Genomic DNA, 1,141,883 nt, shown 5'->3' on the forward strand with positions numbered 1-1,141,883 from the left:
GCTCGAACAGAGCGGCCACTTTGGACAGCAAATCTAATACGGAAAGTTGAATGTGCGGACTTAATGAAGCGGACCGGACAGGGCTAGTTTTTCTTCATCAAGCCACGGCGTGTCAAGACCCACGACATTAGCAGGCTCACTCCAATTAACAGTCGGTTGCACTTTAGCGAGAGAACCCCCGTTTTTGTGCACCGTGCGGTGGCGCAGAGTTTCTGCGAATACCTCTGTCTTGTTCGCAGAAGGGGTTCGCTTCAACAAACACATGGGCGCTCGGACATCGATCACGTGACCCGCAGCAGTTTCTCGTCTGATTCAAGCGATCCATTCAGGCCAGTGTTGTCATGCGTTTCGGCGAAAGGCTTCGATTTTTCGCAGGTTTCCTTTCTGTTGTCTCTTTTTTTTGTGCCACGCGGACAGGTTCATCGGAAGCGACGTCATTCGCCGAAGCGTTTAATCTCGAAGAAGCGTCTCATCGAGAGAATTAAAGAGGAAATGGAGCTCTGGGATTCCGCTGACTTCCATTGGGATTGAAAGGCTGCGTAGGTCTTATATCTAGAGCTATACTAGTGTTGATTGCGGCAGCTTAGTTTTTTGTAAGACGAAGGTTCCGGGAAGAGTTAATTTGGGTAACGCTATTGTTTTGGTACCCGTCCGTTCGTTCGTTTTACGTGAATGAAGGAGATTGGTTCGCCGTTGTTTGCGCTAAGACGCGCGAGCTCATTGGTGGAAGACGCGTGTGGGCGGGATGAAGAAAAGGTCGGAGGATGGTCTGACAGGGGTTTTTTTGTTCCTGGGGAATTAATCCTTTTTAGCGAAAGCAGGAAACGAAAGGTTATGGCCTCACAGTGAGAATAAATTGATTCACACCATTGTGTTTGTAGCACGGGTGGGAGTTACTGCAACGTGCCAAAGCGATTGCCTGTCGCGCTCTAAAGATTTTGCGTTGAAGTTTACTTTTTCCTGCTTGTTCTCGTGAAAAGAAAGTAGTAATATTGTGAAAAATACACCAGCTGGAAAGCTCAAATTCAGCTAAATAGTTTGTTTGTCCAAGTGAAAGTATACATAGACTCAAGCAAGCATGATGAAGGAAATCAAGACCGCACCAATAGGTGCCACTAACAACAAGGCTCGGTTGGGCCTCATCCAGATGAAGAACTGGCGGTGGGACATCACTGGTACCCGTGTATTCGTGCGAGCGACATTCCCTAGGGTACTCCAGCGGAAGATGCGCACGCGTCATGGCTTTCTGCATGTTGCTACTGAGCGCGAGCGCTCAACCTCGGCCTCAAGATAACTTCGTAGCAGACGACAGGACAGTTGGTGTCGTCTGCTATGTCTGCAGTACCCCACTGCCGATACTCTAGCGCAGTGCGTATGCTAGAAACTTCGGCCTCGTTGAGCTGCTTTTTTTTTTTCTTTTATACCTATACCGGTATGCAATAGCATTATTGGGACAGTTCCTCGGAAATTCCTGTGGTCTGCGCCGAAAGCTCAGCTCGGTCTATAGATGGCGCCACGGAAACCGTGAGTGTAGAAGCGTTTATTCAACGTGACTCCTCCCGTTGCATAACATTTCGCAAGTGAGACTGCAAAAGCAGGAGAGCGACGTCTTGCGACGGCCGTGCTTCATCGTGGCGTGGGACTGCCGACAAGAACGCAAGGATATTTCCAGAATATTCACCTCGGGAGAGGAGGTGGGGGTCTTGCGAACAAGAGCGGGGGGGGGGGGGGACGACCATATCTGCTGCTTTTATGGCGTTTTTGCCCTTTCTGTCCGGTATATACAGGGTGTCTTTTTTTTTTTTTTTTCGATACAGATTTTTCATTAAAAAACTATAAGGGCTATAGACATCCTGTTTCCACTTCTGTCATCTCTGGGCCGGCGAATGTTCTTGGCCATCTGTTGCTCAACCGTCGAATGACTAATTACCTAAAAATCGTTAATTAACTTTTAATTGTAAAATCTACGAAGTTGTCCCAATGAGAACATCTGGTCCCTTTGGTCACCTGATACCGTAGCCGTTTTCAGAACAAAAATCCGTTCGACAGATCGTCCGCAAAAAAAAAAAAAAATCTTGAAGGAACACCTTTTTTTTCTTTATTTTGTTCATTGCGCATCTCAAGAGACGCGTCTTCCTTCACTCCCAATGTGAGAGGGTGAAGGAGCACATTGCCGCCTCATGCGTCGAAGATGAGCCTTAACTTGCGGAAACAAAACAAAAACAAATGTATCGGGTGACGCTATCGGAACTGCCATTATCTTGGGTGGTTGCATTTTCTGTTTTCTTTTAATATTTTTCCAGGACGCTAGAGGCGATAGTGTGCTATTTCACCCTCTCACATTGGGGGTGAAGGAAGGACACGTCTCCGAAGATGCGCAATGAACAAAATAAAGAAAAAAATGGTGTTCCTTCACGAATTTTTTGCGGACGATATATCGAAGGGATTTTTGTTCTGAAAACGGCTACGGTATCAGGTGACCAAGGGAACCAGATGTTCTCATTGGGACATGGCGGAATAAAAGCGCTGAAAACACAAGGACGACGAAAACACTAGCGCACTAACAACATTTATTAACGCTGTGTGTCCGTCGTCCTTGTGTTTTTAGCGCTTTTATTCCGCCATGCCTTACCAACAGGCCCAGTTTGAAATTTTAAGCTCATTGGGACAACTTCGTAGATTTTACAATTAAAAGTTAATTAACGATTTTTAGGTAATTAGTCATTCGACGGTTGAGCAACAGATCGCCAAGAACGTCCGCCGGCCCAGGAGATGATAGAAGTGAAAACAGGATGTCTATAGCCCTTATAGTTTTTTAATGAAAAAATCTGTATATATAAAAAAAAAGACATCCTGTATATTTTTCCTTTTTTTGTGTGTGGGAGTCGCAATATTTTATTTTTATTTTTTCTTCCACTAGAATATTCCGTGAGGATGTCGCTCGTGTGAACAATTGTATACAATAAAACGTATACGTGTGAATGCTCGTGTGAACAGTTGTGAACACGCTATCTAACGTCCTCCGTGATGTGCGACACGTCAAAGTCTTGAATAAATACCACGAACTTTCTGGTATCCTCGCCCGCGTTCTAACCCGCAGCCTCAATGCCAATAGGCGGATACCTTAAGCGATCCCTCCTTAGCACCGCGGCGCAACTGTGGCTATGGGTGCAGAACAGGTGGAGATGGGACGGTATGGAAGGAGTAGTTAGTACGCGTCCTTCGCCCGGACGCTAGTGGTTATACCATCATGACATTGGAGTCTCAAGACGTCGTCACGTCGATGTCACGTCGACACTGGGAGGTACCCGGGTTCGAATCCCGATGCCGGCTGTGCTATCTGGGGTTTCTCCTGGGTTTGCCCCAGACGCTGTCAGATATATATCCACACAGTTCCCTTAGAAGTCGGCCCAGGACGCACATTCCCCCAGAGGGCGTCAGTCGTGACGTTGCCCATCTCTGTGAGGCGGACAACGGCGACCTCTACCATTAGCACCACCACTATACCACCTTGTTTACCCTTATGTGCACGTCGTCAAGAGCTTACGTTGATGTCCATGCAAAAGCACAATGACACAAAGACCCAGCTCGTAGCCTTCAGTATTCCTGTTGCCATTGACAACGGCTTCTCCCATGTTTCCGGTTTGCGCTGCGTGTGTTTTCCAGTTGACGTTTCGAGGGAGACATATAATACGCGCAACAATTAACTTAACCACTCTGCCATTCTTGTTAGCCTCCAATGAACGTCACGAGTTACGCCAGACTTCGCCATGTGTGGTTCCACAGATGTTATCTGGCCACCTGTGAGTTGCGTCTCACTCTGTCATTGGTTGAAAAAAGAAAAACGAGGCAAGAAAATGGAGGGTTTAGAGTATATAGCCACGTGCCGAAAAGTCGGTCTTACAAAGGAAAAAAAAAAGTGCCGGTTAATTGGCTGTAAAGTCGGGTTTATTGAAATAGCTTTTTGTGCGGAAGATAGTAGCCAAAAGGGACTAAGGTTGGTATGCATAGTTAATAGTCACGCTATCAAAAAACAAGTTTAGGCTTAGTTGTCTTGCCGGTTCTTCGAAAGAGAAGAAGGGGAAGAGAGAACTTCAAAGGGAGGGATTGTTACTTCGTATACGTAATTAGATGTTTTCGCGGAAATGCGAGACGGCAGAATTGGAGTCAGTCATTATTTAAATCCACCTTTTTAAAAATATTTAAATATAGTACTTTGCGATATAATTTGCAAAACTTCGGCGCGGAAATGAGCCGAAACAGAATATTATACGCACTTCTCGAGCGCAGAAACGACATCGCTTGGGCTTAACTTGGCAGGGAGGTGGTGGTGGTGCTTCTCAAAGAGCTTGTCGTTGTCATCACAGAGGTGGGCAAACTTCACGAACTATGCGGGAATGTGCGTCCTGGGCCGACTTCTAAGGGAACTTGTGCCGACAAAAACGAGGAAAACCCAGGAAAAAACCCCAGACAGCACCGCGATTCGAACCCGGGTACCTTCCCAGTCTCGACGTGACATGATCAGCGTGCTCACCACTGAGCCACGCGAGTCAACAGGTCAGAGTTTAGTCCAATCAACTCGAGCGCTACAAAACACGTGGCTCCTCCGACGCGAACCCCCTTTCCCTCTCTTTGAGCTCGAGAAGTGTGTGGTTTCGGTTTCAGCTCATTTGCAAAATTAGGTAAGACTAGGCAAAATTTGGCGATTTATATACCTCAAAGTACCCGCTCGTTTAAGGATATTTAAAAAAAAAAGGAGGTTGGATTTAAATAATGGCTGGCTCCAATAGACCTCTCCTCTTTGTGAACAAATGACGTCATAGTGTTTGACAGCGCCACCAGTTTGGTAGACTTGAACTACGCTCGAAGCTAGGAGCGAACAAGGTCGCGCCCGAAAGCCACGGTCTTGAGGGGATTACGATGGTCCCTGACAGGGACGCGACCTTCGGTCCTACTTTTCTTTCAATAGGAGGCAGCGAACCATTCGTGGAACCCAGACCTCCCCTTCCGATTTGTTTCGGTTTCAATCTGTTTACAAACGTCATGATGACGTTTCTATGGTAGAGGTCTATCCTGCTGTCTCCGATTTCCTCGAAAACATCTAATTAATAAGTTAATTAATGAATTTTAGGCGATTAGTCGTCCAGTCGTTACATGCTATTTCCTACACACTGTTAAAACAGAACTTCACCACATAGCACGCTCCTAACCAACCATCATACCAAATGATATCATTCAATGTCATGATTTGTTCAAAACAGGGGGGAGGCGCCTATCTGGGACAAGATAATCTGTCCCAGATAGGCGCCTCCTCTCATTTTCAACAAATCAGTGCACAGAATGATATCATTCGGAATGATGGTTGGCTAGGAGCGTGCTATGTGGTGAAGTTCTGTTTTAACAGTGCAGAATGCCCCTCTGGCCGCATAACCTTACCTGTGAAAGCCGCATCTATGTAGCTCTTATAGGTTTCTGATAAAATTTCTGTAAAGGATAGAAAAAAGCGCCCTGTATAAATGTAATGCACATTACACGAAAACGTTGTACGAAATTTACGAAGATATACCTACGCGTTTCTCTCTGTGTCGCTAACTGGCAGACGACAACGCATGTGAGGGTACTCTTGCGGACACATAACATATGCATCGCTCTCTTGCCGACAATTTCATCAGCATCGACATCATCTCCAACCTTGGCAAACTGGACTGTAGACCCTTTCATGTGACGAAACTCACGCATTCCTGCCTGTCCTGCAGTCAAACATGTCCTGCAGGCATTTATGCGTTTTTTTGCAGACACCAAGGTACTGGATCTACTGTGACCATGAACGTGATTTCTGGGGTCTCAGTATATCCGGTACTTTTTTCTTTGTTATCTTATTTACTTTCTTTCCTCTTCCAGTTGTGAGAATTGTAGCAGCCGACCTTTCTTCGCACTCTCCATTTTATTTTTTTCTGCCACCGCACTAACCCAAATAATAATTCCAAGTTCAGAACGCAGAACAGCTGAGTACGCAGCCCAGACAGTACAGCGTATATGCCACAACGGATAATTATTGCACTTGAAACTCCATTAAGTGATGGAACTGGGTTTGCATGCGCACCGAAACAGCAGCGGTAACCCTATCATCCGTAGGTAGCGGGTAGAACATTGCAACGTTTCAGGCACAACATATGCGACAAATATTACCTCCTGAAAGGTATAACTGCTCCACCATTTTTTCTGAGAGTGCAGAAGCTGAAGATGCGAAAAGCGCCCATAGCTTTCTGCTGTCACGTGAGGGTGAGGGCTCAATGTCACGTCTTTACGTATGTTGCTAACCGTGTGGAATATCCTGCTACAAAGCCACAAGATATTCCGTAGCAGACGACAGGAAAACACGCTGACGGTGTCGTCTGCGAAGCGTCGTCTGCAAAGAGCACAGTACGCCACTCCCGATATTCTCATCGTGTGAATGCTCAACATAACACGGGACGGAACCACGGCTCTGTAAGCAGTGTTTTCGCTTTCTCTTATTCCACTAGAATATTCCGTGAGGATGTCGCTCGTGTGAATACACGCTAAGAAGGAAGAATCACGCTGGTTAAGAGTTTCAACGGTCCAACGTGGATGGTGATGACCTGTTCCTATAATCGTACCCTGACGTATAGGCAGTTCTAACGGTGTCGTCCTTGCGTGCCTGCGTTCATCGAAAGGCGGCGAAACATCGGGAATTCCCCCCGTGTATATACGCATGCTGGAGTGACGCGACGCAGCCACAATCGTAGCTCAAGATCGGCAACCGCTCCCTGAATAAACAATCACGTCGCATACCTTTATCCATACCGCTCTCCGTTTTAAAATAAACATCCTGTTCACAACTCCGTGTTAGTGAGAAGAAAAATAACTTCTTTTCATCGCTTTTCCGAATCCACCTTTTTAAAAATATTTAAATATAGTACTTTGCGATATAATTTGCAAAACTTCGGTGCGGAAATGAGCCGAAACAGAATATTATACGCACTTCTCGAGCGCAGAAACGACATCGCTTGGGCTTAACTTGTAAGGAAGGTGGTGGTGGTGCTTCTCAAAGAGCTTGTCGTTGTCATCACAGAGGTGGGCAAAGTTCACGACTATGCGGGAATGTGCGTCCTGGGCCGACTTCTAAGGGAACTTGTGCCGACAAAAACGAGGAAAACCCAGGAAAAACGCCAGACAGCACCGCGATTCGAACCCGGGTACTTCCCAGTTTCGACGTGATATGATCAGCGTGCTCACGACTGAGCCACGCGAGCCAGCAGATTAGCGTTTAGTCCAACCAGCTCGAGCGCTGGGCTGGTATATTTCATCATGCTGATCTTACGTTATGGGACATGCAATAACTTATTACGTGCCAAAAATAGAACATTTATCCGTGAAGAAGAAAAAAAAAAAAGATAAATTTACACCAGATCGATTTATGAATCCATCGACGGCATCAAACTGAGGAAATCGATCGGCTAAAAATCGTCACTTCTATGTTAAAGGCACAATTTTTGCATCATCTACTCAAACTGACACCACGTGAGAAGTGTATTGGGTAGGTATTCTGCCAAGGTGCTGAACAATACACATGGAATTTGCTTCCTTTCCATGTACTGCATTTCGTTTTGGGAAAAAGCCTGCCGTTTCTCCACAAGGAACACCTTCTCTTGTATCCCTCCGTAAATACCAGTGTCAAAAATGCGTATCCAACAATATACCGTGAGTGTTAAAATGTGTTGTCAAAAGGCCTTTCTGGTGCCTATGAACAAATTGGGAGCGTATCCGCCGCCGAATGTTTTGCATGCCAGCTATTTAAAAGCGTGGAATGCTACAAGCTCGTATCGCAATTTACGATGTTCCAAAACGGTCTCACCAAAAGATGTGCAGAGTTCACGCGCTTAAAACCGGTAAATAAGACCCTTGATCGACGAGCAAACGCTTTCGAAAACGGAACCAATCGCCAATTCCGACGACTGACGTGAGGGGGCGCGGTGGTTATCTTTGGCGGAGCAGACGACAGCAAGAAGCCGTTTTTACAAAGTCTTGCAGGTTCCATAGCTAAGAAAAGTATGTTACTCTGCCTCAAAATAGAGTTCGATTCAGAGAGTTCATAACATGTTCGTTAAAAAAGCGTGGTGTTGGCTTCTTTTTTGTGCGTTTCCTCGTTTCTGCCTGTTTATCTGGCGCGCGCCTTGGATGTTTTCCCGTCTTCTGCTACGGTGAGTGACGTAATCAACTGTGTTTCAACAAGGTGTTTGCATTCCGTGTTGCAACAGTTCGTGCTTTGTGTGAATTTGGAAGTTGGTGCTGAGATACGCTGCCAGTCAACTAGAACAAATAAAAATAACGTTAAATGCAAAAGAGTACAAGCAAGAGTGTTTCACGGCATTGCAGGAATGCATACGGTGAAAACAGCTTCACAGGCAATGGGTAGGTTTTTTATCTTAATCCTCCCTGGTCACAAACGCGGTTCTGCACCGCACATTTTCCACTTCGTAGTTTTCTACAAACTTAGTCTGAAATCCGCAAGGACAAAGTACGTGCGTGCATTCTTTTCGGCGCCTTACCAAACTTTACTGCATGTGGAAGATCCACCTGGTGAAATTTTCGGAAATCATCGACTTCTTCGCACCATATGTAACTCCTCTAATTTATATTAAAAAAAAACAGCAGTCTGTCCACGCCAGATCTCACAAACAATTGTTCACGCAGTACTACACCCCGTTAAAAAAAAGAAGAAAAGGACGTGTATCAACTTGCTTATCCAGCAGGCTCCCAGAGTCCAGTTATTCAGAACAGTGCCGGATATGAAAGATAAGCTCACAAAAACGATAATTGTCTGTTTTTATTCGAACGGTAACTCCCAAGAGAGCAACCATGTATATATATATAGGATGTTTTTCTTTTGTCAGGGTTTTTCCTGTCTTCTGCATACAGGAAGACCGGATCTGGTGACGTCACACGGTGGAGAACAATATCGAGCGCACGCAGTCACGTGCACTTTTCCTGCGCTTTGAATGCACCCATTGTGCCAGCAAGGACTACAACTTGGATGCATATAGAGTTATCTACGCAGTTAATTCCTTGGGAAAAGCCCAGGCTCTCGCCTTGTAACAAAGACACCTCGTAATTTAGATTTTTTATTGATAGACACGATGAAATCCTACCGATATATGTACAGCACCTGCTTCATATATATACAACAAGGACTAGGAAAACAACATACGACTTGTTGTTGTTGTTTTTTACAGTGGAACGATTATTCACATACATAAAACACTGCATTTCATACAGCAGGCAAAACTTTCGAAGGAATGCAACTGAATTCTTCCGTACTTCAGATGACATCTCTACATGGCATAATTTGCCCTGCGATTCACGTAGATCTGCTGCACGGACACGACCAGGGTAACTGCAGAGGAAATGAATATTAACTTTTCAATGTAGTTGCGACCACGACCTCCTATATTATAACGACCACGTCATAATCAGCAACCCCTATGAGGAGCCCGTCCGCACGATCCGCTAGGGGCGCTACTCATCGGCACGCGATATCTGCGTCACGATTGGACGATAGAAATTTGAATTCTGAACGCGCGGAAGCGTATGTACGACTACCGTAGCAGACGACAGCGATATCTCCTATGAAAACGCGTAGAATGATGATAACCAACCTCAGAATGAAACGTCTGTGAAATATCCACCGCTTGTACAGAAATACTAAGGTAAGCTGAAGTACAAAGTATTGTAGGAGATGAGGAAGCAATAACTGGGACGATGAGTAGCGCAACCGCTACCTTCCAAAAATGCGGCGCTGGGAAGGGGTGCCTACGACATGGTCATTATAGTCTAGTAGGTCGTGGTTGGGACATGCGCGGGACATAGCATTATTTAAAATAGCTAGATCTACTGAACCAGCTATGGCTTAAAGGGGCACTAAAATGCAAAAGCAAGTTTACTTCAAATTACGTTACACGCTATGTTGATTTCGTGCTTGTTATCATAATTGAAAACTTTGATTCCGTTACGAAGCTACAATCAAACTTATACCGGACTCTCTTGTTTCGGCGCTAAGCAACGAACGACGCTTCAGCACGTGCGTCGGTGTTTGTAGTCTGCTGCGCGTGCCACGCGATGGAGGTGAAAAACCTAGTGCGCGTTGCGAAGCGCACCGGCGTCGCTGTCCGAAGGACATGAAGATAAATGTTGTCAATGGAACATTCGCGAGAACTGTTGTGTGTGTTGTGTTCAGTGAATTGGTATTGAAAAATGCAGCAGTGCGCATTATGCCGTGCATGTACGAAACTCTACGATAGGACCCGTTCCAAATCCATACGCGCACGATAGGTATGTGAGCGCTTCTCCTGCTGTCTGATTGGATGCCACCGATCTTGCCGCCAAAGACTGCTTGCATTTTTCTTCTAAACGGTAGCGTTGTGTGAAATAACTTTGTTGGAATTGTACTAATTGAAACACGGAATTTCATTTGAGGGCAAGTTGTTTTTGCATTTTAGTGCCCCTTTAACTATGGCCAGTGGCAGAACTTGGAGATGTGCATAAGCAACAGAACACATAGAAAAAACATGTGGCAGGCTCTTGATACACACGCCGATGTAAACTATCAACTAATATACAAAGGCTGTTAGGGTAGGTCCTTGCTGCGATAAGTGATGGAATGCAGATTGGATTGGCCTTCAGACAGATGCGACAACTATGTCAATCAACGGTTCACAACAGCCTTATGCGATTGCATGTTAGCACCGCGAACGAAAAACGGATAATTCTGTTTCGGTATTGGAACGCCACGTGATACTTACCAAGATATAGACATGCTGCAATCCAGCAGTTGTATGCCGCCTGTGTGTATTGCCTGTTCACTTCGGTGATGAACTCTCCGCGGTCTCCTTTCGCCTCGATGTTAAGATCCTCCGCGAAGGCCACACTGTGCGTGAACAGGAAGACGCCCATAATGACCTAATACACGAACAAAAGCGTACAGTGAGGCATCAATTAAACCTTGAATGGTAGTCATATGACCCGATGTCGGGCTACCAGCCAAGTGAACTACAGTGATCTGTGACAAAACAGGAGCATTTCCTCGACGAACTACGATACTTACGAGCATAACTATCCCCCACACGCTCAAAACTGAGCAACATATCGATAATTTAGGGCCACAGATACGGATCATCTTCAAAAAAGTGTTTTGCAGACTGTCACCCGCCTACTCCTCTACAGACGTGACCTGTGCTCGAGAGTGTATATCACATTCAGTATAGACACGGGCTTGCAAGCAGAAAATATCCTGTAATATTTATTATTTGTACGTGTATACGCATAAAATAATAACGACATTGCAAGCTTTTACACATTACGTAATAACTGCCACTTACTGCGGTTCGCCCTTCACGACCAGAGAGTTGTTGACTTGCAGATAGTAGTTCCGACGCTTGCCACCGCTATATCGAAGCACGCATTTTGCGGCGCCAGCTCTGCAAGTTTGGCTGAATTTGAGAAGCGTCGTCTGCATGCTCGTAGGTGTTGCAGACAAAGATATCTTTAAATTTTTGGCTAAATCGTAGGGTTTATTTTCAAAACAGACTTCTTTCATACAAGATGTTTGTCCCACTATGCGTCACAATGCGATAAAAACGCTGCACATTCGGCCTTGTGCGAAAAATTGTGACAGAATTTTTCCGCACACAGTGAGCAGCGACACCAGCAGCTGCGTAGCGTCAGCGACTACGACATTCGCATGGAGTGCTTCAGAAGCAAGCTTGCATCTGAGTTCGAGGGTATGTCGCAGACCCATTCAAGATGGTTGACAGTCTGGGTAAGCTTTCAAGTGGCTTGTTTCCAGGCCTTTTTGTCCGAATTAACCCCGTACATACAACAGTGTAATCTCTACCACGCGCTAAAGATATTCAATGGCGTAAGATTTCATCGTAAAATTAACGTTCATCACTCGGTAGGTCGTATCCTTCACCAACCGTGGTACGCCCACAACGCGATGTATACTTCGCTGTTTTTGTATCGGTAATTATAGGGAACCTCTGTCACACGTCAAATTAATGACAACATATACAACAGCAAATCAGTGTCTCACGGCTTCCAAATACATACTCCCTCTTAACGAGCGCGTGTGGTCATCGTTGTAGGTCACTCAAATATGACAGCAGTGTGTGCGTCACAAGCTGATCAGTCAGTTCCCCGGAATCGGCGCGCATGACAGCCAGGAACCGACCATGATTTTTGTGTTCACGAGATTTCCCATTCGTGCTCGTATAGTAAAGTTTGGAACTCGTGTGGCTAAAGCAATATGGCACGTTAGGTAATCTTATACTGCATCATCATCAAGTATGACACCGGGGAGTTAATTGTGCATCATGTGTTGACTTTTGCGCTGTCGTAACGAGATAATGACGCTCTTATCACTTTTTCCGTCAGTCAACACGAAAGCGAATGCGAAGAGGATCGCCAACATCGAGAACTGCTTCGGCAGTTCGGGCCAGGTACGTGTGTGAAACAAAGAAACAGGATGAATAGAAGAAAAAAAAAGTTTTGACAAAATGTTTCAAATTATCTTAGCCTCTTGCCGAGCCCGGTCGGGTGCTGGTCGGAGAAGGGGTGTTGACAAAAATGTGCCGCAAAAAGCAAAAGCCGAGACAATTTTTCCTCTTCAACGACATACTGGTGTACGGGAACATACTCATCAACAAGAAGAAAGTAAGACATTGTGTGCTTTCTTTTATCCTTGTTGCATTTTAGAAGGACAACACCTCCTCCCCACATATTATCGCGGAATACATTGCGAGATGGGAACGTTGCTACTTTGAAGTGTCGGCACGGTTTAATTGTTGCGTAACAGCGCTTAAATCTGTAGGTCATATACGAACAGAAACGGTAAAACAGGCAGTTCCCGTTACTGTTAAACATCCGTCAGGTCACAGGAGTAAGAGTTGTAACATATTGCAATTTTATAATTTTCATTTAATAATTTTAAAATTTTTTAATTTCATAATTTTCAACTTTATGCAGTACAACAAGCAACACATAATACCACTCGAACAGGTCAAGCTGGAGAACTTGGGCGATGACGGAAGTGAGTCTCTGATAAAATGATCAGTTTCTTTCATACACAGTATGGTGAATTATTTTTTTTATTTTTTTTTGCTGACTTTAGCTAACCCAGTGCTGATCCTATTTTTTCCAGCGGGCCTCAAAAATGGATGGCTCATTCGAACGCCGACAAAGTCGTTTGCCGTGTATGCCGCGACAGCCACAGAAAAGACTGAGTGGATGGCACACATTAATAAGTGTGTGGAAGATGTCCTGAGGAAAAGTAAGTTGTCTTCGGGTCGACGCATAATGTAAACACCCCCCCGAGACTAGGGAACACGAAGTCTAACTAGTCAAGACAACACTAGTCTCGGGGGTTTTACATGATACAGCAACTTCACCAGCTCGCTTGCTTCTCGGCCATCTTTTCCGTTGTCTTCAGGTTGCCGATTTACACAATGAAGGGCAATGATAGGTCATGTGCGCAACCTTGTCTGATGATCTCCAGAAATGCATACAGTAGGCACTGGAGTGCTGAATACTTAGGATTCTTCGTTTTCGGGTTAAACCCGATTTTTCACGATAGTTCTCCCCCGAACAAGTTTTCCAGAATTCGGGTAAAACTCGATATCTACCCGAAATCCTCGCGGTCCTTCAACTTGTCGTTCTAGGTATAAATCGTCGAAAAAGTGGATCATAATATCAGCAAAGAGAACTATTTGTGACAACCTATTTGTCCTCCTTTTATAATCCCCTCCTGCAGGAGTCAAAGATGAGCTCTTGTGGAGCTCGGGCAAGTGTTTGAACACCGCTATCATTCACTGCCCCAGTTCCGAGCGGAAATATAAATGTTCTTGTTTCTCGTCCCAGTGTCGCAGCAGTGGCTTGTTCCGTATGCCTTTCGTTTCACCCGAAAATCCCCCGGTGACATATCACACAGAGGTCATAGCGCCCGATTTCCTCGTGCGTAAATAGCACCCGATTTTTCCCTCCCGAATTTGAAAAATCGTAAAACTCGAAAACGAAGAACCCTATGAATACTTAGCCTGATAACAGCAAATCAGAAAGGGGGGGGGGGGCATTATGTCTCAGGAGGAAGTTGGGGGAGGGCTTTGCTCGGACTGAATCTGAAAATCTCTAGGCTTCACGAACGCAGATCGTTGTATTGTTTATTTTATTTCATTTCATTTATTTTATTTCATTCTACACAAAATATGTCACAACTGGAGACCATAGACATGGAGGAGCCAGAGGGAAAACACCCGTTACTTTCATTTTCCAGCCGGGAAATGCCAGGCCAAAGAACATGCCGCCGTGTGGGTGCCAGATGCCGAAGCAGGATTTTGTATGCACTGCCGCAAGACACAGTTCACGATGCTCAATCGCCGTGTAAGTTTTTCCAATCATCATTGGGGGTGTAAAGGTCAACTCCCCGAGAAGCTTTCTCCCATTTTGTGAAAGGCACATTTCAAAACATTGAGAATAGTACCTCCACTTTCTCAGCAAGCATACGCAGCACAAAACGTATTCACGGTTCGGCACCAGAAAATATATTTTTTATTTTTTTCTCGATGTTTTTCTTCAGCTTTCAACTTTTAGATAAAGCAGTGAAATGTTTGCATTGCATGCTTTCAGTGCTTTATCCACCCCCACCACACCCCCCCAAAAAAGAATCTGGAGGATACTGCACACGCATTTCTATTCGCGATGTATTAATATTCGCGAATCGCATTTGGGAAGTTATTCGCGAGTAGTTAATTTAATTAGTAGTATTTAGTATTTAATTCCAGATCTGTTTCCTTCCGCAGGATCAATGTCAAGCTGTGTTCGCGAGTACAATTTTTCGCGATTTTTTAGCGGTCGCGAAATTCGAGAAAAATTAATACATCGCGAATAAAAATGTGTTTGTAGTACCCCCTAAAAATTTGTGTGATTGCACAATAGATTGCACAATTTGTCAAAAGCGTATAAGTACACCCCCTTGCAGAGCCCAACGTCGCCCCCCCCCCCCCTCGCAAGGACTAAATTCTGAGTAAACCACTGCATGGCTTTCAATACATGCTCTCAACATTGCAGTACACTTTCACACTTGTGGTATGTATGAACCTAGAAATACGGGAATGAGCGTAGAAGCAAGAAGATAAAATTGAGAACACAAAATACTTTCGTGCATTTCTTGTAAGAAAAAAAAAATTAAAGGAATAGTAGACCTAAGAACACTTAATAAAATATTCAAATAGTCATTCAGGCACAAATTCATTAGTTTTTGCCATTGTGTCACAATCGCTGCAGATGTATATTTGAGCATATTAGCATATTTGATGTATCAGTATTTTCTTCCTCACTGCAGGTTCACTTATTTGAAATAAATCTTCAGCTTGATTTTAACATTTCTGTTTTCGTTAACAGTAATTGCATGCATGTCCTTGAGCTGTGAAAGAAAACCTACCTACTTTTGCTTCTTGCAGCATCACTGTAGGAAATGTGGAGCGGTTGTGTGTGGGCCATGCTCTAGCCGGAAATTCATGTTGCCTGCACAGTCCACCAAGCCACTGCGCGTCTGCCTCACGTGCTACGATGCTCTATCCCGAGCTGCCGCCCTCAACATGTCATGCCTTACTAAAGGTACGATCAGGATCAGGCTCGCCTAGTCCCTTTAGAAGCAGGGCGGAAGTAGCTTCACGGTCGACATTAAAAGAAGAAAGAAAAAAACACAGAGTTCAGGGGTGTAGCGAGGGGTGTAGCATGTTAAACATCCAGAGGGCGCTTTGATACATGATGCGAGATTTAGGTTCAAGCTTTAGTCGTGATATCCAGTGGGCTTTGTTAGCATTGACACCAAACGAGGAACTTTCTACTTTTGTAGTGTGAATTCCTGATCATCAGTTGTCGTAATTTCCACTTTGCAGTCGACATGAAAGCTGCGCAGCCCTTGGACAAACCGCTGTCCCCTGACTCTTCCGGCGACGAAGATTCGGACGACGACGAAGAAAGTAAGGCCGAAGGACTTGCGAGGGGTCTTGACGGCGTTACGCTCGACGAAAAGGTAAAAACAGAGTCTCAAAACGAGCTTGGAACTGGATTTATCTACGGTATTGACTTTGCAGCCGACTTTCTACGGTGACTTAGAAAACAGCACGGAAGAGATGAATATTCCCGAGGGCAGCTCCCTGGAAGCGAGCGAAGAACTGGATGCTGACCCCGCGTTCCTTTCTGCAAGAAATTCCGAGGTTTCCACCGAGAGCGCCGGAAAAACCAACGGTGTTACCGACCCGATGGCGGCTGGAGAGCCGCAGCCACAGCCGCAGCCAGTGGAACAGTAGCCGAGCCTCTTTAGGAAAAATATTCTGCCAGTCTTCCCTGCGCTATTATGCTGCTCGGCAGGCCCTATTTTGCGGTGGTACGGAAAGAGGCATTCTCGTATTAGGTTCTTACTGGTTTTGCATGACGTATCATAGCTCAGGTCTGTTAAGAGAAGTTGCAGAAAGCAGTCAACGCTCTGTAGAGTATGTGGCAGAGCCTTGCGTTAGATACCTCGTTGAGGAAGGGCAAAAGGAAGAAAAAAAAATCTTGCCAAGGTGGAACAGTGTGAAATCAGTATTTTTCTTTTATCTGTTACGTATGAGAGGTGGGACAATATTTAAAGACTCCCGTTGATATTAAAAATATCGAGAGTGTTATTTTTGTTCATGTTTTCCTGCATTGCAGTTCTGAGGCCAAGCTTTTAACTGCCAGTTCTAAAGAGTTCTGCTCTGCTTAGTTACGTTTTTGCGTTCTAGTTATATTGAAGCAAGGCTCAGCTCCATGCACAAGAGACGTGATTGCAAGTGTCAGCAAAACATGACAGCCAAAAAGATGGGAAGCACACACGCATAAGAAAATAACAAACAATTACGTGTAACTCAGCCCTGTCATAACGGTGGCTGACAGACTTAGTGTAGTCTGAAATGCAACGTATCCATAAAAGGTTGGAGCACCTTGTCTTCACCTTTGTGTTGTCCTATATGCAAGCGGTGAATATTAGTTTTGAGCAACATGTAGCGAAGCTGCTGTGAGGTTGAATTGCGATACTACATTGATTTTGTGCAAGTGTTTACCTTTTGTCTTGTACAGTAAGTCTTTTATGTTGTGTGCGTTTGAGAAAAAACGTTTTTTTTTAATTTTGTTTTCAGTGGCAACGCTTTGGTGATTTAGGTTATGATTTCGATAATGTTTGTGCTTGCTTGCTTGCTAGCTATTTCATGCATAAGAATCTTGGGCAGTATTCGTTTTAAAACGCAGGAAAAAGTTTTCTGCGACGTTGAACTTTCATTGGATAAGAGGTGCATTACATCACGCAGTGGACCAGATTGAAAGGACAGGTTTCATGAAGCAAAATTTGTCTTGCTTGATGAAAGTAGCATTATAAGAAGACTGAAATCTGGTCTGCATCCTTATCATTATGCTATCTTCTATGCCAGGGGTGTGAGCTGTGACACAAAATACTGTCACACTGACATGAGAACACAGCAGAGCTCCATGATGGGAATACCAACAATTTTTTTTTTTAAATGTTGACCGAGGCTTTGTTTACGGAGCAAGCACACGAGCAACACCGTAAATTGTTCAATTAAATTTTCTGATGTGTGTGACATATAACAAGATGGATGGACAGATCTTGCAACAAGAATACCGACATTTTCAGGGTGTCGGTCACTCGGGACAGGGACTCGGGACTCAGGGGGTCGGAACAGATAGAATCGTGCGACAACATTCCTACCCATTTTGACAGCAGACAGTATTTGATTGGTTCATAAAATGGAGCAAGGGCTGCTGTGTTTTGTAGTTTTTCCCCTCAAGGATGTCGTCTTAAGCGCTAATTAATTTTTTACGTCTTTTGTTATGGTGATGCTTTTTTTTGGGGGGGGGGGGCATGTTTGACTCAGAAATTCAGAATTATAGCAAGTTCAGTGCCTTAACATGTGCATCCACTGCATAGATTTAAGAAGAAGAGAAAATGGGTTTGTAGTGAAGTAGTAGGGTTTATGTGCCTTTTGTACTCCTGCAATTTGATGAGGATGGCATGACTGTAAATAGCACATCCTGTTCGTATCACTGGATATCTGTCTGGGTTTTCCTATGTACTCTGCAGCAATCCTGGCAAACGTGAAATTAAATAAACACATCGATGCAACGCTTCTGGATCCTATTTGTGAAACTATAATTTATTAACGTCAACGTTTAGTTTAAAACCTAAACTTGGGCCCACTCGGTTTCCTGGTGCTTGGATACTTGACGGACAGTATTTCTTGAGGAATTCTCAGTCCGTGTGAACTTAGAAAACAGGTGTAGCGATAAAACGTTACGGGGTACAGAGAAATCTTTCGACTCTGCGCATGATCAAACGTAGCACGGGCGTTTCTGACATCATTCCGGTCACCTGAAAGGGAAATGGTATTACATCATTCACTCGAGTCTTTCCCAATCTAAAAATTTTAAGAACTTGCACACAGTGTCGGAACACACTTCGTACACTTCAAGCAGATTTGACATGATCTTGATATCATTTGGTGTTGGTGACAGTCTCTTTTTTTTTCTTTTTCTTTTTTTTTTGGTGGGGGGGACTTTGGCCACATGCATGGAACACGTGCTTGGGGATAACGATTTTGTGTTTGGCAATGATCAAGTAAGTAAGTTCACGAGGGCACACAATCAAGACGTTGAGATGTGATGATCATACGTGGATGAGAGATGTGTGTTCTGGACCAAAATCGCAACTTACAATAAAATTCTAGTAGCGTGCTGAACACTTGCGTGTAACAGGATTCAATCTCCAAGTACAACACCACTTCGAGGAGGCGGTGGACAATGTCCATATCGTCCCTGTCGATAGCAATGCGAACAATCCCACGAATCTTCCTCTCCACGAACGGAGAAGTTGCTCTCACTCCTCGCAGGAGATTCCACGCCACAACGTGGTGGCGGCTGTTTGCGCTGGTGAACATGATGCGCCACACATTCACCAGTGGCTGGTGATGTCCCTCTTTTGCGAGGGCACTGCAATGTTCTGACAACAGCCCGATTTCTTTGTCCAGGTTTTTTACAGTCAAATAAATTGCGAGGAATGATAAGAGATTGCTGATTTTGTCTCGTTGATGGTGGTGCTCACGAAACAGTGCATCAAACTTCGTGATTGAACCTACGACATCACCAGACCGATACATAGCTTCGGCGTGGTAATGTTCAAACCCAATGTGCTGGGACCAGAAATTTGGTGCGGTCATTTTGACGAGATGGCTGATCTGAAGAACGCCTTCGGTGCTCCCTGCACGTGCCACTATCGAGATCAGTACAGTAGCTGCTTTGGGTGATAAGGTCTGACCCTTTTCGAATGATTGTGTAGCCATGGCAATGGCCTCTGAGGTATTCCCAGCCCTTGCGAGGTTCAGGACCTGAGTCTCAGTTACTTCGCATACGCGGTATCTTCGATTGTTACTGTCAGGAGGTATCGTTCCCTTGCACGGGAAAACGCCAGTAAATGGTTTTCTATCTCCTTTTTTGGACGAAGTACACGGTTGTAATTCCTTCAGGACATAGTGTGTCCGGCTCGAGGAGTACTTGCACGTATTGCACTGAGAGACAGCGTTGCGGAGTCTGTTTATTGTCATTGCGATATTTACGCGCAGCTTGAGCATGTCACTCAAACGTTGTGAAGAAGGAACATAGCCACTTTCCGCGTAGTCTTCGCAGGGTGCACGACGTATTCGCATTCAAATTATCGGTACAGCGTACTGCGTTGGTTTTTGTTTTCACACGTGATTGGCGACCGCTGTGCCCTCAATCTTTCTAGCAGACGACACGTTCTTTAAAAGTACATACTTATGCGGCAGGACGATACGTTAATTGCATTAAACTGGGGTATATATTATTTTTACATAGTACTCGCCTGTATCAAAGATTGATAGCGCTTGATATTTTTTTATTTTTATTTTTCAGTCATGTAGCACCACGTAGTTGGAAGTGAACGAACTACAAGGTAGCGATGAAGTCGTCCTCAATGATCGAGTAAACATGAAGTTGTAATACAGGAGGATTCGTTTAAAATGGACTCAATTACAGATAGCCTTATCAGTTGGGTAAGTAGATAGTGTTGGCGCAAACAGCTGGGTGATGCCAAAACGTGCGTAAGATCTGCCAGTGATAGGTACGCTTGATTTCCTGTGAACGTTTCCCAGAGGCGTCAGATGTGGGATGTTATGACACAGATCTTAGTACGGTACAGTTGACCCGCTGAAATGATTAGTCGCTAATGTTATCAACCCTGCTTGTCAACTATAAATTGACAAGGACAATTTCTGCAGCTACAAACCTTCAGCGTATCAGCTCCTCACAAGACCGTGGACCAGCTTTCCGATGGGGTGGCACTGGCTCAAGCGTTGAATGAAATGTATGGGAATTTTTCACTCTCCTTTATCTTTGCGCGTAATTTATTAACATGCATTTCAATTCCAGTGATCCTGACTATTTCAACGCGGCTTGGTTAGCCAAGGTCAAGACTGATGTCGGAAATAACTGGAGGCTCAAAGTAGGGACCTCTTATGATCAGTTGAATATTGGTCGTACATCATGTAGTAGAAAATAAGCGTCCCGACAGCCATTAGCAAATAAGACCTACGCTTGTCTTGACTCTGTATACGAGTGTAAAGTGTCCGCATTAAGACGCTATTGAATCCTGTCTTACTGTCAGTATTTGAACCCAACCCCTCACAGGTCGCAGTGTCTTTGATTATGCTCGATAACACTATAAGCAGGTGGAGCGCACAATGTTTTTACACGGAGGACGCATGTTAGGACACACAAAAGCATCATCATCATCATCATATTGCAGTTCTGTACTAAAGCATATACATATGTGGACTTCGGCTTTTTTCTTAGAATTGTCCGGACCACAGTTAGCCGCAGCTCATACTTTCATTAATGTCACGTAAAGCTTATACCTTCACTTTCATTACTCTAGGTCAGTAACTTGAAAAAGATTCTAAAGGGAATAATGGACTACTACAACGAGGTGAGATCGCGAGTACTGGTTCAGTTGGTATTGTGGACGATGACTGGGCATTCTCTCGTACCGCAGGTGCTGTTCCAACAAATCACGGAGTTTCGATTTCCGGACGTCACGGCCATCGCGGAAAGCGGTAATCGTGATGAAATGGGCCGATTACTGCAGCTGGTTTTGGGCTGTGCTGTCAACTGCCCAAGGAAACAAGGTCAATGATACTTCTTGCCCTTTCTGTACAGGCTATACATAAAAAAAAAACGTTACGCAAGCTGTGCCGTAACCTTCAAACTGTGTACCATATTGGCAAAAATAAAACATCAAAGGGGGTGTCCGCGAGGAATCTGGAATTATAAAGTTAATGTGACGTCCGCTTGGAGATGCCTTCCAAGAAGACAACACCAAAAAAGTTTCGCAAAATTTGTTCGTGTTTTTTTCATCAAACATTGAAAACATCGAATTCGAATCCAACTGGCGGCTTCCGGTTGAAACGGCCCTTCCCCGCTTTGCCTCTTCCGGTGACGTAATTGGCATTGCCAGCGAGATTCCTGATCACTGTTGCCAGAGTTCAGCCTGGAGCGCGGAACCAGCTGATGACATTCATTTTCTAATGTTTTCCTGCTGTTTAAAAACGAAATATTCTGGTCGCGTGTATTTCTGGCACCCACTATCGCGATCGCATCTTCAGTTCACGTGCGTTCTTTGTCCGGACAGCACCTTTAACCGTCGTTCCCCTTCACAGCTAATTGACTGATTGATTAACGGTTATGCAAATTGTTTCTTACTGTTCTGACTTTTCTTTTTTCAGACTACATTCAGAAGATAATGGGGCTCGAAGAGGTCGTTCAACATGTTGTCATGAAGGCAATTCAGGAGGTATAATTGAATGTCTACGTACATCCCGTTCAAAGTGCTGCTGCGGTCTAAATATTGTGCCTCGAGGATCCCACCGAATTTCTGTCATTGCAGTCCATGTGTCTCGCTACTGTACACTCATAAATTATGGTTTCTCAGTGTGAGGTGGAAAAAAGAATAAATAATATAGTAATAAAAAAATAAAAAAATAGTAAAAAGAAATAGTAATAAAAATTATGATTAATGATAAAAATAAATATATAAATATAAATATATATATATTTATATATATATATATAATAATAATAATAATTTTTTTTATTCCTTGTCGATCAAATCAAAATACAAAGCAGGCCCGCCTAAGCCGAAGGGCTTGTGTATATAAATAATATAAATAATTATAATAAAAATATAAATAATTTTATATATACAGGGTGTGTGCAGAAAAACATGACCCGCATTTAGGCACATAGCTTGTTGCCTACCTAACTAACGAACTTCCGGTGGCGCACGATGGCGCATTTATGCGTGCGAAATCTGTAGAAAAATTGTGGAAGCCATACCCAGCTTAAAAAATAAACGGAACAACGAAAACGTCGGCTTCCGTGCATCAGAATAGGGCAACATGGTGGACAACAGGGTGTATGTGAAAGGGCAACAAGGTGCACGTAGGAGAGTTATGTTCAAGTACCGCTAGGGGAGCTATCGGTGCATAAATCGAAACGATGTCCCACATGGATGCTCATCGGCAGTGCCCCTAGCGGTGCCTGCACATAACTCTCATGAGACGGAAATACACTACCATGCAGTGTCATGACCGCCCTATTCTAATGCATGGAAGCCCATGTTTTCGAGCTCTGTTTATTTTTTTACATTGAGTATGGCTTCCAGGATTTTTTCGTAGCTTTCGCACGCATAAATACGCCGTCGTGCGCCACCGGAAGTTCCTCGGCTAAGTAGACAACGAGTTACACGTAAAAATGCGGGTCATGTTTTTCTGCACACACCCTGTATATATATATATAAAAGTAAATATTAGAAATCATGAAAATATATTTTTCAGTTTTTGAGAAGTATGAGATTATGAGGTGCCCGATTACAAGACATGACCCCATCTTGTGTGTTCAACAGTGATAGCGTACATCGCTGTACTTCGCCATTTCTTCAACTGTGTTGAGCTGCGGTCATCAGCTGAAATTTCTCAATATCTCTCGTTAGCTGATAACAAAGGAGGCGCCTAACAGCTATCTTCAAACTGATAACTTCGAGATGAACGAGCAGCTGAAGAAAGTCGTCGAGGACCTTCAGGCCGTCACAGAGGCCAAGGAGCAGATCACACAGCGCTGCCACGAGTTGGACATGCAGGTTGTGCAAATTAACTGCCCCACTTTGTTCCCGTCGATGACTAAAACGCTTAATAAAATTATAGGTGACGATGTTACAAGAGGAAAAAGCCAGTTTATTACACGAAAACGGAAAGCTGCAAGAGAAGCTGTGTCACCTGGAGAACACAGAAGATCCCAGGTGACATTCATTCCTTTGTCCAGAAAGAATTTTCTGAAGAAAGTGCCGTACCATACTAAGCCGCTGTAAAACGTAATAATTATTAGGAACAGTAGAAATTAATTATAGTCGTGTTCAACTTAAGAAGGAAAAGAAATCTAGTCCGTCAACTCTCAGAATGTTACTGTGACGCAGATAGGATGGCTGGCCACAGGGACGTCTCTCCCCCTCCTCCGCCAGATAATGTAATCCGTCACACTCGCTCTACTTCCGTATTGGCTGCTAAGACTGGTCACATGACACTACGCAAGCCCTCCCTCATGGGGGCGCTGCAGTATTTCTCCTGGCGCGCAATCATCTCCTTTTCTCCAGCGGCGTATGACTAGATTTCTTTTCCTTCTTAGGTTGAACGCGAATATACTGCAAACGTATTTTTATTCACGATATTTTAATTTTCGCGAATCGTATTTGGGAAGTTAATCGCGAGTATTTAGTTTTCACGATTCCAGGTCTGTTTCCCTCAGCGGGATCAATGTCAAGCCGTGTTCACGAGTACAATTTTTTGCGATTTTTTAGCGGTCGCGAAATTCTCGAAAATTAATACATCGCGAATGAAAATACGTTTGCAGTAGTACCACTACCACTATTATTCACAGCTACAGCAACTGTTACTGTTAACTTTAACAGTTACCAGTGATGGCCAGTAGTTAACTACATGTAGTTAAACTACTAGATTGTAGTTAAAAAGTAGTTATCAACTACTTGCAGAAATGTAGTGGCAACTACTAGTTAAACTACAATTTTGAGTAGTTAACTACTGTAGTTACGTTACTGTAGGCGCCAATTACTTCCGATTTTGTCACAAGCTTTATGGCACGATTGTGCTTCCGACTTTTACCTTGAGCTACTTGTTTCAGGAAAACGGAGGTGCAGAGCAATTGTGCCGTGCATGTGTACTAAATCTTCACTTTTATCACTGCTTGTGATTCATATTTAGGTGTCCAAGAACACTATAGAGTGGGAACACTATAGATGTAGTTCAAATACATTGCAGTAGTTAAAGAAGTAGTTTTAATTACCTTCCCCAAAAAGTAGTTGAACTACTAGTTAAACTACTCCATCACGAAGTAGTTATAGTTAAACTACTGTAGAAGTAGTTAGTGGCCATCACTGAATTACTGTACTGTTAAAGTTGCTGCACCAGTACCAATCCCTTCCTCTTTTCCTCTTTCCAGCAGCTTAGCAGCAGGCAACAGGTTTCAGCCGAGCCAGCAGAAACTTGATGCCCTGCAGGCGGAAGTTTTCAAGCTAGAGACAGGTAATGAACAAGGGTCTGATCAATTTCCTGGAACCATCAACTTGAATGTTTGCAGCAAGGGACGAGTACAGGATAAAAGTGGAGCTTCAGGAAAAGGAGATCCTAAATCTGCAAGAAAAGGTAGGGACGACTCGAAACACCAGCTGTGTTTAAACTGTGCAAGGGATGATAGTACTATACAACAGCGTCATACGCCAGTTCCAAAGATATTTAGTTGCCGTAAGGTTGCTTGCTGTGGAGACAGCATCAATGCAGACTTAAATGCCTCAGAGAATCTTCAATAAAAAAGCAGAATCAGTCTCGCAAGTACCATGACAAGTACCAATACCAGCACTGTGAATACACAGTCATTTAGGAACATTATTGGAGCCTTAGGTTTTAGGGTTTAACCCGATTCTTCCCCGAATTTGCACCCCGAATCGAAGGTTCACCCCCATTAGGGTGAAACCCGATTTTTACCCGCCAAATTGCCCTCACTGAGACGTCTGTAAAAATGCACACTAACTCGTTTGGCAGAAAATGCAGTTACACCTTTTATTGTTTATACCAAACCAGTACTGTTAGTTTCAGTAACTGAGCCTAATTTCTCCCCAAATATAGCGTACTGGAAGTTTTCCCACCCGAATTCGCATGAATTTGGAGCGCATGTTTATTTACCCAATTTTTACCCCCCGAATTTAGAACAAAATATTTCCCGAAAACTTCAGGCTCTAATCATTATATCGTACTAACGGCACCCAGTGGCAATATTGCATGCCGACTTACATTGTCTGCATGACTTGAAATTGACATTGGTCTGTAACCAGTTCACTGACTGTCTGCAAGACAACTTTTTTTTCCCCCCCTTAAAAGTAGTTTCTATGAGACATGCCTCATGTAGTTCAGAATTTTTGTAAATTACACAGTTGTTAAGAACCACTAAGTCATATTCACGGAATCATCTGCGATTGCTGTGACTGCCTCCGCTGTTCCCGCAATGGTGCTACTTGTACGTATCACCCAGTGATGGCCAATAACTACTTCTACAGTAGTTTAACTATAACTACTAACTACTTTGCGATGGAGTAGTTTAACTAGTAGTTCAACTACTTTTTAGGGGACGTAGTTAAAACTACTTCTTTAACTACTGCAATGTATTTTAACTACATCTATAGTGTTCTTGGACACCTAAATATGAATCACAAGCAGCGATAAAAATTAAGATTTAGTACACATGCACGGCACAATTGCTCTGCACCTCTGTTCTCCTGAAACAAGGTAGCTCAAGGTAAAAGTCAGAAGCACAATCGCGCCGTAAAGCTTGCGACAAAATCGGAAGTAGTTGGCGCCTGCAGTAACCTAACTACTGTAGTTAACTACTCGAAATAGTAGTTTAACTAGTAGTTGCCACTACATTTCTGCAAGTAGTTGATAACTACTTTTTAACTACAATCAGGTAGTTTAACTAGTAGTTTAACTACATGTAGTTAAAACTGCTGGCCACCACTGGTATCACCTGATGTTCACTGTTTCCCTGCAGAATGAAGAGTTGCACCGAGCAGTGAACGAAGCGCAAAGTCTAAGGGACGAACTCGACGTCCTGCGGCATACATCGGACAAAGTTGTGAGTCTCTCCGTTTTGCTATCACTTGTGATGCAGACGATTGATGAATGTGACGAGAGTTTACAACTTGTCGTTGCCAGGGTCATTATGAGGCTACGATAGAAACTTACAAGAAAAAACTTGGTGAGCCGTAAATTACACTTTCGTACAGATTTGTACCGCACGATGACTTTTCTTTAATCTGTTACGATTATTTTCCAGAGGACCTGAGCGACTTGAAAAGACAAGTGAAGCTTTTAGAAGACAAAAATACAGCTTACATGCAGACGAATATTGAGCTGGAAGAGGTAACTTTTTTGAGGGCATCGGGAATTTTGCTGCTGAAACAGTATTCCTATCGCTTTTTTGTTACTTTTATTGTCGCCGTTACACGCAGGACCTGAAGAAGATGGCAGCGTTAAAGTCGCAGGTTGACTTGTACAAGAAGCAGACGCAAGAGCTGAGGCTTCAACTGTCGGACGAAACGCGTCGAGCCAATAAGGTGGACTTTGAGGCGAAACGACTTCAAGAGAAGTTAATTTCTCTGCAGACTGAAAAAGAGGTGAGGTTGAGCACCGTGTTCCTGTTGAACGATAAGCGTTTGGAACAGTGGTTTGATGATGTTGCCGTTATCTGTCCATATTTAGAGGTTGATTACGGAGAGGGACTCCTTAAAAGAAAGCTTGGAAGAACTGCGTTGCCTGCAGTTGCAAAAAGGTGCGGTTACCTTGGATTTAACACATTGTTCTTATCAGTTCTTTCCAGTCATGAGCACTGACAGTACTGTAAAATTTTTTAGTTTTATTATCTTTTATCAACGGCCTTCTGTTGATGGCGTTATTTACTCCATGTGAAGTAACGTACTTGATGTTAGTGCAAGGTAGATGCAGTGTCTCACTTCAAATCAAAAGTAAATACATCTAGTAGGCATTAAAATTCTGGTTTTATTTTCAGAGACTTCAGATTCTCAGAACACAGGGGCGATGAAAGTGATGGTTTCAGACTCGGAGATGGTGGAAACACTTTCGCCTGAAATCAAGTAAGTGAACCTAGAGAAAGATGATTGGAAGAGATCATTTAGAAGCAGCGCGATTGACGATCGATTGAACTTTGTGGCAGAGAGAAGCTCATACGCCTCCAGCACGAGAACAAGATGCTACGGTTGCAGCAAAGCTCAAGCGACGACCAACAGCTCACCCTGCTCAAGACGATGCTCGAAGATGCCGTCGCACGGCGCAACGAACTGGAAACAGAAGTCAAGTAATGGCCCGCAGTTATTCCTTCGCATAGTGTGACCCTTAGACGGGATAGGACACCATAGAAATCTTAAGGAGTATGCTAGAAGGAAACCTCCGAAACTGGGACGTCTGCGCGAGGGGAGCGCCATATTGAATCAGCTATTGTTGCCACGGCGCATGCAAACGAAGGAATCCAGTAAGCATACAGCAAACATAACGCCAAAAATGTTTTTGGAACAGTAACACACCGCCAGAACCCATGAAACCGTAAGATATATGAATACACACACATACACACACGAAGAAACAGACACGACACGGACGCCACGGAACGCCATGGGGACGCCATCTTCGCCGCTGCCGCTGCCTCAACCAGCCTTGACTACGAACCTGGATAGAGGCGGACACTGACAAAATATGTAGCGGACGGAAGCAGAGGAGCAACCGAGCAAGTGTTGCAACAGTTTTTGGAACTGTGGCTGCTTTCACGGGCTGGAAATACGCGGCGTTTCCTCGGCTGATTCAATATGGCTGCCTCCGAGCGCATACATTGAGAGAGGGAAGAGCCCCGTTCAAGTGCTTTGCTCTCCTCCGATCCTCCTCCCCAGCTTTCCTTCTAGCCTCTCTCCGTAAGATTTCTATGTAGGACACAGATGATGATGACGATGGTGCTCGGAACACTTTCCAGCCTGTTAAACCGACGGAACGTGGAACTAGAAAGCGAACTTCAGGACGTGCGCGAAAGTCACGACGCGGTGTCCAGCAGCGAGGGCTCCGAGACTCGACACAGGCTTTCCGCCGCGCAGCGTCGCTGCAAGGAGCTCGAAGCCGAGCTGCACGAGAAGGAAGCCGCCCTCGACAGCCTGGACGGACGACTGCACGAGTCAAGTGAGTCTTACAGAGATGTTCCTGCCGCCTGCTCTTAATGGGTATGACACAAGTACCCTAGGTTCCGTAACAGCATTAAACGGTATCATAAAGATTCCGTAACAGTACCTCTGTGGGTAACACAATGTGCACGAATTAATTATTACTAGGGCCTGACTTTTTCGGGTTAGCATATTTTCCAGCAAAATCTGGAGTAAATATCGGGTTATATTTTGCTTCAGTAATTCGGGTGTATAATCGGGTTGAACTGGACCTGATTCAACCAGGATCATGCATAAATCTTTGGTTTGCTCTGCATAATACACATGACACACCAGTAGATAGTCTGTGCATCTAAGATGCAGCAGGATCTCTGTTTTGACAGTTTGTATTAACATATTTAAGCATTTATAACACAGTTTCCAAAGTTGTGTGTTATGTGTGATGACCTCGGATTCCCCGTGTCTAGCAGTTTTCGGGGAAATTCCGGGTTAAACCCTGTTTTTCCTGATTTGAATCGGGAGGTAAATATCGGGCATGATCGGGTATAACCCTAAAAAGTCGGGCCCTAGTTATTACTGACCTCGGTGGCTCACTCGGCAGTGTCCCGATCCCAAGGTTGTGGGTTCAGACGTGCCTGAGGACGCCAGAAACTTGGTAGCGGGTACAAGTTGCCTCTTTCTGTACTTTCCGTTTCCCAGTCAAGGCCGTAGACAGACCACTGTGGCATCGCCCATAATCATACTTGTATCGCAACGTAAAGCCACGAATTACACATGCATGAATTGAGGATGAGTTGCAATAATTTATACCTGTTGACGGTTGCCTTCACAGTTGAGAAGCAGACGCAGCTGAGCGAGCAGCTGGACAAGAAAGCGGAAGAAAACAGAGTGATGGAAGAACGGTACCAGAAGTACCTGGAAAAAGCCAAGAACGTGTGTGCCGCCTTATTTCACAAAATATATAGCACCATTGTTCTCAAATTGCTCGTTCACGTCTCCCCTTTTTTTTTTTGCAGTCAAGATTGAGCTTTGTATTTGAAGCTCAAACTATTTGTAGTCCGAGAACTGTTTTCTCTCTGGCACGCAGGTGATCAAGACTCTGGACACGCGGAACGTGTCGCCGTCGGGTGCGGAGCTGGTCTCGCTCAAGAACCAGCTGCAGGACAAGAACAAGTTCATCGCACAACTGCAGCAGGAACTGGAGCAGACGCGGGCTCAGTGGGAAAAAGAAGAGAGGCTCATCAGCACCGCCTTTTATAACTTTGTGAGACCTCGATTGAGATGTCAGAGCGTCCTCGAAGGTGACGGTCACATGATGTGTCGTTGTGCAGGGCGCAAACATGCAGCGGAAGGCGTCCGAAGAGAGAATTGTGCAGACTGCAGGCGGCCAGTCGTTCTTGGCAAGACAGCGCCAGGCAACGACAAAACGACACAACCTCCCTGGAGTGCCGTCGAGGTAAAAGATCAAATTTTTGTTGTCAGTGTTGCCTGGACAAAAGAGATAAGTGTCAACGTTGCCGTTGAAAGCCTGCACCTGCCATGAATATCGGTGTTAGGAACTCCTTAGCTATGATTGGATATATTGATAGCGGGATATTCGCGTGAGAAACGTCTCTACGGAACATTCTACTGGAAGCAAAAGCAAAAAACATCTCGTGGGCAGAAGTTATGCCGTGTGTTATGTTTAAGGGGCCTGGCTTTTCTGCGGCTGAAAATGTCGAATTCTGGGACGAGGAATCGGAAAATCTGCAGTTTTCATCGGCAAGTGCTTGCGCTTCTAGGCTGACGGAGACAAAATCTTTATTAACTTACACGACATAGAAGTAAAGTGTCTACAAATCCAAAACACAGTTGTAGCTAAGCATCACTTCGTACTTTGTGCTGTTTTGACAGTAGCATAACAGCAGAAAAACAGTAGAATTCTTCCGTGAAATTCCAATAAAACTCCAGATTCCGCGATATATCCTAAATTTCGCAAATTTGTGCGGAAAAGTCGTGGTCTTAGGTATGCTGAGCATTCACACAGGGTGAGAATATTTGGAGTGGCATACTCCGCGCATAGCAGACGACACTGTCTGCATCTTTTCACGTCGTCTGCCATGGATTATCTTGTGGCTGTGGCACCGCAGAATATATTGCCATCGGTTAGCAGTGCATGGAAGCACGTTGGATGCTCATGCTTACGTGGCATCAGAAACCTATGATGTTCGCATCTTACGCTGGGTATTCTGGGGGATGTCATTCGTGGGAATACAAATATGGTTTGCTACAGAACGATAAACTTGCACAAAGGATGTTCCGGAGAGCTATAGGCGATAGAGAGTACTGACACAAAGTACACTTTCTCCATAATTTATCTGGTTTTAATGTGCTTTGCCTCTCATAGTCGCCAGCTAAGTTTCAATATATCGAGCAAAAATCATAACGCTATCTTTTGAGGTTCCATACCTATTTGACCATAAACACCTGTGCACTAGGCTAAAAGGGACGATGCTGTCTTTTTCTACACATGTTTAATCTGATCTGCGTTTATGTGCATTTGAAGAAACTGACGCATTCTTTTGCTGTGCATGGTGATTCATGCTGCTCTTGAGAAAGCATGCTTACTGACATGTTATCTTTTACTACTGCTTCCTACGTATCTGTCTGTCATTAGTTATCATTCTGTGTTCGTCTCTGCATTTTGAATACTTTGTGGCATTTTGCCGTGATGCTTGCACTGTTCCATACGTGCACTTATGAGTGTCTAGCCATTAGTGACCTCTGATCGAAAGGAAACACACCTTAATCAACAACAGCAAAACAACAAAATTCTAACATACCCTCGCGCACATTGTCGTTGTCTTTGCTGCTTGGAGGGCAGCGCACACAAAGTATTCGCTCCGAGATCGAACGGTGTCGGCGCGCTGCGGAGAACAGAGAACTATCGCAGTGTGGACGCGTCGTCTGCTTTTACACGTTTATTCCGCGTTCAGTGCCGCCGTAGGTGGAACCGAATAATACCGTTCCATCGCGGCACAAGTGATCTTCCGGTGAATATACGCAGGAATTACGGAAAAGAACCATCAACTCCGAACATCGGCCCGCGTGTTATCCACACTATAGAATGGTGACAGTGTCGCCCCCTATAGGTCGATCTCGCAGCGAATAGAGGGTAGAAAAAACAGGTTCTTAACGCAGCTCCTGCTTGAACATTGCACGGTGGAGCTCCTCGATCGACTTCCAAGCACGCTAGTCTGTGTTGTGTCACGGCATCTTTCTGTTCCTCGCTTCCTTCAGTGTTGCACAATTGTGAATTAATTTCTCTTTTTGTCTGTTTTAATGACATGAATGACACAGCATGCTCACTCAGTTTGTTATTTCCTTTCTTTCTTTCATTTGCAGTGAGTTTTTTGACTGAAGCGAGCCCTTAACCACGCCGTACGTTGTTACGGCCACGTTTACAGTGTTTTGGGCTTCCCGGCATGCCGCAACCAATTTGCCGCAGTTCAGCATGCAAAAACGCGAGGCGGCCACTGCAGGAGACACGTTGTCGAACAGCCATCACGACATACCGTTTCTTTTTTTTTTTTTTCTTTCATTTGACGAGGTGCTATGGTTCCTAAAAGTGTATAGTAATACGAGAGAGGGGCATCTTTTATGTTCTCATGTGTCTTTATGTGTGGTAACTAGCATTATAAGCTTTAGCACTACATTGTAGCAGACGACAGACGTTTTGTGGATATATATACTACGTGTTGGGGGTACACTACATTTTCGTAAGGTTATATCTTTTGAAATCAAATTTAAAACCTTGATGGAATGAAATACATGAGAGATTCGTGGAGCTGGTTTGTATAATTGACTACTGGTTGAACTTTGCAAAGCTTAGTGTCCATGTGTCGTATATCACCACATCAGTGCGGTACATCAATCTGGCTCTACAACAAACGTGTTACACACAGTTTCATAAGCTGGTCATGTGGTTACCTTCTTTAGTTATGAGTGTCGTTATGATAAATGAATCAAATAAATGAGTGAATAAATAAATATGAATAAAGTAAAGTGAAGAAATAAATATAAAGTGAGCAAATAAATAAATGAATAAAATCAACAAAATTATGATACATACTAGAAGGTAGAAAATTATGGGTACACCCTTTCGCAACTAGCACATCTGCAAAGTAGTAATCGCAGTAACAACCACAGAATAAAATACAGTACTGCTGCTATCGTATCATAATGGAGTCAGGACAGTAGATTCCTTAAAATTTACAAATTGTGATAGTCTTTTTTGTGGCATCTTGTGATCCAGGAAAGGTCTTAGATATTGTACAAAGTAAATTGTTCGCTACGATATGCCGGTAAAGAATATGTGCTGACGTGTAGCTACATCCTACTGTGGAGGGATTAATGCTACTCAGTAGTTAGTTCTGTGCACATATCCATGTGTTATGTACTTCTGTGCTTTCGTTTTACAATCTGAGGCATGTACAAAGGTGTGTTTGAATACGCAAAGCCCACCACTTGCAATATCAGTTACGGCCATTATGCATGTATGTTGTTTGACATAGGGCGCAATAACCCATATTTCCATCATAAGCTCATTTCATTCACACTAGCAGTTACGTGACAATCAAAGTTGGTTGATGTTGCAAGCTTATATTCACATATAATGTGGAATGTTTATTATGTATTGTTTGTGAGGTGGATGGTTGTTATTGTTCAAGTATTTAACTCCGTATGTTTATATGGAGGTTATCAAAGTTCCAAGTAATGATGTGCCTTCATTTTAATGTACTCTGCAAATATCAATCTAACGTCATGTGTTGATACTTTATGGCAAAAATGTTCATTTGCAGTTTGCACACATGCCCAATGTAGTTATAGTAAGACAGTATTTATCATCAGACGAGTGGTATCAGTTTTCCCTTTTATATTTATAGCATGAATTTGTGATGATGGGTTTTAATACGACAATACATTGTATTGTACATGGTGTATTTAAATAAACAGGGAACATACAAGGACAGTACACTGGTGTGAGATGGTGTCCCTACATTGTCCATGGAACTGAGAGCATGCTATCACGGTACTGATTTACAGTGTCTAACATTAATGTTATTGCAAAATTTATGTGACAAATTCGTCTTTTACAGGACTCGGGCAACCCGATGAAAAGGCACGACGAGGAATTTTACGCACTGTTCTTTTAGATGCTGCATTGTCATCACATGTGTATTCAAGCTTAACTAACTGCAACAGAGTTAGTTACCTTGTCATTTTCCCACACGTTATAGGAGAGCTTGTATACACCGGTGTGTGCTCTAAAAGGTCAGTCACATTTTTGCTCATGACGGACAGCTGCTTGACGGACAGACTTCGGCTGCCACACAGTGAAGGTTTTACAAACGGCAGAGAAACCTACGAACAAAATTCTTCACTCTGTGGCAGCGGAAGTGTCTGTGTGTCAAGTAGTTATAGCGTCATGAGCAAGAATGTGACTGACCTTTTAGGGCACACACCGTGTATAATTTTACTCATTCAGTACTAGTCAGTGCCAAATAATGACAATACTGTGAAGGGTTTTAATGATCTCATGACTGTACAGCGAGTGTTACTGATGATGACAACGTTAACACGTGATCACAATGTCAATCTCATTGCTGTTGAATACCGGGGTTCACTTCTCAAACCTCGGTAACACGGGAAGGATAAGGTTTCCAAATGAGGAATCTTGAGGGATAAAGTAGCCAATAGAACTCGAATGAGCATGCTGTAAGGCGGTCCTCTGGGACGTGGTTAGTGCATGTGCGTCTCCTGCGGCTGCACCTGTCTGAAGGAAGGAAGGGTTTACAGGCAACAACAATATCATCTGGATTCAGCTACACTGTGTCACTTACTGCTGCTGGTAGGCTTGTAGGACTGGAAAAAGGAAATAAAACTCGCATAAAATTTACAGCAAAAATAAACGTTTGTAACATCGACTGTTCTCGCTCTACCTCGCAGACACTTGCCCTTGCTTAAGTAGCAGTTGTTTTTTCTGCTGTAACTCTTCTAAAATCTTCCTGTTTTGCATCTCTGAAGTAAAGAAAGTTTGTAGCGTTACTAATGGACCACAAATGGACAAGCCATTGACATTATAAATAAAACAACGGGAAAACTGCATCACCTTGTCGCGCTGTCGGAGGCTGGAACGCCATTTTTAAACTTGTTTGTTTTGTCGTCTTAGAAACCATTGGAAACTGCCTCAATGTGGACATGCACGTAGCTTTCGTCTCCTATCATGCTTAGAGTCTTTTTTTTTACGAATATCGTTTCTTTATAAACTACGTAGAAGCTTGATAGTTAAATAAAATCAGCCTCGCTACAAGTAACTGTTAGTCCAATGTTCACGTCTGGCAACATTGTTTGGCGCAATATTTTTTTTTTATACAAGTTTTCAACTCGACATTTTCACATGGAATCTGAGAAAGTGAACGAAGTCATTGCGGAAAAGGCTGAACGTTTGACACGCCTGCCTTTGACGAGGGTCAAAGCGATCATGAAAATGGACCCTGAGTTGTGCATGGCCAGTCAAGAAGCCGTGTTCCTTGTAGCTAAATCAACAGTAGGTATACACAGGAGTGAGCAAGTGTTCCATGTGAATGGAGTGTCTGCTTTTATTTGAAGGAATTGTTTGTTTCTGCCTTGGCAAAAGAAGCCTATAAGTTCACTCAACAAGGAAAGAAGAAAACTATGCAGAAGAAAGACGTCGGTACGTTCTGATAATTTTTTAGCATAGCTCGTCTCGAAGCTAACATGATACCCATGCACTGTTTACAGAGTCATCTGTTGAAGCAGTTGACGCTTTTGCTTTTCTAGAAGGTTCGTGATATTGCCAATATTGCCTTGTACCATTTCCTGGTGGTCGTAAATTTAGCAAAAGGACAAGAAAAAGTAAGTGACGTTTATCTTTGCAGGAACGCTAGAATGATGCTGCCTGACCTCGGCAATGACGCCGTTTTAATCATCTGCAGTTGTACTATATTCTAAATTTTATCAATAAATGTTCATTTTTTAGACTTTCTTGTATGTCTTGTAAGTTGTTATTGTTCTAATTCCCTGCTGCCTAAATTTAAGTTTGTTCACCATCATTATGAAATTTGCAGAAATTTACTTTTCGCATTGTCGTCTGCTTCGTTATAGGGCGCCATTTCGACGAACGCTCTGCGTGAATGTTTGAGAGACTTTTATGTGTGCACTCTTCTATTAGCAAACTTAATGAAAGCTCAAGGAATGATACAACATCATGGTAGTGCTTATATTTCGGTTGTGAGGCGAAAGAATTGAGCCATTTAGGTTTTTCCATCAGCTAACGTTACAGCATGTCATATTCTGCGGGTAGTCTGCGAGTTCCAAAACGCGGTCGGTGTGCAACAGTTGCAACGACGACAACAACAACAACAGGGAGCCCAGCAGCAAGTGACACAAGCCATGAGGCTGCGGAAGATTCACCACAGGCATGTATGAAAGACAGATAGAATGGGACACGCTATAACATATGCCATGTTATAGGTAATCCTTAGCCTTGCTTGGACGCAGGGTTTCTTGGGAGCTGCTCATTATAGCAGCAGAACGTCTGAAGTAATATTGGTACCTGACCAACCAGATGTGCCACCAATGCACTCACTCCTGTTCCTTGGTGAGAACTTTTCACCCGTCCTGATAACCACTGGACTGACTCGCGGACACTTTAAATTTGCAGTACTCAACGACGTAAAGCCCACAGTAATCGTCGTAAGCGCAAGCGTGGATGAAGCGCTCACAGACTCAATCGCGGAATTTTGTGAGTGTTTTACAGTGACCCATTCCTGTGGTACCTTGGATTGTTTATCTTGTTTATTTCTTTGAACAGTGGCACCATGTGAGGAAGGTGCATCTAGTGTCCAGGATTTCAAAAGAGAAGTCGTACATGTACTACCTAACAAAGACTTCTGTAAGTTCCCTTCAACGTAACTGTTGTTTCGACTTCTAACTTGACAGCTTATTTATTTATTTATTTTAATAATAATAAATTTATTTTTCCCATACTATGTACAATTTCGAAATACAGCAGGCCCGTCTAAGCCGAAAGGCTTGTGACAATAGTTTAACAGACAACTTTAGTTGCCTTTTTCTAATATAAATAACAAAACAGTTTACTACCTCCATTATTATTAGTATACGATGCAAACAAGAACATTCGTTTACGTTTAAGTATGTATGTAACATCTACATGCATGTTTATGTACATCAACCTTTGGCATAGGGTTTGCACCTGTCCACCTGTGACTTCAAATACCCACACTTGCAATCAACGATAAAAGACCGATGCTTTGAGTTAGGCACAATTTCCAATACATTATCAGCAGTTGCAAGACTTTATCAACCTATCAGAAACCAGCGGAATCCTAAGCTATCAGTTTTATGCAAATCTCAAGAAAATATATTTTTTATTTTTAAATATTTATTGGTCGCAAAAAAAAAAAGAAAAAGTTCAACGATATTGTCGTTTCAGCCTATGAGGCCGGTCGTCACAGACTCCTCTATTTACGGCTGCCCGAAGTTCCGAAGAACCTGTCTGAGGAGACGCGTTTTGTTTACATGTCTTCTCTCGTCGACCTTAATGCCATTTCGATGGTGAGGAACGCCGCACTCTGCTGTACGTCTTTTGCGACACCTTTTTTTTTTTTTTTTTGTCTTTCGACAGGTGAGAGCAGCAGGTGGACTGCTGAACTTTCTAGACAAGTGGAATCGATCTCGCCTTCATAACATAGACGAAGATGACGCCATTGTCAAGCGAATAACGGCACGCAGTTTGTAAGTGGGGTCTCCGTAGTTGCAGAACGCACGACAGTAACATTCTTGTCTTATCTGGCGCGCCTGTTATCCTTGCTACTAGGAGCGACCGTGTCTGGATCTGTCAGACGACATTCAGGTAAATTCATCTTTCCACCAATAAATCTAAATTGGACCGGGGCAGAACGAAAATAGTGTCTCTGCTTTAATTTTCTATCAAAAACCAACACTGAATCATTAGTTTAATAAATACGAGCTTTTGCTTGGGGGACATTCATCATCGTACCTGATGAAGAGTGGTCTCCCATGCGTATTGTATTGTATTTATTGTATAAAATGTATTTATTGTATTCATTAAACTAAGGAATCTTCAGTGTTGGTTTTTTGATTGTGCTACATTTCATTTCGGACTTCAGACATCCCCTGTTTCACAGAGATTCTGTTATCTTTAATTTGTGTACTACAAAAGGTACTTATCTACAATTATCGTAGTTCACTTCTCGATCCATGCGTGTCCTGCCCTTTCAGTTCCTTGCAGATATTTAAGCAGGAATGGCATCCATCCGTGTACAAATTTGGTGTGGCTGGAAAGGAAGGGCTCAGCCTGTTTGGTAAGAAACTTTCGGGAAATTGTTCCTCAACCTTTTGCCCGTGAAGCAACTAACTAAAGCGTAAAACTTTAGGTATCTTCAATCACTGCAAGTCCAAAGTCGGTGAACGTGAGCTTCGGTACGTTGCGTTTTGTCACTACATTGCATGTTTTGCGTCGTACTCCCAGGTGCCCACAGTTGGTGTTGTGTATGAATGTGGTGTTGTACTACGGACGTACCTGTACAGGCAGCCCTCAATTTATAATTGGTAGAAATTTATCAGAAATCGTTTATAAATTGAGATTTTGAGTGAATTTAAGGGATGGAAGGTGTTATATTCAAAGGAGAAATTTATGGAACATTGTAAAAATTACATTTTTTGGAACCCTGGTACATAGTGGTTTGCCTTCAATCATCATAGAAACATGTTGGTTTGCTAGAAAAATAGTCTGTTCTTCAGAAATAGAGAGTATGTAATTGAGGAAGAAATACAAGGATAATGTCTCGTGCTATCCATAAAACCAGGGAATTGCTAAAAGCAAAGGTTTGTTAGTCGAGGGTTGAAGGTACCAGTGCTTGTTCGTCAGGAGGAGGTATAGTTCTCACTAGAGACGGGACGAATCGAGAATTTCACGAATATGAATCCGATGAAGGTTCTGCGAATCCACAAATCTTACAAATCTTTAGAACCCTTTCTTTAAAAAAAGAGTTTAAAAAGCCAAGGGAAAAAGCACTACTGAAAAGTGTTTTGAAGCAGAATTTGATATCTTTGTTTAATGAAAAACTAATTAAAAATAGTTCACTTTCAGGAGCAAACATGCCCATATACTTCTTAAATGTAATTTGTAATGTTAAATGTAATGTAACACGTTGTCCTTCGACTACAGGAAATACATAAACTCTTGAGTCTGAATTCTTTCCATGAACCTAAGAAATATTCAAAAGCAAAACCATGTTAGTTTTAAACTTGTAATGTCAGAGCTTTATGCTGTGGTTTTGGCACTCCCAGGGGCTCACCAGCCAATTATGCTTTCGGCCCTAGTTTTCACATGATCTTTATCTTTCGAGCACGCAGTTTTTTAGCGTCAGCTTTCAATACTATCAATACTTTCAATACCATCTGCTGTCCAATGACGTCAAACCTAAAGGCGAACTTCTCATTGCAGAAACATCTTTTGTCGTCCCACAACGGACCAGCAAGTGCTAGTCTCTCGCCATGATGCTATCGCCTACTTCTTGGCCCCGAGAAATCAGCCAGTGATAGAGACGTTACAGGAGTGCCTGGTCAACATCAAGGATGTGTTTGTACGTATGTTGTCTACCACCCTTGAACATCTGTACAGTCCAGTCCTCCAGACAAGGTGCTCTGAGGTCTGCATCGAGATTTGTTTAATCTCGAAGTTGCTCCAAGTCTTACCTCACGTGTCTTTCTATTTGATACTATATGTGGCTCATGAAAAAAAAAATTGAGCTGGTTCTCTTTTTCTGTGTGGGGCTTCGAGCCACAGTTTAGAAACTAAACTTTCCACTTATATTCTCAAAACAGTCCTCTGGCTTTTTCGTTTCCTGAACTTGCTAAGAGCCTCGCTTGAATGGGGTACGCACTCTCCACACTCTGTTCCACATATTTTTCTCACTAAGTATTTGTAAGTTGAGGCAAGCGACATCTTGCATATGAACACCAAATGATATCTTATTTCTGTAAGACAGGTTTCATCGAAACATTTCTGTCACATGGTTGCTCCATACCCCAAAGAACACTTGCGATCCTCAGGACGTCCTCAAAGTGTCCCATCGCGTCCTCATCCGTGATGGGATCACCGGAGGAGGTCCAGAGAATGTCATCATGGGATCTTGCTGTGATGGTCATTTACGTACGTCCTGCGATCGTCAACTGGAGGACATATACATGAGAACAACATTAGTTTAATGCTGCGTTGTGCATTTTAATGCCTGCGCCCGTGAATTAGTGTTCCGTCTTGTTTGTCATAACCAAATTCGACGGAACCTGCAGTGATGATGTATGAATTACAAAAATACTACAAACAGAAAATACGAACAAATACACGGGTACAAATAATGACTGAAAATCTTAACTTTCAGCACATACTGACCAACATGACCAAGGGAGCTACAAGTGCAGCAGAGTGGAAGACACTTCATAAGGTTATACATATTATTTTATACATATTTTAGGTTATACATATTTTGTTTTACATTGTTGCCGTCGTAATCCGAGGCACGTTTCCTCCAGCAGACTGCCGAAAGCGTTCTTGCCATCCACGGTATCTGCCAATCAAAATCTCCGCAAGCAACCGAGACTGGTGTTATCTGGAAGGTACCACGTTTATTTCTTATCCCAGCATTGGTCGATAAAAGTGTAGTACAGTCAAACTCCTTTATAACGAACTTCAGGAGACCGCGGAAAATCTTTGTTGTAAAGGTAACTTCGTTAAAACGGATGTTTCAAATGAAAAATGCCTTAGTCTTCTTTCAACTTGTTTCTGATCAAAACGCACCTCAGACATAATACCTAGAGTACACATGAAACCTTATCTCTGTTTTGACCTTTTTACCCCCTCGTTATTTCGGTATATATTAGTTCTAAAGGAATTCGTTATAAATGTCCGAAGTATTCATTGAATCCTATGGGCGCCTGACCGGGCCGCGAAAAACGTTCGTTATAACGGTCTTTTCGTTATAAAGGCGTTCGTTGTACAGGAGTTTGACTGTATTGAAGGGAAAACAGATTTCGAGTGGTGTAAGTTCTTAAAAAATACGGTACCCAAATTTTTACAGATAAGAGCCTTACCCGCAGAAGACATAGCTCGTGTCGCTGTGCTCATCAGCAGTATTGTAAGTTATGTCCCCTCTCTTTTCTTCTCTTGTTATTTTTTGCAGTCTCATTTTTTTTAAATTTTTAATTTCTCTTCCAAGGTGGACTTTGAGGCCTCTGAAGTTGAGCAACGTTTCGCTGTGAGACATGGCATCGATGAAGAGCTGGACGAGAGTAAGTTTATATCATTTTCATGATCAGGCCTCACGATCATACCTGTAAGGTAATTAATTACAAGTAACCCAATTTCTATAACTAATAGTATTCTCAGTATGTAATTCACTACTTCAATGATTACTTCCTAGTCGTATATTTCTAACTCTAACTTCTTGACTTGTGAAGAATTTCTAATGCATTTGGGGTTACTTTTGCAACTTTTTTTGCATGGGATTTGTGATTCAACTGCATCTTCACGATGTTCTCGATTTCTACTCATTCATGAACATTCATGACTATATCGTTACCACAAAGCGAGTATTTAAGAACATGTGAAAGTGGGGTCATGATCAAATAGCATGAGATGCGCAGGTGTCTCCATCTGAAGTCGAATCTGGAAAATTCTGAGATGTCACAACAACAGACATACAGAGTAACAAGGAAGTAAAGCAATGAGCAGAGCGATTCACAATGACTTCAAGGTTTTTACATAGCTCTCAACACTACATTGACAATGTGTGCCGGAAAACTGTTTCCACTCAGCAGCGGTGCTCGGAAGTATGTGTGTCGTTTAAGTACAGTCGTACTTCCCGTTTGCCCTTGAACACGGGCCCACTGCCTCCTATGTCAGGTCGTCTGCCTTTGACGTTCCAAAAAATTATTCGCAACTTATCTTCCTTTTCCACGTGTCATAGACGATTATTCATTACGACTGTTTCATGTGTTCTGTTTCATAATATTTTTCTAAATGGCCTCTTCCCGTTTGTCTTTTTTCTCTTTCTCTCTCTTTCTCGTGCAGAGATGCGCATCTATAATGGATTGCCGGACCTGCTGACTAAAGTAGCCTATGAGGAAGCCGACAGGGTTGGACTGGAAACGGACTGCCAAGTGGTGTACATACCGCAGGTTTTGTGCATCTCATTTCATCTCGGTTTTTTCACCTTCAGTTGAAAGGAACTCAAATATAGTACAGTCGACCCGCGTTTATCCGGACTTCATTTATCCGGATCCTGCGCTATCCGGACAAAAAAGCATGGGGACGGATTTCTCCCCATGTATTTCGCCCTCGTTTATCCGGACCTCAGCTTCCGGACTCGGACGAGAATTCCAGGGAACAGAAGTGACTAATACCCAACAATCGGCTTCAGTTATCCGGTCATTGTCCAGGAATGACACTTGGCCCACACCTAGTCAAGCGGGTCGAAAACCCTGGTCGTGGCCTCCTTTTTACTGACACAAAAACGGTGTTGCTGGGAAGAATTTTCTCCCTTTCCGACTTTGCACGTTACACAAACGTAATCCACTGAGCAGTCTGGTCATTTCAGACTTGAGAAGGTCCTCAACGAGGACCCGTCGCTGCAATCACAGATGACGACATCGTCAGTGTCGTCGCTTCCGATAGTGTTCAAAAAGAATCTGATGATGAAAGCGTGGATGCACCAGCTGTGACGGTAGAAAATGCGCGGGCGGCACTGAGAACAGCACTATTATTTTTTGAGCACCAGAACAATATTTCGCAAGTCAATGCCATTAGCAAAGGTTTGCAGGAACTGGATGCATGTATTAGAATGAAACAGATGACAATGGATAGTTTTCTGTGTAATGGTCAATAAAGATGTCCTTTTAGGATCACTCTGGATTTTCGTGTTTCACTTATCCGGTTCCCCCGCTATCCGGACATTTTCACAGGAAACGAAACCGTCCGGATAAACGCGGGTCGACTGTACTTAAAGGAACAGCGAAAGCACCCTGCATAACTATTTCGTTTTCTACTGTGGCACACTCTTTTGAAAGAACAATTATCGTAGCTGTCCTCTAACGTGAGAGAGGGATCTTTGATCTGCACGCTCTTCTGAAACTCTCAACTCCTTCGGGGAGCTGTAAGAGAATGAGTGAAGCTGACATAGCAAGTAGTGCCATGCCGTAGCTGACAAATCTCCAGTGGGAAACGGGATCATCGTGGCTGCTCACTACGCTGACGCTACGTCACTACGTCACACTGATCTGACTATGTCACGCCAGGAGATGGGGCCTCCAATGTCAGGCTGCACAGCTCGTGACTGGTTTTCGTAAATTCAATTAAAAAGCGAATTAAAATTTGCTTTTGAGCAGTGCTAATAGTCATTTCATCGCTCCTTTAGTGCATAAGGTCAGGTTTAAGGTTAGGTAAGTAGGTATAGCGGTTTCGGTTTTCGGTATTTAGTGAAAAGCAGCATCGATAAATGTAGACCACTACAATCTTCATGCGGTGGATGGAAATGATTTGTACACCGTTAATCTCCGGAATGAGTGCTTCAAGTCTCTGAATTAAGTAAGTAATTAATTAATTGTATTTAGTACTTATCATGTAGCACATGATAAGCAATTTGTAAGATGCAACCATGTCTGCAGCATTCTCGACTGCCTCTTACCGTTACAGTTAGAGACAAGTTACAAAATGCCTCAAAAGGGCTTAAGACAGCTTCCAAAATAGACAAAATAGCTGTTCAGAGCCTTTGGATGCCTCTGGAGGCCTCAAAAGGTTCAAGACATCTCATCGCTCCTTTAATGCATCCCTTACTATATCCAGATTGGTTACCTTGTCAACTTTCCTACTGATGACATGGTAGGACTGCACCTGCCTGATCTTCAGTTTCTAGTAGGTTACCTTTGTAGCTTTTTGTACGTGCCTTTGTCATGAGGTGATTACACGATTTTAAATCAAAATGATGTTTCTTTACAGTTTGAGAGTGATGGCAAGATGTTCTACAAGAGTCCTACTACGAGAGGTACTTCTGATTGTTTTAAATTCTTCCGAAGAGTTCTAACATTTTCGTGTTCCGACTCTATGCAGGACTCGACGCCATGTTGGGTGACACTCTGTGTGAAATTATGGGTGAGTGTGTCTCAGTCTCTTTTTTTATATTTTTAATTTGCTTAATTTATTTAATAATTTTATTTGCATAATTGCTTAATTGATTAATATAATATTAATATTGCTTAATTGCATAATTTAAATTTTAATCGCTTAATTTTTTGTACGCAATAGACAGAGAGACGGAGATCATGCAGAGCTTACAAGGCAGGGTTCTGGAAATAGCGGGGCTGCTCGTGGAAGCCGTTAGTGTGTGCGGTGAGCTAGATGCGTAAGTATCAAGTAGCATAGTAACACAGTACTAACAAGATCAGCAAACACAAACCGTTTGTTCTTGGCAGGTTATTATCATTAGTGCTCACAGCCAAGGAACACAACTACGTAAGACCAGCGATAACGTCCGAGCCAATCATCTGCATAGAAAATGGCAGGTATGAGCATTACTATCATTGCTATCTTGTCATTGCAGAATTGATTGTATTCGTATTAGAATTAATGCACAAGCTGTGCATTAAAGGGGTTGCGACACATTGTTCAAAGTTATGCCAAGTAAATGTGAAAACTGAAAAGCAATTATTTAAGCCAAGTAGAACAAAAAAAATATGTTTTTCTGTACTCTGGAGTGCAGCATGTACAATGTAATGAACCACATTTCAGCCTCTTTTAATTACATGAAGGGGATAAATATGCTATCATGCAATGCCATGGCTTCTGCGACACAAAGCAGGCGTGCTCATAAAGTCTGAGTCCATTAACTAGGCGCGAGCACCTCAATTATGCAATGAGGTACTTACACCTGCAGGTAACTTATACCTGCAGCTTAATGCTGCCGTAATGAGATGCTTATTACTTGAGTTGATTCGATCGATGAGGTACTTACATTGAGTAGATTTGATACATGAGGTACTTACACCTGCAGCTTAACGCTGCTGTAATGAGGTACTTATTTCTTGAATTGATTTGATCGATGAGGTACTTACATTGAGTACTTGCAGTGAGTACATTTGATACATGAGGTACTTACACCTGCAGCTTAATACTGCTGTAATGAGGTGCTTACACCTGCTATTGCTCTTTTGCAAAAAATAAGGCACCCACTAGTGGAAAATGCATCGACGAACTTCATACCAAACTCCTATGTGAGCGGAGGACGTTGTTCAAAGGTCAAAGTAATCACAGGCCCCAATTCGTGCGGCAAGAGCATCTACCTGAAGCAGGTCAGCAGATCCTAATTGATTAGTCGCGATATAGAAAAAAAAAAAAAATTTCTCCGCAGCACACACTTATGTGCACTTGTCGATTCTTTCTTAGGTCGCTCTCGTGGTGTACTTGGCTCACATCGGCAGCTATGTCCCTGCGAAAGCTGCGTGTGTTGGACCAGTGGATGCCATACTGAGCTGCATTCACGTGGAGGAATCTATTCTGCTCGGGCTGTCGTCATTTGCGATTCAGCTGAACCAGGTTGGTGTGTGTGCATTCGCACAAGCAACATTCTCCAGGGAATACTCTAGTGGGGGAATATTTGAGTGGAGGAATTAATGGAAAATTCAAGTAATATTTAGGGCCTGACTTTTTAGGGTTAAACCCGTATCCGCCCGATATTTACCCCCCGAACGAAATCTGTAAAATTTGTGTTTAACCCGAATCTACCCGAAAACATCCGGGTCGCGGGCACACTCGTAAGCATGCATTAAAATAAACTTTGATAACATTGCTAAACATGAGTTCCATGTTAAGACAAATTTTTATTAAACAAAAAAAAATCACCCGAATTCCTTACGACAGAATATGCCGTAACGGGATTTAACCCGAATACACCCGAATTTTCAATTTAAAAATATCACCCGATATTTACCCCCCGAATTTGGCCAAAAATAAAACCCGAAAAAGTCAGGCCCTAGTAATATTCTACCAAAACTGCTCTTGGAGTGGAAGTTCCTCCCCATCTTACATTAGGCATTCGCACGGCGCTGTAATATTAGGAGTGGCGCACTGCACACATAGCAGACGACCCTGGCGTCTGCTATGTATATGGTTAGAATAGCACAAAAAAAAACAGTGTTGAGTGCTGTCACTTATGTGGCAGCAGAGAGCCGTAACGGTTTGCGCCTCTTCCGCTGGAGTATTCTGGGGAATGTCACCTGTTAATACACATTGTGCTCTGTAGCATGCTTCGGGGTTACTTACAACTTCCTACTTCAGCATTTGTGAAGTATTCCAAGTTCATAGATACGTAACGTTTGATATAGAACGTACAATCATGTTGCAAACCTCTTTAGGGCACGAAGGTGCCAAGCTTCACAGAAACAACTGATAGAGGCACCTGTCAACAGCAGCCCTAACATATCTTTACGTGTATCTTGTAAGAAGCAGCAGCTTTCAAATCAAGAAATCTTGACTTCAGAAACAGCCGGTTTGAAGGTTTGCCAAAAAATTTGTTATGCAGCAAAAAAATACGCTTGCATCGCTGCTTCAGAATGCTTGAAATGCTTCGGAAAATCGTCACGGAAACGAGCCTGACCTGCCTAAAGTAGTGACAGAAAAGTGGTTCCTATACTCTCTACACACACTGTTAATACATATGCAGATGGCCCACGTCTTTCAAGAGAAAGGAGCCAACTCACTTGTAGTCGTCGACGAATTTGGAAAAGGAACAAGAGCGGTGAGTGCATAAATTGATCTACAGGGTGTTCAAATTGAAGCTTTCACGAGCGCTACGCAAACACAGCGATGACAGGAAACCGGATGATAACTTTACGCTGCTTGTGTGAGAAACAGGTGCTGCTAATTATGTAGCACCTGTTTCGTACTCAAGGAACAGAAAAAATGGCACCAGTTTTCTTTTGTTCGCATATTTATAAAGTGCTAGTGAAAGCTTAATTTTGAACACCCTGTATTTGTTACCAGGGGCGGATCTAGAGGTGTGGGGTCCGGATGTCCTGACCCCCTCCCAGGGGCGTATTTAAGGGTCTGTCGTGGGGGGGTCTTAAGGAAATTTCGTGCCTTGGATAGGGTTTTCACATAGGGAACACAGCCGTATGGGGGGTTGCCCCCCCCCCTTTTTACATTTGCCCCTGCCCTCTCATCACTTTCTGTCTTCGCATAGTGTTTAATTGACCCTAGACCGCTTGTCTACCATGCTGTCCGTGCCAGGACCCCCCCCCCCCCCCCTCAGAAAAATCCTGAAAAATCCGCCCCTGCTTGTTACACACGTTGCAAAATATTGTTATTTTATGGTTGGTACCCTGTTCTACCCCACTGTCAGTCACGGGGAGCGGGACTCCTAATCGGTACCATCGGAAAGTTCCTCAGTGAGCCACAATCCTGTCCACATGCTCTTTTCTCCACTCATTTCAACATGCTCCAAGATCACCTCCCCGTCTCACCACTCTTGTCTTATCAGGTCGGTATCTTTTTTTGGGAACAACAACATGATGTCCCATGAGCCCTCCTTCAAGCAATTTTTTCATACTTTTCTTCTTTTCTTTCAATGTGCAAAGCAGACATTTGAAACAGTCAAGTACAATGATGACCTGGTATACCTGTACAAGCTAAAGGATGGCATAGCGGAAAGCAGTTGTGCCAGCGTTGTCGGACGTTTGGCCAGTCTTCGTTCCGATGTCATCAGGAGACAGTTGGAGGTCAGTGTAGTAGAATAAAATACCCGCGTACTGACCGACACAGTATGCATACTTAGTATTGTCATCAGTCGTCTGTGCGTCTTAGCCCTGAGCATGGAGCTTGACAATATACTGTGTCTTAAAAGTTCACTTTTAATACTGTATGGTGCATTATTAGGGCCCTGTGCTGTCAGGTTTTATGTTTTTTGAAAATCGGCGGTAAAAATCAGGTTTTATTTCAGGATCCGTAAAATGGTAAAATCGGATATCGGGTGGAAAATAAAAAAATGAGCGCTTCTCGCATTTTAGATTGACATGAGATGCGAAACAGCCGTGCTGAATGCTTAGTTCTCTCCGGTGCCGGTATTGCATGGCGGCTGAACTGGTGCTTTGCAAAGTTTTGTTTTCGGGTTCTTTCGAGTTTTACCCTAAGTGATGATGATGATGCAAATCTGGGGGTAAAAACGAGTTTTACCGTAAAACACAGGGCCCTACGCATTATATGTGCTCATGGTAGCGTGGACTAGGACACAGAGCTGATAAGTGGCAGAATAGGCTTTTACTCGTGCAGAATAAGATAATTCGTACCGTGGTCAATATTGGTTATTGCGACTTCGTGAAAGCATATTTTAAAAAGTTTAATCTTGTAAGTGTGTTAAATCTATGTAACTATCGCTCAATATGTATGTACAAAAAATTCCCAAATTTTCTTATCTATTTACATTACAGGCAAATGATTTCCCTCGTAACGTTCGGCAAAAACAAAGATGGAAGCTTCCGCGTTTACGTAAAAATTACGGTCAACAGTCACTCTCATACAGTCTACCTTTTATCTTAAACAGATTCTTTGAACATGACATTGAAGTTGTGCCATCTCATTTTCTCGGGTTGCAGTCACCTCTGGAACTGTGATAATGTGTTTTATATGAGTGTCTATGATAACTGGGCATTGTTTCTTATTGTGCTAGTTTGAAGTCTAAACTTTGGGGATGGGAACTTGTCAAGCTGTCCTATAGCTTTTTTCATCTCCACATCCTAAGGATGAAATAAAATTGTATCGAATATTGAATCATTGTTTACAAGCAGGCAAACAGAGAGCATTGTAATTCCTAATGCCTAGATGGCTAGTTAAAGGGACTGTCACATCCGCAAGCCCATCTATGAAGCCGATACCACTATGTTCAGCAGCGGAAGACTATCTACCCAGTTCTAATTCTAATCTAAGCTACTTCTTCCGTCCGAAAGGTGCATAGATATTAAATAAACAAATTTTCAAGATCAGCGTTGCTTCCGCAGCTGCAGGAGCTCCGACGGTGTGGGGCGGCGCTCAGAGTAGGGAAGGAAAAAATCGAGCAACATTGGAATCAAGTCCTCAGGAAACTAGAACAGTTTGTCTGGATAACATTGTATAATAATGAATGTTGAAACACAGTGGGTTCTATCGGGACCTTTCCAGCCATCCATGAAAACAAAAACTCAAATCGAGTTGCTCCAGACTTTTTTTTATCTGCGAACATGAGGTAACCGTACCTATCTATCTTTTTTAGGTTTTAGAGAACATGAGGAGCAGGTCAGCATTTCTTAGGAGGAATCAGACCACCAGAGCGAACATTTCAGAAAGGTCAGTACCACTTTTACTGGTGTTCAGTGTTCTTTTTATACTATTAGAAGAAGAGAGAAAAATGAGCTACACGTATTTCTTTTAAAATGCAGCTGCAAGAGAGACACGTTGGAAATGCTTACGGAGATGGAAGATTTCACCGAGGCCTCCTGCACGACCTTCGTACAGAACGTGAGAGCCGCGTTGCTCATAAACTCACCTGCGAACGAGTGAGTTGCTCCCTGTAGTGTACTGTCTCAAACATTTCGTTTTACTAGCCTCTGAGATGTTGTGTAAAAAGCTTTTTGACGGTAAATGGATTTTGCGTCGTCGTTCTTTTTCATCCTTGTGTCTTGCACCTTCGTCGTTTATAAAAGCAAACCTACGGTAAAAACACAAGATGGAGCGAGGCACCATAAAAATTCCACTCGTTTAATTGCAGTTCAATTACAGTTCACAGCCTTTTCCTTAATGAAGCACATGAACGTAATAATGTAGTAAAATTCCCTCATTATTTACAAATACCAAAACTTAAAATCTCTTAAATTTGGGCACACATGCTTGAACAAAAAAAATATGAGTAGAATTCAATGGAGTATATACATCGCAGCGGCGATGAGAATTTACAAACTGGGAGGGGGGAAAAAAATGTAATACAATCACAGTTTCCACAGTGCTTCGTACTTTTTTTAAAATGCACACAAGTCTTTCAGGTAAGATGGATGTTTGTGTAAAGTGATGAGGCTTGCCACTTGATATATGTTTTCGTAGCAATGTATGTATAGACAAAAATACTTCTAGACACTTTGTTAGTATGAAATTAAAATCACCAGTCGGAGCACTTATCTACAATGCTGAATGATGAAACACACATCACTGCGAATCACAATGTAATTCACGTACGGTGAAGGGTTCCTCGATTAAGATTAAAAGTGGGCTGCCACTCAAAACTACACTTAAAAACCCAAAATTAAACTTCCGTCTCTGTAGACACCGCGTTAAAATATCGGGTGACGATTTACGGATGGCGCTAAAATCTCTTATCAACGGTGAGCAGTTGTTCGAGACGTCCGCGCGCGCGCGCGCCCGGACGCTTCTTGCAGCTGCCAGTCACACAGGGGGTGTATCACAGTCCGACACTGATCCGAATGTAGGCCTAGTTGTCAAACCTCATTTGAGGCAGGGCGCACTGGTCCGACACACTGGGCGCCATTCCGAACGGAGGCTTTGGTGGCGGTCCGTGATAAAAGCCCTGAAAGGCGTTGGGCGGCCGGACCGGCACTCTCGGAGAGCTCAGCCGCTGCGGCATTCCGGCCTGCGGCATGGGCAGCACGTGGTTCCGCAGGGTCCCACAGTCCGAAGGCGAAGGAGGACTTGGCGGCCGTGGCAACAACCCTTGCGGCGGCATGATGCGCATGCTTTCGCCAAACAGTCCAGCGCTGTGTGATTGATGCCGAAGATGTTGATGGTGCATGGCCCATGCCAGGTCTTGTTTGTCGCCGGTCCATGGCGGGAATGAGTTGTTCGCAGGTGGGTTTGGGAATGGCGGTTGGCGTACCCTGTACGGGCGCGGATTTTGCTGGTACTGGGGCGGCCACTGCTGGGAGTAGGAGGCTGGATAACGGGGTTTGCTCTGCTGCTGCATGTCGTGGAGGACTCGCTGAAGATGAGCCTCGGCCATGGCACATCCCGGTGGTCCGCCGGGGTAGGGCTGCGGGCCGGTGTGGTGGCTGCTGCCCATTGGGTTGGGGTTGCCTTGAAAGAGCAGAGCAAAGCGGGGATCGGGGAAGGTGGTGTTTGTTAGTCATTTTGTTAGTTCACGGGCACTACCTTGCTCGCCTAGTACATAGAGCAACTTGGTATGACGTGAGTCACTGTATACCTTGTGCGAATCCGAAAAATCCGAGTTTGCTGACCTTTGCTGTGTATGTGCGGGAGTTTTAGATTCACACACGGCAAGCAAAGCTCCCATGGCTTAAGTTTGTGTGGATTATGAGTCCCACACCCCATACCTCGTATCTATAGTCTTTTTTAACTTGTTTTGAAATGCAGTTTGAGGACGTGGATACAGTTGAGCCCGTTTATTATGACATATAGCTTGTTGCTTGACACTGCATATATGTGGGGTGAAACCTGTTCACCCCCCCCCTCCGGATTTGCATGACTGCCACTTATGGTAAAGAAATACTGACTTGGCAAAGTGCGATTCCACCAATACTGGCACTAGAGGACGAAGAGCACCCCTTTTTGTTATTTTCCATAGATCGAGAAGTTACCCGTCAAAAAGAACTCGTTAAGAGTTCAGTCACCGTGTGAAAAATGTAACTAAGTTAATAATTAAGTTCTTCAGCCTGAAATGTAAGTCGCAGTTACGGAGTTACTTTAAAAAAAAAAAAAAAAGGACTAGTTACTTCCAAGTTATTTCAGACACAAAATAGCACTACACAGGTGCAGCGCGCGTGAGCAGTTGAGTCTGACCTTGAGGTGCCTCTGTGGGCGCACAATGGTTCAGCTTCATTTCAGTGTAAGCAGTTCTTACTTCCTGAATAGAATACTGTCATTGATGGAATATCATGTTTTATGGTATAAAATGCTGTGGAAAAACCGGAGAGAAAGCAAGAAAATATGTGGACGTGAGTGAAAAGCGAATTAAAAGTAACTTAGAACTTAGCTTAACAAACTTACCCAAAAAAGAAACGAGTTCCTCTGAAAGTTACCATGGTGCAAAAGTACCGAGTTAAGTTACAAGTTACCAAAAAAAAAAAAAGGAACTTAGTTACAGTAACGATATTGCCCACTTTTGCCCAGTTTTATGGCCCCTGAAATAACACTGCCCTACGGTATAGGTCATCACAAACGTCTCAACTGCACCCGCTGTGCTACTGGAGGCCTTATAACTAAAATGAAAACAACACAGGCAAAGCAAGACGCACATGTATCTTTTTTAAGTGGCCAATTAAAACGAGGCTACACTGGATTCATAGCACAAACAAGATCATTGTACTTCTCACACACAAGACAGTGCTATGTCCGTGCTCTGTCTAAAAACAAGTGGGTTTCACACAAAAAACTCATCGCACTGCGTCAGCTCAACGACTAGTGACACGGGTACTCGGTCCCTTGGTCCGCATCAACAAAAAACACACAGAGAGGCATAGCACTCCTATGTACAGCTACTTTACAATGTTTCATGGTGCATAACAGTCCAATAATCATGCTCGAACTACATAACCTTTTCACGTCACATCACATTTTGTGAGAAATTCTGCGACAGCTGTCCTTCTGAATGGCTTTCATCTGCTGCACGAGGAGGGTCTTGTCGAGCAACCTCCTCCGCGCCATCCCCCGAGTGTCGTTGTCACTCAGCGGAGGATCTGTCCTCTCTGTAACCTGGTCGGCTCTTTCGTGTTCAGAACCGACGTTCGGCAAAGTGGAGTTAAATTTTTGCGCTGGTTTCGACCTGCCCCGGCCGCCTTTTCCTACCCTACGCGCCTGTGCTGGCAAGAAGGGAGTGCTTATCACCGAAACTCCCTGTTGCCTTGGGTGCAGGATAGTTTGAAAATTTCGTCTGGGAATTTTCCTACCATTTTCGCCGCTTAACTGGGGCGGCTCCGATTGGTGCGTAACCTTAGGTGCTTTGGTCCCTGAAGTAGTAGTTTCATTGTTTAGGACCCTGCCATTGAAACCCTGCTTCAATGTTGAGTTTATATCCGGGCTGTAATCTGGGGGTTTTGGCTCAGTCCCCTGGATTGCGTCGCGGTCATTTGAGCCCTGACGCAAGATTGGTGTCCAATTTTGATGCTGTTCATGCGCTGATAGTGACTTACTTCCACTATTTTGGCCAGTTACCGGCACCAACGGTACTTCCATTTCAGTGCCGCGCTTTTCCCACCCTTCCTGAACCGCTTCAACCGTGCCCACCTCGTTTGTACCCGCGTGAAACTGCGGCACGCATTCCTCCCCTAAATGCGGCTCGGGCTCACCCTGGCAAAAACTGTCCTCTATAGCCGACACGCTAAGATTGTCCAACGGTGACAACAAGCATTCCCCGGCAGTCTCCCCGTCTGATAAAGTCCCGTCGCGGCCAACCTCACGCGACTCCTCCGTTTTTGGCGTCGACGTCTGCTCCTTCCAACAGTCCGGATCATTTTTAGAATTGCTGGAGTTCCCCTCGCTGCCGTTGTCCAGCTCCCACGACAGGTCACCGTCTGCAGACCAGCAACTCCCCGGCGTGCCCCCGGTCGATCCCACGACATTGCTAAGATCCGCAACACTACCGTTACCGTTTTGCTCTCGGTGAGAATCTTCCGTGCCCAACTGTGGGGACGGCATGCCCTCATCGCCAGAACTTGTACCCGCTCCCGTTTTAGCATCATCAACTCTAGCCCCCGCCTGTTCAAACACATGCTGCTCCGCGAGCATTCTACCTGTCGCATCGGGATTGAGAGTTCCACTTCGGCCACACTCACTGTCTTCGTTCCTGCCCAAAATTTCGCCGCCTCCGCCGTCGTCGTCGAACTCGTCTCCGCCATGCGGAGCGGGCGGTCGTCTTCGCTTATTATCGCCGGGGAACGTCCGGCGTGGTGGGCGCTGCTGCGTCTGCTGCCGCGGGATGTAGGTCATGATGCGCTCCGCGAAGCTGCGTCGTTGGGTCTCGTCCTGGTTTGCAGCGGACGATCTCGGGCACCTCCGCTTCGGACACTCCTTCACGCGGTGCCCAATTTTTCCGCAGGCCCGACAGCCTCTGTCGTTTGGAGGGTACCCGTCTGTCAGTTGATGACGGTCGAAGAAAAATGACTGCGTAGAATAGTTTTTTTTTCTCAATTAATTCGTGACATAGGGCATTTGCGTTAAAAGTAGAGCTGTGCAAATATTGGAAATTTCAAATATGAAACAATTACCTTATGCTATTTTCGGTAAATTTTCGAATATTTTTCTAACACTACTACTACTACTGCTGATGCGAGGTATCGCTACATTACATCCAAGAGTTAGGTGAAGCCCACTTCACGTTACCACCATTATTCTTTTGGTTTGTGGCTCCATTCTGCAAGTCTGCTTCACCTCATTACACTGTTTACAATATTTTGTCACTAAAGTCTGCAACTTCTGTGAGTTCATGGTCAACACTGTACTCAGGACACTGCATGTTCCAGTAACGGCACTCTTAACTTTTAGAGGTACTATGTTCAGTAACAGACAGAAATATGTGCAGTTCAAAAAAAAAATATACAGGAAATTCACGATGTAAATATAGAAATGATGAGACGCACGCAAAGCAGGCTGCATGGAACACGTTGATTAACTCTCAACGCAGTTCATCCCACTAGTGCAGTCTACCGTACACAACACAGAGGAACCCTTCGCTCACGATATGTTACGCTGTTTGAAAAGGCTCACATGTTTGGAAGAGAATATCGTCTAGTGAGCACAGCACCACAAGGTATTTCACCACGAGGTTCTCAAAATTATTCGAATTGGGCCTTTTCTGATTATTTCAATTCGATTCGCTGTCTGAGGAAATTATTCAGACTCATTTCGCAGTGCAGGTGAAATATTCGTAAGCTATTTGCAATGGAAATTTTGCTATTCGCACAGCTCTACTTAAAAGATTCATTTAAATACTGTAAAAGTAATGGCAAATTAATTAACTAATGGCAAATCTGTCGTTTTCTTTCTTTGCCAGATTCTGAGCAATTACGTTCTCTTGATCAAAATGTCAACTACGCATGTTCTCGTGAAGTCTTTCTAGCGCCAGGAATTCGCAAGCTAGCACTTGTTTTACTTTTTTATTTTTTTGACTGACCTCAATGCAGCTGGGCAAGTCACATCTGCATCGCGAGGACCCGCATTGGCCTCCACGTCGAAGTTAACGCGGGTTAGCAGACGACGGAAGCTGAACACGAGCGACCGAGACGCCCCCGGCGTGATCCGAGCGACTAAAACCGGTAGCTTCTGGGCACTCGCGTTTTTTTCTCTCGCTAGCAATTTTTCGTGCGGTAGGCTGTGTCGCCACATTTTGACCACCCGAATTTGCCATCAGCTTGTAAAAGAACACAGAGTCTCATTAAAACAACCCTGATTTGCAGCACTTTGCACTGGGACCCACATGTTCGAAGTCACACTTAAATGAACTGAAACTTCTGCTAGTGAGACCCAACAGAAAAGTTTACTAATGCACGGCTTTACGAGCGCATGTGTAAACGTACCATGTAATCGGGGTAGGAACTTGGCAGCCTCTTCAGCGGTGTACCACACATTGCGCGACCCTTAATAAAAGCCTTCATGATGTACGTGTACACTGTGTGAAAACAACAACGTACAAAGTGAATACACCGGGACCAAAAATAACGGAGGACGAGACCAAACCTACTTTTTCGGGACACTCCCGACCCAAGGTTGTGATCCAGGTCAAAGGGGTCTGGCGAAGAATAATTTAGCTTTAGCTCCGCGCGGAAAAGATATCAGTTCGACTCACCTTCGATGGCGATGCTCTTCGACGTCCACATCTTCTGGAGCCTCGTCAACGGCTTCTTCCGCCGAATGCAGACCACGTGCTCCTTGAAGTTGAACTCCTCCGTGTAAAATCTGAGCATTCCCAGCCAGAGCTCTCCGACGGACTCGTTGTTCTGCCCGAATTCTTTCCAGACTGTTTGCTAGAAGGAACGGATTTTAGAGCGAACGGATATCCTACGTACTGAACGCTCACCAGGCTGTTCACGTCGTCGTAGAACCAGGCGTTCCAGCCATCAACCGCAACTTCCGGTTTAGCTTGCCCCTCTTCGTACAGCTAAACGAAAAAAGCGGGGATATAACTGCGTTAGCACACTGTATGGCCTTCAAGTCACTGCATGTGTACCTACCTCTTGCAAAACTGGTATCACCGGAGGTTGGCACTGCTGTAGGTAGTACAGGGTCATCAGGATGTACGCATACGACGACAGACTACCCCGAGAAGCATCTCCTATGTCGCAGACCTACAGACCAGACACATTAGTATACCGTATTTTCACGCGTATTAGCCGCACCGCAGATAAGCCGCAGGACTCGTTTCTAGATACATTTTGAAAATTTTTTTGCAGATAAGCCGCACTCGCAGATAAGGCGCGGGTAATACGACGCGACTGCTTTGTGCGCTGAACCAGTGATGCACATACAAAATCAATAGAGACTTTATCGCTATGAAAACGGGTATCATTTATTCGACAGAAAAAAGGCTAACATCAGAAATATTACAGAGCGGCTCACTAAGACATGTTCCAGAAGACATGATTCACTGTCACCCCTTTCGTTAAAGCTGCGTGGGGGGAATGTATCCGGAAGGTCAGACCACTCGAATATGGACTCGTCCCTGTTCGGTATTGTTCGTGCAATGGCAGGGCGGTCCTGTTCCAAAAAACATGACGCACTGTCTGCCCTTTCGTTTCATCCAGGGTATTGGGAAAATACCAGGGAAAGATAGTCATCAGATAAGCCGCACCCGCGCATAAGCCGCAGAGCGTCCGCGAAAACAAAAAAATCACGCATAAGCCGCGGCTAATACGCGTGAAAATACGGTACATTGAGCCTGAAGTTTTCGGGAAATATTTTTTTCTGAATTCGGGGGGTAAAAATCGGGTAAATAAACATGTGCACTAAATTCATGCGAATTCGGGCGAAAAAAACTTCCAGTATGCTAAATTCGGGGAGAAATCGGGCTCAGTTGCTCAAACTGACTGTACAGGTTCGGTACAAACGGTGATGTCACTGCATTTTTCTGCCAAACACGTAAGTTAGTGCATTCCTACAGACATCCCAGTGGGGGCAATTTGCCGGGTAAAAATCGGGTTTCACCCTAAAGAGGCAACCTTCAATTCGGGGTGCAAATTCAGGGAACACCCTAAAACTTCAGGCTCTAATTATACAGGGTGTTTTTCTTTAATCCATTGCGGATAAAAAATAAATAGAGAATAAACTGTGAGATCAGCACTGATGTGCAGGTGGGCTTACACAGCCAGGCAGACGTCGTCTGGGAAAGAGCATCGAACTATCGGGCAACTTATTACCTAATTTTAGGTAATTACCCGTCCAGCAGTTACATGCTCTTTCCCACAAGATCAACGCCTCCTCCCTCATTGCCTCCTCTCCCTCCTTCATTACATGGACGCATAAAGCCAGAATTCGTCCGCTACTGCAAATCGCCGTTCTGCAAAATTCAAGAACTCTGAAATGATTGCAGCTAACTTGGAACCTGTAGACGTGAATCTGTAGACAAAAAGTGCAACACGCTTTCCAGAAAATCAGTCTTGAGAAAGATATGGGACCGTTTTGCACTTTATTTTAAAGTTTTTCCCATTCAGTACGTGGGGACCTTCAACCACTACTTGCAGACGATGGCGGTTAGTCTCCGTGGCTACGACCGCTGGAAGCTCGTTTGTGATTGGCTACCGCCGTTAAAAACACAATCCTGATTGGTTGACTCTTTGTTGTCACGTTACGTCGACGAGTAAGCAGGCTTTCTCTACCTAGGTGGTGTATCCTGGATGCTTTATGCTTAGAGCCTGAAGTTTTCGGGAAATATTTTTTTCTAAATTCAGGGGGTAACATATGCTTTAAATTCATGCGAATTCGGGTGAACAAACTTCCAGTATTCTAAATTTGGGGAGAAATCGGACTAAGTTACTCAAACTAACTGTACTGGTTTGGTACAAACGGTGATGTAAACTGTGTTTGCTGCCAAAACAAGTTAGTGTGCATTCCTACAGACGTCTCGGTGAGGGCAATTTGCCGGGTAAAAATCGGGTCTCACCCTAAAGAGGCAATCTTCAGTTTGGGGCGCAAATTCGGGGAAGAATCGGGTTAAACCCTAAAACTTCAGGCTCTATTTGTGCTGCTTCCGTAGTCATGCTGTTAGTGACTTACTTTTGCAAAATGTTTGAACGTGTAGCCGAGAACCTTCACACGGTCGTCGATGTCGCTATACACCTTCAGTAAACGCGTGTTGTGTTGAGCCTGCCAATAAAATGTCACATTAGAACGTGGACGTTGCAACTTGCTGAAATAACTGCGCTCGGCTCTAGGACATTAGCGGGATGCTTACCAACATGTTGTACAAACTAATATCTCCTTCAAGCATGCTTGGCTTGTGGACGAATTTGACTATGGGCACCTTGGCAGTGGTTATCGCGATAATGCCTTCGAGGTCAGGGTGTGTCTGCAGCTTCTTTGCAAGTTCCACAATCATCTGTTCATGGTTGAGTTCCTGCACAGTTCCAATGTTCCCACACCATCATAATTGAGGACAACTTAGATTTAATCGTGTGAAGCTATCCCGAGTGACACAGCCTTTCTGTACCTTTCCATCTTTGCTGCTTTCGAATGTCAAACATATGTCGAGGTCGCTGCGGATGAGTCCAAAGCCGTTGCACGACGAGCCAAACAGTGACAGCTTTGCATCTGTGAAGTTGATGAGTGACCAAATTATTGGCATCCAACATTTTGCCAGTGCGTCAAGTTATTCGAACTGCATTTCGGTTTTTAATTTCTCTGATGTTTTAGACAATAATAACAATTTAGACTTTAATTTAGATGTAGACACTGATGTTTTAGACATCTTTGCCATTAATAATTCACATTTAATGTGTTTAGACATGAATAGTTACTTAGATGTACGCAATAATGTTTTAGACATTTTAGGCATTAAAAATTCACATTTAGACATTACTTAATAAAAAATTATGCACACTTCAACAGATTTTATAAAGATCAAACTGGGATATTCTCAAATTATATCTTATAATGTACATAGGTATTAATTAAATGAAGTCCACGTCTTCTTAACATGCAAACATGTCGCAAGAATATGGCACTACGACACCGTTTCATTGTATAAAAGTATTATAATAGTATTATTTGCATTACCTTTGTACAGTTCTCGAATGAAGGCTTCAAGCTCACTGAGCAGCTTCTGCCTCGTATGTTCTTCATGAGGGCGTGGTGATATCATATCTGAACATGATTTTTAAAAAAATCCACATAAATAACATTAACTCAACTTCTAAAGAATACGAGGGAGGCGGACGAAGATGAACATTAATTCACCTAGAACATCGAAGCATATGTTGTTGAGGGTAATCATGAAACTCCTTGTCATGGCTGGAAGTTCCTTCAGCCGCGGAAGTTGTTGTTCCGGGCAGTGCTGGAAAAATGTTCAACATTTGTTTTCAGGTTCCGCTCCAGAGTACATCCCACATCCAGTCTACACACAAAATATTGTCTCTCTTAGTGATGTAAACGCTATGTAACGTTAATTTCTAATTTTTGAGAAATATGACAAAGGCGCACAAAAATGTGGTCACCCTCCTAGAAACACTGGCCGTGTTGAGACAACACGCAGCTTTAATGAAAAAAAAAACTCAACAACGCAACTGAGCAAAAGTATTTTTGTAATAAAAATATTTTGTACGATTAAGCACCATGTTTGATGCAAGAGGTAGAAAGTAGAGCCCAGATAAACAAAAATATGTCAATCCGCGTAATGAAAAAAAGTTGCGCACCAATATTGTTCCATTTCCGCAGAAAAACAGGGACTATAGACCCGCGGGGCAGCAGAATCGCAAAAAGGGGGTAGTTTACTTTTCATTTACCTTTTTTTTTTAATCACTTGCTTTCGATTTAATTTGGGGCCCATGACTTGAGCCAGAACGTGCCTTCACGATTTCCTTACTGCCCTGCGCGGAGCTTCCGCGACCACGCAAGTTTCGACGCGTCCGCGACACTTTGCCTTCTTACCGACTAACATGTGACGCATTCTCGCTAAGTGCCGCTTACCTCGGATGACACTGCCGCGGCGCCAGATAACAAACCAAAGCCCAATGGACACGCGTACAGACTCAACACATATCTCCACGTCGCGCACCATGCATTTGGTGCTGCTCGCGTGACCTCGATCGTGCAGCATTATCAGTCGTGTCCCAAGCAGCATAACATGTCGGCCCAATATTGGTCCAAGATTGGACCAATATTGGGCTGGTATTGCCAATATTGTCAATATTGCCAATCATTATTGCCAACACAACAAGTTGGCCCAATATTGGACCAATATTGCGCCAACGTGTTGTGTTGCTTGGGGTAAGTGCCAGCATTATCAGTCACATCATGCATTGCTGTCGTGACTGATCGGGTTTAGCCCACGAAAATGTCAGATTGATCGAAATCCTTGCATAATTATGTAATACACAGAATATTCCGCAAAACAGACTGAAAAAAAAAACACGATTCTGAGGGGAACAGCAGGTTCCGAGAGACATGGCTTGTTCCACAAATTTGCAGAAAGCTAGGGGGCTAAAGCCATGCAATGCTGAAAATGAAATGTGGCTTACGTGTTGCAAGTGACCTTTCTTCTGACAGTAGAGGCAGACAAGAGGCGGACTCTTAAACGAGACACAAGACGAAATTCACTCACTCAACATCTCCGCCATCACCGCGGACAAATGCACGATTTTCTCACCTTCCCACCCGCGAGCACCCTCTTGTTGAACTCGTACACGAAATCCTCGGGCACCATCTTTTCCAGTTCCTCCCTCAAGTCGTCGGGAATGGGAGGTCCCGGTTTCACAAACTGGGCAGTCTTCTCCGCGTGCTCTCTCTTACTTCCGGACTTCCCGGGTTTTTTAGACTCCGGCACTTTCGGATCTTCTCCGAGATCCATGTCTGAGATCACTCTTACAACCTCGTCGAGGTTGAGGTCTGGATCCTGTTCGTCCAGGTCGGGGACTCCGGACGATGTCGAACTTGCATCGTCTTCGTCGTCGTCATCATCTTCGTCGTGCTCGTCGTTTCCTTTATTCCCAGCATTCTGGTTTGTCGTCTTCTTCCTGGAGTCGTTCTACATGCAAGGATACGTTTTTTACGATGCTTTGTTTGGCTAGCCAATAAGAAGTAAGAATGTTAGACACTTCTTCAACAGCAGAATTTATCCTGATTTCATCACTCCTATGCAGGAGCACCAAAAATTTTTTAAAAACATTTTCAAAAAATTGTTGTCGCAAAAAACAAGATAATGGCTTCATACCGACTGAATATTCACTGCACTCTTTCGCCTTCATACCCCGCCCTGCGTTGTCCCGGCGACAAGAGCAACACATCATTTTGACGTCGCGCATCATCAGCCATTTAGAATGCGGGATGCTTGTACACTAATTTTGTCGTAATATCGAGAAGTGAGGTCGATTCTAAACATATTCTCACTTGTCAAATTCAAGATAGCCAGTTCACGCCATACCAGAAACCCTCAATATTCCATTTCACGTGCGCACTATGTTTTCAGCAGGGAAGGATAACGGACATATTTTGGTTACCGTTTCTATTTTCGCTACTGCTATATTTTCGTTTCCGTTATCTGTTTCTGATACCGGTACCTCAATTTCGTTTCCGTTACTGTTTCCGGTAATGGAGGACCATCGTATGCATTTCCGTTACCATCTCCAATTTCGGTAATATACTGTTTCTGTTTCCGTTACCATTACCGTTACCCTACCCTGGTTTTCAGTGCTGTATTGCTCCGCGAGGTCACCGCGATGTTCCCGCAATGGGTTCCCTCGTGAGCTACCGCTTGTCTCAGTGGGGGTCAGTCATTACCTAGAAGAGCAAAATCTTCCCCACCTCCACCGCGCCTAGAATTCGGCGTTGCTATACCTTGGAACATGCCGACGTGACCCGGTTCCAAGGAGAAGGGAGAGGCTCACGCGGATTATGCTTAGGGCCTGACTTTTTAGGGTTAAACCCGTATCCGCCCGATATTTACCCCCCGAATGAAATCTGTAAAATTCGGGTTTAGCCCGAATCCACCCGAAAACACCCGGGTCGCGTGGCACACTCATAAGCGTGCATTAAAATAAAGTTTGATAACATTGCTAAACATTAGTTCCATGTTTAAGACAAATTTTTATTAAACAAAAAAAAAAAATCACCCGAATACACCCGAATTCCTGACGACAGAATATGCCGTAACGGGATTTAACCCGGATACACCCGAATTTTCGAATGAAAAATATCGCCCGATATTTACCCCCCCGAATTTGGCCAAAAATAAAACCCGAAAAAGTCAGGCCTTAATTATGCTCTTGCGTTAAAGACGCTTTGATATCATGAGCTACGTTCTTTCATTGAGCATAACAATTGGAGAATGCTCGTCGATCCATTTTGTGCCCCTTTTGAATCACTTTTACGTCTGCGAACAACTTCCGTACCCGTCCACTCTGCTGGCTGTCGTCGTTGTCGTCTTCGCACTCTGAATCGTCGTTGTAGAGCAGAGGTCCCGGAAGCGCGGTAAACATTGGCCCCCGCGCCAGCTGCGGGATATGAAAGTACACGGCCGAAGTCCTCAGGCAGCGTTTCAGAAAGAGGAACACCTGTTCGCTGGGGATGGAACGTGCCAGGTTCCGCTTCCTCGAGTACGGATCTGTTGAAAGAGAAAAGATTTACGATGGCAAGATCAGTCGGGAAGAAGAAACACGTCCGAGCCGTACCCTCGATACCGATGTAGCGTTTGTTCCACTTCTTCTCCGCGTGCAGGAGGGGCTTCGATCGGCGGATGCAGACGGCACGCTTGTTCAGCTTGAACTCCACGGAATAGAAGCGGAGCAGCTCGACCCAGAGTTGGCCGACGGTACGGTCGTTTTGGCACGTCCACAAGCCGTCCTTACGCTAAGGGATTTCTCTGTGTTAAGATACGGAACTTTTGAGGTATAAAACGACTCACCAGCTCGTCGGGGCTCGTATATGACTCCGTGTCGTCGTTCTTTTTCATCTGTGTGGGACAAGAAGCACAATTTAGCGCAAACAGGTATACAGCCCGCAGTGACGGTGGATGCCTATCCTGTGTATTTCACTTGTTAACTGTGCACTTTTTTGAAGAAGTAATCCCACTAGAGGGTCATCAGTACATTCAATATATTAGAGTAGAACCCCGTAATTCAGTAGAACCCCGTTATTTTAACTCCACTCTTAGTAAAAACCCGGTTGTTGTAAACGCACGCACGCGCCAGTCCCGACTGAATTATTGCACCTTCTATGGCTACTGTACTGATATAGCAAATCACAACAACTCAAGATGCCAGTTATAGTAAAAAATCTTTGGTGTGGTCGCTGCCGTAAGAGGCATGGGAGCAGGGGAAAGAGACCAAAAATGCCAAAGAAAGGCATGGAGAGAACTGTGTTTACTATTGGCGCTGTGTGTGCCATCAATGGCGCCACCGCACGTTTGTGTCACTTGTGGTGTGCGGTTTGCATGTGTTTTTTTGTCAAGAATGAAATTGTCACGAATGCGAAAAGAAATTGCGGAGGAGTTCGGCGTATCGCCAGCAACAGGCGTCACTTCCAGTTAAGAAGAGGAAGCGAATTGAAGACTCAATTGCCAGCGGCAAAAGTGGGAAACGGAAAAAGCGTTGAAACACCATAGAAACAGCGTTGCTCGGGTGGTTTCGGCAAGCGCGTGCAGCCAGTGTGCCAGTTAGTGGGCCTGTTATAAGATTTTTTAAGATGCTCCAGATATAATAAAACTCCTGATTTAGTAAATCTATGGCTTGGTCCTGAAAGGTTTACTATGAAGGGATCCTACAGAACACTCCACGGCAGAGTGATGTGATTGGCGACTTCAAAACAATTTCCTGTGAAAATACAGGACATAACTCGTTACATAATAGGACCACATGCTAGTACGACGCCTCAATGTCACTCTACGAATTTCTAAAGCAGCGAGAAAGTGTTGTCTCTACAGTGCCCGATCACTGGAACTGTGTCGTACATAAGACGACAAAAATACTATATAGCCAGACACACACCTCGTGCAAAACTGGCAGTACTGGAGGCTTGCACTGTTGCAGAAAATAGATTGTCATGATCGGATATGCATGTGGTGGCAGCGTTCCTCGGTCCTGACTGTCGAGAGCGCACACCTGAAACGAAAGGGGGTAAAAAATTACGCTCCTCTTCAAAAATTACACTCCTGTTCTCGGATGTGCCGAGGCAAGCGGCGAAATCCTTACCCGTGCCCACTGGCGGAATGCTACCCCTAACGTTTTAACTCGGGGGTCCAGAGAGGCATAGTCGGCAAGAAGTTTCGTCGTCTTTTGCGAGTTTGAGTTGTTGACACACAATTCGCACGTCAGGTTCGACCTTCTGTCAACGAACTGGATCCGCGGGACTCTGTCTTCAAACTTCTTCATCAACGTATTGCATTCCACTGCAAAATGAACAAAAAAAAAAAAAGTCTGTGAGCACTCTCAAACAACATTCCAGCGGCCCAGTACCGAGCTGGAAACTTACCGTTTTTCGACAAAGCTTCGGAGGCTGCCGTCAAGATGTCCGCGCAGTTGTCCTCTTTGCCGAAGACCAGCTCAACGTTGATGTTGCTGTCTTTCAGCCCAAACCCGCTTCGAGACGAACCATAGAGGACCAATTTCACGTCTGCACAAAAAAAATAACGTGTTTTGCTCCTGGATACCACTACGTAAAGGGATTGTTCGGAGCTGTCTGCTGAATACGAGAGTATGCGACTGTACGTTGCTTCCCCTCAATGGACCTTTTTCACAATGGCCAATGGTCCTGGTCCTTTGCGCTGCCCACGTGAATTTGTTTTACAGCGCACCGAGTGTGGTTCGCTGGAGAGCCGCTACGCTAGAATGCGTATACGAAAAAGGTCGATTGCAATCCCCCCAATAGATTTACATCTTTCTCTCCTGCACCTCCTTTGCCCATGACAGGGACACTTTTCCTTTGTGTAATAAATCGACTGCTGGTTCGGAGTCGTCATGACCCCGTGTCCCGTTAACTGTCCTCATTCTCAAGGAAATAAATCCTACGTCTATGTAATCAGCAAGTTTTGTCCCTTGGCTCGATTGCTCAGCAGAACAGAAACCGGAGGTTACTGCCAGTGATGTCACAGCAATGAAAGCACGATTATTGAAACAATCGGTATTAATTAATTAATTAAACTCAATTAGTAATTGGCTGCAAATTTCATCAAATACTTCACGCAGTGATTCAGAGTATCGTAAGAAAGCGCGCGACAGCGCATGTTTAGCTCTCGTTTGGGTCTGAATCGTCATTTTAGGTTAGGGCCTCCTTGCATGAAGATTGAGGAGGTTCCTCAGTGGTGTCCTCAGCAGTGCTCGTGCCCTGCTGGGCCCTGAAGAGTGTATGTCATTTCTTGCAACAACTAACCGGGGATAGATTCGGCTAGGAAGCTTTCCAGATCGTTGACGATCTCTTTCCTCCATTCAACATCGGCGGCGGAGAGGCTGTGCCTCGCAGCAACTTCCTCGATCAGCTCAGTAATGGCGGCTGTTTGCGCGTCGACAGGGTAGGGTAGGTTCTTTATCTCGAGCCGCATGTCTTTGACCTGAAACAGGCACAGCAGGGGAGGAGTAAATACACAATGCAGACATTGTCGTACGGAATAGCGGACCGTACCTTCTTCCTCACTGCGTGATCGTCGTGATCCATGTGCTTTTCAACGTAAAATTGGTCGTCAAGGTGCCTGTGACAGAGCTGGCAGTAGAAGCGGGCACGGGGAAATCGTGCAGACTTCTGCAACGTTGAGGGAAAAAAAATGTTTGAGTACAACCGCACAAATATATGGGCATCGAGAGACGAAAGAATCATATTCGGTTATTCAAAAGTACCAGCCACATCTACAAGTTTTCCCGGTGATTTTAATCCAAGTGCCAGCTAAATTAATTCATGCCCCATAAAGTTTGCATGGCACGTGGATTAATTTAGCTGGCACTTGGATTAATATCGCAGGGAAAACCTGTAGACCCCTCTGGCTGCGCGTCAGAAGCCTGCAGGTTCAAAATAGCCGATGTAAAAACAAAGTAATGCTGTTACTATACCTTCTTCAGCAGCTGTATATGGTGTGTCTTGAACAGCTCTATCTTCTCAGCAAACAATGCATCTAACTCCATCCCCGCACCCTCAAAACCCATTTCTCCCCCTGTGTCCTTATTTGATTCCTGCTGTCCTGCAGGAACTTAAAGAAAAAAAGGAAGTGTACTGTCAATACATGGTAAAAAATATGATTCACTAAAGTTTGCAGCAAAAAAAAAAAAAAAATGTTCACCTTGCGAAGTGTGATTGCCTTCACTGCCCTGCATACGAAGAGTGTCCAGCTGTGGCGTGCTGCTTAGAAGATCCCGTTCGAGGTCATTAAGGTACAAAACTTTCTTGTTCCTCAACAGGAACTGACTGTCCATTACAGGTTGCGCTTCTGGCGCATCACACGCTGCTGCATTGTCGTCTGTTCCGGAAGGTTGCGCGGCGCTTTCGGAGTGACGAGGAATCTTGTTTTCCCTCTCCTTCGCGTTTCGAGCACCGGTTTTTGGCTCCGCCGAACCCGCCTGCTGCTTCCTGTTCTGAGCATTTCCTTTCTTTCCGCGGCCTCCCTGCCGCTTTGCCCTGTCGGGCTGACCCGCGGGCGGGGCCTTGTTCCGGCCCCTCTCCTTTCTGCTTTCCTTCTCCTTCTGTTGTCTCGGGTCCGGCTTCTCGAGCTGTCCCCCACCGCTCGCGTCCTTCGTGTCGGAACCGGACTCCTGCTGTCCGCCTCCTTTTTTATCCCGCGTAGAATTCGTATCGCTGTTGGAATCTTTCGTCGCTTCCGTCCCCTTAGCGGGTCCAACGGAAGGCTCTCCGTTCCCAGTTTCTGCCGTGCCTTTCTTCTGGACCTTGCAATCCTCGCCCAAACTGTCCCCACCATGCTCCGTTCCAGATGGGGCTGCTGAGCTTGCAGCCCTGTTCAGCGATTCTGCTGGCAAGTTTTTTTCTGCGTTTTTCTTTCGGTCTCGTTTCCGTACCTTTTGCGGACGTGGCAGGGGCTTGAATTTTTCTTCGGAAGGCGAAGGAAGGTTTGAGCCTTCAAGTTTCAAGACTCGCGACGCAGGAACGCCGGTTTCCACGAATGACGGGCATTCTTCGGCACACAACCCCGTCCCGTCATTCGTCGCAAGCAGGAGGCGACTGATGCCGCGCTCAATCTCGAGACAGCGGTCACGTTCAGAGATTGCCGCCATCGGACACTGCGAGACAAGCAGTACGAAATTGTGGGCATGTTAACGCACGCTCGAACTACAGGTTTTCCCGGCGATTTTAATCCAAGTGCCATGCAAACTTTATGGGGCATGGATTAATTTAGCTGGCACTTTGATTAAAATCGCCTGGAAAACCTGTAGATATCATCCCATACTAGTAGACAGGTATCTGCTCCTTTAACAAACACTGTTGCAACATAAAATTGCTGGTTTACAAACCTTGTGTTAATCTTCTGGCGGTGTGCAGCATCGAAAAAGCCTCGGTTTACTTTTTGCTTCCTGCACAAAAACGGAACAACACTGTGGCATCACATTGATAAAGGTCTCCGATCATTTTGCTGTCATGCCGATGCGAGACGGACTGACGCCCACCCTATGACTTTGACATGTCAAAGTGTAAAGCTTAGTTGCCGATTTTTGATCGTTTATGAGTGCGTTACAAGTAGTGCACGGGCTTGGCGAACGCTTACAAAACTGGATCGGTTCCAAATACTATAACGGGAGGCCGACACAATCCACGCGTTAAAGATTATTGCCCTTGCCAGCGTGACATGTAGCACGTATGCAGGTTGCAAACAAACGCTCCACGTATTTTGTAAGTGTTACACTCAAGCTACATAGCAGCGTTCTTTGGACTACCGTTCGTGCAAGGTTAACATTTGAAGTGTTTCACTAACGCGCATTATCAGGGATGGAACAATCGGTTAGTTCCCGATATCACTAGGAAGAGATGAGAAATTTGGCACCGAACGTACCGATGGCAACTCGATTTACAAAGATCGCTCGCTGTATGCTACGCTTTTTTGAACAAAGAGGATGCGATATTGCGGCTTACCTGCGGGCGTTACCGTCAGTCCGATGTACCCAAATCTATCGCGATATCTACCTTTATATTTATGTTACAGATATTAATGGGAAGGGAAGTTTCACAATGCATCCGCCATGTTCCAACAATTTCAAGGTTGCTAGCCCTGATTGCGGAGCCTCGCTGTTGATTGCATGTGGTGTTAGGTGTTTATTATTGCTGACTAGGCCAGATATTGATGAAGACGCGTCTATCAATGTAGAACGAAAAATAAATGGTCTGATTATTGGTTCTACGTTCTACATTGTGCTTAGTTGAATGGTAGAAGAGAAAGAAGAACGCTTCACCTGGCTTCACGTTCACCTGCTACATGGTTCCATTTTCCAATCCAATCCAACACTAGCCATAAGCGCCAAAATCGAAACGCAGTGCTTATTCTGTGGACCAGACCACAGGATAGGAGCGGGCTTTATTCTGTGGACCAGACCACAGGATAGGAGCGGGTTTTATTCTGTGGACCAGACCACAGGATAGGTGTTTATTTTATTTTGTGGACCAGTCCATGCGGCGTCCGCCTCAAGTGTGAAAAAATGCCATGCCATACTTAATCTAACCTAACCATACCTAACCTAATTGTAGAACGTAAAAAAGGCGTTGTGGCCCTAACCTAACCTAATTTGTAGCAAAAATTCAGCACTTTTTCCTTTTCTGTGTTCTAGCCGTCGTCGCCCAAACATTCCCACACGATATCGTCCGCATTCACTGTAACGCGTAGCCAAAAAAAAAAAAAAATCACTCAAATCTTGCGCCTGAGATAAAAGGGCACGCGGAGTGAGAGAGAGAGAGAAAAAAAAAAGACGACTCCACCTGGAATCGAACCCAAACTTTCTGATTACCAGCCGGGGATGCTAACCGCTACACCACACCACTGTTGCATGACCATCACTAAGTTTGCAACCACTAATCTTGTGATTCGGTCGGACTGGTCCACAGAATAAACCGGACGCTTATCCCGTGGTCTGGTCCACAGAATAAAGTCCACCCCCGTCCTGTGGTCTGGTCCACAGAATAAAGTCCCCTCCTATCCTGTGGTCTGGTCCACAGAATAAGCACTGCGAAATCGAAACGTAGGTAGAAAAAAAAATTGGTATGGTTGTTGCTTGTTTGACACTCGTGAAACTCACAACAAAATCAGGTTGGGTTCCTGTTGGTCAACTGAGCATCTTTTAGGTCTTTTGGATCTCGGAGCTTTATTCTTCAAGCTTCCTATTCTACGCTTGAAAAACAACATCACATGAAGAATAATGTCTTGGAGATGTGGACCACTGATGTGGGCTGTAGGCACAGCAGGGGAAAGTAATCATTACTATAAGGTAATCACCAGATAGCCTGCGCCTTATCCGAGGAAATTTTCATATTTCTTCCAACGGCTTGCTTGCGCGCTTTGATAACAATTGCCCTACCTGCGAGGAACACGCTTGTGACTTTTCATTTAACGTACTCTGTCAAAAGTATTCGGACCCGAAAACATATTTTGGAGTTACGCAATTGGTCCAGAAACACAACCAGTTCTTTGAGACCCTGAAGGAGACACATAGTTTCTTATATGTCGAAATTTTACCATGCCATTTTGAAACATTCGTATTTTACTGCGTCAGCTAAATGATACTGATACCCTGAAGAGTAGTTGGAAAGATATCCTACCAAGCCTAGAGGGCACTAGCTTCGAAAAGGCCGCACCGCCTCCATGATGCAGGTCAGTTTCGTTTTTCTTTCACTGCCATATCACATTCAGAAGACTGTTCGTGGACATTAAACAGAGAGTATTCACACAGGAACATCGAATGAGCTGTGAATTCCATGCGGGGCGATACCTATACAGTCGAACCTCGTTAATATGACATTCGTTAATACGACATCCCCGCTTTATGACCCTTTTTCTCGGGTACCGTTTCCTCCCAATGGACTCCGTTTGTAACTCTTGTTCGTTAATATGACATTTCGTTTATATGACAATGGCCGGTATTCTCAGCACAGCTAGGGGTGAACACGTGTACTTTACCCTCGTTACTACGACCGTTGGCCACTGAACCGGCCGGAATGAAGAAGCAGATATGCGTCAGGTCGAGAATTGCACTATATAATGTATTTATCAGACTTTTTTTTTTTAATGTGTTATGCAGTCCTTTAAAATGCCTCATTAACGTATTCTGTTACCAGCTTACGTAAAGGGCATAGTACGACTCGTAACACGTGGTGTTCGTTGATAAGAGAATTCGCTTTATGGCCAAAATCCGCGGGAACGGCCGTGGGCATATTAATGAGTTTTCGGCTGTACGTCATGGCAGGCAAATCCGTTAGATGGCACTCCCCCGCGAGTGACGTCAGTGACGTATCACTGCAAATGAACCCAATAGTTCAGATTAAATTTTACGCAGGACCTTCCACAGCAAGCAGTCACTTAGCCCCAATATATATATACATATATAAAATTCGTAAGCCACATCGGGGCGTTCGAATTTTCCGAAGCTGCCAGCCTCCCTGCTTCGTTTTTCATTATTAGCTGCTGCGATGTCGCCTTTATAACGTTGTGTCTAATCGCTATCACTTCGCGCGCGCCCTGAGTGAATAATCTATCATCGCCGACAGCGAGAACTTGAGGAAGATGTAATTCAGACGTGATTTTTTTCCCTCTTTATTTTGCTCTTTTTGAGAAAGATGAGTTTCTATAATGACGAAGAGGAAGTCGGGTTTCGGAAACCGCGTCTGGCAGGCCGTACTTTCTCTCTCTTTATTTTTTTTTTTCTTCTTTTTTTTGTCTCCCACTTTTGTTCCACTTGCTTTGCAACTACAGAGTTGATGGGAAAGTTGAGATGACACGATGCCGCAGAAAATGTATCGCCAGCGTGCTTATGAAAGAGTATCCCTCCTCTCACTGTCTTCTGCTTCTTTTCTTGATCTCCGTTCGCCTAGCAGGAAAAGAGATGAGGTTTCAGGCAAGTGCGCTCTTCCGCATGGCCACATGTAAGCAGGTGAAGCACTCTTTACGTACTCAGCTTCCTCGCAGACGACCTTTATAACTTTGTTTCGGGATCATACACTGAACGTTGACAGGTCGTTCATGTTCACGCACTTTTTTTCTCTCTCTCTTGGTGAGGTTCAGAACGTTTCTATTTCAATAGCTAAAATGTAAAAATATTGTGTTTGGTTCTGCTTCTGAAAGTCTCATCTCGATTGGCACTTTTTTTAGCACTATTTTGGCTTCGATTAACACTTTTCTTTTGACTTCGACTCACACGCACTGCATCGCATTTTTCTTTTATGTTTTGCATTTTATGTACTGTATCATTGTCCGTTTCATTAATAAGTGTACTCATATTCAACATCCTCATTGGTCATAAGAAGAAGAGGAGCATGGGCTCTTTCCTACGAGGAACAAGAAAAAGTAGGAGAAGAAGAAAAAGAGTTCTGCGTTTCATTTTAAACGCATCTTGCATCGCGACAAATCTAAACAATCTAGAGAAAGATTGCTTCCGTTCGTGTTCGGATTGCTTCTTGCATCATCGCTGCCCTTATTCGAGGCTCCTTTTAGAGAGAGGAAAATGTATAAAAATAACAAAAAATAGCCCACACAAGAAAAAATAAAAACGGGTAGGTAATTCCAACATCCCCTCTGCGGAAAATCGAAGCGTCTGCAAATGGACTTGGGGCAGAATATCACGTCTGAATGTATGCAGAAGGATTTTTCATTCAGACCAGGGCAAAGAGTAGATTCTTTGCATGCGGGAAAAGGTCGAGGGATACTTAGACGCTGTGTTATGGCGTGGGCTTCAGCGTGCGAAAAGCAGGATGTATATAAATTTGACCATTGAAAAGATTCGCCAGGGTCTTTCTCTTCTTTTTTCTTCATTTTTTTATACGTTTATTCAACAGTATTTGAAAATGTCGGAACCTTCGTGAACAGTTTTCTCAGTTGTGAGACTAAAGTTGGACGACATGCTGCAGTCGTGGTAACTTTTGAAAGTGATTGCAAGTGTGAAAAAGGGGGCAAACAAGCGGAAATGAAGGGCGCTCGCAATCCCAGTCGCATAGCAGACGACAGTATGGCCGGGAGCAGACGACAAATGCGTGGATGAAGCGAAACGCTCGCTCGGTTAATAATCAAGAAAAGAAATAATCAATAGATGACTAAAGTAACTAGTCCATTGATATACAACACTCATCATCGTCCCCTTTTATTTCTATTTATTTATTTTTATTATTTATTATTATTGTACGTAATGCGGCCAATGGCAAGCGGAGTTCGCCGCTGCCGCTGGGCTGCTTCTGAAGCAGACGGCGTGGTTGCAGATGCTCTAAAATATGTATATGAAATCTCGTTACGAGGTGCACGAAGAGCTATAAAGGCGAACCTCGAGCTGGTGATGCGCGTGCACTTAATCGATAACTTGAATATACCGCCTCGACACGAAACATTAACTTTGAAATATTGGCGCACGTCTTCGCGTCTGCGCATGAACCTTCCATGAATTACCCAGACACATTCAGGTATAATGCGATAAAATGCCGGCGAAGGTTAAACACCGTCCAATGGAGGCCTGTATCGATCATCGCAAATTAGATTACGAGAACATACACGATGACGCTAGCCAAAATGGCTCACAAGGCGGCGGCACCCTCGTGCCCTGTCACAGTATCCTGATTGTGTTTCCTCTTTTCTTTTTTTAATTATATAAAGTGTCCTGCCTTTGGTAGTGACGGAACGGTGTCTTATTCCATGTCATGCGACTTCGTCGAATTTCAGGTTAACTTTGTTCGTATATACAGGGTGTGTGCAGAAAAACATGACCCGCATTTTTACATGTAACTCGTTGTCTACTTAGCCGAGGAACTTCCAGTGGCGCACGACGGCGCATTTATGCGTGCGAAATCTGTAGAAAAATTGTGGAAGCCATACCCAGCTTAAAAAATAACGGAACAACGAAAACGTCGGCTTCCGTGCATCAGAATAGGGCAACATGGTGGACAATAGGGTGTATGTGAAAGGGCAACGTGGTGCACGTAGGAGAGTTGTGTTCAAGTACCGCTAGGGGAGCTATCGGTGCATAAATCGAAACGATGTCCCACATGGATGCTCATCGGCAGTACCCCTAGCGGTGCCTGCACTTAACTCTCATGAGACCGAAATGCACTACCATGCACTGTCATGACCGCCCTATTCTAATGCATGGAAGCCCATGTTTTCGCGCTCTGTTTATTTTTTTACACTGAGTATGGCTTCCAGGATTTTTTTGTAGCTTTCGCACGCATAAATACGCCGTCGTGCGCCACCGGAAGTTCCTCGGCTTAGTAGACAACGAGTTACATGTAAAAATGCGGGTCATGTTTTTCTGCACACACCCTGTATACCGAGCTATACCTCGTTAACTTGCGATTAGTGAACAAAGCATATCGCTGATTCACAGTGAGGTAATTCAGTATCTGTTACTAGGTTGCGCCCACGTTGAATACGACATCTTCATACTTCTCTCTCTCTCTGTCGTTCTTTTACGTTTCAATCCAGAAAGTAAAAGATTACAACGTCACTTTATTTATTTCTTTTTTCGCGACTCCATCTTCTTATTAGGTGCTTAACAAAAGAAATAGCGAGATACGTTGTGCACATACAATGAAAAAACACACACACAAAAAACTGGCAGATGAAGAGGTTCCGTAAAGCTGCTTTACCTGTAAGAATGCTTTGTCATGCGGGAAAAGCGAGCTTTCCAGGATAGCGTGCGTTTTGATGTTCCGTTTATACAGCCTCCTTCTTCGCGGGCAAGTAAAAACGTGCCGTGAATGAAACGATCGAGGCTGAATTATGTTTTTTCCCAGCCGTCGTTTTACACGTCGAAATGGGGCTTAGCGGTGAAGGGATGAAGAACCGTGCTTTTGTTGACTGTGGCGCGCCGCTGCGCAGCGTACTTCGCGTAGCGTAGCGTTGATAGCGTCTGGTATTGTGTGTGGGTAATGATACTTTATGCATGCGCCTATGAAGTGCTCCGTAAATCCGTATCGATGTCGCACTTTCTTTTTCTTTTTTTTTTCTTCTTTTTTTGCGGTTAAAAGTAATGGAGTAATGGAGGTGGTGGGTTCGAATCCTGTCACCGGCTGTGCTGTCTGAGGTTTTCCCCGGGTTTTCCCGAAGACTTTCCAGACGAACGTCGGCACAATTCCCCCCTGAAGTCGGCCCAGGACGCACACTAATCCCCCCTGTCCCCCACTTCTTCCTGCTGTCCTCTCTCCATCTGTCCTCATCTGTACGTCGCTCGTAGCCACAGTTGCTTCGCGGCGCTAACACGCAATTTAAAAAAATCATTATAAATAAAAAATAATAAAACGGCGGAGCGAATAAATTTCTATAAATCTCGGTCGGAAGAGAAGGTTTTAGGGAATGTACAGTATAGCTTAAATCACTGATCACCGTCGTCTTTAATGGGTAGCAAAACCGATTGGCGACTAGCTTATGCATGATTTGATCGATAATTAATTCGTAGGGATATAATAATGCTTATACAACACTTTGGGAGGGCGGTACTTAGGGGTACACGCTGTAAATCTCGGGACTCCACTTTTGAAGTACACTTTAGTTGACGCTCCTCATAATTTTGTTCAAGTGATGGAGTACAGGTGCCAAAAGTACCCTCCAAGTCGGTCAAAGACTTCAATTGCTACGACTCAAACAAAATACGAGTACTAAAAACACTTTGGAAAGGCGAGGGAGTTCAAAGTACTTTGCGTCGAGTAAAATAAAATAAAAAAACATCTGAAACGTTATTTCGATCAAGTATGAAAAAAAAAAGAAAAGAAAAGAGCAACTAGCGCTGATCGGCGCATGCGCACGACATCAGGCGGAAGTAGTTAAGCCTAGTTCTCGAGGAAATCACGAAAAAGAGTTCGCTTCTGGTTTCCTTTAAAGAAGAGCCCCTGTTGTGCAAGGTATAATGAAGAAATTCTTCGATTTGTGCCGTTTTTGATCGCGTGCCTTCCGCGTACTTATTTTACTTCCAGCGCAGTGTATACCGCTTTAGAATCATGAAAGATAAACGGGACCCTTAATTGCTTCATTAGCCTTAAGGTTAAAAGGGAAACTAATTAGAAATACCGTCGCCCGGGAGCTTGCTGATGACACATATTTGCTCTCTTATTTAAAACGTCTCGCTGCCGTATCGCCACTGGCAGTCCGCGACTATACCACCGTACTGTTTTCTTTTCTTTTTTTTTTAATTTTTTTTTTCAACTTTTTGTGTGCCTTTCGAACGTGGACACCCGCCGGGCATCCGGGGCCTTCTTATCAAAGTCGGTATCCACCAACGTGAGGGGTCACGTGCGTTGCAGAACACGTACGCGGGCTCGATATACTATCCCAAGCAGCACAATGTACTGAAAGTCGAGTGCAATAGGGGTGGTCGGGTAGGTGGAAGACCTTGAACAGACTCGTGAAACTACCCAAGCAGCACAATGTACTGAAAGTCGAGTGCAACAGGGGTGGACGGTATTATTATCAATGTTCTTTAGTTTCAGGAGTTTGTTCAAGGCCTTCCGCCTACCCGTCCACCCCTATTGCACTCGACTTTCAGTACATTTTGCTGCTTGGGTAAAGAACATTGATAAGACACATACCGGCCACCCCCATTGCACTCGACTTTCAGTACATTTTGCTGCTTGGGATAACCCCAAACAGCCGAAGTACTACACTAGGGGTGGTTGGCAGATGTCTCATTCACTTCACACAGAGGTGCAAACGAAGAAGACGTCCAGTCATCTACCCGTCCACCCCGATGCACGCGTACTTTGCGTAAGGCCTCTTTCCGTTTACAAACAAAAGACGCCATTGTTGTGTGGGCAACCACACGAAGGCGACTCCCGATTGCCGTACGTTAATTGCAGATTGATTCAGGTGTTGTCGAATGGTAATTTCTGGCAAACCGTGTCACATTATTCTCATTGTCCCGGACTCTCTGTTAATTTGTTTTGCCCACACCGGCCGTGTGACGTCACCCGCGGAAACTGGTCTATACCCGGTACCTCGATAAACATAAAATATATATACAGTGAACCCTCGTTAATATGACCCCCGATAATCTGACATATGCGCGCTTTAGGACCGAAGAATACTCCTGGGGAAGAATGCAGTGAAACCTCTGCAAATCCCCTCCCCCCCGTTGCTATGACAATTCCGCGTTATGACCATGGTCATAATAACGAGGGTTCACTGTATGTAACGAGGGTTCCTGTTTGTAAACAAGTGACGTCATATAGTGTTCGACAGCGCCACCAATTTGGTAGAGTTGACCTACGTTCAAAGCTAGTGGCGAACAAGGTCGCGCCCGAAAGCCACGGTCTTGAGGGGATTACTATATGGTTTCTGAAAGGGACGTGACCTCCCTTCCGATCTGTTTCGGTTTCGGTCTGTCTGCCAACGTCATGATGACGTTTGTCGGGTAGAGGTTTATTTCCCCAATTCCAACTTCTGGTCCCCTACAGACTGCGATTAGCCCTCCTTTTAGTTTCCCGGACCCGAAATTTACTCTCCAAGGCTGCAAATAATTCCCAAGCTTCGCATAAGAGTTGATAAGAGTCGCGGTGTGGGGTAGTTGGCACATGATATCGCTAAATATATAAGCGGTGGCAATCGGAGAATGTCGAAACTGAGACAAGTGCGGTCAACACGAGTGATAAAAAGATAAAAACATTGAGACTACTGTGTTTCTTATCGTACAAGCTTTCATGCGGTGAACCGCATTATATTGTACCTGTACTGTATTGTACCTGTATGCACCTGCACCCGTATGCAGCGGCGTATATAGCCACGGGGTGGTTTGAGGGAGGGGGTCACCAGTCCAACTGCCACGGGCCGATGTGTCTTATCAATGTTTTTTAGTTTCACCAGTTCGTTCAAGGTCTTCCACCTACCCGTCCACCCCTATTGCACTCGACTTTCAGTACATTGTGCTGCTTGGGGCTATGCCACTGTATGTATGTATGTACGTTACCTGAAGTAACGAATGTATTTGATGAAATACAGTCCACTGGCATGAAAGCTTGTGTGATAACAAGCGCGGTATACTCAATCGTTTTATCTTTGTATCACAAATGTAAGCAGCTAAATAGAAAAAGAAAATGAACACGGATGGACAGGGTAGACACCACAACACAACACAAGTGCTAGCTCCGGGGATTTTCCCAGCACAAGCTACACCCCCTAAGACACCCCAAAAATCTTGCGACACCCCTCCAAATTGTCTGCCCGAAAGGGGAAAAAACAAACAAACAGGAAAGCTGCAAATATGGGTGCCACCCCCCCCCCCCCCCCCGAGGCGAAAATCCTGGAAATATCCCTGGCTAACTCTCAGCTGACGGAAATTTATTCTGAAACATTGTTCTGACCGATTCTAACCCATTAAACCTGCCAATTAGAAACAAAAAAAGGACGTTAAATTGTTAATGGTTGTGGTAACGCATGTATTCGCAAAAAGGACCAAATTTACTCCCGTTTTTTTGTTTTGTTTTTTTTTTCTTTTACGTGTTATTCCACGACCACGTAACGTGGTCACGTGTTATGGCCACGTGACTAGCATATAAAGCTTTTAAAAACGCGTTTGCCACAATGCCCAATATGCAAATGCCCAAATATATTTTTGTGTATGCTACTCCTATGCGCAAAGCCACGTGCAGGTATTAGCGCAATTCGCCGTAAAACTGTTCCTGCGCAAATGCACACAAATGCACGAGCAGGGCGTCATCTATAAGGTTATAACGCAACATTCTTCAAATTCCCATTCTTTCAATTTATTGCCCACGAACAAGCAAGAGCGCTTCATTCAACAGCGCATATTCAGCGCAGACACGGTCGATAATGGGAAACAAAATTAATACATTAAGCGCATAAACAGCGAAAATCTGAGCAAACGAGCAATAAAGAGGACAACGTTTTAAGATTATGTTCCTTATCTCATACAGACGGTCGTACCAAAAAAGAATAATAATGGCCCCTTTTTTAGTCTCCAACGTCTGCTAGTAAACGCCCTCCATTTTGAAGAACTTCAAATGCTCCCCTAATGGTCACATCAAGTTGAGGCGACCAAAAAGAGAAACAAGGATTTGTTCCGCGCCCTATGTTGCCAATGTTTGAGGTGAAAAAGCCTATAAGCTTAGCGGGATGTCACCTGTCGCCTCAAAAGCCCTTTCATGAAACCTGTCTGGGCACACTGAGTAAAATCGAAGAGAAGAAATGAAAGAGGAAGAAAAAACGAGCGGCAATTTTTAGCTGTAATGAAGGAAGATGTCCGTGACACGCCGTATCTGAGCTTATCTCCCGTCTTTTGATTAGATATGCGGTCCGTTTTGCGCATTTTTATACCGCTTGTCACGTGCACGCTGGCTTCTCTTCTCCTTTATAGCGCCTGTTTATGGCTGGCGTTTATGAAGGCGTCTGCCTATGACCGACAGGTGAAATGGTCACGTAGCTGCGTGAATATGTCCTGACGCGTTAAATATGTGCGCGGTTAGTTGATGATGAGGAGTCATGTGCGCGGGGCGCAAGTTCCAAAAGTTTGGTGAGTTGGATTCCCTTTGGCTTGCAAGTGCGCGAATAAGTTTCACGTGTCAAGGGTGGCTGGTGGTACGAGAGGCATGGGTGTAGGAAAATGTGGTCCCTGGTTGTGTGGGAGAGAAGAAAAAGAAAATGTTATTTTTGGCTCATGGCTTATCTGCAGTCACACAAGCAGTCTTCAATGATCATTGAAACCAATGACCATTGAAAATGCGTGTAGTGACACCAAGTGTGTGACGTGTCAACTTCCCAAAGAGTATTGGATTCAATGTTCCCCGACAGGTTGACACGTTACACGCTAGGTGGCGCTACACGTACTTTCAATGACGATTGGTTTCAATGATCATTGAAGACTGCCCGTGTGACTGCTCCGCTCATCCTCATCCTCCGCACGAAATAATCTGCATTCTACACAGCCAAGAAAAACACAGAATGGATCTGCCGAACGTATACCAGTCCATTATGCGTTCTCCAAACTGTTCCCGCAGGCTAGAAGCAGTCGCTCTTCGAACCGCAAGGGGGGAAGGGGGGGCGGTTATTAGTAACAGACGATCGTCTGCGACCGATTGAAGGATGCACTACCTTCCCCCGTTAGTCAATAAGGATGAACTCTGTAACCTTTCCGCGCGGGCTCCCGTACTTTATGCCGCACTCGATGAGACGATCGAAGTCCTCCGAGCTTCCCGTACTCACGCTACCTGTGCGCTTTGCTCCCTCGAAAATATATCCCTCGTGGCCCAGATTACTTCCCCACATGGCTCGTTCTGTAGCACGGAGCGAATGCCTGCCAGGCAGGAAACGGTTTGCACGGAATAACCTCCAAATATTCGTAACCTCCAAACGCCCATATACCGAGCAGGAGTTTCCGTTCATTGGGCGCTGAATTGCGGGGTTCACTGATTGTGCCGTGGTTTCTTTCTTCAGATTAGGAAGGGATTTATGGATAATAGTATTGGCGGTATTAACGGATAATAGTATTATTCCACTATGTTTCGGTAAAGGAGGAGCCAGTGCATCGTGTAGGCGAATGGGTAATGCATCGCTCCTCGACGTGTCGAGCTTGGAATGCCCCCGTTCACGAAGTGCTATAGCTTGACATTCTCTGTCTGTTCCGTAGATCATTTCACAACGAATGTACCACGACCGATTGAATTTTTTTTTTTCTCTTGAGTTTTCTTTCTTGGTGCTTCTTCTTCTTGTCCATTTTTTTATTTATTTATTTTTAAATACAAGACTGACGCTGAACGACTTTTGTCACTTCGCCTTCTTTTCGTTATTACTATTTCCTTTTGCGCGTAAGACATTATGTTCGTGTTGGTGGTTGCCAAGGTCGTGCTGAACATTGGGAGGTGCTGGGTTCGAATCCTACCTACCACCGGTTGTGCTGTCTGATGGTTTTCCCTCGGTTTTCCGAAGACTTCACAGACGAATGTCGGCCCAGCGTTCCCCAATGAAGTCGGCCCAGGACACACCCTACTAACCCCCCTGTCCCCTTCTCCTTTCTGATGTCCTCTCTCCACCTGTCCACATCTGTACGCCGCTCATAACCACAGTTGCTTCGCGGCGCAAACGTGGAATATAAAAAAACTACACGAGTGTCACAGATGCGCGTGGCGATTACTCCCTTCCCCTGGGCGCGTCAGAGTCACGTGGGTGTGATGGATGACCGGGATGACCCAGATGGTGTCATCCATCCTCTGTAGTTACTCATAGTAATGACGTCTCCATCCGGGCATTCTTTGAATTATAATGTCACCTGCTGATCGGCATATAGAGACAGCATATAACCCGGAATTCTCCATGACCGTTTGGATTTAAAACGAATTCAGAGTTCCGAAAATTAGAGTTCAACCTACGTGGAAAGCTGCGTACGTATACTAGCGGTAGCTGTTCCGGGAGGGATCCTGGCGCGGTTAGTTAGTCCATTCTAATCCCAGAAAAGCGAGTCGGACTGCAGCGCAGTGTAGTAGACGAGACGCGCTTTAGATGTGAAAAAAAAAAAAAAAAAAATTGACATTTTGGATATTGGTAATTATCGACTAAACCTTGCCGATATTTTATCGGTACATATCGTTACCCGCGAGAAGAATATCGATACTATCACTAAGAAATACCGCAATAGTTCCATTCAGAGCTCTGTTCCCGTAAATGGTGTACGGTACCAGGAGTGCACAGCCACAAGATATTCCGTAGCAGACGACAGGAAAAGACGGTGTCTTCTGCTAAGTGTCGTCTGCTAAACGCGCAGCCACTCTCGGTATTCGGCATCGTGTGATTGGTAAACACAACACAGGTCGGAACTTCGGGTCTGTGAGCCGTGTTTTCGCTTTTTCTTCCACTAGAATATTCCGTGAGGATGTCGCTCGTGTGAATACACGGATCATGGGGCAACGGAATTCCCCGTGAATGAATAGAGTGCATACTTTCGTTTTTCGCCATCGCTACACTTTTTTCGTTTCTCCACCTTTAAAGTAGCTATTTTTCCCTCTGTTCCTTTTTTTTTGTCCTTTTCTTTTTCCTCTTAAAATTGCTAATTTTTCTTTAACAGGATATCTTCCTCGGACATCTTAATTGGTGGATTAGAAGCCCTGTCTAGAGAGGAGAACTGGGTAAATATTTGAGACTCGCGCGCCCTGTGAATCTTTCAAGTGTCGCGTGCTATACAGGTATCCTCGTCTAGCTGTCCTTTCCGTATAGCGCTTCATTTATTAAGAAATACCGTCCTTCTCGGGGAAGAAGCGGACTCTATGCAGCGGAAGCGTGGTAAATAACGCATAACCTGCTTGAATTACTTGTTGCTTCGGACTATTCAGTTTGAAACGAGGAGAGGTTTCCTTCTACTATAGAATCAGTGGTAAAGCTTCACGAAGTCGAAGTTTAGATTCTATAGAAGGGGCCTCAAATTCAAATCGAGTCGTCGGCAGCATTGACCTTACACCACGTGATGGAGGGCAACACAGCAAAGAAATGGCTGTACAAAAAAGCCTGATATACGATAATAATAAAAAAAAGCAGGAGGTGTGTTCAGAATTCATTACCGAAAAGCTCCATTTCACACACCGAGCCGGCTCTTTCAAATCGGGTATACTGAAAATTTGAAAAACGATTCCAGAAGGAACGTGATTGTGATGGAGAGAAAGATACGTCGTCCCTCACAAACGATTGTGACAGCCTTCAGGAGCACTCGAATTATCTCCTGTTTACACACTCTATATGATTGGCTTTTGCCAGCAGTTTCCAGTTGGGTTGATTCCATGTCAAACGTCCCAGACATTGTGCTCGACCATCCCCGATATCTTTTAAATAAATTGTGGTTGCTTGTTCCCATGCAGATAATGCACTAACGGCTTATTTTTGACGCAATTCTTTTTTTTTTTTTTTTTTCGTGCCGTGGCTGCTTCTTGAAGATTGCGATGGGACAGGTGATTTACCTGGTGAAAAAAAACTTCTAACGAAACAGCTTTTTCGCAAATTGCAACCAAATCCCTTCTGAGGGAAGGCAAAGCACAAAACTTTCGTGCCAAGATCCGTTGATGGGTGATCGACACATTTTATCGAGAGTTTATGCCCGAGAAAACTGTAAAATTTCGATAACTTTTGAATTTTTTACGGAACTCTGCTATGTTTTTTTTTCTTTTTTTTTTTCAGGCAAATTTCAACTGTCCAGCGCTGTTGTCTAGGAGGCATACAACTTGTTAAAAATATTTTGAGGCGCGCAGACTTGGAATAATACGCAGAAGAAAAAAGATATGAATTTCGGAAATCGCTTTTTACCACATATTCAGCCGTCAATTGCACAGTGTGATGGTCCTGATAAAAATATGAGACAAATTGCGTTTGATAGTACGCCACTCGAACAGTTTCATCGAAACACTTTTTGTTGACCCAGCTGAAAAAAATCAGAGAGATGACATTATTGAGAATGGATGACTTCGGGATTGCTATACTTTGATATGACTTCTATATATTTGTATGATATTGACTTCTATGACCTCTGACTATGACTGACTATGACTTCTATATATTGTACGATATATCTACTTTAATATGACTGTTCCGTCTATATTTTTTTTAGTGTGTCACCATATTTGATTTAGTGTGAGAACTGAGATGAGCCCATTTTACTCCTCACATTAGTTACAGGATAACCTCTAATTACGGCCGAAGTCTCATTACGGCCAAAGTCTCAATACGGCCGTCTTCTTCTCCCTGTCTTCCTTCGCACCGTCTACATGTTCATGAAGTTCGTTGTTATCTATTAAATGTCTTCCTGGTTTTGAGCCTTCGTGTTTGTGTTTGTTTACGTGTTCTTGCCCATCGCTCAGGCTTGCCTATCATGGAAGATGTTTCATTACGGCCAAAAAGAAAAAAGAAGCATCCACGGTGAGGTTCCACAATATTACTATCCGTACTATCCGTACTATTTTATCTAATTTGGATAGGGGCACCAGCACGCCCGAGGCAAGGCTAAAAACAATGACTTCTGGTTTTATTCCTAATTCTTCTGTAAATTTTTAAGAGGGCAGCTTCGTTTTCTTTGGTGGTTAATGGCCCGCGGGCCACATGCGGCCACTGCGTGATTGATTGATTGATTATTTAAAAGAAAACCAGGGAGAAACCCGCGTGTTTGAGTCCCCTGTTCTATAAGATATGTTCAATTATTGGATGGTCTCTGGGATATCAAAATGTACACTGGCCATGTCACGTCGAGACCGGGAGGTACCCAGGTTCGAATCCCAGTACTTGACTGTGCTGTCTGGGATTTCTCCTGGGTTGACCCAGGCGATTTCAGACATACGTCCTCACAGTTTCCTTAGAAGTCGACCCAGGACTCCCAGAGCGTTAGTCGTGACATTGCCCACCTCTGTGAGGCCGACAACGGTGAGCCTCATTCACCATCACCACCATCACATACGTAACGGATTTGAAGTTCGACAGCGAGATCTCGCTCGGTTGATGCCTGATTTTTATTAATTGCGGGAATCGTACATATATGGATGCGAGTGGCTAAGTAAAAAATATATGAGCGGTAACTCGTAAAAATCGGGGAAGTAATAAAAAAAAACTATCACAACTAAAGGAAAAAAACTTGCACAACAACAAAAATATTGTACAACTATAGTTCTCTATAGTCATTAAACACACGTTCGTTACTTCGTCTGTTCTCGTCGTCTGCCGTTCATTAATTTGTTTACCTTTAGTCGTACCTTTGGTAGTGTATTTGGGAAAGGGAAACGGGGGTGAAATCCTCCTCCCGAAGTTTATTTTTTCTTTTTTTGGCTACGCCACTGTCTACATGCACTTGTAGACGTAAAGCTTAGACGGAAGTTTGCAGCGCAGATGGAACACTAGTAAAAAGCTACTCAGATAAGTTTAATGGGGGATTTGAATATATTATTTAAACACAATCATCGGAAGAAGTAATCTTACCAAAACGAGGACACCTGAGACTGGGAGCAACACGTGCTGTGTTCCTTCTCAGTTCCTTCTCAGTTCTCTCTTCTCGTGTTTTCCTCTTTTTACGATGTACCAGCTCACCTCAAGCCACTTTTGCCGTTGAAATAATCTTACTTCTACGTGTATGTGTGTAAAGTTTACTTCGTGGCCGTCTGGGACACTGTTTCAATAACATCCGTTTTATACTATGCATTACATTGACTTGCATTAACGATTACCTGCAATGCACTAAATTTATATACTTTATATCGACGTTACTAAAGCATAATTTCGTCTGGGATATCACATGTGCTTCAGTTTCGTTTTTTTATGTGCGTTATCACACAGGGATTCGCAGTTGGATGTCTATTTCTTTTTTCTTCTTTTTTTTGTTATACCTGTTTCCCATGGCACTTCTCGTCTAACCAATTAATTAGACAAAATGAAAAACTAATGGCGACTGGGATAGACTGGGATTAACAACATTCAGTTCATGTGTCGTATTGACGAGTTCGTATTTGTCGCATTAATATTGCCGTATTCACGAGGCATTGCGAAATCGGAGGTTGTCGCACATCGAATTAATTCGTTATACCTTGCCATGCGCCTCTGTCAGCAGCTGTATAGTGAAAGCCGTCGGGAATTAATGTACCTTCCCGTACATCTACACACAATCCGCATACGATGTGATCCAATCGATTCGTATATCCTTCCACTCCAGCGCACGCTCCATACGGAATGCACCATTACCGTCTTCCACGTGGCGCCCCCTCGATAAAATAAAATAAACGAGAAAGTAAAAGAGAATTGTAACCCTGAGGGATCTTATAATGGATGTTTCGATGTCCGCGGCCTTTACGTGGTGTATTGATGTATCGCTAATGTATAGGGAAGAAAAGACAGTGCACACGTTGTATTGACCTCCGTTCGCATTGTTGCTCGCTACATGCGACAATATAACGCGTTTTTCTCTAGCTGTGCGGCGACAGGAACTTGGACACTGTTCTTGTAGAGGAAGATATTGTTTTGCTTCGGGATAATAGTATTTTGCTGCGTTGGGTAGATATATAGATGGAGCTGCTCGGAGCGGAGTGCGTGGTGCTGTTCATTTTATAGTTTTTCGCGTCTTTTCGTTTGTGCGGAAAGTGGAGAGAGCCTTTTTCTTTTAAAAACGTTGGTCTCGTGTCAGCAATGGTATTACACTTGGCTATTATTTTAACCAGTCGACATTACAGAAAACACGTTGCAGTTGTGCTTGGAAAAGGGGGGGAAAGGGACCCAACTAGCGCTCTTTGTAGAAGCTCGTAGTGAGGGAGGGGAGAGAGAGAAGGGCAATGTAGAAACTGACTTTTTTTTTTTCTTTTTGGGTCCCCCCCCCCCCCCCCCCCAACCTACCACCACCACCACTGCGTTGATATTTACGTTCTGAGCCTGCGTTGCACTCCTTATTTTGCGATCGAACGTAGGATATACAAATAAAAACAAAGAGAGAGCAAACTGTACTCTGAAGATTTTCTTTCAACCTCCAAGGACAACGAGGAAACGAAACACGCAAAAAACAGGTAACATCTCATTGTGCTGTCCTTGGACCCGTTTTGAATCTCTGCATCCTTATTCCTCACCATATTCCGCTTATTCTGCCCAAAGGTCCCGTTCGTTCTCCTCCATTCCCGTCTTTTATTTGCGGACAAATTGCGGGGATTATTGTGCACCACAGAAAATCCGAGCCAAGCCAATCCTCATGACGAGCTCGCTACAAACAAAGCACACACAGGCAACAGTATGGTCAACGAAGATCTCCTCTGCGGAATATGTTCGTAACACGACGCTATATCAGTTAGTAACCGGAACGCAATGGCATATCTTCGAGGGTTGTTTCTTTCTTGTCTTTTTGCTCTTCTTCTGCTTCATAGACCTCTTATGCCAGAGCACGTTTCTAAGACCTGATCCAGAATTCGTTCCAGTACCTACATCCCATTGCTTGTTTCTTTTCTTTTCTTTTTTTAGTAGTTTATTGCAAGTTCGCATGTGTATATTCGCTGCTTCCATTTCGCGTTTTTGGCTTTCTCGTGTCGTCTGCTTATTTCTTCGCCTGTCGTCTGCTATATTTTTCTCCCGTCTGCTTAGTTTTTCTCTCTTTTTCTCATTGTGTCCCAGTTTCCTCTTTTTGTTATGCATGCGGAATCGAGATATGATGCAGATGTACATTTATCATGCGGGGTACGAGCCCCCCTGTGTTTGCGGAACGCGTAACTCACTGCCGCGAGCCCGCGGTCGCTGTTTGTTTGCGTGGTTGCATTCCGTGCCGCGTTCTGCTTTGCTCGCAGAAGACGTGAACAAGGGGCGTATTTATTTCAGTGTACATAGCAAATCGGGCGTGGAAGTATGTATTATATGGGGACGACGGGGGAGGTGCAGAATAACGGTATGGTTTATGTTCAGCGTTATTTTTCGTGCTTGCCTTATTCACAGCAGCTGCTGGCTTGATATTTATGTTTTCTGTCAGCACGGACACCGTGATTACATTAGTGGAAAGGTCTTTGTCATGTGATGGTTGTGTGTTGAAGGGTGATGTCTCTTTTTGAGGAAAAGGTATTTTTGTTGTGGTGCTAAATTGTATATGTGGGTGGGTTTCGCAAGCCTTTTCGACTGCGTCGGATATGTCTGTTTTGTTATACGAAGAGTTCGTTATACTTGAAGTCTTCTCCTGCGTTATAACCAAACAGACGTTTTTGTTTCTTCTTTCTTTTTGCCATTTATGTGCCGGTGAAAGTAACATTGTTCTTGATTGTCATTACAGGTGACCCTGAATGGTCAGCGTAGTAGAGAGAGATTACTGGTGCCATTTTGGCCGCGTGACGTCATCCCAAATGGGCGCCATTCCAGAAGTGCCGGTGAGTTACCTTACCTCCGTCACAATTCCACGGGTTTACAGCAGTGCTAGCTGGTTTCGGGATTACCGTGTTACCAACACAGGGAAGAGTTACTTCGTGTACAGTGCATATATAAAAGGATTAGCCTAATCCTATGGCTGACCACAGTAACCAAGCAATAGAGAGAGAGAGAGACTCGAAGAATATCAAGGTATTGTAATATCATTATATCATTATATAATAATAAGGTAAGGTAATATCAAGGTATATATCAAGGTATCAAGGTATCAAGGTTGCTTGTCTCGAACGGGAATAATTTATCATAAATGTTGAACATATATTAAGCAACGTTCCGTTCAAAGCCAAGTCGTGCAAATACGATTTTCATGGTCCACCAATGGCGCGGCCAAATGGAAACTGCATCGTGGTTGGTTACTCCAAGGTCATGCTAAAGACTAGGAGGTGCTTGGATCGAATCTCACCACCGGATGTGACGTCAGAGACTTTCTCAAGGCTTTTCCCCAGAGTCTTTTCAGACAGATGCCTTACAGCTCCTCCTGAAATCTGCCAGGGATGCATACTAACCTGCTTGCTTCTTCTTTCTGATGCCCCCTCTCTCTGTTCACGTCTATACACTGCTTAAGGCCGCAGTTGCCCGGCGGTGTTATCGCGGAAAAAAAAAAAAAAAAAGATTAGAACGACCCTCGACTTACACTCGTCTCACCGAATTTTGTACCTTTCTATGCAAAACGCAAGGTTCGTCAACAACAACCGTTAAATGATGAATGGTGAGTAGAGCCTGAAGTTTTAGGGTTTTACCCGATTCTTCCTCGAATTTGCACCCCGAATTGAAGGTTGCCTCCTTAGGGTGAAACCCGATTTTTACCCAGCAAATTGCCCTCACTGGGATGTCTGTATAGGAATGCACAACCTTACTTGTTTGGTAGAAAAATGCAGTACATCACCGTTTGTACCGAACCTGTACAGTTAGTTTGAATAACTGAGCCCGATTTCTCCCCGAATTCAGCGTACTGAAAGTTTTTTCACCCGAATTTGCGTGAATTTAGTGCACACGTTTATTTACCCGATTTTTACCCCCCGAATGTAGGAAAAAATATTTCCCGAAAACTTCAGGCTCTAATGATGAGGCAACGAGGTGTTCCCTCACTTCATTTCTCAACTATACTTGTAACTCTATCCGAAATCCCTGGTGTAGAATATCTTTACAAAGCTCTTTAAAACAGGCTCTTATAAAAAAAAAAAAAAAAAGTACGAGCAAGTTCTGCGGTATTTTTCTCTGAAGACGAGGACAACGTGTCTCTCGTTACAGTTCCCCGTCTATTCAGTATCCGTCTATCCAACAACAACAACAACAACAACGCTGTCATCCATGCAGAGGGAGTCCAGTTCTGCAACCGGAGCTTTACATAAAAACGAGGCCTGGCAAAGACACGTACGCGGATATACTTCCTTTTCGCAAAAACGCATTACTATAATCTCTCTTTTTTTTTTTTAGAAACGTAGGGAAGCGGGAGAGAGAGAAAGATAGAGAGAGAGAGAGAGTTCGTTTAAAACGAACAACTCTCCGGCTTCCGCGAAGTTTACGTTCGCGTCTGTTTCGTTACCTAACAGTAGACGACGATCAAATTGAACGGAGGAAAAAATATGCGCTCGGATATTTTATTCGCCCTGTTTTGTGAGTGAACCGCCCTTGTATGCGGAGGAAAGAAAGTTACCGGGGGCGTATACTACAAGGGGAACAGCTTCCATGATGAGGTGCGGGGGGGACCGCGCGCTTTTTTCCCTTCTAAGGAGCTACCGGTTATAACGAAGGTATTCGCGGCGCGTGGTTGCGCTTATCGAGTTTTCCTTTGTTCGTTACCGTTTATTTATGTCTTCTTTCGTTGCATATTTTTTGTTGTTATTTGTTCCGACAGTGTCTTTTTTTTATATTGTTTTGTATCTTCCCTCTTTTGTGTCGTCGGCAGTTGTACTTCTACAACATATTAAAGAGGTGTTTTATGTGGGGCGCGAGGACCAAGTAATAACGCGCCCGAGAGCGTCGGTAAGAGTCTCTTTATTGTGCGGTCGGCGAAAATGGTTTCGTCGCGTCGGTTGATGTGGAAGATGTGTAGATACCGGAATTTACTGCATACTGTAGGGGTAGGGAAACAAAACAATCGTTTCTACGGAGAAGTAATCAACTTCCGCGTGCACTCTAAGAAGAAAAAAAGGAATAAAACGAGGAGTAATTGCAGCTTCTACTCCCCATAGTCTGCAGTTACTCCCCATTTTAGTCCCGCGGCCCTGGGCACTCGCCCCCACTGCAAAGAAACCGGCCGTTTTTTTTTTTTCACCAGGGCGTAGCAAGCCGACATAGGTCTGGCTGACCTCTCCCTGCGTGGACGCCACCTCTTTATTAAACTTATATACCCCCCCCCCCATTTTAGTCCCCTAACCCGACATTTACTCCCCAGGACCGCAAATCGTCACTAAACTTCGCGCATGGTCTCCTGAATGCAACAGTCTACGGTACATATGTGCCCTTGGTCAATCTGAGCGGCATAAGGCTGTATATAACTCAGACAACGTAGCAATATTCCAACCACACAGAGTAAGAAACAGTTAAGAGCATCTTTCTCCCCAAATTGTGCCCTATGTATGGCGCAAGATTTTAAATCACGCGACATATCACGGTTGACGGTTTGCTTCAAAGTATTTTCATGCATGCATACGAATTATGTACTTGGGACTCTTACAACTGCGCGGGAAATGCAGTTTACACTCTGTGACATTCATTTACTCCCGAAAGGGACTATTTTTTGTGGCAAGGCATTTAGTCCCCAAAAGGAGTACGAGTACTCCTTTTTTCTTAGAGCGTATAGCATTCGAAAGCGTTACCCCAGTAACTTTCAATGGCTCTGCTTTTTGCTTGGCTTTTTCCTCCTTTGGTTAGTGCCCGGGTGGGGAACAGACGGCAATCGATCACGAACTTGAGCTTTCCACGAACAATACCCATACATTCAAATCTTCAACATCCAAACATCCAGCGCATCTTTGTACCTTGTACTTGCTTTGTATATATACTTACCTTGTATTGCTTGCGACACACTTCTCTGTAATCTTCAGTCGGTGGTTCGAACAGCCCGTATTGGGTTTTGTCGCGCCTTCCAAGGAGCTGTATTATAATATTGTGTCTGACGGTGGGCCGTACGCCACGGGATTGTATTTGTCAGGAGAAATAATCTCGCAGCAGCGTGGATATTTCAGGTGAGATAGACCATGAGCCGTCGAGTTGAGACAAGTATATGTCGCAAGCAGTACTTGTGTTGCAGTATTTTGAATCTTGCGGTCTTTTTGCGACGTATTGTTTAGTGAATTTCTGCGAGACCCTCGTGATTTCACTATGAATAGACAGCTAACAATACAAGCAATCCTTATACTATATCTGGCTGTCAGTATTTCTATGTCACTGATGCTCCCTAGCCATACACGCTCTTCAGCACGCACAGGCATATACTACGCTGATATTGCCCCAGGATTTCATACACCAATCGTTCAAATAGAGCTCTCACAATTCGAAATACACAAATAACCCTCTTATACGATGTACTAGTCCAACATTCATTCCTGCCTCGCAACCTTTTATTCAACGGTCGCCCACGTAACCACAACAAAACGACAAAGCGCAATTTCGAAATTCACATATAGCTACGTTTCCAACGAGTTACCAGGATGAATAGGCCCGTTGAATCGGGGATCACCCTCGTATAGTCAATATAGCCCTTTGCATGAAACCGCTGTATATATGCCGTTGTCGCCAGGAAAAATGCCCTGGGGGTATACGTATAAAATGAAGGGCTTCTTTGAAACCCCATATTGCCGGTCCGAGCTGTTTGCGAGCCTGATCTTGTTTGCAGCAGTGTATGATGACGTCCATGCTTTCATGTGAATGTGTATGCGTCGGCAGGAGAGATTATTTATAAACAGTCCCCCTGTGTATGTGCGACATGCGCGGGAAGCAGAAGAAGAAGAAGAAAAAAATGCGTTGCGTTTCTGTTTTAGTCTCTTACACGTCCGCTGTCTTCTCAACACGAGGAGTTATTCCCAGACTTCGCTTGTTTACTCGACGTAGCTTCAAATGCGTGAAACGAAATAATGACAGTGGCAGAAATAACCACGGAACGAGCGCTTCGCTGCTGACCAATGAGAATAAAAGGGAGTCAGTCGGAACGTAATCCTTTCAGACATATGTCGGCACAGTTCCCGTAGAAGTCGGCCCAGGACGCACATTCCCCCAGGGCGTCAGTCGTGACGTTGCCCACATACGTGAGGCCGACAACGGCAAGCCCTATCGCCATCACCACCACCACCACCTTTGAAATTCAAATAATTCCCCCGCCACATGGGCACGAAGAATGGCACGCTGTACTTTGTGAGTTAAAGGAGGTGGGCACTGTCCGAAAAACACTGCTACTGTTGCATGCGGAGGGACCTCAATATTCCCGGTTGCGAAATCCACGATCTCGAAATTCCCGGTCTCGAAATTCCCGTTCTCGAAACAAGGAAAATCGAGGAGAATGCTCGATTGCCTCGTAAGATCATATGCCGTGTTTAAAAACACATCACTATTTCATATCACTCGAATTTACGTTTGTTCGATGTCTGTCTAAGTCATTTTAGCGAACGAAATGCCACGTTTTAGCAGCGGTTAGGCTTAACAGGGCGGACACAACGGAACAGCATCTTGGTTAGTTTGCTAATTAGGTTAGTCCAAGTTCGGTGTTTGCATCTGCATGTCCAGGTCAGCCTAAGTTCGCCATTGGCGGTTTCCCGCGCGTGACTGCCCGTTTAGTCAGATAACATATTTACAGTAGTTTATTTTGCAACGGGGATTTCGATCACTTTATTCCGGGGTATACACCCGTATGATGAAGTCCCCGAACGAGAACGACTCTGCAAAGTTTTGTCGCATTTAGTAGACGAAAACATACTTTAAAGCCATTTCCAATAGACCTCTCCCTGTTTGTAAACAAATAACGTCATAGTGTACCGCAGCGCCACCAATTTGGTAGAGTTGAACTACGCTCGAAGCTAGGGGGCGAACAAGGGTCGCGCCCGAAAGTCACGGTCTTGAGGGGATTACGATGATCCCTGAAAGGGACGCGACCTTCGGTCCATTCGTGGAACCCAGCCCTCTCCTTCCGATTTGTTTCGGTGTCAGTCTGTCTACCAACGTCATGATGACGTTTCTCGGGTAGAGGTCTATTATGTAAAAACTCGCTGTAGCAACGTATTGTATGACGTAATGGCTAATTTCCGAACGCTAGCACAGTGTTTGTCTTCTCTCCTGTCAGTCCTCGTTGCAATGCTAGTTATGGATCCGTCAGAACCGTCTTCGCGCCTTCGCACTCGGCCACATCCAGCTATTTGGCTCCGCCGCGACCGCAATGGACCTTTTCCATATTCCCGTCGCCCCTGGCGGCGGAATGTCGAACGTCGTGCCTTTCCCCCCAATAATGGTGACGCTTTACGAACTGGCACGTACGTTGCGTGGGAAAGTAGCAAGAGAAGATTGGAAGAAGAATGCGAGAAGATTGGAAGAAGAATGCGGAAAGAGTGAAAGCGCATTGTACTCATTACCAGACCTCAAACGTCCGCGTAACCTTGAAACCGATTATCTCCCCACAATGAACATGACAGTCGCCCGCAGGTGGGTTCATGGCGATGTTTTCCGCTCAAAAATGGCGGACTCAAGGGCTGGGCATGCGCATACGCATTGTCGGAAATGGTCCATTGCCTTCATGATTGCCTTGCGGTCCGGCTGACCTTGACTGAAACCGGCTACCCCACGCCGGGCGACTGGCATTGAGGGATGACGTCATGATACACATGAAAATGGCGCTTCTTTTGCATCGGCGAAACCGAACGGTTATATACAGGGTGGGCCAGTCACATTTTCGCGTTGTGACGCTGTCTACTTGAGAGACAGTCTTCCGTCACCACACAGTAAATAATTTGTGCCAGAGAAATGTACGAAAAAAATCGTGGTTCCCACGCACTGCGTAAACAAATAAATGCGACCACGCAAACTTTCATCTTCGCGCATTTCCTATATGCGCTATACCGATGGATTGAGACGAAAGTTCGCGTGGTCGTATTTATTTTGTTGCACCAGTGCGTTATAACCACAATTTTTTCGTAGGTTTCTCTGACATTAATTCTTTACTCTGAGGCAGCGGAAGTCTGTGCGTCAACGAGGAAGGAAGTCAAGAGGGAGGGAGGACGGAGGAGGTCAAGGAAGCATTACGTCACCCACGAAAATGTGACTAACCTTTTAGAGCACCCACCCTGTATATATATATATATATATATACAGTCAACCCTCGATTTATGAACACCCTTGGTTCCTCGAAAAATCGTTCATAAATCGAGGGATTCATAAATCGAAAATTCCGTTAAATGAGTGCTATCGAGCAAATGGAACAGTATTTCCGAGTTGGTATTGTGTTTATAATGCAATACATTGTGTAATTTTGCTTCCGAGAGGAGATGTCAGCACATTCGCACTCAACTGGTCTCGGATTTCCTCTGGGTTTTTTTTTATCTTTTGGGGTTTGATGTTTATTAATCTCCGGGTGACAGCGGACACCTTATTCATGAATTGAGGTCAGGAACACTTCTGCAAAAACACATTTGTTGTTCGGATTTCGAACCGAGGGTGCAATACCTGGAAAACGTTTTGTCTGTTCAGGCGTCATTCATAAGACCACAAATAATCCATTTGAAGGTTTTTGTTGGCCTCGGAACGACCCGTTCATAAATTGAGGGCAAAAACGCTGGTCAACTCCTAGTTGGTTCCCAGAAATTCCATTCATTATTCGAATATCGAGGTTCATAAAACGAGGGAAAAATGCATGTAAAAAGTTTGGTTCCTCGTTCTAGTGTTCATAAAACGAGGGAATTCATAAATCGAAGGTTCATAAATCGAGGGTTGACTGTATTATTAGCTTGTCCATAAACAAGCTAACGCTAAGCTAAAAGCGCCGGTAATTCCCGGTATTCTGTAACAATCACAGAAACTATAGGGATGTGCCAACCGCCGGCGACACCCGTGGCGCGCCAAAGCCACAACATAAAGCTCCGATATTAGTAGGAGTTTAAAAGTAACACGGTTTTGCTTTGATTGTTTCTCAGTTTTATGGAGGGAATTCAGACTCCCGAGTTTATGTATTTCCCGTAGTCGATGAACAACACGTTAAATAAGTTACACTTTGGAAGAAGTTTATGATGGGTATATGTCTTCTCCCGAAATTTGTTTTTTTTTTAAATTATTAAACAAATATATCGAATTCTGCTTCAAAACACTTTTCAGTAGTAGAGTTTTTTTTTTCATGGCTTTTTAAAGTCTATTCGAAGAAAGGATTCGAAAGATTCGAGGTTCGTAAGATTCGTGGATTTGCAGAACATTCCTTGGATTCGGATTCGGATTTGGATTCGGATTTGGATTCGGATTGAGAGATCCTGGATTCGTCCCATCTCTAATCAGAAACCAATAGTGGCGGGCTATGAACCTTGAGTTCACGCAAACATTATACATATATACAGTGAACCCTCGTTATTATGACCATGGTCGTTCCCGAAAATTTTGGTCATAATGCGGAATTGTCATATTAACGGGGGTATCTGCAGAGGTTTCACAGCAATGTTCCCCAAGAGTATGGTCCTAAAGCGCGTATGTCAGATTATCGGGGGTCATATTAACGAGGGTTCACTGTAGACCCAGCATTAGAAAAGTTCCGCTCTCTCTCTCTGTGCAGAACTCCTTTAAGTTGCGATATCATTCGTGCTGTGCCGCACGCACTGTTTTAATGGCATTTGACTTAATGCAGTTTTCTGCCTACTGAGCTCCCCGAGTTCTATACTCATTCGCCCACGACATGCCTACTCTCGCTCCCATTGTTAGCCAGGGGCGGACCCAGACCCTCGGTTTAGGGGGCGGCGGTTTCATTGTTGAAGCGCGTAGTGGGGGAGGGGGAAATCCAATGTATAAACTGACGTTTTGGATCCGGATCCCCCTTTAAATCCGGATCCCCCGTAAAACCATTATACCTGGTGGTAGCGAAGGTCGTGCTGAAGACTATGGGAGGTGGTTGGTTCGAATCCTCCCTACTGCTGTGCTGTCTGAGGTTTTCCCTGGGTTTTCCGAAGACTTTCCAGACGAATGTCGGTACGGTTCGCCCTGAAGTCGGCCCAGGACGCATACTGACCCCCCCTGTCCCCCACTCCTTCCTGCTGTCCTCCTTCCATCTGTCTACGTCCGTACGTCGCTCATAGCCACAGTTGCTTCGTTGCTTCGCGGCGCTAACACAGACGAGTCAAAAAGAATAAAAAATAAAACCGTACTATGCTGTGATTTAATAAACTCGAGCTGTCTCAGACATCTTTTGACGAAAGAGGTCCCAATGAAGTTGTTAGAAATTTTCACCGACGATAGCAAGAGAACTTGAGGTGCCGCCGCCATATTGCTTATTTTATATTCGGCACCGTTTGGCAAGTACGTTAAACATTAACGAACCACGTTATATAATACAATATAATAATATATAAATATATATACATATATATGCTACAAAATGGAGGTTCGAACGACCAGGATGTTGTACATAGATAGGGGAAAAAAAGACACCAGAGACTGAAGTAGGGAGTGGGGGAAAGTTATTTATTAAGCTGGCATTTAAATTAAGGGTCTGGGGAAGTCTACGTTTCGGCGGAAGCTCCGCCTTCTTCGCGACTAAGACGAAAATCTATGTACAAGGTCTTTTAAAAGGTTACAAAAGTGTCGTCACAGCCGGTACAATTCCACTGACGACTGCCTCGCAGTGGAATTGTACCGGCTGTGACACTCCATAAGATTGTGACGCTCCATTCAGAAGCTCCATAACCGAAACATAATAACTACGGGACGAGAATGTTTCGTTTGTTCGCGAAGCACTTTTTGCCGGTTCCGATATTAATTCGTCCACATTTCGATATATCGAATCTAGTACTGTTATAACGTTATTGCCGCAGAATTACAAAGGAGCGCGTCAATGTGGACATAACAGAGTATATGCTGTTTTGCGAGAGTATTTTTGGGTGTGCTAATTAAGAGTTCATCAATACTTAACCTGTGCTCTCAACCAGTGATTTACGTAGAATTGGAAGGAATAGCAAGACAAGTTCAGCGGCTCAACTGTTGTCTTCTTCTTTAATTTGCGGCATTTTCGTTAATACAAAGAGAGAGACAGAGAAAAAACAAAAACAAATTAACACAACTGCATCCCAGCAGGGATGTGAGGCAATCCCAGCATTGAAATGCCATTAATAACGCTAATTTAATGCTTCGTCGCGAATGATTTCCTAATCCGTAATCTTCATTTCTTTTATTATTATTAGCTTAGAAAGAAGGTCCATTCACAAAGCTGTATCACAGCAGCAACCAATTAATATCGACTTTTCTTTTTCTTTACTGCTTCGCTTTGTACCAAGTCGACCAACTGTTTCATCCGACACGTGGCAGATGAAATTTTGTTTTCTGTGTTGTCTCCCTGTTTATACGGGATAAAGCGAGCGAATCTCAGCAACGGAGTGTTGTCATATATCTCTTGTACAAACAGCCGAATAAAAGAAGGCAGCTGATATACTTGAACTCGGTGAAGCGTCGTTGTCGCCTGCGCCAAAATGGTCTGCTTGCATACACAAACTGAAAACTCGCGAAGACGAATTGAAAATGTAATCTGCTAAGAACCTCCGGCCTCTTTCTTTCTTTTTTTGTTTCTGTTTCCTTTTTGAGCGAAGCAGCGTTTAAAGCCCAGAAATGTTGCATAAGCCGCTTCTGAAAGATGTCATCATGTACCTAGGGATAAAGACGAAGCGGATATTTCTTCTTTGTACCTACATTGTTTGGCTTGTCGCTAGCAGGCCATTTCGTTTTCCTCGTGACGTGCTAGACAAGCAGAAGTGACTTTCACAGTTTCGCAAAATTGACTTTCATTTTTAACGAGCATTTAACCATTTCTTTTGTGAATGAGGACGGGTGGGAATTTTATCATATGGCGTGTTACAATGGCGCGTTAGCATAGTGTGCAGACTGTTTATGTGCAAAGTATCCAGGAAAAGTCGTGAATTCTGCTTGCAGGCGTTCCCGTTTGACTTTTAATCACGAAAATGCATCAAGCATCTGCTCTATAGAGAGAAAGAAAAAAAGTGAAAAGCAAGCCTATATACCTAAGCAGATAGCATGATGTGCTTGGATTGCCTTTCTTCTGTTCGATTGATTATAAAAAATTGGAGCACCTAATATCTGTTCCCTCCCACTGCCACGCCGCGTTCGCTCTATCTTCTTCCTATTTTATTAAGTTTATTCTTTTTTCTTTGGTTCTTTCGCGTCAATCGATTTTTGAAGGATGAATTTGAGCGCCGAGCGTGAAGCTTAACGAAAAGGGAGCCGCACACGAGGGAGAAGCAAAGCAGACGACCATGTGCGTCTAAGCTGACCAGTTGATGAAAAAATAAAATAAAATAAAAAATAAAATAGAAATGCACACCACAAAATTCGAATCACATGACCGTTCTACAAGATGTGAGTGAAATCGTTCAAGTCGCTTCTCTGCTGCCGAATGGGACGGGCTTCTATTTTGAGGGTTTCCAGCCTTCTTCTTACACTTCTTTTTGACTTGGATTGGATTGACAGGAAGAGGAAATGACTGCATGACAATTTAGCAGAAGAAAAATTATAATGTGGGTCTGCGTGGTGAATCCTGACGTCTGGAAACTGTTTTGAGAAGGACTATTTCCGGTTTTTGGTCGATTGTTATCGTTCAGTGGTTTCGGTGGACGTCTACTTTTTTTTTTTTTTTTTTTTGTACTGTTGTGTGCATCTCTCTCTTACAACAGATAAGAAGTCGGAGCTAGCGTATCTGGATATGAATTGATAATGTTTTATTTTATTTTATTTTTATTTTTTTGCGCAAGAGAGACTATCGCTGCTGTTACCTCTTATGTTCGCTTTTCCGCGATACTTCCTTGCGATGCGGCAAAGCAGCCTTTCAAGGTTCCAGTCGTTCACATTAACTTCCTTCGGCATGATTAGGAAGGTGCAAAAACCGAGAGACACGTACAAATAGACATAAATACATCAAGATCTCCCCAGTTAGTCTTGCGCACCCTCCTTTTTATAGGTTCCTTTGGCATGTTATGGAAAATAATTGTAGTTGTTTTTAGTGAATTGTGGTTAACTATAACTGTTTTTTTTTATTGTCGTACTTCCAGCAGCCATCAAAATTAAAGCACGATCAAAAATAAACAATCGAATTAGCCTGTTATCGTAAATGTTTCCTGTCCGTTAGCAGACGACACTGCCCCGTCGTCTGCAAAGTTGGAGAAACGTGGAAACAGTTTGAAACGCATTGTGCACAGATAAACGGCTGTCCCGTAGCGTAAAAAAAGCAAATCACGAGGAAAAGGGGGTCGAGTAAACCTCGTTAGGGAGCACTTACCCAATAATCTAAAACGAGGTGTCAATTTGAAAGCCAGCACGCGAGGAAAACCCGAGGCGGCGAGAAAGAGTAGGAATAAACGATCCGCGCGGGTGATGGATTCGGTCTCCGGCAAAATGTCCTTCGAGCACGCCACGGAGCGCTGCTATTTGGCATGAGTTTCGAAAGGGTTTAAATACAACTGGGGAGAGAAACAACAGTTTCGAAACAACAGCTGCTGAATAACGAGGCTGGTGGAATGTTTTCCTTCTTTATTTTTTTTTGCACTTTGTTTCCATCCGCGTATGCGTCTCAGTGCTGTCGCAGAAAGTACGCATGTGACACCAGGCGTAGAAGTTCCATGGATTCTTTATCTTATTTCGAAAATAATTTTATTATTTGAAGTTCTGAATTCGTAGGGGTTGGCACTACGTCGGGGGCACAGGAAACTGTCAACGGCATAGAACACTACTCACTCTCTCTGGCGTGCGTACACTTTGAGCTGCTGACATTGAGCAGTCTACGACCAAATTTTGAATTTAATCAGACCAATCTAGTACCTGTAAAACTAGGTTTATGGTGCAAACATTTCATCACGTGACATGCTTATATTAGAACGGGCGGTGTTTTGTATGCGGCGTTCTCTACATCAGCACTATCAAAACACCATACGAGCATAGCACACTGAGCAGACCTCGAAATCGATTCATAAATGCATCTTGTCGCAGTTACACGTGAGCGTCTGCGGTCGAGGATTTTTGCATTAGAGCGCATTGTCGCTGCCTATAGCTCGTTCGAATCGACTTCTCGAAATTCAGAGGCACTTTTGCGAGGCTCGTCGTTCGGAGGTAGGTCGATATGGTAGGGGTGTCAGGACGGAACTGACTGAGAAAAGAAACAAATATCTACACTTGTGGGACACACGCCACATTGAAATCTGCGAACGCCTTAGCAACGATGAAACACAAAAGAGCTTCTCTAAAACGTACTTCTCGCCGGATTTCGGTCAAGTATACGCTTCCAATAATAACACACTGACACGACCTTCTTATCTGTTACCAAGTGCCTATATCTCTCATTTGCTTCTGCATTCACACTTCGGGACAGGCGACACCGTGTGTATGTACTACGTACACGGAATTGACTGTGAAGCAGGGCAACTATCGACAAACCAAATGTAACATTATATATATATATATTTTTTAAATTATATCTCGGAATTTTATTTTGTTTCTCTCATACGGACACGATAGCAACGCATCGGCCTGTTTTTGAAAGGTCCCGGGATTTTTTCGGAAATTACCAGTCGCGCCAGCACTCGATTCTGATTTCATGCTTAGTCCTTCTGATGAATTTTACTGATGTCATCATAATTATTAGATCCGCAGGACAAATAAACAACAACAAAATAAATAAATAAATACGATTAAATAAACGCTCCAAAAGCAACAAACAGCTTCGTGCGTCGTCTTCAGAAAGGCTTCGTGCGTCGTCTGCTGTTTCATTCGGAGATGGAGAAATGGGTTACAGAAACGAAGCAGAAATGAAGTTAGTGCGCGACCTTTCATAAACCGTATCAATTATGCGTTAACTTCTCCGTCTGGCAATCCGACCTCGCCATCGCAGCGAAGTAAGTATCCTTCCTTATCAGTGTCGATGAAAATCCGGCCCTTGAGCCGTCGCACTGATTCGTTTCCTTTTTCGACCGACTCCAGTGTCGACCAAATAAGAACACGCCAAGTATTACATTAGAAGAAACACAGAGACATAAAAAGAAAAAAAAAAAGAGAGCGAACGAGCTCCGAAGGACGAGCGGAAACGGACCGGGGAACCGGAAGTGGGATATGTGTAGGTGGCGCTCGCTTCGCAAGCGACAGCCGGAGCGACGGCAGGTTTGGTCTCCCGAATGTTTCGGCTTCACGTAAACGATGTTGGATTTCACCGTCTGGATCGGGATACCCCGTGAACTTTGCGCAGGTGAGGGCATTTTGAACACCCTCGGACATTTGCCGCGTCAAAACCACATATGCTCGCCCAGTGGAGCGGAAAGACTGAAAGATGCCCATCCGCGCGCGAGTGTGGGCTTTCGCGAGGCGGCCTGTCGCTGGCCTAGTACTGCATAAACAGGGCGATTTTGCACTTTCTGCGTAAGAACTCTCTACTAGAGCATTCGCGCAGTAATGTGCTGCATGTTTTATGTGTGTCTGCGAGGGATAGATGAAGCGCTCGACTGATTAGCACGCCAACGCGTTTTCTGAGCGTGGTGCTCATTACAGGAAGGAGGCTTTGATTGAGTTTGTTACAGGTGTGTACTCCCTAAAGGGCAATTAGAGTAGTATTGTTGGCGATACCGATTTTGTGGCGTTCCTGTAATCGATTCGAGCGTCGACTTTTTTGTGGTATCAGTTACTTTTGGGGAGGTGTTTGTGTTTCAGGAGGTGTGCATTCGCCTTCAAAAACATTGTTGAAAAGAGAGGAACCTCGCTGTTTGTGACATTTGTGTTCAAAATTGTTTTTTCCCCATTGTGGAGGGGCAAGTTAGAAATTGAGATTTCTGCTAAATTCTTGCACACCTTTCGATTTTTACGATCCATTCCCTCCAGTTCGTTAATTATATTCCTCATCACATTTTTTAAATCTTTTTAGTCTGGTTTAAATTTTTGACAACTTTTCTTCAGCATTCCCGTTTTTCAACAGCAGTTTTTTTTTTTTTTACAAAGATTGCGGGGAGTCTGTAGCTTGTGCATATAGGGCTTTCTATACAAATTCATACATACCATACATCTCTGTCTACCCCCACAGGTCTACGAAGTAGCGTTCAAAACGTTCACCATATGAAAAGCCAGTGTTGTTAGCTGAAAGCCTTTGGTAAATAGCAAATAATAATTACGAAGAACCATTGAGGAACCAAATGTTACCTAAGAAAAGACATGTGGTACCTTCTCTGGAATGTCAAGTACCCTTAAGCACCTCAGAGAGCACTTTGTGGTTCACCACAAAGACGTTCCAAGGGGGTACGACAAAGATCCCGGAAGCTTCCGTAATTATGCGAGAGTCGAGAGAATTTTCACTCTCGAATTTAGAAAAAAAAACAAAAAAACATTCTAATTCCCTTCTCACCATATTTCTTTATTCTTTTCCTTTTCTTTAGAGTTTTTTTATAGCAGTTTGAAGTGCGGAACATTTATGCAATGGAATGCATTACCAGTGATATGCACATAGCTAAAGTTGGAGAGCATATATGTATGTAAATTCTACACCAAAACTAATAAGATGCAAAGAAGACTTAATTCATGTTATGACGAACACATATTGAATGCCAGTCCTTTGTGCTTCACAGTTAGCATCCAAAGTTTTAATGATAGATGAAAACCTTTTTTCATCCAAAGCCTCCTTCATATGTATCATGCAGAGTGTGATATCGTACATTTGCTTTGTTGCTTTGCGCTTTTCTTTTTGGTGCGCTAATTCTCAAAACTGCGATTATCTTTACTGGAATAGTCGATGTATTGCATACAAGATCAGTGGTTGATGACAAATGATCTTAAAAGAAGCTCTAAATTTAACTAAAATAACAAGCCCTGTTTCATCCATTCAGCTTCCCCGACTTTGTGATTTCTGATGCATATCAAAAGCAGAATACTTTGAATAGACGGCAATGCTTCTGCCATTTTGCGACACATGTTTTAGGAGGTATGTTTCGGTGCATCGCAGTCGCATTCCATATCCTCGATGCTTTCGCTTAAAGCCATATTAGATATTTCGTGCATCTCTGGGCAACAGTAGTGCCACTCTAGTTTGTGTTTTATTTTTATCTATTGTCACAAAGCAGTACTTTAACAGGGCCCTTTTGCTTTTAAAGTTCGCTCGTGTTTTTCTACGTGTTTTAATACGACAGAGCGGAAATAAAAAAATGTTGTGGTATTTCACCGTGCACTGGCATGAAGAAATGGCAGGCATCATGTCGTGTGTTTTTTTTAGCCATTTTTTCATGTGTTGTATGTCAGTGTGCTCGCTCCTTTTTTTTTAGGTTTTTTGTTTTATTTCAAATAAGAAGAAAAGTAGATTGATCGTGAAGTTTCCATAATTAATTCAAGTTAGTACAGTAAGCTTATTGAATCCTTATGTATTTGCACTCTGCCATGCAATAGGGTACAATCAAGTACCCGTATACGTTTTATGGTTCACAGTCAAACTATATCCCTTAAGCCACCGTTTGCTATGAGCACCGCTTTTGCTTCATGTGGTCCTCTTACATAACACTCCCGGTGCTCTAGGAATTTCATTAAAGTGATAGCTATTCTGCCAGCGGTGTAATTATGCTGCAGAGATCAGTCAATGGGCGATCTTGAAAAACAATGTACCATCAAGATTTAATGCTGTGCAAGAAGCTGAATTATTAACATTTAATGTCTATGGTATAACGAAGGTAACGATTTCTTCCTAACACGAGCGTTCTAAAAGTACTTGATAAACAAGCAGAGCATTCAAAGTGTGACGTGCTTTCGAGCTTCTCACGCTGCAGTGTTTAAAACCGCACAGGAAACTGTTGAAAAAAAAAAAAAAAAAACTCTCTCTCCGTTTCAGCGCGTCTCTTAGCGTAGCTGTATGTCTGTACTTTCAGCATGACTGACATTGTATATTTAGCCTTCCACTTGTTTTTTATTTGTTGTTTGGGTGGTGGGAGAACCGTGACGAGCACAATTTCGCATATTATTGTCACGCTTTATCTTTTAAATGGTAGCACTTTTAAAAGGTGTACTGTTTGTCGTTCTCTGAATGCTCAAAGAGCGCAAGAACTTGACTCCGGTTTATGTGACACACTTGCGGTTTGTTGCAGACGTCATATCAGCTGTCTCGTGCTGTCTGTATACATAAATGTTTGTTGTCTTTGATGGCTCAGATGCAACGCAGCTTCTACGATTTGTTTCTATTCCTACGGTTCTTTTTTAATTGGGTGGTGGAGGGGTCACTTTTCTCTTCTCGCTTCTCTTTTGCTGCCTCAGCGACTAAAGTCATGTAACATTTCCACAACTTGCGACTAAGAGGCCCACACAACGCAAAGAACAGAAGTTGTTCTAACGGAAGTAAATACAAATAGTAGTTGCAGTTGATGTATCTTATTTAATTAGAAGCCTTCCTCGTTTTTGGACTGAACTTGCAACGACAGGCGAGTTGCCGCCCATTTAAACGCCCGCGTATCTTCGGCGTTTCTTCAGACACATCTGAAAATTGGAAATTCACATTTCAGTAAAGGTTCAATCCTGCAAAAGTACTTTCCCTTCTTTTTTTATATCTTCTCACTAAAGGTGAGAACTGCACCCTTTCTTCAACAGGTATCTTCTCACTAAAGGTGAGAAGATACCTGTTGAAGAAAGGGTGCAGTTCCACATTTTGAGAGAAGCGACTTGAATACCTATGCTTTGCTACGAGCACATTGGAGTGCAATTATGCAGTGACCCCGACCTGTGACCCCGATTCCTGCGACCCCCCGAAGTGGGACATAGCAGGTGACAGGTGCTCTCAGTCAACAGATCACTCTCTTTTTATTTTGCCTGTGCACTGTACTCTTGTTTCCTTTATTCTTGTTTTCTTTATTTCCGTTTTTTTTTTTTTTTTCACTTCACATTCTACCTGGTGCACATATCAAATACATTGACTCGAGTGTGCTCTCTTTACTGTGTATTTTGCGTGTGTGTATAGTGTATTGTGAAGGGGGTTCATTATTTCATTCCCCGCGTCCCCACCAGCAGTGGGGTAGAGTATCGCCCCCCCCCTTTCCCGGCAATGAAACTAACCCAGTCGTCATCCCATAATAAAGTTGTTGTTGTCTGTTACACATGTGGGGGGAAACACTCACCCCGAATTCTTTGCTGAGCTTCTGCATTATCGTCCATTATAAACTTAGACCATTTTGGCCTTATCGTCAGCACAGTGGTCATTGCGCATTGAACCAAGAATTTTTCGACACCCTCAACACACCACTGAAGGTCGTACCGTCACCTCACCCTAAAAAAATTGTGGTGCAGCATGTTGACGTACAGAGTTTACAGGACAAAAGTCAAAGTTGTCGATTTGAACAGATCACGACGACAAATACAGAAATAACAGGACTGTGAGGGCAAAGCCGTGTTATACAGTCCTTCTCACATGGCATAATTGTACATTGCACATTTATACAGTCCGTAGGTTATAATATGTGGGAACAGAAGACAAGAAAATAACTAGAATATAAGAATGGCACTGGAAAAGCTGGGCTACAAGAGCTAAAAATAAGTGAAATGTAGAACGCGATGATTCAAACCCATGGAAGCTGTTTTATGTTGACAACAAGAATATGCGTAGTTGTTGCTTAAACTGAAGAAATTTGTTTTTTTTTACCTTATTTGTAGTGGCAAGGAATTCCAAACTTTGGGACTAAAATAGGACATTTTCAAACTTCACAAAATTTGTTCGGGAAAAGGAAATTGTAACAGAGCTGTCCAACGGCGTTTCGAGTAATGTGTTTAAAAGTGATTAGTTGGTATTAAAAGATTAGGCAGCATACCACGATACACCTTGTAAGCTAGGAGCAAAACCTTAAACTTAACAAAAGTAAAAAATGTCTAGTAATGATAGGCCATTGAAAGGAAAGGAAACAAAAAAAAACAAAAACAAAACAAAAACAAACAAAAGGTATACACCAGTTTGAAAACATAATCAAAATCAGATGCATCTTGGGTGACGCTTCCATAGCAGCAAATATTTTAGGACTGCGACACACCTGCGACAATTCACCCTCGTTTTAATGACAGATTTTCTTCCATTCGAACGTGCCCTCTTTGGAGCCATTATGGCACATCGTTAAGAGCAGGTATTGCATCGTGTCAGTGGCAGGCGTGCACCCTTCTACGAAATGGCGAAAAAAAAAGTGCGCTTCTTTTTGTATAATGAGCAGCGTTTAAAGAAGAGCTGCGTCAGTTTAGATATGTGCCACATTAATAAGTGCAGCACGAGGGATATTTGGAACGATTTAAGAAAACACCTTGCTATTTGTGGTGGTTTAATGTGATTCCCTCGTTTGATGCGGGTTGTGTGTGACAACTGGCAGGCATGGGGAAGGAAGCCTGGAAATAAATCTATTAAAAAAAAAATGAAATTGTTCCGCTTGTTAGTTGACTGGCCATTTTGTGAATCTGGAATGGGTACATTATTGATTGGTATGACACAGTATTGATTGATACGACATTAATTGATTGATTGATTGATTTTTTTCTTTTTTACACACATTGTATACACAAATAGATAGGGTGGAGGAGACAGAGGGAAGCACTCCCTGTGTTTGGGAAATTAATGTGTTGGAGGGAAAGTGAATAATGTAGTATCATGCAGCGTAGTGTTACGGTATAGTTGGGATACCATGTATGTATACGTTGCTTGAACGTGCCATATATATCTAGGGTTTCGACTTTTTGAGAAAGCTTGGAGGGTGTTAACTGGAGTTCTAAATGTCTGGAAAGTTTGGAGTGTTTCAGAGTTTCCATTCTTTGAAACCTCAGCAAAACACGAGATTTTTCATAAATTGAAAACTCCTGCAAACTCCCCTCGAGTTTTGTCGACTGAGAACACAGAGAGAACCCTACACATGCTACACAGTGAGTGCCTTACAAGCCACACTTACGACCCATGTGTAAAATTCTCCGCAGCCCTTATTCACCGCCGATTTACATATCTCTACAGGGACATCCCAAGATGAGTCACAAAGATAACCCGGAACAGCCACAGGTGACCCCAACCCAGCCCTGCGAGGTACAGCGGAAAGCATCTCCACCAGTTCAGGCACCAGTAAAGTCCGATGCCATAGTCCATAGCAATAGTAAATGCACTGCTGTCCAGAAGCCTCAAGCCAGCAATGAGACCCCAACGAAAGCTCCTCCTCATCCGCAGCAAACGTCTGTGCCGCCGACACCTGACGCCAAACAGGTTGTCCAGCAGACACGGCCCGAGCGAAGTCAGAAATTGCTTTCCCGGTCCAGCAGCGAACAGTCGAGTCACCGGCCATGTTCTGGCCAACACAAACCATCCGCACTGGCGTCAACGAAACTGAACAAGGGCATAACGCAAAAGAATGAAGCATATCTGGTGTCGCGACAAAAATCCGAGCCTGGTTCTGCCTCTCGGCCTGCAGTTGAAAGAGAAGCAAAGCAGAGATCCCTCTCGGAATCGAGCTCGGCTGCCAAAGAATTTTCCCTTCCGCAAGTCCAGGTGACGTCTCAGAAGGAGACTGATGCATCCAAGCCATGTCAGGCGCGAGTCAGTGAACCTAGTCAAGAAACCGGTGCGTGCCAATCTTTCAGCGATGCTCCGTCGGATGCCGCGATGCAGCGCCGCGGATCGTCGGCGTCCGTACCTGAACTCCAGCTGGATTCAAAGAAGCGATCTGTTGCTCAAGAATTGGCAGATGTTGGATCAAAGCTGGAACTTTGTGTGACGAGTAGCTCGTTGAACAGTGTGGTGTGTGGCTCGTCGGACTCTGACTCCCACGAGAGCAGCAGGGGGGGCGGGGCGGACATGGGGTCCGACGGATTGCGTGTGCAGTTTGCCAGAGGAGCGGGTGACCAAAAGGATACACTGTCAACCGCGAGCAGCAGTTGTTTGTCGCTGAATCAAATGCCAAAGTCTGTGTCGTTTCATAGTGGAACTAGTCTGCCAGCTGAACGGAAGATTTGCAGTGGTGGGTGATCTTCAGATGATGTGAAACAATGCTGTCTATTGCCATGCACGGATAACGATCTTGCTCTATACTGAATGCCACAAGCACCAATTTTTCCAAAATGTTTGTTAGCACATTTAGTATTTTAAGGTCTCGTAGCAAAATTGGTGCTAAGGGTCAAGAGCTAGTAACTAATCATGATATACAAAACAACGAAGAGCAAGTTACTACATAGTTCGTACAGCATATAGCTATATAAAGCCCTTAGCATTGTGCGGTGGAAAATTAATATTTCTGCGAAGTATGTTTTACAAATACGCGGGATTCCGCGGGCAAGATAAAACGAGGAAAAAAAAAATTTTGTTGCGTTCTCCCGAGATATCTTACCGACTAGTCCGGTGCGCTTTTCCAGCTTTTCGTAACTTTTCAGTGCGCAAGGAAAATGTTTGGCACGTTGAGCAGTGCAAGTGCCAGCAGTATCAGTTGCGTCAGGCATTGCAGATTCTCTGCATGTAGCAGATGCTGCCTCCTATCAATGATGGATCAAAGGAATGACCCTTTGAAATCTCTCTAAGGTGCACTTTGGAACTGAAGCTGCAGTTTATCATGGGGACTCAGGGAACGGTAATGGTAGTGAGAACAGTAATGGCAACTGAGAGAGAAACTTCATATTGCCGAAAATTGGAGCTGGTAATAGTAACAGAAACGAACAGAAACAGAAACAAAAGTGAAAATTATTCTCTTTTACTGAATTTGGGTAATGACTGTTAGTGTTACGCGACGCCATGAATATTTTTTTTCTTTTTCGTCTGAAGACTGTTCCTTGTAATGTATGCCCTGGACCCAAATCTTCTACTCACAGATAAGAAGTGTGATTATTTTTTAAGATGGCGCGCTTCAGACATCACGCGACGGCAAATTGCATTGGTGTGCCGTGATTTCAAATAAACACTGCAATTGGCAGTGCTCACTCCTTCGTGCCAGGGCTCATGGTGAATTATGCGGAAAGTAATATATATATATCTATTTAATTTTTATTTATTTATTCGATTTTATTATTATTTATTTATTTATCACTTGCTACAAAAAAGTTGAAAATAGCGGCCCACCATGCAGTAACATCTTCTTCTTCGAGTCCGCATAACCCGTGATGTAAACATGAGCAAAGTGATACCACAGCAACAGACTGCATGACATATGGTAAGAGGGATGTACACCTACAATTTTTTTCACTTCACTTTGGCACGGCAATACTGTTTACTAATGATATTGGAATAAGGTCTGGCTACGCCAGTTTAGGGTTGCTGGATACTGGAGTTGCAGGATGAAGACATGTTTCTATAGATTTTTTTTTTTAAATCCTGGGAGACGTATGGATCTGACCGCAGCAAATTTTTGTTGTTGTTGTCCGTATGCAATGCTGGATGCGCCACTTGGGCAAAAGGAGGTGCTGACGGTGCTGAAAGGGCTGTCTACTCGCAGCTCCATAACAGCTCTTCTGTTGCCAGAAACAGCAACGGAAATCTAACAGAAACAAAATTGAAAAGCCGGTATTAGAAACAGAACACAAATGGAAACAGTAATGAAAATGTGACCATTACCGTTCCCAGCATGAGGTCTCATGCCCCCAGTCAGAACAAGTGTGTGTATACACTTATGCTTTTAGGGTCAGTAAAAGAAAAAAAAAAGGCGCTTATCTTTGTCTTTGCTAAAGAAAATAAGCGCTCGTCTTTTTGGGCTTTATGTTTTTCCCAAATTGAGGGTGGGGAGGAAGTAAAAATCTGATTTTCCCTTTGAAGCTGTAAAACTGTAAAATTGGGTGATATTGTGTGAAAGAATAGATTTTCAGGTGAAAAAAAAAGAAGTCTTGAGGTGGCAAGAGGAAGAGCTAAGTATGCGGTATTTAGTGTTCACCAGAGCGTGTATAAGTAGAGCCTGAAGTTTTCGGGAAATATTTTTTCAAAAATTCGGGGGGTAAAAATCGGGTAAATAAACATGTGCACTAAATTCGTGTGAATTCGGGTGAAAAAAACTTCCAGTATGCTAAATTCGGGGAGAAATCGGGCTCAGTTACTCAAACCAACTGTACTGGTTTGGTGCAAACTGTGATGGAACTGCGTTTACTGCCAAACAAGTAAGTCAGTGCATTCCTATAGACATCCCAGTGAGGGCAATTTGCCGGGTAAAAATCGGGTTTCACCCTAAAGAGGCAACCTTCAATTCGGGGTGCAAATTCGGGGAAGAATCAGGTAAAACCCTAAAACTTCAGGCTCTATGTATAAGTGCTGCTGTTTGCTCACTTTGAAACTCCTACACATAGCATTAGCGATTTTTTGTTTTGGGGCACACTTGGTAACTCCATGAAGTTTGCTATGCAGCGCTGTAGCTCTTCCTGCCGCTACTTTCCTTCTTTTTGTTAGTATGCCGAAGGCCTCTCGTTTTTATTTGTTGCAAAATAATATCTTCTGTATTTACTTATCAGATAAGGTTACTAAATCCATTTGAAAGAGGGTTGCTTCGTAGCTGCTTAACATTTACGATCACAAAAGAATTGGAAGTCAGCAACAGGGGGTGCAAGTGACCCCTCTTCGTATAGATTTCCAAGAAAGGGCAATATCTAATTTTTAAAAATCTCCCGCAAAGCAACTGAAGCGTTCAGGATTTATGACCAATGCTACTAAAAGACTTCGTTGTGGAATTCACCTGATTTTCTTTGCCATTCAGCTGCAATGATTGCGTGCATGTTTTGTAATAGTGTTCTGAATGCACTCTATGATGGAGACCACCGCTTAGCGTTTCTTGTAGGACCTCCATCAACCACCCTTTCTAGGTATCATGCACCTGAAATCAGTTATCCAGCCAAAAAAACTCACCCATGTGCTTCCCCAGTTGCTTCTTTCTCTAGTGGTTGCTCATTCCTTCGCTTGTCACAGATCGTAACCGAAAATCACAAGTTTGAGCAGAAGTGCACCCGCACGAAACGTGTGACTACATTAAACGTAATTAAAGGAGTAGAAAGGGCCATCCAAAAAAAATTCAGATTAAGACATCTGATGAAAGTGTGTGTATCATTATACCAAATAGCGGCAAAGGTTTTGATGTGTGCAATTTGTTTCCCGAAAAAAAAACTCATGTAAACGTAGCTCCGCGCCTTCACCCTTAACTCGCCACTCCAGCTATAACGAGGATGAGGAGGTATGATGGCACGTCACCGATGACGGCATAAGGAGACTCGTTCTGGTTCGCCAGTCAGTCGGGGTCAGCGCATTTTCCCTGGTTTACCAGTTCTCCCGGAGAATTGGGGATAGAAGGAGCGGCTGAAGCATTACCGAGCAAGCAGAAAGGCTTTATCAGAACCCCGAACAGCCGAGTAGCAGACAACATTTCTCTAGGCCAATCAGTGAGCGTTCTCCTTATAGCGTCAGCGCGAGGTTCCAGGCAGATCACAGGCTGGTACTGCTCTTCACCACCGTTGCGCACGGTCGCTTTTTGCGGCGTATTCTAAATTCAGTTTCTGCGATAATTATGACTCTGTGGTGTAAATTACTTCGCACGGTGCATCTTACTGGCAAACTTAGTTTTATAGGAAGAAAACTGGGTGTTAAAAATGACTTCTGTGCTACTTTAAGGCCTCGCGATGTTCTTATTGTTACAGCTCACGACTGTCTGCAGTTCATGATCACGGGCAGCAGTCTACTTAAAATCCGTGCCAGTTCGAGGCAGTACCGCAGGTACTTCACATTAGAAGAGGACCTCTCTGCTGTTAAGTGGGTGCCATCTTCAAAAAAGTCCAACAAGGCTAGACGTGAGTGCCAGCTTCTTTGCCCCTCTCGCAGATGACGGGGGTTCTTACTTTTGCCATCTAGACTTAATGAGTCGCACCGACGATTGCCACCCTTTTGGTAGAGCTGCAGTCGTGGAAACGAGCCGCGTAAGCAGCCACCTGTAGCCACAGGATTTGAAATACAGTAGAACCCCTTTGTAGTAAACTCTCTGGGACCATGATGAAATTTTACTAGATCAGGAGTTTTATTATATCAGGTGTGCCATTGAATGTATGGGATTCTATCGGGACCGCAGTTCTCGTTTACTATAAGCAGAGTTTTACTACAAGAGGAGTTACTATAAAGAGGTTCTACTGTAGTTTGCGCCCGAAATGTTCGTGTCATATTTGCAAGGCCAACATGAAATTTCTGTATTTGGTTGTTTTTTTATCTATTAATTAAATAGTTTTGTAACGATGATGGCTTTCGCAGATAATGAAATTGTCCCGCTACTCAACAATATGAATAACAGTATATCCGACAGCATAAAATGTCCTATTTATTTACGCATTTAAGCATCACACAGTGGAGACTCTATGTAGTTAACCGATATATAGTAAAGACGTGGATGCAGTGAAGTGAACCTGTGGTTCCATATTTTGACACCTTAACCACGAAATACTGATACAGTGAAGCGTTTTTTTAGGGGTCCAACAAACTTCTTCCAGAGCTTCTACGGCCGTCAACTTTCTTAGAGTCAGAGTCCTGCTGCTACGAAATGGCTGGCCATTAAAAGTTAATTGAGCGCATTTTATGACTCAGAATGGCAACTTTCTACTACGACCCTGGTGTTTTTTCTGTAGTATGAGCTTGTGCTTTCCGAGCTTGCAGTTTGTATGAGTAGTCCTCAGATTTATTCAGTGTCGCATTACGTGTTCCGTCGGTTTCCTGCAGTTTCAATCCGTTCGATTCGTGAAATCCGAATGGGTAAGAGCACGGATGTGCTGCGCGACAAGGAAGTTGCCGGATGCTACTCCGAGGACTGTGTCTTTTCCATCGTCTATGGCGACAACTTTGAGTCCCTGGACCTGGTTGCAACGACGCCCGACGAGGCGAACTTCTGGGTCACAGGTCTTAACATGCTCATAGCGGCCAACCGATGTAAGAATTTACGACACTTCCACGATCACCATATCTGCACAAATATTCGAAATTTTCAAATGCGGAGTCGAAGAATCGTGTATTAAACTTAAATTTGGAATCATATCAATGTTTCCTTCAAACTGAATATACTTGAATAGTTTGGAAAATTGAATGATTGAGTGATTGATTGATTGATTGATTGATTTTATTTTTATACACACAATGTATACACAAATACGTATAGGCTGGCGGAGACAGAGGGAAACACTCCTTGTTAAAGTCTCCTCCCTAATACACATATAAGGGTTAGTACAATTATGAGCATTGATACTAATAACAAAGTCTACAAAGTATTGCAACACTACTGCAAAGTACAATACACTCTAAAGGTAAAATCTACCTTAAACTTTTTAACACCTTTAAACCTTTAAAATACTGACCTTACAGTAACTACACTAACAATACAGAAGAGCAGCTGAATATTCAAATCACCGAACAGTGGCAATTAAAACACATTGGCAATAAAAAAATTTGACTTTTCTTTTAAATGATGAGCGATTTGAAAGAAAAGAAAAGAAAAGATGCACACATAAGGCTGAATATGGCACCAGAGTGAGTGCTACTTGTGTGCTACTAGTGCTAGTGCTATAAAACAAAGTGAGTGTTACTTCATGTCCTGGTTTATATATACATATCGCATGTACATGCTGTATGTTTTTATAGCTGCACATACACTGTACGTGCATGTGTATTCGATGCACATATTTGGTTCAGTTGTATAACTATCTGCTTCGTAAGCTATTGGGTTTTAAAGCAATTTGCTTCGTAATTGATTTGCTTATATCGGTAATTCTCAACTTGTGTTATTCGAGGGAACCCATCATCGTGCCACCACGACTTCGAGGAACCAGCGACGCTGCGGTAACCGTGTAGAGGTGGGGGGGGGGAACTAGTAGTCGAACGTGTAGCAAATTTTTGTTCTGTTTAACTTATTAGTCTTATGTAACTTATTAACTATAATTAATTAATATAATTAATTAATTAGTTATAATTAATTTAACTCTTCATTGTTTTGTCGCAGAATGTCGCTTGATGTTTCCTGGATTCATTCGACTGTTTCACAAAACTTTCACGCAGATAATTACGTAGTTGTTGGTGGCTACTGATGCTTGTAAATCCTAAATCTGCGTAGGCAGGAGAGTACCTCAGAAGTTTCTCCCGCATAGCTCAGACTTTCTTAGTGCTCCCTAAACGTAAGAGAAAAGCAATGGCATGGCTCGGAGAAACTGTCGAGTACAGTCGCACTGTTCGCGGAACGTCGGAACGAGGCTCGCGGAACCCCGGTTGAGAAACGCTGGGTCGTGTTACTATTAATTTCGTATCTGCCTCGGCTATGTATCTATCCGCTTTGTATTCGCTTCAGATTTAAAATGATATTCGTACAAACCTAACGATCAGTCGAAACTATCGCAAAGTCCATCGGAAGTGCGTGTTCCAACCTCTTAACACACCCTTTTCTCTGCCCCCATTTTCAGCCCCAGACAACATGGACGAACGCCAAAGAATGAGGGAAAAGTATCCTTTATCGGAAGCATTTTATTGTCCAAGGACAACGCAGGTACAATTGTCACGTCTTGCTGTGGTACGTCCTGTTGTGATGGGACACGCTGTGTTATCAAGTTTCAGTGTTTTACAGCCCCAGTAACAATAGGCACTCCCCGCTAAATAAACGCCAACGTCATGCTCACGCCCTCTTCACATGTAATTGCACACGTGTGAAACCGCTCTTTGCCCTTTACTGCAGCTGCAATACGATTAAGCGCGGCGTCCGTAGGTTTGAGAAGATAGGGCAGCCTCGTCCACGCCACCTAAATTCACAAGGCCTGCATTGTTGTCTCCTCTTCCTCCTCCGCTACGTGGACGTATAAAGTCAGAATTCGTCTGCTAAACTGCGAATCGCCGTTCTGCGAATTCAAGAACTCGCAAATGATCGTAGCTAACTTGGAGCCCGTAGACCCAAATCCGTAGACAAAAAGTGCAGCACACTTTCCAGAAAATCAGTCTTGTGGAAAGATATGGGACCCTTTATTATAAATTTATATTTTAAATAAATTATATTATATAAATAAATAAATCTAAATAAAAAAAAATTATAAGATTTTTAAAATAAATTTATATAAAACCGTTTATTTTATATTTTAAAGTTTTTCCCATTTAGTAAGCGGGGACGCGCAATCACTGCTCGCAGACGACAGTGGTTCGTCCGCGTGGCTACGACCGCTGAAAGCTCGTTCGTGATTGGCTACCACCGTTGAAAACACGATCCTGATTGGCTGACTCTTAGTTGTGACATCAGGTCGACGAGTGAGCAGCCTTTCTCTATCTGGGTGGTGCTGGCCTGGTGCTAGTGGGCAGCTGTACCGCAGCAGCTTTGATTGGAGATTAAAGGGGCACTAAAATGCGAAAACAAGTTCACTTCAAATTAATTGAATTAACTAACTAATTGATTAATTAATTAACTACATTAATTTTGTACTTAATTATTATAATTCAAAACTTTGATTCCGTTACGGAGCTACAGTCGAAATTATACAGGACTCTCTCTTGCTTCGGTGCTAAGCAGTGAACGTCGTTTCAGCTCGTGCATCCGTGTTTTTAGTCCGTGCTGCGTCATGGAGCAGTCCCGGTGAGGAACATTGCGCACGTTGCAAAGCGGACTGGCGTTGCTGTCCGAAGGACGTGAAGATGAATGTTGTCGATGGAACATTTGTGAGAACGGTTGTGGGCTCACAATTCAGTGAATCGGCATTGAAAAATGCTGCTGTGCGCACCATGCTGCACATATGCGGAACGCTATGATCGGACCCGTTCTAAATCCAGACGCCCACGATAGGTATGCTCTCGCTTCTCCCGCCGTCTCATTGGATGCCGGCAATCATTGCCTCCCGAGGATACCATTCGTTGCCGCCAAAGACTGCTCTGTTTTCGTTTCGTTTTTCTTCTAAACGGTAGCGCTGCGTGAACTAATTTTACTCGCATTACACTAATTGAAACACGGACTTCAATTCGGAGCAAGTTGTTCTTGCATTTTAGTGCCCCTATAATGGATGTCGGAGGCTTTGTGTTCCAGGTTTTCGTTGGAACGATGTAGCAACCTTGTGAAATTGCAATGGGTGCCAGCAGACGTGGCATCTTTCAGCTCTGGCTGCAAATTATGTGTGCCATTCAAGAATGAAAGTGGTCACTGAGAAAAAGAAAGAGCCAGAAGGGACCTATCATGACTTCTGTCTTGCACAACTCACGATATTGCACTTTTGCTTACAAGCGGTACAGACACCCAGGTGGCTTCAATGTCATCGTTAAGTACGCTGTCGTTCTCTCTCGTTTTCCTTGACCGATCGCTCACCAGGTGGCTTCAAGAAATGTTTGAAAGGGCGGACACGGAGCGCCGTGGACTGCTCGACGAGGTGGAGACGATAGCTCTAGTCCAGAAACTCAACAGCCAACTCAGCACGGTTCGGCTGAAGCAGAAAATAATGGTCAGCACTGTACAGTTACTCTTACTGATCATTGTATTATCGTGAAAAGCTCCGATTTCATTGCTGCAAGTTTTATTTTTATTTTTTTTTTCTCTCTCAGGAATTTGACATGGGGAAAACTGAGCAAGACAGGGGCCGTATCGACCGCTCTCAGTTCGTTAGCCTCTTTAAAGAATTAGCTACAAGGCCCGAAATTTACTTTCTAATGGTCAGGTGAGTTGCACACCAATGTTATTACAGGCAATGTTATTTGCATGTATTTTCTACGTGCAACTTCTGCATGTTTCTGTGCTGTAAACACTCTGCTGCATGGTAAGTCTCGAAGGGTAGATCCCTCATAAATAACAAAAATTAATCTGAATGTAAAGGAGCACTGAGGTGAACTCAAACCTTTCTCTTTTTTTTTTTCTTTTTTTTTTTTTTTACTGTGTCGTGTTCTGCAGTGAATAAAACTAGCAAACTAGCGAATAAAGGGCACCTACTTAACGCACCCAATGGAAGCAAAGTGTAAAGTGCGCTCTTCCAAGAACATGTATGGTCTAGGTGAAGCCAACTTGCAGAACAGCCCATGCCAACAGTGGAGTAAACAATGCTATTGACATGTTGTTTACTTTTCTTGTTCACTCGCTTACCCACTCACTGTATCCATTTTTGGACAAAATAACACATTTATGCGCTACTTTGCTTCTTTCTTTCTTCAGGTATTCTGGGAAGGACTACTTAACTGTCGAGGATTTGCAGTTCTTCCTCGAGGGGGAGCAAGAGGTAAGCCCTCAAAATGTTTGACAGAATTTTTGTACATGACAACCATTGTACATTTGTATAGGCAACATTTCAGAAAACATAAGAGATATAAAATGGATATACAGTCCAACTCCTTTATAGCGAACACCTTTTTAACGAAAATACCACTTTTTTACCAATTTTTTTGCGGTCCCGCTGGAGCCCTATATGTCCAATAATGGACATCCTTTTTAACAAAAATACCTTTACTGCAAATTTTTTTTTTTGCTGTCCCCTGAGTTTCGTTGTAAAGGGGTTTGACTGTACAACAATGTGATTAATTCCATTTATCTCGCACAGTTTGAAAATGTCACGGTGGAAGATTGCCTGGAACTAATAAAACGCTACGAGCCATCGGAAGAAGCCCGCAAAAATAGTCAGATGTTGTTAGATGGTGAGCGAGGCTTTTCTCCTGAGTTGAGAGCGCACTTTTGTGATGTGCTTGTAATCTTTTTTTTTTTTTTTTTTTTCAGGTTTCACATTGTTTTTGTTGTCAGAGGAATGCTCACTCATGGATCAATCCCACAAGGAAGTTTTCCAGAGCATGGACCAGCCCCTGGCCCACTACTTCATTTCAACTTCCCACAATACGTGAGTTCAGCTCACGGACACTTGGCACTGACATGGTTACGGGCACTTTGTCGCAACGTTTTCGCTGACACATTGTTCTAACATTCTTCCAGACACTTTGTCCAGATGTTGACACAGACATTTTATCCTGGTGTTCTTGCAGATACTGTGTCCAAACATTCCAACTGATAGTGTTATGATCACTTTGTCAGTCATTCTCCTAGCAGCCATATTTTCATAACGTTGTTACACAGATTTCATAACGATGTTACCACGGTCCCTTTGTCCTGCCTTTGATCTTCAGGACTCATTTCATAAATTAGGATGATGATAATGATGATGATGTTGACGGATTGGTACCTGATGGAATGCAGTCCACTGCATGAGAACTTGTACGATAATAAGCACAGGTACCTGTTAAAATGCGTTCCTCAGAATGAAAGCTTGTACAATAATAAACACAGTAGTTTCGGTGTTTTTATATCTCTTTATCATTCATAAATTAGGCTGAAATATTTTCAATATTCATGTAACATCGTGTTTGATGCCCGTCTTCCCTGCAGTTACCTTCTAGAAGATCAACTGAAAGGACCCTCTGGTGTTGATGGTTATGCTAAAGCTCTGACTCAAGGTTGCCGTGTCGTGAAAGGTAAGAATTAAGGTCAGGTCCGCTCCTGCTTTTCGTTTATTCTCGTTCAACAACACATTATCCTCAATACAAATGTCCATTACTCAGTGGACTGCTGGGACAGTCCTTGTGGACCTGTTGTTTATCATGGAAACACGCTGACATCCAAAGTTCGCCTGGAGGACGTCTTGGATACGATTCATGAATATGCCTTTCGGTTTTCAGAGTAAGTCGATAGTGACGGGATTTTTCATTGCAATTTTTCTTCAGTGTTGTCTTTTCTATCCATTACGTTCTTATCTAGATACCCATTAATTATGCACTTGGAGAACCATTGCTCACCCGACAGCCAGAGGACCGTGGCAGACCTACTCAACGAGAAGCTGGGGGACCTGATCTATGTTCCGCGGCGCGACGGCCCCAACATCGGCGCCCAGGCGTCACCGAGTTCACTGATGAGGAAAATTCTCATTCAGGTGAGGGTTCCTTGACTCGTGTTTGTTCAGCCTTTGAGGTGGTGCCAGAAGAACTGCCGCGTAGATGATGCTTTTACGTGCAGGGAAAAAAGTTACCAAGCACGTTCGACGGAGACGAAGCTGAGGCCTCGGAGGAGGACGACTTTGTCGACAGCAACAGCTGTTCGGCGGTTAGTAGAGCTTCTCGAAAGAGTCGCAGGGAATATAACGTTCAAACCTTTCGGAATATTTTGTAATGGACACCATTATTCGTTGAGAATATGAAAGTACAGTCGACCCTCGATTTATGAACACCCTTGGTTCCCGGAAAAATCGTTCATAAATCGAGGGATTTATAAATAGAAAATTCCGTTAAGTCAGTACTGTCGGCTGACGAAACAGTATTTGTGAGTTGGGATTGCGTTTATAATGCAATACATTGTGTAATGCTGCTTTCGACCAGGCCTTCTGCTATACACTTGGTCGTCCCTAATGTGTCCCCAGAAAACTCATTTGTTGTTCGAATTTCGAGGGGTTAAAAACCAAGGGTGCAATACCTGGAAAAAGATTTGTCCGTTCCGGCATCATTCATAAGACCACGGAATGATTCGTTTGAACGTTTCTGTTGACCTCGGAACCATCCATTCATAAATTCGGGGCAAAAACGCTGGGCAACTCCTAGTTGGTTCCCAGAAATTCCATTGATTATTCGGATATCGAGGTTCATAAAACGAGAGAAAAAGCCATGTAAAAAGTTTGGTTCCTCGTGCTCCTGTTCATAAAACGAGGGAATTCATAAATCGAAGGTTCATAAATCGAGGGTTGACTGTATTTTGTTGCTTATGTTCCAGGGTGCAGACAAAGCACCTTTTTTTCTTCTTTCGTCGATAAAACTCGAGGTTAGAAAAGGAATAAAAAAAATAGTTACAGCTTTCCTCGGTGCTTGTTGAGGCACGGTACTGTCTGTCTTGAAAAGCATCGAGGTCTCGGACGAGACACTAAAGGTTAGGGTCTGGCCCGCACAATGTTTCAGATAATCTTATCACTTTTGATTCGATAATCTTCTCGTCAGTCTGCTCCATTTGAATTGCGGACCCTTGTCAAAAGCCCCCTGCATGATTGCTCGTGGCTATCACCTTCAGGCCGGTTCCAAAAAGCTCAAGTTGTGCCGTGCTCTGTCAGATTACATCAGCCTAGCGAGGGTCCACTTCACAGACTTCGCAACTTCACAACAGTCCCGTAAGTAGTTGAATGTGCGAGACGTCTCCTCTCCGTAGATTGCATGCGCTGGACTTTATCGACAACAACGAAGACGACAGAAAAACCTAGAGACTGACAAGGAACGTCGAACTTTCAACCTTTAATGACACCAATACCGGCTAAGGGCCGGGTACCCGCTGGACTTCCTGAGGGGCCTATTGTTGAAGAAAAAAGGGGTGGCTGAGGTTGCCCCTGAAACTGCCAAGTCGGTTGTGACTATTCCTTATGTCCATGCAGTTCCCCACCAGTTAAAGAAAATTGGGGAAAAAACGCACAGGGAAAATTGGGGAAAACAGGGTTAAGGTCGTTTTCAGTGTCAGAGGCAAGTTGGCTTCGTTGCCAGTATTAGTGAGGAAAGGGCCCCTGCTTAGAGGATTGCAGTGTCATGCATAGACACAAGAAATCTCTTGCCAGGTCGGTGTGGTGTACCCAGTCCCTCCCTCCTGTAGAAAAAGGTACATAGGAGAGATGGGCCGTTGTATAAACGAGGGGCTCTGTGAGCACCACAATAAGGCGTCGAAGGCTGAGACAGATTTGCAGCTGGCTGTACACGTTGGGCAGTGCGGTTGCTCGCTAGAATACGAATCTGCCGAGCTTGTTTTCAGGTCCGCTGACCGCCATGTCGGACAGGTTGTAGAGACGTCGCAGATAGATAAGCACAGAAACTCTTGTATCAGTATATCCACGGCGATGTTATTGCAGAAGCAGAAAGCTTTCATAGATAAGGGTATGTCTTTCAAGTGAGTGGTATGGTTGGTCTCTTTCCAGTTTTCACTGGGGACCCATAATTGTAATCTGTTTTTTCTTTACTATGTTTTCTTTTTACTTAGTGGCATTAAAGGTTGAAAGTTCGACGTTCCCTGTCCGTCTCTATGTTTTCCCGTAGTCTTCACTGTTGTTGTGCACTAACCAGCCCCGTTTGTCTCTTACATTATCGACTTCACGATTGTGTTTTTTTTTTTTTTACAAATCGACAGAAGCGGAGTATGAAATCTGCAGCTTCAGCGAAACATCCGCGATGAAGTTGGGGCATGCGTTGGCAGATGAAGTGGCCACGCACACCAAACGGTTCCTGACTCACGTCTCTCCAAACGCTAGTCGCGTCGATTCGAGCAATTACAGCCCACTAGAGCTGTGGGCTTGCGGATTTCAAATGGGTACGGTCCGTTCGTGATGCACGTTTTTAAAGGCGGCGTTCCGTTCGCATTCATGTGTGTGTTCTGAATGCGCAGTTGCTCTCAATTTCCAAACGTCTGGCACCCCGATGGACCTTCACCGCGGATGGTTCCAGCAGAACGGGGGTTGCGGCTACATCCTGAAACCCTCGTGCCTTCGTCAACCGTGGGCTGTTTTCAATGCCTATCGCAGAGAGACTTTTGCCGACAATGAGCCGCTCTACCTGCGAGTAAAGGTAAAATAAGTCTAGAGCCTGAAGTTTTCGGGAAATATTTTTTTTCTAAATTCGGAGGGTAAAAATCGGGTAAATAAACGTGTGCTCTAAATTCGTGCGAATTCGGGTGGAAGGACTTCCAGTACGCTAAATTCGGGGAGAAATCGGGCTCAGTTACTCAAACTAATTGTAGCGGTTTGGTACAAACTGCGGCGTAACTGCATTTGCTGCCAAACAAGCTAAGTGTGCATCCCTGCGGACTTCTCAGTCAGGGCAATTTGCCGGGTAAATATCGGGTTTCACCCTAAAGAGGCAACCTTCAATCCGGGGTGCAAATTCGGGGAAGAATCGGGTTAAACCCTAAAACTTCAGGCTCCAAAAATAACGTGCCTCGTTTTGGCTTAGCGTGTCTGTCTCCATACTGGTGCCAGTGAAGGATCCATGTTTGTGCGTGTAAGTTTTTTGTGAATCGTACATCAGGTTGAACAACGATTATATCCAAATGCAGATCATCAGCGGACAGCAGCTTCCTCTTCCTCGCGGTGCGTCGAGCAAGGCAACGGCAATCGATCCGTACGTCACCGTACAGGTCTTCGGAATTCCGACGGATTGCGCTGAAGCGAGAACAAAAACAGTCTCGAACGAAGGTGCCAATTAGATTATCATCTTTAGATTACATTCTTTAGATTAGTCTTTAGATTAGATTTTAGATTACAGTCTTTCTGCAAGACGTGAAGCATTACTTGATGAACATGAACTGCTTCAGGTCATTCTCCAATCTTTGACGAGAGCTTTGAGTTCACGATGGCGGCTCCAGAACTGGCATTGTTGCGCTTCACGGTCCTGGATGACGAGTTCATCGGGGACGACTTCATTGGGCAGCATTCCATTCCAGTGTGTTGCCTGAAAACAGGTAATTTACGAGCTATTTCTACATGCATTAAACTGCCATTTTTTTTCGCTTTTTCTCTGTTGACAGCACATGCATGTAAGGTTCAGATCCTCAGTTCAATACGTTTTCTGAACAGCGCTTTGACTTGCTACACCAATAGGACAGGACGACTGATTAGTAAAATTGCAAGGCCAATGATTTAGACTAATTTAAAGTGAACAGAGAATATTACGTTACTTTTTATATTGCAAAAGCCCCTTTTCAGGAAATCCTTACAAAGAAGGGGAGATTTTATAAGTGCATAATTTTAAAGTGCAAACAAATTTTGACATAGAGAACCATGTGCAGGAATTTTCATTCTCCTATAATTGGGCCAGAATGCGAGCCTTGAGATTTAAAAAATAAATTGCCTCAAATATGCAGCAAATTTTCAGTTGGACATTAAAGTGCTGTGCACTTTATTTTTACGCAGGTTACAGGCACATCCAACTGCTCGGCGACACTGGAAACACGCTACAGAATTCGACACTTTTTCTGCACGTCACCATGAGCACGCGGTCGGGGGACAAGGTGAGGGTTCCCCTCTTCTCCGGACGTACTCGGTGCTTAAGAGTGTCAGATATGCCGAGGAAGTTATTAAGGAGCTCGCTAATCAGGTCGCTTATCTTATTCTTACGCAGAAGCTTAAGAGGAAGAGATCGTGGCAAGCCCGCACCCAAGCAGAAATGCGACACATCGGAATTCGACAGATAGATGAGACGTGCAAGGTAAGGTTTATAATGTGCTCTAGTCTAGCCATGTAATCTTGATAATGAAATGGAGTTGGATATGCCCACAAAGCTTTTGCGAAACTGGTTAGGCTGCACTCTAAAATTGCTGCACCCTAAAATTACTGCACCCTAACTGCACCCTAAAATTGCTGCACCCTAAAATTGCTGCACCCTAAAATTGCTGCACCCTAAAATTGCTGCACCCTAAAATTGCTGCACCCTAAAATTGCTGCACCCTAAAATTACTGCGCCCTAAAATTGATGCACCCTAAAATTGATGCACCCTAAAATTGATGCACTCTAAAATTGCTGCACCCCACTCGCATTGATTGCAAACTGTCACCTAGTTTGCGGGCAAACTCTTTGTGCGACCATTTTGAGGTTTTCACTGATGCTGCACAAAAGCTTGAACAGTATGGATGTCATTTGAAAGGGCATTTGTTATTTATATATTAATTGTTGCAAATGCTTCAGGTTATTTTTATAAATTGAATTGCACAGTGATAGGACAACATTCAGCAAAAATATTTTTCCATCTCTCCTATTAGCCTGCTCAGCCTATTAATTTATGTCGCTGTTTTGTTCACCCACCGTGCTCCTCAGACTCAAGAATATGTTTCCTTTGGATCGCATACACCAACTCACTTGCCTCCTCTTTTGACGTACGTGGCCTCGGACACTCGTAAACGTCATTTCTCGTCATAGGCGCGCTGCGGCTTGTGTAATACTACTTGTGAAGTCTCTCTTAAAGACATGCTTTGCTGCTGTGCAACCTCTTTTCTCTGACAACCTCTCAGGTGGGATCTTGGGCACTGAACGAATGCCAGCGCCTGCGTGGAGCTCTAGATCGAGCAACCCTGGAGGCCTGCGAGGAGTGTGGCCTACCCAGCGGCGCCAACCTCGCCCAGTGCCTGCGCGCCCTCGTTTTACGCCTGGCGGCCACACCAGAGGTCGTGAGCTTGCACATCACAGAAGAGAAGGGGGTGAGCACCCGCTTGCTTCTTTGTAAGGAAGAAAAAAAGTTTTAACATTTTATGATTGATCTGGAACAACACAACACATGCCTTCTGGTAATATTTTAGGAGTTTTTGCTGCTAGATATTTGCTATTTAGTTGATATTTATTCTGACTTCTACTTCACTATGTGGTAGTCTTCTAAGACGTGATGGTATTAAATTAAATGTAATGTAATTCTACTTTATGCAGATCTGCAGACAAAGGCTTAATTTTAGGATGAATTACGTACAAAAATATCTTCTAAGCTGAAACTATTCGTTTGCATAAACATGTTCTACCAATAAATTATTGTAATGTTTCTGGGATTCTCTCTGGTATCTCTGACACCTTTGTCTTTAACAAGGTTCAGTTATTTTGCCTGAACCTTGGAACCTTGTTAATTGGAACTTACTATGAACTCTCACCTGTCCACAGTTTCCTGTATTGAAAGTGCAAGGTGAACTTCCTCTAAAAGCAAGCAAGGTAGTGACAGCCTTTGAAAAGGTAAGGGAGGTACCCTGAGATAGGACAATAACTGCAGCGTTTAGTGCTTAAAGTGACAGTCTGGGGCCAAACCAAAGCTAAACAAGTGCCATCTCATGCATTTTTATGTTGCTCAGAGCCACCATGCAAAATATTTTTATTATATTTGCAGCCTATTATCTATAATCGAATTTTCTAGCCTGCAGTTCATCTTTTGTGATGTCACTTGTCAGTTGGTTCGGGTTTTTTCGTTCTGCTAAACACTGAAGCCACCAATTCGAGAAAACACTTTCTCATTACCTTTTATCATATCACTATCACTTTTATCTCAGTCCCGCGCCTTCATGGCTTCCGCCAAGGTACGATAGCTCGTGCTTACCTCACCGTAAAACCGTAACTGCACATGAACGTATGGCTCATTTTATCGGAAGAACTATGACACACTGCTGGATGAAATTTTGCGCAGGTATCTACGCTCGACTTAGAGTTGGGCCATGCTAATGGTGATCGTGTGATTGATAACTTTGCTGATAGTCGTTGCTTAGACACTAATGGTTGTTGCTGAATGTTTTTTTTTTTTTTTTTCAGGTTCTCGCAGAATGTAAGCTTGTGTCGGAAACGTCCCAGTCTGTCTTGAAGACGGTAAGTGCAGTCACGCTAATGGGCAGAGCTTTCGAGAGCAGCGCTTTAAGCATGATGCTGTGTTCTTTTTGTAGCTTAAAGATCTTTATGCAACGATGAAGACCTATGCAGAAGATCTCAACACGCTTTGTTCTGCTGCCGGGTTGAAGGGCAAGAAAGCTGAGAAGGTGTGTTTTTACGAGTTACGACCGTACAGTGAAGCCTGGCTTTGTGTGTGATGTGCCCAGTAGATATTGAACGAGATAATAGATAAGGCTCGAAGGAGTGTGTGTGCTCTCTTTGTTTGGAATGGGATTCCACATCAAAAGGTTGAAAATTAAAAAATATGGCATTGCTACTGCATTTTCTCTTTCCTTCTTTCTTTGAGAGGGGGGGGGGGGAGATTTATTGTTTATACTAATACAAAGACACCCTGGGATTGAGTAGATGGCTACAATTTGCTCAGTGTAAATGGCAGTCGTAGTGATGACGACCAGTCCGTGTTATGCTACCCTTGTACATGATGCATTAGTGCAGCTGGAGTCACTGAATAAGCTTCGCTTCAGAGTAGCGACACTGAGTTACAGAGGCGAGCAGGGGAGCCATTTTGTTTCCACCCCACCCCACACCAGCACCATCCCGTCCACGAGAGCATCCCAAGGAGGTCTAGGTGAGCTCAAGGCTGTCAAAGTATCCACCTCGGTGAGCTGTTCGTAACATTTCGGAGCGCGCTCAATAGATGGCATCGTGGGCGAGGTTACGTGACGCTAGCTGTGGAAACAAAATGGCCTCTCCTTGCCTCTCCTGCTCACCCGTGGAACTGAGTGTCGCTGCTCTGAAGCGAAGCTTATTTAGTGACTCTAGTGGAGCCACGTGCACCAGTCTGTATGATACCCTTTGCTGAGCAGTAGTTACTGTTTCAGGCTGCCGAGCATTTTATCTGGAATGCCAGTATTATCGAGGCCAGGATGGACATGGTGCAGAAAGTTGGACAGGAAAGCCTTCTCTACATGAAGCAGGTACATTTCTCAATGAATGTTGAATAGGACCAACCACCGTGTGGGTTCGTCAGTTGCATTATAGGGCCATGGGGCAACACGCCTAGAGCCCCCAGCTTTCCGCAAATATGCAATTCCACGAAATTTTGCGGAATTTGCCATGTCTCACGGAACCAGCAGTTTCCCTCAGAATCGACCATTTTTTGCGGGCTATTCGATATCTTACATTATATAACATTCTCGCCGGTAAAAACCAATCAGTCATATCGGCAATGCCTGATATCACTGATAATGTACGGAGACAAAGCACGGAGACACAGGGATTGACAGAGTTGAGTCTAGCTTTCTTTGTGCACTGAAAAGTTACGAAAGACTGGAAAACAACGCGGGTTGAGTCAGTATGGCAATCATTTTTTTTTTTTCCTTGTTTTTTCGTACCCGCGGAATCCCGCGGACTTGTAAGTCCCACTTCGCGGGAAACTAAGTTTTGCCCTGCAGAAAGGTACGACTTTAACCATCCCATCACCGGGCTCTGTTCGAGGTGCATTGAAAATGTTAAACCACCGCAGCAACACGTAAAAAAAGAATTTCGCAAAACATCAAGAGGCTTTCAATGACACTTCAAAAAAAAGAGTTTTGCAAGAAATTTACTGCCAATATGAGAGCCTTATAAAGCTACTGCATTTAATTCCATTTTTTCACAATACTCAAAGGTTCGATTGAACGTTTTCTTTTACCGACTTAATAGGTGCTGCGCCTTGGCCCAACCGCACGGAGAGTCTTCAACCGCGAGCGCGACGGCTCCTCTTGGCGTTTCGTCGCCACTCCCTCGGACCACCCGTCGTCCCACGGGGGCGGCGTCACCCTCTCCGTAGGGGGGTTGTCCCCGGCCCACCCTCCTCCTCCGCCCACCCCAACGTCTCCGGGCGACACTCGAATCCGGGGCATCCTCAAGAAGACGGGAAATGCTCCTCCTCCGCTGACGGCTCTCGACGCTGCTGAGCTGTCCAACGGGGACTCAGCCGCCCCGTCTCCATCCCCCAGGACTCGCGAGGCGTTGGCGGGAGACTTGAGTGCGACTAGCGCCCTCTAGGGCTTGCCGTCCGCAAAGTTTTAGTCGGCCGTCTAGCAAGTTGGTCGGGAGGTCGAACAGCCCCCAGCGTGGCAGGAAGAGGTATGGCCAGCGTCTGTTTTGTTTGTACATGGAACACCTTTTTGTATTTTAAGCTTTTTTGGACTGTTTGAATGGTGAAAGGCTGAGTCATTTTTATTTTGCTACACGATATATTTTGGGTTGTTTACGTCTTGTATATTGCACTATACTTTTTCCTTTGTGCAAACCTGGATTTATACTTATTGTAACGTATTTAATGTTCAAGAAACATGATGGAAGCCACCGCAGAAACTACATTTTTGTGCGCTAGGCTTCGGAGGATGATTTGTAAATTTATTAGGATTGAAAACGAGGCTCAACGTAATTTAGAAGGTCAGTTACTGTCAGCTTGTCGGCACCATTTCGCTTTCGTCGGTCAGTTATTGACTTTGTAAACATGTACGACGTCGACAGCTGTATCAGCCAACACATTACCCGCAGGTTCCGTATTCCCTGTTATTGAGTAAGAAAAATGTTTTTGCTGCATCAGTTCTATTCAGGGAAGAAATCTGCCACTATCAGCAAAGAAAATTCTCTTTCTTTTTTTATCTTATCATCCGCAGCACGTATATTTTTGTGAAACGTACGTTTACAGATGCCACTCATACTCACGATTGCCGCCAACCGACGGTGTGTCAGGCGCGAACCTTCACCTCTTCCGTGCCACTTGCACGCTTAGAGATTGCACTCGAGTGCACTTGCCAGCAGTAGGGCGCAAAAGATTGCGACTCGCTTTCCGAAGCAATTTCCAAGTCCCTCGCAGAAAACGCACCCCATTTGTAAATACGGACATAGGTGTTGTCCCAGTCTGTGCATAGCTCTTTTATATATAACTGTACATACAAAAATACATAGAGGTCGGAACGTCGTACTCCTCCTAGACAGGAACGCCATTGCCCCAGGAAGGCCGTAGAACCGTACCGAGAGTTCCACGCCTGACCACAAAGAGTATCACGAGCCCCATGACGAAGTGTAAAGTGTATGTTGTGTTTGAATGTTTCCTCTCGTTTTACTTTTCTTTTTTTTTTTTATGGCCTTTTAGCTCTCTGTACATATACCTGTGAGATGTTTTATTTCAGAATGTGTCTTAATATTCCTAGAAGTATAGTGCTCACACAAGCGAGAATGGGATGTTTATGGAGTTTTTGCTGTTATGCCCCCCCGAGTATATCCTGTTGTGGAAATAGAAGTTTTTCCAGCGTTGTTGTTATGTTTCTCCTCTGAGAGATGTTTTTCTTTTCAAATACACCGAGGTACTTGACATGACTGGACTTGTCGTTAACAGCTGTTGGCGCGCAAGAGTTCATGAGGGACTAAATGTCCTGTGCCCCTGTCAGACAGTCACCGTTAAGGCCTTAAAGGAAAAGGACACAGAACAAGGCTGTAGCAGCGTGAAGCCCTTACGGCATGCAGTGTTGCCCGACTGCAGCCGTAATTGCCTTTTCAGTGGCAGAGACGAAGAACGGGTGAAAATGTAGAAGGACATGCGGACATATAAGCTTTGCAAAAGAATGTTGTTGCATGATAATCTAAAAAAAATGACATAGAATTATAAAGTAATACGAGCCTTCTCTCAGCGGCGTGAAATATTAACCCAGCACTTTCTTTCTGCAGTCGTTTTTGCATTTGATGTCAAGAGTATCCACTAGAGGGTACATAGTAGAGTTTTGTGCTGAAGAGAGTAAATTGGTTCTGCGAACACGGTTCATTTTGCATCTCTGTTTGCCCTGGAATAGAAGTGCTTATTGCTGCTGTCTGGCATGATTTCAGTCTCTGTGTTTGTGTTGCAGCCTTTACATTTTAAAAAGCCTTAAATGTGCCCATCTGACAGGGACATAGTTCGAATGTGAGCTTGCCCACATTGGACCGCCGACTTGCTACAGCACAAAGTTCTATTATATATAGTTTTGATTTATTCCAAAAATTTTAACACTGTTACTATCAAGGGGTGCAGATAGAGCTGTGCCCTATCGATTCTCTACATGCCAATCAACAGGAACCATGCAGCCATAAGGTAGCGCACCTCATCAAAGAGAGATACCATACTATAATCATTACACCATATTGCACACCATAGATTGAGGAGATCGAAGGTCCCCGTCCAGTTCTGGCTAGCAGCTATACAAGCAATCTTGAGTACAAGCAGTCTAGTCTAATGGAAATGTGTTCGTTATACGTACAAGTCACAGGGAAAAAGAAAGGGTGACGTTCTTTTCTTGCGGGTTTGATAATACATATTGCCACGCTTCATAGTGAATGAAAGTTGAATACAATCTAAAGGATGAAAATGTACGGCTTTTCTTTTCTTTGTTCTTTTTTGTTAGTTATCTACAGCGAGTAGTTGCTCCTGCACATCCTTCAATGTTTGAGTAGCTTTCGGCAGTCAAACACAGTGCAGAGTCTGGTTTTCTGCTTTAATTTGAGTAGAACGTGAAGAAAAACAACGTGCAAGTTTCCGGCGATGCAGAATCAAAAATAACAAAGACGGTTAAGAGCATCAGCTGTTTACTATATACATTAAAAACAAGACTTTCGTGCAGTAGGCTGCACTTCTTCAGGTTTGAGGACCTGTTACAAGTGGTGAAGCATATATCAAAAAACCAAGTCACATGGTACAAGAGAAAAGGGTAAGGGTGAAGAGAACTACAAACGCGATTTTTGTTTTTCATTTTCATTTTTGTTGATATTTGTATCGCGTTTGTAGTTCTCTTCACCCTTACCCTTTTCTCTTGTACCATGTGACTTGGTTTTTTGATATATGCTTCACCACTTGTAACAGGTCCTCAAACCTGAAGAAGTGCAGCCTACTGCACGAAAGTCTTGTTTTTAATGTATATAGTAAACAGCTGATGCTCTTAACCGTCTTTGTTATTTTTAATTTGAGTAGTAAAAACCCATTGAAGCCTCGTCAAGCAACTGGGAAGAGTCTAGTTTCTGAGCTATACTGAGCTGCGGCATCCCGCTTGGCCTGCGAGCCGTTCCAAAGATGACAAGCGTTTGGTTGGACCCCTTTCTGGGACCTCGTAGAAATGTATACAGGCAGCGGCATAAAGTGTCCATACGGCCACGGGGACAGCAATAGCTCGGATAATTAGGCTCGTACTAACCATTTTATGAGGAAGTTTGAGCAGAAAATGAGTCTTCTTTCAAAGTTTCATCATTGCGAGGCACGTAAGCATTGCTGGAAGCACATGAGCAGGTCCGACGTTTACATCTAGATGCCTCATATCATACATAGAGCCTGAAGTTTTACGGTTTTACCCGATTCTTCCCCGAATTTGCACCCCGAATTGAAGGTTCACCCTTTAGGGTGAAACCCGATTTTTACCCGGCAAATTCCCTTCACTGGGATGTCTGTAGGAATGCATTAACTTACTTGTTTTGCAGCAAATGCAGTTACATCACCGTTTGTACCAAGCCATTACAGTTAGTTTGAGCAACTGAGCCCGATTTCTGCCCGAATTTAGCATACCGGGAGTTTTTTCACCCGAATTCGCATGAATTTAGTGCACACGTTTATTTACCCGATTTTTACCCCCCCAAATTTAGAAAGAAATATTTCCCGAAAACTTCAGGCTCTAAATTCATACAGCATACTTGCAGAACAAAGGGAGCTTGGAATGTTTTGAGCAACATGGACTGCACAAATGTTAAAAGCATAGATTGTTGCGCACTTTCCTAGGCTAGCGTTCAGACCAGGGGACGATCAAAGGGAGGGTCCCGACCCCGCCCCTCAGAAAAACCCTGGATCCGCCCCTGGTTCAGACTACACCACTAGCACACCACTGCTGTCTGTGATGTCATGATGATGAGGAAAGTCATAGCGAGTACTACATGACTATGCAATAGTCAGAGCTATGAAATTAGCATGTTCAAAGCGCCGACATCTTGAGAACCGTGAAAGAACGGGTTTTGCCAAGTTGTAAAGTGCTTGTAAATGTCATTAAGTTTGTAGTTCTATGGAACATCAGGTTGAAGGGTACAGCTGCATAATCAAATGTTTGAGTTCCCTTGTGGGGTAAAGTTGTAATGCTGTTACTTTTATGAAATGAATACATGCACAGTAGTTTCCTGTGCACAGTTTCTGCAATGCCGATGTTGCTGTTTATGTTATTAAGAACTCGAGTGATCTGTACACAGGTATAGTGTGCGAAGACTATATTCATTGTTTTAAAGTGAATACTGTGGGTACTAAAAGATAACAAAGAGAAGGTCCCACACTTCCAGTACCCTTTAAACAAATTAAAAAATGTTAAAATGTTAAAGATGTCTAAGGCTGTAGTGTACCCAAGTCACAAAAACATTTTTGTCTGTGTTCTGGTATAAGCGTGTTAAGCTACCTCGCTTCGGCTGGCTGGATATCGCTGCTGCAGAGGACAAAGCATGAGGTCTTCACGTGTTTTGGCTTCGGTTTCAGGTTTTTCTAAAATTTTTCATTTTTTTATCTGCGTGGGCTGAGCTGGAGAGGTTCAACATTTTTCTCGGCATCCATGTTAATAGGTACATACTTGAACTATGAGTGCGTAGGCAGAAATGTCTAATCCTAGTCAGTTTTTCTTTTTATGCTTTGTTTTTGTTGAGCTCTGTTAGCGTTTTTAAAGGATTTAGTTTTACAGGACAGAAGTGCTGCAGTGGAGAGTTGTCACAATTGATCCGTGCACAGTTTAAAAGCACAGTGTTTCAGAGTATTTGCAGTGGTGCTACAAATCGTCTTCAATGCATGATCTCGGCATGCTGCGCGTGTGTGTGTTAGTACACTCACGTCGATCCAGATGGTAAAGAATCCTTATCTGTATGTCTTTTTTGTTTTCGTTTTTTTCTTTTTCCTGTGTGTCAACCAACCTTGTGCAAGCCTAGGGTTGTAGTAATGCATGATCTGTTTCGATACTCGTGACAGGTGATCAACGTGTTTGTGCGTATCACTCCAAGTATGCAGCTTCCAGACTTTTGTTGTTTGACTTCCTCCCTGAGTGGTCAAGAGTCGTATATTGAAGTTGTTTACCAGTTGAAGAGACAGAAAAGTATAATTGCTTGAACTGTTGTTAAATAAATTGTTCTTTCATTGCAAGTATTTTTGAAATCGCATTTCAATTGGTGTGGTGGGAAAAATATTATCCCTATAAACAGCCAGAGTAAGGAAAAAAAAAAGAGCTCTGCTCCACTTGACGGCACCGTGAGGTTTTAGGATTTCTGGAGGAGCAACCTTGTGCCACGCAGCACAAGCGTTGGATTTATTAACATTTGCCCACTACTTGACTTTCTTACCGTATTTGTGTTATTGTATCTGTAATCGAAAGGGAGGGGATCGAGGTTGGTGTCATATTAGAGCCCGTGTGACATTAATGGGATTCCTAAAATAGAATAGCCGTGTATGCAGCGTGCAAAAGGCAAAGTGGCATTCATCGCCCATAAAATCGTCGTCTGCTCTGTCACCTCGCTGCAACTGTACTAGCTCTATGGCGTGCGGGATGTGCAACGAGTATTCCTATCGAGCCACTGTCGATCGCTTTACAAAGACGCACTGGTGAGTTTGTAATGGCCAATTTACTAGACGTTCCTTCGATCGTATGTATAAGAAGCAAAGGAAAAAAGCTACCCCTCCCCCGCGCTTTTTTATAGCAGACGAAGCCGTTGAAACGGACAGCGCCAGCGCCACCGCCGTTGGCGACGCCAGCGCTCCTAACGTACTCGCTGGCGTTGCTCATTCTTCCCCTCTCACTCGGCCAATTCGTATGCGTTAAAATACGCATGGCAACGCTTCCCCAAAGGCGAGTGCGGGAAATTTGCGCGTTGGATTACGCTTTGCGAAGTGCTAAATCCGCTTTTCGTGTTTTGGCGACGTAGCACCGCGGCCGAGCTGTCTTCCGATGGATTATCTCTCTCGTTTCTGCTGGTCCACAAGCCATTTCTTTGGCTGACCGCTCTCCTCGTGGAGTGGAGTGTGTGTGTTTTGGGATCTGCGCGTCTGTTGATATAACAGTGCATGTGCTTCTATGCGCGCTGTGTGTGCACAGTTGAAGAATGTCGACCAATTCGCCGAAGTTGTCACGGATGTCTCGGCCAATCAAGCCCGTGCCCACGAGGCTGCCACTTAGAGGGGGACGCCGACACACGTTGGCCAACGTTTTACGGCAAGTTTGCGTCTTTGCTTGTTGCTCGTAATCCAGTTTAGTAATTACACGTAATTGGATAATGGTAATGTGATTCCTGCAAGTCAAAGGCTACACGCGCTGCTCTAGTGAGCATGTTACGGTGTTTGAATTACGCGATGCGAAAGTAACAGACGCTTTGCTGTCAGTGTCCAGTGGTGTGATAAGAGGTCATTAGATATGTTGGTGTGAAGCGTACCCGTAGAGCTACTTTTGATCTACGAGTTTTGGAGATCTCGGGGCGTCTGCGAAGATGTTTCTTTTTTCTTGCGCACTGAAGCATTGACGTCAAATGAAATCTCATCCCGAAAAAGAGTCTCCAGTAAGCAAGCAGCTGGTGATGTTTGTGTACACGGCATCTTCCTTGTTTGCTTTTCCTGGTTTGAGTACCGCGACAAAAGGGGAAAGGACTTCTGGAAATGCGTAAAACGCAAAGGAGCGGGGAGGAAACATACTTTCTCCGTGCATCTTTTATACTTTGCCGCGTTAAACTTTCTGGTATCCCAGATTATTTTTCTCCCGGAAAAAGATTAGTGTGACATCCACCTACAAAGCGAGTGTTTCATACATCTTTCTGATCCCTGTGGCCGCCGCGAGGGGTCGCATGCAATGTTTAGCCAACTGAATAAATAGTAACAATAGTGATGGAATATCGCGTGGTGATTTATATAGTAGCCGTACGAAGAAAGGCTTGCTAAATAAAAAGCAGTGGGAGCATTCACGCTATTGTCAAATATGCGAAAGTGTCAGAGTGGAGTGAGAAGTGTGCGGATAAGCAGACGACAGTGCGCGGGCTGACAGATGAAAGCGGCAGAAGTGTTTATCGGTCAGCGTCCAGTGTCGAGATATGGTCGATAGTCGAAGTGGGACATTTGTTACGTTTGAAACTTATGATACACGAGATAACGACGCGTAACTCCTCCAATAGTTTCTCGAACTCTCGTACGTCCCACGGTTGATCATCTTAGTGACAGAGGAGCGCATCTAGTTGTCGTCTGCATTATTGCGTTCTGCAAAGTGGTGAATGCTTCAATGTGTATCGGCAAGAGAACGCGAACTCTTGCATCATGCGAAGGATATCTCTGTTCGTTACAAGGTAACGTTTACGTTTGTACAATATAAAACAGAACTGCCAGCGGATATTTTCAAAGTGCACGAAAGATAGTTGCCGCGTAGAGTTGGACGCCATTATACTCATTGGTTTCTCCAGACCCCCCCAACTCCCCTAAGGCGACACCACCTCGTGGGGGGGGGGGGGGGGGGGAGCAGAGTGATTTCTGCTTTAGACACATGTCAGCAAAGGCGCACAAAGTTGTTACAGCATAACTGAACTAATGATCTCCCACCCCAATTTGCGATTTTTCCCCCGTGCTTGCGATTCTGGATCAGCCACTACCATTACTTCCTCTGCTGTGTATTTAAGGCCTTCAACCTGGCCAAGACTGCGTCCCATAATATTTACAGTACGAGTGTTCATTACGAAAAGTGCTTCAAAGTTTTGCAAGAAACCTGCTCACGAAATACAAACTTTCAAGTCGTTCCCTAGCGGCAGAAACAGGGCTAACAGCCACAGCCTCCATCCTTTCACTGCGCGTCCGTAAGGACTATTCTCCAGACGTCGCGAACGCACAATATGCTTTTCTGCACAGGCCTACGCATCAAAAGTTACGCTGTTTGTCTTTCGTTTCGCTCGCAGTACCTACGTAAGAGAATGTTTATTTGCATAAGATGCACGCAACGAAGCAAACACAGTATACCTAATGGTCCTGCGGCCTTTGCGCTAGTGATAACAAAGAAGAAAGAAAAAAAAGCTCCCGTTGATGATACCTAATGCGAAACAGGAAAACGAACATGTTTTCCTTCATAATGACGCTTTTGCGTCTTTGTCTGCCTTAATTAGCGCTGCTGCCAGCAGTTCATCTACAAAGGTCTAAGTGCGGGAGTGTCAAACTTCGAACCACCTTGTGAGCAAAACAGATGGAGCAATGAGAGCGCACAAACCCGTAAGAGTAATTTCGGAACCCGTGCCTGGTTTTTACGGTTTCCTTCTGTCGTCTGCTTTCGGAGCGGGCGCGTGACTCCCATGTGGTTTGTGGTATAATGGGGAGAATCCAGCGCGGTAATGAACCGGTTGACTGTGATTAATGAGCAGTATCATTATGATAAGAGCGGATGCATTCAAATGACGAGGAATGATAGATGATGTAGCTAAAAGGAGTGGACGGAAGGGGCCAACGTTCTTTGTTTGGAATAGATAATTTCTCATTATTTTCACTGGAGGCGAGATTGCGAAGTGAAGGAAGGGGGCCGTGTGCAAGTAGGATTTGCGAAGTTCGCTCTCGTATGTAAGGAGTTGAAATGTTTTTGTTCTTTGGGGACTGGCGTTATGTTCCACTTGCTAATTTCAAAGAAGAATACCTAATGAAAATGTCCTCTTGGTTCGAACTTCGCAAATTAAAACTACTATAACAAGAAGCGTGCACAGTATGCACTTCTGCACCTGCTTTCTCCATATATAATTTGTGTGTTGTTGGTCAGTGTGTGCATCGAACTGCCCACGGCTACAGTATAACGTTCGGAACACGCTAGAAATAATTTCGCAATTTCGGATTGATCCGTTGTACTTTTCATTGGTTTCCTCGGCGTTTACTGAGAAAAGCAGCTGCATCGTTGTTGAAGTCCAGTGTAATGTCGGAGTTGAAAGTCGCACGAAAGCTATAGCTCTGTTGCGTGAACACAACGGCGCATCTGGCATCATTGAATTACAAGCAGCTGTGTCACCTCACATTCACGCTGTAGGGGGTGTACCGTGGAAGTGGCTTTACAGCTGATTGCATAGAGTTCCTTTCGGCCGTGGTGGCTAAAACGCCAGAGGGCTTCATCTGTTACCTCTGAAGAACGTTTTCCGCGCAAGGATGACGCGAATGCTATTCAGAACGGTCAGGTCGTCGGTCGGAACTTCAGGTCGTCGTGTCCGTTCTGCAGCATCGTCGAGAGCTGTGAGAAATCTCTGGGTAACGTGTTACATGGGCATGCGCCATTTACTCACCTTCACCCCTCACCCTTCACACTCAAGGCACGAAAGTCACTTGCGACCCTTCACTAACCTTCGAAAACTTGACGGACCTCACAAGTCCTTCACCTCTATATATTCCTTCAACCCAATAGTACCAATACCTCACTGCGGCTTTGGTACACCAGTGATACCAGCGACCTCTACACCTCATCCCATCTTGGTCCTTATACCGCACGAGTTCATCGCTGTCAGTCACCGTGTACACACTTTGCAAGGACATCAGAAACGCGACAGGTGCGGACGCTGAGCAGGGACACTGGTTGCCTGAAGACAAAGTCGTGGGTTCGAACCCCCGTGTTGTTGGGTAACGCCGTGTTCGCTTAGGAGGGATAAAAGCAGTATACCGACATGCCGAGGAGCAGGTTCCACGTCCTCCACGTCGTATGTCCAGAGGGAATCTACTCGACAGACCAGATTAGAGAGACGATATAATTCGTTCGTCTAGAAATTCACTTCCCGGACGTTGATCCAGCTTGATCAGCAAGGAACTTACACGCTGGTCAATAGAGTAAAAAGATCTGGAGGAAAGGGTAAAGGGTGTTCAGCTCATAAACACGAGTTGTATTGAATGCTCATGTCACATTATCTTTGCTTCTCTCTTTTTCTTTTTTTTTTTTCTTCCGGAATTTACTGTGGCCTCCTGCTTCGCAAACAAGCCAGCGTCGACTTTTGAGGCTGGCTTTGCTTTGGCTTTTCCAGCACGTTCAGGTCAGTTCAGCGTGTAGGTCCACACACGCCCATATAAAGAGACGATGACGAGGTGGGGCTGATGCCTGTGGAAGTCCACGTTTGAATTGCGGTTGTAGAAGGACCGCAGAGTTGCGACATTGCCGAACCAGGAGGCGATCTACATTTCGTACCTGTACCCGGAAGCGTCTCACCTGTACCCTTTCATTAATTAGTAGACACAAGACTATTATACTACTTCCTGCAGCATGTATTAAGCACGTGCCCCTCCCGTCGTAGCTAAGGGAGGGCATAGTCGTGACGTTTCGGGTCGGAGGTCTCGTTGGGCGTCGGGATCGTGCGCACGGCGGCACGTTTGTGCAGGAGGCGGCTTGGTCGCTTGCACGTGGCCCTATAAGGGCAGTTTGCGAGCACGACGTCGTTTGCGTGCAACTATGAGAGCACGTACGATAACGAAGAGAAGCTTTGGAAGAGGCTCGTGGTATATGTATAACCATGAGGGACCGTGGTATGACAGCGTTGGTGATAGCCAAGGTCGCGTGCTGGTGCTGAAGACTTAAAGGTAGTGGGTTCGAATCCTACCACCACAGTCTGTGCTGTGTGAGGTTTTTCCCCCGAGTTTCCCGAAGACTTTCCAAACGAATGTGGGCACAGTTTCCCCTTAAGTCGGCCCAGGACGCATACTAACCTCCCTGTTCCCCCTCGCCTTTCTGCTGTCCGCGTTCTCCATCTGTCCACGTCTGTATGCCACTCATAACCACAGTTGCTTCGCGGTGCTAACATGAATCAACAACAACAAAAAAAAAAAAGAAGGTATAATGCACAGTGGTCATGCGGGCGTATCTTGCCCCCTTGCCGTTCGTCGTGAACAGCAGTGCAGGAAGGAACGCATCGAGTAAAGACCTCTCTGCCCTCAAAGCTCTCTTCGCCGTTCTGGATACCGTATGACTTCGATCCTTATTGTGAAGGGGCTTATTATCTCATTCCCCGCGTCACTACCAGCAATGGGGTCATCATCTCACAATAAACACTCTTAAAAATGAGTTTCACCACATAGCATGCTCCTAGCCAACCATCATCCCGAATGACAGCGTTCTCACCCCTGATTTGTTGAAAACGGGAGGCGGAGCCTATTTTGTGACACTTATGCAGTTCATAATTGTCACAAAAATGGCGTACGCCTCCCGTTTCCAGCAAATCAGCGGAGAGAACGATGTCATTCGAGATGATGGTTGGCTAGGAGCGTGCTATGCGGTGAAGTTCTGTTTTAAGAGTGAATTTGTTGTTGTTCGAGTAAAGGACTGTTACTAGTATCGCGGACAGTCAAAACGAAACAAGCTTCTCTTTGCGTATCGTCAAAAAAAAAGAAAAAAAAAAGAAGAAGCCACTGAGGAATGAACGCTGGACATTTAAGGGTACGCTTTGGTGTGCATACAGTCGTAACCAAAAGGTTTGAGGCTGACATCATTGCAGAAAGCTTTGTAGTTTGCAAATCACCTGACCACTCTTCATGAGAGTGAATGCCAACAGCCAGTACAGAAACTAAAGTGCACTAACTCTCGTTGAAAGCAAAAAGTTATGTCTGTCTCACAACCTTGGGCCACGACTGTAGCCCCCGATTTACCGAATCCCCGCTCCACTTTCTACCGTTTCGAGCTCTATAATTTATTATCGGCACTCTATGGAATGCACACACACACGGTTTGAAATTCGCGCGCAGAAAAACACGCGCGCGCGAGGGTGAGGAAACGTGGGCGTCGTGACTTCCTTCTCTCCTATTGCAAAACTTTTGCGTCCCGCTACAAAGAATACGCGAGGAGGAGGTGTGAGAGAGGGCGCTGATACGTCACGGAAACGTCACGCGAGTCCACGAGGAGATTCTCCGGTTACGTTTTCTTTCCCCCCGGGTTTGTTGCTGAGCAGCGACCCTTGGAAATACGATGTCGATTTCGAAGGAAAGGGCTTGCAGGAGAGTTGTTTGTAGTCCAATATTTCTTTGGAGACACGTTTATTTCAACGACGTGAGAGAGCGAACTTTCTCTTTAAAGGGGCACACCGGCGACATGACCGAGCGTGTTTTTGGGCGTCCACTCTTGGTGGTATAGTCAAGGTCGTGCTCAACACTGGGAGGTGGTGGGTTCGAATCCTACCACTGTCTGACGCTTTCCCTGGGGTTTCCGACAGACTTTTCAGACGAATGTCGGTACAATTTCCCCTGAAGTCGGCCCAGGACGCACTCCTCTCTCCAGCTGTTCACGTCTGTAGGCCGTTCATAGCCACAGCGGTGCCGTTGCCTTACAGGAGGAAACCTTCTCTTCTCTTTCCTTCCTCAAGAGGGGTGAGAATGCTCCCATTGGTCTCCGCAAATGATTTCCCGCGACACAATTCCTCGATGAAAGTCACAGAAAATGTTAGCCAGCTGTAGTACTCGAACCCACATCTTCTGGATTGCCGCAATTCCTCGCGTATCCTCGCTCACTGCCGCGTCGCGTCTCTTGGAAAGAAGCGAAAGGAGACGCGGCAAATTTGCAGTTTCCTTCGCGCTTGAAGCGGGACGCAACTGAAATATCTCATTCATTTTTTGGATTGCCGCCAGGATAATGGCATTCTGCGAGGTTGACACTTTAGTACAGTTGCGTAGTCAGAGGGAGGCCCGCCTCACGGAATCGTACCTTCGGTACTGCATTTGAGAGAGGGAAAACGTGGTATATCTTCTCCTCCATGTAAAGTATCCGTAGAAACCTCTCCCGAAATATTTTGCTTCCTACGCTACTGCTTTATTGCCCCGAAACCCCTAGATGGCGCTCGGTGCTCTGAGGGTCACTGAATGTATGTACATCAGTGATGCAAAACTAGCGATAAATTGACTGTCGATAGTTTGGAAAAGCTATCGATTGTGAACTATCGATAGTTTTTACAATAATTGACTATCAACAGTATTGTTCTTTTTGTTTTTCTTTATAGCTAGATTTGGTTGGCATTATTGGTGATTTCGTTCCAGTCTCCGTTTTCGCACTTGCACAATGACAAAACGACAACAGAATCACGCGCGACGCAAGTTCGTTCCGTGTTTAGCTGTAATGTATGGATGATGCACTGCAAGCAACGAACGAAGATGCTCATCATAAAATCGTACGCACGCACTCATGAGACTGCAACGCCGCAGTCAATCCAATTCCGAGAGTGTCACGTGAACTTGCGGTGGTTTGAGGGGCTTGAGAAGCTCAGGGTCAGCGTTGGAGGGAAATCTGCTCTGAGCTGTATTGTAAAACTTGTATAGGAGCAAGGCAGATTCTTTTTCTATTTTTATCTGCTCCCCGATAGCTTTCCGATAGCCGACTATCGATAGTATACTATCAATATGGTACTATCGATAGTTTTCTTACTATTGATAGTTCGATTACACTAATGTACAGCTTGCGATATACTTGCCTGGAATCGACAGCTTGCAGGCCATCCGTCCTGGAATCTGCAGGCGTTGCAAGATTGATCGTTTCGGCTAATAAACGCGTGTACTGGGGTAGCATGCCGTACGTGTCTATTAGTTGGAAGTTGTGTCTATTACACTCACAATCTACAGGTGTCGCAATAGCACCTGTAGATTTCAGACAGGATAAACCGCAAGCTGTCGGTTCCAGACAAGTATGTCGCAAGCTGTACGTCCACTTTTGTTCCTGTTTTTACTCGCACATCGCGGCGGTGAATGTCTTGGGTGCGTATGTACGATTTGTATAAGGGTAGAAACGTAATTTGATCTTCAGTGCAACGTTTTGTTGCGTGACGTCCATATAAAAGAGTCGATAAAGGATGCAGAGGGACTGGAAAGGCGTGGGAAAGGCCAGTTTTAGCTTCTTTGAAGCTTCGTTATTTATCAGTTGCCACTGAACGACTCTGGGGCGATAGGTTCTGGGACCTGACGACGTCCCAGAGTCCTATCATGGTACAAAAGTCAGCTGAGAAAGCTCTGCACGCGCCACCCTTTGGGTGCAGTTGGACACGATACGGGAACATACGTATAACTAATAAGCCTCTACCCGAGAAACGTCATCATGACGTTGGTTGACAGACTCAAAAACCGAAACAGATCGGAAGGAGAGAGCTGGCGGGTTCCACGAATGGGCACTTGTTCGCTGCCTCCCATTTAGGGTTGCCACCAGGCCGGTATTATACCGGCACGGCCGGTTATTTGCTTCCTCTGCCGGTTGCCGGTAGAAAGGTGATACCGGCAGCCTTTTGCCGGTATTTGTGGCTCAAGACCTTTCATAAGGGCTTTTACAGGGTTTTTCCTTCAACATTCCACTACAGCTTGAATAAATCTGGAGCACAGACCAAACTCCGCAGTCACCAGTCGTTTTCTTAGTTATTCATTATTATTATTATTAATTGTTATTATTATTATCATTGTTATTCATTACGTCTTGTGTTCGGAGGGTACAAGAGCAGTGGTTGTGCAAAGCTGTTGGTGGTTGTGTCGAGCCAGCTAGAACGTTCCTCACCCACTTTCCCTTTCCCACGAGCCTTTCCTCCTTTCCCTCTATTCCACCTCCTCTCCCTCAGCCGGTATTTTTCACTCCGAAAGGTGGCAACCCTACTCCCATTGGAAGAAAAGTAGGACCGAAGGTCGCGTCCCTTTCATAGTAATCCCCTCAAGACCGTGGTTTTCGGACGCAACCTTGTTCGCCCCATAGCCTCGAGCCATAGTTCAACTCTACCAAATTGGTGGCGCTGTCAAACACTATGACGTCATTTGTTTACAAACGAGGGAGATGTCCAATGGGGAACTTGGAAACTAACATTCAAAACGGGGGTGTACAGGCAATAGTAAAATCCCAACCAGGAAGGCTAGGGGGTAACGTCACGTGACCGCGGCCGAATAGGAAACCTGGTCTCATATTCCACTGACTCCATCATGCCTCGAAAGGCTAGATGGAAGTAACTGTTCCACCAGCGGCGTTGGTGGTATTCAGGGTGTCGTGCTGAAGTCTGCGTGACTGCGAGACGTGCTGAAGACTGGGAGGTGGTGGGTTCGAATCCTAGCACCGGCTGCGCTGTCTCAGGTTTTCCTTGCGTTTTCTGAAGACTTTCCAGACGAATATTGGCACCGTTCCTCCTGAAATCGGCCCAGGACGCATACTAACCTTTCTGTCCCCCATTCCTTCCTGCTGTCCTCTCTCCATCTGTCAACATCTGTACGCCGCTCATGGCCACAGTCGCTTCGCGGCGCTAACACTGAATAGAATGCTGCACTTTATGGTGCAGCGCGAGTGTTAAAAAAAAACGAGGGTTAGTCGCGGCAAACTACACAGCTAGACGATACAAACAAAAATGAGGGGCGCAAGGAGTCAGGCCTGGCTTAGGAGCAATGGATGGGTCCTTCATTCTGAGGTGGTTTGAAACTCGGATCGAAAGCGATGTATATTGTGAATTTTGGTGAATTTTGAATTAACGGAAAGAACCGCATCGGCGCCGTGATTTATCGAGACCCCCCTTACACACCCTAACGCCCCCTAACACCCCCAAACGTTCAGTGACACCCCCCTAACTTTTTCACCCGTGTACCCCCTACAAGGGGTGCCCTTGCGATATCAGCTTTAGACGCATGTCGGTAATGATATGTTAAGCTGTAATGACGTAACTATAATAATGACCCTCCCCCCACCCAATTTTTTCCCAAAACCCCTTCGTGCTTGGGATTCTGGATAAACCACTGATGCCTACTCTATGTAAGTAGGTCAAAATACTCTAGCTTCCTCGTTTTCCCCGTTTGTGTCGTACGTCGCTTTTCCATGTGGCGCAATGCCTCTTTATTTGACGGAATCGAATGCAGACTTGCTGCTTTCTCCCATTTGCTTGCGCTTCGCCGAGAGGACAATCAAGTTTTCCTGGGCAGCTCTCGTGATATGATAAAAGAGACGGGCAAAATGAGATAGTGCGGTCATCCGTGTTTGGGTGTGGCGCGTTATCTTTACAGTAAATCACCTGCCCAGCTCGAGGCAATTTCGATCATGGCGACCCTAGTGCGTTGTACAATCTTTCACGTGGGATTTCCCTTCGTGTGACAGGCGGAAGAGATTCGCACCCATGGCCCACTAGCTCAGTTGGTTAGAGCGTCGTGCTAATAACGCGAAGGTCGTAGGTTCGATCCCTGCGTGGGCCAGAATTTTTTTTTTTTTTTTCTTTTTCGTCTTTACGATACCTCACGCCCTCCTCCGTCTGATGATTGAGGTGCGTTGGTTAAGTTCAGCACCGTTACTAGGGCCTTTTATGGCGGAGAGTTGGTGGGCTTGATTTGACCATGCACCAATAAATTTTCTCGTAGTGAGACGCCGAGAGGTTAGCTGAATTTTTAGCTACAATGTAAGTGTGGTCCCGTAAAGGTCCTGTGGTCCTGGTAAAGTGTGGTCCCTGTGGTCCTGGTGGAGCGGGCAAAGGAGGAGGACGCGTTCAGGATTTTCCGGATCACCACAGTATTGTTGTATTGTATTGTTGACTGATTAGATGAGTCACAGTGATGGCATCGCATGTGATAAGGCCACTGAGCTGTAAGTGCCACGTTGAGTCGGGTCCTCCTTCCGACGTAGTATCACGTGCTTCAGTTGCATAAGCGCGTGTTTAATTTTAGTGCCTGTCCGCACCTACTGATTTATCCATCGAGCGACCCTGTAAAACCTTTCTTCCACTTGAGAGTTCCTCGTATTACGTGGGGGGGGGGGGGGGGGTTGTGGTTCCCCCGTTGCAGTAACTGTTGTTCATCCTTTAGCCCAGCCAGGCCAAGCTCTCAGCCAGGGAAAAGTAACGGAATCTTTTTCCTTTCCGTTACCACCTCTGTTTTACTGGCCCTTATTTGCTTCTGTTTCTGTTTCGGTTTTCGGAACACCCCCAGCCCCCTTTTTGTTTTCTTTCTTTATTTTCTTTTTCTTTTTCTTCTTCTTTTTTTTTTTTTTTTTTTTTGAGACCGTGACAGAACATAATCCCTCTACGTTCTGAAGTCTATTTTGGGGGCTCCAGGGATACATGCATTGCAAGAGACAACGTTTATTCAAAATACGCATATAGGTACGTGATTTGTGTGAACAGCTAATATGAACATGGTTTCCAGGAATGTCACTCACGCTTGCAAATTCCAGGTCACCATATATGCGTATAAGAACTATGCTTCTTGTATTTACTGTATACTACTTACTTCTATGCTCCAGTTTGATAGTTCATTTTAGTTTTAGTTCTTCAGTGTATTTTAGTTTGCTTCATTGAGGTTTATTTCATAAATTTATCTACACGGTACGGTGAAGACGTGCAATAATTCGGGTCCTGCGGTACCCGAATTATTACCGTAAATTATTGCCGTTTCCGTTTCCGTTTCCGTTACCTGCTATATCTCCGGTATAATAGAGTTTCCATCTCTGTTATCGTTTGTTACCTTTCCCTGCTCTCAGCTCCGCTCGACACTGCTATCTCAGAGGAGCTGAACGAGCCACAGACCAAGGGCAACATCGAAGTAAAGTTTTACTCTGGCACATGGGCTGCCGAAAGACTTTCCAAGATAAAACCAGTTCTTTATCGACACCGTGTCCCCCTTCAAGTTTACGATGCCTGTTATCCACTATCCCACTCTTGAATGCAGAGACATACACATTACGAGCGCCACAAATTTAATGCGTGTTTGGGGCTTTAATTTCTCTGCGTGGAATCGGTAATAAAAGTAGATATCTCTGCGTGTCAACGACGCTATTGCAAAAGAAAAGTAGCGCACTCGGTAGCGGAGTTACACTTCTTGAGTTGCGCCTTCCACTGTCGCAACGTGAACACGTCAGCCTCTTCAGAAATCTGGTCTATGAGCCACTCGGCGAGGTAGCACAGCCAGAGGACGTTTGTTCTCGGTACGAACTTGGATCCCCTCTGGTTCAGGTGACTCGCGATCTTGCCGTACGTCTTATGGATCCTCCGGTCTTTCTCCTCGGCTATGTGCTCGCGGTACGACAAGAAGCTGATGTGCACTACCTGCGAGCCGATCCTCATTCTCGACAGGTGGAAGCCCTGGATCCGGATCTTGAATCCGTGACTGTCGATGCGGTGGATCCGGCCCCGTAACGTGATCTCGACCTTTGGGGATCGCGTGGCCCGTACGAGGATGCAGTCGGGCGTCAGCAGGCGGTGCTCGAACTCGAGGGCGGCTTCCGCAACTGCTAGAGCGCATGCCGTCTGGGTCAGGATGCTCTGCGCCTGGTCGGAGTCTTCGAGTTCCACAGTCGTTACCGGCTCCCAACCAGTTTGAATTTCGGAGACTAGGTAGTAGTTGAGCGTGCCGGTATCGCTGATTGGACCCTTAGAAGCGTTTCCCAGAACGTTCGGCCAGCTGTCGCGAACGCAGTACGTCCGCATGTCGAGGAAGAACGACGAAGTCCGGTTGTCGACGGTGTCCTTCAACTTGGACAGTTCTTCGGCGATCCTCAGCCTGGAAGACAGGTTTCTGACGTCGTCGTCACTCAACACCTTCTCGACTTGCAGAACGCGTTCCCCTTGGCTCCCGAGGACCCTGAAGACCTGGCAGTCGCGTCCTTCGCGCAGTTTGATGGCGTGGCAGTCTTCGTGCATGACGAAGAGGAAGTCGACGAAGTAGGATGGACGGCATCGGGTCAGGACTTCCTTCCAGACGTTCGTTGCCATGTCGATCGATACCGCAAAGCAGTCTGTCTCGGTGTGTTGAGGCAACTTGCAGGAACCCGCGAGGCGAATGGCTTTGCCGTCGTCGGTCGCATCATCCGGAGTGCTGCTCGGCCTGAACTTGGATTGAGGTGGTCTCCGAATGACTTCTGTAGAAGTGGCGTTAGACGTGGTCGTAGAGGGAACGTCGTCTCGCCAGCGTCGCGTTGTCCTCGTCATGGTACGACGAATGTACGTCGGGAGAGGAGCATTGTTAATATCGAACATTAATTGGACATCGTCGGATTCGGAGTACTGGTGGTAGTCTTCGCTGAAGCTCGGCTCTTCTTGCGGCTCTGACATCTTGTCGACGGCTGTGTCTCGTGCCGCGTCTTTTTGTTCGCCGACTGTGGTAGGTACGTTCCGTTTCGGCGAAGGTATTCGGAGCGTTTTGCGACCTCTGTCGTGTCCCGAGGACACATTGGACGTTGTCGTTGACGACGTGGGAAAACTCGTACGTGCGCCCTCTCGCGTCGACGGTCTTGAACGGCTCTCTGGATCGGAATCGAAAGCCGTGGCTGCATTGGCAGTCTCGGGTGCTGTGCTGGCGACGACGACATCCTCCTGCAAGTCCCTCGTCTTACGCCTTTCCGGGTTGTTTGGGTGCCTGGGCGATATTGCCGGTTCGGACGCCGACTGAAATACCTGGCTCTTGGGTTGTGGGCTAGAGGGCCGTGGCATCGAAGATGTCTTTTTAATTACGATCTCCCTCGAGGATTTTATGGGCCGAAGGTCAAGATCCGGATCGCGATCCTTCAGGGTTGTGTAAAGGATCCGTGACTTTCCGTGCGCCCTGTAGCGCTTGCGGATCACGATAGCGATAATGGATAGAATGAGCAGCACAAATAGGAGGGCCAGGACGGCCACGATGAGACAGATGATGGTGGATATAGCGGACCGGCGTCGTTTCTCCTCTTCGGGTTTCTGAGCCTGAGGCCTCACTTCGTCGTACGCGAAGAACGCAGGGCGTGCCTTCCGGTGTCGACTTTGTGGGAACGCCCAGTTGGTTGTGGAAGGCCGGAGACGGCGCGTGCTTCGCGGCTGGGTCGCCGTCGTGGGCTTTGTCGGAATAGGTTTTGACGTAGTCGACGTCAGGGCGTCGCTGTGATCCGAAGTTTTTGAGTCATTTTGGACCGGGTCTTGCTCCTCGCCGAGGACGATCTTAGTCTGCACGAGGGCGGTCCTCCTTCCCTTGTGGCGCTGCTTCCTTACGGCGTTCCGACGCGGCGTCCTCGATCTTCCGTTCGGAGCCTTCCTCGAAGTCGCTTGCGGAACATGGTCTAATTTTCGTACCACGTTCTGGTTGTAGGATAGACGACCACCGGTGATGTCGATCTGTAACTGTTGCCGTTCCGGCTGCGACGCTTTCAGGTGAACTTTGACGTCTCGGCGGCGCCCCATGGGCTTCGTGGACCGGTGGTCGTCGTAGATGACCAGAGGGTCATCGTCGTCGTAGTAGAGCGTGGCGTCTTCGTACTCGTCGTCCGTTCCGTCGTGTCGACAGAGGATGGGAGTTAGGATTAAGGCCACTGTCAAGATACATGATACGGCAACCGAACTCATTGCAGCACGCTCCTCTTCATCATCATCTTCTTCTTCTACAACACGCTCTACCAATGAGTCGGCGTACCGTGGTCGCGTGCGCTATGGTCCTATGGTTACATCGTGGGTTTCTTCGTTTTGTTTTTCAGTTTTTCTTGCTATGTCTGTCCGCATTATCTTAGACCTAGAGTGACGTTGTAAGGGTCCATGTCTTTGTGAGCGCAAGAATATCATGAGACTGCATGGGGTGCCGAATAATTTACACCGCAAGGTTTTCAGAGCATTTTGTGGCGCGGACCACATCACATCCGTTCACCGGCACCTTTTGTCACAGCGATGGCCGTTAACGCATGATATATGGACGTACTGACAATATTTTCTCTGTGTTTGACGCGGAAGTGAGTGCTCACTTTATCCGCGCTATATCCATCATCAGCGACATCGCGTCATGGCGGCGCCCGAGAGCGAAAACAGCGGGAGGCCGCCTTAATAATCAATCTTTCATGCATATCTATGGAGCACGGCCCGAGGTGTTGCGATGGAGAGGGCTTAAATTGAAGTCTGGCACAGTTATAATGACAGTGCGTGTGCGGCGAAGGTGGTTGTTAATAGGAGAGTGTTGCGACGGTGAAGTAACATTTTTCACAAGCGGACATGATGGATGACGTCTGGCTGGATTGATGTGCAACTTTGCGAAACGTGGTGCAGTATATACGCGCGTGCGCTGGTGAGCGAGTACGCGAGGAGGGAAAACGTGCTGACGGGATGTAAAAGGATAATGTTTGTACAGAGTTGGATTGCCTGAACGCATTTCTTGCAGTTAAGTTGTTGTCGTCCGAAATGCTTAAAATGCCACTCCGAGCTCAGAAAACAGCGTTTATTTTACATAGTTCATGAAAAGACGGTGCCTCAATGATTCTATACGCGAAATTTCAATCCTGTTTACAAACGCTGTGCATTTCTGTCATTTTTTTTTTTTATCTTCGAGGCCTCCACAAGTTTCGATGACGCAACAAGCGAGTGACGTAATCGTAAGCCCACAAATTGCGATGATGTCATATTCTGGAGAGGGCACTCGTCTCCTAGCAATGACGCTGGCGTCCGGGGAGAGTCACGTGGTGGGGGAAGTCACGTGAGGCTGATCGAAAGAGGAGAAAATGGGAGAGATGTCTTCTCCTTCCTTTGTGTTTTCTCCAAGGTCGGAGCGGTCGGGTGGTATGTCATGCCCTGGGGTAACAGGGAGAAGTCTATTATGAAGATTAATTATAGAAGTTTATTAACGGCTAATTACCGCGAGACACCACCACCTTTCAGTAGGCCCCATCGGGAATAGATAAAGATTTTCCGAAAGAAAAACAAACCGCGAATTTAATGAAATTCTGGTCAGTCTCACGCGTGACGCATCCTGTATATTTCATACGTATGCTTCTGGTCAAGAGGACTTCTATGTTTCTTCTGCGACTTGTTCCGCTCCTTTCCGTGTATGTTCCTCTCGTCGCGTTTACCAGCTATGTACCAACCGGTACATACCGGTACCGGCCATGTACTGTATATCTCATTTCACCACTGTTTTGATATTGTAGAAGTTTAAGAAAGGTTAGAAGGGAAACCGAAGCATTAATAGCTTCCGGTTGATTTGTATCGGACGCCTTCAGTCCGCTTTTTGCCCAACGTCCGACACCGCTCCATAAGCGTTGGCTGCGTCTGTTACGTGACAGGTGATCTCACGCACAGTATGAGTTGGTTGCTGCGAATATCGAGTAAAAAAAAAGACAAAAAGTGAGCTACGCGAAATAATTGCTGTCGCGCATTTCTGTGAGCACCATTTGTGTGATTCACCTTTGCTAGTGCCGTTGCAGACGAATTCATAATAGCCGGCTTGTTTACATAAAGTGCTGCCTTGTCGACGTAATTATCTGTCGAAATTATAAGCATACCTCGCTGCCAGCGTACAATGAGGAGGTAGACATTGCACCGCAGCGGAGTTAATTTGATATTTACTGAAGAAAGAAAAAAAAAACAATGAAGAAAAATGAAAAAGGTACTGATCGGGGAAGGCATGACGCTAATATAATGTGCGCTTCCAGACGAGGCAGCTTATGGAACGCCGTATATTAGCTTAATTACCAGCCTTGCGGAGCAGACGGGCGGAAAGAATTCGGTAATCAAGGCGGACGACCCGAGGGCGTCTTTCTTACTTTCTTTTTCTTTTTTTTTTTTTCACTCCCGTTTTGTGCGAACAAACAATTTTTGAATTCGGCTAGAATTTACGAAGAACCACTTCGATGCGTTTTGTACCGGAGGTGCAGCTGCGCCCGCTCCGGCGTTGTCGTCTGCTTTTCCATTGCGGTCTCCCGGAAGAAACGAAAACAAGCAACGTGCGCTACGAAAGACGACTTTCAATCCAATTTAGAATCCGCTGATGTCGCTACGTGTGCTTCTGCCCCGTGGCGTCGAAATTCACTCCGGCGAATTGTGACCGGTGACGCGCTCTGGTCGGGTGTGCGCTGGAAATTGAAGTGAAACAGAGAGAGAGAGAGAGAGAAATGTGAAACCTACAAGAAAAAAAAAAAAAAAAACGAAGAAGAAGAAAATAGAACGCGTCCGTGTGCCTCGTGGCGTTCTTTAAATATGTAAAAGAACACTGGTGGGGGTGGGGGGGATGAAGCGATCTCACGAGCAGATTGAGTCGGAAATGTTTCGCTTTGCCAGCGCTGAGGCACGTGTCGACTGGAGTCACGGAGCGGAATGGAAAGGGAGGAGGCATTAGAGGGGAAGGGGAAGTACAAGACGTACTGGAGTTGTTGTTTCTAATTTGCTAAAGTAAGACGCGGAAGCAGTCGTAATTTTTATACGTGTATAGACCTTTCCGGTCGTTCGTGTGGCAACGTTCTGACTTTACGGTTTGGTGTAGAGCTCCATTGTTGTGAATACGTTATTAAAGGAGCACTGAAATGAACCCCCCAATATATACAGGGTGTCCCAGAAAACGTGTCATTGAATTATAATAAAAAAAAACTACGCCACCTAGAATCATGCGGTCAAGAGCATTTGTTTTTATTAGGTTTTTGCCACCTCCTAATGTGAATGTCATGTACTCCAAGTTTAATTATGTAAATATTTGCGAACTCAACTCGGAAATTTGCCAAGTAAAGGTCACTTTTTTACCCCACCAATATGAAGAGCGTGCCGAATTCACTCAAATTCATGATAATTCACAGTGATATTCACGAGCTATCCCATCGGAAAAAAATAGCCGAATACCATGCTTTTCGGAGCACCCGACCATAGCGCGCCATGATTTTTTGAGCGCAATCGCTCTCAGCGCGACGAAAGGAGGTTCCGAAGCCAGCCCACAGAGTGATAGTAGAAAAAGTAACAGTTCCTAAAATTGGGAGAGGGAAAGCATTATCCCAGCGAAAGTCGGACGTGATAAGCCGTTCCTGTCTTATCTCTTTCTGCGATGTCGGGGAGGGCTGGGTTTCGAACCTCCTTTCGTCGGACTGACAAAGATTGCGCTGAAAAATACATCGTGCGCTATTCTGTGCGACCTCCGTAGAGCATGATGTTCGGCTATTTTTTCCGATGGGATAGCTCCTGAATATCCCTGTCAATTATCATTAATTTGACTAAATTAGACACGCTCTTCACATTGGTGGGGTAAAAAAGCGACATTTACTAGGCAAATTTCCGACTTAAGCTCGCGAAAATTTACATAATTGAACTTGCGTTACACGACATTCACATGAGGAGGTGGCAAAAACCCAGTAAGAACAAATGCCATTGACCGCATGACTCTAGGCGGTTTAGTTTTCTTATTATAATTCAATGACAGGTTTTCTGGGACACCCTGTATATATATGTATATATATTGACAGTGACCTACGGCGAATGACATCACCACCCGGACTTGACCTTCTGGAATATTCCCGAATCTGACTCACTGACAAACGCCTGTGGCGTGCCCGTACCGATTATGACGTCATGTAGCAAACCTATTTAAGAAATGTGTAATCAGCTACGCATCTTTTGTCCTGACGAAGACAGTGCCACTGTCGAAACGTCCACCCCTTGCCCATTTTACTTTTTAACGTCTCCCCTTGTAATAAACTAGTGTTTCTAACTTCCCTAAAATCTGTTTCCGCGTCTTTTTTTGAACTTCTGTAAAACTTCGTGGCCGTTTGATAATCTTTTTACCTCACCCTATGTATATATATATATTTCGTTTTCCGTTGAGAGCAGGTGACCTACAGCAAGACTGTTTGTTCTTGCACAGTGTTCCGCACACTGGCCGCGAATTGCGTCTTCCAAGCGCCTAAGCCCTTGCGTCGACGTATCATGGGCTCCGACACGTGACCAGCCAGCTGTTACGGTTATCTCACACCTTTCTCAACCGGGTACGGGGAGCGAAAAGCTCGCTTTCATGTAGCAAAATTACTGCCCATGAACCGTTAAACCGGTACCGAAAAAGTAACGGTTCCAATTCCTGTAAATGTCCCGACCGCAATCTGGAATGCGTCTGGCAACATTGCTCCCGGAAGGTTTCGACTTCCGCTTCCTCACCGCGGCTGCTGGCAGACCTCCAACATGGAATGAAGAGCGGAGAAGCTCCTCGTGCTGTTGCGGAGAGAGAGAGAGCGATGGACTCTGTATGATGACGTCATCTACTTTTGGAGAATCAGAATCATGGAGTTTTGAGGAGGGATCGGAACCCGAACCGAATACCGGAAGAAAGACTCTTTTCCGCGCACCTTCAAAAAGAAGAAGAAGAAAAAAAAAAAACGCTCTTGTGCAAAGAGCGGTGATGACGTATCATGGGCTCCGACACGTGACCAGTGACGTACGGCGACACAGCTCCAGCATCCTTAAGCGGCACGTGAGCTGAGAAGAAAAAAAATAAATATATAAAGGAAAAAGCACAAAGCCATTTCTACGTCAGGCGAAGATCGTGTCTGTCACCCGCGTTTGGTTTCTCTTTGGTTTGGAAATTGGCGCTGTGGCAACACACAGCAGAGCGAAAACATTTTGCATGGTTTCGAGTCACGTTAAATGACACTTCATTGCTCCTTTAAATTATTCGTGTTGCGTGCATATATACTGTAAAAGCGGTTACTGATATGTAAATTCGTGTGGAAACGGACGGAACTGGAAATCGCGGGATCAGGGGTTCATGACACCGCCGACAATAAACGGCGGTGGTGCTAGTGAAGGGGCGTTGGGCAACGTCACTCACGACTGATGCCCCGTGGAAATGTGCGTCCTGGGCCGACTTCTTAGAAGGGACAGTCAAGAAGATGTCGGTTCGAGTCCGACAGCTGGCTAACCTTTACAGTGACTCATCCTTCGAAAACTAGTGATGTTGAGGTGCCATTCAATTAAAAAAAAAAAAAAATGTTTCACAAGAACAAAGCGAACAAAGCGTTCTAATAAAGGTCAAGTACTACTCGCGCTTATATCATCGCGAAAATTCGTACTCTTACGGTGTCGAGTCTGCTTTTTGATTCTGAACAAAATGGGGGCGAGCGCGTACGCAAGCCCCCACTACCAAAAATTGCATGTCCCAGCTACCCCGATTTGGGGAAGTGGCGGGTTTCAACCAAGACGCAGTGCAATGCCTTAGCCTCCTCCCGGGGAGCCTGCCTCGATGATCACAGGCTACCCGACACCAGGTAAGTATGATTACGTTTCCGTCGCGAGGCGTCCCTATGGGAGCGCTGCCTACAAGAGGAGAGGTGTCGGCCGTAGCTACAAGGGCAGGACCATGTAGTTGCGACGCCATTAATCTAATAATTCCTGCATACGGCGATTTACCTTGTCGTAGCTCTCGTGTTTCTTATTTGAATTTGTGGATTTTCGAGAGAGTAATAACTTTAAGGGCCATTATGACTGCCTCGGTGGCACACGACTGCCCGACGTCGTCGTCTGCTGTGTGCGAATCATTCTGAATGCGGCCACCGGCTTTTGGTATGTCGTTTGACAACGTCAGATTTCTCCGTGGGGACTATTGATCGTCTAGTAAATTTGTGAAACTGATCGAGGGTTGCATAATACTACGGAGTCGTACATTACGTAGTATGTATAAAATCTCGCCCTTTCAGATTCTTGCCAAATTTACGCCATTTGCAATCCACGTGACCAAAATATTGTTCGTCTACGATGTGAATTGCGAGTATCATAAAATTAATTTCTAGTTTTGGGAAGTGCGACGTCGCGGAGTGTGCGCAATCTGGAATGCGTCTGGCAACATTGCTCCCTGAAGGTCGACTTCCGCCTCCTCACCGCGGCTGCTGGCAGACCTCCAACATGGAACGAAGAGGGGAGACGCTCTTTGTGCTGTTGCGGAGAGAGAGAGAGATGGACTCTCTATGATGACGTCATCTACTTTTGGAGAATCTGAATCATGGAGTTTTGAGGAGGGATCGGAACCGGAACTGAACCGGAAACCGGAAAAAAATATATTTTCTGACAAGCGACTATTGACTATGACTGACTATTTTCTTTGAGCGACGTTGATTTATAATACGATATAATTGTTAATTAATTAACTTCCAATAAATTTTTTAATCTGTAGTAGCAGCTGAACCGCGTTGTCATTTTTATTTTTTATTTATTTTTTCGGGTTCGCGTTTTTACGTGTTGTCACCGCCACCATGATTCGAGTACTAATCTATGGGCCTGTACGCAACATCGCGACACTGTATACCGATCGATCGACAATTATTGATCTGGTTCGATTATCTCTTTAAATATTCGAGCCTATATTAAGCGTAATGTGTGCGCAGAAAAAATGATGCCGCGCCGAGGATTTGCGAAGCTGATCGGGGACTAACGTTGACCGCCGACGCAGCCGTCAGGGCCGACGTCAATAAATTGCTCTGATTGAGAGGTCGCCACGTCCATTAGACCGTCTATCGGGAGGGCCGACCGACGCCTTTCCCTACGTTGACGACGGGGAGACGACTACATTGACGACGTCAATCAATGAAAAGGTTGTACGTTTGGGAAGATTACGTACGGACTTTATGGTGCTCGGAAACGAAAATAGTATGTTTAAAGGAAGAATTCTTACCAGTAGCCCCAGTTTCCGATCATTCGTGCTACCAGTTACAGTTTTGTATACTTAAAAAAATCGATATCGATCAATATCAATGTTGAAGTGTAACAAGTGCGTTGTGGCAACGAAATAAAAACACAAACTACAAAATATACACTGCCAACAATGATGGTTAGCGCAGTAGTGGTTACCACCATCAACGCTCAGCTGAGAGTAACTATAACGACTAACTATACGTGAATGGTAGCAGAACAGTATCGCTGAAACCCTGTTCAGACACGGTGCGAAGATATTTGGGGATATCAGAACGGCAATATTGGCGTTTCCCCGGCGAGGAACGTATATACGAGACAGAGGTGCAGATGTACGAAAATAATAGGGGAATGAGCCGCGACAATGCGCGCCGGCTTTTGATTGGCTCGCGCACGGAGCAGTTTGTTTTAATGGCCCCGGTGAATGGCTGGCAATAAATTTTAACGTGGTTCCCGGGAAACGATGATTGCATTTCAGCGTACGCTTCCTTCAACACTCGCTTCCCGAATATTAGCCGCGGAGCCCAATGAATAAATCGCTCCTCATCATTACATTTTCGCCAAATTACCGCGGTGGGTGGAGGGGTGTGTGTTTATTTCCGCGAATAACGAAGGGAGAGGTTAGCCATACATGAGCCGGCTCGCTATTTAATTAAAAAGAATGAAAACAGCAATGGGGTATAGAGAATGTGCCGATGGAACGACCGAATCGTAATCAAAATAAAGTTGTTGTACATACATCGCTCCTTACTAATTGTTTTATCAGATTGTCGTCTTCGCCCACAAAAGAAGGCCTTCTCGTTTTTCTGCCGCAAGTTTCCCAGCACGCTTATGATGGAAAATAAATGACGTTACCCAGATTGACGTCACTGCGTCAGGGATCGTTTTCGTTGGCCGTTTTTTCAATTCGTTTTTATGAACTCAATGCAGGGAGGTCACGCCCGCTCCTCCGCCATATAATGTTAATCCGTCATACTCACTCTGCTTCCATATTGGCTGTTAAGACTTGCCACGTGAGACTACGCTGCGTGGTGGCACTGCAGTGTCTCTCCTGGCGCGCTATTGCGTCTCCTTCTCTCCAACGGCGTATGTAGTTGTCAGACTAGATTTATTTCCCTTCTTAAGCTGAACAAGAGTATAATCGAGTCCAGCTGACCACCACCCCCGTCAGGGAAAGCACCTCCACTTTTTCCTTTGTCACCTAGACGGGAGTATACCAATTGAGTTCCATGGCGCGCCTCCGTATCCAGCCAAGCCATCCTATCTGCGGCGCAGTAATATTTTGAGAGCTGACGGACTAGATTTCTTGTCCTTCTTAAGTTGGACACGACTATAGTTGGGTACTTCACGATCCGACGAGACAAAAAGAAAAAGAAAAATAAGAGAGAGAGAGAGAGAGAAGTAAGTATGGGAATGTTCAACAAAAGGTAGAAAATAAGGCAACATGTAGACTCTTTCTTTCTATACCGTCCAGTATGGCCAGCAGCCAATCATCTGTTGCCGATGGCCTTTCTCGGGTCGAACATGGGCGCATAAATTTAGCTGCCGGAAGCATTATTCCGCCCATGATTACTGGCCACGTTTCCGGCGAAGGACGGCCACTGTGAATGCTCATTAATCAGCAGCACTTCAGTATCATCATTATTATTATTATTATCTCACCGGTGTCTGCATCCGTTCGCCACCATATCGGGGATCAGGACCAGCACGTCATACGCAGTGGATCACGCAAATGTGCCACTATAGACGAACGCCATTGTCGGGCGTGACAATTGTGTAAGTGAAGCGCATGTACCACTCTGATAAAAAAAAAAAGTAAATTAAAATAAATAAGTTAGGAAAGGTCTCTGTCCACTGAATAGGTTCTCGGGGTTTTGGACGCAGAATTTACTTTGGTGAATTCACCAATTTAATGATAATGATGATGATGATTTGGGTTTTCCTGGCGCACGAGCGACGAAGGCCATAATGCGCCAAGGTGACTTAATGCTGAAATGAAATGAATAAGTTAATTAAACTAACTAGCAATTAAAAATAAATTACCTGCTTTTCTTTTTCGTGTTAGCGCCGTAAAGCAATTGTGGGTATGATCCGGGCATACAGACTTGGACAGATGGAGAGAGGACAGCAGGAAGGAGGGGGAGACGGCGGGGTTAGTATATGCGTCCTGGACCGACTTCAAGGGGAACTGTGCCGACAATTCGTCTGGAAAGTCTTCGGAAAACCCAGGGAAAACCTCAGACAGCACAGCCGGTGGTAGGATTCGAACCCGCGTCACGTCCCAGTCTCGGCGTGGTAAGCGATCATGCTAACCACTATGCCGCGGGAGCTTAGAAATAAATTAACTACATTAGTTTAATTCCCTGCACCAAACCGTAGCGCCAAAACGTTACATTAAATTTAAGTGTGCGCCGCGTACACGATCGGAAAGATGAATTCTGCGTAAAAATTTAAAAAAAAAAATGAATAAAGTAAATGAGGGGGTTCTTGTCGTTGAAGAGGACCGCGATCTTTTTTTTTCTTCTTATAACTAAGTTAGGTGACTTTTAATGTAATCTAATTAATTAATTTCACAATTTTAATTATTTAATAACGAAGTGAAATGAAGTCAATTACATTAAATGTAATTAATTTGGAGACCGAACCGTAACACAAAAACGATACATGAAACTATTTTTTGTGTGTGTGTGTCGACCACATAAACGATCAGAAAGACGTGAACTCTATATGAATTCTACGTAAAAAAAAAGAAGAAAAAAAGAATGAAAGAAATGTGACCATTGGAACGACTTCGAGACGGCTTCAACGTTGGGTGGCGCTTATAGCAGTATAGGGGAGAGCGCAGGCAAGGCACCGATGTAGTCAAGTTTATGTGATTGAGACATTGGAAGCGATTAGACGAAAAGAAACGCCCGCGAAACGAGCTAATAAGCTGTTTCGACTGCGGCTCCACAAGCTGGAATCAAAATGATGTATATGCCCGTTGGAGGGGTATTAGGGGATGGGGGGTTCCGTTGAAAGTGCCACAGGCGTCGGCTTGGGCCGGAATTTTTATACAGTGAACCCTCGTTAATATGACACCCGATAATCTGACATACGCGCTTTACGACCATACTCCTGGGGAACAAGGCAGTCAAACCTCTGCAACACACACACACACACACATACATTGGATGGTAATGGGCTGGGCGATTCACCGCCGCTGAGGCGGTACACTGCCCTATTTCGCGTTGGGGGAGGATGAAGGGATGATGATGGGGCTTTCAAAGAGCCGTCGCCAGACCGGTGGAGCACAAGTACTCCGCCAGAAGACGAAGGCCCTGCGACTGGTGGGCAGCGTTCGACCACGGACCGAGGATCTTCGCTAGGTTGAACGGCCGCTTGTCGATGCGTTGCATAGAGAGTACCATTAGGGCACGCTCGTGGTGGTATTACCCGCAAGCCAGGATGACGTGGCTGAGGTCGCCGTGCACTCCACAAGTGGGGCAGAGGGAAGACGAGGTGGAGCCGAGACGATGTTGAAAGGCAGGTGTAAAGGCAACGTTGAGCCTCATGCGGTGGAAGAGAGCAGTTAATGGGCGCGGTAGTCGCGGAGGAAGGACAAACCTCTGCAAATCCCTCCCGTTAATATGACAATTCCGCATTATGACCAAAATTTTCGGGAACGAGCATGGTCATAATAACGAGAGGTCACTGTACATCGCACGACGTTCACGATAGCGGTTCCGTAAACAGAAGTCCTGTTGCGCTGTAGTCCTGCACTCCTGCGTATGGTTATCGTCTGTCGTCCATGTCGTTGCTCTGTTTTCTCGCACACTGTCAGGTGACCAACTTTGACGAATCGCGCTGAAAATGGCTGACATGGCGCGGCTGGATTTTGATTTAAGAACGCCATTTGCCCTGTCGTTTTCGTATATACGATAACGATACGAAAAATTGTGCTCTCTCCGATCGACAGTGAAACTCTTTGTTCTCATGCAATACTGGAAGGCGTCCCCTAGTATATTGAACGTGCTGCGCAACGGTCATTTATAAGTGAAAATTAATTGCTAGTAAATCATTGCGTAAACGAGTTTTTTTTATATAGGTATTGGGAGTAATTCTGACATATATTAACGTCGTTGGTGCGTGAATTGCCGCGATAGTTAGCGCGATAGTAGAAGCAATACACCGCAGTGAAATTATATTTTTCTTTCTTTGCCCCAACACTTTTTTTTCTTCTTTTAAATACGCGAGAAGCCTCCATTTGCTATCTCTCCGTGTCACTCGAACGCGGCTATAGCAGACGAAAGGTCATCATATACTGCAACTCTTGCTTTGGGCATTGATGAGGTGCGATACGGCCGAGGAAAGTTGTCAATAATGTCAAGGCTCCGTCGCTCCTATGTGACGGGCATCCAGTGACGAGGTTCACGTAATTAGGCGCTCGGCCGGATGAATATGCAAAAGACTGGAAGGACGCCCGGGGGTTCTGACGTAACACGCGCTGCACTATACGGCTTCGCCACTTGCGTAATAATGTGAAAAAAAGAAGCAATTATAATAATAGGACGCGTAATTATGTAACAGTATAGCACGCAGACGAGGAATATATATAGGCAGCAACAGTTGAATATTGGTGCAACTGTTGCGCGAACCCGTTAGCGCTTTTCGCGAAGCAAACACCGCGAGTAAACACATACTGTAGATATAGAGTCCGGAAAAAGTCGATCCGTCTCTCTTATCGCTAGGCTCGTTTATTGGGTCTGTGACGTCAAACGGAGCGTTTGTAAGCGCTTAAACGACTGGATGGAGACGTCTTTCATCGCCACAATCGCCTCCGAGCCATACTGGCAGACATATGCCCATTAAGGAGATAAACGTGAAATTTACACCGCTCGCTCTTTGTCAAGGCCGCGCTCGTATGTGTGACTGCCGAAGGCGATAATGGGTCGGCCGGGCGCTGCATCCATCTCTGCACGCCGAGCGAACCTGTTTTTAGCTGCCTGGTCCCGGAAACGGAAGGATAATACAGCGACAGTGCACTTACGTATTGCTGAGTGAGTCGCGAGAAGTGCACTCTTAAAAATGAACTTCACCGCATAGCACGCTCCTAGCCAACCATAATCTCGAGTGATACCGTTATCTGCTCGGATTTGTTGAAAACGGGAGGCGTACGCCTTTTTTTGTGACCATTATGAACTGCATAAGTGTCACAAAAAAGGCGTACGCCCCCTGTTTTCAACAAATCACGGCAGATAACGATATCATTCGAGATTATGGTTGGCTAGGAGCGTGCTATGCGGTGAAGTTCATTTTTAAGAGTGTGTTCGTTACCGGCCTCGGTCGGTGGCTCAGTTGATAGCGTGTTGTGGGTTCGAACCCAGCCGAGGACGCCGCAGCAACCTGGTGGCAGGATATACAAGTTTTGACACGTCGTCTTCCGCGAGGAACGTTGAGATTGATCTACAGACCGACCTGGTCTCTCATGATCACAATTTACTCGCGACGTATAAAGTGACCAATTGTTACAAAGATTTTTTTCAAGCTTCGATTCTGGGCACGAAAAGTGGCAGAGCCGGGTGCGCAAATTCTGGAAAGCGTATGAATTCGGGTGGAAGGTTAAAAAAGAGAGCAATGAGGTGACATATTTAACGTCGCACGAAATCCTGCCTCGTCATGTCAAGCCGTCCACCAGGAATCACCGTGCAAAATATTTCCGCTCCGTCGTGCGTTATAACTGTGCGATCGTATTTACAAAAAAAAGAAAAAAAGAAAAAGAAAAGAAAAAAACACAGTCTGAGAAAGCAGTCGCGAACGGCCGACACGATGCTCTCGTGAGGCGGAGACCGGTCCGTGCTTCGTTTCTTTGTTTTTTCTTCGCAGCGCACGCGCCGCTTGTATGTACATGCTTGAGCTGTGCCAGTGTACGTCACCGGTCACGTGAGGGGAGTAGCATACGTCACGACGTCATATTTTTCAAAGCTGTGCGGAACAGAACCGTCGCGCTGGCTCTGTAGGTCACGTACACACTCATCGTTCTTTCGCAGGAACTCATTTTATTCGTTGGAAAACACTCTGCACCGAAAAACAACGAAAAGAGTTTTGGGGGTCATCTTTAAGCAGTGATGGCCACTAACTACTTCTACAGTAGTTTAACTATAACTACAAACTACTTTGTGATTGAGTAGTTTAACTAGTAGTTCAACTACTTTTCAGGGGAGGAGCTCAAACTACATTTTCAACTACTGCAATGTATAGTTTAACTACATCTATAGCTACTTAACGTTGTCCACCAACACCAATCCCTCGTAGTGTTCTTGGACACCCAAATATGAATCACGAGGAATAATAAACTTTGGCTCAAGCCATTGCTACGATCGTCAAATACAAAGCTTGCCGCGGGATTCTTTCTGTGCCTACGCGATAAACTAAGTTGCAGAATTATTTCACAGCAAATGACGCTTCACTAGGCAAGCATTAAAAGTGCAGATTTAGTACACATGCACGACCGACAATTGCTCTGCACCTCTGTTCTCACCCAACAAGTAGGTCAAGGTAAAAGTCGGAAGCGCAATCGTGCCGTAAAGCTTGCGGCAAAATCGGAAGTAGTTGGCGCCTTCAGTAACCTAACTACTGTAGTTAACTACTTAAAATAGTAGTTTAACTACATGTAGTTAACTACTGGCCATCACTGCTCCTATTTTCTGCAACGCGAATCAACAAAACGGAAGATAAACAAAGTCACGTGAGCTCAAAATCGCGTTGTTATGACGTGTGACCAGCACAAAGATGGTGCTTTTGCCACAGGTGACTATATATGTAGTTCCAAAAATGGGAGGGGGCATATACCCTTCCAATCCGCTTCTCTTCGTCGCCGCGTATATATATACGGAAGAAGGGCCTTCCATCCAACACGCAACATCCCGTCCCGTAAAACAAAGAAACCAACGTAAATGCCACATTGCAGTACGGCGCCGAGAAAGTAAATAATAATTTTATCGAATTACTCAACCATCATAACGATTCTAAATCACTGCTGCGCTATACGAAGCCAAACGTTCCCAAGTCACGAAGCGAAGCTCGTTAGACTCGCTCCAGTGGGTCTCCGAGGAGATAATAGTGCTCGATAAGATAATGGAGGATAATAGCCGGCTGTTTTTCTCTCTGTCTGCCTTTTATTTTATTTTCTTTTTTTTAACCACGCCGGCGTATAGTTAATAATGCAGAGAGCGATGCGGTTCTATACGGGGAAGCCAGTGTGTACATTATTTAAGGAGCGAAAAAGCTTGCAACTCCGAGGAAAACGCCTTTTAGAGGGAACCTACTTACTTAGCGGTCCGTTTCGTTAGGGGAATTTATGCAGATGAGGGCTTCCGATTTCGCTGCGTTGTCTGGGGGGGTGTCGTTAGTTTGTTTTCTTCTCTATTGTTCGATATTCGGGAATCTCATTAAAATGATGCCGTAAAGGGGCCGTGTCGTGACGGCATTTGATAGAATCTCTACAGTGAACGGAACGATAAAATCGCATGTCGTGGGAATAAAGACTATAATTGAAAAAAAAAAAAAAAGAACGAGCGATAAAATCATTCTTTTCTTTCTGTTTCGGATATGAAAATTTGGTCATGGACACAATGTACTTTGACCCTTTTAAATTCATTGTTAACACCGCGGTGCATCTGTGTCTGCTAACGTTGTACATACATGCACAGATCGAGGTCGGGCAGCAAGATGAACAGGGATACTTTTTTCGAACTTTTTTTGAATTTTTTGAACTTTTTTAAAACTTTAAGAGTAGCAAGCCAAATATTGGCTGACCTCTCTCAACACTTAAAAACAACAACAACAGGGAGACATCGGAGCTTAGTATGCGTCTGGGGCCTACTTCAGTATATGTTCTTTATTCTACATTTTATTTTCCTTAAGGAGTCCCAATGGATGGAGCTTCCCTACTATTGCACTGTTTCACCCACTTGCTTGTTCGGCGTAATCGAGTCCAGTTAAATGGTTCAGTTAAAAACGAACACCGTAATCTTTCGTCATCAAATAGAGCCTTCAAAAGAGATTTTTTAGTCACGTGACTGAACTGAGAACAAAAAAAAAAAAAGTCATAAAGGGGCAAACCGCGATCATTCACACGTGACGTGGGTCCTACACCCTTCAGATATGGGAGAAAAATTGTCAATCTAGCCAATCAGAGTGTAGTACATTTGTTTTTTACTGCAGTTCGTCGTACGTTATTACACTCTTAAAAATTAACTTCACCGCATAGCACGCTGCTAGCCAACCATAATCTCGAATGATATCGTTATCTGCCCCGATTTGTCGAAAGAGGGAGGCGTACGCCTTTTTTGTGACACTTATGCTGTTCATAATTGTCACAAAAAAGGCGTACGCCTACCGTTTTCAACAAATCAGGGAAGATAACGATATCATTCGAGATGATGGTTGGCTAGGAGCGTGCTATGCGATGAAGTTTATTTCTAAGAGTGCAGATTAAAAAAAAGAAAAGGAACAAAGGGCACAAATACGCAGAGAGGATAAAAAAAATGCAGCACTCGGCATGAGCATGAAAGGCGCACGTCCCGAAAATGTCGCATTTCGGCATTTTTAGGCAAATGCGATCAATCTCAAATGATATCGTTATCTGCCCTGATTTGTTGAAAACGGGAGGCGTACGCCTTTTTTGTGACAGTTATGAACAGAATAAGTGTCACAAAAAGGGCGTACGCCTCCCGTTTTCAACAAAGCAGGGCGGGTAACGATATCATTAGAGATCATTAGAGAGTTTTAGCAGACCGTTGATAACGTGGCTTGCGTCAAACCGTATCAACCGGATCCAATCAGTGGATAAGGTTCGGAGTCTCGCGCGACTACGATTGGTTCCGATAGCAACGATAATCTTATCAACGGTATACTAAAACTCACTATTGTTGTCTCGGAGCGTGCTATGCGGTGAAGTTCATTTTTAAGAGTGTAGGATAGTATCAGCGTTATTTTACTTCACCTTATATCTCTCGAGTGTGTTTCGAGCGCTACAGAGCCCATTCCAACGGCGCAGTGCCCAAGGACGCGCCTACGCAGTTTATCTGCTATACTAAACTATATTGGAAATTTGACCTGTATCCTCGGCGATTTGCGCACCGCCCCCCTTTCATTACGTTTAATGGTTCCCTTCCTGTTCATTAGGCTCGTAAAGGTCGAACAGGTGCCCGCCATTGCTATCAAATGGGGGTTAACCGCTCCTCATTTCAACATTCGACTGGTTTCGCCGTGGTGTATTTTTAGGCTCGAGATCGACACTGTACACTCTTAAAAATGAACTTCACTGCATAGCACGCTCCTAGCAAACCGTCATCTCAAATGATATCGTTACAGGCCCTTATGTGTTGAAAGCGGGAGGCGTACGCCTTTTTTGTGACAATTATGAACAACATAAGTGTCACAAAAAGGCGTACGCCCCCCGTTTTCAACAAATAAGGGCAGATAACGGTATCGTTCGAGATGACGGTTGGCGAGAAGCGTGCTATGCGGTGAAGTTCGTTTCTAAGAGTGCACAGTATGGTAGCTTGAAAGGAACACTACCATGCTGCATAGGGTAGCGTGGGGCGGTACTTTTTCGTGTGTATGGCAACAGCCAAAAGTGAGTTTACCAAATCCCATCGACATCGATGTGACATCGATGTCGATGTCGATACCGATAACTTGTTGCAGACTCCCACGACCGGATTTCAACCCACCATAACGACGATCCAAAGCGAATGAAGATCCATCGAGAAAGAGCGTCCGCTGGTGGATCCTCTACGGATTTTTTTTTTTTTTTTCGTGAGGGTCGTTCTACTCATTTTCCCTGTGGACGTTTCTTTCGCGCGGATCTTCTTTCGTGCTTGGATCTACTTCCTCTACTATTCAGTTGACCTTAATCCCCGTTGGATCTTTCTTCCATATAATCGCGGGGCAAGCGGTGTAATAAAGCCGGCATTATCACGTCACCTTTTCGTGCTCCGCAAGCCTTCAAGACACACAGTTTCCCACGTAATGTCTTTCTTTTTCTGGCTATATGATCACGCAGTGGAAATGCAGTACGGACTCGATAATGTCAGAAGTCACGGCAGAAATGTTCCTGGTAACGTTTTAAGCAAATCCACGCTTTTAATTGCACGCGGTGCCCCAGAAGCGACAGACATTATACACTTATTTTACAGCTCAGTCGATAATTTCGACGTCCCTTCTCCCCCCCCCCCCCCCCCCCCCCTCACCTGCCAGCCAAATTTGGAGTCCAATTCACCGGGGATCGGTGAAAATTGAATTTGCTCGGCAGAGAACGGAGCTGTTTCTCCCACGGCGCGGTATATATGGACTAAGAAATCCTCTTTTGCGGGGGCGGTTCTATAAACCTTCGTTTTTTCTTCTTCTTCTTCTTCTTCTCCTTCTTAGACTGTTATCAAATAAATAAAATGTCGGATGTACGGTCGAGCTTGAAAAGCAGGAGAGAAAAATGTCGATTTTATTTGTCGTTGATTGCAGACTCTTCTACAAGTTCTCGAGAAATGTCTGCATTTCCTTGATTAAAATACGTCATTCCTACTGCGTCCTAGGTTACCCTATATTCTGAAAAAAAAAGAAGAAAAAAGAAAAACAAGAAAGACAGTTTTAGTCCTTTTGGGGATTAGATGCAGTGGTTTACCTTGTCCGTGGCGGGGGGGGGGGGGGGGGGGGGGCTCCGCATGGGGGTGTATTTACACCTTGCTGCTTTTTGCTGGGGCTTTTGACAAAATATTGAGCAGTCACACAAAATTTTAGGGGGTGTGCTTAAGATTTTGGGGGGGTTGTTGTCTGGACAAATCACTGATTAGATGCATTGCCAGAGCCATCGGCCCCTTTTGGGGGCACAGGAGTTTAACGCGGAGTTTAGGGAGCGTTTGCATCGCAGGGGGCTAAATTGCAGGGTGTCATTGCAATCTATTATGCACTATAAAAACAGAACTTCCCCGCATAGCACGCTGTGCTCCAAGCGTTGCCAAGAATGATAGGGTTATCGCTTCTGAGTCGAAGATAACAGAGGGGGGCGTACGCCTTTTTGTGACAATTTTCATATATCCAAATTGCCACAAAAAGGCATACGCCTCCCTCTCTCCTCGAATCAAAAGCGATAACCCTATCACTCGCGGCAATGGTTGGCGCACAGCGTGCTATGCGGTGAAGTTCTGTTTTTAGAGTGTGGGACTATACTTCAAAGGCAACTCGAGAGCTACACTCTTAAAAATGAACTTCACCGCATAGCCCGCTCCTAGCCAACCATCATCTCGAATGATATCGTTATCTGTCCTGATTTGTTGAAAACGGGAGGCGTACGCCTTTTTTGTGACAACTATGAACGGCATAAGTGTCACAAAAAAGGCGTACGCCTCCCGTTTTCAACAAATCAGGGCAGATAACGATATCATTCGAGATGATGGTCGGCGAGGAGCGTGCTATGCGGTGAAGTTAATTTTTAAGAGTGTATATGCAGTCACTGAGGTATATCTCCGCCAGCGGAGAATGTTTATAGTCCGCGCATTGCGAGTGAGTGAGGCATACGAGAAGATGGCGGACGCCAGGCAGACGGGAAAGCCGACTCACGCGTTTTCATAACGCGTATATGTTTGTTACGTGTTTGCTTTGAAATCGTGCAAATGAGCTCCAAGTACGTATAGTCTGGGACGAGTGTGCAAGGAACAGTTTGATGGAGCATGCGGAAGCACTACGTTGTGACTCGGAAGCGTGAGCCGTCTTTAGATTTGTGGGCGGTGTTGACATATATGACCTGTTTTAGAAGCGTGTAGAAGCTGTAATTATACTCCCCAATTTTGGCATACACACAGCCTTTAAACCCATCAAAACACTGTATAATATTTTATGTCACCCCAAAGACCCTGTGCCCCACATGGAGAATCTGGTGTGGTATACAGGTTGGAATGTGAACAATGCAGTGCCTGCTACGTACGTGAGAGAGACTGGAAGAAAGAAAGCCACGAGACTGAAAGAACATCAGCAACAGATATCAAAACCACCGGCAGTGAATCACCGCACAGAACTTGTCGAGCACGTACTAAAAACAGGTCATATTCTTTTGACTTTCACAATGCAAAGACCGTGGCACACGAGCATAGATGGGGGGTAAGAAAATTTTTGGAATCTTGGCACATTCACCGTAATGATAACGCATGTAACAGTCACAAAGGGCCACTACCTGATTGCTACAAGGTCATGACTAGGCTATAAGTAGAACTCGGATGGCGTACTGTTTCTTGTTTCATTCTGATGATGATGATGCCCGAACGGGCATCGAAACGTCATATTACATTTTGTTTCATTGTTACGTCAAGCCAGTGTGTGTAATTTTTGCTCATGATGGTCCCCTGGCTTTTGGTCTATCTTCACTCCCCAATTTACACATTCTTTTTCCTTAGAGTGTAACACGAATCCTCACTTCTGGGTATTTGAAAGAAGATGCACGGATGGAATGTATTCTGTCTGTATGGGAAGGAGACGAGTAAGCAGGTGTAGCCAACTTTAAGGCGACGTGTCCCAAGCTATATGTATGTAGCAGTAGAAGACTCAAAACAATGACACTGAAGCTTGCCAGGTTTAACATGTACTTAATATGTACAAGCTTTCGCGTGTGGGCCACGCTTCATCAGGTACAGAATGAAAATGTTATTATTTTTTTTAGTTTTATTTTGTTGTTGTTACATTTTCATTTTCCTGTTGATGCGTGGACCACCACCCGAAACCTCGTACATATTAAGTATACATGTTAAACTTGGAAAGCTTCAGTGTCATTGTTTTGAGTTTTCTACAGCCTTCTTGGACTTGGAAGTATCAATAGCGATATCGATACTTCCTTTTTTATGTAACGAAGTACGGCCACCGTTATAAAAAAAAAAAAGGAAAAAAGAAAACGTAATGGTTTCCCCAATAGTTTTGCTGAGATCTGCAACATCGAAATCTTGCTTAGGTGAGCGCTCAGCACACAGTTTTGCAAAAAAAAAAAAAAAAAAAAAAGCGGGTGATATTTGTTATGATATTTGTTATACAGCTTACACGCTCTGGTTGACTTTTCGCAGCAGCTGACGCTCAAAGTTTTCGTCTGTCCGCGCCAGGCGGACCAACTATGACCGGAAAGAACGGTTGGGGGCACTAACAATTCATCGGTATCGGTATATGGATACTGAGATCGGAAATACTTTTCCCATACGGATTTAAAAAAGTACCGCGATCCGCACTTGGATACCGACAAAAGCATGCATTACGTTAACGCCGTTACTTGTAGCGGCGTTACGTACAACACTGATATGTAGACAGGTAGCGAAGCTCCCATAAGCCCCTGCGTCCTCAGAAGGACGCCATGATCCGTTGCGCCATCAGCGGAATCCATCCGTTACGCGGACTATACTAAGATTGTAAGCAAATGACGTCAGCAGTATGAATAATAAGCGGTGCATAATTAGCCAAGGTGTGTTTGCACGCGCGCGCGCGCGCTTTGTTCGCGCTTTATTCCGAACAACCGAAACAGACATTCCAATCGAAAGCCGTTGGCTCACGAGCCTAACCAAACTTGTCCTTTTCCTGACCAAACCATACAGAGTCACCCAACAATACCAGACGAGAATGGCGAAAATAAATCGTATCAGCAACTGGTTTAATGGCACGTGGCGGATCGAAATGAACACAAATATAACAGGTATTGGCAATTTCAAGCAGGAGAAGTTGTTATTAGCCGTTTGCATTATTCCAATGCGTGGCCATAACGGGTCTACAACGAAAACGTTGTATTAGTGGAGCACAGTTTATTCCTGCTGGCACTCACACGATGTCGTGGCCGGTCTCGCCATGGTGAAAGCTCATGCGCGGGGTCTACAACATCTGTTCTATAGACCTCTCCCTGTTTGTAAACAAATGACGTCATAGTGTTCGACAGCGCCACCAATTTGGTAGAGTTGAACTATACGCTCGAAGCTATAGGGGTGAACAAGGTCGCGCACGAAAGCCACGGTCTTGAAGGGATTACGATGGTCCCTGAAAGGGGCGCGAACAAGTGCCCATTCGTGGAACCTAGCCCTCCGCTTCCGATTTGTTTCGGTTTCAGTGTGTCTACCAACGTCATGATGACGTTTCTCGGGTAGAGCTCTATTCGCCTCTCCAGCTGTCTGCTGGCCACCTAGCGGACCCCAGCGGAAGCACCCAAATGAATGATAGTAACAGCAGACGACAGGTATATTTCGCGCTGACCCGAAACTGCCGCAACTTCCCTTCGTGTGCGTTGGGGTTTCCTGGCTTACGGAACTCAAACCTCAACAGCACTTCTCAATTCCGCGCTGCAAAACTACTGCGGAGTAGAATATCCAATGTCGAGGAAGGGGAAGAGGAAAAAGATCTCGTCACAGGAGCGACGTGAACGAAGACAGTGCAGGAAACCACGCTCGAGTGATGTTATTTGAACAAGTTTTGAAGCGTACGTGTCTCGTGGAAGAAGGCATGAATCAGGGCGATTTATTCATCGGCAATCATTCTTTTCTCCGCTATCTTGAAGACGACGCGAGCGCCTCTATATATGTTGTTGGAGAGGTTGGTCCACAGCTCCGCGGTGTGAGCCTCGCTTGCTTGCGTTCTTGTTTAACAAAAAGGAAAAAGAAAAGACTACACAGTAAATTTATTTACGCCCCTATGAGTGTAAAATGAGTGTTAGATAACTCACACCCTTATGGGTGTAAATGCTACACCTCAATAATGGGTGTAACAGGGGTGTCACATGTTACACCCAAAAGAAGGGTGTTTATTGGGTGTATTGACCCCCAAAACGAAAAAAATATTTGCTCCCGAAATTCACGGAACACTAGTTCCACTGCAGCTTGCATTTGCAAGTGTGAACATCTTAACTATCTAGACTCTTAGAGCTTTTTTATTTCCGTGTTAGCGCCGCGAAGCAACTGTGGCCATGAGTGGCGTACAGGCGTGGACAAAAGGAAGGAGTGGGGAACAGGGGGGTTAGTGTGCGTCCTGGGCCGACTTGCGGGGGAACTGACATTCGTTGGGTAAGTTTTCGGAAAACCCGGACGGTGACAGGATTCGAACCCGTGCCACCGGCGTGGAAAGCGATGATCTTAACCCCTATGCCACGGAAACTGGTTTCTTAAAGTTTAGCTAGCTGTGCACTCCAAGAGCTTAGAAAGGCTTCGCTAGCTAAGCCAAGTGCTTCCGCTTTAACCAAGTCGACACTTCAACAGTAGCCTGTCTTCGACATTTGCAAGCCCAGTTGAAGGCTGCTGCTGTCGAACTTCCCTTGTTTGTTCCTAACTGTTCGTAATCTTTGTTTCCTTCTACTTTTTCTTTTCGTATATTAATTTCACAATCACTCACAGTAATTAGCCCTTTACTTACATACACATATGTATTTTAATTTCAATGTCACCCGCGCCAGTAAACCTTCCAGCCAGGGGGTCAAGCCCCTGTCACCAATTTTCAAGTTTAGTCCTGCTGAAGGCAGCGCTGACTGCCAAAACGTCGACCCCTAATTTTGACTATACAGATGTCCTACAGTTGGCAATAAGACCAGTGTATATCTGTTTCTAGTAATTCCTATAATTCCCATTTAATTTTGTTAATGCAATAAAAGTAGCAATTGTTGTTAATCCTTATACGGCTTCCCAATTCTCTCCGTTACTTATGGTCTATATCTTCTCGCATCCATCTGTATGTACCAAGTTATCCATACACACACATAAGAAGTTATAGTATATATATATTGCAAAGATTATCATAATGAAAAAGAAAACTACAGGTGCTTTGAGCATTGTGCGGCATACACCCCTGTTGCACTGACATGAGTGTTCCAAAATTTAGCATGGTGTGTAACATAAGTGTGATCGGGGTGTATAGGTACATTACACCCCTTTTACACCAACACGGGTGCTTAGTAGTTGTTGAGTGTAGTATAAGTTTAATTCGGGTGTGTCCTCATAGTACACCCTTTTCACACCGGGAAGGGCGTAAAAAAATTTACTGTGTATACTTACTACAGGGACGCACGGATCAACACGCGCACTGTGGCAGTGTGGCGCATGTGCAGGGCAGCTGGATACGTAACAGCAGGGCAGCCGGTCCATGTCTTTGTGTATGTGTTCGAGAGGGGCAACAGCTATTTTTTTCCTATATCGAAATTGCGAATAAACACGCACAAATCATGCGCATGTCGTACATTTTTTATTTTTGTTTTTGTTTACGATCGTACTGCTACTATGGTGAGCTTACTACTGCAACCAATCCCCAGGATCGCTCGCGTATCATGAAGATGACCGTGTCGATATTGACCAGGTGTTGTCGACCTGGTATGACCTGGTATTGTCGCTGGCTTTCGCTACCAGTTTATATACTTAGTACCTTGCTTTATATTTTTGAGCTTGCGTGTCCATCAATTCCGGGAATGGCAGCCATAGCAAAGTGAGCGCTGAATTTTTATGCGCATTAGTATTGTTGTCATATTCTACTTTACGTTTGATAAATTCACGACCCGCTCGTTTGGCCCGAAAGGGAATACGGGGTGCGTTTGTCGCATCCGTCATGATATATAAGGGCTCAGTGTTGTCGGACTTTCCTTTCTGTGCGCTGCCATTGCTAGCTGACTTTTATACGCGAATGCAGCAATATATCCGATGAGAGTATCGTCTTCAGCCTGGACGCAAAGCGAAAAAGGGCTCTATTCCGCGCGGCCGTATATACGGACTGTGTGTGTGTGTGTGTGTGTGTGTGTGTGTGTGTGTGTGTGTGTGTGTGTGTGCGTGTGTGCGTGTGTGTGTGTGTGTGTGTGTGTGTGTGAGAGAGAGAGAGAGAGAGAGAGAGAGAGCGCGTGCGTGCGTGCGTTACGATTTGGCCCCTCCCCGTGTTCCTCGGTGCCGTTTAATCACACTTTGTCTCACTTTCCGGAGCAGTGCGGGGAAGCCTACCGTCATGTCCGTGTTTCACGTCACTGCCGTATCACTTATAATAATAATAATAAATTTATTTTCCCATTCAAAACACTGGAGCAAAATACAGCAGTCCCGCCTACCGAAAGGCTTGTATCACTGGGCCTGCGGCAGCCAAACGACATTCACGGGAAATACAGCTCACACAATACGGAGGACCAAATCATTTCATTCACTACTCGCAATAGAACTGCTGACGTATAGTCGTTTCTTTAGCGTGAACTTTGAATCAGTCAGTAAAAAAATGTGGAGAGAGCTGGTCAAACGGACGTGGAACATAACGCAATCTTCGGCGAGATCCGTATACTTCGCGAAGGAAAAGGGGTACAATGAATGTAAAATGTTGTTTTCGCGTATAGGGCGGGTAACAACCGCTGGGAATTTAAAGCGTGACAACCAAAAAAAGTGTTTAAGGACAGTGCAATAATTAAAAAGGTTAGCAAAAGAGGGGAACTGATGATCTCGAAATAGATCACCCGTAGAATTACTGGAGTGAGCCAACGGTATCGCAGAGGAAAAGACGGCTCTCAGGTAGCCGAGAACTAGAAAACGTACTGCTTCAAAGGCTATAGCCCTAACGTCTCTTTTGGCAACCCTGCTCGGCCCGTTTTTCTTTTTTTCTTTTTTTTCTTAATGGAATAGCAAGTCGGCCTACGCCTGACTAACCTTTACTCCCTTTCTTTTTTCCATAAACATATCCCCCTCCCCCCCTTCCATCAATTCGCGTTTTATTCTCATTATGTCCTCCTGCTCGCGGTACCTCACTAGCGCGACCTCTTGGAACTAATGCCGACTAACGACCAGTTACGGCGAACGGAAAAGTAAATAACTAAAAAAAGAAGAAGAAAAAAGAAAGGAAGAAGACGGGGGGATGGCGGACCCCAAGATTTTCGTTGAAACGCATTGTGGAAGTTTGTGCGAAGTTTTATTGAATTAGGTGCACGAACGTGTGGTTATCTGCGTCGATCTCTGAATCTATATAGGGATGGAGTTTTACGGAGAGGGCGTATAATAATCGTAACGTGAAAGATGGGAAGCGCGATGCTTCCGTGACGAGACGGAAGCTGTCGGTTTCGCGCGCGGGGAGCGACCTTGAATGAAATAACGTGCTTCCGGGAACGCCGATAGCGATGAACGGGCTTCGCTTCGACTCTGAAGAAGAAGACAGTGTTTGAGTGTTTGAGGTAGAAGGATAAGAGTATACAGTCAAACTCCTTTATAGCGAACACCTTTTTAACGAAAATACCACTACAGCAAATTTTTTTTGCGGTCCCGCTGGAGCCTATAGGTCCAATAATGGACATCCTTTTTAACGAAAATACCTTTACTGCGAATTTTTTTTTTTTTTTTTTTGCTGTCCCCTGAGTTTCGTTGTAAAGGAGTGTAACTGTACTCTAATTATTTACTTACGTTGGCAATGGGGTGGCAATAGAAGCTACATATTAATGAGGCGATAAGACTGAGCTTGGGACCACAGAAAAAAAAAAAAAAAACGCAGAGAGACCGAGAGTATGGCACAGATGCAGGCGAGCTGGTGGATATAAACTCGATGATGTGCAGAGCCTGGATCTGGGTCTGAGTCCCTGAGTCAGAATGCCTCTAGTTGTGCTCAGGCTCAGGCTTTTCACATTATGGAACCACAGGTGACAGCCTCAAATCAGCAAAAAAAAAAAAGAAGGAAAAACAGTGCGTGGACGGGAGATGAACACAAAGAAGACGACAATACACTGCTACGCTGATATACCAGCGGATGGATCTTAAGCATATAATTATTGATCCTCTGTTACATGTAACTTGTATGGTTTGCGGACTGCATCACAGGCCTTGGCCTCGCAGTCCACAATGGTAGCAGATTGTTCAATGTAATTTGGAAACGATAAAGTCAACAAAGTCAATGTATACTATACACACACGACCATCCCGCTCAAGTTCTAACCCTTTTCCGATTGAGCTCGTTGTCTATGCTTGGTGCGTGTACCCAAGCTCAGGGTTTCTTTCCTCGTGGATAAGATCCAACAGCTAGCGTTGCGCGTACGCCATTTTATCTGACAAGCTACATATTAATAGTTGCCATGCACGCAGACATACGACTATAATGTTAATGATGTAGAAGATGTGTGCTACGAGAAAGATGCTATAGTTTTCAATCCGCCGGGTGGGGCTGGGGCGCAATGCCCCCCTCCCCTCTTCCCGACACAAACGTTTCAGGCTAAGGAGTAATTTGCCACCGCTTCATGCACAGAGGTCGAGCGGGGTGTCTGGGGTTCCGTGTCATTGCTAAAAATTTTACGAGATCATGTTCATTCGCGTGAAGCATGCGATTTTTCGGATATCACTCCTTGAGTGTCTCATATTAACCTCTGTGAAGTGGGGTAGGGTCCTGTGGCTACCACGGAGAAACATCCCATGTCAACATCACTTCTCCTTCATTTATTGTTGTTGTTGTTGTTGTCATCTTGAGTGTCAGTAGGGCAGATTTCTCGAAGGGGACCTGCCCCTGCCTCCCCCATTGGGAAAGTTCCGGGCGAGCTCAGGTCCCCCAAGCCCCCACGCATTCGGCTAGCGGGCCTTGCGTTGATGTATGGGTGTTTTAAACGTGTCACGACACTTTGCTACATGCGGTTCGTTACTTCATGCACGCACTAGCTCGCGTGGCGGAGTGGTTAGCGCGCTGGCCCTGCCACGTCGAGACTGGGAGGTACCCGGGTTGGAATCCCGGTGCGACTCTCCCGTCTGGGTTTTTTTTTTCTGGGTTTTCCCTCAGACGCTGTTAGACATACGTCGGCGCAATTCCCTTGGAGGTCGGCCCTGGACGCACATCCCCCCCCTCCAGAGCGTTAGTCGTGACGTTGCCCGCCTTTGCGAGCTCTTTCACCCCCCCCCCCAATACACACACATACATACATTATGCACCCATCGTCGTAATGCACCCCAGAGTATTGACGAAAAAGGAATTGTGGCTTCTAAATATCGTGGTTGGGCCATCCTACAGATTCTTGAACACACGCGCGCGTCAACATCTGACGTCAGAGAAACGAAGGCCACGGCCATTCTTATTGGTTCTCGTAAGCACGTGACCTCTCCCGCGCTACTTCACTGGCGGAGGCGGCTGCGCAGAGGCGAATGACATACGATGTTCGCGACACCTTTTTTTTTTTTTTTATGCTACGCGTCTCTTACCATCTTTGCTGTTTGTCTTGCCCAATGACAGGGCTTACATCGATGATTGTAAATGTCTTTCGCATCTATCCGACGTAACGTGTAGTAAATGTACGGCGTATAATTAACGTTTGACATCTCAGTGTCGCTCTCCATGGCACGTATAAACTAAAAAGGAGTGGAAAAAGTAAAAGTAAAATTAGCGTCTTTCGGAGACCGTTCCCCCTGCGAGATAATTCCCAGACTGGGCGCTGATGTTGCTATAGGCTGCATGAATTATGGGCGCGACCACGCGTGAATCACATAGCGCTTTCCTCTTACGCATAAAAAGCGAGAGAAAATAAGCACCGCACACGGGATAAAAAGAAACAACGTCGTCCCTTTCGTCGAATGGGCTCCGTTTTTTCTTTACACGCACACCAACATATACAGACCCGAGGGAGAAAGAGAGTTTTTGGCTGGCGAGAAAGAATATCGCGAAGGAAACAATGCTTCCGGCTCCTGATCATAAGTGCTGTTGCGCTGTGTTTCTATACGATGGCCGTTTTAGCGACGGGGGTTTGCATCAGTCCGTGGTGTCGCTTCACGATTGACCGTGTAGTATTAGGACAGTGACGGCTCACAACAGTTTTTAAGGATAGGAAAAAAGAAAAGAGTGTCAGGGGGGCTGTTCGGCTTGGTATGGTCTAAGTGTTCAATTAAGTTGTGTTAACGGCAGTGTAGTTGGCTAGATGACCGGGTGAATGGCGATTAAATTGTGGGTACTAATGGGACTTTATTTACTTTCTTTTTCTTTTTCTTTTTATCGTGAGTGCATTAATATAACTTGCGGTGACCAACTACTCATAGTCCATGGTCCAGCGTATACCCCGGTGTGGGTCTGTGTGTGGTGGGTCGGGGGGGAGGGGGGGCAGTCTGTCAAACCTAACCTGACCCAACCTAGCGACACTACCTTAATTGCAAGATGGCAACCGCCGAGTACGTTAGGCTTAGCATTGCAATGTTTCTCCTGCGTAGGAGAGCTTCAGATGGTGTTCTTCAAATGGATATGAAAAAGCTTCTAGACCACACATTTTTGTAATTCTTCTTTTTTTTTATGTTCGGTATATAGCCTTCTTTCCCTTCAATACATTATTTCGCTTTTAAACACGACGGCTGATTTTTAAAAGCCACAAGCCCGTCTATACGGAACTACACCCGAAAATGATTGTAGGCTTGCCATATATCCTTTCATGGTCCCTTTTAAGTGTGGCAGCGGAAAATCTATCATTCTCTGGAACTCGAATGCGTGAGAGCTGAAGATGACGATGACGATAATGATTCTCCCTCAGAATCTGTTTTTTTTTCTTTTTTGCTGCACTAAATTTTGAAAGAAAGAAGAAATGCTTTAGGACGTTTTCAATTTTGTCATTAGCTTGTCTTGGCGACCATTACGTATACGGTTACTTGTGCAGTGAGGCGGCTATTAGAAGATGTATCTTAATTAACTTTTTAATTAGATATGCTTTCAGGGAAATGTGAGATAGTAGGATTAGAGGCAGTCATTATTTAAAGCCACGTTAATGTTGTAAATGCTCAAAATGTTGAAACGCGAACGCGCATTGAGATCCCCATTGCCAAATCTTGTTATGCTAATGAGCCGAAACCGAAATCACGCAAATAGACCTCTCCCTGTTTGTAAACAAGTGACGTCATAGTGTTCGACAGCCCCACCAATTTGGTAGAGTTGCACTATACGCTCAAAGCCGCGCCCGAAAGCCACGGTCTTGAGGGGATTACGATGGTCTCTGAAAGTGACGCGACCTTCGGTCCTATACTTTTCTCTCAATAAGAGGCAGCGAACAAGTGCCCATTCGTGGAACCCAGCCCTCCCCTTCCGATTTGTTTCGGTTTCAGTCTGTCTATACCAACGTCATGATGACGTTTCTCGGGTAGAGATCTATTAGGAGCGCATGAGGACAAGGCTCGACCTTGGGCTCCTTGAGCTTATCTATAGCCGGCAGATCAGGGCCCACTCCTATCAGTTTCATCTCACCAAAGCATTGTGCCTCCCAGCTGAGTCGAGCTTGCTCTCGGTTTCGGCTCATTTGCATATTAGAATTTGGCAACGGCTATTTCCATGTGCGGGCGCGTTTCGTAGTCGTAAAGAAACAGAGTCACTTTAAATAGTGACCAGCGGCACGGCCGAGTGGGTTGGTGGTATAGCCAAGGTCGTGCTGAACATTGGGAGGTGCTGGGTTCGAATCCTACCATCGGCTGTGCTGTCTGAGGTTTACCTTGGGTTTTCCCCAAGACTTTCCAGACGGATGTCTGCACAGTTACCCCTGAAGTCGGCCCAGGACGCATACTAACCCCCTCTGTCCCCCACTCCTTCCATCTGTCCACGTCTGTACGCCGCGCTTATAGCCACAGTTGCTTCGCGATGCTATAATATGGAATTTAAAAAAAAAACATTTAATATTGGCTGCCTCGTCCAGTTCTGCTATCCTGAAAGCATCTAATTAAAAATTTTATGAAAACATACCTGTTAATTCGCCACCTAACTGTACAAGCAACCTTATTCCTAATGGCTAATTATACCCTCCCGCGTTAGCTAATGACAAAATTGAAAGTGTCCTAATGCGATTTTTCTTTTGAAAATTTTGTGCAGCTAAAAAAACATTAAATATTGGCTGCCTCGTCCAGTTCCGCTATCCTGAGAGCATCTAATTAAAAAGTTTATTAAGATATATTTGCTAATTCGCCATCTAACTGTACAAGCAACCTTATTCCTAATGGCTAATTATGCCCTCCCGCGTTAGCTAATGACAAAATTGAAAGTGTCCTAATGCGATGTTTCTTTTGAAAATTTGGTGCAGCTAAAAAAAACATTAAATATTGGCTGCCTCGTCCAGTTCCGCTATCCTGAGAGCATCTAATTAAAAAGTTTATCAAGATATATTTGCTAATTCGCCCTCTAACTGTATAAGCAACCTTATTCCAAATGGCTAATTATACCCTCCCGCGTTAGCTAATGACAAAATTGAAAGTGTCCTAATGCGATTTTTCGTTTGAAAATTTTGTGCCAGCTAAAGAGAAACAAACAAAAAAAGAATTGATATGCATGCATTGAAAAGGAGATGGCAACAGTGTCCAACACAGCTACTATATATGAGCCTTCCTGTTGCTGAGGCATCGCAGAGCACGTTTGACTTCAGTCGAAGATAAGCAGACTATTCCCTGTGATTACTTCTGCCGTCGTTATTTGTTTATAGTGGACGGTCCTCCCGTCTATTTCTCATTTCCTTATTTATAATTTCGTCTGTCAGGCGAAAGGGTGTCTCCTCGCTTCAGGGACTTCGTTAGCTGAAGGGACCGGCTGTTTGGAGACGCCCACTGTTTGCTTCTCGTTCCCCGTCAAAGTGACTGTCACGCGCGTGCGGTTGTCCACAGGGTGCGCCACCACCATGGACGTCGGATAGCACGGTGTCACCTTGAGGGACACCGCTGATTGGAACATACGACAGCGTCAACACAAAAGGAAAAGGCTGATGCATACACCCGTACGAGACAGGCGGGAATTGAAATGATGGAACACTCGAGTGGTTCTCGATTGCAACGATGAATTTTGTCGGCTGTATTGTTCTGTTCAGTGGATGTTGCTATTATGTAGGAAATAAGAACGGCGCATCTCTTGAGAATAGATAAAAAAAAAATGAAGAAACTCTTCCGCTTACTGGTTTATTCCTTGTTGTAGTTCGTAAACCGAGCTGCTGAACGCAGCTTATGGTTGCCCGACCGACTAGGCGGTGTGCTACTCGGTGATGATCGTGGATCCCTGGCCGACTTCATAGGGAAATGTGTCGACATTTATCTTAGAACGTCTGAGGAAAACTCACACCAGGGGCGGATTTAAGGGGGGCGGGGGGGGGGCGACCGCCCCCCCCCATAGGCTGTGTTCCCTATGTAAAAACCCTATCTCCTGGATGATGCTGTGCCGCAATGCACGAAATTTCCTTAAGACCGCCCCTCCCCCATGACAGACCCTTAAATCCGCCCCTGACACACCCACACGCACACACAAAAAGGACGGCACAGACGTATAGCCTCTTATACATATATCCATAGCCTCCTGCTGTGAGGCAAGATAGACCAAGGGAAAGGGGTGAAGAAAGGTGTTAACGCGGGTGATGGACCCGATGTCCCTGGCTATCTGCCAAACTCAAAAGTAAGATTCAGGAATACGGCATTTGGATAACACACAGACAGTTTACTAACACTCTGGTATGATACATACAATGAAAGACAGGAAAGATATACCTAGCAATTTGGGTGATGAAGGGCCGAATGAGCTAAAGCGAGGATCCAACAGACTAACGACGTATGGTGATGAACGTCGTACAATGAAAGAACTCAGAACAGCACGTGGCGCGCGCTTATAAGCATGTAGCGGCGCCACTGCTGGCTTATGACGATGACGGTGAGGCCGAATTGAACAGTTTGGCTCTCACACTGCATAGGAGGCTATGGCACATCTCGTGGTTGGATTCGAACCTGGGTCTGGTAGTGATGGTGCTAATGAAAGAGCTCGCCCTTATCGACCTCACAGAGGTGGGCAACGTCACGACTAACGCTCTGGGGAATCTGCGTCCTGGGCCGACTTCTAAGGGAACTGTGCCGACATATGGCTGGTAACGTCTGAGGAACAACATGGCCGGCTCTCGTGACTCTCGGCGGTTTGTTCTCTGGCGACCAATGAGCGCGTGGCTTTCGAATAATTCACGTGGCGGTACGTGATGCAGATATCTAACGCTCTTATCTATATACGATCTATCGCGTGTCGGCTTAACTCGTGATCGTCGATAAGCAGAACTGCGAAGGTTATGCAGTGAGATATATATCTTGCGTGCGCCAACGTTCTCTATCTTCGAAATCTTCGAAATAAATGTCATTAATAATAGAGGGATCTCACACCCCGTTACACAATTTGTAATTGATTTGCGTGATTGATTACGTCGTCGTTGATCACACTCTGTAGCAGGAGGCAGGAAGGAGTTAGTCGCTGCTTCTTTGACGTTTCCTTCATATATTTCTTGCTCGGAGCCTCGCAGTATGGCGTCGTCGCAACGCAGATGTCTCTTCCTGTATGGAAGTTGGTGATTCCGTTTCCGGTAGAAGAGGAAGTTTCCTCCTCCTCCTCCTCCTCTTCCTCTCGCCCCGTTAGAGGTGCTAGTCACTGCCAGTTACTCGAAAATAGACTACCTAGTTAGGAACTGGGCAAACAGCTCGCGTGGGCTCCATTCAAGATGCACGTGGGAAGTCTTTTTTTTTTTGCCTTTGTACTAATATAAATAATAATAAAAAGAACACTGGAGCTTGCTTTACAAGCAGGAAAGCTTGTATCCTGTAGCCGCTGTGCAGCAGCGACCACGTCGTCATCGCCTTAATTTGGCATCCAGCCACACAGCATTGTAGAGCGCAGTTGTCCCTGCTCGCTATATAGCTCTACAACCCGAATAAGCCGAGTGAAGTCTCAGTGGTGTTCTTCGTTGCTATTGCTTGAGCCGATCTGGACTATGACTGGACTTGTGGCATTCCTCGGTAATCCTTGTAGCCAGAGAGGTACCTCACGGAGCTATTTATGCTATAGTGGTTGTATTCAAACCTCGAATCGCAAACTCGAGAGTATATTGTGCTCCATGGATTAAAAAATAATACCGTTTCCGCATGTTTTTCCGGTGCACGAAGTCTGAGGCATGTGGTGGTGGAGGTGGTGGAGGGCACCCTCATGCGGACAATATCACGACTATCGCAGGGGGGGGGGGCGCTGCGTCCTGGGCCGACTTCACAGGGAACTCTGCCGACATTCGTCTTAAAGCGTCCGAGGAAAACCCAGGAAAAACACCCAGACAGGCACCTCAATTTCCTAAACAAACAAACAGCGTCGTTGTCGGTCTCACAGAGTGGGCAATGTCGTGACTAACGCTCTGGAGGAAGTGCGTCCTGGGCCGACTTCTAAGGGAACTTTGCCGACATATGTCTGTCAGCGTCTGAGGCAAACCCAGGAAGAACCTCAGACAGCACAGCCGGCACCGGGCAGGGATTCGAACCCGAGTACCTCCCAGTCTTGACGTGACATTGCCAGCTCACGCTAACCACTCAGCCACGCGAGCTGGTGTTGCCTCCCTGTCTTGGAGTGGCCTGTCGTAATGTGTCTTTTTCACAACAGCCCATGCGCATGACCTTGAGGCACCGAAGAGGGTTATCTCCGTCTTCACTAGATGGCGCAGTATGGGGACGACAGAAGTGGGGACCAGTGGGGAGGCCGCACGAGCGGCGTGAGCTCGTCGGTCCGACTCCGGACCGGCTTTGCTCCTTTTGTGCTACCCACCTGGGTTTGTTTCGGCGCGCGCCGACCGGTTCGCCGGAGAAGCGCTAGGATACGACGCGTAGTGAAGAAGGTCCATTGGACAAAAAGACTGCAGACCAATGTCAGCGAGAGGCTGCGTAGGCCAATGGAGCCTGACAGGGACTCCGCGTTTCTTTCTTCTTCATTCTTCATCGCTTTGCCTGTCTAACGGCGATTAAACGACACCCGGGAAGTGTTCGGCACAGAACGTTAATTTCCCTCTCTAGTCAATTCTCTATCGTTTAATGCATATCCATTGTTTTTTGCTCGTTGCCACAGACATTGACGTTCTCTGAATCGAATCTTATAAAGAAAAGGAGGAATTGCAGGAGGGATGATTGTCTAGAGAGAGAGAGAAAATAGATTTGGGAGAATGGTCGGCTCTAATGCTCCCGGTTCTTCGAGTTGTAGAGAGGCATCGCACAATTACATTGGATGTTTCAGTGAATGAAGACACGCTTAGGATGTGAAGGAAATTGATGACGAAGGAGGATAATGATCAGGGAATGGGGATCACAATTAGAACGTTTGAATCATGATTGCGTGGGAATGATCATTGTGTGTGCAAAGATGTGCTAATAGTATGGTTTATGCATTAACGGTGTAGAACTGTACAGCGCTGCAAGGAGGGGAGGGAAAATGAAAGGTAGAAAGAAAATTGAGCGAAAAGATTGGGAACTTAATTAAAAAAAGAAAAGAAAAAGCATTTCTGAGCAAATTTCTGGCCGTACTCGAAATCCGGTTCGAGATTATTTTTGCATTCATATCATCCAGTGTCGGTGCCACTTTCAGCGCTACACGTTACATTTTTACACCTTTTTTTCTGGTGTGGATGCCTCGTCGAATGACACACACCTTAACGGTGTAACTTTCACACCACACGGACGGGTGTTCTTCAAAATACTCTTCTAAATGCGTATTCTTCAAAAAGCGCACTTACAAACTCACAGGACATATTTTTGCAGAAAACATCATTCCAGGCGATGCATTCCGCATTTACCGTGTATTCACACGAGCGCCATTTTCCCAGAAGCGGTAGATGCGAAAAGCATCATAGCTTTCTGCTGTCACGTGAGCGCGAGCGCTCACCGTCGTGTCTTCACGTACACTGCTAACTGCGGGAAATATCCTGTAACACAGCCACAAGATATTCCGTAGCAGACGACAGGAAAACACGCTGACGGTGTCGTCTGCTTAGTGTCGTCTGCTAAATGCGCTGTACGCAACTCCCGATATGCCGCGCCGTGTGAATGCTCAACATAACACATGACGGAACTTCGGCTCTGTGAGCAGTGCTTTTTTGCTTTTTCTTCCACTAGAATATTCCGTGAGGATGTCGCTCGTGTGAATATACGGTTAAGAGACTGTTTCGGACGGGTGTTCGCAGAAATATGGCAGTCGTCGAAAAAAAAAAAAACATACCGCGTCGGGGATTTGAACCACGCCCTCTTGATTGCCGGTGAAGTACCCTACTGCTTTCCGACGACTTGCCCAGGAGCCTCACACACTCCCATGTTTTCTCTCTCTCTCTCACACACAGACACACAAACAAACGAAAAAAAAAAAAAGACAACTACGAGGTAGCGGCATCTTCTTTTCGACACTGTTATTACACCTTTCAGTTGAGCCTGCGAAATAACGAGGGTGTATATATTTACAAAGACACCCCTTTTGCACGCTGAAACGTGAAAAAAAAGTGTTCCTGCGTATTTCATTTCCTTTTCCCAATGTTTTCGCCCCTTTTTGCTTGGTTATTCTTCCTTTTTGCCTTCGCGTACACGTGTATTAACCCGCTGTACAGGCCGACATCCGGTACATATACCGGCATTCAGACGTGCAGTGGTTACGATATCTGCATGTCATCCAGGAAATCTCTCGTTCACTAACGCTCAGCTGTTGCCGGCATTTTGCCAGAGGCCGTGCGCACACCGGTCCGTCTGGTGAGTGCGCGTGCACGCGACGCGAGGGACGATTGATTTTCGCTAACAGCACCTCTGTAGTTTGTGTCCGCAGCTGTATCTGTTTTCGAAGGACCGCTCCTTCGTGGCTTACTTGCCTGGTTTGCAGCTGACAAGTCGATCTTTGCCGCGCTTCGAGAGACTTTTTGGGAGGTCGAAAGCACTCCATGAAAACGATAGCATAAAGAACGCTGTCATACCGAAGATCAGCAACGTGGTTGTTAGCTAACTGAAAGGACGATATTAGCTTATCGTGTTTTCGGAACGATTATCGCGAACACCTTCCGATCTATACTGAAGCTCACGTTCTCGATGGTTCGGCGGAGGGTGTAGCGGGAAGGAAAGAAAAATTGCGAATTTATAATATCGAGTAAAGAGAATAGGAATTAGAAAAAAAAAAAAAAACTACGACTTCAACGATATATCACATGTGCTGCGACTACATGACTAGCGATTTCACAACTTCACATAAACGTAGCTAGAGATACGTGCCTATACAGTCAAACTCCTTTACAACGAACCTCAGGGGACAGCAAAAAAAATTCGCAGTAAAGGTATTTTCGTTAAAAAGGATGTCCATTATTGGACCTATAGGCTCCAGCGGGACCGCAAAAAAAATTTGCTGTAGTGGTATTTTCGTTAAAAAGGTGTTCGCTATAAAGGAGTTTGACTGTACTAGAGTTTATAATCTACGGTGGTAGAAGGAATTATACTATGCAATCTTAAATTGACTAATTAATTAATTTACTACTACTAATTACGAGATTTACTAATTAATTAATTACTTTCTAGATATGTCCGTGTAGAAACCACAACAGGAAAGCTATGGGGGGGGGGGGTGTTCCTATATGCGTTCTGGGTTGACTTTTCGGTGAACCCTGTTGACGTCTTCGTGAGAAGTCTACTGGAAATCGCAGAGCAAACCCAGGACAGAACAACTGGCGACGGGACTCGACCCCACTACCTCGCAGTTGACGGTGTTGTCCACGGCGCCGTGCCGTCGGTACTATTAGGGAGTTTTCGGAAATCGTAAGTCAATCAGATATCAGCAACGTGACGTCCTAAACCTCTGCTTGTACTAAACTTGCCCTAAAACCCCCTAATAGGGAGCTTTAGAGAAACGTTAGCAACGTGGCGTCACCCACTCCAAAGGAAGCACACAATTGGCTTATCATGTTTTCGCAAACGTTATTGTGAAACTTCTACGCTGTCCTAAAACTCACTAATTGTTTCGTACTGTACAGTAACAACACTTCTACAAAACGTCTGCAAAATATGGTGGAAAAATGATTCCGCTCGTATCGTCAGATGATACCACAGCGAGGCATTAATTATTTTTCAGATTGCAGAATAATTATTGCGCAAGATACGTAATGCATCTGAGCACACGTCTTTCAACGCCGTGTGATTTGTAACGAAATTTTCCCGCGGTGCGCTGCTAAATTGCCCCCATAATTGACAGCTAATACGCGCGGCTCTTAATTTTTTTCCATAACTTCGTTTGTATTATTATTATTACGACAAAGAGGCATAATTAATTGGCGCCGTGGAGTAAAAATTAGACGAGGTTTTCTTTCGAAAAGCTTCGTCTTGTTTAATACTTTTTTATATCTTTATTAAAGAGCGGAACAGCACATGCAGTAAAGCCATGTGATTCCCCGGCGGCATGCCTGCTAAAACTGTATGTATATATTTTAATATAGCGCTCCCTTAGAAGAAACATAATTCCCGTGTGTAATACGATGAAAGTCAATTAAGTGAACTGATTTATATAGTTGGCTACGCGCTCAATCTGTCAAACTATATTTTGAGACTATATAGTTTGGATTCAAGGAAAATAATGCGGCAGATTTGAAGCTCACTCCGTTACCCATTCCCACGTTCTCATCTACCCTCACCGCCTGCCATTCTCTCTCATCTCATCTTGCAGCTGTGGTCACGAAGCTGTCATCGTCTGTAGCAATGCCGGTTCATCATCGGGCGTTTGATGTATAGGAACGTGATGACAGCAGCGGTTTTTATTGCAACGTTTAAGTGCCTAGATTGCGTAGAAGCTGTAATGTGCTTATGCATTTCGTCACTGAGGTATGGTACCGCAATTGTTGCGATGAATCACCTCATCAGTAGTAGTTGTTGTTATACATTTCGTGGTCTAAAACGGTTAACACAATTTAGTTTTTTTTCTTTCTCGGTACTAATGTTTTAGTTTTGCGCATGAGCGAAAGCAAAAGATTCGGCGCAGTTTTAATTCGCCTAATAGTAGCTTTCCGTTTCCGATTTTTGCTTTCGGTACGACGTTCCCTACTGTGTCACGTGACAATTTCGTTCTTCCCACATTTCCCATGAAGTCTGCCCTGGATCCTCAAACAATCCCCCTTTCTCTCACTCCGTCCTGTTATCCGTGCCTCTCTCTCAGAGTTGTACGTAACGCGTTACTTGTAATTGCGTTACTAGTAATCAATTACTTTTTCAGTAATTTTTAACGTAATCAATTAATTTTGGGAGCAAGTAATTTTCCAAGTAATCTGATTACAATTTTCGGTAATCAATTACTGAGTAATCGATTACTTTTTTAACCTTCTTTCAACAATGGCAACCCTTTTCAGCGAACAAATCTGTAATAAACGCGTGTATGTGTTTTGTATGTTGCTTTCAAATGTATTTGTAAATTTCACTTACCATATATGTTGGTGTCTCATTTTAGAATTTGCAACAAGAGCTGCATAGTTGCATTCACTGCAGGCTTGTTGGCTTTGCTATGCCCACAGGTTAAAAGTAACGGAAAAAGTAACGCGTTACATTTTTAATCGGTAACGTATTACATTTTTGATGAAGTAATTTGTAACGGTAAAGAATTACTTTTCGCGCAGTAGTAACGGTAATTGTAATCAATTACTTTTTCCGAGTAACGTGTACAACTCTGCTCTCTCTACATCCCCTGTACAGCAACCGTTGCTTCGCGACGCTTGTTGCTTGCGGCAAAAAAAAAAATCCAATTTCAGAGCCTCCGCCTAGGTAAAATGATAGGGCTTCGGCTGAGCAACCCTGGGTGAAGCTTTAATCGCTCGCTCTCTCTCTCTTCCTCTCTCTCGCTTTCTTTCTCTCACGTACGTTCTACGTGGTCTACTATTACTGGAGTTCTGGATCGACGCGGTAGGAATTAATGAAAGTGTTCTATAGTTGCTCTTCCGTTCTCAAATGATCTTCCCCCTCGACTCGCTATCGACCGGTCCTGTCTCTAATGAGTTAGGGGACAGACTAAAATAGACTGCATTTTTCTTCATTTCCTACACGTATTCAAAGTGAAAGAAATCAAGTCGAGGAGCCAAAATGGGAACTCTGATGGGAGAAGAAGGGTACATATAGAGGATTGGCAAGCGGATGTAGATAACACGCCTATTGTGTCGTTACGTCCTAAGGTGTTCGCCGCACTGTTGCCCCGGAGTTGCTAGGGTGACGAGGAGCTATGCAGGGTCTCGTCTTTTTCTTTTTTTTGCTTTCTTCTTTTATGTTTAGGCAAGTTAGGTTTTGTAACTCCGGAACCCTGAGCAGGTAATATGGTATATATAGAGACATTATCGAGGTTTTTTGCTGCTGTTGAAGCATACATGACATTCCTGTTCGGTACTATCGGTTCAGATAGTCTATATTTATGAGAGAGAAACTACTAATAAAGTTTGCCTCGTAGTACTGATGGTATTGTTGCAGGAAAATTTAGTAAGACTGCAGAACATCAATTGGTGCTGACGATTGCTGTCCGGAATATGACGGTGCTATCCAAAGTATCATCGGATAGTTAATCCGTTCGACAACAATAGGGAGTTTTAGGAAACCGTGAGCGCCCTCCGATTTCTTTTCCGCGCTATCAGCCAATCGGATAATGCTACGCTGATAGCTGATTGGTTGATAACGATACGGAAAAGGAATCTGAGACCGCTTGCGTTTTCTTAAAACTCCCTAATAACGTTAGTAGTTCTTCCGATAGTAAGTTCATTAACTTTCGCTCGATAACACTATCGGTTAGGAAACTCGAACGGTTCGCGAACGGTTTTGTCGTTGCCCAACCAGAGGATTCCGTTCTGAGTCAGTCCCCCTTCCCATTGGGTCCGCGCGATACGGTTCGCGAACGGTTTGAGCAAATTGGAAGTTTTAGCGAATCGTTTTCACTCGAACGGTTCGCAAACGGCTTTGTCCCTGCCCAACCAGGGGATTCCATTCTGAGTCAGTCCCCCTTCCCATTGGTACCGCGCGATACAGTTCGTGAACGGCGTGAACAAATTGGGAGTTTTAGTGAATCGTTTTCACTCGAACGGTTCGCGAACGTATTTGTCGCTGCCCAACCAGATGACTGCATTCTGAATCAGTCTCCCTTCCCATTGGTTCCGCGCGATACGGTTCGCGAACGGTGTGAGCAAATTGGGAGTTTTAGTGAATCGTTTTCACTCGACCGGTTCGCGAACGTATTTGTCGCTGCCTAACCAGATGATTGCATTCTGAATCAGTCTCCCTTCCCATTGGTTCCGCGCGATACGGTTCGCGAACGGTGTGAGCAAATTGGGAGTTTTAGTGAATCGTTTTCACTCGAACGGTTCGGGAACGGCTTTGTCCCTGCCCAACCAGGGGATTCCATTCTGAGTCAGTCCCACTTCCCATTGGTACCGCGCGGTACAGTTCGTGAACGGCGTGAGCAAATTGGGAGTTTTAATGAATCGTTTTCACTCGAACGGTTCGCGAACGTATTTGTCGCTGCCCAACCAGATGACTGCATTCTGAATCAGTCCCCCTTCCCATTGGTTCCGCTCGATATGGTTCGCGAACGGGGTGAGCAAATTGGGAGTTTTAGTGAATCGTTTTCACTCGACCGGTTCGCGAACGTATTTGTCGCTGCCCAACCAGATGATTGCATTCTGAATCAGTCTCCCTTTCCATTGGTTCCGCGCGATACGGTTCGCGAACGGTGTGAGCAAATTGGGAGTTTTAGTGAATCGTTTTCACTCGACCGGTTCGCGAACGTATTTGTCGCTGCCCAACCAGATGATTGCATTCTGAATCAGTCTCCCTTCCCATTGGTTCCGCGCGATACGGTTCGCGAACGGTGTGAGCAAATTGGGAGTTTTAGTGAATCGTTTTCACTCGAACGGTTCGCGAACGGCTTTGTCCCTGCCCAACCAGGGGATTCCATTCTGAGTCAGTCCCCCTTCCCATTGGTACCGCGCGATACAGTTCGTGAACGGCGTGAGCAAATTGGGAGTTTTAATGAATCGTTTTCACTCGAACGGTTCGCGAACGTATTTGTCGCTGCCCAACCAGATGACTGCATTCTGAATCAGTCCCCCTTCCCATTGGTTCCGCTCGATATGGTTCGCGAACGGGGTGAGCAAATTGGGAGTTTTAGTGAATCGTTTTCACTCGACCGGTTCGCGAACGTATTTGTCGCTGCCGAACCAGATGATTGCATTCTGAATCAGTCTCCCTTCCCATTGGTTCCGCGCAATACGGTTCGCGAACGGTGTGAGCAAATTGGGAGTTTTAGTGAATCGTTTTCACTCGAACGGTTCGCGAACGTATTTGTCGCTGCCCAACCAGATGACTGCATTCTGAATCAGTCCCCCTTCCCATTGGTTCCGCGCGATACGGTTCGCGAACGGTGTGAGCAAATTGGGAGTTTTAGTGAATCGTTTTCACTCGAACGGTTGGCGAACGTATTTGTCGCTCCCCAACCAGATGACTGCATTCTGAATCAGTCCCCCTTCCCATTGGTTCCGCAGTTTTCTCAGTTTGGGATTTTTCGACTTGGTCCCCTTATTGCGTACGGAGGTTCAATTACTGAAATAAACGATAAATTTCCATTCATTGAGAGTATTTCTCGCGTGCTGAGCGAGTTAAGAGTGTGTTATATGTCTGTGCGCCAGCAGCGCTGTTTGTAAATACGGTAAGAGAAAGTCATCCTCTCCATTCTCCGATGACCTTTCCGATACAAGGGACGACCTCCCGCTGTGTCGTTCCTTCAACGCCTGAGCGACCAGCCGTGGCTTTCCTCGTGCATGAGTTTGAAGTTTGCCGTGAGCGCGTAGTTATGATATGACGGAGTTGGCATTGTGTAGATGGGGGCTCCATGCACTGGTGGACATGCTAGACGAGACACTGTATAGGAGGCGGAAAGTGTCGTTGTGTAAGTTGAAAAATAGCGCGTGACAAAAAAAGAAAAAAGAAACGAATAAAAATGAAACGGGGCTTCTTGAAGCGAGGCAACAATGACGTCGGTGGTGATGGATGTGTCGTTACACGTGCATATCAGGACATTTGCATGGTGTTTGTCGGTACAGGGCGGTACTTGAAGGTCATTTATTTATTTTATTAATTATTATTGTTAATACTATTATTACTCTTTCAATTTACGCATTTGCAGACGCGCTTGCAGTATCTCGTAGTTTCGTATACTTGAAGTTCGTGCTGACCAATAAGCTGCTCTCTAGCGCAGACAAAAAAAAAAAAAAAATGGTGGTGGTGGTGATGGTGAAAGGGCTTGCCGTTGTCGGCCTCACGTATGTGGACAACGTCACGACTGACGCTCTGGGGAAATGTGCGTCCTGGGCCGACTTCTAGGGGAACTGTGCCGACATATGTCTGAAAGCGTCTGAGGAAAACCCAGGAAAAACCCCAGACAGCACAGCCGGCACCGGAATTCGAACCCGGGTACCTCCCAGTCGCGACGTGACATGGCCAGCGCGTCGTGACTGCACAAAAATTGCAAAAAAAAAATGCATGCATCAGCATGCGCAGTATCCAACACAATGTAGCGTTCAGCCCCGGGGACGGAGAATTTTCCCACATCATCTTCGTAGAAAGATGAAAGTCACTGAAAAGGTTAAAGGTTCTCTCATGATCATCTTCGTCGTCACCATGTAGTTGTTGTTTGAGGACTCTTTTATTACTGCCCCCAGTAGCAATAAAGCGCCAAAGACGGGGTTTTTTTTTCTTCTTCTCTTTGTGCAGAAGCCAAACAGAAGTTAGATAACACGTCGGCAGACACGAAGGTTTTAATAAACAGTGTCCTTCTCTTTTTGTGCAAAAAGGCGCCCTGTCGAGACAGGTTCTATCGAAGTGCAGAGCCGGCAAAGTGTCTTTATTGAACCTTTTCTGTATCCTGCTTCCTCTCCTAGAGTCGGATGAGGGTGCGCTCGAGACTTTCTCGTATCTTCCTTTCTCGTTACCTTCATCTTTTCTGTACCGTTTACGCGTCGCGTAGAAATAAACCGACGACGACGGTGATGGGGGATGAATGTTCTGTCGGGAACGGACTGCGTGCGTCGGAAGAGGTCGTGCGTTGAAAGCTAGCGAGATGGAAGTTGGGCTTCCTTCTCCTTCTTCGTCTTCTTCTTCTTTTTTTTTTTTTGTTACTGCTTTATAATTGAACCTCTCCATACGCAACGAGGGGATAAGTAGAAAAATGTCAAAACTTGATTTGAACATTTGTTCAGGTGGCCGTAGCAAGTATTCTGGGGTATGTCAAGTGTACAGCGTACGTGTTGTTAGCCTATATACGTCAGTGTTGTACGTAGCGCCGTTACTAGTAGCGGCGCTACCGTATCCGTCACTTTTTTCGGTAGCGGAGTAGAGATCGCGCTACTTTTTTAAAACTGGTAACGAAAGAAGTACTTCCGCTACAAATTTGCGGTAGCGCAATCTTTGAGCGCTATACCGCTACTTTCCGAGCTGGGGTTCGCGACAACACGACTTCGACCTATCATCAAACCTCCACTCTGCCTGCCTTCGATCAAGCTGCCCGATATCACAACTCATTGTGGGGAGAGCGGGCAATAAGCCGAAAGGAGGGCACAGAGGCCGTTATCTTACAAAGCGGATGTGTCATCCACGTGTTCCCTATTTGGGATGAACCTTCTTGATTGGTGCATTGTCGGAGTTGTCTGCAAACTGACGTCACTCCATTCTGGAGCCGTCCTCGCTAGCTATGAGTCATGACATTCCACATGACATTGCACCACGTGCGCTTAGGTGCTTGACAGTTGCCATTTCTTGTCCGCTGCAATGGAGGGACCATGGCCTGCTACAGTACAAAACAGTAGCGTGGTGTTCAGATGTCTACTATGCGCTTCGGTGGGAAAGCTTTATCTGTGCGTCAAAGAAGTCAACGTCCAATTTGAAAAAGCACACCATGGTATGTTTACTAACTTCTCGTTCCGGGCAATCCGAGTTCTTTTTGTGACAAAGCTGTTGAGCCTTTTATCGGTAGACTTGCTTTGTGCTTTATTTGCTTTAGAGGAAGAGAAAAAGATATGCAGGATACCGAGTAGGCTTTAGTAAATCTGTAAAAAAAAAAAAAAAAAACGGTTTTCAAAATTTTAGCCTTCAGGCAACCTACGTGTAACCTCCATTGGACGTCGATTTATTATTTTGAGATATTGTTTTATTTTATTATCTACTATTTTAAGACGTTTGAAGTACGTCATCAACGATACTGTTTGTTTCTTTCCTAAAAAGTAGCGCATGAAGTATCGCGTTACTTTTTACGGGTAACGGTAGCGGTATTCCGCTACTTTTAGGTACGTGTGACGATATCGGGATTTCGTTACTTTTTGCTCAGGTAGCGCGTATCGGTATTGCGCTACCTTATTTCGGGTAGCGGGTACAACACTGATATATGTACATCACGTGCATGTGTTATTAGCATCGTTCTAGAGTGTGTCTCAACAGAAAACAAACAGAATGTAGAATGCAAGTGACCCGGGGAAAAAGTGCACACGCCAGGAATGAAACGTGGGTGTTCTGATTTCCGGTCAGATACTTTTTTTTTTTTTTACACAACTTTTTTTTTTTTTTTCTTAAGTCTTTGCGGTCAGATATGCGACTTTGTGCTCGTTTGTGTCCTCCATATTTGTGGTTCTCGTTGTTTACGTCTCTACGGGTGCGTTTTCTTATTGAACCCGAGTAGCCAGCAGTTGGGTAACGACGTCAGAGCCTTTATCATCACGTGACTCCAGAGTAGCCACCTTTGACCGTAATTTTCGAACGGCTAGAGTTACTCTGCGCTCAAAATGGCGGACTGGCCTAACGGGCGAGACGATGTGGAAGTGCTGGCAGACACTCTGTTTAACAACTTCACGCAGATGCGTGCACTCCAGCAGATTTTGAAAATGCTCGACAGTCCAGTTCTAACCAGTCCTACGTTTCGGAAATGAACATCACCCATATTGTCTGTCAACAGGACGGTTGGTAGGTAGCAGACGACGCATCGTCATCTGCTAGCTTGTGTGTGACGTCGGAACGACGGCTACCCTTCTTCAGACCAGAGTAGAGTAGAGTTGTCACTCCCTGGCTACTCTGTCTAATTTTCGCCGCAGAGTTATGACGTCATTTCCGCTACTCTGGCTATTTTTCGCCGGCTGAGAGTAACTCGGAGTTGCCCGAGTTGAATAAGAAAACGCACCCTAGAAAAATGTAGCACTTACGACATTCTTCAGTATAACGTTGCGTGAACAGGGTTTCGGTGTAAGAAAACAAAAACAAATGAGAAAAAAAAAAAAACTCTTCACGAGTCGTGGTCGTGCTTTCAAGTTTACGCTGTAGTGTTTCGAATCCTAGGCTGTGCGCTCTGAGGTTTTCTCTGTCTTTTTCTTTCTTTTTTTTTTTTCGACGGAGTTTTCAGAGACTTATCGGAACATCTCCCCCCATGAAGTCGGCCCAACACCCGTACTAATTCCCCCCTTTGCTGTCCCCTCTCCGTCTATTCACCGCTCACAGCTACGACTGCTTCGCGGACGCTATAACGCCGCAATAAAGGAAGATTTGCAACATTCTCGTCTCACGTATTTACCACCTCGACTCCATCCTGCAACATGTCCGGCATCGGGATGGCAACATAACACACGGCGCTGCCCCCTCCCCTCTTTTTTTTTTTTTTTCTTCTTTGCTCATTCCAGCCATCGCGTGCATTCCAAATGAGCGTCAGGTGTTGCTTTTGTGAGAGCCAGGCCTCCCTGATCGTTACTGCTGCTGCTGCTGTCGCTATTACTTCAAGGCTGGGCGAAACAGAGTGAAGGCTCATTGGCGTGGGGCGGACAAGTTTCTATTTGAGCGTGGGATCGGCACCTCATGACGGATGGAAGCAGGCTGCTGGCGGATCCTGTACTTCCTGGACCCAAACAGTGGCAGGCAGATGGGAATAGCTGTACGGCCCTTGTTTGAATAGACTTGGCACAGGGTACAAACTGTGCCTGCGCTTCATATTGAAGGACGTATTTGGATTGAACTGCCGACGGGTAAAGTGCAATTCTTTGGAAGGCTTCGAGGTCTTTGGTGATGGATATAGTCCGCGAAAAGATACAGCACAGAATCTTTGCGCTGTGGGAATGAAATGATGTCTTTCTTTGTTTGTTTTTTTCTTCTTTTTTTTTTTTCGTACCTTTCTCAGGCTGTGTGCTGGGGACTAAAATGTCGTAGGCTTGTGGCTGGCCTCTCAAAGCCTCGCAACAATAACAGGTGATACGTAATAACAAAACGTAACAACGTTTGAGGTTCGAGCGCTTTCGGGCTTAAAAAGGAAAAGAAGAACTGGACAACAAGCATGGTGAAAACCTGCATCAACAGCTACTACAGTCAAACTCTTTTACAACGAAACTCAGGGGACAGCAAAACAAATTCGCAGTAAAGGTATTTTCGTTAAAAAGGATGTCCATTATTGGACCTATAGGGCTCCAGCGGGACCGCAAAAAAATTTGCTGTAGTAGTATTTTCGTTAAAAAGGTGTTCGCTATAAAGGAGTTTTACTATAACGACACCGTTGACGTGTCTGTGTCCAACGGCTTTGCACGACATGTGCGTGGGATTTTTTTCGCGAATTCCTCGAATTTCGTCGTTCATAAAGTGCTTCTCTGGCTCGGGTGTGTCTTTCTGCTGTTGTGATGCTTCAGTCGGCAGTTCGGAGGCGGTTTACCGTGGGGGAGAGGAGGCATGCTGCTGACTTTTCTACTATGTGCACGAACCCATGAGAATATAGTATGCTTAGTACGCGTTCCTAACATTTGGAAGGGTGAAAGGCAAGGGTGGATTTAACGCTTCCGTATGGGGGGGGGGGGGAGGGGGGCGGACACTCAATGTCAGGCCTGACCATACGCATAAATCATATCAGGCGGGATCACCAGCCACAGGCAAAAGGGTATAGTACTATACATTTGGTCTTCATACAAAAAACGACTTCATTACGAGCGATGTCCACGGCCAGTTTGACGAAGTTTGAAATCGATTTTTCATTTCTGTCGAGAAGATGTGGCGTTGACTTGCCAAGATTCGAAGCTCAATTCGAGGAATTGAAGTTACTTCAAATACAATTAAAGAAAAAGGACTATACTGAAGACGACAAATTTCACTGTCGCACAAACGCTGAACCAAATGTGTACAAAGTCCAGACGACATGGGTCGTGAAAAACCTTGCATTTTGATGTGGCCAGGGCGGTCTTGGTTTCATGAGGGGGAGGCGGTCCCCCTCCCCCCCTTTAATCCGCCCCCTGGTGAGAGGTTTGTCTCTCCCCGTGGACGACAGACGATGTTTGGCTATCGTTTTTTCCCGTTCCTTTCTACATCATTCCTTCTCTGATTTTGGACGCAGGGTTTTGTTCAACAACTGACCGCGATTCTTTCGTAAAAAAAAGAGAAAAAAAACAGTACCGGCGGGAGAACTTTTTTATGCGAGGGTCGAAAGGAGCCGATGAGATGTTGCGGCTCGCTGGGCGCCAGAAGACGTTTCAAGTCGAACAGCGCAGTTGTCAACTGAGTGTGCCTTGGAGGTTTCAAAGGCGCTCTCCTCGATGTCGCGTAAAGAGGGCCCTTTCAGCGCTCTAGGACGGGCGAAGATTATCGAGCGCCACGATATCGAGTTTGACACGGGCACCGCTCTTGTTTGCGTATATATGTAATGATAGCTGGGATATATTGCGTGGGACGAGTGCTTCCCGTGATGAAGGAAATGTACAAGGGTTATATTTATACGTCGTTTCTCTCCCCTATTCGCTCTCTCCTGTTATAATGTATTGCGTCGCGTATTCTGTAGAAAGCAGCTTGCTCGATGTACGTATATTTCGTACAAGTGCTCAACGCCACTCTATACACAGTCTAACCAAAAAAAAAAAGGAGTACCAGTTTAGATACAGCGTGAATATACTATATGATGTAAAAAAGAAAATGTGAAAAGAAGATGTGATAAAGTTAAAAAAAATGGGGGCGTGAGTTATATGATGGTTAGGGGTTAGTTGCAGTGTTGGGGGGTAAATTTCAGAGCCAGGGGCGTGTAAACGTGAGCGTTTTTTTTTTTCGGGGGGGAGGGGGGTAGAAGCTGTAATTGCTTCAATGTAGAGTCACTAAATAAGCTACGCTTATTAAGCGTAGCTTATTTAGTGATTCTACTTCAATGAACTCTTTTCTTCTTCTTCTTCTTCTCCTCCTTCTTCTTCTTAGGGCGTACCCTCAACACCATCTACCGTCGCCACTCCACCGTTTCATTTTTACCCCGACATTGCCGACTGGATGTAGCGTCCGTAAGCGGCTGTAACGGGATGAAATTCCACCAACGGCTATGCTGGCTGAGGTTTTCCCCGGTGTTTCTTCTTCTTCTTATTATTATTATTATTATTATTGTTATTTTTTTTACACATGTTCCCGCCAGAAATCTGGACAGTTCCTCCCGAAGTCCGTCCAGTACGCATACTACACCCCCTCTTGCTTCCTCTTAGACCTTTCTGCTGCGCGCCCCCTCTTTCCATCAGTCCACGTCTGCAAACCACTCCTAAAATTTGAGAAAAATTCCCGCATTCTGCTTCCGTCGATGACGTCATTTCCCAAAATACGCGACGAGAGAAGAAGAGTCCCTGGGCGTCCTCGGACCACGCCCGAAATAAAAATGGGTTGGCGTGCGAGTGTTCGCTCTGTCGACGTATCAACGTGGAAACGATAATCGTGGGAGGAGGAGGAGGAGGGGGGATCCATACTTGGCTGCATTGTGCGCGGCTGTGTTACAGAGGCTAGGCTCCATTTTTATTGCCTCTCATATCCGGCAGGGTGCCCGCGTGAATATATGCTTTGTCCGTCCCGCGTGTAAGCATTCTCATGTTGTAATATGTGCGTGGCTATATATGTCTGTAAATGGGGGGGGGCTCACCTTGGTGCCTTCCCCCCCTTTCGCCCTCGAGGATCGCGCAGGACATCCCACGCGTCCTTGTTTAAAGGATAACGAGACACGAAGGAATTCCGTTATTGAGGACTTGGTCCGTTCATTCACCGACACTGTTCAGATCGCTGCCCAATTTCTCAGACCAGAGTGCTGATTGGAAGGTCGAATATTGATTATCACGATCAATACGATAAATACCCACGGTGTCGGATAAGATTAGAAGCAAAAAGGCAAATGATGATTGGAATTTTTGGCGCATCGACAATGCGCGTCATAATGCACCATTTCTGCGATAGTAGATCTCCGTGGTCTTATTAATTACTGTAGTTTTCGTTGTTATATAGTTATGTTGGTGTCAGTACACTTTTAAAAATGAACTTCACCGCATAGCACGCTCCCAACCAACCATCATCGTGAATGATATCGTTATCTACCCTGATTTGTTGAAAACGGGAAGCGTACGCCTTCTCTGTGACAATTATGACTAGCATAAGTGTCACAAAAAAGGCGTACGCCTCCTGTTTTCAACAAATCAGAGCAGATAACGATATCATTAGAGGTGATGGTTGGCTAGGAGCGTGCTATGCGGTGAAGTTCATTTTTAAGAGTGTAGGGTAAAAATGAAGTACATTCGTCGAGTACTGTAACGAGCAAGACACCGGAGAGCCACACCTGAGCTGTACTCAGGCTGTTCATTCAGCAGTATGATTGTTTTTCTCCAGTCTCTCGGTAAACCTATCTGTGACTAACTGTAGCTGGGATATTGATACGCTTGCCCATGTAATACTGAGATGGGACTTTAGGACAACCTCAGCCGAAGGGAGTCGCCTTGCACCCTACCCCTTGTGGGATTCCGAGGCAGGGTCTTGGCGAGGGAGTCGCCATAGCAAATGGTGCGATGGGTGGCTTAATTGTTCCATTAATTAATACAAACTTGCGACGGGAGCTCGTATAAAGAATGGTGCCTCACCAATGAAGGATGCAACCGTTCACACAAATTGCGGAAGGTTCCGAATTTGAAGGGGTAGTTATCTCCAGTTATCTCCAGGGGCGACATCTCCAGTGGGTGATGGTGGATGTGTCTGGAACTCCTTTCCTTAGGTGATCTGGGGTAGCCGGCCCTCGTGATGAGGGCTACAATCCCCATTTTTTTCTTTCTTTCAATCAATCAATCATCAATCAAAGGGTAGTTATACACCCTGATAAATGTGCTGTAAATTCGCCCCACATTCGTTGTGCTGCGCGACAGCGGAGTGTCGAAGAAGTCAAGACCTCTCTGGAGCGACCGCCTCATTGTGCTCGGATGCGAGATGGGCATGATGTCACGGATGGGTTAGTTTCGGTATTGACGGTCTCGATATATTTCCCCCCATTTGCTGTAAAACTTGGAATCACAGTATCGTCACATCGATGCATCTATCAGGCATAAGCAGGGCCGGTGCCTACGGGGGGGTGGGGGGTGGATGCCCCCCCCTGAGTCCGCCTGAAGGGGCGCAAAAAAGACAACTTTGGGGGGAGCAAGAATACGGGGGGGGGGCGAAATTTTCCCACTTGTCCCCCCAGAGGCGAAAAGTAGACGCCTGTACTTGGCATAAGTCCGGGCGGAGTGTCCCGAACCTTTGTGAGCTGAATAACAGGGCTACAGATGGTCTATCAACTGTAAACGGGGTTCTTCGGGTTCGGGGAATACTACTATTAAGTACTTACGCCGGTTAGCGTTTGAACCGAGATCAACGGCCCCTTAACTTGAATTTAACGCTAAACTCTGTCACTGAAGTTATTGTCACTGAAGCATTCATTATGTCACCAGCTAACGTTTGTAAAAAAAAAAAAAAGTTTGAGTGTTAACTTCAAGTTTTAGCAATCCTCGATCTCGGTTTAAAGTTAACCAGCGTTGGTGAAACCGGGCCTAATTATTTTAAAACCGAAGCGAATAGCAGTGATGGCCAGTAGTTAACTACATGTAGATAAACTACCTGATTGTAGTTAAAAAGTAGTTATCAACTACTTGTAGAAATGTAGTGGCAACTACTAGTTAAACTACTATTTCGAGTAGTTAACTACAGTAGTTAGGTTACTGCAGGCGCCAACTACTTCCGATTTTGCCGCAAGCTTTACGGCACCATTGTGCTTCCGACTTTTACCTTGAGCTACTTGTTTGGTGAGAATGGAGGTGCAGAGCAATTGTGCATTGCATGTGTACTAAATCTTCACTTTTACTACTGCTTGTGACTCATATTTAGGTGTCCATGAACACTATAGAATGGGATTGGTGTTGATGGACAACGTTAAGTAGTTATAGATGTAGTTAAAGAAGTAGTTTTAACTACCTCCCCTGAAAAGTAGTTGAACTACTAGTTAAACTACTCCATCGCGAAGTAGTTAGTAGTTATGGTTAAACTACTGTAGAAGTAGTTAGTGACCATCACTGGCGAATAGGAGGAGAGTAGTTATAAAACCGAAGCGAGTACGATGCGAATAGTTGTATAACAGGACCGGATACACATGCAACGCATGTACGGATATAAACATGTTACAGCATCTCTACTGCATATATTCATACGGATCAGACTATGATAGCTCTCACTTTGTTTCATGCCCTGTGTTGTGCCGTTTTCGGTCTTACATGTGCAGCATTGGAACGGTTGGGCCGTAATCGGCTTGGAACAAACGCCGATTCGATTCGCAATTCGAATGTAGAATTCAGTATTGGATTCGGAAATGGGATCGAACAACGAATTATTGGCTTCAGTATTCGAAAAATTCTAATATTCGCGCATGCCTAATGCGCTCGAGCCCGTAATTTCGCGAATTTCACAAATTGAAAACTTAGCGAACTTTAAGGACGCGCGAATATTTTGACAAAGAATTGACAAATTAAAAAAAAGAAAAAAAAAAGAAACATACTGCATTCACAAACTTTGCTTTCACGGCATGGTTACGCTGGTTAAGTAAGGGAAGCATTTCAACTGCTTCGCAGCACACGTATATGCGCGATGTCAATTTTATTCAAATGTGATAGGCGGGCTTATCACGATCGGGCTTATCACGAAGCGAACCAATCGAGCCAAAATTTGTCACATCCAGAATTCGCGAAAGTTACTGGCCGCGAATATGTGCCCCGTGCCCGATTCTAAAAAAAAAAAAAAAATAATAATAAAAAAAACTAAAAATGAAAAAAAAAGTAATAAGACGACATTTCAAAATTAAAAGAGAGATTTTAGAGAGAGAAATTTAAACGTATTGCAGTATCTGAATAGTATTGATAACAAACTATCTTTCTCCAAGTTGTCGCACAACAACAACGACACATTCTCTGACCCGTTTCCCCCTTTCCCCCCTTTCCTTTATCTTTAATAAACATATCCCCACACACACACACACACACACGCATCCATTGCCTACTGCGCCACCGACGGCATCCCTAACTTAGTTTCTCTCCCCATTTTCGTAGTCCATCCCCCCTCCCCCCCCAAAAAAAGGCACCTCCGCCACGCATACATTAAGCGGAATGTAGGCATTTCAAAAAGGAACTGACTACATAACGCTCTTATCTCAATGTTTCCGAGTGTGTGTGTTTTTACTGGTATATAACTTTGTCTGTACAATATTGTTTAACGCTTCGAAAAATGTACCGAACACTCCCGGATTCCCTTTATTTTATTTTATCCGTTTCTTTTGCGTGGGGAGTCGCTTTATCGTATTTCGCCATATCTTACAATAGACGTCTGGAAAAGCTAGCCCATTTCAATAAAAGATGCCTTTATGGGAAGCGTCCCCTTTTAGAGATATTTCAAAAAAGCGGTCGTCTTTTCCTCCCATTTAAATGTATACGTGGGTATAAAGGATGCCACTTTATCTGCTTCCTACGCACACGCTTGCTTTATTTACGTAAGCATGACTTTTTCTGTGTTTTAATTTGTCCGGTAATGTTCTGCCGTTTGGTGTGTGCGTGTGCTGTTAGGAAGATGCTGCCAGGCTACGCACTGAATGCGGTTTTGTAAAAGCGCGCACGGGTTGCATTTGAGAGGACACGGACTCTCTTTTTTTCGCTGTTTCGTTGTGATTGCTTTTGGCGTCCACGCTGTCGTCTGTGAAGTCCGATAAGCGTCGCTTATCGGCAGTCTTGTGCCCGTTACTAAAAAAAAAGTAATTGATTACTGTCACCGTTACTTCTACGCAAAAAGTAATTGATTACCGTTACCAATTACTCGACTCCAAATGTAATTTTGTAACGAGTAGGAAGGTAACGCGTTACACGGGTCGTTACTCTGCATTCAGGCAAATTATACCCGTCTTCGTGTGCCTCAGAAAGGAAGAAAAAGAAAAAAAAAAGAAAGAAAAAGGTACAGTGGCGGAACAGATGAAATAACAGGGAAAACAAAAACGTGTAGGACAGGTAGATCTGTACGTCTACTGTATGTATCTATCGCCCGGGAAGACGTTGACAGATTGTGGAAGAACATTATGTGGACCTTCCCCATGACTCACTAAACTTCAGAAGCTTCAAGTACCACCACACTGGCGTTGTAGGAAGGGATTAGGGTGAGAGCTCGTGAAATTCCAGAACGTTATTGCAATGACATCCGCTTTCTATAGTAGAACGGCCCAACGAAGGATGACTGCAGGAGGGGCTTATCGATTACTCGAAAAATTACTAAAAAAGTAATTGATTACAAGTAACGCAATTACTGGTAACGCGTTGCGCACAAGTCTGCAAGTTATCGGTACTGGAAAGTGGATGTGAGCAAGTTTAGTAGAGTTTTAGTGGAAGATGTTCACGATAAGCGTTCCGAAAACGTTATAAGTCAATATCCCTACACCTTTGAAGTGGCTAGCATCAAGTTGCTGATCTCTGATTTGACAGCTTCCTTTACCCCATCGTTTCGTAGAGACGACTGGATGGCGTTTTTATTAGTTTGCTGCGGGCCTGTTGGCAACCAGGGACAATCACATCGACAGCGCCGTTGTCAGCCGAGTGCCTGGGAGACTTCAAAGGCACTATTGATTATAGGAGAAAAGTGGGTTCTTTGAAGCCTGCATCGGACGGGCGAAAAGTTATTGGGTGCGACGCGGTGTTTGACACGACCTTGTTTGTATAGTTACACAGGGTATAACTATAGTGCTCTGTTACGTCTCGACGGGGCGTTGCTTGTTTTGGAAGAGGTAATGTAACGTCAAGTAGCTAGAAAACGATGGTTCGTTTTCACCGCAATGCAGCTCAGCACTGCAGTGAAGCAGAGCTTTGGATTTCTGTCCGCCCAATCACGCGGTTGGTAGTAGCTAAACTCCGTCCCGTAGGACAACTATCTCCTTGATAGTATATTAAAAAAAGTTTGTAACTTTCCAGTCTTATCCAGCTGTCACGTTGTATTTTTCTTTTTTCTTTTTTTGCACGGGCGTTGTTTGCGCTCTCCTATCCACCTGTTCAAGAGTCAAGTGTTACCTGCGGCACACACGCGGCGGATGTTGTACAAAAATATTGTACGCCCTGACCGCGACATTTTTCTCTGGTTGTAGACGTTTTAAGAGCGTGTGCTCCAAATAATTATTTTTCGTGAATCTTCATTGTGTTATCTGTCCCATATCGGTATCCGCTGTTTATCCGCTTCACTGTACTCATATCTCTGCGTTATCTTCTAGTGTTTGTATTCGTTTAATGGTGGTCGCTGTTATGTACAGTTATGCTCGGTAGGCTATAATTTTGGAAAAATAGACAAAGATTAGACAAAAATAAAATAAACAAATCGACTATCTTCCTTTTAGGCCCAGAGCAAGAACAAGGGGGAGACAAGTACGAAATGAAATGTAGCACAGTAAAAAAGAAAAAAAAAACACTGAAGTTTCCTTAGCATATATAACAAATATAAGTTTTCGTGTGGGGGACCACGCCTCATCAGGTCCCATCCCAGAAAAAAGAAAAAGGAAAAACCCAGACACGGTGTTTTTCTCAAGGCCTTCTACAACTTCCCAAGTGACACCTCGGCCATTAAACCGATATTTTTAAAGGCTAGCTCATTAATTAATTAATTAGTCACAATGAAAATGCACGGGCGACTACGATACACGACTGCTGGCAACATTCGATTCACTCACGAAAAAGCGCTCCACTTTTCTTTTTTTTTTTTTATAAAACAATGTAGCGATTCTAATCTGCGATAAAATCTCAACCTTATCCATGTCCCGTGAAGCTAACAGAGACACAACTGCGTTCAGTAGAGCAGCGTCCTCGGCAACCGCAAACACCAACGATGATGGATGGGGAGTTTCATCGCCAGGGGGCGATACTCTACCCCATTGTGGGTGGCGACCCGCAAAAAACCAATTATAATGATAAGCGTACGAATGTCGGCACGGCAAACTTTTATGCGAGCCCGTGGCTAGTTACTAAGATTTCTTCTTTGATCGCATTCCCTGGAACGCGCGTTAATCCACCTCGATTAAGTAGATTACCGGGACTGACCAGGGGCGGCAGCACCGTTGATCCATTAATCGCGTCGGTGTCCAATCACGTGACAAACACTTAGGAGGGTCGCTCTCAATAAGTGGACTACCCAGGTGTTGCCGGCGAAAACTCATTACGTCGTGGACGCATCGGGGAACAGGAGGACTGCGCCTGCTGGCAGCTCGCAATTACCTTTTCGGGATCACTTTTTTTTTTTAAATTTTGTTGTAACAGTTACTTTTGTTCGCGGCCTTAAATGCATTGTTGTAGCTGTACACAGAAGCCGAGTTCGAGGTAACTCGTTACTGAAACTAAGTTCGTTTTTTTTTTTTTTTTTTTTTTTTGTGGTAACTCAAAATCGGTACTTTTGCGCCGTGGTAACTTTCAGAGGAATAGCTCGTTTCTTTTTCAGGTAACTTTGCCAAAGTAAGTCGAGCTAAGTTCCAATTTACGTTTAATTCGCTTTTTACTCACGTCCACATATTTTCTCGCTTTCTCTCCGGTTCTTTCATGGCATTTTGTGCCATAAAAAGTGATATTCAATCCATGACAGTATTCTATTGAAGAAGTAAGAACCGCTGTCATTGAAATGAGGCTGAACCATTGTGCGCCCACAGGGAGTAAGATGCAAAGCGTTCGACTTGTTGAACATAAACGAAAACGATTTAAGCGTGTTGCACTCCTCCGCAGGCAACTCAAGGGCTAACTCAACTGCTCACGATGCGCGCTGCACCTGTGTAGTGGTATTTTACGTTCGAAGTAACTTGGAAGTAACTCTTTCCTTTTTTTTTTAGTAACCTTGTAACTGCGTGTTACATTTCAGGGTGAAGAACTTCGTTATGATACATTTTTCACACGGTAACTTAACTCGTAACGAGTTCTTTTTGACGAGTAACTTCTCGATCTATGCACAGAAGCTACACGGTCTTCTTCATGACGAACACCTATAGGTGGGGAAGTTACTTTTATTTTGTAGTGCACTAGCGTTACTCACTACTTTTTCGAAAAGTAACGCGTTACGTTATTCGTTACTGTTGCGGTAGTAGGTAACGCGTTCACTAACGCCGTTACTTCTGATAAGTAATGCCGTTACTTTTGCATTACTTCACCAGTTGTCCTTATAATGTGTACCATTTTTGGTTGAGTCACATAAGTGCATTCCGCAAATCAATACAAGCAATGTTGGGCACAAACAAGGGTCACGTATGAACACAATTTCCATGTAGATTAATTGCAACGCAGAAGTAGTTGATGTTCAAAATTTTCATCGGTGAGCTTCGCCCGTTGGGCTGAGAGGACGCCTAATGACCAGTGAGTGCTCCTTGTCAAGGTTGACAGAGACGGTGACCTTTTATCTCATACAGTACAAATCCAAACAGCCAATTCCTTGGTACTTTGTTACTTGTTCAGAGGGTAGAGGCTATTTTTCTGCCGCTTTTGCCCCATTCGTCCGATAAATACCAGAGGGAGTGAAAAACAGAGGTGGTAAACAAAGGTGACACCTCAACCAGGGTAGGTCAACAACCCTTCTTTTGCGTTCTTCGTGGGTGTCGATGTGACCTTCTTGTCATTGTTGAAGATGAATAGAAAAAATCGGGAATTTTCCCGGATTCTGCAGGCACGGTCCTCGCTCAAGCTTTCAAGTTCCCGAACACGCAGTAACGCATAACGCCGCTACGCGTTAGTTGTTAAAAATGTAATGACGTTACGTTACTCATTACTTTTCTCCCAAATGTAATGCGTTACCATATTTCACTACTCGAATGTAACGCGTTACCGGTAACGCACTACTTTGTAACGCGTTACTCCCCACCACCACCACCGCCCAATACACACACACACGTTTGGCGGAATATTTTTAAAGCTGCGTGTTATCGGTCGTATGGATATCAGATGTACGCGTGCGGCAATAATAGTGTGCGAGTGTAAATTCTCTACGAATGCTGTTCCGTGTGGCCCGGAAAATTTTTGGCACACGCTAACGGCGACGTTTTATTGATTTACCTTTACGTCACCACCGCCAGAAGTTGCAACATCGCACAGATCGATGGTTTGTGGTATCCCGTGCGGAGTTCCCAAAACTAACACGGCAGACGCAAGTGATCTCGCTGTGGTAGGCTTCACCGCAGGCCTCCGTCGCCTTGCAGGCAAAGCACGCTTTACGTACCGCTTGTCGAGGTATCAAAGGGAAAGTTAGGTAGCAAGCGAGCTGGTGGTGACGATCCATGCCTTGAAAACCCGAGACGAGGTAGGGACGATAACAGACAAACACAAACACGGTCTCAAACTCAGCTGAGTTTGAGACCGTGTTTGTGTCTGTTATCGTCCCTACGTCGTCTCGGGTTTTCAAGTCAGGGATCAAATGTCGCGTGACACAACGTGGTAACGCGAGTTAAAAGTACTTAAATGAGCAAGCGATGTTAGTAGCGAATAAAGACAAAAAGAAACCCCTTTGTGAGGGAAAGGGAGCCAACTTTCACACAGGAAGTAATAGCGGAAGTCCGTTACAATAGGAAGGTTACACATAATAAAATGCAGTTCTCCGTTGCTCGTTTTCTTTTTCCTTTAACTTCCCGAAGTAGCTTTTTTTTTTTTGTTCTTTTCCGACCTCCTAGTTCCACGGCTCATTTATCTTTAACTCTTCTAAGTAACGTGGCTTCAACAATTGAGCGCAACGGACCAGCTCTCAGATTCTATTTCTCAGTTTCCTGTTTGTGACAGCTCAGCCTCAGTACGTGCCCTTCTATACCTCGATTCTTAAACCCTTTGTTGTTAAAGTGCTGCTGTTTATGATTGGATAATAACTAGATTTCCTGACCAGTTTCTCACCCGAACCCGGATTATGCATACCGTGTCGCTCGCACCTGCTTTAGACGTATATGCGCCTTTTGTTTTGTTTTTTTTTTCGCTCCGCGGTTGCGAGTGCAAGTGTTTGCGATAGACAACGTGGGAAGTGCGCTGACAGTGAGAGATGGTCTCCGCTTCGTTGAACCGTTATGTGAGCAAGACAAAGAGAGCGAGAGAGAGAGAGAGGAGGTGCACACGTGTGCGTGAAATGTGCAAGGCAACTCTTGTTGTTGTTGTGGAAGCAACGTTTATCCTTCTGTCTTCGTGGCCTGGCATTATGTTTCACCCTTTCACCTTGTTCACTCTTTCCTTGTTTGTTTACGTTAATGCACTGGTGGTAGAATTTGCCACGCGTGCACAACTATGGTGCCGCTCCAATTTTAGTTTAGAGAACGAAAGGTAGGTGACGCAACCTGTCAACGCTTTTTTTATTTTATTTTACTTTCACTTATTATAGCCACAGCATTTTCGGCATTCTTCTGACCGCGTTTCTAGCGACATTGTGTTGCTACGTCACCATGTTCTTCGTAGAAAAAAAAATCTGAGAACATCAATTTTCTTCTTGTTTTTAGGTCTAAACGTAGCCGCTTTCGTTTTATGTACGTCGATTCTCACCACATTACTCGTTCACCACACAAATAATCTACGTAAGAAAAACATTTTCTCTGTCAACAATTTCCTCACGGCTATCACCTGTGAAAAAACGTGCTATAGTCGTGTTCAACTTGAGAAGGAAAAGAAATCTAGTCCGTCATCTACATAGAGACGCGAAGCCCTGGAAAAAACCCGGACATTTTGGTGAAAAAAGAAAGTTTTTTTCGATTTTTTCCTCGTCTCCGGAAAAATTGCCCAAAATTTCCAGGCGACAAGATTCAAAAAAATGTAAATTTTCGTGCCTTCGATACGTTCCATCCCGCCAAAACAGTGCCTTGGGAGCCTCTAATCCGCAAACAACCACTAACTTGGAGCTCCGTCTGGCTGCTCCAAGCGATCGCCATCGCGTTCACGTAATGTCGGAGTTCTGGTCGGAGTGGATGGGTTGTTCCAATTACCTATCGCTGGGTAGACAGCAGTCTCATGGGATGCTCTGCTCTGCATTGTTGTTTCCATTTTTTCTCAATTGTTCAGAAAAAAAAAACACTGAAAGCAACCCGTTTTCTTTCGAGCGATTCAAAATTTCCGGAAATTTTGCATCTCTACATCTACATACGCCGTTGGAGACAAGGAGACACAACAGAGCGGCAGGAGAAATACTGCAGCGCCGCCATGGGGGAGGGCTCGCGTGGTGTCACGCGGCCAGTGTTAACAGCCAATACGGAAGCAGAGTGACTGTGACGGATTACATTATCTGGCGGAGGAAGAAGAGTGACGTCTCTGTGCCCAGCCAAGCCATCCTGTCCGCGGCGCAGTAATATTATGAGAGCTGACGGACTCGATTTCTTCTCCTTCTTAAGTTGCGCATGACTATGGTAATATCGTCAGCCCTATAGGTAACAAATTTTGTCTCGGGACACGCGTTAACGGTACCGTTAATGAGCGAGTAAGGCCCAGTGTACTTCCCCTGAGGGACAGCACACTGATATATTTTTGATGGAAGGACATTTCGTATACACTCTTAAAAATGAACTTCACCGCATAGCACGCTCCTAGCCAACCATCATCTCGAATGATATCGTTATCTCCCCTCATTTGTTGAAAACGAAAGGCGTACGCCTTTTTTGTGACAATTATGAACAGCATAAGTGTAAAAAAAAGGCGTACGCCTCCCGTTTTCAACAAATCAGGACAGATAACGATATCATTCGTGATTATGGTTGGCTAGGAGCGTGCTATGCGGTGAAGTTCATTTCTAAGAGTGTACGAATATCGTTGGCGACACAAAACCTCGGCGATTCCGACTCACAAACAATGGAACGGCGTCGTCACTGATGCCTGCGATAAAAAAAAAAAGAAAGAAAAGAAGACAAAAAAAAAGAGAGAGAGAGAGAAAGAATCGTCATGGAATAACGGCATCCCGCAGGGTATGTTTAAGAAACACCGCAGCGCCCTTTTCGTCATCGGCATTTTCGAATCGAAGAAACGTGTCGAGACAATGCAACGTGGGAAGGGACAAGTGGTACCCCTGCTGGGGCGCGCCAAAGCTGGCAATGCGCTCTGCGTGAAGATGTATCAGGCACGGCAACGCCGTCTCTCTTTCTTTCTTCGTCGAAAGAAATGTGACTCCAAACGTTCTTTCTTTATCTATCTTTTTTTTTTTCCCGTCGAAATCTCCCTTACTTTCATAGGAATAAATTTTGACATTTTGTTCTTCCTCAAGCGTTCCTTTATCTCCCGCGGTGTCCTTTTTCCTTTCGAATTTTTTTTTTATATCTTCTTGACTAAAAGACCCTTGCCGTCTAGTTTAACGGGTGCTCTCCTTGTATCGCGCTATTATATACAGTGTTTTTTGTTTTTTATCCGTTACGGATTTTATCAAAAAAAGCTGTGAGAGCAGCACTCATGCCGTGTTTGCGGGCGGGTTACACCGTCAGGCGGACGTCCTATAGGAATGAGCATGTGTCTATTAGACGACTAATTAGCTAAAATTCATCGATTAACTTATTAATTAGATGTTTTCTGGGTCAATGCGAGGTAGCAGAATTGGAGCGAGTCATTATCAAACACCCTGAGAAGCAAACGTACCTCGAGGTATAAATTGCTAAATTTCGCTACGGAAATGAGCAGGAAAGTAGAAGTACACACTTTTCGAGCGCAGAAACGACGCGACCTTTTGCCTTACCTGGGTCGGAGTGCGGTCTATCTGGCCAACAGATTAGCGCCTATACTCCAATCAGCTCCATCACTCCAAAGCACGTGGGCCTCTCTCACGTGGATTACCTATCGCTCTTTCTGCGCTCGAAATTGTGCGTGCTTCTGGTTTCGTCTCATTTGCGTAGCGAAATTTAGCAATTTATACCTCGAGTTTCGTTCGCTTCTCCGTGTGTCAAATAAGGACGATGGATTTGAATTACGACTGGCACCAATTATGCTATCTCGCATTTCCCGAGAAAGCATCTAACTAATAAGTTAATCAATGAATTCTAGCTAATTAGTCGTCCAACAACAACAACAAGTAAATCGTGACTATGGCCTGGGGTGATTCACCGCTTGAGAGCAGTACTCTACCCCATTACACGAGAAGCATGAGATGTGAAATATGAAAATGAAGTTATGTGCAAGTACAACTCTTGAACTCCCGTCCTCTGATTGCGCAACGCTACGTCACACAAAAGGAAGAAGCACATGAAAGAAGCGCCAATGGTCCTTGAGATGCAGGGGAGGACCCTACAGCGTCTGGAGCAAGCCGGTAGCCAAGAGGAACTCCAAGAACATCAGAAGACCTCGACGGTGTTGCACATGGCTCTGAAATGGGCCAAGAATTGCAGCCAGGTTGAACGTCTGTCGGCTAGCACCACTCAGCTGAGCACAGAGTTGAATTAGTCGTCCAACACTCTTAAAAATGAACTTCACCGCATAGCACGCTCCTAGCCAACCATCATCTCTAATGATATCGTCATCTGCCCTGATCTGTTGAAAACGGGGGGCGTACGCCTTTTTTGTGACAATTATGAACAGCATAAGTGTCACAGAAAAGGCGTACGCCCCCCGTTTTCAACAAATCAGGGCAAATAACGATATCATTTGAGATGATGGTTGGCTAGGAGCGTGCTATGTGGTGAAGTTCATTTTTAAGAGTGTAGTTACATGCTCTTTCCCATATGACATCCCTCAGGCCGGAAAAAATGGCATCAGTGCTCTCACAGTTTTTATAAAAAATCTGTAACCGATAAAAAATAAAATAAAAAACACCCTGTATATCGTCCTAAGGAAGCGTCCTCTCGTTAGTGGTAACCACCAGCGCGACCTTGCAGCTGGTGTGGTCCAAAATGCGGCTTCAGTGGATGCGTTTGGAATGTGTCCCAAAACGACGTGTTCGAATCCAGCCGCGCCACCAACAAATCTGCACGCCACTCACCTTCATACGTGTTATTGCTATTTACGCCTATAGAACGCCTATAAGTATTACCCCACCGACCAAGTATGCCCCGTAACAGTTCGTGCACTCTAACACGGTTCTCACTGGTCCTCTGAACCCTCAGATACCCTGCAATTTGAAGGTGTTGTTGTCAAGGTCTGAAGAATGCCGAACAACAACAACAATAAATGAAGGAGAAGTGATGACGTCACGGGATGCTCCCCCGTGGTATAGCCACAGGACCCTACCCCCACTTCAAAGAGGTTAATATGAGAGGATGAATTAATGGGGAGCGCGAGGCGAAGACAGGTCGGAGTTCTGGTTGGAGCTCTTCGGGGAGGCCAGTAGCTTGCACGAAATCAAAAAGGGAGCGAAGAGCCCGGCACTGATGCGCAGGGGAGCTCCATGGGCCAAGGACTTTGGACAAGCTGAATGGTCTATGGTCAAGGAGCTCAAGTTGGCGTCGAAGCACGCAGCAGCGTTCACACGTGTACGGGTCGCAGTCCTCGATGATGTGGTCATAAACTTGTGATTTACGTCCTAGGTGATATGACGGCTGAACCTTAAAAAGGTCCTTGAAGGACAATAGGAACAATCCGGGGTAGTTGCTAGGTTCATGATGGCGAATAGCAGCAAGAAAACAAGGACATAGGTAGAAGTATAGACCTGTAGTTGTCTTGCCTACACTCTTAAAAATGAACTTCACCGCATAGCACGCTCCTAGCCAACCATCATCACGAATGATATCGTTATCTGCCCTGATTTGTTGAAAACGGGAGGCGTACGCCTTTTTTTGTGACACTTACGCTGTTCATAATTGTGACAAAAAAGGTGTACGCCTCCCGTTTTCAACGAATCAGAGCTGATAACGATATGATTCGAGATTATGGTTGGCTGGGAGCGTGCTATGCGGTGAAGTTCATTTTTAAGAGTGTAGGCGAGACAACTGCAGGTCTACTTCTACCTGTGTCCTTGTTTTCTTGCTGCTATTCGTCATCGTGATCCTTGAAGGACCATCGAATTCCTGCTCAAAAATTTAGTTGGAACTGTGTCTGAGGGGCGCATCATTGTTACAAACGGCCCGTTGTATCTCTCGAACGCAAGTGGGTTTTTTTTAGGGTATGCAAAAGTGCATCTTCTTCGAGCGTGTCTTCCTTATATTTCCCTCACGAACCACCTGTCACGTTTTTATTGCCTTCTCCCGGAGATCCTCTTCCTCCCAAGGGGTAGATTCGGGACCAGTTGTGCCTCCGCCCTATATGGATGCCAAGCCTCGGCGATCGATACGGTTACAAGGACGGCGCCCTACCCAAAATTTCGGGGTTTTCCTTCTCTCCCTCTATCCTGTGCGCAGTGCGTGACTTCGCAGACGTGGCCGATGCTTCGGGAAAGGAATGTGCGCTCAATTTAGGGAACGGAAACTTTTTTGCTGAGGTAGAAAATAATGCGACCGTTTTTGGATAACCCGCGACGACAGCCGTGGCCTCGCTCGCATAATTAGGAATACCGCCGTTGCGGGGCGCTGCGGTGGTTCAGCTAACACTTGCCAGCGACTCAGGAAAACTTCTCACAGATTGGCTTGTCGCACAATAGGAGGACAGAGATTGGTCGAAGATATGAAGGGGCGGATGCGTTACGGAACAGATAAGATAAAATAACGTACGTGTAAGGGCCTATTACAAGACTACACCCTTAAAAATGAACTTCCCCGCATAGCATGCCCCTAGCCAACCACAATAGCGAACGATATCGTTATGAACCGCGTAAGTGTCACAAAAAAGGCGTACGCCCCCTGTTTTCAGCAAATCAGGGCTGATAACGAGATCATTTGAGATGGTGGTTGGCTAGGGGCATGCTATGCGGTGAAGTTCATTTTTAAGAGTGTAGGTAAGATAAACAAAATACAGAAGCCGACACTGAAGATTTTTGTTTAAGTTTAATTTGTACAAGCTTTCGCGTGGAGGTCCACGCTTCCTCAGGTACGTACCTGAGGAAGCGTGGACCTCCACGCGAAAGCTTGTACAAATTAAACTTAAACAAAAATCTTCAGTGTCGGCTTCTGTATTTTGTTTATGTGATCTACAGGACTTGACTCCCCTCTTCGTATACGCATAGTGTAGGTAAGGTAAAAGGGAGTGTTAGTATACCGCTAGTAATGACCATTGATAACGTGGCTTCTGAAGTACCATGACTACCGCACCCAATCAACAGATAAGATTCTGAGACATGCATGCTGCTGTTAGTTCCGGTAGGTACGGTACACTGTTAAAATAGAACTTCACCACATAGCACGCTCCTAGCCAACCACCATACCGAATGATCCCATTCTGTGTCATGATCTGTTCAAATCAGGGCGACAAGCCTAACTGGGTCCTCCCATTTTCAGCAAATAAGGACAGAGAATGGTATCATTCGGAATGACGATTGGCTAGGACCGTGCTATGTGGTGAAGTTCTATTTTAACAGAATCCCGGTGCCGGCTGTGCTGTCTGGGGTTTTTCCTGGGTTTTCCTCAGACGCTTTCAGACATATGTCGGCACAGTTCCCCTAGAAGTCGGCCCAGGACGCACATTTCCTCAGGGCGTCAGTCGTGACGTTGCCCACATACGTGAGGCCGACAACGGCAAGCCCTTTCACCATCACCACCACCACCACCACCATCTATTTTAACAGTGTAGCTTCACTCACTAAGAGAGTTTTAGCGTATCGTACGCTGTCTCCTTTGCGTACGTAAGGGATAACGTTGGTGGTTCTGCGCGATGCGGTGGATGCGCGAAGCTGTCTCTATGTCTTGAGACTCCCTGTTGTGTATGTCCCTTCGTGTTCCCTAGTCTCGGGGTTTTACATTATGCATCGTCTTTATGTCTTGCGCGTGCGCAGAAAACACCAACGCTATCCCTTACGTACGCAAAGGCGATAGCGTACGATGCACTAAAACTCACTACTCTCAGTAACGTCAACGGAAGCGATATCGTGCCTATCGCAACCAACCGCAGCATCGTGTCCCTGAGCTGGACGAAAAAAAGAAGACTGAAGAAAGAAAGAAACAACTGGCTGAAGCCGTTGTCAAAGCGTTTCGTTTTGACCGCCGTCGAAGATAGAGTGCTCTAGACGGGGGAGGGGGAGAGGAATTTATTGGCAGAAAAAAAATAAAGATAAAAGAAAGGGGAAAGGTCAGCCATGCAGCACACCGGCTTGCTACTCCCTAAAAAAAGGAAAAATATAAACAAGAGAAAAGGAAATAACAAAAAAGATAAATAAAAAATTGAAAAAGACACTCGGCTCACAGGGAGCCCAGGAGGCCCGTGTCACGCAGAAAGCGGAGCACCGCTTTTGTGACTCTCCACTGGTTAGCTCGCTGCACAGGGCCAAGGAGCGTTGCGAGGGAAACGTCTGTCCGTCCGTCCGTCCGTGCACCCAAGCTCTGAGAGGTGTTGCTCTAGAGCGATCGGTGGCCGCCAGTCGAAGATGCCATTAAAATCTCCGACAGCATGCGGCAGATACGGCACTTCGAATGCCACGTGATCAACGGAGCCATAGTGGGACGCCATCGTTTTCATGTCGGGTACGTCTCCGATAAGGAACGAAAGTGCAGCCTCAGCGTGCTACCATTGGGGTTGTTCGTTAGCCCACTGTTTACTGGCATCACCTTTTTTTTTTTTTTAATTAATTGGGGGTTTACGTCGCGAGACAACTGAGATCATGAGCGACGCCACAGCGGTCGGTCTGTGGATTGCTTTTGCCCACCTGATGGTTCTTTAACGTGCGATGAAAGCTCATCACACGGCATCTCATCCTCGCGGAAGACGGCGTGTCTAAGCAACTTGTACCCTGCCACCAAGTTGCTGGCGTCCTCGGCCGGGTTCGAACCCGCGATCTCGGGATCAGAAGGCGAACACGCTACCGACATTGGAAACTGGGGCATTTTCATTCCTTTCTGAGCAGCGGGCGGTTAAACGAGACACATAATGAGTATGCAAACAAGTCCTGGCTCCAGAGCCACACAGGGCAGGACAAAAAAAAAAAAAAAAGGACGCATCCTAAAACGAAGGATAGGGAGAACTTTTACGACGCCTCTTTGGATTAACACAGATGCACCGTCTAGACGGTATACGCTAAAATAAGCCTGCATGCTTCGTTCGAACAATGTTTCACGAGTGTTTCGTACTCAAAACGGTTTGCTCCCGTCTGACGCAAAATACAGAGGGAGCTTGATTGCTCCTGCAGCTTTGCTTCAGAAATTTGGCCTTATACTACTCGTATTTACTCCAACGACCCCACTCCAAACAAACTGCGGGACATTTACTTTTACGGCCTCGTCTGTAATAGTCCGTTTTACAGCGCGCTCATGTGAGGGAGTCTTTAATGTACTTTTTGTCTTTGTGCCGGAAGAAGGACCAACTGCCGGGACGCGGGGAAAATTTGGAAGGCGGCCGGAGTTTTGTGATGGCTCCTTAATGCGTTCCCACCAGCATCTTCTTGAGTGCTTGTCGTTAATTAGGTGGCAAGCGGTGGACCTATAGACGCTATTATGCTTCGCATCAGGAAATTATTTGTAAATGACGGACAGCTTTGAGGAAATTGCGTGCACTTAACCCTATGAAAAGACTTCCAGAGAACAGTTGAAGTATATGGCAGTCATCGGAAAAGCCAGAGAGCGGCGGATTTCGACTGTTCATGTTCCCGGGCAATTTGTGGCTTGCGTTGGGTTTGCCTGTTTGTACGTTCCAGCCTCATAACAATGACTTTCCATCATTTCCAAAGAGTTTCGGTTTTTTGTGTACCGCCATAGCGGCGGGTGAATGACCCACGACGTCATCATCCCATTTATGTGTGTGTGTGTGTGCGTGTGCAGAATTCATCGGCAAACGACGATGAGCAACTGGAGTGCGTGTGTTATAAGCGGGGTCCATCCTCTGCCTCGACGACTAGAGAGGAGAGAGAGAGAACGAGAAAGAGTACAGAAAAAGCTGGAAGAGAAATATCGGAAAGCTAGGGATTTGGAAAGAGGAAGAGCCTCCTCTCTCTCTAATCCTCTTTGAAACGGGGCAGGTATCCTAAATGGAGAACACCACAAGCGATGGTCTAGACAAAGAGTCGGACTTAATAACTCTTATAATAAGGTTATGATATGATATGACAGATCGTTCGTGGGGTGTCGCTGGTCATTGGTCTTCTAGTGGATCGGATGCGGCTGGCTTGGTCTCTGGCTTGGTTGCTGCAGTCCACGCTGCGGTAGCTGTATTTGACGGGACAGATGTCCACCGCTAAAGTTACCAGGGTTCGGCGAAGTAACGGCTACATTTGACATATCCAGTATACAATCCAAGCCGTGTTTGTGTCTCGTCTTCTATCACAGGTTGTGCTTGTATTGTTTTATTTAGTACTTCAGACAAGGTCGTGCTGAAGACTTGGAGGTGGTGGGTTCGAATCCTACCACCGGCTGTGCTATCTCAGGTTTTCCCCGGGTTTCCGGACGAATGTCGGCACAGTTCTCCCTGAAGCCGGCCCAGAGCGCATACTAACCCCCCCCCCCCCCCTGTCTTCCACTTCTTCCTGCTGTATCCTCTCCACCTGTCCATATCTGTACGACGCTCATAGCCACAGTTGCTTCGCGGCGCTAACACCGAATTAAAAAGTACTTTAGCAGATTTAGCATGATGCATCAATAATATGTACCAAGGGTTAAGAAAGACGGAGAGACAAGAAAGAGAGAAGAAAGACATTGCAGGGCGCCTCTAACTTTTTAGTCTTACTGTTTTTCTTTCTTTCTTTTTTTTTTTTCTTATCTTCAAGTGTTTTGGAGTAGCTGGCTTCCGTGTTTTGTTGGAGCCACGATATCCATATTTTTCTTTTTTTTTCAACGGAGAGCTCTACAAAAAATGCCACGCGACAACGCACCCGCGTAGTGTTTGTTCGCATTTCGCGGGCTTTTCTGTCTATAGGCAAAAGCGCGCACACAAATCGTATACGTTGTTGCAAACACCACCTCTGTCAGGTGATTATGAAGGCACTCTACAACTTTCCAGTTGACATCTCGGTCCTCAAACCAACGTTTTAAAAGTTACCACATCAGCCTTCTCTAAGTAATTAATTAGGCGCAACAAAAATATTGTGGAATATCATGCACGAATATTAACAGCAACATTTAGTGGGTTCCATTCGCGTTGAGCGGTCCGTCTTTTTTGAACGCTTGATGCATGTTCGTTAGGACACCGTGCACGCAATAAAGAGCCACGCATGTTGTGTAAGGCGCCCCGTGTGACGATCATTCGGTCGGAGAGAGCGAGTCGTCGAGGCTATAGGGAGCCTTTTAGGGGGGCGAGCTGCCGTCATCCTGGATTCCACGACCTGTCACCTGCACGCACTTCCCGTGAACAACGAAATTGGCAAAGTTCCTGCGTTCGAAGCGCTCGTTAAAGAAGCGACAGAGTGAGAAAAACAACCAACGACGGGACTGGGTAAAGGCGATTATTCCCGCCTACTGTCATCTGGAAGTGTACTGACTCGGAACACCACAACTGTGACAGCTCCGTGGATGTGCTCTGGATGGCGTTCGCATTTTCCGTCTGTTTCGTTTCCATGCATTTCGAATGAAGCGACGGTCACGTGCCCGAACACTACCAGTTCAGCATTACGCCGCGAACTGGAAGAACAAAGATTCGGCTGACCGCTTCCAATAGAGGACATTGGCTCCTTCTTCGAGGAGCGTCCGTCGTTCGATGGAATAAATGCATGAGGGAAGTCAGAATAGCAGTTGTCGGACGGTTAGATTCGATGTTGCGAACTGTATATACCACCGTTGCGAGTCTATTTTCTTTTGTGGGCAGTTTAGTGTAAGGCTATACCGGCAAACTGAGGAATGTGGCTAACCGGTTAAAATGACGGGACATCTCCGCAGCGTCTCTCTTTTCTCTGTCGATGGCCCACAAGTCGTCTTGCTTTTTGTAGGTATGCCCTTCGTGTTTCGTTGCTTTATTCCAAGTTCGCTGAAGCGGTACTTTTTTTTAACGAACCCTTTCATTGGCATTTTCTCGTCGCTGTTTTTTTTTTTTTTAGCTTCTTTTATAGGAAGGCTTCCCCAGAAAGTTTTGAACCGAAGCGACCACGCGAGAAAACGTCTCTCTCCCCCCCCCCTCACTCTCTCTCTCTCGCTTTTTTTTCTTGTAACGGAATGAGGAACACTGTACGCTACACTCTTAAAAAAAGGGTGTACTTTAACTCTTTTTTTTGCCACATATATAACACCCTTTTGGAAATTACAATTAGGCTCAAAAGGGTGTCTCCTCACTCCCTCAAGGGAGTAGCATAACACCTTCTCCCTGCCGGGGAGTAATATTACTCTCCAGTAGGGTGAAAAGGTGTTATGCTACTCCCTTGAGGGAGTGAGGAGACACCCTTTTTTGAGCGTAATTGTAATTTCCAAAAGGGTGTTATATATGTGGCAAAAAAAAGGAGTTAAAGTACACCCTTTTTTTTAAGAGTGTAGAATAACGACTATACTTTTTTATTAATGTGTTTTAGTGCATCGTATACGCTATTCGTCTTTGCGTACGCAAGGAATAGCGTGGTGGTTCTGCGCGCTGCGCGAAGCTCTATTTTATGTTTTGCGCGTGCGCAGGACCACTACGCTATATTCCTTACGTACGCAAAGACGAATAGCGTATGATGCACTAAAATTCACTATTCCATTGTAATGAACTTTAATGATTCTTCAGTGGCAGGCACCCGATTCGGGTTCAGGTGTAGAGAATGCGTTCCGTTCCACGGAAGGCGTACGTTTCCTAAAAATGAGCACGGCGGAAGGAAGTGAATTTGGGGAAGAAAAATCTCCCACTCACAATCTCCACTTCCCATATTTCCCTATTCTGTTTTATCCATTCCCAGCCGTCCCTATTTATCCTTCTTTTTTTTCCCCATTTAATATCGTAACATCTTCTATGCACGTATACAGTCGAACATATTTCACGCATCCGGCAAGTGTTTCTTTCGCGTCATTCTTAAAATTCAGATCGCGTTTCCTACCAGCTCCCTTCGGCGGAAAGACCGAATCCATACAACAACGGAAGAGACAAGAAGAAGAAGAAAAAAAAAAGAAAAACAAAGACCAATCTTTGGAAGGAAATATTGTTTGCGCTAGAACTCGAACGAAACACAAAGAACCGGAGGAGAAACTTTATTACATCTTGTAGCCGTATAACTATGCATTGAATACGGAGGGCGTTAAAGAAGTATTTTAAAATGTGTGTACACGTCGATTGTGAATTCTGCATTCTTTCACGCTAGATCAGCTCCCCCTCGAAAAGTGTCTCCGGGATTTTATGGATCTTTTTTTTTTTTTTTTTTTGTTCCAATTCGGTTGCGCGCATATTTGCGTCTGCATACGTTTCAGAATATGTCGTAATATTTTTTGTAGCAAAATTCGTCGCAACTCGAAACGAGGTTCCATGCACGCAGTAACGCTCACTGGCAGTGATTGCTCCTGTTTGCGTTCCCTTGCCGGCAACGGTGCAAATTACTGAATTTTTATCTCAGGATGGAGCCGGCTTATATGCAGCCGCGGGGTAATAACAGAGAGAACAATTTCGCTGTCCGGATAAAGGGTCAATTTAACGTTCGCTGTAGCTATATACAAGAGTGAACGCTTAGATGGGGTCCGCATGCGAATCCATCAGTGCATGGTGCCGTCTCGTATAAACATTCGCGCTTACGTTCGTTCCGGTATGCGTTTTCATGCCCCGTGGAAAATTGGCAATGAAGGTGTGTTTGTTTTTAACTTTTCTGTTCGCTCGAACCGTCCGTAAAAAGGAGCTGACGATCTGAAGTTTCGTTTTATAGAAGTACGGAAGGAGGAATGATACTCTGGAGAGGGAACACAAGTTTGAAAAGGGAATGTCTTAGGAAATATTATCATCACAGAGGTGGGAGCAGTTATTTTTCCTGCGTGTGTGTGTGTTTAATCTGCCTCGTTGGAAAACATCGTGATGTGATGTGATATAAGAAGAAGAAAAACGGGCATTTAAGTCGCGACGAAGTCATACTGGCTACCACAGACCATTTAGTCGCAGTTAGTTGGGGGGGGGGGGGGGACGAGAGACCAGTAAAGGGGGTGAGGGCGGACATCGTATATCACGTAATTCGTATACTTTGTGGAATTCAACAATCGCTGAACCGGTCAACGTGTTAGAAGCTCCGAAGAAAAGAGCATGCATTTTTAGAGCAGTTTTGTATATAGACACTGTCAAACGTTATCTGTAGATAAGGCCATGGTTTTAGTGTATCGTACGCTATCGCCCCTGCGTACGAAAGGGATGGCGTTGGTGGTTCTGCGCACGCGCAAAACGCTATCCCTTATGTGCGCATGCGTCCCTTAGCGTGTGATGAACTAAAACCCTCTATTACCATCATTTCCGTGCCTACCGCACGTGGGAGAGGGCGCTGCCCACCACCCCCTTGCAGCGTTGCGTATCAAATATACGTTAATTTCTCCAGAACGCGAGATATTTCTCAGTAGCGAGATTTGCGACACAGCTTGTTCTAGCGTGGCCCAGGTCGCGTTGAAGCCTGGGGCGTGTTATGTTCGAATCCCACCACCATCTGTGCTGTCTCAAGGCCGGTTCACACTGCTGCGTTTACGGTTGCGCTTGCGCTTACGGCGAATCGTCGCCATGGCAACAGAGCCCCGCTCTGCACAAACGCAGTATGTAAGCGGAAAGGCAGGAGTTGAGCCAACGTCAACCTTGTCAACGCAAGCCCCACATCCGTAAGCCAAGCGCCCAATAGGAGGAGAAGATAGTGCGCATGCGCACTGTATGCGCTGGAAGCACTCGGGACTTCCGTCGTAACGTAGACAACCCTTTTAGCATTCCAAGTATCTTAAATGTAAATAAATTATCCACTTTTTTTTTCTTACTTCCCGTACCGTCGTAGTCTGTTTTCCTTTTTTCATTTCAGCTACACTCTTACAAATGAACTTCACCGCATAGCACGCTCCTAGCCAACCATTATCTCGAATGATATCGTTATCTGTCCTGATTTGTTGAAAACGGGGGCGTACGCCTTTTCTGTGACAATTATGAACAGCATAAGTGTCACAGAAAAGGCGTACGCCTCCCGTTTTCAACAAATCAGGGCAGATAACGATATCATTCGAGATGATGGTTGGCTAGAAGCGTGCTATGCGGTGAAGTTCATTTTTAAGAGTGTACATACATTCGCGGTCGTCCGAACCCCATTCACCAAGTATATATATATATATATATATAATAAAAGTGAAATAATAAGACTTGGACTACAGATTACAGGAACGTTAACAAAAACTAATTTATTTAATGGGCAATTTAACACATAGATTAAAAAAAGAATGGTCGACGTTTCGACAGTGGCACTGTCTTCGTCAGGACAAAAAGGACTTTTTGTCCTGACGAAGACAGTGCCACTGTCGAAACGTCGATCATTCTTCTTTTAATCTATGTGTTAAATTGCCCAATAAACAAATTAGTTTTTGTTAACGTTCCTGTAACCTGTAGTCCAAGTCTTATTATTTCACTTTTATTCAACTTCGTAGCCGTCTGATATATTAACCTATTTGTTGTATATATATATATATATATATATATATATATATATAAGGAGGGAAAAAAATTAGCAGGAGCTCTTTGGCTGCACGTATAGCATATGTTTGTAAGTCAAACGTCGCCATGCCAGTACTGGACAGCTGTTTCGGCCTTCTTGGGCCTCATCAGCAGTACGCAGGCAGGCAACGTTTGATCGGATGGCGTCAGAAGGTTACGTGCCACGTAACCTTCTGACGCCATCCGATCAAACGTTGCCTGCCTGCGTACTGCTGATGAGGCCCAAGAAGGCCGAAACAGCTGTCCAGTACTGGCATGGCGACGTTTGACTTACAAATATATATATATATATATATATATTTAAACCGGAAAGTTTTTCACCGTAACTCCAGTCTTCGAATTACGGCGCCGAGTCCTAATACATTTCAATGCACCATATAGGTATACGTATCTGCAGCGGGTCTCATCTTTCAGACGCTTAACCTCAACCCCCATTATGTGCCCCGATAAGTCCCGCAACCCATTTGTCGGTATTGAAAAGCAGCGCCAACGGATTACACCACATCCATCATCTCACGAGACGGCCCAAGTACACGCGGAGCCTTTTTTCCTCATTGGCTATAGTATTTATACTTCGTAGAGGAACATGGATGTGGCTCTCTTCATCTTTACGCCTTTCAGCTCATTTTTTCTTCTTTTCTTTTTTCTCTTTTTGCTGTAAGCCCCCAGGAACCGAATTCGTACATCTACACCGGGTAAAGAAATATACTGGGGGAAATCTGTAAGGGGGTGCACGGAGCTGAACACAGCTGGGGTTCGCCCAGTTTTTTTACGAGGAAAATATTTCACTCGCGGTCTATGATTGAAACGAGCCGTCTTGTTGACCCGAGCGAAGTATAAGTCGGAGGTGAGATTATATTTTGATGGAACGGACGTCATCTGATGACTTGCGGCGACTAGAAATTCGGACGTACTTTCTCATTTTAGTTTTGCGTGTACCTTTCACGTCCTTAAAAAAAAAAAAGGAAATGGAACAGTGGCTCAGCGGATGCGAGGGAGATATTTGTCTGATTCACGGGACATTTCTGTATAACTTCGAACTTCGGATAAAGGGAACAAACATTTGAAGAAACTCAAACTGTCGTTACACAAAATTCTAACTCTAAAGAAGCTCGAAGAAGGAGGAACCAGAGACACGGAGGAGATTGGGACGGACACAACAATTCTCAAACACAGCAAAGATTTTATTATCAGTCATTCTAAAGAAGCTACAATTAAACTACTTGTAAAAAAACGAGTCATCCTTCTCGGGACATCAACTATCGTTTTGTCACCCTAGTCTACTACTCTCGTCTCCTACTCTCTCACCTCCTCCAGTTTACAAGGATACTTGACGTAACTGGACGGACGGACGGACGGACGGAGGTTGCAGCCTTTGTTGGGACAAGGAAGATTACACAAGTGGTTCTCAACCATTTTTGCTCCATGTACCCCTTTTGCAGTTCATCAAAGCATTGTCCCCCTCCCCCACATTAAAAAAAAATTGGATGTATTTTACTGCTTCTTCAGACTTTCTTGAAAGTATTGTTTGTGGCGAGTGATCTTACCGCTAGATGGCCCTTCCCGTACCGTGCACACCCAGGAGCCATGTATATATCGTCAAGGCGTTCTTGGCGATATACATACTACGCAGAGCGCGTGCAAGGGCCGATTGGTGGCGATTGTTACATGGTGTCATTCCCCACATGACATTCCCAAAATCCCCCCTAATGGGGGAGGGGGGGAATTCCTTACCGGTTGAGGACCCGTGGTGTACACACACACACACACAAAATCGGTTATAACAGATTCTTCGCTGCGTTTCAATCTCAAAATGATTATGGATAGGGCCTGACTTTTTCGGGTTTTATTTTTGGCCAAATTCGGGGGGTAAATATCGGGTGATATTTTTCATTAGAAAATTCGGGTGTATTCGGGTTAAATCCCGTTACGGCATATTCTGTCGTCAGGAATTCGGGTGATTTTTTTTTGTTTAATAAAAATGTGTCTTAACATGGAACTAATGTTTAGCAATGTTATCAAACTTTATTTTAATGCACGCTTATGAGTGTGCCACGCGACCCGGATGTTTTCGGATAGATTCGGGTTAAACCCGAATTTTACAGATTTTGTTCGGGGGGTAAATATCGGGCGGATACGGGTTTAACCCTAAAAAGTCAGGCCCTAATTATGGAGTGCATCAGAGATGATACGGCAGTGGACTTCGAGCCCGTGCTCCACACATAGCGCGCATCGTCGCGTCGCGTCACATTCCACATTACCCGTACCCTGCTGTCACCCCTTTTCGTACTTACGCGTACCTAATATCCATCTACTTAGCACGGTCCAAAAATCCCCGCTGTGAGCAGGGCCCGAGTTCATCCGCAACGCGTTCGCTGATTGCTGAAGCCGTTGAACTCGGCTTCCCGACGCCCGTGCGCACCAGTTAGTGCTGCTATAAGAGCTGTTAGCGTTTGCGAACACGTTGTACGCGTTGGAGCGGCTATAAGGAAACCGCGTTTGGCCTTCGTGTCTCGTTTCTGGAGTAAACGGGCCTGGTGTGTAAGGCGGAAGCCTAATGGTTTTCTCTAATCAGCAGAGGGAGAAATAGAGGGGGGTGTTGTTAATGGTGCAGCCGGAAGTCGTTTAGGCGAGTGGGTCATTTAATTTCGGAACCGTCTCCAGGGGGCTGAAACGCATGCAGCCTTGTTTTGGAGTGATATGGTGCGGAATCTAGTGGTTGCTACGCAACCGCGTAAAATTTAATCCCGCGGTTTCGTAAGAACTTCTGCGAGAGCCCGTGGATGCGGTTTTGAGAGGCGCCAGACGGTCGACTTGTTTCTGGTAGAGTAGACTCCATAAATGATGAATATACGGTGACTTTAACGGGCGCACATTATTACGATTTTTTTTTTTTTTTTTTTTTTACGGAAGGTTGCGTATTAAAGGGGTGCTGTTCCGTAAGGTGGCATATTTTCAGGCTAGACACGGGCCTGTGGATTTGTACGACGCGCTTTCTGGAAACTTCACTTCGAAGTGTCTTCAAGATGATGTGATGAGAAGCACCAGTAACCGCGGGGATCACCGTGTTTTCTGTGGCGCATGTAGTGCGGGGAATATTTCCTAACGAGCGCCATGAAGCGTACTTTTTTCCAAAAAATTTGTTTACGCAAAGTTTGTCTGTATTTAACTGTACAGTGTAGTAGATTTCGTCATAGGACCTTTTTGCTTCTGATAATAGAGTCACTAAATAAGCTATTTATTTATATTATATTTATTATTTATATTTATTATTTATTTACAGTCAACCCTCGATTTATGAACACCCTCGGTTCCCCGAGAAATCGTTCATAAATCGAGGGATTCATAAATCGAAAATTCCGTTAAGTGAGTACTATCGAGCAAATGGAACAGCATTTCCGAGTTGGGACTGTGTTTATAATGCAATATATTGTGTAATTTTGCTTTCGACCATGCCTTCTGCTGTGTCAATCTCACAAAGAACATGTGTTAGCGCATTCACACTCTGTTTATTATGCAATACTAAATTGTTTAATTTTGCTTTGGACCATGCCTTCCGCTGTGTCAATCTTGGAAAGAGGCGATGTCAGCACATTCGCACTCAACTGGTCTCGGATTTCCTCTGGGGTTTTTAACCTACCTTTATTAATCTCTGCGTGATAGCGGACACCTTGTTTATGAATTGAGGTCAGGAACACTTCTGCAAAAACCCGTTTGTTGTTCGGATTTTGAGGGGTTAAGAACCGAGGGTGCAATAGCTGGAAAACATTTTGTCTGTTCAGGCGTCATTCATAAGACCACGAATAATCCCTTTGAAGGTTTCTGTTGACCTCGGAACGACCCGTTCATAAATTGAGGGCAAAAAACAATGGGCAACTCCTAGTTGGTTCCCAGAAGTTCCATTCATTATTCGAATATCGAGGTTCATAAAACGAGGGAAAAATGCATGTAAAAAGTTTGGTTCCTCGTGCTAGTGTTCATAAAACGAGGGAATTCATAAATCGAAGGTTCATAAATCGAGGGTTGACTGTATATTATATTTATTATTTATATTATTATATTTATTATTTATATTATTATATTTATTATTTATTTATTTATAGCTGATTTAATGAATCTATCTGATACTACTTAATTCGCTTCGCAATGTGCTGTTTAACGTGGCACAAAAGCAAAAAAAAAAAAACAAAAAAGAAGAGAGAGATAGAGAAACCATTGTGGTATTTTTTGTATCGCAGTTGAGAGAATGCTTGGTGTGCAAGGATGATCGATCCATCATAACTAAGCGCCGTGTTCTCGTTAACATTTGTCCGGTTTGTACAATGTTCCGTAAGTAATATCTGTGCTTTCTTCTCTTTTCAGGTGAGTCACGTTTTCTTCCTTGGTGAGTAGTAGTACAATAATAATAATAATAAATAACAATAATTGTATCCTCGATAAGGCGCCCATAAACAACCCCAGGTTTTGGGATGAGCAATGCACATTTGAGGGAAAATATTGACATTAAACCTCAGATATATTAATATTCAAACGATATATGCATCCCAATTTGCGGAGTCAAATGGCGACAGTGTTTGTCACCCAGACCATCAGCTACCAGAGCCGTAGCAATGGTGGTGGTGGTTGGGGGGGGGGGGGGGCGGAGAGAGAGAGAGAGAGAGGCAGCCGCCCCGAGCGCCCTCTCTTGGCGAGGGCCTCTCAGGCCCTGGCAGGTTGTTTATACAGTATAAAGCGGGAATGAAGAGAATTTGAATTTACGATCTCGGCAGTGCGAATGAGCGTTTTCTTTTCTTTGTTTACAGAGCTCCTGACGGTAGTGAGAGAGAGAGATTGGGTGGGGGTGGGGGGGTGGAGCGGTTCATGTTTACCCTGCCCCGGGCGCAAACTCGCCTCGCGCGACGGCTCTGCTCAAGAAAGATGAAAGCCCCATAATGTTCGCTACATTTTCTGCAACCACTAATAGGTTACTCAAACACTTCTTGCCGCGCGTGTGTAGCGGACGCGTCGGTTGGCGTTATACGCGTACTCAACAAAAAAAAAAAAAAATGAAAAGAAAAATAGTGCGCGCGCAGAATGCAAATATCGAGGAAAACAACCGCGTGGGTGAGTCGACATGACAAAGTCTAATTAAGTGTGGTGCGCAATAATATACGTGTCATGCGCCCGCGGACAGGTGCGGTTGTTACTCGGCGAGTCAATGTTTGCGACACGCTTTCCTTTTTCGGCGGCCTCTAGATCGCAGGCGACGGCTGAAGGCACTCATGTTTGCTTCACATGCGCGCGTCTCGTCGTCTGTGTGTGTGTCTTTTGGTCGTTCCTCGGAGGACCCACAGACGCCTGCCATTCCCCGCGGGCATTTCTCGTCTCTCTCTCTCTCTGTTTGGTTCCGCTATCTGTACGAGCGGCAGTTTGCGAGCGTTGAGGCGAAGCTCTCTTGAGGGAACAGCTCGTGCTGCTGACGTCTTTTCTTCTTCTTCTTTTTCTTTTTTGTTGAAAGTGTCGCAAGTTGCCCATATTGGAGCCTTGAATGTAGCACGAGGATGTTTGTTCTTTGAAGGTCGTTATGTGTGACTAGATTATAACGATCGTTAAATGAGGTATTTGATACTGCGTAATATGTCGCAAAAAAAAAACAAAAAAACAAGAAACTCGCGTCGCATCTTCTGCATTTGCTCCTTTAATGTGCTCCATCTCACACGCCATCTGTTGTACGTGTTTGCCGCTTGATACAATCGTCCCTGTTACATCCGCCTTGCTTTGTGCGAAAGAAGTGTGCTATATATAGCCATCGCCCCCAACATCGAGCAACTGGGAAACAATCACTACATCTCCCATGATCTCCCTCCGAAGGCCTTCAATCTCGCTATAAACTATTCAAAGCAAAAACCCTTTCTCTTTTAAATTTTCCTGTTTCGCCCATTTTCTCTCCGTTAAATGTAAATTAAAAGAAGAAAACTATTTAAAAAGTGAAAAGTCAGAACAGCTCGGCTGCCACGCATCACTGCACATTTTCCCGCCGTCTGCTTCCTTACATCCCGCACTTCACCCAAATTTTCTCCTTCCCTTCCTTCTTTCCCTCTCGTACGTAGAGAGGCCCTTTTCCTGGCACGCATAAGAAAGTAAGCATATATATATACACATATACGTAGGACCCTCTCTGCTTCTGTGCAGCCCTTACAAAACGCCGACGACGACATCTTCAAGACGCGCACGTCTCTACGAAAGCGGAAGGAAGGAGTGCGGAGAGGAAAACGGGGACATGGGGGGATTCCACCCTCGAAGAAATCAATCAATCGATCGAACGCCGATCGATCACTACCGAGATGGGGGAAAACAAGCCTCCTCCTCCTTTTCCTGTTCTGCTCTTCACGCGCTCGCGCTGACTTCCCAAAGGTTGTGCGTTCGAACCCCGTCGAGGACGCCAACCACTTGGCGGCACCGTGCACGTTGCTCAGACGCGGTCGTGTGAGGCCTTGAACACGGGGTACCGTGCTGGGATTCCAGCGTACACTCGTAAAAATGAACTTCACCTCATAGCACGTTCCTAGCCAACCATCATCTCGAATGCTATCGTTATCTGCCCCGATGTGTTGAAAACGGGGGGCGTACGCCTTTTCTGTGACAATTATGAACACCATAAGTGTCACAAAAATGGCGTACGCCTCCCGTTTTCCACAAATCAGGGCAGATAACGATATCATTCAAGATGATGGTTGGCTAGGAGCGTGCTATGCGGTGAAGTTCATTTTTAAGAGTGTACGTTAAAGTACCCTCGTGTGGGTTGCATCCGGGTACTGACGGTGTCGCTCATGATTGTCCCACGGGGAAATTACGTATTGGAATTATATTCTCTCTCTCACACACACACATACACACACACATCTTTCCCCACTTCACTCTCTCCCTCCCTCACGTCAAGGTCAAGATAGCGTTCAATATTGACGAAAAAAGGACAATCGTGAAAAAGACGACAAAGCTTCCTGTTCTCCCCATTACCCTTCCTTTCTTCCCCTTTTCTTCAGCCTGTCTTTATTCTCCCCTTTTAATTGGGAATGGCGCTTCGTCCTTTGTGATCTGCCCGTGGGTCCATTTGGACTTCCTTGCTCACTTCTTCGCCTCTTCTCTTTTCTTCTTCTTCTTCTTTTTTTTTTTGTTTTGTTTCGAGTGGTGTTTTTGGTTTGGGTTTGGCAACCGGGGGATGAACGCAGTCATCCCTTCAGCTCCATACAAGATGGGTGTGCACTTCGTGCCGCGCATTTCCACCGAGCCACCGAAGAAAAGCATTTTCTTTCTGCTTACTATAGTCGCGTGCTGATGCGTCTTTGGATTCGGATGAGCTTGGCTTGGCTTGAGTTGACCGATGGGAATGGTACACAATGTTGTCTGGTGCTCCTTGCAGGCGAGTATAACGTGCACTTTCTGTCATTTTGTATTTTCTTTGTCTCCCTCGTAGGGCCTTGCTCGCTTTATTGTATATTTTGTGTTTGGTTCAAAATACCGGCCCACTTACCGAAGCCGATTCCCGGGTATCGATAGGTGAAGAGTTTTTGCGAATGTCAATCATTATTCGTGTCGATTAATTTCACTTCTTGCTCATTCGTTTTTTAAATAGCTTTTTTTGTTATTTGATTAGGCTTTTGTCCGCGTTTCTAAATACTCTTTCTTCCACTGTGTTTTTTTTTTTTTCTCAGACCCCCCGGTTGTTCAGGGGAAGCTCATCGAAAATAAAATTATTATTAATTATGAATAATTAATTAATTAAAATTATTATTGTTATTCCGTCGTCATTGACTTACCAAACGATGTGTTTTTCTCCTCATGATCTTTTACTGCCACTTAGTACCTTCGCTGCTGACACACTATAAGTGTGGGGACCTCTTGGTACTCAAGAATAAAGCGTTCGTCATGATGAAATGTGGGAGACTATCAGCTTCTCCTGTATAGTCCCTTGGTGATATAGAAGGGTAATTCCAAAATCTTCTTCGAAGCATCTGTTAAGAGTTAGAATTCTTGATGGATGATCTATGTGGTGGCTTGTGCTCAGGTAAGGAGGTCATTGGAAATTGAACGAAAATGTACTAGATCGCGTCCCCCAAAGCGTTGTGCTTTCTGATATTACGGCGGCTCATTTTTTAGCATCTCCTTTTCTTTAAATGGAAGGAGTGGGGGACAGTGGGGTTAGTATGCGTCCTCGGCCGACTTCAGTGAGAACTGTGCCGATATTCGTCTGGAGAGCCTGCCGGGAGACTCACAGTTAAAAACCTCAGACAGCACAGCCTGTGCAGGGATTCGAACCCGTTTCACGTCGCAGTCACAGCGTGGAAGGAAATCATCCTAACCACTACGCCACGCGAGCTGGTATTTATTTATTTAAAGTGTGACTTAAAAGTTTAGAAAAAAAGAAAGTTTTGTGAAGGTGATTTCTCGCCGTAATTATCAATATACGTTGGCAATCCTGTCCATTTAAACCTTTATTTCGCCTTCATGATCGGGCAGTCCCTCCAACCCCCTAGCACACTGGAAGACATCGTAAAGTTCGTCTGGAAGACGAAGGAGATTGACCGGAGACGATAATCTCGAGATCGATATCACGGCCGTAATGGTAGTGGGCTCTCGAAACTGGCGGCAGGTCAAAATAAGGGTCCTCCCTATAATATAAGTAAACAAACAGAAACGGGATGGCGAGAATAGACTGACTTTGAGCCGACCGTCCTCCGGGGCCGTATTGGATGGAGTCGTACACTTCGACCCTGTCTGTTTTTCTGTAAGCCTCGGGGGCGCGACTTTGCGGAATCGAATCCATTCGATTATCCTTTTCCCTGCCTAAAAGTCCGCATAGCGGCGGTACACTCTTAAAAATGAACTTCACCGCATAGCACGCTCCTAGCCAACCATTATCTCGAATGATATCGTTATCTGTCCTGATTTCTTGAAAACGGGGGGCGTACGCCTTTTCTGTGACAATTATGAACAGCATAAGTGTCACAGAAAAGGCGTGCGCCTCCCGTTTTCAACAAATGAGGGCAGATAACGATATCATTCGAGATGATGGTTGGCTAGAAGCGTGCTATACGGTGAAGTTCATTTTTAAGAGTGTAGTGTTCGGTTAGTGTTAAAAAAAAGAAACATAATTGCGTAGAAGATGAGGTGGAAGACCGAAACGGATGGATAACGAGAGGATAGAGAGGTAGCAAGCGAGCTGGTGGTATAGATGGATGGGTTCGGACGGATAGACGGATGGGTTCGTGGAATTACGTACTTCAAGGAGTGAGGCTATAGAGTTGTTAGGAAGAAGTGTGTTTAAGTTCAGATTGGGAAGGAGAATAAAGATTAGCTGTGTGGTGGGGGGCACTCATAGTTGCCAGGACGTTGTGATTGGCAGTGTACATTTTTGTGCCGCTTATTATGGCGCTTAACCAGCGGCATGGCCGACCGGTAGCCAAGATCGTGCTGAAGACTAGCTGGGAGGTGCTGGGTTCGAATCCTACCACCGGCTGTGCTGTCTGAGGTTTTTCCTGGGTTTTTCGAAGACTTTCCAGACGAATGTCGGCACAGTTCCCCATGAAGTCGGCCCAGGACGCATACTGACCCCCCCCCTGTCCACCCATTCCTTCCTTGCTGTCCTCTCTCCATCTGTCCACATCTGTACGCCGCTCATAGCCACAGTTGCTTCGCGGCGCTAACACGGGATAAAGAAAAAAGCGACTTATCACGTGCCGGTTATTATGTGAACCCCGTAAGGCGCTATAAAAAAAAAGAAGAAAAAGTATAAACCGTCAAATGTCATATATATGTAATGACAAAAATATGTAAACCGAAACCAATTAATTACAGCAACTAATGACCCGCGTCGGTGGCAGGTTTTTCTCCAAAAGGTGTCCGCCGAAGGTCCCAAAAAGGGGTAGTACCCATTTTAATGTCGACGGTGCCCTGCTTTAGAAGTCATGTGTTTTTACGAAACTCATTTGAATTTCTATTTAAATGATGAGTGACTCCCACTCATTCACACGCTGCGCAGCGTGTAGGTGGTACCAGACACATACTTGTAAAAAAGAAAGTTATTCGATTGGTGCACCCGTTAGTGAATAATTTAGCCCGCGGATTTAATTGAAACACCCTGTATATATATATACTTTCGATATCCCGTTTGTCTCACGGCGGAGTCTTCTCGCCTTGTCCTGTTCGCAGCACGTGCAGCTCCTCGTTGTGCTTCTCTTTGTGTATGACACTGCTCACGAGCTCTGCGCTTTCCGCTCTCAGTCTTCAGATGACGTGCGCACTTTGCATGGCCTAATGTGCCTGAATAGGGTAGCTCTCTCTAGCTAGTATTCGGCCGCCCTACAATGTTAGAACAGAACTTCACGACTTAGGCTAGGAGAGTGCTATGCGGTGGAGTTCTGTCTTGACAATGTAGCATGGCCCACAGCCGTGTATTCAGGGAGTCTGGCCATCAATGGGACCTGCCTTGCCTATACCTGAAGCTCCACCCACTTTTTGAGCTCTCTGACCAATGGCGTCTTGAAATGCGGGGCATTATCAAAAAACAGTGAGAGGCGCGCGCCTGTAATTGACAGGTCGAGCCTCTGTTTTAGGCTCTTCCCAATGGCCAGACGCCCTCTTAATACACGGCTCTGGCGTGGCCTCCTCATATAGTGAGGAGCCTGGCACAGTGGCGGCGAGCGCACAGGGACATGTTTATTTCCCTCTCCCTGCGCTACGATCGACTACCGCGCAGGCCAGCGATGGTGATGCAGGTGGAGTGATATCATGCGTGTGTGTGATATAATTATACGGCATGGTGATGTGACGTCATAGCGCGATGACGTCATTTCGTTCCTAGTATACGTTGGTATCGGCGCAATATCACTGGGCGCGGCTGTGACGCCCCCACACTGCTGTAATGGCGACCGGGTGACGTCAGGCAAGATGGCTGCTCTCCAGGAAACTGCCGTATAACCACCGTCAACGCCACATAACTCTTGTTAGCGACTGAAAAGAAAAAAAAGTACGCACGCGCAGTCACATTTGACGCTTCGGGCGGATTTACGACGCGATATTTTCGCGAACGGTGCCTTTATGTACATCATTGAGCCCACATCTTGGGGAGTCCGAGCACAAATATTGTGACTTTCCTTTGTGACGGTCGTAATGAAACTCGCGCTAATCGCCTTACGAGTAACACGAGATAATCGTGTCTAGTAAACAAATACAATGAAAGAGCGGAGAAATTGTATGGATGGGAAAAATCCCGGAATTAACGGCAGTCTACCTTGACGGATATGAAGGGACCGGGCCGTGTAGTTTGCGCCTCTGTGACCGACCATATAGGAGGCAGGGAGCAACGGCGTCCAGACGTTGGTTAATTCCTAAACAATGGCTGCAAACAATGCACTGCTTGCGTGGCAGACGAACATGCGCGGGATTTTCAACGGCTTTTCATGGAGTATTATGCGAGGTGACGGAGAGATAAGTGGTGGCGACTTCGTGCTTCGACGTGGATTTGTGTGTGTCTCGGTAGCGGAAGCTCTTCTTAGAAGTACTAGAGGAGAGGTGAAAAAAATTCAGTGGCGGTTAAGCGGTAAATGCGAGAGAAATGGGTTAGCGTTAAGCACCTTTTTCGGTCTATACTTGACTTCCGGTATCCACTTCCGGTCCAACTCGACTTCCGCTTGTTCACTTCCGGTCTAACCTGACTTCCGGTCTATAGACTTCCGGTTCGACACTTTCAATTACTATATGTAAGCCCGTTCAATTAACCTTTAATTAGCTTCCACTACCCTTTAATTACCGAAGGTAACCACAGGTTAGCTGAGGTAATCTTGAATTTCATTTAATTTCCTCTAATTACGTTTACTTGCTTTAATTACTCTCAAATTCCCTTTAAATTACGTTAATTTCCTTTAATTACATTTAATTACCTGCGATAACCTGTGGTCGTTAATTTCATTTAACCCTCTCTTAATTACATATATCTTACATTAATTAGCTTTAAACTCAACTTTCTTGCTTTACTTGCCTCTTATTCTTAATTACCTTCAACTATACGTCAATTTCATATAATTTAACTTCACTTACATTTACCCTCTTATCTCCCCTTTACATCTCCATTTATACCTCTGCCTCAGCGAGGCTTCACCATCTCATACACACACACACGCACACATACATACATACAGATTTCCCACTTTGACACTCCTAATGCTAACGCATTAAGTTTTTCCCTATGATTACGATTACGAATAGTTCACCAAATATGGTCCGAATATAGGATGTACTCCGGGAGGGCATTGTCATTGAGGACAGACCAAGGCGTCTGCCCTGTATGGCGGATAACGCTGCCACATTCGAGGTCACGTGGCTCTTCAAATCGAGACGTACACTCTAAAAACAGAACTTCGCCGCACAGCACGCTGTTTTTTAATGCGTTTTTTATAACGCGTACGCCTTTGTGTGGCAAGTTGGATATATGAAAATTGCCACAAAAAGGCGTACGCCGCCGTCTCTCTTCGAATCAGAAGCGATAACCGTATCATTCTTGGCAATGGTTGGAGCATAGCGTGCTATGCGGTGAAGTTCCGTTTTTATAGTGTACGCAATGTTACGCGTATTCTACACTCTTAAAAATGAACTTCATCGCGTAGCACGCTCCTAGCCAACCATAACCTCGAATGACATCGTTATCTGCCCTGATTTGTTGAAAACGGGGGGCGTACGCCTTTCTTGTGACAATTATGAACAGCACAAGTGTCACAAAAAAAGCATACGCCTCCCGTTTTCAACAAATCAGGGCAGATAACGATATCGTTCGAGGTTATGGTTGGCTAGGAGCGTGCTATGCGGTCAAGTTCATTTTTAAGAGTGTAATACCCTAGCTACACGGCAGACTTAATGCATTGAACGGAATGGCAGTAAATTCACCACCTAACAGGGGCGGATCCGGACCCTCTGTTTGGAGGGGGGGGGGGGCTTTTTTTGTCGGAGCGCGTGGTGGGGAAGGGGAGAGAGGGAAATCCATTGTATAAACTGACGTGTTTTTTTTGTGGGGGGGGGGGGGCGGTCGCCCTCCCCCCCAAGATCCGGCACAGCCTCCTAACCAACCATCCTCTCGAATGCCATCGTTCTCTCCCCTGAGTTGTTGAAAACAGGATTCGTACGCCTTTTCTGTTACAATTATGTCCCGCATTATTTGTCACAAAAAAAAGGCGTACGCCTCCTGTTTTCAACAAATTAGGGGAGAGAACGACGACCTTCGAGAGGATGGTTGGTTAAGAGGTGAAGTTACTGCAATTCCGTTTAATGCTCAAGTTTGCCGTGTTGCTAGGGTATGGGACCCAGGGCGGCGTGCACTATGCACACAGCGGTGATCGCTGTACTCCTATGTCGTTAGCTTCACCATGCTTTGTTTGAGTTGGTTACAACGTGTCGTATAACATGCTACAACGATCTCCGAGCGCGCCGTTTATGCACTGTGGCCGCTGTTCGACGGTAACGAATGCTCAAGGAGCGCAGGAATCTTGGCTTCAAACAAAGTGACATACCACAAAAACGTAACGAATGAATGCAGTGATAAAAAAGAAGAAAAATTCACCGCTGGGGTGCGAGCGTGCAAGGTGCCTTGAAAGAGGGGGCGCTAAAATAACTCTGTCATCCTTGGAAAAATTATTTTTGTCGATTGCACTTCTTTTCCAGTCGTTTTGGACGTGTACATATTTCGTCGCCCCCTGAAAGCTGAAAGGGCTTTATTAAAAACCTCCCCCGCGCGATCCTCGTGCCAACGTGGTGTTCCACGTTGCTTCTTCTGCGTCGCGGCGCTTCCTCAAAAGCTCCTGTCGAAATGGAAGATAGCGTTTCCCCGAGTGTTGGGGCGGAGAAGCAAAAGGGGGCTTCAGTGGACCCCGCTTGCTTCAAGGGGTTGTGACTTGGGCCCGATTAATGCCAGATAAATGTAGTTGTCTGTTATTAGAGTCGACGTGAACGCGCGTAAGAGGGCGTAATACTGTCCAAAAACAGAAGAGAAGTCGGCCCAGGACGCACATTCCCCCCGGAGCATTAGTCGTGACCTTGCCCACCTCTGTGAGGCCGAAAAACGGCGAGCTTCTCCATTAGCACCACCACCACCACCACCATCTGTTTTTAGAGTGTACACTCTTAAAAATGAACTTCACCACATAGCACGCTCCTAGCCAATTACCATCATCCCGAATGACAACGTTCTCGCCCAGATTTGTTGAAAACGGGAGGAGGAGCCTATTTTGTGCCGTGCATAATGAGCACAAAATAAGCTCCTCCTCCCGTTTTCAACAAATCAGGGGCGAGAACGTTGTCATTCGGGATGATGGTAATTGGCTAGGAGCGTGCTATGTGGTGAAGTTCATTTCTAAGAGTGTAGAAGCGTAGAAAAGCGCGGCATCGTGATTACTGAAACCGATCCGGCAGCAGGGGGATAGGTCACGTGCTTACTAAGGCCAATAGGAATGGCTTTCGCTCCTCTGACGTCAGAGCTGGACGCTGAAGTGCACTCTTAAAAATGAACTTCACCGCATAGCACGCTCTTAGCCAACCATAATCTCGCATGATGTCGTTATCTCCCCTGATTTGTTGAAAACGAGAGGCGTACGCCATTTTTGTGACACTTATGCTGCTCATAATTATCACAAAAGAGGCGTACGCCTCCCGTTTTCAACAAATCAGGACAGATAACGATATCATTCGAGATGATGGTTGGCTAGGAGCGTGCTATGAGGTGAAGTTCGTTTTTAAGAGTGCACTCTTAGAAATGAACTTCACCACATAGCACGCTCCTAGCCATCCAGAATGACAACGTTCTCGCCCCTGATTTGTTGAAAACTGGAGGAGGAGCCTATTTTGTGCTCATTATGCACGCCACAAAATAGGCTCCTCCTCCCGTTTTCAACAAATCTAGGGCGAGAACGTTGTCATTCGGGGTGATGGTTGGCTAGGAGCGTGCTGTGTGGTGAAGTTCATTTTTAAGAGTGTGTGGTTGCAAGGATTTGTATCTCCGACACGCAGAATTCTTTCTTTCTTTTTTTTTTTTTGCCTTCTCAGTCACTCTCAGAAAAACAGAACTTCACCACATAGCACATTCAAAGGCAACCATTGCACTGAATAATATCGTTATATAGCTCATGATTCGTGGAATGCGCGGGGCGTACGCCCTTTTGTGACAATTAACGTAGCTCCCATAAGTGTCATAAAAAGCCGTACGCCTGTTTTTACCAATTGGGGAGCAGAACAATGTCAATCGAAATGGTGGATGGATAAGAGCATGCTATGCCGGGTAAGTTTGCGTGCAGTTCAACGCGTGCATGAAGTAATGAACGAGTAATGAAGTGAAGTTCATTACTTCATGCACGCGTTGAACATCACGCAAAGTTCTTCTATACAAGAACTTCATATCTATAATGGTCCGGTGATAATGTGGCGGGCAGTTCAACGCGTGCACGAAGTAATGAACTGCATACATAAAAGTGCTTCAATTCCTTTAAAAGAACCGAAAAGCCACTGTTGGTTCGCTGTGTAAGGCCACGAGGGGTCGTTGCCAACATTAACAAGTGCGTCGAAACTCCTTTTGCATGGTTTCCTATGTTTGGAGTCGGATAGGACGAAATATTTCGATCAAATTCGCGACTATATTTATGGCTCAGTTTAATTGCCCGCTGGATGTTCTCCGTGACGATCAGTTGCTCCTGGCCCTTTGCTCTTTTTCGAAATTACGTGTCTCGCGATGGAAGTTTTTAATTGCTTTTCGGCGACACGAAAAACTGGGACGGGTCGCCTTAATTCCCATTACGCATTTCTTTCGACGACCGCAGTTTAATTAAAGTTACGCAACATTTCCACACATTCCACATTTTATCCCTACTTTGCACTCGAGATCTTCCTATTCATTTGCATGTTAATTTGTGGCCCCCTCCGTAATACTTTGAGAAACTGCAGAGAGTGGGTCCTATTAGCGAGCCGGGTTGCTGAGATTGCTTTAACTATTCTTGGCTCGCCACTATGCAAAGCGGAGCACTTATACTCGCCGACGAGCTGAACGAAATTTGGACCTCGCGGAGTGCCCTGTTATGAACGAAGTTTTCTCGGAAAGTCTCATCTCGCTCCCCCTTTTTCTTATGCAAAAAAAAAAAAAAAAATATTTCATTACCGTTGCTGTTGCATTGCGTCCCTTTTCCACACTTGCGAAGGAAGTACGTATACACACACTCTCTCTCACAGTGTGTTCTCTGAGTGTCTCGGTTCCCCCTGAAGTCGGCCCAGGACGCATTCTAACCCCCCTCCTGTCTACCTCTGTGTGCCGTTCATAGTCAACAGTTGCTTCGCGGCGCTAACACGAAAAAAAAAAAAGAAAAACGGGGGAAAAAAGGGAAAGTAATTTTTACTCCCGTTGGAGAATAGACGAATTGCCGCAACCATTATTCTCTTCCCGGGCTAAATCCACTGAAGTTTGTGCGAGGGCTAGGGAATGTTTGCAGTGCTGGAGAGTAAGTTTCAGGTTTCTTAGGGAATAAAACTGGGGAGAAATAGCCATCTAGGGGAGTAGAAGCCCTATAATTGCTCCCCGATTTTACTCGTTTTTGCTTAGAATGCAAATTTACAACGGGATGGATTAAGAAAAGTAGCAGATACGATGGCAGACTACTCAAGCTGGCTGATAAACGAACTCCATCATTCTTGAAGTCCGAGTCTGGGCAACACAAACAACAACAACACACACGAGACTCAAATTTTATTTTTAGTTTCACTCGCTTCTAAAGCGACTGCTCTGTCTCTACGTGCCAAACTCGTCGGGTGGTCACTACCCGTATAATAGCGGTCTTCGTTGTCCACACGTCCCCAGAGCCTGCTGGCACAGATCGCGACTGCGGCGCCACCTTCTGTTTACAAACATGTGACGTCACGAGAAGACCGCTTCGAGGTTATATTTAGCTTTGGTTGACAACTAACGGGAAAAACGCGTCGGCTGATAGTATACCCACCAGCCTGCTTTGCGCGGTGGCGTTACGTAATCAATGACGTAGGGGGGTAGGGGGCAGGAGTGACATTGGGGAGCAGGTCGTCTGTAGGCAACACCTCCTATAGGCAGTAGAAGGCCTGCGCACTGCCCAACTCACGGAGGCCTGCGTGACCTTTGCGAGCTGCTTCGAGCTTTTCGGTTGTTCGCTCTTTCATTGACGTCATAGCAGCATCCACAGCAGGCCTTCGTATGTGACGCTGTGTCACGTGGGGCGCAGTCCTGATACTATCTAGGAGGTGTTGCTATAGGGTTATGCAGCAAAGCTTGCACAGCGCCATTTGGGGCCCAAGCGGCCACGGATCCAACAGTAGGTAGTTTCATTAGCCTTTTTTCCACGGTGTTTCAAGCGGCATGGCGCCAAGGAAAGCTACAAAACCTGTAGTTAATCCACAGAAAAAGCGGCGCAGCTTGCCAAGTGCGAACAACCCGAGACCATGGATTTGAAAGTGCCGCCGTCGTCTGCTAACTATATCGCGCCTGTCATATCTTGGGGGCGCTGATGTCGCAGACGTCGCCAGTGCCGTGTATGCCAAAGGGAGTCTGGCCATTAATGGGACCTGCCTATACCTGAGGCTCCACCCACTTTTTGAGGTATCTAGCCAATCACAGGTCGAAATACTGTTGTCTATTATTACATCCATCCAGTACTTATACCCCACCCCTATTTACTGGGTGCCACCATTTTGGAATAACTCGATTGATTCGGATTGGAACGGATATCACTGGTGACAGACCAAACCAACGGATTTTGCGCCCACTTTTATCAACACCATCTGCACGGAAAGAGGCATGTTGGGAAGGCTCAGAATTGCAGAAATAGTTGCTGGCAGAAGTGATTGGCCGGGAGAGCGGCGCAACCGCTTCTTCGTAGCAGACGACTGCCGCTATGAAGTTTTAAACCACGTAATGTAAGTAGATCGAATCAAAAATGAGCAATGATGTATATATAAATAAAATGAAATTATATAATGCAAAATCCTACGTATAAGGGTCGTCCTTCTTGCTATTTTCTTGGCATCACGATCTTAACTAGGCCTGACGTTAGCGACGAAACATCCCATTTTCGCGTAAATAATAATGGCGGAGCGAAAATTGAAGCTGATTTTGCAGATGCGTAGATGAGGATATATACTCACCGTATGAAATTAAAGTAGTCTGAAATTTTTTTGTCACGAAATCTCCGCTTCGCCGTTCCAAGAACCATCCTCCATTTTGGAGAAATTTTGGTATCATGGCAGCTCCCATGGAAAACAGTAACCAATGAAATGCGCCTAAGTTTGATTGGCAGGTCGAGACTCTTTTTTTTAGGCTCCTCCTAATGGCCAGACTCCCTTGAGCATACACGGCACTGAGACGTCGCTGCTCATTCGCGCCACCTAGCTGGCCCACAGAAACAGGTCTGTACAGGTCTGTTCGATCTCTAAGAAAATGCGAAAGAGAGCGATCAAAGTGCCGTATCCTAGGATATGTGCAGCGAAAAAACCTGGTGCAGCTGCAATAGCTAGAGTTTGACGTGCAGCACGTAGAAAGCATGGCGTGCATCGGGACTTGCGGAACATGTAGCCTGGGACTTTGCGTTTCGGCTTTTGGGAGCTTGAAGTTAATAGGGACGGGTGGTAATCCCGGGGATTTTCTCTTCTGACCGCCGCCCTGTAGAAGCTCGATAACTGGCATTTCGTTCGAGGATGCGCATTCGCTCGGTGCTATCATTCCACTGACACCCGTCGTCCGTGTCCTTCACTCTGCACTCTTAAAAATGAACTTCACCGCATAGCACGCTCCTAGCCAACCATCATCTCAAATGATATCGTTATCTGCCCTGATTTGTTGAAAACGGAGAGCGTACGCCTTTTTTGTGACAATTATGAACAGCATAAGTGTCACAGAAAAGACGTACGCCCCCCGTTTTCAACAAATCAGGGCAGATAACGATATCATTTGAGATGATGTTTGGCTAGGAGCGTGCTATGTGGTGAAGTTCATTTTTAAGAGTGTGGGGGAGACTCTCAGGAAAGTGATCCTGCATTTTCCACGGTGTTTCCCGGGGCCCAATCTTCCAACTTGTCGTTGTCCCATAACGACACCAGAGGCTCTAAAGAGACCAGAGGCTCTAAATGATGTCTTATTTGTCCCCCAGGAGAAGTGGCTTACCCTTATTTACCCGGCTGTGTGACACCTGGCGGACGAGAGCAGGTTGAATCCTCGAAGAACATCGTATAGCGATGATCCTGTTTACTTAATCTTCGCTCTCTTCTATTTTATATTTGTCTCGATGAAAAGCCGTCGTCTCTGTCCCGATGAAAATACATTTCGAGTACGACGGTGGTCTCGGAGGGTGAGATATGTCTTTCGCAGCTGTCCCTTACAGACGAAGGTTTCCTTGCCAAGACGGGATGACGCCCATTTCGCACAGATATGCATTTCTTCCCTCTTGCTATTCGTAGGGTTTATCGCGACGTGTCGCGCGTCAGTGTTCATCCACGTGTGAAGTTGTCCTGCTTCCAGGGATACTATTCCTGAATTTGTTTGGAGAGAGCGTGTCAAAGTGCTCGGTAAAAGTGACACGTGGAAGAAGTGAAGCGTCTCAAAGACTCGCTGTCACTTGACGCGTCTCGATATATACACGACGTACATAGGAAACCTCTCTCTTGGTACACATTATGCGAGTTTTCTCTCTCGCAGAAACGCACGGGATTGACGCGGCCGTCGTCTGTTCTTGCGCCTTGGAGCGTTCCAGGGGGCGCGCGCGTCGAATGACGGGGGAAGTCGTCGCTACCTTTCTTTACAGGGACCTTAGTTCAATGACCATTGGTATCAATAATCATTGAAGACTGTTCTCGTGACAGGGGTATAATAAGGAATCGCTCACTTAAAAGGAGCATGGAAGTGACATTTAACGTGGCTCGAAACTCTGCTTCATCTGCGAAGCTGTCCACCAGGAGTCGCCATGCAAAATATTTTCGCTCTGCGGCGTAGAAACTGCTCAGAGCCTGTTTTCCTTGTTTTTTTTTTTCTTCTCGGCTCACGCGCCATTATACATATTTGAGCTGTGCCGTTGGACGTCACTGGTCACGTGCCGGAGCCCGTGATACGTCACGACGTCTTCTCGTTCGCCGATGCGCTCTTTGCATGTGGGGAGTTTTTTTTTTTAAAAGGCGTGCGGAACAGAGCCTTGCGCTCGTCAGCGTTCTTTCGCAGGAGCTCATTTTATTCGTTGCGGAAGACGTCGCAACGAAAAGCAAAAAAATATATTCGGGGTCACTTTTATGCTCTCTTAAAAAGTGTTATGGATTGATGGTTTTCTTTTTTTTTTTAAAGGAATATAGGCTGCGCCTAAGGAACGCGATCTTATACCATTTTGTTTGGCGAAAATCTTCATGCTGTCGGCGCCCGTAGTACAATACATAGTACGTTTTGCGGATCGCCTAATGAAAACAGAGGGGGTGCTGTCTCCGTTGGAGAAGTCCACAAGTCTTTTGGGCGTATAGTTTATATAGTTGAATTTGAATTTAACTTAATTCATTTTATTCGAACAATGAAATAAGTCATTAACAGTCACGAATTAACTGAGTTAAAAATAAAAATAATTGCATCGATTTAATTAACGTAAGCCTACACCATATCGTAAGTATATCGGGGTAATATCATATCATATATCATATTACCACACAAACCGGATGGAAAAGACGAAAATTATACGCCAAAGCCCGTTTCCTCTCGTCCCAAAGGCTTCCTCTCGTCCTGGGAAATAAAATCTTTTACGCTCAACGCCTTTGATAAATGGCCTCGCATGAAGCGTTTTGTTTTTGTTTGTTTTTTATTACACCATGGTCCGCGCGAGACAAATTTCTAGGACGCGTTCATTCGCATTCTGAACGAACGCAAGGAACACACAGACAGAACACACACAGGACGGGTGTGTTCCTTAGCGTTGATTCAGTATGTCTACTTTTAACCAACACGCTGTTTTTGTTTTCTCGTTCGCATTGCACGGTTACTTTCGTTTGCGGGCGACCTTATGTTTTGTATGCCTTTTATTTTTATTTTTATTTTCTTCGAAAGAGGAATTACACGAATTAGCCGCCCGTAAAGCTGCTCTGTTTAGTCTCGGGGGGAGCTCGTGAATACGCGTGCAATGTAACGCGGGAGTGTGTGTTTCAAGCACGGGCGGGGATTTTCGAGGCCGCGCGTTGCTCCATGAGCCGACATTTTTCCTTTTCTGCGTCATAATCCGGGCGAAAATAAACGATCCCGTTTGAGTGAGAGTGAGAAACTGCGGGAAACAGGTTCAAAGCGTCGAATTAATTCGAATTATGCAGATACACGCATAAAAATTCGCAAGGGTGAAAAAAAGGGAAATGGTTGCAAAGCTAGAACGGCAGGTTTTCGTTATGGGTTTAATAACTGTCTTCTTCCTTTCTTCTTTTTAACCCATGTGTGTCCAGTGAAATACGATCGATCCTCGTTGTAGCCTTTCGTCGTAGACAGCCCCCTTATAACACCCCTTCTTGCGCGAGTAAGAATTGATTTGAATTGAATGTTTATTTTATCAAATAATATTTGATGGGGGGAAAAAAAGAAAAAGAAAGAAGCTACAGCTAGCTTGAGGATCTTTCGAAAACAGCTCCCTAACTTTTCTCCACCTTTCAAACGGAATACGTAAACACGCGAGAAAAAAAGAAAAGAACAACAAAACAACAACAACAACAACGCTGCTATAACATTTCATAGCACGGTGACAAAATCCCTTCTTCCCTCCTGAGCGCAGCTGGTCTTCCGGAAGTGACGCGCCTGGTTTCTCGGCGAACTTCCGGTTGCGCGGAAAAGTCGGGAGTCCTTTTTGATCCCCGCGCGTATCTGAAGCAAAAAAAGGAAAAAGCAGGATACCTGAGAGGCAGGGGATGCTACCGGTTCTGCGTACGAACTTCGACCTTTTCTCGCCTTCCATACGTCAACGCTGTTTGCTCCGGTATCGGAAGCGTGCTCGATATGTTGTTGATCAGCTGCTCCCGCGTTTACGCCGACTGCCCGTTCGATTTGTCACAAGTGCAGCTCGAGGGAGACGTTACCGGATATCGAGCGTGCCGTTTATCACGGCACTCTTCTATTTGCTTTTAGGGTTTCCCCTCAATTTCTTCGCTTGGCTGCGGGTGCGGATAGTTTGTTCTCTGATTGCGCGATGCCCAAAGAGTGTGGGAATCGTACCGGGTGATACGAAAGCCTCCGATCACCTGGTACCTCGTACGAGTGAAATGTTCTGGCGGGAGAGCACGAAGCGACCCGACTAGCGGAACTCACCTCGTGTAACGTTGACCGTTAGCCGTCTGTTCACGAGAGTGGCATTCCCCAGAATAATCCAGCGGGGGGTGCTCAAGACGTCATAACTTTCTGCTGCACGTCATCGCGCGCGCGCTCAACATCATGATTTTGCGTGATCTTCTAACCGTGGGGAATATCCTGCGGATATATTCCGTAGCAGACGACAGGACCAATTAGTGTCGTCTGCTACGGACTCCCGCAACATACGCAACTACCGCTATTCCGGCGCCGTGCGAATGCTCAACACGAGTCGCGGTGTAAACTTCCGCCACGTCAGCAGTTTTTTTTCTTCTTCTTCTTCTTCTTTTGCTTCCACTAGAATATTCCTTGAGTATATCACTCGTGTGAATGCGAGGTAAAAAGATTATGCAAGCGAGCTGGTGTAAACGATGTAGGTAGTATACCCCGAAGTTTGGGGGGTTAATACAAGGGGACGAACGAACAAACATATACAAGAGAGGACAAGACACTTGACTATCTTTGCTCTTGACTCCCGGGACAAGACATGGCAGGACAAGAGTTATATGTCTCGTGTTTTACGGTCCTTTGTTCGTCCCCTTGTCTTAACCTCAAACTCATGGATACGCTGTCTAGGTCATGTTGTATGTTCCGTTATCTGAAAACACTTGAACGTCTTTGTCGCGGATACAAAGAATGCTTTTGTTGGAGTCCGCTGCGTGCTTTTCAACGAGAGAAGTTCCCTTGTCCCATGCGGAACGGTTGCCGTCTCAGTATATTTGTCGTTGAATAATTACGAAGTACACAACAGAGGGGCTACATCGTACGTTGAAACGAGTGATCCGGATAATAAAGCGGACACTACCATAATAAAGAACTATATAAAATTGCGGAGCCGTTTTGGTTGTCAAGTCCATAAATGTATTCCTCGACGAAATGTCCTCATTTTCTTTCCTTTTATTTCTTTCTTTTTCTTTTCTTTTTTTTTTTTTGTTATCCCACACCACTAAATTATTTATGTACGTTATATATTGACGCAATTCTTGTAACCTCTGAACTGCCAAGGTCTACTTTTTCATATATTATACTTAACTAAGTTTATTACATTTTCTGTATAACCTTTTATATCAATGTATAGAGCTGTTAATTCACGTTGTAACTAACACGGGGTCCTATACTCGATTGCTAGGGACCGGCGTCTGTATATTACGATTTGTACTACCTGCAAAAAAAAGTAAGAAACAAATAAACATTCAAAATAAAATAAATAATGCAATGCACTACCTCCTTCCTGTGGCCATGGATGTAAGCAAAACAGAATGATCCGCTTTGCTATAATCACACTCAATCACAACAGCGCAGCAACAATCCGTCAGGCGCGCTACGGGAGCCTTAGAGAGACATCCTGTGTGGTTGCTTCTCCTACCCGCACTGTAACAGTGCAGTGAAAGCACGCTTCACAGGAGACGCCACGGACGGATGGTCGGGCGGGGACACGCTTTGTGCGGCTTCATTCTGCATTTAGACAATTCGTGGCTTTACGTTGCGAGACGACGACGACGACGACGATGATGATGATGATGATGAGCAACGCTACAGCGACCAGTCCGTGGGTTAAATCTGCCCACCTGATGGTTCTTTAACGCGCGCTCAGATCACGACACCGCGTAATTAGGATCTCCCGTCTGCTCGTACCGCCGTACGATATGCCTACATCAGCTGTACGATGCCATCATGTTGTTCGCCTTCCCCGCCGAATTCGTGCCCGATGCTGCACTCTTAGGGGGGTGGGGGTGGAAGAGTAAATTTGAGAGCAATTACAGCTTCTACTCCCCCAGATAGTATTTGCTTCCCTATTTTTAGTCCGCCGACACTGAGATTCGTACTCCCCAGCACTGCCGACGGTCCCTAAACCTCGCATAAACGTCGGTGAATTTAGACCAGAAAGGGATAAATGGGGATGAAGGGAAAGGAATACATGACGGCGTTTACTCCCCAAAATGACCAAAAGTGCTCTCTTTTTTCCCCCTTAGAGTGTGTTGAGCAGCAAGTAATGAAACGGTGTCAAAATAAAACATTTATCCGAAGCGCGGAGGTATACTCTAACTTGGTACATTTGCTGCACGCATTACTATTGCAGACCTGCTTCCCCAGAAGTGCCCCTCACATTGGCGCTTCTTCTCGGTATAACGTACAAGAAATGCCGTCGACGAACAACATTTCGCATTCTTTCTCTCCATCGGATCGAATACAGAAGTAGAATCACTTTGTTCCCGACTTAACGCGCTCGCGCAAAGGCCCCGCGGTTCCCGCCGGAACGATATGTATTATGCAGATGGGAGCAAAGGGCTGACTTAATGAAACTCAAACGAGTGTCGTTGTCGATTGATGATACAGCCACTGTTATATTCCTTTACGTTAACGTAAACCTTTTTATTTATTTTTTTTCCGGGGAGCGATGAAACAATAATGTAGGGATAGACACGAGCCAATTACGCGCCAAGACGCAGGAAGAAGGGCGAACCGAAATCAGTTTAGGAATCCGCTATAGCGAGGTTCCGTTCCGGCATAATACGTAATACTGCCACGGCATGGTAATTGGAATCTGCTGTCTAGGAAGATACGCTATCCGTCTTACAACGTTGCTCGCATTGTGTTTGTTTGGATCGCAGATCGGGCGCTTTGGATCCGATTGGGTTTTGCCTTCGTGTTACAATGTTGTTTGCGGGCTGGCCGGCTCTCCATTCGATTGTATGTGCCTAGCTTCCGCTTGCATGTGTAGAGATAAAAACTACAATAATGGTACCGTGATGTTACGCGACACGTTGCACGTGCCGTAGGGTAGGGCTGCGGATAATTTAGACCACCTGAGGTTCTTTTGACGTGCGCCGGAAATCTCAGAAAAGAAAAAAAAAATACAACGAAATGAGAAAAGTACCTTCGGATTTAATGATAAAAAAGAAAAGAAAAAAGTGGATACAGTCAAACTCCTTTACAACGAAACTCAGGGGACAGCAAAAAAAAATTCGCAGTAAAGGTATTTTCGTTAAAAAGGATGTCTATTATTGGACCTATAGGCTCCAGCGGGACCGCAAAAAAAAATTTGCTGTAGTGGTATTTTCGTTAAAAAGGTGTTCGCTATAAAGGAGTTTGACTGTATTTTTTTTTTCAATTCAATTTTACTTTATTGCAATGCAAGTCAGAGTTACATAGGGGTGGCCAAAAAACAGCATCACGCTGTTTGACGAGGGCGCATCCCCCTTGATTCGGTGCAGCAACAGCAAGCAATATGTAGTAATTCCGATCGTCAATCTTAAGCGTGAAAAATTCTGCAATGAAACGAGAAAATGGAATAAATATGCATATATATATACATCACAGAAAATTAGACATCTTCATAAACAAAATAAGAGACATCATTAACTACTAAAACATAAACAAGATAGATTGGCTTTCCTTTACTTTCGATGTACCCAAGCGGGGCCGCCATCGCGGCTGTCCGCGGTACGTTATTTATCCCCATGGACTACATAAGTCGTTGTCCGCAAAGCTATGCAACCCAATATATTTCGATCTCACGGGGGTCATGCTTCTGTACTACCTGGTGGGGACGTACGCTCGGTTTAATAATTCAGCCCAAGTAATGAAAAATACGGATATTGCAGCTATATATTCGTATCGCGCTTATTATGGTCATGTTACATACGGGCTTCAGGAGGGCTGGAAAGTACGATCATCAGTGTAGAGTACGGGTTGCCAAAGCGCGTCATGTCCATGCAGGACCTATATACAGGGTGTTCAAAATTAAGCTTTCACTAGCACTTTATAAATGGGCGAACAAAAGAAACCTATGCTATTTTTTCTGTTCCTTGAGTAAGAAACAGGTGCTACATAATTAGGAGCACCTTACAGGAGTTTCTTACACAAGTAGCGTAAAGTTATCATCCGGTTTCCTGTCATCGCTGTGTTTGCGTAGCGCTCGTGAAAGCTTAATTTTGAACACCCTGCATAGTGTTTTCAGCAGTGCGCACCGAGAGCCGTTTATTCCTCCGGGGCCCCAAAGCGCTTGGGTGCCCCTATTCTGAAACTCCCCAATGTCCTGTATCACACGGGGATTTGAAATTGAAACTTCAATAACTTCTCATTTTTTGCTTCGCAACGCGTATTTCAAGTATATAACGAAACCCGCGCACAACGATGCCGGTGGTTCATTGCAATCTCGATCGTTATATATCTGCATCTTTCTGGGTTATCTTACAGAATGTGTAACAGCGTCTTCTGGGATGTTATTACGTTACGCATTACCGTTGCGCTTACGTTTGCCCGGGCGTTCTTCCTTTGTCGTTTTGCCATTTGTTTGATTTCGTGTTAGCGCCGCGACGCAACTGGGGCCATGACCAGAGAACAGATGTAGACGGGAGAGAGGACAGCAGGAAGGTAGTTGCGGGGATAGGGGCTCAGTATGCGTCCGGGGCCGACTTCAAGGAGGACTCGTGCCGACGGAAGGTCTGCCGGGGAAAACCCAGGGAAAACCTCAGACAGGACAGCCGGTGATAGGATTCGAACCCACAACTTCCCAACTAGTCTTCAACACGACCTTGGCTCTACCACCAACGGGTGGATGTATTTACCCACTCAGCCATGCCGCTGGCCCATTTTTGTTTACTACCCGTATAGTATATGCACGGTTTTGTGTTGAAGTGGCTCTGCTCCGCGCGCAAGTAGCGGATGGCTTTCAATACAGTCAAACTCCTTTATAACGAACTTCAGGAGACCGCAGAAAATCTTCGTTGTAAAGGTAACTTCGTTAAAATGGATGTTTCAAAGGAAAAATGCCTTAATCTTGTTTACTGGTGGAATTTCATTGCTCTGATCAAAACGCACCTCAGACATTTACCTAGAATACACATGGAACCTTATCTCTGTTTTGACCTTTTTACCCCCCTCGTTATTTCGGTACGTACGTTATAAAGGAATTCGTTTTAAATGCCCGAAGTATACATTGAATCCTATGGGCGCCTGACCAGACGGCGAAAAACTTTCGTTATAACGGTCTTTTCGTTATAAAGGCGTTCGTTGTAAAGGCATTTGACTGTAGTGAGTTTTAGTGCGCAAAGGCAATATTTTGCGATGCACTAAACCTCACTAATGTCTCGTCATTTTTCCACCTCATTATGTTCCTTCTCGCATATTTCTTAGACCTCGCTGGCTTCAACGACGCAACTCATTCACACAGACCGAGTGCCCTCATGCGTCTGCAGGTCTAGCAAAAAAAAAAAAGAAAGGAAAAAAAAAGAGAGAGAGAGAGACTTGTCCCGCGGTAAGCGGGCCCACATCTTCATATTTTTGTCCTACACCACCATCATCATCATCCGCAGGAGAATGACGATAAATCCTCGACGGTTATAACGATCGCGAGTTTTATCGAGGCAACGTGACACAACGCGCTGTTCGTAAAAGGCGTGTCCTCGTAGCGGTTCTTGGCGTTTCCCCAGTTGTTTCCATTATCGCACTTTGCGGTCTACGATACCGCCCCGTGTTGCGAAGAGACAGCAGCGGAAACGAGACAAAGAGCCAACGTGCTTCCACGTATTTCCCCTTACAACGTGGCTAAGAGTACCTCTGACAGAGACAATGTACCCGTATAACTCTTGTTCGTAATAGGGGAGCGCTTCGCCTCTGCGCACGTTGTGGACGACTACAGATAATTCATTCGAACGTCTTCAATCTAATACAAATAAGAAAGGGATTATCGTTATAGCGATCCCATTGTCGATGTTATAGCGTTATAACCATATAGATGTTGTCATTGTCGTGTTATAGCGATTATTGTTATTGCGAATACGTCTCTTATAAAAGTTCCCACACAAAAGACGGCGTGGCTTGTATTTTGACGACTCGAACGAAGACCCATTCTCAATTGAAAGGGTTCAAGAGCTATTGTGCGCCTTGGAATGGCACGTCGCAGCGAACATAAATACGTGAAACGCATAGCAGGGGTAGAGCGTTCTACATTACACTATGCGTGCTTGCGAATAGGAAAATGGCTGCGCATTCTGATGGTTGTTTGAGTACGTGTGGCATGACCCGCCCGTCTGGACGTTGTCTGGCAATAGAGGCTGGGATTTTCGATTTGTGACGCGCTGCGATGGAAAGGGATGCATGGCGGTGTCCTGCAAGTGAGCGCGACGTGCAGTCTACGTGCGTGACGTTGTTAATGTCGCTGCGGGTCATAGTGGGAGAATACCAGCCGTGCAGAGACGCGAATGAAAGCCGCGATGTTCTGTGATGAACTGTGATGTTGAACACACAATGTTGGTGGCTCAAGAAATGAGAAGCGCTGCGACGACCAGCATCGTGCATGCAGTACTACGTTCAGTTTGTAATGGGATGTCTTCAGGTAATCGCAAGGCGCATGCGCGTTTCTTCTTTCGTACCTTATCCTTCACTCACTGGTTGGGAAAAAAAAAATCTACCGTGTTGCTTTTGCGGAACGATCACTGTCGCTTATGCCGTTCCACGTTTTTACGCGAAATTTTAAGACACCTAACGGGAGCCCATGAAAGCTGATCAAGGATGAAAGATGAAAGTCACTGAAAAGGTTAGCCAGCTGTAGGATTCGAACCCACATCGTCTGGATTGCCGGTCCAGGGCTAAGCTAACACGCCTATTCAGCGACTTCCAGGGTGCGTCATCTGAAGGGACAAACCAGCCACTCTCTCTCTCACTCATCCTCCTTTCATTCTTACATTTTTGCTCACTCATATACACATTCATACGACGGGATCGACGCAGGCGGCAACTGTTGAACATGAAAGAACTGGGGGGGGGGGGGGGGGGTATATGTTTATTATAGATAAAGAAAGGGGGAAAGGGCAGACAGGCCAAGGCCGACTGAAAGGACTGGAAAGAACATGGAACAACATAGAAGGGACAAATACATACAAAGCCTACACTCTTAAAAATGAACTTCACCGCATAGCACGCTCCTAGCCAACCATAATCTAGAATGATATCGTTATCTGCCCAGATTTGTTGAAAACGGGAGGCGTACGCCTTTTTTGTGACACTTATGCTGTTCATAATTGTCACAAAAAAGGCGTACGCCTACCGTTTTCAACAAATCTGGGCAGATAACGATATCATTCTAGATTATGGTTGGCTAGGAGCGTGCTATGCGGTGAAGTTCATTTTTAAGAGTGTAGTTGAGGCTTTGTATGTGTTTGTCCCTTCTAGGTTGTTCCAGCCTCAGAACATCAGTTCTTTCATGATCAAGGATGTTCGTTTTAGCTCGCGAACTGCTCCCACGTGCGTTTCTTTTCAACCAATCCCGGACGCACCACGCGATGGTGCCACCTCCGATGAAAATCACCCTTTTGTACATCCGCCATGAAGTCATCTGCGTTTGTAACTTCGCGAAATTATGGTGCTCCGTCATTGACGTTGATGGAACCGCGCCAGCGAAACACTGCGCGACACACTTCCTCAGCCCCGGATGAAGCCGCAACTAAAACGAACCACATTCTACGTAACCTTCTAGTGTGCACAACACCCTTCCTGTTGTGCAGTCGGAGCCGACAGGTGTGTCCACAACCGTTCTTTTGTCAGCCCCAGCCCTGCCATTCTGCTCAGTAAACATAGTATATATACCAGCAGGTGTGTTTGCCGTCCTCTATCCCGGGACTCGCGGAATACGTCTACGTCGGAACAACCCGCGTTGCTCCCTAAGGGGAAGTAGATGGCGGGCGGGAAATGTTTCCACGGCGAAATCTGTAGAGCGATATTTTTGTTCCATGTCTGCATTTTATACCGTTTTTGTTTTTTGCTCGCTTCGCGTCCGCTGTGTCGCGGACAGCTGCTCAATGTTGCCATCTAGATAATGAGTTGACGATCGCTGGGGTTATAGTCCGCTAAACTTGGAAGGAAGGTCGCGAAGCTATAAACTAAGCGAAAGTATGTCTCCGGTGTTTTTCCTAACTTTAAATATACTACTATACGATACCGATAGAATATATATGTCAACAAGTAATTCACGAAAAAAAGGGAAAAAAAAAAGAAAGGAAACAATCAGTACCATCGCAAGGGGTTGTATCAGGACCATCCTGATTGCCGGTAAGGAATGCTACATTTACACCACGTTGGCATTCTCGTGAATTGGGGAGCCCCAAGTCGAAATGTAAATGTAGCATCCCTGTCCAGTAATCAGGAGAGTCCGTGTTCAACCCCTGGCGCTGACACTCATTGTTTCTTCTTCTTCTTTTTTTTTTTTTTTTTTTTGCGAATTACTCGTTGATTTTGTCCCTTATAGGCTCTCAGACGCTCTTGGAGGCTCTATGTATTGCGTTTGTCCTTAGATGGAGCTCGCCTTGGCTCGTTAGCCAATCTGTTATCAAAAGATATGTGGGTAGAGGTTCACTGTTGGAGCAGAAGCCAGCCGAAGAAGGCAATGGTTATGGGAACAACCCAGGCAAGCAGAGAGGTCTAGGAAACACCAGGATGCAGCAGGCAGAGAATTGCTCTCACTGGCGCAGAAGAGCTGATCAGTATTGGAGTGAAGCACAAAGACTTTAACAACAACAACAACATAGATGAATGGATGATGATGATGATGATGTGGGATGTTTCCCCGCGTTGAGTGCAGGACCCTACCCTATTCCAAAAAGGTTCACATGAAAGGATGACGAAGAAAGGAAATCCCTACAGTTCTTGAAGGAGGCCGATGGCACTCAGAAAGGAAAGAAAAGCGCCAAGTGCACGGCACTGGTGTCCAGGGTTACTCCATGGGCCGAGAACTTTGTAGATGTTGAATGGCCTCCGATCCAGCATTTCAAGTTGACGTTTAAAGGCCCGTCGCTCGCGTACGTACTGGCTACAGTCTTCTACAATGTGTCGGATTGAGTGCCGGGAAACCACAAGTTGTACACAGCGCCGTGTAGCTGTGGCCCATCCTATACCGGAATGCAGGGGTGAATGCAACGCTAAGTCGTAAACGACGCCCGAGAGACGTAAAGAGGCGAGGGAAACCGCCTGGCATTTCAAATAATAGAGTTGGGTCAACAGCATACAGAAGCGACCACCGGGTGATGTCATGACACCGAGGTACTTTAACAAGGTGAAAACACGGTAAAAGCGGTCTCGAAGGACATGAGGGAGACCTGGGATTATTCGTTCGCGAATTCGCTAAAATAATGAGGCCAGAAAGTTGTTGTCACAAATCCCCACTTGCTGACACTTGATGATAAGCTTCGTGTCTCCACTTGGAGACCGTCTCTATCTCTCTCAATCTTTTTTTTTTTAGCCATTCTCCCGATGGCATATACGGTACGTATGTCGCTCTAGCCCTTTCGTGCGTGTTGTTGGAATTTTCCAACGCACCTCGGTATGTGTACAGGCTATAGCGGGTGTTCTTTTTCTTCAGTCATGTAAGACACTTAGGCGCAAATGGGCTTTAAGTGCCGCTGGACATCTAAGACTCGAAAGATATCCGAATCCGGCAGAGTGTATTTGCTCGCACGTCTGTCTGCAATACAGAGTGGGCGATATGGCTTGGGATCACTGGGTTTATGCGCGTGGGGAAGAACACACTGGTGCCGCGTTGGCAGGCTTTGCGGAAGAAGAGAAAGTGTGAAGAGAGTGCGGTTGGAAATGGCTTGGATATGTACCGTCGTAAGCGGTCATGTTTTGGGCAGAGATGTTCTCGGATATTACAACGTTGAAGAAGATAGATCTAAAGATGGTAATGCTTAGTTTTCGCGAGAAATCTTATCGCTGTGACAAACAGGGCTTGAACCAGGGTCCTTCGGTCTTGAAATTGCCCTCGTCAGTGGAGAGGTAGCAAAAACAACAACGATAAACCGTTAGGAGAAATACTCGATGCTGATTTACAGAGTTTCAACATTCCTTCTGTGTATTAGAGTTGCAAAGTCGACGGATTATTTGGGAGGAAATCTGTCTTTAAGCCGACTGAAATTCAATCTGGCTGTATGTACCGGCTAAAATCGGGTTTTAACCAAGAGACGGGCGAACCCTATAATATGTAATCTGCGAGCTTCATGCTTTTATTGCTTTGATTCCCTTCAACCAACAAACTATTTATTCTCCGGAGGCGATATCGGTATTGATGATATAGACGTTTATTATAGCGAGGCTCAATTCAAATGGAAGGGCTGCAGGCGTTCTTAAGAAGAGTTTATGGAAAAAATATATTGGTGTATTTTTACATCGTATATTTTCTGCATTCAGAGAGTAGCCCCGGTTTCACTCCTCGGGGCCACCAATATTCCATCTCATCCTATAATTCACTCTTCTTCCCCGTCCTGTTTGTACGCAGTATATTGCTCGTTTATCGATCTGTGATTAAGGACACAAAACTATATGTCTTTGGGAACGTATATCTATTCCACCAAGCAAGCGGATGAAATATTCAGCCCGCGTGCATGCTCGAGGAAGCCCTTCATGCATTCCCGACCTGCGTCACGTCCCAGAGGTCTTCTAAAGGGCAAGACGTGGCTCAACTCTGGCTTCCATCTCGTGGTTCCCTGGACGATACTATCCCATGGGATATCTCTGGCAGTGATCAATAGTCTGACCAGCTGTATGCACTTCGTCTGATGGGATCTTCTGCGATGAAAACAAGTGAATGTTGTTCCCCTAGTGACTACTAGTGAGTAAGACAAGGATTGCTTCTTTGCAAGTAACAGTCGAAACTCGTTAATATGACCACCGCCGTTCCCGCGGATTTTGGTCATAAAGCAACTTGCCATGTTAACGAACAACACGTGTTACGAGTCGTAGTATGTCCTTTACGTGAGTTTCGAAAAGTAGAAAATTACCTAAGCTGGCAACAGAATACGAATAATGAGACATTTTAAAATAATGTATGGATTTAATGTACGTATGCATGGTCGCTGCTTGAATCTAACTCATATCCGCTTCTTCATTTCAGCAGTCAGCTCTGTCCGTTTGCGCTTCTTCTCAGGTCTGGTCGACGAATGTCGTTCGACTGCAGCAGGTCACTATATGACCACATGACCAAGGACACTGCTTTTTTAAGCACTTCAGACAGGGGCATCATGAGCCACCCGAAAGCGAGCCCGCGTTTTGGCCGCTCTATAGTTCAGGAGAACCACCGGCTGTTTAGCGACCAACGGTCGTAGTACGAGGGTAAAGTACACCGTGTTCGCCCCTAGTTGTGCGGAAGATACCGGACATTGTCATATAAACGAGGTGTCATATAAGTGCTACATGCGGAGGCCATTGGGAGGGAACGGTACCCGAGAAAAACGGCCATAAAACGGGGATGTCGTATTAACGAGTGTCGTATTAACGAACAAGCGCTACATGCGGAGGCCATTGGGAGGGAACGGTACCGGAGAAAAACGGTCATAAAGCGGGGATGTCGTATTAACCTGTTTCGACTGTATACGGTGCAGGGTTTAAAGGGGTCGTGTCGCTCGAAGTTATGCCACATAAATGTAAAAGACAAGACATTTACATCGATGTGAAGCTGCGTTCCAAGTTCTTTCGGCAAAGGTGGTAATAAACGCGAAAGGAATCGGCACTGCGAATTTGGAAACTCGCCAGGTCATGACGTCACGACTAGCATCTCCGCCAGTGAGGCTGCCGCGGGAGAGGTCACGTGCTTTCGAGAGCCAATAGGTATGCCCGAAGTGCTCGTTCCTCTGACGTCGTAGCTATTCAGTTTGGGTAGTTGGTTGGTTGGTGTACAATGCTCGCAACTTCCAACCAATCTCCCGTTAACGTGACCTCGCTCCGATAAGCGCCCGACTGGCGGCGAACGTCGCAATCAGTACCGGGTCTGACCCACGTTCTTTCGAGGGGTGGCAGGATGTTGGCATGCTGTCGCTTGTTGTCAACGCGTGTGGAAACAGACTCGACGAAAAACAAAATCTGGGGCAATCTTCGGGACGACCTTGCCGAGTCTGTTTGTCAAGTCTGTCTCCACACGTGTTGACAACAAGCGACAGCATGTCAACATCCTGCCACCCCTCGAAAGAACATGGGTCAGACCCGGTACTGATCGAGATGTTCGCCGCCGGTCGAGCGCTTATCAGAGCGGCGTCACGTTAGCGGGAGATTGGCTCGAATTTGCGAGCACTGGGCACATCTGAAACGAAACGCGTGTTGTATACTCGGTTTATTCCTTTCGTTCCTAATGTGTACCTCATAGCTGGAACAGGGACTGTGTTCAGGGGTCTGTGTTTTACCAACTACAACACGTAGAAAAATAATCCTCTCCTTTCCTCAATACTGAGTGCAGCAAAATCCGTGCCTGACGTAGTTAGGAGGACCCATGGCGGCCTCCGCATTGCTGGTTAATTTGACCCAGCTGCTCCTAATGGGATGCTTCACTGACTGGGTTGTAATCCGCTGGAGACGTATAGCAGATGCCGTGTGTTCGAAACCTTGTTTGGACGAAGATAATTCATAGCCACAATATATCGTAAGGTGGTGAATCCCCTGAGCCCTCTTCTGCGCTATCGCCGATCAAGCGATTGCGCACAAAAACCACAGCAGTGGTGCTTCTATAATCATCGATAACGAGTTTTTTTGCGAAAGAACCAATACTTTTCACGGAATACACTCTGTAAGTGTTCTTCCTATAGAAGTCGCAATTAGAGTTCGTTGAAGCACTCAGAAAGTGCGATGTGATCGAAGAACCCGTAGAGGACCTTCTCCAACCATTTATTTCCGAACAAATGAGAATGCTGCGAGCAAGATGGTATACTATAGAAAGAGGTAACATTTTCTTGAAAAGAAAGAAAGAAAAGAAGGTACTGAGCCAGACTTGTGCCCGTTACTCCAGAAAAGTAATTGATTACCGTTACCATTACTCTTCTAACAAAAGTAATTGATTGACGTTAGAAATTACTCTGCTCAAAATGTAATTGAGTAACGTGTATAAAAGTAACGCGTTACACAGGCCGTTACTTTCAATTCATCCCAAAATTTCCGCCCCTATGTGCTTCAAAAAAAAAAAAAAGAAAAGAAAAGAAAGAAACCCCAAGTGATTGTGACAGTTGAAATAGTGCACCAAGACTCGTGCGTGAGAAGTTGCAATAATATTTTCCCGCTTACTACAGTAGAATTGCCCAACAAAGGCTCAAGAAATTTGTCACAGAGCATTATTATTTTGAGTCAGACTTTACATCAAAAGTAATCGGTTATTCGGTAATTGATTACTCAAAATTGTAATCGAATTACTCGAAAAAGTAATTGATTACAAGTAACGTAATTACTTGTAACGCGTTACGTACAAGTAGGGTTGCCACCAGGCCGGTATTATACCGGCACGGTCGGTTATGCTCGCTCTGCCGGTTGCCGGTAGGAAGGTGATACCGGCAGCCTTTTGCCGGTTATTGTGGCTCAAGGCCTTTCATAGGGGCTTTTGCGGGATTTTCCATTCAACATTCCACTACAGCTTGAATAAATCTCGAGCACAAACCCAACTCCGCAGTCACCAGTTGTTTCCTTAGTTATTCATTATTATTATTATTACGCACAGGAACATATGTTTCCTCGTATTATCTTGAGCTCTCTCTCTCGTTTTCTGTGGGTGCTCTTCCACCCCTCACCCACTTCCCTTTCCCGCGAGCCTTTCCTCCTCTCCCTCAGTCGGTATTTTTCACTACGAAAGGTGGCAACCCTACGTACAAGTGTGGTACTGACCGAGGTAACGGAGGTACTGCATTGGCCCTGGAAGGCAACACCACCACTGCAATTAAAGTGTCACAACAGCTTTGTGATGTAACGCGTCAAGCGTGCAAACATGCCAGGATAACACGAACAGGAGTGTCGCAACTGGATCTGACGGTCATCCGTTCACTGTAATCCCCCCAGAGAGCCTGATGTTTCAATCGTCGACTGTACGCCACATAAGCCAAGAGCAAAAAGTGGATTACGGAGCCTCTCTCGGACGAGGTGTGAACGAAGCTTTAATCCCGCTCCTGCACTTCGTGCTTTTTACAACAAAAGGCACTTTGTTGGTGAATGGGCCAATATGAAGGTGGCCGGGGGAGCCATTGAATGCTGGCAATAATTCACGAGGCCTCTATCTCCGTGTTTTTTTTTCTTCTTCTTTTTTTGTGTGTTTTAAGGGTGGAATTTCGTTCCGTTCTTTGTTCTATAGATATCAGTCACTCCTGCTGGTGGTGGTCTAGTATGCTCTGGTTTCGGTATTTCGGACTTAATCCGAAAAAACGCACGTCGGAAAGATGTAAAGCAACTCGCTGTGTCCGAAAAACTCCGCGCTCTTGGGAGTTCCAGTAACCAGGAACTCAGTAAGAAAAGTTATGTCCTGATGAGTGATTGACGTTTTTTTTTTTTACTTGTTGTTGTCGAGATTGATTTCACATCACGGATTCGCAGCCCCACGCGATAAGGACGGGGTGGCTCACCTAAATCCACCGCGCGGGTGAAATCCCGTCCTTTCCTAGAGGTGCCTCGACGTCGGAGTCATTAAATAAGGGTACCCCGTTAATTATTTACGAGGCTATACTCTCTCTACATTGGAAAATGTCGAGAGCCTAGGTATCTTTTTTTTTTCCTGTGAATCATGCTTTCCCTCACCCTAGAAATGTTGAAGGGAGCACAGGTGACGTACAAATCGTCTTTTTGAAGAGGGAACGCATTGGTGCAACGCAGACAGTATAGGATGGGACACAAGCGAATGTTGCCCCGTGGCTCTGTCGAGGAGCTCAGCCGGGATTTTCGAGGTGTTAATGTCGTTAGGTGATTGTGCTATAATAGATGTCGTTGTTTCGAAGTTCTGTCACATAACATCGAGAGTCTTTGCAAGGCAGCTTCCCAGTATTTTTGTGAGCATATCATTGTACAGCCATCGCTTTTTTCACCGAATTTCGGATATTCAGTCTCATGTAAAAATAAATAAATAAACGACGAACAACTCCGAATTCTCCGAAAATAATAAACTCCGGAAAACGCTCTCCTAATATGCCGCAAAATAAACTAAAACAAAAAAACTCGGAGCCCTATACCTATATGATGTAGACGGGGAATTCCCAGCACGGATGCGAGTTCATCGGAAAGCATTTTAGTGCTATAGCGCGAGCGAAGTCTGGATGCATTTTGGTTGTTCCGTTGACTAATAGCGAATTCCACTGGTCGTTCTGGTGCACCGTAGAGCAGTGTAACACCCTCGCCACAATGAGGGGCGCTCTCCGCCAGTGCAACTACACTAATCCGCCCAGCGGAACATCCGAGAGGGTTTCAGTGCAGCGGCGCTGCCCGAAACAATCTTCAACGCCACCTATGTTGGCAGCTGTGCCGTTGACCAGGCAGGCAACATTGGTAAACCGCGAAAACCGAAACCGAGAACAGCATGGACGGCATGGACGGTGTGTATCAACTGTGCTTGGATAATGACGAAGCGCAGCGTTTGCTTTTTTCAATGTGCAGCACAAATGGTAAGTTGAAATAGCTGCATTCTCTACCTTTCGATATCTGTAGGGTTATGTAGCGTATGTTATGTAGCGATATCTGTAGCGTTATGTAGAGGAAGGGAAAAGAAAGTTTCGAAGGCGTTCAAATACGCCGATCCTCCTTCGCTACTACTACAGCTATCTCTGCTGTTGTCACTGCTTTCGGAATCCTCAACGAGACCGAAAACCACTTCCATTTCGTCCGCCATGTTCATTCGAAAGAGGAGGAGGGACCGTCCGGAAGCGGGCGCACTCCCGTGTTCCGGTCTCCACCGCCGATTTTTTCCGTGCAGGCAGAGTTGCACTGGTGTTGTACTCGCCCGGTGTAGTCGCCCCGTAACGACCAGCGGAATGCGATGCGCTTTGCATTGAAACGACCAGTGGAACACGCGCGCGCTGGCCAGTGCAGGTTTTTCTGCACTAGAACGACCAGTGGAATTCGCTATAACTTTGTCTACCTAGAGGAACTTCAACCTGCGGTGCAATATCGAAACAGGATGCTTAAAGCCTCTCGCGGAAGAGGCAAAATTGTCGGAAAGAAAAAGAATAAGGTAAAAAAAAGGAGCCAGCAAGCAGAATGCCCAAAGCCGAAAAAAAAAACAGACAAACAAAACGGGGAACAGCAGATCATCTGTATTGGCTTTGCGACGCCCTCTATTCAAGTACGAACAAAGCGGCAAGGCCTAGCACTGCCCACTGTTGCCAGCAGCCTCCGTATACTCCTGAAGCCTCGGCCCGTGGTTTGCGATATCGAACGCCCCGCCTCTATTCTTCTCCCGGCAAACAGCTGCCCAGCGCATTGATACTCCTCCAGGAAGGAGCGCCCCTCTCGTGACGTTGGATTATGACGTAACTACGATTTAGGGAACGGGGCCTTTGAGGAAAGGGAGAGGGGGGGGGGGGAACAAAACGGCGAAGAGAAAAATCTCCCAGTTTTCTTTTCGTGGCAGAACAGCATTGATTTTAACGATCTCCGCAATAAATCACGCGGTTAACGAAAAGATATGACCCGCACTGTATATAGTCTTTGAAGGGGAAAGAAATGAACACAGCGCTCTTGTTTCTCTGGCAATCCTTTGTGTGTGTGTTTTTTAATTTTATTTTCTTACCATTTCGTATGAAAGTTTACTCTGCGAGTATTTAACGACCCCGTTTCGCAGTTTTTACACGTTTAATCGTCCACACAGAAGATGCTGTAAGCGGTTGGTGATGGTGATGGTGATGTGGTGGTGTGGTGACGAACTGCGCTACAGATGCGCCATCTTTTGCAGGGGTGTTGGAAACTTATTATGGTAAACTACTTTTATGCCAAAACTTTTTTCTCTGTCGCTTTGAGACAAGCACTACCAGCGGAAACACACACACACACACATACGAAAATAATATAGAAGAAGAAAATGTTTTCATGCTACATTGCATGCACGTCATTGGGCATCAACACATGCGATGTCGTAATCTTTCCGTTTATATCATTTCTGTGGCGGGCACTTTTCTTCGACGGGAGTACGAATGGACGATACCATGGGTGGCAGGCATTGCTTTGCTAGTTTCGTCTTTCATTGGCTGTCATGCACTTAGTGGTAACGCCACCTGGTGGTAGTGGAGCTGCTTGCCCTAGTCAGCCACGCTTAGGCGGGAACTGTGCCGACATTTGTCTTAAATCCATCCATCCAAACCATCCTGACTTTGCATGTCCGGTGACCCAGGTCCGAGTCCCTGCCTTTCCTCAGACGCTTTAAGACAAATGTCGGCACAGTTCCCGCGTGAGCGTGGCTGACTACGGCAAGCAGCTCCACCACCCCCAGGTGGCGTTACTTCGAAGTGCATGACAGCCAATGAAAGACGAAGCTAGTAAGCAATGCCTGCCACCCATGGTATCGTCCATTTGTGCTCCCGTCGAAGAAAAGTGCCCGCCACAGAAATGACAACAACAACTTTATTTTTGGCTTTGGAGAGTGGGGAGGTTCATCGCCATAAGCGATACTCTACCCCATGAATATGATATGAACGTATGATATATGATATAAATGAATAAACGTATGATACATGAATGAATGAATGAAACGTGCCAGAAATGATATAAACGTATAAGATTACGATACCGCATGTGTTGATGCTCCATGACGTGCATGCAATGTAGCATGAAAACATTTTCTTCTTCTTCTTCTTCTATATTATTTTCGTGTGTGTTTGTGTGTTTCCGCTGGTAGTGCTTGTCTCAAAGCGACAGAGAAGAAAGTTTTGGCACAAGAGTAGTTTACCATAATAGGCAGACGACGTCGTCTGCTTCAGACAACTTCAATAGGCTTTCCGTGGGTACCAGTGGCTACCCATGTGGCTAGTGGCTTCGACCGCCGAAAGAGCGGTCGAGATTGGCAGCCTTTCAGTGAGTATACGTCACGTCATCACAGTCGGCACAGTTCCCTTAGAAGTCGGCCCAGGACGCACATTCCCCAGGGCGTCAGTCGTGACGTCGCCCACGTCTGTGAGGCCGACAAGGGCGAGCCCTCTCACCATCACCACCACCACCAACACCACCGGGCATGATCTATCTATAGGTAGCGCTAATAGAAGTTTTACGGTCAAAGGTCAATCTTCAAGTAAAATCAAAAGTCAAGCCCCGGATCTTTTACGTTGGAAATCGTCCGGTGGCGATTCGCTAACAGCAGACGACACAGCGAGTCAGTGACACTTCATAAATCCACTGACAAGACCACACTGACAGGCAGGCCGCTCGGTAACAACACACCGCCAACCAACTATCGTCAATCCAAGTAGGAAAAGAAAGGGGAGGAGGCTTTCGAACAGACTTCTCTTCCCTCCTTTTTCTTCCCTGTTTTCTTTTATGCATACGAGGCGTTGATTGCGACCCGGGTTATTAAGGGTTCTCTTGACTGAGAAATACGTCTTCTTTCATTCTTTTGTCTTTATTCTTTATGAGCACATTTTTCAACGTTACTTTGGTTGAAAATTGCGAAAAGATGCAGAGCGTAAAAGTAACATAGTAAACAAAAAAAGGAAAAGAAAACGGACAGAAAACGGGTTCTCTGTCCGTCCGTGTTTCTTCGCGTTTCTTACCACGATGGGTTGAAATATTCGTTTTGTAACGTATACGAAACGAATTCTGCATCTCTTTTCCTGCACGCTATACAGAAACAGCTTCCAAACTTGCAGTACACGCAAACTATAAACGAGCATTCTACTATATTGCCGCTTTTCTTCCGAGTCTCGCTTTGTTTCCCGCCTTGCAACGAAGCGCTTCCGTTAAGTGGGACCTACTGTATATTGCGCCGCTTTGGTGCTATGAATGAATGGACGGCGGCGTCGCGTGGTCTTTGCGCGTGAAATATGGGACTGGCGAAGTATTAAGCGAGGCTGTTGCTAGAAGAGAAGAGTCGTTTGTAATGGCGCCCATTTATAAAGCGTCTCTGTGCCACTGCGCCGTTTTTTTTTTCTTTTCTTTTCTCTCTTGAGTTTTTTTTTTTTTTCAAATAAGCGACACGGGAGAGGAAGAACGGTGACAGGTCCCTACCAATTTGCCACACTTTTCTCTCTCTCTCTCTTCTATTTTTCGTGCCTGAAAGAGGGAAGAGAGAGACTTATATTCCTTTCACTATTAATTTCGGACGGTGTCAGAAATGCCAAGATGCCAGCGTTTCTTTTACATTTTTATCTGTGCTTTTTTTTCTCGTATCTCTAGTTGCACCGAAGTGCGACGTGTGTCTGTGCGTAATATAGGGCATATAGGGAAATGTGTAGCTCTGTGTCTTTCTTCAATGGATGTTGCAACTGCCATCTTTACACTACTGCTGCGCCGTCATGCTGCGTACCCGCACCGTGCTGCCTTCTGTCGGCCACTATTTAAAGTATGCGTGTCACTGGGACAGAACAGTCGAGCTGCTGGTTCGAACCTCTATTGCACTGTTACCTAATTTACCCGATATTTCGTAGCTCATAGCGATGCAACAACGTGAACTTATGGAGCGTGTTATTTAAGTCCGAACGCGCATTTAGTGTACGTTATTTCAATTACGTTACGCTAATGAACTTTCTTCGCAGATTGGGTGTGAGAAGAACGTTGTCGACGCGTTCCGTATCTCTGAAGAACAACTCATAATTTGTGATGCACATGCAGCACCGCTCATACGTCCGCGTTGAAATTTAAAAATGTGTACAGTTACGTTGAATTGAAATATGGCATTAACTTTTAAGCCAGTTTATTCTAACTTGCTGAGCTAATCTTTGCATGCTGCATTTATATCGCGGCATCTGCATAGGGCAGCTCCAATTGATCCTTTCAGTCCACTTCCTACAAAAAACAAAAAAAAAAACAAAAAAAAAAAAACGAAATAATCTTTCCGGCCCGGAAAGTATACGCTTGGTTGCGCAAACAAATGAAGCCATTCCGAAGTTTGTATCCCCAATACACTGCCTCGTTTATTTTTACGATTTTTATTTTTATTTTATCCCTGTTCCGGAATCGTTTCATTCGACGGATTGGAGGCCTCCGATCCTTTGTCTCGGATTTTCTAGCGTGCTCAACCCTCCTATATTGTTTTCCCAAGTTTAAGCCTCTTTGGCAGTCTCGATTTTCGCATCAAATATACACAGCGACTTGGCTCTGGGCGTAGCGGCAGCGTTGTGTGATTTTAGTTTCGGAATCGCCAATAAGGAATTGATTACATTGGCGCGGGCTGGCTATGTCAATACGGTGGGCTTTGTGCGCCTTCTGGGTGAGTTTGGCGAAGCGCGTCTTAAAATAGAACTGGACTGTGGCTGTCGCCTTGGGCGTGTATCCCAGACGAAATTTCGAACGCATCAAATAAGCGAATCGCAAGGAACATCAGTCTATTTGAGGCTCGCCTTCGGTATTGTGTTCATTGGTGGGCTTGCGTGCTGCGTCATCTGTGTGTCTTGCAGTTCTCGCCACGTCATTGTTTAACTAAGTTAGATTTAGATAGAGAGATTTAGAGATTTAGATTTAGTTAGATTAGCAGTCTCACGTCAGTAGTAGGGTCTGACTTTTTCGGATTAAACGCATTTCCTTGATATTGCGGGGGAAAATCGGGCGCTGTTTTTAAAAATCTGTAATTCGGTGTGAACCCGGGTGCTATTGATACACTCGGGAGTTATCGGGTTATTACGCAGTACAACCTGATACGCGATTGGAAGTCGGGAAGAGATCGGGTTTAACTCGAATTGGGCCTAAGCTGATTCGGGAGGGAATAGGTGGGAGGATCCGGGTTTAACCCGGTAAAGTCTGACTTGTATGACGTGTGTATACGAGTGACATTTCCCAGTCTGTCCAAGTCAACCTCTCGTTGTTGTTTGTTTCCACATTCATCGACGCACACGTTCGTGCGAAGTGAAGTTGGCTTCGCCGCAGTGCCACAGTGCGAACGGTAGAGCACGCTTTACAGTAACAATCGGGACAAGGTGCTCTGAAATGGGAATTGATGCAGTTTTGCATTCTTTTTCTTTTTTTTCTTAGTTCTAAGCACAATGGCGAGTATTCGATTTGACGCACGTTATTATTATTTTTTGTTGCCTATTTTAATGCCGTATGTGCTGTGTACTTCTTAGCCGTGCAAACCATGCAAAAGCAAGATGAGGAATATGGATCACGCCATACCTCGATCCTTAGCTGTGAGTTGTAAGCTCGCCACTTTAATGCACGGACACCAGCCGGGTTCATTAGGCCGAGCAAACTGATCCCGAAGTTGTATATCATGGATACCATATTAGTCCCGGTCGACATGCATCATAACAACCCCTTTTTTTATGACCCCCGCGGTCTTATTATCCCGGCTTCGTCGTGGGCCCGGCATAAATACCCGACACATTACCGCCTTCTTTATGAGGGAGCAAAAGCCAGGCCGGGCTCACTCACAAACGGGTTTCCCCATTTTATTGAGATTGTTATACATTTTTATTCCTTAGCCTGCAACGCCAGGGGCCGCAGTAACCGGATATCAGCTAGTAATGTCATATCACGCGGTTCAAAACTGCTTTTATCGGGTGTGCTTCCGCGAGAAAAAGCAAATATCTTTTCATTTAAGTTTGCGCGAAAATTTACATTTTTGCGTGCCATAAACTGATACGCCGCAAAATCACGAAACATTTGTTCGTGACTTTTTTTTCCCCCTTAATGTTTCTTTAACGTGTCGAAAACTCGACACCGCCGTGAAGAAGGAGAGGAACGGAAATTGAAAGAATTCCTCCGCGTATGAGCATACACGGCGGTGCGGCTTTTACACACGATATATATAAAAAAAAGAAGAAAGTGGTTTGTCACTTCCGGAAACTCAGCCAGTTTCCTTCTTCTGCGAAGCAGCGCTGAAGCAGACGACGAACAAAATGAAAGCAGACGACAGAAGCGAAAACCTCGCAGGGTGCTCCGCCTTGCGAGCCCGTTTTTCGTCTGCGTGACCAGTGTATCAAAAAGTTTGCCGGGAGTTGTCAGTTAGAAATACCGCGAAGATAAGGCAGAAATAAATAAAGAATAAACGAGAATGACGGTGTGAGCGAGAGTGTGAAAGTAGGTGGATATAAAGTTGCGGTTCGTCGTAGGATATTGAGATTCTCGGAGCGTGTCGTCTGCTTCGTATTCCGGGTTTCCGTGCAAACAGAAAGGGGGATTGGCGAAGAAGCGCCACCGTCCGTCTGTTTTGGTCATTTCCCTGAAGTTTCCTTTGGTAGGTTTTATTTGGCTGCGGGGCAGTGGTTAATAACGTGCTGACGCGCGCGCGAGAGATGAGAAAGTTAAGTAGATAACTTTAGCTTGGATGAGGTTTAGGTTGAAGTACTGCGGGGATGAAGTCTTTCTGGAATCTGAGTTACCGCCGTGGTGAATGCGTGTGAATGCTTGATGAGTGAGTTTGAGTATGGATGGATGGATGGCGCGTGTCAGTAGGAAGTCGAGTGACGGTGAACGACGGTGACGAACACGAGTATACGTACTGGATGAATAGGATGAATGAGTGTGAATCGGTGAATGTGATGGTGAACGAATGATAATTGTGGCTAAGTGCAAGAGCGCGCAAGTCGATAGTGATTGCCAGGAGTCTCTGGTTGATAGGACGAATAATCAAAATAAACTTTGTTAAATAAGTATACATTTGAATTGATAAGCTTGTTTTCGTGGTTCACACGTATTCCTGATAAAAAATGGGAAGCAAGGGGAAAGAAAAAAAAAGGAAAAACGAAAAATGGGACACACCAACAAGACACGTGACACATATAGTCTCGGCAGGCCAGACAGCCCTCTGTTTCTTTTTATTTTATTTTTTATTTTTTCCATAAACGATATCCCCCCCCCCACACACACACACACACGTGTTCCTGGTAGTTGGCGGTGCGCTCGTTACTTCACAGCTTCCCGCGGTATCTTTGTTTTTATTTCTCTTCCTTTTTTCTGACAACTACCGCCGTCGTTCGCGCCCGAGAGTCGCTCGCGAGCTCTCGTTAAATCACCGCCTAGCGAGAAAGTGGATTATTAACGGCGCGGGATAATTTGGACAACGGCCATTTTATGTTGAAGGAAGAAGTAGAGCTTTCCACACGGCAACCTCCGAGAGGGAAACGTTAAAACGAGCAGCATTATGCGCGTTCTCGACGAAAAATTGTTATGGCTAAAAATCACGAAAAGGAAATGCAATTTCGCAACGAGCTCAGCTAGGACTTAATCCTCGAGAATTGCCATTTCGTCCAGGTGTGTCGTATATCTTTCTGTGCGGATTAAAAAAAAAAAGGGCGTATTAAATTCTCTTTAATTCGGCGAATTATCGTTGGGACCGTTTTCGCTTAAGCACCGAGGGATTAAAGCTCAGAAATGAGATTTTTTTTCTCTCTCTCTCTCGAGGAATTTTTCTTTTTGAGTGAAATGAAATGAATGCTGACGAAGGACGATAAATCTACGAATCTCGTCTGTTTATGAAGTACGGGGTTGTCTCATAAATTTTGATTATCTCGCGCGGTCGTTTCTTTCGGGTCTCTGTGACGTGAACGATAAATGGGACGACTTATCTTCGTCTTCGACGAAGTGTACAACTTTCTCGAAGGCGTCGCTCCTAGCGACGGAACGACGAACTAATGCCACATGGAATGACGGTGGAATAATGAGCCGATCCGATAGCCAATTCAGCATAGACACCAACTCTTCTTGGTTGCCGGTAAAGTGCGCTAAGCTTTACACCACGTTGGCACGCCTTTTCAATGACACGCCAATGGGACCTTTTCGGATATGGGCCCACCTTCCTCACACTCTTCCCTAGAGATTTTTTCTCTGACGCACGCACATGCACGTATACGGCAGTTTCCTGGAGAGCAGCCATCTTGCTTGACGTCACCCGGTTGCCATTACAGCAGTGTGGGAGCGTCATGGCCGCGTCCAGTTATATGCGCTGCAGCCATTACGGCAGTGTGGGGGCGTCATAGCCGCGCCCACTGATATGCGCCGCAACCAATGCCGCAGTTTCCTTGAGAGGAGCTATTTTGCCTGACGTCACCCGGTCGCCATTACAGCAGTGTGGGGGTGTCATGGCCGCGCCCACTGATATGCGCCGCAACCAATACCGCAGTTTCCTTGAGAGGAGCTATTTTGCCTGACGTCACCCGGTCGCCATTACAGCAGTGTGGGGGCGTCATAGCCGCGCCCACTGATATGCGCCGCAACCAATGCCGCAGTTTCCTTGAGAGGAGCTATTTTGCCTGACGTCACCCGGTCGCCATTACAGCAGTGTGGGGGTGTCATGGCCGCGCCCACTGATATGCGCCGCAACCAATACCGCAGTTTCCTTGAGAGGAGCTATTTTGCCTGACGTCACCCGGTCGCCATTACAGCAGTGTGGGGGTGTCATGGCCGCGCCCACTGATATGCGCCGCAACCAATGCCGCAGTTTCCTTGAGAGGAGCTATTTTGCCTGACGTCACCCGGTCGCCATTACAGCAGTGTGGGGGTGTCATGGCCGCGCCCACTGATATGCGCCGCAACCAATACCGCAGTTTCCTTGAGAGGAGCTATTTTGCCTGACGTCACCCGGTCGCCATTACAGCAGTGTGGGGGTGTCATGGCCGCGCCCACTGATATGCGCCGCAACCAATGCCGCAGTTTCCTTGAGAGGAGCTATTTTGCCTGACGTCACCCGGTCGCCATTACAGCAGTGTGGGGGCGTCATAGCCGCGCCCACTGATATGCGCCGCAACCAATGCCGCAGTTTCCTTGAGAGGAGCTATTTTGCCTGACGTCACCCGGTCGCCATTACAGCAGTGTGGGGGTGTCATGGCCGCGCCCACTGATATGCGCCGCAACCAATGCCGCAGTTTCCTTGAGAGGAGCTATTTTGCCTGACGTCACCCGGTCGCCATTACAGCAGTGTGGGGGCGTCATAGCCGCGCCCACTGATATGCGCCGCAACCAATGCCGCAGTTTCCTTGAGAGGAGCTATTTTGCCTGACGTCACCCGGTCGCCATTACAGCAGTGTGGGGGCGTCATAGCCGCGCCCACTGATATGCGCCGCAACCAATGCCGCAGTTTCCTTGAGAGGAGCTATTTTGCCTGACGTCACCCGGTCGCCATTACAGCAGTGTGGGGGCGTCATAGCCGCGCCCACTGATATGCGCCGCAACCAATGCCGCAGTTTCCTTGAGAGGAGCTATTTTGCCTGACGTCACCCGGTCGCCATTACAGCAGTGTGGGGGTGTCATGGCCGCGCCCACTGATATGCGCCGCAACCAATGCCGCAGTTTCCTTGAGAGGAGCTATTTTGCCTGACGTCACCCGGTCGCCATTACAGCAGTGTGGGGGCGTCATAGCCGCGCCCACTGATATGCGCCGCAACCAATGCCGCAGTTTCCTTGAGAGGAGCTATTTTGCCTGACGTCACCCGGTCGCCATTACAGCAGTGTGGGGGTGTCATGGCCGCGCCCACTGATATGCGCCGCAACCAATGCCGCAGTTTCCTCGAGAGGAGCTATTTTGCCTGACGTCACCCGGTCGCCATTACAGCAGTGTGGGGGTGTCATGGCCGCGCCCGGTGATATTGCGCCGAAACCAACGTATGCACACAGAACGTTGCAGACTACACTCTTAAAAATGAGTTTCACCGCATAGCACGCCTCTAGCCAACCATAATCTCGAATGATATCGTTATCTGGCCTGATTTGTTGAAAACGGGAGGTGTACGCCTTTTTTGTGACACTTACGCTGTTCATAATTGTCACAAAAAAGGCGTACGCCTCCCGTTTTCAACAAATCAGGCCAGATAACGATATCATTCGAGATGAAGGTTGGCTAGGAGCGTGCTATGCGGTGAAGTTCATTTCTAAGATGGACATCTGAAACAGAAACAGGCAACTCAAAGCCTCCAACACGGTTTTGTTCCTGATTATGCTCCAGCCTTCAGCTTGATTACTTTTACTTGGATTTTTACGAGCTCAATGTATAATCATCTGGCGTTTACCCTCTCAATAGTACGTTTTCATCATACGTACATATAAGCCTTACAGCCCGCAGAACTGACCGTCCGCCGATGAGTGCGACGTGCTGCGGTAATGACGCACACTAACGATCTAACGATAAGAACGGCGACGCTTCACGAACGGGACAAAATGGCGTTTCGCCTGGGTGTGGTCTCCTGGCGCCGTGGTCACGTTTTTGTACGAATCTGATGAAGTCGGCGAACGAAGGCAAGAGCGAGTCGAGGCTATCTTATCGTCGTCTCCACGAACTGCATGAAGAAGTCGTCTCCGAGATTGTGAAAAATGGACAGGGGCAAGCCTAACACCTAAGGGAACGCCTGACACGCTCCGGTGTGCTCGCTTTCTATTCTTGTCCTCGGACACTTTACTGGCTGCGAATCCGCAAATCGCGAAAGAATGGCAATTCGCTAAATGCATAACTTGCGTTGCTGCTCGCGTTTATTACGTTCCGAGGATTGTATTCTCCCAAAATATTGTTCCTCTAGGTGTCTGGGAATTAAAGGAGCAACAGAGGGGCCATCCAAAATATTTTCAGTGTAAGACATCTGATGGAAGTATATGCGTCAATTTGCCGAACAGCACAAGAGGTTTTGATGCATGCAGTTTTTTTTTTTTTTTTTTTTTTTGCACAGCCGCGCTCGATCACTCTTGACTCGCCCCTCGGGGTGTAACAAGGTGGAGAGGACAACCAATGACGTCATAATGTCTGCGTTGTCAGTTGAGATCAGCGCCGGTCTTTTTCTTTTTCTGCGCGAGGACTTTTTTCTTTTGTAGTCGGTAAACATGTTCACTTGGGGGGGATTAGGAATTGAAAGGGTGACCGTGGGCATGGAGGATTTCATTGGCCCGCGGGAGTTTCCGTGTGGGCAATGCTTTCCTGAACAGCTGGCTAGCAGACGATACTCTGAACCAATCGGCGAGCGCCGACGGTGTAGCGTCAGCGGGAGGTCACAAGCACGACCTACTACTATACTAGAGACCTGGACGTCCGCAATGCTCCCAGCACCGGGGTAGTAGTTCTGGCAATCGCCGCTTGGCTATGGGATTTGGCGCTAGCTCGCACTATTCGAACACGTTAACACGTGACTTGTCGAAACCGCGGCTATGTATGGTGGGCTGTGTTGACAACGACAAATCAGTATAAGAGAATAACGCGTGCTTAGCAACAGCCTGTGTATCCCTGTGTAGCAGACTAAAGAGGGTGGCAAGGATGATAGAGTGATTGTGATTCCCTCTCCCCAATAATGCTATGTGGCGCTTGCAGCGGTCACTAACGTAACTAACCCATGACCCGTCTCTCCCATAGGAGATCGCCAGCTGTCCAGGTCTCTCGTATAGAGTAGGTCGTGGTCACAAGATGCATGGTACTCCTCTCCACCACCTTTGCGCACGGTCGCTTTTTTTCGGCGTACTTTAAATTCAATTTCTGCGATAATTATGACCGTTGACCGTAATGATTAATTATTAATGATGACCGTAATTATGACCGTAATGATATCGTTATCTGCCCCGATTTGTTCAAAACGGGAGGCGTACGCCTTTTCTGTGGCACTTACGCTATTCATAATTGTCACAGAAAAGGCGTACGCCTCCCGTTTTGAACAAATCAGGGCAGATAACGATATCATTCGAGATAATGGTTGGCTAGGAGCGTGCTATGCGGTGAAGTTCATTTTTAAGAGTGTAGGGGCATCGCGGTCGCTCGTCTTCAGGTTTCGTCCTCTGCTAACCTACATGAACTTCGACGTGCTAGCCAATGCGGGCCCTCGCCACCCTTGCAGCCCGGATGTGACGGCACCGGATGTAGTTGGGCAACCCACTGCTCGGTCGTTTCGAGACCGGACAACAACAAAAAAAAGGGTTAACTGGCAAATTCCGTGCGCTTGGAAAACGCCACGCGGCCACGCGAGATTGCTTCGCTTTCGCCAAGCGAACATGACTGCTCGGGATCTGTCGAAAAAAAAAAAGAAAAGAAAAGGTACCACGAAATGACCACGTAAAATTGGCCATAAGAATATCAGACACCCCAAGCAGCATAATATGTTGGCCTAATATTGGCAATATTGGCCCAACATTGGTCCTCTGTTACTTCAACCAGTACTGCAAATATTGGGCCATAATTGACAATGTCGGCCCAGTATTGGTCCAAGATTGGACCAATGTTGAGCCAGTATTGCCAATATTGGCAATGTTGACCCAATGTTGGTCAAAGACTGGACCAATGTTGGGCCAACATGTTGTGCTGCTTGGGACCCGTCAACCAACGACGACACACGCTAGCGACGTTACAATGGAAGACTGTGCACTGTCGCTATATATGGTCACATATTGTACTGGCAAAGTGGCTGTAAAGGGGGCGGAAAGGACACATTGAACGGAGAAAACTCGATGAGCGCTTTTCCTGTAGTTGCTAGTTGGTAACCTGGGAAGGCACGCGAACGACCCACAGGCACGCACCAGACATCGTTACCTGGTCGTGGTGGTGTTCACCGGGAACAGGCCGTATGAATGGGGGTTCGTTATGAGATCGAACTTCCAAGTTCTCCATTGCGTGTACAGTAGAAATGAGGTCTGTCTCGTATGTTGTCCATTGTTCGAGATGAATAATTGCGGCGTTCCTTTTGTGGATTTTTTTATGTGCGTGAGGGCATTCGACAAAAAGGCCATTGCGTGACGCATTACAGCTGTGGGTATGGGATAACGCCGATAAAAAAAGATAAGAAGGTGGGAACAGGTGAGTCATTAGAGAGAGCTGTGGCGCTCTCTCCCGTAAGTTAGTTATCTGTCATTTGTTCTCTGGTCTGGAGGATTCCCTTATCTCCGATAACGCGTTTTTCCTTTCTTTTCTTTTCTTTTTTTTTTGTTTGCTTTTTGTAGTCAGTCTATTTTCCCAGTCTGTAAGTACTGGTGTAGCTAGGGTTGCCACCCTAGCTAAAAGTGTTCATCTGCGGCAGTCCAGGAGAAGATGAGAAATATAAGTTTGAATAGCGCAAGTAGGACACATATAGGCGAGTGGAGAGTACCCGGTACCCATTGGTACCGGCAAAGCTGCTGTGAAATCGTTCGTTGGGGAGCTTCGCTCAAAGACAGGGACTCAAGCATTCCATCGCAGCATCATTTATTTGCGACCATGTCTCACGGTACCCGAACCAAGAATGACAAAAGTAAACACCAAAAAAACAGTTCACGTGCTCCCCGCACGATCGTTGTCTTCCTCCCTTTGTAACACGTTTACAACTTCAGCCCAAAAATGTTACACGCAAAAAATGTTCTAACACACTCCCCCCCAAAATGGGCTAGCGCGCATTTTTAACCGTTGGCCAGTTCTAGCGGATACAGCAGTTGCACCGGTCTTCTTCGCAAAGTCCCATCAGGTAGGCGTACGGTGCAAGCCCTGACTTTCTCATCCCTGCCGCAGAATACGTCCACAATCCTGCACAACTTCCAGAGCGGCCGTGGTTGTTTCTCATCGTGCAAGATGACTATGTCGCCAGGTTTGAGCGCTGATGACTTGAAAACTCTCGACGAACGAGATGACTGCAGTTCGGCCAAGTATTCCTTGTGCCATCTTTTCCAAAAGTGGGCAAGACCCCTTTGTCGACTTGTCCAAATTTCGTCTAATGATAGTTTCGTTGAGGTAACTGTGGTTAACACCTGGGATTTCATTTCTTCAAGTTCTTCGGACGCAAACCGTGTCGTTGGGGGCCTTCCTGGCCACGAGCTCTCGTCGCTGACGATCCACGGTGGTCCCTTCCACCACAACTGACTCTCGATCAGTCGTTGAGCTGATATTCCTCTTGTCATTAAGTCAGCGGGATTCTCTTTGCTCGGACAGTAGTGCCAAGGATGCGAATCGCTGTTCTTTTGAATTTCGGTCACTCGGTTCCTTACGAATGGTTTCCATCTTGCTGCATCGCCCTGGATCCAATGGAGTGTGATCATACTGTCGGTCCAGAAATGCACGCCGCTAACGTCAAGCTTGAGGTTTCCGCCGATGTACTGAAATAGGCGTGATGCCACGAGGCTCGCCATCAACTCTAGACGGGGCAGCGTCAGTTGTTTTAGTGGAGCGATTCTTGACTTCGCCAGAACCAGTGTCGTCGTCGTCCTTCCTGTTAAGTCCCTTACGCACAGGTACACTACCGCGCCGTAGGCTGCGGTGCTTGCATCCGCAAAGACGTGCAGCACTCTGCTGTCGGCGACGTCACTTAAGCCATACTCGTAAAATCGCGGTACTTGTATCCGCGATAAATGTCTTAGGTCGTCGCACCAGTCAGCCCATTGGTGTCTGATGTCATCTGGTAGAATTTCATCCCATCCAAGTTTAAGTCGCCAAGTGCGTTGAAAACAGAGTTTAGCGGTTACGAGAAATGGCGAAATCAATCCCATTGGATCATACAGCCTTGCTGCTGTCTGTAGTACGAAACGTTTCGTATCTTTACGTTGCTCGGAGATCTGAATGACACTGTCAACTGCGAATGTCAGGTTGTCCTTTGCGGGATTCCAAGATAATCCAAGAACTTTCAGTACACCCGCCACTTGACCCTGTGGCATCGCTGCTGTTGCTTCCTCCTCAAACAAGTTCCTCATGGTCGGACTATTGGACGCCCATTTGTGCAACTTCATAGAAGCAGTTTGGAATATGCTCTTCGCCTCACGGTAAAGTTTCTCGGCACTTCCTTCATCTGCTGCTCCAACCAGAAGGTCGTCAACGTACAGTGACTCGCTGAGCAACGTACACGTGACGGGGTATTCGTCTTTCAGGCTCCGCAGGTGGTGTTGTAATGTAGCTGCCAGTAGAAAGGGGCTCGACGTGGTTCCAAAAGGGACCCTGGTCATTCTGTACGTTTCGATGTCTGGCAAAGGTTGATCGTGTGTCGGAGCTTCCTTCAGCCACAGAAAACGTAGTGCATCTCTGTCAGCGTCGGTGACGCCAATCTGTAAGAAGGCCTTCTCGATGTCAGCGACCATAGCCACCCGATATTTCCTGAAGTTCAGCAGTAATGCCACTAGGTCACAGTTCAAGTTGGGGCCACTTTCCAAATTGTCGTTCAGTGACTTCGCCTTGGCATCGTGTGACGAGGCATCAAATACGACCCGCAGCTTTGTCGTGCTGGCGCCTTCTCTGATTACCGCCTGATGGGGCATGTAGTACGTCCTGCCCTGCGATGATTGATGTGGGCTTGCCACCTCCGCAATACCGCTGCGTAGCTGCTGCCGTATGACGTTGTCATACTCGCTCATGAGCTGTGGGTCACGTGTAAGCTTCCTCAGGAGTTGATGAAGTCGCTTTCGGGCGACGGCCTCGTTGCTCTCCAGATCCACTTCCGTTTTCCACGGTAGGCATACTTGATAGCCATCTTCGACCTTCACCACAGTCTCCATGAACGACGTTACAACGTCGTTATCCCTCGTATCATCGTTTTCTGTCTCACGTATTCCCAGGCTGTCCAAATCCCACAACTTTGTCACGAGCTCTTCCAGTGGCCGCTCTTGCGTCACCGTCCGCAGCACTACCGTCTTGTTACAGTGTACAACATTTCCGCCTGTCGGGATGGGACCCTGAACACACCAGCCGAAGGACGTTTCGATGGCCCTCAGTCCCTTGCCGAGGTCTTCCACCTTCCCGCTGACGACTTCCCAATAATAGTCGGATCCTATGAGCACTGCGATCTCTTTGGAATCGGTCTGAATAACATTAGCTGGCTCCAGATTCTTGTCGTTCAGCTTGCTTTGTATATCTTTGTCAATCATCGGAAGAATCTGCTCGCAAATGCTGTCGGTTTCCAATGCTTCAATCTCGAAGCTCTTTTCTCCATTACGACTGCTCATTGACAATCGTACTCTCCTGAAGCTCCGTTCTGTGAGGTGGCCTCCAAACACTTCAACCGTAAGCTCCTCGGTCTCCAAATACTTGCACCCCAGTTTCTTCGCCATCCTCCTTGATATGAAGGACCGCTGGCTCCCGCCATCAAACATGATTCTGGCAAGTGTCGTGGATATTTCTCCAGCCAGCATAGCCGTCGCAGTCTGAAGGAGAACTGTAGCCCTCCTTGAATTGTCAGCAGCTGAATGTAGGCTAACGGACGTCGTTGGCGTTGCGACAGAGTCCTGATCCCCGTCAATTTCTTTCGATCCTTTTTTCGACGCGTAGCTTGGATCGCACATTGAAGCTGCATGTCGGCCTGTGCATTTCCTGCAACGCAACCTGCTCTTGCACTCCCTGGATTGATGATTAAGTTTAGTGCATCGGTAGCACCTCCGCTCAGCTCTGAGAATCTCCTTTTTCTTCGTTAACGGAATGTCAGAATCACAATTCTCCGTCTCATGCTGTTGTGACGAACAGAATGTGCAGCGTGTCTTCCCAGCCAAGTGCTGCAGTGCGGCTACTGAAGCTGTTGGCTGGCGTTTGCGGTCGTGAGAAGTCTTGTACTGTCCCTTGTCGTCGGTTTTTTGGGTAGATGTTGCCTGCTCCCGGCTTTCTACTTCAATTCTAACCAGTTGAAGTAGGTCTGACACCTTCTTCCGGTATTGCCTCACAGCAGGGTCAGAAATTCTTGCCGTTCCGGCGCTGTCTCCAGCTTGAATATCAGATGGAACTCCCACCGGGATGGATGCCATTGCCGATTTTCTGTGATATTGCAGCACAATGTCTCTCGGTAACGAGCGTAGCAGTACAGGGTACAGCAGTGAACAGTAAGAGTCTTCACTCACACCTAGGACATTCAGTCCGCGAATGTGGGCTTGGAGTCTGTCATAGAGCTTACGAAGCTCGCGTACGTCTTCGGACAATCGTACGGGACGAATATTCAAAAGTGCTTCCATGTGATCCTGAATGATGGCAGTTTCCGTCCCATAACGTTGCTGCAACAACTCTACTGCGTCCTTGTAGCATCCTGCTGACAAGTGCAGACCTGCTATAGCAGCTGCTGCCTCGCCGACTAATACCGACTTTAGGTAACTGAACTTGTCACTCTGGGTCAGATCTTCGTTCTGATGGATCAGCCGTTGAAATTGTTCCCAAAAGGCCTGCCAATTTCGCTGCTTGCCGTCGAACTTCAATAACTCCAATTTAGGGAGTTTCACCTTGACTGCCGTCGATCTCGTCGTAGAAGTGGTCTGTATTCCAGTTTGTACAGATCCATTCTTCTTGCATTTCAGTCTGGCGATGCAGGTAATCACACGGTCGTTGTATTCATATGTGCGCGTAAAATCCTCTTCGCTTTGTTCGATCTCGCTGTGTTCGATTTCAGCGTCTACGTCGTTAAGTTGCTGGTGACACGCTTGAAGCCGTTCGATCAACACATCGAGAGCGTCCAATGTGGCTTCTCCAGTCCCGCTCAGTAGACTGTTGGCTTCGGTGATGATTCGGGTCACTTGGGACCGGAGCACCTGACGTTTCTTCGGTAGATGAGACATGGCGTCCGCCGTGTTCGATTCCGTTGATTCGCTGCGTCGTTACCGTTTCAGCAGTGTTCGTCGATCAGAGTCCTTCAATACCTTCAGTCCTCGAAGATCCCGGGTTTCGGCACCAAAAAGTTATGTGAAATCGTTCGTTGGGGAGCTTCGCTCAAAGACAGGGACTCAAGCATTCCATCGCAGCATCATTTATTTGCGACCATGTCTCACGGTACCCGAACCAAGAATGACAAAAGTAAACACCAAAAAAACAGTTCACGTGCTCCCCGCACGATCGTTGTCTTCCTCCCTTTGTAACACGTTTACAACTTCAGCCCAAAAATGTTACACGCAAAAAATGTTCTAACAGCTGCATTGCAGAGCCAAGTGATTCGTGCGGACCAAGCCTAACATGCTACAGAATTGGGCACCAATCGAACGTATAAACGTTGAACATGAGAGAAAGTGATGTTCTGAGGTAGAGCCCTGGACCGGTAATCCAGAAGATGTGGGTTTCGAGCCCTACAGCTGGCTAACCTTTTCAGTGACTTTCATCTTTCATCGTATAAACGTTGATTGTCTCGAAGACGGGGCAATTTAGCTAATGGCCGCAGCCACTACATGGCTATAGTTAATGATCCACCTAACGACTGTACCTTGATCGACGTAATGGGACATGGACAGGTCACTGCTGGGGGACGCGTAACAAAAAAAAAATGATTATTTTGGATTCGCGGTCAAACATGGATACGGACAGGCTCATTGTCATGGACAGTTCTCTGTTTTGAAAGCGCCGGTACTGATCCGAGTGTCCAACATGAACAAGGCGAGTGCACGGCTGGGTGTTTTGTCCACGTCGTGGCGAATGATGCTGCTACTGCTGGGTGTTCCCTCTGCCTTTATACTAATGGAGTGACGCTGTAGTTCGATATATATGTCTTCGCCGCATTCTTTAGAGCTTGCGGCCGCAGTTCCGTCTTGAAGAGGCACTAAAATGCAAAACCAACTTGCTCTCAAATGAAAGTCCGCGTTTCAGTAGGTATAATGCGAGCAAAATTAGTTCACACAGCGCTACCGTTTGGAAGAAAAACGCAATGAAAGCAGAGCCGTCTTTGGCGGCAACGAATGGGATTCACAGGGAGGCCAAGATTGGCGGCATCCAATGAGCAGAGTTGTACGTAGCGCGTTACTAGTAATTGCGTTACTAGTAATCAATTACTTTTTTTCAGTAAATTTTAACGTAATCAATTAATTTTGTGAGCAAGTAATTTTCCAAGTAATCTGATTACAATTTTCGGTGATCAATTACTGAGTAATCGATTACTTTTTCAACCTTCTGTCAACAATGGCAACACTTTTCAGCAAGCCCGATCTTCGACTGAAGCAATGACGCAGAGGTCACTGTGACGGCCGTCTCTAGTCCTCACGTGCTCCATGCAGACCACAGTAATACGATAATTCCTTACAACCGCGACCTACTGGAGCAACAGTAACAATGGTAACAAAACGAAGCGGATGTTTCAACGGTCGTCCTCATCTGGCACAGGAGGCGAAACAATTTAAAAGTAACGGGAAAGGTAACGCGTTACATTTCTAATCGGTAACGTATTACATTTTTGATGAAGTAATTTGTAACGGTAAAGAATTACTTTTCGCGCAGTAGTAACAGTAATTGCAATCAATTACTTTTTTCGAGTAACGTGTACAACTCTGCCAATGAGACAGCAGGAGAAGCGCGCGCATAGCTATCGTGGTCTTGTAGATTTGGAACGGGTCCGATCGTAGTGTTCCGTATATGCGCGGCGTGATGCGCACTACTGCATTTTTGAATACCGATTCACTGAATTGTAGCCCACGACAGTTCTCGCGAATGTCCCACTGACAACATTTATCTTCACGTCCTTCGGACAGCGACGCCAGTGCCGCGTCGCAACGCGCACTATGTTTTTCACCGGGACTGCTCCATGGCGTGGCACGCGCAGCATGGACTAAAAACACCGATGCACGAGCTGAAACGAACGTTCACTGCTTAGCGCCGAAGCAAGAAAGAGTCCGGTATATAATTTCGATTGTAGCTCCGTAACGGAATCAAAGTTTTGAATTATGATAACAAGTACGAAATTGGCATAGCGTACAACGTATAATTTGAAGTGATTTTAGTGACTAAGTATTTTTTTTTTCAATTTTAGTGCCCCTTTAATTACCCCAAAAGAAAGATATGTCCACGGATCACCTTCCTTATTGAAAAACTACGAAGCACATTGTTAACTACCAGCGGCGTATGGCCGAGCGGGTTAATCCGTCCCGCTCTTTGGTGATAGCCAAGGTGGTGGGTTGGAATCCTACCACCGGCTCTGCTGTCTGAGCTTTTTCCTTGGTTTTTGCGAATACTTTCCAGGCGAATGTCGCACAGTTCCCCCTGAAGTCGGCCCAGGACGCATACTAATCCCCCTCTCTCCATCCGTACTCCGCTCATAGCCACAGTTGCTTCGCGGCGCTAACACGTAATTTTAAATAAAAACATTGTTAACTTTAGACCTTCGGTATAACGAATTTGATATAAAAACGATAATTCGATACGAGCGGAAATGTCACAAAAACAGTGATAGTATAGCCTCGGAAACATCGCGGGAGCCTTAAAAGAAGTATTCGAACTTTGATAATGAGCACATTAACAGCCTTATAAGTTACTTTTGGAAATGGTAAGCCGGGTTTGCCGCAAGGGCTTCGCACCAAGCGGAGACGACCTGCAGGGCACTTCAAATCACCGACCATGTTCGGAACGCGTGCGCTTCGGTCGGGACAGAGTGACAATTCGAATAAAGCGATAATTCGAAAAAAAAGAAAAAAGAAATGAAAGAGCGACTTCGTTAGAATAACGAGGGTTTACTGTGTGCTGTACTTGAACTTGAATGGTGTGTATGTCGCTGCGATATATCGAGAGCAACAACTTGCGCACATCGATGCCCCAGTGTTCACAAGAAGGGGACTGAATCGTTTGGGCCACGTGACAGCACCCGTGCGTTCGTAATACGTTATTTCTGAAACAGGCGTTCCATGCACGTGACACGTCCATTTCAAATTTCCCTCCAGCCTCGGCAAAGAGCTCCTCTCGAACGCGAGGTTACCGCCGCCTAGAAGCAGCTGAAGCAAACCTCGTTTCCCCTCCTCTCCCATTTTGTTCTCTCTCACACCCTCTCTCTCTTTCTCTCCGTCTCTCTCAATCTTGTATTAAATGAACTTCCGGCCCAGCGAACTTGACGCAAGAAATCGATACGGGAGCTGCTGCTCGGAGCAAGCGGGCACTCGATTCATCAATTGGCTTACGCGGTGTGCAAAGAAGGGAGGAAGGGACGCGGTAAATGAAGCATTGGAAGCGAATACGATTTAATTAGCGTTTAATTTAATTAGTAAGGGGGAGTTTTCCGTGTTGACTGATCGTCTGAACATGCAGTGTTGCCACTCACGAATTGTTGTCCCTGGAACACTGCTGGTGCTTCTAATCGTTTCGCGGAATATTTCGATCAAATTCGCAAACGCTTTGACGTAGGCTTTCGTTGCCAGCGCTCTTTCTACGTCTGACGTCATAGCCAGCAAACACAAAACTACGGCTACGTAATATTACAGATAAGACCGTAATACCCGGAGGTATACCTCGGCAAAACTCATTCCTGAGCATGCTCATTCATACTCACTCATGCTCAGTGTTGCGAATGAGTGAGCAAACGGAGAACTGCAGTGAGCGATAAGGAAAGTATCCGGATTACCGTGGGCGCTATAGAGATCAGACGGACAAGTACCTCTATGTGGGTCCCCTCCCACTATCGTCCTAATCATTACGATAGCCCAATAAGCAGTTCTCGATGTTCTGAACAGTTACAATGGAAGAAGAAGAACATGGGTGAAGGTGGCCTACATGGCAAAATTCACACACATGAGCATGCTCACTCATGCTCAATGTGACGAATGTATTGAGCATGCATGACTGAGCAAGCCAGGAGCTGAGCTGAAGATGAGTGATCAGAAGTAACAAGTGCAGACCTCTGCTCGAAGGCGACGGACTCAGTGTGCCCGTGGGTTTCATGTGCAGTGCACTGCGACACCATTTGCTTTCATAACCGTTAAAAGTGATGCGGTACGTTGGCTAATGGTTACGTCATGCATGCATTGTATTACACGCCAGCGTGAGATTACAAAACAGTGATTTTTTTTTGTACGTGTCGTACTTGTACTTTTTAAGTGTTAAGAGAGGTCAGTCAGTACTTGGCTTGCTACTCTTTACTTGTCTTTACTTTACTGTCGTACTTGGCGAGATATAAGCCGTCGAACATACGTGCGAGTCAAGCCCTGACGTCAGAGAAACGAGAGCTACGGCTGTTCCCGTTGGTAGTCGTGAACACGTGACCTCCCTCGCGCTGCCTCATTGAAGGAGACACCCGCAGTGACGTCAGAACCGTGTTTCGCTGTTCCTAGAGTGACTAAATAATACCCTTGTCACACGGGCAGTCTTCAAGGACCATTGAGATCAATGACCATTGAAAATGCAGGTAGCACCACCTGTCGTGTAATGTGCCAACCTGTCAGGAAACATTGGATCCAATGCTCTTTGAGAAGTTGACGCGTTACACGCCTGGTGGCGCTACGTGCATTTTCGATGGTCATTGGTTTCAATGGTCGTTGAAGACTGCCCGTGTGACAGGGTTATAATCTACGCTTCAGTGTATCGACACTGAGTCCCATGGGAGACTTGGAGCCGCCATGTTGTTTCCGTTTCCACTCCGAAAAGGATGATTTTCGGCTATTTTTTTCCCGACGGGATAGCTCCTTGGTAGCCCTGTCAAGTATCACGAATTTGAGTAAATTCGGCACGCTCTTCACACTGGTGGGGTGAAAAAGTGACCTTTACTTGGCAAATTTTCGAGTTCAGTGCGCAAAAATTTACATAATAGAACTTACGCTACATGACATTCACATCAGGAGGCGGCAAAAACATAGAAGAAACGCCCTTTACCGCATGATTCTAGGTGGCGTAGTTTTTTTTATTACAATTCGATGACACGTTTTCTCGGACACCCTGTATGTGTATAAAGAAAATATGTTTTAACGTGATCGAATATCTGATGATCTAGCAGCGTAGAGCGCTGGAAAGCCACGGAAAGTTTGTGGAAACACACGAGGAGAAGACATAGCGCGACAACGATCGATATTGCAAATAATACCAAGCCACAAGTTTCAGATGAAAGTAAGTCAAATGAAAGTTTTTGCTAACTAAGTAATGACTTAGTTACTTTCTAAAAATGTAACTAATAACGTACTTAGTTACAAAAGTAGGTAACGTGTTTCTCCAAGTTACTCGTTACTTTTTTTTCCCTCACTGTCACCAACCACGTCCGCCAGTCGTGATTTCTCCAGAGCATGGCTGCATTCCACGAGGCTGAAGCACGCGGCAAAATCCCCAGCGAAGAGAAAAGGATACCGGATTGATTGATTGATCAATACCAGAGAGCAACGCCTTTCCCATGGCTCTAGTGTCCACAGTGCTTCAGAACATTTCATGTGTTTTTTGTATTCCTCCTTTCAAAGGTTCGCTGTGCTCAGGGCGTTTACTGCTTCGTCTCTCTGTCCCTCTACTCGGGAACCCATGTCAGCCAGCTTTGAGTATATACCAGTTGCTACTGAAGTGCAATTCATCATGGATGAGCTGGAAAAAAAAAAAAAAAAGCAGGCGATGGTTTCGTATCTCTTTTGTCTGGTATGCAAATGTAACGTATAGAAGTAGCCCGTTACTTCCAAGTAACGAGAACGCGTTCCTTTTTTTGTTAGTAGCGGGTAACGTATTTAGTTACTATTTTTTTTTCGGAGGAACGAGTAAAGTATTTAGTTCCTTTTTTTTTTTTTTTTTTGAGTAACGTGTAGCTCTGGGAACACGAAGATATATTGACGACATTTCGCTCATTTTCTGGCCACTTCGAACATTGGCGGCGAGATCGACATTCGTAGCCATTGCGGCGCATGCTCCCCCCATCCCTGAATCTTGCCGCTACAAAAGCTCCCGGGAGACTATTTCGCGGCACATCCGCTATGTGGCGCCACGAACCTACGAAGCTAGTGCGCCAGAGAGTTTGGACCGTCCTATCTCCATGCCATTTCCTGGCTTCACCCGCAAGAAATGTTTGTTTCATTTTGCAAGATTATATGCCGGAAATAGCTTGTGGCCCTCTTCGACATGGAAGGCCATTTGCACCTCTCCTCCGACGCCCTCGCCCTAACTTTGCGGAAGAAAACAACTATACATATGTCGTATAGCCTGTACCACGTACTGAAGCTATGTCTGCCCAATGTGCTTCGCAGGAGCGTCGAACTGGTCCCCACGAGTTCTTTTTTTTTTCCTTCTTTTTCTGTTTCCTAAGGGCTCATAGGGACCAAGAGGCTATAGAAACCCTGTATGGATATACCGAAAAAAAATAAAGAACATGCTGCGACACGCTCTTCTATTTCCTATATTGCGTGCGAGATTATTTCTCCCACGTGCGTTTGTTTTCAACCAGTCAACTATTCACCTTGACGAGATTGCACCACTGTAGAGGATGGAAATGTCCCGGTCGTTCATTGGCAGAAATCCCGCTCACTCGAGTCGCAGGGTAGCCGACATTCCTCGTGAAGTCCAGACGCTTCCTCTTCATATATAGAAGAATGAAAGACGACGGCTTGAGAAGATAGAATAATTAAATTTCGGAAACTCCTGGGGAACTAGAGCGTGTTATACGAGATAAAGCGAATAAAAGAAGCGCTTGGGAGCTAACCTTGGCGGACGTAATATACTATAAACATCTGCACAAAAATTGTCATTTGGTTCAGTTCTTTCTTGGTCGATATATCCTGTATCCTGAAAAAAAAAAAAAGGAACCGGCTGCCTGATAGGCCTTGTGTGTGTGTGTACGCGCGGTTTAGTTTCGTAGCTGCGATACTTATTTTGCCGCGTTTTTACAACTTGCAAATAAAGCTTGAACTTCAGTAGTGTCTTGTGTGCTGTGTTTACCCGGTTTGTACAACCTCTCCTATGCGTTACCGGGAAACACGAACAGTCTGGGTTTCACTGTGATTTTTTTCCCGACATATCCTAATTATGGTACTTTTAATGGGATGTATATATATACCACATAACATCAAACTTTTCTTCTTTTTCTTTTACCAGTATCTTATCCGACTATCCTAAGCATTTCTTCTGACTGGTTCGCAAGAGAACGAGGGCAAGTCACTGCATGAGCTTCCCATGGTATACTTCCTCTCACAATATTGCAATGTCGATCTTTGAACGAGTAGCGCTTTGCGAATATCGGGATTTTTCGAATACCGGAGCGAATAGCTGTGTATTCGAATCGAAGGAATGTCTGTTTCAAGCAGAATGCGTATTCGAAAATAGCTCCGAAGCTGTACGCGCCGTCACGAAAATTCAAATTCCTCACGAGAAGATAAGCAACGAAGTGAATGCTGTTTCGTGTACGATGATCCGTGTATGTACGGTGTATCACGTACGCATATCTGTGGCAGGCTCGATTATATAACTATTTGCTTCGGTTTTGGAGTGGTTATTCGAAGAGCCGTATACTAACCAGTACGTTTCGAATGAAGCACTTTCTCGAATACGTAGTCTCTTTTCCGCATACTTCTTCTTCTTCTTCTTCTCCCCAAGAAGATGGCCGCGATCCGCAAGGGAGATTGGCCAGGGCTAATTCAGTATGATATGAGTGTGACAGTGACACTAAGGGCTAGAACCGGTTGGAGCCGGCAACGAATGAAATGAGATTATCTGCGATGACAGGATTCCATTTTCCGGTATGGGACGCACCGAACGAGAGTAATGCGCATAATGAGAGGGGCACGCTGAACCTTAGCAGTGGAAGGGTGAGGGACTGTAGGCGAAGGCGGCGGTAGGTACTACAGTCGAGAACAAAATGTTGGAGGGTTTCGTCGTGACCGCATGCAGGACACCCTGGGGAAGGTTGCACCCCACTGCGATGGAGGTAAAAGTTAAGCGGGAGGGCAAGACACCGGAGACGCGTCAGACAGACTTCTGCACGTCGAGAGTGGCAATAGCGCGGGTTCCAAGCGAAAGAGAGGTGTTCATAGCCGAGGCGGGGAGGAGGCCGAGCAAGGGATAGATAGCGTTTGTAACGGGCACGGACAACGGCAGCACCCGGCGGGAGGATAGGAAGCACGGGGCCGGACAGGGCCATCTTCGCCAGGGTGTCAGCGGCCTCGTTGAGCGGGAGCCCACAATGGCCTGGAACCCAGGTTACAATTAGGTGTGATATGTGAGAGGGGGCGAGTGAGGCCAGGACTGGGAACAACGAGCTATCGCGACGACTCGAGCGTTTAATAGCTCCTTTTCTTCCTTTTCAGTCTACTTTATTAACTGCCGTTCAAAGTAACGCAAATGGGGTTTGGCGTTGCGTTCAAAAATAGCTAGCTAGCATTCATACGCTTCGAAATTATATTTAAACTATAACCAACTACATCAACGGCAATTTAATTCGTGTGCGCCTTCCTATATCCAGTAACTATGCATAATGTTTCTTTTGTTTCTTTTCAGGTGAGTCAGTCCATCGTGGAAGAGGGGTAAGCTCTCTCTCTCTCTCTTTTATTACTGGAACAACATCATCATCAAACAGTTGCAGTAATTTTGGGTGTATAACACGCACCTGTTGATTTCAACGGGACTTTGACCGACATCACCCAGCGTGTTATACAGGAACAGGAGGTCACTGGCGGTCCTATGAAGAAATGTATCGATGTATAGCACGCACTCATAGATAACACGCACGTCCTATTTTTCCAACTTTTGTCGTGTATAACACGCGTGTTATACACCGAAAATTACGGTATACTAAGGAAATTTGACTGGAAACTGCACGCATGGAGCATAAGCGTGGACACAGGGAAAAGACGACACAACGGAACCGACTTGGTGATGTCACGGGCCCATCGAGGTTCGAATTCGCGAAAGCTCGCAGAATTCAAACTTTCATCCGGGAAATTCGAAAAAGTTCGCTGAGGTTCGACTGCATTGCGCGTGCGTGTCCATCTCTGTCCGGAATTTGGAAGCGCATGGTTTAGGATTCGAAAAACTGCCTGCCACGTATTGATGTTATGTGTGTAGTACTATGACGCTGTAAGTGTATTCAGTAAGTCAAAGTGTGCTTTGGCGAATTCGTGTGGTCATTTCATGTCAACACAGCCTAGCGCTCGGGAATTGCCCGCGCTGGATCACGTGACCGTTGTGACCCGAACAGGAGTGCCAGGACTGTAGCGGTTTTAGCCAGAGTTCGAGGTAACTCGTTACTGTAACTAAGTTCCTTTTTTTTGGTAACTTGTAACTGTAACTTGGTAACTGTTGGACATAAACGAAAACGATCTAACCGTGTTGCACTCTTCCGCAGGTAACTCAACTGCTCACGCGCGCTGCACCTGCGTAATGCTATTTTGTGTCCGAAGTAACTTGGAAGTAACTCGTTCTTTTTTCTTTTTTTTTAGTAACTCAGTAACTGCGAGTTACATTTCAGGCTGAAGAACTTCGTTATTAACTTAGTTACATTTTGCACACGGTAACTTAACTCGTAACGAGTTCTTTTTGACGGGTAACTTCTCAATATATGGGTTTAGCCGCTTGGGTCGCGCGAGGGGCATCGCGGTCGCTCGCTCGCTCGTCTTCGGGTTTCGTCGTCTGCTAACCCACGTGACCTTCGACGTGCGGGCCAATGCGGGTCCTCGCTACCCTTGCAGTGCGGATGTGACGACACCGGATGTAATTGGGCAACCGGCTGCTCGGTCGTACCGAGGCCGGGCGAAAAAAGTGCTAGCTGGCAAATTCCGGGCGCTCAGAAAGCGCCATGCGAACATGCAAGATTGCTTCACTTTGATCAAGCGAGCATGACTGCTCGGGATCTGGCAAAAAAAGTTGCCACGAAATGACCGCACGAATTCTCCATTAGTTTTCGCTATACCCAATTCTTCTGCGCGCGTGAGTACATTCTTAACCCTTGATTTCGAACTCAATTTTGTCAGTTATAAAAGCTATATCAATAGCAGTATGTCCTAAAAGGCTCCTCCCTTACCATAAATTCGAAAGTTCGTCGAACGCGAAAAGTTGGGGGGGATATCACTGGTTACGTTCTGTCTTCCTCTATGCAAAGCATAACGCAGGGCACTTTTACCTATGCCCGATATACAGCGGCAGGTGGAGTACGCGCGCCGGTATAATCACAGCGACGCATCAAAGCTCATTGAGAACGCATACATTATGTGAGAAGTGTTTTTTACAACCGTCATGTGCCACCATCGTACCCCGGTGCTTCCGACCTTGAGCCCATAATTGCGGCGATCGCCGCCCGCTATATCGGCGCCGCGCAGTCCTTAATGGCATTTTGATATCCCGTCGCTTTTCAGCAGACGACGGCTCACAATGGTTGGTGGCGCCGCGCTGCGGCGGATGCGCGAAGGAAACGGCAGTCGTTAGCACTTCTCTCTCTTGCTCTTTCGCACCTCCGCTGTTGGGATACATTTTGGGGGGAATGAAAAAGAGAGAAGCAAAGATGCGCCGAAAAAGAAAAATATACAGGTGGGAAACAGGGTTACCTTCATCACTTCGCCCGTGTGGACTCAGCATGGTTGCCGAGCGGGGATTTTTTTTTCTTTCTTTCTTTCTTTCTTCCTTTCTTTCTTTTTCTCGTAGAATGAGTGCGGGATCTATTTGAAGTTTTACTCTTTTATTGCGGGAAAGGAAATAATGTTAGAGGCGAGAACGTAGGAAGAAAAAAAAAAAAAAATGCGAGCCAGCGTTTCTGTATATTATTCCGCGCGCGCGGCTCTCTCTCTCTCTCTTTTCTCTCTCTCTCTCTTTCTGGAAAGACTGCCGCCAGCTTTCGTGTAATGTGCAGAGTTCGAAAAGGATTATGGTGTTGGAACACGATGACCTGGCTCTGGGTAATGTAATCCTGGAAACAGGGTAAATCACATGCGGTGAGATAGGTAGTTTTTATTTTGTTCCGAGCGGGGGGGGGGGGGGGTTTGTTTTTGCTTCCGAAGCAACGTGAGTGGAAACTGCGAGACACGAACTTGGGCTCGTTTCCATCCGGAATCTGGAAGAAAGACACCGTAAAGGCACCCGTTGATGGTATATTCTGCGGGAAATTAGATTTGTTGTTTTTTAGATTCCGTGTCGAAGGTACATCTCCAACAGGTAACCACAGCGGTAGACCGCGCCCACGCACAAGGAAGGGAAAGAATGGATGACTAGTAAAATATATTATTTACGAGCGTGTCGCGGTACGTTGATGGTGGCTCGTGACGTAAACGATCGTTACGTTGAAGCGTACCAGCTCTCTTTGGAGTAGCAGGCAAGGTTCATAAATGTAACCGCACCGTAATGTCATAGGAAAGCAAATGGCTGAGCCTAACATCACCGAGAGAACGAGGCTAATTGGGCTAAAACTAAAAGAAACTGAGAGATCCCTGCCGATGCTGAAAATGGGGATGTATTCGTTTTTTTTTTTTTTTTTTGCTGCTTCGTATTTAATGTGCATATACCGAACTTAATATACTGTCAGGGGTTCCTAGCCTGTTGATATAGTACTTTTCTTACGTTCATACAATAAACGTGAAGTACACGCAGTGAAGCTTTCAACTGTTTATTGACACAAGCTTTCATGCGGTCATTTACCACCTGATGAAATGCAGACCACTGCATGAAAGCTTGCGTGAATAAACAGTTGAAAGCTTTACTGCGTGTACTTCATCGTGCTTATGCGTCTTGGACGCTGGTACCCGCCCTTGGAAATACTTCTGATGCATACAATACGCAGAATGTATGCAATAATTACATAATCACATATTTTTAGTTACGTACTCGTGGTGCAAAGTACAGTTGACGTGCCTAGCGTACACTTATTCTCAAATTAGCTGTCAGCACCAAGTGTGTTGCACAAAAACAACACAAAGAGCAAGGGTTTTACGAGTTACAATGTAGCCAACATATCAATGTAGGGAAGTCTGTATCGATATTATTTCAGCCAAGTAATATTCTTTTAGTCCTGAAATGAGCAAATGTGCTAATTTACTGAATGCCATTCCAGTCGTTCAGTTCCAAAGACGAGATGATTGTAGAAGAGAAATATCCATAAGTATAGTACGAATAAAATTAATTTAATTCGTCCCTTCCGACTTCTCCAACGCCTCGGTTTTCGTGTAGTCTGTCCGCTTCCCGTAAATCTTTTCATCTGTGTCTGTCTCATAAGATATTCCACAACCCCTCGAAACGTTCCTCTTCTATATTCTTCCGCCAATCCACATTTTTTTTGCTGGACTACATCATGGAGGAAAGAAAAAGTAAGACGATTTACCTGTCGTACTAAACACTTTTACGGGTCCTTTCTCTCGTGAAAACTGCGCGTGACTGGAATGATTTTGCCTGCTCCTGGTATATATACTCACCTATGATTCTCAACAGATTTCGTCACTGTTTACTTCCTAACCGCGTTGGACCAAACGAATAATACTTTGTCTGGGAAATAATTTCATTGAGAATGAAGTCTTGCACTACACTCTAAGAAAAAAAAAAGGAGTAAAACAGGGAGTAATTGCAGGTTCTACTCCCCTAGTCTGCAATTACTCCCCATTTTAGTCCCCTAACCCGACATTTAGTCCAGACATTTACTCCCCAGGACTGCGAATTGTCACTAAACTTCGCGAATGGTCTCCTGAATGCGACAATCTCCGTAAATATGTGCCCTTGGTCAGTTTCAACGACATAAGGCTGTATAACTCAGACAACGTAGCAATTTCCCGGCCACACAGAGTAAGAAACAGTTAGCGCATCTTTCTTTGAAATTGTGCCCTAGTATGGCGCAAGATTTGATATCACTCGATATATCACGGTTGACGGTTTTCTTCAAAGTATTTTCATGCATGCGCACCAATTATGTATCTGGGACTCTTACAACAGCGCGTGAAATGCGGTCTTCACTCTGTGACATTCATTTACTCCCGTGCATTTACTCCCGAAAGGGACTATTTTTTGTGGCAAGGCAATTACTCCCCAAAAGGAGTAAAAGTACTCCCTTTTTTCTTAGAGTGTATAGGACGTGCGACAGCACAAAGCGACCCAGGTTCTGAGTCGTCGTGTGTCGCCGTTTGTGCTGTAGAGACTATCGAGTTCACATCAGCTACACTCTAAGGAAAAAAAGGAGTACTTTTACTCCTTTTGGGGAGTAATTGCATTGCCACAGAAAATAGTCCCTTTCGGGAGTAAATGCACGGGAGTAAATGAATGTCACAGAGTGAAGACCGCATTTCACGCGCTGTTGTAAGTGTCCCAGGTACATAATTGGTGCGCATGCATGAAAATACTTTGAAGCAAACCGTCAACGGTGATATATCGAGTCATATAAAATCTTGCCCCATACTAGGGCACAATTTGCGAAGAAAGATGCGCTAACTGTTTCTTACTCTGTGTGGCTGGAAAATTGCTACGTTGTCCGAGTTATACAGCCTTATGTCGTTCAGATTGACCAAGGGCACATATTTACGTAGACTTTTGCATTTAGGAGACCATTCGCGAAGTTTAGTGACAATTTGCAGTCCTGGGGAGTAAATGTCGGGACTAAATGTTGGGTTCGGGGACTAAAATGGGGAGTAATTGCAGACTAGGGGAGTAGAAGCTGCAATTACTCCCCGTTTTACTCCTTTTTTTCTTAGAGTGTAGTAGCGTGCACGGCTTATCCTTCTTCGCGTAATACTTCGTGTTTGTTGTTCTAAGCTACGCCGAAGGGTACCGGCCGTTAATTGCCGTACTTTTATCTCCTCGCGAAATGTCCTTCGTGGGACACTTGAGGTATTGTAATAAATAAATAGTTCCATCAATTCGGCAGCCAATTACGCATAATTGGTAGTTCCGCGTGGGGCGCCTCATTTACGATCCTCACAGCGCTCCGTGAAACCTACCTGCAAAGACATATTTTTCTTCGTTTCATTCTTCGCGTCTTCCTCGACTAAGTGGAACTCTCATTGTCAGTAAACCGTCATTAGCTGAACGTTTGACGTGAGCTTCTCCACTTTTCCCACCTTCCGGACGTCCACGAAATAACCTCCTCAATTGCGTGCCAGGAACGCAGGTAACGTGTGCAGTTACCTGGAAGTAAGTTAAACCTCCTTCCTGCTTCGCTTTTTACTTCTTACTTCGGTGTAACTAATTACTAGGATTCCTCGTCTAATTAGCGCTTAGGAGGCCCTCGTGGAAAGAAAAAAAAACTGACAAAGTTCACCATATATGCTCTTTTCGCTTTCTATACAACTTCGTAGCATTTTCTTTTTTTTTTTTTTTGTACTTTCCTTTTAGGTTCTTTTCTTTTTGGCGTCGCGCAGGCACGATAAACGAATCCTGTCTCATTCCCGCATGAGGACCACCCCAGAGTTAAGTGCATGAACATGTTTTGCGAGGGTAATTTTGCGGCTAATTTAATAACGCTTAAATTGACCGCTTCGCATAACCTCGTTTCCGTGAAGAGTGTATAGCGAATAGCTTTCTGTTTTAATTATTATTATTATTATTTTACGCTATATTTTGGGCCATTTGCTTTCGTTTTGCCTTCAGAACAATTATGATTATTCTGCAGTAAAAATGGCTCAATCTTTCAATCAATATGGTTCAATCAATAACACGCCATAACGGCGGAGAATGACCCATCACATCATCATCCCATTTATGTGTGTGTGTGTGTGTGTGTGTGTGTTATAACACGAGTAGTTTAAGACTTAGCTGTTTTTTGTCACGTGTAATGCTACGATGTTCGTTACCCAGAACGAGCAAGACGGAGCTATGCCGCCATAATACGCACATTTTATTACATTTTACTGGCGTTTGAACACCGACGATTTTCAGCTAAGGGGGATGACATGGAATCTTACTTGTCTTCGCAGTGCCGATTTCAAAGCCAGTACTTTTAAACTTTTATTACGACAATACCCTCATACTTCTACACTGTTATATCTACCGTAATAATAACATTGTGCAGTGTCCTAGAACAGCACAATGCGTAGCGTTCAACTGGTTGTAATGCTTTATCTGCTTATCACGCATTACTCGACTGAGCTATCAACTGGCATTAATAATGTAAAGCGCGCTCTCTCTCTCCAACATCCCTGCCTCTTTGAACTCCAATCAGCCTTGTTCCGAAGTTTCAATTTGGTTTCGTTTCTTTTTCTTTTCTTGTTCAAGCACACTGCTAATTAATCTACAACGTTATTTTTCTTTTTCGTTTTTTATTTTTATTAGTATTAGTGATCATGACACCCGCCTTATTGGCCACGACCCTGGTTTTCTTAGTTGAGAAAACCAGGGCGATATTTGTCAGGCAGAACGTACTACATCCATCATGGAGGTCTCTTGTATCACTCCAGACGGTTTGGAGAGCGCTGGTTTTCCATCAAGTAAAGGTAACCTTGTGTGTGCCGAGGTTTCAAATAGCGCCATTACTGAAAAAAAAACAGCGATCTGAAAGCCGAACCTCCGTCGAAATGAACTTGAAAGAGGTCTATCTTCAAAATATCCTGATTGAGAACGGTGCCACTGAATAGACCTCTCCCTGTGTGTAAACAAAATACGTCATAGTGTTCGACGGCGCCACCACTTTGGTAGACTTGAACTACGCTCGAAGCTGGAGGCGAACAAGGCTTGAGGGGATTACGATGGTCCCTGAAAGGGGCGCGACCTTCGGCCCTACTTTTCCCTCAGTAAGAGCACGGTCCCTCAATAGGGACCGTGGTAAGAGGCAGCGAACAACAGCCCATTCGTGGAACCCAGCCCTCCCCTTCCGATTTGTTTCGCTTTCAGTCTGTCTACCAACGTCATGATGACGTCTCTCGGGTAGAGGTCTATTGAAAGCTCAACTTTTAGGCTCACGGTAATCTTTACTCCTTTTTGCTTTATGCTTTCTTCTGCTTGACCCACTCTGCCTCTTTCCTGTTTGTTTGTTTGCTCGCTTTTTCTCTTTTTTCTGACTCAAATTGTTCCACCCACACACACGTTTTGGACTAGCCAGTCCTGACTGGGTCGGGACTAACCTCTCCATATTTTTCTTTCATATCCAATCCAATCCAATACAATCTGACGCAACGTGTTATGTGAACGTCTCTTACTGAACATACGTAACGTGAAGCCAAAATGGAGCGACACAGAATATCGAACATGAACGAGAAATGTAAGGTGATCGGTCCGGCCCTATGGAGGCTGTACAATCTAATCGTATGATGGAAACAGGAAAACGAAATGTACGTGCTCAGGGTGATTGGGCTGACCGGTCCAACTCTATTTTCATTTGCTCGAAAGGGGATCGATGTCTGCCAGGCAGGAACAGAACTATTCAGGAAGACTGCACTCAATAGATATTCCCCGGTTCGTGCTCGGAATGCGGGGCCAGCATAAAAGCCCCCTTTTGACTCGGTCCTGTTGGCCTACTTATTTGGGCGACTGCCATTCAATGGGGCACGATTTGAATTTATCGGCCTTATCGGTCCGCGTCTCTGTGGGAAAAAGAGGAGGGTGCTGTACGTTCCGAGAGTAGAGAGGTTGATAAGGGGTCGTCCCGTGTGTCATCAGGCCGAAATGACCGAGGTATCGTATTCATTATCTCCAGCTCTATTGTCCTTTGTGCTAGCTTGAGACATAGCTGCGCATAAGGGCTGCTGCAGCGAATAGGTCATTCGCAAAAGTTCCAAAAAACAGCGCGCGCCCGGGGAGGGCATGCCGGGAAATGGTGTGCAAAACGACAGCGACGGCGCATGCACCAGTGCGACGACGACGACTGTCGTTTTGCACAGCATTTCCCGGCATGCCCTGCGAGTTGCGCGCTACTCCCTGGAACTTTTGCAAATGGCCTATAGGGAGCCTACGTAAGCGACTCCGTGTACAGCGCCATTTCGAGCCCAAGCGGCCACGGATCCAACGACTGGCAGAAGAAAGTAACTAAAAAACAGAGCCTCAAGCGTTACAGCAAACACAAGCAGAAGCCAGAGACCTGCAAGGAATATAAAGGAGACAGGGCAAGTGCACTTCTCTTTCAAGCACGCACCGGATGCCTTCTAACGAACCAGAGAAGGAGTGAATTATTCGAAAACGTTGATCCTACGTGCCAGTTATGCGGAAAAGCGGCGGAAACCATACGACACATTTTAACCGAGTGCGAGAAAATCCAAGAGTATGCTCCCAAGATAAAAAAAAAAAATGGATGAGAACATGCAGTGCTTGTTCAAACAAGCTGAAACAGAAACTGAAAGCGAAGTGGAAGACCCACCATCAAACGAGCCCTTCAAGCAGATACAGAGCCGCCTAGTGCACTGGGAGAAAATCAAACACAGGCTCACGAAACCCACGAGACAACCACAGAAGTGACCTAAGTAACAAACCAACGAATTGAACTCATCGAGAACTATTTTCTTTTCTTTTTCTTTTTACACCTGTGACTCCATCCTGGAAGTCTGCCCTGTATCAAAAGGGATTAGGTGCCACTATCACTATCACTATCACTAAACAGTAGGGAGTTTCATCAGCGGGTTCTGCGTGGTGTTTCAAGCGGCGCCACCTGGCCCGCAATCCCACGATCACAATCATCTGATAAGGCGTGTGAGCTCAGCCTCGGGATACGAACTCACGTGAAGATCGACATGGCGTATCCGTGAGCTCGATCGTGCCGCATATTAGTGCACTCGCCAGATAACATCACACCTGTGGCGAGATATCGGGCAAAATAACCCAGACTCTGGTCACAACTGGGATGTTATCCGGTGAGTGCGCTATAATATGCGGCATAATCGAGCTCACGTATACGCCATGTCTACCTTTCACGTGAGTTCGTATGCCGAGGCTGAGCTCACGCCTTATCAGATTATTGTGTGAGTTCCGCGAACCGAAATGGCGAGCTATCGGGAAGAGAAGCAGCACCCCATGGCCGAGTGCATCCGCTGGTTGCTTGGAACTCCAAGGCCGTGCTGAAGACGGGAAGGTGCTGAGTTGGAATCCTACCACAAACTGCGCTATCTGTTTTCTTTTTCTTTTTTTTTTTTCTTCTTGTTTTCAGACCTACGTCGTCACAGTTCCCCCCGAAGTAGTATGGTAGAAGTAAAATTGCGTAGGAATACCCCTAGCTAAGCTTGTTCACGCTGAGGCTGGGAGGTGACGCGGGTTCGAGTCCCGCCACCGGCTGTGCTGTCTGATTCTTTTTTTTTTTCGCTGCACGGGTTTTCGGCAGACTTTCCAGACGAATGTCGGCACAGTTCCCCCAGAAGTCGGCCCAGGACGCACACTAACCCGCTATCTCCCGCTCCTGCCTGCTGTCCTCTCTCCATCTATCTACGTCTGTACGCCGCTCATAGCCACAGTTGCTTCGCGGCGCTAACACGGAATTTAAAAAAAATTATAACGAACCTTCGCGTACGTTATACTAAAACTCACTATTGTATAATCCATGCTTGTGACCTGCCCACGCTACACGACGGAATAACGAACACACACTTTCGCATCAACTAGAAACACCAGCGTCATCACACCAACGCCGAGCTCCTCGATAGCTTATTGGCTCTTCTAGTAAGAGCCACAAGTCTCGTGGACAAATTCGTATTATACAACACACGCACGGGGTAGGGTTCCGCAGCTCAAGCGAAGGAAACACCACTTGATATCATCGTGCTAATTTAATTGCTGTTGTTTTTGTTGTTGTTGTCTTCGGAACCCGCTGCTTCTAATAGCATTCAGAGGGATTTCAGGAAAAAAGATCCAAAAGGAAAGACGATCCGCAGAAGATCCGCTGGTTGATCTTCTTTCCCTACGGATCTTTTTGCCGCCCGCGTCTTCTTTCTCGTTTGAATTTTTTTTTTCCTTTGTCACGTGACCCCGTTGGACGTTCTCTGGCTATGGATCTCTTTTTGCCCTGGATACAAGAGGAGGTAGGCTCCCTTTTTTGTCCCGCCTCATCGCGTATACGCGTATAGTTACTGTAACATAGGTCTGTAACTTATAGTTACTGTAACTTACTGTTACCGTAACTTAACTCCGAGATCGAACGGTGGCGTCGCGCTGCGGAGAACGGAGAACTATGGCAGTGTGGACGTGTCGTCTGCTTTTACGCGTTTATTCCGCGTTCAGTGCCGTAGGGGGAACCGAATAGTGTCGTATACCGTCGCGGCACAAGTGATCTTCCGGCGAATGTACGCTAGAATTATGGAAAAGAACCATCAAGTCCGAACATCGGCCCACGTGTTATTCCACACTATAGAATGGTGAAAGTGTCGCCCCCTATAGGTCGATCTCGCAGCGAATAGAGGGACCGTGGTATAACTATTACGTATCTGTGTGCTGAAGCTACGAGGGAGACAGTGAAGTCACGCAGCGCCCCGTTTTTAGGTGCGCAATATCTTCCGGATGCGGAATCGGATCAACTTTATGATTTTGTTCGGTATATTCGAGAGACCGGATCCGCCAACGGCTTTTTCCGAGTGAACTTCCTGACCAAAACAAAAGAGAATTTGGTGCCTGCTGCTTAGTTTTGGTACAGATTATTGAGTAGCAGCCAGGCTGCCCAACTTGTCTGTCTCTGAGCTTGTTCTATTGGTAAACTCCGGCTCGCGGCAACGTTGCTCCACCAATCACCAATACCTGGACCCCCCCCCCCCCCCTAAAAAAAAAAGAATAAAATAAAAAAGCTAGACGATAAAGACTCTGACTGTACTTTGTTTGCATCATGCCATCGTAGGTTTAGTGGTTAAATGTACGTTTCACTCTACTGTCATCTTCTGATCGGACACAACAGATTGCCGATATTTCAGCATTTTCAAAGCGGAAGTCCAACCTGTCTCACCGTGAAATTGCTTCATATAGCGGACCTATATGTCACAGCCTAGGGGTTCTGTAAACAAACACCCCGTCATCGTGAAAAAAAAAAAAAAAGTAGTTCTAAATGAGAATAAGCGCGGGTTTCTCGCAGACCGGAAATTATTATATCGGCCTTTTTGACGACGACGACGACGACGCCTCCTGGCGGGAGCGAATCGAGTTTTCTTATCGGCCAGACGCTGGAAAGGGGCGCATGCAGGCAGAGTTGAAGGATGCGTATGAAGCTACGGTGAAGACATATTGCATACGTGAAAGGAAGAACCCTCCCATAAGTATATAAAAAGGTGCTGATGAAAAGCATACCCCCCTTATTCTGCCTGTACGCTTTGTTTCGTGGTTGCCAGCATTATTGTGCATAACGTAACTCAGTTTGGAGGAAAATTCGTCACCTGTCAAGGTATCAGCGTCAAGAGACGATGGGTAATGGACTTTTCCTTCTCTTTTTGTCCCCCTTTCTTTGTTCGAGCGAGTTGTATGCGCGGTGTCCCAACTAGCATATGCACCAAAAGTTACAGAAGAGAAGTCGTACTCTAACGCGAGTGAAACTAGCTGAATGTGGTCAGCTGCCGTATATCGGAGTCGAAAGTATTTTTCTTTTATTGTGCTAAAAAAAAATTAACTCATTAGGCAAGACTGTTTAGCTCGCTTTTACTCCGGTGTGTTACTCTCGCTCTACAACTCTCCAATTGGTACAGAATATTAGAAGTTAGCTAATTAGTCTTATTTAATTAATTAACGAAGCACGTTGCGCAACCGTTGTCTTGCGACGTACTATCGCCTATATAAGAGCCACGTATCTACGATTTTGGGAACCGTCACAATCAGCCAACTTGAACCGCGCTACGCATTTCTGTCGAATGATTTCCTTTCACTCGATCAAAACCTCGACGAATCTGTTATGAACCTTATCGGTGCTGGTGACACGCTATCGTTCCGCACGCACCCAACAACTATAATAGAATCAAAATTATCAAATTAATCTCATTTGGAGAAAAGGTCAAAGTGCCTGGACTGGCGTAACTGAATGCATTCCTGGACAACCAATCCGGTAACCGACCGTCTATACCGCATTCCCCCACCTTCTTTGTGTGTTCGGTTAATTCCCTCATTTCATCCCTTCCGCCGTCTTTTTCCTCCAATCGCTTTCTCCCTCTCTTTCTCTCTCTCTCGTCCCTTTTCACTTCCCCCTCTCTCTCTTGCTTCCGTACTCCGAGAGGCGCGCGTAGTGGTGGCTCTCCTGTCCGTATCACACTTTACTAACGCCGTTCGAACGGGCTGCATCGTCTGCTAGACTCATCGTCTGCAAACTGCAGCGGCGTGCCAGACCGTCTTGTTGTGTCTGCTATCAGTGTCGTGCATCGACGTTCGTCTGCGAAAAAAAAAAAATACGTATCATCTTCCGCTTGTGGAGTGTGGTGCAACTTGTGTGCTTCGGCGAAGCAAAAGTTTTCTTCCGTTGTCGCTTTGGTTTTCTGCGTTAATCACCAACGAGCGTGTCGTCTGTTATCATGCACTCGCAGACGACGAGGTGGCTTTGGATTTGGATTGCGTCGAAGTATTTGTCGCAGAAGACGGTGTTGGTTAACCGTGCATGTTAGCAGACACAGGTGCGTGAAACAGCTATATGGTTAGTCATGGTTGGGTGAAATTTGTTAAGCGCTCTTCCGAATGAACGTGTAGCAATTTTAAGTTACGCGAATAATATCGTATGTGTTAGTTTGTGTTTAAAGAGAAAATCATTCAGCAATCTGTGAATCATTCGTAACCTTCTACTTTGAAAGTAGTAAAATGTAACCTTGTTGGCTCACTAAAACTACAGTGAAGATACTTCTACCCAGTAGTCCAATTCTGTGTACGATGTAGTAATCGCTTGCATAAACGCAGCCCGAATGTCCGACAGTCGATGATTTCCTTAATTAGCGGAAAAGGTTGCTCACAGTCCATTACATCAATTACCTGAAGAGAGAGGATGCTGAGATCTGCAGATAAGGTATGAGATCCTCGTCATGCCAGTCCATTACGCGATTTCCGAATAAGGATTTAACGCTTCCTCTGGCACGTGGCATCTGAGCAGGTTTAATCCTCTTTATTCGGATCACTGTCGTTCCCTGGACCCACCAGCATCGAAGCCGTATAATGATTTCGGAATTGTTGATTAGATCCCGTCATTAATTCTCCTTAGGAGGCATATATAGCGACCGACGAGCTGATAGTCGCAGATTTACCGCGCGGAAATTTGCTAAACAATGTCTTTCCGCGAGCGATAGTTGTGATGCGGAGGAACCGGATACTCATAACTTGGTAGCGTGTATATAGTTAGTAGCGCCAACATACATTTCTCCTGGTAAGTCAGACTTAACGGGCTTAGTGTTCGAAAAGAACCTTGCAGAGTGCACCAGTGAATTATAAGCCCCACGGAAGAGATACGTACGTGAAATTACACTGAAAATGCCACCCAGCAACGAAAACATGAACAACAACCGAAACTAAAAAGTGTAGGTCGGACCCGTTTACAGACCGTGTCGTTTAATCTTCCACGTGCAGTCGCGGTGAAACCATTTGTCATTTGTGGGACGCCGCGGGGTCAGTGAGGCATTTTTATGGTTAACCTTCATTTGGTCGGTCAAATAGACCCTGTTTTCAAAAACTGTCAGAACCCGCGCAAGGTTTATATATATATATATATATATATATATATATATATAAACAACATCCGATGATATATCGCGGATAAAAAATGCGGGACATGGACAACCAACATCCTACAATTTTCTCATCCTAGGTAAGAGAAAAAAAAACCATATATATACATATAGTAGCCCATCCATAGCGACAAATGGCTTGCATCATCTATTTGAGTTACGATAAATGACATAATGCTGAACACTGGGAGAAACCGCCCTTGAGGCGTTAGCGGAAACTTCGAGGGTATCACCTTCGACGCTTCCATTTCAATGACCTTGAAAAACGGCACGCGGTGCGGATGTGTTCAAAGTGACGCCTGTGTACGAGCCACATCAATATAACTGGGGTACAACATGCAACCCGCTGATACATAGCGATACAACACACGCAACGGAAAATCAATATACGCGATGGGGAGTCGGAAGTAGGAATGCGTGTATTGGACTTGGCAGCCCAGGAGAAATTCGAGGACGGTTGAATAACAGATAACGTATCGACCACGGGGTGTTCCGATTGAGGGCTGCGACAGAGTTTTTTGTTCTTCTTACCGATAGTTCCGCGAAGAAGTTTAAAATGTTCTCTTTGTTCTTGTTGTGTCGTCAAAAAGGAGGTGCGCATGTGATGAGCCAGAAGAAGTTCCCGGAGACTTCTGGAGAATGCAGACCTCCAAGAACCACCACTGGCAATGCTAACAGCGACATTCAGCGTGTGGTAAAAGACATCGTGCTTCGCTGGATACGCTTCTGCAAGGAATGAACCTCAGACTGGGAACAAGGACGTTTTCTGTCCTGGTATAGTCCTTTGCCGTGCAGCCTCATGGATACTGACGCAGCGTATGAATAAGCGTCCAGCTACTACTAACGTGAAACGAGAACATAGGAAATACGCTCAAGTTGAATGATAACACCTGGTGCGATATATCAGGATAGTGATTCAGACCATGACTTATCCAGATCGCTCCTGGAGCGGACTTCGCACAACCGACGACCGTGCATCAATGTCGTGGCTAAGACCAGCACGAAACGTCCTGGTATAAGTCCTACGTAACGGCATCATGCTACAACCCGGTTTTCCCGTCGTGACGTTAGGCGACGCGTCGCCTGTACAAAAACAGAGTTTGACTGTGCCCATGTTGAATGTTCCTGATGAAGGAGGACCACCACCGGAGCGTAGACCTTCGAAACCGACGGGGTTGGCCCTGTTGACGGTGCCAGGTCAAGGAGCTCCGAGGAGAAGGCATTCCTGGATATGCGGGTGAGTGGACGGGAACATTTTTTTTTAGCGGCTTATCTCTTTCCGTTAGCCCTAGCCGCCGACGGAGATCGATACGATTAACGATTTTATTCGAGAATACACACACACACACACACACACAAATAGAGATACGATGATGAGATGGGGCTGATGCCGGCCAGCAGGCTGGGCGCTGCCCCAGTGCCACTTGTACGTGATGACTGATGAGAGATGATGATGGATATGATAAGGGGTCCGGTAATCAAAGCAGGGTGGAGAGGCCTGTTGATGACAACAAGAGAACAAGTATGTGCATGTTCCGCTATTTCGGGTGCAAGCGCTCGAGGAAATCTTTGTTCGGGTTCGAAATTTGCGTAATAATTTTTAGACTTTTTCTGCGAATCGAAATGAACGAATTTGCGGTCGTTTATCGGAGATATATGATATGCGCCTCCCAAACAAAAAGAACGTACTGTATCCGTCACAGCTCCTACACCTGTCATTGTACAGAAGTTTGCCTCTCCGCGAAACTGAGTGCACAATGTGCGGATCAGCAGTTTTGATTTGGAATGTTCACTGGTAATTTCGGGGGTGAGCAGTCAACGTTTGGATACTGGAGGAGATTGTAAATTGCACTATGTTTCGGAAAAATGGAATTTTGAAGAAAAATTCGCTGGTGTCTTATCGGAATACGTAGCTTCACTGCAAAACGCGCGTGGCGTTTAGGGTTGCCACCTTTCGTAGTGAAAAATACCGTCTGAGGGAGAGGAGGTGGAATAGAGGGAAAGGAGGACATGCTCGCGGGAAAGGAAAGTGGGTGAGGGGTGGAAAAGCACACACAGAAAACCAGAGAGAGAGAGCTCAAGACAATAGGAGGAAACGTGTTCCTGTGTGTAATAATAACAATATCAACAGTAATAATAATAATAATGAGCAACTAAGGAAACAACTGGTGACTACGCGGAGTTCGGTCTGTGGTCCAGATTTATTCGAGCTGTAGTGGAATGTTGGAGGGAAAAGCCCCGCCAATGAAAGGTTTTGAGCCGCAAATACCGGCAAAAGCCTGCCGGTATCACCTTCCTACCGGCAACCGGCAGAGCGAGCAAATAACCGGCCGTGCCGGTATAATACCGGTAGTTGCGTTTTACGAATACTGGGCGTGAATTTACCAGTTTGGATGCTATGCGCGGATCTGAAACAATTCTTTGCGTCCTATAAGCAACGGAAAAAAGTTAACCGATTGCGCAGGATGGCTGGGAATAGGTGTTCTACGAAATACAGGAATCCGCTGTATATACGTCACCGGAAAATGTTTTCCGCGTACATACACAGCTGCATTGTGTGTGCAACGCACATCTGGAAGGCAGCCTTTTTGCTGGTCCGCCTGCAATTATCTTCTATCTCTTTTCGCACCCTACATGGACGCGGTTGGTCGGCTAAGCGAACCTTTAGCAGCGCAGAGTCTTCCCGAATGCTGGAATGTACGCTGGAAGGCTAAATTATCGTCGTCTCGCGGCTATAGTGCGTGCTGCCTTGTATCTTTTCTTTTTCTTTTTTTTTTTTGCAACATCCGGGCTGCTTCAGGGTCTGGCGCATGAGGTTCGAAGACGTTCGTAAGGAAGTCACATGCGGGTGGAGAAACTGTGCCGTTTATTTGCTCCAGTTTCCTCTTTCAAGAAAGTCACCTTGAAGTTCAGTTGTTAGTTCCTGAACAAGCATGCGGGTAAAGTATGGCCTGACGTTTTAGGGTTAAACCCGTATCCGCCCGATATTTACCCCCCGAACGAAATCTGTAAAATTCGGGTTTAACCCGAATCTACCCGAAAACATTTGGGTCGCGTGGCACACTCATAAGCGTGCATTGAACTAAAGTTTTATAACATTGCTAAACATTAGTTCCATGTTAAGACAAATTTTTATTAAACAAAAAAAATCACCCGAATACACCCGAATTCCTGACGACAGAATATGCCGTAACGGGATTTAACCCGAATACACCCGAATTTTCAACTGAAAGATATCACCCGATATTTACCCCCGGAATTTGGCCAGAAATAAAACCCGAAAAAGTCAGGCCCTAAGTATAATGCGGACCCTGTGTTTACCTTTTTTTTTTGTGTGTGTGTGTCTTCCCACTTCGCTTATTCCCATTTCGCCTTAATGCTTTTTTTTATCAGATTATCTCCCTATCCCTCGCCATGTTTCCTTGCCCGGAACTCCGCGGGGTCCCATTTCGCCTAATGTATGTGTCAGGCAGTCCCATTTCGCCTAATGAGGAGTGTCACGTGAAGAAAAAAGGCGGTCCCTCATATATCCGTTGCAGCCTGTGCTCGATCATCATTGAATATCGCATTTTAAGCAAATTGCCTCCCTCACAAACACCAAAAACAGATTTCCCGTATTTAACGAGGAGGTTGTATTTTACGGTCAAAGTTTTTCACTCGCGAAGGTCTTCGTATACTATACGTAGGCGTACACCAAGTCCGAAGGAGTCGAACACACCGACCGGACAGTGGGTTGCCCAGCTATATCCGGTGTCGTCACTTCCAGATCGCGAGGGCGGCTGAGGGCCCTCATTGGCCCGTATACGTCGAAGTTCACATGGGTTAGCAGACGACGGAACGTGACGACCAGTGACCGCTAAGCCCCTGGGCGTGATCCAAGGGGCTATAAAACCCGATTCCTTAGATGAGATGCGATAAGATAAGATTAGATAAGTCGTGACACACATGAAAGGGAATCTGGGGAAAGAAGTAAGCTATAGTTCTAGCCTTAGACAAGTACTTTTGTATGTAGCCTCACATGTATTGTCTGCTGTGCGTTTTAAATACAGTCAAACTCCTTTACAACGAAACTCAGGGGACAGCAAAAAAAAAAAAAATTTGCAGTAAAGGTATTTTCGTTAAAAAGGATGTCCACTATTGGACCTATAGGGCTCCAGCGGGACCGCAAAAAAATTTGGTGTACTGGTATTTTCGTTAAAAAGGTGTTCGCTATAAAGGAGTTTGACTGTAGAACGTTTTATACTGGACGTGAGCTATAACTAACGGCTTCATTTAAAGAGCTCTAACAACGGGGATAGTTAAGCAGTTAATGTCAGAAAGTTGCCGCGAGTTCCTTCGAAAACTCGCGAACTGCACATTGACTAAGAGAAGGCTGGTGAACGTTGTCACTCATCCGGAACATATTTTAGAATTATGTTGCTTAAACAGACGTAGATGCTTTCGTGTCACGCCTTGTTAAGATTTGAACGAACATTCACTTCACTATACTCTAATGGCCACTTTGTTACCGTACGCACGCGAAATACTTGCGAGCTGCATGAGAATGCGACTTGGAACGATTGTGTTGCCGTGAAAGCGTCAGCTGCCGGCTTATATGACCGCACACGAGCACCAATGTATGTATGTGACAAGCACCTTCAATGCCAAGCGGTCTCGACCGGTCAGGTATAAGATGTAAGGTCAGGTTGTCAATGAGACTTCGCTCCGAGTGATGCCGAATGAATATAAAAGATTGTTATGTGCATCGACGTGAACCTGCGTCCCAAGTGTTACAGCAAAGGGGGTAACAGACATCACTGAAGACGTCTCCGCCAATGAGATCGCGGCGTTTAGGTCACGTGCCTTTCACTTCCAACGGGAAAACACTCGCTCCCCTGATGTCGGAGCTCGACGCGTAACGTGTGTTCGAAGGCTTATATCTCGCAAAGTACGACACCTATAAAAGTACCTAATTATATTTTTCCTCTGACGTGCAGTACGATTAGCGCAAAGTGTAATGAAGCGCATATATGTCAGTGTTACTTCTTCTTTACGTATTATGGAGTATCGGGACCCGTTACCCTCCATCCATCTATCAATCAATCAATTTATTGAGCTCCCAAAAGTCCCATATGGGCGTTCTATGGGAGGAGTGGGTTACAGGAAGTGAGGAAAAAGACAATACATAGAGAAAAAAAAAGGCAGTAAAACAGCAACAACAAATGGAAACAAAAGCAACAACAACGTTATACAAGTAGGTTACAAAAGGCATCATCATAAATGACGCGAGATTTATTAACTGAAAATAGAATTACGAAATTGAGACGGGTCAGTTATGGTAACGATGTGGGGTGGGAGGTTATTCCAATCAGTGACAGTCTTGGGGGAAAAAGGAATTTTAAAAATGATTGTTACATTTCAAGCGGGCGACTTTGAGTTCGCGGTCGATGCGAGATGATATTCTGTGAGGAGGATTGATGTCAGGAGAATGGTAGAACTTGTGAAACAGCGATAATAATACATATGCGTGTGGCCTTCCTACGGACGTGCAGTTCGGCCACGTTGATGTGCTTTTTTTTTAATAAACACATCCCCTCCATCCAAACAAGAACAAAATAGAAATAAAAATAAAGGCGAAAGAATTGATGGCACCGTTGACTGTTCCGTCTGTTTATCAACGAAGCCGCCATTGCACAACCGGGTGCTACATTTCCTCCATCATCACGTACACAGTGAAATGTGTACCCACAACGACATTGTTCGCAGAAAAGACGGCGCAGTTCCATTACTTTATCGAAGCACATGGTACATGTTCGCCGTGCGCGTTTTCCAATATAGTTGTATATGTATAGAGGTACGACATCTCATTTTTGCGCTGCACTTTCTAAGCTCCTTTGGCAGGCACCCACGTATAAGGCCGAGATACCATAGCCGTGCGCAAATATTACTCTACCCGCGGCTTTCTCAGAGCCTTTCAGAATCTATTTCTGTACTTTAAAAGTTCGATCCAAAGTATATATAGCTTGTCCCGCGGTGGGCGGGCTCACTTCTCCATAGTTTTGCTCCCATCATCATCATCATCATCATCAACAACAACTAACGGCGTGGCTCGTTGGTGGTAGCCAAGGTCGTAGTTGAAGCCTGGGAGGTAATGGGTTCGAATCCTACCACCGGCTGTACTGTCTGAGGTTTTCCCTGGGTTTTCCGAAGAATTTCTAGACCAACGTCGGCACAGTTCCCCCTGAAGTCGGCCCAGGACGCATACTAATCCCCCCTGTCCCCCTACTCCTTCCTGCTGTCCTCTCTCCATCTGTCCACATCGGTACGCCGCTCATAGCCACAGCTGCTTCGCGGCGCTAACACACAATAAAAAAATCATCATCATCATCGTCGTCATCGAAAGTTCGGTATATTGACGCGACAGGGTTAGTCAGACCGCCTTGCCGCGACCATTGAATGACAATAAGTAGGGAGTGACTTTTTCGGGTTAAATGTCGTTCTCAGATTCGGGGGGTAAAAATCGGGCGCTATTTTTAAATCTGTAATTCGGGGAGAAATCGGGCGATAATTGTGCCTTCGGGTGTTAACGGGTGTCTTTGTTTCTCCTCTTGTCTATTAAGTCCTTTCCTAATCTCTCCTTTGTTGTTGTTGTTGTTGTTGTTGTTTGTTTGTTTGTTTGCGGGATCGTGACCTTCCAGCGGTATAATCCCCGAAGGCATAGACAGTGTTGACACACATGCGTGTATACTATTGCTGGGAAAGTAAATGACCCATCCTTACATGTGTGTCACGTGGCGACCTTTGTTCTTCTTCAGTGGAAACGTCACTTGAGGATTTCAGAGTGACTGGAATTCAGGGAGAAATCGGGTTTAACCCGAATTGGTCGGAGTTCAGTTCGGGGGGGGGGGGGGGATAACCGGGCGGAATCGGGGTTTAACCCTAAAAAGTCACGCCCTAACTATAATAACTATAACTCCTAAGTCACTCCCTAAAAGAGAGGCTCGCGGTGGAAGTGGTTTGGATTCGAGACCTATACTCACTTTTGAAATGCAGTAAGGAGTCTAAAAAGGTAAAGCTACGGATCAAGTGAGACTCACCTCATCGTCATTCGTGTTGTAGATGTTGTTGTTGAGACTCAACGCGTAACGAAGGAAAAACTTTATAAAGGCGAGCACCTTACGTTTCTCGCAGTTTTCTTTATTTCGTCGTTTTTTATTTTTGGCCCGTCCTTTAAATGCTGACGTTTCTCGTGCAGGGTTGGCGCTCGCCAGCTCATTGGTCCGAATTACCTTTAACCGTTGTTCAACGTTGCTTTAAGAAGAAAGCAAACAGCAAATATTTGCCGTGTCGTACTCCCTGTCGTATAAAAGAGTACAGAGAGGCGCGCAAAGAGTTTGTTTGCGGAGGAGCCACGAAGCAAGTGGAGGTCGCTGTTCTTCTCTTTCCTCAAACAAACAAATAAAGGAGGTCGCGAAAGAGTCGATGACAGTCGGGTAGTAACTTTGCGGAAAAACGGAACGTTATAAATCCGTTTGAATGATATAAAAGCGTATGTAGCTGTTACATAATTTTGAAGGTACAAAAACATGTAATGATGCAGTCACCGCTTGAGAGAAAACTTTACCGCGACTGCCAAAGAGATGAACAGGTTCCAGTGATCGTTTTCACCTTTTTGCCGCGCAGTTACGTAGGGAAAAAAAAAAAAGAAGAAGGAAGAAAAACACTCGTATTTGCCTTTTTCAAATAGTGCGCTGCATTTGTTTGTTTGCAAGGAAAAAAAAAAGGAGGAGATTGATTAATCGATTTTTAAAAGGAAAAAAAAACGGAGATGTTAGTCTCGAGCCACTCGGGACTGGCTACTCCAGGACGCGTTATTCAGAAAAGTAAGGGAAACTACACAAATCTATACACTTTGAAACGGAATGGATGAAAACAATGCACAGAAAAAATGTACAGAACTGTGCGGTTATGACTGTGTCAAGACAGAGTGATCCTTTACGTTACACGTATGAAATCGACTGCGGGGCTGTCAATTTTGTCAATAGCTACACCTGTTTAGGGATTAACATCACGAATGATTTGACCTGGAATTCCCATATCGAAAAAATTTGTCGAAAGGCAGTGGAAAGGTTGTGGTTCTTGAAACGAAATTTAAAGCACGCTACCCCTGGTACAAAGCTAGCCGCTTACAAAACTTGTGTACGACCGATATTAGAGTATGCTTCCCCCGTACGGGACCCTTTTACTGCCACTAATATTGGTAAACTCGAAGCCATCCAAAAGAGAGCCTTGCGATTCATTTACAATCGATATAGCCCTAGCTGATCCATTACCTGTATACGCATACCTGTACGCCTGTATATGTACGAATTAGCTGGACTCGACTCATTGGTTAGAAGACGAAAGATTAATAGATTAAAATTTTTTTATGAGCTTGTCCAGGGGAAATACAAGATTAATATTGACCATTACGTTGGAAGGGCTTCACATTGTCGAACTCGATCACACCATTTGCAGTTCAGAACAGAAATTCCTAGGACAGACTCCTTTAGATACAGTTTCTTTTCACGAACCACAACTGACTGGAACTGTCTTCCTGCAGATGCAGTACATGCAACATCCGTGATTGCATTTTTAGCTGTCGTTGGTGATCAACTGTAATTACTTTCCTCAAAAGATTTTTATTTTGAGTATATCTTCTTGTTGTTTGGTGGTTATTGATGTTTTTTTTTTTGTGTGTGTGTACTGCAGTCCTCGTTTTAGTTGCTGTAAGCTTTACAATGTATGTTCCCACCCCTGCTTTGGCTGCTGACAAGCAGCTGGCAGCATTGATATATAAAATAAAAACATCACCACAATTCTTGGCACCAAAAGCAACAGTGTAGGAGAGTCCACGTGCGAAATGTCAATGCACAAAAAAACAAGAGGAGAAATTGAACTCGCCTCCCGACTTATTCTGCTACTCCTAGCATAAATTCTCACCCCCCCCCCCCCAAAAAAAAAAAAAAAACTTTTCACGTGCTCTAGTCGCAACCTTTCACAAGGTCGCTATTCAGGTGTTTGTTGGAGCCGCTTATATGTAGTTTGTTTCCAAAGCCACAAAACACCTGGCGATTGAGCTACAAAGATTAAAGTGACGAAACCACACACACATTGCACATTGTGTCTGCACGTTGGAGCTCGTGAGTCAGACATCTCTCATCAACGCTCTCACCCATCGCGGGAAATGACACCAGCGCCATCTGGCCACTTATTTTTCACCTGCAGACATCATTTCTCAACTCAATTAATTGAATTCGCTACCCGAAAGTGCACGACGCTGTATAGTCTTTGCTGGCAATCTTATTAAACGCTCCGCACCATTGGTTATCTCTGCTCAACAAGTGACTCAACAAGTGACTCAACTCTGTCACGAGTGTACGTGCATTGTCCTTCGTTAGATATCGGGTTGTGTCTGTTGGTTGCGCATATCTTATTTCGTGGCATAGGAGTCACTTTCGAGCCTCGTACGTGATGTATAGTCATCGCTATAATGAGATTATGAGTCACAGAGAGAGACATGTGCACAACTAGGGTTGCCACCTTTCGGAGTGAAAAATACCGGCTGAGGGAGAGGAGGTGGAATAGAGGGAAATGACGAAAGGCTCGTGGGAGAGGGAAAGTTGGTGAGGACCGTTGTAGCTGGCTCGACACAACCACCAACAGCTTTGCACAACCACTGCTCTTGTCCCCTCCGAACACAAGACTTAACGAATAACAATGATAATAATAATAACAATGAATAATAATAATAATAATAATAATAATGATGAATAATTAAGAAAACGATGGTGACTGCGGAGTTGGGTCTGTGCTCCAGATTTATTCAAGTAGTCGAATGTTGAAGGCAAAACCCCACAAAAGCCCCTATGAAAGGTCTTTGAGCCACAAATACCGGGGGGGGGGGGATATGTTTAATGCAAAGTAAGAAAAAAGGGAAGGGAAAGGTTAGCCACGGTGTGTGGGCTTGCTATTCCCTAATGCTTTCAAGCAAACAAAAGAAAACAGCTGGGATACAGAAAATTATCAAAAAATACAGAAGAAACAGCTCCTTCAAATACCGGCAAAAGGCTGCCGGTATCGCCTTCCTACCGGCAACCGGCAGAGAGCGCAAATAACCGGCCGTGCTGGTATAATACCGGCCTGGTGGCAACCCTATGCACAACACCTTAGGTTTCACGAAATTATTCTTATAGCGTATTAAGCGATTCGTTAATTTCTCGTTGAATTAGTTCGTTAGTTTCTCGGCGTTCGAGGCTTACGTGTCTGCGTCGTCCATATTCGTTGGCCTGCCACGGCTAATTCTCTTTCTTTGCGTCGTTTATTCTTATAACGCGCGCAGTATATTTCGAATGAGTGCGGAAAGCGAAGAGGCAGCTTCGGGATGACGTAATATTGACCGCAACCTTGGGCACCCATTTTGCCAGACTTGTCTCTGTACGCTCCGCAGCACTTTTGAAGGCTTTCGAAAGTCGTCAGATTATAGCGGCATGCATATTCAAAAGAGGCTCTTTTTTTAATGTCCCTAATGATCACACGACTTGTTGGCGCCGAAGACTGGCTGTATGTGGAAGAAGAGGAAGTAAGTTCTTGAGAAACAAAAAGAAAAAGAGGAGAGAGAGAGAGAGAAAAGGATGGTTGTTGCATAGAATAGAAGTGAAGCCGGCTTTAATTCTGTTCTTTTCTTTTTATGCATGTCTTATTTCTTAATTTCCTTTCTTTCTTTATTTATTTCTGGGATAACAAGCCGACATCCCGTTTGGCTGACCTCTCCTTCCAGGACAAAAGATGCGTTGTCCTGAGGAAGACAGTGCCACTGTCGAAACGTCCACCCCTTGCCCTTTTTACTTTTTAACGTCTCCCTATGTAATGAACTAGTGCTTGTAACTTCCCTAAAATCTGTTTCCGCGTCTTTTTTTTTAACTTCTATGTATGTATATGTATATGTTAAAGTGGTTAATATATCAGACGGCTGCAAAGTTGAATAAAAGTAAAATAATAAGACGTGGACGACAGATTACAGGAACGTTAACACAAACTAATTTATTTAATGGGTAGTTTTTAACACATAGGTTATATAATATGCTATGAAACGTTTCAAAGAACGGTCGACGTTTCGACAGTAGCACTGTCTTCGTCAGGACAAAAAGTCCTGTCCGACTGTCGAAACGTCGACCGTTCTTTTAAACGTTTCATAGCATAGTATAATCTACGTGTTAAATTACCCATTAAAGAAATTAGTTTTTGTTAACTTTCCTGTAATCTGTCGTCCACGTCTTATTATTTTACTTATATACTCATGGAACGATGCGAAAGCACCAGAGGACACGTGTTTCGCCGTGTTTTCGGCTCGTCAGCTCTGGGTAGCTGCGCATCGTTCGGGATTGGCAAACCAGGGGTCGCTCTGCGAGCGATATACACCTGGGAGGGTGACTGAGCACTCCTGAATGCCACAGTGCAAGCCAGTGAATTATAAGGATGAAAAAAAAAAAGCCATTAAAGAAACGAATAAATGACACTAGACGTGTTTGAAATTTCAAAATCGTCTACTGCCATTTACTTGTTTCTTTAATGGCTTTTTTTTTCTCCTTATATATATATATATATATATATATATATGACTATGTCACGCATTCATCACTCCAGCGTCATTTAGTGCAAACTTTCGATCACTCACATTTACATGAAGCAGTTGAAACGCATGTCTGGAAAAATGGCGCAAAAAGGCTGTAACTCACGCGAGTGACGCAGCATTTAGTAAGATAATATTTCTACGTTCGAGGTACATTACAAAAGCTTTTAAAAGTCATACGTACACCTCATTAGCAAATGGCGCCTCCTACGCCGGAGGCAGCCTTTTTCGCGAAAGTTGAAATGTTCGCTATATTATATCGAAGCCAATTTCCTTTTTGTATACGGGCAGGGCACTATGGAATACCGTGTCACATAACGCGGAGAGAAGTGTTACAAAAACGGTCTTGGGAAGTGGGAGTTTCAAGCATTGAAGGCGTGATTAACTGCGAATCTCAGGCACATCAAAAGGACTCTTTTTCAAAAGTGCTTGAGGGGGAGTTTCGGATAGTTCCAGAAGGAGATTGAATGGATTTATGTTGAGAAGAGAGTTGGCATTGAGCGATGTGAGATATCTAGGAGAGGATATATTAGGAAACGAGCGTGGCCTGCATTGGGGAGGCGTCAAAGGCGTGCTGGGGAACGAAAAAAAAAAAAAAGCATGGTGGAGAATGTAAGAAACAACGATCTGATCAGTATGAAACATGTTGCCGATAACGATAAATATTTATTACTAATTAAGTTTCACACACGTAACATGAAAAACGGTTAGGAGCAACTAATATTTATTCGAACAAGAACTTTCGTGCAAGAGACTGCACTTCTTCAGGTTCTGAAGTGCAACAACCTGAAGAAGTGCAGTCTCTTGCACGAAAGTTCTTGTTCGAATAAATATTAGTTGCTCGTAACCGTTATTCATGTTTTACGTGTGTGATTCCCTCTTCGCGGGCTCCTTGACAGTGTTTTAATTTTTTCTCCTTTTCGACGTAATTAAGTTTCGTAATAATTGGCTCCGCTGTGCGGTTGTCACCAGTGAACTTGTGGACGTGTGTGCATATCCTCAAAATGTGAAGTGCATGCAGCTAACCGGGACTCTTTAGTATACGGTAGTGCAGGGTGTTTTGACGACGTCAGACATCTCAATGTTGTTTGCAATACACCTAACCCTTGAGGTTAGAAATCGCTCTTCGATTACAGTAGACACGTTTAGTCGGAGGGTATAGATGTGGTATAAATGAAATTTTTGGACAGAAGTAGTAAGTCCTTGCTAGCGGAACAATGTAGGAGTTTTTTTCGGATTAAATGACTCTCCCAGATTCTGAAAAAGGGGAGAGGGGGAATCGGTTCCTATTTATACAATCGGGTGGCTATCGGGTCGCTTTTTTTGCTTTCTGTCCCGAGCAAGCTACCCAAAGTTAAAAGTGCACATATTGGCCAAACATGCATTCTTCGCGATTTATAGTCACTGCTACGCACGATGTAACATTAAGTGTGCTTCGCGTAGCTAATTGTTGCACTCAAATAACATTTTCTTCAGACGTGCACGCAGATTCGTGATACATAATACTACGTATACAGCATGATTAGAATTCGGGGAGAAATCTGGTTTAAGCCGAATTGTTCCGCAACTGATTCGAGAGAGAACTCTCGTGCGGAATCGGGTTTAACCCAAAAAAGTAGGGCCCTTTAAGGCACGGTTTCATCCGATGCCGATTAGCATTTGAACCGAGATCAGCGGTGCCTTAACTTGAATTTGACGCTTAACTCTACTTCACTGAAGGGAGTTATTGTCATTGAAACATGCATCACGTCACCAGCTAACGTTTGTAAAAAAAGAATTAAGTGTTAACTCTAAGTATTACTGTTCAAAGTTAACCAGTGTTGGTGAAACCGGGTCAAAATGTAGCCTAGGTAGCGGCGAACAGAATTCGAACCCTGCAGGACGATGGCTAGCGCGGTGCGACGACGATAATACCCCTGTCACACGGGCATTTCGATCCTTCTCGAATCCGATCTGCATCGAACTTCCCGAGCACGCTCGAGTTTTGACGCTGCTACACGGCCACTTTCAATGCGCATTGAATGGTTGACTTGTGCAGATGAATAAACGGGACTCATTAATTTCGCGTTTCCTATATAACAGCGATATTAGTGGTAATTTATCGTATACCGATGTAAGCATCATTTGTAAGCTTCGCGCGCATGTCCGTCTTAAGTTATGACAGTTCACCGGGGTCGAAGATGCAAATGGCGGCCGTCGAGCCGTCTTGAAATTCTCAATCCTGTTATGGGAACTGTCTTGAGTCAAGCAGGATCAATGTTCGATCCTGCTTGGAAGCGGCCGTGTAGCACCATCCGATCTGCATTGGGTTCAAGCAGGTTCGGTCGAGCAGGATCGAAAATGCCCGTGTGACAGGGGTATAAAACTTGCTCGGGCGCGTCGTTTTCGCGCGTTAAATACCATTGTGGTACGGCGATCTGTAGGTCTTTCTACGTTAAAGAAGCCTCGGGTTGCCAAAATTAATCCAAGAGCGCCGCCCACGGGGCATCGCCCGTCATCATCGTTATCTCGATGACGTTAGGCCACAAATTACTCTATGTCCTAATAGTACCGTCGACAAAAGGCAGGACAAAAATATTGCTTCCGAATGTCTCGGCGAAGAACTGATGAACGTGCAACAACACCGCAAGAAAAGAAAGCAAAACTAGGGAAGCTTCAAAAGCGAGGCCATGTGGTCATTAGACGGGGGCTACCTGTACCCGAAAAAAAAGTACCTTTAGCTTCTGCTCATCACCTTGGTACGATTATTTTGAGGCATTTTTTTTTTTTTTTTGCGCATACCGTATTATGAGGTTAGGTAATACTGCTCGAGGATGTGCTCCTCGTATAGTTTGCGGATAGATCATAACACGCTAATATGCGTCGTGGAGGATTATTTTCCTTATTGCATGTAGAATATCGCGTCATTACAGCGTAGAAGGGATTATATAGGGAGGTGTGTTGGGCCTCGCGTAATAACATCTCCCGGATAATATTACGCGCGCTGCCCAAAGAATGCGGAATGCGTCTTCTAAAAAAAAAAAAATGGAAGGCGCGGGGGGCCCCTATACCTTTCACGTGCCTTGACAACGAAGTCCTTCGAACAGGCTCTCTTCGTGTTCCGTCGTTAGTTGAACGACCACAATTAAAACCGCGCGTGCGAGTTTCTGGCAAGGCGATAGGCAAGTGTTTGCTATAGGGCTGTATAAGGGCAGGATGTGTGAAAGATAGCTCACAACACTGTGCTACGAAACAACCGGGCCTATATGAGGTTGCACAGATTGAGAAGGGAGCAGTGCACTCTAAGAAAAAAAAGGGAGTAATTTTGCTCCTTTTCGGTACTAAATGCATTGCCACAAAAATTAGTCTCTTTCGGGAGTAAATGAATGTCACAGAGTATGGACCGCATTTTACGTTGTGCTCTAAGAGTCCCGGGTACATAAGTCGTGTGCATGCACGACAATACTTTGAATCAGACCGTCAACCGTGACATATCGAGTGATATAAAATCTTGCGGCATACATAGGGCATAATTTGCGAAGAAAGAAGCGCTCTCTGTTTCTTACTCTGTGTGGGTGAGAAATTTCTAAGTCGGGTGAGTTATGCAGCCTTATGCCATGAAATTGACCAAGAGCGCACATTTATGTAGGATCTCAGTTGCCTCGCGACGTAAACACCCGATTATTATTACTATTATTACATTTATGTAGACTGTTGCATACAGAGGACCATTCACGAAGCTCAGTGGCAATTTGCAGCCTTGGGGAGTAAATGTTGGGGTTATGGGACTGAAATGGGGAGTAATTGCAGTCTAGGGGGACTAAAAGCTGCAATTACTCCCCATTTTACTCCTTCTTTTCTTAGTGTGTGGAAAGCAGGAACGTTTATTGAGGGGGGCCGTCGTGGGACGAGTTCAGGAGGGGTATACGCTATGCAAGTAGGCCCAGCGCTTCGCGCAGTCCCTCAGCTTTTCCCCTTTCCTTTCGTGCACGTTGAACGGTCTCATATTGGATCGCTCTTAAATAAGGTACCACAACCACTGCACGTGGGATCCACGTTGCTTCACCAGCTCGCGTGGCTCAGTGGTTAGCGTGCTGTCCGTGTCACCGTCGAGACTGGGAGGTACCCGGGTTCGTGTCCAGGCGTCGGCTGTGCTGTCTGTTTTTTTTTTTCCTCGGACGCTGTCAGGCTTATGTCGGCACAGTTCCCTTAGAAGTCAACCCAGGACGCAAATTCCTCCTGAGCATCAGTCGTGACGTTGCCCACCTCTGTGAGGCCGACAACGGTGAGCTCTTTCACCTTCACCACCACCAGGTTGCTTCACCTTTTTCACCGTTGTGTTGCTGCCCGTCTGTGAATGGCCCTTATGGCTACTTTCTCAGTGGACGGACCCTTTATCACGTGCTTTCTCCACCCACCCAATCTCAAAACATCTCAAAACAGGGATGGACTACAGATGTAGGTGTGACCTATGATGAGCAGTGGTGGGCATGAGGTGTTCTTCTAGAGTGTATTCGTCATTTTCATGACGCCGTCGCACTTCCTTTCCCTAACTGACTCGTGGCTAAAGCAACGCTATATATGTACTCGTGAAGAGCCACTATAAAGGAAGCGCACCTCTTGCCATTCTTGCCAAGTTTGCCTTTCGCAGGAGCAGGCCTCGCCGTGCGACGGAATACTTGTTTGAAGTATACTGCTCCCACGGGTGCCGTGAAGGTTCTCACGAGGAAGTAATTGGCTGGACGCCTATTACTTGATACGTTTGTCCTCACAATGACCCAGAAGGCGATTTTTAAAACGGCGTTCGCGCGCATAAAGGCAAATGCGTCGCGTTTAAAGTTCGTGCCTTCGTTCCCTGAAGACGTGAGTTCAGGAAACGTTGAAATATGGCAGTTTGGATTTTTTTTTTTTTTTCACCTTTCAGAGAGCTAGCCTCATAAACGGGTTATATAGGAGCACATTTTTTTACTTTCCGACAGAAACGTAAATGAAGAGGTAAGAATATCTCTGACAGCTAGTTGGGGCAATGCGAAATGGCCACCCACCGAGCAATAAAGATAAGCAAAAATATCGGGCACATATTTGCCTTTCGCGGATATAACCGGTTTCTGTTCTCCGTTAGCTTTTTTATTGTGTGACAATTCTCTCGGGGTGCAGGGTGGCTGTTTTAACGAAGACGCTGTGTTGCAACACTGATCTCTGCGCACTTTATCTCTTCCAGAGTCTTCGAAACTTCGAAAGAACGTCCGAACAAACCGTTGAAAGAAAGAAAAAAAAAATCTAGCAGTTTCAAACTGATTGTCGGTCGCTGCGAAACATGTTTATGCCTCTCTGACACGTTTTTTTTATTCAGTTATTTTACGCTGCTCCACTTCTTCGCAAGCAGCCCACCCGGGGAGCTTAGCCCTCTGTTCTTTCAAATATAATGAAGTCAGCTTGACAGGTGAAACCTCGCCGTATATAGGGTGGTTGTTCTGTGGCGCCTCTCATTGTTATGTCATATAACTGTTCCGCTTGAGTCCCTGCTGCCACGTATCACGCTTTCTTATTTGCGTGCTTCAGTTTTGTACCCATATATTGTGTTCTGCTGCTCGTTTGTCTACCTCGAGACACATGACTGTTGTCAGGTTTGTATCGGCACTAGGGTTGCCACCTTTCGGAGTGAAAAATACCGGCTGAGGGAGAGGAGGTAAAATAGAGGGAAAGGACGAAAGGCTCGTGGGAGAGGGAAAGTGGGTGAGGAACGTTGTAGCTGGCTCGACACAACCACCAACAGCTTTGCACAACCACTGCTCTTATCCCCTCTGAACACAAGACTCAATGAATAACAATGATAATAATAATCACAATGAATAATAATAATAATGAATAATTAAGAAAACAACTGGTGACTGCGGAGTTGGATCTGTGCTCCAGATTTATTCAAGCTGTAGTCGAATGTTGAAGGCAAAACCCCCATAAAAGCCCCTATGAAAGGTCTTGGGCCACAAATACCGGCAAAAGGCTGCCGGTATCACCTTTCTACCGGCAACCGGCAGAGAGCGCAAATAACCGGCCGTGCCGGTATAATACCGGCCTGGTGGCAACCCTAATCGGCACACAAGTGGAATGGACCATTGGACCAATGCATTTTAGTTGTCAGCACGTTTGGGAACAGCATGCTTCGGTGAAGCGACATGTAGACGACAACGAAAGCTCGAGTTCCCGGAAGTAATGGGACTTAAGGGGGTGCCTTTTTAGGCCATGGCGCCGTTTTTTCTTCTTTTTTTTTTCTAATTTGTGCTTCGAAAGTGGAAATAATTTACAACGCGCGCAGCGTCTTGTGGAAGAAGAGCAAAGCGATCGGTCCGTAAACGATGTAGCTTCAAAGGTACTGTAAAGTAGTGGAGCTGCAATCTCAGAAAAATTATCTATTCGATAGCCTGAGCCCTCGGTACTCAAACGTCACATTTTTTTTTTGTCCCAATTGCACTCGTTTTTTCTTTTTTTCTTTTTTGAAAATTAAAATGGAAAATTACGGGCAACACTGTGTCGAAGTAGCCACCAACGGCGCATTGCGCGTCAAGTACCGCGGTAGAACTACATTGCATGCGCATAACACTGTGTCTAAAACAAAACAAGTCGGCTACGTGTCGGCTACGTAGTCATCATGAGCAGCAAGCCAGTCGGGGAACGTAGATCACTGTTTCTCGACAAATTCGGGATTATTTCTCACCGGACGCCGTCCCTATAGCCATTTTATTTTACCGCAAGTTTTCTCGTAATTTTTTTTCTTCCATGCTAGCGCCGCGAAGCAACTGTGGCTATGAGCGGCGTACAGATGTGGACAGATGGAGAGAGGACAGCAGGAACGAGCGGGGGACAGAGGGGAGGGGGGTTAGAATGCGTCCTGGGCCGACTTCAGGGGGAACTGTGCCGACATTCGTTTGGAAAGTGTTCGGAAAACCCAGGGAAAACCTGAGACAGCGCAGCCGGTGGTAGGGTTCGAACCCACCACCTCCCAATGTTCAGCACGACCTTGGCTACCACCTCTTGCCAATTAAGAAGGTTTAGTGTTCCCTGCCACAATATTGGACCAGTGTTTCCAATATCGAGCCAATATTGGGTCAACACGTTGTGCTGCTTAGGTTGTTGTGCTGGGTTTACAACCAACGAGCTGTTATATATACTGTAAACGTATTTTTATTCGCGATGTATTAATTTTCGCGAATTGCACATTCGGTGTCATCTCGCGAGTATTTAAATTCGCGATTCCAGGGCGGCTTCCTTTCGCGGGATATAAACGTCAAGCTGTGTTCGCGAGCACAATTTTTTCGCGATTTTATTCGCGGTCGCTAAGTTAATTCGCGAAAATTAATACATCGCGAAATACGCCGCCAACGTAACCTGTCTGTCTGCTGCTTTGTTTTGGTGCGATGTTTTTTTGTGTGTGTTTGCACCGCGAATAATAAACTGTGGTCATCAGCAAGTTCACTTTGGAGCGGGTTTGGGTACCCACGCTTTTTCTTTTTTTTGAAAAATAGCGTACGCCTCCAAATGAGGTACTGGGTATGCGCAGTGATGACTGATGACCCTCAATTTCATCTTATTCTAAAATTCTCTAATATGTATATATGTATCCGTTAGAAATAGATGGGCCCCGAAACTATAGTAGTTGCTATTTCGGCAAGTACTAGAGCAAAGCCCTGCCAGTTTCTGATATTGCAGCATGTGCTTCTCGGTCGATTTTATGCGATTCAGTTCCAGACATCCGTAAAGCTTATCTTCATGACGTCATAAGTAGCTGCCACGTGGCCACCTGGCGGTAAATGTGAGAACATGTAAACTTAATCGTCCTTCGGGAAAGCACCGACCAATGCATCGATTGCGTCACCTTCCAGTATGCCCTAATTAAACGGAAACAGCGTTTTAGTTCCAAGGCAATGCGAGGACATTGAAACATAAAAATCGCACGACCACGCAATGTCCGGGACTTTCCCAAAAGACGGACATTTGCTCAAACGTGTCGAACAGCGGAGACCCTCGTTTATTCAGGATAATTACTCGCCTGTCTGTGCCCGTCCGGTAATTGAGGTCCAGTTCTGTACGGAAACCATTTCTCGGAGCTGCAAAAGGCCTTTCGGGCCTATATGCATAATTCATGTACCAATTACGAGCATTAGCAAAGTTTAGTCATCGCTAATAATCGACAAACCACGACGGGAAATTGGAACATTGATTTGATATCGTCAAGGTGCAAGGCGTTGTGTTAAGTACTTGTTCTGCCATCCATGTTTTCTTTGCGCTTACAGCTCTTCGTAGAATCATGCGCATGAGGGCGTAGGGGGGGGGGGGGGGAGCGGTGGTAAGATAGCTTTGTAGTTTCTTTTTTTTTTCTTCTTCTCACGATTCAGTTTAATTCGTTCGAATTCTCGCACGTCACATGAACAATATTGTGTTGCTCTTTGTTTCTAGTCTCTTTCTCTCTCTCTCTCTCTTTCTCTCTCTCTCTCTCTCTCTCTCTCTTTTTTTTTTTTTACCAATTACTGAGTGTTTTATAGTTTTTAATAGCGGAATGACTGTATATAGTGTGTTAGATACAGCCATCACTATTTCGTGTATACCAGCTCCCGTGGCATAGTGGTTAAGGTGATCGCTTTCCACCCGCGCCCAGACTGCGGGGTGACACGGGTTCGAATCCTGTGGCCGCCTGTGCTGTCTGGGGGTTTTCCCTGGGTTTTCCGAAGACTTTCCAGACGAATGTCGGTACAGTTCCCCTTGAAGTCGGCCAAGGACGCATACTTACCCACTCCTTCCTGCTGTCCTCTCTCCACGTCTGTACGCCGCGCATAGCCACAGTTGCTTCGCTGCGCTAACACGGAATTAAAAAAAAAAACACTATTTCGTGTGGGGAGGGTATTTTGTGCCATTGGTGCCTTGGGGGTAACGCGCGCGCTATACACCGGAAAATACGGTACTGCAGGATCACAAGACAAAGGCCATACGGGTTCGAACTCACTTCCCTCGTACACCCTCACTCTTTCATCCACAGAAGATATTGCTTTTACCGCAATCAAGTACCTGAAGCTCTCTGAGAAAGAGGGGGGGGGGGGGGGGAATCCACCCAAAAATCATCACCAGGAAACTGGAGAAAGATAAACACTAAACTTCGTCGAGAATTTCATTTCTGCGAATGCTATATCGAATTGATGGAGGCAGCCTCATCTGTTTCGTGCCCAGAGCATACATTCCGACTTACTTCTGTTTTTTTTTTTTTTTTCGTACATGCATGTTCTTCATTTTCCTCACCCGAGGTTCCAATTTTCTGCCTCCTTTCTAAAAAAAGTTTGTGATCGTATGCAGTTAAAAAAAAAAAAACTAATAATAATACAGCGAAGGAAGGGGGTACCATATTATCATATCGCAATCAACGAAGCATTGCCGCTCTAAATGAGAGTCACGACGATATGACGATAACCAACCATAATAATTCGATTCACTGACTGGTTGGTATTTGAAGGGGAAAAAAATACAGGAAACAAAACAGAACACGTCGACCTCCTTTCGCAACGCTCAATATGAAAATATGCGCGTCTCGGGTTGGGGGGGGGGGGGGGAATTGTTTATTAAGAAAAAGAAAGGAAAGGCGAAGGTCGGCTTCCTTCTCGGGTTGGGAAGTATGAACAACAAAGGGCAAGCACCAGTGCAGGTCTGCTTTACAGTGCAGTATGTCGCGAGAAAGCAGACATTACAGCATATCTCGGAGTTATCACGAACAGAACAAACAATCACAGAAGGGCAGGCATGAGGCGATAAACTTGGAAGTCATTGTATTCCCAAATGGCACAACTATATAGCCAAAGGAGAATAGTGTGTAGCATAAAAATATCTTAAAGGAACCTGTTTGAAAGGTGCGACGTTCAAGCAACAGAACAATGACAGCATCGTGACATGAAAAGGATGAACTTAACAAAAAGGACAAACGGGTTCACCAGACCGTACATTGCCACAGCTTGGCCCGGAGACGTCGTGCATACGGGCTTCTCCACATTGTATACATGCCCTATGCTCTATGATCCAGTTTCTTTAAAGACCTGGAACGAGCCGCAGAGGTAGTAGGCTGACCGCACATCCCCCTATCGTCACTGCCAACAACAACAGATAAATTAATTACTGATAACAGTTAAATTCATGATGATGAATGGGGAAATTCGCCACATGAGGTGCGGCAGTAAAAAAGTGCTCTGAACAGGTCCTGCGCGTTATACACGGAAATATTTTCCTGCAGAGTTCCTTTTCTGGTGGGTGTCGTACAAATTCTAGCCTCTTCCAGGGTGAGCTGTGAGTTTCTCACAAATCTCTTAGGGTCAGTTGACAAAGCCGGCGAAAGGGCGCTGGACTTCATAAAAATTAATTATGCTGCATAAGGATGCCATTGAGCAGTCAGTAATCCTGAATTCCTTTCAGAAGGCTGGAGTTATTGAGAAGGGACGCGAAACTAAATATACTTCAAATAAAGCGTATGCATATATTGTACACCGCCTCGGTTTATTGTGCATAGTGGTGGCAGTACAGGAGCTTGTAGCAACGTTGCGATGCGCGTTATACATTGAACCTTTTCCAAATGCGGCCCGTTGTTAGGGGTGCACGTTATACACCAGAAAATACGGGCCTTGTGGTTACGTGCTGTACAAATTTTGGTCGAAAAAATGGAAGTGAAAAGCACGTGAGTTCTAAAATAGTTAAGCATAAATAGTTATACCCGAAAGCTACGACTATAAATACGAGCCCCTTTTTCCGTAAAATAGTTCTGGGAAGGGTAACCAGTCAAATAGTAATATTGTTGGAAAATAGTTGACATCATTCGATTACACAGTGCTTCTCCAGGAGACAACACTTCTCCTTCTCTGCTGGCTATATCTTCAGTCAACTGGTCTCAGCTTCGAAACCGCAGGACGTTGCAGTTTCCAGACAGCTCTATAATCGCGACAGGAATATGTCGTAAAACTACACTGCACCGGCCACACCTGTTGCGATGCAAAGGAGAGGAACAATACATCGACAGATGTTCAAAGCAACAGGTCCGTAATGTAACAAGCGGCATATTGCTTATGGTCACGAAGCCCACGCGTCGATATTTCAACATCGTATATACCAAGATCGCGCAGTTCCTTTTCGCGCCTGTGCGGCAATTTTTATTCTCTTGCACGCACTCTCGACAAGGTTCCGATCAGATACAACAAGTGGCATATGAGCTGAAGCAACGCAGACATTATTCGCATTCACGGATGCTTGGCAATCTGACGATGTGCTGTATAATAAACAGGTCCCATATGACACGGCATTCCGCGAGTTTTGTGCATATTACGTTATCCGCGCGTCAGACATTGTTATGGTCAACGCGTCACGCGCGTGCCCGTCTTGACTTGGCTCGGCTCACGGATTGCGTGCGCTTAGTCGACAGCGGTATAGACTTCTCTGTGCGTTTCTCTTGACGTTTAGCGCGGTTCGTTAGATGTTACATCACGGTGCGTGCCTCCCATCACGATATAGGACTCCCGTTCGAAGAATCTTGTTTATATATAGTATACTGTCCGCTTGTTTTGTGGGTGCATTCGGTTCCCGTGATTGGAGGGCTTCGGTCGTTCATGGGCCAATTATGGGCTCATTGGAAAAGGCATCCGGTTACTTTTTGTGCAGTACCTTTTTCCTCGTTTCGTTGCTTTTCTGCTATTTCCTAGCTATTTATCAGGACTGAAAGAAAACACGTCGCTGTCGCGCCGTGAGAGGCGTATAATTAGATGCACTTCGGAGACGACCTTTCATTTTCTTTCTGTTTTTTTTTTTTTTTTTTTTTGTTCGAAGAATCATTAAGAGTCGAGTTGCGGGAAACGGGTGCCGAAATTAATTACACGGGACGAGGGAACGTTATTTGCAAATTGTGGCTTTCGCTGCTGCAGGCATTCTCTTTCAGGAGCGACTCATTTTCTCCAGATGGTAGTGCTGTCTTTTTTTTTTTTTCTTTTTTCTCTCTCGTTTTTTACGTCGCATCCTCTCGATGATAGAAAAGGTGAACAGTCATTTGTGTTGGGGCGACGAGTTGGGGGGGGTTCGTTTGTTTGAACGTCGTAACTTTCTTAGGTACAAATAAACGACGGCTCTAAGTGGAAGGAAACGAAAATAGAGCATTCTATTATTATTATTATTATTATTATTCCCCGTTTATACCACGAATCAACTGTGACTGTGAGTTATATTTCTTTATAGGACTTAACATGTCGCCAAATGTGCTCGGGTTACTTTATTTAAAGGTACTCTAAAATGCCCACCGCAAGTTTATTTTAAATTACGTTCACGGCGACTTGCATTTCGTAGTGGGCATTGTCGCTGAACATTTCTATTATGTTTTTTTTATGTCGTATTAGCGCTGCGAAGCAACGGTGGCTATATGAGCGGCCGGCATACAGATGTGTGGACAGATGGAGAGAAAGGCAGGGGGTTAGCTTGCGTCCTGGGCCGACTTCAGGGGAAACTATGCCGACATTCGCTACAGTTTTTTTTTTTTTTTTTTTTTTTTTCGCGTGACCTTAGCCAATGAGCGGGACCCCTTAACCTGCTCGGCCACGCTGCTGGTAAAGATTTCCTATTCAGTTACGAAGTTGCAATCGAAATCGTACCGAACTCTTTCTTCTCTCGGCGTCACCCCACGACCATCGAGGGAGGGAGCGAGGAGGTTGGGATGTGGTTGGGCTTTTATGCGCGGATATATACGTTTACTTCGCGAGGTGAGAAACAGTTCCCAGAGGGCGCTCTGCGGACTTGGTCGGGTGGAGAGGGAGGGTAGCGGGAAGAAAACGGGATACATGGAGAGGTTAGTAGAACGTCCTGGGTTGACTTCTAGGGGAAGCATATAGCAGTGCCGACATTTTGTCTGGAAAGTCTACGGGAGAAATCAATCAATCAATCAAATCTCGGGGAAATCCTGGTACAGCACAGGCGGTGGCCAGATTCGATGCTCCTAGTCTTGTGAGCACAAACTTGGAGTGACAACGAACAGGCGGACACTCCACCCAGTCGTACTCGTACATATAAGGTAACGATTGTGTTTGAAAAAGAAAGATAGATAGATAGATAGATAGATAAGTGCTTTATTTAAACATTCTATACATTGCAAATTATAAGCGGGACCGCTAGGCACGCCTGTAATGCGGTCCCCGTAAAAATTACAGTGATTACTAATGATCTGATACGCCTAGAAAAAAAACACAACACTTTTTACAAGACGATGAAAACAACAACAACAACAAAAAAAAGATCAGAAATAACTTTGCCGAGACAGTTTCAGCGTAAATACATAAACAGCAATAAGCGTTACAAGAAGGAATAAATAGAAGAAATCAATCACAGCAGATTCGACAACAGCCGTTTAAACATCTCGAAACTAGGTACTTCTCGTACCTGTGACGGAAGACTATTCCAATGCTTTCCCGCGAAGTAACAGAATAACTGTAGGCCATAATTCGTGCGGGGCTGGGGAAGCGTTACACAAAATCCACTATTTCTGAAGCAATACTGACTAGCAGCATAACTAACTGAAATTAATGATGAATTGACCATATTGTGCAAAAGTTTGTTGAAAGAAAACAATGCGTGACGAAGTTTGGAAAGATGGTCTATTAGAACTCCGAAAAGTATATGCCATCAATTCCGACTTACACTTCGATTTTGTTTTCGACGATTTCTCGCGAAGACTGTGAAAAGGTGGGAGGAGTCTGAAGTGCGTGCATTCGTTCGTATCGCACTACTGAGAAAATATTCCGTTGACCGCGTACAATATTCTAGTAACGCCGCCGCCATCCTTCTTTGGCATAACGAAGTGCCAATACTTTGCCTTTCCCACCAGCGAAGGCACGCATTCACCTGTGATCGAGCAGAATAACTCTCACCGCCCCAAGCAGCACAATGTACTGAAAGTCGAGTGCAATAGGGGTGGACGGTATGTGTCTTATCAATGTTCCTTAGTTTCAAGAGTCTGTTCAAGGTCTTCCACCTACTCGTCCACCCCTATTGCACTCGACTTTCAGTACATTGTGCCGCTCGGGGCATTGCGCGATCCTGCTTTAAAATTTATAGGCTTACTACCGTCTCTACTACAAGAAATACAGACGGTACAAAAAGAAAAAAAAAGGGGGCAGCCACAGTGAAAACAACAACAACAACAGTGTGTTGCAACCCACCCCCACAAAGAGTAAATAAAAAAAAAACCTGCTGCACGCGCGGGACATAGCGGCGGCCCAATCTCATATTTATGAGCATCCCCTAGCGGCGATATATCCACCGTCAGCCAATGAAAAGTGGTGCTCGCACGTGACGTCACTTGCAGCCAGGAATGCGCGTGAGATATTAAAAGTGTACGGGGGAGACATTTTATATGGGTAGGGGGAGAGGAGGACGTGATTCGGCAGGAAAAGGTCGGTCGGTGCATCGGCGCTCTCAGTTGAGCGGACCCAGTCGGGCGCTCTCTTAGTCTTCGCCGCGCGGTAGTTAGACGTTAAGAGTTTGTGGAGAGTTTATTATTAACGGGGCACGCTGAATAAGCTGGGGCAGTTACTGAGCAAAGTTTTTATGACACTTGTCCCGCGTAAGTTATTGAGGCGTGTCGCGGTATGACTTCTACGCGGAAGGTTCGTTTCGAGAGGGCACTCAGAAGGCAGTCGGTATATGTCAGCAAATACGAACTTTTACGTGCTCATAAACGATTTTATGGGTTCATAAACTATGACAGATACTTCGAGCAAGTCCAAGCCGCGTCTGTAAAGGTAGTTTTCCGACATGCTCCTGAGCACTGCGGCGAAGCCGTGCTCACGATTACGTTTTGTTTTCTTCTTCTTCTTCTTCGCTGTAGATGCTATTTGTATTAGGGATGGCCAGCCTTCTGCAGTTTGTTTCTTGGTTCTGTTCCATCGTGTCTCGAACGGTGAAGTTTGGAGGAATGTGACGTCATCGTTGGTCATTTCGAAGTTCGGCGAATGAGAGTGCACGAAGTGCGCGCGATAACGCTACGAGCGCGTGCCTCAAGTGGAAGGAATGTCGGTCCCACAAATGACTGCACAGCCAGTGGTATTTGTAACTCTACAAAGCGAGTGCCATGCGTCGCAAAGAATGTGCCGTCCACGAACTGGGTGAGACTCTGGAAAGGAATCAGCGTAGAAGCATTTTTTTTTAGCCTTAGCCGGGTGTTCGTATCGCCCACAGACATCATCATGAGGTCACGTGATTTCCATCACATTATTTCCTCGATATACAGCTCATACAAATGTTTCTGCGCAGCCTCTTTTAACCTGTACAACGATACAAGATGAAGTGCTTTATTTGGACATGGTAGACGTCTTCTTTCTGCATGCGGACAGGGATATAGGGAAGGCAGGGATAATCAGCTTCATCTTTTTGAACGATAATTCGGGTCGAAAAACTGTCCATTTCAGAAACCATCACATAGATAGTACAAAGCCATGCTGCAACTGGATAGTCAAAGACGGAGATGGTGTCCATTTTGTGGTTCATTTGTTTTTCGCCGTGATACTTCGTATGTACAACTCCGTATATTGTCACGAAGCGAAATGGGCCGGCGAGTCGTCGAATAAACATCAAACGGTTTATTAAACTACTTGGTAGCAAAACACAAGAGTGATAGCTCTCTAAACACAACTGAGTCCAAAGAATGAATGAAATGCTCCAGCCTGGAGCGCAGAAGCATTTAAGCGTCGCGCCGAAAAGTCTAGAAACAGCACGTGCAGCAGGCGATGTGTCTGGAAGCTTGTTTCTTCTTCTTCAGCATGCACCGGGATGAGATGTACCGTTTCGTGCCTGCCCTGGAAATTTCTCGAAGATGATTCGTGGCAATATACATATGTGTTCATCCTAAATTGCGAAAGGGCCCGATTGGCCACGAAAGGGTACAAGCAAAATTTAAACGAGCCACAGACGACAAAAAAAAAAAAAAAAAACAGGTAAAATAACAAACAGACAAACAAACAAACCTCAATATATCTTGTACTTGCATGGGTATATCTATTGAAATTAACCAGTTGCTTTACTCGTTACTTCCTTTATATAAGCCTGGTAACTGCAGGTCATTTATTCTCTCGCTTACGGATACATACACGCGTGCGTATCTAGTCTTTTCTCTCTAAGTTAGCCCACTATATCGGACACATCCCGGGAACTAGTTAACCCCATCACAACGCACACATCCGACACCTAATCAATCATTCGCTTTCACGTTACCATCCTGCCGGGAAAAGAAAGAAAAACAAAACAAAAATCAAACTCTAATTTACTCCGATGCACGCGACGGCGGCAGCCTTGAAGCACGCTAATGTCTGCCGTTGTATATATCGTCCCGTACGGGGCACATTGCCCTAATGTCAAGGCGTCGCTTGAAAGATTGACCGGCGTTTTTTTTTCCTATTGATTCGGCGAGTGGCCCTCGAGCTTGGAGCGGCAGCTGCAGAGACGCGAGCAGACCTCGGTTCGCTCTCTTATATGCAGCGCCGTGTACGGAGTCTCTATTGTGTTGCTGTGCCCTGGGAAGACGCCTTTCTTGTCTGGAAGTGTTTTGAAAAGGCTTTGTTTCGGTATACGTGGCACAACGGAGGGCCGATATGCTCAAGCTGCATTCGCGTCGGAAGAGGTAGGCTTAGTTGCAAGTAGGTTGAAAAGTAGGTGTTAGTGATTACATGGCCTCGTAGGTCAGTGGGTCGTTGCAGTTAGTCGGCAGTGCATGATATCGCCGTCGGTTTTGAGTGTCAGCTGGCATTGCGAAGGTTAATATAAAGGGCGCTTTCGAGCGGGGCTGAGAGATTCGATTGAAGCGGCGTTTTGCGTGCCTAGCGAGGATTACATGCACTGCATGGGGAAGGTCAACTCTTCTGTCTGATGTGCTTTGGCAACCTGTCAAGGCTGTTGTTCAATATCACGGCTGAGCTGCATCGGAATGAATGTGTAACAGTACAACCTTTCCCTCGATTATTAATGTTACTTCACTCGTGTCAATGCGTCAGAGGAAAGACGCTTCTGACGCATAGATCTTACGCAACCGCTGGACATAATTTGGCACAGCCTATTTTTTTTTTTTTTTTTTATTGATACTACTGGCCCAAGTAGGAGTGGTACTAGCGATACAAGAATACTCAAAACTCAATAACTACAAACGTGAAGCAACGACAATAATTCTACAGTCATAGAAGATGAGACGACGCAGTATACCTACAAATGGCAAACGAGGCGAGATTGACAGCATTTAACAATGAAGGCACAATACTGACATGTGGAAAGCAAGATAACAATGACATACACTTACGTAGCGATGCTAGACGGGCCGGAACCCTGGAAACAAAATTGATTCTATTGATTGTGCCGCACATGTTGATGTCACTCTTTGGCGCAGTTCATGCTTGTGCTTTGACGCGACGATTGCATGCATGTGATTCGCTGTCTGCGATGGAGCAGCTTCATAGTACACCTGGATGTCTCGTGTCGCAAAGTCTTGATGCACACACCCATAAAGAGACGATGATGAGATGGAGCTGTGATGCCGGCCAGCAGGCTGGGCGCTGCCCCAGTGCCATTGTAGATAGTGAAAGATGGTGACAGAGACGAGAATTCAGGTGATCAAAACGTGGAGAGGCCCGCGTTGATGACAGGAAATCGCAAGGGTGACGGAGACCTTGGTGCGTATGAACGCTGTACTGGATCAGGGGCCCAGCACCTTGCCTATGGTAAAGGGACGGTGGACGATTGCATGCATTCCGTGCCGCAAGATCTGGCTTCACAGTACAGTCAAACTCCTTTACAACGAAACTCAGGGGACAGCAAAAAAATTCGCAGTAAAGGTATTTTCGTTAAAAAGGATGTCCATTATTGGACCTACAGGGCTCCAGCGGGACCGCAAAAAATTTGCTGTAGTGGTATTTTCGTTAAAAAGGTGTTCGCTATAAAGGAGTTTGACTGTATATCAGTTTCATGTATGAAGTTCATTTAAGCGACATAATTCAATTTTGCGTCTCAAATATCGCCGGAAAAAAATGCATTACACTAAACGATGTGTCTCTTCTACTTTCGTTCAGTGGTTCTAACCCTCTCGCAATATCTCGCGACGTAAGTTCACTTTTGGGGCGAGCTTGGGTACCCACAAAAATTTAAAAAAATAGCGTGCTGTACACGCGCAGTGAAGCACCTTGACACTCTACTTTGAAGTTTTTAGAGGAGATTTGCACGAAAGGTGGGACAGCCTCTGTGTATATATAGCGACATCCTAGAGCTGCTTTCTACTATCAATTTAACATGGTTTAATGGAAAGCAATGTTAGTTCTCGTATCTTATATGATTTGAGAGAACCGTCTCACAATACTGTTCTCTATACCTACATGGACTCAACGAAGTGAAGCCATTTTGTTTCACGCAGGCACATCCATGATTCCCACCCGAAACCATGAAAACGTTCCATCCGTATACCTCGCTCTCATTAGTGCGTTCCGGAAAGAACGCTGTTTCCGTCTCATTAAAGCGAAGGCGGACGAAAAACCCGAAACCCGCTTTCGCCCAGCAAACACCGCACATTTCGTCATTTCTGAAGCGCAGTTATGAAATATTCAGCGGCGAAGACAAATTCTGTCCTCATTTCCATGTGGAGTCTTTATTCTGCAACAAAAACCAGAGATGAGAAAGCAAAAAAAAAGAAAAGAAAAAATCGTATCTGTCGGATGTGTTTCCTCTTCGGATATCTGCCTTCGTTAAAAGCGGACTCAGCCTGCGCGGTCCGCGTGCATGTAACGGAATATCGAATGTGGATGTAAATTTAATGAAGCTTTCTCTCTTTCTTTTTTTTTTTTTTTGCGTTATCTACACAAACTAAGGGAACCACCGAACACTGCCCTTATAGCACAGTCGAGAAAATGTCAGCCGTTGTAACGACCACGTTGTTGGGCTTGAATGATGGTTCGCATAATTGCGATTAGAAGAACCTTTGTGAGCCATTCTTGTCTGAAAGGACTAGACGCGAGGCCTGCTGGAATTGGGAACGGGACCGGTGGCCGCGAGATTGGGTGGGAAAATAATGCGCCGGGAATAGTGCGCGAAGCAGCAAGAGCAACAAACGGACGGACGGGACCGAATCTAATGGGACAACATGGAAGACTATGCGGACGTGGGAAGTCCCGCGTGTTCTTACAACGCTGGCAAGGAACGCTTTGGATTTTGTAACGCCTTTCCAGTGAAGTTCCTATCCATGACCGTTGACCGTACTCGCGTAAACTTTCGCACTGGCATATCGGCAACCTCTTAAAGTGCGACTCCGCAACAAAATCACCACAAAGATTGTAACACAGCAGTAACCCTTGGGGTGCCAGGGACATACAAACGAAATATCGCGTTCCCAAAGTGGGCAGATTTTATTCGAACGAATTATTACGAAGTTAGCGCTTCGCCTCTGTGAAGCCAGAGGGCGCTGAAAGCAACACTTCTGACGTCGTCCGGCATGGAAGAATGCAAGCTTGGTAGCAGACGACAACGCTGGGTGACGTCACAGTATCTTCCTCCGTGCTCCGGGCGAACCGCTGTGCGCTTTGGTTTCGGTTTGGTATTGCCACCGTCTACCAATTAATTAGTCGCACAAAATGAATGCGGATGCTGTATTCGGTATCAAGGGAGTGTTCGGTATGATGCTCACCTAATTTTTTTTCGAATCCTTGCGAAGTATCCCTTTAAGCCGAACCTTGTGGAGTGCATTGAAGCTGATGTACCTTTCAGATATGAACGCCCCAAAATTTTGTTATTCGGCGGGGCACATACGTATCTCATAGCGTAACTGCCACTAAATAATTTTAATTGATCCAATCGAAACGTAATACTTTTTGTGACGGATAGAATAGATAGGTATAAAAGAAAAATATGCAGACGTCGTTTTGTGACGGAGTTTATCGTGATCGACGCGTTTTTGTGCATGCGTTCTTGTAGCGTCACATCCCAGTTGTTATGAACTTTGCTATGAGCCGCTGATGTCATTGTGACGTCACTCTGATTCGCTATGACGTCATGTTGGAGGATGAGACTGAACGCGAAAACATAGTGGGAAAAGCGTGTGTTTATATACTTTCAAAAAAATAAACTTTAGAAACTCTATCGAGCAACATCTCCTACATACTGACACCGAGTTCTGAGCGTGAGCTGTTTCAGAAATTCAAACAGGGTTATAACGAACAGTTGGATGCGGGTCCTTGCAACGCATCTTGTACGGGTTGGGATTGAAGGTTAGGAGATCTCAGGGTATAAATAAACGGGGGGAATTAATCTGCATTCGCTCGTGCGAGAAACACGTCCGTGTAAATTGGGTTCAGGTGAGAAACGGCCCGGGTTTTTGCGACTCGATGCCGGCTCCATCCGCTGGAAGTGGGAGAACGTGCTCTTTCGAAGACATATCGCCCGCTATACATCTAGGTAGTTAAACGAGTTCTTCCGGGGAATTTTAATGAACAGCCATTCTTTGCAACAACGATTCTAGGGAAACAATTACGCGTGACGCTGTACCGAACGGAGAGCATTTACTTGGGTGTGTACGGGTCGGAGGTAAATGTTCTCAGGGTGGAACGTATTTCAATCTTCATTCGCTTGGGGTGTTTCAGGTTATAAATACGATATTTGGGGAAAGAGTCTATCGAGAAACTCGTAATGCTGGCTAGTGTTGAAACATGTAATGTTGTCTGTCATGCTGTCCAACTTGTATTTGTGAACCTCACCTCCTCATTCGTTTTTGTGTGCATTGTATTTATTCATTGTCGCGCGGATGCACTATTTAGTAGGCTAATGCTGTTAACGCCATACATAAAAATAAAGGCTTGCTTGCTTGATTGATTACTGCGTAATATAGAAGTTAGCAAGTCTCTCTAATTACTTCGAATATACATCTTTTATCGCGCTTCAGTAAATGTAAATAAATGTATGTTATCAACAATTGTATCACCCTCTCATGGTCATTTTTATGAAAAGTAAATGTAATGTAACTGAGTTAGTTTCTCTCAGTAACTGTAACTAGTTACTCGACCACGAAAGTAACTACAACTGTAACTTAGTTATTATTTTTGGCAGGCAAACTGTAATTGTAACTCAGTTACTTTTTAGAAGTAACTTACCCAAGTCTGGTAACGGTAACTTTCCGAACGAGTCGTATCTCGAAGTGGTTAATACACACGGGGCCCATTTGCGCCTCTTTCCTGTGGCCATTCATCGGACATTCATCGGAGAGAGGGAAAGAGGCGGTTGTGCCATCATGTGGGGGAAGGGAAAACTGCCGTACCGTGATGGTGGAACGGTTGGTGCGAGCGCCGTGCCCTTCTCACGCTTGGCTTGGCTCGGCTCGGCTTCGGGCGTTCAAGGTCGTAGAGGTGCATCGATTCGGAGGTGTGCGCTTCCTGCATCGATGGCTTTCATGAAAGCCGCCGGTACTATAGATAAGAGAGAAAAAATGATAAGAGTGGATAGCTCGCCCTTCGGGAATCATATTAGTATCGATAGAGAAGCGCCTATATTGACGGCCTGCGTGCGTTTTTTTTTTTTTTTAATACTCATATTAGGCCTAATTAACCTGCGTTCTGCATCTGACTCGTGACCTGACAATTGGGACTATGATGCGGGGGGGGGGGGGTATACGTTTATTTCGGAAGGGTCAGCCTGACCTAAGGTCGGCTTGCTATTCCTAAATCAAAATATATCACAAAGATGAAGTAAACGCAAATATAAGATGATGAGGGTGGCGTGATGTGTAGATGACGTGAAAGGTCAGCTCATAATAACTCGTGACTCTATGATACGGTCTAAAGGCAGGTATTCAGTTGCAGTTATGTTGTTTCCCGAGCGTACGAATATGCTGATCTACCAAGAGCGCGGAGGGCTGCATGCACTCGTTGATGGCAACGGCCAGCTTGTGGTATAAGGACTGGAATGTGATGGTTTTCGAGACGTATACTGCCGGCTGTTTTATAGTATGAGGTTCCACCTCGAGTTTCAGGCAGGTTTTTCGGAAAGTTTCCTAGGAAGTCTGCCCAGGACGCATACTAGCCCACATTTTGACGTTACGTCTTTCGGATCCTTTACGAGGCTGACACCAAGAAATTTCACTTTTTGGTGAAAGGCCAAATTATTATCTTATTAATATAAATTAATTAATAAATTAATAATAAATTAAATTATCTTACTACCGCGACTAGTTTAAGTTAATTATTGTTACGTAACTGAATTAAATAGTTAATTAATTATTTAATCAGTGACATTAAAAGTCATCAAAGTAAATTCTAAGTCCGAAACGTCGCCGACTTCTCTCCCCAATATATATAAAAAAAACATACAGAAAAAAAAAAAAAAAGAAACGGTTATTTTTCCCTGATCGCGCACCTTCAACCAAACTCTCGCTCACTCTCTAATTCTGTCTTCCTATTTGCGCGCGCACACACTCGGGAGTAAGCTCGTGCAAAAACAAAACTGAAAAAGGTCACGTTTTCCTTTTTTTTCTCTCTCTCTCTCTCTAATCCGCTTATGTGAACCTATTCACACGCTTTGAGACCCATATACCCTTTGTCGACTAAGGCTGCAAAGCTAATACTTATACTACGAAGAATTTAAAGAGAGTGAGTGAGTGAAAGGGGGAAAAAAAAAGAAGACGAAGGTGGAAAAGTAGAAAAAAAAAGTAACAGGACATCTCACGGGCTCCGTGTCGCCTCGCTCGCCTCTCTTCTAAGTGCGTTACACGCACTCGCCCGTGTGCATCCTTCTTTTTTTTTTCTTTTTTTTTTTCACTCTACAGCCCGTACACTGCAGTCTGTGCTGACGCGAAGCCACAGGAACGACAACAGCAGCCTTAAAAAAAGAGAGAGAGAGAGAGAAAGATAAAATATGGTAAGAGCACTCATCCGGAGGGAGAAGATGCCGTGAAAGTGCCCTTCTTCCCCTAAACCACTTTACGTTATGTTTTTTTTTCCAAAGCGGGGGGGTATGCATTTTAGAGTCCATCCCGTATAGGGAATCTTTTTAATGCGGCTTATTGGGGGAGGGGACCGGGGAGCAGCTATACATTTCTCTCTCGTACTTCCTCGTCAGCAGTCTGCGTTGTTGTTTTTGCGTGCGGTTGTGAAGTCTACAAGCGGGATACGGCGCTCTGTCGGGTCGCGACCGGTAAAGAACAATAGCAAATAACGGTTGCGTAAAACATTGTATTTTTTTTACCATGCCTGATGTCGGTGATACCGTCATGTGCAAAGAGCGGACACAAGTCTAAAATGTCGTCTGGCTGCACTCACGCTTCTTGGGATATTTAATATATTTATGCGCATAAGTGTCCGGTTTCCTTTGAAGTAGTATTGCTACACGTATAGCTATCTCAACGTAGCGCATGGATGCCGCAGTGGAAGCAAACAAATAAGAACGCGAAAAAAAAAAAGAAGGTGGCACTTGACGCTCCTCGCATACAGTGCTCCCATTGTTCTAGCAGATGACTGTCCACGTGACCGTCCCCATGAGACTGCATGCAGAAAGCGTAGGCCGCACGGACGTTGTTGGCAACGATTGGTTGGGCTTGCTACGTCACGATCAGGGCGCTTGCTGGCTGATGCGAGCAGAGAGAAGTGAGTGAAAGAGAAATTCGTGCGTTGCTCTTGGATTACGTGTGCGGTACTTTCAGTGTTTTTTTGTCTGTGTTATGGGACAACGCGGGTGAGGTCACTCAACGGCTTATAAGGTATCACATGCCGTTTTCTTTACGGGCATCCTAATAATAATAATATATATATATTTAAAATATAATAATATTTAAAAACTGTAACGAAGTATTCGCATAATAATTATAATATTTGTTGCAGAGCGCAACGTGGGGCAAGGCATATAATATCCCTTCCTACGTCATCTTTTAGTCATTGTTAATCATCTTTTTTTTTTGTCATCTTCGTCTTTAATCTGTCTCATCCTTCTTTCACCGTTTGTTGGTTTACCCTGTATTTCCTTTTTTCTTTTCTTTTTATTTATCTTATTCTTCTTTCATTTATTTTCTTTCTTTGCGGAATAGCAAGCCGAAGTCCCGTTGGGCTGACCTTTCCCTCGTGTTTTTTTCCCCCTTTCGTCTACTAAATATATCCCCTCCCCCCTTCCTACGATTCGTATACGTATAAGAAGGCAGCATTTCAACGTTGCCGCATTCGAGGCTGCTTTTTCCAAACGTCCCCTCTGATACTTTCATGCATTTTGCTTTTCCTTCCTTTGAGAAGCGCCGCAAAAACCCGGGTGGGGCGCTGTTCAATAAATAAGTCGTTTTATCGCTACTGCAGGGGTCGCATCCTTCGCTTCCAAACGCGTTTTATTCAATCCGAGTTTCCTTTTCATCCCGTTTCGTGCGTTTACTTGCGCTTTACAAGATCATCAGGGCGACCTCCACAGGGACCAGCATTCGGAGGTTTAGCATCAAACACACACACACATTTGACTCGTAAGGTCTGACAAGGAACACGGTAAAGCCGTCGGCTTCAAACGGCTTTCCGCTTTTTTTTTTTTTTTTTTTTCGTCCGAACGCGAAAGCTGCGGTACAAACGTAGAAAACGAAATAACGGCGAAAGTCTGAACAAGGGTGCGTGTTGCCGAAGAGATGGAGCTGCAAATAAGGTACTTGTTTCGCCGTTTGACAGGCGAGAGCGCGTAGCTATATACTCAGTTGAGACGGCTGTTTTTATTTTTCCTTTATTTCATTCCTTTACCGTGCTCATTTGTTACTTTTAGATTCCTGCGTTTTTGTTGGCTTTCGTGGCTTGGCTTTCATTCTTCGACGTTTACGTCTGCTGACCAGCTCCCGTGGCATAGTGGTTTAGGGTGGTCGCTTTCCACTCCGAGACTGGGAGGTGACATGGGGTTCGAATCCATGTCACCGGCTCTGCTGTCTGAAGTTTTTCATCTGGGTTTTCCGAAGACTTTCCCAGACGAATGTCGGCACGCAGTTCCCCCTGAAGTTGGCCCTATTACCCCTATTACCCCCTTACATACTAACACCCCCCTATCTCCCACGCCTTCCTGCTGTCCTCTCTCCATCTGTCCACATCTGTACGCCGCTCATAGGCACAGTTGCTTCGCGGCGCTAACACCGAATTAAAAAAAAAACATTTAGGTCTGCGCTCGCACACAACGAAAAAAGAAAGAAGAAACAAACAAACAAATGGGTTTCTTGTCGTGAAGAGAGACTGCTGTTAATTGCCAGTAAAGCTGGCTCCACCTCTAGCCTGCAGTGCGTTGCAGGAAAGCATCCGCTGCATGTGGCTGCAGAGCGCATCCGCTGCATGTGATGCAGCGAAAATCACGTGATCCAGAGGCAGATGATGCACTGGCAGCGTTCCGTCGCACGCTGATGGAGCTTGTGAGTTTTAGTACATAGTACGGGCTATATATCGCCTTTGCGTACGTAAGGGATAGCGGCGTGGCTGGTTTCTCTTTGTTTTGCGCGTGCGCAGAACCACCAACGCTATCCCTTACGTGCGCAAAAGCAACAGCCGCACGATGCACTAAAACTCACACTCATTATATATGCCATTCAACAACGTTAAAGGGGCACTAAAATGCAAAAACAACTTTCTCTCAAATGAAAGCCCGTGTTTCAATTCGCACAATTCAAACAAAATTAGTTCACACAACGCTACCATTTAGAAGAAAAACGCAATGAAAACGGAGCCGTCTTTGGCGGCAACGAATCGGATCCACAGGAGGCAAAGATTGGCGGTATCCAATCAGACAGCAGGAGAAGCGCGCGCATGCCTATCGTGGGCATGTGGATTTGGAACGGGTCCGATCATAGGTGTTCCGTATATGCGCAGCATGATGCGCACTGCTGCATTTTCCAATACCGATGCACTGAATTGTAGCCCATGACAGTTCTCGCGAATGTTCCACTGACAACATTTATCTTCACATCCTTCGGACAGCGACGCCAGTGCCGCGTCGCAACGCGCACTATGTTTTTCATCGGGACTGCTCCATGGCGTGGCACGCGCGTGCACGCGCAGCGCGGACTAAAAACACCGATCCACGCTCTGAAACGACGTTCTCTGCTTAGCGGGCGTTCACACGGGCCAACTTTCTGCACCAAGTCGGACCAACTTTGGAGTTGGTGGCAGTCGGCCGACATCACCGACCATGACCAACTCGAGTTGGTGGGAATCGGTCGCCGAGCGAAAACTTGAGAGAGTTGGTGGTGGTCTAACAAATCAACGCGAGGAGCATTGCCACGTGACCCTCGAAGGCGTCAAGCGATTTCGTTCCTGTCGTACTGCCTGGCATGGGTTCAAATCCTACAGGGGTACATGATAATTTTTTTTATTTTTTTGGTTGCTAGCGCCATATAAACATATCAACAGGCATTTTTTAAGATACTGGTGACCTTCTGGCGAAATAAAATGACTTCGTTTTGATTAATGACAGTTTAAAAAAAAGTCACCAGCGGTTGGACTTGAACCCATACACCCCGATTGCCGTAAGGTTGGTTGTGGGCGGAGCTAACGAGTTGGTACGTGTGAACGTACCCACCACCACCCACCACCACCCATCACCACCACCACCACGTGTGAACGTGGAGACGGTCCCGTCCTGAAGTTGGTCCACGTACGTTGCTTCGAGTTGGTCTGAGTTGGTGCTGAAAATCGGCCCGTGTGAACGCCCCCTTAGCGCCGAAGCAAGAAAGAGTTCGGTATAATGTTGATTGTAGCTTCGTAACGGAATCAAAGTTTTGAATTATGATAACAAGCACGAAATTAACATAGCGTGTAACGCAATTTGAAGTCAACTTGTTTTTTTTTTTTTTTTTTTCATTTTAGTGCTCCTTTAACATCCCTAACGGTTTCTGGCACCGGCTTCTTTCGGCTCGCCTTGGTTTTTTGCCTGGTATGTATGTAGAAAGCTGTCCCGGGTGGACTCACTAAATAGGGGTACTCTCCTTTTTTTTTTCTTTTACAAATCAATCAATCAAATAGGGGCACTGAGTAGGTGATCCCTGTTTTAGTGACTCTAGTTCCGGGCGACAAAAGGTGCAAGTATAAATTCCAGGCGAGCAGAATAAAGTTCAATGTATCGCTGCGTATACTCAACCTTGCGTATATAGGCTTGTCTTTCACACATTATGTGGTTTTCCACATTTCAAAAAAAGAAAAGAAAAAGGCTAGGAATGCAAAAGAAAACATCAAATAGCAAACTCCAAGATATACGCATGCCTGAACGATGGGCAAAGACACATAAACAAAAACACAACAAACAGGCTTGCCTATGTAGTAGTTTATCCACCAGCCATCCTGCATCTATACGCCATTCTGTCCACCTAAAGCGACAAAGCACTATATTGCGACAGGCTGTCAGCAATTTTAGGGACAGAGGAGGCTGCATTGACGGACACTTCTTTCGTAACGCTCCTTTTGCCGTTCGGCTTTATATTGACGCATGAAAATCTGAGACACATACCTCCAGGGCCGGAAGGCTTTATAAAAGGGACGGACGAAGTACATATAGGAATGGCTACAGTGCTTCAGAAGCCGAAGCAAATGTCGCCTGGGAAAAGAAAGTGTCGCTAGAAAAGAGGGGTATGCACGCTAGGCGGCGTGTACCTTCATGGGTACACCCCCACAGATCACATATGTCACCGGGAGCGTTTCTTTTGCAGAACGCGAGTCTTTCATTGTCATTCAGCTTTCTTTTGTTTCCAATGTGTGTTCTGGGCGGGTGTCTCAGGGCGTGAGGAATGTGTTGATGCGACACGACGCCGACAGACTGTGAGATATTTTTATTTCATTTTTTCTTTCGTCCGTGTACTCTGAAGCATGGTGTGTCTCCGAAGGTATGCGGCCATATGTGCACCATTGATATTATGTAGGTGCAAGGAATGGTATTCGCCATGGCGAACAAATGGTGCGCTGCCATATATCGGTTCACAGGCGATACCGTGCCAGACGAACGCAATGCACTCTGGGCAGGTCCTGGTCGCATGCCATTGCAAGCGTCACATGCACGTGACCATAAAAAATATGGCCGCGGCCATGACTGCCGGACAAACCGTCTGGAAATGAACGCAATTGCAGTTCACTGCGCGTCGTTTTGTAACGCTTCAATAACTAGCTTTGCCCAGTATATTTGCAGCGACACATGTGGGTTTGCAGGTGTGGCCTCGTATCGCTGACCAATCCCAATGATCCGATAACCACTCTGGTGGTAGTCTTACTCACTCCATACGATGCACTCACACTACGGAGGAATCAGTCACCATATCGAGGAAGAAGCACCAATGAAATGCGCTTATATGTAATCGTTTTGTGCTGGCAGGAAAATGGCGGCTAGCGCCAAAGTAGAACATAAACACGAAGTCACGTGACCTCACAATGCTGTTACCTGTGACGCATGACCAGGACCAGAAAGCGATTTTGCCAGAAGCGACGGCATGATGGTGTTTACAAAAATGGCGTGCGTATGGTAGCTCTGCGATGGCAGGTGATATAGCGATGCCGATGCCGATTTGTGCTCCACTGCGAGATCTTTAACCGGGAGCGGGGGGGGGGGGGGGTATAATATGGGACGAAGAGCAGCGGTGACCGTAATGGATGGATGTTGCAACGAAGGTGGAGTGGATATGGATGGATACATACGGAGTATATATGACGAACAAACACACCCTAAGAGATACTAATGCATCACAGTTATGAGTTGCATTTCCCTTTGATGTGCTGTTGACAGCATATTGATTCGCCATACCGTTACATACACACACGTGTCCCTGAAACTGACATTTATTTCTCAAGACGAGAGAAGATTATGACGGGATGCATCGCGTACATTACAAGCGACGGGAGCCGATTTTTATCGTGTGATGTAGAGTGTTAACCCAGGCAGCACAATATCTTGGCTGGATATCGGAAATACCGGTCATGTCCTGGAGCAATATTGGACTCGTACGGCCGACATCCAGCCGATATTGGGCCTATAGATGTTGTGCTGCGTGGCAAATAACAGAGGTCATTGGCATGCGGATGTCATTGGCAGCTGAAGCGTGCTGGCCTCTCCAACTTCCATGGTGCCTTCCACTAGAGCCCTGCACGGGCCGGGCTTGTTATTGGATGTGTGCTACGGGCCGGACCCGACCCGACCCGGGCCGACAAAAGATGCCGGCACGCCGGGCCGGGACGACAAACAATGTTTCCGAGAGTCAGGCTCGACCGGGTCACGCAGCTAATTCCACACAATGGAGGACTATAGTTCGTATCATCACGTGCATGCGTCATTCCTGCGTGCATATATTTGCAAAAACAAGCAAAGGACACTGTATTACGCGTATGATTCGACCCTCTATAACATTCTCAAAGCCACTTCACATTGCTCCTGACTCCTCGCGTATTTCACATACGCGTTTGCAAAGCTTAGTGAGATGGGTAGGGATCGGGAGAAGGAGTTCGTCGACATCCTCCACCTCCACGAAAACTTGGTAGTGTAACGATAACGCGCTTGCTCGCGTGCGTTCTGGATTTAATTTGGTCTCGTTCTGTTGTGGTGTTAAACCGACAGTTCTTGTACGTTTGTGGCGGTGTCTTCTCTTCTTATAAATTTACTTATTAATTTGATTGATAAGCTCTAGAAACGCGTACGTCACGGCTGGGAATAAGCCGGGATCTACTCGTTGAATCACAGGGCTGGGCTCTACTCACTGGGACACCCCTCCGGGCTGGGCCGGGCCACATAAAAACATGAAGGTCCGGGCGGGACCAATTTTCGATGCTCCCGGCCCTTGTCGGGCCCGGAAAAGTCGGCCCGTGCAAGGACTCTTATCTACCAGCTAGCGTGGCTCAGAGCGTGCTGGCCATGTCACGTCGAGACGGGGAGGTACCCGGGTTCAAATCCCGGTTCCGGCTGTGCTGTCTGGAGTTTTTCCTGGGTTTTCCTCAGACGCTTTCAGACATATGTAGGCACAGTTCCCTTAGAAGTCGGCCCATTACGCGCATTCCCCCACTCTCAGTCGGCCACTCTCAGTCGGGCAAATACGCCAGGACTATCGCGGGGGGGGGGGGGGAATCATGCGTCTTGGGCCGACTTCACAGGGAACTGTGCTGACTCAAAGCGTCTGAGAAAAACCCAGGGGTCACATCCCAATAGAGACAACTTTTAGAGAATCGTAAGCACCCTCCGATTCCGTCAGCACCCTCCGCCGTCAGCCAATCAGAGTCCAACCCGCTGAGTCTTAGGATGATACGTTTTTACGGGCAAACGACTCCCCAGCTAAGCGGACGGAAACGTCACAGTGACCCATTCAGTTCCTCTCATAGCTCACAGGTGCCGCCACGTCGGCGTAGTTGGAATCCTATCATGGGGGAGGCGTCCATATCACTAAAACACTTTGAAGTATCTTACTCGTGCACTTACGATTCTCTCTAAAGCTATTATTCTACTATCTTCTCTCCTGAAAATACATCTCGCTACATCTCTCCTATATACTCATCATACTTAACATCATTTCATGCTTCACAAACACATCAGCTTACAACGTTCAAGAATCAGTGGCAATTATTTCAAATTGAATTTATTTGAATTAAACGATATTAATATATACCGTTAAATAGTAATTTTGCATTAATAATTACGTAAGGTTAATAACGTACCTCTGACGCATACAGGGTGTCCCAGAAAACGTGTCATTGAATTATAATAAAAAAACTACACCACCTAGAGTCATGCGGTCAACGGCATTTGTTCTTACTGGGTTTTTGCCACCTCCTCATGTGAATGTCGTGTAACGTAAGTTTAATTATGTAAATTTTTGCGAACTGAACTCGGAAATTTGCCTAGTAAATGTCACTTTTTTACCCCACCAATGTGAAGAGCGTGTCTAATTTACTCAAATTAATGATAATTGACAGGGATATTCAGGAGCTATCCCATCGGAAAAAATAGCCGAACATCGTGCTCTACGGAGGTCGCACAGAATAGCGCACGATGAATTTTTCAGCACAATCTTTGTCAGTCCGACGAAAGGAGGTTGGAAACCCAGCCCATCCCGGCATCGCAAAAAGAGATAACGCAGGCATGGCTTATCACGTCCGACATTCGCTGGGATAATGCTTTCCCTCTCCCAATTTTAGGTACTGTTACTTTTTCTACTATCACTCTGTGGGCTGGCTTAGGAACCTCCTTTCGTCGCACTGAGAGCGATTGCGCTCGAAAAGACATCGCGCGTTATGGTCCGGTGCTCCGAAAAGCATGATATTCGGCTATTTTTTCCGATGGGATAGCTCGTGAATATCACTGTCAATTATCATGAATTGGAGTGAATTCGGCACGCTCTTCATATTGGTGGGGTAAAAAAGTGACCTTCCCTTGGCAAATTTCTGAGTTCAGTTCGCAAATATTTGCATAATTAAACTTGGGGTACATGACATTAACTTTACAAGGTGGCAAAAACCTAATAAGAACAAATGCCGTTGACCGCATGATTCTAGGTGGCGTAGTTTTTTTATTATAATTCAGTGACACGTTTTCTGGGGCACCCTGTATACGCTCACCCGTATGCGAAAATTGAACGGGGAAGTTCGCAACAAAACGCTTACCATGCTACTCGATAAATGATGAGAGAGAGAGAGAGAGAGAGAGAGAGAAAAGCTCAGTCTGATGGTCTGACGCGTCATCCATGCAATGCACTCGACAAGACCACTTGACGGCCGGGCGGTGAAGTGCAGGAGGCTGCGTAAAACAAGCAGCTGCATAAAAGCCTGGAAAGCTCCCGAAATGTGCCCGCACTGCGTCAATATGCAGGTAGATCCATCGAGGCTCGCACGCATATTAAAGGGGCAATCCCCCACCCCCGACTGAAAGGAAGATTTTGATTGGCTGCATCGTGGGAGAGGATAATCTGTGACGAAAGCTATATATAACGAGAAAAATGAACTAGCTTTTTCTGCCATGTAGATATATACGATGCTGATGCTGATTTCGTTTCGTTTCGTTTTATTACCTTAAGGGCCGTAAGGCATTAAATAAGGGGGGAGGGTTACACCAAAAGAGGGCAATTGCACAGTAACAAAGGTCACTAAGAGAACAAAAAACGAACATTCTTTCATACTTACAACCTATTTCGAGAAAGAACACAGCATACTTAATTATTTGTACGCACATGCGTAAATACATTAAAAGAGATACAGCTCCTCGCACATGTTAACAAATCGTGCTGATGAGTGATGATGAGTTAGATGATGATGAGTGATGAGTTAGTTGGCCCCTCACCTAAGTTATCATCGTTATTCATCATCACAGAGGGGGAGATATGTTTAATAGAGTGAAACAAAAAAAGAGTATCCTCATCACAGAGCATCCTCTCAAACTTAAATCGAGTCGCAGGTTGCCTTTGACCTTAGACCACATCATGGAGGGCCACACAGGAAAGAAATAACAGTCATTACCATGAAATGCCATAACATGCTATACAGTAGAACTATGTATATACACAAAAGACAGAAGTGGTGTAGTTATTGTGGAGCGTTCATATGCACCAGGGTCTCCGTCACCTTTGGGATTTCTTGTCATCAACGGGCCTCTCCACCCTGCTTTGATCACCTGAATCCTCATCTCCATCATCACCTCTCACTATCTACCGTGTTGTCGTTGGGCCGCTACAGCTACAATGTTGTTGTTGTTGTTGTTGTTGTTACAATTCATTACTTCACGGACATAAGTGGGGACATATAGGCCTGGACAAACGTTCGATACGGCTTGAAACGGCGATCAAATATTCAAAAATGGGGACCTCTGATATTGCTAGTTTTATTCCGTTGCCCAGCGCAGCGTTAGATTATCCATTATCTAATTATCTATTCGGGGAACTAAGAAACAAAACTTTCCGCGCCCGTAACGATTAACATAGTATTATCGCATTTGTAAGTTTTATGTTTAACGCCATTAATCATTAATATGGAGGCGAATAAAGGAACGCGACTGAAAAAGGGCGGAATATTCATTAATAACGGCCCGGTCTTCGCATAATTTCATTTCGTGCCATTTGTCCTTTTCTTCTTCTTCTGCTTCTTTCTTTTTTGTCGTTTTTCTTTTTTTTTTTATTGTCTTTACAACGTCCGTTTCACACTGGCTGCTACCATTTCTGATAACATGGCCGATAACATTTCTGGACCGAAAGTGTGACGATTGCCACGTAAAGAAGAAAAAATGACCGTCTCCCTCCGGCTGGTGGGCCCTGGAACGTGTATTCGGCCTTTTACGCCCCTTTGCGCGCTTTTTTATTCCTCTTTTTATTCCTCTAGCGTGACCGGGAGGAATTTTTCTCTGCCTTCTCCATTTGGGGTAAAGAGTCTTCAATCGGCCGTCACGTTGGAACGTCACGGAACCATCTTTTTGGTTCCCCCCTTTGTAGTCTCTTTTCCTCCCGTAATGATTGTGGATTTTTGGAGCGGTAGCGTGATTACGGGCTTTTCTTTCCGTTTCGTCCCCTGCTACATTTTTTCTCTCTCTCTCTTTTCTATGTGTCATCACGCTATACGCTAATTAAAGCATCCATCTTTCGATATCTCTGAGCAGCGCATTAACCAGTTTAAGACAGCAACTTTTCGTTTTTAATGTTATCTATATACCATATACTCGATCCGTTATGGATCACGAAACTGATTACGGAGAGCGTGCGACGTGTCAGAAGCGATTAAAAAAAAGCGTTAACTTTATTACTCGCGGTTGGGTACCGTTTTATCTTTGTTCGAGCCTCTGTTCTTTGTATTTATCTTCGCAGTCTTCTTTTCGGTGTGGTGGGAACTACATGACCGTGCACCAATTTTATTTCGTCAGTCTCGAGAAGACCATCCATTTATATGCATTCTTTCGTTCATTTTGTTCAATAATAACTTAGTTATTATTTTTGGCAGGCAAACTGTAATCGTAACTCAGTTACTTTTACAAGTAACTTACCCAGGACTGGTTCATTGTGAGTTCTTGAGCGTCGTGTGAATTTCGAATTGAATTTTTAAAATTAATGTTACGCGTAAATTTCTAATGTAGGACAAAGTAACCCTCGGATAATTGAACACGCGGTGATTTCTAAAAGTAAATGGAAAAATAATAATACGCTAACTGATTATGAAAGAAGAAAAAAATCGTGATTGATGAGAATGAGATGAGCAAGACGTCGTATAGATCGTAAAATTACTGCGTAGATGTAAAGAGGCTACACCAGTCTGGTATACCGTCTCGTAAATCATGTCAGAGTTCGAGAAACTTTCCTTTTCCCTCGAGGAAAAAAAAAAGAAAAAGAAAATGACAACAAAAGAAGCAGACAACGAATTAATCAATACTAACTTCCTTAACCATACGCCATTCCAGCTTCCTCTGTTCCTCAATATATAAGCGAGTTCATTTTTCACGGCGCACACATGCACGGCGCACAACATATATATCACGGTGACATCGCCATACACGACCTTTTCCTCTTTCCGACATCGCGGGGAAGAGCAGAATGAAGCCGCAATATGCCTACACATCTCATCACGCCCAGTAAACAAACACATCACGTCTCGCGGATTACATTCCATATAACAAACACAGGCCCTGTCGCAAGACACACATCAAACATGTCCCATTTCTCTCTCTCTCTTTCTTTCTTTCTTTCTTTCTTTCTTTCTCTCTCTCTCTCTCTCTCCATAAAGCTCATGTGCCGTTTCGCGCTGGCTCGGGGCTATGCGTCTTCTAATATACTGGTTCAGTTCTACAGTTCCGTGCCGGGTTTTTTGTAACGCGAATCCGTGCGCGCTCTTGCGGAGAACTCGCGTACAATAATAACACCGGATGGGCCATCCTTATCCTTTGATCATAAGGGAGCAGTATAAACCCGCGGGCATAAAGATGCTGCGTGTGTATTCCGTGCGTTGTTTGTTTAGATCGGATGTATAAGGCCGCTGTTTTGTTGATGGAGGTGAGGTTTAGGTTTTTTTTGTTCGGTGTAGAATGTCGCTTTCTCCTTCACAGATATGTTTCCTTATGTTGAAGAAAAATGCTTCGGCGTAAAAAAAGACGATATATTTTTTTAAGAGCCCGACGTAAATACATGATATGCCCGTACGTTTAAAATACGTAACTTACCTCGTACAAAATTGCAGATATTTTCAGGAAAAACAGTGTTGAAAAAAATGCGAAAATGCGAACGCAAAATAAGCATAGCGAAATCACTCTCTACTGGGGGATTTCTTTTCTTTTCTTTTTTCTTTATTGTATTTTAACGTGAGTGGCATGTTGCTCGGCAAATCGCTCTCTGCTTGCATCGATCTGCAAAGTATAGAGATACACACGACATAGTTTATATAGGCACGGGAGACGATATAGGCATGACACGCGAGCTTTTATTCAGACAGTCTCGAGCTCTTCATTCAGTGGCGTATAGTGGCGTTCAGTGGAGTATAGCTTTGGATGTCCGGACCTAGCGATCAGTGCAAACGCATATCAATGAATAAGAAGTCAACATGACTTGCGCTTTGCATAACGGACGACCGCACTATATGGATCCATAGGTATCTCCGGCCTTTTGTGTGTATAAGCGACGTAGTTTTGTTATCGGTTTTCATTCCAAGCGATGGAGGCATAGAAAGATATCCGCCTGTGGGTGGGCACGCAACAAATGGTTGAGGGTTTTAGAACGGCTCACAACGATGTCTACTGGAAAAAGCATTCATTGGAATTTCGGAAACACTTATTTTCTCGCGTGCTCGTAAAGTACGAAATTCTTATTAACATCGTTGCAGCTGGCGTTTGAAGACTTGCTAAACCACGACGTGGGCATTTCCCCCTTTTAGCCTAAAGCTAATATGCCGATCTCGGAACCGTCACTTTAGGCGATGTTGATGTGCGTTCGGACAGAGCCCCTTAATTAAAGCGACACTAGACGTAATTAAAGCGACACTTCATAACGCAACTGCCAACGCGGCATCTTCTTTAACACGACAACTACATGATGATGTCCAGTATGCTGTGGAGTGCCTCGTAGGAGGGAGGGAGGGATATGTTTAACAGAGTGAAAGAAAAAATTAGAAAAAGAAAACGGAAATGTCAGCCAGGCTATTGCCAGCTTGCTATTCCGAAAAAGAAACTGACAAAGAAACAAAAGGAAAGAAACTGAGAATAAGCAAACAGAAAGAAAGGAAAGGAAAAAATGAAAGAGGAACGGGCACGCAGTGCAGTGCAGTACAAACACGAAAGAAAGGCCCAAGAATGTCCAGTCAGAGGGCTATGTTAGGTGTACCTATAGGCAGGCATTATGGCAACACAGCATGAGAAGCAGCAGAGGCTTTTTTTAAAGCAGTTCGTTTCCAGTGTAGGCAGTCATCTGTCACGTGACAGTGTGTCTCGGCGTCGTCTTGAGATGCGCCGATAGATAAAAGCGTGCTTTTAGATACCGTGTCGATGCTGCGATTGGAACGGTTCTGATCTTGTGATGCCGGCAATGGCTGTGTCAAAAACAGCGCATAAAGAGAGCGCCAAACAAATAAATAGAGAGTTTTAGCAGGCCGTTGATAACATGGCTTGCGTTGAACCGTATCAACCGGAACCAATCAGTGGACAAAATTCTGAGTCACGCACCGCTGCGATTGGTTCCGATAAGCACGATAACCTTATCAACGGTATACTAAAACTCACTAATTAGGGAGTTTGTCGCATTTTAATCACCCATCATATATTAATATATGATGGGTGATTTTTAGGTCCAGCAGCACACTCTGGTGTTGGAAATGGTGATGGACATCGCGTATCGGACGCATTAGGGCAATAGATAATATCTGATGGCTCTGATAAATCATTGAGGACTGATAGGGCTATACTTCGAAGTATTGAGAGAGGACAGCAGGAAGGAGTGGGGGACAGGGGGGGGGGTTAGTCTGCGTCGTGGGCCGACTTCAGGAGGAACTGTGCCGGCATTCCTCTGGAAAGTCTTCGGAAAACCCAGGGAAAACCTCAGACACACAGCCGGTGACAGGAGATGTCATTACTGTAATGAATTGGTAATCTGTAATGTAATGCGTTACTTTTGACATTATGTAATTTAACTACATTTGGGCAGTAATTTCAATGACATTACTCGTTACTTTTTACAAAAGAATCGAGTGTTCAGGTTAACGGTTTTGTGGTATTGGAGAATCATTGTTTGCGGGGCCCCATCCTGCGGACAGTCTTCCTGTTGCCGTGATACATTGTGTCATCTTCGTCTCTACATCAGAGAGTTTTAAGTATCTTACGCTATTTGCCTTTGCGTACGCAAGGAATAGCGTTGATGGTTCTGTGCACACGCCCATAACATTCTCTGAGGTCTTATCTTATTTTCTATCCTCACTCTTTTGCAAAGCTTCATCCAATCAATCGTTTACAACTAATGTTTAACTCCGCCTTACAACACCATGACATCGACATTTTCGCTCCTTCTCGTGATTTTCTTACTAGTATTAGTGCCATTGTTTCTATTTAACTTCGTTTGTTTCACTGTTAACCTTGTTGGCTTTTTGTATATTTTACTGTCTTTGTTCAGGTGTATAACCTTGTGTGGTGCACCAATTGCAATTAGTAGACCCTAGTGGTTGTTTTTGGGTACCATAACAAAAATAAAGTTATTATTATTATTATAACAGAAAGAGATCTTCGCGCAGTGCGCAGAGCCACCAACGCTATCTGTTGCGTACGCTACTATGACTTAGTAATGTCATTACTTTTCCGTAGTAATTGTAATGTACTTTCATTACATATCAGTTGCAGTAATAAGTAATTTAATTAGAACTAATTTACCCAGGTATGAAAGCAATCAATGCATTCTAGTAAATCCGCACCGTCAGCAGCAAGACCGGCTATACCAATAACGACCCGCTACTGACGTCATCGGACGACGCCAGTCGCACCAGGGCACTTCTGCAGTGTAATGACCCGGTGACGTCCTCTGAGTCACACTCAGTGTAGAGCCTACCCATCGATATACCTCGGCTGACGTGAACAGCTAAGCGTTCAGCTAGCCTATAACGGGAGTGGCGCTGCTGGAACTGTCTCAAGGACGAGTGTCTTTCCCCCACTGCAGTCACTCTCTCTCTTTTTTTTTGTCTCCGCGCTGCGATTTCCCGCTAAATGATCCGTGATTGGAGGGGATGGTTGTGATTGGTTGACTGCTGAGAAAAGCGCTCGTTAATTACCTATTTTGTGCAAGTAATTAGCGTGTTGTATGAGATGCTCACTAAATGAGGAGGGTGTGGTGGTATGTCGGTTAAATGCGATGTGGAGTTAGAAGTAGGCTGGATGGAAAGCAACACACACACACACACACATGAATGACGTGGTGGGTCATTCCCAGCCGTTATGGCGGTACACCGCCCCATTGGATGGAAAGCAAGCCTTCTCATGCCATATAGAAAGTCAAGCTTAGGTGTAGTCAATGATGAGTAGTAAATTGAGTTCAGTTCAATTTTTATTTTCGTGGTGTTCATGAACAAGCCGTAGCCTTAAGTAATGGTGCACCGCACTGGTAGAACAAACACCAAGAAAAACATAACCATGCATCACAGAAAGCAGCTCGGCTGATTAGTAACGCTTTATATGGTAGCTGCTAACTAAATACAACGTCAAAATTTTCGAATACGTGATGCCAGTGCCGTGTTGACGAGATAATAATATCTGCTTCGTGTACGGCATCGATATTCTCGGTCGGGGCAGTCGTTGTAAATTTAATCTTGACATTCACTAAACGTACTGTAGTTTTACACGTACTTGTTCTCGCGACATAATTTATTCTATTGAAAAAAAAATATATATATTGTCACTTACCCGTAGCGTAATGACACTATCAGATTACGGGAAAGGAAAAAATCATTCAGGAAAAAGTCATTTCCGTCCAGCAACAACGTAGAGTAGCAGGGAAAACATAATAGTGAGGAGAATTATCTCATCCTGATTGAGTGCAATTCTGCATAATTATTCGAGGCGTCCGTCCGTTTTAATGGACTCATTCTTCCTGAAAGCCAAGCCAAGCCAAGCCAAGCGTTAGGAAGACTCCTTTCACGTTGCCACCATTATGTCATTAAATTATTGCGGCGCCTTTCATTTTCGACCATTGTTTACAGACTTGCAGGGAAAATCGCGTCGTCATTTGGGCAGTGTTTGCGCCGTCTTTTCATTCGCGTGCTATGTTTTTACTTTTGCGCAGAGAACAGTAAGCGCCGACGACAACAGCTGAATCTTGTTGTTGCTTTTTTTATATGCAATCGAATATATCGTGTAAACAGCCGATTAGGAAGGAGAATAAAAGGTTGCGTTTGGAAAGTTTTTGTTTGCGTCGTTTAAAGGAGGACGCGGAAAGTAAGAACAGCGGGAATGTGAAGAACGTGTTGTTGTTGTCGTGTGTGGAAATTGTATTAGGATAATAATAATAATAGTAGTAGTGGTAGTATTAATAGTAATAATAGTTTATCACTTTCGCGAATGGGAGGAGGGACAAAATGTCCAGGGGACTTATTATTATAAGGCTGGATATGGCGGAAGGGTTAACGATAAGCAGCGGAGGTGGGGTATTAATTTCATTTAGCAGTTTAGCAGTAGTGCGTGCTCATCTCGTTACCAAGCAGTTATACTGATAATATACAACGTAGAGATGGGATGAGCCCCAAAATTGTTCGAATCCGAATCCTTGGAAGGTTCTACGAATCCGATATCGAATCCGAATCCTTGGAAGGTTCTACGAATCCGAATCCGAATCCAAGGAAGGTTCTACGAATCCGATATCGAATCCAAGGAAGGTTCTACGAATCCGATATCGAATCCGAATCCAAGGAAGGTTCTACGAATCCGATATCGAATACGAATCCAAGGAAGGTTCTACGAATCCGATATCGAATCCGAATCCAAGCAAGGTTCTACGAATCCGATATCGAATCCGAATCCAAGGAAGGTTCTACGAATCCGAATCCGAATCCAAGGAAGGTTCTACGAATCCGAATCCAAGGAAGGTTCTACGAATCCGAATCCAAGGAAGGTTCTACGAATCCGAATCCAAGGAAGGTTCTACGAATCCGATATCGAATCCAAGGAAGGTTCTACGAATCCGATATCGAATCCGAATCCAAGGAAGGTTCTACGAATCCGAATCCAAGGAAGGTTCTACGAATCCGATATCGAATCCGAATCCAAGGAAGGTTCTACGAATCCGAATCCAAGGAAGGTTCTACGAATCCGATATCGAATCCGAATCCAAGGAAGGTTCTACGAATCCGAATCCAAGGAAGGTTCTACGAATCCGATATCGAATCCGAATCCAAGGAAGGTTCTACGAATCCGATATCGAATCCGAATCCAAGGAAGGTTCTACGAATCCGATATCGAATCCGAATCCAAGGAAGGTTCTACGAATCCGATATCGAATCCGAATCCAAGGAAGGTTCTACGAATCTTAGGAATCTCGAATCTACCGAATCCGGCTTTCTTTAAAAAAGAATTTAAGAAGCCAGGAAAAACAAAAAAAAACTCCTCTAGTGAAAAATGTTTTGAAGCCGATACCTCTGCTTAATGAAAAACAAATTAAATAATGCTTCAGTTTTAGGATAAAATATACCCATATAGTTCTTAACTTATTTAACACGTTGTTCGTCGACTATACAAGAACTGCATAAATTCGCGAGTCTGAATTACTTCCATAAAACTAAGCAACAATCAAAAGCAAAGCCAGGACACTTTTAGACTTGCAATGTAACAGTTCCTGCCTGAACTCTTTCAGTCCAGAGCAATGTAAACAAACAAACAAGGAAACGCCTGTCGGCGGACTCCAGAGGCGCCAATTAAAAAAAAAAAGAAACAAACAAACGTGGTTGGTGGGTTCGAAAGATTCGATTTGCCGTTTTGGCCAATGGGATTCGTGGATTCGGTTGGCACATCCCTAATAAAAAAGTACGTGCATGGCACAACTCGTGCAATTACACTGCGCGAAAGCTAAAGCGCAGAAGTGTGCCCGCCCCCAAGCAACCAACCTATATAGACACCAAACATAACGACCAGCCAAATAGCAATCAACAAAGCGTATGCCAACAAGCTCAGCTTGGGACAAAAGTTTACGAAACAACGGGGTGTCGCATTTCTCCATTGCCACGACACCTCAACACATGCTGAGAGACATACAGGCCACATACTGAGAGATGAATAGAATAGCTGGTCCCCCGTTTCTTATTCGATCTCTTCCTGATGGCTAGCAGGGGGTCGCAACCGGTGAAGAAATATGCCAGTGCCGTGTTCCGCGAACTTTTTTCCCAAGCTGTATACACAAACTCGTTGAGTAGTGCGTCGAAATCTAACGTGGAAATGATGATGATGATAATGATGGTGATTGCAGTTTTTATGGCGCACGAGCAACTAAGACTATATAGTGCGCCAAAGCAGTGATGTGTGTGGCAAGGCAAAACTAGCTGTTCGGTTAAAGCCAAATTATCTCAGAATTTGAGGTGTATAAACCACAGTAAAAGGAAAGTCATTAACTTATAAAACATTTTAATAGCCGATATCTCTAAAGAAGTGGAAAGTTCTCACGCAGGGTAAAAGTGGTTCATCCCCGAGCAATAGAGCAGGATGAAAAGGCACTTGATATTGATCGTGGAAAGGGCATATCCTGCCGGTGTAATGTTGTTCGGATATTGCTCTACAGTAGCGTTTTTCTTTCTACCTAGTCACTGCCCATCATCATATACAATAAGGTTGGTTCTTTTTGCCTAACGTATAGCATAATTTTCCTGATGGCCGGCGTGTTCTGGCAAAAGAAATTTTCTAATCTGCGTCACAGTGTTGCTGTGCGCGTGTTTCGAAGCGGATTTCTCCACGTTTTCAGTATTGTTCGCACGCTATCGCAGGTACAAACACCCGTCCCTTTTTGAAGGAGTTACGTGATATTATGTGGACCTATATAGCTATAGTTATAGGAAGAAGTGAGGATAATAAAAATGAGAGAGTGTGTGTCCGGTATAGTATATACGAGACAAAGTTTCTGTACGAACGAAAAATGCTTACCAGCTATAGGCGATAGGCGGCGTACCTGCATAGGAGTTTCTCCTGACTTATCTGATATACAGGGTGTCTCCGTTAAATCCCCGGGCTAAATAATTCGCGAACGGGTGCACTAATTGAAAAACTTTCTTTTTTATAAGCATCTATCCGACACCGCCTACAAGCTGGGCACCGGTTTCGGTTTACATATTTTTGTCGCGGTGAAGCGCAAAAGGACGCTCTTGGGCCACTCCCTTATCCACCAATGAATTACGTCCTTTTGTGCTTCGCCAGGACCAGCCGCGACAAAAATATGTAAATCGAAACTGCACAAAATGACCCGATTCGGTGGCAGATTTTTTTTCCCCAAAAATTGTCCACTGAAGCTCCCGATAAGGGGTAGTATAGCCTACCCATTTTTATGCCGACGGCGCCTTGCTTTAGAAGTTATGTTTTTTCGTAAAACACATTTGAATTTTTATTTAAATAAGGGGCGCCTCCCACTCATTCACACGGTGCGCAGCGGTGATATTGGACACATATTTGTTAAAACAGAAAATTCTTCGATTGGTGCACCCGTTGGCGAATTATTTAGCCCGGGGGTTTAACTGAGACACTCTGTATATATACTTTATATATGTTCGTGAGCCGATCTTGCCGTATACGTCGTCTACTCTTTATTTTTCTGCCTCGGCTCACGAAGCCCTCTACTCTATGCCTCCTTGCTCACAAAACAGGGCGTTGTGATACGCGTGCTTTCTGCGTATAGTGTTTTTCTTTGTAGTGCACGCAGGTGTTTTTGGAAAAATGTGCGCATGTATGCGTACCCACATACGCCGTCTGCATGTGGTACCTTACCAGAATACGTGCAAAGTACGCGATTTTTTTGTTTTGTTTTTTTCTTGTTTGACGCTTGTCTCGCTGGAATATGGACGGCTGAAGAAAGATTTTCAGTTCCAGGTTGCGTTTGTTTCTCTCGGTTTCTTTTTTGATTATTTTCTTAGCGCGAGAGAGGCACCCACCGAGAATATAAAACTGTTGCTGTTATCCTGAGTGGTAAAATGTATGCATGCACACGTGTCGTGGCATTTTAAAGTGAAGAGGTGGAGAGCGCTTTGACTTTTTTTTTCTTTTTTTCGCTTTTGATGAATGTATCTTTGTGTGCGTCGACAGTGGGAAAGAAAGTAATTTAGGACCGTGGTTTGTTGATGCGGAAGCCACTGGAGCGACGACAAGTACAGTAGAACAGGTATGGTGAACTAGCACAGGTTGTGCATGTTTACGAATCTCGTGCGCAATGCTGCTTCCTTGTGTGCGTTTGATTGTTTGATTGATTGATTATTTAATTGCGCGGTCATTGGCCGCCTTGAAAACCACACGCTGCGCGCTGAAGGCCTATGCCACTGTACAGAGCGATACCTCTATCACTCTTGAATTGTGGATAGTGCGGGGCGTACGCCTTTTTGAAGGCGTACGCCATCCGTTTTCAACAAATCAGGGTGGAAAACGATGTCATTCGGGATGATGCGGTTGGCTAGGAGTGTGCTATGCGGTGAAGTACATTTTTTTAAGGGCGTAGTACTAATTATTGACACGCGTGACAGTTTGTCTCATTGTATACATCAGTCGCATTGACAGGACAGTGAGTTATTGTAGGTCAACTACAATGACTCACCGGGAAGAGAAGATGATACGGACACGGCAGGGGGAGAAAATTCCGCATGACGAGGAACCGTTGTGAGAGGACGCGGCGGTGCTTTGAACGAGCAGACATGCCACGTGATTGGTATACGATAATTATTTAGAAGTCACGATGAACTAATTGGAGCAGTTCGCCACGATCTCGTGCTTCCGGTGTCTTCTACACGCAGTTGGCGCACCGCTGACGATGTTTTCCTTCTTCTTTATTTTTCTAATATTTTTGTTATTCTCCTGTCGCTTCGAACAATGGCGTCTCAAAATGTCGTCCTTGACCGCTCATACAGAAGCCACAGCACTTCAGACGACGCGATAGAGGCCACATCTTTAAGCGTACACTTCCCCTCTATCTATCTATCTATCTGTCTGTCTGTCTGCGTGCGTGCGTGCGTGCGTGTTCTGCCTTCACGCGTCTGAGCTTCCAGACAAAAGCATCCTCTACTTCCCCTGTGCGTCCCTATCCTACAAATTCCGGACTCGACCTAATCCTTATCGACCCCTTACCGATAGAAGGCACCCAAAACACAGGCGAAAAAGAGTTCTCTCTATACGTCAAGCAGGTTGCTCAGGGCCTGTCGAACTTTGGACAGGAGGCTTTGGATAATCCCACACGATTGGGCCGCAAGGCGCGGGGAAACAGAGGGAAAAAAAGAGATACCGGAAATGTTGCGAGGAGTACCAGAGGATGGAAAATAATAGCGACAAGCTCGTGGCAGAGCGTAGCCAAGGGGGTGCCACGGATTATTTCGGATTTTATTCCCCCGCTCAGCATCCAATCATTGTGGTTGTCATCGATGCACGGATTTTTTGGCCTAACCCGCAGACAGAGCCGACTTTCATCTTTCTTTTTATTCTTTATTTTTACTTTTGATATTGTGTGACTTCACCTCGAGATGTACAGAAACGATAACAGCCAAAGGTAGCGGTCGCATCCCTTGACAACAGCTTCAGATTCGCGCAGTGACCGCAATCGTCTGCTATTGGCAGACATATTGCTCAGGCAATAACTGTAGCAGACGACGTTGCAGAGTGTCGTCTGCTCGCGTCAAATAGGGCATATCTTTAGTGATGTCTCCGTATAGCAATAGTCAATAATAGTATGTACGTAGTAAAAGTAAATAGTAATATCTGAACTCTGTCGGCGACCTTTTCTCTCTTTGCATTTGGTATATACCACTGACATCTGTCACTACTGTAGCAGACGGTGTAGCTGAGCATCGTCTGCTTCTACTGTGACAGGCAGTAGTGATACCAAATTTGATGACAAAAAAAAAAAAAAAAGAAAGAAGAAGAAAAAATAAAGAAGATGAAATACACGGAAGGACGATAATGTGTCCTTTTGCAGGTACTTTTAACCTTTTTTGATATGCACTTGTGCTTTGTACCACAAGGTTCGGAAATGCGCTCACAGGCAATGTCGTCTGCCAATCCTTGACGTGCCGCGTCGCTCTAGCAGACGACACGATGCAGGCCTTGTGTGGCAGTGGTTGAAGAGGTTATAGGTCGTTACTGGTGACAGTTGTAGAAAGCGTGCAAAAAACAAATATTTATTTATTAATTAGTTTACTTGCGACATTGACGTACACTCGCGAAGTACCACATGAGGCTACAAGGTCTGTCTTATCGATATTCAGTACCGTATTGTTAGTTATCTATTGGACTAGAAACATTCTGCTAACCCAGTCACACGCACCGCGTTATCGACCGGCACGACGTTTTCAGTCTGAGCCACTCACGAGACAAAAACGCAATCAATCCAATCCACCTGCCTGCATAGCTAGAATGCGTGGGCATCACTTTGTCTTATTCCATTGTCGTACTCGTCGCCAAAGAAGCGTCTGAAAAACAATCGGGACATTCATTGTCCTGCCCGCCATCAACCCATGATGCATCGGCTCGTTTGGCTCACTAATGCAGTGCACCGAAAGCAACTTTGTTGCCGTCACGTTGTACCGAACGCCCGGTGATGTATTGGGTATGTTTTGAGTTTAACTCTATCCATTAAAACTCTGCGGGAGGTCGTATTGATTGTAAGCAGCAAGGCCATTATATACGAGGTTATGCTCGCTTCATTCAGAGTCAATATCACCAAGGAAGGCATAAAAAGAAATGAACGGGAAAATACGGGTCTGTTTTTATGGTGCATGTGAAGCTTGCGTTTCGCTAGTTCAAACCCTAGTTTTGCGTTTCTGTCAGATGCAAACCGTTAGCGAAGAAACGGTAAATACCGTCTGAGAGGCCCCATCTTAGGTCATAACAGGAGACCTGTACAGGTCATACCAGGCTACCTCATATACCACATGGAATTCATACCAGTACTCAACCCATACCGGCGATTCATACCGAGGCAACTCTCCATCTACATGAAGTGCGCAAACCACTTTTTGACTTCCTTTCTTTCCCTCGTCAATGACCAATTCCATTCGGAACAAGAGAAAAACTGATGTTCTGAGGCAGGAACAACATAGAGGGGACAGATACAAACAAAGCCTCAATACAAATACGATACAAATACAATACAAATACAATACAAATACAATACAAATACAATACAAATACAATACAAATACAATACAAATACAATACAATACAAAAACAAATTACAAATAAAAACAAAAATACAAACAAGCCTCTTTCATCTTTCATCCATTCGGAAGTTCATCCGGGGAACAGCGGGAGCTTTGATAAGGCTTGCTGAGTACCGGTGATTCTTCTTTTCTCGAACGCGCCATTCCCGCTCAGGGATTTCTTCCAAGGAACAAAGGGAGCCCTAAAAGTGTGGCGAACTAGTGCAGTGGCTCAGCAGAAAATTGGACCATAAATCATTCGGTCTAAATGGGAAGCTGGTCGCATAATCTCGGCCCATTACCTTCGCGGTCTCACTTCCGCCAGGATCTATCTATCCCATTCGAACAGCAGGACCAGTGTGATTTGGCGCGTCCTTTAGAAGATATGCCCTTAAACCACAGTACTCCTTGAACAGCGTTGGGGGTTTATGGGTGTATGCCGCGAGATTGACAACTATGTTCGTGCGAGCAGTTAGGAAAAGAGCGCTACTTAATCAATATTTGCGTAACAGCAATATTGGAAACGGGTAAGAAACGGGTGCTTTGATATCAATAGTAGTGTTTTACTAACACGCAATAAGTAACACCTCTTCACCCAGCCCTTCTGCTGGGTGATGAGGCCATCGTCCCTTTTAACAGCATTTTTAACTTCTTGAAAGACACCGGGATAGTCAATCTCGTGTAATTTTGTATAGCTATTTTATGTGTTTTTAAAGAAGTTTTTACTGGACATCCCATAGAAGTTTACTGATCACATCCCTATCATTGTTCACGCACATATTTAATTAGTCATAATTTCACCACAGTTTTGGCGCACTATGACCTTAGTTGTCTGTGCGCCATAAAAACCGGAATCATCATCATCATCATCAGCAATAAGTAACATGCATTGGGTGACTGGCAAAGCCTTTGTCAGGTTGCCCCTTAGTATATAGCTCCTAACTCTGCTGTCCTGCCATGTCGCGCATGATAAACTGAATTGAATCGAATTAATTTATATATATGATCGAAAGATACTGCCTGCCTATACAGTTGAGGGCCAAACCAGGTGAAAACGTAATCGAACTCACACGAGACAAATTTAACGAATAAAACGCATAAAGAAAAAAACATGGTCTAACAACAACTATATAGTCGTCTAAATCGAAGAGATCCAGAACAGCACTGGAGAAGGCCGCCGAAATTGGAATACCTGTCAAATTTTGAGGCAACTTGGACCACTCTCGCACAGTACGAGGAAAAAACGAAGAATGAAACGCGTGTTTTCTGCAACGAAACTAACAAATCAACTTATCGTGTTTCCGCCTTGTGTTGTGACTCTTGTTGTACTTCGATAGCCAGGGAATTTAAGGCATTAATTGAAAGCCATGAATTTAATCTCATATACGATGCTATGCAGGAAGTTTAGCGGTCTGACCTATCTACGCCGAGCCAGTGGTTGCCAGCCCTGACACATCGTATAACGATGAAATCGATGTATCTCGTCCCATACGCGTTATAAACGAATTGAATCGAAGGGAAGACAAAGTTATATTTAGGGAGTGACTTTTCCGGGTTAAACCCGATTCCGCCCGGTTATTCTCCCCCGAACTGACCTCCGACCAAAATTGGGGTGAAACCCGATTTCTCCCCCTGAATTCCAATCACTATGAAATCCTCAAGTGACGTTTCCACTGAAGACGAACAAAGGTCGCCACCTGTAACACTTGTAAGAATGGGTCACTTACGTTCCCAGCAATACACCCATGTGTGTCAACACTGTTTATGCCTTCGGGGATTACCCCTGGAAGGTTACGATCCCGCAAAAAAACAACAAAAACAAAACAAAAAAGAGAGATTAGAAAAGGACTTAATAAGACAAGAGCAGAAACAAAAACACCCGATCACACTCGAAGGCACAATTGTCGCCAGATTTCTCCCCGAATTACAGATTTAAAAATAGCGCCCGATTTTTACCCCCCGAATTAGAGAACGACATTTAACCCGAAAAAAAAATCCCTCCCTCCCTAGACTTATATTCTTTTTTCTGCATCTGATGTAATATAAATGGGAATGCTGAGCAAAAAGTTATGTTATTTGTACTCTCCGAAATAAGCCCCAGAGTATACTTGTTGCTTTCAGCTGTTTCGCGCCGTAACTGCCCCAATTATTAATACTAGTCTACTTGTTACTCTGAATGGCGCTCGTTCCCAGCGACGCCGCTTGCGAAAGGCACGTGCCCTTTTCCAACCGTTAAATATTCTACAGCAAAGTGCGTTTTCCCTTGGAGGGAGGAAAACGACGTTAGCAGCTCCGGAGGAAACATCCCCGAGGTACTCGTGCCATAACTTTGTCCGGCCGGAGAATATTAATAACTAATGCGAGTTGCACTGACGTTCTCAGCCGCGTTATTATTTATTCCCTCGTCCTTAATGTGTGCTCAGTCAGAGGGGACAGTTTTCCTATAAGCCTTGAATTAGAGATAAATCGCCTCGGTTTCGTCAAACTGTTGGTTCCCATGGTAACCAGCGGCGTCCTGTTTTCGTCTCATAGCAAAAAAAAAAAAAAAAATGAAAATACCATAAAAGTTGATTGATTGATTGATTGATTTTTAAAAGAAAAAAATTGAGATGTTAGTCTCGAGCCACTCGGGACTGGCGACTGGCTACTCCAGGACGCGTTATTAAGAAAAGAAAGGGAAAGTACACAAAATTCGACGCTTTGCAACGGAATGGAAACAGAATAAATGAAATAAAAGTTGTTGATGTTGTTTTCGGCGTTTCTTGAGCACTTATCGCTGTGGGTGTATGCTAATAATTTGTTTTTATCTCTTTACAGGTGAGTGTTCTTTCTGGACCTTCCGCGTTCAAGTTGGGGAAAGGTAAGCTTTTACGAACAACCTTTGCCTCGGCAGTACGTTGAGCTGAAGTGGTTGAAAAGTCGTGGGTTATTTTCGTGACAAAATAACCCGCGGTGTTGTGGATGTCAGTGCAGTACAGAAACGCTGGTTGATTCGAGTGTAGAGTTTCTCTAGCTGGAAGCCAGTATATGTTGAAAGAACGACTGAAAGGTTCTATATCGGTAACTTTGGTCAATAAACAACCCGAAGGGTAAACAAAACGCCAACGCAATACATAAAGGCTGGTTCCATTCGTGTATTTCCTCTTTTGGCACCCATAATGTTGAAAGAACGGTCTGAAGGTTATTTGCGGGTTATTTTGTTATTTTGGTCTCACCAAATATTGCACAAAATAATATTTACTGGTTATCTGTGCGGTAAATGAAGGCTGTTTTGGTTAGGTTATTTGCTGTCGCGAGAGGCTTGTGGTCCGTCATGATTGGCACTAGGGATTTTCCCCTTTAAATCTTGGGATCTGCTTGGCATGAATTTTTAAATACCGACTGTAGAGACCTCCAACTGTATGCAGGGTCTACACCGCCCACCTCTAACATACAGGGAAAGTATGCGAGCGTTCGCCGCGGGGGGCGCTGGACTTAAGATACTCAGTGGCGCCCCTAGCAAAGTGCAGCTCGCCTATACAGGTCGCAATGCTGTATGATTAGATTAGATTAGATTAGGGGAAAATGAGAAAAAACTTGTGCATCGTCACAAATGTATCCACTCTTACGGGCGCCAAGGAAAATGTGGTACGACCTCTGGGAAGATTTTGATAGCGTTCTGTCGTCTTTCTTGTGTTCTTTAATCAGTGGCCCGTATCCGAAAGGAAACCCTCTGTATTGATGTCTCCTTTATTCATTCGAGCGTGACCAGACTGTTATGACAGTAAAAGCGTTTTAGACATCGCAGTTGCAGCGAGACATATGAAACTGCCGTTGAGCTTTGTTTAATTCTTACTTTGCCATCTCATATGTCGTCCATTCTATTCCCTTAATGTTCAGATATCTCCAGCTGCTTTCAGCATTTGCGCTCACAGATATTCCATTGTGCCTGCATGAAAAGTGAATCCTATGGTGAAAAGTGTAGGCGGGAATTAAAAATTATCTCAGCCTTCGTGTTCCGTACTACTCGTTAGGACTCTTCTTTGAAAAGTGGGAGATGCGACAAATCATCTCCTATTTTGCTCCCTTACAAATTGCTGCCGTAAAGCTCGGCGAAGTAGAATTAGGCGTCGCTTTCAACGTTCTTTTAATTGTATTTTTTTTTCTTCTTCTCTTTTTTACAAAATGGTACTTACGCACAGCTTTCTTTCTTCTCTCTTTTTTCTTTTTTTTTTTTCTGGCGCGACTGAATGATTGTTTGACGTCACGGGCGCACGCGTCCAATAAGAGAGCACAGAGAGAAGATGAGTTTGGGAGAGAAGGAAGGCGTCAAGGCGGCGCTAGAGGCGGAATTACACGTGTGTCTAACCTCCGCCATTAGCACCAGCTGCGTAGTAACTAGTTACATCGTAATTGGAGTAGTTTATTCAAGCTGCCAAAGGAGCTTCCAGCACATTTGATATAGTTAAACGTTCTACGAAGAAGAAGAAAAATCGAGACACGACACTTGCATCCCCCCCCCCCCCCAAATGCGCTTGCATATATTTCGAATGTGCTCTAGAGTAGGTGCTCGTTACAGCTAGTGTTTTGTGGCTTTCGGAGTTTATTTTTTGGCATAGTCGTAAGGTTGTTTTCCCGAGTTTATTGTTTTCCGAGAATTTCGGAGTTTTTCGTCGTTTATTTATTTTTAACAACTGCGTTACTATTCGAAATTTGGAGAAAAAGTGACTACTGCGAAACGACATACTTAGAAAAGGAATGAGAAGATGCCCCGGAGAAAACGCTTACTTTTATGCGCCAAAACTTGCAGACGGCGACATCCGTATTACAGTCACCTGGCGCTGGAGAAATTTATTCACTGACCCCCCCGCGAGGATGGAGTGCACCCGTATTACACTTACGCACAGCGGTCTGTGACAGAAGCAGTTCTGACGTTACTCAGCGACGCAGATCTCATGCATATCCTGTGAGCTCTCAGCTTGCGAAGTCTTGTATCATCTCATTCGTCAGTGTCCCACCCTTACCTCGCCCTCATGCCTCTCCCCTCTCACTTCATGCACATTCCTCTGTTCTTCTTTCTTTTCCATTTTCTTTCTTTTTTCTTTGATCTCTCTCTCTCATCCCTCTCTCGTCTTTTGTTAGTTCATTAGTTTCTTTTCTTTTGTTTAGTTAATTTTGGTTACTTTATTTTCTACGTATATTTTTGCGGATAATAGCAAGTCGGCACACCGTCTGGCTGACCTGACGCCTTCCTTTCCCTTTCTTTTTCTCTTCGAATAAAGTTTTAGCGGCGTACATTTTTCGGATAAATCCGGATAAAAATTCGGATAAATATTCATAACGTTGCAAGAAGGAGGAGCTGCAGGCCGGTGCAGGGTCGTGTCTCGTATAGGCAGGATCGAAACCTGCATTATCTTTTCGTGTCTCAACGCGTACGATCGCGTGCAACTGAATCTTTAATACATGGCGCCTTCGACCGAGCGTACCTCTCGGTACGGCGCCCTTCTCCGCAGAATTAGTAATGGTTGAATTTTCCCCGGCTAAGTAGAGAACGCATCGTGCTTTGCTGCTCCCGACACAGTTCCCGACGACGTGACCTTGTTGCCCTGGACCGACTAGAGCCCTCGTCCATTAGATTCGAGAAAACTGCCCGGAGACTGGCTGGTTGAGGGTTGAGGCGACGACCTATATCGAAGCCCTGGTGAAATCTCTTGTGAAAACTCTTAGTGTAACTCTTATATATACGTATATATATAAAAAAGAGTAATTTTAGTCCTTTTGCGGACCAGATGCATTGCTGCAACTGCTATAGTCCCTTTCGGAAACAGATAAACGGCGGCGTATGATTGATTGATTTCTTTCTTTTTATTGTCTTACCATTTTCTTACATAATACTGGATAATACTGATAATAGGACCGCTAGGCCACCCTAATCTATGCACCTATGAAACTATTTGCAGCGCTGTTTGGTATTCCGTATGGAGGGGGGTCCCAAGCAGCGTACCAACATTAGTACAACGTTGGCCCAATATTGGCAACCAAGACTGCCGATTGGCTAATATATTGGCTCCCAATATTATACTATTGGGAGTATGGTGGCGATAGTGCGCCAAGATGCCAATCTGTGTACGATATTCAGAAAATCATGGTAATTGGCCATTATTCCCAACGTGCAGACAATATTGACATAAGCTTGGCAAAATATTGTGTACATTACATTGGCCTGGCCCATTATTGGTCCAGTTTTACTAATATCTAGCCAATATTAGGCCAAGATTCTGTGCTGCCTGAAGTGATACCCATATCTTTGCCGGACTTTTTTTTTTTTTTTGTCTTTCTGGCTAGCATTTCTTTCTTTCTTTTTTTTTTTTTTTAGTGTGGGCAGGGAGTGTTGTGAGATCTTTGGGCGGCGTTAGGGGGAGGGCATACTACGAAAATCCCTGAATATATATTGCATGCAACCGTACGTCTTTAAACCAATACGTATAGTGACTGGGCGAGCAACGTTTCTACAGTGACTTCTTCTGGATTCTTTCGGTCACACTAGAGTCACTAAATTTTTTTTCTTCTTTTTTTGGGGGGTTCCGTGTTAGCGCCGCGAAGCAACTGTGACTATGAGCGGCGTACAGACGTGGACAGATGGAGGGAGGACAGCAGGAAGGAGTGGGAGACAGAGGGGTTAGTATGCGTCCTGGGCCGACTTAAAGGGAAACTGTGCCGACATTCGTCTGGAAAGTCTTCGGAAAACCTCGGACAGCACAGCCGATGACAGGACTCGAACCCGTGTCACCTCCCAGTCTCGGCGTGGAAAGCGATCATGCTAACCACTATGCCGCGGGAGCTGGTAGTCACTACGTATCACACGTTACCGTAATAATATCGGCATTGCATGCGTAGGAAGTACCTCTAGCCCTTTTCTGTCTTCTTTCTGTCCGCATATACGCTTGCTGCGCATCCAATCATCCCAATCATCATCATCATCATCATCATAAAATAAAGTTGTCGTTGTTGTTCCTGCGCATATACGGCTCCAGTTTACTCGCGGTGCCCAATACTGAACACGAAGAAGGAAAGGTGTGCTCGTGGACGACCTCTCCCGTGTTTACTCGACTTAATTCCGCGTAAGGGCTGACGTTCATGAAGCCGCTGTACTTCCTTAGGCGCTCTCTCCCTCTCAACCCGTTTAATCATCCCTCTCCCAACAAGCAACGGCGCCCAAAACCAAGTTGTAGACGTGCACGCGGGGAGATGTGATCAAATTATCTTCCCTCCGTCGTTCGACCCGCGTGTGCAATCGTATATCAGCGGGATGCGCGCCGTGTTGTTTTTATTTCGCGCAACACATACTGTTGTCTTTTGTGTCGATGTTATCTCGTTATGTACTGCGCGCCGTGGGAAGCGGCAATTTGCTATATGAACGCGACGCACGCCTCCTCACTCTCTAACTCGGTTTGCATCGACGCCTTCCGTCTGGAGCTCCTAACAAATTCGGTTGCCACGTGTTATGACGATTTCTGCAGCAAATTTAGTTTGAGACTGTCGAACGCGACAGACAGATTTTCTGTGTACATGATAGGATGACAGAGGAGGATGATTGAAGCTGGCGTATTTTTTTTCTGAAGTTTTTAATGGCGCGTGATGGAGAGAGACCACGAAAAGATAAGGCTCGGTTGTGTTCCCTTCTTCGCGTAATGGCGAATGCATGAAGACACTCTTTTTGTGAAGAAAGATGAAAGTCACTGAAAAGGTTAGCTAGCTGTAGGGATCGAACCCACATCTTCTGGATTGCCGGTCCAGGGCTCTGTGTCTGTCCCTTCTATGTTGTTCCAGCCTCAGAACATCAGTTTATCTCTTGTTTAACTCTTTTTGTTTTGTTCTTTGTTTTGCTTTGGAGCCTCGGGAGCGAAATGTACCACAAGGTGAGAGGGTAGAAGAAAGGCTGGGAGAGAGAGAAATTGGGGAAAGGGAACGATTTTGTGAGGAGCGGTGTGACGTCGTCGCGCGTTTTTTTTTTCTTTTTTGTATTTACCTGTTTGTGAGTTGTGGTTCCTTGGGGAGCTATTTGTTTGTCGTAGTTATTGCGTATATTTATGTAGTTTAGTGTGTGGGTCATGAGTTGTGATTGGCACTGACGTACCTCGTGATACGTGCGACGTAAAGCGTGACGAGGCCTACGAGCCGCCGCGTGACGTCACGAAGTAAGAGTCAAGAGAGAGGGCTGAAGTCAGAGTACAGTGCGGAGGGGATGAACGAGTCAAGCCAGAGAACGAGAACGAGAACCCGCCCGGATGGAGACCCGGAGGGAGATCGGCAACGACGGCATCCGAATGCCTGGCATCCAGTCTTATCCGATAGGTTCGTCGCCGAAGTCGCCTTCTTCCTGCGCTCACGTCCGGGAAGCCGAAGTTGTGGCCGGGAGCACTTGGGCCCGTTTTTGCATAAAAGTTGAGTAGCCGTGTTTACATGAACGCGACAGAAGCGAATCGAATCGGCTGAAAACCGGAATGAAGTCGATGCGCCACCGTCTGCGTGGATGCGCATCGAGTTTAGCTCGAAACTAGCGCCCCACGGTGTCACATTAGCCGCGTTTAGCTTTGGTAGCGCTTAAGCGAGGAGCGAACCCTAACCTAACCCAACCCAACCCAACCTAACCCAACCCAACCTAACCTAACCTAACCTAACCCAACCTAACCTAATCTAGAGGAGCAATTTATGTGTTTATTTGAAACTCGGTAGGGTATCGTATACAGTATCACATAGGGTAACTGGGCGGATATGGTATACCTATTCGGGCGAATTTAGTCTTCTACTTTTTAAACGGGTGTTCGTTTTCACTCTGCGCTGTAACAGAGCTGAAAGTAGTCTGTCTCGGACGACACGTACAGATGAAAAATGTGGTGCCGGGACCCTCAGAGCGAAAGTTGGGGGGCGTCGGAAGCTTCCGATGCCCCTGGTGAGACTCGTATACTCAACTCTTATTCAAACGGGCCGCGGCTCACTTGTTGAGACGTCCCTCTTGGTTTCTAAATGTTATATACACTAGAGGAAACCGGAAAGACACGGAACACAGAAGAGAACATATTATGCGAGTTCTTGGTGTACGAGTGTTTCTATATTTGGAGCGTCCTTACGTCCCGAAACGGCAACCAACCGTTCCTTCTTTTCCATACTTCCTTCTCGAGCCCTATATGCAGCGCTACACCTTTTCTCTTTTCTGTGGTAGCGTGGTGTAGCAACTGGGAGTAAGAGCAGGTAGTCAGCCTCGCGTTGCACTTCTGGAATTTAAACCGCAGCGCGTGCGGGCGTGAAATGTATACGGCTTCACATATAGTGTGACATTCAACGGACGGAAACGGTATTCTGTCAGATATCCGTCAGACGTCTCCATGAAGCAGAAAATGTGTCAGGCCCGTTTCGTTTCGTTTCATTTCTTTCCTCTCTTTCTTTTTTTTAACTGTGCAGAAAAAAAAGAAATAGCGACATCAGAGGTCCCAAGCATCAAACTGACAATAGAAGTGATGTGGCTTCCCGCAGAAAATGCACACCGGTAAAGAATCACAAAGGAACGTAAAAAAAAGAAAAAAAAAAAGAAAGAAATAAGCGTCGATCGTCTTTCGTGATATTGCCTCCCGTCTTTTCTGAAACAAGATCTGGGCTTATTTTCTTCTTCATCTTTCTTTCATTCTTTTTTTCTTTTTTGTTTTGCTTTTCATCCTCATCTTTGCGCGAAACGATTTCGGGCCACTTGAGTCAGCTCATCTTCTTAAGCATCAAAAGTATCTCTGGATTTCATAAACCGAGCCACTATATACGGACCAGTTCATCTTTTTTGGGCATCAGAGTGTTTCTGGGTATCAGAAGCCGAGACACTCCAAGTAACCACAATAATAATTCGAGACGGGTGCTTAAATGCGCCCTGCTTTATCTCCCTCCGTCTGTATCTGCATATTTCGATATATGCAGTTCCGCATCTTGGTGTTCGCGCATGCGCGTCACAACGGTGCGCCTTCATAATGCAGATTTCGTGAAAATGCTGAAGTTTGCCGAGGAAACAAAGAAAAAAGAAAAATGTCGCTCGTCTGTCTTTTAGATTACGATCCGGTGTCTGTCCGTCTGTTCCGCTCTGTTTCGCCGTCTGTTTCGCATACGGAGCAATTTGCGATATTGATGTAGATTAGGATACGTCGTCGGCATCTTTTGATGTCTGTGCGCGCTTTGAAACGCTCTATACGGTTTGAAACGTCAGTCCCGTTTTATATGAGCCCAGTATAACGCGCGACGGAGCGACCGCTGAAACGGGATATTGGAGGATCGCCTGTTTTCAAATCCTCGTGTCGCGAAATTTGAGTTTCCGGTAATTAGGATAAAGTGCGCACGGGGCAGATGATTAGGATGACGAGTTGTTTGATCTGACGCGAAATATGTGTGGCCTTTTAAGAGGGCGGCCCCAGTGTGTTTTCGTCGATGTAATTGTATATACGTGCGCAAATACGCCGGTCGAATAGACGGTGCGCTTTCAAAGGACGTTTTATAGTTTGATTATGTGAGTGAGCAATATGCATTACAAATGGCATCCAGGCCGCTTTTATCGCTGGGTTTCGTGAATTTCAGTGCACGTTTCGAGAGTTATGATGTGATGCGCTCGCCGGTATATACAATTAATGAAGAAGAGACTTGGGAAGCCGTGTAAGGATTAAAAAACAATTGCTAGTTTTATTACATTTACAAAAAGGAAATTAAATGGGAAGTCTAGAAATAGGTTTATAGTAACATTTAGGGGTCGGCGTTTCGGCAGTCAGCCCTGCCTTCAACAGGAATATATGTAGGAATGTATATATATATATATATATATATATATATATATATATATATATATATATATATATATTTGTAAGTGCTCAAACGTCGCCATGCCAGCACTGGACAGCTGTTTCGGCCTTATTGGGCCATCATCAGCAGTACGCAGGCAGGCGGGAGGAATCATGTGCTACGTGACCTTCTAGTATACATGCAGGGTGTCCAAGCTAAGTGTGAACATATTTTTAAATATATATATATATATATCAGTTTTTCCGAGATGAAATCAGTTGCAATATAGGATATGCTGAAGGGCACCCCTTAGGAGGGCATTAGCAAAGTCCTAAGGCAATGTCTTAATTAACTTTCAATAATTAACTTTTTAATTATAAAAGCTACGAAGTTGTCCCATTCAGAGCATCTGTTCCTTTCGGTCACCTGATATCGTAGCCGTTTTCAGAACAAAATCCGTTCGGTAGATCGTCCGCAAAAAATTGAAGGAGGAATTGAGAAAATTGAAGGAAGTGAAGGAACACCGTTTTTTTTTTCTTTATTTTGTTCATTGCGCATCTTCGGAGACGCGTATTTCCTTCATCCCCAATGTGAGAGGGTGAAGGACCACAGTGCCGCCTCATGCGTCGAAGATGAGCTTTAACTTGCGGAAACAAAACAAAAACAAATGTATCCGGTGACTCTATCGGAACTGCCCTTGTCTTGTTTTGCATTTTCTGTTTTCTTTTAATCTTTTTCCAGGACGCAAGAGGCAATAGTGTGCTCTTTCCCCCTCTCACATTGGGGATGAAGGAAATACGCGTCACCGAAGATGCGTAACAAAAAAAAAAAAAAAAAAGAAAACGGTGTTCCTTCACGACTTTTTGGCGGACGATCTACCGAACGGATTTTTGTTTTGAAAACGGCTACGATATCAGGTGACCGAAAGGAACAGATGTTCTCATTGAGACAACTTCGTAGCTTTTATAATTAAAAAGTTAATTATTGAAAGTTAATTAAGACATTGTCTTAGGAGTTTGCTAATGCCCTCCTAAGGAGCGCCCTTCAGCATATGCTATATTGCAATTGATTTCATCTCGAAAAAAAAAAAAGTGATATATATATATTTTTAATATGCTCGCATTTAGCTGGGACACCCTGTATATGTGTGTGTGTGTGTATGAGTAACTGAGTACAGATATAAAAATTAAAGACAATTGCTAGTTTTATTACATTTACAGAAAGGAGATATATATATATATATATATATATATATACATAATGACGATGATATGGGGATGACTTCCGCACAAAAAGGAATCCTTGCTTTATGATCCTAATTCATGATTAAATAAGAAGGCGAATGAAACGATGTGGATATGTTCGTCTCAGCAAGGTTGGATCTGGCTACCCTAGTACTTGTAGATTACAAAAATACACTGACTAAAAGAAGAAGAGCACAAACTAAGGACACACACAGGCTATATGCTAGGCTTGGCTTGGCTAGCGTGCTTTTCTCGCATGGTACAAGACAAGACAGTGTTCCAAACTACGTGGGAATGTGTACGGCCTCCAGTGCGACGTCGCTGCAGGTCGTCCATCTTATGAGACGCCGCACGAAAGCCCATGGAAGGTTGTTCAATCGCCATCGGTGCTCCCTTAGCGATACGTACTTTTATGTCGTTCCAGTGTACGTCTTTGATGTATCGTTTACAAGGTCCCCTCTCTGGCATTACAGTCAAACTCCTTTATAGCGAACACCTTTTTAACGAAAATACCACTACAGCAAATTTTTTTTGCGGTCCCGCTGGAGCCCTATAGGTCCAATAATGGACATCCTTTGTAACCAAAATACCTTTACTGCAATTTTTTATTTTTTTTTTCTGTCCCCTGAGTTTCGTTGTAAAGGAGATTGACTGTATAAGTAACATTTGTCCTTCAAGCGGAGTCCTCCGATAAAGGGTTCTCGCCTCGGTGCTGAATTAATGAGGTTTTCCCTCAACTGTTTCTATTTTGACGATGAGCCCGTATTGAGGTGCCATCTGCAGCCTCGCTCATAATTTGCCGCCCCATCTGTCTCTATCGCAGTCTGTTTCTTTTCTGTTTGCTCAGTGAACGCGTTCAAGTAGCTCTCCGTTTATTTTAGTCCGTGCAACAGTAAGAACTGGAACGGAAATTGACAAGATATACTTGCTGCCGCGTGCCTTGTTATAGTATTATATTATATTATTCGGCTAGGTTATATTATATTAGATTATCCTTCATTTTATTGTAGCTGGTGGGTTGGTAAGAAGCAGCAGTGCTGCTTCGCGTATTCGCTGTGTATTTGCTTTGGCTGTGTAGCTATATAGCGAAGCGGGATAGTTCTGTATCCCCCGCAAATACAATGCACCTAGTTGTATAACCGAGCCAGATACATATGCAATACATTTACGGATATACTGACATTTATTAAAATACGTAGGCCGCACCGGCAGCACAACAGGATAAAAACATGACCGAAAATATACAGTATTTTTTTATATATAGTATATACTGACGCATGCAGTACACACACACATGATACGCGCATGAAGCAGCATTCTCCTTGTTGCACACTCTTTTGCCGGATGTAGGAATATATTCCATTCGAAGGAGACATTCCCTCGACTCGGAATTTGAATGGAATACACTATTATTCGCTCCCGTATCGAAAAAACAAAAAAAAACAAATCAGTATATTCGCGCAACCCATAGTGGTGCATAAGACCAGAGTTACCAAATGGCTTTGTATACATGCTATTGGGCGCAGTAATCATGATGATGCGTCGTATTCGGCACGCAAAACACTAATGTCGACTAAAGGAGCGGGTTTCTGCGAAGAGAGAGAGAAAAAAACACGGATTTTTATCTCTCCAGAAACGTCGATATCTGCGGTCACAGTAACCTAGTACAGACATAAATGGCAAGTTCTCGTTGATCATTATCAGTCAGTCAGCAAAGTCGTCAATAACGAGTAGAAGGTGAACACACACACACAACAACCGTCCATAAATCCGGAAAATCGCGTAAACTTGACTCTTATATACGTTCAAGAATAACTGTGGAAATACGGCAAAAAAACAGCAGTGATTTTTAACGCAAAACAGCTGAAGTGCAATATGTTTTCTTTTTTTTTTCAGTGGTATAGGTAGTGTTGAGCCGGATAGTACTAACACCACCGCGAAGCCAACGTGATATATGAGAGTACATATTCGGCTTATATACACGGTGCAATGTAGGGCAAACGGCCCTAGTAAATTGTACCTGCTCATAAACGCAGTCTAACTACAGTGTACACGCATCCAAGAATAGCGAGACAGTTATGCGGGCCAGCCACGTCCAGGGATAATTATTATGGGGCACATTCTAAGCCCATGCTACACATAATGAGGCACGCGGACACTGCACGTACGGGCCTGCGTCAACCAGTGTGGGAAAAACGAAAGAATCTTGTGTCACAATGGCGTATACTAATTCCATAACGATGCAGAACACGGAAGAAGCTCGGATAATGGTGTGAGATAACACCCAAAGCCCGCGTGCGGTGTGTGGAAATGAGTCGAGAATCGCGGAAGAACACAGATGCACTTCCATGTTACTTTGTATTTCTTTGTTTTATTGCATTTTGTGTTACTTCCGTTAAATGTGCGTGAAAATACAGTTTTATTAGAGGTGCCAACACATTCTCTGTGCTCACAACGACGCCAAGTCGGACGAACCTTATGGCGTCTAGAACGCAAACAATACAGGCTCGCGAAATTCAATTCAAATCGAATTCAAAATAAAAATTACTCGCAAAAAGTTATTCTCTCTTGTGACGTTGTTTAGGAGGTATAGCGGTTTGAGCAGAGAACAGTTGCGCGCAATATAAGTACTCAGCGGAGTGATCAGGAAGGATGTCGTCGTCGTCGTCTTTGTGGGACGACCAGACGGCCCACCACAGCTTCCTATTGGTTCTCAGAAGCACGTGACCTCTCCTAGTGCCGCCGTCCACGCAATCCGGCCGCGTAAATGGCTCCCGTGGCCTAGTGGTTGCGGCGATGGCATTGCACGCCGAGACTGGGAGTTCCCCTAGAAGTCGGCCCAGGACGCACATTTCCCCAGGGCGTCAGTCGTGACGTTGCCCACGTACGTGAGGCCGACAACGGCAAGCCCTTTCACCATCACCACCACCACCACCGACTGGGAGGTGCTGCAGTTGCTGCACCGCGGCTGTGCTGCATTGGTGTTCTTCCTGGATTTTTCTCGGACGCTTTAGGATAAACTTCGGCACACTGCCTTGTGAAGTCGGCCCAGGACGCAACCCGTGCGACAGTGGTTTAAGGTACCCGCCTAAGCGTGGCCGACTGCTGTACAAACTGTTCCCCCATCACCGGCATCGTCAGTGGCTGCAGCTTTTAGTCCCCTAGATTGCAATTACTCCCTATTTTAGTCCCCCCTCCCTGAAATTTAATCCTCATCACTGCAAATACTCCCTAAATTTCGGATGCATGCACTTATAGTCCTATAGTCCCGAAAGTGACTAATGGGTTTGGCAGTGCATCTACTCCCCCAAAAGGACAAAAATACTTTTTCCTTAGAGGGTACAGTGAAGACTACGCAATGAGCTTCCACAATTTTCCCCTTTTTGCAAGTGCTCTTACTTTGAAACTTTTAGTCGTCGTCATTGCGGTTGTTCAGCCTCAAAAGGATGATCCAACTTCGTCCTGTACGGGAGCTTACGTTGTCAGCGAAAGCTTCTTAGAAAAAAAAAAAAAAAGAAGAAGAAGCAAAAAAGTGAAGGGAAATCTTTTGATCAATCAGGGCAATCTTTGAAGTGAAGGGAACAAAGGGAAATTACTCTTTGCGCGACAATACTCCTCTACCTTAAAAAGAGTAGAGCAGAAATAAATACACAAAAGAAAAGCTACGAGTAATGATATCTCCTAATCGTGTCATTCTCCGGTTCTACATCAAAATGCTTGACGTCTCTCGATCACGCGCGCCCTCTATTGCTGCTGGCTAAAATTCGCCGACTAAGCTTTGATACGTGAACCGCGTTCCAATCTCTCACCAGAGTGCAGCGCAGCACAGAAAGAAGAAAAAGAGGAAACAATTACATCATCGAGATGATCTCTCCGGAAGCAATGGTCTGCACTGAACAGCTCCATTAACTTGTTCCGTGAACTGAGCTCACCTCTGCAGTCGAGCTCGGAATATTGAGTTGATTCCCCCGACGGGAGCTTTTCCTCCTTTTCCCCTTTCCCTCTTAAGTGGTACTCCGGACATGAGGTCAGTTACTGGGCGTCTGTAAGAAGCGTCCTGTTGACTTTGCTAAGAGTCTTTTGAGTGCTTCCTCTTTAAGATGCGGTACCGTCCAGTAATGCGGTTCAGTGTGCAAAGATTGTTGCTCTATCCCAAGGAGAACTCTCGGGTTGAGGTCGTGATGACGTCATCGATGCGTAGGTTCTCGTGGTGTTGAGCGGTGGGGGTTATGAAAAATGATTGGCAAGCGAGCAAGTGCGTGTGTGAGAGGTGTGTGCGTTGATGAGGTTCGTTTTTACATCGGGAAGGCCGCCAGCTTTTTTTCCCGGGTACTGGGCGATGAACTTTTAATCTGATATTTTGGAAGTCGTTTCCTCGTATTTCATATTATTTATTTTCAATCGTTTCCTCGTATTTCATATTATTTATTTTCAATTGTATGCGCTCGCGGAACAGTTCCCGTTGCAGCTCTTGGTGTTTTGCGATTGCTAGTACAGTCAAACTCCTTTATAGCGAACACCTTTTTAACGAAAATACCACTACAGCAAATTTTTTTTTGCGGTCCCGCTGGAGCCTATAGGTCCAATAATGGACATCCTTTTTAACGAAAATTCCTTTACTGCGAATTTTTTTTGCTGTCCCCTGAGCTTCGTTGTAAAGGAGTTTGACTGTACTGGTATAACTTGTACAGCCGATTGATGCTAGAGGTTATTTCGGTAGAGACATCTTAGCGCGGTAGTGAACCGCATATACAACATTGCACACGCTCAAACCCAACAGTGCATGAGGACGAGGCTACTCAAAATGTAGGAAGTGGGGTATACGGCGGTGGTGAATCACCCTGTTATAGCGTGTCTCTCTCGAAAGATGGCGTCTCTCTCAGAAGCAGACGGGTGTCCGTCTCCTTTCAACACAGTAGAACATCTTTATAGTAAAGCTCGTCGGACCGTGAAAGGTCGTTACTATATCAGTATCTTCACTATATCAGTAGTTGAATTTCTGTCATTATAGTGTCATTTCTATTTGTAATTATTTATTACTACATTCCAATATGGTAATGTTATCTACCTTTCCGCACACTACATATGAAAGACCAGTCCATTACATTGACTGTAGTACTCAAACCGTCGCCTTGAAACTGTCAAGCCCATGTTCTCATGCAAGCTCCAATGACTAGTAGATTGCACCTTGGATTGGATTGGATTGGATTGGAAGATTCATTCGGTGCGTAAACTTGCGAACATGTTATTTGTCTACTGCAATTGAAGCACATTGGTGCTTTATTCATTTTTTTTTTCTTTGCTGTGTCTATTTATTCGTGAATAGGCCTCTCCCTGTTTGTGAACAAATGACGTCATACTGTTAAGACAGCGCCACCAATATGGTAGAGTTGAACTACGCCGGAAGCTAGGGGTCGAACAAGGTCGCGCCCGAAAGCCACGGTCTTGAGGGGACTATACGATGGTCCCTGAAAAGGACGCGACCTTCGGTCCTACTTTTCTTTCAATAGCGGGCAGCGAACAAGTGCCCATTCGTGGAACCCAGCCTTCCCCTTCCGATTTGTTTCGGTTTCAGTCTCTCTACCAACGTCATGATGACGTTTCTCAGGTAGAGGTCTATTGCCTTTACTATAGAGAGAAAAAAAATATCTGGGTGCCTATGGCTGTTTAATTCGTGACCTCACTATATCCGTACCTTTACTATACGCATGTTTACTATATAGAGAGGTTTTACGTTGTATGTTCTACCAGAAATGTCATGTGTTACATTTAAAGAGTAGAAGATGAAGAAGAAGAAAGAAAAAAAGGTTACAGATTTGCGCATTGATGTGGATCGATATTCTTTCTATTCGCCTTTTGTCCAGGATCTGGGCTCTTTCTTGTCTGTTCGCTTAAATATTGCGTGCCCACGGTTCCCCATCTGATCCACCGTGTCTGTCCAACGGTTTCTTTTCAACGACCAATCAAAGCCTGAGCATACGGCTGTCGTCTGCGAGCGTTGCGTTCATTAAGAACGTACCTCGTCCTGGCCAAGTTGCAAAAACAGTAGGCAGCGCGCTCCCGGGGCCCATAACTTACGCCCCTTTTCTCTTTCTGCGTGTATTTATAAACGAGCAAAAACGAAGATTCCTTTCGAGCATGTATCCCCCCCACCCCTTCACCCCCACCCCCTCCCCCTTCTTTTTGAGATTTCTGATGAGCTGCCAAGAAGGCTCAAAAGGCCGGAGCCGTGATGAGTTGAAAATGCCTATTCTCCCCATCTTCTGGTATTTGTGTTCGGAGTTTTTTTTTTTTTTTTTTCTTCGTGTTATCCCTCTCCCTTTCTTCTACGTATCTTGGCGTGGAAGGGGGAAAGGGAGAGGGGTAAAAAAAAAAGCGATATGTCATAAATTTTTTTGGAGAAGCCAAAATATGTGCGACAGTTGCTAAATTCAGGCTCCTGCCTCCCCACCGTCCAAAAGTGCGAACCGTTTTTCTTGGGGATTTAGAAGAAGAAGCATACCGTGTTTTTTTTTTTTTTTTTCTTAGCTTGGTATGTGACTGTGCGCTTGTGGAATTTATTTTTCGTTCGGAGTATGATAACACATTTGTCACGTTCAAAACAGCAAACTACTTGGCAGGTTCGCTGTGGTATAGTCCACGGGTGACCTAGAGTCTCACCGAGCGCACCTGGTGTCATGCAGCAGAAACTGCCACATACTGCAGGGTCTGCAGATCAAATGCTGCACAGTCTAGATAGCGACGTTGCTGTTTGGTTTCGCTATTTGTTTTTAATTTGGGGTAAAAAAAAAAAAAGAAATTGACTCTGACACCTAATACAACTCATGTTAGAACTGTTCGATAAAACTGACACTTCTTCCAATCTACTTTCAATTATAATATAACTTCTATAGTTTTATCAGCTATTTTCTTCCCGTATCTAGTCTTATCAAGCTGTGTAACTTAACGGGAAACAATTAACTTGTTACTGAGAACGCTGTGGGTTCCACACGAAGAAAGTTGTGTACGTATACAGTCAACGTACGTCAACGTACAGTACGTATACAGTCAGTATACTCAAAAAGAAAAAGAAAAGAGGACTAATTGTAGTCCTTCGAGGGCCTAGATGCCCAGCCAACAAAGATGGACGCACTCTCTCAAAATGTGACTGCGTTACTGCAGGTTCACCGTTAATTATCGCATAAATTTTAAAATCCCAGTCCACATTACAAAACAGTTCGCGAAAGACATACAACAACCAGCCTATATGAGAAAGAAGTGTTACTATTCTTCTTCTTTTTTTTCTTCATATTTTTCTTTCTTTTCCAATCCAATCCAATCCAAGTGTTACTGAAAGGAGAGGGACAGGGAACGCACGCGAATAGCAACAATGAAACGAAAGACAAAAGCTTTTATATCAACTTTTTTTTTCTTCTTTTTCTTCTTCTTCTTCTTACCCCTCGTTTTGTTCCGGGGCTTGCTCCTGTCTTTGTTCCTTTTTTTAGTGGCAGTCAGGAGGCGGGGGGAGGGGGGGTAGAATCTCAGATGAAGCGATAATTGGGGGGCGCTGACGTTCAGAATGCGAGTGACGTGGTACACCTTGACTAGTATTTGTGCTGTTTTGTAACGTCGTTTGGAGTTTCTACTCAGAAGCAGATACGGGAAGTGATGCGTTTTCTCGTCGCTCTGAGGGACACTCCAGTCCTATATACACTTGTTAAAAGATATCCGAGTAGTATTCGCGAAGGGAACTTGGAGAAGTCATTCGTTAGGAAGGTGTAAGGGAACCTATCAGACCCGCGAGAAATTTCCTCTTCGTGATTAAGAATTATCTCGTTAAACGAAACTCATGTGTGCACTCAGATACGTGCACACCTGTGATTCGATACAATTTTGACGTGAAATGTACAGAAGTTCCGGGTCCTGGTAAGTTAGCACACTCTTAAAAATGAACTTCACCGCATAGCACGCTCCTAGCCAACCATAATCTCGAATGATATCGTTATCTGCCCTGATTTGTTGAAAACGGTAGGCGTACGCCTTTTTTTGTGACAATTATGAACAGCATAAGTGTCACAAAAAAGGTATACGCCTCCCGTTTTCAACAAATCAGGGCAGATAACGATATCATTCGAGATTATGGTTGGCTAGGAGCGTGCTATGCGGTGATGTTCATTTTTAAGAGTGCAGTCCATCTGATTGAATTGAATTGAAATTTATTTACCATGAGCTATTATGTACATGGAAGGCGGCAGGGCAAAAAGTTGCTTAAGCAACTTATCTGATGTCTATTTCTTTCCTGGAAGGTAAACCGGTTCGATTTTTTTTTTTTATTAAACGTTTCTTGCTTGCATTTACGCTCGGGATATCATACCAGTCGATCACTTTCACGCTAACATTAATCAATTTTATTATTGAATGTATTAGGTCAGCCTGATTTAGTGACACGTACCTGCCACGAATACACCCGTTTAGTGTATAACAGCGAACAAACCGGACAAATCATTGCCCAACCGCCCTGCACAGAAATCGAAAAGGTTGAGTTCCCTTTATGAAGACAAACCGCAAATGGAGAGAGAAATGAGATTCTTCCAAACCCATGTTCCCGAATGGCTTCCATCATCCATTGTATATCTTCAGTTTCTTTCTTTCTTTTTCTTTTTTTTTCCCGGAATCTCGTGCCTTCGCTCGTCGACTGTCATGTAGCATAGCCCCAAAGACTCGTCATTTCTTCGTTTTATTTCTGTTTTTCTTGCTCGCTCTTTCTCTCACACCCGACAACTTTCGTCGTCCTGCCACTTTGACGATCTCCCTACTTCTGTCGCGCGGCTGACGTAGTCGAAATTCTGTTTTTGTTTCCCCCACCTTTTGCCGTTTATATTTTTGTTTCGTTACGTCGCCGTCCCTTTTTATTTTGGTTGCTGCAATCGTGCGAGAAGAGGGAGGATGCTCTCCGCCATCTTGAAATTTAGCTTTGGAGGCGGGGAGGCCCCGTGCGGTTCGAAAATTAGACGTGTGTGTGGCGGACACGTCGTCTTCGAAGATATCTTCGGCGGCACGTAGTGTCGTCTGTTTCGTTGCCATTGCGTCGTCTGCTTCTTCGAGCCGTGTCGTCTGCTATCGCAGCGCTGCGAGTTCTGCGTCTTTGGAGTGTTCTTTTTTATACCGCGACCTCTCTCTCGCTCTCGTCGTCATGTTCTTCTGAGTCACGTGGTTGCGACGTCCGTGACGTAATTGGGATTCTTGGACTCGGATGCATAGCGAATCGTCTCTGTTCTTCTGCCTTCGTGAGTTATTTACAACTGATCTCTGTCGTCTGCTTCCTCAAGCTCCTTTACGCTGATTTTTGCCATCCGCTTCGGAACTCGATGTCGTCTGCTAGTTTTATTGAGCTCCGTCCGCCTGGTACATTTCATTCACACCCTCGCCCATTTGCTGTCATTTTTATGCATTGCTAACGCATTTCAAAAAGTGACCGATTGTTTATTAAATCAGATGAGCGCCGATACGAACTTGTGCTTATATGATACTAACGTATCGAACTTTACAACGGCCCGTGTTTGCAGTTTTGGGTTACCGCATTAATTCCATTGCTTGTCTGAGTTAACCTGTTTGTCCCTTGCCACGAGCTGCACCATCGGCATCCAATGTATTCTAACATGCGTACCCATCGTGTTTACCGTGCTAACAGAACTGAAGCACGTTGTTGACATAAGTGCTGCCTGCGGACTGTGTTGTGAAATGAATTTGCTTTTGAAATACTCATGGTTATTCCTCGCCACGTGACTTGGAAGGCGCACCCGAGAGTGAGAGAGAGAGAGAGAGAGAAAAGAGTTGTGTGGTCGTGTCAGTGACGAGAGCTGTATGTTTCGACTGCTTGAAATAACAGGGCCAGTTGAAAGGCTCTATTTAGCCTGTCGAATCAGCTTCTCTTGAAGCGTGTGAAACCATCACTCCCATCGAACAATCTGTGGAAAAATTAATACTACCGAGTGTGTGTGTGTGTGACCTGCGTTCCAATACAGCTCGTCGACCGCGTAATGTTGCCCCTGGATACAGGCATCGACGGTTTATACTAGTGCTAGGTCCTATGTCGCCTTCCCTTTCATCGGATAAATAGTGACCAAGAGGAAATATCGAAAGCCAACCCAAAGCAGTTATTGGAAGCTGGATTGCCGACGAGGTACTGCTTCTATTGGATAGCTGGAATTAACATCTCGATGCATGCAAGAGAAGCCACCAGTAGAACGCACAAAGCACGTGCAACATGAACGTTCGGAACATGAAAGACTCCGATGTCCTTCAAGGTCGTATGGAAATCAGCTGTCAGACAGGCGTCCCTGATGTTAAACTTGCTCATTGGTTCGTTCTATGCACCGTGAAGCTTCGTCGGTAATACGCAGTTCATCGCCAGTAATAAGAAGGAATTCACGGGACCTATGCTGTCACCACCCGAAAATCGACGTAATCGAAGTACCGTACTTCAGGAGCAGATGCACCTCTGCAACGCGTCTTCTTGTGTCCCAAAACATCGCACGACTCGCGGATGACTCAGTGGCAATATACGAACGTTAACAAAGCCATCCCAAGAGAAAGGGACTTAAAAGTCGAAGAGCTCTCTTGAGACTGGAGGAACCGCACTCTATAGCCATAGCAGTGTCTTCTCACGGAAAGCTGAGTTTCTTCGCGCGAATCGTCATTAAACGTGGGGGCGACGCATAAGCGAGCCTCGTCTTCTGGCGTTGCCTTCTGGAACTGGAGAGAAGGTCAGAACTTTTTTCACGCTCTGATGTGGGGGAGGCTGGAATTACCGCGTCATGCAACGCTGGGGACGCTCGCAAGCGCCGTGCTTTGGTGGCTGTTCACTCTGTGGATTTGGCGATGGTGGCTCGCACCGGGCGTCCTTTTCAGTTGGGGTCTCCTGGGTGTGTGGTTGGTGCCGGCCGTGTGGCTACTGCCTTCCGACGAATGGTGGCAAGAGTGGTGCAGTGTCACGGGTGGTCTGGAGCCTCACGGTGTCCTTGGTGTCGAGAAGGAGAGTGGTGGTAGTGGTGGTGGTGTTGAAAGCAGTGAGGTGTTCTGTGCGCGAGGCGAGAGGATTGCTGGCGCAGAGCTGGATCCAGGATTGGGCCTGTCCATGCATCATATCTCGTATCTCCGCGAGGTTTATCAGCGCCATCGAGACAACCGGTAAATCGGTTCACTGTATTTCTAGTTACCTCATGTTAACTCATGGAGCAATATGTTGTTCCTGGTTCCAACGAAAGAGTGACATTGGTTATGGATGCTATTACACCGCTTCCTATAACTTTTTCTTTTTTTTGTTAGTGGGGGCCACCCGTGCTCTGTCATTTTAGCCTCGCAATTAATTAACCTCCTCTTTCCTTTCCTCCTTTCCATTTTCTTCAATTCGCTTCGTGCGTCGAAAACGAATCCGCATTCTAATTAAACATTACTCTCCTCGAGAGAGAGAGAGAGAGAAAAAAGGAATGAAAAAAAAAAAATCGTTCGCGCATTTTCGCCTCATTTGCCAGGGAATAAATTAATTTTCTCTCGAACAAATTCCGCACACGAGAGAGAGGGTTTTTTGAGGAAAGGGATAATTAATACCTTCCATTATTCAGGGCATGAATATAGACGCATGGATTATGATGCCAAGAATCAGCCTCGTCCCGACCATGAGTTTCGCATTTCGTTTACCGGTGATTCGGTGCAGAAGTCTTCAAGCTTGCAACGTAAAGTAAAAGATAGAACACCGCTATGTGCGTGCGACCCAAAATTATTTCTCCGTGCTCCCGACCGATGGCGTAACGTACCACCGATCGATTAAAGGGGTGGTCCGGCACAGATCGGGCAATTTCGAAACCTTCACCGCAACTTTAGCCTCGAGTATTTAGAGATAAACAAGGAGAATGTAGAGGGTTACGTCAAGATCCACTTGGCGAAAGTAACAACAAAAGTATAAAACACATAAGCTTTCCTTTAATGGATACAAGCTTTCATGCAGTGGACCGCATTTCGTCAGTAGGCACCTGACGAAATGCAGTTCACTCCATGAAAGCTTGTATCCAGAGCGTCGCACCGAACTGGAACCGGAACCGAAAACTGGAATTAACCGTACTTTAGCTGGACCTGAACCGGAATTAACCGTACTTCAGCTGGAACTGCTCCGGAATTAACCGTACTTTAACTGGAACTGAACCAGGATTAACGGTACTTTAGCTAGAACTGAACCGGAATTAACCGTACTTTAGCTGGAATTGAATCGGAATTAACCGTACTTTAACTGGAACTGAACTGGAATTAACGGTACTTTAGCTAGAACTGAACCGGAATTAACCGTGCTTTAGCTGGAATTGAATCGGAATTAACCGTACTTTAACTGGAACTGAACCGGAATTAACGGTACTTTAGCGGGAACTGAACTGGAATTAACCGTACTTCCGTACTGGAATTGAATCGGAATTGGACCGTAATTACGAGCGCCATGTTGGAGCTGAACTGGAACCGAACCGATGTAACAACTTCGGTTACCGGTTCGGGATACCGGTTCGTTTCGGTTTGGTTTGTGGTGGGGGTGACATGGAGACTCGAGCGCTCTGCCTGCCTAGATTGGTGGCATGTTGCGCGGGGATGGGATCAAAGGGGTTCCTATTGGTTGAAAAACAGAAATAAATGCATAAAAGCGTAACTAAGAGATTTTGTGTCATTTTTAGTGGCTACCTATAATTTTGTAGCATATTAGCACCTCGAACCGGTACCGAACCGGTTTACAGCCTCTGAACCGGTTAATGGAACCGATATATGTGAACTCCGGAGCTGAAACGGAACCGAACCTTTATGCCCGAACCCGAAACAAACCGAAAAACGTTTCGGTTCGACGCTCTGCTTTTATCTATTTCAGATAAACATGAGTGAAAATCTCATTCGGAATAACGAAGCAGTGCGAGAAGTTTGCAGAAATATGCCATGCATACCGTAACACCAGAGCGCCACTTTCGAAACCTCACTCTCCAAAAAAGCACGGAAGGAAATTCCTTCTCTAATTCCTTTTTCCTTCATAACGTTTTACCGAATAGACCAAGAAGTGTGAGCGTCATCATCAGTGTTTATCCGTGTATTCACACGAGCGACATCCTCAGGGAATATTCTAGTGGAAGAAAAAGCGAAAACACTGCTCACAGAGCCGAAGTTTCGCCCCGTGTCAATGTTGAGCATTCACACCGTGCGGAATATCGGAAGTGGCGTACTGCGCATTTAGCAGACAACACTCAGCAGACGACACTGTCAGCGTGTTTTCCTGTCGTCTGCTACGGAATATCTTGTGGCTGTGTAGAGCGCTCGCGCTCACGTGACAGCTGAAACAGCACGTGACAGCTGACGTGCAGCAACACGTGACAGCTGACGCTGACGCGTCTGGGGGAATGCGAAAATAGATGCGCTGTGTGGACGTGCAATGATGTTTGATGCTTTGTAGCGCTGATGAAACGAGGTACTCATGTGTGTTCTGTATGATATGTCTTCTAAGAGCGTGACCTATTTCACGGTGTTCCTATCGTTCCATCGAATACTTGGACTGTTTTCTGTATCATTTTATCGTTTCTGAATGTAATTGTGTCTCGTATATCGATCGGGCTCGTATATCTCGTAAAATATATTTTTACGCACCGCTTCAGCTTATGCGTACTTTAACATCCATTACACTCTCTTCTTTTTCGTGCGGTTGTATCGTCGCTCAACTTGAAACAGCATGGCATACCTATAGCTGAACCGAAAAAAGAAGAAGAAGAAGCAAAAGAACTCTAGAGGAGCAGAAATGCAGAACGCTAAGAAACACTCTTTGCGGATATATTAAGTCTACCTTTGAACTTCTTTTTATTCAATTTTATTTTACATACCTGGTATCTATTTTGTGTGTTCGCTGTCAACGTGAAAGCGCTGAGTGGGTTTTTCCAGAGTGCTCCGAGTCAGCTCTATCGCTCTTCTTGCGGCTGATGCATTCCTCGCAGCAGAGGAGTAGTTTCGGAGCCCTCTGAAACAAGAGAAAACAAACTTTTTTTTTTTGGTGGGGGGGGGGCAGTTTTTTTTCTACTGTTGCTGCCTACGTATTACCTTGCTTTCCCAGAGTGTCTTTTTTTTCTTTCTTTTTTTTTGCGGTTGCGTTGTCTTCGAAGAACCATTTGTCAAATCGCATTTAGAGTTTTCCTAAAAGGCTCTTTTGTAACCGTTCTGTGTTGTGGTGTGGTCGAGAGGTAACAGCATTTGGAAGAACACTCGTAAAAGCCATTCAAGCGAAAATTTTAGTGGCTGTTATGGGTTTCTAAAGAAACCGATGTCAAAAGATTCACAATCTGCGCGAAAAAGATTTGAAGGAAGAAATTTTCCTTTGACAGTAATGGCCTGATGAATTGCATACATTTAAGACAATATTGCTAATGCACAGTGTTTGGAAACCGTGACGATGGGAAGATGTAGTACTTGCCTTCGACCTTAAAATATGTTTAAAAAAAAAACGTTGATCTGAAAAGGCGTTTCTTGTATGCCTTTTTAGTTGTTGAAGTGTAAAAAGTAACGAATGCTCAATGAATCGATCACTGAAACATCCAGATCCCGTCGGAGCGTGACAGGTTACGCCTGTAAATGTCACTTCCCCGCATGTTGAGTCTGTATGTGTCGGAGCCAACTTCAAAGGCGTGGATGTGTCTTACATTGTTCGCTGCCCATACGAATTTATCCGAATGCGAATTCACGGCATATTATGAACCTGATAAATGTGTCACGGACCACAACATCGTGAGGGTATCGAGGGTATGATAGAGAGACAATACGATAGATATTTCAGCATTCTTTTTATTTTTTTATTTTTTAGCTTGTGTTCCTGAAGGGTTCAATAGACGCAGGTGCCGACCAAGAGGATTATAAAGGTAATTCGGTGTTATACGTCGTGAGGGAACTATAATCAGTATCCATTAACTGATGATTGATGTGGATTAATTTTTTCCCACCGAGGTTACTATAAGGTGCGCCGTAATTTCAGCCCGCAGCACACCATATTTGCCGTCCCTCGCGCAAGAAAGCGTGTCTAAGCATACTTTGTACCCTTTGTACCCTGCCACCAAGTTGCTGGTGTCCTCGACCTGGGGATGAACATGCACTCTTAAAAATGAACTTCACTACATAGCACGCTCCTAGCCACCCATCACCCCGAATGACAACGTTCTCGCCCTAGATTTGTTGAAAACGGGAGGAGGAGCCTATTTTGTGCCATTATACACGGCACAAAATAGGCTCCTCCTCCCGTTTTCAACAAATCAGGGGCGAGAACGTTGTCATTCGGGATGGTGGTTGGCTAGGAGCGTGCTATGTGGTGAAGTTCATTTTTAAGAGTGTGGGTGATCACAAGACCGCGGGCATGCTACCAACCAAGACGCCACCGATGCCAAGATTCAGACAAGAGAAAGAAGAGAGGGAGACAAAGAAAAAGAGGCGAAGGGAAAAAGGTCAAATGAAAAAGACGGAGGCTGAGACGCTGAAATATTCAAAGTCGCTCACCGCAGTGCTCCGCGCTGCCTGAGTATTTTCACTTATTCGTTTCTCCTCCTCCTTTCCGGCTAGTTGAATAATTAACGGTGAGCAGAGTGGAATTCCTTTGTCCTCGGATATCTATTCCGTGCTCTCCGAAAGGGAATCACCCATTATCTCTCCCCTTATCCACTTCGAGAACCTTGTATCTAATCGTGTTAGCGCTAATTGGCCTCTTCCAGCCAGACGGAGGACTATAAGTGGAAGGAATAATGAAATTATACACGTAAAGAAGAAAGGGACAAATAATATTAACGTCGGATAACGTCGTGGTAACCTATTTTGCTGCTGGTTGGCGCTGATGACGCTGTATTAGGGGCATTTTGCCTGCGCTGATATGGGCGGCATGCTGCACTCTTAAAATGCATCCACTGAAGTCGGCCACGGACACGCAGTCCCCCACACTCTTAGAAATGAACTTCACCGCATAGCACGCTCCTAGCCAACCATTCTCTCGAATGATATCGTTATCTGTTCTGATTTGTTGAAAACGGGAGGCGTACGCCTTTTTTTTGGTGACAATTATGAAGAGTATAAGTGTCACAAAAAAAGGCGTACGCCTCCCGTTTTCAACAAATCAGAACAGATAACGATATCATTCGAGAGAATGGTTGGCTAGGAGTGTGCTATGCGGTGAAGTTCATTTTTAAGAGTGTGGGGGACTGCGTGTCCGTGGCCGACTTCAGTGGAAGCTGTGCTTCCTTTTTGTCTGAAAGTGACTGAAGGAAACAGACAGCGCAGTCGGTGCCGTCATTCGTGGCCGGATTCACCTCCCACACCCGACGCGGAGGTCTATTATCCTCCTGCCTACTTTGGAGGAATTTTGTGAGGGCTTGTCTAAAGTTTTGGGGGAAAGCCGCTCTCCCAGGAATAAAAGTCTTCTTCTTTTAGTTTCTCTCCTCCTCTCTTCCCCCATCTCTCTCTCTCTCTCTCTCTCTTTCTTTCTCTCTTTCGTCAATGGTATATCTCATAATTAGGGAACCGATTTTTAGACACTAACAGGTAGCGCTCTTCGTCGCATAAATCGTTCTAAATCAACCAGTCGTATCGTTTTATCTTCCGATTGGAAGGAAGGAAGTTGATCCGTAAAAAGGTGTGCGCCCCCTTTCTCAGCTTATCGGGAGACAGAGCGATATCATCCGCGATGATGATTGGCATACTGCGTGCTATGCGGTCAAGAGCGCCCCCTGCTACTGCCTATAAAAATCCGCTTTCTGGACTCATAATACAAATGTTCCGCACACTTATATTGCAATATTACGTATAACATCTCTCAACCTAACACGGCAGCACAACCGTAAAAAAAAAGAGAGAGAGAGAGAGAAAATAAACGAAATTATTCAGCAACAGGCCTAAGAGCCCATAAATATGCCGTATCCGCCTATTACCCTCTAACACCACGTCCCTTTTATATTTATTCCCAGTCTCCTTTCTTTCTTTCTTTCTTTCTTTCTTTCTTTCTTTCTTTCTTTCTTTCTTTCTTTCTTTCTTTCTTTCTTTCTTTTCCTTTCATTTCATTTCATCTTCCGGTTCATAATTTTCCGGAAATCTCGGCGGTGCCATTTGCATGTTATATGGAGAAGCACATTTCTCTTCTGCTGCCTCTCTCCCATTGACGGGCACAGTGTTATCAGACATCTTTTTATGAGCGCGTTGATTTGCATACAAATACGAAAAGGGAGCGCTGTCGTCGTCGTAGACACCACGTCGCAGCCTTTATTGATGGGCATGCTAATGGTGATTGTTATTCATTACCGCGTCTTCTTTGAAAAGGGGGGGAGCGGTAATGGATCGGCCGTGTCGAAGCCGGATCAAGCGATGCGTGTATGCAAAAGAGGAGGGATTATACCTACAGGCCATTCGCGGCTATGATAATTAAAAGGCGCTGCGTCGAGGAAGGGAGTGACTGGCCACTATATACCCTTTAATCTTTATTTTTCCTGGGATTATGTTTGCAACAGAAACGTGGTAGATAATCAGCGTGATTAGCTGTCGCGATCATTTTCTTTTGCACGTTCCAGCGTACGCTGCCATGGGTAATCTACGCATTCGTGTAATTATGCGGTATGTGATGCGCTTGCTGTTAACCTGACACACCTGATGCTTTGTCATTTAGCGGTTAAGGAAATAAGTCTATACGCGTCAGAACTAATATTGAGTATAACTCATTGGGCACAACTAACTTTGCGTACATTTGCACCATTTTTGGCATACATATGTGTACGCATTCAATATGTTAATACCGCGGTTATACTAAGCTTTTGACCTACGAATGCGCAACTCTGTCTGTTCAGGTTTACTACGCATGTTTGCTATGAATCTTTCTGCTCTTCACGGTTATGGCAGCCCGGTCTGTCAGGTGTTGTTTGAGTATTTGTTGATTCACCCGATAGGGATGGTTATTCGTGTGTGTGGTTTGTTTGCGTGTTGGTTTGCGTCATCAGTTTACGCAGCTATAGTTACAGTGTCACATGGAGAAATGCTCCTGCAAGGTGTACAGGTGTATCACGCTTTGTATGTGCATTACGCAGGTAGCATACGCAACCTATCGTATGGTCACCTTTAAAAAAAAAAAAAAAAAGGAAATATTGTAAAGTTCGCGAATCTGAAATCAGAGCCACCAACCCGTTCGATCTTTGCCGAGATCCGTATTACGAATAACCCTAACCCGTGGCGCCACCTACGGAAGACAAAAAAGTCGTCTGACGACTGCGTCCAACTCCACATGCGGGGCGCAACGAACCAGAAGCTCATGCTACGGAAGCAGACTTTCGCATGAGCGAGGACCTCGTTGAAAGAGTTCCCTCCACACAAGGGTACACAAACAATCCAGACGCGAGAGGCGTTACGAAACGTTGCGCCACTTGCGGAAAGAAGAAGAACAAACAAACAAACAAACAAACGAACGAACGAACGAAGTGCCGGAACTCTAAAAATGCGAGACGAAACGAACCGGAAGGAGAAGTGTTACTTAATAAATTGACTAAAACGCAGCCGGGGAGGCACGAAGATGGGATTACACCCGGCGCGCTGTACTAATTTACGTGCCCAGACAGTTCAGCGGGGGAAAATATCGCCATTGTTCATTCCGCTGTGAATGAACCTGAAAACTAATTGGATTGGCCAGAATAGACGCTGCCCGCCTCGGTCGGGAAAAACTGGGGAAGAGGACCCTCTTCCTTGCGAACAATGCGGGGCAGGCACTCGCGCTTGTCACTTGCATAACACTGGGCCTGATGTCATCCAGAAAATATAGGGGGAATCTAGGCTGGAATTATTGTGCTATATAATACGTATTTTTTTTTTTGCTATTACATGTCTGATTTTCTGCGAACGGTGTGTTATTGACGTCGTCGTTGGTGTAGTTCTGTATCACTTCACTCACTATACGAGTGTGCTCGAAAGAGAGAGGCATTCTGAAACTGATATCCATATCGCCGTTAGAAGAGATAAGATCAAGAGTAAGCCCGCGCGTGTGTTATGGTTTCTTTGGCATTTTTGATAACGTGGCATAGAGATAAGAGTTCTTGCAGTGTGTTGCTCCTGTATAGGAGACGATATTGACCTTGTTACGAGCATAATGAATGTGTCCGAATTTGTACGCAGCTATATATAAAAAAAAAATGCTGCAAAAAAATGGAGACGGAACAGTTATCTACAAGGGCCATTGAGTCTCACTTTTTAGGAGTGATATTGAAGTAGCAAAACCCGAACGTACCTTTTTTCCTCGAAAGTATCACGTTTGTTTCTCCTTGTGTGGAAAGTGGAGTTTATCAGTAATGAACTTTACACAGACCGTCCGAGGACACAATAACTACACCGCTCCTGTTCTTTGAGTGTATTTTATGGTATTTTAACGGTCATTTCTTCTCTGCACGGCCCTCCATGATATAGTGTCTAAGGTCAATGGGGCCCGCGGCTCGCTTGCAGTGTAAGGCCCCTAATGTAGATAATTAAACTTTAATTCGTCACTCAATCGAATCGAAGTCCGTCTAAAGAAAATAGAATTCGCGTGCCCCCAACCGTTCGTCCTCGTTTTCTGCCGTTGCTTCTCGGTTCTTTTATTGGCCGATCCTCGGCTGCACTCATTTCTGCACCAGTTTAAGGGACTGGGAGGTACCCGGGTTCGAATCCCGGTGCCGGCTGTGCTGTCTGGGGTTTTTCCTGGGTTTTCCTCAGACGCTTTCAGACATATGTCGGCACAGTTCCCTTAGAAGTCGGCCCAGGACGCACATTCCCCCAGGGCGTCAGTCGTGACCTTGCCCACATACGTGAGGCCGACAACGGCAAGCCCTATCACCACCCACCACCACCACCACCACGCACCAGTTTAAGACATATGTCGGCACAGTTCCCTTAGAAGTCTGCCCAGGACGCACATTCCCCCAGGGCGTTAGTCGTGGTGTTGCCCACCGCGCAAACACACACAACATGAAACGGGATATACAACGCACACTACATCTCCGTACATAGTGGAAGCGATACGCAGCTAATTGTATTACACCCACCACTCCAGTCTAACAAGTCTGAAGATTCCGCTAACCGATAAACAGCGTACTATGCGTCTTGTACAATGTTGTATGCCGTGCGTGCACTGCGATAGTAATTACGACGGTGGGAGAGGGGGTATACGTTATTGCTAAGTTGCTTTATATTGGACTAATACCTCTCCATATTATGAGTTCCGAGAAAATGTTGTCTCGCTCGATTTAATTCGTTTTATTCGGTGTTCGTTTAATTTCTTTCGTTCAGATCGTCATTCATTTCTTTCTTACTCTCATCGTCGTCATCATCATCATCATCATTATGCGTAGCTTATATCACTTCGTACCCATCCCATCTTTCTTAGCACACACACACACACACACAATCGCACGTACTGCACGGGACACGGCTGTCTAAAATCACAACTCCGTGGTTTTATCTCATCCCAAATCTCCAGGTGTTGCAAGACTACACTCTTAGAAATGAACTTCACCACATAGCACGCTCTTAGCCAACCATATAATCTCGAGTGATATCGTTATCTGACCTGGATTTGTTGAAAACGGGAGCCGTACGCCCTTTTTGTGACAATTATGAGCAGCATAAGTGTCACAAAAAGGCGTACGCCTCCCCCGTTTTCAACAAATCAGGGCAGATAAAACGATATCATTCGAGATTATATGGTTGGCTAAGAGCGTGCTATGCGGTGAAGTTCGTTTTTAGGACTGTAGAGCACCGCAGTGACAGCATATGAGATATAGAGTCAACTTTTCTATCGGCACAACACTTCCAAGCGCAACGGTGGTAAATATGGGACGAGGAAGTGTACTGTCAAGCGATTTTTAGGTAACCATGTCCCCCAACGGTATACGTAATTTTCCTCTTTCTTCAGCCGATAGAGCAAGGGCCATCGTCATCAATCATTTTAACACCTGTGACGCTTATCCTCCGACACCCCCTCTGCCGTCCTTCCTTCCTTCCTTCCTTAAAGATGTCTTAACTCTGTGGACCGCTCACTGATAACTCTTGACAGCTCATTAGCCGCGCCTAAAGGTCATCATCTAATAACCCACGTTGGGATATAATGGCACGCTCATGCTACGGCGTGTAGTGATCGATAGAAGAAGAAGGAAAAAAAGAAAAAGTCACTGGGCTTACGAGCTGGTTGAGCGAGTCTTCCTTGCTCTTTAGAGGTCTATTTATTCATTTTGTCCTCGTTCTTCGTCGATAAGCTTCGACTCTCACAGCGTGATATTGGGTGTTTTAAAAATATAGGATATCAAGCGCGTGGGTACTTTCTATTAAAACTCTCTACAGTTGAAATTGAAGCGAAAGTGCAGAGCGGCGTTACTTACTAATCGGGGGGGAATTCAAAATTTTCAATGCATTACGTATAGTAAATAGTAGAAGGCCCGGCGAGTGCCCATCGCTTACGGCCACGGTCGCCTCGCGGCGCTTATTCGGTATCAATCAGTCAAATGAAAATTTGGTAGCGCAGCGGTACGTAATGCCCCACTCTCACCCTCAACGCATTAACCTCATTATCCATCTCATCATTCTTTCACCGTTTGTTAGTCATCTTTTTTTTTTTTTTTGTCATCTTTGTCTTTAATCTACCTCGTCCTTCTTTCATCATTTGTTAGTTTATCCTTTATTTCCTAATTCTTTTTCTTTTTATTTATATCTTCTTTCTTAATTTTATTTATTTATTTCTTATTCCTTCCTATTTCTTTCTTTCATTCGTTTCTTTTCTTTTCTTTTTATTTATTTATTTATTATTTATTAATTTTCTTTATTTATTTATTTCTGGAATAGCAAGCCGACGTCTCGTTTGGCTGACTTTTCCCCCGTTTTTTTCTTCTTTTCGTCTAATAAATATATCCCCCCCCCCTCTCCCCCGGTACACTCTTAAAAATGAACTTCACCGCATAGCACGCGCTTAGCCAACCATAATCTCGAATGATATCGTTATCTGCCCTGGGGGCTTAATCGCTTCATCGTCGTTACGATCGTTACAAGCTAAAGAGTGGCGGGAAATTCAAAAAGGTGGGCACGTGACACATTGCGCGTGACGTGTACCACGGCCTTCACGTATCGCGCGAAGAGCGCCGTGCACGTGTTTTATCACGTGCCCACCTTTTTAAATTTCCCGCCTGCCTTTTTGAATTTCCCGCCACTCGCTAGCTTGTAACGACCGTAACGACGATGAAGCGATTAAGCCCCCTGATTTGTTGAAAACGGTAGGCGTACGCCTTTTTGTGACAATTATGAACAGCATAAGTGTCACAAAAAAGGCGTACGCCTCCCGTTTACAACAAATCAGGGCAGATAACGATATCATTCGAGATTATGGTTGGCTAAGCGCGTGCTATGCGGTGAAGTTCATTTTTAAGAGTGTACGTAATGACTTTTTTTTTTTCGCGTTCTTTCCTAATAATAACCAGCTATCATTTTAATCTCGTCTGTAGAATTCCGTCTCAGTATTGCAAGAGTGGCATATTTCTTCCTTATAATATCCTGGAGTATATATTCCTTTGACTTTATAGGAATCCAAGTTGGGAAGATTGAAAGAGTCTCTCCAATTCGAGCGCGGTATTTTTCTCTCTTTTGCTTTCATGTGGTGAAAGCAAAGTCGCGGAGCCGCACCAGCAGAAATGAAGCGGGTTATTAATACGCCCCTCCCCCCCTCTCTCTCTCTCTTTCTTTCTCTCTCTCTCTCTCGCGCGCGCGCCCGATATAAGTTACTACTAAATGAGCTCCCTCGCATCCGCTCAAATCGAAACCTCTCCCAGTCCAAAAGTAAAGTAAAAGCGAAGAAAGGACGCAGTCAAAATGTGACGAAGGAAGTTCCTCGCTAAGACGTTCAAAGGGACTCGCGATAGCAGCGAAATTATTGGATTGCTACGTTTCCCCCTACCCTCAACTCCTCAATTTTCAAATCGCGCTCCTCAATTTGTCTTCCCTTACTTTTATGCATATTATTTCTTTTCTTTCCTCAAATATCTGCAACATTATATCGAGAGGGGAAGAGGATAAGAGAGGACTTCCTCGACTAGATCGATACGTACATATTCGCGTCCGCTTTTAATGGAAACCGAAGCGACTTTCACGTAAGTAGAGCGTCTATTAACGGTGAGAAGTCGATCGTGATACTGGGTTATTTCGGGATGTTGCGAACGCACCTGTCTCTTTTGTTTGAACCTGATAAAAAAAAAGGCAAGATATATATATATTTATATAAATATATATCTTGCCTTTTTTTTTATCAGGTTATCAGGCAAAGACAGCAACGTTATAGCACGCTATCGACTGTAGATTTTAAGGGCAGGTTTTGCTTGGGTTTTGAGGGGAATTATGCCTTTATACCCCGGGGGGTATCGTTTATCTAAAGAAATAAAAAAATAGATAGAAAATAGATATGAAAATAAATAATAATAATTGTGAAAGACTGATACGAGTGGGTCATTAGTTCATTACATTATGTACGCGCATTTGATGCCAATACACTATATACAACGCGCAGGAGTATTATTCTTCCAGATGTCGTACTTGGCAAGATGCAAACCCTTCAGCTCACTTCCACGTCCAAGCTGAGACACGTCAGGGGCGCTGAAAGTATCGGTCCCTCCTATTGGCTCTCGTAAGCACGTGACCTCTCCCACGGCCGCCTCACTGGCGGAGACGCCTGCAACGACGTCACAGCGGAACAGTTTCGCGAAAAACGATCACAGCTTGAAAGCCTCTTGTCACTTTCACTCAAAACATGTAGAGGAGGTCCGACAACCTCCTAATAGTTGGAAAGACAACTCCTCATTCGACAAACAGATTAATTGATTGGTAAAAAAAAAATGGAAATGTTAGTCCCAAATTACTCGGGACTGGCTAACACCAGGACACGTTATTTAGGGCTCATTATATGTAACACAAATGAAGGGAAAGGAGGGGGAAGGGGGAAAAAAGAAGAAAGGCAAAACTATACAAATCTCTACACTTTGTGAGACAGACATGCCCACACGCGAGTGTGAAAAAACTCAATCAAGTGCGAAAAACTCAATGCACGAAAAACAAAGTGCGTCACAGAGTGTCAAAGAGGTCCGTCGAGACGACGAATTGCACAAGGGCGCGCATTGGCCGGTATGAGCTGATTTCCAGGCCAGCCCCCTCCCCAAGGACCTTTTCGGTGGAGTACATGGGCGATTGTCCAGGCGGGCCAGCGACGACACGGGGGTACGACGGTGTGCACTGTACAGGTAGAAACGCCACTATACTCCGTACCCTTCCATATACGAAACCAATTCCGTACCCATGGGTACGAAATTGGTTTCGTATTTTGGAGCGTCTTTGTTCTATCTTCCATCACGCGAGCGCTTCGAAAGCATCGCGGATTCCAACGGATAGAACGTGTCCCCTTTCTGTAATGGAAACGGGAGCGGCTTTTCGCGCAAAAGAATAGAATTCCGCAGATACGTGAAACACAAGAGAGTTTTTGATCGAGACGCTCCGTTATTTCGTTACGTTGAGAGGGCACATCATTCTTTGCCGAGAAAGGAACAAATAGAGCGAGATATGAGAGTAGAGTGAGAGAGAGCGCGTATATACGATGGCCTTCCATCGATTGTGAGCTTTCGAGGGTGTAGCTGTGTTTTGTGCTTGCTGTCTGTGTGTGTGTGCGTGAAATATGGTGCAAGTAGCCGTGTGGTGTGAACGGGGGGAAGAGATAAACGAGCACCGTTCGTGCCCCGTGCCGCGGTGTCGGCTGTGACTGCGAGTTCGAAGGCCAATGTATTATGTGTGCCACCACACACGCTGTCTTGGCCCGTGAGCCTCGTCCGTCATGTCGTGTACGTCGGGGACGCGTCGCGGTTGGTCGGCCGCGCGAGGTCACGTGACAAAGAAAGGTCGTGTCCACGGGCGTGTTTTCTGTATGAGCTCCCTCTCGTTTATTGTTATTCGACGAAAAGAATGCGACACTGGAGGTACCGAGGGGAGAGAGTGTCCGTGTATTCCACGCAGAATATTCCACACTCTTAAAAATGAACTTCACCGCATAGCACGCTCCTAGCCAACCATCACCTCTAATGATATCGTTATCTGCTCTGATTTATTGAAAACGGGAGGCGTACGCCTTTTTTGTGACACTTATGCTGTTCATAATTGTCACAGAAAAGGCGTACGCCTCCCGTTTTCAACAAATCAGGGTAGATAACGATATCATTCAAGATGATGGTTGGTTGGGAGCGTGCTATGCGGTGAAGTTCATTTTTAAGAGTGCAGTTGAAAGAGATTCGCCAAATGTCATAGCTCATGCTATGTGCGCAATTCGCCGTTCCCGGTGTTCATCATGAGACGCTGCGTAACTTGTGCCCCGTGAGCAGATTTTTTCCTTTTTGTTCCACAAGAATATTCCCCCAGGGATGTCTCTCGGGTGAATATACACGGTGCCCTACCGCAAATGAACTTGATAGACGCTGGCGCACTCAGACAAGATAAAACGCGAAGCCTCAAACGCCTGAGAATATTGAAGAGTTGAAATATTGCAGCCGCCGAAAAAGCGTGACAGCTGCTGTAATCGAACCCACCACCATTGACGCTGCCTATTACACCACTCTGGAACCTCCTCCCGCCACGGTTAATTTGTTCTCCATGTATGTTCACCAGATGTCCCGTTGCTTCTTCGTCCTGTGTGTGTGTGTGTTTGTGTAGGGAGGGAAACATGTACCTGAAAATGTGAAGTGAGCGTTAGTGTGTTGTCCTACCCGTCTCAAGGAGGCGAGTCGTGGAGAAGACGTGCCAGTCTGGCATAATCGATGGCGCACTTGACCAGCAGTCAAGAAGTGCGGTTTCGATTCTCCGCGCTGTCTGGCTTTGTCGACGACTACCTCAACTTCTAGGACTACTCGGAGAACATTGGAAGTAGAACGACTACTGGAAGAAGAAGGCGGGGATTTTCACAATAGTACCACTATAGATTGTTTTCTTCAGTGGCGTAGAGGAAGGGGCTCGATACACAATACTCCCCGGTTGATCCTGGGTACGTCCACGCACTCATCCTTGTGCATACAGGGAGATGAGAGATGAAAATACAGAATATTTGAACGTTTAATAATGCGTTCACGTATTGGGTGTCATCAGCGGTGAGGCCGCCTCACGAGATTTTAAGCAGCCCGAAAATCTGTATTCAAGTATTCTGCTTAGATAGACGTCGGTAGCTGAAAGAACTTTTGCGATCGTCACGCTGGACCCCCCCCCCCCCTCCCCAGTAGTACATAATACTGTCATAGCCACGGTGAAACGAAAAAAAAGTGAGAAATCAATAACTAAAAATCGTAGGCTGTCATGCTCGTGGCATGGTGGGGTATAGTCGTGTGTTGATGTCATGGAGTTATGAGGAGTGGGACGAGGTAAGATCCACCGATCCAATATTGCGCTTTGTTTCCATGCTCTCGTGTAGTATTTAGAGCATTACAGGGAATGGAGTCGTCAAAATACAAAAATAAAATGAAAAGTCACTCAAATTCCATCGCACAACAGGAATAGCCGTTACCCGAATTCAATACCGGACAATAATTTCCGTTTCCGTTTTTGTTTCCGGTAATGGAGGACCGTGGTATATGCGTTTCCGTTATCGTTACCATCTCCAATTTCGGTAATATACCGTTCCTGTTTCCATTACCATTACCGTTACCCTTCCCTGCTTAGATTGGCTTTGAGGGAGCGGGCCAGTGTCTGTATTGCGAGCAGTCGATGCTGTGTTGGCCAGCAGCCAAGGGTATATGCTGAACGGCTTTCTGTCTAATCTAGCGAGGCTTGTCTGCAGTTGTCAACGGCTTGTCTCCGACCTTGGCCAATAAGGTGATTATTCTAGGGTTTCCGAAGGCACTACGTTTTCTCCGTGTTTTTGTCGTTGATGACATAAAAGGTACATGCAAGTCTAAGCAGGTCTTTCACCTTGCGGGTCGATTATAGGGGGATAAGTGTAACTGACTCCAACTGTGTGCCAAGCTCGCACTTGCGTACGCTATCGGAATATGTTGCCTCTCTGCCGAACAGCTGGTTCTTGTCTCCCCATAAAATGTGGCTCTTGAGCACAACGTATCTTGTCGTGCATCGCCAGAGGAAGGCGGAATAGGAAGGCACATTGCCAGACCACGGGAGAGATGCAAACTCTGGATCGGCGGCGAATGTATTTTTATACGTGGGCAGGGCCTCTTCAGATATGAGTACGACTTTCACAAGCCCAGATTGATGAGGGCACCCAGGTCCCGATGTAATGCTCTCTCTCTACTCTTTCTATTGCGCTGTACTTGCCTCCGGAAGTACGTTTCGTATCCGAGATTGTTAAAGACAAAACGATTCAGTTATCGTAAAAAGGCGGTAGTAAAAAGAGTCGCGATACTTCGTCAAAAACTCTCACAGACAGACGTAAAATACGTGCTATTTTCATCGATGTGAACTCGTATTCGAAGTTTTACAGCAAAAGAAAAGCTGTGCTGCGAATATTGAAACTCATCCGCGCAGCGTCGCTGCAGCGTCTCCGCCAGAGGCCTCTCGAGAGAGGTCACGTGCAGTGCCGTATATTAAAAGGGGGTCTGGCCATCGGGAGGAGACACAAAAAGAGGCTCGACCTGTCAATCACAGTTTCGCTCCACTGATTGGTTTGCTTTTTATCAAGGGGGTCCACCATGACACCTCACTGCCACCCAAAATTCGTGACAAAAAATTTTCACAGACTATACTCTGAGCTTACGCTGCAAATGTACATCTTCATATATGTTTCTCCGAAATCAGTTTCAACTGATGATCACCCATCGATATTTAACCGAAAATAATACGTTTTGTCGCCGGTGTTAGGCCTAGTGAACACGGCGATCGCGGTGATCACAACGAAATCATAACAAAAAACGGCACTGTGTTGTACAATCTTATATTTAATTGCGGGATTTCATGGACATAATCATTCTTGGCGGAGGAGGAGGAGCCTATTTTGTGCCATTATGCACGGCACAAAATAGGCTCCTCCTCCCGTTTTCAACAAACCAGGGGCGAGAACGTTGTCATTCGGGGATGGTGGTTGGCTAGGAGCGAGCTATGTGGTGAAGTTCATCTTTAAGAGTGTAGCACTTGCCACGACGCATACGTGATTGTCGACACTCCACAGTCATGTCCACCGCGGCTTGGTCTCGGCTTGGAGGCTGCAGTATATAGGGACAAATAAAATAAATACGATAAAAAAAAGCTGTCCTACTGCACATGTGCACTCTAAGAAAAAAAGGTGTAATTCTCTACCTTTTGGGGTAGAAGTGTGTTGTCACAGATTCTCAACCCTTTTGGGGTAGAAAGTGAGGGGTAGAAACACTTCTACCCCTTCATTTCTACCACACTGGTGGAACAGTTCTACCCCTGAGAGTGGAGAGAATTCTACCCTGTTAGTGGCAAAATTCTGCTCCTACATGGTTGACTGTTATTCCTCTGGGGGGTCTATCTTTTCTCTCCATATGGAAGACACCTCTACCCCAAGGATGAGAAATATCTGCCCATCTTGACGCTAAATATTCAACCATTCCCGGAAGACAGTTCTACCGTGAGTAGAACTGTTCTCCCTTATTGGAAGATAATTTTTTACCCGAAATGGTAAGAATCTCTGCTATTATTCGTGCTGTGCCTACCGGTGGCATATCTCTACCCGTAATGACGGGGCATTTAGACCTTGTAGGGAAATATTTACTCCGCCTTTCATGAAGGACGTCTGCCCTTCTGAGAAGAACTTGACGTATAGTATTTGTGTGGATAAGATAGAACATGTACGTAGACAACTGTTACTGGTCACAGCATTTTATTAGCACGTCACAATTGGAATCGTACACTTGCGCTTACCAATGTGAAAGGTACATCCATTTTGAAGAAGCCTGAGCACGGAGACACGAAAGAAAACACGACACAACACAGACGACTACATTGTTGCATCCATCAGACTGCACAGCACTTGCATGGACTGTCTTGCACATAAATTCCACATGCATGCACCATAACAAGGGCATCGGGATAACTTCTGAGGGCTCGACGTTTCACGCTACTGTGTCGCTCTAGATACACACGAATCTTCGCCCGGTCTATAATATCTGGCCGGAGGAACACGTGGCAGGACGGATGATTTCAACTGAAATGTAAATGGCATTAATAGAGCATTTAAGATAAGCGATAAATAATAACGACGGTACATGTTTCACTTCTCAGAAAAATTCAGAAATATGTTTACATGTGTGATTCCTTCGAAATAGGCATGCAAAAAGAAGGCTAACCCGGCAGTCAACAAAAGCCAAGAAAAAAATAAATAAATAACACAGCGCACATCTAAAAAACCATGACTTGAGCGATGAATGCCTTCTCCCATCAAACAGTGGCTCACCGTATATTATGACTCCGTTTCTTCATTTTCGAAGTGGATCCCGTAATCACATCCTGCGGGCGCTGATAAGGTGCCGTGCTAAAGTTGTCATGGTGACCTGCGTGAATTACACAAACGCATTTGCTCATATTGCAGTTTCATAGGATGCTGAAAAAGTGTCAGACGACATGCCGGTCAACCCGAACACGCAATGCGCAAAACACATCTGATCACTGCATATAAGACGCTCGGGAAGAAAAATCTTGAATATCAAAATTACTCACCTGATTCTGTCCTAACTCCACCTTGCTTATGTTCATACCATTGCAGCTGAACCGACAACAGCTTCCACCATGCAGATGCGAATACCCGACTCGGCATAGTCATTAGGCCGCACGCATGGCCTTCGGTGCAGCAATGTCCACGTGCAAACCGACAGTCTGTCACTTTCAGCGTTCGTCTCTATACTGACCCCTTTTACACAATCAGCGATTCCGCGCAAGCGCAGACACTCTGTGTTTGGTCGCTCTGGCTAATCTCTTGAACAGTGACCTCGAAGTTGGACCAAACGCCTTTGTGCGCAGGATTAGTAACCCTCAACTATTCTCGTCGCTTGAGTGACTCCATTTACACTTCCATTAGTGACCCTGCTACGAAACACACAAAAAGAAAAAAAGAGTCACTTGAACCGTAATAGTGACAAGATTGCCACAGTGGTTCTACCGTTAGGGGGAGAGAGTTGAGCAAAAGGGCAGAAACAGCACAACTTCAACCTGCAGCCGGTAGAGGGAAAATAGGTCGGGAAGAACTGTTGCGCTTCTACCCGTTTTCAACCTTTTTTTCTTAGAGTGTGGTATATAACATCACGTCGCTCGAGGCAATAAGGAACACGCTTAGCGACACAGTCCTTAATAAGAAGGTCCCGTCGCCTTCGGTCAAGAACCTTCACATTCAAACTACCGTGGACAGTGTTTGTGTATACTCCCCTCTCTCTGTTCTCCAGTGCTGGAAACTTTCCTTGTGCCAGTGAAGGGGGTCTGCCTTCGATTGAGTCTCCTCCGTCATCGATCCCCTTCCTTTCCCTTCCCCTGTATGCGGTTGGGAAGAAGGGCTTCAGATGCAGGCGCGCCACAAGTTCTTCCTATATCACGCCAGAGTGTTTGTTATCCGCAGCAGGTTGATGGAGTGGCCAACCCGTATTATACTGCGGTCGAGAGTATATACACCATCGTTTAATTGTACACCGACGGGAGGAATGGTCGTGTGATTCGCCCTGGCACTCAGGCGGTATACCATATGTAGGATTTGGGATTGTAGAATAACAGATCTGGGATCGTATAGGTAGCCAATATTGTATCCACACTCTAAGAAAAAAAAGGAGTAAAATGGGGAGTAATTGCAGCTTCTACTCCCCTAGTCTGCAATTACTCCCCATTTTAGTCCCCTAACCCAACATTTAGTCCCGACGTTTACTCCCCAGGACTGAAAATTGTCACTAAACTTCGCGAATGGTCTCCTGAATGCAAAAGTCTACGTAAATGTGTGCGCTTGGTCAATTTGAACGACATAAGGCTGTATAACTCACACAACGTAGCAATTTTCCAGCCACACAGAGTAAGAAACAGTTAGCGCATCTTTCTTCGCAAATTGTGCCCTAGTATGGGGCAAGATTTTATATGACTCGATATATCACTGTTGACGGTTTGCTTCAAGGTATCTTCATGCATGCGCACCAATTATGTACCTGGGACTCTTACAACAGCGCGTGAAATGCGGTCTTCACTCCGTGACATTCATTTACTCCCGTGCATTTACTCCCGAAAGGGACTATTTTTTGTGGCAATGCAATTACTCCCCAAAAGGAGTAAAAGTACTCCTTTTTTCCTTAGAGTGCACTAGAACATCGGGAAATGGGCTCGTTGGTATAAATGCGCATCTTCTAAGCGTAGGAGCCACATATCTGGGAGAAACGAAGCTGGGGGCCAGTCTTGAAGCATGCTATGGCTGTTCCGCGGGTGGGTCTAGTTTGTTCGTGTTTTCGGGTCACGCGCTCGCCATGATATCATGTTCTTTCGTGTTGGACAGTGAACGTGTTGTTGCTTTCAGAGCTAGTGTGTGTGTGTGCCGGGTTTGGTTCTGTCCGTGTTCCTGTGGCTGCTATACCTGCACTCTAAAAACAGAACTTCACCGCATAGCATGCTGTGCGCCAACCATTGCCACGAATGATATGGTTATTGTTTCTGATTTGAAGAAAGGGGTGGGCGTACGCCTTTTTGTGGCAATTTGGATATATGAAAATTGCCACAAAAAGGCGTACGCCCCCCTCTCTCTTCGAATCAGAAGCGATAACCCTATCATTCTTCGCAATGGTTGGCGCACAGCGTGCTATGCGGTGAAGTTCTGTTTTTAGAGTGTGCACGACGTATTATTACGTGCACTCTTAAAAATGAACTTCACCGCGTGGCGCGCTCCTAGCCCACCATCAACGCGAGTGACATCGTTCTCTGCCCTGATTCGTTGAAAACAGGAGGCGTACGCCTTTTTGTGACACTTATGCAGAAATGTTAGTCCTTAATAGTTATTGTCACAAAAAGGCGTGCGGCCCGCGCTTTCCACGAACCAAGACTGATAGAGATATCACTTTGTACAGCAGTTGGCCTTCAGCGTGCTATGTGGCGAAGCGCTGTTTTAAGAGTGTGTAGTAACAAATAGACAAAGAGCGCCCCGGTGTGGTGAACTTTGGAAAATTCCACTGGACAATCTGGAGTGGGCGCTTGAATCCACTGCGGGGCAACACAATGGAACATGCGAATCCGCACCAGATACGCATCCGAAGTAGAATCCGCCATTAGTGCACGTTTCGACCAAATCTGTCTCGCGGAAAAATGTGAGACTGCTGCGGAGAATTTGTCTGTAACCACGAGAGGTGCTCGGTAAAGTGCCGTGAACCAGTTTGCCTCAGTCCTTGGTTCGTTAGTGATAGTGATGGTGATGTGATAAAGAAAAAAAAAAAAGGATGTGAGTCACCACGAAGTCGAACTGGCTACCCCACACTCTTAAAAATTAACTTCACCGCATAGCACGCTCCTAGCCAACCACCATCTCAAATGATATTGTTATCTGCCCCGATTTGTTGAAAACGAGAGGCGTACGCCTTTTTGTGACACTTATGCTGTTCATAATTGTCACAAAAAAGGCGTACGCCTCCCGTTTTCAACAAATTAGGGCAGATAACGATATCATTCGAGATTATGGTTGGCTAGGAGCGTGCTATGCGGTGAAGTTCATTTCTAAGAGTGCAGGAGGCTTGCTCCACACGGAGAATACAAACAGATGAACGAGTTAAAGTGATTGAGTTCAACATGTATAGTTCAAAAGTTTCGACCAAGTGAGTGTAAAATGTTGGAATCGCTGGAGGCGCACCCTTAGCGAGTCGTAGAATGTCCATAAGCCTGGTTGTACGTGTAGAAAATGTTCAAGGTGCCTCGTTTGTGACGTCACGCAATGGTCTTACGATGCTGTTTTTCTCTCTTTCACAGGTAAGTGGACTCACCTGCGTTTGTTGCCATCACCTTTGCGTGTGCTGCTCGGTAAGGTGGTGTCTTATCCTAATACTTTGGCAGAGCGATAAGGGTTCATCGGTTCATTTTACAATCTCAGTGAACTTTGAAACGCTATATCTTGTCATTATGAGAAAACAAAACGCAGGCGGTGTCGTCTGCTAAGGCATAAACGCATTTTTCGGCGTGAATGCATACTGGCCATTGTTCTGCTTCTAGTAAACTTTCCTAGATGTCAGACGCCCGCGGAAGGTCCAAAGCGATGCGCAGACCAGTCCGATTAAGTCGTTCGAGGCGCTGCCAGTTGGTAGGGGAGGGGTCAATGAAGGGAAGAGAGTCCGTAATTAATATTTGGGCAAGTTAATACGCTGCGTATCTCGCGCATCTGTTATCAAAAATGTCAGCTGCTGTATATCTGTGAATCTGTTGTAACGTGTAACTAAGTGTATGTTACACTTATTTAAGTATAATAGTTTCTCTGTTACCGTACAGTATTAATTAATTAGTGATAACGTTACGATATTAATATAATAAATGTATTAAAGGTCTATTTAAACGAGGAGAACCGGGCCTGTTGGTACGAGATCATAGTTTCAAAGCGCTACTGGAACAGGACGAAGAGAGTTGTTACGCAGCACATAGCACCTATGTGTTGTGCACCTCTCTCCGTCCTGTTCCAGTAACGCTTCAATACTGTGGCTATTTAAAAAGGCGCAGTGAGCGTCATTGTAAAAGAGCGGCGATCATGTGAAAGAAATTCATGATAATATAGCGGAATCTATGTTGTAAAATAAGCGAGTAAGGTGTCTCAACCTGCGACGAAATAAACGAGCCGTTTATATTCACGTTGCCGATTAAGTAACTAGAATGCTAGTCCCTCAAAACGAAAAGTATCGCTCATACATACTACGTGTATACTTGTCAACAATGTCTAGGGCGTCCTAGAGAACAACTTCGCAGTTATTCCTGCACGTATGACGACGTCGACGTACCTTTCGTCTGCCAAACTTTCTGTCAAATTTCCAAAACTCTTGTTTACTGTTTTCCCTGGAGTGGGGAGTCCCCGTGCAGCCTCGTCATCGAAAAAAAAAAAAAAAGAACTGTGCGAACTATATATATACACTCTTAGAAATGAAGTTCACCGCATAGCACGCTCCTAGCCAACTATCATCTCGAAAGATATGGTTATATCTGCCCTGATTTGTTGAAAACGGGAGGCGTACGCCTTTTTTGTGACAATTATGAACAGCATAAGTGTCACAAAAAAGGCATACGCCTCCCGTTTTCAACAAATCAGGACAGATAACAATATCATTCGAGATGATGGTTGGCTAGGAGCGTGCTATGCAGTGAAGTTCATTTTTAAGAGTGTACTAGGAACTATATATGCAAAAGGAACTATGAAAGAAGGAACAAAATAAGAATTTCTGAGCTACAGCCGTTTCTGTACGCATATACCGCTCGAAGACTGTCAGCCATGACGTAACTGCGACGTAGCTGCGCGAGCTCCCCCTAGGAGCGCAACGAATTCCTCGCGATATCTGCGCAACTATGGCACTGAGCGAAAACCTAACATGATGGGAATTTGGTTGCGCCCGCTGGCGGAAACTTGCAGAAGCGCAACGCCATTGTCGGCGTTGTATTGACCAGTAATTGGAATTGATCAACACGATTGACGATGTGGCATATTTATCGTCTAGATAGGCACTCCAGTTAAGAACACAAAACGTCCCTTCTTTTTTATATATGCACTCTTAAAAATGAACTTCCCCACATAGCACGCTCCTAGCCAACCATCACCCCGAATGACAACGTTCTCGCCCTAGATTTGTTGAAAACGGGAGGAGGAGCCTATTTTGTGCCGTGCATAATGGCACAAAATAGGCTCCTCCTCCCGTTTTCAACAAATCAGGGGCGAGAACGTTGTCATTCGGGATGATGGTTGGCTAGGATCGTGCTATGTGGTGAAGTTCATTTCTAAGAGTGTATATATATATTTGCGTAAAGGTTTCAGGAAGGACAGAGAGAACTGTAAGCTTGATTGGTACTCCGAACTTACTATACGAGTATGTCCGATATGCATGCAGAGATATGAAAGTGAAAATGGGTCTCGTCTCACCTTGAACACATATAGCTGTCATGCAACCGCAAAGAAAGGAGGCTTTCGAAATAGTCTCCAAAGTCCTAACGTCGTAAACATTTCTAAGTTTAGAGAACGCAACAGCTGTAGAGAATGGCTAACTGCGAAAACAGTTTATTAACTGCCCTTTAAAAGGTTCTCGCAGTGGAAGACGTCTTCTATATTTATCTCGACTACATATCAAAGCAAGAGCGCCCCCCCTACGAAAACCGTGTGACACAAGTAATAATTAGATATACAACCACGCGGGCACATACCAAGAATATCAGCTTTGTGGCCTGCATTACTTAACGTCTGCTCCCTGCGACGCACGACAAACACCAAACAAACGCAATGTCGTATTACGGTAGTCCATAAAAGTGGCCAGAAATATATGTAATGGGCTGGTAGTAAACGGAAATGGTCTGGAACACGCGGGCGACAAAACTTTTGTCGGTCGTTTTCGTTTTTTTTTTTTTCTTTTTTCTCATGCGCTCTGATATAGTATTGTAGTTTGGCCAGGGAATGTTGCTCTAGTAATCCGTTGGGGTACGCCACCTTTCCGTTTGGACGTCTCTTTATGTGTTAAGCCTTCTTTCCTTGGGTCTAATAGTCTCGCGTGTGTTACTGTGTGCCTCTTGTTTGGGATGTGTGTGTCCGTTGGGAGTAATCTTGCGCCTCTTCTGCGTTTTTCTTTTCATTTTCATTGGATGATTTCTTTTACTTGGCTCCGGATTGGTCTGTTTCCCTTTATTAGTTACTGGGTGCTGTGCGCCAGTTGGTTCGCGATATATTGTTTTCGTCCGGATGGATGAACTCGTCGTGTGTGTTGCTGAGGATTGTCACTTGATCTTTTGAGGATTTGTACCATTTTATTTTTTCTCTGAGACTCTGCTCGTCCTGGCTATTAGAAATCCAGGTGGGATTCTGGTAGGAAAATACGAGAGACAGTCTAGTAAAGGGGCTTGTTCTTTGCTGTGTGCTGCATCGCACCTACAAGTACCCAAAGGTACTTTTACTTACCGTCAAGCACCGTCAGCGTATAGTATGGTACAGTTTAACGAGAAATTAAAACGCATGATATCGAAGCTTTTTTTTAAAAAAAATCTCAAGTCACTCCTCCTCTACAACATGTTTTACTCTTTATTCTACTGTTGTGATCGATTTGTTCAGAGAAAACAATCGAGGGTAACCTACCATTAACCGGTAATTACTTAACCACTCTCAAAGATCAGATAACCCATACATAATCACTCCAAGCGTTCGTACCTTTCGTTTCCCATATTTTACGTCAGCAGACGTGCGCTTAAAACGTAGTTACCAATGACGCAATTTTCGAAATAACTTACGACGCGCACTACAATTTACTAGCCCTGACTCCTTTCCTTACTCGAAACTATCGTTTAAAGCTTTCAAAACTAGATTAAGCGTGTGTCATACACTTCACAACCTGAATGAGAGACTTCTTTGCAGAAGCAACCCATTTATTCGCGAATATAAATAGCAGACGACGGCACTCATAAGCCCGTATCGCACGTCCCTGGAGTAAAGGTCTGGTACGCGACAGTTTCAACTGGGAGAAACCTGTCAGACACACTGCCACGGAGAATTACACGAATGAATCTGATTGGATAGCGGAGATCCGAGTTTATCTCTAAGGTGTCACGGGAGAAGGAAGCTGATTATGTTTGATCGCTTTTTTGCTATTTTTTTTTTTCTTTTTTCTGTCGTCTGCATAAATCGCAGCAGCGCCATCTAAGTGCTTGTTACGAGAACGTCAGCGAAGAAATGTCGTCTGCAAGTGTGCAAGGGCGTCGGTGAGAATCTCTGTTGGATATGGCAGGAGCTCGGTGAATCGGCATGATGAGTTCCTGCCCTCCATGGCGCAATAAAGGGTATTCTGTGTGTGACTTTGTTAGATCTGACAGGGAGGTGTTTGTGCGAATGCTGCATCGAGGAAGCGATGTATTTGTGCAATGTCTCGGTGTCTGTCTGGATGGTACGGCTTGATTCGATGACAGAATATTGGCAGTCCAGATTTTCGGCGTCTGTGAAGGGTTCGCATTATATCTGAAGTAGATCGAGCAGCTTCATAGAGGGCTGTTCACCCAAAGTATTTGGTATTTTGCCTGCATAAGCAAAAATACGGGCCGGTGATTAGTACCTGATCGGCACACCAACAGTATGTACTTCCTGTACAGTGTTTCTTTACTTTTTTCATATAATTCGAAGCATCGCGGCGTTAAATACAAAAATCTGATATAAAAGGTACGACGTGCATTTCATCGGCTTATTTAAGCCACGCGATACTGTCGTCTGCTTGATTTCTTTGTGTCTGTATCACGACTCCTAGGTGGCGCAACGTAGCAACGAAACAAACGCACGGTGAAAGTCACTGAAAAGGTTAGCCAGCTGTAGGACTCGAACCCTCATCTTCTAGATTACCGGTTCAGGGCTCTACCAATTGAGCTAAGCTAACACGCCTTCTCAGCGACTTCCAGGGTGCGTCATCTGAAGGGACAAACCAGTCATTCTCTCTCTGAGAGTGCCTGGTCCAGAGAAAGAGCCCTGGACCGGTAATCCAGAAGATGTGGGTTCGAGTCTAGAGCTGGCTAACCTTTTCAGTGACTTTCATCTTTCACAGTATTAAAGTTAATAATTCGTGTCCCGCAGGACATTGTCCGGTATTTTTATTAATAGATTCAGATTGTGCTTGTTGGACAATCACCTTGTAGCTGCGGCCCCCTCCGGAAAACACATAGTGGGTCGCAAAATATGCACCGCCTGCCTTTATCGATCGTTCCAAAGCCATTTTCGTGATCTATCGAAGGAAAACGAGAAGCGGAAGAGCCCGCGTAGTCTCGGCTGTCCCCCGAGGTCAGCGCGGGAATCATTTCCGTCGTGGAATAGCGTGTTACACCAACGTTCCGTCGCATTCCGTCCCGGGTTTTGTTTCTCGTACCGAACCCATTTTACTTTCAAAGTCTGAGCACGACTCTTGAGCGAGCTCCCGCGATTTGGTATGCGCCCTGTATTCTCGAGTGACGTCCTCGGAAATTCGATAATTCCCGAGCCTTGGTGGAAAAACAGACTGCGCGGACGCCGTAATTTTAACGATGTTCGGCAGACATTTCAAACTTGCGAACGTTTATTGTGGATAGATGGGCTTACAGACATTGTTCCTTTTTTCTTGGCGTATATAGTGACTGTGAATCCCACGAGAGGTCCCAGTGCGGCAGTTCTGAAACGAAGAAAGCGCGAATATCGCACTTTCTTTATTTTGAACTGTGTATCCATACCTTTTTCTTCGTTTTCTGTTGTCACTGCATGTTTTCGCACGTCTATAGCGACATGGAGTGCCCTGCGTAAGGCCTTAAAGGTGAGCCGGATAGAAAATTTCCGTTTCTTATGTGATGTTTATGTGATCTACAGCACCTGACTCCCCTCGTCGTATACGCTTGCTAAAATTTCCTCTCGTAAAATATCAAATGTTCTGTTCTTTCCCGTCTGTGCCGTTTGCGCGAAATAGGAAATGCTAGTCTGGATTGGATTGGATCTAATATTTTCTTGTCACGTCAAAGCGCAGAATGTGTCAGAAGCACGGAAAGGTCGAGATCGTGACATTTCTGTGGGAGGATCCGGGAAGGGGCAGACGGGATATCGTCGTCCGCGTAGAAAGGGAGTCGCGCAAGTTAGCTTCACCGCATCGCTCTCGCGCGAGGCGCGGAGTAAACTTTACAGGTAGTTGTTGTGTATTGCGTGGAGCAATCTTTACAGGAGGTTATGTATTGCGTAATGCAACCTTTACAGGGAGCCGGTGTGTATTGCGCAAAGCAACCTTACCGGCGACCTATTGCGACACTGAAAGGCGTCTCCTTGAGCTGCGTGAAGCTACCTTTACAGGGGGCTGTTGATGTAGTGCGTAAAGCAGCCTTTACAAGGACTCGTAGCACTTCGGCAGCGCACCTTTACTAAATTTGAGTCCACTGCTTACGAATTACTTTTTGCGAGGGGCTCAGCCATTGTTCTGAAGACGGGGAAGATAAGCGAGATCTCCTTCAAAATGGATTTAATCTTGAGGCCAATCTCGTGTTTCGCCAAGGATTACGAGACGAGTGTCGTTAGCTGGGCTGCCCGCAAAAGCATTTGACCTACGAGGTCGGATGAGCCTCAGACTTCTTCAAGTTGCAAGAGAGATGGACCATCTTTCAATCGTCGCCGGCAGCGCTTTGTGAACACAGGGTTGATTTTGGGTCATTGGTTGCAAAATAGCTTCAAAGTATGTGCTGTGCTGAAGAATATTGAGTGGATAGACTAAGTGAGCTGCTTCGTGGTAATACTGTATAATGCGAAAAGTAAGTAATGTCATATGCGTTTTACCGTAGTGTTGTAATCAACAAGTTGATAGATGCTATTTGTCATATTATTTCTCGGTACGTTTCCTTTTAATCTTTCCGTTTCCCGGGTGTGCAGATTAGTAAGCAGGAACTAACCTGGAAAAGTAGTCGTAACACTGCAAGATTTAACGAGTGCCCCGAAGCGATAATTAAAGCGATAGCTTTGTAAGGCCAAACACCGTGTATAGTTCTTTACGTTGCTTTACATGACCACGCGACAGTGACCACACTCTTACAAAAAAAAAAAAAGGTGTACAGTCAAACTCCTTTATAGCGAACACCTGTTTAACGAAAATACCACTACAGCAAATTTTTTTTGCGGTCCCGCTGGAGCCTATAGGTCCAATAATGGACATCCTTTTTAACGAAAATTCCTTTACTGCGAATTTTTTTTGCTGTCCCCTGAGCTTCGTTGTAAAGGAGTTTGACTGTACTTTAACTTCTTTCCTTGCCACATATATAACACCCTTTTGGAGAGTACAATTACGCTCAAAAGGGTGTCTCCTCACTCCCTCAAGGGAGTAGCATAACACCATCTCCCTGCCGGTGAGTAATATTACTCTCCCGTAGGAATAAAGGTGTTATGCTGCTCCCTTGAGGGAGTGAGGAGACACCCTTTTGAGCGTAATTGTACTCTCCAAAAGGGTGTTATAGTACACCCTTTTTTTAAGAGTGCATGTCACCAAAAATTAACGCCTACAACGGCCCTATAAAGCAACCGCATTTGAACGCGTTTGGCACAATGCCCAACGATGCGGTCAATTTTTATTGTCAATTTATGCGCATAATATCGAAAGGCTTCGCTTCCGAAGTAGTATAGTAAAATATTAACCATTAGATTTGGAAACGTAAAATAGAACGGTCACAGTTGACTCTTGAAACAATAAACATGTACCCGTGCACACACCTCCACAAATTGCTATGGCTACGCGACACAGTTTACACTGAACGGAGCACAAATGCTCGAACGACTCCGTCAGCATTCTCAAATTTGTTTCAAACAGCTCGTACGTGCATGTACCAAACGGTTTCTGCGGTATGGTGTGCCGTTTCCTTGGCTCCTAAATTGTTTGGAAAGCTATTTGATACACAGCAGATGTTTGGCTCGTTCGGTGGGTGTCGCTTTTAGGATGTTTAGGATAGGGAATTGTTCGTAAACCGGTGGCCATAATGGGGACATTAGAAAATAACGATTTCTTGCTACACGACAGATTTTACTTTCTGACATTGATAGCTAGTCGCACGTGACAATGCTTTTGCGATACGAACTTTTTGTCTTTTTTTTTTTTCTAGTAAATGAGAGTACCGCGTTGCCTGAAGAAATACATGTTGATGCTGGCGAAAAAAAAAAAAAGAAGAAAAACAATAGGGAGAGGTTGAATTCGTCACACGACAAATTCGGTTACACCCATAAACATACCCCTCCACCCCCACCCCACCCCCACCAGGAAAAAAGAAAGAACCCGCCGCTTTCGTTATAAATATCGGGCAAATCCCATTCATCGGGTATCGTAGCGCCCAATATGCATCACACGATCCTCGCGATCTCACGTTCGCGCGATCCAACGCACTGCTCTGAATAAATGTCACAAGCGCGCTGACAAGGCAGCATCCCTCTTGTCAGGTGGGCAAGGACCCAGCACTTCTACGAGGTCAAAGTTTCAAAGAGTCGGTCGAGAGCAGATTTCATGGTATAGCCCTTTGAGATGTGTAGCTAGAACAGTGCACGAGAACGCGCTCAGTGTCCTCCACGGTTGCACAAAGTGTAGAGTTCGCTTCAGAAATAGCTGCAGAAAGAAGAAGAATAAAAAAAAAAGAAAACATGGAATTAAGTAATGGCTGCAGTGTTGTATACAATCGCGATGTAATATTTTCTGCATTTGTATGCATCATGGTAACAAGCTCGGCACGGAAGAATTGCTTGTCGCGCAGAGCTGACCGGATTTCATTGTTTTTGCTTAGTCGAACATATTCCACTCATAGCAGAGTTTTCCTCTTTTTTTTTTTCGTCCTAGCACCACGAAGCAACTGTAGCTGTCAGCGATATGTAAACGTGGAAAGGAGTCAGAGGAGACCAGGACCCGGGGGGTGTCAGTATGGGGGCCGCATCTTGGGGAGCTGTAGCGATATCGTCCAGAAAGTGTTCCGGAAAACTGGAGTAACTACACTCTTTAAAAAAAGGGTGTACTTTAACTCATTTTTTTGCCACATATATAACACCCTTTTGGAGAGTACAATTACGCTCAAAAGGGTGTCTCCTCACTGCCTCAAGGGAGTAGCATAACACCTCCTCCACGGTTTTCTCCCTGTCGGGGAGTAATATTACTCTCCAGTAGGGAGAAAGGTGTTATGCTACTCCCTTGAGAGAGTGAGGAGACAGGGTGCTATGTATGTGGCAAAAAAAGGAGTTAAAGTACACCCTTTCTTCAAGAGTGTACACTTCATTCCATACTGTAAAAAAAGCCTATAATAGTTACACGCTTCGGAAGTAATTTATACACGACCCTGAATGACCTTCGACAACTCTCATCGTAAGCTTCGATCCCATTTCATGCACTTTTGAAACAATCACAAGAGACGCTTTACGACGACAGTGCCATCTGCGGCGGCCCATTCGAACCGCGCTTCCCCGCTTGGCGCCCCGCCGTATCCTTATTTATATCGGCTTCCATCTTCTTCACCAACAGCTGGCGGAAAAGTAACGCCCGTGTGTTTGAAAAACGATAACAGTATCGTCTAAATAGCGAAGATAAACGCAATCTCCCAACAGATAGTCTTGCGTCTCTTTTTCTCTTCGACAGATGGAGCCAGGTTTCCGACCCTCGTCCGCTGTTTGCGAAAGCAATAAAAAAACCTGCGCATGCTGTCTCTTCGAAAAGGTCGAGTAGAGGTAGACGAGATAGGCGCGCATGGCAATGGGACAGTGTTTTGTTTCATCTTCTTTCTTTCTCTCTTTCTCTCTCTCTCTCTCGTCTTTTAGCGCATGGTCGAACGGCGTCGGCTCCACGGAGTCCAATCTTGTTAGCATTCACGCACACGTTGAAAGGATTCGTCGATTTTCCTTTGAGTTGTATTTTTTATCCAGCTATTCACTCGCTGGCTGTGTTTGCAAATTGAGTTCTACTCGAAAGTATATAGTCTGCGGTTTTGCCGCTTTGTCTTTTTTTTTTTTTTTTTAATGTAGGCTTTTTTTTCTATCTGTTGTTGGGCCTCGTTGCTTCAGTAGATTTTAAAGTCGCGCCACAGAAAAAGAATGATTTTAGCTTTCCTCTCGCTATCTTTTTGGTTTGCTTTTGTTTGTGCAGGGAGTAGAACGGTGCAAGGGCCAATTGGTCTCATCAATCTCATTGTTCAATGTCGTCCAACTGGTCGTTCTTCATTGCCTTCTAAACACAAAATACGCGGGAAAACGGTCAATGTGACGGCACAATGCAGAGTTAGTCCGCGTACAGTCGACTCTTTGCGTATTTATCCTTCGAAGTCCGCTGTCGTTTTTTTTCGTCAACCTTTTGCCTTCAACTAGGTAATGTAGGACTGATGTGTGTAAATCGGCGTCTTCAACTTCAAGCGCGGAGCTCCTGTCTACGAACAGCCAGCATTAAGCAACAGCCCTGCACAAGATTACACTTAATGTCATCATTATCATCGTCATCTGTCTGTTGTTGTTGCTAGATTAGAGAAGGCTTGCTCCCTGGAGTGCCTTCAGGAGGTGTATACGCAAGCGGTAAGTGTAAACTACTGCAATAGAAGACGTCACAGAGCGTTGTCTGGCAATAATGTCGCAGACGGCATAGCGGGGCCGTCGCCTGCTGATAGTATATAGGCAGTTTTAGACTAGCGTGCTGAAGCGCGCCTTGTGGCTGCAAAGAAATAATAACTCCTCACTGTGCATTGCGCAAAACATTGTTTGAATTCTGGCCTTCTGGGCATGAACAGCGACGACCCATTTTTTAGTGGCCCAAAGCGCTTGCGTAGCGTATTCTAAAAGTAGCAGACGACATAGCGTAACATGGTCTGCTGCAAGTGTAGCAGTCCTAGCAGACGACATCGGCGGAGCATCGTCTTCTGCTTACACTTGCACGCAACAGTGATACCACACGGGAAATCAGAGAACGGCCCGGTATTTTTATTTGACGCATTCTCAAATAAATACGTCGTGGGAGTGGTGTCGCATGTATGTGCGTACCATCTTAAAATTTACTGCATTCGTCTGCGAATAATTGCTCTAGCCTCCGTAGTTCTAGCAGACAACGCCGGAACGCAGGTTATGATGCGATAAGGAGGTCCAGGGCACACATGTGGCCTCCACCGGACTAGAGTCACTAAATAAGCTACGCTTCAGAGTCACAGGGGTGGCATCCAATGTATTGCTCCGTAGACGAAAGCGTGCTGGGCGAACGCAATGCATCCTGGACAGGTCCTGGTCGCACGTCACAGCAAACGTCAAGGCACACGTGACCTTAAAGATGGCGGCGCCCGTGATCGGCGGCCAAACCGTTTGTAAACAATGCGGTTGTTGTTTCTGGACGACGTTTTGGATGTTTTTCGATCACGGTAATTATTTTTATCCCATAATCCCGCAGTAAAACGCGCAGTTTTACACATAAAGCCTCGTATTGTTGACACCAAAGATGTGATGACGCCCGCGCGTTAAGACTTACCGAGCCGATGCGATGTACGTAAACTGAGGTGAAATAGGCTACCAAGCACCGCATAGTTTACGCTGGCAAAATATGGTCATCTCATGGTGTTATGACGGTGAAAATATGTCGGTAAGCGGCTGAACAACACGTAAACAAAGTCACATGACCCCAAAATGACGTTTCCTATGACGTGCGACCAGGACAAGATGGCAGTTTTGCCAAAAGCACCCGCTTGAGGGTAGTTACAACAATGGCGGGTTTGTGTCACCCTGTGTTCAGAGTATCGACACTGAGTTCCAAGAGCGAGCATGCGCCATTTTGTTTCCGCTCCGCGCTACCCACGCGCAGGCGCACTGCGCCCTTTAGCGCACGATGCCATCTATCGTGCGTGGGTGAAATGTTCCTTTCGTTCGCAAGCAGCAGTTGACGGCCTTGAGCTCACCGTGACATCCTCGGGACGCTCTGGTTGACAATGCATGGATTATCGCACAACAATGGGTAGATGGGTAGAAATCCAGCGAACCGGTAGAGATGTAGGAAGGGAGTTTCCTACAATCATACAGGCTTTTCTGTCCCACGGGGAGCATTATGCTAGCCGTCTTTGATCCTCAAATGGGGATGATACCGGTGTGCTGCGGAAACAAGATGGCGCTTCTACTCTCCCTCTGCCCTGAGTGTCGGTACTCTGAAGCGAAGCTTATTTAGTGACTCTATACCGGACTGGGGGAGAGGACTGCGGAGTAACGCGTATTTCCAGCTAGCCAGTGTTTTTCCACTCTTTTCTTATATACGCATTTCGGTGGCTTTTATCGCACGTGTCTTATCCGAACCGAATTACCTGCCTGCGAAAGAATCACGACAACCCTCGTGGTAAACATGCTTGCGACATATTTGCGCAAAAGATGCGTTATGTAAGCACTTCGTGTTCAACAGCCCGTGTCTGCGGAGTCTCATTTGAATGCGCTTCCGGCAGTTCGCCTATATTATGTCAGTAGCTGTGGGAAAAGCGGCACGACCGATTGGTGTATCTACGTTACACCCGTAAATTAATTAATTTTCTTTAATTAATTTTACTTTTTCATCTTTTCAGTTTTCTTTCTCCTTTCATTCATTTCATTTCCTTTGTGGGAGTAGCAGAATTCGTCAGGTGACGAATTCAATATCTTCCGTTTTTTTTTCTATAATCAAACTCGAATTAATTTTCAATTGGCGTTTTATTAATTACATAATTACATTGTCAGGGTCATCGGGGTACATCTACGTTTACTTTGATGCACTCTGTACGGCGGCTTCACCTCTTTCTCCTTTTTTTTTTAAATTATGTTCTTGTACTTAATCGTTTGATACCCATCAGGTACGCGAGCCGATCAAAACCATTCCGCAAGCCAACACGTGTCGTCTGCGAAGGCCAACCAATCAGTGAACGCAAATGCACGCCTGTCGTCTGTTGCCCAAGTTTAAAATTGAAATTTATTCCCTTCTTAACACGCCACTTCTGCTTGTTTTCTTCTTGTCGTCTGCTATACTTACTATGTGGTCATTCTCCACGACGCGTCGAGTGCGGTCGGAGAGTAGCACGTCGCGCCACCTTGCGCCATCTCCATCATTCCTACTTTGACGTCACGAGTGACGTAGTAGGGATTTTACTGACCGCTCCACGTGGACGACGAAGTTTGTAGTCGAAGCAGAAGGCGGCGTCAAGATGGCGGACGCACAGGGACGCACGGCGCATAATCAATGGGGTCGCCAACTGTCGTCCGGAATCACTAATGCGGGGCAATTTATTCGTGTAGTTGCACTTTCGTTTTCTTTTATTTTCTTTTCTGTTCTTTTCTTTCTCTTTTTTTTTTTTTTTTTGAGATTGCGTCCAGGGTTACTGTTACTCGTAGTAGGCCATCTGGTTTACGCGGCTTTCCCGGCTTTTTTTCCGTTTCTTTTTTTTTCGTCATTATTTTACGAGTTTCATAATTACCCTTTCCTTCCGCTTCCTTACCAACGCGCACAGCCTTGCCAGAAAGGTATAAAAGAAAAGAAAGAAAGAGAGAGTGAGTGAGAGAGAGAAGATCCTCGACGAGTTCTTGCCCTCTAGAGGATCGGTATTGAAAAATTCCTCGAGTACATCTGCTTGCAGATGCAAGATTTCTCTTCTTTCCGCGGCACCTGCAGTCAGAAAGTGCGAGGAGAAGAGGTTTTGTGGTCGACTGAATATTTCAGAAAGGCACGCCGAGCCAGCGGTGCAGGAAGGTGAACTATACGTATGGTGCCGCTTTGAAATATTCAATCGATGTAACGTTGCTGCCTCTCGTGAGAACCGTCATTCGACTCGAGCGAGGGAAGAACAATAGCGGCGGAGAGACGCCGACCTTTTTACGGTTAGCATCCGACGTACTATAGAACGCGAAAAGGCGGGTTGTGGCACTTTTGACGCGTGCGGTTGATTACGTCGTGCACGCGAGGGTATCCAGGGAAAAAGAATTATTTTGCCGACGGCTCGTGCTTTGCGAGATGTAAGCCCTCGAACACACGATGGGTGTCAAGCTCTGACGTCAGAGCGCTGCGGATATTCCCGGCGGAGGCACATGCAGTGATGTGTTTTGGCATTAGTGCGAACTATTTTCTGGGCGTCTTTTTTCCCCTCTCACGTAAAACTGGGAACATAAACAAAATACAGAAGCCGACACTGAAGATTTTTGTTTAAGTTTAATTTGTACAAGCTTTCGCGTGGAGGTCCACGCTTCCTCAGGTACAAAGTGAAGTGGTGACACATATAAGTATATATAGTATAGACACTGCTGTACAAAGAAAGGGAAGAGGAAAGGAGATATGGTGCCACATGTCTGTGTACAATGAATAGCTGGGCAGACGGATAAGTGACCTCTAACCGTTTAAGAACAGTAAAAGGTGTTATTGTGAACAAAAAGGCTCGCCAACCCAGTTTCGCGGAAGGGGGGTCAGGAGTATGGGAAACGAGTGGCCCAGAATGGACAAAAGGGAAGGTTACGGATTATCTAACGGAGTACCAGACGATGACTGAAAGTGGGGATTCAAGAATTGTGCACAAATAAATATAGATATATAGCTACTAAATTTACATAAGCGGATATAACGAGCCAGGACTAAGATTCAGACCATTTGGTGTGAGACACTTGAATTGCGAAATTAAGTAGGACTCTCTATTCTTACGTTTAATGTCGGTGCGGAACCCAGATTCTAGCAATATAATTTTCAAATCAGTTTCAAAATCGTGATTAGGTTGATTGAAGTGAATGGCGACAGGAGTTTGGCGGGCATTTAGGATATCAAATTTGTGGCCATAAAATCTTTTTCTCATTGTGTTGGAGGTTTCACCGATGTATTGTGAATTGCACTTGCTGCAGAATATCAAGTAACAAATATTGGGTGAATTACAGTTAATTGGGTGAATTACAGGTTAATTTTCTGCAGCAAGTGCAATTCACAATACATCGGTGAAACCTCCAACACAATGAGAAAAAGATTTTATGGCCACAAATTTGATATCCTAAATGCCCGCCAAACTCCTGTCGCCATTCACTTCAATCAACCTAATCACGTTTTTGAAACTGATTTGAAAATTATATTGCTAGAATCTGGGTTCCGCACCGACATTAAACGTAAGAATAGAGAGTCCTACTTAATTTCGCAATTCAAGTGTCTCACACCAAATGGTCTGAATCTTAGTCCTGGCTCGTTATATCCACTTATGTAAATTTAGTAGCTATATATCTATATTTATTTGTGCACAATTCTTGAATCCCCACTTTCAGTCATCGTCTGGTACTCCGTTAGATAATCCGTAACCTTCCCTTTTGTCCATTCTGGGCCACTCGTTTCCCATACTCCTGACCCCCCTTCCGCGAAACTGGGTTGGCGAGCCTTTTTGTTCACAACAACACCTTTTACTGTTCTTAAACGGTTAGAGGTCACTTATCCGTCTGCCCAGCTATTCATTGTACACAGACATGTGGCACCATATCTCCTTTCCTCTTCCCTTTCTTTGTACAGCAGTGTCTATACTATATATACTTATGTGTGTCACCACTTCACTTTGTACCTGAGGAAGCGTGGACCTCCACGCGAAAGCTTGTACAAATTAAACTTAAACAAAAATCTTCAGTGTCGGCTTCTGTATTTTGTTTATGTGATCTACAGGACTTGACTCCCCTCTTCGTATACGCATCTGTAAAACTGGGAACTGAGGTTTACATTTATACAAATAATTGTATTTATTTATTTATTTATTTAGAGTAGGTCATACGCCCCACAGGGGCATTTGCATGACGGGGTAGTGAGTTCCTACCTAGTTAGATATAATAACAATGCTACAAGTTATCGAAGCAGTTAGCGAAACACTATAGATTTAATTGATAAGAAGATATATGAATAATAAAGTGCTTGACAGTGAGAAGTTACATGACAGGGATTATGACAGAGCTACGTATTATCAACATATTTCTTGTATGTATACATATGTCTACATTTTATATTATACAGAGTGTTTGCTCTAACGCGTCCAGAAATTATATTTAAAGCGAGCGATACAAGAAAAGCAAGTGGTACTTTTCTGCTACTTCAGTAAGAAACAGGTACTGCTTCACTAGTAGCACCTGTTTCTTAGTCAAGTATATAGCTGAAAAGTAGCGCTCGTTTCTCTTTTATTACTCGCTTTAAATAAAATTTCTGGACACGTTAGAGCAAACACCCTGTATATTATATTATATTATATATGTTATCAACATCTTATTAACTACATATTTATCTACATATTTCACATTTATTTGGCATAAATTATAGTGAGATGAAGTGTCTCAAGGCCCTAATTTTTTTGCTGATATTGGCGACACTTCGGAAGCTGTTTTTTTTTCCTTTTTTTTTTTCTCTCCAGATTTAGAAATTGCTTCGTGGTACTCCAGGTTGTAATGGCGGCCGAAGGGGCTTTATAGAATATAACACGAGTTTATCTGCAGCCGTACGTGGAGCAAAGCAGTTAGGCTTATTTATTCCAGCTGTACCTCATTCAGCAATGTGAAATCCGTCATTTGAAATCGCTATCGTGTTTTCGGAACCGCTATCGTTTTTTCGCTCAGGTCCCTGTTCTGTTAACTTCTATCCGCTAAGCTACATCTGTCGTACATACACTGCAGATGCATAACCACACACTAAGAAAAAAAAAGGAGTAAAACGGGGAGTAATTGCAGCTTCTACTCCCCTAGTCTGCAATTACTCGCCATTTTAGTCCCCTAACCCAACGTTTAGTCCCGACATTTACTTCCCAGGACTGCAAATTGTCACTAAACTTCGCGAATGGTCTCCTGAGTGCAAAAGTCTACGTAAATATGTGCCCTTGGTCAATTTGAACGACATAAGGCTGTATAACTCAGACAGCGTAGCAATTTTTCAGCCACACAGAGTAAGAAACAGTGTGCGCTTCTTTCTTCGCAAATTGTGCCCTATGTATGTCGCAAGATTTTATATCACTCGATATATCACGGTTGACGGTTTGCTTCAAAGTATTTTCATGCATGCGCACCAATTATGTACCTGGGACTCTTACAACAGCGCGTGAAATGCAGTTTACACTCTGTGACATTCATTTACTCCCGAAAGGGACTATTTTTTGTGGCAAGGCATTTAGTCCCCAAAAGGAGTACAAGTACTCCTTTTTTTCTTAGAGTGTATAGCATCCGAAAGCGTTACCCCAGTAACTTTCAATGGCTCTGCTTTTTGCTTGGCTTTTTCCTCCTTTGGTTAGTGCCCGGGTGGGGAACAGACGGCAATCGATCACGAACTCTGTGACATTCATTTACTCCCGTGCATTTACTCCCGAAAGGGACTATTTTTTGTGGCAATGCAATTACTCCCCAAAAGGAGTAAAAGTACTCCTTTTTTTCTGAGAGTGCATGTGTAGACACATTCTAAGGAAAAATGAGTAAATCAGGGAGTAACCGCACCTTCTAGTCACCTACACAGTATAAAACGTTTTGCACCATTTAGTTTGTAAAATGGGTGTAACTTGCGGATAACACCGCACTTTTCTTTTCTTTTTTTCAGTTACGCCCTATACGAGGGTGGTTTATGGGTATACATTAGAAACACACCCTAAGAGCACCTTATAAAAGCACTGACTGCGGGTGTTTGAATTCCCACGATTGTTCCAGTGCATACCACGATGCACCAGTTTACCTGTGATGTCCCTCTTACACGCTATTTCCCTTCGTACCAATTTGCCGGCAGCACCTAAATACGTATCCTGTAATCACTAGCACTCTAGTTGTCGATTGTGCCAAAAGAACCCTAATCATCATCATCATCATCATCATCATCACTAGCACTCCTACCGGTCTCGGTAGCTCAGTCGGTAACGTGTTGGCTTTCTTATTTCAAGATCGTTAGTGCAATCCCGTCTGAGGACGATAGTGCTTGAGGTATAGGCAAGCATTTCCTCTAGCCCCGTGTGTCAGAGATCTCCTGTGCACGTCAAGAACCTCCCAGATGGTCGAATATATAGCGTGTCGCGTGTAAATCCAATTATTTTTAGTAACAACCGTACTGGAAGGGTGTTCTTCCGAAATAACACCCTTTTGGAAACGGTGTCCACATAAACATCCTTTTGTAGGGTGTTCGCCGTGGGAATGTTTAAAAACACCCTCAAGAGTGTAAAAAAAAACTTTACTGTGTACTATATATTGCATTTATTCCCTATTTTTGACTTCTGACCCTGAAATTTACTCGCTAGCGCCACTCCAAGTGGTCCGTAAACTTTACGGAAACTTACGTGCATTTATTCCGAGACCATATAATGGTTGTGACAATGCATCTAATATTCGAAAAGAGTAAAATTACTCCTTTTCTGTTTGTCGGAGCATCACAAAAGTCGCGCCGAAGTTCAATTTCCGGTTCCTCAATATATGTGCGGTGTCTCTTAATAAAGACAATATATACTGCAGTATACGGCTCTACCTCGCAGTCCCAAGTGAATCACGTTTAATGTACCTGCGTGGTTAAATAAATGAATTAAATTGAATTGAAATAAAAGACACGGTGCGGCAATGATGTTGTGCCCGCCCTCCAGCTGACGAATAATAACGAAAGGCGAAAGTGACGAGAAACGGTTCGCCTTCCTCTTTTCCTTTCTCCGGCGTCTTTATAGCGCAAAACCCGAGGCGGAACTAAACCCAGCTGGTAAGGATTCCAGCCGCGTCTGTCTGAGATTGTAGAATGCAGCTGGTGCCTTTAGCCGGCCCCTCTATTAAGGCTGCGGTTGGATTCGCGCTCCTAAATAATTCGGAAAAGACGACGCCCTCGCTGCATGCTTGCCTGCGGGGTGGGTCCCAGCTGGTAACTCGGGGCAAACAAAACAAAACCCCTTAAGAATTTGCTTCCAAGCCCTTCTTCCCGCCTTATACGCGACTTGTTGGGAAACGGCCGTCTCCTCTAAGCCTAAAATGTTGGAGGAGTTTGCTTAATTGCTTGTCTTGCCATGAGTGAATCTCTGTATTATAGTTACTAAAACTTATTGCGAGTCAGACTTGTACGTATCTTGAGTACGTACTCAAAATACAGTATTTTAAATACTTTTTCCGGTATTTTGGTATTCTACTCAATACTTTTTGCGGCAAGTATTTTTAATGTATTTAAAATACTTTTTTCGGTATTTGCTACTCAGTACTCAAAATACTTTCCTTCCTCGTCAAGCCATATCCAGCACGCTTCCCGCCGTGCCGAGATTTTCAGCTCACTGGAATTTAACCCCCTTTTCTTTTTTTCGGGAATTCGCGAATCTGTCATTTATCCTCTTGCACAATAGGCTGGTCCCAAGCCTGTGGCCTTGCTTGTCAGTAGCCAACTTCGTCCGAAAACCGTTCCTATTCATATTGCCAGGTGAATCACCAGGGGATTAGGTACAAGATAATCCCGGCATTTATTTCCTTGGTCATCAAAGCAATAAACACGTGCCAGAGGTTGAAAGACCCGAACCGACATACAGGAGGGATTACGAAGTTTTGGGTCAGAAGACATCAACAAAGTTTACTTGGGTTCACCAAAGTTCACCAAGCACTACTTGACACCAAGACGTTGCAAATGAAAGATATGCATGGCTGATGAAGTTTATTCCTTTCATTTGTAAGGCCACGTTCAGAATACGCGTTTCACTTACTGCTAATACTAAAGTCCTTTAAAGAGTATCTTAAATACCTCTTAGAGTATTTAGTACTCTACTCAAATTACTTTCAGTTTTGAGTATTTTGTACTCTATTTTAAATACTTTTGCGCAGTATTTTTTACAAGTCTGTTGCGAGTGGATCTGAAAGAATGCGGATCTGGATACATACGGACGGCTCGCGGAGTCACGGTTCAGGAAGCAACCAGTTATGTAATATCTTTTCTTTGCTTTAATTACAGTATACTTAAACGATCTTTTCCGATAGTTAGGCAGGCAAGCGAGCCCAGGCAAGCTCCACCTATAGGGACAACACACATAAAGAAATTACGATGCGATGGGGCTGATGCCGGCCAGCAGGCTGGGCGCTGCCCCAGTGCCAACTGTAGAAAATGAAAGATGGTGGTGGCGATGGTTCAAGTGATCAAAGCATGGTGGAGAACTCGGTTGATGACAGAAACCTCCAAAAGTGGCGGAGACCCTGATGAGCGGGACTGGATAAACACAACACTGTATTTTATACAACACTGGTATTTAACTGTATGGGTTCCCGAAATAGTGTGACTGAATTAAAGGCAAACTTGGGGTGGGATACCTTATCGGTGAGGAGAAGGCAACTGCGGCATAAGTTTTTTTGGATGATATCGCAAATGATAGGACTGGTATTTCAAAGGATCTATATCTGAGCCCTCCCACTACACGCTAAGAAAAAAAAGGAGTACTTTTACTCCTTTTGGGGAGTAATTGCATTGCCACAAAAAGTAGTCCCTTTCGGGAGTAAATGCACGGGAGTAAATGAATGTCACAGAGTGAAGACCGCATTTCACGAGCTGTTGTAAGAGACCCAGGTACATAATTGGTGCGCACGCACGAAAATACTTTGAAGCAAACCGTCAACCGTGATATATCCAGTATTATAAAATCTTCCGCCATACTAGGGCACAATTTGCCAAGAAAGATGCGCTAACTGTTTCTTACTCTGTGTGGCTGGAAAATTGCTACGTTAACTGAGTTATAGAGCCTTATGTCGTTCAAATTTACCAAGGGCACATATTTACGTAGACTGTCGCATTCAGGAGACCATTCGCGAAGTTTAGTGACAATTTGCAGTCATGGGGAGCAAATGTCGGGACTAAATGTCGGGTTAGGGGACTAAAATGGGGAGTAATTGCAGACTAGGGGAGTAGAAGCTGCAATTACTCCCCATTTTACTCCTTTTTTTTTTCTTAGAGTGTACACTACAGTGTGCAGTAAAGTTCACCGACATGACCTCTCTCCTCCTTCATGCTCTTGCAAGAAAAAAGGGATTTTACTTTCAATAATGTAACGAGTACTGAGTGGGTTTATGGAAACTATATCGGCAGTGAAATTAATCGATTTTCGTTAGGTTTTCTAGCTTTGACGCGAATGATATGCTTTCTCCCCTTTGTAACTATAATTTTATTAGTCTTATATGGTCAATGATTGTCTCTGTGATCGTGTAGTGCAATGATTGTTGTAATGTTGTGTACATTTTCATTTATTTTTTTGTTTTGTACCCCCCGCCACTCTATGCCGCAAGGCGATGTAGCGTAACGAGCATAAATAAAAAACAAAAACAAACAAAAAAAACACGTAGATGTGAAGTAAAGAGGTTGGAAAGAAGTTGCGGACTCCAAGAGCGTAAGGGACAAAGTCAACAAGTAATTCAGGAAAAAAACGCCAGAGAGTGCCAGAGCCAGGGGTTTCCAGAATTGCTTCTTGGTTTTTTATTATTTCATTTTTTTTTTCCATGGTTTGTATGGCACTACACTGTTAAAACAGAACTTCACCGCATAGCACGCTCCTACACTCTTAGAAATGATGGTGGTGGTGGTGATGTTGAAAGGGCTTGCCGTTGTCGGCCTCACGTATGTGGGCAACGTCACGACTGACGCCCTGGGGAAATGTGCGTCCTGGGCCGACTTCTAGGGGAACCTAGGGGAACTGTGCCGACATATGTCTGAAAGCGTCTGAGGAAAACCCAGGAAAAACCCCAGGCAGCACAGCCGGCACCGGGCCTCTTAGAAATGAACTTCACCACATAGCACGCTCCTAGCCAACCACCATCTCGAATGACAACGTTCTCGCCCCCGATTTGTTGAAAACCGGAGGAGGAGGCTATTTTGTGCCATTATGCACGGCACAAAATAGGCTCCTCCTCCCGTTTTCAACAAATCTAAGGCGAGAACGTTGTCATTCGGGGTGATGGTTGGATAGGAGCGTGCTATGTGGCGAAGTTCATTTTTAAGAGTGTAGCCAACCGTCATTCCGAATGATATCGTTATCTGCCCTTATTTGCTGAAAATAGGAGGAGGCGCCCACCTGGGACACATTATGCTTGTCACAGATAGGCTCCTCCCCCTGATTTGAACGAGTCATGACACAGAATGATATACGGTATGGTGGTTGGCTAGGAGCGTGTTATGTGGTGAAGTTCTGTTTTAACAGTGTACGTGGCCGCCCATGTACGTCTGAGAAGTCATACGGGACGGCCCTATGTATGCAGTCCAGAGGTCACCGCAGGTATAAAATAGCAGACCTTTCTGTTTTCGGGTTTTATGTTCTTAAAAATCGGGAGGCGAAGATCGGGTTTTATTTCAGGAGCTGTAAAATCGGTTGTAAAAGTTGTGGCATCGAATGTGTGTGTGTCCTTTCGACCGCCGTATGTGGCTGGTATACATATGCTCGTGTAAAACACTAGATGACGTACGAAGCGCTAATACACAACGCATAATATAACATACTGAAGCAACATCGACATACCCGATCCAATTCAATCCAATCGAATCCAGCAAACCGAACAGGTTCCAAGCTTCTGTTTCATTCCGAACGGGTTAACGCTCGTACGATTAAATCCCCCGTCTGATATTTCTTTCCCCTTGAGCCCACAGTATTAACCCTGGAGGAGGCAAACAAAAGCACGGCGATCGAGCTTTCTTTATCGAATCGCTCGTTTACGAACGTTTACGAGGTTGTAAAACCACCGAGTACAGTTCTGATAGTCCCGGGAGAAATAAACTATATACCTCCTATATTGGGCGACCCGCGTCATAAAACCCCCTCTACCCCTTTCACAGGCGGCGCTGGAGTTCTGTCAAGAAATCAGCGGACGTATTTCGAGCACAGACTGAAATTTATGTAGGTGTACTATAGATGATATCGGGGCTTAAATACTGGAGTGGGGCCTCTCTTCGTCGCTCCGCAGGTTTTATCTGAGCAGCAACAGTGTGGAGTTGCCCGCCTTTACGACCTCATGGCTGACTGATGACGATAACATCGGTGCTTGCTTTTTGTAGTTCTATGTATACGGAGTTGTGAGGAACTTTAGGAAGTTTTCGGCGGCATACACTCTAAGAAAAAAAAAAGGAGTAAAACGGGGAGTAATTGCATCTTCTACTCCCCTTGTCGGCAATTACTCCCCATTTTATTCCCCTAACACGACATTTAGTCTTGACATTTACTCCTCAGGACTGCAGATTGTCACTAAACTTCGCGAATGGTCTCCCGAATGCAACAGTCTACGTAAATATGTGCCCTTGGTCTATTTGAACGACATAAGGCTGTATAACCCAGCCAACGTAGCAATTTTCCAGCCACACAGAGTAAGAAACAGTTAGCGCATCTTTCTTCGCAAATTGTGCCATATGTATGGCGCAAGATTTTATGTCACTCGATATATCACGGTTGACGGTTTCCTGCAAAGTATTTTCATGCATGCACACGAATTATGTACCTGGGATACTTACAACAGCGCGTGAAATGCAGTCTCCACTCTGTGACATTCATTTACTCCCGTGCGTTTACTCCCGAAAGGGACTATTTTTTGTGCCAATGCATTTAGTCCGCAAAAGGAGTAAAAGTACTCCTTTTTTTCTTAGAGTGTATATACGATGTTGCCTTCGCAGAATTCAGTTTCCGTAGGCAGCTCAGCGGTGCAGGACTTCCAGTAAGTGTAGCAAGCCATGAACATTGGCCGACCAGCTCCCGCGTGGCTCAGTGGTTAGGGTGCTGACCATGTCGGCGTCGAGACTGGGAGGTACCCGGGTTCGAATCCCGGTGCGGGCTGTGCGGGAAGCACTGGGGTTTTCCCTGGGTTTTCCTCTCTGGCTGTATTGTATTGTGACTCTGTGGGAAGCATTGGGATTTCGGAACGATACAGACGAGGTGAACTTTAGTGCAGTGACAAATACGAAGAACCGTTCTGGTGGTTAAACTGGTGGTTTAAAAACAAATTTGGCACTGACAACACGCGAGAGGATAGTCATAGGCAAGTCTCATTCTTTTATGGTAACCGCGGACGCGGCTATCGGTTTTCAGGCTAGATGGCGCAAGCTACCGCCCGCTACAAAGGGCAAAGCCACAATAGCCACCCACACATGTAATTTTTTAATGTAAATTTTTTTGCATTAATTGTGACTTGGGTAGTCTCACAATTTCAGTGTACCGCTGTCTAGCGATCACATGACGGTGGCACGTGACATGTCACGTGGCCCCATAAAGCCATGGACGGACCTACACCGTCGGTGTCCCCAATATAAGGGTATCGTTCTAATAAATTTGTTGCGTGCGCAAGGCCCCATTTTTGCGTGTCAATTACATTGACAACACGAAGCAGTAGGCTCTTCGTCAATGAAACATTCAGGTTTTTCTTTTCTTTTACAAATCAATCAATCAATCAATCAAACATTGAGGAAAGACTCGGTTCGGTGTCGGTACTTAACCAGGAGTTAATAGTGAGTTTTTGTATAACGTACGCTGTCGCCTTTGTGTACGTATATGGGATAGCGCAATGCGCAAAGTTCTGCTTGTGTCTTGCGCACGCGCAGAACCACCAACGCTATCTCTTATGTTCGCAAAGGCGACAGGGTACGTTATACTAAAACTCATTATTGGCAGTTTTGTAGAGTTTTCCGCGCAGCGTAAATTGTTTTTTTTTTTCTTTCTTCCTTTTTTTTCTTTTTCATTTTTTTTTTTTTTTTTTTCGATTGTGCCCTGAGGACATGAAAGGTTTTCTTCATCCCTCTTCAGAACCACGCAATCTCCCCTGAAACTCTCAATATCGCCGCCGTTATAAAAAGAACGCCTTTGAAACACTTTATAGCATCCACATTCTCGGCATTCCACACCGACCGGTTTTGACGCAACGCGGAGGCTGCTACATATATTACGTAAAAAGAGCTTAAAGTCCCATCGAAATGGCAGAATCGTCGCTTCTTATACGTCACGCAGGTCACGTGAGTGGACAGGACTGCACGGGCTTTGGCAGTGGTCGTGGAAGTGACACCGTCTTATACGAAGTTGAGAGACTGAGAAAACATTCCGCGCGCACTGCAGGATGGTTATTAATGACGCTAATAAAAATACGGTAAACATGTAGGGCGGGTAATACCTAGTTCGGTGACTGGTAGTGCAAAGGAACGCCAAGGTGATCATCGTGGTGGTCTTTACGGAGTTTGTCTTTCACAGATGGAGGCGATCTGGAAGGAGATGGAATGCTGCACATATTTTCCCTCTTTCTGGTGGTTGCGTAGAATTTTAATCCGTGCTTCGTTTATGTGTTATGTTGCTGGGAATGTCCAGCTGTTGAAAATGTGGTGCGACGTCCTTTTCCCTTTTTTTTTTATTGAAGGAGCGCACTTTGGAATGTCTACCTAACAGGGGCTGTATTTCGCTTCTTTTTTTTTATGTGTGTGTGTGTGTGATTCGATTCGTGGCTTTAAGTTGATGCATATTTTTTTAAGGAAGCCCACAGGAATCGACCGCTAATATTTCCATAGTTGGACGTGGGTCAAGTGCGCGTAAGAATATCTGAGCTTGAGTCGAATTATTCTCGAGGCTGTGAAGACTTAGTGATCGCGTGGAAGCTAACCTATATAGGACAGGCTGCTGCGAAGTTTTTCCACATTGTAGTTATCTCGTGACCAGATGTGATGTGATGTGATAGAGGAAGAAGGAAAAAACAAAACAAAAACAATAATATTAACTTCTTCTGCGCAGGTTTTTACCAGAGATGCGTAACTTTCCGAAAACGTCTGGCACTCTCAGAAAAAAAAAAAAAAAGGGTGAAGCAGTTGTACCTTTTAGGAGGCAATATTTGTCGCATATGTTGTGCCTAAAAGGTTGCAAAGTTCTACCTGCTTAACTCACACTCTGCCACGAATGATAGGGTTACCACTGCTGAATCGGTGAGCGGGGGGGGGGGGGGGGGGGGCGTACGCCATTTTGTAGCAATTTGGATGTATGATAATTGCATTTACCACTCTTTTATGCCCCTTTATCGGACGCTATCATGATCTCGGTGGTATAACTATAGAAATTAAACACTTTTTCACACCCCTTTTTTTCCTTAGAGTGTGATTAAAGTACAGCTACAGTTATATGGCTCTGATCACTGGCATAGGCAGTGTGTGTCTGTGTGCGGGAGGTGGGGGGGGGGGGGAGGCTCAATCCCATCGAAGCCGTTCCTTCGGTAGTGCATTTATGAGAGAGAAAACGTGGGTGAAATCCTCTCTTCGATGTAGAGATCGCCTATAATCTCTCTTAAAATATTTTTCTCGCTACGCCATTGACCTCGAAGGTAATTAAACTGCGAGAGAAGTTAACCTACACTTTTAAAAATGAACTTCACCGCATAGCACGCTCCTAGCCAACCATAATCTCGAATGATATCGTTATATCTGCCCTGATTTGCTGAAAACGGGAGGCGTACGCCTTTTTTTGTGACACTTATGCATAATTGTCACAAAAAAAGCGTACGCCTCCCGTTTTCAACAAATCAGGGCAGATAACGATATCATTCGAGATGAAGGTTGGCTAGGAGCGTGCTATACGGTGAAGTACATTTTTAAGAGTGCAGGCTCAAATCTAACTCGGTTGTAGTTACACATTAATGCAATTGACTTACTCTGAAAATATATACTACAAGTAGGCCAGGTTTTCTTAGGCGGACCGCTCTTAACCCATGTCAGACAACAACAACAAAAAAAGACTAAAAACAAACCCGCGGAATTATTATTAATTTATTATTATTATTATTATTTATAATTATCATTAAAATTATTATTAATTTTCCTCTAAGTAATTAATTACTTTTAAAGTACTGTTATAAGTACTCTTTTTAAGTATTACTTGAAAAGTGTTACCCTTGTAAGTCTAGAATAATGGTACAGCAACTTAATAACTTACTTAAAAGCTTTGGTTTTCACCCTCGCCTGCTTTCACCCAGTTTCACCGACCTATCTGTTGATGCTTCCTTGTTTCCACGTGATCATTATTAATCAGTCCCTAATCGGTATATTGCGCCGTGAGCAGAGATTCTTGCCCAAAGCCATGAAATAGCTTAGCACTTTTGATAAGACCGTGTATACAGACGGTAATTTGCTCTGATCACGGAAACGGCTATCGACCGTATCGGCGCTCCTGGTCGGTGAATGACGTCATCTGCCGTGACCTAGAAAGCTTAACGACTTTTATGACCAGAGAGAAATCGATACTGAGAGGAGCAGACCATATCTCGCGTCTGGACAAAAAAGAATGCCTGGGTATATGACGCAGATGTTGTTTAGCATGAACACATTGTGTTGGGGCGACTCATTCTTTATCATTACCGGAAGTACTTTCTGGCCCTTTTATCCGTTTGTCTTCTCTTGTCTATCTGGGTTGGATAGTGACTACTTGGGATGGTAAAGGTAAATAAGTGTTATCTGTGCCTCCTGCCGTGATGATATGTGGAGTCAACCCATTTCGAGATTCGGATCCGGATCTCGAAATGGGTTGACTTTGTAAACATGAGCCTCAATCAGGAGTGAACTCGATCAGGGGTGTGTCGCGCTCGTAGCTGTTTTTTTTTTTTTTTTTCCTTCGTCTTTGACAGTCTTTTTTTTTTTTTTTTGGGGGGGGGGGGGGAGATGCTGAGAAAATCCCTATTCGTATGCATTTTATTTCCTGCCGAATGTGCTATTAATCCTGACATTCCAAAACATAGGCAGCCTAGCACTCATCCGTGGAAGGCTCCTGCGATTGGCTTCCAGCCTTTGCACGACGCCCCCGCTTCGAGATGTAGCGGCTCTCTCTGTCTCCCCTCAGACCCCACTTGGCCGCGCCGCACTACATTCGCACGCGCGGAGCGATTCTTGTGTGGGGGCGGGGTCAACTGTATGACTTGTGTTGTCACTGACTATAGTCGCATAATTTGCTTCGTTTTTTTTTAGAGCGAATAACCCGGTTATACCTACGAACTGCAGAACGCTACATTGCTTGCACAGTATATGGTGTTCAATATATTTGTATAAGAAGTTGCTGCACTGTAAGCGGGGGTGAGGAGCCTTGTGAAGCCTGAGTGGCTTTCTCTCTCTCTCTCTTTCTTTCTTCCACCCCAAAATGAAATTCGTATATTCAATTCAATTCAATTCGGTTGCACTTGCAGTACCTACACAGTACAGGGACACACAGGATCCATCCCCGTTGCGTCTACACCTTTATATCACCTTTCTCTGCGATGCATACGGCATCAGCAGCTTCACCGTGCTAGCACCGCACAATAATTGGTAGCAGGGGCGTAGCCAGAGGGGGATTGAACCCCCCTTCCCCCGAAATTGTGCCTTTGGTAGTGCATTGGGGAGAGGGGAATGAGGGTGAAATCCTTCTCCCCCTTGTATACTTCCCCATAGAGCCCCTCCCAAAATTCATTCCTGGGTACGCCACTGATTAGTAGCACATTCTTAAAAATGAGTTTCACCCCATAGCACGGTCCTAGCCAACCATCATCCCGAATAACAACGTTCTCGCCTCTGATTTGTTGAAAACGGGAGGAGGAGCCTATTTTGTATTTATTATGCACGTGCATAATGTACAAAATAGGCTCCTCCTCCCGTACGTAGTACGTACACTCTTAAAAATGAACTTCACCACATAGCACGCTCCTAGCCAACCACCATCCCGAATGACAACGTTCTCGTCCCTGATTTGTTGAAAACAGGAGGAGGAGCCTATCTTGTGCCGTGCATAATGGCACAAAATAGGCTCCTCCTCCCGTTTTCAACAAATCTAGCGCGAGAACGTTGTCATTCGGGGTGATGGTTGGCTAGGAGCGTGCTATGTGGTGAAGTTCATTTTTAAGAGTGTAGAGCACTGAACGGGCTCGGGCTTACCCAAAAGCCCGAGCCCGGCCCGTGGGCCGAGAAACCGGTTCGGGCCCGGGCGAGTAAGTCAAAGGAAGGCGGGGCCTGGGCCTAAGAATGCGGCCCGTGCAGTGCTCTATAGCAATACGGTGTTAACACCCCAACCTCTTCCTCGAAACTCCCAAGAATATCCATTAAGAACGGAATCTTCGTGACAATGCACTGCACATCTTTATGATAGATGATGGAATATCAGGAAGGGAAAACGGCGTCGCCCTGGCGGTGAGTGCAACAAACCCTCCTTGTGACTGCCGTTATGAAATCCAACCATTACTCACGACGCTGCGGTGCGGGGCTGATGAACTGCGGGTATTTTCAGCCTCTCAAAAAGAGGAAAATTCCTTCGATACATAGGACCCGTGCGAACCATTAACGTGCGCTTCCTCCGATATGTTTCTCTTGGGTGGCGTTCAAGCATCGGCGTTTTCTAAGCGAGTCACAGTCCGTATCTTATACTATACGGCAACGAGGAACTTTCGGCAGATTTCATGATGGCTCCATTTTGTTCGCCTTACTCCCCACATTAAAGGGGCACTAAAGTGCAAGAATTTCTCCTCGTGGAAGGAAAGGTGCCGTTACGTTGACACTAACGTAAAAGGAACGGGGTTGATCCGTAGCTGCGTCGTTCGTGTTTCATGAGCGAAAGAAAGATGCGCCTCAATGCAAGGAGGCCCGTGATTGGTCTCCTCAAACGGTTTCACGCGATGGCTGGACGATTCGTTTGCGGAGACCAATGAGAGTGCGTACCGCGTCGTCGGTTTTGTTGGGAGGGAAAAGGAAAACATCAGGTTCTTTCGCTCATAAATCCAGGGCCGTGGAATCCAATTCATTTTGTGCACTGTAAGAAAAGCAGGAGTGAAATTTGGGGAGGGGGGGGGAAGATTTATTACGGAAAAAGGAAACATCAGACAGAGGTCGGCTTGCAATTCAAAAAAAAAAAGAAAGAAAAGAAGAAGAAGAAGGAAGGAAGGAAAGCAAGAAGAATAAAACTCAAAAATTAAAAGTACCTGGGATTGTTAGAAGAGAGCGTAAAATGCAGCCCTCACTCCATGACATATTCATTTAGTCCTCCCGAAAGTGGGGATACCCTATTCGACATGACGACATGTGGCACGTTGTATAGGACGGGATATTCTGGCCACCTCACTCTTAGAAATGAACTTCACCGCATAGCACGCTCGTACCCAACCATCATCACCAATGATATCGTTATCTTCCATGATTTGTTGAAAAAGGGAGGCGTACGCCTTTTTGTGACACTTATGCTGTTCATAATTGTCACAAAAAAGGCGTACGCCTCCCGTTTTCAACAAATCATGGAAGATAACGATATCATTCGTGATGATGGTTGGGTACGAGCGTGGTATGCGGTGAAGTTCATTTTTAAGAGTGCTGGGTACGCGGATGATCCCCGACACGCTGCGCTGGAAGCAATGTTTACATCCCTCGCATCGTTCATAACAGTCCACCAGATAATGACCACTGTCTTCGCTTGGGCACATTCCAAATCGGTTTTCAAGCTGGAAGCTTCTTCTGAAGCATGTTCCCCGTTGTTCGATAAATTGCAGGCAAGTCCTTTATGACCTTGATTATCGAAAGGCTACTATAAGGTGTACGGCGTGTGGCAACATTTTCACGGAAGCGAGTCACGAGCAACAAACCAGCGTATATATACACGATACGACCACATGTTCAACGCATGTCTTTCCTGTTAATGGCCGTACTGAGCACTCTCCATTTACGACCAGATTCCGCGGCCGTACACTCTAAATCTTTTCACACCTTTAAAGGTGTAATAGCGTGCATGGCGCACGCCTTTGTAGGTGTAATTTTGGTAACATCATGATGGAGCACGGTTTCGCACAAATTTTCTTTACTCGAGTGTTGTCTGTCCTCCAAAAATTCAGTCTTGCAACATCTCAACATTGTTCAACAGTATTGTAGACACTTGCGCGTGCTCGATTATCGATAGCGATGCATATATGCATTAGCTCGTACCTACGATATCCAAGACATAATGAAAGCAAGATTTGCACTGACACTTGATCTTTAGTAATGCTTTCCGAATTTTGTAAAATATCATCCTGGAGATGCAATGTTACGCAACCAGATTGAATGTGCATAGCGCACACCTTTAAAGGTGTGAAAAAGTTTACGGTGTACTTGTACGAAAATTCCACCATACACACGGTACTATACAGTAATACCCTAGTCAGACGGCAAACTTAAGGCCGTTACCGGAACGGCCGTAACTTCACCCGTTATCCAGCCATCATTTCGAATGACATCCTTAACCCTGATTTGTTTGAAATGGGAGGCGTACATCTTTTTTGTGACAATTACCACGCAGTTCATAATTGTCACCAAAAAGGCGTACGCCTCCTGTTTTCAGCAAATTCGAGCAGAGAACGACGTTATTTAAACTATATAGTTTGGTTAAAGGTGAAGTTACGGCCGTTCCGCTAAATGCCTTAAGTTTGCCGTCTGATTTGGGTAATAATATTCCACCTGTAATACACGCATGTAGTCGCTTTGGTACCTGAAGTGGGTGCCAATTTGATCGCCGAAATTGCTCACTTAATGTAAAACCCGCGTTAAATTAGATTCAATGTTACCCCGTATGCTGTTTAGGGTATAGACGGCTTGTCATCTGTGCCTATTGCAATGGGCGCGTTAAGCAGGCTCCCGAGCGCCATAACCCGGGTTTTCAGGGGAACATACCCTTGGTGTCTCTACTTAATGGTATTTGTGAGCCTCTCCGGAAGCCGAGTGCCAGAGCCGCTGAGCGCGCGCCGCCTATCGAGCTTTCTTTTGTCGTCTGCTTTTAAATAAACATAGCAGTAGACCATAGCAGTCATCTATAATCGTATAACTATTTACCGCCGACATCCGATGATTCCGGAAACAGAAAGAGCATGGGCGGTTGCAACGTGTTCCAACGGTTGCGCCATTTCGAAAGGCAGTACACCGGAACATGCATCACGCTCCGGAACTGGCCTCGCTCTTCCCCAGCGTTCTCCGGCTCCCCGGCTCCGAAGAAGGGGTGCGCAGGGTGCACCCGGGAACGTGCACCGGAAGTCACTTTGGAGGTGTTAAGTGGTCCCCTGAAAGAGGGAATGTTCCCGGAACACGAACCTAACGCGCCCATTGTGTCTTCGACATTCTCGGGTAAACATAGACAAGCCCCCTCTGCAAGTTCCGGTGCCACGAAGACTTCCGGTCCGACTCAGGACGCTCGGAACCAGCCGCCGTGCAGAATTATAGCTTTCGCTTTCCTGATTTGTTGAAACACGGAAGGCGTACGCCTTTCTGTGGCAATTTGAATTGCCACGAAAAGGCGTACACGACCCCCATCTCTCAATCAACTGTATCAATCGACACAGTGGTTGGCGCAGCAGCGCATGTTTGCTGCGAAACCGGATGTCGTTTTGGCACCAAACCGAAAGCGGTGAAAACGGCGTGTATATATACACCCTTCAAAATGAATTTCAGCGCGTAGCACGCTCCTAGCCAACCATCATCCCGAGTGACATTGTTATTTCCCCTGATTTGTTGAAAAACGGGAGCCGTACACCTTTTTTGTGACACTAATGCAGAAATTTTAATTGTCACAAAAAGGCGTACGCCCTGCTCTTCCCACGAATCAAGACTAATAGAGATATAACTCTGTACATGTCGCTACAATGGCAGCAGTTGGCCTTCAGCGTGCTATGTGGTGAAGCTTTGTTTTAAGGGTGTACACTCTTAAAAATGAACTTTACCACATAGCACGCTCCTAGCCAACCACCATCCCGAATGACAACGTTCTCGCCCCTGATTTGTTGAAAACGGGAGGAGGAGTCTATTTTGTGCCGTGCATAATGGCACAAAATAAGCTCCTCCTCCGGTTTTCAACAAATCTAGGGCGAGAACGTTGTCATTCGGGGTGATGGTTGGCTAGGAGCGTGCTATGTGGTGAAGTTCATTTTTAAGAGTGTACCATCAGGGATAACCAAACCCTGACTACGTCACAACCCCGAAATCGACAATTCCAACGCGTACGCCAATAAATCCGAATTAAATTAATTTCCCACGCAAGTTGAATACTTTTTTTTCCTCACCATCTATAAGCTCTGACCACGTCGCAACCCCGAAACCGACCATTCCGACGGGCACGCAAATAAATTGAAATTAAATTAATTTCCTACGCAAGATAAATACGTATACTTTTCTTTTCTCCACATCTACAACGTTTGCAACTTGTGTCCCGATGTACGTGACGCATTCACTACAAATTTCGGCCGTGTAACACTCAGTGCATAGCCACGAGGGTTTCGTAACAGGAAGGTGACATGTGCAGGCTCCGGCTCGCATTTTTTGGAACGTTTCCCGACTGCGAGTGTGGATGAATTTTTCAACACGCGCTTCCCAGTATCTCTGGTGACAGCGGGGCTGCGCCGGATGCTCGACGTCGTTGTTATTGTATTTGCTATCTGAACAATGGGTATAGACAGACCGGAATAGGCCTGTTAGATTGTTGGCAGCGAAAGAGTCACTGCGGCTATGCACGGGTGCTTGTTACCACTTTAGGAGTCAAAACGCTCGAGAAAACCAAGGATTTAAGGCTCGCGTTATAGAATTGTGCTTATAGGAGCAATCTTCCAGTAACGAAGGATTTTCCGTATGGTGTGAGCCTTTATTACGAAGGTTTCAAATAATTCGGCGTACACTCTTAAAAATGAACTTCACCGCATAGCACGCTCCTAGCCAACCATCATCTCGAATGATATCGTTATCTGCCCTGATTTGTTCAAAACGGTGGGCGTACGCCTTTTTTGTGACACTTATGCTGTTCATAATTGTCACAAAAAAAGGCGTACGCCCCCAGTTTTCAACAAATCAGGTCAGATAACGATGCCATGCACTCTTAAAAATGAACTTCACTGCATAGCACGCCCCTAGCCAACCATCATCTCGAATGATATCGTTACCTGCCCTGATTTGTTCAAAACGGTGGGCGTACGCCTTTTTTGTGACACTTATGCTGTTCATAATTGTCACAAAAAAAGGCGTACGCCCCAGTTTTCAACAAATCAGGTCAGATAACGATGCCATGCACTCTTAAAAATGAACTTCACTGCATAGCACGCCCCTAGCCAACCATCATCTCGAATGATATCGTTACCTGCCCTGATTTGTTCAAAACGGTGGGCGTACGCCTTTTTTGTGACACTTATGCTGTTCATAATTGTCACAAAAAAAGGCGTACGCCCCCAGTTTTCAACAAATCAGGTCAGATAACGATGCCATGCACTCTTAAAAATGAACTTCACTGCATAGCACGCCCCTAGCCAACCATCATCTCGAATGATATCGTTACCTGCCCTGATTTGTTCAAAACGGTGGGCGTACGCCTTTTTTGTGACACTTATGCTGTTCATAATTGTCACAAAAAAAGGCGTACGCCCCCAGTTTTCAACAAATCAGGTCAGATAACGATGCCATGCACTCTTAAAAATGAACTTCACTGCATAGCACGCCCCTAGCCAACCATCATCTCGAATGATATCGTTATCTGCCCTGATTTGTTCAAAACGGTGGGTGTACGCCTTTTTGTGACACTTATGCTGTTCATAATTCTCACAAAAATGGCGGACGCCTCCCGCTTTCAACAAATCAGGGCAGATAACGATATCATTCGAGATGATGGTTGGCTAGGAGCGTGCTATGCAGTGAAGTTCATTTCTAAGAGTGTGCGAGATGATGGTCGGCTAGGAATGTGCTGTGCGGTGAAGTTCATTTCTAAGAGTGTTCTTTAAGACGGCTGCACTTCCTGTAATACACACTCTTAAAAATGAACTTCACCGCATAGCACGCTCCTAGCCAACCATTATCTCGAATGATATCGTTATCTGCCCTGATTTGTTGAAAACGGGGGGCGTACGCCATTTCTGTGACACTTATGCTGTTCATAATTGTCACAGAAAAGGCGTACGCCCCCTGTTTTCAACAAATCAGGGCAGATAACGATATCATTCGAGATAATGGTTGGCTAGGAGCGTGCTATGCGGTGAAGTTCATTTTTAAGAGTGCAGCTGCTCTTGCATAGCTGTTCGTAGCGTAAACTCTACAAAATTACTTAAAGGGTTTATTCATTGGCCGACTACCGGTTGGTTATCGGCAGACGATACAGTGTCGCCGAAATTAAATACACCAACCGAAAGATTATAACCGTATACTTCCGACTGACGTTAAATTGAGGGCAACGGTTTGAAATGCTTCATAGGCAGGCAACCATGTCTCGAAGACACACAATACTGTGACGTCACTGAGTAGATGCAGACCGCTCCAGGGCGTCCAGGGTCGTTGGATCACTTGAACACGCTCCGCTGCCCGAGCGTGGAGCGGCGAATCTCGTAATGGAAGAGGAACACGAACCTAAAACGATTGACATATCCTGCATGCTTAGCGGGAACGCCTAAACATGTTCGTTTTTCCCCCACCACGGTGATACATCTGTACCTCTGTACGCCTGGGAAATGCACATTGATTTTCCTTTCTGGCAAAATAACTCTTGAATATTCGGCAAAGGCGAGGTATCGCACCATTACTTTACGAGGAGTGATGAATGGCATCTTGCTTCGGGGAAGCGACTGCACTGGAGTAATCACCACAGAGGCAAAAAAAATAATAAAAAATACAAAAATAAATAAATAAAAGGAACGAGAGACCAAGTCCCGAGAGAGAATTCTTTGACAAGCGTTTGCTAAGTGACAAGCCCAACTCTTTGTTCATTTTATGTTATTTCATTTTCCTAAGTCTTAATCGAACGCGAGGTATGCGGGTTGGAACCCGGACTCGCGGTACGAATCGAGTAAGCACGTATGGTCCTCCGCGAGTAGCTTTAAAATGCGTAATGTCACGTGCTCAGATATGTGCGCACACTCGGGTGGGCAATTAATTAATAAAAAAAAACCGACCACTCGGGCTTCGTTTGTGGTCATTGTTGTCTCGGGGTAGTGTACCCCGAGAGTAGTCTGGGTAGTGTACCCTGACGCTGAAAGGGGTAACGAGGTGACATTTAACGTGGCTGCAAACTCTGTCTCATTCTTCGAGCTGTCCAATCAGGAGCCACCGTGCAAAACATTTTCGCTCTGTGGTGTATTATAACTCCGCAATCAAATTTACAAAAACAGTCGCAGAAAGCAGCCACGTACGGCCGACACGATGGCGTCGCGTGACGTCGCAAAGTCCCCCTGCCTTTTAATTGTTTGTTTCTCTCTTCTCAGCTTACGTCACGAGTCACGTGTCGGGGGAACAGGCTACGTCACGGCCAGGCATGGGCAGTATTTAAATACATTGTAATTAAAATACTATTTAAAATATAAATATATGTATTTATATTTTGTATTTAAATACAGACTTGAAAAATGTATTTATAATTATATTTAAATACCAATTTTCGGGTATTTATTCTTGTAAATACTTTATAAATACTCTTCAATACAGGATATACTGACTCATATCTTAAAGTTGCCCAGCATTTGACCTTTCGGGAAGAAGGGCGAGTTTGGGGCGCAATTAATGCCGGGTTTGCGCTAGCATGCGCATGTGACAAACCATTTTCGATGGCGAGTTTTTTACTGTTGTTGCGGACAACAGTCGTGACTACCCGATTACATTGTTCTACGAAGCATATTCGTCAAATTTAATACAAGCATTTGTTCATCGGCACCTGTGGAGATGCTGTTCTCCTTTGAGAATCTGATTGTACGGCCGAACAGAAGATGCCTAAAAGAAGCAGTCTTCGAGAAATTCCTAATATTAAAATCGCCATGATAATCAGTAACAAATAACAATAACAAATAAATGCTATTCTTTCTTGGCGATTTGTCCTTATGATCATAATTATTTCTGTAATTCCAGATGACATCTTCCTCACAGTATTTATGGTAGTAGTTACGTATTTAAATACCGTATTTATATTTTGTATTTAAATACTCATGTCGAAAACTATTTATGAAGAGTATTTAAATACCCCTGTCAACAAAGTATTTTGTATTTATATTTAAATACTCAAAAAATGTATTTATGCCCATCCCTGGTCACGACGTACCACCCTCTTTCCCTCATTCTCCGATGTGCTCTTTGTAAGAGTGGAGGATTTTTGGAAGAACACAGACTTCGCGCGCGATGCAGGTCACTTCCGTCCGTCGTTCTTTCGCGGGAAAGGATGAGAGAGTGAAAGGGGGGGGGGGGGTCACCTCATGGCATCGCCCTCACGCATTTGTTGTGGTCTCTTGTCTATAGTAATGCAAGCCCCCAAGTCGTACCCGAAGCACCCGAAATATAGCTATCGTATTATCTCGCAGTGCGACGAAAGACGTTTGAGAAAGTTTTAGTACTTGTCTGGCTCGCATGCATCGTCACGCAGTTGACAGCAAATAAAACTAATAAAATGCCGGTCGTAAAGGCTATCAGTTTCAATCGCGCCCATCACGTAGTTAGTGTTGCAGAATTACGATTCATCACCATTCCTTTCGTGATGACGGTCTTCTTTTCGTATGCGTCACGGAGACGCATAAATTTGCTCCTCCTGCCTGGACGAGACCGTCGTCGCTTTTCGCAGCTAGGAATGTCACACAGTTCAAACTAGAAATCTTGCACTTGTGCGCGCGGGATACCTGGGATCCTCTGCTGTGCAGTTTACCAGGTAAGACTGCATTTCTCTGACAGGGAAGATTGATATGCTTCAGTTCTGTACTCGGTCAGTTTCTGAGCATGTGTTACGACGACACGGTGGATCGAAATCAACTGTAGAGTTTCCGATATATCATATTGCCGAATCGCATTCGATCGCGAACAGCGGAAGCTGATGACGTCACGACCGATGGCTATAAAACCCAATAGACCATTTTAGAAAAGCAAGCGCCACCTGTGGTACGCAAGGGCTCATGGGAACTTAGAGCGCCTTCAAGCATTACGATAGGGCCAGAGGCGGAGGCAGAAGAAGAACAACAACATTCCCGGTGTGCGCAGCCACAGCGTCAGCCGATATGAACCATATCCGAAGCAGACGACGGAGCAGTGTCCCTCAAAGTTCCCATGCTGCCTTGCGCCACGCGCTCGATGGCGCGCGCATCTTTTTAAAATCGTCCATTATGAGTATCATTGACGGAAGATTTAATTGAACTGTTTTTTTGCGTGGTGGTTTTCGAGAGTCATGCTTAATAATAATAATGATGGTCCCGTGATGTTATACGTAAGGTTGGTCTGCCCAGGAGTGTCATGCTCATGATATCTTCTTCTTCTTTTAGTTTCGGTTTGCATTCAAACTATCATTGCAGCTACTAACGGCAATCGCAGTACGTATGATGCCGAGCGACTGGTTCAGATTTGTTTTACTTCCAAATTACTTACGTTACTTTACACTGATGTGGCTCGGAAATTGGCGTTATCGTCAACGACCTGATAATAATAGCCACTGTAGTTCCCGGACCTTCGGTTCTTCATGGCTATACGTAAGCAAAAGTAAATTTATTACTATTATTATTTCAAACTGGAATTCATCAATAGCACGTGTAAGCAATAACTTTATTTCGAGATGATGAATGGGAGTTCATCGCCAGGGGCCTCTTCACTGTCGTGTTGTGTAGTGTACAAAAAGCTTACTAGCTCCCTCTGCAGAGGGAGCTGTGTTGAGGCACCCTAGTGGTGAGTTCCGCAGAAGCTAACTTTACACATTGTCTTGCACTGAGGTACGAAATGTTATCCCGTCGTTATCTATAGTATACTGCAGAGTGCACGTATACCACATCTTTTTGTAACATATTGACGTAGTATCAATGTATTTTTTTTTTCTCTATTGAATATTGCTCACTATAGACGAGGATGTGTCAGCGTGGGTGCACGGAGAACACGCGTGACCACCTGATTCGTCCGAATATTATGATTTTAGAGGAACTTACAGTGTCGTTTGTAGATTCCAGAAAAACACTTCTCGGGCTTCTGTTTGGGCAGGGAAACTCTGAAAACTTTCCGCTTGTCGTTCGTTTACGAGCTCCTGGCCGTGATTAATTATCTCCCGGTCGATAAACAGCCGCTATGGAAGGGAAGGCATCTGGGAGTGCTTTATTTTGGGCATGAGAAAGAGGATTGCCTATTGAACAATACATTGAGGTACAGTCAGTCCCTTTGTCTTTCATTTTCGCCACCAAGCTGCCATACTTGTGTCGTCACAGTGCGGGACCATCGTCTAGGGGTGACATAAATCGGCCATCTTTGTAATTTCCCTCAAGCGGGTGCTTTTTTGCAAAACCGCCACCTTGTCCTGGTCGCACGTCATAGAAAACGTCATTTTGAGGTCACGTGACTTCGTTTTCATGTCGTTTTGCCGCTTACCGACATATTGCCGTCGTCATCACATATTGCCGTCGGCTCAATGAGTTTTAACGCACGGTCTTCGTCACATCTTTGCAAGTTGTCAACGGTGCGAGGCCTTTTGTGTGCAAAACTCCGCGTTTTTACTGCGAGAATACCAGATAAAAGTAATTACCGTGGTCGAAAGAAATCCAAAACGTCGCGCAGAAACAACAAGCGATTTGTTTACAAACGGTTTGGGCCACCGATCACGAGCGCGGCCATCTTCAAGGTCACGTGTGCCTTGACGTTTGCAGTGACGTGCGACCAGCACGCTTTCGTCTACGGAGCAATACCTTGAGTGCCACCCCTGTGTCTGCTAACTATGATGTGTCACATGCAAGGTAGAAAATGCAGACCAACCTGAACGGAGTCTTGTCCCCTATTTTGAGTACTGGACCTTTTGAACCCCTGGAATATATATATATATATACATATATAAAGCTCGTGATGCAAACGTGTACTGTTCCGTGGCTTCAAGCCACTGACGTCATGGCGTCATAAACTGCTCCCGTCAACATGTACTGCATGTAATGATGTCTGCTTATCAGTCATCACGTGTGTTGCATTAACATCCCCGTAGGCTAAACAAATGCTGCACGCGCACCCACGCATCACTTCCCCTCCTGCAACCTCCTCTCTCTCCTTCCACGTTTACGTCACTGCATCTCTCCCATCTCGTCTCCTGAAAAAAAGGGGGATTGTCGAGATTGGAGTCTATCCTCGTGGGACCAGAACCCAGAACGGACGTTGGCATATTTCATCCTATCAAGCCATGCGCGTAGCACGATTGGATGGAGAAGAATATGATTGTGACATTTCTGCATTTGTAAAGTCAGCAGCGACATCGATAAGACGCTTCAAGACTGCCGCTGGAGTTTTCTTCCACCTCCTTGGAGAATGCGTTCTGACGTCCTTTACTCGCTACTGTTACCTCCTCACCTTTTTTTTTTTTCGCTTCAACCCAAGAGAATACCAATGAAGAGAGGGCGGAGAGAAAAATTGAAGTAGACATTACGAAACAAGTGCAAAAGGAGGCCACTGAGAAAGCGAGCGAGCGACACTGACGTAGCGTGCGGGAACGTTGCCAGACGATCTTTACTGCTTTTGTATTTATATTTGTTTCTCTCTCGGGAGGCAAAAAGCGGAGTGGAGCGACCGTTTACTCTTCTTCAACCCTGAGCGCGTCTGCAGAGGCGCGCGCTGCTCACTTCTAGTAACAACGTGCGCGGAAAGAAAGTCTATTGTCGATAGCAGACGAAGCGAAGTTCGTTGTCGGTAGCAGACGACATAAAGTTCATCGTCGGCCAGCAGACGACACCACGCGGCTTGGAACGTGATTGGTTGGAGGCACGTTGCTCACGCGCCAGGCTTCGTGAAGCAAGGGCTCGCCTGAGCGATTTCGGAACATTTGTGACGTCTGCTTTTTGTTTGAGTCATTGTTTGGCTCCGAGGAGACGAGACTAAAAGAGGGAAGTGTGTGCGGAGAGAGGACGAGCTGTGTTATCTCCAAAGCGCTCGGAGTCGCTCACTATCGTCAGAAAACAACAGTGGCTTCCCACCGGTGTCTGCGTGGAAAGATCATCTGTCGTCTGCAAAGAATGATACGACGCTGATGTCGCTGTCAACGAGGATTACGCTTTCGCAAGATACTTCTTTGCCGGTGACATTTTTCTGAGCTGAAAGTATAGTGCAAGTTTCGCGAGTGCGCGCATCTTGGTGTCGTCTGTTAACTTAAAGAGGAAGAAGTGAGTGATTTTTGAGTGTCTCTGTAGAGGAAGAGATGACGACGGATCACGTAATGTATCAGCGCCATTTTCGAGAAGACGGGTCTCGAATTCGGCGAGTGGCTGTGACCAGATCGGTCAGTTTGCTCAACTACACGAGTACTGGTAGACGGATTGATTTGAGAAGAGGACGTCCCATTTCGCAGCTTGCGTGAGTTGAATCCTTTGGCTAGAGATTGTCGCGTTTGTGCACGGAGGTAGTGTGTTCGAATCCTTCCACCACTTGTGCTATCTCATCATCATCATCATCATTATCAAACCAAATACGCGAAAGTGCGAAGCATGGGGACTATTATCTGGACTATTTGCACTAGTGGGGAGTAAATTGAGTCGGGGGACTCAAATGGGGAATAATTGCAATCTAGGGAACTATAGAACATGTCATTACTCCCAATTATTTATTGGAGTGCATAGTACTAGTTTATTTATTTATACTTTATTTCAACTGTGGGGTGTCAGGAACAAAAAAGCTAAAGCTAAGAGTTAGAGCTAAAAGTTAGTAAAATATAGTGTGTTTGTTGGTTTTTTCTGTGACGATATCTCGTAAAAAGAGGCATTGCCAGAAAAATGCAATAACTCTTACGTCATTGTAACAGCACTCTGCTTCACTTTGCAACCTCCATCACAGAATGCGCTCTCTGAGCCCTGGCCTGAATTGAGTTTCTATAGATATATATAGAGTTTCTATGGAAGAAGCTATACTTTTCACTCTGTCTGTCCCTTTGTTGTCTCAATTTCATACGCGTACTATGTAAGGAGCTCGGATACCCTAGCCAGAAAGTGTAAAAAGTGTCAAAAGTTGCTCCATAGTACTTTAAAAAGTTCTTAAAAAAAAAAAAGAACAAGAGGCGTCACATATCATTCTCTTTCTCGTTGGCTTTTCAGAAACGGCTAGGCATGGCTGTGTGTGCGTTTCAAAGGAACATCTTAATCATGCGAAGACAGCCCTCGTTGCGCAAATTTGACGGTCACGCTAAACAAACTGTTTACGAAACACCCATGAAATTGCCGGCATCCGGGTTGCAAAAAAGAAGTTGAGACCCTTCTCTCTTTTCCCGCAGGTTGACTCTTGCAATGAGGCGCGTAAAAAATGGAGAATTCTGTGACGTCACCTAGTTTTGGGCTGGAAGCCAGCGAACGTTTTCGGGGGCTAGGAACGCGGTTTCGACTCGTGGTTGCAATTTGATTAAATTTTCTCGGAACGTGGCGTGTACATTTAAACGCGCACCATAAATGAAGTCTCTGTGGGGGGGCCTGTGGGATAAAAATGAAACGTTTAAATGACTTATTTCGTTATTTTTGTAACTGCCCTGTGCCTTTGACATTTTTACTTGGTATGAGGCACACTTCACTGCTGTATATTTCTGTTTTTTAAAAGTCTGATGCATATAGGAATATATATAAGGAATATATAGGAATATATATATAAGCCGCTGCTTGTTTTTCTCGGGTACTTTGAGCGCTTTAAATACCAGTTCGCACCCGCGAATGTGGAAAGGACGCTGTCACCCATCTCGTGATCCTTATCAGTTTGATGACATTAGTGCCTTCTTGTATTTGAACCTATATAGATCCCTGTGAAAGGGATTAGGCTAACATATCATTATAGCGTATCTAGAAAGTATAAGACGCAGTCTCTCGACCTTTAGGCGGTATCAGCAACAATGATTCCGCTCAGCCGCTCTTATTATGGGTGCGTTTTTTTTTTTTTATTCTACCCGGGTAACTCGGGGGGTAACCCTTACTGGGCGAAAAATCGAGGGTGACGGAAGTGACGTCATAATCTACCGGTGAAAATTCAACTCTCGTCGCTCGAGGGTTACTCTGGGTACCTACTCTCGCTGACCCAGCTCAGCAGGTGGGTAGCAGAGGGTTATGACGTCACACGACGTCAAGTGAGAGTCCCGCGTCTTTTAACTTTCGGATTCCGAGCATATTTCGGTGGCTTTAGCACGACTATTGTTTCGCTGGATGCATGGCTTTTTTCTTCCTTCGTCATCATCTTCCCCTTCGTCAAATGCGTCAAGCAGCACAAGTGCCGCAACTTCTACAATCATGTCCTCGTCAAAAACGTCGTCTGCCTCTGCCGCCGTGTTCGCTGAGACGGGCGTAACTCGTAATGGGCGAAAATTTCTAAACGGGGGGTACCTACACTCTTCAAAATGAACTTCACCGCATAGCACGCTCCTAGCCAACCATCATCTCGAATGATATCGTTATCTGCCTTGATTTGTTGAAAACGGGAGGCGTACGCCATTTTTGTGACAATTATGAACCGCATAAGTGTCACAGAAAAGGCGTACGCCTACCGCTTTGAACAAATCAGGGCACATAGCGATATCATTCGAGATAATGGTTGGCTAAGAGCGTGCTATGCGGTGAAGTTCATTTTAAGAGTGTACCCACAGGTCACGTGTCATCTCACTCGGGTTACCCGGGTAGAATAAAAAAAACGCACCCCAAATCTTACAATTCTCTTAGGTTCGCACCCTGAGTTATCTTTATGGTAGTGTACCCTCAGCTGGTTTCTTTTTCGTCTTTTCTTCTTTCTGTGTTGATAATGGTACGTGCCACCTTGCACGTCAGTGGCGAAGAGAACCGGTACGATGCATTTAACGGGAAAGATATACGTCATCCTTTCTTCTGATAGGGTTGAAGAGTAGACAGTCCCGTTGCTAAAAGGCCCGTCAAAAAAGATGGACGACAGAACGACACGACAAAGTCGCCTTAATCACACTTTGCTCACATCTCGTGCTTTTTTTCTGCGTCGTGAACATATACTACGCAGACAATGTCTCGTGTAGCTTTGACTGGGAAGGACTGTCGTAAATATGACAGCAGTAAGCCCGTACCGTGTTGTTTTCCCCGACAATACATGTTCACCGTGCCTTTCCTGCTTCGATTGTTTCTTCGTACTTTGTACGCCGGAAATAATGCACCGTCCTTGTATTATTGTCAGATCAGTTGATGCGATTAATTAATAAGAAGGATTCGTTGACTAAGAGAAAGGGATTTGCGTAGGCTTGTGAGAGAAGCTACTTTTATGTCTATAGGAGGACCCCTGTATTTGTGAGGGGGACGAACGAGACGGACATACAACACAGGACCTCATAGTCTAGTCCCGTGTTGTACGTTTGACTGTTAGTTCCCTTATCTTCACGTCAAAAAGCAGGAAGCCGTCTACGTCACGTCTATACACCAGGTCGCTTCACTCATTTTATGATAAGTGTATGTCTAAGCCATTGTGAACCAAGCGTGTGGAGTGATCGCAACTTCACTCTTAAAAATGAACTTCACCACATAGCACGCTCCTAGCCAACCACCATCCCGAATGACAGCGTTCTCGCCCCTGATTTGTTGAAAACGGGAGGAGGAGCCTATTTTGTGCCGTGCATAATGGCCACAAAATAGGCTCCTCCTCCTGTTTTCAACAAATCTAGGGCGAGAACGTTGTCATTCGGGGTGATGGTTGGCTAGGAGCGTGCTATGTGGTGAAGTTCATTTTTAAGAGTGTTGGTATTGTCATTATACAGAATCATTTCTGCATGGGGCCAGTCCGTTGCACTGTGACATTTGTAAAAATAAATAAACAAAAAAAAGTGTTTTTCGTGCTTCGCCGACGAGAAACAGGTTCCGGGGTTACGCGTGCGATAAAAAAAAAAAAGTAAAAAATCGGTGATTAGCGACAGGTCTCAAAGTGAAAAATTTCGTCGCACGTACCGATATATTTGTAGATAAGGGGAACGTGTAATGTTAAATGGGCAGTTTGTCGTGTCCTGACACGTTTATCGTGACGAACACGTGTAGTGATGGGCGTAACCTGTCATCCCTTTCTCCTCTGCCGACAGGCCATTTCTCTTCGGAAGTCTTCACGTGTACTTCGTTTGCTTTCGCTGGTATACCACATTTTCCCTAGTATAGCATGCACCATTTTTAAACTAATAGACGATTTTACTAAGATGCGCGCGCCACCAAGCGCGCGGCGCAAGGCAGCATGGGAACTTTGAGCGACACTGATCGGTCGTCTGCTTCGGTTTATGGTTTATCACGGCTGACGCTGCTGCTGCGCACACCGGGAAGGTTGTTGTTCTTCTTCTACCTCCGCCTCTGGCCGTCTTGTAATGCTCTGAGGCGCTCTAAGCTCCCATGAGCACTTGCGTGCCACAGGTGGCGCTTGCTTTTGTAAAAAGGTCTATTTCCATCGGTAAGGTGCGCAAGAAGAAGAAGAAGACATGCGTTGAGCTATATACGTGCTCTTCTTCGTAACAAACGTATCTGTCTCGCTGCAAGATAAGTATTTAAAGGGATTGAAACATTAGAATAATTTATTTTACGGAAGAACAAGCTTTCGAACGGAGTCCGACCTGATGAATGAAGGACCCCGTCCGAAAGCTTGTTCTTCAGTAAAATACATTATTTTAATGTTTCAATCTCTTTAAATACTTATCTTATTCACTTGCGAGTGCTCCCATTTTTGCCTGATAGTTTCCTTTCTTGCGGTACGATAATTTCACCTGTTTTCAGAATAACTGCGAAAAGCATTCGTGACGCTGCGTGATTGCCAGGATGATGCAGTGACATTTTTCTTTTTTTTTTTCGCCAGAACCTCCCCCCCCCCCCCCCTCCAAGCAGCACAATGTACTGAAAGTCGAGTGCAGTAGGGGTGGCCAGTATGTGTTTTATCAATGTTCTTTAGTTTCTCAAGACTGTTCAAGGCCTTCCACCTACCCGTCCACCCCTATTGCACTCGACTTTCAGTACATTGTGCTGCTTGGGCCATTTCTAGGTTAAACCAGCCAACGAGCCAATTTCGCGGAACGATACGAGGCGACTTGTTACACGTGCAGTATGCAATAGGCAATTCCTGTTACTCCGCGCTAACAAAGTTTTCACATTAAAACACGCGTATCAACGTTAAGTAAGCGCGTTTATTTTAAGCTTTCACCACTGCGCGAAAAACTGCTCTTCCCAACATTTCTTCTTTTTTTTTTCCTCACTCTCTTTTTTTTTCAGCTTTTATTCGTTCCCGCTATCTCTTTCTCTTCTGACATAGCAGCGTTTAATCTGGTCTGGAGCGGGAAGAGATTCTATTCCGAACCGGAGACCTTGAATCAATTCACGGTTTCAAATTGAGATGCGAAGAGCGGCGAACGCTGTGGCCTCCAGAGCTTTAATGGCTCCGCAAAGGCAGATAGAGGTTCTTATCGGAAATTCGTGCTTGTATAGAGCGGGAATTTTCTTCCTAAATGACGCTTTAAAATTTAATTCCGGGTGCAGCGTTGGCACCGGCTGTCGCTTGCTCACGGGGCAGCGTCACGTTTTCTGAGTTGCACCTACACGTGAAATTACAACCGCGAAATCGGTTATCGACTCGGTTGAAAATAAATGCGTACTCGTAGTCGTACAACAGCAGATCGATGTATGAAATCAAGTAAAGTCAAGCTTAGTCAATTTTCAAACACGAAATACGTAAGCACAATAACTGCGTCTAGAATGTGGGAGCAGTATCGGAAAGTATAACAGCAGATCATGCGTAGTGGTGTCCTACGTTCCCACTTGTTTCAGATAGTGTTACCTCTCTTAACCTAGTTGACACAATGCTAATAACGTCGTTTCTTATTTCCAGACATGTAGAAGATACTACAAAAAAAGTATTTGAAATACGTTACTAAATACTGAGCGCAAAATGTATTTAAAATACAGTAAAGATAGTTAGACATTAAAGTATTTACAGTAGAGAAGTAAATACTATGAAAGGTATTTAAGATACTTATAAGATACTCAAAAAATACTCAAACAGCCACAGAAGTGTCAAAATGTGCCTGCAAATTAGGCATATAGTACTTTATTTGCACGCAGAAGTAGCTGCATTTCAAAGTCCTCAACCGACAAGCGTCCTCTCTTCCTTTGAAAAACGTTTCCCGGGAGCCCAGTTTTATGTCAGAGCACACGTGGTGTTGCAAGCCAAATGATAACAGCCTGGACATCCTTTGAAACGGCCTGAAATTGTCAACTGTTGTCAGGTGCGAAAAAAAAAAAAAAAAAGAAGAGAGAAAAGAATGTCAATTTGAATATTCGACAAAAAGGAAAGAGTAATTAGAATACTGAGTACTAAATACTGAAAAAAGTATTTTAATTACAGTACAAGTACTTTTCACGAAGCGTACTCAGTAAGATACTAAGATGCCAACAAAGTATTTAAGATACAGTATTTAGAGTACGATACTCAAGATACCTCCGAGTCTGCTTATTTCACTGAGAACGCAAACGAAACACTGCTGCAGCTTAAAAGAAAAAGCACTGCATTGATGCCAAACACAGCACGATTCATGTTCTTAAGTACGCCAACTGTACAGAGGAAAATATAGGTTTACATGGAATTAAAGAGACAGAAACCAACAGCTTTTGCAGAATCTTCCATGCAAACCTGTACAATACAATGGAGGAAAGTATTAATTTCACCTCCTGTCCCTCTGTCCCTCTCTGTTTTTATATTTCTTTTGACTATTTTTCCACCCAGAAACGCGTTTTGAAGTAGCCAGTCCTGTCTGGGTCGAGACTAACATCTCCATATTTTTCTTTCATTTGCAATTCCAATCAGCTTCTCATTCGGTTTCCACTTTTCGACTCAAGTAAACGCGAGGTTTCATGCACATGTTGGCCTTTTTCTCGTTATTATTATTATTATTATTATTATTATTATTTGGCCAATATATCTTATTGCCACTTGGCGTTTGGCATTTCCAAAAACACTCGTTAGCCTACGAAAGAAGCTGGTTGCCACGCATCGTTTCAACTCTGCGTCGGCTGACGCTCTGGCTCCGTTTATTTTCAGTATCCTGCCTCTGTTTTTTTTATTTTTATTATTATCCTTTAAATACCGGACGACTGAATAAGTGGAAGTTGCAAATTACAACGTAACTGCACTGGTACTGCCAAAAATAAAATAAAAAAGAAGAAAGAAAATAACTGAAATGTTTGTGAAACGGTGACGAAGACGGTCCACGAGAGAGATCCTCGTCGCCGTCCGCCCCCAAAACCGTCCTCCATTCACCTGTCTGGCCGAGGCTATTTTCGCGGAAGTTTGGCAATGGACGTGCGACGGAGCAGATAAAATGTGAGGCCCTCTCTCTCTCTCTGGGTGGATAGAGGATATGTGCACGACTGCTTGCTGCGACAAAAATCGTTTTCACCCTTTTGAATCGGCGGCGTCATTTATCGTGGAAGGAAGACTTCCGTGTCTAAAGCGGTCTTCATTGTTAAAAGTAACCACACGCCGAGCGCGTGTCTAAGAATTTATTTATTTTTACTTATTTATTCGAGATACCCCCAAAAGGTCAAGAGACATTATTTACACGGGGGAGTGGAATTACGTACGTGATTGGGCGTACACATGCACACACCTAACATAAATAACATCAATAACTGACATTACACTATTTCAGGAAATCAGCAGCGATTCATTACTCTGTCAGTGATTAGTTTTGTTAAGCCACCTCGCCTGCGTGTTTTTTTTTTCTTTTTTTTTGCATTTTTATGTTATGTTATGATTGAAATTGCCTTGTATGTGCCTGTATCGTTTCTCCTTTAGTTTCTTGTCCCACTCCCCTCTGTAAAGCTTATGCCCTGAGGGTACCAAAATAAATAAATAAATAAAGAACACAATAAAAAGCAAGAATAGTACATGAACTTGCGCGGCAAAATGAAAGAAAAAAAAAACAACTCCAAAAACTCATCAATATGAAAATAATAGTATATGTGACATATCTAGCCTACAACAGTCTCCAAACTCACAAATATAGATTAACTTACTGTCTGTCAACCAAGTCTAATATGCGATTATAGGGAACGATGGATGATCAGTTGTGCAAGCTAATTCTGAGGGAAGAACGTTCCAGTCGAGAGATGTCCCGCAGGAGAATTATTTAGAAAGCATGTTTGTCTGACAATCGAAGCGTTTTACTTTAAATTTATGGTCAAACCGTGGGAAAATTACGGTAGCGCGAGTTATAGGGGAAATATACCAGGGGGAACGTTATGAAAGAACCTACGAAAGAGGAATGTGTTCGCAAGTGAACGCCGTTTATCGAGTTCTGGAAGCTCAAGTTCTTGTTCAATTGCGGTGACTGAAGATGAACTTGAGGGATCACTAATCAAACTTGCACAAAATACTGCGCAAAAGTATTTCAAATTGAGTACAAAACACTCAAAACTGAAAGTATTTAAGATACTCTTTAAAGTACTTTAGTATTAGCAGTAAGTGAAACGCGTATTCCGAATGTGGCCGTACAAATGAGAGGAATAAACTTCATCCGCCATGCTTAAGCACATCTTTCATTTGCAAGGTGTTGGTGTCAAGTAATGTTTGGTGAACCCAAGTAAACTTTAAAACTTCGTAATCCCTCGTGTATGTCAGCTCGGGACTTTCAACCTCTGGCGCGTGCTTATTGCTTTGGTGACCAAGGAAATAAATGCCGGATTCTCTTGTACCTAGTTCCCTGGGGATTCACCTGGCAATATGAAAAGAAACCGTTTGCTGACGAAGTTGGCTATTGACAACAAGCGTGGAACCAGCCCATTGTACAGGAGGATAAATGACAGATTCCCGGATTCCCGAAAAAAAGATAGTAAAAAAGAGGGTTAAGTTCCAGTGAGCTGAAAATCTGGACACAGCGGGAAGTGTGCTTGGTGAGGAAGGAAAGTATTTTGAGTACTGAGTAGCAAGTACCGAAAAAAAGTGTTTTAAATACGCTAAAAATAGTCGTCGCAAAAGCATTGAGTAGAGTACCAAAATACCGGAAAAAGTATTTAAAATACTGTATTTTGAGTACGCACTCAAGATACGTACAGGTCTGGCGGCTCTGTTTTGGACAGCCTCCATATAGCCGTGCATTGCATCCACGTGTAATGCAACTCTCATATATTTTCTAAATTTACTTATCAACTTATCTCATATCCTAAACACGTGCTCGACATGATGACAAAAAAAAAAAAAAAAAGAGAATAATTCTTCCAATTTTGCGAATACCATCCCGTCAGGTTGTTTTCGCCTCCTTTTCCACAGACGCTGCCAGACTAACGCCGGTACAGTTCCCCGAGAAGTCAGCCCAGGACGATCGATGCCCTCCATCAATATGTCGCTACATTGGTAGGCATAAATCGCTCAGCAATAACACGTCGGCGACCAACCATCCTGCCATTTAAAGGAGTATAAAAACCGCATTGAATTCTCGTTTCCTAACTGTCCTCGCGAAACCAATACCACCCCTGTCCAACGTCTATAGACATTATAGTAGGGAGTGACTTTTTCGGGTTAAACCCGATTGCGTCCGGTTATTCCCCCCCACCCCCCCGAACTGACCTCCGACCAGTTCGGGTTAAAACCGATTTCTCCCCGAATTCCAGTCACTATAAAATCCTCAAGTGACGTTTCCACTGAAGACGAGCAAAGGTCGCCTCGCATAACACATGTAAGAATGGGTCACTTACGTTCCCAGCAATACACCCATGTGTGTCAATGCTGTCTATGCCTTCGGGGATAACCGCTAGAAGGTCATGATCCCGAAAAAAAAAAAGAGAGAGATTAGGAAAGGACTTAATAGACAAGAGGAGAAACGTAAACATCCGATAACACCCGAAGGCACAATTATCGCCCGATTTCTCCCCGAATCAGTACAGATTTAAAAATAGCGCCCGATTTTTACCCCTCCCCCCCGAATCTCAGAAAGGCGTTTAACCCGAAAAAGTCACTCCCTAATTATAGTGTTTTCAATTATCTCATCTCATCTCCATTTCATCATATCATCGACCCATCGCAGTCAAAGCTTCCTTTTCTTGCCTTCTATATACGAAGACCTTTTTCTTCTTACATAACCACGACCTATCATTTCTTGGCAGACGCAGAGAGGTATTCATACTATATGCTTACATTCCATTAAGCGTGTGCCATGTGTTCATACGCGAGAAGGAAAAAAAAATGGAAGTCTGAGTAGTTCGCCTGGATCTCTAATGGACAACTCACGTAGACTACCAACTCGTATATTAGTACGTCTATAGGACACGAGTAACGGGGAAGCGAAAGCCACGTGTGCTGATGACGAGGCCGAGGCTTCTTGACGCGTGACTGACGTGAGTTCTTTGTCTCTTCCGCTAACACGCTAATGAAGCAAAAGCCGAAACAACGCCCTCTTCTTCCCTGCTTACTTATACCAAGGCGTATAGCTCAGGTGAAGTTAAAGGGTCTTCGCGTTCTTCGGTGAAACCTTTTTCATTATCATTTCGTGGGAGGGCCGCGAATCGGCTGTGGCTGTGAGATGTCGAAACGGCTGGAGGAACTATCACTCTAAGGGAAAAAAAAGGTGTGAAAATGTGGTAACTTCTATAGTTACCACCTATAGGTCAACGTATAGCGTCTGATAAAGGGTGTAAAAGGGAGGTAAAATCAATTATCATATAGTATCCAAAATTGCTACAAAATGGCGTACCCCCCCCCCCCCCCCCCCCCGCCCGTCGATCACCGAATCGGAAGCGGTAACCCTATCATTCGTGGCAGAGAGCACTGCTAAAACAGAACTTCACCACATAGCACGCTCCTAGCCAACCATCATTCCGAATTATATCATTCTGTATATTGTTTTGTTGAAAATGGGAGGAGGCGCCTATCTGGGACAGATTATCTTGTCCCAGATAGGCGCCTCCCCCCTGTTTTGAACAAATCAGGACACAGAATGATATCATTCGAAATGATGGTTGGTAGGAGCGTGCTATGTGGTGAAGTTCTGTTTTAACAGTGAGTGAGGTAGCAGGTGCAACTTTGCAACCGTTTAGGCACAACGTATGCGACAACTGTTACCTCCTAAAAGGTGTAACTACTCCACCCTTTCGAGGACATGGCGTCATTGCACTTCCTGGGCCGACTTCAGGGAGAACTATGTCTGTCTGCTCTGTGGAGTATGGGTGTAACCATGCCGCACTCTAAAGATAAAAACGGAGTAATTTTCGTCTCTTTGGAGACTATATGCACCCAAGTGTATGTGAAGTTTAGAGACTATGCAGTAATGGGGAGTAACTTTCAGGCTAAGGGGACTGAAAATTGCAATTGCTCCCCCGGTTTAAACCCCTTTACAGCGCGTTTAGTTCGCGTATACATACAGGGCGTTGCACGAGAGAGTTATTATTTAAAAATTATTTTAAAAAATCTACGTGAGATAAAAATGACATACCTTCTGCATGACACTTGTGATGGTTTTTTGCCACCCAAACAGGCGGTTTGCGTGGGGTGTACCTCATTAATTAGGCTAATTATCTTAATTGAACTCAAAAATTTGCCTTGTATAAGTAACGTTTTTTTTTTGCGTTAATTGGAAAGTTCGTGGCGACCACATGCTATTCCAATCGTAATTTAAAGTTTCTTCAAGTTCAACTATTCCTCAATTATTTGACACCTAGAAACTCGCTATCTTTGCAAGCGCGCTTTCCGATTTCGCAGTGCCGGGACTATCGGCACGGTCGGAAGACACTCTCACGGCGCATGGAAACAGAAGCATAACAAAAACAGAAGGAAAAAAACAAGATGGCTTGCACCGGGCGCAATCACGCACTTTGCATTCGGGAGCTTTTCTGTTCGGAGCCACACTCTAAAAACGGAACTTCACCGCATAGCACGCTGTGAGCCAACCATTGCCACGAATGATAGGGTTATCGCTTCTGATTCGAAGAGAAAGGTGGGCGTACGCCTTTTTGTGGCAGTTATCATACACTCTTAAAAATGAACTTCACCGCATAGCACGCTCCTAGCCAACCATCATCTCGAATGATATCGTTATCTGCCCTGATTTGTTGAAAATGGGAGGGTACGCCATTTTTGTGACAATTATGAACCGCATAAGTGTCACAAAAATGGCGTACGCCTACCGTTTTCAACAAATCAGGGCACATAGCGATATCATTCGAGATAATGGTTGGCTAGGAGCGTGCTATGCGGTGAAGTTCATTTTTAAGAGTGTACTTTAGGCGTGTTTAGGCGGCTGTTGTTTGGCGACGATTTTTCTGGCTGTTGTTACGTGTTTTCGGGTGTCAAATTTTTGTGTAAACATTGCGAAAGATCCTGCATTTGTGACTGAAATGGTGTGTTGTGGCCATGGGCTTTCTCATTAACGACAAAACAAAAAAGTTACCTTTCCTTGTCAAATTTTTGTGTTCAATTAAGCTAATTAGACTAACTAATGGGGTATATACACTCATAGAAAACACCTGCTCGGGTAGCAAAAGCCTTCACAGAAGAAGCCTTCGTGCAGAAGGTTTCCAATTTTTATCTGACGTAGATTTTCAAAAAATAATTACTCTCTCGTGCAACACCCTGTATATCACTTCCCGTGCATAGCGCACCGAATCTTCCTGTCTGCACAGGCAAATCCTGCGTATACTTGCGAGACGTCCCCATTGCTGTATAGTAAGGCTACGCTATGAAGCCTTTTGCGTCAGATAGCGTTTGGATCGAAGGCGGCCTTCTGAAATTGCCTTATCCAGTTAACGTGACTATACAAAAGATCAAAACTGACGCGATAAAGCCAGTTCCTGCCACATATATACCGCCTGTCGTGTCTCGTCAAGCAGAGTAGCGGAAAAGAACATTCTATACTACGCTTTCGCAATTTATTCGCCAGAATATAAGCGCGAAGAAGCTTCACAACGTGCAGAATTAGGTGTGCAGCGTAGCATGACACGTCAACGCAGTTATGTGTCAAAACGCAAGGTTGATGTATGCGGTGAACGCGAGGGTTTTGTTCCTCTTAACGTGCGGAAAATGTGAGCTTCCGGCGCATTACCTGGTACAAAATTGTACTTGTCTTTTAAATTACATATCTCAGGCAACGCTGTACATTGTTAAAACAGAACTTCACCACATAGCACGCTCATAGCCAACCATCATTCGGAATGATATCATTCTGTGTATTGATTTGTTGAAAATGGGAGGAGGCGCCTATCTGGGACAGATTATCTTGTTCCAGATAGGCGCCTCCCCCCTGTTTTGAACAAATCACGACACAAAATGATATTATTCGGAATGATGGTTGGCTAGGAGCGTGCTATGTGGTGAAGTTCTGTTTTAACAGTGTACACTCTTAAAAATGAACTTCACCGCATAGCACGTTCCTAGCCAACCATCGTCTCGAATGATATCGTTATCTGCCCTGATTTGTTGAAAACGGGGGGCGTACGCCTTTTCTGTGACAATTATGAACAGCATAAGTGTCACAAAAAGGCGTACGCCTCTCGTTTTCAACAAGTCAGGGCAGATAACGATATCATTCAAGATGATGGTTGGCTAGGAGCGTGCTATGCGGTGAAGTTCATTTTTAAGAGTGTATAGATTGTGATTTACGAAGGGACAATTGTAATTAAACGAAATCATATATGCATAGCGTGCAAGACCGCCAACGGGAAAGGCACGGTCTTGTTTGTAACAATGTTGCACACATTTTGTTCTGTACAGCTGAAATTGTTCGATTGTGTTATCGTCCACTTTTTTGAGTAGAATATTATTGTTTCTCATCTGACCCTAGACTTTTCCCTCATTGCTGGAAGTCCAATCGTGTTTAAGATTGCTAAAACGTGTCCTCCAGTACGTGAATTTTTGATCTCACAATCTTTGATGAAACCAGTTCACTGGTGGTCTGCCCACAGCTTGGAAACCCTGTTGGAACCCGGATTTACCATCAGGTAGTAAACATCGCACAATTTTACTGCGGACGACCCCTTAATTGCAGACGCTACCCTATCTCTTATCTGATAAAAACGACACATAGGAAGCCATATTCTGCGAGCGCTGTCCCCTCATTATCTTTTTTATGTGCTCTCTTACCTGTGTACCGTGGTATATTTAGGTCATATTCCTGGTATATTTACCAGCAGGAAGTTTTATTGCAGTCCGGATCCTCTGCTGAGAGAAGAACGTAAGAGGATATCCAATGAAACATTCACTAACGTTGGCCTGCGCTAACGCGTGAAAGTGCGCATTATCTATTCGTTTCGCGTGCAGGCTACTGTGATTAGTCAAATGAAAGTAAGTAACAGAACGGCCAGGATGTTGGCACCCATACAAGGATTAAGAAAATTGCTCTACGTGTTGGGGAACGATACGTTTATAGTGTATTAGTGTGCAAGCTTGAAGCGCATTTTCGCATATCAGAATTTCTCGCATACGATGTGTGTGTGTGTGTGTGTGCTTTAAAGTTTCCTATTAGCACCGCAAAACAACTGTAGCTACAATCTTTGTAAGTTATAGAGGTAATACAAACTCTGGTGTCTCGTAATATTCATTCACTTTCTCGTTCCCATCCGTCCAACGGATGTTTCACACTGACATCCTCTGACGTTCACCGCTTGCAGCGCCGCTTAACGGAGAACGGCATAATTAGCCGTCGCTGCGGTAATTAGTAAATGTGTTCCGTGTTCCTCACTTCAACGCAACGCATTACCTACTCCTGTTTCAGCCAGTGCTGACTAGAATTAATTGTGCTTTTAGTTAAACGGCAAAGCCAACAATTTGAAAAGCGACGGAGTTCTTAAACACTACCTATATAGCATTGATAGATAAAAAAACCGTAGAAATCCGGGAAGAAGTTTTCTTCAACCAGCATCGTTCACTGCGGGATAACTTCTTTCGTCGAAATCACTGTTATGCTCTATCGACTTTGTAGCAATACTAGCGATCTCATTTATTGATACGAAATTTAGGTTATCTTACAAAGCCATCTTTGGAACGGAGCTCGGATTTTCATTTATCTTTATGCGTAGGAAGTTAATCCTAATTGAAGGCCGCACATCTGTTGGGAAAGGTGTACATGATCTCGAAACATACTTTCTCTTCAGATTTTTCCTTCCTAAATTGAATTTTAAACGGGCTGTTACAAATCGTCTGCACGCGCTATCCGTATACCGAGCATTTACTGCCTGGTCTCGTCCGCGTTGCTCTTCTGCGGGGTACTCTTGCATAATCGTATGGAAGCATACGACGTTATATATTGGCTAATATCTATACTATAGCGCAATTGATTATGAGGTACGTCGCAGGTGGTTGTTTGAATATTTAGGATAACGATACGGATTGCGCTAAAGCATGCGAGCGAGAGGTATACGACCGAACAAAGACACACACACACACAAAAAGGAGAAAACGAGGATACGACCAAAAGAAGCTATCAAATGAAATGTCAGCAACGTCAGCCATAAAGGGTAGACCCCTCGAAGTCGGCCCAGGACGCATATACTAACCCCCTCCCTGTCCCCCACTCCTTCTTGCTGTTCTCTCTCAATTTATCAACATCGGATACATCGCTTATAACCACAGTTGCCAACCCGGATCAATAAAAAAGAAACAGAGTTGTGTGTTTTAGTAGATCGAATGGTATTCGTGATAACGATCCCGAAAACATGATAAGGCAATCGCTTTATCCGTTTGAAGTGGACGACAATATCAGGTTGTCGATCTTTGATTTGGCATCTTCCTTTATCGTACGCTATCCCTTACGTATGCAAAGACGATAACGTATACGATGCACTAAAGCTCACTAATAAGGCCATTTGGCTTATCTCTTTATTTTTTATTTCTAGCCGTTATCGCGACCCTTTTTTGTTTTTCCGATCTACTTAGACATCCTATTAAGGCATTATTGTATTGACTGGCGGTGCTGTGTTTACACAAGCATAATCCCTATCAATATTTGACCTGAGATAAGGAAGATGTTCTACGGGTGCTCTTGAAATAGCATCCACATTACGTTTTCTTTTTCCTTCTTTTTTTTTTCCAGCGCTGGGTGGAACTGATTTCGTTACATGTTCAAACTTTGGTACGCTCGTTATTACCGAGTAACTTTTTAATTATTACATTATCCTACGAATTATGCGGAAATTATCGCATGTACGAGTTGTCATTGAAATTGCGAATTATTCTGACACTCATCAAAACAGCACGTGCACAACTTGTGCGAGGCGCGCGCCATCAAAATAATTGCCTGCCTGCATGCATCCTTGGGCGTTGCGCCAGACTCGTTAAAATGCGGCAGCCTTATAGGGCTGTCACGTGACCATATCTCGCGATCACGTCACGTGCTCACGTACCCGGGTTCCGGCACCCTACGTATGGGACATAGTAAACGTACAATTGGACCACGGCACTTGCTGTACATATCTGCGTGCGCTTCCTTGTGTTTCTAAGGGCACCGCAGAGGGGGCGTTACAAAATTACGTTAAGGCACATTCGGCACGCGTGGAACCCGCCCTCGCAAATGGACGAAATTACGCTGAAAAACAAAGGGACGGCCTCAGGGTAATGCTTTGCTTTCGACGGCAGTGATTAAAAGAAGAAAAAAAAAAAACAGTGGAAACGATTTTCTTTTTAAAACGCAATTAGGGTTACGAAAACAAGGCGTTCTTGTCCCTCGATGCGTGGAACTGAGGTTTTTTTTTTTTTTTTTTCTCAATTCAAGCGGAACTAAGTGACAGATTTTCCCCCGATTGCGCAAAAAAGCCAAGCGGGGGAAAAAAAGACAGAAAGTGGTCCGGCGTGAAACACGTATTCATAGATGGCACAACGGTTACAATCTTGAATGCTGGAACAGCGGCAGACGAAAACAAAAATCGACATCTGAGCTCCGTGTGGACAGTTTTCGCTCAAACGGAATAAATCTTAAAAAGTGGACACTCCGTGAATGACCATTTGCTGTTGTGTGGAAAACCGAAAAATCCGGAGATGCGTTGAAGATAAACTCTTAGAAGAAAAAGAGGACAAATTTCAGTCATTTTAGGGATTAGATAGATCGCAACAACCATTAGGCCCTTCGGGACGGTTTATGCAAACCTTAGGGACTACTTCCATTGCAGGGGAATAAAACTTCATGGTCAGGGCACCCTAATATGGGGACCGAATGCAATCTGGGGGACTTTACTGGGGGACAGTGTGCTCCTTTTTTCTTAGGGTGATTTGCAGCAAATGCAACAGCTGATGTGGAATTTTTTTTCTTCTTTTTGTAGACTGCTCTGAAAATGTCGAACACAGTGTACTGAATGTATAAAAGGATGAGGTTTGTGGTGCCCTCGAGATTTGTGACCCTGAAAGTAATAATGTACTATACCATATTGTATACAGGGTGTCCCAGAAAACGTGTCATTGAATTACAATAAAAAAACTACGCCACCTAGAGTCATGCGGTCAACAGCATTTGTTCTTATTAGGTTTTTGCCACCTCCTAATGTGAATGTCATGTACTCCAAGTATAATTATGTAAATATTTGCGAACTCGGAAATTTGCCAAGTAAAGGTCACTTTTTTACCCCACCAATATGAAGAGCGTGCCGAATTCACTCAAATTCATGATAATTCACAGTGATATTCACGAGCTATCCCATCGGGAAAAATAGCCGAATATCATGCTTTTCGGAGCACCGGACCATAGTGCGCGATGACTTTTTGAGCGCAATCGCTCTCAGTGCGACGAAAGGAGGTTCCGAAGCCAGCCCCCAGAGTGATAGTAGAAAAAGTAACAGTTCCTAAAATTGGGAGAGGTAAAGCATTATCGATGAAAGATGAAAGTCACTGAAAAGGTTAACATCAGTTCTTTCATAAAGCATTATCCCAGCGAACGTCGGACGTGATAAGCCGTGCCTGTTTTATCTCTTTCTGCGATGTCGGGGAGGGCTGGGTTTCCAACCTCCTTTCGTCTGACTGACTAAGATTGCGCTGAAAAATTCATCGTGCGCTATTCTGTGCGACATCCGTAGAGCATGATGTTCGGCTATTTTTTCCGATGGGATAGCTCCTGAATATTCCTGTCAATTATCATTAATTTGATTAAATTAGACACGCTCTTCACATTGGTGGGGTAAAAGAGTGACCTTTGCTAGGCAAATTTCCGACTTAAGCTCGCAAAAATTTACATAATTAAACTTACGTTAGACGACATTCACATGTGGAGGTGGCAAAAACCCAGTAAGAACAAATGCCATTGACCGCATGACTCTAGGTGGTGTAGTTTTTTTTTTATTATAATTCAATGACACGTTTTCTGGGACACCCTGTATACTACGCCATTATGATTATAAAACGGAACAGACAGAATGGTTAGCGTAGATATCTGCCGGTAGATACCTATACCGGCTCACTTCTGCTCATGCCATATAAGGCATTGGCTATATCCTGCGAAATATATGCAGACCATAGATGGGTAGAAATCCAGCGAACCGGTAGAGATGTAGGAAGGGAGTTGCCTCAGGACAGAAGCCGCCGATATTTCGAACAGACTGTTTTTCGAACAGAGACTGACCAGAAGAAGAACAGTCTCTGTTCGAAATATCGGCGGCTTCTGTCCTGAGGCAACTCCCTTCCTATATGCAGACCATGAATGATGAATCACGCCATGGCAACCCTGGGAAAGTACTCGGAATCAAATTAGCCCTTTCGTATTGTATCGGAGCAGTGACATATCCCGTCGGGAAATTTATCTCTCAAGTGAATCAGGAATTCCTATTCGGTATCTTCATTTCCGCGTATAAGGTAGGTAGGTTTTTCTACACAAGACATGCTTATCTATATCTTGCACGGCGGAGAGGGTTTGTTACGTTGGTGTTGACCGTACTCGAAAGTTTGATATTGGCGTGGGAAACTCTAACGGATATTGTGCAAGACAAGACAGTTGTCTCTCATCTCCCGAGAGGCAGCAGATAAAGACATAATCGGTGAGCCTCTTAGTCAGATACATATGTGATGCGAAATTGGATGCGAGGATGAACTCTCCGAAACCGTTAACTCTCAACTGTAAACTATGCAGGTAGGAGTTCCACTATATTGTTCCCATGTCTTATGTACTGTGATTTCACCCGTCGACAATGTTGAAAGGTCGTTTCAGTTTTTGAAGCTAAAGTTGTATATCCGACCGCAAGTTACTTGTGGATGTCAAATGCAAAATTTCCTGTTTGCATCTAGTTTCATCCGCTCTTGGTGGTATAGCCAAGGTCATGCTGAAGACTGTGAGGTGGTGGGTTCGAATCCCACCGCCGGCTGTGCTCTCTCAGGTTTTCCCCGGGTTTTCCGAAGACTTTCCAGACGCATGTTGGCACAGTTCTCCCCTGAAGTCAGGGAAAGGTAACGGAATATTTTTCGTTTCCGTTACCATGCACCCCGTTTTACTGGCCCTTATTTGTTTCGGTTTCGGTTTCAGTTTCGGTTACCACCATTGTTGCTTTCGTTTCCGTTTCGGTACCGCCCCCGCCTCCAGCATTTTGTTTTCGTTCTTTCTTTTGTTTCCTTTTTCTTTTTTTAAAGAAAGAGCATTGAGACCGTGACAAAACTTCTACAAAACACTCTACGTTCTGAAGTCTATTTTGAGGACTCCAGGGATACATACACACATACAAGGAGACAACGTTTATTCAAAATACACATATATGTACGTGATTTCTGTGAATAGCTAATATGAACATGGTTTCCATGAATGTTACTCACGCTTAGCAACTTCCAGGTCACCATATGCGTGTAAGAACTATGCTTCTTCTATATACTGTATGCTACTTATATGCTCCAGTTTGATAGTTCATTTTAGTTTTGGGGGTGGGGGGGGGGGGGCTACTCATACTGATACAACAATTTGAACGAATTGAATTTCAACTACTAATTACTGAGAATCACGCAATAATTGCGTCGCTTTATTGAAATGAAAATGCACACTCTTAAAAATGAACTTCACCGCATAGCACGCTCCTAGCCAACCATAATCTCGAATGATATAGTTATCTGCCTTGATTTGTTGAAAACGTGAGGCGTACGCCTTTTTTGTGACACTTATGCTGTTCATAATTGTCACAGAAAAGGCGTACGCCTCCCGTTTTCAACCAATCAGGGAAGATAACGATATTATTCGCAATGATGGATGGCTAGGAGCCTGCTATGCGGTGAAGTTCATTTTTTAGAGTGCAGTTACGTAGCCCAATTAAAACAACCCTTGAAGTGTACCCGAACGCGACGACTTGTTTCCCTACAATGTACCTCATTGACTGAAATGGATTCACGTCAAAGAGCGATAAACGTGAGCAATTACCAGCAGCGCCGAATAACGTCATATAGGCGATTGAAATTGTCGAACAGTTTTCAGCAGTTATTGTATATGCACGCGTCGGTATCTCATCGCCTGCTTTCGAAAACGAATGCCATACCCAATGTCTAGCCCAGTCTTGTACGTTGTCCGAAAACGGGACTGTCTCAGAAATTATGAACCTTCCTTTTTTCGAGAGTGTAAGTCTGAGAGTACACTGTCAGAGATGAACTTCACCGCAAAGCACTCTCCTAGCCAACCACCATCTCGAATGATATCGTTATCTGTCCTGATTTGTTGAAAACGGGAGGCATACGTCTTTTTCGTGACACTTATGTTGTTCTTTATTGTCACAAAAAAAGGCGTAGGCCTCCCGTTTTCAACAAATCAGGGCAGATAACGATATCCGCATTCGAGATGATGCTTGGCTACACTCTTAGAAATGAACTTCACCACATAGCACGCTCCTAGCCAAACATCATCCCGAATGACAACGTTCTAGCCATTTTTAAGAGTGTACACTGTTAAAACAGAACTTCACCACATAGCACGCTCCTAGCCAACCATCATTCCGAAAGATAGCATTCTGTGCATTGATTTGTTGAAAATGGGAGGAGGCGCCTATCTGGGACAGATTATCTTGTCCCAGATAGGCGCCTCCCCCCTGTTTTGAACAAATCATGACACAGAATGATATCATTCGGTATGATGGTTGGCTAGGATCGTGCTATGTCGTGAAGTTCTGTTTTAACAGTGTAGGAGCGCGCTATGCGGTGAAGTTCGTTTCTAACAGTGTACGACCGGCGCGTTGGAGAATTAGTGAGGGGCCACAAGGCTAATCGTCTAACGCGCCAGCTCTACGCGTTTGAGCATATGACGGTGAAATATTTTTCCAGAGTTGGGGGGGGGGGGCGTTAAACGGGAGGGGGACACCCTTTTTTGCTCGCCTCGCATCTCTTCGTTTGCTCTGTGACGTAGTACGTGTCGGAAAACATGCTCTCTGGAGTGACTGAGCATATGTGACGTGGCTTATCGTGTTATCAGCTACCTCTTCTGTATCACAGTGGCACGTCAAGTGGAAGCGGCACTGAAGGACCTAAACATACCACACACCGTGGGAGCGATGTCTCAACTGGAGATATGAAGTTGTTGCTGCATACCGGGTGTTTCAGTGACCTCCTCGGGCTTAAATAATTCGCGGACGGGTGCACCAATCGACGAACTTTCTTTTTTTACAACTATCTGTCCGATATCACCTATACAAGCTGCGCACCGTGTGAATGAGTGGGAGGCGCTCATTATTTAAATAAAAATTCAAATGAGTTTTCTTTTTAAAAAAAAACATAACTTCTAAAGCAGGGCGCTGTCGGCATTAAAATGGGTACTACCCCTGTCGGCATTAAAATGGGTACTACCGCGCGGAAAAATTCGCCGCAACAAAATGCCTCAGGAGTAATATTTCAGCGGGCCGATATGTCCCCTTATAGCTGCGACAAAGTCTGCCTGCAGATGCGCGCGAACTGTCGCCAGGACAACCTTGCGACAAAACGTCCTACACCGCAACTTAAAAAAGGACTAAATTGGGAAGTAATTGCAGCTCCTAGTCTCTTAGTTCGTAGTTACTTCCAGCACTCAAGTATAGTCCCTAAACTTTGCATGCAGTTCCATGCAGTTAGTCCGGAAGGGACTAATGGTTCTAGCAATGCATCTAGTTTACAAGACTAAAATTTATTAAAATGTTATTAAAATTAGGCGGTGTAAAAATCTATGTGGTGTAAAATACGCACGCCCCAGAATACCGTACACTCTTAAAAATGAACTTCACATCATAGCACGGTCCTAGCCAACCATCACCTCGAATGATATCGTTATCTGCCCTGGTTTCTTGAAAATGGGAGGCGTTCGTCTTTTTGTGACAATTATGAACAGCATAAGTGTCACAAAAAAGGGCGTACGCCTCTCGTTTTCGACAAATCAGGGCAGATAACGACATCATTCAAGATGATAGTTGGCTAGGAGCGTACACTCTAAAAACAGAACTTCACCGCATAGCACGTTGTGCGCCAACCATTGCCACGAGCGACAGGGTTATCGCTTTTGATTCGACGAGAGCGGGAGGCGTACGCTTTTTGGGGGAATTACCATATAGCCAAATTGTCAACAAAAAGGCGTACGCCCCCCTCTCTCTCTCTCCTCGAATCAGAAGCGATAACCCTATCATTCGGTGCAATATGGTTGGCGCACAACGTGCTGTGCGGCGAAGCTCTGTTTTTAGAGTGTATGCTATGCGGTGAAGTTCGTTTCTGAGAGTGTACGGAAGGACCAGGAACGGTTCGAAAACATCTGCCGTTCTTTCCGAACACTTTCTGCGATAATTGGAAGCGTGCGACCTATAGGCGAGAGAACACGATACCCGTGGGGTGCTTTGGCACGCGCGTCTCAGCCTTCGTGGTCGCGTGAAAGGGGAGAGGGGTAAGGACGGGAAAGGCACCCCCCCTCGGCCATGGTGGGATCACGAAGTTCCAAAATTAAACTCGAGCAGTTCCGCCGGGCACAGCCGGAAAAGCCTTGAGGTGAAACCGCTGCTGTGCAGACGGTATGCAAGGTCCTGGGGTCTGACATAAGATAAGGGGGCCTTTATTGCGCAACCTGAGAGTTCGTTACGTTTACATACGTGTAGCGTTTACATATTGGTTGTCGACGTCAGTGCATGCGTGAACAGTCGTCTTACCCGCGCGTGCGCGAATGAATGGACGTGCTATGTATGAGACACCGGCAGAAGTAACTGATGAGAAAATCGTGACATTGTCGACCAGATCTGTCTTCTGTTCTGTTGTGTAAACGTTTAAATATCTTTTACTCGGTTGCTGCTCGTTGCTGTACATTTGTCCGCCTGTAGTTGGCAATACAATACGGCAATCTACAATATTGCAATATATACGAGGGGTGTTCAGGTCAAACCGGGACTTTTCATTTTTCGCAAAGGCGAGAAATTAGTTTAATTTTTCAACGTAATCTCCAGCTGGCACTAATGCACTTGTCCCATCGTCTCACGAGGGCTTGGATGCCAGCAGTGTAGAAATCCTTACCGGCGCGTAGCAGCCGTCGTCGCAGCTGAAGCGGCGGCCCCCAAGGAACGCCTTCAGTGGCCCGAAGAGATGGAAGTCGCCGGGGGCGAGGTCTGGACTGTAAGGGGGATGTGGCAGCAACTCCCAGCCAAGTTTCAGCAAGGTCCGTGTCGTGAGATGCGCGCTATGCGGGCGTCCATTGTCCTGTAGGAGGAGGGCTCCTTTGGTGATGAGGCCCGGCCGCTTTTGCTTCAGCGCGTTATGAACTTCTTCGGCAGTAATATGCACTATTGATGGTGGAACCAATGGGCAGAAAATGAACATGAACAACGCCAGCCTTGTCCCAGAAAACTGTGGCCATGACCTTAACCGCAGACGGAGCGCTTCGGAACTTCTTGGGAGCTGGCGAGCCCGGATGCTCCCACTGTTTTGATGCGCGTTTAGACTCCGGAGTGAAATGGTGCACCCACGTTTCATCGCACGTGATGATCCGACCAAGGAACGTCTGTCCTTCAGTGTCGAAACGGTACCTTAGCTCTTGGGAAATTTCCAGTCTTCTCAGCCGGTCAAACGCGGAGAGCTGCCTCGGGACCCAACGGGCACTAACTTTCCGAAACTGGAGGTGTTCATGAATGATAGTGTTCGACGTTCCCACAGAAAGGTCCGTCTTTCGAGCCAGTTCGAGACATGTTATCCTTCGGTCCTTGAGGATCAAGCACTCCACAAGTTGGATGTTCTCAGGAACTCTAACACTGGGCTCTGAGCCGCCCCGGCCGGGATCGTCCTGCACTGATGTACGGCCGCCTCAGGACCGTTTGCACGACTCAGACGCTTTGCTGCGGCTAAGTGTATCGTGGCCATACTGAGCCTGAAGTCTTCTGTGAATTTCAGGTGACTTTACGCCTTCATTCACGAGAAACTTCATCACAACATCGCTGTTCGATGTGCGCGCTCACCTCGTTGTCGGCCATCTTGTCCAGCACGTGTCTTCTGTTTTGCACCAACTTTGGACCACCACGTGGTGAACGCGGAGGCCTGTCACGTGTGAAAATGACGAATAAGAAGTAGTGCGAGCCATTTGTACACTCGGGAGACAGAAAGTCTCGTTTGACTGGAACACCCCTCGTATATATACCGGGTGTTTCAGTTAAATCTCCTGGCTAAATAATTCGCGAACGGGTGCACCAATGCACGAACTTTCTTTTTTACAAGTACCTGTCCAATACCGCCTACAAGCTGCACACCGTGTGAATGAGTGGGAGGCGCTCATTATTAGAATAAAAATGCAAATGAGTTTCGTAAGAAAGCGTAACTTCTAAAGCAGGGCGCTCTCGGCATTAAAATGGGTACTACCCCTTTTAGGACCTTCAGTGGACACCTTTTATAGAGAAAAATCTGCCACCGAAGCGGGTCATTTGTTGCAGTAATTAATTGGTTTCGGTTTACGTATTTTTGTCGCCGCTAGTCGCGGCAAAGCGCAAAAGGGCGTATTTCATTGGTGTAAGGACGTAATTCATTGATGGATGAAAGGTACGTCCTTTTTCGCTTTGCCGCGACCAGCCGCGACAAAAATACATAAACACCCGGTACATATTGCATACATATTATTTAGAACCGTAAGTATAGTACGATTTTTGAAACGTGATGTGGGCAAGACTTGCGCCTGTCCCATCCTACAGTTGGCAATACAACGACACATATATATTGCAGTCTGTGAGTGAGCACACACCATTGCGTGTGTTTCCACTGAGGCTCTCCTGTTGCTCTCTCAATATTCATGTATACTGGAGAACAACACCACCCGAAGCTGGATTGCTGTGCGTCAATCCAGAACTCGGGACGAGTCGCTTCGGGGGCTAGAACATAATATCCCATTCACCTTGAACATGGCGGAAAAGACGTCTGGATGACGTGTGGTGCCCACGAAGGCAAGCGCGTATGGCTTGATGGCGCTTCCGGAGCCTATAGGTCACTGAGCGTTAATTAGTGAATTAGTAACGTTAGTGAATCAGTGAATTAGTTAGTAGTGAGTTAGCGAAGCGGACTATACTTCTGTTCGCTGCCTGCTACGAGTAGAGGGGTCTCGCAGTGGCCCAGTCATTGCAGGCAAGAATTGCAGTACGTGTATAAGGGCAGACATGTACAAGATACTCAAAAATGTATTTAAGATAAGATAATAAATACAAACGCATAGCACGCCCCTAGCCAAGCATAATCTCGAGTGATATCGCTATCTGCCCTGACTTGTTGAAAACGGGAGGCGTACGCCTTTTTTGTGACAATTATGAACAGCATAAGTGTCACAAAAAAGGCGTACGCCCCCTATTTTCAATAAATCAGGGCAGATAACGATATCATTTGAGATGATGGTTGGCTAGGAGCATGCTATGCGGTGAAGCTCATTTTTAAGAGTGTAGTTACTTATGAAAGGCGATGTGGTCGAGCGTCGTCCAGTCTTCAACAAAAGGCACACGCATCGGCTTGTCCGCTACTGCTTACCTCTGTGGAAAATGGAAACCGCACGGTATGATGGTTGGCTAAGAGCGTACTATGCGGTGAAGTTCATTTTTAAGAGTGCACTGTGAAACGAGAGTGTGAAATGGCAGCAGAGGCGACGCGTCTGCTTGCCTGTCTTCCTGCGGAATAATCTTCAGATTCTCGCAGAAAGAAATCTGTTTTCGCTGTGCGGACGCGAAAACAAAAATGAACAGTGTGAAACTTTATTGTCTCGGCTTGGATTAGCTGTCGATCCGTTCACCACCTAGTAAGTTGCCAGACACGTCTCGTATCGGCACTTCGGCTGCACAAAAGGCTGTTGTTACTGCACCAATAAAACAAAATTTGCTGTAAATTTCATACGCTGCGCCGACAGGCTGAACCGGCCCTGTTGAAAACGAAGTTCCTCGAAGAAGAGACCACGCAAAACAAAACATATGGCACGTTATACCCGGATGTTCGTTAAAACGCTGGGCGCGGCGAACTCGGACTTACTACATCACGCTACGATTAAAAACTGAACACACTAAACGTCCGTATTCGATACATGTCCTTTCGAAACAGTGGCGTATCCGTATTAGCTCAGTCACAAATAAGAAAAAAAAAAGAGAAAAATATGTTATCGATCCCATGCAAATGTGCTATCGACGGCTGTCAAGATCGTTACCTGACGAAGGGCGCAAACGCTGAGCAAGCAAATGTCAGAATCTACTCCTCATCGTAACGCATTTTCGGCGGCAGGATTGATGGAACTCCTTTACACATTCCTTGCAGAGTCTGATCCATAGATCGATGAAATTTTCGGCAGCATAGCCATTAGGGTGTCAGTCGGTACTGAGAGTGAAACCTGCAGGGTTCGTATAAGATCGTCGATATGCCTAACTGAAACGGTATCTTTTTTTTTAGAAAAGCGCGCGCCACCTGTGGCGCGCAAGGGCTCACGGGAACTTAGTAGTAGAAGAAGAACAATAACATTCCCGGTGTGCGCAGCAGCAGCGTCAGCCGCGGCAAACCATAACCGAAGCAGACGACGAAGCGGTGTCCCTCAAAGTTCCCATGCTGCTTTGCGGCGCGCGCATCTTTTTAAAACCGTCTATTAGAATAAGCGCAGCATTTAATTCTGATCAATACCGGAACAATGATCCCGAGGACGCCCCAATTTTCCACCCCTATAATTGTCGTTTCAGCCTGTCCATGTCATTTCTGAATAACTATTGTGTATGGTTAGTAGAGCGCAATGTCCGTGTATTGTCATGTTAGCTCCCCCTGATCTGGCACGAAAAAAAAATAAATAAATAAAAGAAAGAGTAGCACTTCTTACCGCCAATCAAAGTGGTGTCGGTTCGATTCCTACTACAGTGAACCCTCGTTAATATGACCCCCGATAATCTGACATACGCGCTTTACGACCATACTCCTGGGGAACAATTTAGTGAAACCTCTGCAAATGCCCCCCGTTAATATGACAATTCCGCATTATGACCAAAATTTTCGGGAATGACCATGGTCATAATAACGAGGGTTCACTGTACCAGTACACGCTCACTTTCAGTCAACTGCCGTCCTCGCGAGGACAATGCATGTGGTTTATTTCACGTTCGAATATTGATTACTTTGCATTGTGTTTGTATTATTTTGAATGATTATATGTCTGTGTTAACTCCCATGTGACTGATAAGAGTACTGTTGGGATCCCGAGCTTTCGGTGCGCGGAGGAAGTTCGCGGAAAGGGAGCGGAATAATGCTTTATCGAAATGTCGCCCTCTATACGCAGTGCGCTTTATTAAATGAAGTGTGTGTGTGGGGGGGGGGGGGGGGGGAAGGGGCCGGTCTCCCGGCAAATGTTGACATGTCGCATAAACGCGGCTTGCAACGTTGTCCAAAGTCTGGCAACCCCATTCGGAACCGGAAATCGTGTCCACCGCAGACGAAGAACGCTGGTCCATATAAAGGTAACGCAAAAACGTCCCACCGGGCGGATGGACACTGACAAAGCTCTTCCGCTGTTTCCTTCCGGTCTTAGTACCTCCTTTGGCCGCGTAGCGTCGCATGAATCCAGATGCGTATCGGAAGGGTTGCCGGTGGCGGAGATGTCGCTGTTTTCCTTTGTGCAATGTTTGTCTTTGTGTCGGGGTTGGGTAATGGCCAATGGGGGTTCGACATTATGTTTCCGGATCACGCACGCTATATCTGTGGAAGGAACCGAGGGGACGATTTCCGTGCGTCTAGTACATTGTGCTCAGGAGCGGTATCCTTTGTTCTATGTGGTGAATGTCTCCGGCGTGGTATGCGTGAACAGTTGCGATTGAGGCAGGCTGAGGTTTGCTTTGTAGGCAGTAAACATTTTAAACAACTAGTGTAAGAAAAGAGGCGTGATTGGTAGTGGTGAGCGCGGTAACATTGACAGTGTCCGAATCCGCACGGTATCCGTGCGGATATTGAGTATATCCGCACATTCGGCGGTCATTGCATTTGTAAGGAAAAGATCTACGCAGGACGAAAATGTTATCTTACAAACGCTTTCCAGAAAACAATATGTACAAGAACATTTATACCATCTGCAGTTGGCCAATACAAGGCAGACACTCTAACATACCGGTAGTCTTCAATGATGATTGAAGCCAATGGCTGTTGAACCTGTAGCGTAGCGCCATCTATCGTATAACGTGTCAACGTGCCAGGCAGCATTGAATCCAGTGCTCTCTGAGAAGATGACGCGTTACACGCTTGATGGCGCTACATGTATTTTCAATGACCATTGGTTTCAATGATGATTGAAGACTGTCCGTGTGACGGGAGCATAAAAGGAACAGCAAAAGGGCCGACGCCATTTTGGATTCACCGCGTGTTCGTAATCTCGTGGCGCCACCTAGGAGACGTCGGCAGAGACAGTACTGTTCATTTACGGATAAAATTCATATCTTATCCGCGCGGATTTCCAATCTGAATATTGCCATACCAGGATATTACCGCTCCTTCTGTTGTGCTAGGTGTCAGTGCGATGTTCAGTTGCTGCGAAGATTCGATAGTCAGCACGACATCCAATGTTGCTTTTTTACTTAATTACTTTTCCTGTACCTTTTTCCGAGTAAAAACTGATATGCGCAACGTAGATGCGCCGTTATCAAAATAATAGTGATAATACCGTGTTCTTATCTTCCAATCGACGACTGCATGAATAAGTAGCTCGCGATTTTCACCCCGAATTGCGAGTCTTGAAACTATTACCCAACATTTATTTGCATTTTTTTGTGATGCGTATTTGACCCGAAAGCGTATTGTGTTTATAAGGACAAAAAAATCATGAAGAAGTTCGTCATTTTCACTTCGCAGAAAACACCTTCAGAACACTCTGTCGAGTTTTCTTTTTCCCCTTTCGTTTTTTTTTTTTTTTTTTTTTTGCGAGCGGCGTGTATGTTTGGTTTTGAATAACCTTTCGTTAAAAATCACTGTTTCTCGTGAATACAACGAAGCAATCGTGAGTTTTAATGCATCGGAAGAATTATACGAAAACGATATGATCAAAGAAGTTATCAAATCCAAGCTTAGCAGGGATGTCATTCGATCCACAGAAAGAGGGTGATTGGCTTATCATGTTTTCAGAACTGTTATCTTGAACACTTTCTGACGTAACTACAACTCCCTAATATGTGCATTTTTTTTTAAACTTTTTCTTTGCGATTTTCGGCTTGCAATCTACCGTGCGCTTTCGTGCGAGTAGCAGCGTCACGCGCAGTTCCGAGATGCGAGGAGCTTTCGCCGTCTAGTGGCCAGAGGAGAAACTAACGAAGGAGAATCTTCCTTGCACCGTCTGCAGGTGGCGGTTCTCTTCTTTGATCCCATTCACGGCAAAGCGGGCAGAATGTGACGCAATAGTGACGCACTGAATTTGGATTCTTCATTTTTGCTACCCAGCGAACAAGTCCAGTACGGAATATTTGTCTGTTTACCCTCAGCGCGCGTGCGTATTACAGAGGGGCGTGGGAGGACATTTCAGACATGTAACAAAAAATAAATAAATAAAAGGAAAAGAGCGTAGCATGACAACGAACATGACGTGGATGTTGAGGTTACAAAGCAGGTTACATATACAGGGTGTCCCAGAAAACGTGTCATTGAATTATAATAAAAAAATACGCCACCTAGAATCATGCGGTCAACAGCATTTCTTATTATTAGGTTTTTGCCACCTCCTAATGTGAATGTCGTGTACTCCAAGTTTAATTATGTAAATATTTGCGAGCTGAACTCGGAAATTTGCCAAGTAGAGGTCACTTTTTTTACCCCACCAATATGAAGAGCGTGCCGAATTCACTCAAATTCATGATAATTGACAGTGATATTCACGAGCTATCCCATCGGACAAAATAGCCGAATATCATGGTTTTCGGAGCACCAAGATGATAGCGCGCGATGACTTTTTGAGCGCAATCGCTCCCAGTGCGACGAAAGGAGGTTCCGAAGTCAGCCCCAGGAGTGATAGTAGAAAAAGTAACAGTTCCTAAAATTGGGAGAAGGAAAGCATTATCCCAGCGAAAGTCGGACGTGATAAGCCGTGCCTGTTTTATCTACTGCGGTTTCGGGGAGGGCTGGGTTTCCAACCTCCTTTCGTCGGACTGACAACGATTGCGCTGAAAAATGTATCGTGCGCTATTCTGTGCGACCTCCGTAGAGCGTGATGTTCGGCTATTTTTTCCGATGGGATAGCTCCTGAATATCCCTGTCAATTGTCATTAATTTAACTAAGTTAGACACGCTCTTCACATTGGTGGGATAAAAAAAGTGACCTTTACTAGGCAAATTTCCGACTTAAGCTCGCAAAAATTTACATAATTAAAATTACGTTACACGACCTTCATATGAGGAGGTGGCAAAAACCCAGTAAGAACAAATGCCATTGACCGCATGACTCTAGGTGGTGTAGTTTTTTTGTTATAATTCAATGACACGTTTTCTGGGACACCCTGTATGGTTGCTACACTCTTAGAAATGAACTTCGCCGCATAGCACGCTCCTAGCCAACCGTAATCTCGAATGATATCGTTATCTGTCCTGATTTGTTGACAACGGTAGTCGTACGCCTTTTCTCTGACAATTATCAGCAGCATAACTGTCACAAAAAGGCGTACGCCCCTCGTTCTCAACAAATCAGGGCAGATAACGATTTCATTCGAGATGGTGGTTGGCTAGGAGCATGCTATGCGGTGAAGTTCATTTGTAAGAGTGTAGGGTAGCGCAGCATAAAAAAATTGTTCCATATACTTTAATAGCTGAAGCCGCGTAAAACCTAGGGTGACAGGTCCACGAAGAGGGTCCTACTTTTCTCAAGCACGAGGAATAAGTGATCGAGAACAAGTTTTTCTTTCCGACCTTGATCCTGACAGGATGATACGTATAAAGGCAGAAATACCAGACTGAGAATTTGATAGTAGATTTTGTAAAATAAAGGAAGACGCAGTAAAAAAAAAAAATTTCGGCGTAAAGCAAGAGGAGGTAGTAGAAAGGATTTTTTTTTTTAAATCGACGTTACGCTCGCTCTGTGGGCTATAGTCGTGGACAATGAAACGCGCCATGTTATTTTGGATAAGTTCAGTTGAGTTGATTGGAGTACGTCGAAATGTCTTCTTGTTGCAACGACAATGGCTTTCTATATAGTTTTTTTTTTGTTTTCTGTTTTTCAGCTTCGATGTGGAAGATGGGCCGGGCGTGGGACCCGGGGGTCGAGCCCTGCTCGAAGCCTCCAGTCCTTCATCTGGGTTGGTCCTCACCAATTTCCCTCAGCGGAGGGAGTCCTTCCTCTATCGCTCCGACTCCGAGTTCGAGATGTCGCCGAAGTCCGTCTCCCGGCACTCGTCCATCGGCTCCGAGGCGTAAGTATAACACCACCTCTCGTATGACCCGACTCCCATATGAAATTAAAGGGTCAGTTAATTCATTGTTGCGAGACTAGGAAAGTAATCTGTAAAGGAAAGAGTAGAGGGAGTTGAATCGATTCACCTGTTACTCGTTTCAAGAATAAAGAAGGCGTTGTTCGGGGTACGAGGGCACGTAGCAGCGAGTGCCACCTTTAGGCAGTATCACGTACTACGTCTCCAACTGAACTTCATGCAAAATAAATTATCCGTTCCTTTTGCTAACTTACGCGCATCAACCCCAAAATTGCGGCAAATATTAATAAACATGTAATGTGAGAACGCACTTCGCGATTATAAATTTGTAGTGTTTATAAGAACCAGCAAAACTTGTTTCTCGCGGCTTAAAGCACGCAGCGTTCTCAGCTTGTGTAAGCTGTTAGTCTTACTTGAGCCAGCAAATTATACTTGCGAAGTTCCAGGTCAATTATAACTTGAACTTGTATTGACAAACTGATAACGAAGCGTAGAATTATCAGCGCGTGGCTGCTGTCAGAGGATTCTATTCCAGTATACGTGTCTAGGCCCGTCATACAAGAGACAAGACGTACACCGTAGTAGTCATCGTTAAGGAGCTGCTGTCGCTGCTCATTAGCGTGAGTCTCATAAAACACAGGGGTCCTCTAATTGCATTCGTTAAGCGCAATGGCTAAGCGCTGTCCACTTTTTCGTTCTTCTTCTTCTTCTCTATCGGAAAATAAAGAGAGAGAGAGAGAAAGAAAAAAAAAAACTGGTCGCATCAGCAAACCGGTTTCCGAGGGATGTCCTAAGTGGGGCTTCGCCTAATGCATCGCAGCCGTGCAGCGAAAGCACGCTTTACAGGAGACTGGCTCCCCCGGCTTTACCCTACTTGCTTCATATTACATTACCCTGCGTTACGTAGTAGTAAAAGCGGAGTAAATTACGGAGGCACCATAATTGGGGTAATATGATTTATCAATCGATGTGCAGGACTTTCGCTTCCCATGCAAGGAATATGTCCTTATATTAACTGCTTTATCTCTACGTATCAGAGGACTATTTTCTACATCAACACCCTCGACCGTTCAACCTGTCCATCGACACGTGTGTGTGTGCGGTCACGTATCCCCTTTTCACTTCCTCCCGGGGGACACATAGCGCTAAGTGGGGCTCAGAAAAGCGCTGCCCCTGTACGTATCCTTCGCCCACTGCGCTAGTCGCGGCGTCAACATGTTTTCGCCCGACGTGCTGTCTGTTACAGTCAGACAGGACAGTAGATTTCCTCTCTTTTTTTTTCGCGTTACTTTCATCTCTAACAAGCCGGACACATCTTTATTTTGAAACATTTCATTAAACGGAAGCGGTTTTCAAACGCGCGTTAAATATAGTCGAGAAAAAGCTTACGTTCTCTAGAAGTTGTTCCTTTCGAAAGGATGAACAATAAGAGGAGCCCTGCAGCGATTCTCGATTTGAGACAGTGTTGTGTCTTTATGTCAGTGTATGCGAACAAGCCCACCCTGTAGGATTTCAGCCTCCTTTGAATATAGTCGCTCCGTTACTCCTTGAGGGGGAGGGATTCCTTTTGAAGTTCCTTCCGCGATTCTTATTTTTTTCCCAGAGCGGCACCGTTTCAAATGTTAATGAGTTGGAAATGGCGGAGGCTGACGCGTGTACATTAATGAATATGAAATATGAATACACTCCGTGCGCGATGTTTTCGTCAGAAGAATTTTGTATGAGTTCTGTTCGGTCGGCTCTTAATTGACATCACGAACACACACGTGTTACACCGTGGGAGCTTCAAAAGTTTTTTTTTTTTTTTACTTTTTGTTCGCGCGCGGATATTATTTTACTGCGTTTCTAAATATATTTCCTTGTGGACCTGTTCATACGGACGTTTCACGAAGATACCTTATGAAGAGCGATTGTTTCAAAATGTTTTTCTCTTTACGTGTGTTTTGTAAGTACATTTTGTTTGTAGAGCAGGAATTCGCTTGTTTTTTTTTTTTCTTTTGCGGGTTGTGTGGGTAATACACACACAGTTAAATTTTAATTACTTCCTGGTGATTCGTAGCTCGCTTAAAATTCAGACTGCGCTTTACCGTAATTAAAAAAAGACTAATCGCGTAGAAATAAAATTCACAATATCACTGGAATGAAACTTTTGCCTGGTTTCATCTGTATTGTTCTCGTGTGATGTTACAGTGCACGATTGCTGTCGTGCGTCCCAGCTATAAGAAGGTAGAAACTGGTATGACAGTCTGTTAATAATAATAATAATAACAATAACAACAGCATAATTTCTTACGATGCTCACAGTCACTTCACAGATCATTTCAATTTCATTTACAACCTATGATACATTATTGAATTTTATAGCCACCAGTTTCGCATCGGTGACGTCACTCGGTAACTTCCGGTACCCGTTCCGCCAACCAATCAAATCACCGACTGGAATTCGAAACAGAACTTCCTGATTACCTTTTAGCATATTTAAAATTTTAAAAAAATCGGCCTCTGTCACCTTTATCGTAGTTCCATGCCCGTGTGACGTCCGCCATAGTTCTGCTTGCGTCACAGCGGATGCGAACATACCATTCGTTTTTCGCGTTTATCTCAAAAACCACGGCGCTCTGCTAGACGAAAGAGTTTGCGTGTGGTATCTACACGCTACCTAAAGTCGAGTACAGCTGTAATCCCGAAACCAGTGAACAGCTGCGGAACGTCCCTTTAATAAAGCCTAGCATTCGAGCAAGTATGTTGAATGAACGCTTGCGTAAACGCATACCTCTGCGCTTTACGAAACACTTCAGGACGGGGAGTTGTGTTTTCCTTTTGTTCTTAAAAAGAAAAAGAAAAATATGTATACATAGAAAGACGATAGCTGCGTGTGACACGTATAAGCTTGTGCCGGGTCCGCCTGACACTGGAGAGAGAGCGAGATTGAGACGGGGCCTTGTCGAGAAAATTGTCGCTCCACGAGCAGAATAATACATGGAGACAGGGATTAATGGATATAAAAGACGTTCCTCGGCGCTAAATGTACTTTGCGAGCAATTAAGTGACGACGACGACAGCCCCGTGCGAGGTAAGTAAGGTTAGCGACAGAAGGGTGGGACGTTTGTTCGATGGTTGCCTCGTGTCATGGGTCTCGCGGGGGCTGGACGGGAACTCATGACGTCATCACGCGTCGTGATGCCGCTGGGAGAAAGTTTGCCAATGTGAAATGACGTCTCTCTCTCTCTCTCTCTTTTAGAGTACACTGTAAACTGGAAAACACCCTTATGGGTGTAAATGGCTTGTCCTATAACTGACACCTCTTTTTACACCGTACATGGTCTGGAACACCCTTTTTAGAGGGTGTATTCCGTGTAAATCACCCCTGGAAAGGGCGCTTTTCTTTGAAAATGCCCTCTTTTGCACCCTTTAAACACCCTTCTAGGAGGGTGTAAGATCGTTAAACACCCTCCTAAAAAGGTGTATAAAGGGTGCAAAAGACGGCATTTTCAAGGAAAAGCACCCTTTCAAAGGGGGTTTTACACGGGATACACCCTCTAAAAAGGGTGTTCCAGACCATACGGTGTAAAAAGAGGAGTCAATTATAGGACAAGCGATTTACACCCATAAGGGTGTCTTTCAGTTTACAGTGTACCTCAATGTTTGTCATGAGTATTATTTTATGTGTGGGTGGTGAGGAGGTTATAGTGAGTTAGACGGACCAGTAATGCGTTGTGCTGAGTTGCACATTCTTTTTTCTTGGGTGCTTTTGCGTTTTGCAGAGTAAAGGGAGTTTTAGCGCTTGCCTCGTTGCTAGGAGACGAACGTGCGTGATGACGTCACTTTCCTTTCCGCGAAGCCGAAACTTGTGAAGGTGTTACTGCTTTTGAGTTCGTTCAGAGAGTAACTGACGAAGGCGGGGCTTCCACCGCAACGTAGACGACGCCTTATAGTTTTTCGTTTCCTATACTTCACAACTTAGCTTACATTTTAAGAAACGCTTCTTTTTCTACTTCCCCTGCTTTTGCCTTTTGTCTTCCGTTTCTCTCCACCTGTACTAGAACTTTCTAGCCGTCCGACCTGAACGTCAACTTTTCATGATACATACTATAACGCAATGAATAAGTGAGTCTAAGGTGGTGGCTACAGGTGACTAAAGGTGACTAAAAGTTAGTAGTTTTAAACATATCAAAAGCGTATAAGAACTAGAACTTGCTATAGGACTAGAATCAAGTTAGTAGAACTACAAACTAGAAACGACGTTTCAAACGAGGCTCCTTCTTCATTACCAAAGTCAAAGGAACGGGAAATATATATATAAAAATACACGTAACGACCTTTTTTTTTACGTCGTGTGACGCGTAAAAAGTCTTCGACCGTAAAGAACCGTCGGTTTCAACTGATAGTCCGTTTCCTGATAAATACGTCACGTTCTTTTTCCACAAACAATTTGACAGCTGAATCCGAAGCCACAGACGCAGCCAAATGGCAGAGCCAGAGAGTTTCAGCTTGCCGCAACACTTCCCAACAGCTTGTAATACAACGTCACTTGTCTAACCATCTCGAAAAAGAAACTGTCGCAGCTTCGATGCTATTGTCCACTTGTCTTCTATTGTATTCTTGCCTCTGATGCTTCCGCTACTTCTTCTCACGTGCTGACTTGTCTTGTCTCGTCTCGTTTTCTCTTTCTGCTGCTTTTAGGACAACGGCGGCGACACCAGCTCAGCCGTCTGTCTCTAGTTTACTGCAAAGGTACGTTGGCAGACCTTGTATTCTGTCTCTCTGTGCTTCTTTCTTTTCTTTTTTTTTTCTTTTTTTTTTACTGCATCGTTCGTTTGCTTGCTATGCCACTGCCTGCCTAGTGAGCCGTTGTTAGAGTGGCTTAGTTGTAGTTATATGGTGTCCCGGCACATTTGCATGCTAGGGGTGCGCATGCTTGAAAGAACAAGGTATATGCATGGAATGTCGATTTTGGTTCCGTATTAATATTCTAGACACATCTTCTGCGAAGTTTTTAGTGTTATGTTCGTAGTAAGAGGAAGAGTAGCTGATTTTTAAAAAAGAAATTTAGTGTTCTAAAATATTTTTATATCGTTACCTTCGTCATAGCCGAAGTTATTTATTCAGAGGGCGTGCGTTCAATCAACCTGCTTCGGGATACTACCGCCTGCTGCTGTATATAAAGGTCAAGGTCAACTTCACGTCCTGATTAAAATGCGACGCAGGTTCGGGTGGACGGCGACCCCTCATAACTCGTTGACCAGTACGAAAGAAACAAAGAAAAGCCTTCTGTAGCTGAAACTCAAACCATGTTTCCCGCCTGCAGAGGAAACCAATCCAGTCTCAGCAGGCGACACCGGCCCCTCTGCCATTGGCTAAACGCCCACACACGTGCTCTTGGCGTACAAAGATGCGTACCTATGCAAAGACGAACTCCCGGAGTACATAAGAACCACTTACAACTTATTCTTCTTTCTGTTCTTTTTTTTCTTCTTCTTCTTCTTCTTCTTTTTTTTTTTTTACGAACCCTGCGAGTCTTAGAATGGAACAGTAAGGTTACATAAACATAGCCCGAATCACTGCGATTGATTGATTAATTGATTGATTGATTTTCCGTATGTACGGCGTGGTTCGACTCCTATCCAGCGACATTGCCCGGGCTGACGTCACAACGTTGATGTTACGTTTCGATGACTGCACACATGTTTTGGCAGTTACGTTTTAGGCACATGCTTTTTTTTTTTTTTTTTTTATCACGTGGCAGAGGCAACGAGTGGTTGCACTTTGTTGGTGCAAGTGGGCTTCCGAATCATGCTGCGTGTAGAGTAAATAAGAAAAAGAAAAGAGAGAGCGAGCGAGTGAGAGAGAGAGAGAGAGAGAGGCAAAGCAAATTAGAAACAAAAGCTTGGGAGTTATGGGAAAGTTCTGACGAGACGAGCTAAGCCTCGGTAGAGTTTCTTGCTTTTTTTTTCTTTCTTTTTTTTATTATTCCAATGGATCTTCTCGAACATGAGGCGTAATTTCTGTTCCCAAAATAACCCAAATTTGGTGTTTGGAAGAAGCTAATGGACCTGGTTTCTGTTCTTTACTCTATCTACATGCCTGTGCTCGTGAATACTGGATCGCGACTGACATTAGCGAGTTTCACTAGATGCGAAGGTGTTTACGATAACGGTTCGGAAAACATTAGAGAATTTTAGTGCATCGTACGCTATCGCCTTTGCGTACGTAAGGGATAGTATGGTGGTGGTTCTGCGCAATGCGCGAAGGTCTCCCAATGTTTTGCGCTTGCGCAGAACCACCAACGCTATCCCTTACGTACCCAAAGGCGATGGCGTACGCAAGGAGTAGCTCTGTTTATATTTCGCGCGTGCGCGGGACCACCAACGCTATCCCTTACGTGCGCAAGGGTGATAGCGTACGTAAGGAAAATAGCGTTTGTGGTTCTGCGCACGCGCACCAGAACTCACTATTGGCCGCGGTTACACGATCCCGACAGAAACAGGGTGGAGTTGACTTATCGCATGCCTCCTCACGTCAAGTTCACGTGTAGAGTTCACGTAGACATGGCTATTGTAAGTTAATCGCCGTACTCTTTTTCTTGAGGTGGCAGACAACTTTGCTGATCCTTGATTTGACAGCTCCCTTTGTCGTGTCGTTTTCGCACTGGAGGCGGAGCCTGTTCTGTGCCGTGAATATAATGGCACAAAATAGGCTCCGCCTCCAGTTTTCAACAAATCAGGGGCGAGAACGTTGTCATTCGGGATGATGGTTGGCTAGGAGCGTGCTATGCGGTGAAGTTCATTTTTAAGAGTGTACAGTACACTCTAAAGACATCACTTCACCGCACAGCACGCTGTGTGCCAACTGTTGCCAAGAATGCTTGGTGTTATCGCTCCTGATTCGATGAGAGAGGGGGGGCGTACGCCTTTTTGTGGCAATTTTCATATATCCAAATTACACAAAAAAAGGCGTACGCCCCACCTCTCTCTCCGAATCAGAAGCGATAACCCTATCATTCGTGGCAGTGGTTGCCGCACAACATGCTATGCGGTGAAGTTCTGTTTTTAGAGTATACACTCTTAAAAATGAACTTCACCTCATAGCACACTCCTAGCCAACCATCATCTCGAATGATATCGTTATCTCAACTGATTTGTTCAAAACGGTAGGCGTACGCCTTTTTTGTGACACCTATGCGGTTCATAATTGTCACAAAAATGGCGTACGCCTCCCGTTTTCAGCAAATCAGGACAGATAACGATATCGTTCGAGATAATGGTTGGCTAGGAGCGGGCTATGCGGTGAAGTTTATTTCTAAGAGTATACTGACCGAATCGTTCGCGGCAAAAAAAAAAAAAAAAAAAGAAAGGAAAGAAAAGAAATGCTCTGTAACGAGCGCCAAGAAGGACACCTCCCCTCCACTGCCCTGTTTTTACGTAACACTAGCGGGCCAAATGTGTCGCGCAGGTGCGCAGAAGTGAAACCTTGAAAGCGAGAGCCGGAACACAATAAAAAAACACGTCCGAACGTGCCATTCACGTCAACACATCCGAAAGAGAAAAGCAGCGCGTCAAAGACAGACAGACGGACAACAACGGTGAGAACGGCGTCATCTCCGGAGGGACTCTGCCGTGACGTCGTTGGGTTACCCGGGATACGAGAGAAATATTCGGGCTCCCGTTGCCCTATACTGCGAGAAGCCTTCGGTAAACAACGCCATTAGGAACGTTCCGAACTCTTTGACCAGGCGGCGAAGATAACGAAATAATAATAATAATAATATCCGCGAGGGGCAATTCACTCGGTATGTACACTGCGTGTTTGTAATTCGGGTTACGTTGAGGCGAGAAAAGGGCGTGCCTTGATTGGATGACGCGCGGACACGAGCGTGACGTGATTGGCTGGAGATGAAAGAGTAGTGGAAGGATGAAATAGGGATGAGGAGACGGGGCCGGCTTGTCGTGGAGACTTTGTATCTCTGATTTTAATAGTTGGGTTACAGCAAGTTTTTGTCACCCGTTTATGTCTAATGTAATTTAAACGCCGTAAATGAGATTTCTATCTGGGTCTCATCAAATAGCGCGGTAGCGCCTTTGCACCACAGCTCATAAGCAAATAACGAGCGAAACTTAGCTTAGCTCCTTTCCGAAAGCATTGCTCTCCTCCATGATCCTGTTTGCTTTAAAAAACATCTCTTCTTCAATATGTGACCTTTGCTGATTCATTCTCAACGCCACTACGTTCTTATCATAATCACTTTTCCTTTTTTTGCTTTCAAAATGTGCATTGTACGACGAGTGATTGCCATCACGCCCCTCCGCTATCTTCTGCCCTATCCAGGGGCGTTTAATATAACGAATAATAATAATAATAATTCGTGGCTTGACGTCACGAGACAACTTGGTTTAACGTAAATGTGTAGAGAGGGAGAAAAAAAAAAACGGGTCGTACAAAGCGTACTTTCTTACAACGAAATTGCCCATTTCGTGAGATATCCAACAGCAATCCGCGTCACCTTTCTGCTGGCAGTGCCTTCCGCAAAACGTCCTCCCCTTTACCTTTTTTTTTCTTTTTTAATGAACATATCCCCACCCTAATTATCATTCCCGTTTCTCTAACGCTCACTTCTACCACGGTCCGTGCTTCTACCAACGGTTGACTCATTGATTGATTGATGCAGTGATTCACAATGACTCGACCAACGGGGATTTGCCCAACACGCCCCCCCCCCCACACACACACTCAAACCCCCAGATGAAAATCCAACGGAAATCCCTCACCCCGTTTTGTCCGCCACGACCGACTCACTCAAATACCTACCTTCACCTGTAAAGGATCCTGACATCCCTTTCCACAATCACGCGCTTCATCTATGACGTCGTCCAAAGACACCACACCTCCTCTTCCTCTTTTCTCTCTATGTTCCGTGACTTTCCTTTGTCAATCATCCATGACGTCATCGATCAAAGAACTCCTTCAGTGAAACCCGCCTGCGTCATCTCCACCGCGAGTCACGGGGGGCGAGTGGTCTAGACACGAGTTCCACTTTGACGTCACACGGCCGCGTCCCAATCTCTTTAGTGCAAACTTTGCGAAAACGAAAGGAAGGCGATTTTTAAATCGGTAAATAAAAAATTTACTAAAATGAAAACTACAAGCCCATCTCTCTGCCGGTTAATTATCTCCAGCGGAAGTGTAGCGCGTAGATGATGAAAGAGATAATTAGAAGCTCGTGTGCTTAATGAGATCGTTAAATTGGACGGCACTTTCAGCTTTCTTTCCTTCGCTGTTAGGCAGGATCGGCATTGTCCGTATGTGCTTCAAATTGCGGGGGGGGGGGGGGGGGGTTATAGCCGCTCGAGTGTTTTAAGAATATTTGTTTAGATTTCGTCTTGGAATAGGGAATGTACAGCTCTGAGTTAAAAGACGTGCTCGCGAACTCGGGCTCCTCAAAACATGTGGGGGTCACCTTGGTGTCTTGTCGCCCGGTGATGATGTCGAAATAGGGATTGGAGCACGTCTCCCGCGCATGAGCAGTTGTCCGCGTCTACCTGCCGCCCTACTCGGTTGATCCCTTATCGAACAAATTTTAGCATCAAGCCATCCGGGACGGGGTCTGAGTACCGAAATAAATATACTTTCACGCCCTTCAGGCTCAATTGAGCACGACGTTATGGCACGAACGATAAGTCACCTGTGAAGAGAAATGAAATGCTGCTCTTTGTGATAACCGCAACTCTTGTCATCGTGCATCAAAAACGAAAATCCAACGGCCTCCCGCGCTGTGCATGCATAATGAACAATCGATTTTGTAAACATAGTTCCGTAAATCTCTAAATAACGTGAAATTTGTGCGTCACGTTTGCTATAAACCAACCGTAAAATCGTCGGAGGTGTCTATCATGTTCGAAACATGGATTTGAAAGCTTTGCGCCGTATATACCATGGAGTTTCGGTTTCCGTTTCGTGCCGCCCCGCTTCGTTCCACGCCGCTCCGGGTTTTAAGTCTGACCGCTCCTCCTCTTCTCTCACACATTCGGCTGCACGCGCAAATCGCCTCAAATGCAATCTGTCTTGTGCTGCAAAGCGAGTGGCAGCAGCAGCTTGACACATTTGGTCTACCACAGTGACATCTGTACCCTTGAGTGTAACGCCCGGCATTTGTCGTCTGCGTTTGTGTGTGTTCTGCTTTCAGTGCCAGCGTCGTGGAGGTGATCTCCGTTTCGTCGTCCTATCGACAAAAAGTCAACAGTAGCTGCTCACGTCTTTGTAGACACTACTGCTTTAGTCGATTTTGAGGGATTACCGGCCTGTCGCTATTTTCGTTTATTCATTTGTTTCTTATTTTATTCTCTCCGAACGCACCTGCGTCAACGAAAGCTGAGTAAATACGGGTTTTTTTGAGGGGGGTCTCGTTGTCGGCTTCGATTCAGAATCGCCGTTCATAAGATAGCGTGGGGGGTGAGTGATACGTTGCTAAATCAGAGTTTATCGTCTCTTGTGCAGACGAGTAGCAGCGAGTAGAGTGCGAGGTCACGCTCTATCTCCTGCGGAGTTGATTGATAGCAGACGATGAGTGAGTGAGCGTTGCCAGAACTTTCGCGGCTGTCGTCTGCTTTAAAACAAGCTCATCGCGTGTGCTCCTTGGTTTGACTTCGCCCCCGGGGATTACGTTTGTGACTCGCTAGATGGCTTCCTTACTAAGCGGACTTTTAGTATAAGCAGGGCTTTTTTAAAAGGAGCTATAATCCCCGCTCGCGCTTTATCTAAGCTGTAAAACGGAACCATGGCTCGCGAGCACGGAGCTCACCTTCCACGCACGCTAAGCACCAGTGCGCTACGCATCAAGCCAAGATGTTCCTTCTGGGAGAAAATGAACGCATGGCAATCACACAAATTGCTCAGGTACGTGACAAGTGTCTGCTATGTGTCATTTAATGCGTGCGTGCTAGCACGTTGATGTCTTTGACGATGGCGCCTCGCATGCGCTTCGTTAATTTTAATTGACATTAAAATGAGTCCTAACATACGTGCATCATAATTTCAATTTACTTTTTTTTTTAAGATATATAATACCACGGTACTTAACATCGTAACTGCAAATTATTATATACAGTCCTGATGTAATTCCGAAAGGTTTCACGTGCGCTAAAATGCGTGTAAACAATATGTCCAAATTTTACCAAGTGAAATGTACAGGAAATGGTGTAAGGAACAATCTGTATTCAGTGCGGCGCCTGGGCGGGGTGAATTGGCAGGTGTTTTCGTGTACGTTTATGCATGCTTCATGGCACAGCATGAGAGAGCGAGTAAATGTGGCCTTGTTTGGCAGATGGCGTAATTGAGGAACACGTTCGCCCTGTGGCGATTGGTATGACACAAGATTTAATTGATTCGTATTCGGCAGCATCTCATTTCTTCTGATCGTGTACCAAGATTGCAGGGCCCGCTGCAGGATATTGCTCTAATTATAGAATCGTCTAGTCAGGGTACACGGGAATTGTTGTGACTTGGAAATGGCGCACGTGCCGAAGGTATGGTCACGTGATCGTCGTCAGTACCGCGAAAGGCATTCGCATATACACGGGACAAATTTTGGTGCTAGTGACGTTATGTCTCTCCGCCGTCCAAAATAATTTCGTATTTCGGGGCCTTCGAGATTGTGTCGGGATTTTGATAATGTCCATTTTTTTATCAATAAAAAAATTAATTTAAATTGCTTATGAACTGTGGATGTGTAATCACCGCTGTGATTTTTTTCTCGCGGTTCCTGCCATACCTTGTCGTGAACATAAAATATTTTCAGTCAGTCCTATAAACAAGACACAACCTCGTTATTTGTTTGGGACCCCAAGGCGTCCTGGGGTTCTCTATTTTAAAACTATACTACTAACACGTGGTTTTAGCGATCGGTCTCTTAATAGTGACCTCTAGTGCATCGTGTGTTGTCGCCCTTGCGTACGTAAAGGATAGCGTGGTGGTGGTGCTGCGCAATGCGCGGAACTCCCTTTATGTTTTGCGCATGCGCAGAACCACTGACGGGCCCGATAAGTCCGCATACAAGCACCGCTACGCAATCATTCGAACACTCCCCACGGCAATCGAACTTCACTCCCCAAACACGACACGTACGTGCGAAACACACATGAAAAGACATTCTTCGTCAACCGCGTCTTCTTATTTACTCAAAACACCCGTTTTCCATGTGATGCGGTTGCGTGTTGCGTCCTTCCTGATTAAGATCGCCTCCTCCGCCCTGTTCTTGGCGTGTAGCGAGAAGATAACCTGTCAACCCGTATGCTTCAAACGTCCGATGTATACGCAATATGTCCGGGGCAATGCGATCGCGGAGCTGTCTGCCGGCACGTAGCAGCTTCACGCGGAAGTGCAGCGCCTGATATCGTGCAGGATATGTGGCATCTGCGATACTCCCGTTGCGTTTGTAATGTAGGAGGTGATTTACGGCTGTATTCCGTATAGACACAGGTAGCAGGGTTGAAAAGTATGCGGAGAACAAGAGATAACAAAGCCGGCCATACAACGTGCGCCGTAAATTTTAAGTGAGCTGTAAGGTATAGAGTGAGACGTTAACTTTGATAAGGGGTATAGACAGCTTTTATTTTGAACCGGTATCGCTGCCGCCAGCTTGCAACTGAGCAAAATAAAGAAAAATGATATTAATACTGGTGCACACACAAGGCCTATGCAGTGCATCGAACCGGTGCTGCCCCTCGGGAGCAGAACAGGAACTGAACCTTGTATACCACTCTGATTTTAACCAATTGGATTAATGCCTCAAGCGCTACTTGTCAACTTTTCTTTCGTTATTGTTAAGCCCCTTGCCCGACACGGCAGCTACGAAGTTCCGAGGTTTGTATACAGTTAACAACGAAAAATCGAGGAGAAAGGTTTTCCTATTTTCGTCGTGTCCTTCTGAGATTATAGAATTGACTGGGGACACTCACGTCGTTGCCGCGGGTAACTCTGTTTTCTCGTCAGAAAAGTTGGAAGCTTCTAAATCAATCTGTAGGTTTCGATTTTTCGAACAAAGAAGGGATATAGTGTTGGCGCGTTCTTTTCGTTTCTTTTTTTGGTTCTTGTTTTCTTTCAAATTTTGTCTTTTTGTAGCGCTTCCATCGAAAAGTGGGCTTCCATTGAAGACGGTTCAACGTGACAACACAATTTGCCTGGCACTATATATACCGTGAACAAGTTGCGATGACATTTTGTGGTAGATGGCACGATACTACTGTGAGATATAACTTATTATGCCCGTCTTGTGATTGGGCTTCTTGCACAGATCTAGTAGCGTCACGAAACAATTATAATCACGGTCGACTCTGCAGCGAGCAACCCTACGAGCGACTGTAATGAGGTTGACTCGTGATCATAGGTCAGTTTGTTAGGTACCAGCTCCCGCGGCATAGTGGCTGTGCTGTCTGAGGTTTTCCCTGGGTTTTCCGAAGACTTTCCCAGAAGAATGTCGGCACAGTTCGCCCTGAAGTCGGCCCAGGGCGCATACTAACCCCCCCTGTCCCCCCACTCCTTCCTGCTGTCCTCTCTCCATCTGTCCACGTGTGTTCGCCGCTCATAACCACGGTTGCTTCGCGGCGCTAACGCTGAATTTTTTAAAAAAAGTTTGTTAGGTACATTAAGCATAAAAGATTCATCGAGTCCTCTAATCCTATACACGTAACGTATAGTGCAATCTGCTCTGGTAACCGCGCCTTACCCGCTGTAACTCTGCGAAGAGCATCTAACCTCGAAAAGGGTACGCAGGGTACCCATGTAGGACACAGTGGCTGTTGGGACAGCTAGTGAGTTGGAGAATATGCCGAGAGATTTTGCGGGAGACAGGCATTGTCCACTATATTGTACCCAGTGATGGCCACTAACTACTTCTACAGTAGTTTAACTATAACTACTAACTACTTCGCAATGGAGTAGTTTAACTAGTAGTACTTCTTTAACTACATCTATGACTACTTAACGTTGCCCATCAACACCAATCCCATTCTATAGTGTTCTTGGACACCTAAATATGAATCACAAGCAGTGATACAAGTGAAGATTTAGTACACATGCACGGCACAATTGCTCTGTACCTCCGTTCTCATCAAACATGTAGCTCAAAGTAAAAATCGTAAGCACAATCGTGCCGTAAAGCTTGCAGCAAAATCGGAAGTAGTTGGCGCCTGCAGTAACCCAACTACTGTAGTTAACTACTTCGAAATAGTAGTTTAACTAGTAGTTGCCACTACATTTCTGCAAGCAGTTGATAACTACTTTTTAACTACCACCGAACCACCACCACCACCACCACCACCATTATCACCGAACTCCTCATGTAAATATCTCATTGTCACACTTGTAGATAGCTTTTAACTGCCATGCTCGCTTGCTATCGTCATCCCCCTCTCTCATCCGTCATCTCTCTTATCCTGGTCAATCAATCATCGCTCATACCTGTAGATAGGTTTTAACTACCACACTCTCTCTCACATCATCTTTTCCATAATCGTCTCCGACACACTCAGCATAGTTTTGGCGCTCTATGGCCTTTGTTGCCTTTGTGCCATTAAACACATAATCAATCAATCAATCAAATCAATTTTTAACTACAATCTGGTAGTTTAACTGGTAGTTTAACTACATGTAGTTAACTACTTGCCATCACTGAATTTGTACCGCAACAAAAAATTGCGAGAGTTTTAGGCACTCTATCACTCTATTCTCACGCGCCAGAATCCATCAACCATTCTGTGCCGAGACTCGAAGTTTCCTACGCCGAACACAATTCACCAATGTAGCTGCGCGAAGAAGCCAACTCCTCTCGCGTGGGTGGAATCCTGTTCTGTGTCAAATCAAAACAAGGGCGCTGCAAAGTATCCCCAGGGAAAGAAACGTCCTATAGAAGCTCGTACGCAACAAATGTCACTAATTCAATTTGAGACTGTAATCCGAGTAAATTCCGCTTGACTTTTGTGTAAGAGACAGTAGTAGTCTTTCATTGGTTGTCCTTCGTAGCTTTATTGGGTACGCGAATTACGAAGCCCCGTGACATTTTTCTAGTCGTTAAAAATATGAGAATATAAGGTGACCAAATAGTACTATGGCGTCGGTCATATAATTATAATTTTCTGCCAGTTGTTACGATTGTTTCGCCATCACGTAGCACCCCGAGAAGGGCTTGCAGTATAAATCAATCAATCAATAAATTGCTACCTTGTTTACATACTACGGTATGCAGGCGAGGTAGTTGGTGACGATTCACACCGAGTGAACCAAGCAGCAAGCAGAACAAAGACTGGAGGAGGACGACAAGGAGCAGCTGTCCTTGTCGTCTCCTCCCATCTTCGTCCTACTTGCTGCTTGTTTCACTCGGTGTGAATTTATTTACTTAGAGAGAGAGGCAAAGAGAAAAGCCAACGCCGGAAAGCTTTATGCCGTGTAGATACTTATATGCTGTATGTGGCCGTTACGTATTGATGGCAATGACGATGGGTCCGTCGACAAGTATTGAGTACCAGGGCGAAAAGAAAGCTAGATATATATTGCACGCTTTCTGCGATGGACCGCGGTGCAAGTGCAGTATTCGGATACGGAAGATATACGATGGTGCCTTATATAGCTCTGAGAAAATATGCGGCATCAATGTCCACAAACGTTGTTCATGGCTTGAAGGGGAGGGGGGGGGGGGGGGAGAGAGTGAAAAGAAATTGATAGACGCCTATATAGGTATAGGCAGATAGGACAATATGCTATTGTCTGAGTCTGCGCTCGCTCCCAAGAAATACAAGGAGTTTTAGTAGGAAGAAAGCGCTGCACACGAAAACGTCGTGCTTCAGCCACTTCAAAGGAATCGAGCGATATTGGTTTATATTTTTGCGAACCGCCAATATCTCATTTCGGACGCAGGGAAAGTTTCATTGTGAATCGCTTTTCAATCGAAATGTGGTGTGATCTCCCCCTGCCATACGTGCGAGATCTCGGAAACTTATGTTTTTCTAAATACGTGTCTACATGAGAAATGGTGTTGCCATTGCATTTACGTGGAAAAGCAATTACTCACAATAACCACAGGCGATAATCGTAAAGCTATGAGACAGCTGGTAGACAGCTACGGGAAAAGGCACAGCCGAAAAGCAAAAAAGATGCGGACGATTGAGGTCAGGTTTATTGTCCTCGCAGTCCCACATGTGATGTTGTATTTTCATTGCCTTAATAAAATATTTTGGTTTACTTAATCGATTAATTGTGCGTATTTTTTTTTTCATTCCGCATTATCTTCGTGACGCTTGCAGAATATTTGAATGGGGCAGCTTTGCGTGAGTCAGTAATTCCGCTCATGCGCCAAACTGCTGCAAAACGATCGACTATAAGAATAGCAGATTGCAGGCAACGATTACACAGCACTACAAGAACAAGTTGCAAAATAGAACGTTCCGAGAACGTGGTGCACACTATTTTCTTGCAACAACACGAATGCGCACACATTAATTGATCGTGCGTGGTTTCGTTTCGCCGGAAAATTGGGAAATTCACACGAAGTGTTTGCAGCTCCCTGCCTGTCCCTGCTCTCACACGAACTTCCCGAGAAACGTCGTCATGACGTTGGTAGACAGACTGAAACCGAAACAAATCGGAAGGGGAGAGCTGGGTTCCACGAATGGACACGTGTTCGCTTCCTCCTCTATTGAAAGAAAAGTAGGACCGAAGTTCGCGTCCCTTTTAGGGACCATCGTAATCCCCTCAAGACCGTGGCTTTCGGGCGCCACCTTGTTCGCCACTAGCTTCGAGCGTATAGTTCAACTCTACCAAATTGGTGGCGCTCTCGAACACTATGACGTCATTTGTTTACAAGCAGGGAGAAGCCTATTGGCGCAAATGCCAGCTGGGAGGAAAATGGCAACGTTTCGGGTTACGCGAAGCCGAGCCAAGGCTTGGTAGTACTGCTACCAAAGTATTCTTAATTGACAGACTTCCTTATTGACAGCAGATGATTGGCGGCGCAGATGCTATGGCCCAGGACATAGTTCGTCCTGGGCCAACTTGACAGAGAACTGCGCCGACATTGGCCTTAAAACGTCTGAGGATCGAAAACACACACACACACAAAGTACAGGCATGCACGGCCAGTGCCGGACTCTAAGCTACGTAACCTACAGTCTGCCAGGCGTCGATAATTTGCAGTGTTCGAGTAAAATCGACATCACGCCATTCACCACGCTGTCATAGTGTGCTAGAAGAGTTTATCACAAAGGGTGTTCTTTTTTTTTTTTTTTATCCTGATCTCTTCACTGCCACATATAGTTGCTACGAGTGTCGTACTGCAGTGGGGACGAACATGTTCACCGTTTTTCCCAACGTTGCATGTCGCCAACAAATACGAACTTTGCGGAACAACACGACACTTTCTCCCCCTTTCCCTAATACCATCCTTCGTCCGTACTACGTACGAGACGATCAATTTGGACGGCAAAGAAGAACTGAGCCGTGAAACACATAAAACCTTTCTTCCCTGTCGCTATTTCGTGGAAAATAACGTGCCTTTCTGTCGGGACCCTCTTCGTCTTTCCTTTCTTCCCCAATCTTCCCGGTATTTATACCGCTTTGTCATGTAGATATGTAACCTTTTCCGGAGGAGTCCGGGCCCCTTCTGACCCGCTTTTTTCCCGCAGTAGTTGCAACAGCAAAGCACTCGCTGTCTTACTTACTCGTGTTTCCCCCTTTTCCTTTATTTTCCTCAATTTTTTTTTATTTGGTGTATCCTCTAGTATCTTGTTCTGTACGGCCGAAACCGAAATCGATTTTGGCCCAAAAGAGAAAACGGGGAGGACGAGATTATCGTCTGCGTCGAATTGTGACCTCCTTTCTCGTCGGAAGGCCTAGGGGGGTGGGGAAGAAAAATAGGGAGAAGGTTAACTGTGACGTCATGAATCTCGTGGCGAGGAGGGGAGCACCGTCACGGAGCTATGTTTTCCTGGGACAGCATTGTGGGAATGTTATTGGGAGCAAGGGCGAGGTTATCTCAAGGTTGGGTTGCGTGGAGTTTGCGAGGTTTCCGTTAGGGGAAGGAGTGAGAGAGGAGGGTGAAGAATTATGGGATGCGGCTGGCTACTGCTACAAGAAAGTTATCTAGGCGGTAGCCTGAGTTTGCTCCTTGCCCGTCAGGTATATTAAGATAAATGGCAGGCAGGGTGTGTGTGTGTAATATGTGTGCGCGGAATTCGCTATCGTCTGGAACGAAACAGAACACTTTTTATCTTATAGGTACTCCTTTCCCGGAAGCGCTCAATGTTTGTGCAAACAGGATATCAATTTTATTTTTAAATTCAGTGTTAGCGCCGCGAAGCGACTGTGGTTATGAGCGCCGTACAGACGTGGACAGATGGAGAGAGGACAGCAGGAAGGAGTGGGGGAACAGGGGGGGGGGGAGCGGGGTTAGAATGCGTGTTGGGCCGACTTCGGCGGGAAGTGTGCCGACATATGTCCGGAAAGTCTTCGGAAAACCCAGGGAAAACCTCAGACAGCACTGCCGGCGACAGGATTCGAACCCGTGTCACCTCCACGGGAGCTGGTCTAAAAAAAAAAAAAAAAAATCCAATCCCTTGGTGTCATTTCGTAAGGTACACGTGAAAAAAAAATCGATTAAATATTCTGTTTGAGACTAAAATTAACCTTTAGTTGTTAACTCGGCTAAACTGTACCTATTGCGCTTTACTTTCTTCAGATGAATTCGCATGAAATACTTTCGTAAATTACGGAGCAACTCTAGGTATTTCGGCGCCAGCCCGGGCGCCGTTCATATGCCGTCGGCAGATAAACATAGTACTTTCACCGCAAGCAGTAATCTATGGCAGCCTTATCTGTAAAAGGTCATATACAGCTCGGCTCTAACCGGGTCACGCAAAACTCCTACCTTTCCGTATCGGCCAAATGACGTTCGCGGATGTATACCGTTTTACTGTTTGTATGCGCGTGGTAATAGGAATACGTGTTGACGATAAGGCCCTGATAAACTCAAGGCGTTGCCTTTTAGGTATACCTTCCATTGTGTAAGCCCAGCGTCCTCATATTGCAACATCAGGTGATATCACGGAGAAAACATTTCTCTTTCTGTAACGTGACTGACGGCCAATACGTCATCGGCTCGTCAATATTGACAACTCGATAAGGTCCTCTCTAACAGAACGAAAGGCGTATGCATGAGAAGAAGCTTATCCTTCCTGCATGACTTCCGGATGGGGTGACGTCAGGAGTTGTGTTTGCAGCCCAGTTTCGGTATAGAATATTTCACTTTCTTTCCTTCTTCTTCTTCTTTCTTTCCTTGTTTTTCTTTTTTTTTCCTTTTTTTTAGAGACAGAGAAAGAGGAAGGCGGGAAAGTATAGACCTATGTGGTGACAGTGACTATGCGCGTTACACGATACGGAACACGCGATCGGGATTTACGCACTCACAAGCGGGTGACCAGGATCACGCAGTCACAATCCAGTAATCATGATCACACAATCAAGCGGATGTGATCTGACTAATGCCACCAACATTGGGACGCTTGGAAATAGGCGCTTAAGATCACGCTACTCACCCTCGCGTGCTTTTGAGGTGTACGTACCGAAATAAATAAAAGTAAATAAAAATAAATATTACGCGAGTCTTTGCGGAACGCGTGGCGTTCGTTAACCTTCATTTACCTGCGCAGGAGTACATACAACGTTATCGGGCTATTCTTGAATCTCTGTGCGGCAACCACGACATAATTAAGAGAAGACATCTCATTGTCGCCACAGTTAGAGATAAAACACAGAAGAAAAAAAAAAAAAGAAACGAAGCGAAAGATAACGCAGCTCTGGGAGAGTGTTTTTCCGTCACAAACATGCCCTCTTTTATATACGGATCCCGGCGAGATTATCAGCGGGCAGTAAAACTCCCCACCACACGCTGTTACTACTGCTAATAATAATAATAATAATATATATATATATATAAAAGGTGCGAGTCACGTGTGCACGTGTACAGGACAGGCGAGCTCGTTTCCAGCAGTCTTTACGAGCCGCCGGCGGCGCTCAGTCCCCTCTCGTTATTTTACAAAGCTGCTCGTAAAGTGGCAAAAACAAGATACACGCCAAGATGTCAGAAGTTCCGCGAAAGTCAAGATATAAGCGCTCGAGACGAACTATCCATTGTGAGTGCCTCGTTTGACAGCTTGTATCCAGCTGAGCTCTGAGAGTTGCACAGGTGGACGTCTATCTGCAGAGGAACGCTGCCGGACGGGCAGATTTGCGCGCTAGTTGCGATGCCGTCTAGACGTGCATACGAGTACTCCGTCATCGGTTGCGAAGGTGTAAAAGTTTCGAAAATATTGCGCGTGTCCCTGCGCATCCTGTGCAAGCATCGCAAGATCATTGCGGCCGCTTTGCGTGTCTGCTTCCGTTGCCACGCGTAAGTATGGTTTTTTCCTTTCTGGTTCATGGTTTTCCTGCGGACTTTTCGAGACGAATGTCGGCACAGTTCCCGCGAAGTCGGCCCAGGACGCACACTGTCCCCCTCTCCTCCTTGCCGTCCTCTTCGCAGTTGTTTCGCGGGGCGTAACACGTAACTAAAAATGAATCTGTGTGCAGGCGTCTACCCTGTACATAGATTTTCGTCTTAGTCCCGACGAAGGCGGAGCCTCCGCCGAAACGTAGACTTCCCCAGACCTTTAGTTTTAATGCCAGTTTAATGAATACCTTGCCCCCACTCCTTACTTCAGTCTCTGGTGTCTTTTTTTTTTTTTTTTTGCCTATGTATATACAACGACCTGGTCGTTCGAACCTCCATTTCGTAGCCTATATATATATATACATATATATTCGTATTAATTTGCAGAATTTATTCATTAAATCTGTGTTTCTATAAGGTGTTGTTGTGAGATCTTTTTCTTTTTTTTTTCTATAGATACAAAGTAAATTTCTTCGTGTTGTATAAAGAGGGCGATAAGTATATGCGGAAAGCCCTGACTTGTAATTTGTTTACAAAAATCCTCTTCTTGTCTATCCGTTTTCATCATGTGGGACAGATTTAGTGGTAGCTTCCAAGTTCACGCTGAAGACTAAAGGAGGTGGTGGGTTCGAACCCTCCCACCCTTCTGTTCTGTCTGAGTTGCTACACTGATGTCTGCACAGTCCCCCCCCCCCCCCCCCCCCCCCCCCCCCCTGAAGTCCTCCCAGGACGCATGCTGTCTCTCACTCCCGTCAACCTTGTTGGAGAAACGTGGCGGACAACAAGTATATCTCCTTGTTATGTCGAGAAACTGTAAAGAGAATAACGCGAGGCAAAAGTTTGAAATGAAGTTCCCACGCCGCGCACGGAATGCATTTTCCCGAACTAGACATATTCGCCAGGCAATTCTGGTGGTGTATGCATAATGCATCTCAGAGTTCGGGGAAATAAGATGAGATATGGTGCTCGGATAACCTTATTGGACTACCGCGGGAAAATGTCGAACGAATAACAATGAATACGAAAGAGCAGTTCTGACGTTCTCGGGGTAAATAACAGACGCGAAATGAAATTATTTATCATATCCCATCGTTCTGAGGTAATATCCACTCCGCCATTTCAAGCGTAACTCGTACCCCAAGAACAAAATGCACTTAAGAAGAAGAACGAAAAAAAGAAAAAGAAGGAGGAGGAGGAAGAAATAGCCGCGAGCTTGGAGGTTGTTAATCTGCTGACAGTTTTATAATGGATATTACAATTTTAATCCTCTGTCATGACTATCGTTTATACGGGGTGTTTCAGTTAAATCCCCGGGCTAAATAATTCGCGAACGGATGCACCAATCGAAGAACTTTCTTTCTTAGGAGTATTTGTCCGATACCACGTACAAAGCTGCGCACCGTGTGAATGAGTTGGAGGCGCTCGTTATTTAAATAAAAATTCAAATTAGTTTCGCGAAAAACGTAACTTATAAAGCAGGGCGTCGGCGGCATTAAAATGGGTACTACCCCTTTTGGGACCTTCAGTGGACACCTTTTAGGAAAAAATCTGCCACCATAGCGGGTCATTTGTTGCAGTAATTAATTGGTTTCGGTTTACATATTTTTATCGCGGCTGGTCGCGGTGAGGCGGAAAAGGACGCTCGTCCACTCCCTTATCCGCCAATGAATTACGTCCTTACACAAATCAATAACGTTTTTCTTTTTTTTCTTTTTTTTGCGCACAGGGAGCGCATGACCTTTGCTATCAGTGGCTCATCTTAGATGCAAAGCGGTTGATCTCCTACTCCAATCATATCCATCGTTCCAAAGCACGTGACCCTCTGACGTCAATGAGTGCTGCCCCCCCCCCCGCCTTCGGCTCCTGATCGGAGCGGTTTCGGTTCATTTGCATAGCAAAATTCGGCTATGGATATTTCAACGCACGTGATGCTGATCAGGAAAAAGGCAAAGAAATGGAATGGCTTTCAGCGAGGATCGTCTGACATTCTACGAAAATTACCGATTCTCGAAATCCCGTGATATGCAATTACTTAATGAATTTGAGGTAATTATAGCCATCACTGAACTGCAAAATCTGCGTCAATGCAGCTCTCGTGGCTTGATATTATAAAGAAATCTGCAAAGAATTAAGAAAAAAACACACCCTGTATATAATCATTAGGTAGCAAAACTGCGGAAAGATCACCGACAATTTCTAGTATGATGCAGAAAAAACGCGTACGAGGCTTTAGTATAAGCACGTTTCTCCATATTTATGGCAGTCCGATATATATCTGTGTGTGTGTGATTATGATAGCGGGAGAGGAATCTCGACATAGAAAGCTATAAATATGGCGGGCCAATCGATATATAGCAATGCAGGGAAGAACGCTTCTGCTGACCCTTCACATTCTGCTTGTACGCGCGTCGTATCGTTTCAAAGGGGCCGAAAGCAAAGGGATAATTGCTCTCGAATGATCTCCAAGCAGCATTGCAACACGCACAGCGAATGACTCACAATGGTATTTAATTAAGCCAGTCGATTGCAGGTTGCAGAACCGTGTATATGCACAAAACATCTGTGCGCCGTAGGAACGTGTTTCCAGCAACGAATGTTGCTGTTGTCATCACTGTCGAGCTGTTTATGATATGTACTGATTAACCGACTTCGAGGCCATCAACAGATTAAACAGACTTGCATCGCGCACGTGACTTTTATCCAGACTCGTAAAAATTACTTTTCAGAAGTAATCGAATAGCATCACAGAAAAAAAGGCCCCGTGAATGCCTTCAAAATGCGACAGTAAAACCGTGAAACAGAGTATCTTTGCCGCATGCAAAATCAACGGATCCAAAGCAACTCCGAGTGTGTTATTATAAATTATTTGCAAAACTAATTAGGTATACCGTTATATAATGCGGTAGTTGTGTTCGGAAGGCGCTGCAACTTTTTTTGTTTTTCGGGTTTGTTTGTTATAGATATAGGCCGCACGCAATGTGCTGCTATGACGTCGGTGTGCTTTTAATGCGCCTTATTGTCATACTGCTGCTGTCTTTTTACCAGCTCCGGTGGCGCTGCGGTAACGCGTGCGCTTGGAGACTGGGAGGTCCGCGGTTCGAATCCGCCGCGTGCCGGCTGTGCCGTCTGGGGTTTTTCCTGGGTTTCCCTCAGATGTGTAATAGGCGTATGCCGGCACAGTTCCCCTGAAGTCGGCCCATGGACGCAGCTATCCTCCCCCCGAGCGAATTCCGCTCGGTCTTCCACTTCACCCTTTCCTCTCCTCCTCTCCACCACCTTTCCCTTCCCGAGAAACATGCCGCCTAATCAGGCAGGCAGACCTCTCGGGTTCCTCCCAACGACACTCCTCCTCCTCCTCCTCGCTGCTGTCTTTTCAGCCTAAATCTGAATAAATTCGGATGTTGGGGCGCGATTGATAACGATTATGTGCATATACTACCCTATTTATAATTAGTATCTAATTTGATTAGTTTCATTAGCATAATAGGGGTCAGAAATTGCGCATACAAAGCGGTATACGTACTGTAAGAACGCAAGTGAGCCTTCAATACTCCGCCCGTTACCCGATATCGCTAGGTGTATATTAAATTAATACAATTAATTACCATTTTCGCGTGGATACTAATAGGCTGTATTAAGCCTAGTCAGTTGTATTCCGCGAAGCCGCCGCAATCGATTAGATGAAACGAAGAATCCCAGGAAGAAGTTATTACGTCTCGCTGCACCAAATTACTTAGTTGCGCAGTGAAGGAAAAAAAAAGGGGGTGGGGGGGTGGAAGTGGATGAGGTAACTGACGAAAGGGATTCATGGTTTCATTTGTGCTTTGTATTGATTCGTTCCCTCTGATTATTAGCCGAAGCTCAGCTGCGCGTGCTTTCGTTCCGGGTAAATAAGAGTTACTTTTATATAAAGAGAGAGAGAGAAAAAAAAAACGTAGTCCCTTTTAGAGGAGTTTCTTTTAATCATGCTGAAAAGGGAGACGCAAGACAGCAAGGTGTATACGGGGGAAAATGGGAAGAGAGAAGGGGGAGATCTCGCTGTGAGGCGGATTCAATTCGTCTGCGGGTCTCCCGTGTCGTATTGGATCCTCGCGGTTATCGAACATGTTGAGCTGGGAGAAATGTCCGACGGAATAAATGGCACGATGATGTAATCTGTTTCGGTGTCGCTAGCGTGTGCGGGCGTCGGTAAACCTTGGGACGCTTTGGGTAATGGCGTCGTTGCAATGGGCGTCCTTTTCTATAGAGCTGTTCCTCAAGGTTTGTTATTATACGGGGAGCGGGCAATATTGCGAAAACCGAGCGCCTGGTTATATCCCTTACCCCTTTTACTTATTTCGTTAATTACAACGCGTGGACGTTAAACGTAGAATTTATTAATCGGCAAACCAGTAAAAAAACTCAAGGGGGTAAGTGTAAGGTGAAATATACGCTCTTTTTTTGTGTGTGTGTCAGTCGTTTCACGAAGGACATGCATGTCTACACTGTTCTTGAGACTTCTTGTTTATAAAAAAAATAAAAAAAGAAAGTCGTGATTCAATAAAATGTGCTTACGTCGCAAAGCTGCAGAACGGGGTTGCGGAATGGGCGTCTCCCATTCCGTTCCAATTCCATTCCCAGGAATGGAGATTCGCGATAATTCCATTCATTTCAATTCCTCGGAATGAAAAGGTGTGATCAGTTCCCGCTCCCGGAATGGCTTGGCAACCAAATTCCATCCCGTTAATTCCTTCAATAAAAGAAAAGGACCAGTAACCATCCTGGCAAGTCCAGCAGTGGTACAGGAGATTGACATTATACCAAGCACGGAATAAGCACAAAGACAAGGTCATTTCACTCTTGACCGTGTGCAGGTGCGGTGCAAAGCGTGCGAGGGCAGAAACCAGCACGTTGAAACAACAACAAAAAAAAAAAAATGCCACCGGGGCATCCAGACCATTCCATTCCATTCCTATAGGACAGTTCCCGCCATTCCATTCCAAGTCCATTCCGGGCTCTGCTAAATCTGGAATGACTCCGGAATCATTCCAACTCCGCAACCCTGCTGCCGAACAACTCTCGAATTCCACAGCGAACGTTATTGTAAGCGATGCACACGTCCAGACGCTATACATATGAACCCGCGCGCTAGCTCCCTCCACTCAGACGTTGTTCAAGTTGCCCACACAGAGGCACAGAGGGCGCATGCGTCAAACTCACATGCAAAAATGATGCAAGCACGTCAGGATGGACGGTCGGTGGAATATTATCCGCCAACGTCGCACTGGTTTCGTTTTGCTCTGTCTCGCATTGCCTTTGCGTCAAGTGCACAGGATATATGCGAGTTAGCACCGACAGTCTCTTTTATTTATCTATCTCCCTCTCTCTCTTTTTATTTGCGATCTGCACTTATCGACTTCACCCATGCGTGGACGGGAAAGACAGTGGTAATGGATAGCTTCAGTAGCACGGGAGTGTGTGTGTGTGCGTGCGAATGATATTGATTGTTTCAAGCCGTACCGTGACCTTTGGTATACGTACGTGTAAGTATGGCACATGCTGTTCCGTGAAAAGTACGGGTAGTAGAAATATTGTTCCCGTCCAGCAGCAGCTATATAGGTGGACAGGTAAACACACATTCCGCATTAAACAGGTGTCCAACAACAATAAATACTACATGTACATGAATGAGGATGGGACGAGGTGATTCATCGCAACAATTGCAGTGCCATACCTGGAAACGCAATGTACCTTCGCTGTCCGACCTTACGGAATGTAACCGGAATGTACCTTTACTGAAAGAGCGAGTGCGTACAGGCATCGATCGTGCACAGATGGCGAAAGTACAGTCGGTATGCATGGACAATGTATAGGCGGACAATTGAGCAACATCTAGCCACAATGCTCTGAAAGCCCTAGTGCATATGTAGGCATCGACAGTGCGTAGGCGATGCAGACCACGGTACACAATGTACTGAGTGTGTACGAATGCGTGGGTGGGAACAGTGTATATAGGCGTGGAAAGTGAAGAGCATAGATTGAGAAGTTAGCCGGCAAAAAGAACTCGTTACAAGTTAAGTTATCGTGTGAAAAATATAACTAAGTTAATAACGAAGTTCTTCAGCCTGAAATGTAACTCGCAGTCACTGAGTTACTTAAAAAAAAGAACGAGTTACTTCCAAGTTACTTCGGACACAAAATAGCATTACGCAGGTGCATGGAACGCGCGTGAGCAGCTGAGTTAGACCTTGAGTTGCCTGCGGAGGAGTGCAACACCCTTAGATCGTTTTCGTTTATGTCCAACGATAGACCTCTTCCTGTTTGTAAGCAAATGATCTCATAGTGTTCGACAGCGCCACAAATTTGGTAGAATTCAACTACGCTCGAAGCTAGAGGTGAACAAGGTCGAGCCCGAAAGCCACGGTCTTGAGGGGATTACTCGCTCCTGATTTTCTTTTAGTGGGAGGCAGTGAACAAGTGCCCGTTCGTGGAACCCAACCCTCTCGTCCCGGTTTCAGTCTGTCTACCAATGTCACGGTGACGTTTCTCTAGTAGAGGTCTATTCGAACGCTTTGCATCTTACTCCCTGTGTGCGCACAATGGTTCGGCTTCATTTCAATGGCAGCGGTTCTGACTTCATGAATAAAATGGTGTCATCGATTGAATATCACGTTTTATGGCAACAAAATACCATCAAGGCACCGGAGAGAAAGAAGCAAGAAAATATGTGGGCGTGAGTGAAAAGCGAGTTAAAAGTAACTTGGAACTTAACTTACTTTGGCAAAGTTACCGGAAAAAGGAACGAGTTCCCCTGGAAGTTCCCACGGCGCAAAAGTACCGAGTTAAGTTACAAGTTACCAAAAAAAAAAAAAAGGAACTTAGTTACAGCAATGAGTTACCTCGAACTCTGGTGAAGAGCCAACGCTAGGTGCTTGTCCTGTTTAGGGATAACATGTTTGCTCGAAAAGTCACGGCTCGACGACGCAGTGTTATCATTTGGCACGGATTTCTTAATTCTGGCAGTGTAGCATTGTCTGCCGTGGTAAAAAAAAAAAGCTCCTAACGGAAGCGAGACACCTTATCTCGCCTGGCAACAGTGCACTGCGAAAGCTGGAACACGTGTTTCAAAGCCCATTCTCGTTGTCTGTTCATGTACCCCAGATAACACACGGTTGAGAGATCGCAGCCCACTGTAAGACCTCTAGCTTGCGGCACACAAGCAGCACAATGTACTGAAAGTCGAGTACAATAGGGGTCTTATCAATGCTTTTAGCTTCACGAGTCTGTTCATGGTCTTCCACCTACCCGTCCACCGCTATTGCACTCGACTTTCAGTACATTGTGCTGCTTGGGCATAGTTCTCTTATCAACGGTATCATTCAAAATGGCGGCGCTTATCTTATCGAAGGGTGTAATCTTTAGTCTACGTCTTGATTATACGTGAGACCAGGTGTACATTACTTCATTAATAGACGACCCTCTGTTCACAAACATGTGACTTCACGAGAAGACCGGTTCGAGGTTATATTTTGCTGTGGTGTGCAAGAAGCGGGAAAAACGCGTCGGCTGATAGGCTGATAAAGCTGATAGTGCTCACCAGCATGCTTTGCGCGGCGGCTTTACGTAAGCAATGACGTAGGGGTGCGGGTCGTCTAGCAACCAAGCGCTTCCCTTTTTCTTCCTTTTACATCCAGTGATGGAATGACACGTATAGTTATGGACTCGCCGTCAGTACATAATTTAGCCGTCACATGCGAGGGCGGGAGGGAGGAGAACTTGCAACATTGGAGCCTAATAGCGCGGAAGCTGTGACAACATTATAATATCATTACCGACTGCATAGGCGAAAATGGGTTGGCCACGAGGTGTTTTAACGCTCTCCGCAAGTGCTGTAATTCGAGACTGTATAGCGACGCACATAATTATGCCGTTCCCATGGTAACTGCTCAGGTATTAAGCGCCCTCGACAGAAAAAAAAAGAAAAAGAGATGCAAAGATGAGAATGCCACCACTGCTTGTCCGTCGCGATTCTCTTCGCCCTTGGAAACGCGAAAGTCGAGAGACTCTTACATGGACTGCATGATGGCTCGCATACGTTGTGGTGCTTTCGAGGTCTGCTTAGTATCTGGTGGTGTATACTGGGGAAGGGACACTTTCGGATAAACCCGCGACGAGTATATCGATTTCTACCCGAATCATCTCTGTTAGAAACGCTCCAGGGAACCGGGAACCCCCCCCCCCCCTCCCTCTCCCAGGACGCCATATTAACCCCTTTGGTCTCCCCCGCTTTCTGTTGTTGACCACGTCTGTACGCCACTTATGACCACGTTTGCTTCGCGGTGCTAATACTGAATAATAATATAAAAAGACTAACGCATAAGCAGCTTCGAGATATTGCTCTCGTTTCTTGCTCGGTGGACACTCAGATTCGCGTCCATGGTTTGGACGTTATTCCGACTAAGTTACAAGCTGGCCGTTGTCTTCCTTTTTTTTTTCCTTTTTTTTTTTGTGTGTGTGTGTTGTGTGTGGGAAGCCATCAAGAAACCCGTATGTACCGCTGCTACTGCATGAAAAGGGCTTCCAAGGGCTTTGAAAACGCAAGCGGCTGCGACAGAAACCGTTATTTTCTGGAAGCGCATCGTATCGATTCCCTCTCCCTCCGTTTCTACGGTGAGGTCACGGGATGGGCGTGGTGTGACGTCAGTGCGGTTTTGCGTGCGCGTCGGGGCGGTGTCACGATCACGACATTATACCTTTGCGGAGAAACCCTCCGTAAGGTTCCGCGTGACACGATTGCGTCGACACCCAAGAGGAGGTTGACAGCCACCGGACAGAAGTTATTTTGAGTTTACAAACACGTGATGTCACGAGAAGGCCGGTTCCAGGTTATATATTTTGCTGTGCTTGACAAGGGGCGGGAAAAATGTGTCGGCAGATGAAGCTGATAGTGCCCCCACCAGCAGTGCTTTGCGCGGCGGTGGTACATACAGTAAAGTACTAGTGAAAAAAAAAATAAAAATAAAAAAAAACAAGTACAATTACTTATTGTGGTAAAGAATAAGCAGGAGAAAACGGGTGCAATTCACTGGGTATGTGTTTGAGAAATGCCACAGTGAAGAGCTACGATATAATCCATGACGAAAACCCGAGACTGGGAAAAAGACGAAAAACAGACGACACAACACAAAGTCTCAAGAGAGACTTTGAGACTTTGTGTTGTGTCGTCTGTTTTTCGTCTTTTTCCCAGTCTCGGGTTTTCGTCATGGATCTTAGCCACCAGCTCGCTTGCTTTTTAACAATTTTATCTGTATCTACGATATAAGTTCTCGCATCCCACTTCAAACTTCACAACAAATAACGTTTGTGCCGTGAAATCGATTTTCTTTTGTGTGTGTCTGTGTCCTTCGCGCGAACGTCTGTGTGTGTGTTCACACGCGCGCATCATCCAAACCGTCCGCAAACATTGTCAACGCGACTATCGTCTGTTTGAAGTGATGCAAGTCCGCGTCAACCGCCCTGTTTACAGTGGGTGCCCGAGATCTACTCGGGCGATAAAATAGCCATATCGCGCCTACGACTTGTCCCCGTGCCGAGCGATTGTGTTCTTACGATACAGTACTCAGTTTCAGTGGATCGGAAGGGCGTTCGAGATAAGCGTTTTGAAAACGTGATAAGCCAATGGCGCTATTCTACTCGCGGCTGACATCACATTGCGGAGCCTGGATTTGACAGCTCCCTTTGTGGAGGCTATATCATCGTTTTGGTAGAGTGCTCTCGATCTGCTAGGACTCCTTACTCTGCGTGTGTTTATGTGTGTGTGTGTGTGGGGGGGAAGATCATTACTGAAAGTGGTGCCAGGACTGTCCCTATGGAATGCAATGTTATTGCAGACAGCTGCTGCATCCATGTTATGTTGGGAAAAGGTAGCTTTTTGTCTTCATGCTTGTGATCTAGCGCCTCCTATCGTGTGTGCCTGTGCGGGCGGCTGTTTCTTTCTTTTCTTTCTTCCTTTTTTTTTTTTTTCGAATGCAGTAGCGGATATGCATTGAGGCTGGCAGCATGCATTATTCCGGATGGAACACGACCAAGATGTCTGCAGGATGCTTGTGGTGTATGTGTGGTGACCTGCGAATGTTTTTCCTCATTTTTGAGTAGATCATTTTTTTTGTTTGTGGAGACATGCCAACAAGACAAGCGAAATAGCCTGTTTGAGGAAACTGTAGTGTTCTCCCAGAAGTTTGCTCCATATAGGAATATTTATGTGGGGGGAATGTTGTAACTTGGTGTTTAATGTACATATTAATTAATTAATTATAATATTAATATAATAATATATAATATGTGATATATAATATATACTAATTAATAATATAAATAATATTAATTAATTAATTAATTTGCAACTTTTGTCACTTTTTGTGCATTATGAGAGGTTCTGGTTTCCTCCCATCCCACTGCGGTGACCCCCCAACAGTCAAATAGTGATAAAACTGGTAGCTTTTACAGTTGTTTGTTTTATTTTGTTTTTCAGTGTGTACCTTCCCCCACTTTTTGTCGCGTCTGCATATTGTAAACTCTCTCTCTATATATTTGTATACGCAAACTTCACACCTTGTACCTGATGAAGCGTGGTCCCCCCACGCGAAAGCTTGTATATATATATATATTAAACTAAGGAAGCTCCAGCGTTGCTTCTTGTACTGTGCCATATTTCATATCGGTCTCGACTTCCCCTGTTTCACTGAGATTCTGCTATCAATACAATTGAACCTCTGTATGCAATAAAGGGATAAGTCGACTTATCTCCTTTTTACTATTTTTGCTGCAATGACATCTACATACCAGTATGCACCTGCCAATGAAAATTTACTACCTTATTGTGATTTGTTGGCCCGCTACAGCACGGTGAAAAACGGGAAATGCATGTGTGTCAATAGGACGGACAATCAGACCAGGCCCCTTTTCTCGGTTTGGGATTTTTCGACTTATCCCCTTATTGCATACACAGGTTCGATTATTGCAAAAAAAAAGCTCCAGATTATGCCTGCCTCCTGACATTCGCCCCCTTGTTTTCTCCTTCAGAAGCGTGCGTGTTTGTACTCCTCAAGTTACGCTAGGAAGAAAGTATTAAACACAGCATCTACGTACTGTATTCACTCACGCAATGCACTCTGCAGTGCACAGCACCAAGGTCAGGGGGTGTAGTATCAGAGAGAGATATATCACGAGTGCGAGGAGACATCTCACGGTGTTAAGTTTCTATTCGCCGTCTACGAACATCTGCGGGAACTACGTTCGTATTTCGGCCTCAACAAAAAGTGTTGCGGCCGGGGACGTAATGTTGATGTAACTCCGCAACGAGTACACTCCGCGGTACGTTGTGTTATGCTTACAGTTGTGCATTCTCTTCCGCAGGCATGGGGAGGACCAGATCGTCACACCCTTTGCTCAGATTTTGGCGTCGCTGAGGAGCGTCCTTCATAATATCAAGCATTTGACCAAAGATATTCCCCCCGCGTAAGTCATTTTCCGTTGATGTTTGTGACTACTGCGAGGTTGAACCTCCATTGGTTAAAAAATCTGCCAGTAACCTTCGACTTCTTGAAGATGCGTTAAACGTTGAAAAATGCTCTTTGAATCACACCAAAATAAATAAAAAGCATAGCTGTAATGCAGCGGTGGTAAAGCATGAAAGATTCATGGTGTGACGTGATTTCTTTTATCATCAGGATGAAACAAGGATCGGGATCTCCAAGCCACGGCTCCAGTGATATGACTCTGACAGGTTAGCGTCCCTTATTATGACATGTAGCAATAACCACATGCTCTTTGACTAATCATGTGCCGACGGTAGTTGCGATTTTTTATTTTATTTTTTCGTTTGCACCCCTTTGCAGAAGATGAGTACAATCAGTTGGCAGCTTCAACAGTCAAAGAGTTGGAATGGTGCTTGGAGCAGCTGGAGACTATCCAATCACACAGGTCCGTCGGAGACATGGCTTCCAGCAAGGTGAGCCGCTGTAATTTATTCACACTACTCAGCTGTCGTCAGGATGTGGTCGTTTACGGAATAACATTTTGTGAACCTCTCCTCAACTAATCTTTTTTGTCTAATTGCAGTTCAAAAGAATGCTCAACAAAGAGCTTAGCCATTTCTCCGAATCAAAGTCAGGGAGCCAGATCTCAGAATACATCTGCAACACATTTTTGGGTATGTATCATGCCCTGTGCACGCTATCAGTGTGTGCTTAATATTACGGTGCACACAGGTTCGTAAAAATGTCTACTTGCACTCCAGAACTGAAGTCCCTAAAGGTAACTGTGTGCAGCTAAAGGTGGCAAATGCTAAGCGAGCTTGCACGTGTGTTCGGCACCTATTTTTTTTTTATTTAGATACCTCAGTACGCATAGGCAGGGGGTAGTAATCGCAACGTCATTGGAAGCAAGGAAAATTTGAAACATGACATCAACCCAAGCAACATTGAACGACAATACCAGAAACAGAACCTAAAAAGCATCATAACGATATTAATTACATATAAAGATAAAGTCGCCTAAAGATAACGCCTACAAGCATCCTGAGAAAGTGCATTCCACTGGGAGATTGACCAAGGGAGAAAAGAAGTTAAGCCGTTAAGGTAACATCTTTCATACTGTGAGAAATTCATTCTGTGCGCGGGAGAAACTCGCACATACATATCGTTAGCATGTGGATTTGGAATGGGTCCGATCGTAGAGTTCCGTATACGCGCGGCACGATGCGCACTGCTGCATTTTTCAACACCGATTCACTGAATTGTAACTCACAACAGTTCTCTCGAATGTTTCACTGAAAACATTTATCTTCACGTCCTTCGGAGAGCGACGCGCACTATGTTTTTCACCGGGACTGCTCCATGGCGTGGCACACGTGTTCATTCGCAGCTTGGACTGAAAACACTGATGCACGAGCGGAAGCATCGTTCACTGCTTAGTGCCGAAGTGAGAAAAAGTCCAGTATAATTTTAATCTCAACTTCATAACGGAATCAAAGTTTCGAATTATGATAACACATACGAAATCAACATAGCGTGTAACGTAATTTGAAGTGAACATGTTTTTGCATTTTTGGTGCCCCTTTAACTATACTCTCACGCACTTCCATTGCAGACAAAGTCCAAGACCTAGACATGCAGGTGATGAGGACCTCCGACGAGGTCCCAACGTCCAAGGCGAGACACCGTCCGTCAGACGCCATGTCGCAGATCTCGGGCATACGTCGGTCCCTCTGCCACACCAACAGTCTAACGACGCTACCCAAGTATGGAGTGGAGACGCCACATGAACACCAGCTCGGTCAGGCCCTGGCAGACGTGGACAAGTGGGGCTGCAATATCTTCAAAGTGGCCGAATACTCTTGCGGAAAGCCCCTCACCGCGATAACCTACACCATCTTCAAGGTTGGCACCTCTTACCAGGAGTGTGGCGTGTGCTTTATTACATTGCCACGTTGAAAATATCGCTTATATGTTTGCCGACTACCTACAATGCCGCACCACAGACACTTTCAGAAAATCATGCTCTTACATAATGTAAAACCCCGAGACTAGGGAACACGAAAGGACACAAACACGAGGTGTCTGTGTCTGTCCCTTCGTGTTCCCTAGTCTCGGGGTTTTACATTATGCATCATCTTCACCAGCTCTCTTGCTTCCTAGCCGTTTTTTCATGCTCTTACATCTGCAGTTTTCTAGTAGGATATATTCCGAGTGGTTCGTTTTGTACGTCATTTTGTGCCACTGTGCTTCTGTTTCATAGTGCTTTCTGTTTGCGCACACGTTTCATAGCACACATCGCACATTGTATGATGCGTGTTACACATAGTTAGAGCCTGAAGTTTTCGGGAAGTATTTTTTCCTACATTCAGGGGGTAAAAATCGGGTAAATAAACGTGTGCACTAAATTCGTGCAAATTCGGGTGAAAAAACTCCCGGTATGCTAAATTCGGGGAGAAATCGGGCTCAGTTATTCAAACTAACTGTAGCGGTTTGGTACAAACGGTGGTATAACTGCATTTTTCTGCCAAACAAGTAAGTTAGTGCATTCCTACAGACATCCCAGTGAGGGCAATTTGCCGGGTAAAAATCGGGTTTCACCCTAAAGAGGCAATTCGGGGTGCAAATTCGGGGAAGAATCTCGTAAAACCCTAAAACTTCAGGCTCTACACATAGTCTGACAACGTTAGACTTCAACAGTTCCTCTGTAAATTCCAATTCATTCGCTATACCATGAAAGCTACAGTAGAAAAGGTGCATGAAGTAGCCTTTTGGAAAGCCGCTCTTATTTATAAAGCTGACCAACAAAAAACAAAGAAACGACTATGACAATATTAGTGTCGTGCGCGGCGTAACTTGCCACGAAAATTGTGCACTCTGGCAACATTGCTAAAAGTGTCTCCCTCCCTCCCTGACTTCCACTCTGAGCTTTCTTCAAACACTCTTTACGCTATTATTATGCTATTTACCACACCACTTCCCATGACACGACACAATAACATACGTGTGATATCGATGATGGAATCGCTTCTAGCAGTCTCCATTGAATTGTCCGACTCTGCCTCCTTTCAGGACAGAGACCTGTTGAAAGCGTTTGACATCTCGTCTAAGAAGTTCCTCACCTTCCTGCTCACACTAGAAGACCACTATTTAAAAGTGCCCTACCACAACAGCAGTCATGCGGCCGATGTCACGCAGTCGGTGCACATGCTTCTCCTCTCTCCGGCTTTGGATGTGAGTCAATATATCCTCCTCCCCAAGGGTGTACAGGTGACTCACGAGGCCTTTTTTTTCTCTCTGCAGTCCGTGTTCACTGACTTGGAGATCATGGCAGCCCTCTTTGCAGCAGCCATTCATGATGTTGATCATCCTGGAGTCACAAATCAGTATCTCATCAACACAAGTGAGTTCCGTGATCACTGCGTGAATCTCGATACTAATTCTTTGCTGAAAGTTTGCGAGTTTTTACGTGCGTTGCCCGACACTTCAACTTCTGTATGTGCACGAATAAATGCCAGTGTGTGTGTGTGACTCTTTAAAAAAAAGTTGCTTAAAAGGGTTGTGAGTGATGCTTTATCCCAAGTTATGATGGATAAATAGAAAAAGAGTTATTTGCATTGATGTGAACAGGGGCGGCGCAATGTCCTGAATTCGGGGGGGGACCCCAGATACCAAAACTAATGGATTCCATCCCTTATTTTCACCACCAAATCATGCCTGGGTCCCCATAAGGCAAAGGAAAAGGGTTTATGGCATTTTATTCGCATGCCTGACCTCCATGGGAATTTTGTGCCCCCTTCACAAATTCAGGGGTTCTGCAGTAACCCCTGTAACCCCCCTTCTGCCACCCCTGGATGTGAACCTGCATTCAAAGTTTTTAAGTGCAGGAACTAATAAACGCGTAAACATTCATGGCACCATGAATACCAAAAATCAGCTGCCCATGACATCACAGCAGGCTCTTCCGCGGGTGGGGCGGACGCCTGGCATGCACTGTGTATTAACACGAGCGACGTTCCCCAGAATACTCCAGTGGAAGATGCAAAAAACGTCATAGCTTTCTGTTGCTACATGACCGCGGGTGCTCAACGTAATGTATTTTCATGCTCTTGTAACCGTGGGGCTCAACCACAACATCCGAAGCAGATGACGGGCTGAATGGTGTCGTCTGCTATGTGCACCGTGCGCCACTCCCAATATTCTGGCGCCGTAAAGAAAGCTCAACCTTTGACGCGGCGGAACTTCCGTCCCATGCGAAGCTTTTCTTTTCCTTTAACCAGAATATCTCTTGGCACTCTGGGATGCAGTACGATGGCATGGTTAATCACATGGTCAAAGTGTCACATCCCATTTAACGAGTATCCCATTTAACTTATCCAGTTTATTACTGGCTGAAAACTGCAGTCTTGAATTACGTCACAGTACGTGTCACAGGTGTTGCTCATGTGTGTGATTGCAGAGCTGGCTGTTTTTTCGCTTTTGACGATTTCAAATTACGTGTCAGTTTTATTACACTGGTAGCACGTCATCTTCTTTCGCATTGACAATGCGAGCTGCGTAACATACCGTACCTCACATTACATTTCAGGTTCTGAACTGGCAATAATGTACAACGACGAATCTGTGCTTGAAAGCCATTCTCTAGCCGTGGCATTTAAGCTACTTCAGGATGAGAGCTGCAATATTTTCGAGGGTCTGACCAGAAAGCAGAGGTTGACTCTTAGGAAGATGGTCATTGATATGGTGAGTAACCGGTTGATTGTACTGCTGAAACAGTGATGACGTTAATTACTAGTAATTTACGTTTAAAAAAAAACAACTTCATCTGCAGGTTCTCGCGACAGACATGTCTAAGCACATGAGCCTGCTTGCCGATCTCAAGACGATGGTGGAAACGAAAAAGGTCGCCGGGTCTGGAGTGCTATTACTGGACAATTACACAGAGAGGATACAGGTTAGTGTGTGTTTCCTAGGAGATCCCTCTCTCTCTCTTACGAAAGAAGCGTAGTAACAGTTGAAGATTTATAGTCTCGAGCTTGACAACGTGGATTTTGCTCTTAGGTGTTGCAAAACATGATTCACTGTGCTGACTTGAGCAACCCTACCAAGCCACTCGAAGTCTACCGCAAATGGGTGGACCTGGTCATGTCCGAGTTTTTCATGCAAGGCGACAAGGAACGTGTCGAGGGACTTGACATCAGCCCTATGTGTGACAGGCACACAGCCACTGTGGAAAAGACGCAGGTACAAATATTACAGTATATTATATACCTGGGTTCAGGCCCTGTTCTGATTTTTCTAGGGTTTCCTAACATTTGATTATGCATTATATTAGAGCCCGAAGTTTTCGGGAAATATTTTTTCTAAATCGGGTAAATAAACATGTGCTCTAAATTTGTGCGGATTCGGGTGGAAAGACTTCCAGTACGCTAAATTCGGGAAGAGATCGCTGTATTACTCAAACGAACTGTACCGATTTGGTACAGACGGTGATGTAATTGCGTTTGCTGCCAAAGAAGCTAGTATGCATTCCTGCAGGTGTTTCTGTGAGGGCAGTTTGCCGGGTAAAAATTGGGTTTCGCCCTAAAGAGGCAACAACCCTCAATTCGGGGAAGAATCAAGTTAAACCATAAAATTTCAGGCTCTATGTATCATTAGACCCTTGTGTCTCTGGGTTTTATGGTTTTAGAGAATCCGGAATGGAGGGATTTTTATTTCCAGTGCTCTAAAAATAGGCTAAGATCAAACGACAGAGAGCGGAAAAGCAGAAAACCTGGTTTAACCATAAGACACGAGGCTCTGTGTATGATTGGCAGGTTCTATGTAGAGCTGAGAGCAACCACGTGTTCACAGATTCATGGGAAAATGTGGTGTTAATTTTTTGCGGTTGGATTTTACTCGTTCTCAGGTAGGGTTCATTGACTACATCGTTCACCCGCTGTGGGAAACCTGGGCGGATCTCGTCCATCCCGACGCGCAAGAAATCCTGGACCGACTGGAGGAGAACCGGGACTGGTACCAGAACATGATCCCCATAAGCCCAACGTCCAGCAACCCAGACGTCACCTCGGAGGACCGGTCCGCGACAGAGGTCTCCGAGTCCGACAGCAAAGACAAAGGGTCCGACAAAATAAAATTTCAAATCACGATAGAGGAGCCGGAAGAAGACGACGACAACTGCATCCGCGAGGAGAGTCCGACATCTTCCGACGGCTAAAGGTGCTTCCAGTGAAAAACAAAGGAAAAGAAGTTCACCTCTGTTTTGGTTTTTTTAAAGAACAGTTTTTAAAGTGATTCTTTTAAGAGACCACGGACAGTGTCGACAGATAAGTTATTGTTGGGGTGTGTGTGTGTGTGAGAGTGTGTGTATCGAACTGACGTGCCGGTCTTGCAAATGCTGGGCTGTTGGACACTCAAGAACCGTGCTGAAAGTGACACTTCGTCTACGTCGTCTAACCGGTAGATTACCGTTTAGGGAGACACGGTCAGATTGTCTGGAGTTGATCGCACTCAGCGAAGTTGGAAGTTTACCGTGGCCGAAAGATTGGAAAGTTTTGTTCCTCTTTGGACTTTAGGATTTTACGAAGCGCGACGTCCTCGGCGTGAGTGTGTGTGTTCTTTTTTTTTTTTCAATTTCCGCAGCCGAGGGCTCTCTCAGCACCGCGCGCTACGCTTTGGCGTAATGGCTGCATTTTTCTGAGCCGAAGTTTCTTGACGCGGTCGTCGTCTCGTAGTTTCGCAAGGAAAAGTTCCCGTTTTAGGTCCTCACCCCCGTGCTCTAGCCGTGTCTATGCCGCTTTTATTATTGTTGTTTCGGTTATTTTAGTTGTGGATACCCACGAGGCTAACCCACCCGTCCTTTAAGCAAAAAAAAAAAGGCCAGTGATGGCACATCTGTCTCTAGTCAGCGTCGTTGACGGCGGCCCGACCTTAGTAATCTTTCGGAGCATTTTGTGACACGCCGTGCTCTAGAGGTACTTACGAGAGGAATACTCAGAGAACGGTCATTTTCGTGGTTTAGGTGCGGGGAGGGGGATGAGGCAACTCGATCGTACAATACTACTTCGTTGATAGATGTCTGTACAGGATGAAAAACTACATATATGTATTCATTGTGGACTTGTACAGGGTTGCGAATACAACGTGCAGCTGAATTTCACATGGATCTGTCGTTATTGTAGGGGGCGCCGGTGAACTGGCGCGAGAAATGCTTATAGTGCAAAGACCTTGCTTTTTCTTTTTTTTTTAAACGTGTACAGTACAATAGATGTGAACGTTGGTCACATTTATGTTTCTGCTTAAAAAAAAGTGAACCTTCAAGAGTGTGATGGTTTAACTCACAAAGATGAAGGGGTCCCACAAAGATACGCTTGTCCTGTGTTGTTAATAGGACTAGATACTCTAGACTGTTTCGTGTACGAGACCTTACAGATCCGCAGAGTGTTGCAATGCATTTTGACGATTCCCACGTTTCGTTGCGGTATTTAAAAAAAAAAAATGTATGCGGGTATGGAGTTTTTTCCTGAGAAACAGCTTCTTGGCATAGGTGGAATGTTCTTGGTGCATTGTTTTTTTTACTAACAAAATTTAGTTGCAAAAATAAATTATGAAGTAACTAATAAACTAAAAATCGAATTTGAGGCTGCTGTTGCGCAACACCACTTATAGGATTTCTGGATACCGAGCAAAATTCCCAAGGTTTTGATCCCATTCATGGATCAACATATCATTCGAACACTGGTTACGGCAAGTTATCAAGGTGGCACCCACTTGTAAATTTTAGGCAATTAGTGTTTACAATTTGGAGGCTAATGCTATAAGGGTGACATTGTCATCACAGAAATCGTAAAAAGCGTTGCGAGGTTTACTCTCTACAGAACGTCCCTATTTTGGTCCATATTTGTTGTTTGAGGCATTTGGAATTTTATAGATGGTATACGCAGAAGAAGCACAAATAAGATTAGGGGACTATTTTGTTGCCAGCTCAATGCACAAAAAAAGGCCAAAGATGTACATACTATTAGCACATCCAGCTCTCATCAGCATGTGTTGTGCAAATGGAAACCTCGACACACTTAACGTACAAGTAATTTCTTTGTAGTATTAACGGTGTCTTCCCATCGCAGTATACCAACAGCAAAATTTTGCATGCAGAGTTATTGAAATTGTGTTACACTCTTTCCACAAGCAGTATTCTAAAAAAATGTGTTTGTTTTAGTGTTACCTGACCGTTTTTGCACAATAGTCTGATGTGTATTAACTTTTTGATGGTGTACCAAAAATAGAAAAGGCAAAAAAATAAATAAAGCAAGACATCTTCAGGTGTTTGAAAGGTACAATCACGTGTAAATATATGGAGGAATTGCCATACACAGAGTCACACGGAAACACATTCTTAATGTGCATGATATTAGTGCAACACTGCACACTCAAGCTGACATGTGTGCCTTCCTTCCCTGTTGTGTATCAAATGTTCTTCAAGCCATAACATATATGTATACTACTACACAAAGGTATATGTGTAAATAACGTGCTGCTGTCATTTTCACAGCAGTGCCTCCAGAACTGTGTCTTTCTGCATGAATATAGTTGTAAAGATATGTCAACTAGAAAAACTACTTGATGTTTCCTTCTTGATGCTTTTCCAGTTATTAAACGGCAAAGCATTACCATGTTGAAGTGTGTCTGTGTTGTTGTTTACTTTTGTCTTCAGTGTACTTGGCAGAAGTTTTTACATGCATTATAAGAGAAAACTGTTGCCAAAAATAACATAAGTAACAAAACATAACAATGGCAGTCAACTGAAAAGAAAGAAAAGAAAAAAAAACATGTTTGAGAAAGTACAATGGAAATTTCGCGAATTTCGGAAATTTTGGAATTTTCGCGGATTTTGTTCCTATCCAAGGCAACCTTACAGTACAACTGGGTGCAGAATACATCTACCAGTATTTCAGGTAAGTTCAGTCAACTCAAGCATTTTTTACCATAATTTTGGCGAAAACAAGGTGAGCAGATACCGACCGAACGATGATATGAGTTTGTCGCTGCTGAAATGAATCTGAAAGCAATATACCTTGAGTCAACCAGAGCATGTTGACTAACCTGCGATAAACATAGCCCTGTGTGTTTCAGTCCCCTCAACTTCTGATTTCGAGACCATAAAAACTGGAATCCTTTACGATGTCCTTATCGCGAATAGAGGTCTACTGTTGCACAAAGTAACGAATTTGTAACCGACATTTTCTCCCGCTTCTTTCCGTGACGGAGCAGACGACAACGGTGTAACGCAGCAAGCGTAAATAATTCAACGTGTCCCCCATTCTTTTTACGAATGCAGCTTACTTACACAATATTATTTAATAATACGAAAATAAGTTACATAATTAAATTTGGAGCTTTTCAGCAAACTGCGCAATTCGATGACGTAATTATTGTACGCGGACCTGCTGTCACATGTTTTAGCAGCCGCCATGGCGGATCTGTTTGGCGACGAAAGCGACTCTGATGCTCAAAATGAATTGAAGCTAAATGAAGACTATGCCAAAAAATATAACCAGTGGAGAGAAAAAGAAGAACTTCAGAAGTGTAAGTTGCCTGTGCGCTTTGCAGTGTACAAGCTAAGTAACTCGTCGTGACAGCACGTTTTGGTCTCACGTTGTCGGTCCTGTAGTAAAAGACAAGTACGGAGAAGACGCGATCCTGTCGTCTAGTTCTTCCGAAGAGTCAGAAGATGAAGATGCTGAGGTGAGGACACTGAAACGGAGGACAACGACTTGTTGTCAATTACCGCTGTTACTTTCATATGTTTTTACAACGTATCCAAATGTGTAACACGTGCGCTCCCCGTTGCATGGCCACGTCTCGTTAATGTTACCCAGGAACTCACTTCGGAAGTGGAGAAAAAATTCCTGGAGACGCTTAATGCTCTCAAAAGCAAAGACCCCAAGATATACAGTAAAGACATGGTTTTCTTCAAAGATACCCGTAAGTATATAGTGATCCTTCGCCGCCGGTGCAAGCCTTTCAGCAAAGGAATTTCGGACAGTGCGGATCACCAGTGAAGCGAAGACAGCTTGGACCGCTCAGACGTGCCTGATGCTACCTATTGAAAAACTGTTTTTTTGTCCTGTTCAGCGGAAGCTGTTGCAGAAGCCACCAAGAAGAAACGAGAAAAAGAAGACAAGCCCATGTACATAAAAGACTATGAGAGGAAGATCATCGTTGAAAAAGAAGGGTAGGCTGCAAATATGTTAAAGAGTTTCGGTTCTTTACGATTTTGTCTGTTTTGCAACAGTGTGCTCTCTGATGAGGATGATGACAAAGCTGGGCGCAACTACGGCACTTACGCTACGGCGGCAGAAGAGGAACAACTTAAGCAAAGGTACGGTTTTGTTGGAGGTGGACGCATTATTTGTCAGTCACGCGGTACTCTCTGTATCCTTACGTTGGGTACAGCCACACACATAGCAGTCTTGTATCATTTGTCATTCCGAAAAGGAAAAAAAAAAGTCTCTCTTCGAAGCACAGAAACATGTGTCTGTTAACCTGTGCTAAAAATGTGACTTCAACCTTACTACTTATGCTTAGGGCCTGACTTTTTCGGGTTTTATTTTTGGCCAAATTCGGGGGGTACATATCGGGTGATATTTTTCATTTGAAAATTCGGGTGTATTCGGGTTAAATCCCGTTACGGCGTATTCTGTCGTCAGGAATTCGGGTGATTTTTTTTTTTTAAGTAAAAATTTGTCTTAACATGGGAACTAATGTTTAGCAATGTTATCAAACTTTATTTTGATGCACGCTTATGAGTGTGCCACACGACCCGGATGTTTTCGGGTAGATTCGGGATAAACCCGAATTTTACAGATTTCGTTCGGGGGGTAAATATCGGGCGGATATGGGTTTAACCCTAAAAAGTCAGGCCCTACTTATGGCCTAAACTGTGAGTGCATACTTGTCGTATTAGTCCTTTTTACACTCTAAGCGTTGCAATATACATGGCCGCTTGAAATACAAACATAGGTCCCTGGGAGGTGTTGATTCCATACGTGAGATATCAAATGGGCAGTCTCTTGCGAGCTTCAGTTTTTGGGACTAATCCGCTGTGAGAGCCGATAAGACTCTTATTTTCCTTTTTCGCGTAACTTTTTAGAAGCAGATGTATGGCTTCTTAATTATGAAAGTCACATCGATGACACTTTTGTCTTTAGCGTTTGTGTTTATTTGAACTTACAGCTTCAAAGCGGCGCTGAACAGCTCAGGCCAAGAGAACGATGATGATGACGACAATCTCCTCACGACAAGACAGAAAAGCAAGAGGGAACAGGTATGACCGTCCACGTGCCGTGTTGAGACGTGTCTCAACCGTGGCATCAATGTACGTGGTTTACCTGAACCCAAAGGAGGATGTCTGGTGGCAGCAAATCGAACTGTTCAACATTCTGAAATGGAGTCTTTATTGAAAGTAACAAATCCGCATTAAGTTTTACCCGAGGTCCTCTTGACACAATTGAGGCCCTTTTTCCATCTTTGCTGGCATCAAGCCTCTGTGCTTCCGCTTCAACATTACTAAATTTTGACCACCATATCGGTCTTCTTCGAAGAAAGGAGCCAAATTGTATGTAGGTGTCTATTGTAAGGATGTTTTTTGTTACAGGAGGAGAAAGAGGAAGAATACGTCCGCTGGCTCAAGGGAGAGGTGCAACGAGTCGGGAAAGATGACGATGCTCAGAAGCTGGCATGTAACTTTTTATAAGCTTCCAAGATGAAACACTGCTTGCTGGACGCAGCTGTGTCATCACTTAATTACGCTTCTGTGCCTCTGCAGGGCTACTTGCACGACTACTGGAACTCCGGACAACTGGAGCAGTCCGAAATGTTCCTTCGTGACTTCATCTTGAATAAGAGGTACCTGGAAAAAAGCGAGAAGGCGCCTGCGCTGGACGAGGACGACCTGAGTGAGGACGAAGCTACGCTTGAGCAACAGGACAACTTTGAGCACAAGTACAACTATCGCTTTGAGGAGCCCGATCAGGAGTTTGTAAGTGATATCCGGAACTTCGGGTCCAAAAAAACTAAGCAGCTCCACGTCGTTCCATCTTCTTTGCACCAAGGAGTGCAGTGTTATGAACAAGAAAGAAAGATCAGTTGTCTCATATTGCCCGCGGCTTATCTGCGAGTTCGGCTTATCTGCCAGAAAATTTTCAAAATGTTCCTAAAAACGCGTCCTGCTGCTTATCTGCGGTGCGGCTTATACGCGTGAAATTACGGTATGAACTTGCATCCTAAAAGTGTGCTTCAGTTGTACATTACTGTCCAACAGCCCCGTGCGCTTCAATCCGCCGCTTCTCCGCAGATAAAAAAGTATCCGAGGACGCTGCAAGATTCCATGCGGCGGAAGAACGAGTCGAGGAAGGTGAAGCGGCAGGAGATACGGGAACGCAAGCTGAAGGTTAGCCCATTGTCGTGCCTTTGCGAATGTTTTTGTGTGGCATAAATAACAACATTAAATACACCATAAATACACCATTAAAGAAAACCAAAACCAATTACTGCCAATAGGAGAAACAACAGAAGCGAGAGGAAATTAACCGGTTGAAGGCCCTGAAGAGAAAAGAAATCAAAGACAAGATTGAGAAACTGAAGGAAATCACCGGAAACGACCAGCTGGGTTTCGGGGATGCAGACATCGAAGCAGACTTCAATCCTGAGGAGTATGACCGTCGGATGAATGTAAGAGCTGTCTTTAAGTTTGTTAGCCAGGGTTGTAGCCAAAGTAGCTTCAGTTATATGTGCCAGCATTGCCGTTACATTTACTGCTTACGAAGCATTGAAAGAGTGCTAAAATGCGTGGAAAAACTATTAATTTTGTACTTGCGATCATAATTGGAAACTTTGATTCCGTTATGGAGCTACAATCGAAATTATACCAGACTCTTTCTTGCTTTGGCCCTAAGCAGTGAACGGCGCCTTTCAGCCCAGGCTCTCTCTCTGGCGACAGGGCGACTCTCTGCAGTTCAAACTCCCCGTTGAGTCAGAATTGATAGGGCTGCACAGTACCAAAGGTCCTCTAAACATTTCCCACTTTTGCAGGATATTTTCAACTCCGAATATTACAGTCAAGAATGTGAAGAAGACAAACCAGAGGACCCAGATGATGAAGATCTTCAGTGTATGTTGTTGTCTGACAAGTCATTGTTTCTGACATGATGAGCCTGTATGCTGTATCTTAGGAATCTTTTCTTTTTTCTTAACAGCATTATCAAATTAACTTTTCATTCTTCTTACATGTTAGTCGAAGACTGGGATGACTGGGAGGTTGAAGATGAGAAAGAGGGCAGTGGCTCCCAAGAAGGTGGTAAAGCATCAGCGAAACGGCCTGTTACATTGAATGAAGTGAGTTGCATGATTTTATTACAGTCCCAAAAAAAAAAGTCCAAGGTTCAAACTTTGTACTTTGTATTTTTCCGGGACAGCCCTATTATATATAGGGCCCTGTGTTTCAGAGTACAGCCCTGTAAAACACGTTTGCACCCCCCGACTTGCATTATCATCACTTCGGGTAAAACCTCTAAAAACGAAAAAACTAAAGCGAGCTCTGCAACGTCCCAGTTCACTAAACACTGTACAACACATCTAATGTCAACTTGAAATGCGAGAGGCATTTAGGTTGTTTCTTTTTCTTTTTTTTTTCACACAATATCACCATATTTTACCCTTTGGATGGCTTCTGAAATAAACCTCGATTTTCGAAAGAATAAAACACAAACACACAGGGTGCTTTACACAGAATGTTTTACACAGTTTTCACAACACAGGGATGACATTGAGCTACAGTCGCCGACCGATTTTTCGGACTCGTTCGCGGAACGGCCGCGGGTCTCATAGAGATGATGTATAAGAACGTCCAAAATTTCGGACGTCGCGCAGCTCCGTCGCTCGATATTTCGGACTCTGTTTGCCCAACCCGCGAATTTCTCTCATGGGGTGACGGAAAACATTGGTATCATCTGAAATTCGTATCAAAAGAAATCAACCAGCTAGAATATGGAAGAAAAAAAAATAGGCAGTGATGATTGTTGATTTTCCATTCCTCTGAGTAGAAGGGGTCTGTCGTAGCGCTTTTGCGTCTTCGTTTTTGGCCAACGGCCCAGCACGTGCTGTCCGGTCGCGCGACAGCGCTGTAAAGCGAGCTTCACCTAAAGCACGCATCCGTTAGGTGAAGCCGACTCGCGGACTTGATGACGGCGGTGCCTCTGTCAGTGTACTTACAGTGACGAAATGTCGCTTCGGGAAATAGAAGCTGATGTTATCAGGCAGAGCTGGAAGCGCGTTAGGAAAGCATCGACAAATTTTTCCAGCCTACTAGGGCTTAGTAAAGTTTATTTTGAAGCAAAATTCGTTTTTTCGGACTGCTCGATTATTCGGACTCTTGCGCGATCCCCGCCGAGTCCGAAAAATCGGACGGCGACTGTATAATACAATGTCATCTCATGGCCGTCCATGGCAAGACTAGCTGATGCAGTGCATGTAGAGCCTTGTGTTTTGACCCCCTCCCCCCCAACTTTGCATCATGGTCGCATGGGGTGAAAATCCGGAAATGAACTTGAGAAAAGTACAAATCCACCAATACAGGTACTTAGAGAACTGTAAACACGGGGCATCCGCGACTGTCACTCATCTTCTCATCTTCTTGTGGAACGTTAAAAATTTCTTTTATTTGTTTATTTCGCCATGTGACATCACTGAATTTTTCACATTTTTATAGCTTTTCAAATGAAACCTGATTTTTGCACCCCAATTATAAAAAGAATTCCCCAAAACACAAAAGTCCAAGCGCATGTGTGACATCGTATCATCCTATTGTATATGTGTGACATCGTATCATCATCGCACATTGGTCCAGTTTCGAATAAAATAGTGCAAAACGTAAGAGTCATCCTGTGCCACGAAACATCACTTTAAATTGAGTCATGGCATGAATTTTGTGAACAAAATAAAGTTCTTGTCTTCGAGTAGATGTTTAGGCTGCTTAGTAACAGTTTTATGACTAGGTGTCGTGCAAATCTGCCTCCAAAGAACTTGCTGTTGTACTTCAGAAGGTCGGTTCGATGAGTAGAGTGATTTATATTTTTTTTTTCACCCTACACCTGTAGGCTGCGAGAAGGGTGGGCGGTGATAACTACGACGATCAAGGCCTCCAGCGGCACGGCAAGAAGTGGAAGAAGTCACACTTTGCACAGACTGTGTTGAAGAGGAAGCCATTATTCGATCCTGGTATGTTTCACTGTGTCGGACTTTCGACCGGCACCACTACACATTGGCGCGGTGATGTATACTTGTTTTATTAATTTTTTTATTTATTTTTACTGTATGTATTGTAGATGAATGCATCTTATACGTTTATTACCCTGAAGTTGCGGAGGAATAAAAATTAAAAAACCGTAGGCTACGGCGCCTCCGATTTTACGTTCGGGTGGCATTTGATTTTATTGGATCTTTCACAGTCCGATTGTCCGATAGCTATGCCAAAACAATATGCATGCAAGTTTTCTTTTACAGTTTTGCACCCGTGTATTAAACGAGGCCGCCTTGTTTTCTGCTAGTTTTGGCTCTCTGTGCTTAGGTTGTATCCGAAATGTTGAAATAAGCCGATTTCAACGTTAATCAAGTATCAGACTGACCGTCAGGATTGTCTTAACAAAACGAGTATGAAGGATAACATAAGATAACATGCTCATGAAGAAGGATGGCACATTGATCATAATTTTTATGCACTCTTTTTAGCCTCAATCTCATACGTAGCGCGGCAGTGCAGCTGTGCACACTTTGTAGCATAGGTTCTACGGCTGTGTTCCACTCCGAGTCCGCTAAAAGGCTGCCTCTAACATTGCAGCGGAGAAATCATTCGAGGAGTACTTTGACGAGTACTACAAGCTTGACTTTGAAGACATCGTTGGTGGGATGCCGACCAGGTTTCATTATCGAAAGGTGACGCCGAACGATTTTGGACTCTCCGTGGAAGAGGTACGTCTTTGTTATGGTCCATGTCTGTCCGGAAGATGGGATTCTCGTGGAGGAGAAAAAAAAACAGAAAAATTTTATTCTCGTTCGTCTTAGATCCTTTCTGCCAACGATAAGGAGTTGAACAGGTGGTGTTCTGTAAAGAGGGCGTGTCAGTACAGGTGAGCGGTTGTGTTTTTCCGCAGTTTTAACGCGGACAGTGACACGTCAAAACTTGCGTCGTCGCCAGTATGAGGATTTTAAAGCGAATTGAAAAATTTATCTCATTGCAAAATGAAAATTGAGACGTAGATCAACCTCGATTCGCAAATGCTGCGGATTCTGTTGTGTTTCACTGTCAGTTTTTTAAAGTGAGATTGCCATCCAGAGTACGGTTCAGAATTGGTGTCTTATTCTGAATTTTCAATATTTTAATTATGTGCAGTTCTTTACAGTTATACTGAGGGGGATAGCGTACTAAGTGCAGAATAGTATTTCTAAATACCCTGTCATACTGCACACATTTTATGATTAAGTCTCGTTCCGTTTGTCCTCGTGAATTTTGACTGGTGCTTACCTGATCATTCTGGAGTTAGGGCATACTGTAAAACCCTTTATTTTCGCGAATTTCAACCTGGGTCACAGTTTTGAAGGCATTTCCTTCTCACCACAGTGTTAGCCTCAACAATGGGGACCTTTCGGAATCATGCCTTCCAGTCACAACTCGCGGAATTTAGGGGCCGCGAACAAATCCCGAGTGCCCAATTCGCGAAATTTTCGGGCCGCGAAAATAAAGGGTTTTGCAGTAATCCTATGTGTATGCTTGTGAGGAACAGATTTAGGTTTTTTGTTTTGTGGCTACAGAACTGAACATGAAGAACGGCAGGATGTACAAAATTTCCGAAGGCGTGCCAAGAACGTTGCACTGAAGAGAAAGATTTTCACCAGCCTCTGTGAGCAGGAGTAAGTAAAAAGTCCCCCTCCCTGCCATGGGAACCAAGTAATTGCCGCTTGTAAATCACTCGTCGTGACAGTTTTCTTGTACATCTACAGTGAGGGTTTGTTCATTGTCGTACACTTATGTTTTCAGGAGCTGTAAAACATGGTAAAATCGGGCTATATGGGTATACGGGGTGTCCCAGCTAAACGTGAACAGATTTTAAGAATATATATATATCACTTCTTTCGAGATGTAGTCAGTTGCAGTATAGCTGAAGGACACTCCTTAAGATGGGCACCAGCAAACTCCTAAGGCAATGTCTCAATTAACTTTCAATAATTAACTTTAATTATGAAAGCTACAAAGTTGTCCCAATAAGAGCATCTGGTCCCTTTGCTCACCAGATACCATAGCCGTTTTCAAAACAAACATCCGCAAAAAATTCGTGAATTTTGTTCATTGCGCATTTTCGGAGACGCGTATTTCTTTCACCCCCCCTGTGAGAGGGTGAAAGAGCACACTGTCGCCCCTTAGGTCCTGGAAAAAGATGAAAAGAAAACAGAAAATGCAACCCAAGATAAGGGCAGTTCCGATAGCATCACCTGATACATTTGTTTTTGTTTTGTTTCCGCAAGTTAAAGCTCATCTTCGACGCATGAGGCAGCACTGCGCTCTTTCACCTTCACAAGTCTTACGCGTGCCTACATGATGTGAGAATATTTAAAAAAGTTTTTGCTCTGCTTTCCAGCGAGGCAGACGACACGGCTGCACCCGATACACTTGCGCCTTCCACAACTCCAAGTAAAGAATCTGCAGCACAGAAACGGAAGAGAAGAAGAATGAGACAGAAAAACGTAACAGAAAATATGAGCACCGGCGACCAAAAGCAGGCGGAACCTCTAGTGGTGTTAGCTGTCGAAGAAGGCAAAGTGAGAACCACAGACGAGCCAAAGACAGCTCCCAACCCTGTGACGAAGCAGACGAGGATGTCAGAAGATGTGAAACAGAACGGCACGGGCAAGAAAAAACGGAAAAGGGTGTCAAAGAAGAATTCAAACGTGCCAGTCACTGGCCCAGTTACCAAGAAGAACGTGGCAGAAGTGCTGCGGGTATCAGTCAACAGGCTCATGGCCTACGGCCTGAATCCGAAGAAAGTCCACAAGCAGATGATTTATGGCGGGAAAAAAAGACAACCTGACGAAGAAAAGCCGAAGGCAGCGCCTTCTACAACTGCGGAAGCAAAGAAACAGAAAAGAAGAAAGAAGCGCAAAAATGTAAGTGCTAGAACCAGCGACCAAAACCAGGTGGGATCTACCAAGGCAGCAGTTGTTGAAGGTGCCAATGAAAGCAAAGTGGGAGCTGCCGAGAAGCTGAAGAAACAATCTGATAAAAATCCCAACCCTCGAAAGAAGCAGAAGCTAACGTTACAGAAGAGCACAACAAAAACGGCACGTAACAGAAACTAAAAACGCTGCGAGGAGGAATTCAGATTCTTCAGTCTATACAGTGAACAGAGCCCATTCTCCAAGAACATGCAATAGCGCTGCAGGTATCGGGCAGAGCTTACAGCCTCAACGTGAAGGAAGTACACAGGCGGACTTACGGTGGACAGAAAGCAGCAGTGGTGGGACCAGTGCTGTTTTCGAGGATTTTGTGACAATAAATGAGACTTAAATTACACTGACATTGCGGAGTTGAAGAGCTGTTTCCAAGTCATTTTTGCCAAAATTAAGATAGGCGGCTAAACGATGGCCGCAGAGGTCCTGCTCTCTGCTCGGAGATGCAGAGTACACCAGTGAGGTTTGTGTTAACCGCCAAACCTCCTCCTATCTTACCCACCACCTTCCTAGGCCTAACACCTTTACCCAGTTGCTATCCCGTGAATTCGAATGGAAATAGTGTGCTATGGTGATTGGCTTTGGAATTCATCAAGGAAAATGTGCACCTTTGCTTGGTTAATTTTCGAGTGCAATTAGCAAAATTAGCTTAATTAATGCGTGAGGCAAATGCAAACGGCCTCAATCTGTGGCAGAAGTGTGTGTGTGTGTATTCCAAATAGATTTTCTGACGTAAAACCTATTTTTAGAAATTTAATTACACTTTCTCCAACCATGACAGAAATTCATAGTAAAAAACGCAGGCCCCGGAAGACATATGGTCGAGGAATTTTTTTCTGCCAATAACTTGTGCCACATATTGGTAACATTTGTATTTCATTTCAGTTGACGGAAAGTTAATTTCTTGAATTGAACTCCGAAATTTCCCAAGGCAACCTAACGTTTTCTTTGCGGAAATGGTTTCTCCGTGGTCATTTGACTCAGTATAGCACATAATCCCACTCGTGATGCAATGGCAATTGCCGAAATAAATTCGCCGAAAATGACCCCTTGGCTGCGCCTAGGGTTGCCACCAGGCCGGTATTATACCGGCACGGCCGGTTATTTGCTCGCTCTACCGGTTGCCGATAGGAAGGTGATACCGGCAGCCTTTTGCCGGCATTTGTGACTCAAGACCTTTCATATGGGCTTTTGCGGGGTTTTCCCTTCAACATTCCACTACAGCTTGAATAAATCTGGAGCATAGCCCCAACTCCGCAGTCACCAGTTCTTTCCTTAGTTATTCATTATTATTATTATTACACACAGGAACATATGTTTCCTCGTATTATCTTGAGCTCTATCTCTGTTTTCTGTGTGTGCTCTTCCACCCCTCACCCACTTCCCTTTCCCGCGAGCCTTTCCCCTTTCCCTCTATTCTACCTCCTATACCTCAGCCGGTATGTTTCACTTAGAAAGGTGGCAACCCCAGCTACGCCCTTCTGTTTCCCGATAGCTCTGATTCCCGCACTCACCGCGCGTGTTTGTTCCGCGGGTAAGGCTTGTAACCTTTTCTCCCATCGACTGGCGTGTCAATGTAACCTCCTTTCTTCGCAGCTTTGCGCTAAAACTACGAGCCGTCAGAGAAAAACAAAGGCGGAGCCAAGGGCTCATTTTCGGCGAGTTTATTTCGGCAATTGCCATTGTATTACGAGTGTGATTATGTGCTATACTGAGTAAAATGACCACGGGGTCATTAGTCATTTCTGCAAATAAAACGTTAAGTTGCCTCGGAAAATTTCGGAATTCAATTCAAGAAATTAATTTTCCGTCAATTGAAATGAAATAAAAATGTTACCGATATGTGGCAAAAGTTATTGGCAGAAAAAAAAAATCCCGTGACCGCATGTCTCTCCGGGGCCTACGTTTCTTACTACGAATTTCTATCATGGTTGGTGGACCACCCTGTAGAGCAATACACACACGCGAGAAGAGCAATACAGCACCACCTAGTCACTAGAGTTAGTAAGAACGTTCGCGAGAGCTGACGGGAAAGTAGACAATATTTGGTATGTTAGTCACGTTTGAAGGTAGCTTATTCAACTCACGGACAGTACGTTGCAACGCGTGTTGCTTGACAGAAGTTGTTGACCAGTGCAGGTCCCCATAGACATTCTTGCTGTAGCTCAGGAGGTTGACTACAAAGGTCTTCACTGTTCTGAAAAAAACAAACAAAAAAGAACAAGTTTTTGTTCCGCTGACGGAACTGATGAGCATACTAATTAATTATTCATTTTATGTCTTGCTTTGAACTTTCATTCCGGTATTTTTTATCTGACCTTGTTGTGTAAATTTTTAGGAGGAGCCTTTTCCTTCTCATGTTCCATTATTATATACAATAAGCCAAACTTCTATGGCGCACGTTCTTCGTATTAAAGGGCACTCTATAGGGAGGAAGTGCTCAGAGCTGATTGCACAAAAAAATAATTTCGCTAATAGGCGTGCACTCACTGCACAAACATGGGGACAGGAAAGACGCAATTTACGGAACAGCCCCCAAACACGCGTGGTGAGTGCGGGAATCAGAGCTATCTGATCAAAAATGAGGTCACCCGACGGCTTGTAACCCTTTCCCCCGTCGTGTGACGTGTCAATGTAACCTCCTGTCTTCCTAGCTTTGCGCTCAAACTACGAGCCGTCAAAAAAGAGGCGGAGCCAAGGACTCATTTCCACGGATTTTCGGTGAATTGATTTCGGCAATTGCCATTGCATTTCCAGTGGGATTATGTGCTATACTGAGTAAAAATGACCACGGGGAACCCATTTCCGCAAAGAAAACGTTAGGTTGCCTTGGGAAATTTCGGAGTCCAATTCAAGAAATTAACTTTCCGTCAATTGAAATGAAATGAAATAACAATGTTACCACTATGTGGCAAAAGTTATTGGCAGAAAGAAATCCCTTGACCGCATGTCTCTCCGGGGCCTACGTTTTTTTACTATGAATTTCTATCATGGTTGGTGGACGACCCTGTATGTCTATAAATGGCATCGTTTTGTTTCTAAAGGACCGCGGCCGTCAGCAGTCAGGTTTGGTCATATTTTGAACATTTCGTAGACAAGTGAAATAAATATTCTATTCATGTCTATCCAATGTGTTATTCGGGGTCGACATGCGTGGACAGAGGACAGATTCTCACCAAGTTTCCGTTTCAGGGGTGCGTTTCAGGCGTGCAAAACAGATTTCCCTTGGACAAGACCTTTACTGGTGGGGGCCCCTTTGTGGTGGGGTCCCCGGGGCAAGTGCCCCGTCTGCCCTCCCCTAAATCCGGCACTGTGGGTATCAGACAGCCGGCTCAGGCCCCATATGGCCTGAATCCGAAGAAAGACCACAAGTAGATGAGTTATGGCGGAAAGATAAAGCAACCCCATGAAGAAAAAGCAATGCGCCTTCTGCGACTGCGGACGTAAAGAAATGGAAGAGAATTAGAAGCAAGCGGGAAAGTGCAAATGCTAGAAAGAGTGACCAAAAACAGGTGGGATCTATACAAAAGCAGCAGCTGTCGAAGATGTCCATGAAGAGAATTTGAGAGCAGCCGACAAAGCTGAAGGAACAATCTCAGACAGCCGTCGGAGAAGCGCATAAGATAACGTTGCAGAACAACGCAACAGAAACTAAACAAGATGTGAAGGCAGAATTCAGAAGGAGAATTGAGATCCTTCAGTCGCTACAGTCCACCGAGCCCAATCTCCAAGAACTGCGGTACTGCAGGTATCTGGCAGAGCTTTAGTTATGGCCTCAACCCGAAGGAACTCGATCCATATAGGCAGCTTTATAGTGGAGATAGATGGAGGGAGCAGCATTGATGGGATCAGTGCTCTCTTCAAGGATTTAGTGAGTTGAAGAGCGGAGTTCCCGAACGAGCCGATGCATTCTTTGGCAAAATTCAGATAGGTGGTTGAAAGTTGGCCCCAGAGGTCCTGCTCACAGCACGAGACACGCCGGAGTACCTCAAAGAGGTCTATGTTCGCCCAAAATTACGACACAAAAAAGAAAGAGAGAGAGAATAATGGTCTGTGTAAAATCGACTTTTTCGTGTTTCGATTTCCTTTCCAGTATGGAAGCTCGTTCTGGAAATCAACTACAACTTCCTCCTTGCGTTTGAGTACATGTTGCTGTCTCGTTTGCAAGACTCGAGGAAGGAGTGGCTATAAACCTGGTAGACAGCCAGAAAGGTAGAGTTTTAATGTGACAAAAACAGAGCCCTAGAAAATTTTCTAGATGTACAGTTTTGTGAAGTGTAGTTGAAATAAACCTCCCTGTCAAGAGACCACGCTAAGGACAGTGACATGGCTGTTCTAAGCTGTGTATCACCAACACAGGCATGCCGACGAGGTGTGTGGTCAGCCCACACGTGCCAAGATGGTGCACGCCCGCAGCAGGCATGCCGGAGAGGTGAAGGACAAACGCAGGCATGCCAGAGAGACTGCTTTCAAAAAAGAAAGCAGTCATATCTCATATCTTATCACCATGTACAATCAGTCTACATGTCGCGCGACTCATTATACAGACATGCCGAAATTTCATTTGTTTGATGATACGGAGTGTATTAAAAAGTAAAAAAGTAAAAAGAAAAATCAAATCCCACGATGTGTTCCCTATCACGACCAAGCAATTACTTCCGGCTGGATCAACCGGAACCTGGATCATCGGAACCTGGAACCTGGATCACCGGTTGGATCAACGATGACCCGCCTAGAGGAGAAGTTCAATGCAACAGTACATCACCTAATGTACCGTCATTTATTGAAACTCAATGACCATATCAATTGCGGTGGACCACTAGACGACTTCAAGCTGTTATTATCCTGCACTCATTACGAGAACATAATGCTGGAAAGGGCAATTCATCGGTCAACAAGACAAAGAGGGCAAGCTTCGAAGACTATTTGAAGGGCAGCTGTGCGATATCAGATAAACAAATCTATAATTGAAAGAATGAGTATGACTGCATCAGGTACCCCAGTTCCGAAGCAGGGGTGGATTTAGGGGGGGGGGTCCGGATGTCCTGACCCCCCTCAATTCCAGACGTGAACATAGGGTTCAATGGACCAATCCCAGCATGCACCTGGCACTTGTCTCCCCCCGTCGGAAAAATCGTAGATCCGCCCCTGTTCCGAAGTGTCGTCAGACTACCCTCCTCCACACAACTGAGCGCGCGTGACCGTCTGGCTTGCCAAGGCTACAAGACCGTGCAGTCTGCCCGCCTTATACGTCACACTCTAGCAGTGGCGTTGCGGTCGACAGGGTATGGGCAGAACAGCCGCTGTTTTCAATTGGAGTGATCGCTGTTCTCATGCAAAGTGGGCATGCCGCAAAGCTGTGTATCTTTCGGATGCACATCCCGATGGAAAAAGAGTGGCGAAATCTACTTTTCATCAGTTTCCGCGCAACGCAGAACGAAGAAATCGTTTAATCGCTGCAGGTGAAACGGAAAGATTAGGCGCCATGGAAAATCGATCGAATTATGCCGGAAACATTTTCAAAACGGCAGGGTCCTATAACGAAAATCCAGTTTTGACCACGTGAAGATAATAGAAGATAGGTGTTGTAGTAAACGTAACTGTTTTGTATTCGCGCTGTAACGCAACCTCTCTGTGTGCAATTTTACGCCGTCCGTCAAGTGATCCATTAGACGTCGATTACGTGCCGTCAAGGTTCTGTTTAGTCTGAGGAGCTTAACGTTACGCGCGTGCTAAGCCTTGCCTTGCTCGTATGATGACACGTGCGCACTTGACCCGTGCCACTGTCGAGACAAACCCAGCGGGCATATGTTCGTGGCCTCACGCCAGTACGGTACCGGTAGAACTGGCTGGCAGGCGCAGAGGAGCGCGGCAGCAGAAGCGCGTCGTCGTCGTCCACGGGCCGTCACATCACGCTTCATGTGACTCGTCCGATATTCGCTGTACCGCCATAACCTTTGCTTTGACGAAGACAGCTCCGGATCCAGGAGCTCAGCGCATTTCACATTCCCTCACGAAACATGTGCATAAACGACTAACATAAATGGGTGGAGGTAGCAAAGTATATCGCACTGTTTTCGGAACCGACCCGATCGAATAGTTCCAGTGACAGTATCAGCAGTGAGCTGGCTCGGCGAAAATATTAGATAAACTATATTTGCTTGCGATTGTCGTCGGCGACATGTTTTGTGGTCGGCCTGCACCGTATATTCGACGTGTAGCTGAAAGGTGTCGTCATGTTGTACACCGTTAAAAAGCGACTTCGTCTTGTATAGCGACACTTGCATGGTTCCTTCTGGTAGTCGGATAGTCGGTAGTCATGGTTCCTAAAGTAGTCGGACATTGCGGAGGGAGACAGTCGAAAGGCGCAGGGGAACAGTTCAACACGGTCGATGTCCAGGACGGGTGTGAGAAATTACGGGCCCTGAGGGATGGGTCATGCCCGGGCCGATACAGCCAACAACACCGATACAACAAATCAGGGCCGATAACGATATCATTTCAGATAACGGTTGGCTAGGAGCGTGATATGCGGTGAAGTTCATTTTTAAGAGTGTGGGAGAACGTGCGTCCTGGGCCGGCTTCTAAGGGAACTGAAACCGTCTGTGGAAGACCCAGGAAAAACACCAGACAGCACGGCCGGCACCGGCGATTCGAACCCGAGTACCTTCCAGTGTCAATGTGACATGGCCAGGACGCTAACCACTCAGTTATCACCTCATCTGTCAATGCGGCTCGGTTGTTGAGATGTCCCTCTTCGCTGGCTCGGTTTCTAGTTATTATGAGAGTTGTATAGGGTACACGGAGCTGTTGGAGAGGCCTTGTTGGCCCGAAGCGCCCACATTTTCTTGTTATTTGAATTTTGTCGTACTAACCCTCTCTGATGCCGCAGCCAACCAAATTCTTCAGTACTTCCGTAAAGAAAAAAAAAATATGACTTGGTGCTTTAAACACGAGCGAGAAAGAAGAACTGGAGCGTTTCGCCCTCCGGGACACACAGTGCATTGGCATAAAAAGTGCTTGAGTCTGCGACACAGGGGTGACACAAACCCGCCATTGTTGTAACTACCCTCAAGCGGGTGCTTTTGGCAAAACTGCCATCTTGTCCTGGTCGCACGTCATAGAAAACGTCATTTTGAGGTCATGTGACTTTGTTTACATGTCGTTTTGTTGTCGCAGAAACAACAATCGCATTGTTTACAAAAGATTTGGCCGCCGATCACGGGCGCCGCCATCTTTAAGGTCACGTGTGCATTGACGTTTGCTGTGACGTGCGACCAGGACCTGTCCAGGATGCATTGCGTTCGCCCAGCACGCGCTTTCGTCTACGGAGCGATACACTGGATGCCACCCCTGTGGTCTGCGACTTCTTTTATTAAGTGCATTAGCTTAGTGTCGTCACCGTACCATTCGTAGTGACGTTGCAACGAAAGCCCGGCTGGCTCACAGGCATTTGCTTCCAGAACTCCAGCATGGACGTCGCCGTCTGGTAATGGCTAGTTATCTGTCGACGTCTACTGCACGGTTTAAAGGGTGAGTATTTGTGAGGGAAACCAACATGGTATACCAAACGTACGCCGGCCTTCTTTGCTACCATCCCTGTTATATAGACGTCTTCGAGCCAAAGGGGAGGTATTGTAAAACTGAGATTATACAGCAAAGGGACACAATCTCCGGTGAACATGTACGCCGATCCAACTAAGAAGTCTGGAAGAACTTCGCTCTTATACATACTGGGGGGAAGGTACCACTTGCTCAAAGGATTGCGGTGCGGCTTGGAATCTTTATCGAGAATGCCCCAAGCTGTCATAGTGAAATTTCGTAACGATGTCGTCACTTCTTCCCACAAGTCCGAGGCATTCAACATCATGTCATCGTCTATCTTGAGCACAAACTTGGCTTTGGAACAATACTCTGTTATCCAACGAACGACCATGATGGACTTAAGGGTGACGTTGTGGTACGTGTCCGCGAAGTTCCCTTGGATGATGTCCTCGTAGATGGTGTTTTCAGCTTCGATAAGTGACTGGACGGACTTGTATTTCGGAAGTCCAACAAAAAAGGCGACTTTGAAGCCCCGTTCTAGGCTCGCCTTTCCCCAGGTGGCACGGATGGCAATCCGTCGCTCAAAATGTGTAGATGCGGTAAAAACGCAAACGAGCACAAGGACTTCTCCGGGAGTTTCACACAGCTTTGGTTTGTTGATGACGAACATGTAAGGATGCGGGTTCACTACACTCGTGTTCTTCGCGCGTCCCGGAGAAGTTGAAGTCAAGCGAAGCGAATCGCTCCGGTGCGAGGCAGTCGGGTGGTGTAAAGTCCTCTGCCAGAAAACGTAAAGGGCGACACCCAAAAACAGAATCACACAGAAAAAACACTTACATCTCACACGTGTCCCATTCACGGGTTGAATCATGGCGACAAACACTACGTAGAAACTGGTTATGGTGAGCTAGAAGGAGTGGTGTGTTTGTCGAACAATCCGATACATGCGTGGAGTGCTCTCCCCTCTTTTGAAGTTTGAAGCCAAGTCATGTGACCTTCGCCTGCATGCGCTCGCCGTTCACCACGCGGATTCGCGTTGTAATTCAAGCAATTCAAATTCGGCACGTGCGCGACCATGTTAATTGTAAACGGTTTTTGACACACAAATTGCTGTTTTTCACAATGACTGTTTGTGTTCGTCTGAACAGACACTGGGTTACTTACACTTTTAGTAAATGAACTTCACCGCATCGCACGCTCCTAGCCAACCATAATATCGAATGATATCGTTATCGGCCCTGCTTTGTTGAAAACGGGAGGCGTGTGACAATTATGAACAGCATAAGTGTCATAAAAAAGGCGAACGCCTCCCGTTTTCGACAAATCTGATTTGCGCTATGATCGTTGTGGCGATTTGATTCGTCGAAAAGGGGAGGCGTTCGCCTTTTTTATGACACTTACGCTGTTCATAATTGCCACAAAAGAGGCCGCTTGCCTGCCGCTTTCAACAAATCAGGGCCGATAACGATACCGTTCGAGATTATGGTTGGATCGGAGCGTGTTATGCGGTGAAGTTCATTTTTAAGAATGTAGGCAGTAGTGACGTAACCCTCTGTGTCAGTTCAAACAAACACGAACAGTCATTGCGAAAAACAGCAATTTGTGTGTCAAAAATCTTTTACTATTAACATGGTAACGCACGCGGCGCAATTGAATTCCTTGGATTGCAACGCGACCCGCTTGGTGAACTGAACGGCTAGCGCATACCGGCGAAGGTCACACGACTTGGCTTCAAGCTTCAAAACAGGGGAGAGCACTCCACGCATGTATCGGATTGTCCAACAAACAGACCACTCTTTCTAGCTCACCATAACCAGTTTCTACGTTGTGTTTGTCGCCATGATTCAACCCGTGAATGGGACACGTGTGAGATGTAAGTGTTTTTTCTGTGTGATTCTGTTTTTGGGTGTCGCCCTCTACGTTTTCTGGCAGAGGACTTTACACCACCCGACGGCCTCGCACCGGAGCGATTCGCTTCGCTTGACTTCAACTTCTAAGGGACGCGCGAAGAACACGAGTGTAGTGAACCCGCACCCTTACACGTTCGTCATCAACAAACCAAAGCTGTGCGAAACTCCCGGAGAAGTCCTTGTGCTCGTTTGCGTTTTTACCGCATCTACACATTTTGAGCGACGAATTGCCATCCGTGCCACCTGGGGAAAGGCGAGCTTAGAACGGGGCTTCAAAGTCGCCTTTTTTGTTGGACTTCCAAAATACAAGTCCGTCCAGTCACTTATCGAAGCTGAAAACGCCATCTACGAGGACATCATCCAAGAGAACTTCGCGGACACGTACCACAACGTCACCCTTAAGGCCATCATGGTTGTTCGTTGGATGGCCGAGTATTGTTCCAAAGCCAAGTTTGTGCTCAAGATAGACGATGACATGATGTTGAATGCCTCGGACTTGTGGGAAGAAGTGACGACCTCGTTACGAAATATCACAATGACAGCTTGGGGCCTTCTCGAGCAAAACCAAAAGCCGTACCGCAATCCTTTGAGCAAGTGGTACATTTCTCCCAGTACGTATAAGAGCGAAGTTATGCCAGACTTCTTAGTTGGGCCAGCGTACATGTTCACTGGAGACTGTGTCCCTTTGCTGTATAATCTCAGTTTTACAGTACCTCCCATTTGGCTCGAAGACGTCTATATAACAGGGATGGTAGCAAAGAAGGCCGGCGTACGTTTGGTATACCACGTTGGTTTCTCTCACAAATACTCACCCTTTAAACCGTGCAGTAGACGTCGACAGATAACTAGCCATTACCAGACGGCGACGTCCATGTTGGAGTTCTGGAAGCAAATGCCTGTGAGCCAGCCGGGCTTTCGTTGCAACATCACTACGAATGGTACGGTGACGACACTAAGCTAATGCACTTAATAAAAGAAGTCGCAGACCACAGGGGTGGCATCCAGTGTATTGCTCCGTAGACGAAAGCGCGTGCTGGGCGAACGCAATGCATCCTGGACAGGTCATGGTCGCACGTCACAGCAAACGTCAATGCACACGTGACCTTAAAGATGGCGGCGCCCGTGATCGGTGGCCAAACCTTTTGTAGACAATGCGATTGTTGTTTCTGCGACAACAAAATGACATGTCAACAAAGTCGCGTGACCTCAAAATGACGTTTTCTATGACGCGCGACCAGGACAAGATGGCAGTTTTGCCAAAGGCACCCGCTTGAGGGTAGTTACAACAATGGCGGGTTTGTGTCACCCCTGTGTCGCAGACTCAAACACCGCCATTTTTATGCCAATGCACTGTGTGTCCCAGAGGGCGAAACGCTCCAGTTCTTTTTTCTCGCTCGTATTTAAAACGCAAAGTCAGATTTTTTTTCTTGACGGAAATACTGAGGAATTTGGTTGTCTGCGGCATGAGAGAGGGTTAGTACGACAAAATCCAAATGGCAAGAAAATGTGGGCGCTTCGGGCCAACAAGGCCTCTCCGATTAACAGCTCCGTGCACGCTATACAACCCTCATAATAACTAGAAACTGAGCCAGCGAAGAGGGGCACCTCAACAACTGATCCGCCATGATAGGTGAGGTAGGCCTAGTGTCACCCTAAATGTGTCATGTGCCCATCTTTGTTAATTTCCCGCCACTCGTTAGCTCGTAACGACCGTAACGACGATGAAGCGATTGATTTGTCGCTTGATTGATTTGGGGCTTGATCGCTTCATCGTCGGTACGGTCGTTACGAGCTAACGAGTGGCGGGAAATTCAAAAAGACGGGCACGTGACACATCGAGGGTGACGTATACCACGCCCATGACGTATCGCGCGAAGAGCGCGCCGTGCACGTATTTTATCACGTGCCGTTCACGACGAGTGCCCCGCCCCTCGTTAGCTCGTAACGCGTGCAAGCGATCAGATAACGATATCATTCGAGATGATGGCTGGCTAGGAGTGTGCCATGCGGTGAAGTTCATTTTTAAGATCTAGAGTCACTGAATATCTTCGCTCAGTGTATTGCATTCCTTTTTCCCCGGCGCTATGTCGACAGCCGTCTGGCAACATTGAGGGAGCCGCTCTTCCACTGGACAAAATCTGAAACTCTGCGACATTTTGTTGACACGCCAGTGGAACTGCACACTCTTAAAAGTGAACGTCACAGCACAGCACGCTCTTAGCCAACTATTATCCCTAGTGACATCGTTCTCGCCCCTGATTTGTCGAAAACAGGATGCGTACGCCATTTTTGTACCAATTATGTACTGCATAAGCGGTACAAAAAAGGCGTACGCCTCCTGTTTTCAGCAAATCAGGAGAGAGACCGATGTCATTTGGAATGACGGTTGGCTAGGAGCGTGCTATGCGGTGAAGTTCTTTCCGCCCGGGCAAAACCACATCGCACGCTGAAGACCAACTATTGTACAGAGAGGCTCGGATTGTACTCTTTCACTCTTAATTTGTGGAAGGCCTGTGGAAGGCCTTTTTGTGATAATTAACATTTCTGAACAAGTGTCATGAAAGGGCGTACGGCTCCTGTTTTCAACAAATTAGGGGAGAGTCATTCGGGATGATGATTGGCTAGCTTCATGCTATGTGGTGAAGCAACACAATGGCGGTAAGCTACTTAGACCCCCCCCCCCCCCGCCCCCATCTTATTTGTAACAGTGTATACTGCGACAAACGTATTTCACATCGTGAATAGCAGCGTATTCACCATAACAGCACGCCCGATTTTGTATAGAGGGCCTGATCCATTGTCGTCAAAGAAGACGCAAAAGCGTGGTCGAATAAAGAAGAAAGAACGAACGTCTATACACACACACGGGATCCGTCATTAACATAGCAGGCGAACCTAACGGAGCCAATGTAATACGTCACCACACGACGCCCCCTGGCGTAGAACTTGCAGTTATGCTGCATCAGTATAGCAAAAGGGAGGCGTATATGACTTTTGTTTGTACCGTGTATGCACGCATAATTGGTACAAAAAAAAAAAAAGGCAATGAAAATGACTTAATAGGGAGTTTTAGGAAATCGTAAGCACCCTCAGGTTCCGATTCCGTATCGCCGTCAATCAATCAGATATCAGCAACGTGACGTCACCCGCTCCAAAGGAATCTGGCAATTGGCTTATCATGTTTTCAGAACCGTTATCGTTCTACGTTTTCATAAAACTCTCTGTTGAGGGCTTGTCTTGTTTTTTTTCTATATATGTGCAGGGCGTGGGTTCGAAACCTGACCTTTTGGTGAGAACTCTGTGTTAGTTTTAATTGTTCGTTTAATCGTTCATTGTTCTCGTTGTTTGCGTCGTTCATCATATATGAACCCCGAAGAATCCGTTTATTGCCAATGCTGTTTATTGTTCAAACGGCAATCTCAAGCGCTCGCTGTTGAGCGGACCTTGGATAAAGCGACGTGACCAGTCAGTGACGACATGACGCAAGGGCGTTCCTTCCCCTGTCCGAGTTCTTCCGCTTTACGAAGGACGTAAATCATGACAGCGGACAGGTCTATTGTCTCCGGTTCCTCTGGAACTTTTTCGTCAAACATTTCAGTGACGATTCTCACGAATTGGTCGTCGCACCCGCTTCCGAAGTAGCCTAGAATTAGCGTTGAGGCGGTTAATGAACGGTTCGGTTCTTGTATCCAGGGTCGACATACCCGGAGCAGAAGAGAAAGCATAGTAGAAATCGGTCATTTTGGGGATTTTGGCTTGAATCTCAGTCAGCGAAGCGGTGTCCACATCGCCGTCCGTTTTGCACACCTCCGCGGGCTTCTTCTCCGGGACCTGCACGAAGTCAACACTTGGATAAACCAAGAAAGCTGCCAGGCTCTTCTCTGTGTTGCAGGAATCAAGTGTTCGTAGCCTTTATCGGTTATCGCGATGCCGATACTCGTTACCTGAGTAAAAACGATAGCGCAATACCGATATCGACGCTTCCTTTTTACGGTAACGCAGTATACCGCTACCGTTACCAAGAGAAAGTAACCCGATACTTTCGCTAAAAATACGAGGAAGTCGCATGACAGTCGCAGAATCGACGTCTCGCTTATACGTGAGCGTTCCGTCCAACTGGGAGAAGACAGTTTTGTAACAACAAGAAAAAGAACATTTATCGCGCAGGTTAGACAAGTTAGTTAGCTTTTATAGCAACAGATGGCGCTCGGAGTTTTCGCCCGTCATCCTACACTCTTAGAAATGAACTTCACCACACAGCACGCTCCTAACCAACCATCATCTTGAATGATATCGTTATCTGCCCTGATTTGCTGAAAACGGGAGGCGTACGCCATTTTTGTGACAATTATGAACAGCATAAGTGTCACAAAAAAGGCGTACGCCTCACGTTTTCAACAAATCAGGGCAGATAACGATATCACTCGAGATGATGGTTGGCTAGGAGCGTGCTATGAGGTGAAGTTCATTTTTAAGAGTGTATAGTGCGCAGTCTGGCCAGTGAGAATAAATAAAGGCGAGAAATATGACCAGTGAAGCAACGACAGGGGAACCATAAAAGTAACGGTATCGGTAACGGTAACGATATCGCGCTACCATAAATTTGTAAAGTTAAAAGATAATTTTCGGGTGTGTAGTTCCGTAGACGAGCTTGCGGCTTTTAAAAATTAGAGAGCGCGATTTAAAAGTGAAATTATGCGTGGAAGGGATAGAAGGCCATATACCGAATGCGAAAATATAAGAATTATAAAAATGTGTGGTCTAGAGCTTTTCTTATATATACGCATTTCAATAACACAGTCTGAAGGACGGCTATACCGTTACGTACTGATAGGTGAAACACGGCCTTGCTAAGCCTAACGGATTTGGAGGTTGCCATCTTTTGAAAAGTAGAGAAACGTTGGTTCATTAGGTTAGGACAGCGTACCTTAGTTAGGATAAGGTCAGGTCATGTTAGGTTGCACAGATTGGGGTATCTGGAGCAGGCCCCCTGCTCCATCCCCAGGCATGAGCTGGGCGGTACCGGCAGCAGATTTTGCCGCCTTACCTCGATCCTGAGTATAAACATGGCGGATCATATCAAAGAAAGATACTTCGTCAACTACATACGCTGTTTGAGATAAGGAGATGTAATAGCGCGCTCCAGGAGAAATACAGCAGCGCCATCTGTATAGGGGAGCGCACTTTCTGCTGCAGCGTAGTGCCATGAGCGAGTATGATGGATTACGTTATCTGGCGCAGGGAGAGAGCGTGACCTCTCTACATCCTGCCATCGTATCTGCGGCGCAGTAATATTTTGAGAGCTGACGCGCTAGATTTCCCTTCCTTCTTAAGTTGAAGACGGCTATAGATTTCCTTTTCTTCTTCGTTTGAACACGACTATAGATTTCTTTTCCTTCTTAGGTTGAACATGACTGTAGCGATAAAACTTAGGTAGTTTTTGTACGTTTCACACGGCATTCGAGTTTATTCTACGTTAATTCTATTCGTTTTTTTTTTCTCTTCCGTCTAGTAAAATCACTCAGTGTTCTTTTGTGTTTATTCTTGTTTGTTAAAAAGCCATAAGCCCCTCTACGGTACTACCTCCTAATTTTCAAATACTTCAAAAAGTATCGTGACTTCCACCGAAAAAAGTACCGAAACGGCGTTACGTACAACACTGAGCAGGATTAACAACATGTCGACACAATACCTGGAAGAAAAAAATCTTTGGTTTTCCATACAGTCCCTTGCATTGGTCACTGGCAAATGGTTGGTATATAGAGTCAAACTCCAGCACTTTGCCAGCCGCCTTCAGGGTATGTTTGTCGCAATCAGCAGAGATAATCCAGCAAAGAAAGGTGTATATATCTGCCAAGTTTTCTTCCTTTGCCACTGCAAATGGACAGCTCCGTTAAAAGTACACTCTTAAAAATGAACTTCACCGCATATTACGCTGCTAGCCAACCATCATCTCGAATTATATCGTTGTCCGCCCTGATTTGTTGAAAACGGGAGGCATACGCCTTTTCTGCGACAATTATGAACAGCATAAGTGTCACAAAAAAGGCGTACGCCTCCCGTTTTCAACAAATCAGGGCGGACAACGATATCATTCGAGATTATGGTTGGCTAGCAGCGTGCTATGCGGTGAAGTTCATTTTTAAGCGTGTACTGTAAATCAGCAGAGACGCAATATCATATAAAATTAATCTACTCAATAGACCTGAGTACTGCTACGTCACAATTTTTGTCCCGATTGCGCTCGGGTTTTCTCTTTTCTTCTTCTTCTTTTTTTTGGGGGGGAAGCGAAAAATTGAAAATTACGCGCAACACTTCGTCGAGATCGCCATCAACTGCGCATCGCCCGTCATCAAGATCGGCGGCATGCAAAACTAAGGAGCAACACAACTATGAGTGGAGATTTTCGCGGTAAACGCGAGAGAAAAGCATTAAACGACTTCTCCGGTCTAACCTGACTTCCGTTTGTTAGCTTCCCGTCTATGTATACTTGACTTCCGGTTCGACATTTTCGATTACTATACATGTCAGCCCATTTAATTAACCTTTAGCCTCTCAATTACTTTCAGTTACCCTTTTATTTACCGAAGGTAACTCCGGTTACCCGAGGTAATCTTGAATTTTATTTTTTCTATTTAATTACTCTTAATTTCCCTTCAAATGATGTTAATTACATTTAATTATGTTTAATTACCTCCGGTAACCTGCGCTTACCTTCGGTAATCTTTAATTTAATCTTTCGATTAATTACGTTACACTGTCTTTCACGTTACATTATCTTTAACCTCAACTCTCTTTAATTGCCTCTAGTTATCTTTAATTGCTCATAATTATCTCATATAATTTAACTTATCTTACATTTGCCCTTTTATCTCCACTTTACATCTCCACTTATAGCTCCTCCTCGTTTAGGCTTCGCCATCTCTCTCTCTCTCTCTCTCACACACACACACACAGCGTTTTCCACTTTGACACTCCTAATGCTAACGCATTAAAAGAAGTTGGCTAGTGCTACACCCTTAGAAATGAACTTCACCACACAGCACGCTCCTAACCAACCATCATCTTGAATGATATCGTTATCTGCCCTAATTTGTTGAAAACGGGGGGCGTACGCCTGTTTTGTGACAATTATGAACAGCATAAGTGTCACAGAAAAGGCGTACGGCTCCCGTTTTCAACAAATCAGGGCAGCTAGGTAATGATATCATTCGAGATGATGGTTGGCTAGCAGCGTGCTATGCGATGAAGTTCTGTTTTTAGAGTGATACACTTTAAAAATGAACTGGACGTTGGACGCTGTGCGCCAACCATTGCCAATGATAGGGTTATCGATTCTGATTCGAAGAGAGAGGTGGGCGTACGCCTTTTTGTGGCAATTATCATGTATCAAAATTGTCACAAAAAGGCGTACGCCCACCTCTCTCTTCGAATCAGAATCGATAACCAATAATCGATTCTTGGCAATGGTTGGAGCACAGCGTGTTATGCGGTGGAGTTCCGTTTTTAGAGTATACTACTACTAATAATAATGTTGCCGTGATGTTACAAGTACATTGTTAAAAATGAACTTCACCGTATAGCACGCTCCTAGCCAACCATCATCCCAAATGATACCGTTATCTGCCCTGATTTGTTGAAAACGGGAAGCGTACGCCTTTTTGTGACACTTATGCTCTCCATAATTGTCACAAAAAGCCGTACGCCTCCCGTTTTCAACAAATCAGGGCAGATAACGATATCATCCGAGATGGTGGTTGGCAAGGAGCGTGCTATGCGGTGAAGTTCATTTTTAAGAGTGTAAGGCTACGCGTGTGCTACCTATAGTCATCATGAACATCCAGTCAGATTATCGGGAACAGATGCGTTGCTCCGAGCCGTTTTACCGCAATTTTACCGCGAAATTCGAAATGTTTAGCGTCCCTTGTGTTTTCAATAATGACAAAGGTTTGGCGAAAAATGCTTACATTCCTGGAGTTTATCGATCACTTCGTCCGCCTCCTTAACAACATGAGCTTCGACGGCAACGTTGGACAGGGACTGGAACATCGTTTTTAACTTTTCCACCTCTTCTGTGTTGTCATTCTGCTGGTATTGGAATTTATGTAAAAAAAAAAAAAAACTGCCATCTTGGACAGTTGTTTAAGGTATGTATCGATAACTTGCCCTTAAGTTGAAGATGACGCACTTCATCTTCCCTCTAGGGTAGTAGTTATCGTCCTCTCGATCAGGAAGGACACCAAGAGCCCCCGAGTCGGTTCCGTCAGCCCACGTCTTATGGCTAGCGTCGAAAAAGACGCGTCGAAAAAGACACGTCGAAAAAAAAATGAGTTGGTTGATGTCCTTCGGGTGAACAAGAAACAATTTTACGCCTGGGGACGTCGCGGTCCCCAGGCGTTTTCAAGCTGCATCATGGCAGCTTTTTGTCTGGGACCACAGCCATCTCTTATGGAAACTAAAAAAAAAAAAAATTAGGGTCCCTCCCTTCGTTGTCAGCCATGTACGTATAGAATTCACTTTTGTGGCTCGTAATCTAATTCAAATATTTAATTTTATGAATTCGATAAATTAAAAACTACTAAAATGAATCTATCAATAGTAAATTGACGGGAAAACGTTGCACGAACCACGTACACAACAGCAACTTTACGGTTATAGTGGAATCATCGTCCTTCGGTACTTTTGGTACTTCTTGAACCTGAACCTCAGACAGCGCGGTTGTCGACGGAAAATCGGCGAAGTCAGCGGTCGTGATGTAAACCCTTGCGCGGGCGTCGCCGATGCTTGGCCTTCGGAGACCGGCGTTCTTTGTCACGAGCAAGCACATAGGTGGGGGATGGCTAAGGTTTCACGTTTAGAATATAAAACACAATACTGCATGCAGATACGTCATTTTGGTAGCAGAACCTTGCGGACACGAAAAATACAACAACAACAACATTATTGCGAGATGAAGAACGGGGAGATTCATCGCCAGGTGCGATACTCTACCCCACTGCTGCTGATGATGATGATGCGGTAAAAATACTACACGAAAACGCGAAAAATAATGCGAAATCATATTTTGCGGGATCACGGGGCGTTCAAGGGTACACTCTTAAAACTGAACTTCACCGCATAGCACGCTTCTAGCCAACCATCATCACGAATGATATGGTTATCTGTCCTGATTTGTTAAAAACTGGAGGCGTTCGCCTTTTTTGTGACACTTATGCTGTTCATAATTGCCACAAAAAAGGCGTCCGCCTCCCGTATTCAACAAATCACAGCAGATAACGGTAACATTCGAGATGGTGGTTGGCCAGGAGCGTGCTATGCGGTGAAGTTCATTTTTAAGAGTTTAGAGGGACGCAACCGTCGCGAGAATCTAGGCGTTCTGCAACTGTGACAGCTATTTTTTTTTCTTTTTTCTTTCACGAGATGAATGTTCCTGCCACTTCGTCAGTACGCAAACATGGTCGTCTGGTCCACGCCGGCGCGAGCACACTGTTATGCCGGCGACAGCTTCCGGCAGGCGCCGACTTGTCAAGCCTGGCGCGTCACTTCCGCCGTTCGCCTCAAGTCAAGTATCTGCTCACCCCGGACGTCGGTGGAACAGGTTTGCGCCTGTTGTTTTCGGAGCCGAGAAGAAAACCGTCGAAGACGTTCTTCCGTCGAGAAAGCGTCGAGGGCGCGACGTGTTTCCGCTCCACTGCGGAAACCACAGGCGGAGACCTGTTTCGCCGACGTCTAGAGTAAGCAGGTTGAGGCCAACGGCGGAAGTGACGCGTCCTGTCCTGACCATGCGGCACCTGCCGGTGGACAGACAAGGTAATGAAAGTAGCAGACGACCGAGATGGTTTGCGGAGGAACATTCTCTCCTCCCTGTTAGAAGACACCTAGATTCTTGCGACGGTTGTTTCTTTCTATCCCCGAGAGCCACAGAAAATGGGGAGTGCTGTTCTCGCATTCTTCTTCGTCGTGTTAGCGGGTTTCTGTTACCAAATAACACGCATGCAGGATTATGCAGGAAAATGGCTTAGGAGGAATGTCGACGATATACTAATTCCAGCAGAGTCTGTTCTTCTTCTGGGCGGCACACGCTGGATCGTGCTTCATATACTAAACGTGAAACCCTCACCTTTATGTTCTTGCTCTTGATAAAGAACGCCGCTAGGAGCTCCGAAGGCCAAGCAACGCCGACATCGCGCATGGAACCGTCGAGAATGGTCGTTTATGCGTGGGCTCCGTGGTTGTCCGTCGGCCCGACGTCACGACACTTATGTCGAGAAAAACGTCGTATATCCCGGCCTCGCTTTATTGTCGGACAGTATCACGCATGCGCCGCAGTTCAAAAAAAAAAAAAACCCGAACTGCGTACGCTTAAAAGCAGCCATACCTCAATTGTCAGATAAAAATTACCTGACTACCTGTCCTTACCTGTCCTTCTCGGAGGGTGGTCCTCCTGCCGGAACTGAATCTGCAACGACACATGCCAATACGTACGTTGGCTGTCAGGACGCCCTAACAACGTAATGTCTTGTAATGTAATGTAATGTAATGTAACTTTGTTGGACATCAAGTGATAAATTTCACAGTCAGTGGCCTTTGGGTTTTCCTGTGCATGACCACCTGCACACACCGTGTTAGACCGGAAAGCGGTCAGCCTTATTGCTACGTAAAAACACCATTTTCTACACCAGTGTTACTTGAAGGGTGTAAAAAGGAAGAGACGGGTGTAGACGCGTAAAAACACCATTTTTTGATACAGCACTTGGTGTAACAAACAGTGTATTTTCTCATACACCTTTTTAGCACCCTTTTTGCGGCCTTTGGTTAACTTTGTGGAATTACAAAAGGTGTATTTGCTTAAAAACGCCTTTTTTTTTACCCAGAAAGGATGTTTTTGAATGTACTGTGTGGTTTGATTCCTAATCCTTCATTGATTTTTTTTTTCATTCATTAAAGGTTCTACATTCTTTCTGTTTGGTGGTCAAGGGCCCTCGGGCCAGGTGCGTCCCGTAGGTCGCGTGTTTGAGACCCCTGGTGTAGAAGCTGCACGCGAAGGGAGGTACCCAACAGACAGCGCCAACGTGGCCGGTGAGCGAACTAAGTGTGGCAGTGCTTTGTCTCGAGAGCTTTCAGGCCACGGTGTAATACGTAGAGGCCGAGGCGGTACCGAGCAAAAGTGTCACTTATGCTTGGACGACCGTTGTACTTGGAGGGCCTGGGAACGTCAACAGAGATAAGGCTGACTCATTCCATTACATCGCGCGTCACGGAACTGCAGCAAGTGCGTGGAAATAGACATAAACCGGACTTGCCGAGAACAAAGATGTTTATGTTTATGTTGATGCTGACGAAAAAAAAAAAAAATAATAGGGAGAGATCGAATTCGTCGCACGACAAATTCGGCTACTGCCACAAACAGACCACCTCCCCCCCTCCCATAAGGCGAAAAAATAAAAAAAAAATAGAAAAGATAAACCCGCGTCTTTCGCGATAACTATCGGCCAAATGCCAAATCACGGGTTAACGTAGCCTACAATGAATCACACAGTCCTAATAGACTGACTCCTACGCGCACGTCTGAATAAACGTCACAAGGACTTCGCTGGATGCACGAAGATTACGCTTTTTTTTTTTTTTTTTCACTTCGTCATAGCTGCACCGTATGAACTCGTCGCGGATTCCATCTTTATGACTGAGATATCTCAAGGCTTTACCCTAGAACATTTTAATTTAAACCACCGACCTAGTATTTGTATTAGTTCACGAAAGTAATTATGTAGGCTCGTAAAGTCTGGGTATATACGCAGTAAATACGTAACACGGATTTAGGAAAATTTTTGCCCACTTTTCGTGATGCACCCTGTATATTGGCACGCTTGACTGATCGATTGGGGAAAAAAAATGAGAAAGTGGTACGTTCGAGTTTTAAACCCGTACTCTATATGTATATACGTGAAACCAAAGAGCACCTGCTGCAATCAATCAATCAATATACAACAATGAATAATTCTGAGTCCGAGACGGAAGTTACATGAGAGGAACTCAAGTATATTTAGTATAAGGAGAAATCGGTAGCCGAAGCTCTTTGGCTGCACGTACGTATTGCGGCAGTAGTTTAAGTTTAATCGTAAGTTTAGTTTAATCGTTAGTATAATGAATAAGTAACAGAACGAAAAACTAATTAGAACTACAAGTATTTACAACGCCTATACGCTAATAGACACTCGATACAGGAACTAAAGCATTACTTATGACGGTTTTCAGCGTAGGCTTAAAATGGAATTACTGAAATTCTTCAATCAACATCTGGGTCTGTACATGATCGTACAGACAGACTTACAAATCGGCGTCCGACGAGAAGTTTTCACGACAATATATTTAAACAACCTCACTCACTAATACACTCCTTCAAATATTCTTTCTTCCCACGTTATATGCATGATTGGAACAAATTCCCCACGTCCATATATCAAGAGCAACAACCGCCGTTCCTACTTGAGCCCCAATATAGGGGCTTATCTAGCATATGCGAATAAATAAATATATACTATCTATGTCTCAGGACTTAAAAGTTGAACGGTTGCTTATGCAAATACGAAAGAGGTTGCTGTGAAGCGTTAACAGACATTTTTTTCTCGTATAGTATATAAACTCACCTCGCTCCATGGTTACGATGTATAATGGCGCGGTATAGGAGGTATCACCTACTCGAGCAGGCCGTTATGTGCTGTTATCTCAATTTTATCAGTGAAAGCAAGTGCGTCGTTTAGCAACCCTGTTTTTTTTTATCGTGTCTGTTTTTTTACGTTCGTTTCCTCTGGTATAAAAAATAATTCAGTAACAGCTTGCCTGTCTTTGCTTTCGATTGTTTTTTTTTTCAACAGTGCGTTTCTTTTCAGGTGTCTGTATTGTTTGGCTGATTAGATGACTCACGAAAAAAGTCAGCCAATGATCTTTAACGTTTTAGCCCAGGCTTCATTTACCAATTCCCTTTATACTTTCCTGAGATGTTTGTGTCAACTGGGTACATAAGCAAGAATGGAGATGTAAGTATTATTACCAAGTATTACTATTAGTAAGTAAGTAAGTAACTAAGTAAGTAAGAGGGGGGGGGGAAGCGAGCGAGGAACAGCCCTGCATCCGGTTTGCTGCCACTACACGGGCGCCTGCTGCTCCATCATGTGGGTGGGGTAACGCTGATATAAACCAGTTAAAAGTAAAACGTTGAAAAATAAATCTCCTAATTTAATTTCCAAAATCAACTTTTAAAAATAAATCCTTTAGATACCAACGTGGTCCAAATAAACTCTAAAAAAAAAGGCGAAATCAACGCGTCGAAATCACTGATCTCTATAGTATAGGCTGGATCGCGCATAAGGTGCTCCACAGCGTGGTCACCGGCCGCCATATTGGTGGGGCCATCGCATCCTGTCGTCTGCATTTAGTTCAAGCGGTACTGCCCGTATTTTTTAAAAATATCCTTTAAATTAAAGGGCATGTCATGCCGGTTTGTTGTAGCTTTGAGTACACTTCACGCGGACAGAGAAAGAGGGATAATTTTTTCACAGGTAAGCTCTTTATTTTGAAGAAAAATCTGTTTATTCGTATCGCGTGCATCTGACAACTCCGACTTGTTTGCATTGCTACTTCGCTGGTGCCATTGCATACTAAGAAAGTATGTGTGGCTGCTCCTATAAATCTCAAGACAATGTCTTTTCTATAAACAATGCGCTTGTGCTTGCAGGTTCCCTTCACAGTCGCTCAGCTGTGCCGAAGAACCGGATGCAGAACCTACGGCAATATGCCAATTTGTTCCACTGTTCTTTTAATCTGTGAGGTACTGTTTAAGTAAATTCTACAGTTGCTCCTACAGCGTGTGTGATAAGTCATGCATGTGCATGCTCTTCGTGCACAACTCTTCGAATTTCTGTAATGAAATACGCTGGCAGCTGAACAACTGCAAACACAAAGCGCTCGTGACAATAACGTTATCTTAAGATGAGGAATGGGGAGTCTCATTGCCAGTGTCTATACTCCACCCCATTGCTGGTGGTGATGTGGTGAATAAAATAACGAGCCCCTTCAGAATAAGGATCGAGGTCTTATTGCAGCACACACACAGAGACACTCGTAGAACATAATACGATAATGGAAAAAGTCAAACGAGAACCGTACAATACCAAACCTTATAATAACGAATGAGAACCGCGGAACACCACACGAAAACCGAACAACAAACGAAAACAAACGAAAAATATAAAAGCCGAAGTACCTTACAATAACAAACAGTGTGAAACCTTTCTGAGTAAAAATAATTAATTTTATAGGTTGACATTCACCAAATTCTCCTTCATGCATATGCGCCCTGTGCACGACAGTTACGACCCCCTATTCGGAATACAGGCAGCGGAGAAGAAAAAGAAGGCAATTACCATTAAAAACTACAGGAACACGGCTGAAGCACGTTTGGAATACATCAGCACACTGATTCCTAAGAAAGATGCGTGCCAATCAGCAATGAGGAGCGTTGAAGGCGCAATAAATACTTCAAATCAAATCGCTTCCCATTGTTTCCCATTGTTAGTTCCCAATAGTTCCCATTGTTTCCTATGGGAGCAGCCGGCGTCAGTGGGCCCTCCAACATGGCGGCCGGTTGTCGCACCTCTCTCCCACGAGCCCCTCTGCTATGCGCGATCCAGCCTTTACACATAGAGATCAGTGGTCGAAATAAAGCTTTCAATATCCATCCTCTCTAGTTGGTGAACCGCCGAAGCTTTCTGCGTCCGCGCCGGAGAATAGTGCGCTATTCTCCTTTGAAATGAGCATTCATCTGAGAACCACGATTTCGCTGTGCTGGAAGTTGACTGTGTGCACATTCTCCGTGACCACGTACTTCGTATGTTTCTATTGCTACTCTTAAGAAGAACGGTAAAGCGTCAGTAAGCTAGAACCCACGTGTAGCCGTCCATGCATCCACCACTTCCACTTGGCATGACTACGTAAGCAGCATATAACACTGAGTTCGGGCAGAAAACAAGAACCTCCCCTTGTTATTTTACCAACCACCACCACCACCACAAACGGACGGACGGACGGACGGACGAAGGAAGAAAGGAACGATCGAAGGAACGAACGAACGAACGAACGAACGATCGGTCGGTCGGTCGGACGGACGGACGGACGGACGGACGGACGGACGGACACTGATCCCTTTATGCCACGAAGCTTTCCAGGTTACAGTAATAGCACTCAATTCAGGAATGCGTGTGTTATTCTCTTGTATTCATACGCGCCGTCGTATGCACTTTCAAAATGAATATTTCGATTTCCTTCAAATATTTTTGGAAGAAACATAGACAATTATCGTTAATATGTGAATAGAGAGCGTCAGTAATGTGGATTTCGTAACGGAACACCGTGTTGCGCATAAACTAACGAACGGCAGAGTTCCCCGCTAGGCCTAAGTATTATTTATTTTGACAGTGTGGATTTTAAGGGCGGGGGTTCTTGGTTTGTCTCAGTAGATGGATCTTGACTCGTGGAAGCGGCGAAAGTCCAAATGGAATGAAAAAAAAAAAAAAGAAGAAGAAGAAAAAGTCTCGCGAAACATTTATTCGGGACTCTCACTGGCAGTCGTGTGTGTCGGGGTCGTTCCTTCGCAGGTCCAGGTAGTTGGCTTCGGTGAACTGAAAATCGGTCCATGCGCTTTCACCGTGTCCTAATGATCATTTACGCGATATATATACTCACCACTTCGATGTTTGACGGCTTGAATTCCTCGCTGATGGAGATCTTTCCGATCTTATCGTAATGCCATTCTTTGACTTCATTCGGTGGCTGAATGAAGCGCACGTCCTCCACTTCCAAGAGCAGCCTCTTATGAAAGAGTTTCAGGACGATTTTGACGCTGGGAGATGGTTCGATGAGGGCCACCTTCTTGCCGTCCATGAATATCGTCGCCCTGGGGAAGAGTTCGATGTGTGTAGACTCTAAATGTGAATACACCTTATTGTGTCGCAGCAATACAAAAATACGCCTACACTCTAAATCTTTTCACACCTTTAAAGGTGTAACAACGTGCATGGCGCACGCCTTTTTAGGTGTAATTTCGGTAACATCATAATGGAGCACGGTTTCGCACAAATTTTCTTTACTCGAGTGTTGTCTGTACTTCAAAAATTCAGTCTTGCAACATCTCAACATTGTTCAACAGTATTGTAGTGCTCGATTATCGATAGCGATGCATATATGTATTAGCTCGTACCTACGATATCCAAGACATAATGAAAGCAAGATTTGCACTGACACTTGATCTTTAGTAATGCTTTCCAAATTTTGTAAAATATCATCCTGGAGATGCAATGTTACGCAACCAGGTTGAATGTTCATAGCGCACACCTTTAAAGGTGTGAAAAAGTTTACAGTGTATTTGGAGCGTTTTTCTAGTACTGTTAAGCGACACACACTCGTATAGGAGGCGATGTTCCGAAAGTCCATGTGTTGTGCCGCCAAGACGAAGCAGCGCCTTTACTTTGTCCGCGCTGCCTATACACCACTCCATGTACCCTCTCACCCTGCAAGTAACGACTGCTGACGACGTGCAGAGACGCGTTCACCGATGTGACGTACTGGGGCCTTATACGCTGGTGTATTCAGTACTTTGTAAAATCTGTGCAGCATGGTGGTTGACAGAACGGTACGTGTCACGGTAGGCTGTATCAATGACTTTTTGCTTCCCTGTCAACCAACAGAGAAACACGTAGAGTCGTCAGGGGAACATGCAGTTCCTAATAGACGATTACAGGAAGTTGCGTGCGCCCTCAAGTAAGCCGCGCGAGGCACCGTGGGAATATGTGTGGCCAAAACAACAACAACAACAATAACAACCTTTATTTTAAAATTGATGAATGGGGAGTTTCATCGCCAGGGGGAGTTTCACCACTTTTGAAGATCGTTCTGGGGTTCTCGGTACATGCGATACTTCTTGGATTACTGATTGACACTGCAGCCTGGACTTACTATATACAGACAACTCTCGATGAACGATATATATATAGTCAATTATTTGTAATCAATATCCCGCCGACCACGTGCTTCCAGACCAATGAATTCGTCACCAAAGCTGCTTATCAGGGCTGCGCGAGTACTACTCGAATTTCTTGAATACTGAAGCGAAATATTGTCTGTTCGATTCGCGTTCCGTATCGAATATGGGGTTCTATACCACGTTCGAAATTTCGAATCGAATCAATGTTCCTTCCAGTCAGAATATATTCTTATTGGAATAATTGCGAAGCTGCACACATAAGGCCGAAAGCGTCACAAGGGGAGACAAGGAGTTCCAAAACCTCTGTAGCTCAACATGTCTCATCATACTCGTACTCTAATTCTTACTTGTATCCTGTGTACATCTGAGACAAATTTTCCGACTCAAATATGGAAATTTCGCTCCAAGCAATTAAGTGGGAACACTGTATGCCAGTGGGTATAACGTCCCCGCAATTTCCCACAGGTTACCATGTATCTCCAAGGTGAGGCCATTGACCCCCCCCCCGCCCCCCCTCTCGCCCCCTTGCCCCCCGCTCCTCGATACGTCCATGGTGATATAATTGAACGTATTTCAATTTCGATTCCGACAGACTTCACGCAGGCGCAAGTCAGTAAAGGTATGTCACGATGCCCCAGCGTTCAAAATCACAGAAAGCTTATATCTGAGAGGTCCGAGAATGACCGTGTTTCAAAGTACAGGATAGCACTGAACAACTAGCTTCGTGTGTTTTCAATGTCCATCGAAGTATGAAATGCACATTTTAGCGATGGTTACAGGCATTAGTACACTCTTACAAATGCACTTCACCGCATAGCACGCTCCTAGAAACACGCACGTACGTTAAAATATCCATTCCCCCATTTTTGATATGCAAATGAGCCGAAATCGAAACTGCAGCGACCGGGAACGCAGGGAGCACAGCGCTCGTCTCACGCCAGAAGGCCACGTGACTTGGAGCTATGGAGGTGATTGGAGTAGATGCCGATCTGCTGGCTTGCTAAGTCGCTTTCCGGCCCAGACAAAGCGTCCGTCGACGTAGATGATGCGCTCTTGAGGCGCGCCGTTTTGGTTTCGGCTCATTTGCATACCAAAATTCCGCGATGCATGTTTCACGGTGCGTGCTATTTTCTGGATGTTAAAAGGCGCAATGGTTTTCAACGAGGCCTGTCTCCCATTTTGCTATTCGGATTTTGCCCAAAATTTCCTAATTAAGGAGTTAATTAACGAATTTTAGACGATTACTCATCTTGTAGTTGCTTACTATCTCGAGTATCTTCCAGAGGATGTTCTCCTGACCGTATAACTCAATTGCGAAAACGACATTTCTGCCGCTCTCGTAGTTTTTAAAAAATAACGATCGTGTAAAGGATAAAAATAAACACCCTGTATATAGACTGTTCCGATTTGCCATTTCGAACATCTGGGATTTTGAACACGTTATTTCTTGAGCTATGGAACATCGGGATAGCCCGGTATATAATTCTTTGTATCGTTTTCTGGGACGCTATTTTCAGTGACCGACGAGGTTGATTCCATAAAAAGTCGGTGAAGGGAGAAGAGAGAGAGAGAGAAAGAAAGAGAGAGAGAGAAAGAAAGAGAGAGAGAGAAAGAAAGGGAGAGAGAGAAAGAAAGAGAGAGAGAGAGAAAGAAAGAGAGAGAGAAAGAAAGAGAGAGAGAGAAAGAAAGAAAGGGAGAGAGAGAAAGAAAGAGAGAGAGAGAGAGAGAGAGAGAGAGAGAGAGAGAGAGAGAGAGAGAGAGAGAGAGAGAGAGAGAGAGAGAGAGAGAGAGAGAGAGAGAGAGAGAGAGAGAGAGAGAGAGAGAGAGAGAGAGAGAGAGAGAGAGAGAGAGAGAGAGAGAGAAAAAGGGAAGACGTACGGGGGTCCAGTAGTGTTTCCCTCGAACATGAATCTGCCGCGTAGACGGATGACGCCACCTTCTCCCAATTGCACCGTGTCTGGGAACTCGAGGGTATCGTTCTGAAAAAGGAAGACGCGCTTTTGAAAAATGGATACTCGCCCATTTTTCTCCGCCTTTACGATGAGGAAGACGCTGTGGGGCCCAACTGTGCCTTCGGTACCGTTCGGGTTGTTTTCTGGTTGAAGTTCGGTCGGCAGGTACGTGTGATGGTACTCGTAAATCGCCATGCTTCCGGAGCAAAATGTTTCGAGTACCATCGATTCCTGTAGGAAGTTCTGGTACATTCTCCCCTGGACCCCGATGCCGTCAATGTCAACCTGAAAAAGACATTGTGAGGTGAGCGCAGACCACCAGTGCCAAACTCTTCGGTTCGAGTTCGGACCATGCGACTTGAGTGCACGGGGAGTAATGAGCGTCTATAAATTGTACTTCGTACCTTTGCGTTTTTCTTGTTCGCCCGTATATAATTCCCAATCCGTGGGAAATAATACCGATTTGTCAAGCAACGGTGATCTACAGGGTTAGTCTCACAAACGTTACACATTTTGATCGCATCGTAAAAATAGAAGACTGGGTTTATCCAACACCAAACTTTGCAGACTCGTAGCCATTTGTCTGAAGTTTTGTTGGAATTTTTTGTGGGCATTATGGTCCTGTAGAAGAAAAATTAAAAATCAAGCAAGATTTCACTCCATGCATTTTCTATGGCCCATCTCACTCAAAAGCCGACATTTTCTGCTGTGTGCGCTTCATTTTCATTTCACCACACACAGGTGGCACCAGCATATGGAACAAGACTGGAACATGAGGATTGGTGCATAACGTCAGAATTAGCCTGTCAGATCGTTGTAGGCAGCGCTACCTGTGTGAATTGATGTGAACATGGAGCAGACACAAGAAAAAATGGCGGTGTTTGTGTGGGATAGGCCATTGAAAATGCATGGGGCGAGATTTTGCTTTATTTTTAATTTTCTTTCTACATGACTATAGCACTTACAAAAAATTCGAATGAAACTTCAGATAAATGGCTATCAGTCTGCAAAGTTTGGGATGGGCCAAACCTAGTCTTCTATTTTTACGGTGCGATTGAAATGTGTAACGTTTGCTAGAATAACCCTGTACGTTACCCCCGACACCCCCGACTAGGTTGCGGCTCAAGATGACTACGTAGCCGACTTCTTTCGGCTTAGACACAGTGTTATGCGCATGCAAGTAGTTTTGAAGCCGTATTGGACGAGCAATATGCACTCGGTGGGGACTTCGACAAAGACCTTCTCGTAATTCTCAATTTTAACTTTAAAAAACTATGAGCGCATTTGGGACGAATTGGGCTCGGGCTATCGAACAAATAAATCTTCTGAGATTACGTCTCTACGATTTACGGTATACCTGGAAAGAATGTGCGGCCACCAATGAACTTACCCCAAGGTGAGGCAATGCGTAGAACTGAATGACGTACGGCGTCTTTTCTTCTAGCGTTACATTGTGGTCACTTTCCATGACCGTTCGATTGAGACCTTGGACTGTTTTCAGCAACAACCTGCCGTCCTGCGTGATAATATTTCGCGTAGCTCCTAGTCCGTCCCCCACTGCATCTTTCAGGTACAGTCCGCTCCTGAAAGCCAACACAAGCAAACGTTTCTCCTACACTCTTAGCGACAGCAACGAGGTGACATTTAGCGTGGCTCAAAACCCTGCCTCGGAGAAAGCAGCCGCGAACGGCCGACACGATCCTCGCGTGACGTCGAAAAGTCCCCGCGATTTTTTTTTCTTTCTTTCTTCTCAGCTCACGGGCCGCTGTACGTCACGAGTCACGTGCCGGGGACCACGCACGTCACGACGTTCCCTCGCTCTCCCACGAGCGGAGGTTCCAGGACCAGGTCTTCTCACGAGCGGAGTTTTTTTTTTAATGGTGTGCGGAATAGGGGCCTCGTGACGGGAGGCGCACGCCTTTTTGTGACAGGTCGCGCTTCATTGGTCGTTCTGTTCTTTTCAACACTGAACGCAGACGGGCACGCTACACGGCGCTGTACGGAAGCGACCAGCGGAATTTGTAATCATATGAAAATATCATTTTTCGGAAGAAGCCGTACGCCCGGTGGTTTCTACAAATCAGGAGTGCTATGCGCATCAATTCTGCGCAATGGTTGGCCTTCAGCGTGCTATGAGGTGAAGTTCTGGTTTAGGAGTGTGCGATAGAGTGGGGCTTGTGCGGTGACGTCACGTCTGGTCACGTGACATTGGAAAACATATTGCCGCACCGGAGTCACAGCAGGAGGGTATGCGTGCAATTACGAGAGGTAGACCTTAAAAACACACGCTGCTGCCGCTGCGTTCGGCCTGCAGTAAGACGCCCGTGACGCATCTCCATGTTTTCCCATGTCACGTGGCTCCAAGGGGCTCGAAGCTCCAAGGGGGCTCGTGTGACGTCATGTGCACAAGCCCCATTCCCTCTCTCTTTTTCTTTTAATGCGTTACCATTAGCAGCGCGTTTCAAGGAAAAGTGTCAGCGTCGATTCGTGGTCAAAACGTGGAGAGGGAAGTACGCCGCGTGATAGAGGAGGAGGGCAGTGAGGAGTAAAAGAAAGTAGGTCACGGGGAGCGGAAGCGAATGTACGCGGTTTGCGTCACGGAGAGGAGCACGTCTGCGGAAGCGGTCTTGGCGGCGCGCCATATACGCGGGAGAGTCCAAACTTGCGGGTGTGGAAGGCGCGTATTGGCTGAATTCAAGTACACATTGGAGTGTAGTAAGTTCAAGTACACAAGCGGGCGAAGGAGACGGAGGAAGTGCGAAAACAGCGTTTCAACATACGCCGCCGGAGTGGAAGGAGGCTTGCGCCGCTCTTGTGGCTGTGTGGTTAGTAAGTTATAGTTAGGGGTGGATAGTGGTAGTGGGTGGGTAGGCTGAACGCTAACGCATTTCCGCAGCACAAATTACATTAATCGTCTCTCAATTTTGTTTGTGCTGGTACCGACAAAGAGGCTAATTAGCCAACTTCCTATTTACGGTACAAGAAAGTGTTGTCGTTGAAGAGAGAAAAAAAAAGTGTGCTCACATGTCGTTGTCCAGGTATTTCACAACGATGGTGAAAAGGGTAAAATTATTGAGTCCCTTGATGAGAGCTCGCATCCTATGGTGGCCGTTGAGGTGCAAAGGATTCTGCAAACGCAAAGGTCGCACACTTTGGTGACGTAGCCAGAAAATCTCTTTCTATATAGGAATTTGGTGAATGCCAACGTCCCGAATGAACCCTAATGACATTCCTAACGACAGCGTCCTCTCTTGTTATTTGATGACAACGGGGGGGGGGGGGCTTTTGTGGCAATTATAAACTGCAGAATGCCACAAAAATGGCGTACGCCCCTCCCCCCCTTCAAAGTGTCAACCGGGATGATGGTAGACTAGGAGAAGAGACATCCCGAAGAGACACCTCGTAGTAGATGCCTCATCCGATGACATGGACCTCTCCGGCGCATGGGGTTAGCGTTCGACGAGAGGGTGTTTGCTCGTTTACGTTCGAAGGGGTTCGTCGAATAAAGGATTCGAGTAGTATTTTAACCTCGAGGTGGTGTTGGAATTCTGAAGGGGTGTCGCGCACCCCTACACAGAATTCCAACAGGCGCGACACCCTATTTGCTGGTTTTCTGTTGGTTTTGTTGCATTTTGGCGGGTATTTTGTCCTTTTTGGCGGGTATGTTGTCATTTTTGGCAGGTATTTTGGTCTCTTCGACTTTTTTGGTATGGAGGGGGTGGAGGGTTTGCTGGGAAAGTCGCTGCGTCGAACCCGCTTGGCTAGCACATCCGCTCAAGCCTCTTTTCTTCGCGTTTCTATATCGTTTCTATATCCTTTCTATATCGTTTCTATATCGTTTCTATATCGTTTCTCGAAAGTGGAGACACTCACGTTGAATCTGACGTGGAAGCCTTCTTGCGCACGGGTTATGAGAAGCACTTTCATCTGCTCTTCGGTAATCTTCGTTGCTGGTACAGCGGACACGATGAAAGCGGACACCCAGACCAGAGAAAACATGGTTCTGTGCATTTAATGATACTATAAGACCCGTCTCGCAGTCGTCGATCATATATAATACGCCATTGAATGGGAGGACTCAATGGGCTTTCAGAATCGCAGTCAATACGGATCCTCCAGCTGGTGAGACAAAATGGGAACCAATTAATATGCTTCTCTATCTGAGTGGAGCCTTCTACTGACAGAACGCTAGACAAACTCTATTCGAATTCTAAACAACATCGTTATAACCCGCAGACAATTTTTCGAAAACTGCAACAAGGTGCTCCAATCAGGTGCTGAATAGGAGAGGGGGGGAGTTCAAGTGTCCTGACCCCCTTTCCCCTTAGATTATTTCGTCATCAAGTGCGATCTTTCATAATTGCCTATGCAAGTAGTCGTCTGTGACCTTGAAGACACGAGGTAACATTCTCTTTGCTGACTGACACGATATGTCAGCAATGCTGATTTCACTCATATTTGAAGACAAACAACACACTCTAAAAACAGAACTTCACCGCATAGCACGCTGTGCGCCAACCATTGCCACGAATGATACGGTTATCGCTTCTGATTCGAAGAGAGAGGTGGGCGTACGCCATTTTGTGACAATTTGGATATACGAAAATTGTCACAAAAAGGCGTACCCCCCTCTTCGAATCAAAAGCGATAACCCTATCATTCTTGGCAATGGTTGGAGCACAGCCTGCTATGCGGTGAAGTTCTGTTTTCAGAGTGTAGGCGTGTGCTCTTTTGTGACAGTTACCATATGTTCAAACCTATTTATTTATGTTTTCGGCTTCCGCTGTCTTGAAGGGAGTTAGAATCGTGCTCATTTGCTGCCCGCGTTTCAAATGCGGATAAACGGGCATTCATTCGTTCAAGAAAGAAGTCCACCTTAAAAGTTTCACTTTCTTTTCCGATCATCAATACTTTCTCTATACGACTAGAAAAGTTCATAAACCCGCAGCTTACAAGCACTCGTGTGAACAAGGAGAGGGTCATCCTATGCAAACGGGAAGGAACACGAGAAACAAAACAAAAGAGGCGAAGCACATGTCGTGCTGAGAATAGTTGCATTGTCTTCTCACGATTCTTAGCTTTCACGTCACATATAGGCGATGACCTGTCGCTGCAATCGGAGAGGTCGATACCAGTGGATATATCGGACGACATCGATGACAGACTTTTCTTCGAGCGTACGAAGACGAAACAAAAATTGATATATTTGCGGGATTTCAATGTCCGCGACGTGTTTACTAGCGAACCTCCACGGACGACGGAGATCTGGAAGAGGAAGGGGATGTTATTTTAAGAGCCCGGGTCCGAGGTCTTCCCTCTCCTTGGAAGTCTATTTTTGAGACCCCGGAGACTGGCAACGCCACACGACGAAATGGCCCCCAACAGGCAAAGTCCACAATGACATCTGAGTGGTTCATGAACTTCCTTGTGCTTCTGCTGCAACGTACTTGGTAAGCGCTTTTAACGCACATTCTTACAGCCGTGTTTGCTATACAGACATGAAGTTAGGGTCGCTTTTAAGACTGATGCCGATGCAGCAACGGAATGACAAAGAAGCGATTTGTTGGAAGGCCAATCACTTTATAAACGTCTTTGTTTCGAGTTGTTCAATGAGCATTATTGTAAAGGCACGGCGTCGAAGAAAAGAAAAATCAGTTTTACGACCTATTCCGCACCGTTCGAATAGTTGGAGCAATTACTTACTGAAAAACGCACTTTCCCGGGTCAGAGCATCATTGCGAAATAACGGCATTGCAACACAAGTACTTCAAAAAGACTGAAGACGCTGACAGACTTCATCCAGGAAGCTGTCCTACGCAATGAGTGGCTTTCGTGTTATAAACTCGCGTACGAAATACTCGTGCTGCAAACAGTGGCAGATATTGGTGATAGCGTATATGACCCGGACAAGTTTGTTTACTCGCGCTTCAGTGCGTCGTTGGTGCACGTGGACCATCTGCATTTTGTTTTCGCCGGAGTAGATGCGGTTTAGCCCTTGTTGCCATGCGGGCAACTATGGGCCAGTTCAACGTCGCAGTTTTTTTCCACAAGGTACCTAACGTCGCAAAAGTTCACTGTACTAGATGGTATAGGCCTCTGACTGCTGAGGGTCGACGAACTGGTGGCTGTCACGTGTAGTTTCGTAACCGTTGAAGCCTTTCCCCATCAAGACCGAATCGCAGATCCAGATTCGATGCGCAGATTGGCGCACAGTAGGAACTGTGTCGCATAACAATAAGCCGAACGCATTTTAACTTTTGTAATTTATGGAATACTTTGACAACTTGTATGGAACGAAACGGAAGGGTCTTGTCAGCCGACCGTAATATACGACGGTGTGCGATCCATGTTTATGCCACCGTGAAGCCGGTACCTGGTGTGGACATGTCGTTCGCTCTGACGTAGAATATCACGTCACGAATCACGTTACATCGTTGCTATCTTTTATGTAACTGACGATGCAGAAATTTCATGTAACGTTACGGTGTAGTGTAAGGTTAAATTAATGTCATTTAACTTTAAGTTAATTAATTGTAATTATAATAGAATTAAATAGATAAGTGAAGTCACGAAAGTAAAATACTACTTCCAGAATCTCGCGGCCCCATACGGAGAGGGACCCTCTAAATATCCCCCCCCCCCCCCCCGGTTTATATCAAAATCTGCGACGACCCGCTGGATGACATTTTGCATTTCACATTTGTACTATGCAACTTACGATCGGACACAATTCTCATATCAAAATCAGTCGACAGTTGTAGACTTTCGAAATGACGGCCCGGCACGAACCGAGGGGCTACCACGATATCGGAATGTACAGGGTGTTTACTCTAACGTGTCCAGAAATTATATGTAAAGAGAGCGATATAAAAGATAAGCAAGTGGTACTTTTCTGCTACTTGAGTAAGAAACAGGCACTGCTTCACTAGTAGCACCTGTGTCTTATTCAAGTAGCTGAAAAGTAGCGCTCGTTTCTCTTTTATCGCTCGCTTTAAATAAAATTCCTGGACACGTTAGAGCAAATTAACACCCTGTCAACACAACAACAACACAACACAACACAACACAACACAACACAACAACAACAACAACAACAACACACAACACAACAACAACACAGGAACACAACAGGAACTCCGAAAGAGGGTCGTCGGCGCAAAGAGAAAATGTCTTCACAGACTACTTCGACTACTTTCCAGACTACTTACTACTTACCAGACTACTTTCGATATACTCACGTTTTTTCAGAATCGTTATGCATCTGGTCATACAGAATGCGTCTGATGTTCTTCAGGTATGTTCATCCCGTCTAACGTCAGACAACGGAACCAGGATGAATGAAGACGCTGAAGACACGGAGTTGCCAGACACCGCCGAAGAGTTTTACTCGAACGACGCGGTGACCTTCTGTCCCCGCGTTCATATCTGCAAGGGTCTCGAGGAAGAGGACGAGGATCAAGGACCATGGGCCTGCCTTCCAGACATCCTTCTCGAAGACATCTACGCTATGGTTCCCATCGACGACCGCTATTCCATGTCACAGGCAAGTGTACCTTTATACCGTAATGTACAGAACTCACGTCCTGAGGGGGAAAAAAGGAATAAACCGGGAAGCATGGGGGGGGATATATATTTATTGAAAGGAAAGGTCTGCCAGACCAAGGTCGGCATGCTATTCCATTAAAAAAAATCAAAAGAAAACGAAGAATAAATAGAAAGGAAAGGACGAAGAGGAAAAGGTGAGTCTCCGTAAAAAGGAGGAAAAACAAAAACGAAAAGAAAGAAGGGAAGGAAAAAAAATAGCAACGAAGAAAGAAGAAAGAGAAGAAGAAAGAAGAAAGAGAAGAGAAAAAAATAAGAAAGAAAACGAAGGTGAGGCTCCTGGAGCGCGCAGCTCAGAGTTTAGAGGCCAGGCCAGTGCACTTCAGGAAGTGCAGTAAAGCAGTTGTGACGGCCCACTGTTGGTGCTGAGGCACAGGGCCAAGAAGTGCGGCCAGCGTGAGCTGGTTGTGCCCGAAACGTTCGAGGCAGCGGAAAAGGGTATCGCGATGGTTGGTGTACTTGGGGCAGGTCAGCAGGAAGTGTGATGTGTCCGCAACCACTTCGCAAGCATCGCAGAGGGCCGAGATCTGCCTCCCCATCATGCGCTGGACCGGTGGCGTGTATGCCAAGTTGAGGCGCAGTCGGTGGAGGAGTGTCTCTTGTGGTCTTTGGAGACGTCGTGGTGGGGAGAACTCCACCGCCGGGTCGATGGAGCGAAGGAAGTCGTTGAAACGGGCGGATTCTCGAATGAATCTCTGCGCCTCTTGGGCGGCCCAGCGGCGGATCTGGATGCGGCAAGCCGAAGGGGTGAGCGGTGTGCGCGCCGCGGCGTCGGGTTGTTCGTGTGCGCGCCTGGCCGCAGCATCTGCACGATCGTTCCCGCGGAGGCCAATGTGGCTGGGTATCCACTGCAGACATATATTGTGCCCGGAAGCAAGGGCGGTGTTGGCTAGGGACATTGCCATTGTGTGCAGGTCGTCCGTTGTTTTGGTGCAGTATGAGTCGAGTGTCTCCAGTGCCGCCTTGCTGACCGGGAAGCAATTACAACTTCTACTCCCCTAGATTGCAATTACTCCCCATTTTGCACCCCAGCACACTGGAAATAATCCCTAAATATCGCATGAACTTCTGCCACCTTAGTCAAACTAACTGTTGCGACACTGCATCTATAGTCCTCAATAGGACTAAAATACTCATTTTCTTCTTATAGGGAGTATGCTCTTAAAAATGAACTTCACCGCATAGCACGCTCCTAGCCAACCATCATCTCGAATGATATCATTATCTGCCCTGATTTGGTGAAAACGGGAGGCGTGCGCCTTTTTGTGACGCTTATGCTGCTCATAATTGTCACAAAAAATGAGTACGCCTTCAGTTTTCAGCAAATTAGGGCAGACAACGATATCATTCGAGATGATGGTTGGCTAGGAGCGTGCAATGGGATGAAGATCATTTCTAAGAGTGTACACTCTTTAAAATGAACTTCACCACATAGCACGCTCCTAGCCAACCATCACCCCGAATGACAACGTTCTCGCCTTAGATTTGTTGAAAACGGGAGGAGGAGCCTATTTTGTGCCGTGCATAATGGACACAAAATAGGCTCCTCCTCCCGTTTTCAGCAAATCAGGGGCGAGAACGTTGTCATTCGGGATGATGGTTGGCTACGAGCATGCTATGCGGTGAAGTTCATTTCTAAGAGTGTAGGATACAGTGTGTGCAAAGGTAAACGCGGAAACATTACGACTGTAACCCATTACTGGACAGCCGTGGAAACTATAATTTGAATCCTTGTAAATGTGTAGAGCAGGTTATGTGTATATGTACTATTCCGGTTCTGGTTCTTTTCACGCTGCAGGTCTGCAGGAACTGGTACCGCGTATTTTTCTCCCCTCGTGTCTGGATGACTTTCGTCTTGAACGACCGAGCACTGACGAGACGAAAGTTCAACTACTACATGGGCTACCAGTTCCACTTGGACCACTACAGAGCTCACATGTGTGTACACAAGATTGGCCGATTCATCCGCCGCCTGGTGGTTCCTCCGATGGCAAATTTTTTCAACCTGTACGAGTTCATGGTAATCATGGCATACTTCGGCGAAGCGTCCGGCAGTGCGCACAACCCTCTAGCTCATTTGCGCAGGTAAGTGGGACTGGTGTGCGGAAAGACAAGTACCGGTAGTTGATTTATTGCGACTATACTTACGCTTTTCGTACTAAAGTAAATGTAAATAATGTAACTAGGTATACGAAACAGTGATTGTGCTATATAGTGGCGCAGCATCGAGCAACGGTTCATTCTTATGGTGGGTCGGATCCAGGATTCTAGAATAGATATTCAGGACATCTATCAGGATTCGGATATAGGATTTCCATCTCAAGGAGTGATGGGATTGTGACACCAGTATCTGTTGTAATTTGATTTTTTTTTGTTCTTTTTTTCGTAGGTATTTTGGTTGTAAGATCTTTTTGGGGCGTTCGGGATCTAGGGGCTGCTGGGAGAATTCATGGTCGCAGTTGACCTGACAGTGTCTAACTGCCATAACAACTGCTGTGGGTTGAAATGCACAAACAGCTCTGTGTTTTTATGGGATGTTTGCCAAGGTAGATTTAGCCAGGTAGCGAAGACGAAAAAAAACAAAAAAACAAATCTGACCCGGCAACACTGTCGTCTCCGTGACTCGAGCGATCCTGGGTGTTGGTAGCACAGGTACTGTCGTAAACAAAAAATATTTACAATGCGCGCATGGGTCTTGTATGTACTAATAGTTTATTCATAAGTTAAGTATGGGAAAAGCTATCTGTTGCCCCACTAATACACGTATATACGAAATCATCTACCGCCTGAGTAAGTTTCCGTATCCTGCACCACTGCGCATGTGTGTGTTTGCCGCGTTTACTCTGCAGTTGGCACGAGGGAAAATTGTATAGGACGAAGATGAGCACAACCGGTACAAGGAATGTTTCTGAAGTGCATCACGAAGTCCGAACAAAATGTACATTATGTCCGGCCTAAAGGTGTTCAAGCTACGAAATATCGACGCTGTAGTTACGCTAGTAGTAACTAGTAGTACGCATGTAGTAGACGCTATGTTCTGCTCAGAGGTACAAGACAGATACACATCGGCCCAGTACGAAGTGCTAGAGACTCTGAAAGTTGGAAATATCGTTTTACACCCAGTCCCACGGAGTGGCTACAGCTTTCCCTGGAGTTTGCCCTATGTAGAATTCAAATTTTGGGGAACTTATTACGTCGTTTCTGCGATAAACGCATCTAAAAATCCGAAGCATCGCCAGAAGGTTGTTCTCCCCCCCCCCCCTATTGTGTTCCAGAATTAATCCTTCTGATGCACTTTGTACACTCTTAAAAATGAACTTCACCACATAGAACTCTCCTAGCCAACCATCATCCCGAATGACAACGTTCTCGCCCCTGATTTGTTGAAAACGGGAGGAGGAGCCTATTTTGTGCCATTATGCACGGCACAAAATAGGCTCCTCCTCCCGTTTTCAACAAATCAGGGGCGAGAACGTTGTCATTCGGGATGATGGTTGGCTAGGAGCGTGCTATGTGGTGAAGTTCATTTCTAAGAGTGTAGATGAGAAAGGGAGACGCCATTGTCTTCAGCATAATACCTCGTTTGTATACGACGTTTCTAGTTTCGAGTTCACCTTTGGCTGTATGTCTTCCGATGGCCGTCAAGGACAGGACAACGTCTTCGGTACCGGCGGCAAGCTGCTGGAATCCCTCAAGAGGTTGATGAGATGCTTTATTGGACTGCGTCACCTTTCCCTGAAGGACTTGCTTCTGGACCATAGAGAAGCAAAGTATTTACTGGACGACACTGTCGAAAACACGATGGTGACGCTGAAGACGCTGAGGCTTATCAACTGCACCAAGGAACCCTATCCTCTACTGCACGTTGGAGTATTTCTAAACTTAAATGTAAGTGGTTCAATCTATCATTCATTTCATGCTTTTTTTTTTTTGTAAAATCGATGGACAAAATTGGGTTTTATCTCAGGGCTGTGATATCGGATGAAAGAAAAGCAGACTCTCGGATGGAAAATTAGAAATAATAATAATAATAATAATAATTTTTGGCGTTTTAGATGAACACGAGATGCTCTGCGGCTGTGCTCAATGCGCTGTGTAGTGCCTGTATTGACGGCTGAACTTGCATTTTTGCGAGCGCGTTTACGGGGTTTTCGGGTATATCACTCTAAGTGACCATGATGCAAATCGGGGGCAGAAACGGGTTTTTGCAGGGTTTAACCCGAAAATACGAGACTTTTTATTTACGCTGTACAGGATCTGTACCTATCCCCTCAACATCTCGACGACGACGTGGTGAGCCTACTGGGTTCTACCAGACTCAGGAACCTGCACCTGGTTCAGACGACGCACACTGATATTGGCATACGGGTGTCTTCGAGGACATGGCGGGAATGCAAGAAGTCCAATCCACGTTTGCGGGTGCACCTCGCTGTTGAAGGTCGTATCAGAAAGGAGGTGAGAGCCCTTGAAAAGCCATGTCCCTGTCGCACAAGCATTCTTCAATGATCGTTGAAACAAATAGCCATTGAAAGTGCGCGCAGCGCCACCAAGCGTGGAGCGTGCCAACTACTCAAAGAGCAGGGGATCGAATCCTCCCTGACAGGTTTACATGCTACACACTTTGTGGCACTACGTACATTTTCGATGGCCATTCAACCAACTGCCATTGAAAATGCATGTAGCCCCACCAAGCGTGCCAACTACTCAAAGAGCACTGGATACAGTGCTCCAACATGTTTACATATGCTACACACTTGGCGGCGCTGTGTGCATTTTCAAAGGCCATTCAAACCAATTGCCATTGAAAATGCACGTAGCTCCACCAAACGTGCAGCGTGACCACTACTCAAAGAGCATTGGATCCAATGCTCCCTGACAGGTTGACATGCTACACACTTCGTAGCGCCATGTGTATTTTCAATGGCCATTCAATCAAATTTTCACTGAAAATGCACGTAGCGCCACCAAGCGTGCAGCGTGTCCACTACTCAAAGATCATTGGATCCAACGCTCCTTGGCAGGCTGACACGCGACACGCTTGGCGGCGCTACCTGCATTTTCAATGGCCAGTTTCAATGCGGTCACTGAAGACTGCCCGGGTGACAGTGGTATACACGTCCAAGTTAATTTAAGTCGATGTTTCCTCGCACAGCTAGTATGGCAAGACTGTGCACCCGTCCATTCCATCGTGTATCGTACGCCATATAACCAGGTGTGTCCAGAGTCTGCGCTGATGGCTTCCACAATCTACGCCTCCACTTTGGCCTGTTACGCTTTCCTCGGTCTGCCAAAGTTCCACATGGCCAAACGCTTCGTGGACCGGTCCGATTCTGCACTCGTAAGTGACCCACTGTTAATAGTTACCCCGCAAGACGAGTGATACCTCACTCTGAGGCGACTCATTAATCCATTTCACCGTATTACCGTCAGTAATGGAGTAGAGTATCGCCCTTGGCGATGAAACTTCCCATTCATCATCATTAAAATAAAGTTGTTGTTGTTCGTCTTTACAATAAACCTCACTGTACAGTAGAGTACATTCCCCTCTTCCCGCTAAACTGTGCCCCGTTCCCCCGCAGGTTCTGCTGTGTCGTTCGTGCCCGCGCCTCGAGACCCTCATCATAAGAGAGAGAGTGTCCACAGCCACCGTCCTCCTCCTCGCCTACTACGGTCACAATCTCAGGCAGTTCGTGGTCAGACGAAACGCCATCATGAAGAAATGTGACTGGCCTCAAAACATAGACTGGACCGACGACTTCTTCGTGTGGCTCAAGATGACCTCCCAGTCGTACGACTTGGTCTACAAGGAGGTCTCCAGAATGATGGGTGTTCAGTGGGAGCCCCTCACAGACAAACAGTTCAAGGCATTCGAATTACGCGCAGACTACTACAAGGCCAGAGACCACGACGACTACGGGGACTGATGACGTCATCTAGTGTTAAGCCCGTGTTTTGTAAAGTGATGGACTCCCAAAGACTATATAGAATTAAAGGACTATAATAAGAAATTTTAAAGAAGGGTGCTTATGTGCGCGATTGTGATACGAGACGATGTTGTGAGAGGACGGGTCAATCACGAAATGGAATATTTTCAAGTTGAACGCGACTGTTTTTTTTTTCTTCGTATATTTGTTCTGCGTTTAGGTCTGGCCGGGGCAACATCTTCACTAAGCTTCAGCTGTGTTTGCACAGAACAGCAGGAATGCTACTTGTAGGTATAATGGCTTTGATTTTGGTTCTACGACGCTGCGCGATTGTTAACAAAATATATTGGGTCATCAGCGGTTCAAAAACAGCTTACAAAATGGCATTTTTAAATTCGCGAAGAAGCGATAACACAAATCGCAAAGCATTCTTTCTTCTTGAAGGTCCGAGGAAATAATTGTTCCCTTTGGCTCCACGAACATCCCGAGCGTAGTTCAGTACAGTGGGCAACACGCAATGAAAGTCTGCCTCAAAGTTGAACCGCCAGTTGAACCGGAGCTTCTAGCTGGAACATCTCCCCAGATAGGCTTAGCCAATAGCGTGCTACGTGGGAGAATGTGCAAATTGGAGAGTATAAGCACAGATTTTAGTCTTCTACATTGCAACCACTCGTTATTATATAACCCCCTGATCCCTCAGCACACACACACACACAAAAATTGTTTCTGCGCACGCGCAAGACACAAGCAGAAGCTTTGCGCACTGCGCAGAACCACCACGGCATCCCTTACGTACGCAAAGGCGACAGCGTACGTTATATGTTCAATCGGGTTCGGGTTCAAATCAGGTTCATACGTTCAAATCGGGTTCAATGACGTACGTACCTTCAGCCACAATACTCCCCGAGACATCTGCCGTGTTCAGGAAGCAAATGTAAAAACAACGGCCTTCGACGAGAAGGAACGGATGATTCCATTTTTCTCACCATTGGTGGGGGAGGTTGGTACAGATCGAACAGACCGAGACATACGTTGCCAGCCACAATGACGGGGGCTGAAGATGATGCGGCATACCCTTGAGTTCGCGAACGGTGGACTAGTCTGGAGTGTTTTATCTGTCACTTCATCGTTCTAATCAAATGCGTTGCATGACTCCTTCTCCCAGAAAGGTAAAGAAAGGGAGAGACAAAAAGATAACGAAGAACGGTTTGGGTATGTCTTTGCAGATAAGCGGGTATGCGTGCAGATGTTGTAAGGGCCCGTGCTGAGTCTTTCCGCCAGTGCTTATGGCAACACGAGCAACAATTATATACAGGGTACGTGTTTCACCTAACGCGGTAAAAAATTGTATTTAAAAAATCTACTCGTCTGAACATTATGGGATCAACTATACTTATCTCGGGGGAGATTTCGACATTACTTCTGAGCACTTTTATCAAATTTAATTCGCGAGGAATTGAATTTTCCCAATTGATCTCCGAAATCTACCGAGTCAATCCCACGTGTTTTATATTTTATTTTTTTTACAGAAACAGAAAGCGCACGTCAGATTTACTCCATTGCATTGGAAAGTACAGTCCCTACTGCTCTGGTAATAGCTGAAAGGAAAAAAAAAAGCGAAAAACGTCGTTTCGAGGCGCGCACATTGTCGGCCGAGCCGACAATTTGGCCGACAAGGGTGGCCGGATCCATTGATTTTTGGTGAATTAAACTTTATAAAATTTTCAATACATGGGTGTCTGTGGGTGATGCAACAAAATCGCTGCTCTCTGCACGCATGCCCACGATATTTGGGCCAAAATGATTTCATTCCCTACAGTCCAGGAATTCGACAAGCTTACTGCAGTTTTGCAGATCCCCGCGAATGAAAATATTGGCTTTGTCATTTGCTATAGCATGTTCTGCGCGCTCGGGCCGATTTTTGCAGGTTTGAACTCCAATCCCGTGACACTGACATACGTGCTGGTTCATGTATCTGCAATGCCGAGTGATAGTATGCGAATACACTACTGACGTTGAAGTGGCGTTTCAATTATAGAAATGTCTGACAAGAGCGATTTGGTGAGAACAAAAGGTCGTCAGCTAAGACGATCGACATGTCTTTGTGGAGCTCATGTGAGCGCGAATTCCAGTACCCATACTTTTTCATCCCCGCTATACCTGTATCACGGTCCTTTGATACTCTCTCTGGTCACGAAACTCCGCCTGAAAGTTAGCCTAGGGACCGGAGCTGCCGCGCGGCGGCGCGCGCATAAGCAGCAGGTGGTGACGGTCGCGTCTGGCGCATCGTAGCCGTATGTTCGCGCGTGCGCTGAGCTGGCCGTTTTGGGTGGCTTTGAGCACAACAAACCCAATAATGTTGTTGTAATAAAGAGCATCAATGGACCGTGCCTATATTTCGCGAAACTTGAATTTCGCGAAAATTTCCACTTTTACGGTAGTCTGCTACAGAAAGCTCTACAGGTTTTCCCGCTCATTTTAATCCATTGGTCACTTAATTTAATCCAAACGCTACCCAGTTTAATCCAGTGGTGAACCAAATTAATCCAGACACCAACCAATTTAATCCAGGAGCTACCCAATTTAATTCAATTGTTTACTGTGTATCCAGTCATGACATGACTAAATACATACGGAATGCATTTGCATGTGTTGCTTGGATTAAGTTCGGTAGCGCTTGGATTAAATTGGTTGGTGTCTGGATTAATTTGGTTCACCACTGGATTAAATTGAGTGACCAATGGATTAAAATGAGCGGGAAAACCTGTAGTAAGAAGATACTCCTTATGAAACCTCGGAAAAATAATTTAAGAAACGCTACGAGGATAAACATCGCATATGTACAATCCATTTATACAGTACGAAGCGCGCATGCAAAAACAACAACACTTGGACATGATAAGCGTTCTAGACGTCCACAGCCATCACGACTGGAGCTTGCAGATTTCGTTGCGGATATTCTCTCTCGCCTGCACTTCGTATTTTGCACGGAAAGGCTGCGTCGCGAAGATGTTGGGAATTTGAAGGAAATATTGGAGCACCTATGGAAGGAGAAAACGGTCACACGAAAGCAGGATGTCTGTTGGGGTTTTTGAAGACAGTACCTTTAATTTGAGACTGTTGTAGGCGGGGTCAGACATGAAGCTGTATTCCTGTCTGATCTTCTCGGCATAGGCGCTGTACTCTGTGATAGACACCAACATGTACGTCAAGCAAGAAGAGGTCAAAGTTAAAGGTAAAAAACCGTACTGTTCTTTAATTGTGCACAATCTTCATTGTGATGACTCCCCTAGACTTAGCTGGCTAAGAGGAAGGAAATAGAACTTTCGCCATTGAATTCAACTGCTCTTACTTTGGGCATTTTCAACTTTTTCCCACTAATTTCATAATTTTTGAAAGCAATTTTCATCTCATACCAACACAAAGACAAAAACATACAACGTAAGACAGGGGTTTAAAATAAGAGCCACAATGGTCTGTTGGAATAGGCGACAATTTCAATGTCGTTATGGACACATAAATGAAATGGTTTTCTTTTTTATGTTAATAAAAGTAAATCTAATGTAGGGACAAAAAATCGTCATGTTCTTATAGTGTAACAGTGAAATGATCGATATATTAGTGGGCTGCGTTAGTACCTTCTAAAAAATCGGTGCCTCTTTGGCCATTGTGTAAAACGCGTCTAAATGCAGTAGCGTTATAGTATAGAGCACTCACGCGGCTATACTACGTGGTCATATGACGTCACGTGGTGGTTTGCCCTACAGCTAAAAAATGGCTGCATTTGCGCGGAATTTCCTTAATACGAACACTAGTTCGCTACACAGAAACTTCTGCAGTTACGTCATAGAACAGATACCTCGAGGGCTTCCACCGAGGGCGCTCATGTCGAAGTCCAGGAAGAAGTGTTTATCTTCATCTCCGTACACACCCTCCAGCTTGTGTTCTTCTGTGCTGTGAAGCTTCGTCAACGAAATGAGTTCCACAACCATCGACACCAAGCCCGTCTCCTTCGAAAAGAAACTGAATAAGTGAGAACGGAACTGCCCTATTCTGCTCAGGAAGTTCCTGAATTACAGTTACATAATTGATAACATAAAAATGCAGCGTTACCATCTTTCGAATTATTTCAAATATTTTCGAACACCTCGCAAGCGTACTGCTTGCGACACACTACTCTGTAGTCTTCAGCTCGTGGCGGAACGATCCCCTATCGGCGGTGTCGGGCACAGAGGACCAGTCCAAAATCGACTCCGAGGGGAAGTCGACAGGCAGTAGAGGCAGGCAGACGATGCTCAAGTACCTCTCCCGATTGGTTGATGGCGCTGGCGGGGCACAATGTCTTTACACGGTATGCACCACCTCCCCTCTTGAAACGATTTTGGTATAGCCCCTTGAGCGCGACAACACCGATAGGGGACTGTTGCGCCATGAGCTGGAGATTACAGACAAGTGTGTCGCAAGTAGTACTACAGGTTTAGTGTATAAGTGTGGTTGAAGAATCCTCTAATGACGAGAGAAAAAGACAATACAAGAACAAAGCGAAGACAAGGATGTGTTGTCCAGTTTATTTTACGTCCTTAAGCTTTTCTCACCAGAAACAGAAAGTTTATCTACCAGGATGCCCGCCTTTTCGAGTTTTATCACGGTCACTCCCTTAGCAACAGCACAGTATGCATGCAGTAAGGCGGGATCTATTTTTCTACGATGTACACTCGTTAACTTGTAAAGTATTCTTGCAAGTATTCAAGTACTCTTGCGCTCATACTTACGGTTGGAATCTCCGCCTGAACCGCAAATTCCCTGACTAGTTCAATGTTTGTTTCTTCGTTGTCAGTTGCCTTGGGATCGTACTCCAAACTGAAATAGGTAAATCATACATATGGAACAAATGCACGCGGATTACTACTACTACTACTTGTCGCGATATCGCACTACTTGTCACGACGTAGTGTGATGCGGCTACATATTGCTATATTATATTCTTATTGCAAATAAGAACACGCGCACGGGGGGAGGGGGGGGGGGGAGGGTGTACTTAACGTGCAGTTCTTAGGTTCATCGCGACTGCTCTTTTGCGCAAGAGAGTCCCGGAAAATGTCCCCCTTCTATTCGGTCGTGTCCACTAGAGTCACTAAATAGGGGTAAAGAGTATCGCATTCCTTTTCCGCGCCGGAGCCGCCGTCCGGTGTCCGCGATTGGGGCGATCGTGTCACGTGGTTTCCCTTTCCAAGAACGCGCCGTCCATGTTGAGTCCCCTCCATACAAAATCGGTTTTCCCGGTTGCGAGCTGGCTCGACTGCGCGCTGTTCTCCGACTGAAGAGGGAGAGATTGGTGTCCCATTGCTGGGCGACGCAGCTGCGCTGGATCCAAGATGGCGGTCTCGCGCTCCGGCGTGGCTCAGTGTCGCTACTCTGCTCCCTATTTAGTGACTCTAGCGTCCGCCCCTTCTTCTGTCGTCTGCATTTATAAAACGTGACAAAGAGGGCTCGCGATCGGCTGCTTGCATATCCCCTCGTTTCGCAGTGTACGGAAGTCTTAAGGTATTCGCCTTACTGCAGAAAGAAGACAGCTAGCGTGACAGCCCTGGGTTCCTTCAGGTGCCCCCTGTAGGCGCTGATCAGCTCCATCATGTTGTGCAAGTATTCCAGGTTGTAGTAGGCCCGCCATTCTTCGGCGTACTTTCTTCGTACTCGTTCCCACCATTGGTTCCTGGCGCCGTTCTCCAAGCCTTCCGTCGCGTTCATCCAGGCTTCCTTCACAGCTATTTCCTTCGTGTCACCCATTCGCATTCAGTTCTGGAACGGCAAGAGTGTTCACTCTTTCGACCTATACCTTCAACTTCACCATTCACTGCGCAATAAAAATCTCATTGAATTATCTCCAACACGGTCTGGATCTATTTTCCCGCACGTTGTTAAAAATAGTCTAAATGCCGGGAATAGTCATAGCCTACACACACACAAAAAAAAAATGTTAAAATATAAAAGGAACGTTTTCTGCGACGATATCACCGCAGTATCATGCACCTCATTGGACAAAGATTCGGTTTCGTTCTGCGTAACGAGTTGCAACAGAGTTGTCATATTACTTTCATTCCATTACGTTTTATTATTTTAGGGGGGGCAAAGGGAGAAACAATCACATTTACAAAAAAAAAAGGACAAAGAAATTAACGAAACACGAGTGTACAAGTAATAGCACCGTTTCCCACACGATTTTACAAAATTATCGTGGATATCGGTTAGGACAAAAAAATCAACAATGACTTCCAATCGCGTATGCATAAGTTACTGTTGAACATAAAAATAGTATATACGAGCAAGCTGCTGTAGACGCGAATGTTTCCGTGAGTTTGAGCGGAAAGGATAAACAGAACTCATGACCATGATTTTCGTACTACTATTTATTGATGTGATATTCACTAATGACGAGGCGAGAGACATAATCTGCAGGGGTGATGAATACGATCGAAAAAGAAAAGTTGCGGGCGAACGAAATTGAGACCGCACTGTGTAAAGTACATGTACGGTACAGCTTCAGTCAACCTTAATAATAACACTGGAAGAAATTTGGTCTTATTTCCCAGCGCGATAACAGCGCCACCATTGAGGAACTGGGAGAATTGTGAAATGATCAAAATCCTTGTGTTAAACTAACAGAATAATTTTGTTCAATTAAGATTTCGTTATAGCCCCAAGGGTTGCTGTAATCGCGTTCGGGAACGAGACCACATTTTTTCCAAGTTATTATTAAGGTTGACCGGAGCTGTACATGCGCCACTATTAACATTTCGGATGTTCCGTCTATTCTGGAACGAAGCAACGCTGTTATGCTGTTTGAACTACGTACCATACGTATATACTGAGTTCATTAACATATTTATTAACAACAAAGCGAATACTATTGGTTCGTATACGCAGATTCGACTTTTTCTAAGAAACATCTTTGCCATCTCTTCAACCCATGGATAGCCTCACGTTGTCTGTAAAGCTGCGATGTAGCTTCTTCTTCTTCTTCATCCTCGGGGAAATGGCCGTTATCCACTAAGGGCGATTGGCCAGTACGAGTGCGATGTAGCTGCTTGAAGGGTCGGAGACATCTTGTTCTTCGTCTTCGTCCAAGGAGATGATGGCCGTGAGCCACTAAGAGACATGAGTATGGCGGGCTAGAATCCTTCTAGCCCGCCATAACATGAGCGAAGATCGACGACAATCTTTCTCTTCTTCGCAGACACGCTGGCGAGTTGGCCAGTCTCTTCTTCCTCTTCTTCCACCATTAAGCACAGTGGCCACAAGCCACACAAGGCGATTGGCCAGGGTTCCGTGCCAGTCTACCAAATTTATGTCCCGGTGCCGACTGTGCTGTCTGGGGTTTTTCCTGGGTTTTCCTCAGACGCTTTCAGACATATGTCGGCACAGTTCCCTTAGAAGTCGGCCCAGGACGCACATTCCCCCAGGGCGTGAGTCGTGACGTTGCCCACATACGTGAGGCCGACAACGGCAAGCCCTATCACCACCACCAACCAACCAACCATGTCCCGGTGCCGGCTGTGCTGTCTGGGGTCTCTCCTGGGTTTTCCTCAGACGCTGTCAGACGACATATGTCGGCACAGTTCCCTTAGAAGTTGGCCCAGGACGCACATTACCCAGGGCGTCAGTCGTGACGTTGCCCACATCTGTGAGGCCGACAACGGCGAGCCCCACCACCATGTCGTTCGCGCAGCTGCTGCTTCTTCTTCTTCTTCTTCTTCAGCCACAAAGGAAATGGCAGCTTCTTTTTCATTTTCAGATTCAGTGCCCGTGAACGCTAATCAATGTCGTTCACGTGCTGAACGAACTCTGTTTCACGAGGCGAAGCAGAAGAAAAAGAAGAAGAGGCCCCGTGCATCGCCATTTCTGTTCGGAATTCCTATGGATGAACAGCATGGTATCCCACACACGAACACGAACCAGTTCTTCAAAGAGCGGTACTGCGGGATAGCACGGTGTGTGTAGAAACGTTTATAATTTACTTCTTCATCCGTAGGTATCCATGGGAAGGGTAGTCACTCGTCCGGAAAGAAGCGTGAGTACGCGCGGAGTGCCTCTTTACCACAATATAGTAATATGACGCTTTCTCTTTTCAGGAAACAAGCTCGCGAAGGGTAAGCATTAGCTGCAGGTATGACAATTGCGCGATGAATGGGCGTTTCCTTCCACAAAAACAGGACGCCAGACATTCACCATGCTTTTCCCATATGCCCTTTCTCTGTGGTGTGCCGTTATTGAAACTCAAATTGAAACTGAAAGCGCGGACGTTTTCTGTGCCCTATTCTGCCGGTAATTGCACCGAGACTCTATGCGTCAGGTCTCTATCTCGTTCGCTTCCCCTGAAAACTATGTCTAGATAGTCCAATACGACTAATCTTGAGAGAGTAGACTCTTGGTGGGCGAAAATGCCGCGGCGCGGCTCCCATGACGTCGCCCACGTGACACTAACTCCCGTTCTAAAATTCGAGGATTCAACACTAGAGGTGCTCAAGAGTCGACTCGCAGCGACTCTCCTTTCGAGGTGGGTCGCTAGAGTCGATGACGTACGATGGCTCTCATACGTCACGACTCCGACTCGCGGGTTGCGCGAGTTTAATAAACGGAGTCGTGACGTATGAGAGCCATCGTACGTCATCGACTCTAGCGACCCACCTCGAAAGGAGAGTCGCTGCGAGTCGACTCTTGAGCACCTCTAGTGTTGAATCCTCGAAGTTAGTGTCACGTGGGCGACGTCATGAGAGCCGCGCCGCGGCATTTTCGCCCACCAAGAGTCTACTCTCTCGGCTCTCGAGTTGTTCGAGTCGAATAAACGAACGCAACCTTAACGAGCACAAGAACAGACGTTTTATTTGAGACTGGAAGGTAATGCACCCGTACTGTTGCACGCAGCGAATGCAGAAGCTCCGCTTTTGGCTCCCCTCGACGAACCAGTCCCTGTGAAGGAGGTACAGCAAGCTGCTCCACCCGAACCAACCGAACCAAAGCGCAAAAAAGCGTACGCCAGCTTGTTTGTCGCGTGCGGACTGGTCCTCGTTGCCTTTGTCGTGGCAGGCTACTTCTATTGGCGCAGTCCGCGAGGGAGCCGGACCCAGGACCACTGTACAAGCAAGAGCTGCAAGCGGGCCACCGCTGACTATCAAGCCATGCTCGGCAAGAAGTACAGCCCGTGCACGGACTTCTACATGTACGCCTGCGGGGGATGGCTTGTCAAGAACGCGGAGTCCAGGGGGTACGTCGAAGACATTGCCAACGGCATCATTTCTGAAATCCACAACGCGTTCTTCAACCGAACGGAAAGCCATTCCGGAAATGACCCACTGCAAAACGGCCGCATATTTTACAAGAGTTGCTACGACTTCACTCGGTAGGTTTTTTCCAGTTTTGTTCTCTTCTATAGATGTCGTCGTCTGGTAAGTGGAGAAACCAGAAAGGGCCTTTCTTTTACGCCCGACACGTATACCTTTAACACTGACGCGCAATTGTGGGTCAACGAAGCTGCCACTCCAGACGGTGATCCAGAAGGTGCGATGCGGTCCTTCCCTTCAATTCTGCAGGTTTCTTCAGAACCTGGAAAACAGTTTTACTAATCTCCCAAAAGTTGCTTATTTCACGGACGGATCACTTCCAATGGGATCTGCATGAACAGAGGTTCAAATGCATAATTGCATGCACACAACACTGTGCATCTACGGTCACACACACAGCTGAACCATGTGAGACGGGTATGCCCGTGCTGGAATTGGTTTGTCAGATTTTCAGTAGATATAGTCTATGGGAGATGCAGCAATTAAAATGTGTTCTCTCCGCCCCCCCCCCTCCGCGATATTTGGGCCAAAATGTCATTCCCTACAGTAACGGTCGGGGAATTGATTGCAATCAACAAATTCGACAAGCGTATTGCACTTTTCCAGATCCCTGCGAATGAAAATAACGGCTTTGTCGTTTGCAAGCATGTTCTGCACACTGGAGCCGATTACATTACTTCCTTAAAAGAAAGGCAAAGCGAAGAAAATAATTTTGCGTCGGTGTAGCAAACTCTCCTCAGAAGCGAAAGTTAACTAGACCGCATGAGTACTCCTTAAGACTTAAGGCATTAAGCACTTAATGTCATTTTTCGTACCCGTGTGGCAGGGGAATAAGTAGGGCTCCGCGCTTTCCGTCTTTCCGCGTATATCTTTCGGTCTTTATTTATGTCCGTGATATCGGCGTTTTTTTCGCCGATTTTTTTAATCGCCGAATATAAATCTCAACGTAATTTCAAAAATGTGCTCAGCCGTACAGCGAAGTGGTGGTACCTAAATCGTGAAAGCGGTGCTCATTTAAGCTTATTGCAGAGATTGATCCCCCTAAGCTTTTCATGGACATTCCTTTGTGTTCGGTGTTTTTCAGTTAAAACCGAAAGTCCCTGCGTATTTTTTCGGTGTTTTTCGATTAGAACCGAAAACGAGGAACCACAGGTATAAGGTTTCAAATTTCTAGGTGCTACCTAACCTTCGAACGTATAAATCTATTTTGGATCAGTCCCACGCGGGGAATGAAATTTACTACTTGAGCTCCTCCTGAGGAGGAACCCGAGTTGTCATGTGGCTGTGGAGTACGCAGAGTCATGTAGCCATCCGCTCTTTCATCTGCAGGTCTGAAGATGGCCTTGACCACTTGGCGAAAATGGCCGCTAGCAGCCTCGAATTGGACGAAACCCAGTGGGTGGGTAGCAGTGCTCCAGCATTATTCCGCTTCGTCGTTGATCTCTCCCTTCGAAAAGGGGTCCCGACAATATTTCGGCTGGACATTCTAATGCTCAAGAAACCTAATCTTAGGGTCGTGGTCGGTCGTTCCGTGACCCTAATACTGAGTGCGAGAAGGAAGGACCTGGAGCCGGAAGATCCACGTGTGAAAGAATTCATTCTCGGTGTCCTGCCGGGATTCAACACCGACCCGTCCGAAAACGAACGCATTTTCCAGGCCCTGATGGAATTTGAGAAGAGCTTTCACCTGCAGTCGAAAAGGACAGACGTAGCGGACACTAACCTCACTTGTATGGCGGGCAACTGCCAGCTCCCGACGATTCCGGGCAAGCTCACCTCGAGAGATTGGGACACCGCCATTCAGAAGAGCCTCGGCGATGTGGCGACTGCCAAGATGAGGAGGATGCTGCCGTACCCGCGGCCCTTGGAAAATGTTACCCTGGCGTTTTTCGCCGCGGATCCGGCGATCCTCCTTCGTTACATATTTTTGCTCGCCATCACCAACTTGTTCGAACCACGGGCGGGCGACCCTCGACAAGCTTGCGCCAGCTTGACGTTGAAGCATTTCGCCGCCAGCACGACTTACCTGCTTGGCGAAAAACGCAATAAGCCGGGACTACGTAAACATTTCGCGAAATTCGTGGAAGGAGTCCGGGACACGGTGGGGCAGGCGCTGACGAACGCCACGTGGATGACGCCAGCCACCATCGACAGCGCGAGGAGATTGGTACGGGACACGAAGTTCGTCCTTCCGGACACGGCGCCCCCAGCGGTGAGCGATACGCTCGCCATGACGGACAGTTTCCTGAAGAACTACCCGTACGTGCTGCAGCGCTACAGTGAGACTCTGAACAGGCATCCCAGGCATAGACAGCCCACCTTTGGCGTGAGAAGTAGCCAGTTGTACGCCAATGTCGAAGTGAATAGTGAGAGTAACCACATTACGATCACGAATGGACTGATGTGGTATCCGTGGTTCTACGACGATGACGGCAGCGGTTCCATCAACTATGCCACGGTGGGATTTCGGGTGGCACACGCGCTGTTCACGGTCGTCGCATGGCGCGTTTTCAATACGTGGCCCAGCGAGGTATTGTACTCGGTTGTTTATGTAGTGTAGGCACGTCTAATCGGGACGTGTGGAACCCCGCGGCGTATAACTTGCAATTGCTATTCATGTCTAAACATGTGGTTACCTATTTTTGAGAATTCTTATGGCCCCTTAATTTCCAAAGTGACGAGCGATGACAACGCACCTTATCTAAGTCGTAACGTGTCACGCAACATATTGGGTGACGATCATTGTACGTGTGGCTTTTATAATGTAGATCGATCATGGAGGGTGTGTAGTAAGTTGCGGAGTTTAATTTTGTTATTTTCAAATAGGCCCCTAGGTTAGGAGTATAATGTATACGTTTAATTAATACGTTTAATAAAATGTATACGTTTGATCCGATTTTCCACCCTTATAGGCTCTAGTACTGCGACTAAATCTAATAGCTGTCACACGGCACTTTCAATGCAGGTTGAATCCGATCCGCATAGTTTCTCAAGAGCGTTCGGTGCGCGATGCTACTATATGGTCCAACTCGATGGGTATTGAAGGTTTGGCTTGTCGACAGGCGGCGCTCACAGCCCCGAGGCAGTACGCTGGGATTGACAAATATGTTCCTAAAAAGTAGAGAATAACCGCTTCCGCATTGTGCTGTTTACGAAGCCTTTACGGGGGGCGCGGTGTCGTGAGTGGTCGAGATTAAACAAACAGACCTAGACTAAGACCGTAACCGTGGTATTCTATAGGCTTGTATAGGAACATCTGCAAATTAATGTAACGTTTTTTGTTTACTGCTACAAATTCGCTGAGTTCGAGGATGCCAGTGACGGTCTTCAAGCCGTCTTGAGAATTTCAATCCCGTTTAATGGATCGGGTTAAGCAGTATCGGAGTTCGATCCTATACGCGAACGTGTCCGTGTAGCAGCGCCGGATCCGCGTTGATCTCGATGAGCATTGGCTCAATGCGGATTTTGTTTATTTGTTTATTTGTTTATTAGTGCTACACAAAATCAGGAACACACTTGAGATAAGGGACCGTGAGGGGGAAACCCTGTTAAACGGTCCCGCAAGAAAACATATTATTCAAATACATCTTATGAGGGAGAGGTAATGCAAAGGTAGTAGTCCGCACATAATGTAACAAGGAAAGTATACAAGATGATACACATCAATACATATAATATGCACAAACGGTGTACGTTGCTACAATGAAGTAATGGACATGAAGAAATGGACATGTCATTGAACTAAATAAAGATATTAATGCCGCTGTTGAAAGTGTAATTTGCAAGAGCGCTTGAAAGCGAGAAAACTAGTTGTTGACCTTAGGTTATGTAGGAGTTCATTCCACAACCTAGTTCCAAAAGAAGAAAGGGAGAAATGACCGAAATTAGAGCGAAAGGTCGAACATTGAAGTGAATGCGACACGTTCCGTAGGGAATATGGTGGAACGAAATTTTGAAAGTTAAGTTGTTGTCTGTCAAAAGACCTGTAGAAAAAGTTATGCATAAGAAGGGCAACTTTATAATCACGGAGATCGAAAATATTAAGTACAGATAAAAGAGAAAAAGCGAACGACACCGACTCCAGACGGCCGACAGAAAGGATAATTCGTAGCGCACGCTTCTGGGCAAAAAGCAGTGGGCTCAGATTAGAGTTATACGTGAGGCCGTAGACTTCAAGGCCGTAGTTGATATGGGAATGAATCAGGCCGTAGTATATAGTTAAAAGTATGTTAGTTGGGACTAGGTTCCTGAGTCCTAGGATCGAAAGTGTCTGTGTGACAGGGGTGGTAATAACTCTCTCCGATACGCGGCTTTCCAACCGGTGTGAAACATGTGATTCTCTCTCTCCACTGCAGGTGAGACCGAAGTTTGTGCAGCAGGTGGTTTGCGTGACCGAACAGTATTCGACGTTATTCGCCGGGAAGATAAGGAAAAGCGATGAAGATCTCGCAAAGGTGTCCGTCTACGCTACCGCACGTGGGGTGTCTCTGGCCCTCCAGCTCAGTTCTTTCCCAGACGAGGAGGCGAAACGGCTGTTCTTCGGTCGGTACTGTCAGCAGTACTGCACTAGCCGTTCAAGTGGAAGGAGCATTCTCAGGTCTCCCCTGAGTGCGAAGACGCTCTGCGAATTTCCCGTCCTTCTGTCACCATTGTTCGCGAAAACGTTCGCCTGTAATGTTACGCACAAGTGCATATTGACGTGATGTCAAATTCACGGTCTATAGTAAAAAAAAGTTCAATTCAAAGTTTAATACGGGTCCGGATGCGATGTGTAAGACAATCTTAATTCACCGTCACACGGAAAACTGGAATAGGCAGTTTCATAAACCGAAACTACGAGAGGTTACCCGAAATCAGGAAGAGCAGCAAAACATTTGTTTTTATACTGTCACATTTCTAGGCTTGTCTATATTCTCCAAAAAATCCGGCCGGGTCTTATCCAAGAGAGCACACTGGAAAGGATCTTTATTAAAGGGGCCGTAAACAGGCCACCAAACATTTCTGAAATAATAATAACCCGTGAAAGAACGCAGTTAGAGCGTTAGAGAAAGTTAGAGCGCGGGGCGGAGCTAAAATGCGAAAGAGTGCAGTGAATATTTCATCCGTATGCAAGCGCCTTTTGTTTTTGAGCGTTAGTAATTGCAAGGAGTTTTCACTGACTAAGTTCTAATATAACACAAAGAAATGTGCACCTTTTGTACCTGTTTACGGCCCCTTTAAATATCCGGATTTTTTTCTTTTTCCATTTTTTTTTTCAGCCCTGGTTAGATGTCGATCACGCAAAATTCCACCCAGCAGAGTTTCGGGACAATTTTGAGAAATTCCTTTTTATTAAAACACTGACATTATTGCAGCAAAAGCGCTGGATATAAAATTCAATGACACACTGGCTAATTGAAATATTTTGCGCGGTAATTATGAGCATAATGGATGGTTTTAGCGATTCTCAAGATAGCGTTGCCCCCACACGCGCAGTTTTAGAGTTCCGGTGTTGCGGTGATCTTCAGGGCAAGTTCAGCTCAAGTCACCATTTCCTCCTATCTTGCGATTCTCGTCCTTACGATCTTCGCTCAGTTTTTCTTTTTTCTTCTTCTTCTTCTTCATTCCGCTCCTTTCAACAGACATCGCTCGCTCGTAAGTTGTTAATTTTTGTGCTTTCGTACGGTTCGAGAATAAAAGGTAGGCCGAACACACTGATTGGTCCACTGCATTCTATATGCAGTCGATCTATTACTGTAATAGTCTCCCTCAATCCTATGTAGTAATTATCTAATCAATGAAGCCGGGTTATAACGGGCCTCATTCCTCTCCCGGAACATGAGTGACAGCTGGAGTGAGGAGCTCGAGAGGAGAGCTCCTTAGAAAGCAAAGAGAGCACGAAGGATTTTTTTTTTTACAGATACGAGGATTCTCTCACGTTTCTTAGGTAAGACCGGGAATTACCTGTTTTAATATCGCGCCCATTTTCAATGCCTGTCTCTGCTGTCCCTTTTCCCCTACCTTTAATCCTACTGTAAAACCTTTACTGCTCCGACTTGCACAACAATTAAAACAACACAACAGTAGACGTTTCGCCGCCTATCCAGGCAGCATCCTCAGTACAAATGGGCAAACCAAGGGGCACATCACTCACTTATCAAAGAGGGCGGCGTACACATCCGGCAGAGGGCCACGGTTTTTGTTGCACGCTGACTCCGCATGTCTGATAAACCACGATTCCAACAACTTTCGCGGGCCCCATCTTATCTCCCGTGCCAAGGTTTCCGCGTTATCAAAATCAAATACATGTTCAGTGGCCCAACAGTGATCAACCAACTCGGTTTTCAATCGCGTGGCATTCGTAGCATTGGCCACATCACTTTTATGCTCTTTCAAACGTGTTATTCGTTTCCTACCTGTCTCACCGATGTAGATCCTATCACAACCCCCGCATTGGATTTTGTACACAACACCGCTTTGTTCATGCGGTGCGGTGCGATCTTTAGGTTTTCCAAAAGTGGCGGCCAAAGTACATATCGGTTTGAAAACCGTTCTTACACCTAGTGGGCGTAAAGCCCTACGAATCGCATACGACACACCTTGAACAAAAGGGATGCACACCACAGATTTGACGTTGTCGGTCCTAGTTACCCTATCTTTGACACGTCGTCTTGTGTTGCTAAGGAAAGTACCTGGATAGCCCCGTTTCCCCAGAGAGGTAGCTATGTTAGTTAACTCCTGTAACCGTACATACTCATTAGACGACAGCGCGTCACATCGGGACAAAAGGGTACGCGCCACAGCTTGTTTGTGTTCAAATGGGTGGTGTGAATAAAAAGATAACAGACCCCCACTGTCGCAGGGTTTGCGGTAAACAGAAGTCCCAAGGAAGTCCTCTCGGTCCCGTCTCACTTACACATCCAGAAAAGGGAGTGAGCCGTCACTTTCCGTTTCACAAGTAAACTGAACAGCGGGGTGTACACTGTTCAGAGCCTGGTGGAACGCATACAAGCTACTCCTTTCCAGCACAACAAACGTATCGTCAACATACCTACAATACATCTTCACCGGAAAGAGAAATGACATCACCTCACTCTCCACATGCTCCATTACTATGTTGGCGACAGTTACCGACACTGGGCTTCCCATAGGGCAGCCCTCAACCTGATGGTACACAACACCAGCAAAGGTAAAAAACGTCTGCTTTAGACAAAATCTAAGTAAAACCATGATATCATTGACCAGTAATGACGTGCGATTTTCTAGCGTACAATCTTCTTTCAAACGTTTCTCAATGATGCTTAAAGCCACCACAACGGGAACGTTCGTAAACAACGAAACCACATCAAAGGAAACCATTAACTCGTCGTCCCTCAACTGAAGTGCACGGACACGGGAAACAAAGTCCCTAGAGTTCTTAACTGCAAACACATTATCAGCCACAAGAGGCTTTAAAAGTTCTACCAAAAATCTAGACAACCCATATGTCGGCGAACCCACAAAGGACACAATCGGTCGAAGAGGGCAATCCTCCTTGTGAATCTTGGGCAATCCGTATATTTTTGGTACAGCCCCATCTGAAGAAAATAGGCGACGGTAAAGAGTCTCATCAATCTTGCCCTCTCTTCTAAGTCTTCGCAAATGATCAACAAGCTGCCGCTCAGACTTCGCAGTAGGATCGGCAGCCATCTTCTCAAAGTGGACAGGGTCATCCAACAACTGTAGCATCTTCCTGTCATACACCTCGCGATCCAGGAGAACAGTGCCCTTCCCCTTGTCAGCTGGGAGGATCACAACCGAAGCATCAGACTTCAAATCCCTTAAGGCCGCACATTCCCCACGGGTTAAGTTCCGACGCTGTTCAGTTTACTTGTGAAACGGAAAGTGACGGCTCACTCCCTTTTCTGGATGTGTAAGTGAGACGGGACCGAGAGGACTTCCTTGGGACTTCTGTTTACCGCAAACCCTGCGACAGTGGGGGTCTGTTATCTTTTTATTCACACCACCCATTTGAACACAAACAAGCTGTGGCGCGTACCCTTTTGTCCCGATGTGACGCGCTGTCGTCTAATGAGTATGTACGGTTACAGGAGTTAACTAACATAGCTACCTCTCTGGGGAAACGGGGCTATCCAGGTACTTTCCTTAGCAACACAAGACGACGTGTCAAAGATAGGGTAACTAGGACCGACAACGTCAAATCTGTGGTGTGCATCCCTTTTGTTCAAGGTGTGTCGTATGCGATTCGTAGGGCTTTACGCCCACTAGGTGTAAGAACGGTTTTCAAACCGATATGTACTTTGGCCGCCACTTTTGGAAAACCTAAAGATCGCACCGCACCGCATGAACAAAGCGGTGTTGTGTACAAAATCCAATGCGGGGGTTGTGATAGGATCTACATCGGTGAGACAGGTAGGAAACGAATAACACGTTTGAAAGAGCATAAAAGTGATGTGGCCAATGCTACGAATGCCACGCGATTGAAAACCGAGTTGGTTGATCACTGTTGGGCCACTGAACATGTATTTGATTTTGATAACGCGGAAACCTTGGCACGGGAGATAAGATGGGGCCCGCGAAAGTTGTTGGAATCGTGGTTTATCAGACATGCGGAGTCAGCGTGCAACAAAAACCGTGGCCCTCTGCCGGATGTGTACGCCGCCCTCTTTGATAAGTGAGTGATGTGCCCCTTGGTTTGCCCATTTGTACTGAGGATGCTGCCTGGATAGGCGGCGAAACGTCTACTGTTGTGTTGTTTTAATTGTTGTGCAAGTCGGAGCAGTAAAGGTTTTACAGTATGTCTTCATCACCCGGCTTTTGGAGTATTTTCTCACCTTTAATCCTGTTACAAGCCGAAAATTACGCCAGTCGAGTCTTCCTGAATCATTCCTTCCCAGGCGTGGCACCCGCAGAATCTTCTAAACCGGCTTATAGGGAAACCACTTGTTCAGCTTGTTACGTGCATAAAAGCGCAGCTGCTGTACAGCTTCACGTGAGCAAAAAATTGGCGCTCAATCGTATGCGAGGCAGCGCAGGTGTTGTATGCTTACCTCTGTAACTGACGGAGAATGGTGTCCGTAGGGAAAGGACCTTGATCTCAAGCTACACGGTTACACGGGGTTACTATTTTCGACGCTGTTGACAGCCGTCGTCGGTGGAAGCCCACCAAGGAAGCTGGCTGAGAGCAACGACGGCTGAGGGCGCACGGGAACGTCCATATGACTCAGACCCAGAGTGGCGGCAATAAATCGATACGCACAGTTGCCAGAGCAGTGAGAGCGAACAGAAGGTGGATCTGGCGGGAAAATTTAAAACCTAAACCGCCTGTGCTGCCTGATCTTCCACAGGAATGGCTATGGCAAACTTGGACGCAGATCCCATTTCAGCCTCGCTGGTACGTTGACAGGCCCCCTCGATGCCCGAAATGAATGGACGGAACAGACAAGAAAAGTGTCAACCATATTATTTCGTATCTCTCGTATACTTGCACACTTAACATCCACACGATGTCGTATTAATCGATTGCTTATCCGCGACAGTCGTTCCCGTGGGTCCCATCCGAGCTGCCCCGTAGTTACTCGGCAAATCCTCGAAACTCCTCTGCGCCGTACTGCAGCCAGGAATCCACGTACCTCGCCGCAAAGCGCTCCGAGTAAAAGGGCGGCGATGGAAACAGCAAGCCGTCCACAAATCCAATATGGCCACCACGAGGTATGAGGACCGCCGCCACGAAGCCAGACTCCTTTATCTCGTCGAGAGGCATCGAGTCCTTGGGCACAAAGATATCGTCTCTGGCTGTCAGAAACAGCAGGGGTCGACGCACTGTCCCCAACTTTCCGTTCAGGCAGGAAGCCTTGTAGTAATCTTCCACGGACCCGAACCCGAGTAGCGGCGCCGTAAAACAGGCGTCAAACTGCTTGACGGTCTTGCACTTGGACAGCGTGTTGACATTCAGCTTGGCTTCGATGACGTCACGGTTTCGCTGGACGCAGTCCACGAGATACTTGGTCAGGTAGTGGTTGATCATAAGGTTAGGCCCCACCCTCTGCAGGTTCTCGGTGGCAGCCAGGAGGTCTGTCGGGGTCGAGATCACGAGAGCCGCGTCGATGAGGGCTTCAACGCCTGTTTGCGATAGATAGTGGGTGAGGACGACGCCTCCGAACGAATAGGCAACGCTCAGTACCGACGTTGAAGGATACTTGGTTTTGACGGCGGCGAGGACGTCGAAGATGTCGTCTGTATTGAGGCAGGAGCGCAAGCGGAGTGTCTTGAGTGGGACGCCGCCATCGCCTCGATGGTTGAGGACGACGCACCGGCATCCCAGGTCGCCAATGAGAGGGACCAAGGACTTTATGTAGTACACCTGTCAAAAAGAGAGAAATTATGATTGTGGCCCGGACTTCACTATCCGTCAGGTTTACCTGGCTGTCCGCAGTGAGGCCGGGCAAGACGAGAACAGTGGGTCTATCAGGTTGGGCGTTTTCTTCGCCGAACCAATCCAGGGCACAGACACCACCGTCAGAAAGGGTCAAGAGCTGCCGGTTGTACGCGATGTCGGGCTTTTTCTTCTGCAACAACAGGGCCACCAATGTCTGGGCGTGGCTCGTGAAGCACCAGGGAGTTGGCAGGAACCGTTCGCGGATGAAGGAACACCTCGTGAGGAGGAAGTTTCGAAAGGTCCCTTCCCCGCACACGAGACATGGTTTCTTCGAAGAGGTTACGACGTAGTAGAGGGCGAAGGCAGTTCCTACGACGGATGCGACGATGCTGTAGTGCGACATCACAACTCAACGGAAATTCTTCTTCTTCTTCTTCTAACTGCTGTGGCGCACAGCCAAAGGCAGTAGGTCACGAGCCAATGTGTCTTCTTCTTCTTCTTCAGCCACAAAAGAAATGGCCCTTAGCCACACAGGGCGATTGGCCAGGAGTATGAGAGGGGAGTATGGTTCCGGGGGGGGGGGGCGTTGTAGAGACGGTATCGCGGGCATAGAGACGGGGACGGTAGTGAGGGTGTGTCAGTGCCAACGAACCGAGTAGTTGTTCTTCATCATCTTCTAATTAAAAATGGGTGGCGCATAGCCCAGAGCATAGCCACGGAGATGGGTGCGCTTGCTTAGAGGCTGTGAGGCATGAACGAGATGACGGAATAAAGAGTTATAGACGGAATAGAGAGAGAGGATGCTATGAGCACGAAAAGGAATGGCAATGAAAGTGTTCCGCGGCGACCTGCAAGGAGGACAAACAAACAAAAAAAGGAAGAAGTGGTCAATGGTTTCCTCAAGAGCACAGTGCGGGCAGCGGGGTGAAGGAACACGACGTATACGAAAAATAAAGGAATTTAAACGAGGGATGCCGCAGCGTCAGGAGGATCTCCATCCGACGGGAGATGCGCAAAAAAAGAGGGCCAGGGCGAGCCTAGGTGAGTCATCTCAGGGCGAGAATGAAGCTCACCAGGCCGAAGACGACCTGCGGAGAAAATCAACGCGCTTAAACGTGAGGTAGAGAACTTTATAGGGGCAGAAGGAAAGACGGCAAGCTGAGCAGGTGAGAGAGCCGCCCTTGCAAGGGCGTCAGCAACCTCATGGGGAGGAAAGCCAACGTGCGCTGGCACCCAGGAAAACAAGATTTCGCGAATGAAAGGGGGACATGTATAGGAAAGGAGCCGAAACTCAAGAGACGCAGTGTTCGACCCCAACCAATGGCAGGCAGTCGGAGAAGAGATATACATGTATGAGCGCGTGATTGGGGGAAACGTGCCAGTGAGCAAAAAGAATAGCCAGGAGCCCTACAAAGTAAACCGGCATGTAATTAGGGGTGCGTATGCTTTTACGGGCCTTCAAGCGTGGGAAGAAGGTTCCGATGCCAGTCTTCTCGTCAGCAACACCGTGTCCTCCTGCGTCGTCACACTTTATGGCCTGCCACGTTCATTGGACACTTCTTTGCCTCTTCTTCGTCTCCTTGACATAGCCGCAAGGCGATTGTTGTATGGTGAGCAAGAAGCCCACCTCACCACGCAATACAAGTAGGTCAGGTAGGTCTTTCGCGCAGCCATTCAGCTTTTCCCTTTCCCCTCGTGCACGTAGAACGGTCTCATTGGATCGACGTTGTGCCACAAGTGCACGTGAAACATGTGTCGGCCCAGGGCGTCAGTCGTGACGTTGCCCACCTCTGTCAGGCCGACAACGGCGAGCCCTTTCACCGCCACCGCCATCATCATCATCATCATCTTTTCATCATCATGAGCAGAGACGTACTGTCGTAGAGTAGGGGATGTTCTTTTTCTTTTCTTCTTGTCACTTTATGTACACGTAAGGTGATATACACGTATGCCACATTCGCGTGGAACACCTTTGGTGGTACAGTCGACAGCGTGTCCGCCTGCTGATCCCATAAGGTCGCGTCTTCAAACTCAGCTGAGGACGGTGGCAACTTGGTGGTGGTGGTGTGTCGAGATTTCGGCGCACGTTAAGGTGGTCAAGGTGGCAAGGCGGGTAAAATAGATCTCTACCCGAGAAATGTCATCATGACGTTGCTAGACAGACTGAAACCGAAACAAATCGGAAGGGGAGGGATGGGTTCGACGAATGGGCACTTGTTCGCTGCCTCCTATTGAAAGAAAAGTAGGACCGAAGGTCGCGTCCATTTCAGAGACCATCGTAATCCTCTAAGACCGTGGCTTTCTGGCGCGACCTTGTTCGTCCCTATAGCTTCGAGCTACAGTCACTATGAACATGAAGCTTATAGAGTGACAGTATACTTCGAGCGTAATTCAACTCTACCAAATCGGTGGCGCTGTCGAACACTATGACGTCATTTGTCTCGTGACGTAAAGCCCCAAATTACTATTATTATCACATTTGTGTGGTTGCATGCTGCACATGCCGCAGGATTGCGGATTATCTCGACCAATTGAGCTTTTTTTCCCTTCTTTCTTTGCTGTTTCTTCGCAGCCGTAACCTCGCTGTTACGGCAATTTGCGTTTGTTAGTGTTCTTCCTTTTTCTCGGTTACGTCACTTAACGTTACGTGCAAGAGCGCAAGAAGCAGTTAAGCATCACTCGCTCTCGTGGCCTCGTGAACTTCGTTCCAGTGATCTCCTCTCGCTGGATCCAAAGCACGCTCTGTTTATTGCTCTCTCATCATTGATTTCCCAGCTCTACTAACAAGGACCTTGATTTCTGTACTGGCCGTGTTGTTCTGCAGCTGCTTGAGGAAGTATGTATACCTCTAGTCTCCGTCAAAGAGCTCTTACGTGAGGCACTTTTGCAGGTATGGAGAGCACTGTGCAGTTCTCATCCATTGTATGGCGCATGCTGTATGCCAAGCGGCTCAGACGCCACCCCATCATCGCAGTCATGGAGGTCGTCGTACCCCTCTTACCTTTCATCTTCATCGAAGACCTCAAGCAGAACGTCGACGAGTCGTCCTTCGTCAACAGCATCATCTATCCGGTCTTCACACCCGACCTGGAAGACATCGGGTTTGACGCTATCTACATGGGCCCTGACAACGATTACTGCAGATATATGAAGTCTCGGATCAATCAAGCTGTGGTGGGAACACGTAAGACGATGTTAGAAACGCTACGTGATATTGCGATGCCCCCAGCATGAAATGTCCCGAAGCAGGTGCAAAAGAGACGTACTGGTGTGCTGCCATCCAGGCAGCACAAGGGGGAAATACTCGTAGAGATACCCGACCCTGTACACAAAGCATGCACATCCTCGTGTACGCAGGCATAGCACACACATATGCAAGCCGCATACTACTAGGGCATACCCTAATCTATCTCGTCACATTGTCCTTTTTGCAGCCACTATTATTGTACCTGAAGAGTCCGATCTGGTGTCTCTGTTCATGTCCCCCAACATCTCGGACAACGCCCTAGGCCTCTTCTTCAAGGATCGACAGCACGAAGGAACCATATCCACCTACATGGACTACATGATGCTTTTTTCTTCTGGTATCTTCCATTTCCGACAAAGCATGAAGGAGAAGCCATTGTCCGGACCTTCCGTAGAGCAAGACGGTATGCACCGGAGCTCCACGGCCATCTGGACAGTTTGCATACCTCGCCCCTTTTCCGTTTGTTTCAGAGGTGAGCATGCGGGTAACAGCAGTTCAAGCCGTGGTCGAGATGGCTCACATAATGAGGTACCAGAACCAATCTCTGGGTCGCCCGAGTGAGTTCCTTCCATTGAAAGTGCGTCGACGCCAGTTCCCCTTCCCGACATACCACGAGGATGCAGACAACCTGATGTTCATGATGCCGCTGCGCCTGTACTTTTCTTTCATCTTCTCCTTTTGTGTCATCGTCGCAAGGATCGTCGAAGAACGAGCCAGTGGCATGCAGGTATCTCAACCCTTCACGTTCACGTTCAGATTGAATGTTTGGTCAACCAATGGCTGAGATCTATGCGAAAACGGCACTCGTCATTTTTTTCGTACTTCGTTTGTGTCCTCTGTCCTGTGTCCAGCATAGGCGAGGTGGGTTTGAATTTCTCATATTTCTGGGCGACACTTTTAGTCCATTGGGAGGTCCGCTCCTATCACAAAGTTACAGTACAGTATGCACAACAGCTAGCTTGATGACCCTGAAAACATCCACTAGTGGCGTTCCTACACGCATGACGGAAGTGGACCCACTTGCACGAATGCTGAGGAGATTCCTCAGTGGTGTCCACATTGGGCTGCGGTCCTCAACGCTGTAGCGCGTGCAGGAAGTGCTTCCGGAGCTGCTGAGGACGCCGATCCTGAATGGATCTCCTGAACGTTCGTGCAGGCGGGCCGGACCCTCAGGACTCGCTGTAAGGTAATCACGAGGAATTGAAGCAATCTCTCTGCGCAAAGACTTCAACCTGTGGTTCTACTGACTCCGTGTAATGTATGCGTATCAAGCACTGAAAGTAACAAACTCCATTCTGGTCAGGGACTGACGCGTCTGCTTGGCCTATCCCGTGCACGTTTCTGGGTGAGCGTGTACGTGACCAACATGTGCGTGTGGCTTTTCGCCTGCCTCCTCATCCTGACTATAATGACAAAGGTTGAAGGGTACACCGGCGTCCCTTTTCTCTTCCGGACGGAACCCTCCATTGTCTACTATGCCATGGCCCTCTTTTGCTCCGGCTACGTCCTTCTGGCCATGCTCATCGCATTGTTCTTCAAAGAAGGTATATACACGTTTGCATGTAACGTGCGGTGTCTTGCACTTGCTGTTGCGTGGTCTGCGGCTTTCAAGTATGCGTTACTATAGGCAGCATCTGGTCTTTGCCTAGCGACAGTCTCCAGCGTGACTACCCATTCCTTATCTCCTCTTCCCGTCTTCCAGCGAGTTTCGGGACATCTTTCGCCATTTCCATCTGGACGGCCACGGGTCTGATTCCGTTCCTATATTTTCACTGGGTCCGGCGTTCCGTCACCTTGTACGCCCAGATGAGCCGCCACGTGAAGTTATTCACAGCAGGAATCCCGCTACATGGTCTTTACTACATATTCAGAGTCTCCGAACTCTACGAATCTTACGGTACGCGGCTGTCCTTTCCGTTTTCCGCGCGTGACGATGCTCTTTTCTATCCTTTTTTTCAAGAGACCACCTTCGACTGGCCTAAGGTCTACACGTTCGCCCTCAGCAAAGACAATGTGAGCCCCTTCGAAATCATGATATCCATGGGGATCTGTTCCATCATTTGCGCCTTCCTTCTGTGGTACCTCGAGGTTGTTCTTCCCTGGACCAGCACAGCGCCACTCCCTCTTTATTTTCCCTTCATGGTAAGGTGACTGTGGAAAGAAGGAAGGATACTATATTATGCCCATCACGTTCACGTAGTGGAGTTACTGGGCACCACCGGAGTCCGAGCTTCAAGGTACGGGGTCTCGAGAAAGCAAGACAAGCAAGGAGAGTGAAGAATCTTCGCTAGCTGGTCACTTTGAGGAAGAGCCAAGGCACTTACTGCTGGTTCTTGAGACAAACTCCATAAGCAAGGTTTGTAGGCTGGCTTCTAGACATTTCGCGGGCTGGGGTCTGCACAATTTCGTCCTATGCCCAATAAATGAGACATTTACATCGATGCGCCGGAAGGGTGTACCGCAACTCATCCGGCTCTCACCGCGAGAGTGGTCACGTGCTTATGACTACCAATCGGAACGTCCGTAGATCGCGTTCCTCTGAGGAGCTTAACGCGTACGCGTGTTCAAAGTTCACAAGCGTCTCAACCCTTATAAGCGAACAAGAGTGCAAACGCTAGCGCTAAAAATTGTCATTCAACTGTCATCCTTACAGAAATACCACAAAAAGCTTGTCGTGAACCACGTCAGCATCCGACTGTACCAGAACCAGGTTTTCGTGCTGCTGGGACACAGTGGATCTGGGAAGACCACACTGTCGCAGATGATAGCCGGTACGCATCATTCAAACGATACACGTGCGTTTTACTTGTATAAGAACCAGGACCACTAATATATGCAGGCTTAGTCAGACCGTCCTCTGGAACTGCAGTAATCGAGGGATTTGACCTGATGACTCATTACCTGGACGCTATTTTGGACGTGAGCATCTGTCCGCAGAAGAACGTTCTCTACGATGAACTTACACTGCACGAACATCTCTACTATTTCGCTAAGGTACCCAGAGGACGACTCGTGGGACATTCTGCCAACCGTTTTGTGACGCTTTCAGATTCAAGGGTTGACACTGGATGTGCTGGTTGAACAGATTGACATTGTGGTCAAGCAACTTCGACTCGCGGATGCGCTGAAATTATACCCTAGGGCTATGAACTGTGGCTTAAAGCGCAAGTTATGCATGGCCATTGCTGTCATCGCCGAACCGAAGGTATATAGGGCAGTGTTTGGACAATATTCAGGTTATCGTGCTAGAAATAACCATCAAGTCACTTCAAGCTGCTGCCAGCAGCTTTTTGTTCAGGTTGCCCACATTGTTAAAAATGTGAACGAAAATTTAATTTAAAAAGAATTGATATCATTACAAAGGAATGTAGCTCTGGTGACTATATGTATCTATATGTAATGAGGAAAAAAGCCATTAAAGAAACAAGTAAATGACACTAGTGTTTGAAATTCCAAATTACACTGCACTGACTTCTATGGCTGCACGCAGCGAAACAGATACTCATGGAACGATGCGACAGCACCAGAGGACACCTGTTTCGCAGTGTTTGCGGCTCGTCAGCTCTGAGTAGCTGCGCACCGTTCGGAATTGGCATACCAGGGGTCGCTCAGCGCGCGATATGCACCTGGGAGGGTGACTGAGCACTCCTCAATGCCACAGTGCAAGCCAGTGAATTATAATGAGGAAAGCAAGCCATTAAAACTAATTGGTACCATGGGGTGCGCCTGTAACGTAAAACCAGCTCATCGTATTTTCCGGTTTATAACTTTCCCTCACCAAATTGGAACATGGTAAACGTGCGTCAGCGATGCTTCGCTCTGCTCTTGCGCTGCTCGTTATGTAGTATTGCAGTACACGGAGACGTTGCACCAGAAGCATACTGGATCCCCGGGTAGTCCGCACTACACCAGCAATGGGCCCCCTTACGGAAACCGATTTCAACATAGATACCTAGTGTATGCTGGTGTAATACGGTATCTAGGCTGGATCCTGTGTCACCTGTGGTGCCTTCCAGATCCTGATCCTTGACGAACCGACTGCTGGACTGGACGTCGTGACCCGCCATGAGATCTGGGAGGTGATCCAGAAGGTTCGACGAACGTGCACCATTCTCTTGACAACCGGCGACGTGGAAGAAGCAGATATGCTCGGAGACCGCATTGCGATCATAGCTGACGGCAGTATTCGTTGTTGCGGTTCGCCCGGCTTTCTCAAGACACAATTCGGTAAGTGTGAAACGCCAAGATCGAGGTTCAGCGTTTAAAGCGCCATATCGCAGGTCATGTTTCTGCCTTTTGTAGGCAGGCAGGGTCTGTGTCTTTGTTAGTAGGCAGTAGGCCTCGTAGGTAGTGAGACCTCCGGGTGGGAATGGTATGTGTAGTGGTTGGTGGCTTTATTGCGCAGGAACCGGCTACCACCTTATGATTCGGAAGCGTCCCAAGGTATGCAACGTGGATGCCATTCTCCTCGTAGCACGGGCCTACATCCCAATGGCACAAATAGCCTCCGATGCGGGTGGTATCTTACGCATTGCGCTCGGTGTCTCTACGTCCGAGTGCTTCTCGGAGATGTTCAAGGTGCTGGAACGGTTCAAGCCCAAGCTTGGAATTGGAGAGCTGTCCGTTGGCATCACAACAATGGAAGACGTTTACGTCAAGTAAGCAGTTTCATGCACGGTAGACAGACCTGCTATAGTGATCGATTTGGACAAAGCCCGGAGAGCTCTTTGCAGGAGACCATGAGACTACTCGCGCGACTCTCATTCCAGGATTGCCAGTGAACTGGCTGCACAGAGGCCTTACCAGGCGCGTGATGAGGACGATGACAGCGACAGCAACAGTATTCCAAGCATGGAAGAAGCGGACTACGAGAGCGTCAGGGAAATGTGTTCCAAGCGTGCTTTGAAGGCTTCTGTTCTCAAGCAGATTCGAGCGCTTCTCACGAAGCGTGTTCACTACATCTGCAAGCAGTGGTACATTGCCGTCATTGGAATCGTCTTGCCAGCTCTCCTATTTGCGATCGAGTTCCTGGTAGTGCCCGGGTAAGTTTGCACTGTAGTATCACTTTACCGACTCGATTCCCATTGAAACCGTCAAAGGCTATGAGCAGGCCTTGCAGGCCGTTAGCCCACTGAGTGTGACGTGGCATGCTGCTTAACTATGCTCCCCCGTACAGGCAAACTGAAAAATCGCACTCCGAAACAGAGTTTGAATACAGTCTCACCAAGTTTTTCGACAATCCGGGCGAGTGGAAGGCCATCATGTCGACGGATGACGCCATGACCCAACTCTCTCGGCGAAGCTACGTCACCCTTATCGAAGAAAAGGCGTACGACGTGCTCACCATCCGAGACATTCCCGAATACCTCGTCGAGCTGGGAAGTCAAGACTTCCGACAGTACAGCAAGTACCTGGTAGGCGGTCAGTTCTACAACAGCGCCTCGGAAGGTCTCGTCGCCATAGCATGGTACTCGGGAGAGGCATACCACACTGCACCAATCTCCATGAATCTTGTGCACACGGCTCTGCTTCGAAATGTAGGGAACGAAGCAAACACTGACATAAAGGTGAACCATACAAATATCGAGGGTGGAGTCTTCAACTAACCTATTAAAAAAATTTGCAGGTTACAGTGAGGATAGCTCAGACATCCCTACCCAGTACGAGAGGGTTTAACTTGAACACTATCTATGCAACCCGGAAGCTCTTGACCCAGGTGACCTTGTTCGGCATTTCTTTGGCCATCTTGACAACCACCTTCGGCATCTTCCCTGTCGTCGACCGCGTCACCAAGTCGAAGCACCTCCAGCTCATGACGGGGCTTTCAAGCGGGACCTACTGGTTCGCCAACTTTCTGTTCGACTTCTTCTGTTACCTATTGTCCGTTGCCGGTATGGTGATGATGTTCCAATTCATCCACCACGAGTTCGTCGAGACAATGTTCTGTAAGTCAGAAAAGTCCTTGTATATGAACGAGGTGGCCTAAAGCTTGGTTTCTTGGTTTCCAGCCGGCATTGTGACCATCTTCGCCTTGTATGGAATCTGTGCGATTCCGTTGACATACTTGTTGTCTTTCGCGACGCACTCGACTGCCATGATTGTCTGCGTCCTGATCATTTGCACCTTCTTCAGCAGTGAGGAAATTAGCGTTATGCCGATGCTGCCCCAGATAAGGCAGCACATAGCACATACTTGCTTATCCGTCGCAGGTATGATGACTGCCAGCCTGTACATTGTAGCGGAAGCTCTCAAGCGTGACACAGGCGTTCATATAGCTGACCTTGTGAAAAGACTGTCGCCGCTGATGTCCGTGAACCCTCCGTACGCCATCGTCTCGTCCTTCCTTAGCACGGCGCAACGGATGCTCCTCAAGGAACTCTGCGAATCTCACATCATCGAGGAGTACAGATACATCTGCCCACATCCAGGTCATTGTTCATTACAAAGCGAGTGAAAAACAAAGCAACCGGATCGGATCTCTGGTCAGCATGTACGCGCTCCTGTCCCGGGATTCGAGCTTGGGAATAAGGGGTTCATATCATGGTCATATCATCCCATCATGCGGTGTGATGTGGTCACAATTTAAGTGTAATGATGGGTTGTGAAGTTGATGTCAAATGATGCGTTATGATGATGTGGAGTGTTCTGACATTAGTACGGTGCGCTGTGAATAAGATTCACCATGATTAATGGATCTCTAGAAAAGTGTCGCCACATGAATGGGTTGAGCGGAGAACACAAGCATTCTGTAGACCAGTCCGTGAAGGCTGGCAAGTGATTGTCCTTTCTTGCGAGAACTCTTATTTTTCTTTATTTCACCTTAAAGGTTCAGATGTACCGTCTCAAGACGTCAAGAGCGAATTTGCCCAGTACTGTTGCGACAGATTCAACGCTGTGAACCGCACCAGGGTTCCCGAGGTACCGCTCACCTTCCAGATCACCACTTCGAAGCTTGTCTTGACCATCGAGGCCATCATCGCCTTCCTCGTCTTGGCGTACATTGACTCCAGTAGCTTTGGCCAGCTGCGAACTTTCGTCCACACCAAGGTCAGCAAGAAGAACGTCGTCAATGCCGAAATGGAAGAGGATGTTAAGAAGGAAGAATCTCGGGCCAGGAGCCTGGTTACCAGCAGGAAGTTTATCAAGGATCAGATTGGTGTGCTTGAGTTGACTAAGGTACGAAAAAGCCGGACACGTATATTACATAGCTCCTCCCGTCTTGTGTGTTGAATAGATCTCAGAGCATCAACCCCTTTCACCTGGCCTCAACCGGTGACCACGTCACGTGAGCTAATGGGTGCTAGTGGTGTGGTGCCTCTGGCGGCTTTGGCAGCAAATAAGTACGTGTAAGACTGGAAACGCGTCGATGCCGATCAAAAGGGCTCGAATGGGAGTTGCACGCTCCTGCCATGTATATTGCTGCTGGAGCATAAACTCTCCCTTTAATGAGTGCTTTGGAAGCACGTAGTTCTCACGTTCTCATATTCCCTCCAGGGTCACAAAGGACGGTACGCCGTGAACAACATCAGCTTCGTTGTGCGACAAGGGGAGATACTTGGTGTCCTCGGTGGATATGGCGCAGGCAAGACCACGATGTTCCGTTTACTAACTGCAGACGTTCCAGCGGACAAGGGCCAAGCCCTGATCAATACTCCAGGTGGCATCTATTCGCTCCGAGGGAGCATCAAGGATTGGCAGAGCAACATCGGATACTGTCCTGAACACGACGGATTCTTGCAGCAGTTAACTGCCTGGGACATGATGCTGCTCTTTGCGAGACTTCGTGGCTTACCCGAAAGCATTATCTCAGAGGTGATGTAAAAAAACTCCAAACTGTTGAAAGGCAGAAAATTTAAGCGAACTGGCCTATAGGAGAGACTAGTCTTGAGGGCTGGAACGGAGACACGGAAGAAAAATTTCTGACATAGCAGCTGTCCATTATGAACCAAACGCTTAAACCCCAAAAAAAAGCAAATCTGAAGGGAGAAATGCCGTATGAACGAGGGTTTACTCAGTTACCCCCTCGTGGCAATCTCCCAACCGTTTGCATTTGTTGCTTTCTGTACGCAAAACGGAAGTATCGCTGAAAATAGGCTGACTGCCATTACACTCCCGAAGGTGTTCCCTAAGGCGCTCATTGACAGCGATCCGTTTGGCCAACGTAACAAAAACCAAAGACCCCTTACCCCATCATAACCCTCTCCCCTTCGTTTTGGGGGATATATAAGCGCTTGGTTCATAATAAACAGTCGCTGTGTCAGAGAAATTTCTTCTCTTCCGTGTCTCCGGTTTCTTCTCTTCCATGTCTCCGGTTCCAGCCCTCAGTATGCGCTCTACTTCTGGGCTCGGAACAACAGTGCCGTTGTAACAGTAGTTATCGACTCCAAGAAAGATGAAAGCAAACTGGGGAGTAATTATAGCTGTTAGTCCCTTCGATTACAGTTACTCCCCATTTTAGTAGACCCTGAAAGTTACCCCTCAAGCACTGCAGAGAGCCCCTTTCATGCATTTAGTGGCCAGAGGAACTAGAGGTTGTGGCAATGCATCGATCAACCCGCTCCCCGTGGCAATAGTGGTTAGCATGATCGCTTACCACGCCGAGACTGGGAGGTGGCACGGGTTCGAATCCTGTCACCGACTGTGCTGACTGAGGTTTTCCCTGGGTTTTCCGACTTTCCCAGACGAATCTCTGCACAGTTCTTCCTGAAGTCTGCCCAGGACGCCTACTAACCCCCTGTCCCCTTGCTGTCCTCTCTCCATCTGTCAACGTCTGTACGCCGCTCATAGCCACAGTTGCTTCGCGGCGCCAACACTGAATAAAATCCCGAAAGTCCCGATCCCGATCCCGAAAAGGACTAAAATGAAGTGCGTTACTTTATAAAGCAGGTGGTGGTCCAATTCATTCGTATCGTTGACCTGGAGAAGATAATGTACGACCGCATCGAGACCTACAGCGGAGGCAGCCGACGGAAGTTGTCCCTAGGCCTTGCACTCATCGGCCTGCCACCCATCGTGGTCCTGGACGAACCAACAACTGGGATGGATTTCGTCTCACGCAAGAAGATATGGACCGCCTTAAAGAACCTACAGGCCTATGCTCACACGGCCGTCATCATGTCTTCGCACAGGTATATAATGCGCCTCTGTCACCCGCTGTCTCCCGTTCACCTGTTCCTTTCTATATCCAGCATCGAGGAATGCGAAGAACTGTGCAACCGTATAATGATCATGATGGACGGACAGATCCAGTGCTTGGGCAGCATTCCACACCTGAAGGCAAAGTTCACCCAGGGTTTTACGATGACCCTCAAGACCCACATGGAGTTCCGCGAGGACGAGGAATACATGAAGAAAGTACTGAAGACTGTACATGCTACATTTCCAACCAGCAAGCTGCAGGAATCTTACGAGGTATACACTGTTGCCCATGAAGGCGACAGCCTGAGCTTGGGACAGAAAACGCAGAAAAAACACGTAGGAAGCCTTGATATTCCTGCCCACAGCTCAGGCTGTTGTCTTCATAGATCTCGTCCGCCAGCCTGCCTGAGTCTGTCACGCTGTTGATGTCGTAGTTACGTGGCTTGTTCACCGAGAATATTTTTACGACGCCAATACATATTTCGTCTAGTAATATTAACCAATAGAATAGCCGCTTCTATGGTAGCTGTCGCATCATATCATTTCACACCAGCCTTCCCTGAAGGAGCAGTTACTTCATAAACTTGACTAATTGTTGTGGCAATGCGCCTAGGGGTGTGGCCCTCGGAGTGTAAATTCATTGCCTGTTTCGCAGGGCCACTTGGAATATCACTTGCCAAGCAGCAGCCTCACGTGGAGCCAAATGTTTTCCTTGCTGGAGTTCCTGCGGAAGAAGCTGAACCTGCTGGACGCGATGCTGAGAAACACCACCTTGGACCAGATCTACGTGACGCTCGCCAAGAAGGAAGTCGGTCGAAGGGTGGACTTTGACGAATACGGAGAAGATCAGGAAGACGAATGCGAGCTTTGATTTCGATATCGATAACCCAATAGCGCCAAAACGAGAAAATAAAACTATAATATAGTAGCGATGTTTGCTGCAACATCGCTGTTGCGCACTATTGGCTTGGACTGTGTCTATTAGCAAAGTGGCGGTGGTGGTCGAACAGCAACATAATATACAAACAGCGCGGGTTAAGCAAAGGCACCTTGACACGAAATGGTCACTGAAGAACCGGGTTGACGCAACGATAGATCAGCATGACGAAAGCTAGTCTGCACATAATTTGCGTAGCGGGAACTCGCGAAATTCTCTCATATCATTCGACGTTCGGATGCTACAGATGGGCGTAACACAAGAGAACGCGAGTCATGACAAAGTTAGCAAATTGTCGACGTGTCACAACACAATCGCGCGTATGAAAGCCGGATAAAAGCGCTACGAGCGCTATTAGTAGCACCTATCCTTCAGTGGAAACTCAAAATTGTTGAGCAGCGAAAAATTATACTTAGACTTCTTATTATTTCTCCTTTTATTTATTTTTTCGAGTAAAAGCTTACACAGGCTCACCTTATTGCTGAATAAAAACAGACAGACAAAATTCAAATGAAACGTGGTTACCTGCACGGCACGCAGACGACACAGATGTACGTTGTTGTCTGCTTTGCTCAGACTCAGCTCAAGGTATATCTAAACTGGTAGCGAAAACAAGCGAAAATACCAAATCAGACCCATCGGCAAGGCCACCAGCAAGAGGCGCGAGCGATCCTGGGTGTTGACAGTAGAGGTACGGTTGTAAACAGAAAAACTTTACAACATGGTCGTGGCTTGTGTGTGTACTAATAGGTTATTCATAATTTCAATGTAGAAAAAGCTTTCTGTTGCCCCGCTCGTGCACATATACGAGATCATCTACCACTCCAGTACATTTCCGTATCCTGCTCCTTTGCGCATGTGTCACAGTTGGGTCTGTTTCACGTGGTCTGTTTATCCGTGCGTCTCTGTATCCGTACCGTGTGTCCGTGCATTGTAATGCGGAGTTCGTACACTCTTTTGGTTAAACAGGAAGCGACGTTCACATCTCCGTGCTGTAAACCAAGATTAACACGAGTGAACAGATGAATACAATGATCCCATGTTGCTGGGCCTGCGAAAAAAAAGATTTCGTCATGGGGCGAGCGGCCATGATGGTGTGAGTGTTAGCAGGAACCAACTATGTACCAACGATGTCGCGTTTTGCAATGGACCTATAATGGCCACTTATTGAATAAATGCAAACGTCTAATCACTAGGTGTACGTATAGCTCTAGGTGAGAAATGGGCCTTATGTGAGCCTTCCTAATTTCTCTATGGTCATCACGATGCGTTTCTGTTTGGAGTTGTCAAAATCTGTGATAACTATGTATTTGGAATTGATATGATTCATTAAATCTGTTATGCTTTATTTTTCTGTGTTCTCGTCTGGTATTGTTGACTGGGCGCGGAAAAGGGAATACAAGGCAAGCGAAGTGGGCCGGGCCAATGTAAACGTGCATGGATAATTATGCACTACTTATTATTCAAACTAGTGACGTCGTCTCTGACGTCATTTATTTACAATCGTAGTAGTCCGCGCAACGGATGGATGGCGCTGACCGTCTCTATCATGGCGTCATTCTGAAGACACAGGGGCCTATGGGAGTTACGCTACCTGTTTAAATATACCTTGCTCAGCTGTCGTCTGCTTTGCGCCTTCTGCGCTTCCTTGCAGGGCACTCACCGTAACCACTCCACTCGTTATCATGTTTCTTTTTTGGCCGTGACTATATGAAATGTTCACGGGAATACGTGCGGTCATCTTAAACGAGCAACCTATAACATTTTTCACGTATTCGCGGGAACATTTCACGCATACACACAAAAAGAAAAAAATTTTATTCGAGGTTAGATATTCTTGTGCCTGCAAAGCCTGCCACGAGTCTTTGCACTCTTATCGCGAGGGGAGCAGATAACGGGCTCGCCCATTCCTCTCCAGCGATCAGGCAATATCGCTACACATGTCTTACACTGCCCCATGTGCATACACTCTCGACCATGCGTGTGCCCCACGCCCCCTGAGCTAACCGCTAAATGTTGGCAGATCACATGACCCTTTGCACGTCACTCCAGCAGTCTGCTGCCGGTGTTAGCCTAGACGGGCTCTTGGCGGCAGCTTCCTTATGGCAGTTAATATGATAATTTTGTCCTTATGACAGCCTTATAGCGGTCTTACCCATCGTAATAGGAGTCGATACAGGAGCAGTCGATTGAAGACAGGAGGATTTGAAAAGAAAAAGCTCTGGTGCATTATACATCGTTGCCTGGCAAATCTTGATTGCTATGGACCTAATTGCCTGCCTGTCACGATCACAGTAAGTACCGCTCCATGTTGTTTGTGCAGTAACTTTGTTATTACAGCTGTAGTTTTCGAATGCTGCACTATGTACCGACGTTTTTACAGTACAAATTCTCGAAGGCTTCGAAGACTGTCAACTCTGTTATAAGGTCTAAAATGCTTGAAAACCTTACAAAGCCAGTCTCCAGGACATATTAGCCTATCTGAAGTAAACAATGTGTTGTAGCCACTAAGAGGTTCCGTCGTTGTGCTACAGATGTCGTCGCATGCGTTTATAGGTCTAGGAAAGGGTTAACGTCCGATAACATTTCCCACTTGGAACAAGTGTTCAGCGATGCGGTCGGACCAAACGAGGAACTCCACCTGGCCCAGTTCCAGGCGATCCTGCAGTCCAGGAACGGGTTCTTCGCCGAGCGAATGTTCCACGTCTTCGATACGGATCATTCGGGTTCCATTTCACTGCAAGAGTTCATCGCCTCCGTGAGAAGGTTCGCCAGTCGGTCGCAGGATGATAAGTTGGAACTGCTCTTCACCTTGTATGATGTGGACGGTGAGTTCAGTGTGGCTTTTAAAAGTGCGGGGTAAAAAAAAGGGGGGGAGGGATAAATTGGACAGCAATTATACATTCTAGACCCGTAAATTACTCCCCATTTTAATCCTCCGATCCGGAAATTTATTCTTCCCCCAGCACTGCAAATCGTCTCTAAGCATCACGCAAGCGCCCGTGCATTTAGTGCCGAAGAGGGAAAAAATAGTTGTGGCAATGCCTCCAATCTCTCTCCTTTTTTCTTTTCTTGTTTCTTCTTCTTCTTTTCTTCTTCTTTTCTTTGCTTCTTCTCTTCTTCTTTCCTTCTCCTCTTCTTCTTCTTCTCCTCTTCTTCTTTTCTTCTTCTTCTTCTTTTCCTTTTTCATGGTATTTTCGATTGGCGGTACCAATGCTCGACGTCGGAGCGCTCCGAGCTGAAGGAAGAGAAAATATATTTTTTTTAAGTTCCGTGTTAGCGCCGCGAAGCAACTGTGGCTATGAGCGGCGTACAGATGTGGACAGATGGAGAGAGGACAGCAGGAAGAAGGAGTGGGGGACAGGGGGGTTAGTATGTGTCCTGGGCCGACTTCAGGGAGAACTGTGTCGACATTCGTCTGGAAAGTCTTCGGAAAACCCAGGGAAAACCTCAAACAGCACAGTCGGTGACAGGATTCGAACCCATGTCACCTCCCAGTCTCGGCGTGGAAAGCGATCATCTTAACCACTATGTTATGGGAGCTGGTAAAGAGAAAAGATGGAAGAAAGAAACAACTGCCGAAGAGATGCTGTCAGAGCGTTGCGTTTTGACCGCAGTCTAAGATAGACTCTTCAAAAAAGGGGTGTACTTTGACTCCTTTTTCTTTACACATATAACTCTCTCCGAGAGAGAGTAAGGGAGCAATGTTACTCCCTTGTGGGAGTGAGGACACTCCTTTTTGAGAGTAACTGTACTCTCCACAAGGGAGTGATATATGTGTCAAGAAAAAGGAGTTAAAGTACACCCTTTTTTTTTAAGAGTGTAGAGCAGTCTGTGGCTGCCAGTCAAAGATGCCATAAAGGTGTATGCATGCAATGTAGTGTGCGGTATTCTTTACATCACAGCAGTTTCAATGGGTGTAATGCGACTTTGAATGAGAGTTCCCACGGAAAAAAATATTTCATTCGCACGTGGTACTATTTAATGACGAAGTTGGTGTCCATCGGCTTTCGCTGAACGTGAAGAAGTGTCTTTCCCCATTATGCTATCATCACCATAAAAGCCTCACCCGGGCATTTCGTTATCCGATTATGAGGGACTTAAAAGGGATCAAGATGTGGATCTTTGATCAGTCTATATTCTTTTATCTTCGTCAACAAGATAGACTAGATAAGTCCCCCCCCCCCCCCCGTCGGCTGCTAAACATAAAATATCCAGGCTCGTCTTTTTTTTTTTTTTTTTTTTCATACCCTACCATTTTAATTCCCCTTCTATTGCCCCAGCCCATTTCTCATCAAAGCGTCTTCGTCGCACTTTCAAATTACAACTAAAACTCAGCCACACTGAGGCTCACAAAAAAACGCGTACTCTCTATATACAGTTCACGTGCGTATGGTTTAATCACCTTGCCTATTACCATACCATGGTACACGGAGCATCCCAATGAAGGCTTCTGAGGGACGCCCGCATGTTTTCTGTGGTGGCTAGTTGTGTGGGACTGTCCCAAAGCAAAACAGGCTACACACCTCTTCCCTATCACCCTCTTTCCCTTGCCTTTCGTGCACCGGGCCACCATTCCTCCGCAGGCCTATGGCACCTCCTCCTCAAAAACACACCCTAAACTTAGATATACATTGGAATGAAATTGTCTCTCCGTGTTGATGTTGTTACATTGACTAATCTGAACAGTTTTCGGGTTATGCGTGAAGAAATGTTGTGTTCTCTGTTCCCTCCCATATGTAATGGGGACCGTAATATAAATGAAATGAAATGAAATAACGTCCTTCTCCAAATGTATTGATATGTTTGTAGGTGATGGTCTGATTCAGATGGAGGAGCTACGTGATGTGATTCGAGCATGCATGGAGGAGAACGAACTGCACTTCAGCGATGTTCAGGTTGATGCCTTGACGCGCGTTCTGTTTGAAGATGCTGATACGGACTATACGGGATCAATTAGCTTCGACGAATTTCGAGCTCAATTGCAGAAGCGTCCGGGACTGTACGAGAACCTCACTATAAGGTTGGTATACGCGTATTCGTATTTTGCGAAGTCTATTGATCCTATATTCGTGATACTCAATCGAATTTTTTGTATATCACAGCAATGACGACTGGTGGGAGGTGCTGAATCTGTTATGTGTACGCGCTAGATAGTAATTCCAAGGATGCAGGCAATTTTTAGTAATTGATAATTTGTCTATATATTGATTGCTGATACGTTAGTGTTCTTTCACTTAGTAATTCGAAGTAATTTAGCTCAATTTAGCAATTAATGCAGACCATTATTATTATTATTATTATTTATTGCTATTATTATTGACACATTCCACAAGTCCCCGAGCTTAGGCGGGTCTGCGTACAGGGTGTATGTATGTCTACGAATGAATAAATATTATTATTATTAATTCAGACCACTTTTGCGTCTCTCATGACTTGACGTATCTCGCGCAGTGAACCGCGCAATTATCCGAATTACTTAAAAATACTTAGAAATGTATTGTATAATATGACCAGACTCATTACACTAAGTCAGGACCACGAGATCTGAACCCTGTTGTGACGTCTCCGGTTCTCATTGGATTATTCCCATTGTTTGTGTGTTTGCTTTTTTTTCTTTTTGCGCATGTATGTTCAACGCTTGTATAGCACCAGTTGCTACGCAGTGTCAACGTGAACCGTAATCGGCGATACCTTTATCCTCTACTTGCCAGCATCGAGCGCTGGATGCTACCTCCGAAGCCAGAGAAACGCAGACGCTTCGAAAGCTTCTCCTCCAGGCTATCGTGGCCGAAGAAGCTGACACGAGAGTACGTTCGGAACAATGTTGTCAGCGTCGGTTTCTGCGTCTTCTATCTGTCCCTGCACGCGGCCATCTTCGTCAGCCGCATGATATCGGAATGGCTGAAGCACGCGGACATCACCAGGGAGATCAAAGAGTTCTGGAATGAGTACAACGGGATCGAGACGCTGGCACTGGCTGGTAGCAACCTAACCCTCATAGTGATGGGGACGAGTGGTGCGGTGGAAGGCGCTGAAGTGGAATGGCGTCCGACTCCTCCGGACATGGGGCTGCACAGCGACTACGAACTGCTGGCTAGAGGATTCGGTATGGATTCTGCTGGCTTATTTCTTACGTTAGCCGCTATAGTATCGACCATAGTCGGCAAATTGTCTCATAATGCACTCCATGGACATGCTTCAGAATGATATGTCGAATGAATGACTATGGCGTGATGTGGTTGATGGCGTTTGAACTTGATGGTATGCGAGAAAGTTCCAGCACGATGTGATGTTCAATGAATTTCTTAAAAAAAACGCAGACCTACGGAATAGTATGAGCATGTTCATGCTGAAAGTGAGGTTGGTCGTTGAGCATGCTTCACTGTCATACTCCCTAGCTTGGCAGGCAAAGCACGCTTTACAGTCGCATCCAACTAGGCTACGGTTAAGTTTTCGCGCACCATCTTAGCTTGAATCCTTCCTGCAGGACAGCTCCTGAACTTCACTTGCGTGGTGACCATCTTGCCCGTCCTGCGCATGTGCACCACCTGGCTAAGGAGCCACGGTTTCAGCCGGTTCCTTCCTCTGGACCACCACATCTACTACCACAAGCTCACAGGATACTTCATCCTTTTCTATAGCATCGCGCACACCGTGGCTCACCTCCTCAACTTCGGTACGATCCACCGTGTACAAAATTCGCGGCCTTAAGTTATTCTTTCTCCTTTCCAGCGAGGCTCTCGAAAGGTGACATGTACGTGTACAGCCTGTACCTCTTCACTACGCAACATGACATCGGCTGGGTTGGCGGAACGGCTTGTATCACAGGGTGGGCTCTCCTCGCCATTCTTCTGGTCATGGTACTCTGCTCCTTGCCCTGTGTCAGGAGGAGCGGTAGGTTTGAGGTGAGTACCGACGCTGAAGGCTGTCCCGCATAGCTGATGTCTATTTGAATGTCTAGTAGGCTACCCTTGCATTGGCTGTACGATGACAAATTCGGCATCAGTCGCGAGCTCCAACAGGAAGGAGTCTGTAGCTAGGTCGGTAACTGTGGCATTTGTACTGCGGCAACGTTGCCTGCAAAGCTGCCAGAGACCTGCTAACCAGAAGCTTTCCGAGCACCCCCGTAACACCCGAAATCATTTGCCCAATGGGCTAAAAGAGCGCAGTCCATACCTCCACTGTTATCCTTGCATCGCACCGATACCGCGTAGTGTCTTACAGGTCTTCTACTATTCTCACCTGCTCTACGTGCCCTTCTGGTTCTTCCTCATTCTGCACGGTCCCAATTTCTGGAAGTGGTTCCTCGCCCCTGGCCTTGTGCTGGTATTCGAAATGCTCGTACGCGCCGGACGGTTCTTAAGCGATTACGGCCAAACAACTGTCATGAAGGGCGTAGTTCTTCCGTCAAAGGTACTGGGTACCCTGAATGGCGTAGGACGGACGGACCTACCCTAGGTCTTCTGCGCAGGTAACCCACCTGGTCCTGAAGCGGCCTCCGGACTTCTTCTATCATCCTGGAGACTACGTTTTCCTGAATATCCCGACCATTGCGAAATATGAATGGCATCCTTTTACAATCAGCAGTGCACCAGAAAAAGACGGTAAGCCGGGACTAAGTCTGAAGTTACGATAAGGATAAGTGTGAGTTTCCTGGCATAAAATGCCATTGTCTCTTATGTTTCTTCACTAAATCAAGGACTTTTAGATACCTCTTGAAACTTTCGAAGCAAAACGAGAGAGAAAAAAGAGTAACCGACAACTGACATACAGATGTTGTTGCTTCTGCATCTTTCTATCCTCTCGTTTTGTGGAGACATCAGGAATCACAGCGGAAGAATCAGCATATCCCAACGCCAGAATGACCCGATTCCCCTGCCGGATCATTCACCAGCTGGCTTGCTGACTCCTCCTAAGAACTCCGTATTAATCTCGCCGCCCTCCGTATTCAATGACGACCGCTTGTCGCTTACAGGAGTAATATGGCTGCACATCCGGTCGTACGGTGAATGGACCAACCACTTGTACCAGATGTTTGACGGGTTCCGCAAGGAAGCATCAAAGCTCGGGCCCTCGGCGCAGCTAAGAGGATCAACACTCGAGATGCAACGATTTGACCCCAGGAGTCTGGAACACATGGGCCATTGCTTTCGCGACATGGAGAGCGTGGTGCTCATGCCGCACGGAAACGCCCCGAGGGAGTCTTGCGCTTTCCTCAACGTCACAAACGAGCTCGAGACTCTCATGGAAGAAGGAGAGATAATCACACATAGGACTGGAGATTACTTGAATGTCATCATTGCCAAAGACCCACTCGTGGTAAGAAACTTTCTCTTCACTGTGTTGAAGTTGAAGTTGACGACTGGATCTTGCTGCAGGTCCGCATCGATGGACCTTATGGATCACCGTCCAGTCACATATTCCAAGCTCAGCATGCTGTCATGGTAGCAGCCGGCATTGGTGTCACGCCGTTTGCGAGTATTCTTCAAAGTATTATGTACAGGTAAGCAAAATGGATATTGGAGCGCACCTCAGGTACAGCTGGAACTGCATATCAGCAGCTTTGTTTCTCGCGCCCCCTCCTAAACCTCCTGTAGCCTACGTGAGATTTGTTTAAGTCCTTAAAGACATTCCCCAAAACAGCCGGTTGTATAGCAGTCTACGTTTAAGATTCACCGACGATTGTTCTCAGGTACTACCAGGCCAGATCGACTTGCCCAAAGTGCAGTCATTGTTGGGTCGCAAAAAAACCGCAGTCCTTCATGAAGCTTAGGAAGGTAATGTGACCTACAAATAGTCACAGAAACCCACTGAGTATAGAGTCGTTAACTTCGTGTTGTGGCAGGTGGACTTCATCTGGATCAACAGGTCCCAAGAGTCACTGGAATGGTTCGTGCGCCTCCTCAGCGAGTTGGAGATGGAGCAAGCCATGTTCGGCGATGTCCTCGAACGGTTCTTAGACATTCATATCTACATCACGTCCGCCTTGGACCGCACGGACATGAAGGCTGTCGGTCTTCAACTGGCCTTGGACCTTTTGCACGAACGGGATAAACGATGCTTCATAACGGGACTCAAGACCAGGACGCAACCAGGACGTCCCAACTGGGACCAGGTACGTTGTCCTCAGATAAAACGAGTCTGATTTTGACTAATGAAGCGTTTAAAGCCGTCTAATACCTTAGACAGTGAGGTGTTGGTACAAAGGACTGTAGTGCTTCTAGATTCCAGTTATCCGACTTGTTCTACAAGTCTACTGACAACAGTAATGGTGACGTAACCGGCACCTTTCTGCACAACGACCTAGAATGGACGTTCCATTCTGTCCCCTAATGAATATATACGTACATTCCTGACCCGCAAAAGAAGCACCAGCGAGATCTGTCTCCACAATGACGGGAACAGTAACCCACCCAAGTGTTTCCGGTCACCTGTTCCCCTAACTTCTCACGTGCCTACACTGGAGATTCTAGACGTTATACATTTTTAGCCCGTGGTCCAATGGGAGTAGTGTTTTGCTTGCAGAAGTGATCCCAAGCAGCACAATGTACTGAAAGTCGAGTGCGGTACGGGTGGACTGTATGTGTCTTATCAATGTTTAGTTTCACAGGTCTGTTCAAGGCCTTCCACCTACCCGTCCACCCCTATTGCACTCGACTTTCAGTACATTGTGCTGCTTGGGGAAGCTTCCAGATACCTGCTGTGAAGCACGTTCTGTGCTCAGTACTGTCGTATGATCTCGTGCGTTCATCCCTATCAGGTGTTATCACCGATAGTGTCGCCTGATACGGCCCCACTTCACGACTTCCCTTCTCATGCAGGTGTTTCGCGACCTAAAAGCGGAGCAGAAGGGGAAGATTACAGTCTTCTACTGCGGTCCGCCGTCGTTGGGTCAAATCTTGCATGACCACTGCAACAAGAACGATTTTTCCTTCAGGAAGGAAATCTTCTGATATCTGCCCTATTTTTCTTTTTTTTTTTTACTGCTTTGCATGCCTTTTTAATATTTCTTTACAAGGTTTTATTTGCATGCAATTGTTTTAAAGATGTCCTGTCGTGGCACGTACTGCTTATTTACAATAAAGTATCGAATGTTATGGATATTGTACGATTATCTTTCAGCGCGGGTGCATTATTTTCACAAAATAACTGGCGTGGCGGGTTGGATACAGCATTACTGGTCATTGCGAAAATATATGGGAAGCCGTGTTGTCTGACGTATTCCCAGCAGACTTTGCAGGAACGTGTCGGCGTAACTACCGCAAAGTCTGCCCAGGACGCGCAATGACCCTACTTCGTGCTGTCCTCTCCCAATTTGTCCACACACATTTGTTACACCGAATTAAGAATATAAATACATACACCTCGATCTACGTTACTTGCTCGCCAATGAACAGCTCAGCAGCGAAAGAAGTAACCAAACATCCATTCCGGAAGTCTCTGTGAAGATATCCTTTTGTTGGTCCTGGTATGCGTCCTTATAAAAGAGCCTCTGTGAAGAATACGTATTTTCGAAGCGCGGCAGGGTCTACCACAGACCATTCATTTTTCTTACCAAAGTAATGCAACATAAATGCCTGAGCTATAATACGCGAATACGCGATATTTGCAGGCAGCGGTTTGTATTATGGGTGCATGTTTCGCTACAATTATGTGAAAGAACTCTTGTTAGCAAATCGGTAAAGTAACTGGTATGCTCAAGTGGCATCGGTATTCAGGAGAAAGACGAAGATCTTCCAAGAAGAAAGTCGCTGCCTACAAGGAAGAGTGGTTTCAACAATGTACCTTTTGCTTGCAACCCATCTTGCGCTGAATACTATCGTTTTTGCTGATCTGCTCTTCGACTACCACCCGATAACGGAGGTGAATTCGTTTGTTGCTGATATAGCTCGCAAGCACTCCAACGTCGCGAAGCTTCAGACGCTTGGCCAGACGTGGAAAGGTACTTGCCCTGTGATGTTTGTGACATCAGAGGCGAGCTCGTGATACAGGGCGCGTAAATGTTTTGCAGGCCATCCTATCTGGGTAGTGAGCCTAAGCCTGAAGAGTAAGGAAGACAATTACACTCCAAACGTCTACGTCATCGCGAATATCCACGGAAATAACGTCAGTAATAAGTGCCCGCACAGTATGTATGTATTACAGACGCGATTATCACGCAGGTTGTGACGCGGGAAGTCGCCCTGCACCTCATCTCCTACATGGCGCAGAACCAGAGGAGCGACCCTGACGTTGAGTGGCTGCTAAACAACGCACGTGTCCATGTGGTGCCCGCGGTTAATATAGATGGCTCTGACGCTTCTATTCCGGGAGACTGTATGGGCCTCGTTGGAAGGTACAGATACTGTGCACTCACACGAGCAACATCCCCTCGGAACATTCTAGTGGAAGAAGGGGGAGAAACTGTTCACGGGGCAGAAGTTCCCCCGCGCGTTATGTCGAGCATTCGCACGGTGCCTGAATGTCGAGAGTGGCACAGTGCACACGTAGCAGACGACACCGTCTGCTTTTCCTGTCGTCTGCTACGGAATATCTTGTGGCTGCGCCGCACACGGTTAGCAGTGCAACAGCCCGTGTATTCGCACGAGCGACATCCCCCGGAATACTCTAGCGGACGATGCGCGAAACGTCGTAACTTTCAGCGGTCGGTCAAGTGACCGCGAGCGTTCGAAGTCACGTCTTTTCGTCCTCTCCTAACCATGGACGGCTGTCACAAGATATACCGCAGCAGACGACAGGGCCCATGGTGTCGTCTGCTATGTGTGCAGTACGCCACTTCCGATATTTCGGCTCCGTGTGAACGCTCAAAACAAAACGCGGCGAAACTTCCGCCGTATGACCAGTTCTTTACTTTTTCTTCAACCAGAATATTCCTCGGGGATGTCGCTCGTGTGGATACGCGAGTACTGGATGATTTTATGCACACATGACACGGCGTATTCTTACATTCTGAAGTGAAAACACCAACGGCATCAACTTGAACCAGAACTTCCCCGAAGTGTTCGACAGGACGACCACCAAGACGTACGAACCAGAGACAGCGTCCATCATGAGGCTCGAGCGAGCATTTCCGGGAGTTATCGCCTTGTATCTTTTCGGAGGGTTCCTCGCTGTCATGTACCCTTACGACGACGTGCCTGGATTTCGTAAGCCTTTGCTACCAACGTAGCAGGACAACAAACACTGTCGTGCGCTATAGAGCATGGAGGGATAAAGGTTCCTTTTTTTCCCCTCACAGTAACCCACTCGCCACAGGGCAGCCCTACTCCGGACGACGACGTCTTCAAGCACTTGTCTACGGTCTACGCTTCGACTCACAACACCATGCACCTATCCGAAGTCTGTCCTGGAAAGTCCTACAAGCTGAAACGCGGCATCATCAATGGAGCTAATTTTTCCAAAGTGTCCGGTAACACTCAAGGAATCGCTTCTGAGGCCCCCTGAGAGGCAGCGTTCGGTTTCTGTTACTTTTTTAGGTTCCGTGGCTGATTACAGCTACGCTTATGAAGGCGTCATGGGTCTCAACGTTTACATAGGATGTTGCAAGTACGACTCTGCCAGTACGATACAAAAGTATTTCGAAGACAATAAGACTCCAATATTGAAGACGCTACGCGAGGTTGGGCGAGGTCAGTGTGATCAGACACCTCTTGATTCATTCATGGCTCTAGTACAAAAACGTGTGATGTAACTGTTCAAGGTGTACGGGGCACGATAATGAACCGGAAATCCCATCGTCTCGCTGGAGTCTTGCTTTGCATCCACAACCGCACTAGCGGCTTTAGGACTAATGCAAACGGGGAGTTCTGGAGAATTCTTCTTCCAGGATTTTATACGTTGCTCGTAAGTGATGATGATGATGATTATACCTACCTCGCTGACGCTGTGGACGACGGATTTTCCTTCGATTTTCAGATAAGTGCCGAGGGATACTTGCCTACCTCGGTCGATTTTCAAGTGCAGAAAAAGGAGGTTACGACACTGGAAGTTAAATTGTACACAGGGTATTTCTACGAAGAGTAAACATTTCGACCCAACGTCGTAACGCGTGCATAACTTAGTCCGATAAAGTCGACCAGCATCAAACGGAACATTAGCTCCCCAACGTAATACTCCTGGCAGGAATATTTGACTGCAAAGAAATCCCCTGCAAGTCCACTCTAAATCCAAGTATCTTATCGTTACAGAGCCATGCATGAGTGATAGCAGGAGAACCTCCTCATCAGCTCGCGTGACGTTTCGGTGACGTTCTCGCCAGCATGGTCACGTGTCAGCGGTTCCTCTCCCACCTCCACCTCCTCGCGTATCCTCTGCGGCGCGACGCAAAGGAACGCCCTCTGGTCGTCACAATGACGTCATACTCGCGTCGCGCATATGTCTCTGTGCGCGGGAATTTCAAACCGCGTGGAGCCCAATTAATTATAACGCCGACAATAAATCATTCCGCTCAAGTTGGCGAAAAGTGAGACAGCCAGAAAACAGTACAACATACGAGTCAACAATGTCATATTATTTGTATCGCACTTTACAGACAATGCTGATGCAGAGATGTAAGAATGTATATAGTTACGAATATATGTGGCTATGTACACATCTTATATTAATTTCTTTCACATAATTTGCTTTTAGGGCAAACGGCGATGTCAAGCGACGGACCGTTACGCTTCTTGTGTTAGCAGCGACAAAGCTCTTTAGTTGACTAGCATACATGGGATCGGAAACGGCGGCATTTTGCATTGGTTGCCTCGCGACGCAGCCAAGACAAGCTACACCGCGCTGTTTGTCTGCGCAGAGAAAAGAATGCTCGGGACACCGTATATTACGCAGGCACAGGGTGAAGTCGGACGCTGTAGCCCTGAACCTGCGACATGCAGCAGCTGACAAACAGCTACTGGTAACGTACAGTAAACCCTCGTTACAACGAAATCGCTTTTTCGCCCTGTACACCGACCGAGTGCGAAGCGCGATCTCGAAACTACGGCGTGGTTTCACTGTTATTCGACGGAATACATGAAAAGAGCAAACGCCGGATGTTGAGAGTCTTCCGGAATTCCCTGTCTGGAAAAACGAGAAAACGTCACTCGCTAAGGACCAATGAGGGCACGACCTAGGAAGTGACGTCACGCCGCCGGAGTTTCTGCGGCTGAAGACGCAGATCTAGTAACGTACGCTTCCGGCGAGGGATGGCGACACCGTCGGGATATTGTTTTTGTTTTTTGCTTTCCTCCCGCGCTCTAAGGAAGTGGTGTAATCGGCGCCAGCGTGCGGAACATGCTAGCGAGCGACAAAGCCGTTATTTTCATACGCAGGGATCGGATAAACTGCAGCGATCAGTTCCTAGACTGTTACTGTAGGGAATGACATCATTTTGGCCCAGATACCGTGGCCGTGCGTGCCGAGAGAAGAGATTCTGTTGCATATCCCACAGCAGACTTCCGTCTATTAAAAATTTGACGAACTTTAATTCGCCAAAAATCAGTGGATCGCTTCGGGCCTTCAAAAATGTGCCATTCCCTAAACAAACTCGAGAGGAGCACACCTGTACCTGTTTTGTGTAGAAATTTAGCGAGGTTTACACGAACGCTGTGAACAAAAATTCCCCATAGACTTTCATAAGAAGCGAGTCCGCCCGCCTTAATATGTAAACGCTTTTAGGACGAAAAAAAATTGGCCGATGCCAAACATAGCGGTATTGGTTTCATGGGGGGGTTTGCGTATGCGACCATCCCCTGAAGAGACTGCCAGAGTGCTCACCGCAAAGTTTTGTTTGCTCCCTTAAATACTCCTTTCAAGGCTCACACAGCGCTTCCTTGTGCTCCGAAACCCACATTCCCATCCCGTTGTCTCGGTTATAACGAGGGTTTACTGTAGACGTTGCGTAAGAACCGGAGCGAGTCGGCGTCCTTCTCGCACCTGGTCCACACAGATGTGTCTCCCGTACATTCCTTTCCCCTGGGCACGATTTGTAACACAACAAAGCTGTACAGAGCAAAAACAACGGGGGTGGAAGTAAAAGACTGGTGCTGTACTCGTGTGTGTTTGTGTGCACGTGTATAAAACATTCTTAGTCACTTGAGCGTGGAAGTGCTGTACGGTCGTGTCTCAGTGAGTAATTGAATTGACTGGATTTCAATTCGACCGATTTTTGGTAGAGATAACACACAAGGCACGAGGATGTCACGAACGTGGCAGTGACCGAGGAAGGAGAACAGGGTCCGTCGCGTCCACTCCACTATTGCTCTGAAAACACGCTAGCTTTTCTTTAAAATGTCAGCTAAAATATCACCGTCGGTATATAGCAGACGACGGGTGCACCCGCCAGCCACCAGCGCCGTCTATGAAAATAAAGACGAGCAAAACGGAAGGTATTGTGCTCGGTCAAACCGGTTCGAGAGGATGAGTCGTGAGCTTTGACTCGCGAAGACGTAATCGGATAAGATTTCTGCATCTTACTTTTGAGGCGATAAAGAGCGATATCTTTCGGAGGGGAAGGAAGGGAGGGAGCATGCACAATGGAAGCTTCGACAGTCGTAAACTAATTACAAGAATGGAACAGATTTACGATGATAACTAAAAAAAAAAAACACACATAAAATACACTTTTCACGCTACGAGACTGACTAAAAGGCACACATACAACAGAGTGCAAAAGACCTCTGAAAGTGCAACTTCGAACACAGGAGGAACTGAAAAGTGTCTCTGTCTTCCCTCAGGGGGGAAGGGGGTTTGCCCTTCCCAAAGTGGTACGGTAAGGTACCGTTCTAGACGCTAGAATCCGCATCAAATGTTCTTCCGACGCTCAATACCTAAAGTAGTTTCGGTGTCGAGCAGAGGGCCCAAAAATCAGAGCAACCTGTCTAAGCTATGCATAACATTTGCCCCAGCTGCCTCTATAGAAAGGGAGGTCCGATAAGTTAAATGTAAAGTACAACGACCTCAGTCACGAACCCACTCATGCTAAACGAGACGTTCTCGTAAGTAAGATGGTCTTTTCGCAAAGACACAGTAATGATCATCTGTACATGACTCCTAGCTTCATCTACACGAAGCGTGGCACGCGATCTAGTGGAGACTCCGAGCCGTCGGATCGCCGGTCGCCGTCCGACATTCTGTCGTGGCTGCGGTGAGACACGCCGTTGGGTTCCTCGGCCGAGTCCACCATGGACGAAGATTCAAACTCCTGGTAGAAGGAGGACGAAGAGTTGTGGTCGTTGGCCTGGCTGTTTTCCTCCGTGCTGTACCAATGTTTTTTGAGAGAGACACTTTCACGCAGCGGAGCGTGGTGTCCCCTACAAAGTAGTAGTTTTGACCATTAGCACTGAACGGGTGATGCTTGTAATTGAAGTGGTTAAGAAAAAGAGCGACACTGTGTGTTCATGCCTGTACTCAGAGCTGAACACTTAACATATTTATATTTACAAACACTGTAACACATTACACATTAGTAGAGCCTGAAGTTTTAGGGTGTAACCCGGTTCTACCCCAAATTCGCACCCCGAATTAAAGGTTTCTTCTTTAGGGTGAAACCGAAGTTTTACACGGCAAATTGCCCTCACTGAGACGTTACATCACTATTTGTACCAATCCAGTACAGTTATGATGTAAACCCCCCCCCCCCCCCCGCCCCGCGAGACTAGGGAACACGAAGGGACAGACACAAACACGAATGTGTTCCCTAGTCTCGGGGGGGGGGGGGGGTTTACATCACGCATCATCTTCACCAGCTCGCTTGCTTCCTAGCCATTTTTTCATTGTCAGCCACAGTTAGCTTGAGTAAATGAGCCCGATTTGTCCCCGAATTTGGCATACTGGAAGTTTTTTTACACCCGAATTTGCATGAATTTAGAGCACACGTTTATTTACCCGATTTTGACCCCCTCCAAATTTAGAAAAAAAATATTTCCCGAAAACCTTTGGCTCTACACATTAGCACTTTCACTCCCTCTCCCTCTTATTCTCTCTCTCACCTTTCTGTGCTTCTTCCACCTGTTTGCCATGCACTACATAGCTTACGAATCGCTAGAACACTTACTCATCTGTCTGACGGGCAATCATACCTGTCACAGACAGTTTTTTTTTTTCATTAAAAGCGTGCGTGGAGTTTTACTTCAGGTTATTTGCATGTGTGGGTAAAGGTCTTACTTAAATCACGTTATAAAAAGCCTAAAACACACAAATCGTGAGGCCTAAAGCACCACAAAATTCCCTTGGTCAATATTCTCTGAGACTCATTAGAACGGTGAGCAGACAAAGCGGTCAAGGCAGCTAACCTGAGTGAAGAGGTGCCAGAGCCGATGAGAGTAGAAGCCGGCGCAGCATTAGACCAATGATATAGGGAGCTTCGTCCTGACCCTCCACCCATTGTAAAGGGGGATACGTAGCGTCCGACAGCTTCCCCAACGGGGTCCCTTGTATCTGTTAATGGCAAAGCCAGACGGATTTACCAAGGAGGCACACACACACACACAATCAGCATTTTCTTTTTATCACTAAAGTTTCAAAGGTACTATAAAATAACTCGATCTTGGAACAAGCAACAGAGTTTTCCATTTACCCCTGAGTAAAGCGGAAGGCAGGGACGTTGCAGCCATGGCTTCACAGCCAGAGAGTTGGGGCTCGCTCGAAGTCCGTGCTGAAGAAAGAAGCCTTGCCACCGCGGGGGACACCACCTTGGGACTGGACGTCTGTGAAGCCCGCAGTTCCTCCAAGCTGGAGCTCGTAGATGGAGCCTCGAAAAACTGTCGGCGAAGCTCCGCAACGTTGGTCGGTTTCGATCCCTGCTGGGCGTTCGCCGTCTGCTAGGAGCGACGCGTCCAATCATTACAAGGAGGCCAATGGGTAAGAAGCTGCTACAGCAATATTATGCTTCTTTGCAATCTACCTTTTGAGCAGATAGGGTGATGGAAGCAATCGAAGTGAAGTCGTCGTCGTCGTCTTGGCTCGAAGGGACTTCCATAGACCTCTCCCGTGGACTGTGGCTTCCCCCGGAGCCTCCCCTTCGGGGCGGAGGAACCGGGGGAAACTCGTGCTCCAGGTGGGAGGTGCACCCGAGGAAGCTACGCGGAGAATGTGCGTCTCGTCCCTCTGAATGTGTGTCTTCTTCGAACATTTCTGCGTGCCATTTGTCTACGAGTAATGAATGGGTGCATCTTCGACTCTTCCGTAATTGTAGACGCTACACGGGCAACGTTTCTTTGTACCGTAATCTCACGCGTACTAGTCGTGGCTTACGCGCGGTTATCTATTTTCCTCGCGAGCGCTCTGCGGCTTATCTCGCGACTGTTTTTCTCATATGCTGGTTTTAACAAACGGGCCGACAGTGTCTCTGGAACAGCACCCCGCCCTGCCAAAGCACGAACCGTGCGTAACAGGGGCACGTCCACATTCGAGTAGACTGACCTTCCTGGTGCCTTCCCTCAAGCAGTTTTAACGAAAGTGACGAAAGTGGTGACAGTGGTTCGGGTCTTCTGGAAGGCTACGGATCCGTCGATCCATGAAAAACACCCAACAAGAGCACAATCCGATCTTGGTAGAGCACTAGATGGACCACAGGGTTTATGGCCTTTCTATGGCCTCCTTTGTCGCACAAATCAGTGGCCTCGTGTTGCCCGCGGCTTACCTGGCCGAAAATTTTCGAAATGTTCCTAAAAACGGGTCCTGCGGCTTATACGCGTGAAATTACGGTAGTTGCACTACATACAGGCATCTACTCACCCGACGATCGACCGATGTCGTCCAAATTAAGCCGTTCGAGGTCGTCCGCGATACCGTGACTGACGGGAGAGCTCCCCCCCGTGAGACGTTCGTCCCAGTCGTCGCTCGTCTGACTGGCAGCCGAGACCGTACGACTCAGGGGACTGCCGCTCTTGCTGTCCAAGAGTCGTGAGGGACCTGAGTGACACGGTAACTCTCGATTAAACATAATCGAGAGGGCGTGAGAAGCGGCGTGTCGAGAAGGCAACTCACTGGTGGCGAGTCCCAGTGAACCGGATCGCCTCGACACCCCTTCCATCATGCCAGATGCGTCGTCTGTTTCAGACCCAAAGATCTGGTCGGCGTACGTGATGAGGAGCTCGATTACCCTCGTCTGATGGACGGTGTCCACGAGCGAACTCAGCGAGGCACTGCCCTCACTGAAACGGAAAAAAAAGTATTCTAACCTCATTACCTCACAAAATATAAACACATTATATATATATAGGGAGTGACTTCTTCGGGTTAAATGCCTTTCGCAGATTCAGGGGGGGGGGGGGGGGGCAAAAATCGGGCGCTATTTTTAAATCTGTAACTCGGGGAGAAATCAGGCGATGATAGTGCCTTCGGGTGTTATAAGGTGTTATCGGGCGATTTTGTTTCTCCTCTCGTCTATTAAGTCCTTTCATAATCTCTCTTTCTTTTTTTTTTTGCGGGATCGTGACCTTCCAGCGGTAATCCCCGAAGGCATGCACAGTGTTGACACACATGGGTGTATTGCTGGGAACATTAAGTGACCCATTCTCAAATGAGTTACACGTGGTGACCTTCGCTCGTCTTCAGTGGAAACGCCACTTGAGGATTTCATAGTGACTGGAATTCGGGGAGAAATCGGGTTCAACCCGAATTGGTCGGAGGTCAGTTCGGGGGGGGGGGAATAACCGGGCAGAATCGGGGTTTAACCCGAAAAAGTCACTCCCCAATTATATGCAAACATATATAACACATAAAATCGGTCTCCTAAATGCGCTTTAGTGCCCCTTGTAAGCCTCGCCGTGTGACCCGTTCTCTACTTGTTTACTTGCCTGGTGCGTAAGAGCGTGGGTCCAAAGACAATACCCAAATTGGACGCCGGCATGTTATTAAGGGCGGAATGATCGGCCACACGTCGCAGATGTTGAAGAAGGTAGGACAGGGTGCGTTGGTGCACTGAAGGCAATGCCCTCACGGCTCTCTTGAGCGCACCCAGCAGGGCACCCTCATCGCCCTCTCGGCCAGGGAGGTGTTCCTGCAATGCATCCCAACACACGCTTCAGCCTTGGGCCCATCTTTAATCTTTTCCTCACTTTTGCGATGCTGATAAAGTCGGGGTAGAGCTTGTACGTGAGCAACGGTTCAGGCAGTTGTCTTAAGTAGAGCTTCAGCACATTGGCAACAACGTTGGGATGCACATCCGCGAGGTCGACGAGGTCGGCTCCGTTCTCGAAGCACTGGCACAGCTTTTCCACCTTGGACTTGACTCCCGACACACGGTAGATACCCTGAGCAAAAATTTCCCAGGAAGCCTTCAAGAAGGGCCTCCTGTGCTGCTGCATTGGAGCTGGTAAGGTACATACTTTGACCATGTAGCCACGCCTGTCAATCTCATCGATGCACTTGCGAACGATAAAGGGCACGTCTTGGTTGGCTTCGTCCGTGTGGTCGGTTAGGTCAACGCCAAAAGTGGTCATCTTCCGCGGGAGCCTCTTGTGACCGCACTGGATAGCGAGTGTTTCTAAACACTTCTTATGTGATGACAGCCCACACTGTAAAAAGAGATTTTAGTGTTCAATGTGGCGCTCCAGTCCCCGAGAGCTGGAATAAGGTACAAGATCTCCAGGACTTTCCAAGTTACAAATTACAGTCGAGCCCGTTTATAACGATATTGATGGGAACGCGAAATACGATGGACGTATCAAAGTATCGTTATATACGTGAACTTTCACGAAATCACTGGTTGGGATCTTGTCAACGAAGTAGAAGGTCGCAGAATATGCACTTTTGTTGAGAACACAAAAGTATTTTATCTCGCTCTAGGTTGATGCAGCTTTGCGCCAAAAGCCGACATCGTCCGTCGTTGTCAATGAAAAAATAGAATACATTGCTTCTCGATTTTCACGCGCTTTACTGGCTGCCAGGATAATTCTGATTGCTATACACGAGCAAACGCTTCCATGCCGATCGTTATATCGACGTCTTGTTTATACGTACCGTAATTTCACGCGTATTAGCCGCGGCTTATGCGCGATTTTTTTTTTCTCGCGCTCGCGCTCTGCGGCTTATCCACCAGTGCGGCTTATCTGATGATTATTTTTTCCTGGTATTTTCCACATACGTCGGTTTTAACGAAAGGGCAGACAGTGTTTCTGGAACAGCAGTGCCCTGCCGATGCAGGAACAGTGCGTAACAGGAACGGGTCCCACATTCGAGTAGATTGATCTTTTTGGTGCATTCCGCAAAGCAACTTTAACGAAAGTGGTGACAGTGATTCGCGTCTTCTGGAAGATCACTCACGCATCAGTTCCACGAAAAACGCCCAACAAGGACACAAACCTCCTTTGTTGTACACTATGCCGACCCCGGGGTATGGACCGCAGGGTTTATGGTCTCGTTTGTCACACAAATCAGTCGTCCCGTATTGCCCGCGGCTTATCTGCGAGTGCGGCTTATCTGCCAGAAAATTTTCAAAACATTCCTAAAAACGCGTCCTGCGGCTTATCTGCAGTGCGGCTTATCTGCCAGAAAATTTTCAAAACATTCCTAAAAACGTGTCCTGCGGCTTATCTGCCAGAAAATTCTCAAAACATTCCTAAAAACGCGTCCTGCGGCTTATCTGCCAGAAAATTGTCGAAACATTCCTAAAAACGCGTCCTGCGGCTTATCTGCGGTGCGGCTTATACGCGTGAAATTACGGTACTTCAATCAATGAGCTCCCGGGAATCTGCAATTTGATCGCACCATCGGAGTTACCGTTATATCGAAGATCGTACAAACGGGCTCGGCTATAACCTACCTCCAAACACTCCACTCCCTGGAAGTAGACGTAGGAGTCGCATTCTCGACACCGAGACGGAGTCCGGAGTTTCCGAAAGGAATGGGTTTCGGCAGCTCGGGATAAGCACATCTTACGGCACAACCCCAATCCGCTGTCTGTTGGTAGCAACGTTAAGTCAAAAGAGTGTTGACAGCCACAAACATGTTGTCTCAAACCCACCATTGTCGTGGTCAGTGTCGAGCTCGTCTCCGGAGGACACTGTCAGCAAAGTCCGCGTGGGAATCTGTGGACTAGCGGTCGGACTGGTGTCCACGGACTTGTTGCTGGGACAGCTGCTGTCGGAGTCGCTGCCGCCTCCGGTGTGCTTCTCCTGAACATGCTCCCTCCGTTTGCCTGTGACGTGTACGTCAAAGATAGTACGTCGTGTAAGATGCTTCAAATTAATCAAATTCGTTGCATGGTCAGTGACTGAAACAGTTAGTGGGATACAGGTCATCTTGGCCCAATATTGGCTGAATATTGCCAATACTGGCTGAATATTGGCAATACTGGCTGGATATTGGCAATGCTGGCGCAGTATTGGACCAGTACTGCCAATATTTGGCCTAAAATATTATGCTGCGTGGGTAATGACGTCACGCTACTAATTCTGTAACAACAGTTAGTGGGTTGATGTTGGTGATAGTTGAAGTTGCATTAACTCACTTCTAGCATCCAGCCTGGATTCACCAGATGCATGGTTGAATGAGTCGTCGACATTCTCTGTCCCGTCATTGTACCGTCTGTCTCTCTCGGATCTGTAAATAAAGCATATGAAAAAATCCAGGATACAAGTGCAACAACCAATGTAGTTGGAACACACGAAAGGTAATATTATCAGGTGGTTTTGTACCTCGCATCGGTGGCGTAAGGCTCAAAGGTGAACAACTGGGGTCTGCCAGCCTCTTCGCGGGACAACGGGATGGGTATGCGCTTTATGTATTCCATGTATTGAGAGCCGGGTTCGTACAGACGACTGCTCTCGCACAATGTTTGAAACTGAAATATTGTTAAAGTGAAGATATTGGGATCAACGGTCATAACTGCGATAAAGTGTATGGTATGTGCTCTGTTCTGTATTCAAACGAAGAAGACAAAGGCAAGTAAGGTTACCTGCACCGGAGACGGTGCAGAGACGGTATGTTGAAGCTGGAAGTAGGCCACGGTGACCGCTTTCATGGTTTGGTCACACTGACAGATCAGTTCTCGCACCTGCTGAAGCACTTCTGCCTGTGATGGTAACGTAGTGAAAATGACACTGCATCATTTGTCACTAAAGCAAACAAGTCTGCAATATCACCTTCCAAACAGATTGGAATGAATGCAAGGACACTACACAGTCCTTCAGCAGGTTTGAACACAATTATCTAGCACAACCTATCTGCAGTTTAAGAAAATGCCTAGGCTAGAGGCTATACTAAAACAGTACTGTCTAGTTATATATACCCAAGCAGCATGGCATCTTGGCTCAATATTGGCAATACTGGCTGAATATTTGCAATACTGGCTGAATATTTGCAATACTGGCCCAATACTGGCTGAATATTGGCAATATTGAATGAATATTTACAATACTGGTCCAATATCGACTGAATATTGGCAATACTGGTCCAATATCGGCTGAATATTGGCAATACTGGACCAATATTGGCTGAATATTGGCAATACTGGCTGAATATTGGTAATACTGGCCCAATATTGTGCCAGTACTGCCAATATTTGGCCTATATATTATGCTGCATGGGTAATGATGTCACGCTACTAATTCTGCAACAAGTACCTTGACTCGCTCAAGCGCTAGTAGCCTCTCGTTGGCTTCAACCACGCAGGCCTTGTAAGTTGTCTCCGCATCTCGTGCTCGCTGAAGGGCGTCGTCTTCTAGTCTCCGCTTGCGTTCACTACGCCCCGTACCGTCGGTCCCTTCGTGGGCCTCCGCTCTCTGCGCTGATTCTTTGGCTTTGTCGTGTTCCTGTTGTCTCTGAATGTACAGCGCTCGAGCCTTGCGGACGTTAGTCTCGCACTCTTGCTGTGAAACAGTATCGGAGACCAAGTTTAGCAGAAACTCTCTGCACAAAGTGCGCCATGCATATACAACTCTTGCCCATCAATATTTTGATAAAGTTAAATTTAATTTGTTCATCGCTGGGTTTGTGAACCCATCTACCATGGAAGTGATGCACTGTGATCACCATGACCACCACATGTTTCGCTGAACTATGGGTGTCTCACTGGACACGAGGCTTCCATCCAACCACAGCTGTTAACGTGTGTACAACGCCATTTAGATGCAGAAAGCCTGGCTAATGCCTCCTTTCATTCCTTAACTCAGTCACCAGCTTAAGTTCTAATAAGAGATTACAGTTCTTGGATGAGAGTATTCACCCTGTATTGCGATCACCAGATGACCAGGTGGCCACCGGTACATATACCACTGTTGGTTGTTAGCAAAGTAGGACCCTTGCGAGACTACTTCCAACATGCTATACCTTCCAGATTGCTGGAACACTGACACTTACCATTTTCTTCAGCTCCCTCTGCCACATTTCCTTGAGCTGTTTGCGCATCTTCTCGTGCTCATTCCTCCTTGCACTCAGGGGCTGGAAGAGGTGGAATGACGCCCCAATATTATTTTCGAGACACGTGGTCACTGTCGCTGGTTTGACTGTACCTCAACAAATTTGTGATCGTGCAAGAGGGTGCAGTTTGACAAGCAGTTGTTGGCATTGTCCAGGTCCTGATCTATTGCAGTGCAGTAGATGGACTGGAACGGTAGGAAGCTCTGAAAAGGAAACGGGGACGCGCTTCCTATTAAAAGTGGCCTAATACAATTTTTATCCTATTTTCCTTTGGTGTTCATGTGAAAATAATGTGGTACTGGGTGTGGCTAGGTTGAACGTTAAACGTATTTAGAGCCTCGTGTTTTGGAGTTAAACCCACAAAAAACTCGTTTTTGCTCCCCCCCCCCTTTTTTTCTGATTTGCATTGACATCATTCCGGGTAGAATAGACATGTGCGCCGACGGTAATTTTCGGTGCGCCGACGGTAATTTTCGGTACGCCGACGGTAATTTTCGATACGCCGACGCCGTTTCCAAACCGGCGCGCCGAGGGCCCCTTCGCACCTGTTTTCGGACGCGAAAACGCGTATTGCAGACCTCTAGCAGGTCGGGTTTGCTTTTGTCTCCTTGTAACGACTTCGGGGACTATTCAAATTTAACGCCGCCAGCTTTACCACCGCCGCCGCCGCCGGTGGGCATGACGCCGCCGCCGATCAAAGTTCCATCGGCGCACAGGACTCGCCAAAAGCGCGCATGGACCGACACCAAATACTTCACGCATGATCCTTCCTCTTACCGTCCCGCATGCTGTTGTTGTTGTTTTTTTTTTGCGTTTTTAATTTTTATCCCCCCCCCCAAAAAAAAACCTACAATATCACCCAATTTTGCGCTGTGTTACAGTTTCTTAGCTGTAGTGTTTTCTTTTCTTTTTTTGCCATCTTTTGCGGATGATTTAATCGCCGACTTGGCTGCGTCGCATCGTACACACGTTCACTATGTACCGATAACGACATATTCGTGCTACAACTCAATCGGCGACCGCGTCGGATTCATTTTCGGTAAACTCTCAAACCTGGTGCGATATATTTTTATCGCGAGAAATATATCAACCGATAAGACGAATTATATTCGCCAGCCGCGTTCAAATTCAAACCGATAAGGCGCAGGTGCGATGCAGCCGCTTATAACGATCTCGCTTAAGACGATCCCGCTCGTGGTGAACTCGCTTATAACGAACCTGCTTAATACGACGTAAGCAACGAGAACTGGAGTTCGATTCCTGGCGTCAGCACCTCTTTTCCCAGGGTTGTTTGAATTCCTTAACACGAACGGCTGTCCACTCTTACGTTGTCAATTCACGCGAAACTCAGGTCCTTCGAATTGTCGGCGGACGCTGTCACAACACACGAAAGGAAACAAAAACAAGAAAATAATAATTTAGAAGCACTCTTACCTCTTCTTTCAAAACAGGCCGCATGGTTTGAGCGAGTTTCAGGAGATTCCTTGCATGCTCGGCCTCTGCGCAACGATAGCACACTTTAGTTGTAAAAACCGCACTCGACCACGGAGCTAGAGAGACAACCTGCTAACGTGCGCTGGCTTTGGCTATAGAGATGCGAGGCCTCGGAGAAAAACGAAGATATCGGAAGAAAACGGTCTATTGCCGTCTTTCTTTTTTTTTTTTTTTCCTCAGCGTCGGAAAAATTGCCCAACTTTCAATCCCGAAAATAAAAAATACAACGCTGAGGCACAATATAGTGCATAGAAGCATAATAAATGCATATGTAATGAATAAATATGCGATTGCTAGTTCTAATCAAGCCTTGCGCTGATGGTTACATTACCTAGCGAAATTGACATTGTGTAAGCAAAGCAAATAATATCTATATTCATAATTTATATTACATTATCATTTGTTTTTTAATGTTGGCTAAGAAATGAATGTCGTACAAAAGTGAAAATTTCGTGTGTTTTTTTCCCCCAATTTGTCCGAAAACATTTTTTTCAGCAGTTTAAAATTTCCGGCAATTCTGCGTGGAAATTATCTAACTCTGGCTGATGTGAAACTAAGAAAACACCGAATTACTCACCTAAATTGGCTCTTTTCTCCACGTACGTCATAACATCCTTGGCGTACTTGGACCACACTTTGGCACGCTTCAGGGACAGTTCCACACCTTCGCTTATCCTCATCAGCCTGCTGTCCACTTGTTGACCCGTCAATGCAGACGACTCTAAAGTACGACTTATTCTTTTCACATCTATGTGCATACACATAATATCAGATTCTCGACAAAACGTGCACTCACCGTACATTCGACTGAGCCCATCGGAATCCTTATCGGGCGACAGCAAGTTATCGCAACTCTGGAATATCACGGAAATCAGACACGCTCCATAATAGTGTTACGGAGCAGCAGAAATATGAAGAAACGTACCCTCGTTTTACTGACGGCATTTATGGAGGTATCCAAATCTCCCATCAAGTATTCGGACACTCTAAATAAAAACAGAGAAGTTCCAGAATGTAAACAAATGGCGGGACTGAAGTGTCGTCTGCTTAAACACGTCTGCTACATTAACGGGAAAAGCAGAAACGTAATAAGCCTCGCATATAGCCAATCGTAATGATTGGCTATGCGAGGCTTATTACGTTTCTCGTTGCGTTTAGGTGTTATTTCTCTCGCTGCGTAATGGAGCAAGAGAAATAAATAAAAAGTAATACTGATGAAAGTGATGGCACAAGTCACGGTGTCGTCTGCTTGAATCATCAGCGAACGAAAACACGAAGCACAACCATCTTTCCGCGAGGAGGTCATGCGGCGCTTCCCGAAGTGAAAAAACAAAAGATACATATAAACACACAAAAAAAAATACACACAAAAAAAGATACAAAAGAATAAAGGTCTAGACTGTCGTCTGCAAATCACCCGACGCCTCACCTGCCAACGAGACTTTTCAAGAACGCCGCTGCCGCTACAGAGTAGTGGCACGTCATCGCTCGACAACCCGTCTCATTTTCAAGTTCGACACTCACACGGGCGACGAAACATCCAACATTTTGAAGTCACGACCGTACACACACAACATGCGGTCATTCGCTTCCGGGTTTGATTATCAACACTTCCGGCTTCATCAAAACGAAGTCAGCCTCACGCGATCGACATCCGTATGGACCAGCGACCGTCACCTCGACCACACAAAGTGACACAGTTGCACGGGCCACGTATTCCTCTTTTTGGTAGAGATCGGGCGGTATTTTGCTACGTCACAAAAGAAATAAAACGGTAATCCTGCAACAACATTTCCCAGTGTCCATGCCTCGAAGCTTCACGGAAAACTCTTAACTGAAGGTACAGCACTTCAGCGAGCCAGCGAAAAGTCACAAACATCCTTATAAAGTAGCGGATGGTACGCTTCGAGGTCCGTAAGGACATAGGAAGCACTTCATGGCACTGCATCCCTCTCACGACAAATCCGCATCCAATCCGCAGGTGAAGACAACAGTACGATCTTCACAAGTCGAAGCGCGAACATCTCGTCACACGAAACAGCACAGCAGAAGACACTCAAAAACTCAGCACGTCAAAACCACTCAAAACGCAACCATGTCACAACTGCCCGACAGGCGTCAAAGACATTCCAACTCTTCCGTCGCGACACAAATGACAACACCCGCTTGCCCATCCAAAGCAAGCCGTGATGGCCATTTGTCACAACATCACTTCTAACTCGTCAAGAACCTTCAGCACGCAGACAATACAGCATCTCTTAAAAGGAGCCAAGCCTCCGGTCAAGGCGGCGACGGTCTTTTGAGTTCGCCAAGGCCAGAGTTGGACGCCTATCCAGTTACACCCCCGTCCGGGCCTGTTGACACATACCGCGAATGGAAATGTTCGCCCAAGAGTCTCTGCGATCCTCGAAGCCACTGACGTGTGACTTGGAACATGCATATTCCGGGGAAGGCTGTTACGGCTGGTGATGTGGTGGTGTACGGGTCTGGAGATCGCATCCATCCGGCCTTAGTATATTGTGTAAAATTGGCGGGCCTGATTGTCCTTAATCGCGAGACGAGATGGATTGCGTAAGGAGGGGCCCTTCTGGAATGTCGTGCTTTCATCGGGTGACGGAATGGGTTGACGCCGAAGGGAGGGGTACGATGGGCGAGGGAGTCTTTTAAGGCGGTCCATGTTGCTCGTGCTGTGGCGGCTTGTTGCTTACAACGAGACTCGTCGGAAATCAAAATTTTCTTCTTCGTTTTCTTTCTGCTTTTTCCCAGTGTTTCGTACAGTAAACGCGTAACCAGGATGCGCGAGGTGCCGTTCACTGTTCTGGCACAATGGAACTATGTACAGTCAAACTCCTTTACAACGAAACTCAGGGGACAGCAAAAAAATTCGTAGTAAAGGTATTTTTGTTTAAAAAGGATGTCCATTATTGGACCTATAGGGCTCCAGCGGGACCGCAAAAAAATTTGGTGTAGTGGTATTTTCGTTAAAAAGGTGTTCGCTATAAAGGAGTTTGACTGTATTACAAATAGTGAGAAACAAACTCGGAGTGAAAAGTTGGGCTAGCTGGCTGCCGTTATACGTACTGAACAGAGAACGGAAACACGAAAGCTTTCTGAGCTTGTCCGGCGTTGATTTCCTGAGATGGCCATGATTATGAGCGAACCCCCAGATTACTTTTGCTCACTCGAGAGCTTTTTTAGGTGCGTCGAAATCCCGGCACACTGCGCACCGCATTTTACGTCTTTCGCGGACGATGAGGTCAAAGCCGTCCCAAAGCCAGCCTACATGAAGCCCCCCTCCCAGTAGACGCTGTGTGTACAAGCAAGTAGCTCATATGCCGTTCCGAGCTCAATATTCTCGTTTTATTGTTCAACCATGCTCGGAACCTGTCGTGCGGCGCCCCCTCTCGCGAAGGCGCAAGGGGCGGCTGCCCCTCTCGCCCCCTCCCCAATCGAAACGACTCTGGAAGAAGTGTCTAATCGCGTGGTTCAAGCGACTTGCTCCAAAGCGACAAATTGCTGGTGCGTACCCGGCCAGTTCCGACCCCGCCACCTCGTGTTCACTAACCGCGGAAGGTAACGTTATCTTACTGACGTCAGCTGTGACGTCACATGTTTGTAAAGTTTTGGTCATGGTCTGTGGTTAAGCAGAACTAAAAGAAGAAACCCGACAGTGGACGACCAAGCATGGGAACGATTAGGTAAGTGTCATCGTCAATTTTCCCATAGTTTCACACTGCTCTTGGGAGTCTGCGCTGACGGCTACACTCTAAGAAGAAAAAAAAAGTAATTAAAGTCCCTTTGGGACTATAGATGCACAGAAGTTTAGGGACTGTGTGCAGTATACTTCAAGTTCAGGAGAGTAATTGCAGTCTATGGTGAACTAGAAGCTATAGTTCCTCCTCCATTTACTCTTTTTTTTTCACACACGTAACATGAAAAACGGTTAGGAGCAACTAAGATTTATTTGAACAAGAACTTTCGTGCAAGAGACTGCACTTCTTCAGGTTCAGAACCTGAAGAAGTACAGTCTCTTGCACGAACATGTTTTTGTGTTTTTCATGTTACGTGTGTGATTCCCTCTTCGCGGGCTCCTTGACAGTGTTTCTCTTTTTTTCCCCTTTTCGACGTATGTTTTTTTTTTTTTCTTAGAGTGTATAATGAACAAAAATGTAAAACTGGAATTTAAAAAAAAAATTGTTTCCATACCGACTGCTGAAAGCCAGGGCCAGCTGGTCGATCGCTTCGAAGAACTCTAGACTCTCAGACTTTTCCTCCGAGCCATAGCTGTGTCCTTTCACGTGTTGGATGAGCGTCCCTGCCGCCATGAGAAGCTCCGTCGACTGGATGGGAGGGTATTTTTCCAGGATGGAGCGCAGGATACGCAGGACTTCGCCCAAGCGCTCGTGGGCCGCCACCCGCATCGTCTCTTGTTTCTCTGCGCACCAATGGTAGAAAGAGAAAAATAAAAAGAGCGTTAAAAACTACTCTAACAACGCTAACGCTCTGCAACAAAAATGAAGTCACTTTAAAAAAATAATAATAATAATAAGCTTTATATCGAGATGATGAATGGGGGAGTTTCGTCGCCAGGGGGCGATACTCTAGCCCATTGCTGATGGTGATGTGGGGAATGAAATAATGAGCCCCTTCACAATAAGGGTCGAAGTGCTATTGTGTCCAAAAAGGTCAAAAGAGCTTTGAGGGCAGAGCGTTAGTGGGCTGCGCGAGCGGATGCTTTTCATGTAGGGCACAAAGCTAAGTCGGAACGACTGTGATCTGCTGTTCGAAAGCTTTTCTTTCTGCTCAGTTTCCGAACAAAGAAGTTTTCGGTTTGTAACCTCTTCCTTTTGTAAAACGTGAATTCCCGTTTACAGTAAAGAATAGCACGTCAGAATACAGCAGCAGCACCCAAGTCTCAAATCCGTATGTTTCCTCATGCGCATATGTAGCTGGTCGCTCTACCTAGCGGACTAAAAAAAAAAGAAGAATATACGGAACTAAACGAGCATTATTCCCGAAGTTCCAGAGCAACCCTTTCACAACCCTCTAATATGTACAGAATATAGTACATATATATATATATATACACTTGAAACACACACGCAGAGACAATATAAAAATTGGCTGCATCCTATCCTGATCCACTCCTCTCAGTGCCCTACCCCTCCCCCATTATACCTTCTCACTCTACCCTCTCCACAACTGTTACGGACGTACCTACATGGCTCTCGACGTTGGGCACTATGAAGTTATCCCTTTAATAACGTTTGAACACACTGTCCTCCCTCTCAACAACAGTGCGCCCATTTCCTCTCTCTCTCTCTCTCTCTCCCACTCTTTCTTAACATATGCCTGTACTATCCCACTAATCGACTATAGGCCCTCAGAGTGACGTCATTAATATGACGTTATAGCTCTTAGCCATCGCGGACCTAACCGCGGGTTTCCCCGCCACAACACCCTCCTCCCAAGACCACCAGAGGGAGCTGTCACCGAAACAGAAACTATACAAAACCAGACGCAGCACTGTATAAGGTACAAACGAGACAAATTAAGCCCCACCTCGCCTGCTACCAATGGATCGGCGCCGTCGGCACAAACCGCCGCAATGCCAGATTTAGAAAGCGGTCTTATCGTGTCACGTGACACCATCTTCGATATTCCTCTACAGCTCATGATGAAAGAAGCGATCGAACTTAATCACTTCCTCCACTGACAAAAAAGGAACACGATGAGGTCACATAGCGCCGCACGGCGGAACATTTCCTGCCGTTTTCGTCATACAACCTGAGATGCAATTTTTTTATTTATTTATTTATTTTATTTATTTTTCTTCTGGATGAGGAAAGGACATCACGAGGAGGAAGAGAGAAGAGGCGCTAAATTTAGAATTGAAAAAAGTAATAATAATAATAATAATAATAATGAAAGGTGTGAAAACGGGATGCAATTATGCCGGAAGGCCATTATAAAGTCGATTATAAAGTGGCGTATATATGCGCAGGCTACCTTGTGGACAGAGTGCAACTAATAAAAGCCGGGACATGAACAGACCACGGTTAGTTTTCGTTTCGCTGTAATGGTGAATAGGTACAAACAGCAACAACAACGACACTATTGTCGTGATTCCCTGGTGTTGGCCGCAATTTGTTTAGTAGAAGGAAAACAACCTCTTAAAAGAGGCCACTGACATGTCGAACAGAATTTATAGAGTACAGGGGGATCTGAAATTATTATTATCTGGGCGTGGTCTATAATTATTCAAACGGGAAACAGCTAATTAACCTGCATGCGGTATATGAAAAAGAGCGCTACTGCGACTTCAAGAGGCACGCCTGTCGTCCAACATTTGCGGTGCAACTCTTTCGATCGCAGCCACAATTCCCTTATCGAGAGGGTTGCAGCAGCCTTGTCAACGCAACGTCCTTTATGTTTCTCGATATGTGCCGGCTTCCCGAGCGATCCAGAGCCGCGGTTCCAGGATTCGAACCCGTGTCACATCCCAATTTTGGCACGGAAGGAGCTAACCACTCGGTCGCAGTTGTCAGCCACAGGAAGAAATCAAGCGCTGCGAGGAAGAGAGAGCAGCGCCACCGCCGACCCAGCGCCCTGGGAAGTGCGGTGGAGTAGCAAGCCAGCATGTTTAGGCTGACCTCTCCACAATCACGTAACCAATACGGGAGGAGTTTTTCACAATTTCGAAGGACCTTTTTCACACCTGCTTATGCGCATGCGCTGTGACCTTGTGCGGAAGATAAGGTTCAGGTTCAGGTTATCTCCGTGTTCAATAGATGGCGCTGGATGGGGACGACAGGAACGAAACGTTACGAACGAAAACTCGTGTCGCAAAATATACAGATGTCACGGGTAAAACATGCGGTATATGTGGACAAGAAGAGGAGACCGCGGAGCATGTCATATTGGCATACGAAGGTATTCGGCCGACGCATGGTGATGTGACCTTCTGGAAAGCAGTGATGGCCACTAACTACCTCTACAGTAGTTTAACTATAACTACTAACTACTTTGTGATTGAGTAGTTTAACTAGTAGTTCAACTACTTTTCAGGGGAGTAGTTAAAACTACTTTTTTAACTACTGCAATGTAGTTTAACTACATTTATAACTACTTAACGTTGTCCACCAACACCAATCCCTTGTAGTGTTCTTGGACACCTAAATATGAATCACAAGCAATAATAAACTTTGGCTCAAGCCATTGCTACGATCGTCAAATACAAAGCTTGCGGTGGGATTCTTTCTGTGCCTATACGCGATAAACTAAGTTGCAGAATTCACAGCAAATGAGGCTTCACTAGACAAGCATTAAAAGTGAAGATTTAGTACACATGCACGACACAATTGCTGTGCACCTCCGTTCTCACCAAACAAGTAGCTCAAGGTAAAAGTCGGAAGCACAATCGTGCCGTAAAGCTTGCGGCAAAATTAGAAGTAGTTGGCGCCTTCAGTAACCTAACTACTGTAGTTAACTACTTAAAATATTAGTTTAACTAGTAGTTGCCACTACATTTCTGCAAGTAGTTGATAACTACTTTTTAACTACAATCAGGTAGTTTAACTAGTAGTTTAACTACATGTAGTTAACTACTGGCCATCACTGCTGGAAAGCACGGGGTTTCCGAAACGATAGGGGCGTAGTTAACTTTAAAAGAGTACAAAATACAAAAGACCGACTAAATGATTGGCCGCATAGGAATAATGTAGTTATTTCCAATGCAAACACCGGCAGTGTGAATAGTTCTGATCATCTGAAGTAATTTCAATCTCGGTAATGTGTCAATAGACCTCTACCCGAGAAACGTCATTATGACGTTTGTAGACAGACTGAAACCGAAACAAATCGGAATGAGAAATGGCTGCGTTCCACGAATGGGCTGTTGTTCGTTGCCTTCTATTGCAAGAAAAGTAGGACCGAAGGTTGCGTCCCTTTCAGGGGCCATCGTAATCCCCCCCAAGACCGTGGCCTTGTTCGCCCCTAGCTTCCAGCGTACTTCAACTCTACCAAATTGGTGGCGCTGTCGAACACTATGACGTCATGTGTTTACAAACAGGGAGGTCTATTCTAGGCTAGGTGGTGCAAGCTGCCGCCCGTTCCAAAGGGAAAAGCCACAGTATCCATCCATCCATCCAGGAGTGGGGACCAGCGGGGACACCGGGCGAACTCGTCGGCCCCACTCCAGAACCCGTTTATGCTAACCATATGGGTTTGTTTTTGGCGCGCGCCAAGGGTGGTTCGCTGGAGAGCCACTAGGATACGATGTGAAATGTGAAAAAGGTCTATTGCTTCCAGCACACGAGTGTGGGTGGACTCACCTCACGTGGAAATCTACTCCCAATTGTTATTATTATTGTTATTATTACAATGTCAATTTTCGCATTTCGTAAGCAGTTTCGTTTTGTCGCTCCCGCTTTGGCAATAGACGACCCTCTGTTTACAAACATGTGACGTCACGAGAAGACCGGTTCGAGGTTATATTTTTCTGTGGTGGGCAAGCGGGAAAAACGCGCCGGCTGATAGACTGATAAAGCTGATACTGCCCACCAGCATGCTTTGCGCAGCTGCGTTACGTAATCAATGACGTAGGGGCTCAGGTGGCCTATAGACGACCTGCACCACTACGTCATTGATTATGTTTCACCGCTGCGCAAAGCATGCTGGTGGGCTCTATCAACCTTATCAGCCTTTTCGGCCTATCGGCCGACGCGTTTTCCCCGCTTCTTGCCCACCACAGCAAAATATAACCTCGAACCGGTCTTCTCGTTACGTCACATGTTTGTAAACAGACCCAAGCAGCACAATGTACTGAAACTCGAGTGCAATAGGGGTGGACGGTATGTCTCTTATCAATGTTCTTCAGTTTCACGAGTCTGTTCAAGGCCTTCCACCTACCCGTCCACCCCTATTGCACTCGACTTTCGGTACATTGTGCTGCTTGGGGAGGGTCGTCTATATTGTGGGCCCCATGGAATCCCCGATAATACTAATCTAGAATCGCCCTGTACGTATCGGAGACAACGTTATCACGTAATCTGGCTTCGATTATACTGTCTTGCGGGGCCTTTCGGTGGTTATCTGACACGATATGCAAAGCGGCAAATGAGGGAACCCGTAAATTAAAAAAAAAAGAAAAAAAAAGAAACCGGGCAAGTACACGTAGTTACAGTTCATTCGTGCAAAAAGAAAAATAATTAATAAACCTATCGGTATATCCTCACGTCGTCTTGTACTCGGCGGCCTTATATACTTGTATATTATACAAGTATTTCTCGCCTACGTGCGACGGTATACATAAGTTTTCAAATGCGTGACTTTGCGTGCGCTATACAATCGTCGCACAACCTTCAACTTTCCGATTAGAATATAGCCGCGCACATTTCCAAAACCAGTTGCGCACGCAAAGACGAATACGAAACAAAGACGAGAAAGTCCGAGAAAAGCAGAGGCGGCCGACGAAAAGGTGCGATCCTTTTCCTCTCGAATAAAAGAAGAAGACCTTCCGACGGCCACCGCGACGCATCGGAGGCTTTGCGGAGGCTTCACAGGTGGGAAGATCTGGGTCAAGTGCGGGGGATGATAGGCGACACAATGAAATCGTGTCTCGCGGAGAAAACGTCTGCACGCCCACACACTTTTACCTTCAATAGAAAGGATTGAGGCCCAGCTCGACACGATGGCGACAAGGTTTCCTGGGTTGAATATCTCGTGAATCCTTTAACGGATTTTGCTTGTAGGGTTTATTCATTGACGTCACCTCACCGCCATACTGTATAGGTCCCTCGAAGTTATTTACCCGCATTCGTACGCTGGTATATGCTTTGTGGAATGACTCTTACCGTCGAAAACGTGGAAATTACTTGGATATATGCTACAAATCACAGGGCGCAACAATTTCGAAACGCCAAATATATATGGCGGCCGACGGCGGAACATATGCTTGCTAGCGACAGTGGCGGTCTCCTACGAATGACGTCATGTGAATAAACCCTATTGCTTACTGTACAATGGCAGTCAGATGTCATCGGACACCGATCTCGAATATGTATCAGGAAGTGTTCTCAGCTTTTAATAACCTAAAAAAAAAACAGCAACTGCTGCGACAAAGATGGGTTTCAGGTTCGCTCCTCTCTTTACTCACATTATTAACATAATACTACAGACTGGGGTATTCCCCACAGATAAGTGTTTTGCGAAAGTTATCGTTATACACACAAGGTGGTGACCGAAACATCCTTAACAATTACAGACCTATTTCGATATTGACCACCTTTTCAAAAGGTCTTGAGAAATTTATACATCATCGGCCCTCTTCCTGTTTCAAACAAAATAGTTTGCTATATCGGATTCTCAATTTGGCTTCAGAGAACAGCGTTCAACTCAACTTGCCCTCCTTGCCCAAAAAGAATTTCTCTTCGAGAACAAAACTCATCATACTATAGGAGGATTACTCTAAAGCCTTTGACTTAATAAATGGTCGCGTGCTCCTCCGTAAACTCCAACATTACGCTGTTCGCGGCGTTCCACTAAAACTAATACGCATTTACCTTCAACGTCGCAATCAATTTGTTGACATACATGGCGATTGTTCAAACGTACTCCATAATATCGTCTGGCGTACCGCAGGGTAGCATACTAGGTCCCCTACCTTTTATTATTTATATTTATCGACATGTTCGACTTATCTAATGATATTAAGTTCATTACGTACGGTGACGACACGAGCTTATTTTTGCAAGGCGACTACCTAATTAATAAAATGAACAACTTTCTAGCCGCCCTGCACAACTGGTCCATTGTCAACTATACCTACAAAGTAATACCACAAAAATTAAAGCAATTGTTTCATTCACCAGGTAAACCTGTCACATACACCGAGCCCATTGTCCTATACGAACCAGTACAATTAACGCTGTGACAGATGTTAAGTCACTGTGTGTGTGGTTCACCCATACCATGTCCTGGGATAAGCGCGTTAGTCACATCACTAACAAAATAGCTAGTACAACCGGCATTCTAGGGCGTCTAAGAACCACCTTACCATTTAGGCAAAACTGATGGTTTATGAACACTCTGATGTACTCACATCTGGCTTATTGTCACCTTGTATGTGTAAAGTGTTACAGAGGGCATACATTTCCCGAGCGATGAGATTCTGAATGCCGTCTGGCCTTGAGTATATGATATGCGTGGTCTAGTTTCGTATTCAGAATGTACCAAGGAAGATGTCCTCAACCCTCACGAGTGTACCTACTAATGTAACGCCGCCAAGAATCCCAACAAGTATGTGCCCTGCGACATATACATGGTGCGCAGATTAATGTAACAAGTGGGAAAGTAAATGGAATATAGAAGCCTGCACCGTACATCAACTGTACAACGTACGTATAGGACATCTCTCGGCGTGTTGATGCATGGTATAGCTCCAGGAAGGTCATGCTGAAGAGTGGAAGGTGGTGGGTTCGAATCCAGCCACCGGCTGTACTGTCTTAGATCTTTTCTTTTTTTTTTTCCTGGGTTTAGCGGAGCACTTTCCAGACGGGTGTCGGCACATTTGTCCCTGAAGTCGGCCCAAGATGGATACTAACCCCCCTGTCTCCTTCTCCTTACTGCTGTGCACTCCTGCAATCTGTAACTTTCTACAGCCCGAGCGGGGGGAAAAAGTGGAAAAGAAAAGCTAGCCCATATGGATATCGCGTCCATCTTAAAAGCTTTTTTTTTTTTCTGTCACTCTTTCCTGCTCTTCTCTCGCTATTGCGTTTCGTACTCCCAAGGCTGAACCCAAGAATAACTTTATATCCTATCATGCCGCCTACTACATATCCTCGATAAATATTTTACGATTCAGATAAGAATTGAAAGGAATACGTCGCGATAAATATACGCGGAACCATCTTTGCTCGACAGATCAACGATATCCGCTTCCAGTTGCTCTATCATTCCGAAGACATACTCCCAGCAGGTATATCCCCAGGCTATACGGCAAACACGGACATATGGAGAAACCGCAGAGTGTTTTACCGGACCGCGATCTTCCGCAACCGTAATGTACGCGCCCCTGTTGCTTCAGGAGTCATCAGAAATAACCTTCTCAACAGAGTTTCCCTGTATACAGACAGGCACGACTCCGTGGCAGAGGTTCAGCGGCGGAAGGGGCACGTCATCTAAGCTTCCTCTATAAGAAGTTGTAGCTAATATGAGGCAAAAAAGGGATGCTATACGTGTTTACGTATACAAGGATGCCAGACTGTTTCGGACTTTAGAGATATACGGATTGCCGGAAGACGGTATTGAGATTCTTTTTATAGAGAGTGAGAGACGACGGCTGGAAGGAGGTAGGGGACCGCGGGGGGTCGTTGTGCGTCATGAACGGACTTCGGGTGTAGCTGTGACGATATCGGGGAAAACCTCAGGCAGCGGGCAGGTTATGTCACTCGATCCCATACCTCGGGCAAAACTCACTCATGAGCATGCTCATTCGTGTTCACTCATGTTCAATGTGGTGAATGAGTTGAGTATGTGTGAGCAAACAGAGAGCTGAGCGGGGAGTGATTGTGAGCAAACAATGAGCTGAGTTGGGAGTGATTGTGAGCAAACAATGAGCTGAGCTGGGAGTGATTGTGAGCAAACAATGAGCTGAGCTGGACATGAATGAGCAAGAGTCGACAAGCGCCGAACTCCGCCAATCCTACACCGCCTTCCAGTCGCCACACTGTGAGGCCGCAGGTCCTAAAAGGAGACACAGAAGCCGTGCGAGAACTGCAAGCCACACTAACAGGAAGCTTACGGGGTCGAATCGGTACTAAGCTGATTTTTTGCCAGTGATGAGCCGGTATTGGCCGATGCTGCTGTTATTAGCTCGAGAATTCGTTACGGAGATATTCGATGAGTTCGACCTTTCAATGTATTACCGGGTGAAAAAAAAAAAAAAAATTCCCATGATCCGTTCTGTTTCTTGGGCCGAGGCGAGACCAAGTGAAACATCCACGCTTTCGTGACATTGTGCCGATAGGTAGGGCATGACATACGGTAGGCCGTAATGTCATGTCAAAGGCCACAACAACGCACCTCCACTCCACCACCAGCAGATACACGCAGTCGTGCAGACTGCAGACAATCCAGCAGTACCGACGTTACTCTCTCTCTCTCTCCCTGTTCTTTATAGTAGTTCTTTTAGTAGTACTATAGTACTTTTAGTAGTTCTATAGTAGCACCCCTCACAGGCCAAATTATTATTCCTTCAACGAACATGCGTAAACCTAGCTCTCTCGCACGCTCGGCGTACCAATAACCGTGTGTTCACACGAGCGACATTCTTCGCAGAAGCGGAAGACGCGAAATACGTCATAGCTTTCTGAGCGCGAGCGCTTAACGTCCAGTGTTCACGTACACTGGTAACCGTGGAGAATATCCTGCGACACAGTCACAAGATATTTGTAGCAGACGACAGCAAAGACGCTGACGATGTCGTCTGCGAAGTGTCGTCTGCTAAGTGCGCAGTACGCCACTCACGATATTCCACACCGTGTGAATGCTCAACATAACACGGGACGAAACTTCGTCTCTGTGAGCAGTGGTTTTGCTTCTTCTTCCACTAGAATCTTCCGTGAGGATGTCGCTCCTGTGAATACACAGTAAGCGTACTGTCTCTTCAAACGGTGGAACACGATATGCCGTGACAAGACGCACAGTCAGTCCTCACAGTACAACCCTCACTTACCCTCAAACTTCACCGTCGAAACGCTCCCTAGCACGCCTTTTACGCCGTCACCCCAACATCACCACCACACTGGGACACGCACAGCACCACGGAACACAAAGATGGCAGCCCATCCCGTTCACAGGAAGAGAAGCTCCGCATGCACTGCCGAGACAGCTATTACCCAGTGACACAGTGCACGAGATGAGCAGACGTACTCTCACTGCATAGGTGACTGACCCACTCGTCGGAGTCCCTTTCCTCGAACGCTTCAGCTACACATTTGCCTGGCCGAGAACTTGGCTGACCGGATTGTTATCAAAGGCCGCCTTCTCACTTTCCGTTCGCGACGCCTGCTCTGCTATTCGCTCGTCTGCTACTTTTATGTCAAAGCAGACGACAGCTTCAGTTCGAGTGACCGGGAGAGGATTTCGTCTGGCTTGGCCGATTTATTGATTAATTTAAAGGTGATTTTTTTTTCGCGACGCTTAGTGACTGAATTTGAGAACCGTAATTAATAAATCGAGCAGAACGGGAAGCGATCCAAACAAAAAAAACTTTCATCTTGGTGCGTGTCGTCTGCTACCAGAAATTTTAGAAAGGCAGCGCGCGTTCTGTAATTGAGAGACAAAGGATGCTTTCCCAAGTATACCAAGTCCCTTTACGTAACGCACTGCCCAAAAACGTGAATCTAACGAGCATTTTTCTTTATATCTATTTTGAAAACAACATGACTTCCTTCACTTCGTTTAAAAACTTAATTTATTCTTCTCAATATTTGCCGAAGTGCCATTTTGGGCCATTGATAACAGAACGCAACAACAGCCTGTCTTGTTCACTTGTTTTGCTCCTTCAGCAACAACTAGGGCAGGAACGTAACCTTAATTTATTCAGCGCGTACAGAAAGCCCACCTATCGCCGTACCGTTTTACGTGTTCAGCATGAGGACACTTCATTCAGCATTTCCTCCAACCGTGGGTGTTCTGCATAGAAAAGGCACTTTCGTCTTTGCGGTCTATTTTCGACCACAATCCTTTTTATCGTCTTGGTACGCGACGGAATGTCTGTAATAGAGGGCTTATAACGCCGTAGCTGGAACCTGTTCCAGGGTATTCTCTTTAGTTTATAGGAATGATAGCAAGCTTGGTTTGGTTAGCATTATTAAAACCAATACGACGGTACGAGGAAGTCAGGCTCACGCTAATATTTGATTTTTTTCTTTATCTTTTTTTTTTAAATGCCACCGGCATCGAGAGCTAAGTTGAGAGCAGGGACACCATTTAGTGCTGTTGTTTTCGCCTTCCGCTAAAGCGATACATCAAACGAGGAAGCGAAGCGGGTCTGATACTTCGAAACGTCGACTGCAGGTTTGTGGCTTTGCGCACCGAAAGAATTATGTGAATAGGAATCTGCTGGAATAAATTACCGGCGTTCGACTTTCCTCCAGGTTTCCCGCCCCACTCAGTTATCTCTGATACATATCACGATATATATATATATGCGTGTATAAGTATAAGGCACGTGTAGGTTAATATGCATGACACACCTTCCGTGGCTTTCAGCTTTTATATCTATTGAACGTGATAGAAGTGTTCCGGCTGCCATATTTCAATCTCGTATCTATTTGGTTATTCCCATTTCTTGTGCTGTGGCGCAGCAGCGTTTGGGGGTGTCCTACATATGATGATGATGATGATGATGATTGAGGTTTTATGGCGCGCGAGCAACTAAGGCTATAGTGCGCCAAAACTGTGGTGAAAATTATGACTAGTTAAAAATCAAGCGACACAAACCACGATCTGATGTGGTAAAAAACATGTATAAGACTATAGTATATGAAAAAAAAAAAAGAACGTGTCGATTCTGCGGGACAGTGTTGCTATCACTAATTATGTAACCTCGTTTGTTATCGGATAAGAAGACACCGTTTACCAAATTACAGGCCCGTCCTAACGAATTCCCGACCATTACTATCACCATGGTTAAAACGCCACTTCTTGCATTCGCGTACGTCCTCTACATAAAAGTAATTACGAGATTCCAGAAGACCGGTACTGCCGAATGCAAAAAAAAAGGTGTTAAAAAAAAAGCACTACGGAATGCAGGAGCAGAATTCAATTTCCTTCTCCGTCCCTAATCGGTCGGCATCAGGTAAAACACTAAAGCGTACTCTCCCCTAAAAGTCAAACGGTGATGAGAGACTGTTCATATAGGTCACACACCGTGTATTCACACGAGCGACATCCTCACGGAATATTCTAGTAGAAGAAAAAGCGAAAACACTGCTCACAAAGCCGAAGTTCCGATCCCTGTTATGTTGAGCATTCACACGGTGCAGAATATGGGGGAGTGGCGTAGTGCGCGTTTAGCAGACGACACTTAGCAGACGACACCGTCAGCGTGTTTTCCTGTCGTCTGCTACGGAATATCATGTGGCTGTGTGGCAGGATATTCCCCACGGTTAGCAGAGTATACGTGAAGACGCGACGTTGAGCGCTCGTGCTCACGTGACAGCAGAAAGCTATCACGCTTTTCGCATCTTCCGCTTCTCGGGGAATGTCGCTCGTGTGAATACACGGACAAAGTCCCGCTGGAATATTCTTCCATCGCGCAACGAAATGGTATTCCGTGGATTATTTCGGTCGGAACTACTTTCATATTCACTTTCCCCCCCTCATAATAGTGGTTTGTGCTCCGACCGCTTCCATGCACGGCGAGCTCCGTGGATTACGTGGGCTACGGGACGAGAAACAGGCACCTCTTTGGAAAGTGAGGAGATCAGATTGGTACTCGGTAGGAGGCGCATATCGCGGCAATAGATCTCTAGGAGGTCGTGACAAATTACGCCGCCAGGGGCATGCGCGTCGCTGCTTTCGATGCCCAGCTCGGACTGCATTCCTCATTCTTGCCTCCTCTGATTACTGGGAGATATCATATGCAGTGCGAAGGATAAGGAAAAGAGTCCATCTCGCGTAGTTTATCTTCATCAGGCCGCCACGCTACGCGCTAATGGCAGGGATCGCTCAGAAGTACCCCCAAGAATTTCGTGGATCGCGCCTTGGAATGTGCTCGCGCTATATATACAAGCAGTACGCTGCCACCCAAGCAGCACAATGTACTGAAAGTCGAGTGCAATATATGGGGGTGGACGGGTAGGTGGAAGGCCTCGAACAGAACCGTGAAACTAAGGGACATTGATAAGAAACGTACCGTCCACCCCCATTGCACTCGACTTTCAGTACATTGTGCTGCTTGGGCAGCCAAGAAGCATACGTACGAAGTCTCTCAAGCGTTTCTTATCTCTCGGGAACCAGTTTGGTAAATGGCGAACAAACACTTATGTATCTATCACAGATGTGCAAGAACACTGACCAGCCAACCGAGACTATGGTGGACGCGGGTTCGATACCCCCGGCACCAAATGTGCTGTCTGACGTTTTCCATGGGTTTTTCGACAGACTTTCCAGAAGAATGTCGACACAGCTCGCCCTGAAGTCGGCCCAGGACGCAAACTAATCCTCCACCTGTCCCCCTCTCCTCCTTGCTGTCCCTCCCTCCATCTGTCTGCATCTGCACGCCACCCGCAGCCACAGTTGCTTCGTGGCGCTAACACGAAATTTAAAAAATAGATTCCTGAAGCAACCACGTCGATAAACTTATCAAAAAATATCCATAGCTTATCGATATATACCCAACGGTCTGCGCGTCATCACACTGTCAGCCTAACGCATCACTGCCCCTTCATCGGCAACATCTCTCCCACTGCACTTAAGAGAGGAGATGCAAAAAGATTGCTACAAAGAGTTCTCTCAATGAGGGCGACCACAGGAGGGACTGGATCCAAAGCACCCCATTGAGAAGGCGTCAAAAAGAAGCTTGTACTCGAATCAATCAGTGCACGCATATATATATAAATAAATAAATGTCTATCGATGCACGAAGAAGGACGAGCTGTTTGCATAAGAAGCTGGAGTATATCTCGAAAAAAAAAAGAGAGTAAAAGAAACGAGGCTCAATTAAATTCGCACACGCATGTCGGCCTTTTTCAAACAGCGCACACGCTAGCTATACTGCGCAAACATTGACGCTTTTCAAAGTGGAAACACGTGCGGGCTGCTTAGGCTCTAAGCGCGCGTATAGGTATGGATAGATGGAGAGAACAAGCCTGTAGGGGGTGGAGACAGGAATTAGTATGCGTCCTGGGCGGACTTCAGGGAAAACCACACAGATAGCTAGGCCAAACGAGTGGTAGGGTTCGAACCCACCACATACCGGTGTTTAACGTGACCTTGAAGTGACCACCCGGGGCGGGGGCGGGACACCCACGTAAATGGGTGCGTAAAAAAAAAAGAGAGAGAAAAAAAAACTGCTTTAAGGCAAATATTTTTTGCCCCTCCTTCCTCAATAGTAGAACATGCCACGTCCAACCTGGTCCTGCCAATGGACCTTTTGCTAGTTTTTATTTATTTACTTTTTTTTTTTTTCGTATTTCTGGAGTCAAACTTCGATCCGGCTCCGCTGCCGCAATACGTCGTGACAGCGACTACGATTTTGCAAGTTTATTAGTTATTTCTCCTGTCGACGTCACGAAACACCATTCTGCGACCACATGGATGTTACAAGGATCTATGCTCCCGTTCAACCTCCGAACGACACGAAATGTAACAGAGTGCACCCAATAGGTGGCGCCTATCGGACTCGCAGAGTTTTTGTGTCAGCGCACGATACGCTTCGTGGCGTAGAGTCTGGTAAAGTGATGCGCCTATCTATTACAGCAAATGGGAAAAAAACAAAGCTGGGCCGTTCTTATAGGTTGAACAACACGACTGTATAGACACTTCTGGCCGGAGAAGAAAACAGAGAGCGGGTGCTTACCCCGGTAGTCAGGGTGGAAGATCTTGCGCAGCCGACCGAGGGCTTCCTTGAACCCTCGGACGTCGTGCGTGAGGACCAGGATGTCTTCTCTTTCGACGACCGCGGGTGGAGGAGGGGGCGCCGTGCTGGAGGTACCTCCTGCTTCGTCGTCCCCGCTGCTGGCACTGCTGGCCACGCTGGCGCCCCCTCCGCCGAGCGCCGCGGAACTGGCTCCAGACCCACTGCGACTGTGAGGAGAGTGCTGCGGGGCGCCATCGGGACCCAAGGCGCTCCCGCTACCCGGCACACGGTCCTCAGGCTGCAGGGTCTGGAAGACACATCGCCAAAGGTACACATTATGATCCGCACCTAACGTTAAAACATCTATATATACGTCGATGGTAAGTCAACTCTTACAGGTCATGTCCGCAGACAAATCTGAAGACGTCCGCGATTGGCTTGGGCAGGAACGTGATGCCTCCTAGAGTTACTAAATAAGCTTCGCTTCAGAGTATCGACACTCATGTCTCCAAGGGAGAGCAGGAGCGCCATCTTGTTTCCGCACCACACCGGTATCTTCCCCATTTGGGGATCAAAGGCGGGTAACATAATGGCTCCCTGTGGGATAGAGAAGCGTGTACGATTGTTGTGCGATAATCCACGTATCGTCAACCAGAGCGTCCCGAGGATGTTAAGGTGAGCTCAAGGCCGTCAGCTGCTGCTTGCGGACGAAAGGAACATTTCACCCGCGCACGATAGATGGCATCGTGCGCTAAAGTGCGCCAGAGCCATTTATAGGGAGAGTTTGGCCATTCTGTGATCTTTTGCCTCCTCGTGGGTGGAGTCTATTTTGACGTCAGAGTCGTCGTTGCGCCGCCCAAAAAAGCTTGAATCCAAGCGGAATCCGCTTATCAGCCATCTGGTGCGCGCCATATTGATGCTGTCCGTCAGCTTTGTTGTCGCGATGAATGCAATCTACAGGAATAGCAGGCTTATGACCCACAGCCGCCTGTGATAAGGGGGGGGGGGGGCTTTGTTGCCAAACTGAAAGAGTTCAAGGACGAAAGGCTTTCGAAGGACAATGTACGCACGTGTCTTCCCTCCTTGCATCGTAAACAACGATCAGCATCAATATGGCGTCGGCGACCGGCTGACAACGGGACAACAATAGAGCACGGCGAGGGAGGTGGCTTAGCCGTGACGTCGCATGACGCGCTTCAACTTAGGCTCCTCCTAATGGCCAAACTCTCCCTATCAACGGCTCTGAAGTGCGCATTGCGCGTGGGTAGCGTGGCGAGGAAACAAGATGGCGCATGCTCGCTCCTGGAACTCAGTGTCGATACTCTGAAGCGTAGCTTATTTAGTGACTCTAATGCCTCCGAGTCAAAACGTCACGATGCTTCAAGGTTTAAGCTCGTACACTGATCATGTTGCGTAAACATTCGTTGAAGACGACGTACTTATTGGCGCATATGTACCACGCTTTTAAAGCAAACACGGAAATTAGTGGCGTTCACATAGTATGTATAAGTCGGCTCCCTAGCCTGGCCCACTCTCTCAGTGTTTGCGGACTATACATTATCCGCTGGCTCTGTAAATGTATAGCTGCTATGTTGTCTCGGAGTAAAGCACCGACAACAGAGAGCTATACATACACACTGCACACTTGAAGCTGTTCTTTGCAGGACTCACACAAAAGGATGTGTGCAATACTGAGCAGGACAGGGGCACTAATGGTAAAGATACCCGCGACCGATACACTAAACCTGCGTCAGCAAGCGTGAAAATGTTCGTACGATTATTCTGTTGCAAATGTAAGATCATGTGGTGCACCTTAATATAATGCTCTGCCATTTCTTTTGTGGAGACCACATACGACCAAGCCCAAGTTGCCGAGTCCCGGTTGGAGAGTAGATGACATTTACAGAACGCAGCCCATGAAGCTTTCGTGCCAGCGGCGAGGTTTGAACGCATACCTCTATGTAAGGTGACAAGAAAGCCATGTCAGAAATCCACCCGACAGGCTTCCAGAGAGGTGTACCTTCCTGTCCCTACAGCGATTGGCAAAAAATGATCTTTCTCGTCAACCACGATTATGTCAGCTAGACGCTAACCTGATATGGCCCGTAAACCAGGTGATGTACTAGAACCCTCCGCTTTGTCGTTAGCAGTACACAATGGCTGTGCATGTGTTTCCACATTCAGTTTTCAAGAGTGTGTGGACTGCTTTAACAGTAATTTTTATACGGTCTGAGCGCCAGGAAGCCACTATGCGCGGCGTACAGATGTATACAGTGGACAGCATGACAGACTAGGAAGCAGGGGGATAGTAGACGTCCTGGGCCGACTTCAGGGGGGCTGCGTCGACGTCAGTCTGGAAGGCCTGTCAGACAGCTCAGATGAAACAAGAGACAGCTCAGCCCGGGTGGAGGATTCGACCCCAGCACCCCCAGTCTTCAGCATGTCCCTCCAGGTAGCACTGAGGAGCGATGGAATATTCCAGCCGGTCGGCCATGTCGCTGGTTTTAACCTTGGAGTGTGGTTCTTTCGTGACACTGTCACAGACGAGTACCCATATATACTCCGTAACATCGCGGACGATGTTGTCTGTCCGAACCTAAGAACTGCACGAAATGTAGTCCGTCAACCCTAACAGAAGTCACTCCGCCGGACTCACTCCACCAGAAAAACGAGTTTCAAGAGACAGGAAAAAGGACGCGAAGTTCTTCTGGTGCTCTGGGAGTAATTATACTGCAGTGCCACCAGGCGGCGCTTATAGGGCTCCTATAGTTTCGATGTTGGCGTACTACTCGTCGCTGGTGCTGGTGAAATGGGTTCGCCGTTGTCGGCCTCACGTCACGACTGACGCCCTGGGGGAATGTGCGTCCTGGGCCGACTTCTAAGGGAACCGTGTGCCGACATATGTCTGAAAGCGTCTGAGGAAAACCCAGGAAAAACCCCAGGCAGCATAGCCGGCACCGGGATTCGAACCTGGGTACCTCCCAGTCTCCACATGGCATGGCTAGCACGCCATAACCCACGCGAGCTGCATGTCGCTACGTAGAGTGATTGCGGCTAACTACTGCAGCCAGTAGGAACATGCGAAGGACATCTGTGTACCGTTCCTAGGCTGACACGACTATATGCGATGTGTCGGAACACCCCCTTCCCCCCCACACACACACTCTGGATGACATTATCAAACACACATTTCCGACGCAACATGTAATAAACTGTCAATCTCCTCACCGGAAAAAACAAAAACAAAAAAGAAACTGCACTATAAAAGTACCCTTTATACACTGTACTATGAGATATAGAGAGCGTTTAGGAAACGCTGCCCTTTCGGCACAATTGCTCTAACAATTGTAAAGGAGATCATTCGTCACTGTCTATACGCGAAGTCAATGAACGGGGCTTCATGGTCCGATTGTTTGTTTGTTTGTTTGTTTGATAAGGGGTGAGGGAAGGTTAGCCATCACAGGAGAGGCTACTCGCTCTCTGCGGGGCTCTCTTTCAAAAGGCCCGTCGAAACTTCCCTCAAGAAAACGGGACGTTCGGCCATAATAGCGGTACGCCTTATTAAGTTGCCTTTAACGGAGGCTTAAACCGTCGAAAAGTCTCGAGTATTTCTCGCTTATATAATGGAGCTCCCGAAAATGAAAAAAAAAAAAATTATTATACTCAGAATGTACGTATGTCTGACCACAGGCGGACGATGCAGTGCGCCCGGATTGCCGAGTGGGTTAAGACGTCCCGCTCGCTGATGTTAGCCAAGGTCGTACTGAAGACTGGGAGGTAGTGGGTTCGAATCCTACCACCGGCTGTGTGCTGCCTGAGGCTTTTCCCCCGGGTTTTCCGGAGACACTTTTTAGACGCATGTCGGCACAGTTCCCCCTGAAGTCAGCCCAGGACGCATATACTAACCCTCCCGTGTCCCCCATTTCTTCCTTGCTGTCCTCTCTCCACCTGTCCACATCTGTACGCCGCTCATAGCCACAGTTGCTTCGCGGCGCTGACACGGAAAAAAACAACAACAACAGATAGAGCGATAGACACGTACGACGTACGCTCTGAGGAATACAATGAATAAAGTGGATTACAACTTCTAGTCCCCTATAGATTGCAATTACGTATACTTCCCATTTTTAGTCCGCCGACCGTAAATAGTTCCCCCCCCCCCTAAATAGTCCGTAATCTCCGCACAAATTTCCGTACGTTTAGCCGTCAAGGACTATAATGGAGGTGGCAGTATAATGCATAGAATTCCTAAGAAAACTACAAATGCTTTTTTTTTTTTTTTAGCGTGTACGTAGTGGAGGCCTTCGTATACTAGGCCTTGTGTATCTCATCGCATTACAGGCGGAGAGCGGGCAAATACAAGATAGCCTCACAGAGGCTGCAGTATTTGAAATAAATAAATAAATAAATAAATCGTGCGCCTTTTTGCGCATGCCACATCGTCTGTTTGTTTGTTTTTGTGATATTCCTCAAAGAGACAAGGTGAGATCAGAAATGCTAACAAATCGAGGCTCTTGGCGTATTATTTTATCAGTTATTCCTTCCACAATGTACACCACGTTACCATTTAAACTAAAGCAGCCCCAAGCAGCACAATGTACTGAAAGTCGAGTGCAACAGGGGCGGACGGGTAGGTAGAAGGCCTTGAACAGACGCGTGAAACTAACCCAAGCAGCACAATGCACTGAAAGTCGAGTGCAATAGGGGTGGACGGATAGGTGGAAGGCCTTGAACAGACGCGTGAAACTAAAGAACATTGATAAGACACATACCGTCCACCCCTATTGCACTCGACTTTCAGTACATTGTACTGGTTGGGAAAGAACATTGATAAAACACATACCGCCCACCCCTATTGCACTCGACTTTCAGTACATTGTGCTGGTTGGGAAAGAACATTGATAAAACACATACCGCCCACCCCTATTGCACTCGACTTTCAGTACATTGTGCTGGTTGGGAAAGAACATTGATAAAACACATACCGCCCACCCCTATTGCACTCGACTTTCAGTACATTGTGCTGGTTGGGAAAGAACATTGATAAAACACATACCGCCCACCCCTATTGCACTCGACTTTCAGTACATTGTGCTGGTTGGGAAAGAACATTGATAAAACACATACCGCCCACCCCTATTGCACTCGACTTTCAGTACATTGTGCTGGTTGGGAAAGAACATTGATAAAACACATACCGCCCACCCCTATTGCACTCGACTTTCAGTACATTGTGCTGCTTGGGAAAGAACATTGATAAAACACATACCGCCCACCCCTATTGCACTCGACTTTCAGTACATTGTGCTGGTTGGGAAAGAACATTGATAAAACACATACCGCCCACCCCTATTGCACTCGACTTTCAGTACATTGTGCTGGTTGGGAAAGAACATTGATAAAACACATACCGCCCACCCCTATTGCACTCGACTTTCAGTACATTGTGCTGGTTGGGAAAGAACATTGATAAAAGACATACCGCCCACCCCTACTGCACTCGACTTTCAGTACATTGTGCTGCTAGGGCTAGCCTTTCGTGTCTTTCCTAAACGCCCTCTGCCAAATCAAACGGGATTTCAACGACAGGTACTTAAAACACTCCGATCGCTATCATACACCGAAAGCATCTCCTACCTGTCTTACACGGTGAACTCCCATTTCTTCACCACCTCACTGAGCTTCCATTGACGGCACCAAACTGCACGCGCGTGCCGATACGCCGCGTACGCGCTTGGGACGTTTCGGCGCGCCCTACATTCACGGCGGAACGCGTCGTCGCCCGAAGCGCAGCCAAGTGCAGCTTGACGAGACGCGGGCGTATACACACCGTGTACCGCGCGCGCGCTCACTATTCTTCGCCGTCACCGTCAGTGAACACCCGACGAGTCCCACTTATTACAATACCGCAGAAGAGGTGTCGTTAAGCATTCGCCGAAGACGCCGACGCGAGCGTTTTGTCGCCTACGACGCTTTGAAAGTGGGTAGGGTTCGACCCGCCGTTCCAGTTTGAAATTATGCGCGCGGAAGATAAAACGCCCGCGGAATTGAAAGTGGTATTGAAAGTGGTCGCTCGAAGAGAGAGAGGGGACGTCTGCGTTGGAAGCACAGCTGTAAGCAATAGCGGTTTCATAAACGTCACATAAATCTCCATTTGAATTAATGGCGCAGTAAAGACGCACGCGCGGTGCCCCGAGGGAGAATTATATTCCGAGACGACGCGCTCGAGGACGGAGTATTCACGGGGACACTTCTGTACATCTCGGGAGATATACAGGGTGTCTCACGTAACGTGTAAAAAAAAAATATATATTTAAAAATCTATACGTCAGAAAATTAAGGGGTCAACGGTATTCACCTTCAGGGAGTTTTTTTGCCGTCGCGTCAGAAAACTTTTATGAATTTTTCGCCGTGGGAAATTTAATTTTCCAAATTAAAGTCCGGAAATTGCATAGTCAACCTAATGACAGACTTTCGACAGATTCGGGAAGTACAGGTCGGGTTTAGCCCACCACGGAAAAAAAATTCATTTCGTGGTACAAAAGTAAGGAGCGGAAAAAAAATTGGGAAAATCAGCTTTTTCTGACGCGCGTATCTCAGAAAACGCCCATTTTCCGCCGGAAAATAATAATTTTCCGACGTGTAGATTATTCAATATATATATATTTTACACGTTACGTGAGACAGCCTGTGTACTGTCCGACATTGGTGTCCAGCTTTCTTTCCCTCTTTACAGTAATGTATAGGATCACCGTAACGTATGGTACTTGCAGAGGTTCGGAATACATATCGGTGGTTCATGTTCAGATTATGCCCTATCTGGCCTATAAAGACAGGTTTCGTGGTTCAGACGGCACTCAGAAGGATCAAAATGCTCCACCAGGAAATTCCCGAGAGATTGCCGTGGGTGCATGCGTTTACTGACGCAGGACAGCGCCAAGCTATGGGAAAGAGATGCAGGAATGGATGTGAGATTACGATCAAGATCAAGCTGACTATATGGTCATGATGGCGCTCTGTGTTCACAAGTTTCAAAATTACGAGCATCGTCAAAAACAATCAAATTTCAGAGGTTAAAATTATGGGGGACAAAGGTTCGCACTGCAGCTGAAGTACAAAACTCGTCCAGGGTATGATAAACATCGTCTCTGCCCCCTGTATTTTTGTATATACATGCGTTTTCTACTCGTCAGATGTCACGCTCAGAGGAAACCGCGCTGCCTTCCGATACACCAGGGGCCTCAAACACGGGGCCCGCGATGGCCCATTCTGTGGCCCGCCGGTGCCCTTGACCACTAAAGAAAACGAAGCTACCCTCTTAAAAATTTAGTGAAGAATTGAGGAATAAAAGCAGATTTTCGGACATTGTTTTTATCCTTGCCCGGCTGCTGCCCCTGTCCATGTTAGGCAGAACATACGCGTGTGAGCACTTGTGGCTCATGAACCTCACCAGGTTACGGACACAGAAAAACGGTCTTCGCGTTCACTTTGGTAAACTGCCAAGGTGAGCAACTGTTAAGATGGGCTCATCTTAATTATCACACTAAGTCGCACTAAAGTCACACTAAATCACACATTTAGTGACACACTAAAGAAACAGAGACGGGACAGTTATGTACAGGGCCATTGAATTTTTATTTTTACAACCGAAAACAAATTTTTTTTTAAATTTTTTTTTTAATTTTTAAAGCCGGCGACCGCTGGCCCAGATAAGCCTCCGTCTGCGAGGGTGATGCTCTCCTCAGCCGCGCTTTTTTGGACTCGGCTCATTTGCGTATCAAAATTCGGATATGGATATTTTAACGCACGTGCGCGTGTTTCGGGATTTTTTTTAAATCTCTCTCTCTCTCTCTCTTAAATCTCTCAATCTGCTACTCGCTCTCAACTCTACTCTACGCTACTCAACTTTCTTCCAGAGGATGTCCACCTGGCCGCAGAACTCAACTGCGAAAACAACATCCATGCTGCTCTCATAGTTTTTTTTTTAAATAAAAATTCTGGTCAGTCTTACGTGACGCACCCTATCGGTTTCCGCGTCGGGGCATAGGGTTTCGGGTGCCTCGCGATAAGGGTGAAGTTTCTTGCGGTTCTGGCCAGACTAAGGGACGTACCGTGGACTTTGTGACGAGTTTTGGTGGATATCAGAAGGTGTTCACGATAAGGGTTCCGAAATCATGGCAGGCCAATCGCCTCCTTCCTTTGAAGTGGATGATATCACGTTATTGATCTTTCATACGACAGCTGCCTTTTGTCGTATCTTCTTCCATATAGAGAACTTCCGAATCCCGATTTAGTAAGTCTTCCTAAACGTTCGCGAGCCGCTAATTTTTGCAAAATTCGCGAATTTTAAGGGCACGCGAAATGTTCGATCAAGAATTGACACACACACATAAAAAAAAAGAAAAAAAAAAAGAAAAAAAAAAACAGGCAGCATCTTTGAGCAACGTAATGCCCTCGGGCCTTTGAGGTAATGGAAATAAATAAATAAATGTGCAAAACGCTTTTAAAAATATACGGTATAGTTTATAAGGCCATCGTTGGAGGTAAATTTTTTGAGAAACTCTTTTTGAAGTACTATTAAATTTTTTATTGAAATACCTTTGCCGTTTTGTGAAGTCGATTTTTGTTTCTTTTTGCATTGTTATTGTGGTGATTATAGACAACTTCAGCGTACGGCGAGATCTGCCGATCACGTGGGTGGGTGGTCCCTATAAAGCTATCGGTTTAAAACAAATCGCAAACTTCAGAAGGGCGCACAGGTTACTTTATCAACCCTTTTAATTACTTTGTGGCACACGTGTGCGCAACGCCGCTTTTTTTTTTTTTTTTTTTTTTTTTATCAAATGCGACACACGCGCAACCTCGGGCTAATCACGAAGCAAACCAATCCAGCTATACGAATGCTATAGCGTCCAGAGTTAGCAAAATATAGCGGCCGCGAATATATATGTGCCCTCTGTTCGAGGCTGTCCGTTAATTCGAAATTCGCACATAGAGAACGAGAGAAGTTACACTATCACTTAAGCAAGTGATAGTGTTACCTATGGCGTTACCGTCGGCAGCTTCGATCGCTGAGGGTTCCATGCAGCAGGTTGTTGCCCTTGCAAAACCCAGCTCGATAATTCGCTATTTCGATAATTCGATAATGCGCTTATCGGAGACAGTGACCGGGAAAAAACAAAGCTGCATCCCAGTAAGTCTTCATCGGGATAAGTAATTTTGTCTCTGTACTTCGTATTTTTTTCTACGTGTCGTCGCTGACGAACCCGAAAACAAACTTCCGCGTCGAGCTCTATGTGCGAGAAGCGACTGCCCTCTGTTCAACTCATTCATTAAAAAATGGAGTCGCGAAATTGATATGTTTTTGTAGGAAATCCTTCCATAGCACATATAATTTGATCATCTACTCGTGACACCTAGCACTACAAATTAGTTTGTTTGTTTTTTTTTAAAGAAAGCATCATGTCCTTGAGTTCGAAGGCAGGACCGTTCAACATCGTTGTCTTATATAGCGCTTCTTCAAATTCGAGAAAATAACGCCGTTTTTCACGTATACACCAGCTAGCTTATTGCCTCATCCTCTCTGCTAACAAATCGTTCGCTGGTACGTCGAGTGCGGGGCTCGGATTAAGACCGGCACAGAAATTTCGCTTTGGTGCTTATGCATCGCACCTCAAAGTGCCGCCGTGTGGATGTTTTTCTTTTTCTTTTTTTTTCTTTTTTACGAAATACACCCGACAACCCTCGGGCACTATACCTCAGAGACTACCACGTTACGTGACGCAAGCGCACCTGTATAATTCCGGGCAACGCGATGATGACCCCGGCGGCGTAGCTGGCCCTCCGCTGACGGCACGTCTTGCAGAGAGCTTTGGCCAAGTCCATCACGTTACGGTAAGGCAAACTGGCGCGACGACTAGTGTTTGGATTGGTCAAGGCGCGAAACGACGCCCCGTCCACCTTCTTGCGACTGCTCATCGTACCGCACCACACTGGACGACCAGCGTTCTCAACACCGAGGACCACAGCACGTCTGCCGCGTAAACAGGCATCCAATTGGCCGAACAACGACTGGAATCACTAGGGCATCACCAGGGAGGGGGCCAAGAAGATGGATATCTTGCACCCGGTCTCCAGCGAGGACTTTGTAGCGGACCAAGGATAACAGCCGTCACAAGTGGAACAGATATAACGCGGTCTCTTCCACGAAATTATTCCACACGTTCAGCACACGTTGCGTATTCCAGAGCGATGCCGCAAGAATCCAGATGTATGCAGTAGAACACTCGGTGACTGGTGTCGAACATCCATATCCAATCCGGGATTCAACTGGGGATAGACATATCCCGCTAACGCTTTAGGAACAGAGTTTGGAAGGACGACCTGTGCCTCGTCTTCTTTCTGACGTTCTGGAATTCCGCTGGAGGTCGAGCATCTGCTGTTTCGAAGGCAGCTCAGGATGTTTCGAAAGCGACAGATCATAGCAGGAAACGATATTGCTACTGCTGTGTATCTCGCCTCGTGCTCAGTTACATCCGGGATTCTTTTTTTGTCTTAGAACTTCAAGGACGCGTAAAATCAACAACGCGACGCGACTTCGCGTACGGGTTGCTCGTGAAGCCGTTCCGACGAAGATCTCGCGGTCGGCAGCCGGCCAAGTGGACCACTACGTGGCTGTTCAAAACACGACACAATCCGTCCACTTTTCGAACTGTACATCCCACGTCCAGACACTCCGCTGCCCATCCCACGTTCTGACGGCACTCCGAAACAGGTCTCCAACGGCCACTGTTTTCAAACAAACAGATACCACGCCATCCGCGTCCTCCCAGAGCGCATCGTAATCCTTCTTCACACAAACTTGATCACCGTGAACGCTCTATAGCGTCGACTCACACACCTCGAACTCACATCCTGCAAGAACAACTTCCGCGAGACTCCTTCACGTAGAACTGTATAAGCACAATCAAATCCGCCACCACAAAAAACGCGGAGCGACAAAACTCCCTCGACCAGGAACTCCTCACGGTCGGACGACGACGACAGCAACAATGGCCAGGACAGGGACGCGGATCTTCGGAGGCAGTATACGAACAGAGTATATTCCAGAGATGGTTTTTGTCTCCCGATATCGCCCACATCCAACAGGTTGCGCCGACTCCCACACCTGTGTCGGCCGCGCTGTTACCTGGCGTTACCGTCGGCCGCTTCGATCGCTGAGGTTCCATGCAGCCAGGAAGGGTATTTTGGTCCCGATCGATCGCGAGCCGAGAACGGGATCCCGGCGCCTCTTCCTCCTGTTGCGCGCTAGGATCGCCGGAATCTTTTCAACGCTTGCCTCCAATCAGCGTTTGTATATTTTTGTTTGTTTGCTGTGTATGTGTAAGAGGGTGTGGAAGGACTGTATATGGTCGGGGGTAATGAGTTTTGAGCAAAGGCCATCTCCGAGCGACGATTTTCTTCTGCCTTGTCTCTTACGAAGTGAGCGATTGATATAAAACTGGCGCGGAAGATACTCGAAGGATGTCAGTCGTTGAAATTTTATTGAACTCGCATGTGACGCTTCGAGAGGGACATCGTACGTCCTTCAGATTCGTAGAAGAGCAAACGCGTAGCTTCTTCAGCAAGGTGGCCGGCAGAGGGCGTTTGAGCGTACGCTTTCCTATATGAAACTTCCTATATGAAATCTCCATATAAATATTCGATGTTTCTCTCCCCGTTCCGCGAGCGCGCCCCACCGCGCAGTTTTCCTCCTTTCTTGTCGAACATTTTTTTTCTTTTTCTTTTTTTCTGGTTGAGAGAGAAATTAGCAAAAAAATATGTGTCAGCCCTCATTTATTTTTATTCGTCTTCCAGTTCTTTCTTTCGTTCTTGTAGGTCGTATAACCCCCGCATGGCAGATGCCGCCTATATATACTGTCTCTCTATCTCTCATATACCCGTTAAAAAAAAATAAGCTATAAAGAGCGTTCTAGTTCCACGCCCCCCATGCATGCGGCTTCCGCAAAGTGAAGCCCCAAATTTCCCGTAATACGGAGACGGTTTCGCAGTCGAAAACTTTCGTTGCGCAGCTGACGGTCCCGCGTCTAGCTGCGACCGGGTCACAGTGAGAGTTTAAAGATTGAAGGAAAAAAAAAAAAGAATAACTGATAGAGCGTTAGGATGGAACGTTTTTTCACATCAATATACAGCCCCCACACATAGGACGGATTTCCTTGGGAACCGCAACAGCTGCAATCGGGAATCGAGTTTCCCGAAAATGCTTCCCGACTTCCATAGAGGATCGTGGATCCAAATTTACTCTTTCAGTTTTGTTTTCTTTCCGATAAGTGTCGTAATTGTGTATGAGAAACATGTAAACGACAGGCTTGTATACAAGATACTCGCAGAAAGTATTTAAGTGAGGTTAATGAGTACCGAGAAAAAAAAGTTACTGAGTAGAGTACCAAATATTCAATCGTGAAAGGTATTAAGATAACTCTTAAAAGTAACGCGTTACTTTCAAGCTACTTTGACGTCACAGTTGGAATATTCGCTATCAAATAAATACGAAGAGCGTGAAGTTGAAAATGGCATTACCAAAAAAACTTTATTAGCTCGCAGGAACAACTGCTTTTCAAAATTACTATCCAGTGGCCTGCCCACGTTTTTTTTTTAATTTTTATTGACACATTACCCCTTATACAGCTCTACAGATGCTAGTGAATGCTCTATACAGAAACGACAGAATTTACTGCCGTTTTTCTCATTATCCTTGCTTTAACCTCATAAAAGGTTATTAATATTTTACGTGCCCTTTCTCGCTTCGCCTTTCGGCGCGGGTCTTCTATCCTGCCTGACAGGAGTCTCAATAGTCTACCCACATACCCTTCAGGAGAACACACTGCCTCATGCATTGCCAGCAATGGGGTAGAGTATCGCCCCCTGGCGATGAAACTCCCCATTCATCGTCTAAAATGAAGTTGTTGTTCTTGTTGTTGTTCTATGTGTCGTTGTTGACAAACCCGAAAGCAAACTTCCGCGTCAAACTCTAATGTCAGAGAAGCGACTGCCTCGGCATTCCCATTGGTTCTCGAAAGCACGTGACCACTCACTGGTGCCGATCACTGCCTTGATTTTAGAACGGAATGGGTCTCGGTGTTCGTGGTACCCGTATTCTACGCGTCTAATACCTCCGTACCAGTAAGTTGTAGAACTTGGAACAGGTTCACATCGATGCAAATAGTTGCTTGCTTCCATTGCTGAGATCGTACCATTCTAACTACCCAGGGAGACTTCCTGTCGAATTTGAAATATTCAATGTCCTCCCTCGTCCTACGAAAAGCGTGCAGTGACGTGCCGCATTATTAATTAATTCGAGCAAAATGCCAAGTCCAAAGCGCGTAGCCTTCTGTTTACTGCGGACGGGAGCTCGCGTAGCCCTGCCCACATAACGCAACCGTTAGCAGACGACAGAGCACCGGATTCTCTGGATTGCTGTCCGAGCAATCGTCTGCAACCAGAACAACACGCCGACGAGATAAGCGTCGTAAAATGACGCAGAAAATGAGCGCAAAAATAAGGACACTTCGAGCAAATCAAGGCAGCAGACGACAACGGGAGCGAGCGAGCGCGCGCGTTGCCACAATGTTGCCAGCGCGCATCTCCTACTCCGCCCGTCCGATTGATTTTCGTCCATTTCTGGCGGGACACTTCCGGACCTTCCAGAGTACGCCCTCGCTTTCATTCGGATTTCGCTCGCCAAGGTCGAGATGCGCCTTGAAAAGGAGAACGTCATTTAGAATGCAGGGCCCGGGAGATTCCATTTCCGGAACCCCTCGGTGTCTTTTTGTAAAATAGCTATCTTCTCATATTACAACTCATTGTCATGCAAACGTAGCTCTTTCGCTCGTGAATAATGCTTCGGTCCATCATGTCTGAAAAGCACTGTGAATTCTAAAGATGAGGTTTTGCGAGACTCGGTGGTTTTACCCAGAATTTCGTCCTTGCGGGAGGGGAGGGGGGGTAGAGTAGAGTGCACCTAAAGTCCCTTTTGATACAGGGCAGACTTCAGGGTGAGGGTGAGGGTGCTGGGCTCCGCAAGGGTGTGCATTTACTTGCTTTTGACAAAATATTGTGCAATCTCACAAAATTTTAGGGGGGGGGAATCCTCCAGATTTTAGGGGGTGTTGGGGAGGTGTGGATAAATTACTAGCGAGGCCTCAAACCAAATTTTAACGCCAATGATCGCGAGATTTTTACTCAATATCTCCTGCATTTTGTGCGATTTTTTTTTATACAGTATAACATCCCAGACACGCACAAATTGGCTATACGAACACAATGATATACGTGCACAATGTTCTCTGGCATGGAGCTGCATACCGTGCATACAGTACATTACAAGTGAAAAACTATTTCTTTACTTTTTTTGTTTTGTTTTGTTTCGTACCACCAAAGACGGGAACCTGCTGTATCAACGTGAGATATCTTTCCCTGCGACTACTGCAGGTGGCAGCCGAAGACAGACTGTGCATGTATCAAGATGGTCAGATTGATTGCCTGTCAGCGAGAGCTCGAAATTTCCCATGCAGTGCACAAAACAGAGGATAAAAAATGTCACAGGCACACAGCCTATGATACTTGTGATTTCAGAGTACGTGCTCGAATTATATGAGACACGGTACGGACACTAATTACGTATGTTTACATTGCGGGTTTTATTTGCATGTAAATTTACTCTATGCAAATTTGATATATTATACATATACATATATATATTTGGTATACTGAGCACAGAAGGACGACAAGAAAATGGCCCCGCGTGTTTCCATTCACAACTGGAACAGATATGTGTGAAAGGGCAACTTACATTAGTGCATGATATGTTTGTAGCACTTGCACTTTTGGCATATTTTCCCTTGATGCTCCCAAGTGTTGAATTGATTCTTCTGCCAAAGTGCTCCATGGAGCTGAGAAAAAGGTAAAAGGACACATAGCTAAGTCACATGTGCCACAATTTCACTGTTCGATATGCACTATCCATGCTCATAACAGCTGCATTTTCTGAAGATGTGACCGAAGACACCTTCACAATGAGCTTTTGTTTCTTGTTCTTAAATAGGAGTGTATGTGTAAGCTTTCGTTATCGTGCTTCTCCCTGATAATATCTTTCCAGCTCACTTCTGCTTCTGTGTTCATTAGAATAGCCCAAACACTCGCCAAAAACAACGCGCATTCAATCAGACGTATCTGACATCGTCGATACAACCTAGACGCACGTACACACAGAAGCAGAAAGATAGAGTACAAGTGTCGATACATATGCAAATAAAGCTTCACCTGTAACATCTCTGATACCCGTTTTAAGAGCTTAACGCAGATAACAGAACTTGTTTCTGCAAATGCACACCCCTAACCAATGTTGCCACAGCCGAAGGTGGATTATAGGTCACGAAACAAACCTATCTCGCTCACAAATCTGATCTCAAAGCATGTTTACAGACTCCCCATTCTGGAGACAAAGACTACATGTCGGTGCTTAGGCCAGTGTGTCTCCCGCATGTAAACATATGTCTTTATTTAGCTCCATTTTCAGCTTCTCGTAGTGTTACCAATCTTTGCATATGGTGAGGCAATGCGCGACAGGTTTAATGACTAGAGGAGGAATCGGACAGTATTTGCCTCTAAAGACACGCAGAAGACGAGCGATAAAATGATGTACAGTCGTCTGCTTTCGCCAAAATAGGCGACACCTCAAATGCATCACGCGCAGCATGCATGCATGCCTTCGCGATATGCGAAACGTAGGAAATGCAGAGGATGAACTAACCATTTTCACCGTAGCTCTAAACCAGATTCCCCATTTACACGTTCGTTTTGACGAACGAACGCTAGTAAATGCGTACTCAAACAGTTCGTCACCAGTGCTCCATACTTGTAAAAGCTAAGAAAAAAAAAAGCAAGAAACTGAGGCCTTCCTCGGGTAAACACAAATCACATTCCAGAGGAGTCAGGCGGATTACTACTCCGTTCTGAAGGACGCGCGAGCAAGTTCTTGAAGTCAGTCGGTTTGAATAGCTATGATTCACAGAAATTGTTCTTCTTTTTGCATCGCGTTTAATTGTCATTCCATTCGTGCTTCGGGAGTCCGTTCCACCATTTCCAGCTGTTGCGGAGAAAGGGTTTGCTGCTAGAGGCGCTGCGATCGGCGACCGCGGCCTATCTGCGAAAAATCTATACTGGCGTGTAACGGAGCGTGGAAATTAAAAGATCCAATATAGCTCCGTAGTCTACAAGAGGATAGAAATATCGATTGCTTGGCCCTCGCTTCTTCCCTCGCCAGGCATAAAATAGCATGGAGAGACTTTTCAATAGTTTATGATGGGTGTGTTCCTACACTTGCCTGAGCGCGCCGAGGCCTTAGCGAAACAATGTCGCGTACAGATGCACTTCCATGACCTGAGTGGTTTCAACTAAGTGGCGTTATTTTGTCAAAATCAGAAGCAAGTACAGAAGTTCGAACTTGCACGACATAATGATAGTTATTATTGTTTATTAGTTTTTGTTCTGAAGCAGCACACAACGAAAATGAAGGGGATGAAGACTTCAAATGGGGATTTAATAGGAACCTATCGAGAAAGAGAATAACCGGAAAAAATTACCGTAAAGCACACTGGATGTTTATCGACTTTGCGGGAAAAAAAAAGAAAAAAACGTCAGTCTATACATGGGATTTTTCTCTCTCTTTCCTCCCTCACGAGCTCAACAAAGAAACTGACCCCTCCCACCCCACCCCAAACCGAGGGTCTGGATCTGCCTCTGTTCCGTGGTACTATTTGCTGACAGCTATTAGCTGACACTCTGTTGCATTCCTGCTCGCCTCGCGCGTACGGCGCCTGCATACACGACCTCCTCCTGTAGAGCGCATATGCACGCACAGTAGATATGCCGGGCACGCTAGTCGCGTGCATCGTGCAACCAGTGCAGCCACGAAACAGATCTGCAAGCGGAACGGCGCGTGGCTCCACCTAGAGCCGTAAAATTGAACTGCCAAGAAGCGAGATTCAGTTTCGGTTTCACCTACATTCAAATCAAGTCAAATCAAATCAATCGTAATATTAGAAATCAAACTTTACTGCGAATTATTTTACTTTTTCTCTTATATTACATTCTCCTGTTTGCACGTTTCAGATTTTTGAGTAGCTAAATCACTCCAGTACGGACATGATACAGAAAATAACTGACTGCAATTACCATAAAATATCTTGACATACCATAAAATAAGAATATACAAACACACACACAGGAGCGGTATGGTATATTGTGAAGCTGGACGTTGTGTGCAGAAAAAAAAAAAATCTCAATTTGATACACCACGAGAGGTAAATAAGATGTATTTCCAAATGGGGTACTAAAAATATTAAAAACGATTCCAGAAAAATACCTAGTTCTTCAGAAACGATATTGAGGGGCAGTGGTGGACCGGGAGGGGGGAACCCTCACCCCCACCCCACCCCAAAGTAAGGGCATGGATCTGCTCCTGGAGAGAAACAGCTATAGCTGACATTATTGACAATTAATGGCTTCAGGTTTCTTCTAAAAATTCATTAATTCATATGCATTCATAATTGTTCAGTCTCCTTTTTAGTGCGTCATTATTTAGCCCATCTAATCCTCACATTATATAGGTACAGTGGTGGTTTTCCAAAGTGCAGACGAAGACGTTCTGCATCTCATGGACAAGGACAGCAGTAATACGCCCGGCGAGAGTAAAAGCAATGCCTGAAAATCTGGTTTTATTCCGAATTCTTCATTAAATTGTCTTAGAGGTTAGCTTTCTTCTGGTTGGTGGTCAAGGGTCCTCGCAGCATGGCCGCGTTTTTTTTTTTTTTTTCTTTTTCTTTTTTTATATATCCCTGTCTTAGAGTTTTTTCTCGCCTAGAGTTCTTTGCCTGGAGTCTATCGTGCATCAAGCACTGGAACATAGATTTTTTTTTTTTCTGCGTTCTGTTTCCTCTGATGCCTCTGGTACAGTTCTAACTCAAGGTTAAAGTGGTTAAAGTACCAACAAAACCGAAACTTCAAACAAGTCTCGTCTGGATTGACTTGGATTGTGGTAGTTAAGAAAAGTGGTCTGCATCGACCGCATCGACAGACCATGCGCTCACCGGTAAACACAAGATAAACTATGACATGCACATGCTAAAACAGCGTTAGCGTTAAATTTTTCGCTTGCAGTACAACACCTGAAGCCAGGTATGGCGTCCAAAGTACAAGGAGCTGCGTTAGCGTTCCGGAAAACGTTTACATTTCCTTCAAAAGATTTAACAAGGTGGTATCCACAACACATGTACACTGGTGAGCAAGCCTTTCCCATCAGTTCCTGTGCTCTGAACTTTGTTTTAAGACCTTTAAGCCTTTGCGCAGGTATGAAAGACATGCAGCGAAAGCTCAAGAGTGTGGATTGCATCCTGGAGTTGCACGATGCTAGAATATCCTTTTCCTCATATCTGTTCCCTGCTAGATCTGTTTTTGTTGTCCAGTTTCACATCAAGCTGTGTAATATTCTTGACTGGTTACCACGTGCCCTTTAGCGGGAGAAACCCAAACTTCAGCAGTAGGCTCACTGCAGTAAAGCCACACGTGCTGCTGCTGAATAAAATGGACATGGCACATTCAAAGTACGACGATGTTGTCATTTCGCAGTTGAAATCTGAAGGAATTTCGAATGTTTTGTACATTAAGAGCACACAGCCCCACAAGAACATTGGAAAGGTAACGCACAAAAACCACTTTTTCTTTTAATGTACATCACAGTACATCAAAAGTGCTCAAAGATTCCTTCCTTCCTTCTGCCCCTTCCCTCTATTCTTTTAAGATTGTACCTCTTGTCACAGACCTTATCAAGAAATCAGATAGGTACAACAGAAGAGAGGTAACATAATTTTTTATCGGCCTAACTTGCTCATTCCAACTGCAACTGACGTTAGTAATATTGTAGCTGCAAGATCTCGCACTACAAGGTTGAGCTTCCATATTATGTTTTTACAGGCATACGACTACAATATCATGATCATTGGCATCCCCAATGTTGGAAAATCCTCCTTGATCAATGCCCTGAGACATAAGTATCTGCAGATAAAAGGTACGATTTCGTGAATTTCCATGTGCACTTGTCTGCGCTGCTTAGTAAAGGTTCTTATGCCGAACAGGTCAAGCTACCAGAGTGGGCGCTCTGGCTGGAGTGACAAAATCTGTGCTCATGAAGATTAAGGTATGTCTGGTCTCATTCTCTAGCCTTATAAAATATCATTGCAGGGACAGCATATCTTTTAGCAAAATTTATACTTTTATTTGTGGTTTTCAGTAGTAAAATAATCTGTACAGGGGTGAATCCAGGCCCTCTGTTTGGGGGGCGTAGTGGGGGGAATGGAGAGAAGGAAATCCAATGTATAAACTGACGTTTTGTGGGGGGGTCGATCACCCCCCCACCCCCTTTGCATCCGCCACTGAATCATGACAACTATAAAAGTTAAGAGAACCATTTGTCATCCTTCAAAATTTACCCAAATCCTAATATGAAAAATATAGATTTCAATGTGAAGGAAAAAAATACTTTAAAAGGCCTAGTAGCCCTGATCAGGCAGCCTTACGAGAGGTCTCATCTTGTCGACATCCAGATCTCCGAGGACCCGTTGATCTACCTGCTGGACACTCCGGGCATCATGACTCCATCAGCACAAGATGCAGAAGTAGGGCTGAAGTTGGCGTTGTGTGGTAAGCACACAAGAGCTGACTACTCCCTGTTGTAGCAAGCACTTGATGAGCTTTCAGTGTATTTATTATGAGCTAAATGTAGTGAACTGGCTCGGCTTTTATTGTGAGCACACGCATATATGTACTGGTATCAGGTACGTAAAATACAAGGCACAAACAATAAGTGGTGGTGGGTGTGTATTGTCATAAAGTAAGAGAACTTACCTAGGCCTTTGTATTGTCACCTGTAGGATGAACTACCAACACACATGTATTGGCATAGGAGCGGATAGTTCCCTTTAACGTTTCACGCGAACTAGACTAGGACTACGTAGATCACTGCATGGTCAGATTAATATGTATTGTCACCAAGCAAAATTGTCAAAGATTAATGTATGTATTGGCATTGGACCAGAAGACCAGCCACACAGACTGTGTATTGTCATCAAGCAGGTGAACTACCACAGACTGGTGCACTGGACATTTTAGTAATAATACTACTATCTCCAGTACTTTGCCCTACAATCTGCTTCCCCACGTAGGAAACATGAACGACAATCTCGTTGGTGTTGAGCTCATGGCAGACTATCTCCTTTACTGGCTCAATAAGAATGGAAACTACAGGTAAATTTTGGAGCAACGTCTATTGTTCAGATTGACATAAATGCCACTTCACATAATTAAGTTCCTTCCCCTCTTTGCAGTTACACAGATTACCTGGGTCTTGAAGAGCCCTGCGATGACATCCGCTTGGTGCTCTACAAAACGGCTGTGGCACTGAGGGCCACACTTAAAGTTAGAACTTACGAAGGTAATGTCATATTGAAAACTGAACGCTGCTAATGTGCAGATTTCTCGACGATCATTCGCGACTGGAAATGGTCCAGTAAAAAAGAATGTCCTAGGAATAAAGTATCTCAAACCTCGATCACGACATTGAAAAGACTACAGGTTTTCCCGGCGATTTTAATCCAAGTGCCTGCTAAATTAATCCACGTGCCATGCAAACTTTATGGGGCATGGATTAATTTAGCTGGCACTTGGATTAAAATTGCCGGGAAAACCTGTAGTGACTGAACACAGTCTTTCGTGGATCTACTGTAATATTTTCAAACCCAGTTTGGGTCTGCACACGTAGTTACTTCCGTTTCGTTACTCCGCGCTTCTGAAATTCTAACGCAATATTGCAGGTCTAGCCGTGAAACCTGACCTCGACGCAGCCGCCACACATTTTGTCCTGGGGTTTCGTCAGGGCATCTTCGGCAGAGTTGTCCTCGACGTAGATAAGCTGCAGCTGACGGAGCAAAGTTGCGTGGAGAGTTGTTGAACGTACGCTACGAGGATTCTCCAAGTGTTGTACGTTTCTGTTTCGAAGGAAGCTTGTATATATGTATAGTGCACACACATTAAAAAATTGCACCCAATTCGTCATACAAGCGTTTGTCTTCCGCACGTACGCCTGTGCTGATGTCCCAATTTCTCCCTATTGGTTCCCTAATTTTGTCGACATTTTGGTGTGCCCTTTTATTCTAGGCACGTATTCAAGACCCACGTCGTTTGAGGACTTAAAAAAATCGCGTTATCAATTCAGAATGATTTATTAGACTGGCTTTCGCAGCCAATATTTACAACAAAGCACTATACAGGAAAAAAAAAATCACTAAACAACGAACTCCAGCTTCCAGAGAAGAAATAAAACACCGAAACATGCGCACTATTGCATAAAAAACCTATATATACATATTCATGTATGTATATCAGTATAGTAATGGAAACTGGGTGGGCACGGGACACCCCTGGGGAAAGGTACTTCCTAAACCGTTAAGTCGCAAACGTCGACCGTTGATCCCATCTCCGCCAACATTTCGGGGCCCTCCCGCTTTCGGTCCCAAAGAAGCAGACGCCGTTCCCCCTACGAACCTCTTATTGCCTTACGCATTGGACAAAAGCTGTCAACCAACCATGCAAGCTCTCCGTCGACGGAGACGTATTTGCCCCCCTTGCCTCACAAAAATACTGTTTCTATCGGACAGGAGAGGGGGGGCAAGAATTTTGCTATCTCCAAGCGCATGCATCCAGCCCGACCGTGCCAAAGTGTCCTCCCCGTGGACAGGACTATGTACAAGCGGTACCCGACGGGCACACCTAAAACGCCCCTAGTTTGCCCCCTACGGTACCTACGCTCGTAGCTGCGCCAGGAGGTTGTGTACCCCTTCCTGTAGTGTGTGACACGTAGAAATCGACAAAGGTCCGCAGCTGGACGCCCTCCTCTGGTCAAAGCCGTAAGAGTACGGTCGATGCCGGCTTTATTTTATTTTTTCCCCACCTTTTTTTTTTTTCGTCAAAAATTTCTTCAGCAGAGAGATATCGCTGAATGTCTGCCAGCTCCGAAATTCTACCGTGACGTCGCCACAATATTTACACGGTCGTACGAAACGAATTACTGGGGGGGGGCACGAAGTTTTGACGCTGCTTACGGTTGCTATGAAAATATCGCTACCTATTTCGCGAATAGTACGTCGAAATCTGGGTACCTCTTCTTGCGGGTGCTTATCGTGTACGCATCCGACCAACCGTTGAAGCGGCGGCTCGATATCTCGTGTAACGCAAAGGAAGACGAGGATGACGACGGGTCACTTGTTTTTTTTTTCTTTCTTTCTTTCTAAGATCTCTCAAAAGTGTGTCACAGGGGATGGCGTCCTGTCGAGGGCAGAGTTCTCAACGACAAAAATTGAGGAAAAAAAATAAAATAAAAAATAAAAAGGTCAGATGCGTTTGCAAACCCTTTACACAATGCAATGACACAGGCAGCACCCCAAGGTGGAGAGCCAATAAGAAACGTGTGGGAACAGATGGTCGGGAGAGGGAGGGGACAGCTTGTGAAACCAAGCACCCACAGCACGGTTGAGCCACCCCCCTCAACGTCCCATCCTCGGCAAGGAGGAAACCAGGGGGGGTGGCTGCTGGAAGAGTGACAGCATTAGGATTTCTTGCAGTCTTTCTTTGTTTTGTTTTTTTCAGAGTCCAGTAAAACCTACGATAGTGGGAGGGGGGGGGGGGGATAAAGAGGTGAAGCCAGAAGAGAGCGCTGCTAACACTGCCGGCCAACAACGGAAGGTGGGCCGAGTGGGCCGTCGTTTCGGGGGATGGGGCGTAGGAGGGGATCCTCAAGACTTGTGATTTGACGTGAGCCAGGTGAGCCCTTCAAAGAGTCCGTCACCCGTCGTGGCACAGGCCGGCTGCACGTACCAGTTGCGGTCGCGGATGCGCGTCAGTCCCAGCTTCTCTTGGACTTCGTGCGGCTTCATAGCTGAAAGCAGGAGGACGAACAGAGTGATGGAGGAGACCGTCGGCTAATTATTTCAAAGCCTAACTCTGGGTAGCTGATTTTAAGTTACCAGGGATTATCGATTTAACGGGAATTTGTTAGGAGGATTGTAGCGCTTCGTTTTATCGACGCGCATTGAACGTCGTTACGTCGGGACGAAAATACGTTGGTTTCAAAGAGAGGAACCTGTACTTTCACTGCATCACAGCTTACCTGTACTGTGATCAGGGTCGGCATGAGTGGAGCGGCAAGTATAAAAATGGAGACAACAATAATTTTTTGATTAACTTCAGTTCCACCACAGCTGGAAACTTTCGAGCAAAATGAGTGACAGGCGAGCGTTTGTAAAAAATTAAAAAATTGCCATCCATTTGGCAAGTGCCCATATATGCAACATTTTGAAACTCTGGTGTTAATAGGGGCCGTAAAACGGGGTAAAACTGGGCAATATCGGGTGGAAAAGCAGATTTTTGGATGGAAATAAAAAGGGCGGTGCTCCTCACATTTTACACGAACATGAGATGTGGAACATAGCATCCTCTAGTACCGGTATTGGTAGCTGGATTTGCGCTTTGCCAATTTGGTCTTCGGGGTTTTTTTGGGGGGGGTTTACCCCAAGTGACGATGATGCAAATCGGGGAGGTAAAAACGGGCCCTCAAGCACAGGGACCTATATGCAGGCTAATGGCTCTGCTACGCATTACTTTACAGAGGCATAGAGACATTATAATACCCATTACTTCAACATTCTTCTGGCCAAAGTTTGGCCACCACCACCCGTTTACAGTGTCCGTTACATGTTACATGCACCAGTAATGATGAAGAAAATGAATCGTCAGGGAGGGCTAACACTAGGGAACGCATCGAGCTTGGAATTGTTGTCCTTGTACGGTACACAATCCTGCGGCATACCATCTGGGAGGTCCTGCTTGTTGGCGAAGACCAGGATAATGGCGTCTCTCATCTCCCGGTCGTTGATTATCTTATGCAGCTCCTGGCGGGCTTCGTCGATGCGGTCCCGGTCGGCACAGTCGACCACAAAGATGAGACCCTGCGTGCCCGTGTAGTAGTGCCGCCACAGAGGACGGATCTTGTCTTGTCCTCCAACATCCTATACACGCATTAAAAAGGTCACGGATATCATTAAGTCCTGACCCGTCCCTGCCTTGTTCAACCATGGCAAATCGCTAAACTAGGTAATGTGACACTATGTGCTCTTAGCGAAACGAAACTTAACTCGAGATATCACTAATGGGCTCTAAGTTGCTTGAACGTTAGCTCCCTCTGTGTAGGGCAAAGTCAACCATGTCGTCTGCTACGATATCCGCCATTTTGTCTCCAAGGCACCTGCCACTTAGCTATGCTAGTATACTTAAGAACTATGCAATAGAACAATAAGAACTATAATATAATATATATATATATATATATGCAATAAGAACTATGCAAATAGCAGACGAGGTTTGAAGAAGTTGGTGAAAGTGGAACGCAGAATTCAGGCACAATGACTGACTGGTAGGGTCAAAGTGCCAGTTTGATGCCCTTCTGTAAAGAGTGACTCCACCACACACAGAGGGAGCTAGCGTCCGGGCAGCTTCAGAGCCGTGTCCGTGCAGTCCTACTAGGCTCTTTCAATAGCTGTCTTTGATTTGGCGAAAAGCGCAGTGTAAAGGAGTGCAAACAATGTGCATGACAGGTGCTGCCCTCGTGCAAGGTACACTGGAAGCCCAATACAGAATAGACAAGTGTAAGCCTCAGACCGTTTGTCGCAGACGTCTGTGCAGCAAAGCAACTTTATGAGCAACTGTTGTCACATTAATTGACTCCAGGAGCAAATATAGACCTATCTTAATGAAATTGATTGCCAGTATGAGATCGGAGGAGGTGCAGCATTTTTGTGCACTCTTACTGCACTCCTGCGGCACTTTTTTCCAAAGTACGAAGTCTGCACCTCCGCTGAATCGAATGCAGAAACTTGCACCGTTTCCATTATTTCACAAAGTGCAGCCTGATCAGAGACAGCTAATGTACCACACATAATGGTGCACTTGTCCGTCAAAGCACCCCACTTTGAAAACTTACCCAAACGTTGAACTTGACATTTTTGTAAGTGACCGTCTCCACATTGAAGCCTACTGTAGGAATGGTAGTAACCGACTGTCCCAACTTTAATTTGTAAAGTATAGCTGGTCTGAGTAAAGGAAATGTTTCCGAGGCAATTCAGGTTTTTCAGAGTCGAAACTACTGTGAGGAATATGCACGAGGAACCAGAAACTAAGCATAAAACGTTTTTTGCTTTATTATAATTATTTATGCAGAAATTACGAAATTGCAGATGACATTCTGTGTGACTGCAGCGCATGAAAATGTGAGTGAGAACTGTAGACACAGCAGGTCATACAGCCATGAGGAAATTTTGCCATTCGTGTTGCTCCGTACCTATGGAATTTTGAGTACAGGTTTGCCATCATCATGTGGCCCGAAAAAGTCAATAGCGGAAATATCTTTTCGTGGCACCTTTAAGCTGTGCCTCAATGTACTCACTGCATCAAATATCCTGTCGATATTTTCATTGGATAGACCACTGCAGAAGCTAGGAAACAAACAAGAGCATATCGGCTGTGGCTTCATTTGCTTTTCAGACGACAATCCTCATAAGAATCCATATAATATCCACAACGATATCCATATGATACCGTTGTGGGTCATAACACCGCATTGTCTGCCACTAGCAGGGGGGATATGGGTGTCTATTTTCAGTGTACGGTTTATTGCTTTGGCATCGTATGCACACAATTTCTGGTGTGGTGCGCTACATGGTCACCTTTCAAGATGAGGCTGAAATGATGCAAGAAACTTCCAGGGCAGCACTAAGTATTGTGTAGCCTGTTACAACCTTGAGAATTACGTGAGACAGTCGGACATTTTGCGTGCAAAAAGGATACTTGTCTTTCCAGCTGCATCAAGTCCCAGCATTAGAATCCTCATTTCCTTGTTCCCAAAAATTTTGGACAGTAGCTTCCCCATGGTGACGGCACGCTGAGGAACCACGCCCCTTCACACCTGCATATTCATGACACACATAACGTTCACAGCATCTGTGTCTACAAATGATACAAGTCAATGTCCCAAAACAAAGAGGCATATTAAGCTATTAAGCATATTGTTAATCTACATTAAGAATGACACTAACAATGCCCCTGACGTCACAACAAAAACATATCTCCACAGGCACCGATCACCAGCTCGAAAGCAAAGACTGTAGGAATGAATTTCCCCACGTTGTCATCACAGCTCGGAATAACCTCCAAGGATATTAGGACGCAGCCCACCAGAACACACACCTCCTGGATTTGCCACCTATAAATATCGAATCCTGTCACGTGTCACTTCACAGGTCTCCCACCTTGTTATTTCGGGTGATTCTAATGATTCCACACCTGTCTGCCGAGATATAATTACAAGCATCATCACAGCTCTTAGGGGACCCGTCGAGCACAAGCAACCGTCATAAACTTGCCTTGCGCAACATAATAACGCAATCTGTGTTCAGGAAAAGAAGTAGGCCAGTCCAAGGGCCTGCCCCGAAGTCGTGCCCTGAAGTCGTCAATTATTGCGGCTCACTCGAGATCAAACCTGATACACAAATCTGTGGAGTAAAATGCAGGAAGAGTCTACGTTTGATGGAAGTAACCTGGTGACCTTAAACCGAAGGTTCGGTGACTGCTTCAAACATGCAAACGCAAATTTAGCTCGCGGTTCTTATTAAAACAATGGTACAGACAGGCAATGATAGATCAGTTGAGACGCACAGCTTTGGGGTCTTGCGGTGAGATCATGATCACGTCATGTCGTTGAGACAAGCACATATTGATGGGCGGGATCCATGTGCGAACCGTGAACATCACTGCAACGAACCCGGAACGCAACGGGTTCACATGTTTTGACACGACGATTGTCCAAAATATTTTAGCAGCACGCAAAATCAGCGATCCGGAGAAACTGTAACTTCAGGGCGAGAAGAGAATTGAAGCCGGTGCGATCACTCAGATATGCATACTAAGCCTAATATTCGCGGATCTGTTGCTCGGAAAAAATTGACGGACAGTCAATTCGAACACAATGTGATAAACAGCAAGGAAGCCAGAATACTCACTCGGCTGCTAAATTTTTGTAAAAGTCAGTTGTTTAACATAAATGACACATATTAACACATTTTAAAAATCCGTACTTCAACGAACTTCTGCCATATCTCGACCTCGACCTCGTACACCAACCACGGAAAAAGAATCAACTTCCGGTTCTTGTCATTTGCTTTCCTTTTTGTGGTTTCGCGAAACTATTATTTCATTTGATACAAATTAGGATGTCTGTCGAAGTTTTGTAATCATTATGTTCCTGAAAAACTTGAAAAATAAGTTGTTTCATAAAGTGACAAACTTCTTGTTGCCCTGAATCCGAAACTGAATGAGTATCACCTGCAGAGATAAGCTAATACACAGTGACGATAACCCTTTACATTTTCTATACATTCTGCGTAATAATCTACCGGGGAATAAAATGAAAGTACCAGCGTTTCGCATACGAAAGAAGATCTCGCGTGAAACCACCAAATTTACCGGATCCGGAAACACATAGCACACGCAGGTGCAAAAAAATATAGAGAAAATGCAAGTGATCGCCTTTTCTCAACGATGTGGACCGTCCTGAAATCTATGGCGCAAAATCTAGCCACGGAAGTGCAAAAGGGAAGGGTCTGCTAGATCCCGACTTGTTCACCAAAGTCCTTCGTACAGTTGCAGCGGTTTAGCACTTGCGAAGAGGAAGTTCTCCCGTTGCAAACTAAGCCCTGCCATTCTTCAGTGGCACGTTCATGCGGCGACAGTGTCCAAATGAATCTCGGCCCGTTCACGATAAGTTTTCATTGAGTGAAATTAAAATTTCTGCGTTATTCGGCGGAGCGGTCGAGCGTACGCAATTTTTCGCTAACCAATTACAACTCACTGCGTAGAATTCATCACGATCAGTGCTGTAACCCGTTGGACACTGGTAAATAGCCACATTTCTGTCAGACTCCACTGTAAACAAAACTTCCTGCACGTGCGAAGTGACAGTTGTGAAATGGCTGTACATAACCGTTGTTGGTTGCTGGCTTGTTCTACGACGGCGTCCAGCCACGAGGCACCCTAACAAGGGCTTTCAGCGAGGGTTCGACGAATTTGAAAACAAATCAGCTCTATGACTACGGATGACAGGTGATCTAGCATAGGTGTGACTAAGGTAGTTTCGAGATGCATTCGGGCTTGAATAACTGCGTGCCACTGAACGCTAATCAGACTCTTTACGGAGACGAGGACTCTGACAGTGACGATGATGTGATTGATGTGTTGTCAGCAGATCACTGCACCGGAGAACATAGTTATACGATGCAGATGCCGTCGAGTATGGTCCAACAGGTCCGAAAAGCGGCCCAGCGAAAAGCCGTCGAAGAGTGTCCGGACTTGAGCTCGGAGCTACAGTCTGCTTATCGCCTCGTGCAGCATTTGACATCACCGGCCTGTCACAAGTACAGCGCACCATTCATAACTGCTTTCGACACAGAGCAAAAGGAATACAAAAGTTACGAAAAGGTTATCAAGACCCCAGTGTGGTTTAACAAAGGTAATTTTTATGCTGCCCGTATTTGTGATAAGAGCATGTGTTACGTGACTTTGGATAGGGATGTACTTGCATAAGTTTTCAAAATGCGTTAGTGTATCATATGTTGTTGTCATTTTAATATGCCTAATTTCAAGGTGACTTCCACAAAGTGTTACCACCATGCCAATATAGAGCGTACAGTCTCTAACTGTTCATTCAGGGCAACGTACCTGACCGTTGTTTGTTTGTTTGTAACTTGTCCGTGATTTTGTGTGTTCCAGTGACTGAAAAGCTAAAGGGCAACAGCTACATGAGCATTACGGAGGTTGTGAGAGATATCCGACTCATATTGGAGAACTGCTACAGGTTTTTCGGGCCTTCGCATTCCTTCTCCAAACGGGCTATGAAGCTCGAAACCGTTCTGGAGCAGAAATTGGCTCTTCTTCCAAGGTCAATAATTTGATGTGCTCACTGTACTGATTTTGCTGTTTCAGAATGCCGGTGCAACACATTCTAACCTTGCGTGACTTTCTTGTAAACTTCTATCGTGCAGGGAACTTCGAGAGAAGACCTCTATCGAAGCCACAACGTTAGATGGAATGGATAGCTTAACTCCAAAAGGTAATACGTTTTAAGATTTCTGGTCATTTGACAAGTGATTTGAAAAGATAACATTGAATGGTCGCAAAAAAAATGTTTAACTTCACAGAGTTTCCAAGTTGTCTTATGAAATGTAACAATCATTTCACTTCTCATATTTACTCTCTTCAAAGTAATACACTTCAGAACTTTGAAGTAACAACTTGTGTTGCGTATTGTTACCTCTCTTGACGGAGTTGCTGTTCTTAATGTCGCATCATTTTAAAAAGTGGCAACCGCGGCAATCGTGAGTTGTTACTTCTCTCCTCAAAGTTACATTTCATTAAGCATTGTCGTTTTAAATGTAACAACGTGCGTTGTAAGCGACACCGTGAAGGCAGCATACCGCTGTACATCACGCACTGCACTCTTCTAAACGGCACACTTGCTCTCAGGTCGGCGCGCACGTCTGCTAAGGCCGTCGACCGAGATGTCGGCACTCATGACGATCGTGAAGAGCGAGAACGCCGCGAGGGCCCGTGAGGAGCGCGTGAAGCAACGGGAGGAACGTCGCTTCGAAAAGGAAGTTGCGCACCAGGTCGCCTCGGATTGGGACCGGGATACTTTTCAGGAGGAGCTTCCAAAGATTGCCTCATTGTGGGATGTAAGGGCTGTCAATTTATCATTCTGTCGCGACATTTTTTTTGTTTTTTTTGTTACTGATTATGATGCTGATTGTCTGGTAACAGTTTTTTTGCTTTAGCTGTTCACATCAATGCTAGTTTTCGTTTATATTAGATCCCCTTTAGGTACTTGCTGCACACTTTATTGCCAGCCGCGGGTGCCAAAGAAAAGTCATGATTCAAGTCATGAAAAGTTACGAGATTCTTAAATGTACAAATATAAACGGACGTAGAGGTAGTAACAAATGTGGGGAATCTAGTAGGAAGTATAAATTCCCCAAAGTGTATGTGGCATGGTTCACATCCATTTGTGCAGGTTGTTTTACTGAGTGTCAGTCTATCTTTGATCCATTTGACAAGAACATAATTTCACTACCTTGAAGGCTTGATTACATACGTACAGTGTTTTTTCGCTCTCTGCGTGTCTAGACATGAAGGATGTGATTTCTGCTACATTTCACTTAGTGTTTGTAGAATATGGGTTGTGTTTTCTGTCCTTGGTGCATCCAAACTTGAATACAAAGTCTTCTTTAGAAAGCACTGGTGAAGCAACAGGTTGCTTCTTAAAAATGAGAAAGAAACAGCTTACTGGAAATGTAAGAAGCACACTGGAGTGATCCGCACGGGCCCGTGTACAGTTTCCGCAGGTCTGTCAGTTCCTGGCCCTGGCACAGGAAATCCTAAACCTTCCAGAAATGTCCATGTGTGAGGCTGAGCGCATGTTTGTCATGCCTCAGCAGAGCGTGCTCCTTTCGACAGTAATGACTTGTCTTCTGGTGAGCCCACATCACCGGTCAAGGTGAGTTCCGGCATTGCTTGCCACACCTATAGTACGTCTCACGTCGTTCTTACTCATCATCACTTTTGCTTTTTTCATTGAGCCTAATTAATTAATCAGATACGACTAATTAGCTAGCATTTTAGCTAGTATTAGTTTAAGGGCTGAGGTGACATTTGTAAAGTTGTAGAGTGCCTTTAGACATTTCAAGGCACTCTACAACGTTCCAGTTATTAATTAATTAATTAGGTACAATGAAAAATACTGGTGACTAGGATATAGGACTGCTAAAAGCATTCTATCAGTTTCGTTTGTGTAAAGTGCTCAGTGTTTTTAAGAATCATGGTGCATGTCGACTGGGACACCCTGTATAGCTGTCGTATATTCATTCTTTCGTGACCTCTCGAAGCCGTTTTCAATACTCAGTCTTGCCGTATCGCTTTTCCGTGTGTATGCTTGGGATCTACTCAGATTTATGTAGTATTTATACACAAAGCAGCTTATGGCCCCCTCAGCCATCTTGAGCTGCAAACTGTGCGCACCGTTTTACCCACATTCACTCAAGATCGCTCACATAAGACCCTCAATTTCTCACAGAGTGTCACAAAAGGGTCCGATGCCATACAGAATATGGCAGGACAGGCTCAACACTCGACTTGGGCTCTGGTACAAGACCTATCATTCCCACCCACAGCAGCCGACAAAGGTTTGCCTAGCTTCGTTTACTGTCGTCTGCAATGTGTACGATGATCTATTCTTTAAATGCAGGTGTTGGATGTTTATGGTGTGGAACCACAGTTCTTCCATGTTCTCGGTAAGTGTTTTGGAGTGTTTCAGACCGCTTCTCGTGCTTTAAATTTCCTCGGAAGCACTGACGTGCCTTTTTGTCGTTATCCTTGCAGGTGAGACCAACCCGCTTGAAGGGAAGGCATTTCATGATCTCGAAGTCGGTCAAAGAGTGTGCCTCGTCAAGGCACTCTGCGATTACAAACTGGTGAGATCTTCATAGTAAACTGTAGCATTAAAGATAACATTATGACTTTCTCAAACGCAGCTAAAGATATATCGCTCAACTCATAAAATATATTAATCGTAAGGAAGGAAGGTTTTGGACTGCCCAGTGTAGGCAAGAGATGACTTGCTTCTGAATAGAGCCTGAAGTTTTCGGGAGATCTTTTTTTTCCAAATTTGGGGGGTAAAGATTGGGTAAACAAACGTGTGCTCTAAATTCGTGCAAATTCGAGTGGAAGAACTTCCAGTATTCTAAATTGAGGGAGAAATCTGGCTCAGTTACTCAAACTAACTGTACTTGTTTGGTGCAAATGGTGATACAACTGCATTTACTGCCAAACGAGTTAGTGTGATTTCCTACAAGCGTCTCAGTGGGGGCAATTAGCCGGGTAAAAATCAGGGTTTCACCCTAAAGAGGCAACCTTGAATTCGGGGTGGAAATTCGGGGGAGAGTCGGGTTAAACCCCAACACTTCAGGCTCTACTTATGAACCTTCATGAGTCATCTGCTCTGTTTATGACTGTTGAGAGTTTGCAAATGCGGACACTACAGGTTTTCCCGGCGATTTTAATCCAAGTTCCAGCTAAATTAATCCATGCCCCATAAAGTTTGCATGGCACGTGGATTAATTTCGACGGCGCTTGGATTAAAATCACCGGGAAAACCTGTAGTGTTGCGACGCTCTAAGTGCTCTACAGTTTTGTAATAAGGAGTGACATTTGCAACAAGCTCTCTGCAATGTTTGTTTATGCAACACAGAGTTTGCCCAATGCACACACACACACACAAAAAAAACACATTTTTCTTTTCTAGCAACATCACAAGATGGTCCAAGACCACTTTGCAGATCAAGATGCAGATGGAATGAGGGAAAGGGAATTGGGGGAAGACGCAGAGGGAAACAGCTACCTCTACTTCCCATGCCTGAGCGAAAGGGACGTACGCATCTACCGCAGAGGAAAAATTGCCCCCATCACTTACTGCTTCACGCTTCCGAAGAAGGCACCACCCAAAGCTCCCAAGCAGCCCCCTCCTCTAGTGAGTCACGTTCGTGTGTTTCTAGTGTATTGCACGTATAACGTCGATAAGCCCATAGCAGTTATCGCCCTAACATCAACGGTACAAAAATTGCAGAGAAATACTAGTGCATAACGTGTGAGGAACAGAGACCATGTGACCAGATGTGTGAGCAAGAGAGCAGTAAGCTCACTCTGCCTTATAACGACTCATGAAGTAGTGAAGTCCTTGAAGTCCTGAAGTTTATGACACTTTAGCTGAAACATTTCATCTTGGTGTTTCATTAAAGGAGCATTAAAGAGCAAAAAAAAAAAATGTTCTCACGTAATAAAAGTGCAGTTACCTTGACACCAGCATAAAAGGAACAGGAATGTTTGCGTAGTTGTTTGTTTTCAACAACATGATGTTTGTTTAAAATGCTCAAATTCATCTAGCATCTATGCTGCATAAGATTAAGCAGCTGTGTACCGCAATAATCTTTTTAATGCACTGCCAAGATGCCAGCATTTGTCTACCTTTACGTTCTTCTAAAATATTTTACGTTATTATGCTGCATTATAATATGCTTCGTCGTAACTGATGGTAGGAGCAGGTCTCGATACCTATCTTCATACGGAACAGGGAACGTAGATCGCCATCTTCGGGATAACTTCGGGCCTAGTGGTCTTGCTTTTTTTTGCTGCATGACCAACGGAGCGAACGGCGAATGGAGATTGCCATCTACGAGCGAACCACGGGCAGGACGCGTAGATTCGCCTTTCACCACGTGAACGCGACCAAAGTGGGGGGGGCGGGGCACTGCGAGTCATCAACCTCCTAATGTGCCATCTGTCGCGGTCGTCCCCGATTCTATCGCGCACCCCATATTTTTGCAATAAAAGTCTGAAAAAAAGTGTGCGTTAGATTCGAGTAAATACGGTAAATTTATTTACGTTTAAGCTTCGAAATGCCTCATGAACAGGTAGGGTAGCCACCTTTCGGAGTGAAAAATACCGGCTGAGGGAGAGGAGGTGGAATAGAGGGAAAGGGGGAAAGGCTTGTGGGAAAGGGAAAGTGGGTGAGGAACGTTCTAGCTGGCTCGACACAACCACCAACAGCTTTGCACAGCCACTGCTCTTGTACCCTCCGAACACAAGATGTGATGAATAACAATGAATAATAATAATAATGAATAACTAAGAAAACGACTGGTGACTGCGGAGTTTGGTCTGTGCTCCAGATTTATTCAAGCTGTAGTGGAATGTTGAAGGAAAAACCCCTTAAAAGCCCCTATGAAAGGTCTTGAGCCACAAATACCGGCAAAAGGCTGCCGGTATCACCTTCCTGCCGGCAACCGGCAGAGGAAGCAAATAACCGGCCGTGCCGGTATAATACCGGCCTGGTGGCAACCCTATGGACAGGGTTTCCCTCATTCTGCAACTTACAATTTACAGAAAAAGGGGAAACGCAAATTACGAGGGAAGTCGGCAGCAGCGGAACCAACGCCGTCAAAAGTGAAAGCGAGGGAAGTGATGATCACACCAGCTTCATCGAAACGACCTTCGCGATTACGTCAGGCAAGTCACAAACAATCAGGAGCCTCGTTAGAAGGACCTTTCCTCCTCAACGAGAGTAATACGTTGAGTGTGTTCGCACTTCCGCTACAGGTGATCAAGCCAGTCCAGAGGCACTCCTACGACACGCCTGCCAGCCCACCAGAAGCACGGAGAGAATCCACTCCCGAACCTGAGCACGTTGAGGAAGAGGACAACAACGAAAATGCCGCGGAGGAAGATGTGCAGGAGGAGCCAGCGCCAGAGAACACGTCGACAGAAGTTCCCGAGCCATCGTTCGAGATGGTAGTGAACAGCGTGGAACAGCTGCGGGCTCTCATCGCGTCTCTCGAGAAGAAGGAAGAGGATGCCGTGGTTGCAACCAGAAGCAGGGGAAAGGTGAGGGCAGCACGCCTCGACACCGCATGAGTAGAGAGCCTTGCGATCCGCGAATCCACGGAATTTCGCGGAATTGAGCGTGTCCCGCGGAAACCTGCCCTTTCCCTCAGAATCATCCGTTTTTCGCGGAATATTCCATACCTTACAGAATTTTGTAAGGATTTCAATCGATCTGCGCCGTTTTCACGGGTTAAACCCAACCAGCCGTGACTGCTTACGAAAAAGTTACGAAAGGCGCGAAAAGCACACCAGAATGAGTCCAAGTGCGATTTTGGGAGAACACTGCACTTTTTTATATTTTTTTTTCTCTTGCCTGCGGAATCTTGCGGATTTGTAAGTCCCACTTTACGGATTAAGTAAAGTAAAGTAACCAAAGTAAATTCTCTGCCGCAGAGAGCTTTAACGGAAGGCTTTACGCATAAGTGCATTTTGTACATGCTACAAAGCAACTTGGTACCTCCTTTCAGCAGCAAGAGGAAAAACCGAGCCCTGCAGCACGTCTGCAGGAAAAGCTGGTCGGTCGTCTGCGAGCCCTGCTGTCTGAGCTGGAACCGCAGGAGGCACGTTTTCAGCAGACGGAGGCCACTGTGCGCCTCAAGTTGTACAAAGAATGGCACGCGTTTGCCAATAGGACAGAGGACCAAGAAGGCTCCCAGCATGAGGTGAATATTCTGCATCCAATGTTCTAGTACATGCGTGATATCTGTGATACTGAAAAAAGCTGCACTAGCAGAGGGGTTGGGTAGAAACCCGGCCTCCGCACCAGTAGTCGTGCGGAAACATGACCAGGAAAAATCATCTTAAAACTCCGCAGCGGGACAAACAATAAAAAAATAAAGGACAGTGATATCACTCGCTTCCGTTTTTGAATTTTCAGGATGCCTGGAATGCGTGGACGGTGCACTACAAAGACGAGGACAACGGTGTCTCCGAGGACAGCGACGAAGACAGCATGGCTGAAGACGGGTACAAGGAGGAGGCCCCGATCAGCGAATCCGCAGCGGATACACCGGAACCGGTTGAGCTGGACGAGAACAGCACGGTCCGTGTTCTTCGCAAGCGAAAGATCATCGTACCCAACGGACTTCTCGAAGCGACCGGCACGGGCGACCACCGGAACTTGGAAGTCGGTGACTTTAAAGATGAAGATGAAGAGGAAGAAGAAGAACAACAACACCCAATGGCTCCTATTAAGACTTACTCCGGTCGTACTCCTTGTTACCAGCCAAGAGAAGCCGCTGTGAAGCCAAAGGAATCCGAGCCAGAGACCTGTGCCCCACCTGCCCTGCCTGCTAATACGGCAGTACAAGAGGTAAAGGTGATCGCCCAGAGCGAGCCAGAACCTGTATTGCAGCAGGAGGCCGAAGTGCAGCTGTCGGAAAACTCTCAAACTGAGATCACGATGCAGGAAGCGACGAGCTGTGAGCCAATAGAAGCTACCGTGCAGGAAGGAGGCGCTCCGACCGACACAGCCTTGATGCCCCAGGCAGAAAAAAAGACTTATTCGCGCCAACGTTCCATGAAGATAAACGCTCTGCTGCGAGCTAGAGCCATTTCCACCGTGGCAAAAAATCAAGTGATTAAAGTGAACAGTACGTCACCGGCGAACGCCGTCCAGCGCGTGGTCAGGCACGTCTCCGGCGGACCGAAGCAGACGATCGCTCGGCTGGTCAGCTCGTCGAACGTCACCCAGGTGAAGAAACCTGACCAGGGAAAGGTGCTGCACGGTGCAAGCAGAAACGTGCACGCAGCTCCTTTGCAGAACAACAGCACCAAAATAAAGCTGGTGCCCACGATGGACGCCAAGGGCGAAAACGTGTTCCTCCGCGTTGAATACTCCAAGGCCACGACGACCCACCAGACTCCTAGAATAGCGGCTGTAAGGCCAGTGCCACCTGAAGAGCCACCCAAGAAGTTCTGCGGAACGACTCCTCTGAAATATGGCATTTCAAGTAGAGCCATGGCTTCCACAGCTGCGGAGTCCTACCTCATGAAGCGGAAGCAGGAGAACGAGTGCCCCAAGCCCGCAATTTTAAAGTCGAGGTGCAATCCGCAACAGAACGCGGGGCGGACCTTCCATCTGCCGTGGTTCAAGAAGAACGGGATTGCGGTGACGACGGCGGTTCGTGAGGTGCAGAAGTGCCACGATAAGGGGCAGAAGAAGTTTTTCAGGTCAAAGAATGTGGGCATTACGTTCAGCCAAGCTTCTCCGTGCAACCCTGCGCCGCAGAAGCTGACGCACGTTGTAATACAGCGCAGGAATGCGGGGCAGGGCCCTCACACTCAACCGCAGGACCACGTGTCTCAGTGTAGCGTTACAGATTACAAGAGTACGGCAGAACCCGACGGTAACGTGCAGCATGTCGTAGCCCAGCCGGTTCTGTCGGAGCAGTTGCAAGATTCCGCGTTGCAGGATAGCGCGGACGATGCAGCAACTGGGCAGGAAAGCACGGTGCAGAGTTTGTTCGAACAGAACGCAGTGGCGCAGCAAGACATGCTGGATCATAACGTTACGGTGCAGCAAAGCATAATCGACCAAAACCTTCTGGCGCAGCAGTGTGCCATAGACCAGGACACGTCCCTTCAGCAGAGTGTTGGAGAAAACTCGATTTTTCAGCAGGGTCTACCTCAACAAGTCGGGCCTCTTCCGCAGCAGGTGTTGTGCAGTCAGTCGGACGCATTTTTGAACCAGAATGCAGTGATGCCTTTGCAGGACTACAGTTTGAGCGGACTCAGCGACAACGTCATCATTTCGCAAAACAACGGGTCGCAAGTCATGTACATCCTTCCAGAAGCTCAGACCAACAGCATGCTCATCAACAGCATGGCTTCCGTGCAGCCGCGGCAGACGCTGCTGCATCAACAACAACCTACCATAGTCGATCCGTCGACCTTCCTCAACATCCCGCAACCGACGGAAACGCCAATGACGATATCACAGCCGAGTCCGATAGAGCAGGTGCACCAAATGCCGCAGGTAGACATGAACTCGTACGCGATGCAGTCTCCTCCAATCGCAGCAAAAGAGCATATCCTGCAGCAAGCATTGGAGTCCTGCCTCATCGGCACGGGTCCCGAAATGGGACAGGATGCCGCGATGAACGTCCTACAGCAGGTGCCTGAACCTGTACCACAGCAGCAGCAGGCTCCAGTGTTCCTCCTAACAAACGATGGACGCCTTATTCAGATCGTACACAGCAGCTGATACTGTAATGCCCCAGTGTGGCCAGGTTGGACTTTTTATTAAGCTAAAGCGAGACACTTGGGTATAACCTTGTGCACGGCAGCGTTACGAGGAACACAATGGATTTTTGTAATGAATTTTTTTTTTCTAGTGAGCTCTCTGGACTGTAGAACTCGAGCAAAGTGTGCATATTTCCTGTGTCATGCAGCACTTTGTGCGAAGAACAAATTATTTTTTTCTGCTGTTTACCTTGTACAATAACCTTTTGCTCTCCAGGCCTGGTAAAGTCGGAGAGTGGTATATTTGCTAGGACGCGCCGTACATCTGTGTACATAAAACAACACTGTTTTTTCTGGGCTGTACATGACACATAGATAGAACAAAGGAGGCACTCACCGCATTTGTAACACGAGATGCCCTTGGATTTGCAAAATAAAGAGTGAGAAAGAAAAGGAAGGCACCAGATTCTCCAGTAAAATGCACTTTTGTCTACAAAATATTCTTTATTGACAACTGATGTTGCTTGGTACACAAGAAAGTTTGAGATTCCCTTATCTCTTCTCACGGGAACAGCTTTGGCACTGACTAAGCGAGAACATACAGTCATACGGAAATGCAGAAGTCGAGAGAACATGCACTACGTACCAGTGGCATAGCCAGAGAGGGTTCTCGGGCGGTACAACCCTCTCCTCCACTTGTACTTTTGGTAGTACATTTGATGAGAGAGAGAGTGAAAACGAGGGCAAAATTCTCTCCACCCGTGTAAACTTCCCGAAACATCTTTCTGGCTACGCTTGCTGCCAGAGTTCGAGGTAACTCGTTACTGTAACTAAGTTCGTTTTTTTGGTAACTTAACTCGGTACTTTGGCGGCGTGGTAACTTCCAGAGGAACTCGTTCCTTTTTCAGGTAACTTTGCCAAAGTAAGTTAAGTTCCAAGTTACTTTTATCTCGCTTTTCACTCACGTCTACATATTTTCTTGCTTTCTCTCTGGTTCCTTCATGGCATTTTTTGCCATAAAACGTGATAATCAATCAATGACAGTATTTTATTGAGGAAGTAAGAACCGCTGCCATTGAAATGAAGCTGAACCATTGTGCGCCCACAGGGAGTAAGATGCAAAGCGTTCGAATAGAATTCTACCAGAGAAACGTCATCATGACATTGGTAGACAGACTGAAACCGAAACAGATCGGAAGGAGAGGGTTGGGTTCCACAAACGGGCACTTGTTCGCTACCTCCCACTGAAAGAGGGTAGTAGTAGAAGTAGGACCGAGGGTCGCGTCCCTTTAAGGGACCATATCGTAATCCCCTCAAGACCGTGGCTTTCGGGCGCGACCTTGTTCACCTCTAGCTTCGAGCGTAGTTCATTTCTACCAAACTTTGGCGCTGTCGAACACTATGATGTCATTTGTTTACATACAGGGAAAGGTCTATTGTTGGTCATAAACGAAAACGATCTAAGCGTGTTGCACTCCTCCGCAGGCAACTCAAGGTCTAACTCAACTGCACACGCGCGCTGCACCTGCGTAATGCTGTTTTGTGGCCTAAGTAACTTGGAAGTAACTGCGAGTTACATTTCAGGCTGAAGAACTTCGTTATTAACTTAGTTACATTTTGCACAGAGTAACTGAACTTGTAACCAGTTCTTTTTGACGGGTAACTTCTCAATCTATGCTTGCTGCTACGTCCATCTATTTACTTGCAAGCAACTTTGCGGAATGAGGATGTATTTGCAGAACCAAAGGTGACACCCAGGAAAAGCATTTTTTTTTAAATAGTGTTAACGACATCAGTTGGCACAATGATTTTGTGAAGTCACTTCAACCTGATAGTACGGTCCATTTATCCCGGACTGCTCGGTGCCGGAAATACGCTGCGCATGAGAGAAAGAAAAGGTTGGAGAAAGCAAGTGACAACGAGTCTGTTCACTCAGAAACCAGCAATAAGGGGGTATTCGCAGACGGGTCACGACAGTATTGTGAAAAAGGTGAAGCAACGTGGACTTCACGTGCAGTTATTTTGGTACCTTATTTGAGAGCAATCCAATGAGACCGTTCTACGTGCGGCGCAAGGGGAAAGGGAAAAGCCGAGGGCCTGCACGAAAGGCTGACCTACTTTCATAGCGTATTTACGGGCAAGTTAGTATCACCTCCTGCACCGTACGTGTAAAGTGACTTGACAAGAAAATGCATTCATTTGCTGAGCAAATTCTCTTTCTTTTTTTTACCCGCACTGGTTCGCCTGAGGTTTGTGCCCTATTGGTACAGGCCCAAAATTGAACCTCCGTATGCAATAAGGGGATAAGTCGACTTATCCTCTTTTTACTATTTTTGTTGCAATGACATCTACATACCAGTATGCACCTGCCAATGAAAACTTAGGACCTTATTGCGATTTGTTGGCCCGCTGCAGCATGGTAAAAAACGGGAAATGCATGTGTGTCAATGGGATGGACAATCATATCGGGCTCCTTTTCTCATTTTGGGATTTTTTTACTTATCCCCTTATTGCATACAGAGGTTCAATTGACGTACAGGTAATGCCCTTCCCACCCAAATGAGTTTCAGTTTACAGCAAACATTGATTCTCTGAATTCAACACAGGGGTGTCCTTCACATGAAAAAATGATTTACTGTACCCCCCTTTTTTTTATTAGTATATGGAGGATGACTTCAAGATGTCCTATGCTACACTCACAAATTCAAAAGCATTCTCACTTCATGCCCGAAAGGAACCAGAAATAAGAAAGTAAATTATGTTATAAATTCAAAATTTGGAATTCTGACACAGTGGACGTTGCGTGCCTCGTTTCAGTCATCCTATGTACACAGCACTATCTACAAAACGCCTAAAAATTATGCCGATGCTCTGTCAAAACACTGTACATTCATCTTTCTCACCAATGATAGTTGCATAATTTCACACACACCAAACAGTGTTTGCAGCATGTCCGACATTCACTAAATTGTAGGCAGTCTGCCTACTTATGTCATGACAGCACCGTTAACATTGATACAACCTGCACGGTATTATCTAGTGAACATCGGCAGAGACACTGATGCTTACTTGCGGATAATGAAGTCGCGGTTACCTGCGGATACATACCAGCACAGTTCTGCAATTTGCGCATAGAAATTCGGTGTCTCTGTGGGTTGAGGTTAAAGTCTATGTGTACCCACAATGCATCCGCGGTTGATGCGGCACGACTTCACAGCAGAACTAACTGTCATTTGGAACGATGTCGTTCTCTTTTTTCCGATTCATTTAGCAGTTTTGCTGTTTGCCAGTAGATATTCAGTTATGCTGCGGGTTCTGGTAAAATGCGGGTGTACCCACACAGCGTCCGTGGGTATATATACCCACATCACGCACTGCTGGTGTGGGTAAGAGTTTACTTACCCATGCTCACATCTAGCAATAATGTTCTATTTTTAACGCGCACGTTTTAAAAAATTGGCGGAGGTTACTACCGCAGACTACAAATGTGAAGTGGACTATATACAAAAAGGTAAATGAGATATGATCCAGTGTCTCATAAACAGAACGTATTCTACTAGACTCAATGAGTTCCGCTTCACGAGAATCTACTGGAGCAAGAACTTAAAGTACGACACAAAAAAATCTTCTTCGCAACCATCTGCACAGAGCGCACGGCTCGTGCCTAGGCTTATGAGCAGACATTCCAAAGGAATGTCGCATTCTAGGATGCCATTTAATAACGTCCTTCTTGCATATTAGGAGTCCTTGTGACACCTGTCCTCGTCAGATGAAGTACCCTCGACCTGCGATTCCCTATCATCCTCCACGGAGCCCCTTTCATCCGCGTCTTCATCAGAGCACGCACTGTCGTCTGTTTCTTCCGCGCATCCTTCCCATTTTGTTTCTTCGATGCGGTCCATCCTGGAGGTGAAGCTCGGGCGAAGTTGTGACGGGGACAAACCTTCCTCCAGGGCGACATTGTAGTTGTTCTCTTCCTGACTGGTGTTCCTCGACTTATGGACTCCGACCTTTGGGTGAAACACGTGTTGCGTGATGCTGACATGAGAGGGTGAGGAGGACATGGCAATACAAAAAGCCACTCCTGTCTAAGTCGGCGCACAAATTTACGCAAAATTTTTATCAGAAAAAGAATCTCTAATAGAAAAAGTGATGATACCACAGCTAGGATGTTTGGTGATACCTAAGGCCCCTGGTTTTCCGCTGCGGCAAATTCAAAATTCCGCGGCACAGACTTGCGCAAGGCGCCAACGGTTGCTTGAAACGGGAAACACCTTATTTTCTCGGATAACGCGGGGACAAAAAATATTTTATAAACTTAGACTCAAAGCACTGTTGCGGCTCAGCATTACACGATATCTTTTGTTCTCCTCCGACAGCGAATGCCGTCTGTCGCCTACAATCATTTCATAGGAAGAAGAGGAAGAGTTTATAGGAATTGACAAGTGCTTCGTCGCAATAGACACTAAATTCGGAGCAAGCACCCTCGTACCATTCTAAAACCCAATTGTATTTACTCGCATAATTTGTGCATTTTTTTTTCTCCCAAAAAAGTCGGAAAAGTTGGGGTTGCGCAAATTGCGCAAGAGAGTTCATTACGGTATTTAAATGACGCAAAATATAAAAATTTTAGTATGCCGCTCATATAGGCAGATATTCACGTTATCACTGCATTGCGCGAGCGCCAAAGAAGTACCCAAGTATTGTGGAATCACCAACGGTCGGGCGGCAAAATGCCGGCCCACTACCGCTCATATACCGGTGAAATATACGTCGAGACGCTGCCGGAAGATGTCGCTAATCACGCTTGACAACCGAAAGCACGCTATGTCCACCAACTTTGTCGTGTTGTGATGTAAGGTTTTGTCATGGCCTGTTTGTCCAGCGTTTCTTTCCGCGTTTTGTAGTTTGAGTGACGGCATCGTCCATTGCATCAGCAGGCGATCGACCAAAAGTGTGCGCAAATCAAACAGAAGCTCTGCAATACCTTCAGTAGCACTGACGACGTTACGAAAAGCAATCGCCACGGTTGCCGAGACGCGCATGCCAGATATCCGCACGCGAAAACACGCTTTTATCTGATGCTCTTTTGAGTGAGTGTGCAATACTTCTCTGACATGCTGCACGTCGTAGTAACCATACACACAGCACCAATCGCGTCCTTCGACCCAATCGCAGTTCAGCGAAATTTTGCGGAATCACGGAAAACCCGGGGCCTTAGTGATATCACAATGTAGCTATCATTCTGCATAAAAAGCACAGGGTATAACTTTATTTAAGTGCGACATTAATGCTGCGATGTTAATAATGGCGTAAGGCATTAACAATGTGCTCTGGAGATTGTACTTTCTATTTTTCCGTATGATAATCGAGAAAAACGCTCACATGCTTTCGTCGACGCAATTTTCCGTCTTTTTTGCTCGAACTTGCACCTTGCATCTTTGCATCATTTGACACCGAGAAAAGTTCTCCGTCCTACGCACGAAAGGAAACATTCCATTATTATGATCTAGACATAACTGGGGCTTTTTGACACTGGCCAATTCAAATATGTCGTTGCTCATTATATCTTTTTATATATCAAAACTTTTAAACCTTGCAGTCATTTACAATAACTTGCTCTGTTTTTTGTATCCCATTACAGACATTCTTAGCATTTTTCATCTATTACCTTGCATGGAAAATGACGGTGAAATTAGAAAACCTGATACGCACAACATGTTGTCTGCCGTAAAGTTCTGTTATTCGTTTCTCCTCTTCCAACTTGATCTGCTTCAGCTCTTGCACGACAACGCTGAGTGAGCCCACAACTTGAAGGAAAGGAAAAAAGACAGACAGAAGAAAGAGTCAAATACCTGAAAAGCGGGTGATTGTTCTTTCATATGCCGCATGATCTGCTCCATCAAATATTCTGTCTCTTCCAAACGACGTCTAAGCCTACTAATCTCAAGATCACCTGGAAAGGAAAAAAAAAAAAATTTTTTTTTTGTACACTCCATGTTGCAATATACTATAATATCACAGCGTCGTAAACATCACACGTCGGACAGCAATGTAGTGGCATTTATCGACCAGAAGAGGTCGCAAAGATAAATGTGCACGATGGTGAAGCTTTGCAAGATGAGCAAGTAGTGGTGCTTATGTTGCGTACCAAGTTGCATAAGGTACAAACACTGTCGGATGAAGCACAGTAAGAAGTGTCATCTTGAAACACCACACATTCTCAATCTTGTATGACAATTTCTAGGCAGCAGCTGAAAGTCTTACTTTAGGTGTACTAAATTATTTCCTTTAATACTACATCATTTACTTTATTTACAGTTATTCACATGATTCTTTAATAAGTTATATGTTGAATTACTTTATGTGTGGTGTAGATTCAATGAGAACGTGCTTGCTACTTTTATAACAGATCTTAAAGACCTTTTATGACGGCTACGGTGATGTTTCCAAACGTGTCTCCCAACCCATTATGAAAATGATATGAAATGATTATGAATATGATACGATTATGAAATAATATCTACAGTTTATTTACCTGGTCGTGAGCAGAATAGTTGCGAATTGGGGTAGTTGGTACATATACTGGAATAGTACGATCACCAAAACACGGACAAAGACGGTTGGGAGTGTTCTCCATTTTTCTCAGTGTTTCGCTGATCAATCATTCGCAGGAGTCATGATCCGAGATCATGATCCTGCGACCAAATACGTCACAGGAGTCATGACGTGAACCAGGGTGTTTAATACGGCTCGCCAAACGTACAAAAAGCGTGTGCACAAATGGGTGTGAGCAAACCGAAAGAAACTGTGCAGGATACGGTAACAGGCTGTACAATTAGAAAGAGGTGGAAAAAAGAGAAAGTAGCACTTACGTTCGTCTACTCCTTTGGTGATGCCCTCTGCGTGCGTGGCAAGGAGGGTGGAGCGAAAGTCAGAAGCCAAGGCACTCGTAAGTTCACAGCGATCACCGGATGCTAAGCGCTACACGCTCATACTGTCCACCACACCACCATGCTAATGCTGCCAAAGTAAATACGAAACTGCGTGCAAACAGAAAGTAACAAACAGAAAAAAAAAGTGCACTGTGCAGGGTACGTTCTCGTCAGTACATAGGGTTTATTGAAATGACGTCCCCCCAGGGGGCGACACGTAGGTTCCGACAGATCTAACCAGCCGGACTTCTATCCACATCGCATTAACTGTTCCTTTGCTGTTTCTAAGTTGCTGCACTGTGTAAACGCTATCTGTACAATATTCGTGTATTTTTTTTTTATTTCAACTTTAATAACCTCCTAAATAGCACATGGCACCGAACGAAAAAAAAAAAAAAAAAACGAAACCCAATTTCGACAGACCTACACTATGGCGGCGATTAGGAGGACGACGTCAGTCAATAAACTCTATACAGGACGACACTCTGTCCGAGGTGCAGATCACCGTAAATTCCAATGCAGATGTACGGCAAAAAATTACCGTATAAAGTTTGAACAATTAATTAATAATATACTGTGTACTTTTAGACGGTTTGATTAACCCCCAGGGCTTTGTGTTGGCTTTTACAAAAATCCAAATATTGAACATCGTTGGGCTTGTATTACCGAAGATACGATATTTATGGAGTTCACGCTGCAATATGTTCTTCTTTTATTGAGAGAAAAAAAAAAGAGAAAAGAAGTACAGGGGCGTGGTTTTTCACCTGATTAGTTTTTCTTTCTCCCCTTTTATGTATCAGTGGCATCGTCACTGTCCTTCCGTCATGTGTCGCACACACGATTCTCATCTATTCCTCTTTAGTGTCGCTGGGACAACAAAGATCGAACATCACAAAGAGGGTTTCTGCTTTCTGTTTGTTTTCTTCCAACATGTTGGGAGGAACATTGTGATGCTTATTTGCACCTACAACAATGTAAGCCACGAAACTAATTGAATGACTTATCAACAGAGCAAGATTTTCGTGGAAAGGCTTTTTTTTTTCTCGACGTGGTTTTGTATCTGGACGATGAAAAAACACTTTTGGTCTTGGTTTGGGACTGCTCACAAGGGTGCTATGGTGCATCTAAATGCATGTGTTGCATGTTGTGGCATATTTCGCACGAAAGTGCATATTTTGCCATATTTTTTATGCGAGAGCTTACTACTTCTTTTTTCAACGATAATTTTGCTGGTTTCGGCATATTTTGCCATATTTTTTTATGCGAGAGCTTACTACTCCTTTTTTCAACGATAATTTTGCTGGTTTCGGCATATTTTGCCATATTTTTTATGTGAGAGCTTACTACTTCTTTTTTCAACGATAATTTTGCTGGTTTCGGCATATTTTGCCATATTTTTTATGCGAGAGCTTACTACCGCTTTTTTCAACGATAATTTTGCTGGTTTCGGGATGGCGCGGGGGTCGTCTTTCGTAAAAATTTAGGTCTGAATCGAATATTTTCCATGTTGCGGTGCCGAACGCAAGGCCATGCCGAAACAAGCTTGAGTATGGGCAACATGAAAAACACGAACATACACATATTTTCATGTTTTTCATGTTGCCCACGCTCAGCCTTGTTACATCATGGGCTTCATCCACCGGCTAGCCTGGTTTACTCTATTTTATCGATCACAAACGCAAAGCCTTCAGCTCCATGATAAATACCTGCGGCGCAGGTATTCTTTGTTGTGTGCTGCAGAACAAAGGCGGCTTTATTTTACCGTGTTATCCCTGATAAAGTACTCACTTTTCTTACTGCACATTTTGTACATTGCTTTTGTACCAAGAACAGTGTAAAACATTGCGTATATTGAGGATTTTTACTGTATATTTGAAGATTTTCAGTGCGTAGTTGCATGCATGCTTCAGGAGTTTTTAGTGCATGTTTATCCGCGCTCTACTTATTAATCAAGTAACTAACCACATGATCCATAAAAACAAAAAAGAAAGGAGCCAACTTTGGCAATAATTTTGAGGTATAATAAACAGCTTGTAAAGCCAGTGGACCGCAACCTGGCTACGGATATAGAAGCTATATTATCCTTATCCCATTCTACTGTGTGAGCAGGCAGACGTGAACACTGTCATATGTTCTTACCCCGGCACCTGCCAATTTCTTCAAGAAGTTGCTTTGTTCCCAACGACCGGGTTTTCCGTTTCTTTGGTTCCACCACCCTGCCCAGGTCTCGGTTGGTGTTATAGATATAGTTGTCTTGTGGTGCATGTTTCTCGTAGTGGTAGTCGGGCGCCTGCGGTGCGGCTTCGTCCTCTGGCTTCTTTTTACAGACCAACTGTAAAAGTGCGGGAGCAAAGGTAATGTAGTATTCATGCTTGACGGACATAAAGAACCTATAAAATTTTAAAGAAAGTATCAACTACCTTTAGTACGGTGTAGAGGAAGAAGAGTACAATTCCAATGGTGTAAAGTGGCATGATAAAATTCATTGCGCCACCAGTCTTTGGAGCCTGCTTTGGTGGCTGCCGGACTGACGGATGAGGAAAAGGCTGAAACAATGTTTTCCCCTCTTAATTCCAGTCAAAATTCGCCACGAACCACTATGCAAGTCGTATCCACTTACGCGGCCTTCGCGCACCCGTGACTTTTCGTTGGGTCTCTCCTGGCCCATCCCCTCCTTCATGTGCATTTGTCCCGGCATTATATGTGCAGGATGAGGACCGCGATAACTGTCTACAAAAGCAGATAAAATTAGTGTGCGAAACCTGTCGCCGATGTCGTCAAACGCGCTTTACCGTCGTCGGGTCCGTAATCGGGAGATGTCATGGAAAACGCAGCTTGCATCATCGGGTAGAATATTTTTGGCCACAGAATGGTGAAACACCCGACGACTACCGCCAAGACGGCGATACTTTTGCCCATTCCAAGCTCTGTAGCTGCCATTTCGCAAACTCGTAGTCGTAGGGAAAATCACGGGGGAAATCGGGAAATCTGGGCGGGTGGCAGAATGGCGCTAGTGGCATCCGGCCAACACTAGCCAGACAACGCTAGCCAACACTAGCCAGAAGTACGTTGCGAAAAAAACAAATAAATACATAAATAAAGATTACAACAATCGCCGTAGCTGTAGCGGGAGTAGCAGACAGCTGTCACACATTTTCTACTCCTACCTGGCAGGTTCTGTGTATTTATGAGGAGCGGCAAAGAATGATGCACAAGATTATAAAGTATGGTAAGAACTGTCATTCATTTTAACGTGTTAAACTTCGATCGGTGCTCAATATGGCAATTATGCAGAGGACAGCAATTATCCCACAGCACACGTTGCAAGCACATGGGGTTCTCTTGCACAAGGGGAGCCACAGCAACACAATGCAAACGATAATGTAGTGGTAGACTGCGTTAACCAATGTGATTATCTGATCAAATGTCTGCTATAAAGGACGTATGGCTCACGCCAGTATGACTCACGCCTGGCTTCTCCGACGATTTTATTGCCATGTTTTTCCACATCAATATAACACAGGGAACACATGGTAGTCAACTAGACGTCCAGACCGGTTCTAGCCCTAGACTTTAGGGATAGTGCCCAAACTAGACGTTGACTAGACGTCTAAAAGTCTTACCATTATTTAGACGTCTAAAATTAGTGATTTACTAGACATCTTGTAGACATTTAGTAATTGACGTCTAATTGTAGACGTCTTGTAGCTGGCCTTATATATACCACATATTAGAAATCATCAATATTTTTGTTTTCTTAGCTTTTTAAGAGGTGTGAACACATTCACACATCAAATACAGTCACTATATTATAAGAGGTGGTTCTAAGCTTAGCTTTCAGGCTTACAAAACTGAAGTTCAATTGTTACAAAACATATGCAGGAAACTGAATTACTTGATGGCAGAGTTAACATAATTGTGGTGTTCAAGTTGTCCGTGAACCGGCCCTGGTGACTGAGTCTGTTCGCCTTCTGATCCCGAGATCGCTGGTTCGAACCCGGCCAAAAACAGCAGCAACTTAGTGCCAGGATATAGGTTGCTTAGACATGCCATCTACCACAAGGGACATTAAATATGGTGTGTTGTGTGGTGAGCTTTCATTGCACATTTAAGGACACTCAGGTAGGCAATCCACAGACCGACTGCTGTGGCGTTGCTCATGATCTCAGTTGTCTCGCAATGTAAACCCCAATTGTTATTCATACCCTAGTCAGACAGCATTTCAAATGTCAACTGCGAGAAATGGCCTTCGGCCTCTCAAATGATTGTTGTTCGGGGGCGCCTGCCAGACAGGCGGGAAAGGAGTGCTCCTCAACTGACTGCCCTCATCGGCTCCCTTTTTCGGTTTCGTTTTCCCTGTCTGCTGTGGAAATTTGAAGTTGGTCTGTGCGCCACAAATCAAGATGCAGAAGTCATATGCACTCCTCTAAATAGGATCTAAATATGTTTACACAGTTTCACTCCATTATCCGCATTTTATAGGTTTTCCTACATTCAGCTGCGAAGGTAGCGAGGGTACAATGGCATAACACTGTTGTCGAGATTGCTCCTTTCTGCACCTCAAATGTCGTTGGGGGCCTCCTTTCGCGTTGGTGGTCATTTCTTAGAAAGGTCCTTTGAGCTGCCGTCTGACACGGATCTGAGAGGTCATTTTTTGCAAATAAAAATTCCCCGAAGTCCTTCGAGCATGCCGTCTGACTGGGGTATAAGTCTTCCATGCTGGTATCTGTCCACAAGAGTCGTCACAAGAAATCTAAAAAATGTAGCCAAATGCAGAAAGAGAACTGGAATTAGGAGGGCCATCCAAAAATAAGTTTCCCGATAGTATTTGTTATTCAAAGAAAACACCACTAGGACAAACTGAATGGTGTAGTAGTTGGGTGTGACATCCCGGCACTGCAGATGTTGGTTAATGGAGTGCTGTTCACCTAATGTGTCAGGCATTCAAGCATGGATGTAATATTTCAGAGTACGTCTGACTATCCTAGTACTGAAGAGTTATCCTATTTTTCGTTAAAGAATAAAAGAGTGAAAGAGTACTTTAGAGAATATCCACTGGCAGTTAACACCTGTTTATACAAAACACTTTACAGGCATTGAAATGGTGTGTCCTCTATATAGGGTCGTGAAAATCTGCACAATGAACAGTACAGTGGGAGATCAGCTATAACACCACGAAACGACGTTTCTTTTCTGAAATTCCGAGAATTGTTAACGGAGACTGGTGGGTCACTGGTACTGCACTCTGATACTAATGGGAACAAATTTCCTTCAGCTTGGTCAACGAAAGTTATGCGAGATGGGGGCCACATTTGCTCAATAACGTTCGTAAAGAGCAACGAATGAATGCAGCTTGCATTTTCCTTCAATGGTATCAAGACGGTCAAGATGAATTTCTTGGAACAATTATTATTAATGAAACGTGGGTGCATTATGCAAGTGCTGAGACAAAATACCATAGGAAGCCATGATGGGTGCCCGGTGAAAGCATTCTGAAGGAGGTCAAACTCGCGTTTTCGTCTGGAAAGGCTATGCAGGCAGTGTTTTAGGACTATCGTTGTCTGCAACTTGTAGATTACCTCACATGCACAACCACAGTAAATGCAAAGATGTACTGCGAGATCCTGGGAAAGCGTCAAACTACATTGAAACAAAAACGCACAGGACTTGGAAGGGTGTAGTACAACCACGTCAACGCTGTCTGCACTCGTCTTGAAAGACTCGGGATTTGTTCCAGAAATTCATCTGGAAATTTGCCAAAGAGAGAAAAAGTACACAAGCGAGCTGGTACAACGTTGAAGTAGGAAGCATCACCTTGAGCATGAGGAGAATGAAGTATACAGGAGACACACAAACGTGAGTTTCCTTTTCGTGAGCTTCCTGTATACTTCGTTCTCCTCGTGCTCAAGGTGTTGATTCCTACTTAAATGAAAATTTGCCCAATCTGCTGTTCCATCTTCCTCTCAAAGCACCCCTCGGCAGTCACAAATTCGCGAGTGATCATGAAACACAAATTGATCAGGTGAAATGCAAAGTGAATGCCTCACTTTGTAAACAGGGCATAGCATGGCACAGACAACGTATTGAATACTTGGTATCACAGTATCAAAAATGTTCAGCTAAATAAGGTGACTATATTAGGGAGTAACGTTGAGCTCTAATCTGTACATACATTTTTTCAATGTTGTGCTATAGGTTTATTATTTTGTTCACAGCAGAGGAACTTTTGTTGGATGATCCTCATACATGAAGGAAATTCCTTATTTTCTTACTTTCCATCACACGTGTGTGGAGCAGCAAGTACAATCTGTTTGCAAATGATCATACTGAGGTAATAAAACTGGACTCTGCAACAACCTTCAGAAACTATGCATGAATGGACCACATTAACTTTGTCCAATTACATTATGACCAAATGGATAGTATGTATGCTATGTGAGTTGTATGCCCATATATTGTAACAAAAGATCAGTCAGATGAAGGCAGTCTGACTGAGGTACGTAGATAATTTAAATAATGTCCATACATATGATGATCCGAGTGTTTTTGGCTCACTGACATGCATATACACTGACAGCATCCACAACTAGAAGACATTACCAGAATCTAAGTGCTGTGAAGTAATATTTTATTTTTCTGAATGTATATCTTTTTTTCTTAACGAAAGCCCGCATTTGTTCGGGGCAATGTCTCTTGAACTAGCGTTCCTGATGGCGTTACCGTTGCTGGTAAATGTAAATTTTGTACGTTAGTGACTCCCCTGCACAATACTACGTTACACCAACTTAAAGAAATCAGCAACTAAATTATTGAATCACTGAAACGTCAATAAAAAAGTCGACGACTCCGACGAATTGTGCAGCGCAGCACTATAAACCATAGCTCCACAAACACAGAAGCACTTTGCACGTACTGTGGGCAGCAGATAGCAGATGTTTGTTTACTGCACATAACATTTTCCCACAAGCTACACAGCAGCAGTAAAATGGAATCTGACGTGACTCAGGGATTCCAGGACACTTCAAAAAATATTGAAACTGCCCATGGTATCTCTTTGAAACCGCTGAACAGGCAATGCGCTACATATTAGGCACACCTGTAGCTCAGTAGCAAAGGCACTGATAAAATGTTTGCAAAAAGAACTGCGATTTTCAACACACACATCACAAAATACGACACTCGTCGCTGCAACAACGATGGCGATGGCATGATGATGATGATGTTGGTGTCACTTCCGCTGGATTGGCATATGTGTTATTTAACATTTAACCTCCACCACCCAATTATAATGAACGCCACGGAAATTAAAGTATTACAAAAAATAAGTACTCAAAAAGCACGAGCTAAAGCAATGGCAATGACGTCTGCCCGTCTACCCAATCACCATCCACCATCCATCCATCCAACCAGTTCGAACCAGTTCAGTTTCAACGGTTGAAACATCAAACTTTCCGGACGCGCAACGGGTAGCAGTTGGGGTCTTCGCGGCTGCATTCCACTGGTTGTTATACGAAAATCTTTCGAAGTTCTAATCTCCCGCGCGTTTTGTCTTGCAATTTTTGAGCATAGCGAGAACGTACGCCGTGCTGTCCAGTGATAAAAGCTGTTGAGCGCAGCAGAGCTCGCAGAGTACTGTGGTGGACAACGTTTCTTTGTTCTCTGGCTTTCAAGTTTAAGGGGTGAGTTCACTCTTCATTAAAGTATGTGCCTGTTTCTGTATACCAAATCGCAGTAGTAGATATGCGTGGCATAATATCGGAATATCGTTTCCTCTATTTCGGCTTCGTATCACCGATTGAAGCATATTGGAAGTGTGGGTTGACCTGACTGCACTTGCATTCAAAGTAGTGATTAACGTTGTATGTTCGGCAGTACAACGTTTCATTAAGTGCCTTGGTTCGTCTTGGTGCTAAAACAAATACGGTATCACTAATTAATCATCGAGATTCACGAGTTTTCGACGACTGTTGAAGTCTTGAGTAAACGAAAGTTGACAGTTACGGTTTGCAGGGCGGACATGCCGGAACATAAATGCTGGTTAGTTCATTGTCATGTCAACCCGACTTCGGTTGTTGCATTTTTCGCTGGTAGTGAAACTACACACTGAAAATTTTGCGCAAGTACTTTTGTTTGCATATCATGGTTTCATAGCAACTGAATTTTTCTCTTTATAGGTGCTTGGACTATCTTGCATCGGTGGATATGAAAATAGTGGTAACCTACCCTACGAAACAGCTATTTGCACATAAGCTTAACAGTTCCCTGTCAGGTGAGGGGAAGCAGTTGTCTCTGACGTGTGACTGGTGTTGTCCTCCAATGTTCCTAATGTTCGATGTGCCCCCGAATCTTACTCTGGAGGGAGCCTCTTTAAATTTTTTGCAAATACAGTTGGTGGAAGACTAACTGCTTTCCATTCACACGGTTTCGAACTTTTTTTCAGATGCTGTGAAAGTCAGCAGGGAAGTGCGATGTAGAAGAAACGACTGCCAGAAGCTTGCTAAAGGACCGCACAACATGTGTGAGCAGCAGACAAAATATTCATCAAACGGTACAAAACTAGTATTTTTGTGCTTTGTCGTTTTGAGACATCCTTGGTATTGTATGGAGAACAGCGTGACTATGTCATTCCGTCTTACTTCACCCAAACAGCTATCTGGTAGTAGTGCAAGATTTGAGTTCCTAAAAGGTTTATTCACTGAAGTCACCTCAGCGCCATACTATAGGTCCCTCAATGTTTAGTCCTTGCATTTGTTCGCTGCATTATGCTTTTTAGGTGACTATTAACACCAAAAAATATGGAAATTGCTTGGATATTCTACAAATCACAGAGCAACAAGTTTTAAACACCAGATATGCGGTGAGTATAATATGGGTAACAGCTTGACTGAAATCTACAATAGGGCCGAGATCTACCAAGGCCGATGGCAGCAAATCTGCCTGCTGGCGACAGTGGCGGTCTCCTGCGGATGACGTCATGTGAATAAACTTGTATACTACTTGTACGTACTTATAATATTTGACGTGGTGATACAGCTCTTGCTTTGTATTGTCTTTTATAATATACACAGTGTTTATTTTTATCCACAGTGAGTCATTGGGGGCAGTGCTACAGCACCAACAATCACTCGTTGGAAGAAAGGAATGAGGTGGCCATCAACACCCTGCTGCCAGTTCAACACTCCTCAGTCAAAACACAAGACGCCTGCTTGGCGGCAAAGTCAATCCAGTTTTAGACAAGAGTTTTGTACCGTAGACTTCGTGTGTGGTTTACAGCGAATAAATGTTTATGCTGAGATCCGTGTTGCTATCAATTATATCATATTTCTGCATGAATGCATGCCAGGACGGTAGCAGGACTAGTCATGGTCTAAAGTAGGTCTAAAGGTGGCTAAAGTAGGGTACAGGAAATGTATAACCCTAGACCTGTCGCCTGAATGGAGGGATAAAATTGGTCTAGCTGTAGACTTCATGTCTAATACATGGTTAAGTGTCTGACCCTGTTCCAGACATCCAGGTCAAAAGAGTGTCTAAATCATGGCTAGGTACATAGACATCGGATGTCTAGGGCTAGATGGCTAGGTGGCGTAACGTTAGACGTGTTATTTGACGTCTAGTGGAGGGATACTAGACATTTGGTCTAATTGCGTAGACATTCTATAGACATTCCTTATCTCTTTTTTTAGACGTCATTTAGACGTTTACTAGCCCACCATGTGCTCCCTGGGAAGTTCTGGGTAATACATCGAAAAAGTATCGTCTATGTGCAGCTGGGCATTGTGTACCTGACTTTTAAACGATCCACATCTGTACTGCATTATATGTCAATATACATGCACATACACAACACAAACTACATTTAAAGGCAAGAGATGTAAAATTTCCGGAAATTGTGAATGACAAAAAAAAATTAAAAAATAAACGTTTGTGCATACTTTTTTATTAAAAAGTTTGCAGTTTTGGAAAAAGAAACAAAAAAGTTTGCAGGAGACACCGTGACAGTGTAAGCGAGCGTGAAAATACTATTAAAAAATTAAAACTGTTTCATAGGTTTGCACAGAGCCCCTCATGGCATGGCCCGTTCGTCGAGCTGGGCAGCGACGCAGACTATCTTACAAAAAGAACTGGAATCAATCAAGGAAGCAGGAACTTACAAGTCTGAGCGCATCATCACCACTATGCAAGGTTCTGCCATCAACGTTGAGGGACGCACGCAGAAAGTGCTCAATTTCTGCGCCAACAACTATTTGGGCTTGTCTGTAAGTGTATCCTGTTCTGTATAGGATCACTGAAAACTGGGTGCACTCTAGAAAAAGGAATGAAGCATTTTATTGCATAAATGTCACATTGTTTTAATGGACAGAGCCATCCTGCTGTGATTGAAGCTGGAAAAAGGGCCCTGGATGAGTATGGGGCTGGTCTCAGCTCTGTGCGCTTCATCTGTGGAACCCAGGTAACCCTCACTCACGTCGTATTGGAGAATGATTCTCTTGTGCACGCTATTCTGACATGTCGTACAATATATACCGGGTGTTTTTTTTTATTATTATTTGTTACAGAATTTTTATTAAAAAAACTAGAAGAGCAAAAAAAGATTCCGTTTTTGCAGTTGAGTTGTATGTTTAAAAAAACCTTGAAGGGGCACTAAAATGTAAAAACAAGTTCACTTCAAATTACATTACATGCTATGTTAATTTCGTACTTGTTATCATAATTCAAAATTTTGATTTCGTTATAGATCGAGCTACAATCGAATCGAACATGAAATGGCTTTCAATGAGGAATATCTCCCGTTCTGCTAAATCGCTTTTGCGCGAAATCCCCTAATTAAAGAGTTAGTTAATTAATTTTATGTAATTAGTGATCTTGTAGTTACATACTTTCTTCGAGAGAATGTTCGCCTGCAAAAACAGCATCTATTTGGCTCTGCGAGTTTTTTTAATAAAAATTATGTAACCAACTTAAAAAAACAAACACCCTGTATATATGATGCGGCCCTTTTACTGTGGTTCATCCACAATCACACACAGTGTTGCAAAGGGTTGTGTGGGAGGGGGAATATCGCAGTTACGTTGTTACGGCTTTACGTATTATTGCTGACGTGTGTAAGGCTGAGATAACAAAGTGGTATGTGCGCCACTGTATCAGTATATCCGTATGTACCTTATAAAAAAAAGGGAAAAAAGGTTGACAGTGGATATCCTCGTAGACTATGCTGTCACCGACTCGTCCTTTTTACTCCACAGGACATCCACAAGATACTGGAACGCAAGATCGCAAAATTTCACGGCCGAGAGGACGCCATCCTGTACGCAAGCTGCTTTGACGCCAACGCCGGAATCTTCGAGGTCCTGTTGACTCCCGAAGACGCCGTGCTCTCCGATGAACTCAACCACGCCTCAATCATAGACGGAATTCGTTTGTGTAAAGCGCAGAAGTACCGTTACAAGCACAGAGACATGGCAGGCATGCATCGGCTTTAGTACTCTCTCAGATTTGTAGTATCGTTAAAGGGGCACTAAAATGCAGAAACCAGTTCATTTCAAATTACATTACATGTTATTTCGTACTTGTTATTATAATTCAAAACTTGGATTCCGTTACGAAGCTACAATCAAAATTATATCGGACTCTTTCTTGCTCCGGCGCTAAGCAGTGAACGTCATTTCAGCTCATGCATCAGTGTTTTTAGTTCATGCCGCGCCATGGAGCAGTCCCGGTGAAAAACATAGTGCGCTCAACATACTTAAAAGCGCTAAAAGACAAGGACAGAGAAGTAGACAGGACGAGCGCTCACCGACAACTGAAAAGTTTAATGAAAACAGGGTTGCAAGAATACAGGAAAGAGGGTAAACCGGTACAAAAAGAAGCGACCTGTTCAAAGTTATCAAATACCACATTTCTCTAAAAACTTGAACTCCGTATCATGTAAGGCGAGCTAAGGTTGGCTTACGCACAATGGGCCCCAATTTCCTTATCTGGCATCTTTTTGTACCGGTTTACCTACTTTCCTATATTGTTATCCCTATATTGATAACCTATTGATTTCCTATATTGATAACCTTGTTATCATTAAACTTTTCAGTTGTCAGTGAGCGCTCGTCCTGTCTACTTCTCTGTCCTTGTCTTTTAGCGCTTTTAAGTATGTTCAACATTTACAAACTTGCCCAATTTACAACCGTATTACATAGTGAGCGTTGCGAAGTGGACTGGAGCTGCTCTCCGAAGGACGTGAAGATAAATGTTGTCGGAGGAACATTCGCGAAAACTGTTGTGGGCTACAATTCAGTGAACCGGCATTGAAAAATGCGTCAGTGCACATCATGCCGCGGATACATGGAACACTACGATCGGATCCGTTCTAAATCCACACACCCAAGATAGGTATATGCGTTCACTTCTCCTGTTGTCTGATTGGATGACACCAATCTTTGCCTCCTGGGGATGATCCCATTCGTTGCCGCCAAAGACGACTCTCTTTTCCTTGCATTTTTCTTCCAAGTGGCAGTGTTGTGTGAATTAATTTTGTTTGAATTCCACTAATTGCAACACAGACTTTCATTTGAGAGCAAGTTGTTTTTGCATTTTAGTGCCCTTTTAAGGTACCTTGCTTTGTGTCAGCAGCTGGTATCTTTGCAAGAAAAATGCGAACGCTACGATGTTTTACCTCTACTTGTACAAGTGACAAAATGCAAACATACAAAAATCAGTTGATTGAAAGACCTTTATAGTATTTATCTTTCTGTTCAACAAGTTTTACAACATAATTATGTAATATGTCTAATAAATAATATAAATACGTTTTACGAAACATATTTACGACGAGCTTCGCGTTTTGTTTCCCATTCCAAATTATGCTTTATAGAAGAGAACATCCGGTTTAAGCAATATCTTTTCTGCAAATTAGGTTTACTCTGGGAAGGTTTCAGTGAATTAACGGTTACTACAGGAAGATTTTTCCTCCAGATCTTGAAGCGAAGTTGAAAGAATCTCAGACAACTGCGAGGCAGAGACTGATTGTCACCGACGGGGTCTTCAGCATGGATGGTAACGTAGCGCCATTGGGGTAAGGTCATCTTGACTCATTTTCTCAATTGCACCACGGCACAGGAGGAACATGCCTTTTTTTTTTTTGCACAAGTGGCACACTGTAATGGCGGATGTCTCTTTCTTTTTTTCTTTTCAAGAGACATATGTGACCTGGCAGAAAAATATGACGCTATGGTGTTTGTCGATGAGTGTCACGCAACCGGTTTCTTTGGAAAGACCGGAAGGTGAGCTACAAAAAGAGGATGTGAAGCTAACATTGAAGACAACAGTAATGATCATTAGAGCCTGAAGTTTTCGGGAAATATTTTTTCCCACATTCGGTGGGTAAAAATTGGGTAAATAAACGTGTGCACTAAATTCATGCAAATTCGGGTGAAAAAACTTCCGGTACGCTAAATTCGGGTAGAAATCGGGCTCAGTTATTCAAACTAACTGTAGCGGTTTGGTACAAACGGTGATATAACTGCATTTTTCTGCCAAACAAGTAAGTTAGTGCATTCCTACAGACATCCCAGTGAGGGCAGTTTGCCGGATAAAAATCGGGTTTCACCCTAAAGAGGCAACCTTCAATTCGGGGTGTAAATTCGGGGAAGAATCTGGTAAAACCCTAAAACTTCAGGCTCTAATGATCATTCAGTCCAGAAGTCGTTCATTTCAATGACCATTGAAATGCCTGTGTGACGGCAGCATAACTTTTCTTCCATCGTTACAGGGGCACAGAAGAGTACTTTGGCATAGCAGGAAGGGTAGACATCATCAACTCTACGTTGGGAAAGGCGCTTGGCGGAGCAGCAGGTCGGTGTGTGTGCGGAAGCAATTTTGAGAAGGCGAAAGTAAATTTGGAAATCTTACAGGGGGGTACACGACGGGCAAGCGAGAGCTCGTTGACCTCCTGCGGCAGAGGTCGCGTCCCTATCTGTTCTCAAACTCTCTTCCGCCGCCCGTGGTCGAGTGTGCTTCTAAGGTAAGTGTTGTTGAGAACCTTACAGTTGAACTGTTCAAAAGTTATGCTTTCAATTTACTGTTTTGAATGGTACGAATTGAAACACAGACTTTCATTTGAGAGAAAGTTGTTTCGAGTTGTTGCTACATTTGTATATATAAGTGACAAAGAAAAAGTCTATGTCTGAAGAAACAAGGGAAAGGGTGCAGGCTAGCTGGTATAGATCCATGAAGAAGACCGAGAGACACGGACACAGAAGACGACACACGTAGGTTCTCAGAACCTGAGAACCTACGTGTGTCGTCTTCTGTGTCCGTGTCTCTCGGTCTTCTTCATGGATCTATGCCGGACTGGGCCTCTGTGCCAATCCAATCCAATCCAATCCAATCCTCCAGTTCTGAACCATGTTTCAGGTGTTTGACATGTTACTGAGCAGTTCAGAGCTCACAGAGAAAGTGGCACAGAACACAGAACGTTTCCGTTCCAAGATGAAGGCTGCCGGCTTTACGATATCCGTAAGTTTTCAGGAAACACACGAGAAGGGCAGCCTGAGCTACAAACAGGGGATTTTACTTTTAGGGGGACCAACACCCAATCAGCCCAGTGATGCTCGGAGATGCGAAACTGGCAGGCGTATTTGCTGACGAGATGCTCGGTACGATACGCGCCGTAGATCTTGTGCATGTTTGCATAGCTATAGTCAGCATGGTGGTATCTTCACCATGCAATGCATTCACCAGAGTCTGCCATGACTGTCACACACAATGAAACTTGTATTTCCTCCACAGACAAAGGAATCTATGTCATCGGCTTCAGCTACCCTGTTGTCCCAAAAGGTATCGCACAAAATATTATTTCTCTTTCCAGATTAAGAGAGAGAGTGGTCTCTGCTTTTTTTTTTACAGGCAAGGCAAGGATCAGGGTTCAGATCTCAGCTGCACACTCAACGGAGGATATCGACAGGACCGTAGATGCCTTCGTAAGCGTGGGCAAGAAGCTGAAGGTCGTCTCGTGATGGACGCTGCAAGCTTCCGTCGGACGATATTGTTCCTGAAACACATTCCACCTTGGTTGTCAGCAGTAAACATCTTTGTTATTTACATCGTGCCGTCTAAGACCTTGCTTCGTCTTGCCGAGGTTGTCCGATGCTAGTGGAACGTCCATACACGGACACCTACGTTCAAAAATGCGACGCAATTTCAACGTTACTCTACTTTACTGGGTATTTTCATGGTCGGACTAGATTCTACCAGGTTTCAATTCACACGAATCTATCTTGGTTTAGGACATGTTAACATTGTTAATAGACGTTTTGAGGAAAGCGCCTGTGGCACCCGAGGCATCATGGGAAATTTGAGCGTCAGTTTCCCCGTTTGCTGCTGCTGCTGACACATGCAGACGCTCTGCTTGCATCTCTCTGCGAAACATGATCGTTCGATTGCATCTTGTGTTAGAATTTGCCTGTTGTAATGGACACAGAAGAGGTAGAATGCTCTCAAGAGCAAGCCATGCACTCTTGGTGTCCCTTAAATACTCAAAAGGGAGCAACAGGATGCGACGTTTTTCACGAAGTACAACAGTCGCTAAACATATCACATTCCAGGTCTGTCAGGATGAAAAAAACAAACAAAACAAGCAGACCTAAGACGCCTTGCGTCGCTCACTTAGGGGCGCGGGCACTTCTCTCAAGAGGCCCAATTCCCAGTGTTACAACACCAGCGTTCCTAAGGGAACACTGCAACATGCATGTTCTTTCTACTGCTGTACGGCAGTGTGCAAGACATGTGCATATACGTGTGGCTGGTGCAAGATTGTGCACAACTTTTAGCTCCAAAATTTGCGAGTTTTTGGTTATGCCGGGCATTATCATGTAAGATAAAAGAGACAAATATGCATTTTTGCCATAGGTCACACCAGATTATGACAAGATTCCATGCAGACAGAAAAGAAAATACACAAAATCTGGCATGTTTTGAAGGAAAAAACAACCGTGGATCATCTCTTTCAACAAGCAACTTTAATCATTGTCTCTCTCTCTCTCTTTTTTTTAAATCCATGTGTAACTCTTATTTACAGAACACTAATCCCAGAATCTGGCAAGTAGTTCTTCGGGGAAACGTTCGAAGAGCTATTATTTCTAGATCTCCTATAACGTAGGCAATTGGCTATGTTACATGCACGCGTTGCATATATATATAAAACCGCGGAAAATCTCGACTAACGCCTGTTTCCCCCGCTCGGCAAGCCTGATTAGGTGTTTAAAAACTCTCCTCGGCTCTCGAAACACCGACACATACTCAAAACGACGAGATAACGCAACAAGAAAAGGAGTGGCGAGCTCACTGCCAGATTAAAAAAAGCCTCAACAGCTGCCCTCTAGAAAGACTGTCCTCGCCACAGCGTCGGTTCCTGACACCAGCACATGCACACGTACAACAACACACTCTTTGAGGGGAACTGGCCCCGAAAAATCTGTCAGTTGTGACTAGAGACGCGATTTCCGTTGAACAAAGATGCCCAACACTGCACACAATGACAAAGGGGGATGGCAGTGGAAAGATGCGTTTCTCTGCGATGCATTTGTGACCACTGTGTGTGAACGACCCTCGACGAAGAAGACGTTCCGCAACAACTGTGCAGTGCTCGGACAAGTCTTCCGACAGTTTTTTTGCGGCACGGCGCCTGCTGCGAGCTGGATTGAGGGTGGCACTCTGAAATGGCCAAAAAAACAGCACAGGTGGAGATGGGATGATGTATAGAACTGGGCGTAGGATACAGCGTTGCCAGACACGAAAGGCGGAAAGTTTCTAAAACCTTGCAGATTTCATTGCGGAGTGTGGAAAGTCCGCTTATTGTTTGCGGTCCTTGGACAACCTTGGATCTCACTGCGTGTCATAATTCTGATCTGGCACTATCAATCGTATTAGTTTGTGTACTTTGCAAGATTTTCCCAGTGTTTTTCATCTACATATATATACTGGGATGTCTACCAAACTGTAGCCTTCAAATTCCTCGACTTTTCTAGGTTTCCACCGGCTGTTTCAAGCAAAATTCCCTGACCAAAAACAAAAGGGAACTTGGTGTCTGCTCCTACGTTTTGATACAGATCACTCAGAAAACACACCATTTATTGAATAATCAAATAATATGGATTGAATCTATCGTATTCAAACAAAGAGAAAGCACATGTTTCACCTGGCCGTTTAAGAGAACCGATTTTCCATGCAGAAGAGGGGAGACTTTGTATGGTGCCTCATTTATGAGCCTTCTTTCCTTTTTTTTTTGAATGAAATGTCACTTAATATAGTGAGGCTGCCCTACTTTTCTGCTTCCAAGCTTGTCGTATTGGTGAAGTAATACTCTCGGCACCGCTGATGTGGCGTAGCCACTCAACCGCACTGATCGACATTTGCGATTCGCTGCATATCGTTATGGCACTTGTCTGCGATGTTTCCCCAGACTTCAGCTGTTTTTTGCGGCAACTTCCTCGACAATCCTTCGACTTTTCCAGTCACATCAAAATTCCCTGACAAATACCCGTTTTCCAGGTTGGTAGACACCTTGTATGTATACCTTGATGGGATACTTGTTTGTCGTACATTCCCACATTTAGTGAAATCTCCGCCAATGTTAGCAACTTTCCATGCACTCTGGCTGGCAACACGATTGCACATGCAGGACGAAAAGCTACACTTTCCACATGGAACAGGTGCGTGAGAAGAAAGAACAGAAAGTTGAACGGGCTCCACGGAAGAGGAACAGGGAAGAATGGAACGCAGGGTACAACGAGAAAGGAGAACTCTTAAAAGGAGCACTGAGGTGACACCCCCCACCAAACATTTTTTGCTTTTGGTCGTCGTACGTTCCGCCAACGGATAAAATGACCTCTTGCAGAAGAACGACGGGCACAGGCGTGAGGCCTCTGTTCCGCAAACCTTTCAAAAGGTCCTCCGCTATTGGAGTGAGTGGGGGAGGAGGAGGGTATTCCCTATTCCCCTGGCATGTAAGCCGTGACTCAGACCGGCGCAGCTCAAGCCGATACAAACAGCGCGTGAGCCAAGAAGAAAGAACCAAAAAGAAGGGCAAGGGAACTTGTGGACCGGCCGGCTGCGGCTGCTTTCACAGACTGTTTCCGTAAACTTAATTGTGGAGTCACAATACGTACGGCCCTGTGTTTTGGGTTTTTTTTCTGGGGGGGGGGGGGGGGGGGGGTAAAAATCGGGTCGTACTTCAGAAGACGTAAAAGAGGGTAAAATCGGGCGATATTGGGTGGAAAAGTAGATTTTCGTATGGAAAATAAATAAATAAAGGCGGTTCTCGCATTTTAGACGAACGGATGCGGAACTGCTGTGCTGAGTGTCCAATGCTTAGCGTTCTCCACTGCCCGTATTGGTAAGTGAATTAGCACTTTGAAAGTTCGTTTTCGGGTTTTATCCCAAGTGGTGATGATGCAAATCGCGGGGTTAAATTATTTTATTAAATTATTAAAATATTTTGTACGGAGACTCCTGACGGGACAGCTTGACGAACGAGACAGGGTTAGATGTCACCTCATTGCTGGCTTCAGAAATTGAAAAGAGAGGGAGAGAAACAGAAGAGGAGGAGAGAGCAGACATACTTTGGGCAGCTGACAGCTCCTGGGAGGATCAACGGGTTAGGAGCACGCCACCTGGCAAGGACCGCGGACATAGGAATGGCGGCTGTGTCAGGACTGTTGACAGCCGAGGAACTTTGTGCGTCCTAGCAGACCCTGCAGGGCACCCCTGGCTCTGTGGGCGTGCCGCCTGCGACCGCCCTGTGCCTGCGACTCTCCGAGTTGCTCCCGCTGCCGCAGCTCTGAAAGTGGCGTGCACAAGTGTCTACAGACCATCGTTTTAAATCCTGAGGAGCTGCTGCAAGGATGTACGGAATGGAAGCAACGGAGCAGAGGGTTTAAAATATGCTGTCGCAAACAATGGGCTCACAGGAGGGCTTGGGACAGCAAAGTTGCAGCCACAAATGGACAAAAAGTCAAAAGTCCAAAACGAAACTTGTTCCACTGCTCAAACGTGGAGTATTAGTGCAAGACGTTGGCACGAATGGACATCACTTTTTAGCCACAACTTACGGAGAAATTGGTTAATTTTTTTTCGGCGAACGAAGTTTTCCACTAAGAAATGCTTCGCGACACAATTGGGTACAGACGCGATTCCCGTCGGTCGAAAATTAGTGATGGACGGTGAAACCTGCGTACCCTCACCTTGGAGGTCGTGTTCCGTGTAATACTCCTGCGAATCGTCGTCGTCCTCACCATCCTCCCCTCCAGGTGGGGTGTACAGGTCCTGGAGGTAGGGAATCACGGTCATGGAGCGCAGGCTGTCCCTGTCGCTCCGCTGCGGAATGCCGACATGCTCCCTCAGCATTCGCGGGTGCTTCTTGCGCACCCAGCTGAAAGAGAATGGAGCAGCTAACAAAACGGCACAGATAATTGGATAAGCCCGAGACAGAGGTAGCGACCCTTTCCGGAGACTAATGCCTGCCGACTTAACATTAATATTTGCCGGACGTAATGACTCTCGCAGTTTCTATAGGGGCACAGTTGGCCAAAACATCACGTGAGTGTGTACTACATTAAATTCTCACCCCCCTGTTGCCCCCGAAAATCTCTGACAATGAACAAACTAGAAGGGGTGATGACATACCAGTGTGACCTAATAAACTGCAGGCAGAACCTCTGCTTAGGGTCCCTGTGGAGCATTCCGCGGAGGAGATCGGACAGGAGTTCGTCTACGTCTTGCGGCACCTCAAACGTCCCGCTGCCGATGTTTTCGAACAACTTGTAGATGTTGTCACCTTCGAACGGGTATTGGCCAGTTGTTATGTTGAACCTGCACAAGAGACACCTTTATCTTGTCACAGAAATGTGTTTGTTTTTTTTCTTCCTTGGCAATGAAAACACAAGCTGGTACGTCCAAGTGTGTCTGCAGACACTAGTTTTTGGTGCAATTTGTAAAGTCTTTTAACTTTGCGTTGAGGACAACGGGCACGTACAGCGTAACACCCGAAGACCAGATGTCCACTTTGAACCCCGAAAAGCTTTCCAATCCGTTGGCAATCTCCGGAGGCTGGAACGCGGGTGATCCCTGGCTCGTGTGGCAAGTGTCGTCTTTGGCAAAGCGGTCTAGGGCCTGGAGAAGAGGGAAAGTCACGTCAGTCATGTCAGTCGCATTGACATGCACCGTTCATGCGGCCGAAAGTTGAGAGCTCACCTCAGCTACTCCGAGATCGGATATCTTGAGCGTTTCACAGTTTGTGAGCAAAAGATTACCAGGCTTAATATCTTTGTGCACTATACCCATGCTGTGTAGGTACTCCAAACCATCGAGAAGTTGGCAGAAGTAACTGCAATGTAATGAGCCCGTCAGGTGCATTTCGGTTTTGCAAATGACTAGCATCAACTGAGAGGAACAAACTTTGCAACGTACCCGTGAGCTTGCCAAATAGGAAACCTTTTCGCGTCAACACTGTCTAGAAGTTCTTGCATCACACATACACAGTACTCCATCACCATGTACATCTTCTGCTTTTCCTCGTTGTACAGAACGTCTACCAGCTTAATCACGTTCTTGTGGTCTAGCTGTCGTAGAAGCTTCATTTCCCTGAAGTGAAAAACGACATTCTTCAAAACATAGCAGCTCAAGTTCGCCTATAACAGCGAGCTCTCCAGTAACGTTTGACAATTTAAAGATGGTAAAGTAAACGGTTATAAAACTCCGTCAGTTTCGAAATTATGCACATTCTGCGCACAAATTGTTGTCATTTGTTGCAATTCTCCGCAGGAAATGCTAGAAAGCGACGGTGCTCACCGCTGTACATTCTGCTCTCCGTTGGGAATTTTACGAAGCTTTCTCTTCTTGAGAATTTTGACAGCCCTCCTGGAGAGTGTCTCAGAGTCCAGAATCTCCTTGACCTTGCCGTAAGATCCCTCGCCGAGAACGTCACCCATGATGTATTTGCCGATCATTTTGGCCTTTTTCTTCTTGTTCTTGTAGATAATATCTTTAGAGTTAACCCGGATGAATACGAGCGTTCCATCGTCCTCGTTGAGCCAACCGTCGAAGGGCGCCTGGTCGTCCAATTCCTGGTAGAATGTAGGAACGTTTCCTAGTGGCCCCATATCTTGGTCCTCCGCCATGGAGTCGTAGCGAAATGCATGAGGACGCCTCCGCAACCTCAGAGAACACACTAGCCCAACCTCTTCTCTGCAATAGGCCTACCAAAACAACATCAGCCGGGCCTAGACCTTCCTTCCCCCCCTCCCCCGAGTTGCTGAGCCCCACAAGTTGAAAGAGGGTAGCTCCAGTTTTTGTCGTAGGGTTCACGAACTGCAGGACGCCATTTTGTGGACTGCGCACTGTGTGTCTTTTATTGTAAAGTGAAAAGGGCGATGCTTTTTCTAAATATTGTTAACTTGTCCAGTGAATGGCGTACGGTCTCAAGTAGGGATATTCCAGGATTGCCCTCTTGCTTTTTTTGGCCTTTCTGGCAGGCGATTTGGGGGCGTGTTATGGGAATGCGGGGGGGGGGGGGGGGGGGGTGCTGAGAAAATCCCCTGCTCAAGTCCCCCGAATCAAGAAAGAACATAACGACTTGAACGGAGGAAGATGCCTACCTCCTTTTGGGGATCACGGCCAGTATCTGTGTGGAAGAAGAAGAGGCAGCAGAAAAATAGAAAATCAGATTATTTGAAGAAGAAGAAGAAAAGGGTTATTGGTCATCAGCATCATGCCCCCGGCGGACCCACTGTCTGCGCGAATTGTTCCATCTTCAAAACACAGGAAGGGCAATGTTTACTTGACCACAGTTTGCCTTTCTTCTGTGGTTTTCGCTGCAGTTTTCTTCAGCCTCCCCACATTAGTATCCATTGGCTTCCCCGGCTGCAAACGACCCGACTGCTTCGACGTAATTGGCGAAATGGCAGCTTCTATCAATCCTTCTGTCGACCCCTGTGACAACTTCTACAATTTTGTGTGCTCTCGCTGGCGCAACTATTATCCAGAGGCAAGTTATACACTGTTTATATTGCGAGTTCAGCTACATTTGTTTGTTTGATTGATTGACCTTCACTGAATTTCTTTAAAACTACCCACAGGATGCCCACAACCTGGCGCTACTCCGCAGGCGAATTCAACGATCTTTGTTCGAGACATTGACCAACCACAAAGCCTCACCATCGATGGATGCCGTAGACATTGCATCCGCCGCTTTCCAGTCCTGTACGCACACAGCCCTGAAAGACGACGGATTTGGAACCGAAATCCTACGTCAGTTTCTTGACCGTATTGGCATTCCGTGGCCTTCCCCCCCTCGTTCCTTCAAGACGTCACTTCTGGAGTTCCTGGTCATGCTGTCACTTGAATGGAATATTCCAGTATTCTTTGACCTAGGCATCGTTCCAAACTTCAAAACCAACCGGGGGGCAATCTTGCACCTTGCCGGAAGCACGGTGCTCGAAGAATGGATAATAAATCGGTACAGCCTCGGCGGCGTCCACGGCGTCGGAGTGTACATTAAGGGACTCGCGCAGGCTCTCGGAGACCCCCGCGTCGATTATCGACCTATGGCAGAGAAGCTGGCACTGGTCGACATGGACGTCCTCGCTACGGCGTTTCAAAGCAAGGTCTCCGGCACGGGATACCCTGCGTACGTCAAGTACAGCCGTCTCCATAACCTAACAGGACCGGTCGTTCCATCGTACGAGTGGATTCGAGCCATCAACAAGCATCTTCCCGAGGCGCACCCTGTCACTCCAGAGGACTCCATCTTTGTTTCAAACGGCCGTCTCTTTTCGAGGGTCGAATCTCTCCTCTCGAAGTACGTGGCGCCGGAACGTACATCCGTTCTCCTCATGTACGTCGCCTTCCATGTTGCGCGTCAGCTGGCGCCGTACGCCTCGTTCCATCTGGCATCCCTTTCCAACGTGCGAGGGCCTACCTTCCAGAAGAAGGCTAAACAATATGAAGAATTTTTGAATAGGTGCTACTCTTCGGTCTTGGAACACCTGGGCCATGCTGTGGCGTGGCTCTTCATCGAGAAATGGGTGTCTGAAGACACTCGACGAAAGGTCGCCGGCCTCGTAGACTCCATCCGCAATGTTTCCCAGCATTCTTTCAAGGATGTTGACTGGATGGATGAACAGACGCGTAAAGGAGCAACAGATAAGATATCGACTCTCAGGGAGATAATCGGCCACCCTGAACACCTCGTGGACAGAGCCGCTGTCAACCAATTTTATCACTACATCCCGTCGCCGAGGGAGCCGTACCTGGCGATGCTGCTCGAACTCAAGCGTGCCAGAATGAACAATCTCAAAGAATCGTTCGCGGATGAGGCTCAGCTGCGCCGAGAAGACATTTCCATCTCGCTCGTTGCCGCCAATGCCTACTACGTCTCTGTCTACCACGTCGTGGTCATTCCGGCAGGCCTGATGTTCTCCCCGTTCTACGTTCGCGGAGGCCGAGATGCACTCAACTACGGCGGACTGGGCCACATCGTCGGACACGAGATCACCCACATGTTCGATCCCCAACACGGGATGCTGGATCAGACGGGACTCTTCGTAGACTGGTACTCAAATTACTCGAGAGCACGGTTCAAAGAGAAGCTCGAATGTTTAAAAGAAATCTATAATACTGCGACCGGAAATAACGAAACTCAGGTGGGCCAGAGTGCTCTGTCGGAGAACTTTGCGGACACGGTGGGGCTGCGCAAAGCATACCAGGCGTTTCAGCTGGCAAAGGGAAAGCCGTGGGAGCCGGCAACATTCTCCCTTCCGTCTGGAGCTGTTGCTCTCTTCAACAATGAACAGCTGTTCTTCCTCAGCAGCTGCTACAAGTGGTGCGGCTGGGAAGTGTACGGCGATTACAATTATGCGCCCCTGACACTGAGGTGCAATGTTCCGCTGATGAACATGCCGGAGTTCTCTGAAGCTTTTCGCTGTGCTCCAGGAAGCGCGATGAACCCCAGAAAAAAATGTGCCGCTCTGTTATAACGTGTTAGTATTTCCAGAGAGGAGGGTTTACGTACCGTAATTACGAATTAATAAATGCTATGATCCCTTGCGTCAGGAGAAGGCAAACATTTGGCACTTTCAACGGATGTGACATACAGGGTGTTTCGCCTAAAGTGGGAACCTTTGCCGCCATTTAGGAAGGCTTTGGCAAATTTTTAATTGAGGGAAATTTATTTTTGTCACTCGAACTTTGAAAATTGCCAAGCGAACCTCACTTTTTTTTAGTACAGAAATATGAATACAGTCCTGCATGAATGACCCCATACCCACCAAAAACAATGCACAGTATCACAACAGAAATAGTCGGGAAAAAAAAATTAGTAAAAATTACGCTTTAGCCCCGCCTGCTTGATTTTTGCAAAGAAGCGTGTGCCAAATGTACGTCTAGAGGAAGTGTCCTGCCTTTTGCTGCCTTCGTGATAAGACTGTTGTCACGAGCACCAAGGTCAAAGTGGGGGAATGAAGGGTAAAACAAGAGGCAGGAACACTTCCTCCTCCCTCCAGCAGGCGGGGCTAAGGCGGAAATTTAAAACATTTTTTTCAACTATTTCTGTTGCGATACTGCGCATAGTTTTTGTTGGGTCTGTGGTTATCTGTGGAGGACTATATATTTCTGTAAAAATGAAGCGAGGTTCACTTGGCAATTTTCAAAGTTCAATTGAAAAAAAATAAATTTCCCACAACTGAAAATTTTCCAAAGCCTTCCTTAATGGTGGCAAAAGTTTCCAAAAGGTAATTGCCGGAACACCCTGTATACTGTGTTGCATGCTATCTTTGCAAAGGATGACTCTGACTAAAAACACACCATTAAATGAACACATTTAACTCTGCAAAGTATAATTGATATTTTAGAACAGAATTATTGTGGAAGAAAAGGAAGCGAGATCTCATCAAACAATGGTGAGCCATCACAGTCGGCATCATCATCACACCATGCAGGAGTCACCACCCGACCCCCTGACCACAACAGTTGTTCCATCCACGGAACTGCCCAAGCCTACTCACTATATTTGCAAAGTTGTGACTGCATCAATAGTTTTGACTGTGATCTTGTTTACTTTCCCATTATTAGTCTCTGTCCTCTTCCCGAGCTGTCGAGAACCAAACTGCTTCGACATCATATCAGAAATGTCAACCTCGATTGACCCTTCCATCAATCCTTGCGACAACTTCTACAAGTACGTCTGCTCTGGGTGGCGACAAAATTATCCCACGGTAAGTAGAGTCAACGTTGTTTCAGCGCAAATTTCATAACGCGAAAATGTACATATATTTCTGGTTCCCACAGGATGTCCATAACTTGGGTCTGCTACGCAGAAGAATCCATCACTCGTTGTTCCAGACGCTGACGTATTACGAGACCGCCAATGCGTCTGATGCGGTAGATATTGCGGCAACGTACTTTCAGTCGTGCACGCGAGTTGCCCTTAAGGGTGACAAACCCGGGACCGAAACGCTCCGGCGCTTCCTGGATCACATCGGAGTTCCCTGGCCATCCGTTCGTTCCGCGTGGAGAGCCGGAGCTCTGGAACTCTTGGTGAAGCTCTCGCTCGACTGGGGCATTGCGGTAGTCTTTGATCTCTCCATCGTTCCAAACTTCAAGACGAACAAAGGCGCCATCTTGCACCTCGAAGAAAGTATGGTACTCTACGAATGGATCATCGAGAGAACGAGGCTGGGGGGATTTGAGGCCGTCGGTGCTTACATAAAAGAACTTGCCCAGATCCTGGGAGATCCCCGTGTTGACTACGCCTCGTTTGCCGAGAAGCTGGCCCTGGTAGACCTGGACATACTCTCCATGGCGCTCGAGAACAAGTTCCAGATCTCCGCAAGATCTCCGAGCTACGTCAAGTTCGGCGAACTGCATACTTTCACTGGGCCGCTCATTCAAGCGCACAGGTGGATCGTGACGATCAACAGGCACCTTCCAGAAGACCGCCCCATAAGCTCCGACGACTCCATTTTTGTCTCCGACACGAACGTGTTCACTAGGATTGAATCGCTCCTGGCTCATTATCTCATCAACGACAGAGCGTCGATCATCGTGATGTACATAGTGTTCCACGTGATACGGCAACTGGCGCCATACACGTCCCTCCGTTTGGCCTCGCTCCCCTACGCACTGACCTCTAGTGCGCACAGCAGGAGCAGACTATACCAGGTGTTCCTCTTGCAGTGCTACTCGTCCGTCACCGAGCACATGGGCCACGCCATCGCGTGGATGTTCGTCGAAAAGTGGGTCGCGGAGAAGACTCGCCTCAAGGTTGCCGGCCTGGCCGCCTCCATCCGCGACGTCACCCACCGATCTTTCGAAGACGTCGACTGGATGGATGGGGAGACTCGACAGCAGGCGCTGAGGAAGATAACGATGCTTAGGGAGATAATCGGGCTACCCGAACACCTGGTCAGCAGAGGTGCGGTGAACAGGTTCTACCGGTACGTTCCGTCCCATCGAGAACCTTTCCTCGCCACGCTCCTGGACGTCAAGAGAGCCGAAATGAACCGCCTCAAAGATGCTTTTGCCACGGAGAGAAAAATGCGCAGAGAAGACATCCCGGTCTCACTCGTCGCCGCCAACGCGTACTACGTGTCCGTGTACCACATCATTGTTATCCCGGCGGGCCTCATGTTTTCTCCGTTCTACGTTATCGGCGGAAGAGATTCCCTCAACTACGGCGGGCTCGGACACATCGTCGGACACGAGATCATGCACGTCTTCGACCCTGAACACGGACTCCTGGACGAGACTGGACTGATCGTCGACTGGTATTCGGACTACTCGAAAGCCAAGTTTCACGAAAACACTGAGTGCCTGAAGCAGATGTATAATAACGCGTCTGGCAACAACGAGACTACGCTCGGAGAGAGCGCGCTCTCGGAAAATTTTGCGGACTGCGCGGGGCTGCTTCAAGCGTACAGGACGTTCCGGGAGGCCTTGGCCAAGCCCCTCGATCCGGCCACCATGGCGCTTTCTTCGGGGACCATAAAGGTGTTCAGCGAGGAGCAGCTCTTTTTCCTCAGCAGCTGCTATAAATGGTGCGGATGGGATGGATTCAGCAGCCCCAATTATTCTCCCTTGTCTCTCAGGTGCAACGTCCCGCTCATGAACATGCCGGAGTTCTCCGAAGCGTTTCACTGTGCGCCTGGGAGCGTGATGAACCCGAGCCTCAAGTGCACCACCATATTCTGATGGACAGATTGTTACGTCAATCTCTTTGAATTTATTTTGATGTCTTACTGTACAGCAACCAATGACGATGGGTACATTTTACGCGGTGTTACGGCAATACAAAATAAATTAGAAATGGCTCGCCATAAAACGGTAATAAAAAGAGTGCACCGTACAAATTTCAGCCAAATGTAAGCTCAATGCCCGGTACCTCAGCATCCGCTTCAGCAATTCATCCTTAACCCATCACCCCACGGGGTGTCTGTCACGTCAAATGCGATTCGCACATCACGTCTCGAGATCTTGGCACAATAACACTTGCAGCAAACTCGTGCGATCAATGTCCGATAAACGTCCGATCAATGCCCGATCAATGTCCGATCAGCACGAAGGGGGCGAGCTTTCGGGCTCCAGTCTACTAGTGCATAGTTCGTCCCGCAGTTCCCACTAACTCGGTAAAAGGTCCGTAAAAAAAAAAGGGGGGAGGGGTAAGTACCGTCGCCTCCTCCTCGGCTACGGAATAAAGACCACCAGTCCACAAAACACACGTTGAGCCCATTGGGCGCCCGGCCTTCTTTAGAAACGCGTTTCCCACGCAAAAACTACAACACGTGCGCAACGTGCTCTAGAGTAGCTGCTGGTGGGAGGGCCGGGCACTTAGTCACACTCTCAATATTTCCAGACAGCTGATGTAGCAGATGGCGATCCAGTCGGGTTGCGTCGACGCCCACTGGATCTGGTTGATCTCGCCCTCGGCTGTGTAGGCCAGGATGGGATCTTCGATCGCCCTCGGCATCTGCTGGATGTCCCAGATGAGGGCCTGGTGGTCGTCCGCTGTGGGATGATGTTATTTGATCTAAATTATGTAGTAATGCCATAACGAGGGAAGATAAAAAAGGTCTACTGACCTGCAGTGCAGATGTGGCATGAAGAATGCGGTGCCCAGGCAATGCCGTTGACACAGGCGCGATGGTTGTTGAGGCGAGCAACTGGGGTGCACGGCACCCTGACGTCCAGTATGATGACCTGTCACGAGTAAGACATTTAAAGGAGTACAGAGGGCCATCCAAAAAATTTTCAGGTTAAGACGTCTGATGAAAGTATGTGCATCATTTTACCGAATAGCGCTAAAAGTTTTGATGTGTGTTCAGAACCCGGAACAACCGAGTAGCAGACGACAGAGGAGTAGAAAAACAACGTTTCTCTAGACCAATCAGCGAGCGTTCTTATAGCGTCAGCGCGATGTTCCAGGCAGATCGCAGGCTGGTACTGCTCTTCACCACCGTTGCGCACGGTCGCTTTTTGTGGCATACTTTAAATTCAATTTCCGCGATAAATTACGACTCTGTGGTGTGAATTACTTCGCATGGTGCATCTTAATGGCCTACTTAACAGTTTTATAGGAAGAAAACAGGGTGTTAAAAATGACTTCTGTGCTACTTTAAAACAAGGCTAGGTATCCAAGGCAAGACAACACTACTAGACAAGATGCCGGACAATACGCGTCCGCTGATACTTCAAATAAGCTTCCTTAGCGGTTGAGTGGGTGTGGCTAAAAAGGGACAGCAGTCCTAAATTTTATCTACTGTATACTACTGCATCTACTGTACAATACTATATTGAAGTATCTTCCTGAAATTTGTCAGCCGTTAAAAAACTTCCACGATCCCAAGCCCGACATTGAAAAGCTGCAAGCCAGGCTACCTCGCACGCATCCATGGCGAAAGTGGCCAAGTAGTTGGGATCTTGCTTGTTCCAAGCCAGTCGCAGCAGGGGCTGGTGTTGAGGGTCCTCGTAAATTATGGTGGAGTGCTCCAGGTGGCGCAAGTCGAACATCCGCACAGACCCATCTGCTCCGACGCTGGCGAACATGTCCCTGCCACCTCCAGCCCTGGAGAAAGCTATGTCGTACACTTCCTTGTCGTGGGCGATGAGCTGCGTCTTGACGTGTCCGGAGACCGATGGCGCTGGTGGACCTCCTCCGCCGTGGTGATGATGCTGGGAGGGAGCAATCGGGCCGGTGCGACCAACCACTTGCCCTGTCTGCAAGTTTACGTACATGTTGGAACAGAAATCACGCGGCGGTGGCGTTGAGCACACGGTGAATACTTTTGTAGGTTTCACCATGTGCACTTTTAATGGTATTTTGCTCCTTCACAAATTATATCACTGTGCTGTGCTGCGTTATCATGTTCATACTCATCATTAGAGCCTGAAGTTTTCGGGAAATATTTTTTCCTACATTCGGAGGTGGGGGGGGGGGGGGGGGGGGGGGGGGGGGTAAAAATCGGGTAAATAAACGTGTGCACTAAATTCGTGCGAATTCGGGTGAAAAAACTTCCAGTACGTAAAATTCGGGGAGAAATCGGGCTCAGTTATTAAAACGAACCGTAGCTGTTTGGTACAAACGGTGATGTAAGTACATTTTTCTGCCAAACAAGTAAGTTAGTGCATTCCTACAGACATCCTAGTGAGGGCAATTTGAGGGGTAAAAATCGGGTTTCACCCTAAAGTGGCAACCTTCAATTCGGGGTGCAAATTCGGGGAAGAATCGGGTAAAACCCTAAAACTTCAGGCTCTACTCATCATCCTCAAATTATTTTATCCCATTTCGATCATGGTTTCATGTGTAATGCCCGTTCCTTCTCAAATTTATTACTTCCTAAATATTCATCGATTTGAATAACCTTACTCTAACATCCCACTGTCCCGTCCTCCAATATTGTGGCACACGGTTTTTTTTTTCCTTCTTCCTCTTCTTTTTTTTTTTTCTCGATTATTACCGTTTTCTTGCTCATACTACATTTTCCCACTATCCAGTATGTGTACTTCTACAAGAACACCGTGTTTATTGCCGTTTCTGCTGCCTGCAATGCCACTTCTCCCACATAGCTGCCCAAGGGAGCAAATAGACAGATTGATTGATTGACAGATTGACTTACCTCGAGTCCCCAGATAGTGCAAGTAGTGTCGATGCTCGAGGTTCCCAGTAGGTTGGGGTCCACTTCGTTCCAATCGAACGACGTCAGCGGTGCACAGAAGTCCGAGTTCTTATTGTTATTGAGCAAACACTCGAGGCGGGTGTCGTCGCCAGCGCGCCACACACGCAGGTAGTCGCCGCTCGTTGCCAACAGGTCAGGAAAAATTCCCTTGGTGTCTGGTATCCACATAATTTTTGTCGTGGGGTACGGGTGATCGAAGGTGCTCTTCGGCAGAAACTCCGAGGTGTCTTCGTCCAGAGAGACTATTTGCACCTGTCAACAACGTAAGGATTCTTTTCGAACGTCCGTTGTCATCGTAATACCAAAGAATTAGGCATTAATCTTATCGTCTTCGGAAGTTCGAGGGCTGAAAAATGTGGGAACGGGAAAAAGTGACACCTGTGTACTAGCGAATCGTCCAATCCACGTTATTTTTGAAGTGTTCAATCAACAGTGAAGCACCTAGCTTTATGTTGCATATGTTTTTTATCCCGTGGCGGCAATGGGTAGGGTAGGTTCATGATGCCACCGCAAAATTCACAGAAAGCCTGGTGACACCGCAGATCTTGCGCTAATCTACACTGAAAGTCGAGTGCAAACCCCACCTTGTTGTTGTACTCTTCTATGAAGCTCCCAAGTGCCAGACGGAATCGGCGATCGGGCCTTACGCTCCAGTTCATACTGTACACTGTCCATGGTGCTTCGTATTTGTAAATTTCTTTTCTCTTCGGAGCACCCGCATGTACGGCCATGGCGCCGGGAAGGTGCGAAAAAATGCTGCTGGTTTTGTTGCTAAGAGGACGGTCAAAAAACGAAAAACACATGGAACACTGGAGTTCGTATGTTGTACAAATCAAGATACGTCAGCGGAACATCAATTAGCAGCAGGACACAGAGATCCAACAAAACAGCTTCACGCTGTGTACGTTCACCTACGCTTACCTGATTATGCTACAGATTTTTCGAAATGTTGTCTGCCTTCTCGCTGTGCTAGGGCACAGACAAAAGACGTGTCGCAGGTGATGCACAATACTGCATTTTGTGGCGCAAAGGGTATTAAATCATCAAATAAATACGGACTCGGACAGTAAACAAACACGAACACCAAATGTTTTGATTGCAGACGAAGCGGCTAGATATTGACCCTATCCCGTTGTGTCATTTTGCTGTATTCTTCATCCCCCTCTTCAAATTCTAAAGATCTTGAAGTTGTAACCAATAATTACAATGAAATAGAGCCACTATATTCTAGGTAAAGGTATTTTAGCGTATAAAAGAATATTAATATGTTATATTGTTTTTAAATCGGTTAAAGTGCGTACTATATTTTTAAGCGGGTGCTTAGTGACAGCGGCTATGCGGGGAGAAGTATTTATAAAATAAATGAAAAAAATGAGTATTATGAGTAATGAAATTCTTTAGTATTTTCTACGCTGAGGTTTTGTTTGTTGTTGTGTATCTAGAAAACAAAACAATACCGTGTGGTGACCAGGCGTACGCTTCTTTGGAAGGTAGGCTAGGCTGTAGGCATAATGGCGGGCATTTTGAATTTGGCATTTCATAATGCATGTATGCGACACACAAATGCGACACTGCGAAGCTTTTTCTTCAAAAGCCGTTTAATAGTAATAGTATAATCATTTCTAAGGCTTTGAGCGAGTATCAGCAAGTTCAAGTACCGAAGCCTGGACCTTTGGTGTGGCCATCATCACCCATACAACAAAGGCGTCCTCCGAGACAGAGCCTGCAGAGAGAGATATATATATATATATAGTCAAATTATTGGTTACTGCACGCGAACTTTCAAGAGCCTAGCCTTCAAAGGATACGACCACTTGCCATCTTGAAGCTGGTTCATCTGCATAAAGAAAACTTTGGAGAATCGTTTGAGAGATTCCTGCATTATAATACGCGTTGTCAGTTTCCGACTTAAAAATTATTTAACCCGTGTACTCACTTCTGTTTCTTTGGGGCAGCGCCTTCGTAGAGCGGCGTATAAATTATCTTGCGTCACAGCACCATTAGGAAACATATTTTTGAATACAGCTGAAGTACATGAAAGCACGTCAGTCTACAAAGGGTCCCAATAATACTTTCACCAGCTACCTCTGGCCTTAATTTCTCGATCGGGCATTGCCTTCCATCTATAAGCCGAGCAGAACTGAAGGAATGACATGACATCTCTGTATCCTTTTCCAGCAAGGTAATCCAGGGCATCCTTGGTTTCTGGATTAAGCTTGGGTGCCTCGTCCCAGTCTCGATTCCTTTGGGACAGTTCCAATTTGTTGTAGTCCTCCCATAGGTGTTCCACCACAGTGATGGGCACTGTTCCAAATGTTCCAAAGTTTGAGACTACACGTAACATTGTACCGAAGAAAGTGGCTGTGCATGTATCTTCTATTTATGAATGAATGGCAGTTGATGCAAAGGGATTTGAACACGATAAGTCACTACAACATGACCACCTTTCTATTGGAATGCTCAATAGCGGCCGAGAACTTTACTTACAATGAGTAAGTTGAGCATGTGTGAGGACCCAGTTGGAGTCATTGGGTGAGCAAAACTCACTGACTTCATCCTGGTCCTCGTTGTGACTGGTCAGAATCGTCCCCATGTCCTTGAACAAAAGGTATGTGTGATGTGTCATATGCGATGATTGGGTGGATGGTTATGACAATGGTCATGAGGATTACACATTAGAAGTTTCTTTTTTTAACCAATTAAAGCATTCACAATGCCCAAGGTGTTTTCCCCTTGCTCCAGAAGATCTTTATTTTCATGAGAAAAGAAGACAAATGTAGCAAAACATGATACATTTCACATTAAGTTAATCCCAAGTTATTGTACTCATGGCTTATGATGTCATAACTCGTATCCCAATGCACAAAGTCACACTCGTGAATCCTTTTATGGCAAATAATCCTTAACAAGACTTGCTGATGACACAATCCTTTTGCTTAATGATAACTTAATCTGCGTACTGCCGTAGCTGCATAATAAAAAAAAAAAAAGCACACCACAACTTTTACAATGTAGAATTCTAAAAAGTGTATAAATTATAGCTATGTACATTGTGAATAAACTGCTTAAAATGTACAAAGAATATTTAAAATACATTTAAGAAGACTCTTCTATGGAATATATATATATATATATGTACTCTATGATGCAGTATCAGCTCTCTCATTTATCTTTCACTATCAAGCTCACTCATCTCAGCTCTCCTTGTATCTTGTCCCATACAGACAGTATCCGATAATAATAAAAAAAGAGAGAGAGAGAGAAATGTACACAAGCATTTGGCAACATCTCGGAGTATATGCCCAGGCACGCTGCAAACATACCACAGCAGAAAAAGCTCTCCTGTAAATGAGCGTTTCTTACGTATACTTTGATTTCAAAACAATTGTGAAAAAGAATGCTAGCACAAAGCATCAGAATGGAAACATAACGGTATCACTGCAAACTGGTGCATACAAATCTTATCAAGGTCTGCTTGATAACATGCATACCACACATACCTGCCATTTCTAAGCTGCTATACTGTATGTATGCAATTTGGCCACCATACTTGGGCCACCAAATACTATCAAATAATGTCCCCATAAAATCATTATAGATTACTTCTGATATGGACGTACCTGCAATATCACGTGCTTATCTGCCGTTTCCGTTGTGTATTCCTTATATTTGTTTGCCGATTTGATTATCTGCATTCTCACGGAGTGCACTATAATACTGAGGCTGGAATGTTAATGTTAACCTCAAGATGTAATTTTCTACAAAAATTCCTGCCTATAGGAGACTATAAGCCTTCACTGCCTTAAATATGTATTAGGAGACCCCATACTACGAGCCTCTCTGTGTAGTCATTATAGTTCTGGCTTAAAAAGGGGCCGTGCATCACAAACATGCCAGTCATCATAATGCCAAACACTGCGCAGAAAAAAAAGGAATATTATTGATACGACAAATGCAAGATTGTCGATCGACCGAGTTCCATTGTACGCTCGAAAACACCGGGATCATCGTGAATGGAATCGTACGCGAGAAAATTCATGTTTAAAAAGGTCGCAGTGCAGTCTTTGGTGAAGGTAGTCTCGGAAATTATCCTGCGAGCTAATCTTCTTTTTTTTTTTTTTTAGTTACAGGTAGCACAACCAATGCAGCCCTTACATGGCAGGCCACGGCGTACACGATGGTGCACGTTACACTACCTAAGCAGCACAACATCTTGGCCCAATATTGGGCCGACATTGACAATATCGGTCCAGTATTGGGCCAAGGTGTTGTGCTGCTTGGGCTAACTGTCCTCGAGATTTCACGTAAAAAAAATGTCGCTGGCACAGACACGTTAAGAATGGAAGATAGCCAAGAAGTGGAATTGCACCGCAATTGCCGCAACATTGTTCCGTAGCTGCAGGACCGACCACACGTGACACAGTACAAGGTGCTCACACGGTAGACTCCAGGTTGAAATTGTCAGGCGGCGGGTAAGTTTTCTGCGGCGTGGACGTGGCGGTCGGGTTGATGTTGCGGTTCCGCGCGTCCTCGGGACCCCCGATCTGGTACGCCACAATGGAGGCGTGGTCCAATTTTCCTGGCACTAGGGCCAGTTTGGGGGCGAGGCGTTGCCTACGTGTCCGCTGGCTGATGGGAGCCCCTTCACCCTTGTACAGCTCCGGGTCTTCGAGCAGACGACGCTTGGCGACGGTCAACCTGGTGGCAAACTCCACCATACGTTCGCAGAGGTCTTCGGCGTTGCGGCAGACGCCGTCGCCCGGGTACAGGCCCTACGAAGCGTGAGGAGGAAGGAAGGAGAGAGTGAAAATCTGCTGAGGGGTCCGCAAGATTGTCACATCCTTCGAACCCCAAGGCTTGACCTGGAACTTTGCGGCTTGTGGCACCTCTACTCTAAACACATACGCACTCATATCCGGGCCCAGCGAGAGGGTGGGGTAGCCGGGGATGGTACCCCTGGGTCGTAATCACATAAAGGTCGTGTAAAGGTCATATAAAGGTCAGGAGTCGTAATCGTATAAAGAAGAAATACTTGGACTATGTTATCGAGACGTGAGGGAGCCCGGGCATGACTAGGGTTGCCACCTTTCGTATTGAAAAATACCGGCTGAGGGAGAGGAGGTGAAATAGAGGGAAAGGGAAAGGCTCGCGGGAAAGGGAAGTGGGTGAGGGGTGGAAGAGCACACACAGAAAAAAAGAGAGAGAGAGCGTGCAAGATAATACGAGGAAACATATGTTCCTGTGTGTAATAATAATAATAATGAATAACTAAGGAAAGAACTGGTGACTGCGGAGTTGGATCTACGGTCCAGATTCATTCAAGGTGTTGTGGAATGTTGAAGAGAAAACCCCGCAAAAGCCCATATGGAAGGTCTTGAGCGACAAATACCGGCAAAAGGCTGCCGGTATCACCTTCCTACCGGCAGAACAAGCAAATAACCGGCCATGCCTGTATAATGCCGGCTTGGTGGCAACCCTAGGCATGACCCATCCCAGTCCCCGTAATTTCTCTCGCCGGCCCCGCTCGTGTCCCTCGCAAACCTAACCAGTGGGAAGCCGCGCCAATGTACCACAGTTCAGTAGACGGATACCTGCTCAAGAAGGTCCTGCATGCGGAGGAGTGTCAGCGCATGCCGTTGATGGGCTTCCACAATGGGCAGGGTCAGACCGTCCATCCCCGTAGACGCCGACGCGGTGGTCGTCGCCGGCTCCTTCTTTGCGACTGCAAACTTTCCCACGACCGGATCAAAGTTGTCCGAGATGCCGTCCGACGTGAGAAACAGCACGTCGCCGGGATCGGCCAGCGTCATGGCTATGGTGAGATTTCCCAACTCCGGGTTCTGTCCGTCCACTGGACCAAGGGCTCCCAGGGCGTCGCGCATGTCGCGCATGGAGTGAATGTCGTGAGATCCTGCGGAGTCACAGAAATGATCGGTGATGATGATGATGATTTGGGGGCTCATGATCCAAGAGGGATTACTTTGGATGCATCAAACAATAGTGAAATGCTACATAACTGGAAAAATAAAAATAAAAACACTCAAGGTCTGACCATAATAGAGTTGAATAAAGGAGAGAAGTAAAGAGCTACATAACTGGAAAAATCAAAATCAAAACACTCGAGGTCTGACCATAATAGAGTTGAATAAAGGAGAGACACTACACAAAAAGCACTACAGGGCAAGTACTGGCATAACCCAGCAATCAGAGAGTTAATGCACATTCTGGATGTTTATCAGCCAGTTGTCATTTTTCTTTTTTTTTAACTTTCAGACCCACCCCCGCTCCCGCTCACGGGGCTCCAACTCTGCTCTCCCACCAACTCTAAAGAAAATTCGTGGCTACACCCCCTGCTTTTTATCTCACTGCTAGGCAAACGTGGCTGCTAATTTGTGCAGGTTCTATTCTTCTCTTTAATCCAAGTTCTCTAGTGCACTATTTGTTCGGGTCGCTACGTACCAACTAGGTGAAATGTGGTGCAAAACAGCAGGTTTTCAATATGAACATTAAAAAAAAAAAGAAAAGGAAAGGGCATGCTTGTCAGAAAATAAGCGCGACAAACCTAATGTAATCTCTCGAACGCCATCACGCTTGCTGAACAGGTAAGCCAGGCTGTCCCCCACATTGCACGTGCACACGACGTACTGCTGTGAACCATATAACTGAAATGAAGATTTAAAAAAAAAAAAAGTGTAATCAACATCATACCACTCCATCTATTTTTATTCTGAAAAGCTTCATGGCACTGCGTTGAGTGGGCCATAACACAACGCTTGACTGATTGAACCTCGACTTAGTTAAATAGACAGTGTTACAAATGACAGTCATGCACTTTTCCCCATTGTAAAAAATGTTACTACTGAGTGACATTTACTGTGCTGTGCGAACAGTAATACGGGACCGGACAATATAAAGTGCAGGCACTATCAAGTTCTACTATACAACTTTGCCATTCTTGATTCATTATAAAGGAAGAATGTTTATTATAAAACATGTAAAATCTTTTACCTGGCATGCCACAGCAGCACACAGTGTTGTGAGCATTCCTTGCTCTTGTAAGATAAGGTTGTGGGCTGCTTGAAAGGAACGCAGCAAGCACACAAACACCTCCTGCAACCGCATTCAAAAGAACGGTCAGCGATATATATAAAAAAAAAAACGTGACAAATGTAGACGATGCAACAAGAATGGCAGCCACTTACAGCGGTCGACTTCACCGACGTTCCCTGGCCGTAGATGGCCCTGTTGAGGTAATCGACGCAGCCGTGCACCGCACATCGAGCTGCCAGGCACGCCTTCTCGCCCCAGTTGACGCCGTCTGCCAGTGCCAAGATGGCGCTGTTCTCACGCACACACAGTGCAAATGAGTCTGCTATTGGCTCCCCTGGAAAGAGTAAGGTTGTTCCACTAAAGGAGGAACTGGCACACTACATTGTATAGTTGAATTGTTGTTTAGGGCTGATATGGAACATGGGCCTCTACTTTCATAGAGAGTTCTAGTGGCTTGTGTTGACTAAATTTTTGGTCGCGGTATGTCTTGAATCAGTAAGAAAATTTTACACACTTTCTTCGGGAGATATGCGACGTCTGCATGGAAGGTGACAGCTTTTAGTCAACTACTTCTACAATGTTCATTGTAAACACGCTACGCAGTATTTTACTGCAGCACACAAACCAGATATCGATCTCCTGGACCAATTTAGGTCTAACTCAGACTAAGCTTGACTTTACCATAATTGCATACTGATTTTACAACTCCACCGCACCAGAAATGGTCAGCTGCGATGTTGTTACTTTCACCCAAATGATGCATAAGTAGCAACCAACTTTGGAGCAAATTATGGATACAAAAAATAGCAGCTGATTTTCATCTGTCCTCTCTTTTACATTTATCCAGGCACAACCACTTAAGTGAGAGTACATTTCACTATACATCTTGCATAAAAAATGTAATGTAGCCGTGTCTCCGTTTGAATAAGCGAAGTGTAACATACACTTTAAGCGACACAAAATTCTACAATTCCGTTACTCTCACGAGGTTCTGCGTACCCACCAGCGTTTTCCTTTGTGACAGGATGCCTCTCGTAAAGTGTGGTCGCAATGCCGTATGCAAACTCTGCGGGACAGTTCCAATTCGTGATGCCCGCAATCTCGTCCTTGTCTGTCTGCCGACCCGAGTCTAGCGCCTCCTTGTGAGCGTCCGAGCCACGTCTGGCCGGAGTTTCAGGAGCGTTTGTTCCGTCTCTGCAAGTCCAAAATGAGTGACTAACAAGCAGGGTTGGAAACAATTTTAATTACAGACACGAAACATCAAGCATAAATCATTTTCATAATCAGTTAATCGGCAGCCAACTCGAATCCCGCAACCACAAGGAAAGCTGGAATGACTTCGTATTGTAACAATATTATCGATAGGGCCCGAAGTTGTAGGGTTTAACCCAATTCTTTCCCCGAATTGAAGGTTGCCTCCTTAAGGTGAGGCCCGGTCTTTACCCAGCAAATTGCAATCGCTGAAACGTATGCAGCAATGCACATTAGCTTATTTGGCAGTAAATGCAATTACACCACCGTTTGTAATGAACCAATGCAGTTCGTTAGAGTAATGGACCCTAATTTCTCCCCAAAATTTTGTTTACTGGAACGTTTTTTCACCTGAATTCACAAGAATTTAGAGCACTTTTTCCCCCTCCCGATTTTGGAAAATAAAATTTCCCGAAAACTTCAGGCTCTACTGTACGAGCACTTTTTCTAACATAATTCTGTATTATTTAAAGCTTCAGGCTCTACTGTACGAACACTTTTTCTGACATAATTCTGTATTATTGAAAGCTTCAGGCTCTACTGTACGAGCACTTTTTCTAACATAATTCTTTATCATTTAAAGCATTACTCCATCGTACCCATTCAATAGCTCTTGCACAGACAGACAAATGGAGCAAAAGATCACCTCAGCCCATCGTCCTCGTCGATGAAGTCGACGTCTAGCTCCGTGCAGGTAAACGCCTTCTGGGACTTGTTCACTTGGGTGAGGCCGCCTGTAGGTCCTGTGAAAGCCGCCACTAGCCGAGGCGAGAGAACGGCCAGCTGCTTTGACGGCAGTTCGTGACACGACTTTCCATGCACTATCTCGGGTTGCTGATGTGGTAAGTCTTCCCTAAGGGTGAATAATGCTCCAACGTTTACTTGCATGTCAATGTAACGCTTTGCGGGGGACAGGGGATGACTTGAACGACCATAGCAGATCTCAACTGTCACTTGAAATATACAGCAGTCCCTCGCTTCACAGTGATTGTTGCCGTCTGCACCGATTTTCTTTCTTTTCAGAAATATTTCTGCATATTTCCCGAATCACATTTGTGCAAAAATTGCTAACGAGCCGTGAAGGAACCAGGCACAGTCTTTTAAAAATTGCAGTCAAGCATCGCATCGTGTACGTTTTATCTAGGAAGGCTGCAGAAGTCAATGCACCACAGTCTTATCTTTCCTGCGTAATCGCGCGAATGCATTGTGTGCGACTCGTGAAGTTTTATTCGAAGTGACAGCATGTTCTGCTTTAAACATCTACGTGCTTCTATAAATCTTTATTCCACTTGTACGACCGTCGACAGCTCTAAATTGACCCCGACGCGTACTCAAAGCGCGAGGCTACATCCTTTTACGGCTGTTTAAAGGGGGCCGGTCACATTTCAACGCCGAGAAGCTGCGGCAGCTGTTTCTGGGACAAACCACGTTCGGAGAAAGGTCAATGGCTCCGTTCATGCGTATAATTGAGGTAGTTTTGCGCAGTTTCTCCAAACAACTGTGCCACAAATATACGCTACAGCAGTGAACCTCATTCATATACCAACACGCGCGCACACGGCAAAAAAAAGAAACAATAATTATTCGACAAAGAGCAACATCGTTGCTGACTACTTTGAAGAGAGCCACGAATGTTTATGTTAATTTTACCGCAAGCCTATGACACTCCCGTATTGTTGAGTACACGCAAGCTTTACGAGGTTACGGGGTGTAGCGCAATAGTGCTCTTCCAAAAGCGCGAAATCGTAATTTCCTGAAACCTTGCGCAACAGCTAGCTGTAGCCTTGTAATTAACATCGTAGAAACCCATACGTACCCGTTCAGGTAGCGCTGAATGAATGTGCTGGCCGTCGGCGATGTGCATTCGGGCTTTGGATCACTACTCCGTTCTGCCCCCGACGACAGCTGACGGAGGAAGTCTGCGACTTTATCCCGAAGCGTCGGCATGCCCGTCAAAGGCGATTTGCCGTTATGTGTAGCTGCTAGGTGTCATCAGCCGATGAGGGAACGGCTTCAGAAGCCTTCACGAGGAAAAGACCCACACTGTTACATCATCAGACACTGCCGCAATCGATCTCCGTCGTTGTTATTGTCATTGTAGAGCACCGTGTTGTAGAGTGAGGCCTGCTTAAATCCTATTTAAATGCTCTGGTTAGGTTGGCGTAGAGGCGCTGCTAGCAGGTGTTAAATAAAGACGGAGGTCCGATATAATGGAACGTCGCGATCTAGTGGCGCTGCCGTCGCACCTTTTAAGCTGAGGCTAAAAGGGACCTCCGTCTCCAAAATCTGAACGATAGTCTCCGACCATCCGACCGCTTGTGTGGCTTGTGCTTGTGGCGCGTGTGGTTGGAAATTGGAAATGCTCTATCGTTTCGGATGAACGCAGTGAGATTAATAGAACCAATATAGACGATGGAGGATTGCAATCCTCCGGCGTCGAGTTTGTTTATGAGGCTGTTTTCAGCCTTGTTATATGGTGTCGTGTCGTTCCTGATCGTAGTCACCAACAAGGTTGTGTTGACATCATACAGGTATGCACCGGTGTCGCGCTCCTCGCGGTTTACGAAAGTAGGCTCTTAAATGCATGAACGGCTGGGTTCGCTGCGCAACGGATCCCAGGTGTACCAAACAAGGAATCATGTTTTGTGTTTCTCTTGTGCATACTTATCGCAGGCATATAAATTCATTCCTGCAGGTTTCCTTCACCGCAAGTCCTTGCCATAGGTCAGGTGAGCGCTGTATTCACATGCACATAATCTGCTGCAGCTGGATGCGTCTCTCGTAATACTGTCAACGTACGTGTTTTTCTTGCTCCCCCGTCTCGTGTCACAGATGGTCACGGCTATCGTCGTCCTACGGGTGCTCAGATCCGTAGATATAATCAATTTCCCGAGCTTCTCTCCGGGGCTAGTAAGAAAGGTTTGTCGACAAGAGTACTACGTTGTATGGATGGGTGCTTAAATGTATTATTGCAAATCTTCAGGTATTTCCATTGCCAGTATTATATGCTGCCAACGTTGTCACCGGCTTAGGAGGAACCAAGAAACTCAGGTACGCCGGTGTCGCCGAGAATTCTCTTGAGTTCACATAAAAACTGAAGTGTTGGCAAAACGTTTCGATTTTCCTCTTCCAGCCTCCCAATGTTCACCGTCTTACGGCGTTTCTCCATCCTAATGACCATGGTGGGGGAGTATTTGTTGCTCAAGTAAGTATCTGCAAGTTAAGCAAACTAACAGGTAAAAAAGAAGATGCCTGTAAATAGCGGCTCTTGCATTCGGTTAACACAGCGTCTTACAAGGAAATGAAAAAAAAAAAGAGAGAAATTTCAATAATTCCCCGAAATTGATGGAATTCTACTGAAGAGAGCGGCAAGATGGCTCTCGTTCATCTCGGTGTCGGCCCTTTTCATTCGTGTTTTACAGTCGGAAATAAAAGCGTGCCAGCGAATAAGTGTACATAAAGCCCCGAGACATTAAAGTAGCGCAGAAGTCATTTTTAACACCCTGTTTTCTTCCTATAAAACTGTTAAGTAGGCCAGTAAGATGCACCACGCGAAGTAATTCACACCACAGCGTCATAATTATCGTGGAAATTGAATTTAAAGTACGCCGCAAAAGGCGACTGTGCGCAACGGCGGTGGAGAGCAGTACCAACCTGAGATCTGCCTGGAACCTCGCGCTGACGCTATAAGGAGAACTCTCGCTGATTGGTCTACAGAAATGTCGTCTGCTACTCCCCTGTCGTCTGCTACTCGGCCGTTCGGGGTTCTGAAAAAGCCTTTCTCCTGGCTCGGTAATGATTCGGCCGCTCCTTCTATCCCCAATTCCCCGGGAGAACTGGCAAAACTGGTTTTACGGCGGCAAAGGGACAAGGCGCTGACCCCCACTGACTGGCGAACCAGAACGAATTCTCCTTATAACATCATCGGTCACGTTAAGGGTGAAGGCGCGGACCCATGTTTATGCGAGTTTTTTTTCTGGGAAACAAATTGCACAAATCAAAACCTTTAGCGCCGTTCAGTAAAATGACACACACACTTTCATCAGACGTCTTGACCCGAAAATTTTTTGGTAGGCCCTCTGTACTCCTTTAAGCAGCCGCACAATATGTTTTGCTTACACGAGTATTTTTTCTTGTCACTTTTTCAGGGTAATTCCTTCCACAGGTGTGACACTCTCAGTCTTTGCCATGGTGGGAGGTGCGGTGGTAGCAGCATGGTGGGCACGTTTGTCTGTTTCTGTCCACATGTGTGCGTGTGAAACATGTTTTTGTGGCGTCCGGGTGTGTTATGCAGCACATGTCCGCTGTACGAGATCCACATGGGATCCAGAGCTTATTGCCAGCCTGTTTTTGCAATACGCACGTCTACGTTGAAAGTAACGCACGCATTTTGCTCTCAGCCGTGACCTAGCATTCAGCGTGGATGGCTACACGTACGTCCTGCTGAACGATTTTTTTACGGCGGCCAACATGGTTTACGTGAAGCAGAAGCTGGACACAAAGGTGAGACGGCGTGAACATACTTGGAACTTCTCAACTAAGTACGCGGTAAGAAATGTTAATCTACGGCCGAATTGGAACCCATCTTGAGGCTGAAAGCGACAATCCCGCATGGGAGCATTTGAGCTGGTGGTATAGATATGGTATAGCCAAAGAGCAGACTGAGCTTCTCCAACAATTTTACCATTTATTTGCAAATAGATTATAATCCTTAACCTAAAAACCCTCGAGACTCTGGGACAAAAAAACGACAACACAGACAAGAAAAACCTTGTCTGTGTTGTCGTTTTTTTGTCCCAGAGTCTCAAGGGTTTTTAAGTTAAGGATTATTAATCTATTTGCAAATAAATGGTAAAATTGTTGGAGAAGCTCAGTCTGCTCTTTGGCATTTCCTTTACTCTGAGGGGACCTGTGCTTCTACATGTAGTTAGTTTCAAATTCATGAAGTTGAAATTAAGAGTTGAACTTCATGGTGAAATTTCACTGTACTAGAATAGGTACCCCTCAGCCTGTTCCTATCGTAAGTGTCTTAGTCCGTAGTGATGTGCCGGAGTAGAGAGAAACGTTGCTCCCATTGAACTTACACGATAATTTCACACTATGAAACACAAATTGAATATTACCATGGTATCATCGTCTGTTTCTTTTTTTTTCTCTCTTTCTCTCTCTTCAGGCACTAGAGAAATACGGGTTGCTTTATTACAATGCCCTCTTTATGCTGGGGCCCTTGTTGTTCATCTCATGGCTCACGTCAGACTTGTACGAGGTAACTGTTCATGAACGCTTCGCTTGTTTCGGGCGTTTATTTTTACGTAACCCGCATTTGTTTCTTTAGAGCCGCCATTTTAAGCTGTGGCTCGACCCATGGTTTGTGACGTCCTTCGTTGGTTCCTGCATGATGGGCTTCGGAGTGATGTTTGCAGCCGTACTGTGTACGGCGCACAATTCCGCGCTCACCACCACGGTCGTCGGGTGCCTCAAAAACATCCTGACGACGTACCTGGGAATGTACATTGGCGGGGATTACGTATACAACCCCATCAATTTTTTGGGTCTCACAATCAGGTGAGCCGTAATTTTTTTGTAGCCCCCTTTTTGTCGCGAGTGTCCAAGTGAAAGTTGAGGTAATTTTGTTTCGAAAATTTTTTACTTTGACATCTTATGAATGCGTACTGCAAAAAATTTGAAAAGGAATGTCCACTTTCAGCTTTTAATCTCGTTGTTATTTTAACATCGGATTTGACCACGCGAGGCACAAAAATGAATCCCTATCAGATACAAGACAGGTAGCACATCCTACCATGTGGTTGTGTTTCCTAAATACTCCAACAATCATGTCATGTGTAGGGCCTGACTTTTTCGGGTTTTATTTTTGGCCAAATTCAGGGGGTAAATATCGGGTGATATTTTTCACTTGAAAATTCGGGTGTATTCGGGTTAAATCCCGTTACAGCCTATTCTGTCGTCAGGAATTCGGGTGTATTCGGGTGATTTTTTTTTTTTAAATAAAAATTTGTCTTAACATGGAACTAATGTTTAGCAATGTTATCAAACTTTATTTTAATGCACGCTTATGAGTGTGCCACGCGACCCGGATGTTTTTGGGTAGATTCGGGTTAAACCCGAATTTTACACATTTCTTTCGGGGGGTAAATATCGGGCGGATACGGGTTTAACCCTAAAAAGTCAGGCCCTAGTCATGTGGCATGAACCTTTCTTTCAATTTAGCGTGAGAATTTTGCGAAAGAAAATAAAACTTGTGAGCGCCGTTGTAGGGGCATTTTATAAAAACTGTGAGAGCCGAATGCATTACTACTCTTAGTACTCTAAGCATACTTAAACCTATAAAGAACCTGTGTTGGAGGAGGATGAAAGAAAAACCTATGTTTGCCTACTAACAACACTTGCTTGTTCCCTTTTCCTTTCACGCAGTATGGTTGGCAGTTTGGCCTACTCCTATTTCACCTTTGCTAGAGGGAAGAGCAAGCCTGTGCCATCAAATGCGTAAGTGGCTTTTCAAAATCTGATACGTACATTAGTTCTCGTGTTATGCCATTTGTTTTTAAATGCTGCGTTTGAGCAATATATTTTGTGTTCATTAAAGGGGCAATAAACAGGTATGCAAGATGCACTTTTTTGTAATGCAGTGTGATTCGTTTCCTACAGTGACGTTTAGCAAAAATTTTTGTCGCAAAAATGTAAATAATGGCTCCAAACCAACCGAATATTCACTGCACTCTTTCGCGCTCATGCCCCGCCCTGCGATGTCCTGGCGACAATAGCCACACGTCATTTTGACGTCGCGCACCATCAACCATTCAAAATGCGGGGCGCCTGTACACTGATTTTGTTTTAATATCGGGTAGTGAGGTCGATTCTAAACATATTTACACTTGTCATACCCAAGGTAGCCAGATCAAAAGGTACCAAAAGCCCACAATATTCCATTTCATGTGCGTACTATGTTTTCAGCGCTGTATTGCTCCGCGAGGTCACAGCGGTGTTCTCACAACCGGTTCTCCCCGCACGCTGCTGTTTGTGTCAACGAGGCCCATCATTGGCTAGGAGTTCGAAATCTCCCCCATCTCCAGTGACTGGAATGCAGCTTTGCTATACGTGCGAGACGTGTGACGTAGGTGCTCTCCTAGTAGGAAGGAGAGACCCACGCGGATTATGCTCTTTGAATGGCATTGTTTCGTGGTAAAGGCGCTCGCTAGAAGTAAATGAATTTCATAATTGGATATCGTGAGCCACGTTCTTTCATAGAGCATAATAACTGGAGAATATTCCTGGAGCTGTTTAGTGCCCCTTTAATGTTTTCGCAGAGGTATTCCAATACTCAAGAATTTGCAGGACTAATCCTTGCTTCGTTTGGTAGACCTTGAGCACTCAATTTTGTGAGCCATTAATTTAGGTAATTTGATTAGATAATTTTTTTAAGAATTGCAGTGTCCGAAAAGGTGCAGGCAGCCCACAAGGAAGTAGTGTGAGAGAAGAAATGTTCATTTCACTTGGCATCTTTAAGGACCAATTTTGCATTACTGCTTAACTGACGAGGAAGCGTGCATTTTGTAACGTCTGTCACAAAAATGTTTCATGTGGACAATGAAGAGGGCCATGTTTGTTGTGCCCTGGTGAAGTCTTCGTTATTATCATTATTATTTACTTTTAACTCTTGAACATGTTGCTTGAAACACCTGCTATAGCGTCTCTCATTCTTCCCACACATTGTTTTTTTTCTTATTCCCTTCAGGCCATCCAAGGTATGACAACATGGTGGAAGAAACCCACACACACAACAAAAAAATCTCTGTGGCATTTTTTTTCTCTCCTCAGACGCTAACTTCGTCTCCGTGTTTTTTAACACGGTGCAAGAGTACACGAAAGTGCTGTCTTTCCAAATGTGGACGACGTTGAGCAGTCACCATTTTTTTTTTACAAAACAATGTTTATGTTTATTGTGAGTTTATACATGATTCTCTTATTATTCTTACGCCATTTTCGTTCCAGCCGACGATCAAAATATTTTAAATAAAGTTGACAGTTGTCTACATTGGTAATGGCATACAGCAGAAGTATCTCGAGAGGAACACACAAACAGTGAACGAGTCTTCTGCAGGAATATCTTTGAGTATACAGACTAAATATTAACGTTGCTTCGTAAGTTCAAACATGTTCCATACTCTATTATCAAAACTCTATAGAAGTCACAAACATGCAAGGTGGACTGCTTAACGGAGAGAAGCTGCAGCGTTGATTGCGCATGTCTTTGGGAAGAGGGCGGAACGTGGAATTTTTCAAATACCATTACTGGCTTTGCACTGCTGATTGTGACGACATTGTATCAGTATAGTACGTAAAATTGTAACAGAAATGTTTGGAGTTAGATATCTCGCATTTATAGAGGAAGAAAATATACATTTGTGACCTGTGGTTATGCTAACTGTTTTTGTGGCTGTACACAATTAGCCCTCAGAAGGGAGGCAAGAAAGCTTTCAGAATTTTTGCTGTTGCAAATTCAACTATTGGCAGTGATATCTCGAGTAACATTCACGGTCCCATCGGGACTGCGACTGGGAACAGAACCGTAAAGGACTTTCTGTATTAGGCAGTTTACCCCGCATGTTCGCCGACCAGTAACAATGCATTAGATGTATAAATGCTCTTTGTAGCATGCTCCTTGAAAGACCTATCTGAAGGTTAAAAGATGTAGCAAAAGTTGCATCACAGGTCTAGTTATTCTCAAATGCAGTCGTTCAGAAGGGAACACACCTTTTTGTGGGATACACGGAGCAAAATTTGGCCTAGTAACAGTAGGCGTCGATTGTGATTTCATATATATATATATATGGGACGCCTTGGCCGTCCTTCGGGTTTTCTATGTGGCAATGGAGTGTTATCGGCTCGCTCTCCTCTCGTATTAATAGACAGCTGAGCGCAAAATGCGGCAAATAGCTAGCGGTATTGGAATTACAATGCATTGTGCGTGCACGCCTTGCAAAGGATGTGAAACGTGATTAGGCTTAATTGTGTCGCGGATTGTTCTTTTATGCCTCTCACCATGCCAGTCTTATGGAACTACTACGTACTGTCGTTTCATGAGGCTAGCATCTCTCCGTGAGGTTCCTCCCGCGGCTTTAGGAAGTCATCCAGACTGTACTTGCGCCTGTCCTCACCTCTATTAGAGCCAGGGAGCACCATAGGACTGGATTGACAAAGAGCATGGAGGATTAACGGCCTTCCGGCTCCTGCGACCGCGTTACAATTTCTGGAAAGCTATTTTTTGACTCGTGTAACAGCCTTATAAACAGCATCAGTCAGGATAACGTAGGGATCATGATGCAACCTAACGGGTGTAATATTGGCCTCAGTATAGCAACAGACTGTAGTAAAGAGTCAAAAGCCGAGGTGTCGGCTCTTGTACTTTGTGACGAGTAGAAAAAGAAGAGAGTCCTCTTAACGTCTCTCAGCACCATGGAGAAGGGGGAGCCTCGGTGGACGACCTGCCCTTGGGCGTCGTAATGGCCTCGAGGGCCTTCGTGGAAGACGCTGGACTGCATAGCGGAATGCCGGACTGCTGGACCGCCGCCGAGCGCCCCCCTTGTTGTTTTTCTTTTGGCAAGTTTTGTCTAAAGTACATGTGTGCATAGTGAAGTTCGTAAGCAGGCCGGACGGCTCCGGAGCATATTGCTTTCCTCCGTGTATAGGACGAGTCACAAAATACTACTCTGTGCGTTCTTTCTACAAACAACAGTACAGTACAGAAGTCCGGGCCCTGTCGGCCTTGGTCCCGCCGTTGGGGATTGGGGTTTTGACTGAAGGGGGTTTCATCATCACCTTCTAGAGTACAAAGCCCCTCGACTAAGCGTCACTTCACAGTGCCTGCCCCATAGCAGCCTGACCGCCGCTGTCGTCTGCACTCAACAGACGGTCGTAGACGATGCAAGTTAGCAGATCACTGCACACTGGTCTTGTGGGTGAGGTTTAGGCGCGAATTAGTTGTCTTCCAGGGTGACATTGGTGCAGTTTTATTGCATGCCAGGATTGCGTCTTCGTTCGTCGTCTGTGAAGTTTTTTACGGGTTTCACATCAGCTTGGCAAATTTATGTGCAGATTCTGTGTCTGTCTGTCGGAATATCTTCGGGGGCTTTCGCCAATCCACCCAGCCCAACGGACAATATTCAGTGACGTCACGCAGAGTTTGAAGAGGCATTGTAGTCTAGAGTGTGCTGGTTGACTCAGCGCTTGTTGCTCAGTAGAGCAGACCGGAGGAAGTTAACCCGACGCTCGAGGGCCTGCTTCTCGCGTAGGGTCTCCCTTAACAGGTTGAGCAGGCGTCGTTCTGTGTCTTGCCACCGTCGCACCACTTCTTCCTTGCTCATGGCGACCAGTCTGAGGTCGTCCCACGACTCGACGGGCCATCGTCTATGTCGACGCTTACGGCTGCCGGTGGACTCGGCGGCGCGACGTTTCAGCTCGTCGAGGTCGCCGAGCGAACGCGTGCGCGGCGGTGGAACGAAGCGACGGTGGGAGACATCGGGCCGCAGGTCGTCGAGGCTGGCGCTGAGGATGACGTGCGGACGTTCCTCCTCAGTCCGCGATGACTCGGCGGGCGAGTCAACGCAAATGAGAGGATCCTGGGGAGCCTGGAGTAAAGGCTCGACGCTGCTCGACTCGGGGCTGACGAGTTCCTCGACGTGGTCGGCGGGGTCGCTGGGGCCTGGGGTGTCTGGGTCTCTCTGCTGCTGAACCCTGGAAATTAAGCACTATTGTTGTAGTTATTTCGATGGGAGTAACAAACGGCAAAGATATCTTGTAGAAATTTTGTTTCGAAAGTGTCTCGGACTTACACTTTGCGTATCTCTTGAATCATCTCGAAGAACTGCGACTTGCTCTTCCTGCGGCGAGCCTCTTCCTTGATCTTCTGCAAGGGCGAAAGCATACGACGAAGACAGGAGGTGTAGATATTGTATGTAGGATTAGATATTGGCTTACCCTCTTGACGCTCTTCTGAAAGAGGCTTGCAATCTGCCCTTCACGAAGGTTGGTCATGATCTCCTTGGCTGAATGATGAGGAGAGACCAGTTCCACGGTGTTGACGAAACGGTACAACTTCTGCAGTTTTAAGTATAGACAGATGTGTTTAGGTCGAGGGAACATTTTCAACGGGAAGAGCACAATTTTTCTTGTCTGTGGATTTAATGGAGTAATCGCACCTGGCTAAAAAACATGAGGTTCGGCGATCGCCAGAAGCAGTCCTTTGGCTTTCGCCTGAGGCCCGGCAGAGCGTAGCGGAACACAAAGTGTTCCACGATGAGGATGAAGACCGCCGCGAGAAGGCCGATGAGCAGCATTATAAAAACGCCCGCCACAGCGCGCACACCCAAGGGAAGGGGCTTCTCTAGGGCACGGGCAGGATCCGTCAAGCACGGGGCCCGACCGTACCAACGACGTTGAAGTTGGTCCAGGAATCCTAGGGCGTTGTACCGCAGGAGCAGGTCCGACACGGCACGCTTGAGTGGGAAGCCGCGTTGCATACCCACGGCGTAGGCGTCGTCGAAAATGGAGTCTCCTAAGAGAGACAGAACCTTTGTAAGGACAGGTATTACCAATTGCGGTGAGCCAGTTCATTCCTGGCCACAGTATAGTCACGCTCTCAGACATTATCTGGTAAGTCATGCATTGCAAGGACAAGAGAGACAGAACAGCACAGCTGTAAGGACAGGACAGGTATTGCCAGTTACGGTGAGCCAGTTCATTCCTGGCCACAGTATATAGTCACGCTCTCAGACATTATCTGGTAAGTCATGCAAGAGCCTCGTCTCTTCCAACGCGACCCACATGCTCTAGAGGCAGTCTTGGGAAGCGTCGGAGACCAGAGTCATTCTTACCGAGCAACCTGAGTCTGCAACCAGGTTCGTTAGCTCGGAAATAGTTTAGCACGGCGGTGTCACCGATGAGAACGTCTAGAGTGCCTTCTCTGAGGGACGCCAATCCTTCGTCCAAGGAGGCGACACCGAAGCGCTGGATGTGCTCCCATAAACGCTTGTTCTCGGCGAATACGTAGCCTTCTGCGGCTGTGCCTCGTGCCGTTCCCGTGCGCTGGCTTAGGAGCTGCAATGAGAAAATGTAATCCGTACGCAGCTAAATCAGACCCATCGACGAGGTCATTTCCCCGGGTCAATTTTTGCAAGAATTCCAGAAGGTCCCTTCAAGTGACACCTGTAAGTTGTTTTCTCCACAGTAGGACACTTATGGTGACAGAGCCACCGTCTGGGAGACGAAAAAAATAAACTGCCTTCGCCATTTGGCGAGGAACTGACAAAGTGATCAGATAGCACCGTTACTGAAGAAAAGTTATGAGGTTACCTCACCTTGCGATAATTTTTGCCATTCAAACAAATCCGGCACTACAAATAGTTTGCTGCACATAGACAGACGGTAGCATAGGGAAACTCACGCTTGTATCATGAAAGTCGTGCACGTGCATCTGAAAGAAGAGCCCGGCGAAATGGGCAGCAATGTTCGCCGTATAACTGGCCAAGAAGATGACCGAGAAGCAGCCCCACAGGTTGATGAGGACTTTGTTGGGCCACGACTTTGGTGCCTTGAACGCCACCAAGTGAGAAAATAATAAAGACCACATCACCCACAACGCAGACGCGAGGCTGAAGTTCTTAGTGCGCTGACGACCCCACGGGTTCAGTCCAAACGGCGAGAACCACTCGTACAAGGCGGCTGCCACAGCTGTCGCCTTCAGGCTGAAGAAGATGGCGACCCAGAGCGGGACGCTGAAGGGCACCAGGAACGCCGACAAGGGTACGTCGTGCCTCGCCGGGTACGCCAGGCAGGAGACGCCCGAATGGAAGAACGGCACGGAGAAGTCGACCAGGCGGGACCGCTGAGAGGTCACCGAATATGCTGAGGCGGCCAGGTGGGCCGCTCCAGAGATGAGGTCTTGGGTGACACCCGTCCAGCGACCACCGCGGTCGGTGCCAAAGGTGCCGTCGGCGGCCAGGTACATGTCGAAGTCGAAGGCAAGGTCTCTTGCGAGGGCGGCCAGGAGGTCGACGGCCATACCGGCGCAGCAGCTGATGTTGTAAATGATGCCCTCGCCGACGCCGCGCCGGTAGTCGGCGAGGGCTGCTGAGATCCGTTCTGGTTCTGCCGTTCCCACCTGCATGGTACCACACAAGCTGCAGATGACGCTTCAGTTATGATTGAGAAATTGGATGTGCGCTGGTCCACGACCCTAACGGTGACGCACAAGGGCTGTGACGATTTATTTTTAGCATGGCAGGTCCTTAAAGTGGCACCATATCTCGTGCTTTCAGAATCATCCCGCATGTGTGCCATTACAATCCACGTGACTCACCCCCCCCCCCCACACACACTGTACTCTCCCAAAACATTATCTCTCTATGGGAGGAGAAAGTATCATAAAATTAATTTCTATTTGGGACAAGTATGACTCTATGGGTGGCTCAATCTGCCATTGGTGCTCGGAGGTTTCGATTTCTCACTGTTCATCATCGCTGCAGGAAGTTTTCCAACGTGCGTTGGAGAGCAGAGACGCGCTCTTACAGAGGCCATAGCTCTCGCTGACGTAACTTACTCATGGATAATCCGAAACTATGATGTTTTGCGGGTTCTTTCGAAAATTCCAACAACAACAACAAAAAGTAGTAGTCCGTAATGCCACTTTAGTGAGACCGGCGTTAGAGCCCTCCGCGAAAGAGCATGCGCTATAAAATTTATTTTGCGAAATGTTAGAAATAAAAACGGAGCTGGACCTGTAGGCATGGGACGCCTGTGAGGCAACTTCCGTTGTCAATACGAGTGGACGGCATGACAAAGGGCGGGGCGTACGCCGTCACCACACGGAACCTTTGACGTCCGCAGCCCCTTTGGGGACCGGTTTCGTCGCCACCGGGCCACTCGACGTCGTCTAGGACTGCCTTGCCGCCTCCGGTGACGTTGCCCACACGACGCCACCTCGGGTTGGTTCCTCCGGCCAGGTTGAGAATGTCGAAGACGACGGGGAACCAGGGCTCTTCAGGTACTGGTTGCTCGTGTTCCGTACCGGGACCTCGCGGAGGAGGAGGCCGGAGGGACAGGTGGTCTTCCGCCGCCGCCTTCAAGAATCTGTTCAATTGTGAACATTGTACATGAGCTGAGAATTCGTGGTAGACGCAGAATAATGAGCGATGCGTAAAGCGATGCGTAAAGCAATGCGTAAAGCAATGCGTGAGCAGAATATTCGTGAACTTTTTTTATTTCTTCCGTGTTAACGCCGTGAAGCAACTGTGGCTACGAGCGGCGTATAGACGTGGACAGATGGGGAGAGGACAGCAGGAAGGCGTGGGGGACGGAGGGGTTAGCATGCGTCCTGAGCCGACTTCGACGACATTCGTCGGTAAAGTCTGCACAGACGGTGCGGGGATCCGAACCCGCGTCACCCTCCCAGTCTTGGTGTGGAAAGCGGCCGCATTCCTGAAGTGGGTACCTTTGATAACTGCGATAGACGATTTTACAAAGATGCGCGCGCCACCAAGCGCGCGGCGCAAAGCAGCATGGGAACTTTGGGGGACACTGCTCTGTCGTCTGCTTCGGTTATGGCTTACCCCGGCTGACGCTGCTGCTACGCACACCAGGAATGTTCTGCCACAGGTGGCGCTTGCTTTTCTAAAATGGTCTATTACCTCAGTTGCACCTCAGCGTGAACACAGCACGAGTCGAAAAAGCGTGCAAGCAACTGAGCCAACCAAAGACGATTCGTTTTCATCGCCTCCTGATGCACTTCTCTCCCACGGGCACTTTTTGTGCCCTCGAACTTTGTACAGTTTTGTATTGTACATCACCGAAGAGACGGCGATAATAATACCCGCTCTGGGTTCAGCTATTCAGCCCTGCGACCCTTTCACAACGAAAAAAATAAATAAAATAAAATAAAAAAATAACAAAATCATCCGCTTTCCCGACGAATGTTATGCGTTATATCGTACTTGTTTTCGTTCTATGAGGTACTCGGAAGGTTTATTAGGAGCTGTGTTTGTTCGGCTGCACCGGATACGGGCGGACGTTAATTACCGCAGTTGTTCGGGAAATGATACGGAAACTGAGTTTCCTTCTTACCGGAAATAGCCGCGGTTGAATTAAAAGTGCGTTCCAGTATCGGAAATCGAACTGACGGGAGCATTCATGGGCACTGTGGGGAAGCGTCGATGTTTCGTAAACAAAAGCATCCGTGCAATATTCTGCGATTCTGGTTCGATATTCGTCATCCGTCGTGGGATCATGAAGATATACGCCTTGTTCTGATTATGCAAGCACCACACCTCCATTAGGTAGCAGTCGATATACTCGAAAGGAACAGATGAGGTATTCTATGACGGACTTAACTTACTTAGTCCGGCCTCTTTTCGGAATTTTCGGCGATCTTTTTATTTTCGGACGCATCGGTCAGCCGGTCTTCGTTATAGCAGCGAAAAGTATTTCCCCAACAGAGTATGTACTCGAAAGCACTTTCCGTCCACCCCTATGCACTTGAAGCTCTTTCAAAGTGCCTCCTTCTACGTATCACAACGCACCTGCCACCACAGCTATGTACTTGAAATCACCTGCAGCCATCCCTACGTATTTACTTGGAGTATGCTAACGACACCTCTGCACTTCAACTTTCAATACGATCTATGACTCCCAGGTTAGCATACCGTCTTCATAATCCACCTTAGAGGCAAGACACGAGTGTCAATGTGTCAAGCGTCGTCTCGTCGCTACCAAAGGACTGAAAGGCAGAAAATAAGTGTCGACAAGAAGAAGAAGAAAAAAAAATACATATTTTCGTTTGTTTTCTTTCACAAACATCCTTTTGTGGTTTGTGGTGCATCTATATATGTAGTCCTAAATCCGTAGCCAAAAAGTAGTTTTGTTAACTGTCGAAGTGTCGGTACTCAGTTTTACTATGTGGGTATCTTAGTGAGCAAGAGGCTCGCTAAAATTTCAGGGTACAGAGGGCCATCAAAAAAAAAAGAAAGAAAAAGAAAATCAGATTAAGACGTCTGATGAAAGTGTGTGTGTCGTTTTACCGAATAGCGCGAAAGGTTTTGATGTGTGCAATTTGTCTCCCAGAAGAAAAAAAAAATCCCATAAACATGGCTCCTCGCTTTCACCCTTAACTCGCCACTCCGGGTATAACGAGGAGGAGAAGGTATGATGCCACGCCACCGATGACGTTGCAAGGAGAACTCGTTCTGATTCGCCGGTCAGTGGGGGTCAGCGCCTTGTCCCTTTGCCGCCGTAAACCAGTTTTGCCACTTCGCCGAATCATGACCGAGCCAGGAGCAATGCTTTTTCAGAACCCCGAACAGCCGAGTAGCAGACGACAGCGGAGTAGCAGACGACAGCGGAGAAGCAGACAACATTTCTCGCAAGGAGCAATGCTTTTTCAGAACCCCGAATAGCCGAGTAGCAGACGACAGCGGTGTAGCAGACGACAGCGGAGAAGCAGACAACATTTCTCTGGACCAATCAGCGAGCGTGGTCCTTGTAGCGTCAGCGCGAGGTCCCAGACAGATCGCAGGATGGTACTGCTCTCCACCGCCGTTGTACACGGTCGCGTTTTGCGGCGTACTTTAAATTCAATTCCTGCGATAATTATGACTCTGTGGTGTGAATTACTTCGCATGGCGCATCTTACTGGGCTACCTAACAGTTTTATAGGACGAAAACAGGGTGACAGAAAATTACTTCTGTGCTACTTTAAACGAATCCTTCAGCCACGATAAATCGCAATGGCAATAAAGGAACGGATCACAAAAGCTGCGAGGGATCTCGTTTCCTCGCCGTCTCTTATAGGTCCTCCGTCCTCCGTCCGTTCCAAAATCGATGAGGCGTGTCTGTTTTTGAGGTTCGTTGCCGGAAGGTATCGCTTTTGAAGCTATGGGTCTATATACGGTCAACCTCCGTGTAAGTCTATCCGCGGCTTTAGGGTCACGTGATCGCAAGACCGTGTTTGCGGTACGCGGAAATTGCGCAACCAACCACAGCGACGATTGTAAACAATGAAAATTAAACGATTTCGCGGAACATTAAATCGCTTTAAATAAAGGTTTAATAGCGTTTCAAAAAGGTTTTCGCCGAAAGATGCAGCTTTTTTTTAATGTGTTGTTTGTGATGGTTCTTAGAATTGTCTTAAGAATAATAGACCCCATATCAAGATAGACTTTTCGTGTGCGACGCACGCGAATCGCGGCTGTGTGTGTGTTGGAACTCTCAATCTCGCTCGTCGCCATTTTTTTGTTCCCCACTCTCTTTCTCTTTTCTCCACAATATCTTCTATATAGAGAAAAAATAAATAAATGAAAGGATTAAGGAAGGAATAAATAATAAGGAAGATGACACACACACACGTTTTAGAGACCACTTCGTTGAATGACATCTTTCGTTTAGAGAAGCCGCTCGACAATCAATACTACCTCGCTTTCTTCCGTTTTTTTTTCTATTTTTTTTTCTCAAGAGGTATAATTCTCTTACCAACTTGTAGATTATTGTTTTCACGGATAGTGCCTTCCTTAATTTACCAAATCCCTGCGCCACTTTTAAGCCGGCGTGAGCGGGATAATTTTGTTATCGGCAAAATAAATCATTGGAACCCACACGATTCGCGCAGGGAGACGTCAGTGTGACGACATTGTGACGACACGAGGGCGTTTCCTTGGCGCCAAGCTTCGTCAGCAGCGTAGAGAATACGTGAGGAGGAAATGAGGGAAAGGAAACGCTGACACGTGACCATCCTGGCGTGAACGTCACGCGCGCTGATGAGGAGATTCTCCCTCTTGCTCGTCCACGTGAGTCTCAAGGTAAAATGTGCGTAACTCTGGAAATACGTCGATTTTCTTCCTCCGATACTCCTCCAGGCATGTTTACCTCAATAGACCTCTCCCTGTTTGTAAACAAATGACGTCATAGTGTTCGACAGCGCCACCAGTTTGGTAGTGTCGAACTACGGTCGAAGCTAGGGGTGGTGAATAAGGTCACGCCCGAAAGCCACGGTCTTGAGGGGATTACGATAGTGCCTGAAAGGGACGCGACCTTCGGTTCTACTTTTCTTTCAATAGGAGGCAGCGAACAAGTGGCCATTCGTGGAACCCGGCCCTCCCCTTCCGATTTGTTTCGGTTTCAGTCTGTCTACCAACGTCACGATGACGTTTCTCGGGTAGAGGTCAATTGGCACCAGTGGCATGCGCTCGTTGGTGGTAGCCAAGGTCGTGCTGTATACTGGAAGGTGCTGGGTTCGAATCCTATACCACCGGCTGTGCTGTCTGAGGTTCTCCCTGGGTTTTTCCCATCTTTGCAGACTAATGTCGGCATAGTTTCCCCCTGAAGTCTGCCCAGGACGCACACTAACCGCCTCCTGTCCCCCCACTATTTCCTGCTGTACTCTCTCCATCTGTCCTCGTCTGTACGCCGCTCATAGCCACAGTTGCTTCGCTGCGCTAACACGGAATCAAATACAGCGAACCCTCGTTATTATGACCGTGGTCGTTCCCGAAAATTTTGGTCATGATGCGGAGTTGTCATATTAACGGGGAGGGGGGTGGGATTTGCAGAGGTTTCACGGCATTGTTCCCCGAAGAGTATGGTCGTAAAGCGCGTATGTCAGATTATCGGGGGTCATATTAACGAGGGTTATTATGACCGTGGTCGTTCCCGAAAATTTTGGTCATAATGCGGAATTGTCATATTAACGGGGGGGGGGGATTTGCAGAGGTTTCACAGCATTGTTCCCCAAGAGTATGGTCGTAAAGCGCGTATGTCAGATTATCGGGGGTCATATTACCGAGGGTTATTATGACCGTGGTCGTTCCCGAAAATTTTGGTCATGATGCGGAATTGTCATATTAACGGGGGGGGATATGCAGAGGTTTCACGGCATTGTTCCCCAAAGAGTATGGTCGTAAAGCGCGTATGTCAGATTATCGGGGGGCCATATTAACGAGGGTTATTATGACCGTGGTCGTTCCCGAAAATTTTGGTCATGATGCGGAATTGTCATATTAACGGGGGGATATGCAGAGGTTTCACGGCATTGTTCCCCAAAGAGTATGGTCGTAAAGCGCGTATGTCAGATTATCAGGGGTCATATTAACGAGGGTTATTATGACCGTGGTCGTTCCCGAAAATTTTGGTCATGATGCGGAATTGTCATATTAACGGGGGGGATATGCAGAGGTTTCACGGCATTGTTCCCCGAAGAGTATGGTCGTAAAGCGCGTATGTCAGATTATCGGGGGTCATATTCACGAGGGTTCACTGTAAAAACTTCACTACAAGTCTATTGAGAGCTGACGAAATGCTTACTGAAAGAACCTCTTGGAGAAGGCCTTTCTTCGAGGTGTGGGTGGATCCCAGCAGGAAGGTTTCGATGTGTCCGTTGTAGCGTTCCTTAGTGCTACGGGCCATTCGACGGGGCCCCAGCGATGCACAGCATCTAATACGAGTCCCGCCAGCCATCGGGAGGATTCCTGGCGCTCCGTGGCACTCATTTCACGAAGCCGCAGCCGAAGAAGCCCCGGAGGTAGAAAGAACGTGCCGTCCGCCCTAATATAACGGGGGAATATCGAGGTATTAGGCGTTGGACAAGATTTCCAAGTCGGACAAGCCACAGGAAAAAAATAAATACAGTCAAACTCCTTTATAGCGAACACCGTTTTAACGAAAATACCACTACAGCAAATTTTTTTGCGGTCCCTTTGGAGCCTTATAGGTCCAATAATGGACATCCTTTTTAACGAAAATACCTTTACTGCAACTTTTTTTTTTTTTTTTTTTTTTGCTGTCCCCTGAGTTTCGTTGTAAAGGAGTTTGACTGTAAATAAAAAGGACAGGAACCGTTTTGAGGAATATATACCATTGGAATACTATTTTGTTAGGATTGATCACTTCATTGCAATCGAGGCAGTTATAATTGAATTGGGTAGTTACTGCACTCTTAAAAATGAACTTCGCCGCACAGCACGCTCCTAGCCAAGCATCACCTCGAATGATATTGTTATCTGCACCGATTTGCTGAAAACGGGAGGCGTACGCATTTTTTTGGTGACAATTATGAACAGCATAAGTGTCACAAAAAAGGCGTACGCTTCACGTTTTGAACAAATCAGGGCAGATAACGATATCATTCGAGATTATGGTTGGCTAGGTGCGTGCTATGTAGTGAAGTTCATTTCTAAGAGTGTGGAATAGAGTACTATTGGGAACTTTTATTTATTTATTTATTTGGAACCATATTGTGAAGAGGAAAGGTGCAACCGAGTAAGGCGGTAGAAAAGAGTTTAATGATAGAATGAATGAAAAAAAGAAGAAAAAAAAAACTGCGACTGCGAGGCATGCGCATGACATGTGCATCCTGCTTTGAAATCATGTTCAACTTTCTTTGAATTAGCTCTCACCCGAAAGGAATAGAGAACACTACGCAGAATACTATTTAATAAATATTTTGAAGAATACCGTTCATTGCAAAAAATACACTTGTATTGAAGTCGAACACTGCTGCAAATAACGTGGATACTGCTGCATAGAAATAAGGAGTGTTTCCTGTGCCTACAATACACACCTACTGTGCCTACAATACACAATTCAGAATTCTATTTACAATCGCCCGAGAACAATTGAACTGAGACAAAATACGGCCCTATAGGACACAATACAATTCGAAGCCACTTGCAACAACATATTATGTAAAATCCAGCTTTATCGGACTATGGTCGTGTTCAACCCAATTCCAGATTTATCAGAGTCCGGAATGGAATTGGAATTGGATTGGAATGGAATTGGAATGGAATGGCGGAAACTGTCCTGGGAATGGAATGGGAATGGAATTAGGCATTTTTTTTTTTCAGGCGGAATCGAATTGGAATGTAATGGTCTGTGTGCCACACGGTCAAGGGCGATGGTTTGGTTTAATTTTAAGGAGAAATAAAATTGAGATTCTGGCTTCACTAGTGTGAGACCCACAACTCCACATCACTTGCCAATGAAGAGGAGGAGGAAAGGAGGAGGGCGAAATAACCTTGTCTTTGTGCTTTGTCCGTGCTGGGTAATGTCAATCTCCTCTAATAGCACTGCTGTATAGCTAGTACGGTTACCGGTCCTAATTCTTTTATTGGTGGAATTAAAGGAATGGAATGGGGTTGCCAAGCCATTCCGGGAGCGGGAACTGACCATACCTTTTCATTCCGAGGAATTGAAAGGAATGGAGTTGGAATGGAATGGGTGATCCCATTCCGCAACCCTGGTAGGGAAAACGGGAGGCGTACGCCTTTGCTGTGACACTTGCGCTGTTCATAAATTGTCACAAAAAAAGGCGTACACCTCCCGTTTTGAACAAATCAGGGCAGATACAATGACATCATTCGAAATGATGGTTGGCTAGGAGCGTGCTATGCGGTGAAGTTCATTTTTAAGAGTGTAGGAGGCGTTGGTCGTACCCACCCCATGATCTCATCCAAGGAGCTCCCTTCCACCACAGCCGTCGGGGGCTCCACGATGAGCCAGGCGTGCTCGCCCCGTAGCAGACCCAACTTCGCCGCCGCCTCCAGGACTTCCACTGCACGTTGAGGGCCGCAAAATAGGACGACCACCCTGGCGGGACTGGCCAGCAGAGGTTGTCCCACGTCGTGCAACAAAGGTCTACCAGAAGGCGGGAGCGCGACCCGTACCATGGGCCGCCATGGGGTCTCGCGCGTCCTGGACACCAAGTCTTGAGCCAGGGCAGTGGACGCGGCAGACTCCTCGGCGACCAGAGCGAATTCGTACCACCGGTTGGCGGACAGAAGGGCGAATAGGGCGTCGGTCAAGTGCCGTAGTCCGGGGTCTAAGTTCAGGTACAACTCCGACGTACCGACCTCCTGCGTATTAACATGTAGTTCCATCACCAACGGTTTATCTGTGACTCCTATAGACACTTCTAAGAGATTATACCTTCTTTATGATATGATGTGATTTGTAGAAGAAAAAAAAACGGAGATGTTAGTCCCGCGCCACTGGGGACTGGCTACTCCAGGACGCGTAATTCGGAAAGGGAAAAGGAAACTACACAAATCTATACACTTTGAAACGGAATGGATGAAAACATCACCACGAAACTTGGCATCAAAAGCAACAGGGTAGGAGAGTTCACGTGCGAAATCTCAATGCAAAAAAAAAAAAAAAGACCTTCCTATGAAGAACCTACCTTCTTATACCTACCTATCTACCTACCTTCTTAAGATCTATACATCCTTCATAGCAGGCCTTAATCTAAGCTATGCCAGCTGACGCCTTACTAACCTTATAGTATGTCTTTCGTCGGTGTCCATCTTTTTGTTTTATCGTGTTTTGATTGATTGATTGATTGATTATTTATCGTGTTTTAAATTTATTGTTCATTATCATTTCTTTGCTGTAGATTGTTTGTATGGTGCACCATCAGGGAGGCCCTTTGGCCGTTCGTGGGCACCTGAAAAATACAAATAAAATAACGAAATAAAAAATAACTTTATCGTACCTATTTTTACCTTACCTATACTCTCGTCGTACATAAACACTAAGAAAAATTAGTAATTTCGGTATTTTGAGGGTCTAGATTCCTCAACCATAAGTCTCGAAATTATGGTTGCATGAAGTCTTACACAACTTTAAGGACTATTTGCTGTGTTAGGGATCAGGGGAATAAAATGGGAGTAACTACACTCGCGAGGACCAGTAGTTCCTCCCAAATCTACTCCCTTCTTTTCTTACAGCTTCATCCCAATTATCTATTAATATTATTAGTTTTGATATCTGTCCCTGTATGAACAGGCGCATGAACAGTTGATATCCCCAGATTATTTCACTCGAATAAGTCTTTTTCTTCTCTTATTCATAATAACACTATTCTAGAGCACTAAAACACTTTTCTTCCGTTATTCATAATACCAGCGTTATTTAAAGTACAGTATAAATCTATCGAGCATACATCACAAAAAACAATTGCGGGTAAGGGAAAAAAACAACGATAACGAACATTGATTTAATTTAGCGCCCGAAAGAAGCATAAAGAAAAAAGAGGAGCGGAAGTCCGCCAATTAAGCCCCCTAACGACGTTTCATCCACATTGTATGTAGTATACTCTCATTGGGACACAAAAGAGGAACAGTGCCTGAAAAGCAGCGCCCCATGCGACCGCTCTCTCAGTCAGCGCGGCTCTTAAATAACAGCCGTCAGCGCTGCCACTACATTCTCATCTCGTATAGCTGGTCATTTTCAGCCGCCATGTTGGTTAAGCGATGGAAAGAGACAGATTACAGCCTCGGACAGTGCGACTTGCCAGTGCTGCCCCCTCAGGGTAGTAATTTCCCCCCACTTCGCGTGTTCCTTAGTTGCGTCTGCGCTGAAACACCGTTTCCTTACGCAAAAGCATACACACACACACACACACACACACACACTCATGTCAGGGAAATAACGCAGACACACTTAAAGAGAAAGAAGATTCAGAAGGAGCGAGCCCCGAACATTTTACTTCCCTCTCAAAACGTCAAGACGTTCCATTGTTACTCCCTCCAGACTTTGCTTCAACTCTGACTGGCATATTTCTTTTTTTTTTCTCTTTCTTTTTTCACCTTCTGTGCTTGTCCTTTCACTCCCTTCCCCCTTTCTTTTTATCTTCTTCTTCTTCTTCTTTGCGAGGATATGCGCAACGCTACTACGACGATTTTTCGGAAGAATAACCCACCAAGAGCACACGAGCGGAAAGCCGAGAAAGCTTGGCCGGGATTGGCCTTCCACAACTTTCTTTTGTTCGACTGATTTGTTTTTTGTTTTTTTTTTTTGACGCCGTATAGCAGAACAAGGAATGACGCCATTACTTTTGATCTGCCTCTTGATTGGTTTTACTCGGCCCGTCTCTCCCCATTCGTTCTCTCCTCCTTTCCTTCCACGCGTTCCCCGATCCGATGCTCGTTTGTATCAAATGTGCGGTTGTCCTTATACTGAATGGTTTATCCAGTCATCGAGTACTTTCGCCTGGCGTTCTGCTATAACAGCTAGTCGGAGCTTTTTCTCGTTATCAATCTCAGAAAGTATTCTTCTTTTTTTTTTTTTTTTTGTACGGCATCCCACTCTTGTCATTCCAAAAATTTGTCATCCAAAAATTGTAGGTCGTGTCAAACACAGGGTTCCACATTTCTGTAAAGGTAACTTCGCCGCAATAGTAGTCTTGACGTGGCAGAGTATGATTTACAGGACGTGACCAAGCGCAGAATTCGCGTTCCGTTGAAGTACGATTCATAGAACAATTCATACAACTCAAAAATACTCACACTTACATATATATTGTTGTTATTATTATCATTTTTTACAACTGGGTATTGTAGGGAGATCAAGCGCCTTTCTCTCAAGCCCTGCTCACAACATTTCACATTCACTTTTCGAGTTTCGACATCCACTTTAATAGTAATACAAGATTGACTAACGTTGCGCAAAGCCAGAAATTGTAATTTTGATAAAATATTTAATGACACTGTATCTGAATCAATTATCGTCCCCCTTCCTCTCTATTCGAAAAAAAAAAAAAAACACGATACGGATCACACTTCATTCGGAGCCAACAAGCGCTATGCTACGTATTTTCCTAGGTCCGTTCATGCAATACCAGAAGCCAAACAAATTCCATGTAGGGTTATCGTTAATTAAAAGCAAGATATATAAAGACATTAATTGGCGAATTAATTAATTAACGTGAACGTAAACAAACTTCCATGCCGTCAACACCACCTGAAGCGGCGTATAGTAACAGCGCAGACGACACGATTCGCAGACGACACGCGAAAAGCGTGTCGTCCGCGTCTGTGGAATGCGCCGCTTCTGGAAAATTCGAGCACGGCGAGCGTGGCAGCGAACGTTCCCATTCGGACGTTCGCTCGCGCCAAATTTTCTGGGATGCAATCGCTCTGCCTATGCGATTGCCCTAGTTTTCTCGATCAATGCAGAGTTTGGCGAGGGGGGGCGGAAATGTAGCTTTTCTTCTCCGATGCGGGGGACGGGGGGGGGGGAAGGGGGCCATTCTGTTCTGCGCGTGGCTTTGGGGGTGTCGAGGAGCGCGGGCGACCGTAGACTCTCTCTAGCGGCCAAATCGATAATGCGGCACAACTGGGATTTTGCGGGACGGACCGCCGAGAGGGTTCCTGCCTCGAGGAATAGCGGCGGCAGGCGACCTCCAGAAGGACGGGACGAAGGAAGATACGGCTTCCGATGCAGGTGGTTCCGTAAGAGAGGTGCTTACAGCGTCACAAAGGAGGCTGTTTGTTGGTGGCGCTTACTCTGTAATAGGATGCGTGTGGTACAGACTCGCTTGTCGCCGTCGAATTAGACGTACGTGCAAGAAACGACGGTCTGTTTCGTGATAGTTATTGGGACGGATCTTATAAAGTTTGTGAGTGAAGTTTGTCAGTGAAAATTGTCATTGAGAAGTTTGGAACTGACGGCTGATACTTTTTAAGGTTATGAGAGATATCCTTGTCCCCATTTTTTTTTCATCAGTGATGACGTCACCTATATTTTATCACTGAAAAAACAGGTTTATTACTGAACAGAAATGACTCATGTTCATGTTAGTTTGCCTTGTAACATGACTGCCACTTCCAACATATCATCTTGTCACGTTTTGCTTTCATCAAAAGCGAGGCCCATTATTCGACACAATGATACTGCATAATGTATAAACCCCGAGACTAGGGAACACGAAGGGACAGACACAACACGAAGTCTCAAGTCGAAGTCTCAGTCAGTTTGAGACTTCGTGTTGTGTCTGTCCCTTCGTGTTCCCTAGTCTCGGGGTTTTTACATTATGCATCATCTTCACCAGCTCGCTTGCTTCCTAGCCATTTTTTCATTGACAATGATACTATTTCAGTTAATTAATTTTATCCGATTTAAATCGCCCTGTTGGACGAATGTATCAAATATTTTACATATTACCACATCAAATATATTAATGCGCAATCTCTTCCTCCTTTGTCTGCCTGATATTTGCGGTGGAGCATGGTTAAATGTACAACTATCACACCAGTTTCTTATAAATCTCCTGTTGGATCACAGCGGCGTCTGCCGATAGAAGACTGCAGAGCCCAAATCTCGTATCAACGCAGAGCCCTCCTTCTTGACCTCCATTGAGATTAGGAAAGAAGCGAATACCAGCCCGCCATACAAAGCGAAGAAGCCATGATGCAACTAGTCTTCGCCGAGAGCGGCTCGTGCACTTGGAAGGCTTCCAAGATTGCCACAATATGCTACACTACCAAGATTCCACCACTGTGTTGCAGTATAGATCGTCGAGGCGAATGCGTCAGTCACGGGGTCCTGTCTTGCTGGACGAGCTCATTATTAAATTTCTCCTCTTTTCGAGCTACTTCAAAGAAACACTGTAAAGGGAGGAAACAAAATTACCGAGAAAAATGGCGTCGTATTTTGGGTTTTATCGTTGGTTTGCTTTAGCGTGTATATAAAGCCGTTTTATTGGTTCAACAAGAGAATAGAAAGTTGCCTTGTTTTTGGCGGGGCCTCTTTCCGACGTATTAGCTGTCATATGCAGGGGCTTGCTCGCCGATGAGAAAATGTGGCGGGGATACAGCAAAAGATAGAAAGAGTTTACTGCGAAATGAATTTATTCAGTCGTCTCTGCGATGCAACAGACCGTCGTCTGCTTCGTGCTCAACGCAGACGACACGTCGAAGCAGACGACATTTCCTCGTCCATATTAGGGAGTTTTAGAATAAGGCGCGTGAGAATAGGGGACACAGAACGCAAGTGCTATAACGCTTGAAGTAATGAAGCTAAATAATGAATGCTATGTGACTAATTAATGCTAAGTTTATTAATATTATTATACTAACTAATTATTGTCAGTGTCAGGTGACTAGAATGGGGAGTTATCGCTGGGCTATACCTACAAGGTTACTTGCAGGCTATACTTTTTTCCCACTTTATCCTTTCTCTTCCCACTCTTTCTTTTTCCACGGGTTTCCGGGTAGAATTTTCAGGCAGATAGAGACACAATTCCTCTCGAAGTCGGCCCAGGACACCTACTACCCCCTCTCTCTCTTACACACACACTCATTCCTCCTGTCCACGCCTGTACCACGCACATGGCAACAGTTGCACCGCGGCGGTGCTAACAGAGAATGATACTGAGCACGGGCACACAAGATATATATATACGTATTTCGAAGGGACCCAGAAGACTTTTTTTTTTTTTTTTTTTGCGAAGCTTACAGTCCAAAACCTTGAACTGTGAGAAGATCCGTTCCTACTTCCGTGCTGTTCTATCATCACCAACACTGTCACGTCCTTAATAAAAGTTTAGGCGGACATTATTCTCTAGGCTGTGCTAGACTCCCCAATTCTCCTTCCCAGCTAATCCCGGCCAAATCCCTTTCTGCCTTCCTAATCCCCCAGCGAGCGTTCACAATTCTAAGTGCTTCTTATGTGAGTCCAGATAATCGTTTCCGTCTGACACCACACGCGCCACGGCGATGTTTCGCTATTTCGCGTGTTGCACTTTATTAATACTGATGTAAAAATCCTAAAAGCACAAAAGAGCCTGTTTGCTGATGGAATACTATGTATAGTCGAAGCAAACTGGTGTAAGAATAACTGAAACTGGAGTTCGAGAATTTTTGTGTTACTCCGCCGATATAACTTCTAAACAGCGGTGTCTGCTCAATAAATAAAAAATAGAGAATAAATAAGAATCTCTTTCTTGTCACAGATGTTTCGACGAAGCGGATGAAGCGGATGGAATACATTGAGCGCCTTGACTTCCGGCCGGTCATTGCTGCTCCCGGAAGCCGAGTTTAATTGGATTTGGCTTCGGTATTGGCTTCAGGGGCTAGACGGATTTGGCGCCTCGGAGAATGATTCGTTAGAAGTAGACGGTCCATATATGAAGTTCAAGCAAGGCTCACAAGAAAGCCAATGTGTGCCTGCACGAGGACTCGAACCTGGACCCATTGGGTTTTCCGCTCTGGTATGCTACCGTATATGCTGATTGATACGGCCTTCTCGTGATTACACTTCCTCTCAATAAGTAATTTTTAAGTAAATTTAATAAAGTAAGTTTCAGAGACCGAACTTGATTGAATTCTATCAGAGTGAAAGTCCAGTCACACAGAGACTCTTGAACGAGAACTCACGGTATGCCAAGGAATGTGAATTATCGTTCAGGTGCCTCTGTGTGACTGGTGTGAGGTTCATGGTTATCCTATTTCATGATAATACACATATGTATTGTCATCAAATAGGATAACTATGGACCGTCTGCTGAAGACTGGTGCCTTTTGGTCTAAGTAGTGCTGAGGTAGTATTCGAGAGTGATAGTGGATAATTGTTAAGGTGGCCTTCGAAGTGCCATATCTACCACACCCTACCGACGAATGAGATTGTGAGTCACGCCAAAGTCCTGTATGGTATGTACTTTGTATTGTAGGGATGCGCATAGTATATGTTAACAATGAAGGGTTTGATGGCCACGAAATCATGCAAGCGATAAATAGACGCGGAATGGGCATCAAATAGCATCAAATAAACAAGCTGCTTATGCATGTACTAGTGACGTCACGTCACCAAATGGGTGAGGGCCTTCCACGTGGCACTTTAGGAACGATCACCCATTTTGTGACGCCATAACTACAACGCTTCAAAGCGATTGTAACAGCTTCTTAATGATTTTGTACCAGTATGGGCGTTAAGTACGCTTTCCTGTCGAACAACGATGATATGCAGGCAAAGCACGCTTTACAGGCACATGTATTTGTGTCTTTTTCTTTCTTTTCTTCTTCTTTTTAGAAACATTTTGTCGAAACCTTGACAAAGAGGTAGGAGATACATGCAACTATAAAATGTCATAGTAGCACAATTAAACGCAGTAAAAAAGGACACAAGCACAAGGGAGAAGTGACAGAAAACAGAAACAGCGTGCTCTCAACTGAAGGTTTATTGTTGACACAAACAGACTTTAAATACCAATATCTCGCGACGACAATAATATGTACAAAATGTCAGCCAGTTTCTCTTTGCTATGTTTGCAGCTCCGGAACCGGTATGGTTTAAAACCAAAATCCTAACTTTAAATGAATGACATCTCTTGTTTTGTAATCGTACGAAAGAAACCTTCTCGAATATCGCGTTTAAAGAACGTCCCGTACCTGCGCGTTCACGTTTTCCCGCCTTAATGTCATTATGAAATTCTTCATTACGTGCTTCTGCGAGCGGGAAAATGTCGCAGTAACAGATTCCGCCGTGAAACTCAAGAGAATCCCGAAATATAATTTGGGCCGGTGTATGCGGATACAATTTGAAAGAAGACCGTGTAGCGTACACTTAATTTGGAAAGCAAATAGAGAAGACTCCTCCCGGGGATGTTTGTTCTGCTGCTTAAGAATAAAACAATTAATAAATAAATGTAGACGAACGAATGGTATCCTGGGTGTTATGTCAATATGACTGCGAAAAGGATTCACTTCGGGAGCGTCAAGTCAAAGTGACCGTGCAATGATTTTCGCATATTGTGATTTACCTCACATCGGAGGGCGTTTATATGTAGAACATAAGGTGTTGTAATAATGTAGGTGTTGATCCGTTTCTGTGTAACACTTGTCATTTTATAGTAAATGACAGGCAATAGAATACAGAAGAATTTGCTTCTAGAACTTTGTTGTGGTGCATTGCAGCGCAAAAAGTATGTTTTTAAGAATCTTGTCAAACACCACTCGTATTATCTTTTATCAACATCTAGTTGAGTTGTGCTTCTGCTCCCAAAACGCAGGGAAATGCATTCTTCGTATCAACATCGTTCAATCGATAGTCTGGATAAATATAAACAAAATACTGGAGTACAACAAACAGTCTGGAGTAAGATAATCACAGATTTCGGGCTAGATTAGCGAGATAGCTCTCTCACAAAATCCCAAAAATATTTCCTACCGAACGTACGTGCTATCAGATTAAGTCCCAAGGCCGTAGTTCATTCGTTTTGGCATCTCACTTCACTCCAAATTCGACACGTACTGTTATCGACACGTGACGCATAATCTACCCACATTTGAGAACGATCCACACGTCACAGAGAATAAACGTCACGTGACGTCACACTATGCATGTTGGGGAATGGTTCTCGCCTACAGAAAAGCACATTCTTTGCTCCTTCGCGGGAGGTGCGAAATACATGCGTGCCAAAGTGCATCAGGCCATGGCAAAGCCGACAAGACTCGCAGACAACGGAGAGCACGGACAACCTAAAAAAAGGCTAAGAGAAAAACAAAAGGGTGGGCAGAACTCTGCCGATCGAACGTTTTCACCGTGATAGATGATGGAAGGGGCCACGGCTGGTTTCAGTCAACAAATGGCTCCTTCGGCGAAGATTAAATCGGCCTTTTTTTGTTCTGTCGTCTGCTATCAAACAATGGATTTGCTTTATGCCGTCTGCATTGAACAAAAGAAAGAAAGAAAGCAAAAAGGAAGCAAACATAAAACTATGCGCCTCCGTGATTTCGTGAAAGTCGAATGGATGTCAGTATATTCTAGGAATGGGAATGGCGCAGGACAAGAAGTATAGTACCGAGAGTTTTGTACTGTCCGCGTTGAGTTCTACAATGACGGTGAAATCGTCTGCAAACAAGTGCGTTGAAGCATCGATAGACGCATGACAATACTTACAAAGATCCCGGGGCTCTATTCGGTTATAAGAATGGCACATGAATGTTTCAGCCATCGCTGTTGTCTGCTATGGCATTGCACTCCATGTTCATAAAAGCACGCGCTACTTAGCAGACGACAGCCCCTCGCGCCGCTTTCTGCGGGCTTGAACTATGATACAGCCGGGGTCTACGGAGCTGTGGTTGGCCGACAACAACAACAACACCAACTTTATTTCAAGATGATGAATGAGGAGTACTCTGCCCCATTGCTGGTGGTGATGGGGGGAATGTGGTTTGTCCACCAGATCGCATGTTTTCGATTAACATTATTGAAGCAATGCTGACCTTCACATTGTTGAAGACCCCGAGGTTTATCAGGTTTCAATTGAGATTCTGAGATTCGTGCTGTGCTGTCTTTTGTTTTCCTCAGACTCAGGGATTTGATTATGGATGTTTATCAGACCTCGATCTGTGAGAAACCATTGTGTGTGCATTTGAGGCGATTGTCCTCAATTTGTAAAGCCGCCACAGAATTCCACACTTCTTCGCCCTAAGGGTAATCATGGGCAGAGCGTCGGGCCAGTATCGCTTGCGATTTTTTGATTGATTTTTTTATTTTTGATTGATTTTGATTGATTTTTTTCCTAAAATGAGGGAACCGCCGCAGTGCGTTGCTACCATGTTTGCGTAGCATCGACTAAAATATGCACATCATTCTTACAAAGGAAAACGAAAAAAAAAGAGAGAGAGAGAGAGAATAAAGCAATCCAAAGTTTAAGAAAGTGCGTGCCGTCCTCTGTGCGCGCATTTACAAAGTACGCTCGCGAAGAATTTCCTCCGAAGAGATTTCGCAATCGATCATGTGGTTTCAATCCACGCCGCCTCGAGAATTTGCCTGAAAGATAAATATCCGCGAAAGTAAATGGCGGCCAGGAAGCTATAAAACAAAGCAGAAGGCATCGTCGATCATGGAGAAACACGGATAGGAAAGTTGCTCGCGACATCGCCAGAGGGCGTCAGTGACGCTGAACATTTGTTTCATAATTTCGAGCGCGTTTTGATAAGCAAGTCGTGCATCATGCTTGAAAGACTGTCAAGGATAAATTCAATATCGCATTAAGGTACCTATTTCACGAGGGACGGGTGCACGCAGAGAGATACCATAATTTTTAAGGGAAGTGGTATATTTAGTATTGCTAGAAACCATATATAAGAGTCAGCCCTCGTTAATATGACCAAGGCCGTTCCCGTGGATTTGGTCATACAGCGTATTGTGACATTAACGAGCAACAAGGATGATGCTCCAATTAAGCCCTTCATAGGGGAAACTTGTTTGGCTCTGTCTCATTTATTGAAGACGCAGCTACTGCAGGCCGATTGTTTCAATTGAATTGGAATGATTAGTTCATTTTATTTTACCAACACAATTTGTTATTTACAACCTTAATTTATTTACAATTTATCGACGAAAGAAACCCGTTAAAAGATTATATTTAGAAAAACTCTCAATATATGGCTTTCCCCTGACTCAGTTGCACGGGTGTTGGCGAGTATGTACCGCGCGAACGTCATCCTTGGGCCACTGGACTTTCGAGTCAGGAGGAAAACACGGTCTGTGGTGGACGGTCACAATAAAGGGGGAAGAATACACGTGTTCACCCCAGTTCGTTCACGAAATGTTGGTCATAGTCCGATTATCGAGTTGTCATAATAACGAGGGATCTCTACACAGGACCTCCATTGGGAGCAAATGGTGCCCCAGAAAAGTGGTCATAAAGTGAGGGTGTCATACTAACGAGTGTCATATTAACGCGTGTCGACTGTACTTCATTCAATAAGGGCAAAGACAGGTTACACCGCAAATTATCACTTTGGAAACGACCACGACCTACTAGATTATGACGACCATGTCATAGGCAACCCTTCCCAGCGCCGCATTTGGAAGCTAGCGGTGGCGCTACTCATCGGCCCGATAATTGTTTCCCCAACTAGTACAATACTTTGTACCTCAGCTTACCTTAGTATTTTTGTACAAGCGGTGGATGTCCCACGTAAGATGTCTCATTCTAAACTTGGTTATCATCATCATTCTACGCGTTTTTCATAGGAGCTGTAGCTGTCGTCTGCTACGGTAGTCGTACGTCCGCTTCTGCGCGTTCAAAATTCAAATTTCCATCGTCCAATCAAGATGTAGATCTCACGGGCCGGAGAGTAACACCCCTAGCGGATCGTGCGGACGGACTCCTCATAGGGGTTGCCGGTTGTGACATGGTCGTTATAATCTAGTAGATCGTGGAAATGACGCAAACTGTAGCAGACGACACTATAAGCGGACGAATGTCGCAACGGCGCATGCGCTCAATATCGTCTGCTGCGAAATCACCATCATTCCGATATACTTTGTTACACTCCTCTCATTCGCCATTCAATTCCCTATTTGTCTCACAAAAAAGAAAAAAAGAAGTAGGAAGAGATAGACATCTTTAATTTCGAGTCGTCGAATCGCCAGCGATCCGGCCCCGCAGTCTCGTATCTCCGCAAGCGGAAAAAGCGCAGAGCTCGGCACAGCTCGTTGTCAGTGTAGCGCATCGAAAGAGTGTCCGTGAGTGTGGCAGCCAGTCACAATCTGCCGGAGACCCCGAGTTTTGCCGACGCAGACCGCAAATCAATAAAGGCGACTTCATCCGATTTCCGATGTGTTACCTCCCTTCTCCCCATCTGCACCTCGACCCGGCGCGATTGGTTGGGCCAAAAGAGACTCAATTGCTTTGCCCGCTCTCTTTACATAAGCTTTACTCGCAGCCGCGAAAACTCGTTAACGTCAACGCGGCGCCGACGTTGCGAGACGTCGCACCTCGTCATAAACGTTAAGGGTACAGCGTTGCTCCGCAAAGGCGTCGATACGCCACGATAGGGTTGATCGGTTTTGAGGGGTCTGCCTTTCTACATCATTGCCCGACGTGAACTAAAGTTGTGCCATTTTGAAACAGTAGCAACATTTAGCACGTCGGAAGGGTGTCCTCGATAATGGTTAAGAAAAGTTGATTAGCCAATCGTGATGTCAAATCGTTTTGCTAAGGAAACAGCAAGCCGACTTATGTACGGCTAACATTTACCTTATCTTATATAGTACATATATTTATTTGTTTCCAGAATATATCTGACATCACATTACTGATCCTGAATTCGATAGCGTCATTTATCGTATCATTTTCCTACGGTGTTTCCGACCTATATCCAATTAAAACTCGCTAATATCACACTGATGCACATGACCCGATATGCGTACATAACCCTGTCTTCAAATGCATGTAATGCGAAACAGGAAGGGTAGCGGGGATTGGGGATGTGAGTGAAGATGTGTCTGAAGAAGTGTGCTTCCAACACCGTGTGTCGGAGATTTCCAGCGCACGTCAAAAGAACCCCTGGTGGCCAAAATTGTCCACAGTCCGATACGTGCAACATGTCGCTACACTATAGGCTGACACAGTTTTTGTGTTTTTGTTTTTTTTTTCAATTTTTTTTTTATTTAAAAAAAATCGTGTAATTACTCCTCCAGTTACCATATTAATTGATAATTCGCGAATTAATGTTTTGCGCACATACGTTAACGTGCGCGGAAAGCTCCGTGCACCGTAGATTTAACCCCCCTTGCGAAAGAGGGCGTGTCCATGCAACTTGCACCCTGCCACCAAATTGCGGGCGTCCTCGGCCTGGTTCGAACCCGCGACCTTGGGATTAGTGGGCGGACACTCTACCCACTGATCCACCGAAGCTTTGTCTAAAACCTGCCTGTGATCCACCGAAGCCGCTGTAAAGAATCCGATATCACCAAAAACATGCGTAAAGCGAGTTTTCTTGCAGTACATAACTGTATTGCGGCAAAGTCACCTTTACAAACTTACTTTTAAAACATTTCGTGTTAGCGCCGCGAAGCAACTGTGGCTATGAGCGGCGTACAGACTTTAGTATGTGTCCTGGGCCGACTTCAGGGGGTAACTGTGCCGACATTTGTCCGAAAAGTCTGACGGAAAACCTAGAAAAAACCTCAGACAGCACCTTCCGGCACTTTTACAGACAAAGGTTTCGTCGCGTTCTGTCGTATAACTCACAACTTGGACGAGCTCATGTTCGCTTCGGTCCTTTCGTCATTAGACAACAGAAAATCGATACAAAAAGGCGCATCAAAGTTGACCAAAATCACCACGTCCCTTTATACTCGCTAATCGTTCAGTGGAATAGCAGCAAACCATAGGCTAATGTAACTAAGGACGTTTCTACGACATGTCTTATTCGGAAATAAAAAGAAACTGACTACCAGTTAGGGCTGCATGGATAGGTGTGTAGCTGAACCGGACACAAACAGCATGCAAACGGATAAAAGGGAAAAAAAAGGAAAACAAAGGAAAAAAAAACAGACTGAGCGCTGCTTCATACAATTTATATATTTTGTATACATTATGTATACAGATTTTTGTATGAAGCAGCGCTCAGTCTTTTTTGTTTCCTTTCGTCCTGGCGTTTTTTACCTTACGAGTGCAGCTTGAAAACTATTCGAATAATAAACTGTTCCGTTTGAATGATACATCGCTTCAGTTCGAAATTCGAATACAGAATGCCTTATATTCGATTCGGAATTCGAATCGAGTATGCTATCGTTCGCTTCACTATTCGAAAAATTAGAATAGTCGCACAGCCCTGCTACCAGTGCGTGTGCCGGGTAGCTCCCATAGATATACACAGCAGCGAGTGTATGACTATTTATTTATTTATTTATTTATTGCTTACCAACGGTTGAAGCTAGCCTACACGGAGGCGCCTTCGAAGTGATACATCACACCAACACAATAAATAATACAGATAAATAAATAAAAAAGCGCTGCGCAACATTAATCACACGAACAAAAGCAAACAGCAGATCTAAAAACCCTTAAATCAGAAAAAATATCAACATCATCAGTTTGAATATCATTGTAAGAACACTGCATTCGGACAATCGGAGAGGATCTATCAGGGAAGCCGGAGTATAAAGATGCAAGGAAACCTTGTCAGCCTTGTCAGCGTAAAAACAAACATAAGACAAAAATGTGAGTGCGTCCACTGTTCCATGGACAAGCTTATCATACCCAGCTTAGATAGGATATTATTATAGGATAGGATAACTGCCAGGCCCGACTCACAAACCCGTCATATAAACAATTCTGGCAAGTTTCTTTTGTAGAGTTTCCAAATGGCCCGACGACGATTTAGATAAGCTATGTTCCAAACTACAGCAGAAAATTCCCAGTTTGCTTTGAACAGGACTATAATGCAGACAAACAAGTGCACGTATATCATTGATATCCCTTAGCGATACGAGAAACAAACCCCGGAGATCTCATACTTGCAGAGTACACATGCGAGACACGGTGATTGAACTTCGAGGCACCATCGAAAATTTTAAAATTTTTAACAAAAACTTTTTAACTCTGCGAGTTATTGGATCCAGGAGACTGAATCATGCCATGTCTCTAGAAGTACAGCCATCAAAAATTAAAAAGCGATAAAAACCCCGGTGCAGGGGACACAAAGAGACAACACAGACGAAGCACTGACTGACAAACAACTTTAATAGCAGGGACACATCTTAAATACACCAACTGCACACCCGACCCCTAGTGGCAGCCAAGGCCGTCATGCTGTAACCACAAATTATCACAAAGTTATCAAAAAGATATCACGCAAACAAGGCACCAGGTAAACGCCCCCCCCCCCCCCCCCCCCGAAACAGAATTCGCGTTAGTTATCAATGAATTGCTGGATTGTATCCGTTACCAACACGGAAGGCACGCTAATGCAACTATCTCCAGCCTGTTTTATCAACAAGGCTTCCTTTAAGATGTGTCCCTGCCATTAAAGTTGTTTGTCAGTCAGTGCTTCGTCTGTGTTGTCTCTTTGTGTCCCCTGCACCGGGGTTTTATCGCTTTTAGATCAAAAATTGACGCTCACAAGTTTTCATTTTTGCAACGCACAGAGGGGGTTTGGGACAGGCTGCCTGAGGAAGCTGTCCTCATTCAGGATTATAATGGTTTTTGTTCGTGGCTTAATAAGAATGTCCACACCTGCTAGGACCCACAACTGGGTCTGCAGTATGAATGAATAAATAAATAAATAAATACAATAAAATCACGCCAAGATCACGGATCACCTCGACTCTCTGTATAAACGAGCTATCAAGAACATAGCCAAATTGTACGATCCGTGCCTGCTTCCGCGTGAACGACATATACAATTTTAGTCTTGGACACGTTCAGGCACAATGCATGAACTTTATACAGCAGTTCTTAATTTCTGCCGCATCCTCTTGCAGTAATAAACAGTCCCCCATATATAGTCGAGACCGCTATAACGCGGGATTCCAGACAGTTTCAATAAACACAGGAAGTTAAGAAACATATATAGAGCAGTTCTTAATTTCTGCTGCATCCTCTTGCAGTAATAAAGAGTCCTCCATATAGTCGAGACCGCTATAACGCGGGATTCCAGACAGTTTCAATAAACACCAGGGTTCGGAAAAACCCGTTTTTTTTTAAAAAAAAGCCCGCCCCAGTGGGTTTTTTCGGGTTTTTCGGGTGCTGGGATTTTTTTTTTTTTCGAACTGCTGCATATGACACGCAACAGCCGTTCTCCACCTATTTTTCATGTTTCTGGAAGAAATAATTGTTTGCCGCTGTAGAATTTACGGTAAAGGAATCTCCGAAGCAGTCGTCCCTTTTCCTTCTTTTCTTTTTTTTTTTCTTCGTTTCCGTATTTCACCCGCGTGTGGGCTTTATTGGGTTTTTCAGCCCGGGTGGACCCAAAAAAACCCGGGTGGTTTTTTTTTAAACTGGGTCCATTCGGCGAACCCTGATAAACACAGGAAGTTAACAAACATATAGCTCTAAAAAAGAAGAAGAAAACAAAAAAATGGCTACATTCACTTGTGCCCCTCATTGAACCTCCGAGCCTGTCAAGATAAACTCTCGTCAGCTGATTAATGATTCGAGCATCGAGCATAAGAAGTTCCTCTTCTGGAAGGAACCCAACCTTGCAGTGCACAGGCTGAGTTGGTTCCCCTGCGGAACAGCGTAAGTCATTTGAAACAGGAAGAACAGACTTCTGGAGCAAGCCACCAATTTATCCGGTCCCCTTCTGCCCCATATCGATCCTATTTTGACTCCCTATATCCTCTCCCTCTTCTTTGTCTTCCGGAGCGGGGCCTCCACCTCCAGCAATTTCCAGCCTATAGCTTCTTGCGCCAATATTGTTAAGTGTGTCTTTAGTTTCCAACTTCAATCTCACTGGCTTCCTTCGGGATCTGCTATAGGCTGAGGACAGTCGGCTCCTAAAAAGGGCGCGCCCTCTGTCCGTCCTTTGTTGGGACTAATTTGGAGCTTTCTTACTCGATGAAGAAACCACGAACACGGTTTGTAGCGCGTACAAAGTGAAAATAAAATTGAATTTAACTCACTGTATACGCTTTCGCGAGTTTTTAAAGTCAATGTACCGGTGATAGGACCAAGAAAGCCTGACTTCACTTTGGTAATAGAACACTCAAAAACAACGAAAGGAAAGTTAGGTAGCAAGCGAGCTCGTGGTGACGTTCCATGACTTGAAAACCCGAGACGAGGTGTTTGTCTGTTATCGTACGTCCCTACCTCGTCTCGGGTTTTCAAGTCATGACTCAAAAACATTTCATTCTGTAGCTGATGAAGCGTGGTCCAACACGCGAAAGCTTCTATACGTATTAAGTACATATCAATCTTGGAAAGCTTCACTGTCGTTGTTTTGAGTGTTCTCTCCCTATATACCTACTTAACTTTGGTAACTTAAATAATAACACAGTTAAGCTTTAAGTTAAGTTAGTTAGACGTAGTGAACGCACCCTGCCGAAGTGGTGATGATAGCTGATTAAATCGTGCATGGATATCGCATCTTCCTAATCATGACCGATTGATTGGGTTGATTGAGTTTACACATCTGTTTACATACACGAAATACGAAAAAAAACACGAAAATATAAAAGAAAAGTGGCAATATTGACCAGTGGGTTTTATCCAGTCCACCTGGCGGACACAATTAACCGACTTGCCAACGCTCCAATATTTGCGTTTATTCGTTTACAAACAGTTGACTTTTACGTGCATTTCCTATATATTTCCTCTAAATTTTTATACCGGAATTTCGCCGAAACAATTTCAATTATAGGATTTCTGTAACTAACATTGAAGTTTATGTGCGCGCGAAACAGAAGCTGTATATTTACAGGACGCGGGTACATGCACCCTCTTCAGCAGCGTCAGCCTTTCTATACTTTCTTTATGCTTTCAGTAACTTTTAAGAGCAGTATGCGAACGTGCCTCATACTTTCGCCTCGCATATTTCCATCGCTAAGTGACCAATTAATACTCTTCCATCCTATCAAATAACGCGTATAGGACCGCGATAACACAGCAGCGACCATTTTCATTCATTGCCCGTATAATCGCAGCCGAGGAAGGTCGCGTTTGCTCCACTTGCCGGATCGCCCCGATATATCGAACTGATACCTTACACCTTCAGTCTAAATGAGATAGACGTGTCTGTAAATCCAATTAGTTCGTTCGTGACTTTGTATACGGATGCGAGCTGCTCCCTTCCGACCCCCCTGGGACACCCTGGGGGAAGACCGACCGAACCCCCCCTCCGGAAAGCATCGATCCACTGTGAGTTGACGAGAAATCGATGACCCTTCGGCCATCCGACGGTCCGCTCGCGGGAGGCCGCGGAGAACCACGCTCTCTCTCCATCAACCGTCGTCGTCAACGTCAAGAGCAATCTAAACAGTGCACGCGACGACGGTGACAACTGACGAAGGTTCGGACACGCCGTCGGGCGACAGAAAGAATATGGACCCGTCCGTCTGTCACACGGAGAGATGATTTCCAAGGTTGGCCGGCATCGCTGTAAGCGGACTCGGAGATGGAACAAAATCGGAGGAATATTCACGGAAATAGTGGTTTCGGATATAACGGTAAACGAGGATACAGCCGAGCAGTATTGTACGCAGGATATAATACCGAACATAGTATATAATACCACATGTAGTGTACAGTATATAGCATAATAGGTGTATTAAGTATTAGCATCAAACCTATTGTAGTCTATTAACGAATATAGTACAGTAAAATACCGAATGTCATCGTATAGTAGAGCATCTCATATATATATATATATCCTATGGTATAGTATTTGTCTCGACCTTCGGAATACGGAGACCGTTGGTCTAATACGCCTTGTTTTTCAATATTTTCGCATGTTGGAATACATGCAGACATTTTGCGCCAAACGTTTTAAAATTTCCAGTTTCCTGAGCCTTTTCACGTAGGCACTTGTAGTCTATTACAATCTTTCCACGACTCATCTTTTAAGCTGAAATATATTTCAGGTTAGTCTACAGTAATATGTATATTTCGAAAGCTGTACATGCCCCCACTTGCTGCTGTGAGCTAACAGAAACTTTCTTAATCGCTTGGCTTTTACAAACTGTCGGTGTAGAAAATCTATGTCCCTAAAAGTAACGCGCTGAGGCTATGTATGCATACAATTTTTATTTTTATTTTGTCTCCCGTGAGTTCGCTACGCTATATTGCGAAACTACGCAGACGAGAAACCTGCGTAGTTTTATTTCATTTTACTTTATAGGTCGCTATTTCTCTGGAGCGCAGTATATTATGTCCCGAGCAAGTGGAGCATGATAGATGTAAGTTGCTATATTGCCCGCTTTCCTTCATTCTTATTCACCAAGTATCACCAGAATAAAGTGACAACTTCTGCTTACAAAAGAGAGCAGACGACACACTTGATCGCGCAACCGCCGTGACAAATAACCTCCAGGCTCCTCTTTTCCCACGGGCATTTCAGGACGAAAACAAGTTTTCGTCTCGAGGATATCGCGCGGGTATGTAAAACGCGATCATAACGTCGATGATTGATTAGACAAGATTATGTCTGTCGTCAAACATTCTTTTCGGCAGAACCGTCAATCGAGAGCCAATCATGCAAAAGTAAATCACGAAACTAATTGCGTAACAAGCAGTATGTGCATACCTCGCTAAGAACTTGTATAAGGTTGGTGAGAAGTCGCATAAGGAACGCATTAGCGATTTACATAAAAATAAAGAGCAGTGTTTTCTCGTTAAAGTCAACCCTGTCCCGTTTCCGCGGCGACAGCAAAGGGTCCGGCGACGCTGTACAAGCTCTCTGTACCGCTGGCGTGAAGCAGAAACAGCAACAGACGAGCTGTCGTCTGCGTGTGAAAAGCAGCATCGCCAGTGAAGTCACGTCTGAAAGGCGAATGAAATAACTCCGCAGTAATGGTGCAATTTAGCTGCTTCGATTTTCTCCTCTTTCCGTGTAATCGTATTGGACTGCGATAGCGTTTGCGCACTTGGCACCTCTTTCGCACGTGAACGAGCACCGCCGATTCAAAGCAGACGACCGAAACGAATCGTGAACTGACAACGCGGGGTAGCTCTCGTTATGCTTGCTTAACGACGGAGTGTGACTTAACGGGAGCACTAACTTTTCTCCATCGGTTCTTTTTCGCGTCGATAAAGACACATAACGAGGCCCTTATGATGTTTAATGTTTTTATAGTGCCCGCTATTTTTATATGGCAAGTTTTAATGGGAGAGGTCGTAGAATGTTGAAAGGGAAAATGGGGAGAGGAAGAAAAGTCGGGAAAGTAAAAGGAGAAATGGTCGCAATGCGTAATCATGTTGTTGTGCATACAAAGCGCTTGTGCAAAGTCACAGCGTCTGCTGTGATTTACATTTGGTTTTATTTTTTTACAATAATAACAACTGGGAGTAGATTTACACTTCTTTAGCCTCCCTTCCGTGCTTCTTTAGCGGTCACGTAGGTATCGTCTGCTATGACAGTCGTTGTCTCTTCGTCGTCTGCTTTCATTTTATGTGCGCGTTTCCTTTTCTGTTTTTAAACGTTCAGCGTAGTTCATCTCAGTTTACAGAGGCCAGTGTAATAATGAGCGAAACTCTATATACTTACTCGAAGTAAGTCGAGCGATGCGTCACCGTAGTGTCCCGTGTATGCGATGACGGGCAATCCTGCCGTTCCCGCCGCTAGAGCCGGGGCAAATCCCGCTGGAGCTGGGCTGAGCGACAGCATCAGCAGCGGGACGTGAGTTTCCAGGGCCTGGCAGAGGGCCCCGAGCTGAGCGGCGGGGTCTCCGGACGGCAGGACGATGGTAGCCGCCAGCCAGGGCGAGGCAGTGCCCAAGGCCCGGCGCAACGCTCGGGCCAGGGCGGCCGCCGCGCGGTTCTCGGGCAAGGCGACCAGTAACGCTGGGGCGGTTTCTTGGGGCGCACTTTGCAGTAAAGGGATGCAGAATAGGAATAGGAGCGCTTGGAGGAGCGCCATGACGGCGCTAGCTGGTGCCCCGCCATGCGACCGCCTGCCGGCCTGCCACGCAAGTCGCCATGGCCGCCGCCAGGGGCCCTCTGACACTCACACTTGGAAACAGACGGGACCCCCTCTCTCTCTTCGTTTGACGCGACGCTAGCGGCTAGAGCGCTAAGCGGGGATCAGAGCGCCGAGTGCGAAGTCCACGCAAAGGATTTCAACGAAACGCCCGATCAGCATGCTCTCTTCTAAAACCCTTTTATGGGTGGAGAGTCTCGAATGGGGCCTTTAATTCCCTAACATGCCCGTCACACCAACACGGTCGTTTTGTTATGCGATATATAGCGAGCAGCAAAGCAATGAGAAATTTGCTCCGTCCAAAATATTTTCTTCTTCTTTTTTGACAGGTAAATACGATATTGACGACTTTTTTTCTGCGTTTGAGGACCAAAAAGACCAAGAGGACAAGAAAACTGAAGGTATCAATCGCCAAGTCTTCGTCACACAGGCTGACTTGCCGAATTCTACGTTTAACATAACACTGAAGCTACTGTTTATTAACGTACAAGCTTTCTTGCAGTAGTCCGAATTTCGTCAGGATAGTTATGAAAATGTGACTTCCCTGCACGACACTTCTTCCTACAGGCAAAGCACGCTTTACAGGAGAGAGCTCACTGTTTTATATTCACTGTTCCTGCGCTATTATCGAAGTACATAGGAAGCTCTCTTTCGTCAACGTTAATACTTTCTCTGCTAATACACTCTACTAATAATTAAAAATGTATCCTCCTCAATGTATTCCCCTCACATACGAATAAAAACAAGCGCGTACAATCGAATTCAGTTTGTTGAATTCGCCTCACACACGACCAACATGTATCGTTATAAAAACAGTTTATTTCCGCCGCTGTCTTCCTATTTACATCACATACGCATGTGACAGCCATAGCCAGTCGCTACCTCCTGGAGTCTCTGCGACTTCTGTGCTCTCTATGTGAAGAGTCTCTGCGATGTTCTCTGTGTTCTCTGGGTTTCTTCCTGCGTCGCTCATTAATGGGGTTCCTGGGGTCGCTCAGTTCAAAGGCTTCTTCGGACCGAATGTTGGCATCTTTGGCCACTTTGGGGCCTTGCTCCTCAAAGTGCAACTCGTGCGCTAGCCTGCGTGTGAAACAAAATGTGACACAATGCATTGATGAAATACTGCAAGAAATACTGCAGTAAAAAATATATCTACATGTGCATACTCAATGACTGACGTTACTTTTGCTGGCCTCTCTGTAGCTTGTGTATTTAGACTAAAATTTAGACTAAATATATATCTACATGTGCATGCTCGATGACTGACGTTACTTTTGCTGGCCTCTTTGCAGCTTGTGTATTTAGACTAAACTTTAGACTAAAAATATATCTACATGTGCATATTCAATGACTGACGTTACTTTTCCTAGCCGCTCTGCGGCTTGTGTATTTAGACTAAAATTTAGACTAAAATATATATCTACATGTACATACTCGATGACTGATGTTACTTTTCCTGGCCTCTCCACAGCTTTGTATTTAGACTAAAATTTAGACTAAAATATATATCTACATGTACATACTCGATGACTGATGTTACTTTTCCTGGCCTCTCCGCAGCTTGTGTATTTCGGCTAAAATTTAGACTAAAAATATACCTACATGTGCATACTCGATGACCGACGTTACTTTTCCTGGCCTCTCCGCAGCTTGTGTATCTAGACTAAAATTGGAATGCCACGAAAATTTCGGTGCCACTAGCAACACTATCGCCGACAAAGCCATATCGTCACCCCGTATCAGTTCCCTATGACACAAGAACTGAAAAGTGCTACCATCGAAAACATTTTGGTTTCGTTTCTGTAGCTTCGCAGCAGAAACAGTGGCTGATTTCTGTCCAACAGAATATTCTGTACTCTGTACTGTGGCAATGTCCTCGATGGACTTTAGAAGATACTATCACTTTCAGCCTATTTGCTGATATGTATGTCTCTGTTTTCCCCACCATAAGCCTTCATATTTTCCAATGTCAGTAACGCTGCTACGAGCATGTAAACTTTTTCCCATGCACTACTACTGCTCGGTAAACCGTTCTGATGGCACTTAAAATGAGCCCTTACCAATCTTCCGTGTCACTGCCTTCCTCCTCCGATTTATCTTCACCCTTTTCTGTGTGTTTCTCTTGAACTGACTGCATCTTGTTCTGAAACTTTTCCAGCAAAGCCAGAGTCTGGAGGTGGGAAAAAATTATGAGCTATCTTTTTCCATTAGGCTCGAGTCAGCCGTGAACATACCTGTTGTTCCCTCTCGGACCCTTTGAGGCCCTGGCGTCTGGCAGCATATTTTTTTCGCTCGGCTTTGAGTTCTGCCAAGAGGCTGTTGTCTGTTTCCTCCTCACTCTCTGTGCAATACAAAAGAGTTACGTCGTAACAGAAGTGTATCTTTGTTTTAATCTGCCGCAAGTACAGTTCAAAACGGCATTCAAGCCGTGCACAATACGAAACATGACCGAAAGGATGACAAATATATTGTATTCGTGCACATGTACGACAGCTTTTTTTTTTCTATAAAAATCTCGCAGCTACTTCTGATCTTATTCTCTTACTTATTCTACTGCTTGTCTTATCTTCCTACTTATCATTCAGCTTATCATATCTTATTAATTGTCTTACACTGTTTGTTTGTTTAATATGTAGAGAGAGTCGTCAGCCTGCAAGAACCTGGCTTGCTCCTCTGTCTTATCTCTATCTTATTCTTACTTCCTCTTAATCTTATACTGTAATCTTACTGTGCATTTAGACTTCAGTTGTGCATCAGGTAAATTAATACTAATTGCATTGACTTCATCTGGCTATGGCTCACGATATGAGCAAGCCACATCTGGTGGCAGTAAACTAGCCTTGACCTCACGAGTAACAACTTGACGTTAGTAACTTACAAGTTAATCAGTACAAGAGTAACACTTGGTGATGATTAGTTTATTCTTTTTCAACTTGATGTCGAGTTCAAACGAACTGGTTCATGAGCAGAACATGTCAGTCGGTTTTCTCTTCCCCACGTTTCTCCCATGTGTAACCCACAAAGGCACGATTACAAAACTGAGGTGGGGGCGTTAGCGATGCATAAATATGCCAGCTACGTGAGTACAAATGACATACCTTCCTTGACTTCCTCTGCATTGCCTTCCTTGGCTTTCTTTCGTGCTTCGTCCTCCGACTTCATGTCTTTCAGCAACTGCTTGAACTCCTTGCGGATTTCTCCGCTAGTAAAGACAAGTGAGAAAGAAAGTGGGAGACGAACAAAATACATTGGATGCAGGGTATCCACGTTAACTATGGAGAGAATTTTTAAAAAAAGAAAAAAGGGAAAGCTTTTTTTTTTTTTCAATTACGGTGAACGGCAATATATTCTTCATGAAGTGGGTCACCCCATGACCGCACTAGCAACCCTCTGAAGCGTTCTTCTCATTAAAGATTGTAGAACTATTTAGTCATGAAAGATAGAAGTCTAAATAAACTCTTATTTAGCCTTTTAGACTATAGAACTGTTTGGTTATGAAAGATAGAAGTCAAATTAAAGTCTAATTTAGTCTTCTAGACTATAGAACTATTTAGGTATGAAAGATAGAAGTCTAATTTACTCTTTTAGACTATAGAACTATTAGTTATGAAAGACAGAAGTCTAATTAAAGTCTAATTTACTCTTTTAGACCATAGAACTATTAGTTATGAAAGACAGAAGTCTAATTAAAGTCAAATTTAGACTTTTAGACTATAGAACTATTTAGTTATGAAAGATATAAGTATATTTAAAGTCTATTTAAAAAAACAAGAGAAACAAAACAGAAAGAAAGCATATTGCTATTGTATAACATAATGAAGCCCATGAAGGTCTAAAAACAATGTGCTACCTAACCCAATTAACCGCCCATGAGAGAATTCCACGACTCACATTTTCTTGTCGGACGCCTTTTTCCTCTCGTCGTTGAAGAAGTTCCGCTCCTCCGGCTCCGGCGACACCTTGGGTTGGTCTTTCTTCAACCGTTTGTGTATTCGCTCCACCATTGCTGGATCTTTCTTCTCCTCTCGATCTTCATCGTCCTCACCCTCAGAGTCAGCCTTGCGCTTGGCCTCGACCACAGGCACGGAACTGAGCTGGGGGTCGTCGGTCAGGTCGTGGCTGCTCTTGCTCTGCCCGCGACGAGGCTAAAGAGAGTCGCTTGCAACGTTAAATGTGTGTCTACTTCAACTGCAAAGAAACAATTGACCAAACTTGGTAATTTAGATGGCAGTGAATTTATGAGGATCCACCTTGACGACAGCGTCAACTTCAGCCTCCTCCTCTTCTGCTTCTTCTCCAAAAGATAACAGTTTGAAGTTCCTGCAGAAAATGAACACGTGAAGATATAGTACGGATTTAAAGGGGAGGGTTTTGTGATTCCTAGTAATTTCGTCTTCAGTGAAAGATGAAAGTCACTAAAAAGGTTAGCCAGCTGTAGGACTCGAACCCACATCTCCTGGATTGGCGGTCCAGGGCTCTACCAATTGAGCTAAGCTAACACGCCTTCTCAGCGACTTCCAGGGTGCATCATCTGAAGGGACAAACCAGTCACCCTCTCTCACTCGCCCTCCTTTCACTCTTACATTTTTTTGCACACTCATACACACATTCATACGACAGGGATCGACGCAAGCGGCAAATGTTGAACACGAGAGAACTGATGCTCTGAGGCTGGAACAACATAGAAGGGACAATCACAATCACATGTGGGTTCGAGTCCTACAGCTGGCTAACCTTTTCAGTGACTTTCACCTTTCATTGTTAATTTCTTTGGCAACTTGAATGCCTTGTATGTGATTGCCCCTTCTATGTTGTTCCAGCCTCAGAACATCAGTTCTCTCATTGTCTTCAGTGATAACAGAAAAATGTTGAGTTGTATACATGGGTTTAATATGTGGTATGTTGTGAACCTCTAGAGCATTTTTAAAAGAACTTAGTAATATTTTTATAGCAGAGTGGAGAGCGCTGCATGCTGTTTCAGGTCTTGGTTTCAATGCCACGTGTGTATTCTTTGCTCTGTGGAGCAATTTTGCCTTCCTGAGATGAACGCACTCAACATTCTGAGTACAGGTAGAACAATAAACACAATTTTTGCAAGGAACAAGGATTGCTGGAAAACAGAGATGCAAATGATTCATGTTGCAACGACACTTACTTTGTGCCAGGTTTTGAAACCTTCTCCTTCTTCCCTCCTTCCTCCCGCGACTTCTTCTTCGTCTGCCTCGGCACAATGTCTTCGAACGGATTTGCCAGGACCTTTGCAGAGAAAACCATCGTACGAGCCGCGGCCTACGAATAATGTCAGGGGATTACCTCCGCCGAGATAATCTTGTGAGGATGAAGCGGTCGCTCGTTGGGATCTACGATTCCTTCTTCTAATTTCAACATGTTGTACAAGGTATCTCCGGCCACCTTAAATCGGTAAAACCACTTTTTATGCGACCAAAACGGTGACCTTCACCGCGACTCACCTTTCCAAAAACGGTGTGCTTGTTCTGCAGGTCGGGACAAGCGCCGAGAGTGAAGAAGAACTGGCTGGAATTGTCGTCTTTGCCTCCCGACGCCATGGCAACGAGGCCGCGGCGCACGAAGCGCAGACGAGTGTGGAACTCATCCTACGAGGAACATCCATGAGGTTGAGATGAGGTTGCCGATTTAGCACCGAGGAAAGTGATGGGTCCAGGATACTGGCATGTCGTGTTTGCTCAAAGGTAGAGAATTTAGTGATCAGAATTACAGTTGTTGCAATTGCTTTAGCAGCACTAATTACAAATTTAAATCAACCTACCTACGTTTCAATTTTTTTCTTTCTATTTCTATTTCTATTCTATTAAATCAATTGCATGTCGGTGAACATGACCAATTCTCTCGAAGTTAGAAGTACACGTGGAAAGGACAATAAACGGAACAACATAAGTCATCTGGTGTTTCTTGGCAATCCTTGGCGGCAATCCTTGATGTACCTTGAAAGGAGCTCCATATATCGACTCTCCGCCTTCGCCGGTGCCGGTCGGGTCGCCTCCTTGAGCTATGAAGCCTTTGACCACCCTGTGAAAGATGGTGCCGTCGTAATAACCCTCCATGCACAACTGAACGAAGTTCCGGCATGCTTTTGGAGTCTCCTTGGACCATAGTTCCACGTCAATGTCGCCCACCGTTGTTTTCAACAGCACCTTCAAACGGGACAACAGTCTGTCAGAAACCACTATTATGGTTCACCTCTGCTAAGCTGCCATTAAGTTTTGCATGATTATCTTTAGTACTGTGTTGTCTAAGGTATGCAGGACACTATAAGACAGTTGCAAGACTTTTTTTTTTCTTGAATTCCGGGAGGGATTTGGGACAGTGGTTTATTTAGAATAGTACGAACAGGGGGTCTGTGGTGTACGTATCTAAACTATAGAATCACCCTTTTCTCTTTTTTTTTTTCTTTTGCAGTGGATGCACAAAAAAGAAGAGGAGGGGGGATGTCTAGGTAGATCCCTTGTTTCACGTCGTTCTTATTAAAATATCTGACAAAATCGTGGCCTTTCTGGGTTTTTTGTTGGCTTTAATGAACTTGCAAAAGTTCTTGCTATTGCAGAGCTGAAAATTGAATCTGAAACTGAACAACTGAAATATTGGGCACTGATGTCGAACTGCACTGTGCGCCCTCGTCTCACCTTCCCGTGCGTTGGGGGCTCCTGAATGTAAATGTTGCTCATGATCCTCGATGTCTAAAAACAGATAGCACACGTGCCGTCTTTGCAAACTACATTTAAACAACACGAGAGCCAATTTACGAATTCGTTTACGGCGCGACTTAAAAAAACATCGCACTTCCGGAAGCGGAAACGGAGTCTCTCCAACTCCCAGCAGCCACCGCGATTAGGTAACTATGGCGGACAACCCCGAACATTCTGATCGAGTTGCCCAATTTTGCGGCGTCACTGGGATTGACAGCTCTCGGGCAAAGTTCTACTTGGAGTCTGCAGGATGGAATTTAGAAGTAGGATTTATTCTGATTCCTTTCCGGCCCAGGTAGAAGCTAGGATAAGTGTTATACTGGTTAGCGCAAGGAAGCAAAGTCATTCACCGGCATGCATACACTTTACCCGTCCGAATATGCCTAATGATTTTTTAAACATCCGCCGTGATACTTGAATTTGACCAACCTTGTGCAACCAGTAGTTAGCAGACGTCAGTCTGCCATGTGCTTGACTCTGGTCGTCTGCCAATTTTGGCAGCGGCTAAGTAGGATATAAATACGGAACGCTGACGATGTAAAGATCGAGGATAGCACATGTCTAGTTAGAAGGCTCATTCTCTTCTGGGTTGTAATGGAGAAATCGTTCTCGCAGTTAGCCCTAGCTTCCTTCTACGAGGATAAGGACCATGCCCCACAACGCGAAGCATCACCAGTTCAGGAGGAGTCGCCTAGAACAAGCCCGGGACCAGTTCGAAACACTGTTCGCAGGTAAGCTTCTTCCGCGATTTTGATTCAATCAAATCTCAGCCAGGTTATTTAAACTAGTCTCTCGGTGTCTTCGTGATCCAAAATATACTTTTCCTTGTGATGTGACAAGTCACTTGCGTATTTTTGCATAAAATTCAGGTTAGCTGGAATTGCCGACCTAGCCAAAGAGCAAAGCAATGAAGAAGAAGGCCAAGCCTTTTATGCAGGTGGTTCTGAAAGAAGGTAAGTTTTGGAAGGTGTGAAAAAAGAAGCAACACCTGTGCTGAGGCATTCTTTCTATATTTTTTTTCTTTCTAATCTTTTAGTGGACAGCAGGTGCTTGGACCTGGCAAAAAGGAAGTCAACTTCGTGGGTGAACTTTTCAAAGCTGCGAAGATGTGAGCATCCTTTTCTTTTTTCGGAAAGCAAAGGGAAAGCGCGTAAATTTTAAGGGGAAAAGAGCGAGGGATTTTTTGAAAAAATCATTTTAAGCAACAAATTATCTCCTGAATTCATCAGTGCGGCTGGTGCGAGCGAGTGCTCCTCACGTCCCATACCTGAACAGTTTTCGAAGTTGCAAAAAATTTCATCTGAAAACCTGGCTGCCCTACTCGCCATCTTTTATTTGCGACAAAATTTTATTCATGTTTCGTAAAAAAAAGAATTACAATAATCATCGGGAACAGTCCCAGGAGGTTGCTAACCTTGGCTAGTATGGTTTTCGTTGAATGGTATTGCACAGTTCTGCATCGATCAACCTTTTAGCGTGCATTCTTCTGGAACTCTATTGTGCACTCGGAAAAGCTGTATCACAAACACATTCCTGAGAGAGAGAAATTTCTGGAGAATAACATTAACGTTGCGCAAAAAAAAAACTCTCATTCTTGAAGGCACGGTGCCCAAGTCGTGGACCCTAGCGATTCCTTACCAGGAGCGACTCGACGGGCCACCTTCCAAGGCAAGGGGTACCGTTTGGGGTCGGCGCCAGACGATGCGCAAGTTACCGTCGAACCGGCATCGCATCCTGCTCAGGGCACTCCTACCACGATGACTCTCAAAATGTGGAGCAACGGCTTTAGCATTGACGACGGACCACTCCGACACTACGACGACGTTGCGTCGAGGGATTTTCTCCAGTCCATTCAGCGGGGGTCTGTGTGGCCTTTCACATTGTCTGCGTTAGCTGAGTCGTGTTGTCTCACATTATGTTAAAGTGATCTTCCAAACTTTCACGGGCAGTACTTTTAAGTTTGTTCTGACTTGCAGGGAAATCCCCCACGAGCTTCTAATGCGTGCTACGGGAGAAGTAAACCTCAACATGGAAGACCACAGGCACGAAGATTACATCGCTCCGCGGCGCAGGGTAACGGCATTTGAAGGAGAGGGGCATCGCCTTGGAACGTAAGATCCGTTTCGGCTTTCCGAGAGTTTTTGTTTCTTGCTGGCAACAGCGGGTGCGAAATTGTTATAGGTAGTCAAATTAAGGTGGTGTCCTGTGTTTCGGGGTTAAATGCGGTAAAATCTATTTCTGTCTCCCGATTTGTATCTTTCTCACTTTGGAGAAACACAAAAGCAACTTGCAAATTCACCAATATACATGTATTGGAGAACACTAGGGAGCGTATATTAGCACAGCTGCTAGATATTTCATGTTCATCTCAAATGCGAGGAGCTCTCTTTTTTTATTTTTCATTGGCAGATCTACTTTTCTACCTGATACCACCCGGTTTTATCCTATCTTACAGCTCTTTAAATAAAACCCGATTTTTGCCCCCACTCCCTCCAATTTTCAAGAAACAGACTAAAAAAATCACGGTCTAAATATGGGGTATGCACTCTGCAAGTTCCCTACTGTTCTGTTTTTTGTACCGAATGCAGCATTTAGTATCAGAAGCAGTCAGCACCGAAACAAATCTTTTGAGGCACTGTACAGGGATCGGTACATTTCAGTTCAGAAACTGTCACCAAGAATTGAGCTGCCACATGTGGTTTGAATATTCCGCCTGACTTATTTATCTGGTGATCAAATCAGAGTTCTCCCCGGAGTCGTTCAGAAGCCCCCCTCAACATCGGAACCCGGAGGTGAAGATGCTGCACGAAAAGCTGTTCCTCTTGACGCTTCTCAACCCTCGACCAGTATACAAATTCGACTTGCGGATGGTTCAAGGTAACTGCTGTCTCACATGAATGTCAAGGTATTCAATAGACGATTTTAAAAAGATGCGCGCGCCACCAGGTGTGTGGCGCAAAGGAGCATGGGAACTTTGAGGGACACTGCTTTGTCGTCTGCTTCGATTATGGTGTTGTTGTTGTTCTTCTTCTACTACTAAGTTCCCATGAACCCTTGCGTGCCACAGGTGGCGCTTGCTTTTCTAAAAAGGTCTATTGGAGTAACAAGTAGTGTAGCTGATCCGAGCACACATTAAAACACACAAAGTGGGAGCAAAGAATTGATGAAGTGGATTGCACATTATGCCATGTGTCGTCTGCTTCTTTTGGCGTTTGTTGTCCTCGAGACTCAAAATATATTTATTGTATGTTTTTCTACGCAGGATCGTTGCCAAGCTGAACGACACCCATACAATTGCAGATGTCCGCAACTACATTGTGGCGTATCCTTTCGCACAGTTAGGTATTTTTAGATAGTACTATGGGGGGGGGGGGGGGGAGGTAGCGTTGGGTAGACGAGCGATCCGCGATAGTACTACTATAGCAGTAGGGGGAATGGTGTGTAGGGCCTCTTATTGACCAGACAGAATTATTCTTATGGTTGTTACAAGGATTGCGTTCCATTGGTGTACACCCAACAGAATTCTCTCAAAGCTTCCCGCAGTTTCCTCAACGACCTTTGCAGTGCACGGCCAGAATACGCAGGATCCACGTTTGTCCTGTTGACCACGTTTCCTCACAAGGAGCTGGAAGACGAGAAGGCCTCCCTGAAAGACGCGAACCTACTGAACGCCGTAATCGTACAGCGATTAAAGTAAAGCGCTAGCTTCGGAAACTTGTGCGTGTAACAAATTGTAACTTTTCTATGCCGCCAAGCTGCCGAGAGTGAACCACGTTGAAGCAACTCTGTTGTGCGGCCGCGAGGAAATGCCGTTCCCGGAGCTCAGCACGTTTGTACTTCTTGCATTCCCACCTCCTGCCCCCTTTCCCACTTCTGTTGTGCTGTAATGCAGGGTGCCTTGAGTAAATAAAAGGTATGGCACAACTTCCTGATCTGTAACTTAGCGCAAACCAATAAACTATCGTTAATTTAATGTATTCTGCTCTCTTATGCTTGTGTTTGCTTGCCGCTCCCTTTAAGTTCTGAGCAAGAAGGCATTCCTGCATGGTATATCACACGTGTTGGGTCTGCCTTTAGCGTGTCTAGACTGGTGCCACGCGACGGCTGAAGAGCGGGCTAGAAGCAGAGCATCGAACCGAACCGGAACGAAAAACCGAAAGAACCATAATTTTTGCTGGAGCCGAGCAATAAAGGCTGTGCCACCATCTTGGAGCTGAACCAGAACTGATTTAGAAAATTTCAGTTACAGTTTCAACACCGGTTTCAAAGCATCGAGAGTTCGATGCTGACCGTTTTTCATCTTACCTACCTTAAGTGCCCCAACCTATACCAGAAGCGACTTGTCCATGCGACATTTTTTGCAACCCGTGTTGCCAATACAAGCGGAAATGCATAGCTGGACGTCAGCATCGATGGAGACTTCGGATAACCGTGCTTTATATAGTTTCGTTTTCCTGTGGACAAGTGTTCTCGTCAATCAATCAATCAATTTATTGAGCTCCCAAAAGTCCCATATGGGCGTTCCGGGTGTCACAGCTTTGCGGCCAACTAGAACATGCGAATAGAAATACAACTTTCGGAACTTTCCTACTGTTTATTAGGGTATATACCTTGTGCAATGAACCGGCTCGAAACTGGTTTAGAGCATCTGGAACTGGTTCGGAACTGATTGATATATGTGTCCTTCTGGAGCTGAATCGGAACCGACCCATTATGCCCGGACCCGAAACTGAACTCGAACCGGAGAAAATTCCGTTTTGATGCTCTGGCGAGGAGTAGTGGCGGATCTGACCTCCTCCTTTTTATTTGTGTGTGTGTGTGTGGGGGGGGGGGGGGGGGTCTTCGTCGAAGCGCGAAACGAGGAAGGCGAGGAAAGGGGGAAACTAAACTTTGGGGGGGGGGGGCGATCACCCAACAGCCCCCTTCCCCTTTGCATCCGCCAAAAAGAATAATGTTCTTCAACGTCACAAAAGTAGGAATAGTATCAGTAATTGGTTTGAAAATTATCGGAATACTTTTGATCCTTTCAAAGAAGACAAAAACTGCAAAAAATTGCCTCAGCAGCACGACAACGAACACCGGAAGAAAAGATTGGTCACTAGCGCCACCACACCTTTCTACCTCTCGAACTTTATGTGTGACAAATCGCGACATAAACCGCAAAACCTCGTGTTCGGTGTTTACGCTTTTTTCATGCACGGAAAGGGTCCGACAGTACGGTCAAAATGCTGTACCTAGTTGGGTTGGGACTGGGAGACGTGCGTGACATCACACTGAAAGGGTTGGATGTCGTTAAGAATGCCAGTAAAGTCTTCCTCGAAGCGTATACATCCGTACTAACCGTTGGTCAAGAAGAATTGGTGCGTGAAACATGTTGCTGAGACACCTAAACATGAGTTTAAAGCGCTGTTATTGTTATAGGAAGCATTCTACGGGAAGGAGCTCGTGGTAGCTGATCGCGAAATGGTAGAGCAAGGTTGTGGTACGTACATTTGTGAAATACATCATCCGAATTGCCGGCTTACACATGGACCTGCATTGCAGAAACGATCTTGGAAGACGCAAAGGACAAAGATGTAGCATTTCTTGTTGTGGGAGACCCACTGGGGTAAAAATATTGGTACTATGTGCCTGTTGTAGGGATCTGTTTGGTTTTGAATACTACATACTAGTACAGACACTGTGCTGATCGATGTTAGTGATAAACCGCCACGGCTGTTACGTTTCTTACTTTTAAACTTCCTTGTTGACCTCCACCCCAAAAATTCTAGTGCCACCACGCACACCGATCTGATCCTTCGTGCCCGCGAGCTGGGGATACAAACACAGGTTATACACAATGCTTCTATCATGACTGCTGTGGGATGCTGTGGATTACAGGTAATGCTCTCTAAGAGTTCGTCAGAATAACGTTATTGCTCTATGAACTTTCTTCTACTTTCAGCTGTATAACTTTGGTGAGACGGTATCCATCGTAATGTGGACGGAGTCATGGCAACCCTGCAGCTATTATGACAGAATAGCAGCAAACCGAAGAAGGGGTCTTCACACACTTTGTTTATTGGGTACTATGATGTTGCAAGGTCTACTGTCGTCTGCAATATGATTTGTCCTTCTTTTTTCTTCTTGCAGACATCAAGATGAAAGAGAAATCAGTGGAAAACCTCATAAAGTATGATTCACAAAAGCCTCGATGTCAGAGCTAGTTACACACCATCATTTCTTATCTTTCCAGGGGCAGAAACATATATGAACCACCACGATTTATGATGGTGTCTGAGGCAGCAGAACAGCTGTTAGCTGTACATGACATGAGACTTGCAGAGGGTATTTTGGAAACCGAATTTGGTATGCTAATAGCTGCTACTCAGTAGTATAGTATAGTATGCATGAAAGTAATTTTGATTAAATCTGATTATTCGCCTTTTTGCAGCTTACAACAAGGATACTCCATGCATAGGTCTTGCACGTGTCGGCACAGCAACCCAAGAAATTGTGTGTCGTCCGCTGGCAAAGCTTGCCCATTGCGACCTTGGTGGCCCATTGCATTCATTGATTATACCTGGAGACTTGCATCCTCTGGAGGTCGAAATGCTAAAGTTTTATGCTGACAGTCCGGAAACCATAGAAATATTGAAAGAAGGAGTGAAACAACACTAACACAGAATCAGTATGAATTTTGACACATGTACATAAATAAAGTTTATTTGAACCACATCTTATTGTGCTTCGTAATAGTTTTAGTAATAAGGTATTTTTTCAAGCGAAACGTAAAAGACATCTAATTTTCTTTCTGGTTCCTTGCTTGACACATGCTTATTTGATTACGTTCATGTTCTGTCGTCTGCTTGGTCTCATTTCGAAACCGGAAGACAATTAACCGGAAGTATCCTTTTCCCGCCAACTCTCGCTTTTCTCGAGAAACCGCGAAATATTGTGCGAATCCCAAACCGCCATGTTTCTTGAACACTAGTTTGGTGTAAATACGTGCGATATTATCCGTTCTTTCTTCGGAATATGTGCGAAATGGTGACCACGTTATAAAGGTCGAACTGCCATGTACAGCTGACGAGATCAAGTGCATTTCATTCGAGGTACGTGACCGAGTTAGACGTTGCAGCTCACGACGGTGCTTATCAGGCATGGCTAACGAAAACACAACCATGCTTTAAGTACTCCGTTTGATTGTGCCGCTCACTCGATTTCGTGGTCGAGTTACTGCAAGAGCAGTTTCAGCGGATATTGCAACACATTTGCAAGAATATGTGAGCACAAGCTATCAATCTCTAGCATTTTCTGATTGCTTTTCTAAGCCAGCTCTACGTTTCAGTCTTTGCTATTGTTGTGATTGTTACTTTTTTGATTCAGCGCGGCTCTCGCGTTGGCACAAGGGGAAAAAGGGTATAGCTGGCGTTTTTAGCTATCTCTTTCTTCAAAGCGTCTGTTTTTTTCGACTTTGGGCGTTGCTCTGTACGTTGGTGTGCCTCTCTGACAATTTGTTTGCTTTTGTTTTTGTCAGGATTAACTAGGCATCAAGGCCCTTCGGTGTAGTGTCCTCTTTGTAGCACACCGGAGCGGCGATTTTTCTCCTGAGACGTAAATGGTGAAGTGACCTTACGTTAGAGCCGCACTTTGCCCATTTCGAAAAGCGTGGCGGTTATGACGTTACCGCAACACGTGAAAAGGGGTAGGCGTTTGTTTTGTGCGCCTTGCGAAGCAAATGGAACACGGGGGTCGTCGACTCGTGTTACTTTTAATTTCGTTCTACAGTAACTTTCCACCATCTCGTGCAAAAACGCTCACAGTTTTGATGGCAAATTATGTTAAAGTATTGGGCCATGTCTAGATCAAGTACGACATGTGAATGTTTCCCCAGTCGTTTGTTGCGCGCAGAACATTGTGATGCAGGCAGCGACAAACCTGCAGTTGGACAGCAGTTGATATGCATTAAGAGACAAAACATGAAGGGTTTTCAAAGTAGTGACTTCACTAATCCTAAGAACATTTGTTTGCATGTATGACATCCAATATTTAATGTTGTGCCTCTCACTTGTAATGTGTTACAGATGGCAGAAAGTTGAAGATGGCTCTTTGACAAGCGCTAGAGACCTTCTAAGGTGGGCACATTTGTTGCGATGGATTGCGATCGTTTTTTTTTTTTGTGTGTGTGTGTGTGTGATTGAAGCGTTACAAAAGGTTACACATTGTCAAAAGTGTTGTGTGCTATAATTGTTGTTCAAGGTCACACTTCCATCTCCATGACCCAGCAAATTGGCCTTTGGCCGGTATGTCTTAGTAACGGTGACGTTTCCTTCCCCGCCAGAAATCTGACAGCGAAAGACTGCACAAGAAAAGACAAACCGAGTTTGCCTTCTGCAATGTTAATCTGCACGGATCGCGAAGGATTGTGAAGATGCGAAGGTAGCGGAACACATTCTCATCAACCGCTGTGGTCGTCCCCTCCGTGTCACCTTGTAGCCGCCGAGGAGGCGACAACACCGATGTAGTCCCAGTGTTCCCCTCGCTTGTCGTGTGGACTGCCATTGTGGCCCCCTCATCCTCCCGCCAAGTGAAGCCTGCGTGTTTTCCGTTCCCGGTCTGTGTCTTGTGCTCCTGTGTGTGAACAGCAAAAAAAAAAGAAAAGGAAAACAAAAACTCTTTGGGTCGACATTCCGTGCATCTCTGCACGCTGGGGTCCGAACTGACCACCGTGGAACGCGGAGGTACATCCCTTTTTGTGCTTTTGGGGGGCTGTAGTTCGTTACCGGGACCACTCGTTTTTTAAAAATTTGTGAAAGCGTTTGAAAGGTAAATATTGCGTAGAAATGAAAGAAGTTCATATACTGAATCTAAAAATGTAAGAATTATAAAATTCTGTGGACTGGAAGTTTTTTTTATATGCATTTAAACAACCCCCATATGATTCACTTTTAACGCAGGAGAAACACGGGAATGCTAAGCCTAACGGATTCGAAACTTGCAAGAGAATAGGGCTAAATCACCTCACTTTAGTGAGGTTAGGTTAAGTTGGGTTAGGTTAGGTTAGGTTAGGTTAGGCACGCCCCCCCAGGTACCCCCCAGGCACGCAGTAGGCGGTGCGGGCGTCGAGACTGTGCCTCGGGTTAGGTCAGAAGGTCCTCAGCCAAGATGGCGGATCGGCATCAAGAAACGGGCGATAAAATTAAATTTTTTTACATTTGACGCAGTGTACGGGGGTCATTCCTGTTTCATTTCGTTCCTAATTTGCTCCTGCTTCAGGTAAAAACATTTCATTTACCTAGTTAATTTCTTTGGATACAAAAACGCAGTGGTCCCGGTAACGAACTACATCCCTTTTTGGATATTCATGTAGTTGCTGTCGTGCTGCACACAAAATATGTTGGGCAAATTTTTCACCTGCCCATACGTCGAGAAATATAATGCAAAGACATTTATACTCGTGCAGAATGCGCAAGGTAACTGCTACGAGTGAGAAAGCACTTCTTTGTGAGTGTTGAAAAAGTTGTATCACGTTAATGTAGCTTTACACCAAAAATATGAGGATAAAAATGCCCATTTTCACTGATAGTTGCACGCTCTGTATTAGTGAAGATGTTCACAAAGCACATTTTTATAGTATTGTATAATATAGTATGTTGGGGTACGCGAATTAACGAGAAACGTGAATACAACAAATTGTCAATATGAAATGAGATTATTGGTACGTGCAAAAAAAAATCATCAAAGAAAGTGTAAACTGGTATTTGATTTTTATGGGTGCATTGATAGGTGGTGGAATCCTCTTACAAAGGCACGTGTCTGCACCGATGCACGGGCAATTTTCGCACTTGCATTCTGGGCGTGTAAGTTTAAAAAAGTATGATCACATATGTTGTCGAAACTGACAACAGAAGCTGTACTGCCGAGATTGTGTGGCGCTAAATCTCTAGCATACGTACCATGTGATGCACGCAGCAGCCGTCCGCAAGCAGAATTTAGCCTCACGTTGCGGCAAGAAGCACTTCAATTTGAAAAATTCAAAGAACATTCGAAACAGTTCTAAAAACGGCGGACAAATAGCAGACGACAGTTCTCGTGACTCTTGGGAACTCAGCGAGCGCTATACACCTGGGAAGGTGACTCTTTATAATGCACTGGCTTGCACTGTGGCATTGAGGAGTGCTCAGTCACCCTCCCAGGTATATATCGCTCGCTGAGTGACCCCTGGTTTGCCAATCCCGAACGATGCGCAGCTACCCAGGGCCGACGAGCCGCAAACACGGCGAAACACGTGTCCTCTGGTGCTGTCGCATCGTTCAATGAGTATCTGTTTCTCTACGTGCAGCCATAGAAGCCATTTTAATCTGTAAGTTTGAATTTCAAACACATCTAGCATCATTTACTTATTTTTTTAATGGCTTTTCCCCCCTCTTTATAATATTCTATATATATATTCTAATTGTCTGACAAAAAGGAGATTGGAAGTCCTTATATGATGTTTCATGCGATGCAGGCCTATCATGGTTTTACCTGGGCTTGCCCAGTAATGGCGAACAGCAACGTGCCAGCCCACGACTTTGCCCCTTCTTGGTTGAAGATACCTGCATACGATTCCACTTCGGTGAGAGAATGTCACGCAGATGAAAGTGAGGCGTTTTGTAACCTTTGCAATGCTCTCTACTGCAGAAGAATGCCCACACGGACGGAGCGTACGCCCCTCGCAGAGAAGAGCATCGTCCACAACGCCGAACTTCCGGAGGCCGCACACATTTTGGACCGAGTGACGGGCACAGGGATTGGGACGGTGGGTGTCCCGATTGCGAGACAACTTCCATTCCATTTCTGTTCCCTGCTGTAACAGATTCTGTTTCTCCGATCCAGGACATCCATTGGGTGGCAGAAGCCCCTTCTTCATCTCTCGCCATCACTCTCTCGACGTAGAAGAGGGCCATCACCCTGGTGTGCCCCCTCCTCTGCACCCCCCACCTCATGTGGACTTCTTGGTTCCCCCCAGGAGACCCCACAGCAGGCACGACTTCAGGGGCTTCCAGCCGTCCTACCAGAAGGTGAGCAGTGGCTTCAGTGGCGGATCCAGGGTAGGGGATCGCCCCCCTGTATCATATGTCGTACGTTGGATTTCCTTCTCTCCCCTCCTCCACCATGCGCTCCGACACCCCTGAGTGGCTCCGCCCATTGTGGGACAGATTCTGCATGTTTTTGCCCCATAATTTATATCACCGTCGTTTTGGGTAAAACCAGAGAACAAGACAAGTCAGAGAGCCATTCACTTCTACAGGCATGGGTGAAGACAGAATACTTTGCACTAAACTCTCAAAAACTTGAAAAACTTGAACTTCACTGCATAGCAATCTCTCAGCTAACCACCTTCCTGAAATGACATCGTTCTGCCGCCCCCATCCCCCGATTGGTTAAAAACGGGAGGCGTACACCTTTTTGTGACACTTGTGCAGCTACGTTAATTGTCACAAAAAGGCATATGCAACACGCTTTCCACAGATCAGGGGTGGCAACGGTATCATTCTGCGCAGTGGTCGGCCTTCACTGTGCTGTGTGGTGAAGTTCTGAAGCTTGTGAAGTTCTGTCATATTGTGCATTCTTCTTCTCACACTTTTTATTCTCTTCCCAAAAATCTGCCCTTTCACATGATGTCAGCAGCCCTGTTTCGCAGCTTCTAGCATCAAAACCCGATTTGGAAAAACACAAACCTGAAAATACTGTCTGTGTGTGTGTGCAGTTTGTGTGTGTATGTTGGCATTATATTCCATTACATATTCTGCCTCCTCCTGCACACAAGACTTGATGCATAATGCACACGGGAATTTTCTTTCTGGGTCAGCATCACAGGTGTATACTTCACATTACCTCTTGAGCATGTTTTGTACTTTATTCAGTAAATCATTTCCACTCACTCGGCGAAAGAAAAGTTCTACAGTGGGGGTACTCAAGATTGGTGCACACTAATTGTGTTAATTATGTCAGTATATACATTAACATCGTCAACACGTGGTGAGTAGGTACATGAACATGTGGTCTTTTTCTTCTTTTTTTTTCTCAGGTCAACTCTGGAAGCCAATCTGGTGACAACTGCTCGTTCCCTGTGCTCAAAAGCGGGACAGGCGTCAAGCCCACTACAGAAGGGAATAGGAAGGATCTCGCCAGCAATAACTTTAACCAGGAGTTTGTGAGTGCTGTATTGATTTGTTTGTTTGATTGATCAGTCAGCATTGCGAAGCTGAAAAAATTTGCAGGAAATAATGCAGTACAAAATATACACTGACATCATGTCTTTTTAAACCGTAGAAATCTTAAGGAGAGAGGGTAGATGCAAAGCTGGGGGAGAGAGCAAGGGACTTTACGAAGCGGTACCTCCTCCCAGCATCAAAGTCTGGGAGGTGCCATGAATGGTACTGTGGATTCGGCCGTGGCCTTCAATCCAATCCAATCTAATCCGTACTTCCGGGTTCACTTCGGGTTAAACTCTAAAACTTCAGGCTCTAAGAATACACTGCTATACAGGACAATGTAGCTAAATGAATGTCCCATCAAATGATATATGTTCTAGAAAAGAAGCTACTCATAGCTAAAAGGATAAAACCCTCAGTGCGGGGGAAAAACGAGGACACAGCACTAAACTGCCAACCAAAAAAATTTTATTTTGTGAAACAAGGCCTTAAATGCGTAGGAACCCTCCTCTCCCCTTTATTTCCTCTCGTGCCGGACTTCCTGTTTGCACTGTTATCTCTTGTACACCCAACCGTTAACATTACGTGGATGACATGAATGCGGATATTTTTGGGTAGAGATAAATGGAGGGGATACTGATGGCAGTTATTACCTGCTTTCCTGATCTCATACGCCTCTTGAAAAAGAGAAGGCTACCTTGTTTTTTGTCCTCGTCTTTCCCCGTACTGAGCGTTTTATCCTTTTAACTGTGAGTTACCAACCAGCCCAAGTATTAACCCTTGTTCAAGTTATTAGTGCATTTCGAAAATTAGTTTCGGAACACACAAAAATAAATCTGTGAGAACAATGAAAAACTCGCGAAGGTACGCCCGTATCTCGAACGAAAATACCAATTTAGAAATTCCAAAATATACAAAATGTGGCAGATCTCGTCCTGAAATAATATATCTGCAAATATCAACACCGAGGGTCAATAAGTTCATGAGTTGTGGAAAATAACGTTGGCACTCATGCCATACATGTCAGTGAGTGATGGTGTTCCTTGAATGAGTAAAACGGAGATGAACACCATAATTCCTGCAGAAAACATTAGTTTAATGCTCAGGTTCCATCGATCACCGGTGATGCACCCTATGGGCGCAGTAAGGAAGCAGTTAAACATAAACTTTTCAATAGATTGTTGCTGTTCATTAAAATTCGTGAAACAGAGAAACCGTTTTGTATATTATTTTGCAGCCAACACTCCAGGGAAACAGCGAAGCTCCCATTCAACCATCTATTACTAATGGAAGCGTCTGGGGTAAGTTGAATTATCCTCAGCACACTGGGTGTTAATTGTGCAGTGCCATCGCGGGGAAATTCCGCAGCTTACGTATTTGACTTGCATTACTGAAATGGAAGAAGACATGTATTTCGCCTCAAACTTTGCAGAAAGTGGAGATTTTTTTTCTTAAACTGCACTTGGAACTTTTGCGGGGTATTGCAGACAAGCTCAGTACGACTTACGAAGCATTTCTTTGCAACCTTTTTCAGAAAACCCTCGTAATTCCAAGGTGCACGGAACGGTCCTGAAAAAGGTGCATCTTTTCCAGCGTCCCCTGCGAAACGACTCCTACGTCGAGAGTAGAAGCAAGAGCCCCTCAGGCGGTGAGGATGTTGCTGATATTCGCATGTCCACACCACGACCTACTACAGGTTTTCCCGGCGATTTTAATCCAAGTGCCAGCTAGATTAATCCACGTGCCATGCAAACTTTATGGGGCATGGATTAATTTAGCTGGCACTTGGATTAAAGTCGGCGGGAAAACCTGTAGATTATAACGACCATGTCATAATCTGCAACCCCTATGAGGAGCCCGTCCGCTCGATCCGCTAGGGGGCGCTACTCATCGGCCCGCGAGATCTACGTCGGGATTGGACAGTGGAAATTTGAATTTTGAACGCACAGAAGCGGGCGTATGACTACCGTAGCAGACGACAGCAACAGCTCCTATGAAAACGTGTAGAATGATGATGATGATGATGAACTTTAGAACGAGACATCTTCCGTAAGACATCCACCGCTTGTACAAAAATCCTAAGGTCAGCTGAAGTACAAAGTATCGTCGTAGTTGAGGGATCAATAATCGGGCCGATAAGTAGCGCCACCACTAGCTTCCAAAAGCGGCGCTGGGAAGGGGTGCCTATGACAGGGTCGTTAAAATCTAGTAGGTCGTGGTTCACACAAACAACATTGCCCAGAATATTCCACCTTAAGATGCGAAAGACAACATAGCTTTTTGCTGACACGTAAGTGTGGGCTTTTCGTGCACATCTATTGGTGACGAATATTCTGTGGTGCTGCGACAAGATATTCTAATAGCAGACGAGAGAAAGAAAATGCGGGTGTGTCGTCTGCTAGGTGTGCGCTCCTGATATTCCAGCACTGTGCGGATCCTCAACACAACACATGGCCTAATTCTGCGCCGTACGCAGTTTTTGGTTTTTCTTCTACTAGAATATTCCACGGGTATGTCGCTTGAGTGAATACATGCTTTGATGCATATTCTCATGCTGCGCTTATCATTATTTGTCTGAGTCTGTGCTTAGGATTATAACTACATCACCTGGCTCGACCTCATGAAAGCCGTAATTGCATTTCAGGTGTTACCAACTCCCCTCTCTCTAGCAGCGGGCCAGTCAGCCCAAAGTTGACTCGTCACGCCACCTGTCAGTCTCTAACTGGAGGCTCCGTTTTCAAGACGCTCACCCCCGCAAAGGTGTGCTAGGTTCTCATCTTGCAATATCTGTTGAAAAGCTGGTGTGGATTTGATTTGCTTTGCAAAAATGCATTGCGGATTCTCTTTAGAAGAACCAGCAGCCCCACACAATGGAGATTCTGGTGAAGCATCCCAAGACAAAAGGAAACAAGGGAGACTTCCTGAAGGCCCTTAAGAGCGGCGACGAGAGCAAGGAAGAGGACGCCATCAAGGGGGACGGTGATGCTGGGGAAAACTGCACCGTCAACGGGGAGAGGCAGAGAAATGTTAGCACAGACGAGTTTGGTTTACTCCACTACCACTTAGTGCTTCTTTAGTGCTTCTTAGTGCTTAGTGCTTCTTTTGTGCTTCTTAGTGCTTCTTTGGTGCTTCTTAGACATGTAAATGTAAACTACATTTACATGTCTTTCATCTGCGCAAATGCTTTAACTCTCGGACTAGTTACGAATAGAGCCTGAAGTTTTCGGGAAATATTTTTGTCTAAATTCGGGGGCTAAAAATCGGTTAAATAAACATGTGCTCTAAATTCATGCGAATTCGGGTGAAAAACTGCCAGTACGCTAAATTCAGGGAGAAATCGGGCTCAGTTACTCGAAGTAACTGTACTGGATTGGTACAAACGGCGATGTGACTGAATTTGCTGCCAAACAAGTTAGTGTGCATTCCTACACCTCAGTCTCAGTGAGGGCAATTTGCCGGGTAAAAATCGGGTTTCGCCCTAAAGAGGCAAACTTCAATTCGGGGTGCAAATTCGTGCAAAACTTCAGGCTCTAGTTACGAAGCAATCATTAAAGCGACAATCCAGCTTCACAATCCAGACACTGGTTCCACAATCCAGAAACTCTGTCACGTGCTTCCTTACGATGCACGGACTCGCTGTGGAAAATATGTCGACTAAATCCGCAGCCGATAATATTGTCTATCGATAACTAAATTTTCTAGACAGTGCTTTCGCCGATCCCGGCACTTTCAGGTTCCTCTCTGTGTTGTCCAGCATGTACATGTTGCGTAATACCAGTACAGCACATTTCAAAAGTATCTCGGTGTCTGGCAACATTCAGAAGTAGACTCGAACATGCGATTTCAGGAAAGCTTGAGCGAGGACGCGAGGTCCGAGGACTTTGATGATTCCATGGACTTCTCAAAGCTGTCGCTGGACAATTCCTCAATGAATACTCCGCTCTCAAGCTCCCTAGAGGCTGAACAAAGGTGAGCTTGAAGTTGAGAAATAGTTTGTCGGATTGTAACTGTTTTTTTTCTTTGATTGTAAAGGTTGTTGAGAGAGATGGGCTGGAAAGAAGAGGCTTTAGACGATGACGCTTACGCACCGCTCACAGAGGACGAGCTTAGAGAGTACCAGAACCTGACAAAATTGGTGAGAACCACGGTTTCTTTTAGGCGTACGAGGAGCTTTCCTCAGCTTAACCCTACGGTCGTGTTCAACTTGAGGAGGAAAAGAAATCTAGTCCGTCACCTCCCAAAATATTACTGCGCCGCAGATAGGATGGCTGGGTCACAAAGATGTCACTCTCCCTCCTCCGCCAGATAATGTAATCCATCACGCTCACTCTGCTTCCGTATTGGCTGTTAAGACTGGCCTCACGACACTGCGCAAGCCCCCTCCTGGTGGCGCTGCAGTATTTCTCCTGGCGCGATATTGTGTCTCTTACGACGGACTAGATTTCTTTCCCTCCTCAAGTTGAACATGACTATACTAGTTCCAAATGTTTTAACAAGTTGGATCTCTGCAACAACAGCGTCAAGAGAAGCAGAGGAACGGAACGGCGCAGCGCCCGCAGCTTTGGAGTCCGCGCCGGGTGGCGCCCCCACTGGCCTCCACCGCGACCGCACTTCTTAACGAAAGTGGCCGCTGGTCGAGCTCCTCTTCCGACAGCAGCGACTCGGACTCCAACTAGTTTCCTCATATCAGAAGCTTGATGCTGTATTTTGTCACGGAATGCTTGGGCGCGACTCATTACCGGGTGATTTTGCCGTTTCGTTCGCCGGCCGAGAATGTTTTGTCTTGTGGGACGAGCTCTACTTTTTTTTTTTATCGTTACGGTACTTCGAGAGAAAGTTGTGAAAAAAAAGTGGGTGTATTTGAAAAATCAAACACTGGTTCACCAGCGAAGGTGTAACGCTGCCATTATTTCTAGCAGCCTGTATTCTTCTAGTCTGCTACACCTCAGTAATTTTGATGCCCGATTCTCGAAGCGACGAGATTCCCCAACGTTGATTTTTATTGTGTGCCACGTCTTATTATGCATGGTGCTAATCAAACGTTACACCTGTCGCGATGAACCAGAAGCATTACGTTCGCCAACCATTAGACGGGAGCATTTTCACGCAGTGCCAAAGACGCCCTAAAATGACTTTTTTGTTCTGTAAAGCTGGTTTACGTGGCGCTGGTGTGTACTTGTGTTGGAAAAAAAAAATGCATAAAACAAAGAAAAGCTGGGGAGAGAATGTGTGAAAAAAAGAAAAAAGAAAGGAGTGTGTGTGTGTGTGTGTGCAAAAAAGAAAAGAAAAACAAAAGTAGAGTTCCTCACAGGGATCATGGGAATGTTGAGACATGTGGAGCAGGCCTGGAGCATGCAAGTTCGGAAGTGATGGAGTTTCACGTTTTTTGTGTACATATAAGAGGAGGAGGAGGAGGTTCCCCTCTCCCACCAAGGCCCAGACTTTTGGTCCAGAGCTTTGTCCCGGAGCATTGTCACTTGTGTTGTACAGCGAAGTCTTTCGTTTTTATGATTTTTCTGTAAATGACCTCCTGCGGAAGATGATGACTGAGCACGACTCTTGTTGAGACTTAAATAAAAAGAGCAGTTTTTTGCAAAACCAAAATGTTTTTCTCGTCTGTGTCAGCAGCTGATGGGTGACGCATGCCCGGAGACTCTTGTTGTGGTTCAGAAGCTATGAACGGTGTTCAGATGTTACGCGATAAAGCGGCAGTAATGGTGGCTCCAAAATGGAGCTGTAATAGTAACCTTCGTAATACATTAGTTTACCTGAGTATAGTGATTAACATATTAGTACTTTAAAAAATATATATATATATACAGGGTGTGTCGGTCACGTGTTTGCACCTGACGCGATAACTACTTGACGGACAGACTTCCACTGCCACGCAGTGAAGAATGCATGCCAGAGAAACCTACGCACAATATTCTTCACTGTGTTGCAGAGGAAGTCTGTCAGTCTAGTAATTATCGCGTCATGAGCGAAAATAGGACTGACCTTTTAGAGCACACACCCAGTGCCTCAGATCATTGGCATCGAGATTGTGGGATCGGCCGACTATTGTCGTACAGACTAATTTCAGTAGTAGTTAGTCCGTTCACTACTTCCACAGCCCCTGCATAGTTGCGTAGTAGTAGAATTGTGTATATTATTATTATTTATTTATTTATTCATTATAGTAGAGGGCTTGTTGAATTCTTGCTGGCACAACCACAGGTGCTTCAAATAACGTAAGTTAAGAACTCCCGATTTAATGTATAATTAGAATTAATTAGAACAGTATAATAGCGTATCAGAATTAATACAACGATACCTTAGCATTACTGAAAAGGAGTTGGGGGGGGGGGGGGGTTGACAATCAATTTTTGCCAAAGTAAGTAGTCGTGGCACGTTGATAGATGTGGTTGATTACATTAGGCACGGCCCTTCCCATTGGTCGTCGCAACCAGGTGACTTGTCCCGCGTTGCCTCATTGACGGAGACGTCTGCAGTCATGTCGGAGCTTGATGAGATTTGGTACTTACGGTGCCAATTTTTCACGCATCCTTTTACCTTCTATACCGTAAAACTTCGAATGCACGTTCAACATCGATGTAAATCACAGTCTTCCACGTTTTCTTCTGGCATAACTTTGGACAAAGTGTTACAACCCCTTTTAATGTCTCAATCATGTGCACTTCATTTCTGTAACAAAATGTGGCAGGAATTTATTAACAGAATCTCTGTGAACGAGTGCAGCTTGTAAACGACGTCGTTGGGCATGCAGCGAGGAATGTGAGAAGTACATCGAAAAAAAAAAAAAAAATAATATAATAAATTTATGCACATATGCGCACAAGTGATTCAGTAAAGGCAACTGTAATGACAATGTAAACGACAGAATATAAAATATTGTCTCCTTGGAGGAAGTTAAAGTAAAGAAGCAGAACATTGTACTTCCTCTGCACTGTGGGATGCAATCACAAGGTTGGTGGCACGAAGTTGTAGAAGTTTGTCGCCTTGTCGATAATACTTCCGTGTCCGGACAGACGTCCCGTTGATTATAGTCACTGTGTCCCTTACACTACAAATGATCTGGTCACATCGGTGCATAGTCTATCTGAACGTACAGTTGTTTCACTCCGGCCTGAAAGCAATGCGAAACAAAACGTAAAATAGGAGAAACTTGACAAGAGAAGAGAAATACATTCGTGGTTCCCACTGGTTCTTGAAAACCTTGTATACCGTGGAATTTCGAAGAATGCCGTTTTCAAGGTCTGGAAAACCCTGTAATTTTGCACAGTGCTTGAAAACCCTCAATTTTGCATCTTTTTCTTGTTCTCATGGAGCTGCTGAGTGCAAATTATGCTTATCAGGAGTTAGAACTACAGCTTCGAAACCACAGGACTTTGCAAGGTTTGCAATAGGAATCGACAGGAAAAAGTTAACGACACCATCCGTTATATTAATCAATTTTCCTTTCTGTTCTATGATCTTTAACATTCAGGAGTAGTCAGTCACATTTGTGAACGGATCACTATTGTGTATACTCTCATGTGATACCTGCAGCTTACGAATATTTTTAAAAAGACCCTCGAATTTTTGTTCAAAAATTCAGTGTGAACGATGTACATTTTACGTCCGACATTGGATGGCCAACAGATCAAAAGCTGTGAAAATGTGTAGAACTAGTAAACCCAAGCAGCACAACATCTTGGCCCCATATTGGACTAATCTTGGACCAATCGTGGGCCGGTATTGCCAATATTGGACCAATCTTGGGCCAATATGTTGTGCTGCTTGGGAAGGAACAGGGTATGCAAACTCCAGCTTTACTAGTGCACACGTGGGACTCCACACATGTACCAGTGCAAGTTGGAAAATATAAATTGTACACAGAACGCCTTCCCCAAATGTACACGGTTTCTCTCAAGGTCAAAGAACAGTATATCTTCCGCTCCGTAAAAATTGCAGGTGCTTAAAAACCGTGTCAAAATTTTTCAGCTTCCAGATTTGTCTCTGTGAATTATGAAAAGTAACTGTTATCGCGCTCCTATGCATTGTCAATATGCCCTTCTGCCACTTTCTCGAGCCGTCGGGGCATCAATGACGCTTTGAAATTAATTCTAGGAGGCGCATTTACTGGAAGTATAAGAACGAAAGTGCATGTTATGTCTCTAAATCATAAAAGAGTCAGAGAAATAAACATCACAAAGGATTTGCTACGACGGATCTACGCGAATCTGCATGCGTATGAAGTCTTAGCAGGCTGCATAGGCCATCTGAGATGTCAAATCAAACAGCATATTTTTTAGTTTCACGATTTATCGACAAAGCACTCCACCAAATGACAATTTTTATAAGACTCTTCTTTGTGAGTCTTCCCATCTCTAAATTTAGGTCCCAAATACTATTTTTATTCGTTTTATCGTCATTACAAATCCCATACTTTATCTAGGTCACAGGACCCAGGGTTCCCTCTTGGAAAGTTGTTGAAGGGTTTCCCGGTATTAAAAAAGTTTGAGATCCTACAATCCAGGGTAACCATGTACAAAGTGCAGTTTTGACCAAAGATTTCCTTTTGTTTGTTTGCTCAGTCAGAAAGACTCTTAAATATGTGTGCTTACCTGCGTAAAGATGTTATGTGTGGAACTGAGGATGTAGCTAATGTCTGCAGATTTGGCAACTTCCAGCTTGACAGTGCCGATGTATACCTGGCTGCACAGTGTCCAGAAGTGGGGTTCTTGCACGCTGTACACTCCTTCCAACTGCATCACCTGCGTGCATTTTATGAAGATACGATGAGAGGAATATGTTCCTTACCGTGCGCCCACACGAACAAGATCCCCCCGGGAACGCTCCAACCAAAGATGCGTGAAACGCGTAGCTTTCTGCAGCCACGTGTGCTCGACGTCATATCCTTTCACGCTCTTCTAACCTGCGGCTCAGGAAAACCATATTCCGCAGCAGACGACGGGGCTTATGGTGTTGTCTGCTATATGCGCACATGCAAAGGAGCTTTTTCTACACTTATATTGTTCTGTAGGGATGTCACTCATGGGAATGCATGGTTATTCTTCCTCCTATAAGCTATGTACTGCAAGCTGCTTCCAACAACTCGTGATTAAATTTTTATTTTTAAATTTTTTAAACAAATAAAATTTTTATCTGATGTCACAATGAACATCCGAAGATGTGTAGGCGATTGATTCACAGACACTGTGCAACAAAGTTTGTTCCACAACAGACCTCATCGCTACTGTATTTCTCAGCATACAAAGTGGATTCTCTTAATTCCCATATGGAGAAACCTCCAACTTTGCCTGCTGGACAGATGCACTGGAACATAGAAAGTAAACGCTACTAAGGGAAGTACCTACCCTTTGATAGCATGACGGCAAAACAGTGTCGAGCTCCCTTGGCGTTCGCTGCATCAGAACGCACACTGAATCTCTGATTAGAGGCAGCACACTGCAAATGAATTATCAATAATTAACATGCACGCATAGTGAAACTACGTTGTGTCACCTCACACATAAAAACTAGTCAATACTGTTATAAATACAGCCCTGATTGAACCACAAAAATAACATCAAATTATATTCTAAAATCCAATTAATAAACTGTGAGAAAACTACAACTCAGGGCCATTTTTTAATGTGGCAATGTAGTCCAAGAATGTCTGTTGTCTGTCCACAAAATTAAAGGGTTTTCTTGTACTCTGTACCCAAAGAAATATATGGGTGCACGTCTTCAAAATACATACCATAAATCAAATTATACTTCAAAAATCATAAGATATCATCAAATTGCTGCACAACTTTTCTTCATCTCTTACCTAACTCCAATTAATAGTGCGATGAACATGGAGCAGAGAGGATCTGCTATGAGCCAACCGAACTGGCTCATCAGAATGGCCGACACTATGACTCCGACGCTGCCCAGTGTGTCGGCTAAGATGTGCAGGAACACACCTAGATGGAGGAGGAGAAAATTTACGCTCGGCTCATGGAGGAGTTGCAGAACGCATAAAACTGTGCGTACCGTGCAATATCTGGCTTTGTGAATGGCTAGGCTGATTGTGCTCATCCGCGTGCGGTTCTTCGAATCCTGGAAATGCAACAAAAAGTTGTGTCACACTCGAGTCTGCGTCATCTATTCTCTCATTCGGCCAAGCTCAGCCTTTCCTCTTCGCGGAGTTTTGCCACAAGACACTTTCACACACATACTTTTCCACACAAAAAAAAAAGAGTACACACCAAAACCGTGAGAGTGCCCTTTCCCGTTGCCGTGAGAGTGACCGTGCGAAGGACTGTGGGAGTGGCTGTGAGAATGGCCGTGAGAGTGACTGTGGCCATGGCCTTCACCTAAATGTGAATAAACGACGCAGGAGTTTAAATGCACATTGTGATTAGACTCATATATTTGAAATGCAGTTTCAGCTGCTTACAGCAAACGTCATAGGAGTGAGAAAGGGTTGGCTAAGATAGACTAAATTGCTATAAGCAATACTAATGAAACGAAACGTAAACTCGGTAGATGAAAACTTCTACTTGAAAACTTGAAGTCTACATGGCGACCACAACTAAAGCGTACATGTACAAAGATGAGCATGTACACAAAAACATGATGAAAAATGTTGGAGAAAAAAATTAATTAAGGACATGCAACATAAACTAGTTATTTCTCATCAAAATTCAACCACAAACGTTGTAAATCTGCGTAGCCTCAAATTATTGTCACGAATGTAAAGCAAATGTAATTGTAGAACAGATATTTACTACTGACTAATTATTATTATTTATTTCATCACACAAGTGAACTAATCAATCACATCATCAGTTACCGTGATCAGAACCTGCCACGACACAGACTTACCTCCGTGAGAGTGGCCATGTTGAAATGCAAAGATTCCTACAAGATTTACAAGGAGACCTAGGACGGACACGAGGAAGAGACGTTCGTGTTTCACTTCAGGTGGTTCGATAGCCCTCTGGCGAGAAAAAAAGAGAAACGTGTAGAACCACCGCTTGCACAATGACACCTCAACATTCCACACTCACTTCGACGGCTTCAGAAAATATGAAGAACGCTATGAACAGGAGGAACAAGCCATTGACGAATCCGGCCAGGACTTCAGCTCGTACGTATCTGAAGGTTGTGAGAGGTAAGATTTGTGTGACCATAGTAAATAATGCCGACGATTCACAGACACTTTGGGACACTCACCCGTATGAAAACCTTTCGTTGGCCCTCCATTTCATGATGACAGACGCTGCCAGGCCAGCCAGGAGTGCCGTGCAGTCGAAGAACATGTGGAATGAATCTGATATGAGTCCCAGGCTGGAAGACATAGAAGTATTTTGAAAAGCTTATAGGAAATCACTTTTTTTTTCTTTCTTTCTTTTCAGCAGGGAGAAACCCTTACCTGTTGCTCCATACTCCATACAGTAGCTCGACGAATGCGAAGGACAAGTTCAGCAGGAGAAACAGAAAGAGATTTCTGGATGATTTGTCTGCGAATATCAGTCTGCAACGAAGACACTACCGTTTAAGCATGGTTTTGACAGCTGGTTCACAAACGACTCTTGTGCGAGATGTTCGTTTGGCTATATTTAACTAGTCCCTTCTCTTTTGTGCATAAAGTCCAACGTGAATGATGAGCCAATCATTCGATAGCTATGGCCAAACAAAAGTAAATACGGTCAATGTCCAATTCATCATCCAGCTGGGTGCCACCCACAACATCGTAGTACATGAAACACAATGTGGGTACGGGTATTTGGAAATGGTTCCAGAAAAATTACTGGGCTTAGAATTACGTAGATCTGACTAATGATTTAGAATTTAAAAAACCATATGCGGGCGGGAGCCACGTCGCATAAGGCTGTACCTCATCCATCCTTGCACCCTTTCTTTGAGGCGTAGACCCCTCTTCGATCCGTACTCCCTGTCATCGGCGTGTAAAGGCAACATCTGTTCTTCGAAATTATAGTGTGTCAAGAACAGTCAGCCTCTTCTCGTGTAACAGCCGTGTTTATAAGATGAATGAAACTCGGCACATCGCGTCAAGCTTCGTGCGGCTTCGTAGTGCACGTACGGATTCACAGTTGCGCGCCGCGCCCCAGTTGCGCAGACGACAATCATAATTCTGCATCGCAGCATAACATCCTACATATTACGCGTCTGAATTAGTTTCCTTAAAACAATAATATAGTGTTATTTTAGCGTGCCAGCCGAGTGCTTTTTAAATACGAAGCTTTTCTCGAGAGCTGCTGTTTTGCAACGGCTCTATGCCGGCTCTGGATCTCTTATCGGCTTGCTCACTTGGTGGTGTGACCAGCAGGAAGATGTGATCCAAATACATGCAATGAAGAATATCTGGAAAGTGCTTCCTGCCTTAAGGAAAACGTATCAAAGTGGCCATGCGGGTTTTCAGATGAAAGAGGGCAGAGGGGCGTGGAAAGTGCACGTACACGTCGTGAATTTCTCCTCCCGTTCGGCAATGTATGCAGGCAGTGCAGAGTCTTCACTTGGCCCAGGTTCCGAGCTCCGAACTGATGGACCGGCTTTCGTTCCCAAAAGAGCGCTAGTTTTAACGAAGTTCTCAAGATATGAATTCGAAAAACGGCGACATGCGGACCTCACAGAAGAAGAACTCGTCAAGGATGTAAGTCCCGCTGGAGTCGCTTGGCCTCCCTTTCCCTGGATCTCACCTGCAGTAATCTTGTTGCAGAGGAATACCTCTGTTAGTGGGTTTCAGGAAGGAATTTTTGATGCTCCATCTGCGACTTGCATACGTAAGAGGAAAGATAAGGTGAATAGCTGTTTGTGTTTGCGTAGTGTAGAAGGGAACAAAAAAAATAAAAAAGCTTCAGTCCGTGCTCATAACGTCTCTCCCTTCGCCTCCGGGGTTTTGCTGCTGGGATTCGACGCTGAGACGATAAGTGATAGAAAAATATGCCTGCTTAGTTGTCAGGCAGGTTTCCATCAGATTTTTTCTTCTTTTTTTTTTTTTCACAAGAAAGTCAGTGTTGCTCAATGAGGAAGCTATGCTCGCTCTGTGGAAATTTCCCAATGTTGACAATGAGACAAGGTTTCTTGGTTGGCTTTAGATACAAACTAGTTAGTGTGTAGGTTCTGTCTGCAAGCATATTTCTTGAACATCTTTTTTGGGGCTTGTGGGGGGGGGTCTTCATTCATGGAGCTCCCAATTTGCCAATGCAGTGTTCACAGCTACATTTTTTCTCTAGCATGTGCGTGTGCTATCCTGAGGTACCTTTGCTATAACTTTGCTGTAAATATGATCAAGCATGCAGCCTTCAGTTTAATTCCTGTTTTTCTTCCTTCCAGCTGGAAGCCAGGGGCTCCGATTACAACAGTCTCCTGCACCATCACAAGATCCACACCAAGAACAGGGAATTGGTCGTGAGCACACTCAAGTAAGTCGAACAGTTTCAGTTATACCTGCTTGGATGTCTCTTGGGCCCGCTCAGTGACACATGCAGATTATTTGAAGTCCTTCTGGATTGGGGGTGGATTCAACGCCCGAATTCCCGACCCCAACATACTCTACAAAGAAATTTGTTTACTGTGTGGAGACAAAATGGTCTGCCTTCGTGAAGTTTCAAAAATAGATCACTGTTCAGACACTAGATGGAGCCACAATTCAGGGAGAAACAGGCACTATTTTTGTGTAATGGGTATTACAGGGTATCTGATTCCTTGGAAAAGACAGTGCCTCATTAAAATTGACATACATACTCAGCTTTTCTTCAAATTTTTAAAATCTCAATGTGCACAATTAACTGACTGCAGCATAGTTGTGTCACACATTCAAAAATTGCCTGTCTAATACTAGTAGGACTATCTAATGACGCCCTTGTCAGTCTTGTGAAACGTTCTCTCCACAATATACGAACAAACCTTCCTCCTAGGCAGAAGGGCATAGAGACGCGGCTGGTGGACCGGTTCGAATACACGGACGCCAACATCGATTGGGCAGATGTCATATTCACTACCGGAGGCGATGGCACCTTCCTTATGGCAGCCAGTAAGATCTACTCCAGAGACAAGCCAGTCATTGGGATCAACAGTGACCCTTCGAGGTACATTTTAGGGCTAACTAAACACTGTTTTCAAAGACATTCTGAATGGTATTGCACAGCGCTCGGGTGATAAAATTGAGAACGGGTGACACTATTAAAAAAAATCTTTTTGGTAGACATCACCCAAGAGCTGACCAAGGACGTACACGACTACACACATACCGTGTGTGAACCAGGTGGATGAACACACAGTTGAGAGTCGCGTACCTGAGCAAAGCAAAAGAGCGCATTGCCGCGCTACTCTTTTCTGAAATATTATTTGCTGAGGGTTTCCTATGGTACAGGTACCTAAAGCATTTGGAGTAGAGCTTCACAGTTAGGATTTTTATTTAGTTAATGAGCGTGTGCAAGTGAGCCACTCACTGGTCAGCCTTTGGCTGATGTATCGTGGATGTGTAGCAAAAACAAAGTTCTACGATAGCGTCAGCCACTTCTAAATTATTCAGCTGGGGGATTTTTATGAAACACCCGTATGTTCCAGCAGATAATGGCAGGTTAACAAAAGTATGTACGAGTGTTTTCAATGCACGAAATTTGATGCATTCAAAGCGACTCTTTTTGATTCGAAGTGAATCTATATAACTGCAGCTTTAATTCAATCACAATTTTCAGTGCCATGTAAGTAATTTTTTATTGATGATTACATTTTTGATAATGGTTAAAAATTGAGTTGTTCAGTAGTTCATACATTAAAAGTGATGAAAACCCTGAATATTGGTTTTTATCGCTTGTAAAGTACTTTTTTGAGTACATTTGGGTACTGAGTACTCTTATGACGTTATTTATCTAAGATTCAAGAGTACTGTAAGCTTATGTTTATTCGCAATGTATTAATTTTTGCGAGTCGCGCATTCAGTCATTTTCGAACTCATTCGCGAGCATTTAAGAAGTTACGTGCTTATGACTGCCAATAGGAATAGACCCAATTCTGAGCTCTCTGATGTCGACGCTTTGCTCGGGAGTGTGTTCGAGGGCTTATATCTCGCTAAGTAAGACATGTAGAAGAAGAGAACCTTTTAATTCAGTGTTCTGGCATGCAGTTCAATGCGTCCGTGATGTAACGAACCACATCTATGAAAGTGTTACCCAACCCCTTTAAGTCATAGCAAGCATTAACTTTGGACAATGTTGACCTTCCAGGTCTATTGGATACCTCTGCCTTCCTGGACATTGTACAGAAAACTTTCCATTGGCCTTGGAGAGGCTTCTAACGGGGAGATTCCAGTACGTTCGGCCTTCAGAACATAAGTGTTGTAACTTATAACACACATTGTTGTCACACACACACTTTCAAGCTCACGTCGATTTTGCGCACTTGCGTCGCAGATGGATGTGGCGGCAACGCATGCGTGTGACCCTGAAGGGAGAGCACGCGTTCGACCCTCCCGTGGAACTGCACGACCAGCAGCTGCAGTACCCCGAGTACCGCTTTCTTGACTGCTGGCAGGAGCAGCACCTGCGACGGGACAGTACCCCCACCCCGCACCCCACGGGGGACGACGCCTCCAGAGTCCTTCCCGTACGGTCCCTAAATGAAGTCTTTGTGGGAGAGACTCTGTCTTCTAGGTGTGTTTCTCTCTACCTTTCCTGTTCCTGTTCACCAAAAATTTCGCGTCAGTCGGGTGGAATTTTCGTGGCACTCTTACATAAATTTTGGGTTTCTTCTAAAAGTGGCGTTCTTCAAACACCGAGTGGCGTTACCGGCGTTACTATGGTATGCAGGAAGCATAATGGATGTCTTTCCATACCAAGCAATACCAAGGATCATACCTAGGGTTGCCACCTTTCGGAGTGAAAAATACCGGCTGAGGGAGAGGAGGAAATAGAGGGGAAAAGGAAGGGCTCGTGGGAAAGGGAAAGTGGGTGAGGAACGTTCTAGCTGGCTCGACACAACCACCAGCAGCTTTGCACAACCACTGCTCTTGTACCCTCCGAACACAAGACGTAATGAATAACAATGATAATAATAATAACAATGAATAATAATAATAATGAATACCTAAGAAAACGACTGGTCACTGCGGAGTTTGGTCTGTGCTCCAGGTTTGTTCAAGCTGCAGTGGAATGTTGAAGGAAAAACCCCGTAAAAGCCCTTATGAAAGGTCTTGAGCCACAAATACCGGCAAAAGGCTGCCGGTATTACCTTCCTACCGGCAGAGGAAGCAAATAACAGGCCGTGCCGGTATAATACCGGCCTGGTGGCAGCCCTAATCATACCACACGCAGAAAAATAAATAATGTGGTAGCAGAGTGCTCCTCATGTTGTTTTTTGGCATCATTGCGCTGCAGCGGAAGAGAGGAAGAGACAGCACTGGGGGACCGGTGCGGCACCCTCACCCCTTTCCTCCGCATCACCCAGTGCATACCACACCCCCTGGTGGCACCACGGCAAACACTGACACTGCGCCTCATATACGAGAGTGTGCCGTAATGATTCCAGGCACATACTTTTGAAAAGGACCATTACTATGCCAAGCTCTGGTTTGCACGAAGGCGCATTCAAAATTAATTTTCTGTGGGTGTGCAGCTGCTGCTAGAATTTCATTAATAGAACTTAAGACCAATTTTATCCAGGACATTAGATGTGAGAGAGAGAGAGAAAAGACACTCTCTTCTTCCTCTTGATATCCTAAACAGTTATTAGTTATCCTGGATACATGAGATGTGAGAACATGATAAAAAGTATACCAACTTCTATTCAACAAAACTGACACGATTTGCCTAAACGCATCTTTCTTGATACGTTACATTCTAGGGTATCATATTATGAACTTTCCATTGATGGATCTCCGCGGGTCAAGCTGAAGAGTTCTGGGTTAACCGTCTGCACAGGAACGGGTTCGACATCATGGTCCTTCAACATCAACAAGGTCACACCACAATGTGTTCAACGAATTCTTGACATAGGTAAATGCTGCGTGGTGCTCCGTAAAAGGGGGTTTTTGTCTTTTTTTAGTCTAATGCTGATCATTTCCCAAACTTTCAGTTGGTGTTGAGACAGGGACAGTCTTTCCAACAAAGGACCAACAGCTCATAGAGAAGATCACCACGAAGTTTAACAATTCCCTCATTTTCGATCCATCAAAATGTCTAATGGCATATACCATAAGAGACCCGGTTGTATTTGGTAAGGCAGCACTCTCTCTGATACTTACAAATTTTATGCAAAAAAAAAAAAAAGAATGTACCCTTAAAAAAAATCCCCAAAGAAGGATCTATTGATGAAACTTGACGTGCTCATTATTCCTCCAGGAACAGATTTCAGCAGCAAGCCACGTGGATTTGCAAAGAGGTACGCTTTCACTAGATATCGCATCTCGTTACTAGCTGGCACACACAAAAACTTGGATTGTTTACGTGCACCTTGTTGACACATACTACTGCCCCTTTTTCTCTGATGAAGTTTGTGGGCACATTAAATAAAATCAATCAGTCAATCAAAGTCTGATAATCAGCCAAACTGCTGCTAACCTCAAAGGAGCAGTGGAGTGCCCCTCCGTTTTTGTTTGTTTGTTCCTTTCTTTCTTTCCTTTTTTTCTTCCTTTACTTCTTTCCTTCAAAGGGTGGTATAGCGGACGAAGGAAGACACATGTCACTTCGCGATTTTCTCAGTCCCGATGGGACGGCCAATCACGAGGCTAGGCTGAAGCGCCATAACAGTAACAGTAACAGGTCAATTTTTGGTGGCCAATGAGAGCTTAAGGCTGCTTGCACTCCCATTGACATCACACAAGAACTGGCTGGCCATTATGGCTACTTTCTCAGGGTATTTTTGGAAATTTGATTTAATGGCAACAGTGCACCATACAACAAAAATGTGTGCGGTGACTCCCAATAAACTGCCAATCAGTGTGTTGAGCCACGTTAAATGTCACTGCCTTGCTCCTTTAATGAACAAGCTGGACGTGTATTGTATATTTTTGTTTGGACTTGATAGGGTGCTGCCCCGCACTGGACTTAGCATTCCCAATTCATCTCTCCCGCAGAATTGAAGTGAAATCCCGGATGTTCGACGCATGCTTGGTGATCGACGGCGGTCTGTCGTTCGTGTTCAACGATGGTGCAACAGCAATTTTTGAGATGCACGAGGACGACGCTCTGCGAACAGTTCAGTTCGCGGACTGACTGGTCTCATTCTCTTGAATTCAATTTCGGTAGCGAATATTTGTATCTATGAATGTATAATAAGTATTAACTGCAACGGGAGATGTGTGTGTATCTTAAGGTGCAATTTTCAAGTTTTTGTTCTTAAAATGAAATAAATATTTTTATATGAGTTACACACGAGTATGTGCAGAGCACTGCCGATAGCCTCTGAAAGTTAGGTGTGTTACGTAGTTTGTAGAGTTCTTATCAGGACCACCCTCGGAACTGTGGTATGTTTCCCTCCTTTACCCTATTAGCAATTCTAAATAGATGAGCGGCATGGCGCAGCGGGCTAAGGTGTCCCAAGCCAAGTCGAGCCAAGGTCGTGCTGAAGACTGGTAAGTGGTGAGTTCGAATCCTACCACTGGCTGTGCTGTCTGCGGTTTTCCCTGGATTTTCCGAAGGCTTTCCAGACTTCCCAAATTAAAAGCTTTGGCATAAAGAAATGTGAAGAGGGGGGGGTACCGATATCTTATAATTTCGACGGGTCGCAGGCAGGGTAGCACAATGAAAAAATGGTTAAGAAGCAAGCGAGCTGGTGAAGATCATGCATAGGGGGCATGCAGGGGAGGCGCTAGATCCTGAGGGGTATCATTCGTTGTGTTCGTACGCCTCGGCGGCGGTGGCTATGAATGTAGTGCCCTGGTCAGCGCATGAAGACATCAATTGTTCTCAGTCGTCGGTTTCGCGCTGTCGTAGGTGGACGTGTGTGTGTTGTGCTTCTTGTTTCATGCTAATTACCACATGGAGGTAAGTAATTTTAGTTCCTTGATGTTTGTAGTCCTGAATTTTTAGTGAAACATTCGTGCCCTGTTTCAGCTTGGTGAAATCAGTTTAATAAGTTACCGGCCTCGCTGGCTCAGTCGGTAGCGTGTTCGCCTTCTGATCCCGAGATCGCGGGTTCGAACCCGGCCGAGGACGCCAGCAACTTGGTGGCAGGGTACAAGTTGCTTAGACACGCCGTCTTCCGCGAGGGACGTTAAATACGGGGTGCCGTGTGATGAGCTTTCATCGCACGTTAAAGAAGCCTCAGGTGGGCAAAAGCAATCCACAGACCGACCGCTGTGGCGTCGCTCATGATCTCAGTTGTCTCGCGACGTAAACACCCAATTATTATTAAAGTTTAATAAGTTCAATTACAGAAGATTTACCGTCAACAGTGCCGAATGATACTCCGATCAAATTTGGACAATCAAAAACCGTATATCTGTTCTCATATAGTCTTCGATAGCTTATAAATAGCCTCAGTGAGTGATTTAACGTGTGATACAGTTAGAATTTAGGGCTCAAACGCCTGCAGTGAAGCAGCAGTTACGAATGATACCCCTCAGGTTTTAAGCTCCGATCAAGTTGCAACAACCGAACGACGTTTTCCAGTTCTCGTGCAGCTTTCGATAGCTTATACAAGCCTCAGTGAGTGATTTAACGTGTGAATCCGGACACCATCGGACTTCGATCGTCATGGTGAAGGGGCCCGTTACTTTATTCCCCGCATCCCCACCAGCAATGGGGGTAGAGTATCGCCTGTGGCAATGACCCTCCCCTCTCTCCAAAGTCAAATATATAAAGATGTCGCTTCAGTGTTTTATATTTTTGTTGTTACTGTTGAATGTTATGTCAACATTCTATTGTCAACAAAGAAGGTGAGTCACTGATACTCTCGTGACAAACATTGCGTTCATTCTAGCTCCTTTGAACGGAATAAACACCATCGTCATCCCTCTCCTCTCTCATCTTCAACAGTTACCTCTTGCAACAAAGATCCTATACCCCAAATGCACTTTCACAGGTCATTGACAGGATTTCGGTACTGACAGTTTTTGCAAAAAGTTTCCAAAGTGTTCCACCTCTACAAGCTGAGACATTTTAACATGCTTGACACAATGCAGATTTTTTTTTTTTTTAGGACATGAACATCGGATTTTCTAAACCATTTTTGAACCATTTGAAAGAATCAAAACTGTTTTTTCATACCTTGTGGATTTGGCAAGCAGACATCCTCCACATGAAAAATGATTTGCTACACTTCTATTACACAGAGGAACACTGGGTATTTGAAATCTAAATAAACCACTTGCACTTCTTGCATATCAAATTAGACAAGAAAGTTACTCAACAACTGCCCATCCGTATTTGCTTACTGGATTGACAATGCACTCTCACCTTTGGTAGTACATTTGCAAAAGGGAAATGTAACTTCACATGCAGAGGAGGATTTCACCAAACTCCTCTAGAAATATTTTTCTGGCTACATTACTGGCATTCAACACACAGAACACTAAGTGAAGAGAGACAAAGCACCTGAAATTTAATGTACAGAAAGATTAAAATCACACACATTTAATACACAACAAGTCAATCATTATACATTAATTAGATAGCATCAGCACATACAAAATGAACTACTTAATACACAGAAATCTCACGCAATAATCAGATAGCATCAGCATGTACAAAATACACATCACTGAAACACTCCCAATGAACTATTCAATATCAGAAAGAAATCCTTGCACATTATTTAACCATAATATAGTGCATGTGAAGGCACACACAGCGTCGACGGTATAATTTAAAAATTGCTTTTCAAATAACCAGGCGGATCCAACCTGACCATTTGAAATAACCGAACCGAATAATGGCTTCACTGCAGCAAAGTCCGCCCGGCAAATGACATTCAACCACGGCAGTTTAGTAGAGTTAAAAACAGACACATCAACATTTGCGTACGTACGCTCATGCACATACACGCACATGCTACACACACACAGACACGTTCCTGTTGCAATACCATACCAGAATCTTTGAGACTGATTGATGATTGAATAAATTTGTACTGGCTAAAAGTAATGATTCATTTGTTTCCTCGACTTTAATTTGGTGGGGGTCCTGGTTTGGTATGTACAACATGCGCCCATGACATGCACACACATTCAAAACATCCACGCAACATGCAAAATGGTCGACTGTCATTTGCACGGTGCGAGCCATGTCGCAGTGAAGCTTAAAGGGAACGCAAAAGATGCGTCATGGACGTTTAGAGCAGGATTACGTCCAAGGCATGCGGTGCCGCCATTTTGGGGGGGGGATGAGATTGCGGCCTGGGCCGACTTCATGGGAACTGCACCCACATTCGTCTCCGTCTGCGAGGAAAACCCAGGAAAACCTGCAGAAGGTGCAGCCGGTACAGAGCAATGCCCCATACCTCCCAGCTCGGCTGGTCAAGTTTGTTCATGATACAAAACAATTGCGTACTTGTCACACACACAATAAACCTAAACCACACAACAATATAACAATACAACAATATGTCACAACAATATGTACATGCGCTATGTTGTCCATAGTGTGCTAAGCAGTTGCAGCGTTACGTCCTGTGGGATGACATGTAGCTGTTGACTGAAGGTGCTTGAAGCACAAAGACAATATCCACGAGTACATGTTCACTTGAGGTTGACACTTCGATGTTGTACCGTTGATGGAGTCTGGCAGTCCCCGCGCTCCTGGCTCTTCGGAAAGACCTGCACTGGTAACAAAAAGTAGTCAATGTAGGTGTGGTTGCTTATGAGGTGCTTAAATGGACCACCACAGGGCCCAGAAATGTGTGATAATTCAACGTGACTATTTGCCGAAAATTATTTGCTTCAACCTCGCATCACATTAGAATTCCACTCAGTGCAATACCGCAATAAACTACCGTGTACCGAACAAGTACCGCGCAGGCATTTTGAATGACAGTGCATCCTTACAGGGTGCCGGTAAGCAGGCTTCCGCTGTTGACACCTGTGACACGCGGCAGAGCTCCCTCCGCGTATCGTTCGAGGGGTACCGGCAGCGTCGAGCCGCACACCAAAAGAACGAGGGCGGTAACGTGAAGTGGGCTTCACCTAACGCTTGGGTGTAATAAGACGAAGCCAACTTGCAGAATTGCTATAGCGATATCTCGCTTCAGAACTATTGGAAAAATATTCGAAAATTTTTAATACTGAAACTAGGTTGCGAATAGCATTTGATTAGCATGAGATGTTAATTTCATGTTGGAAATTTCGAATAACTCTAATCGCCCACCGATTTATTTCATTCTTGTGACTGAGTACAAAACAGATTCGACCTCCAAAAATAAATCACTTAAGTTTCAAAAATTGTCAAGCAACATGAAGTGAATGCCCCCGGCTGCTTAACATCGAAGAGGCTGGTTTTCGAAAACACGTTTTTTCTTCCCTGTTTGCGCTGGTCACAAGTGTTTTCGAAAACCAGCCTCTTCGATGTTAAGCAGCCGGGGGCATTCACTTCGTGTGCTTGACAATTTTTGAAACTTAAGTGATTTATTTTTGGAGGTCGAATCTGTTTTGTACTCAGTCACAAGAATGAAATAAATCGGTGGGCGATTAGAGTTATTCGAAATTTCCAACATGAAATTAACATCTCATGCTAATCAAATGCTATTCGCAACCTAGTTTCAGTATTTTTTTCCAATAGTTCTGAAGCGAGATATCGCTATAGCAATTCTGCAAGCCGGCTTCGTCTTATTACACCCAAGCGTTAGGTGAAGCCCACTTCACGTTACCGCCCTTGTTCTTTTGGTGTGCGGCTCCATTCTGCAAGTCGGCTTGACCTCATTACACTCGAGCGTAACGTGAAGCCCGCTTTACACTGTTAACGATTTTCTGGCATGAAAGTCTACAGATTTTGGGAGCTCATGGTACAACACTGTACTCTTGACACTACAGGTTCCAGTAAATGTACTCCCAACTTTTGGAGTTATGTTCAGCAGCAGATGGAAATATGTGCAAGTTTCTAAAAGCACAGTAATGATAGAAATGATAGAGATTCACGCAAAGCAGGCCGCATGGAACATGACTCTCTCAACGTAGTTCATCCCACTAATGCACTTCTCTTACAATATGTTATGCTGGATGTTTGGAGCAGAACAGCATTTAATCCATGCAACACCACAAAATATTTCATCATGGGGTAGGTACGCAAAATTACTCGAATTTGGCCTTTTCCGATTTTTTTAAATTTGATTCGCCATCTTAAGAAATTGAGAGAATTTATGTTCTGAGGCTGGAACAATCAGAAGGGAATATTAAATTATTCGGGTTCCATTCGCAGTGCAAGTGAAATATTCGTAAACTATACACAATGGAAATTTTGCTATTCGCCCGGCTCTACTATATATATACCTGTGACAACTGCGAATAAAAACGAGCCTTTTATAGCAGGAGAACATCAAACAGGCATTATCAGTTTTTGAGTTTTCCTCAGACACTTGAAGGCAGTTGCCGGGACCGATCCCTGTGAAGTCTGCCCAGGACACACCACGTGAGCCTATAGTTATAAAGGCATCACTCACGTCTCACTGTCTCCTTTGGCTGCACTCCCACAGATACCCTTCGATTTGCCCCACTGGGAAGTCCGAGCTAGCCGCCCGTGTCCAAAGCTTCCAAAGGCCAGTTAAGCGAAGCAGGGAAGATGCTAGATGTGCTTGATATGGCTCCAGTTGTATTTGCTTCTGAAATAGAAAAAAGGTCAGAAACAGCGAAACAAAGCATTTTAAAATGCCTGGCCTTTAAGGATGCTCATTAATCTATGAACTGCGAAGTGGCAGCCATAAAATTATCCTCAATGGTCAGTTCAGTCCGTTCATTCCCAGTGTCCAGTTTGTTCCGTCAGTGCCCTTTGCTTTTCAGGCTCGAGAAAATGATGCCCATTTCATCTACACACCAGCTATCTCGCCTTGTTTTATGTTGGTCGACATTCATTGTTGTTCACCATTGTTCATCACTAAGTGATTAATTCCGGTGGAAATTATGCAGAGCGGTCTGCCCTGCCTCAATAAACACTTCCTCCCATTTCTGTGTCCTTGCCACAATACTGCTCTTGATGGGCAACTAATTGCATGAGAGTTCAACCTATCCTAAAGATGCAGCAATCATTTTCTTCCATGGAGCATTTTCTTCCAGAAGCCTCAGAGGCGTTTCAGTATAGAATCTTGGCTGCCTTCTAATCTTATCTTACGGAAGGAAAGAAAAAATATCACCACATCTGTCGATGCTAGAGAAGCAACGGCTGCACTCCATAGTCGGGTATCTTCCGAGACCATGGGCTGGTGGAACCATCACTCTGGAAAACGAAAAAGAAAAACCAAAAAGGAACACCACACCCATATCTAACCTACTTATCATTATCAATTATAAAAATGATTTTTTTTAAAGTCAGTTTCTTCTTCCTCTGGTCCAAAGTACTTGCTGTGGTTGAATATATCTCTCAATGAGTAAAAGCTCCGACATGTTGATATTATAAGGCAGAAGATGTACTATCGTGAGCATCATATCTCGTTATCGTGAGCATCATATCTCGTTTGTTCCCTTGGTCTCTTGTTTCTTCTAGCTACTCTGATCACAACAAACAGTTCCTCCGATCTCTGTCCTTGCCACAATATTGCTCTTGATGGGCAACTAATTGCATGGGAGTTCAACCTATCCTAAAGATGCAGCAATCATTTTCTTCCATGGAGCATTTTCTTCCAGAAGCCTCAGAGGCGTTTCAGTATAGAATCTTGGCTGCCTTCTAATCTTATCTTACGGAAGGAAAGAAAAAATATCACCACATCTGTCGATGCTAGAGAAGCAACGGCTGCACTCCATAGTCGGGTATCTTCCGAGACCATGGGCTGGTGGAACCATCACTCTGGAAAACGAAAAAGAAAAACCAAAAAGGAACACCACACCCATATCTAACCTACTTATCATTATCAATTATAAAAATGATTTTTTTTAAAGTCAGTTTCTTCTTCCTCTGGTCCAAAGTACTTGCTGTGGTTGAATATATCTCTCAATGAGTAAAAGCTCCGACATGTTGATATTATAAGGCAGAAGATGTACTATCGTGAGCATCATATCTCGTTATCGTGAGCATCATATCTCGTTTGTTCCCTTGGTCTCTTGTTTCTTCTAGCTACTCTGATCACAACAAACAGTTCCTCCGATCTCTGTCCTTGCCACAATATTGCTCTTGATGGGCAACTAATTGCATGGGAGTTCAACCTATCCTAAAGATGCAGCAATCATTTTCTTCCATGGAGCATTTTCTTCCAGAAGCCTCAGAGGCGTTTCAGTATAGAATCTTGGCTGCCTTCTAATCTTATCTTACGGAAGGAAAGAAAAAATATCACCACATCTGTCGATGCTAGAGAACCAACGGCTGCACTCCATAGTCGGGTATCTTCCGAGACCATGGGCTGGTGGAACCATCACTCTGGAAAACGAAAAAGAAAAACCAAAAAGGAACACCACACCCATATCTAACCTACTTATCATTATCAATTATAAAAATGATTTTTTTAAAGGTCAGTTTCTTCTTCCTCTGGTCCAAAGTACTTGCTGTGGTTGAATATATCTCTCAATGAGTAAAAGCTCCGACTTGATACGAGGCAGAAGATTTACTATCGTGAGCATCATCTCGTTTGTTCCCTTGGTCTCTTGCTTCTTCTAGCTACTCTGATCTCAATGAACAGTTCCTCCAATCTCTGTGTCCTTGCCACAATATTGCTCTTGATGGGCAACTAATTGCATGAGAGTTCAACCTATCCTAAAGATGCAGCAATCATTTTCTTCCATGGAGCATTTTCTTCCAGAAGCCTCAGAGGCGTTTCAGTATAGAATCTTGGCTGCCTTCTAATCTTACGGAAGGAAAGAAAAAATATCACCACATCTGTCGATGCTAGAGAACCAACGGCTGCACTCCATAGTCGGGTATCTTCCGAGACCATGGGCTGGTGGAACCATCACTCTGGAAAACGAAAAAGAAAAACCAAAAAGGAACACCACACCCATATCTAACCTACTTATCATTATCAATTATAACAATGATTTTTTTTAAAGTCAGTTTCTTCTTCCTCTGGTCCGAAGTTCTTGCTGTGGTTGAATATATCTCAATGAGTAAAAGCTCCGACTTGTTGATATTATAAGGCAGAAGATGTACTATCGTGAGCATCATATCTCGTTATCGTGAGAATCATATCTCGTTTGTTCCCTTGGTCTCTTGCTTCTTCTAGCTACTCTGATCACAACAAACAGTTCCTCCGATCTCTGTGTCCTTGCCACAATATTGCTCTTGATGGGCAACTAATTGCATGAGAGTTCAACCTATCCTAAAGATGCAGCAATCATTTTCTTCCATGGAGCATTTTCTTCCAGAAGCCTCAGAGGCGTTTCAGTATAGAATCATGGCTGCCTTCTAATCTTAAGAAAGAAAAGAAAAAATATCACCACATCTGTTGACGTTAGAGAACCAACGGCTGCACTCCATAGTCTGGTATCTTCCGAGACCATGGGCTGGTGGAACCATCTCTGGAAGACGAAAAGGAAAAACCAAAAAGGAATACCACCCATACCTTATTATCAATTATAAAAATGATTTTTTTTAAAGTCAGTTTCTTCTTCTGGTCCAAAGTACTTGCTGTGGTTGAATATATCTCTCAATGAGTAAAAGCTCCGACTTGATATGAGGCAGAAGATTTACTATCGTGAGCATCGTCTCGTTTGTTCCCTTGGTCTCTTGCTTCTAGCTACTCTGATCTCAATAAACAGTTCCTCCGATCTCTGTGTCCTTGCCACAATATTGCTCTTGATGGGCAACTAATTGCATGAGAGTTCAACCTATCCTAAAGATGCAGCAATCATTTTCTTCCATGGAGCATTTCTTCCAGAAGCCTCAGAGGGGTTTCAGTATAGAATCTTGCCTGCCTTCTAATCTTACGAAAGAAAAAAAATATCACCACATCTGTTGATGATAGAGAACCAACGGCTGCACTCCATAGTCAGGTATCTTCTGAGATCATGGGCTGCTGGAACCACCACTCTGGAAAACGAAAAAGTTAAACCAAAAAGGAACACCACACCCATATCTAGCCTACTTATCATTATCAATTATAAAAATGATTTTTTTTAAAGCAAGTTTCTTCTGGTCCCAAATACTTCCTGTGGTTGAATATATCTCTCAATAAATAAAATCTCTGAATTGTTGCCATTGTGAGGCACAAGATGTGCTATCATCGTTATCTCGTTCGTCCATTGCTCTCGCTTCTTCTAGCTCTAGAGCCTGAATAAACAGCTCCTCCAATTCCTGTGTCCTTGACACGATATTATTCTCGACGGGCAACCAATTGCATGGGAGACACTTCCAGCGAAACATAGCGGATAAATTAAAACATAATATGGGGAAATATATGGTGAGAACCTGAAAAATACAAGCAGAACGATTAGTGTACCACATCGAAACAATGTGGAAATGCTGAAAAGGAGGAAGAGGTTAGTACAGCAGCCGCAAATTAATCCAGCCAAGCTATAGCGATAAGCCGACGCGCACGTACGCGCTCCGTCAATCCTTCGCCGAGGACGATTCGATATATATAGTTGCAAAAAAAAAATTATATATATTATATTATTATATATATTATATATATTATTATATTATATATTGAATCCCCCCCCCAGCAATACATAAGACGAGTAAAGAGACACAGACACACTTTTTTTTCTCCAAACATCACACATTAAAACACACTTCAATTTTTATTTCTATTCAATCGCTATGTTCGCACTGAAAGAGAACGTACGCGAGCTAAGCCTAACACGGGCGGGCATCTATGCCGAGCAGTCCAACTCCACCGCCTAACACACACACACATGTTTGGAGAGGATCTAGGCTCGACCGCACACGAAGATACAGCTAAACATAAATGAGATATATGGATGCATATATGTGTGTGGCGATCAGCAGCTATACGGAGGGATCATCCACGGCCAGAGACTCGTCCCGAAGGTACGAACCCAAGACACGAGCACAGCAGATGTGCTCACTCGCGCTGGTGTGGACTCTCTCACCGATAACCACTAATCGAGACCGAGCTAGCGGGTTTTCCAGCGGCGGGAGGTCCGTGCTTCCATCCAGCGCCGCCACGTCCGCGGCGAAATGTCCCACGGCGGTACAACTTACTGTTGCGTTTCCCAGTGGCCGATTGACCAGTGTTCCTCGAAGGATATAGTGTACGAGTGGAATCGTGTTTATATTAATTACATTACTAATTGTCACTACGAAGTCAAAGCGACACTTTGCAATTTTTTTTTTTGCTATAGTATAAACTAATAATTTCCACTCATAACCATCTCCTTCCAATGTCTCGCTTTTCCTGTCATTCCCCTATCATTTACGACACCTATACACACGCAACACACTCAGAAAAACCCAGGGACGAAATCTTACTCCCTAACGACAACCATCTTTACTCCCTACGTACTCCCGAACAGAAGACACCCCAGGACCGCCACCGCCACGGCTGTCATTAATACAATCATAAAAGCTAACCGGTCGCAGTGCGCACCCGTCCGCTTTCCCGTCTACCTAAGTAATCCAGACCCTGCCCTAAACGGCTGCCAGAAATATGCGCCCGTCCCAGTGTTTCGCGCCTACACCTACCCAGACCAGCGGACGAGCCCGGTATGACGGCGACGGCCCTTCCATTCCCACGTATTCCCCCATGGTAGTCGTAGCCTAGTGTGTCCGACATACTTACCGACGAGAGACGACCGCGAAGGTGCCTCTGTCGGGGTACCACGCGGTGCGAGCTATCGTAGCTATATTTAGGGGCCCACAACCCCGCAACATCATTACACAAGCACTATATGAATTCGCGTACATGACACTCGTAATTCCCAAAGTATATATACATGTGTGACTCTGTCGCCGCGAGCCGTGCCCTTCTTCGTCTTTGCAGACAAACTAATGGTATAAAGCTAAAAGCTGCACCTAACCTTATTATATACGGCTGTATGTATATCTTCGTGGACAGCCTCTCACCCAACCCGTATACCCCAGAGACCAGTGCGTCATTTTCAGACTTATCATAGCTGAGCGAGACAGAGCTGACCATGTGATGAGCCTCGCACATGGCCATGAACGTTTATTTTTTAATTTATGATAAAAACGAGTAATCGGTAAATATTACATTTTATGCTAGTATTACTGGTATAGAAATAGACTCAGAAATGAGTCACTTATGGCGTATTTATTTAGGTGTGAGTGTGGATCCAGAAAGAACGCCATGTGCCAGGCTCACGTTTCCATCACTGTGCCCCAGGTGCTCCTATTCTAATCCTCATACAACTTAACGCGATAGAGTATGGTATTCTTACAGCTAAACCTCACTAGCCTATCTGACATTGCTCAGTGGTGCTGTTCGAGATTCAAAAGCAGAAGGTTCCGACACAGGCTAACGACCAGAATGGGAGGACATTACGTGGAGAAAGATAGGGATATCCCGATAAGAGAGAACCGCGAAGTCAAACCAAAGAACGCAGAAGGTCGGAGGACGTTTCTTATCAGCGGACGCGCCACGCGCAACTGGTAACCAATAACCAACCTGAACATGCATTGCACAAGATTCGACCAGACTGATAATGGACCCTTGATACGCACAACTTTAGGGAATGTCCAGCTTATGAGGGAATGTCCAACTCATTCATGGACGACCACAGGCGATGCGCAAACCTAACCACAAAGACGGACAGAGGACACAGTGTCGGAACCGATACCAAATATCAATATCGTGAAGGGATTGAATCCAACGGAAAACATCCGAGCTAAGCCTAGCACATGCCCAAATGAAATGGATCATATTCTAGTGGCGGAGAACCTCTTTACAGCAACCACTGAGACAATATCCTGTACCTATGCCTTTCGCGACATACACAGTGCACTACAGATACCGCACTGCAATTCGTTACCTGTCTATCGTAGCTGAGCTTGTACCTAACCAGCTACGGCTGCACGCGATATCCTGACACTACTCCTGTCCTATACACACTTCAACTGCTGTGACATTAACAGTTAAATTGTAACGATATACAGCTCTTCGTGGCTTGTCTCCAGGCTTTTCCGATCGAGTCCTTCAGCTCTCTTCCAGTCGCGTGCCCGACCTATCATTAACTATTGCACGCAGCAGTTGGACTACGTTAATTTTAATATATAGGTTATCTATATAAGCGCTAGCGACGAGCAGGAAGTTTCTTCATCCCTGGATTCCGGCAGTGCAGCACACTATAGGACTGTGTCTAGGCTAAGAGAGTAAGCTAATACCCTTGCACACTAAGCCTGAGCTATGCTGCGGAGAGAACTACTCTAAACACTACGTTCTATAAAAAGGAAGGACAGAGCAAGAGGAATCACTACTGTGCATTTCAGGGAAGATACTGGTTTTTATCTGGATTTTTTAGATTTTATAAAATTGCGTGGGAAGATACGAGACAGTAAAAATGAGAAATCAGACGCATGTCCAGTGATCCATTTAATTTAAAAAATCATCGTATTCGTATACGGAATGTCTTAAAATATTTATATATAATCACCAGATTACATTATCTTATCTTAATTACTTATGTTAAACGGAGGAAAGCTCCTAAAATGCACAGTAAGCACAGAACACACCGTATATAGCTACAAAATCCCTGAAGCTAAAAGCTAATGAATAGCACCTGAGGCACAGCGAGCGAAGAACCCTGCTCGGAACACAACATCCGCTCCAAGAAGAGGCCTTCACTATCCCGATCACACAGCAATCCTGACCAGCGAAGAACACAGAGCCCAATGCACACATTACATATAATTCTTGAGGTTAAAAAAAAAAAAAAATACAATTTTGCGAACAAGGAGACCAGGCGCACTGAAAAATCTCGCACCAGACCGAAGCTGTATCCCAACCCGCGCGCACAGAATCCCCAAGTTCCCCACGAGGGCCACGGCTTTCCCCCTTTCCCTCATAAACACTCCTGTACCTTAGCACAAAAGACATACTAAAAGCTGACATACACTCTATCGTGGGTACGAGATAGTCAGAAACGCCTGTCGGACTCTGCGTCTCCACTAATGCTACAGCTAAGAGTAAGAAAAGGGTGTCTTACCCATCACATACCGATCTTCTATGCGTCGCTCGAGGCGCCACAAAAACCACACACATCTTCACCTACCCTACGTTACACTTTCATCACGGTATCAACGTTAAATCTATAGCAGTCTTCTGCATGTTCTGATGGCAAGTTGTGCTAAAAAAAAGAAAAAGTAGGTAGTTATGTGCCTAAAATCTAGGCACTGCCCTGAAAAGAGAAAGAATGTTACACAATTGGAAAACAATACATGTAGACAATGCGAGAGCCTCCATCTCCATTTTTGGATCAAGTGTGAGGCGAAATGGAAAAAAAAAAAAGCCCGCCAAAAGTAATTTCAGAATTCGAGCTACAAATTTGGTTGAAATTTCCATTCTAATATGACACAAATATAAACGAATAATAAATGAAATAAATGACAAATAAAACAGCAGCTAACATTAAAAAAAGAAAAACTCACGGTAAACTCAGATCGACCCCATACTGTACAAAGCAGACGAACACCAAATGTGCGTCCAATCATGGGAGCTCGTCATCAGAACCTCACCATCCAACCAGGAGGAAGCCCGCGAAAAGCATTAGGTCACGCGATAAATCGACGCCATGACAGTACAAACGCATTTGTCCGAATTTAAAAAAAAAAAGAAAAGAACGAGAACAAAATGCATAGTAACAACTACAAACGACCAGTGGCACCAGGAATTCGAAATAATACCGAAAGAGATTAACTCCACCGAATTACAACAACGAGCACCGTCGCAAAGAGGTGCCGGACATTGAGCACCAGGTCGTCTGCCATGGAACGCGTTCACGCAAAGTTAGTCAGGACAACTGGAAATACGCGAAGACGGAAACGGCCAGCAGCACTCCCAAAACTTACACCTCATGACGACGTTAAAATTAGTTTAAGACCAAACAATAAAAAGTAATTCGTACCGTGGTTGCTGATAACGCACCCGATGATGCTGTTAACGTCCTCACGTAACAGCGACCAGAGGCAAACTGAAGGGAGATAACGGGCGCCTTGGGGATCCAAACACTAGCGCCCCTTGCGGAAAGGTAAATTTTTCGGTTAAAAAAACGTAAACTAACAAACTAATATTGTCCGTACCACCAACAATGTACAACTAATAAACAAAGAAGAAAAACTATAACGTTGCAATAATGATCCATTCGGTATTTACGAAGTCGTCTGCTAAAACTACTGGAGTGATTGACATCGCCGCCAAAAAAATAATAAAGAAAAAATATGGCCGAAATTTGATTTCACTACCACCCCAATTGAAAAGAAATATTTGGCTGGCTAGAACGCTGAGTGGTTAACGAGGGCTCTTCCACTTGATGCCCCGAACATCATATAAAGTTGAAATGACACAATTTATCTGAAATAAGACGATATAATAGTCGCGGAAGCGATAAAAAGCAATAACCCTAACGCGATCAAGGCGACGGGTCGCATGGTGTTAAGTTCGTCGGCACGATTTCACTTGAAAGTTTTTGGACAAGAAGAGATGTTCAAAGTTGCCCTGGATTATCGAGCTAATCAGATCAAAATATGTTCGATCTTTATCCGATTATTCTAGCGTTTACTATCCACATTTCTTGCCTAGCGCCTGCCGTATCTGCGTAGAAGAAGAGATGGGAGTAAATTGAAATCCACTGTCCATGTTCTCGACATGTCTCAAAGGCAATCGAAAAGATGCTTCGAATGTCCCTCGATAGTCTATCGCATGCTATATGTCACAAAAAACTTCGAAGGATGGCAAAAGCGATTCAGGTTTTAGTATCTCTCAGCACAGTGCGGCTCGCTTAGCAGGCAGACGATGTTGTCGATCGAAAGCATGAAAACAGTTCGAACGCTGTGTATATAGCGTTGTCGTAAGCAAAGGATCGCCTCAATTAAGCAGTTTCACGTGAATGTACGTTCAATTATAGGTGGCATGCACGCAGAGTCTGCGTATCATACGAACCTCCAAAAACATCACTCGCTGCTATGAGTAAAGGACATTTGGATTCTCAGCTTCTGAAACAACGGGACGATTTATAAATTTAAGGAGTGAGAGGTACACATATGAGTCGGGCTCCATCTGGGGAACACAGAGAAATACATGCAGCCTCACAACAAGCATAGCCAGTTGAAATTACGATGAAATAACGATGAATCAACCAATACGATTAGTTTAATTGGCCTCAGTTACTGCTATGTTCACGGATATCATCCACATTATACTCACCTGAAGTTCTTGAGATGTGGACTCTCGCGTCGTTATGTTTGGCAGAGTTGAGTCCTTTGATGAATTTCAAATACGTACAGGAGACGAACTTTGGTATGACCAAGACACACGTTTATTCGAAAACATATCATGCGAAATATGGGGTAGCAAGAAAGGCAACGTAATATTTCTACCAGCGAACTGCTTGCCGAGCTGTTGAACTTTAATGCTAAATTCTACAACACATCTGACAAGCTCATCACACCGTAATCGCGCAATAAGTATACAAATCGACCTGCAAGAGTCATATCTCGCTGCCATAAGCGTACTGGAGTAGCCGGCCCAATGTAGAGTTGGGCCAACATCTCCATATTTTTCTTTTTTATACCAACCAACCAACCAGCATCACATGTGTACTCCAACCAGGGTAGATATTTGTAGGGATAACGAGCTCAACTTCAGCCCCTTACTGCTAAACAACAACTTTATTTTGAGAGCAGAGAAGGTACCTCTCCAATCCAATTTAAGTGATACATCTACACAACCGAACGTTGCACTCTGGCTCATTGGGTTACATCATTCACTGTACACATGAAGTGTTACTCCTCCAGGACCTAGGTAACCGCAGTAACACTGCAAATGAAGCCTTCCAATGTCGAGCGCGACCAACCTTGCAGAGGGAATGTTATCCATAAGACGCACACACTGCAGCAACCACTGTCGATCAGCTGTTCAAGACGACACACACGCCTTCAGCAAGATATCGTCCACCATTCGGCACCGATGAACTAGACGGTGACATGAACTAGACGTATTACATGATGCACATTGCACACTTCTTCAAGAACAACATGAGAAGCAAAGGGTACGAAAGAATCAAAGGAGAACGAAAGTGGAAACATCAGCCATGTGCGATGCGAAATTGCGTTCTTCGAACAAAGAGATCACGTGAACAAGGAATATAGGGGAATTTCGGATTTTTGAGCACGGTATAGGGAAATCTAAGAGAGAGGGTGTATACTTGCCCGCGGGCCCATGCGATAGATGGAGTGACTTACGCGTAACAGAGGAGATTTGTTTGTTTTCTGACACGGAAAGGTTTGGGCTTTGAGGGAGAAGACGGAAGGTTTGCGTTGATTTCGTTTTCGTGCCGAATGCGCTAGGTACATACATGAGGGCGAATGAGGGTGTGTTCCCACCCAAATTCGGGCACGATGAAATAAAACTGCGCAATAACTGACCATGAGCTAATTAAGTATGCTTTTGCACATATCGCTTGGCGGTTCCAAATTAGGACCGGCGATCCAGCGGTGCTCAATGGTACCAGGGACTTTAGCAGTACCTTCATCTCGGCTAGAGTGTTGGAATTCGTCAGGTGTGTGTGACTCCCGATGATGATGGTGATGGCAGATTTAAAAGAAGGGGGAGGGGGAGCGTATCTGCTGCATGTTTGGGCATTTGGGGCTTTTCTGACGGATATATGTACCAGGTGTTTCAGTTAAATCCTCGGGTTAAATAATTCGCGAACGGGTGCACCAATCGACGAACTTTGTTTTTTACAAGTATCTGTCCGATATCACCTACAAGCTGCGCACGGTGTGAATGAGTCGGAGGCGCTCATTATTTAAATAAATTCAAATGAGTTTCATGAAAAAACATAACTTCTAAAGTAGGGCGCTGTCGGCATTAAAATGGGTACTACCCCTTTTGGGACTTTCAGTGGACACCTTTTAGAGGAAAATCAGCCACCGAAGCGGGTCATTTGTTGCTGTAATTAATTGGTTTCGGTTTACATATTTTGTCGCGGCTGGTCGCGGTGAAGCGCAAAAGGACGCTCTTCCACTCCCTTATCCACCAACGAATTACGTCCTTTTGCGCTTCACCGCGACCAGCCGCGACAAAATATGTAAACCGAAACCAATTAATTACAGCAACAAATGACCCGCTTCGGTGGCTGATTTTCCTCTAAAAGGTGTCCACTGAAAGTCCCAAAAGGGGTAGTACCCATTTTAATGCAGACAGCGCCCTACTTTAGAAGTTATGTTTTTTCATGAAACTCATTTGAATTTTTATTTCAATAATGAGCGCCTCCCACTCATTCACACGGTGCGCAGCTTGTATAGGTGGTATCGGACAGATACTTGTAAAAACGAAAGTTCGTCGATTGGTGCACCCGTTCGCGAATTATTTTAAATGAAACTTTTAACTCCCCTTTAACCGGGGATTTAACTGAAATACGCGGTATAGGGGTAGGGGAGTTTGTAAGGTTTTCGGAAAAAATCCCTGGCTGTGACTTATCGGGGTTTGGCTTTTACGGGCAGGCGTTTTGGCCCTTTTCGTCATGTATTTTGGGGAAGCTTTGTAAAATCTTTACGGGGAAGGGGTTTCTAGAAAAATCCCCGAAGAATACATTACTCCTCCCTCAACGAGGTTTCTTTCTTTTCTTTTCTTTTTTTTTCAGCTGATCACTTCAAGCTTTTCAGCAGCCCGTCATTTCGAACCTCGAAGTATAGCAGCAGTACAGTGTATTAGTTTTTGTGCGTGTGTCACTTGCTCGTCTGTTTCCATCAAGGATTTAAAAAATCAGTTTTTTTTTTCGTTTTGATGAATAAAAATGAGGTCGATAGATCGTGCACTTACTGCAGTACCTTAGTACCTTTATACCTTACACACTATATAGTACCGACTACCGAACGTGCCATCGCCTCTCTCAAGATTTTTTTTTTTTTTTACGTATTTTTTCAACTGCGGATTTTTATGTTAACGATTATGATTTTCGATTGTGATTTTAGGGTTTTTTCTAGGGTGTGGTTTTGTACTAAGGATTTGGGGATCCGTCGCTGTTAACGTTCCGTTATTTCTCCCTTTCCTGTTTCCTCCTTGTCCTTGGAGAACGGCACGGTACGTTCGTGTTGGCACGACGGGAAGCCATGCATTTCTTCCTTTAATTGAAATAGGTTTCGACGCTTTGTTCCAAGTTATGCGAGATAAACTGTATGATACAATAGCTGTGTTCAAAACCCAGTACTCGTGCGTGTGTTTGTGCACGTGCGTGGTTGCGTGTTTGTCTGTGCACGCGCGTGTGTGTGTGCACGTGTGTGTGTGCGTGTGTGTGAGAGAGAGAGGCGTAAAAGGGACGGATTTTCAAAACATTTCCAACAACCTTCCACACTGCTGTAAAATATTCCTGTCACGCGTGACAGCATGCTATGCAGTGAAGTTCTTTTTTCTAGAGCGTGTTCTGATGCGCATTCTCTCATGTCGATCCACGTACCAACCAAAGTGGTCCTAATATGTAGACCATTTCAGATTCTAAAAACAGAACCCAGTGATTTATTGAGAACCCCACTACACCCCCCTAACACCCCCCAAATGTTCAGTGACACTCCCTAACTTTTTCAGCTATATACCTCCTACAGGGGGTGCCCTTGAGATTTCAGCTTTAGACACATGTCGGTAATGATATGTTAAGGTGTAATGACGTAACTATAATAATGACCACCACCCCCCACCCCCAATTTTTTCTAACACCCCTCCGTGCTTGGGATTCTGGATAAACCACTGACAGAACCTCACCGCATATAGCACACTCTACACCAACCTCTGATTTGAGGAGAGGTTTTTTCCTCAACTGCCACTTTTTAATTGAGGAGAGCACATGGATTACGCTTTTTTTGTGTGTGTCAATTAACAAAAAGCCTGTAACTGTCACAAAAAAGGCGTACACTGTAAACTTTTTCACACCTTTAAAGGTGTGCTCTATGAACATTCAACCTGGTTGCGTAACATTGCACCTCCAGGGTGATCTTTTACAAAATTTGGAAAGCATTACTAAAGATCAAGTGTCAGTGCAAATCTTGCTTTCATTATGTCTTGGATATCGTAGGTACGAGCTAATGCATATATGCATCGCTATCGATAATCGAGCACGCGCAAGTGTCTACAATACTGGTGAACAATGTTGAGATGTTGCAAGACTGAATTCTTGGAGGACAGACAACACTCGAGTAAAGAAAATCTGTGCGAAACCGTGCTCCATTATGGGGTTACGAAAATTACACCTAAAAAGGCGTGCGCCATGCACGCTATTACACCTTTAAAGGTGTGAAAAGATTTAGAGTGTACGCCTTTCATCATCCAATAGGATGTCTGTAGCGGCAGATGTATCACCTATATATCGTGCCTCGGCGACAGACTTGTGCGTATCTTGAGTACGTACTCAAAATACAGTATTTTAAATACTTTTTCCGGTATTTTGGTACTCTACTCAATACTTTTTGCGACAAGTATTTTTAATGTATTTAAAATACTTTTTTCGGTATTTGCTACTCAGTACTCAAAATACTTTCCTTCCTCATCAAGCCATATCAAGCACGCTTCCCGCCGTGCCGAGATTTTCAGCTCACTGGAATTTAACCCCCTTTTTCTTCTTTTTCTTTTTTTCGGGAATTCGCGAATCTGTCATTTATCCTCTTGTACAATAGGCTGATCCCAAGCCTAGCCTTGCTTGTCAATAGCCAACTTCGTCCGAAAACCGTTCCTATTCGTATTGCCAGGTGAATCACCAGGGGATTAGGTACAAGATAATCCCGGCATTTATTTCCTTGGTCATCAAAGCAATAAACACGTGCCAGAGGTAGACCCGAACCGACATACAGGAGGGATTACGAAGTTTTGGGTCAGAACATATCAACAAAGTTTACTTGGGTTCACCAAAGTTCACCAAGCAATACTTGACACCAAGACGTTGCAAATGAAAGATATGCATGGCTGATGAAGTTTATTCCTTTCATTTGTAAGGCCACGTTCAGAATACGCGTTTCACTTACTGCTAATACTAAAGTACTTTAAAGAGTATCTTAAATACTTCTTAGAGTATTTAGCAGTGATGGCCACTAACTACTTCTACAGTAGTTTAACTATAACTACTAACTACTTTGCGATTGAGTAGTTTAACTAGTAGTTCAACTACTTTTCAGGGGAGTAGTTAAAACTACTTCTTTAACTACTGCAATGTAGTTTAACTACATCTATAACTACTTAACGTTGTCCATCAACATCAATCCCTTGTAGTGTTCTTGGACACCTAAATATGAATCACAAGCAATGATAAACTTTGGCTCAAGCCATTGCTACGATCGTCAAACACAAAGCTTGCGGCGAAATTCTTTTTGTGCCTACGCGATAAACTAAATTGCAGAATTATTTCACAGCAAATGAGGCTTCATTAGACAAGCATTATTTATTTATTTATTCACATACCCCAAAGGCCATACCCTGGGGGACACCAGTTGATACGTGACAAAACGACGAGGAATGGTTGTTCACGAAAGTGGACTGGAGGCGGTGAGTTAAGAACATATTAATCTAGGAGAGAACATGTGCATCAAGGCCTAGTTGTGAGAGTTTAACCATTAATCTAGCGTGCGGTACAGAATCAAAGGCTTTAGCAAAGTCCAGGAACACGGCATCTGTTTGAGTAGAACTGTCCATATTTGAGTGGAGGTCGTGGATAAAACCAGCTATATAGTCGTGAGAAATTTTTACGGAAGCCATGCTGGCAGGGGGAGAAGTAAGCATTTGACTCTAGGAAGTTGATTACCTGCGAATATATAATGTGTTCTATGATTTTGCAGGGGACGCGGGTAATGGAGATTGGTCTATAGTTCAACGGTGAATGAGTGACACCACTTTTATGCACTGGTATTATCATTCCCCGACGCCAGTCTTCTGGCAGAACTGAACTATTATGTAGGAAGGGGTTGCCTCAGGAGAGAAGCCGCCGATATTTCGAACAGAGGCTGTTCTTTTTCTGGGCACCGTCCTCATCATTGGCATGGTATATAAAGGGTTAGGTGTGACGTGTTCAAAGGTTCATGCGAATTGTCCCTTTAAATCATGCCAATGATGAGGACGGTGCCCAGAAGAAGAACAGTCTCTGTTCGAAATATCGGCGGCTTCTGTCCTGAGGCAACTCCCTTCCTACATCTCTACCGGTTCGCTGGATTTCTACCCATCTATGAACTATTAAGTGATTGTTGGAATATTGCAGCAAGAAATCTGCTCGAGTGAGCCTTTGTGTTTTTAAGAATTTTGCTGTTTATTCCATCGAAACCAGCAGAGGAGGAAACCTTGATGGAAGAGATAACCTTTTCAATGCCAGCAGGAGATATCGCTATCGGTGACATGCCATTGCCCAAGCAGCACAATGTACTGAAAGTCGAGTGCAATAGGGGTGGACGGGTAGGTGGAATGCCTTGAACAGACTTGTGAAACTAAAAAAAAAATTGATAACACATACCGGCCACCCCTATTGCACTCAACTTTCAGTACATTGTGCTGCTTGGGTGAAGATGGATGTGGGAGGCGCGGCAGGGGGAGTTGTGTCTTCGTTGGTGAACACGCTTGCAAATGCGTTATTGAAGATAAGAGAACATTGGTTATCTCTAACAAAATTACCATCACGATCTTTCAGTTGGATGTTTACCGATGGAGATTTTGGGTTTATAACTTTGTAGAATGCTTTGGGGTTGTGCTTCAAGAGGTTAACGAGGCCCTCGCTATAGAACCTGCGTTTTGAAGAAGTCACCAATGAGATGTATTTCCGGGCGCACTCTTGATATTAGCAGTGATGATGCAGACTTACAGCGCTTAGCAAGCCTGTACAGACGTTTCTTTTTACGGGCGAGCAGTTTGATTTCGTGATTGTGCCATGGGGCATGACAATGTGTCTTGATGATAATGGAGGGTATATAGGCTTCAATAAGTGCATTAATCTTGGATTTGTATAAATACCAGTTTTCCTCAACTGTCCGTACTTCAAAATTAACGAGAAAGTTAGCCAAGTAATTGGATAATTCAGAATTTATTTGGTCGTAGTTACCCTTATCAATCTTATGCGTTTGCACGAGGAACGACGGGGCAAGCTGGGGACAGGTATTGTAAAGTGTAGTACTTTGCGATCACTCAAGGCGCATGGAGAAAATACAGAACCTACTATATCTGGGTCGTTAGTGAGGATTAGGTCTAGGATGTTTGATGAGGTGGGAGTTACACGGGTGGGTTCATGAACCACCTGATGAAGGTCAAACACATGACACAAATCAATGAAAGAACGCTCTTCACTGCCAGAGGCTGAGGTGGATCTCCAATTAATTGAGGGGTAGTTGAAATCTCCAAGAAGAATAACCTTTGAATTTGGGAATTTGGGAAATATATGATGTAGTGATTTGTGTAATTCTGGGATGAATGCATTGCTTGAGGGAGGTCGATAGCATGCACCAACTACTAATCTACACGTGACGCAGTCAGTCAATACCCACGTTACTTCGATAGGAAGTGTACAATGAACAGCATATGATTTAAAACAGTTTTTAACGGCGAGTCAAACACCACCTTCTCGTCTATTTACGCGATCACAGCGATAGAAGGTAAAGCCAGGACACTCTGGTAACAGCTCACTGTCTCTTATATCTGGCGATAACCAAGTTTCAGTAAGTGCAACAGGGTCACATTCACAGGATTGCAACAAACTACACAAATCCTTACGCTTTGGAATCAAGCTGCGGACGTTACAAAAACAAACAAACAGATAAAGCATGTGCGGTAGTACAGTGGTGGGAAACAGAACAGATCAGCTATGGTGTACGTTCAACAACCTGTTTTAAACATTGCTTTAAAGCAACCTGTCTTAAAGCATTAAAAGTGAAGATTTAGTACACATGCACGACACAATTGCTCTGCACCTCCGTTCTCATCAAACAAGTAGCTCAAGGTAAAAGTCGGAAGCACAATCGTGCCGTAAAGGTTACGGCAAAATCGGAAGTAGTTGGCGCCTTCAGTAACCTAACTACTGTAGTTAACTACTTAACATAGTAGTTTAACTAGTAGTTGCCACTACATTTCTGCAAGTAGTTGATAACTACTTTTTAACTACAATCAGGTAGTTTAACTAGTAGTTTAACTACATGTAGTTAACTACTGGCCATCACTGGTATTTAGTACTCTACTCAAATTACTTTCAGTTTTGAGTATTTTGTACTCTATTTTAAATACTTTTTTGTAGAGTATTTAGTATCTTATTTTAAATACTTTTGCGCAGTATTTTGTACAAGTCTGCGTCGGCGAGCAGCTGCAGCAGCGAAAGGTGGGGCGTATCGACCCAGAGGGTCGACCCTGTCGGAGAGTCATGTTTACAAAGTGCGGCGCGGCTCCTTCCTTCGCTGCTCCCCCACGGAGCAGACATGTTTGAGGATAAAGGCGAGAATTTTTATTGGTCGAAAGCCAGCCAATTGCAGCGCTGCAGGCGGGTAGAGCGGAAAGGGAGCTCCTCAGCCTCTTTTATTGATGGCTTTTTTTTTTCACTGCTTCCGACTTGTTCCTCCCTGACTGACGAGGACTTTTTATTCAGGGGCCGCGATATGGTTCTTGTTGTTTTGTTGTTGTTGGGTTTTGTTGTTTTGTTATACACTTTCATCTTTCATGGTTTTTGTGTTTTTGTTCAAAGAAAGCATGTCAGTGCCGGTGTATCTTATTCTGGCTATATAGATAGAGTCAAGCACTGAAAGAAATTTATAATAATGTACGGGGGAAATCAAGATGAAGTACGGAGTGTGCGATGAAGATAAAACGAATAAAAAGTGTGTTTGGGAGCCTTGGAGGCAGCCTTGGAGGAATGGGATCACCCGTTCCATTCCAATTCCATTCCTAGAAGTGAAGATTTATGATAATTCAATTCCTTTCAATTCCTCGGACTGAAAAGGTTCACTCTTAAAAATAAACTTCACCGCATAGCACGCTCCTAGCCAACCAGTATCTCGAATGATATCGTTATCTGCCCTGATTTGTTGAAAACACGGGGCGTACGCCATTTCTGTGACAATTATGAACAGCATAAGTGTCACAGAAATGGCGTACGCCCCCAGTTTTCAACAAATCAGGGCAGATAACGATATCATTCGAGATAATGGTTGGCTAGGCGCGTGCTATGAGGTGAAGTTCATTTTTAAGAGTGTATGGTCAATTCCCACTCCTGGAATGGCTTGGCAACCCCATTCCATTCCTTTAATTCCACCAATAAAAGAATTAGGACCGGTAAGCGTACTAGCTAGCCCAGCAGTGCTATAGAGGAGAATACCCAGCGCAGAAAAAGCACAAAGACAAGGTTGTATTTCGCCCTCCTCCTCCTCCTCCTCTTCATTAGCATAATGCATTACATGAGTTTTCCACTAAAGCAACTGGTGCAAGTGATGTGGGGTTGCCGGCCTCACACTATAGTGAAGACAAAATCTCCATTTTATTTTTTCTTAAAACCAAACCATCGCCCTTGACCGTGTGGCACCCACCCACACCATTACATTCCAATTCCATTCCGCCTGCGAAAAAATACCTTAATTCCATTTCCATTCCATTCCCAGGACAGTTTCCGCCATTCCATTGCAATTCCATTCCGGGCTCTGATAAATCTGGAATGATTCCGGAATCATTCCAACCCCGGAGTGGCAACTCCGCAACCCTGCTTGGAGGACGCTAAAATTGTACGTAAAAATTGGCACTTGATCCGGTGCCTCGTAGAGCATATCGTGAGGGAAAAAAAAAAAAAAGAAAGAAAGAAGAGAAATAAACGGAAATGCCACGCTCAAGCGGACAACATCTCGACTATATCGCAGTGCGGGATTGCGAGTCCTGGGCCGGCTTCACAGGCAGCCCGCATTATTTATTTATTTATTTATTTATTAGTTTCACGTGCCCGCCAACAGCGTGAGCCTACATAGAGGTGCACGGAAAGAAGATTAACTTACAAAACGATAAAAAGTTACAAAGAGGATAAAAATAAAGTAAAATTAGCAAAAATGTCCACACTAGTGTTCTCAATGTCATTAAAGCAACACTGCATGCGCGCCAAAGGAGAAGACGGGTGACAAAAACGTGGATAAAAAGTACGATGAACTCTACAATGTCTAGATGGCGCATGAAAATCGACACTGGCTAACAATAAAGGAGCATCTATTTTACCATGCACGACATTGAACAAGAAAGTCATATCCCGAATATAACGACGTTGCTTCAGTGATGTCATCTTAAGCTTCGCAAGGAGGTGATTGTATTCATAAAACCATTTTCTTTGTGAATACCTATCGTAAATAATTCGCACAAACTTCTTTTGCACATTTTCGATGCGATCTGAGAGTGTGTTAGAGAGACAGTTCCAAACGACGGATGCGAACTCCAACTTGCTTCGTACTAGACAATAGAACAAGCAGACAACAGTATGAAAGTCTCTAAAATTCTTGGATATGCGACAAATGAAGCCCATCATTCTCATTGCGGAGCAATACAGGAATGACACATGGTTGTTGAAATTCAGTGCCGAATCGAAAATGACCCCAAGGTCACGAATGGTTTCCACTCTCTCTATTTGGACGCCTTTAATGTCATAATCAAACAGGAATGTCGATTTTTTCCTTGTATAAGATACAACTTTGGTTTTTTTTTCACATTTAGAGACATGCCGTTTAAGTAACTCCAGTCGCTGATTGCATTTATGTCTTCCTGAATGGACAGGTGATCGCCGTAGCAAGATACGGAACGAAAAATCTTAACGTCATCAGCAAACATTAACAACTATATTTCACGACACCGGCAAGATCATTTACAAAGACCAAAAATAAGAGAGGACCTAGGTTACTTCCTTGCGGTACTCCAGATACAGACTCGAACGGAACGGAAAAAGTTCCGGCAACTCGTACCACGTTCCTCCTTCCGAACAAGTAATTTTTCAACCATTGACAATATCTATTACACAATCCAAACTGACAAACCCTTGAAAGTAACAGCTTATGGTTAACTCGATCGAACGCTTTCTTGAAATCAAAATATACCGTGTCAACTTGATAACGATTACAAAGAAGTGGAGATGTGTAATTCAAGAAAGAGCATAAGTTAGTTTCGACAGATCTGCTTTTCATGAAGCCACACTGCTCAGGACAGATTCGTGTACAAAAATGCGTGTATAATCTATCGTGAACTATGATCTCAAAAACTTTTGAAAAGGCACACAGCAATGAAACTGGTCTATAGTTATTCACCAAACAAGGGTCACCTGACTTGTACAAAGGGATTATAGAACCTGGTTGTATATGACGACATGTGTGACGGTGCGTTGAAGTTGAGTGCAGGGCTCGCTGTAGTTTCATAGCAGAAGAAACTTTCTTACTGTATTTATTTTCCCGCTTTTTCACAATTTCGAGGCATACCACACGTTGTTGGAGTTATACTTCGGTATGCTTCACAGAATGAATTTAAGCGCGTCACACATGGCACGACAGCTCTGGATAGTGGTGGAATTATGTATTTGCGATCTAGAGGGGAAACCAGCATAGCGAAGTGTGTCGAATAGTGGGTTTATTGTGGCGCCCCCCAGTCGTGTATACGGAATGAAGAAAGTAAAACATGACAGCATCAGCTACGTGATATTTTACGCCAACTGAAACGCGACAATCCTGCATGGAAACATTTGTCCTAACGCGTCTTCCAAAAACCACGTGCAAAAACGAAACTCTTATATGTCCGATCTAGAGGGGAAAACAACATGGCGAAATGTGTCGAATAGTGGGTTTATTGTGGCGCCCCCGCAGTCGTGTATACGGAATGAAGAAAGTAAATCATGACAGCATCAGCTACGTGATTTTTTACGTCAACTGAAACGCGACAATCCTGCATGGAAACATTTGTCCTAAAGCGTCTTCCAAAAACCACGTGCAAACACGAAACTCTTATATGTCCGATCTAGAGGGGAAAACAGCATGGCGAAATGTGTCGAATAGTGGGTTTATTGTGGCGCCCCCGCAGTCATGTACGGAATGAAGAAAGTAAAACATGACAGCATCAGCTACGTGATTTTTTACGTCAACCGAAACGCGACAATCCTGCATGGAAACATTTGTCCTAACGCGTCTTCCAAAAACCACGTGCAAAAACGAAACTCTTATATGTCCGATCTAGAGGGGAAAACAACATGGCGAAATGTGTCGAATAGTGGGTTTATTGTGGCGCCCCTGCAGTCGTGTATACGGAATGAAGAAAGTAAAACATGACAGCATCAGCTACGTGATTTTTTACGTCAACTGAAACGCGACAATCCTGCATGGAAACATTTGTCCTAAAGCGTCTTCCAAAAACCACGTGCAAAAACGAAACTCTTATATGTCCGATCTAGAGGGGAAAACAACATGGCGAAATGTGTCGAATAGTGGGTTTATTGTGGCGCCCCTGCAGTCGTGTATACGGAATGAAGAAAGTAAAACATGACAGCATCAGCTACGTGATTTTTTACGTCAACTGAAACGCGACAATCCTGCATGGAAACATTTGTCCTAAAGCGTCTTCCAAAAACCACGTGCAAAAACGAAACTCTTATATGTCCGATCTAGAGGGGAAAACAACATAGCGAAGTGTGTCGAATAGTGGGTTTATTGTGGCGCCCCCGCAGTCGTGTACGGAATGAAAAAAGTAAAACATGACAGCATCAGCTACGTGATTTTTTACGTCAACTGAAAAGCGACGATCCTGCATGGAAACATTTGTCCTAAAGCGTATTCCAAAAACCACGTGCAAAAACGAAACTCTTTTATGTCCGATCTAAAGGGGAAAACAGCATGGCGAAATGTGTCGAATAGTGGGTTTATTGTGGCGCCCCCGCAGTCGTGTACGGAATGAAGAAAGTAAAACATGACAGCATCAGCTACGTGATTTTTTACGTCAACTGAAACGCGACAATCCTGCATGGAAACATTTGTCCTAAAGCGTCTTCCAAAAACCACGTGCAAAAACGAAACTCTTTTATGTCCGATCTAAAGGGGAAAACAGCATGGCGAAATGTGTCGAATAGTGGGTTTATTGTGGCGCCCCCGCCGTCGTGTACGGAATGAAGAAAGTAAAACATGACAGCATCAGCTACGTGATTTTTTACGTCAACCGAAACGCGACAATCCTGCATGGAAACATTTGTCCTAACGCGTCTTCCAAAAACCACGTGCAAAAACGAAACTCTTATATGTCCGATCTAGAGGGGAAAACAACATGGCGAAATGTGTCGAATAGTGGGTTTATTGTGGCGCCCCCGCAGTCGTGTATACGGAATGAAGAAAGTAAAACATGACAGCATCAGCTACGTGATTTTTTACGTCAACTGAAACGCGACAATCCTGCATGGAAACATTTGTCCTAAAGCGTATTCCAAAAACCACGTGCAAAAACGAAACTCTTATATGCCCGATCTAGAGGGGAAAACAACATGGCGAAATGTGTCGAATAGTGGGTTTATTGTGGCGCCCCCGCAGTCGTGTATACGGAATGAAGAAAGTAAAACATGACAGCATCAGCTACGTGATTTTTTACGTCAACTGAAACGCGACAATCCTGCATGGAAACATTTGTCCTAAAGCGTCTTCCAAAAACCACGTGCAAACACGAAACTCTTATATGTCCGATCTAGAGGGGAAAACAGCATGGCGAAATGTGTCGAATAGTGGGTTTATTGTGGCGCCCCCGCAGTCGTGTACGGAATGAAAAAAGTAAAACATGACAGTGATTTTTTTACGTCAACTGAAAAGCGACGATCCTGCATGGAAACATTTGTCCTAAAGCGTATTCCAAAAACCACGTGCAAACACGAAACTCTTATATGTCCGATCTAGAGGGGAAAACAGCATGGCGAAATCACTGATCTCGATTGTAAAAGGCTGGATCGCGGATAGGGAGCGCGAGCGTGAAGAAACCTGCCGCCATCTTACGGTGCCCACAACAAAGATCACATGTCTAGCCTTCGCCGACGACGTCGTCCTCCTCTCTGACTCGCAAAAAAATATGCAGGAGCTCCTAGATATTTGCGGGAAGGTGGCCAGAGAGGACGGCCTTAAGTTTAGCACCGAAAAGTCGGAGTGGATGGGATTCAATGTGCACAATCCTCCCACACTGGTCCTACAAGAAAGCTGTCTAACAAGGTGCAGCTCATACAAGTATTTAGGCGTCACTATCAACGCTGATGCACAGTACCTAGGTCTGCACGAGAGGCTCGTCATCACAAAGTCCAACCGGCTGAAGGGGCATATGTGGAACCTTGCGAAGAATTCCTATAATCCATATACAGTAGGCCGTACGCTGTGGAACACCATGGCGGTACCAGCAGCTACACATGCAAATGATGCCATCGTATACAACCCTCAAACTCTAAAGATACTGGACAGGCATCAGTACGAATTGGGGCGATGGCTGCTGGGGGGCAATTGCGCGACGGCTAACTTGGCAGTGACTGGTGAAATGGGATGGTCCACGTACCTGGAACGGGACGCCCGAGCGAAACTCACCTACCTCGGACGGCTTGTACACCTCCCAGACCAATGCTATGCAAGGAGGATCCATCGTTACATAAGGTATCGAGGCTTAAAAACTAACTGGGTCCGAAGAGTTTCAACCCTGGACAGAACATACAGTGAGGGGACCACACGACACGTGGCAAAGTCGGAAAGGGAGTGGGCCCGAACAGTCCGAAAAGAGATAGCAGCTAAGGAGGAACACCGCTGGAAGGAGGCAATGTCAAAAAAGAGGAGCCTAGAGACGTACGCGGCCTACAAGCAAACACCAGCACATGTAGCAGAGTATAGAGGAGACAGAGACAGCGCCCTTTTATTTCAGGCCAGAACAGGGTGTCTCCTCACTCAAAAAAGAACTCATGAGCTCTTTGAAGACGGAGACCCCTGTTGCTTGCTCTGCGGGAAGGAAGATGAAGATCTGGACCACATCCTGTTTAGGTGCGAAGCGCTTAGGGACCTCACCTCCCGAGAGGAACTGGTAAAGCACGAGGAGAATAGGAAGGTGGTCCTGGGCTTCGAGGACTCCCCACCAGAAAGTGCACGCAGCCGGACCGGAATCGAGCGGCCAAGCGAACGGCGGTCTCTCCCACCCAGCGCAAGCACCAAGCGCCACCTACGAGAATGGGAGCGAAGAACACAGGCAGCGAAGGACAACCTGCCTGCAGTAGTGTAGTCTGTGTGGCTATTGACTATGGTGTAGTGTAGTTGACTTTACGGCGACAGCCAAGTTACTCCTGAGGCGCTTGATACAAGCGCCCACCCTGTCTTAAAAGGGTTTAGGTACTGGAACTAACTAACTAGTCGCCGCAGTGATCATGGCAACTTCTTGCAATTATGGTCGTACCAACCGTACTGGCAAGGTTACAGGGCCTAAATTTATACAGGTGAGTCACTCTTTATCGAGGAATAAATAGGCGTTCATTCTGTATATTTAGTTGACCATTATGAAGTGCTTTTTTGTCCAAAACGAGCACTGGATGCAGGTTGCTTGATCGGTCTTCCGACGTTCAATCGAGCACACTTGCATTTTACCCGGCGGCAAATACAGTTTGAGTGCATAATATGCTTGAAAGAACACGTTACACTACACAGGTAGTGTTGTCATCAATATATGTGCGAGCACTCGAGCGCTTAGTTGCATGGATGTTAGTATAAGCGAGATAAAGTCAAGATTAGGTTGGGATAGTTTGTCGACAAGGAAACAACAGTTACGTTTGCAATTTTTAGATAAGATTACTAATGATAAAATTAGTATATGACAAAGGAACCTCTTCTAATTACTTGGAACCTCCGTCGTACATCTCATCGAGATTGATCATCACAGGAAAATTTAGCCCAACGGATGTATAGAGCTGATTTGTTCGGGACCTGAGTACGTGTTGTTTTATACATGTGTGCTTTTCAGTCTTTGTTTTTGTATGCTGTACTTATTGCTTACTTTAAATCTATTTGTATACAGTAATGTCGTAAGGCGTTGTTGCGTAATAGCAGAAATAAATAAATACAGAAAAAACTATAATTCTGGATACATAATGATTTCATTTGCTTCTCGAAAAAGAGTTGACTTGAATCCCATTTGTTTCATCAAATTCATATCACTGGCGTAAGATGACTCATGATGACCCATGAGAAACATAGCGGTGATGCACAGTACCCCTGACAAATTACAAAGTGCTTCGCATGCTTCAGATACACTTCCAACGTTTCGAATATGAGCGGGCTTCTATAGCCATGACGGCTTCAACCGGTTTCAATTACTTCAACCTTCAACACACAAACCCAACAAACTACAAAGCAGGCAAAAAGTTCCCAGTATTTCAACAACGCGAAAAAGATCGTCCGTGCAACATTCGTGTGAAAGAACAGGCCTATTAATAAACAGTACAACGAAAATAGATGAAATTGAAATAATGGCTTCATTTTTCCCGCGGAGGCAACTAGAATGCAAGGCGTCCCACACAGCAGCCAATGAGAAGTAGGAGCTACATTTTTGCGCGGAAGCACCTGGAAGAGTGAGTGACGAAGTTATCGTTTGACAAAATTTCGTAACATAATTAAGCTTTACTTTCTGAAATGAAGCGTGTCAAGTCAGTTAAATTAGAGCACGTCCGACGTAGAACGTCCATTTCTAAGCGCGGTACTTTAGTTACTAACAAGGCTCTAATGTGGGTGAGTATACGTAGAACGCGCCAACCTTGACTTCGTAGTCATCTAATTGTCTATTGACTTTACAGGTACAACTCTCCTATGTACTCTGGCTGGAGGAGTTGGCATCAGAAATGCGTAAAATAGCCCTTGAGGAAAACATCAAAGAGTACCAACCAAGCTTCATCGAGAAAGGATTCAAGGTAAGACACGTAAACAGTTTTGTAATTTGCATGGTGTCTGCAAGAAACACGCAGGGGCGTCGGAAGTCCCTCGGCACAGGGGGGCGAGCTGAAGTTCGAAGCAGTGGTACATCTATAACGTTCCATACACAAAAATATATAAATAAAAGTCAAATAACACGCAGTAAAGTGACCAACGCGTACCACACGCAGTACTGAATTACATAGGTGATGACATTACATTTTCATTTTTGGTCTCTGTGCAAATACTTCTCGTATCCATAACAAAAAATAAAAAGACTCCTGCATGTATGTGTCCTCAGTTTTATTATAATATCGCAATTACACAATGTGGGATAACACTGCTACTTTTTTAATCCAGCTTTCCATTTACTTTAAAGATTCATTTCATCTTCAAATACCACAACAGACCTCTTCTTCTTTTTTTTTCTTTTTATACACATTCTGCAGGGCAGATCCCTGATCCAAGCAGCAGAAGTTCTGCATCAACTGAGAGTACAGTAAACCTTCTTTTTGTTCCAGCACACGCTTAGTCGAATGAAGTGATGCTCCCAAAGAAACAGCTACGAAGCATTCCCTTCCTTCTCCTCTTCGTTTTCGCCCTCCCCCTCGTAACCAGCTGCAATCCCCTTCTTCCCCACGGCTATGTCTGCCACCGCAGTCTTCCCCAGCTCTGGATCGAGTCCTTGCCAAGTCCGTCGCATTAGGTACTCGCCTGTGTGCAACATAGTGTTGAGTAAGACATGTGCATAACGATGCTCATAACTTTCTCACTTTCATACGAAATGCAGAATACCATCCAACGTACCCGCAGCACCCGTATGTAGGGATGGAACGGCTACTGTTCCCACCTTCGTAGCGACGGTCATTTCGACGAGCCGTTCCGATTTTTCCTCGATGCCGAGCTTCCGAATACTTCCCGTCGCAAGCGACACGTCGTACCTCGTTCCTTCAGATGCTTTTTGCTCGACGTAGAGGTCGCCACCTTTTGAACGACAACAGTGAATGTAAAACTTACCCGCTTGTGCATAAATATCACCTACCGGGCAATATATCGCCGTAGTCTGTCGTGTAATCTCGACCCCATTCACGTGAAGCGTTCAGAGCGATTTCCAGCTCAAAGGGTGTGACCACTGGACGGAAGAATTCTTTAGAGTCGAGAAGCGTGTTTTCGGGACACGCAACTAACACGTAGACATCGACCTCCTCAAAGTTCGCCAGCTTGGCAACGTTTAGTTTCCCCATTGCCAGGGTGTAGGACTTTTTGCCGGCGGCTTTGATGAGGCTCTTCAAATGTTCGATCGCTTGCAGGTAGTGTCGTACTCCAAGGGTGCCCACGAGTACACCTAGAGCAGAATAATGTGCCATCGTTAGCCTCCATTGAAAGCTATGTGCACAGTAGTGGTGCTGACCAGCAAAAGCTGACTCGCCAGACCTTCCAACATCTGCGAAAATGTTGCTAAATCAGAGACTTTTTAAACATAGGTGCTCATGCACTATTAAAGCAACACAAAAGCTACTTCGGACACTATTTTTTTACGCAGCAAGCGATTAACCTCTTCATTCATAACCTCTTGTGGGAACGGTGTCAGCAACCCATCCGTAATCCTTGGCCCGGCCTTGAACAGACTGCTCATCCCCCAAAATGACCTCCTATTTTATCCTCAACTGGTTGCTTCTTTTCCCTCTGTCTGTATATATTTCTTGTACATGAAGTAAAATTTTGAGCTGTGTTTGAGACTTCGTGTTTGTGTCTGTCCCTTCGTGTTCCCTAGTCTCTGGGTTTTTTACATTATGCATTATGTTCACCAGCTCGCTTGCTTCCTAGCCATTTTTTTCATTGTCAACCTACGTATGTCATAAAATGCACCATGTGAAGTAATTCAATCCACAGATTCATTGTCATCACAGAATCGGATCTCAATATGTGCCGCAAAGATCGAATGTGCGCAAGAGTGGTGGAGCATGGAATCAGCTCTTGCTGTTTGGCCTACTGATTTGTTCAGAGAAATGTCGTCTGCTACAAAGCTGCGGCTTCGTTACCGAAAGCAAAAAATGGTGAACTGCCTGTGCGTGGACACAGTCATCGAGACAGCACAAAAAGATAGGCACTAACCCTGTTGGGGTACCACAGTGCTGTCAGCAGTGACATTTTTACTGCTCCTCCTAGTTTGGTCAAAAAAGGTGAACAATTTTAGTGTGCATTTTTTTTCCTTAAAAATATTGCATTTTTAATGTGTTGGCATTAGAAGCCCCAAGTTGGGAAATGTCCGTCTGTCCATTGGATGGATATGTGAAGCCTCGAGTTGAGACGTAGGGTGAGAAGAGAAGTAGATTTAGATAATAGGTACAGCAGTAGATAGTAGTAATGTAGTTGTGATAATGATAATTAGTGATGTGATAATCGGTGATAATTAGTGACTAATTGTAATTAGTGATAGTGATAATTGGTGATTAATGCTGAGTAGTGATCCATAACTTAAAAACTCGAGACTAGGGGACAAAAAAATGACAACACAAACAAGGACTCAAGGACAAAGTAGTGATTAGTGACAGTGACTAGTTGTAATTAGTGATAGTGATTAGTGTTAATTGGTGAATAGTGATAGTTAGAGCATTAATTACATAAATTGTCCTTACAATTTTTAAAGCTTTTTAAAAATGATAGCTGGCAGGTTAAGGTATCCCCCTTCGTGAAGCGTCTGAAGTGAAAGATATTCTAAATGGGTTTTTCAGCTCCTTTAAACCTCAACGACCACCACCAAAACGATTTGTTGCTAGAGCAAGACATAACCAGGCGCACAACGTACCAATTATTTGTGCATCCTTGGCTCTTTCAATCATGTGATACCGTCTTGCGAGGTGTCTGTTAACAGTCGTGCTTTCCAGCCTCGCCACGTGAGTCAGCGGATTGAAAGAGTAACACTGGCACAGACTAAAAGTCATGACTAAGTAGGACAACGTCCGATTTTCGGGTCCTACAAACAGCACTCTGTAGTCCTCAATGCCTGCAGATTCTGGAAGCACAATCCTACGAGCGCACCTACGAACCTCGTTGACGCAATTCTCTCGGTCCGTCACGTCAGGAATTATGGGGTCGGAAACTACGACTTCCTGAAAAACATTGCGGAGCTTCTGGCTGATGATGTCTGTAACATAGAATTTTTTTTTTTAGTAGTGTGACCTACTGTGATGATTAGCAAGTGGCTGCATGGTGTGCAATAAGAGAGTAATACCCCTAATGGATATATAATCACCTTTTGCGTGATCATAAATTACGTCGCACACAAGTAGTAACTTTGCGTGTGGATCGGTTATGAGTGATTTGAGTCTCCCTTCGAGTTCGCCCAAAGGACAGGGTTCTTTTCCGAAAACGAAACATACGGGAAGCCTAGAAGGGTAGCTGAGACATGTATGACCGAAGTGAATGATTGCTTCGGCTTTGATGTGTTCAGCTGCGACTTCGTCGATACAGCAACTGCGTAAAGTAATTGACGTTAGCAGACGACAACACTTCGAAATTTTCCGGCTCTCACCTTCCGTAGGAGGTGTCACCGAGGATGTACAGATCGGCGGTCACAGAATTCTGAATAGCTAGGGTGACCTGAACAGAGTCCACTAACATCTCGTCCGGGAACTGTAATGCGACCTGTGCACGATGCGAGAGTAAAATATCGACTGTCACAAAATTGCTCGTATACGTTAGTAAACTTACGATTTTGTACTGATTTTTGTTGATCCAGTCAACACAGCGTTGTATCTCGTACTTCGTTCCAAGATCACACTCCGTAGTCTTCGTTGAGGCAGTTGCACTGGTTGCGCAGACATCTGTTGTTCTGTCTATTACAGCTTGATCGCTACTGCTGAAGGCTAGAGCCATTGAACAGTTTCTGTCACGATATCACAACTCTGTCGTGGCCTCATGTAAACAAAGCTCGCACGTGTTAAGACCACAGGAAACGGAAGTGATGTAAACAAATTGCTTTCGCGGTTATGATTGCCAAGTGGACTAGGCTACAAATTTTTCTGCTAGCGAAGAAATCGCCTGTTTCATTAAGCATAAAGCACATAATATGCATAATGAAATTAACATTACCACGTGGCGCCCTCACAAGCATTGTTTTTATTTTTATTTTTTCTTCTCGTTGTTCGTCTGTCCCGTATGTGCTATCATGTTTGATCAGATGGGTGATTCGAAGATGGCTCTACTCGCAACTGTGTGTCCTGAGCTGTGTTTTCTCGCATTGTGCAGCATAATGCCATAACACAAGAACACAAGTGAACGTGGAGGTGAACGGGATGTCCCAGGAACTCCCATTTCAGGAGTGGACCCGTGTTCCACAACCTGACGCGCGTGGTGACCACATGCAGGGCGTCCACAAAAACAATGGTGAATCGTGTAAGCTATTAGATCTGTCGTCTGCTAGTGATTCTGACCCCGAACCGCTGCAGCTGATACCGCCGAAGAGGAAAGTTCGCTTCAAAAAGTGAGAGTGATATTGGCGTGTAGTGTAAAAAAAAAAAAAAAGGTTCGGTAACGGGACGTTTGTGTTTTAGGCGCCTTCGACCCAAGGCCATACTTCCAACAGTGGGTACAGAGCCCGGATGCGGTTGTGCCTGCCTTCCCATAGCCAAAGGCGTCGCTTTACTTCTGTTGGCCGTCGTTCTAGTCGTACAGATTTGGTTTGTGCTGAATGTGTGGACACGCGTCGACAATTTGTACGCTTTCTACAAAAGCAGTGGTAAGTCGGTGTGCATGTTACTTTTTTTTTTTTTTTATGACATACGCACTTACACATGTAACACAATTACACCAAGGGCATGCAGGCAGGATTTTGTCCGTGACACACATTTGGGTTTGTTGTTTGGTCGTGAATGGACATTTCCAACCTGGTTTGTTCTGAGGATTCTGCATTTGCTGTTCTGTACATACCGTACATTCATGGTTGTCATTGCCTTTGCTTAAACTCTCATACTTGCATCATTACCACTCTTATGGGAGTTGATATTGTCAAAGGTGGCGAAGACGGGCGGATCCAGGATTTTTCAGCATGGAGGATACACGGTCTAGGTCGATGAAACGCTATGTGAAGACAGAAATTGAGGAGGGGGTCAGGACATCCTGACCCCCCCCCCCCTTTTAGATCCGCCCCTGGGCGAAGACATGGGTCAAAACTTGATGAGAAACCATTCATTCTCAAACATTTTATGCAGTATTAGTTATTTCTTTTGGCACTGCTTTTTGTGTTGGTAGAAATCATATCTCCACGTATTGTTCACACTTTCTGCACCTTTTCTTAGGATGTCATTAGATCGCGGTAACTTTTGTCTAGTCCGGTGTTATTTGCTTCATATGCTCGCACACAGCCTGGTCTTGTTCAATTCAATCCACCTGCTGCTCTTCCATCATTTTGTCAAGTGAGTGGACAAGGAAGTTATTCTGAGAACATTGCCAACCACTAGTAGTAGGTCCCATCACTGTTAGGAAAACCCACGGCTATGGAAAAGAACGATCCACTTGAACTAGGTCACAGGGAATGTGTTTTGGTCTTTCTAGCCCACACTACCGTTCTGCTTAAATTTGTTGCCAGGAAAACAAATTTTGGTAGAGGTGTTGTTCATGTGTGTTGTTCTAGTCGTCCCCAGTCTCGTTTATTTTTTTCGTAATCGATTTTGATATCTTATTTGTCTGTATCATTCTTGTCCTCAGTTGTGGGTTTTTTTTTGTGGCTCTATGCATCTATCTAACTGGCTCACTTGCTTTGTAACCATCAGTGCTGTTAGCAACACTGTTCGATCCAATCCGCGATCCAAACCAATCCACATCGTGCCAGTAGTCGTTCCGCAACGAGCCAGCCAGCTGGGCGGCTGACGGAGCGGCCGTCTTCTTCGAGGTCTGCGTGACTTCTGTAAACCGTCCTCTCTTCTGTCACTATCTCGACCAAGGCCTCTGCCTGAGCTCGAAGTTCGTCTGCCGAGTACGCAGTCCGTTTGGAAGTGTCCAGCGATCCGTCTCAGTCTTGCGGTGATGGCGACTCAGGCTCTCTCGGAGGCGCTTTCGTCTGCTTTATCGATCGCTGGTTCGCCCTCCGCTCCGTAGCTCTTACAAACTCCGACCTGGGCCAGGGTCTCGTCGAGTCGCTGAAGATCCGTCCCGCGAAGCTGGACCTATCGTGCGGTCCTCTCAATGCGGCGTCCGTCGTGCGCTTTCCGTCCAAGAAGATGAAGAAGCGCAAGGAGTTAGACGCCTTGGTCTCGTCCAGGGCGCCTCCGGGAAGAGAATTGCTCAAAAAGAACGAATCGGAATCGTCAGACATGGAAGACTACACGGTGCTGGCACCATACCGGCTCCCGCCGCGAAAGAAGTGAGTTAAATTACGTCACCCGCTTCAAATTTAGTCCGTTGGGCACGGTCGAAGAAAGATATCAAAAAGAGCGAAATAATAAAGCGCAGGACAAGTCTTCCGCGAGAAGCAGATTTTTTTTTCGTCCGCGTGCAAAATTTAATTATGGTGAAGGGCTTCGATGGGATGTTGACCTACTTTGCTAATTTGACTGATATTATAGCAAATTTTTTGTTTCTTTATAAATATTTGTGCATATCATAATTTTTGAAGTTCTACGAAACACAGTATAGTCTCTGTTAAGTGTTGTGCACAGCCGTGTGATAATTTCTGCCAAAACTGTAAAAAAAAAGAGAGAGAAAAAAAAATGCTTGCCAAGCATGGCAAAAGTGTACCGGAGGAACAAGATTGTTGCTGGTTCCTGTTCGAAAAATGTGGTCGCAAAACTTTTCTTCCCGTAACTGTGCCAACCGTGTCGAAGTGCTGCTACAAATTTTTACATATATATTCTGAGCCGCAAAGGCACGAAAGACTTTTGGTGGAAAAGCATTGGGCAATTTTAGGCACAACGGGCGAGGGTCGTCGCGCCCTGCCTGCATCCCAGCATGCCTGGTGCTGGTGGCAGGAGCTGCGGCTGCAGGAGCACTCGTCTGGCTCCACCTGGGTCTGCGCAGGGACTTTGACACTCTCCGTTCTCACCTGAACACAGGTAATGTGACTCATGCAGGCTTCAGCATGTCAGTCAGCTTGGTTTCAGACCTTGGTTCCGTCTTGTAGTGGCCGGTCGTTTCTCTGCACTCCTGTGGGGGCTTTCCTCAGAATCGGTTGCTATCTCGGTTTCCAACTGATGGTCGTGTGGTCATTTGGTGCGCTTCTACAGATTGACACACACACACACAAGGCTATAACATGCAGTGCTTACTTGCATTTTGAATTGTTTTTACTTTCTTGTGAATCAGCTTGCCTCTGTGCGTTACCGTAGCTTGAAAGCGTCGTTCAAAAGTATAACCCCTTCCTGCAGTGGATGCAGAGAACAAACAGCTCCCGGGGACACTGCACGACATCCACTCACAACTGAAGCAGCTTAAACATAATATGACTTCCTTGGCTGCTGACCTGAAGAAGGCCACAGGAAATGCAGCAACCCTTGCCAAGGAGGTGAGTTGTGTCCTTTGTGCCTTGTGTGATACAGTATTCCATTTTGACTAAATGACTGCACGGTGAGTTATCACGTAGCGAGTTGTTTTAAATGTGCCAAGTGACACATATTGTTCTGTCTTCTAACTGGCCGTTCATATAACAGTACTGCTGCAGGCATCTCTTTTTACCTTTTTGTGGAACGATACCCCTGAGATACGGAGTTCTCAAAACTCCGTAGACTCCAAACTGCCTACTCTCGAACACAGAAAGAAATGGGATACCCTCGACAGCAGACACCAGAATCGGAAGGAAATATCGGGAATCGCGGACTAAGACAAGAGCGCTACTAACGATCCTGTTTACCAGCAGGTCGATGATATGTTGCAAACATTTGAGTTCAGAGAACGAAGCAGGAAGTACTGGAGTAGGTAGAGAGATTGACTCAAAGGTGTATGTAAAATTCCTGTCACTGGGCAAATTGAATGTCATTCCCAGCAAATGACATTCGTTCTGTGCCACACGGTGAAACCAAATGGCAATACTTCCCTCTCGCACCTGCTGTGTACCCTTGTCGGGAGAGAGGTAGCAAAAACAACAAGGTTAAACCGTTTGAAGAAGTGAAACACGAATGAAAAGTTGTACTCCAATATTTTATCACGAATTAAATAACTTCTGACACAAAGGAAGGAAGGCTTAACACTGTACTTCAGGGAACTACCCTCGTTCCCAGTTGTCATGTTGCCAAGTGTGGGGCAGATAGGCTTCTTACTTGTCTTGGCTTGTGCCAACTGAGTGCCGTCAGAAACGCAATGAGTTTGTGAAATAATGTAATGCTTCGAACTAATGTACCTGTATAATGCTCCATATGTTCGGCCCTGTTGTCTTAATTATCGACAGTGATGCCATTTGCGAGTAGCATTGTGTTTTTTCGTCTAGCTTGATGTAGTACAAACAAATGACATTGAGTACAACTGTCATTTGCTGGAAATGCCATTCAGCTTCCCGTGTGACAGAGGGTATGAGCGAGCAACGTATGTTGTCATTGTAGACAGATCCAGCGAGGAACTCCATGATCGTAATTGGCCTTGGCCATTGTCATCTGAAAGCGTTCGACAGAATACAGCCTTTTAGGCTGGCCTTTCCTAATGACTGTAACATCTAAGGCCTCAAGTTGTGCTCTCTGATTAGGGTATATATAATTCCAACTTTATGTGGACTTGTACAAGAATGTACTGTGAGTTGCCACTGCATATAGTTCAGATTGTTACACATCTGGTAGTGCATTGTTTCTTCTTCGCAGGTGTCAGATCTAAAGGCGACAACCTCGGACTTGCACGACAGTGTGGCAGCTGCACCGCAAATTAAGGCCCTCCCGAATGCAGTCGAGCACCTCAAGAAGGTATACTTTGTGTCGGGGAAGAGAATTTCTGTGTACCCATTGTATTTCTCTTCCGTCTCCTAGAATGTGGCTAACTTAGGCAGCCAAGTGTCCACTCTAGAAAGCAACATTGGCATGCTGAAGGAGCAGCATGCTGCTGTGCAGGGTCTCGAAGCACGGGTTGCCGAACTACAGGTTGGTTGTGGCTGAATTTCTTCTTCTTTTTTTTTGGGGGGGGGAGGGGGTGAAGGGGGGAGTAGCTGAGAGTAGCTGAGAAGTCGTTCTTCCACTTCTTATAAAGTGGCATTGTACTGTGTGTGCCGGCGTCTTGCATGGGGGAGCACGCAAGTTCTACTAGTGCCTCCTCACAATGTCACAGGCTTTCTGCGGCTATCAATACAGCTGATGTGTAACCAGGCGTGGATCTGGGGGGGGGGGGGGGGTTCCGCTATGAACAAGTGCCAGGTGCATGCTGGGAATGGTTCATTGAACCCTATGTTCATGTCTGGAATTGAGGGGGGGTCCGGACCCCTCGACCCCCCTCCCCCGCAATTCCAGACTTGAACATAAGGTTCAAGGGACCAATCCCAGCATGCATCTGGCACCTCCCCCCTCGGAAAAATCCTAGATCCGCCCCCGTGTGTAATGTGCACTGTTCCTGCATTTATCGTACATTGTGGCTGAAAATTTCGTGCAGGGCGCACTGAACTTAACGTCCGAGATGAACGAGACGCTATTCCGACACTTCGGGGACGTGGAGACCTGCATGGCAGGCATGAACGCGTCCCTGACTTCCGTCTTGGCCGACGTGCGGCACCACGACGTGAGTTCTTTCGGCTGTGCCTCCCTCGCGTTCCTCACCGTGGATGGTTTATGCGAGATGCAGGCGCTTTAATCCCAACAGGAGCAGCTGGAACAGTTGAAGGAGACCTGCGGACTCAACTGCACCCAGACGTGGGGCCGAACGGTACGGTTCCTCCGACACTATTTTCCCGGGCGTATTGTCGGTACGTTACTTTTGCAGCCGGAAGAGACGGTGCAGCAAATCATGGGGACTTCTGATACGACTCAAGCACTAAGAGAAGCTCAACATTTGGTAGAACTCTACAAAACGCTGGCTCAAAGGGTAAGCATTGTGTTCTACGGAGAAGAGGTGCTGACCGGGATTCCACACATGTTGCAGTTGAATGTGAGCATTGGCATCGACTGGCCAGGGGAACAGGAGGGTGTCGGAGCCCTGCTGAATGCCCTGACACGACTGATGAAAAATGGAGCCGTCCAAGTTGTTCCGCAGGTACCTGATGGTCGATGTTCTTCCTGTGAACTGCTATGGCAGGTTGTGATTGTTTTTCCTTTGACTGATTTTTTTTGTTGTTGTTTTTTAATTTCCAGAGGGTTCCCCAGAGTATGGACACAACACAAGGTACGAGCGACCCCCCTGTTCTGTGACGTGTAGAGTCGGCATTTCGCGCTGATCCCATTGTGCCCGTTGTTCCTGCTCCGCAGAAACCGACACCACCACCATTCCACCACCTCCCCGCGTGAGTTCCTCACAGGGGGGCGGCCCCCCCATGGCCAATCCCCCACGAGCCAGCAACATCACCCGTCCCACCACGTGAGCTGTCCCTCGAGAGGCTCCTGGTCAAGAGCCGCAGTCCATAATCCGTGCCACTTTTAAAAAAGAGTCCGTCGACAATCTCGGTAGGGCCTGCAACGAGAATGAACTATATTGAAATAGCGTGCAGATTGCCGGCCCCCGAATAGTATTTTATGAGCCAAGGAAAGGGAGAAAGCTTGCAGAGGGGGGCGAACGCCCCCTTCTTTTCAAGTGCAGAGCGAGGTGGGTGCTGTGTGGAATGGTCACATAATTATCCCTAGAACTCATAGTGTTAGCATCACTCAAAGGTGCTGTAGTGAGTGTAGAATCCAATTCTTCCCTTTGTCTCAACGTAAGCTTCAAATAAATTCTATCGACAAATTGTTCTTGCTTGTGTCTCATTTGTTGGCAAGTTTTACAGTGCTGCTCAAGTGGTTTTGAGAAAATAGAGGTTGCAGATCATTCGTACAGTTTCAGCTTTTTAAATGCTTTTATTAAGCTGTTAACAAAAATATTTTGAGTCTATATTACAAACGAAAAGTCTTTGTCGCAGATGTGATACCATAGAAAAATTTGTTCATCAAAAATCTGTAGACAAAAAACAGATGTTGTCATCGGAGAGATTCTACTTGAGGCTTTTTCTGGCCACCGGCCGAAGTGCAAGCCAACGTGGAAGCGTCTGTCGTAGAAATCGTGCTGGTAATATCAGGTTCTTGCAATTGGCCCCTGGTGGACAGTAGGGGCCTCCAAACTGGTTGAAAGGACCTCTTGTGCCGAAGAAGCTGGACGGTACAAAAAGGTGCTCTGGTCTTGCGGCATACACACTGGTGGTTGTGCCAAACGGTGCTGTTTCTGTGGTGGTCTCAGTGGGTGCTGTAGCGGTCGTAACAAAGTAAGGGTCCGTATTTACTGGACTTGTGGGAGCGGTTGTGGGTACTTCACTAGTTGTGTCTGCATTGTTTGTGGTGGTCGGGAATGTGGTAGAGGTCATGGTTGAGAGATCAGGTCTTAATATCACTGAGGTTTTTGCAATTGTAGTTGGTGCATCAGTAGAAGGTGGGACAAAGGTGATGGCCGTGGTTATTACTAGTGGGTTGGTTGTGGCAAGATCGGAAGCTTCTTTTCTGGTCCAGAAGTACGAAAATCCGCTCCATGATGGCCACCATAGGGAATTGGCTAGCGTGGGAAGCAGAAGACAAAACAGAAAGCTTTTTGAAAGCTGCAAAGGGGAGAAAAATAGGGACCTATAATTTTTCTTTTTGTAATTGATGTAAATTTAAAACATTTTCACGAAATTGTTCTTTATAGTTTTGCTTTTGTTGATCAAAAATCTACGTGACTTACCCGCATATTCGGAGCATAGGCAGCCGTCAGTCTGCGTGTCCCCAACTGAAGTGCGCGGTGCTCGAAGCTTCAAGGTCGAAGCGAACAGCTTCTTCTGAGAACACCGCATGTCACCATTTCGGGGGTGGGAGCCGTACAATGGACGAAGTACAATAGCGAGCTTCAACTGAAAACACTCCCGACAAACACCGAAGCGTATGCGGCTCGCTCGAAAACGAAACCAGGACTAAAAGAGTCGTGGTGAGTTACAGTTTCAAGCAGGTGCATTGTGGACATTAAAGACATGTCAGAATATTGTGCCATAAAGAAAGAATGAGTTTGGCTCAAAATAATTGTGATATAAACGTATTTATCGAGGTAGGAATGAGACTGGAGGAGAGACCTTCAGTAATGACAGTCTGGCAACTGCGATGCACATGACCGCTCAGGCTTGGCTCGCTGTTTATGTTTGTGCTGTACAGCACCTTGGAGAATGTTACCTTCATCTGGTTATTTTAAAGCCATTAATTGTCCCTTTTACTCGTCTGGATTATGCGAACGACCACATTGCCATTACAGACATGTTAAGCGGGGTAAGACGCTGCCATTAATTCCGCAGCTCAACTTCTCTCGCATCAGACAATGAACGATTGACATTTCGAGACCTGTGACCATCCCTCGTGAAAGTGTCTGCGTTGTTCCGATTCATAATTTTTGCGTTCGATCTTGAATATGTGTCTATTCTCTCAAATTTTCTCCTCTTTTCAGAAGAACCTCCACTGTTGCCACCACCTCAGAATGAGAATAAGATGCTGCAATTGCAGTATCTGAACGATCGCCTGAAACGGGTGCAAGACGAGGTTTCACAGCTTAGCGGAACGTCTGCGGTGGGCTACGTTCCTACGCCGAAGCGACAGTGCGTCGCGCCTGCTGTTAAGGCGCCTGAAAAACGCTACATTCCAGCGCAGAGTGTTCCTCAGTACAGACCAACACCACTCTCGGAACTTCGAAAGCGACAGTTACCTCCGCCACCTGTGGTCTTGCCACCGCCGGCGAAGAAAGTCCGAGAGCCCTACGAGCCAGCGTCTGTTAGTGTGTCAGTGCCTTCAGCGAAAGTTGTGGAAGAGGAGAGTGGAGTGAGCGATGACGAACCTGAAATTAACTTAGTGAAAGAGGAAGAAGATGCAATTATTCAGATGCGCGATCGTCGACAAGACGCGGAGGCGCGTCTCTCAAAGGACGAGAATGATGAGGTTACAGAAACCACTTCGACAAACGGGCCAAAGTGTGCGGGTGACGGGGAGAAAGCTGAGAGTTCGAACAAGGGCGAAAGTGCGGAGAAGGAGGAAATGCAGCCGGTTAAAGAAAACCCAGAGAGAGATAAAGACAACGCTAAAGAGAACGATACGTGTAAAGACGAGGCTTCAAAAGATGAGGAGGTACTGAACGAGCAGTCTTCATCGAAAAGCTCGTCGAAACACAGGTCCTCATCAGACAAGTCTGTGCCTAAGGATAAGTCCTCTTCAGGCAAACCTACACCTAAAGATAAGTCTTCTACTGACAAGTCTGCGTCTAAGGGCAGCTCTTCGTCAAAGGAGAAGCCTTCTGACAAGTCTGCGTCTAAAGACAGCTCTTCGTCTAAGGAGAAGTCATCTTCTAAAGACAAGAGGTCTTCTAATCACAAATCTTCAAAAGACAAGTCGTCTTCAAAAAACAAGTCTTCATCAAAAGATAAGTCTTCGTCGCATGACAGTTCTGCGAAAGAAAAGACTTCTTCGAAAGACAAGTCCACTTCAAAGGAAAAATCGTCATCAAACGGCAAGTCCTCCTCAAATCACAAATCTTCATCAAAGGACATGAAAGGAAACAAGTCATCTAAATCTTCAGACAAATCTTCCAAAAGCACAGAGAAATCCAGGGACACTTCCTCGTCTAAGTCCTCAAGCTCAGTGAAGCACTCATCCAAATCAAAGAACAGTCCCTCATCTAAAGACAAATCACATTCGAGTGTCAAGTCCTCGTCCAAACACTCGTCATCATCAAGTCGCCATCGTCATCAGTCCTCCAGTGCAAAATCATCGTCCTCTGGGCACAAGTCCTCATCGAAGCACAAGTCATCCTCAAGCCACAAGTCCTCATCTGCAGATAAATCATCAACAAAGAACAAAACATCATCTTCAGCTAAACCAGATCACCATAAACGCTCGCCTCACAAATCCTCTAAAAGTCACCGTAAAAGTGAAGACTCCGACGATCCAGCACATGCTTCGCCAGACTCTTTCGGTGGCACAAGTGACGTGGAGGATTCGAATGAGAGTGGTCAGCATGGAGTTCGCAACGGATGCGTGAAAGAGGACAGCCTCTCGCGGATGGCCAGCCCGCCGATGTCGATCGCGAGCGACGACTTGCCGGAGTGGGATTCGGACGAAGATGAGACATACCAACAATGTCTGAAAATCTTCCAGGAAGAAGCCCCAGCCCCAAAGACCGTACTCCCACCTGCATCTGTGGTGGGTGTATCCGTATGGCTTCGTGAATCGTGCTTCTAGTCGTTGGTTTTGTTCGGACTGCTATGTTGTGTGTGTCGAATTATTCCATTTAGTTAAGAATGCTTTCGTATTCCCTTACGAGCACCAGGGAATATAAACGCATGTAATGGTATCCGATGAATAAACACCGTGTACCGTAATTTCACGCGTATAAACTACACCGCAGATAAACCGCAGGACGCGTTTTTTGGAATGTTTTGAAAATTTTCTGGCAGATAAGCCGCAGGCAAATACGAGACGTCTGATTTGTGCGACAAAGGAGACCATAGAGAAGGCCATAAACCCCGTGGTTCATACTCCAGGGTTGGCATAGTGTACAACGAAGGAGGTCAGCTCTATAGAGTTCTTCCAAGATGGGACTGTGCCCTTGTTGGGCGTTTTTCATGGATTGATGGGTCAGTGGTCTTCCACAAAATGTGGATCACTGTCAAGCTGCTTGGGGGAATGCACCAGGAACATCAATCTACTTGAATGTGAGCCCATCTCTGTTACTCACTGTTCATGCATCAGCAGGGCAGTGCTGTTCCAGAGAGACTGTCAGCCCTTTCGTTAAAACTGGCGTATGGCGAAAATACCAGGAAAAAATAGTCATCAGATAAGCCGCACCGGTGGATAAGCCGCAGCGCGCCCGTGAGAAAAAAAAATTGCTCATAAGCCGCGGCTAATATGCGTGAAATTACGGTATATAAAAATACAGGAAGAGAATGATGCCTACAGGGTATACGGGTACAGGGCATACAGGATATGGGATTATTACGGGATTACAAAAAACTTAATATTGCCCTTAATATTGGCAAAAACTTGAGTGTGCATGAAATGCGCGGGGAACTACTTGTGACTTGTTTTCAAAGAAAATATGCACATGTTACATATAGCAACACGCAGTTTTCGCGGTTTTTCCCAGTTTTCCCTAGTTCTCATTTGCTGGCTTTATTTTCCAGGAAAAATCCAAACAAGAACCCTTGCCAGAGTTGCCGTCTGCAAAGAAACGAGTGGCGCACCAGCCAGAATTGACGCGGGCATGTTTCCTTCCTTTTATCGTTGACTCTCTCTGTCCGCGTAACGCTGCGCCGCGGCCGTTCTTGACTTTCGCTTCTTGTTCCTTCCGCGCCGTGCAGAAAGTGGAAAGCCTGCGGCCCTACCAGTCACCGGCACAGGCCTTGCACAACCGCTTCGCTCAAATCAAGGAACGGTATGCCGGCGCGTCTAACGGGCAGAAGGTGAGCAAGCTTTCGCCCCATCAGTTTTTTTTTTACTCAAGCGAATTTTTCGTGGCTTTCCGACGCCAGTGTTGTGCAGGCGGGTGTATCCCGTTTGAAACCATTAAAAATAATCTTTCAAAAATAAACGTGTAAGTACCCACTGTTAAAAATATATCTCCCAGAATATACGCTTAAAAATAAACGCACAAAAATAATCAGCGAAATATCCCCGTTTAAATATAAACGCTAACGAATCCACGGTTAAGAATATATAGTTAAAAATAAATCGTTTCAGAATGCCCCCAAATCCACCCTACAGTTGCTAGAGTCATGTGGTATGGCCCAAATCACGGTGAACTGCAAGCAAGGGGCTTAACCTAACCTCACAGGACCAAACTAGCCTAAACTATCCCAAACTAACCGAAACCAAACTAAACTAACCTAACGTAATATGATATAACCCGTCGCAAAAATTGCAATCAGACCTCCTCCGTGCTAGATGGTGAGGGGATTTTGAAACAGTTTATTTTTAATGGTGGATTATTAAACGGCGATCTCTAAGCGGGGATAGTAAGCGGTTTATTTTTGGGAGATATATTTTTAACCACGTATTTTTTTAAGCGGATTATTCTCGAATGTTTTATTCTTAAACGTTTATTCTTAATGGTGGATTTCGGGGACCCCCGTGCAGGCTGCAGGCAGTGCCTTTGTGTCGTCGGTGCTCCAAGCGCAGCAGGAGGTCGGGAAGAAGCGCATTGCGCACGTGCCCAACGCGGCCCTCTTGGCTGTGCGACGGAACAGCGGGAATACCCAAACACCGCAGCCTTCGAGCAACGCCCAGAGTTCCTACGTGATGCAGACGCAGCCCAAGGGCACTTCCAGGGTTGCTCACACCCCAGCTGTGGTTTGTGCTTTTCTTTTCTTTCGCATTTTAAGGGAGTCTGTTACACACAAGTCTGACCTTTTCTGATTAAGCCTGATTCCACTCAACTGAAACAATCAGTGTGTGTCACAGTTCACTTAATGTGGGGTTGCTATAGGCAGTCTGCACTGCACCATCAAGCTTTTTTCATTTCCTGTTCGGTGACTGTTTCTTGTATAGATGGGACGAATCCAGAATTATCCGAATCCGAATCCGAATCCAAGGAAGGTTCTGCGAATCCACGAATCTTTGGAATCCTTTCTTTAAAAACAGGTTAAAAAGGCGGGGAAAAAAATCTTCTACTGAACAGTGTTTTGAAGCAGAATGTGATACATTTGTTTAATGAAAAACAAATTATTAGTTCAGTTGAGACTCGAACCCACATCTTCTGGATTACCGGTAATCCAGGAGATGTGGGTTTGAGTCCTACAGCTGGCTAACCTTTTCATTGACTTCCACCTTTCATCATTGCAGGCTCGTTTTTGTGTGTGTTTTTGTTGCTTGGACAGCGAATGGTCATACTATGTTTGGAGTGTAAAAAAGAAGGCAATACTCATTTGTATCAGGCTCAACATCTATGTCGCACTATGCCACTTTATGAAAGCAGTTTTTTGACGTTGTTGTTGTTCATAGAGTTATGAAGAGACTTATGATGTATTGATCTAAAAAATCTTCCTGTTTAGGCCACATCCGGACGCCCTACCATCCCTGCAGAGTACGGAAGCAAAGTGCCTACAGCGGTGCGCCAGCGCTATCTCAATCTTTTCATCGACGAATGCTTAAAAAAATGCAGCAGTGAAGAAAGGGCATACGAAAAGGTAACGTATTCAACTCCGTCACTTCGCCACTGGTGGGCATACACTTTCCGACCTCGATGTTTGCTGTCTGCCACGGCCTCCTGGAGCATTTTTTTTTCTTTTACGACCTCTTCAAACCAGGCCCTGAAAGAGGAGAGCTCTAGTTATGAGCGTAGCTCCAGCAAGGCAGTGTACGTGAACGTGGTCGTCAACACACTCAAGCGATTGCGCCGAGAAGTTGAAGAGGGTCTGCTGCTTTTGCCGGAGGAACCGCAGGAGCTGCAGGAAGACGTGGTGTCGCCACCGCAGCAGCCAGCGCCGCGACATCCTCCGCCGTCTGCTACGCAGGTACATTTCAAGCGAGGCTGGGGACACACATTCTACCGTATCATCTTTGTTCGTTTTTGCAACGTCTCACCCTATTGATGTTTTATTGAGTTTTCTTTAAGGTGACAGTAAAAATATTTCAATTAACTTTGGGGCCAATCATTTGCACCTAATTTTGTCGCCAGCACCTTTGCTTGCTGTGACAATCAGTGTCAGAAACTACTGGTTTCTGTTTTGCGAAGCGACCAAGCTATTGATTCAAGACAAAACTTGCTGATTGCATTTTACCATATCTAAAAATTATTCTCTGTTGGTAAATTCCTTTTATTTAGGGCTCATGAAAAAAAAACAAAAAAACATCGACATAGATAAACATGTCTAAAGTCTCAGTTTCAACTTTACTCCTTCTGCTAGGTACCCAAGACACCCGCATCCAATCAAAATCGAGTCGTCTCTCACGAGTTCATACTGGGAGGCGCAATGGCAGCCCGGACCAGCTTCAGCATCGAGAGGAATCGTTACCGAAAACCCCAATGCAACCTTACCCGTAAGTTTCACGGCTTACAAATGTCCGAGACTCACGATAAAGCCTGTATAGGATTTCTTTCTTTCTTCATTACTTCTTAGTTAATTAATTAATTAATTAATTAATTTTTTGTCATACCTGCAACTTTCTCACCACCAAATTAATTGCTGACCTCTCTTTGCATTAGAGTGAGCTGTAATTCCCACGTTGACTCGAAGTGTAGTGACACCCCACTGCGCTTTCACTGGTACTGAACTTGTCTCTTAACCCTTGCACTGAAGTTCCGAGGTTGTACAAGAGCTTGGAGGCATACCTGATGACCTCGGAGCAGCTGGAGGAAAACTGTTACCCACGACCCCACCCCAGCGAACCGGGACGAGCCGTGATCACCGTCACCGAGCCTCGGAAGTACTCGGTCATAAAACCGGGGGTGGTGCTGAGGTGCAGCCGCTGCGGGACCCCCTTCGCCTTGGACTTTGAGAAGAACTACGTTCAGCCTCAAGAATGTGTTTATCACTGGGGGCGGCTCTGGAAACGGAGAAGTAAGCTTTCCTGCTGCTGGAAGGTCTCCTCTTACTAGACAAATAGGACAAGCTCATAGGAATCGTATAAACACCCTTTCACTCCGTCGTTCGCGGTGTCCGATCCAATCTGAGTCATGTTTTTCGTCTGGGTTTCTTGTATGGAGTGTCTTGTCTGCTATCATCATCAGCTATCATGCTTAAAGGGCTTTATCTTCTGCAACTAAAAGTACTGTACTCTGTAAACCTTCTACCACAACGTGTGAGAACAACTTAGAGAACTTGAAGGATGTACTGCTTGTAATTTTTTAGGGCTTATCTGTCTATCACGACGGCTTAGTTTTTGAGGTGTTGCTGTTTGCCATCTTGGTTTCTACGTATTATAAGGGTTCAACAAACTCTTTGATTTTCAGTCGCGGGTGCCATTGAAAGCCGTTACAGCTGTTGCCAAGGGGACGCACAGGCAGAGGGGTGCTGCGTGGGACAGGTTAGCTTTATTTTGTAATCCACAAAAGTGTGTGACATGCAATTGAATATCCGTGTAAGAGATTTCTTTTCAGATTTTCGAGATCTCAAAAAAATTTTACGTTTCCTTCCTCCGCAGCTCTCGCATTACACGTTTGCATTTGCATGTGACAACTTTCAGAGCTGAGCAAGAGACGCGGCATTCGCTTAACGGTCTTTCTGATTGGTGTAGGGTCACGTGCACGAAGGTCCAGATCCGAACCTGCGGACGGGCTTTGTACAGACCTTGCCAAAGAGTCCCCCACCCGATGGATGCCCCGGTGTGTACGCACTCGACTGCGAGATGGTGAGATAGAGTTTGGCTCCGAATTATCGACTACTTGTGTACCTGCTGATCTGTGCTAACATATTTTACGTCCTCTCACCAGTGCTACACGACGGAAGGGCTCGAACTGACCCGCGTCACCGTTGTCAACATGGACCTCAAGCCTGTGTACGAGACTCTAGTCGTTCCGGAGAACAAAATTCTCGACTACAACACCAGGTACGTGTGCAACTGAGATTTTCGCTAAAATTAGTCACGATCTGGGCAAGTCCGCAGTGCGTTTTAAAATCTTTAAAAGGCTCAGTTGCTTGAACGTCGGGACGAACGCAAAAATTATGCACAAATGCAAGCCCTGAACTGCCAACCGAGGTTTCTTTCCACGAACAATGTGCTCTGAACTCGCCTTCTCTTACCCTCCTTCTCTTTTTACTCTCACGCCGGATGATTATCTCCTTTCTGCGGGCTTTATTCCTTATGCCTAATCAACCCGACAGATACGAGAGGGGTTTGCTAAAACAGATACTTCAAAAACATGTGTAGTTTCCAGGAATAGTGGTGTACTCCCTATTCCCCATTCCTATGGACAACCTTTATTTCTGAAAAAGAAAAAAAGAAGGGTTTACAATTGTACCCGTATGAACGAACGAATGAATGTGAAGAGCCTTTATTTCGTCTGAAAGCAGATGTGGAGTTGGGAAAAAAAGAAGAGAGAAATAGGCCAGAAGCCAGGGGACGTGTTACTTTATAGATAGGCTTCCCGGTTCTCTGTAATTTTTGAGACCTCCAGAAATGTGGCAAAAATGCACCCAAAAACAAATTACAGCGATACAACATTGAATGGGCTCGTAACCTTATGAAATACAACAGGATAACTTCCGTTTGTCAGCTACACCTGCCGCGTTTCCGAAGGTCTCGAAAATTATAAACTCCGAAAACCAGGAACCCTATTTATGTAATGAAGAACATACATACTGGCTTGTCTTGGCTCCACACTTTTGCTTGTTTTGTAACTGTTATGCAAGGCAGTGTTTTTTTTTTTTTTTTTTTTTTTTTTTTGTTCTATAAGGCCCAAGGTATACGCGCGACATCCCTTCTTGCGTTTTGTCCCATCTTCCAAGCAGTTTTGCATTTAACGTGACATCATTTCTGAATTACTTGCACAGAGTTTCTAAGCCGACGTAATGCAAACGTGCAGGTTTAGCGGCATCTCGGAAAACGATCTCGCGGGGGAGACGACAACCCTACGGCAGGTGCAAGCGGTCCTGCTGTCCCTCTTCTCTGACAGAACCATCCTCTTAGGACACAGTTTAGAAAGCGATTTTAGGGCGCTTAAGGTGAGCAATACGGGCACGAATGAGTGCTGGACTAAATCTTTCTCCGTCTCTAGCTCATCCACAGCTGCGTAGTGGACACGGCCGTGGTGTTCCCTCACCGACTGGGCCCGCCCTTCAAGAGGGCGCTGCGCACTATCATGGCGGAGTGCCTGAGAAAGATCATTCAAAATGGTGGTACGTTTTATTCCAAAAATTTTTGTTTTTACGGCCTGTTGAGAAGGGGAAACTTTCAATGGGGCAGTGTTACTCACAATAACATAGGGCTTGTTCTTCAGGATAGTAGGAGCTGGCATACAATTGACTCCATTTAAGGGGGAATCACTTCTTCAGAAATCTATGGGTGATTTTTGTTCGCGCAAGACGCGTGAACGCTCTAAACTATCATCATGAGTCTGGTACTGGCATGTTCTCTTCTTTTTTTTTTTTTTTTCTACTCAATGACGTATTTTTTTAGAGGACGAGGTTGAGCCGTTGATTTTTAATAAATTAAAGTTTGGTGCGCCTCGAACATGTGCTGCCGTCGCGATAGAGTGTGGCACGCTAAAATATTTGCGAATTCGGGCTCAATACAAATCGGCGGATAGTCCTGGAATTCTACAAAATGTGTCATTGGCAAGGGCAAGGCAAGGAGAACACGCCAGTACTTCTGTTTTGACGATATTTTATGCCGTGTCTGAGCGCTGTGCGAACAAACGTTCTCTATTGTCTTGCGCAGAAGTGAGTCCCCCTTAAGCCATCACCCGTTACAGTGGTATGTAAAATGGGTTATGGGTTTAATGCAACAAGATCACCACTGCTGTATCGGCAAAAGATTTGCTGTCAAAATGTACTAATGGCACACATTCTTTCAAAACTCACTTTGGATGTTCTCTACCGGCTTTACGTTTGGGGTTTTGGGCTTTCAAGTACTAACGAAGCTTAATTGCTCTTAGTTTCCTTTAAGTACTTTGTTGTCTTTGAACTGCATTTGAAGCAATTAATTCGAGAGCTTTTCTATTGTAGTGGAAGGGCACGACAGTCAAGAAGATGCTGTTGCCTGCATGGAGCTTATGCTATGGAAGGTCAAAGAGGACTTGAAGAAGGAAGCTCGTTAGTTAATTTATTGCAATAAATTCCTGTCATAATGGTTGTGTGTATTCTAGTTTCAGGCCCACCTCCTCTTGTACATTTCCGTCTGTCAGTAATAATAATGCATTTTGTTATGGTTTTATGTGATGTGTCCTTTCTGATTTTTTTCTGACATTTTTTCCAAACTGCGTTTGCATTGCAGTGAAATCAAATCCTGAGGTATATGTTGGGTGAGTGTGTGTGAACATATAACACACCTTGAACATATTGATCGTTGATCAACCCCTTTTGTCAAACATATTGGTTGTTGCATTTCATTTTTCTCTTCTTTGTGCGGAGGTACGAGCGCATTAAAAATATATTTATTATTTTTTTTACAAAGTTGTTTCATCCTTCAGCTTTATAGCTTGTCCTGCGACTAAATTAAATACTTCAAAAAATTTAATGAGTGCTTTTAAGCTAGTATAAACTGTAATTACTTCAGTTTTTCCTATTAGCAGCAATAAGTACTGTATGTGTATTAGGGCTCTAAGTATGCTAAAAATGTAATATATTTGTGGTATTAGGGTTAGCACAGACAGTACGTCTTGGCGAGACGACATTGGTTCCACGTTCTTAGCATCACGGTGAAGCTCTGACTGCATGCACTTGAGGTACACGTATATAATTGTAGAGGAGTAACTAGAATGGAGAGAATGTGTAGCAACCTTGTGGAGGCCCTTTGTTAACATAATGCACGGCCTTGAGTGCGCTTCTGCTTGGCGCATCAATTTCCGTGACTCTCATATTCGCCGTGCTCAGTGCGGGCTCAGCGGCACCAGCCATGCATAACCATAACCTGGTGACCTTCATTTGTTTCTCTTGCTGTTTATTTCGCGAAGGCGTACAAAAGATAGGCGCCAGAAAGTGCCACTGGACGTGCAGACTGGAAGCAGGACGATATTTTGAGATGTCAATTCGCGGATTCCTCGAAAATCATTTATTGTAACACTTTCATTATGTAACACAACAGTTAGAAAGAGATAACGATAATCCCTTATGTAGAATCAGATTGAGGAGCACTTTTCTTTAGAGTTTGAACAATTCACCTTTCTCTAAACTAAGGTACAATTGTGAACTGTACTCTAAACGACGTGCAAATCGTTAAACAAAACCGAAACTGTCATTTTCTTCTTCTGCTGCTTCGTCTGCTATATGCTATTGACCCAAGTGAACGAAAAGCAGAGGCGGGTATCAGGTCCACCACGCCGCCCAAGAGATAGTGCCCACTTTACAATTTCAATCGCTTTCGGAACGAGAATTTATGTATTTTTTTCTCCGTTTTTGTTTTCCAGAGCGCCGCTGTCGATGTTCGAGTGCGAATAGGCCTATCTAGTTCGCGCCTCCTTCCATTGGGCTGCACGCGTCACGTGGGTGCGCCTCCGAGGTGCTCATGGGCTATTTTGAAATTTCTGCTGACGGCAACGGAGAAAAGATGGCTGTGCGCTAGCGTAGAAGTAGCCAGCTGAGCCCGAAGGTGTGATTTCTGGCCATAAACGGCGTCTAAATTTGCTCCGGTTTGCTTTGCATGTTAAGCTTGCCTCGTAAGAGTACGACTTCTGCGGGACACAGGTAGCCACAGAGTTCGACTTTAACGGGCAGCAATTCTAAAGCGATGAGACTCGACCCACTGGTTCAGATTGCTGCCATAAAGCGCTAAAAGCGCGTAACAAGCTTCACGGAACAGCGCATCGACTACAGGGCTACAAAATGGACGAAATTAACGCAGACTGGGTACTTCATCGCGTAGAAATCGTCAAAGGTAAGTTGTCATTCTTCGCCTAATGGCACCCCCGCTTGCTCTGACGTCTAGGCCTAGATAAAATTTCAACGGCGCGTATGTTCAATTTCTTCTACTTGGCGTCTGATCAAGCGGGTATGTTTCCACAAATACTTCCCCTTGCATGGGCTACTCGGTTGCTTTAACGGGAAAGCAACGAAGCGTCGACATGGAGTGCGGAAGACTGTGTCTGACCTAGATTTAACGTTTCATTCACCGCCTCCGGCTATATTTGATACCTGTCTGGCAGCGCGTTTCCTATTTAACCTTTTGTACGTGTCTCAACAGATCTGTTGTATTTTGCCACCATCCGAACCGGTGTCAAGCCTCGTTCTACATCCCACTGGCATCACTTTTCCATAGACGATGAGTTGGTCTACGAAAGCTTCTACGCAGACTTCGGACCGCTCAACCTGGCGATGCTCTACCGTTACTGCGTCAAGCTCAATAAGAAGCTCAATGTGAGTGAGGTCAACTAACCTGGTAGACCTGCTCAGTATGGGTCATCACGTATGTCATGCATAATCACGTCAGGCATATGTTATCTTCGAGGAAAATTGTTCGCACTCGTGTCAGGCGTGTCCTAACCAACACAAGTCTGTTTTGTCACTGGCACAACAACACAGTTTATGCATAAGGCTGTGGGCTCAGGAACAGTAGTGGTTTATCCAGAATCGCAAGCATGGGGTCTTTGGTGTCTCAAAATATTTGTGGGTGGTCTTTTAATTATATTTATGCTGTAAGAGCTTTATGTACCATTGGCAAGATGTGTCTAAAGATGAAATAATAACCCCTCCCATGGGGGGGGGGTTCTGGATTAATCACTGCTCTGGAAGCAAACCGATGAACTATTTGCTTTTTCTGGTTGAGGTCACAACCCTGCTCTATGCATTGATTTACCTGCCTATGTTCTTTACAGTCATACGCTTTGGCGAACAAGAAGATTGTGCACTACACTAGCAGTGACAACAAGAAACGCGTCAACGCTGCTTTCCTCATGGGGGCCTACTGTGTACGTTCATCTGCTTTTTTGTAATTCCTGTAGTAATACTGTAAAAAGTTACAAAAATGTTTTACATATCTCAGATTGTCCACTTGAAGCGGTCGTCAGATGAAGCATACCAAGCTCTGATTGCAGGATCTTACATGTCTTATGTTCCATTTAGGTGAGTTTTGTGTCCGTGTTTGACAGTGCTGATGAGGGCTAACACTGTGACAGAGAGAGAGTATTTAATACAAAAATATTTTGTTCCAGAGATGCATCATTTGGGCCATGCACCTACAATCTCACCCTGCTAGATTGCTTACGAGGCATTGAAAAGGTACAACACCCTCTCTACACTCTCTACATATTTGGCACCTTGTTGCTAGATCTCCCCACCTTTTTTCTTCTATTTCTTTTTTTTTTTTTTTTTTTGTTATGTAAAATGTGGCCCGTGACTTTTGCAGGCCTTGATGCATAAATTCTTGGAGTTTGAGAACTTTGACTTGGAAGAATATGAGTACTATGAGGTGAGCTACCTCTCGGTAGTTGTTCCTTGCGACCTGCTATATGCTGATGTTTTGCTCCGCAGAGAGTAGAGAACGGGGACTTAAATTGGATCGTGCCCGGGAAGTTCATCGCATTCTGCGGTCCTCATCCCAAGAGCAAAATTGAAAATGGTAACATCATTTGGGCTCGTTGGTTTTTCTACAGTGTGTCGTACATCAGCTGTCATTGTAGGCAAAAATGGTGTCCGTTGACGTCACAGTAATATTGCGCAGGTTACACAAATTCTTAGTCATGTTGACAGTAGCATAGGTGGTGCTCTTTGTGGGCACTTTGCAGACGTCATCCCAAAGTTTGTGTGCTGAAGGTAGATTCTTTCTGTAGGCAAGAGCTTATAGACTTTCGGACAGACTTTTACTCTGCGTTTCATTACTATCCATCAGGACATCCATTCCACTCACCCGAGACCTACTTCCCGTACTTTAAGCAACACAACGTGAGCACCGTAGTGAGGCTCAACAAGAAGATTTACGATGCACGGCGGTTCGCGGATCAGGGCTTCGACCACAAAGACCTGTTCTTTGTGGATGGCTCTACTCCGAGCGACGCCATAATGCGCGAGTTCATCGAAATCAGCGAAAACACTCCCGGTGCCCTCGCAGTGCACTGCAAGGTGAGGGACGTCTCCGTTGTTGGTGGTGTCCGAAATGAACCCTGTGTCATCGGTTGCCTTTAAGGCCGGCTTGGGTCGCACTGGGACACTCATTGCCTGCTACATTATGAAGCACTACCGGTTCACGGCAGCGGAAGCCATTGCCTGGATCCGCGTCTGTCGGCCCGGCTCTATCATCGGTCACCAGCAGCACTGGCTCGAAGAGTGAGTTTGGTGGCATATGGAATGTCACTGTCAAGAGAAGAGAAATAGAAACTTTTTCTTCCTTTCTGAAGTTTCTGCACTTCAAGTGCACTTTGTGTGATGTGAAGTCATCTATCGTATCGAGGTCCACCGCTTACATGGTTTGTGGCACCAGGCTAACCCGTTACATTACGCACTTTGTCATAGTTCATTGTGATATTCTGCGTGTCATCGTCACAAAATGCCAGGTGGTACAACAAAACTGGTGTATCTGCAGGAAGCAAGATTTCTTGTGGCTGCAAGGCGACATCTACCGCTCACAGCACAACAGTAACAACATCAACGCGAACAACAACACGTCTGCCAACGGAAGCAGCAGCCCGACAAACACGGCAGAAAGGCGTTCACTCTCTCCCCACAACAACAGGGTGTCGACGTCGCCCACGGCCACCACGGGGGGGCACCGACGGTCACCGCGCCGAGCTGTGCAAGAGGCCAATGCCACGGTAAACAGAAGCTCACATCCGGCTTGGGGCGTGCAGCATGCTTGGTGTCTGTTGTGCCACTGTGGATTATTTATCTAGTTTTGTATTATACATTAACCTCAAAATATAAATGCAGTCAGTGAACACTACCACCAATTCTTGGAAGTACCCGCAAAACTTTGTTCTCTAAGGGTAGACGATGTCGCCCTTATGGAGTTGTTTCCAAGCCATAGTATGTGCCTCACCCGTTGTGCACCCCACACGTTGAGACTACCAACAGCGGAGGGTTGAGGAGTATAAGGTCACCATATGAGGTAGTCAGTATCAGTGCAAATTACTTAAACGCAGGACAAGCGACATAGACTGATGAAACAGTGGGACAGCTGCTCAGGACAGGGCAGCAGTTGTCCTGTCATTTGATTAGGTGCGGTTTCTCCAGTCTATGCTGTTTGTGCTGTTCATATCTGTATTGATCTCCGAGGAGCAATGTTGCCAGACACGGAGATAGATTGGCCTCGCCATTACCTAATCTTCTCAAAGATGGAAATTACCCCTTTTAAGTGCCGCGGACAAGCTGAGAGGGTGATAATTCCGCATCAAGCAGAGAAACTATTTTGAGAGAGTTCCGTGTGAGTGACGCACATATCGAAACGACATAAATTCAGCAGTATTCCGAGGATACGAGATTTAGTCTGTACTAGCGCTATAAACAAGTTTGTAGGTTGTTGAACGAGAGTTGAATATGTCACTCGTGTCTGCTTCAGGCGGATGGCAACAACAATGTGACGAGCGGAGGCTCGGAGGAGGACCTGACCCAGGGAGACAAGCTGAACCGCATCAAGGCACAAAGGAGGCACCCACGTTCTCTTACTACGGGTCCCATGAAGTGAGTCATTGAAGCCTTGACAACTTGCGTCAAGAAGCTTCATTCTCCTAACCAGGTCCCCCAAGGTCGTCATTTTCCCATGCATTTGTAGACCTTGAAGTTTTCGGGTTTTATATTTTTCCAAATTCGGGGGGGTAGAAATCAGGTCAATAAATTGATGTCGAAAATTCATGCAAATTCGGGCAGAAAAATTACCATCAAACTGAGTTTGGGGAGAAATCTGGCATTATTGTAGAATAACTGTTCACTGTACTGTTTATCCAGGGTGCCACAAGTAAGGGGCAGTCGCATATTTTGTGAGAAACTAGTATGTCGATGCCTCGAGGTGCCTAGCCTAGGTGCAGTTTTGCAGGTAGAAATCGGGTTTAACCCCAGATAGGTGAACCTCAATTCGGGGTGCAAATTCGAGGAAAAATCGGGTTTAACCCTAAAACATCAGGGTCTATGTATTTGTTCCTATCCCGATGCGTGCAATGCCGGAGGCCGCCCTTAGATACCCCATTGTTACCAGACATTGGCTTGCGTTGGATTGTAGCACGCTAAAGATCCAGTTGAAGCACAATCCAAGCCAGGCCAAGTCACCGAAAAAGAAATGGACGACTGCGCCTGCGGCGCCTGGTACGACAGGTACACTATGTGATGCACGCAGCCGTGCACTAGATCCTTCCGATCGCTCAACGCGTTTAAAAACGGGACCAAAAAGTGAAACACGACACAGAAAGTTGTTATATGCATTTTATTTGGACATATAAAGACTAGATTCATTCGCAGAAACAACAAAAACATTTTGCCGCTAAACTTAGCGCGCTGAAGTGATCTGGAACGGCAACAGTGGGGTATCTAGTGGCGGCCTTCTGCGTTGCACGCTTTTCCGAGGTGAGTTTGGGGGACCTGCTCCTAACTGAAGGGTTGCCAACCTCTTGGGAATGCGTGCTGTCAGCGCTGAGTTCACGTCGAGTTCGACCTTTTCCAGAAAACGAATGAATGATATTGGAAAATTCATTACGACAGTGCAGGTGATGAAAATCGAATGTGCGTGAAAGATGATAATGCTACCCGAGAGGCTTAGGTGGTGCGCGCAGCCTTCTGCATTTTGTTGGCCTGAGCCTCTGCTATGTTACCTCAGAGATTTGATTTTGTCTCTGAAATGTCCCGCTCAGCTTGATGCAGATAACAGTGCCAGGCAAAATTTTTAAATAGAAATTGACATTTTTAAAATGAATGGAGACAAATTATTCACAAAATTATGCAGCAGTCCATCCCCTTCAATATATCCTAGTGCAACAAAACTTCAAAGGCTATGTTTTCGAGCAGTTTTTTTTACCTATAATGAGTTTAATTTAGAAACTTTACAATTTCATTAATTAAATCATTTCAAATCTTGGAAGGCCTCAAAACAAACCATGGAACGTGCCCAGTGACTGGAGTAAAAATGCACCACAAAATTAACAGCCAGTACAAGTCGGAATAGTACAAACACAAGACCTGGGTAAGGCCGTTGGGTCAAGATGGTTAAATGCTCTAGCTTTTCACCCCAGCGACACCTCAGGCCTACAACCTCAGGTTGCACGCTGTTCCTGTGGTTGGTTAGCCGTTTTTCTAGCTCGCATTAGCAGTAAGGCAGCTAACCCTTGCATGTGCATCAACCACTCCAATGTGTCCATGCATGCCGAGGCGTCACATACGACGTTCGTGAAATGACTGGGTTTCGAGGGCATAAATCTCAAACGGTCCGTAACAGCATCGACGAGTTGAAGCCCCATCGGAGAGCATCGTCTCAACCCCTGAAGCCACCGGGTGCCAACACCCCAGGTACGATAGCCAACCAGGCGGCTGGGGTGTACACGTCCCCAGTGAAGCCCCTGAGAGCCACTCCGGCCCGAGTGGGCAGCATTGGGGCGCAGGGCGGGACTCGGAAGCTCCGTTCCGCTGCGGCGTCGCAGCAGCGCAGGTTTGTTGCGTTTTCTTCGTGCTGGTGCATGAATTGTGATGCATGCTCTGTTTCTTTCGTTCTCAGCTGCGGATTATATACGCGTCGTCTGCTTTTTGCTCCCTCCCTTAATAAACCCGTTCTGCCGTCTGCTGCTTTCTCTTTCTGGTTGTGGTTCAGCTAAGACATGTAGGGTGCACATTTTACGTTGTTTGGCTACATAACTGACTTCGTGCATGGGGTGAGGTCCTGGAATGGGTGGGTGTTCTCACAGTTGGATACCTAGAAAAAACAGTTCCAGTGGAGTGGGAAGTATTCTCTATGGTATTACACAAAGGGGCTTAGGAAGGTCATGATCACACTATGTTCACCGGAGCACGAAAGATACTAATCACGTCACAGCTGCTACATGATTTCTGATCGTATAGTCATTGTTGAATGTGCTCACCCAGCTGTGTGTGCATTATTTTGCTATAGAACTTACACTACTTACTACATTACTTACTACTACTACACGACTACTACTTACTTACTACTTACACTTACTTATAGTGCGTATAGCATATAGCTTAAGTGCCATTCTGTCTAAACCTGTGGCAGAAGTGTTGTTCGCCCATAAATAAGGTATGCAAATTGTAATTCGTGCGCACAGTGAAAACATTCTTTGCCGAGTGCACGAGTCGACGTATTCAATTGGATTTATTGACTGGTTAAAAGGGGATATTTGAAGAAATAAAACGAGATACTATACAGCTACAGTCTTGCTAAACGCGATTGTCTGAACGCGATCTGAGGTGTGGTACAACAATTTCTGCATGTTCGGGGCTATATTGCTCACTTTTTCGTGCATGTTACACCTATATGTGACCTTTGTTTTGGGGATATGCCCGTTCTAACCCTACCTGTAGTTACCTGAAAAATTTGACCCTTCAATACGTACGGAAAATCCGGAACGTTCCGAAACTGCGTATATTTGATAGCGGATAACACGAAAATTTTCCTCCCCCAGCTGGCGAAACTAGAAGCTGGGTACAGCCCCCAAAACAAGGCCCCCTGCTCATTCCTAACACTTCCTCGGCGAACGCTTTGAACGAGAATAGCAAAATGTGTGAATGTCTGTTGTCCGTATAGCGTGAGCAGCAACGGCGGAGGGAAGGCGTCGAGCAAGAGCCCCACAATGCCGAGGTGACGGGCGTTGCGCCGATCGAGTGGCGAGCCGGTGTGCGGCTCGGCTCGCCGGCGCAGAACCAGACTGTCCACCTTGCACCCGCCATGACCTGCTTCCATGACCATCCCCCTCCGCATCTTCCCCAAGAGGTCTTGGAGGAAGCAACATCGGAACAGCTCACACCCACCTTTCATCCTCTTTGTACCTTTTGTCACATTTTTCGTCCACGTCGGGTGCGTGGTTAAGAACCTCCTAGGATAACGTCCAGCCATAAAATCCACTGTCCGTAGCAGGTCCCCCAAGGTAGCCATTTTCCCACGTATTTGTCCCTATCCCGATGCGTGCAATGCCGGAGGCCGCCCTTAGATACCCCTTTGTTACCAGACGTTGGCTTGCGTTGGATTGTGGCACGCTAAAGATCCAGTTGAAGCACAATCCAAAGCCAGGCCAAGTCACCGAAGGAGAAATGGACGACTGCGCCTGGTACGACAGGTACGCTATGTGATGCACGCAGCCGTGCACTAGATCCTTCCGATCGCTCAACACGTTTAAAAACGGGACCAAAAAGTGAAACACGACACAGAAAGTTGTTATACGCATTTTATTTGGACATATAAAGACTAGATTCATTCGCAAAAACAACAAAAACATTTTGCCGCTAAACTTAGCGCGCTGAAGTGATCCGGAACGGCAACAGTGGGGTATCTAGTGGCGGCCTTCTTCGTTGCACGCTTTTCCGAGGTGAGTTTGGGGGACCTGGTCCGTAGTGCCTGGGTAGACATTCTCGTCGTAAGGTGGCATTCCAGTACGTGTCTGCACAATTCGCGCTTGACTTATTAGGCTCTACTTATTAGACATTGCTGATTACTGTTCTAAAAAAATATTTTAATAACTTGAGGTCTTGTGCCATGAGGCAGACCATTGTTCATGATAGTACCGTACGTACCTGTTAGCAAATGCTTTGGGCAAATTCCTCCGCTCCCCAGGAGACCACACTGATCCCTTTGAAGTGCTTCGGAGAACAGACCTTTCGACGAGAATGTAGTAATAGTACATTTTATTAGAGTGCCGTTTTTTTTACCTCCCAAGAAACTAAACCGTAGACGAGTTCGTCGTAACCAATCATATCCCAGGAATGTCAGCGTGCCTGTCTGTAAGGGTCGGTGAAGTGCCTAGAAAAAGGCGTTGTGTCACGCACTCGGGTATAGAAGCACCACATTTTTTCAACTCTCCTCTTCGTGCACGTTTCTCATCTCTTGTAGCGACGTCGGTTGCGGAGGCGACCGCGTAACAACGCCCTCCCTTGGCGAGTACAAATTGTGGCGCCGCGCCACTTGTTTTTTCGTCCCTTGTGCTGTAATAGTGCCAATTGAGTTGATGTCGTCGCGAGTTATGTAACTGTAGGGGGGGTGGGGGTGGGGGGTGCATTGCATTGGTTTAGTATGGTGTTCAGGGTATGCGAAAAAGAAATATTACTTACGTGATGCATGCGAGAGTTTTCGTCAAAAAAATGCTTTATGGGAAATGCTTATTTTATTAATCTTTACTTTAACGAGATATATATATATCACTTCTGATGTGTCTTCTCGTCAGGCTGACAGTTGTCACAAAGCTGGTCACTGGGTTCATCGTGTAATTTGTGTTTAGTGGCTAAGCAGTTCTGGTTTGCACTTCATGTATATCCATCGGTCTGACTCGCTCAGTGGTGCAATTATGTACAGTTGACCCTTGACTGTCGTTAATTTGATTATTCGCAGTTTTTTCCGGTTTTCGGGTTTACGATGGCCCGCAGTTGTAGTTTGGGGGCCCCTAGCCAACGAGATTGGTAATTATGTCTGGTAATCGTGATGCTTAGTGCTTTCAAGAGGTGAAGGACAGGGAAAACCTCGCAGGAAGAGGTTGAATTACTATTAGATATGCCGCATAGCGAAAAGCCAGTTTCCGCAGCTGCTCGCCATTGTGGCATTAACAAATAGACAATGCAGCCTCGTATTTTTCGCTAATTTTGACTTTGATGGGGGCCCCTGACCATTGTGCAAGTCAAGGGCCAACTGTTCTCGAAAGTATATATTGTTGTAACAGGTCTACCATGACGACCCAAGCAAAGAATATTGTGATGAGAGTTTTCTTATTGCATTTTACTACTGCAGTTCTCGACTTTTTTTTTAGACAGGTGTGTAAGAGGACGCAGAGAGTCTTTGTTTTAAGCATGATGAATGAATGCAAGGAAACACAGATGGTTCTGGATGGGAACAATTCCCAGTTTCCTTTGTTTATCACGATTCGTGATAAGCAAGCAGTTTGCAACATGTAGAAAGGAGACTTCAAGTCGAATCCATGTGCTGAAGCATGATAAATTCAACTGCAAGTAAGACTGGTGCCATATATGGTAACAACATTGAAGCAGAAGCTTTCGCTGTGAAGGTTTGGACGGTCCCTGCGGCTTGTATGTGCAGGAGGAGGTTTGGGGGGGGTGAAAGAGCGTAGCTTTTTGTTCATAGCTCGGCTTAAACATGGTGGTTTCGTCTAGTGCTCTAGGCTACCTGTGGCCGTTGCGACCAACAGATTATTCCAACAAACTGCAGTGTAGCTGCAGGAACTGTTGTATTTTTTTGTTTTCAATTTTTGAACGCATCTCTAATCAAACCACTCGTCGACGCATGGTCAGTTGGTCGCACCCGCCTGCGTATGGGACCTGTGTCTTTACTGGTGTTATGGTAGCACAGCTGCATGTCTTGTTCATGACATGTTCTTTGTCGATGATGTTATTTGTCGTCAAATTTTAGTTATGTGTTTGCGCATTTAATGTCATACTTAAATTAATTTTAGGTGTATTTTTAGATTGTGGCACGGCTGCATCGACAGGCAGGTAGCCGCGAAATATCGACTGGCGACGTTTGAAAACAATGCAAAGGGGAGTTATCGTGTAATATTTTTGGTGCCTGTCGTTGAGGTGCAGGTCGTGTTTTTACCAGCTCTTTTTATTGTATATAAATACATACGTATATGAATATATATGCATTTGCGCCCCTTACGAAAATGTGTGTACATGTATTGTATGCAGAAGTAACAGAGTATAATAAAGGAATAAAGTAAATATTTATATTTCTTGTTTCATCACTTGTGTGCTATATTTGACGAAAATGACGAGGAACTTTAGGCTGGCAACCGCCACCGCGGGACGCGAGATATCCAATCCAATCCAAGAGCGGGGAACGCGCGCTTCAGGCCTATTTTTCAGCCAAGCCGCTGTAAACAGAAGTACAGATAGTCCTTCACTGACTTTTACGAAGAAATAGCTTAAGCCTGTAACTTACAAAAATGACATTAATGGAGTTTTTTGGCTGTACTTTAATAGCGTTTGGCCCTGCCTTATCGATGTTCGCAATTACAGTTGCAAGGGATCCTATACGCATCATACTATTGATAACGTCGTAAGTATTCCAACTAAAAGACGTTTTTGGCGGTATTGTAGCAGAACAACTGACATGGAACACAAATTTCGTATAAATTATTCAGTAGCCACGGTGAATTCGGAGAGAACTTTGCGCTTTTCCGTTCTCGTCCAACGGGACGATGAACCTGTCAAAAAGCACGAAGTAACCGCGATTTGCAAGAGGCGCGTGTTTTCCATATAAGTGGACAGTTTCTTCGGTTCTTTCAGATCTTGTTCGCGGTTTAAACAGTCACGTTCAAAAGCGCCATTCTATCAATCTTCCCGATCGTGTTTTTGGTTTCGTGTGTGACAAACTAACGTGAAAACGTTCCCTTACAGAGCATTTTTCTGGCTAGTAGCCTTATTACTATCTTCGATACTATGGTTCGCTGTGGTACCACTTCGGAAACAGCTAGCGTTCGGTGTCGTTTTCTCCGTTTTCTTCCAAGAGGGTTTCAGATATCTCTTTTACAAGATCCTACGGTAAGTACCACGTTTTATGGGACCTCTTGGGGGTATTGCACACACCTGCTACGATCAGTACACCCGATGTATATGCAGAAAAGCAGAGATTGGTCTAAAGAGAGTGACAGAAATTGGTGCAGATGGGATGGCAGTTTCTAGTTCAAGGACGACACTCTCTTACGGTAAGCTTCACAGAAGGAAAATATGAGGAACGACAAAAAAAAAAAAAAAAAAAAAACTCTTTCCAAAGTTGCGGGACTTGGCTTCGGAGTTATGAGTGGAGTATTCTCTCTGCTGAACGTGCTGGCGGATGCAGTCGGGCCAGGGACCGTTGGGCTTCACGACGGCCCTCACGACTTCTTTCTGGTGTCAGGTACGTCGACGTGAATTCCGTAGGAGTCTGTGACTGTATTGGAAAAAAAATAGTATTGAGAGGCACTACATTTTTCCTAGCTTTGACAACCCTGGCATTCGTTCTGCTCCACACTTGCTGGGGAGTGGTCATGTTCCACGCGCTCGACCACGGACGGATCGCTCTGGCTGGATTAGTGGTTGTACTTCATATGGGTGCATCTTGTCTGGTGAGTGCCATCCTGTCACATAGCCCAGTCTGTGTCGGTTTGACTGGTTGGCTTACATTGAGCTACATTCCCGCAGAATATTCTAGTGGAAGAAAAGGGAAGGAAAAAAAAACGCCTACTGGGCAGAACTTCTTATCCACAGCTTATGTTGAACATTTGCGCAGTGCCAGAATGTTCATTTGAATTCAACCTTTATTTCCCCTTTATATTGGGCGCAGTGTACTGCTAGCAGACGACACTGTCTGCCCCTTCTCTTGCGTCTGCTACACACGAGCTACATTCCTGCAGAATATTCTAGTGGAAGAAAAAGGAGAAGAAAAAAAAACATGCCTACTGGGCAGAACTTCCGCCACAGCTTACATTGAACATTTGCGCAGTGCCGGAATGTTCATTTCAATTCAACCTTTATGTCCCCTTTATATTGGGCACGGCGTACTGCTAGCAGACGACACCGTCTGCACCTTCTCCTGCGTCTGCTGCACACTGCTACATTCCTGCAGAATATTCTAGTGGAAGAAAAAGGAGGAAAAAAAAAACAACGCCTACTGGGCAGAACTTTCGCCACAGCTTACGTTGAACATTTGCGCAGTGCCGGAATGTTCATTTCAATTCCACCTCTATTCCCCCTTTATATTGGGCGCGGTGTACTGCTAGCAGACGACACCGTCCGCACCTTCTTCTGCGTCTGCTACGGAACATCTTGCGGCTACTCCGCAGTTAGTAGCGCGAAAAAAGGAAAAAACAACGTTGAGCGCTTGTGCTTACGTGTCGGCGCAAGGCTACGGCTTTTTTTTTCTTTTTCGCATCTTCCACCGGGGTATTCTGGTTAATGTCATTCGTGTAAGTACGCGGTTACGTTTGCGCGCTGACCCTAGTGCTCTAATATCTGGAAAAAGTCTTGAAATTGTCCCGTAACAATGTACACCCAGACACTGCTGAACCCTCACGGACTGCAATTGGCCTCTCTACTGCCCATCTACATAATCCTGTTGGTGTCCGGAGCACTCGCTTTTCACGCCGCGGGCGGACGCCTGCGGAACATCTGCGACCTGGTGAGGCGGAAGACAGTCGGAACCCCCGCCTCACCCGCATCTCCTGCCCCTCAACCGCCATCGTAAGGCAAGTGGTGCTCGTGCACTTCTTCGCTGTGGACCGTCAGAAACTTTTGTGCTGGCACTTTTTCGGTGACATTGGTGCGCATATCGTCAAGTCGGGACTTGTCGTTTTCATGATCCGCAAGCCGTATGTGTGGTTGGCGGTGGTTTTGTACTTATTTATTTGGAGAGTGCAAGCGGGGACTCGTTTGATTAATGGAAATGCGTGAATAGTATTTCTTTTTCCTATCAGCCGCAAGTAATAAAATATGTCACCCTAGCAGTGATACTTACAGGCTTTGTCATTGTACATGAATTTCTACTCTGAAGACAAACATGGAGTATGAAATTTCGAGTGATTTTGTGTGCTTGGACATGTTTGTGTGCACAAATAGCAAAAATTTAAAAGTATCAAAGCATGTTTTTTTATACTTTTGCGCAGGCTTTTAGCAGATACTGCACGACTTGAACACTGTGAGGCAATAATGGCACATATTGTAAAATGATAACCATGTGACTACGGCAAAGACTGAAAACTTTATCACATCAACAGCGGCATATCTGTTTCGATCGAAGTCCACGTGCAGGGAGTTTTCTGTCACGTTCTCCGTTTTGTTTTGCGGACCGCGTTTCTGAGCATACCAGGATGCCGCGAACCGGTGTCGTCATGACTAATTTTTCCTTACGCGCTGGATAGCCGTTTCTTTATGCTTCCTCTTTGCGTTATTTCACTTTTTTTTTTACTCCCACATCGCGATTGCGAAAAGCATTTCCGTTTGCAGAGAGCGAGAACCGGTTTTTGTTTATATTTTCGTTCGTTCCAGCGATAGAGATAGAGCAGCGCGCTGCCTTCCCCGTTTCTTCTCGCCTTTCCAGTGAGCGAATGTGACGTCACGCACGGTCTTTTTCTCGGAACTCTTCATCGATTGGGGATTCCGCCGGAGCCAGTCGCTTCTCTAGTCCAATAGGAATGCGGCTCTCTGACATCACGCGGAAGTGACGTACCGGCAGCGCCGTTCTGAGTCACCATTTTATAAAACGACCGTGGGTGTTTTTGCATGACTCATACCCGTTCTTGTGGTCGCGTTGTGCCGCATAGGCAGCGTGAAGCCGCTTGACCGAAGTCCAGCGGGAATGTCGGCCAACAGAAACGGATCGTCTGCTCGAAATCCAGTAACCACATCGTCGTCTGCGATGGATTCGAGCGCTTTCTACGAGGAGCGACGGCAAGAGCTACAACAACGTAAGCGTAGTATGACGTTAGACCTCGAGTCTGGCGGCGGGGCGTCGTCCGAGAAGAAGTCTCGCTACTCGTCGCTGTTGACGTCCCCAGACTTGAACATGCTGCAACTTGCTTCTCCCGAGCTGGAACGACTCATCATAGCGCACAACGGTTTTGTGACGACGACGCCAACCCCGACCCAGACTCAGATGCTCTTCTCGGGGCGTAACGCCACCGAGGAACAGGAGAACTACGCTCGTGGCTTTGTGGATGCCCTCGCCCAGCTGCACAATGGGGGTGTTGGTCCGGACTCAGAATCGGGAAGCGCCTCGAACGATAGCAGTATAGCCAGTTCTTCCATGTTGGTGAAGGACGAGCCGCAGACGGTGCCCAGCCTCGGGGCGACGCCGCCGCTGTCTCCCATCGACATGAGGGACCAAGAAAGGATTAAGTTGGAAAGGAAACGGCTTCGTAACCGCATCGCTGCCTCCAAGTGTCGCAAACGTAAGCTGGAACGAATTTCGCGTCTCGAGGACAAAGTGGCTGGTCTCAAAGCGGAGAATTCGAACCTTGCCTCAGTTGTCGGGCAGCTACGCGATCAAGTGTGCCGATTGAAGCAAGAAGTGATGCAGCACGTGAAACAGGGTTGCCAGATCATGGTCTCCAACTCTGGGTCTCGCACCGATTACAACGGACACTCGAAGGGACTATTTTGAACAGTCCAGCCGTGTGGTTGTGTCCAGTCACGTGCTGGAACACGTGCATCATCGCCCGTCAGAGGGAGTCGTCTCCCCCTGCAAAAATGTGATAGATAGCCCAGCTGCTGTGTTATAGCCCATCGGAGCGTTGTTGTCGGGGCCCTTGACATCACGACCTTTGCATGAAATGAGCAGTATTGAGCGTCTACCCAAGTCATTACTTTTCATCGAGGCACCTTTGAGAGGGGTCTACTTCATTGTGAAGAGGAGATTTATGTGAGTGCCATGTTTCATGTTGAGGAGACATTGCGATGCTTTAATACCGTCGAGTGTGATGGTTTTACACCCCATGTACAGACAATCACAGAGAAAAGGGGGACACATTGATTTAGTGCCGGAATTTTCTGGTCACAAATAAATCGTGTATATAAATTTCACACTTGTGTGTCCTTCGCACGTTCCTTCTCGTCGTCTCACGTTCACAACCCGGCATTGCAGACGTACCGCTGCCCGTGAGCTCGAGGATTTCGCAGCATTGCATCGAGCTGGCTGCTGCATGGAGCAGTCTGTTGCTAAGACTCAGGTTACATGTACATGATATGTTGTTATGCAGTCTTAACTTTATTTGGCAGTAACATTATTTAGGGTGTAGGATTCTTCTGAATGTGTGGTCTGGATATATGCGTAAGAGAATAAGCAAAGTTTGCACATTGAGGTATTGTTTTTAATGCCAAACTGTTTGGTGGGGATTTTGCAAAGATCGTTCATGTACCTTTTGCACTTGAGTACATGCCATTTACGTGTAACATGTGTTGAAGGAGCAAGTAAGAATTTTTTGCTCTTACGTCAGATGTGATACTCGCAAGCAACTTCTAAAGAAAAATATTTTCTCCAAAAATACACAGCTCTCTGACTTCGATCTCTTTACACATTTCTTCACACATCACATCTTTCGTGTACATTGTAGTTGAGCATGCCTTGTTCTGTCATTTTTTTCATCCATGAGTCACAAAAACGTGGTAGGTTCAAACAGAGGCATACATGGAAAAGCCTGGCCCCCTAATTTGGTAAATGCTTCTGGCATTGGGTGATTAAATTCCATAATGCGTATGCTTATGTTTCAATGATTAATTTTGATGTGGTGGGCAAAGTTGGCTGTAAGGCAAGGTTACAGCTCTATGGAAAAGGTTGTAGTAGCAGAGGTCATCAAAGCGCAGTTGCATTATGGTTATTATGTTGTCTGGTTGTTCTACGTTTGATTTGCCTCATGCTGCCAGGCTCAAGTATGCCTGTCTGTGTGCAGGTGAGAATGATTGCAATCAATATATGAGAGGAGCTTGGCTAGCACGGTGTAAACGTTGTAACTCTGACCTGTGGTTGGAAAGTGTCGGCCCAGTTACCACAAGTGGTGCCTTTTGAACCAACTGCGATTCTTTAGTCTGTAGTATTAATTTTGGGGGCGAGAGGTGATGATTACTGGGAAAACTGTGGTCCATTTTGGAGTAGTTACTTGTCTTCATGTGTCATGGCTTTGTAAGGGTCGACTACTTCGACGATAGTAAGGCCCCAGTCTGCTAAGCACGACATGCTTTTGACCAGTGGTTTATGCAGAATTGTAAATGGGGTGGGGGATCATTAGGTTGGAACAGCCTTTGGTCGTTGCTGGCGTATCTCAAGCTGAGACAACACTGGTCCCCTGTAGTGGGTGCGCTGGAAAAAAAGGGCGTGTCTCAAAACATTTCGGGAGGGATGTCTAGATAAATAACTGCTTTCGACGGCCGTAACTATGGAAACAAGCCGCAGGAGCAGCCAATGGTAACCACAGAAAGCCATGGTTTGAAATCGTCTGCCGCGATTGGCGGAAGCAGACGACAGAGTGTCTTCGGTGGGATTGGGACTGCAACTTGAGAAAAGTAAAAAAGTCGGTGACACAATGCCGTGAATTGTAATGTAAGTTTTCGCATTATTTCTTATTGGTGTGAGGTTCTTCTATTTTTATTTCCATCTCCTCGCTTTGCACCAGGTGTCTATTACGCCCGATTCTCTTTGTCGGCATCCTGCGATCCTGCATCGCACATGCCTGTCCTCTCGCTTTCTTTCGCGTTGCATGCTTCGATGACAGTGATGCGGGTTTGGCGGCTGTCGTTGGTTGCATCATCGGCAAACTTGGTTGGACGCTGACCAAGGAAAGGCGGTCCTAGAAAGCATGTCACGGCAACGGTGGTTGGCGGTATGGCGGTAGTTCACTTCTCTCCCTGGGTCAGGGTCGCGCGTCCGCATGGATGACACGGCCCCGTCTTTGTTGTGGGGCAACAAAACATCGAAAAAGGAGTTATGGACAGCAGCATGAAGAAGAACGGGGAAAGGGTCGTTGGGAAAGAAGTAGGAAAAATTTATATTTTCTTTTTCTACAGAGTTTTGATCGGGGATTGTCTCGTGTATCAACAGGGGTGGGCAAGTGCCCCCAACCTCAATTTTTACCAAAAGAGCTCTCTACTAACCACAGATTCGTTCGTGGGAATTTTACCTCACCTCAACACCCGTGAGGTAAGAGTGCGGACGTCCTCACCCTCATCTGGCCTGGTGAAGAAGCCAGTCTCTTCCATCCATCTATACCAATTCCTTTTGCAAAATCAAACATTGTAAAAATAATAAAGAGCTACTTTCCCGATATTTTAACAAAGACACTCGCCTAGAGGTCTGTCGCGGAGCGTCCACAGGCCTCTCAGTCAACAAACGTTTGAAATTTCTGTTTCGAAAGTGAAAGACAAATGCTGGCCAAAAGTGGTTCTGCAGCAACGTAAAAAAAATTTTTCCGCTCCGAGCATCCAACGTTTATTCCACACAAATTCTTGTATTCAAAGCAGGCTCCGTCGGTGGTCTGTGGATGTTTGCCCGACATTTCCGCAAATGGCGGTCCTCTTTGATCTCTTATGCGCTTGGCTCAGCGCCCGAAATAGTTCCATCTTTTGTAGCAGAGTAGATCCCATCTGTTAACCTTCGTATTATCGTTGTCGGGAGGGAGCCGATAAGGCTTCACAACAAAGGCTCTTTCGAGGGAGGAAATTCTAGCGGAAACGCATGGGCAGGCTCGTGATCACTCGTGATGGTACAGAATTTTATATAATCATGATCATGGTAGGTTGCGCCGCCTATACGACATTTCAGGAATTACCGAAGCCAGAACCCAGAACCGAACTACAGTGCTCTAGAAGGATGTAGTGGCAAATGCGGCGCTCCCCCTCTGAAGATTATCGAGTGGATGCCGCGGCCCGGCGCTCCTGTAGCTACCCCGAGCGCGTCCGAGCAGCGCTCCATGTGAACTGTACGCGTTCTCGGTGCCAGTGATGGGCAAAGTACCTCAAAATTATACTTTAAATAAAGTACCAAGTACCTGGCGTCATTAGTACTTCAAGTACAATACAAAGTACCCAATTCCAAATGTACTTCAAGTAAAGTCAGTCAAGTAATGAAGGAAACAATATAAAAAAAGCATAGAACCCTGCACTCGGAGAACTGAAATGACAATTGACAAAGTCATTGTGCTGCCAGTTGTAGTGTCATAATATGCGTGTGTCTTTGCATTCCATTCGTTTTACATAATCATAGAAGCGCTGATACTTTTTCAAAATTTGAAGCCTCTCAACAGTAAATTTGCTTCAACAAATATGCTCTTTAACAGCACAAAAATCATTTTTTGGTAAAGTCAGACTGGGACTGTTGGTACTGCATACCACAAAAGCACTAAAATGACGGCAAGAAGACGAAAACACACAGATAGCGCTATCTGTGTGCTTTCGTTTTTTGTTGTCATTTCAGCTCTTTTTAGGGCGCATTTTTGATACTCTTTTGTGATCTTTTGTCTGGAGTCCAAGTTTGGTTACTTGAGTACTTGATGGGAAAGTACTCGGGAAAAGTACTTTAAGTACGGTACAAAGTACACGATTTAAAATGTGATCATGAGCGCGGTCGGTCTGTGGATTGTCTTTACCCACCTGAGGGTTCCCTAACGTCCGCCGAAAGACACATGGTAGTGATCGGAGGAATGGAACGGCATCGACATTTATCAGAAGAGACGTTTCCGCAAAAAGGGCAGATGTTTTTGTAGAAAGCAACATGCTCCTATATGGACCTCGATTAGTATTATTCTGTTTGTCGTACCTGGTCCCCCGGAAATACACGATCACACACGTGTATTTGGTTTCAAGATCTTGCTCAAACGACTTACTCTCAATAGCAGTCGGTACCCAGCAAACCTGATACATCCAGCAAATGTCTGTAAGATATCTCACCCGGGACGTTTGGATATCCAGTGGAGTTTGCCACCGATCCGCTTTACATCCATGCGATATCCCAGCGACTAGCATTTCTGCCCTGTTTGTAGCTCCAGTGGAAGTCCCTGTGACGTCTGTCACGGATATTTGGATATATACGGGAGATTACGAATATCGCACATATTTTGCTTTTAAAAATTTCGTGCATGAGATATTTAGTGTTTGTAGAGTGCGTAGAGACCACTGTAACTGTGTACCGGCAAGTAATATTTATTTTGTGTTTTAACCTCCTTACAATGTTAACTTTTTAGTACCTTGTACTTCACGGGCTATTGTACAGCCTACGTACAGAAACTCAGGAATCCTCCAAGGTAGCATGATATGTAAGGTCCACCCCGACTATATATTAATACAAACATATGTGCATGTGCAGTATTCTATACGCAATGCTATATATGCAGGAACTCAATGTTGTGGTGACTGCATCGGGTGGTCTGCAGTACGTACGACAATCGATGGACAAAAACACAGACAACTCACATACAGTGAACCCTCGTTAATATGACCCCCGATAATCTGACATACGCGCTTTAGGACCATACTCCTGGGGAACAATGCAGTGAAACCTCTGCAAATCCCCCCCGTTAATATGACAATTCCGCGTTATGACCCGCATTTTCGGGAACGACCGTGGTCATAATAACGAGGGTTCACTGTAGATGACAAGCAATGCAATGAGTCAAATGCAAAATGATGTGCTGCTGAAGGGTGTTTTTCGTATACATTACATATTTTTAACAAAAAGACCAGGAACTGCTTGGCTATCGCTTTTTCCTTTGGCTTATACGACTAGGCTGAACTTTCTGCATGATACCATGCATCTGTGAGACAACCAATTAAGTATACCTGCAAAATTTAATTAACCTTTCAATTAGGGCTCCTCAAACCAAATTGAGACAGCAGCACCAAAGGTACCCGTGTTTAAGGTCACCGCACTTTTCTAAAATCCCGAAACACAATACTTTGAATCGCCTAGATTTTGCTTACAGTAAAACTCGAGCGGAACAGGACATAAAAGCCACCGTTGGAGGACCACTTGTGATGAGTGATGACACAGTACGTGGTAACAGTAGCTGATTGCGGCCAGCACTGTACTCTCAACAGCTCCAGAAGTATGATTCCAGGTCCTACCACATTGGCGTTTGAAGTGATGCTGTGTAGTGAGTCACAGCGCATTCCCCCTGGACAGTGGCTCTTTGTACTCCAGGATTTAGCATACTGGAAGTTTTTCCACCTGAATTTGCATTAATTTAGAGCACGTTTCTTACTCGATTCCTGCCAATTTAGGAGGAATTATTTCATCAAAACTTCACGCTCTACTCATGACGCTGTGTACTACGTCGACACACATTATTACTATGTGCAGTGTGAAATTTACCTCACAATTTATGGTAATACACACTAGAGTAGTCGAGCCCTGATATAGGACATTATCGTGGAAGGAGCGTGGATTGGGAAGCAATGCGTGTCCGTCTTCTTTTTCTTCTCCATCAGAGCTCACAAGTCGTTTCTTTCACAAGTACACATGTTGAAGGAATGCGCTTGAAAAACGTAGGCAACAGAACGGAAGCACACAAGTATTCACACCGACCAGGCGCCCTCGGTATTTTCCACTCCAGCGGCTCGGGTTGTCAACAGCAGCGCCACACGCGGACGTCCGCTTTTTTTGGCTCAGCTGCCGTTGGGGAGCGGGCCGGCGCTCTTCCCACTATGTTACCCTTCTAGAACACTGTAACCGAACCATTACCGAAGCCAGAGCCATCAAGTGGCGCCTCCGCAAGACGAACCCACCAGCATTGACTAAAATTCCTCGCTCCTCTTATGAGAGCTTGGAGACTCGCCTGTGACTCTTTTTATGGATGTCTGCCCTGTTGTAAAAGGGATTAGGCGAACCTGAACCTGAAATTAGTGTGGTGGCGTCCGCTACCTACTGGTGGCGTCCCCTGCTGTGGCGGCTTATTCATCCATCCAATGTGAGCAACCACCGTTCACTCCACCACGGCCCCTCGATTATACCTCGATCGAGGGGCCGTGACTCCACATTTCTTCGTTTCCTCCAGATGGCGATATGAAAACGCGGCCAAAATTTGAGACGATCTTTGTAGTTACTTGTTTGCCCCATATAGGTCGTGGTTTACCAAACACAGATCTGGTCAAAGGAAGTGCCCAGCGTTGCGCGCCGATGTTCAGTACCTATGTGTTTTGTGCGTTCCAGGTCTGAGAACCTGGGAAGCTTCCAGTTCTGTGCCTTTAATTTGTCTACTTTGAGGATCAGAAAGGGCTGTGATTTATGGAGCCCCCCTTCCACCTCAAAATGTTTAGCGACACCCCCTAACGTTTTTAGGTTCAGGTACGCCTTTCAAATCAGGGCAGATATCTTTCATCCCTACAGGGGGGTCCTTGATATTTCAGCCTCACTAAATGCTTGGGATTATGGATAAACCACTGGGAAAGGGTACTTTCGTGTTTGCATGACTGGAGGCTTGCTCCACTGGCATCCGCTGCACGTAGTGGGACGGCAGCATAGAAGAGGGCCATCACATAATCCATGAGAGTAGATGTGCACCGAAATCAGCTCTCATAGAAGACTTCCAGCGACTCCTGCATCTTTATACGTGCCTTCGATGGTGGTGGTAATACAAATAATCTACATTCGCACCTTCCGACTGGATATCCCTATGGCGATCTCTGATGCAACATAAGTCTGCCCACAACAGAGATATTGACACAAATACCTGGCTAGAGACAACCGGGGACTTTCAGCGACGTTAGGCTACAACTTACAAATGCTTTATTTTTGTCTCCTTGCTTCACTCCCCCCCCACCTCCCACCCCTTTGATTTAATTTATTGAAGAGAGCGCCTGCGCGCCTTCCAGTTGTAGAGCTTACTTCTAAACAAGTGCTATTGTGAGACCAGATAGTAGTGTGGAAACGCATGTCCTCAGTACTAGACATATATAACCAACCAAAAAACCAACGAAACAATATTCTGTGAAGAATAGATAACGAACGCATCCGTTCAGTATGGTGCTGCCACCTATGAGATTTTATAGCAACCACCGCGCGCTTGCCGTTCTCCGTTCCTCCGAGATGTCAGAGCGTGAGCGCGCCCACCAGACAGAAGAAGAAAAAAGTCGTCTGCTCGGATTGAATCGGGCGTGGTCCCCATCGAGTGTTTGCCGCTTGTCGTCTTCAGCCGTGGGAGGCATCTGCGTGCGTGCGTGCGCGCCCGCGCGCGCGTGTATGTAGCCCATGGCCGGTGGCGGCTGCCGAGTTGCAGACGGCGTCGGCGGCGTCACGGGCCAGCGCTGCCGCTCAGAGGGTGTGCGCTCCGCGGCGCGCACTGATGGTTCGCCCTCATTAGCAGGGAGCGTTTTTGTTTCCGGCGGTCGTTACGCGTAATGAAACCACTGCCGCTGGGAGCCTAATCCGACCCATTCTTGCGGCCCAATTGATTTCGTCTGGCAGCCATCTTGCTCCCGCTGAGGTTGCTTCTTCGTAAGACTCCTAACGACGGAAGCATCGATTGAAATTCTTTCCGACGGCGACATTACCATAAAGGAGGTGCTCTTTCTTTCTCTCTTGTGAGGGTTCCGCTCGGGCGGACAAATTTCTCATCTATCGGCCGTTCGGGAACACGGGCGATTGTTTCCCAATAATGACGGCGATTGCTGGTCGGCGGCGCGCTCCTCTTTCCCTGCCGCCGACCATATGCTTCCAACGGGCCATTTCGTCGATTGGCCTCGAGCGTTTTTCAACCTTTCCTTTTCTTATTTCTATTATCTTTTTTTTTTTCTCTACGTTTTGTGCGTCTTCCATCTCAAACGCCTTCGTTTTAGTAGCGAACAAGGAATTTCTCCCCCTCTCTCTTTTTTTTAAGGAGCGAAATTGTTGAATATGTACACCGATGGAATGTTTTATAGATTCGACCACTTGGAGCGGAATTTGTTCCGCAGTCTCGAAGGGCAGTTGAACGTTATTGCTGCGGAACATGAGGCGATAGCTCCCACAAGTGAACGACAATGCTCGCCGCGAGCGGCGCTGCGTACTTTCCAGTTTTAGGGAGCCTACATACGGGACTTCTCGCCCTCTTTTCACACTCGGGGGTCTGTTATCGTGATACGCGCGTGGTTGTGACAACAGTCATGGGAGCCCGAGTGTTGATTGATAACTGATATCCCGTTGCTTTACGTCGCGAGACGACTGGTTGTGAGCGACCGGAACACGAGTGTAGATCGTACAATGCGGAAATAATTAAGCGTCTGGTTTCAAAGCTGGACCACGTACCGAAGAATGCTCCCAGTAATTGAAGCGGCTGGCATCGCTGCCAGTGTTGCCACAGTTTGAAAGAAACGAAGAAAGTATGAAGACTTTTGGTCGCGTGATGAGCATGGTAGTGTTCGCGAATACACATTGATTTTGCGAAATACTTCATTTTTTTTACAAGCGCATTCAAAACCAATACTTTATCGTTGAAAAGGTCGAAAAATTTTGTGCTTTTCAACTAAGGCAGGCACCGCTCGTTCAGTGGATGCGACCGGATCTATTCATTATCGGTAGTGACAGGTTGTAGACACAAGACACCGCATAGATTCACTTGCCTTGACTGGTTGGCACATTGCTGTTTTGCGGACGTCACCAGCGTGGAGGAACTGAAAACGTCGAGTGAGGTCTCGGTTTCAATGTTGCACCTTGCCTCCCAGTTTTGCACGATATAATATCGTTTTTCTCAGGTGAACCTCATACTCGGAAGACAAATAACCAGCCGTAATATTTTCACTACGAAGCGCTTTCTATGTAAATAAAGATATCGAAAGTTATCGAAGTTTATTGAATCGGAAGACGTACACTTCTTACGAAACATAATCCATAAGGAACCAGCCGTCTCGTTTTGCTCGGGAAAACTCAATCTTCGCGACTAAAAAAAAAAAAAAAAGGCATTTGTACAAAGTGCCACAACTCTTTATCGTTATCGCGGTGAAAAAGTGCTCGCCTTCCAATACGGATTTATTTACTCTAAAGAAAGCGGAAGTGAAAAGTGGTAGTGATGTCGATTGCGAGGATTTGGCAGCTGTTGGACTTGCCCGTATATATAGATAGCAGTTTCTGACGGGGTCTGTGTACTTCGACCGAACGCCGCTCGGGTACCATGAAGGAAAGAAAACGAGTTGATGTTTGGCCTTGAAGGCCTTGATATAGATCTAATTCAACAAAATACCTTAGTAATGTCAGAATATATGGCGTTTTCTGTATAGGTCAATACGGTGCGCTCTCCACTGCACCAGAGGGGGTGCCTCTACCTCCTCTCCACTTGAGTTTGAATTTGAATTTATTTAAACTTTACAATGCTTAATGAGTAATACAATTCATACAGATGGAAGACTGTATCGTGTATGCCGGTTAACAACTTGATAACTTTAGAAGAACATCGAAATATATTTTTGTTTTCTTTCACCGTGTATACGGGTTATCCGCAAAGAGCACATTCTGCATGTATAGCGATAACGCGTGCACATCTATGAGCTTTCTACTGGATGTCGCCTGCTCTATCTTTCCGGCTCTCCCGCCTTCGTAAAGAAGATAAGAGTAAAGGAGGAATAAGATATAGGCAATAAAGTACGGCGCGAATATGAGCTGCACGGAAGAAAAATGTATTGGCTCGCGGCGACAAAGCATATTCACGATGAGCTTGTTCGTCTTAGTCGTACAAGACACACTCAAGGGGAAAAGATTGCTCTTCGTAATGGATTTTGCAGCAAGGTCTTCCTCATCTTCTTATTTTTTTTTTGCTTCGTCGTAATTCGTTGTGCGGCTTTTCTGGGAGATACGCAGGGCCCACGCGTTTGCCTCTTTGTAATGATTCTTTCTGCCTTAAAATATATACCTTATTCCGTTGAATCGTATTTATTCTTGAAATCAGTGACGCTCATGTAAGTTTGACGTTATGAATTGAAAGAAGATGTGACGTGCGAGTACAAAGTAAAAAGTTGTATGATCTTTCATCGCATTGATTGGAGCTGTAGGGAGAAATATTCAGGGTGCCCTTTCATTTCCTCGTATCCCTAATTCATTTCTTGAAGGCGCCGGATGTGACTGAGGTTGCACCCGAGATTGCAATATTATTATAACGATGCTTATAGTTTGCTTATAACGATGGGGTGGCTGTATGCATAGTTCTGCTTCGCTGCGTGACATGTATCGTGACTGACGCGTGCAAAACGTACCGAAGAGTTCCCATTCGTTTCCAAAATCATGTGACCTCCCACGTACCCTTTCTCTGAGGTGCGACTGGACAAGGTGCTGACGCTGAATTCTAGATACTACACCGTGGGGGGTATGAGTTCCATGATTTGGGTACCTCAGAAAGGTTGTGTGATGAACCTGACCAAGGAGCAGACGACAATGATGCCTAGATGCCTTCGCCGACGACAATGATGCCTAGATGTCTTTGCAGACGACAATGATGCCTAGATGTCTTTGCACACGACATTCATGCCTAGATGTCTTTGCAGACGACATTCATGCCTAGATGTCTTTGCAGTCGACATTCATGCCTAGATGTCTTTGCAGACGACATTCATGCCTAGATGTCTTTGCAGTCGAAATTCATGCATAGATGTCTTTGCAGTCGAAATTCATGCCTATGTGTCTTTGCAGACGACATTCATGCCTAGATGTCTTTGCAGTCGACATTCATGCCTAGATGTCTTTGCAGACGACATTCATGCCTAGATGTCTTTGCAGTCGACATTCATGCCTAGATGTCTTTGCAGACGACATTCATGCCTAGATGTCTTTGCAGACGACATTCATGCCTAGATGTCTTTGCAGTCGAAATTCATGCATAGATGTCTTTGTAGTCGAAATTCATGCCTAGATGTCTTTGCAGACGACATTCATGCCTAGATGTCTTTGCAGTCGACATTCATGCCTAGATGTCTTTGCAGTCGAAATTCATGCCTAGATGTCTTTGCAGTCGACATTCATGCCTAGATGTCTTTGCAGACGACATTCATGCCTAGATGTCTTTGTAGTCGAAATTCATGCCTAGATGTCTTTGCAGTCGACATTCATGCATCGATGTCTTTGCAGACGACATTCATGCCTATATGTCTTTGCAGTCGACGAGCCATTGGACGAGACGTTATGACGTTTTTGTAGACAGAAGGGACCCGCATCCACCTTATACAGTAGCTACGAGGCCTCCTGCCAAGGTCATCATTACCAAGATGTACATAGTATGGCCATGACGTGACGCATCACACGGGAACTAAAACGTAGAGTATTTCAAAAGTACTGGCTGCATTCTTTGCATTTAAGAGGAAAGGAGCACTTGTGTTCCGATTCGAAAACACAGAAATAAAGATCCATTGGACAGATGTGTTCTTTCGAGGGAGTCGTCAGTCAGCGTGAAGAGTTAGTTAGCGTTGCGGTCGTTTGGTGGCACTGCTGTAGATGTCCCCCGCGGGAGCAAGCGGAAGATTGAGTGTGGAGATCGGAAGGAAAAGCATTATTTTGCCTACAACGAGCATGGAGAAGAAGAGCCCCGGGGAATGCGACGGCTAAGATCGATGCATCCATCTCTTGCATCGCAGAAGAAGAACAATGCGCGAGAGGTTTCGCTGGTCCCTCCCGTGGGGACTGCATGAGTGGACAGTGGTCCCCCGTGTGGGGGCAACCGGGATATTTAACGCCGAAACGGCCGATTTGTCCAGGGTCGTAACAGGACGTATGCTAATTAAGAGGATTCTCGGTGCCGTTGTAACTTCTTCCTTCTACTTCTTCGTTCGCTCTCTCAACCATTTTTACGGACGGACCTACACGGCTGTCGACATTTGCGTTCTGGGCATGCGCAGTGGCGACCCGTTTTTCTTATCATTATTTTCGAGGGGGCGAAGTTGCTTGGGTATCCTTATCCTAAAACTCTTCAACTCGCTTTGGTGAAATCGTATGTATCCCTGGATTTAAAAGATTTGTAGAAATGTGTCTGCATGCGGCATTGTACAGTCTAAGAAAAAAAAAAAGGTGTGATTTTCTACCCACTTCGGTAGAGCTGCATTGCAACCACATCTCTACTCCAACCAGTTTTATACCTTTTGGGTATATAACTGCAGAGTAGAAACAAACTACAGAGTAGAATCTGTCGTTCTACGAGCTTCGGTAGGAAATTCTACCATTTGCTCTTAGAGCAAAGGTGAGAGAGAGAAGCAAGGGAAAGGGACGCCGCGAGGGAGAAATCGCGTGTGGATTGGCGCAAAATGGTAGAAGTACTGTCCAGCTGCAACTTTGGGTAGAAAATTCTACCTTTCCTTTTTTTTTTCTTAGAGTGTACACTGAGTCCAGGAACCCTACACTGGCCCGAACAGACTTCCTACCAGAGTGTCAACCCCAGAGAGACACTACAGGAAAAAAAATCATCCGACGGGCCCGCACGTGCAGCAGGTATTCACAGAAAAGGCCGATGCGAAGCAGGAAATTTATAACTGTCGTCGAAACGTTATTATACAGGAATATTCGACCAGCTGCAATATCTATCCAGCCCGTACGGTGAGGACGTCACGTACGTAATTTTTTTGCGCACTTAAACGCGTGATGCACAGGAGCTCGCGGTTGCGCCAGCACATTGGCACGCTTTGCTCCATCTGGTGGCACCATAGCATAGCAGACGATGTCATTCGCATAGCAGACGATGTCATTCGCAGATGACGCGGAGCGCGAAGGCTTAATGGTGCTTCGCGCTGGGCAATGTTGAACGTCCGTAGACTGCGTAAAGGGGATGTATAGGGCCGGATGAGTTAACCTTTGTTCGTCCACTTGAAAATGGCGCTGCATGTGTAAAGAGTATGTCTTGTATGTATTTACTTGAAATAGACAGCCATCGAAAAAGCCAGAAAGACAGTCAGCGGTGATTAGTTACTTTCGCCAAAGTTACTTTCCCCCATCATGCTCACTATTTACTCGCTGGCTGTCCAACGAACACACACACACACACAAGAAGAGAAAAAATTCTCGTACTTTAAAGTAAATTCCCAAACGAACAAAAAGGAGTTAAGAAAGGCTACCAGTTGTTCGCATAAATGTTTTCCAATCCGCGTGGGGCGCTTCAGCCGCAGATTGGCCCTCGTTCCCATAGCCGTACCGCCTATATATGTGTGAAGGGGAAAAGTGCAACGTTTTCGTTTTTAAAGGGATTTTGCAGCCGCTGACGGTTTCAAAAGCGCTCACACCGTGGAATTGAATAGAAAGGCTGTCATCAAATGCACGACGTTAGTTCTTTCGTTCTTTTTCGAAGCAGGAGAGATGCAGCCACTGTCGTCTGCTTGCTGTCGTGTATAAGTAGCCGAGATGGCATCGCTTCAGCGAGCAGACGACGCATCGGATGCGCATGGTCATAGCAACATGTTGCAGTGTCCCTGTATATTTTTTTTTTCTATCTCGAACTTTACTGGTTAATGCTATTCCTTAAAAGTCACTCAAAAGTAATGACTAGCGGGCGCAAAAAAAAAAAAAAAAAGAAGAGGGAAAGAAACAATACGAAGAAAAAGAGCACTTATGTGTGTCTTCTGCTTAGAATTCCTTCAGTCTACCTACTTCCGTTTGATTTATTTCGCCCTCCAACCTGCACAATGCGCAGCCAAAGAGGCGCTGCTATCGCACACACAAAACGAACAACTCGTTTCTCCCTCTTCGTTCAGCAATTACCGCTCAACGCTAGCGCCACCTAACACCTTGCCCATTTCCATTTATGCTCCTAACACCTAATTTCCGCAAACGAGTGCTCTCCTCTTTTGTGCAATTACTGGCCCGCTATCTCCTCCTGACGAAAGAGTTTAAAGGCATCGGTGGCATTAGCATAAATAAATGATGACTCGATGGCCAGTCTAATATCGAGCGGTGGATTGGCGGTCGACAGCTGGCGCCCCCTACATATATATATGTATATACACTCGGTAATGTATTCTCGAACCATCTTTTTGTTCTCCCCCGACATCTGGATGTCACACGAGCCCATCGCTGCGTCCTTCCGCGGACTCTGACATTTATTTGATTGTACGAATTCACTTTTACTCGAATTCGGAGCGGCGGAAATTGCGTTAGGATTAAAAAATGAGATTAGAGATAACAAAAAAAAAAAAAAAAAAAGAAAGGGAAGGCGGTTAAAATTCGAAGCGCTGTGCGTTATACTCTTTTTCGTTTCTTTTTTTCGTGTAATTGAATTTATGTCGGGACATCGTGCAGCAATGGGCTGCATGCGTGGGTAGCGGAAGGAAAAGAGATTCTTTTTAAAAACTAAATTAAGCGAAACGTCGTACCGTGCGTGTGTGTGTGCATGGACGTGTTTGAACCTCGAATTCTGAGATGCTGCTTTGCGTTCTTGCACACTGCTGACTCCGGAAAAGGTATACAGTGCAGTAGTCAAACAAAGGTGTATTTAAGCCAATGCGTACTGATGTTGGGTCCGCATTTATTCCGAAATACATGAGTCTGACAGCGCCAACTTTGATCACCTTTATCTGTCTTCACGCGCTTTCTTACCTACACTCTTAAAAGAGAACTTCACCACAAAGCACGCTGTTAGCTAACCCTATCCCGATTGACATCGTTCTGCCCCTTGACTGGATGAAAACGGGAGGTGCACGCCTTAATTGTCACAAAAAGGCGTACGCCCCCGCGCTTTGTATTGTTGCGCTGCGGTATTGTTCTGTGCATTGATTGGCCTTCACCTTGCTACGCCAACGCCCCCTAGGTACAGAAGGCCTGCTTATTGCCTCCTCTCCCTCATTCGGTACGTGGACTTATAAAGTCAGAATTCGTCCGCTACTGCGAATTGCCGTTCTGCGAATTCAAGAACTCGGAAATGATTGCAGCTAACTTGGAACCTGTAGACCTGAATCTGTAGACAGAAAGTGCGACACGCTTTCCAGAAAATCAGTCATGAGAAAGATACGGGAACGTTTTGAGGTTTATTTCAAAGTTTTCCCGTTTAGTGCGCGGATATGTTTAATCACTGCTCGCAGACGACGGTGGTTCGTCTCCGCTGAAAGCTCGTTCGTGATTGGCTACTGCCGTTGAAAACACGATCCTGATTGGGTAACTCTCAGTTGTTACGTCACGTCGACGAGTAAGCAGGCAAGTGTCACAAAATTCCCAACAAATTCCAGCCTTCCACAAATCATGTGAGAGAACGATGACATTCAGGGATGATGATCGGGTGAGTGATGATTGGGTTATACGGTGAACCACGAAAAGCAATCTACTGCAGGAAAGCTTGTACGTTAACGAACAGTAGTTTCAGTGTTTTTATCTTTTTATCACTTGTATTGACAGCACTTGACAAAGTTTCTACATTCCTCGAATGTACGTCAAAGTTCACGTTTCACCAGCTCCCGTGACAATACACTCTTAGAAATGAACTTCACCACATAGCACGCTCCTAGCCAACCATCATCTCGGGTGACATGTCGTTCTGTTCCCTGATTTTTCGAAAACGGGGGGCGTACGCCATTTTTGTAGCATTATGCAGTTCATAATTGCCGCAAAAATAGTGTACGCCCCCCAGTTTTCATCAAATCAAGGGAGAGAACGTTGTCACTCGAGATGATGGTTGGCTAGGAGCGTGCCATGTGGTGAAGTTCATTTCTAAGGGTGTAGTGGCTACGACGGCGACCTTCCACGCCGAGACTTCACTCATAAAAATGAACTTCACCGCATAGCACGCTCTTGGCCAACCATCGTCTCGAATGATATCGTTGTCAGCCCTGATTTGTTGAAAACGGGAGGCGTACGCCTTTCTTGAGTGTGAGGCACTGATACTGTTCATGATTGCCACAAAAAAGGCGTACGCCTCCCGTTTTCAAGAAATGAGGACAGATAATGAAATCATTCGAGGTGCTGGTTGGCTAGGAGCGTGCTATGCGGTGAAGTTCATTTCTAAGAGTGTAGGATGTGACCTTGGTTCGAATCCCGGGGCTGGATGCGCTGTCTGGGCATGTTTTTTTTATGTTTCCCTCGGACGCTGTAAGACACAGTCCCCCGTGAAGTCGACCCAGGACGCACAGTCCCTGCAATAGCCGTGACGTTGCGCGCCTGAACGTGACAGACTACATGACAAGCAGTTTCATCACCATCACCAAGTTCTCACCTTTAGTTACCAAACCGGCAAGACATTCCCGCTACGTTATATCCGAGCGAGAGAGACTGCGATATAACGAACGGCGAAAACGCATCAACAAACGTAACCGTCTGTTGCAGTTCTTCTTGACGCAGAAGCAGAAATAACCACCTCTGTTACCCGTACGCAACGGCACATTCAGTGACAGCGCCGTCATAAACGTATTCCAGACCGAGCTCAGATTGATATTCTGGCCCAATATGCGAGACTGACGAGCTGCAACACCTTTTGAGCACCGCCCCGGTAATATACATGTTTGCTACAGCTGTGTCGAAACCTTGGGTGATACAGACTTAGGGCGCGTCGTCGCCACCGTTGGAGCATTAGCATATAATTGATTTTCCCCATAGCGTGTCTCTATCCTTTCAGTAGCAAACTATATGTGCTGCATGGCTTCGGAATTTGCTGCCTTGCCAAAGAAATCAGAAGAAGAGGACAAAAACAGCCTTTCGTTCTTTGCTGCTTCTCCTTTTTGCTGCGACGCAGCCCGCCCGCTTTTCAGCGCACAGAGCGAGATTGCTGGTGACTGCTTCTTTGCTTCTTTCAAGAAAACAAACAGCGCCTGCGCGGTTCCTTGCGATGAAGTGAACCGGGGACCTGGTAGCGAGCGCGCGCGCGCGCGCAATTCTTCGTGTAAGAAGAAGCGGAAGAAAGAAAAACAAAGATGTGAAACGGCAGGGGAAATGCTCTTTCGGTGGTAAGTGACACTTCGCTGCCTCGTTTCGGGTTTTCTTTTTCTCTTTGCCGGTCGACTTTATTGGATGCCGAAAGAGAGGCTGCTCGGAAACGGTTCGCTGTAAACGGAAATGGCTGTTCGTTATAACGGGGTTTCGTACTGGTGGTTGACCCTGTTGCGATCGGGATGTCTCCTGGGATGAAGATCGCGAAAGAAGGTGACAATTCCGCCTCTGAATGACGACATAACCCCTTGTACGTCAGACAAGGTTGCCTTCGTCTGAAAACCGTCCAACTATATTGTGATTTACAGGCTCGTAAATCCACGGAGCTCTTAATGCGCTACTTCCGTGTATTGACGCGTTATTGCCACGTTTAAATATTTTCTCCGTAGGGAGTTACCTTAAGGTGTCGGCGAATGAGGATTTCGGAAAAGGAGCCACCATTGATGACGTTCTTAACACTGCATAGATCTGAATTCGCTATACCGTGAACGTCGTTATACGGCGCACAACCATTCGCTGTCTCGTGCACCACGAAGTGTCATTTCTCTCCCTGCGTGCCGTTTGACTGTCCACACCCTTTACTTGCTCCCGAGGGACCCGCAGCACAAAAACAAGCCCCCACTGGCAGATCGAGCAACCCCCCTTCCACCCACCAAACGCACGCCCTCGTAGATGCGTCTCTCTCTCCCACCTTCCCTCAACAGCCTCAATTTCCTCCGTGTTTTGTCTTATCCCTGAGCATCCGTCCTGCCATAAATCTTGCGTGCTCGTGCCACCGACAGCCTCTCTTTCCTTCCCCCTTTCCCTCAAACCCCTCGCTCGCATCCTTCCCAACTGCCGGCGGGCAAGAGATCCTTGGCTAATTAAATTGCTCGCATGAAATAATAGCCGGGCAGAAAACGCTGCCGCCGCTGCATTGATTGTGCAGCAGTCTTTCGAGCACGCGTGCTTTTGCAAGCAAAGTTCGTCTCGGAAAAAAAAAAAAAAAAAAAAAAGACAGACATTTGCTTTTTCTTTTCGGTTGGTCTTGCTTCGCCTTCTTTCCTTCAGCTGGAAACACTGAGCGGGAATGATAAGGGGCACCGGAAGACGCGGGAAGGGGAAGGGAAGAGCGCGAGGTGCAGTGGCGACCGCGAAGTTCCAATCCCGACCGATAGGGCGTCGCTCCGGTTCTCGGCTGGGTGCTACGAAGAGACCGGAAGAACGGGGTTGCTTGGTTGGTCTGCTAGATAAGATGTATCGGCCGGGTTCTAGGGGATGTAGCGGAGGGTTTTTGTGTTCGTTTGGAGAGTGGGAAGGGGTGGTGGACAACAAAGGGTGGGTGGTTGTACGAGATTCGGCGGGAGAGAGAGAGAGAGAGAGGTGGTTAATGTGATATCTGTTAAACATGGTCAGAAAGCGGAGCTGAGGTTCTTTCGGGAGTTTTCAGAGTTATGAGAGATGTACGAGCAGTGTGACGGTCCGCGATAAACTTTCAAAACAGGATTTCGTGCAAGAGCTTACGGTGAAAGACGCACTCAAGTTAAAACGGGGCTTTGCTTGGATGCAATCTTCTGAGTGAGAAAGAACATGGTCTTGCGTGTTCTCCTCGGTTCTGCTGAGTACAGGCAACCGTTCTCACGTACAGAGCGCGCGTGAAAGCATTAGCGCTTTTGAACTCGCTATCGGGATCCGCGCCTGAGATGGTCGAAGTCGTATATGCTACACTCTTAGAAATGAACTTCACCGCATAACACATATAGAGGGTGGTATATATAGGTTGTAAACGTGTGTGTAAACTTAGCTGTTATCGATGCTTTCGTTTTGAACATATCCACGCTGTTGCCATGGTACAGAGAGTTTCACAATGAAGGCTCGTGAGGGCTAGGGCTCACCAACGTCTTCAGCCGTGTAGAGCCGTCCGTAACAGTTGTGGAGAGAGAAGAAGAGAGAACAGAGAAGAAGGAAGACGTTACAGTAGCACCGTAACGAGACTGGCGCCCGAAGATCAACATCGGAAGATGGAAGATACCAAATTTTGGGAAAATGCCAAAAAGCTACAGCCAATTTATTTATTTATGTTTTGTAGTAGGTTAATCCGTGGTACTATATATACCTAAATCCTAGAGCAGTCGCGCACAGCTCCCTTTCCTTTACAACCATCGCCGTTTTTTCCTTCCTCATGCCTCTGGTGCACTGAGCCGCCAAACTGGATCAGGTTGACTGCCCTTTCCCCGAGCGTCTCCCTTCGTCCTCCTCTCCTCTCCCCCGAATGATCGCAATAGTAATGGCCTATAAATTTAGCCATCTGGCCCGTCTATGGTTTCCGATAAGAAGTCTTACAACCTACTTGATGTCATGTCGTATAGCCTCCGAGTCTTTCTGGATTGTTCGTACACGGTGTACGTATATGGATTAGCGTGTTCTCTATTATCCCTGTACAAGAACACAGGGAACCGAGTAAATGCTGAGCTGGTTTAATGGCACACGTGTTGAATGAATATGGAGCTCGTTCAAGCGAGATCACGAGGATGCGTGGGCTGAAACTGATGATGCCATCTTACTGAACAATCGCTATCGTTCCGGTGTGGTACGATGGACAGTTTGGTTGGCATCACCACGGTCATAATGGTAGGTACCCGGGTTCGAATCCTGGTGCCGGCTGTGCTGTCTGGAGCTTTTCCTGGGGTTTCCTCAGACGCTTTCAGACATATGGCGGCACAGTTCCCTTAGACGTCGGCCCACAGGTCGCACATTCCTCCGGGGCGTCTGTCGTGACGTTGCCCACCTCTGTGACGCCGACAACGGCAAGCCCTTTCACCATCACTACCATCACCATCACCACCACCGCCACCACCATCATAATGGTAGTTGCGAGGTCGCGCAGTATCCTACAGCAATACGGCGTCTGGAAGTCCGTGTAGCGGACATCCCCGGAATCTGCGCTTCAATGAGAAATCGTTTTTTTTTTTTCTTTCCTAACCCGATGTACTTTCAAGAGTCTTCTCCCGTCCTGCAATTCAGCGGCGTCGGCTCTTTAACTCTCATCTTTCTTTACAGTCCAACTTCCATAGACTTAACTACAGTCTGATAACCGTCGACAATACGGTCAACATTACGGATAACAGTCGACAATACGGACCTTTGTCGGCAGGGCGATATCTCTGCTTCATCCCATAGACATTGGTCTGCTATTTGGACGTGCATTTAACAGTAGCGTCTATCCATTCGTTAAATTAGCTTCAGAGGGCCCACCGCCGCCGGCAGCCTTGTAGGTCCGTCCATGGCAGAGAGAAGTGCGTGGAGAGCGTGGTAGAAAGGGGGAGCAGAAGCGCAATGGAGCTGTACATTTAAGAGGGCGGAAGTTTCTTCAAGTGTTTCTATCTCTCCTCCTCCTCCACTCTTTAAAGAGAAACTTCACCACATAACACGCCGAAGAGATGCCATTGGACAGAATGATATCATTATATCACTCCTGATTCGTGGAAAGCGCAGGTTGTACGCGCTTTGTGTTATACACGCCGCGGTATTGATGAAGAAAATAATTTTTCTTTTCGCGTTTCATGCACCCTTAAAAGAGCTCTTCACGACATAACACGGTCCATGCCAACCATCGTCACGAACGCCATCGTTCTCTCCTCTGATTTGCTGAAAACGAGAGGCGAGCGCCTTTTTGTGACACTTATGCAGCTACACGCTTATAAAATGAACTTCATCGCATAGCGCGCTCCTAGCCAAGCATAATCTCGAATGATATCGTTATCCGCCCTGATTTGTTGAAAACGGGAGGCGTACGCCTTTTTTGTGACACTTATGCTGTTCATAATTGTCACAAAAAAGGCGTACGCCTCCCGTTGTCAACAAATCAGGGCAGATAACGATGTCACTCGTGATGATGGTTGGATAGGAGCGTGCTATGCGGTGAAGTTCATTTTTAAGAGTGTACACGCTTATAAAATGAACTTCATCGCATAGCACGCTCCTAGCCAAGCATAATCTCGAATGATATCGTTATCTGCGCGGATTTGTTGAAAACGGGAGGCGTACGCCTTTTTAGCGACAATTATGAACAGCATAAGTGCCACAAAAAAAAAAAAAAAAAAAAGACGTACGCCTCCCGTTTTCAACAAATCAGGGCGGATAACGATATCATTCGAGATGATTGTTGACTAAGTGCTATGCGGTGAAGTTCATTTTTAAGAGTGTACCTGCATAAGTGTCACAAAAAGGCGCTCACCTCTCGTTTTCAGCAAATCAGAGGAGAGAACGATGGCGTTCGGCACGGTGGTTGGCATGGACCGTGTTATGCCGTGAAGAGCTCTTTTAAGGGTGCATGAAACGCGAAAAGAACAATTATTTTGTTCATCAATACCGCGGCGTGTATAACACAATGTCCGCGTGATAGAATGAACCACACAGACTGCCTTCCGAGTTCCCACTGGGAAAAAGCCTCTTTGCCTCGTTATGCCTTCGTTCCTTCATCGCTCTCTCGGAAGCTTTATGATGACACATTCAGCCAGCATGTTCCAACCGCATCGTCGGAATTCATAAAGGGACAGTATGAAAGGCGCAGTGGAAATACAATGATTTTAAAAAAGGCGCGATTTAAATCCCCCTTAATATGTCGTCCCGTGTTCCGACAGCCACTTTTCATTCAACGTCCGCAAATGAAAAGCGACCCTTTTTTGAAATTGCGCCGTCGCCGCATTATTGCGATTTCCTATTCTCGGAGTTGAAAGAAAAGAGGTAAATCGTAACTAAAAAAAATCAAAAGGGGCCGAATTGAGAATGCGCAAAAGAAACGCCCTAATTCAACTATGTTGCCTTTGACGGAATATTTATACATAACGAGATGCGTGTCTCGAACCCTTTCTTCTGCGCGAGTTATTTCTGCTGGAGCATTTGTCATCAAGTTGGAGTTGGGGCACAGATCCCGACATAAGTTTAACGCAACACCAGCGCGGCGTGTTTCTTGATCTGGACGGCCCCTACACTCTTAAAAATGAACTTCACCACATAGCACGCTCCAGGCCAACCATTATCTCAAGTGATATCGTTATCTGTCCTGGGGGCTTAATCGTTTCACACGTTCAACTTAACGGCATGAGACAGCTGAACGAGTCGTTCAGGCTAACGAAACGAGCAACTTTATCGATGCTTTGCGTGGTCGCAATCTCTGCTCCTCGTGAAGCTTCTTCTTTGTGGTTATTTTGCACGTTGCGAGTGCTCACGTGTTGTGATGTCATCGCATTGAGCGAAGAGCAGGCTGGCAGCGAGGCTGCATCTTCGCTGACCAATAGGACTGTTACATTTGTTCCGATAGCTCGCATTCTCGTGCTCTCATACATGCTCATTGCGTTCCAATGTTCGTTCCCAGGCTCGTTCGTCATCTTCTTTTTCTTCCCGTCTCAATATATCGCTCGCTAGTCGTGTGAAAATAATTAACAAACATGTACATCACTGTAAGGATAATCGTCGAGCTACACGCAAAAAAATGTAAATCATTTTCATACCCTGACGATGGTGTCAGGTGAGAATTGTCTTAAGTATGATACGAGAACTAGTGTGTGCTGAGTTCTAGTTCACGTGGGAGTCCGTAACCAGAAAGGAAAGACGTAGTGGTATCAGAAGTATCAAAAGAAGAAAGAGGAGGAGGCCGCCCGTTCTCCTCAACGTGTACACTTATTTCATTAACTTTATGTAACTTTTTCTTCAAGCATGGAAGTACAACGCGCAACCTTACAGTCAGGCTTCATAAACAGTGCGAACAGCATTTCTTCCCGGACGGAACAACTTTACAAAATCTATCTGGTCCAGTTGAAAGGCATCCTGACGCCTAAAATAAAATAAATTCGCAGTGCAACAGTTTTCTAGTGAGCTTGAACAGAACGTCAGTGAACTGTTTTAATTCCATGTTAGCAGCGCGAAGCAAGGGAATGTTATGAAACTATTCAAGACAATCGACCTCAGCAAATCCACAGAATCCTTTGCTCTTCCTTTCATTGCTACATCAACACTATGTCCGCAATGTACTATTAAAGAGACACGACTATATGCATCCATTTCGCCTTTGTTGTTCATCACAACACCCGTAGCTATCAAGGCGGATTGAAGTACACGGTCACAAGTCCTCACAAACGGTGCGGAGAGCTTTTCTTGGCGGACGGAAGAACTTTACAGAATCTGTCTCGTCCAGTTGAAAGGCATCCTGACGCCGTCACGACCATGGGGCACAGTTAGCTGCTTGTGTGGTCGCCCAAGCGAAGAATCACTCCGCCATCTTTCTTGGGCAGCTTCAACGTCAGCGTGTCGTTACGAATATCGAAACGAAGAAGCATATCGACGCCCTGCTGTGGCACAATCCCTGCTCCTCGTTTAGCTTCTTCGTTGAGGCTATCGTGCTCGTAACGAGCCGTTACGTGTTGTGATGTCACCGCCCTGAACCAACTACAGCTGCCAACGAGGCTGTAACCTTGTCGACCAATGAGGTTGTTTAATTTTGTTTGGATTGCTCGCATGGTTTGTCTATGGTTTGTCTATGGCTTGTCGTTGTCACTTCTTCGTCTTCTTTCTCGTCTTCATCTGCATCTTCTCGAGAATATCTGACAGCCCTCATGTAACCACTGGTGTAAATACGATGAAAGGGGGAACATGTCATTTTGTACACAGTCGTGGAGCAATACATGTTCGTTTCTGCAGAAATTCCGTTTCTGCAAATCTCCAAATGAAGATGTTTCACATTCTAACGAGTGGGTAGACCCACTCGTTAGGCAAACGATCTAATTTGATCGTAACTGGACCGAGAGACTACGCCCCTGTCACTTTAACGAAAAAAGCGCGTCATACACCACGTGCTCGAGGTCCCGAGTGCCTCGCGCCTCGTTAGATCATGAGCCATGTAGGCAATGAAGCCTGTGAGCACGTGAACACATTCGTTAGGCAGACGACACCGTCGGTCGTTGCGCGAGCAAGAGATTACGCCTTTGTCCCATTAACGAAAAAAGCGCGTCACGTGAAACGTGTCACGTGTTCGTGTTAACGAGAGCTCCGCCCCTCGTTGGCTCGCGAACGATGGAAGTGATTAAGCCCCCTGATTTGTTGAAAACGAGAGGCGTACGCCTTTTCTGTGACACTTATGCTGTTCATAATTGTCACAGAAAAGGCGTACGCCCCGTGTTTTCAACAAATCACACTCTTAAAAATGAACTTCACCGCATAGCACGCTCCTAGCCAACCATCACCTCGAATGGTATCGTTATCTGCCCTGATTTGTTGAAAACGGGAGGCGTACGCCTTTTCTGTGACAATTATGAACAGCATAAGTGTCACAGAAAAGGCGTACGCCTCCCGTTTCCAACAAATCAGGGCAGATAACGGTATCATTCGAGGTGATGGTTGGCTAGTTGCGTGCTATGCGGTGAAGTTCATTTTTAAGAGTGCAGGGCAGATAACGATATCATTCTTTATAATGGTTGGCTAGGAGCGTGCTATGCGGTGAAGTTCATTTTTAAGAGTGTGTCTGGGTAAGTCTGTCTGCTCCCGTTGACTGCGAGGGTGTCTCTTCGATGAAGGTATGCGACACGCAGGTGTTCCGTAAACACTCTGTGGAGACATCTGATAGACGACTTTGTGGTTGCAAACATGTGACGTCGCGAGGTTATATCTTGCTGTGGTGGGCAAGAAGCGGGAAAAACGCGTTTCCTGATAGGCTGATCGAGCTGATAGCGCCCACCGGCATGCTTTGCGCGGCGGCGGTACGTCATCAGTGACGTAGGAGCACAGGCCGTCTGTATACAACAGCAGTGAACATGCTGACAGTATACATAGCAACTGCAGGTCACGTGAACTGCATCCCAGCTTTGCCAACATCCGAGCAGAGGAGAGCCATAGACATGTGGTCTACTTTAGAGAACTATTCCAAGCAAAGCACCCTAGGATTCGGGATGTTACGTTAAATCGTCTGTTGGATCTATACCTGTATAACGCGCCTGTCGAGAATGCATCCAAAAGGCGTTCCAGAGGCTACGAACCATGTCAGCGCTCACCAGCTCGCCGCTACAGAAAATGGTTTCTGTGGATGGCACTAATTGCAGGTACTGTTGTCAGCCCGAGACCACTGAACGCGTTCTGAAGGCCCCCTGCGTGAACGCGATTGCGAGCGCCGAAAACACCTAGAAGATTGCAAGAACGGTACCCTGAAAGACATTGTGCACCCCAGGGGTACGTATATGACCTACGAGAAACCAGAATATTCCTTCCTGAAACGGGGCTAGCTACACTCTAAGAAAAAAGGGTGTGAAAAGGTGGTAAAAGCAATATTCATATATCCAAAGTGCTACAAAAAGGCGTACGCCCCCCTCGCTCACCGAATCAGAAGCTGTAACCCTATCATTCGTAAGTAGCAGGTAGAACTTCGTAACATTTTAGGCACAACATATGCCACGACTATTACGTCCTAGAAGGTGTAATTGCTGCACCTTTTTTTTTTCTTCTTCTTCTAAGAGTGTAGGAGGAGTGTAGGTGTAACTCTGCTAGACAAGGTCTCTGGATTCCTTTTTTTTTTTTGTAATAATAATAATACCTTTATTTACCACTCTCGTTTCTCATAGCTTCAAGTGGCTTAAGGTAGGACTTGGAATACCGTCGAACGCACTTAATCGCCTCTTACCTTCGCCCCCTCTCATCATCCCATCTCATATATGCCAGCTACAGTCGTGACGCTTCCCGCAGTTGTGAGGACAGCGACAGCGAACTCTTCGCGCCACCCCCACCCGCTACAACCGCATAAGTGGGCATACAACTGGGGGGGGGGGGGGCGAGAATACATTCTTCTCGTGCTGCCTTGGGGAGCTGAGAAGGAACAGAGAAAATTGAAGTACCAGGAAGTTTCTGTCTTTCGTCCAGAGAGTATCGAATATTGGAGTAAATTTATTACCCTAACGAATCGCGCGCAGGGCATACTAATGTAGCGGTCCAGATGGGATGCTGCTGGGGAAAGAGGAGAAGCAGGCCCAGGAAATAATGAAAGAAAGAAAGGAACGTCATGTCAGTCTCTATATAGAACCGTTTCGTGTGTCGCTTCATTCATTGGCTCCAATGTAAGATCTGCTGTATTATTGGTCCTGGTCGTCGATTCGCTGTTATTAGCATTATTTGCATAGCCTGGTCGTCTAAGATTAAGTAGGTCAACAGAGGAGTAACGCGAAGTTTTACTTCGCGGAGCCGACTTATGCAAAGAAGTTTCAGAATTTCTTGAAAATATCATTAATGTTTAAACGTAGCTCCTTTGAGGGAACTTTCTACATGACTTATAATAGGGTGTTTAAATCGCCGTGATAGAAGTAACACGCACGCTTTGCTGCAGGATCTGCACCAGATGTTGGCACGATTCCAATATTCTGTATTCTGCAGCATTATTTCCAGCATCTTTCGCCTCCAAGTTTTCTTTTTCTTTTTATTCTTTTTTCTCCCAAAATGTCGACGCCGTCGCATAATATTTCAATCTCGCTTATGCGAGGAAACGCGGTATCACTAAATAAACAAGTGGGGAGAGCATGTACACGTCTCCGCTAAATTTCCCAGATTCCCCATCACAGACTCGTGAGCAGGAAAGCGACCAGGGAAAAGCAGACGGAGCGTGAAGTGTGTTCTCGAACTTTTGCAGCCGCCCAAAAGTCCTTCCGGACCCCTGGCCTTTCAAATATCGAACGGACGGACGGAGTGAAGGGGAAGCGGACGATGCAGTAAATAATAGAAGTACGATTAGGATCGATATTCGAACCCCCCTTTCACTCTTGTAACAAAACCTTTTCACAGTGAGCGAGACTCGTCAGAAAATAACGGGAACCCCAGAATCGAAATTCCGACCCCGACTCCAAACAAATTGGGAAGCGGGCTGAGTTTCTTTTTCTTTTTTTGCGAAGCAGACGGCATTTTGGTCACGGCCTTGGCTCGGCTTGGCTCCTGTCTCCGTTAGGGGCAGTCGGGTCGCTAACAATGCAATTATCTCCGCTACCTCTTTTCGAAAAGGACACGAAAGCTGTCTTTAGTTACGAGAGAGACCTCATTTTTATTTTTCTTCGTCTTAAAAATAAAAAAATAAAAATAAATTCGAGATTTCTCTGGTTCCGTTCGGTAGGTCTTTCTAGAAGTGCTGGCTTTGCGGGACATCTGCTCTGTAGTTGTTTGCAGAAGGTTCGAGTATGTCGTCGTGCCTGTCATGGGACGAGTACATTTTGCTGCCTTGCACTCGTACTTTGTTGATTTCGAGATAAAGGAAACAACACGAATCGGACAGGGAAATAGGAGAGGGTGAGTTGCACATTCACAACAACACTTTTAAGCAGTATTCAACTTACGTAAGGGTAGCGCGCGTGAATAATTCACACGAAGGTTACTGGAATGTGCTCCCACGCACATCTTGCAACAGTGCTACTGCCTACTGTTCATACCTAACTAGATTAAACATTCACTTTGCGTGCTGTTCTGCTACAGGTATGGATTTATGGATTTACTGTGATATTGAAGTGTTCCTCAAATAGTCATATCAGTCGTTAAAGTATGCTGTTATCATGCAGATAATGAGCGTTATTCTAGATTGCGACGAATGTTGGTTGTTGCAGATTACAACTAGTAGAAACGGCTAAACAAGAGACTTATTGAGTGAGCCTGTGGTCTTACTTTCCCTCGCGAACAGCCTTACTGAGGCAAAGCACGCTTTACAGGAACACTTTTTAATTTCTTTCACTCTCTCTCTCTCTGTGTCTCTCCCCCTCTCTCTCGTTCTTTACCAACCGGCCAACAGCTTGCTCTCCTAAAAAAATCAATACGCGTTTCAACTCGCCTCACTGAGGATGCCACGGTAGTTTTTTAATCTCCATAATTTCTTCCTGACTAAACATTCTTATCTTCAATCATTCCCATACACTCTCACCCAAAAGGGAGGGAACATCTTAGAACTCTCTCACCCTTGTTCGCTCGAAACACTACCGTTAATTGTTTGCGTAGCGCATTACTTTTTCCGCTCCGCATCAGAATTAGGCTTGGCGAAAACGAAGCCCTCTTTTCTTCTCTCTCACTCTTCCCTTCCGTACTGGACCACTCCACAAATTACTCTCCGCACCAAGAGTAGAGAAAATATACACGCGCCCTCCCTCTCAGTTCAACAACGTCCGTGACGTCGACAACGACGTCATCAATTCACCGCTCGCTCTCTCGCTTTTCCTTTCTTTTCTTTCCGACTTTTCAACGCTTCCTATCGCCCAACATCCCAACACACAACCTTTTCATATTCCCTTTCATATTTTCCCTCACACCCTCCCGCTCTCGAGAAGCGAATAAGAATAATAACCGGAGACCGATGAGAGAGCGAGAGAGAGAGAGAGAAAAAAAAAGAAAAGGTGAAACGGAAAAGAGGAAATCATCAGCTTGGTCAATCGTATCGCTATACAAGCAACGATTTCGCTTCTGCGCGTGTTCCCTAGGAAGAAAAAAAAAAGGGAGGGAGGGAAGAAAAGGAACGGTGCCAATAATAAATGCGTGCATCTTGGGCCGGATGCGGTGGGCCACAGCGGCTTTTTGCAACGGCAACCATGCAAATGAGCATCGTCAGTTCCGGCTTGGTTCCGGCCATGATACTCGGAGCGAAAAATAGGGAGAAGAGGAAGAAAAATGGTAGTCGCGCCGCGTCGGCTGTAAATCTCCCTTATTATACGCGGTTGCTTTCCCTTTCTCGTCGTCCCGGGACGTTAGCCGTCGGCCTTTTCTGCGGCTTGCAGCGACGGACGGGACGTTGTGGCCGCGGATCGAAATAGGGAGGAAAAAGATGGGAAAAGAAGGAAGAAAGGATGGTGGTAAGTGTGCGCGCTGGGTGGTCGACGTTCATGTGGCGACTCTGTGTGTTTGAGGAAGCAGCGAGGAAAGAGTTGTTGCTGAAGTGAGAGAATAAGAAGTGGGGGAAGGAGAGGAAAAAAGGGGAAAGCAGAATACGGTTAGCAGTTATGTGTCAACGCGTAGCTGTTTTGTATATGTCGCTGTAGTGGCTTTGAACACGAGAAGTAGTGCAGATGAAGCTTCTGCAGTTTTTGCTCATTGTGCTACTTTTATTTTAAAACGGTTTTTATCTTCAGTAGGTTCAGGAATATCGTAGGCAATCTATTTTACGATCACACTTGACAACATTTCATCATCATTGGTCGAAGAAGGACAACCATGTAGTTTCTCAAATGTCCAGTCTCGCTCTCTATATTAAAATACCCAATCACGCATTCATCTCAAACACACCCTTCCCCACCTTCACAGTCTCTCTCTCTCTCCATCCTTCCTCCCTTTTTAATATAAAACCTGTCAAAGCCACGCAGACCATCTACCCCACAATATGTCACATAATCCCCTATGCATCCCTCACGTACCACGCCCTTCCAACCGACTCTCCTTTCCGGCCACCTCTCTCCCGTCATCTCTTCCGCCGCCGGCTGACAAATGGGCCCGCACCTGCTCCGCAATTAAAGGCACGAATTTTTCAGCCAAGGAACCTCTTTCCCCGGGCCACCACCTTACAACGGCGCATTGATCGCGCCTCTAGTACATACGCCGAGAGAACGCCCGCACGCACGCCGGCAGTTTGGCCGGCGGCACGCGCCGCTGCTTTGATCGGCGGATCCTCCGTGCGCGCTCAACGGTGCTTGATAGGGTGATTGGAGTTTAGGAGGCAGCGGCGGTACGCGCGCTGCCGAATTCCCGTATATGAGCGCGGAAGACGGCACGGCGGCGCGAGCGCTGCGCGCCGCTTCCTTTTTTTTCCCCCGCTTCCCTTTTTGTATTTCTCCGCACGCGCGTTTATAAAAATACGAAGAAAAATAGGAGGTTATTTTCGCTCTTTGGCGGCCGGTTTGCTGCGGATGAGAAAATGAGTCTTGGGTTTGGCATGATTTTTTTTTTTTGTCCTTTTACCGGTTCTTCTTTGGGTCGAAGGGCTGATGAGGCTTTCCGTTGATCTTTTTTTTTTCTCTTCCTTTTTTTGGGGGCGATATGAGGAATCCAGTGACCTGAAAGTAAGTTTAGAAGAAGAACGGGATCAGTAGAGGGAGGGTTGTCGCTTTTATTGGAGCCAGTGTTCGTCTATCGGAAGTCATGGGGGGAGAGGGAAGCGGAGAACAAAGACGTCACACGCGAACCTGGCGACTTAATTTCGTGGTCGTCGAACGTTGTGATTTTCGAGCGCGTTTGCCTCAAAAACTGATACCTATTCGTACTTTTCGGTGTATTCACACGGAATATTCTTGCGTGAGAAAAACCAAGAATTGCTAACGAGGCAGAAGTTTCGCAGCGTGGTATGTTTAGCATCCGCTCGGTGCCGGAATATCTCAAGTGGCGTAGCGCGGACATTGCAGACGACACCGGCTTCTCCTGTCGTCTGCTACGGCATATATTGTGGCTACGTCGTACGATGTTCCTCATGGTTAGCAGTACAGGAAATGGCATCACGTTACGTAGCGGCAGAAAGTGATGACGTTTTTCGCATCCTCCGCTGGAGCATTCTGCGGAATATCATTCCTGTGAGTACACGGTTTGAGATACATTCGAACATGGAACATTAGCTTCGCGACTCTCGTCACGGCTTCTCATAAATGGAGTTGGGTTGGTTGCGCGTTTACTGGAGCGCTTAGACGCACATACTATCGTCTTTGTTGGCAGAAAGATGCACCGCACCATTAGAGTGCACCACATCATGAGTTTATAGATCTGAGAAGCTATGTTATCGAATATACTATATGCTATCGAACGGTTTACGGCGCATGTGAAGCTAAAGTACGTAGCAGCGATGGACAATGTACATGAAAGAGTTCATAGTGTAGTGTACGATGTCCTAATCACAAAGTACGTATACGCTTTAGGTAAGCATGATATGCAGTTAGTAATGAGCTATTACCACCACCATTTCCACCACCACAACAACAACATATGTCGGTTTGAAGCGCTATTTGTATACTCACCAACACAGAGCAACAGGCGCAAACAAGAAGTTCCTACATTTATTCTGATCCTAACATGTAGTTGTCCTATAACAGAAACACCGGAAACCGCACTGCACGCAGTACTTAAGCTCACGCTGCGTTAACTTGTATAGATAAAAGAGGAAAGGAAAAAAAGCTGAATCCCCAGATCAAATCAAAATCGGTCAGCCCATCTTCTTCTCAACTTCCCCATCGTGCCTTTCTTAAAACCTTTCTATCCTTCCACCAATTTTTTTTCTTCTCAAACATATCTTCCGACCAGACAGAAAGAAATCTCTTAAGATTACGGGACTTATCTACCTGCCTTTTCCGCTAGAAGTACAATACTATGTAAGCGAATACAAGCGGTCGTATTATGCTAATAATAGCATCCATCCGACTATGCTAAGAAAGGGAAAAGTTCCGCTCTCGCTATCCCGGGGTATTATTATCCGCAGCAAAGCCTCGCTTCCAATATCGACCAGAAAAAAAGCTTCCTGCTGAGGAGACATTCCACTTGGCTGGCTTTTTCCATCCCCGAAGATCTGGGCAATCTGCCATTCATTCCTTATATATATATATATATATATATATGACTCTGTCTTAACTGGGCCGCGGCAGTTTTTAAAGCGGATGAAAGGGTTATTGTAAAACTACGAATTGGCCTGTCAGTCGTTCGGTTGCTACATTCGGCAGGGGTCGGGTTATGGTTTCGCGGCTTGTGGTGTTAAAGAAGCAGTAGAATACACCTCCATAATTTCCTTTCGAGCTGCGCGCTGTGTATGTTGTACAACATATAACGTTTGCTCTTGCGAAGGACCACAGCCCACACCACCTTGATAGAGAAAGCCCGCTTACTCGTCGACGTGACGTAACAACTAAGAGTCAGCCAATCAGGATCGTGTTTTCAACGGCGGTAGCCAATCACGAACGTCCTTTCATCGGTCGTAGCCATTGAGACGTACCACCGTCGTCTGCGAGCAGTGATGGAACGTCTTCGCGTACTAAACGGGAAAACTTTAAAATAAAGCTCAAAAAGGTCCCGCGTCTTTCTGATGACTGCTTTTCTGGAAAAACGTGTCGCACTTTTTGTGTCTACAGATTCGGGTCTATACCGGTTCCAAGTTAGCTGCAGTCATTTCCGAGTTCTTGAATTCGCAGAACGGCGAATCGCAATAGCAGACGAATTCTGACTATATGTGTCCACGTAGCGAAGGGGGGAGAGGAGGCAATAAGCGGAGGGCCTTCTGTAGCTAGGTGGCGTTGTTGGCACAGCTGACCCTGTCGAACGCGCGATACAGAGGCTTCTGATCTGCACGCTCCCTAGAAACCCTCCACTCGTGGAAAAAGCGTGTAAGAGAGCGAGGGAAGTCGACGTCACTTCGTGGTGGTGGCGGTGAAAGGGCTCGCCGTTGTCGGCCTCATGCACAGAGGTGGGCAACGTCACGACTAGCGCCCTGGGGGAATGTGCGTCCTGGGCCGACTTCGAAGGGAACTGTCACTTCGTGACGTCGACAGTCCCGACAGGAGGGCCAATCAGGTGACCCGTGACGTATCCCCGCACGGCAGAAGTGCCATAGCAGTAGTTGTACAGACGAATTTTTGGTGGCCAATGAGAGCTTATGAATGCTCCTTCTACGCATGCCTGCAGACGTCACGCGATGTGATCTTGCCGGAACCGCGACCTACTAGATTATAACGACCATGTCAACCCCTATGAGGAGCCCGTCCGCACGATCCGCTAGGGGCGCTACTCATCAGCCCGCGATATCTACATCATGATTGCACAATGGAAATTGGAATTTTGAACGCGCAGAAGAGGACGTACGGCTACCGTAGCAGACGACAGCAACAACTCCTATGAAAACGCGTAGAATGATGATGATGATAATCAACTTTAGAATGAAACATCTTCCGTGGGATATCCGCCACTTGTACAGAAGTGCTAAGGTAAGCTAAAGTACAAAGAATTGTAGAAGTTGAGGAAGCAATAAAACCGGGCCGATGAGTAGCTCCACCGCTAGCTTCCAAATGCGGCGCTGGGAAGGGGTGCCTATGACATGGTCGTTATAATCTAGTAGGTCGTGGCCGGAACAACGGTAGCCTCTTCGGGGTACATAATGATAAGGGGCAGTCTCTTCGGGGTGTTTTTGAAACACTAATTGTGCGGTGACAATAGACTGCTTGATGAATGAAATGTGGTTTCGAGTCACGTTGATTATCGCTTCCTGCGAGCACTCCCAAGTGTAACCTGTGACATCGTTTCTATACCTCCAGTACTACAAGTGTCTCGGAAGCTGAGAGAGTATAGGCACCCGGTGGCTTCAGGAAGCAAAATATTAGGTAATTTGCAACTAGGTTCCTTATGTTTAGGGTCGGGTATTTTCGATTTTAGCAGAAAAATACATAAAACGCGGTAAAAGTAGGCATTTTATTTTAATACAAATACGGAATACAAGTGAATGTCCGAGGAGAGATTGGAGGATTAACCGCTTCACACGTTAAATTTAATGGGGGAAAATGAGCTCCGCTTTTACTATTTAGGTACCACCACTTCGCTGTGGCGCACTAAAGTGGTCCTTTCGTGAAGTCTCACGGGGGTTAATTTTGTATTGTAATTAATGGGTTAATTTTGTATTGTTAATTTCGTACAGTTTTGAAATTACGTTGCGATTTATATTCGCCGATAACTGCAGGGTAAACCATGTACAGTACACGCTAGAAAAACGCTGATTTAATGAAAATAAATAAACACCGAAAAGCATCCGGCAGAATCCGGCCTAAAATAAAAATCGAAACCGCGGAACCCTAGTTATATCATAATTCACACTAAATTTCAAGTTTATGCACTTTCGGGAAAATATGCGTTATAGGAAGGGTTGTATTCAGTTTAGAATTATAATACCATCTCAAAGATGTAGAAGGGCAGTCAAGACCGTAGTTCAAGAACAACACTGTACAGAACACTTAGTACAATAATAAATCTACGATCGCCTTCAGTCTTCTTTGTCTTTGTATGATATCATCCCTAATCTCCGATATTTCTTTGCCGAGATTTATCGATAGTTTGTGAACTCTTTGGAATCCACATCGATCATATATATCACCATCATGTCGCGTGTATTGTAAGCGTGTTTGTGGTGGTGTTGTGATGGTACGGTAGTTATATGCTTTACATACCCGTTCTGTCATGCATGCGTGTTACGTAGTATGTAATCGACGAAGTTTGACAGCCGATTTCCAAGTTGCTTACTGGGTAGCGTGACGGCTCCATGTAATGGGATTTTAATCTACATTGCCCGCTTACATTCATTTTTTGTATTGAAGGCGCCGTCGAGCAAAAACGTAGAGAAAGTTAAAGTTAAAAGCATTCAAGATGGCGACTCGCTCTGATCACATCACGGCCCATACATAAAAGTGCTGACACTACTATCGCAGTTTTTCGAATATTTTGCAATGAAAGTGACATTGATAAAGCTGCGAGTGACCAGGAGTTGTCGGACCTTGAGTCGGAAGCCTTGAGGATTTGCGATGGCTATCGATAACTGATGAGATCAGCTCTCCTACTTTTGAGTCTCGCACGTCTTTATCAAAATTTTGCCTACGTAATTTGTTTACGCGTTGTTACAGGGTTTCAACGTGCTATAATGGACACTATGTACAAAGATTGCGGAGTTGCCACCCCGGAATTGGAATGATTCCGGAATCATTCCAGATTTAGCAGAGCCCGGAATTGGAGTGGAATGGCGAATATTGTTCTAGGAATGGAATTGGAATGGAATATAGTCTTGGTGCCCCGGTGGCAGTCTTGGTTGCAACGTGCTGGTTTCTGCCCTCGCACCCTTTGCACCGCATCTGCACAGGGACAAGAGCGAAATAACCTTGTCTTTGCGCTTTTTCCGTGCCTGGTAATATCAATCTCCTCTAGCACTGCTAGACTTGCCAGTACGGTTACCTTTCCTTTTCTTTTCTTGAGGAATTGAATTGGACTGGAATTGAATGGAAATCTTTCTTGGAATTGGGTTGCCAAGCCATTCCAGGAGTGGCAATTGACCATACCTTTTCATTCCGAGGAATTGAAAGGTATGGAATTATCAAAAATCTCCATTCCTTGGAATGGAATTGGAACCGAATGGGCATTGGAATTGGAACCGACCGCATTCCGCAACCCTGCTATTTACCCCGCACTCTTAAAAATGAACTTCACCGCACAGCACGCTTCTAGCCGACCAACATCTCGAATGATATCGTTATCTGCCCTGATTTGTTGAAAACGGGAGGCGTACGCCTTTTCTGTGACAATTATGAACAGCATAAGTGTCACAAAAAAGGCGTACGCCTCCCGTTTTCAACAAATCAGGGCAGATAACGATATCATTCGAGATTACGGTTGGCTAAAAACGTGCTATGCGGTGAAGTTCATTTTTAAGAGTGTGCTATTGGGAGATAGCCTGGTTCCAAAGTATTTGATCAGCGTCATTATTCATCTGGTTTTTTGAAAACAAAATTCAAAACCATTTAAAACCTACTATTTCCGGTTAAAAGAACGATATTACACTTCATTTTACTTTAATTACACTCCTACAACTACACTTACGCGCGTGTTGTTACGGGAGTGTTGCGCATCGATTTTCTTTTAATAAACACGCCATTCCTATGTACAGTGAACCCTCGTTAATATGACCCCCGATAATCTGACATACGCGCTTTACGACCATACTCCGGGGGAACAATGCAGTGAAACCTCTGCAAATATCCCCCGTTAATATGACAATTCCGCGTTATGACCAATATTTTCGGGAACGACCATTGTCATAATAACGAGGGTTCACTGTACACCAGTGTCTCCGTCTTTTGCGCAATGCACCTTCCGCTGACTTCGTACGATTCACGCTATGATAACTTTTCCTAATCGTCCCCGTGTCAAACGCCGTTGTTGTGAAGTGGCTGTCCGTTTCTAAGGGCGGCTTTGCCTCGATGCTTATATGTTATGAAAAGAAGCTGCCATGCAGTGATGCGGAAAAGGGATATATTTGTTTGCTCTCTCGCTCTCGCTCATCGCGAAGAGTGCGCTGGAGCGAGCTCGGAAGCAAATTGGATTTCATACAGAATTCGAGGGAAGTTTTGTTTGGGTGAAACAATGGAAGCGAGGAAATGTTTCAAAGAGAAGTTTCGGAGGAATGTTTGGGGTTGCGGAATATTTCGGTCTGTACACTTTAGAATGCGGAATTAAAATGGAAGTGCACGAAGGCGGATTTAATACGCTATAGGTAAGGTTCCCGTGGTTTCGGTTTTTATTTTTTGGTTGATTCGGCGGATTTTTTTCGATGTTTATAGATTTTCACGAAATCGTCGTTTTTCTGTGTGTTTCCCGGCGTGTACATGGTTTACCCGACGGTTATCGGCGAATAGGTATCACAATATAGTTAACGCGCTATGCTTATTCAACATGGCGTTGTTCGCTGCGGTGGCGTTTTGCGGCTAACGAAAAAGTAGACGGACATTTTTCACAACCATCGTATTTCTGTATATGGTTTTCTCATCTGCATCAACAACTTGCTGGGCATGTATACAGCAATTTATCTCTGTCATGTCCTGGAATGTCCCTCTGTATTCGGTGTTTTTCGATTAAAACCGAATGAGGGAAAATTTACCCGGCGTATGTTTTTCGGTGTTTTTCGATTAAAACCGAAAATGCGGAACCCTAGCTATACGCTATGCAGAGAGCTTTGAGATAGTGCTTTGATGAGCTTTAATGATGAGATGAGCTATGAGAGCCTTGAGATAATTGTAACAATTTGTTGAACTAAATTGTGTCGTTCGAGTAATATGGTATTTAGCCATTACAAAAGGTAACCCCTATAGCATAGTGGTTAGCACGATCGCTTTCCACGCCGGGACTGGGAGGTGACGCGGGTGGGAATCCCCACCGGCTTTGCTGTCTGAGGCTTTCCCCTGGGTTTCACGAAGACTTTCCCAGAAGAATGTCGGCACAGTTCCCCCTGAAGTCGGCCCAGGACGCACACTAACCTCCCCTGTCCCCCACACTCCTTCCTGCTGTCCTCTCTCCATCTGTCCACGTCCGCTCATAGCCACAGATGCTTCGCGGCGCCAACACGGAACTTAAAAACGAAACAAAAAGTAATATGCCAATATTTGGATTTTTCGAAATGCCGAAGCGAATGTGAAATTCTATATTCGAATTTCGTATCGAAGCGATATCTCTTCCGTACCAAATAAATAAATATATATATATACCTATATTTGAATAGTTCCGAGAGCGCACTCGTAAGTCTTAAAACACAAGAGGAAGAGTATATATAAAACAAATTGATCGTTGCTTTGTAAAAAAACAAAATGATGATTGATTGATTTTTAAAAGAAAAAAAATGGAGATGTTAGTCTCGAGTCCCTCGGGACTGGCTACTCCAGGCTCCTGGCTACAAAATGACGTATGCATATATCCAATCCATTTATTGTATATACGCACACGTGCTATACATGTGTTTGAGGAGAGGGGGGGGGGGGGATATACGTTTAGTCGGTGCCATTATGTAACAGTCGGAAGCCCATTTTCTTTTTATTTGCTTTATTTTATTTTCCTTCCTTTTTCGTGTCTCTTTTCTTTATTATTTTTTTTTCGCGGAATAGCAATCCAACATGCCGTTTGACTGACCTTTCCTACCTCTTTCTTTGTTCTAATAAACAAATAAATTTCACCCTCTTCCCCGACGGGTGAAACGAGGGTGAAGGGGGCACGAAGCTCGGACATCTGTGTGACATCATCTGCACGCGAGAGACTTCGAATAACGGCCTCTGATGCTGGACTCGGAGTTCCTCTTTACTTTCAATAGTAATTACGCTTCGTATTCGCTGCGACTTCAACACTACTATTCGTACAGCCCCACATAACGACGTAAGGTCAGGCAAGATGAGATATTACGTTCATGAATAGTCCGCAGCACGTCTATACAGTATTTTTACGAGGCTAATTACAGTGGCGTATAAACAGGGTTGTCACTTTTGAAACGGAAATAGCAGCGAGTCGATACAGTGGTAGTTATGCTAAACCCTGACAGGTATCGGGATCGAATCCAACCTCCGGCGCGCTCTACCGTCTGGGGTTTTCTCTGGGTATGTACCGGCAGACAGTCCTGACAGGTGTGTTAACATTTCCCCCGAAGATGGCCCAACACGCATATACTATCTCGTCGTTCCCCAAGCGGCACAACGTCTTGACCCAATATATTGGACCAATATTGGCAATGTCGGCCCTATATTGGGCCAGTATTATTGATTAAAGTATTGGCCACAACTGATTCGCGGTGCGAACGCAAAAAGAGATAGAGAAAAAAAAGTGAAGAAAGTCAAGCTGGTTGGTGTAAATCCATTTTCAACCAAGGAACGGGCCACAAGACATGACCACAAACAAGTCGTTTTAACTATAAGCTGTGTCCCAAACATAACACAATTTTCTGAATGTGTGTTTTGGGCCTCGGGCTTATGTATGAATCATGCTCTTAAAAAAGAAGAAGAAAACATACATCCATTACCGTAATCATTAGCCCCTCTCGGGACTATACATGCATTGCAGCTAAAGAGGAGCTTATGGATTATTTGTAGTGTCGCGGAGTAAATTTCGGGTTCAGGCGACTAAAATGTGGTAATTCCAATCTAGTGAGCCAGTAGTTGCGATTGCTCCCCAATTAATCCTTTTTCCTTTTTATTTTTATTATTAATTTTCTTCGAGCAAAAAGGAAGACTAACGCAACCTTCGAGACGAAGTTTCGTGTATAGTTACGCCTTCCATTTCTTTCTGCTATGTCCACGTTACGACTACAGCAGAAGCGGAAACACCAAAGGAAAAGACGAGAAGCGCAAGAAGAAAGGAAAAAAAAAAACAACAATCGAGAGCTCCGCAGGGGGTTGAAGTAAATGAAGACGAGCAGCATCGTGGCCGTGAAAGCCTTAAAAATCCCGTCTCTGCAACAGCCAGGATCCTCCTTTCTAGATGGGAACACCGGAAGTAGAGAGAACAACAAAAATTCGCCTCCCAACATCTCCGACCAGAAGACGATGACTCAGTGGAAACACACACATATCTCACTAACTGTATACTCCATCACAATTTCAAGAACCAGTTACACACTACATCTCCCCTTCTCTATATCTCCGTTTCTTGACGACTCGCATCCGTTCCTTCTTTTTTTTTTTTTATAATAAGGACCAGAAAAGGGAGGGATGAAGAGGGGGAAAGAGAGGAAATCCTTCCTTCGTCGAACCGCCGTCTTATTTCTTCATCTTCTTCTTTGACGTGACACTCGCGTCGAATCCCGGAACGGCCGGCTGGCGACATCGGCTGCTGCTGGCAACCCTGGAAGAGTGAAGAAGGAGATGGGGGGGAGGGGGGGCACTTGTTTCTGCCGAGGAGGGTTGTTGCTTGCGCTCGGAAAAGAGAGAAAGCTAAAAAAGAAAGAGCGAAAGATGGCTGGGAGCCTTGGGCTCGGATCGATGAAGCTTTCTTCCCGTTGGATGCACTCGCCCTCACGGCATCGATTCGGCACATTGCGTCGCCGATGTTGCGGTCGCCCCCTTCGAGCCCCCGCCCGCGTCACCCCTGCTGGTCCTGCGACTCGCCCCGCACGTGCGGCGCCGACGGTGGCTGTCCTGTAGACGGAGCGGGGTGTGCGGTTGAGAGTCGCGGAGGGGACGTTTCGGGAAAGGGGATGGGATTGGGAAAAGTTTGGGGAAGAAAGGCGAAGTGACGAGAAAGTGGGAAGGAAAAACCGAAGGGAAGATTAAGGTATAAACGAAAGTAACGACAGGAGCTCTCGTTGTGTGTGTGTGGGGGGGGGGGCAAAGTTGACGTTTGGCGTTTATATGTTCTTTTCCGCTGACAATGAAAGACATCAGTGTAGGGCTTGACGTGTGCTTTGGAGAGGGGGCCAGTCTTGGTGCCGAGCGGCGAATCGACCGGCGGTATTTCCTTCGTTGGTTGTTACCTACGTCGCTGTCGCGTATATGTTTGGTTTACGCTGAGGGTTACTTGGGGAATAGTCGGTAGGTGTCGTTACGGCTCTGCAATGTTTCGTCCAAGAGTTGTCGTCACAACTAAGAGTGAAAGCGGCAGATTCAAAACTGGACATCCTAGTGTGTATTGTGTTTTGAGGACAAGCCTTCCCTAAAAAAAAAAAAAAAAAGTTAAGCCGAAGACTTTAGAATTAACACAACGAAGTTTTACGATTAGGTATGGATGAAGAGATTCAATTTGAAATACGGGTCACGGTCATATTGTTACGAAACAGTTTCATGAGTTTCGGGAATTTATCCCAATTTAGGGAAGAGCCCTCGCGTACAGCATAGTCCCCCTTTTCCACAGTTACGGGATCCGTCTCTGTTAGCTCTGCATCGCGAAATATTCGGTCAACATGTCGCACTTGAGTATAACCTCAGGATTACCTTAAAGTGTCCGATCGAAGGAAGAAGGGAAACTTTTTCCCCTTTCAATTCCCCCAGTTTCCCGCCGAAGCCAATCTTCTCCGACAATAAACGGCCGATGTCGCACCTACTATATGGGAAAAGAAACCCATTCTCCACACGAGGAAAGGGGAAAAAAAGGGCAGGAATAAGGGACGGGCTGGCGTTAAAGTTAACGCAGAGTCGGTCGTCGAAGGGGCCTCTAGCGGCCGTCATTGATCTGTGTGTGCGTTGTGGGGGCCATGAAAGATGCATGGGAGTTACATGGCTTCCCGTCGAGAGTGCGGAGTGATTCAATCTCCTCCACCTCCTCGGCTGCAGCAGCCGGCAGGAGTGGGGAAAAAAGGAGGAATTTTACCGCCATTACTTCCACTTTTGCTCGCCGCCGCCGACAAAGATTTCTTTCTGCCTTGAGGAGGGTTGTAATGTCAGGCTGCTTCAAGAGCAGGCGGGAAGAAGAAGGTTTTCCGCGGCGAAATATGTTTCTGATGGAAGTGTGGTTTGGGGATGAGTGCGGGAAATAAGGCAACTTGGAAGGAAAGGGGGATGAATACTTTCGTTCTTGTTTCATATGTGCTACGTGAACACCCACGTTTGAATGTATATGCGTTTCTTTGATGTATTGTACGGTCAATAAAGTGCCGCCTTTCGGGATCGAGGATGTATTCCTCGTACTTCTTCACTCTCTCTTTCTCGTGTTTTATAGTTGGGTCTATTTCTTTTACGTGTGTTCGGGATAGGGGCGGATTTAAGGTGGGGCGGAGGGGGGCGACCGCCCCCCCCCAAACGGCTGTGTTCCCCATGTAAAAACCCTATCTCCTGGATGATGCTGTGCCTCAAAGCACGAAATTTCCTTAAGACCGCCCCCCCCCAAGACGGACCCTTAAATCCGCCCCTGGTTCGGGACGAGTGGAGGTTGGAGATGCGGTCTCGTGAGCTGGAGCTTCGTTAAAGGCTCCTGTAACAGGCCTTCATTCTTCGGATGTTAAAGGTCTCCGCACCAAAAGCGTGTTGAAGTAACACTGCGACATCAATCCATACCGAATGACGTTTCAGTGGACACAATTTCTCATCCCCAGGAGGCTCGGATAATTAGAAAACAAATATTTTCCTTTCAGTGATCCGGCACTCCTCAACGCAAGAGGGGGTCCAGCACCTCTGGGCTTGCGTGCGCCTTTCTGTAGGTACCGAGGTATATACCACGAATAGACCTCCACCCGAGAAACGTCATCATGACGTTGGTAGACAGACTGAAACCGAAACAAATCGGAAGGGGAGGGTTGGGTTCCACGAATAGGACCGAAGGTCGCGTCCCTTTCAGGGACCATCGTAATCCCCTCTAGACCTTGTTCGCCCCTAGCTTCGAGCGTAGTTCAACTCTACCAAATTGGTGGCGCTGTCGAACACTATGACGTCGTTTGTTTACAAACAGGGAGAGGTCTAAGGTACCAAGGGCGTGCCCGAAACTAAATAAACAGCCGACGGCCCGCACGTGACTACCTGTGACGTCACGCAGGGCACAGGAGGCCGGAGAGAGAGAATCTTCGGGAGTTTCGGTTTCGATATAAGCTTCCCAGCTCTTTTGGTAACCAACGAGTTCCCGGCCGCCAAACCAACATTGTTTCTCATTTCTGAAGAATGTACCGAACGTGTTTACACATTCACTATAAGAGTTTCGAATTGTCCCGGAGTCTCCCTTTAAGACATTCTCCCAATTCTGGAAATACCACCCTGATGGGATTAGTAGGAGCAGTGCTTTTCAAATCCTGCTCTGATCCCGCTCCAGCTGAGAGATTCGTGTATAAAATTACGCGCTTTCGCACTTTTTAAGTGTTTACGTCCACTGATTGCCCTTTCTTCCCCTAAAGGTCTTCACGCTTTTCCCGAACTCCTTGGGATACACATTTAAAACGAGGCCGCTCGCGATCTATGTAACTTCGATACTTGAAAAGTAAACAACTGGAAAGAGTTGGGAAGGTCATTGTTAAACGGAGTTCGAAGCGGGAACCCGGGCGGCATTTGGAGAGTCCCAGCGGGCGGCGATGACAGTGAGCGCTAAAGTGTCGATTCATGGATGTTGACTCCTAGTTTTCGCCCGAGGGACGGCTCTTGTGCGATGGCTCTGGCAGCCAGGGAATCACCTGCCAGAGTTTGCCTATTGTGGAGAAAGCTTAGTGGAACATTGTGTTACATGAAAGGTCCGTGTTGGAAATACCGCCGATTCCTCTATATGTTCATCTGCGCTGCGTTACCTGAAATAGACGTATACCAGAAATTTATGGGAGGCGTTCAACAATGTGCTTCCGTATCGCGCTAAAAGGTTGTACAGGGTGGGTGCAGAGAAACATGACCCGCATTTTTACATGTAACTCGTTGTCTACTTAGCCGAGGAACTTCCGGTGGCGCACGACTGCGTATTTATGCGTGCGAAAGCTACAAAAAAATCCTGGAAGCCATACTCAGTGTAAAAAAATAAACAGAGCACGAAAACATGGGCTTCCATGCATTAGAATAGGGCGGTCATGACAGTGCATGGTAGTGCATTTCTGTCTCATGAGAGTTAAGTGCAGGCTCCGCTAGGGGTACTGCCGATGAGCATCCATGTGGGACATCGTTTCGATTTATGCATCGATAGCTCTCCTAGCGGTACTTGAACACAACTCTCCTACATACACCGTGTTGCCCTTTCACATACATCCTGTTGTCCACCATGTTGCCCTATTCTGATGCACGGAAGCCGACGTTTTCGTTGTTCCGTTTATTTTTTAAGCTGGGTATGGCTTCCACAATTTTTCTACAGATTTCGCACGCATAAATGCGCCATCGTGCGCCACCGGAAGTTCGTTAGTCAGGTAGGCAACAAGCTATGTGCCTAAATGCGGGTCACGTTTTTCTGCACACACCCTGTATGTGTGTGTGTGTAAGGTAAAATACCTGACACAATTGGGTATCATTTCTGCCCTCAAAAACTACAACAATAAAAGTAAGAAAAGCCACGACAAAAAAAAAAAAAAGCTGCCACAGAAAGGCGTACAGAGAAAAAGAGACGCGGTCTTTTTAAGAAGATTCCTGGTGGACATATCTTCTACGAATACCTGAATCAGCATCGTCATCGTCAGCAAGAATGCCGCGTAACGGCTGCGCTTGGCCTCTGCCATATTTGGTTCATTCGTTGTAAAATGTCTCGTTTGGTTGGAATCTTTCTTTCGAATTTCTCGGACAAGAGCTGGACACAAGCTTAAATCAACGACAGTTCTACTGATGCACGGTACAGGCACTGTCAATTTCATCCACGAACAAGCTGGAAGATCTTCGCGTGCTATAGCCCGGAGCATCCTACATGACAAGGCCGCTTCGGTGATACACTTTTAAGGGGTGTCGCGGGTCATTGCGTGGAAATCTGTGCGATGGCCTCCAGCTGGTACTTTCAGTGGGCTCCAGAAAAGAACTTCGCCTCAAATACGTCAATGGCGGACGTCCTCTTCGGAACAGCAGGTGATTGGATAGCGGGGTGCTCGGCTCAGTGTGTGATTGGATGCATCGTTGCAGTGGCCATTTTTGTATCGTGTGTCTGCGCGTTTGCGAGACCGGAAGTGACGTCCACGAACGGCGGTGTGCCCAGATTGTGGACGTGGATTGTCTGATATCTACCACAGTATAGATGTATTTCTGTGAAGTCATTATCGTTTGTTTGCGAGGCGTGGGAAAATTTATTAATTTATTTCACGCTGATACATGTATACATTCTTAGGAAAGGTTGCTGCCGCACAACTCAAACAGATTTACATCGAAAATTGAAGAAGTTTGATTTCATTTTACATTAACCATAGAAGAATTGAGAGCCTTCCTTACAAATACAGTTTGCATATTCCTTGTAGCCATGGTGGCCTTTGCTCCCCTCCCTGGCTTCAGCAATTAAATATTGCCATTGCAACACAACCACAAGTTATGACTCCTTTTTTCTCTCTACGTTCGGAAAACGTGCCTCCCCCCCCCCCCTCCGAGGAGAATCCTTGCGGCGCGGCACATCCTGCTTGTAGCGCATACAGTGAACCCTCGTTAATATGACCCCCGATAATCTGACATACGCACTTTACGACCATACTTCTCGGGAACAATGCAGTGAAACCTCTGCAAATTCCCCCGTTAATATGACAATTCCGCATTATGACCAAAATTTTCGGGAACGACCATGGTCATAATAACGAGGGTTCACTGTATATCCATCTTTCGATTCAATCCATGAGCAAACGCCAACATTCAACTGTAGAACTTTCAGTCGGCGCAGCGGTGTGAAGCCGGCCCAAGAAGCCGCACCATCCCCATCGAGCAACAGATCGCTCTCCAGTACAACGTCTCCAGCCAATTTGAGGCACGGCTGTTTCCTCGCAAGGTGAAATACGAACGCTGTTTCTTACTGGTCACCTGAAACGCCTATACTAAGCAGTATAGGCTGGAAGACGTTTCCTCCCCAGATCAAAGCAAAATACTGAGAAGTACGAGTGCCCGGTCCGGTTACCGGCGTGGCTGCATCCGGAATCTTACCCCGAGCGACAGGAAAAGAAGGGATGGGAAAGAGTGTTATCCAGTCGTTCGGGAATGGGGAGGCAGCTTTCCCCCTCTCTCTCTCTCTTTTACTTTTACGCATTATGAAGGCGTTAACCCCGAACCGACCCGGTTTCATTGGCAAAAAAAAAAAAAAAAAATGAAGACGAAGACGCAAGCGGGCTGGTGCAATGAACTTGAAGGTAAACGTAAGGTTAATGTAAGGTAACTTGTAGGAACGTGTAGATAGGGTGGTAACTTCTCCTCATACCCAACGAAATGTAATCTCAAATTTCAATGACGTCATACACTCTAAAAACATAGCATGCTCCTAGCCAACCATAATCCCGAATGACAACGTTCTATCCTTTGATTTGCTGAAAACGGGGGGTGTACGTACGCCATCTTTGTGGAAATTATGAACTGCATAATGCCACCAAAGTGGCGTACGCCCCCCCCCCCCTGCCCCGTTTTCAGCAAATCAGGAGAAAGAACAATGTCACTCGCGATGATGGTTGGCTAGGAGCGTGCTATGTGGTGAAGCTCTGTTTTTAAGAGTGTACGAAACGGGGACAAACGGCAGCACAGCGAGCGTGTTCAAGCGTCCAAGTGCCGTTTAATAGCTGCTCCAGGAGCACGAAACTCGGAACGCCCGTGAAGGAGTAACAGAGCAGCTACTTAACGCGCCCAGTAATTTGTGAAATCCGTTTTTTTGTTTTGTTTTTACTCTCAAGTAATCCTCACCCTACCATTCTGCTTCTCTACACTCTTAAAAATGAACTTCGCCGCATAGCGCGCTGCTAGCCAACCATCATATCGAATGATATCGTTATTTGCCCTGATTTGTTGAAAACGGGAGCCGTACGCCTTTTCTGTGACGCTTATGCTGTTCATAATTGTCACAAAAAAGGCGTACGCCCCCCGTTTTCAACAAATCAGGGCAGACAACGATATCATTCGAGATGATGGCTGGATAGGAGCGTGCTGTGTGGTGAAGTTCATTTCTAAGAGTGTACGTTCCATTTGTCGGTCCCAGTTTCTCCCTCGTTAATGACATTAAAGCGCCAGCTTGCAAAGTTCCCTCCATAGCTGTATAAGACGCCCTCAAAATTGAACTTCACCGCATGGCACGCCCCTCACCAACCACACTCTAAGAACAGAGCTTCACTGCATAGCACGCTCCTATAGCAAATCATCATCCCGAGCGGCGGCGTTCTTACCCATGCGCTCTAAAAACTGAACTTCACCGCATAGCACGCTCTGCGCGAACCAGTGCCACGAATGATATGTTATCGCTCGTGATTCGAGGAGAGAGGGAGGCGTACGCCTTTTTTTGTCAATTATCATATATCGAAATTGACACAAAAAGGCGTACGCCCCCTTCTCTCTTCGAATTAGAAGCGATAACCCTATCATTCGTGGCAATGGTTGGCGCAGAGCGTGCTATGCGGTAAGGTTCAGTTTTTAGAGTGTGATTTGCTGAAAACGGACGGCGTAAGCCATTTTTGTGACATTATACGGTCCATAATTGCTAAAGAAAAGGCGCGTTTTCACTAAATCAGCCACCCGTTGTCATCAAATCAAGGGAGAGAACGTTGTCATTCGGGATGAGGGTTGGCTCGGAGGTGACGCTCTGTTTCTACGCTCTTAAAAACGAGCTCCCAGCCAACCATCATCGCGAATGATATCGTTATCTGCCCTGATTTGTTGAAAACGGGAGGCGTACGCCTTTTTGTGACACTTATGTCATAATTGTCACAAAAAAGGCGTACGCCCCCCGTTTTCAACAAATCAGAGGGGAAAACGATATCATTCGAGATGATGCTTGGCAATGAGCGTGCTATGCGGTGAAGTCCATTTTTAAGAGTGTAGAGTGCATCATTCTGGAGGACGTCCTTCTCTCTCCTTATATGTTAAAAACGGGAGGCGTACGCCTTTTTTTAAAACTTATGCAGTTATGTTAATTGTCACAAAAAGGCGTATACCCCGCGCTATCCACAAGCCAAATGCCATAACGATATTCTGCGCAATGGCTTGTCTTCAGCGTGCTATGTGGCGAGGCGTTTTTAGAGTGCACGTGACAGCGATCACGTGACCACATTGAAACGCGTTTGTCACAATGCCATTTCTTTTCTTCTCTTTTACTCTCTCTCTGTCGTTCTCTCTCTCACGTTCTGGTGCCTTTCACACCTCTCTTCCTTTTCACTACACAACAGTTCTTTTTCGCTCTCAAATCGATCCCATTTCTAGTCATCTCTCTTAACATGCCCTCTCCTTCAACCTCCTTCACAATTCCCCTTCTTTTCATCCTCGATTCTTTCTTTCTTTTTGATCGTCACCTTTGCCTTCTTTGTGTATAATGAGCAGCATGCCTAGCGCGATCTCTTGTAAACCAGGGCCAAAGAGAAGCAGTTATCTGTCTGACACGGATGATGTGTGTTTGAAGGCTCTCTCCTGGATTGGACACACAGAGCGGATATTGAAAAAAAAAAAAAAAGGAAAGGCTGGGGATATTGAGCCCTTCTGCCAGTGACAGCCTCCTTCTTATTGTCGTTGTTGTGCTGCACTGTCGTGAAGCTGAACAGAACCGAGCTGCTTTTTCTCCCCTTTGACTCCACGGAGGCTGGAGGATATGAAACGAGCTGTATCTTTGCAACTGGTATGCGTTCAGTGTCTATATTGCTCGCCTTATTAGATCGGCCCGTTCTCTTCTGCCATAAACGTTTGAATAGGTTCAGACAGGTTATACGATGCGGCTTTCCCACTCTGTGCTTAGACTGCAAAAAAAAAAAAAAAAAAAATCCCTCGAACGTAAGAGTGATATGCAATATGTAATATGTATACATGACGGGAAAAGACGGATGGAAATATATGTATGTCCTATTTTTCGTTTCCCCTATAGCTCAAGGATATGTTGCCAACATGCAATATTACAACCGGCCTCGGTGGCTCAGTCGGTAGCGTGTTCGCCTACTGATCCCGAGATCGCGGGTTCGAACCCGTCCGAGGACGCCAGCAACTTGGTGGCAGGGTACAAGTTGCTTAGACACGCCGTCTTCCGCGAGGGACGTTAAATACGGGGTGCCGTGTGATGAGCTTTCATCGCACGTTAAAGAACCCTCAGGTGGGCAAAAGCAATCCACAGACCGACCGCTGTGGCGTCGCTCATGATCTCAGTTGTCTCGCGACGTAAACTCCCAATTATTAATTATTAATTAATTAATTAGCAATATTACAACGCGTGAATATGAGAGGGAGAGGGAAAACGTGTCTTTCATTCTTTCTATCTTTCATTCCGCCGAGGGGATATTTTTGCCCTGTTTTTTTTTTTTTTGTTTTTTTGTCCCTTTGCATTTTTACCCTTTTAGAAGACATTTTTCTAAATTATACGGATGTTTCGCATATGCGAGGAAGAGAAGGCTATGACACCGTAAATAAGTTACCGTTAAATAGACACAGGATAAATAAACCTCATCGAATAAACAAACAAATAGGCTGGCCATAGTATAGCTTCAATTTATAACGGTGCCATCATCGCAAATGAGATCTGCTTTCAAAATTGGCAGAGGGAAAAATGTTCCGGTCATTGATTTCGACGTAACCTTAGTAAAGGCTTATATTTATTTATTTTTTTTATCTTTTTACGCATGCTATATATATATAAACGCGTGCCTGTATAATGTATACGTAGGCCTTGGCTGTACTAACTCGTATAAGTATATTTTTTTTTACTCCCTTCTTTAGTTAGTTTGATTGATTGGTTGGTACCTTTTTATTCGAAAGTTTTTCATGGGAAGCTGTCAAGTTAGGCTTAACCCTCGTTCATTCCGACGCCTGAGACAGCACAGATATCTGGCTCTTGTTTCCGTTCTGCCCCATTTGCTGTTCACTTTAATCGGATTACATTGTAATCTCGTTACAGGCACGTTCCCTTCTAATTTTTACGTGTCCATGAGAAGAATTAAAATTTGAAACACTATTCGACGGAGTAAGAGAGGGGGAAAAAAATAAAATAAAAGCTGTACATAGGGTTCGCTGACTCTGAACCCGCACGGTCGGGCACCGCGGTCTTTTTCGGTCGGCTGGTCACATGGGTGAATCTTCTCTTTCTTTCCTTCTAAACTTGGGGGAAAGCGGCTGAACTTTAAGGACCGCAAATTGCTTCTAACTGCAACATGGATTGTTCTTCTGCATGGTCTGGGGTATTTAAGCTTGAGATTTCGACGTTGAACTCAGCAGTGTGTACACACTCTGTTTCTCTTTGACTTTCCCTTGAACAGAGACAAACAACAACAACTACTTTATTGTGATGGTGATGATTGCGGAGCTTCTTCGCCAGGGACTATACTGTACCCAGACTTGTACACTTTACCGAAAAAAAGGAACGAAATACGTTACCCGTTACCAAAGTAACAAAAGGAACGCGTTCCCGTTACTTGATAGTAACGAGTTACTTTTACGTTGCCATGCTATTACACAGCCACAACCATGTCAAAATTGACACGTGCTTCATTTGGTCCGACAATTTCCGTGGAATTCGCTTTGAAGAATAGTTGGTACTCGAAATGGGCATCTGTTATTTTTGGTGCGTTTGCTCGAGAGAGCCTGTGTGGCAAGACTGAAAAATTGCTGTAGAAAGGCATGGTTGCATCAAATACAGCCACCTTTGTTTGATGCAGGTGTTGGATGCGCCTGATTAGTAGCGGGCCAATGAGTAGCGCCCCTAGCGGATCGTCCGGACGGGCTCCTCATAGGGGTTGCTGATTATGACATGGTCGTTATAATCTAGTAGGTCGTGGGTGCGGCTAACAGAGAAGAACGCTCCGCCAGAACCATCACAACAGAGTTATACCCTACACCCTTAACCATGAACTTCACCGCATAGCACGCTCCTAGCCAACCATCATCTCGAATGACATCGTTATCTGCCCAGATTTGCTGAAAACGGGAGTACAAACTGTACCCAATAGACCTCTACCCGAGAAACGTCATCATGACGTCGGTAAAGAGACTGAAACCGAAACAAATCTGAAGGGGAGAGCTGGGTTCCACGAATGGGCACTTGTTCGCTGCCTCCTATTGAAAGAAAAGTAAGACCGAAGGTCGCGTCCCTCTCAGTGACCATCGTAATCCCCTCAAGATCCTGGCTTTCGGGCGCGACCTGCAGCCCCACGTCACTGATTACGTAACGCCACCGCGCAAGGTGGTGGTGGTGGTGATAGTGAAAGGGCTTGCCGTTGTCGGCCTCACGTATGTGGGCAACGTCACGACTGACGCACTGGGGAAATGTGCGTCCTGGGCCGACTTCTAGGGGAACTGTGCCGACATACGTCTGAATGCGTCTGAGGAAAACCCAGGAAAAACCCCAGACAGCACAGCCGGCACCGGGATTCGAACCCGGGTACCTCCCAAGGTATGCTGGTGGGCACTATCAGCTTTATCAGCCTATCAGCCGACGCGTTTTTCCCGCTTCGTGCCAACTATAGAGCAAAATATAACCTCGAACCGGTCTTCTCGGGGCGCCACATGTTTGTAAACAGAAAGTCGTCTATAACCCTACCAAATTGGTGATGCTGTGGCACATTATGACGTCATTTGTTTACAAACAAGGGGAGGTCTACTGCCGGCGGTAATGTGGCGAAATATAATAATGAGCCGCCTCGGAGGGAAGACAGACGTCCTACGGTGTCAAAAAGAAACTAACAGTAATATTAGATATTTTCGCACCATAGTTTTAGCACCATAGTCGTTATGCAATAGAAACATGTCTAATAACGGACAACAACAACAACAACAACAACGTCACGTAAAACAGACATTATACAACGCTGATTCATTACTGATTCTCTGCTGGGAAAGTGAGTGCACTCTTAAAAATGAACTTCACCGCATAGCACGCTCCTAGCCAACCATAATCTCGAATGATATCGTTATCTGCCCTGGTTTGTTGAAAACGGGAGGCGTACGCCTTTTTTGTGACACTTATGCTGTTCATAATTGTCACAGAAAAGGCGTACGCCTCCCGTTTTCAACAAATCAGGGCAGATAACGATATCATTTGATATAATGGTTGGTTAGGAGCATGCTATGCTGTGAACTTCATTTTTAAGAGTGTGGTGTTCACATCGCTACACAATATATCGTGGAATTGCTGTCCGTATGTAAACGTATTTTTATTCGCGATGCGCGAATCGCGCATTCAGTCATTTGCGAAATTATTCGCGAATACTTACTATCGCGAATCCAGGGCTATTTTCTTTCGCGGGATAATCGTCGAGCTGTGTTCGCGAGTACAATTTTTCGCGATTTTTTAGCGGTCGCGAAATTCGCGAAAATTAACACATCGCGAATAAAAATACGTTTATAGCATATTGGATAGTTGCGCTATATAGTCTAGACATTGTACTCTCAGACAAACGTCTATTGCAAATCGTTCTGTGCAAACGTACATACCGTATTTTCCGGTGTATAACGCGCACTCGTGTATATAACGCGCACCCTTAAAAACGGGCCGAATTTGAAAAATGTTCGATGTATAACGCGCACCGCAATGGTGCTACAAGATTCTCTACCGCTACCAGTACACACAATAAACCAAAGCGGTGTATCATATATGCATATTTGAAACATATACTTCAATCTCCTCTCTGCTTTCCGTTTGGCGTTTGGAGTCCCTTCTCAATCACGCCTTTGAAATGAATTCCAGGTTATGTTCCAGGTTACCCTAAGAGATATGGGAGAAAGTCACAGCATCACACTCTGGAAGAGGCTGGAATTTTGTACGTCACCGACCTGAAAAGGAACTCTGCAGGAAAATATTTCCGGGTATAACGCGCAGGACCTCTTGAGAACACTTTTTTTTACTGTATAACGCGCGCGTTATACACCGCAAAATACGGTATCCTGATAGATCCCGATAAAATATGTTTTTTCAATATCTACATTGAACTGCGTTAGAAGAATGAAATAAGAGAAGGCCCTCCGGACAGCAGAAAGCGAGCCCTAAAGTCAGGGAAGCGAAACCTTTTCCACCGATTGCAACCTTCAATGAGTGCGTTTCTGTTGCAACCATCGATCTTTCTTCAGTTGCAGCACCGTTGTCGATACTATTGATATATTTTTATCGGGACGTTTAATCGATTGTGTTCTTTTCGTAGAGTCGAACAGGAAAGCCCCAAAGTTAGCGTGGTCTTTATCGAGCGCCACGCTACATGGACGATTGTATCACTGAAACCCGAATCGGTTGTTAGGGGAGAGCATCATTACGATCGGGAGGTCGCGGGTTCGATAACGACCGATGGCCGTTTGTGGCAGGATAGGATTTCTCCCGCAATTGATGTATATATGTATTGGTGGAATATACGGCAGATATACGTTACGGGGGACCTGGAACGAAATCTAATTTCGGAAGCAGACGACAAATTGGGCAGAAGTCAGGTTTACGAAAGGGGGCGCCACCAGACGTGTTTTTTCTGTAAGAAATTATACGTATAGTATACAAAGCGCGCTGAGAAGCGAAACCGGAAGTAATCGATTTCCGCGTAATGGAAACTTCATTTGACCTGTCTTTGTCTTGATTTGGCTATAGATTGGCACAGAAGCGTTTAGCAAAGTGCTCCTCGGCCAAGATGGAACCGACGTACGGAGAGGTACGTTGTTAATCTGACAGTTAGGAAGGCATATTCCAATGACTGCATCCCAGACACAAAAAGCAAATAACCAGACAGTTATGAAGAACAACTAATCAACTCATCAACTTTTCAACTAATCAGGGGAGAGAACGATGTATTTGAGATGATGGTTGGTTAGGAGCGTGCTATGCGGTGAAGTTCATGTTTAAGAGTGTAGGGTATAACTCTGTTGTGATGGCTCTGGCGGAGCGTTCTTCTTGGTTAGCCGCACCCACGACCTACTAGATTATAACGACTATGTCATAATCTGCAACCCCTATGAGGAGCCCGTCCGCACGATCCGCTAGGGGCGCTACTCATTGGCCCGCGAGACCTGCATCATGATTGGACGATGGAAATTTGAATTTTGAACGCGCAGAAGCGGACGTACGACTACCGTAGCAGACGACAGCAATAGCTCCTATGAAAACGCGTAGAATGATGATGATGATAATCAACTTTAGAACGAAACATCTTCCGTGGGATATCTACCACTTGTACAGAAATACTAAGGTAAGCTGAAGTACAAAGTATTGTAGAAGTTGAGGAAGCAATAACTGGGCCGATGAGTAGCGCCACCGCTAGCTTCCAAATGCAGCGCTGGAAAGGGGCGCCTATGACGTGGTCGTTATAATCTATAGTAGGTCGTGGCCGCACCCTGTTGGAAGAAACCCTACTGTGCAAGAAGTTCAACCGTGAGCGCTTCACTGCGACCCACGGGAGCGATGTTTATTGCGATGTGGTGTTTATCGTGAAAGCACGAATATTATTAGTATTTCAGCTTTATTGGAACAGCCGCAACCGAATAATTGTTTAAACTGATGAATATCATTATTAGCGTTAACTAGTGAAGTACCTTGCACAGTATACCTTCGTGCTGTGCCCCTTGGCTGTACCCACGCTGTATACACGTATGGCTGCGTGATTTCAAAGACGAGGCCTGAGAGTATGATGACTAATATGTAGCGATTTCTCCTCCGTGCCGACAGGACATTCCATTTATATCTTCCCTGCATCCCTTCTCTGCTGAAAATGGCTTGTGCATGCATAATTCAAGAGCAAGCTTGAGTGCGTATGGTGGTACAGAATACCTTAGCCTCTTTGCCATGCTCATTACATTATGAAAATGAAGCTAGTACGGAAAAACCGCGGCGCACTAGTTGCTAAAGTGCACACGCATGCAAGAGCAAACTGCGCTTTTTTATATATATATACATATACCGGTTGTTTACGCCCTAATGTAGGAATCGTTCTTCCTATATCATTCATGTCTTCTGCACTGGGTTCCCCACAAGTGTTCGCTCTACTTCCTGGCATCCTATTGTATACCGGCTTCTCCATTGTCGTCGGTAGTATCATCTAACAGTGGCTCTTCTTGTTGAGCTTGACTTTTGTGCGTTCATCTCCAAACCCTGGAACCCATCAGTGCAGAGTAGCCATGTGGAAACAGGAAAAATCTGTAACTATGTGTCTTATATACCCCTGACGCAGGGGCAGGCTGGAACTCTTTTGGAGTATATAGGGGTTCCTCTATAACTCTGAGGGACGTCTGAGTGAAAAGAGTTTACGGAGGAGGCATCACACGTACGGCACTGTCGAAACGCCTTTAACTATTTCTCCCAGAGCACGCCGTCAGGAATGTGGCGCTAGGTTTATTCCGGGACGAGAAATGAATCAAATGATAGAGCAATACAACTTATTTTGGGGCAGTAAATTTTAACTAGCTAAACATGTGCGCGTTTTATTTATTTATTTTCATTACCCTCAGGGCAGAAGCGTTACAGAGGGCCGCAAGACATTACAACAGAGTAACAAATTATATATAGTAACAGTAACAGTTATTCAGCAACAGAAAAATGTTCGAACAATGCTTCTTTATAGCGTTGGATGTCGGTGATTGAAGTGATGGAAGTGGGAAGCTGGTTCCATTCAATAGATGTTCGTGGCACATATGACTCCGCAAATGTGTATGTTAAGTAACGATGGATGCCGACTTTCTGATTGTTGTCTAATCTTGGTGATATGTAACTCGGACTAAGGATGAGTGACGTTTTCAACGCAGGATTATAATAATAAAAATTCTAGTATGCGGATGAGCGTCCCCTGGTGAGAATCCCAAATCGCGGCTGTATATATTATGTTACCTTCAAGTTAATTGGAGCAAGAGAGAAATTACGTTTAATGTATCCTACACTCTTAAAAATGAACTTCACCGCATAGCACGTTCTCAGCCAACCATCATCTCGAATGATATCGTTATCTGCCCTGATTTGTCGAAAACGGGAGGCGTACGCCTTTTCTGTGACAATTATGACCAGCATAAGTGTCACAAAAAAGGCGTACGCCTCCCGTTTCCATCAAATCAGGGCAGATAACGATATCATTCGAGATGATGGTTGGCTAAGAGCGTGCTATGCGGTGAAGTTCATTTTTAAGAGTGTATACACTCTGGTTTGCCTTATTTGAAATGTATGTACTACACTCTCAGAAAAAAGGGTGGAGCAGTTAAACCTTTCAGGAGGTAATATAGTTGTCTCATATGTTGTGCCTAAAAAGTTGCAAAGTTCTACGTGCTATACCTACGAATGATAGGGTTTCCACTTCTGATTCGGTGAGCGACGCGGGCGTACGCCTTTTTGTAGCAACTTGGATATATGATAATTGCTTTTACCACCGTTTTACACCCTTTATCAGACGCTATGTCGACCTAGGTGGTAACTATAGAAGTTACCAACCTTTCACACCCTTTTTTCTTAGAGTGTATGTTTGAGTTCGGACCGATCGTGTGAAGTATGAACGCCTACACTCTTAAAAATGAACTTCACTTCATAGCACGCTACTTGCCAACCATCATCTCGAATGATATCGTTATCTGCCCTGATTTGTCGAAAACGGGAGACATAACGATATCATTCGAGATGATGGTTGGCTAAGAGCGTGCTATGAGGTGAAGTTTATTTTTAAGAGTGTAGATACCTATAGGATGTTGCCCGTTTCAATTTATTCAAATAGTTCAGCAGGTGTATCTGATGACGAAGTTTATAGCTGTAGGAGCAGAAGTCGTCATTGTTGGAAACGCGGTGGATACAGAAGACCTTCGTGCGAGAAAATGATGATGAAAGAGAGAGATGATGATGATTAATGAAAAATCGCTCGTCTTTTGCGTGACGAGGCTCTGACAAATCTATGATGCTGTTTTAACGATTAAGAAAATAATTTAAGCTTTTACGCTGGTGTCCTGCACATTTGTGAGGTGCGAATCGTCGGTTGGTCCTGCTTTCGAGGCTCTTCCTTTTCAGTCGCAAAGGAATTGGCAGAACTCCCCTTTCAAAAAACAGCGCTACACTAACCGTGTATTCACACGAGCGACATCCTCACGGAATATTCTAGTGGCAGAAAAAGCAAAAACACTCGTCACAGAGCCGAAGTTCCGTCCCGTGTTATGTTGAGCATTCACACGGCGCGGAATATTGGGAGTGGTGTACTGCGCATTTAGCAGACGACACTTGGCAGACGACACCGTCAACGTGTTTTCCTGTCGTCTGCTACGGAATATATCTTGTGGCTGTGTAGCGGGATATTCCCCACGGTTAGCAGTGTTCGTGAAGACACGACGTCGAGCGCTCGCGCTCACGTGACAGCAGAAAGCGATGACGCTTTTCGCATCTTCCGCTTCTGGGGGAATGCCGCTCGTGTGAATACACGGTAAAGCAGCGTTTCCCAAACTTTTGGCGGTGACGGACCCCCGGAAGCGATGAGAACTAATTCACGGACCCCCCCCCCCCCCCACACACACACACACAAATATACCGGGATACGCGCTGTGTACACAGCATTGCAGACCGCGTTTAATATGCGCGACAGGGTATAACAAGATACGAAATTACATTTGTGCAGGCATAAACATGGTCAAGTGACTGTCTAGACAGAAGCGAAGTTGACTTCCAACGCCGCGTTCAGTGCGAGGTATCATCTGTAGTCCCACCATCGCTGCAAGAGGTCCGCAGGTTGCCAAATATAAAATGCGCTAAGCACAGGAACACTCTCAGTCAGTTCGAACTCGAAGCAAAACGATATGACGCACTGTATTTCCCATGCTAGCCAGTGCATAACCAGCAACCTCGTCAGCTGCTGCGTGCTTTCGATACAGCTTCAGAAACGATTCCGGTCTGGTTTCTTCGTCTTGTTTGTATGTGTATGACGCGGACAAACGTGCATTGCAGGACTTTTCTATCAGAAATTAGAAGCTAGCCGTTGAAGCATGCTTGTAGCAATTTTGGAAGTTCTGAGTGTTTGGAAATCGGGCAGCATCTACGAGCGCGTTTGTGGGGACGAAAATCCTCACTGAAATATGAGAGACGGTCGCGGACCCCCACGGACACTCTCGCGGATCCCCAGGGGTCCGCGGACCATAGTTTGGGAAACACTGCGGTAAAGGATATTTTCCGTTGCCATGTGTCAGCGGACATAGACGCCGTTCGGATATAGGCGCCCCTCTCTTCAAAGGCCCTTAGGGTGCCCGTGTGTCAATGGCACTAGCCCATTATTGCTTGTCATGACATCCCACCAGCCGGCCCAAAGTATAATTCTACATCTCTACTTTGTATCTCTTCCCCCCTTACATCCTGTTCTCGTCTCCCAAGTGAACCCTCGTTACACCTCAATCCACTCTCCTACATCCCAATATTCCCTCTGACTCCCCTTTATTCCCTTCCCTCTGTACTTCCCAATGCTTGCCCTTACGTCCTATTATTTCCTCTCCCCCTCCAATACCGCACTCCACTCTCTCGTAGCAGTACTCCCTTTTACGTCGCACTCTTTCCTTATTTCCCCCAATATTCCCGTATATAACAATTTCCTTATATATCGCGCAGCTATCCCGTTTCCCCGCAAGGAGCTCTTTGATCCACAAGGTGAAAAACGGTTATGTCTTTACGTCACTCTCTGATCTGACATAAAAGGGTCAGTAGGTCACGTGGAAACAAACCAGCATCACCGTTCTTTCTTTTGTCTCTCCCCCCCCCCTTCCTCCTATAGAAGGGGGGGGGGCGCGAAACGGGGGCGTGTTCCTGTGGCATCGGAGGGAGAGAGCGCCATTTGCCTCGCCGACTTGCCGTTGACAGTCCATATTTCGGGACGAAACAAAGTCAGCAGCAGCGTCACAGGGTCCCTTCGCTTATCGACCTTATTGATTGCCGCCAGGGAACGCTGCTGTATCGACCGCTTTTGTTTCAGTGCCAGCTGCAGCAGCGGGGGTGTGGGTGTGGGGGGGTGTGCCCCGCCGGTTGCCCGTCCGAGGGAGCCCGGTTACTCCGCGGGGCGCGCGCTGCTTACCCCGGAACGAAAAAGAAAGTTCCCTTTCCTCCCCACACCTTCTCTTTCATTTCGCTACCGGGGCCAAATGCTTTCGCTTTCAACCTTGCGCGGCGCCGTTCGTTGCGACGACGAGAGTTTTGGGATTCGAGAAGGAGGTTGTAGATTCCGTTTTATGAAGTCCGTGCGCTGCCTCGCTTCGCATTTTTTCTTTATTTCTTTTTCCTTCCACATCTTTGTTTGAATTTACCCCGCGTCTGTGTGTTTCTGTGAGAGTCTGTCTGTAGTTTTGAATTGTTGAAACGCGAGGCACGCTGTAGCGAGAGTAATATATTGTGATGTAATCGCGAAAGAGGGTGGTGCAGTGTGGTCGTGACTACCAATGGCTTAATTCATTTCCAGCGATGTTTAGTGGTTATCGCGTCATATTGGACGGAAGCTTGGCGGAGGGAATTATCGCGCAGCTTTCTTAGCGCATAGAATATGCTTATGTACCATCTATAAAAAAGGAGTAACGTTCGGGATTAGACGAATTGCCGCAATAATTAGTAGTCCCTTTCGGGACTAAATGCATTGAGGTTTTACGAGACGTTTATTGAGTATTTACTGCGCTGGCGAGAGTAAATTTCAGGGTCGAGATATTAAAATGGGGAGAGGAGAATTTACAATTACTGAGGGGAATGCTTAATCTACTAGAAGATCTAATTACTCTCCAATTAGATTTTTTTTTACAGTGTGGAGTCGATCGTCTGGTACCGTACATGCATCTCCAAAAAAGGGGAAATAAATGGGAAAGATTCCTAAACATAACATGCAAATGTGGACACAAAAAGCGCGTCTCACTTCACTCACGGTAACAGCAACCGAGTCGACCTCTCTGTCAACACACAACGTAAAGGCGCCAGCAAGAACCACATGCAGCAAGAAAGCTCCTTTCCCTCCGTGTCCCTATTCCCTCTGTAACCGAAAACCTCCGACCTCTACTCCAGAGCAAATAGCAACCGAGCAAATACTAACCGATGAGAAAAAGAAGCAAAGAAAGAGAGCGGTCGACACCCATCCTAGACTCGTCAGCGTCTCGTGGGCGTCAGCTTCACTTTCGGAATCCCCAGAGTGTTCCGCCGCCGCCGGATTCGGGAAAAAGGGAAAGGGAAGTCCCGCGCGGGTGGCAATCGCCTTATCGCCGCGGAACACGGGCTGCGGCTGGATCACGGCCACTTTCTCCGTCCGATTTACTCGGCTCCGAAACAAAGGCCCGCCTGCCTTATCAGCCGCAACGCAGCCGGCAGCTGTCGTGCTATATAGTGTATTCGGAATAGGCGCGCGACCCGACGCTGAAGTCGCTAGCGCGCGCGATTCAAGCAACGGCTGCAGACCCTCAGTCTCGACTGCGAAGGTAAGGGAAAGATGAGGAATGGCGAGTAACGCTATGTTGAGAGCACATGCGTCACGACGGAGTACGGATACGTCAACGTTATGTAGATGAGAACAACGCATGCAAACTGATGGAGGTTTGTATTTCTTTTTTTTTCTTTTTACTCAAACGTGATACGCCCTTATCAGTGCCTGTGCCTGCAAATGGATAACCTGTTGAACCTATAAACTGCACGCTTCCCAAGCAGCACAGCATATTGGCGCAGTATTCACTCTAAGGAAAAAGGGTGTGAGAATGTGGTAACTTCTTTAGTTACCACACTCTTAAAAATGAACTTCACCGCATAGCACGCTCCTAGCCAACCATAATCTCAAATGATATCGTTATCTGCCCTGATTTGTTGAAAACGGGAGGCGTACGCCTTTTTTGTGACAATTATGAACAGCATAAGTGTCACTAGTGCTAGTGTGCTATGCGGTGAAGTTCATTTTTAAGAGTGCACCTAGGTCAACATAGCGTCTGATAAAGGGTGTAAAAGGGTGGTAAAAGAATTATCATATATCCAAATTGCCACAAAAAGGCGTACGCCCCCCTCGCTCACCGAATCAGAAGCTGTAGCCACATCATTCGTAGATAAAGCAGGTAGAACTTTGTAGCCTTTTAGGCACAACCTATGCGACAACTATTGCCTCCTAAAAGGTGTATCTGCTCCACCCTTTTTTCTAAGAGTGTTGGTCCAATATTGGCAATATTGGACAAATATTGGGCCGAGTTGTTGTGCTGCTTGGGTTAGTCTAGAGTCTACAAGGAGAAGATTTTCCACTCTTGCGCCCCGTTAATCTCATAACAACAAGAACGCCGCACGCTCGTCGCGGAAGAACGATATGAGCTTCTACAATATACGTATGTGTTTTTCGTTGTTGGAATGTGAATTACCGAAACAAGACTGCGTATGCAAGCGTACGTCATCAGGAAAGAACATCAACAAAACGTCCATGGGACCGAAATGTCGTTGGAATTTGTCTTGAAGAAACCTTGTGTTGCCAAGAGACTGAAACCTCTTGCGGAATTTCCAGTTAAGCAAATTCCAGCGTGGAGTTCTTATCGTGTGTTCTCAGACGATCTTTTATGATGGTTCCCGGCGGTAATTGAATTTCGTTCTATTGCGAGCCTATTTGAGGGATTAATATTTAGTCAAGGGATTTGGATGCGGTTGCTAGATAAGAGTATAAGATGAGCAGGCCTGGACTGTTGAGGTTTAGGTGATCGCGTACTGTTTATGTATTTATTGATATTACGCTTCGATGGCAGGTCTGAGCGATAATTTTCTCCTTACGTCAACTGCGGAAAGGTTCATGCGCAAACACCCCGAGTAGTACAATGTGCACTTATCTTTGTGTCCGCGCTATGAAATTTACAAAAACTTCCGAAGAAAGCTGCCATCGTCCCGGCCCGACCTCCTCGGGTGACGTCAGCGGGCCTGCATAGCATCAAGTCTTTGTGAGGAGCAGCAGGGTTTGCGAACGCCACGAATTGACTTAGACTTGACTTTCCTCGTTCACTGACGTTCTTGAGAGGGGTGTAGAGATCCTATAGAGGGTGTGCAGATCAGAGACCTCTCTCTCGCGCGCTCGCGCGCTACAGTTCAGCTGCTGTTGTCGGTCCTTTGCAAGAGTTATTGTTGTTATTTGTTGAACAGCACGCCGCGCTCAAAAAATGTAAAAAGAAATATATATCTAGAACGCAGACGTAGAAAGAAATTTATAAGTAACGTGGAGCAATTTTATTTTTGTTCTCAATAGAATGCCTTGTGGTGTTGATAAAAAGTTGATTTAATTGATATAGTGTACGATCGTGTTTTGATGGGTCGATTTACTAGCTCTGTTTAGTTGTCCATTGTTGAGTATGTGTCAAACATGTATGCCACTCCTGTTTGGGCCACATATTGGCTTACAGTATTAATAAATAAATAAAAAAATTAATAAAATATATATAGTTGAAATAAATGGGAGACAGAAGACGAAAGTAGGGGAAGTAACAAAAAAGGGGTTTATTAAAACTTAAAAATTATAAAAGTTAGGGAGGATGTCTACCTTACGGCGGAAGCTCCGCCTTCTTCGGGACAAAAGAGCTAAAAAGCAAAAAGCTCTTTTGTCCCGAAGAAGGCGGAGCTTCCGCCGTAACGTAGACATCCTCCCTAACTTTTATAATTTTTAAGTTTTAATAAACCCCTTTTTTGTTACTTCCCCTACTTTCGTCTTCTGTCTCCCATTTATTTCAACTATAGTTACGTAGCCGTCCGATCCAACTCCAACTTTTCAAGATATATATATATATATATAAGTACATTTCGCTGTTCTTTTAACACCTGCCTGACGAACTTGAATACCTGAATAATTTTACCGCATGCCACCACCTGGTTTAATTATTTTGACGCTACCGCCTAATAACCCTTGTGATCCACACTCTTAGAAAAAAGGATGGAGCAGTTACACCTTTTAGGAGGTAATAATTGTTGCATATGTTGTCCCTAAAACGTTGCAAAATTCTACCTGCACTCTTAAAAACGAACTTCACTGCATAGCACGCTCTTAGCTAACCGTCATCTTGAGTGATACCGCTATTAGCACTGATTTGTTCAAAACGGGAGGCGTACGCCTTTTCTGTGACACTTATGCTGTTCATAATTGTCACAAAAAAGCGTACGCCTATCGTTTTTAAAAAGTTAGGGCAGATAACGATAGCATTCAAGACTGTGGTTGGTGGGAAGCGTGCTATGCGGTGAAGTTCATTTTTAAGAGCGTGTTAACTCACACTCTGCCACGGAGGATGGGGTTATCGCTTCTGATTTGGTGAGCGAGGAGGGTGTACGCCTTTTTGTAGCAATTTGAATATACGATAATTGATTTTACCACCCTTTTACACCCTTTATCAGACGCTATGTTGACCTAGGTGGTAACTATAGAAGTCACCACCTTCTCACGCCCTTTTTTCCTTAGAGAGCACACGCGATGTGGAAGTAAAGCGTTAAACACACAGTACTTGTACACACGTATCCATTCGTGTACAACTCCGCGACACGAAATAGGTCTCGTTTATAAGCGGAAACAAGAGAGAAGAAAAAAAGATAGCAGCCATATACCGCAACTGTATCTTGGCGCGTACCTATATCCGGCGAAAAAATATAACGCCCGAGATCATATTTATCTGCCGCTGCTGGGGTGCTCGGTGAGAGTGGAAGCAGCTGGCGCGCGTTAATCGCAGGCGGACTGGGACCCGGCGTGCACTGTTTTAATGGTCGTAATGGGCTCCGTGCGAGTTGTTGTGTGAAAAGTGGGATCCCAGCTCGTTAATCAACAGGCCCTCCCAGTGGCGGCCTTTTTTTTTTACCACGCCTGCATGCGTGCGCTTGTTGTTTTGTTTCGGCCAATGGTTGGTTGGGTTTGATGGCGGCGGAAGAGGAGGAGGTATAACTGCGTGTTATATTTCTTTCCTAGTAATCGCGCTTGTTAATCAGCAGTGTTGGAAGACTGTGATTTCGGTATACGTTATATGAGGTGAGAATATGTAGGCTTAGCGTCCGGCACTGAGCGGTGATTAATGATAGGAGGTTGCGGTTAATTTGGGGGACTGTAGAGGGAGCCTTTTTTATGCGAGGGACTCGACCCGTGTAGAATCCAATTAAGGGAGTCATTTTTGGAGTGGAATTAACGCGAGCGTTTTCGATGTCGGAAACGGGAGAAATGGGACGTTGTAAAGCGGGCTTCGCGGTACGCACGACTCTCGTGAGGTGAAGCAGTCGCGAAGGAGCCGCTGCGTGATTCTGGCAAAAGGTGAGGTTTGTTCGCGCTCTGTTTTATTTGCTATTTGGAAATTTTGAGCTTTGTGTCAGGTTGTACGCCGTAAATCAAAAACATTGTTTGAACATACAAGGGTACCGAGAACGTTGTGAGCGTAGCACTAGTTTTGTTCTTCTCGAAACATTATGTTCCCCAGGAGGCCTCGGAAGTTACTCTCACTACTGTCGTTATATTGTATTAGCAATATGGCTGCATACGCGCAGGAAATGTCTAGGAATTTAGTTCTGCAAGCCACACAATACTTCTTACGATTTGACTTCCTTGTGCATGTCACAGCAGATTGACGTCACCAAAAGTGTTTTGTGCCTCCGTATAACAAAAGGGGTAAATGAGAAAGGCGCCACATGACAGACAGCGCTTACTTAAAAAAGTTAATTAGTTATGTCAAAGCGCCGGCAACACTGACACGACGGCGCGAAACCGAAACTGATAAGTTGACTTCCTCTCCGCAGACGGATCTGTCGTCTGCTCAAGAAGGCAAAAGAAGCAGAAACAGATGACAGCGGCAGAAGTCTTTTAACCCTGTTTCCCTGTCGTCTGCAATTGCGTCGTTGGAATAAAGCGAGCCAATGACAGGACGCGACACTCCCTCATTTCGTCTTTTAGCTTTTTCTATTGGACCCTGGGATGACATCTGTTTCTGACGCAGTGTCGTGTTTTTACGACTTTGTTGAGACAGTAAAATGGAATTTCGGCAACAGATTGTTGTCGTAACTTGCTTCTCTATACTGCGCTTCGCATAATTCTCTCTCTTGTTTTTGAACAGGAGAAAAGAGTTTTCCAGTTTGCTGAGCATAACCGTATGCCAGTCTCCCCTAGTTTTCTTTATTCGAGTTTTCTTTATTGGAGTTCGGGGTAGCTTTTAGCTTTTGATCACGAAGCGGATTGATAACTTTGTGTCCTCCGAAAATCATCGTACTGTAAAATGTAATAAATGACAGCGTCTTTCTCGGTTGCCTTCTTGGAAATTGCATGAGGATAACAGGAGGCTGTATTGAAGCATTGTTGAGGCTTGCATTTTCGAAAGTATGTTTACTAATTTTGGCTTTAATATTGATCTAACGCCTTAAGAAATTTCCATAACGTCTCGTACATCATATTTTCCATTCAAAAGTTCCCCAGTCACTCGCTTGCAGGCATCTCGTGAATCCGCTAAATTTCGTCTCTGCTTTACGAGGAGCGGCTGCTCTACACTCTAAATTCGTTGTAACACGGTATCGATATACAGACACCTCCTTGTATCGAACTCTGTCGCTGACGCCTTTGAATAGAGTTCCTTCTAAATCGAATTCTTGTCCGTTCACCCGGGTCCTTTACACAGCATTTAGCGCGGCGCTGATTTGATTGTGTGGCGCTTTAATTTCATCATCCTCATCAGCATTCATTGTTTCCGAGCTCAGCCAGAATCCCCTCCGGAGAACATTGTGAGGGAAAATCCCCCCTTTTTTACCAGATTACCTCGTAATAAAGTCCAATCCAATTAAAAGAAGCATCCATAATAGGGAGGACAAGAATAACGTACACAGAAGAGCACCCATTGGAAAACGCGCTCAGCCAATCGATATCGAGAGGGGTGAATACAAAGGATGACCTGAGCCTTTTCAAATAACGATGCGAGGAAACAATTAGAGGTGGATAAAGTTTGAAGTGGTAACGTGCGCGTGTTATGGAACGTGATAAGATGCATGGGGCTCGCTGAGGGATGTCATTACATTCTACACCCTCGTCCCCTCCTGGGGCGACTTCGCGGGGAACTGTACCGACACTACTCGGTACAGATGATGATATCCTCATTAGTGAAGGGCGGGACAGTGCTATCAAGTAAAATGAAAGAAGAAAAAATTTAAAAATACTGCTTCTTTGGCATTGTGCCAAAGTACGTGTTTAAATGCCGTAGTTTTATACAGTTTGAAAACTGAAGTCCTCCGCGCAGACAGGCTCTTAGCCAACCATGATATCGTCCCCCCCCCCCCGATTTGTTGGAAACGAGTGGCGTACGCCTTTTCGTGACACAAATGCAGTTACGTTAATTGTCACGAAAAGGCGCTTTCCCCAGATAAGGAGTTATTTATTCTATGCAATGAATAGCCTTCAGCGTGTTATGTCGTGAAGTTCCTTTTTTATTTATTTATTCTGTGTTAGCATGATGTAGGCATGGACAAAAAAAGGGGACAACACCCCCCCCCTTTTTTATCTTTGCCTCTCGGTTTTCCTGCATCACGATGAAGCACCAGCTTGCCTGCACCCTACACTCTTAAAAATGAACTTCACCGCATAGCACGCTCCTAGCCAACCATCATCTCGAATGATATCGTTATCTGTCCTGATTTGTTGAAAGCAGGGGGCGTACGCCTTTTTGTGACAATTATGAACAGCATAAGTGTCACAAAAAAGGCGTACGCCTCCCGTTTTCAGCAAATCAGGGCAGATAACGATATCATTCGAGATGATGGTTGGTTAGGAGCGTGCTATGCGGTGAAGTTCAGTTTTAAGAGTGTAACGCTTCTGATTCGAAGAGATATGGAGGCGTACGCCTTTTTGTGTCAATTTAGATACACGATAATTGACACAAAAAGGCGTACGCCCCACTCTCTCTCTCTTTCGAATCAGAGGCGATAACCTTATCATTCGTGGCAATGGTTGGTGCAGAGCGTACTATGCGGTGAAGTTCTGTCTTTATTTTTTTTTAATTATGTGTTAGCGCCGCGAAGCAACTATGTCTATGAGCGGCGTAGAGACGTGGACAGATGGAGAGAGGACAGCAGGAAGGAGTGGGGGACAGGTGGGGTTAGTGTGCGTCCTGGGCCGACTTCAGGGGGAACTGTGCCGACATTTTTTTCTAGAAAGTTTGCCGGAAAAGCCACGGAAACTTCAGGTAGCACAGCCGGTGGTAGGATTCGCGCCCACAACCTCTCAGTCCTCAGCGCGACCTTGGCTATACCATCAACGAGAGGTTGCGCTTACCCACTCGACAATGCCGCTGGTGAAGTTACGTTCCAAGGGTGCATATAGAGTTATCGTTTTAACGTGCACGTTAAAACTAGCAGAAAGTAGCAGCGCCATCGCGTTACTCGTAGGTGCGTTTGACGAATAAAAGTTTCGCAAACCACGACGATGGACGCTTTCGGACATATGTCGGCACAGTTCCATTAGAAGTCGGCCCAGGACGCACATTCTCCAGGGCGTCAGTCGTGGCGTTGCCCACATCTGTGAGGCCGACAGCGGCGAGCCCTTCCACCATTACCACCACCACCACCACCACGAAGGACGTAACTTCTCTGCTCTAACTAAGGCATGTTTGTTTATCGGACGTTTATCGAACGGCGTGAAGCAAATTTACCAACCTCATTTCCTAATCTATCCTCTCATCTAATCATCATCGTCCGCGCGAGCGTTTAGGCCCCTCGGATAAGCCTCTTCACCTGATTACCTGGCAGTGCATATTCCGCCTCAATTAAAAGCAGTAATAGAAAACGCATTCGAGCGAAAGACAACAAGAAAGAGAGAAAGTCATTGGGGCTCAACCAATCAATATCCAGAGAGGGAGAAAACAAAGGACCACGTGCGCTTTTTGAAGCCCCGAGGTCGATAATAAAACAATTAAGTGCCAACCCTGAAGGGGGAAAGGAAGTCCATGTTTTTCATTTTACCCAAGGTGAGCGGGGAGGGGGGGGGGATCGCTTACCCCCGAGGGGTAATTGGATGACGTCATATACCGGAGAATCCGTCCCATAAAAGTGCCGGGAATGGAAATTCGCCCGGATGGCCCCCGCTTTGAATTCCACAACGGAAAAGTCGGAACAGAAAAGGGAGGTTCCTCTCGAACAACGTCCTCTGATGAGGGTGACGTTTGAGGATTCAGACTGAGTTTCGTGCTCTTGGAAAGTTGAATGTGTGTTTTCTGAAAAGGACGACGCGCGATGTATAGTTCGTTATGCTTTACATCTCACTCGTGGCACACTTAAGAGAACGTACATTTTGTACTAGCAAGTTGAGTAAGTCGAGGCATGTTCCATCAAGGATGACACACGTCGGTTTCATTTTTTTTTTTTTTTTAATATCACTGTTTGAATGCATTTTGTCTCGCGCTGTCCACTGGTCTCGAAACTATATCGAGTGAGGTTCGTCCCTGAAGTATATGTGTTGGCGTCAGTTGGTCCGATGACGTCACAGAGGAAGGCGATCAAGGGAGAATTACATTGGCAGAGCTCGATCAAAGTCCAGGAAGGCGCAAAAATTGTTCCACTGGCAGAACCAGGTCGGGAGCAGAGTATTCCATTGGTGAGGAAGAGGCAAAACATTCGCTCCAGCGGGTGGTGGAGGGTGGGGGGTATGAATGCTTAATAAATGAAAATTGAAAGGTCAGCCAGACTATTTCAAAAAATAAATACATAAGTAACTAAATAAAAAGAAATAAAGACAAAACAGATAATGCACAGTTATAGAGAGTACACTGGGCAATCACAGGGTGTTCATAAGGTCAGAAGCTTGGAGAAAGCGGAGGAGGGCAGTGGTGAAGGCCCACTGGGTACACCGGGGAACGGGACCCGGTAGGGTAGCCCATGTGAGAGAGCTGTGGCCAAGTTGGAATACACGACGGCAGAGGGCGCCACGGTAGAGAAGGTGTTCCCAGCAGCGTAGTGGGGGATATCAGCCACCACGCCACAGCTGGTGCAGAGGAGCGTGCTTGTCTGACCCATTTTGAAGAGAAGCAGTGGTGAGCGGGTGACGTTGAGACGGAGGCGGTGAAGGAGAGATTCCTCGTGACGAGCGCTCCAAGGGGAAATACTCTTCGTGAACGAAGAAAGTACCTCGAGGAACATCGAGACGAAAGCAGAACTGACACGGACGTAGCTCATATAACGAACAAACGCTAATCTTACTGAACGATCCTGGAAACCAGATCGTTTACGGAGGGCATGTCGGCTTAGAAACAGCTAGCTTGCCTTGATTGATTGATTTGTTTGCCTTCTGCTTCCTTGCCCCAATACTTTTTGACCCGCCGGTTCGCATGGGGCGAAACGAGCGGAACTGGAAGGGAGAGAACACACTCTCAGAAAAAAGGGTGTAGTAGTTACACCCTTCAGGAGGTAATTGTTGTCGCATATGTTGTGTCTAAAAGGTTGCAAAGTTCTATTCTACCTGTTACATATGAATGACAGGGTTACTACTTCTGATTCGGTAAGCGAGGGGGTGTACGCCTTTTTGTAGCAATTTGAATTTGCTTTTACCACCCTTTTACACCCTTTATCAGACGCTATGTTGGTCTATAGGTGGTAACTATAGAAGTTACCACCTTTTCACACCCTTTTTTCTTAAGAGTGCAATGATGCGTGCGACAAATCAGGGCAGTGGTGTCTGATAATTTTTCAGGGTTATTTTTCTTGACGACATTTCAACAAGCTGGACTGTGTGTTATTTTACCCTCTTGGTCGGCAGCGCCAAAATTATTGCTGCGCTAACAAACCGGTACCTCTGTCTGTAGCATCTGGTGTTTCCGAGGAATTTTGGAGTTGTATATAGAGTAGCTATGTCGCTATACCGGGTGTTTCACGAAGGTTCTCCTGCACTCTTAAAAATGAACTTCACCGCATAGCACGCTCCTAGCCAACCACCATCTCGAGTGATATCGTTATCTGCCCTGATTTGTTGAAAATGGGAGGCGTACGCCTTTTTTGTGACACTTATGCTGCTCATAATTGTCACAGAAAAGGCGTACGCCTCCCGTTTTCAACGAATCGGGGCAGATAACGATATCACTCGAGATGATGGTTAGCTAGGAGCGTGCTATGCGGTGAAGTTCATTTTTAAGAGTGTGCTGAATAATTCGTAAACAGGTGGCGCTACCGAAAAGCTTTTTTTTTTTCAGCGAGCATGCCTGAGCCATCGAACAAGAACTGAGCAGTGAGCGGCTCATTTGCATACGCTTATTAATTAAATAAAACTCGTAACTTTTAAATTTTAATTCAGTCGCTCTCGCAATCTCTGTTTTACCCATCGGAACCTCCAGCGAAAAATGTTTAACAAAATGAAAATAAAAGTTTGCGAGTGATTTATAGAGTAATTAATTGGTTTCGGTTTACATATTTCTTGCGCAAAGGAGCGTACCAATGCGCTCTTGCGCTCAGCTATCCGACTGGCAATTACGTGTTCGTCCGCCTGATTCACACACGGGGGTGACGGAAGATAAAGAACCGACGCAGAGCGTGAGCGTGGCTTTATCGGGACGATGACGAACGCACCAAAGCGTCTCTCCTGTCTTTTTCCGGTCTTCCGTCGCCCCCGCGTGTGAACCAGGCGAATGAACACGTAATTGGCAGCCGGACAGCTGAGTGAAGGAGAGCGCATTCGTATACCCTGCTCCGCGCAAAAAAAATAAAAAATAATAAAATAAAATGTAAACCGAAACCACTTATGTACTTACTCTGAAAGCCACGAAGTTTCGACACAGGTTTTTGCCGTGGAATATTTTTTTTCTGAAAGTACCGATAGGTAAAATAGAGGTTCCGAAAGTGTGCGAAGCAAAATTTAAAAGTTATGAGTTTGATTTAATTAATGAGCGTATGGAAATGAGGGAAAGGGAAAAGGGGACAAGGGGGAGTAAAAGAGAAAGGATAGAAAACAGAAGAGGAAGAGAAAAGTTCGAACATGACGGCCTCACATATCGCTCGCATACATCCTTTTCTCTTTCGTGTTCCGCTAGCTTTGCCCCGAGGAAATCGCTGGGTCAAAAACTATTGCTCCCTGTGTTTGTTTTTTCTGTTTTTTTTTTTTTTTTTGCTTCGCCAATGGAACATTCAACGTATGCCCCGATTCTGCACTCTTATAAATGAACTTCACCGCATAGCACTTTCCTGGCCAGCAATCATCTCGAACACTCTTAAAAATGAACTTCACCGCATAGCACGCTCCTAGCCAACCATCATCTTTAATGATATCGTTATCTGCCCCCATTTGTTAAAAACGGGAGGCGTACGCCTTTTCTGTGACAATTATGAACCATAATCTTTACTGATATCGTTATCTGTCCTGATTTGTTGAAAACGGGGGGGCGTACGCCTTTTTTGTGACACTTATGCTCTTCATAATTGTCACAGAAAAGGCGTACGCCTCCCGTTTTTAACAAATGGGGGCAGATAACGATATCATTAAAGATGATGGTTGGCTAGGACCGTGCTGTACGGTGAAGTTCGTTTTTAAGAGTGAAGGATATCGTTATCTGCCCTGATTTGTTGAAAACGGGAGGCGTACGCCTTTTCTGTTACATTTATGTCCTGCAAATTTTCACAAAAAAGAAAAAGAAAATATCTCCAGTTTTCATCAAATCGAGGGAATGATAGGGTTATCGCTTCTGATTCGAAGAGAGAGGGAGGCGTACGCCTTTTTTTGTCAATTATCATATATCCAAATTGACACAGAAAGGCGTATGCCTCCTTATTTCTTCGAATCAGAAGCATTCTGGCATTCTGCTCAATGAGCGGAAGTCATCCCCATATCATCGTCATCGCGTATCTCTCTCTCTATCTGCTATCATTTTTGGCGATGGTTTGCGCAGAGCGTGCTATGCGGTGAAGTTCAGTTTTTAGTGTGTACACTCTTAAAAATGGACTTCACCACATAGCACTCTCCTATAGGCAACCATCATCCCTTGTCACATCGTTCTCTCCCCTGATTTGTTAAAAAAAGGTTGGCGTACGCCTTTCTGTGACACTTATGCGGAAATGTCAATTGTCACAAAGGGGCGTACGCCCCTCGCTTTCCACATATCAAGACTGATAGAAGTATCACACTGTACACTCTTAAAAATGAACTTCACCGCATAGCACGCTCCTAGCCAACCATCATCTTGAATTATATCGTTATCTGCCCTGATTTGTTGAAAACGGGAGGCGTACGCCTTTTTTGTGACAATTACGAACAGCATAAGTGTCACAAAAAAGGCGCACGCCTCCCATTTTCAACAAATCAGGGCAGATAACGATATCACTCAAGATGATGGTTGGCTAGGAGGTTGCTATGAGGTGAAGTTCATTTTTAAGAGTGTATAATGGTTGGTCCTCAGCGCGCTATGTGGTGAAGCTCTGTCTTTAGAGTGTATAATTCGACAGAGCCTCAACATGGATCGAGCACCACACGTACGAGCTCTGAATCGGGAATCCAATAAATGTTTACGCTCGAGAGGGCACTCGAAATTCCCTTCAACCGGAAAGCGAATTAGAGAGTAACGACGTCTGCTTTGGACCTATAATCCGGATAACGGAAGCGGCCTTTTCGAAAACGGCCCGGAAAAGCTGTTGCCCCGCAAAACGCGCCCTGACGAAATAACAAGCGGATAAGGAGCCCGTCAAAAATCCCCCGTCGACGAACGACACTCTCGGCATCGATCGCGGCGACCCTTTGTAGAGGTGTAATTAAATTGCAATCTCTTAATTGGCGTTACGAAGCGGCCCCTCTGTGCTACTAAATTAATGAGCTTCCCCCCAGGTACGTACATCCTCTAACCGTTCTCAGTCGGCCGACGCTGGTTGCGCGGTCAGTCGTTCGTGTCCGCTGGATGAGGCCAGAGGTGAAACAGACTCGCGCGTGAAACCCTCTCTCGGTTTATTGATCAGCGACTTCTGGAAGGTATCCTCCTATATACTACGGGTTTTTTTTTTGCTTTTTTTTTTTGTGATCTCGTATACGTTGTATCCCATTTTAAAGTGTGCGAGAGATGATTACTCTTTTAGAAAAGAAGGGGTAAATTGGGGGTAAATTCCAGCCTCTATAGTGCCCTATACACTGTAAAAAACAAAAACAAAAAAAAACAGAAAACTGGCAGGTATCATGCAAATTATATCAAATCAACGACAGCGACACAGTTGTTTATTTGAGATCGTCCGTCGCTACGCGCATGGTTCGCTACGCGTCGTTTATGAGTTGGTGCATTCGCTTGTGCAGCGCGATTTGCCCGAAGCTCTTCAGGGAACGTACTATGCTTCTTAGGACGGACCATAATGAGGCCAACGCCACAGCCAACGTGACTTTCCGAAATGACCGATCATCAGCGTCTTGCAACTTTCCTCTCTTCTTCTTCTTATTTTCTTTTGTGTTTCTCTTTTCTTCATCCTCTTCTCCTCTTCGTTTCTTCTCTTCTGTGTTTCGGCGATGCAACATACGAGACTAGATCTCCACGAAATTCAACCCTTAACAGCTGTCGCTGTAAAACAGAACGGCGGAGAATGACCCACCACATCATCATCCCATTTATGTGTGAGTGTGTGTGCGTGTTAAACCGAACTTCACTGCATAGCACGTTGTGCGCCAACCATTGCCACGAATGATAAGGTTTCGCTTGTGATTGGAAGGCGTACGCCCAAAGTTCTCTTCGAATCAGAAGAGATAACCTTATCATTCGTGGCAATGTCGCACAGCGTGCACTCTTAAAAATGAACTTCGCCACATAGCACGCTCCTAGCCAACCATAATCTCAAATGATATCGTTCATATCGTTCATGATCTGTTCATAATTGTCACAAAAAAGGCGTACGCCCCCCGTTTTCAACAAATCAGGGCTGATAACGATATCATTTGAGATGATGGTTGGCTAGGAGAGTGCTATGCGGTGAAGTTCTGTTTTTGGAGTGTACACTCTTAATAGTGAACTTCACCGCATAGCACGTTCCTATCCAACCATCGCCCCGAGTAACATCGTTCAAAAACGGGAAGTGTACGTCTTTTTGTGACACTTTATGCCCGTGACGTTTGAACTCCTATATACACAAAGGGACACCTAACGGAAAGACGTCGAGTGACATGACACACGGCAAAGGAGAATCTCCTTTTTGCGAACTGGCCCGGAAGCTGAGATCGGCAATCTCCTTTTCATCTGTAAAGGCGTATGGCGTAGCCTCGAACGAAAGGCGATACGACGACAATACTCTCGAACGAAGGCTAGACCGTGTTTTCATTTTTCAAGTACTCGCGTCTGCGTGCAGATATTGCAGTTGCAGTACGTATTTTGAATTCATTGGTCGTGTTGTTATGTTGACTGTTCAACGTCGTACGTGTATAGGCTGGCTGTAATAGAATTATCTAGCGCTACATCTTTGGGTATATTTTGCGATCGAAATACCAAGGGGAGTTTGCTCTTGCCGTGTGTCATTGACACGAACTCCTCTCGCGAAAGTGTCCCTTGCAGCTGTTAAGTACCCCTAATGGAAAGGAGTTCAAACGTGTCTGTGTGTCTGGGGTTATGTGAACTGTCACAAACAGGTGCATCCCCCACACTCTCCACAAACTAAAACTGATAACAGTATCATCCTGTCCAATGGCGCGCTTTCAGCTTTCTTTTTTTTTTTTTTTTTGTTCTGCGAAGTTGTGTGTTAGGAGTGCAGAATGAATTACAGTGAACCCTCGTTAATATGACCCTCGATAATCTGACATACGCGCTTTGCGACCATACTCCTGGGGAACAATGCAGTGAAACCTTTGCAAATGCCCCCCGTTAATATGACAGTTCCGCATTATGACCAAAATTTTCGGGAACGACCATGGTCATAATAACGAGGGTTCACTGTACAGTGAACCCTCGTTAATATGACCCTCGATAACCTGACATACTCGCTTTACGACCATACTCCTGGGGAACATTGCAGTGAACCCTCTGCAAATCCCCCCCCCCAAGTTAATATGACAATTCCGCATTATGACCAAATTTTTCGGGAACGACCATGGTCATAATAACGAAGGTTCACTGTACTGGGTTGCAATGAGCCCAAAAAGTCTGTGTGCCGTGCTCTGCCAGAAACAAAGACGAGTCTAAAGAACAGTCTCGTGAACAGCCGGAGGAAAACTTCCTCCTAATGTGCCATCTTCTCTGAGCGGCCTTTGTGAAAACGTTGCGTTTCGTAATGTTCGTAACGGAACGCTTACATCGCGACCCGCTACTAACTTTCTTTGGCGACGACTTTCTTCTTCCTTCTACGCTAGACTCATTTTCTACCAGACTCCCCCCACGTCTACTTTAGTTAGACACGCTTTGTCTAAAATACTACTACTCTTTCGTTGTGTCGGACTAGAGAGTGGAGAATGTTTCCTGTTTCAGGGTCATTTCAACTTTGCTTACTCCGAAAAACCCGCTTCTGCAAAAATCCGTATCTGCTTCCTGCCCCGAACCATTTCCTGTCCTCTACACTTCCCTCAAATATTTCCGCCAACCTAGTTATCGCGGTAACATCCTCGCCCGCTCTGCATCGCCTTTTCCGCGCCACTCGCAATACCCGTCGCGTATTCTACGAGCGAACAGCGGTCCATCCATCGAGCCAGCCGCTCGGTATGTACATATCATATACATGGCGGAGGACGTCTTAGTCCGTAGCAGCAGCTCTTGGGCTACTTGTTGCGTGGGACCCAAAGAGCGCGCGCGCTCCGCGAATCGATCGAATTCCCGAAGATAATTTATGGGGGGCCCCGCGGGGCCTTTCCCGCAACAGGACGGTCGTCCTGTGTGACACACTGGCCGGTTGGTCGAATGTTTACACTTCCGCTGTCCGACACCGAGGCATCTCCGAGCGGAACGCTCTCCCATCTATTACACTCCTCTTCAGGGTCACGGGGAAGAAGAGAGGGAGAAGGGGGATGTGGGAAGGAAGTGCGAACTGAAGACTGGGAAGTGACAATAATAATCAGCTTTCGGAACGGTGATAGAAACGGTCGCTATATTTTCGGGAAAAGGGGAATCCGAAGAAAGATTGGGAAGTTTGAGGAAAGGGGGACGTTTTTGGGGAAAGCGAGAGTGAAAATGAGGCCAAGGGCTTGAATGAAGGAAGCACCAAAGTGGGGAAAGGGTAGGGATAATTGCACGGTGCTTGATAGTACTGGGGGGGGGGAGGAAAGAGAGAATTGAGAACTCGGGATGGAGACACAGACGGCATTTTCCAGCAAACGGGTGCGGAATCAGGGATATTTTCATAGGACAATGTCACATAGAAAACAATAACATCGAACCTGAGATGGTAGAAGTGAATGCGGTCATGTTTGGGGAAAATGTGATGTGTCTTTGTCTTACGTAGCGATATAACTACGATCACAGAGGGCGCCACAGCGGTCGGTTTGTCGTCTGACTTTGCCCACCTGAGAATTCTTTGAACTTGTCCTGAAATTCCAGACTACGACACACGGCATTCAATTGTTTCTCGTGCAGGAGGACGCATTCACGGAACTTTCACCGTGCTACCAAGTTGCTGGGATGCGTCAGCGGTCGAGTTACCCGCGCAGAGTCCTTAGAAAAATAGGGTTACAAAGGGAGTGACTTACTGTTTAAGGACTCTGAGAAGACCCGGTTTCTTCTTTTCACTGCGCATCAATACTATAAGACTAAATAATATTAAGAGCAAACGTGAAAAAAAAAAGGCGAAACGGCAGAAAAGGAATTACAAAAAAAAAGAGTGGAGGGAAATGGGGATACGTATATGAGAGAGAAGCTTTTAGGGCGAAAAGGGAAACCGAGTCATCGAGTGGAAGCAGTGTGTTATTTTTATTTTTTATTTTAGTCCCGATTCTTTTCTAAGTGTGTGTGTGTGTGATACAAGAAAGCAGCATTTTACACTCTTTCAAAACGAAACGGTGTCAGAAAGTTGCCGGCGGCGTTTATTCGCTGGCGCAGGAAGAGTACATTTTCGGGAAAGACGCCGCTAGATGGATTGTTTTTCAACTGTTCTTGGCGGATGAGAGAGATTCTTTTCGATTCTCTCTCTCTCTCTCTCTTTCCGTCTTTTCATGCTGGTGATCTAGCTGGGGATATGGAAAGATAGCTTCAAAGGGTTTCTCGAACCTTATTTAGGGGGTTATTTTTACGGATCCGCTTTTCCGTGCGTTGTTATTTTTGGTTACTAACAATGTGGCAGACATGGCCAAAAAGTTCCCCATCGAAAGCTCCCGTTTTTGTTTTCCTTCTAAGAAAAGGATTTCGAGGATGATCTACGATGCATTTTATGACTTTTTATTTTTATTTTTCTATGGTGCCGGACAATGTCTACCTTAAGAATTACGTTGCTCGTAAGACGTCATTCAGATGTTGACGGTCGTAATAGACAAAAAACAACGTTACCACTTCGCGAATCCTCCTCGAAGTCCGGGAAGAAAATCTACAGAAAATGTAGGTGGCATTGAGAAAGGAGATACTCCCGAACAAACAAAGGGATATAGTATGAAGATAAAACGAAAGTGAAGCCCTCAGGGGAAAAGAGGGAAGACAAGGCATAAAATTCTCCAACAGGCTGCATGAGAAGTAGATGGAACGCAATTGCCGATTCCCGTTGGACACTGTATATTTTGTTCGGGAAACATTTCTCTTGCAATCAAGGAGAGGATGCCTTTTAGGGAAGGGCCATTATCCTTTCTGCCGACTCAGCGCTGCTTTCTGTGGAAGAAGCGGAACAACGCTGACGTCGGTGCCTTGTTCCGTCGTCGACGTGCACGTGCGGCGTGTGACCGTTGCTAGGCGGCGCCCCGTCGGCGGCGACGGCGGCGCCAGCGCCCCCAGCGCGCGGAGCGCTCGCCCTCCAGTCCGCTGGCGGCCTGGCTACGGGGCGGCGGGCGGCGGACAGCCATGCGACAAGCATGACCATCCGGTAAGTGGTACGGATGGATGACGGATTACGAAGGTCTCCATGACGACGTGTACGTGTAGGGTGCAGCGCCCGGACGGGATGCAGCAAGGCGGCGAGTCGCCCGTCGAGGACGCGCCCTTCTTTTACGGTGGAATCTCGCGGGAGACGGCAGAGTGGATCCTGTGGGAACGCGGCTGTCAGGATGGATTGTTTCTGCTGCGACAGAGCGGACCGGACTATGTCCTGTCGCTGTGCTTCCAGAAGAGGTACGTTGCACACCTCTCATGCATCCGTCGCACGGCGGGACACTTCCTTTATTCCCTACACTGTAAACTTTTTCACCCTTTTGAAAGGTGTGCGCTATGCACATTCAACCTGGTTGCGTAACATTGCATCTCCAGGATGATATTTTACAAAGTTCGGAAAGCATTACTAAAGATCAATTGTCAGTGCAGATCTTGCTTTCATTATGTCTTGGATATCGTAGGTACGAGCTAATGCATATATGCATCGCTCCCGATAATCGAGCACAGGCAAGTGTCTACAATACTGTTGAACAATGTTGAGATGTCGCAAGACTGAATTTTTGGAGGACAGACAACACTCGAGTAAAGAAAATGTGTGCAAAACCGTGCTCCATTATGATGTTACCAAAATTACACCAAAAAAGGCGTGCGCCATGCACGTTGTTACACCTTTAAAGGTGTGAAAAGATTTAGAGTGTATAACTGTCTGGATGGGCTCAAGTCGTGCGTGCTTTGTACGTTTCGTGTTGTTGCATCGGCTTGACACTCGGTACCTGAAAGGGCCTCTTCAGTTGAAATTGTCTTAGCAGAAGTTGCTCGTCAACTTTTTTTGGCCTTGTTACCTAAGAGCGAATCACTTGATGTGTCTTCGGCATTAGTTGATTCCTATATATTTCGATAAACCGTTACTTGTTTTTGCGCTTTCTGGGCTTCGCCTTTTCACGAAAATGACGATATTGTAATTTGTAACTGGCAGTAAACGCGGGAACGACATCGTATTACTTTACTTTACAGTACGCTACGTATAGTCAATGAAGCGAGATAGCAGATATTTCTGCCGATATTTTTTTCTTTTTTTTTTCTTTTAAAAATCAATCAATCTGTCCAGTGAAATATTCTTAATGAGAAGAACGTTCTTGTCACTTCCTGCGTGCGTAACTTACAAGGCTGTGTATACGTTCGACATCACCTGCGAAATGGATGATTCGTGAATTTAGTTCTGTTGTTTCGCAATGGTGAATTCATATGGGATTCAAATAGGATAAAAAGGACAGAATAGGATAGTATACGATTTAAAAGGACAGAAATATGATTTAACTCTTTCCCTACGAAGTTATTGCGGCAAACGGTGAACGTGAAGTTGGAAAAAGGCACGCAACGGTCCGCCACTAAAGCGGTGTGTGTGTCGGTCGCAAAATTTCACGGAGCTCTTATCAACTGCTTGAGCACTAAATTGAATATTCCTCTTCAAACAGTGGCCCTCTCATGTCGCTATGCACGGTTATTCTGTGTGTTTTGAACGCATTCCTAGAACTTTGGGTTTTCACGTCTCGTTCCTTTCGATGCTGAGAGAACGCACCTAGTAGCGTTACAACCGCGCACAAAGCGCACCTAGTATTAAAGCGAAGTACAAAAGCGAGATGTAACACACTGAGCGGACACTATGCAATCAACGCATCACGCAATAATAATAATAATAACTTTATTTTTTGTTTAGGTGCCCAAAAACAACCACTACGCTCTTAAAAATGAACTTCACCTCATAGCACGCTCCTAGCCAACCATCATCTCGAGTGACATCTCTCACGCCCCTGGTTTGTTGAAAACGGGAGGCGTACGTCTTTTCTGTGACAATTATGAACAACATAAGTGTCACAGAAAAGGCGTACGCCTCCCGTTTTCAACAAATCGGGGCAGATAACGATATCATTCGAGATGGTGGTTGGCTAGGAGCGTGCTATGCGGTGAAGTTCATTTTTAAGAGTGTATGTTGACCTAGGTGGTAACTATAGAAGTTACCACTTTTTCACACCCTTTTTTCTTAGAGTGCAGGCTAGCTGGTGCGAGTTCGAAGAGGGCAATATCCTCGAGCTTGAGGGAGGAATGACACAGGAACTAGAGACGAGACAATTAAATTAATTTATGGCACGTGGTCAAAAGTTAAAAAAGGACAATTATGTACAGGTATCACTACCACTACTTACTACACACTCTCAGAAAAAAGCGTGTGAAAATGTGGTAACTTCTATAGTTACTACCTAGGTCAACATAGCGTATCATTCGTGGCAGAGAGTGAGGTATAGCAGGTAGAACTTTGCAACATTTAGGCACAACATATATGCGACAACTATTGCCTCCTTAAAATGTGTAAATGCTCTACCCTTTTATCTAAGAGTGCGTAACGAACGAGGTAACTGAGTTGGGCAATACAACACACACACCCCACGAATGATACCTATACAGTCAAACTCCTTTATAGCGAACACCTTTTTAACGAAATTACCACTACAGCAAATTTTTTATGCGGTCCCGCTGGAGCCTATAGGTCCAATAATGGACATCCTTTTTAACGAAAATACCTTTACTGCGAATTTTTTTTGCTGTTCCCTGAGTTTCGTTGTAAAGGAGTGTGACTGTATAAACATGTACCTAAATTTCGTCTTCTGCGTTACAACATGTAGTTTACTCAATTCGTTTAGCCTGCGGTTTTGTGTGCATATATATAGGACAAACATCGTAGTATTTAAACCAAAGATAAAATTCACCTTAGAAGCATCCTTTTTATCTGCCGTCTTGAAAGATTGTAAAAGAAACTGCGAGCCCAGACAGAAACATCGGTTGTTGCGAGGGGACCTGTAACACGCAAACGTCTTTTGAGGGTAGCCATCCGGAATGCAGGCAATTGTGTTGCGTCTGTGTGTCCATTCATCCCGCGCGTTCAGACGTCTTCTTTGAATAGTAATGTTTGACCTGGCCCTTATAGTGTGTCCTTTTGCTACGTCTTTTCACTTTCCTACGCCCTGTTGTACATGCCCCTAGTGAGTTGTGTAAATTAAATGTTTTGTTGGTTTGAGGTGTCCATGTGGTGACGTTTCAATATACGGAGTCTCTCAAACAGATAGCCCGCATTTGTGTCATTTTACCAGTTAATGGTGATGCATTTAAGGATTTTACTGTTTGCTGTGGTGCCCCCAAATCGCGTTAAGTCAAAAAGCGGTGCACCTTCCCTTAATGACTGGTGTACTTTTCGACGAGTAAGAAAAAAAAAAGAAACTAAAAAGAAAAAACAAAAAAATCCCAGTCCCTTGCTCAAATCAAGACTTCGTTAAAAACTGTGCATGGCTTTTTAGACCATTTTATAACATTAGCAGATCGTCCTTAAGCCAATCAGCCACTTGCGAAGACAAGAGAAAAAAAGATGCGCTGACGTTGTTTCCTCTTATCCGAATACATACGTGCCTGCCATTGTAGTCTGTAAGCTACACGCCTTTAAACCCAGTATCCGAGCCGTTCATTTTCTTTTCTTTTTTTTTTCTTTTTTTCTACCATGCACCCTGCGTTCTAAACAGTACTGATTGTATTATTTGTTGTTTTATAAAACACAAGTTTGTCGTGTTGCAGTTGCACGATATAGACTGCATAAGGTCCGCGAATTATATCATATTATGAGTTAAAGGGAATGTCGCGTCCGTCCAGATCGGTTCCGAAACTATAGCGCCGTTTTACTCCTCGCCGCAAATCCTACGAGAATTGATTGATTGATTGATTTGTAAAAGTCAAGTTAGTGATGTTAGATGTTAGTCCCGAGCCACTCGGGACTGGCTACAGAGAATCAGTGGAGTAATTTCTGTGCAATTTGATGTAATGCATGGCAAGAGCAGACGCCGGATGTTGAGAGTACGCCGGAATTCTCTCTCTGGAAATCGTAGAAGACGTCACACGGAGAAGTCCAATCAGAGAGAGCGCCCTGTAGCGACGTTCTGGAGGTCGCGGCGAGTCTATCATGGAATGTCGCCCCTGGCTTAGCGCCTGGCGTGTTCATAGAGCCAGGAACGCAACACCGTATTCCACACAACATGATCACGTCAGTACTCACACTCATAAGCGAAAGTCGTCGGTGTATTTACCGAGGACCTTTCACTTACTATGTTGCGGTGCGAATGCGAAGCAGACGGACTCGGAGACAATCGCCTGCGCTGCACTCCCATTCGTGTGCCTGGCTGTCGTCATCGTGATATTGATATCGCTGGGGCTTCCTTATATGCAGAGGCAGTGCGAACCTTTAAAACTCGTTTATTTAATATGTACGCAGTTTTCGGAAGAGAAACTTGGCCAAGCACACTGTGAAGCGGTGTCAAACATTACCATATCGGTCTCATACACATGTTTCCGGATGGGATAGTACCTTTAATCACCTTGTGATATACGCCGTTTATCGGGAACGCAGATTGAAAAGGTACAGATAATACGAGTGCCGCACAACGCAGAAGAACGCGAAGCTCCATTATTTACATCACTGCTGCCGTGGACGTCTGGTATTTTTTTTTTTTTCGAAAATTCTCGAACCCAGCGCGTAGAAGACACATTACCGTTTCCTCTTGAAGAGGAACCCTTCCAAAGCCTCTCGTCACCATCGCCATGCATTCCAAATTCGCGTGTTACTTAGAACACTTAGCAGCGCATATTTTAAGTACACAAATCATCGGACTCGGATCATGCAGGAGAAAACGCACGGGGCGCCCTCGTGAGGGAAGAATGCTACACTCTTAAAAAAGGGGGTGTACTTTAACTTCTTTCCTTGCCACATATATAATACCCTTTTGGAGATGTACAATTACGCTCAAAAGGGTGTCTCCTCACTCCCTCAAGGGAGTAGCATAACACCTTCTCCCTGCCGGGGAGTAATATTACTCTCCACTAGGGAGAAAGGTGTTATGCATCCTTTTGAGCGTAATTGTACTCTCCAAGAGGGTGTTATATATGTGGCAAAAAAAGGAGTTAAGGTACACCCTTTTTTTAAGAGTGTAGGAGGAAAAGATCTTCGGCATTGGACGTTCCGTAGAATAACGAGGAACATGACGTCATGCATCAAGATGCTAGCTGTCGCGAAATGTGTTTATGCACGCTTTCATTCTTCATAGCCCGCAATGCCTGCCCCGCCTGTCTGTTTGCACAATCCATGTTTCTGGCGGAGAGCGTCGAATTGGAAGCGACACATTTTTTCTTCTTCTCTCGAATGAACGGCGAAATTTAGGTGCCAATATGGAACTGTTGGATTTTACAAAATCGACGCAAGAACGGGACTGGAACGCACCGAGAAAACAAGGGTTTTCGCGCAACACGAGACGTAAGTGTTCCAAGAAGCTCGTCCTCGAATATGATCGCACAACGGGCGTATATAGAATCTGACATTTTCGGTAGCACCTGGTTCCATCTATCGGCGGGAGTTTAATCTCAATATTTTTCTTCGAACCGTTGTTTTCGTGCGTGGAAAAATCTAAAAAGGAATCAACTTTTAACTTTATAAATTCAGAGCATCGAAAGCGCGTCGCGTAAACATTCCGTTGATCACGGTATTGTAACACGGAATCAAGAAATAGAGGTCATCTTTCTTTTCTGCTCCAAAGTCCACCTCTTCCATCTCCTCCTCAGTCAGCAGCACCACTCCCTAACACGCACTTAACAACAAACTTAGCCTTTTCTGTACGGCACTACAATTTTCAGAACAGCACCGATATAGACTTTGCGCGATGTTGAGTGAAATCAGACTATTGAGTGGTACTTAATGTCAGGTGTCACGTGACAGATGTTATCACGAGCGATGCCTAAACGGAAGATTATTTAACGCGTCTAACCGTATATCTGCACGAGCGACATTTCCCAGAATACTCCATCGGAAGACGCGAAAAACGTCATAGGTTTCTGCTGCCACGCAAGCGCTGCCGCGTAACGTCATGTCTTTTCGTGCACTGCTAACCGTGAGGAATATCCTGCGGCGCAGCCACAAGATACCTACGAGTATCGTAGCAGACGACAGGAAAAGACTCTGTCGTCTGCTAAGAGGCGCAAGCTCAGTGCGCGGCGGAACATCTGAACCGTGAGCAGTTTTTTCTTTTATTGCTTTTTCTTCCACTAGAATATTCCATGTCCAATGTCGCTCATGTGAACAACAGCAACAACAGATAAATTGATGATGATAAATGGGGAACTTCGCCACATGAGGTACGGCCCACTACCCCGAGGCACAATAACAGCCACCGCGAAACAAGCTTTTTCAGGTTTCACTCGAAACATCCAATCATTTCAGCAGCACAATAGCCTCGCTTACATGAACTCGACAGGAGCGGGTCGGGTTGACTAGCGGGTTGAGTCGAACCCGACCCAGCGCTTTTTACATGTATACTCGCTTCAATTGCAGGCGATCGCAGCGGTTCCTAGCGAGTTGGGCGTGGAACCTAGTCTGAGCAAGTGTGGTCGAGTCAACCTACACCATGCTGTCGTGTTGACTCGACGCGACGTGGGGTCAACACGACCCGACAGCGTTTACATGAGGGAGTCGAACCCGACAACCCAACTCAACCCGCTTCTGCCGAGTTCATGTAAACGCGGCTAATCCGTCGAAATTGCGTCTCCACACGACTGAACCGTAGCTTTTGTTTTTGTACTGGCATCAGATGCCGCTAGCGTTGCGTTTTGTGCGCGTGACACGGCGGGAAAACTTTAAAAGGGAACTGACACGCTAAAATTTCTTCTGGCGGAATGGATGATCCCGTTACCTTTACATCAGCACAAAAGGAACTGAATTAATCGGTTGCGTCGTTCTCTATTTATGCGTTAACGAAACCGCAACTTACACTTTCCCTCTTCCGCTCCAGAAGCGCGACAATGCAGAGCAGCGTTCCTATTGGTTTTCTCAAACGATCTCTCGCTGTGATTGGACGAATCGTTTGAGGAGACCAATGGGGCGCCGCTCCGCCTTGTCGGGCTTCTTGAGAAGGAGAGGGAGCGGCGAGCGGAACACCGTTCCTTTTGTGATTGGGTCAATGTAATCTTTGCGCTTTAGTGCCCGTTTAAGAGAGTATGAATGGAGGACGAGTGAGTTGTCCATACGCCGTACTTGAGGCATCATATGGTTCATAAGAATTCTATATACGATTGAGGCGTGATTAGTACCATTCTTTCCGCCCCCTCACCATGACGAACTTGCTTTGTTCGTGGTCAGATAACAGCTCGCCAACGTCGTACCCTAAAAGCACTGTTCTCCTTTTCTCGACACTGTTGCATCTCGGTCCTCCCTGTGAAGCTAATCGTAAAATTTAATCAAATTACAGCGAGCAATGGGTGCGAGTCGTCTCCTCGCCCCTCGCGATGAAGCACCCCTTTCTCACCGTCATCTACAATAAGTGTCGCTGATGTTTACTATATAATCCCTGAGTGGAAATCTTAAGGGTCGAGTCCGCACATAGATCTCTTTCGTTAGTTATCTTAGAGACTAATCCAGAGACTAGTTCACCTATAACGAATAATCATTGCAATGTTGCATTGATAAGACACATATCATGCAGCCCCTTACATGCACCTGGACTTCACCGTACCAGTACATTAGGAAATACATACACGTCCCACTGATCTCCGTTAATCAGAACCGTTCCTCATTTTCAAAGACATTAGAACGAGCAATTGTTACGAGCGCCACCTTCGCTATTCGTGTTCCTTTTTTTTTCTCCTTTATAACATCGAAGTACTAATCACCTTGTGTGTCTTCCTAGAGAAGAAGGTATTAGCGGCTTTATTAATAGTAGTATTACGAGGAAAACTTTCAACAACTCGGCCAGATAAAGTGCGTGCTCATACGCACCCTCGAAGTAGCGCGTCGAGAGCTCCTATATGAGTTACGAAAAATGGAGTAATTAAGCCTAATTGCGCTACGATTATTCTCCCGCCCTGAAGGAGTCACTTTGTTATGTTGCGGCTATTACGTCTTCGTCCTGGCATTCCATTGTACGCGCGTTGAAAAGAGCGCTATGCGCGCTATTCGCTCGGAAAAAGTCACGTGTTTTCTTCCTGAATGTTTTATTGGTCATTAGCGGGAAAACATCGATATCTTGTGTAGCGTTGAAATTGGGTACATGTTCCGCTGTACGCGCCGTGCGCGATAAATTAGATAGACGTCATGGTCGTTAAGTGCGCTTCGCCGGAGTGATACTCTTACTGCAGACAAAGCACGCTTTACAGCAGCAGGCAAAATACTATTCATCTTCCAATCAGAGTTTCACCACATAGCACACCAACCATTGCACAGAATGATGCCGCAATCACTCATGATTTTTGAAAGACGCGAGGCATTCGCCCTTTTGGTGACAATTAACATAGCTGCATAAGTGTCACAAAATGCCGTACGCCTCTCGTTTCCAAGAAATCAGGGGAGGGAAGGATGTTATTCGGGATAATAGTTGGCTTGGAGCGTAGTATTCGGTAAAGTCGTGTTGTAAAAGTGTACTGTTACGTTGCGCGAACTTTCAGCAAGGCTCTAGTTCACTGCCTAGAGCTGCTTCTATTTCCCAATTAAGAGGGCAGTTTCATACACTATCGCGTTGCCGTTCATTTAAGTGGAAAGTGACTGTCGTTAAGTGCGCTTCACTGGAGTGCTCCCGCTTGTGCAGACAAAGCACGCTTTACAGGCGCGTAACGCTTTATATAGGTAAATTTTCGGTACACGTTCAGTTTGTTACTTTCTATTTATTATCGTTCAAGTAACGTAACGCAGCAAATAACTTGAAATCACGGCGGTTTATTACACTCGAAGAGCGGCAACTGATAAGCCCCGATTATGACATCGAGGCTGGCGTCGCTTCGCCTCGACAGCTGTACCTGTCACGGCGAGCACTAAGTGCCGCAATGAAAATAATACGTCGTCAGTGTCACAGATGTTCTCTCGGAGCATCGCGAAAGTCCAGCCGTGACCCAGCAAGAAATACGGGAAGCCGGTAGCGAGCGAAACGTGAGAAGCGGCCGGTCGTTTGGGGGAACAATTTTATAGTCTCCCGGGGTATTTGCATCTTGATTTTACGACGTGGTTATATGGGTTCCTCTAAAGAACTTTATTTTAAACCCACTCATTTCTTATTTTGTTTTTACGACGTTATTCCTCCGCCTTCATGTACAGTATGACTTCTTTCTTATCCGACGTGTATCCTTACCCAACTAATTTCACTCGGTTCTCGGGTGCGAGGCAAAAGGGTCAAGAGGGAGAGGGAGAAGAAAAAGAAGAAGATAACTGATTTGAGTTGCAAAAGTATCGGAATTTTGTATATCAATAAATATCGATATTCGAAACAAAATAGGGGATTCTCCTTGATCGGAAGGTGTTCAGGATAACGGTTCCTAAAGCATGATAAGCCACTAGCTACTCAATATACTTATCTCCTAACACGGGTTACGGTGGCGGTTCACAGAAGTGAAACTTTTCAAGTACACGAAAGGTAGCCCGCCAACGCACGCTATGCTGTAGATTACCGCCTAAACATGAGTTTGTGCAGCGAGCGATGATAGCTGAAGTTGCTCGCAAACGGGATGATAGCGGCCTAACGACACTCAGATCGATGCCGGTATATTGCCGAGAGTCGTAGGAGGCCTCGAACGACGCCACGTGACTTTCAGAAAACGCTGATTTTATTGTCCTGTAGTGTATCTCTTGCGACCCTTTATCAAATTCCTTGAAACTACCGGCCTGATCGACTCCGTCTAAGACCCCGTCAGCGTCGTCAGCATCATCATCCTCATCACCATCCTCTCATTTCCCCCAATAGCAATGGGGTATTTTGTGCCGTGCATAATGGGCACAAAATAGGCTCCTCCTCCCGTTTTCAACAAATCAGGGGCGAGAACGTTGTCATTCGGGATGATGGTTGGCTAGGAGCGTGCTATGTGGTGAAGTTCATTTTTAAGAGTGTACTTTCTCGCCGTGTACACTCTCAGAAGAAAGGGTGCGAAAAGGTGGTAACTTCTATAGTTACCACATACACTCTTAGAAATGAACTTCACCGCATAGCACGCTCCTAGCCAACCATCATCTCGAATGATATCGTTATCTGGCCTGATTTGTTGAAAACGGGAGGCGTACGTCTTGTTTTGTGACACTTACGCTGTTCATAATTGTCACAGAAAAGGCGTACGCCTCCCGTTTTCAACAAATCAGTGCAGATAACGATATCATTCGAGATGATGGTTGGCTAGGAGCATGCTCTGCGGTGAAGTTCATTTCTAAGAGTGTAGGTCAACATAGCGTCTGATAAAGGGTGTAAAAGGGTGGTAAAAGCAATTATCATATAGTATCCAAATTGCTACAAAACGGCGTACGCCCCCCTCGCAAACCGAATCAGAAGTGGTAACCCTATCATTCGTGGAAGAGAGTGAGGTAGAAGGTAGAACTTTGCAACCTAACATATGCGACAAATATTACCTCCTGAAAGGTATAACTGCTCCACCTTTTTTTTCTTTTTTTTTCTGAGAGTGTACTTCGACATTTTCAACTTGCACACTCTTAAAAACGAACTTCACCGCATAGCACGCTCCTAGCCAACGATCATCTCAAATGATATCGTTATCTGCCCTGACTTGTTGAAAACGGGAGGCGTACGCTTTGTTGTGACAATTATGAGCAGCATAAGTGTCACAAAAAAGGCATACGGCTCCCGTTTTCAACAAATCGGGGCAGATAACCATATCATTCGAGATGGTCGTTGGCAAGGAGCGTGCTATGCGGTGAAGTTCATTTTTAAGAGTGCATGCTTCACAATTTTTTCTAAATTCACTCGTACCTAGCTCTTGCGTACGTAAGGGACAGCGCGGTGGTTCTGCGCAATGCGCGAAGCTCTCTTTGTGTTTTGCGCATGCGCAGAATCACCAAGGCTATCTCTTACGTACCCAAAGACGACAGCGTACGATGCACTAAGTACTCCCAGTACCTATTTGGTGTCACTCTGGGTTCTGGAATACCACCCAGCATTACACTCTTAAAAATTAACTTCACCGCATAGCACGCTCCTAGCCAACCACTATCTCGAATGATATCGTTATCAGCCCTGATTTGTTGAAAACGGGAGGCGTACGCCTTTTCTGTGACAATTATGAACAGCATAAGTGTCACAAAAAGGCGTACGCCTCCCGTTTTCAACAAATCAGGGCTGATAACGATATCATTCGAGATAATGGTTGGCTAGGAGCGTGCCATGCGGTGAAGTTCATTTTTAAGAGTGTAGTACCGAACTTGAAGACGTATTCACTTCAAACCTTGACTTACGTAATTTGTTTGGATACATCCGAGTCGACTGCAGCGTTAACTTGCAGCATCTAATTACCTCCAAAGAAAAGAAACACAATGTGTGTTTTTTTTTTTTTAAAGAAACGAACAACTGCACGTCGTTAGCGAAGGAAATGTGCGTAAATTGCATTAACTTGTATAACGTACTTAAAACTGGGCTCCGATGCAGAAAACACCGATGTTACAGACTGTATTATATACCTTTCTGCTTTTAACCAATGAACGATGCGCGCCATTCATCATCCGATTATGCGATTCATTTACAGAAACCTGTTCTTGCTTCTCTCTTTTAAGCATCCCCGTGTTTTGTATCCCGATCCTCCAGCGTCCTCTCTCCCTCTCCCTTTTGTAATCGCTGAGAGAGGAGGAAAAGATTAATTGGTCCAAGAGCAAGGATGCGATTGCGAACGCAGGGGGAGAGAGGGAGAAAGAGAGGGAGACTCGATATATTGCCGAGCTCGTTTTATTAATTCCACGTGTGCCGTCTTTTTGAAACGGGCTTCACGACATTACGAGGTTGGCTTTCCCGCAAGATCAGGAGTGTAGAACGCGTTTTTCTTTTCATTTTCTTTTCTTTTTTTTTTTTTCTTTTTTCAACGACGGTACTGTTAGGAAGGTTTTATAACCGGAGTCGAATGATTCTTGCGTTCTGTTGTATCATGCGCTTCGCGAGTATTCGGGTATTTCGAATGCGGAAGCGAATGATTGTACGCTATATCCGAATGCCACGTGCAGCAAGTCGCCACAGGAATATACACTCTTAAAAATGAACTTCACCGCATAGCACGCTCCTAGCCAACCATAATCTGAAATGATATCGTTATCTGCCCTGATTTGTTGAAAACGGGAGGCGTACGCCTTCTTTTTCTTTTTTTTTTGTGACAATTATGCAGAACATAATTGTAACAGAAAAGGTGTACGCCTCCTCTTTTCAACAAATCAGGCGAAAGAACGATGTCATTTGAGATGATGGTGGGTTAGGAGGTGATGTAAATGACATTCCGTTTAATGCATTAAATTTGCCATGTGGCTAGGGTATGACTCAGCTTACGTGTAAATCTACTTCCAATTAATTATTATCATTGTTGACAACATACAGTGAGAGTAGAGGTTCTAACTTCGTAGTTACCTGCCATCGTCTGCTAACATTTTTGTAGCAGACGACACGGATTCCTCTAACATGCGACATCCGGGAATTTACGAAATCGCTTCGAGCTGTCCAGAGAGAGAGAGAGAGAGCAACGCCGCCTCCATTAGACGAGTCATTAGCGATAATGATGTGACGTCATTACTAGGTATCCATCCAACCACAACAGTGTGTAGAACAATGCTGCTTTTTGGTGAGGGACCCAGAATTGCGCGAACGTCCGAATCGTCTGCTAGCGGAGAATGCAAAACACATCGTTGAGACGGCAAACCGCTGTAGGGGGCGCTGTAGGTATGCTAAATTCGGAGTTGTGTGACAACTACCGTAAAACACCCCGAGCACTAACGGTTAGCGCTTGAGGTATTTTGATTTGTCGTGGTATGCTTTTGCTGCTGTCCAACATAACACGAGACCAATCGCTGTGGCTAGTATAGTGGCTATTATAATGGCTAGTATAGTGGCTAGTATATGTGTGCTCCCGTGGCCTAGTGGCTACGATGATGGCATTCCACGCCGAGACTGGGAGATGACCCGTGTTCGAATTCGAACGCCGGCAGTGCTGTCTGGGTGTTTTCCTTTGGTTTTCCTCATACGCTTTAAGACAAATGTCGGCACAGTTCCCTGTGAAGTCGGCCCAGGACGCACGATCCCCCTCCCCCCCGCGATAGTCGTGACTTGCCCGCATCAGCGTGGCCGACTGCGGCAAGCAGTTTCACCACCACCACCACCCCACCGGCGCTGTAACACTGAGAAAGAACGCGGTAGTATGCCAGGTGGAAACGGAGAATAATCCCAAGCAGCACAACATCTTGGCACGATAATTGCAATTTGGCCGAATATTAGTTCAATCTTGGCCCGATATTCGCTGTAGTGGCCGAATATTGGTCCAATCTTGGCCCGATATTCGCTGTACTGGCCGCATATTGGTCCAGTCTTGGTCCAATATTGGGCTGACATTGTCAATATTGGACCAAGATGTTGTGTTGCTTGGGAAACTTCTCGGCAGAGAAATCTTACGTGTAATACACACTACCATTATCATTAATAATACTTCTCGATTTCCATTATAACCAAAAAGTTCCTTATATGTTCAAAAAAACATCCTTCGTCTGTACAAAAAAAATATAAAAAAAACGAAGAGCGTGGAACCTTATAGACCGTTGGAAAATATTCGCATTTTCACACTGCCCGTTTGCAACTTGAGAGATCCCTATAGACCGTCTCGATCGCCGACCTTTTGACATCGTGAAAGTGCTTGGCGAATGGCACAGCGCTCACACATCACCTTTAAGAGCATAGCAGAGCTCTCGTCTTCGTAGACCTTCTTTCTCCCTTTTGTTCTCTACTAGATCTGGAGTAGCTTGTCCCGCGATGAGCGGGCTCACATCTCCATATTTTTCTCCTACCATCATCATCATTCGCATGGTGGCAAAACTAACACGTGACACAGGCATAAATGTGCAGTGTGCATCATAGATGTGTACGCGAGGTCACTTAGAGACAGAACATTAGACAAAGCCAATCCATGTTCGTGATGTCACCATACAGTGTCCCTGTGTCGTCTGCTGCTAAAGTGGGGAACAGCTTTAGCATTTCGCACACTATATATAGTGCATGTTCGTGAAAGATCTATCGAATCAATAATATCGAACGGCTTCGACTATTTTGCCGTATCCGAATTTGGCATACCTATAGTGTCCCCTACAGCGGTCTGCTGTTGCATTCTAGCTCACCATACATGCATATCTGCTACTTGATGACGGTACATAAAGTACTTCTCCTACTATATGATGAAAAGAAAAAAAAAGAAAACGAGATAGAAAGACGACAAAATAAGTTTTTCTTTTTCTTTTTTTCGTCGAGACGACGCAAAACGGACCTTATTTTATTTTTTCTTGTTTTCATAAAGTATTTTAGCCACCAGCTCGCTCGCTTCCTGACACCCTCCAGTCCTCCATACAAAGTAGCTCTTTTATTTGATGGAGATACACACTCCATATCCTACCTCGATAGATAGTGCGCAGTATCACTGAATCAGACAACTGGCACTGTACTGTGACCAGGGCTGAGTAGCAGAACAAGATGTTATTATTACAGTACAACACGATATTGGTCGCCTTTCTTCTTCAGTGTCCCGCGTAATATTGAACGTTCGTTCGTTCAATACTGCTTAAAAACTGCGTCGTGATCAATACCCTTTATGTCTAATGGACAACGATTAATAGTTGTTTTATGGGCCGCAATTATTCCGAAGCTCACGATCAATGTTGCCTGCACACGTGCTGCTTGTTATTTGAAGAGCGAGTGTGCCCGGCTTACTCGGATACGGGAAGAATAAATAGGTGCGTCAGGAGAGGATTTCCTTTTGTCTGCGGCTCTCGTTAATGGCCTCCGGAACGGCAACCATGTTCTGCAGTGGTCACGATCGTCTTTCTGCGATATGGAAGCCGATTCGGAATTCTGTTGCACAATTACGAGGCTTGCTTCGTAATTACAGATAGGCCATAGCTTCACGCTGTGCATCTCGAGCTTGTCTGTGTACGGTGCTCATAATGGAACACGTTCCCGTCAGTCTCCATCGCTTGGATTCGCTGTAAAGATTAACGGTCTGCTGACATTACAGTGAACCCTCGTTATTATGACCATGGTCGTCCCCAGAAAGTTCGGTCATAATGCGGAATTGTCACATTAACGGGGGGGATTTGCAGAGGTTTCACAGGATTGTTCCTCAAGAGCATGGTCGTAAAGCACGTATGTCAGATTATCGGGGGTCATATTAACGAGGGTTCACTGTACTGTCAAGTTCGTATTCTTCTTCGGTGCCCCCCCCCCCCCCGACTATGTTCCTTATCTTCCGTCACCCCCGTGTGTCAACCATGCGGATGGAAGCGAAATTGACAGCCGGATAGCTGATCCAAAGAGCGCATTGGTGCACTGCTCCGCGCAAGAAATATGTAAAAACCGAAACCAATTAATTATTCGGAAAAATCACTAAGTGTCGACGCGTTGCTTTTTTTTTTTTTTGCAATATTTTTTTGTTGAAGGTCCCGATGCGTAAAACAGAGGTTCCGTAAGCGTGCGAAGCAAAATTTAAAAGTTGGGACGTTTAGGAGTGAGCGTATGCAAATGAGCCGCTCAATACTCAGTTCATAGCCGATGTCCCGAGGATCTTTACCAAAAAGAAATTTCTTTGATGACGCTACCTGTTCACGAATTATTCAACCGGAGGATTTTCGTGAAACACCCTGTATATACCGGGTGTTTCAGTTAAATCCCCGGGCTAAATAATTCGCGAACGGGTGCACCAATCCACGAACTTTCTTTTTTACAAGTATCTGTCCGATACCACCTACAAGCTGCACACCGTGTGAATGAGTGGGAGGCGCTCATTATTAAAATAAAAATGCAAATGAGTTTCGTAAAAAAGCGTAACTTCTGAAGCAGGGCTCTGTCGGCATTAAAATGGGTACTACCCCTTTTGAGACCTTCAATGGACACCTTTTAGAGAAAAATCTGCCACCGAAGCGGGTCATTTGTTGCAGTAATTAATTGGTTTCGGTTTACGTATTTTTGTCGCGGCTGGTCGCGGCGCAGCGCAAAAGGACGCTCTTTCACTCCCTTATCCATCAGTAAATTACGTCCTTACATTAATGAATTACACCAATGAATTACACTAATGAAATACGCCCTTTTGCGCTTCGCCGCGACCAGCCGCGACAAAAATACGTAAACCGAAACCAATTAATTACTGCAACAAATGACCCGCTTCGGTGGCAGATTTTTCTCTAAAAGGTGTCCACTGAAGGTCCCAAAAGGGGTAGTACCCATTTTAATGCCGACAGCGCCCTGCTTTAGAAGATACGCTTTTTGACGAAACTCATTTGCATTTTTATTTTAATAATGAGCGCCTCCCACTCATTCACACGGTGTGCAGCTTGTAGGTGGTATCGGACAGATACTTGTAAAAAAGAAAGTTCGTGGATTGGTGCACCCGTTCGCGAATTATTTAGCCCGGGGATTTAACTGAAACACCCGGTATATATATAAGCATTCCAGCGTTGCTAATAAGTAATAAGAGATAAACATAAATGTTTGTACTGACTGTCTCGTACGTGTTTGCAAGCCCTCAGTGACTCAATTAACTACAACACGTTGACGCCACTATTTTCGTTATATTAAAGGGATCGTGACGCTTTGATAGATGCGGTTGATTGCATCATGCGCGCATTTGACTGCACGTCAGAGTATTGAGGGAGGCAGAATTATTTTCCTACGTGTAGTAGTTAGCTAGACGCAGACGCCTGAACACACTTGGAATGTGGCAGCCGTCGAAGAAGCCAGACGTGTCACATTTAGACGAGTTGCGGTATTCGCGGTGCCGACTTTCTACATGTCTGCCGACTTTCTATGTGTCTGTTCCCTTTTTGCTACGAAACTTGGGATGCAGGTTCATGTACATGCACTTTACCTTTAATCCTTCTATAATAAGTAAGCACTTCTAAGTGATATACGCAAAGAACCCTGTTTGCGATTCAGTACTACCTAAACCGGCACATATGTTTGCACTTCGGAAGCACACTGTTTTTTGGTGCGGATTTCCTATATTTTTTGTTTACTTTCCTGCTGAGTTTATTGGTAGGCGCCTGATACACGCGAATCTGAGCTCCGTTGTGGCTCTAGTTCCTGGGAGCGAAGCGCGATGCATTTTTCGTGTCGCTGACACGGATTAACGCCGATATGCTCAATGGCTCCTTTTTCTACACAGCGTCCTCCATTACCGTATCCGTCGCTGCAGCGGAGCAGGTGGTGGAGGCTTCGGTCTTTGCGGTCTTCCTGCCGGAGGACGCCAGTTCAGAGACCCCCTGGAACTCCTGGCTTCGGGAGCCGAGGGTCTCGCGTGTCGGCCCTGCCACCCCTGCAACCGGGCCCTGGATGCCATGTTGCCCCCGACGCACTGGGGCCTTCCGGATGAAGCCGTCAGGGCCTTCATGCTGCTCAAGGCCCGTAACTGGGGCGTGGATGAAGCCCGTCTGGACGTTTCGCCCACGAGCACGACGGGCGGCCCAGACCTCCGTTCTTTGTTGGCTAAAACGTTGCACGAAGTCCAGCCCTGGTTCCACGGACCTCTGTCACGAGCCGAAGCTGAGAGAAGGCTTCAGGACTCCGGACACATGGATGGAAAGTTCTTGTGAGTTGACGATCTTTACATAAAGAAGATAGGGGACATACAGGGTGGATGCAGATAAAGTAGCCCCATATTTTCGCACATAGCGCGTTCTCTGCGTACCGTACGAACTACCAAGCGGAGCATGACGGTGCATTTATGCGATAAAAATCGATAAGAAATCGTGGTAACCAAACTCTGCGCAATAAAATCGTTAGCAACGCGAACTTCGCTCCGTGTATTTCCAATGGGACATGGCAGTGTAGCGCAGTTGCATCGCCCCACCGCTAGGGGTGGCACCCACGCAGAAACAAAACGAGATCTGGTACGCCTAGCGGTAGCTAGACGTTGCTGTGCCGTGACCGCCATATTGACTTATGCATGGGAAAATCGGGATGCACGGAGAGCAACGTTTGCGTGGGTAACTATTTTGTTACTTGGAGTTTGGTTACTACGATCTTTTTTGTCCGTTTTCATCGGATAAATACGTCACCCCGCGGCACCGGAAGTTCATGCGGTAAGCAGGGAACGCCATACGTGCATAAATGTGGGGCTACTTTATCCGCGCCCACCCTGTATATAACCTTCCATTTTGTCTTCATTAAAAGTACTATGAAGAAATTTTCCGTACCTCTTATACGTTATCTGACCTGGTTTGCCCGCCTGCTGATCCCATGATCGCGGGTTCAAACCTGAACGAGGGCGTTGACAACTTGGTGGAAGGGTACAAGGTGCTCAGACACGCCGTCTTCCGCGAGGGGACGTTAAATGTGGTGTGCCGTGTGTCGAGATTAATTAATGTGTCGGGCACGACCTACTAGATTATAACGACCATGTCATAATCAGCAACCCCTATGAGGAGCCCGTCCGCACGATCCGCTAGGTGCGCTACTCATCGGCACGCGAGATCTGCATCACGATTGGACGATGGAAATTTGAATTCTGAACGCGCAGAAGCGTATGTACGACTACCGTAGCAGACGACAGCAATAGCTCCTATGAAAACGCGTAGAATGATGATGGTAATCAACCTCAGAACGAAACATCTGTAGAATATCCACCGCTTGTACAGAAATACTAAGGTAAGCTGAAGTACAAAGTATTGTAGAAGTTGAGGAAGCAATAACTGGGACGATGAGTAGCGCCACCGCTACCTTCCCAAAATGCGGCGCTGGGAAGGGGCGCCTATGACATGGTCGTTATAATCTAGTAGGCCTGGTGTCGGGCAAAATTAATCCAGACACCCAACTATATACTCTGGCGTCGCTCATTATCACAGTTGTCTCGCGATGTAAGGCCCCGAATTATTATTATTATACTTTTCGAGAATCAAGTTTTTCGCAAAATACTTATCTACGAAAATAGCGTTCGCCTGGAAAGCCCACACCAGCACGTGTGGCGCCAGTTTTAGCCCGAGTGAAGATCTGCAACAATACAAGTCGCGAAGCGCTTCCTCGCGTCAGGGGATGTTGTGGAGGCGCAGCTGTTGTGCTGGCTCGTCGCCATTTTTATGAAGCTGTTTTGTTGAAGAGGCTCTCTTGCACCTCTTATTCGGAACGAAATAGCAAAAAAAAAAAAAAAAAAGGAACAGTACAAAGTCGTTCGCGAAACTTTATTACAATTTCTACCAGTTTCGTCATCTGCGCTCTGCGTCACGAACAAAATCGTTGATATCAAAAATGAAATGGTGGCATCTTTTCATTGCAGACGACAGCAGACACCTTCTTAGCAGATGACAGTGAACATTGGAAACACGCGTCGCGTATTGCGGATTTGTAAAGTCACAGTGCTGGAAATAAAGAATGATGAAAGCCAATGTGCATTAGAAAACAATTTAACGATCCGCAGAACGATAACATAATGGACTGATGTCAACCGGTTGACAAAACCCGTGATGGCGCTTTGGCGAGCCCATGTTTAAGGGGGGGAACAAGAATGGGAGAAAAGACCACGCTTTTCATTTTCAAAAGTGAAGCAGATTATTTTCTGATGTCGTTGGCTTCTCAGAACGGAATCCGATTGCCCGCCGTCTGCAATAAAAGGCTCCATTTGTTCCTGATGCCTTCGAAATGCAGAATCGATGATGAGGCGGCTACGGATATGGATACGGATTTGAGTACAGTTATGGATGCAGATATGAATGGGGGCATGGGCTGTATTGTTTTCGGACGCGTAGCGGAGCGTAAAGTGGATGATGGGACGTCGTAAAAAGACGGGAATGGTCGAAAGAGCTTGGAGTGTTGCTGTCGGTTTTTGCTTATAGGGGCATCCGTGTGCGGCGGGGCGACGGGCCGCATGCAGACGCGAGACGCAGACGTCATTATTGTTTTGACCCACGGGCGACTGTATCGCGTTTTATACGAGGGTGCTTTCCTTTTCTAACTGTTAGCAAACTTATTTAATTGACTTGTTGCGCGTCTTGAAACCAAAAGTTGGAAGCGTTTTTCTGCCCCACAAGCCGAATACGTCAAACCGACATCGACATCATCGGTCATTTTGATTGGTCGATTCGCGTGCCGTGCATGTTATCCGTTTCAATTTTCCGGAAAGCGGCACGCCTTTCTTCGAGTAAAGGAAGTATTATACAGCAAGCCCAAAGAAGAAGCACTTTTTTTTTGTCAGTGTGTATCGGGGCCAGAGTGTAAGTTAATGGCGGTGGCTGGTAGGACTCTTCCGGCGCATGGAAGCAGGCAATATTTCACGGAGACCTCACTCATTTATTACCTCGTATAACTGCGTCGTTTTTAAGCGGCACGGTGGCGCATGTCGTTTTCGAGACAATGGGAACCCCTGGTCGCGGACGAGTATCGAGTTCGAACAAAGGGACGACATTTTCGCGACAGAAGACGGGAGGGACAATGGCTAGCCGAGTCAAGTCGAGCCAGCGCGAGATAGGCAGAATTCGTCTGCGAGCCTTTATTGTGGTCGTTAAAGCAGATGCGGAGTGAATGTCGTATCGCGTATTTTATTAGTGCAAATGTTGTTTCGCGTAGCGAGGCTTGGTTGATGGAGCACTTTGAAGAACATTTCAGTTTCAAAGTTTGGACGATGCGTTTTGAAGGGATGGAGAACGTGATAAAAGGCGCTTAATGAAAGTGCGGGGACACGGCGCAGGCCTTGAGAGATGAACAGAGTTTTGGAATTGTATATCGTGTTTCACTTTACCCGATTATGATTTTTATTAAGCGGTTTGCGCCATGGGAAATGTATTATAAATAGTGTATTCCGTTCCGCATCGTTGCATCAAATAATGCAGTGGGTCGTATTCTTCAGACCCTCTGTCTATTTACGATTGCTGCAGACGAATATAGCGCACCGCCGTGCCATCTGTGAGCGCGATCAGGCGTGATGTTTGCAGACGACAAACATCGTCTGCTGAGATTACGATGCCTTCGCAGAAGACGAGGAGGATAGCCATGCATTCTAGTATGGTCGTGAAAGAATTTTCAATTTTTATCGTACGATATCACATGATAAGACAAGAAATAGCCATGGTTTTTACTTCTCTCTTTCTTTCTTTTCTTTTTTTCAGAGTGCGCGAACGGGACGACGCCAGCTATGCCTTGTGCCTGAGTCACGGAGGCTCCGTGAAACACTACAAGATCGACGTAGCGCCCTCGGGTGATTTTGCTATTCAGGATGGACAGCAGTTTCCCAGCCTTATGTCGGTGAGTGAAAAAAAAAAAGGGCTTATCTTTCCTTTCTCCCGAGGAAAGAAGAGAATAAATCACCATCCGAGAAAGAGATTAACTGTAGACTTACCCTGCTAAATCGAGACCTTTTTGCTTTTCTTATCTTTCTACTCCATACTTTAGTTTTTTTCGCGGTGGTCGGCTGAATGAATATCGATTGAGTAGCAGATTAAAGGTGCCGTGTGAAGGAAAAAAAAGAAGAAAAGAACGGATGGTTGGTAGGGCTTGGTCGAGTGTGTTAAGTGTGATGAAGCTTGTGGACTCTGTTTCGTGGAGTTTCCTTACCTGACGAAAGTTTTTTGGATTAAGGGGTAATCGAGACAGAGGGAACAACTATCAAAGCTCTAACTATTAGAAACGCCGACCCCGTTAGTGGCCAACCAGCTTCTATGGAAAATTTAGCAAGGAAAAAAAATCGCCAGAAAATAAGGAAGAAAGGATCGAAATCTCAACGATCGGAACCAAAACTGAACCCGAACCGGAAACCGCTAAAAATCCCTAGTTTTCGCAGAACCGGAACTGCACCGAACCAAATCTTTTTTTCCATCGCGTTGTACCGAACCGGAATTGAACCGAAATCAATTTAGGAGGTTACCGGTTCGCGTAACGGTTCAGGCGTAATGTGCGTTGTGAGAGATCAGGACTACGATTTACACGGCGGATTGAGCCGCGTTGCCAAACAAATTCGAAACCGAAACTGAACAACACGAAACTACAACCCAAGTGCGCGTGGTATTTCCTCCTCGCAGCTATGCGTTTGATTAGTCGTGTTAGTTTCGAGGTCGTTCTTTTGGCAGTTGTATAGGCTTTCTTGTACGCAGTTTTCGTCGTCCAGCAACCCCAAGTTTTCATTTTGGACTGTGAAAATAGCGGCCGGTCCTTGAGCAGGATATGACAGGATGCATACGATGACTGAACATAGAGAGTAGAGTATGCTACCGTAACGTTGTACCTGAAATGCATATCTGTAACACGCAGTGTTGCTGTGAAGCACTGCTGTGTCGACAATAACAACAATACAAGTACGTACATTTGTGTTGTTTGAGACCTTGTAAGGATGTGCTTGCTTTTAATTCATTTCAATCTGCTCAAAAATCACTTTCCTGAACCGGTTTAAACCGGTTCGAACCGATATTTTGCGCTGCTGCGGAGCTGAAGCCGAACCGAACTGAACCGAAAAAAAAAAAAAAAATAACGGTTCCAATTCCTGATTTTATCTAGATATTTGTTTTGTCTGACACGTGTATGAAAAACATTGTATCGCTACAAAAACAACTTCTAAAATACATCTATCAATATGTCAATCTTATTCTTTTTTTTTGTACGGTTTGTACGGTATGATAAGATAGTCATCCCTTATAAGTAGCCAGTAAGTAGTCATGCCAGATAAGCAGTCCCTTCATTGGATAAATCTACGTGCATAATAAATAATCCTGTGGTTATAATTATGGCACGAAGAGCTGTCAGTAATAAATTCAGACCGCGTATTCGAGAACGCGAAATCAGAACTAATATTTAAGAGCTTCAAAACAAAAATCTCTTCACATCGTAAGGTTGTGGCTAAAGGACTTCTTAACTTTCCTTTTAGATAGCTTAACACTCTTCACCATTTTTACTTCGGCAACAAAATGAGTTCATAATGTGGAATCGACAGCATAGTGAAGAAAACAAGTTGTGTAGTTCGTTCTGCACCGAAGTAATAATAATGGTAATTCATCGTTTCGGGTGTTATAGCGACGGCATAGAATACACTACATATCAACAGGAGCGTATATAAAAACAGCAAATATGAAAATTGAAGCTGCGGTAAGAGCAGCCTTCGCATCGGTGCTTTCGAATTGGCAAAACCCTTCTAGGAATTAAAAACACCGCTGCTATTTCGCCTTTCTCGGCTTCTTTCTAACTCTTTAATTACTCCGATGGATGGACTTTCAATTAAGAAAATTTTCCGAGCGCTCTCGGAATTCGCTTATGTCCTCCTCGCCTGTTTCGTTGCGACATCTGGCATATCCCTCTTGCGCGGTCGCTGCTTCGATTAAGCGTGTGGCCATACGGATGTAACTGTTTCTCTGTTTTTATGAGATGTATATCCTTACGCAACTTGAAAAAAAAAAAAAAAAGAAAGGAAAGGAAGAAAGTTTTATAGCGAGTTTCGAGAAATGGAAGAGGGGGAGCAGATTCGAAGAATGTTCTTCGTGGAGAAATTAGTTTACCCTTTGATTCTTTATTCGCGGTGGAAAACTTCGAAGTCATTTGGTCGCGGAGAGTGCGACGAACTCTTCCGATGTTTTGTGGTGCGGGAACTACTTTAATTGGCGGAGTAAAGTAATTTTCGTAGATATACTCTCTCTCCGCGTGCCTTTAATCCACAGACCCACACTGTGGCGTCATAAGGATAGTTGCCTCGAGACGTAAAACTCCGAATTAATATTATTATTAATAATAATATAATGCCGTGCATGAATATAGGGACATGCCTATAGCGTCCCAGTCCTACTTTCAGTTGTCGAAAGTGTTTTATTGGATTCAGAACTGTCGAACCGAACCGAAAAAAAGAAACCGCTATTTTGGGCAAACCGGATTTTGAACGTAGACCTTAATTTTATTTTTCGTTCCGGAGCAAACCCCGATTACATGTTTTCGGTGCAAGTGGAAAGTTGGGGCATCTGGAACTCAAAAGGTATACGTTCCGGAAAGCAGTGTGATGTATCATCCTGAAACCGGGCTTCGATTCACACGTCGCCAGTGTTCTTACGTCGCCGTTCGGTGTTTAGAGTTGTTAAAGAATGGAGGAGTTCAGAGCCTCCCACACCACTGGTCCGCTTCAATCGTGAGCACGTGCACGGGTCGATCCGAAACCGGTCCACGGAGGATATCATAGATTGCGCCTGTGTTGACGTCACAGCTAGAACCGGTTCGAACCGGTATGAACCGTCGGACCGGTACGAAAATTGGAACGAAAAACGTTTCGGTTCGACACCCTGTTCAGAACTGTTGAAAGCCACAGAAAAGATACTTACCTTTTTACAAGCTTGTGTCACGTATTTTTTTCGCACATTGACGTCGTGCAAAAATATAGGGACACTCGAAGTTTTGTATAAGTGCATTTTTGTAACACATGAAAAGTAAAGGACATTGCGTAGGACCCCTATTGGTAGCAATAACGCCGAGGAGACGCCGTCTCAATTAGGTTGCGTGTGGTGTCGATATCGATGGACTCCCACGCACCCCTTACTGCTTCTTTGAGCTCTTGGCAGGTACCGTACTGGCGTCAGTGATAGAGAGCGCAGTAGACAAAGGACGGAGACAAGGGACAGGACTTACGCTCCTGTCCTTGTCCCTTGCCTCTGTCCTTTATCTACTGCGCTATGTACTGTAAACGTTATGTACCAAGGAGCCCAACTCGTTACCATACTGGCTTCTGGCGTCCGTTCGATTGAACCCTGTGCACAAGGATTCCCCAGAGCTTTCCAATGGGTTTAGGTCAGGGCTATGAACTGGCCAACGCAGGTCCGTCACTTTCTTATCCTCCAGCAATGCACGGATGAACTGGCTCACGCGTATTGCAGCATTGTCTTGCTGGAAGATCCTGAGGACGTCGACGACGAAGAAAACATTGGAGGACTGTCTGACATGCTACTCAGTCCATCCTATACAGCTAAACGTAGGCGACACGCCCGTGCTGCAGAAGGCACCCCAAACACGACTGATCCGCTGCCGAAGTTTCGTTTGGAATTGAAAAGCCGGTCCTTGCGCAAATCCCTCCAGTAGTGTCGGAAGCCGTCAGGACCATTCAGGTTAAGCTTCTTCTCATCGCTGAAGATCACCTGAAGCGTGAAACCCTAGGAGGACACGCCTATGGGAAGAGGCCTTGCCTTCGTCCACTCGGTGCTGTTGTGTCGTCGGGCAAAGTCCACTCGAACGCGCTTGTGCGAATCGGTGGTCTTCGTGGTAAATCTTGGTGGGGTAAATCTTCGTGGTCTCCTGGACTATGTCTTTCTTACAGCGAGTGGCCCTCAGGAGGCAGTGCGGGGCGCAGTTCTGCTTCCAGCGGCATGGCGGGTACGGTGCTGCTAGACAGGCGTCGTCCTAGCCCCTGGTCACGCGTGGACAGCTTCCTGAGCTTTCCGGAACTGTATTTTTTTTTAATTCAGTGTTAGCGCCGCGAAGCAACTGTAGCTATGTGCGGCGTACAGACGTGGACAGATGGAGAGAGGACAGCAGGAAGGAGTGGGGGACAAGGGGGTTAGTATGCGTCCTGGGCCGACTTCAGGGGGAACTGTGCCGACAGTCGTCCGGAAAGTCTTCGGAAGACCCAGGGAAAACCTCAGACAGCACAGCCGGTGACAGGATTCGAACCCGTGTCCCCATTTTGACAACCCTTCTTGAAAAAAAAAAAAAAAACAAGAGAGAGAAAGAGAGAGAGAGCCTGATGCAGGTGCGCCGCGATGCGCCGAAGACTCAGCGCGACTGTATGATAGGCTTGGCCTTGGTCGTTCTCGATCAGACGGCACCCACGGGGCATTTCTGCGTACGAACACCGACAACCGACGTGTAAGACATACGTGCCTGTTGTCATACTTCCCTTTTTTATTGTAACATTTGAGTTTGTTGCGCAATCCACATAGGTGTCCCTATAATTTTGCACCGGTTCAGCTTTTGAAAGATTGGGAAAAAAGAGTATTATATAAAAAATATATTGCCATTTCCTGCGGTTTTCAACCACGCTGAATCAAATAACGCAGCTCTGACGATGTGAAATCGTGAGTGGGACGCGATACCGTCACTTTGAGGAATTGTCCCTATATTCGTTGCACAGCACTGTATTAACTATTGCTCCCTCCGCACTGGCACAGTGGATGCACATTTCTTTTCGACGATAGTGTTTTTTTTTTTTTTTTTTTTGACCGCATGACAGTGACCACTTGATCAAAAATTTATCGCATATAAACGCGTTTGGCACAACACCCCCAACGCAGCTTATTCTTTTCTTCTTTTATGTCCACTTATGTAACTACTCGGAGAACAATCGCTCAAACCCTGTTATAGCGATTTATTCAAACACATGTACAGCGAACGAAATTCGTACAAAGAGACCTCGTCGAGAGTGCTTCGCGGAGTAACGTCTTTCCATCTTCACTTCAACCTTGCTTTATCAGTCTCCTTTCCATTCCTCGAAAGGAGCTTCACTAATGAAGAGCACGTTGACTGCGGCGCCTCCTAACAATAACAGCAGGAACCACACCGTATCTTACATTTATTACATTCACTCCCCCGCTGCAGAAAGACTCGAGCAAACACCCACACGCGGGGAGAATATTCAACCACACTGACGAAAGGTTCCTTTTGTGTACCTTCCACTCGCCTGCGCGTGAAGCAAATTTGCGTCAGCCAGCACAGTAAGTGATATGCCACTTCGCCAGCAGCGTATAGAAATGAAAAAGAAAGGAATACCACATCGATTGGATGAAATCGGAGAGAGACTTATTTTGCGGCGCGGAGTAAAAAATAGAGATGGCGCTGACAGCTAGATGTCGTAAAAAAAATCTCACCCGTCGAGAGAGTACCCTTGTATATAGGCAATTTTCACTCGTCGGAAGAAAACAGGGATCTTCCCTTTTCGATGTGATCACGCTTTTAGGCTTTAAGAAGTAAATAAGGAAAAGGAGGGGGAAATAAGGCGCCACGGAGGTGTCTCTCGCTGATTTAAATTGATCTAGCTCTGGAGTAAGCAGCCTTATGGGTGGCTGACTTGATTTTGTTTGTGGAAGATTTATGGAGGAAAAAATACCTGCATAGCTAATGCGAGTAACCAGTCGTGATGAGGTGATTGATGAGTCTCGTCGGGTGATGAATTCTAATAAATAAACTACGCCACCTAGAATCACGCGGTCAACGGCATTTGTTCTTACTAGGTTTTTCGCCACCTCCTGATGCGCGTGTCATGTAACCCAAGTTTAATTATGTAAATGTTTGCGAACTGAACTCGGAAATTTGCCAAGTAAAGGCCACCTTTTACGCCACCAACATGAAGAGCGTGCCGAAGTTACCCAGATTCATTATAATTGACAGTGATATTCGGGATCTATCCTATCGGGAAAATAGCCGAAGATCATGCTTCTCGGGGCACTTGAGTATAACGCGCGAGGACTTTTTGAGCGCAATCGCTGTCAGTCCGACGGGAGGAGGTTGGAGACCCAGCCCATAGAGTGATAGTAGAAAAATTCACAGTTCACGACTAACACCCTGGGGAAAACGTGCGTCCTGGACCGACTTCTAAGGGAACTGTGCCCACATGTGTCTGAAAGCGTCTGAGGGAAACCCAAGAAAAATCCCCAGACAGCACAGGCCGGGACCGCGGGATTCGAACCCGGATACCTCCCAGTGTCGATGTGACATGGCACGCACGCTAACCACTGAGCCACGTGTGCTGGTTTCATTGGACCACCTTCCGATGCAACGGTCCTGATCTATACGGCCAATCGCCACTCGTCCATTATAACATTGAAACTTTTTTTTTTCTTCTTCTTCTTCTTCTTTTCTCCCCACAACTGTTACTGTGTATCCACACGAGGAACATCCTCACGGAAGATTCTAAAAACGAAGACAGTGCTCAGAGAAGAGAAGTTCCGTCCCGTGTTATGTTGAGCATTCACACGGTGCGGAATATCGGGAGTGGCGAACTTAGTGGCAGACGACACTTATAGCAGACGACACCGTCAGCGTCTTTCCTGTCGTCTGCTACAGAATATCTTGTGGCTGTGTCGCAGTATATTCCCCACGGTTAGCGGTGTATACGTGAACACTGGACGCGTTGAGCGCTCGCGCTCAGAAAGCTATGACGTTTTTCCCGTCCTCTGCTTCCGCGGGGAATGTTGCTGGTGTGAATACACGGTTACGGAGGCTCTACACCGCTGTCGACACTGGACCTCCATAAAGCTTTCGATTAAAAAAAATGCATAGATCACCTACACACATCTAGTACTCGATGAAACCCGCCCAGCTCCTATGCTTGCGGAAATATCAGTGTTATATATAGTATACCTTTTTCCAAATCCTTTCGAGTAAGTTACGACGTCAAGTTGCGAGCGGCTGTATATAGACCTGTTCCTTTCCCAACAAGAGAGGGAAACAGGTTGCCCGGATATTGATAACAGGTCGGAGTTTTCGTTGGGAAATGAATGATGGAATGAACCTCTAAAATGAAAAGGCATCCAGAAAAAGAAAACCTTTCTCGGTTGCCGCTGAGATCTGTGCGTTCTCATTAATCAACACTGCCACGTTGGGTGCCAGTGTGGTGGATGAATTTTCTCTCCTAGTGGATGGGGGGGGGGGGGGGGGTTTCGACCCTGGGAGCTTTCTGACAAGTATGATGGACGGCCAACGTCCATTGCTGCCGTCCCGTGTACGAATGGCGGGAAATAATTAATGAGCCTTCATAACATGCTGCATGGCGGAGGATGTAGAAGTACTTGTAATATGACTCTCCTTTCTCCGGGACCGAAAGTAAAGGTACGGGAAGTTTGGGCAATTTTCTCAGTTATTACTACTTCTGCGTAAATTCGGGTTTGTAATATCAGCGGGTTTTATTTTCTTTCGAGCGAGAGATCGGTGAAAATCTGGTGATATCTATTCCGAACTCGAAAGAGCGGTGACGTTGACATATGGTTTACCCGGCGGCGTTTGTCGCATGTTTCTATAAGAGCGTGCTGTTTTCGAGATTCATAGTTAATAGACACAGTTAATGGTTTAGCAATAAGAAATGCTAGTGATATCTATTGATTGATATCTAAAATCTGGTGATATCTATTTGGAAATCGAAAGGCTGATGACATTGACATACGGTATAATCGGCTGCGTTTTTCGCATGGTTCACTGTAACAAAATATAGAAGCCGACACTGAAGATTTTTGTTTAAGTTTAATTTGTACAAGCTTTCGCGTGGAGGTCCACGCTTCCTCAGGCTTCCTCACGCACTGCTATGAATTTTTATTAGTCATCAGAACATTTATTATTACTAAACCATTAACGTTATGTATTAACTGTGACGCCCGGAAAGAGCACGTTCTTATACAGTGAACCATATGCGTATACGAAGAGGGGAGTCAAGTCCTGTAGATCACATAAACAAAATATAGAAGCCGACACTGAAGATTTTTGTTTAAGTTTAATTTGTACAAGCTTTCGCGTGGAGGTCCACGCTTCCTCAGGTACCTTTGGTACCTTTATCCTTTACTTATACCTTTACTGGCACTACTTATACTGGCACTACTTATACTACTTATATACTTTACTGGCATTACTTATACCTTTATTGGCACCGTTATCAAACAAGCGCAATGTGGATAGTCATGTAAGACTGACTGTAATAGTAATAAGGAATGTATAATTGCGTTTATAACTGCACGGTGAAATGTTCTCGAATTCCCACACCAAACGGACACGTTTTAAACTTTTCTGGAAGTTTCGCTAAAATGTTCTCGAAGCTATCCTCCTATGAAGCTATATGGTCTCTGAACTGTAGGTACCTGAACGCTGTGTTTCCGTTCTGCCATTGCAACAGTACGTGCAGTCCTTCTTTCCCAATGTGCTATGCGGCGAAGCCAGCATGTGGGGGATGAAACGGGCGCTCTACCGATTGCGCCGATGTTGGTGAGAACGGACACGTAAGTAGAAGTAACTTTGAACAGTTAAAATTGTGTTTGAAAGGTAATTTCATAACTCGAACTACGTTTACTACGTACTACGGAAGACGGAGAGGTATCGATGTATCGATAGCGGCTGTTACGACTTCATTCGATTTTCTGTTCATCCGTTCGTTACAGTGGCATAAAAGTCATTCGCGGCTCTCCCGAATGCGGTTTCCGCTTCTCTTCTCAATCGCATTTTTTATACCGGATTTGCCGTCTCTGGAAAGCGAGCAAAATTTCATTTCCGTTTCATCGGTTCGTTTCCGGCTGAATTACGATTCATAACGGTTCGCGTGGCAAACCCTGAGAGCCAGTGTCATCTGGTTAGACGTGTGTCGTCCGCGAAGTTATTGTTTCCTTCTTTTTTAAAAAAATCTGTTTCGTTCCCAAACTGAATTATGTGTTTCTTGTTGCGAAAGGATTGAGTGAAATGCCTGTAAAGTACGCTTCGCTGCGGGTAGAAAGAGCATGTGGCAGAGCGGCATTTACGGGCCATTTGCAACCGATATGTATGTACGTATTCTCGAGTGCAAAACGTGCGTTTGTGGAATGCCCGGATGTAGTACACTCTATGCAGTTTTGCGACCTTACTAGAAAGCATGACAGTGCATATTTAGGTGGTTTTGTTTTAGTCTTAGCCAGTGTCGTAATCGTATTTGGTCGCTGTATCTGACAGACACCCAACAAAATAGGTAAGTTGATATATATCTGCTACACGTTGACTTTTTCGTTCGCTAATCTGTGTGGGTTCCTCGCCAATTTTCTCCTTTCACACCTGGGTTGAACGAATCTCCATACCGATATTTCCCGAAGGAGACCGACGCCTTTAAAACATGACCATATTAACCTCTGTGAAGCGGGTTAGGGTCCTGTGGCTACCACGGGGAAACGTCCCATGTCATCATCACTTCTGCATCCATTTATTTATTGTTGTTGTTGTTGTTAAAACATGACGAACTGCTTGATGAACCGCCATTTTTCTCAAACTATCACCCTCAGATTACTTCATTGCAGCTAAGCAGCGACGTGGACGGGCAGAAACACGCAAACCGACTGCTAACTCACAACTAAGGTTTGTTCACTCACTCACACTCACGCACGCACTCACTCACTCACTCCCTCGCTCACTCACTCACTCACTCACTCGCTCGGAGCCGGGTGTTAATACATCTGCCAGTTTGGGAGGAGGTGGGTTCGAATCCTACCACCGGCTGTGCTGTCTGAGGCTTTCCCTGGGTTTTCCGAAGACTTTCCAGGCGAATGTCGGCACAGTTGCCCCTGAAGTCGTCCCAGGACGCATATTAAACCCTCTCTCCCTCACTCCTTCGTGCTGTCCTCTCTCCATCTGTCCACACCTGTACACCTCTCATAGCCACAGTTGCTTCGCGGCGCTAACACTGAATTTTTTTTTAAAAATCTGCCAGTTTGGCGTATGTAGCTCTTACCACATGTCAGGGAAATGTTGTAAACCACTCCTTCGATGCAGTCAACAAACTGTTTCTCGTGTTTTATCACTTATCATCAGGCAGCCACACTTGCGTGAAACTGGTTATCTCATTGTTCTTATCTTATATTTCTGTCTATTTTGTAACTGTTATTTACCCCTGCCTTTAAAGAGAGAGAGAGAGAGAGAGAGAGTGTGTGTGTGTGTGTGTGTGTGTGTGTGTGTGTGTGTGTGTGTGTGTGTGTGTGTGTGTGTGTGTGTGTGTGTGTGTGTGTGTGTGATATACACCACAGTTGTGAGTTGGCAGTCGGTTTGTGTGTTCCCGTCCCTCCACGTCTTTCTGCTGCTCAGCTACAGTGAATCGATACCAACTACCCCATCTCTCTGTACGCTTGTTCAGGTTACTTTGACTGTATCACATTGTTTCTCATTGTTATACCGCAAATAAAACCCCGCGACTCGCGATAAAACAACAGGTCAGACAACGAAACAGACCGCCACTCGAGCTGACCGTATATATATCTTCGACCTGAGCGTACTCACCTCTTCGACCCAACTTCTCACAGCCAGCTATCGTGTGTGTGTGTGTGTGTGCGCGCAACAGAGGCAATGGGAGAGGCAATAGCCCGAAACGCTGTGTCCCGTCGTATTTGTTTATGGGCCACCGCAAGAGGGCGCTGCAGGAGGGAAAAAACAGCTGCTAAGCTTCCCACAACGCAACGAGAGAAGAATGAAAATGACACGCTCTTCCCTTTCTTCTTTCCTATTAGCCCTTCTTTCCCCTTTAAATGTGGCCTCTTTACGTGGGAGACACTTAAATACCCGGATCATCTTCGAATTTGCGGTCCCAATGCCTGGATGTGAGCCCGCACGTTTATATCGGGGGGGTTTTTATATCGTCTTAGGCGTCTCATATGAGCCGGGTTTGTGGCCGGTATTATTGCCGTTTTTTTTTCTTCTTTCCGCCGTATTTTATCGGGGGTTATTTCGTTGCGTTTATCGCTGTCGGTGTCGTTTTCAGGTGCTTACCGTTGTCTGTTGGGGAGATTTATTTTATTTGACGATGCAGCATGGTGGGTCCAGCGTTGATGGACGATGTCGGTCGTCCGTTCAACTACCGCGGTGCTGGCGATTCGGGTCAATTTGTGTCTCTGTGCGGTATATGATTGCTTCGTTGTTTCGTACACATTTCGTCGTGATTCGATTTGCGGTTGAAGCGATGGGGGACGGATCAGCAGCTCTGCAACTGTGAGACTGCGAATTTTTTCGGAGTTTTAAAGGGGGTTATAACACTTTGATAGATGTTGTTGGTTGCATCGTGCATTCATCGCGCACGTACGCAAAGAAAAAAAAAGAAAAAGAAACGAATAAATCAAGGAGCGATTACAGCTCATTCCCTAAACTTTGTGTTAATCGTCAACCCTGTGTTAGCAATGGCTCTACTATGTGACGCTGCTTGACGAGAAATATCGTTATCCTGCATTTGTGAAACGGGGGTAGACGAAAGGAAAAAAAAAAACGGGGGCAAAGTCAGTCAAACCGCCGTTGTAGCTATTCCGCAGAAAAAAGAAAATTAATGAAGATGGAAAAGAAGAAGGGAAGAAAATAAATAAAAAATAAAATAATTGGGAAGTAAAGAGGATGAAGAAAGAAGAATAAAATAAATAAAAGAAAAGAATGCAGATGAAGAAAGAAGAATAGGGTTGACGATTCAAGCCAAGTTTAAGAGAAACCAATCTCTGTTTAAGTGTGAACTGGCGTTTCTGAAACCGGGCCTGCATTGAGTCTCATAGATTGCAGTTATTCCACGTTTTAGTCCATGAAATTTACTCCCCCAGCACTGTAAATAGTCCCTAAACTCTGCATCAACTTCCACGCATTCAGTCCTGAAATGGTCTAATGGTTGTGGCAACTCATCCAGTCTCTAAAATCGGTAAAATTACTCTGCACCCAGAGTACAGAGTTAAAAAATAATTATTTTTCTACGTTTCGTTCTCGGCGAGATATAAATAAACCTTTCAACACACGTACGCGCCTAGTTCTGACATCAGAGGCGCGTGAACGTCCACCATTCCGATTGGTTCTGGTAGGCACGTGACTTCTCTTGCGATGCCTCACTTCCGGAGAGGACTGCGCAGTGATGTTAGAGCCGGATGAGTTTCGGTATTGACGGGTACCAATATTCTGCGCGTCTATTCCATCTTTTGCTGTGAAGCTTGGGACAAGAAGAATTGCCTTCCACAATTTTTTTTTTTTTTTTTTTCATAACATTGGGTCAAGTGTCACAACGTTCTTACGTTGTGTAACTCGGAATCTGCGTGGCGTGCGTAGTGCCACGGTGGCGCCATCTATGCGTGAGGGCATCAACTACTAGACACTGACAAAAAATAAAAAATAAAAATAAAAATACATCTTCACGTACCATGCAGGTATTATAGTGTTCCTTGGGGACAGAAAAACATGCCTGTAATCGGGCCGAATAATCAAATTATCAGTCGAATAATTAAAAAAAAATAGGTGCAGATACAATCGACTCAATCGTAAAGCTTTCGGTTTCACACTTCCCATAATCCCATTTTTACGCTGGCGTAGCCCCGTAACCAATTTATCCCGCACATATATATATACTACGAGTTAAACGACCTCTAGAATAAGCCAACTGTTCACACAAGACGCGCTAATCGTAGCAACCCTTCTTCTCTGACAGCGAAGCAAGAGTACGGGGTCAACACTCCCCTGTGAGGTTGCGCTAGCAGTTATACTAGATTTGAGTACGGCTGGCCCCACCATACGCTCGGTCGGGTAGCAGTGGCTCGGCGTGAACAAACGATCTCCTCTGGACCATCATTAGCGCTGCTGGCCCAAATCTCGACCGACACGCCACCGTGTGGTGGAGCGGAAAGATGGTTGCGTGACCGGCACTCGCTTTAGCGTCCCTCGACACGCCATCTCCTTCGACCATTGGAAACCCCGTATTGTAATGTCTATGTGGATGAGGCTAAAGTATTGGTATCCAATGAGAAGCGAAAGGGTTATTTTTTCATTTCGTTCGCTTGACGTGCGCCGTTATTTTCCGCGGTAAGATGGAATTGTTTCTCGCGCTCGCGTTCGGGTCGTGACCGTTGGATATACGAGGATTTACGGCGAGCAATTTCAGCTCGAAAGTGAGGCCATGATGTGGCGTAATATCGATGATGGAACTTGTACGGCGGAAGCGTATTATTCGGGGATTCGCGATTGCCGTTTTATATGACACCCGTGGATAACTTGTCAGGTTAAACCAGCGGCATGGGCGGTCGTTGGTTGGTATAGCAAAGGTCGTGCTGAAGGCTGGGAAGGTGGTGGGTTCGAACCCTACCACCGGCTGTGCTGCACTCTAACAACAGAACTTCACCGCGCAGCACGCTGTGCTCCAACCATTGCCAAGAATGATAGAGTTATCGCTTCTGATTCGAAGAGAGAGGGGGGCACTAAAGAAACAAGGGAAAGGGTGCAGGCAGAGAGGGGGCCTACGCCTTTTTGTGGCAATTTTCATATACCCAAATTGCCACAAAAAGGCGTACGCCCCCACCTCTCTCTTCGAATCAGAAACGATAAGCGTATCATTCGCGACAATGGTTGGCGCACAGCGTGCTATGCGGTGAAGTTATGTTTTTAGAGTGTGTCCTGAGGTTTTCCCTGTGCTTTTCCGAATACTCCCCAGACGAATGTCGGCGCAGTTCCCCTGAAGTCTGCCCAGGACGCACACTAACCCCACCTGTCCCCCCTCTCCTTCCTGCTGTCCTCTCTCCATCCGTCCACGTCTGTACGCCGCTCATAGCCATAGTTGCTTCGCGGCGCTAACACTGATTTAACAAAAAAAAACTTTGAAGTTTATTACTTTGCTGCACTATTTAACTGCCAGAGGTCTGCAACATCGATGCGCGGATACAATGCACGATTCATCAAAGGCGCTCTTGATTTTCTAGGCTCAGCACATCGTATGTCGTCAGCTAGTTTTTCCTTTTTTTTCTTTCTTTCTTTTCTTTCGTTGGCGTTAATTAGAGTCGCAATTTCCGGCTGCCCCGCGGGTTGACATCGGCTCGTGCTTCCGACATCGTTGTTGTTTCGTGAGTTCTTCATCCTGCGCTTTACTTTTTAATGAACGAGGTGATTAACGAAATCTTTCGTTAAAGGAAGAGTGAAGGCTTCCTCCATAAATATTTCCTGTGTGACTGCCACGTATTACGCTGCAAATAACGCGCGCTCTTCTCCAAAGAACGATTATCCTATATAGATGTCCTGTACCGCGCGCAAGAGGTCGCTGCTGCGCTCACCCTCTTTAGAAACCCTTCTCCTCCTTCAGAGAGCCCGTAAGTGAATGAGCCGTGCTGACGTCACTCCGTGACGTGGAGAGGCCCCGCGAGTAGCACACCAATGTTCGTAGCAGACGAATGTTTAGCGAGAAATAAGTCATCGCGGGTGCTCCCTACGCTGGTGCTACGTAGCACGGACTTGACTACGTCACGCCAAGAGATCGAGCCGGGCCGAGACTGGGAGGTGACCTAAGGTAGCCATGCGGGGTAGTTGGTACATATCCATTCGTGGCAAAGTTGAGGTGAACTAAAGTATAGCCATGCGGGGTGCTATGTACCGCTAGCAGCGATTTTAGTCATTCTTGTAATCTTCCTTGTACAGTAAAGTTGTGAGTTAAGCCTGAGTTCGTGCCTAATAGACGAGTTCAGAAAATCCCAGTGCTCTTTGCGCACGCATTGCATCATGGGCGTTTGCTGAGCGGGGGAAAACGAAGAATAATCCTTCACATTTCGCTTTCGCTGACCTTGACACGTCGTGGACAATAGTGAGTTTTAGTATACCGTCGATAAGGTTATCGTGCCTGTCGGAACCAATCGTAGTGGTGCGTGACTCAGAATCTTATCCACTGATTGGTTCCGGTTGATACGGTTCGACGCAAGTCACGTTATCAACGGTCTGCTAAAAGTCTCTAATGGACCGGTACGGGAGAAATCGGAACAGTTTGGAGGCCGCCCGTTTCTTTCGTATTAGTAAACTCCCACAGTTCAAAGCGGCGCTAAGCACTCTGGGCTTTTCTGAACTCGTCTATTGGCTGAAGATTACCACGAATGGCAGGTGACGCGGGTTGGAATACCGGCATCGGCTGCGCTGTCTCAGGTTTTCTTTGGGTTTTCCGGTACACTTTCCAGACGAATGTTGACACAGTTCCCTCTGAAGTCGGCCCAGGACGCATACTACCCCCCTGTCCTGTCTGTATAAGCCGCTGGCGCTGACGTGGAATTTAAAAGAAAATTAATAGCGCAGTGACAATTAAGACACACTGTATTGAACGAAAATATTGTGCATGGTGGCTCCTGATAGGCTGCTCCATGAATGAAAGAGGGCGAAGAGCAATGCCCTGCTGATTTGAGCAACGCTAAAGTGATGGCCACTAACTACTTCTACAGTAGTTTAACTATAACTACTAACTCCTTCGCGATGGAGTAGTTTAACTAGTAGTTCAACTACTTTTCAGGGGGTAGTTAAAACTACTTCTTTAACTACTGCAATGTATTTTAACTACGTCTATAACTACTTAATGTTGTCCATCAACACCAATCCCATTCTATAGTGTTATTGGACACCTAAATATGAATCGCAAGCAGCGATAAAGGTGAAGATTTAGTACACCATGCACGGCACAATTGTTCTGCAACTACGTTCTCATCAAACAAGTAGCTCAAGGTAAAAGTCGGAAGCACAATCGTGCCGTAAAGCTTGCGGCAAAATCGGAAGTAGTTGGCACCTGCACTAACCTAACTACTGTAGTTAACTACTCGAAATAGTAGTTTGACTAGTAGTTGCCACTACATTTCTGCAAGTAGTTGATAACTACATTTTAACTACAATCAGGTAGTTTAACTAGTAGTTTAACTACATGTAGTTAACTACTGGCCATCACTGCTAATTACCGATACCCTTTAATATCCTTCCAGTTGATCAGCCACTACACCCTCTTCAGCGACGGCCTGTGGTGTCCGCTGACGGAAGCGTGTCCACGTCCCGGCTTCGTCGGCTCCACGGGAGGCACGCTAGGAAGGGTGGCCCCTTCGGGTGTCAGAGGTGCCCCCGGCCCCGGAGGCACCCTGCCCCACAGCGGGGGGCACCGGCACCATTCGTCGGGCAGCGGGTCTCGTCTCCTGGGAAGCGTCCGCGCAGGAATTCTGCAGCGTCTCGTCGCCAGCATCTCGCCACAGGTGGTCACATTCCTTTCTTTCTCACGCGTTCCTTCCATTCTTTGCCTCGCGCCGTTCAATCTTCGAGGAACGTTTTATGTCCGATACTTTTAGACGCTTGATAAACTACGCCTTTGTATAGTCACGACGAGGCAGCATATAGCGTAGCCCGAAAAATATTTTGGGAGAGGTGCTTCACGTGGGGAGGAGGATTTCACCCCCCGTTTTCCCTTTCCCAAATGCACTACCAAAGGAAAGGTACGAGTTTTCGCCCCCCCCCCTAATCCCGTCCCCCTCTACGACGCTGCTGCGAGGCAGTGCTTACTAGATTGATTGATTGACTGATTGATTTGTAAAAAAAAAACGGAGATGTTAGTCTCGAGCCACTCGGGACTGGCTACTCCAGGACGCGTTATTCAGAAAAGGAAGGGAAGCTACACAAATCTATACACTTTGAAACAGAATGGATGAAAACATCACCACAAAACTTGGCACCAAAAGCAACAGTGCTTGCTGGCATTACTAGTATAGTCCATAGTCTCTCCGTTTCCTTTGCTTCGTTGTCATTACTAGTAGGTTACAAGAGCATTGCCGTGCTGAAGTTTTCTAAAGCATTTTAGTAACTACAAGATTTAACTATTACAGGTTATTAAACTATTACCCGTGTTGCTAGTAGACTAATTTTTCCCGTATATTTCGCGCTCTCGTAGTGAGAGGCGTCCCGGAATATGTTATCGTCCTGACCCAGAAGGAAGTGAACGAAATAGTGTCGCTTTTCAACGTAGACCCCACCAACATCGTGAACGGACTTCTTTTTTTTTTTTCTTACTCTTTAATTCCATATCTTACACTTTTTGTCCGCAAAGGTAAATCCAAGGGGTAGTCAGCGTCCAAGATGCACAAGCGCAATGAAGTACATGTACACGCAGTGAAGCTTCATTGTACACTCTTAAAAATGAACTTCACCGCATAGCACGTTCCTAGCCAACCATCATCGCGAATGATATCGTTATCTGCCCTGATTTGTTGAAAACGGGAGGCGTACGCCTTTTTTTGTGACACTCATAATTGTCACAGAAAAGGCGTACGCCTCCCGTTTTTAGCAAATCTGCAGATAACGATATCATTCGAGATCATGGTTGGCTAGGAGCGTGCTATGCGGTAAAGTTCATTTCTAAGAGTGTACGTTTTTACCCGTTAAGACATCGCAGAAATTTATTTGCATTTTGTTGATGCGTCCCGCGCCTACCTTAATTCATTATCATTCGCTACTTCACCCCCGTGCTCTTTCTCTCGATCACATAGCCTTAATTTATGTTTTGTGCACACGTATTTATGTGCGTTTTAGTATGGCCAGAGTGTGAACACACATACAATTGTGCCATCGGAGAATTGACACAATTGCAGTGTTAAAGGGGCTAAGAACTCTACCAAGCTAGCCTGCCAAACGGCGATTTTAACTTGTTGGCTGTGACACCTTTTTTTATAGCTGAATCTTATAGGTCCGTATCTTCACCACATATAGCCAACCATCATCCCCAATGACAATGTTCTCGCTCCTGATTTGTTGACAGCGGGAGACGGAATATGTACACATTATGTACGGCCTTATAGCTACAAAATAGGTTCCGCCTCCCGTTTTCAACGAATCAGGGACGAGAACGTTACCATTCGGGATGATGGTTGGCTAGGAGCGTGCTATGTGGCGAAGTTCATTTTTAAGAGGAAGGCTTTCTGCAGAAGGCAGGGCTTGCTCAACGACCCATCTGACACTTTGCTCTCCCCGACGAACTCATGCACCCTCTGCGCATCTTCATCCTCTACCCTCCATCCGTCTTTCTCTCTCTCTCTCTCTCTCTCGCCCACTTCTACGTGGCCAACAACAGCGAGCCTATCCTGCCATTACCCCCCCCCCCCCCTCATTTTTAAGAGTGTAGAACAGAACGTTATGTGTACCTCCGCGTTGGCGTCCGATTGGGTGCTACAATTCTTCAAATGACGTAACAATGGATAGAGGTATATGGATGGCGGTGCGTCTACTCGCCCGCATCCGAAAAAAAGCGCTGCAGGCGTTATGAAGGACAATATTATTGAACGATATTGAAAGTTATTGAACAATATATTGTAAATATAATTACAAAGCGTAGAAGAACGATATGACACTTATTACACCCGTAACTAAATACCTACAGATTGGAGTTCTTACCTCCTTTGAGCCGGTGGTGTCGTGTTTTCCGTGTGCCCAAGCTCAAGTTTTTTTTTTTTTTATTACGATCGTTTTTTCCCGCCAAGTAACCTGCACGTAGGTCACGGATATTCCACGACCTTTTTGATTATTTGTCTATAATTACTACTACGGTGTTGACACTTATTGGGAAGCAGCTGCCAGGTACTCTATTATTTACCTCGGAAAATTTCGCATTATTGAGCCTTCCATGAATTTCCAGAAGGAGATCGATCCAACCCCGGTCTGTATACTGAAAGTTGCAGTGCATAGGCGGTGCCGGCTCGAAAGCGGGGCAGTGTTCAATATTCTCAGTTATTCCTATATGCACTGGGGTACGTTTATACCTGCTTGGGAAGTCAAAGAGGGGAGGAGTCTTTTGAGAAATAACTTGAGAATCTCAGGAACCACTATCACTACGTTTCGCACGCAGTGTGATATATGGAAGGCCATTTCCCCGATTCCTGAAATGGGAACTTACGGGAGAAGAATTCGGGACGTGTGGGTACATACGGGGAAAATAAAGAAGGCCCGTGAATAGCTCTTTTTGACACAAAGATCGATACAGGAATCTTGCCAAATCGATTGCATATCGGCCTCCCTTTTTTTTTTTTTTTCTGTTTGTTCCAATACAACGCCGATGCCAGAAATCCAACAGGGTGGATCGCAACAGGACGTGATTTTTCCCATCCTGTATACGTGGAGGAAGGTTGGATTTTGAAAGGCGGGATGCGATATATTCTTTGGGGGAGAAAATATAATCTGTGTGTCTGGCTCGAAATCAAGTGATTTGTTTGTGAGCCAAGAGGGAGGGGGGAGCTTGCGATAAGAGAGCAGTCATAGTGTGAGTCAAGTCCAAGATGGCTGTATAGAACACTCAAAACAATGACACTCAAGCTTTCTAAGTTTAATATATATACAGTCAAACTCCTCTATAGCGAACACCTTTTTAACGAAAATACCACTACAGCAAATTTTTTTGCGGTCCCGCTGGAGCCCTATAGGTCCAATAATGGACATCCTTTTTAACGAAAATACCTTTACTGCAATTTTTTTTTTTTTTTTTGCTGTCCCCTGAGCTTCGTTGTAAAGGAGTTTGACGGTATACAGTCAAATTCCTCTATAGCGAACACCTTTTTAACGAAAATACCACTACAGCAATTTTTTTTGCGGTCCCGCTGGAACCCTATAGGTCCAATAATGGACATCCTTTTTAACGAAAATACCTTTGCTGCAATTTTTTTTTTTTTTGCTGTCCCCTGAGTTTCGTTGTAAAGGAGCCACGTACGCTTCATCAGGTATAAAATGAAATGTTTTTGGTGCTTTTCTCTGATATTCCAGTGATTTCGTGATTGTGTTTTTGTGGGTTTTTTTTTCTGTGTTCGTCTGTGTTTGTGTGTCTGTGTTTTCTTCCGATATTCCTGATGAAGCGTAGTCCACCAGGCGAAAGCTCATCCCCAACTTTTTCTCTATCACCATCACCATCACCGTCACGCAAAACTTGTGTATGTTAAAAGGGGGGAATCACTTCTTCAGAAATCTATGGGCGATGTTCGTTCGCACAAGACACGTACACGTACGGTTGTTTGTAGGTTGTTGTTTTGCTTTGGGAGTAGCAGAACTAGTCAGGAGACAAGTTCAATTTCTCCCTGGTTTTCTTTTCTTTTAAATAATCAATCAATGATCAATCAATCAATCATCACAAGACACGTGAGCGCTCTAAACTGTCATCTTAAGATTGGTACTGGCGTGTCCTCTTAGCTTTTCTCTCGTCAATGACGTATTTTTTTAGGGGACAAGGTTGAGCAGTTGATTTTTAATAAATTAAAGTTTGGCGCGTCTCGAACATGCATGTGCTGCCATCTCGATAGAGTGTCGCACACTAAAATGTTTGTGAATTCGGGCTTCATATTCAGCGTCGTCTTGTGTTCTTAGGGCGGTGCATTATGGGAAGCTGAACCTGTGGACATCGAGGAAAGAGCGAAAGCAGCATGAATTTTTGTTACTCCGAGACACCTCGATGTTCATATATACGTCGAGAGTTGGAATGTGCGCAAGGTACCTTATCCACAGATCATTCGTGCACTGTTGGAAAGATGACTTGAAGGGTTGTTTGTGTGACCGCTTATTATTGCGTACACAAGACCTCCACTCTATCATTGCCCTGGTTAGTACTGTAGATAGCGCGTTGAAACAAGAAAAAAAAAAAACTTTACTTTGCGGCTTTGCGGCAGTCTCATATCAGAGCAAGAGAGGCCACACACCACAGGAGCCGCTTCCACTGCCACATATCAGTCCATAGGCGATGGCGTGCCAGTAGGCAAGCGCAATGCATTCTGGACACGTCATTGCAAACGTCAACGTACACGTGACCATAAAAATGGCTGCGCCCATGGTCATACGGCTAAACCATTTGTAAAAAACGCTCTTGCTCTTTCTGTGCATCGCTTTCTAACTTATTTCGTTCTCTACGATTACTTTTATCCGATATCGTCGCAGTAAAACATGCACATTCGTAAACGAGGTCTCGTACAGCTGACCACTCCGAAGATGCGGTAGCGATACCGGCGCTAAGACTTGCTCAGCCAACGCGAGTCACTCATACTTCGGAGGAGTAAGCTACCATTTCGCGTATGAAGCACCGTAAGATTTACACCCGTTCAACACAGAAATACGTTCTCTCGGTTTTACGCTTATCAGAATATGTCCCTCGTACGCTACGACTGTCGATACGTCTGCACTTTGCCGGAACATTTTACGCTTTGATCCGCTGCACGTAATATGCCAAAGACGTCGTCCACACTATAGATAAGGGAAGAGATAAGTGACAGCTGTCTTTCAGTGAGGCCTGGCGTGCCTGTATTTCACGCACGCACGGGAGATCAATTTCATTCCGGGGCGAGGCAGCCGGGATGACAAGTACCCGCTAGTCCTATAGCTACGCCCACGGATTTCAGCATTGACGGTCTCGCGCCCAGCGTAAAAGCGAGCTATATGATGTTACGTAACGCGGTTATTGTTTATCCGCGTCAACCAGCTAAAAAGTATTAAGGATCCGAGGTATAGGTTCTTGAAAGATGGGAGACCTACCTAATCAGTGACCCTGCTCAGCTGTGCATACACTGAGACCCCCTGGAACTCGGGAGGTGCTTAGGGCCTTCTGAGTCCTGAGAGAAGTGATTGATTTATTGATTGATTGTATCAGGGGAAATGTGACGTCATGAATGTCTAGGTTTCAGACGCATTGTAAAGAAAACGGCAGTCCTTGCTTGAGGTACTGTACGGGTTACTCGTAAGAGCGTGTGAGTTTGTCCTACCGAAGCGCTGATTGCGAAATGTTATTCACAGACGATGGAGCGGTCACGGACTATGCCACGGCTTCGTAGTTCCGGCGGCGGCAACGTTGGCGGCGGCGGCGGCGGTGGAAGCATCGGCGGCAACGCGGGGTCGTCTGAGCGGCCGCCGTCTTCTCGGTCGGAAGCCCGACTCCAGAAGGCGTCCAGCTTCGACCACCTTTTGCCCGGCTTCCTTTCCCTGCTCTTCGCGTCGCCTGACTCCGGGGATGGAAAGGTACTATAGTTGGACGAATACACAACATCTAATGCGAGGTCAGAATAGTTAGGCCTAGACAAGCCGACAGTTCCGGCGCAAAGAGGTACTTCGGTACTTAGAATGGTCATCTACTGAAGAATGGATATTTATTTATTTACTTTTGTTTATTTACTTCCTGCGTTCGAGGTTTTAGTGAGCTTGTACAGAAAGAGGTCCCATAGTTGAGACTAATATTTAATTAATTTATATTAATTTAAGTTAAGGGAAGAATGTTTCACTAAGAAAAGGGATTGTGACGCATTGTACAGAGCTACTCCAAATGAATGTGAAATATAATTATTCCCGTACTGTATTCCAAATTTCACAGCAAATGTTTAATAGGAGAAAATCGGCACCGCGAATACCGAAACTCATCCCGATCTGAAATCACGGTAGGCTTCCCCGCCAATGAGGCAGCGCGAGCGAGGCTGTCACGTGCTTATGACTACCAATGGGCATAGCAGGAGCTCTCGCTTCCCTGGTGTGAGAGCTTGACGCGTGCGTGTGCTCGATGCTTTAAACCTTGCCAAGTACGACACGTAAAAAAATACTACTACTAATTACTATTATTATTATTATTCCCTCAATACTCCCATGGAGTACAATGCTTGCATGGTGCAATGAACCCCATCTACCAATATGTGTCACATCCCCTTTGAGAATGTTGCTGGGGTATTTCTTGACCCTTAATTAGTACAAGTACGCGAGCATTTATCGACATTTTCCGGGGATTATGGCCAACAAGCCTCCGAGTTTTCCGGGGATTATGTCCCGCTAAAGTATGTGAGACATTGTTCGTATCCATGAGTTACGAGTCAATGACCGAACCGAATGACGACAAGCCCCACCACACATATTGCTCCTCCGAGACTGAGAAAGTCTATCGAAGACACTTTCCGTTCGAGCGGTACCGCGACACTTCTTACGAACTGTGCGGAAGTGTGCGCCACTTTACTTCTTTTTGGGCTCGAATTTACTTCCCTTTTTTTACGAGCCTATTAGTTTTTGGGTGGTAGTTAAAGGTTTTACGACTTCCAAGGAAGATTTCAAACGCGCAGCCAATAGAACAATCGACTTGGGCAAGCAGGACATATACTACGCGATAGGGAAGGCATGACGTCTTGACTGCCACTCCACTTTATCGACAAGAGTTTGTGGACAAGCTTGCTTCTGATAAGGGGTTATACTATACTTCGCTTTGTGGCTGCCACTGCTTAATAAACATCGCTAAGAAGGAGCACAGATGCGATAAGATACAGGATCTTTCTTGCGCCGAGCGCGGGCTTGAAAAACAAGCGCGTTGGCTCCTGCTGGTGTTGTCCGTTTTTTGTTTCGAGTTCTTTCTTTTTAATTTTTTTGCACTATCGGTGTTTATCACCTGTATTATGTGCCGGTTCACCAGCCGGAGTGAATGGCCTGCGAAGAACACAAGGTGATTATCTGTACTGTTACGGCGGTGCATTTTTCGAAATTTTTTCACATTTAAAGGGGGGGAAAAAACGTTATATTTCGGTGCTTTCGCATTAACGACGTTGCGTGTAGAATCTCTTCTTCTCCTCAGTTGCATCTGAGGCACAACGTCTACTTACTCCAAGCGCCTTGAAAAACAAAAGGAAAAATCCTTCTTTTTCCGGAAATATTTTTGTGCACTACCGGTGATAAGAAACATGTGAACTTTACCGGTATTTATTTATGAAAACGGGAAAGAAGGCAAAAACCACATGCATATGCATCGTTCCATGAAGACTCTGTTTCCATTCAAACTTGTCTTCAAGAACCTGTATTTATCGATAGAAAGTGAACAAAAACTTCACTTCGTTCTAGCGAGTTTTAGTAGATAGGAGGGTTCCGCGTTTTCGGCGTTTATTCCTAGGGAGATTCGGCGGGTGGTTTTCGGCATTTTAAAGCGCTTGTGCCTAAAATACATGCCGAAAAATCGGCATGTCTTGTTTTGCCCCGGAGGAAAGAAGGAATCAAATTGTTTTGCCTCGGAGGAAGATACGGGCAATCGAGTACTGTCGTTTTCGGCATGTAGCACCAAATGCCAGAGAAAATTCGGAGTTGTTTCGGAACATGCCGAATAAAAAAACAAACAAAAAAAACTGGCGGGTGTTTTAAAAAAAATTTCGGCGGGAACCTAACGATAACGTTTCCGAAAAACTAATCGCCTTATTCATTTGAAAGTTGCAGACATCCCGTTGCTTATCTTCGATTCCGCATCTTCCTATACACTATACAGTGTATTCGCGCGAGCGACATTTCCCACAATGCTACAGCGGACGATGCGAAAAACGTCATAGCTTTCTGTTGTCACGTGATCGCGAGCGTGCAACCGCGCAACGTCGTGTCTTCACCTACACTGCCAACGTCAGCTAGATACAGAAGGCCTGCTTTATTGTATCCTCTCCTTCCTTGGATACGTGGACATATAAAGTCCTCTGAAGGAATTCGTCCTCTACTGAGTGTCACCGTTCTGCGAATTCAAGAACTCGCATATGATTGCAGCTAACTTGGAACCTGTAGACACGAATTTGTAGACGAAAAGTGCAACACGCTTTCCAGAAAATCAGTCATGAGAAAGATACGGGACTGTTTTGCGCTTTATTTTAAAGATTTCTCCTTTACTACGCGGGGACGTTCAGTCACTACTCGCAGACGACGGTGGTTCGTCTCCATGGCTACGACCGCTGAAAGCGCGTTCGTGATTGGCTACCGCCGTTGAAAACACGATCCTGATTGACTGACTCTAAGTTCTTACGTCACGTCAACGAGTAAGCAGGCTTTCTCTATCTAGGTGGTGTTGACAATGCTAACCGTGGGGAATATCCCGCGACACCATGTGCTACACAGCCGCAAGGTATTCCGTAGCAGACGACAGGAAAAGACGCTGTCGGTGTCATCTGCTAAGTGTCGTCTGCGAAGTGCGCAGTACGCCACTCCCGATATTCCGGCACCGTGTGAATGCTCAACATAACACGGGGCGGAACTTGGGCTCCGTGAGCAGTGTTTTCGCTTTTTCTTCCACTAGAATATTCCGTGAGGATGTCGGTCGTGTGAATAAACAGTTACCGTATCGTTTTCGTATAGTGTCCTTCCGACCGACTAAAAACCCCTATTGTACACATGGTTACACCGAGACCCGGATGAAACTTATCGCCAATGAATCGTGACATTGAGCCGTTCGGAAAAGGCGTTACCTCCGAATGGACATTAAATATAACTCCATCGCTGTACATCAACAACCGGAACAACAAATAGCGCGGGATATTAATTCGACAGGCAACCTTGATGGCGGAATCCAAGCGTGCAACCCGTTTTTGATGGAACTCGAACCGTTTATTAAACCGCGTCACGTGATGTTTGTCGTTCCGACTTCGAGAGGTGTAGCCGCCTTCGCGTGCCAGGGGTGTGGTTGTGAGCCCGGGAACGAACATAAAAGAGGGATGCCGAAAGGTAATTGGCGCCGAAGAAAAATGATGATGATCATGCCGTGACGGTAATTAAAATGATGAAGTGGTGAGGCAACGATCATTATTCGCTGGGTATTACTCGCGCTCTATATATTAGGTGGTTTTGTTTTCTCGTATATTTATGAAGGCAGCGGTACATAGAAGCCATTGGTTGAGGCGTGACAATTTCGCCTATATGTGATGTATTGTCTTTGTGTAATTGGTATAACTTTCGTAGGATTCTCGTGGAAAAAGAAATGTGGGGTAACACCGAAAAAGCAGAAAAAGATCCGGCATAAAGGAAAGAGATCAGTTTTCGTTTTATTTCTTGGATGAAATACTTATTATCTACGTTCTGTGACGCCCGTGCATTAAAAGAATTTGAAGAACTACCGCTTAGTAAAATGATACGTCATTCTCTGTCAGTGTCTTTTAACCGCTGGTTTATATCAGGGACCGGGACCGGAACTCAACCCGAACCGAAAAACGGAAAAAAAATCGTTATTTTCTATCAAACCCGAACCGAACCCGAACATTTTTTTTTCTTCTTCTCTTGAACCGAAAAAAATTGATACGGTTGCCGGTTCGGTAATCGACTCGGTAATCGGTTCAGAAGTGAAATAATTGTACTACGGACCTTTTCTTCTTTCTTTCTTTCTTGATTGATTTATTTATTTTTGTTGTTGTTGTTATTATTCTTTATTTTTTTGTACGATGCCTGATGAGAGTAAAAGTTTGTGACTGTAGCGCCAGTTTTTTGCCGGAACAAATTAGGGCCCTGACCGGGTTCTGCCAAAAGGCTTCCATCACTTCGCTTTGCGTTTTCAGCAGACGACCACGAGAGTGCAATACAATAAAATATCATAGCCCTGCTACTCCCTTCGGATGCCCTGACCATCTTGTGCAACGAAGAGGCAGAGAGCGAAACCGAAACTATGCAAAACTTCGCGCGTTTCCCTAAGAACGCTTCGTCTTGTGAAGCAAGTGGTCGTGGCGAGGCAGCAGTAGACGCTTCCTGAAACGGTTATCTCACACTTTTCTCTTACAACCGTGTGCGGTGGGGGTAAGCTCGCTATCATGTAGCAAAATTACTGCAAATGAACCGGTTAAACCAGGACCGACAAAAGTAACGGTTCCAATCCCTGTAAGTGTCCCGACCGCTGACCGCTTTTTTTCCTTCTTCTTCTTTTTTTTTTTTTTCGTTTCTTCCTGAGCTGAACCCGAACCGAACCGATAATATGGCAGAACCCGAATCGGGCCGAAAAGAATACCGGTTCCGATCCCTGGTTAATATCGTTAATACCATTGTAACATCTCCCGCAACCTCATAAACAGGAACAACAAGAAAAAGATGTCACAACCAAATGGGTTATCTTTCATGCGACTGTTTTCCCCTTGTTGTGAATAGTCACGATTTATTTATTGTCGTTCTTGTTGTTGTGAACCTTTGAATGGAAGGTTGACGTCGACGCAAGTAACCATGTTCAATGTGCACCCGCTATAACGCCTTACTTATATACATTACCTAACCCTTCGCATACTATGCTAATGTTCACTAATAATATGCCGTACGCATTTTGTCCGCGTAATACGACGCCGCTTAATGCATTGTTCTCTCATTCAGCACGCGTGTATAGCAAAGGTAATCACGTACCCTCTTCTCGTATCCATGTGCCCAGAGCGTAATACAAGAGAAGCCACCCATTTGTGCGCATAGCCATATTTCAGTCTCGGCTCTCTTCTACGTTATTAATACCCCTCCGCTCCGCTGCCTGCCTGGTGATGTACCGCAATGCTCCGCTCTTTCGAGTGCCGGAAAAACAGAGCTTTAATTACGATTTATCGCTGCGACGACAATAATCAGATCACCGTCTCTCTCATCTTGTCTCGGAAACATTGAATGCGAGCGACTACACTCTCAAGGACTACGCTAAAATCTCTTCCCAAATGATTATCTCCTTCCATTACAGTATTATACCCACCGATCCGGTTCTGCGACGATTTGTTTCCCGCTTTACGTGCTTGCAGAAACAAGTTGTTTTGTTTCGGTTTTGGTTTCGTCACGTTAATAAACGCGGTAAAGGCAGCATCTCTGCGTTGCGCGTTTAGTTGTCGTAATCGACGGTTTATTCAGATTGTAATCTGGTATGGGATCAAATTACTCTTATAGCATAGGAAGGAGTGGGGGACAGGGGAGTTAGTGTGCGTCCTGGGCCGACTTCAGGGGGAACTGTGAGTCTTCGGGAAAACCCAGGGAAAACCTCAGACAGCACAGCCGGTGTCGGGATTCGAACACGTGTCACCTCCCAGTCTCAGCGTTGAATACTGCCAGTTGAATAAAAGGCGCCGGCAGTGGACAATCACAGGATGTGGGTTCGAACCCCATTGCTTGTGCTTTTTTTTTCAAGTGCCATTATTCAATTGAAGTATGCATTGAAGTAGGCATTGTGAGGATTGTGTTGTGTTTGTCCTTCTACGTTTAATTGCCTCATCCACTAGAACGATAGAGTAGAACGTCCCGAAAAAGAGATAAGAAAGCACTTGTCGTATACTGTTTGTTAAACGACATTACTTTGTTATCTGCGTGCCACCTAGTGAGAATGTTTTACTACAGTCTTGGCTGCTTGGCAGTCTTGGCTGGCTACTACAGTCTGTTTTTTTTTTTTTTCGACTGTTTCTCCTTATTTTAACTAGATTATACCGTGCGTTATAAGGAAATCGCGTTTATCGAATTATTGTTGTATTCGAGGTGTCGCGCTAGCCCGAACGAAATGCAGGCATGTCCACTTAATGCGAAGGGGGAGCCCCATAGCAAACCAGATTACGTCTACGTCTCTCTCTCTCTCTCTGTCCTGTCTACTGGAAATATTTCAGTTGTTCTACTGGGATTGCTTTTGTTGCACTTCCGCTTTCATCGAACTTTCCGTTTATATCGAATTTTTATTACTAGGTTAATTCGGTTCGATTACTTCGTTATAACGAAACCTTGCTATATTTCTTAACAGTGCCTTCGACAAGGAAAACCATCGACAAGGGCTTGGTTGATGCTAGACCATTACGCAAATTATTGCTTTTAACTCAGGTACCCTGGCTTTTTTTATGGTTTTTCTCAATTTTTCATGAGCACAACGTTCCATCCACCTCCATCCGCGTAGTCGGCTTTTCTTTGCATTTCTCAGGAGGAAAGCGAGAAGAAGAAAACAAAAACGCGGGAATTTTCGCTTAATTTAAAGTATCCGAAGGGGGGGGGGGTGATACAGAACGCATACGTACACACTGTAGATGTCCATGGGGAATGTAAGTACCTCCCCCAAAGCAGTTGAAGAAAGAACAGTCCCGCACTTCAGGCTAACATAGATGCAGTACCTCGCGGATACATAGAAGAAGTAAAAGAAGAAGAAGAAGAAGAAAAAGTTCAGAGGAGTCGCGAAGACAAACAGATATCGCTGTGCGATCGGACATCTGCTATCTTCACGTCCTTACCAGGAATCGATGTTTTCTCTCAGCTTTTTTTTTGGCGGTAACGAAGTGGCAAAAGGCAACACTGTCCTTCCTTTCCGTTCATCTAATAGCATTAGCGGTCGGAGCCGCAGCCAAAGTCACGCATCGCCTCTACACGAAACGTGAACGGGGGGAAAAAAAGGGAGGGAAAGAGGAAGATGCTGTCGTCATAGCAACGGCCGTCACCGACGCTGGAATGTCGTTTTGGCTGCGGCCTTTGAACCGGCTGCAACGAGTGCGTGCATTGAAGATTGCGTTGGGCGACCTGACAACCTTGGGAAAAGGGAGAGCATTTTTCCGTGAAAGTGGGACAACATTTCTGACTTGGCGCGTTAAATAGTGGCTTTCTGCAAAGTTTCGCGGCGCGTCATTTATTAGGGGAGAAATCTCGACAACATGGCCGTCGTGGTGCATTGTGTGATAAGGTCTCTCGGAGCTGCTGTGTTGATGGTGCGCGCTCGGATGAATTCTAATAAGTGTGGCAAGGACGCGGTCATGGTGCTTCGTCCGACCAACGTTATTATGCGGTCAAAAAACGTCGGGCTTTTTTTGTTTGTAGGATGACCCTCTAGCAGCATCTCTTTCCCTTCTTTCTTTTCTTTACTTTCAGATTTAAAATTAGACTACTTTTACGAAGACTACGTTCAAAATTGTACGGCTGGTGCTCCAGATGATACATGAGTGTAAATTAATCCGAGAAATATGCGTTGACAATTTCCCCAAAGTCATCATTACTCCTGTACCTGGTCTTGTAGGCTGCTCGTCTTGATGATACATTTTTCGTCTTTTCCTTTATTTATTTATGTACTTTTTCTGTTTTAAAAGTTTGAAATTTAAAATAATCTTACAATAGCCTTCGCCAATTCTGAAACTGTTTTTGAGGCTGGCCCATAAGGTGAATTTAAACTTCTAAAGCCCGATTTCATCAACTTTGAACCGAGACGAAGGGTTGCTAAAACTTGAAGTTAACACTCAATTATTTTTTTACAAACGTTAGTTGGTGACGTGGTAAATGCTTCAGTGACAGTAACTCGAGTTACTGTCTCTGAAGCACGAGATCAACTGTCCCTTAACTTGAAGTTAACGCTTAACTTCACTCTGCTTCAGTCAAGGGATCCCTTTAGTGAAGCAGAGTTAAGCGTTAAATTCAAGTTAAGTTGATCTCGTTTTGGTGAAACCGGGCCTAACTGCATGGTGCTAAAACTACGGTTGACTTACTTACGCGTATTTTACGAGGTATTTTGAGTGGAAGCCGACACCGAACAGCTTGTAATTAGAGCACTAGAAAAACAAGTTTCAGAGTACCGCCAGCCTTTTCCCTTTGCCGCCGCGATGGTTATTGGCTGAATCCACCCACGTGACCGTAATCCACCATATCCCTTCCATTTATTTATTCATTTGGTTAGCTCTTGTACATGTAATGCTCCCATAGATCACTGGCCCTGTTGATTAAAATAATATAGTCTGACGCCTGTGTTTTTAAATCAAATTATTGTATAAGTGATATTATATTTTCCCTACTTAGGAGGTCCTTTTTCGCTTTGAAATTGGCTATGCCCGTATATCTGTACAGACAGTATAGTTTATGTACCGTCTAAGATCGTCTAGCACAGGTAATCTCACGCGAGATTACATAAAATTGCATTGGTCGCAGAGCGTCAACACAGCTGGCCCAATTTGCGTGGAAGGGAAATGGCGTCGTTGCCTGGTTACGTGAGGCGAAGCCAAGTCAAGCCAAGCGGTTGGCGGTACTCTGAAACTTGTTTTTCTAGTGCTCTACTTGTAATAGTCCATAGTTATACCGTCTATAACTGGACTAGTATTACTACAAACTGTTCGGTGTCAACTTTCTCTCAAAATACCTCGACGTTCGAGTAAAAAGTAAGTCAACCGATTTGGTATAGCTACGCTGCTGTATTCACCATCTAGTCTAAATGTACATACATTTTGAACCGAGCGAGAATCATCTTGCGTGATCCACTGTGCATATTAAGTTAGGACCGGTTGTAGAATATGTAATGAATAGCCGGCGGTGTCCGTAATGAATACGAGATTCTTCGCTCAACCACTGTTCGCGTTCACAACGTCTCATCAATCTTGCGTGCGAAATCTCTGTTCGAAATTATTGCAACTCGCCACGTTAAATATTTGTCGATTTACCCCAGAAAGTTGCTTCGTTCCTCTACCATATATAATATGATGGAAAGATAGTAGCGGAACTCATTATGTTATTGAATGCAGAATGTAGATAGTAGCGACGTTATTAACCATCCAACGATAACCCCATTGCATCCAGGGCTCAACGAGGTCACCCCGTGAAGATCCTCCGCCCCCGCCACGGTGGAGAGCGACGTCCACACCCGTTAGCTTCACTGGCTCTCCTCCGGCGTCCGGTATGTCGTCGGCGAGTCCTCTGAGCGTCGGTCGCAGGTCTTCGAGGCCCGTTCCCGCACCCAGACCGTCGCTGACGAGGAGAGACGACCAGATACCCGTGTACGCCAACCGGGAAGTCCTCGACGCACATCGACTTCACGAAGAAGTGAGTGTGGTACTTTTTTTTTTTTTAATCCGCGACGATACTGAAAAATACCACGGTACTACTTTCTTACTAGCACATAATGCTGGCAAAAAGGTGATGGTGCTTCCGGTGGTTCCATCGTGCGTTCAGGGGACGACTTCATTGGGAACAGTGCCGCGTTTGCCTTTTATTTATTTACTTACCCATACTGCAATCTTTAAGAAGGTTATAGCAGGAGCAGGCGTACCTCATTGACAAATTCATCGACGGGAAGCTCTCTGGTGGAACAAGGAACAGCGTTCCATTGAGCGATCGTGCGTGAAAAAAAAGAAAAAGAATAATTTAAAGTATTAAAACGCGAGAAAAGAGGTACAATATTCAGGGGACGCGCATTAGGTAAAGATGAGGGTATTGCGAAACTGAAGTAAGAGGAACGTTGAATATTAAGCCGCCCTTGTACAATCCAGTAAAAATATTTCATTATTTCTAGAGTCCTTCTGTAACTGAAGGGACATAAACTTAAAGAGTCGAGGACAGAAGTCGGGGAGAATTCTCTGTCGCAGCGTTTCATGATGAACCTGATGAACGCGACTGAGAAAAATTTGTAGCACAGCCGGTGCAGGTATTCGAACCTTCAGTCGCCTTCCAGATTCCGACAAGAATACATCACAGCGGCAACCTTGCAGCCATGCAGCCAGCAATACTTCATTATATCGATATCGTTATACGCGGAATCACTATAAACGGGTTGCGCTCACCGAGCTTAGATATTCTTAACGAACTTTAAGCTGTTAATAAAAAGTCATCATATGCAGCTGAAAATGACGCGCTACGTGAGAACGAATCTCCGGATCACCCGCATCAGAAAAAAAAAAAAAAAAAAAAAGGCGACGCGGCATGGTTGATCACTTGGAAGATATTTACCTGACCCGATCCCTATCGTAGCGGAATCCCCACTCTAAGACACTGAGCGATGTTCGCACATCTCGAGCGGAGCTTCCATTAGCGCTATATATAACGGTTTCCGCTCGACTCACTCATCTAAGTCCCGTCTCTGTACCTGCGTAGTAGTCAATTCCGTGTCATTGCCCTAATCCCTGTCAGACACGCTGGAGAAACCCTCGCCGGGGGCTATTGACGGTACGGATAATCTGACCACCGCCGTTGCCGCAAGGTAACAAATGGGAAGCTTGGCACCCTTAATTTAATTGCCTTCTCTCTATAGGTCAATCGGCGATGCACTCCGTTGACGCGAAGTGAATGGTGTTTCGTGACGTAACTGTGAATTTGAGTACTGATTGGTGAGTTTTCTTGAGCTAATGAAGTGTTATTTCTGTCGTCTGCTTCGAATAGCTTGTGAAACACAGTAGCAGACGAGGTATTACTATACTGTTGTCGTCTGCTCTGAATGCGTGGGAGAGTAGCAGACGATGTATTGTTATTGTCGTCTGCTTTGAATATGTGGAGCAGAGTAGCAGATGGGATGCTATTGTCGTCGGCGAATAGTAAAGTTGTCGTCTGCGGAAATGAAATTGTTTTGATAGACGAAGCCATAACTGTGTATCTGTAAGGACTGTGAGATAGCGAGTCTTCTTTATAGTATTTTTTTCATCCCATAAATAAAGTCAGGCAGATTTTTAGTGGGGACTACGTACGCGAGAGGATGTTGCTCTGTTTTTGCGTGAAGTGGTATTTTAACTATGTGCATCTGCGCAGTAGGTTGTCAGTATGAAGCCATGTGCGCATGACAACGTCGTTCGTATCGTTTGATTTCTATTCGTGATTGTAGCCATTCTTCCCGCGAGTGTAGCTCGTGTTTCCAACTCACTACAATTCGAGGCAAGTGCGTTTGTATTTTATTATTATGGGTTAAGATAGCATAATTGTTTATGGGACATAAGAAAATATTTGATACACAGTGTTTTTTTTTAATTTTATTCCGTGTTAACAACTGTGAGCGGCGTACAGAAGTGCTTGAAGGTGCCTAGTGTAACACATACGAAATAGTTGGGTGTGGTTTAAAGAATGTACGCGCTGAGCATGAGATAAAAGTACCAGTATTCTCAGACGATTACAGCCTCACGATGGTACTCCCGTAAACACATTAGACAGCGAAACGGAACAAAGGAAATCAACGAATGGCGACCAGCAAATGTTTACACACACAAAAAAGATGAAAACTCAAGGTTCCGTGTAAAGCCATATCTCCCGCACAACTGATATGCCCTGCGGGGAAGAATGCTTTACAGGAATCGGACGTCGCATCCTTTCGCGTGGAAACTCTGAGTTTATTCATAGACAGAACTAAAGTGGTTTATCTCTAAAGTGTATATCTTGACGTGGCGAGTGCGTCTGTTCTTTTTTTAGGAACCTCTCGTAGAACTTGGATCTCCTGCTACCGAAATGCCGTGGTGCCGACGTAGCGCTTCATCTCCCACTGTGTTGGGCCCAGGATCACGGGAAAGCGACGCCTTGCTCCTGTCGGACCTGTCCTCGTTTCCGCAGCCCGTTCCCCTCCCGGAGCCTCGGAGTCCGTCGCCACCACTCATAGACTTTTCCGAGGTGTGTAATGCATTCACGACGCGGAAAAGCGGACAGCGGAGAGGTTGCTATGGAAACTGACCTTCTCTTTAGCGCCCTGTCGCATTTCAGTCGCCCACGGAGCTGCGTAGGGCGTTATTAGTGGCAAGCGTGTCATCTGCACAGAGAGAAAAAAAAGTAAAAAAAAGCAGCTCAGCCAGGGATTTTCTAAGCAGACGACGCGCAGGACGACGTTGTCTCGTTAAATGTCTTCTTGTTTCGTTCCCTTTTTGTCGTGGAGATCTTTTCGGTTTTTGAACGTTGTAAGTCAGAGGTCTCGAACGCAATAATTAGCAATGACAGCGTATTTTAGAAAGCGCCTTGTTCCTTGTCGCTTCTTGACTTCACGGCTGCCATGTTTCTTCTGCTCCTGACACACTTGAGCGCGCACACAGTGCCTGTTTTTGTGTTTTTATCCATCCTTGTCTTACGGAAACGTACCCCTACGTTTTCAGCGCATCAATTACCGTTGGACTTCCTATTCGCAGTGTCATTCTCTGTGAGTGCTCAGCGCCCGTATTGCATTACCGATAGCAGACGACAGGAACACTTGAAAACAGCCGACAGGAATACGTTCATTGATTGGTTTCTTTCTATGCTTTTTTTCATTTGACTTCCTTCTGTGCTCCTCTTTTTGTATGCAAGTTCCGTAAGGGAGACGTAATTTGGCGCAACGGTTACCAACGTCGCCTGTTATCAATGCTCAACACGCGCGTTTCGTTTCGTTCCATCAGCGACGAACTCGTCTGCAAATAGAACCGATTGGCACTCGGAGGTCCGTTATTTTATTAATCCTCGAATTCGTTTTAAGTCTGCGAGTGTGTAAGTTAAATTGTCTTTCAGCGGGGAGGCTGTACGCTTTTTCGAACCTCTCTTGTATGAACAAAGGTAATAAGTTTTCTGTCTTAGTTTTATTGGAAATGCATCCAGAATGAGCACTTTCCTACGCAGACGAGACATCATGTCGTCTGCTTTCATTTATAACTCAAATACCACTGTTATTGCAGTTTATCGACATTGTGTGGAGCTTTTCTTGCGGCGTCCTTTCCGACGTCTTTTCTTTCGTAAGCCTTCAAAAGCGCTTTTTTCTTTTTCTTCAGAGTTTAGGAGCAATTTCTTCGGGGCATATTTTTTACTCACTTGGGAATGAAAGCTTCCGCAAAAAAATAAATAAAGTGATCTGATGACTTATTAATTTCTTGTTCCGTCTCATGCCAACTCGATATTAATGTGGCAAGATTTTATCGAACAATAAAGTCTTCTGAACTCTCTGTCATTCCTTCGACCAGTGTGTCGAACACTAATTACTTTTTGCAGTGCGACGATGGCGGTCACTACGAAGAAATCGAACTTGGGAGCTGCGTGGTTAGCAGTAGCAGCAGCGGATCAGCATCTTCACTCGTCGAAACACCAACAGCCGTTATCGACACGGACTCCTTGAGTGTCGTCACTGCAGGGGACAAAGCGCAGACGACGATAGAGGACAAGACAGTGGTAGCAGACGAAACTCCGCTCGAAGGCAGGCTCAGCGAGCCAGCGTCTCCCGAGCGCTACCTGCCTTCCACCGACTTAGCTGCTGGTAACCCCTTTGGCTTATGCGGAATTTTAATTAGCTAATTAGTGATAGTCCGGTTAACAGGAGATTTTCCAGCACGGCGGACGCGCAAGATTTCTTATCATCTGCTTCCGCCTGTTCGTGCCCGCTAGAGAGCGGGGGCGGCGCTGGCGATGCAGTAGCGATGGTGCAGCCGCGACACGGCGTGTCTTGGCGGAAAGGAATGAACGCATACTTCGTGTGGGAAAACATGAGTTTGCGTCTTTGTGTCAGCATAATTTAAAGGGGGCATAAATTTCATGAGGCGATTGAGGCGCACTGCAAGATTTAGGGCTTTGTAAGTGTTTGTTACATGAACTAAAGTGCTGATGTTGGTGCCATGAAAACATACTATGTACACATCGACGCGGTGTGTTCGGAGGTGCAATAGGTTCTAGTGGAGTGAAGACGCCCCAAAATAAAATAAAAAATCGTTCTAAATCCATCGCTTCATTTAGAATCTGAGATGAGTCGTTCGAAATGAATTCTTAAAGTTGGCTGCACTGCAAACATTTTGTGCATGTGGAGAAGCGCACTTGCAGCAAAAGTAGATGAAAAACAGGGAGGGAGAGTGAAAAAAACTACTTGTCGTGTGTGCATGCAAAACTAGTCGTATGTGGTTGATGTTAGAGGGTGTTACAGTTCGGTATAAATTTTATAATACCTTTTTATCAAGCCATTTATATCAAGTTATTGTTTTCTTTTTTGCCTGCGCAGGCCAAGGCAGCAGACCATCCTTGTCAAAGGAAGAATCTGAATCTGCCTACAATGCTATGCGGCAACTTTCAACTGGTCTTACAACTTTGGACTCTAAAAGCATAGTCCTCAAAGACAAGATAGGTATCAAAGTTTTTTTCTTATCTTTTCAACCTGCATTTAAATTTTGAATGTACGACCACACAAAAATACATGCAGGAATGTACAGGTTTCCCCATTTGGGAACAGGGAAGAAACATGCTTACCCCCCCACCCCCCAGTCCCCCTTGTTCCCCAAGTTTCAACGTCCCAGAATACACGTATGGCAGAGATTGTTCATTAAGTTTGCAAAGTTCACATTCAGGCCTGTGTTGTAGCCAAGGCAGACAGTGGCAAAATAAATGACAGAAAGTAAGGATTGCATAACTTTGTTTTGTTTTACTCTTGGTACATTTTGCAATTGACAAATGTAGGACATATTACGAAGTTCTTTTTCTTTGTGTACATTATGACATATATGTCAAAACTACAATGCCCTACACACATATGGCAGACATTCCAGCACCGTGGAGTCAAATTTCGGCAAATTAGTGTCACAAAATGCTCAGACTGAATCTAAATCTTGAACAAGCCACGGTTTTACAAGCAACGTACACTGCCAAAGACATATTGTGTTATTGCCCATGAGGATTTTCGGCATCCAGAACATATACCTTTGTCATCTTTCTGGGTTGAAATACAGTATCTCATAAAGCACCAGAAAGACTTTAGTAGCATGCTGGGTGCGTAGATCTGCTCCTCGCATCCCAGCGACGTATCGAACATACAACACTTTCTCCCTACCAGAGCCAAAGAACTTAACTGGCAAATTGACAGGAGTTGAAGGGTGCCGACTAGCTGATGCACAACTGGGAAGAGGAAATTTTTTGTGTGTGTTGCCAGCTTTCTTCCCTGTCTCAGGTTTTGTCCTCTTAACTTGGAAAGCTCGTACGTAAAACATGAAGAAGCAAAAACAATAAACTACAGGATTCCAATGCCTACACGTATAGTCCGACAGCAGTTTGTGGTAGTACTCCATTTTGTTGAAGAATTCAACTTGAAAACAAATTTTAGAAACAGATGCATAAACTTCTACAGACCAGAGGAGTAAACGTGACTACAACAGACGAAACTGCAGATATCGCTACATTGTCGGCGGTAATGTGCGGTAACACAAAACAAACATACTTTTGCAGGTACCGGTAATTTCGGTGAAGTGCACAGGGCACTGTTCCGAGCTGGAGCTCTGGAAGTACAGTTCGCTGTCAAGAGTCTCAAGGAATCCCTGGTAGACCAGCAGAAAGTGAGGACAATCTTTTTTTTCTCCCATTATATACTGTCGACATGTTGTGACACCCATATTCATTTCAGGAAGACATCCTCAAGGAAGCACATACCATGGCCCAACTCGACCATCCACACATTGTTCGCCTTGTGGGTAAGGACGACACCCTTGGATTATGAATTGCTCACACATTTTGACGTAGAATTTAGATTTTTCCGGTGATTATGTAGAGCTGGCATTTAGGAAACTTTTGATGCAACGTTTTCACGTTGCCGTTTGGTGTAGGGATAAATTAACGCAGTTTATTAAATTTAAGTCATAATTCGCTGTTGATTAATAATAGTTAATTAATAGCAAACTCTACACCCAAAACCTGGCACATCTCTCGAACGGAAAGGGCCCCCTAAATTTTTGTTTCCGGCAAAGTCGCAAACCATACTGCTTTGTTTCTGCTATGGGGATATGCAAAAGGGAATGAATCTTTTATGTGCAGACAAATGCTTCACAGTTGTGAAAGCTTCTGAAACGATACAAGTAGTTTAGATCGTAGAACGACAGGTGCAGTTATCATTCATCGCTTTGCTTCTTACATTTTTTTTTTGAAACTTTTATTCTCTGAATGTGTTACACATAGAGTGCAACTTTTTCAAGCAAAAACATCTCTAATTTGGGAGTACCACGAAGTTGTGTCTCACATATTTATCTGCAATTTCTTGTGACACTTGTAGCATATATATAGAGATACAGGTAGAAATACAGCTTTTGGTCAGTATTGTACCAGACCATACCTGTATGGGAAATTCTGTGCGTATTTTGGAAATAGATTCATTCCTGGATCTTTTGCTGTACAGCAACAGTTGGATTTGTTTCGAATGTACGAGGTGCATGTGTGTTGAAGATGGCAGAGCTGAGTACAGCCTGAACTGCTTCACTGAAAATGTAAAGTTGAAAAGTTACGTGCACGCAAAATGGGGTTTAATCTGGCCCTTATGGACATTCATTCGTAACGTAGACACCTACTGCAATGTTTTTTTTTTTTAATTAATATTAAGAACAAAAGTCAGACCATAAATATCCATGGTGTTTCTGCTAAGGTGTCAAAAAGAGCCACGACAGGGAAAGTTTAGCCGTAGCTCGCACAATTCAACTCATGCATATGCCACATCAAAAGCATTCTTTTCTGCAAGAAATTTATAGCACACGTGTAGTTCATATAAGTCCCTCATGGCGTCCTTGCGTGAATTTAGCTAGCGAAAATGTTAAGAGGTCGTGATGCATCTGCACCCTGCAGTAAATGCTTGTCTCACATAGTCAGTGCATAGAGACGTAGACAAGTATGTAGACGTAGACAGTCAAGACCGTATAGTTGAAGAGCACAAAAACAAAAGCACTGAAGACGATCGTAGATTTATTATGGTATATACAAGCTTTTGTGCACGAGGCTGCACTTTCTCGCAGGTACAAAAGTACATGTACCCGAGGCGTGTTTACTTGTACAAAAGTACATTTGTACAGCTCCCGTCAACCTTAATAATAACACTGGAAAATTTTCGGTCTCTTTTCCGAGCGCGATGACAGCCACCCAGGGGGCACTGGGGGCATATGTTAAGTCAACAAAATCCTTGCGTTAAACTAACGGTATAATTTTGTTTAATTAAGATTTCCTGGTGGCCCCAAGGGTTGCTGTAATTATTATCATTATTATTAATTAATTTATTAAATATTATTATTTATATTAATATTATATTTAGTAAATATTTAATTAATTAATTAATTAATTAATTAATTAATTAATTAATTAATTCAAAATACTATCCGTACTGCAGGAGTCTGTGAGAGTACGTCGTTCCTCCTAGTCATGGAGCTGGCACCGCTTGGACCCCTGAACCGTTTCCTCAAGCTCAACAAGTGAGTAGATGCCAGAGGAGGAACGTGGTGACGCAATGTGACGCTAAAACGTTTAACATTAAAAGCCCCACTGCTTGCAGAGACTTTCCCGTGAGGACAGTTCTGCAGCTCCTGGTTCAAGTGGCTGGCGCGATGGAATACCTGGAAGCTCGGCAGCTGGTGCACCGTGACCTCGCGGCTAGAAATGTGCTCCTCGTCAACCAGGGCTTTGCCAAGGTGTCCGACTTCGGAATGAGTCGTGCACTGGGGATCGGTAAAGACTACTATAAGGTACGTAAGAAATACCGGTCACATATAGAGGAGTTACGTGGGATTTACCCTCGTTGTAGCTGCGCCAGAAACCTGCCAATCAAACGATCGATCGATCGATCGATCAATCAATCAATCAATCAATCGTAGGACTTACACGAGGTTTCCGCATACGCGTTGCAGGCAGAAGTGGCTGGAAAGTGGCCTCTCAAGTGGTATGCCCCAGAGTGCATCTATTTCTTCAAGTTCAGCATCAAGTCGGATGTCTGGAGTTTCGGAGTTGTTCTGTGGGAAGCATTCTCGTACGGAGAACGGCCTTATCAGGTGAGAGACAAACACAGAACTAAGTTGACAAAGCCAAGGCAAAGTTAAGTGGAAAAGAAAGCTCGGCCCCTCCTGCAGGAAGTGAAGAACAAAACGGCATTCTCTGTAGTTTTGTGCTTTGACTAGGATGTCGAATTTCTGGACTCTTCATTTGAAAGATCTCCTGTGTATACTCGAGTTTATTTTCTACCTGATTTTCGCGGAGTCAAAAATACTGTGTGGCTCAGAGGATGATGTCCAAGTTGATGTCCAATCTGAACAAAAAATAAATAAAAAATCACTCCTGACGTGAATACGTACAAAATATTTGTACTAGAACATTATTTGTACTAGAATATCGACACAGCAGTGCTGTACAAGTCATTGCCTCAAGAATATGCGCAGAAACTTGTCATTGGACACTGGTCGCTGATGTAAATATCTGAATATCTCATGTAACTGTAATTCTTAAATTCACTAAGTTCATGGTGTTTATCAGATCCCTTTTGTATTCACTCAAAATTCTGTACATGTTTTGCATGACTGATACTGTGTTTTTGACCACCTGCCGACTGTATGAAGCTAGGCACCTTTCGAGCCTGTTTTGTATCTTTTCGGCGTCAATAACAACAAGAATAACAATTACACAAGTAATATGCATAATAACTATGTATTATTATGTGGCATAGGGAGAGAATTTTAATTTTTCAGGTAGTCAAAAGTAGTTCCCAAGTATGCCCTACAAACCAATTTTAAAAAATGTGCGTTTAATTATCTTAGAAATATAAAGTTTCATTGCTTTTCAATTTTTTCACAGGGTTTGATGGGGCAAGACATCTTAGCCATGTTTGAAAGTGAAGAACGCCTGGAACGTCCACCAGCGTGTCCTGAAGAGGTTTACGAGCTTATGCGTCAGTGCTGGCAATACAGGTATATGGTCTTTTGCACAATAATTAGCCCATTCAACAAATGTGGTAATACATATAGGTACTTGCTTTTCATGCTAAGTGTTACAAGTACAGTTACAATGGTACCACACAGTTAAAATCACATATAGAATCTTTTTCCCTGTTTTCGTAAATGTTTTCTGCACATCATACATAGCGCCCGACTTTTTAGGGTTATACCCAATTATGTCCGACCCCAATTTACCCAATTCAAATCAGCAAAAACGGGGTTGAACCCGATATTTCCCCGAAAACTGCTGGACAAGGGGTCCCAAGTCATCACAACTAACATAGAACTTTGGAAACCATGTTGTAAATTCATATATATGCTCATACAAACTGTCAAAACATAGACCATGCGGCCTCTTAGATGCATGGACCAAATAGTATTGATACTTTGTGTCTACTGGTGTGTCGTGTGTATTATGCCGAGTAAATCGAAGATTTACACCTGCTTCAATCCCATTCAACCAGAATTGGGTTGAATCAGGTTCAGTTCAACCCGATTACACACAAATTATCGAAGTAAAATGTAACCCCATATTTACCCCCTGATGTTGCTGAAAAGTATATCCTAAAAGCGATAAAACCCCGGTGCAGGGGACACAAAGAGACAACACAGATGAAGCTCAGTGCTCCGTCTGTGTTGTCTCTTTGTGTCCCCTGCACCGGGGTTTTATCGCTTTTAGGATGTACCACCAAACAGCCCGGTTTTTATCGCTTTGAAAAGTATAACCCAAAAAAGTCAGGTCCTATAATCATACAACATTCAGAGTCGTGCCAAACTGTAATCTATTTAGAGCAACATCAGTGGCATTGGCTAATGGTCACTGCTTTGTCAACAGCATTGCAAATAAATGGAGGCATATGTCTCCTTTTTACTAGTAATGATAGCAAAAGCAAGCGTGCAATCATTCAGGGCAATGGTGCAACAAGATATATGGGCGTGCAAAGTCCGTGACAAAGTTTTTGTGCTGTTCTTTCTTTTCGAACAAGAGCTGGGAGCAGAATCAATGCTACCTCGATAAAGAAAGCCTGCTTAATGGCTTCTGTCACTCCTTCACCGCATTGACACATGGAGTAGTAATGTCGTCTGCTTCACCCAATTGCCGCAGACGATTTCAAGCAATCAGGCTTTCCGTGGCTCCTCATGTGGCTGACGATGGCTCATCTCCATAGCTCATTGTGATTGGCAGACTCGTTTCAAGCGATCAGGCTTTTTTTGTCTATGTGGCGCTGGCTGAATGCCCGCAGAGTCGGAGCCCAGCACACTAATTTCCCTCCTCGTCCCACTTGCAGGCCGGAAAGTCGTCCCAGCTTCACCGAAGTGTCTGCAGCTCTCCGTGCAGCACTCGAGAGCTGTTCCTAGTGGGGCAAATACATCATTCACAACAACAACAACAACAACAACTCTCAACCGCTGTACTCCGCGGTAGGTCAACCTCCCACGAAGTCGTCGACCCACACTGGTGCGAACGGACAGTCGTGTCCCGAAGAAACGTGCGGCCCAAAAGAAACATAACCTATGTGTTGGTGCTTGTTCAGAGCAGCATAGTCGGAAAACAGTTCCTAGGAAGTAAAGTCTAGTAGATAACGTAAAGCTGTCGTCGACGTAGGCGCTCATGCAAATCCACAGAGGCACAAATCACAAGCTATGCAGAGGACTGTGTGTCGTGCGTGCCTATAATTACACACCTTTAGTGCTACGTGCTTTTAGCGGCATTTAGGTTCATGTATTTTAGAGTTCGGTCTCGAGGGCGCAGCACTGCACATCAAACACAGTCGGTGCTATGAGGGACAAGGCTGCCCAAATTATTCTGCTCAGATCCACATACCTCGCGGGGGATGTTACAAGCGGATGGCACACCTATCGACGGATGCCGGGTGTGGAATCGTAGACGTCGTACGACGCCTTGGCCGAAGAAAGCAACTATGCACGTGATGTGGGGGGAATTAGGGGTGTCGTGAGGCCAAGACAGAGGTGTGTGTGGGGGGTTGGAAGCCCCCCATATAATTCTCAAGGGGGAAGGAGTACCCCAGTTCATGTTCTGGCATTACTACCTGAAGGGAGAGAAGGAATCTCTAGAGGCGTATGCATTAATATTTGGGTGTCCGTAGGAACGACTCGCCGCCGTGAGAATGTTCCCACAGGACTGATGGCGTGTGTGGTTTCTGATGCGAGGAACGTGAGGATAGGTGTGCTTTCAGCGGGCTTGCAGTTGCCACCACCTCACAGTAATAATGCCACTGAAATGTTGCTAGCCTACGTAAAAGCGCTACGACACTTTGTGGAAGCGACGTAAAAAATTTGCAAGATGCGTTTATCGTGCGTTGGCAGGCAAGACGACAAATCCTCCAGGATCGCAAAAAGGTTGTTTTTCAATTTTCGTATATACGTACTTTGCACCTACTTGAGCAGTGCAAGTTGTACAGCTGCCAAACACTTGGCTCTGTATCAGAAATACATTAAAGGAGCAACGAAATTGCATTTAGCATTGCTCTAAGCACTGCTTCATTGATCAGGTAGCCTATTAAAAGACAAAATGCAAAAAATATTTTCACTGAACCCACTTCAATTACGCAGGCTGTCCATAAAAATGCTCTTACCTTGTACAAGGAAGAGTATATAGCGTAATCTTGGAAACCTCGTGTCCCTGCATGCTCCGCAGGGGTGTTCCGTGTGCCGTCTTTGCACCCGTCAGTGGCTCTGCAAACTCGCCGAGAGAGATTCCTACCCCTGCACGACAGCATCCGGGACAACGGCCAAAAAAGTAGTAAAGCCACTATGTTATGTGTACATATAAAAAGGTGGAGATAGCATCAACCTAGGCCGCAATATCATGCAGTTGTTCTGCTGTGATAACACTGTACATGTACAAGGAGTGTGTATAGACAACGTTTTTATGCGTTACGTAAAAAAAAAAAAAGAAAGAGCACATGGCGAGATGACGTTAGTGAGAATAAACGAGTGATTCTAGTCTCTGTCGCACGATGTCCATCTCTGACGCGGAACGTGTTGCTGCTGAAGAAGGTGACTGTTTACACTTTATGCGTGTGAGCAAGGTCGTAGATAACTTGATATGAGGGTCGATATACATAGCGTCCCCTCCTAAGATTATTCAAGTGCACGGATTCAAGAAATGGTGCATGATGCATTCCATGCCCAAGCACAAGCAACACAACATAGAGCAGTCACTATCAAATACATTTTTCTTACTATTAAATACCTTTTTACTTTTACGAATACCTTTTACTATCAAATGTTGGACTATCAAATACCTTTTTAGAACTTTTGATCGTCAATGAAGTGTACCATCAAGCCCAAACGGATGTTTTTAGTCCAAGAGGGACTTGCCCCAAATGGTAAATCAATCGGAGAACCAAGGTTGATATCTCGAGGTAAAAATGTGAGGCTTATAGCTAGAAATACTCAAAATGGAAGCCAATTTCAGAAAAACTGTCCGCTACGAAGCACGACCCATTCCAGGTATGTTCTTTTACTGATTTATTTATTGATGTACAGGGTGTCCCACTTTGCCGTCAGGCATTTCTAGTAGGTTGTCTTCTGAGCTTGATTGTCTCCCTGCATGGGCTGGTAAAGCAGAAGCTTGTGATGTGACAGGGGGTTGAGGACTAACCTAGGTCTAATTAACCATTTCCAATTAACGATTACTTAAAAATACATATTAAGTGATAAAGAAGATGAGAATGCTAGTCTAATTTCCTAACTAGTTACTAGCTTTTGACTGCTTCCTCATCTTCAGGTACCTCTTTGCCCCAACACCAGCTAATGAGATGAAAAGTGGAGAGGGAGAAACTCTATCAACCCCTCTTCCCCATTCCTAAGTTGTGCGTCGATCATGAGATTTTTTTTTTTTTGTCTTTCTGTGGCAAGGATTCTCTCAACATTTCTTGTTATTTATTCCTGTTATCTCGTTATTCTCTGTGTTATCTTTTTAGAGTATTACATCCATGTGACTGTGCCTCATTGGCATATGGGCCACTTTCAATTTTGCCCACTTTTAGTTTTACTTTCGTTTTATCCTATACAGAAGGGACTGCCATGTAGAAGTGGTTTATAATTTCAAAATAAATAAAAGACACATCGCACACTTTGAGGGGAAAGAAAGTGACCATTTTGTTTTCTTTGTGGAATAAATTGAACAAATAATCATTGAGCGAAGTATGGTACAGTGAACCCTCGTTATTATGACCATGGTCGTTCCCGAAAATTTTGGTCATAATGCGGAATTGTCATATTAACGGGGGGATTTGCAGAGGTTTCACAGCATTGTTCCCCAAGAGTATGGTCGTAAAGTGCGTATGTCAGATTATCGGGGGGCATATTAATGAGGGTTCACTGTAATTTTAATTGCACACCCGTTGTAAAGTGGTCTGCCCTTTTGCCCCCTTTCTGGGCAACTAGACCTAAAGAATTCTTTGGGTCTGGTTGCCCAGTTGTTAAATTTATATATTAGCTTCGAAATCATAAAATCAAGAAAGCAGAATATAGCTCCAGCAGTACTAAATGAAGGCAGAAGTAAAGATTTGAGGTTGAGACTAAATTTTGAATGCAGAATTGTGCGTGGTCTCAATCTTTGACATAGTTCACCCCGTAGAAGAGTTCGCAAGACTGCGAACGGAAGCTGTTCTCCCCCCGCAGTGTGCTAACAGGCAGACGTCTCGGCAGGGCACCATTGTCTCGGATGATGAATGGGCCTCGGTAAGGCCCTCGTCCAATCCCAGCTGCGTCCATAACGCTGGCCTTCGACGTTCCGGAGTCCGACAGTTATCGCACTCGAGAGTCGTCTTGCGAGATGCCTCACGTGGTGGTGGTGGCTTCGCGCTGAGTGTGAGGCAGGACCGGGGCCCGCGTGACGCCGCGTCGACGTCGTTCAAGGCCCCCCGCGGGATTGGCTGCGACCGCGGCTGATTGGCGTCGTGCGCTCCTCCCAGCAGCGGCGCCGCGGGAGTCACTGCAGCAGTCTCGTCGACGGCGAGGATTATTTTTCTCGTGCTACGCCACAACCGAAATCCGCATCGATTTTTGCAGCTTCGTTTTTGTGTGTTGTTTTCTGGTCTTGGCCGCTCTTCATCCTCCGCCAGCGTCATCTGCTTGCATCGATCGAGTCAAAGCGTGGTGGTGCTCGGTCCAAGAGAAAACCCGGAAGGAGCAGTTGCGCACTTTTGGCGATAACTCCGTTGGCCGTCCGCCCGCGCGCTGTTCGGACGGCCAGGATGCCAGCGGTCGTCCACGGACCGGGATTCAATACTCGTCGCCGACGTTAAATATGGTGAGTGCGCGTTTCCGTTATTCGAGCAACCCTTTCGCGCAGCTGGTGCATTTTGGCAATAACGGGTTCGGAGGTAACGGTCCGCGCAACATTCCGCGAGGAACCCCGTTGAGTTTTGGATGGCCGGGCGTGACCGTTTTCTGCTCGACGCTAGGCCTAAACCTGCAAGCGCTAGGCTTAGGCCGCATGCCCTTGGGGCTCGCTCGCTCGTCCGCCCGCCCGCGGCGTACCGGTAGCCGTCTCCCGTTTTAGCAGCGGTTTCGTACACGAACCGGACCGTTAGCTGCTGCGCGAAGATGTACCCGTTCAGTGGATGCGCGCGGCCTCGCTCCCAAAATATCCTTTTGATCTGAATCCCGGGGCGAGGACCGTACGAAGAGGGGGCGGTTTTTCCGGCTGTTAACGGCGCTCGTAATTCGCGATACCGCGTGGCATTGTGCATTGTTTTGGGAGGACCGTAAATCCATGCCATGTCCGCGTTGCTTCGTGGCTCGATGCCAGGAACCCGCGCACGAGCGCGCGGGCAGCGTGTTGATCAGATGCAGGCTCGCTATCGAACGCCGCTGCAAGTTATGTCACAGGGCGCTTTAATCGGTTCGCGCATCTCACCTTGAAGCTCTCTGTGGCGGTCGGCCTTGCACGCGTACCGTGGCCAAGGCCGGATCTCCGTGCTTTTCGTCGTCCGCGAACATATTACATCGACACTGGAGCTCTCAAAACTGAGCGGTCTTTCGGGCGTGCGTCCGCGTGCCCGGGGGGGTCCCACCAAGGCCGGCAAGTTCCGAGCTGGCCTTGCGCGCATCCTTGGAGCTGCTGTCGCTTCCGGCCGCGGATCGTCGTCGGTTCCCGCCGATATCGCCTACCATGAGGTAAGCGGCCGCCGTTTGCGCAAGGCCGGCAGGTCGAGCATCCCGCGTTTATTTCGGGGACCGCAACCCCGTCCCTCAATTTAGAAGTGGCCCCGTGACGCGCGGGGGGGCCCGGGCCCGAAATAGACGCGAACACCAACGCGAGAACCCCTGGCTGGCTAAGCCACGGCCTGGGGTTCCCCGAAGCGCCCTTGACCGCGGGCGAAAATAAGGCGGGGCTGATAACGGTCCACTCGTCCTTTGACCCGAGCGCTATCGGAACCGTGGAGATAAGCGTTGGCGTCCTTCGCAGGCGCCGCGGGGCTGCCCCTGCTGTCACGTCGTGGTCCTGCCTCTCCGGCCTGCAGCCCATGGTCGGACTTCCGCCAACCTGTAGCCTCCCCCAGCTCTCACGGGACTGCATGCCTCTGGTGAGTCCTTCGACTTGAAAAACAAACAACTTCTTCTAACCAGCATCCACTGGTTGGCCTTGGAAGAGCTCTGATATGCACGGATACTCGCATCATCGGCGGGGCTTCAAAGGATGACTGTTAATTTGCTGCAGGATGAATTTCATCCATTTATTGAGGCTCTCCTGCCTCACGTCAAAGCCTTCTCCTACACGTGGTTCAACCTACAGGCTGCAAAGAGGAAGTACTTCAAGAAGCACGAGAAGCGCATGACACTTGATGAGGAACGTCGCTGCAAAGAAGAACTGCAGGTTAGAGAAACTTTTGCTTTCTTTCAAAGACAGCTCCCATGATATCCTGAATATATTGTATGCAGATACAATATTCTGGGGTCAATATTCTCTTGTCCGTGAAAATATTCTACTACAAGACTCGGCCCGTAAATAATGGACCGCTACAAAATATTGTTGAGACGGGAAAACTGTTAGGACTTTTGCATTCTTCAATATTAAATTTAATCTGCTAGACATGGCAATGTTTACTTCGTTGTTGGGTAGGCAGGCAGACAAACAGTGTCGCAATCTTGTGTTTGGGTATTGTCTGTTGGCACGTGGTCAGTGTTGGCACACAGTCATGGACTGTTGTCAGTTACTGGAGTGGCACATGAATTTTAATTCCTACGAGGCAGCATTCAAATTCAGAGAAATTTCTCCGTTTAAGATAATGCATTTCATTTTTCAAATGTGTATTTGCTGCAAAATCATCAAAGTTCTAGAGTTGCAAAAAACATTGTGCAACATCAAAGGTATTCAGAAAGAAGGCAGAACTTTCTGCACTGACATCTCCATAATTTCTGCATGCATATATTTTGTACTAGCTCTCCCCTTTTGTGAACAAAAGATAAAGTGTCTGATAACCGTAATAACAACCATAAGTGTCTGATAATCATTCATAGATAAGGGCTTATTGGCATTTATCCAGAAACAAAAGCTTTTAATCTTCGTTGGATGAAATATACCCCTTGAAACTCAGGAAAGCAAAAACATAAACATCCACCATTGTAAAGCTCCTCTGTTGTTAAAATTAAGTATTTGTTGCTTCATTTTATCATGTCTTCATTAATGGCTTTTTAAAATTATTATTACAAGTGGGATATACAAAGCATGTGTGACCTTCTTTAAATGTGTGTTGCTCCAAAAATGGCATTTGAATATTAGTAGTATGCCAGTCATAAACATGTCCACTAAAGAAAGTAGGTCAGGAATAGGATAATTATTTTGATGTGAGCGTTGGTGTACACAGGTTTGAAATTCTGCCTAGTAACATATTTAACGAAACTGAAGTAAAGGTCTCATAGTAAATATATTCTCACTATAGAAGTCTTATACAACATTGAACATAAAAGTAATATGCAATAATATTGAGTATGCTTTAAGTTGGCAAACATGTACCTAAGCTTGGGAAAAAGACAGATATGGGCAGAACAAAACAAACAGCACAAAACCAATGTCAATGTCAGAAATATTGCATAGTTCAAAATGACTCGTGTTTTTGTACAAACACGACAAACAACTTTGTTTTGTGATAGAGCAACGCATATGTAAAGTAAGTTCTTTCTACAGTTCTCCTACTCCTAATCGGTGGAAATAAATTGAATTGAATTGAATTAGACTTTACAGGAATTTTGTTGTTGATAACAGGAAATAGCGTCTGGTCATTATCGTATTACACATTTCCCCCCTCCCCAGGTTCCCGAGCTGTAAAAGAGCATATTACTAACCAGACGCGCATAATTTCATATGACATTCAACAGAAAAAGAGAGAGAAGCATCCCTCCCCCCCCCCCCCCCCTTGCAAACAGTGGAATCTCCTATTACATAAGTAACGGCCAATCGCGTAGCCTCCGCATCCCCTGGTGAATGAAAGTGGTGGCCCCTAATTTAAAAAGCATGGCTTCAGGGCCCCCATCAGATTGTGAGACGTAATTATACGCAAAGGGCAACATTTTTGTACAGCCTCTACAGGCTGCCCTTGTGAGCCCAGCTTTCAGGGTCAGGCAGGCAGGCGAAGATAACACCTTCCAAGCTCTACACAGGGATTGCATCATTGAGCTGCTCCATGTAGGTAGCAACAAAATGGGCTGCTCCTACTTTTCGTTTTCTGCTTCACCCTATTTTCTTTTTCGGTTCCTTTTTGTATCGGTCGGAGAAGGCTTTTGTCTCTATATAGACACTCTGCATTGTGGAATGCCACCGAGAAAACGTGTAGTGCTGCCTCTGGGCTGTTCATGTCGTGAACGTGCGTCTGTTCTAGTATATCAAGGTTGTGGGAGAAGGAGATACACTTTCGTGCTCGAGTGATGAATGATGCACTTTGATATTGCTCACCGTTTTTGCTGGTTGTTGTTGTTGTTATTTTGGGTGATGTGGGCTGTTACGTGCGGGCTTTTTTTGTTTATACTTCTTTGTTGGCTAATGTCGCTTTGACATTGAATTAACTTTACTTTGTTTTGGTCAGTATACTGTCTTTGAAATGATACGTTGAAGCCATTTTGAGTTGTAACTTTTATGTTTTATTCGGGGGCAGAGAGCCCACGTAATTTTTTTCGATCCAGTGTGTTTAATTTCTGAGTGGGATGGGGATATTAAAAGCTACGAATCTTCCTATCTGATCTGGACTCAAGGATCGAATAAAATAGAACATGCTCCCAATAAAAGGAATTGGCAACTATAGCTGTAACAATGGTTTCTGCATAGAATAAGATAGATAAGAAGAAATCCTGATTTGATAAGGCACCTTACTTATTTATCTCTCTGCTTTAAACGGCGCATTCCAGTTAATTGTATTCTCACCATCCATGAGGCGTTTTGTTGGAATCTTCATTTTCACTTGTGCGCAACAACAGTTTGGGCGCGTTAAGTAGCGACTCCAGAGCACAGGTAGGAGCGTGTAGGTGCTGCTCCGACTCCATGACGAATGGAGGAAAGGGAGGCCAGAAAACCAATGAGCTCCCCTGGAAACCTCGCCGGGGCGCGCATTGCGCTCGAGGCTCTGAAAGACCGTTTAGTAGAGGCACCGCGGGGCAGTGCGGGGGAAAGTGTAAACGTTGGATAAAGTCATGTGACAAAGTGTCTGCCCAATGACGAGGCAGCAATAAGGGGGTATTCGTAGACCGGCACGGTCCTCTGCATGGGTCCAACCAGTGAGGCCGCTCCATGGGCAATAGGGGAGAGTGGGAAAGTGGGGAGCTGGGAAGACAGCTGACCCACTTGCATAGCGTGTTGTGGACAAGTCCACAGACATGGCAGGCATGCAGAACCTTTTGTTCTTGTCGCAAAATATTTCTTATTTAATTTATCTTTATTTATATTTAATTTTAAAAAATAATTTATTAATCTAAATTGATTTTTAATATTATTTTCTCACAGAATGAGCGTCCAGAAGTCAAACAAAAATGGGCATCACGGCTGCTGGGGAAGCTGCGGAAAGACATCACGCAGGAATGTCGGGAGGACTTTGTGCTGGGCATTACGGGTAAGAAGCGGGCCACCTGCGTCCTCAGCAATCCAGACCAGAAGGGCAAGATGCGACGCATCGACTGCCTCAGGCAAGCGGACAAGGTGCCCTAAAACCCTGCCGTCGCCCAGTAGAGCTGTCCTGCTAACCATTTTCCCGTCCCGTCAAGGTCTGGAGGCTCGACCTGGTCATGGTGATCCTGTTCAAGGCCATCCCGCTAGAGAGCACGGATGGCGAACGACTCGAAAAGTCCCCCGACTGCCATCATCCCAACCTGTGTGTCAACCCCTACCACATCAACGTCTCCGTCCGAGAGCTCGACCTATATCTTGCCAACTTCATTCTTGGCCACGGTCAGTTAGATTTTTAAATACTCCCTCCTTTATGTGATTGTGCGTTGGATAAACTAGAGTCACTGAATAAGCTCTATAAACTAAACTGACTCGCTAGACTAACTAGGAACTAAAAGGAACCAAACAAAAACCACATCTTTCATTTCATTTCTGTTACAGAAATGTGGTTCAGGTGCAAAAGGCAATGCATGATGCGGTGCCTGAACCAGCAATCGGTGCTGTCTATATCAAATAATATATGCACCGTAATATGTATAATATATCAAACACAACCAAATACTCACAGCATATGTATCGTCGTACAACATCATGCAAAACATCATGGACAAAGTACAATGCGCACAGATTTACATATTACTAGAATACAGAGCAAAATATGTCCAATTGTTATTCGATAACAATAAATAAATACAAAACAAAACTACCACAAGTCAGATTACAGGCACATTTTTAAAAAAAGACTACCTTACAAGAATTTAATGTTTTCATAACTAAGTAAACGTAATTTGAAAGATTGTTTGAACTGTGCAAGGATGTGCGGGGGTTTATGACGTCTGCCAAATTATTCAAAAACTGAAGTATTAAATACGACATAGCCTGTTTGCCATAGTTTGTTCGTAGTACAGGGGTTGTGAATTTGCTGGCCTCCTGGATAGAATACGGTGGAATCCTATCTGCAAGACTCAGCTTGTTGTGTTAAACGAGTGTATGAATATGTATTCCAAGTTTTAACAAAAACACATTTTTCTATAATGGGAATTTATGCACTAGAAAAGAGTACTGAAGATGGGGTGAAAAAGTCAGCACTTGCTATAAAGCGCACTGCTCTTCTCTGGAGAATGCGGAATTTCTTTAAGTTGACGGTTGAAGTGTTCCCCCACATTAAGATGCAATAGTATAGCTTGGAATATACCATATAGTTCCTTTTTGTTTATCATAGTCTCTAAATAAGCACATTTAGTGACTCTAGGATAAACGTAAGGGAAAGATGTGGTCTTTGCCTTGCTCCTTTTAGTTCCTAGTTAGTTCCTTTTAGCCTGGTGCTGAACTGCATATTCAATTAAACAAATATAGTCTGAGATGTCAATGATTGTTTTTTGCTCACCATGTTCTGTACAGTTGCTGACTGTCATTGCATATTGCGTAGCTGAGCCTAAGAGGGTTGAAAAACTGTCTGTAACAGCTTACACTTACGGTGATATTTGCATAACATGTTAAATTTCGTACATTCGATATGCAAAGTCTTGCATTCTTTCATTAAGTGTCCCGTTTATTGTAATGCTTGTGAACGTAATTTTAGGGTGTCATTGGTGGCTGAAATCACCTTTTGCCAGTTTTGTTCTAAATCATTACACGAAATGGGAAAGACGAGAGATTATTTCAAAATCCCTTGTTTGCCAGTAGCAATAAACAGAAAACCGTGTCAGTGTCTTGGATGATGCTCTTTTCACCATTGTCCAACTTAAGTTCGACACAGTAACATTCTATTGGATAAATAAATTGATTGTAACAGTGTGCTATATTGGCAGACCCAGACCAACTACTTCATGTTGCTATTACACATCGTAATACCTATATGTAAGAAAGCAAAAACACTAGATGGTGAGCACTTACACACATCATTCGAGATACTTGAGTTCCGAAGAGAGAAAAGAGAATTTAAAAAATAAGTAATATCTACTTTAAAAGTGGTTGTTGTGTCGGCCTGTTTCTGTGTTGCGTGTGTCATTCTCTGCACTCTATTATTAATAGAGCCTGAAGTTTCGAATTTGCACCCCGAATTGAAGGTTGCCTCTTTAGTGTGAAACCCGATATTTACCCAGCAAATTGCCCTCACTGGGATGTCTGTAGGAATGCACTAACTTACTTGTTTGGCAGCAAATGCAGTTACATCGCCGTTTGTACCAAACCACTACAGTTAGTTTGAGTAACTGAGTAAATTTCCCCCCTGAATTTAGCATACTGGAAGTTTTTTCACCCGAATTTGCTTGAATTTAGTGCACATGCGTTTATTTGCCCGATTTTTACCCCTCCAAATTTAGAAAAAAATACTTCCCGAAAACTTCAGGCTTTTATTATGAATACGTTTTACCAACGTGGCGCTACCATTCCATTGTACTTTAAAGGGAGACTTCGCAAGAATACAATACTCACATTCATTTCGTGCCAGTAATTAATCCGTAAATGGTGACAATACCAAACCGAAACCAACATGCAAAAGCGCGCATCGGTTCGCCCGGAAGGAGATACTGCGACGCCACCCAGTATTGTCGTCTGCTACGAAGCTTGCATTCTTCCATGCCGGACGACGTCAGCAGTGTTGCTTTCAGTGCCCTCTTGCTTCACAGAGGCGAAGCGCTCACTTCGTAATAATTCGTTCGAACAAAATCTGCGCACTTTGGGAACGCGATATTTCGTACGTACGTTCCTGACACCACAAGGGTTACTACTACGTCACAAGCTTTGTGGTGATCTCGTTGCGGAGTCCCACTTTAACGCGAGCTTTATTTCTAACCCGCAGATGCCTTAAGTGGACTTCGAGAAGCCCTCTGTGACAGCGAGAAGGAAGACGAACCAGGTAAGTCCCCTCCTTTCTCTTCTCTTCCGAAATTTGTGTCCCGTGGGAACATTTACGTCGTCTGCACCCAGGGGAGCCCAACAGCATCCTGGCCACCGGGGTGTTCACGTCGGCCGAGCTGTACCGGCTCTCCAAAGGTGAGGCAGCCTTGCGGGAGCCGCCTCGCGACTTTCTGGACCGACCGGAGAGGCGAGGTGACACTGTTTGCCATTAGGCCTAGCTCCACCCACCCCCCCTCTCACGTCTTGGCCCCTTTTTTTTCTTCACATGGGTGCCGTGCGGACATTGTCTCGTGTTTATCGACTCTCCCTGAGATTGCACTTACCCCATTGTCTGCAGTTCAACCTCAGTGTAACCTATTACTTTCTCCTTTGTTCGATCTCGATGCAACGAAATTCACGGGGATCGCGATTTCTTTCGTCGCGTCGCATATTTTGTTGTACCAAAATTGACGAAAGTTGGAAAGATCTGTGGAGAGCCAGGCAACATAAAAGTGTATACACAGTAGAATATCGATGATATGATGACCGAATTTTTTAAAAAGTTTTTTAAAGTTAAAGTAAATTTTAAAAGTTTGTGCCCTGCCGACGAAGGAAGGTTGAGGATAGAGGCAGAATAGAAGTATCTAGGAGTAAATATGCTTTTGCCTTTTGCTTGTTTCTTTAACCTTGGGTCACATGTCAGGAATGGAGTAAATGCTGTTCTGGGAATTTTTCTGTCATTGTATCCAAGTGTTGTTCCAGTGGGGGCCAAAAATTCAGCGTTTCCTATGGTGGCCCGGTGGGGGATGTCAATTATTTTGTTGTATCACAAGTTTTTTTTAATCACGTTTCTATACATAATGAGATATGATTTTGTATACGAGTATATCCCAATATTGAGTTTTATGCGTGTGTGTTTGGCTCCTCTGTACAACAAAATTTACAAATTGTGCTGCCACAATGCTGACAAAATTAAGCATTCTGTAGGAAAGAGCTACGTTTCTGTCACACGCGTTACAAAACGTAATTTGTATCTTTCGCAATTTGTAACACGGACAAACGACATCAAGGGATGGAAGAAGCTTCATTGATTCTTATTTGTTCATTGAAAGCAGACGGCCTCCCACACTACTTCCACCCACAAGGGGTGACTGTGAGGCATGCTTCCACATCACAGCACAATCAGGCCCAGAATGCCCCAAATGTCTATCTAGAATGTCTATCTGTACCTGTGCATGAAAAACAGCTAAATGCTTCTATAAGTCTGACCGAGTATCACTGTTACATTGAGGTTCAACTATGGCAGAAAACCTGCATGCACGCATGCATGGTTACTAAAACGGATACATCCCTCGTGCCCATTACAACTTGAACCGGTACCCATATTGTCGTAGGGTCGGTACTCCAAGGCGGCACCAACGGGAGCTCTGCCTTGCACGCTGTCAAGCTCGAACCGCCCTCTCCCTACTACAGCGGGGGATACTCGGTGGCAGACGACACTGCGCCCGAGTCGCTCAGTTCCCTGGCCCGAAATTCTCCCGAACCTCGCGCAACCAAGCGGCTACGCAGGCACGGCCCTACGCAGCACGAGGAGGAGGAGGACGACGCGCATCCCTTTTACCCCGTTGCACCATGGGGTGACCACATTGACCACGGTGGGTAGACCTTTAATAATTCATTGGGCATTTCTTCTTCTTCTTCTTCATCTGCTTGTGCGCATGTCTGGCCCCCTTTAGCATTAGCATTGTGGTTGGTTTGCATGCTGCATGTATCTGTTTTCTGAACTCTCTCTATGCATGAAAAACTGGTAGCCATTTCGGTTTGAAGGAAGAGGTGAGAAATTTGAGTCCTCACATTTACCCCAACAACACAGAATGTCCCCTGAATGTACCAATAATGTCCTGACGAGTTCATACGTCCGATGGACATTCCTCGGATATCCATCGGACGTACGAATCTGAGTCGTACATCCGGAGGACATTCGGTGTTGTCAGGGTAGGGACCCCGTTATGTGCAACCCCTCACGAGACATCGAGGACCACTGTATTACGGGGCCGCAATAAGTGCGATAAATCTGTCGATGATGTGATTACTTTCAAGGCAACACTCACTCGTGATTGCTACGAAGCGGAATATCCTTATAGGTGACGTCGTAATTCCTTTGTGGTGATGTCACTCGCACAATAACACCAAAATAGCTTAGGTAAGCCACATGGACCCGGAATGATGCTTGGCTTGACTATAAGCAAATGAGTGTGTCCTAAACAGAACACATCACACAGTACACAATGTGTGTTTCCATGCGTTGCTGTGCTCATATATTGCATCCTGTATCACATATGGGAAAATGTACATGGAAAGACAAGAGGTTGCAGCAACATAAACATAGTCTAAATACGAAAGAGTCGGGTAGTTTACATTGCCACGTCTCAAGGCCGTATCTGTTCTGTGTGCTCAAACCGATCCACAGTGACGAAATGTTTTTTAAATGCCTCTTATTTGAAGCACGTCAAAAAACACCCATACCAGTCAGCCTTCTATCTGCATAGTGTGTCGACGTGGCTCACCTAAACTATATCATATGCTTCAACTCTGGTAGAGTGATGGATATTATATCCATGCACATGCTACCCGATACCATTCTGCTGGGTGGTGAGGTCGAAGGGGACCCCTGTTTTATTGCAGCATGGGGGTCTCCCTGCACGGGTGTCATTTTGTTTGCAGGACACCTGCAGTCGAGCAAGGTAAAGCTGGAAGGGACCCTGGCTCACCGTGGTGACCCTAAGCAGGGCCCCATGCGCCACGACCCTCGTGAGTACTCTGACCAATGATACGCATCTTTATCTCTTTCGACTGCACGTTGACGAATGTATAGTAACACGAGTGCCAGCATGGTAGTGAATAGCGTGCATGTGAAAAGTAGACGTAGCGCTGCCTGCAAAAAAGGGGGCAGACATTTTGACCAATAACATTATGTTAGTTTTTTGCTTATTGTTTTCTGGTGCCAGAACGACCACAGTTGCACTTGTGGCTTTGTAGCTGTCTCGCCATATAAAACCGCCATAGATTACATAATCTGGATCTAGCAAACCCTGTGACGTGTACCTCTTGTGACGTCACGTGTGACGTGTCGTGTGACTTGTGACTCGCGTCAAATCACGTGGAAACACAGTCTGCTTCGGAGCTGTTCGAAAAACAGTTCACTGCAGATCTCCTACTCAGTAAAAATTGGAGATGCACACATGCGGAAGTATCTACTGCCGCTGGTTGTGTCGCAGAATTTCACCATTTTCTTTGATGCTCACAATCAATGTGGTATTTCGACACCAACGACGCCATTTATGGTAGCATTATCTTCGCCCTGTTACATTACTGCTCTGTGATGACGAGAATACCTCGTGCAATGCCTTGCATCACAAAAATGCATTAGTATTTTGCCTTTGACATGTACCAACAGTACCGTGAAAGAACAAAGTTTAGTGACAGTAAAATGTTTCATATATAGTAATTGCTGGCTTATTTACTCAAAGCTGTCCACATATTCTGAAGCCAAGAACGTTGTTGGCATCCGTATGAATCTGAAATGTTCGTGTGCCATCGGATGTAAAAAAAAAAAAAACTCGTAAGGAAGAACTTGCGTGAAAAATATTGTAGCTAACATAAACACAACATCCATGAGCCTTTAACCACATACAGCTATCAGTATAGCAAACAGAAGTCTGAGCAGCACGTTTATTGCAGCTTACAGTTTTCTGTGTCCCGCTGCCAAGATGTAAAAGTGCATATCACAGGCTGAAAAACACCTCATTAAGCATTACCATACTGGGTTCGAGGCTACGGGGCACTATGCTCATATCAAATAACTTTCCCTTGGCGAGGGGTAACTCTCGCAATTTATGTCAAACGTACAACCACGTTCTAAAGCGCACACACACGTGCAGATTCATACGGGGCATATAGGAAACTTGACTCTCTGAAAGTGTGGACCATTATGCCAATGTGTTCGTCAACAAATGTACCTTTTGCATTTGACTTTGACAAGAGTTATCCTCGGCCGCAGCAGTCCCCGGAAGTGCCCTTGGCCAACTGCCCTCTTCTGGCTCCTACTACGTGCACCCGGCCGCCGGGAAGTACCAGGAGAACGGCGACACCTTCTCGGACTTTGTCAACCTGGTGTGCCAGGAGGCCCACGGTGCATCGGGCACGGGGGGAAGTCCCACCCCCGAAGCTGGGCCACCGCGTAGCCCCGCAAAACTGCCCCACTTCTACTCCAGCTCCATGCTGCCTCCGCCCCCGCCAGCTCCGATGGCGCGCCCTGTGGCCATCATCAGATCGACAGGTGAAGCGGTTGACTGACTTGCGCAGCCTTCGACATCATTTTATGTTGTGCCATTGTTCGTTCTGATACGCAGATGGTAGAGACAAGTAGGAGGAGTTGAAATTTCATGCCTGTAGTACACAAAGTAGTCCCTGTCAGTCAGCGTTGATTTTCCAAAGAGCAAAGATCAGGAAGACACGTACCGACGAGTATTTCTCCATCCACCCCACCCACCCACACCCCCCAAAAAAAGTCTCAACACCCCCCAAAAATTTCCCTGATTGATTCCCCTCACCACCACACACCTCTGCCTAACTCTAAATAACCCCCTGAGATTTAAAAAAAAAAAAAGAACATGTGCAAATCCCTGTGATATTCCACTTGTTGTCTTAGCTGATACATTTCTTGCATTAGACAATCTGTTTTTGCTCCCTGAGCAGTAGTAGTACCAGTGCCCTCAGTTCCCCTTCTTTTCCATCTTTTATATCACTTCTGTTACTCAGTTTTACTTCTGTCCTTGTTGAGACACAGTAAAGATCTACCAAGTTTTTATGGCTCATGGCACATCCCTGCATAACAGAACTCCACACACTAAAACGTTTTGTGGGCTCCCGCAAGAACAATCTTATCCGCGTCGTACCATCTTTATTGTACTGATACCAGCGTACAATACTGCCAGTACAACAAAACACATTGAACCCACACAGGTCTTGGACCAGGTGGCGGTGCAAGCCCACCGGTCAGCCACACCCCAGAAGCATCCCGGGAAGAAAAAGATCCCGAAGGTGACGCCTCGGAGGACTGGCGGGACGCCAGGAGTGCAGTGGGAAATGTGGGCGGCACGCAACAGCGGAGTTCAGCCCCCCCAGCCACTTGCTCAACAGCCAATGAGCTGCCTGTTCGGTCGGTGTCCAGCCCTTTCATGAGCAGGGCTTCCGACCACTCTTTCACTCACATTCAGGGACAGGTAAGTAGCATGTTATGATACAAGCGTTAGACAGTTGGAGTCCGTGCCTAGAGATAGCATGATAGAGAGAACAAAGAAAGATAACATGGAACTCTCTTTTGTGCTCCAGCTGTTCTCATACCCTAGTGTGAGTCCCGTCAGCGGGGTGATGAGCCCAACCCAGCTTCTAGCGTCACCCGTGACTACGCCCCGAACAACGCCCCGCACGACGCCTGTGCCCCGATGGAACCCTCCTCCACCTTTCATCTCCCTCGACGAGAACATGGACTACAACATGATGGCGGGACTCATGCCAGCCACCACTGCTGGGAGTGCAGACACCAACGCCTCCTCAGATTCCCCGCACCTGGTACCGGGACCCCAAGACGGTGAGGTTCCTGGCCTACGGGACTACTAACGGGGAGGTGGGAACTTCAGTGAAATTCACCTCATTTTAATGACATTGCCGAAGCAAAAGAAAAGTTGCTGTGTTTAAACAAATCCCGAAAATTGATATCGAGTCAACCCATTCAGATTTCAGAAAGAAAGAAAAAGGTCCCTTTTTTATTTTTTGTAGAGGCAGCATGTGGACGTGTTTTATTTGCCAGTTAACTTGGTTCTCCGGTTTACGAATGTTTTCTAAAGGCAGACCTGGGCTTGTGTCACGTGTGTTTCAACATTTAAGAATATTACTGATGAAATAACTCAAACTATGGTGATGTGTCCCACATTTCCAATGCGTACCAGCTCTGGGAGGTTAGCAGATAGCTGCAAGTTATTGCACCTCGCTTTCCAAGCAGCATATAAACGACGATGCATTTTCGTGATATCCTGTGATTTCTGTCTCTCAATAACATCCAGTGAGGAATGGTAAAGTACCGAGGGAAATATTTGTCATATATCTAAGGGAAGAGCTTTTACCTGCAATGACCAAAACATGACATCATCTGGTATGAGACACACCATCATAGGTAGGGCCTGACTTTTTCGGGTTTTATTTTTGGCCAAATTCGGGGGGTAAATATCGGGTGATATTTTTCATTTGAAAATTCTGGTGTATTCGGGTTAAATCCCATTACGGCATATTCTGTCATCAGGAATTCGGGTGATTTTTTTTTGTTTAATAAAAATTTGTCTTAACATGGAACTAATGTTTAGCAATGTTATTAAACTTTATTTTAATGCACGCTTATGCCACACGACCCAGATGTTTTCGGGTAGATTCGGGTTAAACCCGAATTTTACAGATTTCGTTCGGGGGGGGGTAAATATCGGGCGGATACGGGTTTAACCCTAAAAAGTCAGGCCCTAATCATAGGTAGGCTTTATTAGTGATACACAAACGTTTTTGCCACCAACCCTATCTTAGCTTGCATATTACTCTACATCACTCATAGCATCCCTGCTGTGTCTTACTGGCATGTCGAAAACGTGATTGACAGTGCCTATGATTCAGATCAAAATTCTGCAGCTTTGCGGTTTGAAATAAGCATTAGGCGTATGGGCACATTTTATGAGCACTTTCTTGGCTGTTGTAGCTAAATTTAGCAGCTTTCTGAGTCAGCCCATGCATCCCTTTGTTGACAGCACTCGACTGGGTAACCAAACGCGTCCATTTTTTCTTCCTTCTCTTTCCAGCCGAACGGTTCTTCTCTGTGGTGCACCCCGGCAGTGGCGGTGAGGCAGGCGACGCCAGCCCTAGTGGCAAGGCATCTTGAGTGGAGGCCGCAGACTACGCTCCATTTTGGAGCACCCACTTTTATACAGCCTTCATTCTAGACAGAGATATATATATATATACACATATATATATACACACACAGATCTATATTCATCGTAGCCTCTTTTAGAAGTTGCCAGAGTCACAACGTACTATAAGACGTGTCCTACGCTCCATCTATGCAAAGGGCATGGTGGCGGCGTCATTCGCCCCCGCAAGTACAACGCGCCCTGTACATAGTAATGGGCTCACCCGGTGCTTGGCTTTGCGTAGCCTTTCGTTTGTTCGCGTTGTCACCCGTGTATATAAGGCAATATGTACAGCAGAGTGACTAATATATTCTTAGTAAGAGTGTGTTTTTTGTTAAGTTTGCAGCCCCCGAGAGGAGGTCTCTCTCTCTCTTCGGAAGGAAGTCCGAGGGATTCTGCGTTTCGTGGGACTAACCTTTGACAGATAATTTCCGCAATTACGAACGCAGGCTCTTTGATGCGCGAGCGGTTGACCCAGTACAAAGCGTTTTTCTGCCCCATCTTGTTTTCAGCAAGCCTGGGCTATATTCGTTGAAAGCTGTGAGCGAGGAAATTCCTCGTTTTAATCCTTTTACGACGGAGTAGTTTATTTCTTCGCCGCGGAGTTCTCCATTCCCGTATGTTTACTTCATGCACGATGTTGATTTTATATAGTCTCGTTTTAAATGTACAATCATTATTATAGCGGCGTTATTTCTGATGGACGTACAGCCACAGTGCAGTCCACTAACTCACACTATCACACACGCAGCATTGTCTTGTGGTGCAATTACACGAACGTGCGAGTTACTACATAATTTATTTTTGCTCGGGGTGCTTCATAAAATTTTCTCCTCGTTGATCTCTTCTTCGCCATCCCTCTAATTTGTGCCATTCACGACTGCCCTCTATGAAATATTGTGACGAAAGGTCCTAGTAACGTCGGACACCAACAACGAGGCATTTCTTGCCACGAAACACGTCCCCAAATTTTCCCACGCAACGCAGAGTCCCGCGGTCTCTTCTCCCGAGACGAGAGTCCCCCACCTCGAAGGAAAGAAAAAAAGAGTAAAATCTGCGGCAGCTCGCCGTCCGGTAGGGAGAGCCCAAGTGCCTCGTCTTTTTTATAGAGCCGGCTTGCCTCTCGTTTCGCAGCCAATACGTAGTAGGCGGCCGCCCTTTTTCTTGGCGCGTTTTCCGTTGTCGGCCTGCGTGCGTGCTGCAAGGTTTTTTACATAAAGTGCCACATTTTGCCTTACTGTAGAAAGCAATGCTCATATGATCAAAAAAAAAAAAAAAGAAAGGAGCGCGGCTCGTTGGCGCGACACATGCAACACACTCCAGAGTACAAAGGGTGCTCACTTGCGAATATCCCTCGAGGGAGCTTCTCCCACTCGTGCCAAGAAACCTCCCGGCGGAGACGTCGAGGATGCTCTTTGTTGCCGCTTTTGGATTGTTTCACCCGGTAGCTGCTGCTGCTTGTTTGCACGTTTAGCAGGAGGCCGGGTGTGCGACACCGGTGTCGTGGGCAAGTGCAATTTCCCTTGCACCCGCCAAAACTTGGATGACTGTACATAAAAGGGTTAGATAGGGGTCGAGCCTCGCAAGCGTGTGTGTCTAAGCTGCCATCCCCCTTTTGTTGTTGCTTGTACATAATGTATGCATACAAGACATTGTTTCTGCTACTTAGAGAGAGCGTCAAGTGCGCATGGGCCTTTTTCTCTCGCTTTTTTTTTTTCTCTTTCTTTCTTTGCGTCTCGCAGAAATTGCTCACGGAACCGATCAAGCCCGTCTTCTGCACAAAAAACAGATTTGTGCTTCTTGTGCCAATCGGACTGGCGCTTGGCCGAACTCGTTCGGCTGGATTAGGTGCCTTTGCTGTTTCTCGGAAAGGGGGGGGGCGTACGCCGTGCCGGCAGACGTCCGATTGCGTTGTTTTTTGTGGAGGTTCATTGGCTCCGTCGTAAAACGAAGAACGATATATGCAAGGTGAAGTGAGGGTATGTGTTGCACGGCAAAGATGCATCTGCTTCGCTGTTCATTTTATGAGTAATGGGACTTTGGGATGTGCATCCGGCCAGTCTGGCCGCGGAAGGTTCTAGTCAAGCAATCTCTGGGTACAAAAAGAGAGAGTGTGTGTGCGTATCGTGGAGCAGAGAGCAATAAGCCGGGCGAGGGGTGCGCCGTCCCTGCTGCCAAGTGGCGGGGGAGATGTGCCCAGCAGTTTCTCGTAGTTGTCTACTGCGAGCCATTTTTCTTATTAATGCAGAGTCCGTCTCGGCCCATTTTGTACCTGTTACTTCTGAGATAGCTAATAAATGACTGCATCTCTGGATTTGCCTTATCATTTAGTACCAATATATATTCACGCTCATTTTTATTGGCATGATGGGTAAGTCTTGGGCTTTCAGGTGATGAAACGAATCGCACTTTCAATTGCATGTGCTGGTTGCAGGCGTAGGTTATGTGGAGAATCTCATATTTAACGCATGTAGCTGAAGTATCTTGGCCATTTGATAATGCTGAAAAAAAATATGGCATCTTCCAGCACTGGGACACACACTGAAACTCGTGTCCAAATAGTGTGTTCGTAAATTGTGTAGGAGCTTTTGAGGTTCCAGATTCATTTCAAGAATTTTAAAACTGCTTCCTACTATGCACTGTCAACTGCCCTTACTATGTGCCTGTAGTGATGTACCTACAAAGCTTAAAAAACAACACTTAGTGTGAGATGCAGGCTGTTTGGAATCATTTCATTTGTTTTGACCTGTGCAAGCAGCAATTTCAAAAACAAACTAAACACAAATACAAATATAAGTGTGCATGTATATGCATACAGACCTTCGTATGAGCCAGTGCTTGCTCTGTTTTATATACTTTCACTTCTGCAATGTTTGGGATTACGGTGCAGCTTCGGATCTATTCAAACATATTCGGTTTGGAAGAGAGGTTGCTTCCATTCAAACATCATATACCATCTTGTATCACTAGGTGCAAGTTGAAAAGTTATTAATGGCTTTTGGAAGCCTGTCTGATCAACATCATAAGGAATTATTACAACTTCTGTGTGAGATTTATTTAAATAATGTGTGAGTAACAGTGTTGCCACTGTGATATTGTAGCTCCAACTAGAATCTGTAGAACATGCAACTTGCTGCTAGAATATCAGAATGGGAACTATGGACACACCTTTCATGAACTACGTTGTCAGTTGTCACAAAACAACATTATCCAATGGACGGTGTCCTCTCACCCTGGTGGGAGGGCATCCCGTTCCACAGGACACTGGACCTTCTGACCCACCCACTCGAACATTGCCCACCTGCGCACTGCTGAAGATGGCCCAATGAGGTCGAAACAGCAGTCCACTGCTGGCATGGCAATGTTATAAACACATACATTATGTGCAGCCAAAGAGCTTTGGCTTCTTTTTCTCTTTGCATCAACTGTGTATTGGACTACATAATATGTACAATATTTATTATGAGTCACTCGAAGGTCACATGTCACTGGCAGAGTTCCTGAACGGACTTCTTCAAAGGAAAATATACAGACGAGTTCTCAGTGAAGGTGATCGCTTTAGACGATGGGTGGCAGCTTGTTCATCACGGGCACGTCGACGGTGCTCTGAACGTTCTCCGCGAGAGAGTCACTTAAAAAGTACACTTGCGAAGCACGTGTCTTTGTCACAGGTATATTCGGCGCAAGTCTGCGGGAGAAGTGATGCTGTTGCACTGTGGACACAACTTCTTGGCTCCCTGGCAGATGAGAGAGAGATATTTAATGCACTGCCTTGGAAAACAAAGTTTGCGTAACCTCTTTGAGAGTTGGGTGGCTGGGACTTATGTCTATCTCTCAAGTCCATTGAGGGGTTATACGGGCTTATACGGGGGTTAGTATATATCGTACGGGACATTTATAGTGAGCACACGCCACTTGCTACCAAGGTTGGCAACTGAAAGCTAACGAAACATTCGAAGCTCTAACGTAACAAAACAAAACAAAATGGACCGGTACAATGGTAAGAAGCTCATTTCTCAGTAAATGCAGCTGCTACTACAGTCAAACTCCTTTATAGCGAACACCTTTTTAACGAAAACACCACTACAGCTATTTTTTTTTTCGGTCCCGCTGGAGCCTATAGGTCCAATAATGGATATCCTTTTTAACGAAAATACCTTTACTGCGAATTTTTTTTGCTGTCCCATGAGTTTCGTTGTAAAGGAGTTTGACTGTATGTGCTATCTTTCGTAGCTGCCTCGAACAAAGGCACTCAAACTGAACTGAACCCAAAGGAACAGAAATCAAATTGTTTGGTTCAGGTTTCGCTTTCGGTTAATTGCCGATGGTGTATTGCGGTTACGTTCCGGTTACGATTCTTGAAAAAAAAATCGCGTTCCAAGCGGTTTTCAGTACCGTTGTGGTTTCAGTCCCTGCTGTTGTTACGTACCAAAGTGTGAAGCCAGCAGTCTTTACAGTAGACATGCCAGCAACAGACGGAAACTGCAGGCTCTCTGTACGGTTCCTACGAGGGAAAATTACTATTGTATCCTTCCACTGCTTTAACCATTTCAAGCTCGCTCCACAAAATGCTTGGAAACGTACCAGACATACGAGACATCGCACGTGCGGATTTTCTAGCTGCCGCATACGGTCACGGAGGGCGTCCTGTACTAGGGGTGCTTCAGCAGCTATTCGTTGGCTCACATCACCTGTGAAAAAAAAAAAAAAATACTATAAACACAAGAGCCTAAGCATATACTGACTAAGCAAACAACAGACAAGTACCTGAACTCTCTCCCGTTGGTTCAGTGACGCTACTGTCATCCGCTTCCCTGCAATGTTCCAAGTTTTGACGTAGCTTAGAAAAGGTGTTCCACTATGTATGTGGTTTAGAAACTTACGGAGCAGATAACATTTGTTGTCGGCTCTGATCTGGTGGCTCGGGTGGTAGAGGCACTACGTCTGCTTCGGAATACCTGACTTATGAGCTAAGTTCCATTTAGCTTGCTGTCCAGTATTTCGCTCGTTAATAAATGCAGAGTTTTAAGAAACAACAAAAAGGAACTACTTAGAGCTGCGGGTCCACGCTATATTCAATTTTTTTCTCATTTTTTTACTTGACAACACATCCCCCCAAAAGGATACTGTGGTCCTCCGTAGGTCTCGCTATCGTCACCATCGACGTCCAACTCAACGTCGACGTCTTCATCCTCTTGAGTTCGTGTAATGAGTCCAGCAGCTTGAAAGCCCCCTTCGAGCATGGACGTTGCTCGGATACGGGTCTGTCCTGCCCACTCGTACTCTTCGAAAGTACCGTTATCTCCGCTCTACGGGACAAAAAGAGTTTGATTGCTTTATAGTGGATTGGATTGGCTAACATACCTCTTCACTGTTGCGCAGGCATGCATCAACATGGTCAGCCAAGATCTCGGGAGAGCCTACAATGGTGTCCTGGCAGACGGGGCACTGCGTCGATTCTTCTCCTTCACGTCCGTTGACTGCGGATGATTTGTGTCAGAGGGGGGGTTGTTCTGGAAGCATCACTCACCGGAATCGCGTAGCCGTCTCCTGCGAGCGCTTCTATTGGCTCTAATTCTGCGTAAAGACTGTAGTGCATGCTGTTAGTTGAAGGGAAATGAAAACACAGTTTTTTTGTCTTATGTTCTTACATCTCTGCTGTTGTTCCTAGGACTAGCTGTGCTCCTCCGTTCTCTGCTTCTACAACAAATAAGTTCAACACGTCAACGTTCAACAACGCTGCCGGACGTTTGACAACGCGCATCTTACTTGGTTATTTTAGCCAGTCGTTCCAATTCAAGCTCGTAGTGTTGCTGTAACTCACTGGGTCGTAACGAAAGACCGCACAGAGGACACTCGACAGGATTCTTGCGTGGAAGCTGTCCTGCATGCAAGATCGTCATCAACATTTCTACCCGCACTGCGTTTTATCACTGCACACGTACTGCGAAGTATGCGTGGACCTGCGCCGTGACCCAGTCCCGATTCCGTGTCTTCAGCATGCTTGTTGTCGCTCTCAACATCCTGATGTACAAGGAACGCCATGGAGATGTCATCACTGGTAGCTGGCGAACTGGGTAACTCAAGTGCCTGCAGCAGGCCGACTTACCAACATTTTGCTGGTGCTGCCGCTGACTGTTACCGTTTCTTTCGCGTTCATTGCTGCGGCTGATGATTCTCTGGCAATTGCTCGGCATCATCGGCACGGGGCAACCGCCAGCTGATTGGCGATTGCTCCCGATTGCCAAAAGCGAGTCCAGTTAAACAACACACCCGCCATGGAGCATGTCAACAAATCGCAGGGAATGATGGGGAAGAGGAGAGGGTTGGATTGGGGTGAGAGGACATAGCAAACAGCAACTTGCGGTACGTGCTGCCATCTAGTGCTCTCTCCTCAAACCCTGCTCAATTGTTTGTCTGCTCAAACCCTGCATATTGTTTGAACTTTAGTTCATGCAAGTGCAGCGGGCATCCTCTACGATAGTTTGTGCGCTGACGAAACGATTAGTACAACTCGTCTGTTTTCGTTAGCCGCGTTTCTGCTTTGCGCAACCGTGCCTGGGTTTGCGCGCGAGCTTCAAAAACAAAAATGGATTATCGAAGTGACTTGAGCATTTGAAATTTACCGACAAGCAAGGTAATAGCACTACCCATGTCTGAGACAAAGTTTTGTTGCCTTTCGCTGCTGCGTGCCATGGTCTATGGAACTTTCGGGAAGAAGTAAGTGTCTTATCAACTCACGGTAATGGTATCTATCTGCATACTCACCAAATGTGCCATGTCAGCACGTACTCAGAAAGTGCTGGCCAGGGATGTTCCCAGCACCCCCCCCCCCCCCCACCAATGTCCCCCAAAATCTTGCAACAACCCCCACCCCCTCCCAATGTCTGCCAGAAAGGCCAAACAAAGATAGAAAAACAGCAAATATGAGTGTCAACCCCCTTACGGAATATCAACATATCAACGCCCCCCTTAGACGAAAATCCTGGGAATATTCCTGGTGCTGACAAGTCTTGTTGCAACGTACGGTCCCATTACAGATAGTACAGCAAATATACATGGAAAGATACATGTCAGAATGTAACTGTGTAACAATGACTTTGCGATATGTCTCCCGACGCTGTTTCCTTTTGGGCTGTTTGCGTTTTCACGGATCAAATCTTTGAAAAGAGGAAGCGAACAATCGCGTCTTCCGTGTCTTTGTGCGTGGAGAGAACAGGAAGCCATGTCCACGGAAACCGAAAAAATGTGGAAAACAGTATGACCACCAACCAGAAAAATATTGCATGAAGGGTTCCACGCGGGAACTTTACGTGAAGAATTAATGGAGCTGCAGGCGCCACCATGAGCTGCCACTTGCTCCACGTCCCACCATTTCAGTTTCAGTACTACTACTTTACAGGAAGAAGGAAGATTTCGCACTCGCCCTCACGAATGCACTATACCGAGGGTACTATTTCCGGGGGGAGGAGGGTCAACTCGGGTTAACTCCCGCCTGACGACGTCGTGCACTGCAGGGTACGACTGCACAACTTGACTGGCAATGTACTGTCCAGTTAAGATAAAAGGGAGATGGTGCAGGTGCAGGCAAGCTGGTATGAACTCATGGTGAAGGGCACCGAGAGACATCTTCAAGCAAGGACGGACAATATAGTTGTTCAGTTCTTTATGTCTAGGATGTCCCATTGCCCATTCATGACCATATTTAGGCATGCTAGACGAAAATAGCACAAGTTGCCTTCTCGAAATGAAGGGGGACTACCATACAATACCATTATATATGTGTATTGTCATCAAGCAAGATAACTACCTATGGAGGTAGCCATACCACACCATTACATTCATTACCATTATTGTACCAGTACCATTTTGTATTGGCAATAAGCGTAACCAGTACCACTACAATCTTTCTCTCTCTGTATTGGCATCAGAGCGGAACTACAATTATCTTTAGAAAAAATCTTCCCGGAAGCAACTACAATTATGTGTATTGTCATCAAGCAAGATAACTACCTATGGAGGTAGCCTCTTTTACACAAACTCTATCTTACATACCAGATAACAACGCTCCAAAGGGAGATTGCTTAAAATTATGAGAGTGTATTGGCATCAAATGGAAGGCCGGCCACAGGGGCAGGCTTCCTGCAGCATCTCAGATAGACTCGAACAACATTCTGAATACCAACTCTCGCCCAGCGACTAAGGCTGGTCAGAGATTGCTATACGTGTCCGTTTCGCCATGCAACAGTCCATGACACTGGAAAGCTGCAAGTGGGAGAACAACACGAGGATGTGGACACCTCATAGGTTAACATGGAACTTGCTTAAAATTATGTTCTCTAGTGAACTACCATTTTAGAAAAGCGAACGCGACCTGTGGCGCGCAAGGGCTTATGGAGGTAGAAGAAGAACAACAACATTCCCGGTGTGCGCGGCAGCAGCTTCAGACGGGGTAAACCACCGATGCTGCTTTGTGCCGCGTGCTTGGTGGCGTGAATCGTATGCAAGGAGTTTTGGCTCCAGCTCACGAGATGGCGGTACCGTTGGCATTGAGCTCCTTCGAGCGCCAAATTTAACCCGTCTCGAGGACCGGCATGCCGGACGAAATTTACGCGGAAGAATCACGTATGCGGTCAACCCGCTCGAGCATAAAGGGCGTCTACAGGGTGTCCCAAAAAACGTGTCATTGAATTATAATAAAAAAACTACGCCACCTAGAATCATGCGGTCAACAGCATTTGTTCTTATTAGGTTTTTGCCATCTCCTAATGTGAATGTCATGTACTCCAAGCTCAATTATGGAAATATTTGCGAACTGAACTCGGGATGTTGCCAAGTAAAGGTCACTTTTTTACCCCACCAATATGAAGAGCGTACCGAATTCACTCAAATTAATGATAATTCACAGTGATATTCACGAGCTATCCCATCGGAAAAAATAGCCGAATATCATGCTTTTCGGAGCACCGGACCATAGCGCGCGATGACGTTTTGAGCGCAATCGCTCTCAGTGCGACGAAAGGAGGTTCCGAAGCCAGCCCACAGAGTGATAGTAGAAAAAGTAACAGTTCCTAAAACTGGGAGAGGGAAAGCATTATCCCAACGAAAGTCGGACGTGATAAGCCGTTCCTGTTTTATCTCCTTCTGCGATGTCGGGGAGGGCTAGGTTTCCAACCTCCTTTCGTCGGACTGACAAAGATTGCGCTGAAAAATTCATCGTGCGCTATTCTGTGCGACCTCCGTAGAGCGTGATGTTCGGCTATTTTTTCGGATGGGATAGCTCCTGAATATCCCTGTCAATTATCATTAATTTGACTAAATTAGACACGCTCTTCACATTGGTGGGGTAAAAAAGTGACCTTTACTAGGCAAATTTCCGACTTGAGCTCGCAAATATTTACATAATTAAACTTACGTTACACGACATTCACATGTGGAGGTGGCAAAAACCCAGTAAGAACAAATGCCATTGACCGCATGACTCTAGGTGGTGTAGTTTTTTTATTATAATTCAATGACACGTTTTCTGGGACACCCTGTATATGGGAGCAACCACAAGCAACGGGTCCTTTCTTTTCGTGGGTTCGCATTGGAAGAGCTCCAATGGCAATACACACTGCCCTTGGAAGCCCCGTCATCTGGATGTAAGATAAGAATCAAGCATTGCGACTTGTCCCATACTTCTATGTAGCAATACAAGTTTCCGTGGGTGTACAGGAGACTGCCTCAGTAGGTAGTTCACCTACTTGACGACAATACACACGCTTGTGATGTCAATACACGTGGTGCATAGTATTGCTGGTCCAATCTGGTTGGTCTTCCACTTTGATGTCAATTCATGTGATATAGTAAGCCATAGGGACGGTTAGACATTGCAGTATTAGCCCATTCTTCACTAGAAGGTGTAACATGTACGAAGGACAATCTCCCATTGGGAGAGTTCTTATCCTACATGTATGGATGTTTCTGTCGGCATGAAGGGGCTATACCTCGTTAAGTAGTTCTACTGGATGACAATACACACATTATAGTTTGACACGGGCCGCTATTTTTCGGCCCGGCCCTGCCATTTCGCAATATGGCCGGGTTCGGTCCCAATCCGATAGGTGCTGCCGAAAAAAATCACTCCGAAATATCCAATGACACTGTCCAAGCACACACAGACCAACACACAACGACCTTTATTTGGTTTATCTATACTGTTTCATTTGCCGCGCTGCCGGCGTGCATCTTGTTTTCGGAATAAAGAATATTCACAATGCATAGCACAATCCAGGTCCGGGGCCGAACAGGTATGGGTGGCCCGAACCCGTGCCGGGCCAGCCCGTTGCCAATCTCTAACACAGGGAGAGAGATTGATGACAACAGACGTATATCCCCACGGTAGAAGGATACAAACATCCCCGCAGACTTCAATATAACATGACACGACTATCCTCCGTAGTGTCTCTTCCCAAGATTTCAGGGTTGTTAGCATCGTATGGCATGTACGAAAAATAATCTCCCTGTGGGGGGAGTTCTTATCCAGCCTGTGGAGTAGCAAGCCTGCTTGACCACTCCACAAGCCCATAACGCGGGCTTGTACAAGATACTCGTAAAAGGCATTTACGCTAAGTTACTGAGTACCAGGCAAAAAAGTAACAGAGTAGAGTACTATATACCCAGTATTGAAAAGTATTTAAGATAGAGTCTCTTAAAAGTAACTCGTTACGTTCAAGCTACTTTGACGTCACAGTTGGAATTCGCTCTCAAAAAAGCGTGACGTTGAAAATGGCACTAACAAACTGCATTATTAGCTCGCAGGAACAACTGCTTTTCAAATTTACTATCCGATAGATTACCCAAAACTACTACCCAAAATACTACTACTATACTATCCTGCCTGATAGGGGTCTCAATGCTTTTACTCGAATACCCTTCAGGACAAGACATCGCCTCATGCATGCTTCCAAGCCCGAGACGCTGCATACACGCTACCCCTTCCCAAGAAGGTCGTGCCACGACCTTTTTGGGAATGTCCTCAATGCGCCTTATCGAGACGAAATAGAATCTTTCGCTCGACCTCCGTGTCACGCACGGAGAAGTATCTTCAAAGTGACTCTGAAAATGGGTAGAAGTTATTGAAAAAAAAAGTATTTAAGTTCGATTACTAAGTACTGACCATTGAAAGCATTTGTAAGATACTGCTCAAGTTATACCGTACATGTCGGGCATAACGTGTGAGAGCCCGTTTAGAGAGCACTATCCTACGTAGGTACTAGTCCCCTTACTTGATGACAATACACGACGTAATGCCTGCTTTTCACCGGTCTCGTGGGACTCTACTGCGTGTATTCGTGACACGTGAGATATATAATTCGTGACAATGCACATTTTATGCAACGTCTGGATTCCAATTCCGATCAGAAGAAAGTCCTTCGCTGTTTATATTTCGTCGGCATATCGGACGGTTTAGACGGATAGAGCATTTCTGTAGGCGATCGTCATTTCACAATTTCCGTTTTGCCATAACATGCATCACTGTCTAAAAAAAAGAAGAAAAAAAAGAACTTCAGTTCTAATACGTGCAAGGTACGTTGTTTTATCCACATTAATACCGGAAGGTGTTGTTGTTACTTACAGCTCTGGTTCCGCGTTTTCGATTTTAACCGAAAAACGCCGAGAAACATACGCCGGGTAAATTTTCCCTCATTCGGTTTTAATCGAAAAACACCGGATACAGAGGGATATTCCAGGAACGATGACGGATATAAATTGTTGCCCATGTCCAGCAACTTGTTGATGCAGGTCAGAAAACCATACAGGAATGCGATGGTTGTGAAAAATGTCCGTTTACTCTTTCGTTAGCCATAAAACGTCGCCGAAGCGAACATTGTGATTTCTATACGCCGAAAACTGTCGGGTGGACCATGTACACGCCAGGTAAAACATCGAAAAACGCGGATTTCGTGAAAAATCAATCAACACCGAAAAACATACGCCGAATCCACACACACAAAAAAAGAAAGAAAACGCGGAACCTTACTTATAGCACATTAGTAGGGTTGCGAAGATCGGGTAATGGTTTCTTGCTAATATTTCGAGAGATCCAGTATTTAATTTGATTAGGGGACGACTAATAACGCCGCTGTTGCATTAAAGTAGGGACAACACAGACGATATTTGTATAACTCATTAAATATTGGATAATACGAGAAAAAAAAGTAATTTATGCAATGGGAGGAACGTCAGCAATGGCCCTGTAATTGTTCTTTTTTTTTTATTTCTTTTGTACACTGTCTGTAACTTTAGTTATTTCTGCCATCCGGGGTATGTGATCGGGTAAAACCGAATCCATAAAAATGTTGCCGGTGTTGTGTGTTCACCAAGGAATTTTGCACGTGAGTGTCTGTATGACACAAGCGATATTCACCGAGTATCTCGAAGGAAGTCAGAACATCCGAATCACATAAAAAAGTGAATTCCGAAGATCCAGTACATGTCTTATTGTTCACTTTTAGTTGGACCACTGTTAGCAGACTATTCCCCCCCCCCCCCCCCCCGTGTTTTAAACATAATTTACTGACTGATCTCGGTTACTTATTTGACTCACTTGTATGATGACCATCCACACATACCTTTATTGCTGTTTATTACCTTCATGATGTCGTGGAGTAAATTTTCGAGTCAAAGCCGAGTTATATACCGCTCAATTAATTTGAGCGACTGGCAGAGCATCCGTGTACTCTAAGAAAATAAAAGGAGTAATTTTTTTAAATCCTTTTGGGGCGCTAAATGCATTGCCGCAACTATTACTCCCTTTCGAGACTAAATACACGGTAGTTTATACGAAGCTTTGCAGTGCTCGGGAGTAAGTTTCAAAGCCAGGGGACTAAAATGGTTACTCATTTCTTTCTTTCTTTTTTCTTCTTCTTCTTCTTTGAGTGCAGCATGTTCCACGAGCACTACAAAGTGGTATTGATAGGGACTATCTATTTAGTTTTTGAAGCCTTTGAGTCTTTCCGTATCGTTCACCTACCTTTTCCCGGCGTTGTTGTTTAAGCGTTTACGCCTGGTACAGGCATAACATCAGCTCCATCGTATTCGTGATAAAAGATTTAAAAATAAAAACCTTGTTGATATTGTCGGAGTAGTTCTTAATGGCTGTTTGCGGTTGATGATGGTTGCAGTACTGGCTTGCGGTGTACGCCTTTTTGTGACACTTATGCAGTTACGTTAATTGCCACCCAAGGGCGTGCGCATGCGCTTCCCACAAAATTAGCAGGGGTTATGATGATATCAGCCTGTGCAATGGTTGACCTTCAGTGTGTTATGCGGTGAAGTTGCGTTTTAAGAAAGACACGGACCCCAGTATAAAACCGCTGTCATTCACTACAAAAAATTACTGCCGCTCGTATAGCTCTAGTGTTCATATTACCTTCCATAGAAAACTCGCTCTCATGGGAGAGAGACCATATTACAGTTTGCATAAATTTAAACCAGTCAGCACAGTCGGCTACAGCTGCGTCGTATCCTGCGGTTTGTATGCAAATGGATGCTTGCCTTATCAGTGCTGTCGCATATGATTATCCAGAGCGTCGCGCGAAATTACTCTGGCTCGCACATACGATACCTTCCGGACTAGAGCCCTAGAAGTGAGTGCTGGAGTAATTGGTCCTTATTAAGGCAGTGGCGCTGAAAAGATTGCTAGAAGTCGTTGCAACCAAGAGGTCACGTGATACGCTCTACAACAACAGGACTTCAGTACATAACACGATGATACAGTTATCGCTTCGCTTCTCCAGCTAGATACAGAAGACCTGCGTAATGCTTCCTCTCAGTCATTCGCCACGTGCAGACATGTGAAATCGGGGTGTCGTCTGCATCAGCCATTCGTCGCAGACGATTTCAGACACAGACTTTCTGTGGCTACTAATGGCTGCCCATGTGGCTGCTGGCATATCGTCTCCATAGCTACGGCCGCCGAAAGCACTGTTGTGGTTGGCGAACTCTTAATGACTACGTCACTTCGTTTAAGCCACCAGGCTTTGTTTATCTAAGTGTCGTCGGTACAGCGCACTTAGCAGACGACACCGTCGTTTTCCTGTCGTCTGCTACGGAATACCCTGTGGATGCGCCGCAGTATATTTCCCACGGTTGATGGTACACGTAAAGACATGACGTTCAGCACTCGCGCTTACGTGACAGTAGAAAGCTATGACTTTTATCTCATCTTCCGCTGCAGTATTCCAGTGAACGTCGCTCGAGGGAATACTTATATCCAAGTTGCAAATCGGTGCACACCTCATATTTCATATTTTCAACAAATCTGGAAAAAGAACGATATAATTCTGAGTGACGGTTGATTCCGACCGTGTTATGCGGCGAAGTTCTGCTCTCAGGGCGCATGTCCGCCTCCCGTAAAGCTGGCTTTGCCACATCATAAGTGCGCGTGTGGGGGAAGCCCAACTTCACAGTTGCTTTCCTGAGGCTTATTAATAGATTCAAACAGCGATACGACACGGAAAAACTCGCACCCTTTCCTATTTATACGCATACTGCTGCGCCAGCGTGACAGAGTGCACTCATGTTTGGAAACACTCATCTAACCCTCAGCATAATCACGCAAAAGAGTCTGGCGACCTGTGCGATAAAAATGCCAGTTCACCTATTTGCGGTGACGTATAATAGGGGGCAAAACAAGGCAGGAGGTGCTTTTTAATTAAGGCGACCAGGCCTAAATTAACCTTTTCCGCTACGCGGGATGGCGAGGAAAGAAAACGACCGATTACACTGGAAAAGCTCCGCCAAATTTAGCGGGGAAAATTGTTGCCAGATCAAGTTTTGCTACGTCGTCCGAGCTTGTCTGCGCTAAGTAAAGCCGTCGTAATTGCGGTGTGTTGTGTATGGGAGGTGAGCTGGGCGGTCGTGTGTGTGGTCTGTAAGTTGTCGGGAAACTGAGAAGGTGATGGGGTATGGCAGGAAAGGTGAAGGGTGCGATGGGAGGTGACGGTGGCTGTCGTGAAATTCGAGATAGGTGGTGTTTGAAGCGTTTGTGGGGGGCGTGCAGTGAGGGGCTGGTTTTGTAATGAAAAGTAAAAAGAGTAATGAAAATGAAAATTGCGAAGCAAGGAAGAGTATTAGTAACAGAAGACAATTTGCAGTGACGATTTCATTTATGTGCATAAAGTACTATACTATTTTTGTACTTAACTTATTCCATGCGTTTCAGTCAAGTTGACACACCTCTGTTTACGCATCTTTGCTAGTGTCTGTTTGCTATCTTTGATAAGTGAAGTTGCTTAGATGTACAGCTTAAAGATGTTTTGAGGCGCTCTCCATGTACTGACCGTTCCACGTCGTATTAAATTTTCCTACAACAACATCCCGTCAACGTCCACCGAAGGCACAAAACGTACAAAAATCCAACACTGAGGATTACAAGTTATTTATTGACACAAGCTTTCTTGTAGCAGACTACATTTCTTCGGGTGTGAAATGTTCTTCATGTCACCGTAAGAGATGTAGTCTGCTACGAGAAAGCTTGTGTCATTTGACAAGTTGAAAGCTTCAGTGTTGGATTTTTGTACTGTTTTTGTACTGTTTGTGTACATAGACTATAAGGACGGGATAAGCGAGCGCTGACTGATCGAGTCGGTGTCGGCGGTTCACTTAGCGATCTATGGCACACTCAATACCTCTTGTATGTGTAACAGGTCGCATCGAAGAATAGCGAATGAGTCGTTTAAATCACGCATTGGAAAAAAAACTGCCCCTTCACCACAGTAGTATATCAGGTAATTGTGATAAGAGTTATCAGCTTTTGTTCATCTCCCCGACGCAAAGATACTCCGACAAGCACCCTGACTAGCACTTATACATAAATACCCTTTCTCTATCTCTGATCATTATCTCTCTCTCTCTCCCTCTATAAGAGAAAGAGAAGGAGGGCACCCTAAAAAAAAAAAAAACATAAACCTTTCGCTATCACCACCGACGGCCTTTACTGCTGCCCGTGAACAATTGTACCCCAGACAAACATTATTTCAAAACCCGTTTCTACACGTCACTCCCTACCGGAACTAGACACTAAAACAATATTGCACGCTCGATAAAAGACCCTTCCCCCCTGCACACAAAAGTAGCTTTCAAAAAGTTGTTATGCATCTGACAAATAGCCGCCGTCCACAGCCACTTCTTTATGGGCATGTTGGCAACATTTATGGAGGCCGCTTTCGCAGAACGTTCACCACGCAGAACCCACCGCAGCTTGACAAAGCCTCGTCCCCCTTATGGTACTTCAGAGTCCGTTTCGTTTCCTGTCCGTATCAGTTGAGTAAAACATCCTCCTCTCCCACCCCGTGCCGCATTCAAAAAGCACCCGGCAATCGCTATACAACGCAGCCATACTTTCTATATATATCTCCGATGACGCGTGAAAGTTTTCCAGCCTGCCCTCGAGGGAGCCATGTGGCCGGGCTGCCACAAATCAGGCCTCCATAAACGGCCGCAATATAGTGCGCCAATTTACGGCCAAAAGGGGGGCGCCCCGTCCGCTCCATAGATGGCGTCCTTATCGCTCGTTCCGCCGCGGCTACATTAATTAACACCAGGGCGCGCTAATTGCAGAGAAGCCTCCTCTTATCTCGGCCTCAATGGCGACCTTTTATTGGGAAGCCATTAATCTGGTTAGGCGGCGGCTCGCTGATAACCGACAGGAAGCAGACGACATAAAAGGAAGCAGGAGAAACAAACACAAGGTTCGGGGATGGGGTTTCCGCTCTCCGGGGCTGAAGGGGGCGGGGCCTCTGCGGCAGGCTCCGCCCTCGCCTGGCGTTCCCGGATGCGGAGGGTTTTATTGCAGCAAAAAGGAGGCCCCGGGAGCCCGACCCGGGGCCTCGCCACACACGCACACACACACATATTCTCTCTCTCTCTCTCTTTCTTTCTCTCGATATATGTACACACCGGTGGGAGGGGGTGGGTGAAAGTTACAGGTGGATCTTGCGTAGGTCCGAGGTGCAAGTGATGGTTTCGCACTGCGGGCAAAGTCCCTTGCTTCCCTGTAAGGGTGGAGGGAGAAGGGGTAAGATGGAGTCCGGTTCGGCTGTGATGGTGGGTGAGATGGAGATAAGGTGTACTGCGGAGAAGTCGGCTACGAGAGAAGTTGGAATCGCCCTTTCTCATGAGTAGAACAGCGAGAGCGGACGCCTCCGAGATGCCGAGATTTTGGGGAGATGGGGAACTCAATGGCGTCACACGGTGCACCGGATATGCGGGTGGTTAAAATAGAGGGAGATCTGTTGCCACGACTACATTGTTCTCCAATATTAGCAGAGATGAACGCCGCTCAGTTTAGTTGAAAGGAAGCTCGTATAAATTTTCGCAAAAAATCACATCGGCTGCTATCGTCAGATTATCTGTCTATGATTACAGTTACATTAAGGTACTCTGAAACTAGTGGTTATGTATCTGTTGGACGGAGGTTACGTCAGGTAGGATTTCTGTCAGCTGAGAATATTCGCATTAGACACGCTCACGTAGGTAACGAGAAAAACGTCGTGTGTTAACAGTAGCAGAAAAGATAACCGGTGATCATGAGAAGAGACGCAAGTAACGTGGGAAAGATTAAAGGCAGCTGAAACTTACCAAAGACTGTATCCAACAACGTTCACAATGGACATGCCAGCAACAGACAGACACTACAGGCTTGCAGTATGGTTCCTGCATTTTACGCACGTTGCAATTAAAACAGTGTCCAAAGAAACCGCATAATAAAAGATGACTCGCATATTTAGAAACCTCATATAACTGCGGACTAAATATCACCAACTTAGACGGAACAAGATATAATAAAAAATTAGAAAGAGACATGGAAGCGCCTGTAACGTTAGCTTCCTTACAGTCAGACTAATGGTGCGGAGAAGCACGCTTGTCAGGAGCCCGGTTAAACGAGAGCGGGTGCTTGGTTCTTTTTTTCCGGTGCATTCGAACAAACGTGCGAATAAAACGCCTTCTAGAACGTCATAAGATGTTGCCCAGTGGTTCTTCATGGCTTGAAGGGTGGCTCGCATTGACTTGTCTGCGTACTAGCGATACCTTTGCGCAACATTTCCGCCGTGAACGGTATAGTAGCAGAGAAGCATCGACAACGGCTAGAAAAAATCGTTTGCAGACGACATCTCGCTCAATGAGCCACTGGACAAGATGTTGTTACGTTTTAGGAGAGTGCGGAAAGAAGTGTCGCAAATTCAAGTGTGAATGCTTTCGACAAAAAAAAAAAATCCGTTGTTATTTTTTATATGTAAAGCGGCGTGAAATTAGCTGCTGCATATGCTTTTGGATGTTTCCGTTCTAAAGAAGAAAAGTGATTTTCTGCAACCCTGCACCATCCCAAATCCAAAATGGAGTTACTCGCGGCAAAGTTGGACCCCACTTGTTCGAAAGGGCATTTTCCTCTGACGTTATGCATAATTCGGAGATGTAATCACTGCCACCAGTTGAGGGCTGGGCGTTCTTTTCGAACCGGATAATTGCAGAGAAGCACGAAACATGATAATTAATCTTTAATAACAACAACAACAATAATAATAATAATGATGATAATAATTCGTGGCTGTACGTCGCGAGACAGATATGATCACACGAAACATGAGGTCCTATATCTATACGGGTTATGAACACAACACAGATGCCATGACATTTCTATATAGGCCTGAATAAGCGACGACTTAGCCCACTATGAACATTAAGGATATATATACACTTTCAACACCCTGGTGGAGCTTCAGTTGACACGTGCTGCGTGTCGGGGACAAAAATTTGGTTTCAGTTTCAGTTTAGATATCCTGTGGGGAAAAAATAAATAAAAATAAAAGACCGCACTTCTCGCATTTCAGACGGACACGAGATGCCGCGCAGCTGTACTTGGCGTTCTCCAGTGCCAGTACTGGTGAGTGAATTTGCACTTTGACAAGTTCGTATTCGGGGTTTTTCTGGTCTACCCTAAGCGACGATTACGCAAATCGCGTACTGGACGTCACGCTAAAACACGACGCTGTGTGTACAAGCAATCTGCAATGAATCATGAAGTTTTTGCCGTCTGAAAATGTGCACGGTCACGCGCGCGAAATTAACTAAATTGGTTCAGTATCACTTAAAATCCCATCACACACGCGCGCGTTCTGATATATGCGCAGTAAACGAGAACATCAACTCACGCTCCATTCACTTAATACTCCACTCTAGTTTCTACATAATCCAATTAAACCCCACCAGGGAGATCCACAACGTCCATCAAACACGGCGACAACCCGACGCGACATAAACAATCTGCCTTAAAACTTCCATCATTCTGAGAAGTCAATTTCCCTTTGCATATAAACACAACGCAAATCGCCGATATACAGAAAAACAAAAGTTTTCAACTCACCCTACAAACACCGCATCGCAACGAGGGCCTAGAACCATCCTCATCGGGCCAAGAGCCTCCACTGCAAGAAGTCAAAACTGTCCCGAATGGAAACTGAAAGGGGGAGGTGGGGGGGGGGGGGTGCGAAGTGACTTACCTCTTTTCGGAAGCGTTCCCGTTGGAGGCGTTGCCCCCCGATGCTGCGGGATCTCCCCTGTAAAAGATGCAATTTCGCTGAAAGCGACGTCGGTGCCGAAAGTGAACCCGGCCCGTAATTGGATTATGTTCCCCCCCCCCCCACCCTTTCCGCGAAAAAAAAAAAAAAAAAAAAGGCTCGCTCGGATTTGCATGGCGTGGCATTTGAAAGAGAGGTCGTCGTCGTGCGATGTGTACCATTGTCTCAGCGCTACTTAGCTTTCGTGCCTTCAAAAATCCTTTCAAAGTGGCCATGTGTGAAAGGATTCCTCCCTTTTTCGTTGGATTGTATGGGGAGACAAAAAAAAAAAAAAAAAATCGGGACGGGGAGCTTTAAAGTGTCGCTGATGTGTTATATGTGTGTGTGTGGAACGGGGAGAGATGGGTGTCTATAACGTGATATTGGGATGGTTCTAAGTAATGTAGGGTTGAAACGTTCTCGAAAGCGATATAGGATTGCGTAATATGTTGCCAGTCGAAGGGATGGTTAAATAACGCTTTCCCGCGTACCACGCCACGGAATATTCTAATGGGTATGTCGGCGCGTCGTCTCCCCGTTGGATTTGGGACGTCCGCTTCGTGTCAGAAAGTGTGGCAGTTGTATAGTGGAAGTTTGTGAATCCTCAAGCCGTCAGAGGCTTTTACGTTTTCTGCCGTTCGATCAAAGTTTCGGTACTCCGTCCCAAATGCTGAGATGGATAGCAGTGATTTCTCAGATACATTTCTTACAGTTCGAGCACCGGGTTCAGGTTTCACTAACTTTTAGACGCGCGGATGATTGAAGTTGCGTAAATGGCCTTCAGGATACGCAAAACAACCGTATACTTCTCCTCCAATAGCAAATTATGTTCCTTTCTTCTTTATTTTTTCTTTTTATTCAGCACCACGCCCATCAAACACCTTTCAGTCACTCCGCACGTTGTTGAACTTGGACTATATTGTGCTAATTTTGACCCCCATTTATTACTTGGTCATATCTCTTTTCTTTTTTTTTCAATGGTTCGAGTCGAATGATAATAGGAAGTTTCAGTACATGGGAAGGTGTTCACGATAAGAGCTCCAAAAACAAGATAGGCAAATCGCCCTGCTTCATTGAATGCGACGTCACATCGCTAAGCTTCCATTTGATCAACGTCGTCTATCGTATCGTTTTCGTAGAGTTCTTCCGGTGTACTAAAATTTGCCAACAAAGTTTCAGCGATAAAGGACACGTTCGCTGCACCTTCGCTCGTCATCAAAACCGCATGTCCAAGATTAGCTCAGCACTAACGTTTTACTTTTGCAGTATGACAGACCACAGATAGACCACGGATATATAAGGCAATAATCTTCATGCTCCCGTCAACGTCTCTCTGCGTTACCACAACGCCAATTAAAGTCACCGTCGAACCCGCGGACAGCGATGACTCAGACACCGCGCGATCATCTTCCATCGATGAAAGAAGTAATCTTACCCAGCTCCATCCTCGGCTCCGGGCGAGACGGGCGAGAAGGGGCTTCCACACGGATGCCGCTGCTGGCCCGACGGCGATCTGCCTCCTTCGTGCGGATCGTTGCCTCCGTCGGCCACTTCAACCTTGAGGGTCGTCCCGTCGTCTACCCTCGACTCCGGATGCCTGGGTCCAGCCTTCAGGTCGAGGGGTAGAGCGTCCAGTGTAGCTCGCTGCCTGTGCTGCTGTTGCTGCTGCTGCATCTTGCGACCGCAGAAGGCTGTGGGGCGACGAATAAGATGCGCGCCGGTCAGTAGATGAGGATTATGGGTAGAAAAATGCGATGACTCCAATCGGGGAGTCTGATGATAGGGTGCCCACTTGCCGTTCAGACGTTGCTGTCGGTTTCCTCGGACTTTGAGGTACGTCTGCGGGGGGGAAGAACGAAGATGGACACATTACTTAGTAACGCTTTGATCATTAACTCTAATTTGCTATTGGAGGAGAAGTATACAGTCAACCCTCGATTTATGAACACCCTCGGTTCCCGGAAAAATCGTTCATAAATCGAGAGATTTATAAATCGAAAATTCCGTTAAGTCGGTACTATATCGGCTGACGAAACAGTATTTGTGAGTTGGGATTGTGTTTGTAATTCAATATATTGTGTAATGTTGCTTTCGACCAGGCCTTTCTGCTATACAGTTGGTCGTCCCTAATGCGTCCCCAGAAAACCCGTTTGTTGTTCGAATTTCGAGGGGTTAAAAACCGAGGGTGCAATACCTGGAAAAAGATTCGTCCGTTCCGGCATCATTCGTAAGACCACGGAATAATTCGTTTGAACATTTCTGTTAACCTCGGAACCATCCGTTCATAAATTGAGGGCAAAAACGCTGGGCAACTCCCAGTTGGTTTCCAGAAATTCCATTCATTATTCGGATATCGAGGTTCATAAAACGAGGGAATTCATAAATCGAAGGTTCATAAATTGATGATGATGATGATGATGATGATTTGGGTTTTTTTGGCGCAAAAGCTGCTAGGGCTATAATGCGCCAAACAACAAGGTAATGTGATGAACCTAGTTAAAAACTTGAGATGCTCATGTTAAAACATAAATTGAGGGTTGACTGTTTATGTTTTGCGTATTCTGGAAGCCTCAACCTTAATCATACGCGCGTTTAGTGAAAACTTGCAGCTGGTGCTCGAACTGCAAGAAATATAGGGCTGAGAAATCGCTGCTGTCCATCTCAGTATATGATAATCACTTGACGGACAGACTTGTGCTGCCGCACAGTGAAGAATGTTGTTCGTAGGTTTCTTTGGCGTAAATTCTGCACTGTGTGGCATGCAGTGGAAGACTGTCCACAAAGTAGTTATAGCGTCACGAGGGAAAATGTGACTGACTTTTTATAAAACACACTCTGTATACACGCAGAAACTATCGGGAATGTTCCTATATAAGGGTCCGAACAAGGAGATCATAATGAACTCCACAGGTCCATGGTGATGCCTAAGCTGTAAACGTCGCGTTATAAATCGTCTTTAAAATCGTTCCTAGCTCGGCACATGCTATAGACCTATATGGTTAATACCAACGAAGTACGACGACCAGTACGAAGTGCCAGTTACGACGTAGTTAGTGATTTTTTTTTTTTTCACGAGGGTTGCTTCACTCGGTGACTATACGCAGAACGATGGAAAACGTGGAGAATGTTCACAAACGCGAGGAAACGGTGTTTTATAGCCGCGTACTGTAAAAGTAGAAATTTTCGCTATAGGACTTTTAATCGTCGCGAATTTCGCGATCGAAATTTTTTTCGCGAAATTCAAGGTTCCGCGAAATATGGGTAGCAGAAATGAAAAAGTATGGGCACTGGAATTCGCGACGATATGAGCTCTCCACAAAGACAAATCGACTTACGACATTTATTCTCGCACTTTGTTCTATAGTCAAACATTCTATAATGAAAACGTCACCTCAACATCAGTAGTTTATTCGCATAGTGTATCGCTTGGCATTGCATATACCTGCTTTCACAAAGCCATGGCATGTACGTCATTGTTACGGGATTTGAGTTCACGGTAAGCCTCTATAAGTCAGCCAGCATGTGTAGAGGCCGGCTAATTCTCGTTGTTTACTCTCGGCAGTGTCATAATCTCCCGATCTCCCCAATCCCGCGATTTCCGCTTCCACACGCATTCGCGAATTATTAAGACCGCGAAATTAACCACATTTACAGTATTACGTACGAACAAGAGACAATATCATTCCCCAATAATATAATGTACATATTATACGCAATATAATGTATAGAAGCAGAGAAGAAATATATCCCACGTACCTCCCACCGCGACAGGGGCGACCTCTTGTCCGGTCCGTAGGGTGGCCGTCGCTCTGCGGTCGCCTGTAAACCAGTAACATCGTGTTGCATATACGTCACGTCACGTGTTGTTACGCGTCATAAGTATAGTTTCCATTCAGCCGCCAACTTACGGGACATTCTTCATCGCCGGATGAAGCTTCCTGGATCATCCACCGGCGACAACTGAAATGATGATAACAGTCATAAGAGATAAATACGCGGTGATTAAGAACATGGTCGCGGTCGATGCGCAACTTTTGAGGATTTTTCGACAGTCAGGGGATTTTGCCGAAGGTACATTTTTTTTTTTTTTTAGCTTACATCCTCTTTGTGACGTCCTTGAGATTCGTCTCGCTCATGTGAGGTAACGCAGAGAGAGAGACATGCACACACACACACACAAAGAAAAAAACCGCGCCTGCCACGGCTTCTGTGACTACGTATTTTATCGTGTGAACTGAATTTTAATTTCGGTTATGGGATGGTATGCGCTATAGCCGCCCCGACATGCATTGCGATTTCGACTGCATAACAATATTCAACGACTCTATCCCACATCGCTTCGTATCAACCGTCCTTTGAAGTACGACTTAGACGGTGTCATACCACTCTGGCTGTATCTCGTCGTATTGCCAACTGTAGGATGGGACAAGCGAAAGCTTGCCCACATCACATTTCAAAAATAGTACTGCTCTCGCCCTAAAAACGAAGAGCAGGATCAACTTAGGCTAGTGCTTAGGCAGGCAGTCCCACGGAACTGCCAATGCTAGAGATCCCTCATGAAAGTCAGAAGCCTAATTCATTTGGATCGTAGCGAGATTCGCTGCGAGATTGACCTATAGGGGGCGACACCGTCACGTTTCTAGTGTGGATGACACACCGGCCGATGTTCGGAGTTGATGGTTCTTTTCCGTAATTCTTGCGTGTATTTACCGGAAGATCACTTGTTCCGCACGAGAGATGCGGCAAAAGACAGATTACGACTTAGGACGGCAACCGTTTAAACTATATGCAACAAGATATACAGGGTGTACCAGCTAAATGCGAACATATTTAAAAAATATATATATATATACCACTTTTTCGGAGATGAAATTAATTGCAATATTGCATATTCTGAAGGGCACTCCTTAGGAGGGCATTAGCAAACTCCTTATGCAATGCCTTAATTAACTTTCAATAATTAAATTTTTAAGTATAGAAGCTACGAAGAGGCGATAGTGAGCTCTTTCACCATCTCGCATTGTGGGTGAAGGAAAGTCGCGCCTCCGAAGATGCGCAATGAATAAAATAAAGAAAACAATGGTGTTCCTTCACAAATTTTGTTTGCGGACGATCTATGGAACGGATTTTTGTTCTGAAAACGGCTCCGGTATCAGGTGACCGAAGGAACCAGATGTTCTCATCGGGACACCTTCGTAGCTTTTATAATTAAAAAGTTAATTAAGACATTGCCTTAAGAGTTTGCTAATGCCCTCCTAAGGAGTGCCCTTCAGCAGACGCTATATTGCAATTGATCTCATCTCGGAAAAATTGACGTATATATATATTTAAATATGTTCGCATCTAGCTGGGACACCCTGTATACGGCAAACTCCCAGCCATGTCACGTCCCCCGTGTTAGCATGCCAGGCATGTACGCACTTCCCTAACGACGAGCGAGGTATCATTTCAAAGTTCCGACCGATTAGTGCTTGTTTGAAAGCAGAACGGGGATGGGGGGGGAGAGGGGGGAGAGAGCTGTCGGCGGGGAGCCATTCGCCCCTACTTGAGCGCCTTGCTTTTGTTGCCCCTTTAGTAGTAGAAGCCCCCGCTGCGTGAAATACCATTGAAAAGACCCTGCGGAAAGGACGAGTCATGGGTGACATTTGTGGACTCGGAGGAGGATGCTCCGTTGGCCAGATGGGCCACCGGCTATTATGATACAGAGGGGGTCTTCTTTTCTGCCGTGTTTCTTGTCCAGTGTTAGAAAGCTCGATGCGAGGATGTTCCGTGGCGGTTTTTCGAGAGGATTTTGTTTGTTTGATGTCCGAGTGTTGTTGTCAGTTGTGGGTGGTACTATAAGCAAACTGACGGGAACTCGCTCATTGTGGGGTTTCCTCGTCAATAACTTCTCGATCGTTGTCCGGTATGGCACGTCGTATATAGAACTCCGATCCTTCTCATGTTGCGCTGCACCGGAGACCCTTTCCTTTTTTTCAATTTTTGCGGGAATGTGAGCTGATTCCGAGTACGGCGAGACGGTTGCATTGGCGGAGACCCTTTTCATAAATTCCCAAATGCGAACGTTATAAAGAGCAAGTTTTTTGTAGAATCGTTGCTCTCATACTTAATCGAGAAAAATAATAAAGTATAGGGTGTGTGCAGAAAAACGTGACCCGCATTTAGGCACATAGCTTGTTGCCTACCTAACTAACGAACTTCCGGTGGCGCACGATGGCGCATTTATGCGTGCGAAATCTGTAGAAAAATTGTGGAAGCCATACCCAGCTTAAAAAATAAACGGAACAACGAAAACGTCGGCTTCCGTGCATCAGAATAGGGCAACATGATGGACAACAGGGTGTATGTGAAAGGGCAACACGGTGCACGTAGGAGAGTTGTGTTCAAGTACCGCTAGGAGAGCTATCGGTGCATAAATCGAAACGATGTCCCACATGAATGCTCATCGGCAGTACCCCTAGCGGTGCCTGCACATAACTCTCATGAGACCGAAATACACTACCATGCACTGTCACGACCGCCCTATTCTAATGCATGGAAGCCCATGTTTTCGCGCTCTGTTTATTTTTTTACACTGAGTATGGCTTCCAGGATTTTTTTTGTAGCTTTCGCACGCATAAATACGCCGTCGTGCGCCACCGGAAGTTCCTCGGCTAAGTAGGCAACGAGTTACATGTAAAAATGCGAGTCATGTTTTTCTGCACACACCCTGTATATTCGTTCGTATATTTATCTTTGTACATACGTATTTTTTAGATGCTATGCGAATAAAGGAGTCTGAAGCGGAGATTTATGGGAAAGTAAAACATTAGTAATTTATTAGTAAAGTTAAAATGAGTCTGATTGATTGATTATGCGGCTAACGGTAAGGGCGTAGACCTTTCGTTTCCGAAGAAGGAGGATTAATAGTAATGTAATGTACTAACAGTAATGTGGTAATTAATCACTCCCCTTTTCACTTCTTTCATAAATTACTAAAGTTTTACTTTTCTGCAAACTCATGCTCAGTAGATTAACTTTTCCGCTATTTCATTATTAGTCAGCGGACGTCTGAACTGCTTTCTTCGCATACTTTATTTCCGACCCAATATGTTGAGCGTGAAGACACTGTAGATAGAGACCGGCGATAGCGTACCTGTAAAAATCTGCTAATTTGTCCATCTCCATCTGAAGATGGTCGGCCATTTGCGACGCATGAGCGAGGGTGGCGCCACATACCGGGCAGCTGGCAGACTGGCCCGCACTCCACTTGGGGGACACCACGGACAGCGGACCTGCACACATACAATACCATCGTTTTTGTATGCACTATACAGTCAACCCTCGATTTATGAACCTTCAATTTATGAATTGCCTCGTTTTATGAACAGGAGCACGAGGAACCAAACTTTTTACATGCATTTTCCCCTCGTTTTATGAACCTCGATATCCGAATAATGAATGGAATTTCTGGGAACCAACTAGGAGTTGCCCAGTGTTTTTGCCCTCAATTTAGGAACGGGTGGTTCCGAGGTCAACAGAAATATTCAAATGGATTATCCCGTGGTCTTATGAACGATGCCGGAACGGACGAATCTTTTTCCAGGTATTGCACCCTTCGTTTTTAACCCCTCAAAATTCGAACAACAAACGGGTTTTCTGGAGACACATTAGGGACGACCAAGAGTATAGCAGAAGGCCTGGTCGAAAGCAACATTACACAATATATTGCATTATAAACACAATCCCAACTCACAAATACTTTTTCGTCAGCCGATAGTACTGACTTAACGGAATTTTCAATTTATAAATCCCTCGATTTATGAACGATTTTTCCGGAAACCAAGGGTGTTCATAAATCGAAGGTTGACTGTATATACAGTAGTCTTATACGAGCCCATAACCGCTTCTAGTCACAAGTTTTCGCCGAGTTTTTCGTCTCAAATAGTCGAATTCATACCAGGAGACAATCCGCACAAAAGTGAGGTCCACGATGAATCCATGCACGTACGAATCTCAGTGGTATGTAGGGATGCGCGCGGGTGCGACTATATATACGCGGATACGCGCTACATCCTTGTCAGCGAACAGAGATACAACGTTTTAAAAATCCGCGCGGATACAATGCGGTAAAACCGTGCGCGGCTATCCGCATTCTATCCGACATGCCGACGATTCCTATAGGGGGAGCCACAAGTGACAGCACGCAGTGAAATACAGTATGGTATCGAAGTATGCCATCACCAGCTACCGTGGCATAGTGGTTAGCACGACCGCTTTCCACGCCGAGACTGGAAGATGCGCGGGTTCGAACCCACCCCCATCGTCCCTTTGAAGTCGACCCAGGAGGCATACTGTCCCCCACTCCTTCCTGCTGCTGCAGGTGGTGGTGGCTGGGCCGACTTCTAAGGGAACTGTGCCGACATATGTCTGCAGGCGTCTGAGGATAACCCAGGAAAACAGCACGGCCAGCACCGAGATTCGAACCCGGGTACCTCCCAGTCTCGACGTCCTGCTATCCTCTTTCCGTCTGTCCACGTACGATGGACGACATAATGTTCGCGAGAAAGATTGTAAAACGACTGTAACAAATAACGTGCGGTTCTGAGGTTGAAACACACAGCAGAGGGACACAACACAAGCGTCAAGTTGTCTAAGAACTTGAAACTGCAACATTCAATTGCAATTTCAAGTATTTCGTCATGCTGATTTTTTTCCTACAAATGCAACGACCGCGGATGTGCGGATATACTCAATATCCGCGCTCGGTTAGAATTGCGGATGCAGGTGGCTGTCAACCTCATCCGCGCGCACTGTATATACCATATCGCTAGACCAGAACTAAGAAGTACACATACTGTACATGCGGTGAAAGCACAACGATGTCTATACACAGCCGTGTTCACTCAACTATTTTATAGTCCATGAACGGCATACACAAAGTATAGCCCTATATATAGCCTTCGGAAAGGAATGCCGGACAAGAGAAGAGAAGAGAAAACGCCGAAGGGTCGAGTGACTTGACTTTCAGCACTTCCCCTGACTTTTGGGGATATACAAAAGAGCCCAGTTCCTTTGGCGCAGTTGCAGGTGCAGACTCTCCAGTCGGTCGGCGCCTTTGTCGCAATAATATACTTGAGGGGAAGTGTCAAAGTCGTTACAGACGCTTCCCTCAAATCCCTACATGGCATACAGGGAGCGACAAAGGAAGTGTCACCTGCAAGCTCACTTTGTGAAATGGCATCTCGGCGAAAAAGTTAGGAATGTTCCGGGTATATACCAGCGGTCGTTGATGGTATAGGTACTCTAAAAATAGTAGTTTTAAAATGGTAATTTTATTTCTTTGGGGGCTGGATGCGTTGCAACAACCATTAGACCATTGACCATCATCAATCGCTACCATTGACGACCATACAGTTTTCCGTAGCTCCCTCTCTCGCTTTCTTCATCTTCAATACTAGTGTTAGTTCTGTTGTATTGCTGAGTTTATCGCTTTGTATACTAACTTGTATTGTCCTTATCCTGTTATTCCAAGATGTTGTTGTTGTTTTGTTTCCTTATTCCCTTGTGTTTTCCTTCTCAATGTTCCATGCCAATATGATGTTCCCACCCCCCATGTAATGTCCTCCGGACCCTTGTTTTTTTTTTTTTAATAAATAAATAAATTAGAAGTTTATGCGAAGTTCAGGGACTATATTCAGTCCTGGGGAGTAAGTTTCAGAGCCGGGGGACTATAAGATGAGGTATAATTGCAAACTAGGGAACTATGGAAGCTGCAATTACTCTTCAATTTACTCCCTTCTTTTTCTTAAAGTGTAAAATTCTCAGGTCATGCTAAACCAGATAGTGGAATATAATATGAAATTTTCCACTGGTAAACTTTTCAAACGGATGTCGTGCAGTTCCTCTTGATGTTACACTCCTTCCATATGCCTCGTCTTTAGCTGTCCACGTCTGCACGTCTACTCTGATAGCCGCAGGGTTGGTTGGTGGTAGCCAAGGTCCTGCTGAACACTGGGAGGTAGTGGGTTCGAATCCTACCACCGGCTGTGCTGTCTCAGGTTTTCCCCGGGTTTTCCGAAGACTTTCCAGACGAATGTCGGCACGCAGTTCCCCCTGAAGTCGGCCCAGGACGCATACTAACCCCCCTGTCCCCCACTCCTTCCTGCTGTCCTCTCTCCATCTGTCCATATCTGTACGCTGTTCATAGCCACAGTTGCTTCGCGGCGCTAACACGCAATCGAAAAATGAGGCTACGACATGTTTTTTTTTTTTTTTTCTCTCTCATTTTCCATCTAATCTAATCTAATGGATCTACGAAATACATTTACGCCAGAAACTCGCTGGAGCTCGGCAGGGGGTGGTAATCAGGCTGACCACATAATGCGAGGTGATCCCTCCCATTTGTTGATGTCGATGTCTGGTCAATTGATTAAAGATTTCGCGATATGTACTATTTCGCGATATGTACGTCAAAATTCAAATTTTCTTCGCACACTTCTTCCTCCCTGGCGTTCTCGTAGTGCATTCAGCGAACTCCCATACGCCCTAAACGTAACAAACACGTACGCGTTACACGAATGCTCGCGTCATAGCAAAATCGAAACCGCCTACGTCATACGTGGCTGTAATCTCGAACCCAGTGAGACACTCAACATCACTATAGAACAACCTTCCATTCGAGCGTATACTGCAACTAACAAAACCGCGCCTGCTCAACCCCGCGTCCATGAAAGCGCCCACAAGGGCCGCAAAGTTAACTGTCGCCCTCACGTGTAGTACGACACCACTCTCTGCCGGCAAACAAACCCCTTCTCCCATTTACACCTCGGCTCACGTCGCGTAGTAACACATGGAGCGGGCGTTTTAACGGGCGATCGACTCACGCACGCACGCAGCTGTCTTGACACCGTAAAAAGGCAGAGCATCCCCCCGGTCGGTAACAGCTCAGTTTGGCGGAACCTCCTCGGGGTTATATCAATAGCCGGCCAAGCGAGGGGAAAAACATCCCCAGGAGGGGGGAAAAACCTCTGTTGATACCCAATTTCAAAGTCTCACGAATGAGAATCCCGGCTGTGTGCAGCTCGGAATTGACGTGCGCAGGGACTCCCAGCGTGCACCTGTCATGAGCGTTTTTTTTTTTTTTTTCCTTCTGTTCGGTGTAAAGCGATACGAGGACGTTTATTATGAAAGAAAACAGTTTTGTGTGGGCGCCGCTTTTTGTGACCCAAGCGGTGTCTTCTTCGTTGGCGGCCGACCAGACGGATTTATGGAGATTTCGAAGATGAAAGGCTCCAAAAAGGAAGGCGGATTCCAAGATGGTCGACGGCCGATATGTGACTGATGATTTCTCCTTGCGTTTTCTGTGACGCTCGCGAGTTTTGTATTTTGTGCGTCCAAGTGCGTGGACCAACGTCACAAGTCGATAGAGACATTGATATTTTCTTTACTGTACAGTCTATATAATAGTGCGTTTGCGGCACCGCCGCCCTTCATACGTATAGTCGCTTGCACGTATACACTTTTTGTTGGGCCGGAGCAGTAAAAAATAGTTTTTACACTATGCCATTTTTTGTTGTCCGACAGTTCGTTGTCCCGATGGCTTTTATTTAGTTCCAGCAATATCAAACGTACCGAGCCTGGCGTATCAACGTTGGACGAAAAACGGTGTTGACGCCGTTTTGCCGCGGGATCCGGTTCCGAAAAAGCGCCGTGAAATGTTGCGGCGACGTCGCAACAAGCGCATGTGTGAACGCATCGAACGTAGGTGTTTTTAATGGATTACATCGCACGTAGCAAGCGGGTAAATGGGTTGTGGAGCGTGACTTCCTGCCTTTTTAAATGCCTTTAAATTTGAGTGAAACAACTAATAAACAAAATGGAACACGTTTTAGAAGTCACACGTCATATCCTGCACTCTTAAAAATGAACTTCACCGCATAGCACCGCATGGCACCATAGCACCATATGGTATAGCATTATGGTTGGCTCCTAGCCAACCATAATCTCGAATTATCTGCCCTGATTTGTTGAAAACGGTAGGCGTACGCCTTTTTTGTGACAATTATGAACAGCATAAGTGTCACAAAAAAGGCGTACGCCTCCCGTTTTCAACAAATCAGGGCAGATAACGATATCATTCGAGATTATGGTTGGCTAGGAGCGTGTTATGCGGTGAAGTTCATTTTTCCGAGTGTGGTTCTAAAAAGTCCAACTCTTTTGGCATTATACGGTATTTCTTATTCGCGAGGTCAATGCCATCGCCTTAAATATCTTCAGATACTAACCCCTTCAATCGAACGCACATATTCTTAAACCTTATGAGCAGAACTGCGCTCGCGATATAAACTTTACGCTTTAATCTCAGCGTATATATGTCCAGCTCAAAGTAAGACCAAGTGAGCCCGTAGAAGGACCGTCTGCTCTCCCGACCACAAATCAAAACCGCAGAACATTCTGCACAGGCGAAACCAATTCTTCATCTGGAGCATGCCAATAAAAGCCCCCGATTCACATCCATCCAGCAAACTACACTCTCCGCCAGTCAGGACCAGATTCCTCACACGGAACACCCGTCTCGTATATAGGAACAGCCAAGAGGAGAGACACAATGCGAATGTACGCGATGAAAAGCATCGGGGCAAAAACAAAGCCAGGTGTCCCATAGCGAGTTCAAATAAACGTCCGTCTCTCCTGATTGCGTCGCGAAGCTCGGATGTCCGAAGGGCGAGATGGACGAGGACTCATATGAACAGCCGATTACCCCCCCAGCCCTCAATCGATAATTCGGACGGACATTTTTCTTTGCCATTCGACTCGCAGCTGGCGCAAAGATGCTTTAAGAGGGACGTGACGTTCCAGTTTGTTCGCGCGAGGTGAACGCCAGGCGGCGTTAACGTCGTCGTGTGGGTTGGGTGGGGTGGGGGGTTACTGTGGTTTATCGGATGACGTATGGCAGGGGTGACATTTTGCGTGTCGTGATCTGAGTACCGATGAGGCCTTTGAGGTCTGAGGTGGAATAAGTGAGGATTTTTGTTTTCTTTCTTTTGTTTTCCGGGGTGAAATTGGATGCCCGCACATGTGTTGTGCGAGGATTTGGTGACGAATGGAAGAGGAGTTTTATTGGTTGAAATGGTGGATGTCGGCACTGATTGTTTCCGCTTTGTTGTCTAAAGGTTTTTGAGGCTGGAGTGGTCGTCAGGTTGCGGGAAACGCGAGACGCTTTTGAGATGCCGTCGGCTTTTTTTCTTCGAGAGCGTTTTCAGAATCGAGTTCTTAAAAGTTTATCATTTTTTTTTAAAGTCGCTTATAATGCAGGGCGTGATCACGGTAGTATACTGTTTACGGAGCGCAGATAATTATTTTCCGCAAGTTATAAACTCGCAAAAAAAATCAGTTTCCTGGATTGTCGAGGCTGTAAAGCAGTGAAGCTGCTATTTCGGAAAATTTATCAGTAATCTTACGTCACAATTGGGCTCATATTTTTTTAGAAAATAAAAATTACGGACAACATTGTGTCGAAGTCACCACCAATTGCGAAATGCTCGTCAGGTACGGCGGCAAAATTACACTGCGTGCGCATAACGCTGTGTTTAAAACAAAAGAAGTTGGCTACGCGTCGGCTACGTAGTCATCACGAGCAACGAGCCAGTCGGGAACATGGATCACTGTTGCTTGACGAATTGGGGATTATTTCGCACCAGACGTCACCCCGGGCCGTTTTACCGCAATTTTACTCACAAATTGAAAGTATTTAGCGTTTCCTGATCACATGTATAACTTGTTGTGCAGAGTTTTACAAGCAACAGGACGTTAAACTTCGCCGACTACGCAACCTGTATGTCTCCTGTTTTACGGTACCTGTAACGCATTTCGTGGAAATAATAAATGAACCGATTTATTAAAATTGCCTGCCGTGGCAATTTTATTAATTATTATTATTTATATATTTTTTATCGCGGCAGATTATTTATTAACATAAAATCTTTGAGCTTTGTCCTATGTTCCGCTCCTAATCTTCGGGCGCACGCACTCGATTCGTTGTCATTGTAACCTCTTCCTCCTCCTCCTCCTCCTCCTCCTCCTCCTCTCTCTCTCTCCCCAAAAACTGTTACGGACGGACCTACACGACTGTCGACGTTGGTCAGCACCACCTAGATAGAGAAAGCCTGCCTACGCGTCGGTGGTGGTGGTGGTGGTGGTGGTGGTGATAGGGCTTGCCGTTGTCGGCCTCACGTATGTGAGGCCTACGCGTCGACGTGACGTAACAACTAACAGTCAGCCAATCAGGATCGTGTTTTCAACTGCAGTAGCCAATCACGAACGTGCTTTCAGCGGTCGTAGCCATGGAGACGAACCGCCGTCGTCTGCGAGTTCTTGAATTCGTTGAACGTATGTTGTATGTTGTTCCAGCCTCAGAACATCACTTGTCTCATGTTCAACTTTTGCCGCTTGCCTTCGATGCCGTCGTATGAATGTGTGTATGAGTAAGTAAAAATGTAAGAGCGAAAGGAGGATGAGTGAGAGAGAGTGGCTGGTTTGTCCCTTCAGATGACGCACCCTGGAAGTGGCTGGGAAGGCGTGTTAGCTTAGCTCAACTGGTAGAGCCCATGACCGGTAATCCAGAAGATGTGGGTTCGACTCCTACAGCTGGCTAACCTTTTCTGTGACTTTCAACTTTCATCGTTTTGGAAGCTTTCCCGTCTCTCCCTAATCTCATATAGCCTTCCGAAAAATATTACCCTACACCCGCCCAGATCCTCAAACCTGTGTCGTCCTCATCATATCGATCATCCATGCAAACAGCCGTTCGTGACGATACTTCGAGGTTGCGAGTGACGCCTCTCTTATAAGCCTTCCGGCTACATCACACGTTACAGACGCATCACCGCCGACAGAATAGCTTTTACGCCCTATATATATTTGGAAAATATTATCACTGCATGTAAGGTGAGATACGTATATACTCACCATCGCTGCAAGGACTAGCTTCGGAACACTTTGGCGACTCTGGGAAAGCCGGCTGCGACTGTAGCTTGAGCAAGGCCGGATCGTCGCAGCGCCACTTGCTCGCCTGCTCGTAGGGCCTGGAAGCACTCTGCAGGGCCGCCTCCAGTGCAGCGGCTCGGCGACCGAATGCGCTGCGTCCCACGGCCAGCTCTAGGCAAGAGGCAGCCATACGCTCCTGCAGCAGGCACAGCGGCAGGGGCTTAGCCTCATCGCTGAACTGCGATGGGATAACGGGGAGAACACGGGTGGTACCAACGGGCAAATCAGCATCTTTTAATCTCTTCGTGCAGTGGTAAGGAATTTGCCGTTCATTAAAGAGCTTTAGAACGGAGTACCTAAACGCTATAAGGTCCTAATGAAATTGGGCACTGCGTATGCCCAGAACCCAATATCCCTGTTGTGGGTTTTGGGGGCGCACGCTATTTTACCCGAACTCCACCCCAAAGTCGACCTCACGCAGCGCTAGATGTCACCAGGTAAAGTCACGGAAAAGCAGTGAAAGAAACACGCATCGTTTAGTTGGTATAACATAAACGCAATAACGATGTTTCGGATTAAATCAATTACACGCATCTAATGAATGCTGTGGCTACCGCTTCATATGTGCTGGGATCGCACAGTAATAGCGTTTTGGGTTGCGGTATGCTATTCTCAAACTCGCTCGCGTTGCCTTCGTTTGCGTCCGTCGTACGCACCGTTTATTGGGTACGCTAGAATTGCGCTCCCTGTTCTAAGAATTCCTATTTACCCGAGCCGTATATGAACCCGAACATGTAGACCTCCTGGACGGTCTGCCTCATTACATCCTGATCGGCCAGGCTATTCAAAATGACGTCACTCTTGGGCATCGCTCACGTTAGCACATGACTCTCTTAATCGCACTAACTTTCCACCGTGCTCTTAATCGCGTTATACTCGTTTATCCGCGTGTACCTCTTTTAGCCTTACCAGCTAAGTACATGGGCGTTCACCGTTTAGCCCAACGGCACCTGTTAAGGAAGCATAAAGCTGTTAACCCTCTACACCGAACCGGATGCCCCTCTACAACTCAAAAGTAGTCGTCAGCTCGTCCTTGCAATAGTAATAAAAGAAGTTCCCGAATATGAACTTCCAACTTCTGAACTTCGCATATAGCTCGCCGTGGCACACCAAATCCTGAATCACCTATCGTGTGCACCAGTGCATGCACTTCATTCTACAGACCCAGTGTAAGGTAACTCCATACATGCAGTAGTTCCCGAAGTTTTGCCGCGAAAAATAAATAAGCCCATTTTCCCTCTTCTTCCCTTTCATGTGTACCTATTTTCCCGCAAAAACCCGGTCAACACAATATAGCCCTTCGGCAAAACGAATTAAAACCGGGTCGCATTAAATTCTCATAATGTCACCTCATATTTACCCCGTATCTCCTGAACCTTACACAATCGCCTGCCCAGATTCTAAACGACGTGTCGGACCCCGGCGGGATAATACCACCCGCGAGACGTTTAAACAAAGAAAACGTTACGCTCACGTCCGGCGTCGCTATAACAAACTGCCCCTGGAGACCCATGTGGACGGGAAGCAATCTGGACAGAGACAGAGCACACATGCGCCTACCTTGGACAACGGATCGAAAGGAGGCGCAAACGATCCGTGCAGCGGTGGGAAGAGGAGACCTCGGGTGTGGAGATCGTGCGGCGGTCCCGGAGCCGGCGGCGGCACTGGCGGCGGCGGCGGGAGAGGTACGAGGGGCGTTGAGCCGACGAACAGGTAGGAACTGGGTTGCCCGTAAAGGAGGGATAAGGGAAAGCAAGCCGGGGGCAGGGGCTTGCCGTGAAGTAGGGGTGAGCCTCCTCCGAAACTGTGCATGGGTGACGACCGAGCGTCGTTCTGTTGAGGAGGGGGTGAAGGACTCTTGCCGTCGGACATGAGGAAGCTGCCGCTGCCAGGCGACGCGTCGCCGCCGGAGGATGGGGTCTGGAAAGAGAGAGGAATAGGTCGCTGGTTGGTGCTGAGAAAAATGAGGTACTAGATGCCTAAGTAGGAGTTCCTGCTCCTACGACATACGCCCAGGTCAATGGCAGCCTAGTGATCCTGAGCCGTTACAATCGGACTAATAGCTAAATTTGTGATGGCGATATTCTTATCAGCAATCAAATGCACCCACACTACCAACCTTCCCGAAGCGGGTCTCTTAATCAGCTGAACTCTCGCCCCCCCCCCCCTGGTCTCTGCTTGGTCCCTGGCCACATCCAGCCCACCAACGCTCTGTCCCTTTGTGGAGTTTTGGCCGATGATGAGCTTTAGATAGCTTCCTTTTGTGGACGCCGCTTTAAATCTCTCGTTCCCTGGCGATCTCGTTCCCTGGCGAAATCTCGTCCCTGGCCACATCCAGCCCACCAACGCTCTGTCCTCAAAGCTCTTTAGACCTTTTTGGACACAATAGGACTTCGACCCTTATTGTGAAGGGGCTCATTATTTCATTCTCCACGTCACCACCAGCAATGGGGTAGAGTATCGTCCCTGGCGATGAAGCTCTCCATTCATCATTTCCAAATAAAGTTGTTTGTTAGCAATCAAACATCGTTACCAAGACCATGTTGGTTAAATCCCGTCCATGTCTTGTCAAAGTGTGAAATATTCAAACTTGCTATGCACCACGCGTGTACATATATGTACTGTGTAGACACCTTGTATTATACCTCCGCCATGCCATCGGAGTCGTATCCTCTCGCTCTAAGGCGAAACTGAGTAATTCTAGTCCTACTTGTGGACTATATATGCTTTGCCACGACCATTAGTCCCTTTCGGAACTAAGTACACGAAAGACTATTTGCTGTATGGGGAGTAAATATCAGGGTCTTGGAACTAAAAAGGAGAGCAGTTGCAATCTATGGAGGACTTGGGAGCTGTAATTGTTCCCAAATTTACCACTTATTTTTTTATTTATTTTTGTCTGTGCTGAGGGAGCGCCATTCAAATCATTGTCTTTCAAATATTTAAACTTATCAGTGTGCGAAATGGATTGGTGTTCTCATGGCTCATCAGTGGTGACACCTATAAGAGACGGCCTGTTGGATATAAAGCATTTAAATCACATTCACACGGCGTTACTCTATTATGCTCCATGACGTCTGTCAGACGCGTTTCAAAAACTATCGCCCACATCACGTAAGACCAACGATGCCCACTGCAAGGCAACGATGCATCATATACGGAGCACCACAAACAGCTCCCTTTCCTCAATACTCATCCTCACGAATTCATCCCTTTTTCTTCCATCCTTTCTTTGAGATGAGTGCAAACCGAGCCTAACGTTTCCCACTGACAAATGGGGCCATCGTTTCATTAATTCAATCCGAGGACGGGACACAGAGGGATCCGCAAGACGGAGGTCACCCCTTTCCGAGGCGGGGTCGCGCCCGGCGGATAAGATCAAAAAACGGAGGAGACAATTTGGCGCAGATACGGGAAGGCACCATTTGTTATTTTCTCGTGCGTTTACCCTTTGTGGAGTTTTGGCCGATGATGAGCTTTAGATAGCTTCCTTTTGTGGACGCCGCTTTAAATCTCTCGTTTCCGGTGCGCGTCACTTCCGCCACGGTTCCATCTTTATACGTACAACGAAAGGGGAGTGGATGATGTGACACGTTTTTAATGCGCGAAAAAAAAAAGGGAAAAAAAGGGAGCGAGGGTTTCTGTCGGATGATGCGTACTATATGAGGGGAAGGATGGTGACGTTGACGCAACGAAGGTGATGTGGGAGAGTATACGGAGGTGGAGTGGACGGGTGGGTGGAAGTTACGTCTATAGGTTATCGATCGTCAGTGAAATGTGGCAATGGCCACGATCTAAAAGATGCCAGGATGCATCTTCTGTGACGTGTGAGCGTACCGTAGGCGACAACGTGGACACGGACATCTGACAGTAGCTCGCTCTGGCGAGATCCCTCGGTTATTTTGCTGATTTTAGGCTCTTGTGGCCGTTTTAAGAGATTGGCGTTTCCAGGAAGAATTTTTCATTTAAAACACGGACGTATAAATATGTCTTAGTGATAAAAAGATGAGAACACTGATACTATACTCTTTGTTAGCATACAAGCTTTCATACAGTGGACTGCATTTCATCTGGTTGATACTTTTATCATACTTGACTCAAATGTTTCCACATTACCTGAATTCTGTAGCCAGGGATATTCCCAAGATTTTCACTTCGGGGTCGGCGGGGAGGTGTTTTATAGGGATTGTGTGACATCTGCTACTTTTGTGGCGTTTTTGGGCCTTTTGGGGCGGTATTTTAGAGGGGTTTTACGCGATCTTTTTTTTTTTTTGGGGGGGGGGGGGTGAGGGCTGTTAGGGGGTGCTTGGAAAATCCCTGTATCTAGCTTAGAAAGCCCATCCCCGGTAACATGAGCGGAAGAGAACAGTCAATTATTAAAATTATTATTATTCGATATTCTAAATTATTAAAAAGCTTAACGGCATCAATAAATAAATAAATAAAGTACATCAACTTAAGTAGATCTCGCGAAAACATTTTTAACGTCCCCATTATTTATTTTTTTCTTTCCCCACTTAAGTTAAATTGATGACGCCGTCCCCACCAATTTAAACGAGACACTCGGAGCACTTCACCGTTTTCAATACTGGACTCACGCGCAGCCAGTGCGACTTTAATTAATTGAATGAAACGTACTTTTGTCCCGCTTGCCGATTCCGACGCCCCCCTTCTCAAAGCACGCGGAACAAAAAGGCGTAATTATCCCCACTGGCCGGCTCGCATCAGTGACTCCAGAGCCGTAACCCTTTTATCCGAGGACTTATTGTCCAGCGCGCGACGTCCCCCCCCCCAGTCTTCAATCGCGGGGCACTGATGGGTCACGAAGTGGGCGTCATGCCGGGCAGACCGCAGCACCGGCCGACGCAATCAATGCAGCCGCGGCAAAATGGGTTGGGCCGCGCGGACGGCCTCCCGCGGCGCCGCGGTCCGTCCGCGCGCTAACACACAGCGGAAGGGCAGCAGAGGGTCAGCAGTTAAAGGGACGGATCGATACGCATTTTACGCGCCGGAGCAGAAGGAGCAATGGCGATGATTGTGAATAATATTTCACTTTTCCGATGGCGGTTCTTGGTGTGATCTTTATGGCTCCATGGTTGCGGTCCGTTCCTTCTGTTTTTTTTTTTTTTTTTTTTTTTTTTGACGGAATTTCGACAAAGGCGAATAAGGGAATGAGGAAAAGATGCGTCGGTTCGGTGTTTGTGTGTGATGTGTGAGCGAAATGTGATTTGTGCGCGTGAAACGATCGGCCCGCGTTTCTGTGCACAAGATGTTCCGAAGTACTCGGTTTCCTACCAGATCGATGTCGATGGTCATTAGAGCTCAGAACGTATATGCGACACGAAGTAGTTCTGTTTTGTCCAAGGGAAAGGATTTCTCTAGATAATGTGCTGTGGAAGGGAGTATGGCGCAGGAGAGAGAGAGAGAGAGTTAAAAAAAAACAAAAAACAAGGACTTTTACAACAGTTCTTCGCAACTCCGACTCTGTCCTTTTTACCTTTCGCGTTCCCGCACCTCACGGAAGAAGCCAATTTTCCGCAACCTCCAGGCAACCAACCTCTTTCATCCATTGCCGCCCAACCTGTACACACAACTTCCGATCAATCACGGCCAATCAATATAAGCTCATCGCACCCGCACCTCCCGGAGCGACAAAATATCGGAGCTCTTTCCTTCACCCATATGCCCACCGTCCCTTTATCCTCCTCCCCTCACCCCTCTTGTCATCCCTCTTCTCGCGGACTTGAAATGGGCAAAAAAGCTAACACTCCTTTTCCGCGACTTCGGTACCTTTGTATCTCTCCATTTATCCCATTCGGGAGAAGAATTTCCTGTATTCCCCAATTTTCATAAACGCTATATGCATCCCGTCTGCACAAATCGCGATGATGTTCTTTCCACCTACGTAATCCGCGTAGCAAACACGTGGCTTAAAGTTACAAAGCTTCTGAAATCCGTACACCAAACCCTCGTTATAACGAAGTCGCTCCTTTTTTCTTTTTCTCTCTCTCTCTTTGCGAATCTTGATTGTATTCGAGGTCCCACGGTGCACCAACCGAAGTGCATACGTTTCGAACCCGATTATTCGAAGTCGACTCCACTTAGTACGACGGGCGAGCCGTTGAAAGCACGTACGGCAAATCCACCTTACATTTCTCTCTCTGTGTCCATGTAAAATAAAATGCGCGCTGCGATGTTGCTCACCCCACCCCCCCACTCCCCACCATGTATTTCGTGTCTGGCTGAACGCCTTATAAGGTGTCCGAGACCATTGTCACAGATTTTGTAGTACGTCCGCTTTTATCGAATTGTCGCTTATATCGAATTTTTCCTGGTCCTGTTGACTTCGTTATAACGAGGTTTGACCGTATCGATAGCATTCGTGCGTTCATGTTAAGTAGTGCTTTGCTATCGTGTATTATTCTAGCGCTGTTCAAACGTAACGTCTAATACACACCGATTAAATTAGAAATATTCGTCGGAAATCGGAAGGTTTCTTTCTGGTATAGAGATCTTCGCCTTCCCTTCGACCCGTCTTGTCTCAACTCATCCAAACCGATTCCCTCTCTTGTATCGCTCTCAGCGCCAGATTCTCAATTTCTATAAAACTCATCGACCCATCTCATCCCCGTCACATACACACGAAACAAAGAAATCCGGAGAGGAAAAAAAAAACGAAAAAAAAAAGGATTCCTCCTCTGCCAGAGAGCTCCACATACCGCGCGCGCCTGCAGATGCGGGACGGCACATTTTCCGCGCGCGATGCACGGGAGCAGGAGACAGGAGCTTCCGAGACTTCGGGACCATGCATGGTTGCTGTCGTCCGGAGGCTTTGTACGAACTTGCCGCGGGGTGGGTGGGGCAGGCGAGGCGGAAAGGCAGCTACGCCGATGTCATCCTCATGTGAGTACGCGCGCGCGCGCTAAATTGCGAGCGCGGCAGTGAGGGATGGTGCGGTTCGCGTTTCTGACGACAGATTGACAAGGCTTTTTGCACCAGTTGAGAACAGAGGGGAGAAAAAAGGAAGAGGTAAAAAGGGATAAAAAATAAAGTGGGTGTAAGTGATGTTAAAAAGTGAGCCTTGCGTCGCGTGTATTGAGATGTGTGTGTGTGTAGCTACGTTCCGCGGAACAGGATAGGTGGATGGGACGTCTTTTTTCTGCGAGAAGAGTTGAATTTTCGCACGCGTCGCTGCATTGAGGGTTCTTTGTATGTTTTGTCTTTGCCAGCGGGTGTCTGCTCTGTCGTAAAAAGGTTGGAGGGAAGAATTGCACGTGCGGTGTAATCTGGCGTCGTCTCCGGCAGCATAGTATATGCCGCACAGATAGAAAGTCGTCAGGACAGGATAGTTACCGTGGGAACGATTCATGTACGACGCTGATTGGCTGTATCCCACTATCTACGCTATTAAATGAGAGGCCGTTGTCAACAACGATGACAGGTTGATTTGTGCGCGCTGATAACTGTGTCCTGTCGCTATCGGGGACACCTACAGAGGCAAGATAATGGGACCCGACGACGTGTTTCTATCAGTGTTCGCGCCGTATCTATAAGTGCTGTTCGTCATTATGGCGATACTCTTGTCAGTGCATAGGGAAGCGTGCGAGGCGTCAGGGCAACGTTCCACTTACACAGGGACTGCTATAATATTCAACTTCTTGGTCGCGTCACGTTTTTATAAATGCTTCGGGAGACGGAGTTTCGCTTTGGTATGTTATCTTTTTACATTCAATCTACGTTACCTTTCGTAGCTTTTTGTTCGATCCGGTTAATTGATGAAACCATTAATTCAACCACCTAACGGGGGCAGCAGTAAAAAAAGAACAAAAAATGTAAAACCCGGGCAAGGTGTCAATTCCCGGCAGCGGAAGAACCAGTAATGCTTTTATAAAAGGGCACACAGGCTCCCCTGGCGGAGGAATGCAGCTTTATGAGCAAGCCACAAATTTATTGGTCCTGTCGGGGTATTTCGAAAGGGGGTCGAACGGGACGAGTTTTCTTTTTACGCATATTTGTTCTCTCTTTGTTTTTACTTTTTTAACAACCTCCCTTTCTTTCCCCAGTGTATGTCGTGTTCTGGTTTTTAAAATTAGATTCTGAAAATACCGTTCCGTATTATATGGCGCGTTCGCTCGCTGAGAAAGTTATGCTTGTCTCTTAGTATGAATGTACATGGGCAGTGTTTCTTGCACTGATAAGACCGATAACTTATCGATTAAAACGGTCTTTTACAGAAAGCGTCGGGACTCATCCGAGGACTCCCACAGCAGGTACAAACACCCCTCTCCACTGTGGCTCATAATCATAGTTATCTCGTGATATAACGCTGCGGATTATCATTAGTATAATGGCGCCGTGATGTTACAAGTAAGGTTTGTCTGCCTGTATTATCATTGCCACCTTTCCCCAGCAAAAAGACTAGATTATTATACGCTTCCATCGGAATCCCCAAATCGCCAATGATAATCGGTATAGGTTAGAGACATCGACAAGGCTACGTCGCTGGCTTTGCCTTCACCTGCTCCCCAAGGCCATCGAGCTCCCCTGACGGATTGCAATGCCCCAGACGAATAAAATGCGTAAATCCACAAGGACAACGTTAGTGACAGGACCGTCGCTAAGCCAGCATTTGTGTCACCCTCTGCACTCTTAAAAATGAACTTCACCGCATAGCACGCTCCAAGCCAACTATCATCTCGAATGATATCGTTATCGGTCCTGATTTGTTGAAAGCGGGAGACGTACGCCATTTTTGTGACAATTATGAACAGCGTAAGTGTCACAAAAAAGGCGTACGTCTCCCGTTTTTAACAAATCGGGGCAGATAACGATATCATTCGAGATGATGGTTGGCTAGGAGCGTGCTATGCGGTGAACTTCATTTTTAAGAGTGTGGGTAAGGAACTCGCTGGCCCGGTGTGGTCCTCCTTCCGGGTTGACCCAGAGTTGAGCCTTACCGCCATCTCTTTCGAGGCCGTTCACCACGCTGTTCCATCGCTTAAATGTTCTAATATTTAAAATCGATAACATTCCCAGTGCCGTTTTTACATATGAGTTACCAAACCGCCCAAGTATTAACTTTTCTTTACTTTACTACGTAGACTTATAGGAAGGCGGATTCCCCAAAATGGCTGAATGTGTGCGCCTGTTGAGATCACGGGACATGTCTTGTTGTCTTGGCAACGATATCATAAAAATCGACAACATCTCCGGGCATCCTTGACCCAACGGCAGACCTGACCTCACGGCGGTCCTGCATCCCTGCCTGCGGTCGAACATATCCCGTATAGTCCTGAAGGCTTTCTTGTGTTTTTTTTTTTTTTTTTTTTACGGACACCGAGTTAGTGGATTTACTGTGACCATGAATGTGTTCCTACGTTATCCGTTTTATTTTACTGTGTTCCGGCGCTGTGAAAACTATAAAGGGGTTCACAGCCTGTTTTGCCAGAAACGTCAAATTGCTAGAGCATTATGCGAAACGGTTGAATATGAGTGAAAACCACGACAGGAACCTGTCGAAATTCGAACTATAAATATCGTGCCATCTCGACATCAAGAAAATGCTTGGAGACGGCTGTCTACCTCGAAGCTGAGTCTGGCTCTCTTAATTTCCGTCATCAGCATCCTCGTCTTTCTAGACAGGAGCGCCATTTCGTCATCCCAAGCGTCTGACATGGTTAGCCTGCCGAACGCGCACACTCTAAGAAAAAAAAAGTAGTAGTTTCACTCATTTTGGGGATTAAATGCATTGCCAGAAAAAATAGTCTCTTTCGGGAGTAAATGTACGGGAGTAAATGAATGTCACAGAGTGGAGACTGCATTTCACGCTCTGTTCTAAGAGTCCCAGGTACATAATTCGTGCGCATGCATGAAAATACTTTAAATCAAACCGTCAACCGTGATATATCGAGTGATATAAAATCTTGCGCCTTATATAGGGCACAGTTTGCGAAGAAAGAAGCGCTGTTTCTTACTCTGTGTTGGCGGAAAATTGCTAAGTTGGCTGAGTTATGCAGCCTATTATGCCATCAAACGGACCAAGAGCACATATTTCCGTAGACTGTTGCACCTCGGAAGACCATTTGCGAAGTTCAGCGACCATTTGCAGTCCTGGGGAGTAAAGGTCGGGGTTAGGGGACTAAAGTGGGGAGTAATTGCAGTCTAGGGGTCTAGAAGGTGCGTTACTCCACATTTTACTCTTTTTTTTTTCTCTCTCTTAGAGTGTATAGGGTTGGGTCTTCTGTTTTGTTATTTCTCAGCCAACCCAACCAACCAAGCATAAATAATAATTTACCGAGAATTGTATCGAAGTGCTTGAAACGTCGAAAGAAATCACGGCGACATCTGTAGATTTAAAAAAAAAAAAGTTCCGGTTTAAAGTAATTTACGGCCAAGATTTGTTCTTCGCCCCTCACTCCGCCTCGTATCCGGGAACCCGTATTCAAATTTAATCCTCCCCTCGCCTATATACCCAGTACAGTCACTACAAACACAAATTAACCACTTTGTCCAGTAGTGCCACCCCGGCCGAAATCTCCGGAAAGGACCTTCATAACATACATACATAAAAGAAAAAAAGAAAAAAAAAACTTATTTCTGACATTACTTTGAACAGGAACGGTTAGTTACATCTTAAAGAGGATGATACCCGGGAGGAGAAGAAAAAAAAAGGAAAACAGAAGTTGAAAGAATTAAGAAAGAAACGAAAAAAGTCGTCGGCAGGACACACAGAGAGAGGGGGACACAATGCTTTAATGCCAGAGCGCACCCAAAAAGCGTTTGCGGACCCCTTCGGCTTATCGGAGCTTAGCGTTCTACGGGATAGGTTATATATCGCCCGAGGCCCATCCGTTGGGAAACATTTGGGTGCCATGTTTATGCTCTCTTGGGTTGAAACGACAGCCAGGGTTTATATGTTTGAGCGGACGTGTTGATCTTGGCGGTATCGAATGCGTTCTTGTTAAGATGTGAGGCGGCTGTTGGAATTGGTGTGTGTATATACGCGAAAGAGAAGTGTAAGTAAGGATAATTATTGGCGCGACATTTGCCCGTTTCCTAACGGAAGGACGGGGCTCAAGGTGTTCGAAGATAAACTGCGCAGCTGTTGCTTCCCAGCATTGCGGGAGTTGAATGGTCAGAATGTCCTTACTAAGCGTACTTCGTTACTTAATTTTAAGAGTCTGGCACCCGAGCGCTTTTGGGGACCGAAAGGAAATAAGGGATCGTCACGGCACATTGTGCAAAACATTGTCTTAACGATCTTTTACTTTTTAGTCTCCGAAGCGCTTGGGTATACGTTATTCTTAAACTTCCTATTGGCTCAGGTATTCGTGCCTACCAAGTTCACGCTGAAGCCATATTAATTTGAATACTAATAATTATATTTAATAATAGGAGCATACGTTAATGCGTACACAGAGTAGCGTACGAGTGGACGTTCAGCCACGTAACTAGCGTCCCGCGTTTTCGGTTTTAACCGAAAAACACCGAAAACATATCCCGGTAAATATTTTCATTATTCCGTTTTAACCAATAAACACCGGATACAAATGAATGGCAGGGGAAAGATTAGGGGGATTAATCGCTCCACACGTTAAATTTAACGAAAAAAAAAAGAGTTCTGCTTTGATGATTATGTATCACCACTTCGCTGTAGAGCAATAAAGTGTTCCTTTTGTGATGTCTCACAGGGGCTAATTTCGTATTGGTTTCTGGATTTAAGGTTGCGCTGAGGTACACAGTTTTGAAATTACGTCACGATTTATATTCGCCGACAACTGCAGGGTAACCCATGTACGCGCCAGAAAAATCCCCGAAAAACACCGATTCCATGAAAATACAAACCATCACATCCGCTCCAAAATACAAACCAACAGCGCAGAACCCTAAATACACAACACACGAACGGGATTTCACGATTTCACATTCGACTGCCGAAGAAAATTCCCACATCACAGGAAAGTATGTGCGGGGTTAAAAAATGTAAGCTCTTTTGCATACCGCCTGACACCCGCATGCAATCGTTGAATGTCATATGAAATAGTCTTACTCAAGTTCCGGTATACGCCATTCCTACACCGGTTCAATCGATCAATTAACTAGTAAGCTACATAAACTGCAGAGGCCAAACGCCCAAGCAATGATCTCAAGCACGGCAGTGAGTGACGAAAAGTGACGTCATGTGACGAAAAATCGGCGCAGTCAGCGCACACTTCTGTTGCTTTGCGCCCGCTCCCCCTTTTATAGCATCGTGCTTTGGTGCAAAAATAGACTGGAAACTGAAACTGAAATGACATGAAAGAGTTGAACTCTCGTGTCGTCTCCAATGAGGCGTATGGGTGTTATGTTGAGGACAGCGCACCTAACCAGCAGTCAGGAAGGTGTGGGTTTGATGCACGCCACTGGCACTTGCTGAGTCTTCGTTAAATGCGGTGTTTTCGCAAGTTACACTCTTAAAAATGAACTTCACCGCATAGCACGCTCTTAGCCAACCATAATCTGGAATGATATAGTAGTTAGCTGCACTGATTTGTTGAAAACGGGAGGCGTATGCCTTTTTGTGACAATTATGAACAGCATAAGTGTCACAAAAAAGGCGTACGCCTCCCGTTTTTAACGAATCAGGGCAGATAACGATATCATTCCAGATTATGGTTGGCTAAGAGCGTGCTATGCGGTGAAGTTCATTTTTAAGAGTGTAGGAAATGCATACAAATACAACTTAATGACGAGCAGAGTTCGACAAATTTAATGATCGCATAAAGGCGGTAATTGCTCTACATAGTGCGGTGTGGTGGGGGTGGGAGGGGGGGGCGGTGAGCGTAACTGAGATGACATGGCAAACATTCCTTGTACAGCTGCTCAAAGTGCACTCTTAAAAATGAGTTTCAGCGCATAGCACGCTCCTTGCCAACCATGATCTCGGATGATATCATTATCTGCCCGGATTTGTTGAAAACGGGAGGCGTACGCCTTTTTTGTGACACCTGTGCTGTTCATAATTGTCACAACAAAGGCGTACGCCTACCGTTTTCAACAAATCAGGGCGGATAACGATATCATTCGAGATAATGGTTGGCTAGGAGCGTGCTATGCGGTGAAGTTCATTTTTAAGAGTGGTGGCACTTGTCAGCGATGGGAATAATAGGGTTCCGCGTTTTCGATATTTATTTTTGGGAGGATGTTGGCTAGGAGCACGCTCCTAGCCAACAATTATCTCGAATGATATCGTTATGTGCTCTGATTTGTTGAAAACGGGTGGCGTACGCCTTTTTTGTGACAATTATGAACAGCATAAGTGTCACAAAAAAGGCGTACGCCACCCGTTTTCAACAAATCAGAGCACATAACGATATCATGCGAGATAATAGTTGGCTAGGAGCGTGCTATGCGGTGAAGTTCGTTTTTAAAAATGTAGGCAAACACAGTTTCGCGATAAGATACCATTAGAAGAAGCGTGTAAAAATGCTCGCACTGTCGACAACCTTATCCCATCACATCAAATAATCAAGTTGTCACTTGTCCCTCAGCGTAAACCACTGAACTTTATGAACAACTGGGACCTTCAAACTTGAAATGTCTCTAGGTGGTGTCCACTGAAGCCACAGTGTGCGTCATGTATATATACAACGTACGAATCGGATTTTTTCCACGGCTTTCTATCGACGCCTTGTTTCGTTGCTGGCCAGTACGCGAACAGCACATGAGGATCAATGCATAAAGAAGGTGACAAAGACTAATGGTCAGCGAGGGACAGGTTTGATGTCGGAAGAAAGAATTTTCCCGCACTACACGTTCCGTATACTCTGCGGTGGTTTGTCGCTTAGTGATCTGTATATAGTAGATCAGTATTTCCGTGACGTTTATATAGGCGTTACTAATCACCTCGATGCTCTTCGCACTCGAAAGAAATCAACGCACCGAATTCATCCATCATGGCGGCAACGTAAAGCGCACAATCCAAGCTGTATCAATCATGTGTGTGGTAAAATTGAGGACGGAGAGAATGACACGACCATTAGGGGCCTGCTGTTTGGCAAACCTTAATTTTTCCCTCCGCTAGGGGGGCAGCGTAATTAATCGTTTTCTTGTTATCACAAACATCGGCTTTTCTTTGCTGCCCCGGTTGTAAGCAGCGCGTTTTCTATATGGTGGTTATTGGTCGTGATTTGCATGAGTACACGATTAACGACTATACGCCATATACACGTATCGGAGATGTTTTTACCTCCGCATTAGCATTATGGTGTTGCGAGGTCGTTAACGTGGGCAGTATAAGATGCGGTGACTATAGCGAAGAAAGATTTTGACGCATAGCCCAGGGGTATTCGGAGTGAAGCTTGTTATCGTATATCTTACGCATATACACTGTAAAAACAGAACTTCACCGCGTAGCATGCTGTGTGCCAACCATTCCCGCGAATGATAGCGTTACCGCCTCTGATTCGAGGAGAGAGAGAGAGAGGCGTACGCCTTTTTGTGGCAATTACCATATACGTATACAAATTGCAACAAAAAGGCGTACGCCCCTCTCTCTCCTCGGATCAGAGGCGATAACCCTATCATTCGTGCACGCTTAAAAATGAACTTCTTTGAACGCATTTTCTGCGACACTTATGCCGGTCATATTTGTCACAGAAAAGGCGTACGCCCCCCGTTTTCGACAAATCAGGGCAGATAACGATATCATTCGAGATGACGGTTGGTTAGGAGCGTACTAAATGGGGTGATGTTCATTTTTAAGAGTGTATATGCTCCGAAAATCGAGGACTAAAAGTCGTAAAAATATTTGCCGAATTGTGTCCTAGCGTACGCAGTGCTAAAAACTAGGGATGGGCCAACCGGATCCTCGAATCCTAGGCAGGGATTCGAGATTCTCGAATTCGAATCCTATAGTGCCCAAAACGTCGAATCGAATCGTTCGAATCCATCAGTCACGTTTGTTTATTTCTTTTTATTTATTGGCGCCTTCGTAGTCCTCCAATAGCCTAATTGGCCGACGGGCTGTTTTTTTTTTAATTTTTTTTATCATTACTGTTATTTCTTACATTGCTCTGGACCGAAAGAGTTCAGGCAGGAAATCTTGCATTCCAAGTTTAAAAGTATAACGTGGTTTTACTTTTGATTGTTTCTTAGTTTTATGGAAAGAATTCAGACTCGAGAGTATGGGGTGGCGCCACCACACATCTCAGACAGGACACTGTTATCGAGAGTGGGGAAGTTTCGTCCATAAGAGCTTATGTATTTCCTGTAAGCGAAGAACAACGCGTTAAATAAATTAAATTCAAAAAGAAGTACGAGGGTTTGTCTTCTCCTGAAAGTGAATATTATTTAATTTGTTTTTCATTAAATAAAGATATCCAATTCTGCTTCAAAACACTTTTCAATAGAAGTGTTGTTGTTGTTTTCTGGCTTTATCAACTCTTTTTTAAGAGAGCATTCGAAAGATTCGTGGATTCGCAGAACCTTCCTTGGATTCGGATACGGATTCGGATACGGATTCGGAAAAGTCCGAATTCGACCCATCTCTACAGTAACGACACATTCTTAGAAATGCACGATGCTTCCCCGAAGGTCCCCGGATTCCCAAAATTTCCCTGGATCCGTATTCGGTAAAAAAAAAAAAAAAAAAAGATGAAGAGGAAGAAGTGAAGAAAACAAAATGAGCGATATCGAGGATATCTCTCTGATGCGATGGACGCGTAAGCTACACTCTTAATAATGAACTCCACCGCATAGCACGCTCCTAGCCAACCATTATATCGAATGATATCGTTATCTGCTCTGATTTGTTGAAAACACGGAGCGTACGCCTTTTCTGTGACAATTATGAACAGCATAAGTGTCACAGAAAAGGCGCACGCCTCCCGTCTTCAACAAATCAGGACAGATAGCGATATCATTCGAGATAATGGTTGGCTAGGAGCGTGCTATGCGGTGAAGTTCCTTTTTAAGAGTGTAAGAGCGATTAGGCGTGAAACATAAAAGGTCTGTTAAAAATGTCGAGTTTGCAATCTAAGGAAAGAAAGAGTAAATATAGTGGAGTAATTACAACTTCTAGACCCACATATATATTGCGATTCACTCCCCTTTTTGAGCTAGCCCTGACTCGGATGTTTGCTCTTTAGCGTTCTTCGGCAAACCTTACCATAAACTTGCATACATTTAGTTCGGGAAGGGACTACCGGTTACGGCAATTCATCTAATCCCCAAATTGACTAAAATTACTTTTTTTATATATATAGAATGGATGGGTATAAGACTTACGTCCTGTTTACACTGGTGTTGGCATTAACATCAGTCTTGGGTAGTAAATAAGTAACAAGTATCTTGTAACTGTATAACTAGTTGCATTTAGCAGTAACTACTTACAGTAACTAGATACTTTTTATCGCGTTTTTTCCCTGTATTTGCCCCACTTTGCTTTCCTCGTGTAATGTGATTTTTTAAAGCAGCTTTGAAGTATTAAAATGAGATGAAATGAAAGTGACTTCTAACTGTAACCAGTTACCACTTTTTGTTAAAGTAACCGTAAAATGTAACTGTAACTATATTACTCAGTGTGTAACGAACACCGTGCTGTTATAGGGCCCATGGAAATTCATATGTTCATAACACAGTATATGGTTATGCTGTAACTGTAGCTGTAACTATTGCATTTCAGAAAGTACTAATACAGTTACCACTTCTGAAGGCTAACTGCAACAGTAACTTCGTTAATTTTTTTAGTAACTTACCCATTACTGATTCAAATATCATCCCCGCCGTTTCAGAGGGAAGAATCTAGAAATTACCGGTTGCGAAATCCCCGGATTCGAAATCCCTGATCTTGAAATTCACGTTCTCGAAACGAGGAAAATCAATCAGTTGCTCCTTAAGATGATATGCCGTGTCTAAAAATACGACATCGCTATTTAATCGCTCAAAGTCACGGGTTTTATCCATGTCTGTCCAAGTCGTTTTAACGAACGAAAGCCACATTTTAGCGGCCGTTATAGGCTTAGCAGGGCAGACACGCCGGAACAGCATGTTGGTTAGTTTATTAGTATTAGGTTAGACCAGGTTCTGGTGTTTGCATTTCCATGTTCAGGTTAGTCGAAGTTCGCTGTTGGTAGCCTCCCGCGCGCGTCTGTGCGTTTTATAGTTAGATAACATTTAGTTACGGTAGTTTATTTTGCAACGGGGATTTCGACCACTTTATTTCGAGGTGCACCGGTTTTGATAAGAATTACATAAAGGGCGTATGCGAAGAAGCTCGAAGTCCCCCGCAAGTAAGGTGAACTGAAGCGAGCATCGACCTGCGATGACAAGCGGGCATATGCTGGGCAGACCTTGTGCCTGAAATGAGGATCGTCTGTGTAGCTTTTATGACCTGTGTCCCCTAATGACTTGTCCCGTTTCGAGTCGTTCCCCAGAGTTTTTCTCTCGACCATGCACTTGCCCTGGGGAAAATGGATGTCGTAAACAGCATCGGTGACCATAAAAGGTTCCGGCTCGACGAGTTCATCCGTCCTTGGAAGCCAACAATGCGAAAAGAACCCTTGGGGAACTAAGTAATGCCGTGCTTGGCGGCCGAGTGCAGTGCGCGGAACTTCAACTTTCAAAGGGAGTTATTTTCTTCGCTTAATTAGTTAGGCGTGTTGTTAAAAGGAGATGTTAAAAGCGCATGCGCCAGGTTTTATGGACGGCCGTGGTGTCGCTCCAGTCGGAAGGATGTGTTGCTTCGTACAAGATAGGTTAGATAAGGATAGAAAAGTAAAGTATGTGAAGTAAATAAAGCTCGGAACGTCTACCCCAAGAGAAAATTCACAATGAGAACGGATTGCATGTATACTACACTCTAAGCAAAAAAATATATGATTTTAGTCCTTTTTGGACTATATATATGATTTACACCAACTACTATAGTCCCTTAGAGTAAATCAGAGCAAATTTTCTTGTTAGGAGACTAATTGTAATCTAAGGCACTAGAATGTGTAATTGCTCCTAATGTACCCCCTTTTTTCCCCCGTTAGAGTGTAGGTAATTTTACTTCGCGTGACGATAGGCCCAAATAAATATGATAAATAACGATCGGTTACTTGATACTGCATCACTGTACTGTCGTATAATGTCGGTGATGTAACACGACATTGCGAGGTGGCTCCGTGCAGCCTTACGGGCCGGTATCCAGTTCTGCATGTTGGTTTGGTTTGTTTGAAGAAGACAATCAAATTGACTGTCTGGCCCTCGCGTGAACAGGATAGTGTACTCCAGTCCTTGTAATATGAAGACGAAATAAAATAAATAATATAACGAGTGAAAAAAAAAGAATAATGATGGACACGCGAACCCTCGAAGTCACATTCATGGTCACAGTAGGTCTATACCAGCTTGGTGCATCTAAAAGAACGGCACAAAAGCCTGCATGATTTGGAGATATTCGAACCTGGTGGTGGTAGTGGTGGTGGTGGTGGTGGTGGTGGTGGTGGTCGTGCTGGTGAAAGAGCTCATCGTTGTCGGCCTCACGGAAGTGGGCAACGTCACGATTGACGCCTTGGGGGGAATGTCCGTCCGGGACCGACTTCTGAGGGAAGTGTGCCGACATATATGTCTGACATCGTCTGAGGAGAACCCAGGAAAAACCCCAGACAGCACCAGCCGGCACCGGGATTCGAACCCGGCTACCTCCCAGTCTCGACATTCGAGCATGGACACACTGACACAGCACTTTCGTCACTTCTAAGGGTATATATGCCTTGCAGTTTGGCCAATGCTGCCTGGAGATGTTCTCGATGTCGGCGACATGCATCGTCGGCAAGAGAGCGAGATGTGTTGTGTGCCCTCAACAGACCCACACATTCGGCTAGTTAAGGGAGCACGGCGCATTCATAAATCTATGGAGTAGAGTAGTACACAGGGCATATTTAGGCGATGGAAGAGCGTGGAGAACGACATTGGCAGAGATAGCGGCAAGGTAAGGGTCAACTCTGGGTCAACTCTGCGCCAGCGGTTGGTATAGTGACTCTAGGATGACCGAGCCTCGCCAGCGCGCCACTGTTCCTTTGCGGTTCCGTGACATTTCGTCGAACGCCGTTTCATCGAACGCCATTTCGTCGAAAACGGACGTTTCGTCGAACGCCGATTCATTGAACGCCGTTTCATCGAATCGGTAGCCGCAGCTTTTTCTTGCGGCGACGTGTGAAATACGTAAAAGGCTCTCCTGACCTAACCTTGGTCAGACGTCGATGAAACGGCGTTCGACGAAAAGGCGTTCGATGAAACGGCGTTCGCTGAAATGGGCGGACACCTTCCTTTGCCCAGTTGCTGACACAGGCGTACACTCACCGCGTCATACTTGTTGAAGTATACGTATAGAGCTGACAGGTAATGATGTACGCCACAGTATCGGTAGCGATGCCCAGGTATGACGCAGTGCCCTGCCTGGTATCCCATGGGAGAATATGTCGTGCACCCGGCGCAGTTCGACATGTTGTTAGCGTGGCATCATAAACGTATCTTATAATTTAAATAACGCTTCCGTTACGTATTGGAAGTACGGAACAATGTTGACGTTTGCGTCATAGGTTTCTGATTATCTGAAAACACAGCTTCGGGTCTTATTTCCATGATGCGTTAAAATTATGTCATACATATAGATAATAGCACTTCTCCTAAGACGTATCCGGTTCTGTTCAAGATAAGATTACATGTACGAAATTTTCCAAGTCGTACACTCTTAAAAATGAACTTCACCGCATAGCACGCTCATAGCCAACCAACATCGCGGATGATATCGTTATCTGCCCTGATTTGTTGAAAACGGGAGGCGTACGCCTTATTTGTGACACTTACGCTGTTCATAATTGTCACAAAAAAGGCGTGCGCCTCCCCGTTTTCAACGAATCAGGGCAGATAACGATATCATTCGAGATGATGGTTGGCTTGGAGTGTGCTATGCGGTGAAGTTCATTTTTAAGAGTGTATCCGATAACGCGCAAGTATCTGTAGCTTGGCACAGTCGTTCTTTATTGCTCAAACTCAGACTTTCTTACAGTATGTAACTACACAATGTGCTTCCATCTCACATTCCCGTATTTTATGCTTCTACGTGTATTTAAGTTAATTATAATAAATTGCGTCGTTCGCTATCGAAAATCTGGTTTTTAGAGGTTAGGGTGATTTGATTTGAGTTTAAGGGAAAATAAAATTGAGATTTTGCTTTTCCGTGATTGTCATCAACACCCGTCATTACTCCAATTGTAATAGGACGGCCGACTTCGTCTTCGACTTCGTTTTCCTGATAAGTTATCGTTATGTTGCAGGTACTGCGTCGCGCGCCATGCTGATAATACTTCATGTTCCTCGGTAAGTGTTTAGTTGCCTAAGTTTTACTACTCAACGTACAGAATCGACATCCTCCGAAGGTTCACTCTAAATCTTTTCACGCCTTTAAAGGTGTAATAACGTGCATGGCGCACGCCTTTTTAGGTGTAATTTTGGCAACATCATAATGGAGCACGGTTTCGCACAAATTTTCTTTACTCGAGTGTTGTCTGTCCTCCAAAAATTCAGTCTTGCATCTCAACATTATTCAACAGTATTGTAGACACTTGCGCGTGCTCGATTATCGATAGCGATGCATATCTGCATTAGCTCGTACCTACGATATCCAAGACATAATGAAAGCAAGATTTGCACTGACACTTGATCTTTAGTAATGTTTTCCGAATTTTGTAAAATATCATCCTGGAGATTCAATGTTACGCAACCAGGTTGAATGTGCATAGCGCACACCTTTAAAGGTGTGAAAAAATTTACAGTGTTTCATTCTCTCCGTGAATATATCAGCGAGGCCTATCGAAAGTACGAATGACACAGTGTTAAGTCGTCAATGCACGTGTCGTTTACCGAGGCCTGTATAGGGACGGTAACGATAATTATAATTCGTGACATTATCATTACGACTGAATGCGCGGTCATTTGTTTTTGTCGTCCGAAATAACGTCCAGAAATCCGGATTCCCTCGAAGTAATATGCACTGAGAATTTGAGGGTAAATAAATTCGGGAAACGCGCAATCCTACGTACATCGTGTAGTACAATTAAACTACACGATAGCATACATGTCGTAAGTGATAGTCATTATGACATGTCAGTATGTGTTCAGCGAGATACACGCTCGCTATCTACGATACAAGAAGAAGAAGAAGAAGAAAGCCGATGTCAATATTATACATCTTGTGGCAGGTTGAAAACAAGGTTTCAGTATAGACCGAGTTGCGAGACTCCGAGTTGCCTTTTCAAGACTTCAACTTGACCTTCTCACTAAACTACGTGTCCGCGATTAGAATATAAGTAACCAAACTTCACTGTTGACTCATTAAATTTGTCCAACTTCTCCGTCGCTTACATTCGTAACTAATTAATTGTCACCCTTAACATTATTATAGTACGTGCTGAAAAGTTCTCCAGTCTATAAATACCAGTACACCCACACGGCTTAATACAGTAGCTACCATTCGGCAGGCACTTGCGTCACTGATGACGTTACAACCAGGGGCAACCAATGAGGAGCCGCCTCCACAATCAACTAACCAAACAGATAAAAAAAAGGAAGTTCCGGAAGCTGGTGGTGTGGCACTGCGGTTTTTTAATCAAGCCAACTGCCGCACCCAGTACAGTGAACTACCGCAGAGTCCGGATTTTGCGTTATTTCGGTTTTAACGAGCGCTTTCTCGTAGGCACCTCTAAATACGGCGATGAGCTGATAAGAGGCGATATGTTGCGAGTACACTGATTAGATACGGAGTTTGAGTGCAGTTTATCAGTGCGTAATGATAAGAAAGTGACGATAAGATAACCTACCTGATGCACTGATCCGAGTTTGAGTGGCGCCGCAGCGGCCGGTCCGGTAACGATAGCCGCAGCGGAGTCCTCCATAGCTGTTCACTCAGTCAGTGAGTGAGGTTGTCCCTCTCGGGGTGGTTCGGCGGCGGCGGCGGCTAGCGCGCAGTGCCCGGCGGAACTGCGGCGCAGCCACCGCACCAATGGCAAGAGCGGCACCAAATTATCCGCCACCTAGCGGACAACTTCTTCTCTATATCCACAAGCGAAGAGACACTCACTGCCGACGCCACTTGCACATCTTTTTTTTTTTCTTTTGGAACCCCCCTCCGACGAGTGAAGTGCCGCAGAAGGGGGGCGGAGCCCGGGGGATAGGCGGTCCCGGGGCCGTTCCCCCCGGCCCCCGGCTGCGGGCCTGTCCCGCACGAGCTTATTGGCTCCTCGTGCGCGCATGCGCCCTTACTCTCTTTCTTTGCCTCCCCCTCGCTTCCTCCCCATTTTTTTTTCTTTTCCTTTCTGTCCCCCCCTCTTCTCTCCGCGTCGAAGGAAAGGGACGAAAGTCCCGGAGGTTGAAAGCAGCCCGCGGGCTGCTTGAGAGCTTGGCAAACGGGAGCGCGCGCGCGCGCGTCACTCGAGTACCTCCGAGGTCTACACGACCGCTGAGTCCATCAGTGTGTGACGTCACAGGACGAGCGAGCGGGTAATTGGCGCGTAATCCCGGGCGCAGCGCCCCCTCACCTGTGCAGAGTGAGACAAATGCTTTTTAAAGCCCGGAGCCCGCTGTTCTGCAGCGGGATCAATTCTCTCTTTCCCATCAGCCACCGCGGGGGGAAAGCAAATCCCGGCTGGAAATGGCGCTGCCACGGGATTTACCCCCGACATTTGTTTACACTGAAACCACTAGCGCCGCGGTGCTCTGATCCCCACTTAAGTCAGAGCCGGCCCAACACTAAATCCGCGCACCGCTGCGTCATCCGGGACTTGTTGAGATTCAACCTAATGGAGGGAAGCAGCAGCTGTCTCTTTTAAAAGTGACGAACTAATGGGTCGCCTCATTTGCGTAATCTGCGCCCGACTAATTGGCAGTTCGGTGGGGGCGCGATCCGCTTAACGATATCATCGCCTAAGCCTCAAAGTCAACGCGCCACGCAATTAACTGCGCTTCCACGGCAAACAGCAGATTACCAGTGATCCGTACCGGATTAGCCTCCGGCGTTCGCGGACCGCCAAAGCCGGATTAGCCCAAGACGTCCAGGTACATATACATAGGGAAGGGATCAAAAGGCATATGGTACTGGGGCAGTTTTCGACGTCATTGTCGTCCTGCAGTCGAGCGCTAAATTGGCGGGCCCGGCCGCGGTGGCAGATGGCTGTTGCCATTGTCAAGGAAAAAGGGACGCAGTTTTGACACGGTCGCTTTCAATTTGAGCCATTTCGCCCTCTCGCGTCGGAAAGAAGAATCTTCTTCGCAGATGTCGCTTCACATAAAACTACGTCGCCTTATCGAGATCCTGTAGAAAGTCACGCGAAACCCGGAGGCGAGTCTTATTAAATAAAAAAAGGGCGTCTTCAAAAAAACGCGGTCCGCCGTCCGAAACGCTCGAGCGCCTCGCAAAGCGTTGCGCGCTCAAAAGCGATCTTTCCTCAAAAGCGTCCGCTTTATGATCCCCCTTTTGACGGTTGTCCTTTCGCGGTTCCCTTTTTGAAAAAAAAAAAACCTCGACGAAAGACGGGACTTTGTGCCCGCGCCTCGGGCAATTAGACGGCTGGGCGCGTCTGTCCGCAACACCGTTTTGTGTACGTTAATTAGCCCGCCCATAAAATCCGTGACTCACGCTATCCATCAGAGCATTTATGGTCGACGAGCAATTATACCGCCCACTGGCTTCCTAATGAGTGAGTCAAGTTATTGGACCTTTCACCTGGAGTCCAGCGAATCCATCAGGGGGGAGGCAAAGCAATCGGACCCCGCGTACGCTGGGAAATGGCACAATCCATCACGGTGCGCTGGGGAGATTCAAACCCTCGTTTGCTGCCGCCGCCGGAATCCAGAATGGCCGCCGCCGATGCGAGTTTCATGAGGCCTCGGCGGCGCAGCTGTGCCCAGGTGAGCCGCAAAGCGACTTTCGATGGGCAATTAGCAGCGCTTCCAGTGCCGCAATTAGTAGCAGACGAACAAAACGTTTGCTAATACGACGACCCCCAGCGGCGGAGGTGATAAATGTCATGAGCCGTCTTCTGCTTTGTGCTCACCCTTTTTTTGCGAAGCAGACCGACGAGGCACAACAGAAGAAGCGTCCAATAGGATGCTCGCTTTTCACGGCTCCGTTGGCGCGCAAGATGATGAAGATAAATTCGTACGGATTTTGCCTGCCCGGATTTGGCCTCTGCATCGCCGGCTTCGCTCACTTGCCCACCGGAGAGGGGGATTTCGGACTCTTTTTCTATTTCCTTTTCTTTTTTTATCGCAGCAACAAAAAGGACAGGGGAGGGGGTTAGCTTTCTCTCATCCGCGGAGGACCGCGGGCGGGTACCGACGCAAAGTGGTCCGATATGCGTTACGGGGTGACGGGGTTGCTGAAGGGTGGAAAAAGCACCCTTCTAGATCATTCTCGCGAAAGCAGACGAACTCTGAGTGTGTGTGTATACGGTCACATGGTGTCATGGGAGCGTGAGTGTATGTGCTCTTTGCGCAGATGACGGATGGCCGCGGGCGAATCGTGGCGGAGGGGGAAGAAAATATGTCGTCTGTTTTCGCCAAGACAGATTCGTTGTCGTCTGCTTTGTTCGTCCATTTCGTTTTTGACGTCCGCGTTTTGGGGGACTCCATCGTGTGTGGCTCTTTGTTGCTTAATTTGCATAAGTTTAGTAGTAAAAGGTGTGAGTGAATAAGAAAAAGGCGAGTGAAAGAGAGCGGTGCGGAGGATACGAGGAAAGGAAAATTGTCGTCCGTTTGAAAATGACTGATTCGTCTGCTTCGCTTTTGACGTCTGCGTTTCGACTCCATCTTGTCAGATTTCATCTCAATTTACATAACTATATAGCGTTGCAAAAGGTTAGCGTGAGAGTGAAAGAAACGAATTGCGACTCGCTTTATTTCTGCTTTTTATAATGCCGTGCCCGGTTTTCTTTTTTCGTCGTTTTATTCTGGTTTCGGTTTCACGAGTTCTTCTCTCCCGTGAGAAAACGGATGTCGTAAAATGACGAATCATACAAAGCGCCTGACGGTATTTCGGCGGAAGATATCTCGACCATCAGTTCTGCAACGACTCTTCTTCTATTTTTGTATAGCATTATTCTGAAACGTTTAAACGCGAAGGGGGTTATGGATACGGCATTTTGTAAAGCAATCTTTTTTGCATTGCGCCGGAGTTCTGAGGAGCAGAAAGCTTTACAGGAAAGCGAGCTCAGGTGCAGTGGCGGCGCCGCTGCAGATGCGAAAGAGGGAATGAGAATATGATGAAGGGGAAGGAAGGTCGAATTGGCTTCAGTGGAGAGGATGTTGGAAACACTCTGGGCTTCGGTCAGTGATCTAACTAGCTCAAGCCCACAGGGGTGCCGGAGTTTTTAGAAAGAATAATGGGCTCCGAACATCGACCCAACTCAAGGGGGCTTCTTTTGTCTTGTCTTTGGGGGCTTTGTATCGCAAAACAGTCGAGCTTCTGTTGCTTTGAACACTTGGCGTTTCAGCACATGTTATTCTTAACCAATATGCGGATGATGTTTGGAGTGCAACACCGTCCAAGGGCATATAGTCATAGACTACGCCTATATATTGTAGCGTTTTCGGTTATTGAGTATAACAGATTCGTGTGTTGTTAAATCTAAGCTAAGCTAACAGCTGAACTTAATTTACCTTTTTTTTTTTATTTATGTCTTTCTTTTTATGTTGTATTACTTTTTCTGTTTAGAGAATAGCAAGCCGGCGTGCTGCATTGGCTGACCTTTCCCCTTTTATCTTTCCTTTTCGTTTTTTTTTTTTTTTTGCCAATAAATCCCCCCCCCCCCCCCCCTTTGAATGACGCATCTTTATTGTTATTACGTATTAAGCTGAGCTTGTTATATCTAGGCACGTATAATTTGGGATGAACTGAAGAAGCGACAACAACAACAACAACGGAGATTTATTCGGAGGTGATGGAATTTATATTTCTTTATATTACGCTCGATCACGAAGCACAACGCACCAAAACACAGGACAAGGACGAGACCACACACAACACGCACGCGCTGCCTAATAACATCTACGGGTTTAATGAACAAATGGTCTGGTTAAGCTATTTGGTGCACTGTGCCAACGAGCGCATATGAATACGACTACGATTTGTTTTTTTATGGCTGGCCTAGAAATCGGACTATTTAATATAACACGGAGGTTCTTCCGTTTCCGTTGTAACTGTCTCGAACGTTATTTTCGAGTACACATTTTAAGCAATTGCGAATCCCGATGATGATGTACATATGCTATCGCGTTAAAAACAAAAGCAACTTACTCCCAAAAGTGATATCGAAGAATTAATCTTTTACAAGCAATACAATACAAAGTAAAAAGCAACGCCAAAGTCCAATTAACTGTGATTACACTGAGTGAAGGAAAAACGGGAAGAAACACTTTATTACAATTAAGATGAACAAGACTTTCTCGCAGAGTCTGCACTTCATCAGGTGAAGTGCAGACTCTGCACGAAAGTCTTGTTCATCTTAATTGTAATAAAGCGTTCCTACCCGTGTTTCCATCATTTTTACAAGCACAATAACTTTCAAAGTCTGTTATCATTTTCGTTTCGGACCCGAGTGCGGAGGCCCCTCTGTCCAATAGACGTTAAAATTAAGTCAGAGAAAGAAACCTATTTAGACGTCAGCGGTAAGTTCATTTGACAAGTTGCGGGGACACGGCAAAACAGACGCGACGTTATGTAGCAGACGATCCCCCCCTCGTCTGCACCCGTCACCGCGGTATAAAGATGTCACGTCAGTGTATTGTCACATTTGATTGATTGATAACGGCTCCTGTAAACGCTTACAATCAGTATCGAAGGGACAAAAAAGTGGGTGGGGAGGTAACGCCTAGCCTCTCTGGTATTTTCGCTCCAAGCTTCGTGGGGGGGATTTTTGGGAATTCGATGGCGCTTTGAACGATTTCTTGCAGTTCTTGCACTTTCTCACGATCATGGTGTGACACAGTGTGACGAAACATAGCTCAGTCTGACTGAATGATTTCTTTTTATTCCGTTGCTAGCGCCACGAAGCAACTGTGGCTATGAGCTGCGTGCAGATGGAGAGGGGACAGCAGGAAAGAGTGGGAGACAAGGGGCTTAGTATGCGTCCTGGGCCGACTTCACGGGGAACCGTGCCGACATTCGTCTGGAAAGTCTTCGGAAAACCCAGGGAAAACCTCAAACAGCACAGCCGGTGGTAGGATTCGAACCCACTACCTCCAAGTCTTCAGCATGACCTTGACTACCACCTAAGAGCGCTGGTCTAGCTGAATGAGTAAACATGTTTATTTATTTATTTATTTCCACACTGAGTACCCACAACAACAACAACAACAACATAGATGAATGGATGATGATGATGTGGGATGTTCCCCTGCGTTGAGTGCAAGACCCTACCCCATTCCAAAAAGGTTCACACGAAAGGATGACGAGGGAAGGAAATCCCTACAGTTCGTGAAGGAGGCCGGTGGCCCCCAGAAAGGAAAGAAGAGCGCCAAGTGCACGGCACTGGTGTCCAGGGTTACTCCATGGGCCGAGAACTTTGCAGATGTTGAATGGCCTCTGATCCAGCATTTCAAGTTGAGATTTAAAGGCCCGTCGCTCGCCTACGTACTGGCTGCAGTCTTCGAGAATGTGTCGGATTGTTGCCGGGAAACCACAGGTTGTACACAGCGCCGTGGTGCTGTGGCCCAGCCTATACCGGAGTGCAGGGGTGAATGCGACGCTAAGTCGTAAACGACGCACTAGAGACGTAAAGAGGCGAGGGAAACCACCTGGCATTTCAAATGAAAGCGTTGGGTCAACAGCATACAGAAGCGACCACTGGCTGATGTCATGACACCATTCCTGATGGGCCCAAGGCGACGTCAACGCGGACAAGAGGGAGCGCCTATCTCCATTCGAAAATATGATGGAGACTGCTGAGCGGCGATGGTGAGCCGCAGCAGCTGCCCGATCCGCTACCTCATTGCCTCTTATTCCAATGTGGCTATAGGGACCCATTGGAGGGTGAGCCGGTGGCCCCTGTCTTCTAAAACCTTGAGTGTCGTCAGGATGTTCACTACCACCGGAGCCAAGGAGCCACGGATGCCTTTGTTGTCTATGCACTGCAGCGCTGCCCGCGAAACTGTGTAAACCACCCAGAGGCGGGGGTGGTGATCCAAAATAGACCTTAGGAATAGCAGGATGGCATACGTCTCCGCATAGGTGGCCGAGGTGCGGTGCGATAGGCGGAACCCACGTGAAATGGAGTGCCCACAAACAGCTGAACTTGGTATTTTCTAAAGCCGGCCCTTGGTACATATCCATGAAGCTGAAATGAACTCAGGTGCATCTCCAAACTATGCAAATAATTTGTTTATGGTGTCATTTGAGTAAACAGCGGGGGATTCCTTAGGCGTACATTATCTAGGTAACTGCAAGTGTATGTACAGATAATGCATACATTATTTGATCCGGTGACGAAATGTTCGTGAAACGTTTTTTTTTTCTTTTTAAATCGCGTTAATTCATTGTTCGACTCCATTAAGTGTTCGTGTCGCTCTTCATACACTAATCCGTTAAAGGAGCAATGAGGCGACATTTAACGTCGCTCGAAATCCTGCCTCGTCTGTCAAGCTGTCCACCAGGTGTCACCACGCAAAATATTTTCGCTCTGCGGTGCGTTATAGCTGCGCAATCGAATTTATAAAAAATAAAAATAGTCGAGAAAGCAACCGCAGACGGCCGACACGATGCTCTCGTGACGTGGTCGAGCTGTACCGCTGTACGTCACTGGTCACGTGAGGAGAGTAGCATACGTCACGACGTCCTCTCGTTCTGCGGTGCGCTCTTTTCGCGAGGAGAAGGATTTTTCGAAAGTGTGCCGAACACAGCCTTCGCTCATCGTTCTTTCGCGAGAACTCATTTTATTCGTTTGAGGACATTCTGCACCGAAAAACAAAAAAAAAAAAAAAAAAGGGGGGGGGGTTACCTCAGTGCTTCTTTAATACTTTTCTTGACGTCACACGGTCACAGTTTCAGACAGTAAATTAAATGAAACGTTTTGAGCTTCTGCGGCGAAACAAAATCCACGTTTGTTTCGTAAATCGCAGAGGCTGAATGAATATTTCCCTCGTACGGTGCTCTATATAGTCATGCTAGTAATTTCAGGATAAAATGGCGCGAAAAGCTAGTCAAGTCCGCGATGGCAAGCGCACTCGAAATATAGCACTGAAACTTTCTATATTTATTTGGTACAAGCTTTCTCATGGAGGACCATGCTTCGTCAGCGGGTACAGAAAATAATGGAGCATGTGTGCATGTAACGATAACAATATGTAAATGTAACAAATGCAAATGTACCTAACGAGGTGACCATGTGAGTACGGAAGGGGAGGAAAGGGCAACAGTGAAGGAGGAATGCAAAAAAAAAAACATAAATAATCAATAATGAAATATTATTATTTTAGATTTATTAAAATAAAATGTTATTTTCAGCCACTTTTCACATCCCATCCAAAACCAGGACGCGCTTTCTTTTTATTTATTATTATTTATGTTTATGATGATTTATGTCACGAAAGTCCAACTTTTTCGATATCAGCTATATATTATTATTTTTTTTATTTTTTTTGTGAGACACCATGGTGTGCTTAGGTAACGGAGGGATCGCGGACAGCATGGAGCTCTATGCGCAATAGAATAGCCCTAATGTGGCCACAAGTGAGAGCGCATCGTAGCCTATCCAGATCGTATTTACTGGTATTATTATCGTGAGCAGCTCTCGCTTCATTATCACCCCATTCAATTATTTATTAGCTGGGAATTATCCGGAATTGGCCTACCGCAGCATAGCGTTTCATAAAAGGAAGTATGACCAGTATGGCGAAGAACGCGTTGTCCACGTTATAATGCAGATTTATGGGGAGAAATTGCTCCTCACAATTTACATAGAACAAACTACTTTATTTTTAATGTAAGCCGCTGCGCCCGGAGCGCTGTAAGAGATCTTACGAAGACGAGGAACAAAAGCGCAAGAGATCATACATTGCCATTCTCCGTGGGAAGAAGAAGATCATACATAGATGCAGATGGCACCCGAGTTCTCTTCCATAGTTGCGGCTGAGTTTCAGCCAATTAGAATTCGCAGCACACGATTCCTAAGGTTGAAAAACACATCATGTGACTGGAAGAGATAAAAATTAACTCGTTGTGAATTTTTTTTTTACGTCATCCCTACAGTAAACTTTTCAGTAAGATTTTTCGCTGAACATTCAACACTTATCCACAAACGCCGATGAAGCATTATATTCCCAGTGATTTTTTCACAATTTGCGAGAAATACTATACAAACCGATATATTATTTCAACTCCCCCTGTCCCCCTTATTGAAGGGAGGGGGGGGGAATCAGTCACCCCAACTATTGCCTCTTCATAACCCCTTCACTATGTATATATATCCTCCTAAGGCTACAAACCTTTTGACCCATCATGCGTGTTACCAGTGGCGAGTGTTTTGATAAAGCCGCCCCACCTGGCGCCGGCTGTGGGAACTACTCAAACTAGGACGGTGTAAGCACACAGAGTAATACCGCACGAAGAGTAGTGTATCTGCCCGGCGGGCAGGGCGGCGTTACTGCGGAGAGCCTTATGAATAGAAGCTGAGAAATCGAGAGGACTTGACTTCCTTTATATAATAAGAGTGCGAGGAGGCTGTCGGCAACGGTTGTTGTACACCTTTTGTTGCGCGCCACCTTTTCTCTTTTTTTTTTTTTTTTTAACACCCTCCGGGGGGTGAGGAAAGATTAGGAGGGCGAGGAGGAAGGGGACAGCATAAATTCGTCTCGTGATGCGTGAAATGTGGACCCGAAGTTTTGAATACTGTACGTGGAATTGAGCAGTTTCTTTTCTTTCATTATGCGAGCTCGGAGAGAAGTGTGTTTTGTAATAGTGTTAGTTCCAGTCGGTCGAGTTCATGTGTTCCCCGAAGAAAGAGAAGAGCTCTGCATTTTTCTATACGTACGTTGCGGCTTGATTTTTTTTTTCTCCCCCCCCCCCACCTTCTGTTCTTTTTCTATTTTCTTTTTTTTTACTTTTTATATACGGACCGGGTGCTGACTTTACGTGAAGAGGGTGAGATCAAGGGGAACGCTTATCTTATCTCGCTGTCGAAGGGTCCAGGTATCGGATCGTAAATCTGCCAGGATATTTTGACAAGAGTGGCGGTTGAAGTTCGGATTACGGCGGAGTTATCTGCGTTATGCTGTTTTGCTCGTTTAATATGCGCGAATGGCACATGCTTCCTCAAGTGGTACCGCTATAAGGTCCCAACGTCATCACGTGGGAGCTAGTAACACGTGACTTGGAAGTATAGGGTTTGAACGTGGGTTGCTTGATCCTGGTGTGATACCCTCAAGAGGCAAACAGCTAATATCACAAAGTTATTATTATGTGCGACGAAAGTGTAAAGAGAAAACAGCTTGTTTCTTGAATGTTTAGCTTTCACTCCACTAACCCACATTGCACATTCTGCAAAACTCTCGCAGTCACGCGAATAGGTATCACATCGACTGCGATCTCACGCAGAAGAGCCTGGTCTTCAACGGTTGCGGTCGTCTCTTTTAAAGCGTCGCTTTGCAACCCTACCCTATGGTGTTACGATATATATACGCTACAGGTTTAAAGAGGTTCGCTCACAGCGGAAGAAAAACATGGTGCAACCACACCACATAGAAAAGCACCCGCCCGTTCATACACATCCCCCCCTTTGTATACTTTCGAGCGCCGGAAAAGACAGATGCTTGTTTAAGCGGCCATGTAATGTGGCTAGTAATGACAGCCACCGCGCTTCCGTGGGCCGCTGTTTCCATGCAGATTTCCAGCGAAGCGAGCTAAAGACGTCTTTTGTTATGCGTCTCACGCTGGGTCAAATATCTGCAGATGTGTTATGCAAAGCAGCCGGGGATGTGGGGGGAGAAAAAGTACACGAGGGCTTCAAGTACTGAGACGTGCCAGTTTTACCCGCGCGTCTTTTGAGTAGGCACTTGAGAGCACAAGTGACACCTATATGCGATGCGACGGCGACGACACTGCGGTGGCGCTGATGGCACTCGGAGCGTGACGTCATTTGTGTCAGCTTGTTCAGATACGTGCGCTTTTTTTTGTTATATCGCGATGTTACTTTGCGGCTTCATATCGAAAGCATCTTCTAGTATTTCTGTTTTCGGTGTGAAAGTTTCCTCGGAAAACTCTGTCTTACCCTTAAGTGTCCCTTTAAATATGTGAAAAGAATCAAGTACAAATTTATTGCAGAATGCTGGAATACATTGACACAGCGCCTACGCAGTTCACGCAGCCTGGTATGTACAAAGACAGACTGTGCGAGACGAGAGCGAATTACCGAGAAAAGCACCGCAGTCATTCCTACTTCAATCCTGGATGACCCAGGGTCGATAATTGCTGTCCCTCCCAAGCAATGTTTGAGCGTCGCGTTCTTCTGTTTGCTCGACCGTCATCTGCTCCACCGAGTTCCACGCGGACCTGAGATGCAGCATACCGCTGTGTGACGTTTTTATTTCTGTAATTTATGAACCTTTTCTGTTACCTTTTATTTATTGTGTGTTGCTTTTATCTATATCATCCACCGTGTTTATCAGTGATGACGGCAAACGGTGTCGTCTGCTGCTCATGTGTGTCGTCTGCATTAGCTGTCGTCTGCTTTTACGCTTTCAGCTAAAAGGGTCTATGCAGTATCGATACGGTATAAGCTTAGATGAAGTACCACATTTGCGAAGCTCGCACAAGGAAATAACGAGTCTGCTCGGAAATAGAGCTTGTAGTGGAGGACGTGTTAGACGTCAAATTCGCCATTTTGAACTTAGAATGTTGAAGAATAGTATAAACGGTTGCCGCTTTATCTGCAGTAACTGTGCATCTTGGAGTCATAGTGCAAGAAACCCTTGAGCTTGAGGACACGTAAAAGACGAGTTGGAATGAATTTTAAACGGACATTGATTTCCCACACGCCAAAGACAGTGGCTAAATTTACGGTTGACTATGTTGGCTATGTGTATAATTAGTAGTGACCAGCGTTTAGTTTCACTTACCAATATAGCAGACATCATTTACCTTCCGCGAAACCAACCATGTCGTCTGCTTTCGTTGATACGTACATTTCCTTACCTCGCGTTTTCGGGAAACTATACTATTTGCGTATATATCTATATATTATTTATTAGCAAGTATGCACACGTCACCGCTGGCTGTTACAAATTGCGCAGTAATACATCTAAATTAGCATGAATTCAACGTTAAACACACAAGCTTTCCGCTCTAGTTTAGTTCCGTTCTGGTTAGTTCCGTCTAGTTAGATACCGTGACTCCATCGTATATTAATCAACTATTAAAAAACATTCTTTCATCTTACCTTTCGTGAAAACATGTCGTCTGCTTCGTGCGTTGTCGTCTGCACTATGTCAGCTGTCGTCTGCTTTCATCGTGCAGTAATCGACTGGGTCAGCAACGCGTTCTGTAAGTTGTACCCATCGCGGCAACGAACTTCCTTCCTGCTCGTCCGCTTTCAATACGAAGTACAGGTTCAAAACGCGGCACAATGGGTGAAGTGTTTGCTTTTTAAGAGAACCCCGCTTGTTTCATTCTTTTCCCAGCGCAGAAAAAAAAATGCTTCGCTGTGATTTCTTTTTCGTAGTTTCTTCTGTTGATATAGGAGGGTGGACATGGTCAGGACCGTATCGTAGTTTTTGCTCACCCTGGGAGAGTTGTGTGTTGAGCAGGGCTGACGACGTATGACAAGTTTAATCTTCGTGAAAGTTTCGGTGCAAACACGGGTGTACGTACTGTATATTAACGGCCGAGGTTATCGAAGGTCGTAGCACGACCTTTTTTACGCTGACGTAGAAGCGTTTAGAACAGCGTGGTGATGAACGACTTGAAATATTGTGGGCAGTTACGACTAATGGTAAACGATGGCGTTTGAGGAAGCAAAAAAGAGCGCAGAAATTGATAATGAAGCGGGAATTGCCGCTCTACGAAAGAATGGTACGACTGTGAAGTAAATGAGCAACAATGAGTGTATTTTATGTTTCTGTTGACATTCGGAGCACTTTTAAACATATTATAGTTACGCTTTCTGTTCATGTTTCTTACACTGTGTCGGTTATTTACCCCGCTATTTACTCTGCTATTTTCTTTTATTCATTTACTGCTTAAGCTACGAAGCACATCTATTATGTACTCCGAATTATACGTCCGAATTATACGTCCGAACGATCTGCTTCTACATTTTCGCGCTTTCCGTTTGATACTCTCTTTGTAGTAACGCAGTCTTTTTCTAATGAGCTTTGTGTTTTGATACTTTAGATGAACCACCCTGCATTTTTAAACTGGGTTGGCGAGCCTTTTTGTTCACAATAACACCTTTTACTGTTCTTAAACTGTTAGAGGTCACTTATCCGTCTGCCCGGCAATTCATTGTACACAGACATGTGGCACCATATCTCCTTTCCCCTTCCCTTTCTTTGCACAGCATTGTGATTAGTCGTGTATATGTCTATACTGTATATATACTTATGCGTGTCACCACTTCACTTTGTACCTGAGGAATCGTGTACCTAAGCGCGAAAGCTAGTACAAATTAAACTTAAACAAAAATCTTCAGTGTCGGTTTCTGTGTTTTGTTTATGTGATCCGAAGGACTTGACTCCCCTCTTCGTATACACTTTCATTAGCATTGCGAACTAACCGTGACCAACTATTTCTCTCTCTCTCTCTCTCTCTCTGACGTCAGCAAACTGTAGAAATTTTATTCCGCATTCCTTAGAACCCCTGTACATAATCTCCGCTCCGCAGTGTCTTCGCATAACGCGTTACCCCCTCCTGGTGAAGGTTGTTTAACACGAAGCTGCAACGTTCGGACTCTTTCTCCTGATGTCGTATGTGGCAGGGAGTTGAAAGAAAGAAGAGAGTCTCCCATTCAGAAAGCGAGAATAGACAATAAACGTCAGCCATCCGTCAAGGGTTACTTCCCTATTGTTAAGCGAGCGACGACCCTCGGAACCAAACTGCCGATTTGCTCGTCCTGTTCCTAATATAACGCATAATAGATTATGTCTCCGCGAAACTCAACTGCCCAAATGCTTTATGGGTCTTCCTCTGATGGTATCGTGTAATGCCTTTATTATTATTTTTTTCTTTTGCGATTACCGTTGCTATAGAAGACAAGCTAGATTTAACGTGGTTGTAAAGTTGGCTTCTCCTCGGTAAGGATCAGGTTGAGGGAGAGTACGCTTTACAGGAGCAAGTGTATTCTGTCCGTTTTACGTACCACCGCTTCTTACATATCATCACTTCTCTTGTACAGCTCCGGTCAACCTTAATAATAATAATGGGAAAAAAAATCGGTCTCATTGCCCAGCACGATAACAGCGACATCTTTTTCTGGTGTTATTGTTAAGGTTGACCGGAGCTGTAGCTGATGAAGTGTGGTACACAATGCGAAAGCTTGTATATATTAAACTTGGAAAAATTCAACATTGTTTGTGACTGTTCTGCACTTCATCTCCAGCTTGACTCTTCTAGTACACTCGACATCTGCTATAAAAAAAAAGAAAAGTAGAAAAACGTGTTTCTCTCTGTTCTTCTTCTTCTTTTTTATTTTTTTATAGCAACTACGATTGTAGTCCGATGTGGTTACAGTTCTCCGAGCTTCGTTACTAGACCTACTGATTTGTAGGTTACATACATGATGTCCCATCTTGTATGCTTCCCGCGCGTGAATCAAACCGGATGTTGTTATTAGCGGTCGCCGCGCGTCATAGTCACCCGTGTCTGCGTTTATTTATTTTTATTTTGCTATTTAATTAATCAGATAGTACTAATTAGCTATATTCTGAAATATGGGTTTAATGGGGCCGAAATGTCAATTGAAATGTTGTACGTTGTTTTGTGCGACATTTTCTTTTCTTTTTTTTTTTTCTTTTTCTGTTTCTACGAAGCAGGCCCGCGAAATACAAAAGAGAGGAAAGAATACGTGACGACGTGTCGGCGCAACGCGACTGCGGGGCACGTTGTCACGTGGTCCTTTTTGCAATAATATGATGATTATTACTCAAACAAGAAAAAAAAAAGGAAGGCCGCGCGAATGGTGCTTTGTTGGAAACACCAAGGCGCTCTGAAACATTCCAATTGACATCCCGGCACAAAAAAAAAAAAAAAGAAAGAAAGAAAAAGAGAGGTAAGGTCGCCATTCTCAATTACTAAGCAGAAATAATGATACCATTATGAATGGCAGTTAATTCAGAGAATGCTAGGAGGCAAACACCCGAATTAATAATTTAATTCACTAATCTAATTTAAAGCAAATTCCTGGCCCTCCGACTAGACTGCTTTCCACGTTAAACCGCCTCCAAAATCCCCCTTGAGCATCGAAATCTTCCGTATAAAATTAAATATTAATCGAGATTAAATTAGTATTAAAAATATACAAATAGGTTGTAGCGCAATGATAAAGTATCACAAATGAAGGCTAACACAGACGACTGAAGCAGTCGTCTGGACCGCGTCGCTTTCCCGTTTGTCCATGCTGAGCCTTCTTATAGTTTTTTTTTTTTTCTCTCTCTCTCTCTCTCTCTTTTTTTTTTTTTTTGTAGAGCAATAAATATACGTAAAATATTTAATCGCGCTTGTAGAGACATTCCGATGGAGGGCAAGATATCATAGTATTGAACCGGTTTCTGACCCGAACTATCACGAATAAACCGCTTTGAACCGTTATAGCTACCTTCTGCAGATGAACAGGAACTGATCCATTACGGTGGCACCCGAACCCGAGTCAAGACGATAACATTTTCTTTTCGACCTTACGAACAATTCTGAGACAGAGACTGGTCGTGATATTTTGATTTTGAGGCCATAAGCAAACGACATTTGAATTCGGTTTCATTCTCGGGCTACACTCAGATAACGTAGTGTGCCTGTGGAGGAGGCTTCGCTGCAGTTGCATAAAGCATGAAGTGGAGGAGGCTCTACAGGACGTACGTCACATTTGAACTCAGCTCAGTGTTATTGTACCATATCCAGCACTAAAAATTAAATTATTCTTCCGAAAGTTCACGCATTCGAGGATTTCCGTACAGTGCGAAGCAGTCTTAAAAATGAAAGAAAAAAATGCAATCGCGCCTGTAAAGTGTGCTTTGCCACGGCAAGACTCATGCTGCGAAAAAGCACGCTTCACAGGGAATCACTTAATCCATCTTAAAAAGAAAAGTCTCCCCCTACTTTACGGGAAAAAAAAGAAAGAAAGAAAAAGAGTATGCCACTCATAACCAACGTTTGTCATAATGTTTTCATACATATATCCCTCTCGAGCATTTCGCTCCCGTTTCGAGAATTCTCTTCCATCCGAAGCACGCGCGGCTGAGCGCAACCTCCTCGCCCATTTCATTTTCAATCCGAACCACTCAAAGCGATGCTTTCTTCCGACCTTTTCCACGGCAGCAGGCTGTGACACAAGCGTTACCGCAAAACCGCCGCGCTTGACATTTCTTTTAGCCCGTAGAATGCAGCACAAGTTGCGGCACGAAATGAAAGCAGCCACGGGACCGTTCCACATTATTAAACCGGCGAGCAGACGGCAACACGTTGGCGCTGTTATGAGCGACTTGTCATGGCGGCTTCTCATGAATTTCAACAGCCCGTCTCAAAACGCAATCTGTTTGCTAAAAAAGGCAAAAGAGGCGAGCGCGGTGAATAAATTTTAATCCGCGCTGCGACAGTTTCGCCTGTCACTCAAAGCAGACGACGGCATAGGCGGCGCTGCAGATCGCTGCCAAAGGAGGGGCATTATGGGACGGCCCGTCGAACGAGCGAGGGACCCGGGGCGGCGGCGGTGGTTTTCCTCTTGGAAAGGTAGAGATCGATAAGTGGCGAGCGGTTGATGGGCGAATGTGAGGTCGTAGGTCGGCTCCGATGGGCGCGGTTGGGTGCTTTCTTTGCCTTTTGTTCGGGATGACTGCGGGATTATGAGGGGCTTATTTAGCTGCGGCTTCGAAAATCAGTTGAAAATGAAATGAAAATGAGACGTTGCATGTCATTTCATTTGCTCTTTAAAACCCATTAAAATACCGTAGAGTCTGTTGGACGTGACATGCATTGCTTGTTCTTTTCCGTAAAAATAAATAAGCAAAAATAAAAATACGACACAAAGCATTTCTGGGCAAGTCCTGGTGCGCAGAGCAGAAAATTACTAAAGGAAATATATCCACGAAAATTAAAGTAAAAGACAAATATTCTGCTGAACTCTCCCATAATGATCTTTATGATCTTTTAAGCTTGAGGAGACACATACACAAGTAGCAACTGACTTTCTTCAAACCATACCTTCTTCAGCACGCACTCTGTGAGCGGAATCATTGCAGTCGATGATATTTTCTGCTCCACAGCAGGTGCAGTAGTCTCGTAAAGTGAACAACACAGCAGTACAGAAGATAACATCGATACGATTATACCTACAGAACTGACATTCATAGCACACAGTGAATTCGTAGTAAGCTTCTTCGCAGGAAAGTTGGCTCAAATAGACGGTCTTGCGTTGGTCTTACTAAAAATTCGAGGGAAAAAAATTCAGAAATATTCCTCTCAGGGCTCAAAGGAGCACTGAGGTGACCCTCACTTTCTTTCTTTCTCTCTCTTTTTTTTTTTTTTTTTTTTTGCAGAGTGTCCCCCAACAAATAAAATTAATATTCCCATTTCCTGTTTTGTTTTTCTACTTTTCTGTTATTATTTTCATTACAATTATGCTTTCTCCAGTTAATGCCGCATGGCCCTTGGAGGATCACAATAAATAAATATATAAACAAATAAAATGAATATTTTGCATGGTGACTCATGGTGGACAAGATTGACGGACGAGGCAGGATTTCGAGCGACGATAAATACCACCTGATTGCTCCTTTAACCTATATGGCTGATCACACGAGGGCAGGTTGTCTCCGTACCACTTATCTCAGTCTCAGCGTCTAGTCTCAGTATCACCGAATCGCTTATAATACAATTTATATGAATTATCGTTCTCGTAGAGTTGACCACCAGAGTGCTCAAAAGTTCAATCGGAAAGCTCGCAAGGGCTACTTTGTCGCCTCCTGCAACGTTTGCTTTCTCTTCGATGGTCAAGCTTGGCACTAAGTCTCGTACTGAGCATTAATCTGGGTGGGGAAAACGCGATCGCTACCTCTTGAAGCAACGATGGCGAATTTAAACCACCTTTTCCTCGGCGGCACATTACGACCCCCAACAGCGAGTCAACTCGACTTGCCGTTTTGGACCGAAAGGATGGTTAAAAAGCAAGCGAGCTTGTGGCATAGATCCATAAGAGAGAGACGAGACCAGGAACAACAGAAGCGCACATGAACAAGGTCTCAAGAGTAGGTACGAAATTTACTGTCCAGGCGACAATTTCTCAGTTTCCTCTTTTAGGAAATCTTCAGATTTTTGCAGTTGATACACCGTAAATAGGTAAATGGGAAATTTCTCTGCTACAGAATCTTACTCTCCTTATCACGACCCTCTTATCTATAATCTTCTCATGTATAATTTATATCTCCATATCTTATTTATATCTGTATCTGATCTAATATCTACCTCGAAAATCTTTTTGATCTATATCTCATCTATAATATATCTCTATATCTGCGTCTAATATCTATCTATATATTACCTAATCTCTATTTCATCTGTATCTGATCTAATATCTATCTCGAAAATCTTTTTAACCTATATCTCATCCATAATATATCTTCATATCTGTATCTAATATCTACCTCTATATATTACCTAATCTATATCTCATCTCTCAAAAGCGCCTTTGTGTAAAAATGACCTTTTCACTTTCGGACCACACCTCCGTCGTCTGCGATCTCTTTCGCAGAGACCGGCACGACCGCTAGCGCCATCTCTTGGTCGCGCAGTGCACATTGACAAGAGGAAAACAGACGGTGGTAAAGATGGAGTGCGCCTCCTACACAATACCAGTGACGGATGAGTGGCCATTTGGCTGGAGGGCTCGCAAAAGTGCTGCTCCTATTGGGAACCCATTGATTGCATCGAAAGCCAACCAGACTGAGCACTTCAACTTCCGTCTCTGTCCAATCTATTGAACATCTTTTTTTTTTTTTTGCTCCGCTTGGCCCTCGGTGACGTTATTAATGACTTTCCGCTAAGCAGGAAGTCATGGAACATGTGAGCGCGCTCACGACACATGTAGATGTTTTAAACTTTTTCACCTAAACTGCGCTAATTACGAGTTTTAGCTTAGTACAAATGTGGTGTAACGCTCCTGTAAAGTGTGCTTTACTTGATAAGCACGGAAGTTCTGCAGTGCAGCCCGTGTCAATTGCAAGTAGTTATGAGAAATAACGTGACATATCAGGTTCTCAGCTGGATTCTCTATTTCTCGTGGTTTTCTTTTCTTTTTTTTTTCCCCGAGATCAGAGAGCAAACGCGTGTAATCACAGTGGTGTAATGTAATGCAAGGTTACGCGCCTGCAACGCCTCTTACCTGCAGGGCACATGAGTTATGCAGTGAAGCCCATGGACACTAACATGCACAATGCCGTTATAAAGAGTCTTGAGGAAAAACAGGTTTTATGTAAACAGATATTTATAAAAAAATATCGGATTCAACGTATGCATCATGAATATATTCCGAATTTGTGGTATGAACTCGGATCGTTGTCACTTCGGCGTGGCATTATCACAACAGGTCTTATAAGCTTGGAAAGCCGCGTCACGATGTTCACGAGCGGCAATTGCTGGGTCGGGGCTGGAGATGATGGCTCGTCCCACGATAACGATATCGGCACCGCGCCGGGAGATCGCTTCTTCCGGCGTGCAGTACTGCTGGCCCAAACTGTCGCCTCCGGTAGCCTTCATGCTCACACCTGAAGATGAAAGCGAGATGCCATCATTTCTAGGCACCGATACGCCCTCGAATTGTCTGGCGCAGTCATTTTGTGACGTCACTGTCCTGAAAGCTGACTTCACGTAAAGCTAGGTGCGCGAAGGGGAAGCATGCTTTACACCAGAGAATAAATACTGTTGAATGGTGTACACGGTTAGGTCAGAATGTCTGAACAAAGAATGGCAGATACTAGTAAAGTGGAGCTTGAAAGAAATTTCGGGAAGAAAAAAAATTGTATTTGAGATTGCTGCTGAATGTACTACATGCTACATACTTGGAGACACAATATGGTTCGCAATACGCAGTATGAAAATGCACTGAAATTACTTCTAGCCGTTCCCGTGAAAAGCACGTCCACAAACACTGTACTATATGACACTTCATTAGATATAAGGCCATTGTAAATGATTTCTAAAGCACAAAAAAGTACTTGCTGTAGTAGAGTTGTGAAGCAATCTTACCCGCTGTACCCCATAAATAACGCCCCGGATTTTCCGCGATTCCGCGGAATCCCTTATTTTTAGAGGTGTGCGGATATTAGAGTTCTGGAATTCGAATCAAATATCAATCACTCGAAGTATTTAATTCGCGAATCGAATACCCAATATCCGGATTTCCGAATATCCGACTATTCGCAGAACATGAACGACACCTCCCGAAAGTGGGCTTCACCTGACGCTTTCCCGCAATGAGGTGAAGCCTGCTTTACGAAATTGCCGATGCTGCAGGACCAACACAGACAGATTGTAGTTTAGCTTAAGATAACGTTAGCCCCAAGTTTATTGTGCATAATCCGCATGAGCAAGGGGTGGCGTCCCTCCCGTGTGCAGTTTAGGGGTGGCAGTGGGGGATTTTGATTTCATGTTTGCATAGACTCTTAAATAATGCGTGCAGCCCAGAAACAAAAAGGGCGTTCTGTAACTTCCACAGGGTATGTATCGTATGCTCCTTCCTATAATCTTCCTATAAACTCTATAGATGCCGAAAGACCTTTCAGCAAGTATAAAATGATAGCAGGCGACAGACTGCATTCTTTGTCAGAGGAGAGCACAAGATATCATGTATGTAGTAATGCTGAGCCACAACAGTGCTTCGAATCTGTAATTTTATAAAATATTTTTCGTTCCCACATTATCCAAGAAAATAAAGCCTTTCCCCGTTTTAAGCAGCCGTTGACTGCTTACCGCGGAAAATCGCGGAATTTACGAGTCAGAGCCACAGAATTTTGAATCTGTTGGGCAGAAAACCAGGGGCCTTACCCATAAAGCACCACTTTATGCAGTGCATCGGCACAATTTATTGTAACTACACTGCTTTGATGCACTCGCCACAGAAATCAGGATTATCTCGATAGAGTGCTCATGTATCCACTCATGTCATTGCCCCCTAAAAAAATGCAAGTGCTCCCCCGTGAAGTCACTGCAAGAACAATTGTACTGATAACACTTCTGCATACTTTCTGCAATGTCTGTGCCAGTCTAGCTCCTGCCTGAAAAATGTGAGATACGCCCTGAACGAGGCTTAGACAGGACATTTTCTTCATGTTAGCATTGAGCAGGTTATCCCCCCCATAACATCCACACACTTTCGCTCTGAAGGCAAGAAAACGCCGCCCTGTTTTTGATCAATGCAGGGAGGCATTCATGACTAGAAAGGGAAGCTCTTGCACTGCAGCGAGGAGTCTTTAAGCGGTTCACTGGTACGTTTGATAACTCGTGTAGCATATCTGGCTGTTTTTACCTGAGCCTTGGCCAGAACGCTTTGCCTTACCGCATTTAATGAAACCACCACAAAGTATTTCAGTTAGTGCTGCTCTAATGCAAATTTCTTTTTCGCCTCAAGGTAATCAAGAACGCGAGATGGTCTTCCCTACATGCATTACATCCTCCACAGTTATCGCATTGCTTGGACGAGTCATTTCTAATAAGTGCATCAATGGCTCCCATTTTTGTATTGGCTGCACTTCTCAATCTAGAACCATGCACTGTAGTGTTCTCCTCTAGGATAGGTTAGGTTAGGTTGGGTTGGGTTAGGTTACGGCTCGCCCCCCGTGCCGTGAATGACTTCCGACGCCTCTGCACGCCTCAAGTGGGCGACCTACAGTGAAAACGCCTTTTCCGGCTCGCAATGGCGATACTGTAGCGGTCTTTCCTATGAACTCACCTGGGGTCATGAGCAGCAACTCAGGATGGTCACAAGTGAGTGCAGATTGAGCTACGAGCCCAGTGACCATGTTGGTGTGCTGCAGAGCCTGCCTCAAAGTCTCTTCTGCGTACGACCATCCCGTCAGAGTTCCCTTTGAGCTCATCTGAGCAATGAGCACAATGGCTTGCTCGTCTTTGCGGCTCACCTAGGGGTCCCACAAATGCGCGATATTAGAACAGGTCACAAGGTCTGAAATTTGTCTCCTTAATTCGGCATTTGGTTAACACAAGTATACCTCATCAAAACTCAAGTATACCTCATGCAACCCAGTTATGAGACCTGGCCCAGGCAAGGCGTGAGCTGTCACCAAATCAGCCCATTTTGCAATCTGATGCACGCCGTTCGTGTACTGCAGTTGTACCGTGTGCCCGATGTCCGCGAACTTCCTGAAAATGATAACGAAAGGAAAGTTAGGTAGCAAGCGAGCTGGTGGTGACGATCCATGACTTGAAAACCCGAGACGAGGTAGGGACGAAAACAGACATACACAAACACGGTCTCAACCGTGTTTGTGTATGTCTGTTTTCGTCCCTACCTCGTCTCGGGTTTTCAAGTCATGGTTCCTGAAAATATTTGTCACTCTATGAGCCACACTTTCCGAAGCCGTATCTCCGTCCGTACCTGTCTTCCATAATCAAGAAGCGGTGCTTCTCGGCCATCTCTTTCAGCTTATCGACGACAGATTTGTTGAAGTCTTCCAGAATATCGACGTGAATCTTCAGGAGACAGATGTATGGACCCACTTTGTCTGCCAACTGAAAGAAAATTAAGTATCTCTGGAAGAATTGTTCGCAAATGCGGGTCTCCATTTAGCCGCAGCATTTATGAAAGGCGCTTTGCATGACTTGAAAAGCACTTCTGCTGGTTCTCTTGACTGTACTAGAGTACAGTCTGTACTGTGGTATATAACCCCACTACAAAGACTCTTCTCTATGGCAGAAGAATGGCAAAGGCATGAAGGATGTCTGCTGATAAGTCCCAAACACTCTCTCTCTGCCCCGAAACCCCCCCAACAGTTCCTCATTCAACCCCGATACGCATAGGTATATAATCACCTCAAGCAGCTTAGCACAGTGAACAACATCCGCAGCCACGCACAGGTTGGTCTGTTTTTCCTGCATCAACGTGAGCAGTTTTCTGTTCACAGGATGCAAGTTCTTCTTCAGACGGTCCGCAAAAGGCTGCTTCCACATCGTGTCACTTTGGGGGGACATGGTAGATGATAGGAGAGGTGCATTCGTTTCGTTGATAAAGGTTAGCACTTTGTGGGCTGTGTTGGCATCAATTTTCTTTCTATCCAGCAGAACATCCACTACGTGACTCAATTTCCAGATGCTGCAAAACAAGGTCCACAGATTACTGTCAAAGCGCTAGTACAGCGACGTTCAACATGCATACATAGTCACACCCCAACACTGTGTAGTCCATGGGTGTGGTTGAAAGCCTTACCTATGTAACTTGATATTAGCATTCCGCAGGTTCTCTATGCCGCCATGTTCTCTGTCGAGGACGACCACCGCATCCGTCACTTTCAAGCCCACGGTAGTGAGTGTCTACGAGAAAGTCACTGTGAAAAAACGCTATCTGTTCGCTGGTGACAAAATGGCGTAGATGCAAGCTAGCTTGGTGGAGCTGTTCGCTGGGAACTCCGAGGCATACGTACCTGTGCCGTTTCTAAAATGCTAGAGCCACTAGTGACGATGTCTTCAACAATCAAGCACGACTGCCCGGGAGTAAATTGACCTTCGATGAGCTTCTTCGTCCCATAAGACTTGGCTTCCTTGCGCCGCAGCACCATGGGCCACTTGTCTTTCACAGACATGCACTGGTTTTCAAAAGGGCGTTGTTGTTTTTATGCATTCATGTGTGGTGACGACTGACTCGGGTATGTGATTATAGCCTGGACTTCCAGGTTTAAGTTAACCCGACTTTTTCTAACGTTACCGTTGCAATGGGAAGCGCAGTATATGGTACTCCACATAGAAGGTCTGCCTTTAGAGATAGGTTCTTCGTAGCTTCTAAAAGGGCGTTTGCTATGCCTTCCTGCGTTGTCAAAATAGAAGGTAGCATTATACCGTGCACCGAACGTTGTGCACGTGCGTTGCGGTCAACTCACCAAAATGGCAGGATAACTGACAGACACTCGAAGATCGATATATACAGGAGACGTAATGCCGCTTTTTAGCACAAATGTGCCGAACTTTAAAGCCCCAGCGTCGACAAGGTCGCAAATTAAGTCGTCTTTCATGGTTCTTGTACAGGGCGCGATTCCAGCTTACTGCAAAAAATTTCTGGCAGACGACGGCATTACGATCCCGCGCTTATCATTTCAGGACCGAGGCAAATGTGAGCGAGCAAATATGCCTGTTTCATAAACGTGCGAGAATGAAAAAAATATTACAAAAGCGGAAATGGAGTAAAAAATACCATCTACATAATTTACGAAAGTTGTTGCAGAATTCACAACAATATTAACTTATCGTAACGATAGCCCCTATTTGATCCGCATTTACATTCCGCGTAAAAAAATAGTGCAAGACAGTCGCTAAATAAATAGTTTTCTAAATGTATTTACATAATAAAGCATTATGCAATAATACTAAAAAATAATGTTCGCCTAAGAGATACGAAAAAGCATCGCCTTCCTGAGAGATTCAGTTGATTCAATAACGCTCAATGATATGATAAGCATGCACACTAGATCATAGTGCTCCGGTAGCTCCGATAGCCCGGATAGATAGCGAAATGTACCCGTTTCACAGCTGAAATCTGCGGAAGTGCCTATGACGACGGCATTTTCCTGACAGCTGGTGCGGCAGCGTAGTTTTGTAAAATGAAACTCCGTCCCGTTCGGTGACGAACGACAGCTGCGCATCCTTTGAAACAGAATGCCATGACCAGCCGACGGACACTCGAACTAGTCTTATGCGTCAGCCTACTTTGTACGCTGCTCATCGCCTTTACAGCCTTCGTACAATCTCCAACGCCGTGTCCAAACAGCAGCCCGAACGAAGCTGACCACCAGAGAAGTTTCGGTCCTCACCGACTTTCTGTGATCGTCCCATTCCGAGACCGCTTCGACGAACTACTTTTATTCGCCCCCCACATCCACAAATTCCTCACGGAACAAGGCGTCAGACACCAAATTCACGTCATAAACCAGGTGGACCGTTTCCGATTCAACAGAGGTTCACTCATCAACGTTGGATTCCTCCTAAGTCAATCGAACAGCGACTACATTGTGATGCACGATGTGGATCTGCTACCCCTTAATCCGGATTTAAAGTACGAATACCCGAAAGACGGAAACAGCCCGGTGCATCTCGCAGCCCCAGACTTGCACCCCCGGTATCACTACCCGACATTTGTGGGGGGAATTCTGCTAATGACGAACGAACAATTTCGAAGTTTGAACGGTTTGTCGAACAAATATTGGGGTTGGGGCCTCGAAGACGATGAGTTCTATGCTCGGATGAGGGATGCTGGGATGAATGTGACGCGTCCGCGGGGATTAAGGACGGGGACAAAGGACACATTCCGTCACGTCCATGATAGGACACACAGGCCGCGTGACACAGCCAGACTTCACAATCAGCGGGCCGAGACACGAAAAAGGGACAGGGTTACAGGACTTCGGGATGTCAGCTACAGCGTGGTTGCAAAGCATCAGTTAACTATTGACGGGGCTCCGATTGAGGTGTATGATGTCACATTGCACTGCAACCTCACGGCGACACCCTGGTGTCAAAAAAAGCAATGAAACCCTCGTTTAGGTAGGAGGTTATTGGGTGTGCCATAGGAAAACGGGGTTAATGGTGCTATTTCATTTTTTCAGTTTCGAAGTGTTGCAGTGTGTGTGTGTGTGTGTGTGACATGTAAGCCTAGTGAATTTCCGTGACACTTGATGCCTGTGATGTAAAGGGTTGTGTGCTCAAAACTATTTTTTCTGTGCCTAGGATATACTTGATTATAATCTGCCACTCTTATGTAGCATTGTCTGCATGATCTACTAGGAACACTACACATTGGCCTACAGCACTTTATTAGAATGTAGATTTATTCTACTTGCCAAAGAATATCCCCAAATCCCAAACAGTCCAGTTTACACTTTTTCCTCTACTTCTCTTCCCTGCCCATGACCATAGGGCTGCCTACGACCCCGACACACTTGCTTTGTAATTGCACAATTGCAGTTTGAATTTTGAGGGGCAGAAGCATGGCCGCGCTATAGCAGACGACAGCATGCTGTATGTCATAGAGCATATTTCAGAGCATGTCTAATGGAGATGATTGTCATTCATAACTTTTGTGGGAGCACACATCCTGTGGGACAAGCATTGCTTGTATGGAAATCCTAATGCAAGCTTGAACGTAAGATATTGTGACAACTGAAGAATCAAGATGGAGGCTGGTGACCAGCAGTGTCAGTGACATCAAAGCTACAGCACTGAGGCGAAGAACATGATTTCTAGTATTAGGTTGTGCTTTTACCAGTCATTCAAAGCCTTCCTTTTCTCTACTCCATGTTGTGATGTAGCTATCATCATAAGTTAGACAAAACCTATAGAGGTATTTTTGACAGTCTTCAGCATTTACTCAATGACCAGAACTACGATGAACTGAATACAATTTTTACTAGCTCATACTGAAGCCTTGCAATGACATTGACGCTTTCACCCATTTTGATACTGTTAATATTCTAAAGTTATTGACATCTTTATCAGTATAGACAGATCAGTGCGAGTGCAGATTATACTAAGCAATTTAATGGACTGTGTGAAAAACACAATGTATTTGTATGTGTGAAATTTTATGCAGATTCACTCCTTCCTAGCATTTTTGCAACTTGTGGGGTGTTTATTAACCTTATTCTCGTAATTGATATTAAGTGCTGAACTATTCTTTTTTTCTCAACACAAACTCGTGCAATTTTTGCTTTTTCGCAGTTTACATACCTTTGCCTGTAAAGAATTATACTGACAGTGATGATGATGCGCAAATATTTTCAACATAGTACTCTGATCCAGTAAATACGATCACTCGTAGTGATTGTGCCAGTACATTTGAACCTAATATTTTTGTCGACAAATACAAATGATTTTTTATCCATCGTATTATTGCAACTTTCAAACAAGTCTGTCCTCATCCATTGAGGAAAACATCTCTGAATATACGTGTGCATTCATAGTCAATAAATGCTTTTTTGTGCCATTCTAAGCAAGCATTTATTTGCGTGTATACGAACAATCATTTTGCACATAATTCTCTCATTGGCTGTCCGTCAAAACAGACCATAACAAGGAATATAATAACATTTCAAGCGGCAACTACAACGTACAGTGCGTACAGAGGTCAAGCAATGTAGGACTAGGAAAGCAAAAGCTACAGTTATTTCTATGAAAACCGTATTTACGAGAAACTGCAACAATGCGGCTTGTCTAAGAAACATTGACACACAAATCCCTAGCTCGTACTTTTTCCATGTTCTCTAGAGCCACTGCACGTACAAGAAAATACGGTGTTCCAAGCATAGAGTCTAGTTGTCTGTTCCAAAATGCAGGCCATTTCTGATAAAGGAATACTGCCAATCTAGGTCTTAGCAGTTTTGCAGAAAGGCTTTTGAATGGTGTTAACTGCAGCTAAACGGAAGCGAGTCTCAGTTTCAAGATTGCAGGGATACTGTGTGATCGTCATTCATCTTTACACGATGGCTTCAATTTTCACATTTCTCTTTCAAAAATGATGTGTCTGACAGATGAGACTAAACTAGAAAGGATTTTTCTTTGGAAAATTACCATCCTTTCAACGTAAAAAAAAATATGTGATTTTAGGAAACATGTTTATACACACAAGATGTGAAATAGCAAAAATAGTGCTGATGAACTACTGTTGTATCGTGGCCTACTTCAGCGTGTCTTTCGTTAAGACTACCGAAGCAGTCTAGCACCAGTGCATGTATAGCATGTAGCGAGGCATCAATCTCGCAGTTATCAAATGCAGTCTGTAAACCCTAGATGGTTTTTAAAAGGCATATACTCGTAAGGCTGTTTGGAGGCATGTCACCCAGCACTAAGAGTTCCACAAACATGTGACATAATTCGCTGCTACAGCATCCAAGTTCGTTGGATATTTCTACGCATTATGTATTATCCTACAGAAACACTCCGGTACGCCGAGGAACTCTGATTTTGTATTGGTGTGGCTGCACCGTGCTCTATGAAAAAGCAGGAACAATATATTGTCAGACAGTCGAGCAAAAGCAAAAAAAAAAGAAAAAAGTCCATCAAAAGATAGGTGATAAAGTCTACAGTCAACCAAGAACATTTTCTCTTTCAAAAATATGAATGCAACAAAATGTCAAGAAATGTGCAGAACATGCATAAATCACAGCTCCTAATATGCGCTTTCACTCCTTTCATCTCTAATACGATAAAGCACAACAAAGTCTGTCGAAGCAAACACGGACACTAGACACCATTACTGTTTCAATAATACACCTAACGATGGTTTATGAACAAATGCCACATGGCATTTCACCGAGATCACTGGCTCTCAGGCCGTGTATAAATTGATTGATTGATTGATTGATTGATTGATTAGCAGGATGATCAATCAATTAGTAAGGGGTGGGTTACTGGGGAGGTGACGATCGAGTTAACTGCTTTAGTCATCTTCTCGGACATTGACAATCTGACTTCGCACACGAAATGATTTTGGTGGAAACGTATGATAAGATTGACACATACAGTATATGGTATAGTACATCCCCACTTGATTTTCCTTTGTTCCTTCTTCTTGTTCTTTCATTTTTTGTGATTCCATGGTACATAACTTTGTGAGTCTGCAGTGCCATTTAGTAGTCGACATGTATAATTTGGAGGTGCCCAACAAATTCATATACATCTCGTCAAACTATAATGAAGGAGCATGTTGTGACTTCTGGGTCAGCAGATTTGTTTCTTTCCTTTTTTTTTTCAAGAATGTACAATGCTGTCCTGTTTCCACATATACCCCGTGACCACAGAACCCAAAATGACTGCTTCCGCTGATGCTACTCAGCAGGATTCCAATGTATCCACATACCCCACAAAGCTACAGGACAGCACTGCACGCAACGTCATGGATCATCGCTGACTGCCGTACCCACTTCGTCGTCCTCCCCAAATTAAATGTTTCTCGTTTAGGAAAGGGGCAGAAAAGCCCGGAGAAGATCGTGCGGAAGGTCGTAGTAGATGAGGCTAGGGCTGAAAGAGCTTCTCAACATGGCCAGGTCTGGAAGAACAGTGGGTCGGCACGGACCGCGGACAAACACAGTCAGCGAAGAACGTGGCACCTGGATTTGAAGAAAGTATAAGCCCCGACTCTAGCAAGGACTAAAGGTACAGGTCGCAAAACAACAGAGTGCGGCCAGCACCAATTATAAGCTTCGTCAGTCACCGCAGTGGCCACTACCCAAGCAGCACAACATCTCAGCCCAATATTGGACCAAGATTGCCAATATTGGATCAACATTGGCAATGTCCGCACAGCATTGGACCAGTATTGCCAATATTGGTACGATATTGGGCCAAGATGTCGTGCTGCTTGCCCCAGAATATAACTTGAAGTAACACACCTGAGCAAGAAGTCTCTGGAGGTCACCCATAGCGTGTCTGACTAATGGAAGCCAGACGGGGAAACTGACAGGCTGTCCCAGGTTGTATTCCCTCACGAGGGCACCCATGCTTTCGGTCATTTCTCGCGTGTACCTGAGGAAAAAAAACTTGTCGTCAGGCGCGTACGCTTTGTTTTTAGTAAGTCTGCACTCGACAAACCCCATTTTGATGCAGGAAGCGTCGTCTGTGGTCCATCCGATGGAGATTGTGGCACGAGGAAATCGTGTACGACACAGGGTGAGAAAAGTCCATGCATCCACGGGAGGTGACATGCAGCAGTCCGGTCCCGGCAGGACGTCTGCGTTGAGGACGATTGGGCCACGGAACTGTTGGGGGAGAACACATTTGGTCACTTTGAGATGCTTATATACACATGGTGCATGAAGATGTACGTTGAGCGTTCTTGCTACATGCTAGGCAAAACTCTGTGAAAGAACGTTTCTTGTTCCGAAGTTCTGTGCTGAGGGAAACATCAAGAGGGAATGTTCATGTTCATTCTTTCATGTTCAAGAGGGAAGCTCTCGGACGCAAAAGGACAGTCTCGAGTGACGACCGACAAAAAAATTGTGGCTTTACCTTATCAGCAAAACGTGCAAGGATACGGCACGCAGGCTCAACGACTTCGGTTGACTTGAAATCGAGCTTGACGCCTTTGGTTCCGCAGAGTAAGATCTCGTGCAGCCATTCCTCAAGCGTAATGTCGCTGGATATAGCCGGTGGGTGCGCCATTACCGGGACCGGATATCGTCCGTTGGCTCCCATGCTTATGTCGCCTTCCAAGATCATTCCGGGACCCTGGAGAGCCCCAGCAAGGCGAGCCTTGCTGTTGACTGCGTGTTCCCACAAGATGTTGAGCCCGTCCCCTTTTGCTTGCGGGAAGTAATCCACAATGGTTGGTGGCATCATCTTGGGGTCCGTCGGTGATTTCGTACCTGGCGCCGTGGTGACTCAAGTGTTGTGATGCAGGTCCTTGTGTTTGGATGAGGTTGCGTTCTTAGTTTGGGTTCTTTAGTATGTTACGCAAAATTTGCATGCAAAATTTATTACAGACTTATTATTTAGAAAGTTAACTGCCACTACGAAGGGAACGATAAATTTTTAAAAATGTCTGTGCAGTACTCAAGTAGTTCTTTCTGTCTGAATATTCCAAAGTTCACACACAAGATGAATAGGGGATTTACGTATGGTTGGACGTTATGTTATGAAGAGTGAGTTTTCCCATTTCCTCTTTCGAATAACTGGTAGCCCTTCTCTAATACTACTCGAACGCATTAAACGTAAATTGATTTAGAGACCACCAATTTTGACCTCACATATACCAAATTGTAATGCCCTTATCTAGTAATCCAACAGAATAGAACACGAGTACAGAATTTTTATAAATTACTCCGATCCCTTTTGCAGGCAGGCTGACTGGGTGATCCGATTGTTCTTCAGTGATTTGTTGACACCATCGTCGAAGGCCCTGCAACACCTAGGAAATAAAATGCGCAATAATCTCATTCTAAATTTTGCTCTTGTTTCTATAAAATTGTCTCCAAAATTGAGCTCTCTGCGTGAATAATACCAAAAAGCTTACTCTTATATTTCCTCCGATATTTTTTTAATGTGTGGTACAGGCGTGGGAGATCTAAAATGTCTTTGACACCTCTCCCACATTGTCAATCTGGGAAAAGAAAAGCACTGTCTAAAACACAGAGGGGTGCAACCAAAAAATCGGTTTCAAGAAAATTCTCGTCCGAGGCGCGTAATAGAGAGTCCCACATACTGAAACCCAGAGGGCAATGAACTTACCATCCACGAGTCCTTCAGAAAACCACACTAGTGTACATTGGAAGACCCCTCAGCAACCTTCAAAAGCGTAAAGTTAATCAAATTCAGCCACGAAACATATCAATTAGTAATTCGCAATGAAGAATAGCCAACATGAACACTAGCAGTACTTCACTTCCGCGGGCCGCGGAGGCTGTCGTGTTTTTCGGCAATTAATCGGAACACGACTGAGCCAAGATTGTCTCTCACCTATATTCAACGTATCCGGAACTTCGATATGGACATAGGCACCAATACACAAAGTTCTTTTGCAACACCTGCGCTTATGACACATCAATGGCACACGTTACAAGTATGTGCCGCTTTCATTCAAAGGGCACTGGCCTCTACGCGGTAAGGTCAATGACATCAACACAGCTGGGAGCGTGCAACAGCGCGCGTTCTCTAAATATCGGCGTAAAACGGATTTCACGGCCAGATTACAGAAAGACAAAGGTGCAGACGTATTCACAGTGGCTCACGCTGTAATCGTAAGGGCGATATGTACGCCCTATCCTGGATAGTATTAGCCTTTCTCCTCGCAATAAACGGTGTCAAGCACAGAAACCAAAACTACGGAAGAGATCACTGTTTACAAACTTTGGGCTACTTTGGAGCACCACACAACAGCTAGTGCGGAATGACAGTAACGATTGCAGTAACAAAGCAATAAAACTATTTTTTAATTTCCGGTAGCAGAAATACGGAACCGCAAAAACTGAGGGTAATTTAATTACTACGCATTCAGCTCACCATGCACAAGCACTTGAACTGTTGTCTCTAATAAAGCTCATACCTATCCTAATGCAGAAAGCTTCGTTTGAAAAAGTAGAGCGCATCGCGAGTTTTCGGTTGTACTTCTTCTGCAGGTTTTACGGAAATTTATCCTATATTCAAGAATATGTTGCTCTATATGTGCTGTCTGATTTTAGTTTGTCGCAAAATTTGCAATGAAATCACAACGACGATGCGCGGATTGATATTAAATGTCACTGTCAAGGCTGAATAGGGGGAATTATAATGCGCAGCCCACGCAGGGGAGGGAGCGTCTTCAATGAAAGTGGCAGGGTCTTGCAAGGAGTGACTTGGTTTTACTGCGAGTGGTGTTATGACGAAATAAAGGATCCCTGCATGGTTCGCGGAGAATGTCTTACACTACAGAACAAGTGGAGGCAGTAAGTCATTAAGAATTTCGCTGAAACGACAGGAACAATGTCCAATTCGGTCAAGTGTACACGCAGGTGTCTCTTTACAAGCCGTTCAGATGTTGCGCCTGTATCTGTTGGTTTTCTCGAACATGAATAACTTAGGATTATATAATGCCGATTAATAAGGCGCTAATCCCCCCACTTTCGTCTGCTCAAGGCTTTACATCAGCTGTACCACGCCACACAGGGCTACGCCGAAGCAAATCGTTATCTCACGTTGTTTCATGCGTCACCTGAGGCCTGGAGCATAGCCTGGCAACTTCTGGACACGAACAAGGTGCTTACAGTTGATAGGGGCAATACCGAACGACTCGTTATAGCATAATTTCTTTCAGGCCCACGAAGTCCAATATTTTGGTGCCAACACACTGCATTTTAAAATCTCGAGGCACTGGAATGAAATTCCCGAAGATCAGTATGGTGCGCTACGAACCAAGCTGCTGGAAACGATGCTGCAATATTCAAAAGGGCCAAAGTTTATTCTAACAAAAATAATAGTTGCTGTGAGTATGTGTGTCAAGCGTAGAGTACATGGGCTGTGACTCGTGCCTCTGTTTCAGGTGGCATCGTTCGCTATTCATGTGATACCGAATTTTTGGCCGTCTGCTGTCTCCGACCTTATCGTTACATTCCAGCCTTCAGTCGTGGGAAATGTTCCGGTAAGTTGCTGTTTTTGCCATTTTCGTTATTCTTTCGGTAAATTAGAATTGTATTAAATTGAATTTATCTGGATTACGCAGCCACTTGTGTTGGAGGACATCCTGCTAGAGCTTCTGACTGTTATTCCCGAAGAGGTGAGTTTTGAGGTGAAATGCTATCTGTAGTGCTGTGGTTGATGGTCCTGCCCTTATATATCGTCACTACAAATAACAATACTGCTTGCCATGAATAGCAAGACCTAGAATATAGATGTATATGAGTTAATGAACATAAATACTGTATAAGAAATATTGTACTTTGCAATTTGTGTTACTGTCAATACTCAGTATCATTGAACTCAACTCTGAACTCGTCTCTAAAAAGTGTGTCTTATGGCAGAATAGCCCAGGCGGTGGATTTGTTTAAAGCAAATTGATTGCCTACATTTGATGACCTGCTTGTGCAAGTGGTTGTTTCTAAGTATTCCTGGTGTGATAGTTACAGATGTTTACGTACAGTTAGTATACCGCTAAGACACTCAACTAAATATATTGTTCCCAAAGGTTTTACTCTATACGGTACAGGTCATAGGGCACACTACGTACCTACTGTGTTTAATACTTTGCATGCAAACGCTTGTGACAGTATTTTTTCTATCTCTGCATTGAAAAAGCATTGAGTTGCATGTGTACTGTGAGATTTTGATGGTTTATGGGTATGATGTTCGATGTTGTCTGAGATGATCTCGTGCACTGGCTGCCGGAACAAGCCCACTAGCCGTTTGGCTTAGGCGGGCCATCGTTTAATTATTTTGTACTCTCCGTTGCAATAAAATTATTATTATACTATTAGTACTAGTAATACACTGTAGTTTGAAACTCCCAACACCTTACACAACACTTAGAATGTTCTTTGTGACCCCGTTTTCTCTCTCTCTCTCTCTGTAACGTCTAAAGTTGCAGAGCAGCGAACAAAGCAGCCGTAGCGCATCACGTGCTGGCCTGGACTCTGCTTCGAACGTCGTCTTCGGCCTCCTGGAGAGCAGAGCCGATATGGGACACCGGGCATTGCGCTGCTATTCGTCGTGGGCACAGCTGTCACTGGACCCCGAACCACACCTACGTCTGCTTCCCCGTTTGATGCAGGCCGTAACCGACCCAGAACTCTGTTGCGCCGCTTCCGAAGCATTAACCAATGTTGTCAGCCATCCTGATGCACATCAGTAAGACACTTTTTACTACTTTAAACGTACTTTGTGTTTACTTTTATATACAACCCTTTTTACTACTACTGTGTTTTCGTACTTATCAAAATTTGAAACCAAAACAAAAATTACGGATGGGCTCCTCCGTGCGCCTTTTGCACGCACATGTGGTGGAAAAGTTGTCACTGAATTTTCCATCTTCCATAGGTTTCCAAACTTCATCCTTCGGGTGGTCGATAACCTGGCGCAGCTCAAAGAGTTCTTGAACAAAATGGCAGCTTCAAAAGAAATGGTGAGATCATTAAAAGTTTAAAATGGGCATCTTGTACCCGGAGCATCTCTGGCCAAACAGGAATTATGCCAGGCAGTGTACGGGCTCCTCATCGAAGTGGGTGAGAACCACTCGCGTCTCCTCGTCGACACCCTCCTCACCAAACCGCAGCATAAGGACAATGTCCTCACAATCCTCAACCTCATCCTGGTACGTATCCGCAGCATGTGTTCCTTGTCACTTGCATGCCATGTTGATACCGCGACTTTGCACGATACAGTGCCACATAAAGTTAGAATGTTGAAGATTCCCACTGGTATACCTATCTACTTGCGGAGCATCGTAGATAGGTGATGGTATTTGTGCTTGTAAGCAAGGACGTGCACCAGTAGTAATAGGTGTGAAAATGCAACCTTGTGGATTGCAGCTTCAATGTGCAATATATCCCTAGTTCCCCCGATCATTACCGTCAATTACCGTCACATTACCGTCAATTAGTATTAACACAGACTTGCGGCGTGCAGCAATGCAGCGGAACGCCGGGGCACTTTCCGGTGGACGAGAGTTGCAGCCGTCAAGCTCTCGGATTTTGGTATGCCCTGCAAGATGACGTGTCCGCCGCGGAGGGACCCCGCGCCGAAGCGCTGTTGTTGCTGCTGCATCCCGTGTGGCAAGCCCTAGTGGACACGCTACTCCGTAAAGCACAACTACCACTCGACGACTCACACTGGGCAGAAGGTAGTGAAAAGTATTTCACAAAAGCGTGTTGAGTTGTGAGTGCGTATGGAGTGCTGCATTATTTGTGAAGAAATTAATCAGCGAGCAAAAAAAGAGGGACTGATGTATTTATATTGATTGCTGATCAAGATGGGAACACTTATTTGTTATAACGAGCTGCGGAAAAGATGCTGTAACTGTGCCCTGTCCTTTGATTCCGCAGAAGAGAAGGACGCCTTACGTTGTTATAGACAAGACATCGGAGACTCCTTGGTGAGTTCTCTTCTCTCGTTACTGCCTATCTTATCTTTCGGGACAAACATTTACACTTCCAGCTCATTGCAGATGTACTGCTACAACGTCCTGCACGAGAGCATGCTTGCAGGCCTGGTGGCGCACCTACAAGTTTCCGCAGACGCCGTTCGTAACGATGCCACGAGATGGCCGCAGCTCGAGGCCTGTCTGCTAGCATTTCAGGTGACTTCCCGCAGTACTATCTGAGAGAGCCTCCCAAGACGTTCCTGCAAGTCTGTTTCCCCTCGCAGTCCGTTGCGGCATCGGTGGACGTACAGGAAGACCGATATGTCGGTGCAGTCCTGGCAGGCGCACTCCCCGCGCTCCCCGCACACCCGAAGGTGACGCCATCGGCCCTGGCGTGCGCAGGAGCATACGGGGAATGGTTGGCACAGCATCCGCAGACCCTGCAGGCGTTGCTGCCAATGCTGTTGGCGTCGCTGCATACGAGCGAAGTTGCCCCAGCTGCAACACTCGCCCTCAAGGATGTGGCACGGGATTGCCGAGACACCCTGGGTCCCATGGCGCATCAGATATTGACTGCTGCGAGTGAAGCTCTGGCGGGAAGCGTCCTCGGAGAGCGTGAGCGGGTGGGTATTTGGGTACTGTGATCATGCTGCGAGAGCATTTTGCAAGATGCAATAATTGTAATTGCACTGTGCAACTACTGTAACTCTGTATTAGGCTTGTGCAAATGGCAGGTGGTTATAAATAGGGCTTGACTTTTTCAGGTTTTATTTTTGGCCAAATTCGGGGGGTAAATATCGGGTGATATTTTTCATTTGAAAATCCGGGTGTGTTCGGGTTAAATCCCGTTACGGCATATTCTGTCGTCAGGAATTCGGGTGATTTTTTTTTTTTTTTTGTTTAATAAAAATTTGTCTTAACATGGAACTCATGTTTAGCAATGTTATCAAACTTTATTTTAATGCACGCTTATGAGTCTGCCACGCGACCCGGATGTTTTCGGGTAGATTTGGGTTAAACCCGAGTTTTACAGATTTCGTTCGGGGGTAAATATCGGGCGGATACGGGTTTAACCCTAAAAAGTCAGGCCCTAGTTATAGATAGTGTTTTGCATAACCGAATAATCAGCATTTGCTTCGAACTCGACAAAGCTATTCAAAATTCTTAAAGTGTCCAGAGTGATTAACATCTGACAAAAGATTTTTTGGTCACCCACTATGTGCTGACTATGAATGATCAATCTTGACAGTAACTGAAATAATTAAAAAATGCACGTTCTTTGCTCCTAATGACGTGTCTGTTTGCATATCTGTAGCTATAATAAGACACCCCGAATAGCCCTCTAGTGAATAGCCGTGTGAGATAGACTTGTTCCAAGTAGCAACACTTTGTTTCTTTCAGCTGTGAGATATTTGTTATTTAATTCAAAATTGTTCCAAAAAAATTAATTACGTTTACCCTGCCTATGCTTCAAACTGAAAATGTACAAATGCACTTTTATGCACACATGTGGTCTGATGCTGTGGTCTAAATGTTTGTTTTCTTTGTTCTTTTATATGTTGTTATTTTACAACAACCTGAGTGGTACCTGAGCATACATTCCATAAGTATTGCCACAGATAATTTGATGGGGCAGTAATTCTCATTTTAATCTTGGTTTTGAATCTAGATCCGCATGATGGGCGTAGTTGGACATACGTTGTCATCGGTTGAGAAGGGCCAAGTGGGACCGTGGCTGCAGGCTCTAGTGGGGCCCCAGATCCGTATCCTGCAGGACACTGTAGCTCAGGATCCGACCTCGGGGACCCTCTCGCACGTGCTGCTGCGGCTCAACATGCTCACGATGCTCTTCTCTACGCTCGACACTCAAGGGGAAGATGAAGAATGTGGTCAACGAGACATGTTGCCCGTTGAAATGGTCATCCAGGAACTTGGACCGACACTTGTGTCCTTGTCGGAAAAGTATGCTACAGATGAGCGTGTTGTTGAGGTAAGCTATGCTCAATTGCTATCCCCGCTTCAACAGTTATTCCCGCTCGAGCTGCTTTTGCTACAGTGGTGATTTGTTGTCAACTCTTATTCCAATGTTCCCATAAGGATTGCGCTCCGGTTCCCTTGACATATGTGTAAAAGTCACACTTTCCCAGGGTGTGAAAGCTGTTAGGAAAAAAAAAAGATCTGACAAATATTAAATTATGAAAGAGAAGAATAAAGACTATGCTTCTTTCAGACCCTGTGTGAGTGCTTACGGAAAGCTTCTTCCGGTCTTGGCCCTGAACATGCCTGGGACACCCTCGCACTTCTAGTTTCGTTGTACAGCAGGAACCCGCAGGCTCCGATCTTAGAAGCGTGCCAGCAGCTTTTCCTACTGGCTGGACCGCAGGACACTCGCAGTACCGAGGCACTTTCTGTGCTCTGCAGCACCACGCTGGCAACTGCAGCTGCTTCACAGAATGGTACTCGTTGCTTTGCTTGTGGCTAACAAAGATGCAAACCTAGCTGTCATGGCTATGATCAGAAACGCCCCCGTATTGTAATAGAATACCGAAAAACCTCAACCGAGCCTTTCAGTTCGCATTGCTAATGTTGCCAACCTATGGTTAGTGAAGTGTTTCTTGTCTCGTCTAACTTAATTTGACTTTTGCAGATTTTAGGGAGCATACAGTCATTTTAGAGGCATTCTTCCAAATGCTAGCTCATGTGAGTTATTTCTATCTATTTTTCGCGACCTAGTAGATTATAAGGACCACGTCGTGGGCACCCCTTCCCAGCGCCGCACTTGGAGGCTAGCGGTGGCGCTACTCATCGGCCCGGTTATTGCTTCTTCAGTTTCTGCAATACTTTAGCTTACCTTAGTATTTTTGTACAAGTGGTGGATGTCCCACAGGAGATGCTTCTTTCTAAAGTTGATTATCATCATCATTCTACGCGTTTTCATAGGAGCTGTTGCTGTCGTCTGCTACGGTAGTCGTACGTCCGCTTCTGCAGGTTCAAAATTCAAATTTCTGTTGTTCAGTCATGACGTGGATCTCGCGGGCCGATGAGTAGTGCCCTCTAGCGGATCGTGTGGACGGGCTCTTCATAGGGCTTGCCGATTATGACATGGCCGTTATGATCTATAGTCAGTGACAACGTAAGTCATACACTTGACCCAGCCCCCGCACAAGTATCGCTCGACGCGCGCGCAAATGTTGTGCGGTGCAGCTAAGTGGGGAGAGAGGGAAAGCCGTATTCTACATCGTCAGGCAAAGGCTGGTAGCCAATCGCAGGAGCCTTCCACAGATGAGTGGGCGGTCTCAATTGTAGCACTTAAGTTGTCACTGACTATAGTAGGTCGAACTATTTATATGACTGTCCGCGTTAATCCAAGATACGTGCTTCCAGGTGGTCAGAAAGTTGACTGCAGTACTCAACACAAACAAGATAGACCTTTCCACGTTGTTCATCTGCGGTAAGTACGCTGGCATTCAGCGTCCACAAACTAACCTGTGTCTTTCAGCTGCGGCAACCATAATGCTTCCGGAGAAGCCAACAGTCAAGTCAGCCGCACAGTTCCTAGTAGGTATACATCGTAATGGTAGTGATATTTTCTATCTAAACACAGTATAAAGATTGATTGATCGAGTACTAAAAACTATTGAAACGGTACAGGGCGAATTTATATTGCGGAGTAGAGAGTACCCCGAAATGCTCAACGTCGTCAACAATCACGGAGGGCTGCTGACTGAGCAAATTATCAGGGTACGTCGGCTGTGTCTCGACTCCGCTGCTCGTTCCTTTTGAAGAAGGCCAATCTTGTATTGTCACCGTCTTTGCAGGTAATCGGCAGCGGAGAGTCTCCGCGATCTGTGGTCGAGCCCATGGCGGACTTGTTGCTCATCTTGAACAAGAAATACTTCGACAATCTATGTCGGTGGCTCTCCGCACTCGTGCAGCGACCAGACTTTCCGAGTTCACGCGCCACAGCTTCTGACAAAGAACACTATGTTCGGCTTATGATCAAGTGAGTGGCTGTGTATTCATGTTCAGTACTTTGAACCTCGCTACCCAGTGGCACCCACTGACACCGGTGAAAGAGCGATGTGTGTACCTTTCACCCTCTCTCAGTACTTGCTTTGTCACGTGACGCAAAGCCGTAGAGGCCCAACCGCACGAGGCATTTTTTCCGAGGTTGTCTCAGTGGCAAGCGACACTGTTGAGAAATGCCCAAAACCTTTTTTGTTTCCACAACCGTGGGTGGACAGCATCCCGTGGGTGGACAGCATCCCGTGCAAACGTTTCCGTGCTTTCTCGAGGAAAGAAGCTCCACATAACTCGATAAACACTTAATGCGAGTGAAAAGGTCTCAAACGCAGATACTTGATAACATATTAAACAAACATGTAACATTAAAACTAACAAGATGCTGCAGCAGTGTGCACACACAGAGCCATTTGTTGTGAGCGCCAGTCCCAAAGGGCACCCAAACACATCTTCATCAGTCCGTTGCACACTTCTCTACCCCGGGTACCCCGACGGGGAGAGAGCAGGGCGCTGTGTATCGTTTGCAGTTCCGCTGCAGTACTCCGATGTACGAGAGTACCCGAAAATCGCTTCGTTATTCCGGTACATTTTCTGTAAAGGAATTCGTTGTAAATGGTCAAAATTACATTAGTCTTATGGGAGTTTGACAGGACTGAAAAAAAAAAACAAAAAAACTTGCAGTAGTTTTTTTTCATTAAAAAGGTGTTCATTCTAAAGGAGCTTGACTGCATGACGTTATGCCACGGAATTCAGATCAGCCCGGAGACAAATAACGAGCTATTTTCTTTCCCTCCAGAGAACGTGCAAACAAGAGACGTATGCGAGAAATCGTTGCAGAGTTCAGCCTCCTCTGCCGAGGGCTCATCGGTACGGAGTATGCGGCGCAGACTTTCAAGGGCTTCTGAGCCAAGTCTATGGCCAAAGATGTCTATGACAAACGTGTAACTTTATTTGTACATAGCTACGCACTCCCCCAATGTATAAAACAGACGCTATACAACCACCGTCGCTGCCTCTTGTGTGGTTCTTTGACAGACCGTAGATAGGAACAGTCCCAGAAATCAACCTCTGGGGATATGCCAAGCTTCCAGTTTCCAGTGGTGGTGGTGGGGTAGCAACGAAGAACAAATTCTTGGGAACGCCCGAGAAGTGACCGAAAGCACGTTCTCGCACATCCTAAATTGGAAATGATGTCGCCTGTGACAAGTTGCGCGGTTGTTTCAACCACGTGTCATCGTGCATGCGTTAGCAGACTAGCTTTTCACACCATTTCTACGCCTTTTCGGTGCCCGCATTGTATACATATACATTGTATATTTTCACTTACATTTGTGCGTGTGCATTTGCGACCCCCATTGCTTTCGATGGCTCAAGTACACCGTGAACGAGATTTTGTGTCTTCCTTATTATCCAATGTTTTGTGTACCACGTGTATGTCACACATCCTAGCTTGGGATTCCTGATATGCCTGATGATTATTGCCTTTACGCCTGTATGTACTGCAGTAAAGTGGCAAGGGAGCTTGCGTGGGGGAGCTTTTGGTAAAGCAAATTGAAACTTTAATATAAAAAGGGGATATGCAACAGCTTACAATTTCACCAGGCAAGCTTAGTGCAAGAATTTGCAGGTAAATACTGCAATATTGTTCTTAAATGAGAATTAAAGAGTAAATAAGTTTTTTTTTTATGCTATGGTCTATACTCTCTGGGGATGGAATCATCAGAGACCAACTGAGGCAAGAGGGGGCTAAGGCACAGAATGTGCTGGTATCCTTGCGTTCACGGCACTAGCAACCAGTGTATTCCACAAGGACTAATACTAGGCAAGGACATCCCTCAAAACAAAGGCAACCTATGCCCTTACTGGTAATGTCGCACCAATTTCTCACTGATGAAAGATGGAAGTCACTGAAAAGGTTAGCCAGGCTGTAGGACTAGAACCCACATCTACTGGATTGCCGGTCCAGGGCTCTACCAATTGAGCTAAGCTAACACGCCTTCTCAGCGACTTCCAGGGTGCGTCATCTGAAGGGACAAACCAGTCACTCTCTCTCACTCATCCTCCTTTCACTCCTACATTTTTGCACACTCATACACACATTCATACGACAGGGATCGACGCAAGCGGCAATTGTTGAACAAGAACAAGTTATCGTATCGAGCCCCCCCTACCTTGGAGGTCTTGCTACGCCACTGCAGCAAAGATATCATCTAAAATGTCAGTTAAAATATCAGCCAAATGTCAGCTAAAATATCAGTTAAAATGGCAGCTAAGATATCAGATAAAATATCAGCTAAACTATAAGCTCAGACTCCTGCGTGTGAAGGGGGCTCTAAGATAAATGTCGACATAATTCTCTGTTAAGCCGGACCAGGACGCACGATCTCCCCTGCGGTACTGGTGGCACTGCCCGCCTTGTACAACTACGAAGTTAGGCAGTAACAAATCAGCTAAACATAAGGTACCATTATAAGCTAAGGGTAAACATTATCCGCTAACATATTACCTAAAATGTCAGCTAAAATATCAGTTAAAATGGCAGCTAAGATATCGGCTAAAATATCATCTAAAATGTCAGCTAAGATATCAGTTAAATTATCAGTTAAAATGTCAGCTAAAATGTCAGTTAAAATATCAGCTAAAATGTCAGCTGAAACATCAGATAAAATGTCTGCTAATACATCAGCTAAAATGTCAGCTAAAATAAGTTAAAATATCAGCTAAATGTCACCTAAATGTCAGCTAAAATATCATCTAAAATGTCAGCTGAAATATAAGTTAAAATAGCTAAAATGGCAGATAAAATATAAGCTAAGACTCCTGTGTGTGAAGGAGGCTCTAAGATAAATGTCGACACAATTATCTGTGAAGTCTGACCAGGACGCACGATCCCCACTGCGGTAGTTGTGGCATTGCACGCCTGATACAACTACGAAGTGAGGCAGTAACAAATCAGCTAGGGTAATCAGAAGGGTAAACAATATCCGCTACGATATTAGCTAAAATGTCAGCTAAAAATCTGCTAAAATGTCAGCTAAGACATCAGCTAAAGTGTCAGCTAAAATATCAGCTAAAACATCAGCTAAATATCAGTTAAAATATCAGCTAAATATCAGCTAAGATATGAGTTAAAATATCATAAAATGTCAGGTAAGCTATCAGCTAAGATTTCATCTAAAATGTCAGCTAAGACATCAGTTAAAATGCCAGCTAAGACGTCAGCTAAAATATCAGCTAAAATGCCAGCTAAGATGTCAGCTAAAATATCAGCTAAGATAACAGTTATATCAGCTAAAATATCAGTTGATATCAGTTAAAATGTCAGCTAAAATATAAGCTAAAATATCAGTTAAAATATCAGCTAAGCTATCAGCAAAAATGTCAGCTAAAATATCAGCTAAGATATCAGTTAAAGCATCAGCTAAAATATCAGCTAAGATGTCAGCTAAAATATCACCTAAAACATCACCTAAATGTCAGTTAAAATGCTAGCTAAGATGTCAGCTAAAATATCAGTTATAATATCAGCTAAGATATCAGTTAAAATATCAGCTAAGATATCAGTTAAGATATCAGCTAAAATGTCAGTTAAAATGTCAGCTAAGATATCAGTTAAAGCATCAGCTAAAATATCCGCTAAGATATCATCTAAAATGCCAGCTAAAATGTGTTAAAATGTCAGTTAAAATGTCAGCTAAAATATCAGTTAAAATGCCAGCTAAAATATCATTTAAAATGTCAGCTGAAATGTCAGTCAAAATATCAGCTAAAATATCATCTAATGTATCAGTTAAAATATCGGCTAAAATGTCAGCTAAGATATCAGTTAAAATATTCGCTAGGTATCGGCTAAGACCCCTGCGTGCGAAGGGGGCTCTAAGATAAATGTCGACACAGTTCTGTATGAAGTAGGACTAGGACGCACGATCCCCCCTGCGGTCGTGGAGGATTTCTATGTGGTGACATTGCCCTCCCGATACGGGAGACTCTTTTTGGCTGTAGTTCGAGCAGTTAGTCACACAGGGCTCCGCCTCATGGCGTGCGTCATATGTCACGTGAGGAGGGAAAGAGAGAGCAAGGCATGGGGGCGGGAAGACCAAAGACGGGGAGGTAAGATGGGTATGTGCCCGGCGGCAGAACCGTTCGCAAGTAGGGCAAATTATGCGATTTCTTTGGGAGTTCTAACTTCAAAAAAGGAATTAAGAGCGTATGTACGCAGCCCGTCAGACTGAGAACCAAATAAACATTCACTTAAATGACCCGTTGAAACAGCACTTCCAGCACGTCAAGAACTATTATTTACGCCATTGCTTGTGTACCGCTGTCGGAGGCGTAGAGGAAACTCTTTCATTAAATAGAATACATTAATCATATATATATATATTGCTCTCAGTCTATTCTTTCGCTATTTTCTTTTATATTTCCAGCGATTCGAGCACACACTTGAGTCACACATCACAGGCGCAACTGCTTGCTCACACGTGTCGCACTTAGTCTAAATTGTATTATGCTGCAGTTGTCCGGGTGTTGAGGTGACGTAAGAGAAGACGAAAGTTCAGGGAGTTCGAACAGTCCTCTTGCGATTTCTAGTTGTTGATCGTAAAATTTTCCTGAGTTCAGCAGCAGGCAGTGTTGCTGTTCGGCAAACCCTGATTCCCATATTTCCGTTTTCTCCCCTTTTTCTTTGGTCTAATAAATATATACACCCCCTCTCTCCACACACACACCCCATCTTGCCTGCGAAGAAAGGACTAGTGAACAAGTTACTCTTCTTCTTGCAATCTGGAATGATATGCTTGGTTTAACAAACGAACCAAAGCTTTCCTTAACGTATGAATTATTTTGAGTGACAAATACACAGCAATGTCGCCGATCGGCGTCCCTATTTTGGCACGGGCAGCGCCAGTGCCGTGTAGTACAGCTCTGGCCCAGGCAAGCGGTGAAACTTCAGACCAGTGATTCATCCAGCCCCCTCCCCCCTACACCCCCCAAATGTCCAGTGACACCCCCCTGTGTACCCCGTACAGGGGGTGCCCTTGGGAAATGAGCTTTAGACATATGTCGGTAATGATATATTAAGCTGTAATGACGTAACTATAATAGTGACCACCACCCCCAATTTTTTCCCACACCCCTCCATGCTTGGGATTCTGGGTAAACCACTGCTTCAGACACGTTTCGCTCGAGAGGAAGAACAAGAACCACTTGAATGCACTCAGTGTAGCAAACCGCTGTCGGTTTTACAGAAACTCATCTCATGTCCACCCAGCAAGGCTATGCAGTTGCAGTACAACGCGTGAAACGCATTTACCTTATAAAGCTACGAGCTACGAGCACATTTTGATTATTCCCACTGTAAACGTCGCCAAACACTCTAAAAACGCTATTTAGCACTGTTTTCGTGATCTCAGACGTTTTCAGCGTGATTTTTCGATTTCCGGCACATTTTGATTATTCCCAATGGAAACGTCGCCAAACAGTAACCAATTCAGAGAAAAAGAAAAAAAAAATTAGTAACGCGCCAGTAGTACTAGAAGTACACCACCTCCATTCAAAGTAGTAGCAGAACCCACCGAAACGTGGCCAGTAGTAGCACCAAAAGTCAAGGAACATCGTAGGTAATGGCACAAAGTACACCAGGTTGTGTAATGGCACAAACTGCACCAGTGGCGTAGCCACGGGGGGGCTCGAGCCCCCCCTACCTGCCACGGACAGACCCACACAAATCGTGCAAATCCGGGAACATAATATATGTGTGTGTGGGGGGGGGGGGGGGGACCAATGTGACGATTGCGAAACTTCTTGCAGTTCATGGCGTCTATCTATGAAGCACTCTTGAATGGTTTTCAAAGTATGAGCTTTTCAAAATACTTCCAATCTCGTGACACCACCTCATTGGTCATGACAGGCTATACATGTAATCGTACTGTGAACATCTAAATCAACTATTTTCGTTCCTTTTTTTAATCCTGTTTGCAGTGTGCACAAGTATGTGTGTGTTGTCGACACAGGATGAGCGCGGGGGGGGGGGGGGGGGCGAGTTTTCATATCGAGCCCCCCACCTTGGAGGTCTGGCTACGCCACTGACTAACACACAAGCAGAAAAAACAAAGCAGAGCAATTTGATGCACATAACCCTTTATCAAACACATCTTAAAAAAATGTACACCATACAAATTTTTTTGGGAGTGCTCAAATGAAGAAACAAACAACTATCCATGCTAACAATTACATATGAGGAGAAAACACGAAGCGAAATTATTTACAGTACACAGTACAGCAACGATTTAATGTACGCAACATTTATCGAACAAAGTCGCATACAAAAAGTACACCACACTAACTTATTCAAAACAATTTTAAAATCAAGTCCAACAAGTATTTGTTGCATATAAAAATTTTAATACACACAAACAAGTTGTTTAAACCAACATTGCAAATAAACAAACCATTCATTCATTATATATGAGCAGAAAAATTAAAGCAGAACATTTTTACACAAAGATATTTATCCCACATAATAGCAAATACAAAAATACACACAAGTTATCTGAACAATTTTAAGTCAAATCGAATGTGTATTTTTACACATCAAAATTTTAATAGATACAAACACTAACATTATGCATGAGCAGAAAGCAAAACCGCATGCACACAACATTTATCAAACACTTGCAAAAAAAAAAAAACTGTGTTAAAAATCTTAAAATTTTGATACATAATTTCAACACAAGCAAGTTATTTACGGTAACATATTACATGGCAATAGAACTACCGACAGCAACGACATAGCAGGGATTGACCAGCCACCGAACAAAAATAGACCCTGACAGACCAAATGGCTCGGCGGATCCTACCGAGCCATTTGGAAAATATTAATTAATGCTAACTTCGGTGACGCGCTCAGTCCATCTGGCAGGTCGCACTCGACCGAGAAATGTTAGTAGTAAAGAGGAACAACACACTTGCGTACGTACGCACATGCACACACCCCATTCACACAGAGAATTACTCACATCTGTGCATCGCATGGAAGCCAAAAAATATACCAATTTGTGATAAGTGCAGTTATTGCAACGTGCAGATAATTTTGATACTTGGCTCCGATGAAGACGCACACAGACAAACATCACATGGCATGCAAGAGGGCCGACTGCGACCTGCATGACGGATCGAGTGCAAGACGATGGGTTGGTTATGTAAAACGAGGAGAAAAATAAACCTAATGAAAGTTGGAATAGAATTTGGAAGTAAGAACAAGACGAGTGCTACATCTAGAAAGCTTGGCTATGGGTACATGCTGTACATGCCTGCTACGTCGTCAACAATTCAACAAACATTCAACAATATAGTTGATGAGTTCGATCCAGTCCGGTCTGGTAGAGTCCAAATGTCTATGGTTCTGGCACAAAGTTTTTGATCGAGCTGTGGTGGTAGAGGCTGTGGTAGATATGGTGTTGAAACGTGGATTTCCTTGAGGAGGTGATGGTGCAGCTGAAGGGACATGTTGCTCAATTATGCTAACTACGACGTATGCTGCTGGCCTCGCCATGGACCTGGGTTGTCCTAGTCTTTGTGAGTTTGTCTTTGTGGTTGGTCGCACTCGGAAACGCGGAGGACCTGGATATTGCTGGAAGAAGAAAATGACTACCATTCATCAATGGGTTGTGTATCTATATGCATCAAGAAATATGATTATACTCAACAGTGAACTCCCCCCTCTGAGCATAACTATAAATCAATCGAGGAAAATAATCTGCACCGATTACACGTGAAGATGCAAAGCCCAGGAAAGAAACCGGAAATTTTGGGGCAAAAAACAACAAAACAAAAAAAATGCCTAGAGGGTGAACACTACTAAAGTTTCTAGCTCATTGTATACTGTGGCCTGGCCGGCAATGCTTCGACTGAGCAGTAACCGCGTTTGTTTCCATTTTTTCCAATTTTTCGGAAAAAAGAAAACGAAAAAAAAAAAAATTTTTTTCGAGCTATTCAAAATTTCCGGAAATTTTGCATCTCTAATTACAGGCAGGTCCATGCAGTGATGCAAATTTAAATATGTTACAGCTTAACAATATAAAAAAGTCATTAAGAGCCATTAATACAGGGGGAAGGCTGGTACTTCAGACACTTGAACCTTGAATGCCAAGATTAAATAAATAAATAAATAATTGGGTGTTTACGTCGCGAGACAACTGAGATCATGAGCGACGCCACAGCGGTCAGTCTGTGGATTGCTTTTGCCCACCTGAGGGTTCTTTAACGTGCGACGAAAGCTCATCACATGGCACCCCGTATTTAACGTCCCTCGCGGAAGACGGCGTGTCTTAATGCCAAGATTAGATTAGTTATACTATTACATTATGCTATAACGAACAATTTTTTTTTAAAAGTTCCTCACTTCTTGGGCAACATTCCAGCAGCATAGATGAGGAATAATGGGGCCAAGCAACAATCCCATGCGCACCAATAACGTAGCCACCCACAGTCCAACCCACCCCCTGAGGTCCATCGTCGAGGGAAAGATACCTTGTAACGTGCTGTGGATCTGGGCCAAAAATCTTCCCCTGAAACTGAGATAGAACGGAATGATAGAAACCACGAAGCAAAAGACATTTTTATATTCTGACCGCTCTATTTTATTATGTTTGATGTTTTTTGGCGCAACAACGTCAGAGGTCATAATGCGCCAGTGCAATGATAAAATCTGATCGAGTGTGTGTGTGGTCGCACATTTAAATGATATCAGTGTTCGTGTAGCAAAGTTCGAGTTAGATACGTTATGATTTAGTGTTGTATAAGAGACAGGAGAGCAGCACTTGAGCTGGGCCCAGACTGCTCAAACAGTGCAGTGTTGTGCATTTCTCTGCTCTTATAAGAACCTGTCAACTTACTGCTTTATGTGTGCCTTTTTTTTATGCTAATTAAGTAGCTCAGGGGCAATAGCAGTGTGCAGTGCTAGATATATAGTAGAGTGCCAGAAATTCAAATGCTTTAGGTAGCTCACATGTATAACGGCATCGCATTTTCTAGTGGCAGTGTTAGTGGGGAGTCTTCCACTCTATTTTATTCGATTCATTATGAATTTTGAACGCCTGCAGACAAATTTAGTTTTTGCTCTATTTGTTCCAACACACTTCTACTGAATATGTTTAGGGCCTGACTTTTTAGGGTTAAACCCGTATCCGCCCAATATTTACCCCCCGAACGAAATCTGTAAAATTCGGGTTTAACCCGAATCTACCCGAAAACATCCGGGTCGCGTGGCACACTCTTAAGCGTGCATTCAAATAAAGTTTGATAACATTGCTAAACATTAGTTCCATGTTAAGACAAATTTTTATTTTTAAAAAAATCACCCGAATACACCCGAATTCCTGACGACAGAATATGCCGTAACGGGATTTAACCCGAATACACCCGGATTTTCAAATGAAAAATATCACCCGATATTTACCCCCCGAATTTGGCCAAAAATAAAACCCGAAAAAGTCAGGCCCTAAATATGTTGGAGCGTTAGTCGTTTTGAGTCAGTGTGCCGATCCAGTACGGGCGTGTGTCACCATATAGTCTCATTGTCTTCGCAGACAGTATTATTCCTGACTGTGGTCATTACCGGTTAATTTAATGGTACCGGTTATGGTAATGGTTAATTTACCATTAATGGTACATTACCGCACGCCTCCACTTAGTCGATGCTCCAAACAAATCCCTTCAGAAATTACTTCTTTACAGGTGAGGATAAGGCTAGGAGGTTACAGTTTTTCCGCAGAATTAGAAAATAATGAAAACCGTATCACCACTACTGCGACAGCCCGGAAGAGTGGTCAGCTCAGAACAGTGGTCAGCTCCCTTCGCATGTCCAGATCGCATTCAAAGATATCCTCCTGAAAAATAAAGAACCCAATACAGACAGACAGTGCAGAAGGTGACTTTGTAGCATGCAGTAGCTAAAAGTTTGAATTGGCCTTTGCATTATATCCGATTCAGCTCCTGCCATACAATCGGTTTAGTTTAGCTGCAGAAATTGAGTCTGTGTGTCTTTATTATTGAATTCCTATCCTGCTGAAGTGAAGCGGGCAATGGATGATTTAAGCTAACCAAACTTGTTGGTCTCGTAAGTTGTTACAGGTGCATTCTAATCGACTTGCAATAGCTGTAGGGCAGCCTGAAAGTTAGAATAGTTATAGCTCAAGGTGCATAGCTCAAGACCTAAGCTGACCCAGCTGTGTTCCCAGTCCTGGTACTGGAAGACTCATCTGAAACAGAAAAACAAACCCAAAGACAGACAATGTTTAAAAACAAACACATGCACCAGCACACTACATTGCACCCACATGGCTTCAATCTAAAATGAAAAGAAAAAAAAAAAAAAGAAAGAAAGAAAAGACAGCTATCAGTACACATATATGAGAAAACAGCAGCGATATCCCTGAAAAATACAAGCAGAACGATTAATATACCACATCAACGATCATTACAAAATGCTGAAAAGGAAGTGGGATTAACGCTGAAAGTGAAACGTCATTGTTAATTAATGCTGAAAAGGAAACATCGAGGTTAATCCCTATACGCAGCCATCGGAGGAAATATTTACGTGTACTGACCTCACCGGGTTCAATACAGGTAAAGACGAATAAAGGGAACATCGAGATTAATCCCTATATGCAGCCATTGGAGGAAATATTTACGTGTACTGACCTCTCCGGGTTCAATACAGGTAAAGACGAATAAAGGAAACATCGAGGTTACTCCCTATACGCAGCCATCGGAGGAAATATTTACGTGTACTGACCTCTCCGGGTTCAATACAGGTAAAGACGAATAAAGGAAACATCGAGGTTACTCCCTATACGCAGCCATCGGAGGAAATATTTACGTGTACTGACCTCTCCGGGTTCAATACAGGTAAAGACGAATAAAGGAAACATCGAGGTTACTCCCTATACGCAGCCATCGGAGGAAATATTTACGTGTACTGACCTCTCCGGGTTCAATACAGGTAAAGACGAATAAAGGAAACATCGAGGTTACTCCCTATATGCAGCCATCGGAGGAAATATTTACGTGTACTGACCTCTCCGGGTTCAATACAGGTAAAGACGAATAAAGGAAACATCGAGATTAATCCCTATATGCAGCCATTGGAGGAAATATTTACGTGTACTGACCTCTCCGGGTTCAATACAGGTAAAGACGAATAAAGGGAACATCGAGATTAATCCCTATATGCAGCCATTGGAGGAAATATTTACGTGTACTGACCTCTCCGGGTTCAATACAGGTAAAGACGAATAAAGGAAACATCGAGGTTACTCCCTATACGCAGCCATCGGAGGAAATATTTACGTGTACTGACCTCTCCGGGTTCAATACAGGTAAAGACGAATAAAGGAAACATCGAGGTTACTCCCTATACGCAGCCATCGGAGGAAATATTTACGTGTACTGACCTCTCCGGGTTCAATACAGGTAAAGACGAATAAAGGAAACATCGAGGTTACTCCCTATACGCAGCCATCGGAGGAAATATTTACGTGTACTGACCTCTCCGGGTTCAATACAGGTAAAGACGAATAAAGGAAACATCGAGGTTACTCCCTATACGCAGCCATCGGAGGAAATATTTACGTGTACTGACCTCTCCGGGTTCAATACAGGTAAAGACGAATAAAGGAAACATCGAGGTTACTCCCTATACGCAGCCATCGGAGGAAATATTTACGTGTACTGACCTCTCCGGGTTCAATACAGG

General features: G+C 45.4%; 56 protein-coding genes, 6 long non-coding RNA genes and 2 other non-coding genes across 131 annotated transcripts; 36 read left to right on the plus strand and 28 right to left on the minus strand.

Moving 5' to 3' along the window:
• Positions 1–9,130: 9,130 nt before the first annotated feature.
• LOC135390786 (ribonuclease kappa-B-like) lies at positions 9,131–11,253 on the minus strand. Its single transcript, XM_064620689.1, has 3 exons — positions 11,123–11,253; positions 10,821–10,977; positions 9,131–9,415 (listed from the first exon to the last, which is right to left on the minus strand). Exons 1-3 carry the CDS (start codon positions 11,192–11,194, stop codon positions 9,354–9,356), a joined length of 291 nt encoding a protein of 96 aa, XP_064476759.1. The 5' UTR covers positions 11,195–11,253; the 3' UTR covers positions 9,131–9,353.
• Positions 11,254–11,765: 512 nt separating this feature from the next.
• LOC135390784 (pleckstrin homology domain-containing family F member 2-like) lies at positions 11,766–18,235 on the plus strand. The gene is made up of 9 exons (XM_064620685.1): positions 11,766–11,836; positions 12,451–12,515; positions 12,592–12,729; positions 13,042–13,105; positions 13,217–13,345; positions 14,345–14,451; positions 15,531–15,687; positions 15,972–16,108; positions 16,170–18,235. The coding sequence occupies exons 1-9, from the start codon at positions 11,821–11,823 to the stop codon at positions 16,383–16,385; spliced, it is 1,029 nt and encodes a 342-aa protein (XP_064476755.1). The 5' UTR covers positions 11,766–11,820; the 3' UTR covers positions 16,386–18,235.
• Positions 18,236–18,245: 10 nt separating this feature from the next.
• Positions 18,246–19,867, minus strand: LOC135390782 (uncharacterized). The gene is made up of 2 exons (XM_064620683.1): positions 18,824–19,867; positions 18,246–18,481 (listed from the first exon to the last, which is right to left on the minus strand). Exons 1-2 carry the CDS (start codon positions 19,809–19,811, stop codon positions 18,288–18,290), a joined length of 1,182 nt encoding a protein of 393 aa, XP_064476753.1. The 5' UTR covers positions 19,812–19,867; the 3' UTR covers positions 18,246–18,287.
• A 193-nt stretch (positions 19,868–20,060) lies between these two features.
• On the plus strand, positions 20,061–34,409 carry LOC135390774 (protein Hook homolog 3-like). Of its 4 annotated transcripts, none has more exons than XM_064620655.1 (22): positions 20,061–20,177; positions 20,403–20,488; positions 20,554–20,626; positions 21,059–21,109; positions 21,176–21,308; positions 21,906–21,973; positions 23,171–23,317; positions 23,382–23,476; positions 24,691–24,773; positions 24,829–24,893; positions 26,293–26,376; positions 26,457–26,499; positions 26,578–26,663; positions 26,753–26,917; positions 27,003–27,072; positions 27,310–27,394; positions 27,475–27,615; positions 28,282–28,481; positions 29,295–29,395; positions 29,550–29,726; positions 29,794–29,918; positions 33,601–34,409. In XM_064620655.1, the coding sequence occupies exons 1-22, from the start codon at positions 20,145–20,147 to the stop codon at positions 33,617–33,619; spliced, it is 2,130 nt and encodes a 709-aa protein (XP_064476725.1). In that variant the 5' UTR covers positions 20,061–20,144; the 3' UTR covers positions 33,620–34,409. The 4 variants fall into 4 exon arrangements, with proteins under 4 accessions (XP_064476725.1, XP_064476727.1, XP_064476728.1 ...); XM_064620657.1 differs by having other exon boundaries at positions 24,694–24,773; XM_064620656.1 differs by lacking the exon at positions 33,601–34,409 and adding an exon at positions 31,847–33,473 and having other exon boundaries at positions 20,062–20,177.
• Positions 34,010–34,757, minus strand: LOC135390776 (SOSS complex subunit C-like). Of its 2 annotated transcripts, none has more exons than XM_064620661.1 (4): positions 34,614–34,757; positions 34,459–34,522; positions 34,345–34,366; positions 34,010–34,277 (listed from the first exon to the last, which is right to left on the minus strand). In XM_064620661.1, exons 1-4 carry the CDS (start codon positions 34,702–34,704, stop codon positions 34,125–34,127), a joined length of 330 nt encoding a protein of 109 aa, XP_064476731.1. In that variant the 5' UTR covers positions 34,705–34,757; the 3' UTR covers positions 34,010–34,124. The 2 variants fall into 2 exon arrangements, with proteins under 2 accessions (XP_064476731.1, XP_064476730.1); XM_064620660.1 differs by having other exon boundaries at positions 34,444–34,522; positions 34,614–34,735.
• A 75-nt stretch (positions 34,758–34,832) lies between these two features.
• Positions 34,833–35,509, plus strand: LOC135390775 (DNA polymerase epsilon subunit 4-like). The gene is made up of 4 exons (XM_064620659.1): positions 34,833–35,051; positions 35,114–35,198; positions 35,267–35,308; positions 35,404–35,509. Exons 1-4 carry the CDS (start codon positions 34,902–34,904, stop codon positions 35,415–35,417), a joined length of 291 nt encoding a protein of 96 aa, XP_064476729.1. The 5' UTR covers positions 34,833–34,901; the 3' UTR covers positions 35,418–35,509.
• Positions 35,510–35,585: 76 nt separating this feature from the next.
• On the plus strand, positions 35,586–49,248 carry LOC135390773 (mutS protein homolog 5-like). The gene is made up of 26 exons (XM_064620654.1): positions 35,586–36,125; positions 36,189–36,269; positions 36,339–36,419; positions 36,981–37,102; positions 37,173–37,282; positions 37,365–37,400; positions 37,790–37,872; positions 37,945–37,990; positions 39,018–39,156; positions 39,955–40,017; positions 40,109–40,189; positions 40,651–40,707; positions 40,789–40,861; positions 41,643–41,749; positions 43,413–43,481; positions 43,566–43,611; positions 43,677–43,718; positions 43,872–43,968; positions 44,039–44,128; positions 44,788–44,914; positions 45,009–45,158; positions 46,285–46,359; positions 46,963–47,100; positions 47,201–47,338; positions 48,865–48,938; positions 49,031–49,248. The coding sequence occupies exons 1-26, from the start codon at positions 36,104–36,106 to the stop codon at positions 49,149–49,151; spliced, it is 2,268 nt and encodes a 755-aa protein (XP_064476724.1). The 5' UTR covers positions 35,586–36,103; the 3' UTR covers positions 49,152–49,248.
• Positions 49,249–49,335: 87 nt separating this feature from the next.
• On the minus strand, positions 49,336–67,933 carry LOC135390772 (terminal uridylyltransferase 7-like). 3 transcript variants are annotated; one of them, XM_064620653.1, is made up of 26 exons: positions 67,818–67,933; positions 67,202–67,261; positions 66,019–66,970; positions 65,792–65,928; positions 65,370–65,486; positions 65,121–65,298; positions 64,224–64,364; positions 63,944–64,140; positions 63,740–63,853; positions 62,659–62,706; positions 62,426–62,603; positions 62,147–62,358; positions 60,406–60,783; positions 60,278–60,328; positions 58,998–59,094; positions 58,818–58,904; positions 58,252–58,352; positions 57,997–58,158; positions 57,819–57,908; positions 55,781–55,894; positions 55,627–55,707; positions 55,396–55,573; positions 55,291–55,338; positions 55,127–55,218; positions 53,387–53,714; positions 49,336–50,672 (listed from the first exon to the last, which is right to left on the minus strand). In XM_064620653.1, exons 3-26 carry the CDS (start codon positions 66,962–66,964, stop codon positions 50,074–50,076), a joined length of 4,674 nt encoding a protein of 1,557 aa, XP_064476723.1. In that variant the 5' UTR covers positions 66,965–66,970; positions 67,202–67,261; positions 67,818–67,933; the 3' UTR covers positions 49,336–50,073. The 3 variants fall into 3 exon arrangements, with proteins under 3 accessions (XP_064476723.1, XP_064476722.1, XP_064476721.1); XM_064620652.1 differs by having other exon boundaries at positions 53,345–53,714; XM_064620651.1 differs by lacking the exon at positions 49,336–50,672 and having other exon boundaries at positions 51,840–53,714.
• Positions 67,934–75,605: 7,672 nt separating this feature from the next.
• On the plus strand, positions 75,606–131,414 carry LOC135390777 (inactive phospholipase C-like protein 1). Of its 7 annotated transcripts, none has more exons than XR_010421817.1 (29): positions 78,252–78,385; positions 86,618–86,711; positions 105,929–106,922; positions 110,557–110,706; positions 111,620–111,826; positions 113,344–113,383; positions 115,218–115,347; positions 115,448–115,560; positions 116,049–116,112; positions 116,431–116,524; positions 116,604–116,721; positions 117,264–117,349; positions 117,437–117,554; positions 117,633–117,804; positions 117,888–117,974; positions 118,926–119,022; positions 120,021–120,200; positions 120,276–120,454; positions 120,942–121,080; positions 121,200–121,346; positions 121,798–121,895; positions 122,006–122,092; positions 122,893–123,078; positions 123,527–123,595; positions 124,163–124,216; positions 124,291–124,383; positions 125,119–125,214; positions 125,942–126,367; positions 131,244–131,414. XR_010421817.1 is itself a non-coding variant. In XM_064620664.1 (29 exons), exons 3-29 carry the CDS (start codon positions 86,628–86,630, stop codon positions 126,284–126,286), a joined length of 4,227 nt encoding a protein of 1,408 aa, XP_064476734.1. In that variant the 5' UTR covers positions 78,252–78,385; positions 80,930–80,990; positions 86,618–86,627; the 3' UTR covers positions 126,287–127,609. The 7 variants fall into 7 exon arrangements, 6 of the variants coding, with proteins under 6 accessions (XP_064476736.1, XP_064476734.1, XP_064476732.1 ...); XM_064620664.1 differs by lacking the exon at positions 131,244–131,414 and adding an exon at positions 80,930–80,990 and having other exon boundaries at positions 125,942–127,609; XM_064620666.1 differs by lacking the exons at positions 78,252–78,385; positions 131,244–131,414 and adding an exon at positions 75,606–75,624 and having other exon boundaries at positions 125,942–127,609.
• A 653-nt stretch (positions 131,415–132,067) lies between these two features.
• LOC135390780 (3',5'-cyclic-AMP phosphodiesterase 4C-like) lies at positions 132,068–513,390 on the plus strand. Of its 9 annotated transcripts, XM_064620672.1 has the most exons (15): positions 296,072–296,400; positions 298,086–298,732; positions 472,525–472,713; positions 477,415–477,465; positions 504,593–504,694; positions 504,907–504,962; positions 505,075–505,187; positions 505,298–505,388; positions 506,327–506,616; positions 507,784–507,945; positions 508,015–508,114; positions 509,300–509,454; positions 509,543–509,665; positions 509,773–509,955; positions 510,620–513,390. In XM_064620672.1, the coding sequence occupies exons 2-15, from the start codon at positions 298,533–298,535 to the stop codon at positions 510,926–510,928; spliced, it is 2,124 nt and encodes a 707-aa protein (XP_064476742.1). In that variant the 5' UTR covers positions 296,072–296,400; positions 298,086–298,532; the 3' UTR covers positions 510,929–513,390. The 9 variants fall into 9 exon arrangements, with proteins under 9 accessions (XP_064476744.1, XP_064476742.1, XP_064476745.1 ...); XM_064620674.1 differs by lacking the exons at positions 296,072–296,400; positions 298,086–298,732 and adding an exon at positions 132,068–132,477; XM_064620675.1 differs by lacking the exons at positions 296,072–296,400; positions 298,086–298,732 and adding an exon at positions 325,753–325,796.
• Trnai-aau (transfer RNA isoleucine (anticodon AAU)) lies at positions 142,342–142,415 on the plus strand. Its single transcript has one exon. It is a non-coding gene; the product is annotated as a tRNA-Ile (tRNA).
• Positions 152,014–152,177, minus strand: LOC135393589 (U1 spliceosomal RNA). Its single transcript, XR_010422689.1, has one exon. It is a non-coding gene; the product is annotated as a U1 spliceosomal RNA (small nuclear RNA).
• A 773-nt stretch (positions 513,391–514,163) lies between the features above and the next one.
• On the plus strand, positions 514,164–523,339 carry LOC135390787 (protein KRI1 homolog). Its single transcript, XM_064620690.1, has 17 exons — positions 514,164–514,296; positions 514,382–514,455; positions 514,590–514,695; positions 514,846–514,945; positions 515,006–515,092; positions 515,947–516,037; positions 516,368–516,448; positions 516,539–516,751; positions 517,067–517,162; positions 517,273–517,443; positions 517,804–517,882; positions 518,006–518,106; positions 519,867–519,987; positions 520,607–520,737; positions 520,831–520,895; positions 521,578–521,676; positions 522,402–523,339. The coding sequence occupies exons 1-17, from the start codon at positions 514,182–514,184 to the stop codon at positions 523,117–523,119; spliced, it is 2,448 nt and encodes an 815-aa protein (XP_064476760.1). The 5' UTR covers positions 514,164–514,181; the 3' UTR covers positions 523,120–523,339.
• On the minus strand, positions 520,461–525,183 carry LOC135390788 (uncharacterized). Its single transcript, XR_010421818.1, has 2 exons — positions 525,078–525,183; positions 520,461–520,780 (listed from the first exon to the last, which is right to left on the minus strand). It is a non-coding gene; the product is annotated as an uncharacterized LOC135390788 (long non-coding RNA).
• A 5,191-nt stretch (positions 525,184–530,374) lies between these two features.
• On the minus strand, positions 530,375–531,410 carry LOC135390538 (beta-1,3-galactosyltransferase 1-like). The gene has a single exon (XM_064620233.1). It carries the CDS (start codon positions 531,404–531,406, stop codon positions 530,375–530,377), a length of 1,032 nt encoding a protein of 343 aa, XP_064476303.1. The 5' UTR covers positions 531,407–531,410.
• An 839-nt stretch (positions 531,411–532,249) lies between these two features.
• LOC135392647 (beta-1,3-galactosyltransferase 1-like) lies at positions 532,250–533,423 on the plus strand. Its single transcript, XM_064623362.1, has one exon. The coding sequence runs from the start codon at positions 532,375–532,377 to the stop codon at positions 533,404–533,406; it is 1,032 nt and encodes a 343-aa protein (XP_064479432.1). The 5' UTR covers positions 532,250–532,374; the 3' UTR covers positions 533,407–533,423.
• A 2,400-nt stretch (positions 533,424–535,823) lies between these two features.
• Positions 535,824–545,168, minus strand: LOC135390791 (caspase-3-like). Its single transcript, XM_064620695.1, has 7 exons — positions 545,093–545,168; positions 542,865–542,904; positions 540,612–540,726; positions 540,413–540,533; positions 538,138–538,319; positions 536,150–536,276; positions 535,824–536,088 (listed from the first exon to the last, which is right to left on the minus strand). Exons 1-7 carry the CDS (start codon positions 545,100–545,102, stop codon positions 535,865–535,867), a joined length of 819 nt encoding a protein of 272 aa, XP_064476765.1. The 5' UTR covers positions 545,103–545,168; the 3' UTR covers positions 535,824–535,864.
• A 2,723-nt stretch (positions 545,169–547,891) lies between these two features.
• On the minus strand, positions 547,892–562,741 carry LOC135390790 (uncharacterized). 3 transcript variants are annotated; one of them, XM_064620693.1, is made up of 8 exons: positions 562,652–562,741; positions 555,309–555,438; positions 554,460–554,563; positions 552,826–553,018; positions 551,523–551,720; positions 551,362–551,462; positions 548,187–548,397; positions 547,892–548,122 (listed from the first exon to the last, which is right to left on the minus strand). In XM_064620693.1, the coding sequence occupies exons 2-8, from the start codon at positions 555,432–555,434 to the stop codon at positions 548,060–548,062; spliced, it is 996 nt and encodes a 331-aa protein (XP_064476763.1). In that variant the 5' UTR covers positions 555,435–555,438; positions 562,652–562,741; the 3' UTR covers positions 547,892–548,059. The 3 variants fall into 3 exon arrangements, with proteins under 3 accessions (XP_064476763.1, XP_064476764.1, XP_064476762.1); XM_064620694.1 differs by having other exon boundaries at positions 562,616–562,691; XM_064620692.1 differs by lacking the exon at positions 562,652–562,741 and adding an exon at positions 558,674–559,001.
• LOC135390789 (F-box only protein 39-like) lies at positions 556,776–565,055 on the plus strand. The gene is made up of 7 exons (XM_064620691.1): positions 556,776–556,885; positions 558,730–558,978; positions 560,836–561,122; positions 562,640–562,925; positions 563,292–563,492; positions 564,190–564,375; positions 564,617–565,055. Exons 2-7 carry the CDS (start codon positions 558,769–558,771, stop codon positions 564,959–564,961), a joined length of 1,515 nt encoding a protein of 504 aa, XP_064476761.1. The 5' UTR covers positions 556,776–556,885; positions 558,730–558,768; the 3' UTR covers positions 564,962–565,055.
• A 2,738-nt stretch (positions 565,056–567,793) lies between these two features.
• On the minus strand, positions 567,794–583,516 carry LOC135390793 (uncharacterized). 2 transcript variants are annotated; one of them, XM_064620698.1, is made up of 7 exons: positions 583,329–583,516; positions 583,113–583,264; positions 570,519–570,760; positions 569,734–569,821; positions 568,821–568,971; positions 568,066–568,145; positions 567,794–568,002 (listed from the first exon to the last, which is right to left on the minus strand). In XM_064620698.1, the coding sequence occupies exons 3-7, from the start codon at positions 570,752–570,754 to the stop codon at positions 567,886–567,888; spliced, it is 672 nt and encodes a 223-aa protein (XP_064476768.1). In that variant the 5' UTR covers positions 570,755–570,760; positions 583,113–583,264; positions 583,329–583,516; the 3' UTR covers positions 567,794–567,885. The 2 variants fall into 2 exon arrangements, with proteins under 2 accessions (XP_064476768.1, XP_064476769.1); XM_064620699.1 differs by lacking the exon at positions 583,113–583,264.
• On the plus strand, positions 572,755–579,050 carry LOC135390792 (uncharacterized). 2 transcript variants are annotated; one of them, XM_064620697.1, is made up of 7 exons: positions 572,755–572,931; positions 572,991–573,029; positions 573,091–573,108; positions 573,884–573,989; positions 574,065–574,358; positions 575,629–576,829; positions 578,655–579,050. In XM_064620697.1, the coding sequence occupies exons 1-7, from the start codon at positions 572,880–572,882 to the stop codon at positions 579,000–579,002; spliced, it is 2,058 nt and encodes a 685-aa protein (XP_064476767.1). In that variant the 5' UTR covers positions 572,755–572,879; the 3' UTR covers positions 579,003–579,050. The 2 variants fall into 2 exon arrangements, with proteins under 2 accessions (XP_064476767.1, XP_064476766.1); XM_064620696.1 differs by having other exon boundaries at positions 572,756–572,931; positions 573,884–574,358.
• Positions 583,517–583,724: 208 nt separating the features above from the next.
• LOC135392648 (phospholipase ABHD3-like) lies at positions 583,725–585,075 on the minus strand. Its single transcript, XM_064623364.1, has 2 exons — positions 584,700–585,075; positions 583,725–584,641 (listed from the first exon to the last, which is right to left on the minus strand). The coding sequence occupies exons 1-2, from the start codon at positions 585,057–585,059 to the stop codon at positions 583,853–583,855; spliced, it is 1,149 nt and encodes a 382-aa protein (XP_064479434.1). The 5' UTR covers positions 585,060–585,075; the 3' UTR covers positions 583,725–583,852.
• Positions 585,076–587,325: 2,250 nt separating this feature from the next.
• Positions 587,326–597,994, plus strand: LOC135390794 (ATP-binding cassette sub-family A member 2-like). 2 transcript variants are annotated; one of them, XM_064620701.1, is made up of 23 exons: positions 587,326–587,492; positions 587,547–587,840; positions 588,091–588,306; positions 588,374–588,630; positions 589,207–589,447; positions 589,606–589,800; positions 589,864–590,045; positions 590,104–590,259; positions 590,557–590,674; positions 590,743–590,897; positions 590,953–591,108; positions 591,920–592,130; positions 592,309–592,561; positions 592,673–592,945; positions 593,080–593,470; positions 593,530–593,848; positions 593,912–594,037; positions 594,113–594,331; positions 594,730–595,079; positions 595,398–595,715; positions 596,790–597,031; positions 597,092–597,314; positions 597,697–597,994. In XM_064620701.1, exons 2-23 carry the CDS (start codon positions 587,549–587,551, stop codon positions 597,910–597,912), a joined length of 5,109 nt encoding a protein of 1,702 aa, XP_064476771.1. In that variant the 5' UTR covers positions 587,326–587,492; positions 587,547–587,548; the 3' UTR covers positions 597,913–597,994. The 2 variants fall into 2 exon arrangements, with proteins under 2 accessions (XP_064476771.1, XP_064476770.1); XM_064620700.1 differs by having other exon boundaries at positions 593,912–594,331.
• A 1,909-nt stretch (positions 597,995–599,903) lies between these two features.
• LOC135390795 (NADPH oxidase 5-like) lies at positions 599,904–608,080 on the plus strand. 2 transcript variants are annotated; one of them, XM_064620703.1, is made up of 13 exons: positions 599,904–600,272; positions 600,582–600,806; positions 602,791–603,001; positions 603,693–604,087; positions 604,469–604,657; positions 604,714–604,886; positions 605,206–605,394; positions 605,453–605,585; positions 605,957–606,300; positions 606,360–606,484; positions 606,674–606,758; positions 606,827–607,096; positions 607,803–608,080. In XM_064620703.1, coding segments are annotated over exons 1-13 (2,472 nt in total). In that variant the 5' UTR covers positions 599,904–600,271; the 3' UTR covers positions 607,935–608,080. The 2 variants fall into 2 exon arrangements, with proteins under 2 accessions (XP_064476773.1, XP_064476772.1); XM_064620702.1 differs by having other exon boundaries at positions 599,905–600,272; positions 600,535–600,806.
• A 514-nt stretch (positions 608,081–608,594) lies between these two features.
• LOC135390796 (carboxypeptidase M-like) lies at positions 608,595–611,018 on the plus strand. The gene is made up of 8 exons (XM_064620704.1): positions 608,595–608,923; positions 608,993–609,087; positions 609,144–609,316; positions 609,937–610,127; positions 610,220–610,390; positions 610,458–610,610; positions 610,682–610,824; positions 610,897–611,018. The coding sequence occupies exons 1-8, from the start codon at positions 608,761–608,763 to the stop codon at positions 611,002–611,004; spliced, it is 1,197 nt and encodes a 398-aa protein (XP_064476774.1). The 5' UTR covers positions 608,595–608,760; the 3' UTR covers positions 611,005–611,018.
• Positions 611,019–611,470: 452 nt separating this feature from the next.
• Positions 611,471–658,566, minus strand: LOC135390797 (rho GTPase-activating protein 45-like). 6 transcript variants are annotated; one of them, XM_064620708.1, is made up of 25 exons: positions 658,218–658,566; positions 657,258–657,357; positions 642,407–642,713; positions 628,024–628,252; positions 624,743–624,803; positions 624,614–624,671; positions 624,395–624,538; positions 623,758–623,822; positions 622,416–622,526; positions 622,264–622,344; positions 621,528–621,773; positions 620,861–620,977; positions 620,601–620,746; positions 620,414–620,505; positions 619,928–620,101; positions 619,727–619,863; positions 618,291–618,479; positions 618,021–618,215; positions 617,760–617,962; positions 616,948–617,114; positions 616,696–616,872; positions 615,863–616,107; positions 615,536–615,779; positions 615,252–615,396; positions 611,471–614,270 (listed from the first exon to the last, which is right to left on the minus strand). In XM_064620708.1, the coding sequence occupies exons 2-25, from the start codon at positions 657,351–657,353 to the stop codon at positions 614,021–614,023; spliced, it is 3,879 nt and encodes a 1,292-aa protein (XP_064476778.1). In that variant the 5' UTR covers positions 657,354–657,357; positions 658,218–658,566; the 3' UTR covers positions 611,471–614,020. The 6 variants fall into 6 exon arrangements, with proteins under 6 accessions (XP_064476778.1, XP_064476779.1, XP_064476777.1 ...); XM_064620709.1 differs by lacking the exon at positions 658,218–658,566 and adding an exon at positions 657,728–657,808; XM_064620707.1 differs by lacking the exons at positions 657,258–657,357; positions 658,218–658,566 and adding an exon at positions 652,199–652,894 and having other exon boundaries at positions 615,863–616,092.
• On the plus strand, positions 653,562–663,569 carry LOC135390798 (mitochondrial GTPase 1-like). 2 transcript variants are annotated; one of them, XM_064620711.1, is made up of 11 exons: positions 653,562–653,759; positions 660,626–660,745; positions 660,815–660,879; positions 660,971–661,162; positions 661,266–661,322; positions 661,439–661,532; positions 661,600–661,661; positions 662,068–662,164; positions 662,686–662,767; positions 662,848–662,954; positions 663,334–663,569. In XM_064620711.1, exons 1-11 carry the CDS (start codon positions 653,633–653,635, stop codon positions 663,468–663,470), a joined length of 1,140 nt encoding a protein of 379 aa, XP_064476781.1. In that variant the 5' UTR covers positions 653,562–653,632; the 3' UTR covers positions 663,471–663,569. The 2 variants fall into 2 exon arrangements, with proteins under 2 accessions (XP_064476781.1, XP_064476782.1); XM_064620712.1 differs by lacking the exon at positions 653,562–653,759 and adding an exon at positions 660,501–660,557.
• Positions 663,570–663,722: 153 nt separating this feature from the next.
• On the minus strand, positions 663,723–669,752 carry LOC135390799 (ADP-ribosylation factor 6). 2 transcript variants are annotated; one of them, XM_064620713.1, is made up of 5 exons: positions 669,628–669,752; positions 668,417–668,534; positions 667,554–667,657; positions 666,384–666,582; positions 663,723–665,453 (listed from the first exon to the last, which is right to left on the minus strand). In XM_064620713.1, the coding sequence occupies exons 2-5, from the start codon at positions 668,496–668,498 to the stop codon at positions 665,311–665,313; spliced, it is 528 nt and encodes a 175-aa protein (XP_064476783.1). In that variant the 5' UTR covers positions 668,499–668,534; positions 669,628–669,752; the 3' UTR covers positions 663,723–665,310. The 2 variants fall into 2 exon arrangements, with proteins under 2 accessions (XP_064476783.1, XP_064476784.1); XM_064620714.1 differs by lacking the exon at positions 669,628–669,752 and adding an exon at positions 669,284–669,501.
• A 324-nt stretch (positions 669,753–670,076) lies between these two features.
• On the plus strand, positions 670,077–680,776 carry LOC135390801 (uncharacterized). 3 transcript variants are annotated; one of them, XM_064620717.1, is made up of 14 exons: positions 670,078–670,726; positions 670,869–671,132; positions 671,393–671,561; positions 671,665–671,732; positions 672,146–672,354; positions 673,012–673,172; positions 673,749–673,857; positions 673,920–673,965; positions 674,054–674,145; positions 674,976–675,200; positions 676,613–676,735; positions 676,826–677,110; positions 677,578–677,772; positions 677,988–680,776. In XM_064620717.1, exons 1-14 carry the CDS (start codon positions 670,720–670,722, stop codon positions 680,313–680,315), a joined length of 4,281 nt encoding a protein of 1,426 aa, XP_064476787.1. In that variant the 5' UTR covers positions 670,078–670,719; the 3' UTR covers positions 680,316–680,776. The 3 variants fall into 3 exon arrangements, with proteins under 3 accessions (XP_064476786.1, XP_064476787.1, XP_064476785.1); XM_064620716.1 differs by having other exon boundaries at positions 670,077–671,132; positions 677,581–677,772; XM_064620715.1 differs by having other exon boundaries at positions 670,078–671,132.
• A 3,052-nt stretch (positions 680,777–683,828) lies between these two features.
• On the minus strand, positions 683,829–690,278 carry LOC135390805 (resistance to inhibitors of cholinesterase protein 3-like). 2 transcript variants are annotated; one of them, XM_064620724.1, is made up of 8 exons: positions 690,021–690,276; positions 689,849–689,958; positions 689,649–689,774; positions 689,368–689,560; positions 687,169–687,195; positions 686,149–686,249; positions 685,679–685,768; positions 683,829–684,303 (listed from the first exon to the last, which is right to left on the minus strand). In XM_064620724.1, the coding sequence occupies exons 1-8, from the start codon at positions 690,166–690,168 to the stop codon at positions 684,031–684,033; spliced, it is 1,068 nt and encodes a 355-aa protein (XP_064476794.1). In that variant the 5' UTR covers positions 690,169–690,276; the 3' UTR covers positions 683,829–684,030. The 2 variants fall into 2 exon arrangements, with proteins under 2 accessions (XP_064476794.1, XP_064476795.1); XM_064620725.1 differs by lacking the exons at positions 686,149–686,249; positions 687,169–687,195 and adding an exon at positions 686,009–686,103 and having other exon boundaries at positions 690,021–690,278.
• A 37-nt stretch (positions 690,279–690,315) lies between these two features.
• LOC135390804 (2-amino-3-ketobutyrate coenzyme A ligase, mitochondrial-like) lies at positions 690,316–702,320 on the plus strand. Its single transcript, XM_064620723.1, has 12 exons — positions 690,316–690,457; positions 697,276–697,484; positions 697,589–697,678; positions 698,472–698,691; positions 700,192–700,291; positions 700,413–700,499; positions 700,988–701,070; positions 701,130–701,239; positions 701,632–701,733; positions 701,798–701,873; positions 702,007–702,054; positions 702,124–702,320. The coding sequence occupies exons 1-12, from the start codon at positions 690,433–690,435 to the stop codon at positions 702,231–702,233; spliced, it is 1,260 nt and encodes a 419-aa protein (XP_064476793.1). The 5' UTR covers positions 690,316–690,432; the 3' UTR covers positions 702,234–702,320.
• On the plus strand, positions 693,664–697,242 carry LOC135390800 (uncharacterized). Of its 2 annotated transcripts, XR_010421820.1 has the most exons (4): positions 693,664–694,907; positions 695,403–695,497; positions 695,669–696,227; positions 696,316–697,242. It is a non-coding gene; the product is annotated as an uncharacterized LOC135390800 (long non-coding RNA). The 2 variants fall into 2 exon arrangements; XR_010421819.1 differs by having other exon boundaries at positions 695,669–697,242.
• On the minus strand, positions 701,767–708,533 carry LOC135390803 (serine/threonine-protein kinase STK11-like). 4 transcript variants are annotated; one of them, XM_064620722.1, is made up of 8 exons: positions 708,064–708,533; positions 707,683–707,856; positions 707,467–707,599; positions 707,249–707,385; positions 706,900–707,085; positions 706,458–706,645; positions 702,320–702,392; positions 701,767–702,268 (listed from the first exon to the last, which is right to left on the minus strand). In XM_064620722.1, exons 1-7 carry the CDS (start codon positions 708,390–708,392, stop codon positions 702,367–702,369), a joined length of 1,173 nt encoding a protein of 390 aa, XP_064476792.1. In that variant the 5' UTR covers positions 708,393–708,533; the 3' UTR covers positions 701,767–702,268; positions 702,320–702,366. The 4 variants fall into 4 exon arrangements, with proteins under 4 accessions (XP_064476792.1, XP_064476790.1, XP_064476791.1 ...); XM_064620720.1 differs by adding an exon at positions 705,837–706,054 and having other exon boundaries at positions 701,767–702,392; XM_064620719.1 differs by lacking the exons at positions 701,767–702,268; positions 702,320–702,392 and adding exons at positions 703,217–703,929; positions 705,837–706,054.
• Positions 708,534–708,793: 260 nt separating this feature from the next.
• Positions 708,794–711,319, plus strand: LOC135390802 (endothelin-converting enzyme 1-like). The gene is made up of 2 exons (XM_064620718.1): positions 708,794–709,258; positions 709,350–711,319. Exons 1-2 carry the CDS (start codon positions 708,983–708,985, stop codon positions 711,246–711,248), a joined length of 2,175 nt encoding a protein of 724 aa, XP_064476788.1. The 5' UTR covers positions 708,794–708,982; the 3' UTR covers positions 711,249–711,319.
• Positions 711,320–711,969: 650 nt separating this feature from the next.
• Positions 711,970–714,608, plus strand: LOC135390806 (neprilysin-like). Its single transcript, XM_064620726.1, has 2 exons — positions 711,970–712,484; positions 712,558–714,608. The coding sequence occupies exons 1-2, from the start codon at positions 712,167–712,169 to the stop codon at positions 714,457–714,459; spliced, it is 2,220 nt and encodes a 739-aa protein (XP_064476796.1). The 5' UTR covers positions 711,970–712,166; the 3' UTR covers positions 714,460–714,608.
• Positions 714,476–718,557, minus strand: LOC135390807 (DDB1- and CUL4-associated factor 7). The gene is made up of 6 exons (XM_064620727.1): positions 718,362–718,557; positions 718,025–718,211; positions 717,381–717,692; positions 716,143–716,481; positions 715,347–715,464; positions 714,476–715,272 (listed from the first exon to the last, which is right to left on the minus strand). The coding sequence occupies exons 2-6, from the start codon at positions 718,169–718,171 to the stop codon at positions 715,100–715,102; spliced, it is 1,089 nt and encodes a 362-aa protein (XP_064476797.1). The 5' UTR covers positions 718,172–718,211; positions 718,362–718,557; the 3' UTR covers positions 714,476–715,099.
• A 449-nt stretch (positions 718,558–719,006) lies between these two features.
• Positions 719,007–720,069, minus strand: LOC135392649 (uncharacterized). Of its 3 annotated transcripts, none has more exons than XM_064623367.1 (5): positions 719,928–720,069; positions 719,526–719,744; positions 719,377–719,465; positions 719,259–719,277; positions 719,007–719,163 (listed from the first exon to the last, which is right to left on the minus strand). In XM_064623367.1, exons 1-5 carry the CDS (start codon positions 720,064–720,066, stop codon positions 719,063–719,065), a joined length of 567 nt encoding a protein of 188 aa, XP_064479437.1. In that variant the 5' UTR covers positions 720,067–720,069; the 3' UTR covers positions 719,007–719,062. The 3 variants fall into 3 exon arrangements, with proteins under 3 accessions (XP_064479437.1, XP_064479435.1, XP_064479436.1); XM_064623365.1 differs by having other exon boundaries at positions 719,259–719,316; XM_064623366.1 differs by having other exon boundaries at positions 719,252–719,316.
• A 94-nt stretch (positions 720,070–720,163) lies between these two features.
• Positions 720,164–727,869, minus strand: LOC135390809 (PP2C-like domain-containing protein CG9801). Its single transcript, XM_064620729.1, has 8 exons — positions 727,558–727,869; positions 726,388–726,594; positions 725,494–725,684; positions 724,643–724,824; positions 724,449–724,550; positions 724,003–724,102; positions 723,032–723,351; positions 720,164–722,212 (listed from the first exon to the last, which is right to left on the minus strand). Exons 1-8 carry the CDS (start codon positions 727,686–727,688, stop codon positions 721,874–721,876), a joined length of 1,572 nt encoding a protein of 523 aa, XP_064476799.1. The 5' UTR covers positions 727,689–727,869; the 3' UTR covers positions 720,164–721,873.
• A 118-nt stretch (positions 727,870–727,987) lies between these two features.
• On the plus strand, positions 727,988–733,794 carry LOC135390810 (solute carrier family 35 member D2-like protein). Of its 3 annotated transcripts, none has more exons than XM_064620730.1 (11): positions 727,988–728,272; positions 728,437–728,470; positions 728,574–728,660; positions 728,725–728,792; positions 728,875–728,946; positions 729,890–729,958; positions 730,142–730,244; positions 730,915–731,007; positions 731,077–731,306; positions 732,174–732,245; positions 733,191–733,442. In XM_064620730.1, exons 1-11 carry the CDS (start codon positions 728,154–728,156, stop codon positions 733,288–733,290), a joined length of 1,047 nt encoding a protein of 348 aa, XP_064476800.1. In that variant the 5' UTR covers positions 727,988–728,153; the 3' UTR covers positions 733,291–733,442. The 3 variants fall into 3 exon arrangements, with proteins under 3 accessions (XP_064476800.1, XP_064476801.1, XP_064476802.1); XM_064620731.1 differs by having other exon boundaries at positions 727,989–728,272; positions 733,183–733,442; XM_064620732.1 differs by lacking the exon at positions 733,191–733,442 and adding an exon at positions 733,495–733,794 and having other exon boundaries at positions 727,991–728,272.
• On the minus strand, positions 733,656–767,963 carry LOC135390808 (glutamate receptor ionotropic, NMDA 3B-like). The gene is made up of 10 exons (XM_064620728.1): positions 767,525–767,963; positions 747,237–747,652; positions 745,104–745,343; positions 739,535–739,886; positions 738,202–738,918; positions 737,633–737,855; positions 736,958–737,313; positions 736,737–736,856; positions 736,592–736,665; positions 733,656–736,493 (listed from the first exon to the last, which is right to left on the minus strand). Exons 1-10 carry the CDS (start codon positions 767,894–767,896, stop codon positions 735,980–735,982), a joined length of 3,384 nt encoding a protein of 1,127 aa, XP_064476798.1. The 5' UTR covers positions 767,897–767,963; the 3' UTR covers positions 733,656–735,979.
• A 792-nt stretch (positions 767,964–768,755) lies between these two features.
• Positions 768,756–774,794, minus strand: LOC135390811 (spliceosome-associated protein CWC27 homolog). The gene is made up of 11 exons (XM_064620733.1): positions 774,619–774,794; positions 773,920–774,129; positions 773,428–773,571; positions 773,270–773,368; positions 773,112–773,212; positions 772,207–772,276; positions 771,848–772,101; positions 771,055–771,158; positions 770,191–770,297; positions 770,017–770,126; positions 768,756–769,036 (listed from the first exon to the last, which is right to left on the minus strand). Exons 1-11 carry the CDS (start codon positions 774,658–774,660, stop codon positions 768,835–768,837), a joined length of 1,443 nt encoding a protein of 480 aa, XP_064476803.1. The 5' UTR covers positions 774,661–774,794; the 3' UTR covers positions 768,756–768,834.
• Positions 774,795–774,809: 15 nt separating this feature from the next.
• Positions 774,810–778,658, plus strand: LOC135390812 (NSFL1 cofactor p47-like). The gene is made up of 10 exons (XM_064620734.1): positions 774,810–774,944; positions 775,297–775,412; positions 775,551–775,634; positions 775,718–775,789; positions 776,282–776,542; positions 776,658–776,792; positions 777,424–777,558; positions 777,944–778,003; positions 778,246–778,374; positions 778,437–778,658. Exons 1-10 carry the CDS (start codon positions 774,834–774,836, stop codon positions 778,447–778,449), a joined length of 1,116 nt encoding a protein of 371 aa, XP_064476804.1. The 5' UTR covers positions 774,810–774,833; the 3' UTR covers positions 778,450–778,658.
• Positions 778,659–779,810: 1,152 nt separating this feature from the next.
• Positions 779,811–781,398, plus strand: LOC135390814 (diphthine methyl ester synthase-like). Its single transcript, XM_064620739.1, has 8 exons — positions 779,811–780,041; positions 780,103–780,163; positions 780,226–780,289; positions 780,453–780,561; positions 780,626–780,746; positions 780,814–780,853; positions 780,917–781,029; positions 781,115–781,398. Exons 1-8 carry the CDS (start codon positions 779,907–779,909, stop codon positions 781,339–781,341), a joined length of 870 nt encoding a protein of 289 aa, XP_064476809.1. The 5' UTR covers positions 779,811–779,906; the 3' UTR covers positions 781,342–781,398.
• A 206-nt stretch (positions 781,399–781,604) lies between these two features.
• On the plus strand, positions 781,605–792,127 carry LOC135390813 (vasculin-like). 4 transcript variants are annotated; one of them, XM_064620738.1, is made up of 14 exons: positions 781,605–781,775; positions 782,748–782,798; positions 783,005–783,404; positions 785,174–785,281; positions 785,347–785,464; positions 785,542–785,726; positions 786,737–786,862; positions 788,101–788,164; positions 788,398–788,511; positions 789,508–789,623; positions 789,716–789,889; positions 790,711–790,832; positions 790,896–790,998; positions 791,381–792,127. In XM_064620738.1, the coding sequence occupies exons 4-14, from the start codon at positions 785,207–785,209 to the stop codon at positions 791,537–791,539; spliced, it is 1,356 nt and encodes a 451-aa protein (XP_064476808.1). In that variant the 5' UTR covers positions 781,605–781,775; positions 782,748–782,798; positions 783,005–783,404; positions 785,174–785,206; the 3' UTR covers positions 791,540–792,127. The 4 variants fall into 4 exon arrangements, with proteins under 4 accessions (XP_064476808.1, XP_064476805.1, XP_064476806.1 ...); XM_064620735.1 differs by having other exon boundaries at positions 781,606–781,775; positions 789,713–789,889; XM_064620736.1 differs by lacking the exon at positions 781,605–781,775 and adding an exon at positions 781,847–781,946 and having other exon boundaries at positions 789,713–789,889.
• Positions 792,128–793,501: 1,374 nt separating this feature from the next.
• LOC135390816 (zinc transporter 7-like) lies at positions 793,502–798,972 on the minus strand. Its single transcript, XM_064620742.1, has 11 exons — positions 798,736–798,972; positions 798,271–798,372; positions 798,072–798,185; positions 797,906–797,993; positions 797,721–797,835; positions 797,102–797,209; positions 796,887–796,952; positions 796,681–796,816; positions 796,223–796,313; positions 795,470–795,619; positions 793,502–793,989 (listed from the first exon to the last, which is right to left on the minus strand). Exons 1-11 carry the CDS (start codon positions 798,816–798,818, stop codon positions 793,942–793,944), a joined length of 1,101 nt encoding a protein of 366 aa, XP_064476812.1. The 5' UTR covers positions 798,819–798,972; the 3' UTR covers positions 793,502–793,941.
• Positions 798,973–799,151: 179 nt separating this feature from the next.
• On the plus strand, positions 799,152–805,230 carry LOC135390815 (NAD kinase 2, mitochondrial-like). Of its 2 annotated transcripts, XM_064620740.1 has the most exons (10): positions 799,152–799,512; positions 799,579–799,659; positions 800,196–800,284; positions 800,780–800,950; positions 802,091–802,174; positions 802,277–802,516; positions 803,706–803,857; positions 803,937–804,077; positions 804,203–804,242; positions 804,937–805,230. In XM_064620740.1, exons 1-10 carry the CDS (start codon positions 799,213–799,215, stop codon positions 805,073–805,075), a joined length of 1,437 nt encoding a protein of 478 aa, XP_064476810.1. In that variant the 5' UTR covers positions 799,152–799,212; the 3' UTR covers positions 805,076–805,230. The 2 variants fall into 2 exon arrangements, with proteins under 2 accessions (XP_064476810.1, XP_064476811.1); XM_064620741.1 differs by lacking the exon at positions 799,579–799,659 and having other exon boundaries at positions 799,154–799,512.
• A 2,149-nt stretch (positions 805,231–807,379) lies between these two features.
• LOC135390817 (uncharacterized) lies at positions 807,380–813,363 on the minus strand. 2 transcript variants are annotated; one of them, XR_010421822.1, is made up of 3 exons: positions 811,140–813,363; positions 810,453–810,611; positions 807,380–808,622 (listed from the first exon to the last, which is right to left on the minus strand). It is a non-coding gene; the product is annotated as an uncharacterized LOC135390817 (long non-coding RNA). The 2 variants fall into 2 exon arrangements; XR_010421821.1 differs by having other exon boundaries at positions 810,453–813,363.
• A 21,902-nt stretch (positions 813,364–835,265) lies between these two features.
• Positions 835,266–838,025, plus strand: LOC135390820 (uncharacterized). Of its 2 annotated transcripts, none has more exons than XR_010421824.1 (4): positions 835,266–835,509; positions 836,860–836,973; positions 837,496–837,680; positions 837,765–838,025. It is a non-coding gene; the product is annotated as an uncharacterized LOC135390820 (long non-coding RNA). The 2 variants fall into 2 exon arrangements; XR_010421823.1 differs by lacking the exon at positions 835,266–835,509 and adding an exon at positions 836,615–836,794.
• Positions 837,261–840,933, minus strand: LOC135390818 (2-(3-amino-3-carboxypropyl)histidine synthase subunit 2-like). Its single transcript, XM_064620743.1, has 7 exons — positions 840,689–840,933; positions 840,510–840,622; positions 840,231–840,451; positions 839,784–840,122; positions 838,017–838,319; positions 837,782–837,958; positions 837,261–837,688 (listed from the first exon to the last, which is right to left on the minus strand). Exons 1-7 carry the CDS (start codon positions 840,851–840,853, stop codon positions 837,537–837,539), a joined length of 1,470 nt encoding a protein of 489 aa, XP_064476813.1. The 5' UTR covers positions 840,854–840,933; the 3' UTR covers positions 837,261–837,536.
• Positions 840,934–841,120: 187 nt separating this feature from the next.
• LOC135390819 (EF-hand calcium-binding domain-containing protein 14-like) lies at positions 841,121–847,818 on the plus strand. 2 transcript variants are annotated; one of them, XM_064620744.1, is made up of 11 exons: positions 841,121–841,460; positions 841,531–841,715; positions 844,339–844,475; positions 845,758–845,856; positions 845,920–846,030; positions 846,533–846,658; positions 846,740–846,802; positions 846,860–846,961; positions 847,019–847,129; positions 847,228–847,258; positions 847,342–847,818. In XM_064620744.1, exons 1-11 carry the CDS (start codon positions 841,273–841,275, stop codon positions 847,452–847,454), a joined length of 1,266 nt encoding a protein of 421 aa, XP_064476814.1. In that variant the 5' UTR covers positions 841,121–841,272; the 3' UTR covers positions 847,455–847,818. The 2 variants fall into 2 exon arrangements, with proteins under 2 accessions (XP_064476814.1, XP_064476815.1); XM_064620745.1 differs by lacking the exons at positions 841,121–841,460; positions 841,531–841,715 and adding exons at positions 842,810–843,338; positions 843,881–844,026.
• Positions 847,819–849,173: 1,355 nt separating this feature from the next.
• LOC135390821 (RNA exonuclease 1 homolog) lies at positions 849,174–858,933 on the plus strand. Its single transcript, XM_064620746.1, has 14 exons — positions 849,174–849,348; positions 849,524–851,265; positions 852,246–852,524; positions 853,198–853,410; positions 854,112–854,246; positions 854,367–854,573; positions 854,967–855,099; positions 855,360–855,620; positions 856,013–856,086; positions 856,297–856,410; positions 856,493–856,608; positions 857,585–857,723; positions 857,777–857,897; positions 858,726–858,933. The coding sequence occupies exons 1-14, from the start codon at positions 849,249–849,251 to the stop codon at positions 858,815–858,817; spliced, it is 3,726 nt and encodes a 1,241-aa protein (XP_064476816.1). The 5' UTR covers positions 849,174–849,248; the 3' UTR covers positions 858,818–858,933.
• A 1,246-nt stretch (positions 858,934–860,179) lies between these two features.
• On the plus strand, positions 860,180–870,529 carry LOC135390822 (dual specificity protein phosphatase CDC14A-like). Of its 4 annotated transcripts, none has more exons than XM_064620748.1 (13): positions 860,180–860,592; positions 860,899–861,071; positions 861,530–861,622; positions 861,697–861,776; positions 861,866–861,932; positions 862,060–862,122; positions 862,185–862,272; positions 862,543–862,772; positions 862,837–862,976; positions 863,233–863,461; positions 864,205–864,326; positions 866,068–866,277; positions 867,388–870,529. In XM_064620748.1, exons 1-13 carry the CDS (start codon positions 860,541–860,543, stop codon positions 867,443–867,445), a joined length of 1,605 nt encoding a protein of 534 aa, XP_064476818.1. In that variant the 5' UTR covers positions 860,180–860,540; the 3' UTR covers positions 867,446–870,529. The 4 variants fall into 4 exon arrangements, with proteins under 4 accessions (XP_064476818.1, XP_064476817.1, XP_064476819.1 ...); XM_064620747.1 differs by lacking the exon at positions 867,388–870,529 and adding an exon at positions 866,344–866,455; XM_064620749.1 differs by lacking the exon at positions 867,388–870,529 and having other exon boundaries at positions 860,181–860,592; positions 865,995–866,160.
• A 90-nt stretch (positions 870,530–870,619) lies between these two features.
• On the plus strand, positions 870,620–873,289 carry LOC135390824 (gamma-secretase subunit Aph-1-like). Its single transcript, XM_064620752.1, has 6 exons — positions 870,620–870,858; positions 871,200–871,343; positions 871,422–871,507; positions 871,576–871,698; positions 871,779–871,906; positions 872,836–873,289. The coding sequence occupies exons 1-6, from the start codon at positions 870,746–870,748 to the stop codon at positions 873,022–873,024; spliced, it is 783 nt and encodes a 260-aa protein (XP_064476822.1). The 5' UTR covers positions 870,620–870,745; the 3' UTR covers positions 873,025–873,289.
• A 401-nt stretch (positions 873,290–873,690) lies between these two features.
• On the plus strand, positions 873,691–875,357 carry LOC135390823 (transcription factor Jun-like). The gene has a single exon (XM_064620751.1). It carries the CDS (start codon positions 874,135–874,137, stop codon positions 874,936–874,938), a length of 804 nt encoding a protein of 267 aa, XP_064476821.1. The 5' UTR covers positions 873,691–874,134; the 3' UTR covers positions 874,939–875,357.
• Positions 875,358–951,823: 76,466 nt separating this feature from the next.
• On the plus strand, positions 951,824–1,017,489 carry LOC135390825 (tyrosine-protein kinase SYK-like). Its single transcript, XM_064620753.1, has 17 exons — positions 951,824–951,933; positions 951,993–952,178; positions 969,174–969,596; positions 973,105–973,240; positions 989,389–989,649; positions 995,201–995,422; positions 1,004,690–1,004,932; positions 1,007,279–1,007,473; positions 1,008,809–1,009,070; positions 1,009,803–1,009,925; positions 1,011,017–1,011,123; positions 1,011,192–1,011,258; positions 1,012,932–1,013,013; positions 1,013,094–1,013,283; positions 1,013,446–1,013,586; positions 1,014,383–1,014,495; positions 1,015,812–1,017,489. Exons 1-17 carry the CDS (start codon positions 951,923–951,925, stop codon positions 1,015,879–1,015,881), a joined length of 2,832 nt encoding a protein of 943 aa, XP_064476823.1. The 5' UTR covers positions 951,824–951,922; the 3' UTR covers positions 1,015,882–1,017,489.
• Positions 1,015,198–1,020,468, minus strand: LOC135390829 (uncharacterized). The gene is made up of 3 exons (XR_010421825.1): positions 1,020,416–1,020,468; positions 1,017,120–1,017,249; positions 1,015,198–1,015,877 (listed from the first exon to the last, which is right to left on the minus strand). It is a non-coding gene; the product is annotated as an uncharacterized LOC135390829 (long non-coding RNA).
• On the plus strand, positions 1,019,379–1,036,817 carry LOC135390826 (nuclear factor 1 X-type-like). Of its 12 annotated transcripts, none has more exons than XM_064620759.1 (13): positions 1,019,379–1,019,806; positions 1,020,968–1,021,085; positions 1,021,220–1,021,375; positions 1,024,493–1,024,684; positions 1,024,750–1,024,933; positions 1,027,455–1,027,511; positions 1,027,583–1,027,705; positions 1,028,887–1,029,147; positions 1,030,178–1,030,303; positions 1,031,535–1,031,831; positions 1,032,518–1,032,777; positions 1,032,887–1,033,181; positions 1,034,395–1,036,817. In XM_064620759.1, exons 2-12 carry the CDS (start codon positions 1,021,026–1,021,028, stop codon positions 1,033,172–1,033,174), a joined length of 2,004 nt encoding a protein of 667 aa, XP_064476829.1. In that variant the 5' UTR covers positions 1,019,379–1,019,806; positions 1,020,968–1,021,025; the 3' UTR covers positions 1,033,175–1,033,181; positions 1,034,395–1,036,817. The 12 variants fall into 12 exon arrangements, with proteins under 12 accessions (XP_064476829.1, XP_064476824.1, XP_064476826.1 ...); XM_064620754.1 differs by having other exon boundaries at positions 1,019,383–1,019,806; positions 1,032,887–1,033,145; XM_064620756.1 differs by having other exon boundaries at positions 1,019,385–1,019,806; positions 1,031,556–1,031,831; positions 1,032,887–1,033,145.
• A 1,130-nt stretch (positions 1,036,818–1,037,947) lies between these two features.
• On the minus strand, positions 1,037,948–1,040,827 carry LOC135390828 (E3 ubiquitin-protein ligase RNF220-like). The gene is made up of 12 exons (XM_064620767.1): positions 1,040,615–1,040,827; positions 1,040,451–1,040,529; positions 1,040,275–1,040,389; positions 1,040,157–1,040,205; positions 1,040,036–1,040,093; positions 1,039,870–1,039,985; positions 1,039,633–1,039,814; positions 1,039,389–1,039,463; positions 1,039,273–1,039,319; positions 1,039,090–1,039,196; positions 1,038,935–1,039,009; positions 1,037,948–1,038,242 (listed from the first exon to the last, which is right to left on the minus strand). Exons 1-12 carry the CDS (start codon positions 1,040,663–1,040,665, stop codon positions 1,038,171–1,038,173), a joined length of 1,026 nt encoding a protein of 341 aa, XP_064476837.1. The 5' UTR covers positions 1,040,666–1,040,827; the 3' UTR covers positions 1,037,948–1,038,170.
• A 10,500-nt stretch (positions 1,040,828–1,051,327) lies between these two features.
• On the minus strand, positions 1,051,328–1,091,193 carry LOC135392650 (E3 ubiquitin-protein ligase RNF220-like). Its single transcript, XM_064623368.1, has 12 exons — positions 1,090,982–1,091,193; positions 1,070,697–1,071,056; positions 1,069,059–1,069,314; positions 1,061,245–1,061,383; positions 1,058,018–1,058,069; positions 1,057,866–1,057,928; positions 1,055,906–1,055,948; positions 1,055,545–1,055,800; positions 1,054,053–1,054,109; positions 1,053,917–1,053,977; positions 1,052,134–1,052,208; positions 1,051,328–1,051,547 (listed from the first exon to the last, which is right to left on the minus strand). Exons 1-12 carry the CDS (start codon positions 1,091,054–1,091,056, stop codon positions 1,051,476–1,051,478), a joined length of 1,509 nt encoding a protein of 502 aa, XP_064479438.1. The 5' UTR covers positions 1,091,057–1,091,193; the 3' UTR covers positions 1,051,328–1,051,475.
• LOC135392651 (uncharacterized) lies at positions 1,076,001–1,089,464 on the plus strand. Its single transcript, XR_010422187.1, has 3 exons — positions 1,076,001–1,076,039; positions 1,077,371–1,077,406; positions 1,089,440–1,089,464. It is a non-coding gene; the product is annotated as an uncharacterized LOC135392651 (long non-coding RNA).
• An 18,607-nt stretch (positions 1,091,194–1,109,800) lies between the features above and the next one.
• LOC135390830 (uridine 5'-monophosphate synthase-like) lies at positions 1,109,801–1,114,675 on the minus strand. Its single transcript, XM_064620768.1, has 9 exons — positions 1,114,455–1,114,675; positions 1,114,283–1,114,381; positions 1,114,002–1,114,163; positions 1,113,788–1,113,891; positions 1,113,394–1,113,673; positions 1,112,960–1,113,093; positions 1,112,595–1,112,724; positions 1,112,297–1,112,483; positions 1,109,801–1,110,113 (listed from the first exon to the last, which is right to left on the minus strand). The coding sequence occupies exons 1-9, from the start codon at positions 1,114,584–1,114,586 to the stop codon at positions 1,109,908–1,109,910; spliced, it is 1,434 nt and encodes a 477-aa protein (XP_064476838.1). The 5' UTR covers positions 1,114,587–1,114,675; the 3' UTR covers positions 1,109,801–1,109,907.
• Positions 1,114,676–1,115,026: 351 nt separating this feature from the next.
• LOC135390833 (beta-1,4-galactosyltransferase 7-like) lies at positions 1,115,027–1,117,555 on the plus strand. The gene has a single exon (XM_064620769.1). It carries the CDS (start codon positions 1,115,232–1,115,234, stop codon positions 1,116,096–1,116,098), a length of 867 nt encoding a protein of 288 aa, XP_064476839.1. The 5' UTR covers positions 1,115,027–1,115,231; the 3' UTR covers positions 1,116,099–1,117,555.
• LOC135390834 (protein FAM151A-like) lies at positions 1,117,535–1,122,590 on the minus strand. 2 transcript variants are annotated; one of them, XM_064620771.1, is made up of 8 exons: positions 1,122,559–1,122,590; positions 1,121,788–1,121,844; positions 1,121,573–1,121,659; positions 1,121,381–1,121,467; positions 1,120,570–1,120,962; positions 1,120,153–1,120,319; positions 1,119,954–1,120,086; positions 1,117,535–1,119,671 (listed from the first exon to the last, which is right to left on the minus strand). In XM_064620771.1, exons 5-8 carry the CDS (start codon positions 1,120,897–1,120,899, stop codon positions 1,119,519–1,119,521), a joined length of 783 nt encoding a protein of 260 aa, XP_064476841.1. In that variant the 5' UTR covers positions 1,120,900–1,120,962; positions 1,121,381–1,121,467; positions 1,121,573–1,121,659; positions 1,121,788–1,121,844; positions 1,122,559–1,122,590; the 3' UTR covers positions 1,117,535–1,119,518. The 2 variants fall into 2 exon arrangements, with proteins under 2 accessions (XP_064476841.1, XP_064476840.1); XM_064620770.1 differs by lacking the exon at positions 1,122,559–1,122,590 and adding an exon at positions 1,122,016–1,122,550.
• A 235-nt stretch (positions 1,122,591–1,122,825) lies between these two features.
• LOC135390835 (importin-13-like) lies at positions 1,122,826–1,131,133 on the plus strand. Of its 2 annotated transcripts, XM_064620772.1 has the most exons (20): positions 1,122,826–1,122,980; positions 1,123,171–1,123,290; positions 1,123,349–1,123,516; positions 1,123,574–1,123,672; positions 1,123,754–1,123,807; positions 1,124,609–1,124,874; positions 1,125,064–1,125,148; positions 1,125,209–1,125,337; positions 1,125,652–1,125,865; positions 1,126,068–1,126,117; positions 1,126,190–1,126,321; positions 1,126,390–1,126,728; positions 1,127,775–1,128,095; positions 1,128,336–1,128,561; positions 1,128,753–1,128,805; positions 1,129,490–1,129,556; positions 1,129,605–1,129,663; positions 1,129,757–1,129,846; positions 1,129,924–1,130,108; positions 1,130,925–1,131,133. In XM_064620772.1, exons 1-20 carry the CDS (start codon positions 1,122,951–1,122,953, stop codon positions 1,131,031–1,131,033), a joined length of 2,796 nt encoding a protein of 931 aa, XP_064476842.1. In that variant the 5' UTR covers positions 1,122,826–1,122,950; the 3' UTR covers positions 1,131,034–1,131,133. The 2 variants fall into 2 exon arrangements, 1 of the variants encoding a protein (XP_064476842.1); XR_010421826.1 differs by lacking the exon at positions 1,130,925–1,131,133 and having other exon boundaries at positions 1,129,605–1,129,682; positions 1,129,924–1,130,038.
• Positions 1,131,134–1,141,883: the final 10,750 nt, after the last annotated feature.

Source organism: Ornithodoros turicata, chromosome 4 (genome assembly GCF_037126465.1).
Source record: "Ornithodoros turicata isolate Travis chromosome 4, ASM3712646v1, whole genome shotgun sequence".
Classification (NCBI taxonomy): domain Eukaryota; kingdom Metazoa; phylum Arthropoda; class Arachnida; order Ixodida; family Argasidae; genus Ornithodoros; species Ornithodoros turicata.

Coding starts and splice junctions, on each gene's coding strand:
- LOC135390786 (XM_064620689.1), bottom strand. CDS start 11,194: ATGATCCGTATCTGTGGCCCTAAATTATCGATATGTTGCTCAGTTTTG. Junction 10,978..11,122: donor TGTGGGGGATAGTTATGCTC/GTAAGTATCGTA, acceptor TTCGTGTATTAG/GTCATTATGGGCGTCTTCCT. Junction 9,416..10,820: donor TGCAGCATGTCTATATCTTG/GTAAGTATCACG, acceptor TTTCCTCTGCAG/TTACCCTGGTCGTGTCCGTG.
- LOC135390784 (XM_064620685.1), top strand. Junction 12,730..13,041: donor TACTCATCAACAAGAAGAAA/GTAAGACATTGT, acceptor AACTTTATGCAG/TACAACAAGCAACACATAAT. Junction 15,688..15,971: donor CATGTCATGCCTTACTAAAG/GTACGATCAGGA, acceptor TCCACTTTGCAG/TCGACATGAAAGCTGCGCAG.
- LOC135390782 (XM_064620683.1), bottom strand. CDS start 19,811: ATGCGAATACGTCGTGCACCCTGCGAAGACTACGCGGAAAGTGGCTAT. Junction 18,482..18,823: donor CACGCTACTAGAATTTTATT/GTAAGTTGCGAT, acceptor TTTCCCTTTCAG/GTGACCGGAATGATGTCAGA.
- LOC135390774 (XM_064620655.1), top strand. CDS start 20,145: ATGGACTCAATTACAGATAGCCTTATCAGTTGG. Junction 21,309..21,905: donor CAACTGCCCAAGGAAACAAG/GTCAATGATACT, acceptor TTCTTTTTTCAG/ACTACATTCAGAAGATAATG. Junction 23,318..23,381: donor GCCACGAGTTGGACATGCAG/GTTGTGCAAATT, acceptor ATAAAATTATAG/GTGACGATGTTACAAGAGGA.
- LOC135390776 (XM_064620660.1), bottom strand. CDS start 34,704: ATGTCCACATTGAGGCAGTTTCCAATGGTTTCTAAGACGACAAAACAA. Junction 34,523..34,613: donor GCCTCCGACAGCGCGACAAG/GTGATGCAGTTT, acceptor TCTTTACTTCAG/AGATGCAAAACAGGAAGATT. Junction 34,278..34,344: donor CTACAAGCCTACCAGCAGCA/GTAAGTGACACA, acceptor TCCTTCCTTCAG/ACAGGTGCAGCCGCAGGAGA.
- LOC135390775 (XM_064620659.1), top strand. CDS start 34,902: ATGGAATCTGAGAAAGTGAACGAAGTCATTGCGGAAAAGGCTGAACGT. Junction 35,052..35,113: donor TCCTTGTAGCTAAATCAACA/GTAGGTATACAC, acceptor TTTTATTTGAAG/GAATTGTTTGTTTCTGCCTT. Junction 35,199..35,266: donor TATGCAGAAGAAAGACGTCG/GTACGTTCTGAT, acceptor CACTGTTTACAG/AGTCATCTGTTGAAGCAGTT.
- LOC135390773 (XM_064620654.1), top strand. CDS start 36,104: ATGCACTCACTCCTGTTCCTTG. Junction 36,126..36,188: donor GCACTCACTCCTGTTCCTTG/GTGAGAACTTTT, acceptor TTAAATTTGCAG/TACTCAACGACGTAAAGCCC. Junction 43,719..43,871: donor CACTCTGTGTGAAATTATGG/GTGAGTGTGTCT, acceptor TGTACGCAATAG/ACAGAGAGACGGAGATCATG.
- LOC135390772 (XM_064620651.1), bottom strand. CDS start 66,964: ATGGCGGCAATCTCTGAACGTGACCGCTGTCTCGAGATTGAGCGCGGC. Junction 60,784..62,146: donor ACAGCCAGCAGAGTGGACGG/GTACGGAAGTTG, acceptor CCTTGCATGTAG/AACGACTCCAGGAAGAAGAC. Junction 59,095..60,277: donor AGAAAGGTCACTTGCAACAC/GTAAGCCACATT, acceptor ACATTTTTCCAG/CACTGCCCGGAACAACAACT.
- LOC135390777 (XM_064620666.1), top strand. CDS start 86,628: ATGGTCAGCGTAGTAGAGAGAGATTACTGGTGCCATTTTGGCCGCGTG. Junction 113,384..115,217: donor CGCCAAAGAATGAGGGAAAA/GTATCCTTTATC, acceptor ATCGCTCACCAG/GTGGCTTCAAGAAATGTTTG. Junction 123,079..123,526: donor ACATCACAGAAGAGAAGGGG/GTGAGCACCCGC, acceptor ACCTGTCCACAG/TTTCCTGTATTGAAAGTGCA.
- LOC135390780 (XM_064620670.1), top strand. CDS start 378,247: ATGTGGGGGAGGCTGGAATTACCGCGTCATGCAACGCTGGGGACGCTC. Junction 378,648..472,524: donor CAGCGCCATCGAGACAACCG/GTAAATCGGTTC, acceptor TCTGTTTTTCAG/CTTCGATGTGGAAGATGGGC. Junction 504,963..505,074: donor CAGTGATATGACTCTGACAG/GTTAGCGTCCCT, acceptor ACCCCTTTGCAG/AAGATGAGTACAATCAGTTG.
- LOC135390787 (XM_064620690.1), top strand. CDS start 514,182: ATGGCGGATCTGTTTGGCGACGAAAGCGACTCTGATGCTCAAAATGAA. Junction 514,297..514,381: donor AAAAGAAGAACTTCAGAAGT/GTAAGTTGCCTG, acceptor TCGGTCCTGTAG/TAAAAGACAAGTACGGAGAA. Junction 521,677..522,401: donor ACCAGCCTCTGTGAGCAGGA/GTAAGTAAAAAG, acceptor TCTGCTTTCCAG/CGAGGCAGACGACACGGCTG.
- LOC135390538 (XM_064620233.1), bottom strand. CDS start 531,406: ATGATTCAACCCGTGAATGGGACACGTGTGAGATGTAAGTGTTTTTTC.
- LOC135392647 (XM_064623362.1), top strand. CDS start 532,375: ATGATTCAACCCGTGAATGGGACACGTGTGAGATGTAAGTGTTTTTTC.
- LOC135390791 (XM_064620695.1), bottom strand. Junction 540,534..540,611: donor GCGTCATCTTCAACTTAAGG/GCAAGTTATCGA, acceptor TTCCAATACCAG/CAGAATGACAACACAGAAGA. Junction 538,320..540,412: donor GATCGATAAACTCCAGGAAT/GTAAGCATTTTT, acceptor GTCCATTTGCAG/TGGCAAAGGAAGAAAACTTG.
- LOC135390790 (XM_064620692.1), bottom strand. CDS start 558,696: ATGCATAACGATTCTGAAAAAAC. Junction 551,463..551,522: donor CCCACAGCGTCTTCCTCATC/GTAAAGGCGGAG, acceptor TTCCTTTTTCAG/AACGATACCCTCGAGTTCCC. Junction 548,123..548,186: donor AGCCGTCAAACATCGAAGTG/GTGAGTATATAT, acceptor ACCGATTTTCAG/TTCACCGAAGCCAACTACCT.
- LOC135390789 (XM_064620691.1), top strand. CDS start 558,769: ATGAATGAAGACGCTGAAGACACGGAGTTGCCAGACACCGCCGAAGAG. Junction 561,123..562,639: donor CCTCTAGCTCATTTGCGCAG/GTAAGTGGGACT, acceptor CGACGTTTCTAG/TTTCGAGTTCACCTTTGGCT. Junction 563,493..564,189: donor AAGGTCGTATCAGAAAGGAG/GTGAGAGCCCTT, acceptor TTCCTCGCACAG/CTAGTATGGCAAGACTGTGC.
- LOC135390793 (XM_064620699.1), bottom strand. CDS start 570,754: ATGCGAATGGGTGACACGAAGGAAATAGCTGTGAAGGAAGCCTGGATG. Junction 568,972..569,733: donor TTCAGGCGGAGATTCCAACC/GTAAGTATGAGC, acceptor TTCTTTTCGAAG/GAGACGGGCTTGGTGTCGAT. Junction 568,003..568,065: donor ACAACAGTCTCAAATTAAAG/GTACTGTCTTCA, acceptor CTCCTTCCATAG/GTGCTCCAATATTTCCTTCA.
- LOC135390792 (XM_064620696.1), top strand. CDS start 572,880: ATGAACAGCATGGTATCCCACACACGAACACGAACCAGTTCTTCAAAG. Junction 572,932..572,990: donor AACCAGTTCTTCAAAGAGCG/GTACTGCGGGAT, acceptor CTTCATCCGTAG/GTATCCATGGGAAGGGTAGT. Junction 576,830..578,654: donor TCAATACGTGGCCCAGCGAG/GTATTGTACTCG, acceptor TCTCCACTGCAG/GTGAGACCGAAGTTTGTGCA.
- LOC135392648 (XM_064623364.1), bottom strand. CDS start 585,059: ATGTCGCACTACAGCATCGTCGCATCCGTCGTAGGAACTGCCTTCGCC. Junction 584,642..584,699: donor GCCTCACTGCGGACAGCCAG/GTAAACCTGACG, acceptor TCTTTTTGACAG/GTGTACTACATAAAGTCCTT.
- LOC135390794 (XM_064620700.1), top strand. CDS start 587,549: ATGGAGAGCACTGTGCAGTTCTCATCCATTGTATGGCGCATGCTGTAT. Junction 590,260..590,556: donor AGACAAACTCCATAAGCAAG/GTTTGTAGGCTG, acceptor TCATCCTTACAG/AAATACCACAAAAAGCTTGT. Junction 593,849..593,911: donor GTTCGTCGAGACAATGTTCT/GTAAGTCAGAAA, acceptor CTTGGTTTCCAG/CCGGCATTGTGACCATCTTC.
- LOC135390795 (XM_064620702.1), top strand. CDS start 600,241: ATGGACCTAATTGCCTGCCTGTCACGATCACA. Junction 604,088..604,468: donor ACTGCTGGCTAGAGGATTCG/GTATGGATTCTG, acceptor TCCTTCCTGCAG/GACAGCTCCTGAACTTCACT. Junction 604,658..604,713: donor GGCTCACCTCCTCAACTTCG/GTACGATCCACC, acceptor TCTCCTTTCCAG/CGAGGCTCTCGAAAGGTGAC.
- LOC135390796 (XM_064620704.1), top strand. CDS start 608,761: ATGTACCTTTTGCTTGCAACCCATCTTGCGCTGAATACTATCGTTTTT. Junction 609,317..609,936: donor TGTATGGGCCTCGTTGGAAG/GTACAGATACTG, acceptor TACATTCTGAAG/TGAAAACACCAACGGCATCA. Junction 610,611..610,681: donor GCTACGCGAGGTTGGGCGAG/GTCAGTGTGATC, acceptor TAACTGTTCAAG/GTGTACGGGGCACGATAATG.
- LOC135390797 (XM_064620705.1), bottom strand. CDS start 652,384: ATGAGCAGTCGCAAGAAGGTGGACGGGGCGTCGTTTCGCGCCTTGACC. Junction 621,774..622,263: donor AGAGGGAGCTGAAGAAAATG/GTAAGTGTCAGT, acceptor ACTGTTTCACAG/CAAGAGTGCGAGACTAACGT. Junction 619,864..619,927: donor CGACACTGACCACGACAATG/GTGGGTTTGAGA, acceptor TGCTACCAACAG/ACAGCGGATTGGGGTTGTGC.
- LOC135390798 (XM_064620711.1), top strand. CDS start 653,633: ATGCAGCCAGGAAGGGTATTTTGGTCCCGATCGATCGCGAGCCGAGAA. Junction 660,746..660,814: donor TCCACAACACATGTACACTG/GTGAGCAAGCCT, acceptor GCCTTTGCGCAG/GTATGAAAGACATGCAGCGA. Junction 660,880..660,970: donor TGGAGTTGCACGATGCTAGA/ATATCCTTTTCC, acceptor ACTGGTTACCAC/GTGCCCTTTAGCGGGAGAAA.
- LOC135390799 (XM_064620713.1), bottom strand. CDS start 668,498: ATGGGGAAGCTACTGTCCAAAATTTTTGGGAACAAGGAAATGAGGATT. Junction 666,583..667,553: donor ATGTCAAGTTCAACGTTTGG/GTAAGTTTTCAA, acceptor ATGCGTGTATAG/GATGTTGGAGGACAAGACAA. Junction 665,454..666,383: donor CAAGCAGGACCTCCCAGATG/GTATGCCGCAGG, acceptor TCCTGCTTTCAG/CTATGAAGCCGCACGAAGTC.
- LOC135390801 (XM_064620715.1), top strand. CDS start 670,763: ATGCATTCGGGCTTGAATAACTGCGTGCCACTGAACGCTAATCAGACT. Junction 671,133..671,392: donor CCCAGTGTGGTTTAACAAAG/GTAATTTTTATG, acceptor TGTGTGTTCCAG/TGACTGAAAAGCTAAAGGGC. Junction 673,966..674,053: donor ACAGTTCTTCCATGTTCTCG/GTAAGTGTTTTG, acceptor TTATCCTTGCAG/GTGAGACCAACCCGCTTGAA.
- LOC135390805 (XM_064620724.1), bottom strand. CDS start 690,168: ATGGCAGCTACAGAGCTTGGAATGGGCAAAAGTATCGCCGTCTTGGCG. Junction 689,775..689,848: donor CACGGGTGCGCGAAGGCCGC/GTAAGTGGATAC, acceptor ACATTGTTTCAG/CCTTTTCCTCATCCGTCAGT. Junction 684,304..685,678: donor AATTGCGTCGACGAAAGCAT/GTGAGCGTTTTT, acceptor TTTCACCCAAAG/GTCGGAGTCCATAAGTCGAG.
- LOC135390804 (XM_064620723.1), top strand. CDS start 690,433: ATGATGCACAAGATTATAAAGTATG. Junction 697,679..698,471: donor GCTTCATCTGTGGAACCCAG/GTAACCCTCACT, acceptor TTTACTCCACAG/GACATCCACAAGATACTGGA. Junction 701,734..701,797: donor CTGCCGGCTTTACGATATCC/GTAAGTTTTCAG, acceptor TTTTACTTTTAG/GGGGACCAACACCCAATCAG.
- LOC135390803 (XM_064620720.1), bottom strand. CDS start 708,392: ATGGCGGAGGACCAAGATATGGGGCCACTAGGAAACGTTCCTACATTC. Junction 707,857..708,063: donor GGAGAGCAGAATGTACAGCG/GTGAGCACCGTC, acceptor TTTTCACTTCAG/GGAAATGAAGCTTCTACGAC. Junction 707,086..707,248: donor TGGTCTTCGGGTGTTACGCT/GTACGTGCCCGT, acceptor TCTCTTGTGCAG/GTTCAACATAACAACTGGCC.
- LOC135390802 (XM_064620718.1), top strand. CDS start 708,983: ATGCCCCCGGCGGACCCACTGTCTGCGCGAATTGTTCCATCTTCAAAA. Junction 709,259..709,349: donor GGCGCAACTATTATCCAGAG/GCAAGTTATACA, acceptor AACTACCCACAG/GATGCCCACAACCTGGCGCT.
- LOC135390806 (XM_064620726.1), top strand. CDS start 712,167: ATGGTGAGCCATCACAGTCGGCATCATCATCACACCATGCAGGAGTCA. Junction 712,485..712,557: donor GGCGACAAAATTATCCCACG/GTAAGTAGAGTC, acceptor TGGTTCCCACAG/GATGTCCATAACTTGGGTCT.
- LOC135390807 (XM_064620727.1), bottom strand. CDS start 718,171: ATGGCCGTACATGCGGGTGCTCCGAAGAGAAAAGAAATTTACAAATAC. Junction 717,693..718,024: donor TAGAAGAGTACAACAACAAG/GTGGGGTTTGCA, acceptor CGTTGTTGACAG/GTGCAAATAGTCTCTCTGGA. Junction 715,273..715,346: donor ATGCCACATCTGCACTGCAG/GTCAGTAGACCT, acceptor ATCATCCCACAG/CGGACGACCACCAGGCCCTC.
- LOC135392649 (XM_064623365.1), bottom strand. CDS start 720,066: ATGACACATCACACATACCTTTTGTTCAAGGACATGGGGACGATTCTG. Junction 719,745..719,927: donor ACATGCTCAACTTACTCATT/GTAAGTAAAGTT, acceptor CATTTGGAACAG/TGCCCATCACTGTGGTGGAA. Junction 719,164..719,258: donor GATGAACCAGCTTCAAGATG/GCAAGTGGTCGT, acceptor CTCTCTCTGCAG/GCTCTGTCTCGGAGGACGCC.
- LOC135390809 (XM_064620729.1), bottom strand. CDS start 727,688: ATGCCGACGCTTCGGGATAAAGTCGCAGACTTCCTCCGTCAGCTGTCG. Junction 723,352..724,002: donor CGTTCGAGAGATTACATTAG/GTTTGTCGCGCT, acceptor GTGACTCCGCAG/GATCTCACGACATTCACTCC. Junction 722,213..723,031: donor TGCAGGACCTTCTTGAGCAG/GTATCCGTCTAC, acceptor CACGCTTCGTAG/GGCCTGTACCCGGGCGACGG.
- LOC135390810 (XM_064620730.1), top strand. CDS start 728,154: ATGGAGGATTGCAATCCTCCGGCGTCGAGTTTGTTTATGAGGCTGTTT. Junction 728,661..728,724: donor CTCCGGGGCTAGTAAGAAAG/GTTTGTCGACAA, acceptor GCAAATCTTCAG/GTATTTCCATTGCCAGTATT. Junction 730,245..730,914: donor AGCAGAAGCTGGACACAAAG/GTGAGACGGCGT, acceptor CTCTCTCTTCAG/GCACTAGAGAAATACGGGTT.
- LOC135390808 (XM_064620728.1), bottom strand. CDS start 767,896: ATGGCGCTCCTCCAAGCGCTCCTATTCCTATTCTGCATCCCTTTACTG. Junction 747,653..767,524: donor CATCGCTCGACTTACTTCGA/GTAAGTATATAG, acceptor GTTAATACGCAG/GAGGTCGGTACGTCGGAGTT. Junction 737,314..737,632: donor TTGCAGACTCAGGTTGCTCG/GTAAGAATGACT, acceptor TGTCTCTCTTAG/GAGACTCCATTTTCGACGAC.
- LOC135390811 (XM_064620733.1), bottom strand. CDS start 774,660: ATGAGCAACATTTACATTCAGGAGCCCCCAACGCACGGGAAG. Junction 773,369..773,427: donor AGCACACCGTTTTTGGAAAG/GTGAGTCGCGGT, acceptor TACCGATTTAAG/GTGGCCGGAGATACCTTGTA. Junction 772,277..773,111: donor GTTTCAAAACCTGGCACAAA/GTAAGTGTCGTT, acceptor CATTTTCTGCAG/GAACTTCAAACTGTTATCTT.
- LOC135390812 (XM_064620734.1), top strand. CDS start 774,834: ATGGCGGACAACCCCGAACATTCTGATCGAGTTGCCCAATTTTGCGGC. Junction 776,793..777,423: donor GAGGGGCATCGCCTTGGAAC/GTAAGATCCGTT, acceptor TGATCAAATCAG/AGTTCTCCCCGGAGTCGTTC. Junction 778,004..778,245: donor GTCCGCAACTACATTGTGGC/GTATCCTTTCGC, acceptor CGACCTTTGCAG/TGCACGGCCAGAATACGCAG.
- LOC135390814 (XM_064620739.1), top strand. CDS start 779,907: ATGCTGTACCTAGTTGGGTTGGGACTGGGAGACGTGCGTGACATCACA. Junction 780,164..780,225: donor AATGGTAGAGCAAGGTTGTG/GTACGTACATTT, acceptor CCTGCATTGCAG/AAACGATCTTGGAAGACGCA. Junction 780,290..780,452: donor GTTGTGGGAGACCCACTGGG/GTAAAAATATTG, acceptor CAAAAATTCTAG/TGCCACCACGCACACCGATC.
- LOC135390813 (XM_064620735.1), top strand. CDS start 785,207: ATGGCGAACAGCAACGTGCCAGCCCACGACTTTGCCCCTTCTTGGTTG. Junction 788,165..788,397: donor TACTAATGGAAGCGTCTGGG/GTAAGTTGAATT, acceptor AACCTTTTTCAG/AAAACCCTCGTAATTCCAAG. Junction 790,999..791,380: donor ACCAGAACCTGACAAAATTG/GTGAGAACCACG, acceptor CTGCAACAACAG/CGTCAAGAGAAGCAGAGGAA.
- LOC135390816 (XM_064620742.1), bottom strand. CDS start 798,818: ATGTTGCCTTTACACGCCGATGACAGGGAGTACGGATCGAAGAGGGGT. Junction 797,836..797,905: donor TATTTTCTGAAGCCGTCGAA/GTGAGTGTGGAA, acceptor TTTTCTCGCCAG/AGGGCTATCGAACCACCTGA. Junction 796,817..796,886: donor ACAAAGCCAGATATTGCACG/GTACGCACAGTT, acceptor TCCTCCATCTAG/GTGTGTTCCTGCACATCTTA.
- LOC135390815 (XM_064620740.1), top strand. CDS start 799,213: ATGAAGAATATCTGGAAAGTGCTTCCTGCCTTAAGGAAAACGTATCAA. Junction 800,951..802,090: donor ATCAACAGTGACCCTTCGAG/GTACATTTTAGG, acceptor TTGACCTTCCAG/GTCTATTGGATACCTCTGCC. Junction 802,175..802,276: donor CTTCTAACGGGGAGATTCCA/GTACGTTCGGCC, acceptor CTTGCGTCGCAG/ATGGATGTGGCGGCAACGCA.
- LOC135390818 (XM_064620743.1), bottom strand. CDS start 840,853: ATGGCTCTAGCCTTCAGCAGTAGCGATCAAGCTGTAATAGACAGAACA. Junction 840,623..840,688: donor ACAAAAATCAGTACAAAATC/GTAAGTTTACTA, acceptor CATCGTGCACAG/GTCGCATTACAGTTCCCGGA. Junction 840,452..840,509: donor GGTGACACCTCCTACGGAAG/GTGAGAGCCGGA, acceptor TACTTTACGCAG/TTGCTGTATCGACGAAGTCG.
- LOC135390819 (XM_064620744.1), top strand. CDS start 841,273: ATGTCCCAGGAACTCCCATTTCAGGAGTGGACCCGTGTTCCACAACCT. Junction 844,476..845,757: donor CAGCAACCCTTGCCAAGGAG/GTGAGTTGTGTC, acceptor TCTTCTTCGCAG/GTGTCAGATCTAAAGGCGAC. Junction 846,031..846,532: donor CACGGGTTGCCGAACTACAG/GTTGGTTGTGGC, acceptor AATTTCGTGCAG/GGCGCACTGAACTTAACGTC.
- LOC135390821 (XM_064620746.1), top strand. CDS start 849,249: ATGTTACCTTCATCTGGTTATTTTAAAGCCATTAATTGTCCCTTTTAC. Junction 849,349..849,523: donor TTACAGACATGTTAAGCGGG/GTAAGACGCTGC, acceptor TCCTCTTTTCAG/AAGAACCTCCACTGTTGCCA. Junction 855,100..855,359: donor ACCCCAATGCAACCTTACCC/GTAAGTTTCACG, acceptor CTTGCACTGAAG/TTCCGAGGTTGTACAAGAGC.
- LOC135390822 (XM_064620747.1), top strand. CDS start 860,541: ATGGACGAAATTAACGCAGACTGGGTACTTCATCGCGTAGAAATCGTC. Junction 861,072..861,529: donor AGCTCAATAAGAAGCTCAAT/GTGAGTGAGGTC, acceptor TGTTCTTTACAG/TCATACGCTTTGGCGAACAA. Junction 862,273..862,542: donor CAAGAGCAAAATTGAAAATG/GTAACATCATTT, acceptor ACTATCCATCAG/GACATCCATTCCACTCACCC.
- LOC135390824 (XM_064620752.1), top strand. CDS start 870,746: ATGACATTAATGGAGTTTTTTGGCTGTACTTTAATAGCGTTTGGCCCT. Junction 871,699..871,778: donor CGACTTCTTTCTGGTGTCAG/GTACGTCGACGT, acceptor CATTTTTCCTAG/CTTTGACAACCCTGGCATTC. Junction 871,907..872,835: donor ATATGGGTGCATCTTGTCTG/GTGAGTGCCATC, acceptor ATGTACACCCAG/ACACTGCTGAACCCTCACGG.
- LOC135390823 (XM_064620751.1), top strand. CDS start 874,135: ATGTCGGCCAACAGAAACGGATCGTCTGCTCGAAATCCAGTAACCACA.
- LOC135390825 (XM_064620753.1), top strand. Junction 969,597..973,104: donor CACATGGATGGAAAGTTCTT/GTGAGTTGACGA, acceptor TCTTTTTTTCAG/AGTGCGCGAACGGGACGACG. Junction 989,650..995,200: donor TCGCCAGCATCTCGCCACAG/GTGGTCACATTC, acceptor TGTTATTCACAG/ACGATGGAGCGGTCACGGAC.
- LOC135390826 (XM_064620754.1), top strand. CDS start 1,021,026: ATGGTCGGACTTCCGCCAACCTGTAGCCTCCCCCAGCTCTCACGGGAC. Junction 1,032,778..1,032,886: donor TCACTCACATTCAGGGACAG/GTAAGTAGCATG, acceptor TTTGTGCTCCAG/CTGTTCTCATACCCTAGTGT. Junction 1,033,146..1,034,394: donor GGTACCGGGACCCCAAGACG/GTGAGGTTCCTG, acceptor TTCTCTTTCCAG/CCGAACGGTTCTTCTCTGTG.
- LOC135390828 (XM_064620767.1), bottom strand. CDS start 1,040,665: ATGAACGCGAAAGAAACGGTAACAGTCAGCGGCAGCACCAGCAAAATG. Junction 1,040,530..1,040,614: donor GCAGCACCAGCAAAATGTTG/GTAAGTCGGCCT, acceptor CTTGTACATCAG/GATGTTGAGAGCGACAACAA. Junction 1,040,206..1,040,274: donor CGACTGGCTAAAATAACCAA/GTAAGATGCGCG, acceptor TATTTGTTGTAG/AAGCAGAGAACGGAGGAGCA.
- LOC135392650 (XM_064623368.1), bottom strand. CDS start 1,091,056: ATGGAGGACTCCGCTGCGGCTATCGTTACCGGACCGGCCGCTGCGGCG. Junction 1,057,929..1,058,017: donor CCGGCGATGAAGAATGTCCC/GTAAGTTGGCGG, acceptor ACTGGTTTACAG/GCGACCGCAGAGCGACGGCC. Junction 1,054,110..1,055,544: donor GGAGCCGAGGATGGAGCTGG/GTAAGATTACTT, acceptor CATCTTTTACAG/GGGAGATCCCGCAGCATCGG.
- LOC135390830 (XM_064620768.1), bottom strand. CDS start 1,114,586: ATGAAAGACGACTTAATTTGCGACCTTGTCGACGCTGGGGCTTTAAAG. Junction 1,114,382..1,114,454: donor TCAGTTATCCTGCCATTTTG/GTGAGTTGACCG, acceptor TTGACAACGCAG/GAAGGCATAGCAAACGCCCT. Junction 1,112,484..1,112,594: donor TCATAACTGGGTTGCATGAG/GTATACTTGAGT, acceptor TGGGACCCCTAG/GTGAGCCGCAAAGACGAGCA.
- LOC135390833 (XM_064620769.1), top strand. CDS start 1,115,232: ATGACCAGCCGACGGACACTCGAACTAGTCTTATGCGTCAGCCTACTT.
- LOC135390834 (XM_064620771.1), bottom strand. CDS start 1,120,899: ATGATGCCACCAACCATTGTGGATTACTTCCCGCAAGCAAAAGGGGAC. Junction 1,120,320..1,120,569: donor TTGCACGTTTTGCTGATAAG/GTAAAGCCACAA, acceptor CTCCCCCAACAG/TTCCGTGGCCCAATCGTCCT. Junction 1,119,672..1,119,953: donor TCCAGAGACTTCTTGCTCAG/GTGTGTTACTTC, acceptor CTTCAAATCCAG/GTGCCACGTTCTTCGCTGAC.
- LOC135390835 (XM_064620772.1), top strand. CDS start 1,122,951: ATGTCTTACACTACAGAACAAGTGGAGGCA. Junction 1,123,517..1,123,573: donor TAACAAAAATAATAGTTGCT/GTGAGTATGTGT, acceptor CCTCTGTTTCAG/GTGGCATCGTTCGCTATTCA. Junction 1,129,557..1,129,604: donor TTCCACGTTGTTCATCTGCG/GTAAGTACGCTG, acceptor TGTGTCTTTCAG/CTGCGGCAACCATAATGCTT.